This window comes from Nomascus leucogenys, chromosome 3 (genome assembly GCF_006542625.1).
Source record: "Nomascus leucogenys isolate Asia chromosome 3, Asia_NLE_v1, whole genome shotgun sequence".
In the NCBI taxonomy this organism is placed as follows: Eukaryota; Metazoa; Chordata; class Mammalia; order Primates; family Hylobatidae; genus Nomascus; species Nomascus leucogenys.
The window spans coordinates 56,674,792-57,608,129 of record NC_044383.1 but is presented as its reverse complement, the minus strand read 5'-3'; the positions used below and the strand labels follow the sequence as shown (position 1 = coordinate 57,608,129).

The 933,338-nt window shown below is 38.7% G+C and overlaps 8 protein-coding genes and 5 pseudogenes across 10 annotated transcripts; 5 read left to right on the top strand and 8 right to left on the bottom strand.

Moving 5' to 3' along the window:
- Positions 1-182,122: 182,122 nt before the first annotated feature.
- On the bottom strand, positions 182,123-183,312 carry LOC100591548 (annotated as a pseudogene).
- A 20,693-nt stretch (positions 183,313-204,005) lies between these two features.
- Positions 204,006-775,668, top strand: KCNQ5 (potassium voltage-gated channel subfamily Q member 5). Of its 2 annotated transcripts, none has more exons than XM_003271108.3 (14): positions 204,006-205,433; positions 578,815-578,905; positions 616,897-617,023; positions 655,594-655,769; positions 656,033-656,158; positions 682,954-683,064; positions 688,989-689,084; positions 698,168-698,262; positions 702,183-702,209; positions 710,992-711,212; positions 747,864-747,972; positions 769,332-769,463; positions 771,310-771,436; positions 773,186-775,668. In XM_003271108.3, the coding sequence occupies exons 1-14, from the start codon at positions 205,036-205,038 to the stop codon at positions 774,146-774,148; spliced, it is 2,799 nt and encodes a 932-aa protein (XP_003271156.2). In that variant the 5' UTR covers positions 204,006-205,035; the 3' UTR covers positions 774,149-775,668. The 2 variants fall into 2 exon arrangements, with proteins under 2 accessions (XP_003271156.2, XP_030665192.1); XM_030809332.1 differs by lacking the exon at positions 204,006-205,433 and adding an exon at positions 206,256-207,376.
- Positions 567,241-568,971, top strand: LOC100579625 (annotated as a pseudogene).
- Positions 734,213-740,578, bottom strand: LOC115832141 (annotated as a pseudogene).
- Positions 775,669-786,760: 11,092 nt separating the features above from the next.
- LOC100579964 (KH homology domain-containing protein 1-like) lies at positions 786,761-787,746 on the bottom strand. The gene is made up of 3 exons (XM_012502835.1): positions 787,635-787,746; positions 787,285-787,467; positions 786,761-786,960 (listed from the first exon to the last, which is right to left on the bottom strand). The coding sequence occupies exons 1-3, from the start codon at positions 787,744-787,746 to the stop codon at positions 786,761-786,763; spliced, it is 495 nt and encodes a 164-aa protein (XP_012358289.1).
- Positions 787,747-803,887: 16,141 nt separating this feature from the next.
- KHDC1L (KH domain containing 1 like) lies at positions 803,888-805,840 on the bottom strand. The gene is made up of 3 exons (XM_003271114.4): positions 805,641-805,840; positions 804,510-804,692; positions 803,888-804,183 (listed from the first exon to the last, which is right to left on the bottom strand). The coding sequence occupies exons 1-3, from the start codon at positions 805,750-805,752 to the stop codon at positions 804,092-804,094; spliced, it is 387 nt and encodes a 128-aa protein (XP_003271162.1). The 5' UTR covers positions 805,753-805,840; the 3' UTR covers positions 803,888-804,091.
- Positions 805,841-824,901: 19,061 nt separating this feature from the next.
- Positions 824,902-891,660, bottom strand: KHDC1 (KH domain containing 1). The gene is given in 6 exon segments (XM_030809331.1): positions 824,902-825,318; positions 825,646-825,828; positions 825,997-826,121; positions 874,043-874,085; positions 890,830-890,964; positions 890,967-891,660. Coding segments are annotated over 6 exon segments (711 nt in total). The 5' UTR covers positions 890,992-891,660; the 3' UTR covers positions 824,902-825,118.
- On the bottom strand, positions 833,104-847,505 carry LOC115834428 (SKI family transcriptional corepressor 1-like). The gene is made up of 2 exons (XM_030809329.1): positions 846,256-847,505; positions 833,104-833,143 (listed from the first exon to the last, which is right to left on the bottom strand). The coding sequence occupies exon 1, from the start codon at positions 846,894-846,896 to the stop codon at positions 846,333-846,335; it is 564 nt and encodes a 187-aa protein (XP_030665189.1). The 5' UTR covers positions 846,897-847,505; the 3' UTR covers positions 833,104-833,143; positions 846,256-846,332.
- Positions 862,050-875,647, top strand: LOC105738977 (annotated as a pseudogene). The gene is made up of 3 exons (XR_004029306.1): positions 862,050-862,082; positions 867,176-867,252; positions 872,580-875,647. The product of XR_004029306.1 is annotated as a eukaryotic translation initiation factor 3 subunit E pseudogene (transcript).
- Positions 891,661-897,057: 5,397 nt separating the features above from the next.
- Positions 897,058-899,473, top strand: LOC100581616 (annotated as a pseudogene).
- Positions 899,474-914,688: 15,215 nt separating this feature from the next.
- DPPA5 (developmental pluripotency associated 5) lies at positions 914,689-915,903 on the bottom strand. The gene is made up of 3 exons (XM_003271117.3): positions 915,747-915,903; positions 915,487-915,666; positions 914,689-915,012 (listed from the first exon to the last, which is right to left on the bottom strand). The coding sequence occupies exons 1-3, from the start codon at positions 915,856-915,858 to the stop codon at positions 914,954-914,956; spliced, it is 351 nt and encodes a 116-aa protein (XP_003271165.1). The 5' UTR covers positions 915,859-915,903; the 3' UTR covers positions 914,689-914,953.
- An 8,619-nt stretch (positions 915,904-924,522) lies between these two features.
- On the top strand, positions 924,523-925,995 carry KHDC3L (KH domain containing 3 like, subcortical maternal complex member). The gene is made up of 3 exons (XM_003271118.3): positions 924,523-924,739; positions 924,936-925,115; positions 925,397-925,995. The coding sequence occupies exons 1-3, from the start codon at positions 924,571-924,573 to the stop codon at positions 925,666-925,668; spliced, it is 621 nt and encodes a 206-aa protein (XP_003271166.1). The 5' UTR covers positions 924,523-924,570; the 3' UTR covers positions 925,669-925,995.
- A 4,324-nt stretch (positions 925,996-930,319) lies between these two features.
- OOEP (oocyte expressed protein) lies at positions 930,320-931,553 on the bottom strand. The gene is made up of 3 exons (XM_003271119.3): positions 931,364-931,553; positions 930,967-931,146; positions 930,320-930,628 (listed from the first exon to the last, which is right to left on the bottom strand). The coding sequence occupies exons 1-3, from the start codon at positions 931,551-931,553 to the stop codon at positions 930,549-930,551; spliced, it is 450 nt and encodes a 149-aa protein (XP_003271167.1). The 3' UTR covers positions 930,320-930,548.
- Between the last annotated feature and the right edge of the window lie 1,785 nt (positions 931,554-933,338).

The following is a 933,338-nucleotide window of genomic DNA, read 5'->3' as shown; positions in this document are numbered from 1 at the left end:
CTCATGATTTTTCAGTCTAGATATCTGATTCATCGATTAAAATTGATAAGTTGGTACCCCTAGAGTAATGCTCCAGAAATGCACTTCTTTTTCTTTAAAACACTCTTCATGAAAGCTTTCCAATTATAAAGAATTAAGAAACATTCTTTGAGCCTTTCTTTAGACAATGATGGAAGAGGTAGGAGGCAGGACAAATGGGAAGGCCCCAGAACCTTCACTCTTGCTATGAGCTTTGCTCTGTTTGACGATTTTATTGGGGGTAGGTGAAGGAGGATGTTGATGTGAGTCAGTCAGGCAAATTTCACTTTTGTGAAAAGATAGATGGAGACTAAGATAGATTCTCTCTCTCTCCCTTTTTTTTTCTTTTTTTTGAGACAATATCTCTCTCTGTCACCCAAGCTGGAATGCAGTGGTGCAATCATGGCTCACTGAAGCCCCAAACTTCTGGGCTCAGCCTCAGCCTCCTCTGTAGCTGGGACAAAAGGCATGCACCACCACACCTGGCTAATTTTTAAATTTTTTTTTTAGAGATGGGGGTCGGACTATGTGGGCCAGCCTGGTCTCAAACTCCTTGCCTCAAGCAGCTTTCCTGCCTTGCCCTCTCAAAGGGCTGGGATTACAGGTGTGAGGCACCACACCAGGCCTGATTCTTTTACTCTAATAGCAACCACAAACCAAATATAACTCTGAGCTACATAAATCCTCTTTCCTAGGAAATTAGGCTATGAGAACCCTAGTTGTTGGAGAGTTAAACAAGTTCCACCATTTTAGGGTTGGATTGCCTCTCAGTTCCAAAGGTAACAGGAAGCCCAGTGTCAAGGTATCACCTGGCCTCCTGCAATCCCAACCCTCCTCACCTTCCCACGCTGGACTCCTGCCTGTTAGCTACCATTAGGGCATCAGATGGATAGGAACTAGGAAAATAGGAAATTCAAAATAGTGTATCTAGTGGCATGTTCTCACCTCCTAGGAGGCTGTGAAATATTTGTGAATTTCCACTGCTTTATTAACAGGCAAATAGCAGTTGTATTACCTGGTTCTTCTCAAAATTTAGTTTAAAAAGAAATCTCTCTCTGCCACACTAGCATTTGGCTCAAAATTATGAACAAGGGTTTCAGTCTGTAGGCAGGGGCCTCAACCCTGCCCTCTGTTGGTGAGAGCTAGAACCTCATAAAATAAGCGGGTGTGGTGGCGCATCTCAGCCACAAGATGGCAGCAGTGCTTCGTGCAGTTCCGAGAAGACGCTGAACGCAGAGAGAACTTTCGAGAGTCACTGCTGATGCGCAGCCTTCAGTAGGGAAAATTTAACTAGGACTGACCAAACCTTAAGGTTAAAGACAAATCTTGTGGGGCAACTGCCTTTTATATGGTGTAAAAATATCTGCTTGAGAATACAGTATAAGTATTTTATAATTATATGCATACTCAAATCTTTTTCATCTTTATCTCCATCAAGAATTAATCAAGAGATTTTGTTTTGGTGAATGAATTCTGAGTTTTGACTCACCTCCCTTGAGATTATAGGTTCATTTTCAGTCCCCAGGTGTGTGGCCAGAGAATCTCTGTCGTTTCCACTTATGGAATAAAGTTGCCCTGTCCCTGGGACCAATGCCACCATGCTGAAGCACAGCCATGTGCGGATGTGCCACGCCGAGGCCAGGTACCCAGGACAGGGGGGCAGAAAGGAGGCATGAGCAGCAGGGAGAGAACTTCTGAAGGCTGGACCATGAGCCACCACTGGAAGGTGCGTAAGGGGCTGTGCACTCTTTCCTGGGGCTGCCACAACAAAGTACCACAAAGCTTGTGGCTTAAAACCACAAGAACTTTTTTCTAAAATGGCAAGAACTTATTTTACCATTCTAGAGGCCAGAAATGTGAAATCAAGGTGCCAGCAGACCCACACTCCCTCCAAAGGCCTCAGGGAAGAATGCTTCCTGCCCACTCCCAGCTCCTGGGACCTACTGGCACTCCTTGACTTGTGGCAGTAGAACTCCAGTCTCTACCTCCATCCTCACATGGCCTTCCCGGTGCCCCTCTCTCTTCTCTTTTTTTGATCTCTTATAAGGACATTTGTCATTGGATTTGGGGCCCACCCTAAGTCAAGGCCTTCTCATCTCAAGATCCTTACCTTAATTATATCTGCAAAGACCTTTCTTCCAAATAAGATCACATTCAGATGTTCCGAGTGGACTTTTATTTTGGGATGGGGGTCAGCATTCAACCCACTACAGGTGGGAGGCAGGTGATTCCTTGTCACCATTCTAATTATTCTCACCATGATTATGGAATTTCAATCAATGTGGAGAAAAGCCAGTAAACATCAGGACAAAGCAGCAAAGTTCACTTGACTATGAATGTGGGAGTTTCTAGAGGCGCATCGTTGGCAAAGGCACCCTCTCTCCCCAGAGATGTCTCTCTGAACCCCTCTGTGGAATCTGTGAAATAACTCCCTAGTAACTTGAACCCACCAGGATTTAAAGCATTTCAAAGTGTGTGTGATTAATAACAATCTAATAATGACACTCTAATTTGTGTACAAATACCATAATATTAACAAAAATATTATAATACAAACATATTCTAATTCAATTAGTCTTTTGTGGTGAACAGGTATGAATAATTGGATCTATAACCTCGTAGTTAATGAGATTATATAACTATATACCATTGGGCAGAAAAAATTGTGATAATCCTACCTACCCTGCTTGCCTAAGAGAAATGGCTATCAAAGTGTTTTTAAATATATAAAACCCTCTAAGGACGAAAGGTGTGCTTTTCTTTCTCGTCCACTTCTGCAGCACTTACGGGCATGTGTGAGTATGTGTAAACAACAAACACTGAACCTGATCCCATGCGACTCGAAGTCCAGTCCTATGACCAGTAGCACCAGCAACAGCTGGGAGCTTGTTGGAAATACAGAGCCTCAGGTCCCGCCCCGAACTGACTGAATCAGACTCCGCTGTTTAACAAAATCCCCGAGTGATTCGTAGAGATACTAAAGTTTGAGAAGCCCTGCTCTAAATAATCTCGTTTGGTAAGTTTTATTCACTAAAATGGGAGTCCTCAATATTTTTCTCATAATTAGGATCCCTAGGAACCATCAGGTGTGAGCAGTGGTTGGCACAGGGAGAGAAAGAAGGCACTTTTACCCGATATGCGGTCCTCCTTTGCTGACAATCCACCCTCCTTCCCCAGCAAGCCAGATTATGAACCTCAGGAGCAGTGCCTGACTTAGACATCAGTTGGGTTCAGCTTTTATGACTATGAAAGATCCATGGGGCTGCCCTGATTGAGGAAGAGTAAGTACTGTGATCTTGACTCTGGCCTTTTAATGTGGCATTTTCCAAGACAACTGAAAAAGTAACTGCAAGGGTGTGTCAGAAACATTGGTTTAAAAAAAAGGGGGGGGGGAGGGAAAATATTAAAAGATAAGAAAGACAAAAGAGCCCATTGCAGAATCCTTTGATTTTTCTCACTCCTGATTCCTTATAGGAACAATGTGACTAACGATAACCTTCATCTCAATCAGGTAAGACCCCTGTCGTGAAAGCATTCTGCTTTGAGGTGCCCAGATGGAAGGTGCTTTACAAATAGAGAATGATGGCAGCTGGACTGGCATTTGTGTGGTCTCTTACTATTTAAAAGCAGAGAGTGCCTGACAGTGCTGCAGGGTTTCACTTGGTCCCACTGTGGGTTGGCGAGCTCTCTGGCTGGGTCCTGGTTGCCAAGGAAACTGCTGCAGAAGAGATTGAGACTGTCTGGGTTCTTGGTTGATTGGTGGAGCTGAGAGCAGAATTTTATATAAGAAATACGTATTTTCAGTGACAAGAGCAAAAGTAAATAATGGCCACTAGAAGGAATCACATCCATCTTCTCCAACAGAGTTCATTTGGATAGAAACTCTTAGCAATGAAGAAGTAGCCTTCTCAGGAACAATAAATAGGACTTAGAAATCTCCAGCTCAAACTTATGTGCTGTATGGGGAGCCATTGCCTTAGCTGGGCACAGGAGCTTTATCATCCTCTTTTAGGCAAACCTGGGAATGCAATGACTGGGTCAGCCTCAGATCACTTCCTTGCCATATGTTGGCACACCACTGATTAAGGACTGCAGAGAAATGCTGTCTTGCCATCTTCTCTTAGAGGGGAGACGGGATTTGTATGTGGCATTTGTTGATCTTGCTCACTGCACATCTGTGAACTTTTCTTGACTGCCTCCCAGGTAGCACCAGCTGTTCCTCTGTGTTCCCATAGTACAATATTCAAGTCTTTATTACCACATTCTACTACAATTTGCTGGGAGGTGGAGAAGGATCTACTCCTTTTACCAGTCAAGTAATTTGCTTAAAGTCAAAGATTATGTTTATTGCTCTATTACAATTGCCTGGCACAGTATCTAACATAGCAGGTCCTCAATAATTATTTGAGTGAATTGCCCGCCCTTAGCGTAGGCTGAGTGAAGGCTGAGCAGACACAACAATGACTTTTTCAGAAAACCTCAATGAAGCAGAAACAACACAATCATTATATGGAAGACTTACTAATTGCCAGTAGGTTACATAGTTATTGCATCTAATTTCCGTATTCCTGCCAAGGCTATAAGATAGGTAGCATTGCCCACACTTACAGGAAAAGAGAGTGAACCCCAGAAAGGTTAAGTGACTTTGCGGGTATCACAGCTAGTCAGTTACTGAGCCAGTATATGCACCCAGGTCTATCTGATTGCAAAGCAGTATTCTTAGCCATCATGCCAGGCTATCTCAGAGCCTTCTAATGAATCCTGTAGAGCCCTGCATATGGTGTTCCCCAGAGTTGAAGGACACAAACCTCTTGCAGTGATAGAACTGTCCTTGGTGGAAAGGCATAAGGTAAGAGAACAGGTTGGATGGGATTCAGCTGGGACCTAAGATGTATGCATAATGATAACAGCCCAATAACAGAGAAAAGGTACGCTGGGGGTCAAATCCAAGCTCCAGAAATTACTAGCTTTGTAGCCTTTTGCAAGGAATGAAAATACTTTGTTCTTCAGATCCCTCATCTCCAAGTTGAGGAAAGTTAATATTATTTTCTTAAAAGGAAAAATTGTAAGAATTTTAAAACGATATTTGCCAATGTGCATAGTACAGCTCCCAACACATAATGCCTAATGAATTATCACCATCATCTTTATTATCAATACTATCATGCTCATTATAGGTGCTATTTTCATTATATAAAGTGTTTCACTTAAAAGCCTAAGGAGCTGCCCAAATTTAAGCACAATTTGAGGATCATTGCAAAACCACCTCCTTTAAAAGGTTAAAGAAGCTGGGAAGATGTTACCCAGGAGAAGAAAGGATTCTGTCTGGTCAGCTGACATTCTCATCACAACCTGCCAACAATCCATTGTGAGGTTTGCATAAGTCACTTGACGTCATTGCCACAACTGTTAAAGAAGGTAGTAAAAGTGAAGCATAGTTTGAAAACTACAAAGAACCATACAGAGGCTCTTACTCTCTGCTTGTTAACTAAAATTCACAAAAACATTTCAGTTTTTCTTCCCTATTTAAGACAGGTTGAGATGCCTTTGAGTCTCCTTACCTATCCACACTCTCCCCACCCCTCCGCTGCCCATGGCCACTAGCTCGTCAGGGAAAAAGAGAGGAGAGAGATGTGTATCCTTTCCATTAAACTCATGATTAAATAACAACATTTTAAGGATGAGGTCTGCACTTTCGATTTCTTGGTGGCTTTTCTAATTCTGTAAATATGCTGACCTGTCTTTATAGGTAGAAGACCCTCTATGGCCTGGAGAAGCTATCCTCAAGTCACTTGACAGCCCAGGAGGCGTATGTTGTAGTTACTTCGCAACCGCCAGTTGCTGGAGACCCCAGTTAGAGCCAATCAGCAGGTGCTCTGAGGGGCGGGAGCCTCCTGATTGCCTTCAGATGAGCTTTCCCGGACCTTATTGTTTAACAGGCATATGTGGCAGTAACAGTTCTCCAGTTACTGTGTTTTTCGGCTGTCGTAAGACCATGGTCTTGTGGATGCCCCGTCAGTGTTCATGTTAATTGGACATCTTGATAACATCCACAGAACACAATTTATCCAGTCCAGGGATGGCCTACTTCCTCCTAATAGCTTCTTGAAAGCCACAGTTCCATGAAAGCTGTGAGATAATAAATTTGTGTTGTTTTCAGCCTCTAAATTTTTGGTAGTTTTATGCAGCAATAGAAAATAATATAATAACTGACTCGCACTCTCCAAAACTTTCAAGGTCATAAAAGACAAGGAAAGATTGAAGGCCTGTCACAGATCAAAAGAGAACAAAGGGAAGTGACAACTAAAGGCAATGTGAGATCCTGAGTTGCACCTGGGGACAGAAAACTACATTAGTTCTGTAACTGGTGAAATGTAAATACAGTGTGTAGTTTAATTTAAAAAAAAAGAAAAAAGAAAAAGAAAGCCACAGTTCCAGAGCCTGTTAACTTTTATCCTATGGTGTTTATCCAGCTGAATTTCCTTTCCTCCCAAATGTTCTGTAGCTGATGGGATCTGTGTAAATAGAGATACTTCAGCTCAAATATGCATTCATTTTACTCAGTTAATACAACCTCTACCTTTGCAGTTATCCAGTTATTAAGACGACAGCCCTGCTTGAGATTCTTGCTGCTTTCCATAGACAATTTCAGAAAGGCTGCAATTATAAGCAGCACAGTCTGAACGTGCTCAGCACACTCGGGCTGTCTAGCTTTGAACCAAACAGGCTTATCTTGGCTTAGAAAAAGAAGCCATAAACAGAGACAGAAATGCAGTTAAAGCATTATATTTAGCATTGCATATGCTTAGGTCAAAATCAACCTTCCAAAATTGTAATGCCAGAAATTCAGTTTAACTCCCGAAATGTGAGTGAATCCTAAAATATTAAAGCTGGAAGGAACTACAAATTTTATAGAGGAAGTAACTAGGTCTAGACAGATAAAATAACCTTTTAAGCTCCTCATTGGTGACAGAGCCAGCACTAGAACCCATTTATCATGAAGCCCAGTGCCACCCCCACTAGTGTCTTAGAGACTCGTTTTTGTTTGCCCATTAGAGTTAAGAAATGGTTCAAACTGTTCACAGTCATTATCTCATTTGATTGGCACACATGTTGTATTGATTTCTATATAAGGACCTAGTAAGTGAAGTAGAAGAATCCTGAACTGTTTTACAATTCCCTGTTCTCCACCTCTGGAGTTCACTCCTCAACTGGAAAGATCTCAATTTGAATCCGTTTGTGTAATGTCAAAACACCAAAGCCACATATCCATGTGCACAGAGGTAGCTTTGCTCTCTTGTTTTTCCTCGATACAGGCACAGGGCTTCAGTGTAATCTGAGCAGGCTCAGGAGAATTATTCAGTGACAGATCCACAAAGGAAGCAAGGCAAAAAAGAGAGCACATGGGAGAGATTAGTTTGGAAGTGACTCTGTTGCTTATTCCTGGCTTTTGCTGACATTCAGAGGGATTAAGACAGCATGAAGGAAGAATGACTAACACAGCCGCCTGCTCGCCTCAGAGGATGCAGCTCCTGTGGGTCTCTGCATTGCAAGAGGAATGGAAGGCGGGTGTTCAGGGCAGCAGGATCCCTGGGGAGGAGCCGAGTCTGCAGAACTGCCCATGCCTGGGCTGAGGGTGGTCAGGAGGCCTGGATCCCTGTCTGGGCCCTGCCACAAGCTTGGTCGAGTCATTTACCCACTCAGAACAGCTCTCCTCACCCAGGACGTGGAAGAGTTGAACCATATTGGGGTATTAAACATCATGATTACTAATATTACTACTATCATTATTATTATTATTTGCAAATAAGAAGATGAACATGAAAGAGATTTTTTAAATACATGGACTGACTTCGGTGATTGAGTGGGTGAAAACTCCTACTGCAGGCCCTCCCCTGCCTGGGTCCCTGGAGCAGTCCCTGCACGCTCCGTTGAGCAGAGTCTGAAAGCAAAGAGCTGGTTTTTAAGAGTCTCTCATTTCCCACCTTATATTTTTGCTTCCATGTAAATCCATCCTTTGTGCCAAGTACCTTCTAACACATCACCAGGAGGGTGAAGGGAATGCAAATGCTTCACCTCATCCTGTGATCTCCAGAGTCAACTGAACATCCCCATCCAGATGGCACTGAAAAGAACCTCTGCCAACCCTACAACCAAGTGGTTTTAGACTCATGGCTGAAAGGTAGAACTTAAGAAGGAATATATATATATATATATATATATATAATGCTCATATATGCTCATATGTGTATACACATACACACCTATAAAATGAAATTTCTAAACAACCGTTTCATAAAATGCTATTTATCTTAATCAATACAAGATAGGAGCTATACGTAAACTGATGTAAAAGTCTTTTAAAATAAGACTGACATCAAGTGGGTCCATTTCTCAGTTTCATCTCTTGTCACTAAGCAACCCCAGGCTTTTCCCTGGTTCTGCATTTTCTGTTTGGACATTGTTATGTGCTATGCACTGGCATCTTCCCCTCTAATCGTTTTATCTCTGGCCTCAATTTCTGTATCTGGTATGAAAAACAGCGTGCTCTGTATCACGATTCAACAAAGCACAGATTTTTCTAGGTAATTTAGGTGGAGTAGTAACAGGTCACCTTTTCCCCAACTCCCATTCATTTCTTTGGCCCTTGGTCTTTAAAATCACTTGAGTCTAGTAATTTTTAGATGCAAATTATGAGCCTTTTCCCATAATATTCCATGCCAATCATTGCTGGGTACCTATCATGTTTGCTGTTCATCACCCAAAATATATTTTTATTGCCTCCTAAGAGGTTTTACGTAACAACCAACAACACTTTGTAATATATTTGCATTTTTTCCTGAAATGTCACGAGTAACATTGCCTTAAAATGATTCCAAATGCAAGAAGAGCTAAGTGTGAATTCCCTGTTGTTTTAGAATTTTGGCAGAGGCTCCAAAGCTGATAAAGAAGGGTGTTAATTATCTGCACAGTCTAAAAGGAGATGCCAGAGCAGCTAGGAAAACCTTGCTGAGGGGTAAGCCAAAACACAGTTTGGTCACCTTTAAACCAACACTCTTCATCTAGGGTATTTACAAACAGAGGAAATTGGCTGCAGGAAGATTGAGAGTTGAGATTTTTCTCTGGGGAGATTTCTAGAGTATAGAGTATCACCCTTTGAGGTAACAAAAGAGGGATGCCCCCCATTGCCCCCCGCAACAAGCTTAGTAAGAAAAGCGCCTCAGGAGCCCCTTCTGAGGTGAGCAGGCACTTGCCAAGACTGGGGAGACTGACTACCCATTCCCTAGGGATTTTTGCAGGCTGCAGCAACCTGAAGGCCCCACGGCCTCCCAGTTCTTACTGATCACGTCACTGCTGGGTGTGGGCACAGAAGGTCTAGAATCTGACTCTCCCCTGGTTAAGTGGGAAGGATGGAGGTAGACCACAGATTACCTCAAGGCAGAGAAAATAAAGAGTGTTCACAGTATGAGGAAGCATCACTCCCATTATGGGTATCCCTTGAGCTGATGGATTCATTCAAAATCACTGGTCTTGAATTGCATTGATATAGCTCTGCTCTAGGGGGCTTCCTTCCATGAGTGAGGCATGTTTGGTGGAAAGATAATAGAGGCATCCAGTTAGAGGAAATGAAGGTGGGCAGGGGGTGGTTATACATGGCCGATCAGAGATTAAATTACTTCACATAAGAATTAGGGCTGCAGCAAGTCTCGAGTGCAAGGATTCAGAAAGTCAGTATGACACCATAAAAGTAAATGCCCCCAAACTCAGTATTTCAGTACCTCACCATGAGGACAACCACTGCTAGATAACAACTTTCTCATTTCCTTCCTTCTCTCCCCAGCTTTCAACACAACCCTGGAGCATTCAGACACAACATAGAGATAAGAGGAATTGAGAAATTTGTGAAAATGGAAAAGAAACTGATCATCTGATCATGTGCCCAATCTCTACTACAGGTTTTGAGCTTGAATTAGGCTCATATTGGCAAAAAGAGAGAAGCTTCACTTGCATGAGAAATTGAAGTTTTTATATTAGATTTATCTTCGTCCTTTTTATGTTGCTATAACAGAATACCTGAGACTTGGGAGTTTACAAGAAAAGAGATTTCTTTAGCTCGTGATTCTGACAACTGGAAAGTTCAAGATCAGGCAGCTGCATCTGGTGAGGGCCTCATGCTGCTTAAACTCATGGCAGAAAGTGGAAAGGGAGCTGGCATGCGCAAAAAGATGACATGGTGGGAGGAAGGAAAAGATTGGAACTGAGGAAGCCAGACTCTTTATAACAAGCTGCTCTCAGGAAATAATCCATTCCTGCAAGAGGATGAACTCACTTGCCCCCACAGGAGGCCATTAATCTACTTAGAAAAGATCTGCCCAATAACCCAAATACCTCCCACTAGGCCCCACCTTCCAACACTTCCACACTGGAGATCAAATTTCAGCATGATCTTTGGCAGAGACAAACCAAATCATAGCAAGACTGGACTCGGCTTTTTAAAAACTTATAGAAGTTTTCGAACATATGAAAATAGAATAGTATAATGAACTTCCGTGTCCTTATCACCCAGCACACTACCCTGATATTCTACATATTAAAAATTTGGAGCACAAGTGTAATTGACTATTTTAATACCTAAATGTGATGACTTCATTTTGATGTTTAATCACTGGCAGCTTTCAGGCCCCACGCTTCTTCCTTCCCCTTTTACCTCACCCAGAAGCCAATAAGAAAGCCTAGGATTCTCCCTCCTGTGATTGTACAAATTCCGTAGGTTTTCTGGTCTCTTTTAGATGACATAAACAGTCTTATTTTTAGTGTTCTGTGGGTGCCCTGTTAGGGAAGGATCAATTCCCCACTCAGTATCAGTTTGGGTATCAGGACTGATGGTGTTACACATACACCCAGAGGGTATGAATATTACTCATATAATGAAACTCTAGGGAGAATATGGCAGGTATTCAAGCTCTTGTGGAATGGCTTGAGTCAAGAGAGGAGCAAGTACTTTGGATTTTTATTATAGTTAGGGGATGGGGCCTGAGTGAGTTTCAGGTAGCTCAGGGATTACCTCCCCTACCCACAGGCATCACCTCAGGGTATCCATGCTTCTTTTGCCTACACCCTCTCCTGGCTGGCTGAGTGTTCTGGCAGTCCAAGCACAGAGAGATGAAAGTTTCTGCAGAGAGCAGTTTCTTCCGGCAGAACAGTACTGTGCCAGGACACCGAGGCCAGCAGTGGCATGGCACCTTTCCCAGGATCAGCTCTCACTGGGAACACTGAATATACATTATAAATTATAGCTTTTCATAGATGAATTTCTAGGAAAATTTTATTCCCTATTTTCTTGACTTGTTCCTCCCTAACAATAGATGCTAAAGGCTCCAATTGTCCCATTGGAGAATTAATTCAGCAAATTATCCAGCACCATTGTCAAAGGTCTATCTCTCCCTTCTGGATATTCAGTTGGATAAACTCATTGCTTTCAACTTGAAAACTTTGGAATCAGCTCATAACCTGAGAAACTATTCAGGCCCTCCTAGGTTTTTAATGGAATACCATAAAATCTACCAGGGAGAATTGCTTCATTTCTCTAGATTTTTTTTTAGGAATGAGCTCAATGAACAAAAAATAGCATAGATTCCAAATCTCTCAACCCTCAAAACAGTTTTCTTCTGGAATTTATCACTTTTTCAACTACTAAGTGAATGCTCCATTGTGGCAGGTTATAAACAGTGTGACATGCTGAAGCCAGTTTATAAGAGCTGTTGGTGTACGTCTCTTCCTATGAGGCTTACATAGAACATTTATAGTTATATCAGGTTATTTTTATGGTTATAACAGGTTATTTTAAGCTAATAACAATTATGATCACATAATTTGTATGATCACATACAAAACCTTTACATTTTTGCTCCCCCTGCATATTTTATGTTTTTATGTCATAATTCACATCTTTTTATATTGTTCCCCTAACAAATTATTGTGGTTATGATTACTTTCAATAGTTTTGTCTTTTGACCTTTATGTTAGAAATATGTGATTTACACACTACCATTACAGTATTAGAGCATTCGGATTTTGACCATATATTTATCTTTACCATTGGGTTTTTAAATTTCTTATGTCTTCATGTTGTTAATTAGCATGCTTTCATTTCAACATGAAGAACGACCTTTATCATTTCTTGTAAGGTATGTCCAGTGGTAATGACCTCCTCAACATTTGTCTGCCTGGGCATGTCTTTGGCTCTTCATTTATGAGTACAGCTTTGCCAGGCATAGTCTTGTTGATTGGCATTATTTTTCTTCTGCCCTTTGAACATATCATCCCTGCTCTCTCCTGGCTAGCAAGGTTTCTGTTGAAAAATTTCTGATAGGCTTATAAGGGTTTCCTTACATGTGTCAAGTCTCTTTTCTATTGCCGTTTTCAAGAGTCTCTCTTTGTCTTTGACTTATGACTAATTGATTATAATGTGCCTTGGAGTATTCCTTCTTTGTATCGATCTTGCTTGGCCTTCCTTAATCTTTCATTAATCTTGTGTTGATCTTTTAGGCTTTGTTAATATGAATATCCATATCCCTCCCAACTCACCTTGATAGCATGAAATCACCCATGGTGTGATTACCTACACCACAGAAACTGGCAAATGTTATAGATCAGGGATTTTTATTCCAAAAAATAGTTGTTAAAAACTTACCAGCACATCATGAGTTAAGGTAGAATGAGAAAAAAATAAGTAAACAAAACAAATGAAACTCTGAAAATTTTATCTAAATACGGCAAAAAGGTATAATTTGTAAAGAGGAATGACTTGATTCTCATTTCTCTTTGCCTAGCTCTCACTTATCTCCTTGCTCTTCCCATGTATAAGAACAAACTTATGCACTGCAATTTATCTTCATAATTCTAGGTTTGATGCATTATATGAGGCAATATGGCATCTGATTTAAGAGCTTGGGCTCTGGATTCAGAATTCTGGCTCTGCCACTTTCTAATTATTTTACCATGAGTAATTTCATCAAGCTTGAAAATCTCAGTTTTCTTATCAGAAAATGTGCCTAAGAATAGCTCTTATTTTGTGGAGTTATCATGAGAAAGAAATAAAATAATTCCTGGCATATGGTGGGCACCCATCAAATATTTGTTATGTAAATGTATGAATGCTTGTAAAAGCATTTTGTCAATGTCTGGCATAAACCAAGTGCTTAATACATGTTAAATAACATAAAATTAATTTTGATAGCCTAGAATTAGCATCAGTATTAGTTTATTTACTTCTTTAAACCTTTCCACATATATACCAGTCTCTCAAAATGGTATAAGTCAGGATCTGTTTTTTGAAAATGTAACTAGTTACTCTCAGATGAAATAATACACATTTGTTTCTTCTCAAACAAAAGTCCATTCATTGCTCAAACAAGCTGGAGGAGAAGAAACTAGCTTGAGGATGGCAGACAAATTCGGTGTATCTACATGTGACAGCTTGCAGATTGTGGGCATGCTATGACATATTCCTAAATAATATCCATCAGCCATTTCTTCCAGCCCTACTGCTTTATATATATTGACCATATCGTTTCTGAATATGCTCATTGTAACATCCATTTATATGTTTGAATTTTTAAATTTATCTGAATAATATAACTACTTTAGCCCTTACGATGTTCGGTTATCTGAGAGATTTAAAAAATAAATACAAAAAAAAAAGATTTAACTAGAGAATATAGCTCAGCTTAACATTGCATTATTTTTTGTTTGAGTATCTGTATATTTCTTTGAGTGCCTTTCTTATCTGGTATTAGGGGTAGATTTATGCCTCTCTGTTAAACTCATTGGAGAGATTAATGGTAGCAATAACAGTTACAAGAAATAGAGACAATAACAACTATTTGCTTCGGCCAAAAAGAAGGAAAAATAGAAACATATTGCAAATTTAATGCACTGGTAGTCAGCTGTCAGAAGAAACTATGCTTTCATATACCAGTGAGTACCTAGCAGCTTATAAATCATATTTAGGGACAGGCAGAACTTTCATAAGGAAAAGTAACCAGAATTAATGGAAGTCCACGCAGAATTCTTTTCTGCTGATTCTCCACCACTACCTCCACTTACCATTTCTCCTTAATTCCCTGAAAATTCATATGAATTCAAGTGTTGACAAATGAATTGCATGAGCAATTAACAGCCCATTCTGCAAGGAGATTTCAATTAGTAAGTCCAGGTCATCTCCTCAGTATGTTCTTCCCTCCTCTTTAGCAAGCCTGTGGGAAACTGTGACTTAAGTAATAAGAATGTGCTGAACATATGCTCAGAATTTTCTTGGAGTGGACACTACAAAAGTTTGAAACATGATGCCTGCTCCCCAAAGTTCACAACCTACATAGAGAGTAAAGATGTATACACATGCCACAGTACTAAGCAATGTTGCGTTGTATATCCTTAAGAGCTAGTTACACACAATTTACCAATTAGTGAAGTAATCTAGATGGGAGGGAAATCATCGAGACACTAGTCCATCACAATGGAGACAGGACTGAATTGGACTGTGGGGAAAAGCTAGTATTTTGATATTCCAGGGAAATGGAGGACTTAGGAATTGGGATGGAGGCAAAAGTGCCTGCCGATGGGAAGGCCAGCAGGGCTTCTGGAAGGCACTAAGGACAAGTTATTAGATCTAAATCTAGTCCTGATTAGGGTGAGCATATTCTGCAGAATAGTCCGTGTCTTTGTGGAGTTCATGTTTCATTTCCTCCGTAGGTACCTGATCTCTGTTGCTATTGAAATCCCAAAGTGTTCGCTTTTCTTATGACTTCTATGCACTTCCTACAATCTGGTTATAATGGATTTAAATCATTTTAACTTCTACTAGGTACAGGTTTCCAATAGACAAAGAATGAGCTAGAAATCTGATCTAGTAAACTTGCTATATTAAAATACACCAATTTTTTTTTTATTATTATACTTTAAGTTCTAGGGTACATGTGCACAACGTGAAGTCTTGTTACATATGTATCCATGTGCCATGTTGGTGTGCTGCACCCATTAACTCGTCATTTAACATTAAGTATATCTCCTAATGCTATCCCTCCCCCTCCCCCCACCCCACAACAGGCCCTGGTGTGTGATGTTCCCCATCCTGTGTCCATGTTTTCTCATTGTTCAATTCCCACCTACGAGTGAGAACATGTGGTGTTTGGTTTTTTGTGCTTGCGATAGTTTACTGAGAATGATGGTTTCCAGCTTCATCCATGTTCATCCAAAGGACATGAACTCATCATTTTTTATGGCTGCATAGTATTCCGTGGTGTATATGTGCCACATTTTCTTAATCCAGTCTATCATTGTTGGACATTTGGGTTGGTTCCAAGTCTTTGCTATTGTGAATAGTGCCACAATAAACATACATGTGCATGTGTCTTTATAGCAGCATGATTTAATGATCACCATTCTAACTGGTCTGAGATGGTATCTCATTGTGGTTTTGATTTGCATTTCTCTGAAGGCCAGTGATGATGAGCATTTTTTCATGTGTCCGTTGGCTGCATAAATGTCTTCTTTTGAGAAGTGTCTGTTCATATTTTTCGCCCACTTTGTGATGGGGTTGTTTGTGTTTTTCTTGTAAATTTGTTTGAGTTCTTTGTAGATTCTGGATATTAGCCCTTTGTCAGATGAGTAGGTTGGGAAAATTTTCTCCCATTTTGTAGGCTGCCAGTTCACTCTGATGGTAGTTTCTTTTGCTGTGCAGAAGCTCTTTAGTTTAATTAGATCCCATTTGTCAATTTCGGTTTTGGTTGCCATTGCTTTTGGTGTTATAGACATGAAGTCCTTGCCCATGCCTATGTCCTGAATGGTATTGCCTAGGTTTTCTTCTAGGGTTTTTATGATTTTATGTTTAATGTTTAAGTCTTTAATCCATCTTGAATTAATTTTTGTATAAGGTGTAGGGAAGGGATCCTGTTTCAGCTTTCTACATGTGGCTAGCCAGTTTTCCCAGCACCATTTATTAAATAGAGGATCCTTTCCCCATTTCTTCTTTTTGTCGAGTTTGTCAAATACCAGATGGTTGTAGATATGTGGTATTATTTCTGAGGGCTCTGTTCTGTTCCATTGGTCTACATCTCTGTTTTGGTACCAGTACCATGCTATTTGGGTTACTGTAGCCTTGTAGTATAGTTTGAAGTCAGGTAGCGTGATGCCTCCAGCTTTGTTCTTTTGGCTTAGGATTGTCTTGTCGATGTGGGCTCTTTTTTTGGTTCCATATGAACTTTAAAGTAGTTTTTTCCAATTTTGTGAAGAAAGTCATTGGTAGCTTGATGGGGATGGCATTGAATCTATACATACCTTGGGCAGTATGGCCATTTTCATGATATTGATTCTTCCAACCCATGAGCATGGAATGTTCTTCCATTTGTTTGTGTCCTCTTTTATTTCGTTGAACAGTGGTTTGTAGTTCTCCTTGAAGAGGTCCTTCACATCCCTTGTAAGTTGGATTCCTAGGTATTTTATTCTCTTTGAAGTAATTGTGAATGGGAGTTCACTCATGATTTGGCTCTCTGTTTGTCTGTTATTGGTGTATAAGAATGCTTGTGATTTTTGCACATTGATTTTGTATCCTGAAACTTTGCTGAAGTTGCTTATCACCTTAAGGAGATTTGGGGCTGAGACAAAGGGGTTTTCTAAATACACAATCATGTCATCTGCAAACAGAGACAATTTGACTTCCTCTTTTCCTAATTGAATACCCTTTATTTCTTTCTCCTGTCTGATTGCCTTGGCCAGAACTTCGAACACTATGTTAAATAGGAGTGGTGAGAGAGGGCATCCCTGTCTTGTGCCCGTTTGCTAAGGGAATGCTTCCAGTTTTTGCCCATTCAGTATGATATTGGCTGTGGGCTTGTCATAAATAGCTCTTATTATTTTGAGATACATCCCATCAATACCGAATTTATAGAGAGTTTTTAACATGAAGGGTTGTTGAATTTTGTCAAAGGCCTTTTCTGCATCTATTGAAATAATCATGTGGTTTTTTTTTGGTTCTGTTTATATGCTGGATTACGTTTATTGATTTGCATATGTTGAACCAGCCTTGCATCCCAGGGATGAAGCCCACTTGATCATGGTGGATAAGCTTTTTGATGTGCTGCTGGATTCGGTTTGCCAGTATTTTATTGAGGATTTTTGCATCAATGTTCATCAGGGATATTGGTCTAAAATTCTCTTTTTTTGCTGTGTCTCTGCCAGGCTTTGGTATCAGGATGATGCTGGCCTCATAAAATGAGTTAGGGAGGATTCCCTCTTTTCTATTGATTGGAATAGTTTCAGAAGGAATGGTACCAGCTCATCCTTGTACCTCTGGTAGAATTCGGCTGTGAATCCGTCTGGTCCTGGCCTTTTTTTGGTTGGTAAGCTATTAATTATTGCCACAATTTCAGAGCCTGTTATTAGTCTGTTCAGGGATTCAACTTCTTCCTGGTTTATTCTTGGGAGGGTGTATGTGTCAAGGAATTTATCCATTTCTTCTAGATTTTCTAGTTTATTTGCTTAGAGGTGTTTACAGTATTCTCTGATGGTAGTTTGTATTTCTGTGGGATTGGTGGTGATATCCCCTTTATCATTTTTTATTGTGTCTATTTGATTCTTCTCTCTTTTCTTCTTTGTTAGTCTTCCTAGCGGTCTATCAATTTTGTTGATCTTTTCAGAAAACCAGCTCCTGGATTCATTGATTTTTTGAAGGGTTTTTTTGTGTCTCTATCTCCTTCAGTTCTGCCCTGATCTTAGTTATTTCTTGCCTTCTGCTAGCTTTTGAATGTGTTTGCTCTTGCTTCTCCAGTTCTTTTAATTATGATGTTAGGGTGTCAATTTTAGATCTTTCCTTCTTTCTCTTGTGGGCATTTAGTGCTATAAATTTCCCTGTACACACTGCTTTAAATGTGTCCCAGAGATTCTGGTATGTTGTGTCTTTGTTCTCATTGGTTTCAAAGAACATCTTTATTTCTGTCTTCGTTATTTACCCAGTAGTCATTCAGGAGCAGGTTGTTCAGTTTGCATGTAGTTGAGTGGTTTTGAGTGAGTTTCTTAATCCTGAGTTCTAGTTTGATTGCACTGTGGTCTGAGAGACAGTTTGTTATAATTTCTGTTCTTTTACATTTGCTGAGGAGTGCTTTACTTCCAACTATATGGTCAATTTTGGAATAAGTGCGAAGCAGAAAATGCACCAGTATTTTTCTATTTACTACCCAGATTGTGGAAAAATAAATGATCAGAAATCTAATTTTACCTTTTATGTAATAGAGTAATGGTAAACATTATGATTGTTTAATTTTAATATATTCATTTTTGATAAATGTAATCGTGGAGAAAATAACGCCAATCACATAACCACCAGCCCCTACTGAAATGTTCCTAAAGGTGACAGTGTGTTCTGCCAAAACCAAATTCACAGTATTTAGATGCTAAATAATGGGAGTACATCTACACTGGACTCATAAAAGCACTTTTCCTTTTCATCAATAAATCTAGCACATGATTTTCACGAGATAAAAGTGACTTGGGGTTTTCATTTGCAACGTCACAGGAACATTAAAATGGTGGTTATAATAACTATATTAAAGCAGAAAACACTGGCCTAAGCCAAAAAAGCAAAGATTTTTGGCCAGGACAGAAAAATACTCAGGAAATTAAAAAAAAAAATAAAACAAAGTAAAATTTCATAGTTAAGTGAGTTTTTAAAACAGATTTAATACCTAAAGCTTTGGCAAAACTTTATTTTACTTCATCATCACTGTTTACTTAACAGATAGTAATTTAAAAAAAAAAATAGAGGCTGGGTGGGCATGGTGGCTCACACCTGTAATCCCAACACTTTGGGAGGCCAAGACAGGAAGACTGCTTGTGCCCAAGAGTTTGAGACCAGCCTGGGCAACATAGTGAGACCCCATCTCTAGAAAAACTAAAAAAGAAAAAAAAAATTAGCTGGGCATGGTGGCACACACTGTAGTCCCAGTTACTCGAGTAGCTGAGGTGGGAGGATCAGTTGAGCCCAGGAGGTTGAGGCTGCAGTGAGCTATGATTGCACCACTGTACTCCAGCCTGGAAGACAGTGAGACCCTGTCCCAAAAAAAAGAAAAGAAAGAAAGAAAGACGTAGAAATGTAGAAACCTAAGGGCATATTAAAGTGACAACATTTTAAAAGTTTTAAGGCTGTCTAAAATTTTGACAATTGCCAGGTTTACATTTTCATTCACCTCTGTTGAGCGTATTCTGTTCCTGACTCTTTAGTCATATGCTCACACTCACATGTACTCAGACCACCTCATCCAACTCATCTGTTCAATATCCTTGACCAACCTCTTGCAACATTTACACAACAGAAGTCAAGTTGAAACAACTATTATCATTGTTTTCAAATCATCTGCGGGATATTTGGATCTTATCCTTAGCCAATTCAGCAATGGTTATGAACAAGGCCCAGTAACAGTGAAGATCTTCTGGTGTCTAGTCACTAAATCAGTGGGACTTGGCCACTGTTATTCAGACATTGCCGGTAGGTCTCCCATGTGTCCCTAAGCTGCCATCCCAGTCCTCCTCACATCCCCCATCCTAATGCCACAGGCTCTTGCATTTTTGCTGTCCCCATGCTGACATGGACAGAGGTTTTCTTCTATCTGTTTGTCAATCTTGTGCCTCTAAATGAGAAAGTACCCACTTTCAGTTTCAATTCAAACATCTCCATCCTTTTATTTTATTTCCATTCATGAGGTTATGATGTACTATTCTCTCAGGGTGTACCTCATTATGGAAGCTGTCTGAGAGCCTTAAAAAAATGTTATGCTTCCTCAATTTTCTAATGGTCCCCTACATTCTATCATTCTCCCTCCCATGATGGTGCTTCCAGAAGCACCTGGTCTCCTTGGCCAGACATGCCCCAAGAGTCTTCATCATCAAGGAGCTTCCAGTTTAATAGGATAATAGGCTTATAAGCCAGTATTTACACTGCAGCATTGTAAACACTTGCAGAAGTAAATAGGAGGTACCATAGCAGCAGAGTAGAAGAGGGTGCTGACTGTGCCTAAGGGTGTCAGAAGAGCTGAGTGAGGGGATGCCTCACAAAGGAAAGGAGGCACATGAAACTAAGCCAAGAGGGAGGCATGGGCGAGGCTCAACCGCCTGAAGCACACCAAAGATCCCATAATTACAAGCAATGGGACCGGAATTCCTACTACACACAGGAAAGTATTGGAAGATAACACTAGGAAGGAAGAACCCAGATTGTGAAGGTCCTTTTATGCTTAGCTATGGAAATTGGGTTTATACACTAGGCAATTGAGTCTCTCTTAAATAATTTAAGAAAGGAAATAAAATCCACCTTTTATTTCAGAATGATAACTCCAATGGCAGTGTTAGAAAACTTCAAGTATAGTTCAGGATGTTTTGGTTTCAAGCAGCAGGAACAAATGGACGAAATTTAACAAAGAAAAGGAATTTGTTGCAAAGTGTTGAGTTATCTCATTTAGCTGAATAAATTATTAAATAACTAAGACTACAGACAGAACCGTGGGAGCTACAGAAGTCATGGACAGTCTACCTAAAAAGATATCATTAATGTCTCTCAGTTCTACCAACTCTTGTCCCTCTATTCCAAGAATTAATAACTCCCATCTCCAGGAAAAAGAATCTGCTTTTCCCAGCTTGGATCAATCATTCATGTTTAGGTGATAGGCTGCTAACCAAGATATGGCCATTAAGAGTTCTGTCTATTGGAGTTGTTAATGACTTCTGTGAATCGAGCAGCCACTTACCAAAGAGAGTTGGAAAGCAATTGTTCTGTGCCAATATGGAACAGTCAAGATTTAGGGATAACGTTATAGAAAATATGCTACATGTATTTGTTAGTCAGAAGCAACGTAATGTGGTCAATAATTGGACATGGGAAGCAAATGACATAAACTAGAATGACTCTTGTAGCTTGGAGAATAGGGTAATGCCAATGCGAGTCATCAGGGTAGGAAACAAAGAAGGAAGAGAAGGTTTGGAGGGGGCAGAGATTAGTTCTATTCTGGACATTTTGTATTTGAGATGCCTGATGCCTGCACGATATACCCAGGAGGAGATACTCAATGGAGACTTGAGATCTGATATGGGAGTTCAAGAGAGACACCATCCCTGGATGTCATTAGGGTGACTGCATCCCTGAAAGCCATGGATGTGGATGCTATCACCCAGGGAGACCATGTAGAGTAAGAGAAGAAGCAAACCCTGGAACTGTAAGCAGTGACTCATGACATGAGAAGGACAAGTAAGAAAAAGGAGAAGGAGGTGTTATTATATCTGTTATTTAGAAAATTATTGGTGACTATGTGAGCAATGGGCTGGCATCATGTGACAGAGAGCTAGTTGGATGGGACTGAACAAATCAGAGGTGAGAAAATAGAAACAGTGAGTACAGAATAGCATTATTCTTTCAAGAAGTTTGTCCAGAGAGAGAGTACATTATATTACGTTGTTTTGTTTTGTATCTGGTAACGAAAGCAATACATAGTAAGTCTGGAAAAAATAAAAAATCATAAAAAGCATAAATTATAGACTTTAATAACAGCATAGAAGAAATTGACATGATTATATTTACTAGTGGGGGAAGACACATTTATTTAAGAAGTGAAAAGATAGAAGAATTGATGACAAATCTTTAGAGAAATGAGGAGTGTTTTAAAAGGATTAGTTTTAGAAAGAAAACACCTGTTCTTGTGAGGGGGTTAAATAAGGAAGAAGGAAGATGAGGGAGCTTGTTAGTTTCTCTTCACTGGGAGGTAGGAGACAAGGCCATCTGCCAAGAAGGAGGGGGTAAGGGACTTGAGTTGAAGTAGGTGTTGAGTTGAAAAGAGTGGTGGGATGTGGGAAAGTAATCTTTCCAAGAACAAGGAATTGAAAGGCTCAGCTGACGTTGGAAAGCATACATTTGTACAAATTCCAATCTGAAAAGTTTTGAGACTTCTATTTAATCTTTAGCAGGCATCCCAACTCTTCATATAAGAAGAGAAAAGGTAGATGATTAATGCAGAAGTGTGGCTTCACATATCAGACAGGACAGAAACACAAGTAGACAAGACTTTGAGTCATTATGAAAGACTAGTAGAAATGGTTTGCCCATAGTATTTAAGCCGTTAAGGGAAGAAGAAAAGCCAGTAGAGAATTTATCAATTGGAATGAAAGACAGCAACCAAAGACCTAGCGATCTCAGCTAATTAAAGAGAAAATTTAATGGAAGTAATTGACCGAGTAGAGGAAGAGAAGGGTGTGGTTGTAGAGGAGAATAACAAAGTTATCGTTTGTAACTTAACAGAGAAATATTGATTGAAAACAAGATAAAGATAATTTGGTTTAAAATGACTATGAAACTGAGCTTCATCTACAGATGGGATGGTTTATTTCCTTTGGAAATTAAATTTCTCCAAGGTTATGGCAGGAGTTGGAAGAGAGATGATAACAGAGCCAGTTATTAAAATTGTCAAAGAGTGTGCATCAGTGACAGGAAGAACCATGCATAATTACACTGTTTATGACCAGCAGGTGGTAGAGCTGTGTGATATAATTCCTGAAATAATTCTTTGATTTTTAAAGAAATGTGGGAAACCAACAATCTTAAACGGCAATTGAGAATAATATGAATGTCATTCAGAATGCTTTTAATTTTTTAGGAGTGGGGTAAGAAGAATACTGTTTAATTGAAGTGCCCTATTTATAAATATTATACACTAATTTTTATAACTCATATGTTTGATTGTTAAAGTTATGTTCAATATGTGGACAATAGCACAATAAGTAAATAAAATAAATTTTTAAATTTAAATATAAGTCTAATGGAAGGCCTACTATTTTGTGAGGAACAGACCTATTTGGTGTTAGAACAGGGAGTCATCTTATTTGTCAACAGAAAAAGTATCTGCTAATTTAGTGCTAATATTTTATGTTCGTGATAAAGACAAATTCTCAAAACCCCCAAAAAGTTGCCACCTAAGAATATTGTACTTTTTCAAATGACCTGGGGTAAGAGGTGAAGGAGAAAGAATGAATGAAAGAAAAAGAAGCAAGCAAGGAAGAAAGGAAAGGCAGGCAGGCAGGCAGGCAGGCAGGAAGGAAAGAAGGGAGGAAAGGGAGGGAGGGGAGGAAAGGGAGGGAGGGGAGGAAAGGGATAACCTCTAGAAACTATTCGTAAGAGCAGGTGGATTTTACATCCACCAAGTCACTATTTCAGTTATGTGTCCCTTTTAAGTGTTAAAAGGGACACTAGCCTATTAAGGGTCACAACACTTAAGCACCCACAGCAAAATAAACAAACAAACAAAACACTTTGCTGGCGTGTTTGCAGTCAGAAAAAGTTAACTACTGTTTATATTTACAGATGATTATACTTTATAACAAAATGTTCAAAATACTAAAGAATCTACTGATAAATTATTAAAATATTAGAGTCATTTTTCAGGAAAAAAATTAGTGGAAAATAACACACCAAAATATTAAAAGAATATCTCTCCGTGATGGGATTACAGGTGTTCTTTTCAATAGCTTCCAAATTCTCTATAATGAACATCTGCAAATAGTTTCTGGAGGCCATCCCTTTAGTTCTTTTGATTATTAACAACCTGTGATGCTAGATGTTCAATATTCCCTTTATAATTGGAATACAGAAATAAATACTACTAAAATAAATATAAAAATAAAAGATGAATTACAGTTGTAAAAAAAATTGTTCCTGGGTCAGTTTAATTGATAGGTTGATTCTGAAATAGCAGCCAGGGTCTACCTTAATCTTAAAGTGTCCATAATACATTTATGGGAAAGAAAAACAAATAGTTCAACAAGAAATATCTATGAAATGATATGACTTTATTGTAAATATATGGGACTGTAAGTTTTATTTAAGCTTTAATTTTTCAATCCTTATTAAAATCTCTATGAACACTAATAAACATAAAATTGCATGACCTGATAATTGTAAATTATCTTGATAAATCTAGTAAATAGATCTATTATCTATTAAATAGATCTAGAAATTGCATTCTTGATTTCTTTCAATACAATTTATCAGTTAGCTGCCAAAATAGGCATTAAGAGGAAAAAACTTTCATTCATTGGGCTGTTAGTGATAGGATTTTAGATGAATAGAATCTTCCTCCTCCTCTTCCTGCTCTTATCTTCCTCCTTGCCTAATGTGTACTGAGGATGATCTTTAGGTCAGACACTTCTCCAAGTATTTTAGATGTATTAATTTATTTATCACCCACAATAACCCCAGGAGGGAAGTACTGTTAGTACCCGCAGTTGATAGAAAAACTGAGCCAAAAAGAAGACTAGCAACTTGCCTGAGGTGTAACAGCCTGAATAGTGGACCAGGATTTGAACACAGGCAACCTGGCTACAGAGCCTACCTTCAGCTCTCAATCACTATGTTGTTTTAAGTATAATTTAGATTTTATTCTCTCATTGTAAGATAAATTATATACCAGTTATAGAAGATTCATAAAAATGCAGAAAAGAGAAACTGGGTTTTTTTGGGTTTTTTTTGTTTTTTTTTTGAGACAGAGTCTAGCTCTGTCGCCCAGGCTGGAGTGCAGTGGCATGATCTCGGCTTACTGCAACCCCTGCCTGCCAGGTTCAAGCGATTCTCCTGCCTCAGCCTCCTGAGTAACTGGGATCACAGGCGTCTGCCACCACGCCCAACTAATTTTTGTATTTTTAGTAGAGACGGGATTTCACTGTGTTGGCCAGGCTGGTCTCGACCTCCTCCTAACCTCGTGATCTGCCCACCTCGGCCTCCCAAAGTGCTGGGATTACAAGTGTGAGCCACTGCACCCGGCCCATTTTTCATATTTGCATACTTTTATTCAAATTTTAAAAAGTGAAAGTATGTAAAATAGAGACTGATTAGGTCTTTAGTTCTTCTCCCTGTCTCATTCAAGGTCTGATTTGCCTCCAGAACTAACACAACTTGCTTTTATCTCCCAGATACCTGAACTCCTACAGTACTAAATGTATCACTTAATTTAGCACTTTAAAATTTTGTGATTTTAATAATAAGGGTAAGCAGGCCAGGCACAGTGGCTCACACCTGTAATCCCAACACTTTGGGAGGCCGAAGCAGGCGAATCACCTGAGGTCAGGAGTTTGAGAACAGCCTGGCCAACATGGTGAAACCCCGTCTCTACTAAAAATACAAAAAATAGCTGGGTGTTATAGGTGATGCACGCCTATAATTCTAGCTACTGGGGAGACTGAGGCAGGAGAATCACTCCAGCCCGGGAAACAGAGATTACAGTGAGCCTAGATGGCTCATTTGCACTCTAGCCTGGGCAACAAAAGCAAAACTCTATCCAAAAAAAAGGGTAAGCAAAGCTGTACTTTACAAAATACACACACACACACACACACATACACACATGACACGGGCACACAAACATACACACACACAAATAGTAGCAAGGCACTCTGTTCTTCTCACCAGCTGGCGAGACAGAATGCCTCCCATCATAGGCTTTCAGCCCTTGGTTCTGCCATTATCTCTAAAATCCTAGCCATCTAGGACTTCCTCTGAGTTGAAAAGGGCCTAGGTCCTCCAGAGGCTCAACTGAACACCTGCTCCTGAATTGCTAATCACCCACAGGATTAACTCGTGAAAGAATTAACAAGACGATCCTTTTTGAGAGAAGCCTGGACGTGCCTTCTTTTCTGTCTAGAAATTAGTTACATTAAGACATCAAGAAAGAAAGAAACTCTACGGCTTTGACAGTCAGTACCAGTGAGAACTTCAAGAACCTATTCATAGACTGGAATCACTCTTTCGAGGCGATTTGCTAAAATGCATTTTTCTGCTCTGGGCCACCAAAATATTAATCCTGTGTAGACATACTTTTAACAATTTGACATGAGAATTCATTGTCGTTTTCTCTTCAAAAGAACAGAGTATAGAGGGCCTTGTCACTGTGAGCACGTACATGTGATTTTGTGGAGGAAAGTATGGATTTGCTAAGCTTTTATCTTTAAAATAACTTTCAAAAGTAGCAAATTCTCATTGCCTGGCACGTGACAGTTTTGTTTGTCCGTATAATGGATAGAAAGGAAAACTGAAAAATGCTTTGAAAGCCTAGACCAATCTAGATTAGAACAGAAGAACAGCATTTGATAGACAGCTTAAAAGATCAAGAAAGATGGTAGGAGGTACTCAACCTAACATGGACTGGGTTTATAGAGTTTTGGAGGACAGAGAAGAGAAATTTCCCAACAGCCTGTATGCCTGAATAAAGAATCAGAGAGATAGGGGAAAAGAGGTTTTAAAGTTATTTTCTCAGTGATATGAATGTAAACCCTTTTTGACACTGGTGTGAGCCATTGTAGAAGAGATTTAAATGGCTTTTAAATTTTCCTGTATTTCAGATGTGTGTCTCTTTGCCTGCAACAGCTTGCTGAAATTGGCTAAAAGGCTGCCTGGCTTTGGGTAGGTGATAGCAAACTATCAACTGGGAAAGCTCTTCCACTAATCCAAAACACTAAACAGTAGGGAAGGTGCCATCCTACAGATAATGGCTATGATTGCATTTCTACTGAGAAGCAACTTACCAAACAGGAGTTTCACCAATTGTAGGCAGATACAATGTTGGAAAGGTCTTAAGCAGACAACAAATGTAACAGACAACACAGAGGTGTTATCCTGCCAGAAGAAAACAGAGTGCTTCAGCCCGGCTTCATCTGCAAATGAGTGTTACACTGAAGCTGAAAAATTACATTTAAAGAAGAAGACCAATGGATGGAAAACTAAAAGTCTGGGCAGGCTTTCTGGGAAGTGAGCAGGTTCTGTTTTGCTACAGTAAGTTCCACTCCTTAATTGTATTTAATTAATCATGAGTCTCTCCTGCTGTCCTGTTGGCATTTTCAATACTAACAGATAGTTTAAAAGTTTATGGAAAACAAATAAATATTCTGAAAAAACGCATGGATTTTAAATTTTTTGCACCAAAATATACTTGTACTAACTTTTTATAACGTGCCTCAACAGCATCTGGTTTGAGCCACTAAGAAGGATAAGATACGAGTTTCAAAAGAGCCCCAATCAGAGCAACATGAACTCTGCTAAAATTAAAGCAAGAATGAACATCAATTTATGGTAAAACTTGGGTGGAAGAATGATGAAATAATGCCTTATGAAAGTTTACAGGGAAAATGTCCCAAATAAATCAGCAGTTTACAAATGAATAACTCATTTCAAGAGGGAATGAGATAATGTTGAAGATGAAGCTCACAGTGGCATACCATCCACATATACTTGCAAGGAAAAATTCATCTTGTTTGTGTCCCAGTTGAAAAGGACCAGCAATTAACAGCAGAAACAGTAGCCCAACACCATAGGCATCTTAACTTGTTCAGCTTACACAATTCTGAACTAAAAATTAAAGCAGAGCAAACTTTCCACTTGGTAAGTGCCAAAAATGTTGTGCCCACTTGAGCTACAGACAAGAGTTTTCAATTGAAATTTTAAATGAGTAGAATCAAGATCCTGAAGGATTTCTTTGAAGAATTGTAACAGGAGATAGACATGGCTTTACTAGTATGATCCTGAAGACAAGCAAAATCAAAGCAATGGCTATCAAGAGGTGGAAGAGGTCCAGTCAAAGCAAAAGTGGATTAATCAAGAACAAAGATCATGCAGTTTGGGGGATGCTCAAGGCATTTTGTGTGTTGTTGACTTTCCAGGAGGGGCGGGGGGGTGGGTGGGCACAAAAACAATAACATCTGCTTATTATGAGTGTGTTTTAAGGAAGTTATCCAAAGTTTTAGAAGAAAAACACCTGGGAAAGCTTTACCAGAGAGTCTGCCTCCTCCATGACAATGCTCTTGCTCATTCCTTTCATCAAACAAGGGCAATTTTGTGAAAGTTTTGATGGAAAATCATTAGGCTTTCACCTTACAGTCTTGATTTAAATTCTGCTAACTTCTTTTGTTCCCTAATATTTAACTAATCTTTAAAGGGCACCATTTTTCTTCAGTTACTAATGTAAAAAAAGATGGCATTGACATGGCTACATTCCCAACTCTCATTTCTTTAAGGATGGACTAAATGACGGGTATCATAGCTTTCAGAAGTGTCCTGAACTTGATGGGGCTTATGATGAAATATAAAGTTGGCAATTTTTGTCTTTTAATTCCATTTCTCCATGTATTTTTAGAAGTCCTCTCGTATTTGGGTTGGTCCTTGTAAGAAGTAGTGAGCCATTTTCTCTCATCTTTCTCACTGCTGAACATCTCAAGTCACAAGTGACTTTGTCAAGTACCTTTCTTCCATGGCCCTGAGGTTTGCAGTCAGTAACTCCCCAGTAAGTGACGTTTGTATTATCCCATCCTTAACCCCTAACTCACCTCTGTGCTTGCCCATTTTCCCCATCACACAACCCCTGCCTAAAAAAATCTGTGAATTTTCCCCATGAGGAAACTAATGAAGTCCTAACCCCAAATGAAGAGTGGGTTCTTTCCTTCCTCCAAACAAGTTATATAAAATGCTTTTCTAAGCTTCACCAGTAGGGTATACTTCTGGTTTTTTTATCTGTTTGTTTGTTTTTTGTTTTTTTTCAGAAGATATATTATTCTGCTAAGAATCTTAGTGGAATCATCAAAGGTCACTACTACTATGAAGAGCATTTTGACAAAAGACCCTTCCTCAAGGACCTCTGCACTTTCTGACAGAGTGAAAATTTTAAAAAAATTCTCTAAAAAGGAGAAAATCAAATGAAAGTCATTCCAAAAGAGCACCATATGGCCCACAAGATGTGTGGGTATGGAAGACTCATGCGATGAGGGAAACACACAGATTCTGGAAATCAAAAATGAGCTCCCCCACCCCCCACAAAGTAGGTCATCCCTCATAGCCAAATTCTGAGACCAAATTTCTCATCGCATACTTCTAATTTAGTTTACCTCTGTTGGCATAAGTATGTTCATTTAAAAGTGAATTTCATTCTCACCTCAGCATGGCTCATATTTGTGGTATAGCTAAATGGCTTCATCTTGAGGGTGATGTTGTGCAGCATATGTTACTAAAGTATAGCATCATCTTCTGATTTAAAAAAAAGAAATGTACATTTGAACTCACTTTGGAAACATATGTATACAAAATTGTTCTCCTTTACAATAGCTAGCATTGTCATACAAATTGAAAGTAGTTTCAGAAGTAGGAAAGAACTCTCATGGCTTCCTTCAGGACAGGGTTTCTCAGCCTTTGTACTATTGACATTTGGGGCTAGGTAATTTTTAATAGATTTCACTTTTTAGAGCAGTATAAAATTCGAGCAGAAGGTACAGAGGAGTCTCATCTACCACTGTATCCAATAATTCCAATAATTTTTTTGTAGGGAGATGTCTTGTGCATTTTAAGATGTTTAGCAGCATCCCTGGCCTCTTCCACTAGATGCCAATGGCATCTTGCTGTTGTGAGGACCAAAAGTATCACCAGACATTGTCAAATGTCTCCTGGTTAAAATCAACAGGCAAAATCACCACTAGTTAAACATTATTCTTTCAGAGCTGGGCCTTACCTGTATAGGAAAGATATAAGGTAGATTCTGTCTTTGAATTTATTAAGGAGCATCATTTTTTAACCCTACTCTATAAAATAGTACAGCATGGGTAGATGTTTTATGAGCATTGATTTCTTCAGATAAAGCCACTACAAATTCATTATAAGCATTTGAAAAAGATGAGATAGTTGGAAGTGGGGTAGAAAAGATGTCAGCAGGAGGCCAGGAATGCTCCATAAGAAAGACACACGCAGTGGTAATCCAAGGTCTGTCTCCAACCCTGCATGTTCACAAGCTCAATATAGCTCAAGAATTATTAGCTAATTGATCAGACTTGGAGTTTCAATTAACAGGAAAAAAGCTAATGAGACATTACTAAATGGAACAACCATTGATAATTTGTAAATTTGCAATGAAAACATCGTAAAAAGGATCGTAAAAAGGATCAAAATCCATATGAGCTTTACGTGCGCAATTTCCTCCAGTAGGTTGAGCTGCATGGAAACTAAATTGTCAGAGAGTATGCTGTAAATATGAAATCAAAACAGGGAAAGTAGGACTTGTGATCTGGTAGCTTAAAGGGCATCAGGGTTTTCTCAGTCTGACATGCGCATCTCCACAGTGAGGCCCTTCCCCCTGCAGCTCTGGGGAAAGTCACATCTGAATTAATATTTCCGCAAGTTAATGGGCTGAAAAAAGATCCAAGAAGCTTGCTAAAATTCAAATTTGTGGACTCTATTCCCAGAGATTCTGATTTACTAGGATGGAGGTGGGGCCGGTCATCAACATTTCTAACAAACATCCCAGGTGCTTGTGAAACACAGACCTGCGATCTCCTTTGTATCTGCCCTTTTCCCTTTGCTTCTGTTAAGGTTCTGCTTGCTCTGGTCCACACAGTCTTTCTCTTGACATGTTAACACCTTCAGAGGTTGCAGTAAAGCCTGCCAGCCTGGAAAACTCTCTGTAGGTAATGTTGGAAATATAGGTATTGATTTCCACTCTATCAAAATGTCAGCATATCTCCTTTATTTCCTTACTGGGAATGAAAGAAGGCAAAAGGTAGAGACACCACGATGTTAGTCCCACGTGACACCTACAGGTAGTAAAAAGATGATTTTCTTAAATTATTGTTGAAGTAGCAAACTTGAGGAAAGGTTGTTCCTCTCTTTTAAGCAGGCTACGACTTTTTATTGTTGATTTTAGGTTATTGATTTTAGTGAAATTACCAAACCGGAGAGCAGAATATTACATACTAATAGGCACCCCGACTTGTTTCCAACACCCCCAATTAACTAAACTGAGTGTCCTGTTCTTCATGTTATAAGCCCATCTGTCCATCCATTCCATAAACATTTGCTGAGTATTATTGGGATAATTGTTATTTTTCAGGTTTTGAGATGTAAATTCTCCACTCTAGGGTGCATAGTTGTAGGATGGGGACTAGAGAGGGAGTAGAGAAATAAATAAAGGAAGCTCTGGGTGGAAGAAAAGAGAAATAACCTAACTCTAATAGGGTAAGTGTGGTCTGGGAGTGGAGCGGAGGCAGCAAGGCTTCTCGGAGTAGGTTTCACGTGGACCGTATAGAGGGGGTGAGGGGGAGCCCATCACACACAGGAAGGAAGAGATGACGTTCGAAAACGATGAAATGTGAAGTGCAAAGACAGAGTACGGTGAGAGAGACTAGTGCTTCCTGAGATCTCTCAGTGACTTGTTTGGCTGAAATAGAAGGTGCATATAGAGATGTATCATGTCAGGAGGTAAGTAGGAGACACTCCATGAAGGGCCTTGTACAAAATGCTGAGGACTTTTGACTTGGTGAATTAGTGTAGAAATGAGTTCTTAGTTATTTTAAGCCAAAGAAAGGATATGAGTGGGTTTATGTTTAAGAGAGATCACCCTGTAACAAAGTGGTGGTTTCCTAGAGTCAGAGATTCAAGAAGAGGCTAAAAGTTTGGCTTGAGAAAAGATCATGAATAAGGATAAGGCATAGGGTCGTCTTGTCGAACATAAAATATAAAAGTTTTAAAACGTTCATCCTCTGAACAATCCACTTGCTTTAAGAACATTTTCTGGCAGTGCTCAGAGTCTGTTGCATAGCAAAGAAAGATGATGATTGAATCCACTCACTGTTGTCATGTATAATTTTTAGACCATGGAAGTGAAAATTTGTAGGTTTGAACAAGAGGTGTGGTAGAAGAAAATAATGAAGAGGGAGGAAGGAGAAGTGTCAAATAATATATGAAAAGCGTATATTACACTTGAAGAGCATGTTTGTAGTGGTAGTTAGGAAGTGAAAAAAGCTAGGGAGATGGGCTGTGATAGGATGAAATATTGAAGATTACCATATAAGTGCCAGTGAGGGGTTGGGGGAAGGTGGGGATGGTTAATGGGCACAAAAATAGAAATAATGAATAAGACTATTTGATAGCATAATAGAGTGATCATAGTAAATAATAATATAATTATATATTTTAAAATAATCTAAAGAATGTAATTGGATTGTTTGTAACTCAAAGGATAAATGCTTGAGGGAATAGATACCCCATTCTTCATGATGTGCTTATTTCACATTGCATGCCTGTATCAAAACATCTCATATACCCCATAAATACATACACTTACTATGTACCCACAAAAAATTTAAATAATTTAAAAAATTAAAAAATATATATAAGAGGCAGAACAATTCTAGGTGATGAGTCAATATTATGTACAACTATTGCAAGAAATCCCTGCAATAGATGGCCTTTCAAGTATATTTGTAATCCACCACTCACACTCTTTCTCTTACTCCTGAAGCCACAGTGGGCAAGGTGACAGACCCTGTGTCCGTGTTCATGATACTGTGTTTTACCATAGACCAATTGGACCAATCAGTTTCTCACTTTAGGAATCTGACATAAAAATATCAACCATTCTGTTTTGCTTGAACTCTGGTGCTGTGGAGCATCATCATCATCTCTGGCATGTGCCTGTTCAGCAGAAGAAAAAAAATGATAGAGAGACAGACAGAGAGAGAGAGTGAGACAGAGAGAGCGAGAGAGAGAAAGAGAGAGAGAGAGAGAGAGGAGAGAAAGCATGCAAATATGCAGAGAGAAACAGAAATGAGAACCTTTATGTCCCAATGGCTTTTCAGTTCTCTGTTCACTTCCTTGGGTGTTCTGCCTGTAATTTGTTTACCTGAGCTGGACTTCTGTGATATAATTATTTAAGGAAGAAAGCTCACCCACACTCATAAATTAAACACTGCAAATTTAAGTAACTTTATTCACTTATCAGCTTGGCTAAAGTGTTACCATTAAATAATAGCTTCCATGTGGAGGTAGAAAAAAGGTATTCTTGTATTCATTTGGAAAGGAATATATGTAGGCACCACCGTTTTGAAGGGAAATTTGGCAACATCTGTGAACATTTCATATGGACATTCCTTTTGACATAGAGATTCCATGTTGCACACTCTCAAAAGTAAACCATTTTCTCTAGGTATAATTCTATTCATTGCAATATTGTTTGTAGTATTAAAAAACCAGAAACATGGTATACATCCACAAACAGTGACTGGCTAGTTACTTACATTATGATACATATACACAATGCAATACCTATACTACGCAGTCCTCAAATAGAATGAAATATGTCTATATTTGCTAATATATAAATATTTCTAAGACATATTATTGAATGGAAAAGCAAGGCACCAAACAGTGCGCATACTGTAATTCTGTTTGTGTACATTTTATAAGTGTATACTTATATATGCAGTTATACCCATAATATTTTCTGGATACACAACAAATTGGTTACAGTGATTAATTTGGGGAGAAGAGCTTGAGTGACCTGTGAGATAGAGGAGAAAGGAAGCTTTTTTCTTTCTTCTTCTCAACTTTTCTTTCAGATTCAGTGAGTACATAGGAAAGGCTGTATTGCATATGCTAAGGTTTGGGGTATAACTGAACCCATCATCCAGGTAGTGAGCACAGTACCCAATGGTAGTTTCTCAACGCTTGCCTTCCCTTTCCTCTCACCACCCTCTTATGGTTCCCAGTGTCTATTGTTCCCATCTTTATGTCTGCATGTACCCAGTGTTTAACTCCCCTTAGAAGTGAAAACATGCAGTATTTGGTGTTCTGTTCCTAAGTTCACTTAGGATAATGGCCTCCAGCTGCATTCATGTTGCTGCAAATGACATAATTTCATTCTTTTTATGACTATGTAGCATTCCATGATATATATATGTACCACATTTTCTTTATCTAGTCCACCATCAGTGGGCATCTAGGTTGATTCCATGTGTTTGCTATTGTGAATAGTGCTACAGTGAACATACAGGTGCATGTGTCTTTTTAGTAGAATAATTTATTTTCCTTGGATATATACCCAGTAATGAAATTGCTGGGTCAAATGGTAGTTCTATTCTTAGTTCTTTGAGAAATCTCCAAACTACTTTCCACAGTGGCAGAACTAATTTACATTCCCATGAACAGCGTATGAGAGTTCTGAGAAAAGAAACTTTTTTCTTTTCAGTCTATGCCTTCTTTATGTGCTATTCATTTTTTTAGTATGTCCATATGTTACGTTGGTTTAAAGAATAAAATAAACTTGCTTTCAATAGCAGTTCTAATATGGGTCATTTATAGCAAGGCTACTCGAAGTACTAGTCCATGAGAAACTCAGGTGTGTATGTCAGAATGTAAATCAACACACTATTTCCTTCAGCAAATAGTCTTCCTATTAAAAAAAAAATGTCAGCTGAACTAAACATTTGTGCTTAGTGATATAGTTGATTTACATTCCAGGGCAACCTCCTTATCCCTCACTGGCCAGCATCAAACAGTCCTCATGTGATTTTCAGACCAAACTTTAAATAACAGTGATTTTATACTTTAATACAATTTTAGAACAAATTCTCACTTTCCCAAGTTTACTGTATGTTAAGACTCATTCTTTGCTTTAGAAGATAGTAAATTTCAAAAATACGGTAAAGTTATTTTCTTGAGCAAAATTCTTTTCTTAATGCCCCTGTTCCATGTAGGCACTCAGGAGACCAGGCTGACAGTGGCTCTGTCATCTTTAACAAGTGGCTTTAAGAGTAGCACTGTGTTTCAGCAGTGGCAAGAACTAGGATACAGTCTCACCTAGATGCAAGGCTCCTGGGATAGTCAGTCCCTTGCTGGACAGCTTCTTCCTAGAAACAATTTCACACTGTGGAAGGGAAATCATCCTTTGGCTAGCTCTGTTATAGCAGTCTATTATCTGTTCCAGTACTGAAATGCAAAGCCATAGAAATCAGATGCACTGTTCCCAAATAAGCATTTATATATAACAGGTGTTATAATTCTGACCATTAACTTTAAATATACCTTTTTTATATACATGGGTGAAATACCTTCCTTAACAAACTATGAATGACCATCAATATAACATTTTATAAAGTATAGTTAACTTGAGAAAATAAGGCCTCATGGTAACTAGCTGATGACATAACGTGATGCAGTAACCCAATCTACTCTGGGGTCCACATATTTTTGATGGCCTCCCCAGCCTACTGCGAATAGCTCACCCACCCTAGCCAAATGACCCTGAAAATTTTGTTTAAATTCCATAACCCAAACTTTTGCCCATTGCCCCTAAATATCTGGGCCAATTAGGGAGGCAAAAACCAGTTAGGGGTGGCAAGGCTGGCCACTTTGGCCATGTGCACGTGGAGAATAAAGGTCAACCAGTAAAGACAAGATAATAAAGGTGACCCACAAAGAGAAGTGGGAATGAGTAACCACGTGGCCCAGAAGCAAAATTTACTGATAAAGTGGGATCTGCCTCCTGAAGGCTTTTCTGATCTTGGTTCTAGTTCGCCAAGGTCTCCTTGTGTTCCTTATATCCTGATGACTAATTATCTCTTCATTTTTTGTTTAATAACTTCATTTGAGTATGTTTCTGTTATTCGCAAATAGCCGTAAGACAACTGTTTATCATTCATTCCTTCCAAATTTCTTGCTCATACAAATCAGGTGGTGAAGGACGATCTTCATTAGTCCCATAGGATTCAGATGTCTACAATTTCTTTAAATTAGGGCCTGTAAATCTATTTTTTCAGCAATTAATGCAGACAGGGTCTGCTCCCATCTTTTGCTCATGCAGATTTATCTCTTGCAAGAATAGGTAAGAGGCATAGAATAGTCGGCAATTTTGCTTTTAAAAATATATTTTCTGCTTTCTTATGTTTTCACCTCACATAGCACTCGTAGTCTCAGTTTGCACTTGCACCCCAACTTTGTACAAGACAAACTGGACTCTAAAATGTCTGAACTTACCTCACCTCCACTAAATTTTTCATCCTGTGGTTCTTCCCTGATTGTAGATTCACAATAAAAAGTCCTCCAAGTTTTTGTATGAATGACAACCAAACTCAAATTGCTGATTTTGACCCTGCAGTTGTAACACTAAACATGTTTCTTTCTTAGGCCCACATTTATAAGGAAATAAAATTGTTTGAAGAGCAATAACTTTAACTAGTCATTGTCAATAATCAATTCTTTTATACTAAAGTGCTGAGAATATTTTTCTCTGACCTACTTGCCTCACCAGATGAATATTTTTCTTCTAAGTGGATTTATCAGAATCCATATATACTCATTCCAAAGACGTATCCAGTGATCATAAAGAACGTCAGTCTCATGACTTTATAATATACACAAACTCCCTGATATGGTCTGACTCTGTGTCCCCACCCAAATCTCACCTTGAATTGTAGTAATCCCCACGAGTCACGGGAGGGATGCAGTGGGAGGTAATTGAATGATGTGGTTGGGTCTTTCCCATGCTGTTCTCGTGGTAGTGAATAAGTCTCATGAGATCTGATGGTGTGATAAATGGGAGTTCCTCTGCACATGCTTTCTTGTCTGCCACCACGTAAGATGTGCCTTTGCTCTTCCTTCGCCTTCTGCCATGATTGTGTGGCCTCCCCAACCATGTGGAACAGTGAGTTCATTAAATTTCTTTCCTTTATAAGTTACCCAGTCTCAGGTATGTCTTTATTAGCAGCACAAGAACAGACTAATATACACCCTCTGTAAAAAATATTTTCCCCTGATTTCACTCAGCAAAGCTCTTTGCTCCTTTTGTACTCTGAATTTCCAATGACCCCTCCTTCTGGTATAAGGGACTGTAAGAAGGGAATCGTGAGCTGTGGGGCCAGGCCGAGCTCAGATTCTCAGGTAAGGTACCATTCCTTAGATACATTTTCTCAGGTAAGTCTGAGGAAAGGGCAACATCAGGACATTTGGTCAATCTTTCTGCTTGTTCCCACCCTGAGATTAAGGCATTAATGTGTGAGTTTGGGAATGAGACTCAGCAGAAAAGGAGTTTTAAATCAGCACTGTAAAAAAGATTTGCTCAGTTTATATTAATCTCAGATTCTTCCATTTCTCCCCATTCATAAAAATTGTGGTGTTTAAATGTTTTTTTCAAGGAGAATTAGAGTGTTAAAAACTAAGAAAATCAAAGGCTTCTGGGTAAGACAAGATCCAGGAGAAATCAATCTTATTTCAGCCAATAGCTCTTTCATTTTCAGGAGGCAGTAAGGTCTTGGTTGCTCAGTGTTCTTATATTAGGTGACTTGTTTTTTTTTTGGTTTTGTTTTGTTTTTTAATTGCATGAAATACTCACCAGCCAAAGAGGATAGTATCCTTATTTTCTCAATGGACCTTCATTTGAATCAATAAAATCTAACCCATTTCTATGGTCTCCATCTTGCTCCCATCTCTTGTTCTCCCTCTAATTCTGGCTCTTGACTTTCTCTCCCTTGCTTGCATTACTTGAAAACAATTAGTGCAATTATCCTTATTCGGTCCCTTCTGACACTCCCTCTTCTCTTATACCTGCAGATTTGCAGCCACATGGTGATAGTTATGTGAATATCAAATTCGATTATTCTAATGAAGGCTTTAATTGGAGACTGTCATTTGCTCTCAGTCTCATTCTAAGTGATACTTATTCTCTATTTATAACTTTCTCCTCCCACAAAGGTGGTCTCCTCAGATCTCTGGTCCTTATATGTTGTTGCCCTGTGTAATGGCCTGTTTTAAGAATTTCACATTTTGATAGCAAATATCTTATTGACCACTTAAATGTGGTGGTAATGTGCTTAATAATTGCTTTCTATTTTATATACATATATTTTAAAAAACCAACATACTAGTTACATATATATATACATATATATACATACTATTTATATACATATATTTTAAAAAAACAACATACTATTTTTTTCAGATATATTCTCACCTGTCACCCAAGATAAAGTACAGTGGCATGATCATAGCTTAATGCAGCCTCTAACGTCTGGACTCAAGCAATCTTCTTGCCTCAGCCTCCCAAGAAGCAGGGACTACAGGTGCTTTGCAACCATGCCTGGGTAATTTTTTTTTTTTTTGGTAGAGATTGTGTCTCACTTTGTTGCCCAGGCTGGTATCAAACTCCTGGCTTCAAGCAATCCTCCCACCTCAGCCTCCCAAAGTGCTGGAATTACAGGCATGAACCAACATGCCCAGCACTAACCATTTTGATTGGGTACATTTAGAAGATTTTAGGGGTATGTCAAGAGAGATTTGTGTTTGGAGTTCAGTCTCCCAGAATTGTGCTAAATGGAAAAGCCCTTTTAACAATTCTATTACTCTTCTTACCTCTTCTATTAACTTCTGGTCTTTTCTTGTTGTTTCAACTTCTACGGGTCTCAGTTTCTTCATCTGGGGAATCAAGGATATTTGACTATCTAGTTCATAAAGTCACTCCAAAATTTTTATTACCTTATTAACAAATCGGTGTTTTCTCCTTGTTACAAACATCTTTAGAAATCCCCCACAGAGAAATAACCAAGAATAGGTGCAAATATTTTGATTCATTATTAATTAATTTCTCTAAGCACCAGTTTTCACATGGATAGAATGAGATTTTTTAGACCCAGTTAGGATCTATGACGCCACTATACGTGATAGATTCTTGCTACCATTTCAATTTAGGAATTATTTTTTGCTACAAATAAATTTGTATATTTTCTGTTGTCAGAAACCAAAAACTCTAGAACCCCACTGTCACTCCCAGCTATAAGAAAGCTTAGAGCCAGCTGGGCACAGTAGCTCACGCCTGTAACTCCAGCATTTTGGGAGGCCGAGGCGGATGGATCACGAAGTAAAGAGATCAAGACCATCCTGGCCAACATGGTGAAACCCGGTCTCTACTAAAAATACAAAAAATTAGCCAGGCGTAGTGGCGGGCGCATGTAGTCCCAGCTAATTGGGAGGCTGAGGCATGAACCTGGGAGGTGGAGGTTGCAGTGAGCCGAGATTGCGCCACTGCACTCCAGCCTGGTGAGAGAGTGAGACTCCGTCTCAAACAAACAAACAAATGAACAAAAAACAAAAACAAAAACAACAAAAAAAAAGTCTTAGAGCCAAATCCGTTGTCCAAATGTTGTAATATGTCTAATGCTATGGCTGAGGAAAACATCTCTTTCCTTTCAGTTGGATTTTGTTCTCTATTATCCTCAAATGCCTTAATTGAAGAGTTTTAATTTGTAGGTATGAGCAAAATGCAAGACTTCAATTAACAGTACAATCTTGAATTCCATGCTGATACATTTCCAGGTTCTTGGTTACATATTAATTGAAGAACTTGCAATTGTTCATCTCCCAGTACATTGGCAGAAGCCGTGAGTAAAGATTTATTTTCTCCATAGACATCTCTTTCCAAAGACTAAGGAGCTGTTCTGAGGTATTGGAGTATGAGAAGATGGTCCCATAGAACCCATCCATAGGGAGCCAAAGTGGAAAAGCCATCCAGAGACTGTAGCAGTTTATGCAAAAACCACCTGCTCATGTGTGCTCAAATGGAACTGCTTTGCATAAGCAGATCCTTTCAGTTCCCCAGGCCTGCAGAGTCTCCATTATTCTTATATCCCAGGGAACATCCTCAATGCTGAGAAATATGTTCTTACACTGACAGCTGTAGCTATTTGGTTCCTTTTTTTCTCAATGTCCTTCTTTTTTTCTTTCTTGGCCCAATGATTATAATATTTTCTCATCAAGTCAAAGCAGCTATGTACAAGGTTAATAGTGCCCAACAGATGTACCATGTACAGTCTGTACAACTCTCAGCTTCCCAATAGAACGCTTCCCATAATCTAGTTCAGAAGAGCCTTTTTGGTTTCCATTTGTAGCTTTGATCAGTTCCAGCACTACTCAGTCTCAAATGTTTAGGAAATTTAATTTAACTAAAGAAACTCCTGATGTCTTTCAAAATCACACAACATATAATATTCACTAAGAATAGTAACCATTTCTCTTTTGCACTATCACTCTCCTATATCCAGTATGAACTCAGCAGCTAAGGAGGACAAAACAAAACGTGATGGCAATTTTTGAGAGGCAACTAAAATAATAGAGATTAGCCGGTATAATAAATTCAAGAATGTATTCAATTACTGAAATTATTTCTTTATGGTTGTATAACATAAGTCTTCATTAAGTACTAAAGAAGTAGAAATGTGACTTAATTTCATCCAAAGGAATTTAGTCTAGCTTAGACTTCCAGTTAAGCTATAAAAGTATCCAACAAAGATGTCAAGATATTAATCTGAATATTTCTTAAAAAGGAAATGAAATCTAAAAAATTTTTAAACATGTATGTGCATTGCCTCTAGGCCCCACACGTTAGCCTCAACTTTGGAACTACAAATAATCTTTACTCAATCAGATTTTGAAAATACTTATATTCATTTTCTTGTCTAGTTTTATTTGCTGTATTCCAGTTTTAGGAGAAAGAGGCACATTTAAAAAAGATCATCTTGACATATTTCAGAGGAAATTCTGAACCTGGTACATATTCAGCTTACTGCACTATCACATCAAAAGATAAAGATTATTGAATGCCATTTAAAACAATGGTGTGTTTGTCACAGATAGCTCTTATTATTTTGAGATATGTCCCATCAATACCTAATTTATTGAGAGTTTTTAGCATGAAGGGTTGTTGAATTTTGTCAAAGGCCTTTTCTGCATCTATTGAGATAATCATCTGGTTTTTGTCTTTGGTTCTGTTTATATGCTGGATTACATTTATTGATTTGCATATGTTGAACCAGCCTTGCATCCCAGGGATGAAGCCCACTTGATCATGGTGGATAAGCTTTTTGATGTGCTGCTGGATTCAGTTTGCCAGTATTTTATTGAGGATTTTTGCATCAATGTTCATCAAGGATATCGGTCTGAAATTCTCTTTTTTGGTTGTGTCTCTGCCAGGCTTTCGTATCAGGATGATGCTGGCCTCATAAAACGTGTTAGGGAGGATTCCCTCTTTTTCTATTGATTGGAATAGTTTCAGAAGGAATGGTACCAGTTCCTCCTTGTACCTCTGGTAGCATTTGGCTGTGAATCCATCTGGTCCTGGACTCTTTTTGGTTGGTAACCTATTGATTATTGCCACAATTTCAGAGCCTGTTATTGGTCTATTCAGAGATTCAACTTCTTCCTGGTTTAGTCTTGGGAGGGTGTATTTGTCGAGGAATTTATCCATTTCTTCTAGATTTTCTAGTTTATTTGCATAGAGGTGTTTGTAGTATTCTCTGATGGTAGATTGTATTTCTGTGGGATAGGTGGTGATATCCCCTTTTTCATTTTTTATTGTGTCTATTTGATTCTTCTCTCTTTTCTTCTTTATTAGTCTTGCTAGTGGTCTATCAATTTTGTCGATCTTTTCAAAAAACCAGCTCCCGGATTCATTAGTTTTTTGAAGGATTTTTTGTGTCTCTATTTCCTTCAGTTCTGCTCGATTTTAGTTATTTCTTGCCTTCTGCTAGCTTTTGAATGTGTTTGCTCTTGCTTTTCTAGTTATTTTAATTGTGATGTTAGGGTGTCAATTTTGGATCTTTCCTGCTTTCTCTTGTGGGCATTTGGTGCTATAAATTTCCCTCTACACACTGCTTTGAATGTGTCCCAGAGATTCTGGTATGTTGTGTCTTTGTTGTCGTTGGTTTCAAAGAACATCTTTATTTCTGCCTTCATTTCGTTGTGTACCCAGTAGTCATTCAGGAGCAGGTTGTTCAGTTTCCATGTAGTTGAGCGGTTTTGAGTGAGTTTCTTAATCCTGAGTTCTAATTTGATTGCACTGTGGTCTGAGAGACAGTTTGTTATAATTTCTGTTCTTTTACATTTGCTGAGGAGTGCTTTACTTCCAACTATGTGGTCAATTTTGGAATAGGTGTGGTGAGGATTCCCTATTTAATAAATGATGCTGGGAAAACTGGCTAGCCATATGTAGGAAGCTGAAACTGGATCCCTTCCTTACACCTTATACAAAAATTAATTCAAGATGGATTAAACACTTACATGTTACACCTAAAACCATAAAAACCCTAGAAGAAAACCTAGGCAATACCATTCGGAACATAGCCATGGGTAAGGACTTCATGTCTAAAACACCAAAATCAATGGCAACAAAAGCCAAAATTGACAAATGGGATCTCATTAAACTAAAGAGCTTCTGCACAGCAAAAGAAACTACCATCAGAGTGAACAGGCAACCTACAAAATGGGAGAAAATTTTCACAACCTACTTATCTGACAAAGGGCTAATATCCAGAATCTACAATGAACTCAAACACATTTACAAGAAAAAAACAAACAACCCCATCAAAAAGTGGGCGAAAGACATGAACAGACACTTCTCAAAAGAAGACATTTATGCAGCCAAAAAACACATGAAAAAAATGCTCATCATCACTGGCCTTCAGAGAAATGCAAATCAAAACCACAGTGAGATACCATCTCACACCAGTTAGAATGGTGATCAATAAAAAGTCAGGAAACAACAGGTGCTGGAGAGGATGTGGAGAAATAGGAACACTTTTACACTGTTGGTGGGACTGTAAACTAGTTCATTCATTGTGGAAGTCAGTGTGGCGATTCCTCAGGGATCTAGAACTAGAAATACCATTTGACCCAGCCATCCCATTACTGGGTATATACCCAAAGGACTATAAATCATGCTGCTATAAAGACACATGCACATGTATGTCTATTGCGGCACTATTCACAATAGCAAAGACTTGGAACCAACCCAAATGTCCAACAGTGATAGACTGGATTAAGAAAATGTGGCACATATACCCCACGGAATACTATGCAGCCATAAAAAATGATGAGTTCGTGTCCTTCGTAGGGACTTGGATGAAACTGGAAACCATCATTCTCAGTAAATTATTGCAAGGACAAAAAACCAAACACCACATGTTCTCACTCATAGGTGGGAATTGAATAATGAGAACACATGGACACAGGAAGGGGAACATCACACTCTGGGGACTGTTGTGGGGTGGGGGGAGGGGGGAGGGATAGCATTAGGAGATACACCTAATGCTAAATAACGAGTTAATGGGTGCAGCACACCAACATGGCACATGGATACATATGTAACAAACCTGCACATTGTGCACATGTACCCTAAAACTTAAAGTATAATAATAATAAAAAAAAATAAGTAAAACAATGGTGTGGTTCCAGCTCAAGATGGCTGACTAGAAGCAGACAGTATGCACTTCTCTCACGTAGAGGAAATAAAGTAGCAAGTAAGTACTAACATTAATTGGATTGTTTAAGAGATCATGCTGGGATTCATCAGGGAAGCAATGGGACCCATGGAGAGCAGAGAGGAGAGAAACTGGGTACCTACTTGAGTCATTGATGTACAGTGCACAATCTGTACAACTCTCAACTTCCCAATAGAATGCTTTCCATAATCTAGTTCAGAAGAGCCTTTTTGGTTTCCATTTGTAGCTTTGATCAGTCCCAGTCCCACTCAGTCTCAAATGTTTAGAAAATTTTGTTTAACTGAAGAAACTCCTGATGTCTTTCAAAGTCACACAACAGATAATACTCACTACGAATTATAACTACTCTCTTTTGCATTATCACTCTCCTGTATCTAGATGAACTCAGTAGGACAAAACAAAATGTGATGGCAATTTTTGAGAGGCAACTAAGGAACTAGGTCAATTCTACTTTCATTCTATGAATCTAGTATCACCTTCATACCAAAATCAGGCAAGAATACAACAAAAAAAGAAGACTACAGGACAATATCCCTGGTTAATATAGATGAAAAGATTCTCAAAAAAACATACTAGCCAACTGACTCCAACAGTGCATCAAAAAGGTAATTCACCATAAGCAAGTGGACTTTATTCCAGGGATGCAAGGATTGTTCAACATACGCAAATCAATAAATCTGATTCACCACATAAACATAATTAAGAACAAAAACTATATGATCATCTCAATTGATATAGAAAAATGACTGTATGAAATTCAACATCCTTTTATTAAAAAATCCTCAACAATCTAGATATTAAAGGAACATACCTGAAAATTAGAAAAGTCATCTATGACAAACACACATCCAACATTATACTAAATGGGAAAAAGTTGAAAGCATTTCTGCTAAGAAATGGAACAAGAAAATGATGTCCGCCCTCACCATTCCAATTCAGCATAGTACTGGAATTCCTATCCAGAGCAGCCAGACAAGAGAAAGAAATAAAAAGCATCCAAATTGGAAAAGAAGAAGTCAAACTATCTCTGTTCACTGACAACGTGACCATATACCTAGAAAACCCTAAAGACTCTTCTAGAAGACCCCCAGAATTGATAAGCAACTTTAGTAAAGTCTCAGGATACAAAAACAATGTACAAAAATCAGCAGCATTTCTATACATGAATAATGTTCAAGCTGAGAACAAAATTAATAACTCCATCAAATTTACAATAGCTACAGGAAGATACCTAGGAATACATTTAACCAAGGAGAAAGATCTCTGCAAGGAGAACTATATACTCTTGGTGGGGATATAAATTATTTCAGCAATTGTAGAAAGCAGTTTGGAAAATTTTCAAACAACTTAAAACACAGCTACCATTTGACCCAGCAATCGCATTACTGGATATCGCCCCAAAGGAAAATAAATAGTTTCATCAAAAAGACACCTGAACTCACATGCTTATTGGAGCACTATTCACAATAGCAAAGTCATGGAACCAACCTAAGTGTCCACCAGCAGTTGAGTGAATAAAGAAAATGTGATTATATATATATATACACACACACACACATACATGCTATGGAATATTATGCAACCATAAAAACAATGAAATTATGTTCTTTACAGCAACATGGAAGGAGCTGGAGGACATTAGCCTAGGTAAGCTAACTCAGAAGCAGAAAATCAAATATTATATGTTCTTACTTACAAGTGGGAGCTAAACAACATGTGCACTTGGACATAAAAATGGAGAGATATGGCCGGGCGCAGTGGCTCACGCTTGTAATCCCAGCACTTTGGGAGGCCGAGGCGGGCGGATCACGAGGTCAGGAGATTGAGACCACGGTGAAACCCCGTCTCTACTAAAAATACAAAAAAAAAATTAGCTGGGCGTGGTGGCGGGCGCCTGTAGTCCCAGCTACTCGGAGAGGCTGAGGCAGGAGAATGGCGTGAACCCGGGAGGCGGAGCTTGCAATGCGCCGAGATTGCGCCACTGCACTCCAGCCTGGGCGACAGAGCGAGACTCTGTCTCAAAAAAAAAAAAAAAAAAAAATGAAGCGAATATTTGATCAACATGGGGATTGGGGGGAAATGGAGATAATAGACTATGGGGGCTCCAAAAGGGAGGAGCTCTGCTGAGATAAGGATGAGAGTTGAAAAATTATCTATCGGGTACAATGTTCAATATTCAGGTGATGGGTACCCTAGAACCCCAACCCCCTCTCTTTCACATGTAATATCCATGTAACAAAGAAGCACATGTATTCCCAAATTCTAAAATTAAAAAAACAAAACGAAAAATCATGTTACATCATATGAGGATCTCAAACCCCTACAAAACATTTAATTATCTCAGTTTATTGTTCTTTTTCAGTCAGGAATAAGAAAAATACATTATTTGGAAATAATCTCAACAGTAAGAGTTAGGACAAAAAGGTTTTTAATTCACTTCTGAGTTATATACTACTTCTAAGCTACTTTCCTTAGCAAATAAAAAAGCTCATGACTTTATGTGAATATATAAATGAGACCCACAACCTCTGATTTGAAACTAGTTTATGGAAAGTCCAAACTGAAAATGGGAACGTGAATTACTTCATTGTATCTTCAGGTTTATTTGAGACTAATAGAAATGTTCCCCATAAGCAGATTTGGTACTGCCCCAAACCTGAATAGTGCCCAATCTTCCATACTCCAAAGGACTTCCTCAGCATTGGGAAATTCATTTGCTTTCTCAGGAATTTCCTCCACCCACCCAGCAAACCAACAAACTGACTGCACAAAGACCAGCATTCAGCAGTCCATCTTACCTGAATTTGCATCCTCACTCTGAGTGTGCCCCTCCATACTGCTTTGTCATCGTAGTACTCATCATTGCCTGACATGATTTTAGTTATTTGTTGATTACCTCTTTTCCAAACAAGTATGCAAACTTCAGGAGTGACTGGGTTTTTGACTGTTTTATCCATAGCTCTAACCACAGCACTTAGAACAGTACAGAATACATAGAATTCACTCAATAAATAATTTTCGAATATATAAATTTATAAACAAATAAACATTGGCAAATTCCACTAGTGAGTTGTTCTTCATTCTGCTTTATTATATATCTAGGAAGAATAAGAATGCTAGCTGTGTGATTCAATAGCTAGAAGCATGGTGGCTCACGCCTGTGGTCCCAGCACTTTGGGAGGCCGAGGCAGGTGGATCACGAGGTCAGGAGTTCAAGACCAGCCTGGCCAAGATGGTGAAACCCTGTCTCTACCAAAAATACAAAAATTACCTGGGCGTGATGGTGGGTGCCTGTAATCCCAGCTACTCAGGAGGCTGAGGCAGAGAATTGCTTGAACCTGGGAGGTGGAGGATGCAGTGAGCCGAGATTGCGCCACTGCACCCCAGCCTGGGGACAGAGTGAGACTCCGTCTCAAAAAAATAAATTAATTAATAAAAGAATGCTAGCTGAAGTTACTCACTTTTTATGGCACTATGAGTTAAGTGAATGCCAATGAACCTGTTTTCTTAAGTATTTGATAGTGCATCTCTTTTTGTTGTTTTTTTTTTTCTAATCGTTTGTCTAGGCAGTAACTGAAAAATCTAAGTTCTTAACATCAAAATTTAAGTTCATCTAAATAAAATATTTTATTTCACTTATCTGACCAAACCAGAGACATTCAGCAAAGCTATACCGTGAGTGCTAAATGAATTTTTTTTTCCATAGGACACTAAATAGCATTTTTATAAATTGCAAAGTTCTATTAAAAATTGGCAAAGTAAGGCCAGGTGTGGTGGCTCACCCCTGTAATCCCAGCACTTTGGGAGGCTAAGGCGGGCAGATCACGAGGTCAGGAGTTTGAGACCAGCCCAGCCAATGTGGTCAAACTCCATCTCTACTAAAAATACAAAAATTAGCTGGGCATGATGGCAGGCACCTGTAAGCCCAGCTACTTGGGAGGCTGAGGCAGGAGAATCACTTGAACCCAGGATGCGGAGTTTTCAGTGAGCCAAGATCACGCCGCTGCACTCCAGGCTGGGCGACAGAGCGAGATTCCATCTCAAAAAAAAAAAAAAATAGAATCACTGGTTCTTATTTTAACTTCAAACTTTTAAAGTTTAATTTTATTTTTAATTTACACCTAATAATTGTACATATAGAGTACAGTATGATGTTTCAATACATGTATACATAGTAAATAACCAGATCAGGATAATTTACTTGTCCATCACTTCAAGCATTTATCATTTCTTTGTTTTGGGAACAATGAAAATTCTCTCTTCTAGTTATTTTGAAATATGCAATACAATATTGTTGACTATAATCACCTTACTGTGCAATTGAAAACCAGAACTTATTCCTTCTATGTGTAATTTTGTCTCTGTTGGCCATTTTTCTCCCCAGCCTTTGGTAATCAATATTCTACTCCATGCTTCTGTAAGATCAGCTTTTCTAAATTTTGCAAATGAGTGAGATCATGCTGTGTTTGTCTTCCTGTGCCTGGCTTATTTCACTTAACATAATGTCCTCTGGGTTCATTCATGCTGCCACAAATGACAGATTTAATTCTTTTTTATGGCTAATTATTATGTTATCTATTCATCTGTTGATTGACAGGTTGATTCCATATCTTGCCTATTAATGAAGAGTGCTGCAATAAACATGGGAGTCAAGTTATCTCTTTGACATACTGATTTCATTTCCTTTGGATATATGCTCAGTGGTAGGACTGCTGGATCATACAGTAATTCTATTTTTAATATTTTGAGGAACCCCATAGTGTTCTTAATAATGGCTGTACTAATTTACATTCCCAACAATCTATGTGTTCCCATTTTTCCACATCCATGCCAGCATTTAATTTTGTTTTTGTAATAATAGCCATTCTGTTAGGTGTGAGATGATAGCTAAATGTGGTTTTAAATTGCGTTTCCCTGATTAGTGATGTTGAACATTTTTTCATATATCTATTGTCTATTTAAGTATTTTACCCATTTTCACTGGACTTATTTGTTTTTTTGCTAGTAAGTTATTTGAGTTCCTTTTACATTCTGGATGTTAACCATTTGTCAGATGCATAGTTTGCAAATATTTTCTCCCATGCTGTATATTGTTTCTTCACTGTGTTGATCATTTCCTTTGCTGTGCAAAAGTTTTTAGTTTGTGATTCTCATTTTAGCAGGTATAATGAACATTCTTTCCTTAACTGATATTTATTTGAGATAAAGTTTAATTTTATTCCATTTCATTCATCATGAGTAAAACAATTTTATAGTGTAATGAATAAATATGCCTAAATAATATCTAAAACATGAATAAATTATCAGTTTATTTAATGACAAAGCCAAAAAGAAAAACTCTGTAAACTCCTCTCAGATCAAAAAATATATTACCAGTATCTCAGAAATTCCTGCTTCTTCCCTGTCCTTCCCACCCTCAGTGGGATCCACCATTCTGAATTTTATTATAATCACTTTATTGATTTTTCTCTGAAGTATTACTATCACATTTTAATCCTAACCAATGTTGTTTCATGTTGCCTATTTTTAAATTTTTATAAATGGAATCATGCATTCTCTTATCCCCTTTCCTCAATATTATAACACTAAAATTCATTAATGCTGTTGTGTGAATATGCAATTCATTCTGTTATTTATACAATGAAAAACATAGTGTTTTTCTTTTTTTTTTTGGAAAGAATGTTTCAGTTCTCTTTTATTTTATTTTTTTTTAAGTTTTTTTTAAATTTTTTTTATTATTATACTTTAGGTTTTAGGGTACATGTGCACAATGTGCAGGTTTGTTACATATGTATCCATGTGCCATGTTGTTTTGCTGCACCCATTAACTCATCATTTAGCGTTAGGTATATCTCCTAATGCTGTCCCTCCCCCCTCCCCCCACCCCACAACAGTCCCCAGAGTGTGATGTTCCCCTTCCTGTGTCCATGAGTTCTCATTGTTCAGTTCCCACCTATGAGTGAGAACATGCGGTGTTTGGTTTTTTGTCTTTGCGATAGTTTACTGAGAATGATGTTTTCCAGTTTCATCCATGTCCCTACAAAGGACATGAACTCATGATTTTTTACGGCCGCATAGTATTCCATGGTGTATATGTGCCACATTTTCTTAATCCAGTCTATCGTTGTTGGACATTTGGGTTGGTTCCAACTCTTTGCTATTGTGAATAGTGCTGCAATAAACATACGTGTGCATGTGTCTTTATAGCAGCATGATTTATAGTCCTTTGGGTATATACGCAGTAATGGGATGGCTGGGTCAAATGGTATTTCTAGTTAGAGATCCCTGAGGAATCACCACACTGACTTCCACAATGGTTGAACTAGTTTACAGTCCCACTAACAGTGTAAAAGTGTTCCTATTTCTCCACATCCTCTCCAGCACCTGTTGTTTCCTGATGTTTTAATGATGGCCATTCTAACTGGTGTGAGATGATATCTCACTGTGATTTTGATTTGCATTTCTCTGCTGGCCAGTGATGATGAGCATTTTTTCATGTGTTTTTTGGCTGCATCAATGTCTTCTTTTGAGAAGGGTCTGTTCATGTCCTTCGCCCACTTTTTGATGGGGTTGTTTGTTTTTTTCTTGTAAATTTGTTTGAGTTCATTGTAGATTCTGGATATTAGCCCTTTGTCAGATGAGTAGGTTGCAAAAATTTTCTCCCATTCTGTAGGTTGCCTGTTCACTCTGATGGTAGTTTCTTTTGCTGTGCAGAAGCTCTTTAGTTTAATTAGATCCCATTTGTCAATTTTGGCTTTTGTTGCCATTGCTTTTGGTGTTTTAGACATGAAGTCCTTGCCCACGTCTATGTCCTGAATGGTATTGCCTAGGTTTCTTGTAGGATTTTAATGGTTCTAGGTCTAACATGTAAGTCTTTAATTCATCTTGAATTAATTTTTGTATAAGGTGTAAGGAAGGGATCCAGTTTCAGCTTTCTACATATGGTTAGCCAGTTTTCCCAGCACCATTTATTAAATCAGGAATCCTTTCCCCATTTCTTGTTTTTGTCAGGTTTGTCAAAGATCAGATAGTTGTAGATATGCGGCATCATTTCTGAGGGCTCTGTTCTGTTCTATTGATCTATGTCTCTGTTGTGGTACCAGTACCATGCTGTTTTGGTTACTGTAGCCTTGTAGTATAGTTTGAAGTCAGGTAGTGTGATGCCTCTAGCTTTGTTCTTTTGGCTTAGGATTGACTTGGCGATGCGGGCTCTTTTTTGGTTCCATATGAACTTTAAAGTTGTTTTTTCCAATTCTATGAAGAAAGTCATTGGTAGCTTGATGGGGATGGCATTGAATCTATAAATTACCTTGGGCAGTATGGCCATTTTCACAATATTGATTCTTCCAACCCATGAGCATGGAATATTCTTCCATTTGTTTGTATCCTCTTTTATTTCATTGAGCAGTGGTTTGTAGTTCTCCTTGAAGAGGTCCTTCACATTTCTTGTAAGTTGGATTCCTAGGTATTTTATTCTCTTTGAAGCAATTGTGAATGGGAGTTCACTCACGATTTGGCTCTCTGTCTGTGATTGGTATACAAGAATGCTTGTGATTTTTGTACATTGATTTTGTATCCTGAGACTTTGCTGAAATTGCTAATCAGCTTAAGGAGATGTTGGGCTGAGACAATGGGGTTTTCTAGATATACAATCATGTCATCTGCAAACAGGGACAACTTGACTTCCTCTTTTCCTAATTGGATACTCTTTATTTCCTTCTCCTGCCTGATTGCTCTGGCCAGAACTTCCAGCACTAAAAAACATAGTGTTTTTCTACTGTTCTACTGTTGATGGTTATTGAGATTATTTCCAGGATTGGTTTATTACCAACAGTGCTGCTATGAATATTCTTGAATAGGTATGTTACACATAAGCATTCATTTCTCTAGAATTTATGTCTGAGACTAAAATTGCTGATCATGAATTTCTAGCAGTATAATTAGCTCTTAAACATTTGTTCAAAATCGTTTTACCAATTCACACTTCCACCAACAATGGACATATACTCCCATTACATTGCACCAACCCCTAAGATTATGAGACTTCTTAAAGTTTGCCAGTATACTAGGTGCATAGTGGTACCTCATTATGGAATTTTTTTACACTTATCTGATGGCTAATAAGATTGGGACATTTATTGGTCATTTGAGTTTCCTCTTTTGTGACTCCTGTCCAGTTTTTTTTCTTTGTTTTTAACTGATTTTGAGTCAATGTATTCTAGTATACTTATTATATGTGTTGTATATATATTTTATCTCTCTAGGTTGCCTTTCAATTGTGTCTTGATGATCGGATATTCTTAAATTTAATGAGGTTAAATTTATTAATCTTCTATTTAAGGTTAGTGGGGTTTGTGTCCTATTTCAAAAATTATTCCCTACTCTTAGGTCATGAAGATATCATCCTATATTATTTTGTAAAATCTTTATAGTTTCAATTTTTACACATAGATTTATGACATATTTACAATTGATTTTTAGGAATGATACAAAGTAGTAAGTCCAATTTTTTCATCACAAAATATGCTAAATGTGTGAGATAATGCATATTTTAATTAGCTTGATTTGGTCATTCCATAATATTTACATATTTCAAAACATCACGTTATACATGATAAAAATATATAACAACAAAATGTTTCAATACCCTCTAGATGATTTAGCAGCATATTATAAGCTATGAAATGTATTATTTTCATTATCATTCAATTTGAAATATTGTGTAATCCATTATGATTTTCTCTTTGAGCCATATGCTATAATAGATGATTATTTCTTAATTTTCAAGTATATTGCTATTTCCTGGTTTTATGGTTATTTTCCATTCCTAATATAATTGCTTTGTGGTCAGAAAACAGAGCTTGTAATACTTTAATTCTTTAAATATATTGAGCCATGCTTTGTGGCCAATGTATGGGCAATTTTTGTGAATATCAGTATGTTCATGAAAAGACTGAATTCTGCAGTTAGTTATATAAGTAAAAAGACTTAAATAACAAATATATCCTGATGCCATATAATACTATCAAAGCAAAAAAACTGAGTTACCTAAATAATTGGAACTCTCCCTCATTCTTCCTATGCTGTATATACTTCTAGAATCTTTAAAGCAGTTGTTGGCGATGTGGAAAAGAAGGAGTCAATTGTGTCTGCACATAATTTTTTCAACTGGTCAACTGAGCCTCTCAGTTGAGAGGCTCACAGCTATATGGTTATGTCCATTTTTTTCCCCATGAACCAAGAGACAGCATATTTTTAGAATTTCAAATGTCAATAAAAAGCATCAAAGGGTAATATATAAGATCACCATTTTTTTTTAACTTTGGAATTCATTTATAGATTAACACTATTGCAAATAGAGCCAGTTTCACTTTTCACCTTACAGCCTAAGAATCTTTCACAGGAAAAATTATTTCATTTTGTATTAATAACATACCTATTATACAGTGGTGTCAAAACAATGGGAGTGCTGCGTTCACGAAAAGAAAATGGGACTCCCGCCCTCAAGACTGAATTTTCAGTGAATTTACTATATAACTAAAAATGCATCAGACCAATTCACACAACACTCATCGATACCCAGGCAGCACAAAAGGTAGTGATATAACAAGTCTTTTGAATCTTGTTTTATGTTGCCCAAGTTTAGGTTGGACTCCCTGAAATCTGTGGTTCCATTTTTTATTAAATTTTGTAGTAGTTTAAATGAAATGGCTTGAACAATATCCAGTGAAGCTGGTGATAATAATTGAGATAATATTCTTATTCCTTCCCTTTACAGCTGTGTGACTTTGAATGAGGGACTTAACCCCTGCAGCTCTGTTTCTTCTTCTGTGAGATTGGAAAAATCGTACCAACATTGCAAGGTTGCTGTTGAGTTATATGTCAGTATTCTTGTATGTGACTGTACAATATGCTTGGCACATTGTGTGCATACAGTGCTTGAAGACTTTATATTTCTAGGATTATCGGATTAGTATTAGCTTCTGGAGGAAGCCAAACCTGTAACACAAGGGAGGGACCCACTGCTAATAGGAGACAAATGGATTGAGGCTTTTAAACATAGCCAAGTCTCTCCTTATGGCTGCTTCCCAAAAGCAACGACTTCCATTTAAATCTTTGAAAATACAACAAGATGAAGTGCTTTTCAGATGACAAGGTCCACTCCAAGACGCAAGCGGCTTTTACATGGAAAATAACTGGATGATCAAAACAATATCTAAAGCCTCCTGTCAGACATTATCCTTTTCTGCTGTGATTCATTTTACTTCAGGTACAGACATCTCGGTGTCGTTGTATGGTCTGCTTCCTTTTAGATGTCCTTTCAGATGGAAAGCAAAATGTATTTTTCAGGCTTTCTCAGACGGGAAAAGCAAAATGCAACTAATATATTTATGATTCTGTTTTGTTCAACTCAGTAAGTGTATTTTTTAAGCATTGTTGCAGAAAAGTAAAAATATGGCTCTCTTTACCAGAAGAGTTTGAGAAGGGAGAACTTTCTGAATGCCATCAAATAATTCACTATATTACTTAGTATCAGCCATTTATGTCTTCTACCATAGAAAAATTGATAGTAATAGTTTCTTCCTTAGGCAAAAAGACACAGAAAATACAAAGTTAATATAGTAATAATAATAGCCAATATTTATTTATCACCACCTAGGAGTTATATGCTAATCTAAGCACTTCATATGTAATTAATAACGTTTAATCCTCCTAATAACCCTATATGGAAGCTTCTAGAGTTATCTCATTTTCAGATAAGGAAATGGAGGAACAGAGAGGTTAAATAGCTTGCCTAAAGTCATGGGACTTGTGAGTGGTAGATTCAAACCCAAGCAGTCTATCTCAAATCCTTACAAATACACATTGCTGCATTTCCAGTGAAATGACAGATATAGATTCTTATCCCCCATAACAGACATTTAATGAATCAACCAAGATGCAAAAAATTTAATGTAGGAATTATCCTGCCAAAGGCTTTTCTTGTTTATTTCTTTAAGTAAGGTGTGTTCCTCATGTCTAAGGTAAATATAGGTATATGGTTGCCTTTCTCTTCTGACAAGAAAGACTGGTTCTTGGTACTCATCATGATGTAAAGAGGGTATACTCTTTATAATTGTGCTGCAGTAGCTCCAGCGTAGTTCATCCTTTGAGTTCTAAGGCTATATTTCATATGCCTTCTCATGAGATTTTTCTAGAAGTCTTGGTTCAAAATGAATTGCCTACACGTCAACATTCCCCAGCCACATAGAGTAACCACGAAGCCAGTTAGTTCCAGCTGTGCATCCTAACATTCCCGTGGCAGCCTCACTCTCCCATCCACAACACACGTCTTGCTTTGAGGTTGTTTTCCTCAGTTAAGCATAAAGTGCAAACATTTGCAACAAGCCTGCCAAGGCAGGAAAGAACTGAAATGGATGCTACCTCACTTAGTTTCTCTTTCTGTTCCATATCACATTCTGCTGTCAGAGTAATCTCTCTTGAGTATCAGGCAGTTTTATTAATTTCCATTTTTCTACCATAGAAAATGAACGCATCACCTTCCTTCCAGGCCTCCTTTATCTGGTTTTTCCTTGACATTAAACCTTGCCTTCGCTTCTCTAGCCAGGCTGGACTACTCCCTATCACAGTTTTAAGTCCCCTTTTCAGATGTTTTGCCTTACTTGCTTAATTTTTCAATAAATATTTCTAAAGCACCTACCATGTACCAGGTATAAAGCATGGCACTTGTCAAGAATGACTTCCTCTCTCAGTCTGTCATTTCTCACCCGAATTTCAAATTTCCTATGCAGTGCATTCTTTCCATTAACATGGTGTAGACTTTTCCAGCACTCATTATTCTTTATTAATTTAATTCTGTCTCCTTAATGAGGTAGAAGTTGCTTATAGGCTTTAGACCTCTGTATACTTTGCCACACCGCGTAGATGCTAAGCTAGCCAAAAACAGTTACTAGCAGAGGAACATCAATGAAATCCTAAATCTTATTAGAGCTGCAGTCCAACTAAGGTCTCCAACCTGTACTTAGAAAGCGAGGATAAATTGTTAGGAAACTGATGAATAATTGTTGCCATCTGTGCAGATGTAAGTGAGGAACATGGAGTCACTTTTGCTCTTTAAAAACGTATGGTGTTGATATGTGTCTGAGGACAGCGGGGGTGGGAGGCACGCAGAGGAAAGGAATGTACTTTTATTTTACACAACCTGGTCCAAATCCCTTGGTTTTCTACCTTAGTATCCTCCTATTAGTACAAAACTTGACATATTATGTTCCCATTTTTTCTGCATTTTCTAGGCACAATTTTGAGCATTCTTTCTGTTAAAGCATAGAATTAACCCAGCTCTCTGACCCTTGCCTTATGCTTTGAGATGGTGCTTTCCTAGGACTATACTCATAGTGTTTTCTTCATTTATTCTGCAATATCTCTAGCCATTTCCAACATATTATCATACTGTAAATACTTTGGTGCACTCATTTAATCAAAAGCCCACTTTGTTCATTTTACTTTGTAATTCAATTCCCAGTGCGTCTTTTTCAGCACAATTGTTATGAATTTTCAATTTATTTTTATGTCTATTTTTATAGCTGCCACTTCTACAGTGTGGCAAGCTTTTTTCCTTAACTTTAAAAACATCATTTCTGAAAGAAAGCTGTTCTGAAATCTGGCTTTTTCAGCAAACTGAACACCCACGCGATGAAGCTAGAATGGTGGAAGTTAGAGGTGGAAAAGATGCATAAGGTCATCTTGCCTATTTTTTTAAGCAAATAGAAGTATGTATGTAAAATAATGTTGAGTTTACATAATTCCCCATTTCAAGCTTAGAAAATCTTTTTGGCCCCCTGCCCCCACTCCATTATATGTTCTCTTATCTATGGGTTTTGCTAGAGTCTTATGAGCTTTGATAATAGTTCACATTTTCTTTGAAATCAATTTGTTTCGTACTGTAGAATGTGAGTCTGATTGATTCCAAATTAATTTTTGTCTCTTAAAGAATAATAATAACTTGCTTTTACCTACCTTTCTTCTTTCCTGTTTATAGGAGTAGTATTCTCCTTATCTATTGCTTTCTAACAAACCAACTCAAAACTTTAATAATTAAAATAACCTCAGTCATGTGTTATTATTTCTCATTGTTTGGCAGAGAAATGGGGCTTGTCTAGGCAATTCTTGTCCAGGGTCATGTGAGCAGCTGCACTCAGATGATAGTGGCTGCTAGAGTTATTTTACATGATTTTTCACACACAGCTGTTTGATGGCGCCTCAGCTGGAGTTTCCAGGTAGAACACGTGTCAGTGGCATCTCTAGGTGTCCTGGGCTTCCTTTGCAGCATAGTGACTGGATCCCCAAGGCAAACATCCCAAAATAGAGGCGAAATCAGTATCGCCCTGTGTGACCCTAGCCTCCAAAGTTATACAACATCATTTTTACCCAGGAGTCACAAAGGACCACCCAAGTGTAGGCAGGGCAGGGACAGCGGTCGAGGGTGACGAGTAGAGGAGGTAGGAAAATAGACTCTATCTCTGGATGAGGGGAGTGGTAAGGTCACATTGTAAACCATGGGATGAGAGATATTGTTACTCCCAACTTTGGAAAATACAATCTTCCACAGTGGTTACATAATCAACTACTTATTATTCGCAATGGATAGAGAAAGATTTCAATTTAGATACCAGTTTCAACCTCTTTTCACACCAAACCGTACATAAGTGCCACAAATAGACTAAGCAACATGCACAGCTTTTCACTTTACTCATTTTGTCTTAATGCTTCATGATCATTCCCTTTACGTCAGATACAATCAATGAAAATTAAGAGGAGAAAAAGACTTGCTAATTCATAATCTGTGTACAATGGGCTCTAAACATATCCTTCAACAAGTCTGGGCTATTTCTCTGCTAGCTATGTGAACCCAAGTGTCAGTTGACTTCCCTGGACTTCAGTGTGGTTAAATTATCCCAAAGTTCTCTTTAAGCTCTTATGTTCTAGAATTCTGACTTATATTTGCAGGTCTAAAATTCTATTTCCATCTGCTAAATAAAGATCATTAACAGTACCACCAGATAATTATTCTAATGAATGTGCCTATGTTTATTTTTCTATTTTGAACCCCATGGAAAACCATGAAATCAATTCCCATCACATGCTCCTCATCACAAATAAGATAAAATAATTATGCTTCTGCTTGGAGTTGAGTGTATCCAAATTACACTTATTATTTTTCCTCTCCCTTTTATCCTAGAATAGTCCACCAAGCCTCAGAAGTTTTACCATGAAAACAATAATACTGTTCAGACAATGTGTTCTCAATAGGCTTATTGGTAGCTTCTTTATTGATCAAACCTGAATCTCTGGTAACATGAAGAAATTAAAACATCTGGATTCTGTCAGAAGCATGGAACTCACTTGGGAAACTGGCTGCTAGTGTATTGGACATTCACAGCACAGCACTATCCCTGTGATTTTATAAATAAACATGAAATTCAAATCTCCAAAACAACCACTAAGGCCTCTAAACCAAACCACCTCTGCCTGGGCAGAGGTGGCAAAGCAGTGGTTAACATACGTCCCTAATGTCATTCATTAGTAATATTTAATTATTTGTTTCAGTCACTCTGAATAAAATATTTTGTTAATTATAAATAAAATCTCCTCTTTCTCTATCAATTTTTATTTTGAGAGTTCAATTCATACTTTCCAGCATCTCCTAAGAGCTTTTCTCTATCTTCCCAATCAAGTGATCTCTCCTATCTTGCTGTAATCAACAAGATGATTTTTCTCCACTTCCACAATTTTCTGTCTCTCATTTATGACTTTGAAATCAGTATGTCTTTCCCCAATCTTTGCTACAATAAACAAGCCTCTCTAACAAGTTTTTCTGGTCTTACTCCTATTTCTAAATCCAAATTACAATCTTAGGTCAAATCCTCTGGGAATGCCTCTGCTTTATAGGAATGGCTCTACTTAAAAGTACATGGTACTGACACATACTAGACATTGGGGGAAAACTGCTTATTCTCTCCATCTTGATTCATTCTCTTATAGTAGCGCTAGCATTAGTCTTCACTATGCCTTCAAACTGACTTATGGGAACCAAGCCAGGAAGCGCTGAGGAGTTATTTAGCTGCAGGTCTCCAGAAGCTGCTAGTCAAGGCCAAGGGCACTGCTGAAGTGCCACAGGAGCACTACGAGAATGCAGGCTCTCCTCCGTTGAACTACCATGACTCATGCACCTGAGGGAGCAAGCCAAAGGATTTGCTGGCATATCTCTCCATCCCCCATGTGTCAGCACTCCTCATAAGCACAACATTTCTAACGGCAGCTTGAGTCTTAGGGGACAAAAGTGACCCACACTGAAAATGCCACTGTGTTCATCACAACTTGTCATCCAAATTAGCATTTGGAAAGTGGTTGAACCTAAAACTCTATCAGTGAATCTGCTTACTTAATGACCTCATCAAGAAATATCTGGCCAAGGAGAGGAGGAGAAGGAATGTGGCTGCTCTAACTCCAGCAATAAGCCACCTACTATAGAGGAAGGCCACCACCAGAGCAGCCAAACGCTGCACAGCCTCCTTGCTGCAGAAGGCAATTTAGACATCCTTACACCAGTAAAGCTGCTTTTTCCTTTGCTAGAAAACAAAATACTTATTAAGCAACCCATTTGGGAAAACACAGACTTTCTTCTCTTCTTACCTACCTCTTAAAGCAAAACTGGTATTTTCAACAAACAGAAAACAAGAGATCGAAAAATCATAAAAATCAGCATTGTTCTTATGCTTCTCTTCTCCCATCCCCCAGAACCACCCTTTTAAAAAATAACCAATGAGACTACAACAGAGGTAACTGGATAAAAAATTTGTTCTCAAAATGATCCTGCCCCTACACTCCAGCCTAGGTGACAGAGAAAGAGACTGTCTATTTAAAAAAAAAAAAATGTGAAGAGAATATTCATAGTGTGTAAATATCCTGTCAAAAAGAAACATATATGGTTTCCCTAAGATGAATGGTTGAAATAAAAACAAGGAAAGAAGATTAGAGGGAAGACACACACATGGCCTAAACTGATTCTAATTAAAATTAAAGTCATAGTGGGATAGATGAATAGGTCTGGCTGACAGATAGCTTTATCTTATTATTAGGTGCCTAGTGGCAGAAAAAAATGGAAATAGAAATGCATTTAGGAGCCTTGAAAATTAGTGATATTTTAGGCAATTGTTTCTTCTGATATAAAACAAAACACTGCATGACGAGTAAGTTTGTCTTGGTTTGTGTGCATGTGTGTATATGTGTAGGGAGAGTGAGTAGAGGGTTAGAATTTTTAAATAATTAAAATTGAATTGAAATTCAAATGCATCTGATGGGACCAAAATTTCAAAAAACAAATATGGTGTTGCAGGTGGGGAACTAGGCTCGTGGCGTCATCTCCTTGGCAGCTTCTGTGGTGGAAGGATATACTGTGCAGCCCACACTGTCTCACCTATGTTGGGAACTAAACAGATGCTTGTTCCTCAAAAGCACAGGTCTAAACTTGAGGTAGCAGATGAGGGCTGGCTGTACTGATGACCAAACACACACTAGCTCACTCACAGACTCACTCACAAACCTTTATGTTTGCAGGTGGTATGAAGGTAGAGTATAAATACACATATCAATAAATACACATATCACAAGTAGTCATGATGACACTTCCCTTCCTAGTACTAAGAACACTTTGTGCAAACTTTAAGATTAAGTAGAGTGTAATGTTTACTTCTTAAATGTTAACATTGCCAAAGTTTGTATTCTTGGATGGTTGGTGTATTTGTTTTTAAGCTTAAAACTAATAGATGTGTCAATAGTCTGTCTGACTACGGTAGATGGAAAGTTTCTTATATAAGGCAATTACACTGAAAGAAGAATTCTGGTCCTTCAAAACTCAAATTAGATTTGGCAACATTTTATTAACTAAAACTTATTAAATAACTGTATGTTGTGGCATACATCTACAAAATAATTTCACATCAGTTTTTAAGACCCAAGTGTCATTTTTCCTGATAGCACAATGTTAGCCTCTTCAGAGCATCTAATAGTTAAGGGTTAGAGTCTCCAAAAGGAAGCTGGGCATAAAACCAAAACTAGTCTGGCAGCTTGCCGTCCACATTCAGTGCCTTCCATCTTGCTTTTCAGCTCCAGCTCCTATTGTCCATTCTCTTTGGCTATAAATCTGCTTGCAGATCCACAGATGTCGTTGACTGACCATTGTGAGAACACCATTGTAAACATCAAAATAGTGTGTCTCAGAGTTTTCCAAAGCTGCCAGTCTTTGTATTGTCAGAGTAATCTGAGTTATCTGAAGAGATGTGAAGAATGGTGTGCTCTCCCACACTGTCTTTCCCATCAGCTCAGATTTAGCTCCCTTGAAAATAGTTTCTCCCTAATGTGATTCATTTTTCTCCAATGAAAATGTTTTTCTCCTCAGAGCCAGAAAGTCACTGCAATCTCCATTTCAGCAGAGGGCTTGCCCTCACCTATGCCTAACCAAAATAAAGTGACTCAACCTCCCCAACCCCCTGCACATATAAAAGATTGCAATATTTTACCAAAAATAAAAAAACATCTGAAGCAAAGAGATGTTCAGTCTTTAGCTCTTGTACATAGAAAATAGCTGGAAGTTTTATAATTACAGGAGTTTTCTGCCACATTTCTACCCCACTGCCTCATAAAGTTTCTTGATTTAATTAAAACCACTTCAAGGTACCATGTACTTCTCTTCAGCAGTCTCTGATAACACATGATCTTGAATGAGGGCCTGACTTCTTCAAGGATGACAGTGGATTCTGAAATGATGGTTCCTTCCACACTCTAGAAATCATGACCCCTTGTTCTCATATAATTTTCCATTGTATTAGAGCCTAGAAGAAAATGGAGACATATGTAAATGATGCCTTCAATTCCAAGGCAATCTGTAAATAACCATGGTTATCTGAGGGAAGAAAAGCATAAAGAAAACTTTGAGTTTTTAGGAAGAATTATTGGAAGAGTTGAGCTTTGACTTGGGCCTTGAAAGATGAACAGCATGTGGACAGGCAGCTATGAAAGGCAAGGGTATTGCAAGTAGCCCTAACGTAACCAAGTGGATCAAAGACATGGAGACAACGGGGTGGAGGGTTAGTTTATGGAAGAGTGACTTGATAATTGTGAAAAAATGGTAAGTAGAAACTACTGCAAAAATTAAAGGTGGTTAATTGGAGAAGTCAGATTATTGAGACACTTGAACAAGTGGCTAAGATGTTTGAACTTTATTTAAGTGATTGGATGTTGAATTTTTTGAGCAAAGGAATAATATGATCAGACTTGAGTTTTAAGGAAAATATAAAAGCTATGAGCTTAAGAAATAATTAATAGCCTTAAAGTAGAGAAACGAGAGTGAAGAAATTAATAATCATTTATTCCAATGTTGAAAGCAAGTGCAGAGAGACACACAGTTTGTCTGCAATTGCCTCATAACACCCAATGATAATGACTACTAACGGGCCATGAACACTCAGGAAATGTATATGCCTGCTTAGCTCCAATTTCTTTGCTTATTGGGAATAGAGCAAAGATGAATGTTGTGTTGTATGAACTACATAAGGTTAAATAAACCCTGTCTAGAAACAAACTGTCTTGGTTTAAGGAGTCTGTTTTCTCCAAATGGTTTTATTGTTTATATAACCACCATGAATTGTGCTTGTATGATTCAGTATGGCCTTATTTTTTAGGTACTATCTTGAACTATATTGTGGCAGTTTTCAAAATCGTTATCCCTTGTAATCTAGAAATATGCCTGTTGGCCATGAACTGTGATCCCATGTGAAAAATTGCAAATGAAATGCATATTATTAGCCACAGGAACAATTAGGCTGATCATGCTGTAATCAAGCTATCAATCTTGTATTGAGCTGCTCTGTCTCCCTTATGGATTCATGATATAGCTAAGTCAGAAGAGAGATGTCATCATTAAAATAAAGAATCTCTTCCCTTAAAACCAAAGTTTTGGAAGTGGGGATGCAGGAAGGTAGAAGTAGTTGATTTATCGACAAAGTTTTCCCTTCTTAATGAATTATCAGGGTTTTACATAACTTCAGAAGTTTAATTCCAAAACCTCTGCACCACAATAAAGTTACTGGTTATAATCCATAAAAGTTCACTGATGATTAATTCAAGCAATTGCACAGAACATTTATATAGTGCAAGAGGTTGAAAGTATTAAAAGTAGTTTCTTGATATTCTGCTGTTAATCCTCAGAGATTTATTGGTGATCTTCCAGCTTTTTCATAGCAAATAAATATTTTTTCCATGTAGCTACAGTGTTGCACCACTAGTGTCATTGTGTATCATAGCTTTTGTTTAGTTAAAAAAACTTAAATGTATAACAAGGGTCAACGAACGATAGCCCATGGACCAAATTTGTTCTGCTGCCTATTTGTGTGAGGCTTACAAGCTATGAATAATTTTTACATCTTTAAATGGTTGGGAAAATAGCAAAAGAAGAATAATATGTTGTGATAAGTGAAAACAATATGAAATTCAAATTTCAGTTTCTATAAATAAAGTATTATTGGAACATAGTCATGCTCATTCATTTATGTAGCTGCCTTTGAGTACAACACCAGAGTTGAGTAACTGGAACAGAGACCATATGATCCACAAAGGTGAAAATATTCACTATCTGGCCCTTTACAGAAAAAGTTTGGTGAACCCTGATTTACAGCATTCCTGGAACATGAAATCAAGAGTCACTTTTTTAAAGCCAAACAGTTTTTTAAAATTATATTTATCTAACAGAGAGCAAAAGTTTCCTTTAACAAGGTTTTAGTTTGTGACAGTAATGCCAGAATTCTCACACGGGTACCTGAAAGTATGTGATTTTGAATTATGCAGAAAAATATGGGTGAGTAAGTGAAATAATACATGAAAGAACACAGTGTGGGCCTGAAATCCCTGCAAGGCTTGAGAAAATATACTGAGTTACAGAATGTGTGCCTGTTTGCGTTTCATTCTGGCAGGCGTGTAAAACCGAACTATTTATAGTGAGTCAGGCAATGGATAAATGCATGTTAGCTAAAGAACTACCTTAGAAAATAACGGGAACTGTTCTTTGCAGGAGAAAGGGGCAGAGAAAAGGCTACCTTAAATGAACCAGAATAGGAAAAATTTCAGAGAAAAAGAATTCAATACATATTTGAAACACGGGGGAGTATGGCTAATACCTCAGCCTGAAAATGCCTTGCTTTAACCATGACTGATGACCTGAATGTCCCTCCCAGAGAATAAGGGGCACAGCCACGTATGTTTACTGTGTTATTCCTCCAATCTGGTACCTCACATCCATTCCAACACGCACGACTAGTGTTTCCAGTGCCCCTTTCAAGGCAGCCCTCTGACAAATCCATGATATTTCCATTCAGACAGCGACTAATTAACAATCATAGCTCAATATACAGCCCCCCTGTGGTAATGAACAGAAGAGGAGGAAGAAGTATCTGATTTTACTTGCGATTCCCTACAGACCAAGAAAACAGAACCAATCTAAATGGTTTTAGGCTTCCATGGCAGCTTGAGATATTTACTGGCACCACAGTACAAATCAAACGAGCAAATAAAACTGCCACTGCTGTGAAAGGAGACGCAGAGCTCTGAGGGAGTCATCTGCAGTCTTCTGACATGTCACAGACCCTCACTTCGGCTCCCAGAGCCCGGCAGACCTACCAATTTGAGTATATTTTAATACACATCACTAGGATTCGTATTTTCCCTTCTAAGTCAAAGGACTGGTTCTTTACATCAGGACTCAGCCCCCAAGATGTCTGTACAATGTCTCTGTGCAATACAGCCGGCATTACAGAATCAGAACACACAGCTCTCAGGGACAACTGTGGCTTTGGGGCCAGCGTCATATTATTGCTTGGCTTCCTTGGCATAGCCCTTGGCTGTTTCACCACCTCAGCCTTGTGGCTCTATCAGTTTTGATTTGCTCGCTTAATTTATTCCTTCAGTTCATTGAATTGGAGCAGCTGCACCAAGACTCACTCAGACTTTTCTAGCTATCTTGCATCTTTGCATACAGCTTATTTCCTGAGTATTGAAAAAAAAAGTATTTTCCTTTTGATAAAACAAGTATATTGTTTTTAATGAACTGGATAGGTTTAATCTGATTGACATGATTTTCACATTTACACCTCCCCAGTGTTGATTCTAACAGTATTGTGAGGGCTTACTCTAGTTTTCACAGTAGCTTCCAGTAATTGAACAACCAACATACTGTAATTTAGTAATTCACTTTTAGTTGTTGGTTAACTTTTCTTCAAGTGTAACACCCCAGAGTCTTAATTTTCCACTCACATGCTCAGTTAGATCTTGCACTTAAAGCTGTTGTTTCATTGTGTGAACCACTAACTGTTTCAGCAATGTTAGAAAATTGACAATCACCACATAAAATGTAATGAAGATGAGAAAGAAAGCAATAATAGGAGATGAAGTAAGTGCTAGAAGTTGGCAATCGATGAAAAGTACTGAGTTCATCATTTGTGTCTAACACAAAAGTAAAGTATTAACAGTAAGTTCAGTGACTAGTGAAGAAGATTCTGTACCTAATGGGAGCATTATAAGAAATGTAAAAGTACAGAGTATTAGAAGGTATATCAATTTAATTTTAGAAACTTAAAGTAGAGATTTTTAAAAGTTAACCCTCATTCTGTTGCATTATAAACTCTAAATACAACTTAGCTAGAATCTACCATGTTAGCAAAATGTTCAATACTGTGTTGACGGCCAAGAATTAAAGTATCTCTCTGGAAATAGGAAATAAAAATATTGAAAGAGAGTCATAACAAAATCTCTTCAACTAATCAATTGAAAAGTAGCAGATGGTGCAAATGGGTAACTGTTTTGACAACTGCTATGCAATGTATAATGCATGCTAAGCAGGTATTTAAAAACTATCAGCTAACTTGGAAGCAACATCACACAGGATTTGGAATAAAGGGGCCCATGTGGTTTTGGACAAGTTACTTAAATGCTTCAAATCTTGGTTTTCTTAGTTTTAAAAGCAGGGATTGAAATACTGGTCCCCACAGAGTTTAAGGAAATGAGATAATTATGTGTAAGATATTTACATGCGATCAGTTTGTAAATTGGGAGGCAACTTATGAAATCTTACAAATTACGTATGCAAGTGATTTTGGCTAGACAGGCTCTTTGTGCCTGATGCCAATGCTACTGATGTTAGTGATAATTCTTTTTTCTTGAGCACCTGCTGTATACCAGGCCCTCTGCTAAGGACTTGTAGTACATTTTCTCTAATCTTTATGACAACCCTTAAAAGTTAGATATTGTTATTACCACTCTGTCTACAGAACACTCAGCTTCTATCTGTTAAACATGCACAGCTTCTTTACCCACTGAGTTGTAGATGAAGGCCTAAGTCCTAGAGTATCTTCTATTCATTCTTCAAAAACTGGCTTGAATGTCACTTATAATCCCTAGACTGTGCTTTCCCACAACCCCAGGCTAGGCCTAGGACTCATTCTCTTGGCTTCTTTAGTGACATTTCTTACATTCTGTGAGAGTTCAGATAATAGCACAATAAACAAGGTAAGATACATAAGGGCTTGGAGAGGGAAGAAGAAAGAGAAAAATCTGATTTTACAGATATGACAGAAAATAACTGCTTTAAGAGAAGAATTAAATATGAAATTAAAACCGCGGCTCTGGAACTGAAAGATGTTAATAATGCTTGCTTATTAAGAGGAAAACATTGTCCTCTTAGAAATTTATCTCTTCTCTTTTGTATTTGGTACCTGATTTAGAATAAAGTGCTTCGCTGGACGCTTAGCAGACTTAATTTTATCATTTTCTCGGGGAAAGAGACATGTTGAAGAATGACAGCGGAGGGATACAGTGCCTCAAACAAACTAGTAGTGAGTTTGCCTCCTGCTGTGGTGCAGAAGCAGGAAGGAGGCGCGGAAGCAGGAAGGAGGCGCGGAAGCAGGAAGGAGGCGCGGAAGCAGGAAGGAGGCGCGGAAGCAGGATGGAGGCGCGGAAGCAGGAAGGAGGCGCGGAAGCAGGATGGAGGCGCGGAGAGGAGGGCTGAGGCCACAGCTCCAGGCCTTGCTTTGCTTGCATGTGCTGATTTTGTACCAGAATGAAGCAGAAGCATATTGTGCTTGAGATTAGAACCCTCATTTTTTATGAAGAATAATAAATTGTCAGTCTTCAAAGAGACACAATGAAATGTATGGAAAAAATACTAAATTTGTGAATGGGAAAATGCTCTTATTCTCACGAAGATAAACTACAGGGAAATTTCTCAGGCACAGTTCTGTGAAGGCTAAATATTGCCACAACTGTTGTCAAGCCACCATTTCAGTAAGCAAGGCCCACAATGACATTCATAGACCTTAGCTTCTTTTGCCTTTGTGTGCCCTTTTTTCCCACTTAAAAAAAATAAAAATTATATTTTATAACTGTGTTGGTAGACAGATGTCTATATTGATGTTATATATTGCCTTGAGTCCAGGAGTTTGAGGTTACAGTGAACTGTGATGGCTCCATTGCACTCCAGCTTGGGCAACTGAGTGAGACTCAGTCTCTTAAAATATATATATAGACACATATAAATATATACATACAAATATATACATATAAAATATATATATGTGTATATATATTCTCTTCTTAAAAATATATATTTAAACTCTCAGTCTCTTAAATATATATATATTAAATCTCTTCTTAAATACATATATTAAAAAAACTCTCTCTTAAAAATATATATATACACACACAAACATATATATGTGTGCGTGTGTGTATACATACACACACTACAATGTTGTAGCAACCAAAAAAACATGTACAGGCATAAAAACAGATGCACAGACCAGTTATACAGAATAGAGAACCCAGAAATAAATCCATGCATTTACAGCAAACTCATTTTCTCCTAAGGGGCTAAGAATAAAATTGGAGAAGGGACAGTCTCTTCAATAAACAGCTGGGAAAATTGGATATGCAGAAGAATAAAACTAGACCCCTACCTTCCACCATATACAAAAATCAACTAAAAATAGGCTGGATGGGGTGGCTCACACCTGTAAGGCCAGCACTCTGGGAGGCTGAGGCAGACAGATCACTTGAGGTCAGGAGTTCAAGATCAGCCAGGCCAACATGGCAAACCCCCATCTCTACTAAAAAATACAAAAATTAGCTGGGCATGGTGGCACACGCCTGTAACCCTAGCTCCTTTGCAGGCTGAAGCACAAGAATCACTTGAAACTGGGAGGAGGCCAAGATCATGCCACTGCACTCCAGCCTGGGTGACAGAGTGAGACTCTGTCTAAACTACAAAAGAAAAAGAAAAAGAAAATATCGACTAAAAATAGACTAAAGACTTGAGTGAATACCCCAAACTATAAACTACTAGAAGAAAACATGTGGGAAATGCTTCAGGACAATGGTCTAGGCAAAGATTTATTGAAGAAGACCTCAAAGCATAGGCAACACTAACAAAAATTGAAATGGGATTACATCAAGCTAAAAATTTGTGCACAGCAAAGGAAACAATCAGCAAAGTCAAGAGAAAATATTTGCAAAGTATTTATCCAACAAGGGATTAATAACCAGAATACCTAAGGAACTCAAAAAACTCACTAGCAAAAAAACAAATAATTCAATTTTTAAAATGAGCAAAATATTTAAATGGACATACCTCAAAAGAAGACATACAAATGGCCAACAAGTATATTAAAAAATGCATATCACTAATAATCAGGGAAATGAAAATCAAAACCACAGTGAGATATTATGTTACCCTAGCTAAAATAGTTATTTTCAAAAAGACAAACTGGCAGAGATGCAGGGATGTGAGAAAAGAGAATGCTTGTACACTGTTGGTGGGAATGCAAATTAGTACCAAGACTATGGAGAACAGTATGGAGATTTCTTTAAAAAGTGAAAATGGAACTACCACATAATCCAGCAATCCCATTGCTAGCTATATATTCAAAAGAAATTAAATCCTTATATAGAAGGAATGTCTGCACTCTCATCTTTATTGCAGTGCTATTCACAATAGCCAAGATATGAAATCAACCTCAGTGTCCATCAATGGATGACTGGGTAAAGAAAATGCAGTATATATACCAAATAGAATATTATTCAGCCATCAAAAAGAATAAAGTCCTGTTATTTGCAGCAACAGTAATTAAACTGGGGGACGTTTGTTAAGTGAAATAAATCAGGCACAGAAAGATAAATATTACATGTTCTTACTCACATGTGAGAGCTAAAAATGTTGATTTCAAGGAGATAGCGAGTAGATTGATGGCTAGTTGCCAGAGGCTGGGGAGAATAGTTGGGAGTGAGGTATGAAGAGAAACTGGTTAGTGGCTACAAAAATATAGTTCGATAGAAGAAATAATTTCTAGTGTTTGGTAGCACTATAGGGCAACTAGAGTCAACAATAATTTATTTTACACTTTAAAATATCTAGAAGATGTTTGAAAGTCTTCTCAACATAAAGAAAGGATAAATGTTTGAGGTGATGGATATCCCAGTTATCAAAATTTCATCATTACACGTTGTGTTATTGGATCAAAATATCACATGCACCACATAAATATATACAACTATTTTGTATTCGTAAAAACTAAAAAAACAAAAGTAGTGAACAATAAAGTATTAACTGTGCTTTTAGCATAATCTCAAAATTATGCAACCATCACTACCATATAATTCCAGAACATTTTCATAACCCCAAAATAAACCATTTATCCATTAGTAGTCACTCCCTATTCCCCCTTCACTCCAAGGCCCTGGCAACCACTAAGTCTGCTTTCTGTCTCTAAGGGTTGCCCATTAAACAGTTATCCCTAAGGCAATATAAATTTATCGTTGTCTCCTGCCTTCACCAGGAATATGTTACCTCTTCTCTTGTACCTTCTCTTTGGGACAAAATCATATTTATCCTTAAAGATTCATATCAGATTGTATCAATATTTTCCCTCTCCTGGGAAAAATTAGTGGCTGCTCTATCCTTGCATGCCTGACACATTTTAGGCATATCCCCTGTGACATCTGTAACATTATATTGTCGCCATCTGTTGGCCTGTATTCAATGGTGAGTTCTTTGATACAGATTTAAAAATGTGGGGATAATTTGTTAAATTTTGTGTTTTTATATTCTCAGTATCCACTCCCACATTTAAGAATGCGATCTTTCAACTCCTTTGGAAAACTGTCTCTACCACTCAAATTATTTGCCTCTCACAGACCTGGTCATCTAGGTATTTTCCGCTCACTCATGTTAGAGATGCAAAAATCATAATATCCTATTATTCTGACTTCTGTTATTAATATCCTACTCTCCTGACTTGTGTTATTTGGTGTAAACTTTGGCCATGTGATCCAATCAGTGCCAATCATAACAAATTGCTGGGACTTTTATATATGATTCTGGTAAAAAAAAAAAAAAAGAATTTATTTCTTACTTTTTAGGTCAGATATTATAAGGATGTGACTTAATGGTCTCTGTTTACAGAAAAGTCTGAGATAATTAGGCAAGGTTGCAAAGAGAAGCTAAAATTATAGATGGAGAGAAAAAAGAAAGAATTCTGAAAGTATTACCTAAGTCCTAGAGAGAGAAATGTCTAAAGCCAGCTACCCCTCTATTTTTACATCACAGGAGCCTTTAAGTTCCTTGAGTTGAATGCACTACCATGCTAGTTAAATACACTATTTTCTTATTCATCTTTCCATTACAAGTACTTATAATGCCTGGCTTATACATAACAGATACTCAATAGGTGTATGGGTAAAATAATAGGTGTAATTACTTTAATTTTAATTTTTGTGGGTACATCAACAGATGAATGGATAAAGAAAATGTGGTATTTATACACAGTGGGGTGCTGTTCAGCCACAAAAGATTGAGGTCCTCTCATTTGCAACAATGTGGATGAAACTGGAGGTCATTACGTGAAGTGAAATTAGCCAGGCACAGAAAGACAAACATCGCATGTTCTCACTTATTTGTGGGATCTAAAAATCAAAACGATTGAACAAATGGAGATAGAGAATAAAGGATGGTTATCACCTCCTGGGAAGGGTAGAGGGGATTGGGGAGAATGTTAGGGTAGTTAATAGGTTTAATAGGTGTATGTTAAGACAGCAGTTGTTGTTAATCTTATATCTTCTACTTGGTAGTTACATATGTCTTTCCAATCTCAAACCTCCAGCACCCAACGATTGATCCATTTCATTCATTTTCTTCATATCCCCAAACCACAAGTATTTGGAGTCACCCCTGAAAGTGTAACTAAAGATGGCGGTTCTCCTAATAAGTTCATTATTATAAAAATTTTGTAGGAATAAAAGTAGGGGAAAATTACGTGACTAGAGCCACTTTAATAGTTGCAACCTACCTCATGTCTGATATCAATCTTATTCTTCTTTTTTATCTATTCCTTGCACATTCCCCAACTTGAAAAGAAATGTTCAGCTATAAAGAGCAATCTTTGGAAAGATTTTCCATGGCATAATTCCCACCATGGGCCTTGGATGCTGTTGGAAGCCATATAGACAGAATGTTAGGTCCCAAGTATAACCCTGACTCTTCTACCAACTTACTGTGTGACTTGCACAGTTCATTTTGCTTTTGGGAGTTTTCAGCTTACTCACTTGAAAAATTAAGGTTTTGGTCAGATGATTTCTAAGATTTCTTCCATCTCTGGCGTGTTATGATTTTGTGGGTCTTTGCAATCGAAGGTGTTTCATCAAATTGAATTTCACTGTATGACAATTATAGGACCACAGTATTCCTTATAGTTTCAAATATGACTCAATATTGATGTTTAATTTTAAAATATTTAGTACATGCTCTGTTAACATGAACCTCTAAAGGAGGATTACAGTTAGTATATCTTAACTAAAATACATTTACTGATATAAATATATATATCTATGTGTAGGTCAAACACTTCCATTGTGATCTACCTTTAATTTTTGTGATTGAATTTAAAATATTGCTCAAATGGCTAAGGGTATTTATTTTGTACATTGTAGTAAATGAATGTTGACTAGAAATCTCCTTTTTCCTCAGAGGAAAATATCACTCAATAAATTGACGAGAATTTTTTTCTTGCAAATAGGGGGTTAAAATAATACAGGCACACATGAAACTAGAAATCATAATATTAATATTTTCATTGTGCTCTGTAGATTTCAAGTTCCTCTTTCCACTAATAGGACAATTGTGCCCTGAGAATTTCTCTCATTTCTGGAACCAAAACAATTTTCCCCTTCTTTTGATTGTAAATGAAGAGTGATTTATGAAGATAGATATAAAAGTAAGAAAATACTTGTGCATGTGCAATGTCTCAAGCATTCTCTTACCGATCATTTATTTAATTTTCACACAATTCCTCTATACCGAAGCTCAGGAAAGTTAACAGGCTAATAAATGTAGAGCAAGATAAGAACTCCAGGTTTGTCTGATTTAATTGTAGGTAACATAAAATAAGATTCTAGAAGGAAAAGTGAAAAGTTTATTTCCTTATAATTGGGAAAGGTGAACAGTTTTTTTTTACATACTTTACAGAACACTTAAGAACAAATACCAGTTTCAGAATTGATTACAAATTGATTTTTGTTTTCATAATTTTTTCGCTCATAGTAATAGCAGATACCATTTATCCAGTACTTACTGAGAGCCAAGCATTGTATAAATTATTATATTATATGTGATCTAATTGAATTCTTATGTAATCCTTGTGTAATAAGAATTATTATTATCTTCATTTTAAGACTTGGAGGTTAAGTAACTTCATTTGCCCAAGGTGCATAATTAGTAAGCGGAAAAGCTAGAATCTGAAATCAGGTCTCTCTGACTCAACCACTCAAGCTTAACCACTCCACTGCAATGCCAGGCACTAGATTAAAAGGAGAGCTGAGTTTGATGCTGGACTTCCACTACTCGCTGAAGTTACTTTTGTAGCTGATTTAATTTCTCTTAGCCTCAATTTTCTCCTCTGTAAAATTAGGAGGTGGAACTAGAGCACTTTACAAATTTCTTTCTTTTTAAAATGTACTATGAGTTTTCATGGCCTGAGGTAATTCTCAAACATGCAAGAATCAAACTCTCAGACTTCTTCCACCCTGACTTTATTTTTCATTAAAAAAAGAAAGACATGGCTAGAAATCTCTGAACTTGAGCCTCATGTTGAGTTTTGATTTGGAAAGTACCATTGGTTTCACACAGCTTGTGAGATAAACATTGACAGAGTTCCAGCCTCACTCCGTACAAGTTGACCTCCTGTGCACATTTAGGAATTAGTATGAGACAATATAATGGTTTCTGGGAAAGGGAACTTTTAAAGTGTCTAAAAGGCAGACTCAAAACAGCAGAACCTATGTTAAACCCACAAAATCCTTTCCCATATATAAAAATTTGGATAAGAAGTAGAAGAGTCCCTATCTATTTTCAAAGTTATTGGTTGGTGGAGGTATCACAAACTGTACTATCGTGTGGCCTCTTACAATTTCTTTTTGAAAATTATGAATTATATGCACAGGAGTATTGTATGTATATGAACAATGTGTACAGATCATTCATCTTAAGATGTAGAATATTAGCAGCATCTTTGAATTCCCTTGTGTGCCTTTCTCAGATCACATCCCCCTACCATCCTCCTGGGTTGACCTCTAATAAGACTTTTGTATTAATTATTCTGTCACTTTTCTGTATAGTTTTGCCTTTCATGTATATACCAACAATGTAGTGTTTAGTTTTGCCTGTCTTCAAGCTGTATATAAATGGAATAATCATACTATATGAATTCTTCTATAATTTCCTGGTTTTTTTGTTTGTTTGTTTTGTTTTTTTTTTAGATGGAGTCTTGTTCTGTCGCCCAGGCTGGAGTGCAGGGGCGCGATCTCGGCTCACTCACTGCAAGCTCTGCCTCCGGGGTTCACGCCATTCTCCTGCCTCAGCCTCCCAAGTAGCTGGGACTACAGGCGCCCGCCACCACGCCTGGCTAATTTTTTGTATTTTTAGTAGAGACGGGGTTTCACCCTGTTAGCCAGGATGGTCTCCATCTCCTGACCTCATGATCCGCCCGCCTCTGCCTCCCAAAGTGCTGGGATTACAGGTGTGAGCCGGATTTCCTGTTTTTATTCTCTGGTATTCCTTTAAGATTTATCCATGTAGAGTGTGTAACTGTTTGTATTGTGTCACTGATGAATAGTATGCCATGGTATCAATATACCATAATTTATTTATCCATTCTAATGTTAATGCACTTGCAGATTATTTCTGTTTTTTTTTGTGTGTGTTACAAATTATGAACATTCATTTGCCTCTTCCTGGTTACATACCTGCAATAATTTCTCTAGCATTTATACGTAGGAGAGGGATTGCTGGATCTTAGTTAACATAGGCACTTGTCAATTCTAGTAAGCCAGATTGGTTTATCAATAGATTTTCAAAATTATAACAAATCTATTAAAAATAGAGCATGAAAGAAGGCATAATCCTATTGCATTGTGAAACCTGGATTCCGGACTATAAATTAAGCATAACAAAGAATGATGTGCTCAGTTTGTACCAAATGACTTGGTATCAAGATATCAGTAAAGCCCACTGGAAGAACAGAGCATTAGGCTGTGTTGTACGACTGAATTAAGGAGAAATGGTTAGTTCATAAGAACTACAGGAAAATCAGCATAGGGATGAATACATAAAGAAAGCAGAAGGTAGAAACGGGAGGTCACTCTGTTCCTAGAAAAATAATTAGATGAGAAGTTCTTATTTTTTCTGTTAACAATTAGATATTTATGTTATTTCAGCCCCTAGAAGATGACCAGCCCCCTGTGAACTCTGTATCAATGAATGCAAGCTTACAAACCAGGAACACCAAAGAATCTGTACTGGCTTTGCCTCACCTATCCTCCCCATGCCTCAGCCTTACTTCTCCCCATTTCACCCCAGCATTTCTATCTGTTCCAATTCAGCCATTATGAACTCCAAGAATAACTGCCTACTCATGCTTTTGATGAAATGGCATGGGAGTCACGGTGCAGAAGGAAAAACATCTCAATTTTTTACAGTAATTGACATTCTGAGGAATATATTCTTAGAAACATAAAAGACAATACAGAGTTCTCATTTGTTTTATGAGTTTATACTTTTTTACATTATGAAATCTCTTGGGAGTCATTACAAATGGCCCTCAAAAAAATTGCTTGACTATCCCTGCTCAATAGCTGTTTCCAACCTGTAGGCCATGGACCTCAGTGGGCATTGACAACAATCTCAATTAGGCAGTGACTCCATGTGTACAAGTAACATTTTCAGTGAGCTAAGTAAATGGCACAGTGCATTTCACACACCTAACAGACAATAGCTGTTTATATGTATTTAGATTATGTTTTGAAAAGTAGAGGATAAAGGTATTTGACACATAGGTCAATACGATGTGGTTTTTCTCACTTCTTAATGAATATTTACATTTCAGCTATCAAGGAGGTAGGGAGAGGAAATATTTATATTAACAGGGTTGGAACTTAAAAGTTTGGGAGCAACTACTGAATAACATACACCTGTACCTCAAACTATATATATATACAAAATGTTATATATGTATAGATATATATTTATATATAGATATGTGTATATGCATGTGTGTATACACACACACACACACACTTTATAAATATCCATACCACCAGAAGGATGTGAAGCATTAGGAAAAATAATTTTCTGCAGAGATGCACCTTCCAGCTATATCTGAAAGAGCATTTTAAATTATTAAACAGAATACTTAACATTTGTACTTGAACATCTTATTTGTAAACAAATAAATTAGAACACACCATTATTCAACAGGATTTCTCAGATTACAAAAAGAACATAGGGTCCCTTTCAGTTACATCTTTGTAAACATTGTAAATCACTAAATTCTTAATAGGGAGAAGATCAGAAAGCTTAGTTGAGTATATATAAATCAGAAAATAAAATAAAGCAAAAATTTAATACTAACAAGTATCTCTTCTTATTTATCATCCAGGTTTTGAAAAATTACATTTAAAAAACTTTCCAATTTAGTTTTGTTATTCATACACACAATTTCTTCCAGACTAGAAAGTAATTATTAGCAGTCCTGAATATACATGTGAGTGCATTTATTTTCTCTTCACTTGAGTAAAATTTCCTTGAGTGGAAGAGACTGATCTTCTATAAATAGCATCAAGATGACACCTTCTCCATACAACTCAATTTTATAATTAAATACTTCAAATGAAAATAAAAATAGCCAGAATGATTCCTCATATGGCTAAAACTCAGCGTAAGAATTTCTTTTGCTAACCCACCTCAAATAACTGTTATGGAAAATAACTGGCTTCTGACAAGGTTGTCATATATAAAACAAAATATAAATGACAGTGTTTTCATTATTGTTACTAATGAAAATATTGGTGTCTAAATATTTATGCTCTGGAAAAACATGAAATGAGAGCTTGACTGAATTTTTTAAAGTATGGGACAAAAAATAAAATGTGCTAATCACTGAAATCTATTTCTTTAGTTACGAAACAACTAGCACCTAATGTTCTATGTAGGGTTTCATCTCCTCCCCTAGTGATGCTTAGGGAGAAAGTTAAATTAGGGAAAAAAGTGAAGTAAATACACCAAGGAGAATAATATATTTAAAAAAATTTCTTAATTACGTGATCCGTGATTTCCCTACTTGCCCCCTGCACCCCTGTTTCATGTCAGTAGTGTCTTGGCACCAGGAAAAGGTAAGATTAGAAATAACTCCCGGAATACGTCCTGGCTGCCTCACTGAGCTGAACAGTTCTTTGGTGCGAGTTGATGCTCAAGAAATTCTGTGCAGGACAGTTTATCCTTTGTATCTGTTTATTGGTGTGAAAACACAGGCTCTGTAGTATACAGACAGATGAACAACTGTTTGAGAACATTTACCTTTCTTACTCTTGTAACACAACTTTCCAGTTTTTGCCCTTGAGTGGAAACTTTTCTCTTCCCTTATGGAAATTAAATGCTGCAATGCAAGACAGGCTAATGAGAGTTAGTGTTTGCCTCTTGCTGTTTGGCGAATGAGGGTGTGCTCAATGGAAGGGTTTTAAGTCCCTGCAAACCCTATCTACTAATAAACAGGGAACATTTACAAGGTCAGACTCCTTGTAGAAAGCTGGACCTTAATCTTAGTAGTAATTACCCTAGAGGAGTTCATCTGTTCAGGAAGATGATTTCCTTCAGAGCAGGCAGTTCCCAGTGAGTAATCATTTCTCATTTTAAAAAGGCAATTGAAATCCATCTTTCCCTCCTAACACTTCCACATTGCTTCCACATTGCAACCAGATCCCCTTAGCTCCAGATATCTAGCTAGATTAAATTGAATTGTAGTATTTCATCTTCTAGATTAAATTCGTTTTCCCCCACCCAAAGCAAGGGGGTGTATCTTCTTACATGTTTAAATTTTGCTTATACTTTAAAAATATATCTTCAACTTACTCATTGTAAATTTGATTAGGCATAATGTATACGAAGACTGGCAATGCTTTACGTCTATATTCTGAACGTGCATAAACAAGCATACATCAAACTATTCCTAATTCTCCTTGGTATTTGAGGTATTTAGGTTGCAGTTCTGATGCCTTAAAGCAACCATGTAGATTCACAGTAATTCATAATTTGTTTAAATACAATGATGAACTGTGGATTCTTCAAGGCTAATATGTGAGAATAAATTATTTGGTCCAGTTGAATGCATTGAAGTGGACAGTTCTCCAATTGAAATTGACTCATATTGTACACACCTATAACTCTCATGAGGTGAAAAAAAAAAAAAACACTGTTTCTTGGGAAAATGATTTCCAAAGAAGTCATTGTTAAAATTAAAGAAATCTTCCAAACTGAGAATGAAGAAGGTGTAAGGAGCACCTTACAAATATTAAAGGTCTACTGAATTGATGAATATTTTCATGTCTGCGTGGTATAAATTTAGTTCCATCTAGAAACTCTCAAATGCACCTACATTAGCACTGTGAGTTGTATGTAATAAAGAATCAATTCAAATAGAATCACTCAAAAAACAAAATAATTAAAAGAAATATGGTTCATATGACTGAGAAAGTTGAGAGTGTGGATATAATTACAGATGTGGATTGGTGCAGAGGGCAGTAGACATTGTTAAGATTTTTCCTCGAATTGGTGCCTTATGAGAGTTTTCTTTCACGAAGCAGTATGTCTGTAGCACCTGCAGCCTCATATCCCTCCAATCTCAAGTCTAATAGAAAGAGGTCCTACCTCTGCCTCAATGTTCCCATCTGAAACTTTCATTATGTCTGATTGGCTCTGATTGTGTCAGTGTCAGCCCTCAATCAATTACTGTGGCCAGGTGACTAGACGACTACAATGCACTCTTAGACTTGGGCCTTAGTTGCATATTTCACCCTTAATGCTTGGGATGCAGGCCCACCCTGACTAAAGGGAAAAGAATGGGGAAGAATGGAACCTTAAACTAAAACTGAAGCCTTTTGCCAATTTTTGAGGACAGAAACCACAACGTTCACTACTTTACCCCCTTGGAACCCATTACAACAAGCTCATCATACACAGCTTCATGCAGTATTATGCTTTACGTGTCAAAGATGTTTAAAAAGTTATAGCCATAGGTACACCTTTATAGATCTGATAAGCAATACTAATATAATAAATTATTAATAAAATGATTGACTGTATTGAATTCAGTATTAACCACTCCTTAAGTGGGTTCTTCACATAAAAATGCACAATCACTTGCAACTTTAATTCAGAATTCAAAATTTATTTTATTCAGCTTGAGTCAAAAATATTAGTATAATTTATAAGTGCATTTATGCAAGCAAAGTCATTAAACTCTTTCCTCCCTACCATGAAGGCATTATATGGTACTGTGTTTAATTTCTTCTATTAAAGACACGAAAAATAGTTTTTTCCAATTCTGTGAATAAAGTCATTGGTAGCTTGATGGGGATGGCATTGAATCTATAAATTACCTTGGGCAGTATGGCCATTTTCACGATATTGATTCTTCCTACCCATGAGCGTGAAATGTTCTTCCATTTGTTTGTATCCTCTTTTATTTCATTGAGCAGTGGTTTGTAGTTCTCCTTGAAGAGGTCCTTCACATCCCTTGTAAGTTGGATTCCTAGGTATTTTATTCACTTTCAGGCAATTGTGAATGGGAGTTCACTCATGATTTGGCTCTCTGTTTGTCTGTTATTGGTGTATAAGAATGCTTGTGATTTTTGCACATTGATTTTTTATCCTGAGACTTTGCTGAAGTTGCCTATCAGCTTAAGGAGATTTGGGGCTGAGACGATGGGGTTTTCTAGATATGCAATCATGTCATCTGCAAACAGGGACAATTTGACTTCCTCTTTTCCTAATTGAATACCCTTTATTTCCTTCTCCTGCCTGATTGCCCTGTCCAGAACTTCCAACACTATGTTGAACAGCAGTGGTGAGAGAGGGCATCGTTGTCTTGTGCCCGTTTTCAAAGGGAATTCTTCCAGTTTTTGCCCATTCAGTATGATATTGGCTGTGGGTTTGTCATAGATAGCTCTTATTATTTTGAGGTACATCCCATCAATACCTAATTTATTGAGAGTTTTCAGCATGAAGCGTTGTTGAATTTTGTCAAAGGCCTTTTCTGCATCTATTGAGACAATCATATGATTTTTGTCTTTGGTTCTGTTTATATGCTGGATTACGTATATTGATTTGCGTATGTGAAACCAGCCTTGCATCCCAGGGATGAAGCCCACTTGATCATGGTGGATAAGCTTTTTGATGTGCTGCTGGATTCCGTTTGCCAGTATTTACTGAGGATTTTTGCATCGATGATCATCAAGGATATTGTTCTAAAATTCTCTTTTTTGGTTGTGTCTCTGCCAGGCTTTGGTATCAGGATGATGCTGGCCTCATAAAATGAGTTAGGGAGGATTCCCTCTTTTCTATTGATTGGAATAGTTTCAGAAGGAATGGTACCAGCTCCTCCTTGTACCTCTGGTAGAATTCGGCTGTGAATCCTTCTGGTCCTAGACTTTTTTTGGTTGGTAAGCTGTTGATTATTGCCTCAATTTCAGATCCTGTTATTGCTCTATTCAGAGATTCAACTTCTTCCTGGTTTAGTCTTGGGAGGATGTATGTGTCGAGGAATTTATCCATTTATTCTAGATTTTCTAGTTTATTTGCGTAGAGGTGTTTATAGTATTCTCTGATGGTAGTTTGTATTTCTGTGGGATCAGTGAAGTTCATATGGAACCAAAAAAGAGCCCGCATTGCCAAGTCAATCCTAAGCCAAAAGAACAAAGCTGGAGGCATCATGCTACTTGACTTCAAACTATACTACAAGGTTACAGTAACCAAAACAGCATGGTACTGGTACCACAACAGAGTTATAGACCAATGGAACAGAACAGAGTCCTCAGAAATAATGCCATGTATCTACAACCATCTGATCTTTGACAAACCTGACAAAAACAAGAAATGGGGAAAGGATTCCCTATTTAATAAATGGTGCTGGGAAAACTGGCTAGCCATATGTAGAAAGCTGAAACAGGATCCCTTCCTTACACCTTATACAAAAATTAATTCAAGATATATTAAAGACTTAAATGTTAGACCTAAAACCATAAAAACCCTAGAAGAAAACCTAGGCAATACCATTCAGGACATAGGCATGGGCAAGGACTTCATGTCTAAGACACCAAAAGCAATGGCAACAAAAGCCAAAATTGACAAATGGGATCTAATTAAACTAAAGAGCTTCTGCACAGCAAAAGAAACTACCATCAGAGTGAACAGGCAACCTACAGAATGGGAGAAAATTTTTGCAACCTACTCATCTGACAAAGGTCTAATATCCAGAATCTACAATGAACTCAAACAAATTTACAAGAAAAAAACAAACAACCCCATCAAAAAGTGGGTGAAGGATATGAACAGACACTTCTCAAAAGAAGACATTTATGCAGCCAAAAAACACATGAAAAAATGCTCATCATCACTGGCCATCAGAGAAATGCAAATCAAAACCACAATGAGATACCATCTCACACCAGTTAGAATGGCCATCATTAAAATATCAGGAAACAACAGGTGCTGGAGAGGATGTGGAGAAAGAGGAACACTTTTACACTGTTGATGGGACTGTAAACTAGTTCAACCATTGTGGAAGTCAGTGTGGTGATTCCTCAGGAATCTCGAACTAGAAATACCATTTGACCCAGCCATCCCATTGCTGGGTATATACCCAAAGGATTATAAATCATGCTGCTATAAAGACACATGCACACGTATGTTTATTGTGGCACTATTCACAATAGCAAAGAGTTGGAACCAACCCAAATGTCCAACAATGATAGACTGGATTAAGAAAATGTGGCACATATACACCATGGAATACTATGCAGCCATAAAAAATGATGAGTTCATGTCCTTTGTAGGGAAATGGATGAAACTGGAAACCATCATTCTCAGAAAACTATCACAAGGACAAAAAAACCAAACAACGCATGTTCTCACTCATAGGTGGGAATTGAACAATGAGAACACATGGACACAGGAAGGGGAACATCACACTCTGGGGACTGTTGTGGGGTGAGGGGAGGGGGGAGGGATAGCATTAGGAGATATACCTAATGTTAAATGAGGAGTTAATGGGTGCAGCACACCAACGTGGCACATGGATACATATGTAACAAACCTGCACATTGTGCACATGTACCCTAAAACTTAAAGTATAATAATAATAATTAAAAGAAATTAACTATTATAAATTGCTTCTATAACAAGGCACTGTGCTAAATTATCCTATTTTTAAATTCTATATATTTTCTATATAATTAAACCTATTAATTATAATATAAAAAAACCCATTAAAAAATGGGCAAAGGACATGAACAGACACTTCCCAAAAGAAGGCATATAAGGTGTGGAGACAAGGGAACTCTTATACACTTTTGGTTGGAATGTACAGTAGTTCAGCCACTGTGGAAAGCAGTTTGGAGATTTCTCAAAGAACATGAAACAGAGCTACCATCCAACCCAGCAATCCTACTACTACTAGGTATATACCCAAAGGAAAATAATTCATTACACCAAAAAGACATATGCATTTGTATGTTCATTGTCACTCTATTCACAGTAGCAAAGACATGGAATCAACCCAGATGCCCATCATGGTGGAATGGATAAAGAAAATGTGATACATATACACCATGCAATAATATACAGCCATCAAGAAGAAATAAAATCATGTTATTTGCAGCAACATGGATGCAGCTTGATGCCATAATCCTAAGCGAATTAACACAGAAACCAAATACCATATGTTCTGAATTATAAGTAGAAGCTAAACCCTGAGCACACATGGACGTATACATGGAAATAACAGAGATTTGAGACGACTAGAAGGGGGAAGGAGAAAGAGGGAAATGGATTGAAAGACTACATGTTAAGTACTATGCTCGATACTCGGGTGATAGGATCCATACCCAAAAACCTCAGCATCACACCCATGTAACAAACCTGCATATGTATCTCCTGTATCTAAAATAAAAGTTGAAAAAAAAAATGCCCTACAAAGAGTAGAAGATACAGGGGAGAAAGTATATTACTAGATAGAAACACTTCAAGTAGTGTATAACAATACGTTCATATTTAATATTATATTAAGTACTAATTTTATGGCTGAAAAGGACTATAGAGATTATATAATCCTAAAACTGTCTAATAAAGATATTTTCTTGGTATGCTGTTCATCACCATTTCCTCCATAAAACAGGACAGCCAGAAAGACATATTCACATTACTGTATCTCTGCGAAATAGATGAATTTAGGCTCATTCTGTAAAGAATTCTCTGCTTGTTCAAGCAGACACAACTACGTCTCAACTTCACTGATTCCTTCACAAGCCCTTCATTCATTCCAAGTGTCATTGACCACTCACCCCCTTATTCCTAACATTGTGCTAGCTGTTGGGATACAGGGATGACCACATGCTTTCTTCCAGTCCAGTGAAGCCAACATACATTAATCATGTTGTTACAAAAACACATTCATCAGTACAAAAATACTCTTTGTTTTATAAAGGAAGCTTTCAATGTCCCTGTTCCATTGTCTCAGAGCCTGTCTGGCTCAACTGGAGGCTTAGGGAAATTGCCTTTGAGCTGAGCATAAGAGAAGGATGAAAGTCTGGGCTACATCCATACACTGAAGGCTTTGATAGTCTCCCACATGGAACAGAGAGCAAAATGAGGGAATTATGAGGGGGCCAGGTCATGCAGGCTTGTAGACAGTAGGAATTTCAGTCTTCATCCTAAAGTCTATCTTAAAATCTAAATTAAAATATCCTTTAGCAAAAGGTGACATAATCAGGTTTGCATTTTAAAAAATCACTCTGGCCAATCAAGTGGAGATCTAGTGTAAAAATGATGTGAGAACAGTTAGGAAGCTAATAGCTGATTGAGGTGAGAGAGGATGATATGATGATGGCTCGCTGTAGGGTGGCACTATTGGAGAGGAAATATTTAACAGATTGGACAGATTAAAATTTAAAGCCATATTAGTTCTCACCAAGTTTTGAGAGTCATAAATGCCAGCAAGTTGGTTCTTTTTCCAGTGTACTTTCTGAAAGACCCCATAATCTGCTTCAGTCTTCCTAATGAGACTCAATAAATACTGCCATTCTTTGTCAGCCACATTCCTTTATTTATAATGATAAATAAATACCTAAGGAACAATAGTGCTCATACCGTATAGCTTTCTGGTTATTGCAAAAGTCTTTTGGCTGTTAACCTAAATTTTCAGTCCTGTAAATTCAAGTCTCTTTGTTCTTGACTGAACTCATAGATACTTTCAAAATGTAAAAAGATGCAACAATTTAGGGTCCCTCTGTGTTTGGAATTTTTCTGAATCATATCATAGTTTATAGACATCCACTTATAAAATCCTCACACTGACATGATTTGGAGTAGTTTACAAGTCAGTAAAGTTAGCTGATCTGACATAATATGCTATGTGGATATTTTTTCTTAAGAAAATGCTATGTCCTGAATTAAAAATTTAAATGTAGACTAAAATAATGTTGGACTGATTACGCGCTTTGAAAATTTTTATTTCTGCCTCTACTTTTATTCCCTACTTCCTTCAGTACTGGTGTTCCCTACTCCCATTGTAGGTGATTTTCTCTTATTTCAAATCAGTGAAGCCCAAATCACTGATGCCACTTCTGAGCCTTTGACAGTCCCATCCAACTGTTCATATATTCATTAACAAATATTTTTGACAATCTAATTCTATCTGAGCCCTTATGAAATATCTCCATGGAGGGTCCTCCAATGACACAGATCTACATTTCTGAAAATAAGTTAGCAATCTGACTTCCCCAAATCTATTTCTTACTTCTATTCACTATTTTGGTCAAGGTTAACCTTGAAAATGTACTTATTTAGCTGGACAATTCATTGTTTTGCTCTATGCCTACATTGATGTCTTCCTGCCCTTAAAACCCCATCACAAATCCTACTCTTCTTCCTCTTATGACTCTTGCAAATTTATCCTTCTTCTGCTTTCACTTTTAGGGTTTTTTTTCCCCACCTTCACTGTTAGGGTTTTAATTCACAGCCTTGTTATCTCTAAGTTCACACTGGGTTTCCCTTCCTCTAATTGGGAGCCACTTGCCAATCCATCCTTCCAATCCAAGTTGTCTTATTAGGAAGACTGATCAAATCATGATGCTGCTGTACCTGAAAATCTCGAGGAGGATGATTCCTCATTGCTTTCAGGATAAAAGCATAGCACATCAGTATAGCAAACAGGACTCTTAGGAATACGCTTTTTAACCATTCAGCTATACCATACTACCCCCAACCCTCCACCCTCGGACTCTAGTTGCCAGTCACCTCTTGTCTGCAGTTACATAAAGTGCCCACTCCTATGCATTTGCTCTTCTTTCTGCCTCCCTCTACTGTGACTCTCCTCCTTCAAGATTCAGCTCTAATGTTATTTCTCTGCATAGGATTTTAAGCGTCAAGCCCACGTGTACTCCCGCCATTACTCTTTGTTGATCTATGCCTAGGGACACTCAGATCAGCTTCCTGCAATCATTTGTTTTTGATTGAGAATGAGAATCATTTCTCATTCTCCCACTCAAGTAAACTTTCTGGAGCACAGATTATCTTTTTATCCCTGGAATCTACCACAGAACATGATATATAATAAGTATTCCACAAACATAACTATGATACTTAAAAATGATTAATATTTATATGTGCCGTTTTATCAAGTGTAGGAGAAATACACAACCACATACACACTCACACACTAAGAAGACCAAATTAAAGCTTGAGTTTAGAATATTAATAGGTCAATGCAAAAAAAAAAAACTCTTTATGGGACTCCTCAAACAGAATAATTTTCAAGTATTTTTTTTACACAACCAAAATAGTAAAAATACATTTTATGCCATAATTCTCCACCATCCAGTCATGTATAATAATGGAAATACATAAAGATTTCACAAAAACAATCCTCACCCTTCCTGCATGTGGTGCCTTCTGATACTTTTCTACAACTATTTTATTTTTTAGATGTTGGTTGAAACCACAAAAAATATTTTATGACTCATTTTTGGAAATACTGCTTTAGTATCTCTACCATATTTGTTTTTCATTCACACAATTTCGGTAAATGATTAAGCCTGTACGTGAAAATTAAATAAGCAATTTTGCTAATTTTTAGGGCTACTCAAAACTCATCAATTTCCTAAATATGCTATTATCACTGCTAACTCCACCATTATTTTCTTAATAATAATAAATTTCTTATGACCATTTTTGACATATTTCACACACATTGAAATCACTGGAAGCCAGCTGAGTGACTCTGAAGCAAGATTTGCAGTCACTGAATTGACCAATTCCCATTTGCAGTCTTTTACATCGAGTCTAGACATTGAATCCATATTTCCTATTGCAAAAGAGTTTAAACTCTCCAATAGCGCCCTATTTCTATTAAGTGTGCTTTCTTTACTTCTTTTTAAATAAAAAGTGTAAAATATGATTACAGGATATTTTTGGAAATAAAGCTAGTGAAAGGAATAAATTCAATAGATATATAAGGAATCATTCCAGAATATTATTTCTTTTTTTTCCTATTTCCGGAAAACTCTATCACTGAATAAATCACACATAATTCTCCTATAACCATGGTGTTTGGCAAGGAAACTTGCCATGATTCTTCCTTAATTTCAAGGAACACATATCTGCCAACTTTTATGTTGCCTCATGGAAAGTAACAAATACTACATGTCATATGTCAGCATTTCAGTGCCCAATAATGAAGAAACTCTCCATTGTTTCTCTACATGAAAGAGCAAAAAATTCAGAAAGATAAAAAGGGATTTTGCCAATGTTTTGCTGTAAAAACTTTTATCTCTTAAAAAAATTGGTTACAGAAACTATACCAAAAATAAGGATATTTATCATGATATATGCCTTCACAACTAAAGTTGTGAATATTTTAAATTGAGATTTTGAAAAGCACACTTATATAAATAAGTGTTTTGTTTTTAAATAATTCATTTTTCAAAACAAGACTTAAGCTGTGATGAGAAATTTGTCAAAATTAAATTTCTATCCCTGCCCTCCTTCTAAGTATAGTAGCACAGCTGTCATGAATCCTAAATTTGAATATACAACTTGTATAAATGGGACATAGAATGCCATTTCTCAAGTAGAATATGGGGTCCTCTTAGTGTGTTTCAAGGCCATGAGTTTCCTTCCTACATTTAGTGGTGACACTAAAACTGAAAGCTTGGGAATAGTACATAGAAGAGGGAGGCTGTTAAATATACTTATTTATATAGGTACTTTTCTAAATGTATTTGATGAATTAGAGAATTGTTTAAACAAGGAAATGTCCAAAGTATTTGCTGTAAATTTTCCATACTGTTTGATGGAGTAAAAAACAAACAAACAAACAAAGAGATGAGGAGGTTTTGCATAGAAGGACAGCCCCACACAGAATGGGGAGAACAAGCCAGGTAAGCAGTGTCCACACGGTCAGGGCTGCGGGTTGTATGGAGAACTGCAGTGGCCGCTGTCCAATGCAGGATGTTGGTGCCTAAAGTGAGGGTGATGCAGAAGGTGGTAGCTACAGTGGGGGACATAGGGGACTGCTCGGGGGACAGTGGTGATGATGGCCTGGCAAGTGGTGTCAGACCCCAGCGGAGCAAGAAGGATTTCGGTGCAGTGAGACAAAGGGTAGCAGCAGACATCAATGCTCAGTTACATACAGGGGGTCTGGTCAAGTAAGAAAATAGATAACAAGAAAATAGGGGCGGGGTGCAGGGTCTCATGCCTGTAATCTCAGCACTCTGGGAGGCTGAGGCTGGTAGATTACCTGGGGTCAGGAGTTCGAGACCAGCCTGGCCAACATGGTGAAACCCCGTCTCTACTAAAAAATACAAAAATTAGCTGGGTGTGGTGGCAGGTGCCTGTATTCTCAGCTGCTCAGGAGGCTGAGGCTGGAGAATCACTTGAACCTGGGAGGCGAAGTTTGCTGTGAGCCGAGACTGCATCACTGCAATCCAGTCTAAGCGACAGACCGAGACTCTGTCTAAAAGAAAGAAAGAAAGAACGAAAGAACGAAAGAACAAACAAAAGAAAGAAAGAGAAAGAATGAAGGAAAAAAAAGAAAGAAAGAAAGAAAGAAAGAAAGAAAGAAAGAAAGAAAGAAAGAAAGAAAGAAAGAGAAAAAAGAAAGAGGAAGAAAGAAAGAAAGAGAAAGAAAATAGGAGTCAGGTTTTTCATGGTCAGAGAAGGGAGGTACAAACAGGGAACGGAAAAAAAAAAACTAGGATGAATCTGTGGTACTGCATTGAAATTGGAAATGTAAGTGTGAACTCATGTTTTTCAACATATTTAGATAGATATAGAAATAACTCTGGAGTATAATATATGTGTGTGTATAGTAGTCAGCGTTCTCCAGAGAAACAGAAGCAATAAGATTTATCAGTAAGAATCGGCTCATGTGATTATGGAGGATAACAAGTCCCAAGATCTGCAATCAGGAAGATGGAGATTCAGGAAAACCAATGGTGCCACCCCAGTCCAAAGGCCAGCGGGCTTGAAATCCAAGAAGAGTTGATGTTTCACTTAGAGATCGAAAGCAGGAAAAAAAAACCCAGCTTGTTAGCCATCAGGCAGGAAAACTTTCCCTTTACTTGTGGGAGGGTCAGACTTTCGGTTCTATTCAGGCCTTCAACAGATTAGATAAGGCCCACTCACAGTGGGGGCAGGGGACAATCTGATTTACTCAGTCTATAGATACAAATGTTACCGTCATCCAGAAACAGCCTCATGGACATGCCCAGAATAATGTCTGACCAAATATCTGGGTACCTCCCGTCCTAGTCAAGTTGACACCAAAAACGAACTATCACAGTGTGTGCTTGTGTGTCTATGTTTAAAATACCTAGCACCCAGATCTTGGTCACTAAATGCTGTTCTCTCTTGAAAAAAATTAGGGCTCCTTGTTGAAATAGCTGAATCCAAGGCTGGGCAGGGAAAGTACAAGATGAGTCTGGAACATTTTGTTATGCCATAAAGAGTGCGGAAAGAATAACGAGGGCATGTCTAAAAGCACAGGAACCAGCTTAAAGAAGCTCCCACCGGCCAAATCCAGGACAACTTGAACATCAACATAAATTATAACAACAACATCAACAAATTATAACATCAAATAAAGTAAGAATCCATCAGCCCATACTCATGGGCTGAGTATAAGTTTGTTAATTAATATGTTAATTAATTATAAGTTAATATGTTAGCTGTTAGTTAATGTAAGTTAGTATATTATATAAGTTAATATAAGCTAATTAATTGAAAGTTCGATGAGAGATGGGACATTTACATAATCTCAGAACACATCTCCACTATTCTTTCATTCCAAAGGGAAAAGTAGTAGCTTTCCAGTGGAGAATCCTGGCAGGCACTACTTTAAACAAGTAATCAACATTAATATTACCAGTAATAGGACAATTCAAATCAGGTACTGGGTGATAAGTGCAATGAGGAAAATGCAATATAACTTTTATGGTACTCCTGCAAGAAATAAAAGGCATATATGGAATTTAATTATGAGGAAACACACACAAAAAAACTAAGATTGAGGGACATTCTACAAAATAGCTGACCTTTTTATCTTTAAAAGTGTTAAGATCATGAAGTCAAGGAAAGATTGAGGATCTGTTCCAAATTGAAGGAGAATAAAGAGACATGACAACTAAATGCAACATTTGATTCTGAACTGGATCCTTTTGCTATAAAGAATGTTATTTGAATAATTGATAAAATGTAAATGGAGTCTGAGGTTACATGAGAGTCATATATTTATATGAATTTACTGATATTGATGGTTTACAGTAATGTAAGATAAAGTCTTCAGTTATAAGAAATACTCATTAGGCTGGGCGTGGTGGCTCACGCCTGTAATCCCAAGCACTTTGGGAGGTTGAAGGCGGCAGATCACTTGAGGTCAGGAATTTGAGACCAGCCTGGCCAACATGGTGAAACCCTGTCTCAACTAAAAATACAAATTAGCCAGGTGTGCTGCATGCCTGTAGTCTCAATTAGTCTGGAGGCCTGAGACATGAGAATCGCTTGAACCCAGGAGGCAGAGGTTGGAGTGAGCCAAGATAGTGTGTGCTACTGCACTGCAGCCAGGGCGACAGAGTGAGACTCCATATGAAAGAAAGAAAGAGAGAAAGAGAGAAAAAGAGAAAGAAGGAAGGAAGGAAGGAAGGAAGGAAGGAAAGAAAGAAAGAAAGAAAGAAAGAAAGAAAGAAAGAAAGAAAGAAAGAAAGAAAGAAAGAAAGAAAAGAAAGAAAGAAGAAAGAAAGAAAGAAAGAAAGAAAGAAAGAAAGAAAGAAAGAAAGAAAGAAAGAAAGAAAGAAAGAGAGAGAAAGGAAGGAAGGAAAGGAGAAAAGAATACTCATTAAAGTATTCTGGGTTGATGCAGCATCACATAATCCTCTTACTCAAACTCAGAAGAAGAAGTTCTTCATTCCCTTTTTGCAACTTTTCTCCATGCTTTAAATTGTTTCATAAATGTATTTATATAAACATTTTATTATATTAGCAATCAGGAGTATCCCTTGTTTCATTTAGAATACAGCTCTTGAGCAATATTTCCTTAACTTTTATGTCTGTTTACTTTAGGGTGAAGTGACAGTAATAACTATAAACTTCATATTATAAATTTCTATTATATTTTTTAATTAAGAAAAAAACTCAGGTTTGAATTTTTCTTATGTAAAAACCTTATCAAGTAGCAGTACTTGAATATACCTAGTCATAGGGAGCACATTCCTGTATTTCCTTCTTGGATAACTCTCTTTTCAGAAACTTTCCCTATATGATAAACACTCCCTTACACTTCGATGAAACTGCTTTAACCATTACTATCACTCATCTCTTTTTTTGGTGTTTCACTGTGAGGACACTTATTAATTCTTTCTTGCTGTTTCATTAAATATTCTTAGCCTTTGTCTCCTGGAAACTCTTATTTCGCTTGACTCTGTGACAAGTTTTCGTTATCTTCCTTTTACTTCTTTAGGAATCGCTTCTTAGTAGTATTCATAAATGCTTTTCCCTCTGATCATCCCTAAAATATTGATGCTCCTCTGGGTTCTGTTCTCATGTTCCATCTCATTCTCCATTACACAATCTTCCTGAATCACCTTTTCAAAGTCTTGATCATCACCCATGTCCTGACGGTCTCAAATCTCTGTTGGATCCAGATATCACTCCCAAGCAGAGACCTGAATGGCCCACTGCCTAAAAAACACATGCATATTTGTATCCCTTGGGTATATCAAAATGAGTAAGTACAAAACCAAATTCATCACCAAATCCCACCCTCTCTCAAGTTCCTTCCACCAGGCTTGGTGCTCCCTTATTCCTCCCTCAGTGAAGTGCATCACCATCAATCTAGAGGTGAAGCAGCAAACAAGATCTTTTTAAACTTCCTTATTATTTATCAAATCCATATATGTGTGTGCATATATATATATATTTTATTATATATATATTATATTATATTATATTACATATATATTTTATATATATATATATTTTATATATATATATTTCTCTCCCTTTCCCACTGCCTTAGTGGGACCAGAGTTCAGACCACAGTTATTTCTTCCCTGAATTATAGCCTCATAGGTGGGCCCTGGACAGAAGTTTTGCTCCTCTGCAATTTTTCTTCATGATGATTGTATTAGTCAGGGTTCTTTAGAGGGCCAGAACTAATAGGGTAGAAATATATATCTATGGGAATTTATTAAGGAGTATTAACTCACACGGTCACAACATCCCACAATAGACTCTCTGCAAGCTGAGGAGCAAGGAAGCCAATCCAAGTCCCAAAGTTGAAGAAACTGGAGTCCAATGTTCGAGGGCAGGAAGCATCCTGCATGGGAGAAAGATACAGGCTGGGAGGCTAAGCCAGCCCAGTCTTTTCACATTCTTCTGCTTGCTTTTTATTCTTGCTCCAAATCCCAGACTCATGCTCCATTTTTGATATCTCTATGTAGCCTTACTTACTGTGGCTATTCTACCAAACACAAACCTGTTGTATGTAACGGACTTATAATGAAAATTTAGGGACTTGAGGGAAATTATATTTCAGAACAGAAAACAATCTACTATTAAATAGCAGTTCTGAAAACTCACAGACTTTCCCCAGCAAGAAAGGGGAATCTCATAGCCTTTCCTCTCCTTACTCTCCAACCTACCACTGTGGTGCTAGACCCCTACCTCCACCTACAGAGATATTTCTCCCAGAAAATTCCTACTTTTTCTCATTCTGAAATTTCCCTTGCATAACATTCTCCCTCTTAAATAAGCCCACATATCTCATTTGCAAGGAAACCACTAATAAATTTTTCTAACCAAAGAAATATTCACTCCCCTTGATAGAGGGGTAACTCTATTGAATAGAGCAGAGTTATCATCTTCCTCATTTTAGATGAGTGACTTCCATCAATAACGCCTAAAATTACATTTAGTTTTAGGTTAAACACACTGCATGATTGACTTATTGAAACAGTTCAAGCTGAAACCTTCAAGTCTTTCACAAGAGTTACCTTTCAACTGCATCTCTCTCGTTCTGTGTTTATTTAGTTGGAACTTTGACCAAAGTACAGACATTTATCCCTGTTAAGTTTCATCTTGCTATATTTGGCCCATCATTGCAGCCTGTCGAGATCTTTTAAAATCTTGATTCTGGCATGAAATCTATTCACTATCCCTGCCAACTTCATGTCAAATGCAACTTGCTTAAGTATGTTCTCTATCCTCGCATAAGCCACCAAAAATGGCTAATAGGCATGTGCAGTTTTATTACAGGATTCCACGAGCTAAAAAGAAGATAAAATCACCAAACTAGACGTCTAAGGACAAGTCTCTTTAGATTGAGAGCGAAGGTCTCAAGTTCAGGCATGTGTCCCTCATTTCTCTTGGTAATTCTTTTACTACTTACTTTGAGGGATGGGTTGAGGTGGTGAGGGAATGAGGCTTGAAATGGGGAGAGTGTCTAAAAAAGATTTTAATATGGTAGGGCCAGAGCTAGGTTAAGGCTAGTGAGAGGCCAAATACAGAAAATTTAAGGAGTCACTCACTCTCAGGGTCTTGCGAGAGAGTAGGATGGCATTTGCAGACCCTGAGAGTGAGTGCCACCTTAAATTATGTACTAAATGCTTCTTGCTGTTCTCATGCTACCCCATATCCCATAATGTGGAGGAATGTTTAACTTATAGAGTCTGTCCTTGTCAGAGTTTATTCCTTCAACCTTAGCTTGAGCTATCGTATTACCACCTTTCTCATTGCTAATGAAAATCTATAGTTAATATTTCTAGCAATCTTTGAGCCATGCATGAATTTATTCTCACTTCATTTCTCTAGCTATCCAAGATCAAAATTACTAAGAAGAGTTCCAGGCATCACAAATAATAAGAAATAGGTGAAACCCCCTTTTAAATTGAGAACATAGTCCAAAGATGCCATTTCTGTTATTCAATACATTTTGCAACCCTCTATGCTAGCCACTGTACTATTTTCTTTGCTCTGCCGTCTCCAGTTCCTTGCAGCTTGGTCTACCAATACCATCACCTCCAGGAAAGACAAATTTAAAATAAATTCTGGCCCAGTTAAGAGGTGTTATTTGGATCCTTGTGGCAACCCTATATTGGTCTATGCAATTAACTTGCTCTTGTCCAGACATGTTGAGCCACATTTTCTGGTAGTCTATATGTCTACCCTGCATCTGAACCTCTATTCCCCAGGACTGATGCCTCAGTTAGCATGTGGCCCAAACCACAATACTTCTCAATTTCTCTTTCCTCATGCCCACTGCTGTTATACCAGCTGCTAGGTGCCTGAGGAGGCTGTATTCTTTGTTACAAAATTGTGTGCTGCTTTGCCTTCACTGTTTTTATATAGCTGTTTACCTGGTTGAATACACACAAATCCTACCTCATTTGCTTTTTAAATGGTAGGCATTTCATAGTTATTTGATGAATGGATGAGTGAACTAATGAGAATGAGCAGTAGGAACTAGGTATCCAACACTCCAGAAGACGTGATTTAATTAACTGAACTGCTACTCTATCTTACCTTGTGTAAACACTTGGGATCCAGGCAGATGGTAACTGTGATATCTGTGCGATATACAGTTACTCATCAACCATAAGCGTTGCCTTACTTAAGTGCTTCAGTTGGCAAAATTGTAATTAACAAGTCCAAAGACTAATGAATACAGGAGACTCAGAGAAAATTAATAAAAATGATATCATGTATGCATGCATGCGCATATGTCTGTGTGCACCCACATACACACAGTAAATATACATTTTAAAGGGCAGACCATCATAGAAAAAGCCATATTATTTACCACTTTTTCTTGCTCCAGTATCACTGTTTTCATTGTTCAAAAACAGGTAGCTAAGGTAGATTATCAATAAACAAAAATAAATTATGTTAATTTTATGTAAGATTGTATCTCTTCTTAATATTTTGAAATTTAATCCACCTGGATTAAAATTAAAAGGCTTTATTTTTGTTTTTGATTTATTCCCTTGTGATGTTCTCACAAGTCCTAATTGCTCTTTCAGCAACTACATTACTAGACTTTACTAGACATTACAATAGGCATTAAGGATACAGCAGTGAAAACGTTCACAGCCCTACCTTTATGGAGTTCATAAACTAGAGGGAAAGAATTAACCTGTACTTAAGGAAACATTTAATTAAAAATACATTATACTACATCGTCAATCAAAGATCTCTATTAACATTTTATGAAGCCACTCTATTAGTCCATTCTCACACTGCTATAAAGAAATACCCGAGGCCGGGCGCGGTGGCTCACGCCTGTAATCCCAGCACTTTGGGAGGCCAAGGCGGGCGGATCATGAGGTCAGGAGATCGAGACCATCCTGGCTAACACAGTGAAACCCTGTCTCTACTAAAAATACAAAAAAATTTAGCCAGGCGTGGTGGCGGGCGCCTGTAGTCCCAGCTACTTGGGAGGCTGAGGCAGGAGAATGGCGTGAACCCTGGGGGGTGGAGCCTGCAGTGAGCCGAGATCATGCCACTGCGCTCCAGCCTGGGCGACAGCGAGACTCTGTCTCAAAAAAAGAAAAAAAAAAGAAAAAAGAAATACCCGAGACTAGGTAATTTATAAAGGAAAGAGGTTAACGTATTTATTTATTTATTTATTTATTTATTTATTTATTTACAGATGGCATCTCACTCTGTCACCAGGCTGGAGCACAGTGGGAAAATCTCGGCTCACTGCAACCTCCGCCTCCTGGGTTTAAGCAATTCTCCTGCTTCAGCCTCCTGAGTAGCTGGGACTACAGGTGTATGCCACCACACCCAGATAATTTTTTTTCTTTTGATATTTTGAGTAGAGACAGGGTTTCATCATATTTGCCAGGCTGGTCTTGAACTCCTGGCCTCAGATGGTCTGCCTGCCTCAGCCTCCCAAAGTGCTGGGATTACAGGTGTGAGCCACCATGCCCAGCCAGAAAAAGGTTTGTTGACTCAAAGTTCCACATTGTTGGGGAAGCCTCAGGAAACTTACAATCATGGCAGAAGGCGAAGGGGAAGCTAACACATCCTTCTTCACATGGTGGCAGGAGAGAGAAGTGCAAGCTGGGAAAATGCCAGACGCTTACGAAACCATCAGATCTTGTGAGAACTCACTCGCTGTCATGAGAACAGCATGGAGGAAACTGCCCCTATGATCCAATCACCCTCCTCAGGTCCCGCCCTTAATACATGGGGATTATGGGGATTATAATTTGAGATTACACTTGCGTGGGGACATAGAGCCAAACCATATCACCCACTGTTTAGAAAAATAAAAGGAGATGGGTCATCAACAGATTAGAGATTTTGGCAAATTTATGAAATATATAAAAGAGGTTGAAAGTGATAAATTGTGAATAAGGTCAGAGGAAACCTCCAGAAAGGCTTATAGTTTAAATTCACCTGTAATGACAATTGTAGGCAATACTTGAGACTGAAATATGCTAGATTCAATTGAGGGCAAAGTTAGACACGGGACTAAAAACAGGAGGGATAATAGAATGTCTGTATTTGGAACAGTTGACTACCCCCCACACATAGATCTTTCCAACCTCCAAGAAAAGCACACTGGAAAGCAGGCTTCTGTCCACCAAGCAGGAGGGGACTTTTGTAAAGAAGTTTAAGAGCCCTAAAGAAAAGAACTTATTTAAAGTTTCCCCAGAGTAAGAAACTTGAATGTAGAGTTCCCTCAGTCTCTTCCCACTCATTAATCTAAAGAAACACTTGCCTATCAATTAGCACAGTCTACGTATTTAGAAATACCGAGATTTTTTTTGCCAACTTTTTTTTGTAAAAAAATAATCAAGATGCACTAAAAACCTTCAGAAATCCTTCATTATAACAAAGTGATCAAAGTAAACTAACATAAAAACTATTTAAAAAAAAAGAAAATGGCTGGGCGTGGTGGCTCATGCCTGTAATCCCAGCACTTTGGGAGGCCCAGGCGAGTGTATCATTTGAGGTCAGGAGTTCGAGACCAGCCTGGCCAACATGGTGAAACCCAGTCTCTACTAAAAATACAAAATAAAAAAAAAAATCTCTCGGTGTGGTGGCGCATGCCTGTAATCCCAGCTACTCAGGAGGCTGAGGCACGAGAATTGCTTGAACCCGGAAGGAGGAGGTTGCTGTGGGCCCAGATCATGCCACTGCACTCTAGCCTAGGCGAGAGAGGGAGACTCTATCTCAAAAAAAGAAAACAACAAAATATATCTAATTGTCATCTTCAGAGACCCATGAAGGAAATGTATCCACAAAACAAAAATAGGAAGCTACAAAAGGAACAACCAGAGAATTCAAAGGAGCTCTTGCATATGAAATGTATTGCTACCAAAAAATACAGAAAAAGAAACCCGCAAAGGAACTGAAGATGTAATAGAAAATATTAAAAGAATAGAGAAACAATTCAAGAGGTTCAAATGTCTAACTAACAGAATCGAATTTCTAAAGATCAAGTATGTAAAGATAGATGAGAGAAATTATCAAATAACTAATTGAAGGTAAATCTCCAGGGTTAAAAGTTTTGACTCTTTAATTTGAAAGAGGCTACTGAATATCAAGAACAATTAATTAAAATAGGTCACATCTGGATTCCTCAATTCTGAAATTTTGGAGCACAAATACATAGATACAAGATTTGTATTTAAATCTTTTGAAAAGTAAAAGTCATGGTATGCAAAAGAGAGAATTCTAGGCTTGAGGTTTTCCTATTTGTTTGTTTGTTTTATCTGCAACAGTGGATAATGGAAGATAATTAATGTCATGGGAGTTGTGAGAGAGCATTATTTTTGGCTTACAGCTCTGTATGCAAAAGTTCTACCAAATGAGTCAATAGGATTGAAAGAAGATCAGACAAATAAAGAATCAGGAAAACAATCTTCCCAAACTGGTAGGTGAAGGAAAATCTCCAGATAGCAGCTGTGCCTCAGCTTTTAAGAAGAACAAGGCAGATATGAGCAGAAGGACAGAGGATGAGCATGTAGCTCTGTATGAAGTAATTAATATGTCCAATCATATGTAATGGTTAAATAAATCAAGGCCCATCCACAGAGCCTGGTAAATGTCTTACAAAACTATTTGTTGACATGTCCATAATATCTTAAGTAATAAAAGCAGTTTACAAGATAATTTGCCAGTAAGTATGCTGAGTGTGTGTGTATGTCTATGTGTGTGCATATATACTATTTATCTCTCTACATATATACCTTTTAATGCATACAAAAATTCTAGAGGATTGTATACTACAACTTAAATATTATTCGTATTTTTTTCTCTGGAATTACAAGTGCTTTTTTAACACCTGAATTCCCCCTCCCCATGAACATATATTATTTTTATGATAAAGATACAAAGACACATTTGGCGATGGTGTTCCGGTTTGCTTTTAAGTAGCCTGAACATGCTGCCTCCACTTGCTCACTTTTTAAAATTTACTCCTAAACCCTCTGCAATCTATTTCTATCCCCAAGTCTTCATAAAAATTACTCTCCACTGAGGTCACAAATGGTTTCCTAGTAGCAAAAGCCATTGGATACCCTTCTCTCTTTATTATTCAACCTTCCCATGCTATTTGATCTCCTTAATTATTCTCCTCTTCTTAAATTCTCTCTTTTGGCTTCCTTCACCGTGAACACTCTAGCTTCCTTCCCATCACTTTGTATCCCTCCTCTTTTCTGGGCTTCCCTCCTTTGTCCCACCTTTCAGTTGTTGGTGTTGCCAGCACTCTGCCCTTGGCCTTCGGCTATTCACTCCACTCTTTTCCTGAGTAACCCCATACATTCCTATGAGCTGAACTACCATGTGTATTCTGTTGACTCTGTCATCTGTATTTCCAGTTCAGATGTGTGATCTCAAAGCCCAATGTCAAATCCCAACCATATATGTTCACTTGAACGTGTGAAACTGGATTTATTACATTCCTCCTTGCCTCAACTCTAACCTGACTGTTCTATATTTTCTGTCACAGTTTTTCATACTGTTTCCCAAACAAAAACTCTCCATCTGAATTTCTCCCACTGATTCATTCTACATGAGGCCAGTATATTAATGTCACCCTTATTTCCCTTGCATTGGCTCCTTCTAACCGTTTCTAATGCTATTGCTTTTCTGTACTCTTGCCTACAGTGATGCATTAACTTCTGAGTGCAGAAGTTATTCTGCACTCCACTGGCTCCAGTCCTAACTCCTGTATACCTCTCCCAACACCCCAAAACACATAAGGCTGCTACAGTGACCTTCTTAAAATGCAAATATTCCCTAATGTTTCTCAATTGCCATAAAAAAAACTCATCACATAAAAGGCTTTGCGGTTTGATCCTTCTTTTCAGTCAAGACTCATAATTTTTATCATCTAGAGTCTGAATTTCTCTCTGAACACTTTGCTTCTAATAGAAAAGACCTTCTTTCCTATACACCTTCTCCACTTGGTTCCTTTTACATCTCTCCAGAATCAGCATGAGCACTTCCTCAGGACATTTTTCAGAATCTCTCCAGGTTATCATTTTGTTTATTTGTAAGGATCTTCTATCAGATTGTGAAGTTTTCATGGAAGAATCTACACTTTTATTTCTGTTAGATTGAATAGTGTAACATTATTCTTTTTAGGCTTAAAAATGGTCAGGTCATATAATAACAATTTCATGTAATACAACTTGATGTGTTCCAGCACTTAACATAATACCTGGCACTTAATAAATGTTGGATAATGTGTTGTTGAAAGAACAAATAGAATTTACCAAAAAAGGCAGGATCAGGAAAGGAATTACTCTTGACACCTGCATTTGAGATTTATCCACCCAATTTAGGAATAAAAAAAAAAGGCTTCATTATTATAAGATTTAAAAATTAGTATTTTAAGATCAGAAATGAAATTGTTAGTGTTTAAGTCAGTGAAGTATATTAAATTAATGATTCCAGCTATATAATTGCTTTTGAAGCTCAATCACAAAATCACTCTAATCCAAGAAAGGAATCATTAGTCGGAAAATTGGACTCATTAAAAATCAAACAAAAAATGTGCTTAAGCTCTTAATATCTAAATTACAGAGAGCTTTCTTTTTTTACATGATCCATATGAAGAGACCTATTTTATATGGAAAAGAGAAATAATTTGCTACTAAATACTCTGTCTTCTGCCTCTCTGTGGTTAATTTTCAGCTAACAGTATGTGGTAAAATCAAATGCTTTTTTAGTCATTCTTGGTTTATATGGATGTTTGAAAGAAGGCTGCCCGCTGAATTGGGCATTAAAAAACATTGATTGAACATAGTGGAATCGATTGGAACTTTTAGTGCTTTACATGTGTTTGTTTCCTACTAACTTTCGAATGTCTTGACTGATTTTGATCAAATTTTCTACACTACAGTTTAACATATCAAGATTAAGGCCAATGTTGAGAGAAATTTTAAGTATGCAAGATTTGTCTTCAGAAAAGTCCTACCCTTCAGTTGAGTTCATTTATTGTCTAGGTCACAAAGTGGATCTAATATGTCCTAGATAGCCTTATATCCTTATCTTCTCCCTTTTCCTTCTGTATGGTGTCCCTTTTCCTTCCATCATGGAATCAGGTGCATTTCTAATAAGAAATTGAAAGATCTTACTTCTGATATAGGAAACATCAGCATCAATGATAAGAGAAAGATATGTTTATAGAAGCAGGCAGGTGTTCCCACTATCCCAGAAAGCACTTCAATTTCCATCTTACCCTGTAAAATACAGCACGGTATTATTTGTGAAAACATAGGAAGCTAATTTAACCTCCTTTGAGCTTCTATGTTATCATCTGAAAATGTATTAAAATCCTATCTACCTTGAAAATTTTGGTATTATGTAAGAAACTGCATGTATATTTCATAACACAGTACCTGACATACAGTTAGTGCTTGATAACTGTTTGCTATTGATATTATATATCCCCCAAACAGATGATGTCTAGCAAGCAGAGCTTCCACATTCTATCTACCAAAGTCTTTTTAAAAAAATTATTTTCAAATAATAGATACACAGGATGTCACAGAAAATTATGTAGGTTTGTCCTGTGTACTTTTCATGCAAATTGCCCCAGTGGTTACATCTTGCAAAACTCTAGTATAATATCAAATCTAGAAAACTGACATTGGTGCAATTTATAAAGTATAATTAGTTTTTGCCAGGTTTGCATGCCTGTGTGTATGTGTATGTGCATGTGTGTATAGTTCCATAGAATTTTATCACGTGTAGATTTGTGTAATCATTATGACAATCAAGGCACAGACTGTTCCACTACGAAGCTCCCTCATGCAGCCTCTCTCTAGCCATATCCACCTTCTTCACCCCTCCGTGACTACCCAATCAACACACACAAACATGAATTTATACTCCATCTCTATTCAATGATGTTATACAAATAAAATCACTCAGGCTGGGCGTGGTGGCTCACGCCTGTAATCCCAGCACTTTGGGAGGCCGAGGCGGATGGATTACGAGGTCAGGAGATGGAGACCATCCTGGCTAACATGGTGAAACCCCGTCTCCACTAAAAATAGAAAAACTGGCTGGGCGTGGTGGCGCGCACCTGTAGTCCCAGCTACTCAGGAGGCTGAGGCAGGAGAATTACTTGAACCTGGGAGGCGGAGGTTGCAGTGAGCTGAGATTGCGCCACTGCCCTCCAGCCTGGCAACAGAGCAAGAAGCCATCTCAAAAAAAAAAAAAAAAAAGAAAAAGAAAAGAAAGAAAGAAAATCAGTCAGATTGGGTTTTTATACACAGCACAATTCCCTTGAGATATATCCAACTTGTGTATAACCACACATGCATTTGTAACAGGTAGGTGACACCATTATTTTAACCATTTGTTAAGGCGGTTGAGTTGTTTCAAGTTTTCAGCTATTACAAACAAATGAAACTGCTATGAACATTACTTTACAGGTCTTTTGTCAACATAATTGTTTTTTTGGGGGGTTTTTTTTTTTTTTTTTTTCTTTTTTGTGATGGAGTCTTGCTCTGTCGCCCAGGCTGGAGTGCAGTGGCGTGATCTCGGCTCACTGAAAGCTCCACCTCCCAGGTTCACGCCATTCTCCTGCCTCAGCCTCCAGAGTAATTGGGACTACAGGCGCCCCCCACCACGCCCGGCTAATTTTCTTGTATTTTTAGTAGAAACGGAGTTTCACCGTGTTAGCCAAGATGGTCTCGATCTCCTGACCTTGTGATACACCCGCCTCGGCCTCCCAAAGTGCTGGGATTACAGGCGTGAGCCACCGCGCCTGGCCATACTTTCTGTTTCTCTGATATAAATGTTCAAGAGTGCAATTATTACATTGTAGCACATATGCCTGTTTAGTTTTGTAAGGAACTGCCAAACTATTTTCCAAAGTAGCTGTGTCATTTTCCTTTCCTACCAGCGATATATGAGCAGTCAGTTTCTCTGCATCCTTGGCAAGATTTGGTATTGTCTCTATATTTCATTTTAGCCTTTCTGCTAGGTGTGCAGTGAGATCTCATTGTGGTTTTATACACTTCAGTGTCTTCAGGGTCTGAAGTGATAGTCCCTGTTTTACTCATGATATTGGTAACTTGTGTCTTGATTCTATTTTTATTCGTCTGTGTTGCTAGAGGCTTGTTAATTGTATTATTCTTTTCAAAGAATTGACTTTCTGTTTTGTTGATTTCTTCAATTGTTTTCTGCTTTTAATTTCTTGGAATTTTGCTCTAGTTTTAATATTTCCTCTTTATGCTTGCTCTTAGTTTATTTTGTCCTTTTTCTAGTTTCTAAATATGAGAGGATTGATTTGAGACTTTTTTTCTAATATAAGCATTTAATAGTAGAAATTTTCTTCTCAGTGTTGCTTTAGTTACATCCCACAAATTTTGATATGTTGTTTTTTCATTTTCATTCAATTTAATGTATTTTGTTTTCTTTGGGACTTCAATTTTTTGAGATGGAGTTTCACTTTGTCACCCAGGCTGGAGTGCAGTGGCCCCATCTTGGCTCACTGCAACCTCCACCTCCCGGGTTCAAGAGACTCTCCTTCCTCAGCCTCCCAGGTAGCTCGGATTACAGGTGCATGCCACTTCGCCCAGCTAATTTTTGCATTTTTAGTAGAGACAGGGTTTTGCCATGTTGGCCAGGCTGGTCTCAAACTCCTGACCTCAGGTGATCCACCTGCCTTGGCCTCCCAAAATGCTGGGATAATAGGTGTGAGCCACTGCACCCGGCCGGGACTTCCTTTTTGACCCACTAATTATTTAGAAATGCATTGCTTAGTTTCCAAGAGTCTAGAATTTTTTCTGTTATATTTATGTTATGCATTGCTGTTTTGATTCCATTATGACCAGAGAACACATTCTGTATGATTTCAATTCTTTTAAATTAGGTGAAATTTGTTTTACAGATGCCAAATATATGATGTTTTGTGATGAATGTTGTATGAATTCTGGACAGGATGTGAACTCTGCTGTTGTTGAATGGAGTGTCCTATAAATGCCAATTATATTCTGTTGTTTGATGGTGTTGTTGACTTTATATGATTACTAATTTTCTCTGTATTTGTTCTACCAACTGTTGAAAACAGGGCTGAAGTCTCTAATCATAATTGTGAATTTGTCTATTTTTCCTTTCAGTTCTATCATTTTTTGCTTCACATATTTTACAGCTCTGTTGTATGGTGCATCCACATTTAAAATTGCTATGTCTTTTTGGTAGATTGATTCCTTTATCACTAATAACTGTCTCTGTCCCTGGTAAACATTTTGTTATGAAGTATACTTTATCTGATTTTAATATAGCCATTTCTGCTTTATTTTAATTGATGTTTGCATGATATATTTTTGTCCTTTTACTTTCAGTTTGTCTATATTGTTATATTTGAAGTTATTTTCTTGTAGACAACACATAGTTATGGTTTTTAATCCATTCTGCCAATCTCCATCTTTTAATTGCTATACTTATATAATTTACATTTAATGTGATGATTAAATTTTCAGTGCTCAAGCCTGACATTTTGGTTTTTGTGTTCTTTTGTTATTTTTCTGTTTCTCTTTTTTCTTGACTTCTTGAGGGTTACTTTGAATATTTTTTACAATTGCATTTTGATTTATCTTGAGGTTGAGTTTTTTTTAGTGTATTTATTTGTATAGTCTTTTTAGTGGTTCTTGTAGGTAGTAGATTATGCATATATAATGCGTCCGTCTATTGGCATTATCATTTTACCACTTCAAGTAAAGAACAGAAACTTCATCTCCCTTTATTGTACTCCATTTATAATATATTTGTCTTAAATATTTTCTCTATGTACTTTATAAACATACAACGTTATAGTTTTTCTTCAACCATCAAATACAATTTCCAAAAATTAAGAGGAAAAGGAAAGTATATTTGATTTTCCACTTTCTATTTTTCTTTGTTCTAAAACCTTTTTTTTTTCAATCATCTCTTCCTGTTTAGGAACGTAAATAATTTATCTTCCTGTTTAGGAAAATAAATCATTAAATCATCCTTTTAAATTAGGTCTGCTGGCAATAAATTCTCTTAGTTTTATTCATCATAAAATATCTTGATTTCCCCTTCACTCTCAAAGGTTTTTTTCACTGACTGTAGAAATCTGGGCTAACAATTTTTTCTTTTGGCAACGGAAAAATATTGTTCCACTTTTTTCCAGCCTCGTGGTTTCTGATGAGAATTTCACTGTCATCTCCATTGTTTTCCCCTTGTTGATAAGATTTTTTTCTCTCTCCTGTTGTTTTCTAAGATTTTTCTCTTTGTCTTTAGTTTCCAGAACTATCATTATGATGTGTCTTGCCATACAGTCCTTTGATCTTTCCTGTTTGACATTTTCTCAGCATCTCAAGCCTATAGGTTTATGTCCTTTGCCAAATTTGGGGAAATTTTACCCATTATTTGAATACTTTTTCAACCACACCTCTCTTCTCTCCTTCTGGGACTCTATTAGCATAAATCTTGCATTAGAGTTTCCACAGATCCCTAAGACTTTATTTTTTTCAGTCTATTTTCTCTGTTTTTCAAGTTGAGTAATCTCCATTGTTTTATTACCACTGTCCTATGTTTAAGTCCAAGTTCTTTCCTCTGTCATCTTCTTTATACTGATAAGCCTATTCATTGACTTTCTAAATTTCAGTTCTTATATTTTTCAGTTCTACAATTTCTAGTTCATTCCTTTATATATATTTTTCTTTTCATTAATTCTTTCTTTTTGCAGAGTCTTTCTATTGATTTGCTGGTACTTTCCACTTTCTTCAAACGCTTCAAACTTATTGAAACATTTTTATAAAGGCTGCTTTAAAATCTTTGTCATATAATTCCCACATCTATTTAATCTTGGCATTATTATCTGTGATTGTCTCGTGTCCGGAATTGGTGGGTTCTTGGTCTCACTGACTTCAACAGTGAAGCCGCGGACCCTCGCGGTGAGTGTTAGAGCTCTTAAGGCGGCGTATCTGGAGTTGTTCGTTCCTCCCGGTGGGTTCGTGGTCTCGCTGGCTTCAGGAGTGAAGCTGCAGACCTTGGCAGTGAGTGTTAGAGCTCATAAAAGCAGTGTGGACCCAAAGAGTGAACAGTAGCAAGATTTATTGCAAAGAGCAAAAGAACAAAGCTTCCACAGTGTGAAACGGGACCCGAGTGGGTTGCCACTGCTGGCTCTGGCAGCCTGCTTTTATTCTCTTATCTGGCCCCACGCACATCTTGCTGATTGGTCCATTTTACAGAGAGCCGAGTGGTCTGTTTTGACAGGGCGCTGATTGGTGCATTTACAATCCCTGAGCTAGACACAAAGGTTCTCCACGTTCCCACTAGATTAGCTAGATATAGAGTGTGGACACAAAGGTTCTCCAAGTCCCCACTAGATTAGCTAGATACAGAGTGTCCATTGGTGCATTCACAAACCCTGAGCTAGACACAGGGTGCTGATTGGTGTGTTTACAAACCTTGAGCTAGATACAGAGTGCCAATTGGTGTATTTACAATCCCTTAGCTAGACATAAAGGTTCTCCAAGTCCCCACCATACTCAGGAGCCCAGCTGGCTTCACCCAGTGGATCCCCCACTGGGGCTGCAGGTGGAGCTGCCTGCCAGTCCCACACTGTGCGCCCGCACTCCTCAGCCCTTGGGTGGTCGATGGGACTGGGTGCCGTGGAGCAGGGGGCAGCACTCGTGGGGGAGGCTTGGGCCATGCAGGAGCCCACGGAGGGGGTAGGGGGAAGCTCAGGCATGGTGGGCTGCAGGTCCCCAGCCCTGCCCCGCAGAAAGGCAGCTAAGGCCCAGTGAGAAATTGAGCACAGCAGCTGCTGGCCCAGGTGCTAAGCCCCTCACTGCCCCGGGCAGCGGGGCCAGCCAGTGGCTCTGAGTGTGGGGCCCACAGAGCCCACGCCCACCTGGAACTCCAGCTGGCCCGCAAGCACCGTGCGCAGCCCCGGTTCCCACTCGTGCCTCTCCCTCCACACCTCCGCACAAGCTGAGGGAGCCGGCTCCGGACTTGGCCAGTCCAGAAAGGGGCTCCCACAGTGCAGCCGCGGGCTGAAGGGCTCCTCAAGTGCTGCCAAAGTGGGAGCCCAGGCAGAGGAGGCACAGAGAGTGAGCGAGGGCTGTGAGGGCTGCCAGCATGCTGTCACCTCTCAGTCTTTTCTCATTCAACGCAAAATTTTTCTGCCTTTGTATGATAAGTAATTTAATATTATATCTGGACATTTTGGCTATTATGTTATGAGACTCTGGATCTTATTTAAATTATTTGCCTTAGCAGGCCTCCTCTGACATTGTGCCAGTAGGAAAAGAGGACACTACCTTATTACTGCCAGGTGGCAGTGAAAGTACAGGTCGTGCACTTAGCTGCAGGTGATGCCCCAGGAGAGGGTCTTTTCCTAAGCTAATGTGGGAGTTCGGGCTCCACTCTCTTCCTCTACTGACACCATTCTGACTTGGATTGGGGATAATGTCCCAGTTTTGCTTTGGACATAACCTCCACTGACACTGTCAGGATGAGGTTGGGTCTTAGGGAGGGAATAAAAGTTCTCGCTTCCCACTCCATCTTCACTGATTCAACCACAGTGATGAAGGGGGCAATATGTTGCAGCTTCACAAGCATGGAAGTTTTGTCTCCCCAGTCTTTCTTTGCTATTAGGAGTGTGGAGACAGTCACAATTTTGTCCAGTGTTTTGCTAGTATAGGGAGAAATGTTATTGTCTAAAAGTTTTTTTTCTCTTACTAAGCTGACCCTTTTCTTGTTATTTGACTTGAGAGATAAAGCCTTTCTTAGGGCATTTTACTTATTTATTTGGTCCAGACCCATTGCAGTTTCCAGGTTCCTCATTCTCTACCACACATTGAGGGATATGAAGCAAAAAGAAAATCCAGGGAAGTCACCACCGTGTCATTCCTCAGGTCCCAAGGTGCCTACTAGTTTGCCTTCTTTCCTCCACTTTTCAAATTCTTCCAATGTTTGTTCAATATATAATGTCTGAGGTATTAAGTTTCCTTAGCAGAGGCAATAGAGAGAAGTGCATCTACTCCCTCTAATTCCCAGGATGAGTGAATTTCTCTTGTTATGGTTTTAAATTGCATTTTCCTAATTGCTAGTGATGTAACACATCCTTTTATGTACTTATTTGCCATCTGTATATCCTCTTTGGTGAAACACCTCATCAGGTTGTTTGCCAGTTTTCCCTTTTTTTTTCTTTTTTTTTATTATTATACTTTAGGTTTTAGGGTACATGTGCACAATGTGCAGGTTTGTTACATATGTATCCATGTGCCATGTTGTTTTGCTGCACCCATTAACTCGTCATTTAGCATTAGGTATATCTCCTAATGCTGTCCCTCCCCCCTCCCCCCACCCCACAACAGTCCCCGGAGTGTGACGTTCCCCTTCCTGTGTCCATGAGTTCTCATTGTTCAATTCCCACCTATGAGTGAGAACATGCGGTGTTTGGTTTTTTGTCCTTGCGATAGTTTACTGAGAATGATGTTTTCCAGTCTCATCCATGTCCCTACAAAGGACATGAACTCATCATTTTTTATGGCTGCATAGTATTCCATGGTGTATATGTGCCACATTTTCTTAATCCAGTCTATCGTTGTTGGACATTTGGGTTGGTTCCAAGTCTTTTTTTTTTTTTTTTAAGTTAGGATCTCGTTCTGTCATACAGGCTGGAGTGCAGTAGCATGATCATAGCTGACTGCAGCTTTGAACTCCTCAGCTCAAGCACTTCTCTCCCCTCAGCCTCCCAGGTAGCTGGGACTAGAAGCACATGCCACCATGCCTGGCTAATTTTTTTATTTTTTGTACACAGGATATTGCAATGTTGTGCAGGCTGATCTTGAACTCATAGCCTCAGGTGATCTTCCTACCTTGGCCTCCCAAAGTGATGGGATTACAAGCATGAGCCATTCCACCCACCCTGATTTTCTAATCAGCTTATTTGGTTGTTTTCTTTTTCTTTTACTGTTGAGTTCAGATGGTCCTTTGTATTTTCTGGACACAAGTCTTTTGTCAGGTATATGGTTTGCAAATATTTTCTTTTAGTCTGTGGCTTGACTTTTCATTCTCTTAATAGAGCCTCAAGAGAAAAAGTTTTAAATTTTGATGAAGATAATTTCTTAACAGCTTTGAATATTCAGACTATTAAAAAGTTCTCCTACAAAAGTGCCTTAATTGAACACATGGCAGAAAGAATTGTTAGAGATGTTTATAATGCCCTGAGAAGGCTCTGGATCATAAAATAGTCATTAAGTGACCATTCCCCTAAAAGAGAGCATGGGCTCTGAGATAGGTTTTCTGAGATATCTATTACTTACTAGCTGTGTGACCTTAACAAATTACTTAACTTATTTGGATCTCAATTTTTTCATCTCTGAAAAAGGAATGATAATTGTAACAACTATATCATTATTATAAGTTAGAATTTTAAAACATGTATTAATTTTTCCAGAGAACATTAAAATTGTTTTTCAGAGTTGAAAACACAGATGATTGAAATTTGGAATATAAATGTTTTTAAAATTTAAGTTAATTCAGTAATTTTTCACTTTAAAAATATTCCAATCTCCCCTCAGAATTGGGTATGCCACTCCATTGATTCAAGTTTTCTTTTACATTTTTTAGTAAATCATTATACTTTTTGTAATACACGTTCCATGTATTTTCATTAAATTTGATTTTAGGGATTTTATATTCTTTAGGTTTTCTCATAAATGAGACCTGTCTCAAAAAGCTGATCATTTGTTCCAGTGAAAATGTAACACTAACCTATGAAATAAGCTTCCATAAGCCAGAATTCCCTAAGAGGAAGATGATTACTGGTTGTTTCCATTCTGTGTACTAGGATCTTGACTATAATAATGAGAAAAGATGTACCATTTCAGGTAGCTACGTGCAATATACCCAGAAGTACTGTTTAACTCAAAAATATGTGAAGCCAATTAATGCCTTCAGACTATTTGAACTCTCTACTGTAAGGATTACTATATGCAATGTGTTCTATATATGTACATGTAATAATCTTTTTTTGAATATAAATTGGTTTGAGCTATCTGTCTCTAAATCTTCCTCACTGAGAAACTAGTGATGACACTTAGTGTGGCTAAGAGGATAATCTCTCTGCTTGTCCTGACTATATTCTCTGTTTTGTGTGTGGTAGGCTGTTCATTTCTAGGTGCACATTACAGTTTTAATCTTTGCATGTGCATTTGGCTCTATGCAAAGGATTGACTACATTATACAGCAATTATGACTACCTTGACAATCTGCCTTCTGCTTTTCTGCTTCTAATCTGCCTGGATTCTTTTGGTGTGGCTTCCCTCTTTTTCTTCTTGCAGTTGCTGCTCCAGGATGCTATAACATTTTGGAGGACTGTCAGCACCAGCTTGAGGTTCAACCAGGTACCTCCATTTTTGTGATGTCATAAATCTTTCTCTGTGTTCCATTGGACATCCTCCCGTGAAGTAGTTGTTCATATAAATGTTTACTTATTTTACGTTCAAGATAGTGAGAGTGGGACTAACTACACTGGCATTATTTACTGAAAAATCTATTAGAGAGTAATTACCGAATAATTATTAAACTAATAATCAATCATTGAATGAGCTTTCTTTTCTCTACTGAAATAATAAGTAAATAATAAATACCATCTACTAACAAATAATAGGATTTCGTTTGGGGGTTGATATGTATAATTGTGAATTTTCTAATAATCCATTTAAAAAGTAAAAAGAAACAGGAAAAAATAATTTTTGATGTGTGTTTTACTTACCCATTTTAGGTTCCCAAGAAAGATAATAAAATTGGTCTCATTTGATCCCATTTGAGTAGAATGTTTCATGCCAGGCCATTTAGCAAACAACTGCTTGTATACAAAAAATTTATCTCTGGGTCAGCTGCTACCATTCCAGTCCAGAATATACTATTTCTTCAGGTTCTACCAGTCACTGGGGAGGAAATTTTATTTCATATTGCAGGATGCATGAATCAGTACTTGTTCTTTTTTATATCTAATGATATTTTGCATCAAAATGGAGTTAAGCTCAGATGAAAGGGAAATAAATCCATGTGAATAACGGTGATTGGTCCGTTACCTGGATTTCAGGGTTCTATTTTCCATCCTGAGATAAAGAAAGGAATTGTTGGGGATAACTGTGATATCCACCCTGGCAATTGCTTTACTTTATTGCATCAGAATGCTCCCAATGCATGGAGAAAGAAGGTACTCATAGATTTGAGAATATAATTGATTTGTATCTTTAGTTTCTACCTGAAACGTATTTTTCACTGTTTATTGCTTTTCATGATAACTCGAAGAAGGGATTTCTCAGCACCAACACTCATGCTGTCATTATCCTAGAACTCTTTTGTTTTGCTGACTTGCTGGTGAATCCAGCATCTCTCTATATTTCAAAGGTGAACAACAACAAAAACTGTATGCAGAATTCTCGAGAAGTAAATTTGCCTTATCAATCCAAGAGCAAAGTAGCACATGGCAGTCACTATAAAACACTTTTTTTTTTTTTTTGAGACAGAGTCTTGCTCTGTTACCCAGGCTGTAGTGCAGTGGCACGATCTCGGCTAACTGCAACCTCTGCCTTCTGGGTCCAAACGATTCTTGTGTCTCAGCCTCCTCAGTAGCTGGGATTACAGACGTGCGCCACCACGCCAGGCTAATTTTTTTGTATTTTTATTAAAGATGGGGGTTTTACCATGTTGGTCAGGCTGGTCTTGAACTCCTGATCTCAAGTGATCCACCTGCCTCAGCCTCCCAAAGTCTTGAGATACAGGCGTGAGCCATGGCGCCAGGCAGAAAACATCCTTAATTGTACTTCAAAAATTAAATTAGGATGAAAATCTAATGTGTGCTATCAGATTAAACATTTATTTTAATGGAAGTGTTGTATATGTTATATATTTTATTTTAGTTTAATTTATCCACAATTAAGAATTTGATCAAGAAATAACAAGCACAGCAATGCATCTGAGAATTTGTACCACCATTGCTTGTCGGGCTTCCTGTTCATGTTGGGTTGTTTTCCATCACAAGGTCCACAGAAAAGGAGGGTCCAGGTAAGTAACTATCATGCTTAAATATCAGTCATTTAAAAATGATAATCAGATTAAGGTAATTGTAAAGGGATATGACTGCCAAATTATGAATTTTAAATTTCTTAAAAATACTTGGCTGTTTAAAATTAATTTGCTTATTTTAAAATAACATTATATTTTAGAGAACAATAAAATAAATTAAAAGTATCCAACAATATGATCTTATAATTGGCAAGATAAGTAGAATCATCTGTCAGTATCTGTTGGGGATTCAGTTCAGGACGCCCATAGATACCAAAATCTGAGGATGCTCAAGTTCCTTAAATGAAATGTCGTGCCCAGTCCCATTCCCCTGCATGCTTCTCAGATCCCCACAGGATGTGTGCCAATATTATATCCCTCAGTCAGGAGAGTGAGCAATCCTCAGGAGAAGCTAAACTACCCTAGAGAAAAGACCAACAAATCCAAACATTCCAGAATCCCCATTATAACGTTTACTGGTCTGTGATCCCATCCTTAACCAAAAACCTTGTAATTAGCTCCCTTATATACAATCAAACATCTCAGTATCACCAGACATTTCTTCAGTTGATAAACATGCACACGTGAACACACGCACACACACACACACACACACACAAACACACACACACATATATATATATATATATATATATATATATATATATATATATCTCCAAACTGTTGGAGAGTAACTCAGCTAACACTGCCCTGCAGATATGATTCCCATTCTCTGATTCCCCTTCCTGACATCCTCAAGTTACCCGTGATTTCACTACTTAGGTTTTGGATTTTTGGCTTTCTCTGGAATTTGTCAGTGTTTCTGAATATAAAACCACTACTCACCGCAATGCTTGTGAAGACGCATGCCTTGAAACCACCCATAAAACTCAACGAGGAATCACCTGTCTTTATCCGTGGAGGTAACAGTAACAAAGAGAGGTAAGGGGTGCCTTTAGTCATCCAGGGGCTCCTGAAGATAGGTTATTATTGCACAATAATACAGACAATGGTATTGGGGCCAGAATTAAGTTATCAGGAACATTCTCTATTCTCTCTATAATCTATTATAGGTTATAATACATTCTCTCTATAATCTATTTCAGATCATAATAGATTCTCTCTATAATCTATTCCCAAGGATATTTGGGCATAAGATACAGATAAAAAGAGATCCTGGAAACTGGAAGAACTGAGACAGAACACCATCTACAACTCACCAAAGGAAATATGGATCAAAAGAAATATGGAATTAGGCTCCGTTTTTAATTAGAAACATCTTTAATCTGAATATGAACATTCTTCCAGTCAGTAGCTGAGGTTGCAAATGGCAAAAGTGATTTGGGCCTGCAGTCTGCACACTGCTGCTGTTGTCCTCTCCCTACAGAAGACTGGGCCTGTTTGGGACATTACCTTTTTCTAACCCAAACGTTAAGGTTGTCTTTTTCATTGTAGTTTCTGGAAAAAGTTATCTCAAACCTTCCTGGGTTGAGACCATCTCTGTGGATGTTTGGGAAGAAATCTGAGAAAACTTTGATTTGAGGGTACTGATTAAAGCTTATCCATCTCACTGGTGGTCAGAGAAACTTGATTTATTTTCTTGTATTGAATGCCCTTCCTGTATAAGACAACTTTCTGGAAAGTGAAATTTGTTACATTTTGGCTTTTGATGGGTGAAATATAAATAAATATCATAATGAATTTTAAAAAACAAAACAAACATTACTACCAACAGCTAACAGGCCCAAGTGGAACTGACTGAGAAGATAAGAAAACAGTGTCGTGGGGGTGCACCCACCCTGAGCCACCAAGTCCCCTAGGTGATCGTCACCATTTCTGCCAAAAGCCCGGCTGCCTGCCAGAAGTATGAGGATCTGCACTTAAGTGCTTTTGGGGGCCATAGCTGCCAAGCCAGTCCTGCACATCTGGAAGCCCATCCTGGGTGAGGGTCTCGAACTCCTGGTCTCCAACTGCTGCTGCGTAGGGAATGCAAACACTACAATTTGGTTCTGACAAGCAAGGTGGCGACCTCCAGCTCCAGCGTCACCAATGAGCACAAATGAGGCAAGGGCTGCAGTGATCAGCCACCAGAGAGCCGGGTGCATGTTCTGCTTGCCCCAGAAGTTGGAACTGTATCAGAGGTAGGTGTCTCACCTGAATGCCCCGAAGGAGTGTTTCTCACACTTCTGGGCCTGATGCCAGCACTGCCAGGGGAGGCTGCACACACTAGAAGGTAATCGACGCCAGCCATGACTGCTGTATCTTTTCCATGAGCAAGAAGATGAGGCCCTTCTGGAGCACGAGGGCAGCTTCTGAGATGCTCAGAGGCCTAGTGACTCTTGCCAGCACCCCAGCAAGGGCATGGGGAGGGGTGGGAGAAGAATTAATAAACTTCAGGCCTTTAAAAAAAAAAATAGTTACTCCTTCTCTCCATATCCCATCTGGTGGAGGAGAGTAAAGAGGGCCGTTGTCATCAGTTAGCATTTTTAAATCGATCCTCCTTCTTGCACAAGAAATGTACGCAGTATTAAGAAGCCAGTATCTTCACACCTCTTTGATAGCTCCGAAGCAAACGTACACCAACACAATTGCCTCCTTGCTGAATTCGGCAGGAAGCCCAGTATCTTTCCAATCTAAGCTAATGGCCTCTACTCCCTGAAATGTACCAAAATCCAAGATCTTATGCAGATCCAAAAATAAATCTGTCCAATGACCATTTCTAATTTTCACCTGCATTTGGGTTCTCCAGAGGGACAGAACCAATAAAATTGATGTATATGTATATGTAAAAGAGAGTTTACAAGGGAGAACTGGTTTACACAGTCACATGGCAAAGTCCCACAATAGGCCATCTGCAAGCTGGGGAAAGAGAGAAGCCTATAGCACAGGTCAGTCCAAGTCCAAAAGCCTCAAAACTAGGAAAGCTGACAGTGCAGCCCTCAGTCTGAGACCAAGGCCCAAGAGCCTACAGGAGGCCGCTGGTGAAGTCCCAGAGTCCAAAGACCAAAGAACCTGGAGTCTGATGTCCAAGGGCAGGAATAGAGGAAGCAAGAGTCCTGCTCGTAAAGAGAGAGACAGAGCAAGAAATCTCAGCAATTTGCTTATCCTCTCTTCTTTCATCTGCTCGGTTCTAGTGGCCCTGGCAGCTATTGGATGGCACGCACTCACACTGAGGGTGAATCTTCCTCTCCCAGTCTGCTGACTCAAATGTCAGTCTCCTCTGGCAACACCCTCACAGACACACCCAGAAACAATGCTTCACCAACCATCTAGCATCCCTCGATTCAGTCAAATTGACACCTGATATTAATCATCACATTGCCTAAGAGGATAAAGAGCCCAGGAAGCTTTTAGGTGGCTGCCACCCACCCGCTCCTGCTGGCACAGCAGATGTCAAACCCCTAAAGCCCAGAAGATGCATTCTCTTCATCACTGAGCTTTTGTGTCTCCAAGGAGACATAGTCACCTACCCGAGTTAACAAAGGAAGACCTTTGATACCTAAGTGATCGTTCTAAGAAAGCCACTAGCCTCAAGGGACTTACCAGTTCAAAGTCGAGCACAGTGATTCGTGTTAAAGCGGTGGAAAAAAAAAAAAAAAAAACACCCATGTTCGATCTTCCCGGCTAATAAGTTACTTTTATCTTTGGCTGCACTGCCTACTAAACACATTTTTCCCAATGAACTCAATCAAAGACTTTATTTTGAGGCAAAACTGAATGTGAACAAGTTGTCCTGGCTTTTATCTTCCTAAGAGTTGGTCACCAAAGACATGTTGAGAGTGTCCATGTATGCTGAGAACTGAACTAGGTGCTGTGTGATTGGAAGGATGTGACTATATTAATAGCCACTAGAAAACATTTAAAAAAGATAATCTAGAGTTCCCATATACAGTATTTTTCTTTGCACTCTCCTTAGCCTCTTGAGAAAGTTATACTGACAATTATGAAGAGGAAGCTGTTAGCAACCAGGAAACCAGGATATTTGAGAGAAGAACATTGTGAAATATGACTTCTTAGAGGAATTGATTACTAATAGCCTTTAAGTTAGAGTGACATTTAGTACATTTCAGATAAGACTCCTAAAACCAAAGCTTTTCTTCCACTTTACATAGAGATCTTATGATCATTTTGCTCAACTAAGCAATCATATTTCATAAGAACCAGACAATCTTTGGACTCAAAATGTATCCCTCTTGGAAGAGAACGTTGAAAACTACGATGAGAAAGCACTATTTCCTGGCTTAAGTGTCTTTCAGGCTCTGGAATTATTTCCTCTTATTTCACTTTGTGCCTCGCTGAGTGTTCCTCACTTATTAGGTTCTCTTAATTTCCAAGAAGCATTTTTTGTCTTCATCTTTTGGTTTTATTCCCTTGTCAGAAAGAAATATCACTCCCACAGTTTTTCCATGTTTTCTCCAAGGATAGAGAGTTCTAAAATTGTTTCATCGTGCCAGATGGTGAGGCCTTTCAACCTCTAATGAAATTCTGTTCATAGAAATTAAGCCATTGTCGCAAAATGTATACTATGCATATTCTTTTTCTCATTTGTAAAGTAACTTTATTCTTCTGATGCACCTTTCAAAACTTTGTTCCAGGTTGAGGATAGCTACAAAGAGTCAAATAACGTTTAGATGGTATGGGAAGAGCCCAATACTCTGGTACAGAAAACTGCAGGAGTTTCTCCAAATGCTAAAATGGCTCTTCATATTTAGAGAAGTATAATTTTGCATTGCAAACGTCAAAGAAAATCATGTTTCCACAAGGGGTTATTGTTACTAAGTAGATCAAAATTGGGAGAAGAATGATCATATGAACACATTACATGAAAGGAATATTTATTCTTTCCATTTAAAAAGAATCTAGCAATTACCTGTTTTTCAGACTTTCCCCTTGATGAACTTCACAGAAATTCAGGGTGGGAGGGCTTAAATAACTCCTAGATATAACCACAGTCCTGAAAACTGATCTTCCAGCCAATTCCTCAGCACCTCTAGCAATGGAAAACACTATTTCCAGACTGCCCTTTGCCTTGGATGTCTGGCTTTCCTGTAATAACTCAGTGCCTTTAAATACAACCACAAGGAATGGTTGCCCTGACCAGGATGCTGCCCCCACATTATCTGCAATCATTCCTCAGAATAAGCCAATGTCTTCCTCCTTAACGTTGGACCCACTGGTTCTAGCTTTGCTTTCCTAAGTCACACAGAAGAAATTGAATCCATCTTCTGTGTAAAACCCACATACTAAAAGACCACCCATCATGTACCCCCCTTCAAACCTACATTCTGTAAGTTAAACATCCCATTTCTCCAACCATGTGATATGGTTTCTAGACAGCTAGCTATTCCAAACATCTCCCTCTGGACATCCTTTAGGAATCTCAACTATCATTGAACAGATGCTTCCTGGTAATGTCTAATCAACACAAAATCCAGCAAGACCACTTAGACACTTTCTATAAACCCAGGCTAAACCACAGGAGCTTTCTTGGCAGACACATCTGCTTTTTATTCATTGAGCTCACAATTAGCTAAGCCAAATATTCTGTACCCTGGAATTGTACAATTTAACTTCTGAACCAGAACATATAACTTTACATTTAGATCTCTTACAAGTCTTTATGTTACGGTTATCCCAGCATCGAACGCTCTTTACTGTCATTCTCAATTTCTGTTTCTTTATCCATAATATTAATTATTGTTCCTTAATTTTTAATCTCTGAACTTGACTGATATGTCTTTGACATATTTTTCTAAGCCCACTTATTTATACTATTGAATAGAACAGAATGAAAGACAAGTCTTTTGATATGTCTCTACAAAAATCCACTCAGATTGCCATAAATCCAGTGATAGTTCCCATTCTCTTCTGGGCAGGGTCACTCTGGCCCATCTATTCCAGCCTGACTTTCGTAAATAATTATCCCTCCCTGCTATTTTCTGTAACTTGGGAAGAAATAGAAAAATCTATCAGCAGTTTACCAACTTTTTACAGAAACACCATTTCTCCCATGTATTCAAGGACATAATGATGTACACAATGGTGAATACAATTAAGATAGTTACTATTTATGAGTTGTAGGATGGATACATTTAAGGATTCTTCTTTGTTCCAAGGCCCTTTGCATAGTATATCCTGCACATATATCATCTCAGCTACCCCATACTCTGTAAAAGAAAATAAATGCATGTAAAAATGACTTTATTAAATTAAATCAGAGTATAAATATGATAATGATTATTGAGTATGTGTCGTTATGTTGATATGGATATGGCTCCACTGCCTTATTTTTAAAAAATGAATGCTGAATATTCCTAAAGATTTGTTAAAAGTGCACAGTACTGCTGTGATAGAATGAAACAAGCTTGGCAACCTATGCTACAAAATTGTTGTGTGTTTGAAGCAATGTTTAAACAACATGTAACAATGACAGCGGCATAGACTATTAGGTAAGTTAGTCTAATAGAGGAATCAGATTACTACATGATAGGATTATGTGAAAATCAAGTGTACAGGAGGCTGAAAAGCTTGAGCATTCATAAACAGTGCTTGTTTATCTATCATTGCTCCATGTTTAGAAATGCAAAAAATGAAAAGTTACATTTGTTTTAAAAAATCTGTCTTTTAGAATGTAGTAGTGTATTTACATTTATTATTAGAAATGTGTAGCTATTTTTAGTTTTTCTTGTCTTTTTTTGTAAATTTTATTTTACTTTTTATGGCTTATTTTTTCAGATAACTGCCAGTTTTATTTCATGTTTCACAAATAAAAGGCACGTTTAAAAATAAAAAAAGAAAAGAAAAGAAAAGAAATGCTAGGTGTGTTCAACCCCAAACCAAATTTTGTGTGGCCTAAAAGGGTAAAGTTAGAATTGATGGTCCAAGATTTAGAGAGAATGATGTTGATTCATTATGAGGACTGACTATAAATAACATGGAAGCAGCACCCTGAGTGGAGAAAGCGTTCATACAATGTGTTTATACTTCAAGGCACTGACTTATTCCAGGCAAAGGAGATAAAGTTTAGTCTCAAGACATTTCAACTCTGTATTGTATCTCTGCTAACATCTACCCCATGTGCAAGAAAGTGAATGGGTATCCTCATCTCAACCATCATCTTTCTACCATGGTGTTCAACCCAAGTTCTTCAACACCAGGCACTATCTCATACTCCAGACCTTTCTTTATCCGACACACATCCAAACCAAGAACATACAGCCCATGTTTAACATCCTTTTAAAAGGTAAGTATTTTACTAAGCCAACACTGTAATTAATATATCAACACACCAAATAAAATTCACATTTTAGCGAAGACTGTCAATGTCCTAAACCAATGAAGGAGATATTGAATCTTTTACATCATGTTAAGCAAATCGCCATATTTCTCCACTCACATGCAAAGCCAGTTGTGAAACCGTAACCACCTCTGTGAAGCTGGAAAAGCTGACCTGTGTGTAGGTGACTTGCCCAAAGTATAATTGATTACTATCTTTATTTTTATTTTATGTATGAGTGATCAGCCCTGTTTACCTTGCTTAGTTAGAATTAAATACATAATTTTATCTACTTAATAGATTATATATGTATGACCAGCTCTGTTCTCTGCCTGGTTAATGAAGAGCTTTTATCCCAAAGTTTAGTTTTCACATATGTTTAAACATCCTATTGAGAACAAAATGTCATAAAACACTCAAAAGCAATATTCAAAAAGTAATTATCCACAAAAACAATAGTGATAGCATCAGTATAACGAAGACATTGTAACAACCAGCCCTGAATGTCAACTTTCATTATAGAAGATCTCAGGCACTGCAACTGAAGCTGCATCCCAGCCTCACATTGAAATGTAATTAGCTTTTTAAAACCGTCATAACAACGTCTGTTCCCAAATAACAATTTGCTAAATTTTGAATGTTTTCACCCAATTTAATTGAAGTTAAAGTAGTTCATATATATGTAAACATATATGCACATTTTTTGATTGCTCACAAGAAATTTCAGGAAAAACTTTATTAGTCTCCAAAACTTTTATGGCAGTCCTAGCAAGTTTAACAATGAAAGGTATTGTTTTCGAGGGTTAGCATCAAGTAGTTTGTTAAAGAAAAATTATTATTAAAAATGTATACTATCACAGTGTAATCAGGATTTAGAAGGGACTTTGAGGCCAGGCACGGTGGCTCAGGCCTGTAATCCCAACACTTTGAGAGGCCAAGGCGGGCAAATCACTTGAGGTCAGGAGTTCCAAACCAACTGGCCAACATGGTGAAACCCCATCCCTACTAAAAATACAAAAATTAGCTGGGCATCATGGCACATGCCTATAATCCCTGACATTTGAGAGGCTGAGGTGGGGAGGATCACTTGAATCTGGGAGGTGGAGGTTGCAGTTAGCCAAGACTGCACGATTGCATTCCAGCCTGGGTCACAGAGTGAGATTCTTCCCCCCCCCAAAAAAAAAAAAAGAAGGGACTTTGAAAAGTCATGTTAATCTTCTAACTTTATAGGCTTAAGCCAAAGCTAAACTCTGACAGATGTGTAGCCATTCTTTTGTATGAGGATTTGCAGAAAAGATTTCATGACCAAGAGCTTCCATGGTATGCTATTATCCCTGTTTTTGTTTTTGTTTTAAGAAAAATCTTAGTCACTGATCAGGAGTGTGACAACCCTTGTCTTCTAAAACTCTTCTTTATGGTTGTTCTAGTATTGGTAGAGAGAGCACAGCTTCGCCTCTATCCTAGTGTGTAATATACTTGGAAGTTCTTCTTAGGTTGTCATGAACTATCTTTTCTTCAAATTCAAATTTAGTAGGGATTCCAAAGAGAAGTAGGGAAAAGATTTTCACAGCTTTTATTACCCTAAAATGTTGTTTGTGGAGGCTAAGTTAGGTTTGTTTTTGGAGGCTCAGTGAGTCTTAAATTAACCATTAGATGTGTTTGACAGTAACACTGCAGATTTTCACATTCACAGCCACTCCAAGTTGATTATTCTCATCATTTTGCTGGAAGGCAACAGTTAATAGCAAAGATTTTAGAATAAGATGATAGGGCTTCAAATTACTAACTATTTATAATACTAGTTAATTTGGTAAGTCATGTAAATATTTTAAATTTCAGTTTTCTCATTCATAAAATGGGGTTGTTACTATGTTGATGTGAAGAATTAACAAGATGTATGAGACTTAGTGCTGAATGTGTGTAAGCACTTCAGAAAGGTTAGTTTATTCTTCATCATCCTCATTCTCGTTATCTTCATCACTTAGTTAAAGCTAGACCCTCTGACTCTAAACCCCAGGGCTTTCCTCATACCTCCTCATACCATACTGCCTCCGTTACATATAATCTTGAACTACATAAGGAAAGAAAAGAAGATAAAATAAGTCAAACATCACCGAGGAAACCTTAAGCCAGTAAGTAAAAGCACCACTGGACAAGAACCAACATGGTCTAGCTAAGTGATTCTAGGGCAATGCTGCCAATTCATCATTCAATCAACCACATGGGAAGACAAACTAACATCTCCAATAATGGATTTTCTGTCTAACCTTCACGAAAACTTGTGCATCAGACTGGGCTGGTAACAATAGCCCCCAACATAAGTTCAGGGAAGTTAAATGTTTGCCCACATCACTGAATTGATAAATATGAGACTTGACCTAGGGTCTCCAGTTGAAGTCTCCAAACTTAGATCTCCAGCTTCAAAGCTTAGAACTTTTACAACCAACAACTATTGTCATTTCTCACCATAATTTTCCTCAAGACTGATGTTACATTTATTGCATCCACGATGTTCTACATATAGTAGTTTGATACTGTTCAGTGAAATGAGTTCATTAAGTTTCTCAGAGGAAGTCAGCATCTATCTAGAAGATTATTGGTTGAAAATCATTTCCCTATTTCAAATGAAGGAAAAGCTTTCGATTTTTACGCTACCCATCAGTTTTTAGCAGGTCTAAATGGACTCTAATAAAATTGGCCTTACTCTTGATCACAATGGATTTGGCTGATAATTTGCCAGGTATTCAGGCTTGGCATTATCTTAGTCAGCATTCCACAGAACTGCAGTCTTGGCCTGGACTATAAATTTCCTAAATAGCCATTATTTGCCTATATGCCTTTCAATATAGTTGGTTGAATCTAAACCATGCCAATCAATCATTTTGCTTTGCCACCTTTAGCAATCTGTGTTTCTAGTACTATGCCACCCTCAGGAATTCTTCATTACAAAAGATTTGCCTATGTAAAGATTCCGTAAACCTGGTAAAGACAAATTTTTGTAAAAGGTCAGATTATCTTAGAGACATACGTAAGAAACTTCACAAGTGCATTTATTAATATTTGATGCACTTATAAACCAGAAGGACGGGGAAAGCATCTGTGGTGAGATGAATATATGTAGCAAGTTTGTTCATTGCTTGTTTGAGACTGTTGACCTGTCAATACACTTACTGGGTAATTACTCAACTTGTAAGTGTCAAATCTGAGGGATCTGCTAAGAGAAGAAGCACAATAAGTCAGAGTTAAGTTAGTATGCAATAATAGAGACTATTAAAATATATGAAAAAAGATGTTCTCAAGGCAGTTTATAGTTATCCTTGTTCAATCATAGAAGAAATCATAGATGTACATTGTTTTAGTCAATACTTAAGAATTTTCAACAGGGCATGAAGGCTAGATGATGTTATCACTTGTTCTGACAAGTCTTCCTGATAAATGTTGATGCTAGTCTTTGAATATTCCATACATTGTGATCAGTTTTGCAAAGAAACAGAAAAATTCACAAGAGTGCATTCTGAGCAGAATGAACAAGATATGGAAGCAAATGTTGAATAACAATTAGTGCTTTTGTTAGGACAGGGAAAGTACAGGTGTATTTATTTAATATCACTTTTATTTAACAGAATGCTGATATTGTAGTTGGCATAAGGAATGTTCCTTCCTTGAAAGTCTGCATTCTGACTATAAGCTGCCCAAAAGTTTGGTTTTAAAAATCTAAACACGAACGTACACCAATAACTCTACCTCCTAAAAGCATTATTATATAAAATTTGACCTTATGTCTAGGTATTTTTAGAGAAACTTCATTCTTTGGTAGTACTGTATGGGATGATTCTTTAGTTGATTTTAAGATTTATATATTAACCCAAAATGTTACTCTTGTGCAAATGTATCATTATAATTTTTCTAATAGAACATGTGGCTACTTTTCAAGATGCTCTGTTAAATCAATTACTCATTAAAATTGTATTGGCTCTTTCCTCTTCACAAGTGGGAGGCATTTGGAGTCTATCACTACCAGATGGAATTGGGAATATATGCCCGGGCTGGGTAATGCTTCTCTGACATCAAGGGTAGAAGAGTTTCCAGAAGACTCTCTAAAAGTGGAGGACAGTGCTCACTCTCCAATTATTACTGCTTTTTTCTTTTTGATATGAATTTTATAGAGGGCAGAATATGTAGGCAATGTTCCCCAGATTGCCATCCCTAAGCAAGGGGTGGCAGTAATGCCACATCAATGGCATAAATCAGTGTCATGTCATCCCTCCCTCACTTGTAGAGTGACTCACACATGGTGGCTCACAATGGTACCCCATCTTGCTGTTGACCCTGCTAACCTCTTTTGCCAAAACCATAATTTAGGAAAGGTCCCCACCTTTGCTTCTAGCCTTGTGGCTTCTTTCCTCTCTATCAGTGCTGTTTCTGCCTCTCACAGTGGCCAAGGTGGGCAATACCGAGAGACCCATTCTGAGTCCCTAAAACAGGACCCTGCCACTCCCTGTGGCTCCCTCATCTCTATATGCTACACTGCTAACACATGGCCACATGAATGTGAGACTATCTTCCACGAGTTATGGTCAGCTTGTTCTTGTCTCACTGTCTGGGCCACTGATCTTGGGTAGGACTTGGACTTTGCCCTGAGGCTGCCTCATCAAGGGGCTGCTTCTTCTTGGCATTGCTCTGGGGTGAATTTGGACCCCTCAGAGATTCATCCATCATTCCTCCCCTCACATTTTAGGGGTTGTGCCTCCTCTTTATTGAAGGAAGCTAAGAATAACTGTTCTTCAAAATTGACCTAAAAATTTGAAATGGCTGGTTCTCCTCATGCTTCTATCTAGAGATTATTTTTTATTACTTTATGCAGCTCATCAACATCATAATCATAATTGTTTTTCATGCCTTTTTAATTCATTTCTTTCATTAGAAACCTAAATTAGGGGAATGAAAAATTGAAGTTGATTCGGCCACCCAGGGATATAATATTACCAGATAAGTGGAAAGAAGTGAGAAATGGGGCTGGGCACAGTGGCTCTCACCTGTAATTGCAGCACTTTGGAAGGCCGAGGCAGGTGGATCACCTGAGTCAGGAGTTCAAGACCAGCCTGACCAACATGGTGACTCCTCATCTCTACTAAAATTACAAAAATTAGCCAGGAGTGGTGGCAGACGCCTGTAGTCCCAGCTACTCAGGGGGCTGAGGTAGGAGAATCGCTTGAACCCTGGAGACGGAGGTTTCAGTGAACCGAGATCACACCATTGCACTCCAGCATGGGTGACAGAGCAAGACTCCATCTCAAAAGAAAGAAAGCAAGAGAGAAAGAGAGGGAGAAAGAAAGAAAGAAGGGAGGGAGGGAGGGAGGTAAACAAGAAGAAGGAAGGAAGGAAGGAAGGAAGGAAAGAAGGAAGGAAGGAAGGAAGGAAAAGAAAGAGAGAGAAAAAGAAAGAAAGAAAAAGAAAGAAAGGAAAGAAAGAAAGAAAGAGAAAGAAAGAAAAAGAAAGAGAAAGAAAGAAAGAAGAAAGAAAGAAAGAAAAGAAAGAAAGAAAGAGAAAGAAAGAAAGAAAGAAAGGAAGAAAGAAAGAAAGGAAGGAAGAAAGGAAGAAAGAGAAAGCGGAAAGAGGCAGCAGCACAGTGACACCTTCTTTACACTTAACAATGAAACTCCACAGGCAGCATAGAAGTGCTGGCTTATGTTATGTCTGTATGGGCCTCAGAAACCACATCTCCTGTCTACCTCAGTATTCTACTGTGTGACTCAAATTTTCTCTAGAAGCTGTGTGGCAGAACCTTTCCTTCTGTATTTTAAGTGCGAAGTAAAAACATCTCTTAATCTTTCAGAAGTCTCCAATTGACATCCTTTGAATTATTCCTAATCTGCAAATATGTTTACTTTGCCCCCACAGTGTTGCTTAATAATCTGAGCTTTAATACCTTTAGAGAGAGGAGGTATTGTCAGGTTTAATAAGTCTTCACCATTCCCTATTGTAGTACACTTCGCTGGCTTCACTTATGAGCATGATCCGGTTTTAGGTCCTTCTAGACTACGTGTGTCCCAAAAAAATCACAATTGCCCTTTTCACTGTTGAACCACTAATATGCTAGGATAGTGCCTGCACATAAAAGATATTTAATAAATATTGAATGGATAAAAATTTTTATTTAAATAAATATGGGAGGGGGTGAAGAGAGAGATCCAGAAATGTAATATAAAATTAACCACAATGATAACTATGCTAAGATCTGACTAGTCAGTAATATACACAGCAGACACCTCAGATTATCATACTATCCCCAGCACCAATACATTCCTAAGCTGCACTTCATTCCTGAAATTTAGTATTTTCCTGAATATTGTCACACTCCCCCATCCTGACTCAGTTAGATGTCTCTTATTGTGATCCCTCAGCACCCTGTTCTTAAGGTTTACAGTACATGGTACATACTATCATAACTTATTTACTTGAATCCTTCACTAGCTGTATACTTCTTGAGAACAGAGGCCATATCGTATTCATAGCTGTATCTGTAGTACCCAGCAAAACACTCAATTACCTAACACCTAATAGACTCTCAGTTAATGTTTACTGAGGGATGAATAATAGATGAACTCAAAGCCTTTCAGGGTTTTTCCTCATTTTATTTTCTTGTCTTTTTTATTTTATATTGAGAGATATCCATCATAATCAAATCCAAATAAAATATTTGAGAAAGAAGCTCTTTTTCTAATAGTTTGGAAATCTCTGCATTACCTCTAAAACCTTGAGAAGTGAGGCTAAGGAGCTGTTTTTGTGTATGGAAACAAAGGAGGAGGCAGGAAAGAGAACTTGTCTGAGCAGAGGAATTGAACTTGTGCTTCCTAGACTGTAGCTTTTTCTCAGGCTTAACATCTCAGCTTCTGCTCCATGAGATGTGAGTTTCTGTCAAGTGAAAGATAAAAGAGAGAACCTCCTTCTTTAATGACAGCCTGCACTATTTCTCAAAAAGCATCACCAGGGACAAGACCTAGATAGGATGACTCCTATACTCTGGGTATTTCTTTGCAGCTTTTAGCTATATATATTCTGGCAGAAGCAACTTCTTACTGCTTAGTGAAATTATCAAAGCAATAGTTCAATAGGAATGGATTTTTTAACTCCAACTTTTTTTCTACAGCCTAAAGACCATCCTTGGGAAAAGGCTGTATTCCATGTTAAAAGCCCTAAATACTCTGCTGCTCAAAGTTCAGCCAAATCAGTCTAAAGTTTCTTCCAAGAGAGTGATCAGGTCAGACACAAAGGCATCTCAGGGGATCTGCTGAAATAGTGTTGTCATCTTATCTTTAGTTCTACTGAGATGCTAAGTAAGAAAATCTGAACATTAAATTGCAAAACCTCCAAAAAGAGCAAAGATGAATTTCACAAAAAGAGGAAGAATTTTTGTAATAATCTAACTGAAATAAAGATAGGGACATAAAGAAACGTAGAGGTTATGAAAGTGGAGAGCCATTACTGAAAAGACATTTGGATATAAGACTAAATTGCTTTCACTGACTACTAACAAAATTCAGATCTCCTATCTGATTCTTGTCTGCCAGCTTATAAACACCAGGATTCATACGGCTCAATCTCAAACAATGTTTTGATCAAAGAAAACTCAAAACAGTAAGCAAGATTTCTTTAATTTTTATTTTTATGCAAGGTTTTTACTCAAGTTTCTCTAAAACAGTGAAGAGAAGGCCAATATGTAGAGTTTAAGTAGCTTATTTAGATCCCACATCTCTCCTGCCCCTTCCCTCACACCTTGCTGCACTACTCCAATCTCTCTCTCCAAATTCCTTGAATTCTTTTCCTGCACGTCTCTTTTCCTAGTCCTGGCCTGCCTCTTTTTTTTTTTTTTTTTTTTTTTTTTGAGACAGAGTCCCGCTGTCGCCCAGGCTGGAGTGCAATGGCGGGATCTCGGCTCGCTGCAGGCTCCGCCCCCCGGGGTTCACGCCATTCTCCTGCCTCAGCCTCCCGAGTAGCTGGGACTACAGGCGCCCGCCATCTCGCCTGGCTAATTTTTTGTATTTTTAGTAGAGACGGGGTTTCACTGTGTTAGCCAGGATGGTCTCGATCTCCTGACCTCGTGATCTGCCCGCCTCGGCCTCCCAAAGTGCTGGGATTACAGGCGTGAGCCACCGCGCCCGGCCCTGGCCTGCCTCTTGATCTTAGCGACCATCTACTTTTCTTCTTAACTCTCCAGCTCTATCTTCCTCTCTATTCTCTTTGTTTTGTTTTTAAAGCGCATGATTTCAGAAAGAGAGCTGGACATCTTCAGATTCTTTCTCAGAGAGTGGAGGAAAAAAAATAAGCGCTGGGCAAAACCAAAACCCCCTTGTGTAAGTAAATTGAAAAAACAAAACTGAATTCAGAATATTTTTCCAAACAAAAGCAACAATATCTATCTGCCTTCAGCGTCCTCAAGATTAGGTGGTGTAGAGTGGGAAAAAATGGTAGAAGAGAGGCACAAAATGAGGCACACTGGTATAACTGAGCAGATAATGCTACTAAGCGACCAAAGTATGGCCCATAATTCTCCATTTTCCACCTGGGAGTGTAAGCAAGAAGGTCTCTGAATACTTGGTCTCAGCCCTTGACAAAGAACTACTTTGACCCACCACAGTTCTCTGTGAGTATGAGCTTGCATACTGTCTTTAGTAACAATTATGTTTGTCTCACTGTGGCTATATAGACTTTTTTCACGTGGTTTTCAACATTGTTGTATAAGATAACTATAGATACTCTGAATCCAGCATTGGATTTGCACTGCTTGGGTTGATGGTAAGAGTGCAGACAGGTGCCTGATCTTAGGCATCTTTCTGTTCTGTTTCTGCCCTGATTTGAATCTGCATAGTGGTAGAATTATCTATACCTTTGATTGTACGTTTTGTATATTGCTGTGTGCCTAATCTTTTTTACAAATCTTTTATGCCTGGAGGGTTTGTGATGATCACAGAGTACTTCTGAGTTTATAATTTATCCTTTGAGACCAACACATTTGAACATCAGTCAGTAGGACCAAGCATTGTTCTTCAGTATGGCAGATGTGAAGTCTTTTGACACCTCTTCATCTCATCTAATGCCAAATATGCAGATGTCTATAGAGTACATTCTCTTTAGTCCTGAAAATGTTATTAAGTTTTCCAAAGGCTGCAGAAAGTTTCTGTATAACCACCATAGCTTATCATGAAAATCTTGGTATTGTTTGTTAATGGGACACTAATTGTTCCTATGATTTTTATATTTTTAAAACTGTATCTCCTCTTCTACAAGGAAAACATTTTCTCTTTATGATGATGTCTAAAATTTATACTGTCTTCAACTTGCCAATTTCAGGCCTAGATATCAGAGTTCATTTTGGGATAATTATCACTTCTGACTTTGCATCCTATCTTTTTCACACAAGTCTCTCAGTTAATCACAAATCTGTCTAGGCTTCCACTTGTGTCTTATTTGTAATAAACTTACCTTAAATCAAATTTTGGACATTCATTGATTTCACCAAAGCAAATGCTACTAAATTATATGTGTCTATAATTTTGGAGTAACATATATTTAATTGCAGAAAACACAAAGCCAATAAATCACATTAGAAAAAAATTATCCTTAATAACACCAATTGTTTAAATGATTACCTATTATGTACTAGAGAGGTTTTTGGCGCTGTACATTTAGTAACTTAACCCTTACAAAACCCCTAAGAAATAGATAGAGGAATGTTGCTATAATACAATATATGTTCTGAAAAAAAAACTCATGCTTTGCAGAATTGCACACTGAAAATCATAATGTTTGTTGGAAAAATAGAGTTAGGACAGTAAAAACCTATGTATTACAGAATTATGTATCATAACACTAAGAGAAACAGTAATTGGTACCTTAACAGACAATTTTGACAGCCCAGAAAGGCAGTCCAGAGTGGTTGGAGGCCCTCTCAGGGTTGGGGAATGCTGGCTTGTAGGCACTGGCAATGCAAATGGGCATGAAGAGCTCAGATGGTAGGGTAGCATTTAAGGTAGGCAGAGGTAGAAATGTAACCTGCTAAGGGACAAAATCATCCAAGGCTGGAGGTATGCCAATAAAGTCAGCTGGACCTGGGGTTTTCTTTGTGAGAAGATTGTTTATTGCTAATTCAACATTTTTCTCACTTTATTCAGATTTCCTATTTCTTTTGATAGTTTGTGGAAATTTGCTCATTTCATTGAGTATATCTAATTTGCTGGCATATAATTGTTTATAGTATAATATTCACTTATCTCTTTTATTTCTGGAAGATTGTTAGTAATGTCCCTGATTTTATTTTTGATTTTATAATTTATTCTTCTCCCTTTTTGTGTTATCGTAGCTAAAGGTGTGTTACTTTTGTTGATCTTTTCAAATAAACAAGTTTTGGTTTCACTGATTTTTAAAAAACATAAGGAACAGAAATTTATTTCTCATGGTTCTGGAGGCTAGGAAGTCCAAGATCAATGTATCAGCAAGTTTGATATCTGGCGAGAAACCCAGACTCTCCTTCCAAGATAGTGCCTTCTTGCTGCATCCTCTGAAGAGGCCAAATGCTGTGTGCTCATATGGTGGAAGAAACAGAAGGACAGAAAAGGGCCTACGCTAGTTTCCTCCAGCCTCTTTATAAGGGACTAATTCATTCATAAGGGTAGATCCCTCATGACTTAATCTCTTCTCAAAAGACCCCACCTCTTTGTACAACCACAATGGAGATTATAGTTTAAACATGAATTTTGGAGGGGACACACTTTCAAACTATAGCATGTATGTTTAACTTTGTAAGATACTGCCATACTGTTTTATAAAGTAGCTATACCATTTTGCATGCCCAACAGCAGTGAATGAGAATTTGAGCTCCTCCATATCATCACCACCAATTAGAAATGTCAGTCTTTTTAACTTCAATTATTCTAATGGTTATAGAGTGATATCTCAATTTAGCTTTAATTTACATTTCCCTAGTAATTAGTGATGCAGAGCATCTTTTCATGTGCTTATTGGCCACATACATATCTTCTTTTGTGAAGTGTCTTTATACCTTTTACTGTTTTTATTGCTTTCTTTATTACTTTTAATTGACACATAAGAATTGCAAATATCTATAAAGTACAGTATGATATTCAGTACATGTATTCAATGTATAATGATCAAATCAGAGTAATTAGCTTATTCATCACCTAAAACATTTATCATTCCTTTGTGTTCACAATACTCCAAATCTGCTTTTTTATTTGAAAATAAAATATTGTTGACTATAATCAACTAGTGCTACAATGACTAGTGGTACAGAGCCCTAGAAATTTTTCCTCTGATCTAGCTATAATTTTGTGTCCATTAATTAATATTTGGTTATTCCCCTTATACCCCATAGCTGTCCATGCCTCTAGTAACCACGATTCTGTTAGGTTGGTATAAAAGTAATTGCGGTTTTTGCCATTGAAAGCAATGGCAAAAACCGCAATTACTTTTGCCCTAACCTAATACTTTCTACATCTAGGAGAACAACTATTTTAGCTTCCACATATGAGTTACAAGATGAAGTATTTATCTTTCTGTGCCTGTTTTTTTTCAGCTAAATAATGTCTTCCAAGCTCATGATGCTTTGATGACAAAATTCCAGGTTTTTATGGCTAAAGAGTATTCTACTGGTTATATATAATACATTTTCTTTATCCATTATCTATTGATGGATGCTTAGGTCAATTCCATATCTTCGCTATTTTGTTTTTGTTTTCTTTGAGACAGTCTTACTCTGTTGCTCAGGCTGGAGTGCAGTGGTGTGATCTTGGCTCACTGCAACCTCTGCCTCCCAGGTTCAAGTGATTCTTGTGCCTCAGCCTCCGAGTAGCTGGGACTACAGGTGTGTGCCATCACACCCAGCTAATTTTTGTATTTTTAGTACAGACAGTATTTCTCCATGTTGGCCAGGCTGGTCTCAAACTCCCGACCTCAGGTGATCCACCCACCTTGGCCTCCCAAAGTGCTGGGATTACAGGCATGAGCCACCACGCCCAGCCCATATCTTGGCTGTTTTGAATAGTGCTGCAATAAATATGGATTAGAGATATTTCTTCACATACAGACTTTCTTTCCTCTGAATATATATCCAGTAGTGGAATTGATGGGTCATATGTTACTTCTGTTTTTAGTTTTGTACAGACATTCCATATTGTTTTCCATAATGGCTATACTAATTTACATTCCCACCAAAAATGTATGCATTCCTCTTTCTCTGCATCCTTGCCTGCATTTGTTATTTTTTGTCTTTTCATAGTAGCCATCCTGAGATGAGATGATATCTCATTTTGGTTTTGATTTGTATCCCTCATGCTTACTGATGTTGAACAATTTTTCATATACCTGTTAGCCATCTGTATCTCTTTTTTAAAAGATATCTATTAAACTCATTTGCTCATTTTTAAATTGGATTATTTGTATTTTTGCTGTTGAGCTGTTTGAGTACTTTGTATGTTCTGGATATTAATTCCTTGTCAGATAAATAGTTGAAAATATTTTCTTCCATTTTTCATGTTGTCTCTTCACTCTGTTGATTATTTCCCATATTGTACAGCAGCTTTTCAGTTTGCTGTAATCTCATTTGTCAATCTTAGCTTTTGTTTTCAGTGTTTTTGAGGTCTTCTTCATGAAATCATTGTCCAGACCAATGTCCTGATGCACAGAAAGACAATCTCACTTATGTGTGGTTTTCTCATTATAAGGTTTGATCTTTTTATTTTTATCCTTCATGTATCAGCTCTGACAATGAGTATTATACATTTGTGTGTTTTCATGATAGTGATTATTATCTCTTTGCTTCCAGATGTAGGGCTTCCTTGAGCATTTCTTCTAGGAGCTGTGTAGTGTTGCTAAACTTCCTCAGTTTTTGCTTGACTGTGAAAGACTCTAATTCTCCCTCATTTCTGGAAGATAGATTTGCTTGGTATGGTATTCTTTGTTGGCAAATATTTTTCTTTCAGTGCTTTGAATGTTTCTTTCTATTCTCTGTTAATCTAAAAGATTACTGTGGAGAAATCTGCTTTTAGTCTAATTGGGATTACCTTGTAGTGACTTGATACTTTTGCTGCATTTAGAATTCTGTTTTCTGTCTTTGTCTTTGACTTTTGACAATTTACTGTAATGTGCTTTGGAGGAGGATTTTTTAGGTTGAATTTATCTGGGGACCTTTGATCTTCCTCGATGTGGATGTCCACATTCCACCTCCCTGCCCCGCACCCCCACTCCTGCCAGACTTGAACATTTTTCAGCTATCATTTTATTAAATAGGTTTTCTATACTTCCTCTCTTGTTTTTCCCTTCTGGAACTCCCATAATATGAATATTTGTTACCTTAATAATGTCTATAAGTCTTGTAGGCTTTCTATACTCTTTTCCATTTTTATTTCTTTTTTCTTCTATGTCAGTAATTACAAACAATCTATCAGCAATTCCAATGATTCTTTGTTCTCTTTGATAAAGTCTGCTGTTGCTGCTTTCTATTGTATTTTCTCTTTCATTCATTGAATTCTTTTTTTAAAATAATTTCAACTTTTATTTTAGACTCAGAGGATACATATGCAGGCTTGTTACATGGGCATATTGCATGATGCTGAGGTTTGGTATATGATTGAACATGTAACCCAGGAAGTGAGCATAGTATCCAACAGTTCATTTTTCAACCCTTGCCCCCTTTCACCCTGCCTCTGTTAGTTCCAAGTGTCTATTGTTGCTGCCTATAGGTACATGAGTACCCAATGTTTAGCTCCCACTTATAAGTGAGAACAAGTGGTATTTGGTTTTCTGATCCTACACTAATTCACTTAGGATAATGGCCTCCAGCTGCATCCATGTTGCTGAAAAAGACATGATTCCATGTTTTATTGCTCTGTAGTATTCCATGGTGTATAGGTATCACATTTTCTTTACCTTTAACAACTGATGGGCACTTATGTTGATTCATGTCTTTGCTATTGTGAATAGTGCTGCTAAATGTATAAGTGCATATGTTTCTTTGGTAGAACAATTTATTTTCTTTTGGATATATACCCTGTAATGCGATTGCTGGGTCAAATGGTAGCTCTGTTTGAAGTTCTTTGAAAAAGCTTCAAACTGCTTTTTACAGTTAGTTGCAATAACATTTCCACTAAGAGTGTATGTGTTTCATTTTCTCTGCAGCCTTGACCACATATGTTGTTTTTGACTTTTTAATAGTTATCCTGACTACTATGGAGTGGTATCTCATTGTGGTTCTGATTTGTACTTCAATGATGATTAGTGATGATGATTAGTGATGATTTTCATGTCTGCTAGCTGCCTATATATGTTATTTTGAGAAGTGTCCGTTCATGTATTTTGCCCACTTTTTACTTGGGTTATTTGTTTATTGCTTGTTGATTTGTTTAAATTCCTTATAGATTCTGGATATTAGACCTTTATTGGATTGATAGTTTGTAAATATTTTCTCCCATTTTGTAGGTTGTCTGTTTACTCTGTTGACAGTTTATTTTGCTGTGTATAAGTTCTTATGCTATGCAGAAGTTCTTTAGTTTAAGCTGCAGGATTTCAGTTTGATTCTTTTTTCATGGTTTCTATCTCTTTGTTTTATTTATCATTCATACTGTGAATTATTTCCTGGTTTTGCTAAATTGTCTGTCTGTTCTGTTGTATCTCATTGAGTTTCCTTAAAATCAATTATTTTGAAGTCCTTTTCTGGTAATTTATTGACATCAATTTCTTTGGGATCTCTTACAAGAGAATTATGTTTCTTTGGTGGTGTCACATTTTATTTGGTTTTTGCAGTTTTTGTGTGCCTGCATTGGCGTCTGTGTATCTGGTGGGGCAATTACCTCTTCCATAGTTTCTAGAGTGGCTTTCATAGAGAAAGAATTTCACCTCCAGTTGGGTTTTAGTGTGCCAGTTGAGAAGGATATAGAGACTGTGTTTCCAGATAAGTGCAGTGTTACAGTCTCCATGTAGCTTCTTCAGCTGTGTTTAACATCAGCAATAAACTGTGAATGTCTCAGTAGTCTAGGCTATAGAGTTCAGGTGTTTGAAGCAACTGTGGGGTCAAGGTCCTAGGCTCAGAATCTCACAAACCTATTATGACACCTTGGTCTTAGGGTATAGGTTTATGTTCTGTGGCATGGTTGAATGTAGGTTGCCTACAAAGCCAGGATCTGTGACTCTGAGATATTTCCTAGCAGCTTGGGCCAAGGGACCAGGCTGTAGCTGTGATTCTCTACCCATGAAAGTCAGGGCACAGCATCGGCCCAACTCTAGGGGAAAAGAAGTGCTCTGGAGGATTGGGCCTAGAGGGTAGGGTAAAGTTGCAATTCAGAAACTTGAGCCAATACATCTTAATGGCAATTCAGGTCCCAAGAGATGAGACATTGTGCAGTGGTGACCCTTGACCCTGTGATGATGGGCCTTTGCAGTATCCCAGACTCTGTGAATCCAGACACAGTGGTAGCAAGTACTCCAGACTGGCAGAGCACAGATGTTGTTTGGGCCCTGGTGGAGAAGGACAGAAAACAGTATAGCAATAACCCCACTCCCCAAGAACAGTGATATTTCAGCAGCAAAAACTCTAGAGGGCTAGTCCAGCTCAAGGGAAGCAGAATACTAGACTTTAGTCATTTGGCCTGTAGGGTGTGGTCTCTCAAATCAACCAGTGCTCTGTTCTCCTGGAATGCAGTGTACTATGTCAGCTCAGCCCTGGAATGAGCAGCAGCCTAGCTGGGCCAGGGCACCAATTCCCCAGCGGGGCAATGTGCTACTTTAGCTCATAGCTGGAAGCATGATTTTTTCTGAGCAACCCAGGTACCATTTATCTGAGTTGCAGGGCACTGCTTCAATGTAGATACTGGAATGTGTGACTGCTCTAGGTAGACAAGACATCATTTTTTGAAATGCAGGGTGCCACTTCAACTTGGGCATTAGGGAGGCATGACTGTTCTTAGTGGCCAAAGTACTGTTTTTCAAGGTGCAGGATATTGTTTCAGCTCTGGTTTGAGGGGGAGGGGAAGGAGTAGGTGGAGCAGCTCTACCTCCATTTGGTCCTATGGGTAAGTTTGTAACAGCTGCTCACAGCTCTTCTTGGGGATATTGGGTCACAGTTGATGGTGGTTCAGTGATGGCTTAGCCTCAGGGGTGAAGGGTATGTGTGGCTACTTGCTCCTGGAGCAAGACACATGCCAAGCATAGTTCCAGTTCAAGATGATGTAATACAGTAGCAATATGTGGCACAGAGGATATGGCAGAATGTTAATTCCTTCTCTGAGCAGAGCACAACTATGTGGACTCCAGGCAGCTCCCTCAAATAGGCTTAGTCCCCATGAGAATTGCAGGGGACCCCAGTGGTGAGGTCTGTAGGTGTCCAGGATGTTGATGGGAGATGCTGAGATCTTCTTGCTTACCTCCTTGACTGAGGGACAAGTTTCTCCTGTATCCCAGTTGTGGGATGAAGTAGTGTAGCTTTGGCCTTTCCTTCCATTCTTTATATGGCCATCCTGAATAGCTTTGCACAGCAGAGTTTCTATCACTTATCTGATTAACTCTGACACTCCGCCTTCGTTATTTTTATTAAAATGTAGTTGTTTGTTTTTCTGGCTATCTTTGTGAGGGGAAAAAGTGCTAGGAACTTCTAGTCAACCATCTTGTGATGTACCTCCTCTCTTGATTTTATTGACTTTTCTATTGTTTTTCTATTCCCAATTTTATTTATTTTCATTACAACTTTTATCATGTCTTTCCTTTGACTTGCTTTGATTAATTTGCTCTTCTTTTCCTAGTTTTACAGAGAAAGTTAAATTGCGGATTTCTTTTTTCTTTTAATATTGACATTTACAACTATAAATTTACTATTCATATTGCTTTTGCCACATCTCATAAGTTTTGGTATGATGTGTTTTCGTTTTCATTCATCTCAAACTATTTTCCAATTTCCCTTCTGATTTCTTATTTGACCCATTGGTTATTTAGGAATGTGTTGTTTGATTTCTACATATTTGTTCACTTCTAAAATTTTCTTCTGTTAATGATTTCTAATTTTATTCTATGGTAGTCAGAGAATATACTTTGCATGACTTTCATTCTTTTAAATTTATCAAAAGTCATAGCCAAACTTATAATGAATCTTACAGAATGTTCGATACGCACTTCAGAAAAATGTGTATTCTGCTGTTTTTGAGTGTAGTGTTCTGTATCTGTCTGGTTGGTATTTAATGTTGTCCAAGCCTTCTATTTTCTTGATGGTGTAACAAGGCCACAACTCTCTTCTATTCTATGAAGACCAAGAGAGATGTGAAAACTAGAGAAGAAAAGTGGGAAGCTGGCAGAGACTGGTTCATGAGGTTGAAGAAGAAGCCATCTCCATAATCTAAAATTGCAAAGCAAAACAGTAAGTGCTCATGTAGAAGCTGCAGCAAGTTATCCAGAAGATCCAGCTAAGACAATTAATGAAAGTGGCTACACTAAACAATAGATTTTCAAGGTAGAAAAAATAGTCTTTTGTTGGAAGAAAGTGCCATATAGGATTTCCATAACTGGAGAGGAAAGTCAATGCCTTATTTCAAAGCTTCAAGGGAAAGGCTGATTCTGTTGTTAGGGGCTCATGCAGTTAGTGACTCTAAATCGAAGCCAATGTTCATTTACCATTCTGAAAATTTTAAGACTTTTTAAAATTATGCTAAATCTATTCTTCTGGCTCTCTATAAATTGAACATAGCCTGGATGATGGCACTTCTGTTTACAGCATGATTTCCTGTATATTTTAAACCCATTGTTGAGATCTACTTCTCAGAAGAAAAGATTTCTTTCAACATATTACTGCTCATTGACAATGCGCCTGGTTACGCAAGAGCTCTGATAAAGATATACAAGGAGATAAATGTTATTTTAATGCCTTCTAACACAATATTCATTCTGCAGCCCATAGATCGAGTAGCAATTTCTACATTTAAGTCTTATTACTTCAGAAATATATTTTGTAAGGCTATAGTTACCATAGGTAGTTATTCCTCTCATGGATCTGGGCAAAATAAATTTTAAACCTTCTGGAAAGACTTCATCATTATAAATGCTTTAGAATATTAGTGATTCATGAGAGGAGGTCAAAATACCATCAATAATAGGAGTTTGGAAGAAGTTAACCTAACCCTCATGGATAACTTTGAGGAGTTGAAGACTTCAGTAGAGAAAGTAACTACAGATCTGGTGGAAATAGCAAAAGAATTAGAATTAGAAATGGAGCCTAAAGATGTGACTGAATTGCTGCAATCCCCTGATAAAACTTGAACAGATGAGGAGTTGCTTCTCACGGATGAGCAAAGAAAGTAGTTTCTTGAGATGGAATCTACTACTGGTAAAGATACTGTCAGCATTGTTAAATGGTAACACGAGATTTAGAAAAGTATGTAAACTTAGTTGATAAAGCAGTGGCAGGGTTTGAGAGGACTGACTTCAATTTTGAAAGAAGTTCTACTATGGGCAAAATGCTATCAAATAGCATCACATACTACAGATAATATTTTTGTAAAAAAAAGAGTCAATTGATGAGGCAAGCTTCATTGTCTTATTTTAAGAAATTGCCATAGCCACCCCAACCTTCAGCAGCCATCCTTGATCAGTCAGTAGCCATCATCGAGGCAAAACCCTCCACCAGCAGAAAGATTACGACTCGTTGAAGGCTCAAGCAATCATTAACATTTTTTAGCAATAAAGTTTTTTTAAATTATAGTATGTACATTTTTAACATAATGCTATTGCATACCAAATAGACTACAGTATAGTGTAAACATAATTGTATATGCGCTAGGAAACCCAAACATTTGTATGACTTACTTTATAGAGATATTTGCTTTGTTAAGGTGGTCTGGAATCAAATCCATAACATCTCCAAAGTATGCCTGTAGTTCTAACAAAGCTGAAAATATTTACATTTGGCCCTTTATGTTTTTAGCCTCTGGAACTAAGGTGTTGATACTGAATTTTAAGAGAAAATAAAGAGCAGAGCCCCTAATCCATGCAAGAATGTGTACAAATTATGTTTACATTGTATTTTAAATACATAGAAAGGGAAGAATAAATTATTAAAGAATACTTATTTGATCAAATAATTTCTTAATATAAAAGAGAATGCCCTAAGGGAAATATTGGCAAATCTGCTGTCCAATTGGCTTTTTCCACAACTCAACCTTTGTGTATGGGTGTGAGATTTTTAATATAATTTGCATATCACTGTATTATTAAACTTTCCATCAATTTTATACGGAAAATTATTACTTGATATTAGGCAATGGCATGGCTGTAAACTTACACAGTTATCAGAGAAGATGTATTCCAAATTTATAGGATAGTCTTAATCTAAAGTGAAGAGAATGTATATGTATTAAATAATGGTATTTTGCAGTTTCACAAATACTATTGTAAAAGCATAGCCACTTGAAAGCAGAATAGATATTGACCAATGGACTCAATCTTAAGCCCACCTAGAGAGACAAGAAAACTGGTTAGGATCTTACTGACCTCAGGTAAACAGAGAATTTCATGCTTATTTGTCACTAACACAATGTACTTCAGGGAGTACACACACAGTTTTGCTTATCGAAAAGAAAATATCAATATTAGAGTGGTACTGATGCAAAAGTACTTCTTTGCACCCAAGAAACTGAGAAAATTAGAGCTATAAAAATCATTTTAGCTGCAACTCTCCTCAACACACCTTAATCACAGTATTTTTCACCATCTGGGCACAGAGATTAGAGATAAACATCATTTCTTAGCACCCTAGAGAACTAAGACCAGCACTAGTTCTCTAGAAAGTACTTGAACTTGCTTGCTAAAATTGGAAAGAAATTACCATAAAAATATCTGAGCTATGTAGTGCCACAAACCTCTAGGAGCATTACTGGCTCAGAAAAGTCATAAACTAATATCTTTTGTATTGTCTGTTTTAACCCTAAAGGGATTACTGATTTAATTAAAACAACACTAGTTTCGAGTAAGACTCATATAGCAATATATTTCACAACCTCAGCCTCTAAGGACGCTGTGCTAACTTTGTCTTTTGACAAACCAAAAGGTCATCAATTAGTATCAAATTAAATCCAAGATGGACACATTAAATTCTCTGTAGCTTAAAACATTTCATAGATGTTTTTGAGTGTGTTCCCTCTGGAGATTTTTCTGGTAATAATTAAAGAATGTTTGTGCCTCTGAAGTTGAAGCTTTTCCTCACCTATCTATACCACTTTCCAATCATCTAAGTGTGATGAAATTTTAACTGGAAATCACTGGTGATAAGACTGGCAGAGAAGCTGGCTGAAGCAAATGAGATACACATACCTGTAAAACTAGGAGCAAGATATCTTATCCATCCAGCAACTGACAGTGAATGTAGCAACTACATATTAATGTTATTTTTATTACAGAATATTATTCAGACCTACTTTGGAAACCTCAGATTAATTGGCAATTCCACTGCTCAAGATTGCTAATAATGACTAATTATAAAGGGGTTACAAATGCTCCAGAGATAACTTACGCTGGACTCTGAAGTCATAAACGTATATGTCTTCAGGAAGGTTATTTTTGTTCACTTTTGCATTGGTCCTATGCCTCTGAAGACAATAGCAAACTCTTGTGCATTGTTCTCCTGTGTTCAGCTCTCTGCATGAATCCTTCGCTTCAGTCTGCCTGACCTCTCTTCTTCATCAGGCTTCATTTGATGTGAAGAGTAACAGCAAATCTGGCTACGGAGGGACACTTGAAGGATTTAAGAAAATAACAACAACAACTAAATACTAATGCTATAGATGTAGGGCCGGGATACAGAGCTTATAAATGTACACTGGTGCCCAGATAAGAAGACAATTCTCTATTTGATAGAGAAGGAAAACTAACTGATTAAAATTCACCTTCACATAAATGTAGAAAACACAAACTTAGAACCCTAGTTATTGATGATTTAGTAAGGGTGGCAGTGAATTTGAGAAAAAAGAAGAGAGAGTGAGATAACAGGGAAAGGTGTATAGAAGCTAATCTTAATTTGTGGCTCTGAAATAAGAGGTTGTGGAATGTCATATACAAGTTACCAACATTGTTCACCAAATTTGGTTTGATTAGGGGATTACAATGATACCCAGAACAAATGTAGGAGTATGAATCTATTAAGATTACCTCCAAGTGAATTGGACAAAACACTTAAGGAATAATCTTGAGATGCTATGAAAGACTAACATTACTGGATCTTCCCTCCTGCTGTGTGGGAACCAGGAATAAGTTGAATCTACTTTGAGCAAAGGGGTATGCATCTAGCTTTTGCAAACAATATTGGGTTGCATAAACAAAAGCTATAACTAAAAACTGCAGGATCATGTGGTGGTGGTGGCAGAAATCCTTCAATATTTTCATCTTTTCAATTTCATTAGAAATGAAAATAACAGAGATTATTTCTTTTAATTGCTAATAACAATTTTATTAGCAATAAAAATAATAGAAATTGCGAACTGGACAAAAGCTTTGTTATTGATATGGTTTGGCTGTATGTCCTCACCCAAATTTCATGTCAAATTGTAATTCCCGGTGTTGGATGAAGGGCCTGGTGGGAGGTGATTGAATCATGGGGGCAGACTTCCCCCTTCCCCCCTTGTTCTCTTGATTGAGTTCTCAAGAGATCTGGTTGTTTGAAAGTGTGTAGCACCTCCCCCTTCACCTTCTCTCCTCCTGGCCATGAGAAGACCATACCTGCTTCCCCTTCACCTTCCACCATAATTGTAAGTTTCCTAAGGTCTCCCCAGCCACGTTTCCTGCATGGCGTGTGGAACTGTGGGTCAATTAAACCTCTTTTCTTCGTAAATTACCCAGTCTCAGGTATGTCTTCATAGCAGTGTAAGAATGAAACATTGCAAGTAACATTTCAAATTATCACACTCCTGGTTGCAGTTGAGGAAACTGAGGTGCAAAGTGGCTTGTGAACATTTTTAACTAAATATATATATATAATATGTATATATGTATTATATATAATATATGTATATATGTGTATATATATACACACAACAAATATATGCACACACATGTGTACACACACACATACACATACACCTTGCCCCTGAAATGACTTATCAGATGCTACCTGTGTAGCTTTCTTCACTTTGATGATTAAGCCAAATGCAAAAGGTCATTCATAAGCAGCATTGTTTTCACAGACACAGCAGGCTGAACTTGTTATCAAATATGAAATACAGCAAAAATTCAAATCTCTGTGCAAAAATACATTAAAAATTATCTGAACACATGCAAAGCCAGTAATAGTACTAACCTCCAAGGAGGAGGTGAAGAAAGAAGAATTAGAGTGGTGGGCGAAGGCAATTTTAGTTCATTTATAATATTTTGATTTTGTGCAAGGAGAATACCTTCATATACTAGCTGTGTAAATAAAAATTAGTTTAAAAATAATATTTGAATAGGTGTAAGTTACTGTTAGCATATTTGTACACCCTTTTTTTCTTTCTCAGGTTTATATTTTTTAAATGCTTAAACAACACAATATTATCATTTCTTCAATTCTAGTTGTATTATCTCAAGACCTAATATGATAAATTTTTTTTCTGAGAAGTCACTCTGTTGCCCAGGCTGGAGTGCTGTAGTGCGATCTCAGCTCACTGCAACCTCTACCTCCAGGGTCAGGTGATTCTCCTACTTCAGTCTCCTGAGCAGCTGGGATTACCAGTGCCTGCCACCATGCCAAGCTAACTTTTATAGTTTTAGTAGAGACAGGGTTTCACCATGTTGGCCAGGCTGGTCTCGAACTCCTGACCTCAAGTGATCCACCCGCTTCAGCCTCCCAAAGTGCTGGGATTACAGGCATGAGCCACTGTACTCAGCATGATTAGTTTTTTTGATTATGCATAGTAAGGATCAATTCTTTTCCCCACAATTTTTACCATAATCTTACAAGTATTTTTTCCATCTAATTTATATATTACTATATCACAAACCTTACCAAAGACAGATTTTCTTTCTATTGCAGCTATTACCAAACCAGGCACATGTAATGGAACATTTACTATCAATTAAAATGATTTCTGGATTTTTACAAACTACCAGGAAACTAAAATCTTTACAGGAAAGACAGCAGCAGAATTCCAGACTTACAAATATTTCATTAACATATGCTAGGAATAGACAAATCTAGGATATTAAATCAGTGCTTCATCTAATTTAAACAAATCTGTAATAATTTGATGGCAATCAATCTCATCTATTGCAACCAGCTTCTGATGCTGTCATGTTTAGCAAATTTGGGGCTAGTATCCACTTTTACAGTTGGACTATTTTGATATTTTGGACATATTGTAAATAACTTTTCAATGTGAAAAAGAACAGAAAATGTGACTAACATAATTCACTAGTTTTATTTCTTCATATGTTGTATTCTATTGCCATTATTCCTTGATATCACAGTCTAATGTTCATAGGCATGAAATAGAAGTAGAGTGTTAGATCTAGAAAAAATCTTGGAAATCTTCTAATTCAGCTTCTGCAGATGAGAAATTGACAAGCAAAAGATACAGATACTGACTTTAAGTCACTCAGCAAAGTAGTAATGAGTTTAACTGGGACAAAAGTACTGATCAACATAAGCAGTGTAAAAATGTTTTCTTTTCTTTCTTTTGTTTTTATTTTTTTTTTTTTTTTTTGAGACAGCGTCTGACTCTATCGCCCAGGCTGGAGTGCAGTGGCAGGATCTCGGCTCACTGCAAGCTCTGCCTCCCGGGTTCACGCCATTCTCCTGCCTCAGCCTCCCGAGTAGCTAAGACTACAGGCGCCCTCCACCACATCTGGCTAATTTTTTGTATTTTTAATAGAGACGGGGTTTCACCGTGTTCCGCCCGCCTCCCAAAGTGCTGGGATTACAGGCGTGAGCCATCGCGCCAGGCCAAAAGTGTTTCTTACACAATAAAATTAGAAGAGTAAATGGGTGTGAGAAGGATAGCCATCACAACAGTTTGTTAAATATTTCAGAATATCCCCTAAGGAAAAATTTGCCTCTAATATAGAATTGTTTTGTATTTTATTTTTTGGTTTAAAAAAACCTTGCTTTCGCTTAGTTAATATCTGGCATCACTCAATGCTTCCTAATTACAATTAAATTCCTAACACTATCCTTACAGATAGAGCAGTATCAGAACAAGTGGACTCTTGCCAATTCCCCAATCACTCATTTTTGTAAACTTTCTATATTTGCCCTCATCCTGTGACTAACTCATACCTATAAAGTTCTACTGTGTAATTCCCCTTTATCTTGTATTGAAAAGTCCTCTTCCCCCTGCAACCTGAGATATGATTGGAAAATTCAAGCTGTTAGTAAACAGCATGCATTCCTAGGTTGGAAAGCAGACCATCTGTATATACAAAACACCTGGGTATAAAGACCGAAGCCTCGTATTATTGATTCAAAACATGAATATCAATGGCAGAATTCTGGAATATTATCAGATAATATTCTCAAAGGTGCTAATAAACTAAAAACTTCACACGGTGCCCTGTAGATGTTGCTTCAATTTCTCTTCAGGTTTTCTTCTTTTCATTCCTTTATATGCAAAGTTGCTGGATTTAGCAAATAAAAGAGCAAGATGCCCATTAAATTTGAATTTCAGATAAATGACAAAGAATTTTTTAGTATAAGTATGTCCCATGTAATATGTGGGACACAGTTATACTAGAAAATTCTTTGTCATTTATCTGAATTTTAATTATAACTGGGCATTCTGTGTTTTGTGCTTTTTGTTTGTTTGTTTGTTTTTTGTTTTTCTGAGACGGAGTTTTGCTCTTGTTGCCTAGGCTGGAGTGCAGTGGTGCGATCTTGGCTCACAGCAACCTCCGCCTCGTGGGTTCATGCAATTCTCCTGCCTTAGCCTCCTGAGTAGCTGGGATTATAGGCATGTGCCACCACATCCCGCTAATTTTTTTTTTTTTTTTTTAGTAGAGACAGGGCTTCTCCATGTTGGTCAGGCTGGTCTTGAACTCCCGACCTCAGGTGATCCGATCTGCCAGCCTTGGCCTCCCAAAGTGCTGGGATTACAGGTGTGAGCCACCGAGCTCAGCCTTTTTTTTTCCTTTTTGAGGCAGAGTCTTGCTCTGTTGCCCAAACTGGAGTGAAGAGACGTGATCTCGGCTCACTGCAGCCTCTGCCTCTCAGGTTCATGCTTCAGCCTCCCGAGTAGCTAGGACTACAGGCGTGCACCACAATACCCGCCTAAATTTTTGTATTTTTAGTAGAAACAGGGTTTCACCATGTTGCCCAGGCTGGTCTCGAACTTCTGAGCTCAGGCAGTCTGCCCTCCTTGGCCTCCCAAAGTGCTAGGATTACAGGCGTAAGCCACCACACCCAGCCGGGCACACTGTATTTTACCTGGCAACTCTAGTTATATGCAGATACCTTTGACTATCCCTAAAGATAATCTGGTCTTTGTATGAGTTAACAGATGATTTTTATATATTTGGAGGGGAGAGATATTCAGTTAGTAACCATTCTATAAACTTTACCTCAAGACCTGACATGGAAATTTACCAGACTTGGTTTACCGGGTGGTCCACTGCTAGGAAAACATTTTCTTAAATGGCCAGAAAGCAAATATTTTAGGTTTTTTAGGTCATGTAGTCTCTGTCACAACTATTCAACTCTTCCTTTGTCATGTGAAAGCAGCCACAGATAGTGTATACATAGGTGGGTGTGGCTATGTTGCAATGAAAGCTTATTTACAAAAACAGCTGTCAGGTTGGATTTGGCACACAGTTTTCAAACCCGTGTCACAAGTGAACTGGCACATAGATGACATTCCAGTATCATTACATGTAACTTATTGGAAAATCAGTCCGACATATTGGATATAACTGGACTCTTCAAAATTATAAAAATAGCAAGGTCATGAAGAGAAATGGAATAAAGCTTTTGCACAAATACTCTGCTGTATCCCTCTATCCCTGTAAGTAGATGAGAATGAACATAGGCTCATTTGGGTTTGAAACATTAATTGGAACTAATTAAACTTTGCACATTGTACTTTGCATAGTTGATAATACAAAGAGACACTGTTATTCGGCCAAATTGTAACTTTTTTGAAAAATCAATGAAAATATTTAAAATTTAAAATGGTGTTAGGGGCTGGCAACTCAGAGATGGAAAATTTAAACAAGATGAATAACACTGAAGAAGGCAAGTAAAAAGGCATCTTGTTACACAAGGGCAGCTGAAAGGCAGACAAATAACAGGATACGGCTGGTAGGATAAATAGAAGGAGACAAGTCTTGAGTAGTTTCCATGACTCATTGCTGAGCCACAGTAACCAGAGAGGCACAGAGACTGATTCAAAATGCATACAGGAAAAGTGAATATGGCATGCAGAAAGAGGGATAAAAAGAGCCAAGAACCAAGAAAGGATGAAATGGAATGATGTCTTAGAGAGATAACTTCCCTGGAGAGACTTCTGGAAAATAGAGACGCAGAAATTGGTTTTGTTTATGATCTCTTGCCAGCAACTACTTGTTTACAATACAAGGGTTAAGTCAAAGATGACAGGTGTACCTGACAATGACAGGAAAGCATTTTTACAGCAAGAGTGTTTTGCTGTCCTAAGGGTTTAGTCTAATAGAAAGAACTCAGGCATATATTTAAAATCAATCATGTGTCTGACAGCCAACAATGCATTTCAGATAATCCATTGGGACAAATGTTTCACTTGCTAAATTTGAGACACAGACAAGAGATGCAAAAGCAAATTGAGTGGAAAAAAAATCACTTTATTTAATAAGTTTCTTTTTCCCTTTCCATTCATCATCAAAGCCAGAATAAACCTGACACAACAGTAACTGCAGAAATGACTAAAATGAAGTAAAGAGGTAATTGTCATTGAATAGTTATCCCCATGGCAATAGGAATAGACTGTGAACACCAAAGAATGAAAGGAACGAATGAATAATGAATGAATAAACACAATATGTATTCTGACAACTCAGAATCAATCTGATGGTTTTGGGATGTGCCAGAAAAGATACACAAGAGTCATGATATCAGAAATGACCAACATTCTAGCTTTGCTAGAATTTGCTAATTTGTGAGATAAAATTCTTCCCATGTTAGAAGGCAAATTTAGAGGAAATAGCCCAAGATAGCTTTAGCTGTAGCTGCTGCTTTGTTATTATCACGAAAATGGTAGCTGAACTACTCTTAAGATGAGAATTTATACACTGTGATCAAAATAACTTTAAAAACTATCTCCAGCTCCTGTGTGATTCTTTTTGCATATGTCACACTAAAATATATAAGAAAGTCTTTATTCTGATGAAGTCACTAGATATCATCAAAGGAAAAATTTATCTTGCTGGAGGCATAATAACAACCTTTACTGAGCACTTTCTAAGTGTCAGGCACGGTGGTGAGTGCTTTGATAGTAGTTTCACAACAACCCTGGGAAGAAGATATTATTAATATCTCTTTTTATACGGAAAAAACTGAAGCCCCGAAAGGTTAAGTAACTTGCTAAGGAACACGGTTGGGAATTGGCAGTGCAGGGATCTTACTGCAGGCTGCCTCACCTGCAGGTCTGGATCACAACTCTACATTGTAAGGTTTTCTGCATGCCTGGACTGAAATATTTGGTAATTCACTACCCAAGACAAGTCCCCTTAGACCTCTTTAATTGGCTTTGGTTGTGCCAGGGTCCTTTAAGAGAACTTTCCTGTTCTGGGTTATAAACACTGCCTACCTCTTAACTCATGGTGCTGGTTTGTGGCCAGAAAGGTGATTTTAGTGGGTCATCTACCACTACACTGATTTCTAGAGTTGATTCTGTTGGTTTTACTGGCTATGCAGGTGTGTCCTTTCTCCCTCTCTTCAGTCTGCGAGCAGTCCTCCAGAGGCCCATTCTTTGGTCATGGATATTCACAGAAGGCATTCAAGCTTCCTGATTGAATTAATCATAGTGTGACTGACCACTCAGGGCGGTTCTTTCCAATGTATGGTCCTGAAAATGGCAAAGTAGCAACAACACCTGAGAGCTTGCTAGAAAGGCAGCGTCTCAGGCCCCACCCCAGATGTACAATATCAGTGTCTTTGGATTGGGGGGCCCAGAAATCTTCATTTTATCAAAATCCCAAAGCAAGTTGCAAATACATTAAAGTTTGAGAGGCATCCACTTAGGGGACTCCCTATGACTGTCACTTTTCCTCATATTTAGAAGATTCATAGCTCTGTACATGGGGAGTCTTTTGGACCCATAATCAATTCCCTGGGGAGCCCAGGGCAGCTACTCCCAATCTCAGCTGACTAGAGATTCCCTGGCTAGAGATAGTAGATGTTGAATGTAGCCACATGTGAAAATTCTTCTTAAATTTTTTTTTCATAGAATTGCAAATTGTATGTTTTTATGGAGCCCTAGTTCTCCTCAAATTCCCAAAGAAATCAACGACACCAAAATCTTCCCCCCGGGATGCTCCTCTTTACTCCTTGTCTTTGGTGTACTTCACTGCATAAAAGAGCTCAAAGCTGAGACAAAAAACAAAAGTCTACATACAATTCTGTTCAATTTAAGATGATGGAAATCATGGCAGCTGAAACTGAAAGTTAAGTAATAAATTTGTGACAGAGAAACACCACTCCTGCACTTTATTCCTGGCTGCCTTGGCAATCACCTTTTCCTGAATGTTTATTTAATATTTAAGAGATTAATTTTGATGAACTACTTAGTGCCAGAGTCCTATCCTGGCAAACAAGAGTTTTATAGTCTACTTGAAGGGCTTCCATGAGTGCATAAATTATACAAAAGTAATATAAACAAAATAAGAAGTTGCAAACAAAATCACCAATTATTTACATTACAAGCTAGACAAAACTCTATATAAATAGAACCTGGCAATTTTATTCATGAGCAAGCCACAACAAACAATCTATGATTTTTTTTTTCAAAAAAGCAAACTAAACTTGAGTTTGAATCGTCCAGAACCAGAGGGCCTCAGTGCAGATTGCAAGCAAATCAAATGGCTGAAATTTCTTTTGTGAAAGTGGTTAATGTAGATTTCCTTTAAATTTAAAATTAATTTTCTTCCCATTTCTTAATCTTGTAATAAAGATTTACCCCCACCTGTTTCCACATCTCACTTCCTCCTTGTCTATCTCTGTATCTGTCACCCTATCCTTGAAGTTTTTGCATCTCTCTCCTTGTGATCACACAACTTATTTTAGATCTGGCCAGAGTTTCTTCATAAGCCTTCAATCTGGACTCCTAACACCCAGAATTTAAATTCATTTTGCATCCTGGACAAAGTAGGAATGACAGACTTGTAAAGACAGACATAACATGAAGGCAGGTGCCAAACAATAGTGGCTTAAGGAAAGACAGATGTCAAGAAAGTAGGAGAGAAATGAATCAATAAATACATGAGCAGAAAGCTAGACAATCAGGGAGAATAAAGATCCTACAGAAAGGGAGACAGGACTTTGAAAGATCTAAACAAAAGGATCTCAACTAATCATGGTCTGGGTATCTGAAATTTAGCACTTACACTTTAGTTAACTTAATCACTTATAAATAAATAGTGTAATTATTCTTCAACGCTGAGTGTACATGTCTATACCATCAGGTAGAATGGTCAAAATCATGGTTATATCAAAATTTAAGTTAAATATGCTTTAATTTTTTAATATGCTGTTAATATCAGCTTAATTATTACATAGACTGCATGTAACTTTTCATAAAGAAAAAGTAAAGAAGTACTTTGGCAAGTGGGTAGTATAGGAAAGATGGTCCTTAATATAGTTTTCAAAAGCATCTCTGAATCCAATGGTTGATCCAAACAGAAGCAGATTGTCAAGTGTGCCGCCAGTTGGTCTTCTGAGAGGAACCAAGCACATAAATCTCCATTTTAGCTCTCATGGGGTTCTATTATCATTTGAGCACCAGGTAAGCATTTTTGATGTCTACCTTGTATTTGAAAAATGAATTATACCAACAAACACACTAAATATATTGCTTAGGGATACTCACATACGTTACAATAGTCTTTTTATTAAAGGAAGGAAAAGCTGAACACAAAATTTAGGATAGAAGTTACCTCCCGGAAGGCAGGCAGTGGATTGCAATAAGGAAAAGCACAATGTTATTGATGATATTCTAGTTTTTAAATTCAGTCATGGATGTGCATTTTATTACTAGCCATCATAACTTATATCTTGCATAGTTTCATATGCAGAAAATATTACATAATAAAAATTTCAAACATATCATACATAAATTTTATTATTCTACCAAATCCATAGAATGACAATTCAGAAAAAAATTTAAGTTGTGAAAAAATTCACGTTTGAACACAATTATATAGGAAATTAGAAAAGGCTTATGTCTTAAATATTTTTCTAATTGATCTGAAAGCAGAGAAGGCATCAACACTCTGCCAAAGAAGTCAAGCAAAGGACACCTGGCCCTTCTGTTTCTTGGCTGTTCAGGAACGTAAGAATGAAAATTTTGTCTTTTCTCAAAAATAATTAATAACCAATTTTCCCAGAGGAATTATAAGTTTAACAAATAGGCTTGGAATGTTTTTCGTAAATACTGGGATACTATGTATTTTAGTTAGGTTTATAAAAACAATCAGAAATAATAAAGATTTCTTGAATTGATGCTTTATCCACACATTCAAAATTATCTTAGGATATGGATATGTAAAATAAATGAAGATTTAGCCACAATGAGGTAAATTTACAACTTCTTAAATGACCATGTCCTGAAGATGCTGATTTATTGGTGCGTGGGTGGGATTCAGGGCTCTTGTCAGATTCAGGTGATGAAGTTAAAGTAATCTTTATCAATGTAGCAGATTAGAGAAAAATGGAAAAATTCGTTAATACAATGTAGAATATAAGCATTTTCCCAAATGGTGTTGACAGGCTGCAATGGTAGACCAAGCCAAACAAAATATATTTAATAGGAGTAAATTGTAGTAAAAATGTATACGTGAAAACAAATAAATACCAGTTACTGAAAGGGAATTTGGTCTCTGCATTAACAGAAATAGAGTGTTTAGAAGGAGTGAAGTGATTATTCTCTACTGTGAACTGGTCTGCTTGTACTCAGGAAATTTTGTATTCACTTTTGAGTGCCATATCTTATAGAAGATGTTGAAGAAAACAACCCAGGATAAGATGTTTCCTTGAATCAATATACTATACGAAATAGTGGGAATCTAAACCAAGGAAGAGAAGACATGGCAAGGAGGGGAAGATGACATCTCAATAGTGTATACAAATGCTTTAGGATCCCTCATATGAGTGAGCAAATGATTCAGTTTGCACATTGTTGTTTGTGATGGTGAGGATATGGCCAAAGAAAGGAAGAATTACCTAATAGTTATTCTTCCTTGGAGATAATTAAACTAAGGCAAAATGCTACAAAGGAGACTCAAATATTTGACATAAACTTACATTAGATTAATTTTAGGATTACTTCCAAATCTAAAGATGTGTGTGTATGTGTGTGTGTGTGTTTCGATTTATGTACTGTTTCCAATTAATACGTTTTTTAATATTTAAAAAAATTATTATCTCAATAAACTTTTGACTTAAACCAGAACATAAGCAGAGCAAAAACAAGAATCAAGACAGTCTAGAGATACTGAAGTTGAGAAAAATATTAAAACAAAGAAAAATCAAATATGGTGACCAAGACAGCCTTAATGTTCTCCTCAGCTTAACTAACTTTTAGACAGGCTTCTTCCTGATTCTAGGCCCTGACTTCCCTTTTCTTAGAGCATTTATTTTAGAAAACTTTCAATTGTACATTCTTTCTCTGCCTCTTTGAGATGTATATTTTCTCCCAGCCTCTTGCCAGTTTAACAACCCACTAATGTCTTTCTCAAGGACCTGGGAGCTATCCCTTTGAAAGGTAATTACCAAGAAAGATAGTGCTGCTGTCTCCCAGTCTTAGAGGTGGGGAAGGAGCCTAACTTTTTTGGGCACCAATTAGCAAACACAGATGGCATAATCACAGAGAAGAACATTTGCAAATTCAGAAATAAATAACTCAATGTGCTCAACACATCCCATTGATCATCCTCCTCTAAATGTCCTCCGGCATTTTTCCACTAGCTCACTCCAGTGTTTAAAAACTCTCCTGCTTTTAGTTTTAGCAGAATTTACTTCAAACTGGGGTCTCTATTCCAATATTGCAATTGTCCTGAATAAAATCTTTCTTGCCTGTTTAACTTTCTCCAGTGCAATTTTTGCTTTGACGATGGTAGCCAAGGTAAGGTCCAAGGGTAGGATGCCAGGCAAGAAACCAAAGTCTATGTACATACCACCATCCAACAAACATTTCTTAGTGTCTATTGGCAGTCTGCAATAGCAAGAAATACAGCATGCATAGTCTAGTAGCATAATAAGGCATTGCCACAAATGACTTTAATTCAGTTGAAAATGAGCAGTAGCTTGAGAGATCTTATTAAGTTCTATGAAAGAATAATAAAGTTCTATGGTTGATTTTAGAAACCAAAGGCCCAAGAAGCATATGTAAAACTGCAGCAAACAAGAATGAAGCAAGAAACTTTTGATATAGCTAATACAGGGGCAACAGTCAATTACCAGGCATAAGTAGTAGCAGAGTTGCTGAGCAGATGCCATCAAGCACAAGAGGTGGAAAGAATGGCAGAACTTAACTCTCCGCATCTCTTTATTACTATGTGGTCACCATAGAGATCATATATATATATATATATATATACACACACACACACACACATATGTGTATATATATATACACACACATATATACATATACACACACATATATATACACATATATATATGGTCTATTTGGTCTATGTGCTCACCATAGAGATCATATATATCATATATATGTATACACACACACACACACACACACACACACACACACAGAGAGAGATATGTTCCAAAGAGCTGGAGAACTAGGGTGATCAGTTGTCTGCTTTAATGATATAAACAGTAACAACAACAACCAATAATAGACAGGGCCATGCCAAGTGTTTCACATACTTTACATAATTTAATTCTTCCTGAAATCAAGTGGAGAAGATACTGTTATTATCCTTACTTGGTAAAGAAATTGAGCCTCAGAGAAGTCACACAGTCAGCAGAAGCTGAGTTGACATTTAATCTAAAGCTGATTACAAAACCCATAGTCTTATATAATTAATCCAGTGGTCCCCAAATCTAGCTAAATATTAAAATCACCTGGAGTTCTACTTAAAACATCAGTATCTGAGTTCTTTTCCTGGAGATTAAGATTTAATTGGTTTGGTGGGTTTGGGGAGAGAGGGGAAGCAGGCATTTGTATAAAAATGTAAAAAATAAAATTAACCCTTCTCAAGTTGACTGTAACATGCAGCTAATGTTGTAAACTATTGCACTAGGCTATTCTGTTTCTCCTCCTACCATTTGTGTGGCAGAAATAATAGCATAAATCAATACCAGCAGAGACCAAACTGGCTTTTCACTGCTTCCTCACCTCTAATTCACCTTAGAAAATAACAGCCTGGTTTCCACACTCACCATCTGAGGCAGGAATAATACAGGGTGGTCGCAGAATGGAAAATTCGAGGCAGGAATTTCACATGACTAAGTGAAAGCAAACTGTTGAAATAGCTACAGAAGCTAAGGACTGATAAGACCCTGAAAAACAGGGTGTGGACTGAGCTGGCTAAGACTGACTGGACCCAACACAGCTTTGGATTTGAGCTAGGTTTCTCCTAAGACCTCATTATTTACTCATTGACATAACTAAATCACACACCCACCAGTGCCATGACAGTTCCAAGAATAGTCACATGGAGTAAAAATGGGTGGCACCACAGTTCTGAGAAATCTCCATCTTTTTCCAGGAATTTCATGAAGAGTCCACCCCCTGGTTACAGAAATCCATAAATCTAGAAACCCAAAACTCTATTGCATGACTCTCTCTTGAGTACACCCATACTACCCTCTCCTGAGTGTGTACTTTAGCTTTGCAATAAATCTCCATACTTCCCCTATTTTCTGACTCATCCTTGAATTCTTTCTTGCAATGATGTCAAGAGACTGGACATTGGCTGGAATCGAGGTCCTGCTGGCATTTGAGGACATCCCACAGCGCACCAGTATCACATCCACTTAGACTACAACTTGCTGCTAAGACTGCCAATTAGCTCCATCCTGACAAATCCACAGTCCTTTTAATATTATGTCTTCCTGTATTATTTGACACTGATTAGAGGATCATTCTTGAAACTATAACTCTCATTTTGTAAAATAACTTATCTATGGAACCATCCTGTGCTTCTCACTGGATTTTCTTCCTTGGCCCATCTCAGTAATTTAAGTATTTCTCAGGTTTTCCCCAGGATTCCATATTCACCTGCTACCTTTCTCATTCAACACAATCGCATTCCTGAAGAGTTATCGCACCCACTGCACATTATTAACTACCTGCTAAGAAGAACAAACTCCACATTCCTATCCCCAGCCAAGTCTCTGTCTTGGGCCTCAGTTCTACATATCCAGATGCCTAACCCAAATATCTCCACTTGATTCATTGTGGACCAAGGATGCCTGGACCTTGGGAGTTACAACCCAGGACCCATGGGTCTTCTATTTTATGCAGGACCTGTTCTTTTATGCGTTGTATAGGGGGCATGGTGATCACTTACTCATCAGCTCCTGAGAGTGAAATAAACCCACCATGTCTTCTAGGCACACCTCTTAAGCCTCAAGGCGTTTGTCCTGCTGATGTCAAAGCAAAAGTTTACTGAGAGTATTATTTTAATAGAATATTAAAGAAACAGAAATTAGGAGAAGTGTATCCTGCTAGGTCCTTTACCTGTTTCCAGGTTCTTCTATACTCAATTATTCTATTGGGACCAAAAGCAAAGGAAAAATTGCTCACAATCATGGTTGGTTTGCTATTTCCTTATTCTGTCTCTTTGTGCTGCTAACTATAGCTAGAATACAATATTCAGGATTTTTTTCACTTCAAATATTTAAGAAATATAATTTTTTCCCAATTAGTTATATATAGCTGATGTATTTTCCACTTTTTTTCTCATTTCTGAGATCACATTTTTAAAGATATGCTGACTTCAATAGAGACAAATTGTCAGTTATATGTTCCAATTTTAAGATAAATTAATGTTCATTAATTTTACTACATAAGGTGAAAATACACTGAAAGAAATCACTATATTATTAGCTATTTAAAATTTTATAGCATTCTTAATAGTTACAATATTTGTGATGATAGTGATAATAACAGGTAAGCTATTTTCTTTAGAGAAACTTATTTTATAATTTATATTGTCTAGTACTAAAACGTTCATCTTAAAATTTTTTCTCTAATATCTCAGAACACAAAACTATTATAGCATCCCATTATTTACTTTTACTAGAGTTATGAATGAGTAATAAATTAAAGTTATATAAATTAAGTATCTGGCTCAATAATTAAAGTCCAAGTTTATGAGTTACAAACCCAGGAGGTGAATGCTCAGTATTAAGTAATAATTATATGGAGTACATGGATAATTATATAGATGAGTGCACCATTTCATTTATAATAAAGTACAAGTGCTTTGCAATTTATATTAAGACAAAAATCCAATTAGGAGGTTTGCAAATTTAGTCATTCTATTACTGAATATATTAACTTTATTATATGAAAATCATTTCCTCAGTGCTAAATTATTAAATCAATTTGAGTTACAATTTCCTTTTGCTTACAAATTTATATGCATACTATGCATACTTGACATAATAATAGTCAACAGATTATTCCTTTTTGTTTTATGAGTTTAACATAAAATATCATTTTTACTGTGCTCTGTGTAAGACTTGCTGAAATTTATCTATGAACACAGAGATTCCCTAAGATACTTTAATTTTTCATTTCCCACTTCAAACAAAGCTCTAAACTGGGAACTTTAAATAAGATGGCTTATAGTCTAATTTGTGATAGAAAAATTTGAGTCAAGAGTTGAAATCTATTTATTGCCTTTTTCAATACTAATCATTTTATAGATAATTAACAGGGAAAACACTTTAGTTTCATGGGTAATTTACTGCTAAGAATATTCAATAGGGTATTCAATTAAGTATGTAATAGGTACGTTTATACAAAATCAAGAAATGAATTTTACCTGTTCTTTCAAAATGGAAGCAAACTCTAAAATAAAAAGTCTTGTGATCAATGTGACTGACTGACGCGCTCCAGTTTATTCGTGAGTAATAGTTTTAGGAAGAAACCAGAATTACCTGTACACTATCCCTGGTCAGTCCTAGCAGTCAGGTATTTGGCCAGTGCCCACGGGGCCTTCTGTGACCCACAGACATTTTCATTGACTACCAAGGAGTCTGCCAGATAGTTTTTTCCCTATAGCTTGTGGGCCACAGAAATGCCAGTGCAGACAGAAATACCCTGAACTGCCATCACAACTTCTCTTTTTGGTTATCTAGCAGGAATAATCACATGAAATTAAGTCACCAGTCTCCACCCTTTGTCTCACATTTTCCCATCAATGCTATCTGCAGTTATCAACATTGGAGAATTCCTAGTTTGTTATAGAGTTCTAACATTAAAAACAATAAAATAATTAAATCAGTGGAATTTTAAGGGTAAAACCAATAGGAGCATTGGTTTCCATGTGTATAGGTTAGGATTTTGTAGTCACATGCCAAGGAAATGGATTATCAGAAGATTATCCTATGGCTCTAATTAAAAGATATGAGGAGTGATATGCCCCCAGTTTGTGAGACCGAACACTTAGATTGATAAATTCATAGTGTTCTCTGAGGAAATAGAGGTTATTTGGAGACCTCCATCAATTTAAAAAATACCAACAATGTGAGTGCTCTGAACTCAGTCTCTGCAGATATTCATCCTTCAGGCTAAGTCCCCATTCTAGGGACATCCTCCTGGAAGTTAGGGACCAGATCCATCTAGGTTTCTTAATGTTTCTTACAGCACATTTCTTGTACAATGGATATAGTGTGACGTAGTGACTAAGAACACAAACAAACTTTGGAGTCGGAAAACATTGATTTGATTCTCCGTTATACCACCTATTAGCTATGTCATACCAGGAAGTTAACTTTTATTAATATTAGGTTTTTCCTGCTTATAAATGGAAATTATAATGCCTAATTGTAAGAGTTGTTGACAGAATCAATTGAGAAATCCTATGCAAATAAATTTGCATTATGCCTTGTATATAGTAAATATTGAAATAGTAGCTAGATTACAAGCATCTTTATATTCTTTGATTATTTCTAAACTCTTTAGAAGGTAATGGAGTAGAAAGAGAAGAGAATGAGCCCTTCTACCTTAGTGTCATAAGTTATAGCTTCCTTTCTGCCAATGATGTGTATCTTTCTTGATTTCCTAATAACCGTACTAGAGGGTCTGTCTCACTCAAAGTACATGATTTTGTAAGTTCAAAGTTTTTTTTTGTGAGATTGTCCCTTTAATTTCCCCACACCTTTCTCTGATCTTTTCTGTGGAATATATGCAATGGTTAAGGACAAACTTTAATCACAGCTCATCCGTAAAGTTTTGTAACCCTTTCAGAAGAATTACTAGCTTCCTCTCTGGCGTTTCCACAAATAGCATAGTATTTACTTTATTATCTTTGGTTAGTTCCATATGTATCTCTTTCTCTTGATAGCATGTAAGCTTCTTGGGGGTAGAAACCATAGCTTGCTGGTCCTTATCAAACTGAAAAATGTAAAAACCATCTTTAAAATACAATGCTTTTGGAAAACAAATACTGAGAAACTTACTGGTCAGCAAGGTCAGTTGCCATTTGGAGAGCCACTAGGGATGGAAAAGTATGGTCAGACATTGTATTCGATTTTTAATAGAAATGCCACAGTGAAAGTGACAGGCATTTAAGAGCCCTCCTGGAGCATCACATTTTGAATGCTGTTTTAGAACACATATTTGCTCTTGAGATCTTGTTGTTCAAGGACCATGCACAGCAGATTATAAAATATCAGTAAATTGTCTTTTAACTCATTGAATTCTTGAATTCAAGAATCATTGCATTTTTCTTTTTTTTTCTCTAGAAAATCAGTAGAAGTTTGTTTGTTTGTTTGTTTGTTTGTTTGTTTTGAGATGGAGTCTCGCTCTGTCACCCAGTGGCGCTATCTCGGCTCACTGCAAGCTCTGCCTCCTGGGTTCACGCCATTCTCCTGCCTCAGCCTCCTGAGTAGCTGGGACTACAGGCACCCACCAGCACGTCCGGCTAATTTTTTTTTTTTTTTTTGTATGTTTAGTAGAGACAGGATTTCACCGTGTTAGCCAGGATGGTCTCTATCTCCTGACCTCGTGATCCGCCCGTCTCGGCCTCCCAAAGTGCTGGGATTACAGGCGTGAGCCACCGCGCCCAGCCTTTTTTTTTTTTGATGGAGTTTTTTGCTTTTGTCCCCCAGGCTGGGTGCAATGGCGCTATCTCGTCTCACTGCAACCTCCGCTTCCCAGGTTCAAGTGATTCTCCTGCCTCAGCCCCTCAACTGGCTGGAACTACAGGCGTGTTCCACCACACCCGGCTAATTTTGGTATTTTTGGTAAAGACAGGATTTCACCATGTTGGTCATGCTGGTTTTGAACTCCTGACCTCCAGTGGTCTGCCAGCCTCGGCCTCCCAAACTGCTGGGATTACAGGTGTGAGCCACCATGCCAGGCCAAAAGATATCTTTAGTCTTTAAAAAATCATTAACTACTCAATGCTATGACAATAATGGTATTGTAGTTTTTGTTCCACTTCTAATATTCTCAAGACACAAAAATAAGTTAATTCAAAATTCAGCTTATAGTTCTAAAATATATGAAAGGTGAAAACTGAGTAATTCATGATAATTAAAGTCATGTGAGGTCAATGCAATTAGTGGCAGCAGTTCGACTATTCTCACTTGGCGGGTATGGAAAAATATTACAATCCTTAATTATCTTTTGTAAAACTTATTTTGTAAAAATTGTTGGGGATTTTGCCACTTACTCTAATAAAACTTTGTTTACGTATGTAAGGTTTTTTGGAGGAATGCTAAGAAAAGAAAGTCAAAGCAAATAAAATAACCATTTCAAAAAAGATATATCTTAGCGCTTCTGATTTAGAGAGAAAAGGTCACTCAATTATCAAATAGAGTTTCATGTAAATTCAGAAACAATGCAATCAGACTTCTAGAACAGGTTGATACTGAAACAAGTAGAAGAAGTTAGGGAAGCAACTTGCTTCTCCACCTTTTCTAAATACTAAAATTTAAATGAACCTACAAAACACATTCCAAATTAAAATAAAAATTGGTTTTGAATTTCTAAAAGTAAACTCTAACAACCAGTACATGAAAGGTGGAACAAAATGTATCATCCATCATTCTAAAGACTAATGACTTTCAAGTAGATGGTGATTTCGGATAAATTCTAATGGAAACAAAATTCCTGAAGTTAAATTACCATAAATTTTACTCTACTTTAAAAGACCTAATTGTCTCATGTTAAAAACAGATAAAAATTAGTTTATTTTCATTTTAATTCTGTTCATTAGGGGGAGCTGCTCAAACAGGGAGCTTGAAAGGTAACATCATTTGCTTTTCAAAGAATTCCAAAATATTCTATTTGTTGAGATATCTGGAGAAGAAATTGATACCTATTTCAGATAAAATATCCTTACCTGAAATTCCAGAAATTATATTTTTTTCAAAATTATTATTATAAATTCTGATTGGGGGATATTTAAATAGACTGCATATTAAATCAAAATTTCCTATGGCATCTAAAATTTCACCATGCAGAAATATTCTAAAAAGTTTATAACATAATGCATTCCAACAACATTTTAAAAGTATAACATTATAGAAAGTGTTCTATTTGGCAACTTAAAAAATCTTTAAAAGAACAAAGACCAAGGGTAAAAAATAGAAAATAGTACCACATACGATCAAAATTAATCAAACTACATTAACATTTACTTTAAATATCAATTATCTAAATATACTAATTAAAAGACAGAGATTGCCAGAGCAGGTCAAAACATAAGGCCCAATTATATGTTGTTTACAAGAAATCCACTTAAATAAAAGTAAAGAGGTGGAGAAAGATATACCATGATAACACTAATCAAAGTAGAAGCAGCTGTATTAATTTCATACAGAGCAGAATTCAGAGCAAGGAAAATTATCAGGGACAAAGATGAGCATTACATAATGAAAAAGGGGTTAATATTCCAAAAAGACATCTTTAATGTGTATGCACCTAACAGCAGAAAATCTAAATATATGATGCAAAAACTGCAAGGAGAAATATGAATTCGTTATTATAGTTGAGACTTTAGTAATTCTTTATCAGAAATGAACAGATCCAGCATGCAGAAAATCAGTAATGAAACAGTTGAGCTCAACAGCACCAAAATAGACCATGTTCCAGGCTATAAAGTAAATCTCAACAAATTTAAAAATATAGAAATTTATAAGTGGGAGCTAAACGATGGGTACATATGGACATACAGAGGCGAATAATAGACACTGGGGGCTCCAAAATGGGGGAGGGTAGGTGGGGAGGGAGAGATGAAACATTACGTATTGGGTACAATGTTCACCATTCAGGCGATGGATACAATAAAAGCCCAGACTTCACCACTATGTAATATATCCATGTAACAAAAGTGCATTTGTATTCCCTGCACCTACAAAAATTTAAAAAAAATAGAAATCATACAACATATGCTCTCAGACCACAATGGAATTAAACTAAAAATCAATAAAAGTAACTGGAAAATCCCAAATACTTGGAGATTGAACAACTTACTTCCTTTTTTTATTTTATTTTATTATTACACTTTAAGTTTTAGGGTACATGTGCACAATGTGCAGGTTTGTTACATATGTATACGTGTGCCATGTTGGTGTGCTGCACCCATTAACTCGTCATTTAGCATTAGGTATATCTCCTCATGCTAAACAACTTATTTCTAAATAGCATGTAGGTCAAACATGAAATCTTAAGAGAAACTTTAAAATAATTGAACCAAACAAAAATAAAAATACAACTTGCAAAACCTTGTGGGATGCAGTGAAAACAATGCTTATAGGGAAGTTGATAGCAATGAATGCATGAATTATAAAAGAAAAAAGATAAAATCAATAATCTAAGCTTTCTTATCAGGAAAATAGGAAAGGAAGAGCAAGTTAAATCCAAAATAAGCAGAAGAAAAAAAATAATAAAAATTAGAACAGAAATTAATGAAATTCAAAACAAGAAGTCAATAGAAAAAGTTAACAAAACTAAAAGCTGTTTTTTTTAAATGATCAATAAATTTTTTTTCTTGTTTTATTTATTTATTTTTTTGCCAACATTTTTACCTTGAAAGGACCAATAAAGTTGATAAGCCTCTAGCAAGACTAGGAACAAAAGAGAGAAGACACAAATTACTGTCAGAAATGAAAAAATGGACATCATTACAGATCCCATAAATGTTAAAAGGATAAAAAGGAATATTATAATTCCTCCATGCCCACAAATTAAATAATCTAGATGAAATAAACCAATTCCTTGAAACATAGATTCTAACAAAACTCACATAAGAAAAAATAGACAATCTGAATAAGGCTCTATCTAGTAAAGAAACTGAATCAATAGTTAACAACTCTCCAAAACAGAAAGCACAAGGCCCAAATGGGTTCACTGGTTAATTCTACCAAACATCTAAAAAAGAGATTATACAAATTTTCTACAACCTCTTCTAGAAGAGAAAAGTAGAGGTAATACTTCCTAATTCACTCCATCAGGCCAGCACTACCCTAATACCAAAAAGCAGACAAGGGCATTACAAGGAAAGAAAACTATAGCTCAATATCTTTCATGAACATAGATGCAAAAATCCTCAAAATATCAAATTGAATCTAACGATCTGTACAACGAATTATACACTCCAACCAAGTGAAATTTATCCCAAGTATTCAAGGTGAATTCAACATTTGACAATAAAATCCATCATATCAATAAACTAAAGAAGAAAAATCACGTGATCATATCAATAGATGCCGAAAAAGTATTTGACAAAATCCAACACCCATTTATGATAAAAAGAAAATAAAACTGTCAGTAAACTAGGACTAGAAGGAACTTCCTTAGCTTGGTAAAGAACATCTACAAAAACCCTATAGCAAAAACCATACTTAATGGTGAGAAACTCAGAGCTTTCCCACTAAAATCAGAAACAAGGCAAGGATGTCCCCTCTTACCACTGCTCTCAACATTGGACTGGAAGTCCTAGTTAATGCAATAAGAAAAGGAAATGAAAAATATACAGATTAGGAAGGAAGAAATAAAACCATCTTTGTTCACAGACCATCTGAGTATTGATGTAGAAAATCAGAAAATGTCAATAACAACAAAAAACTCCTGCAACTAATAAGCAATTATAGCAATGTTGCAAGACACAAACTTAATATACAAAAGTCAATTATTTTCCAGAATAAGAGCAATGAACAAATGGTATCTGAAATTAAAAACAGGTTACCATTTACATTATCACCCCCAAAAATGAAATCATTATAAATCTAGTCAAAGAGCTGATACTACCTGACTTCAAGAGTTACTATAAACCTACAGTAATCAAGATTGTGTGTTATTGGTAAAAGACCTACAGATTAACAGAACAAAATAGCCCCAAAATACATCCACACATATATAGTCAACTAATCTTTGACCAGAAGCCAAAGCAATACAAAACAGAAAAGACAAATTGTGCTGTAACAACTGGAGATCCACATGCAAAACAACAACAACAACAAAAAGAACCTAGAAACAGACCTTACGCTCTTTACAAAAATTAACTCAAAATGTATCATAGGCCTAAATGTAAAACACAAAACTGCTAGAAAATAAGAGAAACTCTAGTGATCTTGAGAATAGCAATGAGTCTTTTGAGATACCACACCAAAGGCACAATTCATGAAAGAAATAATTCAGAAATTGGACTGAATTAAAATAATAAACTTCTGCTCCATGGATAACAATTCCAAGAGAATGAGAAGACAAACCACAGACTAGCAGAAAATGTTTGCAAAGAATATATCTGATAAAGGACTGTTATCCAAAATATACAAAGAACTCTTAAAAGTCAACAATAAGAGAATGAACAACCTGATTTTTTAAATGAGCAAAAAATATGAACAGACATTTCTCCAGCTATACAGATGACAAATAAGCATATGCATAAATGTTCAACATAATATGTAATTAGGGAATTGCAAATCGAAACAGCAGTGAGGTAACTAATACTTATTAGAATGGCCAAAATCCTAAACATTAATAATACCAAATGCTGGTGAGTATGTGGAGCAACAGGAATTCTCACTCATTGCTGGTGGAAATGCAAAATGGTACTTTGGAAGATAGTTTGGCAGCATCTTATAAAACTAAACATACTCTTACCATAATATCCTTCACCTTTGCAGAAATGAACTAAAAACGTATGTCCACACAAAAACATGCACGTGGATATTTATAGAAGCTGTAGTCATAATTGCCAAAACTTGAAAGCAATCAAGATTTACTTCAGCCAGTGAATGATAAACTGCTACATCCAAACAATGGAATATTATTCAGTGCTAAAAATAAATGAGTTATCAAACCATGAAATACATGATGAAACCTAATTGCATATTACTAAGTCAAAGAAGCTTAAAGGGCTACATAATGAAGATTCCAACTATACGATAGACAGAAAAAGGCAAAATTATGGGGACAATGAAAAGGCTAGTCGTTTCCAGGGGTTAGGCAGGAAGGAGGAATGAATAGGCAGAGCCCAAGAGGATTTTTAGGGCAGTAAAGCGAGGTAAGAGGTGACACTCAAATCTGGAGATGGGGCTCAGACACCGGACAAAATTGAGGACTAGCTAAAGCAGGGATGGGGTGGAAGCAGTTTTCCATAAGGCATACTCACCAGTGTGCCATGGCAACACCCAGGAGTTACCACTCCTTTCCATGGCGATGACCCAATGACCCAAAAGTTACCTCTTTCTTAGAAGTTTCTGCATAGACCATCCCTTAATCTACATGTAATTAAAAGTAGGTGTAAATATGACTGCAAAACTGCCCTGAGCCACCATACTCAGCCTATGAGGTAGTCCTGCTCCATGGGAGCCCTCAAAGAGCTGTAACATTGCCGAAGCTGTAACATTGCTGCTTCAATAAAGCTGTTTTCTTCTACTCTACCATTGACTGCCCTTGAATTATTTCCTTGGTGAAGCCAAGAATCCTCACAGGCTAAGTCCACTTTGGGGCTTGCCTGCCCTGCACCAAAACTACTCTATATAATACTAAAACAGTGGATACATTATATGTTTGTCCAAACCCATAGAATGTACAACACCCAGAGCAAATGCTAATATATACTATGGACTCTGGGTGATAATGGTGTGTCAGTGTAGGTTGATCAACTGTACCAAATGTACCATTGTAATGTGGAATGTTGACAGTGAGAGAGGCTGTGCACGTTGTGGTGACAAGAAGTATAAAGGAATTTTCTGTACTTTCCACTTATTTTTCTGTTAACCTAAAACTGCTCTACAAAAAAAAAATATTAACTTTAGAACATCTTTTAAGTAACTTTAGAACATCTTTAGAACATCTTTTAAGTAAGTAATTTCTAAAGTAATATTAACTTTAGAACATCTTTTCAATTACTTAAGAAAATTAAGTAATTTTCTCTGTAGACTAGTACTTAAGAATTGGACATGTTAGCAAATCAACTGCAGCAAAATTGAAAATAATGGCTTTAATGGATTGGGCCCAGTGGCTCATGCCTGTAATCCCAGCATTTTAGAAAGCCAAGGTGGGCAGATCACTTGAGGTCAGGAGTTTGAGACCAGCCTGGCCAACATGGTGAAACCCCATCTCTACTAAAAATACAAAAATTAGTCAGGCATGGTGGCACACACCTTTAATTCCAGCTACTCAGGAGGCTGAGGCAGGGGATGCTTGAACCAGGGAGGTGGAGGTTGCAGTGAGCCAAGATCAAACCACTGCACTCCAGCCTGGGCAACAGAGCAAGACTCCATCTCAAAAAAAAAAAAAGAAAAGAATGGCTTTAGTATACATACACATACATACCTACTACTTATAAGATATAAAAAAATTTTAACTCATGTTTCTCTTTTTCTAGTTTGCAGACATTGTTATTTAAAATTGCTTTCCAGATTTACACATCTGAAACATATTTGATGCCAAAACAATTTTAAAATTATGATGTATTGACAGAGCCCTAACAGAAATTCACTAATCTGTGAATGTTTGATATATCTTAAACATTAAAAATATCAGTATTGTGTGCTAAAAGTATAAAACCAGAAGATGCAACATGAGCGGATGGTCAGCGTCTCCCACCCAACAGGCAGATATTAATAAATGCTGCTTATACCTTAGCACACTGATGAAATGGCACACATTAGTGCTTTCTCTTTTTACTTCCTTAGGAATTTTCCTAAGAAAACTCTTCGGGATTTTTCTTAAAGTTAGATTTTAGCACAATAACAAAAGCAAATATGAAAATAGTTTAAACTCTTCATTATTACATTGTTGGTGCATTTTTAGAAAATGCATTTAAAAAGAAAGGTGTTGCTAAGGTATTGCTAATAGGACACCTATTAACATCGTGAAAAACACCAATGTTCTATAGAACAGGATTTGGAAAACTCTTCACTAGATAATTAAGCACTTTCATAATAAAAAAGCATATTCTATTGACAAACCCTGAGTTAACCAACAGCATCTTTCTTTCACCCTGGTAAATATTGACAGTAATGTAACAGTGAAGTTTGCTACGCCATCGTGTTATTTCTTCTCTCCTAAGCAACACTGCTGGAAATAGTACATAGTATATTTTTGAAAAGCTGGTGGTCTCCTGATGTACTCATGCACGTGGAGCATGTTAGAATTAGCAGAAATTATTAAAATCTGTCCTTGAAGATGGCGATTCTTCACGAAATAATGTATATTAAATTCACAGCTCAGTATTTCATTTTTGTTATAGTTTGATAGATGGATCTCTCAGGATCTCTAATGATTTCCTTCCTGTCTCTATACAATCATCCTGGAGGGAATATTTCTCACCTTAAAAAGTTGGACAAGAACTCTTTAATATCTCTACTTTAAACCAGGTGTCATATTTATTTTCTTTTGTGTTGTATATAGAATTTATTTGATAAAATGTTCAAATAATGACAGCAAAAACACAAGATTCTATAACTGTTAGTTTTAGAATGTATATATGATGGTACGGGGAGGCCATATGAAACAACAACTAGCACTGTGACCACGGATCATTCATAGAGACAGAAGATTATTGCATATTGCAGGCTTACCAAAATTTCTCAGGTTTTGTTGATTCCTATCCTCTAATGAATTGATTTTCTTTAAGTAGAGTTTCAGTTACTGAAAGAGAAGAACTATGGAAGTTATTTTCCCATTGTATAAGAAATACACTTCAATACTCATTGCATCTTATGGTTTTGATACAAATATGTGCTGTTGATGCAAACAAAAGTTTATATAAAAGTTACCTGTAGACAAAAAAAGATGTAAATTTGCACTGTGGATACAAATGAAATTATAGAAATTTTTTTTAAAGGCAGAATACTGACTTATAAATTTGCTTGGTTTTTCTTTTCCATTGCAGATATTAGGTTAGTTCAGTCTTTTTCTGTGGTTTATTCATATATTATTAGGTATTTAGAGATATAATAATTAAACAATCCAATCCTGCAACAAATATCAGTTTGCTAAAGAAAATCACAAGATGGAAAGTGAGAGCATAACTGTGACAAACTTGCTATTGCACCAGTTCGGTAGAAATACAAAGAAGGACATAACAGGGTGAAAGCATATGCGTCACACTGGGAAAACAATCCGTTATTTGCTTTGCTATCTTTTGTATGAATCATTCCTTTTCTCAAAATACAAATTGAAGCACATTGTACCTTGTACTTCCAAAGTTAAAATAATGGAGTACTCTCAATTAAAAATAAAAAGCAATAGCTGTGATAGCTCCCGTTTTGGGAAGTATTACAGTCCTAATTCCTGAAAGAAGCTCAACATGATATTATCTATATGTTTATTTTGAATATTGTAAATCCTTCTCCCGAGTGGAAAGTAGAGGGTGTGGAACTTGCAAATTCCATTATGTAACTTATCTTGGGAGGGCTGGATTCCGTTAGTGTATCTCATTTTTCAGACAATTCTCTGACCTTGTGGAGCAATTAAGGAAGACCTCTTCTTGGCTGCTTTGCTAAATGTTCTTAGTGCCATCTGCTGCATGCTTCCGGCTACTGTAGGGGGAACTACTCTAGTTAATAGGAGCTTACGAAATAGAAAGAGCTGACATCATATTTATCAAATGGCAGTCCATGTGTGGAAAGAAAACACACTATTAAAGCATTCTGACATAAAAAACACTTTGGAAACTATCTTAGAAATAATAATAACGATTAGTTTTGTAATTCTTACACTAAAATTATATCTTTAATGTATTCCATTTCCTGTATAAAATGTCTATGTGTAATAATTTCATCTGATACGTAATTTAGCATTAGCTATAGCTCTTCTACAGTCAAGCTATTATTATCTTTCAGCTTGCTCCTTAAACTATAAATCTATTGTATTTGGAAGCAGCAAAAATAATATAATGGCACTAATAAAGTCTATCGGGAGACATTCATATTGCTTTTTTAATTAAAGGGCTTCTTTTTGATTTAAAAAAGCTAGTAAATAAATAGGACAGATACAGAAACAACTAAAAACCAGATGAGCCATTATCCTGAAGAGTATTTCCAAAGATACATTTTGATAGCTAACTACTATTTCTTTCTTTCTTTCTTTCTTTCTTTCTTTCTTTCTTTCTTTCTTTCTTTCTTTCTTTCTTCCTTCCTTCCTTCCTTCCTTCCTTCCTTCCTTCCTCTCTCTCTCTCTCTCTTTCTTTTTTATTATACTTTAAGTTCTGGGGCTCATGTGCAGAATGTGCAGGTTTGTTACATAGGTATACACGTGCCATGGTGGTTTGCTGCACCCATCAACCCATCATCTACATTAGGTATTTCTCCTAATGTTACGCCTCCCCTAGACCCCACCAACCGATAGGCCCTGGTGTGTGATGTTCCCTTCCCTGTGTCCATGTGTTCTCATTGTTCAACTCCCACTTATAAGTAAGAACATGCAGTGTTTGGCTTTCTGTTCTTGTGTTAGTTTGCTGAGAATGATGGTTTCCAGCTTCATCCACATCCCTGCAAAGGATGTGAACTCATTCCTTTTTATGGCTGCATAGTATTCCATGTTGTATATGTGCCACATTTTCTTTACCCAGTCTATCATTGATGGGCATTTGGGTTGGATCCAAGTCTCTGCTATTGTGAACAGTGATGCAATAAACATACGTGTGCATGTGTCTTTACAATAGAATAATTTATAATCCTTTGGGTATATACCCAGTAATGGGATTGCTGGGTCAAATGGTATTTCTGGTTTTAGATCCTTGAGGAATCGCCACACTGTCTTCCACAATGGTTGAACTAATTTACACCCCTACCAACAGTGTATAAGTATTCCTTTTTCTCCACATTCTCTCCAGCATCTGTTGTTTCCTGATTTTTAAATGATAGCCATTCTAACTGGCATGAGATGTTATCTCATCGTGGTTTGGATTCACATTTTTCTAACGACCAGTGATGATGAGCTTTTCTTCATATGTTTGTTGGCTGCATAAATGTCTTCTTTTGAGAAGTGTCTGTTTATATCCTTCGCCCACTTTTTTATGGGTTTGTTTTTTCCTTGTAAATTTGTTTAAGTTATTCATAGACTCTGGATATTAGCCCTTTGTCAGATGGATAGATTGCAAACATTTTCTCCCATTCTGTAGCTTGCCTGTTCACTCTGATGATAGTTTCTTTGCTGTGCAGGAGCTCTCCAGTTTAATTGGATCCCATTTGTCAATTTTGCATTTTGTTGCCATTGCTTTTGGTGTTTTAGTCATGAAGTCTTTGCCCATGCCTATGTCTTGAATGGTATTGCCTAGGTTTTCTTCTAGGGTTTTTATGGTTTTAGGTTTCACATTTAAGTCTTTAATCCATCTTGAGTTAATTTTTGTATAAGACATAAGGAAGGGATGCAGTTTCAGTTTTCTGCATATGGCTAGCCAGTTTTCCCAACACCATTTATTAAATAGGGAATCCTTTCCCCATTTCTTGTTTTTGTCAGGTTTGTCAAAGATCAGATGGTTGTAGACATGTGGTGTTATTTCTGAGGACTCTGTTCTGGTCCATTGGTCTATATATCTGTTTTAGTATCAGTACCATGCTGTTTTGGTTACTGTAGCCTGTAGTATAATTTGAAGTCAGGTAGCATGAGGCCTCCAGATTTGTTCTTTTCGCTTAGGATTGTCTTAGCTATACGGGCTCTTTTTTGGTTCTATATGAAATTTAAGGTAGTTTTTTCTAATTCTGTGAAGAACATCAATGGTAGCTTGATGGGGATAGCGTTGAATCTATAAATTACTTTGGGCAGTATGGCCATTTTCATGGTATTGATTCTTCCTATCCATGAGCATGGAATGTTTTTCCATTTGTTTGTGTCCTCTCTTCTTTCCTTGAGCAGTGGTTTGTAGTTCTGATGAAGAGGTCCTTCACATCCCTTGTAAGTTGGATTCCTAGGTATTTTATTCTCTTTGAAGCAATTGTGAATGGGAGTTCACTCATGATTTGGGTCTCCGTTTGACTGTTATTGGTGTATAGGAATGCTTGTGATTTTTGCACATTGATTTTGTATCCTGAGACTTTGCTGAAGTTGCTTATCTGCTTAAGGAGTTTTGTGCTGAGATGATGGCGTTTTCTAAATATACAATCATGTCATCTGCAAACAGAGACAATTTGACTTCCTCTTTTCCGATTTGAATACCCTTTATTTTTTCTTGCCTGATTTCCCTGGTCAGAACATCCAATACTGTATTGAATAGGAGTGGTGAGAGAGGACATCCCTGTAATGTGCCAGTTTTCAAAGGGAATGCTTCCAGCTTTTGCCCATTCAGTATGATATTGGCTGTGGGTTTGTCATAAATAGCTCTTATTATTTTGAGGTACGTTCCATCAACACCTAGTTTATTGAGAGTTTTTAGCATGAAGGGGTGTTGAATTTTATTGAAGGCCTTTTCTGCATCCATTGAGATAATCATGTGGTTTTTGTCACTGGTTCTGTGTATGTGATGGATTACGTTTATTCATTTCCATATGTTGAACCATCTTTGCATCCCAGGGATGAAGCTGACTTGATCATTGTGGATAAGATTTTTTATGTGATGGCTAACTACTATTTAAATGGAGACAAAAGACTGCTTGTGATTACCATATTTTGAGGAATAAGGAAACTGGTATCCAAGTATGCAACTCTATGACTCCTTAACCAACAAACGCCATTTGGAGACATGGACTGTAACTCTTCCATAGACTGATACTGATGATAGAACTATATCCCTTTTATTACTTCCTTAGTTAGTTTTTCTTTTCCTGATAAAACATTTATCATTCTAAGACCTGGTGTGTGTTAGGATGGCTGTCAGTTATGACCAAGCTCTTGTGTCTATTCTGGTTCTAATCTGTCCCCTTACTCTAATACTTAAGATTCAAGGAAGAATGTGGCTACTCCATTTTTCAGTAGATGCTGTTCCAATTCTCACCTCACTTGGTGTGCGGTTCTTTGGATCACTTGCAAGGGGCTTCACTTGCAAGAGCCTTGGTAATTTCAACGAGATTTTCTCATTTGCTATAATAAGCATGTTGACATGCTTTGTGGCAATAATTATATAGTTTAATCCTTAATAGTCTGATTTATTACCTAAAATGTGTAAGTATAATGCCCAAAGAGGGCTGCCCCAGTCTTTATCTCTTAAACTGTCTACTAGCAACTCTTACTCTGTAACAATCTCTTGAGCTAGTTTTTCTTTGCATTCCAGAGAACTATGCCTTTCTTTTACCCTGTCTACAGACCATTCTCATCTGGCAGATAATTAATATATTAAAGAATCTTATTCTTTGTAGTGTTTTAAAATAATCACTTCCTAAAAACTACACAAGCCATTTCTTCAATATTGGAAATGAAGCAGACTATGTGGTAATGCAAAAGGTGTTTAATTATGTATAAAACAGATCATAGTTGCAAAATGATAAAGAAATTAGAGGCATTATAGTGAAAGACTGCAAGGAAAAAAACATGATTAAAAGCGCTGCAAGCTAATAACAAATATATTACAAAAATACTTAGATTGACAGAACTCTTTAAAGAAAATGTCAGTCATTGTTTCTAAAAGCCAACTGATTACAGTTGATCAAAAGCTTTGACACCAACCAGTGCTAGGTATGCAGAAACAATTTTTTCTCAGAGAGCCTTTTTTAGTGCTTTATCAAGTATAATCTGTCTAATATCTATCTGCAGAAAAGTGGCAAGGCATTCCCAAGACCTTCTTGGATTCGTGCTTTGATGTCTAAAATTTAAACTTCCATGGGTGAGACCATAGCATATTTTTTCATCTGTTGATTATAGTGATTGTAACTTTAGGACAGCATAAATGTTTTGATTTCCTTTTCAATTCAATTTTCTGATTGTAATATTCACTCTATTTTGTCGACTAAACTAGATCAGATTAATTTTCATGGCAAAAGAAGTGGTACAGTGTAGGAAAATATTTTCTGTTTTGTTATGTTATAAAGCACTACCCAACCCAATATAATCTCGTAAAGTTTAGTATTAAAAAGGCGCCGCTAATCAACCTTTCAAAATAACGAATTAATGTGCCTAAAAATATAAGGAATGCTTCCACCATGAACATGGCCATGGAAGTCAGTATTTTCCCCTTTTCCTACTGGAAAATATAGAAAAGCAACAAGAACAAAACAAAAACCTGAAATCTACATTTTTAGTGAAACTAGGAAACAAATATATTCCAGATTCAAATTACATTTAAGGGAGTCTAAAGAAAAAAAAAATTACATTACTACTGGCAGCGTATAAGAAGTCTAGTTCTTCCATAACCTTACCAACATTTGGTCAATGTTTTCAATTTGACTCATTCAAATAGATGTGTAGTTCTATTTTGTTATAATCTTAATCTATATTGTGCTAATGCAGTGATGCTGAACACATTTTCATATCTTTATTTGCCATTCAGCTATATTTGTTGAAGCATCTATAAAAATATTCTATTTCAAAATTGAGTTGTTTTTCTCAGTATTGTGTATTGTTAATTTAAATTTTGCTAATCTGGTGGTAGGCAGTAGGGGGTAGTACTGTTATCTCATTAAGACTGTAAGTAATATTTCCTTAATTAAAAAAAGTTAAAAACATTTTTAAGGTTTATTGGCCTTTCTGACACCTTTTTGGGCAAATGCCTACTCATGTTATTTTGCCCATATTTTTCTGTTAAATTTTCTCTTTTTATTGATTTGTAGGAGTTCATTGTATGTTATGGATATGAGTCTTTGTTAGCAAATATCTTCTACTCTGGCTTCTCTTTTAGTAATTTTATAGCACCGTTGGATGAACAAAATTCTTACTTACTTTTTCAAAAAAGTATTTTTGTAGAGTCAGGATCTCGCTATGTTGTCCAGCCTGGTCTCAAACTCCTGGTTTCAAGTGATTCTCCTGCCTCAGCCTCCCAAAGCGCTGAGATTACAGTATGAGCCACCACACCTGGCCCAAAATTCTTACTTCTAACATAAGCATGTTTATTGATCTTTTCCTTTGTGGTTAGTACTTTTTATGTTTTATTTCAGGAATATTTTTCTTCCCAAACATCATAAATATATTTCCCAATGAGGTTTGTGGCAGTGCACAGTTGTTCACGCCTGTCATCCCAGCACTTTGGGAGGCCAAGGGAGGTGGATCATGAGGTCAAGAGATTGAGACCATCCCGGCCAACATGGTGAAACCCCATCTCTACTAAAAATACAAAAATTAGCTGGGTATGGTGGCACATGCCTGTAGTCCCAGCTACTCGGGAGGCTGAGGCAGGAGAATTTCTTGAACCCAGGAGGCAGAGGTTGCAGTGAGCCAAGATCACACTACTGCACTCCAGCCTGGGCAACAGATTGAGACTCTGTCTCAAAAAAAAAAAAAGTCCTTTTCCACTGCTCTACACTGCTTAATTCAATGCTCACAAACGCATGACTGTTTCTAGGTGCCCTCTTCTGTCCCACTGGGCAGCCTTAGTTATTCTATATTGTGTTAATGTTACTAAGTCTTGATATCTGGTAAACTACCTATCTTAAAACTTTGAAGCTAGTATTCTACTGACTCCTAGCATCCTTAGTTGGCATTATGAAGTTATCAGTCAAACTGCTGCTCTTTTGGAGGCAGTCCATCTTTATTTTTCTGTTGTATTTAACATGTTCTCTTTGCTTAGGCATTTTGCATTTTTGCTATTGTGCATCTACATATTTGTATATTTTTTAATTCAAGTTTTATTGAGATAATTATTGATTCAAATGTAGTTATAAGAATAATACAGACGGGGCGCAGTGGCCCATGCCTGTAATCCCAGCACTTTGGGAGGCCGAGGCAGACATTATCACCAGGTCAAGAAATCAAGACCATCTTGGCCAACACGGTGAAACCCCATCTCTACTAAAAATACAAAAATTAGCTGGGCATGGTGGCACAAGTCTGTAGTCCAGCTACTTAGGAGGCTGAGGCAGCAGAATCACTTGAACCCGGGAGACGGAGGTTGCAGTGAGCTGAGATTGCGCCACTGCACTCTAGCCTGGCAGCAGAGCGAGACTCTGTCTCAAAAATAAATAAATAAATAAATAAATAAATAAATAAATAAAATAATACAGATGCTGGGTGCAGTGGCGCCAACACTTTGGGAGGCTGTCTTGACACCAGGAGTTCAAGACCAGTCTGGGCAATATAGTGTGACCCGTTCTCTACAAATAATAATAATAATAATAATAATAATTACTATTAGCCATGCCCGTAGTCCTAGCTACTCAGGAATCTGAGGCGGAGGGACAGCTTGAGGCTGTAGTGAGTCATAATCGTGCCACTGCCCTCCAGCCTGGGCCACAGAGTGAGAGTCTGTCTTTTAAAATAATAAGAAAGAAAGAAAGAATGCAGAGATATTTTATGTACACTTTCCTATTTTTCTCAATGTTAAAATTTTGTAAAACTATCATATAATGCCACAACCAGCATTAATATAATCTACCAATCTTATTCAGATTTCTCTAGTTTTACTTGTACTTATTTGTGTGCATGCATGTGTGTGTTTAGTTATACACAATTTTATTACATGTATAAGTTTTTGTGTCCGCTACCTAAATCAAGATAAAGAATACTTCCAATACCACAAGTATCCTCCATTTTGCCCTTTTATAACTACATCCATCTCCCTACTACAGTCTCCTGGCTCTAAGGGGACAAACTATAAAGATCAATTTCTACTCATATTATTTTATTTTAGATCTTCCCATATTAGTTTAGATATTAAGAACATGTCTATAAGACATGTTCTGTGTCTTTTAGCATGTCTTTTGCACTTCCTATCTTTTTGTCCCCTTCATGCTGCAATCTGAAAAGTTTATCCTAACCTATCTTCCAGCTCACTGATTTTCTTTTTAGTCTAGTCCATTGTTAAATCTTTCCACTGAGTTCTTAATTTTAGTAATAGTTTTAGGATGAGAAGATTGGTTTGATTGTCTTAAAATCAGTAACACTTTTAAAATAACTTTCTGTTTCTTTTCTTTTTTTTTTTTTTTTTTTGATAGGATCTCCCTCTGTCGCCCAAGGCTGTAGTGCAGTGGTGCCATCTCAGCTCACTGCAACCTCCACTTCCGGGGTACAGGCGATTGTTGTGCCTCAGCCTCCCGTGTAGCTGAGACTACAGGCAAGCACCATGACCACTGGCTAATTTTTGTATTTTTAGTAGAGATCGGGTTTTACCAGGTTGCCCAGCATAGTCTTGAACTCTTGACCTCAAGCAATCTGCCTGCCTCGGCCTTCCAAAGTGCTAGAATTACAGGTGTGAGCCACCGCACCCGGCTTAACTTTCTGTTTCTTAAGCTCGTTTTGTTGATAGATATTTTTAGCTTGTAAGCATAAGTTGTTTTATAATATGTCTGTTAATTTCAGTATCTGAATTTTTATGGATCTCTATTGTCTATTTTCAAGCAACGGCTTCTTTACTTCTGGTTCATGCTTATTCTGAGGATATAGCTTTTTTCAGATTCTGCAGTTAGGTAGAAACTGATTTTTGAAGTGTGTTCCTTTGTATCAGGATGCTGCCAAAACCGCAGTTCAGTTTCACAGTTGTTTCTTACAATAGATAAATACCCTCTGAGCAAAAGCAAGTTTTAGTTTGGGACATAACTCTCTGAATTTTTGGTTTATCCTAGATTTGGCCAGGTAATTCTTTACTATCTTGTTAGCTCACTTACGCTTTTCAGAAATGTTTGAAACATTTTATCTAGCTTTTTAAGTTGTTATTTCAGGATGTTGTGGGCCCACCATACGTTATTCTGTATTATTTTAAAGTTTGAATCATGTAAAATAGTATGAATTTAGAAATTACACATGCACACACCCCCACACCACACGCAGGTTGAGGAAGGACTCTGAAGATGTACTTGTGAGAGTAGGAAAATTTGGGAGAATTTTATCAAAGCTATCCACACCATAATACTCTGTAAAATCAGCCACACAACCATGGAGTCTGTGTTTTGTTATTTACTTTTGAGGCTTAAAAAAAAAGATGTACAGATTGCCAAAACTTCTTGGCACAAATACAACTAAAACACAGAATGCAGCTTGGGGTGAAGAAGAACAGATTTATTTTCCATATTAATCACATAAGTTCATTTACTACTGAATGTTTCTAGGGCAGTTGAATTTAAAATAATCTATCGGTTATTTTTTTTCTTTAGTTTTAAAACTGTGCTTTCAAATTAGCTAAAAGGAAATATGATAATGGGTAGCACTACATTCAGTGTGTCTTCACTAGCGTGCTGAGCTCTGGAAAAGTCACTAAATGGAGTCTACGAAGGTAAGAGAGTGCGAGCGGAGTCCTACACAAGAAAGCTCATGCATTGATCTATAATCAACTGAAGACAGGCCTCTATGAGGCAGTAACAACTTCAAAAAGCAATAGATAAGTGGATCTGAAATGAGGCCCTTGGTCAGCAATTATGCCTTAAGCAAAGAGTTATAAATTATAAGCTGCTTGAAGAAGGAACAATTAAGATAGCACTAATAAGAAAAGATAAAGATACCCCCAAAAAGCTGAGAGGAAAATAACAAGAGCATATATTTGACAAACATGTTCTTATTTAATACCCTGTAAATAAAACATCAATTTAGGTGGTTAGTAGTACTGACAGAAAAACAGTAAGATATTTTCATATCCAAAGAACTGTAATTTCAATGAAGACAAAAGATGATTCAGGATATCTGTAAGTCCCATCGAACACTGTCTGCAAGAAAAAGATCGTCTGTGAACAGACTGCAAATTCTCTCACATCAAGCTGTACTTTAAGATATCTTAACCCTGTACATACAGCAATCTTAAGAAGGTCAAGAATAGTAAAGATTGGTGAGCTGTCATTATCGTGCTGTTTGTCTCTTCTCCCCTCACCAGAAAATGGCTTCTCCTGTACCAAAAAGACATTTTAGAAATTACGGATGGGTTGACTTATTCAGAATCAGATCTACTCCGAGAGCCTATGGAATATCTTATAGGAAATGAACTAATAAAAGTTTCTCTTAGTTATCACATTTTGAATATGAGTTTCCCTCTAGCACTTACTGAAGATAGTTTTTTCAATTATTTTCATTAAATATTGAGTAGATACAAAAATACTTATAAAATATATGTAAAGTACAAAAATAGCAATGCAACCCTTAAACAAACACATGTTTACCTACAACCCAGTTTAAGAAACACAATATTACTATCACTTTGCAGATCTCATAAATGCTGTTCACCAATCCTATCCCATTTCCTGGCCTTCCCTACCATTCCAAGTAACTACAATTTCTGTATCATTCCTTTGTTACTAAATATGTTTTTTTAAATAGCTACCAAATATGTTTGTATATGCAAACACTATATTGTTTACTTTTGCATGGTTTAGTACTGTATTTAAATGGAATTATCAAGTATAGCAAAATCTTCTTGAATTTGGCTTCATTGCTCCTATTATAAGATTCATTCATGTCGTATGTGGTTATAATTCATTCATTTTACTGCTATTTACTGTTTCATTGTAGGAATATCCCACATTTTATTTATTCAGTCTACTATTGGGTTGTTTCCAGGTTTTGCTGTTAACAGACAGTGCTTCTAAAGACATTCTTACACATATTTTTTGGTATCTGTATGCATGTGATTTGAGGAATATAGAGACAAAAGTAGAATTGCTAAATCATAAGATTGATGCATCTTCTGCTCAAATGGAAAACATCAAATGTTTTTGAAGTGATGGTTCAAATTTACATTTCCACCAAGAACACATAGTGGGCAGGTGGTTCTGTATATCAGGCAAAATATGATGTTCTCAGATTTTAGTATTTTTGCCAGTCTGGCAAATATGAGTTAGCTTCTCTTTGTAGTCTTAATTTCCATTCCCCTTAATCTTAATGATATTGAATATTTTATATATTTTCTGTTTCAAGTGAAATGACTCCAGATTTTGTTTTCCTTTTATTCTTCTTGGCCCATTCTATTGGATTGTTTCTTTTACTTGTAATTTTGTGGTTTCTTTATATATTCTAGACTCTAATGCTTTGTCAGTTATATGCATTCCAAATATCTTCTAAATTTAGTTTGACTTTTTATTTACTTTATGAATATTTTGAGCAGAAGTTCTTTATTTTAATGTGCTCATTGATATGTTTTGGGGGGATCTTCCTTTAAAAGCCTTCTCTGTGCTGTAGGCATAATGATATTCTCCATCATTACAGCAGTTGAAAATTATTTTTATGTTTGGGTTTAGATCCAATTTTATTTTTCTCCATAATTGTTCCAATACCTTTTCTGTTTTAGTCCCTTAATCATTACTAATATAAAATGTCAGCTCATCATCAAGTGAGTTTATATATGTTTTATTCTGTTTCAGGGCACTCTTCTATTTTGTTGACTGGCTTAGTTACTATAGTGTTATAATTATCCCTTACAATTTATCTGAATAAGACACCTTTATTCTTTTCAGGGGTTTCTGGGCTACTTAGGGCTCTTTGCTCTTCAGTATAAATTTTAGAATCTGTTTGTTAAGTTCATCATAAAATAAAAGACAAGCAAAGAAAAAAGAAAATTTGTCATAACTTTTACTAGAATTGCACTGAATTCATAGATAAATGGAAAAGACAACTGATATCTTTATAATACCATATCTTTCAATCATAAACATGGTGTGTCTCTCCACTTATTTAGGTCTTGGTTTACCTAATACTTTTCTGTTATGTTTGATATTTTTTCTCATTAATGTCTTGCATATTTTTGGTAATCGATTCTTAATTTTTTAATGTTATGTGAAAGGTTATATTTGTTTGATTCCATTTTCTCTTTGTTGCTAATATATAGAAGTATGGCTAAAGTTTTTTTATTAATTCATGTGTCCAGCAGTCTTGATAAATGTACTCAATTATTCTTTAGAGGTTTCCAGATTTTAAAAAATCATATCATCTATGAAAAATAAGAGTTTTATTTTCCCCCCTAAATTTCGTAGATCTTTTATCTTCCCTTGCTGCCCTGACAAATGCCCGACTAGAAGTGGTGGCAGCAGGAACCGCTGTTTTTGTCTTCTCTTAAAAGGAATGTTTTCCAAGTTTTATCATTAGGTAGTCACCGGGGTTTTGAACATCTTTAAATAGGGATGTTTTTTACTTTCAAATCTTGGTTTGATAAGAGCTTTAACACATACAAAGGTTTAATTTTATCAAATTATTTATCTGTACCCATTTAGATAATTATACATTTCTCCTAAATTTGTTAATGTGGTATATTACTGAAACTTATTTTCTGTTAAAAGACCTTATATTCCCAAATGAACACACATTTGCCAGAATGTTTATTACTTTTAAACAATGCTGATCTTTTCTTTAAGATGTTAACATGTATGTTCACAAGTTAGTTTGGACAGTAATTTTTGTTATATATTGTCCTCATAAGTTTCAGAACCAAGGTAATGAAAGCCTCGTAAGATGAGCTAGGAATAGGTCATTATTATTTCTTCTATTTTTTTTTTAACCATCACAATATTAAAGGGGCTTCAAAAATGAGTTTCTCGAGATTTCTTTTTTTTCTTTGTTTCTTCTTAAAAAAATATGGGATATATGTTCAGAGCGTGGAGATTTGTTACATAGGTGTACATGTGCCATGGTGGTTAGCTGCACCTATTGACCCATCCTCTAAGTTCCTCCCCTCACCCCACACCCTACAACAATGTGGGTTGTTCCCCTCTCTGTGTCCATTTGTTCCCATTTTTCAACTCCCACTTATGAGTGAGAACATGAGGTGTATGGTTTTCTGCTCCTGTGTTAGTTTGCTGATATTTCCTCTATTTTTATAGTTGAGGATAGTTTGGGTAGGATTGGAATTAATTCATCTATTGAATGTTTGCTGGACTTTATGAATAAAATAGTAGAAGCTTTTTTGGAACAGTATATGAGAAGGAAGACTTTCAACGACTGATTTTATTTTTTTAATAGTGACAACTCGATTTGGGCTTACCCCCCCATACCCATTTCTACTTAAGTTAGTTTGATTTATGTTATTATAAAAATTTGTCTTTTGTACCTAACACTTTAAACGTATTGGTGTAATATTTGAACAATAACTTAAATTACACAGACTGCCTAGTTATGTTCCCCACTCCTCCACTGGTAATAGTATTTTTCACTCTTTTCTCCTTTGCACAGTCTAACTGTTTGTGAATTTTGACATTCATTTCCAGTAATTGTTGGTGTTATTCATTCTGTTTTCTTTTCATTTGATTTTCTATCTTCCATTTTTCTAGTTTCTTTCATTTGATTTTTCTATTTTATATGTCTATTTTCCCTTCATTTTCTATTTTGGGGGATGAATTCAGGGTTTTTTTCTGTTAGTAATTTCTTAAACTCATTCATTATGAGGCTTTTAAAATTTTCCAGTGTAATAATTTGAAACTCTCTGTTTCTTTCTAATAACTGCTTCAGCGTTATCACATAAGTTTGATATGCAGCCTTTGTATTATCATTCAGTTTCCAGTGCTTACTAAGTTTTGTTATAATTTCTTCCTTGACCTATGTGTTTTTTTAGAAATATTTAACTTTAAAAGTGTGAATTTTCCCTAATCTTTTTGTTTATTACTTCTGACTTAATTATACTGTGGTCATGGAATTTCTTCTGCCTGACTCCAGTCATTTGAGGTTTGGCGAACCCTGTTTTATGGCACAATATGTGGTTAATTTTGTTAAAGTTCTAAGTGTCCTTGAATGGAAGGGGCATTTTGCAGTTGATTCATTAGGTTAAATTGTTAATTGTGTTATTCGAATATTCTGTGCTCTCACTGACTTTACATGTCTAATCTTGCAATTACTAGGCAAATGTGTTAAAATCTCCCAGTCTTATCGTGTATTTGCCTTTTCATCCTTTCCATTTCATACATGCACACATACATAAAAAACTGTGTTTTTAAGTAGATGTATACAAATCAGAAATCTTTAGTCTCACCAGTAGATTGAACCTTTTCTCCACTTTGCAATTACTCTTTCATCTCTATAAATGTTTTTGGCCCTAAAATATATTTTGTCTGTATTTACATAATTATATGGTTATACCATTCTTTTTCTTATTTCGATTTTTTTTAACTCTTTTGAGAGAGGGTCTCGTCTCACTCTGTCGCCCAGGCTGTGGTGCAGTGGTGCGATCTTGGCTCACTGCAACCTCCACCTCCTTGGTTCAAGTAATTCTCATGCCTCAGCCTCCCGTGTAGCTGAATTACAGGCGCGCACCATCTTGCCTGGCTAATTTTTGTATTTTTAGTAGAGCCAGGGTTTTGCCATGTTGGCCAGGCTGGCCTTGAACTTTTAGCCTCAAGTAATCTGCCTGCCTTGGGATTACAGGTGTGAGCCACAACTCCTGGCCTCAACTTATATTTTAGATATACAAGGTACATGTGCAGGTTTGTTACATTGGTATATTGCATGATGCTGAGGTTTGGGGTACAGATCCCATCACCCAGGTAGTGAGCATGACACCCAATAGGTAGTTTTTAAACCCATGCCCCTTTCATCCTCTTCCCTCTAGTAGACCCAGGTGTCTATTGTTCCCAAGTTTATGTCCATGTGTGCTCAGTGTTCAGCTCCCACTTATAAGTGAGAATATGTAGCATTTGATTTTCTGCTCCTGAGTTAATTCACTTAGGATTATGGCCTCCAGCTATTCCATGTTGCTACAAAGGACATGATTTTATTCCTTTTTATGGCTGCATAGTACTCCATAGTGTATAAGTACCACATTTAAAAAATCTAATTCATTATTGATGGGCACATAAGTTGACATTGACCTTGGCAAAGAATTTTTGCCTAAGTCTCCAAAAGCAATTACAACAAAAGCAAAAATTGACAAGTAGAACCTAATTAAACTAAAGAGCTTCTGCACAGCAAAAGAAACTATCAACAGAGTACACTAAATATATTTGCAAACTATGCATTCAATAAAGGTCTAATATCCAGAATCTATAATGAATTTAAACAAATCAACAACCAAAAAAAAATTTAAAAATAGGCAAAGGACATGAAACAGACACTTCTCAAAAGAAGACATTTATTTTTTGACTAACATTTTCCCAGCTTTGCTCCAGTCGTCCATGTTCAAATTGTTTCCTGAAGGTTTAGGTAGGTCTTTCATTTTTTAATCAAGACTGAAAATTCTTGTCTTTTACTGGATCATTTTAACTGGATCATTAATTATATTTTATATTCCTGCAGTGTAAAATTAGGATATGTAATAATAACAATACAAAAATGCAGATTAATTTCCCCAAATATCAATAAAACATTCTTACATTCATATAACAAGCTACCAAAGACTTCTGCATTATGTAAAGCAATTAAATCACAACTTTTGAAATGACTTAATGGCTTTGCTTAATGGGCTGTATATTGACTCTGTTGTGTCTAGTGTATTTTGTAATGGATGCAAATTTCCTTGACTTTCTATGCTCAATAATAAATGTGTATTGTTATGTAACCAAACAAACAAATCATATGTTTAATATGGTAGGGACACTATTTAAATTGGATCTAGGTGTTAAGTGCCTTCAGATAACTGACAGACACAAAGAAGCTAAACCCAAGGAAAATCACATTAGTTAGAAACAAGACGTTTTCCGTATAAGAGCTGAGATATTCAGCAAGAACTGTAAAACCTCCTTCCTGAACATACACACAACTTGACATTTTGCCAGTGCATTCATGTATATATCATAGTTTTCGTTTCAGATATTAGATCACTACAAAATTAATTGTGGTTTTTGCTACTGAAAGTAATGGCAGAAACTGAAATTACTTTTGCATCAACCTAATAGTAAATTTTTAATAAAACATTTGCAAGTCATTACTGCAAATATCTAAACATTGAGAGTTGAGAAGAAAAGGGTATTTATTTCGATTTATTTCTACTATCCTATTTTTGTGCTATTTGTCCCTCTTTATCTGTTTCTTTTTCTAATTTGTTGTTTTGGGTTGTCTTCTTAAATATTGAATAGATATTTTCCTCATTCATGTTTTCCTCCACAGATTTGAAAGTTACATATTCTATTTCTATGTTTTATTGGTTACCTTAACATTTTCAGCCTGTATACTTAACTTATAAAAATCTGAACGTACTCCTTTAAATAATGATTTTATTAAATTTTAAGCCTGATCACTCCTTCCTAACCTACATGTAATTATTGAATATCATAGGTTACCTTATTTTAAACCCCCCAAAAAGTATTGTTTTAGGCACTCAATGTTGTTTATATTTACCCGTATATTTACCACTTTCTTTGTCCTTTAATCCTTTTTGTATTTTCCATGTGGAATTGGTTTTATTTTCCTTGAGTATATCTTTTGAATTTTTTAAGAGAGTGTCTTTTGGTTGTGAAATTTCTCACCTTTTCCTCACCTGACAATAACATTATCTTTCATTCTTCAGAATTATTTTTGCTAAGTATATAAAACTACACTGACAGGCATTTTCTCTCATCACATCGAAAATACTCCACTGTTTCCTGGCTTCCATTATTGTTGCTGAGAAATCAATTGTCAATCAAAATATAGCTCCTTTTTCTCTGGTAATTTTTTTCCCAATACATAATAGAAGTATATAATTTTAGGGTACATGTGATATTTTGATACATGTATAAAATGTGTAATCACCAAGGCAACTGGGACATCCATAACCCCCAAAATTGACCCTTTCTTTATGTTGGGAACATTCCAATTCCTCTCTATCAGTAGTTTTCAACTATATGACAAATTATTGTTAACTGTAATCATCCTACTGTACTTTTGAACACTAGATCTTATTTCTTCTATCTTTAACTGTATTTTTATACCCATTTAGCAGTGTTCCTTATTCTACTCTACTATTTATGTTGCTGCAATGACAGGATTTCACTGTAATTATTTTTGAGGCTGAATAATATTCCACTATTTATATGTACCACATTTTCCTTGTCATTAAATTTTTAAATGATATTGATACAAGAGATAGAAAAATTATTTAGGCAGATAGTGAAGGTAAAAGAGTCCTCAGCAGAACTTCCCTTCTAACAAAAAGTGGCTCAATTTTTTTTTTTTTTTTTTTTTGAGATGGAGTTTTACTCTTGCTGCCCAGGCTGGAGTGCAATGGGGAGCAATCTCGGCTCACTGCAAGCTTTGCCTCCCAGGTTCAAGCAATTCTTCTGCCTCAGCCTCCTGAGTAGCTGGGAATACAGGCATGTGCCACCACATCCAGCTAATTTTGTATTTTTAGTAGAGACGGGGTTTCTCCTTGTTGGTCAGGCTGGTCTCAAACTCCTGACCTCAGGTGACCCGCCTGCCTCGGCCTCCCAAAGTGCTGGGATTACAAGCGTGAGCCACGGCCTTTTTTTTTTTTTTTCCTAACAAAAAGCAGCCTGAAAGATCAAGCTGCAAACATAGATAAGGAAGCTGGAAGCTTGCATGGAGGGATGCTAGCAGCTGCACAAAAAGAAATGGGCTACCTGGGGGCCAGCCATGTCCACTATGGGGGTTCCACCTCCCCACTTTTTTAGCGCATACACAGTAAGAAAGAAATGGGTAACATGGACAAGCTCAGTCAGAGAACTCATCTGCATAATAAAAGATTGGGGTGGGGCTGCCAGAGATTCACGGCCTATGTAGATGGCACACCAGATCCTATGTTTTTCATGCCCTATGTAAATCAGACACCGCCTCCCGACTAGTTCATCTATAAAAACACCTGCATTTCATCACAGATCTGCAACCCATTTTTCTGGGACCCCTCTCTGTCGCAGAAAGATATTCTCTTTTTTTCACCTATTAAATTCCCACTCTTTTTTTTTAAACATTTGTACTTTTGCTTTTATTCAAAAGTTCTGTTGGATTTATTTCAAGATTAAGGACCACAGTATGATAGTCAGACAAGAACTTAATTTTAGTGTACAAACTGCTTTAAACTACATATACACGTTCAGAGTTAGGGAAATATAATATAGTATCCTTCAGTTTAAATGTTGAGAAAAACTTTGCAAACATACAGAAGAAAAATAATTTTTATGTATGTTCCTTTGGTTCACTAAACTTTCTCCTTTTTGGTACTGACTCTTGACTAGAAGAATCAGAGTGATGGAGCACTATTCTCCCAGATTCATGTTGACTTCTCTTCCGATTTTCTTTGGAAGATGTTACTGGTTGATTTCCATTTGCCATTATTCCGAAAGACTTTCCACTTCTTGTTTTGCTTTCAGACATATCAAGTTCCGATGTTTTATTGATTAACTGCTCAACCTGAGAATGAGAAATGGAAAGATCTGGACTTTCTTTATACCTCATAATTTCATCTTCCTCACAAACTAAACTTGGTTCTCCGAGTTCAGAAAATCCAGGGTTTTTTTTTTTTTTTCCTGCTCTTCCATTTTAGTTCCAATGTCCAAATCATCACTTGTATAATGTGCCTGTTCATCTTCTACATCTTCGTCCCACAGGATTTTGTGAAGTCGTGTTTTTATTTGTTTTGGTGATAGTATAGTTGAATAAATATTTTCCATTCGTTCTCTCTCAGTGGTCACTTTTACTTTGAAGGTGTGAAAAGGTGTTGAGACTTCACCCACATTTAAATACATAGGTTCCCCTTCAAATGTAACTCCTTCACAATCACCATCTTTAAAACCGGGAGGATGGTAATCTGGGGGTGTAACTTCATCATAGTAAAAACGTTTCATGGTCAAACAAGCAGCATTAGGTAAAGGCCCCATATTTTGCATTAGGATATAAATCTTGCGAATGAGGAGAGTGCTTGCTTTCTTGGTGTCAGTACATAACACGCTAGACTCATTGCTTTGGTTTCCACTTATGAAGTCCATAAGTGGTCCATTATTGGTCTATTTGAATTTGAATTGGTAACATTCTGAAATTGTCTGAGGATCTTCTGGGTTTGTGTATATAGCTAGAACAGCCATCCTTAGATATTTTTTCTGTAAAGCATCATAACATCCTAGCATCCATTTCACTAACTGTGTAGATGCTGGGCAATTTTTATCTTCTCTCAGTATTTTGACACAAAGATCATCTAGATATCTGGTTCCATAAGCACATTCTGGAAATATTCCTCTCAAATACCTGATACAGGATACTGAAACTGCGAGGAGCCTCTTCACTAACACCAAAGACTGGTGTTCAGGTGATATCTTATTGGGAAATACCAGTGCAGTCATGGAAGTCCTCTGCAACTGGGCAGTGGCCATCTTCTTCTGATAAAATATTTTCTTTAATTCAAAACTATGTCTGAGGGGCAGGCGCTGGAAAATTCCCACTCTTAACCTCACTCTTAGTGTGTCCACATCTTTGATCTCCGTGGTTGTGAGACAAAAAACCTCGGATGTTACTCCAGATAATGAAGCCGCTTCAATATATTTTGAGGGTACATGTAATATTTTGATACCTGTATACAATGTGTAGTGATCAAATCAGGGTAATTGGGATATCCTTCACCTCAAACATTTATCTTTTCTTTGTACCACATTTTCTGTATCCATTCATCCACTGATGGACACTTAGGTTAATTCCAATATTTTCAATTATTTATTTTTAATTTTTGTGGGTACTATATATATATATATATATATACACTAGGTATATATATTTATTAGGTACCTAAGATGTTTTGATGCAGGAATGCAATGCTTAATAATCACAGCATGGAAAATGGGATATCTGTCCTCTCAAGGATTTATCCTTTGTGTTACAAAAAAATCCAATTATACTCTTTTAGTTATCTGAAAATGTACAGTTAAATTATTATTAACTACAGTCACCCTGTTGTGCTAGCAAATAGTAGGTCTTATTCATTCTTTCCAACTATTTTTTGTATCCATTCACCATCTTCACCTCCCCAGCACCCTCCACTACCCTTCCCGGTCTCCTGTAAGTATTCTGTTACTCTCTATCCCCGTGAGTTCAATTGTTTTGATTTGTAGATTCCCACAAATAAGTGAGAATGTATAAAGTTTGTCTTTCAGTGCCTGGCTTGTTTGACTTAACATGATGACCTCCATTCCATTCATGTGGTTGCAAATGACGAGATCTCATTCTTTATGGTTGAATGGTACTCCATTGTGTATATGTACCACGTTTTCTTTCTCCATTCATCTGTTGGACACAGGTTGCTTTCATACCTTGGCTAATATGAAAAGTGCTGCAACAAAAATGGGAATGGAGATATCTCTTTGATATACTGATTTCCTTTATTTTGGATATATAGCCAGCAGTGGGATTGCTGGATCAAATGGCAGCTCTATGTTTAGATTTCTGAGGAACTTCCAAACTGTTCTCCATAGTGGTTGTACTAATTTAGATTCCCACTAACAGTGTACATGGGTTCCCCTTTCTCCACTTCCTCACCAGCATTTGTTATTGCCTGTCTTTTGGTGTTTGTTTTGAGACAAGGTCTGGCTCTAGCATTCAGGCCGGAATGCAGCGGTGTAATCTTTGCTCACTGCAACCTCCACTTCTTGGGCTCAAGCCATCCTCCTACCTCAGTCTCCCAAGTAGCTGGAACTATATGCATGCACCACCATGCCAAATTGTTGAATTTTTTTTTTTTTTTTTTTTTTTTTTGTAGAGGCAGGGCTGTCTAGGCTTGTCTTGAACCTGTAAGCTCAAGTGATCCACTTGCCTTGGCCTCCCAAAGTGCTGGGATCAAAGGCATGAGCCACTGCGCCCGGCCTTGTCTGTCTTTTGAATATAAGCCATTTTAACTGGTATGAAATAATGTCTCATTGTAGTTTTGATTTGCGTATATCTGAGGATCAATGATGTTGAACACTTCTTCATATGCCTGTCTACCATTTGTATGTCTTCTTTTGAGAAATGTCTGTTCAAATATTTTGCCTGTGTTTTGACTGGATTATTAGATTTTTTCCTCTTATATGTGGCTCTTGTACACACATAAAATTAAATACCTAGGAATTAACCAAAGAAGTGAAAGATCTCTATAATGGGATTTTTTAAAATTTCTTCTTCAGATTGTTCACTCTTCGCATATAGAAATGCTATTGATTTCTGTATGTTGATTTTGTACCTGGAAATTTTACTGAATTTGTTGATCAGTTCTAACAGTTTTTTGGTGGAGTCTTTAGGTTTTTCCAAACATAAGATTGTATCACCTGCAAACAAGTAACAATGATAATTTGACTTCTTTCATTCTAATTTGAATGCCCTTTCTTTCTTTCTTTTCTCTGGTCTCTCTAGCTAGGCAAACAAATGGGATCTCTGTCTCTGTTTTGAGCCACGTAAAGCTGGGGGTGAAGTGACACACACACCACTGTGGCCACCACCACTAGGACTATGGTGGGTCAGACCTGAAGCCAGAATGGCACTGGGTCTCACCCAAGGCCTACTGTAACCACTCCCTGGCTACTGGCTGTGTTTGCTCAAGACCCTGGGTTTCTACAATCAGCAGGTGGCAAAGCCAGCCAGTCCCGTGTCTTTTTCTTCAGGGCAGTGAGTTCCCCCAGGCCCTGAGCAGGTCCAGAGGTGCTGTCTGGGAAACAGGAACTAGTGTCAAAAACCTTAGAACTCTACGTGATACTCTATTTGTACTGCTGTTAATCTAGCACACAAATCACAAGACAAAGTCCTTCCCACTCTTCCCTCTCCTTTCTGAAGGCAGAGGAGCCCTTGCTCGTGGCCGTTGCCACCACAGGCCCATGGGGTGTACTGCCAGACTATGGTTGATGTTCTCTTAAGTCCCATGACTCTTCAGTCAGCTTGTGGTAAATGCTGTCTGGGCTAGGACTTACCCTTCAGAGCAGTGGGCTTCCTTCTGGTCCAAGACAGACCCAGAAATGACATCCAAGAGCCATGTCCTCGAATTGGGGACCTCAAAAGCTCACTTGGTGCTCTACCCCCATGTGGCTGTGCAAGACAAAGTCCGTTTTACTTTACCCTCCACTTTTCTCACATAGAAGAGTGTAGCCCCATAGCAACCATAGTTGGTTGCACCTAAAGCCAGCAAGTCTCAGAGTTTCACCCAATGCCCTCAGTGTAGTACCTGGGTGTCATTGCTGGTTATTCAGGGCCCAAAGCCTCTTCAATTAGCAGGCAATGAATCCTGCCATGCCTGGTTTCTTCCCTTTAAGGCAACATGCTCCATTCTGGCCCAGGCTGTGTGTAGAAATGTCATCATGAGCTTGGGCCTGGAAAGGGGGCTTCACTACTCTTGCAGGCACCCTATCCTACTGTAGCAGAGCTGGTATCCAAGATGCGAGACAAAGTCCTTCCCACTTTTACCTTTCCTCTCCTCAAGCAGAAGGAAGGGGCCTCTTTTGGAGCTGTGAGCTCTGCAGCCTGGGGTTAGGGGAGTAGTGATGCCAGCACTCCATTAGCCATCCCTGCTGGTAACTCAGTAAGTCCCCCCAGTCCACTGGCTCTGGGCTCAGTTCAGCACTAGGACTTGCCTGGAAGTTGCAGTTCTTGTGGCCTAGATTGCCTTTCAAGTTTATTTAGGGCCCCAGAATACCTTCAGCCACGGCAGCGAGATTTGTGGGAACTCAGGTTTGGACCACTGGGATTGGCAATTCCCCTCTGGCTAGGGCTGGTTTAATGCTCTCTCTGTGGACCAGTGTCAGCTGAGTTTGGTCCAGTTTTGCTTTCTGCTGTAACAGGTAGTGCTGAGTTCAATGCCTCACAATTACTGCACTCTCCCTCTTGCCAGTGCACAGAAGTGCTCTCTGCACCATGCCTCTGCTGCCGGGGGATGGGGAGAAGTGAGATCCACAACTCAAGACTGTTTTTCCTACCTCTTCAGTGCCTCTTTGAGTGACATGAAGTTAAAAGCAGGTACTGTGAGTGCTCACCTGATCTTTGGTTCTCACTAAGGTGCTTTTTTTTCTGTAGATAGTTGTTAAATTAGTGTCCTTGCAGAAGGTACAATTGGCAGAGCTTTCTATTCTGCCGTCTAGCTCTACCTCCTGATTCCATATCTTGACTATTGTGAATAGTGTTGCAATAAACACAGAAGTGCAGATATCTCTTCTCTGTACTGATTCCCTTTCTTTCTTTGAGGTACAACCAGTAAAGGGATTGCTGGATCATATGGTAGTTTCATTTTGAGGTTTTTGAGGAACCTCCATACTGTTTTGGCATAGTGGCTGTACTAATTTACATTCCCACTAATAATGGGATATGAGTGTTCTTCTTTCTCCCTATCTTTGCCAGCGTTTGTTATTTTTTATCTTTTTGATAAAAGCCATTCTAACTGGAGTGAAATATTATCTCATCATGGTTTTGATTTGCATTTCCCTGATGATTAGTGAAGTTGAGCATTTTTTATATACCTGTTGGCCATTTGTATGTCTTCTTTTAAGAAATAGCTATTCAGATATTTTGCCCATTATTTAACTGGGTCATTTGATTTTGCTGTTGAGTTATGTTCCTTACATATTCTGTTTATTAATCCATTGTCAACTGGATAGTTGGCAAATATTTTCTCTCATATCTCTTCACTTTGTTAATTGTTTCCTTTGCTGTGCAGAGGATGTGATGCCATTTCTGCTTTTGTTGTCTGTGCTTTTCAAATCTTACCAATAAAATATTTGCTCAAACCAATATCCTGAAGCATTCCCCATTGTTTTCTTCTAGTATTTTCATAGTTTTGGGTCTTAGATTTAAGTCTTTAATCTACTTTGATCGATGTAGTTGTTAAAGATTTTTCAGCTAATCTATAGAATTCCATAGTTTAAATTACATAAGTGAGATGTTCATTTATTTTTATTTATTCTGTTTTAGGTTCACCACTTTATAGATTGATTTTTTTCATCACATCATCAAATTCCTCAATTTTTTTTCAAATATTGCCTCTATCTCATTCATATTCCTCTATTTCTAGAACTCCAACTTTTAAATTAGATTAGAATTTTTTACTCTGTTCTACCTAACTCTTTTCTGTCATATTTCCTCTTTTTCTGATTGTGTTGCTTTCTGAATAAATTCTTCAGATCCATCATCTAGTTCACTAATCTTCTCATGACATATTTAATCATCCATCATACCCAACCATTATTTATATTTCAATATCTTTTCTTTCTAAAATTTTTACTTTGTTCTTTTTTAAGTCTGCTTGTTGCTTGTTAATTTTATAGCACCTTGGTGTATTTTAATCCTCTCTTTTGAAGCATATATATGTTAAAAATGCTAAGTGTTGCCATTTTATAGTGTGACTGATAAATCTAATATCTAAATGTTTTGCTAGTTTGAATTATTTATTTGTTTACTCTGCTGGTGCTCATTCATATTGCTGTGTTTCCATGGGTGCTTGTGATTTTGGCCATTAACTTCCATTTACTAGAACTTTCTCTGCAAGTATTCCTTGAGGCCTGGTTTGCTATTGGGTAGCTAGTTTTCATTTCCTTCTTTTAAGTTCCTGAAGATGCTACCAACCTGGTACACTTCTAAACTAAAATAGTATTAATAGCCTCTTTGAACTACCCAGATGATATGAATTCAATCTGCAATGCTTATGTACCGACCTATTAAATTATTAAGAAAACTTTATCTCCCATAAATCTAATGCTAAGTTTTAATACAACTAGTTATTTTGTAATCTGTTTTCTATTAGCCCTCTTTATTCAGCTCCTTGGAGTTCTGTGCCAGGAGAATCACCTGTGAGACCTGAGAGAATCACCTATGAGACCCTACCTTGAGTAATTTTGTCTCTTGTTACTATCTGCCACTGCCCTACAAAAATTAAGGTTTAAGTTCATCTGAATGTTGGCAATTATCTTCAGGGGGATAGTTCCACTTGCCTGTCAGAATTGTCATTTCATATTCGTTTTTGACCTCTGAGGGAGGCTGAATCAGAGTGCATCTTCTTCCACAATCCCAGAAATAGTCCTTATTATGTCAATTAGTGTGTGTATATGCACATGCAAAAACACATATATATGCACATGTATGTGTTTGGGTTGTTTCAGTTTTTGTTGCATCTGAATCCATGAGAGCCCTTCAAAAAAACCATCTACATAGCCTGTGAACCCTATCAGCAATACCATGTAATGATTTCTGCTTGTCCTGGAAAGGAGATTAAATAAAATTCAGATTCTTGTAACCTTTCCCCAAAGATAGAGACTACGTAATGTCATCAAATTCCCTGTTAAATCTTTTTATTTGTTTGAGGCTTGTGTAGTTGACTGCTTGCTTATTTGTTGCTTGCAACAAATCATACTCTGACATTACCCACAAATAATTGCCCCAGAAATAAAAGATGTAATTTTTAAATCTGTGTATTAATTTTTATATAAATGCTAACTTTGTGGTCACAATTCCAACAGACTGATGACATTGAATATGATTCTGTCCTTACACCTAGGAATCACAATCTGTGGAACTTGAACTCTTTCAAGGGGACAAGCATAAGGAATATTTCTATGTGTAGTGGACATTGGTCATGTTTTCCGACTTGTCAGTTGCTTTTGAGTGTTCTTGCTTTGTTTGAGTAATTCCAGGCTCAAACAGTGCCAGAGCACCAAGAGAAAGGCAGGAAAAATAGAATGGTCCCACTTAAGACTTTGAATCGGAAATGAGTAACTTAGGAGGTAGAACAAACTCAGCTTCCATTTGGTAGGCTTTATGGAGCAGTGTTGGTTTTAAGACCAACTGCTAGCTAAAGGAGATATCATGCTGTTGGAAATTGCAGTACAATAAAGAAAAGTTCCAGCAAATAGGATGTTCACTGTGGCATCAATATTATCAGACCAATTTTGCATGGTTTGGTACATTGTTCCTAAATGCTTAGCTTTGGGCCTGGTTCTCTAACCCTTGCCTCAATAATGTGTGCAACTCAATACTCTCCAAATAAACTCCTTTTAATTTAATTAATCAGAGCCAGCTACTGTTGTTCTCATCTGAGAACCAGAACCAAAACAAAAGTCAATGCCAGGAGCACTACAAGGAACAAAGGGCCCAGCCATTTACAGCCTGGGAAGCCAGTGACTCTTGATAGACACTATAGGCAGGTAGTTGCATGCTAGATCTGGGGTATAGACAACGTGCCAGCTGAGGTTGGAATGTTAAAGCAAATGCTACCAAATTTTCAGAATATTTGTGTGTAGTAGACTTAACTTTCTGTTTTCAGCAAATTTCTACAAGAAAGAGATGAACACCTTAATGATTAGCAACTGTTCTATTTCTGAGAAAGATATGTTAAATCTTCCACTATAATTGTTAATTTGTCAAATCCTTCTTGTAGTTCAGTGTTTGCTTTATATATTTTGAACCCATATTATTTCATCCATACAAATTTAGAATTGCTGTATTATCCTGGTGAGTTGAAACTTGTATCATTATGAAATGCCTCTTTAATCTCTAGTAATGCTTTCAGCATTAAAATCTATGTTGTCTGATACTGGCATAACCATGTCTTTTTCTATCCTTTTACATTCAACCATCTGTATCTGTGAATTTAGGGTACGTCACTTGGGTAATCAAGGGGGTGGCCTATGGTAGACGCTGCTGGTTATCTGTCTGTTCCCCATTTGTTTACGTGGTTCTCAATTATTTCCAGTATATCCAACTAAAATAATTCACTTTCCTTACCTTACTTGCAGTTGTGATTGGTCATAAGATGGTTCTGGCCAATAAGCTGCAGGTAGAAATTCATCAGGAGGACACCCTTTCTGAATAAAAGGCAAAGTCCATTTTGCCCTTGAGCTTTTCCCTTATTCTCACCTGGAATTTCATACATAATGTCTGGAAACATAGCTGCCACTGTTGTGACCATAAGGATGAATGACACATGCTAAGCAGGTGAGAGTGGCAAATGGAAAAAGTTAGGCCTTATGTCTTTGTGGAGGCTTGCCTGCCTGACTCTTGACCTAAGGCTTCTCTGCTTGAAAGAAATAGGCCTTACTTAAACCAGTGTTTTGGGGAGGGGTTCTCTATTAGCAGCTGAACACATTCTTTTTTTTCTTTTTGAGACGAGTCTCGCTGTCTCCCAGACTGGAGTTCAGTGGCGCAATCTCGGCTCACTGCAAGCTCCGCCTCCCGGGTTCATGCCATCTCCTGCCTCAGCCTCCCGAGTAGCTGGGACTACAGGTGCCCACCACCACACCCGGCTAATTTTTTTGTATATTTAGTAGAGACAGGGTTTCACCGTGTTAGCCAGGATGGTCTCGATTTCCTGACCTCATGATCTGCCCGCCTCGGCCTCCCAAAGTGCTGAGATTACAGGCATGAGCCACCGCACCAGGCCCCCATTCTTAAGATACAATTGTAATGTTAGGATTCAGAATCTCCAGAAAAGGGGTATCTGTACACTTAGAAATACCAGGTTCAGTTAGGGAAGTGACTCTGTTCTTCTCTCCTGTTTTTGAAGCCAGGATGATCAGTGTTTATGGGCCTTTGCAGATATATCTTTCTTCTTCTCTTATATGTGGCTGTTAATAAAATTTCTAAATAGACAACCCTCTATTCCTAAAAGCATTTTCTAATTTGGAGAGATATATGGTTTTGTGGTTAAGATCACAGTTCCTGGAGTCAGCGATTGTTCATATCCTGTTCATATCCCCACTTTTTGGTTACTGCTTGTGTGATACTAAGCAATCTCTTAATGTTTCTGAGCTTATTTCCACATCTCAAAACTGGGGAGAGTAGTAATGCCCATGTCATATAGTTATGGCAGGATTAAATGCAGTTCTTCAGAAAAGCATGTAGGAGAGTGTATATTGACTTTTTTTTCCATCAAGAGTTAAAATTTAAAACTTGGAACTATTTTAGAATTTCTGCATTGGTTGAAAGAAATTTAAACTCCATTCCAACTCTAAAATTCAATAGCTCTGTTAAATATATGAGGGTTGTGTGATGGAGAAAATCAGAACAAAAAGTTTTTAAAAAAATAGAATGGGAGAGGGAGGCTGAGTTTATTCAGATTCATGTACATGTATGGTTCTGTACATTTACTTTAATATAACTTAGCTTTGGAACTACTAAAAACACGATAACTCATAGTCAGTGATGTTGGATTTGCCAGTTAGTTATGTTCCTCTACAAGAAGATATCTTAAAATAAATAGACATTCCAACATGTTGTGACTCTTAATTTTTTCTCCTAATACTTTTCTTGTTTTCTCCATAATAAAGCTGGAAGCCATCCATAAGTGTTATTTAACATTTACAGAGCACCTAATAAGTGCAAGGCACTGGCACCTATTATACCATAACACATTATTGACTCTCATTTTGAAAATGAGAAAACTGGGGAACCGAGAGACTAAACACTGCATCCAGATTCACTTGTATGTTAAATAGGGCTAATGGGATTTAGGTTAATCCATGTAAAATCTCTGATTTTGTCAGTATAATTCAAAACAGAAAACAATTTTTCACAAGTTTAATCATTTTTTTAAGACAAAAAATAGAACATTGTTCCAGAAGTATTAAGGAAATAGGAGTACTTTCATAATTCAAACTTGAACAGTAGCTTTATTTTTCTTAAAGGAATGACTTTCTTTTCCAGAACGAAGAAACTTAAGGACCCCAATAGATCAGTGAAGATGGAAATAAATGCAATGTTTTGAGGATTTATGTACCCGTGAGCTTACAACCAAATTGAATATGAATATGTATATACATAAAAAATAAATACTACCTATGGAAAACCTATTTTTGATGTAGCAGATTAAAAACAAGCTTTTCCAAAAGAGAGGTAAATTTATTCAATAAGAAAATACATTAAGCCACTTCTGGCCTTTTAATATCTTCAAATTCTAACAGATTTCCTTCTAACCAGAGACCATTGTTACACAAGAAAATTGCTAGCTGCTATAGTACATTCGTATATTACTATATGATATAGTACATTCGTATATTACTATACTATATAGTACATTCATATATTACTAACTGAAGTAAAAAAATGTCAGTTTGATACAGATCTTCTAAGGTTATGAATGTGTATTTTTATTGCATTTCTCAAATATGATGCAGCAACCCACAGTGGAAACACTTGCATTAAAATGACACTCAGACCAAATGTTCATGCTTGAATCTCTCATAAAATGCCTCTAATGAAGTGGTGAATAGGCATCTATGAACTCTAGTTATTTTAATTTGCTAATTGATATTTTATTACCACCTTAATCTAAAGAGCCCTTGTATAAATTTATATGGAATTAGATAAAATTATAATAAACCTACAGTGTCATTTGAAGCATCTATATTCCAATGCAATCAAGAAAAAAAGTCTCAGAAGAGCCCTCAAAACCCTGAACCAATTAGCCATTTATTTGTTCTCTGGATTTTTTGCTGCCTCTTTCACATCTATCCTATAGTAGAAGCAGGAAGTTATGTTCATTTTTAGTATACAAAAATACTGTTATTATTTTAACCTTCTAGAATATTGCAAAGTCTGACATGCTTACTTACCTGTTGACCTTCCCTGGTTTTGTATACATTGAACGATTTTACTTTAAGTGGAAAAATGTTTTTCATATAAACATCTAGCATCATTTCCCCAGGTGTATTACAAAAACCAAAATTCTAAATATAGAAATAAATGGTACGTAGACCAACAAATATCACCAAATGGCAGCAAGCAAAACTTCCCACCTCAATACCTTCAAAGGCTGACCTAAAAAGTTTGTTTAAAGCAGGGTTTCTCAACTTTGGCACTATTGACATTTTGGGCAGGATAATTCCTTTTTTGTGGGGAGCTATCCTGTAAATTGTAGAATGTTTAGCAGCATCCCTGGCCTCTACAACCTGGATGCCAGTAGCAACAATTTCCCACACCCTCCCCCATACTATGTACTAAACCAACCAAAAACATCACCGGACATTGCAAATATCATCTGTGGGGCAAAATTACCACTGTTGTAAAGAATTAGCTCCAGATGAATAACTGTTTACAAAACATATTAGTTGGTTTGGGGTTATCAAGTTTTAGATAATCTTTCTATCATTCCATGTTATGTATTTAAGTTTGCTCTAAAAATATTTTAAATCTTTTGAAAAAATACAGTAAACTATGGCACGAATTAGGTAGGGATAATGTTTGTTCTACAGTTTTAACGTATGATAGGAACTCAGAAATTGTAGATTGGCTTGAGGAATGGATAAATTAAAAAACTTCTCATTAAGGGAATGAGATAGTGGTTTGGTCTAAACTCAAGCATGATTAGTCATGACCCAGCTAGCCACTGTAGAACTGAACACTGACAGTCCAGGCAAGGGGCCCAGGCAAGGGCGGGGGAGAATGGCCTCAACATCAGGTGTGGGCAGGAAATAGTCTGCTAGGCAGAAGAGTGTATTCTTTTTTGTAGAATTATGCACTAGCAGGTTATTCAATGTGTATAGCACAGAAATGCTGGAGCCAAGATGACATCCAGAGGTTCAGTAGGTGGGCAGGCAGGCAATTGACATTGCGGAAGTAGGTAAACCTGTAACAGGACTCTAGTCACCATTTTAAGATATGGGTCAAGACTTCAATTCCTGAGAGATGACTGAAACAAAAACGAGTATGTCCCATGATAGTGTACTGGTTAGGCGGCAGAGATAAAGACTTAAGCATGGAAATGACTTTAGTATATTTACTGGAATTGAGGGTGTGGCTGTACTCATAGTCTTCCCTTGTACTGCATAAGTAGATTCATGGTAGTTTGTATACTTTAGTGGGCAATATTTTAAAGCTTAGATTGCAATTACATTAATACATATATATGTGTTTATATATGCACTCACTAAACTACACATACATGCATGCTCTTGGCTTTAAAATATTCAAACTCTGCCAGGTGCCATGGCTCACACCTGTAATACCAGAATTTTGGGATGCCAAGGGAGGAGGATTGCTTGATCCCAGGAGTTCAAGACAAGCCTGGGCAACATAGTGAGACGCCGATTCTACAAAAAATGAAGGAAAAAAAAAAAAAGCTAGGTGTGGGGGCATGAAACTGTAGTCCCAGCTACTCAGGAGGCTGAGGTGGGAAGATTGCTTGAGACCAGGAGTTCAAGGCTGCAGTGAGCTATGATCACAGCACTGCACTCCAAATTGTGCAACAGAGTGAGACCGTGAGACCCTGTCTCTAAAATAAAAAATAAAAAGTATCCAAACTCTGGAAGATTAATTTGGAATAGAAACGCCATTATTCTGAGTAAATGTGATCCTGTAATATAACCATATGAAAAATGTAATGAGAGTTCAAGGCTGTTTTCTAACAGAAAGACCTATAACAAAGATCCAAAATCTTAGTTCAAGGGCTTTATAGTGACCACAAACCTTGCTGTCCTAGATCCTCCCTGATAGAAGTGTCATCAAGGTACTCGCAACCAAATCATGAGAAATAATGCAGATTACCAGCGAGGCCAAGGAAGTTCCAGCTATTCCAAATTTTCCCATATATCCCATATAAGTCATCCTGAAGATATCCTCAAGAGAATCTTTGTAAAATTCATTCCTTTGGCTGGGCATGGTGGCTCATGCCTGTAATCCCAGCACTTTGGGAGGCTGAGGTAGGCAGATCACGAGGTCAGGAGTTTGAGACCAGCCCGGCCAATATAGTGAAACCCTGTCTCTAAAATACAAAAGTTAGCCGGGTTTGGTGGTGTGTGCCTGTAGTCCCAGCTACTCAGGAGGCTGAGGCAGGAGAATCGCTTGAAACCGGGAGGTGGAGGTTGCAGTGGGCCGAGATTGCACCACTGTACTCTAGCCTGGGCAACAGAGTGAGACTCCATCTCAAAAAATTAAAAAAAAAACAACTCATTCCTTTAAGAATTACAGCCCAAGGGCCCATAATCTGGGATTGATTAGCTAGGTTTTTAAAAATTATTTCCAAGAGTCTGTGAGTCTCAAAAGTTGTAATTGTATGCAAAATTATAAGTTTTTAAAAACTTTTTGGAAGGCTTTCATCAAATTCTCAGACCTCTGCCATTCAGAAAAACTTTAGAATCATAAATTCACAGATATTCTAGAATAAAGAATTCAACAGCTCTCACCAGACATCTGAAATATCACGGATATTTTAGAATGAAAGGATGAAATATCCATTACCATTTGAATATTGCTGTTAAAAGTAGAATGATATGCAAAACTCTATACATTAAGGTTTACTTTGTTTAGTTGTATCTAGTAGCTCTTAATAAAATATACATCTGTGACTGCATAGCCTGGTACACTATGAGACATAGTTGCTTTCATCTGCTTTTAAACTTCACAAATAGTCACCTGAATGAGATCATCTGCAAAACTTAAAGTTTATCTTCTGGGTTATCTCAAGGTTTACTCATATAATCCAGTTTTGTTTTGTTTTTACAAGTTTACATTACTATTTTTTTGTATCTGCTAAATTTCAGCTAAATATTAACAATTACAGAAGCTAATGTTTCAGAGAATTAATCAGCTATTATTTCAAATTGCAGGCTAAATCACAAATGGAACCCAAGCTAAATCTTCTTATACATAAATATGAGTAGTAGTTAACATTTACTGAGTACTTATTATGTGTCAGCACTAAGATAAGACCTTTACATAAACTATTTTGTTTAACCACCCCAAAAGTCCTGTGATAAGGATATTATTATCCTCACTTTAAACATGAAAGAAACAAAGACTTAGTGAGATTTGGTAATCAGCCAGGAATCAGGATCCCACAATTCATAAGTTTCTTTATGACTCCAAATCCCTAGCATATTTTAAAATATATTTAAATATGTATTACTATTTATTGCTCCACTTTCAATTTTTCGATTTTTGTCATCAAAACTACTATTGGGTCTGTGGCCCCCTGCTTCTTTCTTTCTTTTTTTTTTTTTTTGAGATGGAGTCTTGCTCTGTCGCCCAGGCTGGAGTGCAGTGGCCCGATCTCAGCTCACTGCAAGCTCCGCCTCCCGGGTTCACGCCATTCTCCTGCCTCAGCCTCCTGAGTAGCTGGGACTACAGGCGCCCGCCACCGAGCCCGGCTAATTTTTTGTGTTTTTAGTAGAGACGGGGTTTCACCGTGTTAGCCAGGATGGTCTCGATCTCCTGACCTCGTGATCCACCCGCCTTGGCCTCCCAAAGTGCTGGGATTACAGGCGTGAGCCACTGCGCCTGGCCTGGAAGTATTCTAAATACTCCAACAAACAGGACCATTCTGTAGTTCAGTGGTTTTTCAAAAACAACTTTAATAGCATTTCTGTTAATATAATTTTATGCAGAAAGCTAATATGTATATATAAGAAAAAAGCAAATATCTTATTGAAACTCCAGAAACTTGATGACCCCACTCTTGCCAATCCCTGACCTGTCTGAGGGACTCTCGGTATCTCCTGTAGCTTTCAGTAGCACTGTTGAAAACTGTGTTGAATACTTAGCAGGTATTGACTTTCTTTTTCTGATCTGGTTAGTTCCTCAGCCTTGATTACAAATAAAATCAAACAAAAATGTAGTTTATCTAGTACGCATTTTTCTTCTTGGTAAAACTAAACGTGAAAAATGCATACTTATTAAATACAATTTTTTGAAATGTTAGAAATAAAATATAATGGCTTTTATTAAAATGTTATTAAAGTACTCAATAAAATCAATAAAAGATGTCCAAGTCGTTGCAGGCCCCACAATTGACAGTGAAACAGTGTCTGTCAAAATTGCAGCTTAGTTGTCCAAACACCTGTGCAGGCTCAGCCTCGGGACCTGTGAGAGTGGCTGTAACAGCCACTCAAGTCTCAAGTGATTCAACATTATTTTGTATAGTGCCTTCTTCAAACCTAAGTCTTCTGCTTGCTTCTCTCACTTTAAAATAATTATCTCCATTCCCTTATCTTCAAATTGTTTCTCTGCTCACTCTGATCTGATTCCTATTGCTCCAATTCTGCAAGGAAATAAAAATAAAAACAACTTCTTCAAATGGCCTCTTTGTTGCTAAATCCAAAACCCTTACCTTATTTGATTTCTTTCAGGCATTTCCCTAATGAAGCTCCTTTTTTCGCTATTGTAGCAGCGGTCCTCAGTGGTTACTCAGGTTTCTTTATTTCAGTCTCTTTCCCTACTTGCTCCTTCTCTCTTATCCTGAATGGTCATGCTTACTAGGGTTGGGTTCTCAGGCCTCTTCCTTTTTAAACAAATCTGCATGCTTCCCCAGGTAATTTGACTCCGACTTACTGATTTCACCCATTATAAATATAAGTTGATGATTCTCAAATTTCAATTTCTAGCTCCCCCTGAGCTGTAGATCCATATATCCAAGCATCAACTGGATATCTCCACTGAGCTGTCTCAACAGGTATGTCAAACTCAATACAAAATTGAACACCTTTCCCTTCTTCAGACTGCCTTCTCTTTGACCTTTACTGATTGAGTAAACGACACCATCATTTACTCAGATATTTGTACCTAAATTGGAAGTTAGGCTTAACATCTGTCCATGGATTGGTAGCTTCACAAACCTATAGCATAGACACTGTATCGTTTTCATCTTTGAGTCTCCACTTGGAACAGTGTGTGCCACTTGTGGGTGTGCAATCCATATCAAGCCTTTTCTGAAAGTAGAAGTAGCGACACGTAGTGTTTCTGGCTTAACATTCTTCGTGGCTCTCCCCACTCACGTCAGGATAAAATGCAACGTTCTTGCGAAGACTTTGTCATATAGCCCTTGTCTTACTCCTGCTGCCTCCTGCTTATAGCTGCACCTCCAAAAGCCACTGAGCTTCAGTAGAATCCAACTACTTGTTATTCTCAAAGTACGATCAGCTCTCAAAATTTCACATCTTCTCTGGCTGGGTGTGGTGGCTCACATCTGTAATTCCAACGCTTTGGGAGGCCAAGGTGGGCGGATCATCTGAGGTGAGGAGTTCAACACCAGACTGGCCAACATAGTGAAACCCTGTTTCCAATAAAAATACAAAAATTACCTGGGTGTGGTGGCATGTGCCTGTAGTCCGAGCTACTCGGGGGCTGAAGCAGGAGAATCATTTGAACCTGGGAGGTGGAGGTTGCAGTGAGCTGAGACTGTGCCTGCACTCCAGCCTGGGCGACAGAGCAAGACTCCGTCACATCTTCTCAAATGTTTTCTCTTTGAGTTATCCCTCATGTCTTCACCAAAGTCTAGTTATTCCTCAAGACTTAGCTCAGCTATTACATTCTTTAGGAACCTCTGTATCTTCTATAACATTCTGTGCAAACCTCTGTGAACTCATCACCATGTTATAATTACTTGCTCATTTATCCATCTCCCCCACTAGTCTATGAACATAAGAAGAATCAGGACTGTCTTTCATCTTTGCACCACTCCAGGTAGCTGACACATCATAGTTAAAGATTACTTGTTGAAGAGAGTAATAAGTTTTGAGAACTTTGTAAAAGAAGCTTTCTTAATTTCCTTTTAAAAAACAATGGTAAAATGTCAGTACCACTAGGGGGCACAAACTAGTAACAGAATTTTCTGGTACACTAGCTTAAAAGAGATGTTTGCCTTCTGTGGCAACCTCTTCACACAGTTTATAAATATATGGATCTTAAAAAGTTCAAGTAACTCTATTATTCCCAGAGAGATATGTTTAAATAGTTGGCTAAAAGATAGAGAGCAGTGCTGACATATTAACATGTCAGAAAAAATGAAATCAGGTACGGCCAAATATGATTAACAGGGTTTTATAAATAAAGCTGAGAATAGCATTAAGAAGAAGATTAAAATGTAAATACAATTTCAAGAAATTGATACTATGAGACTTGGGACTATTTTTAAAATTTCAGCGCAGAAGAGTATCTATGCAGGAAACTCCTACTTCCACAGGAAAAGTGAAGAGAAATATTGAAGCTATTTCTGTGTTTAGAATAAAACCTCAAATCCTCCTCCAAGATAACCAATAGAAACTTTCCAGTACTTTTCATTTGTAACAAAACCCATTAAGATTATTAATACACAATAATAGGCTACGTATTTTTTATTCAAAAGCTGATGTAGATGTTAAAAACCTAGTTTTGGTTCTGTTTTTGCCCTGCCTCAGCTAATTTTTAGTTTAAAAAAAATTAACTTGTCTACACCTCAGTTTCTGCCCCTATTAATTGCATATGATTGTAGTGCCAACTTATGAAACTATTGTCACAATTAAGTGAAATTTATTTTCTTTTCTTTTATTTTGAAACACAGTCTCACACTCTGTTGCCCAGGCTAGAGTGTAGTGGCACCATCTTGGCTCACTACAACTTCCACTTCCCAGGTTCAAACGATTCTCATGCCTAAGCCTCCTGAGTAGCTGGGATTACAGGCACCTGCCACCACGCCCAGCTAATTTTTGTATTTTTTAGTAGAGACGGGTTTCACCGTGTTGGCCAGGCTGGTCTTGAACTCCTGATCTCAAGTGATCCACCCACTTCGGCCTCCCAAAATGCTGGGATTACAGGCGTGAGCTACCACATCCGGCCTGAAATAATTATTGTAAACCACAGAGCCTAACACATACAAAACACATGATAAGTATTTGCTATTATTTTGCTTCAACAATTGTGATCAGCACAATATTTCAGTAATTCCTAGAAACAGTAATTTTGTTAGCTGCTGGAATAAAAATGGTGAGAATTTGTTGAGCCCTTTCCGCATGATTTCTCTACCAGCCTCTCCTTACAGCCACACTCATTCACGCCCACCTCCTTTCTGCATCCCTGGGGCAGAGGCTATTCTGAAGAACAATGTCCCATTTGCCATGTGAGGTAGGCCTGGGACTCCTACTGTGTTATGACTCTCATGCAGTCTGGTGAGGCTCATATGATCTCTGATGTTGTCCTGGGTTCTCTGATTAATTTCTGCTTGTTGAAGAAACAGCGTGAAAAGTTTGTATCATATCTCTTAGAGATAAGAATTGTTGATGACTGATCAAAACAAATGGTATATTATGCTGATACATTTAAAATAATAGTAGGAGATAAATACGTTTACTGAACCAATGGTTATGATGTCTATGAAATGCAATATAGCTGCTATGCTTATTGGTTTGGTTATGGCCTCATTGGAAGGAAATAAAAGCTAAGGAGAAGGGTGGTGTAGCTTAAAGGGACTCCTATTCAGGAGTCTGAAGACTTCAGTTCTACCCCTAAGCTTACAAGGCAAATTGCTGAGCCCTGTGCACATCATTAAACAGCAGCCAATCATGAATTTCCATTTTTCCATTAGTGCATTTTATTTTTGTTGATTATTTTCTACTTTTTTAGTTTTATATTTGCCCCTTCATTATTTTCCCAAGCAGACTCACGTCACATGCATTTCCTTTTTATTATAGGGTTTAAGAGTTCTATTTATCATTCCCTGTCTGATTAGCCTAGGAATTTCACACTGGATCAAAATGCATCCATATCACTAATGAGTGGCTACTAAAGAGCGTATCTTGTAGCAGGAGATGGGGCAAATGAGAAAATGGATAGGCATGAAGAAGAAGGAAAGTGGGAGAGTAATGGGTCATTGATGCTTTGTGAAACTCGTCCAGATCCAGTTATTCTGCCCCTCTTACGGGCATTGAAAGTCTTTTTTTTGTGCATCTCTAGCTCATGTATAGAATTTTAAATATTATTATTTCAGAGTACCTTTCAGAAGAATAATACAATGGGATAGAAAACACACTGAGGCCAGGGGCAGTGGCTCATGCCTGTAATCCCAGCACTTTGAGAGGCTGAGGTGGAAGAATTGCTTGAGTTCAGGAGTTGGTGACCAGCCTGGGCAACACAGCAAGACCCCATCTCCAAAAAAGAAAAAGAAACACACTGAAATAAAATATCTCTAGAAACTATGTTCAATTGAAACCATATCCTCAGAAAATGTTTCCAAGGTCATAAATTTCAGGCAAGCATCTTAAGAGAATGAATGAGTAAAAGCAAACACATCTCAAAAGATGGGGAGGACCAATCAACTCACATACTTTACACTAGCAGTTAACATTTGCCTTTACCTCTGCCTCTTCATAATGCTCTAATGTAATTATAATGCATAGAATGTACACTGTTGTTTTACTCACTGCTCAGTATGCCTATCCTCTTTTCTAAATTTGAATTTTAATATTTCAGCAAAACGAACTAATAAAAGGCAGTTTCCTAGCAACGTCTGTATTCAAAGGAACAACAACAAAGCTTAATCACAAACACCTTATTTTCTCCAAAGTTAATTCCCGTCTTTTGAGGGAAGTTAGCAGGTAGCAAATAAAGCAAGGTGCAAACAGAGACTCTTGTAGGAGGGGCTGGCACAGCCTCACTTGGCTTTTTCTTCCTGGGCATTGAAAGATAGGATGGTTAGAGCTTCAGCTAAGCCAGTCTTTCCCAATGGAAGCCGTCAGAGATTGATACAAAACCCCAGAACTGTTTGCTATTTTATCCATCCTCTGCTGGAGATGCAGATTGATTGGTGGAAGGAACAGTGAACTAGGAAGCCAGGTTGTTGGATTCCTAGTAACTCTCACACTACCCACGAAAACTTGAGCGGGTCCTCTTTTTCTGGGCTGTATATCCAAATGGCGGTTACTCTAGAAGACTAAGTGAAAGGTCTTTCTCAGCAGCTCAAAACCGCCACCAGTAACCGGGTCTTTTTTTTTTTTTTAATTAAGCTTAAATGGCATTTGCTTAATCAATAACACAGTTTCACTAGAATTAATGCTGCTTCCCCAGAAAAGCATCACTTAGAAATTAAACAGCTGGCTGTCTTCCAGGGAAACGTGTCCCTGTGTCCTGCCTTCCTGAGACTTCTTGCCTGCACGCGGGGCCCAGCCGCGCCAGAGAGATGGAAGTGACTTTACCTACCCAGCGAAAGTAGAACTCTGCAACAAGGAAAACAGCTAAGTTAAGAGGAAGTGGTTTTCGTTTTACTGCTTGCAGAAAGGCCAAGATTTTGACGTTTAAAGCGGGCACACGAGTCATTTTAAGTCTCTAGATCTTTCACCCTGAAAGTCCCTGCACAGAAACTCCATAGGGAGTCTAAATATAGCAACAGCACCCCCCTCCCACCCCCTCCGCCTTCAGTCAGGGTCCCGCGCAGCTCTAGGATTGGAGAGCTTACTCCAGGGCGCTCTCTGCATCTGCCTCGAATAGCACCGCACGGAGCAACCTCTCTCGCACCTCCACAGTGCGTGGGTGTGAAGTGTATTAGGGGAAAGCTAGCGAGTGACTCTGGGTGATGGTGCTCGGCTCACAGTCACATGGCGTCGCCGCCAGCTGCACAGAGCTCCCAGCTAGCTGCTGCTGCCCAGAGGCTTGGGGGGAAGGAGGGAGGGAAGCAGGCTCCTGCTGGTGACCAGGAGCAGGCGAGAGGGCTTCACACAAATTATAGTGATAATAAAGAGTAATAGCAAAGCATTTAAATCGAGGTATTGCAGAAGACAGAAATCAGCTGCCGCGGGCGTGGGTGTGTGTACAGGGTGGAGGAGAATTGGGAAAGTATTTATCTCGGAGGGGCGGAGACAGCTGCAAGAAGACTTTTGCCTTAGCATTGTTTTAGCCTTAGGAAAGGAAAAGGCCCTAAGGAATCCACCTTGCAACTCTCTGCTATGTCTTTGTGGTGGAAGCTTAGTTTTCCCTTCAATTTAATTTGATGATTGTTTTCTTTCATATTTGGGGAAGAGCCACTCTGTTGGAAGAAGTCCCCAAGCCTGGCACCCTTCAGTTTTCCCTATGCTGAATGTGAGGTTTAAACTGCCTTTTCTTTGTAATACACTGTTTCTGAAGGCCAGAGGCCGCGGACAGTGGCACCGTGGCCTCTCTCTCTGTCAAGGGCGCATGGGCTTTGGGCCAACCGGGTGCCAGAGGTGGTGGAAGACCCAGTCAGTTGTTCCTTGCAACAGGTCTCTAAGCTTGTATGTTACAACATAAGGTGGGTGGGGTCGAAACCCCGAGAAGCCGGCGTCCTGGACACCCCATCCTCCAGGTTTTCTTTCCCAGACACTGGGGTCCTCGCTGCCGCTGCCGAACTTCTCAATCATATGACTTTCTCCGACTTAAATGGAAATTTCTTGACGGAGGGAACTGGGTTTGTTCTCCCAGGCTTCGCGCTGCAGTCAGGCAGAGCCCCGGGGCAGCTCGCTCACCGCGGAGGAGCCACTTTGGAGTTTTACGCCCTTTCCATCCACACTCCACCCATGGACTGGAAAGGATGTTCAGTTACTCGCGGGCTTGTTGTCTGATACTGGGATGGAAAGTCACAGTCCGCAGGCTGGAGTGAGGCGCGAGAAGATGCCTGGTCCTTGCCTCGCGGACTTGGCAGCCGCGTCCTTCGGGTCTGTCCACTGAACTGCTGAGGACTCGCCCGTGTGCGGGGACCCGAGTGCCACTTCCCGGAGCGTTACCTTGCGCTCCAGCCTCCAGGCTAGCTAATACCTGGAGGGCAGGGCAGGGCTGTTCCCGCTCTCACCCCTTGCGGAAGGATGGCAGGATCCGGCGCAGCGACGTAGCAGCGGGAGGGCACAGCGACCTGCATCTCCAGTTTCTCCTCAGGACACAAGGCTGACTTCACCTTCCGGACAGCTGCAAAGCCCCTGCCAGAACCAAACCGAACTCGCGCCTCGGAGAGGGGCTTCTGGGGCCGGTTCGCTGCAGGGAGTGGGGAGTGGAGAGAGGGAAGGGGAAGCCTGGGGCTGTGTGTGCGCGCGTGGGAGCGCGCCTCGGAGCGCCCCGCACTCCCCCACTCTATCCCCGGGGGCACTTTGGGAAGGAGGGAGTGGTAGTCGCGGGAATGAGGGAGCAAGAGAAACCCTCTCAAAGCGACGCCCCAAACAGGTCCGGATTTAGAATTCGAAGCTAAAGGCTGTTAGAAATTGGGACTCCTCGGCCTCCTTTGCAGCCCCTCCTTTCCCGCCCCGAAGCCCGGACGGTTTGCTGGCTGCCTGCTTCCCCGCCCCCGGCTCAGAGGTCTCTGGCTGGCGGGCGCCCCGTCGGCCGCCGGCTTCCTCCTTGAAACCCGCCGGCGCACATGAGGCCGCTGCCCCCGCCGCAGGCGCTGGCGGCCCCCTCGCGGTGCCCGTGGTGATGCCATGCCCCGCCACCACGCGGGAGGAGAGGAGGGCGGCGCCGCCGGGCTCTGGGTGAAGAGCGGCGCAGCGGCGGCGGCGGCGGGCGGGGGGCGCTTGGGCAGCGGCATGAAGGATGTGGAGTCGGGCCGGGGCAGGGTGCTGCTGAACTCGGCAGCCGCCAGGGGCGACGGCCTGCTACTGCTGGGCACCCGCGCGGCCACGCTCGGGGGCGGCGGCGGTGGCCTGAGGGAGAGCCGCCGGGGCAAGCAGGGGGCCCGGATGAGCCTGCTGGGGAAGCCGCTCTCTTACACGAGTAGCCAGAGCTGCCGGCGCAACGTCAAGTACCGGCGGGTGCAGAACTACCTGTACAACGTGCTGGAGAGACCCCGCGGCTGGGCGTTCATCTACCACGCTTTCGTGTGAGTACCCGCGCCCCCTGCTATGCCTGCTCCAGGGGACCCCTGTCCCTGGCCCCCTGGGGCGTGCTCCGCGCTCGCGCCCTTGGGCCCCGCGCGCGTGCACACGTGGTGGCTTTTATTTCTTCGCACGTGTTTGTGGTCTTCCTTCTGGAGCCTCTCCCCTCCCCCAGCCCCACTTCTTTCATCTCTACAGCTTGAACCTTTTCCCCGAGGACACCCAATGAACTGCCCGGTAGCTTCAGGCTCCCGGGGCGAGAGCCAGGCAGACGCGGGACTTAGGCTGCGCGGATAATTGGGAGCAATTAGGTCCCAAGATACGTAAACTTCAACCGAACGGGGCGCCCGGGAGCTAGGGAATGCAAAGGGAGGACAGGCGCCCGTGTGAGGCTTGAGAGTATATTGGAGAGGTTAGGAGGTCATGGCGGGGTAGGACGGGGAGGAGTGAGGGGGCACCGAGGGCTAGGTCCTCAGTCCTAGGGGCGGAGTAGGGGAAGCTGCTACTTGGAGAGAGCTGCTAGGTTTTAAGTGCGCCCGGAAACACGCCTCGCCACCACCCAGCCACCACCAACGGAAAATCTGTCAGTGCATGTAGCCCTTCCTGCCACGGAGAAGGTGGCTAAGGTCTAGAGGAGGCCAGCAGGCCAGGCGAAGCAACGCTCCCGCGCTGCAGCGGGGAACCTGGGGCGCAGGAACGCGGGCAGAGGTGCGATAGCAGAAGCGCGAATGGGTCGCCTTGGACAGAGAACAGGCAGTGGGTTAAGTCCCCATTTGTGGCGCGGAGTCAAAGTGTGTGTGTGTGTGTGTGGTGTGTGTGTGTGTGTGTGTAAAGTAAGCCTTCTCCATCTAGCAGAGAATGCTTAATGAGAAAATGATTGGAAGCAAATGTTTATTTTTCCCTTAGGCATTTAAAACCTTTCAGTGGCTTTAAAGTTTACTACTGTTTTTCCCACAAAGTCCATTCATTCAGTCTCCTATTAGAGTTACGTTCATCTGGGCATTTTAAGGTTGTTTTTATAATGTTACCTTGTGTCTAATTCTTTTTTTCTTCCTCTTCTCCTTTTGCTTCCTCTTTTTTTAGTATTATTATTTCTGCTTCTTTTTTGTTAAGATGAAATATAAAGACATCAACCTTAGAAGACCAGTAGAGAAAGTTGCAGATACTCCCTGATACATTCCTTGTTTCCTAGTAAAATAAGTTTTGAGCACACGGACTAGGTTTCTTTTAGAAATAAGTTGTGTCATCCATACATAGCTCTCTCCTGGGATGTAGAATTAGCATCAACACCAGAAACGTGTTTTGAAATAACGTGGAAGAAGGGCTGGTTTTGTAACTAGGTGAACCTGGAATTCAACCACATAGGAGTCAGGAAATTGGTGGAGTCTACAATCTGTGGGGCTCTGGTGTCTGGAAAATTTTACAGTCCCAGATTGATGTGAACATGTAGCATTAGGCAGAATATTCCAGCCAACTTTCCGTTTTACAATGCACACAAGGAGAACGGTTGTGTTGCATCATTATTACATCAAAAAGTATAACTTTTATGTAAAATTCACATTTATTTAAATGTGGTTAGGATAATGATAGAGAAATGCAACTGACACTTTTCATGTTAATCTCCTCTGACCTGATATATAATTAAACATATTACTTAATAGGCCTGGTAAATTATTTTGACCTGTCAGAATATACTAAAATAATTTAGCAATTATGATGCTCAATTTGGTAGCAAATATATATACTGTATAGGTTATGATTTTTTCTTTACAACAGTATGCTCAAAACATTTCTAGCCTTTCTTTTTTTTATATTATGCATTGTATATTCAGAGAGAGTTAAAGAAAGCCTTGGTTGGTGCACATACTTTGCATCTCCTAACTTGTTCTTGAACGTGAATGAGAACTTGCAACGCAACATTTTCTTTTCCATGTGTTGGTGTTAACAGGTTTGTATGGACTTACAGAATTTTAAAACATTGATAAATGATTTTTCCAAAGGTTCAAGTTTGGATACTTCTCTATCTACCAAGCTTTATCAGTCTAGCAGTATCTTTAGTAGTAGACAGGAAATAAATTGTGTACTTAATAGATGTAGCAAATGTGAAGTTTTACGTTATACATTTTGGAGTCTCAAACTGCAATGCCTCAGCAATTAGATAGGGGTGCTATATCCACATTAGCACAAAGAGGGAATGGATAGTATCATCTTCTGGGAGGATTGTGCACAACTAAGCAGACCCGCAGGAAAGAGGCCATCTTTGGCAGTTGCTGCTTGTGATTTTAAATGAGCTTTAGAATAGCCAGACTTTACACATTACATTCATTTATCGAAGTTGCTTTATGCTGTAAGTTTAACTAGACCCCAATAAAATAATTTCAAGAGAGGTGTAACTAACTAATTCCCTGCCAGCCTGGGAATCCCCAAATCTTATTTTAATAACAGTATTTGTAGCATATTAAGGTTCTTGCCAAGAACAAGTGCACTGTGATTAATGAGGTACTTCAGGGGTGAATTTACTTGGTCGACCAGTGTTTTCACTGCCAAGAAACAAGAAAAGCATGTTTAAAGTTATGCTTGAGGTAAATATAAATTTCTATTATTTATGCAAAAATAATTATTATAATGGTATTGTAGGGTTATAAAATGTCTTTTCAAGAGTACATATCCTAGCCTATTGATAGGATGGCTGGACAGAGCAAGGGATGACCTACTTCAAATATTTTCCCTTAAACTTTATAAATTAGTGGAGATTAGGAGATCCTTGCCCTTACTATTCTTTAGGATTTACCAGACAGCCATATTTCCTATCTTCAACTTTTCTTCATTTTACTAGTGTGCTATTCAAACATGAGGTGACACATTTCCTTGAATGTTGTTTGTCCCTTTTTAATTCCTCCTTGTTTAAGGAAAATTTTGAAGAATAATGAGGGTAGTAGAGGAACACAGGATGGGGCTTCGTATACAAATTTGCCTTGATGCAGCAAATGTGGTTCTGAGAAGTTACATGGGAAACGGTGTTGCAGATACATGTAATTGATCACTTTGCCTAATGTATCTTTGCCTGACTTAATGCTATGGATGTGAACTTATAGATATTAAACAAGGAGACAAGAAGAAGTCACCCAAGCTAGGAGCTCTGAAGTCATCCTTTTTCTCATACTTACTCCCTCTGGTCAGACAAAAGGTCATTAAATACTGTTTGTTTACTTTATAGGTATTTTTCAAATACATTCCCTTTTCTTCTTTACTACTTCTATTCCATTCTGTTTCTTACGTCTCCATTAGATGATTTGTAATATTCTCCTGCCTGATCATCTGGTTTCTGTTCTGAGCCTTCTCTCTGCTCTAACATCATAGTATTGTTCGTAAAATGCAAATCTTATCATATCATCCCTTGCCTAAAATATTTCCATGACTCTCATCATCTACTCCTTCATCTATTTATCCATCTACAATTATTGGAGTGTGTAATATGTGCTAATTCCCAAATTAACAAGGCAAAGGCCTTCACTCTGGAGGAAGGAAAAGACGCCAGCAAGGGACTACTACAAGCCTGTGAACAAGTGTGAAACAATGTTATTGGTGTGCTTAGAGAGAGAGGTTACAAAGTGACATGAGAAAAGAAAAAGAAGTGAAGCCTGGGCAGAAAAGTCAGCACAGGCTTCAAAGGGGAAGTGAGGTGTAAGCTGAGTTTCCACAAATGAGTAGTTAATTTTCAGGTGAGCACAGCAGGAGGGAATGAACAATCTTGACAGAGAAAACAGCTTGAGTAAAGATATGGAGTTGTGAATCAGCACAGTAATTCTAGGTACTGTTAAGTATTTTCAGGGTGAGGAAAGCCACAAGAAACGGTGGTAGAGCAAAAGGCAAGTCACCAATCTCTTGGATAGCTTCAGATGCTGACCATAGAATCTGGTATTTATCCTGTAGGCAGTAGTGGTCATTGAATGGTGATAATCAGGGGAATGACATAATCAGATATAAATTTGGGAAAGATCTGCCTTTCATTAGTTCAGCAAATAAATTGGAGTGCAAAATGGAGTCAATATGGCCTATAAGGAGATGACACCGATTGTGCAGGTTTTCCATTCATTGTTGCATTCATTTATTCATAAACTTATTCTGTGAATGCCTGTTGATTATCGACTATATGCTGTGGATCATACTGGAAAGGCGAGAGATGATTGCCTAAGGAACTAAGGCAGTAACTGTGGAGATGAGAAGGAGGAGTTTAAGCAAAGAAATGTTAAGGGGATAAAATTTTCAGATTGTTTTCACCAGTCTGACATGTGGTATGAGGAAGATGATTCTGACTTGGTTGATTTGAGGAATGGAAGTGCCATTCACTAATATATGGGACAAAGAGTGAAGGGCACATATTCTGGTGAATATAATGGGTTCGGATTTGAACATGATGGGCTTTACATATTTTTGAGTCATTCAGGTGGAGATTTTAAGTGGTGGGAACATAGCAGTGAACAAGGCACAGTCTATTTCCAACCATGTTAGATCAGCAACCAGAACTGTTTCTGGCACATAGATAACACTCAATAAAATATTTTTAAATGAATGGAATCACTTACAAATCTGGAGTTTAATCTAAATATCTAACCAGATATTTAGCTTTGAAAGCCTCTGTCAGTTTTGTGGTAATTAAAGCAATGAGTAGAAAAAATGAGATAGTCCAAAGAATGTATAGAGTGAGCGAGGGCATAGTGGAGGCCAGACGCTGGGGAACACCAACACCAAGCAGTGGATGAAAAAGTAAGAGCCAATGGAAGAACCTGGGAAAAGCTTTACAGCAACCCAAAGGCCAAGGGAAAATCCGGGAGATCTTATTTTCATGAAAGCAAAGGAAGATGCATATGGAAAAAAGGTTATGGCCAGCAGTTTCCAATGCTGCAGAAAGGACTAGAAAAGTTAGGTAAGATTTCATTGGATTTCTTATGAAGGAGGCCACTGGTGGCCTTTGCTGCTGCAGCTTCAGTGGAGTGCTAAGGGTCGTAAATATGATTCAAGTGGACTGAGGAGTGGTTAAGACTTGGGAAAATGGACACAGTAGTGTAGGTTAGACTCCAGATTCCTTGGAAGAGTTCACACAAGACCCTCAGGGCATAGACTCCTATATAGCTACTCCCCTCTAATATGCACTCTAAGCCCCACCCTCACTGCACTGCTCCACCCTGTGTCTCACCACCATGTGTTTGCTCATGCTGTTTTCTTGGATTCTCCCCACATCTTGCACCCTTGCTATTAAACTCCTAATGTTTCTTCAAAGTACAGTTCAAAGATTACTTCCTCTTGGGCATATTTCCAAACAGTTCCCTTCCCTCTGCCAGGATGAGTTAGGTGCCCCTTGTTTCAGGTTCCATGGCCCTCTACCAATGTCTTTATAATGGTGCTTCCCCCATCGTACTGTCGCCGTGGGCTACTTGGTCTGTCTCTCCCACATGAGAGCGAGCTTCCATACAGTGAAATTTCTACTTATTTCTGAATATTAAGTGCCTAACAAGGTGCCTTGCTTCTAGTAGTCTCTCTATAAATGCTTGCTTAATTGAGTAAGTAAATAATTTTCCTTATAAGCCTTCCACAGAGGAGCTTCAGGGTGAGCCGAAGCTGAAAGAACTACCAAGTGTTTTCAGTTTTCTTAGAAGTAAGATACTGATGATTCATTTAAAAGAAAAAAGATATGGGACTAGAAATAGGAGATTAGTGCTTTGCTTGTAGCTTTGCCACTAATTAATTCTGTAAGTCATTCCACACTTCTGGGTCTCCAAATCTTCATCTGTGATATGGGCACAATCGTGTCTGTGATCCGAGGTGGTGGAGGATACTGTAGAGAGTCTAAAACACTATCATAAAAGAGAAGGAGTATTTGGAATAAGCAATCTGATCTTTTTATCATTTCCTTTCCTCTTCTCTGAGTGTGAGGGTGGCCTCTTAACTAGTTGCTTTAACTTAATTCCTAAATCCCCAAGGTCTCTGTGCTACATAGTAGCCAAAGTTATCTTTCTTTCTTTCTTTTTGTTTGTTTGAGATGGAGCCTCACTCCGTTGCCCAGGCTGGAGTGCAGTGGTGCGATCTCAGCTCACTGCAACCTCAGCTTCCCAAGTTCAAGCGATTTTGCTGCCTCAGCCTCCTGAGTAGCTGGGATTACAGACGTGCGCCACCATACCTGGCTAATTGTTTTTGTATTTTTAGTAGAGACGGGGTTTCGCTATGTTGGCCAGGCTGGTCTCATTCTCCTGATCTCAAGTGATCTGCCCACCTCAGCTTCCCAAAGTGCTGGGATTACAGGCATAAGCCACATACCTGGCCCAAAGTGATCTTTCTAAAGACTTAACAGAACACATCACTCCTCCTCTGCTTGGAGGAGGATCTGTTTATTGCTTGTCTCTCCCCTGTCCCCCAATTCTTTGAAGGCAGTGGTTTCTGTCTTATTCATTATTATATCACCAGCACCCAGAACACTGCCTGTCACATAAAAGATGCTCCATGCATACATGCTGATTCATTTACTGACACCCCAGATCTCCAAAATACACTATTAGTTCCCTTGTGGCAGATGGAATTTTACTCTGTTGGCCATTCTATGTGTCAGACTCAATTAGACCTAATGAATTACTTTACTACTTACATATATATTCTATTCTGAATTAAGTTTATATCTGTAGAGACTGATGTTTACATATTCTTTTTGCCCCTGCATTCCTTTAAAAAATCACTGATTTAAGTCTACAGAGGTCTTGTAGAAGTTATACTGCTTTATACTGTGCTGATATATAAAATGTTTCATACTCTTCTAATCAGTCTTTAGAAATCTAAACAATGCTATTGTACTTGAAGACCATGTTGCAATTAGAAATGTTGAAAAGTGTTATTAGTACTGGGAATATGATAGCCTAAAAGGAAAAAAATGAAAAGGGTATTTCAAAATGAAATGAAGGACTGATACAAAAAAACACTATAAACAAGAAAGATAGCCAGCAGCCTTCTGAAAATTGCTTGCAAAGAAGTAGTGCCAGTTTTAATTTTTAATTGCAAATGGCTATTTTGGCAGATGAAAATGCCAGCAGAGCATGTTTTATCCTAGCCCAGTGGTGTGAAACTACTTGAAGCCCAATTGTTGAACAGTCACAGCTCATAGTTATGTTTAATATGTATGTGTTTTCGTTTTAATTTCCTTTTTCTTCAGCCATTTATGAGTGCGTTATTTGAGGTTTTATTTGGTTGCAACCTGGGAGAAAGATTGGCCACACATCTGCACTTTTTTTCATAATTAAAGAAATTATTTGATGGTCTCAGAGTTTCAGGTGATCTTTTAATCCTTTGCAATCAGTGTGTCTGAAGAATGAGCTTCCTAAATGTTATTAAAGTCATCAATTTCTAAACTTAAAAATAGCTTGAAGTTTTTCATCATATACATTTGTGTATTGTGCATATATATTTCATACTCATACAAATACACATGCAACATGAGCACATAGATACTGTATCTTTTAGCAGAGAATTTGTATTAGTGTAAATATGTCTATTTCCCTTTGTTTTGATCCTCTAAAAGTAAAAAACACTTGAATAAAATGCAATTTAGAAATAAAAAGAACATTAAATTTACTCTTGATAATACAGAGCTTATCTCATAATTTGAAAGATAATTAAATTTTTACATGATGAAGAGATACACACTTTTTTACAAACTCAGTCATAGTGCTCATTGTTCTTGTTTATTGTACCTGTGAGGTAATTCTAGAATCCCTATTCCTTCTTCAGTCAGTGGCTGGATAATCTAATTATAATGTTGTAATCCATCATTTCTCTTTTTGAACAGTCAATTTAGTTTAACATTTGCTTAACAGCCATTATGTATGCCAGGTAATGTGCTAGATGCTGGTGGTTCAAAGAAAGGAACGATGTGGACCTAACCTCAAAGAAATCCATTGGAGAATATGAGAGATTTAGATTTAATATCAACTTTACTTTTCCTATACAGGTACCAGTTTCTTAATCTATAAAATATCAGTACCAGTTTCTTTATGTAATAGGAATAAAATATTACTTCGAGGTGATATATTGTATGTATAGTATATGTGTACATAATGTTTAATATGTACATATTAACAATTAGCATGGTGGCTGTCACTGAAACTAGAGGGAAAAATAGAGACAATGTGGTAGAAGGCTGTATTTATATGATAAAGGTCTAGGATTTTATCCTCTATGTGATGGGCAATCTTTGAGGAAGATAGGATTTAGGCAAATAATAATGTCATTGGATTTCCATTTTAGATTGGTCATTCTACCAGCTCTGAGTGATGGCTTGAGGGAGACAAAACTAGAGGTAGAGGCTAAATTTTAAAACTGTTGTTCCAACTTAAGCAAGAGATAATTAGGACTTAGACTGGGGCAGTGGTAGGAAGGATGGGGGAAAGGTGTGACAATAGAGTTGAAATGTATTAGTGAATGATTGAATGTGGAAGATTAACAGATACAGATTTGTTATTTCCAGATTATTGGATTGGGTGCTTGGATAAATAGTGGTACTATTAACTGAAATCAATAGAGGTGGAACAACAGGTTGGCGAATTGCAGGGGTGATAAAATGAGTTTAGCTTTGGAAATGCTGAGCTTTTGGTGCCTGTGGGAATTCCAACTATAAATGTACAGCAGCTCTTGGATGATGATTTAAAAGACATAAAATACAGACAGGAGTTAAAATCACAAGGAAAGCAAATAAAGATAAAGGGTAGGAGGTCAAGGATGGAAATCTGGAGAATACCAACATTTAATTGATAAGCAAAGGAAGCAAGGAATGAAATGGAGTAGACAGGAGGCTATAAGGAAACACTAGACAAAAAGATGGTCAGGGTTGTGGAAACAAAGGGTATTGAGAGAGTTTCAAAAAAAATAAAAATAACCAACTCTGAAATGTAGAGAGTGGTTTAGTAAGATAAAGACCCATCAGAAATTACCATTGGATCTGGCAATGTGGAATTCTTCAGTGATTTTATAAACTCATCAGTGTTAACCTTCAGTGAAGCAGTGAGGGCAGAGGCAGATTGCTGTTAGCTGAGAAATGAATCAGAAGTGAGGAGAGGAAACAGCATATTTAGGCCATATGTTCAGTTAGTTTGGCAAGAATAAAAGGGAGATTGGACACTAGCTACAAGGAAATACAAGGCTAAAAGGAAAATCAAGAGAATAAAGTTATAGAGAAGATTTTTTTTATCACAAATAATAGTCATTTTAATGATTATGTGCTGGACATTGTTCGAAATGCTTTATGCACATTAATTCTTTCATTCCTCAGAATAACCCTAATAAGTAATATGAGTGTTATCATCTTCCTTTCAGCAAACCAGAACACCAAAGTAGGAGGAGGTTTAGTAACCTGTCCAAAGTCAGCTACTGAGTTAATGGCAGAACAGGGCTTTGAACCAAGGCAGGTTGGCTGAGAGCCACACATGCTTAGCCACTATATTTTATTTCCTTTACTTTGCCTGTTAGAGTTTTAGATTTTTTCTTTCTTTCTTTTTTTTTTTTTTTTTTTTGAGATGGAGTGTCGCTGTATCGCCCAGGCTGGAGTTCAGTGGCACAATCCCGGCTCACTGCAAGCTCCGCCTCCTGGGTTCACACCATTCTCCCACCTCAGCCTCCTAAGTAGCAGGGACTACAGGTGCCCGTGACCACCCCTGGCTAATTTTGTTTTTGTATTTTTAGTAGAGACGGGTTTTCATCGTGTTAGCCAGGATGGTCTCGATCTCCTGACCTCGTGATCCGCCCGCCTCAGCCTCCCAAAGTGCTGGGATTACAGGCGTGAGCCACCGCACCTGGCCAGCTTTTTTTCTTTTTTTAAAAAATCAACTTTCATTTTAGATACGGGGGTACTTGTGCAGGTTTGTCACATGGGTATATTGCATCCAGGTAGTGAGCATAGTACCCAATAGGTAGTTTTTCAACCCATGGCTCTTCTCTTCCTCCCGCTTCTAGTAGTCCCAAGTGTCTATTGTTCCCATGTTTACATCTATATGTGCTCAGTATTTATCTCACACTTCTAAGTGAGAACATGGGGTACTTGGTTTTCTTTTCTTACATTAATTCACTTAGGATTATGGCTTCCAGCTACATCCATGTTGCAGCAAAGGACATGATTTCATTCTTTTTTATGGCTGCATAGAATTCTATGGTGTATATGTACCACTTTTTTTTTTATCCAATCCACCATTGATGGGCACCTAGGTTGATTCCGTGTCTTTGCTATTGTGAGTAGCATGGCAATGAACATATGAGTGTGTGTGTCTTTTTGGTATGATGGTCTATTTCCTTTGGGTATATACCCAATAATGGGATTCCTGGGTGAAATGGTAGTTCTGTTTTAATTTCTTTGAGAAATCTCCAAATAGCTTTCCACGGTGACTCAACTAATTTACATTCCCACTAACAGTGTATAGGTGGTCCCTTTTCTCTGCAGTCTCACCAGCATCTGTTGTTTTTTTGGCTTTTTAATAATAATCATTCTGATGGTATGAGATGGTATCTCATTGTGGTTTTGATTTGAACTTCTCTGAGGATTAGTGATGATGAGCATTTTTTCATATGCTTGGGGGCCGCTCGTATGTCTTCTTTTGAGAAGTGTCTGTTCATGTCCTTTGCCCACTTTTTAATGGGGTTGTTTTTTGCTTGTTGATTTAAGTTCATAGACTTTGGATATTAGAGCTTTGTCAGATGCATAGATTGTGAATGTTTTCTCCCATTTTGTAAGTTGTCTGTTTACAAATCACAGACGACACAAATAAATGGAAAAACATTCCATGCTCATGGATTGGAAGAATCAATATTGTTAACATGGCCACACTGCCCAAAGCAATTTACAGATTCAGTGTTATTCCTGCCAAACTGCAAAGCCATTCTTCACAGAATTAGATAAAACTGTTCTAACATTTATATGGAACCAAAAAAGAACCCGAACAGCCAAAGCAATCCTAAGCAAAAAGAACAAAGCTAGAGGCATCACTATCTGACTTCAAACTATAAAGCTATACCAAACAAAACAGTGTGGTATTCATACAAAAACAGACACATAGACCAATGGAACAGAATAGAAAACTCAGAAATAAAGTGGCACACTTACGATCTGATCTTCAACAAGGCCAACAAAAACAAGTAATGGGGAGAGGGCTCCCCAGTTCAATAAATGGTGCTGGGATAACTGGCTAGCCATATGCAGAAGAATGAAACTGGACCCCTACCTTTCACCATATACAAAAATTATCTCAAGATGGATTAAAGATTTAAATATAAGACCTCAAACTAGAAAAATCCTAGAAGAAAACCTAAGAAATAGTTTTCTCAATATCAGCCTTGGCAAAGAATTTTTGACTGAGTCCCCAAAAGCAACTGAAGCAAAACCAAGAATTGCCAAGTGGGACTAATTAAACTAAAGAGCTTAGGCCACTATAATCTTGATTGTGGATGGTACGTGTGAGCCCAGGGCTCCTCATATCAGCTGGGTAGAGTAATTATAAAAACTACTTTGGGGCCTAGTATAGCTCTTAGCAATATAGTGTATGCACTATAAATGTTTGTTGAATAAGTGAATTATAGTTAAAATGCCTTATTACCTAGTATCAAGGAATTACTTTTAACTTTGTATTAAGCGTGTTTTTTTCTCTGCCTTCACATTCTAACCAGCTTAAGTTCTAATTTTTCTTTAAATATTTTTCTGACGGTGCTAGCTTATTTTCTTACCATTATGCACCTCCCATAGCCTTTATTATTTGGACTATGTATTTTATTCCTTAATTACATTATTACATTGTATTCTAATTTGGTTTTTATCTAATTCTTTACAAATAGTTTGTGTATGTAAAGAAACCAAAGTACCCTCTTTTTCTTTTTGTATCCTATATATGGCATTATGCCCAGGTTTTCATTCTTTTGGTTTTGTTTGCTTTTGTTTGTTTGTTTGTTTTTGAGACAGAGTGTCACTCTGTTGCCCAGGCTGGAGTGCAGTGGTGCGATTTCGGCTCACTGCAACCTCCGCCTCCCAGGTTCAAGCAATTCTCCTGCCCCAGCCTCCTGAGTAGCTGGGATTATAGGCTCCCACCACCACGCCTGGCTAATGTTTTTGTATTTTTAGTAGAGATGGGTTTTTGTCGTGTTGACCAGCCTGGTCTCAAACTCCTGACCTCAGGTGATCCACCTGCCTCGGCCTCCCAAAGTGCTGGGATTACAGGCTTGAGCCACTGTGCCCGGGCTTCATTCTTTATTTTTAATCAAAATTCACCTAGCTTATTACCACCAGTGGAACTATCTGAATGTTTTAACTTTATTTTTACAAACAGGAATTTCCTTAAATTCTCCTAGTTTGTATTGCGTAGCAACTTGTATTGATTATCTGAATAATAATTTGTTCCCCCCACATTTTTTTTTTCGAGACAGAGTCTCTGTCACCCAGGCTGGAGTGCAGTGGTACAATCACAGCTCACTGCAGCCACCATCAACCACGCTCAAGCAATTCTCCCACCTCAGCCTCTTGAGTAGCTGAGACCACAGTCACAGACCACCATGCCCAGCTAATTTTTTTTTTTATTATTTGTAGAGACAGGGTCTCACTATGTTGCTCAGGCTGGTTTTGAACTCCTGGGCTCAAGCAATCCTCCTGCCTTGGCCTCACAAAGTGCTGGGATTATAGGCATGAGCTGCTGTGCTTGGCCCTGAATAATAATTTCTTAATGTAATTTTCTATAAACATTAAATTCCCAATTTATACAGTCATCATGGAATACCTGTGATTCACTACAAAATAGCATCATTGCTTCGTTTAAGTCTCATAATGGCTGAATATAGAACATGTTTACTCCAAACTGATTTTTTTATTTTTTTCTTCTCTTTAATAAATACTCATTTTCTTTACACTAGTGTGAATATATTTCATTCAACTTCCATGCTTTTCTCTCTCCCCTTCCACATTTACATTTTCCCTGGATGTTTCTTACTTTCCCTTTCCCCTTGGTCTCATTGTATTTTTCCTCCAGTTAAATTGCTGCTAGTTTTTTTTTTTTTTCCTTTCTCTCCGTGCTTCTACCTTTCTGGAATGGTGTTTCTCCCCATTTCTTTGTACAAAATGTTGCTTTCTCTTCCTCTGAAAGCTGTCTGTTCTTAAGAGATGCATTGAATTTCTAATTACATGCTCTAAGAGTGTACTGCCTAAGTAGACTGGGTACCTAATTTACATACTGCTCTGTGGTAATTAACAGAGATTTCTAGAAAATGTGGATTTTAGAAGTATAAGGGGAGAACCCTATTTTTCTTGGTGTTTTAGTTATGCTCAAATTTCTTGGAAAATAAGGAGTGAAGCCTTAAAATCGCTGAAGTTTTCTAATATCTATATATTATTTCTGAAATTTGGGAATAGTCAGATATTCAGTGAATAATTTTTAAAGTTTATACCTTCTGTTTTGGAAGTTGAGTACTTTGAAAGTTGACTATATACTTTGGAAGTATATAGTTAAGAAATAAATTAGAAATTAGTTTTTATGCCATGTGGAATTATTATATAAAAATGCACAATAAAGAAGTCCAAATATATTTGTAACATAGTTAAATATCAGTTAAAAATATTTACCCCAGTGGCTGTTATAATCATTAAGAGTTTCTTTACTCAGTGAGCCAAGAATAGATCTATAATCTGTCATCACAGACCTGTACTTTTTCTGTTCTATTGAGAGGTTAAAGCATGGTCTCAAAATGCAAATGTATCATAGGAGTACATAGGAGATAGAAAACCACCTGCATTTTTTTCTGGTTGAAAATTTTTCCAAAGCATAGACCTTGTGAAAGCGATTCTCATAACCTTTTCTAGAATGAAAAAGAAGTTTAAGGCTTCTATTTCTCTAAACTTGTTTTCTCTCATGTCTGAATGAATCTAGGAGGATTGGATGGAGTTGAGAATTTAGATCCTTCTCCCCATGTTTTGAGTCATTGGCTGCATTTCTCAGCTTTCTGGTTTGTAAAATTAGGATATAATTCTTCAATGTTTGTTTAATAACCTGACCTCTTGCTAAGTGTAAGGCCCTAGAGTAGGAACTGTAGGGCTTAACATAAATAAGACATAGCATATTCCCTCAAGAAATTTTCATCTAGAAGGATATTCATTTACTGTTTACTGAGCCTCAAAAACCATCTCTCTGAATTGACTTAGGATAAAAGCAAAGTTTGGCCTTTCTCCAGTGGCATTTAGCTATTGCTCCTTTTGAAGGGATTTACAAGGTAAACTCCAGGATCACCATGTACAGAACTGCTGATTGCCAGTTCTCTTGACCCCTTGGGAAACTTTGGAGCTCGGCGTTCAGCTGCCTGTGCAAGTGGGCGTTCTGCTCAGGGCATTCCCACACTGAGACCAAACACAGGAGTTCCCACTGATCATAGTAATTTCTAAACAGTAGTAATTAAACTAGTTAAACTAAATGTTCTAGTTAATAAAACATTCTGAGTATGTTTAATTTGCTCCAAAGTATTTTAAAAAAATAAGAAACCAATACTGTTTCATAATACTTTCTTTGGAGATGTTATTTTTCTCTCCCTAAATGGGTTAAGAACAATAATATAAACCAAAAAGTTGTGTTTCTTTTTAACAAAATGAAGTGTCTGTTTATTTTCAGTATACACTTTAAGCTTCTAATATTATTCACTTAATTCTATTACATGAAAGGAAAATATTATACCCAAACTTCCAAGAACACAATATGCAGTGGACACTCAAATATTGAATGAGTGAGTGCCCACTGCATATTGTGTTATTGGAACACTTTGGAAACACTTTGTCCATTTGTTCAGCTTTCTCCAGTCATGTGGAAAATGGCTTTTTTCTTCAACTAAGAGTGGTACTTCCCAGTGCAGCTAAGGTCAAAAAGTGTTAGAAATGTATGTCCATTGCAATCTCTAAGGTGCTTTTTATCCATCTTTTAAAGACTACATACTTCAAATGGATTTCAGACCTAGATCAGCAGTCAGGTTAAAGAATTGCAAAGTGAGATTAAACTAGTTTTAAATTTATCATGCCCGATGATAAAATCCTATAGTTCTGTTTTGGTATGTCAAATGGAAAAGGCAGAGAAATTGATTGGCAATCCAAATGACGTTTGGGAACTCACTTAGAACCTTCAAGATAGGATCCTGAACCCAAGGAGCACCTACTCTTACTCATCTAGTCCTTGATATAGAAGAAATTACAGTTTGTTTTGGGGAAACAGTTTTAACAAGCTCGAACATTCAAATTTGCATTCAAGTATTTTTCTCTAGAAGAAACCCGAGTAAGTTCCCTTAACTTCAGATCCATCAAGGAATAAACAAAATGAGATGGGTTAGGATCTTCCCAAACGAAGCAGCTACCCTAGTTACGTAGGTCCTGCTTTAGTTGTGCACTGAGATCATCCTGCAATCTTTCCAAAGGTAGGACAGGAAGCATAATAGGAAAGAAAATTATGTAGTCATCATATTTGTGCCAATCGTGTGGACTCCTCTACAGTAGTTCAGGCTACCAATTTGGTTGGGCCATGCTTCAGTAGCCCATTATTCCTTTCGCTCAATAGAATGGCCCCAGTCATTCCCCTGAAATTGGAAGTTAGAGTTTCACAGTATCTCTAGCAGGAAAGATTCCCTTACATAGTTCCAGATCTTTTACATCTAGTATTGGACTTGATGAGCTACTTTACAAATTACATTTCCTAAACTAGTTGGGTCATGCTGCTGAGAGCTGTTTTCCAGAGCTAGTGGGTATGGAGTTTTATTCCAGGCTTCAGGGCAGGAAGTGGATAATAAAAATACATTTAAAGATGGTGCTAAGTGAGGTAGCCTAGACAACCGTAAATAAGAATAATCAAACTATCACGTTGTACTGGAGAAGACAGAATATTCCTCTAATTGAAGGGTAGCTATCATAATTTACAATTGTCATCAATGAAGGATTGTACTTTTTTTCTCCAAAAAAGGTTAAAGGCTAATACCTTTTTTGTTTGTTTGTTTCTTGTTGATTCAAATTCCCTTTCCACACTGCAATCTTAATATAGATTTCTGAAGCACGTGATAATATATTTAAAAGACCTATTCACAATAAATCTGTTATGTTTTTGTACTTGTTTCAAGGGTGACATGTAAAGTTAGTGGTTGCTCTACGGTAAGCATCTGGTGGTGGAGCAGCAGTGCAGCATGACAAGGACCTGGACTGGAGTGTCAGTCCTGGGAATGTGCAGAAACGGAGAATAGGAGAAAATTCAAAGGGAGAACTGGAGTTCTTAGCTTTCCTTTGGCTTCTGGTTGGCAAAAGAGATGAAAGAATCAAAATGTTCATGGTTCCAAGCAAGTGTGACTGTGACCATGCAGAACTTACTTAATTCTGTTTTAGGTAAAGAACAAGCACAAGTAGACATGTGGCCTGTTTGGGCTTTGGGAAAGACGGGGATCATCAGTTACCAATGTAGAGTGATGGATGAAGAAATAAGGTGCTTGGAGAAGAGTGTACGGAAAAAGATTTAGGGAATACTGGCATCTTGGGAAATGAGAAGAGAAAGATTTGCAAAAGAGACAAAGAAGAGAAAAACTAGGAAAATACAACATCCACAGGAAGACTGTCTCTCAAAGGATTGCAATGGGATAAAAGTATTACAAAGAAAAGAAGTGAAAATGTATGATCATGTAGAAAGCCAGGATAGGAGGCGAGGGGCCAGAACCTAGAAGAAAACTTTGCCATCTAGGAGTGGATAGCATCTGCAGTGCCATGTGTTAGGAGGACATCCACTTTCACAGGAAACATGATGTCCTGGATAAAAAGGCCAGAACAACCCAGCAACTAGGTGGTGTGCAGACATAGCAATCAGTTTTTCAAAAGGGACCATGCAGGGTGAGGGGTGTCCCTGAAAGTATCACTGTATAACTGGGATGGGGACTCCAGAAGAGAGGGTGATATTCAGAGAGCCTCAAATGAAACCAGGGATATCTGGTTGGAAAGCAATCTTGCACTCTCTAAGAGAGATGCTGATAAGTGCAAAGCAGTTCTAAAGAGCTCGAGATAATGCACCAAACAGTGCTTGCAGGGGAGAAGGGAGACAGATTAGGGTGCATAATTGATAAATAAATGGGTAAAGAGAGAGGGGGAATGGTAGATTAGGAATCAACAGAGTAAAGCTAAACTTTTATTTCTCCAAGCAGCTGGAGGTCTGTACAAATAAAAAAGCCTCAGGAACCCCCTTCCCTGAGAAGGGGAAAGATTAAAGTAATTGAGAATAACAAGATCCTGCAGTTATGGTAAATAAAAGTTTAGGTTGGTTAAAAAAAAGTTTGGAATGGCAACATTGGGAGCTATGATAAGGCAGCATTGGGAGATGAATAACACGATGTCTTGACAACCGCAAAGGCCCTGATAGAGTTCAGGCATGATCACGTAGAGGGCTACCTGGTGTGTGAGATTGTGAGTATTTCTCTAACAGTAGTGTGCAGGGTAAATTTTAAAAATCAGATGGAGCCCTAACTCAAGGCTGGCAACTTTGTAGCCAAAGTAAAGGGAATGATAAATTTTCTAGAAGTCACACACACCGAACATGTGTGACCTTGACCTTGGGCAAATCATAAACCCCTCTAAGCACCAACCATCTGATAAATGTGGAAATAAGGAGACAAAGTGTTAAATCTCCTTATATAATTGCTGGCGCAAAAAAAAAAAAAAGAAGTAATTTTTATACTTTGTAACCATATATAGTCTATAGTCTCTTCAGAGGAGGAAATGCTGCAATAATAGACACATGTGAAAAAACGTGTTCAATGAATAAATGAGTGAATAAGTGAATTAGCATAACACTTATTTAACAACAGCATTGTATTTGGTGCCAAGATTATAGAGCCAGATATTTCCTGTTGTGTGTACAAGTTCTCTGAGCTTGAACAAAAAGATTTTTTTCAGAAATCAAGCCATATTTTATAATCTCTTTATTTTTGAGTGTATAGATAAAAACACACTCTTAAAGCAGGAACTACTGCTTTGACGCATTTAAGTAATGGGATTAGAGAGCTGGAAGGACCTTTGGTGACCGACTCTAGTGCTATCTTTTTTAGATGGGAAAACAGCCTGCAAAAATGTTAAGTAGCTTCCTCAGGATCAAGTACTATTGGAGCCAGCATTGGTGGTCAATCCTGTATAGAAATGAATTCAGTTGTAGATCTGTGACCTGCCTTACTTACCTTCCTCTACCGAAGGTACTCTATAATTCTTAATAAATGAATATTGACATTCATTTATAATACTATTGTTTGTTCAACTATTCCATGAAGAATATTCTTTAAATAAGCATTGTAGTGCTACCAGGGAAAATATTTTTCCCTTTTATAAACTTCTAATAGCTGGCAAAAGATAGTAATTTCCATGACTTTTCTTTCTTCTAAGGAAGTTAAATTCTGAAGACGGTGTTTTTCTTGGAGTTAAACCATATATTGACTTGATCTTTAAAGGATCTAATAAATGAATAGATCAAGTAAGAAACAAATTGGTATTTAGCCCATTCAGTTGCAGCACTGTGGTTTCTTTCCAGATCTGAAAATGTGAGAAATATTTCCTGAAATCAAGCAAGTGGGAGTGGGAAAGAGTATGTATAAATGTTACATGAGGAATCCAAAATCATCATCATCATCACACACACCCACAAAAATACATTTATTATTTCACACACAATTTCATTACACTTGGTAAATTCATTAGGGCAAGGCAAATGTATTCATCCAGACATTCAAATAAGCAGAAACATCTGTGCAGTCTTTAAATCTGCCATGTTAAACAGGCCTAGCACTCTGTTTATATGCCCCCAAAGAGCCTGAACCAAGACAGATGTAAGTAGGAGCAGCCAGATTTGACCCTAACTCTTGAAAATCCTGCCCCACTTGAGAGGTGAGGCATATCGTCAGCTTTGCAAGCACACTATTTTGTGTGTGTGTGTGAGAGAGAGAAAATGGTTAAAATTAATGTGAATTTGGTTCCCCCTCCTCGTATTTCCTTGTCTGTATTAATATACTTTTTAATTGTTAATATTATCATTAGAAAGGTGATGGTTTCATGAATGAATTATGAAGGAGAAAAGAATTTTGATATTTAAAATTGTTGGCCAATAATTGACCATTTTCTGCCTGGGTCATGTACGTGCACTGAGAGGTTGAAGTGTACTGTATGTGCTTCTTCAGGCATTTCCTATTTATCTGAGACACTTTTGAGACAGAGAGGTGACTGGAAAAAATGAAGGGGTCTCATTTATTTTTATGAACAATTCTCTGTGACTCATTACTCTCACAATTTTTGAATATCTACAGTCTTTTCTCTCAGTTGTCTTAACCTCCACGCTGATGGTCCTGATTCCGAGCTACTTCATTTATTACCCAAACACAGCTTGGGGAAGGGAAGGGGGATGTAAGGCAGTCGAGCCTCAATTCCCCTTGTTATTATACGTGGCTATTGCTATTTGTCCTAGGGAAGAGGGTTAGCTTGGCCCTACTAGATAAAGAGCATGTTAAAAAGGCCTCCCAAATTTACAAGTAAAAAACAAACATTTTGCAAGTAAAAAACAAGCAAACATATCCTTTGCCCATTAAACATTTTGTTTTGTTTGTTTTTTAAAATGAGCAAGGGATATGAACAGACACTTTTCTTTTTAAATTCTTATTTATTTTTATCAACTTTTATTTTAAGTTCTGGGGTACATGTGCAGGATGTGCAGGTTTGTTACGTGGTAGACGTGTGCCACAGTGGTTTGCTGCACAGATCAACCCCATCACCAAGGCATTAAGTCCAGCAAACAGATACTTTTCAAAAGAAAATATATATGTGGCCAACAAGCATATGAAAAAAATGCTCAATGTCACTGATCATTAGAGAAATGCAGATCAAAACCACAATGAGATACCATCTCACACCAGTCAGAATGGCTATTGTTAAAATGTCTAAAAATAACAGATGCTGGCAAGGTTGTGGAGAAAAGGGAACTCTCATAACCTGTTGGTGGGAGTGTAAATTAGTGCAATCATTGTGGAAAGCAGTATGATGATTCCTCAAAGAACTAAACACAGAGCTGCCATTCAACCCAGAAATCTCATTACTGGATATGTACCCAAAGGAATACAAATGGTTCTGCCATAAATACACATGTACACATATGTTCATTGTAACACTGTTCACAATAACAAAGACATGGAGTCAAACTAAATGCCCATCAGTGGTAGACTGGATAAAGAAAATGTGGTACATGTATTCTATGGACTACTACACAGGCATAAAAAAGAATGAGCTTATATCCTTTGCAGGAATATGGATGGAGCTGGAGGCCATCGTCCTTAGCAAACTAACACAATAACAGAAAACCAAATATTGCATGTTCTCACTTATAAGTGGGAGCTAAATGATGAAAATACGTGGATGCAAAGAAGGGAACAACAGACACTGGGGTCTACTTGAGGGTGGAAGTTGGGAGGAGGGAGACGAACAGAAAAAAATAACTATTGGGTCCTAGGCTTAGTACCTAGGTAACAAAATAAATCTGTACAACAAACCCCTGTGACAAGAGTTTACCTAAATAACAAATCTGCACATGTACCCCTGAACTTAAAAGTTATTTTTAAAAAGGCCTCTTTTGGTCATGGAGATTTGTACACAAACACAGAGCATTTTCCATTGATCTTCAGATAAAGGCACCCTGCAGTTATTTAACCCTGACTTCACATACCAAAGGGAGTCTAATTATTTGATGTGTGCTAAACATCCTCAGTGTGGTGCTGCTGTTCAGCCACATTAAATTCACACGACAAGTCTGTACCCTATGTAGTACAGATTGAGTATCCTTAATCCAAAAGTCTGAAATCCAAAATACTCCAAAATATGTAACTTTTTGAGTGCTGGCATGATTCTCAAAGGAAACGCTCATCGGAGCATTTCAGATGTTGGATTTTGGATTAGGGATGCTCAACCAGTAACTGTCTGCAAATATTTCCAATTTTCAAAAAAAACCTGGAGAAGCCAAAACACTTCTGGTCACAAGCATTTCAGATAAGGGATACTCAAACCTATCAATCTCTTAAACTTTTTGATGCCTCCTAAAGACAGCCATAGCTGTTATGTATTTGTCACAGAAACCAGAATTTAATTTAGAGATTTCTTTAATTTAGATAGTTTGCAAAGATGTAAGCGTAAGAATGTTCCCTGAAACATTGTTTTGTCATTTTAAAAGTCTAAAAAAAACATAAAACTATGTTATTAGCATCTAGTTAAATCAATGATGGCAAAACTGTCCAAGGGAAAACTGCATCCTTTGAAAAGAATGAGGTGGATATGCATGACATGGTGTAGCATGATTTCTAAAATGAAAAAAAAACAAGGTATAAACCAGTATGTACAGCACATACAGGTATCCACTTTGCAAATTAAAAAATACACACATAGTAGGTTGTTCTCATTCTGTTCCATAAGGTCACTGCAAATACTGAATTAGCAAATACTGACTCATTGCTCCTAGTGGAAATACAGGGTTAGGTCCTATGAGCCTTTGGTCATAACATTTTCATCAATAGATCAATACATAACCTTATTTTATGTGTGTTTCTGTTTAAAGATACATTGTTTAATATATATTGTTGATTCATTAACACTGAACTCACAGTCTGTAACTCATACCTGAATGTTGCTTATCTTACACATATTTTCTTCGTAAGGCACATCACAGCCTTCCTGTGCTTAGGAACGCTAGATCACCCTTCAGCCTGGTTCAGTGTTGGCTGGGAACACATGTGAGAGGAGAGGTTCAAATTTTTGGCTGGTCTGCAAATGACCTCAAAAGTGCTGTAATAACTTAGAGGTTACAAATCAATTTTGGGTAGATAAATTCTCAGATATGAAATCTACAAATAATGAGGATCAGCAATACATAGACAGCATGTATGCATGTATATAAATGGAAAGTTTCTGGAAGGATTAAACTACTCAATGAAAGTTATCTTTGGCGAACAGGGCTGTGGGGCAGGAATGAGACAAGGTGCACCTTTTATCGTAACCCTCTTTGCCCTACGTGACTTTTTTACTGTGTGCATCCCATAGTCCTTCTTATTCTCTGTCTCCTCCTTTTCTCCCACCATCACTATCATTGTCATTCTCTCAGCAAGCCAGTGCATTTTCTGAAGAACTCTAGGGACACGGTTTTATTTGAGCCAAATTGCTCATAGTGAATATTCTCTGAATCAGGCTCCTGGAAAAGTTGGTCTACATAATTTTGCAAATTAGGAGTATTTTACAAATGCTAAGTGTGACACTTAGAACATGAGTTCTCAGGGTAATTTGTGTCACGTAATATTACCCTATATCCCAGCATGCTGGGACAGCCTGGACTTTGGGTACTTTTTGTCTGTCAAATACTCTTACTTAGGGATCATGCACAGTGGCTCGTGCCTGTAATCTTAGCACTGTGAGAGGCTGAGGTGGGTGGATTGTGTTGGAGCCTGGAGTTCAGGATCAATCTGGGCTACATAGTGAGACCTTGTCACCAAAAGAAAAAATAAAAATAAACATAGTAGCTGGGTATGGTGGGTGCATGCCCTAGTCCTAGCTACTTGGGAGGCTGTGGCGGGAGGATCACCTGAGCTCAGGAGTTTGCAGCTGCAGTGAACAGTGGTGATGCCACTGCACTGCGGCCTGGGTGATACAGCAAGACCTTGTCTCAAGGAAAAAAAAAAAAAAACATATATACACACAAAACAAACCAAGAAAAAACCCCACCAAATACTCTTACTTACATTCTTATTGCAGGTTGCCAGAATGGAAGTTTAATAAGTAGGAAATGAATAATATTAATAATATAACCATAAGTATTAAGTCAGCATATGACATATGGTATAAATTCTCTTCGGGCTGAATTCCCGTGTTTAGTCTACCTGCGTCTCCCTCATAGAAAGGAGAGGAAGGGAAGAGGTAGTGAGTCTCTGGATTTGGTCCTCGCTGGCTTTGCGCTGGGCCCACTCAGAGTTCTTGGGTCTCACCTTCCTCAGGATGTCCAGACTCAAGAGCATTCAGTTGTGGTTTGTCCTTATCATGCTTGGCTTCTTGAATGAGTTTGAAATCTTGCGATTTTTAACTTGTAACTTTAGAAGATTGGAAAAGGTTTTAATTTTTGTTTGTTTCTTTCTTTGCATATCTCATGGTGAGTCCTTTAATGAAAGAAAAGCCTGAAGAGAATGTAACTACTTACCTCCCTGAAAGGCATTTTTTTCTTAATGAATGTAGAGATTTCCACTTCCCCCCAGGTACTTCATGTGATGTACTGTGCCCCTAGTTAAAAGCAAGCTGAAGCCAAGCTGACTGACAGTAGATCAAGAAAACGATGTATAAGGCATGCCGAATTATAGATGGAATACATTCATATTAATGGTGTCCCATGGACTATCACCCTATGTCCATTGTTAACCTGTAATCTGAAATAATTCAAATCTCTATATAATTGGGTTTCTGACAGCAGGATCCAATCCATCATACTACATCTTCTCAAATATTGAGAATATTGTCTTTTAAATATGTTTGTATACATATACACATATATATACATATATAATGAAACTGTGTGAAAAATACATCTTCATTTGATAAAAAAAGTCAACAGGCTTATAAAGAATAACTTTAGCAGCAAATGATGAGTTTATTTTAAAAATAAATTTTGTAAATGTATGGACCTCTAAAAATAAAAATACTAAAATTTCTTATATGTTTATTTTCCTTACCAAATATGACAGTTATCCACAAGTGGAACAGATTGTAGTTATTGCTGATCTTATGTCTGAAAAACTACATGGATTTGGGGAAAAAATAGTATATGGTTATCTTTTGGTCTACATAGTTTACTGTTGCATGGGTAGACAGAAACCTTCAGTAAAACTAAAGGGACCTTTTCTGATCAAACCCTGTGTATGGCTGATATATGTTCTGCCAATCCAGCCTTGCTTGTGTTGAAAGGGTGCCTTCTAGCCTGGGGTCAATTTATCTGTGATTGGTTTTATGTCATTTGCCCATAAGCATACATTGCAGGGTGCTGCCCAAGGGCAAGTGCACAGCTTAAGTACATCACCTCATTTACAAATCACCATCTGGCCATGTCTATGAGCACTGAGATATGAATCATCATTATTTATACACTTTAGTCACATTTGAAGTTCTTCTTGCTTACTAACCCTATAAAACTCTCAAATGAATTAGAATCCTCAAATTCACATAACTATCCTATCCATTTCCTATAGGCAGAGCCATATGCAAAACTAACCCATTATTGAGAGGTACTTGGTAAACATAGGCACAGAACAGACTCTAATCACGTCTTGTAAATCTGGGGTCCATTATAAATAATAAATAAAGTTTTATTGAAACACCATTATGCACATTCATTTATTTACTGTCTGTGACTATTCTTACATTACAACAATAAGGTTGAGTGGTAACAACAGTGATCTACAGCTGAAAAAGCTGAAAATGTTTACCATCTGGCCTAGGCCGGAAAACTATGCTTTCTATCATGTGTCCTTGCCGTGTAGGCAGGTGACTTACGGAGAAATGGGATGAAAAAATGGACATGGTGAGTCAATCATCAGTTGAGTTGAATTGAAAGAATGCCATTAGTTGGAGTCAGAGTCATGGCAAGAGAGTGAGAGTGCAAGGTAAAGTTGTGAGAAAGAAGAAACCAAGCATTAAGAAGAGAAACCTGGTCAGGAGACAAAGGGTGTACAACAACCCAGAAAAACAAAACAAAACAAAACAAAACAAAAAACCAAGAGATGCCATAAGATGAGAGAAAGAAAGAGAGAGGCAGAGACAGAGACTGAGAGACTGATCATCTGGCATATGGCCCTGAGGCAGAGATTAGCTTGTTCCTCAAGTTCCCTAGGTTTCTGACAGCTGTTCAGTTCACAGATAGATGTACGTAATGCCCCCGACCTCCAGGACTCCCATCTATGGACAGTAAGGAACTCTTTTTGCAATCAAAAGAGAGGGACCAAAACAGATCATTATGTATTGGGCCATAATGAGGCAAATTTATTTCTCTTATTTATAAGTTCCTATGGGAATTACTTCTCCATTAAGTCTCAGTATTGACGATAAGCATGAATCAGCTAATTTGGGTAGAAAAGTCATTTCATGTAGTAGAATGTAATGTTGACTGTTGTTAAGATATCTCGTACATCATGAAATTAAATAAGATTTCCCTTTTATTTCATTTGTTCAGCCACTCAGTAAATATTGAAGACCTATTAAGTATAAAGAAGTGCAAGACAGCTTAATGGATTAGAACATGTATGTAACAAACCCACTCCCAGGGAACATGTACAATATTGTATGAAAGTTGAGACAGATACACTGATGACTACCACGCAGAGAAACCTATGGTAATTAAATTTAATAGTTATTTATAGCAGGCACATTATGTACTAAAACATAAAGAACATAAGGCCATTCACCATGGCTATTGAGATGGATGAGGCTGAGCCTGTGACGTCGGAAGAACAGTAGCACTGTGCACAAGAACTGAGGATCGCTTCTCGCCATCAAGACCAGGGAAGCCATCATGGAACATCGTGCAGTGGGCACAAGAGATAGAATGCCCATTGCAACATCATTGGTAATAGAAAAAAATGAAAATGTCCATAAGGATAATAATGAGTAAATAACTGGCAGTGTCATTATATAGGAAAATACCATATAGTAATTGAAAGGAATGAATTAGAGCTACATGAATCTATACTGATATATCTCGAGCCTAATGTTGCGCCAAAAAGAAAGGTGCAAAAACATTTTTATAGTGTGAGACAAACTATACAATATTTTAAAACATGGCAACCAATACTTTTATATTACTTAGACCAGCATACATATGTTGTATAGATTTTTTTTAATGTTTAGACTTGGTAGATACAAGGATAGCTTTTAAATATAGAGGGGGAAAAAGAGAGGAAAATGATATTGAGGAGGCATATGCAGGAGTTTCTACTATATGTGAATATTTAAATTTTTTTAAGACCTAAGCCTGCAGAAATATAGCAAAATGGGAGATGAATACCTGGGCATTCATTTTTTTTTTTTTTAAATTCTCAGAGGTCTTCTGTTTGAAATATCTCAGAAGAGAAAAAAGAAAAGCCTACGTGTGTTTATGTGGAGACACATTCCAAAGAAGGGACATGTGGCTGGTTATACTCAAGGTGGTTATGTTCAGTTAATCTACCAAACTGGATGATATGGGTCAGGACCCAGTTTTAGTTCAGAGATCCTCAGTTTTATGGTGTGCTTAGTCGTATTACTCAACTGAGTGAAATTAGCTTTTGATAGAGTCAGGATACCACCTCGTGTGACCAAACGAATGCACGAAGCCTGGAGATGGCTGTGTTGGAGCACAGGCTTTGTCCTGCTCACATATGTGCAGCTGTGCATCTATAGACAGCAGTAGAGGGCTTCTGAGAACACTGGTGGCAAATATGTCAGGAGTCCCTGGCCAATACTGTTGATGCGAAGCTAAGGTCCTAAACAGTTTTGGATCACAGCCTCTTTCAGAATCTCTATGTGTTTTAAAAACCTGTGAAGCATGTCCTTAAACAGACATGCACATGCATGTGCACATATGCACATGATTACATAAATTTCCAGAAGTTCATAAACCGAGAGGTTTAAGAACCTTAGTTAGGAAACTCGTGTATAGGCACATTACCTTAGATAAATTTGGTCAAATCTTCCAGTGAAGATAACTAATGGTGCAGTTTCTGTGAAAACACACAGGACTCTGGAAATGGAGCTACAGACCCAGTGAAGAGTTTGTACAACTCAGTGAGACTTCCTAAATTCATTGATTTACATACTCTGCTAACCACCATCAATCTTGGCACACAAATGACCAGAATATACAGAATCTATCTTTGCTTTGTTTGTTTTGTAATGGTTCTTGAATGCTTCTTTAAAGAATAAAACTACTGGACATAGAAAATTCTTCAGCTTGTACAATCATTTAGGATGGTGTAATTCAGATGAAGCATTACATGTGAAAAGGAAACTCAGTCAGATGACAAGCAAATTCTTGGCATCCAACCCTGACCACCAATGCAGAATATGACTAAGGAATAACATTTTTAGTAAAAGGTCACAGACAACATGAACTTAACACATTTTTATTCACCTGGTGGCAAATAGAAATGAAATCCCAGAAGCTTGATTCCTTGAATAAATATTGCAGTGACTGACACATCCAAATATATTTAATACAAACAGTCTCTCATTGCAAGTGCTATGTTTTTTGTGACCATTACATATTTTTACTCATTATTTACACAGCTAATGACTCTTTTATACTGTTAAACTCCACCTTCCATTTTTCTGAAATTATGTTTATATAGTTGTTCATTTGAAGGAATAATTAAAATGCACTTATGTGAGATATAAACTAAGTTTCATTTACCTGTCTTGTTTCTTTAATCTGTATTAGGTCATTCAACTAATAATTGTTATTCTAATAATTTCCCCTATTTTCTTTTCTTTCAACTGGCTGACTAGCTAAAGTGTATAAAAACAGTGACTCATAGACATGCATTTTGAAGTAACCAATATAAATAGGTACATTCTGGTTATATCACATTTTAAACAACTGCTTAGTCAAATGAAACGCAAAAAGAAAAACAGAAAGAAAAGTATTTCAAATACCTTGAAATATGCGCTTCAAGCTGACTTTCAGAATAGGTGCACATTTATATAGCTATGTAAAAAAGAGGGGGGACAACACAGAAATTCCAAAATATTTTCAAACTGGCTTAGACATCTTGACACTTTACTGTTTTCCTCTGCCAGGAGAGTAAATGAGTGGTTTGCCCTCTGGGGAAAAATCCATTTAAAAGCGAAAATATTTTAAACGCATACCTTTTTACAAGAAAGAAAAGGAATAGTTCTTAGTAGTGGGGGAGTGGGTAGGATATATGTGTATGGAAGGGCATAGTGAAATGTATTAGTATAGGGTCTTGTTTACTTGTAAGTGTTTTCTTCCTTTTTGTCATTCCTCACACATTTACCTGGTTAGCACTGGTGATACAAAGAAGAAAGAAATATTCCTAGCCTTCATGTGGTTTCAGTCTAAAGGGAGAACACTCAGGAAAAACAGTGTGCATCAACCTAGGGATGCTATGAGAATGAAATGTGCAGTAACTAATCCCATGGGCAGAGGAGAGGATGGTCAGAGGCGGTCATGTTTAAATTGGGTCGATTAAGGTTGCAAAGGGTCAGCCTATTTTAAGAGGACAGGTGGGAAGGAATGGGAACAGAGGCCAAATGCAGGAGATAATATTTTATAAACTGTTTTGTAAATGATAAATTGTACCTTCTGTGTGGAGGGAAAGTATGAGGGGAGACTTCTGCCTTCTTCCTATCTTGTTCTCATGTATTTGTTCATGTATTAAACATAGCTGCCCCCTTATGGTATTATAATTACCTGATTACCTTGTAATCTGCTCTGTGAAGTCCGTAAGAGTAGGAGCAGTACTTTATCCATCACAGGCAGCTGGTTTATACAAAATGAAGACTCTTTTAGTTGAACTGAGTGAATGAAAGGATGGACAGACGGATGGATAGATAGATACTCTGTAATTACAAAGAAATGTGCTTGGGCTATGACTCCTTCGGTGGAAAAAACAACATAGCAGAAAAAATGCAATACATGGGGTGTGGTAGAATTGTAAAAATATTTTTACTAGAAATACTCTTGGACTTTATGACAAATTAGAAATTATTTCCTTCTATGCCTGGCCCTTCCAAAATTTCACATTCATGCATACACTAGTATACTTGTTAAACTGTTGGACGAAAATCTCCTTCGATTTAGAAGTCTATTATTTTGTTGAGATGACAGTTTTTAACTAGTAATGAAAGTTTTCCAATGAAAACACTCTAATTTTGCAATGTGTACCTCAATTATGTGAAAATAAACAGCTGAGTATACTGGAACAATCTTAATTCCTTTCAACTCCTTAAAATGATATTACATATCAAAGAGTACACCTTTAAACTACTAATGGAGGAAAATAAAATAACTCAAGGAGAGCAAGCAGACAGCTGGAATTTTTGGGAAATGTCTGTGGTATTTGGGTTTATTTTTAAGGGAAAGAAAAATTTCCCATTAAATTTTATAACACAATAACACTTTTAAAACTTATACTCAAAAAGAATCTTTATAATGCTGTTGTAAAACTCAGATTATATTTTATTCATGAATTACAGATTTCTTTTTTGATGACGGTGGTTAGGGTAAGAAGCAGGCTTTTATAAGCTTCATTTATCTCTTTTAATTACCTCCTTCTCCTGTCTCAATGCTCACACTTACACTCACTTTAAAAAATTTTTATCTTTCATGGGATCTATATCTAAATAACACCACATCATATGTAAATTAAGAAACATTCCAAATATTCTCTGGGACATTGAAAGGAAATCAAACAAAACATTCTGTAATGTGTAGGCAACTTTAAAAGTGCTTGAGGCAGAAGCAGAAAAAAAAAAAAGTGAGAGAAAGAGGCTTTCTAGCCTGTGTCTTTTTTAGTTAGATGTTTCAGAAGATGAAGAAGTTTTAATTATGTGCTTCCTTAGAGTGGGATATTAATTCCTCTGAATCATTCTCTCCAATTTTGAGTCTCACTCTCATTTTTCTCTCCCTCTTCTTTTCTCCCGGTTTTTCCCCTCCCTCTTTACCTTTTCTCCTCCCTCTTTTTCCTCCCTCCCCTTTCCTTCTCCCACAAAAAGCCAGAATTGCTTGGTGGTAATTCCCTAGAATTGAGCAGGATTGAACTGGGGGTCACTCTGGCTTTGTACTGTTCCCTTTCTTATCTAACCTGAATATCCTTGGATCCGTAAGACTTTTTCTGATCCCTATCACAGCCTTTTTCTCTCCTCACCCTTGCCAGTGGGATTTCTCGTGGGCTTTTGGAGAGGTAGAAGGCATACTTGTGAATGTCAAAAGAGCTGTATTCCTGTATTCTGTTTTAACCCTGAAGAGAGGCACTGTGCTAGTGAGGAAAGAACACCCAATCCTAGTCAAAGGACTGAGTTCAATTCAGCCTCACAAGAGGCTCTAAGTATGATCTTAGACAAGGAAACTTCAGGCCCCAGTTTTCCCATCTAGAAAATGAGAATGGTTAGAACTATATCACACCGAGGATTATGTGAATTTATATATCTATATATATAAAGCCATGCACCCAAATACTGTTCACAGCATTCTGTGATGAATTCCCTATTTCAGTTGATATCATTTATTCACAGACAATCACAGGTATTCAGAGATTGTAAGAATTATGGTAGCAATTGCTTACTATAGTTTGTTTATTCCATAAGAGTGGCTTTCATTTCTTTTTAAAAGAGAGACCTCTCCCTTGGATTTTCATTATAATATGTGTCACCTGCCACATTTTCTGAATTTTCCATGTCTCGAAGCCTTTGTGATGGTGTTTCATAACCAACCTGCAGGTTGTCAGAATCAGTGGAGCATGCCATTTACTGCTTGTCTTAGATACACTCAATGATTCTTTCTTTCCCGAGTGCTTCAAGTTTTGGCTTTAAAGATCCTCCTTTGTTTTAATAGATTTTCCATTAGTGTCTGCCTATGTAATTTTATCTCCATTTCTAATTGTGAAATTTGTTGCATAGATGTAAATTTTCTTTCAGTATTATTCAGAGAGAAGATAATGGTTGATACCCAAAAGAGGAAGCTAAAAATGCCTTTTAAAATTCTTACTATATTTTGGTGATTTTTACCAATGGCGTTATTTTATAGTTGTGGTCATTATACCGTTTATTAAAAATATTTATTTGAAATTACTGCATGAATGCCAATCTCTGAATAACATTTTTGCAAATATAGCATGTTATTTTGTCAGTCCAAATGTGTGCTAAATACTGATTCATGTTGTTAAATGTGGATACAAAAATAGTTAATTCTCTTGCTAAGGATATTCGTTTATCAAAGTAAAGTAACATTTTAATATTTTTCAAGACAACTATTTTTAAATATTTATTAGAGAAACTGTTCTAGGAGAAAAATTAAGGTATTATGTATTTTACTCTGTTATGGACACATATATATTTGGGTATCAGATAGTTTCATACCTAATTACATATCTTTGTACTCAATAAATATTAGAAAAACTGTTTACTCATCTGTAAAATATAAATAATAGCATCCTCTCATTTAGTTACTTTGAAAATAAATAAAAATAATACATACATACAGGACTTAACCTAGTGTCTACCATGTGGTAAGCACATAATGAATACTTGATACTGTGATTGAGTACAGGCTGTAAATATAACCCAGAATAAGACAATAGGAACATAATAATAGAAATGATCAACATTTTAGATAGGGGAAAACAGAAGGGAAATACAGAGAAATGACATCATTGTGTTTGAGACCATATGGTATTAGAATTGGAATAGAAGGAAACTGGAGTTGGGGGAGGGAACTGGAAGAGTATTGGGGGTTTGGGAATGAAGAGGTGATACTAAGTTTTGTTTGGAAATATATTGGATTTAAAGTGATAGAAGGTAATTGTGGTGAAGATGGACTGTAGTCATCTCATGGATTGGACCAGAACTTTAACATTGTTCATTTAGTTTTCCAAGAAATATTTATTGTGGGCCAATACTACGTGCTAGATACTGTGCATTGGTACAGTAACCAAGGTACAGTAAACCAAGGATGGAAATACATAAATTTGTGAGTCAGTTTTCTGAGTGAAAGTTAGAAATGAGGAACAATGTACTAGGCACGAAGTGTTGGTTAGTGATTACAAATAGGAGAGGAGAAAAGAAGGAAGTCCCCAATGACACAAGACTAGAGGCCGAAGACATATCAAGAGGGTGCTGCATGAGGGGAGAAGACAACTTTAAGACACTGTGATTTTCAGAAGAATCACTTTTATATAAATTGAATGCTTTCTAGAGCTTAAGATCATTCTTACATGTTTCAGTAACAGAAAATGAAGATAAAGATAGTTTATTCTTGGCTTTTTACCTATTTGCACATGAAAATGATTACACACATCTACTTATTCTAGTGTGATATTATTTTCACTAAAATAAAGGTATTGAAGCAATTGTTCAATGAACAAAGAAAACTGTACTTTTGACTAAATTGTGATTAAGTATGCTTGAACATTTTTAAATGCTTAGTTCTGTAATTTTCTGCACAATTTGTAGTAAACCAGACATATTTCCAATAAACACTGCTTACCTTCTTTTTGTTTCCATGTTTAATAGCCAAGGTCTGTCTTTCATTCTTTCATTCTTTCTGTCTTTCTGTTTTTCTTTCTTTCTCTCAGAAAAGAAAAAACAAGCCTTGGATTCTTGTTTCAGTAGCTATGTGCAAACAAAATGGAAAAAAAAAAAACAGAGAAAAGTCCTCCACAATAAATCGTAATGGACATATAATCTGTATAACGCAAAACTTAGTCACCAAAGGATACTTGAAATGCTGCTAGATCAGTTCAAATCAGCAAATATGTATTGACTTCCCATTTTTTAGCACTATCTTAGGTGCTACAGACCGCAAGCTCACAATCTTCAAATTAAGGAGACAGTTATATAAATGACATGAAGGAGAATCTGTCTATCACCGTGAGACATCCAAATGGCTATGAAGATTCCAAGGAGAGACAGAGCATCTGGTTAAGAGAGAGCAAGAAGAAATTCCTAGAGAAAGTGGAATTAGAGAGGAATGGGGAGTAAGAAATGAGAGTAATGCCAGGCTCCAGATGAGGAACAACATGGGCAAAGACATGGAGACAAGCTTGGTGTGTGGTGTTCCTAGGGAATTATTGTCCTGTTGACTGAAGAAAAAGGGACATAAAAGTGAAAGACTGATAGGAGACTTGGATAGAGAGGAATATGTCGGGACATACTGTGAGTGCTATCATGAGGAAATTCGGATTGATTCAATAGACAATGAAGAGCCATTCATGGATTTTGAGTAGGGGAATGATATTACTGGAGCAGCAATTTAGAAGACTGATATGACAGTAATGCATAGTATATTTTGGAATGAAGACAAATGGCAATTGGAGAAACTGGCTGGGAACTTATTGTTATAGTTTAGCAGTTAATGAAAGTCTGAACCAGGATGGAATGAAAATGAAAGAATCTATATATGGGTCTTCCAAGATGCAGATATTCAGAAACATTCCATACATCCAAAGTTCACATCTGTATAGTATTTTAAATTTCCATTTGCCCTCAGATATTTGGCACAGATCTGAGAGTAACCTTATTGGCACAGGTGATTCTCAGCTGCAGAGCACCACTTTTGTCTATATTAATGGTGTCTTCTCTTCTTTAGAAGGCCACCAAAGTGGATTCATAATTAAAATTTGTTGCTGTTTCTACTCTACTTGTCCTGGACACTCATGCAGCCAAATTTCACTGGGGACCCAGGACCACACAAAACAGTATGGTGTTATGAACTGGTTGCCCCAGGAGATTTAGAAAGTCTTCTTAATTACTTTAAAAAGGCAGCAGCTCTCCTCACCCACTGTAACTTGAACATTGCATGTTTGGCCTCTAGGATCAGTCCTCAAATACATCTCTACCTAGTATTCCACCAGGAGCAATTGGTATATTTGAAAATGTATTGCTTTATTTAATTTTCATGAAGCTCAGTTTCCACATAGTAAAGACAATAATCTCTGAGCAAAAATAATTTCAGTTATTCTTATCACATTGTCTATTCATCTATTATATCTTTGCAATATTAAAATGCATTTAATTATAATAAAACATTTAACACAAGTAACTGGAAAACAAAAATCTTTCTCAACTGATTATTCTTAGTCTTGCTTTTATCTCCCTTTCACCTAATAAAAGCAAATCTAGTTTTCTTCATTTATGAATCCAATAAACATCATAGACTCAACTTCCTGATATTTATGCTCTATGAGGGTTTCTCCACCACACAAATTTATGTCCACTGAGAGCATCTTATCTCTGGCTGTGACCCTTTTGGCCTGGACCTAATCACTGCCATTGACCATTGCATCTGGGATGCATTAGACTCTGTCACTAGGTACTTCAAGATTTTATTGTACAACACCATTTAACAAATTATTTTATTAATAACCCAAACCCTGTGAATCAAGGTACATTTTAAAGCCTAATAAAATTATGGTTTGGGAGGCCAAGGTGGGAGGATCACTTGAGGCCAGTAGTTTGAGACCAATCTGAGCAGCACAGTGAGACTCCATCTCTGCAAAAATAAAAAATAGAAAACATTAGCTGTGTGTGGTGGTGAATGTCTATAGTCATAGCTACTCAAGAGATTGAGGCAAGAGGATAGTTTGAGCCCAGGAGTTTGAGGTTATGGTGAATTATGATTGCACCACTGCACTCCAGCCTGAATGACAGAGCAAGACCCTGCCTCTAAAACTAAAATAAATGGAAATAAAATAAGATAGAAAATAAAATTAAAATGATGGCATGGGAGACCACTCACATTTCACAAATTTGTTTTAGCCTCTACACAAATACTAGTAATTAAATCATATTTTTTAAATTGTAAGATTTAGAAATGTGGATATGATTTTCCATATGTAAGAGAATCACTTACAATTTTTTCTCATCCTCTATAAAAATTCATCTCCTGATTAATTCACCCAGTTGACAAATAGATACTTTTACAATGAAATATATTTAAGTATTATAGTGCACTTTCTCAGACCACAAGAGGTTATTTATTTTACTTCTGAAGGTTTTGAAGTTTGCCTCATAGACTATAAGTGCCTAAGGGAAGAAACAAGGTCTTGTTCACCTGCAGTGGTTCCTGGGAGATGCTCAGAAGTTTACGCAAAGTTGCATAATGTGCCAAGACTATAAAATTTTTTTCCTCAAACTAAAGCCTTTGTAGATAGAAATCTATAGCTTATTTGCAAATGATGCTATGCTATGTTATAGTTACAGCTTACTTTTACATTTGTTGAACTTCTATAATTGTTACAATTTTATAAGAGAATTTAATGCAGCCTATAAAGCAACATTAGTTTATCTTTGATATTCCCAAATCTACCTATTCTCACTTGTTATTCGTACTTTGTGACTTCTCCAACCTCACTTTTCTTGGGAAGGTCCACAGAATCTGATGCATTGAGGCCACATTAAGATGTAAATGATTACCAGACTTCTGAAATATTTGCATTTTAATCCACAACTTAGATTCAAGTGAGTCATAGCTATGTTTGTATTCTGGGCATCTGCAGGCCAGGAAGTATGATAGGCAGCCCAAGAACTTCTCCTGAAACTCTTGAAATCCTTCCCTTTTGGGCTTAGAACATTGATAAAGATTCAGTCTGAATTCCAAAATGTCTGTTTTGAAAGAATAAATGCCCAGGAAGACCCTTTGAAAATAAAATGAGTTTGTTCTACAAATTAGATATTTATGTTTGTCCAGTTAAATTGTTAATTACTTTATTTTTGGTGGTGTGTAAACAATTTAATTTTATTTTTTATTTATTTTTTTGAGACAGAGTCTTGCTCTGTCACCCAGGCTGGAGTGCAGTGGCACGATCTCACCTCACTGCAACCTCCGTCTCTCGGGCTCAAGCAATTCTCCTGACTCAGCCTCCCAAGTAGCTGGGATTACAGGCATGTGCCACCACGCCCGGCTAATTTTTGTATTTTTCATAGAGACAGGGTTTCACCATGTTAACCAGGCTGATCTCGAACTCCTGAACTCAGGTAATCCACCCGCCTCAGCCTCCCAAAGTGCTGGGATTACAGGCTTCAGCCACCTCGCCCAGCCTACCCAAATACATTTCATGATACACATTTCTTAGAATCATGAATTTTTTTACAGTGGTTCATGGCTTTAAAAATTAATGTGAGATTTCTAAACATATTTAGAATCCAGACATTCCCCAAGTGTGCTATACATACAGCTTAGCAATTAGGCAGATATTGTAAGGATTTTTTAAACGTCTCCATTAATGGGAAAGATTAGTTTACCTACATTTAAGATTGCCTTCTTGCAACTTTCCATCTCTCATTTGAGCCTTATTCTACACAATATAATTTAATCAACAGTAATCCACTTTTAAATTTCCACCCATATGTCTCCTCTTGTTTGTCTAACTGTCTTATTAATATTTCCAAGGATGGCTATAGACATTTCTGCCTGAATATGCACAAAGCCAACTTCCTGGTTGTCCTCATCCCCTCATTCCAAACTTGCACCTGTATAATCATCCTCATCTAGGTATCTTGCCACACCCAACTCCATTTTTCTAGCCACTCAGACAAAAACAACCCAACAAAAAGGCAAATAAACAACCATCTGTCTTAGTTCATTCGTGCCGCCATAACAAAATACCATAGACTGGATAATTTATAAATAATGTAAATTTATTTCTCAGATTTCTGGAAGCTGGGAAGTCCAAGATCAGAACACCAGCAAATTTGGTGTCTGGTGAGGGCTACTCTTTGCTTCCAAGATGGTGCCTTGTTATGGCGTCCTCTGAAGGGAACTAACGCTGTGTCCTCACGTGGAAGAAGGAATGGAAGGGCAAAAAAGGGATTAGGGTGCTCCTTTCAACCTCTTTCATAAGGTCACTGAATCTTTTCTTGAGGGCTTTGCCCTTGTGACTTAATTACCTCCAAAAGGCCTTGCCACTTGGTATTATCACTTTGGAGACAGATTGTCAATATATAAATTTGGAGGGATACATTTAGACCATAACATCCCCTCAGTCCCCCATAAAAAGCAACAATTTTGAATTATCTTGTCCATTTTTTTCCTTTTGAAAACGCCATGTCCAATTGATAAAATAATCCTTCATGATATCTCTATAGCCTTTCCACTTCTAACCACCTTTTCCACTTTCATCTTGGTAGTTTCTGCAGTGGCTGCCTACAGAGTTTCCCACTTCCGTTCTTGTCCCTTGTGGGCTGTTTTCAACACTGAAGCCAGGGCAAACCTTTTAAAACCTAAGCCAGGTCATATATTTCCTCTGTTGAGGACCTTTATGCAGTATTACAGAAGTGTTATGAATATTATTAATAATAGTATAAGCTAATGTGTGTTGATCACTTACTGTGTAGCGGAGCCTGTGCTAAAATAGTACAAGCCGATTCTCATTTTATCCCGACCAGAACCTCTTATTATTCCTATTTTACGCATGAGAAACTGAGCTATAGAAAGATTGAACAATTTCTCAAGATCACTTAAATTATGAGGTGGCAGAACTATCTTTGAGCTTAAGCTGTCAGATTCTAGAGCACGGACATGAAAAAACTAAGCTCAACGTTCTCTCCTTTCTTTGTAACTGTTTAACCTCTTAACGTGGTATACTCAAGGTCTATCTAATAATCCCTTTTTGTCAATGAAAAGGCCAACAATAACATGTGCCATATTTTGAAGGACAGCTTTGTAATGAAGTTTCTTAGCATCCTGTTTTTTAAGAAGTAGTTAGCAGTACACTGAGTAAATACCAAATATTTCTCTTGACATTGATGGTCCCAGCAGCGTTTCGGTGTCCCGAAGCAACTCCTACTAAGTTTTAATGTTTATCTTGCATTTCACTCCTCGTTAAAATTCTACTATTGATGTCCTATTTTGACTTTTAATCATAATTTGTCCTTTTAAAGTCATTGCTCATTCAGGCAATAAGTGAGTATAAGTAATAAATGCTGTTTTCAGAAAATCGCATTAATTCTGTTCTTCATGAGAACTAACAGGTACTAAAATGAATGTAATTGTAGATAAAGAAGAATTTGTTCAGTTGTGAAGTGGTACTGTGTTTTATCAGACTAGTAATGATGGCCGGAACCAAAGTTATTATAACCTAAATATTGGCATATAATAAAAAGTACTCTTTAAAATTTATAGAGGTCTCATGTGTGCGGGTGACAAAATTTTTAAAATCATACTTTTTTTCCATAAAGTTGAAACAAATATAAATTTCATCCACTACCTAGTTTTAAAATATTTATTATTTTCAAATATTTCAGATATTCATGTCTAAATAATTGTCCAAAGGAAACTCATTATATATATATTGATATTTAACCCTCTTGTCAAGAACTGAGCCACTAATGTGTTATTTAATACTTATTTTCTTAGAAATGTAATATTCTATGTAATTATTATTTATATGTAAGTTATAATAACACACTGAGAATTTACCAAATGGATACAACATAATATTGACATGAGTTTCTATCTTAAAGTATTTCTAAAACTATCTCCATAGTTTTTCTTTAGTCCTAACATGCAGGCTTATCAGCTTACTTAGCATGATGACTGTTTCACAATTATACAATTAATAAAAAGTGAATGTCTTCCTTGAGGTACAGGAGTTACTCTAGAAAAATATAAGTTAACCCACCATCCATAATATTCTCAAATTACTGTAACATTGAGAATACATAGAAGATTTTTTCCCCCCATAGGAGTCAGTTTCTTACCATATGTTTTCCATTTATTCAGCCTTACTTTTTTAGTATTGATGTAGGCTTGGAAATGTTTTTACTGTTGCCCTGCATTTTCCATGACACACACCCAATATGTATCACTAGAGTGTAGTGATTAGATGAGATTTAGAGACATGAAGATAGGGATTTAAAGGCTGGCCTGTGACTTAACTAGTTTCGTTGGCTTGTTATTTGGTCAGTTTATTTAATCTCCCTATGCTTGTTCTTCATGGGTTCATATACGTAAAGCATTTAGCATACAATGGTGCATAATGGACCATTTTTCTGCATTTATAGCATCTCATCAGTGGGCTAGAATAAGCTTCTTGAGATGAAAAACTGGACTGTTTCCAAATTATTTATTTATGTTTAGCCATCACAGCACCCAAAAGAGAGTGTCACATTCAAAATGAACTCATGTGGTAGAGGTGGTGCAGTGTTCATGCTTTCCCATACAACCCATCTTTTTTCATGCAGTGCTTGGTTCATATTTTCTTCCTTCTCCTAAACCTCTTTTTGGCATAATCTTTCTTCTTATTTCTTTCCTCATCTGATGCATAACTGTTTCCCTATTTAGAAAGCAATCTTTATTATTACTTCTTTTCCTCTCAGCACATTTATATCTTAAACCTTATTTTTTGGTGCAGCTGAGGAGAATAAATTCTATTGCCATGTAAGCACATTTACTTCAGTCACAATTTATCCTTAATATTTTTAATGATCAAAAGTACTAGCCATGAAAAATAGGTATTTTATGTCCTAGGAATAAGAGGAAAAATAAATAAAATTTTGTACTTTCCTTGTATAGTAAAATATCTGTGGCTTCTTTTTAATTCTCTCTAGCCAATCAGAAATGTGGTGATGATGTGATAACATAAATAACTTTTGTCTGGAATGTTTTTATTGAAAAGCAGATGTGAATCAGCTACTAGACAGATATCATTACACCATGCCCATGAGAGACAAAAAGGAAATTAAAAATTAAATAATATTCACAAATAGCTAAACTAAAGCAAGTAAGGCATCAAAAACTCAGGTTAACTCCTGGGAAATAACCTTTTTTTTTTCTTTTACAGTACCTAAAGTAATATTTTTCTTTTACCTTTAGAAAGGCTCATGACATTGTTTAGCAAATACAGTATTGTGGCTAACTTGAGAACTGAATCACTGTTCATCTTTTTAGGAGATTGCTTTGTTGTGTTACTGTTTTGTTTAAGCTGCCCTGATTATTAGTAAGAGAAAAACAAAGAAGGCTATTTTGAGAGCTACAAATATGCATCATACAAATATAATGATCTAGAATAATTGCTGATTAATAAATAAACCACATTTATTGCTTATACTCACTGATACTACCTTCTATGCATATCAGTGAGTGTATGTTGCTCTTTTAAAAACCTTCCAAGATAAAATATTTTAAAGGTCTTCCAGAAAACTCATTCCTGATACAATGGTAGTTGCTTGAGAATTAAAATAATCCTGTTTCTCAAGAACAGAAAACCAAACACTGCATGTTCTCTCTCGTAAGTGGGAGTTGAACAATGAGAACACATGGACATAGGGAGGGGAATATTACACACCGGGGACTGTCAGGGGGTGGGGGGCTAGGGAAGGGATAGCATTAGTAGAAATACCTAATGTAGGTGACGGCTTGATGGGTGCAGCAAACCACCATGGCACGTGTATACCTATGTAACAAACCTGCACGTTCTGCACATGTAACCCAGAACTTAAAGTATAATTTAAAAAAATTGTGTTTCTAAGGAGGCCTAAAATTTCATTTTATGAAGATCTGTCAAGGATGTAAAGCATTAGATACTGCAATTATAATCATATTTGGTAATCATATTTGGTATTTTGCCCCCTACAAGGTTGACTGAGACTAAACTAGTCTTCCTAAGAGTGAGTACACCAAAAATTTAGGTAACAACCTGGTTACCTTAATTGCTGCTTAAAATTAGTTCTTAGGAAGTCACACTTCTCTAAAATTAAATGAAGTTTTTAAAAAAGTAATGTTCAGATTTTGATTATAAGTATAAAGCTGTGAGTCGAGAATAAATCTGAAATTGGCATAATTTATGCTATGTCCAAAAGATCCCAAATACAAATTCCCAAATAAGGAAATTAAAGTTTAGGAACATGACCTAAGTATAGTGCTTTCCCATTAACGTGTGGAGCTTTTAAAATGCATTCAATTCCAAAATAAGACTTCAAAGGCACTTCTTTTTCAAATTTTATGGTGCGAAACACAAAATATATTCTTTAAAAAAAATAAGTACTTCTAGTGTTCTCAACCATTCTTTATATGTGTGTTGACAGTGTGTCCTATGCTTTAAATCTTCAAGTATATCATCTGTACTCACTTTGGCTATCTATTTTCAGACCATCCAGTTTCGGATTTTGTTTAGAGATATTTATCTGGACCATCACCCTACTCCCCAGAGTTTCTAATTCTAACTCATGATCTTGTTTCCTTCCTCCCCCTTCAACCTGTTACAGTTTCCTAAATACTTTGCACATTTACCTGTAAAAGCTGCTGACTTCAAAAGGACTTTAAACATTATTCTAAAGTGCTAGTGGACATGGAATACAGGAGGTGGGGGCTGTAGATAATGAATCCTATGTGATGGGGAAGTGCAAGAGAGGAGTGCAGAGTTGGAGTCTAAAGTTAATACAAAAAAGGAAAAGTTCATACAGTTAAATTTATTCCTGAAATCTCTTAAAACATCGGGTCCTCCTGTTCCTTGACAAATAACAAAATGTATTATAAAAACACAGTTTGTATTCATGAAATATAATTTTAGTAAATATTATTTGGAAATCGGGCTCTGTGTGGTGGCTCATCCCTGTAATCCCAGCACGTCGGGAGGCTGAGGCAGGCAGGTCGCTTGAGGTCAGGAGTTTGAAACCAGCCTGGCCAACATGGCAAAGCCCTGTCTCTACTAGAAAAAACAAAAATTAACTGGGTATGGTGGCACATGTCTGAAATCCCAGCTACTTAGGAGGCTGAGGCAGGAGAGTCCCTTGAACCTGGGAGGCAGAGCTTGCAATGAGCTGAGATCACACCCACTGCACTCCAGCCTGGGCAACAGAGCAAGACTCTGTCTCAAGAAAAACAAATGAACAAACAAACAAAAAACATGAAAGCTATGTAAGAGAAGCAGGGAAAATAAACTGAGCTCATGAAATGACAGTTTGAGAAAATAATATCATCAAATGACTCGATGTAAGGCCATGACTCAAAGGAATTTCATTGGGATAATGTGAATTAAATAAATACAAAAGAAATAGGACATTATTCAAAACTGTTACTGTCATTTTTACCATTAAATGTAATTGTCATTAATCTCATAAATCTCCCCTACTGAATTCCTGATAGCAAAGTAATTAGCTACATACACATTTTATCAACTAGGTAGGCAGACTGTAGTTTACAAGTACAAATATATTTTTGCGTAAAAGCATTGTTTTTGAGAATAAAATAAAGCCTTCAAAGATATGTAACTGCCTGGGTGTGGTGTCTCACGCCTGTAATCCCAGCACTTTGGGAGGCCACAGTAGGTGTATCACTTGAGATTCAGAGTTGGAGACCAACCTGGCCAACATGGTGAAACCCTGTCTCTGCTAAAAATACAAAAATTAGCCAGGCATGGTGGTGCACGCCTGTAGTCCTAGCTACTCGGTAGGCTGAGGCAAGAAAATCACTTGAACCTGGGAGACAGAGGCTGAAGTGAGCCAAGATCGTGCCACCTCCAGCCTGAACGACAGAGTAATACCCTGTCAAAAAAAAAAAAAAAAAAAAAATCTCAGTTTTAAGACTGTGAGTTGAGGATAAAACCCATTTGTGTAATATGGCATTTTAAAAGTAAGTACCAGAGTCTAAATCTATTGTCATCATTTAAATCCACCCAAGATTTGCCAAGAATTTCTGAAAAGAAAATCAGTAGCATTCTGGTAAACCTCTAACTAGTTCTGTGTAGATTATTCACATTATAGATTGGCCATTACATAAGAAACAACTTTCCAAATCAGGACTCAAGTTGGGGCATTAGAAGCACAGTCTCTGCCCAAAGCAACCAGACTACTTCCTTTCTTTCCATATAACTATATTTTTCATGGATAGTCCCTGTTTTAAAATTTCCACTTGTTTACCCTCGTTGGCACAGATCATAAAGAGTTGCCGCGTGAGGGTGATTATAGGGTGCCAGAAGTTACATAACGTACACTCTGTTGTCTTTGAGGTAATAGCCCCAGGAGGCCACACCACTGCTATATTATATTACAGGGTGGCTATTTCTTAACCTCTTTGGAATTGACTCAGAATCTCTTAATGAACTACATAGGAATTTTAGTCATTATTTGGCTTCTGGTCATGAATAAAATTACCCCAAACCTGTTACCCACCTTACTCACTACTCTTGGCTTCTCATGACCTCATATTTGTTTCCATAATCAGAATAATAGGAAACAATGCTAAACCAGGAGTTCTATAAATGGGTTCAGCTGTGGGAGTAAAATAGGAGTAATTTCATAGCTTCTCCGTATAATTGCACTGTATCTGTAAGAGTAGAAGACTTCAATCTTAAAAGATTTGAGGAGGTTATTTCCACACATTAAAAGATACAGTTAAACATCATTCATTTTTCAGAGGTAAATAACGATAAATAAAGAAATAGAGATATACATCACAATATTAAAAAGGACTTTGATGTTATAATTTTAAAAGTCTCTAAACTTGTATTCATTTTAGTGGTGTATAAAAGGAAAATAACAACTGGAATAAATTTACATATTGATTTGTGGAGAAGTCACATCTTACCCCAAAATCATGACATTATCAATTCATCAATATCACTATCATAAAACTGAATGATTTCAAAATGAAAGAGCATTTAATATTTTCTGCCAAATTTAATAGGCTAAGTGGTTTACTTTAAACTCTGTTTTGAATCAATTTAGATTCATAAGTTTGAATCTCATTTGTGCCTTTAAAAAATTATTTAATTTCTTTATAAATGACTTCATGTATTGAAATTATACCTAATGGCTAATTTGTAATGAAATTATTCAAAATACTTACAAAATTTACTCTAAAGTGATCTGAAATATGGATTTATTTATTGAATGTTAACATGAAGTTTTGAGAAATATGTTAATAATGTACTAAAGTAAAATCCTAGTATTTTATTATGAACGTTTACACTTAAAAACTTTGAGAGTGCATTATTATAAAATTCACAATAAAGTGTAAAGTCCAGTAAGAATGGAAATAATAAGTTCACGATATAATGGTGAACTAACTCCTAGGGTTCCAACTAAATGTGCAATTAGTAGGTTATGGTTTCCATCTTTTACAATTACATGTTCCATTGTTTATAGATATACTACAATAAACATTCCTAAAATACTGGTCATGATAAATTAGCAAACAAATCAATTGAACAACTTTTAAAAGATACGTGCTACTATAACTTTAGCAAATATTCATTAGGAAATAAATGAAATACTTTTCTTTTCAAAGAAGATGTGAGAAACAGCTTCTGATAAGAAATGTCGGGTGTCTGCTGCTACTCTCCTGCCACTCTGCCCCCACATCTGTTTTCAGTTGCCTTTACAACAAATCTTTAGGCTGGCTCAGCTCAAAAATTCGATCTCATCAAGCAAGGGGAGTGGATGGGCTTGATCTATCAAATTAAGGCAGCCACCAAAGATGACTTAAGCCTCACCTCTGTCTTTGCTCTAGAGTTAGGCACCAGTAAGCCTCCTATTGTACTTGTGTTCATCACTCAGACCCGTGTCCCAACTTCACCCTGCATTGCCCTGTCCAGGGGAATTCAGGCCTTTGCCTTTTGTTCCTGTAGAAAACTGAAGTTTGTTTTGAAAGCTGACAGTTCAGGAATAAGAAAATTGAAAATCACCATTAGATAAATACTATAGAAATCGTTATTTATAGCAAGATCTGCCAGTGGGTGTTAAAATAAGTGGATAAGAGATGAAGGAGAAATAGGATGTTTATATTGTCTCAAAGTATTTCACCCAAGATATTTATTAATTACGAAGAAAGGGATAGTCACTTTACAGTGAAAAAATCAAGCAGGCACCAGTTGATGATTCGGTTAATGTCAACAGTAACAGGATACATGTATATCAAATGATTAAGGTTAATATCAACAGTAATAAAATATATCCATATTATGTTTCCTAATGTAATAGTAATAGGGCATATTGAAATCATATATCCCTATATGATGGTATTCATGTTAACAATGCATAATCTTAATCTAATGAGAAAATATCAGATTATTGCAAGCTGAGAAACATTTTACAAAATAACTGACCAGTAATCTTCAAAAATTTCAAGGTCATGAAAGGCAAGGAAAGACCAAGAGACTGTCACACATTGGAGGAGATTAAGGAGATATGACGAGCAATTACAATGTGGGATCTTGGTTTGGATCTTGGAACAGAATAAGGACATTATTGAAAAAACTGAAATTCAAAGAAAATTTGTAGTTAGTTAATACTATAATAATATTAATTCCTTGGTTTTGATAAATGTACTATGATTATAGAAGAAGTTGATATTGGGAAGGCTGGGGAAAGTGTATAGAAACCCTCCTATACACGATAGTATAGGGTGTACAATTTTTGCCTCTTTTTCTGTAATTCTTAATAAGTTCAAAATTTAAAAAGTTATTTCTTAAAAAAGGAAAGTTGACAGCCCAGATCAATATAATTCAACTGCATTGACTAAACATAATTACTGAGCATCAACTCTGTGTTAAGCATTGCAGAGGATACGATGATGAGAAAACGGAATTTCTGCCTTCAAACAATTTACAGTTTGGTGAGAGCAATGAAATAAATTAAGGTAGCTATATGAGAGTTGGCACAAAGAGGACAGAAATGACCTCCTGTTGGGACTCTGTGTGTGTGTGTGTGTGTGTGTGTGTGTGTGTGTGTTTTGGGTGAGGTGGTAGGTTTAGTAAAGTTTTTTTGTGAGCATAACATGAACTAGAACTTGATTACTCCAGGTGTAACCAGAACTTGGTTACTCCAGGTGATTCATTAGTAGATGTCTTGGTCAGGTCAGGCTGCCACAACAAAATTCCATAGACTGGATGGCTTAAACAATGGAAACCTCACAGTTCTGGAGGCTGGAAGTTTCAGATCTTGGTGCTGGCTGATGTGGTTACTGGGGAGGCCCTCTTTCCGGGCGCTCATGTGCTCTCTCCCCATCATGTGAGAACATGGCAAGAAGGCAGCCACCTACAAACCAGAAAGAGGGCCTCCTCAGTAACCACGTCAGCCAGCACCAAGATCTGAAACTTCCAGCCTTCTTAGAAGGACATTAGTCCTATTGGATTATGGCCAGGCCCTAAAGACCTTCTTTAACCTTAATTACCTTCATACAGGCCCTGTTTTCAAGTATACTTATTGGGGATACGGACTTCAATGTATGAATTATGGAGGGACACAAGCATTTAGTCTGTGACATTCCACCCCTGGCCCCCCAAAATTTATGTCCTTTTATCATGCAAAATGCATTCATTCCATCCTATCAGCCTCAAAAGTCTTAATGCATCAAGAATCAACCCTAAAGTCTAAATTCTAAAATCTCATCTAAATATTATTTAAGTCAGATGGATGAGACTCAAGGTATGATTCATCCTGAGGCAAAATTCCTCTCCAGCTGTGAACCTGTGAAACCAGACAAGCTAATGGGCTTCCAAAATACAATGATAAGACAGTTATAGGATAGACGTTCCCATCACAAAAGGGAAAAATAGGAAGGAATGAAGGGGTGATGGATCCCGAACAAGTCAAACTTAGCCAGGCAAATTTCCATTTGATCTTAAGGTTGGAGAATAATTGTCTTTGGCTTGAATAATCCTCTTTGCCTTGAATAATCCTCGTTGACTTTCCAGGCCTACTGGGGTTGGCAGCATCACTGCCACAGCTCTGCAGGGTGGCCCCACCTTGTGGGTCTCTGAGGCAGCTCCACTCTCTGAAACCAAGCAGGAAAGAGCCTTACCCACCTGTCTTCCCCTCCCACTGGGCCTGTGGTGGGAGTGGCAGTCCTGATCATCTCTGAATTGCTTTCAGAGTCATTCTTCCCTTTCTTTGAGGACTAGTTCATGTTCATAGACAAAGAGCTCTATGGTCTGGTCCTGTAGAACCCAAGAAGTTTGACAGCCTCTGTTATTCCATCCCATTTTCTGTCTCCCCTATTCTTCAAACTGGCAGAGTCTCTGCTGGTGTAATCCTATTCCTGGCTCTGCTGAGATGGCTGATTACATTCATGAATTGCACCTATGCTCTCTATCAAGCAGTTGTTCAGCCATACTCTTAGTGCTTAGTGTTCTCTTCAAAACAAACTTTCTTTCCTTTTTTTTTATTTTTTGGAATGTCGATGGGCTGAGAAATTTCCAAATCTCTCAGTTCTGGTTCCTTTATAGTTAACAGTTCCTTCTTCCATTCATCTCTTTCCTCTTGAATTTGACTATAAGCAGTGAGAACCAAAGCTACACGTTTAATACTCTGCTGAGTGTCCAGTTTTATTGCTCACAATTCCTGCTTTCTACAAAACACTAAAGCACAATTCAGGCAAGGTCTTTGCCACTTTATAACAAGGATCAGCTTTCCTCCAAGTTTTAATCACCTGTTCCTCATTTCCATCTGGGCCCTCATCAGAATGACCTTTAACGTCCATATTTTTACTAACATTCAGTTCATAATTATGTATGTATTCACTAAGAAGATGAAAGCCTTCTCTCCAGCTCTCCCCTTTTCTTTGTGAGCTCTCACCAGTGTTGCTTTTAATGTTCATATTTCTACCTATGCTCCCTTATGGCAATCTTAGCTTTTTCTAGCACGTACCTCCAGCTTTTGCAGCCTCTACCCATCACTGAGTTCCAAAACCACTTTAGAACTTTTAGGGTTTTTGTTTTTTTGTTTTTAGGTACTTTTTTACAGCTTTACCCCACTTCTTAATCCCAAAATCTGTCATAATCAGTTTGGGCTGCCATAATAAAATGCCACAGTGGTATTAAACAACAGAATAAGTGACTTAAACAACATGAATTTATTTTCTCACAGTTCTGGATGCTAGAAGTCCCAGAGTGAGGTGCCAGCCAGTTCAGTTCTTGGCTTTCTTCCTGGCTGTAGACAGACACCTTCTTGCTGTGTGCTCCTGTGGTGGAGAGAGACAGTATGAGATCTCTCGTGTCTCTTCTTATAAGGACCTGAATCTTATAGGATCAGAGCCCCACTCTTACATTCTTGTTTAACCTTACTTACCTCAATAGGTAAGGACATAAGACATAAACAAGGACATAAGAGTGGGGCTCTGATCCTATAGGTCAGATCCTGTAGACCCAGTAGGGCCTCCAAAGGCCCTATCTCTAAATAGTCATATTGGGGGTTGGATATTCAACATTCAAAACACTAGAGCACAATTCAGGCAAGTTCTTTGCCACCTTATAACAAGGATCACCTTTTCTCCAAGTTTTTATAAACTGCTGCTCATTTCCATCTGGGTCCTCATCCAAATGACCTTTAACGCCCATATTTCTACCAACATTCAGTTCATGATTATTTAGTATTCACTAAGAAGATGAAAGCTTTCTCTCAGGCATTCTCCCTTTTCTTTCTGAGCTCTCAGATTTGAGGGATTTTGAGGGGATACAACATTAATAAGAGTAGACAGCCTTTACTTTGGGAAAACTGAATGAGTCACTTGCTCAGGAGAAAGGAATAGGGATACTGGTGAGTTTCATGGGGAGTCTACAGTGAGGGCTTGTAGGGCTGTGTCGAAGGCATAGATGGGTTTATTGTCAGAATAGCCAGAAAGATTTCTCATAGTTATGCTACTAATATTTTGAAAAAGTCTCAGTAATTGAGACTACTGGGGTTTTCATAAACTTTATTCCAAACCACATACCTTTGTGGTTTTTACTTGAGTCTTGTTTTCTAGAGAGACAAGATAATGACAATGAACACATTTTTATTCATCACTTTAAACTTGTGCTGCCTCTTGGGCTTAAATTTTCTAATATTATTTATTTAAGAAAAAGCACCAATTTTATACAGAATGTAATACTTTCACCTTTATACATGACAAAGTATTAGGATTATCAAAAATGTAACCATGACAACAGGCTTCCTTGCAACCTAGTTCATGATAGCAGAGTACATGGGCATGCAGATTCTTGGCAGGAAATATTTTTTGGTGGTATATGTATACACATAGATATACATAAATATATATATCACCAGAAAATTTTTTTTTTTTTTTTTTTTTGAGATGGAGTCTTGCTCTGTCACCCAGGCTGGAGTGCAGTGGCACGATCTCGGCTCACTGCGAGCTCTGCCTCCCGGGTTCACGCCATTCTCCTGCCTCAGCCTCCTGAGTAGCCAGGACTACAGGCACCCACCACCACACCTGGCTAATTTTTTGTATTTTTAGTAGAGACGGGGTTTCGCCGTATTAGCCAGGATGTTCTCAAACTTCTGACCTCATGATCTGCCTGCCTCAGCCTCCCAAAGTGCTGGGATTACAGGCATGAGCCACCACGCCTGGCCTAATTTTTTTTTTTTTTTTTTTTGAGACAGAGTCTACTCTATCACCCTGGCTGGAGTGCAGTGACATGATCTCGGCTCATTGCAACCTCTGCCTCCCAAGTTCAAGGTATCCTCATGCCTCAGCCTCCTAAGTCTAGGACCACGCCTGGCTAATTTTTGTATTTTTTGTAGAGACGGAGTTTTGCCATGTTGGGCAGACTTGTCTCGAACTCCTGACCTCAAGTGATCCACCCACCTCTGCCTCCCAAAGTGCTGGGATTACAGGGGTGAGCCACTGCACCCAGCCTTCACCAGAAAATTTTATATGTATATAAACATAGAGTAAGCATTTTTTAATAGAAGAAAGTTAAAAAGACACACTAAGATCCACTAAGGTTATTTCATAGACATAAGTAGACAGCCTAGTGTTTTTAAAAATAAAAGTATATAAGTTTTGGTGTCAGAAGTCCTTGTTTCTGATACAGTCTTTGGCACTTTCTGGCCATATGTGCTTTGGAAAGTGACAACCTCCTGGGGCTTCAATTTCCTCATCTGAGGAAAATGGAAACTTTATCTGCTTTACCTACCTTACAAAATTGTCAGAATCAGAAGACATCATGCCCAAGAAAGGACTTTGTAAAGTATTGATTTCACTCATTATTTCATTACTATAATAGTGGTTATTTTCTAATATTTATCACTCATTTTATAACTAAAGATGATAGGAAAAATCTAGAAATATCAGAGTAAAAAATGATAGGAATGATAAAAAGCACTTGTAAAAAGATTAAGTGATTTGTAGTGATTATGCATGAGAAAGAGAAGGCTAGTAGGTAATCCAATAATTGTCTTAAAGCACTTGAAAACTACTCCAGCGAGTTAATACTGATGACCAGACTGGGAAAGTTCAGCATGAGTTATTTAGGCTAACTAAACCAAATAACTTTCCAGTAGTGAGGTTACTACAAAGTAGAATTGGCCTCTGGGGAGGTTGTGGAATCCCATTTGCGACAGCTGTCCCGTTGCCTGGGGATAGCTAACCTCCAGTCTTGCCTGGAGTCAAGGACTGTAACTCCAGAGACTCAGGGCTCCCACCCCTTCAGCTTTGTGCTCTGTGCCTCCGTATGGATCTAGGGTGTTGGGTTAGTGGGCAAGGGAACTTTTTATTTTCCTGGTCATAATTGTTTACTTACATAAGAAGAAGCAAGCAGTTGAAAGACACACCCTAAATATATAATGCATCAAGTGTATTTTCTTCCTTGAAATACACTTCACTTTTCCTTGGAAAGTAAAATGTCCAATTTTTATTTTAAAATATTGGAAACAATATTGTTTACTGAGTATAGTAAACAATAGAACATACTTCTTTCCAAGGTTATTTTCATTTAAAGTGATTGAGATGTGAAAGAAGACAAGAAAAAAGAGGTAGACTAGGAAGAGAGGGGGCAAAGGGAAGGAGTCTGGAGTGGAGGGATTCAGACAGGCAAAGGCAGTGACCCATGGGGAGGAGTGAAGGAGGTGGAGAGGTAAGGCAAGGAAGGAGGATGTGGAATGGGAATATTTTAGGTTTAGTAAAGGGTACACCCCACTCTTCCTTTGGACTGTAAAAATTGGCATTGTTATCCTTTATCCTCTGCTTTCAAAGAGTTAGTTAGCTGGTTAATCACTATGTTCAGATCTTCAACTATCTGATACCTTTACTTTGGTCCATTACTTGAGAGGGTCACCAGATTGGACACTAGAAGTTGTTTTGTATGCTTTGGTAGCAGTGACAAAGCAGTTTTATTCAGATTAAATTGAACCAAATGTTCTCAAACTAGAAGTTCTCCACTTCAACTGTATGGAGAGGATAACGAGAATCAACTTTTTTATTTCTAGAATTTCAACCAGTATTATTATAATATGTTACTCTAAAAGCATTGCTTCATTATTTATTCTAATAAAAATATTATCTTATAAGCTACATTTCTAGCCTTAAAGACTTAAAAATGGAAACTGTACCATGAATAATAAATGTCACTATGGATCCTTTTTGGAAACAGGAGAAGGAAATATCTATCTGTATGTCTGCCTATCTATCTGTCCATCATCCAATGTTTTTATATTTTTTTTGGAGAAATTATTTCCCATTTTTCCAAAGCCTTGATAATACTTAGAGTTAAATTTCTTAACTAGATTAATTGCAGAATGGATTCAAGAGATGCTAAATCGAGATCCTTAAGAAAGTGGGCTATATATTGTGTACAGTGCACATTGCTCAGGTGACAGGTACAACAAAACCTCAGAAATCACCATTAAAGGACTTACTGTACCCCCAAAACTGTTGAAATAAAAATTTAAAATTAAAAAAATATTTTTAAGTTAAAAAAAAAAGAGACTGGGTATGGTGGCTCACACGTGTAATCCCAGCACTTTGGGAGGCCAAGGCGGGCAGATCACTTGAGCTCAGGGCTCGTGACCAGCCTGGCCAACATGGTGAAACCCCGTCTCTACTAAAAATACAAAAATTAGCCAGGTGCTGTGGCATGTGCTTGTAGCCCCAGCTACTCGGGAGGCTGAGGCACGAGAATTGCTTGAACCTGGGAGGCAGAGGTTGCAGTGAGCTGAGATCGCATCACTGCATTCCAGCCTGAGTGACAGGGTGAGATCCTGTTTCTAAATAAATAAATTTTAAAAACAAAGAACGTGGGAGTAGGTGTGGCAAGTTATCTTTGATCATCTAACTAAGGCTTTGCTATCAACTAATTTTTATCTTCCACTTAAGAGAATAGCTCTATTTTATTATTCAGTGAATAAATATGTGTGTGGGCTTAACTGCATGGATGCTATAGATCTCTTACTTTAAGTAATGTAATTATTACATAAAGACTGCTTTGTATAAAGTTCTTTGCTAAGTTGCACTTTAGATTTTTCATTACGTAAGGCACTGTAGTTCAGTCTTTAAAAAATTCAGTAGTTATTTTTTGCTTTGCTCAGGTCTTTTTGAGGCAAACAAAACCAACCAACCAAAAAAGAAACAAAAAAATTTTCTCTGGTTGTATTTCCCAAAAGACTTATCTATTGGTACCTGGGGACCACTCAGTTTTCAAAACTGAGTATCCAAAGCAGTCTTGGGGACACATAAGGCTTAGCAGTCATGAACATATTTGTTAAGTTATCAAGTTAATTATACTTTCTATCCAAGGGACTTCTAAGAAACTACAAAATTGTCATCTATTTTAAAGGAAATTTTAGTTCCCAGGGAAAATTAGAGAAAGAGGTTTAAATTGTATTAATTTACCTTGGAATTGAAGTAATATTTAAATTAAAACATTGTGCTTCTGAATTCTATTGTGGAAAACCAGTCTTTGCCTAGGGCCCACTGATTTCGATTTTCAGTTCTGTCCCTGGTGTCTGCCCCTACTTTGTCTTGCGGTCTTGCATCTTACCAGACAAACAATCTGAGATTAACCATCGGTAGTTAAGATTGAGTGACTGGACAATAGCGATAACTGCCAGTGAGATGATAACTGAACTTTCTTGGCATGCTTCTCATACCAGCTTTCGGAAGGTATGTGTGACAGTTTTCCAGAATGACTCCCAGTGAAACTTTGTTTTTGTGGAATTCATGTCCCTTATTTCACTCTAGATTCTTTTAAACTAAGCCTTAGGGTTTTATATTCCTGTAGCCTTATACTATTAATATTTAGAAGGATTTTCCAGTGATTTATGAGATGGGAACATTGGCTTAGAAAAATTGATCCATTTTAGAATTGAGGGAGTAAATCACTGAACATTTTAACCTAGTTTACTAGACAGTCTCTTTCTTTTGTTTTTAAGTATATCCATTCTGAATCTTTTATTGATTTTGAAACTGGTTATTGCTCTTATGTAACTGTTTAAGTAAATTCAGAGCACTGTATCTTTGGAGGTACAATTATTATAGGATTTAATTTCATTAACTCTTGCAAAGACTGTTGGACTTTTGAGGTTACAAAAGGAGTGTTTTTGGATAATGGGAGGTAACTAACCTGCCTTGATCTACTGCACATCCTATTTCATACTTCATGAAAAAGACTGGCCATTCTCTTCTCTTATCTTGAACACAAAGACACATCAGCATGCACATCAGCATGTGAGCTAGGAATGGGAGAAGTGTGTGGGAATGTAATGTATCTGAAAGAATGGAAAATTTTGTCTTTCCCTTTTTCTTGGATTGCTTAAATTTTTTTATATCACAAAGTAGCAGAATAAAATTTCCATCATAAAGTATTTTACTCTATTATAAACTCAATTTTACTGAGTCAGAATATGCTCAGGGCTGACACAGGAGGGACAAGATGTGTCCGTTGTATGGTGAGTCTGAGAAGAAGCAGGTTGGTGTCTCTGTTCCCAGTTTTTGAAGTGAATTTCTGGAGTAAGATCTCAAATATTCCTAAATTAAGAAAGAACATAAATATTCCTGTATGGAAATGTTAGAAAACAAGATTCTGGTAATTAGTATGAAATTTTACTATTCATCCCTTTAGATTGCCATGGTTGCATTAATTGACCAACATTGCTTTTAAAAAATGCTGTCACTTCTCCTTGTTTATATCTATTTTTGCTTTTTTCCATACATTTGACATTTTCTTTAAAATCTGGGCATAATCTTTGTTATACAAATTTTATTCTGGTTCCTTACAAAATGCTGATTAAAAAATATTTTTATGTGGAGATGAAATCAGTGTGTCAAGATTCTTCATTTTATTTTCCTTCAAAAAAGGCTGCTGTAACATAGGACCACATGTTGAGGGTGCTTGCTGGCATAACTCCAAAGCAGTGTTTTTGGATAACAGGGAGTCTTTAATTCTCAGGTATAATTGATATTTTTAGTTAGTACTTTTCTTTTCAGCTTTGTTTTGGTTTGATTTGGGGTATATGTATGTATGTATGTTTCCATAACAAGTTTTCAATTTTTTTGAAGACTTATCGTCTTAGGCCACCAAACCAAATTAGTTGAGTAATTATAGTCTCAGTTTCCCTTGTTTCCCTCTCAGTGGGTCAGCCAAAACCGCATGGCATACTACTCTCTGAAGCCTCTACTACCCTGCTTCTCCGTGTTGACATGTGGTCAGGCAAGCCAGGACTTACTCACATCAGATACATCAGTTACTGGGGTAAGAAACTGTGGGCCTTTCAGATGCTGTCCTCCAGAAACACCAGCACCAACCTTTGGGCTTAAGATCACCTGGTGAGATTGATTATCTTTAGGAAATGGTGCAGGTGGGATAGTTCCTAGACAATTTGGGAACCTCAGAAATGGGAGTATTTATATTAGGATGACATAAAATAACTCTTTTTGCCCCAGGGATCTTGCAGTAAAGACTATCATCACAGGCCAGGCGCGGTGGCTCAAGCCTGTAATCCCAGCACTTTGGGAGGCCGAGGCGGGCGGATCACGAGGTCAGGAGATGGAGACCATCCTGGCTAACACGGTGAAACCCCGTCTCTACTAAAAATACAAAAAATTAGCCGGGCGTGGTGGCGGGCGCCTGTAGTCCCAGCTACTCGGGAGGCTGAGGCAGGAGGATGGCGTGAACCCGGGAGGTGGAGCTTGCAGTGAGCCGAGATCGTGCCCCTGCACTCCAGCCTGGGGAACAGAGAAAGACTCTGTCTCAAAAAAAAAAAAAAAAAAAAAAAAGACTATCATCACAGTTGGCCATACCATGAACTTTTCTAAGCTATTTAAATTTACCTTGAAATGTTATCCATGTCTGCTGTCACAGAGAATAAATGTATCTGGCATTAACATTTTACTCATGCTTGCCTTGCCTTTACTAAATCTTGTCTTGTAATTGAAGAACTTGACTATTTTTAATTCTGAATACAATATGCCTCAGTATAAGGTTTTAAGGTTTAGGTAAGATAAAGTTTAACTTTAGTTTGTATCTGTGATACCTAACACGATACTAAGGAATTCAACTGAATGAGAAATTTATTCTAGGCATCCACCATGGTCAAAACATACTAAGTACCTAGGAATTACTTATAGAATAGATGTAACTCTATTGAACTATAAATCAAATATCAACATACAAACTTGAATGAGCAGACTTGTTTGCCTCTTTTCATTTTTTGTTACACTGATGGATACCACATGTCTTAGGTGATTGGGGGTGCGGTGGCTAGTAATTACTGCCATTATTGTCTGTGATACAGCAGTGTTCAGATAGCAGCTATTCTGCTTATAATCAGATGAACAAGATATTGTGTTTGGCTTTGTTTATGGAAAAAAAGACGTTTTATTAAATTGTGGTTAGAGGCCTGTTAGCATAAAGGATGAATGGTTTCTTGGAATTACAACTTGAATATTTTGAGAGAAACAAATGAAAAGTATCTCACTGTAGGGCCGAATTGGTTTGTGACCTTGCTTCTCTAGCTGAAATCTATTGACTCTCTCAGAAGTGTTGCTAGAAGAAGAAATAATCCTATGAAAGGACATTAAGCAATGCTAAGAAAAAGATGATGATAATAATAATGCTTTCAGCTCACCATGTGCCAAACATCTTATTAAAAACTTTAAGTGCATTATTGCATTGAATTCTCACAACCCTATACCATATCCTCATTTTACAAATGGAGAAAATTGAAGCCTAGAAAGATCAAGAAACTTTCTCCAGGCCATAAATAGAGGAATCAGGATTCAAATCAGATAGACCCCAGGGCTTGTTCTCTTCAACACCACATTACCCCACATTATTATTCAATTATTAAATAAAACCTTGCATTAGTGGCATTTCCAAATGCATAACAAAAAAAATAAAGAAAAAAGTAACACTGGTCATATGTATGTGTGCATTTCTTATAAAAATTACATTATTCCATTTCTTTTTCTGGAAATTTTTATTGCATTGAGTTGCTAGAATACCATAATATAAAACTTGGCATTTTCTCAATAAATGTGTAGGATGCTCTAGTAAGTGTTTAAGATGTCTTTGGAACAACATTTAATTTGTAAGATCTTTTTTATTAATGTGCTGAATTAAGTAATTATTTCTTTCCCACTTTGGGTATGTTCCATATTTGATTTTCTGCTGCTTTCAAGAAGCCATACAATAGAATTCTTAATCCCGTTTTGACTCAACTTCGTTCCAAAAACCAAAATAAAAAGCATGAAGCACTTCTTTTATCTTGTTAGAAAAGCCAATAAAATGAAAGAATCCTCAAAGCAATTTTTTCAAAATGTAAAATTGGCAGAGTATTTTGTTTATAAAACTATGGAAACCAAGTTGAGATTTATAAACAAGGACTTCAAAACTTGTTTTGCTAATGCAGTGTCACTCAAGAATTCACTGAACCTCACAAGGTAAACTTGCAGAGAATGTTTGTTTTGGGAAATGATGATGATGACAGGCAAGAATTTTCTAGGTAGAAAATTGAATTTTAATTCAGATACCATACAATTCACTCTTTTAAAGTATGAAAGTCGGCCAGGCATGGTGGCTCATGTCTGTAATCCCCACTTTAGGGGGCTGAGGTGGGCAGATCACCTGAGGTCAGGAGTTCAAGACCAGCCTGGGCAACATGATGAAACCCTGTCTCTACTAAAATTACAAAAATTAGCCGGATGTGGTGGTGCATGCCTGCAATCTCAGCTACTCGGGAGGCTGAGGCAGGAGAATAGCTTGAACACAGGAGGCAGAGGTTGCAGTGAGCCGAGATTGTGCCACTGCACTCCAGCCTGGGCTGGGTGACAGAGCAAAGTTCTGTCTCAAAAATAAAAAACTTTTTAAAAAAGTATAAAATTCAGTGGGTTTTATGATATCCATAAAGCTAAACAACCATTATCACTATGGAATTCCAAAATATTTTTATTATTCTAAAAAAGAAGCCTCCTTGTCCATAAGCAGTACTATCCATCTCCTACCACCACCCCTTTCCTAGGTAACCTTCTATCCATTTTTTATCTCAGTATATTTGCCTATTCTGGACATTTGATATAAATGGAATCATGTAATATGTGGCCCTTTGTGCCTTTTCTTTCACTTAATGTTTTCAAGGTACATTCATGGTGTAGCATGTATGAATATTTCATTTCTTTTTACTGCTAAATAATATTCAGTTGTATGGATATACCACAGTTTGTTTATCCACCAATCAGTTAATGTGTGTTTGGATCAGCTTATTTTGTTTATACTAAAATTCTGAAGAGTAGGAGCAGGAATACCATCCATGCTAGTTTCCAATTGGAGAATGATAACACTCTTGCCTTCCCTCTCAAATTAAACAAAATCACAACCAATGAAATGAAGATACCTTTAGAAAGAAAAACCTTGACTTATTTAGGCAACAGATAACCATTTTTTACTCATTAAAATGCTTCAGTAAGTTAATTTTGCTTCTCATTACTTTGCCTAGCATTTGCTAGTGTAAATTTATTGTCTAGAACCCCCCAAAATCCACATTTACAAAGATATAAGAGGAAATATCCCCTTTCAATTAAGTATAAAAATAACCAAGGTAGTGTTATGAAACAAAAAGTATAAATTAGCATTATGTTTCCTCATTGTCTTTGTTGGATTAGTCCCAAATAACCCAAAAGGAAACATAAATTTCAATTTGTAGGGAGTTTTGTGATCTGATACTTTTAAGTGGGTGTTTAGCAAGTGGCAACAGAAGAAAGAGCACTAGACTGCAATTACTTACTGCAAATCACAAGCTGCTGGAAACACTGCTTACTAACTGTATACCAAAGTGCTTGAGTAAAAAAGTGTGGAAGGGCTATGAAAGCCCTGCTTCTCCTGTTACTTGCTTCTGTAAACCAGGATGCAAGTTGAGTGAGCTGTGCATTTATTGGAGCTCTCTTATAGAGCACGCAGATCCTGCATGTTTAGAAGTTACAACATCGAGGACGTGAGAAGAAAGCAATGGGGGCTTTCTGTGTGTGAGAGAATAAAGCAACAGGGGGCTTGCTGTGTGATGATGCTAGTTTGTAACTACTATTATGATAACAATAACAATGATGATAAGAGATAAAATAATAGCTTTTATTCATTGAGTAATTATTCTCTGTTGGGCTCTTTGCATCTACACGTTACCTCTTAGCATCACAACCCTCCTGGATAAGTTTTATTATCTCTATTTTACAGGCAAGAAAAGTATGCCACTGAAGAGTGAAGTGACTTTTCCTTGTGTCAGCTAGCTAATAAGTAACAGAACTGAAATTCAAACCCAGATCCAAAGTCTCTCTCTTTGAACTAGTCAAGGATGGATAATTAATGTTTGACATTAAAACCATAGATGCTTCAAATCTATAATATTGATGATAATATGACTTATGTGGCCCAAAAGATGCAGCCTCTGCATGCATGCCCTAAGTAAACCTGTTTTGCCAGCTTTTGTTCTGGATCTTGCGCCTTCACAGTTGCCCCTTTAAGCTTATCCCCACAGCTTATCATCATCATGCTGTGATCCCAGGACATTCAGAAGATGTGATAGAGTTTTCATGGGATAAACCTGTGAACCATTCCCTTTCAATATCTTCAGTGCCCCTTTCTAACTTATAGAATATGGAGTCAGTCTAAAATATTTAAATTTTCCCTTGACGATTCTCTAGACCTAGCCTAGATTTGCTCCTGGGTTGCCTTGGAGAATAAAATGAGTTCTTCCCTAAGGGGGAACTGGAAAAATCCTGGAGTTCCCCAGGACTTGAGGATTTTCTGGAATGACCTCCTTCTTGTGAGATCCTTCAGACCCATGGTCCCAGCTTTCACGTATGTGGAGAAAAGAGCCTCAGCAGAGTTATCTCTGTCCAAAGCCACATCATAAAATACGTTCTTATATATTTTAATGCTTAGCAGTCCCATCTGTAACATTACAGGGATTGGACAATTCCTCACATGGTTATGTTCTTTGGCGAGCACAGTATTAAAAAAACAGAACAAAACAAAAAACCCTCTATATTGTTTTTAGGAACAAAATGCTTGCTCTAGTTCTCCATAGTCTCCTCCAATATCCATTGTATCACAACCAGCCCACTTCCCTGATTAACACTCCCTGCCTGACCCTAAAGGTGTTTGCTTCTGAAGGTCCTGGAAGCGATAATCTTCTAAATTTCTTCCAGCTCTACTATCCTCTGATTCTCTCCTTATTTTCAGTTTACAAAAAGGATTTGTACCTTTTTTGTCCTTTGGCCCCACACTTGTGTCTTCCTTGCTTCCTTTCATTCTGCTTTTCTGACCTTCCCTTCAGTGCTCAGACATCAAGCGCTTCAACCCGCTCTCGGCTGTCCAAGTTCTCTGCCATGGCTTCTTTCCCTCTCTCAGGAATCCAGCCCTCAAAGTACTCCTCTTATACCCCTACTTTACTCTTAATAAATTTTCTATCTCTATGAAGAATCATGAAAGTAAGCTCTTTAAATTGATTCATAATGAAAATAGATTATTCCTGGTATCTTCTATTTTACCATGAGGAAGGAGGGTGGGAGTGGGATGAAGAGGTGCTTAGGAGCTGCAATGAGTCTTTAAGTGGTCAAGGCCAGGGTGGCGAGGATGAAAGGTTGTGGAAGGGAAAGACCTAATCTGCTGATTTTTTAACACTTACCAGAGAAAGAGGAGAAAGGCTCCTCCAGGAGCCCCTTTGTGTTTTTATGTTGAAAAGAGGAGCTGATCGCTGCCCCACTTAGAAATGTCTCACTGCCTTCTCTGGAGAGGACATCTTCTTTAAGGATGGCTCTGCCCTCAGCCGTGTGTTATTTGTTAACTCAGAGTGTCTTCCTTGGCCTGGATGCAGAGGATGGAAGATGGCGTCCTTACTGCTTCACCTGTTTTACCACAATTTTGTTAAGTGGAGAAATTATGGGTAATTAACTCAAGTTCACACAAATGCTAAGTGTTAAAACTAGTTCTCAAACTAAAGTGTGTCTGAACCCCAAAGCCAAGCCTTTGCTGTCAGACTTTCTGAGGCTCTCAGAATCCCCCATTTTCAGGTACCTGTGGTCAGAGGAGGGAGAAATCAGCACACACATTCTCACTTACTCTTGGATTCTGGTGTTTGGTGGGAGCTTGAAGCAAGTGCTTGTTAGCCACATATACTTTTTTTTTTTTTTTTTTTTTTTTTGAGACAGAGTCTCGCTCTGTCGCCCAGGCTGGAGTGCAGTGGCGCGATCTCGGCTCATTGCAAGCTCTGCCTCCCGGGTTCACGCCATTCTCCTGCCTCAGCCTTCCGAGTAGCTGGGACTACAGGCGCCCGCCACCACACCCGGCTAATTTTTTGTATTTTTAGTAGAGACGGGGTTTCACCATGTTAGCCAGGATGGTCTCATCTCCTGAACTCATGATCCACCTGCCTCGGCCTCCCAAAGGGCTGGGATTACAGGCATGAGCCACTGCGCCTGGCCCACATATACTTTTTCTCTTGCCCAGCTGATCTTAATTGTATGTGGTTTAGATGTCTCTTAGGAATGCCTGGGTTCATGTGTTTGGTGTGGTAAACAAACAAACAAAAAATGCCATTTGTGTAACTGCTTACCGACTTACCAAGTTATGATGAATAAAGTAATTATGTCAAAATTTTTAGGTTTACGATGTCTGGAGCTTATAATTTTATAATTGTTGTTAACAGCTAGTTTTTCTTTTATGTTTTCACATCATTTTCTGTCCTCATGGAAAGTCTTAACCTGTGAGAAAGCCAATGGTATCTTCATTTTAGTAATAATGAAACTGAGACTTAGTTTACCAACCCACATGGTCAATATCAACACACAGGTCTTTGATTCCAAACCCTACAAGAAAACTCTGTTCATGTATGTATAATCGTTACCTATTATGCACATAGCATGATCACCTGTTCTCTATAAAGCAAAAACAAAAAGCCCGACATGATTCTCTCAGCCTCCCAATTCTGAATGAGTATGGTTCCACCATCCATCGTCACCAAGGTCCTTATTCATTCAAGATCCTTCCTTAGTCAGATCCTGAGGCTTTTGTGTGCACTGGCAGCAATGGCATCCCACACTTACCTGACACCGGACGTTACCTACAGAAAAGATCCTAGCTGCTTGCCAATTTTAAGGCACATCCATGTAGTAGAGTGAGGGCCTGCACCAACAAAATATTGTGGTTTCTTCCCAAGAAACTATTTATTAGCTATTTTGCCTCGAAAACTCCATCCACAGAGGCAGACAGTAACAGTTTCCAAAAATCTTTCATCAGTGTCTTTGAGATAGACTTGCCTCTGCCACCTGGGCATTAGTATCAGGCCTTGATATTGATCATTACACATTGTATACGTGTATCAAAATATCACACTGTATCTCCAAAATAGGTACAATTATCTGTCAATCAAAAATTATAATGCAAGAAAAAAGTGCTGTTTTTATGCACTTGGAATGGGCCTTTGCATATGTTATCTATGTAATGCTATGCATTGTCATTTGGAAAGTTTTAGTTCACTAGTTATGAAAGCCTTCCAAATATTGACATACTAATTTATGAAATAACAAAATGTTACATTTGTTAATATGAATTAATAATGCTGGCATATGATAAAGAATGTGTGTGTATGCATGTGTGTCTGTGCGTGTGTATGTGTGTATTTCTGTGTGTGTGTATGTGTGTGTGTGTGTGTCTGTGTATTTCTGAGGCCCCTAGGCATTGCTCCATTTCTCCTCTGTATAATTCTTAAGAAACATTTCCATTGGGCTGCATTTCTTGGCCTACACCATTGTCCCTCCCTCTATATTGTTTGTTTGTACTTCAGGCCAAAAACAAAACAAGCACAAATAAGCACACCGAACAAAAAAGAGAAAAGGGCCATTAAAATGAGATGAAGAGAGGGTGTAGGGCTATGTGTTGTGCAGAATGATTGAATGAATCCAGGCAAACTCTGATTTGGTTTGTACGTTCTATTTTAGTAACCTGTATTGAAAGCCTGGACCCAAAGAGCTGAGGTCCTAGTTCAATGTTTTCTGTCTGTGATACAAAAAGTTTCTGGCTACTCACTAAGAGGTTTGCTTAGAGTAAATCCCTCAGTCAAGAGAAACGTACTGTTTTGAATTGAAGCTTAGTTTTTAGTTAACAAAATTATATGCATTCCAACATACACTGGTTTTGTTCCTTTTCTTTTGAGCTGGATATACATGCATATAATACAAAATCAAAAGATATACGATGGTTAACAGTGAGAATTCTTCCACCCCATTCCTGGCCCCCTGTCAACCAATTTCTTACTCCAGAGACAACTACTATCCTTGCATTTTTTATATCCTTCAGAGATGTTGTATGCATTATCACTATAGATGTAAGTTTTTGTTTTTTTATAAATGTTATTATATCATATACACTGTATATTATGCCTTAGCAGTTTATACAGTACTGCCTTACTCATTTTCATCGTATGTAGAATTCCATCAAATGGATGTGAACTAATTTATTTAACTGCCTTCAATTATTTCTAATATTGTCTATCATATTTCAAGGAAAATGCTTATATGAATGTCATTTTACTTGTATGTTAGTATATCAAGAGGATAACTTCCTATAAATGTATCTTGGGCTCCTCCAAGAAAATACCATTGCTGAGTGGCTTAAACAGTAGACATTTATTTCTCACAGTTCTGGAGCAGGAAAGTCCTAGATCAAGATGCCAACAGATTCAATTCTTAGAGTCCTCTTCCTAGCTTACAGATAGTTGCCACCTAGCCGCGTGATCATGTGAGCTCTTCTTTGTGCATGCTTAGAGAGCTGTGGTATCTCTTCTTTTTCAAGGATGTTGACCCCATTATGGGGCTCCATCTTCATGACTTCATTGAAACCTGATTTACCTCCCAGATGTCCTACCTCCTAATAATATCACATTGGGGGTTAGAGCTTCAACATATGAACTTTAATATGTTGAAAATTCAGCTCATAACATGACTGGGTCAAACTGTGTAAAATTTTGGCAGATTTGCTATTGCTTCACATGGGGTCCTACCTGTTTCCAATATAAGAAAGAGTAAGCCTTTGAACCTTGCCAACAAAGTGTATTATCAAATTTTGTGATGTTCCCTCGAGCTGATAGGTCAAAACGATAGCTCAGTATAGTTTCAATTTACATTTCCTTTGTTAGTAGATGAGGCTGATGAACGTTTCATATGTTTAGTAACTATTAGCACTTTATTTTTCTAAGAAGTAGCTATTCACAGTCTACCCACTTTTCTGTTGGAATGATGATCCTTTTCTTATTGTTTCATATGTGTATGTGAAAATTGTCATTTTTCTTTGATATAAACTGTAAGTACTTTTGCCAGTTTGTCTTGTGTCTTGATTTTTGTTAATAGTGTTTTTATTTTTCATAATTTTTTAAAAATTTGTCTTGTATTGCATCTGTAAGATGAAATTATAAATTACTTCACTGCCCGTCTTTACTTTGAGAATCTTTATGAGTTTTTTTTTTTTTTTTTTTTTTACTTTTAGGTCTTTGATACATCTGGGACTATTGTGGTACATGTTGTGAGATAAGAATCCAATATCTTTGTTTGATTTTATTGTTTTGTTCCTTCTTTTAATGTTACTCAGGTGTTCTATATCTGTTTATTTCTTCAGAAAAAAATAGGTTAATCTATCAAATAAGGGAACATATCTCAAAAAGTCATAAAAGGGCTAAATTATATGATTCTATATGATTATCTACTGATTTTTGTCACTGTAAACATAATCTGGATAAGTCAGATTTAGAATGTGTGTGTAATTAAATATATTTTAGGACAGTTCTTAATTTATCAGTTAATTGTGTAACTCTTATATTTAATTTACAGAATCTATAAATTACATTTATATAGTGAAGATGAGTTACCTTGAGTAGCCAGAAATAGCATCAACACCAAGATTCTCCAAGGCTGTATATGAAGTGTTACTGAATACTTAAGCCAATATCACTCTCTGCTCTGTTTCCACTGATGTTGATTGGCTGGACCACATATTTGAGTGGAAAATCATCTTCCTTATTATGTTATTTCTATTGTATATGTCTTATCTACCTTCCCCAGAAAAGCTATGAACTCCTTAGCAGAGAGATCATGACCTGTATTTCTATTTAATCTGTTCAGCAAACATATTGAGTGTCTACCATGCTCCAAACACTATCCTGAGGACAAGAGAGACAAAGAGAACCGTAGGCCCTGCCTTCAAGGAGCACATGGCTAGTGGAGACAGGCAGTGAGTCGACAATGACAATACATGTGACCATATTTACAGCACTCCAAGAAGTTCAGAAAAAAGCCATCGGATTTGGACTGGGAAGAACATTATGGGGATTTAAGGAGATAAAAAGTGAAAGCATACTTGAAGTGCTAGGCAAATGACAGATATAAAGTAAGTTTAGGAAAGTCCTGAGTAACATTTTACTTCTGTTTATATTATAAGCATTGTGTCTCAAACTGTAGAATGATATTTCATTTATTTGGCTTTTTCTAGGAAAAATAAATATTTTTCCTAAGAAGTGAAAACTCGTAAGAGCTCCAATTTGCAAAATGCTAGGCTTTTTATTGATCCCTTTTTTTTTATTTTTGACATGGAGTGAGTCTCTCTCTGTCGCCCAGGCTGGAGTGCAGTGGCGTGATCTCGGCTCATTGCAACCTCCGCCTCCCAGGTTCAAGCGATTCTTCTGCCTCAGCCTCCCAAGTAGCTGGGACTACAGGTGCGCATCACCATGCCCAGCTAATTTTTGTATTTTTAGTAGAGACGGGGTTTCACCATATTGGCCAGGATGGTCTCGATTTCTTGACCTTGTGATCCACCTGCCTTGGCTTCCCAATACTGATCACTTTTTAAAGTGTTCTAAATGCATGTTACATTGCTTTCTTAATCTAACTATATTGAGCAGAGTTTACACTTTATTTGAGGTTTCAGAAATAGCATTCAGAACATCTTCTTTTGTACAACACAGCAACGTCAGGGGCTCTTCAAGATCTCCCAGGTTACCAGGTTCTTAAAGTTCACTCTTTTAAGAGAGTTTCTTTCTTTCCCATTCTCTAAGTCTAGACTAGGATCCAAGTTTACTTCCAGCATTTCTTTATCTTTATCATTCTTCATTTGCAGCTTCTTCTTGTTTATGCTTTGGGAAACCAGATGAAGAAACTGGTCCAAATTACAGTATACCTAAAAGAAGAATTTACAGGGTCTCTGGCAGAATGGAGTTCCCGCTTGTAAATAAATATAAAAGTTTTAGTGCAAAAACATATGCAATCAATTTTTACTGTCATCATATCTGTTAAAATTATTGTTTGTTTCTCTCAGCAATGTTCAATACGGTTCAGGTTTCTGGATAAGCTATCTAAGTATATACAGAGTATGGTCATACATTAAAAAATACAAAAGGTTTCAGACAGCATTTAATGTCATTCTTCAAATTCTTATTAAAATTGCATCGTATTTATCTATAGACAATATTTACCCACCTAACTTGTTTGAATGTTCTATAATAATGCAAAATGTCTATGATTGCAAGAAAAGTGAGTTTTTAAAATTTTTGGTCTTTTGTTGTGTTTTTTTCTCATTGTAACTGAGTTGCCCAAAAATATAAGCTTGGTAAAAACTTATTACCTCAAGAAATATTTCATGTCAAAACAGAGCACATGTTAAAGTAAAAACAATTCTTTAGAGTGAGAAAAACATTATAGCTATAAAAATAATTAAAGAGTTTTGTCTATTAAAAATGTAACCTTAAGTCATTAAGTGTTCATTACTCATTCAAAGTTCTTGCAGTTGGGAATTTACTGATGGCCTATTTGCAGTTAATTTTGAGGTTTAAAGTAAATGAACTTACCAGATACAACCCTCTGGAGTCCTGGTTAGAAAACAAAAACCATGCAGCTACTCCCATAGCTCTACAAACCTGTGGTGCTTTCAGGCGTCAATGGCGGAACAGAGTGAGTAAGAGCAGAGACAAGGGGGCAGTGACTAAGGGACCTTAAGTCATGAGTCTAATTCCCCTGGGACATAGCTAGCCTTCACACAGAAAAAACAAAACAGAAAATCTCCACCAAAAAGAAGCATTGTTCGATCTCAAGCAACATCCCTAACTCATCCAAAGTGGTCATTTGTCCAGGGGGCACTGGATGAGAGAGCATCAACCCAGAAAAGTTAAGGAGCATCTGGCAGATGGGGAATCCCAAAGAGCAGCCTCGCTAACAGAGTAAAACACATTTGTGAGGGACCCACATTGGAACATTTCAGTCCCTTTAGAAAGTTTCAGAGGTGGCAGACTTTGCAGTAGCTGAGAATTGGTGTTTAACTAAAAATCGGAAGATTATATATACTTATACCCACAAAGTATTAGGCAAATGGTAAAAGTTTTCAAATTATTGATACTGTGGTAAAATTAACATACCTGAAATGCATTACAATTCAGTGACATTGCATGCAGTTTTAAAATAACAGCTGTATTTAGTTTTTCTAGTTGAAAAAAAGCGTTTCTTTTTTTTGTTTTTGCAACCTCAGTGCAACAGGAAAGTGAAAAACAAAACAAAAACCCATAGTAAGTTGACAGTAATCGGATTGGGTAACTGATTTTTCTTCTGTTTTGAGAGTTATTTAGTTATTTAAGAGTTACTTAAAGAGTACAAGATTAAATTTGTACAAGATTAAACTTGAATTTCCAGATTTAGCTGGAGTGGCTTACAAAAGCATGAAAACGGCCAGGCATGGTTGCTCATGTCTATAATTCCAGCACTTTGGGAGCTGAGGTGGGTGGATCACTTGAGACCAGGAGTTCGAGACCAGCCTGGCTAACGTGGTGAAACCCCGTCTCTACTAAAAATATAAAAATTAGCCGGGTATAGTGGCAGGTGCTGTAGTCTTAGCTACTCAGGAGGCTGAGGCAAGAGAATCGCCTGAACCCAGAAGCCAGAGGTTGCAGTGAGCCGAGATCCCATCTCCAAAAAAACAAAAAAGAAAAGAAAAAGAAAACATACTGTTTCCACAGAACTAATTTGTTACAATCAAACATAGTTGCTGTCCTATGTTTATTAATATAATTTCATCATCGTCATCATCATCATATTTTCAAGTTACTCTTCCTACATTTTTTTTACCTGCTTCTGAATCTCTGTTTTTTGGTTCCCCCTCTTCTCTTTGCCTCATCTCCCTCACTGAATTGTGTGTTTCATGAAAGGAAAGATTGTTTCCTGTTTAGGGTTGTGGACAGAGGACTGGTAAAATTTCTTGTCACCTACTATTGAATCAAGTTTACTTAATGTAAAACATTGATGTTCCCAGTTATTTGTAAACCTACAAAAGATTTATAGAAGAGGCAAAGCCTGTGAAGTGTCAACATAAAGGCTGCTGCTGCTGTCAACATCTGCTGCCCCAACCGCATACAGAACTCTAATGGGGCAGCCCATGCCTCCTGAAATCTGTTACCAAGAAAAAAAAAAAAGCCTAATAGTACAATACGTTTTATTTCTTAAGCCACAACAATAGTGAAACTGTATGTGTTTTTTTGCAGTTTTTTTTCCATTCTTCATAGGAAAGATGCTGAAGTATAATTTCATTTAGAATACCATATATAAATTATATATAGATGTCCTTTAAGAATTATAAAAATAATGAAAATTATGTTTATCCTTTATGTCTTATGTTTTCCTTAATATTTCCTAAAGAATTGTTATATATCAGAAAACAATTCAAAATATTCAGAATTATTAGCCTCTTGACCACTGTGTTTATTAGCTTAAACTAGTAATAGAGAGCAAACTGGCTTTTCTTCTTAGCATAGGTTTTTGGAAACTTGAACTCAAAAATCAGTAAATTCAAAAGGAGTTATAGTTTCAGAGTATTTGGCATAATATATTTGAAAAGAATATTCCCTTCACTTATCTTTGTTTGCATTAGACTTGTGTTAATTATGTGATTCCTCTCCATAGCCTCAATAATAAAGAGATCTCAAGTTGGAATGTGTAGTTCTATTTTCCATAAGTATCGTTTAAAAACCGATTTATAAACCCTATGACTTATGAAATATTTGTGAACAAAACACCCAATGCCACTGGAATAATTCAAATGAAAGATGGTCTTACATTGAGCAATTTGCCAGTTTAATACCTGCCCTTTACAATTGCTCTGCAGTTGACCCTTGAGTCCTATTTTGAGTTAGCAGATGAAAATAAGATTTCCCTTGAAGTAGTGGTTGCTAAGGGCAACTGGTACTGACGCCGAAGATGAATACTCTACCTCCTTAGTATAATGCCTACTTTGTGAGTTAAATAAAGAGCTAAATTGTAGAGAAGAAAGTTGTACAAATGTGAAATATCAAGAAAGGAATAGAAACAGGAATATTAGAGATGGGAAAATAAGAAAAAGAATTACTATAATCACTTTTTTGGTAACTGCCTGGCATTTTGGACAGATGTCCTTATCTCCTGGGCACTCTGCATTTCCACCTTTTATAGCTAGAAAATTAACATTGTTCACTGGGGCAAGACTTTCTTTTGTAATATGAATTCATGTCATTAGTTCTTAGTGGATTTTGACAAAATGGAAGTGAGACTGTGATAGAAATATTTGTCAACTTTTTAGGCTTGGATTTTCAAGCATAAATATTTTGTTTCAGTAGAATTGCTTTATGCTATTTGGACAACTTGTAGTGTGCAGGGTCAGTTATCTCTAACTCCATGTCAGTACAGATTGTTTTATGAACATATTGGTTTAATGAGAGAGTCTTCATATAGAATGTGTTACAACAGTGTTCATGATTTCTTTGACCAAATTGCACTTAATGTATTCATTGCTGTGATTTCAGAAAGGTTTTTAAAAACTTCATTGTATCCTAGGCAATGCTATTTCTAAAGGGTGAGTTCATTACTCGTTTGTGAGCATCTGCTCGATGCCAGGTGTTTTGCCTGTCTACAAGGAGCCCACAGACTGGAAAGATGGACATAAAATCAAGTAATTACAGATAAGTACACTGTGAGCTATAATCAAGGCATAAATTTGATGTTATAGGAGCACAGAGTGAGAAACATATTCACTGAGTAAGTCACATTTAACTTGCAGGATGGTTTGGAGTTTGCAGGTTGTGTGAGAAACATCTGCCTGCAGCAGCATTCCTTCCATGATTATCAAGGTTCATGCAACTGATCTGTTTCATTGCACGTATTTGAATGTCTCTTTCCTTCCTCTACACTTGTAGAATTAATTTGTTGGTTAAGGAAGATAACTCAGCTAGAGGAATCAGTGGGTTTTTTAATATGAGACTCTGCAAATACATTTCTTATAAGTGTGAACATTTTGATATTTTCTAAAGTGGTGAGGAACAAAATGAAACTCTGTAGGCACAGCTAGGAATGGCCTCTGCAGGAAAGTGTCAACTTTATGTTCCAGATTTCTCAGGACAGTCTAGACTACAAGTGAGTCCTTTTACCCTGGTAGAAGTTTGCTTATCAGACCTTATGTACTGATGCTCTTATCATAGAAATATGGTCAATGTAGCAGAGACACAAAAGAATGAAGGAGGGCTGGTGAGGCCCTGCTGTTATATGGTGCAGGATTTATGAGACTGGAAAAGTATGTAAAGACATACTGTAGAAGGTTTTGTATGAAACACTAAGAAATTTGGACTTTGTCCTCCAGGCAAAGGAGCCATCACATTTTTCAAAAAGGAATGAGGAGGTGGAATTATTTTTATAATTTATTTTCTGTAAATTGTCTGGAAAGGGATTATTTTTTAAAAAGAATATTTCTAACAGCAATATAGAGAATGGATTGAGCTTAAGTTTTCAAGAAAAAGACAAACTTTGAAGTGTGGATTTATGTGTTACTAACTTATAGATAATAATTAACGCCATAGGAAATGGGTGGGAGAACCCAAAGGAAGCATGTGGAATAAGAAGACAAGCAGGAAGAAGGAAGGAATTATTAAAAGCATATATGAATATGAAAAAGAGGAGAAATGTGCACACGAGACTTGGAAGGAGTGTTTAGAGAGTTAGAAGAGAATCAGGAGAGTGTGTCTGGGAGCAAGATGTGGAGAGATTTTAAGAGAGAAGAGTTGATAAGGAGTGCCAAATCCTGTTAGGGCTGTAGGATGAGACTTGAAAAAGTGGATTTGGCAATTAGGCCATTTGAACCTTAGTGCTAGTAGGTTCACTTCATAAGGTCTTCTTTGTTAGAAAACAAAACATAACAAAGCTGTTAGTAATGGGATTCAGGATTCTTTAGCAGGGCAAGGGAGTAAAAGTTTTTCTCTGGAGGGAATAAAAGGGGAAGATTGCAGGAAAATGAAATAAATGTTAGGGCCCAGTAAAGGAAGCCCTAATCATAGAATTGTAGGACTGGCTATTACTGGTTGTTTAAATTGTACCACCATAGGTCAAAACTCCACCTAAACTATTCCAGAGAGGTGAATATTGTAATTGCTTATACAGAATCCTAATTATGAGCTAATAAGAGGAGGCATTAAAACTAGCACCCCACTGATTTAATTTGGAGAGAGACATTTATATTAGCTGTTTCTAAGACTTATCTTTTAATTCTTCCCAAAACCAGTTATTTCACAGTTGGCTCACAGTTTTGAAAGTAGAACTGCTAGAGTAAAGAAAGAAATTTACAGATTCAGATGTTTAGTTTCTGAAGGTGTCAGAATCCCATGTTTCTCTTTTGTTTATTTTTCACGGAATTTTGGAGAACACTGATTAACTTAAAGTTTTAGATTTAATTTTTTCCTATGGGCCATTACACATGAATGCGAGCTGTCTTCTGCCAAGCAAAAGCTAGGACAGTCCCATTCCAGCCCACCCTGTTTTAAGCTACAGGGTCACTGAGAATGTAGTGAGAAATTATACATTTTTGATAACGTAAAATATGAATCCTTTTTTTTTCAGTAATTGCTCTCTTCCATGTTTCACAATTTATCATTTATGTGAGGAATAGCAGCACAAGAAATATGCAACATCTGTGTCCCTTAGAAGGGGCCCTCAGAGAGGCCTTGCATAGGGTTGTGCCCCCCTGTGGCTGGGCAGGAAGACTTGGTCTGCAGATAAACTAGCTAGATAATGGATAGTTTCTGTTATTTTGGTCTGAAGGCTTGATATGTAGGAGATGCATCCTTACTTTGGGCCTGTCCTTTCTTCTCATGGATTGAGAGATGCAGAGAGGTTATGTGGCAGAGTTAGGAGAAAAAGCATTGGCCTGGGTAGGAGTTCTGGCCCCTAGTGTTGACCTGGGCCCATATAAACTCTATAGCTGATGGTGGGCAAGTCAATGAAGCTCACTGAGCCAGAATTTCCTCATCTATAAGATAAAGGTGGTTGTGCCACCCTGACTACTTCATAGAATGGCAGTGAGGACCCAAGGTAAGAATACCTGGACAGACTACCTCAAGAAATGTGTTATTGTCACGATACTGGAACTACACCTTTTTTTAAAATAATTTCAACTTTTCTTTTAGATGCAGGGCATACATATGTGACTTTGTTACATGAGTATATTGCATGATGCTGAAGTTTGGGATGCAAATAATTCCACCACCCAGGTACTGAGCATAGTACCCAACAGTTTTAAAACCTTTCCCCACTCTATTAGTTCCCTATGTCTGTTGATGCCATCTTTATGGCCATCAGTACCCAATGTTTAGCTCCCACTTATAAGTCTCACTGAGAACTTGTGGTATTGGTTTTTTATTTCTGAGTTAATTCACTTAGGATAATGGCCTCCAGCTGCATCTATATTGCTGCAAAGGATATGGTTTCATTCATTTTTATGGCTGTGTAGTATTCCATGATATATATATACCACATTTTCTTTATCCAGTCCACCAATGATGGGCACCTAGGTCAATTCTATGTCTTTGCTATTATGATTAGTGCTGCATTGTACATATACCTCTCTATATTCTAGGACAACTGCCGTCAAGATATTTGTACACATAAATGACCATTGTTGTAAAACACAGCATCATGCGTCTATATTTCATGACTTCAATGCTGTTTCAAAAGGACCTTAGTTTTTACCTAAACTCAATAACATTTTTATTTCTAGTTTTTCTTTATGATTTTTTAAGCTTACTGAAAAGTACAGAAAACAATAAATATTCCCGTACTTTCCTCTTATATAAAATGGTGCCACCATCTTGTCCTTCAAATTTTCTTACAACAAAAGAAAGCTTACAGAGGTTGCTGAAACCCCACCTCTCCATCCCATTTGCCTCTTTTCCTCTCTGAATGTTATTATCTTTAAATGTTCACACAATGACAAAAATCATCTAACAACACTTCGCAGAACATATACATGCCATTTAGCTATGCGTGGCTGTGTTTATACTATATAATATTACATATATTGGATTATAAATATGTATGATTTTATATAAATATATATGTGTAAACATACACATATACACACATACACTTGTTTTGGGAAGATTTAAACTCGTACTTAAATTGTTTCATTCAAAAATAAGGTTTTCAAGAGCTGGGCGAGGTGGCTCATGCATCTAATCCCAGCTATTCAGGAAGCTAAGATGGGAGGACAGCTTGTGTCCACAAGCTCAAGGCCAGCCTGGGCAACATAGCAAGTCTCTGTCTCTAAAAAATAAAAAATAAAGAAAGGGTAACAATTTTTTTAAAAGTGAGCCAAAAGTAATGTTTTGAGAGATTCAGCCATATTGATGCATGCAGTTTTAGTTTATTTTAACATGAGAAGAGAATGAGGCTATTAAACTGCTGGTAAGAAGGTACAAATATCTAGTAGATCAATTTGGAAAAAACAAGTAAATTTGGGGGAATGTATGTCCTGTGACCCAGCAATTTCACTTCTCCGCATGAGAAGCTCTTACACATGTGCACAAAGATATCTAAAAGGTTGTTCACAGCAATGGTTTTAGTAGTGAAAACCTGGAAGTAATTTAAGCGGCCCTCATTAGTAACATGAGCAAACAGTGGAATATTATATAGCAGTGAAAATAGCATTTTAAAAAAAGGAATTACGGTAATCAGAAAAATTGTCAAACTGTTAACTACATACAAATCTACAAACAATACTTGATAAAATAAGGGTGTGAAAAAAATTTTAATATTAGGCACTTTATGAAGCAAGATGTTTTCTCTTATACCCTATTCATCATAATTTTTACATAATCTGTTTCCTTTTTAAATGAATGTATTAGGCTTGCATGAGATAATTACAGAAGAATAATAAGACATTTTCAAAAATAATGCAGGTTAATAAAAGGGCAAGATCTGTTTTGCAATTTTTCTCCAACATTTTTGTGTGATGCTGAGTGGCAACTCTTTATCTCTTAGTGGGCCACAATCAAAGAACTCCATAAATTAGTGTTATTTATGGGTTATCTGCTTTAAGAAAATCTGGCATATTAAAACATAGACTTAAAAATATATAGTAAGCTGGGGATTTTTTAAAATAGAGGTATACTTGGATTTATAATTGGAAACACCTTCGTGTAGGAACACTCCCAGTATCTTAAATATGGCTTACTATGTGAAATTTATTTTTTCAAAGCTTCAAGAATACATATATTGCATAAAGAAGAAAAGTGTATTGATAGTAGTAATTTTAGCACTAAATAATGGTTGACACTTCAATGCCACATATTAGTAGCTCCAGTGATAAAACTCTATCAAAGATGAAGATAATCAGTTTACTGCTCCGCCTTCCAAAGTCTGATATTTATTTGAGGTCAATCGTGGTATCATTCTTTAATTTCATATCTTGTCATGTTCATCACCATGAAGTTGAGGTAAAATTCTTTTAACTTATTCTGTAAAACTGTTAAGCTATAAATCAGATGTTCATTAAAGTCAAGTAAAGTTTAGTTTTGTGATTTCATTCTCCTCAAGAATCATTGAGCGATCTTTTCCCTGTGAAACGGTACTTCAGTGAGGATTGATTTTGTAGCTCAAATAGTATGGTTGTTTTTACTGGTCATTCCACATGTTCATTTATCCTAATCTTACCAATTATGCACTTCTGGGCACCAACTGAACTGTGAAAGGAGCAAGTGGGATGCAAGGGAAGAGGAAAGGGCCATATAGAAGTTATAGGACACAATAACTCATGGTGGGTCACAACTTTATTTCAGCAGCTTCTTCTCTGAAATGTGGTATGCAAATTCTAGATTTATTCCTAGATTTAAACCTTAAACTGTATACGGTGAAAGCAAAGCAGCTGATGGTGGTAAAACAAACTGTAATCCAAGATGAATTTCAGAATGAGAAAACTTAGAAGAACTTAGGATACAATTCCTTAGGCTTCTGTGAAAAATAAGCAAGGCAGGAGTGATGAAGAAATATTTGGTGATGAAAGTCAAGAGAATTACGATAAAATAAATTACTTAGGACATGAGTTTAGTTACTGCAGTTTTACGTGAATGTTTACATTTTTAACTATTTCACCTGTTATGTTGTTTTATTAAAAGGGTTCCTTTTTTCAGTTTTATTGAGGTGTAATTGGTAAATGGATATGTTAATTAGCTTGATTATGGCGATTATTTCACAATGTATACATAGATCTAATATCAAGTTATATACCTTAAATATATACAATTTTTACTAAAGAAGTGCTTGGTTAAACAAAATACCTTTTCAAAGTGTATCAACTGGGGATGGTGGCTCATGCCTGTAATCCCAGTACTTTGGGAGGCTGAGGTGGGAGGATTACTTGAGGCCACTAGTTCAATACCAGCCTGGGCAGCATAGTGAGACCCTGTCTCCACAAAAATATACAAATAAATAATAAAAGTGTGTCCGTTGATGTTTGTAATTGATTTCCACTCAAGTAATCAAGTCAGTAGTTTCAGAATAAAGTTATTCTTTATTTTAAAATCCAAATAGGTAAAGCACCAGTAAAAATGAATGTATTTAGACTTTTTTTTCTTTTTGAGACAGAGTTTCACTCTTGTTGCCCAGGTTGGAGTGCAATGGCGTCATCTCAGCTCACCCTGCAACCTCCGCCTCCTGGGTTCAAGCAACTCTCCTGCCTCAGCCTCCTGAGTAGGTGGGATTACAGGCGTGTGCCACCACGCCTGGCTAATTTTGTGTTTTGAGTAGAGATGGGGTTTCTCCATATTGGTCAGGCTGGTCTCGAACTCCCGACCTCAGATAATTCACTCGCTTCGGCCTCCCAAAATTCTGGGATTACAGGCATGAGCCACCGCACCTGGCTTGGTTTGTTTGTTTGAATGTTGCAATTATGGGGGGATTTTCTGGGCATTATATGAACATGTTGAAAAGTGTTTAAATAGGGAAAAGAGAATAAATGTTCCGTGATAATTTGGAAGTAAATCTATGTTTTTTTCTTCTTCTTCTTTTTTTTTTTTTTTTTTTTTTTGAGAGATAAGATACCACTCTGTTGCCCAGGCAGTAGTGCTGGAGTGCAGTGGCATGATCATAACTCACTGCAATCTGGGCTCAGGCAATCCTCCTGTCTCAGCATCCTGAGTAGCTAGGACTGCAGGCATGCATTTCCATGCCTGGCTAATTTTTTATTTTTATTGTTGTAGAGATGGGGTCTTGCTGTGTTGCCCAGGCTGGTCTCAAACTTATTGCCTCAAGCTGTCATCCTGCCTTGGCGTCCGACAGTGCTGGGATTACAGGTGTTAAGTCACCATGCCCAGCCGACTTAAGTTTTCTTAAGGATTTATTATACTTTAAAAGGCAGAATAGAGTTAACAGTAACACAGCCTCATAATTAGAGATTATATTGATTTCTTGTTGGAAGTGCCGGAAGGTACCCATTCTAACACTGTTTTGGCTGAATCTTATAGATAAGGATGGCACTTTGGAAAAACTAAGGGTAAGATGGTACATGAATGGTTAAAAATCTGAATCAGCTATTAGAGCTGAAATCAGGTGGGACCTTCTAAATTTTAGATCCAGATTCTCTTTTAGGGAATAGCTTTTATGGAAAGGGAAGTGAAAATATTTTTCTCTAGTCTGCTTTGTGGTATGAAATACTGTTGATCAGATGACTGCTCAGGTTCAAATTAACAATGACTAAAGATGAGATCAGTGGTTAAATGCTGACAAACTGTCATTTAGAGATTCACAAATTGCTCCAGTGACCAAAAAGCAATTTAAATATTTTTTATTTGTATCAGCTGAGTAAGACCTTTCTTGGCTCCTCTCTTGACCTCCAGAATGAATGATTGAAGTCTAATGTTTTTTCTTACCAGGAGAGTTACATTATCCTACTTGGCTGCTTATATCAAGTTAATTAGAAGATTGCCAATTTCCCCACTCTATTAGAAGCTGTATAAATATCACAATTAAAGGACAAATGATGGCTCTGCTAATCTCAAGAATTTATAATTTGATGATCTAAAGGTTTATTTAATATAAGAATACTTTAAACATAAATTTTTGTTCTTAGCCACTTAGTTTAGTTCATGTTGGGATGAAATGGCTAATTCGAACTTCGGTTAATTTGAAAATGTAGCATAATACAGTTCAGACTTAAGTACTGTTATTTTGGAGTACTGTTCATTTCTTAGACTGTTAAATTAAACTTCTCTGAGCAAAGCAGTTAACGTTTATTGAATCTATGTTTCGGGCATCAAGCTTTCCATGCAGCACGCCCTACTTTTCACGCATAATTAATTTTTCCTTATTGTTCCTTCTTCATCTGTAAAATAAGGATAAGAACTAGACCCATTTCAAAGGCTTGTTGAAGATTAAATGAAATTTATAGAAAGCACTTAAAACATTATAGAGTAAGCACTCAATAAATGTAAAATATTAAAATCAGCTGCTTTGACCATCAAAACAGTCATATGTTTTGTCATGTCATTATTATGTTTAGGCATTATTGTTATCCCAACTCTTTAATGGGCAGGAAGCTCACATAACTAATAACTAACAAAGCTGGGATACAAATTCAGTTCTGTTCGGTTTTAGGGTCCAGTCTTTTACCTGCATTCAAAGAGATAAATGGCCAATCTATATATCTATCTCTATCTAGCTATATCTATCTATCTATATCTATATCTATCTCTACCTATCTATCTATCTATCTTAGTTTAAGGTATTCTGAATTCTTCAAACAATTTCTGCCATGAATAATTCCATCCCTACCATCACTGTTCTGGCTCAGGCCCATTCAACTTTCTCCCATTCCTTTTTTAGTTTTTTAAGATTGATTAGGTTTTGGTGGAGTGTCTACTCTTAAAACACAATATCCAGTTCTGTGGTTCTAAACCACAGTGAAAATTGCTTGATGTGCCACAAGTAACTTTTTTCAAACCAGGAAAATAGTACAATAAAAATCTAAAGTTTAGAAATGACTTTTTAAACCTAAATTCTAGCAGATACAAGATTATTCCTAAAATAGCGACCCATTCACTCCGCCATGATTTTATATGCTTTCTTGAGAGGGAAAGCAATGGTGGAGCTGCAACCAGTCCTCCAGCAACCTTACACAAAGCAGAGACCAAGCACTGGCACATTCCCAGCACAGGCTCTTCCATTCCATCCATCAAGGAGGCCAGGTGAAAGGCCCAGGATGGCTGAGCAAACCCATCCCTCAGCTAAGCCTCTGTGGAGGTTTTCTTTCTGCCTTAATTGACCAGATAAAAAAGAAGTATTAACATTACCTGAAATCATCAGATACCCTGTAATTTTAAGAGCAAATCACATAGTTTTCACTCTTCTGACATGCGACTACATTGCTGTTTACTAAGTTCATTGTAGACATGCAACAGCAACAACTGCAACAAAATTTCCAGATGGGACTTCAATACCAGAGATATGAGGGGAAATTTCTAGTAGCTTGAATTACTAAAATGACTCTCTGAGAGATTAATAAATTGTATTTTGGTGTACTTTGTATAGAAGGCTATTTGTTAAATACCAGCTCAAGGTAAAAGGATGTTTAATTAGAGCTTCATATTCATGAAAATTTAACAAAACAATCAGCCAAATTGTTTTACTGTAGTTGTGCAGCAGGGTAATGTTTAAGGCTTTTTCCCCAACTTCAGACCCTCTGAAACAAACTCCACTTGACTTAACCTCAAAAATACTGCTTTAGACAATTTTTTTAACTTCTGAAGAGCAAGAAGCAAATTTTATATATCAGTTTTGCAAATAAAATGTTGTCAAAGAATGAATAACGAATTTGTTAATTTTGTAAGTAGATAGTATTACAAATTCTATAGCTAAGAATTATTTTGTGCTCCATGCATACAAAGAAAAGAAATAGAGATTTGTGGGGGCGGTTCTTTTTTTGATTTTTGTTTCGTTTTGTTTTGTTTAGTTTAGAGTTGGGGGTCTCATTCTGTTGCCCAGGCTGGAGTGCAGTGGCACCATCATGACTCACTGCCTCCAACTCCTGAGCTCAAGCAATTCTCCCACCTCCACCAAGCCTGGCTAATTTATTTTTATTTTTAACTTTTTGAGACAGAGTCTCTGTCACCAAGGCTGGAGTGCAATGGTGCGATCTCGGCTCACTGCAATCCCCACCTCTGGGGCTCAAGTGATCCTCCCAAGAAGCCTGATGTGCACTGTGAAGCCTGGCTAATTTTTGTGTTTTCTGTAGAGAGAGGGTTTTGCCATGTTGCCCAGGCTGGTCTCCAACTCCTGGGATCAAGCGATCTGCCAGCCTCGGCCTCCCAAAGTGCTGGCATTACAGGTGTGAGCCACCATGCCCAGCTAATATTTTTTTAATTTTGTGGGCTGTTTTTTGAGGTATTTAAATAAACTCCATGTTACATCTCCATACATCATTATCAGAGAGAATTCTCAACTAAATTGTTACATTCTTTCCACAGCATAATAGAATTACAGAATAATTCAAAGCAAGTACAAATTATTTTCTTAGCCCATCTTCTTAATTTGTAATATTGTCCCAGAATACCCTTTCAGAATAAATTACCATTTACAAACAAATGAGTTTTCAATAAAGATACATTATGAGTGTGAGGCTGAGCAAAGATGAAATACTAACATTTGTGTAGCAATGTGAAGGGCTGCTTCGATAGCGGTAGGAACCAAATACACAATCACCAATTCATGTGGCTCAAGGGAAATAAATATGAACATTCCTGAGTTATTGGCCAAGATTAAAGAAATACAAGGTTTTTTTTTTCTTAAGGAGTATGAAAAGGTTTAGGAAACAGGTAATTTTTTGCAAGTGATAAAAAAGTATTAAATGCCTGGAATGTTGGAATAAATAGCTATGATCGAGGTAGAGAAAGACGTGTTTTTAAGGAACAAAAGCTCCCTTTGTTTTGTTCCACTCTCTGTGGAAATGCTTTAAGACTTAGCCCTGAGGACTGTGAAGCATCAGATAAGTTGTGATGTTCTCCCATGTCTTCAGCATGTGACCCATTCACACAGAATATTCAGATACAAATATGGGTTCTAATTGTCAATTCCCTAGACTTCATTGCAATTGATTTAAAAAAAATGGCCACTTTACGGTATGATTTCACTTCATAAAGGTACACTTCTGGCAGATTCAGATAAAAAGAAATCATTCATATTTATTATCATTCTGCATGTTCAGCCTTTTTCCTTCCTTAGAATCAGTCTTGATTGCTTTTAAAGGGACTTTACTGATCTTTATCTTCCTCTCCATCCTGCCATCACTGACCTGCCTCAATCCCTGTTCAACTTTCTCTTATTCAGTCTCCTATGTGGATTGTCCCACTGCTTTCTGTCCTCTGCACAGCCACAAGGCAGTCTATTTAGGAGGCAGATCTGTTTCTGTCACCCTGCTGCTAGACCCCCGCAGTGGCTCCTCACAACCAGCCTATAGCAGACAAGCTTTTATTAGAGCAGACTATACTCCTTGTGTGCAAAAGTGGTGGTGATTTGTCATCTACTCTGCCCTTGAGATTCTCAACTCCACTCCAGCAACTCTGAACTTCTTGCAGTGTCCTGCCCTTCCCAGCATCTTATCTTTGCCCATGCTGCTCCTTAACATTCATTCTCTTTCCTCTTACTCTAACTTCTCCTTTTAGACTCAGCTCCCATATCACCTCCTTCAGACATTTGTTGAATGACCTTTGTCAATGAGCCCACGTCCTGGGCATATCTGAATTACTGCACTTCTATGGTTTTTTTGTTTGTTTTGTTTTTGTTTTTGTTTTGTAATTGTTTGTCTCCTCCAGTAGTGTTAATTTCTGAGGGATTGGAACAATGTCATGCTAATCCAACAAAACCAGAAAGGCTGAAAATAGTTAGTTAAACCATTTCTTAAAAAATGTTTTATTTGGCCAGAACCAAGGTACACAGACATAAAGTCCTGTAAATAAGCATTTGCGAAGAACCCAGTTCAGTCTATAAAGTAGCCAGTTTAGGTGGTTTAGATGTATGTCAGTATTTTTAAGTATTCCTTCATATGGTCTGATTTTTTAAAAAACATTTTCCATTTATCGAATTCTATTTGTGATGTGTGCTTCGATTTTCAGCTAGATTGCAAGAATGTATAGGGCCCTGCAAAGAAAGTAATTACCTAGGATGAAGACATTTGATGTATTTGCTGTTCCTGTGAAATTTGTAAAACTACTCATTCGAAGAGATTTTCTCTTAAAATGAGATTTTTAGAAAGGGAAAATTCATTAAATAGTTTACTTGTGGCTGCTTTTAAATACTAATATTTTGTGCTATACTTTGTGTGACTTAAAAAATTTGGCAAAACCATACTTTTCTATGAAAATAAAAATGAGTCCTAGCTTAGTTCTTTCTTAATACTGATAACTGCATCTAATGTAGGGATTAATTATGTTTTGGAATTTTTAACAACAGTTTCTATTCTAGGGTTGAACTTCACACTTTCAGATATGATTTTATTATCAAAAATCAGGCTTTGGGGAAGGTCATTTCCTATTTTCCTCTCTTTTATGTATGTAATTATAAATCTTTAGAGAAATATTCCTCTGTATGTTTTGGAGTAACAGTAAAATCATGTTAAATTCATTTTTAAAAATTGTTTTCTAAAACCTCCAAAAGCAAGCTGAAATATTTGCAGGTTTATTATTTAAACCTTTAAATAATACATTCACAATATGCATGCTCTCTTTGTCTTTATAAATTACTCTGGGTTTTTTTTCCCAATTTCTCAGAAATTACCCAGTGAGAACCCTGCAGAACTGCATGCAGAGGTACTCAGTAAGTTAATTTAGGCAACTGCAGTAATGGCTTTCTTTGCTTAGCATGATATATTAAATATTTTGCAAAAAATAAAATTACATGTAGAATGACATATGCCTATAGATATTCTATAATTTGATGGGCTCTTTCCTAAGAAAAAGGGGATATTAATTGTTATAAATGATTTAAAAAAGTTACTTCCATTCATATAAAATATAAAGTTTCCTCTTTGCTTAGAATTACCTTTCAAAACATGGAATGCTACTATCTGATCTTTATGTATCTTAATCCTGTTGCAAATCTTTTGATTTGGTGATACAGCAAAGGACATGCTATGTCTTTCCCTACCCCACTAAGTTTATTACATTTAAAAGATAATTATAATGCTATTGCATTAAATGTAGAAGTCGTTTACAGAGAAAATGTTAACCTTGTAAATTTTATTATGCCCCCCTCAGTTCAGAAATGTGGAGGCACACCACTGACTACACAATAGCTTAGCCCACCTTTCAAGTCATTTCTAATATGATTCTTTCATAGTGTCTTTGCTCCGAATAAACTGAACTAGTCAGTGTTTCTCCAATAATTTTTATTCTTTTCTGCCTCTCTGCCTTTGCTCAATCTATTTTTCCACCTGATATGCTTTCCTTGGTGTTCAGTCCAAATCTCCAAACACATCATTCCCCTTAACCACATAAGGAGGTGGTGACATTCTGGATACTTCCACCATGGGTCGTACTAAATAACTGCTTATTCACTTCAGTCTATATAATCAAGTTGTGAGAACTGATATCCTGGATCATTAGAATTCACTGCGTGTCTGTCAGTTATCAATAGGTTAAACCGCAGAAAATAAAGCTAGAATATGTCTTTGTATTGAATCCATTTATTCTTTTTTCAATGTTTGACATGTATGAATAATACAGATATACTTTGCCAAGATATAGATGCTAGAATTGTCTCTATAGAGTAAAAGAAATACAAGTTGCTTCTTTGTGAAAGCTTCATGCTTTCTTAAAATAGGAAACTTTAAGTAGGTGCAGATTGACATGTTGAAGCATTTTGGTGCAACTATTCTTAAAAATGCCTAGAGGTTTTACTGTCCAAATTCTTTGTTGTTTTGTTGTTGTTGTTTTGCACAGCTAATACAGTAAACCAAAATTTGTAAAATGTAATCTCTTCCCCTGTAGGATTTTGTGGTCCCTTTAAAAAATAAGGTAGGGAAGAAAATTTCAAAGCAATTATCAGACCTAATTTTTAACACAAAAGAGCTGTCAGATTTTATACCCTTATTACTTTAATCTGGGAGGTAATTTGTTATATTGTTATAATGTTGACAGGATCAAATTCCCTGAAATAAATTATCAAAATAAGAAGTGTAGTATAAGATAGAAAAATTTATTCTTTTGGGTATTGCTTCTTACCAAAAAGAAATGAGATTTGTGTGTGTGTGTGTGTGTGAACATTTAAACAAAAGAAAAAATAACAAACTATTAAAATGAAGTATTATGATTGCATAAATTGATTTTGCATTAAATATTGGACAAATATTTGCTGCATGAAGAGCTGGTTAATTTATTTTGGAATTTTGATTAAATGAGGCAGCAAAAGTCGGAAATATTAAGCACTATAAAAATGAAATTTAGTTAAAATGTCACTCAAAGTATAGTTATGTTTTTTCTTTTTATCATGAATTATTGAATGGATCAAAACAGAAGGATCTTATCTACCACTGTAAATCTAGCCATTATTATTTCTTATTTTATTAAAGCAGAAACATTAACATGCTTTGAGTACAAATTCTGAAGTGGAAAGGATGTTTTCTGTGTAAGATGAAGGATTCTGATAAATTTAATATTTTATAAAATACCTTGTTACAATCAAAATTTAAAAGATGCCTTACTTTGCTTATGGCCCTGTGGTGGGTACTAAAGTATTTATTATATGAATAATATGTTCATAGATATGCATAATTTCATAACTGAAGAATCTGAGTCCATATGTGAATGTATATATTTACATATTTTTAATCAGCTTAAGAATATCAATCTGTAACTATTTGTTTCTTATTATTCCCATGCCCAAATCACTTCTCAATATTGGCTTAAGTGAATGACAAAATATTAACTACTTTAAGTGATAGGTTCTTTACCTTAGTCAGTTCCTAATATAGCAACCTAAACTGATGTCATAGAGGCCTTGAAAGCATCAAGGTGCCTTCTGCATATCTGAATGAAAACAAAAGCATAATTTAACTGAAAAGGAGACTGTGACTACTGCAAATGTTCATAAAAAGAACAGAATAGTCTTCTATAGTAATACACACCATCTGTGATTAAAAAGTGTCATCTTTACTATTCCCTCTTGTCAAAAGAACAATACTTAGAACCACATGTAATAATTTTCCATGTTCATTCATATTTATAAATATGAAGATACATATACCAACATAATCATTCTACCAGTATTATACTTTTAGGGAAAATTGATTAACTTAATTGTTTCTTGGTTTTTATATCAAAGACAAAGATGTTTAGCTAACATGATCATATAAACTATGAATGTGTGTGTGTATGTGTGTATACCCATTTAGGCATGTGCACCAACCAAGGTTTTCAACTGGAAATGACAATTAGCTACTCCATAAATGCTTTTGGCTACGCGTGCATATTCACAAAGCCACCTGCTTTTCAAAAGTATTGAAAATTTTTATTACTAAATTGCAAATCTGAATTTTACGAATGTTGCCTATCATACTAGAGACCGGTGTTGATTAATACTCTTTTAAATATCAAGGCAGAAAGCCCAAATGAATATTAGCATAATTAAGATAAATTAGTATTAATTTGTATTGATAATAGGGATGTTCTGTATGTGATCATTGTGTCCTGTGTCCTCACCTGCAGGCATTATCCTTATATGTGTGTACATATATGTTTATTTCAGAATTTTAAAAATGACATTGTATATCTGGATTCAGTAGGGAATGAAACAAAGTTTATATTTGTTAATTGAAATGCATAATATTGCAAACTATCAAAAAATTGCCTTGAGAAAAATTATAGCCAAGATAAAATGCTTAAATATTCAATTTATTTCATGATCCTTGAATCTCCTGGAACTTAAATTATATATTAACCTGATAATAGTTAACTTAGGACAGAATGTAAACTAGATCCCACTTATAAATTTTATGTGTACATGTTTAACCATTCATCAGACACAGAACTTCTTTTATTTTGAGATAGTCTTTTTTTTTTAATTCTTTTTTTTTCCTTTTTTTTTATTATTATACTTTAGGTTTTAGGGTACATGTGCATAATGTGCAGGTTTGTTACATATGTATCCATGTGCCATGTTGTTTTGCTGCACCCATTAACTCGTCATTTAGCATTAGGTATATCTCCTAATGCTGTCCCTCCCCCCTCCCCCCACCCCACAACAGTCCCCGGAGTGTGATGTTCCCCTTCCTGTGTCCATGAGTTCTCATTGTTCAATTCCCACCTATGAGTGAGAACATGCGGTGTTTGGTTTTTTGTCCTTGCGATAGTTTACTGAGAATGATGTTTTCCAGTTTCATCCATGTCCCTACAAAGGACATGAACTCATCATTTTTTATGGCTGCATAGTATTCCATGGTGTATATGTGCCACATTTTCTTAATCCAGTCTATTGTTGTTGGAGATTTGGGTTGGTTCCAACTCTTTGCTATTGTGAATAGTGCCGCAATAAACATACGTGTGCATGTGTCTTTATAGCAGCATGATTTATAGTCCTTTGGGTATATACCCAGTAATGGGATGGCTAGGTCAAATGATATTTCTAGTTCTAGATCCCTGAGGAATCGCCACACTGACTTCCACAATGGTTGAACTAGTTTACAGTCCCACCAACAGTGAAAAAGTGTTCCTATTTCTCCACATCCTCTCCAGCACCTGTTGTTTCCTGATTTTTTAATGATGGCCATTCTAACTGGTGTGAGATGGTATCTCACTGTGGTTTTGATTTGCGTTTCTCTGATGGCCAGTGATGATGAGCATTTTTTCATGTGTTTTTTGGCTGCATAAATGTCTTCTTTTGAGAAGTGTCTGTTCATGTCCTTTGCCCACTTTTTGATGGGGTTGTTTGTTTTTTTCTTGTAAATTTGTTTGAGTTCATTGTAGATTCTGGATATTAGCCCTTTGTCAGATGAGTAGGTTGCAAAAATTTTCTCCCATTTTGTAGGTTGCCTATTCACTCTGATGGTAGTTTCTTTTGCTGTGCAGAAGCTCTTTAGTTTAATGAGATCTCATTTGTCAATTTTGGCTTTTGTTGCCATTGCTTTTGGTGTTTTAGACATGAAGTCCTTGCCCATGCCTATGTCCTGAATGTTATTGCCTAGGTTTTCTTGTAGAATTTTAATGGTTTTAGGTCTAAGATTTAAGTCTTTAATCCATCTTGAATTAATTTTTGTATAAGGTGTAAGGAAGGGATCCAGTTGCAGCTTTCTACATATGGCTAGCCAGTTTTCCCAGCACCATTTATTAAATAGGGAATCCTTTTCCCATTTCTTGTTTTTGTCAGGTTTGTCAAAGATCAGATAGTTGTAGATATGTGGCATTATTTCTGAGGGCTCTGTTCTGTTCCATTGATCTATGTCTCTGTTGTGGTACCAGTACCATGCTGTTTTGGTTACTGTAGCCTTGTAGTATAGTTTGAAGTCAGGTAGCATGATGCCTCCAGCTTTGTTCTTTTGGCTTAGGATTGACTTGGCGATGCGGGCTCTTTTTGGTTCCATATGAACTTGAAAGTAGATTTTTCCAATTCTGTGAAGAAAGTCATTGGTAGCTTGATGGGGATGGCATTGAATCTATAAATTACCTTGGGCAGTATGGCCATTTTCACGATATTGATTCTTCCAACCCATGAGCATGGAATGTTCTTCCATTTGTTTGTATCCTCTTTTATTTCATTGAGCAGTGGTTTGTAGTTCTCCTTGAAGAGGTCCTTCACATCCCTTGTAAGTTGGATTCCTAGGTATTTTATTTTGAGGTAGTCTTGCTCTGCCACCCAGGCTGGAGTGCAGTGGTGCAATCATAGCTCCCTGCAACCTCGAAATCTTGGGTTCAAGAGACCCTCCTACATCAGCCTTCTAAGTAGCTGGGACCACATATGGTGCCACCACAACTGGCTAATTTTTTTATTTTGCAGGCTGATCTCGAACTCCTGGCTTCAAGCAATCCTCCCACCTTGGCTTCCAAAGTGTTGAGTTTACAGGCATGAGCCACTGCCTCAAGCCAGAATGTCTTGATGAAATCTGAATTAAAAAGATTTTGTTTCCACCAGCTATCCAGGGCAAAACAGAGTAGGACCACAGTAATCCTTGATAGTAGCTCTCTTTATTCTTCCTAGATTTACTCTTAGATCTGTACTTCTCAATAGTCTTTACTTTCTTAATCATATGACCTCCTACAATAAGGTTTTTGTTTTATTTGGGTTTTCACCAATGTATTTGTTGATATTTAAATTGTAATTGCAACAAAATGACAAAACTTCATGAATTTTATTTTTTTCAAATAATTTTTCACATTAAGACATATTTTACATGTATTAAGATATGAAATGAAAAGAGGGTGGAAAAATATTTGGAAAAATTTGATTGTATATTAAGATGTGAAATAGAAAAGAGGGTGGAGAAAATTTTTGGAAATAATTTTGAAGTATAAAAGGGAAACTTCTTTTAGATGTTCTTAAAAGACATGAAATCACTTCGAATTTTACTGTATTGCAAAGAGAAGAAAAAGATACATTTGAGCTTATTAAGCAAATACATTTTTGGGGTGGGTGGCAGTGGGGACAGGGTCTCACTCCATTACCCAGGCTGGAGTGCAGTGCTGCAATCGACAGCTCACTACAACCTCTGCTTCATGGGCTCAGGCAACCCTCCCACCTCAGCCTCCTGAGTAGCTGGGACTATAAGCCCACACCACCCTGCCCAGCTAATTTTTGTATTTTTTGTAGAGACGGGGTCTGGCCATGTTGCCCCACCTGGTCTCCTGAGCTCAAGTGATCCACCTCCCTTCGCCTTCTAAAGTGCTGGAATTATAAAAGTGAGCCACTGCACCCAGCCCACAAATATTTTTTTTTTCAAACTTTTCCCTAGGTTGAAAAAACCAATCAAAATGGCAGTAGGTGTAACTACTCTTTTGGCTCAAGTACTTTTCAGGAAGTAATCAGGTTCCTACCATGATATGGTGGAAGAGAAAGATCACAATTCTCTAAAAATTTGCAAATATGATATATATATAGTTTTTGTTAAGTTACTTCTACTTTTTGACAAATTCCAAAATAATCTAAATATAATGTTGATCAGTTTTGTTGAACTCCTGTCCTCAGTTGATCCGCCCACCTTGGCCTCACAAAGGTGCTGGGATTACAGGCATGAGGCACCATGCCCAGCGATCAGTTTTCCTTCCTTTTAAGATTCTCTAAAAACGTATCCATGTGCCATGTTGGTGTGCTGCACCCATTAACTCGTCATTTAGCATTAGGTATATCTCCTAATGCTGGATACATATGTAACAAACCTGCACATTGTGCACATGTACCCTAAGACTTAAAGTGTAATAATAATAATAAAGAAATAAATCAGATTCCAACCACAAAAAAAGATTCTCTAAAAATGAAACATGCATAGAAAATATATCTACTTTCTTAATAATACTTGGTTTGAACTAGAAGTTATTCTCAAAGTGTGCTTTTATTGCCTTGTTTTTAGGACATTTATTTCAATCCATACAAAACATCCAAATAATTTGGTCTTGGAATCCCATTCATTAGTGAACTAAAGGACCATCCAAAAAAATAACAGTCTGGGGTTACACTTGATCCTTGGAGAGGAAATATTTCTAGAAATATAAATTCTGTCATTCTCTTTTCTCCTGTAATTTACGTAACACTCTGATGGCGGTTTTATGGCCCCTAACAGAGATTTGGCCCAGAAAATACATGCTTAAACTGAGGGTATACCCCTGCTAAGTCAAAATGAATTGTGAAATCACTAGAAATGGCTACAACTTCTCTTCATGTTCTGCAAATTGTTTCAAGATGTTTTCTATAAACTTTTACTACTTTTGCTTTTTTTTTCTTTCATTTAACAAATATTTACTAAGAATATACCATGTGCTAGCCACTAGATCTTAAGTGCCAAGTCACTGATGAGCATAACAGACATTCTTCCTGTACTACAGAGATTACTCTCTGGTGAAGAAAACAGTAAGAATCAAATAACCATACAAATAAATACACCCATTAATTTATTCAAAAAATATAAATTGAGCGCTCCCTGTGTTAAGAATCTGTAATAGATTTGTGGAATATAGTACCTGAACCCATGAATCTTACATTCTGGTGCACAAATTAAACAGTAAGCAAATAAACAAATAAGTAAATATTATCATGGCGAGTGGTGCTATGAAGAAAAATAAAGCTATATAAGGGCATAGAAAATTTGAGGGGTTGAGATAACATGTTTAGAGAGAAATGGAGTGAGTGAGGGAAAGAACAGTAACAGATAAGGTCAGTAAGATAGGAAAAGGCCTGGTCTTCTACATGGCAAACAGTGCTTTTTATTACAAATGGTGAAAGTGCACTGTAACAAATACAGGATGTTAAGAGAATGGACAACTGGAAGCCTACCCAAGGGAATCAGGGGAAACTTCTGTTAAGAACTGAATTGTGTTACCCCAAAATTCAAAATTTATTTAACTCTCAATGTAACAATCAGAAATCAATTAATAAGCTGGCGTTGGTAAGTTCTTACCATTCAGTAATTACTTTGAATATAAATGGATTCAATTATCCAATCAAAAGGCATAGAGTGGAAGACTGGATTAAAAAAATTTTAAAAGCAAAACAAAACAAGACCCAACCGTATGCTGCCTACAAGAGACTAATTTCACCTTAAAATACACTCAGACTGAAAGTGCAGGAATGGGATAAATTATTACATGCCAATGGAAATAAAAGGAGAAGAGGGGTAGCTATACTTATTTCAGACAAAATAGACTTTGGGTCAAAAACTGTAAAAGAGACAAAGAAGGTTATTATGTGGTGATAAAAGGGTCAGTTCATTAAGAAAATATAGCAATTGTAAATACATATGGACCCAACATTGGAGCATCTAAATATATAAAGCAGACATGAAGAGATTTGAAGGGAGACATAGACTGCAACAAAATAATAGTGGGGGACATCAATACCCCACTTTTAACACTGGACATATCATTCAGACATAAAGTCAATAAGGAAACATTGGACTTGAATTATACTTTGGGCCAAATGGACCTAACAGACATATACAGAACATTCTACCCAACAGCAACAGAATATACATTCTTCTGAAGTATACACAGAACATTCTGCAGAATAGATATTAGGTTAGACCACAAAACAAGATCAAAATTAAGATCCAAATCATACTGAATATCTTTGCTGACCATAGTAGTAGGAAACTAGAAAACAATAAGAGAAAGAATCATGGAAAATCAGCAAATATGTGGAAATTAATTCCCCATGTGACTGTATTTGGAAATAGGGACTTTAAAGAAGTAACTAAGGTAAAATGAGGTTGTAAGAGTGGGGCCTTAATCCAATAGGACTGGTGTCCTCCTTATCAGAAGAAGAAGAAACATTAAGAATAAATGTACACAGAGAAAAGACCACGCAAGGACAGAGCAAGAAGTAGCCATTTACAAACCAAGCAGAGAGGCCTCAGGAGGAACCACCCCTGCCAACACCATGATCTTGGACTTCCAGCCTTCAGAAATGTGGGAAATTAAATTTTTGTTGTTTAAGCTACCCAGTCTGTGCCATTTTGTTATGGCAACAGTAGCAGACTGATAAAAAAGAGGTAACCCCTTGAAGCACAAAGGAACAACATGTGCAAAGCATTTGGTGCATTTGAGAATCTGAAAGAAAGCCGAAGCTAGAGATAACACATGAGAGTGGTGCCTGAGGAGATGAGAGAGGTAGAGGGAAGCCAAATCACACAAGGTCTGGTGGACTCTGCGAAGGATTTTGGCCTTTATCCTAAAGGGCTGACATGATTTGATCTGCATTTTTAAACATCATCTGACTGTGGAGAATTGGAGTAGGGAAAGTGTAGGTGCAGGGAGACCTATCCAAAGGTCCCAGGTGATAAATTACACTAAATTTGGGAAGGTGACAGTGGAGTTGGAGAGAAGCGGATTGATCTTTAAGAATGAATTTGATGGGACAAGGATTTCTTCTACATTTCTGGGTTTTTCAGATGGAAGGAAGTTGGTGCCACTTTAGAAGTGGAAAACATTGGACTTATAATTTTATCCCCAACTTGACAGTTCCATTTTGGCCATGCCGAATTTGAGATGCTTCTGAAACATCCAAGTGGAGAATCAGTCCGTGAATGAATCTGGAGCTCAGAGAACAGATGGACTGGAAATATAAACTTGGAGGTCAAAGCATATGTGTAGTAATCAAAATATGCTACAGTTTCAGTTCTCTGTAGACAGGGATTATATCTGTTTTGTTCACTGATGTATGTCAAATGCATGGAACAGTGCTGGTATACAGGAGGTACTGAATATATGTTTGTTTTAGGAATGAATGAATGAATGATGAATGGATAGATTACCTAGGAAAGAGTTTGACATAAAATGAGAAACAGATCTAGAATAAAACCCTGGGGAACACCTCATTTATAGACTTGGAAGAAGAGAATGAGCTTACAAAGAAATGGCAAAGGAATTGTCACAGACAGAGAGAAATTCATAGAGTCGAAGGTTTAAGAAGCCAGGGGAAGAAGGCGCTTCAAGAAGGAAAGAGAATATATCCTCTGAAGTGAGTAGCATACAGCAGCAAGCCTAGCACACGAATGAACACTTCTGAATCCTAAAAGCAAGACCAGCTTTAAAATACTTGAATCTGTTTGTCACTGTTGTCAATCTTTGAATCTAATAAGATTTATTTTGTGTAAGATTTACCTCAGGTAATAGCCGCTTGGAACTACCTTTGAAAGCATATCTCTGACACATTCTCAGCATGGGTGGATATACAATAACATCATCATTCTTTGTATTAAATTATGACCATAATGACAGTTGGGAAAAAATGTAAGCAACTAATAGAACACCAGTAGGTTTTCTTGACAAGCTCACTTGGAGTATCCTCTCTGGATGAAAGCTCAATAATTTTTTGCTTTACTACCTCCTCCTGTTACTTCACTCTGTACTCCCTTATACTTCTGCATAAGAAAAACTTTATTAACTTCATGCATAACCACATAATGAGTCTTAATTAAGATTCAGATGAGCAGTAAAACAATTTTATATCACCACCTGTATATACCTTCTAAAAATAGATGTTTATTAGTTACTTAGTTTTGGTCAGTCTTCCCTTGGAAGATAATCTACGTGGGAACAAAAAGTCTCTCTCTCCTGTTTGCTGCATTCCCAGACCCAAAACTGTGCCTGACGTATTTTAGGTGCTCAGTAATATGCACATAATAAATAAATGAATACATGCTTAAAGTCACATGGCAGGAGGTAGATATAAAAATGCTGGTTGGGTTTGCAGCTTAGTCAGAGATGCAATTCCTAATATCAAGTTACGCATTTGAAATCCAAGCAAACATCTTGGCTTGCTAACATCTCTGGCTGACTTTTAAGCCCCAGCCCCATTTCAGATGTTTCCACATGAAAGCCAAACAGGCATTTTGAACTCCAGGTCCCAAACATGATTCTTTCCTTTTCTTCCTGCACCACCCTTCCTCAGCCGTCATAACTTCGCCTCTAAAAGGCTTTTCTTATCTTTGAGAGGAGCATCACCATCCCATCAACCTGTTCATCTGAATTATAAAAATTTTCTACCTTCATCAGAAGTCCAACCAATCACCAAATTCTATTAATTTGGCTTCTACAATTTTTTTTCATATCCACCTTCCAAATCATCTTGGTTCATAGAATGACTTGCATTTTCCCAGCAGTTGCAGTGATCTCCTAGGAGTTCTGGTGCCTCTAGCCTCTCTCTTCTCCAGTCAGTATTCCATATTGTCAGCCAAGATTTGCTAAAATAAGCAACTGATACAAATCTTCATTAACCAACAAGAGAACATCAGTTAAGTTCCTTTTATGCATCTATTCTAGGCTAAAGGAATAAGTGCTTGAAGCCCACAGAGGGTTCTTTGTCTTGGAGAGGGACATGGAGACTAGATAGGCTTATGTCACTGCCCTTCTCAGGCTTCTCCTTTACAGTAGAGTAAAACTTAACCACTTAAGATGATATTCCCAGACCTTTAAGTGCAGACTCATTTGCCTTTCTAGCCTCATCCCATATCATTTCCAAAATCCTAAATACAGCCTACCTGGATCCTGTGTTGTGTCGAGAGAGTTATGCACTTCCATCTGGAATTATGCCTTTTTCATCTCATTTCCCTAACTGGAATGAGTTTCCCTTTCCCCTATGCACAAGATAAAATGCCATTCATTCTTTGAATCTCAATTCAAATGTTAGCTCACCTGTGTGTCCTTATCCATTACACAGACTTCATTTATTTCTCTGTAAGAACAATTACAACATAGAGCAGATTCTGAGCAACATAGAGACATATTTCCTAGTGAGTCCATTTGTTGTTGAAGGCCTCTTCTTACTAAGTCTTAATCTCTACCTAATTAACTATCTTAGGTATTAAGTTCATATCAACTACTATGTTTGTAAGAATTTCCTAGATTCCATACTTTATGCTCTCTAAACCATTACCCATCATTGTGCAATGCTGCAATAGCTGCTGTGTTATTTATTTGTAAAGTTCTTGTCTCTGATCTGTAGCAATGGAGGAGCTTGTCATAACCCTTTTGGTAGAAAGGCTCATACCATCTTTGGAGTTCAGGATGGAAATGGATCCTCCAGTAAACTGAAAAAAAAAAAAACGCCTTTATAATACATCCCATGCAATATTGTTAAATACTTTGCTTTTCCTTCTCTCTCTGATATGGCTTAGGAACAGTTGCTTATATAATTCATGCTTAATATTGTGTGGGTTACAAAAGGACATGAAAATATCTTTGTATCATGAGTATGGATAGTTATCTTGGGTATTGTTTGATAGCTAAAGTGCTTTCACTGATGACCATCTGACTCAGTTTAATTGTCAGCTGATACATGTCAGAACTCCTTCATATACTGGCTAATTTCCGTCAGTTTCTAAATGATAACTGCCAATGTCAAGGCAGTTCAAAAATAGCAAAAACTTGATTTCCCCTTAATATCCTGAGGATCATATTCATGGGCACCAGGGAGTCTGGATAATAAATCTGATGGATTTTTCTCATCATGTTTAGAGTAAACAAATCAATGCTAGAAATTGTTTCTAACAGGAGATAATAAAGGAAATGGGCAAACAAAAACAAATATATAGTCTCTGTGAGCCAATTGTTTTTTGTAAACTGGATGAGATATTTTTAATGCAGGCAAGAATTCTAAAATTATACAGTTAAGCTAAATAACATAGTATTTGTTCCTGTCATTAATTGTCTTTCAATTGGGACCAAAATTGGTGTTTAAATGTTGTATTATAAAGAAGTGCATGCAAATTATTTATTAGTGAATATTTATTTAATTGGACAGAGGTAAGTGAGAGTGTTATTTATGCGTAGCCTGGCCAATTTCAGGCAAGTAATTGCAGGATGAGGAGTAACTTCAGTCCCTGTACCCGCTGGTGAGATCACTGAAGAACTCACTCAGTGTTTGTAGCACACAGAATGGCCACGGTTACATACCTGAGTGCATTCACAGTATAACCAAGCCCAAATCCTCGGCCAAATCCCTAAGGGAATCTGGGTTTTACCTTGCAAACTTTGGCTGCTAGGCACAGTTACAGAGCCGTATTATGCTGTAGGCTCTCAATAAAAATGTTTGCCCTGGATTATTACAAAGACTTTTTTGGTAAGGAAATTCAGACAAGATCATGAAGCATAGGGTGAAAATATAGGAATGAGCCAATTCTAAAGTTTTCTGAAGTCAGCTCATGCCTTCATAAATAGTGAGCTTCCTTGGTCACTCACTGAAACCAAAAACATGGACATGTAATTTACCTAGAAATATGGATACCTCTAAATTTTAAAAAGGAAAATCATTTAAAACATAACATTTATAAAGTATCTTAAGATAATATTTGGTTTTATACTATGGTATTTTAATGATAATTAGAGAAATTCAATGCTATGAAATTCTAATGATATTCCGATACTAACTAGGATAATTATTTTACAAAATCTGAGTATTTTAATATAATATCCATTTTTCATCTTTTAAGAAAGATTATATCTAAATATAATAATTTTCCTTTGTTATGTATATCAAAATTCAAATGTTTGTGATTGATACTTATGTTATACTTTTTACTGTTGATCTTAACAATAATCACTCTAATAAGCTTTCTACTTATGCCAGTGATAATATTATAGAGTTCCTCTTCTACAATTTGCCTTTGTAATCAAGTTATGAGCCACATAAAAATTCCTAATATGTTATAGTTGAATCTTGTTCTTAGCTCAAATGTCATTGCTCATCTTATTTATGTTGTTTATCATAAGGAATTCCCACTGATTTTTCACAGCCCCCCAAAATAAAATTTGTCCTTTAAGTTTATTTAAAAGAATAGGACATACTTCTGAAAAAAGTAAAAATTGATTCTGAAATATTTAAATGGCTGTTCATGAGAATAAATGCATAATTTCACAAAGTGACTATTTCATACAGAAAAGCAATTATTTGGATGTGTAAGGCATGGTATGTGTGGTCATACTTTTTATCTGTTTACTTATAAATAAATTACCATATTAGCATGAAAAAATTCTTAGCATCAAGGAGGCTTTTGTTTTAATTCCTGGTTTTAAGTTCATTTGCTTAGCTGAATATTCATTTGGCTTTTGTAATACCTAAAGCAGTGGGTGAAACCTGGCTCTAGGGGCTTCTTCATGGCCTTTAATTGTTTCAGGAGAAGCTTTACTTTTTATCAATTAATCCTGGGTACCATATTTTGTACAGAAGATTGAATTTTTTTTTTTTACACAGGTAAGACTGGTTTAGTGGCATATGGCCGTATATAGTAGGTGTTTAATTACTATTAAGTGGATGTTGGATGTCAGACATGAACCATCATATTTAGGTTTTCTGACATTTGAGAGAAGCATTCAACTTTGGTGAGACAAGAGAGAAGTTTGTGTTTTCACAAAAGCACCCTTTAGAGAACAGATTGCAGGGATGTGTATTCATAAAGTGACATATAAACTTTTTGCTTAGCTTTAACCACTTTCCTCAATGCCATCTCAAAGCAGCAACTTAAATTCAGTTATGCATTTGATCAACACAGTGTTTATTAAACACCTATTTCATGCCAAAGAGTCTTCCGGGGATGGGGAAAATAGAGCTTCTATGGAATTTGCATTCTAATGGAGGGAGTGATAATAATTCTCAAAGATGCTGAAATTCATCTGTGAGCATGTTTCTGATTATTGACAAAATGTGAGTCATAATCCCCATGTAGTGGAATCTCACTGGCATAATCTGATGAGCTCCACAAACTGTGTCACAGCAGGAAGTGCCAGTTATTTAGTTTGAGCAAATCTAGACAATTTGACTGTCTAACACCTAGTCTTCTTTCACCCATGTTATAAATGGCCTGCTTAAGAGGAATGGTTGAGCCAATCAACAGTAAGTTATTGTATATCTCAAAATTGCTAGAAGAAGGGAATTTTTATGTTCCCACCATAAAGAAATGATAAATTTTAAGGTGATGGATATGCTAATTACTCTGATTTGATTATTATACAACATATACTTGTATTGAAATATACTATATTTCATAAATATGTACAATTATTATGTGTCAAAAAATTGTTTAAATATTTTGAAAAGAGAAATGGTTGACCACTCTAGATTTCACAGGAATTAATTACCAAATAACATATCATGAGAGAACATTCTTGGATGTTATTTTAGAAAATAACACATGTATTGTCAGTATGGGAACACTTATTTTTGGTACAGTCTTTAATAAAGCCTTTATTCATTTATCTGGGGCCTTGGGGCTCTCAATCTTAGCATTAACCATGTATTTAAGGGGCGATAGGCACAATATAAATTGAATCATTAGTTTAGAATCGCTCTCCATGAGGCTTTTTGTTATCATCCATCTAAGCCACAGAAATAAAAATCGAGGCCGGGCGCGGTGGCTCACGCTTGTAATCCCAGCACTTTGGGAGGCCGAGGCGGGCGGATCACGAGGTCAGGAGATCGAGACCACGGTGAAACCCCGTCTCTACTAAAAATACAAAAAATTAGCCGGGCGTGGTGGCGGGCGCCTGTAGTCCCAGCTACTCGGAGAGGCTGAGGCAGGAGAATGGCGTGAACCCGGGAGGCGGAGCTTGCAGTGAGCCGAGATTGCGCCACTGCACTCCAGCCTGGGAGACAGAGCGAGACTCCGTCTCAAAAAAAAAAAAAAAAAATCGAGTGAATACTTTTGTTTATGTACCATGAATGCATTTCCCAAAAGCATGAAAAATATTCCTAGCACTAAGGAGGTGTTTGAAAAATTTATTTATTAAAGACCATTTGTTTAGTAGAATATTCACTCAGCTTTTACAGTACAGTACTACCAAGAGTAGTTGGATTTCTGCCTTGGAGTCTTCCACGGTATGACCTCACACAACTCTCTCCCAAACATCATATACCAGTCATTACCTGGATATGTCTAAGAGGGCAAGGATCCCACCCTCTATGGCCACCCCAAAGCATACATGCCTCATGCATGAGGTTTATTATTTACATTCTTACAAATTGACTTTGGGTGAAGAGTTTACCCTGTGTTGCTAAAAATTTGCCTTGAATGACTTTCCTGAGAAACTGAGGTTCCCTTGGCAGTCAGTATTTACTGTTCTAAATTCCATTAGAAATCCATGATCTTCTAAGAACGTTCCTCCGAGCTGATCCTAAGAAGGTATGAATAGTTAATTATGTTACAATGTATGCCTTTCCCTTTGCTGGTCTGCATGTTCTGCTTGCCAGTTTTCTACCTGCAGTTGGTGGCATTAAGCAGCAGCTGCATTCCTTTTATCTTGGTTTTCAATTAGAGATTGAGGAGCTAAGCCAGGTCTTGAGATTCTTCCTTTCTGCTCTTTTTTTTTTTTTTTTTTTTTTTTTTTTTTTGACAGAGTCTCACTCTGTCGCCAGGCTGGAGTGCAGTAGTGTGATCTCCGCTTACTGCAACCTCTCCCTCCCAGGTTCAAGTGATTCTCCTGCCTCAGCCTCCGGAGTAGCTGGGACTACAGGTATGTGCCACCACGCCCGGCTAATTTTTGTATTTTTAGTAGAGACGGGGTTTCACCATGTTGGCCAGGATGGTCTCGATCTCTTGACCTCGTGATCTGCCCACCTCAGCCTCCCAAAGTGCTGGGATTAGAGGCGAGAGCCACTGCACCCAGCCTCTGCTCCATCTTACGGTCTTATCTGAAATACTTTCACGCATTTGGGGTACCTAGACAAGGAGAGACCAAACGATAGTTTCTCCTCAGCTTCCATTATCGGTTCCATTTTAAGCCTGCTATTGTATATCAATTGCTCTTTTTGCATTGAAATGTAAAGATAGTTTAATTTTGTTTTATAAAAATAACTCCTAAGAAATAGTTCAAACATGGATATAAAATGCTGTCAATGGAAAAAACGGAGAGAGGTAGAGGTATTTATATTTAGCATTTATTTATTTATTCATTCAATAACTGTTTACTGAGAATCTCCTATTTGTTGGAATCTGTGGGGCATAAATAGATAAGATATAATTCTACTTCCTTAGAACCTGCTGTCTAAATGGAAAAATTCTAATCTTGCCCTGAACCAGCAGGAATCTGAATTCCCGTTCAGATATTTAGACCAACTTTTCTGATGGAAAAGTATTCTGTCTTCACTGTGAGGCATATTTTGAAAGACTGACAATGCTCATTGAGGTGGAAGACAGAGGCAGAGATCTCTCTGCATTAGGCATCCCTTGCTGTTTCCATTCTACCTGCTGTTTCCAAAGATAACTAGTCTCAGAAGCCCCTCTCTCATGGGTTTCTCTGAGTACATCCCAATATTCTTTTTTTTTTTTTTTTTTTTTTGAGACGGAGTCTCGCCCTGTCACCCAGGCTGGAGTGCAGTGGCGCGATCTCGGCTCACTGCAAGCTCCGCCTCCCGGGTTCACGCCATTCTCCTGCCTCAGCCTCTCCGAGTAGCTGGGACTACAGGCGCCCGCCACCACACCCGGCTAATTTTTTGTATTTTTAGTAGAGACGGGGTTTCACCGTGGTCTCGGCCTCCTGACCTCGTGATCCACCCGCCTCGGCCTCCCAAAGTGCTGGGATTACAAGCGTGAGCCACCACGCCCGGCCCCAATATTCTTAAGTAATGATGAAGTAACAGGAAAAAAATTAATAACCAAAGTTCAGCTATATACCAGCAATATTCCATTTAATTCTCTTAACAATGAGATGATATAGATATTTTGCTAATGAAAAACCTGGATACTAAATGGCCAGGCCAAGCCAAGCCAGGATTCAAAGCCATGTCTATGTGACTCCATAGCCTTGCACTTTTAAAGTCCTAATTTTGGGGCCTCTTGCTTAGAGATCCTTCTCTGTGAAGGTGGCACCTATTCTTGGCAGTGGTAGCCCAGTGAGCCCTTTGTGGGTAGATCCCATAGGTTCCTCTCTTGCCTCTCTGGTAACTCCTTTGCTTTCTCAAACAACTCCTCAGGGATTGGACAGTGCAGTGTCACTCTCTCAGCACCAGCTCTAGAACCCTCTAATGCAGGCAGTTCTCTAGACCGCTCCCAAGGCACTTACTCAGGGACTGACACTCCAGACTTGGGGCCTCCTGTCTTGAGACCACAGAGCTGGAGTTTATCACCAGTGTCTCAGGTCATCGAATAATTTGACAAAATCTCATGTTTCCCTTCATCCTCGTCCTTTCTATGCCTGATATGTACACTAAACTTTGGTGGGGACTCAGCAAACATTTGAGTCAATGTTAGACAGGTGACCCGCTGCCATATCTGTTAGGCATGCCTGCAAGGCAGTGCTTATCATCATGCCACCATGTGGCCTCTGGCAGTGTCCTTCGTCCCATACTGAGGAACTGCGGACACTGTGCTTTTGAGTCACAGTGTCTCAACTTTTTGTAGTTTTAGTATCATCTTCATTGCTTTTTACTGCTGTAAGTGCACAGTCCACTTAACCTTCTGGAAAGTTAGCTGCTTTTAACCTGCCATGGAATGGATACTGAGGTATTACAATGCTTTTTTACATTATACTTAAAAAGACAGATGACAAAATTCCCAGAAAATGACTTCTCTATGAACTAGTGCATTTGTTTAAGTTTTGAATCTACCAAATTAATTGTTGCCTGTTCTAGGGGCATTTTTGCTTCCTCTGTGGTTCTCACCTATATCATGCTATTTGTGTTGCTGAGTCCTTGGAAAAAGTGATTGCAAAGGCTATTTTCTTTTCCCTTGTTCCCACAGATTCTAGATGAGGTTTGACCTTGTGATTTTCTGCAGTTTCTTTCCTCCTTAGCCATTTTTCAGCCAAAGAGGTTTCTGCTAACATGTAGAATTCCTTTGATGAGGAATCCATGCTATCATCAGTGAGGAGTGATACGTGAGTCATAATTACTATACTCATAAAACTCCTAGAAATGTAGAATGATGAGATATTTTACAGATTAGTTTGTCTCGTCTTCTTATTTTCAGACTGAGAAAACGCAGACCATGGAGATTAAGGGATTTGTTCAAGGTCCCAGAGATAGTGGGCTCCAAATCAGAAGAAAATCTCAACTTCTAGCTCTAAGTCCATTGCTTTTCCCTCTCTCAGTACCTATTGCTTCTTCTTCTTAAAAAGAATCAGGAATATCTATTAAATGATTGTAGATTTTATATTTAAGTTTTTGAGTAGTTAGTCTCCTGTAGGTGAGCATTCCTTGGAAGACAAAGCAGCAAAGTCAAAAGTGTATGAATTTAGAAGCCAGACAGACAATAACCAAAGAGAGGTTCTATCATGTTCTACCTATGTGATAATGGAAAAGCTATTTTAATCCCTCTACACCTCAGCTTTCTGATCCGTTAAAAACAGAGATTATAACACCAACATGTAGGGTTACTGTGATGATTTTAAAAATTAATATTATATAGTGTTTAGAACCGTACTCAACACATAGTAAGTATTCAGTCAGTGATATGTGCAGTTCTTGGATGTCTTCTTCCCCTTTATCAGAAACAGGTAACTTTTTTTTTCCTTTATGCTTAAAAGAGTGAATTTTGTTGCAGTGTTATTATTTTAGGTTTGCGATAAATCTTACAAACAAACTAGTGTGTAAACAAGCTTAAAATACACTTCTGATTTGCACTTTTTTTTTAAGTCCTGATCTCATTCCCCTCATGGACTGGGGAAAGAGTGAATGTAGATTTATGAAGACATTTACATGTCATAGCCCAGTATTTCCCAAACCATGATCTTAGACCACTTGCATCAGAATCATCTGTGGGGATTGTTTAAAGAAGAAGATTCCTGGACTCCACCACAGACTCATAAATACTGTATCTTCATCACAGATCCAGTGACGAAGAGGCCCAGGAACTTCTGTGTTATAACAAACACAAAATGTATTTTTATACACTAATTTTTGAGAACCACTGTTACAAATGAATCGCCAGTTAAACTCCAGATTACTTGACTAAAAATACTACTTTAATCATGCTGCTTCCCTGTTTTCTCACTTGTCTTCAATTGGGCAAGGAGGGCTATCAGGCTGTGTGAACCTTATGGCTGTCCTACCTTATGGTACGCTGAAAATATGCCTCCAAAGATGTCCATGTGCTTGTCCTCAGGGTCTGGGAGTAGGGTACCTTATTTGGCAAAGGAACTTTGCAGATGTGCCTAAATTAAAGATCTTGAGATGGGAAGATTATTCTGGATTATCCAGGTGGGCCAAGTGTCATCACAAAGGACTTCAAAGGAGAAGGAAGGAGAATCAGAGTTAATACATGATGACAGAAGCAAGAGACTAGAGTGATGCAAGGAAGGGGTCCTGAGCTAAGGAAGCTGAAAAAGGAAGGGAAACTGATTCTCCTTTCAGAGTCTTCAGAAGGAATCAGCCCTGCTGGTACCTTGACTTTAGCCCAGGGAGGCTGATTTTGGACTTCTGACCTCCAGAACTATAAGATAATACAACGCATACTGTCCCTTTGCTCCACCTGTGTCCACTACTTCTATGAATTTTTCAAAGTTCTGAATAAAACCTTTCTCCTGTCTAAAAGCCGTCCTTGACCCTTCCAGCCAAGAGTTATTTCCCCTTCTCTGAAGTTCTAAGTCAATCAGAATCTGTGCAATTTATTGTGCACCTAGTTATGAAAAGCTCTGTCTAGGAGTGTTTATATGCAAGATCTTTCAAATCAGAACACCTAGGTTTAAATCCTGATTCTGCCACAACTACCTTGGAGAAGTTTCTTAGACTCTCCAAATCTCATTGTCTTCATTTGTATCAATCGCATCAGATGGTGAACTTTAGAGATGCTCCACCTAGAAGTGAACTGACATGGTGGCTGAATCAGAGCCAGGACTTCACACATGTGGCAATCATGGGAGGCATTGTTCCTTCAGCATAGCTCGGATTATTGTCATAAACATGACTATTCAGACCATGTTGTTTACATTTTATTAATATGCTCATGTTTCTGTTTCCCTGTTAATCCCATGAAATTAAGCATGATAATAATTATAATAACAATAATGATAATAATAGCAAAGTAGTATAGTGAAAGGAGTATTAGGCTTTGGTTGACATTTTTTTTTTTTTTTTTTTTGAGACAGGGTCTCTTTCTGTCACCCAGGCTGGAGTGTAGTAGCATGATCACAGCTCACTGCATCCTTGACTTCCTGGGTTCAGGTGATCCTCTCACCTCAGCTTCCCAAGTAGCTAGGACTACAGGTGTGTGCCACTACACCCGGCTAATTTCTGTATCTTTTGTAGAGATGGGATGTCACCTTGCTGCCCAGGATGAGCTCAAGCAATCCTCCCTGGGCTCAAGCAATCCTCCCACCTCAACCTCCCAAAGTGCTGGGATTACAGGCATGAGCCACCATGCCCAGCCCTATTTTGGTAGACTTTTGTTTTACTTCTAGCTTTGCAATTTACTGGAATGTGGAAAGAAAAGAACATGATTTATTTATATTTAAAATGGAAATAATAATGGTACTTACTCTTAATTATTTCAGGGTGAAGTAAGATTTCAGGATTAAAGTCTTAGAGTACCTAACACATAGTAAAAATTTAGTATGTGTTAACTTATTAATGGTAATTGGTATCTAATTTTCTTTTTTATTTGTTTCTATTCTATACTATGAATCTTGATATACCTGTTACTTTATATATGGCAATAATATGAGAAACAGAAGGAATAATACTGGATAAACATCTAATATTTAATGTTATGCTTTGCTATCATATGCGTTATAGGATATAAATCTCACAGACAGGGTTTGCTGTTGGAGCAATGCTCATGCAATGAATGTGTGCAAGAAACACATAAAGTCTGCCTAGGAACCTCTATTCTCCCCTCACTTTTTTTACTGTTTTCTTCTCCCTTTTCCTTCCTTTCTTTCTTTCATCACAGGTGATCATATAAATAGTTTGGCATCTTAAGTATTTTAAAATCCATTGGATTTTGGAGCAATTTTTCAAAAAAAATCTATGATTCAATACATTGCCATTCATCATTACCTTCCCTTTACAACCTTTCATGCTATTTTAGTGCAGATGAGAACTCTCCTATTGTAGCTAATTTGAATTCATTTTTCAAATGAGAATTCATGAGCTACTATGCTAAAATTAAGGTCTGTTACATCTTCTGCACTTCCATTGTCTGCTAATGTTGTAATATGATTTTTAAGTAATTGACTTTCTTTTGACATGCTTTCTTATTTAGAAACTCAGGCTTATTTGTAAATCTGTTATCTCTATAGATGTTTATGTATTTTATATAGATGTTTTCTCTGTGGTTTGTTCCCTAATTATTTTAGAGAGTCTTGGAATTATTTATTTTTATGTAAGACATACAAAATAGCTCCATATGACGAAGGAAATGTGATACAAAAATGCTAGGAAAACTTGGTAGTAATACTACTTTTGTGGTTAAAGGCAAGGAAGGGAAAATCAAACCAATTCCTATAAGAAGAAAAAAGTATACTTGAATATACTAAATAGATGCTCCTTGTCATTTAATATTTTTAAAGCAAAGAAAAATTACCTCTTCTTTTTTCTTTTGCTTTGTTTATTCAAAGAAAGACATAATTTTATAACTAACTTACAGGATTAAAGTTACCTGAAAGGCAATTGAGAGTTTCCCCTTTGACCTGTGGGATAGTCAGTTCTTTGTGTATTCTTCCTAGAATACAAAAGGGGTAATTGCAGTGGTTGTAAGCTCCCCCTAGAAACTTTTTCTAGTAGCCCAGTGCCTTGGAAATTGTCCATGAACTTACACACACACACCACATGTGTGTTTAATATGAGAAATGGAGGATTCATTTGAAAAACTATAAAACATGTGCTCTGTTGAGAGATTTATGCCCCTCGTGTCCCTCCTTGGCCACCGTGCATGAGTGCCATGGCTGAGAAGTAAAAGTCAGAGCTGAATGAAGCCCACATTACTTTATGGACTTGACGACCTGTGGTTTTACTCATGAATAAGCAACAACTCATGCTTGTACAAAATGCCTGTTTGTCTGGGTCCCTCTCAGTTAAAAAGAGGTATTTTAAGTCAAATAGAAAATATATTGTTTAACTTACCATAGGCTTCAGTGCAGAAATACAAGTCATATATTAGTTCATAACATGGTTGCATTAGAGAAGGGAAACCATATAAAAATTCAACATAATTCTAATAATGTCTTGGTTCACCCAAGATAAAATTAACCACCTATCTTAAAGAATACACTATGTTAAAAATTTATTTCTTATGTACTAAAGTAAGGATGTATTTATTACTTAGAATTTTTTCTGTTTTTCCCCAAAATGTGGTTTCTATAAAAAAAAAATCTTACTAGAGAATTTGGTATCCTTTCAAACAGACTTTTTAATGCAGTATGAAATTATATTATAATCTAGTTGATGACAAAATTACGTTGAGTTATATTAACTATTAATATATATATTCCTCAAATCTGTAAACTCTTAATATCTTTAATGAAGATCAAGTAGTAATCATTTTTCCTATGCTTGTACAAGTTTCCCCAAAAATGATTAATCATATAAATTGTTGTTTTAGGGGGGAATTCCATAGATTAATTTAAAAGTAGTATATGTGGGGGGACATTTCTTGAAGAAGTGTAGTAGAAAAAGAGAATTTCTATAAGAATTATTTTTAAAGGTTGAACTCACAGAAGTAGAGAGTAGAATAGTGGTTGCCAGAGGCTGAGGGAGGGAGATGGAAAGGGAAGGAGGATATGTTGATCAAAGAGTACACAATTTTAATTAGGCAAGAGGAATAAGCTTTAGTGGTCTGTTGTGCAGAATGGTGACTATAATAAAAATGCATTGTATGTTTCAAACTTGCTAAAAGATGAGATTTTAAATGTTTTCACCACAAAAAAATGGTCAGTATGTGAGGTGGCAGCTTTGTTAATTAGCTTGATGTAATCATTCCACAGTGTAAACATATATCAAAACTTCACATTGTCTCCCATAAATATATATAATTATTACTTGTCAATTAAACATTTTTAAAATGATTGTGTTTAATCACCAAAGATAGTGTCTTTTATTCTTAGTAACAACCTCCATTTTGGATTAGAATATTTGAATTTTATAGTGAAAATAATCTACAAAATCAGTTATGCATTTATCAGATAGTTTATAACAAAAATGGATGCATCACAGTCATAGCTTTCTTAGCACAGTTTTCTGAAATGACTTAATCCCAAAGTAATTTACAGGCAGACTAAATGGATTTATTATGTATAAAAATCCTCATCTCACATTATCTAAGAAAAAGATTAACGCTTGGTAAAAAAAAAATTAATTCACAATAATAACATGAGCCCTTACACTTATCAGAAAAACCCAGGTATTTACAAAGTATAGATAAAAAATCTGTTTTTTAAAATTTTTTTTTTCTTTTTTTTTTTTTTTTTTTTAAGATGGAGTCTGGCTCTGTCACCCAGGCTGGAGTGCAGTGGCGCGATCTTGGTTCACTGCAACCTCCACCTCCTGGGTTCAAGCAGTTCTCCTGCCTCAGCCTCCCGAGTAGCTGGGACTACAGGTGCCCACCACCATGCCCAGCTAATTCCCTGTATTTTTTTTAGTAGAGATGGGGTTTCACTGTGTGAGCCAGGATGGTCTCGATCTCCTGACCTCGTGATCTGCCCGCCTCGGCCTCCCAAAGTGCTGGGATTACAGGTGTGAGCCACCATGCCGGGCCAAAAATCTGTTTTTTAATATTGCCATATTCTCACAACAAACAGCTTCTTTTCATAAATTTTAAAGTTCAAGGTCAACAGGGCACCTTTAAAAAATCTTGTGAGGCCGGGCGCGGTGGTTCAAGCTTGTAATCCCAGCACTTTGGGAGGCCGAGGCGGGCGGATGACGAGGTCAGGAGATAGAGACCACGGTGAAACCCCGTCTCTACTAAAAACACAAAACATTAGCCGGGCGTGGTGGCGGGCGCCTGTAGTCCCAGCTACTCGGAGAGGCTGAGGCAGGAGAATGGCGTGAACCCGGGAGGCGGAGCTTGCAGTGAGCCAAGATCGCGCCACCGCACTCCGGCCTGGGTGACAGAGCGAGACTCGTCTCAAAAAAAAAAAAAAAAAAAAAAATCTTGTGAAAGGTGACTGCCAGTGCAGGCATGGCAAATAGGGGGAGATGATGAGATGATTAAAAAAGAATGGAGAACAGATTATGAATGTTGTTGAATAAATGCAGAAAAAATTTAATATTCTCTTTAATTCTCTTTTGTAGTTAAAGGAAAGAAAGAACTGTGAGAAATGAAATGGAGAGGATACAAAAAGCAGGCGCAAAAACAGATGAAAGCCTTAAGTTCTAATGATTTTTTAATTTTTTTCAAATTGTTTTCGAGATGGGGTCTCACTGTGTCACCCAGGTTGGAGAGCAGTGGCGTGCTCAAAGCTCACTGCAGCCTTAACCTCCTGGGCTCAAGCAATCTTGAGGCTTACTTATTAAAGATAAACCATTCAGATCACTCTTAGTCATGACATGCAGAGAAGTGATTTTTTTGTTGTTGAAATATAAGTCAATTGGTTAACTACTATAATACTTCAGTAAGGATTTCAGTCCTTAAATGTGAAAACACTTTCTTAAAATTGAGTAAATGTAACTACTAATTTTAAACTGTGATGAACCATATACCCCACGTAGCGCAGCAGGGTCTCAGTATGACCTGCCATGGGGGTAAGAGGGACAAAAAGTGAGAGATGTTCTGAGCAGTAACTTCTCGCATAGTCACTTCTAGCTCCTGGGCTAGAGATTCCTACTTTACATCTTGATCAAGATTTATGAGGAAATTAAAAATGCAGAAAATGTCAAGCCCATCTCTGAAGTATGATTCCCAGTTTGTATAAGATTGTCATCTCATAATATCTAAACATCATTCTTCATATTAAAAAAGTTTTCACATGAAAATTCAATCACGGCATTTATGTACTCAGTGTCCATCCCTCTCAAAGAATATCCCTGTTGTTTTCTGAGGGGCAGCTACTTTGATTTCACAATTTTTCTGGATTTTTTTTTTTGCTTTTGTAGACATATAGCAGTGATTTACAATGATTGCCTCTAAAATAATTTAGAATCAATAGCTAGCAACTGGTACTCCTTCAGTAATGCCTCAGGTCTCTGGATTGGTGTGTTAGTTAGCTGTTGCCACAATAATACTGCATAATACATTACCTAAACCTGAGGGATATTCAGGAAGTATTTATTTCTTCCTCTCAGTTTGGCTGGGGTCAGCTGAGGTTTGGCTGATCTAGGCTGCCTTCAGCTGGGCTTGGCCTTAAGTTGCAGGTTGGGTCTAGGTCTACTGCACCTTGATTTCATTATTCTTGAACCAAGAGCTCTATAAGGCAGAGACTTCCCATGGCCTTAAGTTGCAGGTTGGGTCTAGGTCTACTGCACCTTGATTTCATTATTCTTGAACCAAGAGCTCTATAAGGCAGAGACTTCCCATGGCCTTAAGTTGCAGGTTGGGTCTATGTCCACTGCACGTTTAATTCATTCATCTTGGGCCAGGAGCTGTATGAGGCAGGGTCTTCTCATGGCAAAAGGCAGAGTAAATGCACCAAAACCCAACCTGGCAATAACATTTTAATCCTCTGCTAGTGTACTTCTGCTAACATACTATTTGTCAGCAAAAGTCACATGGCCAAGCCTAATAACAGTGAGGAAGGAAAATATCCTTTGATTCTAGTGGTAGGTTATGCAAAGTCATATAGCATATGGTATAGCTATGGGAAAGAGTGTTAGAAACAATAATGCAATATACCATGTTCCGCCTTCTAGATCACAATTATTCACATGCCACCCACATACAAAATAGCTTACATCTGTCTCATTTTATATATAATTTTAGGAAATTCTCATACTTTTAATCATAAGTATGAAATCAAGTTCAAACTCCAGGATCTCATTATTTATACCTATTCCAGATGCAGTTCTTCTTGATCTGGAGGCCTGTTAATTTAAAAGACAAGTTATCTAATGCCCCCCAAACAGACACTCCCAACATTTAATAGTGGAGTGCTTTGTTCTGTGTGCCTCTCATTGTCCACCTTTTGAATAGAATGTTCATTGTGATGATCCTGTGAACAATCCATTCAAAAAGGGGGACAATGAGAGGCACACAGCAGTCATTGGTCCATAGCAATTCTGCAAATTGCCAGGTCTTCCTATTCTGGAGGAAGGTAATGTTCTTTGATTAGGTATTACTTCTGTTCCCTGGAAATTAGCTAGAGAGAAAAAGAGGTTGTATCAACACTTGCCTTGGTGGATGTATTCAGAAGCCATCAGGGTCTTCAAGACAAGCAAAGAAAAGAATTTCCTTTTATTTTTGACGTTTTCTGTACTTCATTAATATGACATCTCCTGGTACATAACTACCCAGGTCTTGAGATTTCCAAAGTTCTCAGTGATATGATCTTTTCTTTCTTTATCTTACTAATAAATACTTATTTAGGTTTTTGCCTAGGTAGCATATTTTGATGACCCAAGCATCAAAAAGTATGCAAATGCATGAAGTGAACCTGTACTTCCCAATATATTTTTATTTTTCTTATCTTTTTTTACACACACAATAGTAGTATACTATAGGTACTGCACAATATTCTTTTTTTCACTTAATATATATCATAGATTTTTCCATATCAGTGCATTAAGAGCACCCTCATTTTTTAGAGCTATATATTATTCCATTTAATGGACATACCATTATTTATTAAAGGACAATTAAGATGTTTCCAGTGTTTTTCTATTATAGATAATTGTTGCAATGACTAATCTTGTATGTGTGTCTTTTCACACATGGGTTAATATATTTGTAAGAAAAAAATTATAAAAGTGGAAATGTAAAGTCAAAGGGTTTAGGAGGTTTTGTTTTGTTTTTCTGTCACCCAGGCTGGAGTGCAGTGGCACAATCTCGGCTCATGGCAACCTCTGCCTCCTGGGTTCAAGCGATTCTCCTGCCTCAGCCTCCGAAGTAGCTGGGACTACAGGCGCATGCCACCACACCTGGCTAATTTTTGCGTTTTTAGTAGAAATAGGGTTTCGCCATGTTGGCCAGGCTGGTCTCAAACTCCTGACCTCAGGTGATCCTCCTTGCTGGGATTACAGGCGTGAGCCACCATGCCTGGCCTGGTTTATGAGCTTTTAATTTTAAAAGAAACTACTGAATTGCCTTCAATAGAATTTGTAACAATGCTTAACTCCCACCAATAATATAAAGAGGGCTTCTTTATCTATAATCTTGTCAACAGTGTGTTAACAAACTTTTGGAATTTGCTCAGTGAAGTGAAAATGAAGTTGCTTTTCCTTTTTATGCATGAGAGAGAACTTATTTCAGGTATTAAAGAAGTTTTTGCATTTTTCTAAACTAATTTATTTTCTTATACTGGGCCTATATTTTACTGGGTTGTTGGCTTCTACTGCCTTCAGTAGATGTTAGGGCTGGGCACAATGGCTCACACTTACAATCCCAGCATTTTGGGAGGCCGAAGTGGGAGGAACCTTTGAGGCCAGGAGTTTGAGACCACCTTGGACCACGCAGTAAAATCCTATCTCTAGAATTAAAGAGTTAGCCATGCATGGTGATGTGAACCTGTACTCCTAGCTACTCAGGAGGCTGAGGTGGAACGATCACTTGAGCCCAGTACTTTAAGGCTACAGTGAGCTATGATCACACCACCGCACTGTAGCCTAGGTGACAGAGCAAGACCCTGTCACTATATAAAGAAAGAAATAATAAATAAATAAATAAAAGATAAGTGAATATTTTGTAGGACCTGCATATATGCCAAGGGAATTAGTCCTCTTTAGGTTAATTGAATTGTAAATATTTTTCATATTATTGACTTTACTTATATTTTAAACAACTATTTGGTTTTTTTGGTTTTTCTTTAATATGGATTAATTTATTAGTTTTTCTATTATGGCTTTTAAATTTTAGGAAATAGAAAGACCTTCCACCACTTTGAGGTTATAAAAAGAATTCTCCTGTACATTTATTCTAGTACTTTTGTTATTTTGTTTTGTTACATTACTCTCTGATCCTTTTAGAATTTGTTCTGGTATAATGTAAGATAGGGATTCAACTTTTTTCTGTATGGCCACCCAGTTGTCGTAGCACCATTTATTGTATAGCTCATCTTTTCTATACACATACGAAATGCCACCTTTATCATATACCAAAATTTCATTTATTTTTTGTGTCTGTAACTTTGTATTTTGCTTCTTAAATTTACATCTCTATTCATGCAGTAGCTTCATATCATTTTAATTACTGAGGCTTTATGGTGTTTTATGTGGTAGAGTTACTCGTTCTTCATTACACTTTTTTCAGAATTTTCCTGGCTGCTCTTGTTTGTTTCTTTTTCCATATAAACTTTAGAATGAGTTTATTTTGTTCTGAGAAAAAAAGAAGTGTTGACATTCAGGGTGCCATTACATTTACAAATTAGCTGTGAAAGGATGAATGTTTTTATGGTACATTTTCTTATCCAAGAACATAGTATGCATTTCTATTTATGTATTTTATGTCCCTTAGAAGCATCTTAAAAGCTTTCTTCATATGGTTCTTGCATATTTCTCATTAAGTGTTTTTCTGATTCTATTTATGGTTTAGCATATGTGATACTAAAAAGGAAGGACTCCAGCTGTTTTAACCCTGGCTCTACCTCCAAATTCCCACAGATCAGAAGAAACAGATAGATGTTATAAGTAAGCAGATAAAAGTTTTAAGTGAAAATGAGGGGACAGGTGGGTAGAGATAGCATATTGGGTGCTAACTAGTTTTTGTCATCCTGTCCAAGGAAAGCCACCAGATTTGTCTGGCACACACAACACGGGCAAAGCACAGTGGAGATAGAAAGGTCTAGAAGGCAGAGCAGTTGTCATTTAGAAGCAGAAAAGCAGTGGATCCAAGAATTTTTATTAGGCTTGGCTCCATATAAAAGCTATCCCAAATAACAGTGTCTTTCAACACAATAAAGGTTTATTTTTCTCTCATGTAAAGGAGTTATGGGTATAGGCATTCCAACACTGTTACGGGAATAACTTACACATCTGTGATTCAGGCTTCTTTTTTTTCCCTCATTACTACCTTTAGTGTGTGATCTCCATCCTCAAGTTTGCCTCATGGTTCATGATGGCTGCTTAAGCTCTCACCAACATGCACATTTCAGGCATGAGGACAAAGAAAAGAGGAGTTAGGAAAAATGTGTGTGCCTTCAAGCGAAGCCAGTTCTCTTCTAATACTTTTCAAGAAGCCCCACTCTGTCACTCATCTCCTCCTTAAGTGTACAAGAGATTGCTCCCAACAATATAGAGATTCTGTTACGAAGGAACAAGGAGAGAATGGATTTTGGGGAGACAACTTCCAGTCCTGCCACAAGGAACAAACCTTCAAAAAATTATATCCTCCAAACGCGTTGAGAAGTGAGAACAAAAATACCAAGAAGAAAATAGGAAAGTGAATAAAATGAGTACAGTTTAATTAGTTAACATGTTTTAGAATAATTTAAGACAAACTAGTGCTCAGAAAAACCTGAGCTAGATATTGCTGCTTTGATTTCGTAGTTTTTGAACTTGAAAATGTTTTCAAGAGTAATTGAATCACATGTTCCCTTTTTTCCTTTGGAATTGGAACCTCAGTAAGGGGTTAAAATACAATCCCCAACGAGTACAGTTCGTACAGGGGTCACAAAGATGATTAAGACATAGTCCCTGCCTTGAGTAATATGCAATCTAGTGTGGAAGGCAAATAGATACAGAGATACTTCTAGTGTAGAGTGAGGAGTGATCTGATAGAGGTGAGCTCAGGGTAAGAGGGACTACATGTTACAGGAACCTGAGGAAGCCTGAGTAGGGGAGTAGCATTAGGAAGGGGAGGGGAGGTGGAAATTCCACTAAGTCCCAAAGGATCAGTTGCAGGGGAGGGTGTGGATGTACATGTGGGGAGGGGAGGAGGTGGTGGGAGGATAGAATTAGTTAGCTAAAGAGAAGAGCCAATGGGCAGAGAACTTGCCCAGCAAGAACAGAGTATGTGAAGTCTAGCAAGTGAAAGAGAGCACTGTTTATTCAAGGGCTTTGCCCACTCTTATGTCTATCTTCAGTTGGGAATGACTGAAGAGATGAAAATGGAGAGGAAGCCACTGGGACTGGATCATAAAGGGCCTTTGGGACAAGCTACTTGATTTTTCCATTATGCTTGAGTGCAGGAATCACTGGAGGACTTGAAGCAGGGATGTGATGTGCTGAGACTTGCATTTCAGAAAAATGAATATAGAGGCACAGTGAGAATGGGTTGGAGGTCAGCAAGATTCAAAGAAAAGAGTAGTAAAGAGGCACAGTAGACAAGAAATGATGAGGGCTTAAAGTAAAGAGTGGCAAGTGACTTGCAAGTCCTTAAGGCAGGAGAAGGGGGAGGAAACTACAGTATTTGTCATGGACTGAATCAGAAAGTGGGGAAAATTGGGGAAAGAAAGGAGGAGGATGCTCTAGTTTCTGTCCTGGACAACTATGTGAAAAGTATTACTCTTCATTAAGAAGTGAAAACAGGAAAGAGAGTAGATTTCGTAGCAAAAATAAGGTGTGTTCAGTTTTCTGTGAAATGGGGTTAAGATGCTAGTTGGACATTCACATGGGACTAGAGAGGGTTTGAACTTAGGAAAAGAACTGGGCTGGAGAAATAAGTTTAAGGGTAGCCTTAAGCCATGCTGTGACTAAGCCACGGTGAGTAGGGTAGGGTGAAAGGAGGACAGAACTATGAATATACAACATTTAGGAACAGGAGGATGAGTGAATAAAGGAGACAGAGAAGGAACCAAGAACAAGGAGAAGTGAAACTAGGCAATATTAGCACTCTAGAAGTAAAGAAAAAAACTTCAAATACTATAGATGTCAAGTAAAGTAAGAGCCACCATACTTATTGGATTTAGCCATAAAAAGATCATTGAGGAACAACGCAAGGTAGCTTTAGCAGAAAGATAAGGATGAGGAGTGCATGAGCACCAAGGAAGATAAATGTAAAATACTTTCAAGCAGTGATACTCATTGAGTTAGGGAGAAGTTAGACTTTATATCCATCTTTTTAAAAATGGAAGAGTCATGAGCAAGTTTAAAGCCATACAAAGGTGAGAGACAGTATAAGAAAGAGAGGATATGCTGAAGCAAGTTTCTGAGAAGTTGGCAGCAAGAGGAATTTGGAGAATATGTGAAAGGATTAATCTTGAACCTCCAGTGTAAGAGGAAGAAAGAAAACCTGGATAAGTATGGCTAAGAGGCTCCTAAGTGCTGGGGAGGACAGCAAGGACAGCAACTGTACGTCTTAATGCATTGTTTCTAATGGGTAATTGAGGAATGAGTTGCCTAGGAACAGATCCTGCATCAGTCCTGCAGCCCCATGAGGCTGAAGATTTCAAATTTGTACTTCCTCCAGTCCACGTTGGTATGTCATTTTGTCCATTAGTGCTGTGCTCAGCAATTCAGGTATAAGATAGCTGAGAACAGTTTGATTTACACAGGGTTGAAGTTCTCCCAAACAGGTGTGAAGGGAGGACAAGGGGACAAGGAAGGACAAGAGACTTGTTGGTTTGGGCAATAAAGTGGCTACATTGGAAAGAAAATGAAGACAAAAGACCAACATGGTTAATTCTGTGGGATGGGCTTGAGATTAGATCTTGTTGATATTTAAAAATTAATTAAAGTCAAAGTGAGAAGCGAGCTGTAAGTTTGATTGCAGAGGAGCTTTGTAATACTGTGATTTCCCTCTCAAGTTCAAGACTGAAAAATGTTATTTAATTGAATGTTAAATTGTTATTGCTTGATCCAAAATGAGTTAGTCTCATATGAATAATCAAATATTATCATAATATATTCCTATTTAAAATATGGTATCAAGTGCTTAACACAAATTTTTTAAATCCTGTTCAGTAACTAGTTTTTTTGTTTTGTTTTGTTTTGTTTTGTTTTTTGAGATGGAGTCTCTCTCTGTCTCCCAGGCTGGAGTGCAGTGGTATGATCTCGGCTCATTGCAAGCTCTGCCTTCTGGGTTCACGCCATTCTCCTGCCTCAGCCTCCCAAGTAGCTGGGGCTACAGGCACCCACCACCACGCCGGTCTAATTTTTGTATTTTTAGTAGAGATGGGGTTTCAACTAGTATTTTTTTAAATGTAGCATTGAAGTTATAGCTGATTTCATTTGATGTTTGAGACTTTTAGTTGTGCTGTGGTTTCAAATCCCCCTTTTGACACCCAGTTAAGATTAATCTTTTTTTACTTATTACTTACAAGCTATTATTCTACTTCATAGGCATATAACTTTTTATTGCAGTTGAGCCCAGAAAAACTGGTGGATGATGTTGCAATTTGTATATCAAAAACTGCAATAATTTTAGGTTCTGTCATATAATTTTAGTAATTTTATTTAAAATTTAAGATTACCCAGTTTAGACCCTGTAGTAACAGAGTAACTTCTTCAGAGATCAATTTTCTCAGCTATAAAATCAAGGGACTAGATTGCTTGTTAACTCTAATTCTATGATTCTTTATTTTAATCTTATTTTCAATTTCACTTTAACTTCATGATAATTCTAATATCAGTCAGTTAACTGTGCACAGTTACAAATTCTATAACTCAGTCTCTAAGCCTTCTACGTTGGCACAAGAGGAAGGCCATTGGTTAGAAGAGAAGTCAAGTGACTACTTGTGGATAGTTTAGCAAATATCTAACATACTGGGGAAAAATTCAAGATGCAAGACTTGCTGTTGGATAACTTGGTGATCAAAAAAACTCTTTTCTTAGACTAAATATTTAATGACAATTGATTATTATAACCTATATTTAAACTTAAAACTAACAGTATCTATAGGATGGTTCTCCTGAAAGAATTATATGGTTCAGGACTTGTATGGACAAGGCTGCACCTTCAGAATTAAGTATTTTATTTCAGCAGAATCCAATATGAAAATTACCATTTCTTTCAAGAAAAGTGTTGAAGACATTATTTGCATTTTAGATGTTTTCAAATGGCATATTCTGAAGACTAGGTTGAAGCCATTGTTATAATAAATAGCTCCCAATGTTTCTCTTAAAAGAGTTATTCTTTTTATATACAATAGAGTACTACTAATATTTTTAATGTCTTAATAATGCACTAAATATAGTGTCTTTAAACTATCTTCATAAAAAATGACTATGTATCTTTAAATAATCAAAGAAAAATCTTAATTTTTAGAACTATTTTTCATTTATTTTTAAAACTTAAAGTTTTGAATTAGTGAGTTTCAAGCACAATACAACTTGTCATTCCTCTATATTTAGAATTCAGATTATTATTGATGACTATTAGTTAGAAGGGTCTTCTATTAAGCAAATGGGATTGTTTTTATTTTTAAGATTTTTATAAATGTAGTCATTTTAGATGCTTTGAAAAATGAAGGAGCTTTCATCTGTCTTCTAATTTGTATAAAAGCTTTGTTTATATAACAAGTAGAAATTTAAAATTTTTCAAAAATTAATTCAAGATGGATTAAAGACTTACTTGTTTGACCTAAAACCATAAAAACCCTAGAAGAAAACCTAGGCATTACTATTCAGGACATAGGCATGGGCAAGGACTTCATGTCTAAAACACCAAAAGCAATGGCAACAAAAGCCAAAATTGACGAATGGGATCCAATTAAACTAAAGAGCTTCTGCACAGCAAAAGAAACTACCATCAGAGTGAACAGGCAACCTACAAAATGGGAGAAAATTTTTGCAACCTACTCATCGGACAAAGGGCTAATATCCAGAATCTACAATGAACTCAAACAAATTTACAAGAAAAAAACAACCCCATCAAAAAGTGGGCAAAGGACATGAACAGACATTTCTCAAAAGAAGACATTTATGCAGCCAAAAAACACATGAAAAAATGCTCATCATCACTGGCCATCAGAGAAATGCAAATCAAAACCACAATGAGATACCATCTCACACCAGTTAGAATGGCCATCATTAAAAAATCAGGAAACAACAGGTGCTGGAGAGGATGTGGAGAAATAGGAACACTTTTACACTGTTGGTGGGACTGTAAACTAGTTCAACCATTGTGGAAGTCAGTGTGGCGATTCCTCAGGGATCTAGAAGTAGAAATACCATTTGACCCAGCCATCCCACTACTGGGTATATACCCAAAGGACTATAAATCATGCTGCTACAAAGACACATGCACACGTATGTTTATTGTGGCACTATTCACAATAGCAAAGACTTGGAACCAACCCAAATGTCCAACAACGATAGACTGGATTAAGAAAATGTGGCACATATACACCATGGAATACTATGCAGCCATAAAAATGATGAGTTCATGTCCTTTGTAGGGACATGGATGAAACTGGAAAACATCATTCTCAGTAAACTATCGCAAGGACAAAAAACCAAATACCGCATGTTCTCACTCATAGGTGGAAAGTGAACAATGAGAACTCATGGACACAGGAAGGGGAACATCACACTCCGGGGACTGTTGTGGGGTGGGGAGACGGCAGAGGGATAGCATTAGGAGATAAACCTAATGCTAAATGACGAGTTAATGGGTGCAGCAAACCAACATGGCACATGTATACATATGTAACAAACCTGCACATTGTGCACATGTACCCTAAAACTTAAAGTACAATAATAAAAAAAAAGAAATTTAACATTTTTCTAGCATTTTTAAATAAATTTGAAAAACTACTTAGACAATATTATTTTTTATCTTTTTAAGCTAAATAACTTAAAAACAAGTTTTTATGGTAGAATGTGTATAGCTAGTGTAGCAACTTCAAAACTGGATATTTCTTTTATTTTTGTTTCTTTTTTTGTTAATAGTCTTTTTTAAGAACCATGAAACTCACAATTTAAGATTCACACACATATGTGCATACACACACACACACACACACACATGGATTCCCCAATTCAAATTTTTAACATAAGATTTGTGACACTGACAATTTTTGTCAGAACATATCAAAAGCTCTAAAATATCTCATCCCTTTGACCCTTGAATTCTATTCCCAGGAGTATAACCCAAGAAAACAAGAAAAATGTTTCTGTACAAATAATTTTAGCAGTGTTATTTATGATATTAAAAAGTGGCAGCAATCTCAATGTCCAATAATAGGGGGCATAATTGAGTAAATTATGGTTCAATAGTAGTAGTGTGCATTACATTGACAAAAAATTGATGAATATAAATTGCTAAGAAAAAATATGATAATCTGCTTATGAAGTAATATAAAATGAGAAAGTGTAGAATTAACAATATAAATTATGCTTACATGTAAAAAAAGATTTCAAAGGAAAAAATTTACATAGGCAATATGTAAAGGTGAAAGTATTATTTTCTTTTTAAAAATACTTTAAATTTGATGTGATAGTAAACATATTTGTAATATAGAGCTTTTAAAGAATGTCAGCTGTATGATGAATAAACAAGGTTTCTTTTTTTTTTTTTGAGATGGAATCTCACTCACTCCATCGCCCAGGCTGGAGAACAGTGGTTTGATCTCAGCTCACTGCAACCTCCTCCTCCCGGGTTCAAGTGATTCTCCTGCCTCAGCCTCCCGAGTAGCTGGGATTACAGGCATCCGCCATCATGCCCAGCTAATTTTTATATTTTTAGTACAGGCGGGATTTCACCATGTTGGCCAAGCTGGTTTGAACTCCTGGCCTCAAGTGATCTGCCCACCTTGGCCTTCCAAAGTTCTGGGATTAGAGGTGTTAGCCACCAAGCCCAGTCGGGTTTCATATTAGTAGTAACAGTGTGATCATAACTTTCATCATATATATTATTTAATGTTAGTAAAATATTTATAATAAAAGAAGAAAAAATACGTAATTGTTATGATATGTCTAATCAGCAATCAAACAAAGCTAGCACTGCCTCTGATGGGACAACAATATACAAAGGATAAAGGTGTGTGACTTCTAACCAGAAAACACAGGTGATTTTTTTTTTTTCTCTTAGAAAACCACCAGCCTGGTGCAGTTAGAAGCATTTCCTGAGAGTGTCTGAGAGAAGGCTTGGCTGGACATTGGAGGGTGGTGTTCTATCTGCCAATTTTGGCTCATTAGTAGGGCTTGATATCAATTTAGTGGATAAAGAACTACATATTGGTTTTTGTTTGTTTACTTTTGTATCATATATTTTGGAAATTTTTCCTTTTACATTTAAATGCTAATGAAATCACATTCCCTATTGACTTTCTTATATTTGTACTTTATCGTAATACTTATAGGTAAGTATTGTTTCATGAAACTTGTCTCAGTTTTATCTGCAGGGAAGGTGCAAGGTGAAGAGGTAGAGGGGCAGAGGAGAGGAAAGGAGAGCAAGAATTTAAAATTTATTACTTGGGGCCGGGTGCGGTGGCTCACACCTGTAATCCCAGCACTTTGGGAGGCCAAGGCAGGTGGATCACGAGGTCAGGAGATCGAGACCATCCTGGCTAACACGGTGAAACCCCGTCTCTACTAAAAATACAAAAAATTAGCTGGGCATAGTGGCGGGCGCCTGTAGTCCCAGCTACTCGGGAGGCTGAGGCAGGAGAATGGCGTGAACCCAGGAGGTGGAGCCTGCAGTGAGCCAAAATCGCGCTACTGCACTCCAGCCTGGGCGACAAAGCAAGACTCCATCTCAAAAAAAAATAAATTGTTACTTATGGTTTGGGTGAAAAAACTTTGAAAAATAATACCTTACAGGGCAAAAATAATCTGTTGACAAGACAGGACTCAAAATGTTGACTTTCCAGGTTTCTCAGATTCAAAACAGCCTCAGGCCCTTGTGACCTCATTCGCCAGGAGAAGTTCTTGGGCTGCTTTCAATTCCCAGAGACTTCATTATAGAATCTGGATATTCTGGTGTGTAAAAAAAAATGTATTCTCTAAATTACTATAAATATATTAAAATATTATATTACACTTTAGGTTCTCAACGTTGTCCATTTACTATTTTTTAGTATATCTAAAACAGTATGCTAATAAACTGGTAAGATTTTCAGTTTACATATTCTTTATAATATCTTATGTTTCTTTATTTCTTTCTGCTGTTGTATTGATTTATGACATTATTTTCCATGGTCAATTACAAGAATTTGCATGGTAGCATAGAAAAAAAACATCAAGAAATTAGGGCAACCAAGTTGTCCTTCAGTAGGTGAATGGGTTAATGAACTGTGGCACATTCAGACAATGGAATATTATTCAGGGCAAAAAAAAAAAGATATCACATCATGAAAAGACATGGAGGAACGTTCAATGCATATTACTAAGTGAAAGAAGCCAATCTGAAAAGGCTATAGGCTGTATGATTCCAACTATATGACATTCTGGAAACGGCAAAACTATAGGGACAGTTAAAAGATCAGTGGTTGCCAGGGGTTAGGGAGAAGGAGGAATGATGAGGCAGAACCCAGAGGATTTTTAAGACAATGAAACTACTCCATGTGATACAATTATTATGTAAATACGTTATACATTTGTCAAAACCCATATAATGTACAACACCACGATTGAACCCTAATGTAAACCATGGACTTTGGGTGATAATGATGAGTCAGGGTAGTTTCATTGATTGTAACCAATGTTCCAGTTTGGTGGGTCTCAATAGTGGAGAAAGCTATACCTTGTGTGGAGCCACGGGGTATATGGGAGCGCAGTACTTTTGCTCAATTTTGCTGTGGAGCTAAAAGTGCTCTTGAAAATAAAGTTTATTTTAAATAAAAAAAGGAATTATGAATTAATATGAGAATTGCAAAAAGGATATAATTGTGGGGGAATATAGAAATCAGCTACATAATTCCATGGAGTAGCTCTACTGAAAGTCTAATGATAGTGCTATGTCCAAAGGACTGAAGCAACCATCTGTGGTGTGCTATGGGGGCCAACACAGAAGACAAGGAAAAAAATCTTAAATTTTACCATGTCCTGTTCTATCAATGACCTTTCTACCAACTGCCTATTTTAGTTTTACTCTGCTTCATCTCTATTGCTTCTGAACTTCCTTTTCGTTTCATAACAGAAACTCTGAGCCTTTGCCGCTTCACTAAATTTCATTTTAAAACCTATTCTTTCTTAGAAATGATAATACAGAAACCACTTTTACAAATACAACATTTAAAGAAAATCACAGTCACCTAAATAATTTGTTTCTGTATCAGAGAAGGCAGTGGAGCTACAGACGGTCTGTTCAGTCAGCCGAGGATTTAGGACTGAAGAACTGTTAATTCCCACAGCGGCTCTACTGACTATTCGATAGTCCCAGGACCTGAAGTCTTTCAGAGTCTGCTTCATGCACTATAAATATATAAAATGAGAAAATAAAATTAATTGTTGTGTTTTAAGAGTATTTATAGCACTGTAAGTTTAGGCTATTATATTAATTATCTATCTCTGGGTAACAAGATACCATAAACTTGGTGCCTCAGAAGCACATAAATTTATTATCTCACAGATTCTTGGGGTCAGGAGTGTAGGCAAGACTTACTTGGATTATCTGCTCAGGGTCTCACTTGGTTGAAATCAAGGTGTTGGCCACTAACAAACTGAGGTACCAGAGAAATTGTTTTTCCAAGTGTTTATTACAGTAATCCCCTAGCCTTCTCAATAAGTTTCAGTGTCTTCCCTGGGTAGTGACATTGCAGAGAGATACTGTCATTTTTCCAACTATCTTCAGTTCAAAAATATTTACTAAGTACTTCTTATTTGCCAGTTTAAAGCATTGGAAGTAAGAGACAAATCAGAGGACCTGTTCTCAGGGAACATATGATCTACTAGCAAAGCAAACTGGGGGAATGATGTGAAGGGAAACCAAGTCTGAGTCATTTTGAGAAGAGGATGGAAACTCAGAGTGGCTGTCAGGTTCAATTTGTCTTGAGAGAAACTTCCCCACTAGTGAGTAACTAAAATTCTCTGCAGATGTTACATTTGCCATGAGTACCTGTTACATTTGGAGACTGAAGCAGTCTGCAGAGGTTATCCAAATTGAAAGCTAAAATGAGATTCTCAAAGAAAGATTAAGTCCAAATAGCAATTTTATAGTAGGGTTTGTGGAGGATCTGGGGAGAGATCACAGGCAATGGATATAGTTGAGCGATATAGTTGTATTCACCCAGCCCATAAGGGAGATGAAATTCCGACAAGAGTATCATAGAGTGAATGAAGACTTCTCCAAGCAGTTATGCAGATGGATGAAAAGATTCTAGGAAGTTGGATTGTGTGCTGAAAGTGTCAGCAAGCTGCTGGTGCCATTTTATGCCCTGAACCCTATAGGTAGATCCATAAGGATTTCAGCTGCTAAGCCCTTAAGTCCTGTTAGTGCTTGTCTCCTTCTCCAGTATCCTTTACCTGCCGTCTAATTATGACTTTATTGATGCTGATTGAGCATCTTTTGGGAGGGAGACCTAGGAATTGTTCTGAGTTGTTCAGTGTGTCTGCAGTGTAATGATCCTTGGTGCCAAAGTAACACCATTAGAGGGCTCTTTCCTGGGGAAAAACTTAAGTGTCAGGATGACATTGGTCACCTATAAATTAGGGAAGAGAGTGCAGATGAGAATTCAGGTGAAGTCAATGATGTCTTGCCCTTTTCCTGAGGGCGAAATACAGGAGTTGGGATGTTTAGAAAAGCTGAATAGGCAACGAGTTGAACTTTGATTGGCATGAGCTTGAATGTCAGATTGCCCAGTGAAAGTGTTCTGAAAAGAAGCTCCATGGTTAAGGTGTCAAAGTGTCACATCAGTGAATACAATGTTTCCTTTTCTGTGGGTTTTCTAATAATAATGAACAGCCAGGAAGATTTTGTGCTTTACTTGCAGAGATGGCAGCCCATGACTTTCTATCACCTTTGGGAGCCAGCCTGTAAGAAAGAGAGTCCCAAAGGTGAAGAGGCTCTCTCTCACCTGGGAGAGTAGGCGTCCCAATGTCTCTTAGGGCAGTGCTTCTCAAACTTACATGAGCATATGAATCACCGGGGACTCTTACTAAGATGCGGGGTCTGATGTAGTAGGTTAGAGAGGTGGAGGAGGTGAAAATAAAAATTTGCATTTCAAACAAGTTTCCAGGTTATTCAGGTGCCTCTGGTCCATAATCTTCATTTTAAGTAACAAAACTTTGGAGCATTAGAATAGGAAAGACATACCTTAGATGATGTTACTGTGGCCTTGATATACTATAAAGCCACAAAATGAGAGGAAACATAGCTTACCCCATTAGTGATGTATGAACTAATAAAAGAACGATTCAGGATCACTTACAGATCTATGAGAAAAAAACAAAACCCAAGCAAACAAACACGCTTCCCGGTGGTAGTTTCTGTCTTTTCTTAAGAACATGTTATAAAAGAACAGGAAATCTGGCAGTTGCTAGAAAGCAGACAAACCTAACTCCATTGTCTCCTAAGTCTGAAGGACATAATCTTCTGTTTTAAGTTTTAGGGGTCACTTAATACCAGATGGTTAAGTAACTTGGTCATGCTACTACCCACAACCTACCCGCTTCATGCCCTGCCATTGAGCCTGTACCTCCCACTGGCTCTCAACTGCCTTCATAGCCAGGAAGATTTTGTGCTTTACTTGCAGAGATGGCAGCCCATGACTTTCTATCACCTTTGGGAGCCAGCCTGTAAGAAAGAGAGTCCCAAAGGTGAAGAGGCTCTCTCTCACCTGGGAGAATAGAGGTCCCAATGTCTCTTAGGGCAGTGCTTCTCAAACTTACATGAGCGTATGAATCACCTGGGACTCTTACTAAGATGCAGGGTCTGTATGCCTTCATACAGTAATACTGGAAGCAACTGAAGGTTTATTCGCTTGGGGGTGAATTCTATACTTAGTGATCAAGTATTCTAGAGTGACTTGTGGTGGGGGGAAAGGTTGAGAATCTCTCTAGGAGTGGAGTCACAGTGGAGCCCTGGTTAGAAGATAGCTTCAGTATTCTTTATTGTAAATAGGTCATTTGAATTTTTAATGCCATGCAATTCAAGGATCGCCACATAATTTGGGTTCTCTTAAACTTAATGCAGTGAAACTTTCCTTGTGTAATAGATGCTTTTGTAATGCAATCTTGGAAATAGTTTTCAAAGTTCATAAGGGTTGCAAAAGTTCTACTTGATCTGCTCGCATATACAATTGTTCCTTTCCCTGCTCCTCTTTCTACTGCTATTTATATCAGCTGTCCTCCAGGAGATCAGTTTTCTTCTCAGTATCTGATATAAATAACCACAGTTCTCTAAGCATGGTCTGTTCAAAATTTCCAGGTAGTTCATGGATTGATATCTGGTTAACTGTATTCATGATGTGGCAGTGACATGCATTTGTTACTAATATCCATTAATACTCTTTATATAAAATGCAATAACAGTTGCACCTGACCTCAATGATATATTTATTAAAAACCCTGCTATTTTTAATGGACAGGTAAGATGAGTTTGAATACTGTAGGGTCATTCAGAAACAAGCAGCAGTGATATTCCTTTAGGCCATGCCCTTGAGTTGAAATTTTCCCTGAGAGTCAACTCCAAATGCAGAAATGAACATAATGTACCCAATAGAATGTGGCTGTCTGATTTGCCCCAAGCCTCTTCAATATCTTTCAGACCGAAGGAGTGTGGGCTTCTGCTTATTTTCATGTTCCTTATACTGTAACTAAAAGAAACCAGAAATATTCTTGCTTCTTTGAAAATATTACAGATAATAAAAACTGGAATACAAAACTCTCTTTTCAGGAGTGAATATTGTTTTTAGCTTAAAATTGCCCATGCGAAAGGCTAGTCAGTCTAGCTTCTGCAAAAAATTCTTCAAAAACCTTTGATCATTTTAACCATTTTAGGTGTATTTTGAGCTAAAATGCACTCTTGACTTCAGGTAATGCAGCAGCAGCCATTAAATACTTAGAAGATTTAAAGGTCAAACTATGGAACAGAAGTAGAAGTTTTAACTATATAAATAACAGCATTAATAAATAGGCTTTAGTTTTTCTCCACTGGTAATGAGTCAAAATATTATTAAATATAATTAATGAAATATTTTATAATATACATTATGTATTTTAAATATTTTTCATTTTAGTCATCAAAACAATTTAATGATTTTAATAGAATTTTAATGGATTTAAGCGAACATTACCAAGCAGCTTCATAATTTAAATTTTAAAATGAATTTGTAGCAAACACAAACCCATTTTATTTTTATTTTATATTATACAATATAATGGATGACAACAGAATGTAATGGCAATTTTTCAAATCCAATTTATTAACGTCCCTAGTGGTGACCATACCAAGATTATGCTGCAGTAAACCCTTTTAAAATCTAAATCCTCTCCTTACTATTAGGTCCATGCTTATATTCACTTTGTATCTATTACAAACAACTTATAAGGAAAGAATGCTGGAACTGGATTCAACCTCTGGTTTGTATTCTTACCAGGTCTATTGACACTGAGTCTTAGCTTTCTCTTTGACGAATTGCGGACTCTGATCTGTACCTTGCCTATTTTTTGGAGTAGTATTAACTGAGGTGAAAATAAAGTATTAGATGTGACATGAATTTTTATTGTATCTTTCATGGTAGACTGACTAGGTTTTGCTGCAGTAACATAAGAAAAACAAAGCCCCAAGTCTCAGTGAATATAATCTTAGCCCATAGGCAGAAGTTCATTTCTCCCTCATGCTTCATGTCTGCAGGAGCTCAGCTTGTAATCCCTTTGAGACCCAGCCTAATGGAAACCCCATGTTAGCATGTGTTTTCATAATCACCAGGTTAGGGAAAAGATACTGGTAAATCATGCACTGGCACTTAAAACGTTCTACCAGAAATGATACCTCTGCTCCCACTCTGTTGGCCAAAGTAAGTCACATGGCCACACAGGTAAGCTCAGAGTAGGTGGGGAAGTGCATTTCTATCAGGAGCCCAGAGGGAGAGGGGAACAGGCATATCTACGATGAGATCTAATGACTATCACAGGTATTTAAATGTAAAACTGTAACCTATTTATCCTGTGGTGAATTTAGTGGAGAAATTATTTTTGCCTTGCAATGGTAAGGAGGACTGTTATGTAACTTTCTACTATGAATTATAGATGTGTACTGCCATCTACTTCTCATCTATTGAGAAGGGGAGGTGTTCTGATATGAAATAAATAAACGTCAGAATATTTTTTTCACAATGTATGCACTATTATGTTTCTATCAGTAGGAACAGACAGCTATACAAAAGTGAAATAGAAAAAATGGTAAGAGGGCCGGGCACGGTGGCTCATGCCTGTAATCCCAGTACTTTGGGAGGCCAAGGTGGGCGGATCACCTGAGGTCAGGAGTTCGAGACCAGCCTGGCCAACATGGTGAAACCCTGTCTCTACTAAAAATACAAAAATTAACTGGGTGTGGTGGTAGGAGCCTGTAGTCCCAGCTGCTTGGGAGGCTGAGGCAAGAGAATCACTTGAACCCGGGAGGCAGAGGTTGCAGTGAGCCAATATCATGCCACTGCACTCCAGCCTGGTGACAGAGCGAGACTCCATCTAAAAAAAAAAAAAAAAAAGAAAGAAAAAGAAAAAGTGGTAAGAAAGGCAACAGAGGTACAACAAACAGATTTGCTGAGAAATCCTATAGTTAGAATGGGGAAGGTTTTTCGGGAAACATGAGTTAAGGACTGGATATTGAAGCCTGGAATGGATATGGATTTATGGACAGGAAAAGATGATCTATAATACAGAGAAGTATAATTCAACACAGAAATTCTGATTTCCAGGCTATTACTGGAATACACTATTTCCAGGCTATTAATGACTACATTTATGTTATTTTTTGCTAAAATATCAGGACCTTTTAATCTAATGACTCAGCTCTTCTGTGTCTGTTTTTCTTGCACTTTGCCTTATTGCTTTGCGATTTAAAAATCCAGCCATGAAAGGGATTTTGGAAACTGTGTTCTTTTCCATGTATATAATTGCTCCTTAAAACTGAAAAGATCAATTAGGAAATTATTGGCTCCTTCATACTTCTTTTACCACCTCTATTTATTAATTGATTGAATTGGGTTCACCAGGCTTAGTTCTTTAATAATCAGATCAATAAAAGATTAAATGTTTAAATTAAGTGAGCACATGTAACTTTCACACTCCTTGCAATTCCTAGGAGCCACATCCAGTTATTCAGGATTGTCAGTCAGTAATGGCAGCAATCAAGGCTAGAATCAGAGTACTTGCAACTTTTCATTCTTTTTCCTAAACTTCAGCCTACATTTATGGAAATAATAATGCAGCCATGCTTTCCTCAAACTCAGTTTATATTTTTGTTTGGAACTAAAGCAGCTTTTTGAGACAAGAATTAAGATTGTTGCCCTGATGCTAGTCATAGTGAATTTCTAACCCTTCTAACCCTTCTTAAAGGAGATGGTCGTATTTGTTTCCTTGGGCTGCCATATCAAATTACCACAAACTGAGTGGTTCAAAAGAACAGAAATGTATTCTCTCACAGTACTTGATTCCAGAAGTTTGAAGTCAAGGTGTGTCTGAAGGTCATATTCTTTCTGAAGGCTCCAGGGAAGAAGGCTTCCTTGCCTCTTCCTAACATCTAGTGGTCCCTAGCAATCCTTGACGTGTGTTGGCATGTAGCCGCCTCACTCCGGTCTCTGCCTCTGTCATCACATGGCTGTTTGCCCTCTGTCTCCCCTGTATCTCTAACTCCAAATTTCTCTCCCCTTATAAGGACACCAGTGGTTGAAATTAGGGTCCACTGTAATCCAGTGTGATCACATCTTAATTATATCTGCAAAGACTCTATTTGCAAAAAAAAAAAAAAAAAAGGAGACAAAAATCAACTCACAACGATGGCATTATTGAAACTTTTTTGTAATTTTTTAGCATTCTGTTTGCAGGATTCTGTGGGATACTTCCCCTCCCAGCCCAGAAATATATGCCAGTTACTAATTTCATCAAGATTATTCCCCTTGCTACCGATTGCCACCTTATTTAAAAGTCTGCATTATTGTTCACCTGCCCCAAGACCTAGTTTCTTGATTTCCGGTCTTCTCTTTCTCATGATTTTCTCCATGCAACTTGTTAAGCTTTTCCTTTCTTTCAGAAAGCACTGGGAGGCAGTTCAGATGTACCAGGTAGACAGGCTAGTGATCAAGGGTGAGTCAGGGATTTGCTGACAGGTGCTAATGGGAGTAGTCATTGAAGTAAACCTGAAGCAATGGTGAAACAAAACAAGGTTTGCATCACTTCTAAAGAAGATACTTAGAATTGTTTCTTCCTCTTGCTTCAACAACTACATTGGATATATTGAGCTGAATGCTTTATTTTGACTCTAAGCAAAATCTCAGAGCAACATCTTTTCTTTCAAAGTACCATTAATGTAATTTTGAGTACAGGAATAAGGAAAAAAGTTAGAAAATTTCATTAAGGATAATAAATTGAGACCAAACACTACCAGATAATACATCAAGAACATTAACATTAACAACATCCTTTTATGCTATGCTACATTATTGTGTTAAATTGATGTATACCATACATTATAGATACTAATGTAGTAGTTGCGGAAAATAATGAAGCTCTTTGATTCTATCTAGCAGAACTGCAAACTCTTAATTATAATAACGAAAGATTATATGTTACACTCTAAGTCTTGCCTAGAATGATACAAAGATATGGATTTTGAGTTCTTTTAAGGATTATATTATAATCCTTATATTTATGTTCTAGTTCAGAGGTTGATGATAACCTAAGGTTCAGAATTTGGATAGAAAAAAAATGTATTTATTTTTCCTAACTCTAATTGATATTTGATATCTCCTTCAATTATTTATGTAAGCCACAAACCCTAGTGGTTTTGGCATCAATAGAAATCCTATATTAATTTTAAATTACATCACAGGTATTGAATATATCTCAAATATAATTTATACTGAGCACTTCTTCAAAATTATGTTAGCTACTTCGACCTGCTGTGATACCTTATTTAATGCATTAATAAATAATTCTTTTCATATTTTGATAACTATTTCTATATAATCATTTTTCCTTGTAATATTTTTATTTTATGCATTTTAAAACAATTCTGGGATTCATGGGACTGCCAAAGTGGCCCATGACACAAAATCGGATAAAAATTTCTATGCTAGTTTTAGTAACTTCTGTTTCATGATGGCAAATTAAAAGACAGGTTCAAATGTCAGCATTATATACTACAATTTTATTTCTTTTTCAGTCAGACAATTCATTAATCATCTGATATTTTTTATAATACTATACCTAACATGGGGATAAATGACTGAAAAAACAGGGTTGTAAAAATAGAAGTATAGCATACATTCCTGTCCTCAATGATACTCAGTCTAGTTAGTATATAGCATATGAATTGCCATTGTCTATATCATATCTTAATTCTTATACTGTATTTTTATAATGCTTTAAAAAATGTACTCAAAATGCTGTCCTCCCTAAGAACTCATTGAACACCATCAACAGGGTTGTTAAATTGGTAAAGCAAGATCCTACTAGGTTTATAAATAAAGAAAAGGCTTTCCCTTAAGTAGTGAGAGATGAAGCAAGAAAACACTCAGCTCTCCCAAATTGTAGTTCAGTGGGACTTTCATTTCACATCGTTTCCTCAGAAAAATCCTACATCAGAAAATCTTCAGTCTTTTTCGTTGTATAATCTATACATTTCCAAAAAGTGTAAGATGGCTTGTTAAGAATAAAGTGTAGTTTGGTTGTGTAAGACCAACCAGACAGGGGAAAGATAAGAGGAATGATGTTGAGATTGGGAGAGTAGTTGCTGTCTGTGATCTTTTATACAGTTGATGTGTGATAGTTGTTTGTTTGTTTGTTTGTTTGTTTGTTTTAATTCCAACCTGTTCTTAAATGCAAATACAAAAACTAGAGAAAGAGACGGAATCAAGCTAAGGTTAAACTCAAAGTGACTTCAGTATCAACTGGTTGGTTGTATGTAGCCTTTCTGTCAAAGAACTGTGCCCTGGATTCTTTTTACTCGAAAAGTATTCCATAAAACAACTGCCTATTGGTGCATTACTTCACAGCCTGTTATGAATGAGAATCTTGAGTCCCACCCCAGACTTAATGAATCAGAATCTGCATGTTAACAAAATTCTCAAGTGATTTGAATATACAGTAAAGTTTGAGAACCACAGATGACTTTCAATTCACCCATAATAACAGAAAAGACTGTAATTCCTACACCTTGTTCTTCCATAATTTAAGGAGTTTCTTGCTGTTGTTTCTACCTTCATTAAGGTATATGAGGCCCATGCTAAGAAAAATGCGTTCAATAACTACTTTGAGTGAAAAATCTCACTAAATCAGGCAGTTGTTCCTAAAGAGGATTTAAACAGATTTTCATCATAGACAGCATGGTATCTGATACAAACCTGCCCCTGTTGGTGCTGTACCAGGCAAACTCAGTGAATGCAAGTGGCAAATGTTTAGGGAGAACAAGAAGGCCCAAGTATTGCATTTAGGCAAATCATAAGTGCATAGTGTGCCAGAGAAAACAAATGTTTTTCCTGCACTGGCTCTGACACATTCACACATGAATGTATTTCATTCAGAAAAAGTAAAGGCTCTAGAATGGCACAGTCTGGTTTTATGAGAAACAGATGTGTCATGGTTCACCCACTCCCTGACCACCTGTGGTTTGCCCATGACTCAACTTTCTTGAATGAGGGGAGTTAACTCTTGGATTCTGAACAAACTCTAAATTACATATTTATTTTCTTCCTCCTCATACTTCTTTTCACCACTCATTGCCATGATAGAACCTTACAATTCTGAGAAGTTTGAATTCTCAACACCCCAAAACATTTAAAGTTGAATCCTTGCTAAAGGTGAATCCTTGCTCTGATATTTAGATTGAGATTCTGTTAAAAGTTCAAATAGAATACCAATTTATCCAGCCAGTTAGAGTGATTTTTGGTTTATATTTTAAAGCCACCTGGTTATGAGGTATCTTTACTTACTGCCTATTTTGTTGGCTGAGGATAGGAATTATTACCAGTCAGAAATACGCTTTTGATGCCATTGGTTAGTCACTTAATTTTCAGCTACCTCTGTTTATTGGAATAATGTGGAAAAATTAAAAAATATATTTCTCAAAGTTTAATTCAGGTAATACCTGCTGTTAAATGTTACTGTGAACTACTTCCTCCAACTGCTCACAAGTAGCCAAAAGGAAGGATTTGAACTTCATTACATTTTATCTCTCCTGCCACGTTCTGCCTTCCACTCCACAGAAAAGGGACAGGGAAATAGTCCAATCATAGGTAGGTGGATGGAAAAATACAAGGCACAAATAGCCCACATAGGGAATAATCATACCTTAAACAGTCACTGACAACATTTAAAAAAAAATTTTTATTTCCATTTATGTAATCAACTTAGGGTTGTTTTTGACCTACCACTGAGGCATTTGGTTTTTCTTTTCATAGGATCTTTTTCATTTATTTCTTCAGAAGCATTATCTAATTAAAAACAAACATTTAAATTAACATGGCCTGTCAAGGAAGTACAAACCAGTCATGAGTTAAACTATAATTACAAGGACAACAATGTCAAAAAGAAAAAGCAAAAACCTTTTTAAAAACCTGTAATTACTTCATTGTTTATAATTTTTAATTGGAATGCAAGTAACAGGGAATTCAAATTTCATAAAACCGTGGTCTGTATATCTTGTTATCAAAATAGATAACAGCTATCCAAACAGCACATGGCAAAATGTAATTTTTTTATGTAAATGGGGAGACTTATGAGACAAAGAAGCAAATAATCTGGCCACAATGTGAGTCTTTGGCAAACCTTAGAAGGGAATTCCCAAGTGCATTTCCTAAAAGAGTACTTTGTGTGCTCAAATGTACTAACTCTATCCAGAGTGAAAGAATGCCTGGGAACGAATAATCTGCACAATCTGATAGAATTAAGTGTTAATTATTTAGGAGTAAAATTTACTAGAAATCAATTTCAGTATCATTTTCAGATTTGGTTTTCAGAAAAGGAAACACCATGTTTTAATAGGTTCGGAAATGCAGGACTACTTGCAGTTTACTCGGGTAAGATAACCCTTAACAAATTATCAATGTGCTTTGGGATTTATTAATTTTATAAACAATAAAACTAGATGTTGCTAGATTTCGGTTATAGACCGAGCTGTAGAAAATTAATAATCTTTTAAAAAGACAGTTGATTATTCACATGGCCACTGTATGATGCTTTTTAAGTTCACTTGATTAAAAAAGTGACAATACTAACATTTCAAAATTTAAGTCATTCTATATGATCAAATATGGTTCTATTTGATACATTAAAATATCTTAATTTGAAGTTAAAAATGCTTTGAATTAAATAGATATATAATAAAAATGTTGAATTCATGGTCATGCATACTGATTTTGTACCTCATAAGCAAAGCTACAGTGGTACTAACAGGGTGTAATTTGTTCAAAATAAATTTTTATACCAGATGATAGTAACCTTAAAAAGGATTTTTATTGCTCAAGCCTTCCACTTCCATTCCTTTGACATACTTAATGAGTTTCATCAATTTATATTTATTCAAAAAGATACATCTTCTGAGTATGCCAGTTGACCAAATCTATTATTTTGGATGCTTGCTCAGATAGAGCTGGTACTGGGATGAAAAACAAAATGGCTAAGATGTGGTTCCTACCATTAAGAACCCTAGGATTTGGCTAAAGAGAAAAATCTATCCAAAACTAGGTTTAATACAAGAAGGGTTATCCAGAGTGCTGGTAGGGAGGGAGACACATAGGAGAGTAAGAAGTAGCATTTGAATTGGGTTTTAGGGGATAGGCAATGGTTTTTTATTGAAATATTGAAAGGCAATTTCAGGAAAAGGGTACGGTGTGAGCCAAGGCATGGACTCAAGAAAGTACAGGATTAATTTAGGTAATGAATGATCTATGTGATGTGGACTCAAAATGGAAAAAAAAAGTATAAGAAAATAAGAGATGAAAACATAAGTCGAAGCCAGATTTGAGAAAGCTTAAATGATGTACTACGGCATTGAGATGAGTCTTTAGATCATGAGGGACCAAGAAAAAAACATAATTTTTTGTCATTAGGTAAAATTCATGTTCATTATTAAAAAGGAGAAGTGTAAAGTAAATATACACATTTAGAATACAAAAATCATCAAATACGTTGAACCACTTGAAACTGCCATTTTCAAAAGCCAACAGCAGTCAAATATCATCACTTTAATATAGTTCATCTTAATAATTGATTCTGGAATCAGAAATGTGCATTTTACCATTGACTTTTTTAAGAAAATAAATTCTTAAAAAGCAGCATAATTAGGATTAATATAGGCATCACTCTTATTTAGTACAAAAAGCAATGGATCAATTCTATAATTTTTGACCACCTACTGTGTTCTGAGCATACTGTAAGGTGCATTACCTACCTTTATTCATTCATTATTACTCAAATCACTTTAATGATAAATGATGGTCAGAAAATATTTATATAGATTTTCCCAAATCATCTGCAAGTAAGTGATTTTTAAAGATAGGAAAGTGATGCTCAAGATATTTATATAAATTTCACCAAGTAGTTAGCAAGTAAATGGTGGTGATAGGATTCAAATGTATATCTTTTGCCTTTCGTTTGTTTGGGGTTTGGATTTGGTTTTTGCTATACTACCATACATTACTTCATGTTGGGGGTAAGCTATCTCCCTAGCATGACCCAGCAATCCCCCAGTGAAAAGTCAAACATTTGTTGAGCACCTGTCTTGAAGGAGACCCCAAATCAGGTGCTGGGTGTAAGGGCAGACAGCACGAAAGACATTGTCCTTTTTCTTATGGAGCTTATTTGAGTTGGGAGGCAGGTGCAAAATGTTAGTTACAAACTAATTTCTTCACTAAAGTCATGCTATGTGCAAGGAGATAAAGTACAGATGAGTTGAGGTTGTATAAGAGGAGGAAGTTAATCTCCAAAGCAGGAAAAACGACCTCAGACATTTAAGCTAATACCTGAAGGTAAGTAGAAGTTAATGAGTTAATGGAAATGAGAAAACTTTAGCCAAAGAAAACAGCCTAGGTACAGATTTCTGCTTTCTTTAGGTAACAACTGTATCTCAAGGTAAACAAGCTTAGAATAAAAAGCAGGGTCCTAAAGAACATAGTTTCACTCTGGCTCTGCCCCACACATTGATACGGGCAATCAATCATCTTCAATTATTTCTGTGAGTCTCCAGGCTGTATTCATACATGTTCACAACCACAGTCCATTAAACAATTTGGATCCTCACACGCTCCTGAATTGCCTAAATTCCAAAGTGTGCAATTTAGGCTAACAAAAGAGAACAGCCAGTCCATGTAAAATAGGGGACAGGACTAAGTTATTTTGAAGTTGTATTTCTGTCCTAATAACCTATCATATTGTGTTTCTGATTTTCTACAAGTATTAATACTATAAAATTAATTATTTGGTTTTATTAGAAACAAGGCATAGTGGATATGTACAGTAACAAAGGACAGGAAGTGAAGAATGAATTGATCGAGGTTCTTTTAGATAGACTCTAAAAGAATACTTCCAAGAGGCAGGAAATATTGTATACCCATTGTCAATGTTTGAATATTATTAATGAATTAATAATTAAAATGTCAGACAAGTTTTTACTTGCTAAGAAGGCCTGTGCAGTCATGTAACAAACATCATGATGAAGCTATAGAATGCTTCCATAACCCCCAAAATTTCTCCATTTCTCTTCCCTTGGTACTAGTTTCTGACAGTCACTGATCTGATTTCTGGCTCTATAGTTTGGCCTTTTCCAGAATGTCACATAACAGGAATCATACAGTATGTAGCTTTCTATGATTGGCTTTTTTTCACTTGGCATAATGCTTTTAAGATGAATCCATTTTGTTATGTGTATCATTCCCTTATTTCTTATATTTTTGAGTTGGATCCCATTTTACAGATATACCATAAAAGGATAATTTGTTTATTCTTTCATTAATTGTTGGATATTTGGTTTGATGATTATGAATAAAATTTCTATAAAAAGTCTCAGATAGGTCTTTGTGTGGGGACTTTACTTGGATAAATATATAGGAGAAGGAGTCCTTGATTGTATAGTAAGTGTATATTTAACTTTATAAGAAAATGCCAAATGTTTTCCAAAGTTGCTGTACCATTTTACATTCTCTTCAGTAATACGTGAGTTTCAGTTCAACATCTAAACCAACACTTGGTAGTGATTGTTTATAAATTTTAGCCATTCTATTTGGCATCTAATAGTATCTTATAGTTTTAATCTAATTTGCATTTTTCTAATACTTAATGATGGTGAACATCTTTTCACATGATGTTTGCCACTCCTATCTCAAGTGATGTACCTTTTAAAATATTTTGACCAATTCTAAAAGAAAAATGGGTTGTTTCCTTTTCATTACTGAATTGTAAGAGCTATTTATGTATTCAGGATGGAAGCTATTTTTAATGAGATAGGCATTTTACATATATTTTCTCTAAGTCTATGACTTGCCTTTTAATTTTGTTAGTATGTAGTACTTTTTAAACTTGTGTAGATTCTTTGAGATTTTCTACATAGACAATCATGTGGTCTGCAAATAAAAGAGAGTTTTATTTATTCCTTTGTAATATGTATAATTTTGATTTCTTTTTTATACTTTATTACATTGGTTAGAACCTTCATTATGATGTTAAATAGGAATAATGAGAGCATTCTTGCCATATTCCTGGTCTTAGGTAAAAACACTCATTCTTTCACCATTAAGTGTGATGTTACTTATAGGTTAACTTTAGGTGCCTTTTTTCAGGTTGAGGAAGTTCCTTTCTATTCCAAGTTTGCTGAGGGTTTTTATCATTAATGGATGCTAAATTTTGTCAAATGCTATTTTTATATCTATTGAGATGTTGATTTTTATTTGTGTAATAGTTGTTGTTAATATGCTGAATATTGACCCAAACTTGCATTTCTGGGATAAGCTCACTTGGTCATGATGTATCATCTTTTTTGTGTATCATTAGATTTGATTTACTAAAGTTTTGTTGTGATTTGGGAGCATATTTTATATCAGTGCTTCTCAACTAGGGACAGTTTTGCTCCCCAAACGACATTGGGAAGTATCTGGAGACATATTTAGTTGCCACATTTGAGGGAAGAGAGAGGATTTTCTACTGGCATCTAGCAGATAGGGACCAAGGATGCTGCCAAATATCCTAAATTGCGTAGGAAAGCACCCCACAACAAAGAATTATCTGGCCCCAGTGTTGATAGTGCAAGTTCAAGAACTGTTGCTGAATGGGATCTCAAAAATTTTAAATTTGTTCAGATTTATTATTTTATGACCCAGAATATGACTATCTTGGTGAATGTTCAATGTACACATGAAAACAATGTTTATCCTTTTAATATAGGGAAGAATGTATAAATGTCAATTAGGTCAAGTTGGTTGACAGTGTTGTTCAAATTTTGTATATCATTACTGAATTTTATACTTACTTATTCTATAGATTACGGGAAGAAAAGTGTTGAAATTTCCAACTATAATTGTGAGTTTGTCACTTTTTTTTAGTTCTATCAGTTTTTTACTTTTTTTTCATTTTATTTTATTCATGTCTATTAGTTTTTTGCTTCTTGTATTATGAAGTTCTGTTGTTAAATATATTCAGGTTTTTACGTATTATTAAAGAATTGACCTCTTTATTATTATGTAATGTCTCTCTATTCCTGGTAATATTTCTTGTTCTGAAGTCTACTTTTTCTGATAGTAATACAGTCACTCCAGCTTTCTTTTGATTAGCATTTGTGTGGTATATTTTTTCATCCTTTAATTTTTAACCTATGCCTTTATATTTAAAGTGTGTTTATTTATAACACATACAACACATATAAAGTGCATTTATTTATAGAGTTGGGACTTTCTTTAATTTAATTTGACAATTTCTGTCTATTGATATTTTAGAGCATTTACGTTTAATGTGATTATCAATATGGTAAACTTAAGTTTACCATATTGCTAGTTGTTTACTATTGATTTAATATGTTCTTTGTTCCTTTTCCTTTCTTTTCCTACCTGTGGATTAACTAAATATTTTTGTGATTCCGTTTTTATCTACATTACTGATCTATAAGTTGTTCCTCTTTTCAAATATTTTTAGTAGTTGTTCTGGTATTTACAGTAAATATCTTTAAGCTATCACAGTCTATCTTCAAGTAATTTATATCATTTCACCTGTAGTATCAGGACCTCACAGCACATATTCCATTTACTCCTTTCCATTCTTTGTGTTATTATCATACATTTTACTTCTACTTATAAGCCTCACAATACATTGTTACTATGCTTGATTTAGACAGTCAATTATCTTTAAAAGTGATTAAAAATAACTTTTAAAAATATCCTTTATATGTACCTTTATTTCTATCATTTTCAGTGCTATTTACTTCTTTACATAGCCCACAATTTTCATCTGGTACCATATGCATTTGTCTTAAGGACTTCCTGTAACTTTTTTTATAGCATAGGTCTGCTGGCTTCATGCCTGTCCTCCAGCAGCAGGCAGTCATTTCCTGCATGCCTCTGCCACAGCAGGGACCTCTCTCCCATTTCCTGCGCCCAGTCTTTCTCAGAAGCACCTCACGCAGGCCTGTGGAAAAGTTTATAAATAAGTGTGGGCTTCCCTGTATGTGGAGTTCCTAGGTATTTCAAACTAATAATAGTTCATACTTGTCTTTTAGAAATTTGTGAAAATTTTAGCTAATTTTTTCCTACTCACATTTGTAGGGAGGCCACCTATTTTTCCCATGCTTTGCCAAAGATTAAATACTTTGTATGTCCCTCTTGAGGGGCATATCACTCTTTGAACTTCAGTTTACTTGGCTGCCTTGAATCTCAGCTCTCTAATGGGCTCAAGGAAAGTAGTAATTTTGTACATCTTCTGGCTTTTGGTCATTGTTAGCAGGAGCAACGTTCTCTTGTATCTCTCTACAGCATTTACCAAAGTGGAACTCCCCTTTTCAGCATCTTAAACAAATTTTGGATTTGAAATGGCTCAAAGCATTTGGGAACTCTATTTTACATATATTTTAAAATTAAGCTTCTATAGTTCTGTGGTATCTTATATGATCTTAATTGTTAATTACTTGGAAGGATATGTGTCATCTATTAGTAACTTGTAGGGTTTTTGTTTTTAGAGATTCTTTGTCATAACCCCAAAGGGTCTATTTCTACATAAGTATTGAAATCATTTTTCAAAAAGCAGCAATAGCAAAAGCTGCTATAAATTTCATGGCTAAAATTTGGGACATATTTGGGGGTGATGGTATCTGCTAATATTAACCTTGTGATCAGCCTAAATTCCTATTTATTACATTTTTACTTGTTTTTAGTCCTATAAATATTCTATATAAGATTAATAGTCAACTTACGGAACATTTGTCACTGGAACATATTTGCCATTCCCTGTTTTTATATATGCAAATGAAATACACATACTTGATCAAAGTAAATGCATTAAAAACAATCATTATCTTTAATTCCTTTGAATCTGTACTACATACAAGACATATTTTTAGGATTCTCTACAAATTCTTAAATATAATTAAAACAGAATTAAGGTGATCATCTACATATTGAAAGCTCCCTTCCAAATGAATGAAATGTAATATAACATTTGAAATATAAAAGGAAATGTTGATGATGAAATAATTTCACCTTCATTTATCTAGGATCAAATATTGTGAAGAAATTTAACATTATCTATGGATTAATATAAAGAGAAATGTGATGGGCTGTAATTGAGCATTCAAATTAAATTTTTCATATAGTGTGCTCATATGTTAGACCTTTAAAAAATGTGAACCAGATCTAATCATAGCAGCAGTGAGTGATAATGCAGTTTGCCAGCTAAGGCAAGGCACCCTAGGAAAATGCTATTCATATAACATTGCCTAATCAGTGTATATCTAAGGCATCTTTAAAGGAAAATATATACAGATGCTCCTCCATTTATGATGGGGTTTTGTCCAGATAAAGTCATTGTAAGTTGAAAATATCATTAATCAAAAATGAATTTAAAACACTTACCTTCCCAAACATCGTAGCTTAGCCTAGCCTACCTTAAAAGTGCTCAGACTCTTAACATGAACCTACAGTTGGGCAAAATTATCTAACACAAAGCCTATTTTACAAAAGAAAAATGTTAAATATCTCATGGAATTTATTGAATGCTGTACTGAAAGTGAAAAGCAGAATGGCCGTATGGGTACTTGAAGTATGGTTTCTACTGTGTGCTTATTATTTTCATGGTGTCATAAAGTCAAAAAATCATAGCCTAACCCTGGTTAAGTCAGGGACCATCTGCATGTCCTTCATGTGCAAGATTTTATTATTTTACTTTTCAGAATTTCTCACTGTGATGAAATTAATGTAGTTGGGAAAATAATACTGGATTTAAATTCATTTCTAAGAACAGAAGAAAATTAAAGATATTAATTATGAAGTTACAAAACATATCAATGATCTCGTTTTGGAATTTGAGTTTAGTATTTGAGTCAGAGTGATGTGAGAGATATTTATTTGCCAAGCATCAAGCAGAGACTTCAGTGGCTGCAGTAGCATAGTATCTGCTCCCAAGTGGTTTCCAGTCTGGTAAAGGGATATAGAGAGCCTCAGTCTAAGTGCTGCAGGAGGCATGGACAGGATTCAGAATGCCCAGAGGTCCCCCAGGCAGCCAGGGAAGGGGAACACTGAAGACGGAGATCATTGGAGGAGAAGATAAGAAAGAATCCCTTCTTCTTACTCACATGACACATATCATAAGATCATATGGTCTCAAAATCATAGCTCTTCTTATTTTCCTTAAGAACATGGAGTTTCACATGCAATTAACTTAAATCTTCCCAGCCCTCCATTCTCCCTTCAATAATTACCTTTCTATTTTGCTGTTCGTCTAATACGCTTTAACACTATGCTATGTTACAACTATTATTTCTATTCTGTTTATTTTCAGGCTTTTAAGAAATTTTTATTAGATGATTTTAGTAATTCATGTGAAAAAGCATAAATTTACCAATCTGTAGCAGCAGATAATCCAAGGGAGGGTTCATGCTAGAACTGGGGGACCAGGAGTAAATATTCTCCTAACTAAGGGCTTAGGTCAAACTAGAATCCAAGAGAGTAGAGAGGTAAAGCCTGTGCTAAGAGCCAGAATATAGCAAGAAGGCTTTGATACTCTCAGCTGCCAACTAGGAAATGGGTGAGAACAGGCACACAAATGAGCAAAGGGGTAGAAATGAGATTTACAGCAATTTTAATATATTTATTCAGTGCCTATAATCATCTTTGAATACACTCATTTATTTAGATTGTGCATTCTGTGTTGCGTATTTGTTGATTAACATTTTCATTAGTTTACCATTGTAGAAACAAAAATAGTAAGTTATGTGTCTGTAAGAAGGAGACATGTCCTGCTAGGCCCTGTCCAGAGGTCTTACTAACTTGGCTGACTTAAAGATATGATTAAAGGAATAAAGCCATGTTAGGAAGAAGTGGTTATTAACATCACCCAGAATGGCCAGAAATTTCAGCATAAGTATTTATGAGAGAGTCCATTGAAACTACACATTTAGTAAGGCGAAACAAGATCTTTGGCTTTTGAGAACTTTCTACTGGACAAAAAACCTTAAAGTCAAAAGCTAGTCAAAGGTGCCACGTGATACTTCTTGTTTCAGATGAAGCTGGCTGTCTATCACAGAACAACCACTGCACAGCATCCAGAGTTGGCATTAAATCCAAAAGCTTTGGAAATGAATGACTTCGTTAAGATTCCTCTCTGGGAATGTGAAGAGATGGGATCTAAACTCAAAGACTCTGATCCATAAATTTTTGGAGCTGTAAGTCTGAGGTCAAAAGACATGAATCTTAGGAAACAAATTTCCTTTTCTCCAGGGCTTCCTGTCTCTTTCCTCGTCCAGTTATAAGGGAAAAAAAATATTACAGTAGAAGAAAAAATGGTCAGTGCAAGCTGATCTCAGCTAAGGTTAAAGGAGGGCCATACAATAATGGTCTGCCTCTTTCCATTTTTATTTAGCTTCCCAATAGAATAATGATCATGCTGTGGAATATTTTCGAATAATTATTTCTGGCAGAGGCATCACTCAGGTTTTGCCTGTATGTAAATGGAGGACTGTTTCCTTGTGGGTAGATGACCATGCCTCCCAATTTACCTGGCACTGTCTCAGGTTGTGCTCCTTTCTTCAAAAAAAAAACCATGATTTGGATGAAAATATAAATGGCCACCCTGTTAATGAGCCACTCTTTTAGAGATGGCTCCCTCCCAGAAGGAAAGCTACCTAAAATACCCTCAGATGGTATTAAATATTAATGAAAAGTAAACTTTAAATATTTTCTAGTCACATTAAAATAACTAAAGTAAAAGAAGTGCAAATATCAGTAAAGGGATAATGCTTCACATACACGTGAGTGCACACACACACATTCACACACATGCTCTGGCCTATTTTTCAAATGGAAGTGCCTGTGAGGCTCAAAAGTATGATAAGAAGAAAAGGGAAGGAAATAGATTAGATGTGCAAATGAGACAACCCTTACTAAAAGGGTGAAGGGACAAGGAGAAGTGCAGCCAATCCTGAGCAGAATGTACTGAAACACTCAGCATTTCCTCCCCAGGATGGCACGCTCCTCTGAAGAAATAATTTCATACGAAGAAGGGTCCCCTTTCCAGATGACAGGCCTTCTCTTCAAAGCAAGGGTATGCAACTACTGGACTCTGTCTATACTTGGTAATTTTTATAAATAAACCAAGTCTGGTAATTCATGCTGTACCAAGAAAGGCTCTAGTTAGAAGAGCAGCATTAGCATTTTAGATTTTGGTCTAACAGACAGTGTAGCAAGGTCTCCTGGGTAAAGTTTTAAGAGCAATTAGAGCTAATAAAAAGTCAGGCTTGTCAGCACCTGAACGATGTGGAAAAGGAGAGCCAGTGGCTTGGCTTTTGATGTTGAACTGGACCCGAGCTAAAGCTAATACAATTGTTTTTTTCAGGAGTACGTGTGTGTGTGTGTGTGTGTGTGCACGTGTGCACTTGTTTGTGCGTAGCCTGTGCGTAGGGTGAGGGGGCCATAAACATAGATACAGTTCAGCTTTGGAATAAAAGTGAAAGGCATTTTTAGTTGCTTTCAAATCCTCTAAAAATAGCCACAAGTCTCTGCCAAAGCTAATATAGACAGAATTCCCATGGAAACCCTCTGGGCTAGAAGGGGCGGGTATTATTTTTTCACTGGTTATTGGTTAAAAGACTCCTACCCGTTTTCTATAATGTAGGAGTGTGTTTACTGTCAAAACTGATGAACCAAATCTTAAAGGCACTTGCTTATCTGTTCTACTTATCTGAAGGAGAGAAAGTACAGTAGTGTCTGTACTTAATAAAAAATTTTCACAAGGACTGCGTTAGTTAAGAAAAAAAAGCACCACCTTCTTTCACATTCTGGGCTTATATTTTCTGTAGCTAGTTTTTAAATTCCTACTTTGAGTCCATGGTCACAGCCAGATTTCATGATATTTTTACCCATATATTTATCTGTGATAACAGTCATCTTTTTTTACATTTTCTCATTTTGGGTGGTGCCTTATTTGGATGTACGTGTCAATTCCGAGGAACCAAGAATTAAAGGATGTATGATCAGCCTAGAATTTGACATTGTGAAGTTAACCCTTAGGAATTTTCATTTTCTTCACTTTCAGATGGAAGATTAAAATTTCAAAAAATATTAAGAGCTAAGAATGATGAACTTATTTCTTTTCTTTTGAATTATAACACCTTTGGGGAAAGTATTTTAACAAAATAATTAGCTGTTATCACTATCAGTTTACAAATACAGAGATAAGAAGAACTTAAATATTTTTAAAGATTGCAAAAAGCAAGAATGCAATCGAATTATAAAGGTATTTTCCATATATTTCGGTAGATTCAGATTATGACTAGTTAAATGATTAATTGACAGTTATTTTTAAAACTTTGATTGCTTTATTCTTTGATTTTATTCTTTTTCTTCTTTCTAATAATGCATTTTCTAAACCATATTATAAGTAATAATTAACATATGTACATGGTTCTTAATAACCTACTAAACACTTCCATGTAAATCATATTTAATCGTCATAAATATAAGCATAAAGGTTTATAAAGTCACCATTTTTATAATTATTCTACAGTTATGAAATAATATAAATATTCTTTATATGTCATTTCGTTTTATTTCCTCATGTGGTTAATGTCATTTAACCTATAGTTAAATATGCATATTTTTTTGCTTAGTATTTTACATCTTTAACTCAGGATTGAGGAGGAAACGTAATGCCCTAAAATATTACAGCTCACCAAACATATCATGGAGTTATATTTTAGGATATTCTTAGTCCCAAATAGCAGGAGTAGTGGCTAGAAACAAACCTTTGATAAGTAGAAGTCCCCCAGATTCCTAGATAGTATCTGGAAGCATCCCGGGCCTGGTGCTGAAAGGATCTGGTTTTCTTCTCCTGTCGTAGTGGCTAAGAAGCCTGTATAGAAAAAATTGTAGGTCTCACAGACAGCGATCTTATCACTAGAGCTGGGTTAGGGGCATATCCAGGAGGCATTTTCCTTCTTCTCAGCCCCACTTGCAAGAGACATTCACTATACCCAGAGGGAACTCCAGTAGAAGTGCCAGGTAAATCTGAAATATGTACTACCATTCTATATAGGAAAAATTTTAAAAATCACATCAAATATCTGGGGGGAAGGAAAGAAAAGGGTATCACAATCAGGAAATAACATTTTTGTGGTTAACTTTACAGATTTTAAATTGTTGATTTTAGTTTTGTGAGACTAAAGGGAGATGAAAAGGGAGGAGGGAGGTCCCAGTGTAAAAAGCGTAGGTTCGGGAATTACTCAGGCCTGGGTTTTAAACACAGCTTTGCCATCCAACTAGCCAATGACTTTAGAATACTTAAAAAAAAAAAAAATAGAATACGTTTTAAGTTTAGATCTTACACACTTTTTGAGTGAAGACAGCAGAGTTAATTATATGAGGTGGATCGTGTATCATTTTAACCAGGCATCAGCTTTCACAATGGTTAAACAATGCTTGACACTGAAGGATTTTGAAAACATCAGGACGAAAAGGTGGTGTAGTATGGCCAAAAATGTGATACTGTTGTAATCTGCCAGAAAGCTGGTTTAGCTTGGGCAGTGTTTCCTAGGTACTAGAATAAACACAACCTATTGTCCAGATGAGAAGAGGATGATAGTGTGTTGTGATTAAATGAGTAAGTAACACTTATATATTGTTTGCTGCTGTTTGAATAACTAACATTTACTGCTGTGTCTCATGAATTACTTAAGTATATTACATTCATCAATTTTAATTAGATTTTCTCTTTATTTACTAAATTGGCCTATCGTTGTCACTTAAATCTTATTTAAATGTTTAGTCTTATCTTCCCAAGATATAATAGTAATTGGGCAGCACTGAGCCATTTTAGTAATGCTTGTAGTAAGCACACACATGCACACTGAAACCTATACAATTATATTGATAAGCTATTATCCAGAATCAGATGTTTTATAAATAAAAATTTGTTCCATAAATGGTAGATTTTAGTTTACCTAGGGGTAAACTGTGAATCATGTAATGCATCACTTATTTATTACAAACAAAAAATTCACTTGCATATAAAGATATATCTTTATATTTATTTTTCTGAAAAAATGCTAGCACTCTGGGCCCTATGTCACTTCCATAGCACATTGAATGGTAATTATTTTTTAAACAGGCTTAATAGCCCCACAGGCAGGATGTGTTGGCCTTAAAGGGCTGAGTTATTATAAACACTATCTGTGTAGACATTTAAAAGAAACAGTGTGGGAGTTAAAATTACAGGTTCAAAAACCTATTTTTCGTCTTTCTCCCACACATATACTCATCTCCTGTCATATTATTTCCCAAAAGTTTGCAAATTTCCAGTGTTTCTCCATAAATCCTTCTTTTAAATAAGTGTATAAAATGTCAATTACAAGTCATGCTTGGTGCCCTTTATTGTCTTAAGATTCTTAATATCTGAATGCGTAGAATGTAAATTCTTACAATTCTAATACCTTAGTATTTGAAAACATTATGTCATGAGTACAAAGGTGTTCATTTCAAGACTGAGGCTTCTATTGTAATTTCTGTCCTAAAGGAGGCCTCCAGCCAGGGCTTTCTCTGAATTCCATAATATTCTAGTTAAGGGTTTGGCAAGTAAGGAGAGAGAAAGCCTAAAGAGGAAGATACATGAAAGAACAAAGTAATGTTTTCCAAGTAGTCCCTTGAGGGGTAAACATGAGCTGTTGTGGAAAGAAACAGGACTTTTGGGGAGAAAAAAACCTGGGTTGAATTCTGATTCCACCATTTTGTTGTCCTGTATCCTTGAGAAAGTATGTAATACCTTTTCACTTTTGTCTCCATTTCAATATAGAACACTAATGAAAACAACTTTTTAAAATCAGATCCAGTACTCTCTTTTGTAAAATGATTCAGTAACTCTAAGTTACTGTGCAAGTATAAGGTCTTATAATCATTATTTTGATAACAGCTACCAAGAGTGAGGAAAGAAAATCTAAGTAGCCAAGTCACTAGAAAGGCTGCATTTGCCAAAGTCATACTTAGAACACTGGGAAATGTTCATATGTGACATCTAATAATGAAAAAAACACTCCGCTAGTTTAATTGTAAAATTAGGCTCAATTATAAATTGTACTCATTTGGAACAACAAAAACAAAAATAAAAACCAACCAACCAACAAACAAACTGTATGAGACTTTATCAAAATATATTCCTCTAACCCACTAAGTAGAAATTGGTGATAAGACAAAAGAATATAAACTATTTGGTGTGACAAATAAATATTAAGCATCTACTATGTGCTGGCTACTATGGGAAGTGCTAGGGATACTGTTTTGAACAAGGAAAGCACAATCCCTGATCCCTTTTTTATTTTTATTCTATTTTTAATTTTTGTGGGTAATTAGTATGTGTATATATTATGCGGGATACATGAGATGTTTGATACAGGCTTGCAATGTGAAATAAGCACATCATGAAGAATGGGACATCCATCCCCTCAAGCATTTATCCATTGGGTTACAAACAATCCAGTTATACTCTTTAAAAAGTTATTTTAAAATGTACAGTTAAGTGATTATTTACTATAGTCATCCTTTTGTGCTATCAAATAGTAGGTCTTATTCATTCTCTCTATTTTTTGTACCCATTAACCATTCCTACTTCCCGCTGCCCCCAGCACCCCACTACCCTTGCAAGCCTCTAGTAACCATCCTTCTAGTCTCCATGTCCATGAGTTCAATTATTTTGATTTTTTAGATCCCAAACAAGTGAGTGAGAACATGCAATGTTTGTCTTTCTGTGCCTGGCTTATTTCACTTCACATAATGATCTCCAGTTCCATCCATGTTGTTGCAAATGACTGGATCTCATTCATTTTTATGGCTGAATAATACTGTATTGTGTATAGGTACCGCATTTTCTTTATTCATTTATCTGTTGATGAACACTTAGGTTGCTTCCAAATCTTAGCTGTTGTAAACAGTGCTGCAACAACATAGGAATGCAGATATCTCTTCAATATATTGATTTCATTTCATTTGGATATACACCCGGCAGTGGGATTGCTGGATCATATGGTAGCTCAATTTTTAGTTTTTTGAGAATCCTTCGAACTGTTCTCCATAGTGGTTGTGCTAATTTACATTCCCAGTGTAAGTGTTCCCTTTTCTGCACGTACTTGCCAGCATGATCCCTTGAGTTTATATTCTGGTTGTGGGGTAACAGTGGGCAGGGTGGAGGGAGAAGAAATACAATCAATAATCAATAAATAAGAATCTCAGATCAAGATAAGGGCCATGCAGAAAGCTAAAACAGAGCAATGAGCCAAAATGACCAATGTCTACTTTACACTGGGTGGTCAGGAAATTCCGTGGTGATATTTAAGCAGAAGTCTTAATGATCAAAAATAAGCCAACACTTTGAAGACTGAAATAAGAGTGTTCCGTGAAGAAGGACCAGATATTATCAAAAAAGATCCTAAGACAGAAATGATGTAGAGGGTCTTGAGGGTCAGTATGGCTGGAACATACCAGTAAGGCAGACGTGTGGATTCATGTACTGAGAAAGAGGCAGGATGCAGCTGATATCAACCTTCCTATATCACAGGTAAGCTGTTTAGATTGTATTATAAGCATGATGAGTTACCACTGTGGCGTTTTAGGCAGGAGAATGACTTGATCTGATTTGTATGTATATAAAACATAATGCTTTATGGTGATTAGACTGTGTGTAGGAAACAAGAGTGGAAACTGGGAGATCTGCTAGGAGATTATTACAGAAGAGACCTAGTGGCTTCAACTAGGATGATAGTAACAAAGACATTAATTCATTCATCTGTTTATGCCTTCAACAAATATTAACTAATGATCTACTGTGTGCCAAGTCCTCTCTAGACATTAGGCATGCACCAAGGGTCAAAAGCAAAGAAGCTGCCTTTATGTGGCTTATATTCAGCAGAGGATATAGACAATCAAGGGGAATTAAGAGTGATGGGTCTACTTTTAGATAGGATCGTCAGGAAAGACTTCTGCTCATACCTAAATGAAGAGAGGGAGCAAGCATTGCAGTTGTCTGGGACAAAAGGGACTCAGACAGAGAGACAGCAAGAAGACCCTAGGATGGGAATGTGCTTGAGGAGTTGGGATAACAGCACTATGGCTGGAGCACAGTTGGGTAGGAGAGAAATGGCAAGAGTTTAGATCTGGAGGCCAGCTAAAAGCTAGATCATGCAAGGCTAGGTAGACCATAACACGGCCTTTGAATTTTGTTCTAAATTCATTGAAGGTCATCGGAAGGCTTTGAAAAAGGAAGTGACTTGATCTGATCTGTATTTTAAAATAATCACTCTGGCTACTGTGGGAAAAAAAGATAATAGATATGGCAGTACTAGAAAGGAAGCAGAAGAACCTATTTGGAGACTATTGGACTAAACCAGGCAAAAGATGATGGCGGATTGGCCTAGGTTGGTAGCAGTGGAAGTAGTAAGAAGTGCTCATTTTCCAGATACAATTTGAAGGCAGACCTGTAGGATTTGCTAACACTTTCTATGTGGGATATGAGAGTAAAGAGCCAGGAAAATTCCAAGGCTTTTGTCCTGAACAATTGAGCAAATGGTGTCACCATTTGCTGGAGATAAGAGGGAAAAATATGGTATGTTAGGGGCAATAAGGGAAGGTTGGGGATCAAATGTTTGCATTTGGGCATGTTAAGTTAAAGATGCCTATTGTGGAGTCTGCTAGTAGAAAGTTGTGTATATAAAGCTAGAGTTTAGAGTAGAAGATGAACTTAGAGATATATATGCGTGTCATCACAGCATAAAGATGGTATTTAAGCTATGTAACTAAATGAAATCACCTAGAAAATGAAGATAGGTAGAAAAGAGGAGATGAAGAGAATGAATTTAAAATGTGCTTTGAAGATAGAGATAAGAGAACTTGCTGATGGGTCAGGGTAAGGAACAATCATAGATAAATTTGTTTTCAACAACTGAGTGGATAGGTATAATTCACTGAGTTGGGAGAGACTGGAGAAGGAGCAACAATAAGTTTGTAGGAAAGGAATGAAGAGTTGTCTTTTGGTATGTTAAATTTAATGTACCTGTTAGAAATGCAAATGAACTTGTTAATGCATAATAGACATTTAAAATCAAGAGTGAAATCAGTTAATGGTGTTAGGGTAACTGGATAGCCACATGAAAAAGAATGAAATTGGACCCTTACCTCACATTATACACAAAAATCAAGTCAAAATGGATCAAGACCTAAATGTAAGAACTGAAACTGTAAAGCTCTTAGAAGAAAACACAGGAGTAAATCATTATAATCTTGGTTTTGAGAAAGAATTATTAAATATAACACCAAAAGCCCAGCAATAGAAGAAAAAGTTAGATAAATTTGATTTCATCAAAGTTAAAAAATTTTTATGCTTCAAAAGACACCATAAAGAAAGTGAAAACAGAACCCACAGAATGGGAGAAAATATTTGCAAATTGCATATCCGATAAGATTATAATAACCAGAATATATTAAAAAGTCTTACAACTCAATAGTATAAAGAAATTTCATTTTAACAAATGAGTGAAGGATCTAAGTAGACGTTTCTCCAAAAAAGATACACAGATGGCAAGTAATACATGAAAAGATGTTTGATACCGTTAGCCATCAGTGAAATGCAAAACAAAAGTACAATGAGATACCACTTCACCCCAACTAGGATGGCTATAGTAAAAAAGGCAGATAATGACATGTGGAGGAGGATATGGAAATACTGGAACCCTCATACATGCTGGTAGGAATGTAAAATGGTGCAGTAATTTTGGAAAACAGTCAAACAGGCTGGCAGCTTCTCAAAGGCTTAAATTTAATGTTACCATATGAGCCAGCAATTCCACTAATAGACATATGTCCAAGAGAAATGAAAACATGTCCACACAAAAACTTGAACATTAATGTTCATAGAAGCATTATTCTATAATAGCCTAAAAGTGGAAATGCCCCCAAATGTCCATCAACTAATGAATGGATAAATAAAATGTGGTGTGAGAGGTGGGGATGTGTCAGAGATAGTTAAGAGGAATTGGGCAGTGACTACCAAAAGGTATAGGATTTCTTTTAGAGGGAGCCGTCAGCTGAAACCTAATAAGAGGTTGAATACAAGGAGACCAGATGACTGACTATTGAGTTTGGTGGTCTGGAAACAATTGGTGGAGAGCCTTCTTGGTGGAGTTGAGGAGGGAAGTCGAACAGGAATGGATGGAGGAGAGAAAAGGTGAGGAAGGGAAGATAATTTCTGATAGCTTCTTCAAGAAATTTTGCTTTGAAGACAAACAGAAGATGGGACAGGAAATGGGTTAAAGTTGACTTTTGTTATTTATTTTCTTTGTTTTAGAGCAGCTTTGCTTTTTGATGTGACTGTTGTAGTACAGAAAGAGAAATTGATGGTACAAATGGGAGATAGAGGATAACTACTGAAGTCTCTGAGAGAGAATGAGGTCCACATGGAAAACAGATGAACTTTAGATAGAGATGGGGCCCTTCATTCAACGTAATTGGAGGAAAGTGGAAGACCGAGTAGGTAAAAATAAGTGGCCCCAGTTATCATATCACAATCTACTTCATGAGAATTAATGGGCTTCTTTATAGTTACCTTGTTTTTAAAACCACTGTGTGTGTGTGTGTGTGTGTGTGTGTGTGCACGCGCGTGCATTAATGTATTAAATTTATTTTCATTGTAAAACCCAATTTTTGTTTCCCTTTCATCATGTCCCAATCTGGGCTCATCCAACATGGTTTACATTTAAAAATATTTCACTGCCCACTTCACAATTGGAGCTATCTGTAAGGCTTTAGCCAACAATTCTTGCAATGGAGGAGAGGGAAGCATTTCATCATGTGGAAAAATAGCCACTCTGCAAATAGTGAGTCTGCCAATCTTTGGCCCTAGCCCGGAAGTTCCCAAGTACTCTCTTTCCTCAAATACTTTGCTTTCCCTATTTCCACGTATGCAATGATCAGAAAAGGATAAGCCTCCAGAAGAGAACAGAGTTAAATAATTTTGACTTTAAAACAGAAATATCATGCCATGCCAATACATGAATAGAGAACAAATGCATATATATTGTTTGGTTCATCTTTTCAAAAGGAATTTTGAATTTTTGAAAGTAATGTGGGAATAAAATCAGTGATATAATGTTTAATGCTATATGCATAATAAAATACATACTTTTAAGGTAACATCTATGTTTGGATTGTTTGATAGAATAAAGTATCAAAGTAAATGTAAGCATGATCAAATACAAAATCATAGACACATCATAAAATACGAGGACTATCTGTATTTTTCAATCCTTAGAATCATCTGGTGGAGTTTCTAAAATAAAATATCAATGTCTGAGCTCCACCCCAGATCAATTAAATCAGAATATCTGGAGGGGTACCTGAGCAGAGATTTTTTTTTTTTTTAAAGCTCTGTAGCTGATTCCATGTGCAGCCAGGGTTGAGAACCTTTGGGCTGATTATTGACAATTTCCTGTAGAAATGCATAGAACTGCCTCATAAGCTTGAGTTCTGGACATTGCAGACTGCCTGCTACTGACATACGGAAGGAAAAAAAAAAACACTAAAATGCAATTCTACACCTTCTGAAACTTCTTATTTCATAGCTTTGTCTGAAAACAAAGCTTTGTATAAAGGACAAGAAGTTAAAATGTTGGGCTTTTCTCTTGATTTGTTTCAAGATGGGGAAGTAGAATAAAAAGTTCATCAGGCTTTGGAGATGCAAAGAACTCAACAGCTGTTAATTTGATTGAAGTGGGAAGTCAGCCAGAATAAGAACTATTTTTAGGCAGCGTGTTGACAGGTGTTTTACCTTCTCTCACACCCTCCTGGACAGGGCTTGCCTAGAGTAGATCTGAGTTTTAAAACTTTCAATAAAAGAAACAGAAGCCTGTAAAAACAGAGTCCACAGCAAGTAAGCCCTCTCTACACCATCTCAAGCAACAGGTTGAGAAAGCTTAAATGGGAGATATGGTTTTAAAATGGATTTTAATGGCTCGTTTGACTGAAATTTATTTTAGGGAGAAATGGATTCTAGAAAATATTGGCAGTTATATCAGGTGAAATTATTTTGTTGTCAATAATCCAAAAATGAGAGCAATGGGAAGAGAGGAAAGAGACAAAGGCCAAGTAGGTCTAGCTCTTGAGATGATGGACATGATACCTCAGTAAGCATTGGGAAACATCTCACATATTCTGCTTTTGTGTTAAAGATGATAAAGCATTGGTAGATGATTGTGAGATGTTTCAGTGATGGCTTGACAAGTAAATTTATTTCAGGGGTTTGACAAGAATAAAATGTAATGAAACAAAATATTATAATCTTTGAAACATACAAAATACAATGACGGTAAATATTATAATCTGCAGAACAATCAGTTTTGTTTTTAAAAACAGAGTCTGTAAGATGACCTGAATCACACATTTATAAATCAAAAATATTTAGTATGAAATCATTAATTATTTCAAGGAGAAAGGAAACGTTATTCCTATATGTGTACCGATTTTATTTTCCATACTTTTAGAGTGCTGTATTGCCTATGGACTTTAAATATTTAAATTCCTAGTCTGTTATTAATACTAATTTAGTATTTGCATGTGAATGTCATTTTAGTTTTATCATTTTCAGTTGTAGCTGAAAAGCTAAAACTACTTAAGGATTCCATTGTGTATACAATCATTAGTGATATTAGCCCCTAAAAGTTTTATCAAAGTAAATATACCACTACAGAAAAGATTCTTTCACTTATTTATTCATCCACAAACTTTTACTGGTCACTAATGTATGAAGCTCTCTATTGGCTTTCACATTTAGAGAGAAATATGAAATTCTCTCAGCCCTCCAGGGACCCTCAATCTAGAAGGGGGAAGGGGGCGGGGAATTATAACCAAAGAATGCCAATAAATTTGGTGCACTGAAAGAAGTTGTCGCACATATAGTGAAGGAGCAGATAAAGGAGTGGGCAGCCTTCTGGAGGGTGAGTGGGGATGAAAGTGAGAGAAACAGGTTTGCTGTGTGCATGCAGATTTAACTGTGGCCAGGCAGAGGGGAATGGGTGGGTGTGGGGCAGACAGTGACAACAGCAGGTCTCAAAAAGTAAATATGCATTTAAGGCTCAGACAAGATGGAAGGGTATCCATTTATTCCAACTTATGAAAATAACAGTAAGTGCTGCACCCATTAACTCGTCATTTAGAATTAGGTGTATCTCCTAATGCTGTCCCTCCCCCCTCCCCCCACCCCACAACAGTCCCCGGAGTGTGATGTTCCCCTTCCTGTGTCCGTGTGTTCTCATTGTTCAATTCCAACCTATGAGTGAGAACATGTGGTGTTTGGTTTTTTGTCCTTGCGATAGTTTACTGAGAATGATGGTTTCCAATTTCATCCATGTCCCTACAAAGGACGTGAACTCATCATTTTTTATGGCTGCATAGATACATATGTAACAAACCTGCACATTGTGCACATGTACCCTAAACCTTAAAGTATAATAATAAAAAAATTAAAAAAATAAATAAAATAAAAAGAAAATAACAGTAAGTATATCTTGACTTAAATTAAACTTAATTTTTTGAATGAAGGACTTGAAGAATGGGAGGATGTTCAACCTATTAGGCAACTAGAGTATTTTTCAGCAATTTAAAAGCCAATAGTGTACAAGGATTCCCTTTTCTCCACACCAACACTTGTTATTTCTTGTCTTTTTGATAATAGCCATTCCAGCAGATGTGAAGTTATAGTTCATTGTGGTTTTGCTTTGTATTTCCCTGCTGATTAGTGATGTAGAGCACCTTTTCATATTTAGGTGCTCTTCCCACACACACAATAAAGGGTAACTATGTGAGATGATGGATATGTGAAGACATTTGAATATAGTAACCATTTCAATGTGTGTGTGTGTGTGTGTGTGTGTGTATAAACATCATGTTCTATACCTTAAATATATGCAATAAAAATGGCTTCTGATGGTAATGTTATTTGTAAGTAGGAACTTTTTCTCAGGCCTCATTAAAGCAAGACTTCTGTGATTTTGTTAAGAGATTTATGTAGTAGCTCCTGTGAGTTGAAAAGCTAGGGAGATAGATACAAGGAACTAGAGGATGGGATCTATGGTTGGGGTATTTACGTATAGGGAACAAGGACCTCGTGAAGCCCTAGACTATTATATGCAAAAAGCATACTTTTGTTTATTTCTCTGGGGAGATAGTCTATAGTTTTCAGTAAATTCTAACATGATTCATAACCCTAAAAAGTTGATTTCTTGCCTTTTAAGAACTTTATATATTTTATGATACCGACTTTTCACTGAGTATCTTTATTATTTTGAGTTTGTGAAAAATATTGCACTATGAAATTTAGCCCTAAATTGGCAAATTCTCTATCTTGACTTACATTTTCTCTAGTGCACTTACAATTTTAAGGATATTATATATCTTTTAAAATACTTACACAGAGAATACATCGATGCAAAAGATCACATACGAAATTTCAATGTAGACCTGAACTTATAATCAACCATTGCAATAGCCTCTAATAGCCTGTTTTATGACAGAGTGCCATGAGGAAACTCTTAAAGCTAATTGTTGAAAAGAATGATAATGAACAAGTTTTAGAGAGTGGACAGCAGGTTATAATATTTATACATAACTCATTATAAATTGTCAAGTGGCTTTATACACTAAGAAGAGAAATTTATTTTTTATTCTGGTAAAATAAATAGCGTCAGAGAAGTGAAAATAAAAACAGATATTTTGACAATATTAACACGTGTTAACCTTGTGAAATGGCCATCCTTTACCAGCCTCCATCTGGGGTTCTAATGAGATAATGTAGGGAAAGTGCTATGCATCTAATATGTCAGCCAAAGCTAACTCAAAATCCACTAAATCCCACAAGATGTATTGAAGGACTGTTCAGCATTCCTACTTGCTCAACCTGTCAATTGTTGCTTGTTGGATAAGAAAACAACATTAATTTTAAAACATGTCACTGAACTGCAATGTTCAGAAAAAATAACAGCACCACCCTTTCTCACTTGCAAACATTGAAAAATGTTGAACTACAGCTTTTTCCTAAGAACTCTGAAGCTACCAAAGAGCTTTTATTGAAGGGATAATGTCTGCACACCTACCACACCTGAATTGCAATAGTTCTTTATAGATCTCTAACAGGAAATTTTACAATTAAACTATATTGTTAAGGACATCTTTTGTTTCCATGTCACGGATAATCTAGATTTTAGCTTATCACTGTTGCCCTTTATAAAACACTATATTGAATATATCAATAAACAAAAGGATCTGGAACTAGAAATACCATTTGACCCAGCAATCCCATTACTGGGTCAAATTACTGGGTATATACCCAAAGGATTATAAATCATTCTACTATAAAGACAGATGCACACATATGTTTATTGCAGCACTATTTACAATAGCAAAGACATGGAACCAACCCAAATGCCCATCAGCGATAGACTGGATAAAGAAAATGTGGCACATATACACCATGGAATACTATGCAGCCATTAAAAAGGATGAGTTCATGTCCTGTGCAAGGACATGGATGAAGCTGGAAACTATCATTCTCAACAAACTTGTTCTCACTCATAAATGGGAGTTGAGCAATGAGAACACATGGACACAGGGAGGGGAACATCACACACCAGGGCCTGTCAGGGGGTGGGAAGCTAGGGGAGGGATAGCATTAGGAGAAATACCTAATGTAGATGATGGGTTGATGGATGCAGCAAACCACCATGGCATGTGTATACCTGTGTAAGAAACTAACATGTTCTGCACATGTATCCCAGAACTTAAAGTACAATTTAAAAAATAAATAAACAAAGGTAATATTATATAGATGCTATTCACTGGTCTAAATGTTTTTAAAAGTCAAATTTATATTTAGTTTGAAGCATTCTTTTCATACCTGAAAAAATATTTTTTAATGGATATATTTTTTTGACTTCCCTAACAATTAAAATATTTGGCAAAATCAATATCAAACTTTCTAAACTGTGTATGGAAAAGTAAAGGAAGCTAATGTCTTCAGATGGATTTATATTACAAAATATAAGACCTATTACAGAACCGTAGCATTTAAGACAGTGCAGTATTCGTGAGAGGTTAGATAGCAATAAATCAATGGAACAGAATAGAGAGTCCAGAAGCAGACCCATGCTTACTGGTCATCTTATTTATGACAAAGATGACACTGTGGTGCAGTGGGAAAATATTTTTTTCCCCAGCAAGAACTGCAAGGTCAATTGGATAGCCTTATGGAAAAAAAAATGAATCTTGACTCTTTCATCACAATATACACAAAAATCAATTCTCGATGAATTGCAAATCTAGGTGTAAAGGTTAAAAACAAAATCTTCTAAAATAGGGGTTGCAAACTTTTCTTGAAGTGCCCGATATTAAATATTTCAGGCTTTGCATATCCTACAGTCTCTGTTGCAATTATTCAACTCTCTTCCGTGGTAGCACAAAATAAGTCATAAACAATATATGAGCAGATGAGCCTGTCTGAACTCCAGTAAAACTTTATTTCTAAAAACAGATGACAGGCTGGATTTGGATTGCAGGCTATAGTTTTCCAATCCCTTTTCTAGAACATCGTTTTGAAGCTCAAGTAAGCAAAGATTTCTTAAACTAAAACAAAGGGTAGTAACCAAAAAATAAAATGTGCTATATTAGATTACGTTAACATGTTAAAATGTGTTTATCAAAAGACACTGTTAAGATTACGAAAAGGCAATCCACACAGTGAAACAAGATATTCATGATATATATATTCAACAAAGAATTTATATCCAGTATATAAACATACACACACATACACACACACACACACACACACACACACACACTCTACAGATTAATAAGAACAAAGACAATCCAACAGCAAAAAAGAACAGGAAATTATGAAAGTTTCACAAAAGATAATATCAAATGGTCAATAAACATGAAAAGGTTCTCGGCTTAATTAGTTATCAGTAAAATAAGAAATAAAATGTCAATGACATATTTCTATGTATCCACAGATGAAAAAGATTGGCAATTCCAAATGTTGTCAAGGATGCAGAACAAATGGGACTTGTACCCTGCTGGTGACTGTATCAATGGGTACAACTCCTTTGGAAAACTGCATTATCTACTTGAGGTGATCATAGGTGTCCTATGATCTAACAATTTCATTCTTTGGTAGCAACACAAATGTGTCCATATGTTCATGAAAAGACATATACCTGAATGTCCATAGTGACACTATCCATATTGTCACAACCTGGGAACGATCCAACGCACAGCAACAGAAGGAAACGTAAATACACGTGTTATATTCACACTAGGAATAGCATACAGCAGTGGGAATGACCTACAACTACACATATGGAAAAACACTGTGATATATTTACATAATATGCATTCATACCACACAGCAATAAGAATAATCAACAACATGGATGAATGTCACCTCACCTCCACCTCCCCCAAAAAATATTGAGTGAAAGAAGCCAGAAGCAAATGAACACACTTTGTCCCTTTCCCTGCTTTATGTTTATTTTGTTCTCCTTTTATTTCTATTTAATGTAAATTTGGTGTTTCAAAAATAACCCACAATTCATAAGCCTATACTGATACAAATAAGTGATTGAATAAATTAATCAATGAGGGAGAAGAGACACATTTGCCATGCAGAAGAACTGCAAATAATTTATGTAGATAACCCCCATGGAGCTGGAACATACCTCTGCCTTTTAAGGGCAGGCTGCACATAGTGACTTCCACAATATGGCCAGGAGGGGAGAAAAATAACTTCACAGTGGAGAAGGCTGGCAAACGTTACCTCAGCCAGGTGATTGCGGTCGACATCATCACTCATAAGTCATGTTGACGATATGCAGCCTTGGCATGATGTGATGAGAATGGCACTTTACATCTGTGGTCTTCCTCCCCAAAACCCATAACCCCAGTCCCATCATGATAACATCAGACATGCCCACATTGAGGGACATTCCACAAAATAGCTCATCTGTACTCCTCAAAACTGTCAAGGTCATCCAAAACAAGGAAAGCCTGAGAACTTGTCAGAGCCAAGAATATCCTAGGAGACACGAAATCTAAATGTAGTGCAGTATCCTGGATGGGATCCTAGAACAGAAAAAATGATATGAGGTAAAAACTAAGGAAACCTGAATAAAGTATGGACTTTAATAATGTATCAATATTGGTTCATTAATTATGACACAGGTACCCTACTAATGTAATATGTTAGCAATAGGGGAAACTTGGTACAGGATGTACTAGAACTTTCTGTACTATCTTTGCAAGTTTTCTGTAAATCTAAAATTATTCCAAAATTAAAAGTATATTTAAAATAATAAACAATTCATATAGTAGGCACTGTGTTACACTGCAACTGGGAAGCGTGCTCTCCAACGTCAAGTTATTAACAATAACAGAATATGTAGGTAGAAAACAAGGAATAGTTGCATAACCCAATAGCCATTTATAATGTAGTAATTATTCTTTGTTTTTTCTACAAATTTAAATAGATTTCTAGTCATTAAACTTTATGAATGTGAATTACTTCTGTTTACTCCAACACATTAAGGTAGGAGCTTTATGAACAATTACTTAGAGATATTTTAAGTTCAACTTTTTATATATCAAACTTCATGCAGAAGAGATGAATGATGAAATAGGGAATTTTTATGTTAGTAATTATGGACTATTAAAAATTAACTTTCACTCCATTACACTCTTTCAACAAATATAATAGAAGCATCATAGAATGTTGGAACTGAAAGGGACATTTAAGAGATTAGTTCAGCTCCTTAACTTCACATGAAATAACTGAGTGCCAGAGAATTTGAGACTTGCCCAAGGTCATAATAAATTTGTGGGAGAGCTGGAATTCACTTATTCAGTTGAGTGAGCATTTCCAGAGTATTTATTATGTTTCAAGCACTGTGATAGGTGCAAGAGATATAAAAATTAGTGAGAACTTATCCTTCAGGTGGAGGAGGCAGGGACAAGGAAAGGCAGAAAAATAAATAGATGAATACAGTATAATGTGGAAACAAGCCAGCAGACATGAGGACAGGGTGCCATGAAATGAAGGAACAGGTTCATTTGATACAACTCAGGCGTCACCTGAGCCTTTGGAAGATGGGTGGGATTTACACTGGTGAGGAGGCCAGGAACAGACATTCCAAGCAAAGCAGATCACATGAGCCAGAGGTAAAAGAGGGAAAGGGAAATAATGTGTTGTGAAGAGCTCCATCCAGCTTCCAGGAACTGCAGAATAGTGTAAGCAGGGAGCTGGGATGGATGAAACCAAAAATGCTAGATCCTGGAGAGGATTTTGTACCATTTAACGAGCTAAGTCTTTATCATGTAAGAAATAGAAAGTTATTGTAAGGTTTTGAATTTTAGTTTGGCCACTCAGATGGCTTAGTAGAAGTTAGATTCGAGAAGGACAAGACATTACTGGAAACCCTATCAAAGAGGTTACTATAGCACTCAAAGGACGGATGGTAAACAGTTGGTTTAGAAAAGTGGTGATAAATATGCAGCAGGGGAGGTGAAGTCAATAAATATTTAAGAAAAATGATTTGCGATTAGTTGGATGGGGGTGGGGTAAGTGGGGTGGGTGGATGAAGGTGTTGGCCGAGGAATCTTGAGCTAGACTCCTAGTCTACACCACAGATCTTTGGAACTTCAGATCACAAGAAGCACACATTAGCCCCAAGCTACGTTTACACATTTTTCCACCTCCACCCTAGGAAGCAGCTCTGAATATCAGCAAGCGAAACAGTTTTTGATAAGCATTTAAACAACAACAACAAAACTCATATCCTTTTGGTCTTATTCTAGGTCAAAAGGTACCTTCTTGCCCTACACACATATAATCAAGAGAAACCACAGAGGTGATTCTTTGAAGAGCCAAGAGAATTTGCTTCCAAGGCTTTTGTCTTTACTCCTAGGCTACAGAACCTGCCCTAAATTTCAGGTATACCCCATAGAGGCCATCACCTTGAATCTCTGCCCGGACACACCCTCCATTAGGCTTTGACTGTGGGTGATTGTGCTGCCTATAAAAGAGAATGTATGAAGAGGATCAAGAGAAAATATAATGAGTTCACCTTTAAAAAAGCTAAACTTCAAATGCCTGTAGAATATTCAGTTAGAGAAAGTCAATTGGCAGTAGGATAATCAACTCTGAAACTCAAGGAAGGCATACAATTTGAAAATCAAAGGTCATGGTAAGAGAAAAACATGAAAGTGGATGCCATTTTTCAAGGAGAGTCTCTAGCATAGGTGGAAAAGTGGAAAGATTGTCAGGCCAAAGATGAAGGTCACAGGGTCACCAGCACTTGAAGTACAGCTCTCCAGTAGAAAATTCAATGAAGAATTAATAGGTTTTAGAAATCTATTGCATAATATGATGACTACAGTAACATAAGCATGTACTGTATACAGGCCAGGCGCAGTGGCTCACGCCTCTAATCCCAGTACTTTGGGAAGCGGAGACGGGCAGATCACTTGAGCTCAGGAGTTTGAGACCTGCTTGGGTAACATGACAAAACCCCATCTCTACCAAAAAATACAAAAATTAGCCGGGCATGGTGGCACTTACCTGTGGTTCCAGCTACTCAGGAAGCTGAGGTTTGGGGGGTCGCTTGACCCCCAGAGGAGGAGACTGCAATGAGCAGAGATTACGCCACTGCACTCCAGCCTGGGAGACAGAGCAAGACCCTGTCACAGAAAAAAAATATATATATATATATACTGTATACTTGAAAACTGCTAAAAGAATAGATTTTAAATATTCCCACCACAAAGAAAAAAGATAACTATGTGAGGGGACAGATATGTTAATTAGCTTGACTGTGGTAATAAGTTCACAATGTGTATGTATATGAAAACATCATGTTGTACAGTGTAAATAAACACAATTTGTATTTGTCAATTCAACCTCAATAAAACTGGAGAAAAACATTTTTTAAAAAATCAACAGCACAGTCAGAAATGTATCAGAGAAACTAGAAGAGAGTTGTATCCCAGAGCACAGAAGTTCAAATAGTTTTCAAAACAAAGTGATCAATTGTATTGAATATAGAAGAGGTGCCACTATAAATAGCTTTTGTAAAGATATTCATTAAATTTGGTAATGAAGAGGACAAAGGTAACTTTAGTGAAGTGATTTCACTGTAGTGCTTGTCTTTAGTTGCAGTGAGGTGGATTGATGAGTATGTGAGTGAAGAAGTTGAGACTGCTTTTCCAGACTGTTCTTTGAAAGTATGGATGAAATTGGAAGGAGAAAGGCAAGAAAACATTTAGGAGCAGAGCCATGGGAGACTCTTGATCTTGTCTGTTTGATTTGGGATGAGATGCTTAGTATATTTGTAGGCTACAGGGAAGGATGCCCCCTAGAAAGCTGGTGTTGACAAGAGAGGGCATTATGAGGCAGAGTCCTGGAGGAAGAAGGGAAGGCCCAGGCCAGGGTCATAGGCACACAGAATGGGGGCTGGCATTCAACAGTCACAGAATGATAGGAATATTTCTTTTTCAGACCCAGAAAGGAAGGAAGCAAGCCATCATAAATGAATATGTAGACAAGTTTGTGAGAATGTGTGTATGTCTTTCAGAGAGAGTGGTGGGACAGAAGGGAGTTGAAAGAGATCATACTTGACTGTTATTTATTTACTTATTCATTTTTTTTCCTAGTAAGAGGTAAGGTAATCTGCTGAGAATAAGGTTAGGTGGAGTTCTAGGAGAGCAGTGAGTATTTGGATGAAGACTGAGGAGAGTAGGCAAAGGAATTACTGAGGAAAAAAAAGAAGAAGATTAAACTAAGCAGGAGGGTTCTTTTGGCATTTTGTTTTTTGTTTTGAGATGGGGTGTGATTCTGTTACCCAGGGTGGAGTGCAGTGGCACAAGAATGGCTCACTACAGCTTGGACCTCCCAGGCTCAAGGGATACTACAACCTCAGCTTCCCTAGTAGCTGGGACCACAGGCACAAGCCACCATGCCCAGCTAATTTAATTTTCTGTGTGTGTGTGTGTGTGTGTGTGTGTAAAGACGGGGTCTCCCTCTATTGCCCAGGCTGGTCTCAAACTCCTAGGTTCAAGCTGTCCTCCCAGCTTGGCATCCCAAAGTGCTGGGATTACAGGCATGAGCCACCATGCTGAGCCAAGAGTGGGAGATTCTTAATTGGGATCAGCAACAATCTATAGTCTTGCATAATTTTTCAGTTGTACTCGACTACCACTATTTAGTTAAAGGCATTTATTAAGTATTCTTTACTATGTACTTGGCATTATGCATTGCAAACATTACCACAAACCACAGTAGGTAGGTACATTTATTACCCCAATTTACAGGTTAAGTAACTTCTCCAAGTTTGCACAGCTGGTAAAAAGGCAGAACAGAGGCCTGTCCGACTCCAAACCATATGTTATTTTCCATATGTTATACGTCCTCCCAAGGAGTTGGAGCTTTAAGAATTGATAAGACATTTTGCTTAGCCTGAGGAAACTCCTAATGCACAAGAGAAGATATGCCAATAAATAATAACAAGCAAATGTGAGGGATTGATATGCTCAAAGAGCAGAGAACAGGAGCCCATCATTCTGATGAAAGCTTCAGGGAAGCCTCAGGGGGCTGGCACCTGAGCACTGACTGGGTCTGAGTTCATATTCACCAGGTGGACAAGGAGTCTGGGGCATCCCAGACTTGGGGACTGTATGAGCAAGGACAAGGAGGTGTGAGAAGGCATCCCAGTTTTGCTCAATGCATCTGGGACATAGAGTGACTGTTGAGTGAGGAGTGGAAGACTTGGGGGGAGATATGAGATCAGATAATATTGTATCTACTGAGAACTTTATCTGGTAATCAACTGGATAACATGTAAGGTTTTAAATAAGAATGATATTAGATTTGAGTTTCGCAAACATGATCATTTTGGTAACAGGCAGGGTGGAATATAGAATAGGGAGATCAATAATTATAATAATTATAAGCTGTCGCTTACTCTGGATCAGGCACTATGTAAGTGATTTTCGTAGATTCAGCAATTTAATCATAGAAAAGAAAGAACTAGCCCCAGGTTTCTAGCTCTGAGGCCAGTGTTCTTTCCACTGTTTTCTTATTTTTCATAGTTTTCTTGTTTATAGCTGAACATAAATCTTCTGACACTAATAATCATTCAAATAGTGTCCCTACCTAAATTCATGTCTATGCAGAATCTCAGAATGTGATCTTATTTGGAAAAAGAGTCTTTGTGGATGTAATTAGTTGTAATGGGAGGTTGCTATGAGAGTGGGCCCTAAATCCCATGACTGGTATCCTTGTGAGAAGAGAGGACACACAGAAAGGAATATGAAGGCCAAGACAGAGATTGGGATGATGCAGCCACAAGCCAGAGAATGCCAAGGATTGCCAGGACCCACCAGAAGCTAGGAAGGGGCAAGGAAGAATTTGTCCCTAGAGTCTTCAGAGGGAGCATGGCTTTGGTGACACCTTAATTTGGGGCTTTTAGCCTCCATAATTGTGAAAGAATAGATTTGTTGTCTTAAGCCACCAACTTTGTGGTGGTTATGGCAGCCCTAGGAAACTAATACACCTTTCTTGTTATATTTCCAGCTAGGGACATATTCTTATATGTTTATAACTGTGTGGATTTTGAGGGAGAAATCACTCACAGTTGATGATCTCATGGGCCTGCCATCTTTGTCTTTATTGCATTTCACTGTCATTTGCCTGATAGATTAATCTCATTTGGATTTCCTGGGGGCAAATCTTGTTTTATCTTCATGTTGATATTGCTGCCCATACTCTTAAGTATTTTGGGTTACAGAAGCAGAATTGTCTTTTAACACTAGCCTGTCAGTAACGTGAAGACCTACTTTATAACCAAAACAATTTCTGTGCTTGAAAAAAAGTATTATATAAAAGTGCTCAAGCCTGCTTTCAGCTTGACTTTTGCACTGACCTAGGGGTTGACAGAGTCTACTTTCATTCAAGACTGGAAATATCAGGAGCTGTTTGCAAAGTACATGATAAGCCAGTTAAGCAGTTGAACACAAAGGGAGTCTTTTTATATCTTATTTGAAACTTGAGTTTTGACAACATAGAACTGTAAAATTTTAGAGCTAGCCAAATAGAATTGACATGCAATGAATAGGAGTTAAAATCTTTTTTTTTGATGTTGACCAAAACAATGGTATTGACTTTAACCCTACATCATTTGTCAGTTTTGCTGCCAACCATTTTCTTGTTGACATGTCACTTACATTTGTTACCTACTTCACAAATACTCCTGGGATTGGTTCTCCTTACAATTCATTTTTCATAGAGGAAAACTGGACATAAATGCATTTGAGGTTTTCTAGGGTTACCTATTCAGACTCTTCAGTCACAGAGACAATCTTATGCTCTCTCTCTCTCTCTCTCTCCCTCCCACAAGAGCTTTCAGGTACATCTTGATGATAAAGAGAGAGACATGATGACTTGAGCAGTTCTATGCAGAGCATCTTCTCCACACCCTATACCATGGTCCCACACAGTGCAGTTCATTTCATGCTTCCCCATGAATGAGAGTATTGTAAGTTGTATGTGCATGAAGAAATAAATGATTATCCCATTCTCTAGAAACACAAATGCAGTATCACAAAGCATGCACCATTTTCCTTTTAAAATTCCTTCCTGAAAAGTGTTTATGGTTGTTGTTTTGATGAATTAATCATATTAGGACACAGAACGCAGATCATAAGGTCAGTGATGAAGAAACTCATAACATTCAAGTTTCAATGGAAATGTTTCCTGCTCAGAAAGTCCCCTTGTCCCTCTGTGTCTCCTAACCCCCATTTTATTTTATCATAACACCAGGTTTTAACATAATAGCTGGTTTTCTTATTTATTAATGTATTCATTGGCCTCTTGTCTGTCTAGACTCGTAGGCTCTTATGTGCCTCATCACTGCGTTATCTACAGAGCCTAGAATGGTTCCTGTTGCTAATCAAATGTTTTTCAATGAATGAATCAATGACTACGGCTAGATATCCCAGGAATTATAAGGAGTAAGAATTCAGAGAAAGAAGGAGTAGTGGAAGCTGTAGGTAACTGAAGACAGGTTTTTTAGAAGAGCAGTAGAAGCAGGGACTCTGGTAGAGGACCTAGAGCGAAAATCTTTGGTAATGTTGGGAAGGAGTTAGCTTCATCTTCAGAGACAGAGGAAAGAGGCATTCAGAGGATGGGCACAAAACAGTTATGGGAGAGGATGAAAGGGCATTTCCTAGAGTTGTGTCCTTCAGGCAGCTGTAGAGAGAGATGGTGGAGGGGGTTATGTAAGCTGAACACTCTCAAAGCTGACCTATAAAATATACAAAGTAAATTGGACTCTCAGTAAAGGAAATTGCCCAATTCCTAAGCACCATTTTCAGAGGCTTCACAATAAGAGTATTCATTCTGAAATCCTACATTTGCATGTATATACATACTCCATGGAAAATGGCCTTATAATATAGTAATGATGTGCAATGCAGTAACATGCTGGAAATAAAATAGTGTAGACTTTGAAATGAAGTAACTAAATCACAATATGCAAGACATATTCAAGCAAATATTCAAATAAAGTTACCTGTCAGTGGGATGTGTCTTTGCCTGTTCTCTCTACCTGTGATTCCACATGGCTTTATATAGGAAACAAGAGAGGCTTATTTCACCCAAAATATCCTAGGTATTTTTTATTCTCAATATTTACAGATAAAGAAATTATAGAAAGAAGGCAGAGCATATCATTGTGTTGAAAGAAAAGTAAGGAACTCTAGTTATATCAACATTACCCAATGTCACCTGGTTACATTAAAAAGTTCTGAATAAACAGCTCGAGGGGAAAAAGACATTTTCCTTTTCTGAGTTAATATGTCTCTGTGCTGTAGTCTGGGCATCTTTTCAACTTTCCTTTGTTGACTTGGCTGTTTTGGGATTGGAGGCTTCTTTTTCTTATCTGTGTGGAGGAATGCTTTTCTAACTAGAGCCTGATGATTTTGCTGAGATGACAAGGCTTGTGTGGGTTTACCACAGAACACAAAAGGCCGTGTAGCCCAAAAAGAACTGAAATATGTTCTCTAATACCGAAGGGCTTACCAAATGTGGAGGTAACATTCACATTCCAACATGAGGAGCTGCCTCACCACCTCTCCTGGCTCTATACCTCTGGTGGCAATCTCACCCCTCCTCAAATCCTCAACCCTTCTGGCCAAGGGTCTGGGCACACATTCAGCCAAGTGCTGTGATGGACAGTCTTTCCTTTTGAGAGAGCACGATCAAGATGTGAAGGAGCTGCATGTGTTACTGACTGTGCTTCCAAACCACCACTGCTGTTAAGGGCATTGCATTTCTCCTATATATAAAACCTTCCCTAGATTCCAAACTTGATGAGTCAAGACCTGATAGAGAGAAGAGAAGAGAGAGAGCAGAGAGAACAAGATAAGTGGATGAAAGATGTAAGGGAAGCACAGTCATTGGGAGATTTCTGCTGTGGAGGGGAGAAGACTTTTATTATAATAATATTATAAACAATAGTGACTCTATGAGGTAATGTTGTATTCACTGCAAGTAATAGAAAATTGGACTAACAGTAGCTTAATGAGGTCAGGATTTATTTTCCCCACACAATATAAAATCTAAAGGAAGTCAGGCCTCCAGTGTCATGCAGGACTGGGGTTCTGTCTGGCCTACTTTCCTCAATGTGTCATCCTCATGTTCGTCCTTTCATGGTCACAAGATGGTTGCTGCACCTCCAACCTGCATTCCAGTCAAGTGGCAAAGTGACCAAGAGGCTACTAGCAAGGCTTTTCCTTTTTATGGGAAAAGATCTTCGAGGAATTCCTACCCATGTCCCTTTGGCCAGAACTGAGTCATGTGGTAACCCTTATGTGCAGGAGAGACTCAGAGCTTGGGAATTCACTATTGTAGCCTCCGTGGTAGCGATTACCCCAGAAGAGAGAAAGTGATGGTAATGGATTCTGGATTAACCATTATGAGTCAAGCCCAAATTATCACATAATCAAAGGAAAATAATACATCTAAGCACCAAACTACAAAAAGCTAAACAGCAGTTAAAAAATGATCAAAGATTATGCAGCCAGAGGCAACAACATCAGCCAATAAAGATAACACCAACCAAAAGCAATCGACCAACACTAAAGTGCTTTAGACTTGCTTGGCTTTCACTTAGCATCTCATGAAGTATTTCTTCTCTTATATCATTGAAGACAAATAGAAAAAGAATATTTTAGAATTAACACAGAGCATTTTTTCTCCTGGGATGTTAGAGGAACACATGCCCGCCTGAGTCTCCCTGGCACTGTGACTATGCTCCTTTTGGTCTGGGGCAAAGCTTCTAGTAGCAAAGGTTGGAGACACCATGGAGCTGGGATTGTAACTGGAAAACATGACAAAGATAGGAAGTTAGTCAAGAACAGGAGCAGGGGTCAGGCACAGTGGCTCACACCTGTAATCCCAGCACTTTGGGAGGCCAAGGCGGGTGGATCGCCTGAGGTCAGGAGTTCGAGACCAGCCTGGCCAACATAGTGATACCCCGTCTCTACTAAAAATACAAAAAATTAGCTGGGCCTGGTGGTGGGCGCCTGTAATCCCAGATACTCGGGAGGCTGACTCAGGAGAATCGCTTGAATCTGGGAGGTGGAGGTTGCAGTGAGCCAAGATCACACCATTGCACTCCAGCCTGGGCAACAAGAGTGAAACTCCGTCTCAAAAAAAACAAAAACAAACAAACACAAAACAAAACAAAAAAAGAACAGTAGCAGGGCAGAATTTGTGTATTTTTCTCATTTGTCCTTCCTCTCTGGCACCTGATTAACATTTAGCCTTCAAGTTGAAGCTAAATCATCACCGCTTGCTTGGAGTCTGTTGTACCTCCTGGGTGCACACATCACAGAGTTACATCCATTCCCGCAATAAACAATTACTTAGAAGCCACCATGTTCCAAATTCTGCCATAAACCCTGGGTTTAGAACAGTTCAACCTCTGCCGTCTAGAGTAGCACTACCCAAGAAACATATAATAGGAGCCCCATAGGTAATTTAAAGTTTTCTGTTATTTACATTTAAAAAGAAAGAGGTAAAATTAATTTTAATAATAGATTTTATTTAAACCAGTATATGCAAAATATTACTATTTTGACACAATTGTTAGGACATATAAAAATTATTAGTGAGATATGTTATACTCTTTTTTTCATACTGCCTCCAAAATCCAGTGTGTATTTTAACACAGCACACCTCAATTTGAACCAACCACATTTCAAGTGGTCAGTAGCCACATAGGTGAGTGGCTGCTATGTTAGACGACGTTGCTCTAGAGCTTCCAGACTATAAATAATGATTTATTATAAAACGTGCTTAAATTCTTTGTAGATTCTGGATATTAGCCCTTTGTCAGAAGGATAGATTGCAAAAATTTGTAACAAAACTGCATGTTCTACACATGTACCCCAGAACTTAAAGTAAAATAAATAAATAAATAAACATGCTAACTATGCCTAATAAATGTCTAATTTATACAGCTCACATCATGTGGTAATGGGGAAGCAGTCTCCTTGAGGAAAGGCAGTGGCTTCTCTAGTCAATTCTCTAAATGAAGTCATTTGTCTCAGTGATTTCTCCATTACCCAGAGTCTAGATCTCAGCCACATGGGTTTAGAAAAACTTGATTTATTCAAAGTCCTAAAGTTTATTTACTTCCCAATGCTGGCTTCTCACAACAGAATTCTGAGAGACCGGTGTATTAGAAATGAGAATTCTGGTTCATTTGTGATGAAACATGTCTGTGCATTTGTATTATCTCCACAGACCAGGGTTTGGCTACCCTGACCTGTGAGACAAATGCAGCCCCCCACCTGTTTTTGTACAGCCACAAACTCACAGTGGTTTTTGCATTTTTACATTTAAAATGAAAGAAGTCAAAAGAAGAATAAAATTTTTTGATAGATGAAAATTGTGCAAAATTCAAATGTTATTGTCTATAAATAAAGTTTCACTGGAACACAGCCATACTCATTCATTGAAGTATTATCTATAACTGCTTTTGTGCTACGATAGCAAAGTTGAATAGTTACAACAGAGACCATATGGCCCACAAAGCCTAAAATATTTACTATCTTGCCCATTGCAGAAAATGTTTGCCAAACCCATGTTATGTATGTGAATCACTTGAGGAGCTTTAGAGATGTACAAATATTCAGCACTACCCTCAAGTAATTCAGATTTAATTAGTCTCTGGTGAGGCCTAAGTATCAGTATTAAAAAAGAAAAATCGAATGCTGTAGCCAATCTATGTAGGAAGCCAAAGTAACCAGAAGGTTGTGTGGAAATCATGGATGCAGAACAAAGAAAATCAAGAAAGTAACTTGAGTACCCGTCCTCCCAGTCCATGCCTGTCAGCATACAGGCCACTTGAGTCAGCATGCCAAGGCACATTCTTCTGAGTCAGCGCTCATCCCTGTTCCTATTCACCTCTGTGACCTTGATGTTCCTACGTTTCCAAACTTAACCAGCTCCTCTATTGATTGGCACATTCTTCCCGTGCATTCACCAGTTAATCCTGCCTTATCAGCCTGAGGGCCAATCTGTCTCTCTAACATGATTTTGTTTATGTCTGTTCTGAGTCACTATGCGCTGCTTTAATAGGTTTCTTAAGATCAATCTGATTTTCATGTTTTGTTGTTTTCCAAAATGTTTCCTGGTTGCCTCAGTGCCCGTGCCTTAGACAACTTACATTCCAATTGCTGCTTTTCTTGGGTATCTTTGCATCTCCAGCCTGACATCAACTAGTCACTGAAGTGTTTGGTGGATGGGCTCATTGGTAGCTGAATAAGTGAATGGATGAATGAGTGGGGAAGAAAAGTTGGAAAAAAATACAGGAGGAATTTTGTAGACTATGTATTGTGAATATAGTGAATTTTAATGCTCTAGAGCTTACAGACTATAAATAATGATTTATTATAAAATGTGCTAACAAACCAGAATGTCCAGATTCAAATCCTGACTCTGCTACTTTCCCTGGAAAGCCCTATGGGAAGATCCCTTTGCCTTTATTAATAAGACTTTGGATATCTGTAAGATGGGAAGAGTAACACATACTTCACAGAATAGTATGGGGATGACTTATCAAATACAGTAACACCTACTGTAATGCCTGACTTATAATAGCTTCTAAATAAAAAGTTTCCTTCTTCTCCCTTCTGTTTAGCTAAGGCTTCCTTTCACACTTAAAAGGCCTGAATTGTTTATAATTAAAAATAGTTTGCTGTCTTATTTATTATACTATACAGCGGATAGCAATATTATTAAAAAGAACTTGGTAAAAATATTTTATTGTTTGAACAAATAATTTATAACAAATTTTCAAATAATTCTAGATTCTGTAATTCTATATTAACCTTATAGTTTGATGCCATGGTTCTAATAATGGAATTTTTACAGTAACAATATCATATACCTATTCATTTGTAGTCCATGTCTTTTTTTGTATAAGGTGAAATTTTATTTTTTCTTCAAAGGCTTTTTAAGTTTTAAGGTAGGATATTACTTCATTTGAACCCATGTCTTATATTTTATATCCTTAGAAAAAACATGAGCCATCCTAAAAAACTTGTCCTTTCTTATTTGTTGGTTTCTGAATAGCTGTAGATATTGAAGGATTAAAAGTTTTTGACCCTAGCTTCACATTAGAAATCCCAGAGGAGATACTTTTAACCTTTAAATACCAATGCCAAGCCCCAGGCCAAACCATACTTTCTGATGGTGGAGCCAAAGGCATTATCTGTTTTCAGTCTTCCAGATGATACCAATGTGTAGCCAAAGTTGGGAGCTACTAATCTAAACCCACCCTCTATGGTTTTTGTTCGTGTGTGTGTGTGTTGAGACACAGTCTTGCTCTGTCACCTAGGATGGAGTGCAGTGGCACAATCTTGGCTCACTGCAACCTCTGCCTCTGGGTTCAAGGGATTCTTGTGCCTCAGCCTCCTGAGTAGCTGAGATCGCAGGCGCCTGCCACCACACCTGGCTAATCCACCCTCTATGTTTAACATATGAGACGAAATGAAGTACAGAGGTGAAACGATTGGCCCAAAGCCCTTCAGCTTAACTGAAACTGAAACTCAGGTGTTCTACCTCAGACCAGTGTTTCAGGCTAATCCTAAACCAAGAATTTTAGGACATACAGTTTTCTTGATGCATACAAAAACTTCACTGTAAGGAATATTTTTTAAGTTAATTTAAATATAACTTATATAGAGAAAGGAAATATAACTTGTTATAGAAGGAGTATCAGTGATAGAAGAATTAAAGTGTATGCTAAATTCATTTTTAAGTTCAATTAAGTATACTTCATGTATTCGATGTGGTGACTTATTCATCATTAGGTCTGTTTTGTGAGGTAGACATTATCATTTATAAACTTCATATATTTTAAATGAGGAAACTGATACACAAAGAGATCAATAGACTTGCATTAGGTCACACTGCTGATGAGTGGCAAAGTCAGGAAAGGAACTCAAAACATAGGACACTTAGTCCCACCTTTCTTTTCCCTTCCTAAAAATAGAACCCCATATTTGTACAATATAATTTTTGTTTTGTTTTCCTTTTGGAGGCCGAGTGGAAAGGACCTCTTGGATAGGAGTGCTGAACAAAATGCACTTACGTTTCACAAAGGACCATTTTATAATTAACTTGGATGGGGCCCAGTGCGAGAGAACAGAAGAATAGTGTTGAGATGAGGGGATCCTGCAGCGTCCAAATAGAATTAGAACTAGACGCCACTTGTCAAGATAAATGTTTGACAAAACGGGCATGTCTCTCCAGAATTCATTAAAATGTTGTTTTAAATATTAACAATTTCTTAAAGCAATGCTATTGATGCTTAAGAAGTTATACTAACAAGTTTTTCTTTATTCTTCCTTGGTCTAGTTCTTTTGTCCTCTGTAGAATGACTGTAATCACAAAATAAGCTCCCAAAGTAGTGAAAGTTTCTCAATATAAATGATAAGGTCAGTAAAGCCCAGAGAAGCCACATCCAACACCACTTGAGCTAGAATGCAATGAAGATTAATTTAGTAGCTAATTCAATTTGACATCAAGTTGAGCTACAGATTAAATATAGAAAAATAGCCAGGCACAGAAAGACAAACTTCACATGTTCTCACTTATTTGTAGGGACTAAAAATTAAAACAATTGTACTCATGGAGATAGAGAATGAAAGGATAGTTACCAGAGGCTGGAAAGGGTAATGATGGGTGCTGTTCTTCACAGAGAAGTGGGGATGGTTAATGGGTACAAAAAATCATTAGAAATAATGAATAAGACCTAGTGTTTGTTAGTACAACAGGGTGACTATAGCAAAAAAAAATTTAATGGTACATTTAAAAATAACTAAAATAACATGATCAGATAGTTTGTAACACAAAGAATAAATGCTTAAGGGGATGGATATCCCCTAAATAAATAGATATAGAAAAAACTTGGATAAATGTTTCTATTAGGGAAAAATAAAGTTTTTTTTTTATTCTTTTAAGGACATTAAAAGAATAAAGTACACAGTATTAAACTTGAAGATAAAAAACAGAGTTTTTAGGTCCAAAGAATTATATTCAGTGTTTGTTTATTCAACAAAGGGTTTTTGTTTGTTTGTTTTTTGTTTTGTTTGTTTTTAGTATGTGCCAGAAATTGTCCTGGGTCTGGAGATAACAATGGCACACATGGGGGGAAATCATCAATAAACAGTCAATAAGTCAATAAACAAGATCATTGCATCTTTGTAAGTGCTCTGAAGAAAATAAACAGGATGTGGTCTTGGAAAGTGGATGAGAATGGCTTCTTCCATAGAGAAGCTGCGAGGGCCTCTCAGGAGAAGCAGCATTTGAGGTGAGATCTGAAGGCTGAGAAAGAGCCAGCCACAGGATGAGCTAAATGCCTGAGACAGCAGCTGTGCATATGAGAGCAATAGAAAAGAGGCCGAAGTGTGCTGTAATGTATGTCCATGTACTAACACATGCATATCCACTCATGTGTGTGCATGTGTGCACTGAATGATGACAAAATGTGAACATCAGCTAGACTAGTATCCAGAAATCGGGATAGGTAAATTCCCTTGACATCATATTTTGAAGTGTTCTAACTCCCTTTTCTCCTACCCAATGCCCTCCCCCTCACCCCAAGCACACACATGGAACTTGGAAAAACATTAAAAATATTGACTTCCAGAAAGGTACATTACATCTTTATCTCTAGTTCAGGATGTCATATCAAATGACTCCTGCCTATGCTTGGTTGGTGGATGACTTTTGTAAATTCAACTATTTGGAAACCACTAGTTTTCAAAGGACTAATGTGCAGCAGAAGAAAATGTCTAAGCCTGTTTTGTGCTGCCATCACAGAATACTTGAGACTGGGTGACGTATAAAGAACAGAAATTTATTGTTTCACAGTTGTGAAAGCTGTGGAGCCCAAGATTGAAGGACCATGTCTAGTGAGGGCTTTCTTTCTCTGTCATAATATGTTGGAAGGCGTCACGTACCAAGAGAGCCAACAGGAGAGATGGAAGGGGCTGAACTCATCCTTCATAAGGATGCCACTTCTCTGATAATAGCATTAATCCATGTGAGGGCAGAGCCCCTATGACCTAATCAACTCCTAAGGTGCTGCTGTCAACACTATTGCGTTGGAGATTAAGTTTTCAACACGTGAACTTTGAGGGACACAATCAAGCCACAGCAGCCGGCCACTATATTTTCATGGAAAGAAAACATATTGAGACTCCCACAAAGTAAACTTCTTTGGATGCCATGAGTGTAAAATCTTGATTTGAGCTTCATTTCATAGCCATGGTGGCAAATCAAATTGTTAAATATATTTGTGAGTCTGTAATTATGGAGAAAGTCATTGTCTCATAATATATTTCAAAAATGTTTAGGTATTTGTTTGTTTTCTTCTTTTTTCAGTGTCTCATAGTCTTTCTCTTTTACCATGCCCATTTATTTCTTGACATCACCGTTCATGAACCTTCCCAACATGGTTTTAAATTCAAGTTTCTTGTTTTTTCTGCTTTAGTAGGATCTTACCATACCATTCTCTTGCCCTTCGAAGCACAATAAAGCCAATAGTAGAGACATCCTCTTGTATCAGCATTTTGGAATCAATATTTTCATAGCTGTTTTACAGGTAAATCAGCTCTTGGATAAAGTGGAGCTTTAAGAAAGTCTGGCCTTTAAAATGACTATATTCTGGTAATCACAAAGTCATAAAACAGAGCATTTCAGTGATGATGGGTCATGTTTTTTCAGTCTTAATTTAGAATTTTTTTCAACTGACTTTGAGTTGCTGTTACAATTCAACCTGCCTCTGGTGTTTTATATGCCTTAAAACTTGTTGCTACTGTGTAATAACCAGGAGAGCGTAGCTACAGGGTTCCAATTACTTTGGCAAAGGAGCTTTATTACATTGTCTCCAACTAAGCATGTAATTAATGTCTCTATTTCAAGGCTATTTCAACAAATTCAAAACCCAGAATCTATCCATACATATTTAGGGATGCATGGGAACACTTGTGATGTCTTCATTGCAGCAGACAGTAATACCAGAGGAATTTTTGGAAGAATATGGAATACTTTATCATGGGTTGCAAATATTTTAAAGATGTGGTTTGAAATTAAACATGTTGTTCTAAAAAGTCTCCATGGAAATAGAATATAATAGAATTACCCACCTCCTGGGAGAGTTTTTTTATGGGTGAGAGTTTTCAGTTTGTTACAACGTCTGAACAGGCATTATATGGCAAGAGAGCACATAGGAGATAAATATCTGTCTACAGTGCGTAGGGCATTTGCACCTTGAGTATCCTGCTGGACAGTTATGTAGGTAAAAAGTCTGTTTATAATCATCTGAACTTAAGCTTATCTCCATTTTGCAAATAAACACAAAGTATTTTTGCACAATCTTAATGCTCATTGAATTTTGCACGAATGCAGCTACCATATACATGAAGAGAATATTGTGGTTAGTTTTGTTCGGAACTTTACCAAGAATTGGTCACCATTTCAAAAAAAAAAAAATCACACCATTGATGGCAGCACAGCTTGTGGCATTTGAGTTGCCAATAAAGCAAGCCCATATTATTATACATTTGCAGCGGTTGCAGTTGCGAGGATTCTGCATTTAGGTGCCACCATCCAACAATTTAATTATATTTTGTAATCAAGCAGATCATGCCCAAACATTTACCTGTAGAAACATATTTTTGTCATGAATTCCTCTTCTTATGTTTCCCCTTATATTGTGGGGGAGTTGGCATTTTGTGTTTAGGCAAATTATTTTATTTATTAATTTCTCTTCAGAATATTAGAAGGACATTTAATTATATTATCAAAGGAGAGTTAGGTGAGATAAGATCAAGAGCAATTCTGAAATACATCACTCCTCCAAGAAAAAGGGGGAAGTGGTGCATGTGCACACATGTGCCCTTCAATGCAAAGAAAGAAGCAGGAAACGGAGATGGGAGAATTGGCCTTGATTGCAGCTCTTATTGAGTGTCAGGCCCTGTGCCCAGCATTTCAAATGCATGATCTCATTTTTTGTGCACAGTGCTGAGAAATGCCATGTGTGCTTTGAATCCTGTAGCCCCAGAGTGCCACACTGGGAGCTGACTGCTTGACATTTGGAGATCAGAGAACGAGAGGAAATGAGTATATGAATATTCTTGACATTGCTGGAGTGTTAGAATTATTTAAAAGTTCTATTAAGTAAGTGACAGTCTCAGAGCCTGATTTATGGTAGTTAATGAAATTTTCACAAAGAAGTATTATCATAAAATTCAAAAAAAATCATAGTAGCTGCGCACACAAATTCACATGCATATGAATGTCAGTGCACGTTGGTGCATTCATGCTTCCTATTTATAGATTTCGGGACACATCCGAAAGTGATAAATGAACATTGAAATACTACACATATGTTTATATCCACTTTTAGCTATGGGGTTGTCTCAAAATGTGGTATCTCCACTGAGCCAAATCCCAGGCATTTAGAAAGTACGAAAAATTGAAAACTTTAAAGTGAACCAAAGAGTAGAGAGGAAAAAAAAAAAAAAAACCCTAAAACTGAGAGATATGGTAATCATAAACCTGGCACCAAATTACTTTTTAAAGTACAGTATGAAAAATGAAATGTGTCAGAATTGGTTACTAATACTTCTTTGTTGGCTAATTGTCATTTTTAAAGTGTTGGCTAATTGTCATTTTTAAAGACTGATAAAAGAGGACCTTTCTGAAACACAAACATCGCCATGGCATTTTTAAGCCCTGAGGATAATTTTACTATATATAACATTTCAGGGGTGCAAATGTAAACATTATAATTTCAGATAAGGGACAGATTGCTTTCTTTTAAAAATGCCCAGGTAAAGCTAAAGGTTAGCACTTAATGAGGGGGTGTGTGTCTGTTCATCTCTTTTTTTATTGACCCGAATATTGCTGTAAGAAGAAATAAAACAAAGCAAAAGTTCAGAGGCGAGTGTACCTGTGCTGAAAAGATGGCGTTTTGCAACCACTGCAATAAAATGAAAATGACTAGAATTTTGAAAACCTTTTTCTTAAGTTTCATTTGGTTGCAAGTTGCAGAAACCCAAATAGAACTGATTTAAGCAAAAAAACAAAATGTTAGGTCACTTGACTAAGAAGTCCAAGGGTATTACTTGCTTCAGGCATAGCTAGATACAGGGAATTGAATTTTGTTAAGTTGTCTATCTCTCTTGCCATCTCTTGACTCTGCTCTGTCTCATCTGAATTGACTTCTGTCTAGGTAGATGCTTCCGACATGTTGGTGGACAGAAGCATAATATCTAAATTATTCTAATCCAAGCAAAACAAAACTTTCTTTTTCCAAAAATTAAAAAAAGGGGTGAGTGCGTGTCTTATTGAACCAACTTGGATCACATGCCCATGAAGCAAATACTATGGGCTGGGGGATGAATTATGCTGATTGCCAGGCCAAGGTTATGTGTCTCTAAGATAGGAGCAGGGAGGTGTCAGCCCCATCAGAACCTGAACCAAATGCACTGATACCACAGGAGATGAGATTCTATATCCTCCAATTGCTAGTGGCCCAACCCAAGAGGGAGCAGTCAGATATTGCAAAAATTTGTATTGCATATATTATAGTAACATAAATTTTAATTTTGTGTACATATCCCTCTTGAGATGCAAGAATGCATAGTTAGAGAATAACTGAATTTCAAAGCTGAAAAAGATCCTGTAAGTTATGTAGTTGAACATCATCAATTTAAATATCTTTTGAGAATTCATTCGTCTTTAAATTGAGTCTTGCTAATTGCAAAAAGTGGTTATTGTATAGCAGTGCAAAATACTAGGTAGGAGTAATATAACATATGAATCAGAATTGTATCAAAAGCATTTGTTGTATATCCCAAAGATATTTTAGGAGACACTCATTGATGTGAACTACAGGGATTATTACCAAAAGTTTACACAAAAATTGTTTTAATCTGATTTTCCCCATCCCAGCTATGTTATCACTTCTAAAGTCTCTATTATTATCATGACTTTTTACTCAGTTTAAAACGTTCATTGAAAAGTAATTCTAACTTCTTTTTGTATCTATATATATATATTATATATGTATATATATTTGTTCCTCTGCTATTTCTCCTAATTATTACAGACAAGGACAACTGGTATGCCCTGTTTACTAGGAAAAAACAATCACTTCATAAATATACACCTTTCAGAAAATGTACACCTTTAAAAGAAATCCAAAGTGAACCCCAAATGTACAGTCACACACTTAAATCCAAATTCCAATAGCTCACACTAGAGAAGTATTTATAATAGAAATGTATTTGTGCTTCTAGTAACCAATGAGTATATGAATATTCATATTTGCCTATTATAGGCAAGTCATTATTAAATATAATTTATGGAAGCAGTTACAAAATATTAAATATATTTTGAAGTAATTGCTGAGTCCTTTGTACGAAGGAAGAGAAATTTGACCCAAACTAATAATCTCCCATTATTTGAGATTTTGTCATTGTCAGTTTGAGTTTACATTTGAAAATTATGTGACTGCCTGTAATCCCACTCCCAAGCCCGGACAATGATGTAGGTGTTGTATTTCAGAACTAGCCAGGACCACAGAGAGCTAAAGGAGCTCTTTTTTGCCTGCAACTGGTTACCTCAATTCGTTAGAGCTGATAATGAGGCCAAGGCCGAGGCCAGGGCTATGACCTCTGTGAATGTCCTAAGCTCCCTGGATATGAGGCCACAGACCATAGCACTGTCTCTGTCCTTAAGGAGAATAAGATTGGAAGGATATGGACAGAGTAACGCAAAACACTCTCCAACATTATAAGGCCATCTACATAGCATCCTGTTCAGTGCTAGTGGCCAGACTCTTCATTCCAGAGTTATTCACCTCATAAATGGGAATTATAAAATGATAGGAATCTATGCTGACCCATGAAAGCTGATTTAAGGTTTCAACATAATTAGCTGTATTTGTGATATTAAGACAGTAATATTAAATTTTGCAAGAAATACTGATATAAAAAATTCCAAAGGTCAAATTGAAATACAAATAGATACTATAATGGGATTAAAGGGCAAGAACATCTAATGGTGAATCTGTTCAATGAATATAATGAGATTATTCTCAGGCAGATGAGTCCCTAGCTTAAACAAGAAAATGAGCTATGCAGAGCAGAGATATAATATTGCAATTTCTATGAACTCACTGCCTTTACGTTTTGTCAACACACATTAATTCTGATTTCTTTTAGGAAAACCAAATTACTATAACAAGTATCAGCAAAGCTTCGTGAACATAAATAAATTTTTATTTAATCCTAAATTTATCTGAACTAGCTAATTTATTCACTATTCCAGTTAGAACAGCTTATCAAATAAAAACTCACAATACCCGTGAACTATAAAATTCTTTGATTTATCAAAATATTAAGTATAGACCAGGTGTGATGGCTCACGCCTATAATCCCAGCACTTTGGGAGGCTGAGGTAGGCAGACTGCTTGAGCCCAGCCTGGGCAACATGGCAAAAACCCATCTCTACAAAACATACGAAAAAATTAGCTGGGAATGTTGGCATGCACCTGTCGTCCCAGCTACTTAGGAGGCTGAGGTAGGAGAACCACCTGAGCCCAGGAGGTCAAGGTTACAGTGAGCAGTGATCGCTCCACTGCACCCCAGCCTGGGCAACAGAATAAGACCCTGCCAAAAAAAAAAAAAAAAGGTTTTTGGTATAAATACTGCCTGTTATAGTTACATTGACAAATACCCCTAACGTGCTATCAGAGCTCAGCCATTAAGTTAATGTTATATTTAATAGGTTATTATAGTGATACTGTTTAGCCAATTGAGGTTTTAATTGTGTAAGTAGGATACATTACAAATTAAGAAACTTTATTAGATTTTTATAGAATAGTGGCTTAGTGCAGGAGTTGTAACATAGACTTATGCTGTGAATAAACAACAAAATAAGATCAAATTTTGGCCAGTATTTTGAGCAGGAAAAAATCAACATATTAAATCATTAGGATATTATTTATAATTATAAAAACTCAATTCTTAATTAGAATTATACCTTCTATATTCATTATTAGTTATGAATTCTTAAATGCCTCAAATATGAATATCACCATGTGTAAGATGCTAAACCAGTCACTGAGGAAAAACAAATAAATGTGAAAATCGTTGACCTTTTTAAGGAATTTATGGCCTAGAATGTATGCAAGATATAAAATACTAAACAAGAAGCAATATAAAGCACTCTGTGACACCCATGAGTGATTTGGGGTGTAAATCCTCTAATAGTTAAAAAACAGAACACAATCACTGTGAGATTTTAGCTAGGTCTTCAGAGATTAATATACTTCATATTAGTAACATGTGCTTGAAAGTTCATGAGTATGTCCAGATACTTCTTATCTCAATATTTCCTTGGATGTAATTACTCTACTTCTTTGAAATATCTTTTAAGCTGGTATTATGGTTTGAAGGTATCCTGCAAAGTTTATGTGTTGGAAAGTTAATCTCCAATGCAACAGTGTTGGGAGGGAGGGCCTAATATGAGGTGATTCAGTCATGAAGGCTCTGCCCTTAAATGGTTTAAAGTTGTTACGACAAAAGTGAGTCATCAGAAGAGTGGGTTTGTTATTCAAACGAGTTTGGTTCTCTCACTTGCATGTGCTCTCCTCCTCTTCTGCCTTCTGCCATGGGACAATGCAGCAAGAAAGCACTCACAAGACACAGGCCCCTTGGACTTCCCAGCCTCCAGAACTGTAAGAAATACATCTCCATTTTTTATAAACCACCCAGTCTCAGGTATTCTGTTACAGAAGCACAAAACAGACTAAGCTGTTATTTCCATTTCAAGCATTAGGTTTCACTTAGTGTAATACATAATATAATTTATAAATATGAATGTTCTCAGGTGCACAGAATGGGATTGATCAAGCCCCCAGTTCATGGTACATGGACATTAATAGTCATGAGATTGGCTTCCTTTTTATATAATACTTCATTTTAAAAATTGTATTTGCCTACCCTATCTCCTATTTTCAATCCCATTTTCCCTATTTGTGTATATTTAATGTAGGACTGTTCACTTCATTTTTAAATTTTTATGAATGCATATATATGTATATTTATATACATATATATAAAACATTATGTGTGGGATATGTTTTTAAATTTACAAACATTTAGTTTATAAATGGCAAAGAATGGTGTATCAGCCAGGGTTCTCCAGAGAAACAACCAGTAAGATATTTTGTTTATACAGAGAGACAAAGAGAGATAGGGAAGAGAGGCAGAGAGACAGATTGCTTTCAAGGAATTTGCTTGCTTACACAACTGTGGGGACTGGGAAGTCTGAAATCTGTAGGGCAGGCCAGCAGACCAGAAACTCAGGCAGGAGCTGATGCTGTAGTCCTGCTGCCGAATTTCTAAAGGAACTCTTTGTTTTGCTCTTTAGTCCTTTTGGCCAATTGAATGAGGCCCATCCACACTGTCAAGGTAATCTCCTTTGCTTAAAGTCAACTGATTGTAGATGTTAACCACATCTACAAAATGCCTTCACTGCAACAGCTCTATTATTATTTGATTACTGGGTACTATCATTTAGCCAAACTGACACATAAAACTTGTCCTCATACATGGCTTCTGGTTTCCTGTTCTGCTTAAGATTTCCCCCACTTCATCAGGTAACTTTATTTTAATTTAAAACTATATGCCTAGCTTCAACAACAGAATACACTTGTGGACTTAGGTTGTATACCATTTCAACTCAAGAAAAAGAATCTGTATTTTTACAGTCCAGTCTAGTAACATTTCTTTGAGATCAAACATGGAGGTTCCAGAGTTTGAATGTGAAATGAATACGATGGAGGCACTGAAACTGGTTCTTGGCATCATAGTCCTTAACTGTGGGACTGCCTGCAGTCCTGTTCTTTTGTGAAAATGATAACCAGCCTTCCTTGAGCACATTCTACATGCCAGACCTTGGGCCAAGAGCTTTTTATGCACTTTATTTATTTCTCACAGCAACTTCGTAAAACTCCTCCAAATAGTGTAACAGAGAATTAAATGTGTAGCCCTCCAAATGATACTGAAGAAGCATAAAGCTACTTTGAAAAAAATATATTTTAAATTTTATTTATTATATCATATGTTCTATTTACTATATTTTAAGGCCATTTAGAATAATTCAGATTAAGACAGAGGAAAAAAATACTTTGATTACTAGTACCTTATTGTGTACTTTAAATCTGACACTTGATAACCAGACTAATAATTATAAGAGAAAGCCTACCTTTATTCCCGCTCCTATATCAGACTCTCTGAGTTACAATTTGAATTTCAAGGGTAATGCCACACACTTTTTAACGAAGTCTTATTTGACCTCTTATTCTTTATGCAGCAAAACAATGGTAGCAATTTTAGGTCACTCAAACATTTTTACAACAAAATAAACAATCCTCTTTTTACTTAATCTGCAGATAAAATTAACCATTGACTCAGCTTTGTCCCTCATGTGGGCAAAGCAAAACCCAACCTCCTATCGTTACTTTAACTTAGAAAGAATTCTGTTTCTTAGTTATAGTCTCATTTCAGTAACATAGATCATAAGACATAATTCTCAAGATGAGCTTTTTGCACATTTCTGAATCAAAGTAGTTGGTTTAGAAAGAGCCCTGTAGTCTGCATAGAGGAATCCTCTTAAGGTCCAAGAACTCATGTCTCACCACCAGTTGAAAATAGAGCAGAGGCCTGAATTCAGAACCCCCGGCCCTGACCCCAACTGCAGCCCAGTCAGTTACACTGCATTCTGGTCTTACTAGAGCTCAGTCTCATAGAACTTGTTCTTATAAACTCTGTGCTCATATAAACATGCACCTCTGCATTGAACTTAAGGAATTATAACATCGTGATTGTATTGCCGTGAATGCCCCTATTTCCTTATGATTCTTCCACAGCCCTATCAACCCCTAGGCTGCATCACTGTTAAAGTTTCCTGAGATAATCAGGAAGATTTTCTAAGAGATTGCACCAGGACATTTGTTCAGGCCTCTAATAGCAGAACCTTACTTGTTTCTTGAGGCAACCATGGAGTTCAGTCTCAGACCAACCACAATCAATAATTGTCTTAGACACAATCTTTGTTCCTATATTCCCACTGATTCTCCTTGTTTTAAAAGAAACAATTTCAGAAGAGAAGAGGGGCATGCAATGCCACGTACACGTTCATTCTCACCATTTTAATTTTTGCATATAAAAACATATATAATAGACTTAACAAAAATCTGGGCTGAGAACAGTTAATGGGAGAAAAGTCACCTCACTGCCTCAATGCTAACTACTAAGAGCCATGCCTCCCAAAGTCTTGTATGAGAATTGCCAAACATATAAATTTCTCCAAGGACCTTAGCTCTCACGGGCTTTTCTGAAAGTTTATGCTTAATGGTTTTCATTTCCAAAAGTAGAGCTTATACCAGCTAGTTCTGCACAATGTGTCTACACCAGAATATTCCCTACAGGCACTGGATCTGTCCTATAAATTGGTCTTTATCAGATTTCTTCTCAGAACTCTGGAGGTTTGGCGACATTGTATAAATAATTGTTACGTAGTTTTGAGAAAAAGAAAAAATACTCCTAATATGTTCACAAATCGTCACCCTGGAAAGTATTAGACCTACTTGTTGCTGTCGTTGGTTCTTTGACTAAATACTTAATATCATGATCTTCCTCATCTTTTTAATTTTCCTGAAGTGGCTTTTCAGAGATTCCCCTAAGATAGGTTCTTCTAAACTGTTAGAAATAATACTTTTGTTTGTGAGTAATATAAGCCCAATAATGTTCCCTTGAATAACTTTAGTAGCTATAAATAGATGCATTTCAGGAGATAAAATAAAGCATAGCAAATTATAAAACATAGACTCTTGAATATAAGCTTGAATATATAAATATAGATTGATATAAACTTGTGCATTTATATAAACTTACATGTCACCGTTCTGACTTTTTTGAGAAATGCTTTACAGTATACTTTTTAATGTTAAATTTTTGTGGGTACATAGTAGGTTCCTAGGTTTATAGGACATACAAGGCATGATAATCACATCACCTCAAGCATTTATTCATTGTGTTAAAATAATCCAATTATACTCCTTTCATTATTTTTAAATATACAATAAATTATTGTTGACTGTAGTCACCCTGTTGTGCTATCAAATAATAGGTTTTATTTATTCTATCTAACTATATGTTTGTACCCATTAACCATCCCCACTATCCCCACCCCTCCACTGCCCTTCCCTAGCCTCTGATAACCATTGTTCCACTCTCTATCTCCATGAGTTCAATTGTATTGATTTTTAGATCCCACAAATAAATGAGAACATGTGATGTTTGTCTTTATGTGCCTGGCTTGTTTCATTTAACATAATGACTCTAGTTCATTTATGTTGTTGCAAATGACAGAATCTCATTCTTCTTTATAGCCCAGTAGTGCTCTATAGTGTACCATGTTCTATTTATCCACTCATCTGACAATGGACACAGATTGCTTCCAAATCTTGGCTGTTATGAATAGTGTGCAATAAACATGGGAGTGCAGATATCTCTTCAGTATACTGATTTCCTTTCTTTTGGGTACATACCAGCAATGGGATTGCTGAATCATATAGTAGCTCTATTTGTAGTTTTTTGAGGAACCTCCAACTGTTCTCCATAGTGATTGTACTGATTTATATTCCCACTAACAGTATACAAGGGTTTTTCCCTTTACTCCACATTCTCACCAGCATTTGCTATTGCCTGTCTTTTGGATAAAAGCGATTTTAACTGGAGTGAGTTGATATCTCATTATAGTTTTGATTTGCATTTCTCTGATAACCAGTGATTTGAACACCTTTTTCATATACCTGTTTGCAATTTGTATGTCTTCTTTTGAGAAATGTCTATTCAGATTTTTGCCCATTTTAAAATCAGATTATTGGATTTTTTTCTATAGAGTTGTCTGAGCTTCTTACGTATTCTGATTATTAATCCCTTGTCAGATGGATAGTTTGAAAATATTTTCTCCCATTCTGTGGGTTGTCTCTTCACTTTGTTGGTTGTTTCCCTTGCTGTGCAGAAGCTTTTTAACTTGATGTGATCCCATTTGTCCGTTTTTGCTTTGGTTGCCTGTACTTGTAAGATATTACTGAAGATATCTTTGCCCACTCCAATGTCCTGGAGAGTCTCTCCCATGTTTTCTTGTAGTAGTTTCATAGTTTGGGGTCTTAGACTTAAGCCTTTAATGGATTCTGATTTGATTTTCACATATAGCAGGAGATAGGGGTCTATTTTCATTCTTCTGCATATGGAAGCTTCCCAGCACCATTTATTGAAGAGACTATCCTTTCCCTAACATATCTTCTTGGCACTTCTATTGAAAAATGAGTTCACTGTAGATATATAGATATATGGATTTGTTTCTGGGTTCTCTATTCTGTTCCATTGATCTGTGTGTCTGTTCTTATGCCATTACCATGCTGTTTGGGTTACTATACCTCTGTGGTACAATTTGAAGCCAGCTAATGTGATTCCTCCAGTTTTGTTCTTTTTGCCCAGAATAACTTCAGCTATTCTGGGTCTTTTGTGATTCCATATAAATTTTAGAATTGTTCTTTCTATTTCTGTGAAGAATGTAATTGGTATTTTGATAGGGATTGCACTGAATCTGTAGACTGCTCTAAGTAGTATGAATATTTTAACAGTATTGATTCCCCACCTATGGACATGGAATATCTTTCTGTTTTATTGTTTCCTCTTCAATTTCCTTTATCAGTGTTTTATAATTTTCATCATAGAAATCTTTCCACTATTTGGTTAGTTCATAGGTATTTTATTTTATTTGTAGCTGTTGTAAATGGGATCACTTCCTTGATTTCTTTTTCAGATTGTTTGCCGTTGGCATATAAAAATGCCTCATAGTATACTTTACTTCATGGTGCCTGAAATCTGCTGAGAGGCAACTGGTGACAGAGACCTGAAGAAAGTGGAGCCCAGAAATGTCTTGGATTTTGACTTTATCTCTTTCTTTGATGGGCTTTCATGATGCTAAACAAGTCCTGTGTGCTGAGATAGAAACTGAAGCTTGTGAGAATGTTTTCTCTTTTCCCTGGGGTGGATTGGGATCCCCACCATACAGCATTAATGTCTTAACTATATAGATAATCATAGAAGACAATAGAGGCATCATTCCAGACAATGTTTTTAAAGCCATTTGGCACAAGAAATAAGACAAGCAAAAATCCAAAAAGTGACAAAAGCTCTACCCAATGAGAGGGTCAGTCCCCATCTAAGTAATGCAAAAAATGGGATTGGCTTGAGGAAGTAGGAATGGGAACCCAGTACTGAAGTTATAGGCCAAATCAAAAGATGGGAAATCTAGAAGACATATTTCTTCAAAAAGATAACATAAAGTGCTTAGGGCCAGTTCAAGAAAAGCCTTAAGGATCAAACCTTAAGAGACAAAAAATAGCAACAGACGAAGTAAGGCAATGAGCAGAGAATCATAATACTTACACAGCCTCAAGAGGTTCTCTTGATATGACCTGCTGAGAAATAAAATATTATCTGAAAATTGCAAGACTCCAAGATGTTGGCCCAATGTTCCTATTATTAAGGAATTAAATGTGTCTTCTGCATTTCCCATATTTTGATTTGGCTTGTAACTGCAGTACTGAGTTCCCATTCCTACTTCCTCAAGCCAAACCCATTTTTGCTCCTTGCACAGTAAACCACTGGACTGAAGCTCATTAAGCCTTCCTTTTAAATTTTATTTATTAATTTTCAGTTTCGTTTTTCTCCTATATGACAATAAGATCGACAAATAGCTTTATAGTTTGAAAAACTTCTTTCTATAAACAATAAACATTCAATTTTATAAGCAGCCTTTGTCTCTGTTACTATTTATTATATATATGTTGCATTTCTCATGGACATTCGTCAATGAGAATTTTTAATCTCTGTGGTAAGTTGTTTTCTTCCATTTATTTATTTATGCATTTATGTGTTTATGCATTTGTTTATTTTGATGTCAGGAAGTCCTACAATTTAGTTGACTTATTTAATCATTCAAGAGAATAGTATTGAAACAGTAAATTTTGATAGCAGCGTGTCTGGGTTCAATTATTAGCTACATCTTGCTAATCTGTATAATATTCATACCATAGGGCTTAGTTCATTGTAAATACTCAATAAATTTTTATTTTTAACTTCACCATGTTTACTTAGTATTTATTATGAAAATAACAATATAATAGTTATTTCAAAACTAATTGATTTATGCAATAATTATCTTTACTTTCAAGAGGGTTAAAATCTATTAAATTATAAATGATAAATTTAATTATCATCTATAATCAACAGCATCTTTTAGTATTTAGAAATTATTTCTCTACTTAGTATCAGGATCTCTCCTGTCCTGATGATTATTATCATTATTTTTTTTTTAGTGACAGTTTTGCTCCATCACCCAGGCTGGAGTGTGGTGATCCAATCATAGCTCACTGCAGCCTCAAACCCCTGAACTCAAGGGATCCTTTTGCCTCAGCCTCCTAAGTAGCTAGGACTAAAGGCATGCACTACTATACTTGGCTAATTTTTTTAAAAAATATTTTGTAGAGACAGGGTCTCAATATGTTGCCCAGGCTGATCTTAAACTCCTGACCTCAAGCAATCCTCCCACCTAGGCCTCCTAAAGTGTGAGCCTCCACACCTGGCCTAGACCCAAAGAATAAATAATAATGAGTTGCTCTGTGCAAGAGGTTGACACAGGATGTGGAAAAGTGTTCCAGGCAGAGGAAGCTGCAAGCACAAATCCCTGCAGAGCAAAAGTACATGGTCTTTGGGGTAACTGGAAGTCCAGTATGGCTATGTTATAGAAAGGGAAGTGAGATGAAAGTAGGTAGTGTTAAATAACTTGGACTTCATCCTGACAGTATTAACTTGCCAAAGAAAAGTTAGGAGGAGACAGATGTGATCAAATGTGTTTCACTGGCAGCAGCATGGGGAGTTCACTAGGGGCAGGATGGGGACAGAAATTGAAGGAGAGAGTCAATGGTGGCCTTATCTGGGCTAGTGGCAAAGGAAATGGAGAGATGCAGACTGATTTGAGTGATACTTAGGAATATCTAAGAAAGAAAAAGTTGTTACGATTTTGAATATTTTGCAAACAATCAAATGCACACTTAAGAGAGGATACATAAAAGGAGTATTCACTTTGGGAATGGCAAAAATGGAGAGATGCAATATGAAGAAACAGAGACTAAGTTGATTTATTTTTGTATGGTCTGGAATATTTAGTTAAAGTCTCTACATCAACCAAACCAAAATACAAGGAGTTGTTCTGTGCAAGAGGGTGCACAGAGCACTGTATGAGGGTACCCATTATCAAAACCCATCATGTTTTTATTAGCTATTAATTTTCTCCTATTTCTTATGTTACTCATCCTGATAATCCACGGTATCTATTTAAAATAAATGGAAAGGCCCTTTTTACTTTTTATTTGTGTGTCTAGTGCCCCAGCACTTTCAAGGAGCCTTTCCCAAGCCAGGTGGTGAATGAAGAATAACTATAAAAGTGACATCACTGCTGGGTATGGTGGCTCATGCCTGTAATCCTAGCACTTGGGAGGCCAAGGTGGGAGGATTGCCTGAGGTCAGGGGTTGGAGACCAGTCTGACCAACATAGTGAAACCCCGTCTCTACTAAAAATACAAAAAAAAAAAAAAATAGCCAGGCGTGGTGGCGTGTGCCTGTAATCCCAGCTACTCAGGAGGCTGAGGCAGGGGAATTGCTTGAACCAGGGAGGTGGAGGTTGCAGTGAGCTGAGATCGCACCACTGCACTCCAGCCTGGGTGATGGAGTGAGACTCCGTCTCAAAAAAAAAAAAAAAAAAAGTGACACCACATTTTTTGAGTCATGTCTGTGTTGACTAGGTAAAACCTTGCACACAGAAGAACACATGTAAAAATTACAATCCATGTGGGCTGAATGCTGACTATGTTGGATGGAAATTTGCACATAGGGCACTTCTCTACAATTCAGTCCTAAAAATGTCAAGACAAAGGAGCATTTAGTGACAGTCATTCTGGATAACAAAGATGTACTGCTTTCTAATGCTTCCCTTTACTTTCACATTTTTCTAAAGTTCACAGATGTGCCCTCGATGTGGTCTGTGTATTTTTCTGAACTGCTGGAAAATTTCACTCACACACCAATGGATCCAATGAACACAAAATACCTCTTCCAGAGAGCAGTTGCCAATAAGCAGTATTTTTAGAGGCACATGTCACAGTTTCTGTTTGCTTCTGTTGTGACTTTTAATGGGCCCTGAATGATTAAGAAACAGCCTCTGATAAAAGGCATCGCCTGACTGCTTCATTATGTACTATGGGTAGTAAATGTTTACTACGCAGTGGGCTCAAGCTAACATGTTATTAAACCATGTTCCACTTACATCAGCGCCCAGAGAATAGCTTTTCCCTTGAACATGTTTATCATTTCCTTAAATGCTCCTTAACAATGATGTCATATTATTTATGCATGCTTCCTCAGGAAAATATGTTGGTTAATTTTATGAATTATTTGGTAAACTGTTACTCACTCTAGGAGACTACACCTGTTTCCAATAATTTTCTCTTACACATTGAGTAAAGGAATTCTATTGAGAGAAGAAGTGAGAAGTGAAGGACACAAATATAGATCTAAACACTAGAGCTAATAGGACATTTTATTGCATAGAACGCATGTGGTATGTTGCTGGGACTAGCTTTCCTGTGAGGATTGGAGAACCAGGATTTCTGCTATCTGACCAGAGTAGAAATCTATTCTCCTTTCTCATTGTCAGAGTAATGACAGTATAAAAATTTCTCACCCTCCAGCATTAGCAGGGAAACTTTCTATTTCTCCTACTGTGATTGGAAATGAAAAAGGAAATGCTTGCTTTTGAAAACACTGCCAGCTACTATAGTGTTAATACTAGAAATTATAACTGCGAGTAAGAGGAGGGGAAAAGTCATTCAGGTGCCATTTTGGCTTTCCATGATCATGACTATAAAAATAAAGTGCCTCTTTGGGCATGCTTAGTCATTACTTTGGGGTTAAAGTTGAAGGCAGAAAAAAAACTATCTGAAACATAGACATGTGTTTTTCATTCTGACATAAAGAATTCACAATTTTCCGCAGCTACAACTATGGAGGGTTAGTATCTTTTAATCTGTCTGTTTTCTAAAACAGCATGGTAACATTTTATTTTGGCTAACCTGGAGGTGCTAAGAATACCCTGTGTCTGGTTCTCCTTGGTAGAGTATTTGCTGTATAAACTGATGAGGTTCATTTCCATGTGTTTATAAAAAGGCAGGAAAATGTCTTCTTGCCTAAAACTCATGCATGGCATCATTGCACATGGCGTTGCTCAAGCGCAGATCTCGCCTGGTGGCTCCAAAATGAAAGGAGAGTGGGGAGTTGCCAGGGTCAGAGCATTCGTGCAAAATAAGCTGCCCCTAACTGGCATTGAGCTTCCATAACTCCCTGTGCTGGGTTTGCAGTGAAGGAAAATTGTGTTGATGGTCAGTTCTGAAAGCATATTTCTGGTAGAAAAGAAAAATAGTGGAGAGAGATTTTATTCTTTCTACCTCTTCCCAGACTACTCTGCTCAGGCTTCCTGAATCTAAGGAAGTCTAATAAATTCTGAATTCTAGAGAGTAAATTATGAAGGTTCATTTGAATGTCATCTGCTACCCAAGTTCTATACATCCTCTCTTAGGAAAGAATCATAATTTATTATAGTTATTTTTCTGTTTTTGGATAAGTATACCATAAATGATATACACAAGCATCTCTTTCCTACTAAAAAGGAATGCTATATTCTACCAGTAGTTTTCGTAAAAGAGTAAAAGAGACTCCTCTCAGAATTAATCTTCTATACTCCTATAGCTCTGTCACAGTAACAGCATGTGTCACAATTGGCATGTATTGAATTATTTAAGGATGATTCTTTCTGCCCCAGTAGATTAAGAGCCTGTGGAGGCCAAGTTCCAGTTGTCTCTCATTCTTGGACTTCTGTTACTGGAAAGGGGTCCCAGTTCAGACCCCTAAAGAGGGTTATTGAATCTCACACAAGAAAGAATTTGGGACGAGCCCATAGAGTAAAGGGAATGCAAGTTTCTGTGAGAAATAAAGAAACAAAAGAACGGCTACTCCATAGGCAGAGCAGTCCCAAGGGCTGCTGGTTGGCTATTTATAGGGTTATTTCTTGATTATCTGCTAAACAAGGGGTGGAGTAGTCATGAGATTTCCGGGGGGAAGAGGTGGGCAATTCCCAAAACTGAGGTTTCCTCCCCTTTTTAGACCATATAGAGTGACTTCCTGACGTTGCCATGGCATTTGTAAATGGTCATGGGGCTGGAGTGTCTTTTAGCTTGCCAATGCATTACAATTAGCTTATAATGAGCAGTGAAGATGACCAAAGGTCACTTTCATTGCCTTCTTTGTTTTGGTGGGTTTTGGCCGGCCTCTTTATTACATCCTTTTTATCCTCAGGGTCTTTATGACCTGTATCTTATGATACCAGCCCTGCCCACCTCCTGTTTCATCCTGTGACTAAGGATGCCTGACCTCCTTGGAATGCAGCCCAGCAAATCTTATCCTCATTTTATGCAGTCCTTATTCAAGAGGGAACCACTCTGTTTGAATGCCTCTGACACTACAATGCGTGGGCCAGCACTCTACCTGTAGTAGGTGTTCCAATCATGTTTATCGAATGAAATCATTTTGTACAGGGAGCCCATAGGGAATATCATTTATACCCTGCTAAAAAGCATTTAATTTTAGGATGGATTTAATGGCAAAACCTCTGTGTACTGACATGGGACTTACTGCTAAAATTGTGTACACAGGGGACCTTGGAATTGGCATGATAAAAATCAGTGAGAAAGAGCTAAGTGCCACTTTTCTATGAGGAACGTCACTCCTGGCCAGAAATGGAGTCAGAGAGGCTTATTAACTTTGTGTAGAATGGAGCTAGGTTGATTAGACTGGCTCCAAAGGCCAGCTCCACTTAGAAGCCATAGTAAGTGACACATTAAGTGCACCCAAGCTAAATTTCTCACTGCAAAGAAACATTGCAAAGGCTTTAAGAACAAGTGACAGCAAATTACAAAATAAGCAGCAAGCCAGGATTTACCCTACTCCCTACTGTCATAACAATTAGACTGGGTCAAGTGAGGGGCATTTTAAAATGGAAACACTATTTTTCTAATTTAAGTGGATTAAAAATGCATATTTCCCTGAGTGATTTATAATCTATTGATAATTAATTCATAAGATACTACTACAATATAATATACACTACCTTGAAAACATTCCAAGTGAGATTGCTTTCCTGATGAACATGCATTAGTTTTAATTTTTCTTTGTTATGCCCCACCTAGAAATGCTGTTTATTCACTCATAAGGAACTATGATGTTTAATCTATTTGATTTTGTGTTCATTGTATCTGTTTTTATCATTTACCTATGACTAAAGTGAACAGTGTGAGAAATATATATTTAAACCAAACAAAACTTTTAAAATAGCTTTTTTTCAGGGGCTTATTTCCAGAATTCTCCCAGAGTGAAAGTCATACCCTAAGAATATGTTAGGCCACCTGGGGAAACATTTATTTTTTATTTTTTTCCATAACGTCTGTATTCTTTGTTAAATGGAAACATTTACTTTAGAAGCCTACTCAGGTATAGTTTATTGCTTCGTAAGAGTAATTTGAGTTTACAAAGCTTTCCATCAGTTTGTTAGCATGTTGCACATATCTGGGAATAGAAACTTAACTGTTTTTAATCCAAATGGGCCTCTTACTTTACTTCCCACAATTAACAGAAATTACTGTCTCTCACACCCACCTCATGTACCAGCATTTAAAGTGAAAGCTTTAAAACGGTTGTCCCTAGGTATCCAAGAGGTATTGATTCCAGGACTCCAGGGACTGGTTTCAGGACCCCTGTGGATACCAAAATCTGCAGGTGCTCAAGTCCCCAACAGAAAATGGTGTAGTATTGTATATGGCCTAAGCACATTCTCTCATATACTTTAAATCTTCTGTAGATTACTTATAATATCTAATATAATGTAATTGCTATGTAAATAGTTGTTTTACTATATTTTTTATTTGTATTACTTTTTTGTTGTAATGTTATTGTTTATTTTTTCAAATATTCTTGTCTTCTTGTTGGTTGACTCTGTGGATATGGAGAGTCAACTGTACCCTGTTGTACTCCTTGGATCCAGCATTTAGGAGCAATGGCTGGACTATAAGTGGGTTATTCTGGGCTTGCTGACTGTATAAAGATTTGGTTCATGTCACTGTCACCCAGAGCCTATGGGACCAGGCAGGATCAGAGGAGGAAAGAGGGCAGGCAGAACTGCTACCAGAGCAAGAGCATGGCCCAATGCAGAGCCAGGCCCAAGGCCACTGATGCACAACATTTTGGATCTAGGAACAGAAGGAAAGGGAAGGGTAGGAAGCAGAAGACAAGGCCTGGAAAATGAGTGTCTTCCCCTGAGAATAGGATGAATTAGCCATGCTCAGTGGTGCTCCTCCACCGCAGTGCAATGCCATGGCTCACTATCCAACCTGCAGCCAGGCTGCCTGGCTTCAAGTCCTCACTCTGGTACTTACTAATTGTGTAACCTTAGGGAGATTACTCAAGCTCTACAAGCACCTGTTTCTTCATCTGTAAAATGAGGGTTATAAAATCATTACCAACCTCATAGATTCCTGTGAAGATTACTTAGAAAATATAAAATACTCTAGCTCACTCCTGTAAAGAGCAACGCCTGACACAGGAAATTAAGCATTTTTGTATCATATGTCTTTTGCAACTCCAACTGCACACATTAAACTCTTTAAATTCTGTATGGCTTTCTTCTACCACTAGTATCTGCTATGCTCTTTGTTTCTGTGTCAAATCCTTGGCAGTAAATTAATTTTTTAATTCAAATCCAGTGGTTTACTCATGTCAAGCACCTAAGCATAGAGGCATAGTCTCAGTCTTTCCCTTTATCATCTTGTTAATTGCCAAAGCTGATGAGGACACTACCAATCCAGGCCACAGTGACATAAGAAGAATTAATTCTTTTCTTAGTTATTTTTGTATGCATTTCCTTTAAAGCAGAATACCCTCACTTAGAGTTTTAAGTAGGAGACAATTTGTCAGAAGATAATGCTTATTTGGAGTTTTAAGTAGGAAACAGTTTGGTGTAATATTCATAATTTTATATGAATTTGTACATAGAATCTTATCAGCTGAATTCAGAAAACAATGAGCAAATATCAGGCAAGGGGAGGCATGGGAAGGGAGTGGAGAAGTGGACCATGGTCAGAAAATATGGGATTCAGTTTGGGATAATGTATTTGAAGTCCTATATGAATGCATGGAGTTCTAGTGCTTGGGGTTTTAGAAGATGCAAAGGAGAATCAGCTTTTACTCTCGGGGAGCCTATAGAGTCAGGTGGGTGATACATAACATGTAGATGGGGACTTTATAACCTCAGAACCTAACACACGCCTGGCACATAGAAACTGCGAATCACTCACTTTGTATCCTTAGAACACAGCAAATGAGAAAATGTAATAAAAGGTTAAAATCAGATTTTTATAAGTATCATAAGAGAGGTGTAAAGTTCTATGTGGTATAAACAAGGAGAGATGAGGGAAAGATGTGGAAGACCAAGCACTTGACTGGGTCTTCCAAGATGTGCAGAATATGTGGCTTTGCGAGTGGAGAAGACATGAGCAAAGGCAGCAAGGTGAGAAGATTCAGGAAACATTGTGAGCAGTTTAGTTTGACGAAAGAGAAGTGGTGAGAAATGAAGTTGAAAAGTAGATTGGTTCCAAACCAATCAGGACTTTCAAAGCTAAGCTTAGATATTTGAACGTGATTCTACAGGCAATGAGGATCTAAGGAAAACTTTATATCAGAGTAGTAGCATGATCAGATTTAAGCGTCAGGAAGTCACATCATTAAAATGGATCAACAGCTTAACTATTGGGCAGTGAGTTTAGAAATGAGACTGGTGCAAGAGGGATTTATTTAGAAGATAAAATTGATATGACTCATTTTGCACCTCTAAGTGACAGATGATGGTGCCACTAGCAGAGCCAGACAGCCCCAAAAGAAGATCTGGCTTGATGGAAAGATGACGAGTTTAACTTGGGGCACATTAGGTGCTGGTGCTGGCAGGACATTCAACACCAAAACTCATGAGAGAGATTTTCAGTGGAGAGATCATTCATGTACAGAAAATAATTGAAGCCTTGGAATTACCAAAGGAGAAAGTGCCTGAGAACAGAGGCTTAAGGCCATTTCCTTAAGGAACACCCCCACTTGCAGAGCAAGAGCACACAAAGAGTGAATGGCAAGAAATGAGGTGAACACTTTGGAGAGCTGCAGAAGTCACAGGGGGAGAAGGTGTCAGAAAGGAAAGTCCAGACAAGAATTTTATTGTCGCAAATAAATACGGAAACTGAGAAGAGATGCTGAATTTGATGACTAAGAGAAAACTAGTGACCTTTCAGGAGAGTAGAAGAGTAGTAAGGGTCAAAGGCACGCTGTGAAAGATTAAGGAGCGAATAGGTGGTGAGCAAGTAGAAGCAATGAGCGTAGATTTTCTCAAGATGCTTGGTAGTAAAAGCAAAGACATCCTAGAATTATCTTAATTTTATTATTTGCTTAAAAGTCACCAACTTCACTTGACAACTTAACAGAATAGTAAAATTAAAGTAACTTTGTAAGAATAGGGAGACTACAACAGGCTATAAACTGAAAGAAAGTTTCCAGTGCCCCATAAGGGGGTAAAATTGAAAAATAACAGTGGGTGGTCAAGACCACAAAGCAAGTGGGAAAATAGGGGATCAAGGATATAATTGACATGTTCCAATTTTATGAAATCCACATTGTATGTCTAGATTAATGTAACAATTAACATGGTCTCCCAAACAGCTCAGAGATGGCCACGAGAATTCCAACAGTGTATGAGCCATTTTGTAATCCAGTCATGTGGTCACCCATGGATGTGGCCTGTCTTCCCAAGGATGAATTAATTACCTTATCTCTTTATTGATTGTCTTTCCATTCCCATTGTCTTAGTAATATCAGAGAAGTAGACTGAGTAGTCTTTTCACAAGAGCACTCCTCAAGGTGGAAAAGGAAACTAGACTCTCAGTAGTACATTCAGCAAAGAGTAGGGAGAAACAGTCCTCCTAAAACCTGCCTGGCATATGAAAGACAGGAGTCAGGTACAACTATTTCACTGACCTGAGAAATACAGAAAGATGTTTGGGGTGTTGTCCAGGGACTGCTAGGTTGCGTTTATTGTCAATGTGAGTAAGAATTGTCTAAGAGTGAAATATTGAGGAAGACAAAATGAACATTTGCCTACTTCTACAACCAAGAAGGGATATATAGAAGAGTTCATCTGGAAAGTAAAATCACATTAAAATGCTACAAATTAATGTAGTTATTGTTGTTAATATTATTATCAACACTAATAGAAATAGAATGGTATATTTAATACCTTCACACTTGCTACTATATATTGAATTTAAAAATGGTAGAGATAAGGCTAAATTTATCCTAGTTCAACAATGATTCAATTCATATGAGAAGACTGAGCATGGTTTGTTCGTTTTGAATGCCTTAAACCAAATATTTTAATGTGCATTACTCACAATTAGATTCTAAAAATGTAAAACAAACATGATGCTATAGCACTAGTACAAAGGCAGCAAAAATGCATTCTAACAGCAGGAATACTACTTCAGAAAAATGTATTAAAATTGAACACAAGCTTGAGAAAGTACCGCTCAGTGCAATCATGGAACCACAATTAAAGCTAGGCAAGACACAGAAGGTTTCCTGATAGCCTTGTTTTCTAATTGTAGAAACTGAGGGCCGATCTCAGTTGCTCATGCCTGTAATCCCAGCACTTTGGGAGGCGGAGGTGGGTGGATCACTTGAGGCCAAGACTGTGAGACTAGCCTGACTATTATGGTGAAACCCTGTCTTTACGAAAAGTACAAAAATTAGGTGGGTGTGGTGGCGCATGCCTGTAATCCCAGCTACTCAGGAGGCTGAGGTGGGAGGATCGCTTGAGCCCAGGAAGCAGAGGTTGCAGTGAGCCATGATTGCACCGTTGCACTGCAGCCTGGGGGAGAGAGCAAGACTCTGACTCAAAAAAAGAAAAAAAGAAACTCAGGCCCACACAAAAAAAAGAAAAAAAGAAACTGAGGCCCAAGGTGTCCAAGAGCCCCATTAAATGAATGCTTAAAGAGAAACCAAGCAAAATCCCTTCCATAAATCAGTGGGATACATAATACTATGATAGATTTTATATTGATCAGTTAATTTTTTTAAAAATCGAAGCTCAGTTTGAATGAACCTTAACTTAAAAGTAATAAAATCAGCCCTTTTACATCATAAGAATTTGAAAAAATTGTGAATAAGCATTCACACATACTTATTTAAACTTGTATGAAATGTGAAGAAAGGCTGATTAATAAAAAGGAAATTTCACTGAGAAATCACAAGTTAATGTCATCATGGTTTTAAAAAGTTAACTTGTTTTCTCTCTTGATTATAACCATACATCTCTGATTTAATAAATTTTGTGAGTCTGTATTAATACAGTTGTGTGTATTGTTAAGAAATTGTTAGAATTTTTAAAAATGATTTCTCACAGAAAGGAAGCATACTGCAAGAAGAAAACAGCAAGGAAGGGTATTTTTCTGAGTACTATACATTTCAGTTGTATTTGTAGTACCTGTGTGACAATCTTAATTATTGGTTTTATAAAAGCTAAGATCAGGTAATTTGAAATTTACATAAACATTGCCATTAATATTTAACTAAAAATATATATATAAATTAAATTGGAGATGTTATATTTATCTTTTACAGAAGCATAAATATTACATCATATGAGTTATTTTATTAACCCTTGTGTTAACAATTATTTTTTAGATATTTTGGAACTTTTAATAACAGAATTACTTAATGATTCTTTAATAAAGAATTATAAATTATGTATTATTTTAAAATAATAAATATTTAATTTAAATTTTTAAGTTTTAAAAACTTTCATATTTTAAATAATTTTTAGTATTTGTTTAAATAATCTTTAATTAATTCTTTAATAAAGAATTAGTGTTTTTAATAACAAGATAAAATTGGCATTGTTTTCTATTTCACAGTAATGCTTCAGTCAGATACATACGTATGCTTTGTTAGACATGATACATTCTCTGAAAAAAGAGTTAATGACTGCGTGCATTCATTATGAGGTAGAAAATTCTTACTATATTTGATCTTGTTATTTCATGATTTGAAAATCTTAAAAGTTAGTAAGATGTACACTAGACGTAGGGAATTAGTATTTGTTTTTTGGTTTTCTTAACAGTTCAACAATTTTATTTTATTTATTTTAATTTTTTAATTATTTTTTAAAATTTGTGTGGGTACATAGTAGGTGCATAAATTTATGGTGTATGTGAGATATTTTGATACAGGAATGCAATGTGAAATAAGCACATCATGGAGAATGGGGTATCCATCCCCTCAAGCATATATCCTTTGAGTTACAAACAATCCAACTACATTCTTTAAGTTATTATAAAATAAACAATTAAGTTATTATTAACTATAGTTGCCCAGCAATAAAGCTACTAAATCAACATATTGATGAATGAAAATACCAGGAATTTAAAATGGAATCATATTACATAACTTGATTCATATTATTTTATAATTTAAAGCTCTTTTTGTACAAGTCACTGTTAAAATCAGTACTATTTAGTGTTTCTTCCAAGAGTATTCAAAAGTAAGAATTATCTGATATTCCATAAGCAATCCAAGTCAGGAATATCTAATGTGAATAGTTGGTAAAACTGTTGGGGTCCTATAGATACATGCCCTTGCTCCAGGAAAAACTGCTTTCTCCCATCTCCTGGCTGCCAGTCCAGTGCCCCAGGGGCTCTGGCTGACAGGCTAGCATGAGCCATCATGCCTCTTGGTATGTCTCACTGGAGTAATTTCTCACCTATCATGTTTTGCCATCTCAGCTTTGTTCCAGTGCCTCTTGAGCTTCTCCGAAGGTAACCTAAGCTTCCTGTTTGTCTGCCTATTGCAATAGCACCTATTGCCACTTCCTTGGCAGCCTGTTGACTTGGAAATAGAACCCTACATTTGGTTTCTGCTCCTGACACTTTCTGAGCTTCCTCTCTGGTCTTCTCTGCTCCCATTCCTTCCTCTGCCTTTTGCTTTACAGATCCCCTTTTAAAGTCCCTTCCATCTGTATATTACACTACTCTCCCTTTTTTCTCCCTCTTCACATCTGGGGCATTAGAATCCATTGTACCCATGTAGGCCCGTTAAGGACAGATGCTTCCACTCTGCAATAAGAATTGTGTCTCAGTTTATATTTTTCTCTGTAGACATATATCAACTTCTCTTGTCATAGTGTGTGTACATGCAGGTTGAACAAGTAGAGGATCTCATGGTTCCAATTTGAGGTCCAAAATACTATCACCATCAGCTGTAAATTTGGGGAAACTGAGGGACAAAGAGGTTAAATTACTTGGATGAGTCATCCAACTGGTGAGACTATGAACTGGGATTCAAACTCAGAGAGTCAGGATGACGAAGTGTGTGCTCCTAAACACTTACCTTAGGGTGAGCAGGCGGGGTGAAATATTGAGGACACTAACAAATCTAGTCACCCTTTACCTGGGTCCTTCTTTTTCTTTCTTTCTTTTTTATTTGTAAGTTGATTTAATAGGTTGTGAGTTTATCTATGAATTCCAAAAAGTAGGTGTGTTCTTTAATAAGCAGTGTATTTGAGTATCCCGTTTTCCTATAGTGAGGAGAATAAAATATGTAAAAGCAGGAAGACAGGAAGCCTGGGTGAAAGGCTCAGAGAATGTGGCAGCATTTTGTTTTCTCTCCTTGGCATCAAATCAAAGACAGACTCACAGAAAAAGACAGGCAACCCTCAAGATATTAATGAAATGTATCATTTCCCTCTGTAGTGAGGACTGATCACCAGTAAAGCCTCAAACACATATGGTGTTTATGAATTTAGGATTTCACAGAAGTATTATAAGAGTTGTCATTTTCCAAATAGTGCTTTGTATGTTCATCGTGTACTTGCTGGAACATTTTGTGAGTACATGTACAAACTGTGTCACTGGAGTTTGGCCGGGCTTCTGGAGAAAAGAAGCTGATACATGGATAATGGCAAAGCATGTTGTGACATGGATGCAAGGGCAGAGAAATAAAAGACATAGGTCTCACCAATGACTGTGTAGCTTCAAGAGCTGGTGGAATGAGGAAGACAATGTGGGGATGTTGAGACAAGAGACATAAAAGCAGTAAACCACAAGGGACAGATGCTAGAGGTGTGTCAGGGGTTGCAAGTGTATTTTATAAACGGTGGTAGAATATTTGGCCTAGTCACCCAACATTAATGTTCTAAGCAACCTGAAATCTCTCCACAAAAGAAGCTTTCTATGCAATTCCTGTTTCACACACTCCAACTGTCCCCTAAGGAGTCATTCTAAAGAAGGAATACAAGAGATCCATCCTGAGTTCTAATTCTCTTCTCTCTAATATGTGGACACTTATAGATATTATCTTTGTCCTTGAGCTCAGCTGCAGCATGCATATAAATAAGAAACAAATTTAATTGTCTACCTCCCAAATAGTCTTTCATTGAATTTCATATATTAGGTCTTGTTACTATGGAAGACATTTTGGGCTAAATATTCCATCACAACTGAAATGCTACAGCCGTTTATCTCTCCTACTGAATAGTATTTGTGACAGATTAGCCAGCTGCTCATGAAGTTTCAAGATTTTTTGTTTGGTGGTTTTTTTTTTTTTCTTTTAATGTATTAGAGTTTTCTCTACATCTGGTAATTTCTGACATTACAAGTCTTTCAAATCATGCCTCTATCTCTTTTGCTTCTGCTTTTATTGAAAAACAATTATTTCTTGCCTGGACTATTTTATTCCTCTTCTGTTGCGTTTCTTGGGGCCTGGGTCTATAGTACCCTCTCACTGCAGTGTCTTAGTGTCATTGCCAAAGCTGCCCTCATAGAACTCTATGTAGTGATTTCTAGTTTTTCTCTCTAGGTCCCTGGCCATGCTTCTTATTGCCTAATGAACCAGGAGCAAGGAGTTTGATCTCTGCATTAGCCTCTGATCACAGCCCCTGAATGGCCCTGTCTCATCCTTCATGCATCTTCTCTGTGACTCTCAGAAAGGCTGCCAGTTTCCTGGTCAGTCTTTTCCCTAATAACCTGGGGCTCGTAGCGTGCTCCATAATCCCCTTTCTTTTCCCTCAAGGGATCTTTGAAAATATCTCTGGCATACAACAGGAGGGGCCTGGATCTCTAGTACCTTCTGTGACCAGCTGCAGAGGCTATCAAATCCCTGAAATGACTGCCTAAGAATGCAACTCCCAGGCCACCCCACCCTGCAACATCAATTTAAATTTTCCTCAGAGGAAATATTATTATTTCTTGGTCAGCATCTGCCACTGTATGTGGTCATTTGGGCGACTGCAGTTCTGCAAACTTACATCTAGACATAAGAGATGTTTAAAATAGACACTTAGGGATTTACTAACTGATAAAATCATAGAATGATGTGCATGTTTTTTTGGAACATTTTTGTACTCCCTATTCCTTATGTGTTATCTGCTGAGCTTTGTTCATAAGATTGGTCTGCACATGGTTAGCAGGGACTAAAAACCACAAAGTATAGAGATAGAGACATCCACAAGATGCTTCCATAAAGCATGCTTTCCTGGTGCTTTTGGGAACTTTCGGGTGCTTCTGTCTCTTTGTTTTTTTCTTGAATAATAAGTTTTATCTTCTGTCCATTATTATTGAGGGTCTAGCATTTATGGAGAATAGGACACCAAATCAATCTATAAGCTCTTTTAGTGTTCCTACTACTGCTAAAACAAATTACTACAAACTTAGTGGCTTAAAACAACACAAATGTATTATCTTATAGTTCTGGAGGCCAGAAATCCAAAATAGGGAATAAAATCCAGGTGAATGCAGAGCTGTATTCCTCCTGGAGGCTATAGGAGAGAATACATTTCCTCTTTTTCCACATTCCACAAACCACCTGTATTCCTTGACTCATGACCCCATGTCACTTAGATCCCTGCTTCCATTGTCTCCTCTGACTTGGACCCTCCTGCTTCCTTTTTACAAGGATCATTGTGACCACATTGGGCCCACCTTGATCATATAGGATAATCAACCCTCCCCAAGAGTCTTAATCACTTCTCCAAAGTCCCTTTGCCATATAAGGCAACATATTTATAGGTTCCAGGGATTAGAATGTGATTCTATTTGGGAGACCTCCCCAACCCCCACTTAATTGTAAATCTGAAACTATGTGTAGTACTTTTGACATATTGCTTTGAAAATAAACATGTTAATATTTTTATTAAGACAAGAAAGTTGTTTTTTTAAGATCACAACAAGCAGTTACTTGGAATTTTCATGAAAGAATATTTACCACATAGTCTTAATACATCTTGGTGGCTAGATATCAAATTGTGATTGCTGACTTCTTTACATTGATTGTATGTATCATTAAAAATGGATGAGACCTAAAACTGCCAGAGTCCATCCAATACAAAAATACAAGCATTTTTAGGAAACTCTTAGAATTTTCACATGTAAGAATATGTCACATTTCTGAAAAAAATTCTACCCCATGACCCCATTTCTTACTATGCCTATGTGGTTTTTCAGCGTTAGTATTTGAACATCAACACTTTTCCCTATGAAAGCCTATAAGCCAATAGCAGCTGCAGAAGGGAGCCCTGCATGTTGTTGGCAGGCTCTGGGGCTCACTCGGGTTCCTGACCCAGGCCTTTCTGAGTCTTCCAGATGCTTCACAGTTCCCTGCACATCCTACTTCTGTGACACCCCCGAAGTTGCACTTATGGTCCAAGCTAAATGCTAGCTCAGGAGCTCAGAAATAAAGAACATTGGAGTGAAAAAAAAATCCGAATTATGCTTGTAAACCAAATAGATATGGATAGTGTGAATTGTGCAGACAACACATTCAAATACATTTCATATGGTGAAGTCTAGCTAACCTCAAATCTATTAGTCTGATCTACTTCATCCACCACATTTGTGTAAGATTACCCTTCCTTCCTAGTAAACACATATGTAAAATATTTTAATGTGTTTTTGTTAGATTCATTTTAATGTTTCCAAATTGTTTCTATTAATAAGTACCATTTTATATGTTTTCTCCTATATTTCTTGTTTTCGTCCAGGACTACTAGATTCCAGTAAGAAGAAAATTAAACATTAGAGGTTTGTCTTCCATATTGCTTAAGAAAATTAGTTTCCCTTTTTAAATAATTACTAATCTTTGAAGATGATGAGTCATAAATTAATCATAAGTGCCATACCTATTATTTTAGAAGCAATTGAGCAATATAAATGGTCTTCAGTTTTACCAGTTCTTGATCTGTAGTAAATTCGGGGGGTAGCGGGGTCTGTGAAATAATGAAGAAAAAAATTTATTTTAAAAAAGGAGAGCAGAAATGATACCTAAATTAGAAAATCGTTGGTTTTATTTCTTGTATCAAAATATCTGATAATTTTAACATTCATTATGTGTTCTTAAAAGAGCACATAATATTCATCAGTTTTCTCATCTTTTTTTTTTCTTTTTCTCATCAGCTTTTCTGTTTTTCACTTGGCATTTATTGATATTTTCTATTGCCTGAGTACTTTAAGAGCCTGCAAAATTAACCCGCCTTTCAATTTGCACGTGTACTTATTATGGTAAAATCAATATTTTCACCCTAGGATTGATCATGTACTTTGCAGTCCAATGATAAGTAGAAAAATAACCTCAGAAGAGTGAAGCTGTGCTGGCCAGCAATGGAGATTTGATAGGGAAGAAAGGTGTCATATCACCTGGATATAGCCAACTAACAGCTTGATACATATGATTACAAGCCAAACCCTACATTTAGTCTCTCTCTCTTTCTTTCTCTGTCTCTCTCTCTCTCTCTGTCTCTCTCATCTTTATACTATAGATTATAAAGTTTGGATACATAAACAGTCATCCCACTTATTTCTAACACAATTCTGCAATAATAATGCCTTTTCAGTGTGTGGCTTTCATTGTTTTCAAAGCACCTTTATAGCCATTCTCTCCTTTGATCTTTACAACAACCCTGAGAAGTGGGCAGGAGAGACAGTAATCTTCCCATTTTGACACACGAAGAAACCTCTTCAAGCTTCACTGTCTTTGAGGACTTCTGGGTAATGATGTCATCTGTCCTGAAACTGCCAGATGACTTTTGCTCTAGAAGCAGACTAGGGAGAAAAAAAAAAAAAAAAAAACCATTTAGTCTGGGAGACTGGGCTGTCTTTTCCCCTTTCACCCCTAAAAATCTACTTTGCAAAGAGAGCAACATCCACTCACCATCCCCAACACTTTCTGTTCCCCTTCCCTGATTTCTATTTTTTCCACAGCACTTACTACTTTTGGTTGTGCTGCACTGTATTTCATTTATTTACTTACTGTACTTATTGTCTGGCTTCCCCACTAGAATGTAAGATCCTTGAAAGTAAGGATTTTTGTTTGTTTTATACGTATCTCCCCAGCAACGAGAACAGTGCCACTGGTAGGAGGCATAAGAAAATGCCAGAATGAGTCACTGAGTGCAGACTGGAACTGGGAACAGGAGTAGTTAGCTGGTGGTCCACAGGGAAGGTTCTCTCCTTTTCCTTGGTGAGAGTGAGAAGTCTTATTTGCAAGAGGAAGAGAGCATGACTTAGAATAACAGTTTGGCTTTAAGTGGGACCTACACTATGCAACATGTGGAACTTGGAGGGCATTGGAGAAGCTGAGCTTGGGAGCAGGCTCACTTGCCTGGGGAAGGGAAGTCTCTCAGCCCATTCTTCGGCCACCTGGCAATAGTTGTTAGGCAGTCCTGTTTGTCTACCCACACTGGCACATGGGAGGCACTGTATTTGTCAAATGAATGAATGATGAATGAACGAAACCAGTCATTTGTATATTGAAGTAAATCAATGTCATGGAATGTTTTATGTTTAAATGAAGAGAGGAAACTTTAATCAGATTAAATATAGAAAGGATATTTGGGATCTAGAAGGCCAACCCAGTTGTTCAATCACAGTTGCCTCCTTGGGGGTCAACCTTAAGCGTTGTGCCTGCAAGCAATCACACTTCTCTGGTGGAAAAGCCATTCTGATTCTGGGGCCCTTTTTCCACCACTTCCCTTCATCCACAGCAAGGAGCTTCAGCTGGAGACTGTAATTTGCACAAAGCAATTTAGGGTATAAAAGCAAAACTACACACTTGCAAGGTAAAGATACCAATTCATTCGATTCTAACCATCAAAAGATACATACACACATATATGACATGAGGAATACTTTAGTCACCAGTTACCCTTCCTGTGAGATTAGTCATTAGATCCCATGATAGGCCTTGTTAATGCCTTGGGGAAAAAAACAGATAATTATAATGAGTTAAATTTAGAAACAACAGTCATTTTTTGTGGATTAGAAATAGTGAAAGCCAGTGTCTTTCTATCAGTCTTTCACATCAAAAGCTACAGGAAAATCATAAGAAATAATGAATAGAAAGAAATATGTACTATTTCTAATTGAAAAATGGCTTTTATTTCAGCTCCCTTGTATGGCTACCTGTTTAAATATAATCATGCTTATGTTTAATGTCTCCTATAGGTTCCTGCTATGATCTTATTTTTTTTCATTGTTCTTGGGTTTTAAAAAAATGTTTGACGAGTAATAATTATACATTTTCATGGGATAGATAGTGATGTTTCAATCCATATAATGTATAATGATCAGAACAGGGTTAATTTGCATATCTATCATCTCTAGTATTTATCATTTCCTTGTGTTAGAAACATTCAGTATATTTCTTCTACCTATTTGAAACAATATAATACATTATTGTTAACTGTAGTCCTCGTACAGTGGTATAAAACATTATAACTGATTCCTCCTATTTAGCCATAATTTTTATATTCTTTAACAAATCTCTCCCTATCCTTCCCTTCCCCCTACCCTCCCCAGCCTCCAGTTTCCTCTGTTCTACTTTATACTTCCAAGAGATCAACTTTTTTTAGCTTCTGCACATGGGCGAGAACATGTGGTGTTTAACTTTCTGTTCCTGGCTTATTTCATATAACGTAATGTCCTCCAGTTCCATCTATGTTGCTATGAATGATAGGAATTCATTCTTTTTATGGCTGAATAGTATTCCTTTGTGTATGTATGCCACATTTTCTTGATCCATTCATCTGTTGTGGTATACCTCAGTTGATGCTGTATCTTGGCTATTGTGAATAGTGTGGCAATAAACATGGGGGTGCAGATGTCTGTTTGATACAATGACTTTCTTTCCTTTGGATAAGTTCCCAGTAGTGGCATTGCTGGATTATATAGTCACTCTATTTGTAGTTTTATGAGAAACCTCCATACTGTTCTCTATAGTGGCTGTACTAGTTTATGTTCCCAACAACAGGTATAATATACAGTTCCCTTTTCTCCACACCCTCACCACCATTTGTTATTTTTTGTCTTTTTTATAATAGCCATCCTAACTGGGGTAAGAAGATACCACATTGCGGTTTTGATTTGCATTTTCCTGATGATTAGTGATGTCAAACATTTTTAAATATATTTGTTGGCCATTTGTCAATCTTCCTTTTATAAATGTCTGTTCAGATAATTTGACCGTTTTTTACTCAAATTGTTTGGGTTTTTTGCTGTTGATATGTTTGAGTTCCTTGTATATTCTAGATATTAATCCCTTATTGAATGAGTAGCTTACAAATATTTTCTTCCATTCTGTAAGTTGTCTTTTTGCTCTGTTGATGTTTCCTTTGCTGTACAGAAGCTTTTCAGTTTTATATAATCCCAGTTGTTTATTTTTGCTTTTGTTGCCTGTGCTTTTGAGGTCTTGATCACAAACTATTTTCCCAGACCAATGTCCTGAACTGTTCCTCATATATTTTCTCCTAGTAATTTTATCATTTCAGGTCCTACATTTAGGTCTTTGATCCATTTTGAGTTGATTTTTATATAGGGTAAGAGGTGGAAGTCTAGTTTTATTCTTCTGCATATGGATATTCAGTTTTCCCAGCAGCATTTATTGATGAGACTGTCCTTTCTCAAATGAGTGTTCTAGGCACCTTTATTAAAAATCAGTTGGCTGTAGATATGTGAATTAATTGCTGCGTTCTTTATTCTGTTCCATTCTTCTGTGTGTCTGTTTTTATGTTAGTACTATGCTGTTCTGGTTCCGGCAGGTTTGTAGTATATATTGAGGACTGGTAGTGTGGTACCGCCATCTTTGTTCTTTTTGCTCAGGATTCCTTTGGCTACTCAGAGTCCTTTGTGGTTCTATTTGAATTGTAAGTGTTTTTTTCTATTTCTGTGAATAATGTCATTGGTATTTTGATAGGAATTGCATTGAATCTGTAGATTGCATTGGGTAGTATTGTCATTTCAACAATATTAATTCTTCTAATCCATGACCATAGGATCTTTCCGTTTGTTTGTATCCTCTTCAATTCCTTTCATTAGTGTTTTGTAGTGTTCCTTATAGAGGTCTTTCACCTTCTTGGTTAAATTTACTCCTAGGAATTTTACTTTTTTGTAGTTATTGTAAATAGATTGCCTTCTTGACTTCTTTTTGCTAGTTCATTCATGTATAGAAATGCTACTCATTTTTGCATATTAATTCTGCATCCTGCAACTTTACTGAATTAGTTCATCAGTGCTAAGAGTTTTTTGGTAGAGCCTTTTATTTTTCTCTACATAAGGTCATGTCACCTACAGAGACAATCTGACTTTTTATTTTCCTCTTTAAAAAAAATTTTTTACTACCTACCTCTATTTGTCAGAATGACTTTTTCTCCTTTACAATGTGGATGCCTCTTTGTTTTGTCTGGTCTAATTGCTCTGGCTAGTACTTCCAGTACTATGTTGAATAAAAGTGATGAGAGTGGGCAGCCTTCCTATTCTAGTTCTTAGAGGAAAAGCTTTCAGCTTTTCCCCATTCAGTAAGATGTTAGCTGTGGTGGTCTTTGTTTTAATACAACCTACAAAATAAAATACATTTATGTACATATCTAGATATATATACACACATTAAACATAATGTGTATGTATGCATATATATATTTATATTTATATAGACCTAAATACATCTGCGTAGATATATGACACGTTCATGATAAACTAGTTTGACTGTGATGTGGCCCACACACCTTTGCTTGCCTGTTTCTCCTCCCACAGTACCGTGACTCTCCAGAGAGGCTCTCATATATACCCGGCTCCAAGAGCCCCAACATGTGTCCTGTTCTGCAGCAGGACTGCTTATGGAGAGGCTCTTTATCAACTAGGTAGTGCTCATTTCTGTATGTTCTTGAAATCTGGAAAACCTCAAGACAGAAAATGGATTTATTTTTAAAGTGGAATTTAATGCAGCAATTAGACAGATGAGAAATATTTTTGGTCCAAGGCATTTTTGTTCACACCTTATAAAGGAGCATTTTTGGTTCTGCTTACAAATGACTTTACCATAGTATTGAAAGTGTGTCTCCCTCTCTCTCTCTCTCTCTCTCTCTTCTCTTCTTCTCTTCTCTTCTCTCTCTCTCTCCTGCTTAAAAATGACCTTACCATGGTATTAAAGGTCTCTCTGTCTGTCTCTCTCATTCCTTTCTTTCATTTATTCAATATATACTTATATTCTATGTGCAAGCCACAGTGTGAATAACTCTCGAAGATGTTTTACACTTATAAGACACGTGCTCAAAATGCTACAGTATTAATTTGCCACATGTATTATTTGGACAATTCAGTAGATGTCATAGAGGTTCTAGGAGAAAGAATGTTTCTGGACCAAGGATCAGAATAACATTCAGGGAGGAGGTGGCAAGCATACAAAAGGTGGAATGAATAGATGTTTGAGACAAAGTAAATTTTCAAGTTTACATAAAAGGGTAGGTTTTTCTAAAAGAGTAGTGGGAAAGTGGGACTAAAAAGACTTGTAGCGAACAAGTTGTAGGTAATTCCAAATGCGGGCTGAGGAGACTTAGATTTGTGTATTGATAGGTAAAGAGAGCCACACCAATAACAGACAAACAGAGAGCCAAATCATGAGTGAATTCCCATTCACAATTGCTTCAAAGAGAATAAAATACCTAGGAATCCAACTTACGAGGGATGTGAAGGACCTCTTCAAGGAGAACTACAAACCACTGCTCAATGAAATAAAAGAGGACACAAACAAATGGAAGAACATTCCATGCTCATGGATAGGAAGAATCAATATCATGAAAATGGCCATACTGCCCAAGGTAATTTATAGATTCAATGCCATCCCCATCAAGCTACCAATGACTTTCTTCACGGAATTGGAAAAAACTACTTTAAAGTTCATATGGAACCAAAAAAGAGCCTGCATCGCCAAGACAATCCTCAGCCAAAAGAACAAAGCTAGAGGCATCACGCTACCTAACTTCAAACAATACTACAAGGCTACAGTAACCAAAACAGCATGGTACTGGTACCAAAACAGAGATACAGACCAATGGAACAGAACAGAGTCCTCAGAAATAATACCACACATCTACAACCATCTGATCTTAGACAAACCTGACAAAAACAGGAAATGGGGAAAGGATTTCCTGTTTAATAAATGGTGCTGGGAAAACTGGCTAGCCATATGCAGAAAGCTGAAACTGGATCCCTTCCTTACACCTTATACAAAAATTAATTCAAGATGGATTAAATACTTAAATCTTAGACCTAAAACCATAAAAACCCTAGAAGAAAACCTAGGCAATACCATTCAGGACATAGGCATGGGCAAGGACCTCATGTCTAAAACACCAAAAGCAATGGCAACAAAAGCCAAAATTGACAAATGCGATCTAATTAAACTAAAGAGCTTCTGCATGGCAAAAGAAACTACCATCAGAGTGAACAGGCAACCTACAGAATGGGAGAAAATTTTTGCAATCTACTCATCTGACAAAGGGCTAATATCCAGAATCTACAAAGAACTTAAACAAATTTACAAGAAAAAAACAACCCCATCAAAAAGTAGGCAAAAGATATGAACAGACACTTCTCAAAAAAGACATTTATGCAGCCAAAAGACACATGAAAAAATGCTCATCATCACGGGCCTTCAGATAAATGCAAATCAAAACCACAGTGAGATACCATCTCACACCAGTTAGAATGGCCATCATTAAAAAGTCAGGAAACAACAGGTGCTGGAGAGGATGTGGAGAAATAGGAACACTTTTCCACTGTTGGTGGGACTGTAAACTAGTTCAACCATTGTGGAAGACAGTGTGGGAATTCCTCAAGGATCTAGAACTAGAAATACCATTTGACCCAGCCATCCCATTACTGGGTATGTACTCAAAGGATTATAAATCATGCTGCTATAAGGACACATGCACATGTATGTTTATTGCGGCACTGTTCACAATAGCAAACACTTGGAACCAACACAAATGTCCATCAATGATAGACTGGATTAAGAAAATGTGGCACATATACACCATGGAATACTATGCAGCCATAAAAAATGATGAGTTCATGTCCTTTGTAGGGACATGGATGAAGCTGGAAACCGTCATTCTCAGCAAAGTATCGCAAGGACAAAAAAACCAAATACTGCATGTTCTCACTCACAGGTGGGAATTGAACAATGAGAACACTTGGACACAGGAAGGGGAACATCACACACCGGGGCCTGTCGTGGGATCAGGGGAGTGGGGAGGGAAAGCATTAGGAGATATACCTAATGTAAATGACGAGTTAATGGGTGCAGCACACCAACATGGCACATGTATACATATGTAACAAACCTGCATATTTCGCACATGTACCCTAGAACTTAAAGTATAATTTAAATAAAATTAAATTAAATTAAATTAACAGAAAAAAAAGAATGTGTTTAAGAGACGGACATTGTGCAGAGCTCTTTTAATAGGGTTAAACTGGAGTACAGAGAAGATTAGAGTGGGGCTTTAGTGAGGTGTGTGGGCCTGATTTCAGGAAGTATGTAAAGGCTGGGAAGCATGAATTGTAAGGCAGAGATGTTGGGGGCTAACAGAGAGGGAGGGGGTCAAAGGTAACCAACGTGTCAATCCTAGATGTCTGGTAGGATAGTGTAGGCTTTAATGGAATCAGAACCTCAGGATGAAGGCAGTATTAATTGCCTACAGGTGATAAAAGTTGTCCACAGAAAATATCCAGCAGGTAGCAGGAAAGACAGACAGAATTAGGATTTGGGAGAGAGTCTGGACTAAAGGTGCTTATTTGAGAGTTGCTCATGGAGAGATGAGAATTGATGAGATTGAGATGTGGCAATGGATGAGATGTTTGGAAGAATGAGAGGAAAGAGAATGAGAGCAGAATCCTTTTTGTTTTTACCTAAATTTTAATGACCAGCCCTAGCTTTTATTGTCCTCCCTGTTTTAGCTGACTCTCTATACCCTCAGTAATTCTCAACTGAGGGCAATTTTTTTTTAAGTATGAGAAGGAGAGGGTGTGATACAACTGGCATCCCTGGGTAGAGGCCAGGGAAGCCACTAAGCATCGTGTCATGCACGGGACAGCCCCACAACAAGGGATTCTCTGGCCCAAAATGTCAATAGTGCCAAGGTTAGAAACACTGCTCTGTGTTTGCCAAAAGAAAATCCCTTCGGTGTCTTGTTTAGTCAAACAAACTGTCTCCTAAATTTGGTCATCTCCTACAAGAAATGGAAAGCAGAAATCCTTTCAGAACCAAATATGCTCTCCCACAAGGGTCTCTAATTCTTCCTGCACACTTCTCCATAGAAGAAAGACTAAATATTCAAGAATGACAATTTGGGAGCAGATTATTTTTTATAAAAGCAAGCGAACACTCATCTTATTTTTCAAGTAATTCCACCTGAACACATGTATGGTAAAAGCCACCAGGAGGAAAACCAGGAAAGGGCTCCCACATGCTCGTATCTGTTCTGGATGTTTACAGACATATATGTTAAGTAAACAGCATGCCCATGCACTTGAGCAGCCCAGGTCTGCCTTTAAACCTTCCTTCCTGTTTGCCATGGGCAGCATGGATCTACGTGGGCTGTGTTGTGCTTGTACTTCATTGCACAGTTTCCAAGTGTTTCTGCACTTGGAAATAATACTTTATTTTTGCAACATTCCTTAAGGGATGTCTAGCTGATTCATTGTGATAAAATTGGAACAATAAGTAAATGTGAAAGAATCTAAATATTCATGAACTGTTCGACAGGCCACTTAACTTCTCTGTGTGACAGCATTTTAGCACAGTGCTTAAGGGAGGAAATTCTGTGCTATTCTGTCCAGAACATCTCTTTCTCTGTTTCCTCATCCACAAAGTGAGGATGGTAACGTGCCCATTTCGTAGGGTTATTCGGGAGGTGGAGTAAGCTAAATTATTAGCCACATCCCCAAAGTTCTGGAACCATCATAATGACATTATTCAGCATTGCTCGCTTAGCGTTTCACCAAACCAAACTCTTCATATTTTATCATATTGTATACTTTGAAGTGACGTGTAATACCCCACATGGATATACTGATTTCTTCCCTTGTCAATGACACAAAAATAATCATGAAATATTTCTTAGCCTGAAAAATGTAGCATTTTTACTGGGATGACATTTTGTAAATATGTGTGGGTATCTTTAGAATGCCTCCATACCAAAAATATTGATAGAGTTTTAACATTAATTAACTTTATAAATAGTGAGATCAAAGAAATTTTGCTTCTTCTTTGCTTGGTTGATTTCTAAAATGTTTTCATTGGAATTAAGTTAATGTTTAAATTAAATATGAGAAAACAACGAATATTTAAAGATAAAAGTTGCATGGGTTTTTTTCAGTATTTATTTTAGAAAAATCTGAAAGTTCATCCATAGGAAAGTAGAAAAATTATGACATATTTATATGATGGAATAACTATACAACAATGAAAAGGAATGACATTTTTATATTTGTTGATATCTATAGGTCTCAAAAATATAAGATTGGATGAAAGAAGCAATATACAAAAGAATATATAAAGTTATACTACTTGTGTAAATTTAATAAGAGACATTATGCAATACTATAAATGGACTATGGGTAGCAATTGTATCTGGTAAAGGAGGTAGAGGAATAGGCTGGGGAAGAAAAGGGAGACCTCAACTTTATGAAAAATGTATTTCTTTTATAAATCCAAATGAATACATAAGAAGCAAAATGACAAAATGTGAACATTTGTGAGTGTTTGTTATATTATTCTCTGCACTTTTCTGCATTTTAAAGCCTTAAAAAAGAAAAAAAAGGCTTTCATTAAATTGGGCTTGGATATAGAAAAAAAGAATTGAATTGACTGCAAAGTAACAACTCTAAAATTAGGATAATTTGCCAAGACCTGTACTGCTCAAAAGTAATTCTCATTCCCATTCCAGTAAGAGGTTTAGTGTTGGATATTATGGATATTCATCTGACTCTGAAATATGTGCCTATATAGAATAAATGATTTTATTGTTTGAGTAGAGACGCTAAAGAGAATACACTGAAAGATGCTTGCAAAATATAGGAATTGATTTTTATAATTTGCAAGATCTGATTACAGGTAGTCTGACACTTGTCAGGGTTTACCCAAAATAGTTCTATTGAACATAAGCTACCCTTGGATAAGAAGACTGAAGCACAATTAAATTCTATCCTTTTTGCTCAAGGAAACTTTAGGATTGGCTCTTTGCTGCAAGACTCTGTTGGCCTTCCTTCTTTTATGTGGAAATAGAATTCTTATACTCCTTAGAAAACCAAAGCAAGGCCTATAATCTTTCTTAATATGCATGTGTAACTTCCATTAACACATATCCCAGATAATATTCCAGCACTGCTATTTTTGTTGTATGGCTCTCAGATGGAATGTAGAAAAACAGCCAGGAATGATTTTCTTTTGGTTCCAGGTCCCATGCACTTTATTTCATTTTCCAGCTGCCCTTCCTCCACAAAACTGAAATTGAGCCAGTTTTGTTTTCTGGCTCTAAATTTGATCATAAATTATGTAAATTTATAAAGTAAATTTTATAAATGTTTTACTTAGTCAACCTCCATTTCAAGTATGTGAAACCCCCAAACTCAGGAATATGTTCAAGTGGTAACTTTTTTTTCTTTACAAGCAGGGTACAACATGAATTTTCTCCAGACACTGTAAGCATAGACCCAGCTCAAGGATGGTCAATGCATATAATGGTTTCTTTCCTCCCCATCACTAATCATAGTGGCTATTGCTCATATATTAAAGTGGTCTTTCCTGCCAATCTTAGAAGCAACCTCAGGATTTTCGTCAGCATTACATGCTCAATTAATCTGAATTAATACCCAAGAAGAAACCTATTTACTCTTGCTGCAAATGTATTCCAGAATGTATGGAATTCCTTTCTGCTTCATAATCTGGCTAATTAAATATTGCATCAATTATATTGGTTGAGACCATTTTTCCCTTTCAGTTTCTAATAGTAGAGTACCATCAGCTGTCTAGGAAGCAAAATTGACTAAAATTTTGTGATTCTTAGATCATAAAATAGGAAATATATTTTTTCATCAACGAAATTTCACTCACTATTTTTATCATGAGTAGAGTAAATTTATCAACCATGTTATTTATTATAATACATGGAGTGAATTATTATTATGTTTCAGACATTGTGCCAAGTGTCATACATGTATTTCCTCATTTTATCTTTGCAACAACTTCATGGAGTACGTTTTATAATTATACAGATAAGAACACTGAGGTATAAAGAGATTAAGGAATTTGTCCAGTAAAACCTGAAAGTGGCACAGTTTTTTTTCAAATCCATATACCTCTCAAGCTCTTTAACCATTACGCTACACTCAGTACTCACTTTCTAATTATTTACTCCATTTTACTATTATAACTCTTTGGTTTATTTACATCTATTGTGTCTTCATAATGGAATGACTATGTAATAGTATATCATTGTGCTGCTTCTCAGCTCCACATTCAGTGGCATTACATTGGTAGCTTGAAATGAGCCATAGACAGAAAATTTATGCCACGGAAGGTGGCAAATGCTATAAATTAGGGTTTTGTTTTGTTTTATTGAGACCCAGTTGTTAAACATTTACCAGAATGCCACTGACCACATTGGTGGTGTTCTTGTTATTTTTGTTTGTTATTTTTCCAGTTGGTTTTGCCCTCATTGGCTTCCTCACTAATGATATAATTTTGAGTATAAGTTAAGATTTTGGTGGATGAATCTAATCAGAGAGTGAGAAGAATGATGAGCCTCATTAGATTATCTAGTCAAGCTGCAAATTACTTATTTTAAAAGCCTGAATTTTAAGAACAGAAATATTTATTAGATGGCAAATAGAAAAGTAGAAAATGGGGTTTCTGAGAATAAACTGATGATTATGTGACCCTCAGATAAGTATCTAAAATTTTTTATTGTATTTATTAGAGCAAAACTGGAGAAGAATTTACAAATTTGGTGCTCTCTCTGCGTGTATATATATATATTTGAGACACGGTCACTCAATCACCCAGGCTCATCATACAGTGGCATGATTGTAGCTCACTGCAGGCTCAAATTCCTGAGCTCAAGCAATTCTCCCACCTCAGCCTCCCAAGTAGCTGGGACTACACATGTGTGCCACCACACTATGCTAATTTTTCTTTTTTTTTCTGTAGAGACGGGGTCTCACTCTTTTGCCCAAGCTGGTCTTGAACTCCTGTGCATCAGCAATCCTCTTGCCTCAAACTTATATTCATTTTTTATGTAAACACTTTGATATATTTTATAGTCTCCAGCTATCTGCAATGTCTGGGATCACTGTCTATACAAGGTAATTTATTGTTTCAATTTCTAAAGGAAAGTGGTGAGATTTTGAGAGCAGAGCTGGGCCTGTTTTATCCTTTTATTTCCATGCTCTATCCCATCCTCTGTCTTTTGATAATGCACTGCAATTTGTAAATACTGATAAATAACTGGAATTCATCTAGCCATAAGATTCATAGCTGGTGTTCTCTTTTTAATGTAATATATTGTATTTCCTGCAAGTCTGATAGGATATGGAACTGGGTGGAAAATTTGCATATTTCTGTTCTCACGTAGAATTGCTAAATAATATTCTAGTTCACCTTTTATATAAACCTTCAAATGAACCACTTAGCATCTCCTGGAGACCAATATGACATCAAATTTTCAAATTAATAAAATTACATCATTATTCATTTGTTCATTCATTCAACAAATTTTTGATGAAGTAAAATAATAGTATAAGCATAACAACTGCTATTTATTGAACACTTAATATGCTCCAGGTTCTAAATACATACTTTACTTGCTGTATCCTATACAAAACACACAACAACATCATGAGGTAGCTGTTAATATTATTCCTATTTAAAATATGAAGAAACTATTATTTGGAAAGTTGAAGTTACTTGTCCAGATCTGAATCCAGATCATTGTTTCTTAATTCTGAGCTCTTCTTTGTCTAGTACCTTGCCTTTGTATTTAACACCTGTACTAGGTGTTATGTGGAATGTCAGAGAAACCTGTAATATTGTCATGAATATTGAACTTTCGGTCTCGTTGGAGAAAATATACATGGTAATGATTACATTGAAACGGTGAGTATGTATTCGTTTAGCCACAAAAATCCATCAAATGTAAAAGGCATAAATGAAGGACTTTCTTCTTAGTAATACTGGGTTTCCGTTGCTATACTGCTTCCTTTTGCCAGCATAAGACATTCATATATCATGGCAAAATAGATCAGAGAAGTCATGTTATATGTTTTTTTAAAATGTAATATGTTTAACATATATATGTTTAAATATGTTATATATACATGTTATATATATATGTTGAAGCATGTTATATATGTTTAAACATGTTATAGGTTTTTTACCTTAAATATTTGGAAAGTACACTATACATTGAATTAATCTGGCTAAATAGAAACCTGATAGTATATGTTATGGACACCAAGTTTTTGGGTTTTTTTTGGATTCTTCATCTTTTTTTTATTATTATACTTTAAGTTTTAGGGTACATGTGCACAACGTGCAGGTGTACATATGTATACATGTGCCATGTTGGTGTGCTGCACCCATCAACTCTTCATTTAACATTAGGTATATCTCCTAATGCTGTCCCTCCCCCCTCCCCCCACCTCACAACAGGCCCCGACACCAAGTTATTTGATAGCTCTTTCATGGTTTTTTCAAACACCACCCTCTGTCACCAGCTCTCTAAATAGGATATCAGTGTCCGAGACTTCAGTAGCTCTTTTCCTATGGGCATCAGTATTGACTGAAGACTTCCTTTGCTTCTTGTGCAGTGTGCTAGAAAGCTGTCCCCAAAGTAGAATAAAATAGATCTCCATACTCCCTGAAAAAAATAATATTTTGTAAAAGGAAATCAGTAAATGAGATTCAGTAATCACTCACAAATATTCCCTACCATCTTAGCTGTGTCTAATGTATATAAAACATAACTTAAAAACATAGCTTAACAACACTGCTCTCAAATTATATCACTTTAATTTTCATGAATTATGTTTATATATTTTGTATCATATAACCTAAAGAAACACCAACACTTAAAAAAATAGTTACAGACCACAAATTTGTGAGAAATTTCACTTCACACCATTTTATATAGTTGGTATTCTCCTTATAAATGTTATTATATATTGTATTCTCTAGAAGTCTGTTAGAATATGGAGCTGAGTGTGAAATTTGCATATTTTTGTTCTCACCTAGGATTGCCAAATAATGTTTTAGTTCACTTTTTACATAGGACTGAGTCCAAGTATTTAAAAGGATTTTTTTCTTGGTTAATTTTAACTATTTTATGGCCTTTCAAGAGCAGTAGGTTTTAGATATTTTTCTGGACTGTGTATTTGACTAACAACACATACAGTTCTTGTGTGAAAATTATTTAGAAATACACTTTCTTCCAGATACTACTTCCATTTGGCTGGAAATGGTCTTAGTATACTGGTGATAATATTTTTATTTTCTCTGCAGCGATTTCATATCATTTTATACATTACAAGCATTTTTTATCATATTGAGCATATTCTAATAGCTGCTTTAAAATATTTGCCTTATAATTCCAAAATTTATGTCACCTTGGGATTGGCATCTGTTGGTTATTTCTCCCTTAAAAGTAGATCGTGTTTTCCTGGCTGTTTGTCAAATAATTTTGAATTCTATCCTGGACACTGCAGGGATTATGTTGTGGGGACTCTGGATTCTATTACGTTACTCTAAAGGTTGTTGATATTTTTGCTTTAGAAGACAATTATCTTGGTTAGACTCAAACTGTGAACCATCTCCCCTACAGTTATTGGTAGCTCAGTTCACCATTCAGAGTACTTTTATTTTGTTTTTTATTTATTTTAAGTTTTTGATTGACAAATTATAAATGTATGTATTTATGGGGTACAACATTATGTTTTGATATATGTATATAATATGGAATGATTAAGTAAGCTAATTGACGTATCTGTTACCTCACATAATTTTTTATGATGAGAACACTTGAAATTCACTTTTAGTAATCTCAAAATATATAATACAACACACTATTAGCTCTAGTCACCAGGTTGTGCCATAGATCTCAAAAATTTATTTCTCATATCAGTGCATGGGTGGTTCGGTGGTAGAATTCTCACCTGCCAAAAATTTATTTCTCCTGTCTAACTGAAACTTTGTTCCCTTCTACCAATATCTCTCTATTTCCCTTCCCTCCCAACCTCTGGTAACTACCAAACTACTCTGTTTTTATGAGTTTGACTGTTTAACTCATCCAAATAACAGAATTATCTTTTTTTAAGGCTGAGTAGTATTCCGTTGTGTATATATACCACATTTTCTTTATCCATTCATTCACTGCTGGATACTTAGGTTGATTCTATATCTTGACAATTGTGAATAATGCTGCAGTGAACATAGGACTGCAGGTCTGTCTTTGACATACCGATTTCAAATGCTTTGGATATGTACCCAGAAGTAGGATACCTGGCTCATGTGGTAATTTTATTTTTAGTATTTTAAAGATCCTCCATAATGGTTTTTCATAATGCTTCTATTGTGTCCTGTGCTTGCATACTTAAAAGAATAGCAGGAGACTTGAGCGGAATTTATACACAAAACGTGGAGTCCTCTTTCTCAGGCTCTCTCCTTTATGAAGTTCCCCAGCTCACTCTCCAGTGGCTCTTTCCTCATGTTGCTCCAGCTACCCTCAGTATAAAACTGTGAAGATCTGAAACTCAACCCATACCAGTCACTTACTCCAAGAACTGACTCCCCTTCAAAATCTTCCTACTTTTGTTCACTCTCCAAGCCCCCTGGCTAGTTGTTTTTCTGTATTTTGACCAATTGTTATTTGCAAGAGGTTCAATTAGGAACTTACTCTTCCAGATTACAAATGGAAGCTCCTATACTGATTTTATAGAGTGAAACATTTTACTACTATTTGCCAGAAACACCTTGCAATAATATAGAAATATATGAAGTTTGTGATTCACAGACTAGGCAGTGGACAGACAGTCTTCTGTGAGCAGCAGCTCTGATAATGTATGCATATTATGGCACCAGCGCACACAGTTATTTTGATACTATTAAGCTTATTGATGGTTGTTTTACATAAAATCTACGGTTATGTTTTACATTTGCCCCTGGTCCTCACCTTCACTGAGATGCTCACCTAAAGCACCAAAGTACCCAGACTATTGAGAATCAATTCTGCTCTCAGGTAACTACAGAGAGAGCTTTCCCATCATGTTCTGAGTAATTCATTACAATACGTAATATAGAATTGCCAAGAAAGTCCAACTTAAATCTCACCTACTGCCTCAGTCACTGCCACAACTGCAAGCTAAATCCTATACCTCTTCATAGTCTCCCTTTCTAACCACACTGCATATTGCTCACTACTTGTAAAACTATCATAATTTCTATTAGTTTTGCATCACCACTATTTCAACCATGAACCCTTGATGGTGAAGACAAGCCATGCTCCTCCTATTAACATATTGAATCGAAAACTTCTACCTAGCTTGAAAAGATCTCCTTGAACTGCATGCATCCCATTCTTCCAACTTGTTTTACTGCTGTAATTATGGACTTGTCCCCTTCCTTATTACATCATAGGTATAGCATATCACTCTCCATGCAGACCTTTGTTGCAAAATGCTTAGGATATTGATGACAACTGGAGTGGATAATTTAAAAAACAAATTTAAAAAAATTCTTAGGATATTGAAAGAAATACCTCTAAATTTCTACATTCTTTCTCATGCATATTCCTCCTCAAACTAATTGTTAAAGAGTATAGTGCCATATTTCTTACATGCTCTTTTTATTCCCCATAATCTCTTAGCCCTTTTTCTGCTAATGTTATACCGGATTATTCCTCTATATATTCCTATATATATTCCTTATATTTCATAGAAGCATGAAAATGTTCTTTCTCTCATTTGGATATGTAATCCTAATTAAACAAAGTCCCAGTATTTTCTTAAAAGATATGGAGCTCATCTGTTGACTTGTACCAATATCAGATTAATTACTGCAATTATTAAGAAACATTTAAGGAATGTTGACATTCAAATCAACTGTAGCATAAAACACATACCAAAAAGATGATGATGTTAAATAACTTTTAGAAGACTATGAATCTTGGTTGTCAAGGGGTCCTTAATTGCTATCACATTGTCTCTTGCTTAATGCACATAAAGTATAAAAGTAACTTTAATCAAAACTAACTCAAGAATAGAACAAATCAGAAATATAATAGGATTAGTAAGTTCTATTAACTGGACATTCACACACCACGAAGCAAGGGTTTTGGAGAGATCAGGCTAAAGAGGTTTCTGGTGGAGGAGGGTCAACTTTAAGGAAAACATTGGAAGTTGATGGGATGTGGAAACATCATCTGTTGAAATGACTTCCACAATGAGAGAGAAACCTCTTTCTCTCTTAATAAATCATTACGTCTCCACTGTCCATTGCACTTTGGCCCCCGTCTTTTTACAATAGCTGGAAAGTATTCACTGTGCCTGTAGGGCTAGACAGCAATAGGAATGATAAAAAGAAAAGTTGACAACTATGATTCATTGAACGTATACTGCATGCATACATGATACTCATTTGTATTGGCCAGACAATTTGTAAAACCGTTATAATAGTCCTTATCTTTCAGAAGAAGAACATGATTCTTAAGTCACAATGTAGTTTATCTAAGATCACACTGATGGAAATGGCATAACTGGGATTATAATTCACACCCATCTGACTCTTAAATTTAAGCTAGTAGCTGAACTAATTTACACTCCCACCAACAGTGTAAAAGTGTTTCTATTTCTCTACATCCTCTCCAGCATCTGTTGTTTCCTGGCTTTTTAATGATCGCTATTCTAACTGTCATGAGATGGTATCTCATTGTGGTTTTGATTTGCATTTCTCTAATGACTAGTGATGCTGAGCTTTTTTTCATATGTTTGTTGGCAGTATAAATGTCTTCTTTTGAGAAGTGTCTGTTTATGTCTTTTGCCCACTTTTTGATGGGGCTCTTTGTGTTTTTCTTGTAAATTTGTTTAAGTTCTTTGTAGATTCTGAATATTAGCCCTTTGTCAGATGGATAGATTGCAAAAATTATCTCCCATTCTGTAGGTTGCCTGTTCGCTCTGATGATGTTTCTTTGCTGTGCAGAAGCTCTTTTTAATTAGATCCCATTTGTCAATTTTGGCTTTTGTTGCCATTGCTTTTGGTATTTTAGTCGTGAACTCTTTGCACATGCCTGTGTCCTGAATGGTATTGCCTGGGTTTTTCTCTAGGGTTTTTATGGTTTTAGGTCTTATATTTAAGTCTTTAATCCATCTTGAGTTAATTTTTGTATAAGGTTTAAGGAAGGGATTCAGTTTCAGTTTTCTGCATATGGCTAGCCAGGCTTCCCAAAATCATTTATTAAATAGGGAATCCTTTCCCCATTTCTTGTTTTTGTCAGGTTTGTCAAAGATCAGATGGTTGTAGATGTGTGGCATTATTTCTGAGGCCTCTGTTCTGTTCTGTTGGTCTGTATATCTGTTTTGCTATCAGTACCATGCTGTTTTGGTTACCATAGGCTTGTAGTGTAGTTTGAAGTCAGGTAGCATGATGCCTCCAGCTTTGTTCTTTTTGCTTAGGATTGTCTTGGCTATATGGGCTCTTTTTTGGTTCCATATGAAATTTAATGTAGTTTTTTCCAATTCTGTGAAGAAAGTCAATGGTAGCTTGAGGGGATAGCATTGAATCTATAATTTTCACGATATTGATTCTTCCTATCCATGAGCATGGTGGAAGACAGTGTGGAAATTCCTCAAGGATCTAGAACCAGAAATACCATTTGACCCAGCAATCCCACTACTGGGTATATGCCCAAAGGATTATAAATCATTCTACTATAAAGACACATCCACACATATGCAGCACTGTTCACAATAGCAAAGACTTGGAACCAACCCAAACGCCCATCAATGATAGACTGGATAAAGAAAATGTGGCACATATACACCATGGAACTATGCAGCATAAAAAAGAATGAGTTCATGTCCTTTCAGGGACATGGATGAAGCTGGAAACCATCATTCTCAGCAAACTTGTTCTCACTCATAAGTGGGAATTGAACAATGAGAACACATGGACACAGGAAGGGGAACATCACACACCAGGGCCTGTCAGTGGGTGGGGTCCTGTGGGAAGGATAGCATTAGGAGAAATACCTAATGTAGATGACGGTTTGATGGGTGCAGCAAACCACCATGGCACACGTATACCTATGTAACAAACCTGCATGTTCTGCACATGCATCCCAGAACTTAAAGCATAATAATAAAAAAAAAAATTAAGCTAGTAACCACTGCAAGACACAGTGCTTTCTGGAGGGAATGGGCTCATCAAATAAGGACATACCTTGTAAGCTCTCTCTGGAAAGATTCAAGTTATAGATGTGAAAAAGCTTTGAAAGCCAGAGAGTGCTACAAAGATGCAAGGCATTGTTCCTGTTTATTTACTTTTCTTTGTTTTTCCCCTTTTCTGTAGTCACCTTTGGTAAATAGGAGAATCATCTTAAAAATGTGCAATTCTCTTCAGGTTATTCTCTAGATCCATTCTGTAATGAAACATTTTCTTCAGTAACCTAAGACAGTATAAAATAGTAGAATTACTACAAGATAAACCTCTAACCTCTAGAATTCAAACTGTACATATCACCCTTTATTTTCTATTAATCTAACCTTTTGTAATGCATACCCAAACGTAAGGATCAACTAGTAAACCTGACTCAAGTCTTCACCTTCAAGTATTGCATAAAAGCAAAATTATACCAATGAAAATAAAAGGCCTCTGTAAAAATCCTGCAGAGTACATAATGTTTAAAAGTAAAACAAATTGTAAAGTAATCAGTCCTATAGAAATGACATCCCTAACCTTTCCCTAAATTACATGAAGGTTGTGACATTTCGTGGCCACTGGCACAGCTAAATATAAACGGATTATTCTGTGCCTGCTCCCTCTGCTTTTGCTGACTGACACAACAATTAAGGAAACAAGTTTCCTTCGTAAATTATAGCTCCATGCAGCTTTGAGTAAGCAGAAAGTGTACATTAGAAATATTTTTAGCTTGACGTGAAACTTTCCAAAGGCTCCTAATTAAGCAGTTAAGTCCAAGAAACTATAATTGCAACTGCCAAAATAACTGGGAAATCATACCTTGGATGGGATCAATCTTAAACTAAAACTATTGTTTGGAAAATCTTATGAAAAGACTTTATTATTCTTTAACATCCTCTTTAACAGAAGGGTACTTCTAACATTGCCCACTTTCTGAGAAATTCAGGTGCACTGTTCATTTGCAGAGTATATATACAGTGAGTGTGTAAGCAAATCCTAGCAAAAAGAATGACTGTAAGCATTGGTCATTTGTCACTAGAAAATAAACCTCCAGAGTCTTGTCCTAGTGAACACTAAGAGCATCACCAACCCATGGATCAGATATGGATTCTCACCATGGATTCAGCTGTCAGAAACAGTAGAAGAGGTCTTTTTAGAACACCAGCTCACTTATACCTTGATCCAAAAGCTATTTAACCTCCATAGATGGGTCACATTTCCAAAAGAATAGTAGCAGAGTTTTATGCAGACTATTTCCATACAGCTCAGATATCAGATATTGTTATATGAAGGTAATGATTATTATATTTTAAACACTTTCAGATGAAAGTGGGAATTCATGGGAATGTTCAGAGTCAGAGCATATATGAATTTAAAACAACAGTCATCTAGCTCCTGTTGTCATAACAAAGTCATGTTATGGTCACTGATGCAGTCACCTTGAGAAATCTGTGAAGGTGTTTAGAGGATTTTATATTCATGTAATTTTAAATAAATAAGCATATTAAAGTGGTGTTTATTTCACTATTATTTTTATTTGAATTTCTTTATGTTATTATTTTGATTCAGTTTAATCCCAAATTAGAAATGTTGGTAGCAGATTAAGAGGCACAAAGTGGGCTGTCAGTAAAACTTTTCTGACAGCTGCATTTGTGGAATACTTATGGGCACCAGGTAATGCATGCATTTACTCACTGAATCCCCGATGCTAATGTTATAGCCATTTCTACTCAGATGAGGAGACTGAGGGTCAGAGAGGTTAGGAAGCCTGTTCAGGGTGACACGATACAAAGTGTCATAAATTGGGTTTGTACTCAGCCACTCTGGCTATTAACATCGGCAGTATGTTAATGGGTGAACATTTGTTAAGTGTCCCAAGAATGAATGCAAACTACTCCAGCTTAGAGGAAATCATCAAACAACAGAATATAGTGTCAAAAAATGAGACTTAGTTTTAAACAAACACATCACATTTGTTTCATATATATACAGTTTCAGAACAGGTCCTCTGGAACACTCTCATCCTATACTAATGGCATCACCATTTCTCAAAGAGTTGTGGAGCTATCCTGGGGAACTGACTTTAGAATCAATTAATAAGCCACTGTCTTACATACAGCCTCACCACTCTTCTTCTAAAACTGAAGTGGGGCCTGGCACAGTGGCTCACACCTGTAATCCCAACATTGAGGTGGGAGGATCGCTTGATCTCAGGAGTTTGAGACTAGCCTAGGAAACATAGTGAGACCTCATCTCTACAGGGGAAAAAAAAAAAAAATTAGCCAAGCAAGGTATTGCATGCCCTGTAGTCCCAGCTACTTGGGAGGCTGAGACAGAAGGGTCACTTGAGCCCAGGGGTCAAGGCTGTAGTGAGTCACCATTATGCCACTGCACTTCAGCTTGGGTAACAGAGCAAGGCTCTTTCTAAAAAAAAAAAAAAAAAAAGGACTGCCCTGGCTGCTTATGTACCTTCCTTCCCAAACTTGGCTCTGAATGACATTTGACTGTTAAAACTGTCAAATTCATCCTCAAAGGGTGAAAATGTGCCAATTGTCAAAGTAGTTAAAAGGTCCTATTGCAATTTACTTTAATCAATTCCAAAAATGTTTTGAGTAATGAAGGCATTATTATAAATGTGTAGTCCATTAAGTTGGAAGATCTGATGAGGATCCTATTCATTTGGATAAATAAGTTATTTAAAAAGATCCCCAAAACAGGCCTCATTCCTTTCAAGTCCGTGTGTGAAACTCGTGCCTTGCTCCACATTCTGTGCTAGGGGATATATGGGTTGAAATAGAAAGTAAGGTGGATAGTTACTGATCCTTTTTTTATCCTAGAAAGTTGTAAGGTTGATATTGTCTCTTAAAAAAATAATAATAATAAAATAAATAAAAAATAAAAATTTCCTTGCACTCCAATATAGTTGTTGTCTTCTTTTTTTCTTTGAGATGGAGTTTCACTCTTATTGCCCAGGCTGGAGTGTAATGGCACGGTTTCAGCTCATGCAACCACCACCTCCTGGGTTCAAGCAATTCTCCTGCCTCAGCCTCCTGAGTAGCTGGGATTATAGGCATGCGCCACTACACCCAGCTAATTTTGTATTTTTAGTAAAGACAGGGTTTCTCCATGTTGGTCAGGCTGGTCTCGAACTCCTGGCCTCAGGTGATCCGTCCACCTTGGTCTCCCAAAGTGCTGGGATTACAGGTGTGAGCCATCGCATCCAATAGAGTCTTTAAATGGTTGTGGTGGTGATTGAGGGTGGACAACAGTGATTTACCAGAAGTGGAAGAGTAAAGGATTTTAATTGAGAATTGGCCTTAGGCAAAGCTTTAAAGTCAAAACTTTGTCTTTTGAAACCCCGTTAAGTCTCCCCAGAGCCTCTATTTCCTCTCCCAATGAGCTTCGCTCCTCCTCCAATCATCCTCCCATCCCCTGTATTTCAATGCTTGCTGTCAGAAAAGTACTAGCTAATGAGGCAGCTTGCCATTATGTATATGGCCAACCACTTGTATTTGCATTAGACAATGAAACTTTCAGAGAAGGAAAAAGCAGACTAAGCCATAGAGGAAAGCCTCTATCCTCTGCACCCACTCTTCTTCATGGAGACTTCCAAACCAAACCATCTCTGACACTTAGAGTAGTAGCACCTTCCTTAGATCGGGAAAGCCAAATGGCTTAGAAGATTACATTAAATTTACTGGTGTAATCAAAATAAGATATCACAAGCCATGAATATCTGAAGAGACCCTTGAATTTCTGGCATTGTATCTCCATCCAGAAAAGCTAAAAAAATCTCCCAATGAAAAGCATCCAATTTTAAAGGAAATACCTGAAACTAGTCTAGTTCATGTCCCCAGGAGGCAAGGATACCAGAGCTGTGGTATTTCCTAAGCACTTGAAAGGCCAACAGTGACCTCATCATGTAAATATCTTTATGATAAACTCTCAGGACATCCTTTATTTTTTTTTCTTACTTTAAGTTCTGGGATACATGTGCAGAACGTGCAGGTTTGTTACATAGGTATACATGTTCCATGGTGGTTTGCTGCATCTATCAACCCATCATTTGGGTTTTAAGACCCGCATGCATTAGCTATTTGTCCTGATGCTCTCCCTCCCCTAGCCCCCCCACCCCCGACAGGCCCAGATATGTGCTGTTCCCCTTAATAGTGATAAAGTTTACCCTTGACAAGAATGTAACATTGATCAACATTAACACTGACTAATGCTGGTTCATTAATAACAAATATATTTAGTTAACAAGATTAAAATTAAAGTTTTCTTGTGCAATTTGGAATGAAGAGAGGGGGACCCTGACCTAGTTTTGTAACTCAGATAACTTTACCCATCCCTAAAAGTCTATCTAACCCAAAAGAAAAATGACAAACAGACAACTTATGAAAACATCACTTCAGCCTTCAGACATCTGATTGACAAGATTAAACATATCCACATGACTCCACTCCACTATGAAGCCATGTGGTGGGAGGTTATTGAATCATGGGGGCGATTACCCCCATGCTGTTCTGTGATAGTGAGTGAGTTCTCACGAGATCTAATGGTTTTATAAAAGGCTTCTCCCGCTTTGCTTAGCACTTCTCCTTGCTGCTGCCATGTGAAGAAGGACGTGTTTGCTTCCCCTTCTGCCATAATTGCGAATTTCTTAAGGTCCCCCCAGCCATGCTAAACTGTGAGTCAAATAAGCCCGCTTCCTTTATAAATGACCCAGTCTCAGGTATGTCTTTATTAACAGTATGAGAACAGACTAATACAATGCCATATTTGAGTTTCTGTTTCTGAGTTGCTTCACTTAATAGCCTCCAGTTCCATCTGTGCTGTGGCAAATGATTTCATTCTTTTTAATGGCTGAGTAGCATATGTACACACATACACACACACACATGCACACGCACATGCACACTAAATTTTCCTTATGCAGTCATCCTTTGATGGACATTTAAATTGATTACATATATTTTATTGTGAATAACGTTGCAATAAACATACAAGTGCAGGTATCTTTTTGCTATCACAATTTCTTTTCCTTTGGGTAGATACCAAGTAGTGGGATTGCTGGATTGAATGGTAGCTCTATTTTTAGTTCTTTGAGAAATCTCCAGTGTTTTCCATAGAGGTTGTACTAATTTACATTCCCACCAACAGTATATAAGCATTCCCTTTTCTCTGCATCCTTGCCAACATCTGTTATTTTTTGTATTTTTAATGATAGAAAGATATTTCTGATTCCTCAAAAGGCACTGTTTTTAAGTAGGTCTGAGAAGTCTGGTTGAGTCATAAACTGGTGCCATGTGGTTTCATGTTGGCATGTGAAAATTTGATGATCTGCAAGAACTACATGCCCACCAGACAGATTCAGGGAAAAGGGGGCAAGAAGACAGAAATAAAAAATTCCAGCAATTTAAAACTTAAACAATGTATCAGTGTTTCTTTCCACACAGCCCTCTATGTTTGCAGGGAGAGAGGTCCTCTTAAGAGGATTCATCAACGATGGAAGAGTCTTTGAAACACTGATCCTATCAGGTCTTGATCCTATCAGGTCTTGACTCTCTACTCATGAACCTTTTCTCTCTCCACTCAGTGGTGGATTTATTTCTAGTAATTCACAAATGGCTCCCAGAGTCACCAACTTCTTGGAATTTATAATACACACCCCAAAATAAATCTTAAACATTCTACTATTTAACAACATTTTTCTGCATCAAACATGTTCCATATCTAAATATATTGGGTCTACAAAGAATGTTTTTTGAAGATGTCAACTTATGCTGGTTTCCTTCTTGTACACTTAATCAATTTATGAATTTTTAAGACAAGAAATTTTATAACATTAGGGTCTTTTTTTACCCAAGATAAAAAATGCTTATTTAGAAGAATAAGTTTGTATGAGTTCTAGGAAGGTGCATTGTCAGGTAATAGATATAAGGCTGGCTCTGTCTTAGATCAGCCAATTTCATGGAGAATAGAATTGCTGTCCAGTACAAATGAAATATGAGTCTGGACTTGAGTTTGAATCTAAAGTAGTTTACTTATCTGAGATGGCTTGCACAGTTGGCACGATCTACAATGGCATTCATTTCAGAGTTGCTCAAAGTTGGCTTTCTATGTTAAAGAGAGGCAGAGCTATGGCTTTTTAGCTCTTGCTCTAAGATTCAGATCTATTAAATGATTTTTATTGAATGCCTACTACACACACAGCAGCGGCACTCTGTCAATTTCATTGTAACTCCTGGAAAAGACATCTCTGGTATGACTCTTGTCCCCAGATCTCCTGTGGGAATAATAATCTTTCACACTTACTTAGTTCCTGGAGATGCTGTGATAATTGACAAGTGAATGTTTGTGAAGTACTTGAAATCCTCAGATGAACCTGTTATGTAAACATGGAAGAATGCTGCCTTTCCAGGTCACAGCCATAGCTGGAGCTTCTCTAAACAACCAGGTTTTCCTGGTTGGATGCTACTTACCTAAGACTGTTATTTTGAGATAGCTGGTGTGTCCTTTATTAATATGTATCCCTGATCCTTGGCCCAGTGGAAGACAAAGATATTATGACCAAATTATATTTTACATGGGATAAATGTCTCCTAATCTCTCATTTCTTTTGAATGGAGTGCCTCAAATCTTGGTGATGATTCATTATACATTTAAAAAAAGAGTGAGAGAGAAAGAAAACTTGCTTCTTGACTAACAGATACTCCTCGTGTTCAGGAAGATTCTTGCAAGGATATTAAAACCCTCAAAATAATTGTCTGCTTAGAAGTTGGTTCACATGTAATAAAAGGGAGAAATTTCTCAAGTTCTATCAAATTTCAAAATAATTTAAGAAATCATCACATTAAAACAATGTATTATCAGATTAAGGATGGCATTGTTATAACCTTTTCAAGTAGTTCAAACATTAGAAAGCTATTCATATGAAGGTTTTTTAATGGACTCAGTGAGCATCTTGCAAATTTATTTTGTAAGTTGCTGAAAATCGCTACTAGTTTAACTTGTCAACATACATCTGAAATTATTAGTTCAAGGACACTTTCTACAAAATACAATTTGTGTCTCTTGTAATGTGTGTCAACAGTTATCTGTATTAATTAGCACTCATCAGTCAGGAACTGAGCTCATTTCCAGCTGTTAATCTGGGACCAGCTCAACAAGGACTCCCATTATCTAAGCAAGCCCAGCTATTGGTCCTTCAATCTAAATGTCATAGTTTTCTGGGTAAAGCTTTATTCCCACTTGTTTTTTTAATACCTAAACTATTATTGTCATGGCTTGCAATTTACTGAAAAGATCATTTTCTGAAGAAGATATGTAGAAGGCAAAACACAAATTTTATCCAAAGTAGATTTTAGACTTTTTCAGTCTGTGATATATATTCAACTGATTTGAGTCCCATCAACTTCTCCCCACCCTCTACATTCATTTACATAAAATCTAAGTTATTCTGTAAACACTTTAGGGGCAAATTAATACTTTAAAAAATTACCTATACTTATTAATAAAGTTAAGAATAGTTATTATTTATTTGGTAAAATTTTATTTTACAGAGTTGTTTTTCTTGAAAATAATTGAGATACTTTTTCCAGAACAAGATTTTTATATGTAGATATCAATAAATTTGTTATATGTGGATTGATATCAATAAATTTCACCTTATTAATCTAGATAGGTATAATGTAAAAATAGGTAGCTAGAGATGGAGGTAGTTCACTGCATATATAAATACACATACACATTCTATTAGTATTACTATCCTTTCTGTTTCTCATTTTTCTTCAGTAAAACTAATTAATAAACAGCAAGGTTCTCTGTGGCCTTCCTAATAGTGTTTAAAATGAACTCTTTAGCAATATTAAAGAGAACACAAACAATAATTTAAGTATGAGTAAATGGGACATATTTCATGATATTTATATAAACATGAATGTCTACCTACCCCAGTGCTGTGCTGGAAGTTGCTCATACAAGCTTGTGAGAGCTGGATGTTAAATTTTCTGGATTTTAGAAAGGAAATCAATACATCAAAGATATATCTACACTCCCATGTTTATTGCAGCATTATTCGCAGTAGCAAAAATATAGAATCAACCTATGTGCCCATCAATGGATGAATGGATTTTTTTTAATTTGGTATATATACACAATGGAATATTATTCAGCCATAAAAATAATGAAATGCTGTCATTTGCAACAACATGGATGGAACTGGAGGCTATTATGTTAAGTGAAATAAGCCAGCCACAGAAAGACAAATATTGCATGCTCTCACTCATATATCGGAGCAAAAAAAAGTGGATCTCGTGAAGATAAAGAGTAGATTGGTAGTTACCAGAGACCAGGGAGGGCAGTGGAGACAAGGAGATGAAGGGGAAATATATATATATATATATAAATGGCACTTAATGGTAAAGATGTTAAATTTTATATGTATACTTTACCTCAATAAAAAATAAGATAAAATAATTTTTTAGGAATTTTATGAGCCCATTTTTAAACACACGCCAAACAATTATATAAACATAATTAAATAAATTACATTAAAAACAATAAATATGCCAAACTCATCACTCTCTAATTATTGTGTTGCCTATGTTGTTGGAATTCTATATTATCTCTACATGATGAAATATTATATCATAGAGAGCTACCATTACAGACTTCTTCCCAACTTCACAGTCAGTGACACCTCTTTTTAAAGCTTACAATAGCAGAGTATTTATACCATGGAAAATGGCAAATGCTGTGCATTAGCATTTATTTTTCCTGGAGAGTTTCTTATTAAACAATTAGTAGCACACCACCAATTTATCCTAGCAAAATTCTTAGGTAAATAATTATGTTGATCCTTTATATGAATTTATCCCTCCCTCCTGATAGACTTTAGTCAAAGTGAAGAAAGTACATCTTATGTTCCCTTCTTCCAATAGACAGTTATCCAATAGGCAGTTGGATAAGACATATGTATTTCTCTTAAATTCTGTAAAAAGTGCTTTGAGATTTTGTGATTCTAAGCCCTCTTTCTAAATTTGAACTTCAGGTGGGATCCTAGACAATACTGAACATGTGTTTCCTTTTGGGAGGCTGCGGGGGAGACAGTGTCTCCTTCTGTTGCCCAGGCTAGATTGCGGTGGTGCCATCTCAGCTCACTGAAACTGTCGCCTCCCAGATTCAAGCGATTCTCCTGTCTCAACCACCTGAGAAGCTGGGACTTCAGGCATGTGCCACTATGCCTGGCTAATTTTTGTGTTGTTATTAGAGACAGGATTTCACCATGTTGGCCAAACTTGTCTCGAACTCCTGGCCTCAAGTGATCTGCCCACCTCTTTTTGAATGTAGGCCAGCAAATAATTTTTGTTTTGCACCCTTCTGTGGGGCAGCCCTGGCTGATGTGCAGCCAGGTTGAATGATTGTCCTGCATCCAATAGCAGGAATGAAGCTTAACAGGCACTGAAGGGAAGTGAAGCAACCCTGAGGAAGGGAAGGATTCAGTATAAATGTAACACACCAAAGTAATTCGTCAGTAGTGCCCTTTCCAACAATAGCCCAAGTCTTTACAGTTCCATTTCCATTCATTTTTATTTTGTAGCAAATTATCATGTTTCTTATAAACATTTAGAGAAATGTATAGTTGGATTATTAATATGCACACTGAAACTTAAAGGTATATTTATGACTTTCTGCACACCTCCTAGATGGAATAAATATGCCATTTTTTGTAAACCACTTCTAACAGGGACCATGACAGACCAAATCATGCCAGTGCCCTACTTTGTAGTGAAGTATCTGTACAATGAGGTTACAACGACCTAATAAATAGGTATACCATGAGAATGCTTAAGAACCTGCATGCAACATTACCTTTGAGATTTAAATGAGTTCTTCTCTGAAAATATAATGCAGATCTTTTCAAGTTAGTAGAAAAGCATGCTTTTAGTTTGCTTAGTAGAAAAGTAGTAACATTAGAAAAGGGGGGAAATAGATGTATGAATATAAATAATTCTTTTTTACAATTTGGTTGTATTGAACTTTCAAATTAGCCAACTAATGGTACATATAAAATAATTGTAATCACACTTTACTTAGACAGTATTAAATATGGGATGATCAGAGTATTATCTGTCATGGCAAAACTGTTAACAGATTGTGTAGCTTTATTGAAAAAATGTTTCTTTTTACTATTAATATGTGTTCATTTATGTAAAAAATTCAATATTACTATAAAATTCTGCTAAAGTTTTTAAAAATAATCCAAAAAATTTACGATGTCTATCATTAAGTCTTAAAAGAGAGAATAAGAGTGAGCATATGTTAAAGGATTCTTTTATTATACTTCAGTCCTTTGAGGCATTGAGTTTTCTATTCATCTTTTTTATAATGTCAAAACATGAAAAAATCATATCTTAAATGACTTGTTAAGGAGTTAGTAACAACCTCTCTCTTTCTTTATACACACACACACCATGGTTTGTGTGTGTGTGTGTGTGTGTGTGTGTGCGTGCGTAGATTAGAGCAAGCAGATTAACTTTATAACGCTGGTTGAGAAGTGTCATTTATGAGTTCACAATTTTCCAATTCTAATTACATAGCCTTGTGGAAGGAAAGACATAATTATCATTTCTAGTGTCCCTGGCCTCACTGAACAAATGGCTCTTGATATTGACATTTTGTACCATGGATAATGATACTTTCCCTTCATTTAGTGGAACAAGAAGTGCTATACAAGCACTCACTCATCAATGACCATTGTTTTATCATCAATTATCACACATTAGAAAAGAAACAGCACCAAGCCTCACCCAGTATAAATTATTATGTTCTCACCAAGCCTCACCAGTATTAAACATTCAAATTTAGTTCAGGCTTTGGATAGGAAGATATGAAACTATGCCATGGTGGACCAAATTTTTTTAAACCAGTTCTAGCATTTTAAACAAGATAAATTAAAACTATTTGAAATTTAAACATTTATTTTTAAGGAACATGAAAGCCCTGGCTAAAATTAACTAGATACTTTAAAAAAAAAAGTTAATCATCTAGTTACACTAAATACATTATTTTACTAAAATGCTAGGTTAAAAGAAGGAATTATTAAAATAAATGGCAATACAAATAAAGAAAGGTAACCTATGTTTTTGTCTATATCAGTGTGCATACATACATGCACAAAAAATAAGCAGAAGTAAGTAGATCTTAATTTCGTACACCACAGTCCATTGTATTTGTAGACAAAGCTAGAATACAAAAATTGTATTGTCCAGATGTCATGAACAAAATAAAAAAAAAACTTGAAAAACGAAAAAAAAATTATTGTTTGGTCAAATATTTTTATTTATACTGACAAGACACCAAGGCAATGATGTTCATATGGGTTAATGTAGTTTGGAAAGGCACTCTGGTGAAATTTTGGCTAATATTAGACTAGGGAGAAAGCACTATTATGGAAACCAAGGACTTGGAAGTAAATGGTCTATGAGTCAGAAGCATATTATGCTGTAGAAATAATGAGTGCTACCAGCTGAGATATAAAATTCATCATGCAGATTTCACCCTCTGGTATAGAGATTTTAAATTAGATTTTAGCTAAAGGCCTATTTTCTGAAAATCTTAACTTAAATTGTTGCCTGAAATTTGTCAGTATATCTGAATTTATCTTAAGACTTAATTAACCAAGAAGTTGAATATGGGATCCTGTATAAAACCATTGTAATTCACATCCATACCTCTCAAGAGAAGCAAAATTGAGAAGTTTTGTTTCCTATGAATTGGAAAGTATACACTCTTACTGTGTAAATTTTGAATGAACATTTTAAAATATCTTTATTAGGCACAGCTGCATACAAATGGTATTTCTATTTTGGCTCTGTTCTGTTAGCAATTCTGTTGTTTCTATCATTGACTTTTTCCATCTTTCTTCAAGCATTCTGGAAAGAGTCCTTCTAAGAAATCAACACACATAAGACTGGTTTAGATTACAGCCTACCTGGCATGTACTTCTTTGCTCAATTCTTTCATTGCAGTAATCTTGAAGTTGACAATGACATAAGCCTCTTACCTTAAAAGATTCAAAGATTCCCTACATGAATTTTGGTTTCTTAAATAAGGGTTTTTTTCATAATTGGAAAATGTAAAATTTAATAAGAATTTAATAATAAAAGTGGCCAATAATTTTACCAAATCCTTGATAGCAATATATATGTATGTATACATACACACACACACACATATATATACACACACACACACACACACACACTTGTGTGTGGATTTAAATAAAGATGCTTTCCAGCAGGGTAGACAAGTTGGGCAAAGGAAATATGGTATGAGCTCTTTCCTTTATGACTCCCCTGCCCCATTGAATCCTTATAAAAATGTTAGACTAGTGGTGGAAATTTGTCAACAGTTACAGAATAAGAAAATACGTTAAATCTGAATATATGGTACTGAATACGGCCAATAATTCTTTAAAAAATTATCTAATGACAAAGAAATATTTGTGCATTAATTAAAATTGATTGATGAAAGTGCCCAGGATCTAGACCATTGCATTGCGGAGGTCCCCATGGCCAGCAGATCTACTCCATGGCCAACTCTGATGATGTAGCTGCACACACCCCAGCTTGTGCTACAGTAGAAGAACCCCAGACCCTGCCCCTCTCCCGTGGGGCTGGAGAGGCAGGATGCTGGGGACATGCCTGAGGGTTGTGGATACACATGCTTAAGCAGAACAAAGGCGTATATATCAGGCCCAGAATAGGGGAAGATACTCTGTCACAAAGTGGCAAGCCCAGCACAGGCTGTGAAGGCTCTTAACTCCCACTAGGGAAACATCACAGGCCCATAGCACTCATGTGGCCATGCAGGGGCCAACAATCTGTGCATGACTGCCTTTCCCAACAGAAAGACATATGACTAGAAGAAAAAAAGGACTATTCGAACTATTCTTAATAAAATTTTTTCAAAGAAATAAAGCACTTATTCTCTAGGTTTCTAATGTTTTAATTTACAGTATACTAAACAAATATTCATTTTATTCTTTTTTCATTTCCCTAGGCATTTATAACTGGCAATGAGAGAATTTTTAATGTTTATATGAAAAAATTTTAAAGGCCATGGATCAATCATAATTTTTTCCATTGATTATTAAGATCACCTTGCACAGTTTCAATTTTCAGGCATTTTCATGGTCCCATTTTACCGTGCAAAGACTGACTATATGCTTCTAATGTTGGTATATTCTACAGGAAGGGCAGTTTACATACAAAACAAGTTTACAGGATGAAGCCTTTTCAGTTGCCTCAGTAATGACCTTGATATTCTGTCTTTGTGATTAAGCATAAAACTAAAAGACCTTAGAATGTAAGTGAGCATCTATCCAGTGAAATAATTTGTGTTTTTTGCATATTTACAAGTCAGGGAAGACAAAACAATGGCAGCTTTGTTGAGCCAGTATGTTGATTTGTGACCAGAAATACTGGAAATTTTCTCAGTAGATGTTACATCACATACTGATTATTAACAGTTATTTAATGATAGCTCAATACGTATGCAAGAGAGGAGACACAAGTGCATGGTGTGGACCCTACTCTCAAAGAGTTCACAGTTTAATTGAAGAATAAAAGTATGTTCACTAATTTACACAGTAAACATTTTTGAATGCCCACTGTGTGCCGGGCGTTGGGCAAACTCTTGGTATTCATGAGAAAACAAAATGCACAAATAACTCTGCCTCATAGAACTTGCATTCCTCAATAGTGAGTAAGAAAAATATATTTGAGTGAAAAATGGTGTAGAACACAAAGGAGAACAAATAGGGCTTAAGAGGTTGCGAGAAGTCATTGGAGAAAGCAGAATTTGAGCTGAATCATAGCTAGTAGAACTATATATGGAGTACACCTTAGAATAAACTTATTCTAAATTTTTCCCATGGCATTTAACTTTAAAATACATTTTTGCTTTGAAAAAATTCATTTATAAATATAGAGAAAAATTTCACAGATGCTGAGCTATGCTTTAAAATTGTTTCTATATTTCTACGAAAATATATGTGTGGCATGTCTCTACATCCATAGAAATTTATTTCAAAAGTTCGTTTGCATTTGCACGCTGAGATCAGATGTTCCTATGTTTCTGTCACTTCATACTCTTTTTTCCAAGAAAAAAGACTGTTTTGCTGACACATATAGATTTTTGGAGGGTTAGACCATTTTCTTATTGTGGAACATGTATACATATTTATATATATTTATATTTTTCCGATATAAATATTGGAAAACATTTTCCTGAAAATAGTAACCTTCAAAATGTGATTTTTTTAACATTGTTGCTCTCCAACCCTCATATTTATATTTTCAGTTGAGTACATTTTTTCTTTATATTTAATTTTTCCATTTTTTTATTTTAAACATTCTGGTTTTATATCCCGTTTATTTGTCTTTCTAAGAATAACTTTCTTATATATAACATCTCTCTGTGATCTAACCCTTCCATTCCAAGATGCTCTCCAGTTCTGTATCTCGATTGTGGTGGTGGTCATAAATCTATGCATGCAATAAAATTTCATAAAATTACACACACACATTCAAAAGAGCATAAAAACTGGTGAAATTTAATTAATATCTATAGTTTAGTTAATTTCATTGTGTCAATGCTGGTTTCTTTGTTTTGATGAAGTGTTATAGTTATGTAAGATGTTGCCATGGAAGAAGCTAGATGAAATCCACACAGAAGCTTTCGATGCTAGTTTTGCAATTTTTATGAGTCTATACATATTTCAAAATAAAAAATTTTTAAAGAATATTCTCTAGTTTTCATCCTTATTCAGATTAGACCTGTTTATGCCATATAAATGTAAAAGGTTTATATACTCAAAGAGCTTATAGCTTCCTCTTTCAAAAACTCCAAGGCTGTCTGATATGACACAGAGAGTGTTATTATAATAGAGTTGTATTACAATATTTGAAGTTTTATTATAATAGAGTTCTATAATAATAAACTTTTCCTTTTAACTACATATGCCTATTCCATAATGCCTTGAGAAAAAATTCCAATCAATGGCATTGAACACATCTATTGATAGAAATTATATTTTTTTAAGCATGGGTGGCAAAAGTTATTTAATGAAGCGTCTTCCAATGTGCAGAAATGGTTGACAAATAATGTACCCTTGTTTTCCCCACATTTTTCGTATTTTTTTCCATTTGACTATATCATACATCACTTTTTCCAATATATGATTTTATCTTTGCTTCTCCTAAAATGCCATTTCTCTATTTTTCTCAAATTTAACTCTGTATTTTTTCTTGTGTCTTGTGCCTGCCTCCCTCACTTATTCCTGACTTTTTTTTTTTTCTTTTGGAGCCAGGGTCTCACTCTGTCTGTTGCCCAGGCTGAAGTGCAGTGGAGCAATCACAGCTCATAGCAGCCTCGACCTCCCCAGGTTCAGGTGATCCTTCCATTTCAGCCTCCCAGACAGCTGGGACTACAGGCATGCACCACCACTCCTGGATAATTTTTTCATGTGTGTATTTTTAGTAGAGACAGGGTTTTGCCATGTTTCTCAGGCTGGTCTCTAACTCCTGGGCTCAAGTGATCTGCCTGCCTTGGCCTTCCAAAATGCTAGGATTACAGGTGTGAGCCACTGTGCCTGACCTGTTCCTGATTTTTAAATACCTGATTGTCCTTTTGTCATTTATTTATTATTATGTAATCCTATTCACCAAAAAAAAAAAAAAAAAGCTTTTTCCCCTTTTGTTGTCTCTATCCTCAAAAAGTGATTATTGATCTCTTCTTTATGTAAGATACTAGGCAGGACCCCAAAGGGAAGACAATGCCCTCTCCTGAAAAGCCAAGGCCCAGTGAAGAGATGAGAGACAGGCACAATGAAACAAATTCAAATGGTATGAATAAAAATACAAATGATGTGAGGCTCCTGATGCTAAGTGTCACAAGCACGATGACACTTCTCCAGCCCTATTTCCATTTCTACTCTAAATTAATTTTGTCTTCTTTTGAAGTCTCACCTGCAAGGTAGCAGACCGTAAAAAATACCTAACCTTCTGAACTACTTAAACTCTATTCCAATTCTATTATTTCAGCAGGACCTTTTCAACATGCTTAGTCTTTCTTGGTGAGGGAAAGTTTTCAAAGCCCTAGAATACAGGAATTGGAGTCGTGACTTCACCCTTTATTAAGTGTGACTTTGGCTTACTTAATCTTTCCTAGGCTTCAGTTTCCTCATCTGTAAAATAATAGGAGTAATGATATAGAAGTGTTCTGGGGATTCTGCGAGACAATTCATGGAAAACAGTACAATACCAAAAAATTAGTCAGCACAGTGCATATTATTTTTCTTCTTTTTTTAATTTTCAAGGTCAGTGACTTTTAGAGAATCAATGTATTCATTTTCTACTGCAAGAACTTTAATCAAGTAGTATCTATTTTCCTTGTAAAAATCTGTTCCAGAGATACTTCCCCTTTCTAAAACATTACTGTGTTTCATACACTTTGAGGTATGAATTTAACTCCTATGATCTTTATTTCTGTTTATTCTTGGTATTAATGTATTCCTGGCTCATCATTGTCCTTTAAGGCGTGTGTGTGTGTGTGTGTGTGTGTGTGTGTGTGTATGTTTTAGGGGAATAGAGGAAAGGAAAGGAAAAGAGGTCAGACTCTACTCTGAGTAGTTTTCCCTTTGATCGTTATTTTTTGTCCATTTCATAGACATTAGTAATTATATATACAATATTAGAAACTTTATCTGAAGTGTTCTGTGGATATTAGGGTTGAGAGCTCACATTTTTTAAGATAGCAATATAAGTATTGCTATCCAGTCCTCTAAAATATTCCCAGGCTGATAGGATTAGAAGAGTGGCCACCAGGCAATTTGAAACCCTTCAAGGACATAATGAGAATGAAGAAGTCCAGCCAAACAGGGAAACAGCATGTGCCTCATGAATTTTCTTTTTTGTTAATAATGACTCAAGAAGAAAACAGGTGGTTGTAACCATGCAGACCAAGCAGCAAAATTCCAAGTGCAGAAAATAAACCTCAGAGATTCCTTTAAAGGATGATTTAAACACACAAATAAATTCCTAGGGGGACAGTAACAAAATTGAAATATGTAGAAGAAAGACCAGTGGGGTGTGTAGGGAATTAGAGAATGAGTTGTGAGTGTGACCCTCAGAATCCCGGGAGCACATAGGCTTCCAGAGATGAAATGGCCAAGGAAAGAATTCACCAGAATGTCCCTAAGTAAAGGTCTCTAGAAAAAAGTTTCCTTGGAAATTCTGTTCAGATTCCTCCTGACCTTCTGCAAAAGATCCTCCTTAGTGTGTGTCTGGATATCTTCCTCAGACATGGCTTGATTGTAAACAGAGGGAAAAGGAAATTAATGGAGCTTAAGCTTTAGGGCCCCTCACTTGAGCTTCATGGGACCCTGTACCAAATTGTCTGTTGTAATTTTGAATTCTTATTCTGGAGAAGGCTCCCAAAATGATATATGTTTCAGGCCCCATAAAACCTGGATCCACCCCCAGCTGTCAAGTATAAAAACTCCTTTAAACCAACTAGAGTAAGTCATCTCTCCTGAGGTCTCTAGCTTTTTCTTTCTACCCTTCTCACTGTGTCTGCTCCTTTTTCCTGCCCTGTGCCAGTTTTCTCAGCCTACTCGTGACTTCCCGGCCCTACTAAATCTTTAGTACATGTGGTTCTGGCTGGCAGTCGTGCTAAGTCTGGCTCAGACTCTATGTGAACTTTCAAACCAAACTCCCACAGGCAAGTTAACTGACTCCTGTCCTTCTGCCCCAATTCCAGATTCCTTGGAGAGGGACCTGTTTGTCTAGCACAAGCTGGTTGTCACCTGGATCCAGTCAGCTGTAGCTGGGCTGACTGGGGAGGGTCCTGTCATGGGCCCATAGAACTGCTTCTTGGAAAGTGAGAGGGGAAATTCTCTAAGGAGAAATGAGGAGGCCATAAATGTCATGTCTACTGTATTTAAAAAGGAAGTTGACTAAGTGTTTTCAATCTGCCAAAGATACACTAATAGGTGAACAGGGAGGGGCACTAGCAAATGACTTGCTTTCTCATTATGATTCCCATAGTGTTCCAAAGCCACTGCTTTCCTGCTGTCTCTTTTTTTAGTACTTTTTAAATCTCTCAGTAAGTTGCTTTCAAAAGACTTTTTTCTAATTAACAGAATATGTCATAAACTCATTCTAGTATTCTATCACCCTTATAATCAAGTTTTGTCCAGTGAGTCCATTAGGCTAGGGGAAAAAAACCTAGCCAATGTCTTCCTACTATTTATTTATTTATTTATTTATTTATTTATTTATTTATTTTTGAGACAGGGTCTCGCTCTGTCACCTAGGCTGGACTCCAGTGGTGCAGTATTGGCTCATTGCAGCCTCAACCTCCTGAGCTCAAGCAATCCTCCCACCTCAGCCTCCCGAATAACTGAGACTACAGGCACTCAGCACCATGCCTGGCTAAGTTTTTAATTTTTTGTAGAGAGGAGGTCTCACTGTGTTGCCCAGATTCATCTTGAACTCCTGGACTCAAGCAATCCTTCTGCCCTGTCATCCCAAAGTGCAGGGATTATAGGCACAAACCACTGCACCAGGCCACCAATGCCTTTTAAATATCTAAAAATATAATAATTCTTTGTTTTTCTCTTTGCACTGTTATTCATAGGAATGTTGCCAAAAAAGAGAAATGGTATTATTTTCCAGAGAAAATAGGCTAAAAACCAGAAGCAGCTTATGGCAGACTAAATGACTCAGTTGCTACTGTGTGTATAAACATACCCTGTAAAGTGTAGAGGATGCATTTCTCAGCAACAGGTGTGCCTTAAATGTGTTAGATGGGAACATAGGAAAAGTATGGCCCCAGGCTTCTAGGAAAAAAACAGCCTTTTCCTGCCCATACTAAATAGCCACTTAGAGACTAGAGTTTTTCCAGACCCTTACATGTTAATCCTTTTGAACAAGTTACCAGATAGCTGAACACAAACTGGGTCAAGCAAGTCTGTTTCTCAGAAGGCAAGATGTCCCATCCTAACACCATAAATCATACTCACTTTAGAAATACATTTTTCTTTGATCCAAATGTCTTTTCTTAATAACTCATTCCTAAGATTTACATTTTCAGATTCCTGTTTTTGCATATGATTGCATGAAATATTTTTTGCCATTACACACAGTGCATTTTATTGAAACGACTCTAAAGGGCTTAGGGAAAGGAAAATTTCCCTAAGCTGTAAAGAAAGTCAGCTAATCATTCTGAAACATAATAAAAACTAGTTTTTAAAAATAGCTCATGATAGGTAACGGGGGGTAGGTAGACCCAAACAAGACTGGTCAGTTTCTACGTGGACAATAAAGTGAGGCATTAATTTCCTTCCGTTATAGATATTTCTGTAGCAGATATTTTTTAGAATTTTTTTAAAAGTTGTGTAAGGGTGTTTTATTTATCAGAAAAAATAAATGGATTTTGAACTGTATGAAATGTAATCAAAAAATTATGGCTGAAAACATCAATTATTTAAATTTATGTTACACAAATAATTGTAAGTCTTGCGTACTGGAAGTAAACAATAAAAGTATGAATTTTCTTTTGACCACCCCTTTCCCCTACCAGGGGAGTAATGGCTCTATGGCAGAGGCAGTTTGTATCTCAGTCCATATCCATCCCCTTCTTACTGGCATTGCAGAGGGATTGCAGCCTCCCCGCGGCAAGTAGCTCAATGACCAAATATCGAAACTTGAGTCTGTACCCTGCTGCCCATGTCATAAATTCTTGTATCTTAATGTATCAATTTTTTATATACTTTACTTTTACTTATGCTTTTTATTTCTATGCCCTTTCCCTTGTACTCTACACCTACCTGAAATGCAGCATGCATACCAGCCATGCCTATATCCCATGAACGCTACCTCCAATGCTACCTGACTCTCTACCCTTCCACTTTTCTTTTTATTATCATTAAAGTAATAATGGGCCATTAGTACTACTCAAGACACAAAGTCAAGGAGTTTACAAATAATAAATTACTAAGTACTATCCTAGCAGCCTTCCTAACTTAATGCCAGTTCCAAAACGGCAAACTCTTTGCCCAGAAGCAATGTTTGTTCACTGAGAAAATCTGGGTCAGTACATGGCCTTAGTTAAGCCACTTGTTTTTTCTTTATCTCATTTTCCCCCACTGTGGAACTAGCCTGGTTATTGGCAAAACACTCTGATATTTTTATTAAATATTAAAATGTTAGCAGTAGCCAAACCTTGAGTGAATTTGATTTTATGAAGCCAGGCAGAATTATTTGGACATGCTAGTTTCTCTCAATAATAACATCACTACATAATTTAATTTCATACACATACACACAGGGTCCTAAAAGTCTTAGCACAATTTTAGGCTTAACTAATTTAGAAATATAAGTGCTACAAACTTAAAAAAAAAAAAACTCCACATAATTTGAAAGTTTAACTAGACTTCTTTCTCATTTGTTTACTTTTGTGAATTTTGAATAATAAAATTTTAGTTTTGATGGTTTTTGTTTAAACATTTGCTACTTTCAGTCAGAAAAACTGATATGTATTTCAAGGACATGGAAAAACTAGCATCCTAAGAATTACAGAGCTCTTCACATCTGAGTCAATATTTGTACATTGCTTTAAATATAGTTCATGTCTTTCATCCAGGAAACACTTGTTGAGAACCTTCTACCTGTAAGGCCTACATTACATCAGTTTCATTTCTTCGTTTAATCCTTACTGCATCTTTGGAGTTAATATCATAATCCTCACTTAGAAAATGAGGAACTTGAAGTCTAATGGAGTGAAGTGACTTTACCATGATACTTAGAAATCGTATGTGGAAATCTGGACCTCAGTCCAAAATCCTCCAGGTCTGCATCTCAAGTTCTTTCCACACTCTTGCATTGTCACTTTCCTTGTTGATGTTCTGCGTATAGACTCTATTTCATTCAAGTGTGGATATATCTAAAAGTCCTCATGAAAATGTATATTGAAAGACAGTCTGGGCCAGAATACAGAAAATTCATAAGCCAAGTACCTCATTGATATAATCTCCTTTATCCAGCATAATTAAAGGAACTAAGCAGAATTAGTGGATTCACTAGAGAATATCAAACCTATCTCAGGTCATATAATGGTCCTGTCACCACTCTTCTCTCTGTAAGATTCAGTGCATTATCTCTTTGACAGGCTAATCCCTAGGATGAGCTCTTTTGATCATAAGGGATCCTGAACAGGACGTTTTGCCATCCAGAAAACCAGCACCACTGAGACGCCAGCTGGAGACATGTCATGAAAACTTGGCCCTAATTCCAAAGCCAACAGTGTGTTGAAATTAGGGCATACCATTTGCTTAGTTCCTGACTGCATACTTTACAACTGACAACTGAAGATTACTAATAATGTCTTCTACTCATGTGTATCCCTCATCCAGGAGGATTCCAAGTCATTGTATCAGTAGCAGCCATTTAACTCTCTGATTATAGAGTGCTTTTAAGTCCTCAGAATCTTTATTGTGGAGCAGTGCTTTTCTGCAGAAGATTCTCCATTAAAGATCTAAACCTTATAAGCACTTCCTGGAACCATACTGCCCGTGTCAACTTGCCTGGTAGACAGACAAACATTTTATTGAACATATACTATATCCTGAGAGCTTTACATTATGTAATCTCAATTATTCCCACAGTACTTTCAAAATAGCTTTATTAAACCCATTTTATAAACAGGAATACTAAGACTCAAGTAAAATAGATAACTTGCCCAGATGTCACATAATACAAAATAACAGAGGCAGGGTTGAAATCACGTTTGTCTGATTCTGGAGTCTTCATGTTTGCAACTTTATTATGCCCCCTCAGAATTTCCCCATCATGCTTATTCTAGTTTCCTCCCCATCTCCCTTTTTTTTTTTTTTTTTTTTTTTGAAACGGTCTCACTCTGGTTGCCCAGGCTGAAATGCAGCAGTGTGATCTCGGCCCACTGCAGCCTCAACCTCCCAGGCTCAGGTGATCCTCTGACCTCAGCCTCTTGAGTAGTTGGGACTACAGATACACACCACCATGCCTGGCTAATTTTTTGTAATTTTAGTAGAGATGGGGGTTTCACCATGTTGCCCAGGCTGGTCTCAAACTCCTAGACTCAAGCAATCCACTCGCCTCAACTTCCCAAAGTACTGTGATTACAGACACGAGCCACTGCATCTGGCCCAGCCATCTCCATCTTTATCCTCCTTTATAAGAATCTTAGGCTTATCCAAACAAGCTAAAAGAGATGATACAGTTGTGCGTTTATAGTTGGACACATAGATCTGTCTCCAAACCACACTTAAGTCAAACCCTTTAGTTCATTTCAGTCCCTGCCATACATCCACGTCAACAATCAGTTAATTTAAAAGCTTGAAAACAGTTTCAGAATTTAGACTGTGACCTAATCTAACCATATTGCCTAAGGACCTTGAACCTCATAACCTCCATCATTAACATTCTCAACACCATTAAAGATGTAATTAGAATATCTTCCTTAATTTGGAAAACTACATGAACTTCTTAATTTTAACCACCTCCCCTTTATCTGCATGAGCTCAAATTATTTGCTGGCAAAATATATTTAATTTTTTTTTCTGTCAAGCCCTTATGAATTTAATTGATTAAGCTCTGTCACTGCCACAACTGATAAAGGCATATATTGGATATTTGAAAGGCTCGCCTATTAGTTTAATAGTTCAATGACAAATATGTGTGTATACATAGAATTGAAGGAAGATAGTTTGAAATTATGGGAATCAGCATTTGCTCTATGGAAGGAAATAAATTACCAAATTGTAATCTAACTAAATATATCACAAAAAATTGGCTTAGCTTTTGCCTTCTCAGAGTTTCTCACAGTTTTCTTTATACTCCTCTTTAAAAAAGTAATCGTAAGAAAATACTTTGGTTTTGTTTCATTTGAGAATTATTTAAGTTAGAATACTTGATACCTGAAGCTCAGAGTCTCTCTTGCCAGTCTGTTAACAACTTTCTTTGGTCTTAAGGTGCCTTAAAAGAAACACAGAATGTTGTAGAACAAGGAGAATTATAAATCCACATTGGTGAAACCAACCTGCATTAGTGCTGTGTGTGTTTAGGGCATACTTGAAGAAAAATACAGATAAATGGAAGCATATTCCAAACAGAGCCAACAAGAAGGAGAAGGGATTTTTAAAACTTCACAAAGAGGGATAGTTGAAGGAACTCAAGATGTTTAACCCAAAGAAAAGAAATTGCAGAGGAAATAGAGCAGCTGTTTCCAAATAATTGGAGATTCTGGCTGAGTATGGTGGCTCATGCCTGTAATCCCAACATTTTGGGAGGCTGAGGTGGGAGGATCACTTGAGGACAGGAGTTAAAGACCAGCCTGAGCAACATGGCAAAACCCCTTCTCTTAAAAAAAAAAAAAAAAAAAAAAATTAACCAAGGACAGTGGGACATGCCTGTGGTCCTAGCTGCTGGGAAGGTCAAGGCAGGAGGATTGCTTGAGCCCCAACACACAAGACTTCAGAGAGGTATGATCAGCCACTGCACTCCAGGCTGGGCAAGAGTGAGACTCTGTCTCTAATAATAATAATAATTGGAGAGTCTTGTGTGGAAAAGCAATTTAGACCTGTTATTTGAGATTCCAAGGAACAGAACCAGGGCCAATCCATCAGTCACATAGAGTTACATGGACTGCATGTAACTTCACGGGAGTCCTCCACAAGGACTTCCGGACAAGGAGGTACATGTGGGCTGAGATTTTGCCATGCTCCTACAGCCAAGCACTGTGGCTTGGATTAGGCTGTGGTATGTAGAGTTTCTTTTAAAAAAATTGGTCTGTCTAGAAGAGATGCCTTTTTGTAATGTGCCCAAAAGCACTGTGTGTGTTACGTAGACTCCGATTTCATGTTCACAGAATTAAAACATTTCTAATTAGTCTTTTCTTTTCATGAGATAAAATCAGCTTCCCTAAAAACTAGTGGCCTCTTGGATCTCTAAGCCCCAAGAAATTGGATGACGACTTAATAGAAATTTCATTCTAATCATGATACACACAGGCCTATTAACCAGAGGGGGTCTGGGAGTGGCCCAGACCTGAGCCTCAATTCTGGCACTGGCAGTGGTTGTTCAAAGAGTGGACCTAGCTGCAATGGAAGGAAAGGGATTCAGGCGGCTGCCATGTTGCATTCAGTGAGCGTTATGATTGGCAACCGGTGACTCTGCAGTTGCAGCTGGCATCAAGAACCAGGAAAAGGTAACAGTCAGGTGGAGCACAATCATGAGAAAGAGAGCAACCAGTAAGCTCTATGGACAGAGCCAAATGGATGGCAGTCTACATGGTAGCTGAGCTCCCATAACGAGATGGTGTTCTGAGGAGATCTGCAGAAAGTGAGGCAGCCCCCACTTCCTAAGGAAGGTAATGAAAATAGGGATTCAAGTACAAGAAACAAGGTTGAGGGACTGGGGATAAAGTGGGGATGGTTAATGGGTACAAAAATTTAGAGCTAGAATGAATAAGATCTAGTATTTCACAGCACAACAGAACAATAATTTACTGTAAACTTAAAAATAACTATTATAAAAGAGTGAGATTGTAATGTTCCTAACACAAAGAAATGATAAATGCTTGAGATAATGGATACCCAATTACCCTGATTTGATTATTACACATTGTATGCCTGTATCAAAACATCACCTGTACCCCACAAATATATACACATATTATATGTATCTATAATAATGTTTAAAAATTAAAAAGAAACAATGTCAAGAGCCACTTTCTGGTCAAGACTTAGTCTCTGATAAGAGAAAAACACCCAATAAGAATTAGTGCTTACCTATAGTGCAGGATTTGTGATGAGGCTGTCTCCCCAGTTGTCAAACCGGAATTCCTTCTATCCTAGACATGTGGGGATCTGACCTTGGGGCAGACTGACACTGCAGGTGAGGGTCATTGACTTAACTTGACAGCAGGGAACCAGGCAATGTGGAAAATGAAAATATTAGGTTAGCATTTAGACAAAATGGTCCTTTAGGTATGTTCTAACCCTTACATATTCTGATTCTGTAGTAATAGATGGACTTTTTTGCACTTTAGTTTTTCCATTTTCCCATTTACTTTGGTTAAATACATGAGTGTCTTTTCCCCTGTAGGCTTCCTCGCTCATCTTTGACAAGCATCGTCTTTGTAAAGACAGAACATTTTGACACAGCCTTTTTGATATTCAGTCACGTCGAGATGTAAAAATGTTTTTACATTGAAAAGGATGAAACTTTTGCTTTGTTAAAGAAGTACTTTTTAATGACAAAAAAAAATGGGGGTGGTGTTTTCGAGTAATGTGCCTAAGGGATGTTTTCACTTCTATGCCTTCCTTCAGGATATTCCCCACAGGGGGAGCGAGGCCCAGTGTTGGGTCAAGGCTGGACATGGGGTGCAGCACAACTTCAGGGCAGCCCACAAAGCCAGGGTGCGATGAGGGTCAGAGAGAATTTGGATAATTTTTGTGCAAAGAACTTGGTATTTAAAGAAGTTAAAAATATAATGGTTTGCTCTTTAAGGCATATCAAAATATTCCCTTTCCAAAATTTCTGCATTGAAAAGTCCACACCATTAAAATGGCCCTGTCAAAATTTCACCTGCACATGCTCATACTGTAAAGTACAGCTATTTCTGAAGTGCTGGTGTTTTGATTATTATTCTGTTTGACTATTATTTAAAAATGTTAAAATTTAGAATCATGGTATAATTATTACATTGTATAATCAGATACCTGGATTTTTGTCATGACTGCAATGACATCAGGATAAATAATCCTGCTCCTTGGCTCCTTGGGCGATGTATTTGTCTTTTGGCTTTTGGGTGTTTTGTTTTGTTTTGTTTTGGAGACAAGCTTTCTCTCTGTCACCTAGGCTGGAGTGCAGTGGCATGATCTGCAGCTCACTGCAGCCTCAACCTCCCAGGCTCGGATGATCTTCCCACCTCAGCCTCCTGAGTAGCTGGGGCTAATTTTTGTATTTTGTGTAGACATGGGGTTTCGCCATGTTGTCCAGGCTGCTCTCGGACTCCTGGGCTCAAGTGATCAGCCTGCCTCAGCCTCTGAAAGTGCTGGAATTACAGGTGTGAGCCACTGCACCCAGCCGGGTGGCATATTTTATGCCCTTCCATACTGATGTGCCCTATAATCTTGGTTAAAAAAATACAATAAATTCGTCATCTTTATTAAATAGCATCCAAATACTTAAAGCCACTCATTTTTTAAACTGTTCTACTATAATTTGATTGTTCTGAAAAATTACTTATTTGAATGCCTATATTATTTATTTGAATGCCCCTATACCTAACATGTAACCAGGTAGAAATTTTAATTATACAGTGTACTAATAATCCAGTAATGCAGATTTCTTATGTATGTCATCATGATAACTGTAATTTATACTACACTCTATGTGGTACATAGGCTTTTAAAGGTCAAATATTCACTGGAAGAGGATGATGGTTATTTCTCTGCTGCTTCAGTTTTCTTGTGTTAATTTTTTCCTTTCATGTTTTAACCATTTGGGAGTAAAATCTTGAAAAGAATAGGTTTTTTAGCTTCCAGGTAGATACCCTGAGAATACACACCCATAGGTCCAGGATTGGAGTGACTGGTGCTTTTCATACAGTAGTAGTCCGTGTTGAGCATCCTCTATGCCCCAGTCCTGCGTACTCTGCCCACTACATCGCTATTATCACCACAAGCTTTTGAGAAAAGAACAAGCATCTTCATTTTATAGAAGACTGAACCAAAAGAGGTCTTCTTCATTAAATTATTTTTTTTAATTTGGAAGAAGAGATCATTTAAATATATATCACTGCTATGGTTTGACTTTTAATTTTTTGGTTCACCATGTGACATATTCTGATTTTGATTCTGCAAAACCTAGTAGGAAATTCTGGGAAACAAATGAAGTAGATTGCTAGCTTTTCCCTTCTCTTGTTATTTTCCACTCTTTGTAATGCTTTTACATATTCATGTAGTAAATGCTGTGATGATATGGCTGCCAACTCCTTCATCATTTAATCTGTTAAATAAATAAACGTGCGTTGGAATCAATCACTAAAGAAATAGCTACTCACTAAGGTTAAAGATTTATTTTACTTTGAGTATAATAACTCGCTTGTAGTTGTAACAAGCAAACTTAAACCAAAATATTCTAAATTATACTTGCCATATTAATCCAAAAAGAACAATATTTAACCTAAGTGTAAACTAAAAGCCAACATGTTGATCCACTAATTACAGAATAATAAAAGCCAGACTAAAATCAAAGAAAACCGCCCCAGGTTCCTTGTAATGTACTCTGACTCTATACATAAAGTCACATCTCCCACTTTCTCCCACCCCTCTGAGTATTAGTCCAAGGATACATCTCTCCATCTATCAAAATCTGGGATTGAGCAGGCATTCATCTGTAACCTCATATTTTTTCCTCAGACAGATCATTGAAAAGATAAATGTTCTAACTGGGAGAAATGGAGAAAATTTTGCTCTTTCCTCCCTCTTTCAGGATAGGAGCCTTCCCTAAAGAACAAGAAACAAAAACAAAGAAAGAAAGAACAGCAAAACAAATAAACAAACCTAGGTGTCCAGGAAATTATGCATGTTTCTTGACAGAGTTTCTTCAGTCTTTGAAATGGACAGATGGATGAATAGATGGAAGAGGAAATGATTTTATGTAATAGCTTTATCCAAACATGTTCACATGTACCTCTCTCCCTTCCCTTTACGTCCTAAAGAAGTGCTTTCAGCATGCATCTGAGTCATGACCTAATGTAATATGTGTTGTTATTAACCTGCTATTAAAATTAAGGGCTGAAATTTTTAAATTCTGATTTTAAGTTAAATCAATCATAGTGATCTCTGTTGTAATGTCACTTTGCTAATTTGCCTTCCAGTGTATTTGTCATAAGAGCGTAAGGAGGTCTACTCTGTAGAAAATGGACCAACAAGGGTGTGTTGCACATGTGGACATGGTTTGTCTTGTGAGTCTCAGCAAAAAACAAAATGTTAGGACCTACTCATTTGAAATAGCAATCATAGCTGGTACTTGCTGAATAATTTCTATATGCCAGAAATTGTTTCAAGATCTTTACATGGATTATTTCATTTAAACCTCTCAAAAGCTCTGTTAGGCAGGTTATCGTTATTCCTATTTTATAGCCTAATGTGCTTAAGTAACTCAGCCAAGGTCACACAACTGGTAATTCATAGAGCCAGGATTTGAACCCAGACCATCCAGCACAGGCCTACACTTTGCTGATTTGCAATGAGGAAAAATTTTCATTTCGCAATTTGTACAAAAATAGGGGGATCTACGTTCAAGGCAACTTCATTATTCAATGAAGAGTATTATTCAATACTCTCCCATCTCTGGAAAGTATTCAAATTATGAATACTGTCAACCAAAAAACCTTGAAATTCATGTCCATATTTTACATTAAATTATTTTTATAGAGAATTCATTCATACAGATATTGGAGAACCTTAACATAATCCCTGTGAACTTTCCAGATAGCTCTTCTACTAAAAATCAGAAAGATATGCATGATTTTTCTCCTCTAAAAGTGTCCAGAAATGCGAGTGCTCCCATTTTTGTAGCAGCCCACTAAAGCATTTTATACACTTAGAGAATCTCCTTTCTTTTAAATCTAAGCCCTCCTAGAATTAATATATCTTTCACTTTCTTTTCAATCAATGAGATTTTGTTTTCATTCTCTATAAATACTTTATATTCAGATAATTTTTCTAATCACCTTTTCTCTCTGTTATTAATATTGCTGAAGCTAAAATAAAATGTACCAATTGAACATGATATTTGAGTTTAATGTTGTTATTTGTATTTACTTACTGGAATGAGACATGCTCTTCACCTTGGGTAATTTAAAAACCATTATTATAGTTTAAGGTTCTGTGTCACATCTGTCACCAATATGGTGTGCCCTTCCTGAAGTATACCATCAATTTCGTAAAACAACCTCAAATCCCAGTAAGTAAAGCAGTACTGCAAGTACTTGTATAATCTGGGTGAGATTTTATTTGACCCCATCAAAAATCTTACTCTAATACAATCCTCCAACCTTTTATGGACAGGAAAAGAACAGAAATGCTTACATGATATTTCTGCTTCCAGATATCAGATGTGATTTATTTACTGAGTAAGGCAACTGGCACAATGGCTTTAACTGGCTTAGAAGAGCCTAACTGTACTTTCTCCTTAATCATGTTAGTAGCAATCTTAGTATTTAATTACATTTCCAGAGCATCTCAATAGGAGTAGTGTTTTTCGTACATTAAAAATAATCTAGAAAAAACTGTTTTCTTGTTTCCTAGACAAATGAGATGAGCTAGTCTCTCAGACCAGAAACATTCTAAGATAATAATTTAATATACATGTTTATATTTTAAAATTCTTCTCTTATGTGCATATATACATATATCTTTTACAAAACTTTAATGACAGTCAGCAAGTATGTTGATAATTATGAGTTGAGAAAAGGCTGTATAAACCATTACACTCAGTGATATATAAACTCTGGAATGTATTTTTGATAAAGCTCCTCACTTTACTTAGATATAAGTAAAGATTTATATCTTTACTTGTATTTTATTTATATTTATATTTCTAAAATCCAGCTGATATATTTAATGTTTTAATTATGATATCCTTTAAGCATTAAAAATCATAGTTTTTAAGCTAAATGAGAATGCCCTTCTCAAACGTGAAAGGACAAATATTTTTGTCCTTTGCTGTATTGAGAGTAGGAAAATAAAGGAATATCATGGTTTTAGTTTTCTGGAAAATACATTATGAATAATTTTACCTAAGTAGATAAGCTAGACATGGTTATGTATAATTTTTTAGAAAAATTTTACAAAGTGAATCCATTCATCTACCTAGAAGAGATAAATATGCACTAAATTTCTTAGATCAGATAAGGTAACAAAGTTGTAGAAATGTGGATAAATAGAGTTTGGGACCTGGATGGTCTATCTACATAAATATTTACTGCAAGTGGTTTAACAATCATACAATGAGATTTTGCAGGAAAATTTATTTTCACTTTAATCACTGAAATAACTAAGACCAAAACTGAAAAACCTATTCTTCCTCAAATCCAATGGGAAGAATTAATGGGAAGAAAAAGAGCCAAAAGGCCTTTTGTCAAATAAATAATGATACCATAAATAATAATAATAACAGCTACCTTTTACTGAGCGCCTGCCACAAACCTGGCACTGTGCTAGGTACCTTACACTGTCCTCATTCCTCACAGCACACAAGAAACTGAGCGTCACACTCTAGTTGAAGGGCAGAACAAGATTTCGCTCCCTAGCCCACATGCTTCATTGAGTTACACACTTCTCTGAAATACTTGTATTTAAAAGTATGCACAAAAGCATAAAATGATTATATCTGTCCAAAATGGAAAAACACATTTCTGAAAAACATATAGCAGGGTTTATATTGTAGCCAATTATTATTTTCTTTAAATAACATTGTACACATTTTTTCCAATAACATTACCATTAATGAAAATACTTTGGGGATGTGGTTCTGGAATTGCCTGAAAATCCTACAGCATATTCTCTTTGATTGTCTAAACTGGTGGAAGATATTTGGGGAGATTGATTTCATTTTTAAAAGCAGCCTGAAGGCATTTAGCACCTTGTTTTATGCATAAGGTCATGGTTAAAGTAGTTAATACAATATTGCTCAAAACTCTTTTACAGAAAGTCCATTATGACAACCTCATCACAGTGAACTCAGCCACAGCCACACAATCCCTTGGCTTTCTTTTATGCAGAATCTCTCAGATGCATCATTATTCCTCTATAGCAATCAATTTAATTGAGCATTTTATCCAATAATATGAATTCTCCAAGAATGTCATTTGTATCACAGGAATAAATCAACATTCATTTCACTTAGATTTTCACAAGTAAACTTTTCTCCATGTTAGAGTTTCCAGTGCAGACTTTAATTGTTTCCAGGTTTTATTGGAAACAACGTATTTCATCACCAGTTACCAGTTTTCTCAGATACACATTATTTTGTCAAAAGAACACAACAAATGTCAAGTTGTCACTGTTTGTTAATCAGTCATAATGTGTGAAACATCTTGGCAGAAACTTCTTTCATTCTTGCTTTGTTTTAAATGAAAATGTTTTGTTACGTAATTTTAATTACTCAATCATCATCTTCCCAGTAAATTTATTTTTTAGTAGCCCAAATCTACTAAATCTACTATGTCCAATTCACAATTTCTACTGGTCCCTTGGTTTCTTCATGTATTTTTATTTGAATTTTTATATCAGAAATATTAATTGAAATAAATTTAACATATAATGGATATTATCACTAATGTACCTGCTATCAATAAACAAATATTAATTTTTTGTTATGATTATTTTAGTGTTTTGAAAAATATTTCAGGTAAAATTTCATGTGCTATCTTCCTTTCCTCAGTTTACATTTCTATATTTTTATTACTGTTTACATGGTAACCCATGTATATAATGTATAGAGTTGTTTGTGTTACTTTTCTTTTCTATAGAAATTATGTCACATGATATAATATTTTCTTTTTTTAATTATTATTATACTTTAGGTTTTAGGGTACATGTGCACAATGTGCAGGTTTGTTACATATGTATCCATGTGCCACGTTGGTGTGCTGCACCCATTAACTCGTCATTTAGCATTACGTATATCTCCTAATGCTATCCCTCCCCCCTCCCCCCACCCCACAACAGTCCCCGGAGTGTGATGTTCCCATTCCTGTGTCCATGAGTTCTCATTGTTCAATTCCCACCTATGAGTGAGAAGATGCAGTGTTTGGTTTTTTGTCCTTGAGATAGTTTACTGAGAATGATGTTTTCCAGTTTCATCCATGTCCCTACAAAGGACATGAACTCATCATTTTTTATGGCTGCATAGTATTCCATGGTGTATATGTGCCACATTTTCTTAATCCAGTCTATCGTCGTTGGACATTTGGGTTGGTTCCAAGTCTTTGCTATTGTGAATAGTGCCGCAATAAACATACGTGTGAATGTGTCTTTATAGCAGCATGATTTATAGTCCTTTGGGTATATACCCAGTAATTGCTTTTTCACTTAACCTGGTCAATTGGCTTTTTGATATCTTAGGGGAGGTGTCTTTTTTATACAGAAAACAATATTTATAGTTAGTTATTTGTCTCTAAATTATTATCCTGTTTAAAAGAGTTTTAATTATAAAGCCTAGTTTTTCATAAGATTTTAGAGTAAATTTACAAATTTAAAACTCGTAATTTTGTGAATAAATTAATATATCAGCTTTAATTGTTCTTGAATTAATATTCCATTGGTTTATGCATTTAATAAATTAAAATTCCCTATATATTTGAAAATATCTAAAGAAAAATTAAGCAAGTTCTCTTAAACATTTTTAATGAAAACCACAAATTGGATATATCTGTTTCTAGCACTTCAAACACCCAGGAAGCAGACTCTCAAATACTCATAAAAACAATGAAATCTTCCTAAGCACTCAAACACTGCTTGTAAACAATAAGCCTAAGTGGATAGTTCTAATAAATCAGATTGCCTTGAACATCTAAATATTGATTTAAAATTAAGGTAAATCTTTTTAAGTATTTCAATTAAAATCTCGTCTTTTATGTCAGATTCCTTTAAATGCCTCTCTTTAAAAAGCAGATAGCACAAGTTAAAATTAACAAAAAAGATATAAATCATTACTACACTTGGATTTAATACAAAAGTATTATACTAAGCATTTGTTTCATGTCTTTTTCCATCTCCATCATGTGTCATACTATCAAGAGTTAAAATTGTTTATCACAGAAGCAAAATGACCATCTCAAACTGGCTGTTTAGTTAGAGATCAAGTTTACAGAGTACAGAATTAGGACCTTGGTATATTTGCAGATTTGGATCATGGCAAGAGATTTGAGACTAAAACACAGGAACCTGAGTGTACTTTCTTAAATGGCAGAGCCAGTGATCATTGGGATGGGGTCTTCCTCACACTACCGTCTGCTGCGGTGTCAAGTAGTCTTTTGCAGAGAAATGGTTTCTCATCGTCTATCCCGTATGCATCCCTTAATTATCATTCTCACCCATTTTTAAAAATTTTGTTTTACTTTAATTTCCGGGATACATGTACAGAATGTGCAGGTTTGTTACATAGGTATACATGTGCCATGGTGGTTTGCTGCACCTATCAACCTGTCATCTAGGTTTTAAGCCCCACATGCATTAGGCATTTGTCCTAATGCTCTCCTTCTCCTTGCCCCGACCCCCCGAAAGGACTTGGTGTGTGTTGTTCCCTTCCCTGTGTCCATGTGTTCTCATTGTTCAACTCCCACTTATGAGTGAGAACATGTAGTGTTTGGTTTTCTGTTCCTGTGTTAGTTTGCTGAGGATAATGGCTTCCAGCTTCATCCATGTCCCTGCAAAGGACAAGATCTCACTCTATTTTATGGCTGCATAGTATCTCATGGTGTATATGTACCACATTTTTTTATCCAGTCTATCATTGATGGGCATTTGGGTTGGTTCCATGTCTTTGCTATTGTAAATAGTGCTGCAATAAACATACATGTGCATGTATGTTTATAGCAGAATGCTTTATAATCCTTTGGGTATATACCCAGTAATGGGATTGCTGGGTCAAATGTTATTTCTGGTTCTAGATCCTTGAGGAATTGCCACACTGTCTTCCACAATAGTTGAACTAATTTACACTCCCACCAACAGTGTAAAAGCATTCCTATTTCTCCACATCCTCTCCAGCATCTGTTGTTTCCTGACTTTTTAATGATCGCCATTCTAACTGGCATGAGATGGTATCTCGTTGTTTTGATTTGCATTTCTCTAGTGACCAGTGATGATGAGCTTTTGTTCATATGTTCATTGGCCACAGATCTCATACAGAACTTTTTACCACAGACTCCTTGAATTTTTACCTTCTGACTTTTTCTAATGGAACTGAGGCAAATAAAATACAATACAGTTAAGTTTCAGTTAAGTGTCTTCTGTAGATGCTATTAAAAATCCATAGCCCAGGTACGGTGGCTCATGCCTGTGATCCCAGCACTTTGGGAGGCCGAGGTGGGTGGATGACTTGAGGTCGGGAGTTCCAGACGAGCCTGACCGACATGGTGAAACCCTGTCTCTATTAAATAGAAAAAATTAGCCGGGCATGGTGGCACATGCCTGTAATTCCAGCTACTTGGGAGACTGAGGTAGGAGAATCACTTGGACCTGGGAGGCAGAGGTTGCAGTGAGCCGAGATTGCGCCACTGCACTCCAGCCTGGGCAACAAGAGCGAAACTCCATCTCAAAAAGAAAAAGAAAAAGAAAATCCATAGATGCCTTTGCTTTCATGTATCTTCTAGCATTATCCTAGCTTGTGTAACATTATGAACTCATGACCTTTGACAGGATTATCATTTTCTTTTTTGGTTCTCTGATTCTCACAACTCCAGGAGGCTTTTTCTCCCCTTACAGAACCATTCCCAGACATCTTTGAAAGCATTCTCGCTTCCTGGTAACAATTACATAGTTCAAATACAACTTTATTTTCTCTACCCCATGAAGGGAATCAATTACTCTTCAAGGAGGCCTGGCTGGCTACTTTTATGGAATATAGAGACCAAAATCTGGGCATTAGGGGTGCAAGTCAAATTGTTACTCATGAGAAAGAAATGGTGACATTTTCCCAGCCTACTTAATGACTGAGCTGGGAGAGATGTTTTTTGAAGTTCATGTGAACTTCATGAAGTTCATTTTACCTTTAAATTAAATTTTATTAAGCCTTGTTAAAAACTTTTTTATTCTAATATAAAATGTCTTTTCTCACTTATTTCCCTTTCAGACTACCGTTCTTTCACCATTCTGAATATGCCATTTTATTAGTTGCCATATTAAATTATGTGATTAAATTATGAGAATGTCTAACCTTTGTATAATTAGATGTGATTTGCTAAGATCGTGTATCCCTCTCAGCCGCCGCTGAGTCTTTTTCTTTATATGAGTCATAATGTTATAGTCATATTTTGGATAAGCATTATGTTTTCAAGAAACATAATGTTTCTTTCTATGTTATATATAATTTTTGACTATAAGAGACAATGCTGTAAACAAATATCCTCATGTATGTCTCTATCACTATCTGCCAGTTTCTCTGGGGTCTAAATCTAGAAGTATAATTTTTAGGTTATAGGTTCTGCTCACTTTTAATTTTACTAGATATTGACAAATCACCTTTCAAACTGGGCTGACAATTTGCACTCCCTCCAAGAGTGGTGGGAGAGATGAGATTTGCAATTTCTCCTTATTCTTACCAATACTTGATACTGTCAAATTTTTAATTTTTGCCACTTCTGATAAGAAATTACTCTTCTTCATTATTTTACTTGTCACTCCCTTCATTACAAATGAGATTGAGCATCTTTTCATGTTTTTATTTCCTGTGTAGGATTTCTGTTTAATGAATCTCTTGTCCATATCCTTGCCCATTTCTGTTTTTGTGTCTTTTTCTTTTCCTAAATGATGTTTCATATTCTAAATATTTACCATATATGTTAATATACATCTTCTCTTAGGCACTTTACTTCTAACATTGTGGTACCTTTTATTGTAGAGATGTATGTGTCTACATACACAATTTAACAGTTTGTTTAATCGTCTTGTGTTTTGTGTCTTATGATATAAAAAATACTTTCTTGCCCTAACGTAATGAGAATATGCTCCTAAATTTTTGAGATGTCTCAAGTTCTTTTTTCACATTGAGGTCTTTAAATCATTTGGAGGGGTTTTTTTGTGTATGATTTTTTTAAGTCTAATTTATTTTGTATTCCTTTCTAGTGGCAACTGTTCCAATATCATGTTTAGTCCATTTTCCTATTTTCGTTGCTGGTTTTTAATACTAAGATCAATATATGCTCAAGTAGCCTCCTGGGCTGAATATTCTTTTGCACAGATCTGCTTTTCTTCTATCCCTGTAGCCACCAATATTCTTGATTACTACGTATTTATAACATCTGGTAGAACAACTCTCTGCTTCCTGATTTCTTTTTTTAATTGTTATGTCTAATCTTGGATCTTTACTCTCCATATAATAATCAAATCACTTTTTCAGTCTGCCATTTCCCCAGGGAAAACTGTTTATGGTTTGTTTGGAAAATGACAAAATTTATAGAAAAATTCGAAAGAACTTATATCCAAAAAATATTGTGTCTTTATCTTTTCAAGGTGCTATGACAAAATAATATAACTAGGTGGCTTATAAACAACAGAAATTTATTTCTCACAGTTTTAAACTCTGGGAAGTCCAAGATCAAGGTGACAACAGATTCAGTGTCTGGTGAACGCCTGCTTTCTGGTTCGTAGATGAAACCATCTAGCTGTGTCCTCACATGGTGGAAGGGGCGAGGGGTCTCTCTTGTGCCTCTTTTATAAGAGCACTACCTCCACTCATGAGGCTTGACCTCCATGACATAATTACCTCCTAAAGGCCCAACCTCCTAATATCATTACCTTGGGACTTACGGTTTTGACATATGAATTTGAAGGGGACACAATTATTCAGACCATAGCGCTTGCTATCCCTGTGCTTGTGTGGCCAAATTCCGGTCTTCTGTGAGTAACAATGAAGGTTACAGACATATGCGTGTATCTGTTATATTTATGCCTGAGAATCTTAAAGCTTTTGTTGCCCCTGTGAATAGTGTCTTATTATTCTATTTCATTTTCTACTTTGCTATTATGGCTGCAGAGTAACACTACTGATTTTAATGTTTTGGTCTTATATCCTGGCAACCTTGCTGAATTACCTAATTAGCTTTACTAGGTTTTATATTATCTTGGATATTATATATAAATTATGTCAACTTTTTTCTCTACCCTGCTAAAACTCAGTTTCTTGTCTTATTGCTTTTACTAGAATGTCTAGTACAGCGTTAAATGGTAGGATTGATACCCCTTAAGGGCCAAATACCAAGAGCAAAAGCATGAACTGTTGGATTGATCCAAGATTGATGGAGCAGAGAGGATTAAAGATGTCGACAAGATTCTGTATACAACTGGACAGTGCTGATATGATGATGGTAATGATGATGATAGCCAACTTTTAATGAGTGATTGTCACTACATTTCAGAAACAAGGCTAAATATTTTATATTTGTATTGTACTTAAACCTTAGGAAAGCCATAGAGGAAGGAAACTCTTATTATCACTATCTTAAGGATGAGAAACTCAGTCCCAGCAAAGTTTAGTGGCTTGCTCATGGCCACACAGCTATCAGTTGATGGACACAGAGCACTAATCCATGCTGCAAGTTCAATCCCTTAGAATCCTCAATGGTAGACCATCAACTAGTTCTTTAGCTCTATAAACAACAGAATTAGAGGTAATGGACTTCAATTTGGGCATAAATGGTTTTAAGCCCATTTTCACTTCTTCAAGTATGTCTCTGATTATTTTCTCTGGAGTTTTTTAAAACAGAAACCCATGTTTTTTAGATTTCACTTAATAAACAATTATTGCACACAAATCGTGACAAGCATGATAAGATAGTCAAAGATATTATCTATCAACATTTCTTCAAAGAGATTTCAGTGTACTAAAGCAGATGAATGAGGATATGACCAACTATAATTTCAAGCAGAATTTTAAAAGTGTTACAAGTAAAAGTACAAGCAAAATGCTACCTTGGATAAAAGCCAGGGAATAGATTATATTACTTTTTTGTTTTATTTTATTTTGTTTTATTTTATTATATTTTATTTTATTTTATTTTATTTTATTTTATTTTTGAGACAGTCTCACTCTGTTGCCCAGGCTGGAGAGCAGTGGCATGATCTCGGCTCACTGCAGTCTCCACCTCCTGGGTTCAAGTGATTTTCCTGCCTCAGCCTCCCAGGTAGCTGGGATTGCAGGCACATGCCACCATGCTCAACTAATTTTTGTATTTTCAGTAGAGATGGGGTTTCGCCATGTTGGCTAGCTTGTCTCAAACTCCCGACGTCAGGTGATCTGCCCGCCTCGACCTCCCAAAGTTCTGGGATTACAAGCGTGAGCCACCACACCCGGCTGTATGTAGATTACCTTTTGAGACTGTTTTCAGTGGTGATTCTGCAATTCAGTCATTATTTTTAGGATTTTTGATTGTCTATTCACTGATTAAAAAAATAAAAGGATGGAAATGAGTAAATTTATCTGGACACTTGCCCATGCACTTGATTTTTTAAATGAACGGAATAAGGAAAACAAAAAGACAGTATACTTTCCCATTAAGTAATAATTTTGTAAAATATGTGATGCCACTTCAAAGGCCAAAATATCCCAATTTAAATTTTAAAAGACCTGTGCTATCACAGATATATTTAATCTCTGAATTTTAGTCCTGCTGTACAAAGAGAGCATCATGTTAAAAGTAGATGTGGGTGGTTCTAAGATTCATTTGCATAATTGTTAGTAATGCAGAGCAGGGTACAGGCATCAACTGGGAAATACTCTTTATAAATGGCCTGAACTTGCACAAGCAAATCTTGGGGAAACTTCCTCTGAGTACATAATATACCATAAAAATAAAAATAAAAATGCCCCTAAATGCAGTGGAATGAGTGAGAGAATCCAGCAGCAGGTTATGTGTTCAGGGAAAGTCCAAGACATGATATTGTATAAAGTTAAGAGAATCAGATTTAAATGCTCAAAATTTTGGTCCTTTTACTTGGCTTTTCTTTAACTTTTGGGTATTCATTTTTCTAAAAATCAGCATTTTAAAATTCACTTTTGAGGGTTTGGGAGTAATTATGCACATGTATGGACATATTGTTTTTATTTTCTTCCCTTTGATCAGCACACATCATATACATTCTAGGAATGGTTTAACTCATGTCTCTGCATTCTGCTGGGTTGGTGCTGATTATGAGGTGATTTTCCAAAGAATACATGGAAGTTTGACAACAGTGTACGCATGCATCATCATAAGAGCTTTATGGTCTTTAATTTTGGAGGCAACTTTTTTTCATGTGGGAAAAATAGATCGATATCCCATTTTATCTTCAACTTGATTTAGATAATTTTAATGTGACTAACAAGTTATGACTCATGCATTTGTTGGTCTGTAATTAATCACAGGCCTAAGATCCATCACAAACTCATTCTTCTGTGAGATTTCCAGTAGTTGTGAACCTTATGTTCACCAGTCTTCTTGCTTTACTCTTAAGAGGTGTCAAGTAATCATTGTCTGATGAAGCAACTGAAAATAAGAACAGCACCCATGCTCTGCACTCTCAAAATGTTTAACAACGTGATTTTCCCTCTTACACTGTTTCTATCTATTTATTTATACTACCATTACTTTGTAGAGTAGTAGTTGATGCCTCCTGTTCTCAAAAGAACAATGTTGTTGTTTTTTTTTCTGAGTGTGCTGTCTTTGTAAAACAAAGTGAGAAATTATAACATGAAAAATCCTGATAAGACTACTTTTTCTGCTGAGCTCATGGTCTATTAAAAAAAATCCCTGAAACATCCATTGTTGGATTTTTATAGATTCCTCTTGAAAATTCACAGCCAAAAGCTTTTAAAATGTTTAAGAAAAGAAATAAAAAGAAGAGAAAGTCCAATATGAAGCAAATACACTTGGGATGGAGCTGACTCAGGAAGAAAGAAGTCAAAAAAATAGAGCATTTGCAAGGAACAGTGAGAGATAACATCAGAAAGACAGTATTGTATATGCACAGGAGCCAGGGGTGCAGAAGAACTGAATGGAAAAGTTCCCATTGCCACCTGCAGGAAAATCTTATACTGAAGCTCATTACACAGCAGCCAATGAGTAAGAATAAGAGGAGACCAGCCACAAAATATAAGGAAATGGAGAGAACAAAGAATACAAAATGTAGGAACCTAAAATAAGCAGATTAAGAAGAGTGAGGTGGTACTTCAAGCCAAAGAGGTACAAGTACCATTGAATAAGTACAAGTTGCTGCTGAAAGGATGTCATTAATACAATTAAATGCAACTATATATGACATAGTGATCATTATGGTTATTGCTTGTAAAAATCAATATTCTGAAGGACATATATAATAGTCTTCTTTAATTTCTCAGAATTTATATGATGAGATTAATCTCTGCCACATCAGTAGATCTTCAAAGATATAACTCAATTTAAAAACCTGATGCATATAAAACAACTGAGGTTTGAATTATTTGACCAAAAAGTTTTACATCATGATTAGAATGATGTTCTTGCCTGAAGATACTCCCTTGTCAATCTAGGATATAACCCAGAGCCTACAAATCCTGGTAAAAACTACTTTTCACAGCTCATGCTATATTAAAAATCCCCGAAGCATTCATTGTTGGATTTTATAGACTCCTCTTGAAAATTCAGAGCCAAAACCTTTTAAAGGGTTTAGGAAAAGAAATATAAAGAAAAAAGAAGGAAAAGTCCAATATGAAACAAATACACTTGGGAAAGAAAAAAGTCATCATAATAGAACATTAGCAAGCAACAGTGAGAGATGAGAGATAGCATCAGAAAAAGAGTATTGTGTATGCATAAAGGGTCCATCCTCAGAGATGCATCCTCACTTTCCTTTTGATGTGTTCAAGTGAATCTCTGAAACCATTTATAGTGTTGAGTCTATAGCAATAGAAATCATTATAAAAATTCAATAGAATGAGATACTTTTTCTTTTTTTGAGACAGAGTCTTGCTTTGTCAGTCAGGCTGGAGAGCAGTGAGGCAATCTTGGCTCACTGCAACTTCAGCCTCCTGGGCTTAAGCAATCCTCTTACCTCAGCCTCCTGAGTAGCTGGGACCACAGATGCACCATGCTCGCCTAATTTTTTGTATTTTAGGTAGAGACAGGGTTTCACCATGTTTCCCAGGCTGGTCTTGAACTCCTGAGCTCAAGCGACTTCATCCACCTTGGCCTCCCAAATTGCTGGGATTACAGACGTGAGCCACCTTGCCTGGCAAGATAATTTAAATTTTTTAAATGTAGGTCATGGCTAACTAATCATAATAATTATTATACTCCTCTCTTGCTACACATAAGTCACTTCTCTCAGCTTCAGTTATCCCATCTTTAAAATGAAATATTAATAATGGAAAATTCATAGGATAGTTATGAAGATTAATATGAGACAATAAGCATAAAGTATCACTCAACTAGACAATTTGCTAAATAAGAAATGATTCAACAAAAATTAGCTTGTATTATTTTTAATTTGTCAGCTTCATAAGTGCAGGGACAATTTCAATTTTGACTACCTTTATATATACAACCAGCTTCGTACATCAGTGCATTAGTAAATAACAGAAACTTATTATTTCTTGACTAAATAAATTATGACATGGTAAGAAATGGTTCCTGCCCTCAGGATGAACACAATCAACTGAAAAAGAAAAAAAATTCGACATTTAAAAAAGAATATACTTTGGTAGGCTGAAACAGGAGGATCACTTGAGCCCAGGATTCCAAGTCCAGCTTGGGCAACGTAGTGAGACCCTCTCTCTAAAAAAATTTTTAAATTTTTAAAAAGAATGTACTAAATATTATAAAATGGGAAATTTGAAGCACTATGAGAAGGACTTACCTTTCTAACAATATGACAGAATATGTACTCTGAAAATCCTTTTTATAACATCACTTACAAAAATACATAGTTGAGCTGACAAAAAATAAGAGAGCCCCTTAAAGGCCTAAATTAAAGAGTGATTTTGAATTCAGAGAGAAAATAGTTGACATCTCCCATGTGCTTCTGCCATTGCCTAGTGGCTGAGAGCTTAGATCACACATGCACAAGGGAAAGGAAGCAGAGCCTTCTAGCTGGTAGAGGGTCCCAAGTAAAGCAAAAACTGCTTAAGGACAATTGCCGCAAATAAATAATAAAATCGGGTGAGGGAATCACCTCAGAAAGGGAGAGACTAAAAAAATTAATCTAGTTCAACCTTGGATCTCACTGGAGGGAGGAAAAACATCTCCTAGCTCTTACATCAGTGTCAACTTGAGTTCACATTATCTGTGTGTTCCCCCAAACCTAAGTTCACACCTCACATAAGTAAAAGAAAATCATCTCTGGGAGAATAACCCTTAGCCCAAGACTCCAAGAATTCTAACAAATGAATACCCAAAGAGCATGAGCTAACATGAGTGAGGGTCAGCAAAAGAAACAAATGGCAGACTCAGACCATCAAAGATTGCAGATAGTGTGTCAGGCAGTTTCGGAATGTAAAATAGACAAGTAAAATCTTCAATAAATAAAAGAGCATTCCATAAATATGAGTGGGGAGCAAGGGAACATTAGAGATACATAGGCATCATACCTGAAAGAAGAATGAATATAACTCATAGAAATTATTATGTGTATGTATGTGTGTGTGCCTGTGTAGTAAACATTAGCATCTTAGACACAACTGAAGAGAGAACTAGTAAAGTAAAATATAGACATGAAGAAATTACCCAGAATGCAATATAAAGAGGAAAAGGATTAAAAATATGAAAGAGAAGTTAAAAGATATATTTAATCAGAATTCCAGAAAGAATACAGAATTATAGAGAAGAGGAAATATTTTAGAACATGATTGTTAAGAAATTTCCAGAACTGAAGAGAAACAGCAGTTATCCAATTCAAGCAGCCAAATTTATTCCAAAGTGGAGTAATTAAAAAAATTCATACACACTATAGACAAACTGTAGAACACAGAATAGTCTCATTAGAAGCCAGAGAAAATAAGCAGACAACATAAGAAAGAATGACAATTAGACTGACAATTTTTAGCAATAACGGAATATAGAAGACTGAAATAATTATTTTAAAGTTCTGAGAGAAAAATTACTGACAAGTGTAATTGTGTGTCTTTCAAGCACAAAAGCAAAACAACTTTGTTTTTGGTCATTCCAAAAATAAATATTAAAAACTGGAACTAAATAATTTATTACCCAGAAACCCTCACACGTGTCTTTTCCTAAAAGATCTGCTTCAATAAAGAGGCAAATTGCCCCAGAAAGGATGTCTTATCTAAAGACAAAAAAGAATGACGAGTATTATTATGTAATTATAAGCAAATAGATGGAAAAAGCTAATTGTTATAGTGTTAAAAACTACTGTAAAACAATTGCAAATAAATTTTAAGAGGATTATTAGAATAAAAATGTTCTAAGAAAGAAGGAAAATTTTCTTAAAGGAAGATGTATTAGTCCATTTTTATGCTGCTGATGAAGACATACCTAAGACTAGAAAGAAAAAGATGTTTAGTGGACTTACAGTTCCACATGGCTGGGGAGGCCTCACAATCATGGTGAATGGCAAGGAGAAGCAAGTCACATCTTACTTGGATGGCAGCAGGCAAAGAGAACTTGTGTAGGGAAACTCACCATTTTGAAAACCATCAGATCTCATGAGACTTATTCACCATCACAAGAACAGCATAGGAAAGACCCACCCCCATAATTCAATCACCTCCCACCATGACATGTGGGAATTGCAGGAGTTACAATTCAAGATGAGATTTGGGTGAGGACACAGCCAAACCATATCAGAAGATCTGAGATACAAGAAAGTATGATGAATAGATAAATCTAAACAAATGTTGACTACAAATAATTGAAAATAATATTTAATTTGCACATTAAATAATACAATTAAAAAGCAAGACAACAGCATATCAGTTGTTGATAGTGGTGGTGATTAAAGTTGTGTTCAGAGGTCCTTGTATTATTCCAAAAGTGGGTAAATATACTGATTAAACTTTATTGAGTTATGTATGCATATTAGGAATTAAAGTAAGCACGAAAATTATAGAGTTCAAGACTGCAATTCCAAAACTAGCAGACAGAAAAACTAAGAAGAGGAAAAAAAAACCTAATTAGCTCAAAAAGATGAAAAGGAGAACATTTTTAAAAGCACAAATATACTGTTAACCGAGTGAGTGAAAATTGGCTAAATATTTGAATTAAAAGACAAAGAATGACAGATAATACATTTTAACTAACAATATTATGTTTATAAGCAGCCCACTTAAAAATATAACACATTAATATTAAAAATAAAATTGTGAGAAAAATAACTACCAAGAGAACAAACCAAAGGGAGCTGATATAGCTTTAAAATCAGATTAAATAAAGTTTAAGACCATGAAAAACATTGTCAGAGATAAAGAGGGTTAATACATAAAGTAAAATGTTAAAATTTGGCAGAACTACAAGAAGAAACTAGCAGATCCCGTCTGCTAAGAAGTAGAAGGTAAGTTAATGCATCCTAGGCAGTACAAGGAAGGTTTTTCGGAAATGATGAAACCTGTATTGGGACTCAAAGATGCGGAAGTTGGCAAAATAAATAGGGTAGAATTGATAAAGGAAACAAGTTTACAAAAGCAGAGAACATAGCATTTTTGAGAAACTGCAAGTACTTTAATATGATGCTGTGCACAGAGGGCCAGTAATAATGAGGAGTAAATGAAGAACTAGCATACTAGTTTTATGCACTGTTACACTTTATCTTGAAAAATGCAGAAAATCACTGAAGAACCTTAAGCAGACAAGAGTCATAGTCAAATTTTACTTTGAGACCAGTAATTCTGGTGGTGCTGAGCATAATGGCTTAGAAGGGATCCAGACTGCATTTGTGATGAGCCATACATGTTTCTGGTCTCAGAATCGGGGGACCATAAAGTAGCGACAATGACTGTAAAACCAAATGTCAGTCCACATGACCTGGGCCTTACTGCTCTTTGTAATGCCCAGATAATAAATTTCCAATTCCACTAAGTGTTAGTGCATACCCATCACTTGGCCAAATATAGGGGTGCCTTACTTTTCTGCCATGTTGCATTCCTGAATAGTCCTTCATTCACATTTTTTAATTCATTTAATATTTATTGTGCAAACTACTACTTCCAAGCATACTTTTATAGGCACTGGGGATACAGCAGTGGGCAGAAGAAAAAATTCCCTGCCTTCATGGAGCCCACAGTCTGTATGTACATCTATGTGTCTGTGTCTCTGTGTGTTTGTATATGTATAGGAAGATACAGACAATAAACATTCCACATAAATAAATTATATAGGACATTAAAGAGTAGTAAATACTATGGAAAAATAAAAGAGATTAAGAGAGATGGACAGTGCCTGAGCAAAGAAAAGATTACAATTTTTAGGTGTCATGAGGGAACCTTGCTAAGGAAATATCTGAACTAGGACTTGAATGCAGTGAGGAAAAAACCATGCAAATATCAAATGAACAGTATTCCAGGCAGCAGCAACAATAAAGTTAAAGACCCTGGAGTGTGATTGTGCTTGGTGTGTGTTGAAGAACATCAAGGAAGTCACTGTGGCTGGAACAGAATGAGGCAGAGGGGAAGCAGATTAGATAGGACCTTGGAGCCTTGGAAGCCACTGGGAAGCTTTGATCAGAGAGCTGCTCAACAGCATATAACTGATGCCTTTATAGTGTGTATTAGGAATAGCCTGAGATGTATTCAAGTAAAGACTTACATTCGCCCTTCGCCTTCCACCCTCCTTTCTTGCCATCTCTGATTACTGGAGGTACGAAATGAAACAGTACCACCAAGGCCGTGGTAAGAGAAACAAACTCACCTTGACTCAGCATCTACTATGTGCCAAGCGCCATGCTAGAAACTATAGTTTCATCTCAATTCAGCAGCAAAATCAGTCTATCAGGTTTCAGTGGCGCAAAGAAGAGAACACAGAAATATTTTAGTCAATTACCAAATAGTAAGATACAATTTTTTAAATAAGTGCCCCCTGCATAAAGAAAAGATAAATTTTTAAGTTGATGGATTTCTGAATTACTCTGATGTGATCATTAGACATTATATGAATATATCAAAATATTGCATGTACCTAGAAAATGTGTACCTCCATTATGTATCAATAATAATTTTTTAAAAGCCCCCCAAGCCCTCTCGGACATTTGCTAAGGGCATTGTGACTGTTTGCAGCCCTATATGCAGAAACCTCCATGAATATGTGGGGTACAAGGCAGAGAGAACTGAGTTCAGTCAGAGCTGAATGGTGCCTGGAATGTGCCCAGCCTCCCAAGAAGATGTCTATTTACCCTCAGCAAGCAGTCACAGTGCCCTTTGCCCAGGAGGGCAGGGTTAGCTTTGAAGCAGGGTTGTTTGTTTCTCTTTTTAGAAAAGCTCTGTTGAAACATAACTGATATATTTAAAATTGCATATATTTAATATATACATTTTGATGGGGTCAGACATACGTACATATTTGTGATACCATCACCATAATCAGCATACTAAGCACATTTCATCACCTGTCAAAATTACCTTGTGTTCTTGTGTGGTTTTGTTTTGTTTTGTGATAAGAGCACATAACATGAGCTCTATCCTCTTAACATACTTTAAAGGGTACGATACCGTATTGTTAACTATAGGTACTATATTGTACAGCAGATCTCTAGAACTTACTCATCTGGTATGACTGAAACTGTATATAGGGTTTTTCATTTCTATGGCAGCTCTCTATATGAAAGAGCTGTTTGTGGGGGAAGTTATTAGGTTGCATTAAAACAAGTCATTGAGAATAGCAGTGGGGTTGTGGTGTGTGGCAGTGGCTGCTGCTATGGGAGGTTGTGTGCCTGGTGGTCATGAATTGTGCCACCACTGGCACCATTTGAGAATGGATGGAATACTAGGACACACCAGGATCAAAACCATCTTGCCGAGGTTCTTATTCTTGATCGAAATAGATTTGTATTTCATAAATTATCAGATAAAAACCTTTGTGTCTTAACTAAAAGTAAAGTGGGGGTCCCAGTGACAAGCTTTGCAAAACCCCCACATCACATAAGCAGATCATATCAGAAGAGAGTAGAAAGAACTGTGAACATCAAGATTGACACCAAACGTCTGGCCCTTGTAAAGAGAACATGTAGCCCTCCCAAGGGAATTCTAGCAATTGCAATGGAATGAACTCTATCCAAGTATCTGCAAAACTCCTAAATGAGATTAACAAATTATTGTCCGCTGTTGTGGAAGAATTTTGGGAAATGGGAAAGGTGCTGGAAGACTAGAGACAGACAAATTTTATTGTTGATTCCACTATGTTAGGCAATTTCAAGAGCCAACAAGCTTCATATTGATCAAAGGCAATATTCCAGAATGGATTTTGGGAATAGGTGGGTATATGAGTACTTTGAAAAGCAAGTGTCCTTGGGATCCTGTCTGTGCTCACCAATAACAAATCACATTACTCTTACTTTAATTCCTTGTTTGACAGATTTACTATGTCCATAACACTAGTATTGCACAGTTAAATTCAGATTTCAGTAAAGTAGTTGACAAAATCTAACATGAAAGTCTTCAGAAAATGTTCATTTATTCAATTCTACACTTGAGTATCTGTAAATGGTTGGATGTGTAAATGGTTGGATGAACATACTCAAAAATTGTCCATTCAGATATTCTAGAGAATTATCAATATATGAATGAAGATATGTGGATAAAGGATCCTTCATACCCAGATAACCTATGATTTTAATACTCTTACCTGATTACTATCACCATTAACCATGGCTAAAAAGCCTAGAAAAAGGTGACAAATTAAACTGACTTAAAGAAAACACCATATAACTAAAATTGCCTGCTCCATATGCCCCCCAAAATGGTTGCATAATCTACAGTCATGTAATGAATGCCTCAAAAATAATGGAGTTGCATAATTTATGCACTGATGTTAGAATTCAGTGCCACCTAAGGTGCAACTCTACCATCTTGTTTAATCCTTTCTAAAATAAAGAAATATATAAATATATACTGATTTTAGATGCTGAATTTTAAAACAAAAATATAATCGCTATTATCAGGCAAGACTATTCTAGAATCCCCTATCATCCATTCTCTATTTACCTCAAAAATCTGATAGTAATCTAGGCAGGAAGGCTTGAATGTCCACACATTTGGATATAGGCTTTCAGAGGCTCTCAGATCTTGCATTATAGTAATTATTGCTATGTTAACAACACTGTGAATACTACACTTTATGGTCAATTTAAAGGAAACTTAGGGTCATTTTTACTGTGTGTAATGGTATGTCTTTCTCATCAGATCCAAAATAGGTCCAGTTTGCTCAGATAATTTGTAGTGCCTCAACCGGTCAGAGCCCTTGACATACATAGGTCTTCTCTAGTTTTGAGGAGGAACATTGCTAACTCACATTTGTGATGAAAGTTCACCCAGATCCCTGTAGCAAACTATGCTGGTGGCTTCACTACAGAGGTACCTCTCTAGCAGATTTGGAGATTTCAAGCAAATGTGTCAAACCCTAATGTGCTATGACAGGAGGATTTCCTTCACCAATCATAAGTAGAAATGCCTGGGAGCTATTATTCAATAGGAAACAAAGCTCCTTCAGCTGAAAAGCAATTTGCAGACTGACACTCCTGCTACAGCAATTTTTATCAGGAGTTTGTACTTTGAATGGAACCTACCTTAAAAATAAAAAAAAAAGACAATGTATCTTATATCCTGGATGTTCCAGATTTTGAAACAGAACATTCATAGCAGAAAGTATCAGTTTTCGGAAGCTCTTCTGCTCTGAATTAAAATATCAGAGTTGGGTTGTTTTTGTTTTTTCCCCTGTTTAAACAAGAAAAAACTATAGTGCCCATAACAAATTATATTGTTTATCAGTCATATAAGCTCATAAAGCAGAATCATATGAACACAGTCCCTGTAAAGTTATAGTAGGAAAAAATAGACATATGGACATCCTGGGGGAAGAGGCAGCCATGTTCATTTTCCATTAGCCTACCCCAGAACATTCCATATTGTGTAAAATTTTTCCATGCATGTGCATCTCCAAAAATGAAAATAAAAATTATAAAACAGCTTTGTGAGCATGCTGCCAGCAGAAGAGTAGGGTAGGGCTGGATGCATAATCAACCTTGTTGACGTAAGGACTGCTGGCAAGCAGTGTGGGCCAGCAGGGCACATGGGAAGCTGAGGAGCAGTCATAGATACGCTGGAGACTTCTCTGTCCCAGGCTGCATTGAGATGTATGCATCAGGCTATTGTGCTTTTTTTTTTTTAATACCAATTCTAGATTTTTTTTTCTTTGTAAAATAAGATTATCAATCTGCCAGTTTGTGAGTGTGTGGCAATGGGCAGGAAACCCGGTTGTCTTCAACAGAAAGGGAGTAGGAACCACCAGGAGATTGGAAGAGATGCTTTTGCAGGGAGCTTGAGAGAAAATTTTGACACACATCTTCCCCAACCTAATCTGCAATGCAATGTTTTAGGGAGAGCCAGGCACCATGTTAGAATCTGGTTAAAATAATATTGTACTGTTTTCTTTTCTTGGTAAACACTGACTTGGTAAGAAAAAATGATATCCTTTGTATATGAATTTGTTCTCCCGGTAATAATAATGAATTTAGAGCTATTTTTCCACACCATTTTTGCTGCCCAGGCAGATATTATCAAGCCAACTAAGTTTAAGTGAGTAATCCACAAACATTCATTTATTTAATAAACTTTAATTAAGCATCTACTCTATGCCAGGCACAGTGCTTGGTACAATCACAATAGAAATATTGCCTCTACTTCAAGCTCCTGCTTATTGAAACTATACCAGGGAGGCTTAGCTTTCCCAGGTCATCCTGGGACCCTAAACCCAGAGCTCCTAGCAGGGATTCTCATCCTTTCTGATGTTCTAATACTATATAATTAGGTATGTAATTGGGTATTGTGAACCACCCTCACTCCTAAAAGTATGATTAAAGTTTGTTTGTCCTATACATTAAAATGAAAATAATTTGGTGGAGAACTTTACAGTAGCCTTCAGGATAACTAAAAACGTTCTCAAACACTGAAATCTAAACAACCACTCTGCAAGAGCAGCTTTTCTGGGCCCTTTTAACATTTGTGATCTCTATTGACTCAAATGAGTCAAAGCAATTATTCTGACACTTGAAATTTTACCTTTAACGTTTCCTGGGAAACATAGCTTATACTCACCTCTACACTTCTTGTGGGTTCATTTAAAGAGGAAGTAATCTGGAAAACAGCCATGAATAACAGAATTACCCAGTACCTTGGTGTTTTCTCATTTCTCTGCCGGCATTCAGCCCGACAGCTGTCACTGTACCTCTATAGGAACTTAGTTCTTGTATGGCAACTTGAGTGGCATTGAGCTCTGATAGAAGGTCATAACATCTTTGTTAGAAATAATATGCAAATTTTTCCAAGAGGTTATGTCTCAAGTTTCTATTCTAAAAGCAAGAAAAGTCACAAAACAAATTTCTTTGTAGATCAAATATTCAGAGGTGAAGAAAATTAATTTCCCTCTGGCTTTTGTCTTGGTTGACAATTCTTCTGGGATAAGGTTGATTATTTTTATGATTCCTCATGGAGACTGTCAGCTCTGCCTGATTAACTGAAAACTAGCATAAAAAGATTGTATAACGAACATTATTCATAGAAAATTATTCCTTTTTGAGGCTAAATAAGAAAATTTGCCTTACATAGAGGGAAATGTGGCACTCTATGTTGGTTGTCTTACTTTGATTACCAAAAATCACTTTTTGAATCCTGTATGATAACTCCCATATTTTAGAGTAGCAATTGATCTCATAGGGAGTAAATAACATGGCCACACAACTATTATGTGGTCAGACAAGGATTTGAGTGCAGTAATTATTACCTGGGAGTGTCTATGATGAGCACGTGTGCACACACACACACAAGCCTCAGCTCCACACGTTCTGATTCAGTAGGTTTAGGGTGGAGCCCGAGTAATCCCAGCACTTTGGGAGGCCAAGACGGGTGGATCACGAGGTTAGGAGATCGAGACCATCCTGGCTAACATGGTGAAACCCCGCCTCTACTAAAAAAAAAAAAAAAATACAAAAAAATTAGCTGGGCATGGTGTTGGGCGCCTGTAGTCCCAGCTACTTGGGAGGCTGAGGCAGGAGAATGGCGTGAACCCGGGAGGCGGAGCTTGCAGTGAGCAGAGATCGCGCCACTGCACACCAGCCTGGGTGACAGAGCAAGACCCCATCTCAAAAAAAAAAAAAAAAAAAAAAGCTCCATAGGTGATTCGTGTGCTCCTCCTCCCAGTTAGGAACCACTACCCAATATGCTACTTCAACTACAGAAGGGCTGTGAAATGACAAGAATGCTCCCCAAAACATTGGATTAACAATTCAAAAACATGCCATTGAGGACATGATTTTTTAAAATAGGACCTTTTGAAGGAAAAGAAGAAAGGGTGCAGTTATATGGACTCTTTAAGGGAAAATAAAACCAAGGAGAACCAGGGTTAGGAGGAACATTAAGTAACACTTGGAATTAGTCATTACCGTGTACAGTATAATGAACTCAATTTCTGAGTTGTTTAACCACTGAGGAATATGTATAATATATATTCAATGTATATATTATTTAGAGTCAACATATTATGTATAATATATACTATATATATTCAACATATATATAAAACTTACCCATAATAGGCCTAATGCATTTATTTAATGTTTATGTGTATTAAAACTGTTAGTCTTTTTAAAGAATGGAAAAAGGACTTTAGAGGCTTTTCTCCTACATCCAAAGTAATATATATTAATTCAAGGGATTTATGAAGTATTACAGGTCAGAAAGGCTTTGTGTCTATTCCAGAAAATGAAGTTACTTACTAGAAATTTCAGTAAGATCTTTACTAGATGGATTGGACAAATTCTAAGATAGTCGGACATTGTAGAAGGATTTTTTTTATTTTAAAACAGTGTGCCTAAGTCACAAAACTTAATAGTCTCAAAATAGACAATGGATTGAGTTCCAAAAGTTTATTTCTTAGCAAGTCTATTAAATTATAACAAAGTTATGTACAAATTATAATAAAGTACCCAATGAGAGTTTGTAAAGGAGGTCACAATGTAGTTGAAATGTCATATAGTTTCCTTGAAAAATACTTGAAAATAATACTTCTATAGTTATTTAACAGTATTTAAACCAAGTCTCTAATTGAGTAGCCATAGTAGGTATAAAAGCACTGTTGGAAATGGCAGACAAAAAGCAAGTTTTAACTTTGCATGTTGACTGTACCCTAAAGGTACCCTATGTGGATTATTTACTTAGTAAATTGTATTAATGATGATCTCCATTAAATGTTTAGAGGAAGATTATTGAAGAAAAACAAAAAGAAATATCTACTTGTAAAAAAAATACCTACTTGTAGTGGGTCTCGAATTTCAATTACCAAGAAACTGAAGAGTTTATGTAAAATGCAGATTCCATGCTGTAATTGCAGAGATTCAGACTCAGAAGGTCAGATATTGGAAATTTTATATTTCTAACAATACACAGTAAGAAGCACTAAAAATTTGTCCATAACTGTACTGCTTTTTGCTTGTCGCAGTATAATTTTTAGTAACACCCACTCCCAGTCTCAGTGTACTTATTCGGATGATAAATTATGGTCAACAGAGGTTTAGAGTACGCAGAATTATCTAAAATCTTCCAAGTTGTAAAAAGTGCCAATCCTAGAATTGGTAGGACTCCCTGCCACCCTATAGTCACTGGTACCTTTGCTGTGTGGTGGTCACAGAGCCATCTCTCAAAAACTCATAGAAAATGCAAGTATTGTTGAAACCTCTCCAAAAGAGGTCTCCTTTGGTGTTCTCTTACTAGGGAATCCTAAGTCCTGGTTTTTTGTTTGTTGGTTGGTTGGTTGGTTGGTTTTTTGTTTTTTTCTTCTAGTAAGTTCTTATCTACCATGTTCTCATATTACAGTCATCTTAGGAGGTCATTCTGAGCAACATGAAAAGCAAGAATAAGAGCCCCAACATAGAAAATAGAACGTATTTGGGTAATGATGGGAAGAGCAGAGTACTCCAGGCATAGAAGGAGAAAGAAGGTAAAAGTGCAGATTGGACCACTTTGGGGCCCAGGATAATGGGGAAAAAAATTGGAATTACATGGCTTCTGTGATAGAAATTATTGGACAAAAAAAATTTATAAAAACATGAGGGTCCAGCAGGGCAAGGTGGCTCACGTCTGTAATCCCAGCACTTTGGGAGGCCAAGGCGGGTAGATTACTTGAGGTCGGGAGTTTGAGACCAGCCTGGCCAACATGGTGAAACCCCATCTCTACTAAAAATACAAAAAATTAGCCGGGCATGGTGGCACACACTTGTAATCCCAGCTTCTTGGGAGGCTAAAGCAGGAGGATCACTTGAACCTGGGAGGCAGCTGTTGCGGGGAGCCGAGATTGTACCACCGCATTCCAGCATGGGCAACAGAGTGAGATTCCCTCTCAAGAAGACAAACAAAAAAATGAGGGTCACTCAGAGATGAAATTTTCTTAACTTTTTCTTGGTTAACTAAGAGAACACATATGAAAATACTTGGTAAACAAACAAACGAACGAACAAAAACAGAACCAAGAGAAGAAATAGCGAAAGAAAAAGCAAAAAGGAAGAGAGGAAGTACGCAAGCTGTGGCTCCATTAGGACAGGCCCTAGAAGTAAGGAAGGGGAGGACCACAGCCTAAAATCATGGCTTTGTTGGGGATGGGGGCCAGTGGAAGGGAAATATTTCTAAAACTAATTTTAAGAGTAAGTGAACTCCCTAGAAAACATTTTTGTCTTATAATTGATACTGTGCTTCTTCTAAAAAATGAGGTGGTATCTATTCTCTCTACACTTCCCAAATCCTGTCAGTCCTGTTCATACTACCAAAACAGACCAAGGCAGGAATGGTTTTCTTGAATATTTTGTTCATCTTCCATGACAGATGTAGAAGTTCAAGTGCTAAAAGCTGGTTGTTTAATTAATATTCAGGCAAAATACATTTTCTATTTGTTAATGAACAATGGCACCTGAGGGGAAAACGTCTGTATACATGAGGGGGAAACGTTTGTATAATGAGATTTTTTTTTAATTTTACTTTAAGTTCCAGGATACATGTGCAGAACATTCAGGTTTGTTACATAGGTATATGTGTGCCATGGTGGTTTGCTGCATCTATCAACCCGTCAGTGAGGTTTTAAGCCCCGCGTGCATTAGCTTTTTGTCCTGATGCTCTTCCTCCCCTCGCCGCCCCCCACCCCTGGCTATAGGCCCCAGAGTGTGTTGTTCCCCTCTCTGTGTCCCTGTGTTCTCATTGTTCAACTCCCACTTATGAGTGAGAACATGTGGTGTTTGGTTTTCTGTTCCTGTTTTAGTTTGCTGAGAATGATGGCTTCCAGCTTCATCCATGTCCCTGCAAAGGACGTGATCACATTCCTTTTTATGGCTGCATAGTATTCCATGGTATATGTTTACCACATTTCTTTGTCCAGTCTATAATTGATGAATATTTGGGTTGGTTCCATGTCTTTGCTATTGTGAATAGTGCTGCAGTAAGCGTAAGTGTGCAGGTATCTTTATAATAGAATGATTTATATTCCTTTGGGTATATACCCAGTAATGGGATTGCTGGGTCAAATGTTATTTCTGGTTCTAGATCCTTGAGGAATTGCCACACTGTATTCCATAATGGTTGAACTAATTTATACTCCCACCAACAGTATAAAAGCGTTCCTATTTCTCCACAGCCTCTCCAGCATCTGTTGTTTCTTGATTTTTTAATAATCGCCATTCTGACTGGCATGAGATGGTATCTCATGTGGTTGTGATCTGCATTTCTCTAATGGTCAGTGATGTTAAGCTTTTTTCATATGTTTGTTGGCCGCATAAATGCCTTCTTTTGAGAAGTATCTGTTCATGTCCTTTGCCCACTTTTTGATAGGGCTCTTTGTTTTTTTCTTGTGAATTTGTTTAAGCTCCTTATAAATGCTGTATATTAGACCTTTGTCAGATGGGTAGATTGCAAAAATTTTTTCCCATTATGTATGTTGCCTGCACTCTGATGATAGTTTCTTTTGCTCTGCAGAAGACTGAATCATTATTAAACAGATAATTTCATGGCCTGATATTTCATTTACATTTTAACAAGAAGATTTTCTCCTGATATTCCATGTTTTTCTCAAAAGTCATTTCTAATAACCATATACTATTCCAACTTGTACATGTACCAATATTTCCCAGCAACCATCATCCTTTCTTGGTACATTTAAGGTTCTTTTTCTCTCAAATATTGCTGTGCATTGGATATTTCCTTCTCTCAGATTGTTTACTAATGACAGAATCATGAGAGTGTGATTACAGGGTCAAACAATATGAGCAGTTTTGAGGTGCATGATACATATTTCCAAACTACTTGAAAATAGATTTATACACACATTCTGCACTGTATAAAATTTTTATCTCAAATTTAATTATTTTGATAATAAAATATATTTATTTTTCTTAATTTACTTTGGTTTACTTATTAGGTCAAACATATTTACCCATATTTTCTCTTTCTTTAAAGTTTTCTTCTTTTCTTTTTTTATTTTTCCATAGATTATAGGGGTACAGGTGGTGTTTGATTACATGAGTCAGTTTTTTAGTGGTGATTTCTGAGATTTTGGTGTACCCATCACCAGAGCAGTATACACTTCACCCTACGTGTAGTCTTTTATCCCTCGCCCCCTTCCCACCCTTCACCCCAAGTCCCCAAAGTCCACTGTATCATTCTTTCTCTCTTTTTTTTTTTTTTTTTTTTTTTTGAGACAGAGTCTCACTCTGTCACCCAGGCTGGAGTGCAGTGGCATGATCTCGGCTCACTGCAACCTCTGCCTCCTGGGTTCAAGTGATTCTCCTGCCTCAGCCTCCTGAGTATCTGGGTGTGCACCACCACGCCCCGCTACCTTTTGTATTTTTAGTAGAGATGGGGTTTCACCATGTTGGTCAGGCTGGTCTCGAACTCCTGACCTCATGATCCACCCACCTCGGCCTTCCAAACTGCTGGGATTACAGGCGTCAGCCACTGCGCCCAGCCTATTGTACCATTCCTATGCATTTGTGTCCTCATAGCTTTGCTTCCACATATCAGTGAGAATATATGATGATTGGTTTTCCATTCCTGAGTTACTTCACTTAGAATAATAGTCTCCAGTCTCATCCAGATCACTGTGAATGCTGTGAATTCATTCCTTCTTATGTCTGAGTATATATATATAAAAAACTGGTATATATATGATGGAATATATATATAAACTGTGGTATTATATATGATATATATATCATATATATGATTTATTTTATATATACTCCATCATATATATATACTCCATCATATATATTTATATGTACCACAGTTTCTTTATTCCCTGTTGATTGATGGGCATTTGGGTTGGTTCCACAGTTTTGCAGTTGCGAATTGTGCTGCTATAAACATGCATGTGGAAGTAGCTTTTTCGCATAATGACTCCTTTTTCTCTGGGTAGATACCCAGTAGTGGGGTTGTTGGATCAAATAGTAGTTCTGCTTTTAGTTCTTTAAGGAATCTCCACACTGCTTTCCATAGTGTTTTACTAGTTTATATTCTCACCAGCAGTGTAGAAGTGTTCCCTCATCACTGCATCCATGCCAACATCTACTGGTTTTTTTTTATTTTTTTTTATGGGCATTCTTGCAGGAGTAAGGTGGTATCACATTGTGGTTTTGATTTGCATCCCCTGATTATTAGTGATTTTGAGCATTTGTTCATATGTTTGTTGGCCATTTGTGTATCTTCTTTTGAGAATTTTCTATTCATGTCCTTAGCCCATTTTTTTTATTATACTTTAAGTTCTAGGGTACATGTGCACAACGTGCAGGTTTGTTACATATGTATACGTGTGCCATGTTGGTGTGCTGCACCCATTAACTCGTCATTTACATTAGGTATATCTCCTAATGCTATCCCTCCCCCCTCCCCCCCACCCCCCCTCCCCCCACCCCACAACAGGCCCCGATGTGTGATGTTCCCCTTCCCTTAGCCCATTTTTTGATGGGATTTATTTTTCTTGCTGATTTCTTTGAGTTTGTTGTAGGTTCTGGATATTAGTCCTTTGTCACATATATAGATTGTGAAGATTTTCTTCCATTCTGTGGATTGTCAGTTTATTCTGCTTACTGTTCCTTCTGTCGTGCAAAAGCTCTTTTAATTAAGTCCCCGCTATTTATCTCTGTTTTTATTGCATTTGCTTTTGGCTTCTTGGTCATGAAATCCTTGCCTAAGCCAATGTCTAGAAGGGTTTTTCCAATGTTATCTTCTAGAATTTATAGAGTTTCAGGTCCTAGGTTTAAGTCCTTAATCCATCTTGAATAGATTTTTGTATAAGGTGAGAGATAAGGATCCAGTTTCATTCTCCTACATGTGGCTTGCCAATTATCCCAGCACCATTTGTTGAATAGGGTGTCCTTTCCCCACTTTCTGTTTTTGTTTGCTTTGTCAAAGATCAGTTAGCTGTAAGTATCTGGGTTTATTTCTAGGTTCTGTATTCTGTCCCATTGGTCTATGTGCCTATTTTTATACCAGTACTGTGCTGTCTTGGTGACTATGGCCTTATAGTATAGTTTGAAATCAGGTAATGTGATGCCTCCAGATTTGTTCTTTTTGCTTAGTCTTGCTTTGGCTATGTGGGCTCTTTTCTGGTTCCATATGAATTTTATCATTGTTTTTTCTAATTCTGTGAAGAATGATGGTGGTATTTTGATGGAAATTGCATTGAATTTGTAGATTGCTTTTAGCAGTGTCGTTGTTTTCACAATATTGATTCTACCCATCCATGAGCATGGAATGTGTTTTCATTTGTGTGTATCATCTATGATTTCTTTCAGCAGTGTTTTGTAGTTTTCCTTGTAGAGGTCTTTCACCTCCTCGGTTAGGTATATTCATAACTATTTTTTTGCAGCTATTGTAAAAGGAGTTGTGTTCTTGATTTGATTTTCAGCTTGGTCGCTGTTGGTGTACAGAAGAGCTACTGATTTGTGTACATTACTTTTGTATCTGGAAACTTTGCTGAATTCTTTTATCAGTTCTAGGAGCTTTCTGGAGAAGTCTTTAGGGTTTTCAAGGTAAACAATCATACCATCAGCAAACAGTGACAGTTTGACTTCCTCTTTAATGATTTGGATGTTCTTTATTTCTTTCTCTGGTCTGATCGCTCTGGCTAGGACTTCCAGTACTATGTTGAAGAGGAGTGGTGAGAGTGGGCATCCTTGTCTTGTTCCAGTTCTCAGAGGGAATGCTTTCAACTTTCCCCCATTCAGTATTATGTTGGCTGTGGGTTTGTCATAGATGACTTTTATTAAATTGAAGTATGTCCTGTATGTGCCAGTTTTGTTGAGAGTTTTAATCATAAAGAGATGCTGGATTTGTCAAATGCTTTTACTGCATCTATTGAGATGATCATGTGATTTTGGTTTTTAATTCTGTTTATGTGGTGTATCACATTTATTGACTTGCATATGTTAAACTATCCCTGCATCCCTGGCATGAAACCCATTTGAGCATGGTGGATTATCTTTTTGATATGTTGTTAGATTTGGTTAGCTAGTATTTTGTTGATGATTTTAGCATCTATGTGCATCAGGGATGTGGGTCTGTAGTTTCCTTTTTTGGTTATGTCCTTTCCTGGTTTGGGTATTCGGGTGATACTGGCTTCATAGAATGATGTAGGGAGGATTCCCTCTTTATCTTATGAAATAGTGTCAACAGGATTGGTACCAATTCTTCTTTGAGTGTTGGGTAGAAATCTGCTGTGAATCCATCTGGTCCTGGACTTTTTTGTTGGTAATTTTTATTTTTATTTTCATTTATTTATTTTTTTATTATTATACTTTAGGTTTTAGGGTACATGTGCACAATGTGCAGGTTTGTTACATATGCATCCATGTGCCATGTTGGTGTGCTGCACCCATTAACTCGTCATTTAGCATTAGATGTATCTCCTAATACTGTCCCTCCCCACTACCCCCAACCAACAACAGTCCCCAGAGTGTGATGTTCCCATTCCTGTGTCCATGAGTTCTCATTGTTCAATTCCCACCTCTGAGGGAGAACATGCGGTGTTTGGTTTTTTGTCCTTGAGATAGTTTACTGAGAATGATGTTTTCCAGTTTCATCCATGTCCCTACAAAGGACATGAACTCATCATTTTTTATGGCTGCATAGTATTCCATGGTGTATACGTGCCACATTTTCTTAATCCAGTCTATCGTTGTTGGACATTTGGGTTGGTTCCAAGTCTTTGCTATTGTGAATAGTGCCGCAACAAACATACATGTGCATGTGTCTTTATAGCAGCATGATTTATAGTCCTTTGGGTATATACCCAGTAATGGGATGGCTGGGTCAAATGGTATTTCTAGTTCTAGATCCCTGAGGAATCGCCACACTGACTTCCACAATGGTTGAACTAGTTTACAGTCCCACCAACAGTGTAAAAGTGTTCCTATTTCTCCACATCCTCTCCAGCACCTGTTGTTTCCTGACTTTTTAATCATGGCCATTCTAACTGGTGTGAGATGGTATCTCACTGTGGTTTTGATTTGCATTTCTCTGATGGCCAGTGATGATGCAAGCTCTGAATTTCTTTATTCTACATGTTCAATTCTATTGCTGAGACTTTCCAGGGCATTTTGCATTTCTATAAGTGCATCCGATGCTTCCAGAAGTTTTGATTTTTTTTTTATTTATGCTACTTATTTCATTGAATATTTCTCCCTTCTCTTCTCGTATCATTTGTTGGACTTCCCTGCACTGGGCTTCACTTGTCTCTAGTGCCTGCCTGATTAGCTTAATAAATAACCTCCTGAATTCTTTTACAGGTAAATCAGGGATTCTTCTTGGTTCGGGTCCATTGCTGGTGAGCTAGTGTGATTTTGTGGGAGCATGTTAAAGAGCCTTGTTTTGTCATATTACCAGTGTTGGTTTTCTGGTTCCTTCTCATTTGGGTAGGCTCTGTCAGAGGGAAGGTCTAGGGCTGAAGGTTGTTGTTCTGATTATTTTGTCCCATGGGGTGTTCCCTTGATGTAGTACTCTCCCCCTTTTCCAGTGGATGTGGCTTCCTGAGAGCCAAGCTGTGGTGATTGTTATCTCTCTTCTGGGTCTAGTCACCTCGCTCCTGGCTGGTACTGGGGGTTGTTGGCAGAGGCTCCAGGCTAGTACTGTGGGTTGTCTGCATGGAGTTCTATGATGTGAACCATCTATGGGATTCTCAACTATGGATACCAGCACCTGTTCTAGTAGAGGTGTCAGGGGGGTGAAATGGACTCTATGCTGGTTCTTAACTTTGGTGGTTTAATGCTCTATCTTTATGCTGCTTGGCCTCCTGCCAGGAGGTGGCACTTTCCAGAGAGCATCATCTGTGGCAGTATGGAGAGGAATCAGTGGTGGACAGGGCCCTAGAACTCCCAAAAGTATATGCCCTTTGTGTTCAGTTAGCTGGGTGGGTAGGGAAAGACCATCAGGTGGGGGCAGGTCTAAGCATGTCTGAGTTCAGACTCTTCTTGGGCAGGTCTTACTGTGGCTGCTGTGGGGGATGGGGGTGAGGTTTCCACGTTAATAGAATTATGTAGGTAGGAGGATTATGGCTGCCTCTGCTGAGTCATGCAGGTTGTCAGGGAAGTGGGGGAAAGCCTGCTGTCACAGTCCTCACCCAGCTTCCACATAATCTGAAGGGCTGGTCTCACTCCCACCATGCCCCTGCTAGCAGCACTGAGTCTGTTTCCAGAACTTGCCCCAGGCTACCTGCCTCCTAGCCGCAAAAGAAAAAGTAGGACATTAGTTCTTCCCCGGCCTGTGGAGTCTGCACGCTGGGTTTGCACCCTCCGCTGAGTTCTGATCAGGAGGCTTCTTGACCAGTTCAAATTGTTACAAACTTCAGCTGGAGATTTCCTTTTCCCTGTGGTGTTTTCCCTCTGCCTCTGGCCACCTTCCTGAAGGGTCCCTGTGGTGCCAGGCAGTGATGGCCTGCTTGGGGACCCAGCAAGCTCCCAGGGCCTTTCCCGCTGCTTCCTCTAACCCTGTATTTCACTTGGCTGTCTAAATTGACTCAGCTTCAGGTAGGGTCAGAATCTTCACCTGTAAACTGGGCCTTTAGTTTCCCCAGTGGGGATGTGTGTTCAGGGGCAGAGGATCTCCCTTTCCCACTTCCACATTTGGGCACACACAGTATTTGGGGTGTCTTCCAGGTCCTGCAGGAGCAATCCACTTCCTTCAGAGGGTCTGTGGGTCCTTTCGAGTTTCCTGATTTATTCCTGCAGTTGTTCTGGGGCAAAGATTCAAGATATAAGCCTCCACGCACTGCTCCATCCATCCGAGTTGGGGCTGCAGTCTAGTCCTGCCTCTCATTTGCCATGATGGATTATTTTCTTTCTGAAATTTTCTGGTTATGTTATTATCTATTTACTAATTGGGGTCATGTTTTTCTTAAAGACTATAAGAAATTTTGTAGTCAATGACTGTCATATTATTGACCATGCCTTTTTTCCAGCTAGATTACACGGTGCCTTTTAGTTTTTAGTGTATTTCTCTGAATCACGTAAGAATTTCAAATGTTTATTATTTTTACTGTGTTATTTTGTGCATGCTTATAAAAGTCTACCACCGGAGAGGAGGGAGAGGATCAGAAAAAATACTGTTGGATACCAGGCTCAGTACTTGGGTGATGAAATAATCAGTACAACAAACGCCCATGACACAAGTTTACCTATGTAACAAATCTGCACATGTACCCCTGAACCTAAGATAAAAATTTAAATAAATAAATAAATAGTAAAAGTCCATCTTCAAATTGATTTTCTATAACTAATCATTTATATTCTTATTTAGACTGTTTGGAGCTTTATTATTTACAACTAGCTCCAATATATATGGAATGTATTTTTGGTTAATGCTGTGATACAAAGACTTCACATTATTTTCTCTTTATCGATAGCCACTTGTCCTACAATTTATTAATCCTTCCTTTCTCTACTATGGTAATTGTGGCGATTTATTTTACTATAAGTAAAAGGAGCTTGGTATTTATTTCCTCCTAGGCTATCTCCTTTTCTTCTTTGACATTCCTATCAATCATATGACATGACAGACCATCTTAACTATTATACCTTATATTTTTATTAAAAATAAGCTTTCAACACAGTTTATGACAAGTCAGCATAAATGATTTTACTTTACTTGGAGAAGAGATTCTGACCAATCTTCATCTGCAAAATAGGTTAGCTGAGGTTTCTAAGCAATCCAGTGAAGACTTTTTATAAAAGTGAGTTTGGGTACTTTTTTTTAATGAGAAGGAGGTCACTTAAAAGATGTAGTGTTCCAAATCCACATCATTAAGAGAATAAAAACTTAGTGGTGCCTTTTTCTGTTAATTATTTCTAACCACCTATCATGCTGTGACACCAGTGGAGATATAGGCTTTTCTTTTCCTAAGAAATTAGCACATACAATGAACCATGACAAGTAATTATCATAACCCGTGAAATTTTAATATATAGGAACATTGCCACGGTGTTATTTTTAGACAGATCTCCTAAATTGCTTTCTACTAGTCTTTCAATGACATATACCTTGAAAATGTGGAACATTTAAAAAGAGCTCAAATACACAGAAATAGAAAATGAAAGAGTGGTTACCATAGGTGGAGAGAGGGAGAACATGGGCAGATGTACACCAAAGGATACAAAAGAGCAGATATGTAGGATGAGCAAGTCTACAGATCCAATGTACAACATGAGAACTAAAGTTAATAACATTGTGTTGTGCTTGGAATTTGTGTTAAACAAATAGATTTAGCGGCTCTTGTCACAAAAAAAGTAACTGTGAGATGATAGATATGTTAATCTTCTTCACTATAGTAACCGTTTTGCTATCTATATGTATCCCATAACATCATTTTGTAAAACTCAAATATAAACAATAAAATTTGTAATTTGTAATTTTGATCTTTATTTTCCCCTAGACATTTAAAAATATGTCAAAGAATATACTTCATCCACACTCAGATTTTTCATATCCATGTAACTATGTCTCCAGAGAGCGCTTATTAACAGAAGCTAAACATATGGACCTTCTAAAATTAAGAAAACCTTTTTGGAACTTGAAAAGACTTTTGAATAGGGCTAGAAGCAACAAGCCATAGTGAATTATTCAAAACCAGGATATCAAAGAAATGGAGGAAGTAATTTCGTGCTGTAGAAGCAAAGCTCTGTAAATTGATATGTGATGATGTTCAGGATAGTGTAATTTGGTAGCCTGGAAGAGAATCAAATGAATTGAAGAAATTCTTATAAATATTTCTTTCTTCTTTTTTAAAATTAAAGATATCTGCTAATTTGAATATGCCACCTGTGCTTTACTCCAATGTTCAAATTTCTTTTTATAAATTGTAAAAAATGCATCTAATTTTACAAATATTCTTCATTCTCTACAATTAAAAATATATGCATGTAATTTAATATTCTCATGAAATCAAATATCTAAAATAGAAAAATCCTAACAGATCTTACTTTATGATCATCTTTGTGATATTCTAAATCCTCAGATATTTTAAAATTGAAACAACGGGGAAGTTTTCAAATAAAAGATCTTATTTCACTTGAAAGAAAAATGTAGGTGTAAGGGGAAAAGTTATAGGTAATAAGATTTAATGGCTGGGAGAAAGAGACAAAAACTGATAGTGTTCTCTAGAGAAAATAGCTTTGGGGCAGACAGAAGAGAGATGAGGTGTGATACTGAGTGAAGTTTTAAAAATAAACAGAAGCAGTAATAGCAGAGAAAGAACAAGAATTAAAGAGAAAATTTAATCAGAGGATAGCGTGTGAAGAGTCCCCAAACTATTTTCTTGATCAATCTGATGGGAAATTAAGCGTTAAATTTTTCCAAAGTGAGAATAATGATCTTTGACCAACATTAGCTTGTTTCCATGGATAAAGGCCTAGGATAAGGTAATGTTTGTAGTGGTTTAGGTGGGGAGACAGCCTGCACTGAGGCTGTGGTCCAGAGCTGGGGCCTCAAGAACCATGATGAGGGCTAAGCAGTTCAAGAGGATGTTTTCTAGAACTCTTGAACCCTAATGGAAACCCAAAGACTGGAAGCAACAATGTTCAAAGATAAGACCCTCACTCACCATGTGCCTATTTAGAGGTTTCTTAGCTTCCTAATATAGAAGACAGAATTCAAAGCAGATACCTAAAGGAATATCTGGGAGATTTCTAAATTAATAGACTGACTGTATCTAAGGCAGAAAATAAAATGTTTCAAACTGTTAATCACAGGCAATTTTACATTAAGTGAGATTAAAGATTTTGGACATCCTCTCAGCCAAAATGTAGACATCAACCCACATTTACTGGATAAAACAAAATGTGATAATCAGTGAGAACAGTTCCAGGTTGTTCCTTACTCTTGAATGTGACTGACTTTCTTTAATGTGGAGTTATATGTCCATTAATAAAATGAAGTCATCCCTTTATCAAAATATATGCATCCCTTTATCAAATGCAACTCAGTTATATTTTTTTACTTGAATTGCATGGTTACAAACACATTACTGCCACCAGTTTGTGAATACACCTAAATCGCAGGAATACTATTTAACCATAATGATAATCTGATTATTATTTGTAACATTAAGTTCTAGGATTCATTATGATTTTATTTCTCACACATTCCCAAGGAAATTCCAAATTATTAAGTTTGGAGCTGGACAGGACCTTTAAGTTGAATTCTTTTAACCTTCTCATCTTATAGTTGAGGAAATAAAACGATACAGTTTACGTTTGTTCAGTGTTAACACAGTGAGGGGTAGAAAAGGAAACACTTGCCAGTGCATATAATGCTTATATTGAATTGCATTTTTTCTACTGCTGCCTATGGACCATTCTCTTACCTATCATTCTTCACCCGATTAGCTATTAGTATGTACACATTCATAAACCTAAACCTTTTCAATTATAATAACTCTTATAGAATGGAAAGGTAGGGGTGTGTGTGTGTGTGTGTGTGTGTGTGTGTGTGTGTTGGCTAATAAATTATTGACTTCTGTGTACTATTCTTTACGCATGCTTTATCACTTCTTACCTGGACCTCCTTCTCTTCTAACTCAAATACGCTTGCACTCTAAATTTTGTTGCTGTGTCTCTGGATAACTTCATAAAGAAGAAACTGAAAGAGGATAAAAGTGAACATAAGTATCAATTTATATATAAAGTTAGAAGCATGAATCTGACTTGGTACTCACTCTATGAGCAGCACTGAAGCAGGTATAGGGATTTATCAGCTTCATGTCAGCTGACCACCACAAGAAGCCATAAATGGAAGATACATGTTGTCTTAGACACTTGCAAGGGAGGATAAGTGAGAGAGCGGCCTGAGCAAAGAAGCTCACACGCAGGGACTGTGCCCATGACTCCAGATGAAGCCAAGGTTGGGCTGTGAACAGCTCTGTTAGCTATACTAACCAAGAAGTTTTTAACTGTATCCCAAGGGCAATGGAAAGCTGATGAAGGCTTTACAGCAAGAAAATGACAAGACGAGATTTATGTTTTGGAAGAATCCTCCTGGCTTAAATGTAAGGAATGGAGAAAGAGTGGTGCAAAGGACAGAATGTTTATGACACCCAACCCCAAATTTATGTTCAAATCGTAACTCCCAATGTGATGGTATTAAGAGGTTGGGCCTTTGGAAGGTAATTAAGCCATTAGGATGGAGCCCTGATGAATGTTATTAATGTCCTTATAAAAAGAGACCAGAGAGCTAGCTAGCCTCTCTTTCCACCATGTGAGGATACAATAAGAAGTTGGTAGTCTGCAACCCGGAATGGGGCCTCACCAGAACCCCACCATTCTGACACCCTGATCTTAGACTTTCATCCTCTAGAACTATGAGAAGTAAATTTCCATCATTTGCAAGCCATCAGTTTATGGTACTTTGTTACAGCAGCCCAAACTGACTAAGACAAGTGGGAAGGGGCTGAGTAGTAAGACCAATGCCTAGAATAGTGCTTGGCAAATACGAGATGACAGATTAATAACTGTTGAGTATGTATGACAGCACAAAAACCAATTATGATGCTGTTGAGAAATCCAGGCAGGAAAAGGCATCACTGGGGCCAGCATGGTAGCTGTCACTGAGTGTGCATTAGGATTAAGTGTCTAATGCAAGTGTGCAGAACTAAGAACATCCTATGTTTTTATGGTGTGTCCAAATCCAGAGTAAAGACAAAGTTTTTTATTTTGTTTGCCAAGATAGCATTTTCCTTTTAGCAGTTTTTCTTCTTTAAAGATGTTGTACTCTTTCACCACTAAAGTTGTATTACCTCTGAACTGGCAGTTTTGCTGATGGCTTCTGTGGTCTGGAGGCTTGCCCATTTATTTTCTGATTTCCCCTTTGGCAGTGCACATTTCTGCTCTCAGTCTTCACTGCATGGTTCAAATATATAAGCGTTCTAGTTACTAACAACCAAGAGACGAAGAGGTTGGGGGATAAAAGTACAAGAGCAAGCAGATTCATACCTGATGAGTTATTGGAGTGTTTCCCTTAATCAATGCCATTGTCATCCCAAATGTTGACAGGTCAAGCTTGGCTAGGATCCAGTATACTCACTGTCACTGAAAATAGTTAATTACTTGGAGGGCATTAGGTGTGGTGGTAGCACAGGGCTATGTACATCTAGGCAAATCAAAAAAAAATTTAATGGGCGTATTAATTCATAACTTTTTCATAGTAAGCATTGATGGATTAGATCTGTTTACTAAAGTTATAGATACTTCCACTAGAGAATAAAGCTTTTCACCTCCTTGTTAATCCAGAGTCCTCCTTGCTTAGTTTCAGAGCTGTTTGTGATTTACTAGCACTGATAACTACTGTTTTCCTGTTTGGTTCATTTATCAGAGAGGTTTCTAGCCTTGTGTAATGCAAAATGCTCAGGCTTTGTTACCATACTAATTTGGGTTTAAATTCAAGTCATGGGATATTTTAGCTTGGTGACCATGGGCAAATTGTCAAATTTTTCTGAGTCTGGCATTCTCCTAGTCTAATAATCACAATCCCAAAGAAGTGCTTGATGAGTTTCATTTGATTGTTTATGTTCTTTTAAGTCTAGCACAATGTTAGACACATAAAAGGAATGAATCTTCATGACCGTTGTATCAAATAAAAAAGTTATCCAATGCTATCTTTGTTGTACTTAAAAACGTTAGATAGGCAGAAATATTTTCAAATAGATGCTCAGAGATAATCACACTGGTGTTACTTGAATTCTATATTATTACTTGGAAGACTTCATTAACTTCCTTTAAAAGGACATGAGGACCTTTCAGAGGGTGGAAGGTGGGAGATGGGAGAGGATCAGGAGAAATAATTAATGGGTACTTGTCTTAATACTTGGGTTATGAAATAATCTGTACAACAATCCCCCATGACACAAAATTACCTATGTAACAAACCTGCACATGTACCCCTGAACTTAAAATGAAAGTTTTTTTAATGGCGCATACTTCTGCATTCTCATTTATGATATATACATTAAGCCTAATTTAATTTAGATAAAAATAATAACTCAAAATATTTGGGATAATAGCTTGAAATTTTAGGTGTATCTTTCCAATTTCTATTTTTTCACCACAAGTAGATTTCAGTAAGATTTTAATCAATGGCGGTGTTGATGCTAAACAAGACTGGGGAACTCTCAAGTTAGCCCTTGTGATAAAATTATGGAAATTCAGACCGAAAATACATCTTCAAGGCCACTAGATCATAATGAGATTTTACGGTAGTAAGTGGCACCATGTCAACATAACTATTCCCTAGAGCAGTGGTTCCCATTTGTATTCTGAGGACCAATGGGAGACTTCGAGTTGTGGCATGGGGTGTGTGAGTCCATGGGTCCACTGTTAACTGTAGAAAATCAGTATTATGTATCTTACATATGTATGCAGCTGCTTTTCAAAAGTATACAGACACTATTGTGATTAGAAAAATACAAATTCATTCCAAGGCATTACTGCATTTCAGTAGTGTTTTCTTAACCAACCTGTAGGCATTTTAAACAGTGTAGGGGAAGGAAATATCTTCTCTTCCCATCTTAGAGTCATAGTGGAGGCCCCTGTAAGAAAAGAGAGATTAACAAGGAAAGCTTACAGATTCGTTTAATGTAAGTTTTCATGACACGGGAGCCTTCATAAAGAAATGAAACAGGTAAAGTTGTGTGTTTTTATGCTTAGGTTTGATAAAGAGTGGACAGCCCTGAGAAATATGATTCGAGGACAAAAGGGAATGACCTAATGGTAACAAACTGGGGGAACTTAACAAGGCGTGTTTGTTCAGATTCTTCTCTGGGTCTGTGTGTCATCAAAGATAAGGATGTTCCTTTCCTCCAGGTGTAGGGAGGGCACCTCTGGAATGAGGATCTTATGATCTGCTTCAGGGGATACAAGGGAGGGAAAGGTAAGAGTGACCTTGCTGCTTAGGCTGTTTTGTCAAATACCAAGGTGACATGCTTTGGGGTAGAATGTCCTGAACCCCCACCAATGGAGTCCTTGTATTTGAAGGTCAGAGGCTTGGATTTATTCATATAGGCATAACAACTTTGAATAAAGAAACCATGGCATATGCAGATAGCATCTGGAGCACTTACTCAGTTTAAGCTGGAGAAGAAAGTAATGAGGAACTTAATAAAAGAGAATAACAGTACTAGAGAAAAGCTATGAAGGATACATGGGCTTATTTTCTTGGTGAAGGAAGATGATTTTTAGCCTGCCAATGTTTTAATTTATTAAACTACCAGAGGGAATACTTTAGGGAAGAAGTAACAAAGCTCAACAAAGGGCTGTCTTTCACAAGCAGGCCACCCTGTGAACTCAACCTCTTCAGTGCCAATAAGGAGGACTGGTCTCAAGCTTCAAGATTCTAGCTTCCCCCTGACACATCTAGCATGTCATAGGATTCTATCTTGCCCATTTTAGATGTGAAAATATAAATTTAAATTTAAAACAAGGAATAAATTAAACAGGAAAGCTCCCATGCTATTACAAAAGAAGCATCAAGGCCTCAAAGAGCTAAAGAGTAGATCTTGGTTTCCTTGCTAAGGAGCTTGTCTTATAAGGCTAAGTTGATGGGGGTTTCTAGCCACTGGTGGCCATGGAATAGCCATTGGCTGGATCCTTACATTCAGGTCTCAAGCCAGGGGGCTCGGGCAGTAATGTATTACACCTGGGGTGGAGGTGGGCGCCTTTCGAAGAATGCAAGCCCAGCAAGTCTCCTACTCAAAGGAAACATGCAAAACCCAGACCAAATAAACACTTCTGGCTGTCTATGGCTCTCTTCACCTCTCAGTAGAGAAGGTTGCCTTTTCTATGGCCCTGCACTTTCAAAAAAGATATAGAGAGAAAGTTACAAGAATAATACAAGAACCAGAACATAGAACTGTTAATTTAAAAAAAGATAAACAGATTGAGGTTATTTAGTCAAGAGAAGAGATGCCAAAAGGAACATCTTAATAATGGCTTTTTAGCAAAAAGTAAAAAATAAAAATAAAAAATGCTGCAGTGAAAATGCAGATCTATTTTTTTCCACTGAGGCAAAATAAGAAGTAGCCAGAGTTGGCAACAAGATATATTTAGATTAGACATGAGGAAAGACTTCTCAGTTATAAGGGATGTCTATTCTAATTATAAAGGGTATATAGCTTGACTGCTTATACAGTCTGGCTTCAAGGATACTTTGCCTCTTATTTTTAAAAGCTTAAATAACTATTGATTCTTTTCTCCCAAATAAAAGGGTTCATGCTTTTTGTTCTTTTAAAAAAAAATCACAACAAAGAATCCAAAAAAATTGATCAAATGGCTTCCATAGTGAGTAATTTTCCTGAATTTTTTCCCAAAGAAATATTCCTTAAATCTCCCAGAAAATAGCAGATTCCATCTTAAATATTTAAATTTTAGGAAATGTTATTTTTAATGAGAAATGTATTTGTCTATGCTAAGAACTTAAAGATTTAAAGCATAGCAGAGTTTTTCCTGTGTCATGTGTGCCTCACCTGTACACACACATAATCACACACAATCACACACACACACACACAGGCGCACTGACTAAACTTTAAGTACTGTCAAAAAAAAATCAACCAATAGAAAATGACAAGTGCATTTATTATATGTCTGTTTTCACATCCAATCTTGTATAATTATTTATGTAAGATCTTGTACTTGAATATTAACACATAAAAATAAATCTGGCTTGAAATGTTAAGATTCATGAAGGACATAGATGCCACTAAAAATCATAATCAGTACCAAAATTCTCACCTAAACTAGAATTTCTAGTACAAGCAGAGCCTCACACATGAATTTGCTAATTGAATTCTTCCCTGGACTGTGGATATTAGGCAGCTTTGGTCTTTATCTCTGATAGATAATCTTGGGGAATTGAGACATTACTATAGAAGTGGTCTTTTGGAGAAAATTCATTTTTAATGGTAAATTATTAAAAAGGGAGCTCTTCTATACCACAGTGACAGTGTGGAAACATTGGTAGTTTCTATGGCAGCAATTTCTCACTTTATGTCTTTTTCCCAGCCACTTTATTATTTACACAGGTTTAGTAATAGGTATTAATTCCTAATACAAAGTAAAAACAATTCAGGTTTCACACCAAGCATTACATGATCATAACCCAGTAACTACCAGATATTGTGCCTGCCTTTAAATATTTAAGATTTAATTGATATTAGCTCATGCTCTCTAAGACTTTTCAGGAGAATAGACCAAAAGAAAATCTAAGCAAGCCAGAGGGGAATAAAAAATAGGAACTGTGCTGATGATAGAGAGAGGCAGATTACTATGAGATGCCAACTCACTTCACTCCCCCCTACAAACAGTTGTGCAAGTACCACTGCTTCCTAAGCACTATTGGAGAAGAAAAGCATGTTTGTATTCAGCCTGATCATTCCATCCGCAGATTTTAGCAGTAAAACCTTCTCAAGTCTAAAAGGGAGAACATTTTTCCTATTGTCAGTTCCACGGGGGTAGAATTGAATTCTCCCCTTTCATATCTCATCATTCAGTAAATTCAAAAAGTTTTCCTATATAACTACAATCTTCTGCAATATTTTATTTAATAATTGATTTTATTCACCCAAAAAAAAAGTTTAGTTGCTGGGCCATTTCTGCCTCTGGCAATGATGTTTCCAAACGAAGAATGATGCCCCTAAGATGGAGCCCCAAGTATTGGAAGTTTCAACTTCTGCAGTCACTTACAGGGCAGATTTGAGGGGGGCTGGGTAGACCCTGTACTGAAATACCCACCTAGAGAGATGTCTAATACTTCCACATGAATGCTCATTTTCTTGTCCTCTTCCTGTATCATGAACATATTCCCTGGCCATGGAGGAATAAGGCATCAGTGTTCTTATACATCCACAGGAATGAGTTCTACGTCCCAGAAGAGAGGCCAAGCAACTGGAGGGGAGCCCAGGGAGCTGAAGGGAGATCTGATGCAGGGAGGAGTTAGGGAGCAGACAGTCCTCAAAATTTCCTCTGCTGCTGCTTATCTTCTATGGTGTGTGGTAGAAATAAATTAGATTGAATAAATCTTGAGAAAGCATTAAGCCAGAAAAAAATACCAATACTTCCTTCACGCTTACTTTCTCTTTTCTGTTGTAAATTTGAAATATTTTTAAAAGTATGAATGTGATAACACTTTAAGACATGAAAAAGCTTTTTGTTAAACTGAGACCATCAAAAACCTATAGAAAACTCAATCTGGAACAGATTCTGGGGGATTTAGGAGCCCCCCCATTTTTTTCTTTTTCTTTTTCTTTTTCTTTTCCTTTTTCTTTTTTTTTTGAGACGGAGTCTTGCTCTGTCACCCAGGCTGGAGTGCAGTGGCATGATCTCGGCTCACTGCAACCTCCACCTCCCGGGTTCAAGTGATTCTCCTGTCTCAGCCTCCTGAGTAGCTGGGACTACAGGCACATGCCACCACACCCAGCTAATTTTTGTATTTTTAGTAGAGACGGGGTTTCACCATGTTGGCCAGGATGATCTCGATTTCTTGGCCTCGTGATCTGCCTGCCTCAGCCTCCCAAAGTGCTGAGATTACAGGCATGAGTCACCACGCGCGGCCAGGAGCTCCCTTTTCATAACATGTTTTGCCCTGGGAAGGAAGGACATGCCCAAGAAGCCTGCTGCCCACTCCCTCCCAGTCCACCCTTGAAGTTACTATACCCTGGATCAGGATTTCTCAGCATCAGCACTATTGACATTTGGGCCAGGTGTTTCTTTTCTGGGGGGGCTGTCCTGTGCCTTGTAAGGATGTTTAGCAGCATCCTTACTGTCTGCCCACTAGATGCAATAGCACCCCACACCCCTTAGTTGTAACAACTAAAAATGTCTCCAGATATTGCCAAATATTCTTGGGAAGGGTGTGAGGGCCAGGGGGAACAAACCATATCCAGTTGAGAACCATTGATCTAGATGAAACTTTCCGAACTGAGTTTCCTGTGTCACTACGCCCCATAAAAATGTGGCCTCTTGGGAACCGGTACATGCTGTCCTCTCTCTTAAAGATTCCTGCTGCACAGTAGCATATTAGAATCTCTCAAAGTCCAGCTTGTCTTTGTTTAAACTCATGCCAAATTCATTTAAGTATGGGACCCCTGTTTTTCACTAATGTCAATCAGTACTTTGTGGAACGCTTTCTCCTTGAAACACTCTGGATTGCCTTGGACTGATAGAGCCTAGTATAATGGAAAATTTGGTTTATATTAATTGTTCATGTGCTCAAAAGTCTCTGAACATGAAAGTTATCATTTTTGTGAATGTGTCTCAAGATCATGAGAGAGGTCTTTATATGAGGAAACACATTTTATTCCTCCAGGACCTTGAAAATTTGGGGAAAAGTCAGAGGGATAGAGAAAAGGACAGAGGTGACAGAAAAGTTCCTAATTAGAACTTCAAAGGAAATTGAGGGCTGGCTGGCTCTACCTTCCTTTCCCCTCCAGAAAATCAAGCCAAACCAATCAATACAATGAGAGGGAAATAAATGGCAATACCTGGCCTAGAGAGCCACCAAATAAAATTTTCAGGTCCTATCTACTAATTGTGGGCCCCTATGCTGTATATAATTCTATGATACCATAATATGTTAGGGTGAAAGAACTAAAGTAATGCAAACAAGCTGAAGTAAACAAGCAGCAAGTATTGAAAATGAAAGTTGCATGAAGTCCAGATTTATAAAGACTAGAGCTAGAAAGAGAACATTTCAGGAGCTGAAGTGCTGCCTTCTCTTCTCCCCTCTTGCCTTGTCTTCTCTCCTCTTCTTTTCTCTCTTTTTGTTCTCCTTTCTCTCCCTCCCCTTCCCTGCTATCTTCCTGATGGTTTCAGTTCTCATAATTTCAGTTAGCACATGACTTTGTGACTTTATTGTGCTCTAGGGCTGACTTTGGCCCTGATTCTAGATGGCTTTTTCCCAAAATGACTTGATCATTCATGGCCAACCAATGGACTAGGTGGCCTTGCATCAAGTGTTTGCCTCTGGTCCAATCATCTGAAGCCAAGGAAGGATGGGGCAGGCAAAAAATAAATTAGAGGGTCACCTAGACTACTCATTCAGCAGGCTGTAAGGACAAAGGCAGCTCTTAAAGAAGTCATGGCAGAGACAGAAACCTCAAAACATAGCTATCGCCACCTATGCTGTGTATAGTTTAAGCAGTAGTAGTCACATAAACAACAACAATAATAATAGCATTATTGAGTGGTTGAGTGCTAACAACAAATATGTCAGGTACTTTTCTAAATGTTTTTTGGCAATACACTCATCTTATTCTCAAAACAAATCTATGGGTTAGATATAGTTATATGTTGTATTTTTCAGATGAGGAAACAGAGGACTGAAGTTCAGTTCCCAAAATCAAGCAGCTGATAGATGGTGTAGCCAGGATTCAAACCTACGCATCTGGCTCACAGTCTATGTGCTTAGTTAATCTGCTGAGCTCCCTTTCTGAAAAAAAAAAAAATCATACTAATCAGAATGTAAAAAACATAACTTCAGGAAAGTAGATGCCTAGATTTTGGCAAACTGTTCTGGGTGGGCTTGCATTTCAGAAAAAGCATCAGCCAATATTGAAGGAAGCCTGCCTTTGGTTACAGACCAATCATGTCATTTGTCTCTGACGTTCCATGCCCAAGATAGATGTGTTCTTCGAGAGCTCACTAGTAATTTACTCCACTTAGAGTTTGTCTGTTTGTCTGTTGCTTGGAGCCAAGAGCCTAAGCCCAGCAATTGTCCACTACAATCCAGAGCTGGGGCCTGGCTGCTCACCAAAAGTGTCTTGCAGCAGCACTGCCTCCACCTCCATTATATAAGAGAGTGGGGCCAGGCACAGTGGCTCACGCCTGAAATTCCAGCACTTTAGGAGGCCAAGGTGGGCGGATCACCTGAGGTTGGGAGTTTGAGACCAGCCTGGCCAGCATGGTGAAATCCCATCTCTACTAAAAATACAAAAATTAGCCAAGTGGGTGCCTCTGATTCCAGCTACTTGGGAGGCTGAGGCAGGGGAGTCGCTTGAACCCGGGAGGCAGAGGTTGCAGTGAGCCAAGATCACCACTGCACTCCAGCCTGGACAACAGAGCGGGACACTGTATCAAAAAAAGGGGGGAGGGGGATTCTGCCTGTCTCCTCCCTTCCAGTCAGTCTGTCCATCTGTGTTATAAGATGTACCTCTCTTCTTTATTGGTAAACCAAAAGAATGGTTTGATCCCTTTAAAAATGGCAGAGTATTCTGAGCCAGAGTGTTGGAATACGCATCTAAGATGATCCGTGACCCTACGCAGATCATTTATACTCCCCATAGCTTGCTCTATTATTAATAGGTGGCCATTAAAGCCTCTTTCTGCAGACTTCTGCCACTCAGGTGTTATTTCAGAATCAGGAAACTCAAACCTTTAACATTTTTCTGACATTTATTTGAGTGAAGAAAAAGCCTGACACTCTTTTCTTTTTCTATGTTCTACATTTTTGCTCAGAATAATATTAATAGTCTGTCTTTTAGAAATATTTTTCTTACTAAATCTCAGCCAGTACTTTTTATATGTGTATTTTATCTGATTTTCTAAGTACAGTGGTTTTGCCACACACTAAAATGTGGATGGATCAACCATCTTCTTTAACTAGGGAGTCAAGGGGTTCTGCTTGCTACCACAGCACTTATCTGGCTTCAACAGATGTAATCTTAGGCTGTACATTTGAGTTGCATTCAATTGGGAACAAAAATTACCTTAAATGTTCTTCCTTATGTGTTTAATTAAACTCAGTTCAACAAACATTTATTGGACCACCTGAAACATGAAAAAACACTATGATATTACCCTAGTGAACTCAAAGAATAGTGAAAAAAGCCCTGCCAGAAAGGGGCCTATTGTCTAGTTGGGCTGAAGGGATAGAGGAGGAGACAGACTAAAACAAGAGTTAAGAGTAAGCAGCCCCAAGTTCCATATTAAGATTGATCTCATAACATGGGGAATAATATATGTGTTATAAAATCAGTATAGCCATGCTGCTTCAGTTGAAAGGAAACAGCAGTAAGATTCAATTAGAAATAAATGGGAAATGCTTCATTAGAGGCCACTGTACAGGAAACATAGTTAGGAGAAGCAGATGGTCAAATATATGAAGAAAGACAGAAATAAGAATACACATGGCAAGTTTAGAAAATAATGTGAAGGTTGATTGGGCTCAACAGCATGTTTGGCGTGAGTAGAAGATGAGCAAGAAATAGTTGACCAGGGGCATTTCTGGAAAACCCAAGTATGTAGTGAGTGGCAAAGAGCAAGATAGTGGTATACTGGGGAGTTTCGGGGAGTAGACACGAGTATCAGGGTTTGAATCCTGGAGCTGCTACTTACTAGTTGTATGACCTTGCTTGCATGAGAGATTCTCTTTGAGCTTCAGTTTCCTCCTCAGTAAAATTGGGAAGGGAAAATAAGAGAATCTACTTCACCAGGTTATTGCAATAATTGCCTCAGCTAAACCATTTTAAGTTCTTTGTAGGCACTCAATAAGTATTTATTAATAAGTACTCATAATAAGTACTCTAAATTTGTTGACTAATCTTTGTCCTAGAATCTTCAAGTGGACATTTTTGACAGAAAATTTCCCAGTGGACCAAAACAAAGCTGGGTGTCAGTAATTCATAACTCACTGAATCACTGAACCTAAACCCAACTTGGCTTTATGATCTGAATATATTAACTTTGTCAGTTAAGGATGTAAAGAAAAATTTAAGACATGTGGCTCCCTCAACTTGAAATTCTTGATACAGTTAATGAATGTTCCTCCAAAAAAGGTTGTGGGTGGGAGAGAACAGAGCCAAGAAAATCCATTTACTTGCAGCTTTTGGTGGTATGTAACCAGCAATTCACTCAAACGATATCAGAGGCACTATCCCCAGTTCTGTAAGACCAACCTCATATTTGTGGACATATTTTATGTATAAACATCCTAAGGAATCTAAACATATAGCAAACACTCAGTTAATCCTCATGGATTATTTAATAGATAAGAATATTATTTTACTGTCTGTGCTTTAGCTATCTGTTATATAATGCTCTACTTTTTATGCAATCTTTGTTATTTAATTTTATTTTTCAATTGAGAAATAATATTGTGTATACTTACAGTTTACAACATGATTTTTGATATATGTATACACTGTGGAATGACTAAATCAAGATAACTAACATATCCTTTACCTCATATTTTTTTTTTTGTAGCAAGAACATTTAAAATCTGCTCTCAGTAATTTTCAAGTAGGCAGTACATTGTTTTTAATCATAGTTACCATTATCCACAATAGATCTCCTGAGATTATTCCTCCTGTCTAACTGAAATGTTGTATGCTTTGACCAACATCTCCCCATATCCCTCTCACCAGCCCCTGGTAACCACAATTCTACTCTCTGCTTCTATGTTCTCAACTTTTTCAAATTCCATGTAAAAGTGAGATCATGCGGTATTTGTCTTTTCTGCCTGGTTTATTTCACTTAACATAGTGTCCTCCAGTTTCATCCATGTTGTGGCAAATGACTAGATTTCCTTCTTTTTTAAGGCTGAATAATATTTCATTGGGTATATAGGACACCTTTCTTTCTTTCTTTTCTTTTCTTTTCTTTTTTTTTTTTTTTTTTTTTTTGAGACGGAATCTCACTCTGTCGCCCAGGCTGGAGTGCAGTGTCTCGATCTTGGCTCACTGCAACCTCAGCCTCCTGGGTTCAAGTGATTCTCCTGCCTCAACCCCCCTAGTAGCTGGGATTACAGGCACCCACCACCACTCCTGGCTAATTTTTGTATTTTTGGTAGAGACGGGGTTCCACCATGTTGGCCAGGCTGGTCTCAAACTCCTGAGCTCAAGCAATCCACCTGCCTCTGCCTCCCAAAGTGCTGGGATTACAGATGTGAGCCACCGCGCCCAGCCAGGACACATTTCTTTATCCATTTATCTGTTGATGGACACTTGGGTTGATTCTGTATCTTGGTGATTGTGAATAATGCTTCAGTAAATTTGAGAGTGCAGATATCTCTTCCACATACTGATTTCATTTCCTTTAGAAATAGAAGTAGAATTGCTGGATCATGTGATAGTTCTAGGTTTATTTTTTTTGAGGAGCCACAGAACATTCTGTTTTTCATAATGGCTGTAATAACATTCCCACCAATAGTGTACATGGGCTCCCTTTTCTCCACATCCTCACCAGTACTAATTATCTTTTGTCTTTTTGGTAATAGCCATCTTAACAGGTGTGAGGTAATGTCTGATTACGGTTTTAATTTTCATTTCCCTGATGAGTAGTGATGCTAAGCCTTTCTTTATATACCTGCCGGTCATTTGTGTGTCTTCTTTTGAGAAATTTTTTTAATCCTTTGCCCATTTGTTGCAGTTTTTAAAATTTCAACTTTAGATACAGAGGGTACATATGCAGGTTTGTTACATGGGTATATTGCACCCAGCTAATGAGTATAGTACCCAATAGGTAGTTTTTCAACCCAAACTTGCCTTTCTCCCTGCCCTAGTAGTCTGCAGTGTCTACTGTTCCCAAGTTTGTGTTCATGTGTGCTCAATGTTTATCTCCCACTTATAAGTGAGAACACACGGTATTTGGGTTTTTGTTCCTGCATTAGTTCACTTAGGATTATTCGTTTGCCCACTTTTATTTGGTTTTTTGCTAGTGGGTCATTTGAGTTATACAATATTTAAGTAAAAGAGAACCATAAACAGGTTTTGTCTTAGGGGATAATTTTTTAACACAATGCTTTCCTTTTCAGGTCAAGATGAGCTCAGAAAAATGGTATTGAAATAATTCAATCATAGTTTACTAAATGAGAACAGTTTGCTAAAACTTTATGGCTTACATGAATAACATTCAACTTGGGAGATTTTTATAATATTTTTCATTTTGATTTCTTTTTCTAAAGAATATTAATGTCAAAACAAGTTTTCTTATAGTTCATCTTCTAATCATTATACACCATAACATGCTCACTTGAGATCTACCAATCATTTTTATAACAATTTCCAATGCAGCTGAGATGTGAATTCATGACAGATTTTTTTTGGTTTTTTGAGATTGAAGAACAGATTTCAAAATAACACATTGAACTAATCACAGGAAACTAGGAAGCAGAAATAGCAATTTTTCTGAACAGAAATTAATATTGGAACTATCAAGTCAGTAATTTTATTTGAAAGTGAAAACTAGGGTCACCAAAATCCCACTTAGAGGTCGTCACCTCACACTGAAGACTAAGATAAAAGCGCCTTCTCAAGTGGGTCCACATCCGCATCCTAGTTGTGGGCATCCTGTCCTTCCAGACCCCACAGCCTATTGTCATCAACAGCACATCTCTGGCACTGTGAGTAGCTCAATGTGCTATTTTTAAATCTACTATTCATGCTCAGAGCTCTCACGCGGGTGGAAGACCCTTGCCTTCCCTTCCCAGAGCTATGCAGTATTCTTCTCTTCTCTCACCCTCCTTCCACTCGCATAGCACACACACACCTTCAACACTTCGACCTCCCTTATGGGGTGAGCAACTGCTGTCTTGGTTTGCCTACAACTGAAGGATATCTTGGGATATGGAATTTTTGGTACTAAACCCAGGACATTGGGTCACATAGGTGAGGAGTGATGAGGGGTGAGATAGTGAGGGACCTCTGGCTGTTCCTCATCTTATTCCTTTTTTTTTCCTTTTGTTCCCTAAAAAATTACTCATATAAACAAGGAAGGGAGGATCCTTTTACTGTTCAATTAGTTCTTCTCAAAAATGTATCATTTTAGGGCATGGTTTTCTTAATCTATTAACCATTTTCTGAAAAACGTCCTAAGATTTATAAATCATAAAAATGTTTATGTTTATTTGATAATATGTAGCAGAAATAGATGGACCTACTGTTGAAAATTCTCTCTCAGTAAAACATTAGCACCTCTTAATAAAGGGAATAATTGAGTGATTTTTTTCTCAGAAAGGTGTCTACATAAGTATACCCAACATTCTGGATAAGAATGTTCTCATGTAGCATCCTGTAAATGAGTGAGAAGGAAACAGAGGCAAGATAATATATATGGAGCCTTGGAAATCTAGATGAGTTTCCAGATGGATCTCTTCAATCCAAATCTGTCAACTCAGTAAAGATGTTTATAAAAATCAGTCAAAACAGCTGCCAGGCATCTGAATCACTTAATTAAATGCTTTATACTCAACGAGTTGCTTTTGCATCTTGTAATAATGTCCCTAAGAAGCCAACATCATCAGAATAGATCCACAAATATTCATTTATGCATTCAAATATTTCTTGAGTATCCAGTATGTGCCACTTGCTCTTCTGGACATATTCTAAGAAATATGGCCTCAGTTCCTGGGCGTAAGGAGTATATAATACACTGGGGATACAAAACAGAAAACAATAACTCATTAAATACATAACCAGAACTCATAAAGGCTTTGGGAGAAAATAAATATGTTCAACAGCAGGGGTAAAAAACAAAGTGGGCTTGTTGAAATCTAAAGATTGGCAGGCACCATCCAGGCAGGAGTGAAGGATTGTTCTGGGTAGAAAGAACAACTTGTGTGAGGGAGGAGCTTGTTTAGTAGTTCTAGGAATCTGAGGGAGATGCAATGGGAACCTTGTGGGCAAAGGGCAGCTGCTGCTGAAGGTGACAGTCATTAATTGTAGAGAATTTTGTAAGCCAAGACAAAGGCTTTGCATTTTATATGAAATGTAATGAGAAGCTACCGAAGAGTTTTACACTTAGAAACTTAGATATGCAGTCCACTTAATGTTGGATAAAGATTACTCTATCTACCTTTGTGAAAATGACATAAGAACGAGAGAAAAATAGCACGGAGCCAGAAGAGGCTGCATCTCAGCATCAGGTGGATCCAGAATTGTTCTCCTCAGCTGTCAGGAGGCAGGGAATTGAGAGCTGAGGCTGAGTGCTTGCTTACCCCTTTGCCTTCAGGGGTCCACCCTCATTCATCCCATGAACTACCAGAGATGATGATAAACTGCTCTGCCCCCACTGAATTTTATTGGTTTGGGATACAAAACTGACTTTAAAAGGTTAATTAGTATTACTGCTGCAAGGAATCAGCTCATGAAAAGTTATACTGCATTAAAAACTAGCAGGCTTACATTATTTATGGAAAACAGCTGTTGACAATTGTCTGCTAAAGCTTCATTTCTTCCCATTTCCCTTCTCTCTATCTGGCACTTTATTATAATTTCTAGAAGCTGGTATACTTTTTAACGATGATCATTATTTCTGATCATATAGTTGGTGATGTAAACAGTGGCACCTAATGACTCCCTAGGCTTAAAATTCTATTAAAAGACAATGAGCAATATCTAAGGGGTCCCAACAACACTAATATTCCTTAGAATTTTTCATTTAATTATTTGAAGAAAAAAACTTGTAATTGTGAATGTTTAAAATCCTCTTCATATAATATTTCTAAGGGAAAGATAAGAGTTTTAGTTTGCTGAAAATCCTGTAAGAACAACGATGTGCTCCAACAAGTTTCTCATTACCATGGTGACTTCTCTTCTTTTAAGTTCAACAAATCATTCTTAATACTTGATAGATGTTTACACAGAGTCAACACTTAGAGACTGCATCTAAAAAATAAAAAAGCCTCACAAAACATTGACACAAGGAATTAAATTTTATGAAACTGGCTAACTTTTGGCCCACTGGGGGATGAGGGGGAGGATTTATAGGTGTTTCAGTAGTACTTAGTGATTCTTTATTAGCCATGTGGAAATGCTAAAAGTTTTACAACCCAAATTCTGAAGTTTTAATTTGTGGCAAATATCCTTGGACTAAGTCCCACTGAGCTTCTCAAATATTTCAACTATGACAAGCTTCATATTTTTTTCAGAAAATATGACTTGTTCATATCTCACTTTGGAAAACTGTTTGATTTGTTTATACTACAAATCAGAGAAGGAAGTCATCTCTTATTTTGTGATGAATTGTTTTTGTCATGTGTTCTCCTATGACTTTGGAGATCCTAGAGATTTCTACAAACAACAGCTTTTAGCCTAATCTAGGTGACAATGAGATGAACCCAATAAGAATTTTAAATAAATTCAGTGTCTCACAACAGAATCATATCAATCTAGAGAAATGAGAAAATGGGGTAAGTAGATAAGAAAATCTAACTTCCTACTGTGGGAAAAGAAACTATTTGAAGATCATGATATAAGTAATATGAATACCAACTCAACCATACTCTGTATTTTTCTTTAAGGCATTACATACTTTATTGCTTCCATTCATCGAATTTTCTAAGATTCTATTGAATTTACCATTCTATATTGTATTAATTAAGCATATTGGTATAAATTTGCAGTCATTTATAGGTGACCAATACAAATTTTTTTTCACTTGTTTTGGCAAAAGATAGATAATTCTGGACTCACAGATCTCTAGGCACTCTTCCTGGTCATAACAAGTATTCAAGAAACATCGGTTCCCATTCCTGTACCTAACACCTTCTACACATTACAGGAAGAAAAACATGTGATCCTTGAAGAGCTTAGTCTGGAGAATAAATACATGAAAAAGAGGGAAAATAGAAAAATTACATACTTAGAAATGTGTACTGCTTGAGAACTCTTTAAGCAACAAAAGTGTTGTCTCTATTAAAAGCAGACAGGTGAGGTTACCTGAGAAGAAACCTGTGCCTTCATGTTAATCTCTTTAACATGGGGCAGGTCCTTAGGCACAAAACAGATCTGAACTTCTTGGTTTCTGTTACTCTTAATTTAACTGGCTAAATCAGTAATATGACTTTGCTTTTAGCCAGTTATACTAGACAGATGTTTTATTGAGTACTCTTTGAATTTAGAAAAACAAAGGTTCTAAAATATGCCCAGTGATGTAGGAACTATATGCAGCTGGAAGGACTCTTTGCCAAAACTCTAAGGAATCTTGTCGATTCCTTACAATGTGTTTCATAATTGCTACCTGGGTTACATTCGTACTAAAATCCTTTCTTCATAGGAATAATCTTAGAGTTAAATAATTTTCCATTAGCCTTTTAACCACTTCCTCTCTATAAATTTTTAAAGAAAATTCACTTAAATTAATTTTAGTATGAGAGATTGTAAGCAGAAGGCCCCATAAATTTTGGATCTGTGGTAGCACGGGAAATTTTCTTTTCTTTCTTTAAATAAGCCTTATTTTAGAAATACAAATCTCTAGCTAGCTAGCTACATAGATGGATAGAAGTAGACAGAGATATAGATAGAGCTATGGAGTAGACTCTAATATGTCTCTATGTATATCTATGAGGAAAAGTAATTCTTAATCTAATTCCTATGGAAATTAGACATTAGAGTAAATGCTAATATACCTAGCACAGTTCTCTACTCTGCAGGTGCCCATAAGCTCTTCATTTTTTATTCATTAACTCTTCACTCAACCACCCAGGATTTATTAAACATTCTGTGCCAGGCACTCTGCTGGGTGTTAGAGATATAAAGATAAGTAAGACTTGGTCGCTGTATTTAAAGACTCACAAAGCATCCTAAGGCTAGCTCCCACTCCTTAAGTCATGTGTACAGAAGTATAGAGAGATCACTATGATTATATAATTAATCAGTCCTTTAAACCATATTTTAAAATCCTAACCTCATAAATGCTGAACCAAAACAGAGGTTCCTCATAACTAGCTGTAAAACCATAAACAAGTCTTTTAATTTCTCAATGCATTAAGAAGTTTGATTTGTAAAATGTGGTACTGAAACTAAGATCCCTTTTATATTGGTAGGATTGAGCTGAAAGTGACTACTGATTGAATACCGTGTTGATGTGGATGAAGAGAGGAGTTGAAAGCTTGTCAGTTAATCAACAGAAAAAAATAAAAGTTCGGTGGAATAAGACCAAATGGACAATGAACTGCCCACTCCCTAAACCTCCCACAGGCACATAAAGTGACTGCCAAAAAGTGCACTCTCAGTTGTCTGGGCACATGGAAATATCTGGCACAGTCTCTTATCCATTAAAATCCCAAATATATTAATTAAGAACCTTGTCTTTGGAATTGCAAAACCAACTTCATGTGTTTCATGTGGCTTTAAACTGCAAAGTTGTCCATTTATAAGCTTGCAGTCGTGCCAATGGAATACATAAAGTACTCTAGTTTGAACCAGAAGTTTTATTAAACTATTGGATAGAGGAAAATGGTCCAAGGTAAGAACATGCAAAATCCAGAACATGAAAAATGCTCATTTTACCCAGGATAATTTAAAATGTATACAATTTGTTAGATATAATTGTTGATGAAATTAATAAAGAATATCAAAAAGCCCATTAGGTAGATATCTGTTAATATTAAACACAGTCTTGTGACAGGAAATATCAAGAACAAGGACTGCATTTTATTCATTTTTTGTTTAGATGAAACTTACGTAATTTAACTTTTCTTTATTCCATAACTGTCAGGAAGCTTAGTGTAAGATTTGATGCTCATTCCTAGTAACTGGTAACTATTTGTGCTCTCCTCCTTTTCTTACATTTGATGTTATTGTTTAGTGTTTGTCCCATTTTATGAATGACCATTTTTTAAGCTTTCTTAAGTCATCTTTGCAGAGGTCATATTTAATTAAAAAAAAGTGTGCCTTTGTCTCATCATAGAGCTGAACAGTGTTCCTTATTTGGAATAGGAGCTTAACACATATTTGCCACAATGTTAATTCATTGGTGAAGGATTTCATAAATAAACCTAGAGAAAAAGATATCCACTAATGTATTAAATGTTTTTTAAAAGCAGGTTCATCTGAAAGGAGCAACTATGTCTTATTATCTTAAAACTTCAAAGGAAGTTTTTCTTTAAATGTAAAACATACCTCTTAATTCCAGAAAGACTGATCCTTCATTTGGCTTTTGTGCATTTTAGCCAGTCTTGGCTTTCTAAATCATGTTGAAAACAAACAGAGCATTTGTGCCATGTTTGCTGTTAACTAAGTAATAAACCAAGAGGCTTTAGCTAATTTTTTGAGGTCATTAACATGATGTAGTTAATCACCTTAGTTAAGACATATGGACATTTTACCAAAAAAAAAAAAAAACCGTGCAAATGATCCTTGAAATAAGGTTAAATAGATCTAATTTATGTTAAACTTTAATTAACCGTATGCACTACTGCGTGATAATGTGCATACATATGTTGCTTACATTAATTGCTTTCATAAGTTAATTACTGCAACACACTTTGGCTTCTGTTCATTTAAAACTTAACAAATGTTCGCACCAGCTGTGGAAGTGATTGAAGGCAATAAATGAACGAGTAAACCATTGGTTTACTTGTTTAAATTAAATCTGCTATCTCAAGCTGTCCTGTGTCTTAATACATTAGAAAAGACACTTGGGAATGAATGACCATGTAATTCCTATTTTAATCACTGTTAGTCATACTTAAAGTAATAGGGACATTGAACTTTTACATTTGTTGGCTAACCTCTGCTTTCTAGAGTTTACTGGGCCATCATTGACTACGGTTTACTTTTATTACAGCAGAATTGAGCTATACTTTCATATAATTAGGTATTTGTCTGGTCCTTGTATAAAAGCATACAGACTCTGTCATGCCTGATATCTTTTATTGCCTACTTTAACTGGATACTAAAGTTTGTGTTTAAAGAGATGATTTATATAGACAAAGAACTTCTTCTAAAAAATAATAGAATTCATATTTTATTGAAACTAAAGTTTACTTTTTTATTACATCATTTGTCTCTCTGAATCTGTAGCATGTTGGCCAATATAGTGTGATAATAAATTACTACTAGAATACCTCATATGAAAACTTATATTTTTCTTGACTCCTATTTGAATCACTTTTTTAAGAATCAAATTTCAGGATATCTGGTTAAAGATGGTGGGTTGAACACATACATTAGCCTCTGAGCCCCCTCTGAAACCACATCAAAATGAATATAAAGAGGTCTTTTAAAGATCCTAAATCACTAGGACACAAGAAATAAAAGGGAACACAAACAAACCTGGAAAGCATATGGACAAGTGGTAACTGACTTAGCAGAACCTAGAAAGTTAAATCCTAAGTCAGCAGGTGGGAAAGCCAAGAAACCTGATTTATATTGCAGACCAAAAGGCGAGGAACTAGTGGCTCCAGGCACCTCTGGAAGTGGAAGTGAAGTGAGGCTAAAACAAAAGCCTTCTTGTAAATTTCCTTAAGAGGCATTTAGACACCCAGGGCCACTTCCCAACTCTGCATGCGAGGTAATTGCCTCACACTTTGCCTCACACTTTGGCAAAAATTGGAGGAGGATTCTCTGGAAAGCCTGCCAGAGAGAGCTTCCAGATTGTAGTCCCCAAGGGCTACAGTTGAGGGAGGAATACTGGACTGAAAACAGGCAGGTAAAATGAAAGTTAATACATTACGGGTAAGCTCTCCCTCACTTGACTCCCAAAACACCCACCAGGCACTGGAACAGCCTTCTCTCAGGAATCTGCAGCCCAAGAATAAACACCTGACTGCATAAAAATAAGGGCAGAGGGGATGTGGGGAGTTCCTCATGAAAAGACCCAGCCAGATTGCCCTAAAGCCCATCTAGCTAACAGAGCTTCCAATTAGCATCTACTCTTCTCACTAGTTGGCTTATCTGAGGATGGAGTTTGTAAGGTCTTAATAATAGAAACATTGAATATGAATTATAAATCTGTCGGGTGAGTGAGAGCTGGGACATGGAAAAAATGTGTGTGTGTGTGCGCGTGTGTATGCATGTGTGTGATGAGCGTGGCAGGTAAATAAGGAGAAAGGGAGCTACATCCTCATCTTCCTAATAGGAAGACAATAAATGAGGCCTAAACCTGAATAACTGAGAAGCAGCAAATAGGCATCTTATTTAGATTTTCTTTTTTAAATCAGACCTGAAAGCAGTTGACTTGGGACCAGGAAACTACGTGCCTCTCTCAATGATATGCACGTATCACTTTGACAAAAATAAACACTTAATTTAAAATTATAATAGATGCTTACATAGTTTTCATTTTAAAAACAAACTTTAAAGAGAGTAAGAGAAAGCTGTTATTCTTTTTTTAATCAATTTCCCATACTTGTTATTTTATAACTTATTTTCATGTAGATCCTCCTGATCATCTGCTATTTTAAGACCTACATAGCCTAGGAATTAGCATTTTTGGACGCCCTGTCCTACATCATCTCATATACGGTAGCTTAAAGTGCATCTATATCCTGCATAAATTATATGTGGTATAAAATTAGAGAGAGTTTTTGTAATGTTGCTTTTTGAATTATTATCACTTCAAGAAACTCATCTACTTTATGACTTATTTGTTAGCATTGTCAGCTTTTCTGTGCTGTATTTTATACTAAAACTGAAAATGCCTGAAAAATGTTTCTTGAAAATTCATTTAACATTTTCTTTCTCAACTAAGAATATATCTGCCAATTGACTATGATTTTTATAAAACATTAATTATGTCGCTTTAAAACAGGTTTGAACATGAAAAACAAATTCAATGTCATTCTTGAGTAATAACCCTCAAGAAAATACCAGGACAGGAGAAAAATCTGAATTTTTAATAAGCCAATATATTTTGGAGTATGATAAATTAAAATCACCTTCAGATGCTCAGATTAAAAAAATTCTGGACAGAACTTACCATGTTAAGCATTTAAAAGTTTTAATTACATTAGGATTTACCTTAAGAGATATTATGATAACTATAGATAGGAGCCAAAAGGAGCCCCATGAGATTAGCCTTTCCTGGCCGGAATGTTTTCTCTGTCTGCATCTGATTAGTTTCTATCATGTGTTGAAGGATTATGCCTTTGCTTCTGGCGGGATGCCATCCATAATTCTTACAGGATGAACCTCCCAGTCTGTTGGCGGTGGAGGGGATGAGGGAGGTTAGGAGGCAGCACCCTTTTTCTTCTGGAGATTTGCACCTTGCTTCTAACCATATCGTGTTAGCTCAGTCTCCGCTGTGAGTATCTGTCACAGGTAATTAATTCTACTTGATTGTTTCAAATTAGCTCTAGTGAGTTGACCATTACTTGTCTTCCACTCCATAAACCTAAATCTTGAGATCCTTAAAAAATAAGTAAAAATCATGCTGCAAAAATACGATGTATAAATCAATTGCATTTCTTTGAGTTATAAATTGTTACTTTCTTTAATTTGATTACATTGAGGTCATGTGTCTCCTCCTAATAATAATAGTAGCTGTTTGGTAGAGGATTTTACAGTTTACCTTTGCATTCACAAATACTGATTTATCATTACTATAAGCCAATAATTATTCTAGTTTTAGGCAAGGGCCCTGATCTCATAGAATTTTTTTCTTGAAAGAGGCTATACAAACAATAAGCAAGCAAATAAATGTAATTAAACAAGTAAACAAATAAATGTATACCATCTCTGAGCCCAGGAGTTAAAGGCTGCAATGAGCTATGATCACACTACTACACTCCAGCCTGGGCAACAAAGAGAGATGCTATCTGTAAATAAGAAGAAGAAGAGATAAAAACTGGGTGTTTAAGGAATAAAGGCATGTCAGAGACATGGAGATCCTACTTTAGTTTGAGTTACGGGGTTTCTCTGAGGAGGTAACATTTGAAATGAAGGCAGATAATCTGCTGAACATACATCTAGGGACAGAGTGTTCCATGCAGAGCCAATAGAAAGGCCCTAAATTAATTATGGCAACCTACATATATCAACGATGATGGTGATGATGACTGATGATGACAACAATGATAATGGTAAGAAGGAAGATAATGATGTTGATGATGGTGGTGGTGGTAATGATGATAATGGTGATGATGGTGATGACAGTGGTGATAGTGTGATAACGGTGGTGGTGGTGATATCCTACATTTATAAGTGTAGCTCAATAAAACAATAAAATGCCCATGGTCAAACAATTAGTAAATTATATAGATCCCCAGACAAAATTATTTAGTGACAATGAGATTTCAAAGGTGATCTTTACTTTGGCCTTTTGGCTGTTATATCAGAAGTGCTTTAGATAATTGCCATATCTTTGCAGGAATCCCCTAATTTCAAAACTCATCTTTAAGTGTTTCCCAAATTATAGGGACAAGTCCTATGCTGAAGGAATCCTAGTACTCCATCCTGGTAACAGGGGCTCTTTCTCTTTTGTCTGCGCTCTCATGGCCTGTATAGCTCAGCTGTTTTTTCACTGCACTGATCAACAATGTCAGTCAACTCCGAAAGCTTGGTTTTAAGCATCTCACTTCTTATTCTTGCAACACTCACTTTAGTGTCCCCAATCCCACCAAACCTTTGGCCCATTGAAACCTCGAATGCAATGACACTGACAATACCCATCACCTCACTCAGGTACTCACTTTCTTCTTTTAACTAGTACAAATTCCATGTACCTTCACTATGACACTCCCTTGCAATGAATCCCCTTTCTCAACAAAACTTCCAACTTTAACTGAATCCATATATTGGCCTTGTCCTATCTTTTTTTTGTTTTTTTTTTTTTTTTGAGATGGAGTTTCGCTCTTGTCACCCAGGCTGGAGTGCAATGGTGTGATCTTGGCTCACTGGAACCTCCGCCTCCCAGGTTCAAGCGATTCTCCTGCCTCAGCCTCCCAAGTAGCTGGGATTACAGGCGCCCACCACCATGCCCAGCTAATTTTTGTATTTTTAGTAGAGACGGGTTTTCACCACGTTGGCCAGGCTGATCTCGAACTCCTGACCTCAGGTGATCCACCCACCTCGGCCTTCCAAAGTGCTGGGATTACAGGCGTGAGCCACCTCACCCAGCCAGCCTTGTCCTATCTTTGTCTTGTGCCTGAGAAACTAAACACTGGGAAAATCACGTAATCATGCTGACTGGTATCCCTTTAAATTTATGACCATGTATCTCAAATGGGTCCTCATTCCCCTGCTAAGCGTACTGCCAGCTCTCAGAAGCAGCTGCATCAAATCTTCTCTTCTTTGCATGATTAGTTGTTTCCTTTCTCTTGCATCATTCTCACCAGCTTTTTGACATGATCTAATATATCCCTTTAAAAACAAAACAAACACCTTGGCTCTGTTATCCTCATCCAGCTTATGCCTATTTCTCTGTTCCTCTTTATAGCAAAACCTCTCAAAGGGATGGTCTCCACTTCCTTCATCTCCCATTCACTCTAATTCATTCCTACTGAGGTTCCACTCTCATCTTTTCAATGAAACAATGGTTTTTGCCAAATTCAAAATCCTCACTGTACCAAATTCAATGGCATCTCATCTGCCCTCCTCTCACTCTACCTCAAAGCAGTATTCCATGCTTTGAATCCAGCATTCCAGATCAGCCTCCTTGAAGCTTTCTTCTCTTGCATTCTAAGACTCAACACTCTCCAGGTTTTCTCTTCTCTCCTAGGAGAACCCTTCTCAGGCTTCTTAATAATTTCCCTTAAGTGGTCTCAGTCAATGCTATGTCTTCAAATCCCATCTCTTCTGGTAATGCCCTTTTTTATTTGCTTCTCTGATCTCCAGACTCACAACTAGAAGCCTCTCTGACATTTCCACTTACTTGCCTTAGAGTCTTCTCAAACTTGGCACAGCCAAAACAGAGTCAACCAGAGTCGATGTCACCCAAAAAATCAGAGAAATAATTTCCCTAATCATCTCATCTGAAATAACCTACCCACCTATTCTCTATCCCATTATTCATTTTTGTTTTCTTCATGTCACTATCAGAAATTTTTACTCACTTTTTTATTTTCTTGTGCCTGATCTACTTTCCCATCAGAGTGAAAGCTCTGTGGGGGCAAGGAGCTCATCTGACTTATTCTGGCTTTAGTCTCAGAGCACAATACGATGCCTGATTCATGGCAAACACTCAGTAAATATTTATTATAAAATTAATTAGAAAATGAATGAAAGAAAAATTAAACACTTCAACTTTAACATTAAATTTAATTTAAAGATCTAAGTGAGGGGTTTTCCTAAAATGAGGAAAGATAGCATAGAATTAGATGTTGTATTAAAATGCATCACATGCAAAGTTTTAAATGTATAAATGTATCATTTTTCCAGTCTCTTACAACTGAAATTATAACCACAGAAAATATTATATTTTGTATTCTATAATTCAGTTATCTGATTTTTTAAATTAATTAATGTACTTAACTCATTAAAATATAAATTATGTAACAAATTCTTGGCTTTTGTCAAAATCTTTTTCTTACCTCCCTCTTCCTCAACTTAAATTTCCACATGTAATTCAATTTCTCTGAGCCTTGGTTTTCTCATCTTTGGGCTTGATGACTTCCAGTCTTCAAATTCTCTGACTCTGTCTTAACATTATCATCATACAGATGTGTTCTTGTTCATGGATTTGCTTGTCTCTGTAATTTTCTCACATTTTCATTTGTGTATTTTGCATAATTGAGATAGAACTGCGGCTGTAACTGTAACTGGAGCTATATGCGTCTCCAGAGAGCTGAGAGTACAAACAAAATAGCTAACTTATAAAAACAACTATTCATATTGATAAATTACACACATGAGCTGAGGATTTCAAAGAGTAAAGTAAAATTTTATTGTAGTAATTTACAAATAATGCTCTATAAAAAGGAATTAGTGCTTTACGAACCCAGAGATGCCTTAAAGTTCTTTAATAGTCACTCTCTCCTCAATTTTTTTGGATATCCAGGGAAAGCAGGACTTGCTCCTGTATGGTATTCTGTAAGTCCTGGACAAATTCAGCTGCCAACTGAAGTCCATTTTACTTCAGGCAAGGAACTATGTCTTCCTTTGCTTGAACCAGCAAGAATCTGCCCTGAGGGACAGGATAACAAACCTTCACAGGCATGCACCCACCAGAACCACATTTAAAGGAAAGTTATGCTTGCCTCTACCACAGAAGCATACGTCTGTAAAATATAGCACACATTACCAAAATAAATGTAATTTTGATCAAGTTAAAGTATGTTTCAATAAAAAGTAATTTTCTCTTCTTCTGTAAGCCTTTCAATAATTCTTTCCTATATCAATTTGGCTATGTAAAAGCAGGTGGATTGCGCATCCTCTCCCAAAATGAAGAACAAAATTGAACAATCAGCCACACAAAGAAGTCCTCAGAAAGCTGCGTGCTCTCAAATTTGCCAATTAATAAGAGAAACATGTGTGTTACTCTTTTAAGTTCTCTGTTATATTGCATGTGTAAACCTCATTTTAAAGTAAAAAATTTTTTATTTTACTACATCAAATCAATTCAGGGTTAAAGATAATGGGAGTTTTTATTTAAGTTCTACATAAAGGTCCAAATATATTTATGTAGACCCCAAGTTTTCTCAATAGTCTATCACCCTAATTTGACCATGATGGAGTTAATACTGGCTATGTAGTCAAAAGGCATAGCTTCATCACTTACAATTGGGAAATGTGAGCATATCACTCACTCTTTCTAAGTCTGTTTTTATCATTTTCAAAACGTTATCACCCTGCCCTGACCACCTTATAAGGTTGTTCTGATGAAATGAGATGATACCAGATTAAAATACTTGGCATACAAATGAAAAGTTGGATTTCATGAGCAGAGAGCACTGTGTCCCTAGTAACTAATTAATTAATTAATTAAGACATTAATTTAATAAACTAAAGCATTTCCTGAGGCACTGGGTCTTCAAGAATAAGTAGGACAAAAAAATAGATTCATGGTTGCCTAAGCCTGGGGGGTAGGAATGGGAGTGGAGGCAAATGATCAGGGGACTTCTATTTGGAGTGATAGAAATGATTTCAAAAGATGTGGTACTAGTTGCACAATTCTGTAAATGTGCTAATATCATAAAATTGTACATTTATTTATGTATTTATTTATTTTTCTTGAGATGGAGTCTCGCTCTGTCACCCAGGCTGGAGTGCAGTGGCATGATCTCGGCTCACTGCAACCTCCAACTCCCGGGTTCAAGCAATTTTCCTGCCTCAGCCTCTCAAGTAGCTGAGACTACAGGCATGCACCACCACACCCGGCTAATTCTTGTATAATTTTTTAGTGGAGATGGGATTTCACCATGTTGGTCAGGCTGGTCTCAAACTCCTGACCTCAAGCAATCTACCTGCCTTGGCCTCCCAAAGCGCTGGGATTACAGGCATGAGCCACCACGCCCGGCAAATTGTACATTTAAAACCATTGAATTTTATAATATGTATATTATACCTCAAGAAAGCTTTTTTAAAAAAATAAAGCATGGTTCCTACCATCAAGAAGCTTATAGTCAAATGGGGAAAACTGACATAAACAAAAGAAGGCTACAGTATGCTAGAGAAATGTGGATGTTGTTGCTGTTGGCCTAAAGTTATACATAATTGAAACTTCAAGTGATTTAAGTATTTTAAAAGAAACGTTAAATACTTCTAACATTAGTAATACTGTTTCAGACCCAGAACAGATTTCGTGCTCTACTGTAAGACATACAATATCTAAAACTTGCAAAAACTCATTAACCCTCTACCACACTTGTCATATATGAGACTGTATTTTAAGAAACAAGGCCTTGACATGTCTGGAAATGTTGCCAATATTGTCAATTTGATGTTCGTTGAGCACTACAGAATGCTCAGTGCTTTTGGCGAGCGGGTGGAAGCTGGGTTGAGGGGGAGCGGCTAGGCTCTGGCACACTTGATTGCTTGAACCCAGTCCCTCAGGGACACTAGCTGGCAAGGCTCCCGGGTCATCACAAAGCAAGCAGGACAGAAGGGATAGGCAGAGCGGAGACTGCCAACCCACCACAGCTGGGGGCTCTCCTTCCACTCGGAGTAAGTCTGCAGTTCCAGCCCATGCGTTTTCTCCAGAGACACTTTTCTGCTTTAGGGAAATGTAAAGGACACCCTTACTCTGGGTTTGAAATTGGATTTCCAACTCTGTCAAGCATCCTTTCTTTCCAGAAGTTGTCCTAGTTTAAATCCTAAGCCTCCAAACTTTTTCTTCAACTTACAAACAGGTCCCCCTTGGAAAGACACCTCTCCACTAAGCACCTGCCTCCCTGAACACGTACGTAAATTGTTTTCTTCCAGCCTATTCCATACACCTCAGAGGAGAGATGCCTCGTGTATGCTTCCCCACTGATTAATTTATGCAGTCTTTCATTCACTCAACAAATACTTATCAGGCCTTATTATCTACTGAAACTTGATGCAAGCCTATAAATCAGAGAGTATGTCTGGTACAGACCACATAAACCTACCTGCACATCTCCCAGCTGAACTAGTATTTGGCCCCTGGCTGCCCCATGAGCACATATTCCCTTAGCAGAGAGCAGGCATTTCTTTCTTTTCACGTCTATGGAAGATGAGTAAAATGTAAAAATGAGTAGAAAGATTAATAGCGACAATCATTTACCTACTGGTTTTCTCTGTTTTGTAACTAAATGTGAAGGCAGCACATAAAAAACGTTTATTCTCCATGGTGTCTTTCTCTCTGAGTCATTTTAAGGTTTGAAAGAAATATTCATTCTTCTTAAAATGCCTCTCTGGGCCTTAGTTTTCTCTCTTATAAAATGAGGTTGTTGTATTCACGACCTCCAAGCACTCTTTAAGCTTGAACATTCTTTGATGTTCTGAATCATACCCCAAATTCAGCCCTTAATTTCCCATTGAGAGGTAGAGATTTGAAGCAGAACAAGAAAGGGCCTGCCCATTCCCAAAAAGAAGATTTAATAATTAGACAATGTCTACCAAAGGAAACTGAATCATTATGCATTATTATCATTATGCATTATTATTGAGACGGTTATTATTTCAGCCAAATTATTAACATTACAGCAGGAAACTTTTTTGCCTGGCTCTGATACTTGTTTTCATGCCCAGGATAGGTGTTGCCTAACCTGGCCTGAATCGCATCTGACTGGAGAGTCTCCCCAGCCCTACTCATGCCCCAGCAAGGGCTGCAACAGTCATTTCCAGTCACTGGTGATGCGATCACTGGGACAATAGGAAGACAGGCCCAGTGTGACTAGGATTCTGGGATGCTACCAGCTGTCAGTCAACACTACCAGATGGGGACAGAGATGGCTTTAATGTGTATGTCCTAGTAAACCGTTTTAGTCAGAATAATAAAGACACTCAGACAAATCACTTCGATTGCTTAATAATCTGCTTGTTCTACAAAGAAGCAGTATCAGGTAGCAATTAAGCACAAGCATTCTGAATTTGAGTCTACCTGTGTTTGTGTCATGGCTTCCACACATACTAGATCTGTAACTCTTAGCCTTAGTGTTCCCTGTTGGTAAAGGCGGAATAACAGTAAAGTCGTTTTAACGATTAAATAAGGTAATACATGCAAAGTATTTAGAGAAATGGCTCGCACATGATAACCTGTGTTAATTATCTGTATGCTATAACTCCCTGTGGAAAAAAATTTTAAATTAAAATTAAGTCATAAACAAAAAAAATTAGATGAGTGAAAAAAAATACAGCATAATATGAAGGACATTAGTGTCGAGTGGGGTCTTATTAAACAAAGATTCAGAAAACCCTGTTCCATAAGATGGTCATCAGACCGAAATGTTTATAAAGAACCTAGACTAAGATAGATCTCAGTGATTATTAATTCCCTTTCCCTGTCTAATATCCTCAATTTTATTTCTTTTGCCTTCTTTTTAAATTTATTTTTCTGCTTATTTTTTAACCTCGCTTCCTTCTATCTGCATGCATAGGATGGGTGTTGCCTAATCTGGCCTGAATCTTATCTGTCTGGAGAGTCTCCCCAGCCCTGCTCATCTTCCTTCCTTCCTTCCTTCCTTCCTTCCTTCCTTCCTTCCTTCTTTCCTTCCTTCCTTCTTTCCTTCCTTTCTTCCTTCCTTCCTTCTTTCCTCCCTTCCTTCCTTCTTCCCTCCCTTCCTTCCTTCTTTCCTCCCTTCCTTCCTTCTTTCCCCCTTCCTTCCTTCCTCCTTCCCTCCCTTCCTCCTTCCCTCCCTTCCTCCCTTCCTCCCTTCCTTCCTTCCTTCCTCCTTCCCTCCTTCCCTCCTTCCCTCCTTCCCTCCCTCCCTTCTTTCCCTCCTCCTTCCCTCCCTCCCTTCATTCCTTCCTTCCTTCCTCCTTCCCTCCCTCCCTTCTTTCCTTCCTCCTTCCCTCCCTCCCTTCTTTCCTTCCTCCTTCCCTCCCTCCCTTCTTTCCTTCCTTCTTCCCTCCTCCCTTCCTTCTTCCCTCCCTCCCTTCCTTCTTCCCTCCCTCCCTTCCTTCTTCCCTCCCTCCCTTCCTCCCTCCCTCCCTCTCTCCCTTCCTCTCTCCCTTCCTTCCTCCTTCCCTCCCTCCCTTCCTTCCTTCCTCCTTCCCTCCCTCCTTTCCTTCTTCCCTCCCTCCCTTCCTTCCTTCCTCTCTTCCTTCCTTCCTCCTTCCCTCCCTTCCTCCTTCCCTCCCTTCCTTCCTTCCTCCCTCCCTCCCTCCCTCCTTCCCTCCCTCCCTTCTTCCTTCCCTCTCTTCCTCTCTTCCTTTCTTCCTTCCTTCCTCCTTCCCTCCCTTCCTTCCTTCCTCCTCACCTCCTTCCCTCCCTCCCTTCCTTCCTTCCTCCTTCCCTGCCTTCCTCTCTTCCTTCCTTCCTCCTTCCCTCCCTTTCTTCCTTCCTTCCTCCATCCCTCCCTTCCTTCCTTCCTCCCTTCGTTCCTTCCTTCCTTCCTCCCCTCCCTCTTCCCTTCCCCCTTCCCTTCCCCACCCCCTCCTCTCTCCCCATCTCTTTCTTTCTTTCTTTTCTCTCTCCACTACTGATTGCTGGTTTCCTTCTCCATGCCAGGCACTCTGTGGCTCCTTGGGATAAAGTTGGGAAACAAACCAACATTGTTCTGACCCTCTTATAGTCTAATGCAGGGAAAAGTTATTCATCAGATTACCTCATTAATGAACGTGTAAATACAACTTTAGATAAGTGTTCTGAGCAAACACAATGTTGTTTTGCAAGGGCATATGTCTGAAATACCATGCCTGTGAGAGGCTGTGAGAGAGTTTACACAACCCATAAGTGGGGAAGGGCATTTTCTGCTAAAACAGTAACTCCTACAGAGAACCTGTGGCCAGAGCTGCCATTTTAAGAATGTGACTGAAGCTCAGGGAGGCAGGTAACAGAGGTGCTAAGGCTCTCTACTGGAGAGATTTCAGAGAGATAGAACAATATCTAGCAAAAAGTTGCTTTGCCTTATATATAACCAAACAGTATTTTATGATTTATTTCTAAATAAGAGTTTCTTTTCCATTTATAGAATCACACATTTTAAATACGTAAATGTTATTCACTGACCTGGAGTATCCAAATTAAACCTATTTCTCTTATTCTGCATAAATTAATGTTAATATTATTATCAGTAATTGCCCCCATACATAGCCAAACATGCATCGAGAATTGTATGATTACTCTATGTAAAAATTGAGAAGTGGAATAATTCTTGACACCTTAGCTCTGTACCTGCCAAGTAGACGTAAGGAGACTCAAAAATATATGCTACAGATAAAAAATTAAAGAGACTGACAGATAAAAGAATTAAAGAAAGCATAACCTCAGTGGCAGAGAAATTCTGCTTTCAGTATACTAATTGCCTTTTAACTTTTCAGATTATTTTGGGAAAATTTGAATACAGAAGTGAAGCTTCAAAAATATCTGAGCCTTCTGAGCAGAAATACAGGTTTCTTTAAAATAGTTTCTCCTCCCATGTTCACTGTGGTGCTATGGGGACTCTAAGGTGATATGGAGTGACTGCGGTAGGGGCAGTGTCTAAACCTAACATGTCCAGTTTAACTTACCAAAAAGTTTCTCACTTTGACCTTGGCCTGCATCTATCTGGATAAGCCTATTTGGCTGATTTCAGGAAGAAAAATGGCTATAGTTTTTAATGAAAAATCACCTTTTTGAAGTTTGTCTTTCACTTTATGCCGTATTTGGCATACTTGGCTAGATTTCACAAACTGTTTAAACTTACAAAGCTGAACCGCTCTGAGAGGAGATTTGGAAATTAAATAATCTTTTTTTTATCCTTTTCATGATCATACCATTGATGCAACTAAAGGCAATTCAACATTAAAACAAGCACAATTTATTTTTATTTACTACTTAAATGTAGGCTGCTCTGTTAGTAATATATGTTATTTTCTCACCCTTTTTTAAATTAAATGTGTGGTTCAACCATTTTTCAAAAGCATCCGCCTCTTATACAGTCGCTGAAAGATGATCGTGCCCTTCCTTGTGCCATACAGAATCTGCATAAATATATCCTAAACTACAAGCTATTGTTGAGGATCTATCACTTCAGATGGGGAATTGAACATAAAGAATTTGCTAGTGTCAAATGAATGCAAAGCTGATCTCTCTATGATGAGGCTTATTTTTAGTTACTAACAATTTTTGAAGCCTAAATTGCAGAAAATAGCAATCATTTTCTAGTGCATTGGCTCTTAAAATTAATCAGGCAACTGGGTTAATAATAGCATATTTTTATTAATAACCTACAGAAACACCTGTACTTATTCATCAGAAATCTTCAAAATGATATTCTAGTCAAGAAGTGTCAAATTATCATTTGAAAATTATTGCATAAATTCTAGGAGTAGTTTATTACTAAGAGTGAGTTAAATACCTTTTCAGCACATTCATTTGAGGAGACACAGTGGCATAGAGGTTAAGAGCAAAAGGTACTCAGACTACCTAGATTCCAACCTTAGTTTCAATAGCTGCTAGCTGTGTGATCTTGAGGAAGTTACTTCTCTGGGCATCAGTTTTCTCATCTGTAAAATGGGAATGATATTAGTAACACAAAATAACTGCTAAGATTTAGCTCCTCCTTTGCACAAGGCACTGTGCATGAGCAAGAGAGAGAATGACAGATATTACATGCCTAGTACTCTTCTAGGATTTAACCTTCACAACAGCTGTATAAGGCAGAAAGTATTATTTCCCACTTTTTACAGATAAAGACTTTTAGAAACCAAGAAGGTAAACAGCTTGCCTGAATTTATCAGGGAAAGTATTAGAGCCTGAACTTAGACCCAAAATGTTTAGCCCCAAAGTCTGTTTTCAACCACTAATCTATAATGCCTGATTCACACATCAACATATGGCTGTTATTTAATGAGATGATATAGATAAACCACTTAGATCATTGCATGGTTCCAGTAAATATTCAATGAGCATTCATTAATATTATTAGTTTATGTATTGTCTCCTTTATTGCATTCAATACTTAACTTTCCACTAAGATTTTTTTTCTTATACCCTCTTTTGCCACATTTTGTGAGATTTGGTAAGATTATCTTGGGGTCAACACATAATAAAAGGCATCACACATTTTTTGTTTCTAATAATTTCATGCACCAGAGTGTCAAACAAATCAAGGTCAATTTTTTAAAAAGTATTCATTCAAATTTCTCTACAAATACTTATTGAGCACCTACTACATGCCCGATATTATTTCAGGACCTACTCTAAGGCATTCAGCAGAGAACAAGACAAAGGCCTGTCTCTCACACAAGTTACCTCCTAGTGAATCATTTTGTCATTAACTGAATTCAAACTTGAGCCTTTAATCCTGGGAAATAGTGCTGTAACTAAAACTGAAACCTTCCACTGTTAAACACTTGGGACATTAGCAGGAAGATGTTTACACAGCTCACAGCCCTCTGTGTCACTGGCCTTTCCTCATGGGCTTAAGAAAACTGCTTCAGAGAAAATCTCTGAAAAACCTGCCACCAACCTGTGGCAGCCTACCTCAAACCAGCAGCTGAAGGACAGAGCAAAGACATTCCAGGATCTCTGAGAACTGTATCCATAAATAAAGCCCATTCAAAAAGGATGCACTGATCATGTTTTTCTCCATTGGAACATGAGTGGATGTTTCACAAGTCACCCATTCTCCTCATTGCTGCGTGTTGAAAGCCACAAGTTCCAAAATAGATGCTGAGGCTTTCAAATTCCTGAGGACAGAATTTGATTCTTATTCCCTTAAGTTATTTTTCTCTTGCCCTCATCCTTTCAAAAAAAATTCATATTCTGCTACTATTGATATCTCATGTGAAATAATTATATTAGTGAAGGCTTTTCATATCAGATTATGTCCTTTGAACATACAAGGAAAAAACTTATAACAATATGATCATTCAAGATGCTTTTTTTAGTCATTTTATTATTTGAAGGGAAATGAGTTTATAAAAAATATAATTTCCTACAAATTTAAGGGAAAAGCATGTGCTTCTTTTTTCTTTTTCTTTTCTTTTTTTTTAATTATACTTTAAGTTTTAGGGTACATGTGCACAACGTGCAGGTTAGTTACATATGTATACATGTGCCATGTTGCTGTGCTGCACCCAGTAACTCGTCATTTCACATTAGGTGTATCTCCTAATGCTATCCCTCCCCCCTCCCCCCACCCCACGACAGGCCCCAGTGTGTGATGTTCCCCTTCCTGTGTCCATGTTTTTTTTTTTTTTTTTTTTTTTGAGACAGAGTCTTGCTCTGTCACCCATGCTGGAGTGCAGTGGTGCAATCTTGGCTCACTGCAACCTCCATCTCCTGGGTTCAAGTGATTCTCCTGCCTCAGCCTTCTTAGTAGCTGGGACTACAAGCGCATGCCACCACGCCTGGCTAATTTTTAAATTTTTTAGTAGAGACAAGTTTTCACCATGTTGACAGGCTGGTCTTGAACTTCTGGCCTCAAGTGATCTGCCCGCCTCGGCCTCCCAAAGTGCTGGGATTACAGGCATGAGCCACCGCTCCCCACCTGATATATGTATACATTGTGGAATGATTATATCAAACAAATTAACATATCCGTGTTTCTTTATTCTGCAATACTGGCGTAGAATATTCTTAAGAGACTGAGGAGGAGAAAAGAAGTACATATATTGACCACTCACAAATTTTAACATTTAATCTCATTTAATTCTCATAACAACACTGCAAGTAAGTACATGTAACCCTCGTTTAACCAAGTGAAAACAGAGATTCGGGACTGCCGTGTAACTGTTTCACTTTCACTGACACAGCAGAGCCAGGGCTAGACCAGCTGTATCCAAAGGTCATGTCTTCTCACGAACCACAGTATTTTACTTCAGCAGAGGTCATGCAGATATCCATAAGACCACTGCTGTTCAAGAGAAAACAGTTCCAAACAGCCTTTATAGAACCAATTGCTACATACATCGCATTCATATTAACATGAAAAACCATCTATATGTGTTCCTGTAGTTCATCAAAAAACGATCACAACAATGTTAAAGCAATTGTGCCTCTCAGATGAAGTGTTACATTTTAAACAAATTACTTGATGATTCCATTAAGAGGAATAAAAATAATGTAATTGACATAGATGAGATTAGCACCTTTCCCCATTGATTTTATGATATATCTTTTAAAGACATCATCATCATCAAATAATATTTATTACACACTGTAATTCCTAGAAGAGCAGGATTTGGACTGAAAAACATAACTGAGTTACAAGCAAGACTTACTGCTTATTTAATACATCATAGACTGCTATAGAAGTGCTATGTTTTTATGTAATGGTTAGGAAAACCTTTGCATTAATTTGTAGAAAAAAATAGAGAAAAATCAAAAGCCTACAAAACTTTTTGTACAACTTTGTATTTAACTATTTCCTCTAAGAAGCCAAAGACACATTTATTTCTTCTCTGCCTTAACATTCAATCTAATTGAAAAAGCTAGGAGACAAGGAAATAATTATGGATTTGTTTAATGGTAAAGTGCTTGATATTGCTGTTAATTATAACTTGACTATTGAACAACTTGCATTCAGAAATCTTAAAGTATCTCAAATATTTATCTCATTTACAACATATAGGAGAGGAAGATTCCTTTCTCTCATTTTCCTCCTATGATAATAAAGACCAGCAAGGGAATGTACAGAGAGTTTCACAATGAGTTGTGTAATCATGACCAGTCCCCAGACTTTCGAGTCTGATGGTCTTCCAGTCTGGCAGTCTCACAACTCTCCATATTCCTAGCCTTTGCACTTTTAGTTTTCCACCAGTGATTATTTTAACCATATCCCTAGATGACTAACATCCACAGTAGCCTTTGAACCTCAGTATTAACTGCAGCTGTATTTTTGAGCTCACAGGGCCTTCTATGTAGGCTTTCATGGATAATATTTAATAAGATGATGTACAGGGGGAAAAGGTAAACAATTTTTCTAACATTGAAACTAACATATATGCTTCACTTAACATGCTATTTCTCCTGAGCTTTGAATATGAAATAGGCATTGTTTCACATTACAAATTTGAGGTCAGGCAGTTTTTAATTTACTCTTTTCACGCCAAATTTGGAGTATCTAAAGTTATTATCATCATCAAAATTATTTATTCAGACTATATAGAAGAAGGGCAGAGTTTGGACTGATAAACGTAACGGAGATACAAGCAAGACTTATTGCTTACTTAATAGGTCATTTTCCATTTTAACTACTTTAGAGGTGTTAAGTCTGTTCTTAGCCGCTGGTTTGAAATATCTAAAGCTCAGCAGAATATCTCTAATGAAATACCAATGGAAGTGTTGAAGGGTTTCTTACTCTTAGTATGAAATTTAATTCTGATAGATATAATTGACTGCACCACATCCAGAAACATTATCTGTTTATCTTTGTGCATTTCAAAAGGCAGAAAAAAAGTTGATTTACCTTATAAAGAGATCTCATGGCATCTATCTATATCTCTCCGTCCATCAGTCAACATGTCTGTCAAGAATGGCCATGTTTATTCTGTCAAATATTAAATGATGAGACTTACGATTGCAGCCAAAGAGGACATATATATTTGGAAAGTTATACAGATAAGTGACATGAAGATAGAGAGTTTATAGTTCATTTTTGTTTTACTAGAAGCAATTACAGAACACTTTAACTAGAACTTTGGCTTCTGTACAGTTTAGATACAGTAAAAATATTTTTAAAAAACATTTTAAAAACAGTTTCATGAAACTCTTAGGGATCCAATTATAAAATGTTATGGAGAGCTGCTAACATGCTGAAGTTTTCCAGAACAACAAGAAAATCAATTAATGTAGCACCACATCAGTTTAGAAAGCAATTTATCAACTTTTCCTACCAACTCAGGGTCAAATTTCATTGTGTCAAAACTTAATTTTAAAATAATTGCTGGAGTGAACTTTGATTAACAATAGCACAAATTTGAAGGAAATGTGTTAAGGTTCCTTGAGGTCATTCTTATGAGGCTAAGAAAAGGAAAATATATTGGCTTCACAAATGGCCAAGATCTTTTTAAAACCAGCTAGCTTACAAATCCAACTGACCTGTCGTTACCATACTTCACAGTTAAGAATCATGAGAACAACTTGTTCCGAATCTTCTGGCTGACTCCCCAAGCAGAGTGAGCACTGAGTATCTTCTGTGATTAACATATAAACTGTTTTATTCAGTTTTGGCTTCCTTTCTCTCATGGAACAGAGAGAAAGGAAAAGAAAAAAAATTCTTTTTTCTTTTTAATGGGTTTACAGTTAGTATAAATTTTTCCTCTCAAGGTATGTATTATAAGAAAAAAGAAAGTGGACATTGATTTTATAGTATTTTTCTATACTTAAACCCATACCCAAGTAATGTATGTTTTATATTTTCAAAAAATTTTCCTGAAGTTATTATCTATATATTTCAGTATTTAGGTTATTTGTCGTACTAATAGATTAACATATGCCAAGAGTTCATTATCATTTTCTTTAAATAGATTCATAAAGGAAAGCCTGAAAGAGCTTGAATTTTATAAAGAGAAGATGAAGATTTTACATATGATGACTTTAATTGATGTTAACAGTATTATCTCCTTGAAATTTCTTAGGATAGGAGGGAAGCATATTTGTGGATCAAAGGAAGTTTTAAACAGCAAACAAATGCACATATACTGTCTTGTTGGAGCCCCATTCTCTCTGGAAAATACTTTTTTTATTTTTTCACTCTTTTTTGGTTAGTATTGTTACTGGATCAGAATCAAAGTACTGTTCCTTGATTGGCAATGTTCATATTTTTTTATATTCATTCAGGAAACAGCAGAAAAGAACACTGATTTTTAACAATTAAAATTAAAGCTCAGACACAACATCTTTGGCTTTCTCAAATGGATGCTGAAGGCTGGAAAGTTGAGTCTGGCTTGCAACTAATATTAATTTTCTACAGCATTATATAAATCATCTGCCTGTGCTGTCTCGCAGAAAATATAAATAGTGGAAAAATTATTTCCTCTTTTGGAGATATTGTGGCTTTTGGCTCTCATGGTCTAGGCCAAAGGGTGCAAAATAGAATTACATGTGGCAAATAGCATTTCCAACCATGTTAAGGGGAGCAAGACCCTTGGATCCACCATGTTGAAACAGAGCCTCCCATGTAAAGTGGTGGACAAGGACAGCTGTTAATATCCTTGTAATACTTTTGTGTCTCTCCCATTTCTTTAAAGTAGATTATGAAACATCAACATCAATAAATGCAACATTTTTCTGAGCTTATACTCCATATGCACATTGTAGTGCCAATATTATAAACTGTAGAGAAAATTTTTAACTTAACTTAAACTTTAAACATTTTCATATTACACGCATTTTTACATGTACTTCAAGTCAATATTTGATCACATTCAATTTTGACATTTTTGCTCGAAAGTGCCAAAATTTTGCACTGAATGAACACATGAATGAACATTTCTGCAATGGTTAATAAATCACTCTTTCCATTCTTTTTCATAAATCATTACGGGAATAAAACTAGCTGCTGCCCCCACAAAAATTACACTGGGAAGCAAGAATAACATTTCCCTTGCCCTTTCCCTCCCCCAATAAACTAAATTTGTTTTTTTAAACAGTTATCAATTTAATGCTATATTTAACCATGTAAGAAGAACAAAAGTTCTTCCCTTTTTTTCAAAATGCTATACCCTCTCAAATAGTGTTTTATTTAAAACTCTCTTGTACAATCTTTTTATTCAAAACTCTACCCTTTTCAAATTTCCAAAAAAGATGAAAAAAATTGCTTTTGTTCCTTCAGGAGCAGAATTAGTATAAGAATATCACAGAAATTTCTTTTGAATTATTTTTCAACAAGGATCCTGGAAAGCCGCATCACTAAAAATCAAGAATAGTTAAGAAAAACTAAGAATTTTGCCTGCTAGAAGTTTGATCCCTTACTGCTTTTTTAAAAAATCTGTCTTGATAGCAGTTTGTAACAATAACTGGTAGCATATTCAGTATCATTTCTTCATGACATGCCACTAGCAGCCAATCTTGGTAAACAAACTGATTAAAAGATTATCTGTCACCCAGGGTTTCATCATCCTCTACAGTGATTCACTTGTTTGGAATCAAGGCACAGTCTGAAGTCACTGAATGGAGTTGATGAAGCTAATCCTTCACAAATAGAAAATGAAAATCGTCTGAAAACCAGGGAGAAAATCCTCACTGATTATTGCCAACTTGTTGGTAGAATTCTAACCGTATGGTCTCCATGCATGAATCACAGGAACCATCGGTTGCAGCAGAGCCCCTCAGCTGTCTCACTTCCTCCAGTGGCATGAGCCTGCTGCTGTACCTTGTATTCACCTGGTGACAGTGATGACAAAGATTCTTACACCTGCTGCAGTGATGAGCACACAGGCATGAGCAGTCCTTCCACAGTTGTGTTGTGTCGGAGGGCATTGGAGGGGAAGTGAATTCCAAGGGCTGGAGTGGTAGAATCCAATCTAACATGATCTGTCTTGAATTCTAAGAATATGTTTTCATAATTTGGAGGAGGGCCATGTCATGGAAGGGGAAAACCCAAATATTAACACTTTTTGCCTATCATGATGTCATAAGGATTAATCATCCAAATGTAACTTTCTGAGCTCTACAAAAGGTCATGTGAAATCAAATTTCTATTAATAATTAGATTAGATATCTGATCCCAAACCCTCAGAGCAATCTTCTCTGGCCTTTTTTGTTACGGCTGCTTAGGCACCCACCACCACACCCAGCAAATTTTTTTTTTTTTTTTTTTTTTTAGTAGAGAAGAGGTTTCACCCTGTTGGCCAGGTTGGTCTTGAACTCTTGACCTCAGGTGATCCACCCCTTTGGCCTCCCAAAGTGCTGGGATTACAGGTGTGAGCCACTGTGCCTGGCCTAACCCCTTAGCCTTCTATTAATAATACAAAAAGATATGTCCTCCCCTAAGATACGTAACCTTTCAGTAATTATAAAAGTATATACCTGCGCTCAGTTTTTATTTGATGATGCTGTTTTTATTTTATTTTAATCCACAACTATTTTCCACAAAACATCCTATAGAACAGATACTTTCTTAGGGACGAGAATTATGTATTACGTACTTAGAACAAGGGCAAAGTTTAATTCTTAGTACATGGCAAAGCTGATCTCATTCCTGAAGAGTGTAATGTACTTCTAGAACTTCATCTTCTATCCAAATCCATTAAATTAAAAGAGATTGAGGGAACTGAGTGGAAAAGTCATCAACATTTCACTAAATAAAATGAAATCTCTCTGAAATTAGTTTGGCTTATACAACTCTAGCTAGATAGAAACGTTTGTCCCTGACACACTGAAGTCATTACTTAAGAGCGATTGTGCATTTGGGGAAAAAAATGGCCATTGAAAGTTTGCAAAGTTGAAGGTAAGAAGGATGGATGGTGAAATGGAAGCAAAGAAGGATTCAGTAAGATTAGTATTGTTGGATAAGGATAGTTGATGTGTCACACAACAGAGCCAACTTCAAAGTTTGACTTCAAAGAAAACTCTCCAAGAAAACACACTTGTGCATGTACACACACACACACACACACACAAAGCAAACACAAACACTTGGTAGTTTCCCCCTTTCATTTGTGCTAACAACTTGTCCATTCTACTTGGTCTAGATTTTCCTTTCCTTTTTGATATGCTTCAAGTTTTGCATCCTTGAAAATAAGTTTTACTAGACATGATGCTAGATTCACTTTAGACCCTTGTGTTGTACACTTCTTAATAAACATAGCTCATAACTTCTCCTTCTAGACCACAGTAGTCTAGAATCTGTCTTGCCACTGTGTTAAGAAGCACCCCAAAATTTTAGAAAATATTTTTATAGTGGTGTAAAATTACCTTAATAAAATCAGAAACTCTATAAAATATTTTAGCCTTTTACACCAATGCTAAATTCTAAACCTAATTTCATGTTGTAAATTATTTTCTAGCTTAAGCTGAAAAGTTTAGACCTTGTGACACTCAAAGCCAACTGATCAAATTCTATCCTCTTTGAAGTGCCCTTTCTTGGATAGTAACTGCTTCTTTCCTCAGTAATTTTCTGACTAGCAAAGCTCTTGAAGACCTTTCTCAGGAATCTTCCCTACCATTCATCCCTTCTTTATCATCCTGCCAAAATCATTTCTTCACTGGGACTTTTTGCCATAATTACCTCAATTTTGTTGTTTTAACTCAAAAGTAATAAACTCATATGCTACATCTAGATTACATATTCCAGAAATAGAGATTGAACTCTTTCCTGCATTTCCTGTTTTTCCTGAGGATCCAGTAATGTGCCCTTGAATGCAATAAATGCTTACTCACCCTGTCCAGTAGGCTGTTTCGATCTGATTCTGTCGTTCATCCCTTCAGTGATTATATGTTAAGTACCTAGTGCGTTTTGAGTACACTGTGTGGCTCTAGGTACACACCATGTAGTGAAACAGACTTGGTCCCTGCCCTCATGGACCTTACAACCCCATGATGAAGCCCACATAACAAGAAACTTCTCTGGACACACATTTTATCCAGTGAAGATGTTTTTAAAATGCGATTAATTAACATTTTTTCAGGTGAACTTTAGCCTGACTTGCAGCCAACTAGCTATAAACCAAGATTTCTTTCCTGTGAATAACAATTTAAATTGGCAAATTGTGAATCACAAGATCTTTCCAGTCCTCACTGAATGTGATAAAGCCATTTATGTTGAACCCAGTGTGTGTTTTAGTTGCTTTCTCATAATGTAGGAAATGACATCAACAAATTGTAAAATGTTTAATGACTGAAACAACAATTATACTTAAATTCCTTTTCAAATCCAATGAATCATACTAACCTGTAACCTCTGTCCCTCTCCCTCCCCACAGAATAAGAGCTCCTCTCTTAGGGCAGCCCCCACCAATCCCTGCTGCCCCCTTTAAAATTCCTTCATGCCCATCTCTTCTGTAACTAAGAAATCTTGGACTGTTTGCACCAACTTCAGGAAACACAAAGAGGTCTCACATTTTTAGTTGCCTTTGGAGATGGGAGCAGGGTAGACAGAGTCAGGGATAGAATGAGACTTCCTCAAGATATGCATGTTACAGAATTTTGACTTTTAAAGATTGAGAATGTACAAAAACTTAAAAGAAAAAATATGAAGAAAATAAAGAGAGGCAGTATGGTGAGAAAATGAAGTGACTGGAGGAGACAGCACAGCCAATATTTCATGCACAATCATTAGTCTTTATCTCATCTTTCTGGACCCCAGATTTTCCCTGGGGTGACTTATGAAATTTCAATTAATGAACCACCAACAAAGAACAGAGGCAAAACTGAGTCAACAAAAGGCCCTTGATACTTAAGTTCAGATTCCTTGGCAATCTTTCAAAGTTTTTCTTTGGCAGACCTCAGCACAACCACGTAAGAATATGTCTATGTCTTTGAGTTCATCTTCATGTTCTTTATACAGCTTTCTTATCTGTGACACAGAACAAGTTTCACTAAAACCATATCAAGCTTCTGGTTCCAACTATAGGTCTGTGTTAGCCACACCTGAAAAATCAAGCATGTCAGATGCAGACCTGTATGCCTTTACTGCTGTTCAAGAGGAAAGTGTAAGTGCTGTGGGAGGAAGGCAGGAGGAGGAGCCAGAGGCTTGGTAGGGGTGAAGGTAGATGGAGAATGACTAAAAGTAAGTGCAAAAAATACTGCAGGAAAGCAGTTTGAGATAACTAGGGCAGCATTCCAGTGTATCCACTTAAGGAATGGTTGTTAATACAGCTATAGTTTTGTGGATAAGAAATTAACTTACTGTATAATTGCATTCTCGGAAGATCTTTCAAGACTCGTGTGTTTGTGTGTGTGTGTGTGTGTGTGTGTGTTGATAAAAACTCTCACTTCTAATAAACTTGGAATAATAGGCTATGTCTTGCTAATCTATCTCATTGGTTATTGAAAAACTGTTGCTCTGTAGTCAGGGGTGGCAGGAATTTAAGTTGAAAGCGTGATATGACTACAAAATGTGCATTTCTAGATATGCAGCCCTTCCCCAAACAGACTTGGCAGAATAAGTTAGTTTAAATGGTTGGTTCCATCTGTGTGGTAAAATTGTGTCTGACATCTGTTTAAAATGAGCACATGATGCTTGAAAAAGAAGGGCAAGCCTCACTGTTGAACGTGATGGAATCTGGGGGCCATGGCCCTCGTGTGTATGTACAAGCTCACAGCTCACACGGTTCACCAGTCTTGTCAGCTGTTACTACCTTTTTATCTGGATCCTGTTAACTTGAGATTTGTTCTTAGCTTATGGAAAAGGTCTCCCTGTGTTTTCTTCCTCCAGATAGGAGAAGTCTCTTGGCAGAGTTCTTCAAAGGCAGTTAAGTCAGTAGCATCATGGAAATTTGGCAGCAAGTTGAGTACCAGAGCAGATCTAAACGTTAGTTTAGGTTATTTTCACAAGCAATTGTTCCACAATTTTTCATCCCTTTATTTTAGCAGTTAGCATAATCACTCACAACCATTCCTAAAGCGAACCTGCTTGTCCATTCTTATCATTGTGTAGTCTGAATAACCATGAAATTTAAATTTAAATTGGATACATAAACATGGCAAAACATGAATAAATCATCCAAGGCCTTCTGAATTGTTCAGTTTTCACCTACTTAAAGTTAATGCAAAAAGTCAAATTGAGGCCTTTGATTAAATAAAAAATTGAACAACTAGATTACTTTGATATATTTCATCTCTGGTAATTTTTTTCTTTTGCCTTTTAAATCATTTTAAATTGCTTTGAGTGTTGCCAAAATGCATGCTCAGCCTAATCTATTATAACTGTAAGTAGGAACTTTGTGCCTCTAATTAAAAAAGAAGATGTATATTCTAGGTGATTTAATCCACTCTGTATTTGTTGGGTTACTTGGGAAGTGTTGCAGATTAATATAGAAGGAATTAGGACTTGGTCCTTGAATAGTGTCTCAGATATTAAAGATCTTGAAACTGAATTATTTTGCATTTTGTACTTTGAAAACATTGTGATGCACCAAAGTAACATAAAACTGGGTCTTCTAAGGTTATGTTTTTTAAAGCTACTATGCAAAAACAATAATTCTGGCCTGTAGTAGCATAAAAATGTGTCTTCTAAGGTTATGTTTTTTGAAAGTACTATGGAAAAACAATGTTTCTTGCCTGTAGTAGCATAAAAATGGGTCTTCTAAGGTTATGTTTTTGAAGGTACTATGCAACAGCAATAATTCTCACCTGTAGTAACATAAAAATGGGTCTTCTAAGGTCATGTTTTTGGAAGATACTATGCAAAAACAATAATTCTCGCCTGTAGTCCCAGCTACTAGGGAGGCAGAGGAGGGAGGAATGCTTGAGCCCAGGAAGAGGAAGTTGCAGTGAGCTGAGATAGCACAACTGCACTCCAGGCTGGGTGACACAGAGTGAGACTCCACCTCAAAACAAAACAAAACAAACCCAGTAATTCTCAAAATAAGGCCAATCTTAAAATATCCCAGGTGCTAAATCATTTAGCCTATATTCTGATATCACTATTTAACAGCAACTTTTCCATTGCTGTCAACTAAAAGGGAAGTAAAGGGAATGAAACTAATAAATTCTGAGCACATGTTTCATGTTGGATACATTTAGTGCTTTACATTTGCTTTTTGTGCTAAATCCTTTACTAAGTTTATCATTTCATGCAATACCTGCAACAACCCAGTGACAATATCTTTATGGAGAAACAGACTCAGAGAGGTTGCTCAAAGCCACACAAGTCAGTTATCAGAAGAAAAAAAGACCAAACCAGAGCCAAAATTATTTAGCAGCCTCAAAAAAATTGACATCAATGTCTAACCTTCCCTCGTGTTTAAATACTCTTTCCAGGATAGGAGATGTAATTAAAACAATATCTAAACAAAAACTCAAGCCATTATATCCCTTGAGGGCTGGGGGGGAGATTTAAATTGGTTTTGTTGTTATTTGATTTTCTTCTTTTTTCTTTTTTCTTTTTTTTTTTTTTGAAGCTTCTTTTTAACCTTTTTTTCTCTCTTTATTTTTTTTATTTTTATTTTTTATTTTTTTTTTGGTAGAAACAGGGTCTTGCTATGTTCCTCAGGCTGGTCTCAAACTCCTGGCCTGAAGCTATCCTCCCACCTCCACCTCCCAAAATGTTGAGATTACAGACATGAGCTGCTGCACCCAGTCTTTGCTTTTTTCTTGACATGAAATCTTACATGCAAAACCTATGTATTCAACAGATTAAAACTGAGATACTCTTGTTGGAGGAGAAAAGGGGCAAGGTAAGCTGAACTCCTGAAACTCTGGCTTTCCCCCTCTCCCACCAAGGTGGGCTTCTGACATCTCAGAAGGACCACTGGTTTAAGTCATGTTAGGCAATCTGAATGTATAATAGAGTTACTGTTAATAGACTATTTAAAGGTTCCTGAAAAGTAAGCATGGATGAAAGCAGATGTTTGGAGCACTAGGAGTTCAGGCCCGTTGCATTACAGTGTCCAGACACTAGCAGCCAGGCTGGGCTCTGCCTCTACTTTAGAGCACAGCCTTGAGTGCTTCACTTCACCTTGTGGGTCTGGGTTTTCTAAGCTTCACAATGAGTAAGGGTGGACCTAGAGCAGTAGATCTCAACCCTGGCTGTACATATGTAGGAAGCTTTTTTTTTTTTTGAGAAGGGGTCTTGCTCCATTGCCCAGGCTGGAGTGCAGTGGCACAATCTCAGCTCATTGCAACCTCCACCTCCCAGGTTTAAGCAATTATCCAGCCTAAGCTGCCCTAGTAGTCGGGATTACAGGCACGCACCACCACGCTTGGCTAATTTTTGTGTTTTTAGTAGAGACAGGGTTTCACTATGTTGGCCAGGCTGGTCTTGAACTCTTGAGCTCAAGTGATCTGCCCACCTTGGCCTCCAAAAGTGCTGGTATTACAGGCATGAGCCCCTGCACCCAGCCGTAGGAACCTTTTTAAAATGCCAGTACCAAGGCCTCACTCCCAGGGATTCCAATTTACTTTCATCTTTGGAGCAAGCCTGAACATGATCATTTTTAAAATACTCCCCTGATGATTCTAATATGCAACCAGAATGGACAGCCACTGGTCAGGGTGATCTCCCTGTTTCCTTCCATGTCTACACTGATTGTTTTCACTGAAATGCTAATAAGGATATTTTTAAATGCCTCTGCATCCTGTTCCATAGCATCGGGAGCTTAAGGAAAGTTCATTCTTATGTCACTCTCCTAATGTCCATATTTTTCATGGACTGAATTTAATCACGTCATGGTCCTTTTTCATAGAAAACCTGAGAAAAAGGTGGGTAGCCTAAGGAGTTCCCCAGGAAAAGATTTCATTCTTGTTCTCATCTTTTTTTCCAGGTCTTTTCAATGTTTTCTATAAATCACTCTTAAATGTTGTCTTGCAAATTATAAAAAAGAAAAATTCTGAGCCCTCCTTCAGAATGACTACATTATTTTCTAGATTGCTTAGAGCAAGTGCTGTGCCTTATGAACTGATGTGTCCCTGGCGCCTAAGATAGTGAGTGCCTGGCACATAATAGGTGCTCCCTCTTTTTTTTTTTTTTTTATGAATGAAAGGCATCCAAGCTTTCAAAATTCCGACTCATGTTATATGGAAAGGGTTCCCTTATGAAGCTCAAACTGCCCATTACAAGAGAACAGTTTGAACATGATATAAAACGAATAGGCAGTAGAGAGGTAGTCAACGCAATAGCCTCCCCATCCCCATCCCAAGGTTACCAGTTGGGAAGATGAGTGGTTGATTTGATAGGGATTGTCTCACATAACCTCTTTATAACATATAGTTAGTAGAAGCACAACTTAGTGTTGTGTTCAATTTATAAACACTGTTTCACAATTGTTTTTCATGTGAGGTTTAATATCTTGCCTGTCTAGCCCCAGACACCCTTCTACACACCACTCTGTCATATCCGTGGGCACAATCACAGCCACTCCCTTCATCAAACACGTGCTCACTTTCTAGGCTCTCACTTTAAGTGTCTATCTATCTGTAAGCTATTAAAGTCAAACATTTCTGCTATATTGATATGGTTAGGGGATTTAGATTATTTTGTACAGGTATATTAAGGTAAAACAAAATATGAAAACCATATGAGGCCTAACATACGAGGTACATAATAAATATGTGTTGAATTAATGTTAGCAGGCCTTACACTAAGGTCAAGAATCAGGTAACAATTCCAGTGGCATAAATGGAAGAATTGCCCTAATAAGTACAATGGAAACATAATTTCTTACATTTTCAAAGTGCAATACATTATCTGAAAACAGGAAAAAATGTGGTAACCATCCGTAGTAACACATTAGGGAGAGATGTTAATGTTCCTATACCACAGCCAGGACCTATTTCACTAACACCAATGAATGAAAATTTTATGGAAGGCTGTATATATGCTACCTGTTTATGGCAGTAAACGTGAAGAGAAGAGGTGTTTATCTTTTCTCCTGAATACTTCTGAATTATATCTCAGTACTTAGAATATTAGCAGCCAGCCAGTACTCTTTGCTTTCCCTCTCAAAAATATGAACCTTAAATCAGATATTTTTGCAGGAGAAAATAAGTTTAGTAATCTGGGGTCTTGTTATGAGGCAGAATATGCATCAATAAGCAGAATAAAATGCATTCAGCTTTCAGGCTAGGCCTGGACAATAACGACCCTGCAAATCAGAGCTAGAATTCTAAATGCTGTGCCTGGGAATCTTGCCCAGGGCCTTTTGGGCTCTCATTTTTGCTGTTTTGTGTTTGCTATTTCATTTATATGCATCAAACTAATACCAACTTTCATATTTGGGCAAGTAAAGGAAGAGAGAATGGTTGCTAGAATTAAAGAACTCCTAGGAACTCTCTAAGGAACATAGCTCCTAATAAAGGTTTCAGAGTTCCATATTTTCAGAAAGCATGTATGTATTGATTATCTACAAAGACATTCAACACACATCCTTAATTCTAGAATAATGCTACCAGTTGTGGATACCATGAAAATATTTTAGGAGGCATAGTTTACTACAGCATATCTGAGTTGAAAGAGTAGCAAGCAATATTCTTTTGGTTATATAATATGCTGGGCAGCCCTGAGATTCAGAAATGTTGAGGAAAACAAGAATTCTTCCCCATAAATAAATCACACTGTCTCATTTTAGAGTTTACAGTATAAAATGATAGTTTTTATCATTTTTTTAAGTTGCTTTGGGGAAAACTCAAACTGAAACTGTTGGTGAATGAAATTTTATAAACTTGAGAATCCAGGAGATTCACGATACAATTCAAACCTAATTACAGGAATTATATCCCAAAGCACAAAAGTGTGAAAAGTGTCTTGAGTATGTTTAATTTCTTAACTAAGCTTTCAACAATAGTTCTTTTCATCTAAGACTTGAAAACAAATAAATATAGAGTGCTTTTATGCTGCTAAGGATTTTTGAAAACATGCCAAGTTGTAGGCCAGAAGGGAAAGGAATGCTTTGATACGCGCTATTTTGCGTGTGCTGAGTTTTTATCTCCAACAGAGTAGAATCATAATGAAAGAAGCCTGACAACACACCTTTATTGACATTATTATGACATCAGAGCCCCTCAAATAATGAGAATTACTAACATAAAACTAAGTAAGGTGGAGAAAGTGACCAAATGACCCCATGGCCATTCCGTCACAGTATCCCTAGCACAAATGATCGAGATCTCTCAATAGGCAACTAATTAAGACAAACTTTACACTGCCCATGATGTCAATTTATAAAAATATTTATTTGTGAAATGAACCTCTCCAGTCCCTTATTTTCTTAACTTTTTAATAAATATTTAAGTGTTTCCCTCAATATTCTATTTCTATTTCAGTGCCCCCAAATAAATTTTTTGTTGTTATTGTTGTTTTGTTTTGTTTTTATTTTTTGAGACGGAGTATTACGCTGTCACCCAGGCTGGAGTGCAATGGGGCAATCTCGGCTCACTGCAACCTCCGCCTCCTGGGTTCAAGTGACTCTCCTGCCTCGGCCTCCTGAGTAGCTGGGATTACAGGCACCCGCCACCATACCTGGCTAATTTTTTGTATTTTTAGTGGAGACAGTGTTTCACTATGTTGGCCAGGCTGGTCTCGAAGTCCTGACCTTGTGATCCGCCTGCCTCAGTCTCCCAAAGTGCTGGGATTAAAGGTGTGAGCCACCGTGCCCAACCCAGATAAGTTACTTTTATACAGAACTGTTATCTAATGAAACAAATAAAAGACTCTTCTATCCAGGCATGGTGGCCTGTGCCTGTAGTTCCCACCACTCAGGACCCTCTTGTCTTCTGAGTAGCTGGAACTACAGGTGCAGGCCACCATACTTCAGAGGTGGGAGGATCATTTAAGCCCAGGAATTTGAGGCTGCAGTGAGCTGTGATCACATCAATACACTCCAGCCTGAGGGACAGCTCATCTCTTTAAAAAAAAAATGCAGTTAGAGCCAGGCATGGTGGGCTTGTGCCTGTAGTTTCCACTAGTGAGCCTGAGGTAGAAGGATAGCTTGAGCCCAGGAGTTTGAGACCAGCCTGGGCAACATAGTGAGACCCTGTCTCCAAAGTTACTATTCTAAATGGTTAATAATTTATTCACTTCTGAAGCTGATGAAATTTAATAAACTGAAAAGTAAGTATAAAATATGATGTGGACCCTCATTATATACTGTGGACAAGAGTAATATAAAAGAAAAATTAGATAATGACACAAAATACACATTTACAATCACATGCCAAACTAGGCAAGACTACAAGCATTTTTTGGAAATGATTTCAGGTTAAAGTGGAGTGGACTGGGGAAGGCAGGGTTGGTGGGGATTTGGATGGGCTGAGACGAGAGGATAAAGTATTTCAGGTGTGGACTTCAGAAAGGATGAAAAAATGAGCATGAAAATGATGAAATACATTCAGGTAATTGTGCATGTGGAGAAAAGAGGTTGACAGAGGAGAACAGAGAGATTATATCTGTAAGTGAAGTAACTCAGGAATGGAAAACCTAAAACCACATGTTCTCACTTGTAAGTGGGAGCCAAGGCCAGGTGGGGTGGCTCACACTTGTAATCCCAGAACTTTGGGAAGCCAAGGCGGGCAGATCCCTTGAGTCCAGGAGTTTGAGATCAGCCTAGGCAACATGGTGAAACCCCATATCAACAAAAAGTACAAAAAATTAACTGGGCATGGTGGTGTGCACCTGTAGTGCCAGCTACTTGGGAGGCTGAGGCAGGAGGATCACTTGAGCCTGGGAGACAGAGATTGCAGTGAGCCAAGATCATGCCACTGCACTCTAGCCTGGGTGATAGAGTGAGACCTTGTTTCTCTAAATATAGATAGATAGATAGATAGATAGATAGATAGATAGATAGATAGATAGATAGAGATATATATATACATATATACACGTATATACATATATATACGTATATATGTGTGTGTGTATATATATATATATAGGAGCTAAGCTATAGGTATGCAAAGGCATACAGAGTGATAAAATAGACATCAGAGACTCAGAGGCTGGAGAAAGAGAGAGGAGTGAGGGATGAAAAATTATCCATTGAGCACAACATACATTACTCAAGTGCTGGGTGCACTAAAATCCCAGACTTCACTACTATACAATTCATCCATGTAACTGAAAACCACTTGTACACCTAAAGCTACTGAAATTTTTTAAAATTAATAAGTAAAATAAATCACTAAGCTCAGAACAAACAAAGAGAGAGAAACCATATCTGGGTCATGCATGGTGGCCTTGAAAGGCAGCTGAAACCTTGTTTAGTCCAGAGGGCCATAGAGAATCACTGAAGTTTGTTAGAGATGGAAACCGAACTGAAATAAGGAGAAATTCAGGAGTAATTTATAGACTATGTGGCAGCAGAGAAAAAGTGGAGCCAGAGAGACTAATAGAGAACCAATGGCAGCATCCAGTTGTGAGGCCACTGGAGCCCGGACTGGATGGAGACAATTTACTTGCTTCTCAAGGCCGCACACTGTCCCTCTGCAAAGGACCTTATGCTTGCTATTATGCAAGCCCAACTACAATCAAAACCTATTTTTCACTTAGGAATTTTGTTACCTGAGGATTTAGATGCATTTAAAGACACTCTTGATTCTTTATTTCCTCTAAATTAATGAGATTTATATCTCATACTTCTCGGAGGAAAAAAACGATTTAATCCTAGTTCTAATGTTTATAAGCTGAAACATCCTCATTTCTCAAAATATAAATAAATAAATAAAGCACTAAGTTAATTTACGTATTTACAAAAGAAAAAAATATTCTGCAGTAGGTTGAGTTTATGTGACAAGTATTTTCAGACATTTTGGAGTGAGTTTCCTTTGAAGGCAGTGATAAGAGTTTAAACTTCAGGTCTAAAGTAAAATATTTTAAATGGCTCCTTAGCTTTGCTTGCTAAAAAGTAGAACATTATCCAATGGAGATGGAAAAAAACCCTCTTCACTTGGCCACTGCAATACATGGGCTGCGTATATGGAATTCATACTTGCAAATGGTCTATTTAAAGCTTGAGTCAAAATATGATTTGACTAATATATTTTAGCACCTGTTTTTCACTGAACAAACCTTAGTCTTACTGGAATTAAATGTATTATTTATTTTAATTTATGACTATTTTATCTTACTAAATGCCATAGAAAATCAATTGATATCTGCATTTCTAATTCATGAAAATGCCTAAAATCTGGAAAGGAGTATTGTTTAGCAAATAAATGTACATTGCTTAAATGATAGTATAATAGAAAACATTCATGTTAAAAACTGAGTTGGAAACCTTCATTTAGATTGCTATAGCCATTAATCACAGCTTTTATTTTATTTATTTATTTATTTATTTATTTATTTATTTATTTATTGAGATGGAATCTCACTTTGTTGCCCACACTGGAGTGCAGTGGTGCAATCCCAGCTCACTGCAACCTCCGCCTCCCAGGTTCAAGCAATTCTTGTGCCTCAGCCTCCTGAGTAGCTGGGACCACAGGCACACACCACCACATCTGGCTAATTTTTAGTATTTTTTAGTAGAGAAGGATTTCACCATGTTGACCAGCCTGGTCTTGAACTCCTGGCCTCAAGTGACCTACCCACCTTGGCCTCCCAAAATGCTGCAATTACAGGCACGAGCCAACTCACTCAGCCCACAGATTTTATTTTTAAGATGGTGAGCTTCGTATATTTTTTTGTGAAGTCAGTCATGATGAGTTTCAGTGCCTTATTTGAGGTCTCACAATTGTCTTTTGCTTGAGAAAATTTTTTAATAATGAATATTTACTGAAATGAATCACAGCAATGCTGTCTTGACCACTTTTACAACATTAGTTCTCAGGTCGGTGAGTTTCTTGGCAGCTTTGTAGTTATTCAATCAGTGTACTCAGTAAACGTAATTGTTCCCTGATAGACTTTTAAATGTAAGATATGAAACATTAAAAATGATGGCATCATTTAAGCTGCCCACTTTACTCTTCTGGATGACCCTTGCAATTACATGTGGATTATTATAGAGATCTGGTCAAATGATTTGTATTAATCAATAGTAGGAACAAGCCTCGTTACTCTCAAGTTTCTAAGAATATTTGCAGCCTCCATAGGTTTTCATGTTGTAATTCTGTTTATTTGTTGATTCTAAAACAAACCACCTTTATTCGAAAATATGCCTTAGGGTACAGAAAGACATTATTTGTATACAAACTATAAATACCTTATTGATTTCCTGTCCTCGGTGATCATAAGAAAATATTCATTTAAGATCATCTTTTCTATAATTTAATAACAGCAATACCATTCTTTGCTTTTTAAATAAAAAAGTTATGATACTTAGAATTTTACCTATTTTGAAATTTATATGTAATTTATACAGAGTTGATCCTCAATATTATTAGTGTATTCCATGTTTACAAATTTGCTAACCCACTAAAAATGTATTTATGAGGTGAAATCAACACCTATGGCACCTTTGTGGCCATTTACAGAGCAACAAAAAAATTTTAGTCTCCCAACATTCAGGTTCTCAACTGAGTTTGAACAAACTGACACTCTGTCTTCTTGTTTCAGCACTCACACTGTAAACGCATGTCCCTTGCAAGGCCTATTTTCTGCTGTTTTTCACATTTTTGTGCTTTTATTTTTAAAAAAAAAATCCTTTTTGGTTTATGTTTTATTTATTTATTTGTTTGTTTATTTTGTAGAAATTGGGTCTCACTGTGTTTCCTAGGCTGGTCTCAAACTCCTGGTCTGAAGTGATCCTCCCACCTCAGCCTCGAGTGCTGGGGTTACAGCCATGCTCAGTCTTTTGTGCTTTTTGTCGATAATTTCACCACTTAAAATTGGCCCCAAGAGTAGTGCTGAAGTGCTGTCTACTGCTCCAAAGCACAAGAAGGCTGTGATGAGCCTTTTGGAGAAAACACAGTTGGTTAGATAAGCTTCTTTCAGGCATGAGTTACAGTGCTCTTGGCTGTGAGTTCAACATTAATGAATCAACAATATTAAATAGCGTATCATTAAATGGAAGCACAGGTAAAACAATAATATGTATTGATAAGTTGATGAAACTGTTGAGACCAGAGGCTCCCGGGGACTTAGTCCTGTATATCCCTATGAGCAATGGCTTGGTATTTACTAATTCAGTGTTTGTAGTGACTTTACAGAATGTAACTGCCACTGCAAATAATGAGAAATGGCTGTATTTCCTTCTGTTTTTTTCTTTCCTAGAAGCCATTTTCTCAACATTTCATCGTGAACTATTATGGCCTCATCGGGAATGTGAAATGTGTCATCTGAGCAGATGTTCTTGTTGTTTTCCTATCCACTGACCCACAGCATCAAACAATTCAGAGGAGAAAAGTGGCCCTGTCATCTCCAGAGTTATTATCTATTTTATTTTTAAATCCAAACTTCCACAATCAAGTTGCTATTAAGGTTTATCTTATTAGCATTTAAATTTTTAGGAAATGCTCATTACTGGGTTAAGCACAAAAAAGTCATATTGCTTGAAAAGTGCTATTTGTAAAACAGAATGGCCCACTTTGTCTATGTGTAAGAGGATCTGCTGCACATTTTTACGTGGAATAATATTGTCATGGATTTGGACATATGTGGAAGTGCTATTTGTGTTTATGCAGATCAACCTCTTGGTTTTACAGAAGAGAGATGCCAGTCCCTGGGAGGTTAAAGTGCCTGCCCAAGGCCGTGTGCTGGGGCAGAAGGGGAGGTGCTGCCTCCAGTTGAGTTAGAGCACTTCCCACCATCAACCACCATGAGGTCCTGAAGCCAAATACAGAAGATAGCATATATTTTTATTACTTTGAGATATCATCCTGAGCCCAAGAAGAATTTCTTGTTGCTATCTCATGAATATATTACTTTGTTATTCATTAGTTTAGGCACTTTATGACTAGCAGTCAAATATTCCCAATAAGGTTCCAATCAAAAATGTCATTTTGTTTTTGTATTATAAAAAGAAAAGCAGGCTAGGTGTGGTGGCTCATGCCTGTAATCCCAGCACTTTGGGAGGCCGAGGTGGGTGGATCACCTGAGGTTAGGAGTTCGAGACCAGCCTGGCCAACATGGTGAAACGCTGTCTCTATTAAAAATACAAAAAAAAATAGTTGGGCATGGTGGCAGGCGCCTGTAATCCCAGCTACTCAGGAGGCTGAGGAAGGAGAATCTCTTGAACCTGGGGGGCAGAGGTTGTAGTGAGGCGAGATCACACCACTGCACTCCAGCCTCAGTGACAAGAGTGAAACTCCGTCTCAAAAAAAAAAGAAAGAGAAAAAAGAAAAGCAATATTTTGAAAGGTATCCTCTTAAATTTGTGGTGACCCTCAAATATTTACACTAAAACTTAACTTTCATTATGGAAACAGAAACATGGGTTCAATTTAAAATCCATGACTGGATCATGAGTGGGGCAGAGAGTGAGAGGCATTGTGAGATAGGGCCAAATGCTTCGAGAATTTACTCCATACAGACTGTGTTCAGGAACCCAACACTTCCTCTGTGACTCAATAACTGGCACAGGTGGTTGGCAGGGACTACCAACAGCTGATTTCAATAAAAGTTACCCAATTACACCTTGAAGACCTGTTGTTTCTGGAGGGAGTTGGAGGAATTAAGGAATGTGGACTGAGTTTTTAAAATATATCTTATAGAAGTCAGAGGAAGATATAGAAGGACAGAGATATACTCAAGATACAATATTTTCTTCTACTGTACTTTTTATTACATGAAACAGAATTTTAGCACTGGATCCCTTCAGCCGTGACAAGGGAGAAGGTCCATGGTTATAAAGTTTTCCACTGGACTCTCCTCACACACAGGAAATGAACTTCCATAAATTTAATGATATGACTCTTAGGGTTTTATTTCTCCCATTTTATAACCTTCTTTAGGATAGAAACACATTTCTTGCACTATAAAAATTTTAGTCAGTAAATTTTTCATATTCTCACTGTGATTTGATAATCAGTCTGCACACCCTTCCTATGCAATAACTTATCAGTATAATGAAATATAATGGTATTATGTAATTTAAAGATGTACATCTTAAAGACAAAAAACATCCCTTTATTTAATTCAAGATAAATAAATCAATGAGGAAAATGTACGGTGAAAAGTTTGGGCATATATTAGTTATCTTTCAATATATTTTTCATTTTTTCCTTTTTATTTCCTTCAACCATGTGATACAATCAACGGATATTTGTTGGGTGCTTTGGTGTTTTCAGATCTATGCTATGCACTACAAGAGTCTCAAAAAGGAATGAGGAACAAAGTCTCTGCTCTCAAGAATATAGAGTTTTCCACACAAGGTTCTAAAAACCATTAAGGTCACTTGAGATATCAGTCAGAAGGTGAATAGGATGATGTTCCTGGATGCAAATTTTAGAAATGTGGCATACTAAAATCTTCCCCTGGAACTTCACCATTCACACCTAAGAAGTTAAAGATGTCTCAGTAGGGTCTCACTATGTTGTCCAGGCAGATCTCAAACTTCTGTCCTCAAGAGATCCCCCTACCTTGGCCTCCCAACGTGCGGAGGTTACAGGCATAAGCCACTGCACCTGACCCATTTTCTCCTTCTGAAAACTCTTTTGGATTTCAGGATACCATGTTCTTTGGATTCTTCCCCCCTTACTCTGACCTTCCTTCTTGACCTTCACTGTCTCTTCCTCATTCACAAGGCCACTTCTCCTTAGGGACCCCAACACAACCAAGTCTCAAAATTGGACATCTGATATATGTGACAAAGATATGTTTTCATTTATATAAAATGTGAATAGAAACTTACATACACACACACAAACATACAAACACACACACACTCACGGTGTCTCAGAAGTTCTGCAACAAAGAAATCCAGTTATTGTCATTGAACCCAGAACACCCTAAATGTATTTGACAGAGCGACTTTTTCTTGAGACAGATCTATAAAAATCTCTTGGGATAGTGGTGTTCTATGGAAAACAGTCTGGGGAATACTGAATTAGAGAACCATGTGAGACATTTTATTATTAACATGCAAACTCAAAGTGCTGAAAGTGTAGAGAAGAGAAATATCATTATGATCTAGGCGGGATCTCAAAGGAGGATAAGACTTTTAAAGAAATAAGTGAAAAAAAAACAGAACATTGTGATGAGGAGAGGGAAACTCAGATTATATCTCCCAAATTGATGATATTGATTATTTGAAAGAGGAAGGCAAAGGTGTAGACAGTGATTATTAGGGACTTTGACTTTCTAAGTTATATATTTCCATATTGTTTATGTACTTGTTTTTACAAAGTTTTACAAATGTTTTACAAAGTGGCTTATTCTTACAATCCAGAGATATTTTCCTAAAACTAACTGAAGTTTATTGATCAGATTAACTAATCATGTGTATAGCTCTTACTTCCACAATTATCCATATATACATATATGCAATATTTACAAACATAGAGATGTACAAATATAATATCTTGGCCAAAAATAATTGAAGCATCAAAGTCAACCTACATTGTAGTCTTGGGCAGCACCTGTTGTTTATTCATCTCTCAAGTGTGGCTGACTTCAGGGATGAGAATCAACAATGTGATCTCTTACTAAGCTTCCCTTTGGACTAGTCATCCAATTGGTATGTGATGACTTTATACCTGAAACTAAGGAGTTGAGGAATAAGCTGAAAATAGCCAACTTGAGTTTCCTAAGTACAGTTTGGCTTCTGTAAGAACTGTTTGGTTGCTCCTCAATTTCAGTATATTCATTTTTAAAAGTATATTTATTTTAAAAGTGGCAAATTCAGGTATTACTTAATAATTAAGAAGCACTTATGACCAAACACAAGATATGTTTACAACCAAATTTGAAAGTAATTGAACTGATAACCCTCTAGACAAAGGAGATGTGTTATAATAAATATTATTGTCAGCTTTCCTTCATCTTAAGATTTTTTGAATCTTGGAAGCAGACATGCATGAACTTTGCGTTGGGTATTTATAAATGTATACACATATATACTTAGCAAAGTGTAAGCACAATATAGGTATAACACGTAAGGTTAGACCATGTAAACTTGCTGAAATTCAGTTGTTTCTGACCTACAATAATGGCAATTTCATATGGTTAAACCTAATGGTTTGTCTCAGTCATTAGTTAGTGGTGCCTCCTCCCTTAGGTAGAGTTTCCCAATTATGTTGGGATGGTATTTTCACTCTTGTAACATTCCCAACTTGTATCAGAATTCCCTTCATCTTGCCTCCTCTACTTTTATATTATTCTATTCTGTCATTTTTCTCCTAGATACGACTGGGCAGATTGTTTACTTACAGCAGTCCCTTTATGTTAATCCATTTCTTGGTCAACAAATTCTCAAACATCAGACCTTCAAAGTCAAAGAAAATCCCTGTGTTGAATTCAGTATCATGTATACAGAATTGGTTAACTATTGCTGTTCTTTCCCTATTATCTATCCCTATTTCTGTTACTGTCGATGTTGTCTGGGAGTATCTGAACACTCCCAGGAATTCAGGTACTTAAGAGGACTGTCTGGATAACAATGTCTGGTTATCTGATATCAACTTCTGAACCTCTTGGCAGGAGTCCTAAGGCCTGCATAGAAGATTGGCTCTAGGACAAATGTTATCAAGAAAATATTCCCATTGGGTGCAGGTGGCTCATCCCTTTAATCCAAATCACTCAGGAGGCTGAGGTGGGAGGATTCCTTGAGGCCAGGAGTTTGAGACCAGCTTGGGTAACATAGCAAGACCCTATCTCTAAAAAAATAAAATAAATTAGCAGTGCATGGTGGCGTGCACTAGAAGTTCCAGTTACTCCAGAGGCTGAGGTGAGGGGATCACTTGAGCCCAGGAGTTCAAGGCTGCAGTGAGCTATAATCACACCACTGCACTCTAGCTTGGATGACAGAGCAAGACCCCATCTCTAAAAATATAATAAAAGACAAAAAAGAAACTACTCCCCCATAATTCAAACATGCTTATTACTATTTTGATTCCTATAGTTTATTCTTCCTTACCCCTCACTATGATTACAGATCAAAATAACTACCAGCTTCAGTGGATTAAGTATCTAAACCTTGATGTGACTGGCCAATAGTTTGATTACTACCACGTGTGTATTACATATTCACATGCATTCAATGTTGATACAATAATCTGTAAATAGAAAATTGCAATAGTTTTCTACATGCAGTTTCAGTAGTACCAAAGCTAATTACCAGTTGAGAAGATTTTGGCTTTATAAGAGGTAAGCCAAAAGAACAAAGCTGGAGGCATCATGCTACCTGACTTCAAACTATACTACAAGGCTACAGTAACCAAGCATGGTACTGGTACCAAAACAGAGATACAGACCAATGGAACAGAACAGAGGCCTCAGAAATAATACCACACATCTACAACTATCTGATCTTTGATAAACCGGACAAAAACAAGAAATGAGGAAAGGATTCCCTATTTAACAAATGGTGCTGGGAAAACTGGCTAGCCATATGCAGAAAGCTGAAACTGGATCCCTTCCTTACACCTTTTACAAAAATTAATTCAAGATGGATTGAAGGCTTAAATGTTAGACCTAAAACCACAAAAACCCTAGAAGAAAACCTAGGCAATACCATTCAGGACATAGGCATGGGCAAGGACTTCATGTTTAAAACACCAAAAGCAATGGCAACAAAAGCCAAAATTGACAGATGGGATCTACTTAAACTAAAGAGCTTCTGCACAGCAAAAGAAACTACCATCAGAGTGAACAGGCAACCTACAGAATGGGAGAAAATTTTTGCAATCTACTCATCTGACAAAGGGCTAATATCCAGAATCTACAATGAACTCAAACAAATTTACAAGAAAAAAACAACCCCATCAAAAAGTGGGCGAAGGACATGAACAGACACTTCTCAAAAGATGACATTTATGCAGCCGAAAGACACATGAAAAAATGCTCATCATCACTGGTCATCAGAGAAATGCAAATCGAAAGCACAACGAGATACCATCTCACACCAGTTAGAATGGCCATCATTAAAAAGTCAGGAAACAACAGGTGCTGGAGAGGATGTGGAGAAATAGGAACACTTTTACACTGTTGGTGGGACTGTAAACTGGTTCAACCATTGTGGAAGTCAGTGTGGTGATTCCTCAGGAATCTAGAACTGGAAATACCATTTGACCCAGCCATCCCATTACTGGGTATATACCCAAAGGATTATAAATCATGCTGCTATAAAGACACAATGCACACATATGTTTATAGTGGCACTATTCACAATAGCAAAGACTTGGAACCAACCCAAATGTCCAACAATGATAGACTGGATTAAGAAAATGTGGCACATATACACCATGGAATACTATGCAGCCATGAAAAATGATGAGTTCATGTCCTTTGTAGGGACATGGATGAAGCTGGAAACCATTGTTCTCAGCAAACTATCGCAAGGACAAAAAACCAAACACTGCATATTCTCACTCATAGATGGGAATTGAACAATGAGAACACTTGGACACAGGAAGGGGGACATCACACACCGGGGCCTGTTGTGGGGTGGGAGGAGGGGGGAGGGATAGCATTAGGAGATATACCTAATGTAAATGACCAGTTACTGAGTGCAGCACACCAACATGTCACATGTATACATATGTAACAAACCTGCACGTTGTGCACATGTACCCTAGAACTTCAAGTATAATAATAAAAAAAAGAGGTACTAAATATGATCTAGTGAGTTCTGTGGCAGACATTTTAAGTAGAAACAGGGACAATATCTTGTTATGGCTTCTTGATGGGGTCAAAGGCTGTATTGCCTTTCTAGCTACTGGTAAAGAAATTCTCTAACCCTAACCAACAAGTGCCTCAGCCCCTACCTCTGCAAACTGCAGTCAATCTGCCATGCCAGAAAGCCAGTTTTCAGAATCTCCCTTTCAGAAATCTAATATGGAAATAGACAGTCTCGTAAAGACTTGCATTATCTATTTACTAGTGAATAGATGAATATCTACTTGCCATTAAATGTAGCAATTAACCAATACAAGTCAACAATCATTGAGCTGCTTCTTTTTTTTTCTTTATTTCTTCTGAAAAAACAAACGGAATACATGTGCAGAACATGCAGTTTTGTTACATAGGTATATATATGTGTGCCATGGTGGTTTGCTGCATCTATTGACCCATCTCCTAAGTTTTCTCCCCTCACCCCCTACCCCCAAACAAGCCCTGGTGTGGGCTGTTCCCCTCTCTGTGTTCATGTGTTCTCAATGTTCAACTCCCACTTATGACTGAGAACATGCGGTGTTTGGTTTTCTGTTCCTGTGTTAGTTTGCTGAGGATGATGGCTTCCAGCTTCATTCATGTCCCTGCAAAGGACATGATCTCATTCCTTTTTAAGAGCTGCTTCTTTGTATAAGTGCCTGATGGTTAACACAAGTGCCTAGTAGGTATTCAATAAATTTTTCTTCCACTAAATTAAAAGGAGTAAAATAAAGGCCTAATCTCAGGGGCACTATAATCCTCTCATAAGAATACAATGTGTTTGTATAATGTTTTTATTTCATCACCTACATCATCAAATCCTATCTACACACAGCATGTATTAGACTTCATTTTACCAATGAATAAAATTGAAGCTAACAGTACATCAGAGATTTGTCCAACAGTTACAACCTAGGAAGTAGTGAAACTAAACTAAACTAAACTCTAGGCCTTCTAATGTGTAATTCAATGATAGTTCTACCAAATCTCCCTGGTTCACTAAATCAAACTGAAAAGGAAACACTTTGGGTAACAGAGGAAAACCATAGCCACATTCACTGATGTCCCAAATGGGTTGAAAAATGAGTCCCACTTTCTGCAATAAATGGCCCTCAATTAATAATTTATTGGTCATAGGTTACAGGTTATCATAGTCATATCATATTGATAGGCCTATAAATATTTTACCATTAGTAAAAAGAAAATTTCAAGATTTGGGAGTCATGAGAAATCTTTGCACCTTCCTCTCAATTTACTGTGAACCTAAAACTTCTCTAAAAAAACCTAAGTCACTCAGAAGAAAAATATGGGTCAACAATACTTTTTTAGAGATGCCATGGATTTTTTTGTCAAGCATTTTGCAATTTTTTTTTACTGGAGGGAAAGGATTTTTTAGAAATCCTTTGAAAGGCTGAATTATTATGGAAAATAATTTTGAACTTTGAGAACATTAAATTGCTCTGTTTCCCAAAGCTTTGTGGCAAAAAAGAGATGCTCTGGAGAACTTTTCAAGCACTTGGAATTTTACAGTGATGTGAAAGTTGTCTGATACCCATTATGGGTAATAGTACCTGGTTAGTTTTCTATTGCTTTTCTTTGAATTACGGTTTTCCACCAAGCAACATTAAACGGGAAAGACAAAGATCAAATACTCCCCTGATTGACTGATGCTCATTTTATCCAATACAAATGACAAAAAGGGAATAGTAAAGAACAGAAACGGTTTTTCTGTCACTTGCAAAATTGTTTTGGGAAGTTAGTTCTGCCAAAGAAATTACAAAATATGTGACATCTCTATCTGCCTTTATTTTTCCTTTGATTATTTTTGTATTTAAAGAGACAAAAACATTCAATAATGTACATAAATTTTTCCCATGTTTTAAATTTATTTTTGAATGATAACCTTTAAGTTCACAATAAGTTCTGACATAAAAGTACATTTATGATGGGCCCTTTATCATGAGCACTTGAGTAGGAGGAGACATACACTGAAAACCTTGCTGGGGGAGAATTAACATTGTCCTGCCAGATGGGAGTGGAAATCACATTTTAGCCCTTTGTAATACTCTAAACCGAGGGTTAGTAACCTATGGACCAAATCCAGCTTTCCACTTGTTTTTGTAAATAAAGTTTTATTAGAACATAATTACACCTATTCATTTACAGTTTGTAGCTGCCTTTGCACTACAACTGCAGTGCTGAGTAGCTCCTAGAGAGACCATATGGCTCACAAAATCTAAAATATTTACTATCTGGTCCCTTACAGAAAAAGTTGGCCCACCCCTGCTATAAATCTTTCTCTCTTCCCTTCCTCTCCTACAGATGTCAATAACTAGTGGCAAAAAAAAACAGAAAACAAAAACAAAAAAAAGCCTAGACTCTCTTATGGCAAGAAGTGGAAAATAATGCATTTTTTTCTGGATTGTGCAGGTGATACTTCTGGGTCCCTGCCAGCCTCGTGCATTTTCAAGGGCCCAGGAATCAGAAACCATTTCTGACTCTTTGACAGCATAGCCCTCCTCCCACTACTCTCTAAATAGAAGCATTGACATCAGAGTATCCTAAAACAACTGAATATGGGACATGTTTATTTAGTGCATCCCTGTCAGCTTACTAATTAGAAAACTGAGTTATGTTTCTCTTTTAAAAAATAGGACAGGTGCCCATGAAACCTGAAAATTTAGGGCAAACTATCTATGCTAATAACACTTTCTACTTTTTTTTTTTTTTTTTAGATGGAGTCTTGCTCTGTCGTCCAGGCTGGAGTGCAGTGGCATGATCTTGGCTCACTGCAACCTCCACCTCCCGGGCTCAAGCAATTCTCCTGCCTCAGCCTCCCAAGTGTCTGGGACTACAGGTGCACGGCACACCCGGCTAATTTTTTGTATTTTAGTAGAGACAGGGTTTCACTGTGTTGCCCAGGCTGGTCTCAAACTCCTTAGTTCAGGCAATCTACTCACCTCAGCCTCCCAAAGTGCTGGGATTACAGGCGTGAACCACCACTCCTGACCCTAACACTTTCTACTTTTACATCTCCCAATGCCATTTAATATGTTTTAGTTTCAACTATGCACCTAAAACAGTAATAACAAAATTTAAGTAAACATCTCTAGAACTTTCAGTGAAGGATAAAATATGTTAGGTAAAGCCACATTTTTGTCTTTCTTTTTATCTTCCTAATGTGTTTCTATCTACATAAAATCAACTTCAATTTTTTTTTTGGTCACAAAAAGAAAGCTTGATGCTTATATATATAGCAGCAGCAAGAAAAAAAACATACCTTTTTTCTTTACTTACCAGACCCCAGAGGAGTGACTACAGCTTTAAAGCTGACTGTGAATATATTTTTGGAGAGAGGAAGTTTGTGTTTTCTAGTGTCCATCGCTTGCCAACTTTTCTGATCTATAAAATACTTCAGTGACTTCACACACTGATGCTGGCTTTCAGCTTTCTTTTAGCTCTCGTCACCAAGAGCAACAAGTGCCATTGTAGGTCAATCCCTACAGAAACATCTATCTTCTCTATTCCTTGGGCAGGTACTTTCATGTGTAGTAGTTTCAGAGTTTATGGTTATTACTCTCTGGAGACCATCTGTCTGCTGGGTTTATTTTTTCCTGATGTTGTACCACATCATAAAGTCTACTGCCAAGAGTACTTTACTCAAGAAGATTTTGTTTTCTGCTGTTTTTAGTCACTTCACTACTTTATTTCTGTAAGCCAAATCGAGTGGAGAAAATCAGTAGCAATTCCCCACTCCATAGGCCCTATAGCATAACCTGGCTCAGTTTGGTTGCAAGTTCTTGTTTTGTGACTGCTTTAAAACATTCTCCTCACACAAGAGGTGACGGGTCCTCTTGTATATATGTGTAACAAAGAGCTGCACTGAGATTTTCCATGAAATGTGAATGCGCTCAGAAAGCCTTTCCAAGTTTTTTAAAACAAGTGAATTACGTAGGTCTAATCAGTTGAAAGTAACCAAATTCATAATTGATTTTTATTAGCAAATACAGTACTTTGAAATAGCTTTTTATGCTGCATGACCCATGGTTAACAAAAAAATAGCTTTTTGTTTCCAGGGAAAAATAAGTTTAAGCTTATTTTTATCCTTTCTTACTTTAGTTCCCAATAATCATATTTAAATAAATGTACTCCAGAGTTTCTATTTTTCATTTTCAGATAATGTAATGGTTATTATCATATAGTCATAGAAAACTGCAATGATTAAGTCATTATTTGCCTAAGAAATTTACAACCTTTTTACAGAAAAATGATGCCGGCCAGACAACTGTTGTCAAACATCTTTTAATGTGTTTTCAACCTTTGTCATAGCTCACTTTCTTGCATAAACAGAGCCTTCCAAACAAAGCATGGAAAATTTAATCCACATAGATTCATATTATCAAAACTATTACACCGGATTATTTTCCGTAGTGTCAGCATTGACATTAATCTCTTGAGAAGATAACTTTAAAAGGAACACTCACATAGATTTTACAAATGTCTCTTCCTCACCCTTACAAATAACTTTTATTCCATTCATGGCTGTAATTAGCACTTCCTCTAAGCAGCCCTTTTCTTGGTTGTGGATGGGCACACCGTCAATTCATTAGCATGGTAGCCAGGTCAGCAGAGTCATTAGTGGTCATTTTAATGATGACTTGGAAACCCTGCCTGGTCAATTTAACTGAGGCTCATTCCCATGTACTGACTGCAGCCAAGCAGCTTCACAGTATTACCCATTTATTTAGGCAGCTTAAAATAGTTTCCCAGGAACTGGAGTAACAAGAGGCTGAATGCAGAGGTCTGTATGTCAAGAAGTTTCCATGACTAGTGAACCCTGAGCACTTCTCTGTACACATTCAAACCCAACTCTTACCTTCTTTCTTCAAATGGGTTTGCTTAGACCAAGCCAGATTACTTGAGCACCTTAAATTTTGCTGGGTATTGTTTCATGTTTTACATTTATAAGTGTTTTGCGTTTTAAGCAGGGATTTTATATAATAAACCAATATAATTCATTGTCATAATTGTTATCCATGTTAGCGAAAACTTGTAAAATTATGTAGCAATTATGTGTCAATTGGCATTTTTAACTCTCTTTGGTATTTATTTACTACGTTAAAACACAGATTCTCATTTTGAGGCTATCTCATTTTATTCTCAAAACAATGCTAGAGGAGAAGTAGTGAGGATGTGGAAAGGAGGCCATGTACCTGGGACACCAAGAGTATGAGCTTGGGGATCAGCTGACATCTGACTTGCAGACTGTGGCTGCAGGTAGGGGAACTAGCACACAGAAGCATCAAGTTTCATGATTATATCACGTTATTATGTTACAGCATGATACTGTGCAGGAAACAGAAAGCAGCCGGACCTGCCTAGAAGGTCCATCTGGAGAAATGGAAGAATTAATGTTCTTGTGAGGATCTTAAAAGCCAGATGAATGAGTCTGGATGTGATAGCAAGGGAAAGGAACCATAAGTTTTAAAACAAGGAATTGGCATGATAAAAGCAGTGCCATAGAAAGCAGGGGCCGGAAGACCTATGCAGGCTGAATTCCAAATGCACCATTGCTTTGGCTTGATGACTTTAGGGGTTTGGGGGTTTCACTTACAAATTCAATAAATGTCACCTTTTCAGTGAGAGAGACCTTCCCTGACCACTCTGTCTATACGTTCAACTCTCCCTGCTTCCGCATCCTATCCTCTTTCTCTGCTGTTTTTTTCTCCTTAGCAGTTACCACTTTCAAACACAGTATGCATTTTATGTAATAATACGTTGTTTATGGCCCATCTTTCCTGCTATAATGTAAGTTCTGTAAGGGCAGGGATTTTTGTCTATTTATTCACTATTATATCTTCAGCACCTAGAACACTGCCTGGCACATAGTGGCCCCTGAATACTACATGTTGAATGCGTCAATGAATTGATTAGTACCTGTACCAAGTCCTATTCTTGATACTAGAAATAAAGTAGTTAATAAGAGACACAAGATTTCTGCTCTCATGGAGGATACATCTTAGTAGAGGATACCAAAATAAACAGAGTTGTAATTCCAAATGATGCTGTTTGCTCAGGAAAATATAACAGAGTTAACAAGAATATCAAATATCAAATAAATGCTCTCCTGTTGCACACAGTGAATATATAACAGTCGAAAAGGCTGTTTTTGTTTCCAGTTTTGAATTCATTATTCCTGAACAATATACACTCGTTTTTTATCGCAGTTATTTTTCCTGGAAAAAAACAAAGAAACAGCTTGCAAAAGCAAGAACCTGACTGTGATAGATTTCTAAATTGTAGATCTTATTCCATTCAGCGAAATCATTCCCAGCCATTCCATTCAGCCATGAACTGCATGTCCCATCTACTATGGTGAAAAACATACTTTTCAACTGCTATCAAAAAGTAGAGGCTTTTTATTTATTTTGAAAGGCCAATATCTATTTGGTTCTTTTCACACTGAATGAGTATCTTCAAGAAACTCAGACTTCTGATAGGGACTCAGTGACGACGCGACAGTTAAGAAGAATCTGGACTTTCCCATTCCAAAGCCTCTTCTCAAGGCAGTTGTGATCCTTTTAAAAAACACAGACTGAAGTGGAAAGAATAAGTACATAGATAAAGAAACACAGAAGTTAGGAACACAATTTTTTTATTATTATACTTTAAGTTCTAGGGTATGTGTGTACAATGTGCAGGTTTGTTACATATGTATACATGTGCCATGTTGGTTTGCTGCACCCATTAGCTCATCATTTACATTAGGTATTTCTCCTAATGCTATCCCTCCCCCATCCCCTGACCCCACAACAGGCCCCAGTGTGTGATGTTCCCCACTCTGTGTCCAAGTGTTCTCATTGTTCAGTTCCCGCCTATGAGTGAGAACATGCAGTGTTTGGTTTTCTGTCCTTGTGATAGTTTGCTCAGAATGATGGTTTCCAGCTTCATCCATGTCCCTACAAAGGACAGGAACTCATCCTTTTTTGTGGCAGCATAGTATTCCATGGTGTACATCTGCCACATTTTCTTTATCCAGTCTATCATTGATGAACATTTGGGTTGGTTCCAAGTCTTTGCTATTGTGAATAGTGCCGCAGTAAACATACATGTGCATGTGTCTTTATAGTAGCATGATTTGTAATCCTTTGGGTATATACCCAGTAATGGGAATGCTGGGTGAAATGGTATTTCTACTTCTAGATCCTTGTGGAATCGCCACACTGTCTTCCACAATGGTTGAACTAGTTTACTCCCACCAACAGTGTAAAAGCATTCCTATTTTTCCACATCCTCTCCAGCATCTGTTCTTTTCTGACATTTTAATGATCTCCATTCTATCTCATTGTATCTCATCGTGGTTTTCATTTGCATTCTCTGATTACCAGTGATGATGAGCATTTTTTCATGTGTCTTTTGGCTGCATAAATATCTTCTTTTGAGAAGTGTCTGTTCATAACCTTTGCCCACTTTTTGATGGGGTTGTTTGATTTTTTCTTGTAAATTTTTTTACGTTCTTTGTAGACTCTGGATATTAGCCCTTTGTTAGATGGGTAGATTGCAAAAATTTTCTCACATTCTGTAGGTTGCCTGTTCACTCTGATGGTAGTTTCTTTTGCTGTGCAGAAGCTCTTAGTTTAAGTGGATCCCATTTGTCAATTTTGCCTTTTGTTGCCATTGCTTTTGATGTTTTAGTCATGAAGTCCTTGCCCATGCCTATGTCCTGAATGGTATTGCCTAGGTTTTCTTTTAGGGTTTTTATGGTTTTAGGTCTAACATGTAAGTCTTTGATCCATCTTGAATTAATTTTTGTATAAGGTATAAGGAAGGGATCCAGTTTCAGCTTTCTGCATATGGCTAGCCAGTTTTCCCAGCACCATTTATTAAATAGAGAATTTTTCCCCCATTTCTTGTTTTTGTCAAGTTTGCCAAAGATCAGATGGTTGTAGATGAGTGATGTTATTTCTGAGGCCTCTGTTCTGTTCCATTGGTCTATATCTCTGTTTTGGTACCAGTACCATGCTGTTTTGGTTACTGTAGCCTTATAGTATAAAGTCAGGTAGCATCATGCCTCCAGCTTTATTCTTTTTGCTTGGGATTGACTTGGCAATGTGGGCTCTTTTTTTGGTTTCATATGAACTTTAAAGTAGTTTTTTCCAATTCTCTGAAGAAAGTCACTGGTAGCTTGATGGGGATGGCATTGAATCTATAAATTACCTTGGGCAGTATGGCCATTTTCATGATATTGATTCTTCCTATCCATGAGCATGGAATGTTCTTCTATTTGTTTGTGTCCTCTTTTATTTCATTGAGCAGTGGTTTGTACTTCTCCTTGAAAAGGTCTTTCATATCCTTGTAAGTTGGATTCCTAGGTATTTCATTCTCTTTGTAGCAATTTTGAATGGGAGTTCACTCATGATTTGGCTCTGTTTGTCTGTTATTGTTGTATAGGAATGCTTGTGATTTTTGCACATGGATTTTTGTATCCTGAGACTTTGCTGAAGTTGCTTATTAGCTTAAGGAGATTTTGGGCTGAGACAATGGGGTTTTCTAAATATACAATCATGTCATCTGCAAACAGGGACAATTGGACTTCCTCTTTTCCTAATTGAATACCCTTTATTTCTTTCTCTTGCCTGATTGCCCTGGCCAGAAATTCCAACACTATGTTGAATAGGAGTGGTGAGAGAGGGCATCCCTGTCTTGTGCCAGCTTTCAAAGGGAATGCTTCCAGTTTTTGCCCATTCAGTATGATATTGGTTGTGGGTTTGTCATAAATAGCTCTTATTATTTTGAGATACGTTCCATCAATACCTAGTTTATTGAGAGAGCTGTTGAATTTTGTCAAAGGCCTTTTCTGCATCTGTTGAGATAATCAAGTGGTTTTTGTCTTTGGTTCTGTTTATGTGATGGATTACGTTTATTGATTTGCATATGTTGAACCAGCCTTGCATCCCAGGGATGAAGCCAACTTGATCTTGGTGGATAAGCTTTTTGATGTGCTGCTGGATTTGGTTTGCCAGTATTTTATTGAGGATTTTCACATCGATGTTCATCAAGGATATTTGTCTAAAATTCTCTTTTTTTGTTGTGTCTCTGCCAGGCTTTGGTATCAGGATGATGCTGGCCTCATAAAATGAGTTAGGAAGGATTCCCTCTTTTTCTATTGATTGGAATAGTTTCAGAAGAAATGGTACCAGCTCCTCTTTGTACCGCTGGTAGAATTCAGCTGTGAATCCTTCTGGTCCTGGACTTTTTTTGGTTGGTAGGCTATTAACTATTGCCTCAATTTCAGAGCCTGTTATTGGTCTATTCAGGGAATCAACTTCTTCCTGGTTTAGTCTTGGGAGGGTGTATATGTATAGAAATTTATCTATTTCTTCTAGATTTTTTAGTTTATTTGCAGAGAGGTGTTTATAGTATTCTCTGATGGTAGTTTGTATTTCTGTGGGATTGGTGGTGATATCCCCTTTATCATTTTTTATTGCATCTATTTGATTCTTCTCTCTTCTCTTCTTTATTAATCTTGCTAGTGGTCTATCAATTTTGTTGATCTTTTCAAAAAGCCGGCTCCTGGATTCATTGATTTTTTGAAGGGTTTTTTGTGTCTCTATCTCCTTCAGTTCTGCTCTGATCTTAGTTATTCCTTGCCTTCTGCTAGCTTTTGAATGTGTTTGCTCTTGCTTCTCTACTTCTTTTAATTGTGATGTTAAGGTGTTGATTTTAGATCTTTCCTGCTTTCTCTTGTGGGCATTTAGTGCTATAAATTTCCCTCTACACACTGCTTTAAATGAGTCCCAGAGATTCTGGTTGTGTCTTTCTTCTCATTGCTTTCAAAGAACATCTTTATTTCTGCCTTCATTTCATTATTTACCCAGTAGTCATTCAGGAGCAGGTTGTTCAGTTTCCACACAGTTGTGCAATTTTGAGTGAGTTTCTTAATCCTAATTCTTAATTTGATTGCACTGTGGTCTGAGAGACAGTTTGTTGTAATTTCTGTTCTTTTACATTTGCTGAGGAGTGCTTTACTTCCAACTATGTGGTCAATTTTGGAATAAGTGCAATGTGGTGCTGAGAAGAATGTATATTCTGTTGATTTGGGGTGGAGAGTTCTGTAGATATCTATTAGGTCTGCTTGGTGCAGAGGTGAGTTGAAGTCCTGTATATTCTTGTTAATCTTCTGTCTTGTTGATCTGTCTAATATTGACAGTGGGGTGTTAAGGTCTCCCATTATTATTGTGTGGGAGTCTAAGTCTCTTTGTAAGTCTCTAAGGACTTGCTTTATGAATCTGGGTGCTCCTGTATTGGGTGCATATATATTTAGGATAGTTAGCTCTTCTTGTTGAATTGATCCCTTTACCATTATGTAATGGCCTTCTTTGTCTTCTTTGTCTCTTTTGATCTTTGTTGGTTTAAAGTCTGTTTTGTCAGAGACTAGGATTGCAACCCCTGCTTTTTTTTTTGCTTTCCATTTGCTTGGTAGATCTTCCTCCATCTCTTTATTTTGAGCCAATGTGTGTCTCTGCACGTGAGATGGGTCTCCCGAATGCAGCACACTGATGGGTCTTGACTCTTTATCCAATTTGCCAGTCTGTGTCTTTTAATTGGGGCATTTATCCCATTTACATTTAAGGTTAATATTGTTATGTGTGAATTTGATCCTGTCATTATGATGTTAGCTGGTTATTTTGCCCATTAGTTGATGTAGTTTCTTCCTAGCATCAGTGGTCTTTACAATTTGACATGTTTTTGCAGTGGCTGGTACCGGTTGTTCCTTTCCATGTTTAGTGCTTCCTTCAGGAGCTCTCGTAAGGCAGGCCTGGTGGTAACAAAATCTCTCAGCATTTGCTTGTCTGTAAAGGATTTTATTTCTCCTTCACTTATGAAGCTTGGTTTGGCTGGATATGAAGTTCTGGGTTGAAAATTCTTTTCTTTAAGAATGTTGAATATTGGCCCCCACTCTCTTCTGGCTTGTTGAGTTTCTGCCGAGAGATCCGCTGTTAGTCTGATGGGCTTCCCTTTGTGGGTAACCTGACCTTTCTCTCTGGCTGCCCTTAATATTTCTTCCTTCATTTCAAACCTTGGTGAATCTGACAATTATGTGTCTTGGGGTTGTCCTTCTCAAGGAATATCTTCGTGGTGTTCTCTGTATTTCCTGAGTTTGAATGTTGGCCTGCCTTACTAGGTTGGGGAAGTTCTCCTGGATAATATCCTGAAGAGTGTTTTCCAACTTGGTTCCATTCTCCCTGTTACTTTCAGGTACACCAATCAAATGTAGACTTTGTCTTTTCACATAGTCTCACATTTCTTGAGGCTTTGTTCACTTCTTTTTACTCTTTTTTCTCTAAACTTCTCTTCTCACTTCATTTCATTAATTTGATCTTCCATCACTGATACCCTTTCTTCCACTTGATTGAATAGGCTGTTGAAGCTTGTGCATGCATCACATAGTTCTTGTGCCATGGTTTTCAGCTCCATCAGGTCATTTAAGGTCTTCTCTACATTGTTTATTCTAGTTAGCCGTTCGTCTAATCTTTTTTCAAGGTTTTTAGCTTCCTTGTGATGGGCTTGAACATCCTCCTTTAGCTCAGAGAAGTTTGTTATTACCAACCTTCTGAAGTCTACTTCTGCCAACTAGCCAAAGTCATTCTCTGTCCAGTTTTGTTCCATTGCTGGTGAGGAGCTGCGATCCTTTGGAGGAGAAGAGCTGCTCTGCTTTTTAGAATTTTCAGCTTTTCTGCTCTGGTTTCTCCCCATCTTCATGGTTTTATCTACCTTTGGTCTTTGATGATGGTGATCTACAGATGGGGTTTTGGTGTGGATGTCTTTTATGTGGATGTTGATGCTATTCCTTTCTGTTTGTTAATTCTCCTTCTAACAGTCAGGTCCCTCAGCTGCAGATCTATTGGAGTTTGCTGGTGGTCCACTCCAGACCCTGTTTTCCTGGGTATCACCAGTGGAGGCTGCAGAACAGCAAATATTGCAGAATAGCAAATATTGCTGCCTGACCCTTCCTCTGGAAGCTTTGTCCCAGAGGGGCATCTGGCTGTATGAGGTGTCAGTCTGCCCCTACTGGGAGGTGTCTCCCAGTTAGGCTACATGGGGGTCAGGGACCCACTTGAGGAGGCAGTGTGTCCATTCTCAGATCTCGAACACTGTGCTGGGAGAACCACTGCTCTCTTCAGAGCTGTCAGACAGGGACGTTTAAGTCTGCAGTGGTTTCTGCTGCCTTTTGTTCAGCTATGCCCTGCCCCCAGAGGTGGAGTCTACAGAGGCAGGCAGGCTTTGTTGAGCTGCGGTGGGCTCCACCCAGTTTGAGCTTCCAGGCTGCTTTGTTTACCTACTCAAGCCTCAGCAATGGTGGATGCCCCTCCCACAGCCAGGCTGCCACCTCACAGTTTGATCTTGGACTGCTTTGCTAGCAGTGAGCAAGGTTCCGTGGGCGTGGGACCCATCAAGCCAGGCACGGGATATACGCTCCTTGTTTGCTGTTTGCTAAGACCACTGGAAAAGCCCAGTATTTGGGTGGCAGTGTCCTGATTTTCCAGGTACAGTCTGTCACGGCTTCCCTTGGCTAGGAAACAGAAATCCCCCCACCCCTTGTGCTTCCTGGGTGAGGCAATACCTCACCCTGCTTCAGCTCGCCCTCCATGGGCTGCACCCACTGTCCAACTGGTCCCAGTGAGATGAACCAGGTGCCTCAGTTGGAAATGCAGAAATCACCCGTCTTCTGTGTCGATCACGCTGAGAGCTGCAGACCAGAGCTGTTGCTATTCGGCCATCTTGGAACCAATCCCAACAATTTTTTTTAATAACAGTAAAAACAAGAAATTTGAAGCCCTGGAGAGGGCCTATAAGAAAAGCAAGAAGTCAGGCACAGTGGCTCACACCTGTAATCCCAGCACTTTGTGAGGCCAATGCAGGAAGATCACATGAGATCAGTAGTTAGATGAGCCTGGGCAACACAGTGAGATTCTGTTGCTACAAAAATTTTTGTCTAAATTAACCGGGCATAGTGGCTTGTGCTGGTAGTCCTAGATACTTGGGAGGCTGAAGCAGGAGGATTGCATGAGCCCAGATGTTCAAGGCTGCAGTGAGCTATGATCTGGCCACTGTACACCAGTGTGGGTGACAGAGCAATATGTTGTGACACATGCACCAAAAAGAAGAGAAGCAAGAAAGAACATAGGAAGAAATCAATCTTGTTCACCCAGAAATTCTCCAAAGAACTCAGATTTTTTATTCTGTGTTTTTAAATATTGAGAAAATGGAAGGCATATAACTAACAGCATATTTTTACCAATTTAAAAAACCACAGTGATCAAGAGTAATTTCAGATGAGCTGAAAGCCAGATAAACAACAACATTCCCCTGTCCCCAAAAAGGACTTTTTTAAGTTACAGGAATAGAGAAGAAATAATCCTACTTGTTGGTGGTCAGTATTGTTACAGTAACACCAAGAGATCAGAGCTATGAAAATCCTAACCTCTTCCTAATTTTCCATCAAAAAGCCTGATTTTCCACCATAGAATGCAAATGAAAACCACAATGATATTTCATCTCACACTAGTCAGAATGGCTAGTATTAAAAAGTCAAAAAACAACAGATGCTAGCGAGGCTGTGAAGAAAAGGGACCACTTATATACTGTTAGTGGGAAGGTAAATTAGTTCAACTACTGTGGAAAGCAGTTTAGAGATTTCTTAAAGAACTTAAAACAGAAAACTACCATTTGACCCAGCAATACCATTACTGGCTATATACCCAAAGGAAAATAGATCATTACACCAAAAAGACACATGTACTCTTATGTTCATTGCTGCACTATTCACAACAGCAAAAATATGGAGTCAACTAGCTGCCCATCAATGGTGGATCAGATAAAGAAAATGTGGAGGCCAGGTATGGTGGCTCATGCCTGTAATCCCAGCACTTTGGGAGGCCAAGGCAGGTGAATCATGAGGTCAGGAGTTCGAGACCAGCCCAGCCAACATGGTGAAACCCCGTCTCTCCTAAAAATACAAAAAATTAGCTGGGCCTTATGGTGGGCACCTGTAATCCTAGCTACTTGGGAGGCTGAGGCAGGAGAATTGCTTGAACCCGGCAGGCAGAAGTTGCAGTGAGCCGAGATCACACCATTGCACTACAGCCTGGGTGACAGTGTGAGACTCCATCTCAAAAGAGAAAGAAAGAAAGAAAGAAAATGTGAAACATATACACCATGGAATACTACACAGCCATAAAAAAGAATGAAATTGGGGTCACAGTGGAGCAGGCTCTCATGTGGAGGTGGGGAAGTTTGGCCCATCGGAATGATCACCAAGACACGCAAAGCAGACCTGGGCCCTGGCCTCCCAGAGAAGAAAAAGAAGAAGAAAGTGGTCAAAGAACCAGAGACTCAATACTCAATTTTAAACAATGATGATTATTTTGCCAATGTTTCTCCTATAAGAGCCACATCCCCCTCTAAGAGTGTGGTCCATGGGAAGGCACCTGAGATGCCTCTAGTGAAGAAAATAAGAAAAAGAAGGGTGTCAGCACCCTTTGCGAGGAGCACGTAGAACCTGACACCACACCGCGTGCCAGACGGCCAGAGAAGTCACCCAGCCCCAGGCAGCAGGTGCTTGCCATTTGGAGTTTCTCTGTGGGGAGAAGAAAAAGAAGTCACCTCCAGCCATGTCCCATGCCTCTGGGGTGAAAACCTCCCCAGACCCCAGACAGGGTGAAGAGGAAACCAGAGTTGGCAAGAAGCTCAAAAAACACAAGAAGGAAACAAAAGGGGCCCAGGACCCCACAGCCCTCTCAGTCCAGAACCGTTGGTTCTGCGAGGCTGGGGATGCTGCGGACACTTGCTCAGTGGGGAAGAAGGGTGAGGAACAGGCAGCCTTGGGGCAGATAACGGAAGCAGAAGAGCCCCAGGGAGCACAGTGGGAAGGTGAAGAAGAAGAAGAAAAAAAAAAAATCCACCAGGAGGGAGACGCCCTCCCAGGCCACTCCAAGCCCTCCAGGTCCATGGAGAGCAGCCCTAGGAAAGGAAGGAAAAAGAAGCCAAAGTTCAGGCTCCGGAATACATCCATCCCCAAAGGAGATGGCCCTAAGGCCCCCGCGAAGAAAAAGATGAAGTCCAAGAAGGTAGAGCAGCCAATCATTGAGGAGCTGGCTCTGAAAAGGAAGAAAAAGAACAAGAGGCAAGAGAGTGGGGCAGCAAGAGACCCTTGGAAGGAGGAAACAGACACGGACTTAGAGGTGGTGTTGGAAAAGAAAGGCAACATAGACCAGGTGAGGCGAAAGGCCTTACAAGGAGAGATGGATCGAGAGTTAGGCAAAACGAAAGCTTCTGAAACCAGGAAGTGGACGGGAACCTAGTTTGGCCAGTGGGATACTGCTGGTTTTGAGAACGAGGAACAGAAACTGAAGTTTTTCAAACTTACAGGTGGCTTCAAAAACCTGTCCCCTTCATTCAGCCGCCACCCCCTCCACGCCCCCCAGCACGGTTGCAAGGTCCAACATAGCCCTCAACAAGAAGGCGGCCGACAGCCTGCAGCAGAACCTGCAGCAGGACTGTGACCGGGCCATGAGCTGGAAGTACAGCCGCGGAGCCGGTCTCTGCTTCTCCACCGCCCCCAACAAGATCTTTTATATTCATAGGAACGCTTCCAAGTTAGTCAAGCTGGAAGATTAAACTCTAGAGTTTTGTCCCCTCAAAACTGCCACAATTGCTTTGATTATCCCATTTATGCTGGAGATTACAAGTTTTTTTGTGAAAAATCAGATCTTGGTGATGACCTTGAGCAGTAGGATATAAATAACTCCCATAAACTTAGCGTTCCAATAATGGAACACTAGGCAAAAATGGGTTATTCAGTTGTGCTGATGAAAGTCATCTGACAGTTGGCTCACACTGAACACCTGTGGAGACTAGGGACAAGGACAAGGACAACTATCTTGATGGGCTTGGATGAACTGGGGAGAGGCAGCTCATGTTTGGGGAGCCAGGAGAACAAGTGAGTGGCTAAAACCTCCTGTGTTCTGTGTTAAACATTCCGTCCCTGTTCGAGACATCAGTGTGTACAGATGACCTTCGTTGAGTGTTTAGCAGGTGCTAGGCACATACAGTGTTTTCCTTAATGTATTTAATCTTCATAATTATGAAATGGGTGCTATTATTATCCGCATCTTATAGATGAGACAACGGAGGTTCAGGGATAAAGTAATAAAATGCCCTGGGATCACCCAACCACTAAAAACAAACAAACAAAAGAATGAAATCATGTCCTTTGTCCCAACATGGATGGAACTGGAGGCCAAAGTCCTAAGCAAATTAGTACAGGAACAAAAAAACAAATACCAGATGTTCTCCCTTATAAGTGGATGCTAAATGTTGAGTACCCACGGTCGTAAACATGGGAACAATAGACACTGCGGACTACTAGAGGGGAGGGGAAGGAGAGGGGCGTGGGTCAAAAAACTACCTACTGGGTACTGTGATGACTACCAGAGTGTAATACCCATGTAACAAATCTGTACATGTACCCCCTCTATCTAAAATAAAACTGGGGGGAAAAAAGCATGATTTTCTTTTTTTAAACTAAAAGGGATTTTTAAAAATATGATTAAGAAACAGTGAAAGTATGAGATGGGAAAATTGTTGGCTATTAATGAGTTCATATTTTTGCATCTAGATTTGTATCATAAGGCATCAAAGTATTTGAAGATGAAACCGAAGAACTTTCATTAATAATTTCTCATAATAGTTTAGCTTTTATTTATGTTCAGGGGTATGATAAATTTTAATAAATCTTGAAAAAATGTGATGAATGCCAAATGACCAGAGAGAGAAAAAATATCCTGAGTGTCAAAAAGGAGTAAAATAGGAGGCCCTGGGCTTTGTATATTGATAAGCTCAATAACAATTCCTAGAAATATTCTAGATAGAATATTAAGCAAATGATATATAATAAATTTGAGGGCCAGGCACAGTGGCTCATGCCTGTAATCCCAGCACTTTGGAAGGCCAAGGCGAGTGGATCACTTCAGGTCAGGAGTTCAAGACCAGACTGACCAACATGGTGAAGGCCCATCTCTACTAAAAATGCAAAATTAGCCAGGCATGGTGGTGCACGCCTGGAGTCCCAGTTACTTGGGAGGCTGAGGCAGGAGAATCGCTTGAACCCAGGAGGTGGAGTTTGCAGTGAGCTGAGATTGCGCCATTGCACTCCAGCCTAGGCAACAAGAGTGAAACTCTGTCTCAAAAAAAAAAAAAAGGGAAAGAACAGCTATCATTACTAGAAAATAACATAAGTTCATCAAGAGTAAAAAAATTACATTAAATAATGCTTAATAATGCTTATTTCTTATTTTGATAGGTTAACCAGATTGCTACATCAGGGAAATAGAGTAGATAAAATGTCTTGATTTCAGCAAAGCACTGATAAGTGCTTTATAATATCTTTGAGGGAAAGAAAGAGAAATTCAGGTAGGATGATAGTAGTCTTGGGAGAAGAGGTACCTGATAGGGGGGCTCCAAAGTCAAGACATGGTGTTTGTAAAGAAATCCGAAAGATAAGGGTAGGACATTAGGAGGTTCTTGTTTAGGGAGTGGGTAGTTCATGCTAGGAATAAATGAATGAAGATTACCATAGTAATATGTAAATGTAACAAATATAAAGACTTTCCAGAAATCCAAGTGAGCAAAATCTATTCATTTTCATTTAAGTTCAATTTGAATCAATGGTGTCATTTAGTTCTTTAAAAAGAATGCAACTTTAGATTGAATACTCCCATTTCAAAGAAAGAGTAGTAATAGACAAAAACGTATCTTTACAGCTTTTGTTATTTGGTCAAATATATCCTGAATACCTTGTAATGTGCAGAAAACGTCTGTGGCTGCTTACATAACATATGTAGTATAAGTGGATAAAAATAAGCAAAGGTTTGTCTTCCCATTTAACTGAAAGCCCTGGTTAGGACACAGACTATGCCTGAGTTCCCAGTTCCTGGTGCAATGTCTGTAAATATTTGTGATGGATATAATACAGCAAAAGTAAGATAATGATAGAACAGTGCAAAGAAATTGGGAATGAAGTTAATCCATAAAAATGTGTGCCAGGAGGATCTGGGACACTATTACTATTTATAATGTGGGTCCCAAATTCACCTTTGAGCCTCTTGGCAGCCAAGGCAAGGAAACAAATATGTTAAAAGATCACAGTCTCCGAAACCTAAAACTTCATCCCTTTTGCCAGAAGCAACGTGTTAATAGATTTTTCTTGCAATAAAATCCTGAGAGAAATTTCTCACGGGATGCCTCATTGAGCAAATTCAATGTAAAATATGGAGAAATTCTTAAAATACAGTAAGCTGGTTAAATGCTTTTTACTCCTTCTTAAGGAAATAGCAGAAAATCCAATACAGTTTAGTTAAAGTAATTCCTTTAGGGACCAAAGAAGTAGGGTCCAAGTACACAGATTGCCAGTGGTCAGCTTTGCTCCAGGCCCTGTGCTGTGGTAGGAAAAGTACAACAAATTAAATGATTGCATATCCTTGAGACAGTCTTTTTTGAAACCAAACTTTTGCTGTAGCTGGGCAGTATCAAGTTTGAATCTGTATTCCCCAGCAAGAATGGACAATGCAGATATTTACTGTTGGTGATTAAATGCCAATTCTTTTGCTTACATCAAAGAATGAGAATGAGTCTGAGTCCTACTTTGAGGGATGTAGCAACAAACTGGGCAAACGTAAAGAACAGTGACAAGGAGAATGACACATCAGGACATAATTTCATATGCAAAGTAGACAGCAAACTGGGCTCGGTATATTGAATCTGAAGACCAACAGGGAAGTCATGATAAAACCAACCTCAAACATCTGAAGAACTCTCTTAGGGAGGAAGAAGCACACGTCCTCTGTGGTCCAGATCCTGACCAAGGAGTAAAGGTCCCGGACAAGGAGAGCGAACTCAGGAGAAAATCATTTTCCAACGGTAGAGCTGTCTGTAACAGGGCTATGCTGCCGTAAAATGACGGGAGGGTCCTGGATGCTGGAGGGGTTTAGAGAGAGACTGCACAACTGTCTGTCAGTGATGTTTCAAAAATAATCCCTGTCCTCAAAGGGAGACTGAATCAGAAAGCCTTCTGGCCACACGAATTCCCTGATACTGGGGTGAGAAGGCATGCTCGCTGTCTGTCTACGCAGCGTCCACTGACTGCTCTGAGGGAAACCTCTTGAACTGTTTATGGGTTCCGTTGCCATCTCCTAGCTTTTTTACATTAGCCATAGTCCTCTAAAGAAATACCCTAAGCAAGCAGAAACCACAGTTTCCCCTATCCTCCAATTTCCTCTTAACATCCCACATGTAAAATGCAACATTTCATTCTTTAAAAACTGTTCGCTGATGACAATATTTTTAAAACTTCACAGGCCGGGCATGGTGGCTCATGCCTGTAATCCTGGCACTTTGGGAGGTAGAGGCGGGCGGATCACAAGGTCGGGAGATCGAGACCATCCTGGCTAAAGTGGTGAAACCCCATCTCTACTAAAAATACAAAAAAATAAAAATAAAAATTAGCCAAACATGGTGATGAGCACCTGTAGTCCCAGCTACTTGGGAGGCTGAGGCAGGAGAATGGCGTGAATCCAGGAGGCAGAGCTTGCAGTGAGCCGAGATTGCGCCACTGCACTCCAACCCGGGTGACAGAGCAAGACTCCGTCTCAAAAAAAAAAAAGAAAAGAAAAGAAAAAAACTTCACAAAGATTTCAGTGATAGTATTTATTGATTAGGGTCTTTGTTAATATTTAAGGTTCATTGCACTTGAAAAGCAGAATCATGCAGTGTTCTAATCAATTATTCCAAATCACCATTAAAGACATCAAAAATGTCATATTTAATTTTTATTGCTTTGCAATGGACGCTGGGGCATGCTCTGAGTAGATCTCAGGTGCCAAATGCACTTCTGTTATGGAAACATTATGCATAAAGATATTTTGCAAAGTACCAAGTTTAGAAAGAAAGGTAAATTTAGGATGCTGGATGAAAGAAACGACTCCAGTGCTTCCCTCTGCTGATGAAGTTTTGATTTCATTAGGTGGCCTGTCCTCCAGGCAAAGTGCTGTGCCAGCCAGTGGGGTCAGCTATAGTCTCTAATGTCAGCATGCATACTCCAGTCATCATAATTCATGAAACACTCTCAAGGTCCCCTGTCAAATGCACTGAAGAGCATACTTCATCACAGCAGTACTTTAAAATTTATGAAAAGTCAGAAGCAGGGTTGAATTTCCTTTGGAAGTTATTTCTGAAGAATTGTTTTCTTAATATTCTATATCTTCTTCCTGTTAGCATCTTTTATTTCAATCCCATGGTTCCATTCCATTTAAAACATTTAAGGGCCGGGCACGGTGGCTCATGCCTGTAATCCCAGCACTTTGGGAGGCCGACGGGGGCAGATTATGAGGTCAGGAGATCGAGACCATCCTGGCTAACACAGTGAAACCCCATCTCTACTAAAAACACAAAAAAAATTAGCCGGGCATGGTGGCGGGCGCCTGTAGTCCCAGCTACTCGGGAGGCTGAGGCAGGAGAATGGCCTGAACCCGGGAGGCGGAGCTTGCAGTAGGTCGAGATCACACCACTGCACTCCAGCCTGGGCGACAGAGCGAGACTCCATCTCAAAAAAAAAAAAAAATTTAAGATCTCCCCTCCCTCAAAACTTTCTTAATAAGTATAACTAACTTACATGGGCCATTATGCCATGGAACACTTACAGTCTGCCAAAATGCTTGCAGAGAGCACCTGCTAGGTGGAAATGTGTGGTTGCTTCAATCAGCAAAGCCTGCTCTGTTGATTTGACTGTTGTATCATGCCAAGTTCAGGGAGATGTCTACTTTAAATCTCAGCTCCATTTCTCCTTTCTTCACTGCATCATTCACAATTGTTTGTGAGTACCTGGGGATTGTGTGTTTGTGTGAATGCCAATAGGGTAACTTGCCATGGTTCGTTCAGTAGAGCTTTTCTGAATGTTTTATTTTCACATCATTTTCATTCTTGCTAAATGAATCTGTGTTTGATGCACTAGTTCTGGAAGCTAGACATCATCTGTTATACAAGCACCCATGAGATTCCCAAGTCAAGCTTTTTGTCAAATTAAATCTAACAAATTGATTCTTAACCCACAAGAAAGGCTGATGATAGTTTTCTTGAGTAAACATAGAGTCCTTTGAGTTGGTAATATTTAAATTTTTTATAAATTTCCTTCTTTTTATCTTACAATAATCAGTGCCTTCCAAATAAGTTTTGGATAAAAGATCTAGATCAAAATGAATTTCCTCAGAAACAAAATATAAAGGACTGTTTCAGGCAAAATAAAGGCCAATAGCTGTTCCAGACTAATTTTGAAGGAATATCCATCTTATGATACCTCAGGATTAATGTATACATGGAAAAACATTCATACTTTCTAAACTCATCATGAAGCTGACAGGTGCAAAAATGGGCCCTCTTCCAGCCCCGTCTTACCAATTCTCAATTACAGATGTCTTAATTTTTATGTGTGCCCGGGGCCCTTCAGCAATCTTGTGGAAACTATGAACCATTCCTCAAATATATGTAACTACAAAAGGAAAAATTATGTTGAAATCTATTATTAAAACATAACACAAATTTGCAGTATGGCAATGCATATGCTTCTTTATTAAAAACAACCCCCAGCAGTGGGGCTAATAGCTACATAATCTTGAAATGATGAGTAAAATCTATATTCAAGATGAAACAATTATGGTTTCATCTACAACTGTAAAATGAGATTTTAAAATCTGTAATTTTTGTGAGCAACAAATTCACAAGTACGGCTAATCCATCATGATTTATTGCCATGGTTAGTGAAAGATAAACACATAATTTTTCCCCCTCTATGTTCACAACCCCCTAAATTTTACACACAGATCCCCTGGAGGACCATGGAGTCTACGTTAGGGTAGCCTGAGCCCAGTGACTCTTGCCACTGCTTCTACTTGTGTTCAACCACTAGAGAGGTGCATTGGGGTCATGGTCAGTAATCAGCATGCATACATGTGCACAGGATCCTCAGAAGCAATGGAGTCAGCAAAACCACACACAAACCCCACTATGTCACTGCCAATCAGCCCAACATCTGAACGCTGTCACCTTAGAGGGGTCACTCTGTGTCAGTTCAGTGTTTTCTCCAGCCAGAAAGTCTGCCTCTGGCAACGATACCAAGAGCTAATTCAGAGCAGAATGTGTTCATTGTTCTCCATGATGTCATTTGCCAAATGAAAGAAATGGTTCTAGAATATCCTCTATGCTTATTTACCAAAACTTTATATGCTTGATCTGCACTGTCAGGATAACATGTTCCATACATTTACTTCTTCTAGGGGGGAAAAAATACTTCCATATCTCCAGCTAGAATTTGTACCCGAGATTTAAATCCACATTTCCATGTGGATGTCTAAAACTGGATTTATCCTCTTCTCCCCAAAACCAGTTTCTCCTTCTGACTTTGACTTTTCTTCTCCTAACTTGTACAGTTATCTCAGACTTTCCAGCCACCACACCCGCTTCCCAGACTCCACTCCCCAATTTACAGCCTCCCTTCAATCTCCCTGCTTATTCCATTCTCATTTCTACTATGTTCATTTACAGCCTAACCTGGATTCACTGTTACCCTTGTTCCTGCCTCTCACTACTCAGATCCGTTCTATACACACTGCTGCCAACTTAATTTTCCCAGAAGGCAACTCTGATGACCCTTTTATCCTGTCCAGAAATCTTCAATGGCTCCCCATTTTCTACTGAACTAATGCAGACTCTGCCCTACAAGCCTCTCCTCCACTTAGCTCCAGACTCCCAATTCAGCCACCTGTTTCATCCTGTTCTGCAAACTTTGATAATTCTTGTTCCATGAAACAGAAGGCAAATAGTTTGCCTCATTCATTTTCTGACTTGCTGCCTTTCACATTTTGTACCCTCCTTCTAGGATGTTTCTCCAGAAATTTCTGTTGTTGAAACCTTACCCTTCCTTCAAAGACCATCTCAAACACCATCTTTTTTTGGAAAACTTCTTGATGTGCTCCCACCTTTCCCAACTAAATAGAATCCCTCCCCACTTTCAGTCTCTGTAGGATTTTTCTTAGCATTTATCTGCCTCTGCCTTTCATTCTGATCCAATGTGTTCACTTTGCCCACTTCACTAGATTTTAATTCCTAACGGTAAGAATTTGTAGACCATTCCTGAAAATCCATTTTTTGCATAGGAATTATTTCAATACAATTGAAAACATGTATTGAGTATCCATTGTAAAAGGCACTGTACCAAAGGCTACCAGCTGTACAAGGCTAAATTAAAATAGCATTCAAATATTGATGAAGAAGGAGCTAGCAATAAGGTGTGTTTTGAGCACAGACGTAGAGATTATAAAACTGCCATTGGGATGCTCTTGAAGGAGGAAAGCATCTTAATGATTAAATAATCCCCTGCTCGCTTTTCCATGTGTTTTCTGGTAAACCTGGACTTGGTGGGGAAGGGGAGGGAATATCCAGATAACGGCTCCTCACCAGAGGAGAACATCTATCACTGTCTTCTGATGCCACATCATCCTCCCAACTACCTTAGTAATCCCTGTATTTCACTTTCTTACTTGTAGTTTGGGGGTCAGGTAGGTGCACTGGATTTTGACCACTAGTTTGCAAATTTTAGTCCATTAGGACCAACTTAAAATATAATCTACAGTATCCTGAATCATTAGATGCATGAATCAAAAGTAGGATGATGCCAGACACACTTTGGGAGGCTGAGGTGGGAGAATCCCTTGAGGCCAGGAGTTCAAGACCAGCCTGAGCAACATGGTGAGACCCTGTCTCTACAAAAAATTTAAAAAAGAAATTAGCCAGGCCTGCTGGCCTGCGCCTATAGTCCCAGCTACTCAGGAGGCTGAGGTGGGAGGATGGCTTGAACCCTAGGAGTTCAAGGTTAAAGTTACAATGAGCTACGAATGCACCACTGCACTCTAGCCTGGTCAACAGAGAAAGACCCTATTTCTAAAAAAAATAAAAATGAAAAATAAAAAAGCACGATGACTCATTAACATCGTGTACTGGGTTTTTTCCACTAGCAGGCTCTTTCCTCTTGGAGACTTCTGTTTAAAATGGCAACCCCTTTCCCCTCAGTTTGAGGAGATAGAGAAGTGTCTCCCTGAGCCGAGAATGTTACCACCATTCTCATCTCTGATGCTTATTCCGCACACTGCGTAGCGGCTTAGACTACACAGTGCTTAGGTTCTCTTTCTGCTGCACAACCTTGGAAGAGCTACAAAGGTTAATTCTTAGTTTTCATATCTGTAAAATGGGGATTATAATAATTTTATTCCATAAATTTCTGGGGATAATGTAGAGATAATTGATAACGTAAGAATGAGGAGAATGCATTTAAAAGGGGCTTAGCACAGTGTCCAGCTTATAGGAAACCCTCTATGAATGTTAGTCATTATTATCAGCATAGAAAACATGTTGCAACAAATATAAGGAAACAAGGAATAGATGTGGTGGGGTCATCTATTGACCTCTGACTATTCTGTGGGCCTTACTGTCCCTGTTATAACTACTCAGTTCTGCAATCATAGCATGAAAGCAGCCATAGACAATACATAAATGAATGACTGTGACTGTGTGCTGATAAAACTTTATTTACACAAACAGGCATTAGGAGCCAGATTTGTCCTGGAGGCATAATTAGCCAAACTCTGGCTATACTGCCCAAACCCTGGCCTTTGGGAACTTCCAATCAAGTGTGGTAGTAAGACTCGTAAGACTTTTCAGAGGAAGCAAGGAGGAGTCAGGCACTAACCTCACCATCATCCAGAGGAGCATAGAAACTTGGTATTTTAAGACAGCTTACTGTATGGATTTCCCAGAGATGAACACAAGTAAAATATATGGCCTACAGCAAGTAGCTCAGGTTTTTTTTTAATACTGCCTTTCAAAATAAGTAACTTCAACTTTGAAACAGAGCCTTCCCTTTTAGTAGACATTTTCCTTGGAAACTCAGCTCCCGCCTTGATCCTAGAAGTTACACATTTGTAGGAATAAAAATATCTGTCGATTAATTGGTAGACAATGCCTGATCCTGACTTCTGTTCCTTATCCTTATATATGAATAGACAAAGCTGAGAAGTCATTTATCCAGCAGTGTGACTAGAAGGAAATGGAAAGTGTATGGGTAGCAGAGGAAATCATTTACTTCCTTTTCTATTCTTATTATTAATATATGATCTTATTATTAATAATATAAAGGAATAGCAAATGAGAATCCATGAGCAATATCAGACCCTGAAAATGAGCCGGTGGCTGAGTAACAACCAATTAGGACACTTGACAGTTTAGCAAAGTTGCCAAACAGGAGACAGACTTGGCTCCTTTGAACGAAGAGTGACTGCAGCGTGGGTTCCCCAGATAGGAGAGCAAGAACATACTTTCTGGGCCTCTCTCAGGATCGTTGTTTGGGAAGGAAGTTGTATGGGAAATTCACAAACTCTTAGATGCTAACATTTAAATGCAGCATGCCACACACACAAACCCACAAACACAACCTTTTTTTCATCAATAAAATTGCAGAGGAGCCCCATTTGCACAGTATATCATATTGTATTTTAATATCCAAAATGGCTAGTCCCTTCCAGGATTTTTGTGAGTTAATGTGTGCTAATTTAATGGGCCTGGTGCTTTATTCATTGGAAGCAAGAAATTAAGTCTGTGATAACAAGGCAAGGTTCTTATCAGATTTCTCTTTTTTGTTGTTTTACAGTTTTCTCCTTGTCTTTGGTTGCTTGATTTTGTCAGTGTTTTCTACCATCCCTGAGCACACAAAATTGGCCTCAAGTTGCCTCTTGATCCTGGTAAGTGAAACATGAACAAGAACATACATGAATGTTACATAAGAACTGCCTATAACATTTATACTATGCATCTTTTTCTACAAAAAAATTCTATCTAAAAAAGAGTTACTGAGAAATATAAAAAATTTCAAAGATTGCTGAAACATTTGCCCACCAATTTAACATGTAGCCAATCCTTAGAAATATATAGAAATATTCAGGATTGCTATTAAACAGCAATATCTTGTGTTGTAGATATATCATAAATAGAAGGCAATATTAGAAAGCAGTTTTAAGTATGTTTATCTATGCTAATAAACAAATTATATAAGAAGAGTCAGTATCTATGAGGCCTCTCATTATATTGTGAAAGACTATAGAGAGCATTTTCCAATAACTGTAATTTGGCAGTAGCTAAATATAATTGGCCAAGAACTATGAACATATGGCACCTCATAAGAAAATAGAAGGCTCCTTCGTGCTCTTTTCAACCAACAGACTGCATTATGAGTTTTGCTGCTAATGCAGTTACCTGGTGATAAATTCTGCAGTTTGCTCTGTTTCCATTATGCTGTCAGTCCTCAACCACACAGAATTGCTCAATTCACTTTAAAATGGAAAAAGACCCCAAGATATTTTTATCAGAATTATTCTGAGCCTTTTAAGCTCTCATACTTTCTATCACAACTAAACTATAGCACTGTACACTCAAATCGCATCTGATTGAAAGTTTGGTTCATTTTCAACTATTTCGACCCACTCACTTTGTCCAAAATTATCAGATTTGACAGTCTTAGAGCTATTTGAATGAACTACAAACTGGAACAGCTCACTGTTTCTGTAAAGCCTAGGGGTATACAGAAGCAGGGGGAAGAAAACAGTAAGATGGTTTATGTGCCCTAATAAGCAGAGGTTGGTTATGTTACAGCAATAAATATTGAATATGAAAAAATTGTTACTACTATGAAGGTGGAAACTGAAAGATTTCAACTCATATAACCTGAGAGAGGGGGCAGATGCTTTTCCCACCTTTGCTTTCAGATGGCTAGTTTGTACTTAAGGTTGCTAAGACATCATCAAGTCTTTCAGTGCAATATCAGGGAGAACTCATTTTGAATCTGTAATAAATCTCTCTCAATTCATTTGCATACAAATTGTGCTCCAGCAGCATATTTCTCATGTTAAGGTTACTGTTTCAAAGCCCAAGGTAGAGAACAGATAGACCAAAGAGCACGTCAGAGATCTGTTCCATTTGCAAGCTTTCCCTTTGGGTAGAAAGTAGGCTTTTAACCTTGTCCACCCTCTTGATAACACAAATGATCAGAGCCCAAGGGCTAAGGTATAGCTGGCTTTTAGGACCACATATAGAACTACAACCAGGAATTTTAGAATGAAAATATAAATCTGATTTTTAAACTTGGAAACAAAAAACTGGATCTACTGCATGACCAATATTAGGAATAAATCAATCATTAGGAATCTCATGAAACGATTTCTTCCAGAGCCAGGTCAAAAATCCAAAATGTTAGATTTATATCCTCCAAACCTCTGAAATATAAATGCTGTCATTGCTAATGAATTTCTAAATAATCCAAAGAAACCCATGTAATCACAAAGTCTAAAACTGATTAGTATCTTGACTTTTAAAACCTGTTGAATAGTGAACAATGGATCAGAGTTTAGTAACTAGAGTGCATTTAGTAGAAAATAAAAATGTAGATGCCAGTCTTGAATGCTTTCAGATTTAGCAAGGTGGAAATGAGTTCCTCTATGCAGATGAGGCCTTTGTTTTGAGCAATGTGGTTAGTGCTACAGATAGATATTCACAGAAATCTGTTGCAACAAGGCTTTCCATAGGGAGAGGGTTTGTTAATCCTACTATCTTTGTACTATAGTGATACATTGTCAAAGTATATTCTCAAAACCTACCTAGAAATATGCAGACTGCATTGCAGAGCTAAGATTCACTGATGATATTCTTCGCCAATGTTTTCTCCAAAATCTTTTTATCTGGACAAAAAAATTCAAATACAGTCTTTGTTTTACTTTTTATTTAGCAATGAATAAATTAGGAAAGCATTAATATTTTAATTATTTTTCACAATGAGTTAACATAGTATATTATAAAAGTTCAATCACTTGTAGAAGATTTGGAAAAGTCAATCATTAAGATGACAAATCTTAATGTAAGTAATGTCTTATTTATTACCTTTTAACATGTATTTCTGAGACAGTTACTATGATTTCAAAGTCACAGAACTCATAGAACACAATTCTGATTAGCAGTAAAGTTCCCAAGATGAGACACATCGAAGGAATTACCATCCAAAGGAAGAAAAAGGATTATCATTCAAATAGTAAAAAGGAATGGCTTTTAAAATGCTTGCAAGACCAGGCACAGTGACTCACGCATGTAATCCCAGCACTTTGGGAGGCCGAGACAGGCAGGTCACTTGAGGTCAGGAGTTTGATACCAGCCTGGCCAACACAGTGAAAGCCCGTCTCTACTAAAAAACACAAAAATTATCCGGGTGTGGTGGCACACACCTGTAACCCCAGCTATTTGTGAGGCTGAGGCAAGAGAATAGCTTGAACCCAGGAGGCGGAGGTTGCAGTGAACCAGGATTGCACCACTGCACTCCAGCCTGGGCAACAGAGCAAGACTCCATCTCAAAAATGAATAAAATAAAATAAAATGTTTGCAAAAATGTACAATAAATCCACATTTGTACACTTTTTGTGTACACTGTTGATGTATACAGACAACACCAGAGGTGTACATTTAGAATTATGTATAAATCCTATATCAGGATTGTGTATTTTTTCATAACTTCCATCCCTTTTGGGTTTTTTAACATTTTAAAATATGTTCAGATATTTCCTACAATTCTATTTCTGTGCAAGTGAAAGGCACCCACACTTGTGACAGGGAGCACACTACAGGCAAACCTGGCTTGCAGGCAGAGCCCTCTTTGACACTCACTCTTTTCCACCTAATTGTTCCCTTGAGGGCACCAGCGTGTTAGGTGCAGGCCATCCCTTTAGACATCTCTTGCTTGCCTCCTGGGGGCCCCCATAAAGAATTTAGCTGTCCATCCCACATCCAAAAAGGAAGTTTCCCCTAACTTGTAACTTCACAAACTTGCCTTGGTTACAAGCCAAATGAATACCTGTGTTAATTTGCTCATTTATTCTTTTCAGCTGTGGGAGCTGAGGTTTCAGCCTATACAACCAGGTTCCTTATTTCTCTCCATAGAAGCAGTGGAGCATAGACTTAAGAATGTGATACAGACTATAGTCGGGCTCCATGAATTCAAATTTCGCTCCTGTTCAATTTTAGCTGTGCGATTTGGAAAATCACTCCACTGTGCCTTAGTTTTCTTATCTGTTAAAAGTGAATAGGAGGATTCTAGAAGAAAGACAGAGCAGGAAGCACCAGGATTCTGTCTCCCCACCTAAACAACAATTGCACTGGCAGAATTTGATGTAATTCAATAGATGGAACTCTGGAATCTATTGAATGTTTGCAATTTACAGAGGAAGGCTTAGATGGTAAGTTGCAGTTAATTTTGGTCCATTTCAGCTCTTAGCAGTGATAGCTACCCATCCCCTACGCCCAGGCCCATTGCAGGCAGCTGTGCCCATGTTCCAGGAGGGACCTGAACACAGCTTATAAGAGCCAGGATGGGCAAAAAGAACCCTGTCCTCCAAATATCAGAAATCTGACCTCGGATCACTAATTGCTGCTTCTGATAACAGAGGCGCAGACAAAAAATGTGGCAGCCATTGCTGTTGCACCTTCACCCATTGCTGTCAGCCCCTCCCCCGCCAGCAGAAGTGACTTCTAGGGGATTAAAAGGATCCTCCCCACATCCTTCATTTTTCTTCTTTCCTATTTTGGAATACAGTGTATAAAGATGTAATTATGTGACATTAATAACTGAAAGGTGTAGGGCTGGAGATGTGAAGGAGCAGAGTTTTTGTATGCCATTAAAGTCAAACTGGTATAAATTCAAATTAGAGTGTTATAACTTTAGGATGTTAATTTAATTCCCATGGCAACCACAAAGAAAATAGCTATAGAATATACACAAGGAGAAGTGAGAAAGGAATTCAAACAAAAAAATGAACTACAAAAAAAATGAACTAAACACAAAAGAAGGTAGCAATTCAGGAAATGAGAGACAAAAAAAGCTATAAAGTATATATAAAACAAAGAGCAAAATGATGAAAGCATCTCCTTATCAGTAATTACTTTAAATGTAAGTGGATAAAAGTTTCTAGTAAAAGACAGAGATTGGCAGAATTGATAAAAATACGTCATTCAACTATGTATATGCTTAGTACAAGAGACTTACTTTAGATTCAAAGACACAAATACGTTGACAGTAAAAGGGTGGAAAAGATATTTTATGCAAATAGTAAACAAAAGAGAGCAGAGGTGGCTATACTAATAACATACAAAATAGACTTTAAATCAAAAAAGTTATAAGAGATAAAGAAGGACATTATATATTAATAAAAGGTTTAATACACCAAGAAGATGTAATAATTATAAACATTTATGCACCTAATAACAGGTAATAAAATACATGAAGCAAAAACTGACAAAATTAAAGGGAGAAATGGATAGTTCTACAATAATAGTTGAAGACTTCAATACCCCACTCTCAATAATGGATAGAACAACCAAACAGAAGATAAGTAAGAAAACAGAAGACTTAACACAATAAACCAACTAGGACTAACAGACATATACAGAACACTCTACCCAATAACAATAACATAAACATTCTTCTCAAGCACACAGGGACATTCTCCAGCACAGGCCATTATGTTAGCCTGCAAGTTAAGTCTCAACGATTTTAAAAGATGGATACGACACAAAGTATTTTTTCCAACCACAATGGGATGAAGTTAAATATCAATAACAGAAATAAAACTGGAATATTCAAAAATTAAACAGCATGCCTTTGTTTTATTTATTTTTCTTGAGACAGAGTCTCACTTTGTTACCCAGGCTGGAGTACAATCTTGGCTCATTGCAACCTCGACCTCCTAGGTTCAAGAGATTCTCCTGCCTCTCAGCCTCCTGAGTAGCTGGGACTACAGACACACACCACCACTCCCAGCTAATTTTTGCATTTTTAGTAGAGGCAGGGTTTCACCATATTAGCCAGGCTGGTCTTGAACTCCTGACCTCAAGTGATCTACCCGCTCAGCCTCCCAAAGTGCTGGGATTACAGGTGTGAGCCACTGTGCCCAGCCTAAACAGCATACTTTTAAACAACCAATGGGTCAAAAAATAAGTCTTAGAAATTAATGAAAACAAAATGCAACCTGCCAAAACCTATGGGACACAGTGAAAGTTGTGCTAAGATTAAAATTTATAGCTATAAATGCTTACATTAAAAAAAAGAAATATCTCAAATCGGCAACTTCATTTTACAACTTAAGGAGCTAAAAAAGAATACACTAGACCCAAGCTAGCCAGAACAAAGGAAGCAATAAACATGGATAAATGAAATAAAGACTAGAAAAACAATAAAGAAAATCAATGAAACCAAAAGTTGGCTATTAGAAAAGGTTGACAAAACAGACAAACCTTTAGATAGATGAACTAAGAAAAAAGAATATTTGAATTAATAGAATCAGAAATAAAAATGGGAATATTGCTACTGATTCTACAGAAATAAAAAGGACCATAAGAGACTACTATGAACAATTAATTGTATGCCAACACATTGGAAATCTAGATGAAATAGACAAATTTGTGGAAACACAAAACCTACCACGACTGAATCACAAAGAAATAGAAACCGAATAGAGCTGTAACTCGTAAGGAGATTGAATCAGTAATAAAAAATCTTTCAACAATGACAAAGAAGCCCAGGATCTGATGGCTTCACTAGTGAATGCTAACAAACATTTAAAGAACTAATATCAATCCTTCTGAAACTATTCCAAAAACATAAAAAAGAAGCAACACTTCCTAACTAATTCTATGAGGCATTACTTTGATGCCAAAGACACAAGAAAAAGAAAACCATAGACCATTATTTCTTATGAACATTAGTGTAAAAATCATCAACAAAATGCTCATATGTTTAGCAGAATATTAAGAGGATTATACACCTTGGTCAAAGGGGATTTAGTCCTTCAATGAAAGAATAATTCAACACACAAAAATTGACCAATGTTATAGGCCACATTAACAGAATGAAGGGAAGATGCCACATAATTATCTCAGTTGATGCCAGAAAAAACATTTGAAAAAATTCAGTACCCTTCTATGATTAAAATATATATATATACTCCACAAACTAGGAATGGAAGAAAACTACCTCAACATGATAAAAGCCACATATGAAAAACCTGCAGCCAACATCATACACAAAGGTGAAAGACTAAAACTTTTCCTCTAAGATCAGGAAGAAGGCAAGGATGTCTGCGTTTGCCATCCCTATTCAACAAAGTACTAAACAACTGTACTAATTGCTAGCTACAGCAATTAGCCAACTATTAAATAAAAGAAACAAAAGGCATCCCAACTGAAAAAGTAAGTAAAATTATCCCTGTATACAGACGATGTGATCTTATATGTAGGAACCCCTGAAGATTTAAACAAAAAAAACTGTAAGAAATAATAAATGAATTCAGCAAAGTAGCAGGATGCAAAGTCAATATACAAAAATGAGTTGTATTTTACCAACAATGAAGAATTTAGAAAGGAAACTATGAAAAAATTCCATTTAAATAATATCAAAAAATACTTAGGAATTAACTTAACCAAGGAGATGAAGAACTTGTACAATGAAAACTACAATAACATTGCTGAAATAAATTAATAAGACATAAATAAATGGAAACTCATTCCCTGTCCATAGTTTTGATAACTTAATATTGTTAGCATGTCCAAAGTGATCTACAGATTCAATGCAATTCCTATCAAAATCCCAATGATGTTTTTTGCAGAAATAGAAAAACCCATCCTAGAATTCATACAGAATTTTAAGGGACCCCCAAATTGCCAAAACTATTTTGAAAGTAAAGAACAAAGCTGAAGGACTTATAATTTTTTATTTTAAAACTTACTACTACAAAGCTACAGTAATCAATCATGAGGTAGTTTCCTATAACATTATCAATGTATTTAAGCTACAGTAATCAATCATGATGTAGTTTCCTGTAACATTATGAATGTATTTAATACCACTGAGCTATACTTTAAAATGATTAAGCTGTAAATTTTATGTTATATATAAGCATAAAGACCAACATTTAGACCCACAGAATAGAATAGAAAGTCCAGAAATAAACCCACACACATACGGTCAAATGATTTTTGACCATTCAGTGGGGAAAGGGCAGTCTTTTCAACAAATGGTGATGGAAACATTAGATATCCACATGTGAAAGAATGAAGCTGGACCCTTACCTAAGACAATACACAAAAATTAACTTGAAATGCATTAAAGACGTAAAACTATAACATTGTTAGAAGAAAACATATGGCAAAAGCTTCATGACATTGGATTTGTCAGTGATTTCTTGGACATAACACCAAAGGCGTAGGCAACAAAAGAAAAAAATAGAGAAACTGAACTTCATAAAAATTTAAAATGTTTGTGCATCAGAAGACAGTATCAACATAGAAAAAAGGCAACACACAGAACGAGAGAAAAATCTGCAAATGACATACCTGATAAGGGGTTAATATCTGGACTATGTAGAGAATTTCTGAAATTCAACAACAAAAACAACCTGATTCAAAAATGAGCAAAGGACTTGAATAAACATTTCTCAAAAAAAAAAAGCGGTACAAATGGCCAATAAGCACATGAAAAGATGCTGAACATTATTAATCATTAGGGAAGTGCAAATCAAAACTACACTGAGTACCACCTCACACCCGTTAGGATGGCTACTATCACAGAAACAGAAAATAACAAATGTTGGTGAGGATGTGGGAAAATGGAATCCTTGTTCACAATTGGTGGGACTGTGAAATGCTATGGCCACTAAGGAAAACAATACAGCTGTTTTTCCTCAAAAAAATATAAAATTATATGATACAGCAATTCCACTTCTGGATGTATGCCAAAAAAACACTAACGGCAAGGTCTCAAAGAGATGTGTACACCCATGTTCATAGCAGCATTGTTCACAATAGCCATAATGTGGAAACGACCCAAGTGTATACTGACAAGTGAATGGATAAGCAAAATATGGCATATACATACAAAAAAAGTATTCACCCTTAAAAAGGAAGGAAATTTTGACATATGCTTCAACATGGATTAATGTTGGGAACATTATGCCAAGTGAAATAAGCCAGCCACAAAAAGAAAAATAATGTATGATTCCACTTATATGAGTGAGATACCTAGAATAGTCAAAAAATTATAGAGACAAAGTGGAATGGTTGTTGCCAGGGGCTATAGGGATCAGGGAATAGTGAGTTATTGTTTAATAGATAAAGAGTTTCAGCATTACAAGAAGAAAAGAGTTAGGGAGATGGGTGGTGGGGATGGTTCTATAATATTATGAATGTATTTAATACCACTGAACCATACTTTAAAATGGTTAAGCTGTAAATTTTATATTACATATATTTTACCACAATAAAAAAAATTGAGAAAAATCTTTTAAAAGATTAAATGAGCATTAGGAAAAATAGCTAATACACGCTGGGCTTAATACCTAAGTGATGGGTTGATAGATGCAGCAAACCACCATGGCACACGTTTACCTATGTAACAAACCTGCACATCCTGCACATGTACCCCGGAACTTAAAAGTAAAAGTTAAAAAAAATTAAATGAAATTTAAAACTCAAAAAAAAGTGGTTAATGATGTAGCCTACTTCATAAGGCTGATGTGAAAATTAGATAAATTCAAGTGCTTAGGACTGGGCCCAACAGAAAGAAAATTCTTGGAAAGCTAGCAAATATGATCATCATGGGATCTTCCATGTTTAATGGAGACCTCATAGGGACACAAGTACAGGTGAACTGTGGAACATTTGAAAATGCTACACTTGAGAAAATATTACATTTTATAATAGAAAACAAGTATCTGTGTAAGAGTTTTCTCACCGCAATCAAACACTGTTAATTATGGAAGCTTGCTACATAAACATGTTCTCTAAAAGTGACTCAGTGGTATACATTCGGCATACAGCATGTGTTCACAATAGCCACTTATTTCTGGTGACTAATGAAACTGGTTTCAATTGTTGCAGCATTTTAGTAAATACGTCTGATGACAGTGCTTGTGGCTTTATATCTCTTCTCTCGATGTCTGCATCTACTGAGTGAAACATTGGGCAAGAATAACTCCAGATCTGATGGACTTGCTTGCCCACCATCACCCTGGTGATAAAATTTGTGAACTCAAGAACATGTATGAAACTGTGTGTCCACATTCCAAGGACCGTTAAAAGCTGGTGTTAATTTCCTATATTTGGTGACTCCATCAAAAATGAAAGGGAGCCAGCATTTTTTAAGTACCCTTCATTTTTTAGGCTCATTGATTTCTTACTAGAAAAATAAAACTGGCAATGTTAAGGATCCCCTCCCATTTTCACAAATAGCTAAATAAGTTGTGCAAGATAACACACCAAGTGTAACATAGCCAAGATTCCAGCTTAGGCCTGGCTGAGGAAAAGACTGGGCTGTCTTCAGAGCATCCCGCTGCCTCTCATTCTCTTGCTTCTTTCAAGGCTGACAAGTCTACCAAAATGCATTTGCCAGCACCCAATGAAGTGCTCATGTCTAAGGCTTCTTTTTGTTCCACATATGCCAAATGAGGCTTACAATACTTTTACTTAGGATGCTATGCTTTCATAAAGAGTTACACTTACCAAGTTATCACAAATGTGCATATCAATTCAGACCCCAGAAGTTCTTTGTACTGAGAATTCTAAATTCTGTTTTGCAAATATTCAAGAGCCTGATTCATGGGGTAAACAGTCAAGTGTAAAAGTTCATCTTCTAGCCCCAGTTCACTTTGCTCAGGTGAATATCATGCTGTTGAAATGAGTTCTCCTATTTCCAGGTTAGACTATTGTGGTAAGTTTTGTTTGGTTTGTTTTGATTTCATTCGGCCAAAGGTTGTAGGTTTTAGCGTTGTATTTCCCACCTTTTTGAGAACAATACTGTCTGGAGTGCATTCCTCTCTGTTAAAGAACTTCTTGCCATCCAGATTAATTTTAAAGTATTTATTTTAAGTTTTTAGATGAAAATTGTCCATCATGTTGAGAACAGAAAACTCTATTTGATGAAAGTGATGCATATTATTTGCAAAATTCTTATTGCAGGTTATCATTTCTAAAATTGCCCACCCATAAGCAGTAAAAGGAATGCCACTATCAATTTTAGCAAGATAGAGCCTGTCTCAGTATATTTGCTCCTGTACCCTCCTGCTGTGTTAGAAAGACTCCAAACTACAAATGGATCGTGCTCAGCATCTGGATGAGCACTCTATCCAGGCTTTCCCAAACATCCAGATGTTTGACAGCTTCTACATATACATATTTTCTCCTTCTGCTTCAGGTAGCAAAGTAAACATGGGTTTATTGTTTCCTTGCACAGTGACTCTGCTCCTGAATTGTGTACAAACTCAATTTAGGCAGGTCTAATCATATCTTAAATGTACTAGTGGAGCTTACTATTTAAAGAAAATCTATAGGGAATTCTTTTGTAAAGTGAAGCATCCCCTTGAAAAGGTAATAACAGCTACATAATTAATTTGTTACTCGTTTGTTTTCTTTTTAATGCGGGCACATGCATTTTTAATTGCTATATAACTATTCACTATATATATAACATGGTATTGAAGAATTAGAGACATTGTTGCCACTTCCTATATACCAGTATTAATGGGGGAGGGAAAAATCAGCCACAAGCACATTTACCCGTCCTCGCAAAGTAGAAAGGTTTGCACATGAAATTGTAAGGGTTTGATATAGAATGAGATGACAGTAGTCTTTACATTTAAAACTTCTGGTATTAAACATTGTAAGAGAGGATGACAGAGTGTAAGGGTAAGAATCCATTTGAGGATATTAAATCTTATGTTTGTAAAGGCAGTAACGCAGTATGAGATGTGAAGCAATCAGATGTGAGGAATGAGCGATGCTTCTTTAGATTTATCACATCCCTATAATTTACTGCAGAAAGCTCTCAGAATATCCTAATGAACATTGAAAACTGCAATTATTTTCCTTTGCTTTTCTTTCATCAAGGAAAATGCAAATAAACTCTAAAATGATTCACAGAGACTAACTACCCTCATCAATCTGCCGATGACTGAAAAGAAAAAAGCAGGAATAGTTAAACACCTACACTGAATCTTAACAGAGGGATAATAACATAGTAAGTTGCCCCATAAAAAGTATTTCAGATATTAGAGGAAAGAACTTTTGAAGTTAAAGATAATGATTGTGCCTGAAAAAGACCATGCCTCTTCTACAATTAAGGAAGGAAAGAATTTTCCATATTTTTATGCAAACATTGATGTCTAACCAAGTGGTCCAGGCTATACCACCGAACTCTGTACAACTTTGTTTCAAGACTTGACAGGCTACCCAGCAGGCATCCCTAGAGCTATAAATGAGCCATATTCAACCAGGTCCACACTAATGTTTAGCTCTTATGCCCTTTTGAGCTTCACAAAGTATATCTGACCAAGAGAGTAAGAGAAACAAGGTAGTATGATAAATTTTACAGGGTTACTGGAAAATAAAAGAAGTCAAAATGTTTGTCAGTAGAAGGAAAAACACCCTTCCCTTACTATCTTTCCATGCTGTGATCATTTCCATCATTTGAAACCTGGACCAAATACCTTCTCCTTCCTAAAATAAACTTTCTTTCCTCTAACTTTCCTCAGTCCTGTCTACTTGACATTGTATCTTCTCCATTATTCATTTATTCAACAAGATGTATGCAGTACCCAATATGGATGAGGCATTCTTTTTTAGGAGCTGAGGAGATAGCAATGAACAAAACAGCCAAAATCTCTGTTCTCATGGAGCTCATGTTTTTGTGGAAGACCTAGAATAAACAAACAGGAAAATCAATATATTAGATATTACAAACAAAAGGAAAGCAAGAAAAAGGAATAGGTAATGAAGGAGGGTTTAGATAGTATGTTTAGAGAAGTCCACTGAAACGGGTGGCAGAGACTTGAATGGAATGAGGCGACGAGGCTTGCAAAGATTAGGGAAAAGAACATGCCAGGCAGATAGAGCTTCAAGGACAAAAGCTTTAGACAGGAGCATACCTGGTGAGACAAGGAAGGGCAAGAAGATGAGCAATTGAAGGAGGGTAAGCCAGGGGTGGGAGAAGTGGAGAAAATGAGGCACTAGTTGAACTGTAAATTTCCTGAGAATAGAATCCAAAGCTGATACAGTGACACCACTTAATACAGTAATAGTTGGTGGCAAATCATCAGTAAGTGAAAGGAGATGGCCCATTTAATTATATAACACTAATATTGACATGTTCATGGAATCATGGATATGGCACCAAAATTCAGACAAGATGCAGTACCTGACTTTAGAATGGACTAGAGTAGAGCGTAATAGGATGGAGGACATTCAGGAAGCAGGTGAAGTTATTCAAATAAAACACAATAGAGCCCTAAACCAAACAGAGGCAGCATGAATAGGGAAAGGGCATGGACTAGAACAATATAGAGAACTTACAGGTTAAACCAAAACTGTAAGTCCTGTATGATTGGTTTGTGCCTCACAGAAATTTCTGGGAGGGCTTTCCTCAGCAGATTAGAAGTATTCTGCCCCTTCAGTTACTACATAGCTGCAGGTTACCTGTCTCCTGCCAGACGTGGTTTCCTTTGGCTGTGGTTCCCATTTGCTTACTCCCTCTCTGATTGAGACCTGCCATCTTGCTCTGGCCTACGTATCCCAACTCTGGATTTCCCACTTGGTCTCTGATCCTCTGGATTTCTATAGATTTTCATGTATTTCCCTGGGTTCTGCTTACTTCCTCTTCTAATTTCTCCAGGTCCAGTCCCTTAACTCATGCAATTTTAACTCAAATATATATTAAGTGCTTCCTACATTTTAGCCCCTGTGCTGGGGTCTGGAGTCCCAAAAATGAGTAAGGCATCGCCCTGCCCTGGAAGAATTCATTGTCCACAGTATGGTATGTTCTACCTCTGACTGATTCCAGAAGAAAATAACCTGGAAATCATGGTGAAATTACTAAATAAGAAGATGAGAAAGAAATAGGTTGATTCATCATTTTTTTAAGTTCCCAGTTTAAGACATATCCACACAAGAAAATAGGTCTATCTCTAAGTCATTTTTTATCTTGGAGATTACAAATGAGATGATCAAAAACTATTTTCAATATAGGTTACTACTGATCATGCCCATATATTGAATACTGCTTTGGTACTGCACAAAGCCAAAAGCTGGAAGCCATAGGGTAGGCCCCACTGTTCCCCATGCAGGCATACACACCAGGGGTTACAACTAAAGTGAGAAGACACATCATGCCTCTGCAAAGTAGATTAGAGAAAAATTTTCCAAGCTGTAAATGGCAGCTTGACAAACAACATTACAGGCTGGATTCAATGAAAATGCTGCAGACCTGGCTCCCTCCAGGGCTATAAATCACAATGAATACACAGAACATTACTGGAAAATGGAGAACAGAAAAGAGACTGTGCAAGTGTTACAGGCCCTCCAGCCTTGGCTCACTGAAGACTAATTGAGGGAGATTCAGTGCCGCAAGGTCTCAGCATCATGAGAAAACCTGGAAAGCCCTCCTCACGAAAGAACACTGCAGAAGACTCTTAACAAAGAAATGGAAACTCCAGACCAAAAGAGTTCTCAGGGGAGACCAGGAGGGTAGAAAGTAAAAGAGGACCACCCCTAGGAGTGCAGGGCAGGAGGGAGGACTCACTCTGGTTCTCACTCCCTACCCCTTACTCTCCTGAACGTTATTTTTTAAATCAGATGAAATCAAGTATGAATAACATCAAATCCAACCTTAAAAGAAAGAGAAATCCCAACATATTATGTTGGAGGAGTGTTATGCAGAAGTGGAGAAGGGCCGGGGGGGGGGGGCATTCCTGCCTCTTTGACTTAATGATAATAATGACTGGAGAATTTGTGAGTTAATTACACTCTATAAGTCTGGAGGTTTCTCTGACTGTTAGTTAGCCCATCTGCTTCTCTCCCATAGGCTCCTTTCTGAGTCACTTTCTGGTCTTGACCTATAGCCTACAGCCGTGGAGAATTGGATGCCCAGGGTCACTATAGCCAGGCAGGGATGCACATACAACTGGCTGAGGCAAGTGGGCTATGTGATGAGGTTGGGAAGCTTGTCAGTTTGTAGAGTCCAAGAAAGAGCTATGGAGAGCTCTAGGATAGAGGTTGAGCTGTGTCCAAAACCCCAACACTGTGAGGACAAACGTTTCCTTGAGTCACTTCTGCAGTTTTTTTTATCTTGAGCTGTTCATTGATTCGTTAATTCATTTATTCACTCATCAAATATTCACTAAGGACCTACCAGGTATGCTGTGAGCCAGAGGCATGGCATACATTACATAACAGTTGTACACTGAGATACTCATATAGTCCCCATCCCTGTCTGTGATGATTCTTTAAAATTATTTTCCTAGTTAACTCTGGTGGAGAATGTGGAGTATTATGCAAATACAGTCAATCTGCTACCTTAAGTTTCCCTAATGCAAGTTACCTCATCCACAATTTATGAAATTGTACATACAGTAATGACATCAATGTAATGCAGAAGTCAGAGATTATCTTTCTCATATAATAGCAGCTCAGTATACAACACATTGGCCTACCTGAATGCACCAAGCTTGAAGGAATGCAGTACTGCCATGTCTACCTTCTTTATTTTGGATACTTGCTCTTCCTTGGAAGTTACTTAGGCAGATCTTCCCAGTCTTGTGCAGAAGACACAAACATAGATGATGAACAGAAGTAATCCATCATTAGCATCACCACATTGTATGCAAAGCCAACACCTCTCTCTACCTGTGACATATGACAGGGTGACCTTATCTCCAAAATGCAGCAGCCTGAATATTTACCAACATCCCAGTCCATCAAGCTCTCTTCACCTACGTGTAAGTGAAGGCCAAGATTATGCCAGCATTTCCTTATTAGAATTTGACATGCCTTTTTAATTGTACTTCTATCTTATTAGAATTGTTTTCATTAGGTCTCTGTTTACAAAGTTTCCTAGGTTTAAAGTGGTTTGGTTGAATTCTATTTTTATCTTAAGCCCTGTTCTTTTTAGTGTGAAATCTTGCCCCAAACTAGGTTTTCCAGCAATGTATATACGGCATTGTGGCAGGAAAGCCCCTATTTAAGTGGCCTATTTAAGTGGCCTATTCAAAAGCACACTATATTCTGATTGATCGTGCAGTCTTTTCAAGTGAAAGACATCAACAACACAAACTAAGTTTGGAGGGTATCATTCTTAGGTCCCATAAATCAAAAGGATAAAAGGATAAAAACCTGCATGAGGACATGGTTTGGAGTATTCTTCATCCAATCATACTTTTCTACTCTCCTTTATCCAGCTATATTAAAGAAATCTTTAAGCTTTACAAACCTATTTATCAAAAGTTCAAATTTTTAAAATTAGCCTAAATTTTAATAAAGGAAACTATCAGGCAGTTTAGATTGAAGAACAATGTTATATGGTGTTAAAGTTAGAAACAAATTTTACGGCTATTACTATAGCACAAACAATATTTTATTAAAAAGATAAGATGATCTGATTTAATAATTATAAACTTTCTTTTTCACTTATTTATGTATTTTGACATTTTCTCAGTGCATAACACCTATAACATTGGGATCATTCTGTCTTTTCCTATTTTTAAACCCAGAGTAAAATTCCAAATATTTTTTAGAATTAAAAGATTTAATTCTTTACCTTATCAGAGAGGAAAAAACAAAGTCTTTTATCTGTCCACTCACAATACAGAACACTTCTTACGCCAGGTGTGTGGGGGTTTTTCCTTACACACAAAGCAAGCGATCAGTTCTACAGTGGACACCAGCTGGGTGTCCTCTAATTCAAATCAGTTATGATACTATCTACCTGGAGATAGCGTCAGATCCCACAGATCGTGTGGCTCAGTCCCACGAGACTGCCCCAACTTTCAGATGCCAGTTGCAAGCTTTAGATTTGTTTTCTTACCTATGCTTCCAACCAGTCAGCCACAGATCAGAGTTCTCGTGACCTTCTCCTTGGGCTCAATTAATTTGCTGGAATGGCTCACAGAACTCAGGGAAACATTTATTTCATTTACCAGCTTATTACAAAGGATATTACAAAGGATACAGATGAAGAGATGCATAGGGCAAGGTTATGTAGGAAGGAGTGCCAGGATTCTATGCCCTTCCTGGACACACCATCCTTCAGGAACCTCCAGATGTTCAGCTATACAGAAGTTCTTCAAACCCTGTCCTTTTTTATTTTTATGGAGGGTGCTTCATTACATAGACATGACTAATTAAATCATTGTCCACTGATGATCAACTTAACATTCAGCCCCGTTCCCCTCCTTGGAGGTTGGGTGGTGGGATTAAAACTCCCAACCCTCTAACCCTGTCTTGGTCTTTCTGGTGACCTAGGGGTTTCCAGCCACCAGTCAATTCATACAAAAAGACACATCACTTTGAAGATTCTAAGGATTTTAGGAGTCGTATGCCAGGAAACAAGGAGGAAGACCAAATATACTGTGTATTTCACAGTATCACACCTTGCTACACACAGGCTTCTCACATCCTGATCTTTCCTACATCTCTAGGCTAATTTCTGCACCAGTTTCCCTTAAAGGTGCCCACATATGCACCAGTGCATGTGCACACACACACATGCACACACACACATGCACACACACGTACACAGTCATGTGCTACACTCTAGCAATACTAAACCATTCATATTTGTCATGCACACTGTCTCTGTGCCTTTAGAAATAGTGTTCCTTCTATTTGAAAAACCCAGTTCTACCACTTCCCTTCACCATCTTGGTAATTCCTATCAATTTATTAATTCTCAGCTCGCTCTCTTCTTGGAAGTTTTCCCTGACTCTCCAGGAGTTGTTACATTCCCTACCCTTGTGTTCTGGGGTTCAACACAGCTCAGAGGGAATGGTCTGTAGCAGTGGATGGTCTATAACGGTGCTCATCACACTCTGCTACAGTTGTTGGTTTCCATACATACTTTTATGTCTGTTAGATTGAAAACTATATAAGAATAGGAACTATTTGTTAGTAGTCTATGTATTTCCTAGTATGTATCACAGTACTTATCATATAGGAGGTGCTCAATACCTATGTGAATAACCTGACCATTCAATCTAAAGAAGCCAGCAGTGATTCTCCACATGTATTCCTGTTTTATTGTCTTTATAGAATTTATAACTATTTGATGTTTGCTGGCTTATTTGTTATTGTCTTTCATTATTGGTTTTATTATACAACAGAACATAAGCTCCCTAAGAGTGGACCCTTATTGTTTTGTTCATCACTTTAGCCCCAGTGCCTAAAACAAAATAGGTATTCAGTGCCTGGAGCAAAAGAGATGCAAGATAAAACTGTCAACTGCATGTAATGAATGAGTAGATTCAGGTTTTCCTCTCCTGTACTAATAGCAAGCTTTTTAATAAATTAGTATATAGGTTCAATGCCTCCATGGAGACATTAAAATACTCTGGTTTCAATTAATCTTGCAATTTTAGCAGTATTAAATTCCAAAAACAATTTTTCACTCATTTGGAAGATCTATAAAGGCAACTGTAATTAAGTAATGTGGAACACAAGTTTCAAAGTCTAAAATAAAGTGATTATTCCCTCATTTTGTGCCTCTTTTTTTTTTTCACTCTTCCTCATTTTTTTCTGAGATTCACTTACCCTTCTGAGTCTGGGCTAATCAATCATTTATGTTATTAAAGCAAATACGCTAATCTAATATCAAAGCAGTATAATTATTCACATTAAATAATAATAGTATAACATGAGTCTGTAGCCAACACTGAAAATGCATAAGATCATGTAACGAGAATTACTGCAAAGACCTAGCCAGTTATTCAACACTAACATATTTTAATTAAAAACTAATTTAGTAATAACTGAATGATTCACTAGTGATCTGTAGATGCAAAAAAAAAAAAGACTAGTGTCTTCAAACAGCTTCCTATAACATTTTAGATCAACTGAGCCTAGTCAAACTAAAACATAGTTATCAGTCCCTCCTCAGACCTCACATGATACTTTTGTTTTTCACTTTTAACACATATTTTGCTTTTAAAGCACTGTGTCCAGTTTAAACATAAACTGGACACAGTGGCTCATGCCTATAATCCCAGCAACTTGGAATGCTGAGGAAAGGGGATCACTTAAAGCCAAGAGCCCGAGACCAGCCTGAGCAACACAGTAAGTCTTCATCTAGCACATGCCTATAGTCCTAGCTACTCAGAAGGCTAAAGTGGGAGGATTGCTTGAGCCCAGGAGTTCAAGGCTGCAGTGAGCTATGATCATGCCACTGCACACCTGCCTGGGTGACAGAATGAGTTTCTGTCTCTGGAAAAAAAAAATTCATTAACCAAGCATTACTTGAGTGCCCATTAGTTCTAAATTCAGTGCCCTAGCTCATTCCTGACTTCATTCATGCTTAAATGAGAGGACCTAAAGTAAGTAGAATGAGAGCCTAATTGGTTACAAGAGAGGAAGGGACTCATTTCCACTGTCAGTTGAAGGAAGCTTCCATAGATGGAGACATTTGAGGTGGTTCTAGCATCACAAAGGTCTTGGTCAGTCTGGCTAGATTTTACGGGGGTCAGGTAGATGAACAGAAGCTCAAAGGAAGATTGAAACAGAGAAGAACCTACTCTTCTGAGTACAGTCATTTGAATTTTATGTTGTAAGTGATTGGAAATGGAAAGGAGGTCCTTAAGTAGCACAATGACCTGATCAAATCTGGTTTTGAGAAAGATAATTCTGACTACGTCTTGAGGAATAATTGGAATGGAGAAGGAATAGTGGAGGGCAGGAAGGAATGGAGGCTGCTGCATTGCCCAGAAGCTACATAATGAGCATCACGACTAAAATAGAGGCAGAAAAGATGGAGAAGAAAAACTGAATTCATAGAACATTTCTGAGGCCAAGCCATCAAGGGGTGGTGTTTGAGGTGAGAGATTGGAGGTGAGGATTTCTGCACTTTCTGACTTTGGGGCATGGTTAGATAGTGATGACATCAGCCAAGACTAAGAACACATGGTGTTCAACAATTTCAGAGGAGAGATAGGCTGGTTTTAAATATATTACATTTGATTCATTTGGGGACCATCAGAAGGTACTGGAGATATTTATCTATAGTCCACGTGATGCGGGAGTCTGGATTTGGACATCATGGCTATGTAGAGAAAACGAAGGGACCTCATGAGGTGGAAAGCGAAAAAAAAATGGATAAGGAAAGAGTAGCCACCATTATGATGAGCAAAACACTCTGGAAACAGACCCAATATTAACACTCTTCATTTTCATATTAAGCCCCTAGGAACCTTCATTTAAAGCCGTGCTTCTGTTAAAATTTAGACTTGAGGCATTTCATCAGGTGCCTTCCCAGGACATGGCCTAACACCTGCATCATTTTCAATGCTAGCATTTAACTGGTTAGAGTATTAGCTTACAGCAGTCTTCATCCAAAGTCCTGGTGGTCCGGGATAATGGAAGCAAAATTGGGGATGGAGTCTTCTTCCTTTGAAAGAGCTATGGATTAACATTGCATTGAGGACTCATTGAAATTAATTTTTTTAAAGAGCTCACTGGGAACTATTCTTAAACCTAATCTACGATAAAAAACCAGAAATCTTTAGGGTAATTGCAATCACCTGCTACTGCCAATTTTCCCAAGGACAAAGGGATGGAATTCTCCAAGAAATGGAGCACCTTGGAAGGTTTAGGTTTTTTATCTACATAAATATCATTGTTTGCAGGATACTAACATCATCCCCAAATGTCAGTTCTCTTTCCAATAATTACTGGGTCAATCAAAATTGCCTCCTAACGCATCAAAGGGAATGTCTTGCTCTTGACAACCACTCACCTAAGCTATTATGAACTGTAAGCAGTCAGTCCTTACCCTTAAGCCTCTGGCATAAATAATCCTGGCCAAATACCTGAGCAGCAAATATCAATATAGGAGTTCAACCACTGGCACAAGCACCTGCATCATTAGGACAGAATGATTTCAAAGGACAAGATAATTAAACAAAAAAAAATAACCTTAGGTTACCCACATATGTGAACCTCCCTTGATATGCCATCAACTGAAAGTGATAGATAGATAGATGATAGATAGATGATTGATAGATAGATAGATAGATAGATAGATGATAGATAGATAGATAGATAGATAGATGGATGATAGACAGACAGGTAGATATCAAAGTTTGAGGTTTGCAGCAGATGAGGGCAGGAAGGCAAAAGAGAAGAATTAATTGCTTGGGAAAATCTCCAAGAAAAAAAAATTCATCTGAAATGAGGGATTACTCTTTCTCTTGACTCAGTAATATTCAGAAATATAGAGGAATAAAATAAAATCTTAACATAATTTGACTCTAGCCAGAGCCAGAATTCAATTTTATGTTTCTTTCAACTGCCAACAACTTTTTTTTAATTATAAGATGGAAATTTCTCACCACTATAGTGACTAGCAGCTTTTTATAAGACTGACATTTCAGATGAACAAAAACATTATTCAAGGAGATTCACTTTCCAACAGACAAAATGTGACCAAAGCAAGTACCGACATTCAAGTTGTATGAATCAGGCCCTAGCCTATAAATGTTCAGTGCATTCTGCATGACGATAGTCATCCCACTGCCCACCTTCCCGCCAGCACAGTGTCTCTCCTCAATACTCAAAGATTTCAATTAAGTAATAGTATCAATTATAAGCCACATGCTTTTCTTAGTATTTTGAACACTCAACATTTGATTGAGAGGCAGGGAAATATAGATATTATGTCCCTAACTTCCTTATTAATATTCTCACTTCAGGGCCACTCCTTTTCACGCAGTGCTGAAGTCAGAAAATAAGATAAATTCAAAGTCTCTACTCCCCAGCTTTGGCTTACATGCCAGAAAAAGTGAAAAGTGATCTAATTCTCTCTATTGTCATATTCCAAAGACATCCAAGTCAGACATTTGTCAAAATTGGAGAAAAAGATGGCAATTTTACCAAAACTGTTGCAACATAATTGATGCTCTAGATTTTCCAGCAAGAAGAAATTGAGCAGCTGAACAAGATAAGCAAGCATTCTACAAACTTATAAATAAAAACATTTCAGCCGGGAGCGGTGGCTCACGCCTGTAATCCCAGAACTTTGGGAGGCTGAGGTGGGCGGATCACCTGAAGTCAGGAGTTCAAGAACAGCCTGCACAACATGGTGAAACCCCATCTCTACTAAAAATCCAAAAAAATTCGCTGGGCATGGTGGCACTCACCTGTAATCCCAGCTACTCAGGAGGCTGAGGCAGGAGAATCACTTGAGCCGGGAGGCAGAGGTTGCAGTGAGCCGAGATTGCACCACTGCACTCCAGCCTGGGCGACAAGAGCAAAACTCCGTCTCAAAAAAAAAAAAAAAAAAAAAAGTGTTCCGAATTCCCATTTAAATGTATTTTGGAAAGTATATAAAAATCAAATATAAGATGGTTCTTCCCATATCTGCTGTTTTTCTTTCCTTTATTGCCAGTAAAGAATACCAAATCTCACATTGTTTCTCATGTCCTCAAAGACATTCTTGGAAACTTGTCCATTCATGGCCACATTGAGGACCAGGGCTGAGTAGCTGTGGGTTGGCACTTGGCAGTGAGCAGAATCGTATTCACTTGAAAGTTCTCATAATTATGGAAAATCATCTAATGAGGATATGATATATTTATATTTTCAAGCTTCTGCTTTTAGCATGCATCAGGGAATGCCTTGTTCTTAGCTTAGATTCTCATTCCTATTCCCTTGCCTAGAATAGTCATACTTATGAGTCTTGTCCCAGTTTCCATGCCCTGACCCTCGGATCATCTCCAGGTGTTCAGTTCCTTTCAGAGGGATCTTCTATCTCTACCAAAACCTAGTGAGAGATGAGAGCAGCTGTGGTCAGAGCACAAATCCAAACTTCTGCCCAAGGCCTTTGTCCTGGAATGTACTCCCCATTTCTTGCAGAGTAAAAGCCAAAGTTCTTATAGTGACCTAAAAACTATGTAGGGACACAGTCTAGTCAGCCATTCCCAGATATCCTCACCTCCTATCCCTCTCCTCTTACCCAGTCTACTTCAGCCACCCCGGTCTCCTTGTTCCTCATTCACACTCGGAGTTTTTGCACCAACTGATCCTTCTGTCTCGAAACTTCTTTCATCAGATATCTGTTTGACTCCTTAATAACTTACAGTTTGCTCCAAAAGGCCTACCCTGCTCCTATTTAAAGCTGGAAACCTTCCATCTCTTCCCAGCACCTTCATCCTCTTTTATCACTCTCTATAGCACTTATCTTCCAATGCTCTAGCTTTCTATATCCCAATGTACTTGTTCATTATATTATCTGCTTGCTTCCACTAGAAACATCAAATGGACATGGATATGTTTACTCTGTTCAGTTCTGTATTCCAGCATTTAGAAGAGCACCTAGCTCAGCAAATATTTAATGAGTGGACTTACTTTATTTAACAGAGTTAAAGTGATTTCTATGTATCAGGCACTGTTCTAAGCACTGTAAAAATGCTAATTCATTTAAAGTCTGGTAACAACCCTATTAAGAATGGATTTTTCAATCCAATTTTATAGAAAAAAAAAACTGAGGTATGGAGAGGTTAAGTTAAATTGCACACATTCCATAAATGGCAGAGCCCCTCCATGCTTCTATCATCTGGGCTCTGCTGAATGAATGAATGAGACATAGTGGAAACCACCTTTTCTGCACTTTGTCCTGAGCGTCCCACTCTGACCAAATTAATGATCCCAGTGTTTGACATTGACCCAATGAAGTCACCGTGCTGGCCCTTTGCTTCCCCAAAACTTGTAGCTTATTAGTTATTTAGAAGCCAATATCAAGGAGAAAGAGGCAAGTAGGCCTTATCTACTGGGATAGGTCTACCTTTTAGTAGAAGTATGAAAAGGATCAAAACAGAATATGCAAATACAGATCAAGGAACTAGTGAAGATAGGGCTGCGGAAATGAATCTCAAGCCCCTTGGATCGGTGGTAGACCCTTCCTTCTGGTCTGGCTTGTTATGCTTTGCTAGGCTAAGGGCTGCCTCTACAGATTGCAGGAACCTGGAACTTACCTGTGGGACAGAGCGACACGTATTTGCTTACTAATTTATACAGCTAGCTGTAGCTTATTGGAATGATTACTTCAATGTTTGGGAAACATTTAGGATGATTGAAAGGGGGTAATTAGCATTTGGGAGGAGGCATATCTCCTATCAATTTTCCTTTGAGTCAATACTTAGGGAATCTCTGCTAACAAACTGTTGCCAAATAAAGATCCTGCTGGGTTTTCTTTAATTAATGAGATGGCTTGATTGTAATTATTCCATTAATTGTTTAAATGCAAATAAGTGCTATTAAGGGTCTCGAAAAGTGTTTCCTCTTAAATATGCTAAATCTTCCCCCTTGTCCTCTCATTTCTGTTCTGAATTTGCCTAGTAAATCCTCTTTTAATAAATAATACAAAAATAAGCATCACCCAAACTCTAGTGGTATAATCACAAATTCTGAATTAATGGAGTCTGAATGGAAGTGATGAATTGTATTAGTGTTCTGGAAGAAGATAAGATTCCATTGAATCCATATTTACTATGCAAACAAGCAGGGCAATAAAACAGAAGAAGTTGTAAAAATGGGAACTTTCAACAGTGTAAACAATTTATAGTCTCTGATGAGATGCCAATCTTGGATATATAAAACCAGTCTTTGAATACTGTACTCTCAGTAACTCTAGATACTCTTTATTATGGGGGAAAAACATTCTTGCCTTAATACAGTTCTATTCCCTGCCTGCCAAGATATGGGGCCGGGGAATACTGTACTTTCAGTGACTTTAGAAACTCTTTATTATGGGGAATAAATGCTTGCCTTAATACAATTCTATTCCCTGCTTGCCAAAATATGGAGCAGCAGAGTCTCCCCAGCTCCCACACCTGCAGAGAGATTCTTGGGGCTTCCACCATGACAAGACGGTGTGAACAACACAGCTGCACAGTCAGGCTACCTATAGGGAGGCGTGAGAGCATTTCCTCCCTCGAGGCTTCATGGCTGGCCGGGAATGTAAGCAAGGATGAAAAAGGGGATGCAAACAAGAGAGAGGCAAGAGTTGTTTCCTTTTCAGCTTAGGAAATTTTTCAGAGTTCTCCTTGTTTCAAGAGGAGAATCCACTGCTGTGGGTTCCTTGTTCCTTTTTCCTTCAGCCAAGCCACCCCGTTCACTCTGAGCCAGGCTGTAAATTTACTTCCTGTGTACCTTGCTCCAGGACTTCTTTTGTCTAGATTTTACAAAAGGTCAACTTGACACTGCTGTATCACTTTACGTCTATTCAGGCATCCCATGCTGCTTAGGAAATAGTAAGAAGTGCACTTTCTCTCTCCAATGCATTCTTTTCTGGGCAGACTCTTAGTTCTGAATAGACAGTTACTTTTGCCCAGAGCTTATTTCTTGTTAATGTCCTGTAAATTCAATATATGTGTCTATATTTCCATGGCTTTGGTCACTAGTTGTGTACAGGATGCTTTATTAGTTAAAATTGTGAATCAGTCCTCTCATATATCATTGAACTACTACCATGGTCTCCAAATCAAGTGTCGTGTTGCCAGGTAGGAATAAGTCTACAACCAAATAAAGGAGAAGGAGAGTAGAGCAGGGTTTCAAGTTACTGTGGCAGATCAGTTCCCTCCTATACTAAGTGATTTTTCCAAGTCAATTCAAGCAATGGCAATTCATCCCGCTGTGGATGGAGGCCATCACCCATCAGAGGTTGTTTGGCAAGTGTGTGTGCATAATGGGTGGCAAGCAGGCAGTGATGTATTAATTAAGACATATTGATGATGTGAGCAGAAGTGTATGACAGCAATAATATTCCAAACACTACTGTGAGCAAGTAAGAGTGATGGCTTATGTACAGTAGGAGTCATCTCTATCAGGGATAAAGGTTACACTTAGCAAGCAAGGCATTTTCTCTCCAGCAGGGAAACCTTAGAAAAACAAATGGGAATCAGAATGTAGCTTGGTAAATAAATAACACAACAGAGAAACGGATTGTGATAGAAACAAAGGATACTCCCATGAATTCCTGGATTCAGCTGTCAGGATAATTCACCATTAAATCTAACTGCTAAATATTTGCCATGTGCTGTGTGTTATGCTTAGGGAGCATTTAAAAAATGCATTCTAAAACACTTGGAAATTGCCCAGGTAGTTCTCTTGTTTTTATCCTCAACTCAGTTTTTTTTTTAAGCCAGTATAGAAACATATTGATTCTTAATCTATTGTTTAATGGTTCAAATGAACAACAAGCAGAAGAGATCATTAAATTAGTTCAAGATTATCTCTGATCAGGCCTTTCATCTTACTCAAGAGTATACTGGATTTGGCCAGGCGCGGTGGCTCACGCTTGTAATCCCAGCACCTTGGGAGGCCGAGGCAGGCGGATCACGAGGTCAGGAGATTGAGACCATCCTGGCTAACATGGTGAAACCCCGTCTCTACTAAAAATACAAAAAAGTAGCTGGGTGTAGCTACGCAGGCGGCTGAGGCAGGAGAATGGCGTGAACCTGGGAGGCGGAGCTTGCAGTGAGCCGAGATTGCGCCACTGCACTCCAGTGACAGAGCCAGACTCCATCTTAAACAAACAAAAAAAAAGAATATACTTGATTTATGGCATGAGTGGTCTTGAATGATTTTGATGGATGACTGGAAACAATTAGAGATATAAATAAATAGCACAGAATCATGACAGATTTCATGAAGAATACACTGTGAAGATTCAAATGGTTAATAAAATTGAAATTATTAAAATAAAAGAGCCTGCATATATTAGATTTTTCTTTGTGATCTAGTTGTTCAAAGCAGCAGAAAACTTTAAATTTTCCTTAATTTTGAAAGTGTGATTAATGGAATATTGTTACAATGCCATTGATTTATATACTTTGAGGATAGTTAACTTCTTTATGTTTATTAGAAATTGCACTGAGAGCTAATATGCGGTTTCTATTGGTGGTGATATGTTGTTAATAGGGCCTCCTGTCAGTTTTTATTCTGAGATTTTTGCCTTTCCTGTTCTTTTGCATGAGCCTAACTGACTGAGTTTCAATATCAAGTTCTGAAAGCAAGTGAGCATACTAGTGTGCACGCAATATGCACAGAACGATGTGTTTTCCTACCTCTCAAAGCTCACCAAAGGATATTACTCATATTGCCACAAAGTACATTTACACCAATAATATATACTTTGGTAATGGGAAAAATAAATAATCTTAGGTAATAAAATGCACTTTGGTGCTTATAAAGGAAAATAATCATCACAGGTAGAAGAGGAGGAAGGCAAGACTAGGTTTTGATTCAAAATGTTTTCTGTTTTGCTAGGAAGTCTAGAAGGAAATTGGTGAAATGACCTGAGGGGGCAAGGAGATTTTTCCCAGTGGCATATGGCAGTCCACAAGAAGCCTAAGGGCAAGGAAACAAAGCAAGATTGTATCTGATTTCTACAGGACTCCAACACTACCCTGCCAATAGCCTTTTCTCCTCTGAAAGCCATGATCCCAAAGGTTTCCATTTCTTCCAGGTTTTTCACATTCTACCAACAAGCAGAATTCTTCCCCACTGACAGCTCAACAGTTGAGCTTTTCGGGGTTCTACCCCTTCATCAACACAGCCTTTGCTTTCCTGGTTACTGAGTAAACAAAACACACTGGCCACTTCTGCTTAGCCTTCAGGAGCCACTCTGGCTCCACCCTGAAGTTCCATTTCCTCCAAGAACTAAGACATTTGGAGATTCTGCCTAAAATATGCTCAAATAAAAGGGATAAACTGTCTCCCACTTTCTTTCCCCCGTAGCTTGTCTTAAGAACAACGATGTAACCATTAGTGAAAAATCCTTTCAGGCTAGTAAAATGTAAAAAGAGAAGAGATATCGGGTAACAACAAATGAAAATAAAATCATGGAGTGGTAGAAACCATAGGAGTGAAATTAGGTAGTTACTGTCCTCCAGCTTACATTAATCAAAATAAGCCCACACTGTCACTAAGACGTCTTGCAGTAAGAAGCCATTCACCCTGTCACTGCAATTAGTGTCATAAAGCTGGACAGGTCAGAAATGAAAATCATAGGCCAATTAACTTATTCTCATTTTTCCACCTCCAGCTAGCTCTTTTTGAGAATTTTGATTTTAACAGATAATAAAACAGTATGCTAATTGGGTGGTGCTGAGCCTGAAGCCTTGAACTGAAGGAAAGTTCAACAAACATTTGGCTAGGGCCTGCTCTAGACAGAGGAGCTACGACAATGGGTAAGGCATTTCTCTAGAAACCACCACTCAGCAGAACTTCTGGCACTAGATTTTGTGAGTTTTCTAGTGGTGTGTCTTATCTACCCCCAATAGATTATAAACTCCTTGAGGGTAACAGAACACATTGCTGATCTTTATATCCTGCATGTTTAAGGTATTCAGTAGACACTTATAAAATGAATTCATGAAAAGCAGAACATCTAGAAATGAAGTCAGCATTGCAGAGAAGTTAGTTATACTAAACTCTGTAAATACCCTCAAGGAAGAAGGAAGAAGCAGATTTTCTGGAAATCAAGGGATCTCCCAGTATAAGAGCAATTCCTTTGGTCCAAAGAAGGGCAGCTGTAAGAACAGAGACACAACTCCTCAGTAAGAAAAGATAAAAATTCTGAAAGTTCTCTAAAAACATGCCCAGCCCTGACCTGCCTCTTGCTCTCAGTAGCATGGAAGCCGTACTATCTCTTGTCTTGACACAAGCATCCATTTCAATCCACAGGACAAATAACCCCAATATGAGAAGATAAGATCTGTTTTACAGTCAACTTGGCTGACATGCACTAATTTCTCAAGGTCAGGATAGCTCTCTAAATAGAAATACTTGTTTGTTTTAAGGAATTTTATTTAAATTTGTGTATCTAAAATTTTAATTTTGATCTCGGCTCACTGCAACCTCCACCTCCCAGGTTCAAGCAATTCTCCTGCCTCAGCCTCCTGAGTAGCTGGGATTAAAGGCACCTGTCACCATGCCTGGCCAATTTTTGATTTTTAGTAGAGACTGGATTTCACCATGTTAACCAGGCTGGTCTCGAACTCCTGACCTCAAGTCATCTGCTCACCTCGGTCTCCCAAAGTGCCGAGATTACCGGCGTGAACCACTGCTCCCGGCCTCATGTAGTTCTTAAGAGGAAGAAAAGCCTATAGATTAGTGAGAAGTAGACAAATTAGCAATTTGAATCAAATGAAAACTTGGTTTGATTTCATTCATTTTGGAGACACTTTTGGTGTTTCCATTTCGATCTGATTCAGGACATTGAGCTTCGATTCTAAGTTGAACTGGTTAATTTGTGATTATTTTACAAAATCATAACAGAATAGATATCTGGGTCCAGTTCAAGGTACAGCCATTTTCAATGTTTCCAGCTTGGTGTTTATGATTCATACATGAATCATTTGGGCATGCAGACACACCCAAATAGAAACCTCAAACCAATTAAGGTATAAATAGGTTCAGAATGGGGGAGGATGGACAACCCAAAAAACCTCAGCAAGGCTCCTCCACAAAGGGCACCACTTCAGCTTGGTCCTATGGGCAGACTTCACCTGTGGCAGGTGAAGGGGAAAGCCTAAGACATCCTGTGCCCTGCTGCAGATGCGACTTACAGAACATAAAACTTAAACGCAGAAGGGATCATCTGGGTGGCTGCTCATACTAGGCAGGCATTATAGCTGCTGACAAGAGCCAACCCATCCCTAAGGATCTAAAATCACTACCAGAGAGGACAGAAGTCCTCTCATCATGGCATCCCAACTAGTAACTGGGATGCATAGGGCCACTCCAGGTAGGCAGCGAGGGGTAAATCAGGAATGTCCTGCTGTTCCCAACTCTTTTCCCCAAGAAGGGGGCACCCACTTCCTGCCTCCAGCCCATATGGTCTCAATTCATGGCCTCAATACCTGATAAAAACCAGCCTTGATCCTTCCTTAGTAACAAAGTGTCAATCAGTCATTTGGAATGGGGCATTTTCAAACTATTGCCTTCCCTATGATCTTCTGAAGAACCTCTGGGATAAACGAACATTGTTATTTAGGTACGGTTAAATGAATTAGTTTTCAGGAGCAGATTTATATATTAACAGGTGTGAAAAACTTGAATGAATAAATCATTTATAAAGAAATTTCAGGAATCAACTAATCCCAGGCGGGAAGACCCACTAAGGCACTAGATTTTGCTGGAGCTACTCAAACAAATTCATCTATCATATCTTCCTAAGCCTTCCGATCAATGAGGCTAGCCGCAGTGACACTGTCTGTCAAAACTACCTCAGTCATTTTTTTCCAAAGCAGGAAGCATCCATACCCCTTCACACCTTAATCTAATTTCCCCTATCTCCACCCCACTCCCACTTCTATGACCCCCTTCTCCCCATACCCACCCCCTGAAGCATCTACTAGCCAACTTAGTGAAGTTCTGTCACGCTCTCACAACCACCTCTGTGCAGCAATGATTCTGTAAATATCCATGTGTCCTCAACTCCAGGTCAAATTAGTCCCTTTGGTAAAAACATTCATTCCCTCAAATTTTCTTCCAGTACACTAATATGCCTTCCCAAAAAGTAAGGAGAAGTTTGAAAGCTAGCTAGATTGATGATGGTATGTGATGTTCTGTAAGTTACAGTTAGTAAACATGTTTCGAAGATATTTTTCTGCTCTCCAAAGAGACACAATTCCGGAAGATATTTACTTTTGTATATTTCCACATTTTGGTTTAAGTTTGGAGCCATCTCTAGATCTTAATTTCATTCCCCTAATATGTGTTATACTAGTAGAATTTTCCAAATTACATAGAATTATAACTGCAACCCTTCTGACTTATGCCTCTTTTTTTTGCATTTTACGATGCAGTTTATGTCACAAATTCTTTCCTGGCAGGGATTATGTAAAGAGGCATGTTGGCCTGCTAGCTCTATGTTACTTTAAGTATATGTGCACACACAAAAAGGAACAAAAATAGCTGGGAATTGATTATGTTGATATTCTGAATAAAAGCAATAGTTCTAATTATGTATGTCTAATTAGCCGCAGCTCTTCAAGAATTGGTGCAAATGTCACAGGGTTTATAATGTCAGCATTTCATCTTCACAAAAATGCTATTTGATGGCATAAAACCAGAAAAAACTAATGGTCACAGAAGACAGCTTGTAGATTAGACAAAGGTCACTGTGTTTTAATGAACAGTGCTGTTAATTAATGAGAAAACAACTGGAACATGAGCTTTTAAACATTGTGAATTTGTACCCAAAAAATCAATCTGCCTAAAACAATTTTAAGTAGCTAAAAAACAAAATAACTGCAAGAACGTAATTTAAACCTCAAATGGTACAGCAGAGTTATATGTATCAATTAAATTGAATCACAGTTCTCAGGTATGACATATGAAGAGGCTTCTTTAATGCCTGGAAAAGAGGGTTAATATGGATTGGTATTCTCAATACGTAGTGTAGATAAAATTCAAGACTAGCTCTACCACTGCCTCTTTTTTTTTTTTTTTTTTTTTTTTTTTGATACAGAATCTTGCTCTGTCTCCCAGGCTGGAGTGCAGTGGTACAATCTCGGCTCACTGCAAGCTCCGCCTCCCGGGTTCACGCCATTCTCCTGCCTCAGCCTCCTGAATAGCTGGGACTACAGGCGCCCGCCACCACGCCAGGCTAATTTTTTGTATTTTTAGTAGAGACGGGTTTCACCGTGTTAGCCAGGATGGTCTCGATCTCCTGACCTCGTGATCCACCCACCTCGGCTTCCCAAAGTGCTGGGATTACAGGCGTGAGCCACCACGCCCGGCCACCACTGCCTCTTAGGCTTCTTAATTTCCTTATCATTTAAGAAGAATAAGAAAGTTCTATGTTTTACCAAAATTCTGTGAGGACAAATGAGGAAACATTGTAACTCCTGCAAGGTGAATGATAAAAATAATAAACATTTATTGTCTTTGCTTTTGTAAAGAGCTATCCAAGCCAAGCTTCCAGGAGCTTAAATAAGGAAGGACAGGACCATTGTTAATAACATCAAGTTTCCACTACAGCTTTCCTCCAAACAAGTCAAATATTCTGAATATTATTCACTAATCTCTTTAGCTGCCATTTCAGTAAATAGCGAGCATTTTATTTCAACTAAAACCAAGCAAGAGAAAATGAACTGCTTTATCCTGAGGTACAGCAGCAAAGGCACCAGAACTTGTCTCATGGCTTACCCAGCAAAGGTCAGAAGAACCATCCCTAATTTAAATCATCTCAACTGAATGTAACAGATTTTTGTATTTTCAACTCATATGAAAATAAAACAATGAGACCTCATCCAAAGGGTGATTTAGAGAGTACCTCTAAACAAAACGCAGTGAGATCAGACCCAGCATCTGGATTTGAAGAACATATTTCCTCTTATGAGTCTATCCCATTGTCTAGATTGCTGGCAATGGCTTTTTTTAATTTAAATTGTTATTGAGATAATTGTAGATTCACATGCAGTTGTAAGATATAGTAGACATATCCTGTGTATACTTTACCCAATTTCCGCAAAAGGTAACATTTTGTAAAACTATAGTATAATATCACAACCAGGATAATAATATTGATACAGCTCACAAATCTCATTCAGATTTCTCCAGTTTTACTTGAATACATTTGTGTATGTGTGTGTGTGGGGGGTGGGGGTGTATTAGCTCTGTACAGTTTTATCACATGCACAGATTAGTATATCTAAAACAACAGTCAAGATATTGGACAGTTCCGGCTGGGCGTGGTGGCTCACTCCTGTAATCCCAGCACTTTGGGAGGCCGAGGCGGGCAGATCACGAGGTCAGGAGATCGAGACCATCCTGGCTAACATGGTGAAACCCCATCTCTACTAAAAATACAAAAAATTAGCTGGGCGTGGTGGTGGGTGCCTGTAGTCCTAGCTACTTGGGAGGCTGAGGCAGGTGAATGGCATTAACCCGGGAGGTGGAGCTTGCAGTGAGCCGAGATCGCACCACTGCACTCCAGCCTGGACAACAGAGCAACACTCTGTCTCAAAAAAAAAAAAGATATTGGACAGTTCCATTGTCACAAGGATCTCTCAAGTTGCCCCTTGCTAACCATATGCACCTTCTCCTTCGCACTTGCACACCCCTTCCCTTCTCCAGCCTGACCCCAGCAACCACTAATCTGTTCTCCATTTCTGAAATGTTTTTATTTCAAAAATGTTATATAAATGGAATAATACAGTGTATAACTTTTTAAGAGTGACTTTTTTTGCGCTCAACATAATTCCTTGGCAATTCATTTATGTTACTCTGTGTATCAATAGTTCATTCATTTTTATTACTGAGTAGCATTCCATGGTATGGAGGCACCAGAGCTTGTTTAACCATCCTCATGGTGAAGGACATCTGGGCTGTTTTTGGGGTCTAGTCATTATGAATAATTCTGCTGTGAAGATTCATGTACAGGTTTTTGTACAAACATAAGTTTTCATGTCTCTGACATGAATGCCCAAGAGTACAATTGCTGAGTCATATGGTAACTATATGTCCAGTTTTATAAGAAACTACCGTGCTCAGAGGGACTATACTGTTTTACGTTCCCATCAGCAGTGTTTGAATGGTCCAGCTTCTCTGCATCCTCCCCAGCATTTTGTGTTGTCACTATTTTTTGCCACTATTTTTTATTTTAGCTGTTCTGCTAGCTGTGTAGTGATACCATTGCAATCTAATTTGCATTTTTCTGATGGCTAGTGATGTCACATAACTTTTCATGTGTTTCTTTGCCATATGTGTAACCTCTTTTATGTATGTCCTCTTTTATGAATATCCTGTTTATACCTTTGCCAATTTTCTAATTGAGTTTTTGGTTTTTTACTGTTGAGTTTTAAGGTTTCTTTATATATTTTAGATATTAGTCCTTTGTCAGATACGTGGTTTACAAACATTTTCTCCCAGTCTATGGCTGGTCTTTTCATCCTTAGTACCTTGGCTCTCACAGAGTAAGTTTTTACTTTTGATGGAGTCCAATTTCTCATTTTTTCCTTTTATAACTTCTGCCTCTGATGTCAAGATTAAGAACTCTTTGCTTAGTCCAAATCCCAAAAATGTCTCCATATTTTTCCTAAAAGTTTTATTATTTTATGTTTAATTTTTAAACCCATGGTCCATTTTTAAATGATTATCATAAGATAGGAAGTATAGATTAAGGTCCACTTTTTTGCCTATAGATGTCCAATTTTTCCAGCATCATTTGTTGAGGGCTCTTCTTCCTCCATTGAAATGCTTTTGCACCTTTAAAACGAATCAATTGAGCATATTTGTGTGGGTCTAGTTCTGAATTCTCTATTCTGTTCACTGTTCTATATGTCTATATGTTCTATATGTCTATCCCTCTACCAATCCACAGTCTTGATTACTGGAGCTATAATAGTAGGCCTTAATATCAGGTAAAGTGATTGATCTTGTTTTATTCTTCTTTGTCAGCATTGTTTAGCTATTCCAGGTCCTGTGCATTTTCATATAAATTTTAAAATAAGTTTGTGTCTACCCCCCCAAAAAAAAACTTTGCTGAGATTTTGACAGGAATTTTATTAGACCTGTAGATCAATTTGGGAAGAATTGACATCTTTGCTATGATCAGTCTTCCAATTCATAAACACGGTATTTCTCCTCACTTATTTAGGTCTTCTCTGATTTCTTTTATCTGCATTTTGTAATCTCAATGCACATAAACTGTATGTGTTTTTCTAAGTGGATATTTAAGTATTATTTTATTTGGAATTATTATAAATAATAATTTTGTGTTTCTAATTTTTGTTTCCATGTGATCATTGTTAGTATAAAGAAATATGATTAATTTTTTACATTGATCATATATCATGCAGCCTTAGTGAACTCACTCGTTTCAAGAGTGTCTTCATAGATTCCTTGGGATTTTTCTGTAGACCATCATGCCATTTGTAAATAGAGACCATTTTATGTTTACCTTTCCAAACTGCATGCCTTTTTTTTCTTTTATTTGGCTTATTGCAGCAACTATTAATATAACCTACAATACTATGTTGAATAAGAGTGATGAAAGTATACATCTTGGTTGTTCTTAATGTTGGGGAAAACCATTCAGTCTTTCACTATTAAGTGTGATGTTAGGTTTGTTGTAAATGCTATTTATCGAATTAAATGTTAAACCTCTTTTCCTAACTTGCTGAGAGTTTTTTTAATCATAAATGGGTGTTGGATTTTGTCAAATGCTATGTCTTCATAAATTTATATGGTTATATGTTTTTTTCTTTAGCTTTATTATATAATGCATTATATTGATTGATTTCAACCATTGAGCTAGCCTTGCATACCTGGAATAAATCCTACTTGCCTATATATTGACTGATTGACTGTTTGCTAATATTTTGTTGAGGATTTTTGTGTCTAAGTTTATGGTAAATATGGGTATGTAGTTTTTGTTTTGCTTTGTTTTATTGTCTTTGTCTGGTTTTGGTGTCAAGATAATACTGACTTCATAAAATGATTGAGAAAGTTTTTTTTCTCCTCTATTTTCTGGGAGAAATTGTGTGAAAATGATATATTCTTATTTAAATGCCTGGTTGATTTTGCCAGTGAAACCATTTGACCTGGACATTTCTGTTTGGGGAGATTTTAAACTATGAGTTCAATTGCTTTAGAGGTTATAGGGCTACCTAGATTGTCTATTTCTTCTTTGTTGAGTTTTGGTAGCTTGTAGTTTTTTTTCATTGTTACAATTCTTTTTTTATTTTATTATTATTATACTTTAAGTTTTAGGGTACATGTGCACAATGTGCAGGTTTGTTACAGGTAGCTTGTAGTTTTAAAGGATTTGGTTCATTTCTTCTAAGTTATCAAGTGTATGTGCATAAAGTCACCATAGTACTCCTTCATTTTTTTGGTGGGTGTAGGATCTGCACTGATATCCCCTATTACATTCCTGACATGGGGGATTTTTGTCAGCTTTGAAGAAAGAGATTTATCAATTTTATTGATTTTCTCAAGGAACCACTTTTTTGTTCCATGGATTTCCCATATTGTTTCCCTCTTTTCAGTTTCATTAATTTTTGCTCTTTTCTATATTATTTCCTTCTATCTGCTTCCTTTGGGTTTATTTTACCCTTTTTTTTCCAACTTCTTGAGGTAGGAACTTAGATTATTAGTATGACACTTTCTTCTTCTATAATGTAAGCATTTAGTGCTATAAATTTTCCTCTCAGCACTGCTTTTACTGCATCCTACATATTTTATGTCATTTTTTAATTTTTATTCAGTTCAATGTTTTTTTTAATTTTTTGAGACTTTCTCTTTGACCAATGGATTATTGGGAATATTGTTTAATTTCTACATGTTTAGAGATTTGCTTGTTGTCTTTCTGTTATTGATTTCTAGTTTTATTCCATTGTCGCTTGAGAACACATTCTGTCTGATTTTATTCTTTTAAACTTGTTGAAATTTGTTTATGACCCAGAATATAATCTATCTTAATAAATGTGCATGGGTGCTTTTTAAAAATGTGTATTCTGCTGATGTTGGGTGAAATGTCTCATATCAGTCAGATCCTGCAGGTTGAATGTGTTGTTCAAATAATTCACATGCTCGTTAATTTTCTTTCTAGTAGTTCTATGCCCATAGTTCTGAGCAAGGATAAGGTGGGTTGATGAAGTTCCCAAATACAAATTAACATTTGTCTATTTTTCCTTTCAGCCCTATTAGTTTTGCTTTATGAATTTTGAGACTGTCTTGTCATTTTTCCCTCACCTCCTTAAAAAAAAAAGCAGCAAGCAATATTTCTGAACAATAGGGCTTGAATAAAGAACTTGTAAATGTAATTTATTCTGCCTTACTGCAGCATAGGAATAGTGCAGTGACCTTGCATACCTAAGAACAATGGGCATATATCTGTCATTTGTTAAGAACAATAGACATATTGGTGTCATCTGTTTCCATGACAAAGAAAAATTACTACACGGTAGTGTTCGGGGGCTCAGGCCACATTTGGGATTTTCTTGGGGTCCCTTATAATATGAGTACTCACAACTGGAGTGCCAAATGTCCTGGCATAAGTAGGAATTAGGGGCAGGGATTAAAAAGTGGATCTGCCATTCAACCTAGGTTGGGCACAGGCACAACTACTGGGCATTTTGGGCCTGAGTGTGTTTTCTATATTTGGAAAGATGTGCTGGATTAACAACAAATGATCTGGCACTTTAGATACCTTAATAAATGAACAGACTCAACTACCCAGATATACATTCAAAACCAAAACAAAGCCAAAATCAAACAAAACCTTCGGATTATTAATGAATGTATGTTGACCCTAGTTTTGGTTATCTGTGCGTAAAGTCATCTTTGAAGGTTAATCCTATAAGTAATTTTGAATAACTGTGAGTAAGCAGTGATGATATTGGGTATTTATTGCCCATCATGAGAAATATTTGTGGATTACTTAGTGCAAAATAAGAGAAGGATAGAATGATATAGCTCTACTAGGCATTTCAAAAGTGCAGCATATCATCACATGCTCTAATTAAAGAAACAGACATTTGCCTGAAATTTGCAACAAAAATCCACTTTTATAAATTTGATAACGGTTTTTATCCTGCGAGTAAGAATGGGAGAATGGGGAGTAGGTTAGAATGTTTACTTTCTCTGCTTTATATTTCTGTGATGTTTGGAAGTTTTAATAAAGACAATATATTACCTTTACAATTAAGCTATTATAATAACAATCTATAAATATTGTTCTACATTATAAAAGTTGAATCAACCCTTGTTTTAAAACAAGAAAGGGAATTATTTTTTAAAGGAAAAACAATTTTGATAAATTAAGTGCTTGTCCCTATAGGGACAACAAGGTGACTGTGCTAAGCTTGCTCCAGAAATGCTTTCGTTTTACAAATTTCATTTGGTTTTTCATTCTATCACCGACTGTTTAATGAGCCACTTTAGCTGGCCTTTCCCCAGGGTTAACTCACAACTCTTCCTAAATAATCTCAGTCATTTTCCTGGAGCAGGTGTTGTTTTCTAGGCAGCTCTCGCCGAAGGGCAGCATGATAATTAACAAGCTTCAGATCTGGAGGATTCAGGGTCTCATTTCTGGCAAAGGATATGTGTGTCACACTGTAATGCTTTTGAAACTTACTGTTTTATAAGGAGATATTGACACTGTAATGAAAGAATTCAGTATACTTCTAAATACTTGCTTCTTTTTCTCTAAGAACAATTCTCGAAGATTTAGAGATTATGTCACTCCTTGCAGCAAAATGAAGCTCTATTTTCTGTAAAACTTGCCATTATATTTCAGGATCGCTATTTTATTTCAGATATTTCACATGTTACTGGGTAGCTAAAGTCAGCTGCACTATAAATTCCAGATGAGACAGATCCATTATTCAGCCTGCACATTTAGTATTGAAACTGACTCCCAGATTTGCGAAGCATTAATGACTTGAAAAGGAATAGCATTCCATGATAGGAAATGCAGACAGTATGAGGTTGAAGTGCTCTCCAGATTTAGTTTGATTTGGAGAAAGGAAATGTTCTTAACTTTAGATATTAACAACCAGATCCTTTAGACAAAGTGCCTAAATGTTCAAAAATATTCATAGAGCTTCTTACTGTGGTTTGCTCCATAATGCTTCTCTCTGATATGTCTTATCTGATATTTTAGGAGTTCGTGATGATTGTCGTCTTTGGTTTGGAGTTCATCATTCGAATCTGGTCTGCAGGTTGCTGTTGTCGGTATAGAGGATGGCAAGGAAGACTGAGGTTCGCTCGAAAGCCCTTCTGTGTTATAGGTGAGTATCAGAGTCTCAGATACCTGGACTGTGACACCAAGATTCTTTTCTTCTATCTCCTGTTTTGCAATATTTGATTAATATTAAAAGCTAACATCCATGGAGTACTTATCGTGGACCAGGCACTCTTGTGTTTTGAAAATGTTAACTCATTTGATGTTGTCTCCACAGCATTATGAGGTAGATATTTTTATTATCCCCATTTTACAGTTGAAGAATTTGAGGCAAAGAGAGGCTGAGTTAGTTGCTGAATGTCATACAGCTACTAAGTGGTAGAGCTGGAATTTTAGCCAGGCAATCTGGCTCTAGAATACCCACTTATATCAATTAACTTATATGGAAATACGTGCTTCTCCAGTGTTGCCCTGATTTAGGGGAACATTGATTTCAGTGAGTATAAAAAACCCTTTTTGCTCTGCAATAGGACACCAGGTTATGCTCTGGATCAGCTGGAATAGATAGCCATACATTGGTACTGGTAATGCATATCAATTAACATTCTTCAAGAATGATTGTAAGTATGGTTTGCTTAATGCATTGGTAACTGTAGACTGGACAAAGTGCTCTACACTCTGAAATATGAATCCCCCACCCTCCAATCCAAAATACCCAAATACATAGCACATCTCTGCACCTCCCTAGCTGCCATTGTTTCTGACAGACATCATTCACCTGGGTTCCAGCTTGAAATTATACTTCCTAATGAAGATGCCATAGAGCATTCTGGAGGTAAGATCTAGCATTTCCCAGTAATATTTAAAAGTATTATAAAATGGAAAAGTCTATATATAAAAGCTATTATTATTAGCAGCTAAATTTGGCTCTCTTGCTTTTTTGTCTTTCTCACTTCTTAGGCAGCCATTCAAATCCAAATACTGAAAATTCTTGATGAGGCTTATTTATTTCAACTATTTTCAACCTGAAAAAGTAGGTTTTTAATTTACAAAATAGTTTAGGCTATCTTCTGCAGCTACCACAGGTTTTCTGTTTTGTTTTAGGAGTCAGGAATTGTTGAGTAATCTTCTTAGTTTCCTCCCTTACTCCTGTTCCCTATGGTGGGGGCAGAGTGGATTTAAGGAAGAAAGTGTATCATCTTCCATGGGCACTGTTAAGAAGAGTCCTTTATTCCATACTTCTTTCATAGTATGCACATCTCAAAAGTCTCCACTTATTAAACCAGAATTTATGGAAATGTGGCTGTATGTGAGGCACTGGTGTTACAATATTGAATCTAGTGGAATTCTCAGTTAAATCTATCTTAAAATACCTTGTTTGGCCCTCATGAATGCAGTCTGTTTGTCTAGCTGTCTATCTTCTCCAATAATAGGCTTTACTTCTTTTTGGAAGCCATCATGCTAAGGTATGGAGCAAAGTAGGTGGTAACTCCAAGCCTTGCAGATTCATAAAGCCCTAAGGCATATTAGTGAAGGCATTAGATTTTTCTCCCTGGAGATGCTTTTTTCTCTCTGAATTCTCTACTCAGGCAGCATTACAACGGACTGTAACTTGATGTGAAACTACTGCACAACAAGTATTTTCTGTCCCATAAGGGGCCCAAACAAAACAATTCACAAGGCAGATGGTTAGCCAAGATTCACTCAACTTCTACAGGATAAGGTCAGTTCATGGATGACTGGAAAAATGTTTCATTCCAGATTTTAAAACCAATTAAAAATTGGTTTTGTTCCAATTCCAGAAGCAATGCCAACGTATCTCTGGCCTCCATGTGAAAAAGAAAGCTTTTTCCCAGATGTCTGCTGCATTTTGATAGCTGTTTTCAGCTATGGATACATCAACACATCTTAGTCCTTTAGTCTTTCTCTTCCTGTCTCAGGTCCTTGCAGGTCTTGATATAATATGTAGTTCTAAAAATGATGTTATGTTATCTATATAATCTTACTTGCCTTTGGACGTATCAATAGTGACCTTAAAAATTTAGTATGATGCCTGGCACAGTCACTCCTGCCTGTAATCCCAGCCCTTTGGAAGGCTGAGGAAGGCAGATCACTTGAGCCCAGGAGTTTAAGACCAGCCTGGGATGGAAAGATCCTGTCTCTACCAAAATTTAAAAATTAGCTGGGCATGGTGGCATACACCTGTAGTCCCAGCTACTCAGAAGGCTGAGACTGGAGGATCGCTTGAGCCCAGGAGTTTGAGGCTGCAGTGAGCCATGTTCCTGCCACTACACTCCAGCCTAAGTAAAAAGAGTAAGACCCTGTCTCAAAAAAATACTAGTATGACATGGTTTAGGCATAATTGCAGTTTTGTTAACCCTTCAGACCTTTTCTTTATTTAGATATTTTACCTCTAGTAAATTAATTGCTTTGAAAGAAAATTTCATGGATAAATATATAATGAATCCCCATTAGAACAAAGTCTAGATTTGTACTTACAGTTAGGATAACTATGAATTTTTTTAGTCTTTTATTAAATGTACATGTTTGACCCATGGTCCAGCTGAATGGATGTTATAGTGAAGCATGTTCAAATGTGGCTTATCAGTATGAGGTCAGTAAAATTTAACCTACACGAAGGAATCAAACATCACCTTCCTGAAGGCAGCAAGCTGTACTAGATGACTTTTGAGACTGTTTCTAGGCCTGTTCAACAGGATCATAAAAATGCTTGATGTAACTGGTAAAATACTAAAGTGAACACTGTAGTACCCTTGTTCAACCTAATTTACTGTGACAAAATGAAAAAAGAAATAGCATCACTTATCTGTCCATAATAACTGTTCTGAATGGGTTTTTGGAAATATAGCTAAAACCTCTCAAAACTTCATATATTTGTAAGATTTGATTACTCTGAACATGCCAAGTACACACCCAAATATTTTTAGAAGTCTTGAGCATTCGAGAAAAGAACATAGAAAAGATTGTGGTAGACTGGCTGTGCCTTCAACCTGGGAAATGCTTTCTGTAAGCACACCAATGTTTTTCTTTCCAATTGGAAACACACTGAAGCAGCTAGAGTGGTCAGCTAACAAGCCCCATGTAGTATTGCACCCTATTGACAAAGGCCCAATTGATAGAGGTTTTATGGGCTAATTACTGAAGATTTTAGCATGTCCCCTTCTGAACTGCCCACCTTCCTTATCCCCGCACTCTAGCCAAAACCAAGAGCATTTCAAAAGCCCATTGATTTCACAAATCCTAAAATCATTACATATTTGTGTTTGGAAAACATATTTTAAACAATTGTAACATAAGGGAAGAAACAAATCTATTTAACTGTTTTTAATTAGGTACTTTCTTTCATTACTACTGTATATTGATTTATCTCTGCTTGGTTTTAAGCATTTCCTTTGAAAATTAGTAAAATCTTATCTAGAATATAAAATTCTTCCTCATATCTATGTGTTCAATTTTTATCTCTCCCCTAAGACTCTTCTGTCATAATAACATTCTATAGCTATGAGCACTAATTGCTGTATTGCTGATGTGGATAGTCAAGTGTGTTTTGGGATGACCACCCAAGCTGCCCTTCATTTACCCGGACTGGCTGCTTTATGATTTCTCTATGTGAAAACACAAAACACTCACCCAATAACATCGGCATAAAGATTTTGTGAATAACCTCTAAGACTGATTTCATAGTCATTCTTTTTTCTAGCTTTCATTACTGACCTACCTAAAATTTGCAAATAGACGAAAGGCTGAAACTGGGATCACAATAATGAGCCTGATGTGTCAGGAAGCCAACAAATGACTTCTCACAGTGGCTTTTTTTAGATTCCTTGGTGACGCTTTCCAAAGGCAGATATAACAGGGCCATATTTTTCAGTCTTGCAGGGAGTCTCAGTGAGAAAATACCAGCCTGTTATTAGTCTTGGATCTGTATTTGATGCTAAGTGTAAGTTGATTTCTTATTGTTATTTTAACAGTTTATTTTCAGTGTAATTATTTCCACAAGAGGACAAAAGAGGCATAAAATAAAATTTTATTTTATCCTATGTGGATAAAATTGAAGCCTTTATTAAAATCAACCACATGGCTGAGACTACTCTAATGTATCTATGATTTCATCTTATTAAAAGGCAACTTAAGTTGCTAATGTGTTCAAAAGTTAGATCACAGACTCCCAAAACTGCCACCGTGTTCTAAATTGATTTGAGACATCATTTTTCTATTTCTCTGTCTTCTCTATCTTTTGTTCTAAGACACTTACTCTTGAGTGGCATTATTTTCTATACCTTCTACTCCCTTTTCCCCTTTAGTAGAAATTATATTATTTCACTTATTTTCTGTTAGTCATACACTCTTCTGCGACTTTTTACTTCTAAGTGTTCAAACTCCCTCAGTGCACATAGATTCCTTCCATGTAATTAACTGGACCATCTGAGGGCAATTAAAACCTGTTCGATTGGCTGATCACAAAACATTAAAACAATTTTAATCCCTCTAGTTAATAATAGCTGATATTTATTGAGAACTACTATATATTAGGTACTACTCTAAGCGCTTTATAAATATGGTCTTATTTAATTCTACATAAGTACTAGAATGTCCTTATTTATTTATTTTATTTTACTTTATTTTATTTTATTTTATTTTATTTATTTTATTTTTTGAGGCAGAGTTTCCCTCTATCACCCAGGCTAGAGTCCAGTGGCACAGTCTCAGCTCACTGCAACCTCTGCCTCCTGGGTTCAAGCCATTCTCATGCCTCAGCCTCCTGAGTAGCTGGGACTACAGCACACGCCATCACACCCAGCTAATTTTTGCATTTTTAGTAGAAATAGGATTTCACCGTGTTGGCCAGGCTGGTCTTGAACTCCTGGCCTCAAGTGATCCACTCGCTTCAGCGTCCCAAAGTGCTGGTATTACAGGTGTGAGCCACCATGCCTGGCCTTTATAATGTCCCATTTTATAGATGAGGAAGTAAGACAAGACTTAAGACTTTATAGATGAGGAAGTAAGACAAACTTAAAAAGATGATAGGTGAAAGAACCTGGATTTATTTCTCATGATTTCACTCTAGAAAAATATACATACCCAACTGGAAAATTGTCTTTACTGTTTATTAGCATTTTAAAATTAAATTTAATTGAACCTTATCTATTGTCATCAACTTGTAAACCAAAGAACATGATACTATTATGCTTATCATTAGTAATTCAAGATGTTTAAAGAAAAGCCAGGCTTTATAGAACATTACTTGCAGTATTAGCCTTAATTATATCAACTAAATTATGTTACCTATTGCTGCTCTCTAACCTGAATGGGAAATTAGGACCTAAAATAGACTTACTTGCCTGTATCAAACTTGCATATGCTCTTGAGTTGATGTTATCATGAGACTCCCTGTGTATTTCCAAATTGGAGACATCTGGAGAGTAAGTAACATTGCTCGCAGGAATACCTTCAAATGTTTTTTAACATTAATAAACTATTGGTAATTTAGGTAATTGTTGACCTGGTACACAAACTTGAAAGTTGAACTTACAAGGTAGCTTGATTAGCTGATATGATTGGACCACATGAAGAAAATTTATTTCCAAAGAGGAAAATGAATAAGGATTATTTCCCCCTCTCTCTATAAACTTTAGTAGAGCACTATGATATACTGTATTAACATTCTGTACTATCACATGTTACATAAGAAAATTCATTCACAGACAGAGTATTTATTATGTGTCAAACACAATCTTAAGTATAAAGGATACAAAAGCGACTAAGACACGGTTCCTGCCTATAAGAATAGAATCTCATGTGCCCTTAGAGAATGGCAAAACTGAAAGGAGGTATACTATAATTACGGTGTTACAGAGCAAAGATGATGGAAATTGAAGCAGTCCTAGGAAGAAGGCTATAGAATATCATGAGTGATTATATAAAACAAAGAAGCAAAGGACTACCCCCAGGTTTTCAAATTATGTTTGAGTCATCCACCGAACATTTATACAATTTCTACCATGTCCAAGCATGCTTATGGATGCTGGAGAGGCTGTATGGCACCAAATGGACAAGGTCTTCCTTCTTATAGAGATAATATTCGTGTGGTCAAATAAAAACAATACACAAATATGTTTTTGAAAAACAAGATAAAGTCAGCTACAGATAAGCACAATGAAGAAAATAAAAAAGAAAGAGTAGAGGCTACCTTAGCTTGGGTGGTCTGAGAAAGTCTTTCTAAGTAGTTGACACTCGAGTTGACCTGAATATTAAGAAGAGCCAGCCATGAGAAGGTTTAGACACAGATGTTTCCAGGCCAGGGAATAGTAATTGCAAGGATTATTAACACTTGATGAGCTTGGGTTGTACAAGGTGGAGACATAAGGTCTTGTGGCTGGAGCTCAATGAGCAGTGGGGAGAATAGCAGGTGATAGGGGAGACAGGCAGAGGTCACACCCTTAAGGCCATGTAGGCTCTGCTACCCTGAATCAAGGTTCCTTCTAAAGACAGGCCACCAGGCAAAGGTCCAACGGGTTGCTGGCAGGCCTAATATGAATACTATTCAGGTTATGAACAGCAACATTAATCAGGCAACAAAAAGTATGACTGTTTAATGCCCTGGGTTTTTTAGTCATCTGTGCCTGTTGGAACTTCCTATCAGCAATATACAAATGACTACCCATTCTGAAAAATATAAACATAAGTTTATAAGGAAATAATCCTCTGAATTTTCTGTTTCTATATTTCTGCCCTTAGAAACATAAAATTTTACATTGTTTTTTAAAATGTTATTTTTCTATAAGGAACTGGAATTAGAATGTGATGGAAACTTTTTTACAGCCCCAGTGGTATCACCAGCAAGCAATTCCTAAGATCCTCCTTGCCAAAGGACTCTATTCCATACTCTTAGTTATGATGATTGCAGTGCAGAATTATTTCATTAAAGATTGTTTATTTCTTTTGAGAAATTGTCCCTTTTTGCCTTGAGATGTTATCTGAAACTCTGTGATCAATAAGAAGCATTAAACTGTCACTATGGGGTAAATTTTCAAAGTGGTGCCTGCAATTTGCCAGTATGAGTCCCATTAACTTCCGTGGAAGTCCTGCAGTTAAACCCCTGCACATGGCTTTGAAAATGTTCTGCAGTTTGTCTTTGTGGTGCCTTTTTTATTTTTAATAAATATCACAGAGCAACTCAGTGCATAGTTGATTGCAGTATTTAAGAACGTGGATAATGTACTGTGCAGGAGGAGACTTTTAAAATTAGATTTTAAAGCTTCATTTCTATTAAGAGTCACAACAACAATATAAATACGTCTTTAGTTCTTCAAAGAGCACCTATCTATAAAGGAATTTGGAGCTCAATTAGAATATAGAGCTTATAAAGCAGCACCATGTCCCTCTGAGACATTGTTTACTTCACTCTATAGACGGAAAAGTTGAGGCACTGTGAAGTGGGGGTGCTTTGTCCTTAGCCCATAAATCAGCAGTAAAGCTAGGAATAGCATGCTGGCCTCCCAATAGCTCATTGCTCTAAAGCACTGCCTCTTGTTACAGTCAAATTTAATTGTAGTATAATCCATTTAATCTACATGTGGAGAAATAATGAAGGAGCAGGAAAAATGAATTTATTAACAGATTAGTGGAAAACCATATTACATAGATTAGCAACTGTCTTTTCAAGATCCATATTTTCAGCATGTGGTAGATGGTATCTGATGCCATGAAAGCAAATACTCTAATTCCACTGGCCAGAACTGGCAAAGAACTTCTTATTTTCCTCACTTTGAAACATAAGTAAAGGGGTTCCACTTGAAAATTAATAAGCCATGTGATATGATTCGATTCCTGTCCCCAAATCTCCCTCCTTCTAGGGGCCATTGTCTAAAGTCTAAAAGAAAACAGACCAGGCACAGTGGCTCACTCCTGTAATCCTAGCACTTTAAAGGGAGAGCAAGGTAGGAGGATCACTTGAGCCTAGGAGTTCAAAATCATCAACCTGGACAACATAATGAGACCCTATCTCTACAAAAAAAAAAAAAAAAGTAATAGCTGGGTATGGTGGAACACACCGGTAGTCTCAGCTACTCAGGAGGCTGATAGGAGAAGGTAACTTCTGCCCAGGAGTTCAAGGCTGCAGTGAACTATGATTGCACCACTGTACTGCAGCCTGGGCAACAGAGTAAGACAGAGAAAGAGAGAGAGAGAGACAAAGAGAAAGGAAGGAAGGAAAGAAGGAAGGAAGGAAGGGAGGGAGGGAGGGAAAGAAAGGAAAGAAAATAGATGTAACTATTATAAAAGATGTTCAATTTTTTATTTTGGAATAACTTTAGACTTACTTAGAAGTTGCAAAAATAGTACAGAATTTCCATGTTCAAATGTACTCTTTACCTAACTTTCCCCAAAATATTTGACCTACGTATACTGCAATTATCAAAACCAGGATATGAATACATACTATTAACTATAGTCCTTATTTGAATTTCACCAGTTTTTACATGCGCTCAATTTTTATATACACTCCTATAAAATTTTCTCACATGTATATATGCATTTAACCACCACCACAATCAAAATACAGAACTTTTCCATCACCCTAAATAAACTTGGAATGATATACTTTGTATTAGTCCTTTACAGGTACTCCCTCTCTTCAATCCTAACCCCTGGGAACCACTATATCTGTTCTGTTTCACTATAATTTTGTCATTTTTATAATGTTATATAAATGAAATTGTAAAGTAGTAATCTTTTGAAATTGGCTTTTTCTTACACAGTATGATGCTCTTGAGATCCATCCAAGTGCATCAATAGTGCATTCCTGTTTATTGCTTAATAGAATTCCATGATCTAGATGTAACACAATTTGTATATTCATTTACCTAATCAAGGTCATTTGGGCTGCTTCTAGTTTTTGGCTATTACAAATAAGGCAGCTATGTACATTCATGTGTAGGTTTGTGTATGAACATAAGTTTTTATTTCTCTAGGGTCATAGAGTGCTGGTTCATCTTTATCAGAAACTGCCAAACTATTTCCTTTTAAAATATAGAAATGCCAATGCGAACATGTGCATGGAGGTCAGCAGCCCCACCCCCTGCCGCACGCTGCCACTGCTGCCAGTGTGAACATATGCATGGAGGCTGGCAGCCCCACGCTCACCACTAGCCTGCCCCTGCGCTGACACTGCTACCAGCATGAGTGTACACATGGAGGCCGGCAGCCCCATGGCCACCAGCACTCTGCCCCAGTTGTTGAGCATTCACCCCACCACACTGCCACTTGCTCTTGGCACTGCTCTTGGCACTTACAAATAAGCACAGATTCTGCTGCCACCACCCCAACAAAGTGGTTTGGCTGGCACCACCCATCAGAGTATTGTGGCCAGAGGTCCAGGAACACCTCAGCCCCTCCACTGTAGCAGTTTCCTAACCTCAAGGGGCCAGAGAACAAAGTCAGATATCCAGTAACAGCCTCCCAAAGTTGCAGCATGCAGCCCAAAAGTTCTGAGCTGAGCCTTGCCCCCTAAATTCTTCCAGAAACGAAGCCAGTCAACTGAACCCACCTTATATGAGATTCAAACCTTCCAGGGCATCAAAGAAGATAGAGGCAAAAAAAACCTATCCGAAGGACAGCAATTTCTAAGACTGAAGGAAAATCAGCCCACACAGATGATAAAGAACCAGTGCAAGAGCTCTGGCAACTCAAAAGTCAGAGTGCTTTCTTACCTCCAAACAACTGCAGTAGTTCCCCAGCAATGGTTCTTAACCAGGCTGAAATGACAAAAACAGAAATCAGAATGTGGATAGGAACAGAGATCACTGAGATTCAGGAGACAGTGAAAACCTAATCCAGGGATTCTAAGGAATACTACAAAGTGATACAGGAGATGAAAGACGAAATGGCCACTTTAAGAAAGAACGGAACTGATCTGATAGAGCTGAAAAACTCACTTCAAGAATTCCAGAATACAATCACAATTATAACAGCAGAATCGATCAAGCTGAGGAAAGAATCTCAGAGCTTGAATATAACTTCTCTGAAATAACTCAGTCAGACAAAAATAAAGAAAAAAAGATTAAAGAAGAATGAACAAAATTTCCAAAGTATGGGATTATGTAAAGACACCAAATCTATGACTCACTGATGTCCCTGAAAGAGAGGGAGAGAAAGCAAGCAACTTGGAAAACATATTTTAGGATATCATCCATGAAAATTCCCCCAACTTCACTAGAGAGGCCAACATTCAAACTCAGAAAATGCAGAGAACCCTTGTGAGATACTACACAGATAACCATCCCCAAGACACATACTTGTCAGATTCTCTGAGGTCAAAATGAAACAAAAAATGTTAACAGCAGCTAAAGAGAAGGGGCAGGCCACCTCCCAAGGAAACCCCATCAGGCTAACAGCATACCTTTCAGCAGCAACTCTATAAGCCAGCAGAGACTGAGGACCTATATTCAGCATTATTAAAGAAAAGAAATTCCAAACAAGAATTTCATATCCAGCCAAACTAAGCTTCATAAGTGAAGGAGAAATAAGATTCTTTTCAGGCAAGCAAATGCTAAGGGAATTCATTACCATCAGACCTGCCTTATAAGAGGTCCTAAAGGGAGTGTTAAATATGGAAAGGAAAGATTATTACTGGCCACTACAAAAACATGCTTAAATACATACACCATTGATGCCAAAAAGCAACCACACAAAGAGATCTGCATAATAACCAAATAACAACACAAAACAGGATTTGATCCTTCAAATCCACACATATCAATATTAACTAACCTTAAATGTAAATGGGCTAAATGCCCGATTAAAAGGCACAGAGTGGCAAGTTGGACAAAGAAGCAAGACCCAACAGTATGCTGTCTTGAATAGACCCATTTCGCATGCAGTGACACACATAGGATCAAACTAAAGGGATGGAGAAAAATCTACCAAGCAAATGGAAAACAGAAAAAAGCAGGAGTTGCTATTCTGCGTTCAAACAAAACAGACTTTAAACCAACAAAAATCAAAAAAGATAAAGAAAGGCATTACATAATGGTAAAGGGTTCACCTCAAAAGGCCAGACTTAACTGTCCTAAATAGATATGCATCCAAAACAGGAGCACCCAAATTCATAGAGCAAGTTTTTAGAGACCCACAAAGAGATTTCGATAACCACACAATAATAGTGGGAGACTTTAACATCCCACTGGCAGTATTAGACAGGTCATTGAGGCAGAAAACTAACAAAGAAATTCAGGACCTGAATTTGACACTTGACCAAATAGACCTAGTAGACATCTACAGAAATCTCCACCCAAAAACAAGAGTGTATATATTCTTCTCATCTGCACATGGCCTATAATCTAAAATTGACCAATCAGCCATAAAACAATCCTTAGCAAATAAAAAAAAAAATACCAACCACACTCTCAGACTACAGTGCAATAAAAATAGAAATTAATGGAAATTAACCTGCTTCTGAATGACTTTTGGGTAAACAATGAAATTAAGGCAGAAATCCAGAAATTATTTGAAACTAATTAGAACAAAGATACTACACACCAGAATCTCTGGGGCACAGCTAAAGCAATATTAAGAGGGAAGTTTATAGCGCTGAATGCCTACGTCAAAAAGTTGGAAGGATCTTAAGTTAACAACCGAACATCACACCTAGAGGAAATAGAGAAACAAGAGCAAATCGACCCCAAAGCTAGTAGAACACAAGAAATCAAAATCAGGGCTAAACTGAAGGAAATTGAGACACAAAAAAACATACAGAAGATCAATGAATCCAGGACTTGGTTCTTTGAAAGAATAAATAAGGTAGATAAAATGCTAGCTAGACTGATAAGGAAAAAAAGAGAGAAGATCAAAATAAACACAATCAGAAATGACAAAGGGATGTTACCACCTACCCCACAGAAATTTAAAAAACCCTCAGAGACTACTAAAAACACCTCTGTGCACACAAGCTAGAAAACCTAGAAGAAATGGATAAATTCCTTGAAATATACAACCTTCCAAGATTGAACCAGGAAGAAATTGAATCCTGGACAGAGACCAATAATGAGTTCCAAAACTGAATCAGTAACAAAAAGCCTACCAACCAGAAAAAACCCGGGACCAGAGGGATTCACAGCTGAATATTACAAGAAGTATAAAGAAGAGCTGGTACCATTCCTACTGAAACTATCCCAAAAAACAGAGGAGGAGGGACTCCTCCCTAACTCATTCTATGAAACCAGCATCATCCTGATACCAAAACCTGGCAGGGACACAACAACAACAAAAAACAAAACTTCAGGCCAAATCCTTGATGAACATAGATGCAAAAATTCTCAATAAAATACTAGTGAAATGAATCCAGCAGCACATCAAAAAGCTAATCCACCACTATCAAGGAGGCTTCATTCCTGGGACGCAAGTTTGGTTCAACATACACAAATGAATAAATGTGATTCATCACATAAACAGAATTAAAAACAAAAACCACATGATAATCTCAATAAATGCAGAAAAAGCTTTTGATAAAGTTCAACATCCCTTCATGTTAAAAACCCTCAACAAACTAGGCACTGAAGGAACGTACTTCAAAATAATAAGAGCCATCTATGAGAAACCCACAGCCAACATCATATTGAATGGGCAAAAGCTGGAAGCATTCTTATTAAACACCAGAACAAAACAAGGATGTCCTCTCTCACCGGTCCTTTTCAACATGGTACTGGAAGTCCTAGCCCGAGCAATCAGGCAAGAGAAAGATATAAAAGCCATCTGAATAGAGGGGAAGTCAAACTGTCCCTGATTCCAGTCAGTATGATTCTATGCCTAGAAAACCCCATAATCTCTGCTCCAAAGCTCCTTGGTTTGATAAACAACTTCAGCAAAGCTTCAGGATACAAAGTCAATGTACAAAAATCAGTAGAATCCCTATGCACCAACAACATCCAAGCTGAGAGCCAAATCAAGAATGCTATCCCCCAAGCCTGCCACCATGGCCACCTACAAACTGGTGCAGATCCGGCACAGCAAGAGTGTGTGGAACCTGGAGAACCACTTCAGCGGCTGGTACGATGCCGTCCTGAGCCCTGCGGGCCATGAGGAGGCAAAGCAGGCGCTGCGAGATGCTGGCTATGAGTTTGACATCTGCTTCACCTCGGTGCAGAAGAGAGTGATCCGACCTTCTGGACAGTGCTAGATGCCGTTGTTCAGATGTGGCTGCCAATAGTGAGGACTTGGCGCCTCAATGAGCAGCACTATGGGGCTCTAACCGGTCTCAATAAAGCAGAAACTGCTGCAAAACATGGTGAGGCCCAGGTGAAGATCTGCAGGTGCTCCTATGATGTCCCACCACCTCCGATGGAGCCCTACCATCCTTTCTACAGCAACATCAGTAAGGATCACAGGTATGCAGACCTCACAGAAAATCTCCTACCCTCCTGTGAGTGTCTGAAGGACACGATTGCCAGAGCTCTGCCCTTCTGGAATGAAGAAATATTTCCCCAGATCAAGGAGGGGAAATGGGTACTGATTGCAGCCCATGGCAACAGCCTCTGGGGTATTGTCACGCATCTGAAGGGTCTCTCTGAAGAGGCTATCATGGAGCCGAACCTGCCAACTGGCATTCCCATTGTCTATAAATTGGACAAGAACTTGAAGCCCATCAAGCCCACACAGTTCCTGGGGGATGAAGAGACCATGTGCAAAGCCATGGAAGTTGTGGCTGCCCAGGACAAAGCCAAGAAGTTAAGACCAGCAAACAGGCTACTGTCCCCAGGAGCACCCTCCTGCCCATTGCATCTATCTGCCCCTCCCTCCTGCACATGTCACACTGACCACATCTGTAGACATCTTGAGTTGCAGCTGCAGATGGGGACCGGTGGCTCCCATTTTCATTTTAGCCATTTTGTCTTCTGCACCCACTCCCTTCATACATTCTAGTCAGAATAGCACTTCTAGGGCACAGGTTCTCAGTCTAAGCTGTGGAAAAGCCCCCCTTATCCAAGAGAGTTCAAAGGTAGTGACTTGGGTTTTTGCAAGTGCTTTGTTTACTAAGGACTTGTGAGGGGGAACCATGCTGAGCTACCACCAATGAGGAGAAGCAAGAGAGCCTGTCTGCCCCCAGGAGCTAGTCCTGTGCTCGTCTGTAGTCAGGCCACTGCCTGGGAGCTCTAGTCATCCCAGTGGAAGATGAATGTAACCTGCATGGTGATGTGACAACTGTTTCCTCCCTGACCCCAGAGGAACTGGCTCTAGAAGGTTGGGATCAATCCTGAATTTAGTTTATGTGTTACGTTTACTTTTATTAAAAAAAAAAAAGTGTAGTGAATATAAATAATACAAAACAATAACCCTTCTAAGGGTTTCTCGTGGTGGTTGAAATAGTCCCACATGTGGTCGTCAGAAAATAAGCCATTCCTCATACCAATATGGGATGAGCTCCTTGACCTCTGAGGGGCAGGAGTGCTTCATGCTGTGTGTTTTAGAATCCCTCTCCACCTTGTTTCATGGCAGTGAAATGCCTCTTGGTCCTCTCCAAGTGTGTTTTTCACTGATTTCTGAAACATGCTGTAGTTGCCTGGCCCTGCCACATGGGTCTAGGGTTCATTTGAGCATAACTGTACTAAATCCTTTTTCCAGATCAGTATAATAAAGGAGTTATGTGCAATAAAAAAAAAAATGCCATCCCATGCACACCAGTTGGAATGGCAATCATTAAAAAGTCAGGAAGCAACAGGTGCTGGAGAAGATGTGGAGAAACAGGAACATTTTTACACTGTTGGTGGGACTGTAAACTAGTTCAACCATTGTGGAAGACAGTGTGGCGATTCCTCAAGGATCTAGAACTAGAAATACCATTTGACCCAGCCATCCCATTACTGGGTATATACTCAAAGGATTATAAATCATGCTGCTATAAAGACACATGCACATGTATGTTTATTGCAGCACTATTCACAATAGCAAAGACTTGGAACCAACCCAAAAGTCCAGCAATGATAGACTGGATTAAGAAAATGTGGCACATATACACCATGGAATACTATGCAGCCATAAAAAGGGATGAGTTCATGTCCTTTGCAGGGACATGGATGAAGCTGGAAACCATCATTCTGAGCAAACTATCACAAGGACAGAAAACCAAACACCGCATGTTCTCACTCATAGGTGGGAATTGAACAATAAGAACACTTGGATGCAGGGCAGGGAACATCACACACCGGGGCCTGTCATGGGGTGGGGGCAAGCAGGGAGGGATAACATTAGGAGATATACCTAATGTAAATGACGAGTTAATGGGTGCAGCACACCAACATGGCACATGTATACATATGTAACAAATCTGCACGTTGTGCACATGTACCCTAGAACTTAAAGTATAATAAAAAAATAAATAAATAAAAATTAAAAAAATAAAATGAATAAAATACATAGAAATACAGCTAACCAGGTGGGTGAAAGATCTCTACAACAAGCATTATAAAACACTGCTCAAAGTAATCCAAGATGATATAAATAAAAGGAAAGGCATTCCATGCTCATGGATAGGAAGAAGCAATATTGTTAAAATGGCCATATTGCCTAAAGCAATTTACAGATTCAGTGCTATTCCTATCAAACTACCAGTTCTTCACAGAATTAGAAAAAAAACTATTTAAAAATTTGTATGAAACCAAGAAAGAGCCTGAATAGCCAAGGCAATTCTAAGCAAAAACAACAAAGCCAGAGGTATCACATTGTGTGACTTCAATCTATATTACGAGGCTGCAGTAAACCCAACAGCATGGTACTGGTACAAAACACATAGACCAATGGAACAGGAGAGATAGCCCAGAAATAATGCCACACACAAACCATTTGATCTTAAACCTAACAAAAACAAGCAATGGGAAAAGAAATTCCTATTCCATAAATGGTGCTGGGATAACTGGCTAGCCATATGCAGAAGATTGAAATTGGACCCCTTATTTATACCATATACAAAAATCAACTCAAGATGGGTTAAAGGCTTAAATATAAAACCTAAAACTGGCCGGGCACGGTGGCTCATGCCTGTAATCCCAGCACTTTGGGAGGCTGAGGCGGGCGGATCATGAGGTCAGGAGATGGAGACCATCCTGGCTAACACTGTGAAACCCTGTCTCTACTAAAAATACAAAAAGTTAGCCGGGCGAGGTGGCGGGTGCCTGTAGTCACAGCTACTTGGGAGGCTGAGGCAGGAGAATGGCATGAACCCGGGAGGCGGAGCTTGCAGTGAGCAGAGATCCCGCCACTGCACTCCAGCCTGGGCGACAGTGAGACTCCCTCTCAAAAAAAAAAAAAAAAAAAAAAAAAAAAAAAAAACCTAAAAACCTAAAACTATAAAAACCCTGGAAGATGACCTGGGAAATACCACTCTGGACATAGGACCTGGCAAAGATTTTATGACAAAGACAAAAGCAATTGCAACAAAAACAAAAATTGACTAATTTTGTCAATTAAACTAAAGGAATCTAATTAAACTAAACAGCTTCTGCACAGCAAAAGAAACTATCAACAGAGCGAACAGACAACCTACAGAATAGGAGAAAATATTTGCAAACTATGCATCTGACAAAGGTCTATTATCCGGAATCTGTAAGGAATTTAAACAAATTTACAAGCAACCCCATTAAAAAATGGGCAAAGGCCTTGAATGGTCACTTTTAAAAGAAGATATACACGTGGCCAACAAACATATAAAAAATGCTCAACATTACTAATCTTTAGAGAAATGCAAATCAAAACCACAATAAGATACCATCTCACAAAAGTCAGAATGGCTATTACTAAAAAGTCAAAAAATAACAGATGCTGGCAAGGTTATGGAGAAAAAGGAATGCTTATATACTGCTGGTGGGAGTGTAAATTAGTTCAGCCGTTATAGAAAGCTGTTTGGCAATTTCTCAAAGAACTCAAAATGGAATTACCATTTGACCCAGTAATCTCACTATTGGGTTTATTCTCAAAGGAATATAACTCATTCTACCTTAAAGACATATACACTCATATATTCATCACAGCACTATTCACAATAGCAAAGACATGAAATCAACCTACACGCCCATTGATGGTGGATTGGATAAGGAAAATGTGGTACATATACACCGTAAATACTACACAGCCATAAAAAAGAACAAGATCATGTCTTTTGCAACAACATGGATGAGGCTGGAGGCCATTCTCCTAAGCGAACTAACACAGGAACAGAAAACCAAATACACATGTTCTCACAAGTGAGAGCTGAACATTGAGTTATATGGTCACAAACAAGCGAACAACAGACATGGGAGCCTACTTGAGGATGGAAAGTGGGAGGAGGGAGAGCATTAAAAAACTACCTATCAGGTACTATGCTTTTTACCTGGATGATGAAATAATCTGAACATCAAACCCCCATGATATACAATTCACCTATATAACAAACCTGCACATGTACCACAGAACCTGAAATAAAAGTTTAAAAATAAATCATAAAATAAAATGTTGAAATGCCTAGAATGTTTCATGGCATTAAATTAGACCATGCTGTCTTAAATGACATCTTATTTTCATAGAAATCATGTTTCTGCTTTTTCTGTTTTTCTATGAAAATTATTTTAATAAGCAGAAGTTGCCAAAATTTATATTTTACCACTTGGGTCAAGAAACAAATGAAAGTATTTCCCATTAAGGAGCAGTTCTTCATGCTGTGATAAATAAATATAAGTATTATGTTTACATAGATGAAGTATAAACAGACCAATTAATGTAAAAAGCCAATACTGTACAAATTCCTGAAGGACCATTATTTAAATCTAACTTTAATTTTTAGAAAGTCCTTATTCAAGCAAACTTTACTGAGACCAATGCTAATTATACTTTTCTGCTAAAAGATACAGATAATGACATTAGTTAGAGCCTTAAAGTACTACTCCAATGGAATAAAATATTTAAAATTGCCACCAAGACCCAATGGTGCTTTATAGAGAGTTGGGTCTAATATTCATGGTTGTAATGTGATCTAAAAGGAAGTCATTTGTTCTCCTTAATTCAACACCTCTCAGAAATTGACCTATTCTTAAAACTATTCTCAAAACTATTCTCTAAGACTACTTTTCCTCCAAGACTCTGCCAAATGTCTCTCCTTGGATCTTCCATCATAACCAACAAAAACATTATTTTCTCAAAGTTAGAAACAACCCTGTGTGGACAAAATATGTGAATCCCAACTTCATTCTCACTCTGGTTGTAAGAAATGCTGGAATAATTAATTACTCATTTGGAAAAAAAATAAAGCTGTATCCATATCTATCTTACCAGATTCCAAGATAAATTCCAAATAAATCAAAGATTTAAATTAAATAAGACCATAAAATACTGGGCAGAAGAAATTGGTAAATTCTCTTGGAACCTTGGAATCTGGAAAGATTTTCTAATTATAACTAAAAATACAAAAGTCACAGAAGAAAATATTGATAGAATACATAAAACCAAAGAATACTGTATGATAAACTAAACAGCAAAGTCAAAAGACAAATGTGGAAAAATATTTACAACTCCTACCAAAAAATAGAAGCTCATCACCTTAAATTATAAGGAGCTCTAGAAATCAAGAAAAATCCAACAACCTAACAGAAAATAAAATGGATATGAACAGACTGGTCACAGAATAAGAAATACATATACACGTCTTAAACATACCCAGTCTCGCTCATAAAAAAGAAATGCAAATGAAAGCATTCTCTCATCTATCAGATTGGCAAAAATCTGCAGTTTGACCACACACTTTATTGATGAGACTGCAAGGAAATAGGCACTCATATGCCACAGGAGTGCAAAGGGGTATCACCCTTATGGAAGAGTGTCAATATCTACCAAAATTACTTAAGCATTTACTCTTTGACCCAGGAAGTCTACTTCCTAATAATTTCATCAACTTATAGTAAATGTTCACTATAGCGGAATAAACTATTGTACATCCAAACAATAAAATATAGTGAAGACCTTTCTGCACAGCTACAGAAGAATCCCAAGATATATGAAATAAAAGAAAAATGAAATGTAATGCTGCATATATAGTACGCTACTTTTGTGTAAGAAAGGAGAAAAATAAAAGTTTACATTCGTATTGCTTGCGTTTGTATAAAGAAACATTGAAATAATTTTTACAAAAAGAAGAGAATAAAAATGTTTAACTGAGGATAGCGAATGGGGACGGCATGAATGGAAACAGGGGGAGGAGCAAGATTTTTCAGCATTTACCTCTTTATGTCATTTTGATGTTTAAAATATAAATATGTTAACTATTCAAAAACTAAATTAAAAGAATTATTGCCTGGCACAGATGAAGTACAGTTTAGATGTTGACTATTATTATTTTTGTATAGCAATATTGGGATGGGTTAGTGGGCTCATATTAGGTACAGTTGTTCCGAATCTACTCACACTCCAGGCACTTTTGTCATTGCAAAGAGGGACAATGCCAAAGATAATTTACCATAGGATTCATGTGCACCTCCTCAGTTCTAGGCTGAAGTGACATAGAATGGCATTTTTAAATCATGAAAAGCTCTATTCTAAAAGGTACTTTATTATTTGCCTTAATTTGCTCTTCATATATTTCCTTAATTTTAAACTTAGAATTTTAGTTGTACCTTTTCAAAGGATTGCCCAAGAAGATGCAATGAGATGATACATGTAAAGTGCTTAGCTTAATGCCTGGTGTTTAATCAATACTCCATAACTCTTAGTAGTAGCAAACAGAATCATAAAAGCGATATGTTCAGTGAAGCCTCTAATCAATCCTAGAATCAATACCTACAATCAGAAAAAAATTATCAACTCAGACCGTCTTTGTATGTTTTTATTATTTTTCCTCAAAATATCTTCAATACGGCATTCCTAGAATTTGAGAGTCTGTGTATCTTAAATAAGAATACATTTTATTTTAAGAGGTAAATGGAAGGAGCAAGCACCAAGACAGGTACTTTTTGAGTCTGGAGTCCTTAGATATAATAAATAATTTCAGGAATGGTATGTATGGTACCTAAAGGATGTGGTTTAATTAGAAGGGCTTTTGAAGCTTTCTTGTAGACGGGTTGTTAATTATGGCTTCACCTATGTTTCTCCCGGAAGGCTTCCCTGGCCTCTTAACTAAGTTAATTGTCCCTGCAATGTGCTTCTTGTATTTCTTCTATCATAACATTCATCACTCATGACTGTGGTTACTCGATTCAGCATCTTCTATGCAAACCATCCTTTCAGCCTTGTGCAGACAGAAGGCATCTATCTGGTCCACACCAGCCGTGCCCTTTAATATTATATACGCAGGTCCTAGAAGTTTCTGGCCACAATGAATGTGTATTGAATGAATAAAAAATTCAGAAAACGGCAAGCTAGTAAACAGTCACATGAGAAGCGTCATCCCCCGGGCCCCCATCACAACCCCTACACACACAAAGTAAAAACAACACGGTCAACATGAGCAAATAGAGGAAAAAAATGTGGCAATTATTCAAGCAATGCAAGGTGAAAAATAGCCCCTTTGCCTCAGTTATAAGAGGTTTTCAAAAGGATATTTTTTGCCTGCATTTTTTAATCTAATTGCTCCAATTATTTTATTTGGTCATGGGAACACGATTATATTTTTTAATAAAGTGCTTAATTTGCATGCATGCTTTGAATTGTAGGTTCTTTTACAGGAGGCCTGTCTACTCCCATATTGCCTTTTTCTCAGTTATTTTACTTCTGCCTTTTGCAAAATGTTTTAAATATTTGATTTTAGCCCCTACCACAAACTCCAAATCTGTGCTTGGAATTTGGAGATCAAAGTACTGTAGCTAATCCTTAGGACATTTGCCATTGTGTGACTTAAGAATCCATCTCTTATCAAGTTTCTGTGGTTTTGTGGAGTATTTACTGGTCACAATGTCAAAATGTGCACATCTGAAACTATTTTTGACTTATGCTTTCTTTATACTCTTCCATATTTAGTTAATGGGAAAATATCCAGCTCCGGAAAGGTATTGAACTCGATTAGGCCATCTCCAGTCTCCTTATAAAGGATTCCTAAGTCGTAGTATCACATGTTTTCAATAAACCTTGTTTTTGTTCTCCTTTAAACAGAGCGTGTCTTATTCAAAAAGCTCATGACAGTAGGAAAGGAATTGATAATGAAAAGAAAGTGAGTCCAAAGCAGGATTTTTCCTCATAGCTTTAGGATTTGTTATAAGACAATGTGTTTCACAGCCTGACCTGCAGCTTCGGGAGTTGGTTGCCATGAATTCTGATCCTGTTTCTGGAAGTAATTTATCGCATTATCTTGGACAAGTCTCTCTGGGACACTCTTTCTTTCCTTTTAAGCATAGATAAGAGCAGCAATACACTTTGCAGCGTTCATAAACAGCAATACATAAAAGCAAATATGAAATTAGAAAGTTCCAAAAAAACTGCTCTAATCTAGTGCCAGTGAGGGAAAATTTTGGTAAGGATTTTATAAATAAAGATGGGAGTTAGATGCATAATTATATGTGACCTGTTTGGTTAATAATCCCACTGAAATTAGATAGATGATAGATAGATAGATAGATAGATAGATAGATAGATAGATAGATAGATAGATAGATAGATAGATAGATAGATAGATATAATAGATCTACCCATGGCAACAAGCAAGATTTTCAAAATTATAATGAATGTCAGGTATTTATTCTTGGCTTATATTTACTCAAATTCACTCTTTAAAGTGCTATCTTTTTATTCTTCACAGGAGGAAAAGTCTATTTTTCACACCCCAGTGTTTATCCCTAAGGATTAGCCAAGTGCCTAAACTGTATCCATTTCATATTTCCAAAAATAGGAAATTGTGCATTGAAAAATATTAAGAGAGCCAGGTGAACCAGGTAATTCTAAATTTTCCCAGATAATACTTAGAATGAATTCCCATCCATAAATGTCCTTTGCTAAGTGACGTTTCATCTCAAGTGGCATCTCCATTGTAACATCCAAGTAACACAGTCTATTCAAAGAACTTCCTGAAGATATCCTTTCAAAAACTTTTAGCAGTAGGTGATGATTAATCATAATCTGTATGTCATCTGAAAATAAGTATCAAGTTTCTTAAAGAAAAATTACATATCCCAACACTTCTAAACATAACTGGCTGCTAAGTTTCAGAGAGTCTATATCATTTAACTGCTTAGAGTAAGTGCAAAAAGGGAGTATTATAAATTAGGTATTGTAGTTTTGCTCTGTGAATTTAAACCCATAATGCCATTGTTTGGCTGTTGATGTTCAAATATTCAAGCTATGACCTTGAATAAGATATCCAAGCATGGAATTTCATCATAGGATGTTGGGATTTCCAGCAGATGTTTCAAATTTGATTATTCATTGGTGGAATCCAAATCTTTTTTTTTAAATCTGCAGTCAAATACTGGTATGGGGTTCTGTTTAGGAATCAAAACTGACTGCAGCTTTGTCATTTGGTATGTGTGAAAATAGGTACTGAAGAAAATTTTAAACATCTGACAATATCAACATGCAAAATTGCTGCTTCTAAAAGCTTGTCTTGAACTTTCTATATAAAAGAACATAATATAAAGCCACTGTATCATTGCCCTAAACCATGTTCTAAAGCATCAGAAAATACACGACTTTTCATCTCTTCGATTTATTGAAAACTGATGGAATTACACCTAGGTAATTTACTCAAGATACTAGAGTATGCCTTAAATAGGATGTACCTCCTACTCATTCATGATGACTCTCAGGAGACAAATGCTTCCTTCCTGTTTTATAAATACAGAAACACAGCTTCCTTACGTCCTTCAGTCTGTAACCCACATCTGAAATTAAATGTTTGTGATCACACTTTGAAGCAATTTGTTTCAGTAGGTTACTGATATTGCAAGGGATTCGTCCTGTAGCATGAAAAAAAAAAAAAATCTACTGCCTGACTCTGCATCCCTGACCTTTCCCCCAGACTCCAGCCCCATTCACCATCTACCAAATGCCTACTAGGCATCTCAAAATTAACATGGCCATAACGGAACAAGTAGTTCTGCCCTTCAAATAGTGCTCCTTTCTCACCTATCCCCAGTGGTATTTCCCCAGCTCAGTAAATGGCACTTTATTCATTCGATTGCTTAGACCAAAAACCCTGAAGTCAGCCTTAGACTCCCTCGTTTGTCTCATCCCACAGTCAGTCCTTCAGCAAGTCTTGGCCTCTCCACCTTCACAATGTGCACCAAATCCAGCTCCTTTACAGCTCCTCCTGACTTTAACCTCACTCTCGTAAAGCTGCTCTTACCCTTTGTCCAGACCACAGCAGTGGCTTCTTAACTGGCCTTCCGGCTTCTTCTCTGACATCTGGCTTCCTTTCTGGCATCCAGCCCCCTCCTGGTTGGTTTCCCAAAGGTAATGAAAATGATCTTGTAAAATATACATCTGATCCCGCACTCCGCCAAAAACCCTTCCCCTGCCGCTATCATATAATACTTAGAAGGACATCTAAAGCTATTCCCAAAGCTATTGTGATCTGGCTGGAGCCTTCCCTCACTCCGCTCAAGCTAACTTGATCTCCTTGCCTTCCCTTCAACACACTGAACACACTTCCACCTCAAGGTCTTTATATTTTTTTGCCTGGAACCCTTTTTCCTTAGATATGATCACAGCCACCCCTTCACTTCACTGGGTCTTGGCTCCTCTGAGATGCTTTCCCATTGAGACAACCTAAAATACTAAAAACGGCCGGGCTCGGTGGCTCACACCTGTAATCCCAGCACTTTGGGAGGCCAAGGCGGGTGGATCACTTGAGGTCAGGAGTTCGAGACCAGCCTGTCCAATATGTTGAAACCCCATCTCTACCAAAAATACAAAATTAGCCTGGAGTGGTGGTGCATACCTGTAATCCCAACTACTCGGGAAGCTGAGGCAGGAAAATCGCTTGAACCCGAGAGGCGGAGGTTGCAGTGAGCTGAAATCATGCCATTGCACTCCAGCCTGGGTGACAGAGACTGTCTCAAAAATAAAATAAATCTAAAATATTAAAAACATGTTAATTATAAGATGTTTGCTAAATTTTACCTGAATATCAACCATTTGCAAGTAGTTATACTCCCTATTCTTAATAATACTTTACTTCTTGGAATTTCACGTTAAGATAGAACACCTGCCCCTCTGTGACTCCACCCTCATCCTGCTCTGCACTTCCCCAGGGTTTTTGTCACTACCTAACATTATATTCTGTACTTGTTTATTGCTTTAACATCAGCCTACCCCAGGAGAACATAAGCTCCATGAGGGCAGAAAACTTTTCTGTTTTATTCACTGCTCTATGCCTCATGCTTGGCTTATAGTAGACATGCAACAAAAAATATTTGTCGAATGAACTAACGAATGAATGAATAAATTGCTTAACACTTAATTTGAGAAAAGTCATATCCAAAACACTCCTTCTGATGCTTCCTCGTTCAACCAAGGATACATTTTCGTATCCAAAACGAAAAATGTACCACTTAGAATTTGAGAAGTTCGAAGTTAGAAAGGATCCTTGACACTTGCCAGTTCAATCCAACTATTTTAAAGGTATGGAAACCAGCCCTGAGAGATAAGTGGTGACAAAGCTAGTTAATGGTGAACAGATAATTAAACTAGGCATAGTTCATTGTTCTTTATGCTTCCATGCTTTACATCTCTGTTTCTTTTGAAAGTTCCTTCTGTATACATAAGCAAATATAATGGAACCAGAACATTTCCATTCCTTCTTATCTTGCTGCTCTGTTGGCAATAAAACATCTGGCAAATGATATACATGGGACACTAAAAAAATTATAAATTTCTGCAGAAAAGGGCTCACATTGATAAGGCAGGTTGACCTCTCTGTCTCAATCTGCTGTCCCATTGGGACAACCTAAAATATAAAAAACATGTTAATTATAATATTTTCGCTAAATTTTACCTGAATATCAACTATTTGCACATAGTTATATTCCCTATTCTTGATAATACTTTACTTCTTGGAATATCACATATAAGCCTTTGTTTGACTTTCTACATCCCTGTTTACTAGGCTTTCTATGAAATAAAAGCTACCAAAAGAGAAACATGGGAAAAAAAATATATAAGTGCTCCGGAAACAGAAATTAGTTTGATTTTTGGCTCCATTTACCAGCTAAATGACTTTGGATAAGATTCTTGGACTTTCTTAGTATCAAATTACTGATCTAGAAAAGTGAAGGGAAAGGTATATCTATAAAACATTTTTTTTTAGATTGAGAGTTAACATGATACCAGGCACACTAAGGCAGACTAAAGGCTTTATATGTATTATTTCATTTAATCATCCCAATAGCCCTGTGAGAAAAAGGGATCTATTCCCTATTTGCAGGTGAGAACTCCAAGACTCAGCAAGATTAATAGGCCCAAGGTCACACAACTAAGAAAGGACAGAACTAGAAATACCTGGGCTGTTGCGCATGAAGTTTACACTCATAACCTCTGTGCCTCCTTGAAGGGCTATTATGGAGAAACAATGAAATAGAGTCTGTGTACTGAGCATCCCGCACAGCCTCATACATCAGAGGTACTCAATAAATGTTGCCCATTTCTCTTCTGCTTTCCCACCAGTGACTAAATAAATTACCTTGGCCAATGTACTAACCTTTCTAGGCCATAGCTTCTTTTTTAAATAAATTATGGTTCTCTTTTTTCTCATTACAAAAGCAATACATGGCTATTAAAGATCATTTGGACAAAAGAGAGATATATATATATATAAACTAAAATTTGTACATAATCTTACCACCTAAAGATAATCACCATTAATATGCAAATATATGTATTTATACTATTTATTTTTCTATATACTATAAGAATACATAATCTGGCCAGGTGCAATGACTCACACCCATAATCCCAGCACTTTAGGAGGCCAAGGCTGGTGGATCACTTGAGGTCAGGAGTTCGATACCAGCCTACCCAACATGGTGAAACATCGTCTCTACTAAAAATACAAAAAATAGCTGGGCATGGTGGTGGGTGCCTGTAATCCCAGCTACTGGGGTGGCTGAGGCAGGAGAAACACTTGAATCCCGGAGGTGGAGGTTGCAGTGAGCTGAGATTGCGCCACTGCACTCCAGCCTGGGCAAAAAGAGGGAAACTCCATCTCAAAAAAAAAAAAAAAACAAAGACATAATATTTTGGGAGAGCAAAACTGAAATCCTGCTATTCTGCTATGTAATCAATTATTTAAATAATGATGTTTAGAAACATTTTATCTCACAATATTCTTCTAAGACATGATGCTTTGTGGCTGTATCACATTTGTGGTAATAATAATAGTAATAATAAATTAGCTCAAATGTATTGTATGTTAGTATTGTACTGAGATGTTTCACAGTTAATTTATTCAATTCTTACAACCCTACGACATAGGTACCTTTATTATCTACATTTTACAGGTAAAGAAACTGAGGCACAGAAAGATTCAGTCACTTAACCAGCTAACCCAGCTATTAAGCAGCAGAGCCAGGATTGGAACTCAGGCACATGGGCACCACAGCCCATGCTCTGGAAGGGATATACCATGTTGTTTTTTATTAATCCATCCTCATTAGAAATCTGTATTGGTTCTCATTTTTTATACTGTTATTAATAGTGTTAGGTATGAGCTGGGAGGAGAAAAAAACAATAGTTTAATAAGTATGCTGCTGCAAACTTTTGTTAACATCTACAATTTTGTCATACATCCCTACAGTTTAAATGCCTGAAATAATAGTTATTCACATTGTTAATGGTTTTGTCAAATAATGTCAAATTGCTCCCCCAAAAAATACCATACCAATTTATTCTTACAGAAAATCTTCATCAAATAACTTTTTTTCTCTGCCTTGTCAACATTGACAATTCATTTTCTTAAACTTTGTCAGTTTGATAGACTAAAATGGTACCTTTCTACTATTTTAAATTTCAAAACTAGAAATTGTAAAGAACTTCTTTCTAGATATTAATTAGTCATTGTTTCTTCTTCCTAGAATAAATTTGTATATGTGCCTTCTGTCCAATTTTCTACTAGCATGTTTTCTTTGTGTTTTATGTTTATATATTAAAGATATTAATCTTTTGTTCATCATCATATATGTTGCCATTTTTTTCCAGGTTTGTTTTTTGCATTTCAATCTGTGTAGAGTTCTTTTTTAATGTATGGAATTTTTGTGTATTTGTGCCTTCACTTCTCAACTGCAAAATATGGGAGATTAAACTATATTATTTTTAAGACCTTTGAAATTATAAAATTGTATTCTATTTCTTTCCTATTACTATAAACAAATAACTTATCAAGTAAATATCTATCAAATAAGTTTTGAACATCTACAGTATGATATGTACGGAGCTAGTCACTGAGGTTACAAAAAAAAATAAGCATGTCTGCACGCCATTGGTTTCTTATAGCTTACTATAGAAGAGACCAACAAGTAAACAAACTATTAGTATAATCATGGGTAATAAGTGTTATGACAGGAGCATACCTCAGACCTCTGGGCACAAGTGGCCTTGACTGGTTGATATCTGTGCTGAGTTCCAGAAGCAAGCAGAAGTTAGCCAGGTAAAGAAGGCAGAAGGGCCTTCCAGGCAGAGCAGCAGCATTTTATAGAGCACTTTGAATGCCAGGTAGCAGAGTTTGATCTTTCTTCTACAGATTGGAAGGCCTTTTTTAAATCACAGAGGTAATATAATCATCTTAACATTTTCATGTGGTAGTAGAATACAAAGTGGTTTAGAGAAAGGAAAAACAGGAGAGTGAAAACCAGGCCATACATTGTAGGGATGACCAAGAGAGAAGTAGCGTAGGCCTGAACTAAGGAGGAGACAGGATAAATGAAAGAGAAAATTAGATATGAAACATACTACCGAAGCAGAATCAATAAAAGTAAACCACTCAGTAGATATGAGACGAGGAAGACAATAAAGAAGGAGATGTTAATCTGTGAATTTAATATGTGGTCTGTATCAGAATTTTGTTGTTTAACTTGATTCATTTATTCTGAAATTCACTTGGGAAAAATAAATATGTTTACAATAATTGATACTACTTTGAAAAGGAATAACATTAGTGTCACACGAATATAGGAATAAGCAATAACACATAATAGAATCCCAAAATAGGCTTCTCAATAAGTATATGGAAACATTTGGAGAATGACAGAGTTTTTATTTAGATGGTATTGGGAAAATTGACTTTCATATGGGATAAAAAGTAAGATTAGTTCTCTACTTCACCACAGAGACACACAAAAATTCCATTAAAACTAATGATTGTATAAGTTAGAGTAATGCTTAGTTATTATATAAATCTCCAAATTCTAGTAACTAAATAAAGTAGAAGTTTATTTCTTACTTGTGTAATAGTCCAATGAAGGTGTTCTTTGTTTGGGGTTGGGGTATATGGTAAAGGCTCTGTTACATGCAGTCATTCAGGAACCCAGGCTGACAAAGGCACTGCCATCTTCAGCATATGGCTTCTAAGGGCATTCTTAGTACCAAACTGCAACTGACATAGAAAAAGAGAAAGTGATAAGCCATATGTGCTTGCCCTCAAACGGGAAGTGGCATACATCATTTCCATTCATCTCCGTTAGCTAGAATTAGTCACCTCATCTCCCCCAGAAGCAAGGGGTCCCGGGAAATAAGACCTCTGGATGGGCAACCACTTCTCAGAGATAATGCCGTACCTTAGAAGGGAAGCACATATGTGTGGTAGACAGCTAGCTACCTTTGCCACAAAGACTATTCTGAATAGTAAACGTAAATTCATTAACTAAATAAGCATGTAAGTGTGCCAAAATAAAATATAGGAAAATATTTTTATAATCTTGGTTGGACAAAGTCATTCTAGATAACTTAACTTCTGTGACTTAAAAATGACATCAAATCCAGGAGTCTAAAACAGGAGGGGGATGGTTTTGTTTTTCCTATTGTATTTGCAAAGATTGAAGACTTATAATATCCCAGGTAATATATGAACATGCTTAGAACCATGTCTATCGCATAGTGAACAGTAAACGTTAGCTTTTACTAGTACTATTTTTATTATTATTATTAGCATTCCTTTTTATTAGCAAGGAGAGAGAAATAAGTGTTTCCATACATTGTTAGTGAGAATTGGTACCATCATTTTGAAGGCATCTTGATATCAATCACAAATCAAAATATGCCAACAATTCAGTCTCAAGAAATTTAGCCTTAAATTCCTTATCCTAAAAATAAATGTGCAAGACTATTCCTTTCAGCATCATTTTAATAGCAAAACCAAAAGTAACCTAAAAATTCATTAATAAGTGTCTTAGTCTATTTGTGTTATAATAAAGGAATACACAAAGCTGGGTATTCATAAAGAAAGTAGGTTTATGTGGCTCACAGTTCTGTAGGCTGTACAAAAAGGATGGTGCCTGCATCTGCTCCTGGTGAGAACCTCAGGCTGCCTCCACTCATGGCAGAAGATGAAGTGGGGCCAACATGTGCTGAGATCACATGGCGAGAGATGAAGCAAGACATAAGTGCCATTGTCTTTTTAACAACCAATTTTTTTTTTTTTTTGGACTGTGGTTCTTTATTTTTTTTTATTATTGTACTTTAAGTTTTAGGGTACATGTGCACAATGTATCCATGTGACATGTTGGTGTGCTGCACCCATTAACTCGTCATTTAGCATTAGGTATATCTCCTAATGCTATCCCTCCCCCCTCCCCCCACGCCACAACAGTCCCCAGAGTGTGATGTTCCGCTTCCTGTGTCCATGTGTTCTCATTGTTCAATTCCCACCTATGAGCGAGAACATGTGGTGTTTGGTTTTTTGTCCTTGTGATACTTTGCTGAGAATGACGGTTTCCAGCTTCATCCATGTCCATACAAAGGACATGAACTCATCATTTTTCATGGCTGCATAGTATTCCATGGTGTATATGTGCCACATTTTCTTAATCCAGTCTATCGTTGTTGGACATTTGGGTTGGTTCCAAGTCTTTGCTGTTGTGAATAGTGCCACAATAAACATAAGTGTGCATGTGTCTTTATAGCAGCATGATTTATAGTCCTTTGGGTATATACCCAGTAATGGGATGGCTGGGTCAAATGGTATTTCTAGTTCTGGATCCCTGAGGAATCGCCACACTGACTTCCACAATGGTTGAACTAGTTTACAGTCCCACCAACAGTGTAAAAGTGTTCCTATTTCTCCACATCCTCTCCAGCACCTGTTGTCTCCTGACTTTTTAATGATGTCCATGCTAACTGGTGTGAGATGGTATCTCATTGTGGTTTTGATTTGCATTTCTCTGCTGGCCAGTGATGATGAGCATTTTTTCATGGGTTTTTTGGCTACATAAATGTCTTCATTTGAGAAGTGTCTGTTCGTGACCTTTGCCCACTTTTTGATGGGGTTGTTTGCTTTTTTCTTGTAAATTTGTTTGAGTTAATTGCAGATTCTGTATATTAGCCCTTTGTCAGAGGAGTAGATTGGGAAAATTTTCTCCCATTTTGTAGGTTGCCTGTTCACTCTGATGGTAGTTTCTTTTGCTGTGCAGAAGCTCTTTAGTTTAATTAGATCCCATTCGTCAATTTTGGCTTTTGTTGCCATTGCTTTTGGTGTTTTAGACATGAAGTCCTTGCCCATGCCTATGTCCTGAATGGTAATGCCTAGGTTTTCTTCTACAGCTTTTATGGTTTTAGGTCTAACATGTAAGTCTTTAATCCATCTTGAATTAATTTTTGTATAAGGTGTAAGGAAAGGATCCAGTTTCAGCTTTCTACATATGGCTAGCCAGTTTTCCCAGCACCATTTATTAAATAGGGAATCCTTTCCCCATTTCTTGTTTTTGTCAGGTTTGTCAAAGATCAGATAGTTGTAGATATGCGGTGGTGTTATTTCTGAGAGCTCTGTTCTGTTCCGTTGGTCTATATCTCTGTTTTGGTACCAGTACCATGCTGTTTTGGTTACTGTAACCTTGTAGTATAGCTTGAAGTCAGGTAGCATGATGCCTCCAGCTTTGTTCTTTTGGCTTAGGATTGACTTGGCAATGCAGGCTCTTTTTTGGTTCCATATGAACTTTAAAGTAGTTTTTTTCCAATTCTGTGAAGAAAGTCATTGGTAGCTTGATGGGGATGGCATTGAATCTATAAATTACCTTGGGCAGTATGGCCATTTCACGATATTGATTCTTCCAACCCATGAGCATGGAATGTTCTTCCATTTGTTTGTATCCTCTTTTATTTCATTGAGCAGTGGTTTGTAGTTCTCCTTGAAGAGGTCCTTCACATCCCTTGTAAGTTGGATTCCTAGGTATTTTATTCTCTTTGAAGCAATTGTGAATGGGAGTTCACTCATGATTTGGCTCTCTGTTTGTCTGTTATTGGTGTATAAGAATGCTTGTGATTTTTGTACATTGATTTTGTATCCTGAGACTTTGCTGAAGTTGCTTATCAGCTTAAGGAGATTTTGGGCTGAGACAATGGGGTTTTCTAGATATACAATCATGTCATCTGCAAACAGGGACAGTTTGACTTCCTTTTTTCCTAATTGAATACCCTTTATTTCCTTCTCCTGCCTGATTGCCCTGGCCAGAACTTCCAGCACTATGTTGAATAGGAGTGGTGAGAGAGGGCATCCCTGTCTTGTGCCAGTTTTCAAAGGGAATGCTTCCAGTTTTTGCCCATTCAGTATGATATTGGCTGTGGGTTTGTCATAGATAGCTCTTATTATTTTGAGATACGTCCCATCAATACCTAATTTATTGAGAGTTTTTAGCATGAAGTGTTGTTGAATTTTGTCAAAGGCCTTTTCTGCATCTATTGAGATAATCATGTGGTTTTTGTCTTTGGTTCTGTTTATATGCTGGATTACATTTATTGATTTGCATATGTTGAACCAGCCTTGCATCCCAGGGATGAAGCCCACTTGATCATGGTGGATAAGCTTTTTGATGTGCTGCTGGATTCGGTTTGCCAGTATTTTATTGAGGATTTTTGCATCAATGTTCATCAAGGATATTTGTCTAAAATTCTCTTTTTTGGTTGTGTCTCTGCCAGGCTTTGGTATCAGGATGATGCTGGCCTCATAAAATGAGTTAGGGAGGATTCCCTCTTTTTCTATTGATTGGAATAGTTTCAGAAGGAATGGTACCAGTTCCTCCTTGTACCTCTGGTAGAATTCGGCTGTGAATCCATCTGGTCCTGGACTCTTTTTGATTGCTAAGCTATTGATTATTGCCACAATTTCAGATCCTGTTATTGGTCTATTCAGAGATTCAACTTCTTCCTGGTTTAGTCTTGGGAGGGTGTATGTGTCGAGGAATTTATCCATTTCTTCTAGATTTTCTAGTTTATTTGCATAGAGGTGTTTGTAGTATTCTCTGATGGTAGTTTGTATTTCTGTGGGATCGGTGGTGATATCCCCTTTATCATTTTTTACTGCATCTATTTGATTCTTCTCTCTTTTCTTCTTTATTAGTCTTGCTAGCGGTCTATCAATTTTGTTGATCTTTTCAAAAAACTAGCTCCTGGATTCATTAATTTTTTGAAGGTTTTTTTGTGTCTCTATTTCCTTCGGTTCTGCTCTGATTTTAGTTATTTCTTGCCTTCTGCTAGCTTCTGAATGTGTTTGCTCTTGCTTTTCTAGTTCTTTTAATTGTGAGATAGCAGGAAAGATCCAAAATTGACACCCTAACAGCACAATTAACAACCAATTCTTTTTTTTTTTTTTGAGATGGAGTCTCACTGTGTCGCCCAGGCTGGAGTGCAGTGGTGCTATCTCGGCTCACTACAAGCTCCACCTCTCGGGTTCATGCCATTCTCCTGCCTCAGCCTCCCGAGTAGCTGGGACTACAGGGGCCCACCACCACGCCTAGCTAGTTTTTTGTATTTTTAGTAGAGACGGGGTTTCACCGTGTTAGCCAGGATGATCTCGATCTCCTGACCTCGTGATCCGCCCATCTCGGCCTCCCAAAGTGCTGGCATTACAGGCGTGAGCCACCGCGCCCAGCCAACAACCAATTCTTAAGGGATCTGACAGAGCCAGAACCCAGTCATTACTTCAAGGACGATACCAAGCCATTCATGAGCGATCCTCCCCCATGACCCAAACACCTCCCATTAGGCTTCACCTCTAACACTGGGGATCACATTTTTTCAACATGACATTTGGAGGTCAAATATCCGAACTATAGCATAAGTAATTGGTTAATTAAATAAATTAGTGTCCTACCTTCTACATATTTGTATTGTTTTGATATTTTACTTCATAACTTTAAAATGTATATTTTATTAAAATTATTCAAAATTTAGCTTATAGTGAGGCCACTAGAATAATTCAAAAAACCGGAACAAAAAAGTGTGGTGGGAGAGAGGGATATAAACATTAAGAACATTGTATTTGTTGTACTTCCGATTGTCTCAGAGAGAACAAGATGAAGTGAGTTTAAAGGGAAAGAGGTAAATTTATGTTAGTTATTAGGGAAAACTTTCTGAGACTATAGAATAACTTTTAATTTACAAAAATTTTAAAAGCCTGAAGTCTCCAGACAGTTTCTAGAAGTCAAGATATACCCTCTTTGTGGCTTACTTACCTGGAGAGAATTTATCTGTCCTTATAACTACTAGTTTGAAAGTGTTCAACCATGCTTTGTTTGATCCAGATGATTTAGTTCTTTTCATTGTGCTTTTACATTGAGCCATGTTGTAGTTTCTAATACATGCATTATGCAGTGTAATTGTAGCAACAAAACACAGTCCATCAGGTTCAGATGTACAATTGGCCTTGCTCTAACCCAATCCTTGAGTTCACAATAGGGAAGCTTTGGAGGTAAATAATGAAGGCTTTTTGGTATTTCAGTGACTAACACCTTTTAGACAGGGTCCATGGTGATCAATTCATATTGATTTTGCTGACTAAATAATACTTGAGCAAAGTTCCAGTGGCATCTAAAAATAAGCTTTTTCACAGTCCTTGTGTGTCTTAAATATCATTATAGTATTTATTTTGTTCAAATCTTTGCAGTCACCTCAAATTTCAAGAATTCATGTGTAAATCATTCTAAGTGATGCAGTAAATTAGTGAACCTACTTCCTAATACCTTGTAAACCTGTATTTCACATTTCTACTAGGCTGCTTATAATCAGTAGCTCTTTCTTCACTACTTCCCAACTTGTTCTAATTTGTTTCCTTTGAGAGAGGTAGATTTTAAGAGTTCTGGATTACATGCTTTTTTTTTTCTCATGCGACTTAGAGCTCCTCCTTGTTTATTAGCAGTTCTATTTCTTTCTCTAGCCGCATTTTCTCTTGAAGCAGCCATAAAAGTGCCATCTGTTTTTCAGCATCATTTTATTTCTGCTTTCTCCTCCCTGCACTTTTCTCTTCTCTGAATGCTTTATGCGATAACAATTTATTCCTGATTTATTATCCACCTGCTTTCATAGCCTCCCCCTTTCTGTTACTCCTCCATCCCTATGCCACCCTGGATGGAGTGGTATACCATAATTCTTAAGGACACAGCTTTGGAGTCAAGTAAGGGCCAGCTCAACTACTTATGCATGTTAGTGACTTGACCACTATGAGCCTCAATTTCTTCATTTATAAGAAAGAGAAGGTTATAATACCATCTACTACATAGGGTGGCTTGAAGAATTAAATAAAATAATGTACATCAGGGTTTCTCAGCCTTGGCACTATTGACATTTGGGGCTGAGGCATTCTTTGTTCTGGAGGCTGTCCTGGGCATTGTAGCATGGTTAGCAGCAACCCTAGTCTCTACCACTAGATGCTCGTAGCAACCCCCTTCCCAGCTATGACAATGCAAAAATGTCCCAGGGAGACAAAATTGTCCCCATTCGGAATCACTGACATATATAAAACATGTAGCACAGTGCCTGGTACATAGTAGGGACTTGAACAATAATTGTGATGGATGGATGGTCGGATGAATGATTGAATATTCATTTTTAACACAAGTGTCTAATATAATTCTTGACAGTCAATTAACTACTTAATACATAAATGGATAAACAAATGAACCTGAAGCCAGTGAGCTTCAAGGGCTGCCCATAGTTTCTACCTTACACCAAAATGTGTTATCTTCACTAAAAACAAGCTTCCTATGTTTCAAGAAATATTTTAGACAATTAACTAACTGCACAGCTTAAGCTACTCCCCCAATTTAATCTATATGCATATACTTTAAATAATAGGGAGATTTTAAAATAAACTCTAATGGATGATAGCTATAACAATTATGTTGCTGTAGAATTCAGTGCTAAAAATTGAAGTGATCCTTTGATTAACCTGAGTATTTTAGGTTGATATCCCAGTCAATAAGACATTGATGTGGTGAGAGAACAAAGCTCAGCCAACTTTTAAGTGTTTTTTAATCTAATTTATCTTATATAAGTATTTATTGAGTGCCTAGTATGTTTCAGGCACTCTTCTAGGTACTCAGGATACATTTGGGAACAAAACAATGATCCAACACTGTGGAACCACCATTCTATGAAATAGTAGATCACAAAAATAATAAATACATAAATAGAAATAAAAATAAAGACTACTCATAACTTGTAAAATACTAGCCTAGGAAATAGTCTAGGTGGTACTGACAGCAAAATTCCAGTGGATGACCGTAACCCAATCAGAAACATTTTTGTGACTGCACTCACTGTTTGCCATTTGGTTGCTCATCTATGATTTCAGTTTACTGAACTCTAACTTTCTCGTCTGATCTGAATTACAATGAGGGTATTAAATCAAATCTGTGGTTACCTTTGCATATTTTGGAACTTCAAACATTTAGATTGTGATTCACTGTGTGCATAATTTTTTAAATTGTCTCAAATCAACAATCTTTCTCTTACTTTTCTAGGTTTTCTCTAATGAACTAACTTTATAGCATACTTTTTATGCTGTAGTCTAGCAAACCGATAGCTGAGTTTTTTAAAAAATGAATACAATATATGCTTTTTCTGCATCACTTTTTTCATCTGTAAAATGGGATCTGTGGGATACCTAACATAAAGTCATTATAAGGATTAAATAAGGTAATGTTTATTTAAAAAAAAAAACCTTAGAACTAAAGAAAATGCCAAGCACATAGTAAGTTTTAAGTGTAGTGTTTTCTGCACCCCTACTAGCCATGTGCTTATTTCTAGTATTTCCAATATTTTAGCATAGTAAATGAGGTAGTATATCTTTTTCTTTTCTTTCTACACTTGGAAGAAAGCAGGATTACAATGAAATAAAAACAAAATGTATATACAACAGGGTCATATAAGTAATGTCTGTTTGTAAACCACTAGTCTCAGGAGTAAATCCCTCAACATGATGAAAACCAAGAGATGTGTTTGCACATAACTCTTTTTATAAAGTTTTTTTAATCGCGAAGACATAGTCATTGTTATAAACTTCCAACATACAGAAATTAATAATTTACAAAGTGAAAAGCCCCTTTATTGCATATATTCACTCTAGCTCACTCCCTTTAGAAATAATTAATAGTAATAATCAGTGTATAGTCTCGCTTTTTTTTGAGACGCAGTCTTGCTCCGTCGCTAGGCTGGAGTGCAGTGGCACGATCTTGGCTCACTGCAACCTCCGCCTCCTGGGCTCAAGGGATTCTCATGCCTCAGCCTTCCGAGTAGCTGGGATTACAGGCACGTGCCACCACACCCAGCTAATTTTTGTATTTTTAGTAGAGACAGGGTTTCACCATGTTGGCCAGGATGGTCTCGATCTCCTGACCTCATGATCCACCCACCTTGGCCTCCCAAAGTGCTGGGATTACAGGTGTGAGCCACTGCGCCCAGCCTAGTCTCAAATTTTTTTCCTAGTCATACACTAATATATATTTCTATTAAAATAAAATCACATTGTACATACTGTTTTGCAACTGGCCTTTATTCACTCAAAATATGTCTTTGATGTCAGTGTCAACACATTTAGTTCCTTCTTGTCTCCAACAGCTGCCAAGAGTGGTGACTCTCTTTGGCTTCTGGGTACTTACCCACGAAAGCACATACATTTAGAGCTGGTGGAAAAAGTCCTTCAGGGCGGGCACCAGTGGCTCACACCTGTAATCTCAACTCTTTGGGAGGCCAAAGCTGGCAGGTGATGTGAGCTCACGAGTTTGAGACCAGCCTGGGCAACATAGCAATACCCCATCTCTACAAAAAAATACAAAAATTAGCCAGGCATGTTGGTGCACATCTGTAGTCCTAGCTCTTTGGGAGGCTGAGGTGGGACACAGAGGTTGCAGTGAGCGGAGCTCATGCCACTGCACTCCAGCCTGGGTGATAGAGTGAGACCCTGTCAAAGGTTGGAAAGAAGGAGGAGAGGAGAGGAGAGGAGAAGAGAAGAGAGGAGAGGAGAGGAGAGGAGAGGAAAAGAAGCCCTTTGGCTGAAACTTTCACTGCCAACAACTGACCCCCCTCTCTCTCAAAGCACTGACCCAAAAAGGGGCACCAGCAGAGAGGCTCAGAAGATCTTCTCAGTCCACACCAGGAGACCAGACCTTTCTCAGCTCAGGGAGAAGGATGAGCTGAATGAGGAATACTCACTCATACAGCAGTTAATCCAGAGGATGACAGAAACATTACAAATGTGACACCCTTGAAATGGAACTCCTCTTTGGAGTGTGGAAGCCCAGTCATGCACAACCCACTTGGAGCAGGAAGGAAATTGTATTTGAGGATGTTAAAGTCAAGCTAACTTTTATTAAAATTGCCACAGGAGGCCATTCATCCCCACTTCACTTACCCCATTTCAAAGCCTACTTCCCATCACTCAGATGTTTACTTATGGAGTGATTAAGTTTTCTTTTATCTTTTCTATGCTTTCATCAGATGCTCTTTTTCTCTTTTTTGCTTAAAAAGGGCAGATTTTTTCAGCCAAATGTCAATATGTCAAACATTAAGTATTCATTCCCTTGCAATGCACAGTGTTTATACTTACATACCCTATTATAACAAATGTAATATTATTTAATTATGCAGCAAACTTACACATAATTTGTGAACCAGGTCTAAAGAATATACAGGAAGCATAGAGTATTCAGCTTAGTTGAGGCCTTTGTTAAACAATATGCAAAGTTGCAGGTGCCACATTAGGGAATTTTGGGGGAAAGGAAATGCAAACTTATTTGGCAGGAAAACAAGAGAAATGATTATATCTCACAGCACTTTCATGGCTGGACACATTTACATGCCTCTGTCACATCACCCAGAGGCTGTGGTGTTGAGGGCTGAGGCAGGAGCTCCTTTTGCCACAGGAAAAAGGATGAAACCAGGGACATTGTGAAAGGTTGCCCCAAAGTCTTAAGGCTCCCTGAAACCTTGGGTTTTTTTAACACCATTGTCCAATCTGTTGAAGGTTAAATAATATGTTGTTCAAAATTGCATAGGTAAAGCGCAGAATGGCCAAAGGGTCAGAACTACAGCAATAGGTAGGTCCCATTCTCTGCCTTTTCATTCTTCAGTCTTCAGAAGTGCCACAGAGGCTGAGTGGCACTAGGCGCAGCTGGGGATCAAGATCTGTTTATCTGTACCTTAAATAGGTCAAAGTGAACCTTTTGGAAATATTGTTTTGGTAAATAAAAATTCCTGGCCATGCTAACTGTGCCTGTTTCGACCTGTTTCTTTCAGATACCATTGTTCTTATCGCTTCAATAGCAGTTGTTTCTGCAAAAACTCAGGGTAATATTTTTGCCACGTCTGCACTCAGAAGTCTCCGTTTCCTACAGATCCTCCGCATGGTACGCATGGACCGAAGGGGAGGCACTTGGAAATTACTGGGTTCAGTGGTTTATGCTCACAGCAAGGTAAGATTGCTCTCTGAATTTAAAAGCACAATGTTTGAAACTTTTTCACTGATTGCTGTAATATCTAATAAACCTATCACAAGAAAACTTAGTCATTGCAGAAATTGGTTAAAACAATTTTGGGACATGATGTACAATGGATTATTTAAGAGCCATCATAAACATCCAAGAAGTAGTAAAGTGAATAGAATCATCATAGAATTCTTTTTTCCTTTTTCAAAGATTTCCCACCTCTAAAAATCTTTCATTCCTTTTATATCTAGGAATTAATCACAGCTTGGTACATTGGATTTTTGGTTCTTATTTTTTCATCTTTCCTTGTCTATCTGGTGGAAAAGGATGCCAATAAAGAATTTTCTACATATGCAGATGCTCTCTGGTGGGGCACAGTAAGTATAAAAATACGTTTTTTATTTATTGGATGTTGTGAATTGTTTTTTTTAATACAATGTAATGGTTCCTATGGATGGTTTAAATAAAAATATCAACTTGCGAAAGAGAGTTATGTGGAAAATAAATACTACTTATTATTGTCTAAAGGCTTTCCACATCTTTTTAGGCCAACTAAGTTATCTTGTAATCCATCATTAATATTTCTTGAGTGCTAGATTGTTGCCAAAATTAAAAATATATAAAATATATAAATATATATCATTTTTTAATGGTGATTAAAACATTGATAGTTTGTTTATTTGTTTTAACTTTGTGCAGCACAAATTTAAATTATCAATAGTTGCATTGATTTTGCACTCTTCAAAAGTTTATCTGCGGTTAAAAAATGAGTGGAAGCTGTGAATAAAATTGCAGCACAAAGAAATGAAAAAGAAGACTGGTAACCATCTGTGAGATCAGAGATTATAGTCACCTAATTTCAAAACTTTCCTCTTAAAACCTACTTTTTCTTTGTATTGTTATTAAAGAATAATTTTCCAAATAAATAAAGTAAAATCATGATTCTTACATAGATAGAAAATTAACACATGCTAAACATTTATTTCACTCATTTTAAAAGTTTAAGTCATTATTAATGAAGAAACCAGTAAGATGTTAAAACCAGTTCAAAGCACTATCCAAAGGACAGAAACATTTAAAAATCAGGAATATTGAAATCAGTGTGCAAATAGAGGCAAAACTGGCTCCTTCCACAGGGAGAGAAGTCAGTTCAACCTCCAATAGGCAGAATTTATTTACATGTCCATAGGCAAAATTATTTTGCATTGCTACCAGTTATCAACAACTTACAGAGTTGTAAAATAGCTCAAAGGCTATGAAAAGAGCAGAGCCCCATAAAATCAGAATCCAAAAACCTGAAAGGGTGTATTCTGAACAACACATAGTTTTCCACTGAAGCAAAAATTTTCCCTGCATTGTAAAGAATTTATAAAACAGTCATTGGAACTAGTGCCCTAATAAGAATGTCACGGTATATAGGAGTGCTTTATGCAATGTATAAATTACATTTCTTTTTATTTTATTCCTTTAAGGCATTCCAAAGGGGAATTATATGAAAATAACCATAGCCAAACATGGTGGCTCACGCCTGTAATCCAAGCACTTTGGGAGGCCAAGGTGGGCCAGTTGCTTGAGCTCAGGCATTTGAGACCAGCCTGGGCAACATGGCAAGACCCCATCTCTACAAAAAAATACAAAAATTAGCCAAGTGTAGTGGCACGCTCCTGTAGTCCCAGCTACTTGGGAGGCTGAGGTGGCAGAATCACTTGAGCCTGGGAGGTAGATTATAAATGCTTGTCTAAAGAATGTCCATATGGTTTTGGTCCAAAAAACCCCGTAAGTTCTCTTTTAAACCACCGTTAGTATTTCTTGAGTTCTAGATTGTTGCCAAAATAAAAATATATCATTTTCTTAAGCTGTGATTTAAACAATGATAGGCTTTTTATTTGTTTGTTTAGTGAAGCACAGAGTTACCAATTGTTGCATTGTTCCACTACTCATCAAAAGCTCATCAGCAAGACCCAGCACATTTGTCAGAGACGAGGAAAACGTGTTAGGGCTGTATTAAGCAGAACTTGTATTGGTTGATTGCATAGCAGCAATAAAATGAATAAAAATGAGAAATACATTCACCTAAAGATTCGAATTCTTTTCTTAAGTTATCTAAGTAAATGTCTACAAGATTATGCCATTGGTTTCAAAGGATTCTGTTGGTTTAATAATGTGGTTTCCGGCTGCTCTTCACTATTCACAAGCAATAATGGGCATTTCAAAAAAAGAGTGGAAACTTGAAAGAGAGCAGTCATCTGACATTCTTAAAATACTTTTTATATGTAGAGAGCAAATGAAAATCTGTGACTCATGATGGGATAAACTGTAAACTGAGAAAACAGGAGGCTTTTCTTGCCAGCAAGGGGAAGACAGTTTATCATCCCAGCCTTCAAAGCAATGGTTTGAATTCAAGTTTAATTTTGCTTCTCTCGGATAATTCTAATATATTTAACTTACTGAGGCACCCAGGTGCCCCTTTTCCCACTGAGATGCAGTTGTTGGTGAGTTTAGCCTGGCAGCTCATCATCCTTCTTTTTATTAGTATTCCTTTTCTCCTTATTACGAAAAAGAATTGCTGTATTGTGCATTAAACAGTGTGTGGGAAACTCTTAATATACCTCTCAGTTAGTCACCAGTTTGTTTCTTTTGCCAGAATAACCCACACAGTAGGTTTTCAAAGGTCATATCTGTGACTTTCGGGGGAAGAAACATTTTCATTGATTTCCCTTTCAGTTGTGCTAATTTGACTGACATTTAACCTGTACTTAACAGGTTCCTGAATGGCCTAATTATGTTTCTATTTAAAAAAAAAATCTAGTCTTGAATATGAGAGTAAAAATTTTATGAGATATCAAACTTCGAAGAATTTTTTAAGGCCTTATTGGTCCGTAGCAGGTTTGTTGATATTAACTGACTCATTAATGAAATTGTCTGAATCCTAAAAAGACAGAAAAGGCAAACAAACAAGAGAGCTCATTGTTTCTATTCATTTTAAGAAGAACATATACTAGATTCCTAGTGAGAAATAAATTTAGACTGTTATACCTTTTATTTATACATTAATCAAGACCTTAGTGAAAATTATGGTTGGGTATTTCTTAGTTAAAACTGCCCATGTTGCACCTAATGGAAACCTTAATAACTATGGAAGTATCCAGAATAAATAGGGAAATGATAGCATCCTAAATGAGAGTATTTCTAAGTGTTACACTTTGATGAAAAAAGGAAATCCCCTATATTAAAAGAGCCCACAGTATCAACATTAAGTATCAAAACGCAGGTTTTGTTCCACAGATATGCTGTGCCAGTGAATTTTCAATACTAACTCTGGAACTCCTTCCAGAGCTGTTATTTTTCTTATTTTTGGTTGTTCCAGATTTATTCTGAAATAATTTAAGAATGGGTTTCCCTGGAGTTATTTTCTGTTATTAAATCCTTCCTGTTATTATTTTTCTCTTTTTGATCTGCTTTAGATTTATTTTGAAATAACTTAAGATCAGGTTTTCCTGGACTCCAGCCTGGGTGATGGAGTGAGACCTGCCTCAAAGACTCCCTTGGGGAGAATTATACTGTGCCACGGAAATCTACCAACAGTATATTGTTCACATGAACACATTAGCTATAAACTAATGTACATAGATATACTAGAAAAATAATTGTATCTTCAAAATCAGGTCAATAAATATTTGTTGATTTGTTGCCTGAAAGAAAGAAGGATTTATATCTCCTGATTTGGAATTAATTCTGCTATTGAAAAGAAAAAAAAACTTTAGCCTAACCAGTGTCTTAAATTATAATCTGACCATAACCTCAGCCATCTCATTTAAAAAAAAAAAAATCAAGAAAAATCTGGACCAGAGTTTTCATTTGTTTTTCAGTATTATTTCTGAGGAAGAATTCCTGAATGCCAAACACATGAAGGTGCCCCTACTCCATCTCAGATTTTCCTAACATAATTACAACTTTATGCCAACATTTCCAACCCACAGATTTTCAGAATGTATTTTCTTACACCTGTGTGACTGTATTTGAGCATAGGAAGCATAAGGGCCAATATATATCTAAGCTGTTTCTATCTGCAAGACACCTTCAAATAAATGGTCTAACTGAAGAGATGGTACAAAATACCAGGGATTCCTGAGGCCAGCTGTGGGGAGGTAGCAGGGTGAAGCAGGCCATCCCCGCCCAGATCCTCATCCGTCTTATTACCCTGCAGCCTGAAAAGGCAGCTGCCAGCTTCTCAGGTCAAGTGGCAAGAAATGGCAGCTTCTCACTTAAGGAGAATACTACTCTGCCTAGAACTTTACTGAAAGAGATGGTGGACATTTTTGTCACTTGTAATTTATTTTTTAATTTTAAAAAGTAAATTCAAAACTTTATGACCTTACCTATGATATTATAAAGATCATACTCAAAAGTCACGAGTATGAATCACAGAAGATTTTTGTAATAAAAATGTAATCTATCCAGTGCATATTCACCAGCATATCTCTTACAAGCTCTGGAAGGAGACAAAAAATGGAATTATGTCCGATTTCGTGACATAAAGGTCCATCTCTCCTATTCTCCTGCTTCTCATCTCTTACACACACGTATATATAAGCAAAATGTCACACTCACATGGGTGTGGGAAATCAAAGCTCACAAAACACTATTTAGTTTACTTGCCCACTTATGTAAATATTGTATTTGTTTTAGAATAGAGTAGAAGCTCTCAGAACTTATTTCCTCTTCACTGACTGGCCAGATTAACCAACACTCCTCACTCCCACAAAACATAGTGAGGCTTGCAGAGCACAAAATGCTCTTTAGTATCCACAGAATTCTGTTCTTAACATTGTTTGAATGCTTGCAAAGAGTCAGCATGTTCATTACCAAACCTTTTTTTTTTTTTTTTTTTTTTTTTGAGACAAGGTCTCACTCTGTCACATAGGTTGCAGTGCATTGGTACAATTATGGCTCGCTGCAGCCTCAACCTCCCAGGTTTGAGCAGCCCTCCCACCTCAGTCTCCCGAGTAGCTGGGACCCCAGGCACATGCCACCATGCCCAGCTAATTTTTTACTAATTTTTTGAAGAAAAGGGGTCTCACCATGTTGCCCAGACTGGTCTCAAACTCCTGGGTTCAAGCAATCTGTCTGCCTTGGCCTCCCAAAGTGCTGGGATTACAGGCGTGAGCCACTGTGCCTGTCCCATTCCCAAACCTTTTTATGCCAGTTGTATTTGTAATTATAATGGCATGGTTTAATTTTATATTATTGCATAAACTGATGACATATGGTACAGAAAGAAAAATGGATGGTTTACGAAAATAGAACGCTTTAGAAAAGCTTGATAAATGCAAAATACTAAATATACTAAAATACTAAAAATACTTTAAAATCAGGGGTGAACACGCAACTATGTGGGGGAAAAAATCTTAAATATCTAGGACTCTGTCCTCAGATAGCTCCCATAAAAGTTGAGTTTATGCTCCACTAAAAAAAAAATTTAATTTTAAAAAACATTAAAATTAAGGAAAATAAATGATGCATTATGAGTGAGATTTATGCAAAAAAGATAAGGCAGAACCCCAATTGCAGAACACATTCTTCATCAAGAATATTACATTTATGTGCTTTAGGCTAAAATAAAATATGCAACATATAAGTCTCTTTGTGATTATCTGCATTAGTCAAATTTCTGACTAAGCAACCAAGTAGCCATCATAGAAGTTTCAATTAAGAAGACTTCTCTGTGTATTCTCATGCATTAATATATAATATCAGAAAATTATCTCACCAACAGAGAATAACAAGGCTCTCTCATAAGAACATTTATTTTACATTGATTCAACTGCTTTACGGTTCTACTAATTCCCTTGCAACACATTTGCTATGCAGAGTAAAAGTCTGATGTATTGTGATTCACTTTTAACACTGTATATATTAGAAGAGAATTAAATGCTTTGACTCAGGAAGTATCAAAAATATATTAGTACAAAAAGAACCCATTAACCGACCACACTTTAGTTCTTTCTGTCATCCCAAACCCACCCAATCCCTGTCATCCCCACCTACCTAGCCCATATGTAGTCATGAAGCATCCTCATGGTTGGCCCAAGATGAACAGAGTCACTGGGTTTAATTCCAGCACCATCACCCATGGGACTCAACCCTTGCACCCTAATGCCATATGCACATGTGGAACTGGCAGAGAATTACACAACAAAGGGGGTGGGGTGTGATGGAAGTATCTTCAAAGGAGCAACTATATTATTTATTTAATGTTGGATTCCCAGTCTAAAGATAGTGTAAAGGGATTATTTATTTAATGTCGGATTCCCAGTCTAAAGACAGTGTAAAGGGAGTGTGTTATTTATTTGTTTTTCTTTATAACAGTAGTCCATTTTTTCCAAAATCAGCTCTGGCTCTTTAACTTCATTCGGCCCACATTACTGTGTTAACTGTATACTGTTAAGTAATAATAGCCACCTGCCCTTCTGCCTGGGAGTCACTGACGTACGCAGTTTGTAAGCATCTGCAATACAGAGATGATGAGATATAATCGAATAAGTCATCTTGCCATGCCATGCCATTAGGATGCTGCTGGGTTCTTGAAGATCTTTGAGGAATGTTTCTAGAAAACGAACTGACTGCCTCATCACCCAATTCAATTGTGAAGTCTAGGTGTGATTTCCTCCAAGCCCCTAAAGATCACATATGTAGCCTCTCCAGGTTCTCTGAAACATGCTGCTATTCCAGAATCCCCCCACTTATTCTGAAGAATGGGTGCCTTTGGGTTCTTGTGTGGGCCTGCCCTTTCTCCCACCCTGAACCTAAATGAAACTAATCATTACTGGGTTCTACCAGTGAAAAGATTCACAACATTTCTGGAAGGCACAGATAGAGGTTTATTATTTAGCACAAGCATGGGAGAATAAGAACCAAGAGGGCTTCTGCTACTCAGTTCATGTACAAAGGATCAACTGATAAACATTAGCAGGGCCTCCCAAGTGCTAGGAAAAGAAAAGAAACATAATGTAGTTGTATAGTTCCAAGGAGACTCACTGGTACTTCAAGGGCAGCTTGACCTGAAAGTCCAGAAAAATCAATGAACATCTATGCAGCGCTCATCTAAGGATGGTTTATCAAATGCAGCTGGTCCTCGACTTAGAATGTCAAAGCCAGATCAAGCAGATGGGTCAGGGTGAATACCTGGAAAAGATTCACATCTTTTTATTGTAAGCACACCTTAAAGACTTCATAAATTTATGTCTGGTGCTACCTTTCTGTTCACATCATGAAGCCCAGGTGTCCTCTTTGCCTCCACAGAAGGGAAATGATGCATGCACTCTCCAGGCAAAAAACAAAGGAAACCCACACCAGCTCCCTCTCTGGCGTAGAGGGGGACAAAACTGCCACCCTGTTGCCAGATCCTTCCCAAGCCTAAGCTGCCAACAAAAGGCCCTTACGCTTTCAACCAGGAAACATCCCTAGCTCCTTTGAAATCAGAGTGGAGAAAGTTATTGAGGCTGGGGGTTCAGTTGCTGGCTATTCAGGTCCCTTGCATTCAGTGAAATGTGGTCATCCCGGAAGCCTGAACCAGTGTGTAGGGAGAAAGTGGGCAGAGTCTTTGCTCACCCCCAGAAGAACTCCAGAGCGCTGTTCTCAGATTTCACAACCTTCTATTCTCCCCCACAAACCACCCCTGTAAGAGAAAGGGGCAACCCTAAATTCAGAATGAAAGAAAGCAGGCACTCTTTTCTACTCACAATGAAACACTGAGCACATTGTCACTTGGCTGTGTCCCATGCTTCAGAGTTAGAGTCAGTGGTTTAAAACCCACTCTGTGAGCACTGGGCTGAGCAAATGTATTATTGGAATGAAAGGCAAAGCAAACCATGAAATGTAACATTTTTGCTGTGACCAAACCATGAAAGTTCTTCTTCAGTCTATTATTATTAATAAACCGATGTAAAAGGATTAAGCTATTTTTCAGAAAAAGTATAGTAGATTAATATCCGTCCCACATATATGAAGATTAAGAATAAAATTGACCTGGGAATTTTTTTTCTGCATTCTCAAGGAATTCTTTTGAGAATTCCATATTAATACTGCTGGTGACATTAGATTAATTTGGCTCCTGTAAAGTTCTACTACATATTCCCTCTCTCTGACGTTGGATGAGTTCTTCCAACCAGCAGACCTCTTATTAACCTGTCCTTGACCCCTTCTCAGACCTTCACAGCCCAAGCCTCTTTGCCTATTCCAAGACTCTGACTCCCCACACATGATCCCACCTTCTCCTTGTCTATAACTGAAAGGACAGACATCAGCATTCCTAATCCTTCCCTCCACTCACACTGAGGCCACATCATACCCCCACTGTGGAAGCACTGTCCTTTCACACTGCCTGGGCTAACCCCTCCAACGGTGCCCTTAACCCGATTCCTTCTTGGGTACTTCACCCCATCAGGAAGCCGCCACCCCTTCCCTCTTCAGTCTCACCCTTTCTACAAACATGCACAAGTACATCCTAGAAAGCCTCCCCTCAAGTCAGAGATTCCTGGGATTTCTTGCCCTCTACATCTCACTTCAGTTGTTGCCAGTGTTCTTGAAAGTATTATTCATTTATTTACTAAATATTTAGTGAGTTTCTCTCACTTTGTGGCAAGCATTATGCTAGATGTTAGGGTATAAAGAGCAAGCTGAGGTTCTACTTTCTAGTTAATGAAATAAGAATCCCTACCCAAAGAAAAATACAACAAACTATCACTCATGTTAATGTTATTACGAAACAAGGAGCTGTAATAGAGAGTAATCAGAGACTCTACTGAAGACAGGTAGAGAAGGCCTCTCCAATGAGGGAGTATTTTGGATAAGACCTGAAGGATGAAAAGGAGCCCTGGGAAGAATGAGGAAAACGGCAATTCCAGCTGAGGGAACAGCTTGTGCAAAGGCCCTGAGGCAGAAAGATCCTGGCTTGTTTGAAGAGCCAAAAGGCCACTGTCGTTAAAGTGCAGTGAGCAAGGGTAAAATCAAAATGATCTTAGGTAGGTGGAGATGGCTTAATTAGTAGGTCAGAATTTATTTTGAATTCAACAGCTAGCCATTGAAGGATTTTTAGATGGAAATAAGAAAATGATACCCCTTGCAGGTATATGAAGAAGGAACTAGAGGAAAGCAAAAGTGAAAGCAGAGAGAGCAATTAAGAAGCTACTATAGCAGCCTGGTCTACCATGGTGGCAGCAAAGACAGAGAAAAGGGGGTGAATTTGCAAAAACCTAAGGAGATTGAATCAACAGGACTTGCTGATAGATTCCGTTGGGGGAGTGAGGGAATTAGGATGATTCTGAGGCTTCTGACATGAGCAAGTGGATAAATTGGTGGAGCTCTTGGTTAAGACAGGAAGGAATATATTTGGTAGAAATAAGAGTTCTGTTTTAGACACAGTAAGTTTAAATGACTGTGTGACATCTAAATGGAACTGTCAACTGCAGATATGTGAATTGGGAACTCAGAAAAGTGGCCTGGCCTAGAGGTATAAATTTGGCGTGTTTAGCATAAAAGTGGCATTTAAATCTATGAGAACATTTAAAATCACCTGGAAAGACAGAAAAAGGAGGGGATAGAAAAGAAAGGAAAGTCTAAGAAGAATACAATTGTTAAAAGAAGAAAAAGACTTAGAACAAAACCTTAAAAATCCAGTGTCCAAATGTTGAAAAGGGTAAGAGGAGCCACAGAAAAAGAGCCACCAAGGAATACAAAGAGGAAACCATGGAAGTGAAGAGAAGAGTGCTTCTAGAAAGAGGTGGTCAGCTGAGCTGAATGCTTCTGAAAGGTCTGGCATCATAGAGTTTGTCTCCCTCTTTATCATTTCTGCTTCTGAATCAAAGCCCAGGTAAGGTGGCATGACCAGAGCAACCACTTTCTCAGTGATTGCCAGTGACCGCCTATCTCCACCATATTCAGTCTCTTTTCTCAATGCTCATTGTCCTTGTTTTCTTTTTCTCTCTCTCTTTTTTTTTCTTCCAGATGGAGTTTCACTCTTGTTGCCCAGGCTGGAGTGCAATGGTGTGATCTTGGCTCACTGCAACCTCCACATCCTAGGTTCAATCAGTTCTCCTGCCTCAGCCTCCTGAGTAGCTGGGATTACAGGCATGCACCACCACACCTGGCTAGTTTTGTATTTTTAGTGGAGACGGAGTTTCACCATGTTGGCCAGGCTGGTCTCAAACTCCTGGCCTCAGGTGATCCACCTGCCTCAGCCTCCCAAAGTGCTGAGATTACAGGCATAAGCCACTGTGCCCAGACTCATTGTCTTTGTTTTCTATTAGGCTGTGACATCAGAGATTACCTGGTCTTTGTGAAACTCTCCATTCTCTATTGAGTTTCCATTTATATAACCCTTTCCCGATTGTTCTACTTTTGAAAAACTTGAAAAACATGATATCCAAAGACATTCTTCTCTGACTTTCCTTTCCCTTCCATTCCTTAAATGTCTGTGTTTCTTGAGGTGTCCCTGAACCCTTTCTGTGTACCTTTTGTAATCTCAGTTATGCACATAGCTTTAACATCACCCTGTTACTGATTCTAAAACCCAAATCTCACGCCAAACCAAATTTCCCTCTCAGGACTCAAGCTCTCATTCTCAGTTTCCTGCTAGACATTTCTGCATTAGTCATACTGACATTTGAAAAACCATTATTTGCGAAACTAAACTCTTCACCTTTGCTCCAAAACCTTCTCTTTTTCATTATAATGCTTTTATTTGTGGTGCAACCATCTTCCCACTTGAAATTTTCAAGTCACTGTTAACTTAGTCTTTCCTTTTACCTCAATCAATAAATTTATTTCTATTGAACTTCCTAAACATTTCTCTTTACTCTCCACTCTCATAGTGTCTTAACTGATCTCTGCACCTCTCATTTCTTCCTATTTCAATCTCTCTTGTACATTTGCTGCCATAATTTCAGCTTCTAAAAGCACCACTCTGATCACATTATGTACTTTGCTTACAAAAACCTTCTGTCAGTATTTCTGGGCTGCAAAACAAGAGAGCAGAATCCTTATCCCACCCATAAGGCTTTCATCCCTTTATTCAGTAAATATATATTGAGTGACTACTGTATGCCAATCACTGTGCAAGGTGCTTGGATTCAGCAGTAAGATAAAGTCCCAACCCACATGCAATTTACTTTCTAGTTGGGAAGGCAAACAATAAGCAATTTAATCAATATACAATATCATTTCAGGTATTGATACATTCTGTGAATAAAGATGAACAGAATAAGGATTTAGGAAACAGTAGGGAAGTAGCTTTTTTTGTTGTTGTTGATTTTCGTGGGGTTTTGTTTTGTCTTTATGAGAAAATGACTGTTATTATTATACAGTGTCCCCCAGCAATTATTTTTCCGTAAGTTATTGGGGAACAGGTGGTTTTTGGTTACGTAAGTTCTTTCACGGTGATTTGTGAGATTTTGGTGCACCCATCACTCAAGCAGTATACACTGCACCCTATTTGTAGTCTTTTATCCCTCACCTCCTTCCCATCCTTTCACCTTGAGTCTCCAAAGTTCATTGTGACATTCTTATGCCTTTGCATCCTCATAGTTTAGCTCCCACCTATGAGTGAGAACATAGGATGTTTGGTTTTCCATTCCTGAGTGACTTCACTTAGAATAATAGTCTCCGATCTCATCCAGGTGGCTGCCAATGCCTTAATTCATTCCTCTTTATGGCTGAGTAGTATTCCATCGTGTATTTATATACCACAGTTTCTTTATCCACTCATTGATTGATGGGCATTTGGGTTGGTTCCACGTTTTTGCAATTGTGAATTGTGCTGCTATAAACATGCATATGCAAGTGTCTTTTTCATATAATGACTTCTTTTCCTCTGGGTAGATACCCAGTAGTGAGATTGCTGGATCAAATGGTAGTTCTACTTTTAGTTCTTTAAGGAATCTCCACACTGTTTTCTATAGTGGTTGTGCTAGTTTACATTCCCATCAGCAGTGTAGATGTGTTCCCTCTTCACCGTATCTCTACCAACATCTACTGTTTTTCCACTTTTTTATTATGGCCATTTTTGCAGGACTAAGGTGGTATCACACTGTGGCTTTGATTTACATTTCCCTGATCATTAGTGATGTTGAGCACTTTTTCATGTGTCTTGGCCATTCGTATATCATCTTTTGAGAATTGTCTATTCATGTCCTTAGCCCACTTTTTGATGGGATTTTTTGTTTTTTTCTTGTTGATTTGTTTGAGTTCATTGTAGGTTCTGGATATTCGTCCTTTGTCAAATGTATAGATTATGACAATTTTCTGCCACTCTGTGAGTTGTCTGTTTACTCTGCTGACTGTTTCTTTTGCCATGCAAAAGCTCTTTAGCTTAATTAAGTACCAGCAATTTATCTTTGTTTTTATTGCATTTGCTTTCGGGTTCTTGGTCTTGAAATCCTTGCCTAACTCAATGTATAGAAGGGTTTCTCCAAAGTTATCTTCGAGAGCTTTTATAGTTTCAGGCTTTATATTTAAGTCCTTAATCCACCTTCAATTGATTCTTGTATGTGGTGAGAAATGAGGATCCAGTTTCATTCTCCTACATGTGGCTAGCCAATTATCCCAGCACCATTTGTTGAAAAGAGTGTCCTTCATTTCTCAAAAGAAGACATTTATACAGCCAACAAAATTATGAAAAAATGCTCATCATCACTGGTCATCAGAGAAATGCAAATCAAAACCACAATGAGATACCATCTCAAGCCAGTTAGAATGGAAATCATTAAACAGTCAGGAAACAACAGATGCTGGAGAGGATGTGGAGAAATAGGAACACTTTTACACTGTTGTGGGAGTGTAAATTAGTTCAACCATTGTGGAAGACAGTGTGGCAACTCCTCAAGGATCTAGAACTAGAAATACCATTTGACCCAGCAATCCCATTACTGGGTATATACCCAAAGGATTATAAATCATTCTACTATAAAGACACATGCACATGTATGTTTATTGCAGCACTGTTCACAGTAGTAAAGTCTTGGAACCAACCCAAATTCCCATCAATGATAGACTGGATAAAGAAAATGTGGCACATATACACCAAGGAATACTATGCAGCCATAAAAAAGGATGAATTCATGTGCTTTGTAGGGACATGGATTAAACTGGAAACCATCATTCTCAACAAAGTAACACAAGAAGAGAAAACCAAACACCACATGTTTTCACTCATAAGTGGGAGTTGAACAATGAGAACACGTGGACACAGAGAGGGGAACATCACACACCAGGGCCTGTCGGGGGGTAGGGGGCTGGGGGAGGGATAGCATTAGGAGAAATACCTAATGTAAATGACGAGGTGATGGGTGCAGCAAACCAATATTGCACATGTATATCTATGTAACAAACCTGCAATTTGTGCACATGTACCCCAGAACTTAAAGTATAATAAAAAAATAAAATTCACTTTAAAAAAAAAGAAAAAGAAAAGGGTGTCCTTTCCCCATTTTATGTTTTTGTTTGCTTTGTCGAAGATCAGTTGACTGTAAGTACTTGGGTTTATTTCTGGATTCTCTATTCTGTTCCATTGGTCTATGTGCCTATTTTTATACCAGTATCATGCTGTCTTGGTGACTATGGCCTTGTAGTTTGAAATCACGTAATGTAACACCTCCAGGTTTGGTTGGGTTTTTTTGTTTTTGTTGTTGTTGTTTGGTTCCTTGGTTTTTTTGTTTGTTTTATTTGTTTGTTTTGGCTTAGTCCTGCTTTGGCTGTGTGGGCTCTTTTCTGGTTCCATGTGAATTTTATCATTGTTTTTTCTAATTCTGTGAAGAATGATAGTGGTATTTTGATGGAAATTGCACTGAATTTGTAGATTGCTTTTGGAAGTACAGTCATTTTTACAATATTGAGTCTACCCATCCATGAGCATTGGATATGTTTCCATTTGTTTGTGTCATCTATGATTTCTTTCAGCAGTGTTTTGTAGTTTTCCTTGTAGAGGTCTTTCACTCCCTTGGTTAGGTATATTCCTAAGTTTTGTGGATTTTGTTTGTTTGTTTTTGTTTTGTTTTGTTTTGTTTTTTTGTTTTTCCAGCTATTGTAAAAAGGATTGAGTTCTTGATTTGATTCTCAGCTTGGTCGCTGTTGGTGTATAGAAGAGATACTGATTTGTGTATGTGAATTTTGTATCCAGAAAGTTTGCTGAATTCTTTTACAAGTTCTAGGAGCTTTCTGGAGGACTCTTTAGGGTTTTCTAGGTAAACATTCATATCATCAGCAAACAGCAACAGTTTGACTTCCTCTTTAATGATTTGGATGCCCTTTATTTCTTCCTTTTATCTGATTACTCTGGCAAGGACTTCCAGTATTATGTTGAAGAGGAGTGGTGAGAGTGGGCATCCTTATCTTGTTCCAGTTCTCAGAGGGAATGCTTTCAACTATTCCCCATTCAGTATTATGTTGGCTGTGGGTTTGTCACAGATGACTTTTATTACTATTATTACATTGTTAGATTATGACATTTTATTGTCATAGATGTCCTTTGTGTACCAGTTTTGTTGAGAGTTTTAATGATAAAGGATGCTAGATTTTGTCGAATGCTTTTTCTGCATCTATTGAGATGATCATGTGATTTTGGTTTTTAATTCTGTTTATGTGGTGTATCACATTTATTAATTTGCATATGTTAAACTATCCCTGCATCCCTGGTATGAAACCCATTTGATCATGGTGGATTATCTTTTTGATATATTGTTAGATTCAGTTAGCTAGTATTTTGTTAACAATTTTAGCATCTATGTTCATCAGGGATATTGGTCTGTAGTTTTCTTTTTTGATTATGTCCTTTCCTGGTTTTGGTATTAGGGTGATACTGGCTTCATAGAATGAATTAGGGAGGGTTCCTTCTTTATCTCGTGGAATAGTGTCAATAGGACTCATACCAATTCTTCTTTGAATGTCTAGTAGAATTCTGCTGTGAATCCGTCTGGTCCTGGACTTTTTTTGTTGGTAATTTTTTAACTACCATTTCAATCTCGTTGCTTGTTATTGGTCGTTGAGGTTATCTAATTCTTCCTGATTTAAACTACGAGGGTTGTATTTTTCCAGAAATTTATCCATCTCTTCTAGATTTTCTAGTTTATGTGCGTAATGGTGTTCATAGTAGCCTTGAATGATCTTTTGTATTTCTGTGGTGTCAGTTGTTATATCTCCCATTTTATTTCTTCTTGAGCTAATTTGGATTTTCTCTTCTTTTCATGGTTAATCTTGCTAACAGTTTATCAATTTTATTCATTTTTAAAGAACCAGCTTTTTGTTTCATTTATCTTTTGTATTTTGTTTGTTTGTTTCAAATTCATTTGGTTCTACTCTGATCGTGGTTATTTCCTTTCTTCTGCTGGGTCTGGGTTTGGTTTGTTCTTGTTTCTCTAGTTCCTTAAGGTGTGACCTTAGATTGTCTGTCTGCACTCTTTCAGACTTTTTGATGTAGGCATTTATGGCTATAAACTTTCCTCTTAGCATCGCCTTTGCTGTGTCCCAGAGATCTTGATATGTTGTGTCATTGTTGCCACTCAATTCAAAGAATTTTTTAATTTCCATCTTGATTTCATTTTTGACCCAATGATCTTTCTCTTTTTTTTTTTTTTTTTTTGAGCAGGTTATTTAATTTCCATGTATTTGCATGGTTTTGAAGGTTCATTTTGGAGTTGATTTTCAGTTTTATTCCACTGTGGTCTGAGAGGGTGCTTGATATAATTTCAATTTTCTTAAATTTATTGAGGCTCGTTTTGTGGCCTGTCATATGGTTTATCTTGGAGAAAGTTCCATGTGCTGTTGAATAGAATGTACATTCTGTGGTTGTTGGATGGAATGTTCTATATATATCTGTTAAGTCCATTTGTTCCAAGGTGTAGTTTAAATCCATTGTTTCTTTGTTGACCTTCAGTCTTGATTACCTGTCTAGTGCTGTCAGTGGAGTATTGAAGTCTCCCACTATTATTATGTTGCTGTCCATCTCATTTCTGAGGTCTATTAGTAATTGTTTTATACATTTGATAGCTTCAGTGTTAGGTGCATATACATTTAGGATTGTGATATTTTCCTTTGGACTAGGCCTTTTATCATTATATAATGCCCTCTTTGTCTTTTTTAACTGCTTTTGCTTTAAAGTTTGTTTTGTCTGTTATAAGAATAGCTACTCCCGCTTGCTTTTGGTGTTCATATTCCAAAAATGTCTTTTTCCACACCTTTACTTTAAGTTTGTGCAACTCCTTATGTGTTAGGTGAGTCTCTTGAAGGTAGCAGGTAGTTGATTGGTGAATTCTTATCAATTCTGCAATTCTATATCTTTTAAGTGGAACATTTAAGCCATTTACATTCAACGTTAGTGTTGAGATGTGAGGTACCATTCCATTCATTATGCTATTTGTTGCCTGTATACCTTGGTTTTTTGTTTTTTGTTTTTGTTTTTTAAATTGTATTTTTGTTTTATAGGTCCTGTGAGATTTATGCTTAAAAGAGGTTCTGTTTTGACGTGTTTCCATGATTTGTTTCAAGATTTAGAAGCTCCTTTTAGCAGTCTTGTAGTGATGGCTTGGTAGTGGCAAATTCTCTCAGAATTTGTTTGTCTGAAAAAGACTGTATCTTTCCTTCATATATGAAGCATAGTTTTGCTGGATACAAAATTCTTGGCTGGTAATTGTTTTGTTTGAGGAGGCTGAAGATAGGGCCCCAATCCCTTCTAGCTTACAGGGTTTCTGCTGAGAAATCTGCTGTTAATCTAATAGGTTTTTATTTATAGGTTACCGGGTACCTTTGTCTCACTGCTCTTAAAATTGTTTCCTTCATCTTAACTTTAGATTACCTGATGACAATGTGCCTAGGTGATTATCTTTTTGCAATGAATTTCCCAGGTGTTCTTTGTGCTTCCTGTATTTGGATGTCTAGGTTTCTAGCAATGCTGGGGAAGTTTTCCTCTGTTATTCCCTGAAATATGTTTTCCAAACTTTTAGATTTCTCTTCTTCCTCAAGAACACTGATTATTCTTAGCTTTGGTCATCTAACATAATCCCAGACTTCTTGGAGGCTGTGTTCGTATTTTTTTATTCTTTTTTCTTTGTCTTTATGGAGTGGGTTAATTGAAAGACCTTGACTTAGAGCTCTGAACTTCTTTCTTCTACTTGTTCTATTCTATTGCTGAGACTTTCCAGAGCATTTTGCATTCTATAAGTGTGTCCAAAGTTTCCTGAAGTTTTGACTCTTTTTTATTTATGCTATCTATTTTCTTGAATATTTCTCTCTTCACTTCTTGTATCATTTTTTGGATTTCCTTAAATCGGGCTTCACGTGTTTCTGTTGTCTCCCTGATTAGCCTAATAATTAACTTCCTGAATTCTTTTTCAGGCAAATCAGGGATTTCTTCTTGGTTTGGGTCCATTGCTGGTGAGCTAGTGTGATTTTTTGGTAGTTGTAAGGAACTTTGTTTTGTCATATTACCAGAATCGGTTTCTGGTTCCTTCTCATTTGGGTAGGCTCCGTCAGAGGGAAGGTCTAGGGCTGAAGGCTGTTGTTCAGATTCTTTTGTCCCATAGGGTGTTCCCTTGATGTAGTACTCTCCCCCTATTCCTATGGATGTGGCTTCCTTAGAGCTGAGCTGTAGTGATTGTTATCTATCTTGTGGATCTAGCCACCCAACAAGTCTTCCAGACTCTGGGCTGGCACTGGGGGTTGTCTGCACAGAGTCCTGTGATGTGAACCATCTGTGGGTTTCTCAGCCGTGGATACTAGCACAGTATTCAGGGTGTCTCCCAGGTCCTTCAGGAGCAATCTGCTTCCTTCAGGGGGTCTGTGGGTCCTCTCTATTTTTGTTTTAAAGGCAGACTTTGTAATAGGACACACTAGTGGGCAAGTTATAGTTGTATACTCATAAGCAAACTGTTTAAATTATCTGAATCCAAGTTTCCTCATATGATCACAAGATGAGGTCCCACAACAGGTCGTCTGCAAGCTGAGGAGCAAGGAAGCCAGTCTGAGTTCCAAAACCCCAAAAGTAGGGAAGCCGACGGTGCAGCCTTCAGTCTGTGGTCAAAGATCCAAGAGTCCCAAAATTGAAGAACTTAGAGTCCAGTGTTCGAGGACAGGAGGCATCCAGGATGGGAGAAAGATGTAGGCTGGGAGACTAAGCCAGTCTTGGGAAGTGGCTTAAATTAGGTGATCTGGGATGGTTTTCTGTGGAGCTGACATTTCAGCAGGTACCTGAATGCAAACCTGGAAGTAAGAGAAATTCAGAAAGAGAAAAGCAAAGGCAAAGGTCGTTAGGCAAAAAAAAAAAAAAAAAGAGCTTGGTGTGCTGATGAATAGCAAGGCAGGAGGGGCAGAAGCAGAATGAGAGAGAGCATGGTAGAAGACCATGTTGGAGAAGTTAGCTGAGGTCAATCATGAAGAACCCTGCGGGCCATGGAGAGGAGCTGGGACTTTGTTCTAAGAGATGTGGGGAATGCCTGGAGCAGTTTGATCATAGGAGAGGCATGATATTCAAAGACATTCCCTGGCCTAGCTTTAGCATATCTAGTTAACCTTCTGTTTACTAATCCTTTACTTTTCTTTCATTGTAAATTGAGAAATTATAGTTGTATGTATTTATGGGGTAGAAAGTGATGCTATGATTTATGAATACAATGTGGAATCATTACATCATGCTAATTAACATGTCCACCACCTCAAATACATATCAATATTTGTGGTGTGGCTGGGTGCAGTGACTCACTCCTATAATCCCAGCATTTTCGGAGGCCAAGGCAGGGGGATCATTTGAGGTCATGTGTTCGAGACCAGCCTGGCCAACATGGTGAAACCCCGTCTCTACTAGAAATACAAAAATTTAGCTGGGTGTGGTGGTGCATGCCTATAATCCCAGCTACTCAAGAGGCTGAAACAGGAGAATCACTTGAACCTGCGAGGCGGAGGTTGCAGTAAGCTGAGATTGCCCCACTGCACTCCAGTCTGAGTGACAGAGACACTCAGTCTCAGAAAAAAAAAATGTAGTAAGAGCATTTGAAATTTACTCTTAGTAATTTTGAAATGCACAATACACTTATTACTAACTGTATTCACCACACTGTGCAATAGATCTCATATATATATATATATATATATATATATATATACATAACATATATATACACACACACACACACATATTGTTCCTGTTTAACTGGGGCTTTGTGTCCTTTGACCATCATCTCCCCATTCCCCCAACCCCCAGCCTCTGGTAACCAGCATACTACTCTCTTCTACCATGGATTTCATTGTTTCAGATTCCACATGTAGTGAAAACATGCAGTATTTACCTTTCTGTGCCTGGTTTATTGCAGATCATCTCATTAGATGCAGAAACATCATTTGACCAAATTTTATTTCATAATAAAAATCCTCAACAAATTAGGTACAGAAGGAATGTACCTCCACACAATAAAAAGCATATATTATAGGCCAATAGCTAACATTATACTCCACAGTGAAAAGTTGAAATCCTTTCCTCTAAGATCCAGAACAAAATAAGGATGCCCACTTGAGCAAGATCTAGTGCTGTGCTGGCTTCAGGTCTAACCCAGTGCAGTCTCAGTGATGGTGGCCACAAGGCTGCTTGTGTCGCCCCTCACCAAGCTCCAGGCACCTCAGCACAGAGAAAGAGAGACTCATTTGTTTGGGAGAATGTAAGGGAAGAGAACAAGAGTCTTTGCCCAGTAATCCAGAGAATTGTTTCAGATCTTATTCAAGACCACCAAGGTGATACCTCTACAAGTCTATAAGAACCATAGCATTACTGGGCTTGGGGTACCCCTTAATGCAGAAATGGCTGCAGTGACCAAAAACTTAGATCATAATACTGAAGTCCCTTCAAATACCAGGAAAGCCTTCCCAAGGAGGATGGCTACAAACAAGCCCAGATTACAAAGACTACAGTAAATACCTAACTCTTCAATGCCCAGACACTGACAAACACCACAACCTCAAGATCATCTAGGAAAACATGAGACACTCAACATAACACAAAGAAAGAATTCAGAATTTTATCAGATAAATTTAACAAATAAATTGAAATAATCAAAAAGAATCAAGCAGAAAATATGGAAGTCAAAAATGCAACTGACATACTGAAGAATCATCAGAGTCCCTTAATAGCAGAATTGATCAAGCAGAAGAAAGAACTAGTGAGCATGAAGACAGGCTGTTTGAAAATACATGGTCAGCAGCGACAAAATATAAAAGAATAAAAAAGAAAGAAATGCCCAAAATATCTATAAAATAGCTTCAAAGGGGCAAATCTAAGTTATTGGCCTTAAAAAGTAAGGAGAGAGAGAGAGAGAGAGAGAGAAAGTTTATTCAAACGGATAATAACAGAATTTCCCAAACCTAGAGAAAGATATCAATATTCAAGTAAAAGAAGGCTATAGAATACCAAACAGATTTAACCTTAAAGCATTTACGAATAAACTGGCAAAGGTCAAGGATAAAGAAAAGATTTTAAAAGCAGCAAAAGAAGAGAAATAAATAACATACAATGGAGCTCCAATATATCTGGCAGCAGACTTTTCAGTGGAAACCTTATAGGCCAGGAAAGAGTGGCATGGCATATTTAAAGTGCTGAAGGGAAAAAATATTTTATCCTCGAATAGTATATCTGGCAAAAATAGCCTTCATGAAGGAGAAATAAAGACTTTCCCAGACAAACAAAAACTGAGGCATTTCATCAACACCAGACCTGTCCTACAAGAAATGCTAAAGTGATTTCTTTAGTTTGAAAGAAAAAAAGGCATTAAGGAACAATAAGAAACCATCTGAGGGTAGAAAACTCACTGGTAATAGTAAGTACACAGAAAAACAGAATATCATAGCACTATAATTGTGCTAATTATATTTTAAGTAGAAAGACAAAAAGATGAACTTATCAAAAATAATAACTACAACAACTTTTCAAGATATACACAGCATAAGATAAAGTAGAAACAACAAAAAGTTTAAAAGTGGGATGACAAAGTTAAAATGTAGCATTTTCATTAATTTTCTTTTTGCTTATTTGTTTATGCAATCAGAGTTGTCATCAGTTTAAAATAATAGGTTATAAGGTATTATTTGCAAGCCTCATAGCAACCTAAAATCAAAAAAGCATACAATGGATACACACAAAAAAATAAAAAGCAAGAAACTAAATCATACCACCAGAGAAAATCACTTTCACTGAAAGGAAGACAAGAAGGAAAGAAAGAAGCAAGAGAAGACCACAAAACAACTAGAAAACAAATAACAAAATGGCAAGAGTAAGTCCTTACTTATCCATAATAACACTGAATATAAATGGATTAAACTCTCCAATCAAAAGACACAGGATTGAATGGATTCAACAGATTAAAATTAAATTTTAAAAAGCAAGACTCAATGATCTGTTGACTACAAGAAACATACTTCGTCTATAAAGACTCACATAGATCAAAAATAAAGGGATAAAAAAAGATATCCCATGCAAATGGAAACCAAAAAAGAGCAGGAGTAGCTACACTTACATCAGACAGAATAGGTTTCAAGACAAAAGCTATCAAAAGAGACAAGGAAGGTCATTATACAATGATAAAGGAATCAATTCAGCAACAGGATATAACAACTATAAATATATATGCACCCAACACTGGAGCACCCAGATATATAAAGCAAATATTATTAGAGCTACAGAGAGAGACATACCCCAAGACAATAATAGCTGGAAACGTCAACACCCACCTTTCATCATTGGACAGATCATCCAGACAGAAAATCAACAAAGAAACATCAAACTTAATCTGCACAATAGACCAAATGGACCTAATAAATATTTATAGAACATTTCATCCAGCAGCTGCAGAATACTCCACTCACTTCTCCTAAGCACATGGATTATTCTCAAGGATAGATCGGGATAGGCCATATGTTAGGCCACAAAACAAGTCTTAAGACATTCAAAAAATCGAAGTAATATCAAGTATCTTCTCTGACCACAATTGAATTAAACTAAAAATCAGTAACAAGAGAAAATTTGGAAACTATACAAACACATGTAAATTAAACAATATGCTCCTGAATGACCAATGGGTCAATGAAGAGATTAAGGAGCAAATTGAAAAATTTCTTATAACCAACGATAATGGAAACACAACCTATAACAAAACCAATGGGATACAGCAAAAGGAGTACTAAAAGGGAAGTTTATAACTAAAAGTGCATGTATCAAAAAAGAAGAAAAACTTCAAATAAACAACCTATTATGCAACCTACAAGAGCAAGAGCAAACCAAACCCAAAGTTAGTAGGAGAAAGGAAATAAAGATCAGAGCAGAAATAAATGAAATTGAAACAAAGAAAATACAAAAGATAAACAAGGCCAGGCACGGTGGCTCACGCCTGTAATCCCAGCACTTTGGGAGGCTGAGGCAGGTGGATCATGAGGTCAGGAGACTGAGACCATCCTGGCTAACACAATGAAACACTGTCTCTACTAAAAAATACAAAAAAAATAGCTGGGCGTGGTGGTGGGTGCCTGTAGTCCCAGCTACTCGGGAAGCTGAGGCAGGAGAATGGCGTGAACCCAGGAGGCGGAGCTTGCAGTGAGCCAAGATCACAACACTGCACTCCAACCTGGGCAACAGAGTGAGACTCTGTCTCAAAAAAAAAAAAAAAAAAAAGATAAACAAAAGAAAAAGTTGTTTTTTGAAAAGATAAACAAAAATGACAAACTTAGCCAGACTAAGAAAAAAGGAGAGAAGACTCAAATAAATAAAATCAGAGATGAAAAAGGAGACATTAAAACTGATACTACAGAAATTCAAAGGATCATTAGAGGCTACTGTGAGAAACTATATACCAATAAATTGGAAAACCTAGAAGAAATGGATAAATTCCTACATACATACAACCTACCAACATTGAACCATGAAGAAATCCAAAACCTGAACAGACCAATAACAAGTAATGAGATTGAAGCCATAATAAAAATTCTCCCAGCAAAGAAAAACCTGAAACCTGATGGCTTTACTGTTGAATTCTACCAAACAATGAAAGAAGAACTAATACCAATCCTGCTCAAACTATTCCAAAAAGTAGAGGAGGAACAAATATTTCTAAACTCATTCTATGAGGCCTGTGTTACCCTAATACCAAAACCAGACAAAAATGCATTTGAAAAAGGAAACTACAGGCCACCATCCCTAATGAACATTGATGGAAAAATCCTCGACAAAATACTAGCAAACCGAATTCAACAACACATTAAAAAGATCATCCGTCATGACCAAGTGAGATTTATCCCAGGGATGCAAGGATGGTTCTTCCTATATTTAGAACACAACAAAGATGCTCATTTTCACCACTGTTATTCAACATAGTACTGAAAGTCCTAGCTACAGCAATCAGAGAAGAGAGAAACAAAGAGCATCCAAATTGGGAAGGAAGAAGTCAAGTTATGCTTGTTTGCAGATGATATGATCTTATATTTGGAAAAACCTAAAGTCCCCATCAAAAAACTATTAGAACTGATAAACAAGTTCAGTCAAGTTGCAGAATACAAAATCAAATACAAAAATCAGTATCATTTCTATATGCCAACTGCAAATAATCTGAAAAAGAAATTGAGAAAATAATCCCATTTACAATAGCTACAAATAAAATTAAACACCTAGGAATTAACCAAAGAAGTGAAAGATCTCTACAAAGAAAACTATGAAACACTGATGAAAGATATTAAAGAGGATACAAAAAAATGGAAAGATATTTAATGTTCATGGATTAGAATAACCATTATTGTTAGAATTTCCATCTTTCTCAAAGCAATATACAAATTCAGAGCAATTCCTATCAAAAATACCAATGACATTCTTCACATAAATAGAAAAAAACAGTCCTAAAATTTATATGGAACCAGAAAATACCCAGAAGAGCCACAGCTATCCTAAGCAAAAAGAGAAAAACTGGAGAAATCACATTACCTGACTTCAAATTATACTACAGAGATATAGGAACCAAAAAAATGGTACTGGCATAAAAACACATATAGACCAATGGGACAGAAGAGAGAAACCAGAAACAAATCTGTACATCCACAGTGAACTCGTTTTCTACAAAAGTACCAAGAACATGCAATGAGGAAAGGACAGTCTCTTCAATAAAAGATGCTGGAAAAACTGGATATCCATATGCAGAAGAATAAAATTAGACCCCTATCCCTTGCCATATGGAAAAAAATCAAATCAAAATGGGATTAAAGAGTTAAATCTAAGACCTCAATCTATGAAACTACTACAAGAAAACATGAGGGAAATTCTCCAGGGCAAGGATTTCTTGAGTAATATCCCACGAGCACAGTCAACCAAGGCAGAAATGAACAAATGGGATCACATCACATGAAAAAGCTTCTTCACAGCAAAGGAAACAATCAACAAAATGAAGAGACAACCCACAGAATGGGAGAAAATATTTGCAAATTATCCATCTGACAAGGGATTAATAACCAGAATATATAAGGAGCTCTCAGGACTGTATAGGAAAAAATAAAATAATCCAATTTTAAAATGGGCAAAAAATCTAAATAGATATTTCTCAAGAGAGGACATTACAAACTATAAACAGGCATATGAAAAGGTGCTCAATATAATTAATCATCAGAGATATGCAAATCAAACTGCAATGTGATATCCTCTCACTCCAGTAAAAATGGATTTTATCCAAAAGACAGGCAATAACAAATGCTGGCAAGGATTTGGAGAAAAAGGAACCATTGTACACTGTTGGTGGGAATGTAAATTAGTATAAATTAGCCACTATGGAGAAGAGCTTGGTTTCTCATAAAGCTAAAAATAGAGCTACCATATGATCCAGCAATCCCACAGCTGGGTATATTCCCAAAAGAAAGGAAATCAGTATATCAAAGAGATATCTGCACTCTCATGTTTACTTCAGCACTATTCACAGTGGCCAAGATTTGGAAGTAACCCAAGCATCCATCAATAGACAGATAAAGAAAATGTGGCATATATACACAATGGAATACTATTCAGCCGTTAAAAAGAATGAGAACCTGTCATTTGCAGCAACATGGATGCAAGTGGAGCTCATTTTGTTGAGTGAAATAAGCCAGGTACAGAAAGACAAACTTCACATCGTCTCATTTATTTGTGGAAGCTAAAAATTAACAGTTAAGGATTAAGAAAATGTGGCACATATACACCATGGAATACTATGCAGCCATAAAACAGGATGAGTTAATGTCCTTTGTAGGGACATGGATGAAGCTGGAAACCATCATTCTGAGCAAACTATCGCAAGGACAGAAAACCAAACACCACATGTTCTCACTCATAGGTGGGAATTGAACAATGAGAACACTTGGACACAGGATGGGGAACATCACACACTGGGCCCTGTCATGGGGTGGGGGGAAGGGGGAGGGATAGCATTAGGAGATATACCTAATGTAGATGACGAGTTAATGGGTGCAGCACACCAACATGGCATATGTATACATATGTAACAAACCTGCACGTTGTGCACATGTACCCTAGAACTTAAAGTATAATAATTAAAAAAAAATTAACAGTTAAATTCACAAACATAGAGAGTAGAATGATAGTTACCAGAGCATGAGAATGGTAGTGGAGAGAGTGAGCAGAGAGGGAAGCGGAGATGATTAATGGATACCAAAAAAAAACAGAAAGAGTGAATAACATCTAGTATTTGAAAGTACAACAGTGTGACTGTAGTCAGTAATAATTTAATTGTACATTTTAAAATAATTAAGAGCATAACTGGATTATTTGTAACACAAAGGATAAATGCTTGAGGTGACGGATACCTCATTTACCCTGATATCATTATGACATATTGCATGCCTATATCAAAATATCCCATATAACTCATAAATATATATATACCTACTGTGTACCCACAAAAATTAAAAATTATTAATAAATTATTAGTTTGATTTAAAAAAAAAACAAGGATGCCCACTTTTGCCACTTCTATTCAATGTAGTAGTGGAAGTCTTTGCCAGAGCAGTTAGACAAGAGAAAGAAATAAAAGGCATCCAAATAAGAAAGGAAGAAAGGAAATTGTTGCTGTTTGCAACAATTCCAGAAAAAAACTGCTAGAACTGATAAATTCAGTACAGTTACAGGATACAAAATCAACACCGCAAAAATCACTAGCATTTCTATACACTAACAACAAACTTTCCAAAAAAGAAATCGAGAGAACAATCCCATTTGCAGCAGCTACAAAAATTAAAATACTTAGGAATAAATTTAACCAAGGAGCTGAAAGAACTGTACACAGTAGTCTATAAAATATCAATAAAATAAATTGAAGAAGTCACTAATCCTTTTTAAATCCACCATGCCCCAGTCCAGCTGAACAACTTGTACTTTTCAGAATCTACTCCATGTGTTCTCAGTGCTCTGCAGCTAGCCACTTCTTTCACCTCCCTAGATCACCTTCTTTATCATTTCTGCTTCTCGAAATGTTACCCCTCTTTCAAAGCCCAGGTATGATGACATCTCCCTAGTAAAGCTCCCTCAACACCTCAAGTTTATAATAACTAATCTCTTCCTTGAATTCCCATAGCAGGCTATTTGTACCTCCATTGTGATACCGCTCTCATCCTGTTTCGTATTTTAATTATTCATGTGTGGCATGTTTCTCTTATTAGGCCATAAATATCTTAGGACAAGAACTATGCCCTCATTTTTGTTCCACTACAAATCTTAACACATACCTTGCACACACCAGACCTTCAGGAAATGCCTGCCAAGGTAACGAAGGGACAGCCTAAATTAACATAAATTATTTTGTGCACTGATCCAGTCCTAAATCCATGGTGCTATCATTTCTGTATCACTGATGGTTATCCACTTACTTAAATAACCTTTCTTTGAATACACTTAGAAAAGACGGAAAACTGTGTTATAAGGGAGGAACAAGTATGTAGGTTATTCTTTTCCTTAAACAAAGAGAAGTTCTGTCATGCGTCATGGAAAATTAAAGCACAGTAATAAAAAGCACCAACAAGATTTGTTGAATAATGATTTAGTGGAAACGTTGCTTGCCTCCTGTTCATAGGTCCTAACTTTCCTCTCAAGTACTTAAGCTGCACATTCTATTTATTTTGTTTCTAGATTACATTGACAACTATTGGCTATGGAGACAAAACTCCCCTAACTTGGCTGGGAAGATTGCTTTCTGCAGGCTTTGCACTCCTTGGCATTTCTTTCTTTGCACTTCCTGCCGTGAGTATCTTTGCACCAATAAAGCAGTATAAATTAGGTCTTAGAGATTTATTAGAGTGAGCTCTCACAAATTGGTATGCTTGGGAACATATCTATATCATTTACAAATATAATTTTTCCGATATAATGTTGACTTTTCTAAATATATCTACTTGGATAATTTATAAAATATGGTCTTCCCTTGGAGACACTTAATCTGAGACTTTATTTAATATAGGTTCATACTTTGTGACCAAATAATAATTCAGAAGGCTCACTTCTTAGGCAACATGCTACTAAGACATTTGAAATATTTGCAAAGATTTAAAGCTATCTTCTTTTAAAACTGATCCTTCCAATTTGGTTTATAATGTGTGCTACTTAAGAGACAGATGTGCACAATGGAGTATTTTTGTCTTCAGATCCATATGAGTGAAAAGCATATATGACCTTAAATGGTGTTAAACATGTCAGATGATTTATTCATTGTGTCATCATCATTGATTTTTTTAATGAGCAGTTTCTGTATCTTATCAGAATAAAAGACACATTTATCTGCCCCCAAACCTCTGATTATTTTCTCCTTAGTGAATGAAGCCTGCCTTTCTGATAATTTTATTCTCTTGTGTCTTTAAAGGCAGCTGTTCAAAATATTACAGTTTGCCCCCATTTCCAAGTTCTTGCTTTTGTTCACTCCACCTGGGGTGGGGAAGGAGGAGCCAATAAAAAGGAGGGTTAAGGCGGTGGCAGCAGGAGTGCTTAAGGCAAATAGCTCCAGTCTTGCTCCAGACACAGCTCAAGCTGTGCCAACCAGAAACCCCAGAGCACCTCTCCAAAGCTCTTTTAGGTCGTAGGGCTTCTCCTCTGCCTATTAATGAGTGCAGAGAACACCCTTGACCCACCAGTGCCGAACTTGAGATTCACCAGATGGTTCTGCCCCAGAACACTCAAAATCACAGAAAAGAGACTAAAAAGGCCATGCATATGCTTGGGTACTAGACCTCAGTTTGAATACATCTTTGTCACTTTCTAGCTATATGACTGCTTTAGTTTACTAGGGCTGCATTAACAAGTACCACAGACTGGGTGGCTTAAACAATAGAAAGGTATTGTCTCACAGTTCCCAAGGCTGGACGTCCAAAATCAAAGCACTGAGAAGCCACGAGAGCCATGAGAGAAAGATCTGTTCCAGGCCTCTCTTCTTGGCTTATAGATGGCTCTTCTTCCTGTGTCTTCATGTCATCTGGGTCCAAATTTCGACTTCCTAGAAGAACACCAGTCATATTGGATTAGGGTCCATCCTAATGACCTCGTTTTAACTTGATTACCTCTGTAAGGACCCTATTTTCAAACAAGGTCACATTCTGAGGTCATGGGGATTAGGACTTCAACATATGAATTTTGGAAGGACACAATTCAGCCTGAACAGTGACCCTGAATAAGTTTCTTTTTTAATAGAATGGAGGAAGAATTATCGAGCCCAGAGAAATTTTGTGCAGACCAATGTAATAATGTAAGTCAAGTGCTTGTCATGAAGAGAACTCTCAATAAATGTTACCTCCCTTTGCCTGTAAGCATCTAGAAATACATGTTTCCTGGGACAAAATGATGAAATCAAGGAGAATTTGAAAAAAAATCTTACATATCCAAGGCAACTTCATCTGGCAACCTCAACAATTCAGAACAGAGAAGAGATTCACTCAATAATCAGATTCCCTACAGGAAAATACCTTTAGAAACAATACAACAGTCTTGGGTTTTTTCCCAAAATAATGGCACAAAATAATTGCAGCTTTTGTGTTTATATTTATCCTGAGGCCACATGCAGAGCAACCTCTATGATTCAGTGAAAAACTATGAACAAGGAGGTAGGCAACCTCTGGGCTGTTGAAATAGACAACAGTCTATGTTCTGTCCTCATAGGAGAGCCACTTGAGACCTAATTCATAACCTAGTCTTCCTTCAGAGAAAATTCTGATAAACTCACCTATACGGTTTCACAATTCTTTGAAGATTATAAACAACAAATATAGAGGAAGATGATAGAACAAACACTGCAACAGAAAGAAATGGTAAAAGACTAACAACAAAGGAGGGAAAAGGAAATCTGTGAGTAGCAAGCAGACATAAATGTTCAAAATGTGTATCCTGTCAGGAAAAATAAAATAAAATAAAATAAAATAAAAAGGTAAAACAAAATGTGTGAAGATCTAGGGCCAGTTAGTGTTAGGGTCAACACACCTCTGGAAGTTGGCTGCACCCAGCACAGCAAAAAGACAGTCCCCATAATGAAATGCTAAACTATCGCAGGGAGGTTAAATATGTCACTAGGTTAAGTTAAAGGTCACAGACTAAGTAGTCATTCTTGGAAATGTTTCCAATAAAGTAAGTATGAAATTTTTATATGCAAATTAAATTTACCCATGTTGGAAATCTGAAAATTTTGCTTTCACAGAAAATAACATTTCTTAACAATGCCAAGAAAAGTAACCTCTACTAAGGATCTTTTACTGAAACCTCACAATATTTTCTGAGTCCTTATTTATTAAATGAAAGATTAAATGGTCCATATATAACTTTAGAAAAAAACAAGATTGCCAGAGATGTTATTATATCTTGTGTACCTGCCAACCAAAAGTGTTGTTTGATTGAAATTTAGGAAGACACATTGATATTTTGCTGAGAAAGCTAGAGGTGGATTGTGGGCTGCCCCTTTGTAGGGTTCCTCCCACCCAGGACACCTGAGAGCCAAGAAAGAAAAGAGCCTTTCTCCATCTAACCCTCAAAGCAGAAGGGCCATCCTGCACATCACAGAGTCATACAAGCCACCTTTCCAAAGCTCCACTGTGGGGTCACTTCCCCTGGTGCCCGCTCCATCTCTGGGCTAATGAGCTCACAGAAGAAGCCCCAGCTCCCCTGTGTTACCCTGATTTGCAGGTCTTTCTCCTCTTTGGGGTGCTCCCTTGTCTTCTGCTAGATATTCCTGCTAAGAGTATTTTCATTGATGAAGAAATTGAGTTTTATAGAAACTGAATTCCTTGAGACCTCCAGCTAGTAAATTCAGTGCAAGAACTAGTGCTGTTTGACTCAAGATATTAACCATTCCATTAAAAATATTGGCCACTGTAATCATTAACAATATTAACTAAATGTGATTATTGCATATAATAACATGTTAAAAACCGTTTAAAAAATAGGGTATCTTGCTGGGCATGGTGACTCACGCCTGTAATCCCAGCACTTTGGGAGGCCGAGGCAGTCGGATCACAAGGTGTGGAGATCGAGACCATCCTGCCTAACACGGTGAAACCGTGTCTCTACTAAAACATACAAAAAATCAGTTGGGCGTGGTGGCGGGCACCTGTAATCCCAGCTACTCGGGAGGCTGAGGCAGGAGGATGATGTAAACATGGGAGGCGGAACTTGCAGTGAGCCGGGATCGCTCCACTGCACTCCAGCCTGGGCGACAGACCAAGACTCCGTCTCAAAAAAAAATAAAAATAAAAAAAATAGGGTATCTTTCAGCATCGCCTATTTGCTATGTGTGGGTTACAAATTAGGTTCATTTAATCCAGAAGATGATGACGGGTAAATATCTTTACATCTATTGGTGTCAGTATTTGAAGGGATGACACATACGTTCAAAGCTTAAGCCATGTTTCATGTGTGTATATACATATATAATAGACCTTATTTTCACAGACTTCTGTTTGGGTGCACCTAGCTGTGTACTAAGAGAGAGGTGGAAAAAAATTGGAAAGGAGCCGTGATGAGACAATAAGCAGACCTGGTTTAATAACTGCTATAATGTACAGTCTGGAGCAAGAAATATGTAGCGAACATTTACCATTCACTAATATATGTTTCCGAGCAATGCCAATGTGATTTTCAGCACATTTTAGATTGTTTGGCAGATGATAAATTTGTGCTATGTAGGGCCTGTCTTTATTTTCCAAAGGGGATTAAACTCTGAACCTCATATCCACATCATAAGTGCTCAAAATGGTAGCTAGTGCTGTTAATTCAATGTCTGCAAAATCTAAATTATGCTCCATACAAGTGGATTATACACATATAAGCACATAAATGCATGTATATATAATACATATTATAAATATATGCTAGAAATTTTGGTATTTCATATTGTCTTACATGTCTACACTTTATGAATAGTAGTATTAAAGGGAAAATAAAGAAATCTTTCCTAAATGATCTTAAATAGCAGAAAAAAATTAGAAGTTACAAATGACTTAAGTTGTTCTGGATTTAGAAATGGAGGGGCATTTTTATAACACCTAAATGGAGGGAAATGTTTAAATCTATAAACCAGATCACAGAGACCAGGTTTTTATAAAGCTTAGTTTGTACAATCACAACCTGTATGAGATAGAGATCTTAGACAGTGTAAGACAGTCACTGAAAAGGAGAGATGGAAAACAGAACCTATGATGTAATTTCTAATTTCATAGTACAGTCATTTATACTAATTAATAATGGAGTAGATCATTGCTCATGAATAGCAAATAGTATTATTAGACCACTGCATATTTTAAACATGATTGCATTACTTATTGTCTGGTTATTGTCACAGATGTACTCAGAATTGTGGAATCTCAAGATAAGAAGGAAGGTTAAAGGTTATCCAGAGCCCAAAAATATCTCAGCCAAGTTGTTATTCAGCTGAGACTTAACACCTTCTAGAGAAGAAAAACCCTATAGCATCTTTGAACCATCTTTGAGCTACTCTAAAAATAAAAAGAAAAGAAAAACAACCATTCCTTAGCTGTGGCAAATACTGACTTAGTGCTTATAAAATGTCCATCTCTAACCAAAAGGTTAGACTCCTTGAAGTTTAATAAAAAACTAATAATTTATAGCTAGCAAGTAAAATCCACAGACTTGAAAGCAGCAGAGCTCCCAGTCCCATGCCAATAAACTCAAGAGTTAAAAACAAAGCCCAGAGACTGAATTTAGCAAGCTCCAAAAGCCAACCCAAGGCTGAGACAAAGCATCTTGTTTTCACAAATGTTAGCAGACCAGAGCAAATTGGAAAGAGTGGGGGACATCAAAGAACCAGAATTTTGGCAGATCAAGATGATAAGCAGAAGAAAAGCAAACTGGCCCAAAACTAATGTAAACCTAGAAGGGAATACTAATCTTACTAATCCCAAAAACTGAATAGGTGAGCCAAAATAAAAAAGGCAAGGAATGGTAAAAGTGTGAATTAAAATGGGAATGTGCTTTGCAATGATCCACGTTCTTGTCTCTATTGTACAAATGGGCAAAATAGAAAACCTTCTACTGTATATCTTCAAAACTGAGTATCCCTGCTCTCCATTTTACTTTTCTTTTAGTAGGTGTAGAGTTATAACATTATAAAGAACTACAGCTGGGACAGATTTTATACAGTCCTCTCTCCTCCATTTCATGGATAGAGAATCTAACTTTCAGAGTCTCATCAAAGTGCTAGAAGTATTCCCATGTTCACAGCAGTGAGACTTTAACTCCCCCAGATTTAAAATCCAGCTCTGTCCCAAGTTGAAATTCATGTTCTCTACATTCCCTCACTGGATGAGACCACTCAATCTAACTTAGGCAAAAAGAAATGTCACAGAGAAGGCCACACACAAAAAAAAAAATTTTATTGTGATTTTATTTATAATCATGGTGCCTATGCTATACCACAAAAGATAATAAATGACAATGCCTAATTGACTTACTAAAGAACAGAAGTTGTATCTCCTGGCAGTATTGCCCAACAATTTGCCATTGGCTATTGGTATTATAATGGAGAGAAATACTGCTTATTTTAATAAGTAACATGTTTATGGACAGGTTACATACCATTTGTCTTCTCTCAGACTCATTTTAGTGACTTTTTAATATTTGTATTATTTAACAATGCTTTTGAAATTTTTGAGTGCCATTTTTGTATTTTGTTCCAGGGCATTCTTGGCTCAGGTTTTGCATTAAAAGTACAAGAACAACACCGCCAGAAACACTTTGAGAAAAGAAGGAACCCAGCTGCCAACCTCATTCAGGTAAATGTCAGTGTAATAGGTAGATGGCAACATCTGTGTCCATAGTGCTTGATGGGTCATTTTCCAATCTCTGTGCTTCATTGCTTGGTAGAACTACTGCTTTGCTCCTTTTTATAAAATGAAGTCAGAACTTAATGTACAGTCTTGGATTTGGACAGGTGTTCCTCCTCTCCCAAACTGAAACACATGTATTTTTAGCAAATGGTCCATGCATTGTTCAGACTAAGTAACCATGTCAGCAAGGCCATGCAAAGGTTAGCAGTTGTGTGGCTCGTGGAATTATCTAATATGTCTTATGAATTACTTGATGAAACATAATTGATCATTAAGTGACGGAGCAGAACAGGGCATTGTTCCCTGCATTACAATTACTTTCTCCAGCCAGATGTGTGTTGCTGTTTTAAAGAACAACGTATTTGTTTAGAATGTCAAGGTTTAATACCTGTGAAATTGCTTTTAGTGCCATCTAGGGCAGTTAGCGGAAATAGCTATCCTATTTTGAGAGCTGATGGGACTATGGAATACATCAGTGTTTGAGAATATTAAACAATAAGTATATAATTTGAAGCTAGTTCCTAATACATAGGTTGTTATTTAGCATTTCATTTTCTTTTCAGTAACTCAGGATTAGCTTCAGCACTAAAAGGAATGCTTCTCCTTTTGCCATCCATATATTTTCCATCCTAGATCCAGGTTAAGAATCACAAAATATATTTTTTGTTAGATTCATAATGTAGAGTTGACATTTAGTTATGGACAAAATAATTCTACAATCTAAAGTTTCTCCCCTCCTGCTAGGGAAGTGGAAGCTACCGAATTTCTAAACTGGAGGGGCTTGAAGTGGTGCCCCAAGGCCCTAGGAAACTTGCCTTAACGCTGCAGTAACGGGCACACTGGTTTTTTGTTGTTGTTTTGTTTGTGTTTTGTTTGTTTGTTTGTTTTGTTTTTTTGAGACAGAGTCTCGCTCTGTCGCCCAGGCTGGAGTGCAGTGGCGCGATCTCGGCTCACTGCAAGCTCTGCCTCCCGGGTTCACGCCATTCTCCTGCCTCAGCCTCCCGAGTAGCTGGGACTACAGGCACCCGCCAACACGCCCGGCTAATTTTTTTGTATTTTTAATAGAGACGGGGTTTCACCGTGTTAGCCAGGATGGTCTCTATCTCCTAACCTTGTGATCCGCCCGCCTCGGCCTCCCAAAGTGCTGGGATTAAAGGCGTGAGCCACCGCGCCTGGCCACAAGCACACTGTTTTAATTTAGAATGTAGGTTTGGGTGGGTGGGTTGGTGGGAGATCATCACCGCAACCCCTACCTTTAGTGTTTATCTGTGGCTGTGATATATGCAGTGCCTACCACAGACATGGAGCTGGGGAAGGAAGGGGGCAGTATGGCTCAGTTATATCATGAAGGAGATCTGTTTATATCTAATCATTAAATGAGAATATTAATTTTTAAATCAAGCTATTCTGCAACTGTTGACAAGAAAGTAGACCATCGGGCATGACTTCCAATGCAAATCACTGAGAATCTCTATTTTTTTACATTATTTTTTACAATTTTTTTTTTACATATTCTTTACAGGTTTTAGAAGGTCACTAAAGAGAAAGTAAACTCTATTTTCTTATATGAAGTTGGAGTTTAAGATCTGATGCCAAACAATAATCAGCAGAATGAAAAGAGGAGTCACACACTTTAGGACACACGCAAAATACCCCAAGGTCCAGAATTCATAGCCTTTCATCCTTTAGCACTCCTTAACTGGTTACACATGTTCCAATACTACTAATAAGCTTTTCTCTTTACTGTTTTTATCCTTTAATTTCCCTTCACTCTAGAACAATGTTTTCCAACCTGTGAGTGCAGAAGTTATCGCATGGGTGTTTTTCATCCGTCTGAGCACCAAGCTCTGTCTACATATGGAACCAATAATACATTTTACACAATAAAACCTCTTGGAATATCAGCTGTTTTGTTAGAAAGTGAGCTCTTTGAGGAATTTCTCATGCACATATCAGTTGTGATGATACAAAGCTGTGCTGCTCAATACAGTAACCACTAGCTACATGTAGCTTTTTACATTTAAATTAATTAAAATTAAAAACCAAGTTTGCCAATGGCACTAGCCACTTCTCAAGTGTTCAATGGCTATCAGCTGCCATACCATACAAGAGAAATATAGAGAATAACTGCAGGAAATCTCCTGATCTAACTTATCATTATTGACTACTAGACTGTGCAAGAACAATTTCCAATTGAACTTGAAAATAAATTGCTATTTCTACAGCAAATCATTGGAGCAGAGGCATTTATATGTCTACAGTCAAAATGCAGCAAGGCCTCCCTCACAGGTAACCCTGTGGAGGAGAGGCTAATTGAACAGTTTTACTTGGAGGCCTGGAATTTTATTTTATGGAACTGGGTTATGTAACATATATTGTGATCAGTAATTGAACTTGTACAAATGCAGGTAACAATGAAGTAAAATCATGAGTTTTTATTTTACTTAGAACTCCAACTTAAATGTTATTCTTAACAAAAATAATGCAAAATGGAAGGCTTGAAGCATTCAAGAGTACTTTTAAAATCTAATCATAGTTTCATTAATCAAAGTAGAATCTACTAATTTTAAAAGCAATTGCTCCTTCATTTAAATGCAATTAATTTATTACACATAGAAATAATAACATAATTATTAATTTGTTCATTTTTCTTCCTTGCTATAGTCTTTAGACAGAATTCAAGGCCTTAAGCCTTGATTATATATTGTAGAAATTTATATTTCAGGATGTAGTAGATTGAAAAGCAAACTTCATTTAATCATCCTTTCACTTTCTTACCCAATAAACCTGACTTGGTTTGCTGAACACACAAACCATCAAGCTCAAAAGCGTCTCATTTATTTTAGGCCAGAGTCACTATCTTCTTAAAAGGGCAACTGAGATGCCCAAATTGCTTCATCATTTGGTTGGTGAGAGAACTAAATTAACCAACATTTCAGAGTTTTAGGAAAAAAATTTAAAACCCCAGAAGCTTGCAGCAAATTTAGCTGTGTCAATATCTTTGCATGATTCTTTTAAATTTGCTTTTCATTTCAAGCTGGAGCAGTCTCGAAAAAGAAATTAGCTCTCAGTAATGTTTTGAATAACTGCCCAAATGTCGCAACTTTTATTAATAATGCTTAAGACTCATGAAGTGCTTTTTAGTTTGCAGGGTGTTTCTAATACATTATGTTACTTGATCCTCAGGACAAGCCTAGGAGGAGCTAGGACTCAAATCCCTGCTGTCTGAATCTGAATCCATTGCCCCTTTCAAAAAGCAGCATTTACATCCTCATAAATACATGCTTTATTAGAAACAGAAACAGGGAATTAAGTAAAAGTTTGTGAAATAAATGCTGGTAGGGATAGAAGATGTTGCTTTGATGCCAGCTGACCCAAAAGAAAAATATATATATATTTGTATTGAAACTTTGGCTTCCCCCAGTAAAATGACTTAGTCTCCACCCAATTACCCTAAAGCGAAGCCACTAGTCATTAAGCTCAAGCCACTTATATAGAGATTTTACATCTTTTTAGTGCTCCAGTCATAAATAAAAACAATGCCAGGTGTGGTGACTCATGCCTGTAATCCCAGCATTTTGAGAGGCCAAGGTGGGAGGATCGCTTGAGTTCAAGATCAGTCTGGGCAATATAGTGAGACCACATTTCTTTAATAAATAAATAAATAAGAACAGACTCAGAAAAAAAAAATCTTAAATGTGAAAAACATGAAGGCAGGAAAAAAAACAGAAGGTAAGATAAAGTTGTGAAAATTTCCCTGAAACTAGAATAAACAGAGATTGAAAATAAAGCAAAAAAGATAAGAAACATGAAGGGCCCATCCAATGCATTGGATATGCATTCCAACTGGATATGCATATCCAATATCCAGCTAATAAAGATATCTCAGCTCAAGTGCAGGGAAACTAAGAGGAAGATTTTATCAAAGAAATACGACATTATGATTCTCCAGAACAGTAGGACGGGAGTGGCCACAGTAGAAGAGCTCACCAAGTGTCCAGCACTGTGAACCAAAAACTTCACACCAAGATTATCATAGTGAAATATCAGAAAACTTACAAGAAGGAGATCCTAAATGCTCTCTGAGCAGGACAGAGCCAAAGGATCAAGAATAAGGATGACATAGGATTTCTCATCAGTAACCCAAAAATTAGAAGACAATGAAACAATACTTTCGAAATTATAGAAATTATTTTCAACCTAGAAGTCTATATCCAGCCAAACCACCATGAAGTGTGAGAGCAGCACCAAGGCACTCTTAGGCATGCAAGATCACAGAAATTTATCTACCATTTACCTTTACTCAAGAAACTTCGTAAATAGAATTTCTCTTCCAAAACAAGGGGATAAGCCAAGAGACAAAGAGACATGGAGTCAAGAAAGCAAGAGATTCCGCACAGGAAAGAGCAAAGGGGATTTCTATGATGATAGGGAAGGGAAGTCCCAAGACAACAGCTATGAAGGCCTTGAGAACAGAATGAGAAGGAGGCTGAGAGCTCCAGGAGAAAGATCTTCAAGGAAGCGAAAGAATGGAATTCTCAGATTTCATGACGCATTTGACCAGAGGAATTTTATAGTTCTGTTGGAAAGATCTGGAATGTAATCATAACAGGTACATATATGCAAATCAAGAAATTAAAATAGGACAATTATAACTCCAAAAAAAAAACCAAAAACTTGTATAAGAAAGAAAGAGTAGCCATAGTACATCACATTGCTGAACTGGGAACAACAGTTACATTGTCATAATAATATTAAGTAGTAACTTAGCTAAGAATTGTGATATTAAATGTTGATAGGATGAAAGGAGGGGAAGAGGGCATGTAAGTGGGCAATATCATTATCTTTCAGGATAGGAAGTTAATTGATAATGTCTAAAATTGAAAAATCAAGAAATATAACTATAAGCATAATCCTTAAAAATAAGCATTCTTGGCTGGACACAAGTGGCTCATGCCTGTAACCCCTGCACTTTAAGAGGCTAAGGTGGGAGGATCACTTGGGGCCAGGAGTTCAAGACCAACCTGTGCAACATAGCGAGACCCCACCTCTACAAAAAAATTTTAAAAAGTCAAGTGCAATGGCACACACCTGTAGTCCTCACACACCTGTAGCCACTCAGGAGGCTGAAGCCAGAGGATTGGTTGAGCCTGGGAGTTTGAAGCTGCTGTGAGCTATAATTGTACCACTGCACTCCAGCCTGGGTGATAGAGTATGACCCTGTCTCAAAAAAAAAAAATAATAAATAAGGATTCTTAAAAATAGAAGCAACAACTATAAGAATTGAGGGGGTTGCCTCTGAGGAACAGAGAGTAGTGTGAAGAGAGATGTGGAAAGGGATTGCTGGTTAATAGCCTAAAACTTTCAGGACTTTGACATTTAAAACTCTGTACCTTGAAAAAATAAGCTCCATGTTCATTATTCCTTTGGATGGTCAGCTGAAACGTTCTAGACCATTTCCAGTAAGGATCAAACATGCCATAATGGTAATACTTGCAAGACAAACAAAATACTCCCAAAAAACTGAATTATACTGGCCTTGTACTTATTGAGCAAAGTCCAAATCTGTTTGGCTGCCGAGAGCACCAGCATCACCTGCTAACGGGTAAAGTTGGCTCTCATTTTGCTTCTTGTTGATTTGTCCTTTGAATTGTATACACCATGTAAATCAACCAGAGGAAATCCCTCTAAGTGTTATTTTTCTCTTGCCAACTACTGTGTGATTTTGGCTTTAAATATAGGAACATCAGCTACTGGATCACAGGGATGTGGGTTCAAAGTTCAGCTACTAGAAACAATTTGCTAAGAGAGGCCTAAGGACAAAATAAAATTATTAGAGTGTAAAGGGCATAGAGTTCCACTTCCACCTTCATTTTTAGTGTTAACTAATATCAGCCATGTGACAGATGCCACCTGCACCTTCCATACCTCTCATTTAAAAGGCATTTTTGGGAGATGAGTAATGAAGGGAACAAGAGCTTAGCTGTTGGGATCAATTTGATAGAAAAATAACAAGACGTCAGGTCTCATTGTAAAGAAAATCTTTAATTTTCTCAGAGTGGCCTCTTTTGCCCCCAGTTCTTTATAGCATTCACAGGCAATGCCTCAGTCCCATTCTTTTGTTGTTCTGTTGTTTTGGATTTTTTCACTGGTATCTAATAATGTACAGACCTGCTATATGCTTCTAGTTCTACAGGAGTCTTGCTTTCAATGTATCAAAAATCATATATGTGTGACGTCTTCTATGGAAATTGTTTAATTAAGGCAGCCGTCTGTGTCATCACAACATTAGAGGATCTCTGGGCACCACTACTACAGAAGAAGCTGCAATCCTAAATCCATGTGTTTTCCTTAATTATTCTAAATCACTCTATAAATTGTGTGTGTATAATATTTGCAAAAATTAACATTTCAAGATGATGCAACAATAGTTGCATTATATAAGATGTCAAGATACTTAGCACAAATTTCCACAGATTTGTTGATTAAATCAGCATGAGCCATGTAATGAAGGCAAGGAACTTTGGTTCAATCATTTAAACCTTCCTCAAAAATATAAAAAAGTCCCTCAGGTTCTACTACTATATTTTTCTAGTTTTTTTATATAACTTTCTGAAATTTCATTGAAGTACAATGTGCATGCAGAAAAGAGCACGTATCTTAGGAGAACTGAGCACACCTGCATAACCAGCACTCAGATAAACAGAGCAGGACCTCCTGTGTACCCCTTTGCAATCACTATCCCATAAGGATAACCACTGTGCTACCTTCTAACAGCATAGAATAGTTTTCCCTGGTTTTTGTACGTTATGGAAATGTACTCCTTGGTGTCTTCTTTTTCTCACTCAACGTTATTCACATGAAGTTCATCCATATTGTTGAATGTAGTTATATGTACTATTACCATATAGTATTGTACTATGTAAATGTATCACAAATTTTCTGTTTATTCTACTGTTTCTGGGTATTTTGGCATTTCCAGCTTTAGTTTATTAGAAACCAACATATAGTACATATCTTTTAATGAACATATATAAGCATATATGTTGAAAATATACCTAGGAGTGTGTAGTTGTATCATAAGATACATAAATGTTCACCTTTCATAGAAACTTCCAGTTTTCCCAAGTAGTTGTGTCAATTTTTAACTTTTATTCAGCATACATTTATTCATTGATATTCTCAGGAAAAGGAATATTGTTAGATCACATTTTCTTCATTGTAGATTTCACAGTCATGACTGATGGTTATGTACTAGGGATATGGCCCATTTAAATGAATTGGTCTGCCAGGCATGGTGGCTCACGCCTGTAATCCTAGCACTTTGGGAGGCCGAGGTGGCAGATCACTTGAGGTGAGGAGTTCAAGATCAGCCTGGCCAACATAGTGAAACCCTGTCTCTACTAAAAATACAAAAATTAGCTGGATGTGGTGGTGCATGCCTGTAGTCCCAGCTACTCAGGAGGCTGAGGCATGAGCATCCCTTGAACCCAGAAGGCAGAGGTGGCAGACAGCCAAGATAGTGCCACTGCACTCCAGCCTGGGGGACAGAGGGAGACCCTGTCTCAAATAAATAAATAATAAATAAATAGGTTTGTCACATAAAATAAAATGTTTTGATTAATCTACTATAATAAAAAAGTTTTCTCTGAGGAGACTGGAGTAAATACCTGGTCATTAGAGATGTCTGCAGACTCATTACAAAGAAAGAAATTTACCAAAATCTATATGCGAAAGTAAGGTCGGGCAATCTCTCAAATGAGCGGTTCAGATGGAAACTTTTCCAACAACAGTCTTCAAGCAGTCGGCAAATCTCCATGGAGGGATTCTATGACCCAGAGCCAGGCAATTTGAGATATTGTCTCAACTCCACCAACCTTGTATAAACCTCTTCATTTATCTGGGCCCTTTTTTTCTCACCTACAAAATAGGAATCTTAACTCACACTTTGATTGTCAGGATCACATAAAAATACTTTGTCTTATGTATGCCAGGTATAATTATGTGAAATGGAGAGAGTTTATGTTTTACATCAAAGAGCTGTAAACATATTCTTAGATCATGGCATAAATCCTTAGGTGTTTTGCAGCTATACACCTAGAGAGTACATTTTCCCCATCTTGTTTTAGTTCTGCTTCTTGATATCACTATCTTCATTTTTAGCATTAGAAATATTACATAGTTCAAGGACTTCATTAATTCAATCACTAGCATACCCTGGTGTTCATTAGTTAACTAGTTAGCTTACTAGTTGCATACTGGATTTTCATTAGTCTTTTGCTTCTCCCTTATCAAATATTGATTAAAGATCAATCTCTAGAATGTATGCTCATGCTCAAGTCGCTTACCTAACTACTATCTTGGATATTAGCATTTAACCAGTCAATCATTACTTTTCGTTTTGGATAATATAGTATCTTTCCCTTACCAATTCAAAAATTACATTATATTACACTTTTTGGGCCTTTTGCTTCTTGGTGTGTTGTTTTGAAAAGCAGTTCTGGCCAGGCGCAGTGGTTCATACCTGTAATCCCAGCACTTTGGAAGGCCAAGGCAGGCGGATCACTTGAGGTCAGGAATTTGAGACCAGCCTGGCCAGCATGGTGAAACTCCATCTCTACTAAAAATAAAAAAAAAAAAAAAATAGCCAGGCATGGTGGTAGGCACCTGTAGTCCCAGCTACTCTAGAGGCTGAGGCACAAGAATCACTTGAACCCAGGAGACAGAGATTGCAATGAGCTGAGATCGCACCACTGCACTCCAGCCTGGGCAACAGAGTGAGAGTCCATCTCAAAATAAATAAATAATAAAATAAAATAAAATAAAATAAAAGAAGTTCTGATGTGGTGCAATATGTTTAACAGCCAGCTGAAAACGCCAAAGTAGCCTTCTTCCTCCTTTGGGTATTTTTCAGGGCTAAGTATGAGAGGCAAAAGATTCTTCATGTGTAGTAACTTAATCATTTTTTATTTTATTCTATCTCCTGCTCTCTTTTTTCTTTTTCATGTCCCCATCTATGCCACATGCAGTGTGTTTGGCGTAGTTATGCAGCTGATGAGAAATCTGTTTCCATTGCAACCTGGAAGCCACACTTGAAGGCCTTGCACACCTGCAGCCCTACCAAGTAGGTATCAGTGTGACAGCTGCCACTGTAGTTGAGTCTTTTCAAGTCTGTTAAACAAACCATACCCACACACACAAAAAAAAGGTGTTAATGTTTGGCTTCTCTTATTCTCTGTTGCTCCTAGAGAGATTCAAACCTATTTAGTAGCAGTTCTGGCACAAAACTAAATGGAATCAGTATCATTCCTCACAATCCACAGACTGGGGTTAAAGATTAAAATAATGTAAATTTTACAGAGATTTATTTCTACTATTTCATGCTTATTTTCTAATGTCTCATTTCATAAAGCCCACCAGCATCCTAAAGGTAAGCACCATAGTTCTTGAAAAACAAGGATTATTTATTTTGCACCCATCGCCTGACTCCAAGAGATGAGTGCTTAGAGAGTAATCCATCTTTGTACGTTTAGATCTCTCAAAGCCATTTCTCATCTGGATCCTCTCTGGATGGTCCTCAAGCTTTTACTTGCAGATCGAACTCACGTCAGTGGCCAAAAAAAAGAGAAAAATAAGAGTCCTGATAGGATTATAGTTTACAATGAGGCAATGGGACCCAGCAGATTAAAATTTGGAATTAGCATTCACAATTTTAAAGTAAGACTACTTTTCTTCACATTTCATTGGCCAAAGTAAATCACCCAGCCATGCCTAAACTCAAAGAAAATGGGGAAGCACAATTTTACATTTTACCATGTGCCTAGAAGGAGGCAAGAACCAAGGACATTATGGACAGTCCTAATGATTATCACAGAGATCTGTAATTTAAAAAAAAGGGCTTAGTCTTGGAGTCTTGGAAACCTGGACTCCAGTTCAACTATCACAGAAAATGTTAGATCACATTCACCACCTAATTAAAGAAGTCCTCACTGAAATACCAAAGCAGTAAGTCATGAGAAAGGCTTTCTGTGAGTCACCCAGCTTGATTAGCATAGTCAGTTCCTCAGGTTGTTCAAAAGTTATTAAATTGCTCATCCGACTTAGCATTTGAGAGCATCGGCTGTTTTTCTTCATAGCCCAACAAAACCTTAATCCTAGTGGCTTCATGGGATTCAGGACACCTAACTACTGTGACTCAGAAAAAGCCACCTGTTCTTACTGATCTTGGGGGATATCAGCTGAGGAAACCTCCATGACATTCCCTGGCAGTGCCATCTTAATGGAGGTTTGAGATGCAGCAGAATGCATACCATTGGGAGGCACCAGATCCAGTGGTGCTTGGATTAACTACATTACTTCCCTGTTCTGCCCTTGGCCTCAGTTTTCCCACCCATAAAGAGAAGGACAAGAGTTGGGCAAGATAATTCCTAAGCTCTAATGGGAAATGCCTCCTGGTGGGTGGTATCTAAAATTCTTGTCAGCACCTAGGACAGAGATATTCATAGCGCTCCAGGGATTTCAGAGAGGATGGAACCTTAGCATGGATAGAAGCATGGATGCTGTTGAATGCATGTTTGGATTAAAATCCTCTTTTCATTTAGATCTTGAAGTTTAGTTGAACTTTTTATGGAGTTTAAGACCCTTTCAACATTTTGATATTAAAAAACCAAAAATAGAACATAACTCCTGCGCCATTTATTCCTTGGGAGTATGAACCAAAAATAAAAATTATATAGAAGTTATATTTCTAGTCTTCATGAAGTTTGCTAGGTAAATGTAAAAAGGGAATCTGAGTAGGAAAACCGATAGGGAATTCTCAAGTGACAGAGGAGAGTGGTCTATTATCATATGTGATTATTTGGCTTCCCACTTACTGCAGTTTTTGGATTAAAAGTCATTAAAAGCCTGAAAAAAATGTTTAATAATAAGTCAAATTCCCCCGGTAAATCAACTATTATTTTATTCACATAAGTTCTTTCTATTCCTCTGATATTTTCCCTGTCTTAAGTGGGGGTGGAGGTGGAGGTGGAAGAGGATTTATGCAAACACCTGTGTTCCTCATGTCTCACTGTGTCTTTCCCTCACTTTCCTTTTCCTGCAACCTCATGAACCATGGGGCTCAGCTCCATTGAATGAAGAACAGTTATTTGTCCAGAATGACACAGCAGTCACTGGTAAAGTTCATGGGAAACTAGATGTCCTAACATCTCTCCCTCCAGTGATGCTTCATTGCTTCAAAATGCAGAGGTTCTTAATCTTTGTTGTTGTTTTTTGTTAAACCATTGAGAATGTGATGGAAATTATGGGGTCTTTCCCAAGAAAGATATTCAATGCATGAGAAAATCAATACTTTGTCTACAATTTTAATGTATTCACAGAGTCCCTGAAGCCAAGTTCAAACTTTTGCTTTACAAAGCAAACTTGCTTTAATCAAGTGACAATAATTTTCAATGACTTAGAGGGATCTTTTTACATTTAAGTGGCTTAACGAATGGAGAGTGTTGTAGTAAGAAACAGACTACAATTACTATTTTATTTACATTGTGTATTTTCCTTTAGCATTCAGCCTAAGAACTTCTGATGGGAAAGATCATTTATTCAGTCATGTATGCGTTCAACAATTACTCATTGAGCACCTATGATGTGCAAGGCATAGTTCTAGGCACTGAGAATGAAGCAGTTGGAGTTAAAAAAAAGTTAGAATCTCTGGCCTTGGAAAGTATGTATTCAAGGGATGCTGGGATAGACAATATAAATAAATAAATATAGGATATGTTAGATGGCATTAAGTGCTAAGAGAGAAAAGTAAAATAAAGAAGGAATTTAGGGAGCATCAGAGGCTATAATTTCAAATAGGTGGCCAGGGAGAAGATCAATTTATCAACAATATCATCAACATCATCATCAATGTTATTGTTATCATTAAAAACATCAGCCCCATGCTCTTGTTCCCCATAGTTTTAGAGACACAGTGGGATGCTTTGATTCCACTAAATAGGATGAGAGAGAGATCTAAGAAACAGCTGTGCAGGGCAGAGAGAAATGGGAGGAGGGACACTCAAACCTGCCAGAGATACAACCAGCAGTTCCTTACTCTCTCTTTTCAGGTCTGGTTTGTCTCTTACATACACTCTAGAGGTCTTAGCAGTTCTATTTCAAAGTTTTGTTTTAATAACAGAAGGATGTATAGAAGCAAGTGCTTTTCTTGGTTTTCTCCTCAAAGAGAGTGAAACTGCAAAGGTCAAAACACAGGTAAATATGCTATTTAGGGAATGAGTCAGATATTGTATGAGGCTATGGGGAATTATCAAGCTCCAAAAACACCTTGTGGTACCTTAAGAAGTGGGGATTTGGGGATTATCTAACCTAAAGCCTTTGATTTACTCATAAGAAAACCAAAACCTGCAAGCAAATAAGGTGTCTGCCCAAAAGCACACAGCTCATTTGCAAAGAGTACAGACCTTACACCATGGTGCTTAGACCTACATTTGCTAAAATGAGTTATTACAAATGCCACTCAACAGTATAGGCTAAAAGAGTTTTGGTAAATATTCTATGTACCTTATTTACTCCAAGGAAATTTAGATTTTATATGATACCAAAAAAAATCTGCCTCAGCAAGTGACTGAGATACAATTCATTAATGAATCCAGGTTTAGAAACCTAAGTCTGCCAGATGCACAGAGAACAGTTATGTTGTAACTAGCAACATTCTAAGAGCCCTTGCTAATGCTGGTTAGATCAGAACCACTTTTTCTTAGCCATGGATAGCTTTGGCTAATGAAAAGTCTATTGCTTTTTATTCTATGTAGGCAGTCTTGGCTTTGCTAAGTAAATGTTGTGCTATCTCTGGTCTGTATCACAAAGAACATATGTTAGCAAGTTGAGTACATTTATTATAAAGAACATTGCTTTTGTGGATCTTGCATGAAAAGAGTTACTTAAGGTATTTGATTCCCCAATCTCCAATTTGGCCATTATCAAGTGCTATAAATATATTCACTGGTTTATCATCATTTCTCTTCTGCCTGCACGCACCTGAAGGAAAGAACAAGGGGAAGCATCAAGCAGGTTTGTGATTTCTCTCTTGCTACATGTTTGTTTATAAATCTGATACCTACCAGATGTTTTAAATGTGTCTCATGTGAGTAAAATCGATCAACAAATACAAGATGATTAAAAGTGACCTTTCACAAGATTGCCTGCAAAGGTTGCTATTTTATTGATTTTCCCCCCTTAGTATCAAAGTGTCTTTCCCTAAATCACTCCCTGCTTTTTCAAAATCTGCAGGGCATGGAACATTTGGAGGTGGGGGGGGGGAGGGGAACTGATCTCGGATTAGTCCTTGCTGTCATTTTCCCAGACAGAAGTCTTATCAAAGTCTTCAAATATGGTAATCTAGAGAATGAAAGAAAGGAATTTTTTTCTGAATGTTAAAAGTCCAGGCAGCAGTCTAGGATACACTCCCCTTCACTAGGGTCCTTCTTTTGGAGTGATATCTATATAATCTTTTTTTTTTTGGCAAGATGAAACCATCTCTCTGGGACATCTCCAGATCTCCAGCCCACTGAGTGCTGGGGTCTACTCAAGTGACTCAGAAAGAGCCCCACCCCCATCTTTTAGGAAGAAGACAGCCCTCCCAAAAATTCCCCAAATAATTTATTATCAGTTTCCCACGACTTAGATGGAATGCGTCATCAGATTACAGCAGAGAATTAAACCTAGAGGGAATACGAGGTGAAAGAAAAATTTCTTGATCTGTGTTAATGAGTACCAGGAAGTGCCTAGATTTGAGAGCAAAGCCCTGAAAAACAGAGCCAGGTGGAACCCAGCATTAATGATGTGAAGAGTGGCAGAGGCAGAACCAGCAAGGAGAATCCCAGGTGCCTGGAAAGGAAGAAGAGATACATTTTTTTTCCTATCATTGTCACTCTGTTTCCATAAAGAAATGAAGGCATCCACCTACCCAGAGTTGGTCTCTAAGTGGAGGCCAGTGTGGGCCCAGGGATTGTTCTTTTAGCTTAGTACTATTATAATAATTATATTAATCACAATATATGCAATACTGAAGCCAGTTTTGAAAGTTCACTTGGCGTATTAAGGCTCTGGATTATCCATTTTTGCATTATGTTTATATGTAGAGATATACAAATCAAAACATAAATGCATTCGTCTATGATGGGAGATAGGTACGATAGGATATACAACATCAGGCACATCTTCTGGGTAGGTAACCTACCCAAGGGATGGCATTAAAGTCCCTTCTGTTATTTGGTAGCATAGAGTTAGAGCCAAGGGCATTGGATATTCCTTGGAGATATTTCCAGAAAAAAGTCATTCTTCCCCACCTAAGAAACGTTTTTGACCAAAGAGAGGTTCTAGTCATTAATTCAGAATAGTCTTTGTCTAGACACTGGAAGAGACAAGCTGACCAATTCTAGACCTTTAGTCCATTTTCTAGATTCCATACAGAGCTCACCATCCTTCTGTGGTGACAATTTTACTTGAAAAAAGTTATACAAAATAAATCATAGCCATTTTAAGCTAGCTTATAGTTGCTTTGGTGATATTTTAAAAGCTTTCATTGTCTCAGGAGCTATCCATTTACTAATTATCTCAAAGGGTGATCTGCCTCCAAATCCAAAGGACAGAGACCATCTTTGGCACAAATTCCAGAGCTACCTGAGAGTGCGATCAACCATCTTAGTTTCATCCTCCAAAACGGAGCTGTTAACACCCAAAAGAGAAGTGTGTAAATGACATGGAGGTGCTCGAAAAAGTGTAAACTCTATGGCAATCCTGAAGGAGGGGTCACCTTGGGCTGGCACAATGATATTGTACTGTTTTTAAATGTTAGCACAGCGGAAAACAAAGACAAAATTAAAGCGTCACTGTTGAGCTTCTGCTCACCAGTCCAAAAACAAGCTTCCTATTCAGTTGTCACAATTCAAAAAAACTACCAACCAGATTTTCCACATGATGTTCGCATATATCTGCAACATTTACCTCTCTGCATGCAGCAGACTGAGGTTGTCAAAGATAACTCACCCATAGGTTTAAATATGTACAAAACCACTGAAGTGGGTTGATGACTTACAGAATCACACGTGGAAATTTCTTGCTTCTCTGTGGTCATTGAACATTTGGCAAAAACCACCTTGAAATAAGTCCTGCACTATTACTTAGCCTAGATTCCTTATTTAATGTCTTATATTTCATACACTTAGGTGTCCTATCTTCCAACTAGCTGTCACATCACCCTGGGTAAAGCTATTACAGAATGTGCTCAATAAATAATTCTTGGATACAGTAATAAAATGGCCCTGACCTCAAGTAGTTTGTGGGAAGAGATAAAACACCAACAAAAAAATGGGAAGAGAGGAGAAATATAAAAAGAGAAATAAAAAATTAAAAACATTGCAATAATCTAAGGAAAGTAAGCTGAAGCTCCCATTTAATATTATGTAACCTTTCACCTTGTTGTGCCCCATACACAGAATTTATAATCCTGCATAATGAATGCAGAAAGGCTGTTGTAATAACAATGGCAACAGTACCATCTTAAAGTAACAAAGTTGTCCTTACCCAAGCAAAATATGCACAAAGTAAAATGCATTTCTAATGAGAGTTCTTCCTTAGAGAAGAGTAGATCTGGGTCCAGAGTATTGTTAATTAATGCTTGACCCCATTTCAAAGGAACTAATTAACACCACCCAACTGCAGAGTCATTTACTGCCTTTGGGACCACTGAGTTATTGATAGTGAGTCAGAAAGGCAGAGGAGACAAGCTTCAGCCCAAGCAGAAGCCAACATTTTCACCTTTTAGCTCAGAGCTTGGAATCTCCTAAGTCCTTCTTCATGGTTTTTCTTTGTGTTACAAACTGAGAGAAACCCAAGGGGAGACAAGTTCAACACAGCAGCCAACATCCGCCTCTGGGTGCCTGGCACTCTCAGCGAAGGACGGAGCCCTGACTGTAGACTGGGTCATACACAGAGAGGCTTTTCTTTCTGCAACATTGATTAAGATGTCGAACACATTTATAGAACCCTTAGTTAACTATATGCCCGGCTTTGGAATGTTCTTGTTAAAGAGGGATTTTGTCTTTCTACACTGAGGTTAGGGTATGTTTAAACAAAATTTGCCCACGATGTCTTGGGCTAAGGAAAAATGTCACATTATTTATGACAGATCCAAAACTTTTCTTTAAAAATACAATGGCCAGGTGCAGTGGCTCACGCCTATAATCCCAGCACTTTGGGAGGCCAAGGAGAGTGGATCACCTGAGGTCAGGAGTTCGAGACCAGCCTGGCCAACATATTGTGAAACCCCGTCTCTATTTTAAAAATACAAAAATTAGTTGGGCTTGGTGCCGCATGCCTGTAGTCCCAGCTACCTGGGAAGCTGAGGCAGAAGAATCACTTGAACCTGGGAAGCAGACGTTGCAGTGAGCTGAGATCACACCACTGCACTCCAGCCTGGACGACAGAGCAAGACTCCATCTCAAAAAAAATAAAATAAAATAAAATACAAGCCATCAATCTGAAGAAGAGCTTTTTAAATATAGCTCAACTGAGCGATAGTGAATATACTGTTTCATCAGTTCTCTTTGGTACATTCATGTACAAATTACTGTTAGTCTCAACTGAGCCTGCTGTTTTTTCCTCTACTCCAAACATAAAATACTTCTTTAGCATCATTTAATCACTCATTTCTTTTCCTCTGAATTCTCACTAAAACAGTACTAATCTCATATATGTGGTGGTAAATGTGTTTATTGATTTCATTCTATTAAAAAATTAGTTGGAAAAGTCATTTTTTAAACGGGACAAGTTTTTTTCTCTTTTGATATAAATTGTCATTTTCAGAGAACTGAATTTACCTGTGAACCCATCTGTCCAGAATAAGCCAATATTCTCACCTTGAGGTTTTATGTTGTTCTCCCTTCCTCTTTGACCAGATTATCAAACAGTAGTCAGTCAACACATTGATACAAGAAGGCTTTTCCTTCTATCTACCCAAGTTTTATTGCTACAAAAACAGATTATACTATCTGAGGTTTCGAGATTATCTATACATCTTGCTGCCTCTAGTTACTCTGTCTTCTTAATCAACAATGGTTGGCTATATGCCTGCTTGATACTTAAGCTTCCTTAGTGGCAATTTTAAAAGCATTGCTAGAACTCTTTCAGATTTCTTAGTAGACTAACGTTGCTTTACCAGGTACATGTGAGACTGTTGTAAAGATGCATGTCTTAAATGTTAAGTCAAAAATGATATTTTTATATTACATTACACTCTTGCGCTGTGAGCCACTGAGTGCTTTTTCTGAACCACTCCTGTGTGGTTGGCTTTCAGGGGAAGGGGGAGTACTGAAGCTGTGTGTGGCTCTTGGAGAGAACTCTAGAACCTGGTGGAAGACTGTGTGCTCTTATATTTTTTCTGCATTTATTTTCAGTTATTTCAATTTTCTTTCTTCTGTGTGCAGTGAATGATCTGCATGTGTTGTTAAACTAAACTCAATAAGACTAGACTTTGTTTTTTTTCCAACATAGTCAACTTGTGTCCTTATTGGCAAAATGTTCCATTGTTTCAAAAACAATCTTTCCAAAATGGTCTGTCCTTCTGTTCACATTTATTGATAGAGGAAATGGATTTAGTCTTCTAACAACACATCATAGAACTTAAAATAAGAAACGTACTTTTCTTTCTTTTCTTACAAACCAGCAATCTAGAATCTTGTCTTCTATTTTGTTGAACATACATTCTATCTGACAATTGGTTACCTATATCAACTATAAATGCAGATGTTTCACACAAACCGAGAACTTACGTTTTTAAATTTCAACAATTAATGTTATGAATTTATTGATTTCTGTAAATATTTATTCTTTGAAGTTCTAAAGTATGTTATTACTCAATCATTTATACTATGTGTTATTGATATTTATTACAGGGGTAGCTATATTCTAATTTATTCTTACATGCTAACACAGAGAATATCATCATTTGTATGTAATGTCTAGTTCAAATCCAATTTTTCAACCTAGCCGTTAAGATCACTGGATATCTTTCAAGCAGCACAATTAAACAACATAGCACTCTCTGCTTAAATAGTCTGTGTACTTCTATATTAAAAACAACGAAGCCAAATGGCTTTGTTTTTATAAAAGAATCCCTAAGCACTTTCCTATTCGTGAAATGCTTAGTAATGTGCTGCTCTATTTCCCTCACTCCTAGTAAGTTCTGTAGTAATAAGCAGAAGCTCTTCAGAATGTACACCTCACGGAAGCAGAGGTACCCAGCATCCGGGCTATTGACATGAGATTTGAGAATGCCAACTAACCTCAGGTGCATGACCAGGTTACACTGCCACCCCACCTGAGCCCTGTTCAGAGACTCACTCTTTCTAGGGACTTCTTGAATGAGGTTTTCAACCCGCTTGTAATTTTCCTTGTTGCCTGTTGCCTGCTTTGAAACTCTCCACCGCTGGGACAAATAGTCGGCGTCCCGCGTAGAACTGGCAGTCAGCCCTTTGGCGCCTCCTTGTGGTTGGACAACTGCTGAGCTGCTGCACGCACTGGATTGTTATGGCTCAGTTGCCATATTGTGCCTGAGGCGAGAATTTGTAGAATGCTTATCCCATGAAGGGCTAAAACCCTAATTAAGTATAACAATAACTACAGCATTCTAAGTCCCAGAGGATTACTGTGGGGTTATGATGATGCCACACAGTTCCCTGGCAGAGAACAGCCGGTAGTAGACTGCATGCTAGGCCATTTGAATAACCTGTACATCTGGTTCCTAGAGACGAGAGAATTCTCTCTTGCAGGGTGACAGTGCAGGCTCTGCTGAGCATGGTCCTCAGCTGTAAAGGTGGGACTGTACCCAAAGAGAGATGCTCCAATCAATGACCACAACAATTTTTTTTTGCTTTCTGCAAAGCAAGACCTCCTTGCTGGTCTCCTGGGGATAATCCTTGGCATTCTTCCTAAAAATACTGTTACATAAATCTTCAAAAATCATATTCATAGATGTCACCAAAAAAAGGCAGGAAAATAATGAAAACTTCAGTGTACCAGTGAAGAGCCTATATTTTTAATCAATTCAATGTGTGTTTTCAGTTACAGTCACCTAATCAGCTTAATAGTCATCTAATCAAGACGCTGTATTGATTTTCAAAGGGAAACAAAGTAGAAAAATAATAAAGTGAGCTTTTTGTAAGAGGACACAAGAACAGATCTTTGCCTTGGAAAAGAAAATTTTGCCTGGTTAAAAACTTCTTGATTAGAATCTTATTCTTAACTTTCATATAATTATGTCAAAAGAGAAAGTGAAAACATTACATTTTTTCTAATTTAGCATGTAATATCCCGAGTTTATTTTAAAATAATTCTCGGGAATCTTTAAAATAATCGACATTAGCAAATATCCATGTAGTTGAGAAGGACAAAAGGGAGATGTTACTTAGAATCTATTTTTGTCAATTTTAAGTGCTTTAAATGATACTAAGATTTAGAGAATATTATTCACATTTTCCAATTTATTCATAAGGTAATGTCAAAATGGTTCATAGAGGCAATTTTTAAAAATATTTTTATAGGTATGATTTTTAAAATACTTTTATTATAAACAAACTGTGGTGGATTGAATGCTAATACTTTCATTTTGGATGTTTTTACTTTTTTAGTAATTGAATTTTTTTAATTTTTCATATTAAATGTTTTTATGATGGTTTATCCATTCCTTATTTATTTAGTTGACATAGAAAAGAGATATATCTTGAAAGTTTGAGAAAATACTTTGATATTAACTAAAACCAACCTTTTATAGTAATTAGCATCTGTTAGTTCCAGAAAAGGTAACAGATAAAATCAAATATAGTGAGGACCAATTGTAATGATATCTATGTCAACTTGAGCTGTTCATTAATCTAAATAAAGGTGCAGAAGTGAGCATATGCTTCCTGAACTAGATCATTGTAAATTTAAATTATGGAACAGATGTGTTGAAACTAAAAAGAGATTTGAAACTTTTACGATTTAAAAAAAAAGCTTGAGAAAAGTAGACATTTTTGGGCACTATCCCTTTGACAGATTTGTTTAAATAATTGAAGGCTTTGGGATGACATGGAAAAGCTAGCCTGAGAAGTAAAAGATGCAGGTTTATGATGTTATTGTTGCTCTTGTTTAATGTAACCTATCATTTAATCACACATGTGTCAAACACAGATAAACTCTTCCACTGTTGGGATTGTTGTAAAGAACTATTGAACCCACCTGACCTCATCACCAAACTGCCCCGCCTGTTCTTTGCATGTGCCTTCAGCGAGTCATGCTGGACTTAGCTGTGTCTGCATTTCAGAGGGGAGCTGTCAGTTGCATGGTCAACTTGTTTATTGTTTCCAGAACTCCCTGACCACCAGTTCATGATTTGATTTGTTTTCATGTAAACATACATAAAACGTGGTGCCCTTTTAGAATATCGTTTGTTAAGCAACTAGGCATGGAAAAATAAATGTTACTGTTTCTTGTTAGCTACAAAACACATATCCACTAAACACATTTGCTGTTGGCATGCTGCAGTTGGGGACAGTGGACGTTGCGGTAAGTGGAAAAAACAAGGCCTCCACTTCGTCTCAAATAAGCCTTATCCATGAGAACGCTGCTTTCATACCCCACAAAGGCTGCGGCATGACTCAGAGTAGCTGCTCTGAGAGACTTCCCTCAGACTCGTTGCCCAGGATTTCTTCAGGCCCTGCAGAGTCCTGGGCCTCTCACATTGATGACAGTATCACCTTCTAATGAATGGCATAATTTCACTATAAAGGAAACAAGAAAAAAAAACAATGGGTACACAAATCTTCTTACAGTTAATTTGATTCCCAAAAGAATCCCTTAGCTGTGTTGCTATGTTTATCTCCAGGTTAGAGATGAGGACCCTAGCCCCCATGTCTCTAATCCCAACCTGCCCTTCCTAGAATATCATAGCATATCTCTTGATTAGGAAAGTGTGAAGATGCACTTTGGATTTTATGATTGTTGTTAATGCTTCTTTTATCAGCCCACAACAATTCGATCTTAGCCGGCATCAGAGAACTGAACGCCTGAACAAATATAATTTACCAGTAGCTGCCACAGCAAATCAATAACCTGTTTACTAGCAGGAAATTGTGTTAGTGAACATAACATCTCATTCTGTTCATCAGTCATCACATTCATTATATGTTGGGGCTGTTCTATCTTGTGTGGTTTTCATCTCACAAGAATGAATGTAAGCACAAAAGAAATCTAATGTTAAGTGTTGTATGTTTAATATTATGTATGCGGTGCTACCAACTGCTATGAGATTGCATGAATTTATGGATATCATAATCTTGCCTGGAATATAAAATGCATGCCAAATATAGGTATATATGTAACTGTCATCCCTGTTTACCTGTAGAAATGTCTAGAAATTACAAAGAGATATGCTCCCAAAGAATAATTTTTTAAATCTGAAAAGTTGAGGTTAAAGCTAAAATTACCCAATTGTTTTCAAGTGAATTCCAAAACAGTTCTTAGTTATCTACAGTGTAATTGTGTACAAACTGCTGTATGACCTCAGTCCTTTCTACAATGAATCCAAGAAGGATGTATGTACCTGTAGAATGAGATTGATCTCAAATGAATGCAAATATAGAGATTAGATAAAGCTCAAATTTTAAATAAGGGAAAAATAATTGCTATGCTCCTACATGCTGAAAACATCTTGTCTGTTGAAATATATGACCACATGAGCTTCATCAAATTATTTACCCAAGCAAAGTGGAAGAAATTGCTTGAAATGGAATAATCATGCCTCTGTTCTCCACAGTCAGAAGCTAAGTTTTAAGGAGCGAGTGCGCATGGCTAGCCCCAGGGGCCAGAGTATTAAGAGCCGACAAGCCTCAGTAGGTGACAGGAGGTCCCCAAGCACTGACATCACAGCCGAGGGCAGCCCCACCAAAGTGCAGAAGAGCTGGAGCTTCAACGACCGAACCCGCTTCCGGCCCTCGCTGCGCCTCAAAAGTTCTCAGCCAAAACCAGTGATAGATGGTAAGCCCTGTTTTTCCATAACCATTTTTAATTTGATAGGCTATAGTGAGTGAGATTATGAAGTAATTAATTCTCCATAGTGCCACTTGAAGAAAGAAGAAAACAACCCCAGGGAAAGAATTGTTTGTTTGTGTTATTGGAAATTTATTCATTGCCTTGGGCAAATGTACAGAACATAAGTTTACTTTTGGAAACCACTTTGGCAGCTAAATTTACATTTCAAAGAAGCCGACAAAATGTTGTTAATTCTTCACTTGTATCTACAATTTATTTCTCAGACAAGGGCCACATTAAGATCAATGGGACTGTCATTCTGATGTATTTGTGACGTCTGACTAGCAAAGGTCCAAGACCCAGGGACAACCAGGTGCTCTGTGAATATCTTGAAACACAGTAAGGAGGATGATCATTTCTGGTCAACAGTGAAGGTGCTCTTTCCCTCTCTCACACACTCCATCTACCAGCAAATCAGAGACCACTGCTTATCTTCCTTAGAGAGGTTCCTGTTGAAAGTTATTTCAAAGTCTTCCAATGATAAGTAAAATTCAAGTTCTTCTCCCAAGAGGAATTAACCTATTTTATTTATCATATTATGTAGCAGACATTCACTTGCCAACACATTTTATTGAGTGCCACATAATTTTCATGTTTATAAAATAAAATATTTTCTTTTTCATTTAAGATAAGCTTGGCTTTCCTTTTAACTAGGCCCCCTGGGATCTCTTATACTGGGCAAGGAACCAAAATCAAATAGCATTTCCCATTAATGCATAAAAACTGCAAAGGCTATCAGTCCTTCTGTTCTCTTTCCCTAAATAACGTGTATTTTCCCAGGCCCTGAAAGCTCGAGGAATAAAATTAACAACCAGGGGTCATAATCACAATGATCTGAGGATCCCTGCAGTGAAATCCCTGGAACCGCAGTCCACGGGTCCCTCTCAGCTTACTTAAAGGTCCTCAGGGATATCTCTTCCACGCTCAAGTGAGCAACACAAGTCCCCTCTTCACGCCTCACTCCACACCCCTGTGGGTGCCATGCTCTTCAGGGCGACCCCTCGTGGCTGCACTGACGTGGCTCCTCCTGGCGGAGCTTGCAGGTCCCATATGGGCGCAGGACGGCTGATCCTGCCATGCTTCCCCGCAGCCTGTCCTGTGCTAAGGGAGGAAAAACCTCCGCCACCAACACGGGACATTCCTCCATCGAGCCACTTGCAGGATCTGAGTCACTTGTGGCACAGCTTTTCAGTGTCCTCTAGTTTCCTCACTCTCCTCCTAGGATTTTGGCTGAAAGCCCTTGAGCAGCTGAGTCAAGAGTTACCAGTGACAGGGCTTTATGTTGCACTCAAAATAGACTTGCTGAATATAAATGGGTACATCCTTTCTGGAGGGCAATTTGGCAAAATATATTAAAAGTCTTTACATATGTCTAAGCCTAGACACATCCCACCTACCAATTCTATTTCTAGGATATAATAGATACAATGAAACAATGTCAGACATTAGAAATGATGCTCTAAATTAAAAATTATTGACACAGAAAGATGATAACAAAAAATAAATCATTCCATTTATATATATTATATAAATTCACGTATCTATAGGAACAAGTCTGGAAAGATTTACAAGAATGTGTGAACAGTTACCTTTGAGTGGTGAGATCACAGTTATATTTTGTATCTTCATTTTTAAAATCTGTATTTCCTAATATTTGTACAATGAACAGGTAAAGCTCTTGTAATAAGAAAGCAATAGAGGATTTTCTTTAAAAAAAAAAATCCCTTAGTTTGAAAAACAAAATGTTAAGGAGAGAAAAAGAAAAAAAAAACTAGCCCTTCAAGAAAAAAAATTAGCCCTTCCTTTCACACACTGCCCTCTCCCCTGCCCCTACTCTAGGGGCCCTTGCCCTGACTGTTACCTAACACCTCTCCTTAAGCTGATTTCCTCCCAAGTGGTAGAAGGAGCAGCTTGTCCTAATGGTGGGAACCAGTCTTCGTTGAGTGCAGACGTGGACTATGCTTCTACTACAAATGGAGCTTGTATTAGTTTGCTCAAGCTGCTATAACAAAGTACTAGATGCCTTAAACAACAAAAATTTATTTTCTCACAGTCTAGAGGCTAGAAGGCCAAGTTTAAGGTGTCAGCAGGGTTGGTTCCTTCTGAAGGCTTTCTTCTTGGCTTTAGATGGTCTTCTCCCTGAGTCTTTACATAGACTTTTCTCTGTACCCAGCCATGTGCGAATTTCCTCTACTTATAAGGATACCAGTCATATTGGATTAGGAGCCACTCTAATAACCTCATTTTAATTTAATCACATCTCTAAAGACCGTATCTCCAAACAGTCTCATTCGGAGGTACTAGGGGTTAGGATGGTAACATATGAATTTTGGAGGGACACAATTCAGCCCATAGACAAAGCTCATGCTCACCCACGTCACAGCATCCCTGGCAAGGTGAGATGTGTCCGTATCTTCATCCCTGGCCCTGGTTTCACACTGCATTAGAAATCATACATTACATATTGCAACGGATCCATATTCTTCTAAAATCGGCTTCAAAAAGCATTCAACTTTGTAGTGTAAGGTCCTTACTGTTGGCTGAGCATATTTAAATATAAAATTCATACAATCTGGATTTTTCATTTGGAAAACAAATTCTACTTGTACTGTTTGGCCAGAGGAAAAGAATTTTTCACAGACTTTAGAGTCACCACTATCTATCACAATATTTTCAGTATCTGCAAAGACATCTCAGAGGTACAGAAACAGAAGTCCTATTCTCTACCAAATCACAAATTGGAAAGGTCTCCTGTCATCTATTTTCTAGGTCATTTCATACGAGTACAGTTTTGTTTGTTTGCAAAAGAATTGCTTCTCCCTTGTTGATGCCCATTCAATTAATTCTGAGTTTCCCAAGTGACCAGAGGACCAATTGCTGTTCTGTTGAAGTTACTTTGTTGGCTACCCACCTGCAAGAGATAGTGGCTCCTGCCTCCTCATTTAATCCAATAGTCCAGAATCTTTACCTCTGATTGAATTCAATGTTGGGTCTTGGGAAACTGGAAGTTCTGTTTTTACAAGAAAAAAATTAAGTAGCTGTCAAATAAATGTAGACTTCAGTTATACATCTTTACTTATAGTGCCTCTTTAGGTTTTAAGTATTTCTAAAATCTACTTACTACCATAGAAAATAATATATAACACTTAGAGCCAGCTTTCAATTATTCCAGGTCTATTTGCCCATTCACTTCTGGGGCTGTTTTCTTCTCCTCTGCTCTCCTCACATATTTTCAGCATTCCATTGCCCATTAACATGCTCGGGGGAATAGATAAATAAAAGAAGGAATAATGGAAACTCAGATCAACCTTTAAGTTAATAACTAAAAGTTATATTTGGAAAATAATAGACCTGCAATTGAAAGATAGTATAATAGAGAAACAAAAAATATTTAGGGTTAATCTGTAAATTTTAATAATTCCTGACAAATCTGATACCCTTTACTACAGATGGTAGTGTTTTCATAATTTAGTGACTCTTTAAGAAGGTTTTTAAATATACATGGCATTTTTCTCTTGCTAGAATTTTTAATAAGATTAATACGTTACACTTTAAAAAGACGCAGTTGTCTCTCAATATTCCATACTTGTGTGTACCAGGAAAGTAGAAAGTAGCAGGCAGATGCTGAAGCCACAAATGACAAACGAAAGAAAGTAAACTCTAAAGGACTGATGTGGTGTTGTCATACCAAATTTATTTTGACCGCTATGATATGAATCGTATTTTTAGCTGATAAATTCTATAATAAAAGACAGAAATACTCTGTTCATTGATAGTATGTAGTCCTCTTCATATAATTTTAGAAATTAGGTAATATAGAAATATTTTTGTCAAGTATATGAGTAATAATAATGATAAAACTAACATATATTGAATTCTTCCCATTGGCATGTGTTGTTCTAAATTCTTTACCTCTATTATTTTATTTAATTCTGTCAATACACCTATGAAGTAGTTGAGGTATTATCCCCATTTTATGGATGAGGAAACTAAGAGTTGAAGCTAAGTAACTTGCCCAAGGTCTAGCAGGTATAAGTAAAGGAGCCACAATGCACATGCAGGCAATTGAATTTCACAGTCCTCCTACAAACGTATTCTAAGATGTTCTCCTAGATATTAGATCAATTTCCCTTTAAGAATCTTTCATTTCTTCTCCTCCCCCAACCCCCACCACCCTCTTCTTGCCTCTGCTCTTCCAACTTCAATCGGACAGATTCCCCTTCCCATATAAGCCACTTGACCATGCCACTATCCCATCTTTCTCCCAGCCTCAGCTGCCAAACCTCTCAACTACATCATCTCAAGGGAGCCAGAGCTAGAAGATTAGGCAAATTGGGGAAATGGCCTTTCAATGACCGTTCTCTGTTTTGATCAGGTATCTGGGAAGAGACTCAGGATAACAGCCATACTGGTCTGTGTCTATTTTCCCTGGGATGGAGGCCAATGGTAGGGTCATCTGAGGCCTGTTTCAAGATGCAAAAGATAGTGTCAGAAGATGCACAGGTGTTGCCAACAGACAAGCAAGTGGAAGGTGGCAGATTGCAAGTGAGAAATGGAGCAAGCAGCCAAAATCCACAAGAATGATACTAAGGTAGAGCTAGGAGAAAATCTCCGGATTTCTCGTGACTAGTTTGCTACGAAGGAGTCCTACACTTACTGAACCCCACTGCATTTGGGAGGGCCTTACAGAATTGCAATCAAAGAGTACAATAACCTGGACAGTGAAGGAGAAGGATGTAGCTTTAGGGAGCTCCACCTTACAGTGCTTGATATTACCTAAACCCAACGTTCTGTAGTAATTAGCATGTTCGTTCCGGAAGTGGCAATAGATTTGAAAATCTGTCTCACATACATGTATAACCATGCATGTTTTAACAAGTTTAACATTGTTTCTGCTGAAGGAGAAATTACCGTTTTCCTGCTGAGCAATCCTCAGGGCTCATGTTAGCTGCCATGGAAGGCGCATCCTCATCAGGTGTTGATGAGAAAAACCGGCACAGCCTGGGTTCAGGAGATGTTTAGGGTTCACCAGGGTGGGATCTGGGTGAGATGAAGATGCGGAATATCTTCCAATTGTGGGGGTCCCTCAAGGCTAGTTCCTTTGTTCCAGGCACTGATGGTAATTCCTCTCTCTTCACTACCCTTCATGTTCCTTTCTCCTCTCAGCCAGTGTACCAATTAGGATGCATTTAGCAGCAGGGCACAAAAGAAGCAGATTCAACTATCTTAAACTATAATGCAATTTATAATACCACATAGAAAGCGGCTCAGAGATAAGACAGCTCTCCACAGAGCCTCAGGGCTCTGGCTTCATTTCTCTGATTCTCTGAGTCTTCTTTTGACTTTTTCCATCTGTCTGCCTGCCTCCTCCTCAGGCTGGAAGCAAAATGGCTACAGCAGTTGCAATATCTTCTCTAGATGCAACACTTTCAGAGGCAGAAAGAGGCCATCTTATGTTTGTATCTCTTCTTAAAAGTGAGGAAAACTGTCCATTCACATCTTATTTTGCAGAATCCTCATGCCTAAAACAATCACCAGCATGGAGGATGGGACCGCCATCATTGGCTGTCACCAGTCAGGACCCAGCAGCTGGATCTCGGCCAGACTCCCCTAAAGCACATGATCAAGTGTGGGGGGAAGTAGCTGGATAAATTTAAGGATTTAGGTTTGGGGATTGGATTTGGGAAAAGCAACTTCCCATAGTATAATATTTGATATAGCCAAGAAACCTCTTCCACTTTGGGGTGAGGGTAAGGAGGCAGCATGTCCTTAAACATGGTGCTTTCTCTCAAATATTCTGTCTATATGTCATTTCTGTTCCTCTAAATGTCTGGGCTTTTAAAAACATAAAAGCCAGATTTATAATTTTTTTCAGTTTTCTCTCATCACATCATTTCCATGAAACAACAAGCATAGACTAGACTGTCTCCTTGACAGTCTTCAAATGAAAGGCAAAGTGGGTAAAGGAACAACTAGCAAAAATAAATAAATTAGTATTTCAATCATATAATCCTTCCTCACATACAGTCAGCCCATAAATGTTCTATCACCACCACCACTAAGGGAAAACTGGTACAGTTCCCTTCCTCTCCACCTCCTCAGCAGCTTCCTGACACCTCGCTCCTCAAGCTGTTTCTCTTGGTGACTCCTTCTTCCTTCTGAAGTTAATAACTAACCCAGTCTCACCTAAAAATAGCAAAAAAGTAGAAATACACCATGTGGGGTGCCAGAGCCCTCAAGTCTTCTTAAAGATAGTTAGTTCATCCCCTTCCTCTCTTCTTTTAACTTCTACCTAGGTTCTAGGCCCACCAGTCTACCACAACCCTTGTTTGAGAATATCAAGATCACTGAAAACAGTGACAAAAAGGCAGCATTTTAATGCAATGGTTTTGACAACTATCCTGAACTAACAGTATCTTGTATTCATAATGGCCTATTTTCTTCCAAGCAGTATAAATCACAGACTATCAGTATTTTATATTTGACTAATTTATGCACACGAGCTTTCATCTTACACTAATCCTCTTTTATGCTTATTTTCCAATGGCATCTTCCTCCCTCATGTTTTTCTCAGTCTCCCCAGTTGACATTTTTGGTGTTTCCACAAAATGCCAAGCAGCACGCTGCACGTAGCATTTTTCCTGACTTTCCATAATGATGGCCCAACTTCAGCCAGGCCTTGATTATAATTTTCCACATGATGCTTCCTGGCACTTTCTGAAATTGCCTGATAATGACTCTGCATTGTGTTGACAGAAATAATTCTTGTTAAAGCAGTATCCTATTAGGGCTTCCACTTAACCTGTTTGTGCAGATTTCTGGCCTGGGATTCTGACTGAGTAGGGCACCCATTCCTGTCAGCCTCTATTTGTAACAAAACCTGAGGGTTTTCTTTAATGTTAAGAACAAAAGGACTTATTGAGAATGACTGGATCTAAACTCTAGAAATTTATTCTCCGTATTTAACTCTATATTCAGCGTAATTATTGGAGTAATTCTACGCTAAAGCCTACAAAGGGTATTCAGTAGGATTCTAAAACGCACTTTCGGTTCTTCCTTAACTTACTGGTAAAAACCATTACCTGAAGAAATTGTCTCAATTCTGATCCATAGGTGTCTTTTTTCTTTAGTTGTCCAGGTTCTTTATTCAGTCCCTCAGGCATCTTCATTCAAAGACATATCCTACTCCTCTGCTGTGTGTCATATGTACTCTTGTCCCCCTAAGATCTGCTTCTCCTATTGGGTGGAGAGTGACCTCTCAATCTCTGGTTTCGGACCCGAAGTGACTACGTTATTTCTTGGATTTCTGAGAAGAGTTGTGTCTTTCTTTGGGCTGCTATAAAAAACATACCATAAACCAGGCGGCCTATAAACAACAAATATTTATTTCTCACAGTTCTGGAGACTGGAAGTCCAAGATCATGGTGCTGGCAGATTCTGTGTCTGAAGAGGGCCCACTTCCACGTGATGGAAAGGGTGAGGTTCCTCTTGGGTCTCTTTATGAGGGCTCTAATCCCGTTCATTAGGGCTCTGCCCTCATAGCCTAACCATCTCCCAGAGCCCCCACCTCTTAATACTATCACTTTGAGGGTTAGGGATTTAACATATAAATTCTGGGGGGACACAAACATTCAGACCTTAACAGGTTGCTTCTTCCATTACTTTTTGTGAAATGCTTGTTCTTAGTTTTTAGTGATGGGGAAATGCTTTTCTATTTTAATAAAACTGAAGCTCCACCTGGCTTTCTACTCTAATCCAAGTGCTCTTTGTATTAGAGAACAGGATTTCTGTCAGATTTCTCTAGATTCTGTCCCATTGTTTGTTGTTTCTCTACCGTGATAAGGAAAATTATATTCTGTTTCTGTTGGTGGATAAAATAGCTTCCTGCTTGAGCTCTGAATGGATTTCATCTCCTCCCTTCCAGCAGAAACTGAGCTGTCAAATGACCTTCGAGTGCCGCCTTAACCACACCTTTTGGCTTCTGTAGATCCAGGTTTCATTGAGAAACCCAGGGTTATAAACTGGAGCCCTATATTTTGTTTCATCAGCAAAGTGTGTGTGCATGTCCACATTGATACTTTAAAATGAATCCGAATGCTGTATTTGTTATCTATTGTTACATAGCAAATTACCCTCAATTTAGTGGTTTGAAACAACACATAATCTCACCGTTTCTATGGTCAGGTATCCAGAAGCAGTTTAGCTGAATGGTTATGGCTCGAAGTCTCATATGAGGTTGCAGTCAAGCTCTTGGCTGGAGATGCTGGGAGAGGACCCATTTCCAAGCTCAACTGGGCATTTGCTAGCAGGCCTTTTCTTTCCTTGCCAATCATTCACACACTAGGTTGGCTGAATGTCCATATGACATGCAGCTGGCTTCCGCCAGAGAGAACTGAGAGAGTACGCAGACAGAAGCTGCAGTCTTTTATTACCTAAGCTCAGAAGTGTTATGCCATCGCTTCTTTCATGTGTAAGTGGTCACAAAGACCAACCCTGTACAGTGTAGGCAGGGACTATACAGGGGGGTAATACCAGGAGATGAGGTCCACTAGGGACCATGTTAGAGTCTGGCTACCACAAATGCCTTTAAATATATTATGTCTTTTAAATTGCAGATTTCAACCAGTCCCTATTGTCTTTCCAGGAACCCAAACCACCAATTCCCCATTCCTTTCAACCTCTCCGTTACCTACCTGCATTTAATGACATGGGTTTATAACTTCTGGTCTAACCATTTTATGCCCAGTATCCTTTGTATTATATCTCAAAAAAAAAAAAACAATCCTGGCCTCAACCTATAGCTACGCAATTATATTCGACTCTTAGTGCAGACTCTCAAAAGGAGTATTAACAAAATATTGAGTATGTGATTACTCAGCAACAAGTTAAATAAAATGAGGAGGCCAGGCGCAGTGGTTCACGCCTGTAATCCCAGTGCTTTGGGAGGCTGAGGGGGATGGATCACCTGAGGTCAGGAATTCGAGACCAGCCTGGTCAACATGGTGAAACCCCATCTCTACTAAAAATACAAAAATTAGCCAGGTGTGGTGGCGGGCACCTGTAATCCCAGCTACTCAGGAGGCTGAGGCAGGAGAATCGCTTGAATCCAGGAAGAGGAGGTTGCATTGAGCCAAGATAGCGCCCTTGCACTCCAGCCTGGGTGACAAGAGCAAGACTCCATCTCGAAAATAAATAAATAAATAAATAAATTGAGGGAGCAGGACACCAACTAGTCAGTTGCAAAACCAAAGTTCATAACTTCTAACCCAGCTCTCTTTCTTGTACAATGTATGGCCCCTCTTCAGCTTTTTAAGAGGTTGAAGATATGTTCTTGGTTGCTTCAAAGGGCAGAAGCAGAACTGAAAGGTGTGTGATACGAATATTTAGTTCAATATAATGACAGCTTAGCACTTAGAGACTCCACAGCAATCGAGTGGATTCCATAATTGGAAGCATTCAAATCAAAGTTGGATGATCAACAGTCAGGAATTTCTGGAAGCTTAAGGAGATCAAACCAGACAACCTCTAAGAAATTTTCTTCCAAATCTGAGTGTCTATAACCTGCTCTTCTGGACCAATGCAAAGTAACTTCCTTAGCCATTAACTTGTATCCTCACTAGCAATTCCAAACTAAGAAACGGAAGAGGAAAGCAAGGATTGGCTGAGGAATGCCAGGAGTGAGTTTTCTGTCCTTACCCTAGTTTCACGTCTCTTTGATTCAGAGAAAAGTGCTACCCGCTGCTTCTTGCCTCTCATTCCTCCCACTCTTTCTCTTCCCCTTTCACCGTCCGCCATAGTCCTTTCCATCCTAAGAAGTGCATCAGGTGTGTCCCACCCACCATTGTGAGGTTTATGTGTGTGCTCCATAATGGCTCATTCTTAGAACTTGGATAAGCCCTCCACTGGATTTCAATTCAAATCAGAAGGTATTTAAGGTCTGCTGCTCAGAGCTAGCATGTTTCTGGGCATTTAGAAGGCAGGGAGGAGGCGTGACAACTGTCACCCCAAAGAACTTACTGTTTGTCTGTAAGTTTTACCACCCCAGCCCACCTCAGTTACAGTATTGATTGGCACTGAGGGGAACAAAAGGCATCTTCCTCATTCTTCAGACTTCACAGTTTTCAGAAATAACCTGTGGGTGACATCCAAAATTTGCACGAAATAAGCACAAAGTTAACCATTACACAAGTCACAGAATTTAGCCCATATTTAAGAGAAGCACTTTTCAGCTGCATGGTGATTTTTCCTTCATATATCTCAAATTATTTCCTTCAGAGGCACACTTAGTTGTCTGCTGCACAAAGAGAAACCAATATAACACAATTTTAAAATTATATTTAATCGCTTTCGTGGTGTGCTCTACTTGGTAAACAAGGGGGAAAAAAAGGTTAAGTAAAGGCCAGGATCCTTTTTTCTGCAATGGATGACTGACATGGGAAAGAGATGAGTTACCCAGGCTTTGCTTTTTGCTACCTGCAGTATAAAACTCCCTGACATTGTCCCAAATTCCTTTTACAGGTATTTTATTTTCAACATCTAATTTTGTTCAGCTTTTCTTCCCTTGCCATCTTTTTCTTCTTTTGCCATGTATAATGCATAACAACAATTTCTGAACTCCAAAAGCATAGAAACCTCTGAATAATATTACCTGGGAAAAATTAATCTCTGTACCTCCAGCTACCAAGAGAATCATTTGCACATGAAACTCTGAGATTGGCATCTTTCATTAATCTAATGCAGTAGCAATTCTTATTCCACATCATTCTATTGGAATTGATGACTAATCATTCCCAGAACTCTTTTGAAACTATTGTTCCCACAATTTTGTGTTTTGATTGAAAAGTGTCATGACCCTATGTCTCTTTACATTTGTATGTTATCTGTTGCATAGGTAACCCCTCTCCCTCAGATTTAGTGGCTTAAGACAGCAACCATTTGTTTAGCCCACAATTCTATTAGGCAGTTCTTCTGGTCTTAAGTGAACTGACTCATACTCTGTGTTCAGCTGCTGTATTGGCTGGTGCTGACTGGACTAAGGGGGCCTCAGGATTACTGCTCTTCACTCATGTGGTCTCTTATCCTCCAGCAGGCTGGGCTGGTTCACATGGTGGTGGTGGGTTCCCAAGAGCAGTACATTGATATCTGAAAAGGCCTCTTGAAGTTCAGGCTCAACCTATCACAGTATAATGTCCACTATGTCCTGTTGGTCAAAGCAAATGACAAGGACAGCCCAAATGCAAGAGATAGAGAAAGAGATTCCACCTCTTCATGTGAGAAGCTGCAAGTGTTGTGGCCAGTATTGCAATCTACCAGCCCAGCCATTTAAAGCTTATTTGCTTTTAGTATTTTCAACATCCTGTTGGTTCTATGAAGACAGTGTCAGTGTCTAATTGACTTTTTTATTTCTCCCTGTAGTATCCTTCACTCACAGAGCCTAAGAAAGAAAAGGAAAATAGCATTGTTAGCACCTCATGTGTCGAGGCATTGGCTAGACATTTTCTATGAATTGGTTCATTTAATACACACATAGCCATTTTTGCAGATAAGGAAATTGAGACTCAGAAAATGTAAATAACTTGCCCACATAATTCAGTCTAAATGCCAAAGTTGGGGTTTGAAGTTGCACTTAGGTCTAAGTTCAAAGCTTTTTATGTTCTACCATGCTTGCTGCTTAGCATGTTTTCTTTCATATAATTCATGCTGCTTCATTAGCAGTATAAACCAGCTGTATGTTAACTGTTAGTGAAATGATTTATTGTCTTCTTTTTCAGTAAATATGGCAAGTCTGCTCAATTTATTCCTTTTATCATTGCATACACTACAAATATTCTCTCCCTATACCTTCCCATGTCAATTAAGGTATGCAACAGTAATTTCCATTTTTTTAAACAATGCTTATGTTACCATCTCTAGACAAGTTAGTCCAGATGATTTTGGAGTTAACATGTTGGCATTTCCTGGCACTATTACTGCTAGCTGAATCAGAGTTGAAAGTTGGGGGAAAATTTATCAGATCTGTATTAGTTTGTTCGCACACTGCTATAAAGAACTACCTGAGACTGGGTGATTTATGAAGGAAAGTTTAATTGACTTACAGTTCCACAACCTGTACAGGAAGCATGCCTGGGATGGCTCAGGAAACTTACAGTCATGTCAGAAGGGTGAAGGGGAAGGAAGCATGTCTTTACATGGTAGCAGAAGAGAAAGAGAGAGAGAGAGTGAGAGAGTGAGAGTGAAGGGGGAAGTGCCACACTTTTAAACCATAATCCGCCCCCATGATCCATTCACCTCCCACCCAGTCCTTCCCCCAGCACTGGAAATAACAACTCAACATGAGATTTGGGTAGGGATACAGAGCAAAACCATATCAAGATCTATTTAGAATTCTCCAGCGGATTTGATTAATAATATAGATTTGTGATTCTGCAATTTGTAGGGTCATTATAAAACATGGCTGCTTTGATTGCAATCAGATATCTCTGAATATGGTTCAAAGGGAACAGATCTCGTCCTTGTGGAGATAGGATTACATAACTCCCTCTCAGTCATTTTGCCATTGATTCAGAATGTTTCTCCCTAAGATGAAGTACTGTTTTAGCTTAGAATGGTAAGAGCAATTCATCACCAGGCACAGTGGCTCACACCTGTGATCCCCACACTTTGGGAGGCCCAGGCCAGTGGATCACTTGAGCCCAGGAGTTAGAGACTAGCCTGGGCAACATGGCAAAACCCCATCTCTACAAAAAATATAAAAATTAGCTGGGCATGGTGGCACATGCCTATAGCCCCAGCCACTTGAGGGGCTGAGAAATGGGGGGATCTTTTGAGCCCAGGAGGTTGAGGCTGCAGTGAGCCATGATCGCATCACTGCACTCCAGCCTGGGCAACAGAACAAGTCCCTGTCTCAAAAAAAAAAAAAAAAAAAAAAAAAGAGCAATTCATTGATCTCATCTAGTTTGGCTAGTTCAATTATACATGTGAGAAGGCTATCTGAGATGATGTCAGGTGTGGAGCAGTGACTATCCCAGTGATCTGAATGTGATTGACCGGCTTTACCAGGATTATCTCACTGTTTGGTTCTAATAAAGGCAGTCACTCTAGTTTATGAGTTTACCTTGCTTTTGCTTCAAACACTTCAATGACATTGAAACTATAAAAATTGGTTTTTGTATGTGAGTTTAAAACAAAATGTTTTCACCAGGCTGTGAGTTTTATGTCCTTGTTTTCTATTGGGAACCTAATAGTGCTATGACTATAGTATGTTCTCAAGGAAATTCTTATTAAAATTGAATTAATCAGACACAGTGCATGGTTTTGGAGTAAAACAGCACTTGTTTTAAATCCTAGTTCCCCGACTAGGTCGGGTGGGATGAGACAAACAACTTAACCTCACTGCCACTTTAATTTGTTCTCCCTCTCTCTTTAGGGTAGTAGAAATGATACCTACCTAATAGGGTTATGTGAGTAATAATAAGATATAATGTGTGTAAAATTCTTGTACAATGCCCAGCACAGAATAGGTACTCAATATATTAAATATATTGTTATTATTTATTAATTAATTAATGCTGATTTCTGCATTAATTTTGACTAATTGAAATCCTGGACTTGCTTAATTTGCATGTATTTGTCTTCCCTTCATCCAGTACTTGATGGCAATTTCTACCTGTGGTAAATGGAAGGTTAAAAGTTATATGCTCATACAAACTTTAGTCCTTTATTCCTTGGAGTGAGTTTTAAGAGTCCTCATTTTGAATAATTCATGTAATCACAGAAATAATACTATGTATCAGGGACCGCTTCCTTTATTAAAGATAAAGGCAGTGGAAATACTGCCTTTGTCAGAAATACTTCAGTTGCTCTGAGAGAGAGAGACGTTGGTTTACTATATGACAGCACAGTGCATGGCAAATAATAGAAGTTTGGAAAATATTTATTTTGAATGAATGAATAATGAACACATTGTGAACAAATAAATAGTTTACTATTTAATTATTCAGGAATCAATTAAGCTTTATTAATAAAAATTGTTTGGGGGTTTTAAAAAGCCCACACACAAATGAGATGCATCACAGAGGCAAAGGGTATGATATTATTAAAATCGTTATTGCTGAATCACAGTTCAGCAATAAGCAAGTGTTTGAGGTATTCAAATAAGTGAGTATTTGAGTGACTCTAAGAAGATAATGAAACTCCTCCACTGTTTTACAGTTGCAATAATTTTTAAGGAACATATAAAAACATATTCTAGTGTTTCCATTTGAATAAAGATAGTATATATAACATATGCAATTAAAAAGAAGAAAGAAAACAAATTTTAATGTGTTTTTCTTTTCACCTTATGGGCAGTTACTAGATGTATGATCAGCAATTTTAGCAGTAGAGACCATATTAATTGTTTTTGAAAACTCTCTAGTGCTTCACACCATCACTCAAAACTGAGAAATTCCTTTTAATTAAGTGTCAGGAACTAGTCCATGAAATTTTGCCAGCATTGCTGCTAGCCAGTAAGTAAGGTTAATTGACAATCTTTAAGAGAGACTCTTAGAGATATTCATATCATAATTAATGTAATTTACGATGCTGAGGATGCATGAATTACCTACTCAGTGTAAATGGGGTCTTTGATTGTGAAGAGAAATACTCAAGTGCAGTGGTATCTTACATAATAGATTCCCTCATTAGTGTGAATTAGTGTTTCTGAATGTTGCTAATTAGCAAGCTTGGGAACAAACACAATAAAAAAATCAAGTTTACCAAATCACAAAAAAAGTACTGGTTAGCATATTTGGTAAACATGGGTCGATAACTATTTTAATTGAATCTCCCAGCAACCTAGTTTACTGTGGTTGCAGGCCCTGTGCACAATATGTTTTACCTGCCATAGGTATAATCAACCATATACTAAAAGTTTGTAATGACTGTTGAGATAAAAAAGTATTTCAGAAAGTCACTGAGAATACAGTTTTGTGAGGAATAAGGAGATGAGGTTCTATTTCTGATGTGACTGTAAAAAGGCACAGAACTTAAGTGAGAAAATAACAACAGTGCCTCTCATTTTCCCAGAATTTATTTCAACTGGCTGTTGAGCCTGCCCTTGCTCTCTTAGGACTCATGTTAAGTAGAAATGAAGACTGTGTGCAGTTCTGGTCACCTCCTAGGGAAGCACTGGGAAGGGAGCAAGTAATAAACCTCAGGAAAAATAGTTTTGTATTTTTTGTGTCAAAGAGCAGTGGGTGATTTTTTTAAACATCTGAGATAGAATTGGTGATAAAGAAAAGTTAGGAAAGAAGACATACTGAAAAGTAAAATTGAGGGATGTGAACCAGGTAGAAAACACTGTTATCTACCATGCTTTTCAAGCTATGGTAGAGTGTCATGAAATCAAATGAATGGGTTATGATCAGCATTCTTTTAGTGAAATGAAACAAGATGGGATGAGAAGTTATGGAATAAGATGGGCATATCTGTTGTAAAATGGGATAGGATAGGACAGAATAAGAAATACATATTATAGAATGTATCACAGGTAATAAGAGCCAGTGTCATTTCTTGAGCCTTTTAGGTTTTACTCAAAGATTTTTGGTTTTACCAAAGTGGTATACGTATACCTGGTTTTAAAGGTCAAGTAGTAAAGATGAACACAAAATGAATCACAGATTTAAATATAAAGCATAAAACTTCTAGAAAAAAAGTAAGAGAAGATCTTTGGGATCTAGAACTCAGCAGAAAGTTCTTAGGCTTGACAACAAAGGCACTACCCATAAAAAGAAAACTCATAGGCTGGGTGTGGTGGCTCACGCCTGTAATCCCAGCACTTTGGGAAGCTGAGGCAGGCAAATCACGAGGTCAGGAGTTCAACACCAGCCTGGCCAACATGGTGAAACCCTGTCTCTACTAAAAATACAAAAAATTGGCAGGGCGATGTGGCGGGTGCCTGTAATCCCCGCTGCTCAGGAGGCTGAAGCAGAAGAATCGTCTGAACCTGACAGGCGGAGGCTGCAGTGAGCCGAGATTGCGCCGCTGTACTCCAGCCCGGGCGACAGTGCGAGACTCCAAAAAAAAAAAAGAAATAGGGAGACAGAGAGGGAGGAAAGAAGGAAGGAAGGAAAGAAGAGGAAGGAAGGAAGGAAGGAAGGAAGGAAGGAAGGAAGGAAGGAAGGAAGGAAGGCAGGCAGGCAGGCAGGCAGGCAGGCAGGCAGGCAGGCGAGCTGATAGAATGGACCTCATTGAATTAAAAACTTCTGCTCTGCAAATGAGACTAAGGGGATGAAAAAACAACAACTGAGAGAAAATATGTACAAATGACATATCTGATTAGAATATATAAAGAACCCTCAAAACACCACAGGGGGAAAAAAAAACACCAGTTGAATAAGAAAATAGGCAGAAAACGTGAAGAACATTTCACCAAAGAGCATATAAACATGGCAAATAAGTGCAAGAAAAGATGTTTCATATCATCAGCCCCATGGGGAAAGACCAGTTAAAACTACAGGAGATATCACTACACACCTGCCAGAACAGCTAAAACAAAAAAAATAGGAACGACACAAAATGCTGGGGGAGATGCAAAGAAGCCGGATCACTTACACATTGCTGGCGGGAAAACAGTTTAGTAGTTTCTTAAAACTATTCAGTTAGTTACTATCTGACCAAGTAATTTTATTCTTGGGTATTTTGCCCAGAGAAATTGTTATGTTCCCATAAATCCTATATATGCATGGTCATAGTAACTTTCTTTGTAAAGACCCAAAACTGGAAACAACCCAGAGTAATATTAATATATATTTATTATATATAACATATATTATTATATTACATATAATATATTAATATATTGCATATAATATTATATATGTACTATATATATTTAAAATACAACTGAATAGTATTCCATAGCATGTATGTGCCACAATTTGTTAACGTTTTGTCTATTGAAAAGTTTAACCAACAGGCAAAAGGTTAAACAAATCGTGGCACATACATGCTATGGAATACTACTCAGCAGTAAAGGTGAATGAAGTATTGATACACACAACAATGCAGCTGAATCTTGCGAGAATTATGCTACGTGAAAATATACCAATCCCAAAAGATCACATATCATTAATTATTAAGTATTACTGATATACATTAATGTAGTGTGGGAAGTGTATATATATATGTGTGTGTGTGTGTGTGTATCCATTTATGTAACATTCTTGAAATCATAGAAATGCATATCATATTAGTGGTTGCCAGTAATCATGGTGGGAGCTGGGAGGGAGGGGGTGTGGCTCTAAAAGGACAACATGAGGACTCCTTGTGGTGATGGAAATGTCTATATCTTCACTGGATCAGTGTTAATATTCTGGCAGTGATATTGCACTATAGTTTTGCAAGATGTTACCATTGTAAGAAACTGAATAGAGAGTACACAGAATCTCTGTATTATGTCTTATAAATTACGTGTGAATTTACAATTACCTCAAAGTTGAAAGTTCAGTTTAAAATAATAAAAGTCAAATGATATAAGCCCTCTGTCACAGAATATAATGATTTTCTTCCTCAACTCTCCCACTCTATCCCTAGACCACCTTTCCAGGAGCAGCCGTTTTCTATTTATTTTAGCTATTTCTCTTGATATTTACATATCTCCATATTTTTCCAATAATATGAATGTACTGCTAACTTCTGATTAATTCATTTTGAATACTGTTTACTTTCTATTCTGGTAAATGAAGATTTCACTCTTTTTTCACTCTTCCTTCTGCAGACCCTCCCAACCTTTCAATGTAAGTCACTATAGTTTTTTGAGAAGTCAAAATTCAGTGTCTACATTATGTATACATATTACATTGCACTATGGCTGTTTCTTACCTTTTGCTTTTCATGTAGTAAATAAATACCTTGTTCATTGTTGCTGTTTTCATAATTCTTCCCACATCTTCAATAATCTCTCAGTAATATTTTCCACAAGGTAAATTGCGTCAGGTAACCAATTGGTCCCATTGTGACTTTTCTTTGAGAACACATTCTGGAAACCTCCATTCTCCTTTTACCTGAGCTGGCTGCTCTCTAAGCCTACTGCACAGCCATTATCTTTTGAATTCCCTTTTATTTTCTTCCAGAATGGATTCTCAGTTTTCAGGATCTCGTGTTTTTGTCTTTCTTGATTCACTCCATTATTTCAGACAGTAAAAATCCATTTTTTTTTTTTTTACGTAAAAAGATGACATGATGACAGAAGGCATGATGATGACAGCTGTCAGTGTGTCTGTCCCTCAATTCACACTAGTACTATCTGGACCAATTTCCCTCTCCATCTGACACACTGCTTTCACACGGGAATTTTCCTTCACTGTCACCCTGCTGACTCCTGTTGCGTCTCTTTATGTCACCCTGTTCTGTGGCTGTGTCTCCCTCTCTCTTGGTTTACTTTGCCATTTTGATGAAGTACATCCTATCATACATTCCTGAGAAGAATGTCTGGAAGGCAAAATTTTTAAGAGCTTGTATGTCTGGAAATAGTTCGTATCCATTCTAGAATATCTTATTGGGTTTTTTTTTTCTCCCTTCATTTTCTCTGAAAGAAGAGAGAAAATATGAAGATATTTCTCACAATAAAGATATGAAAATCTGTTATTTGAAAGTTGGACTTGCATACTGGCCCTGATTTTCTTATCCTTCCTCTTTCATTTTCTACCTCTTTGTCTTTTTGTTCTACTTTCTAGGAGTTTTGGCCAATTTTATCATCCAAACCTCTTACTAAGATTTTCATTTCTGCTATCATTTCTGAGGTCTTTTGTTTTTGTTGTTTTTGACTAAGGGTTCTTTTATTTTAGGATCCTATTTTTTTGCATGGATAGAGTATTTTGCCTTATATCTGTGAAGATATTAATGACAATGTTTTGGAATTTTCATTTCCTTAGTTTCTGTTACCTTCTAGTTGCTTTTGATCTCCATTTTTGTATTGGAAGATTTCCTTAGATACATAGTAAATTGAATGTTTTCTCATAATAAAATGTTGGAGACTAGAAGGGTGACTGGAGTTTCTGAGTGTATTAGAGCTGATTAACTTTGATCTTCACCATAGGTTGACCTGAGTCAACTACTTTTGGGGGAATTCCTGGCAACAGTATCTTTAGCTCTTTTTTCTTGCACTGATCAGATTCCCTAGAGAGTAGTTACTCAAACTCCTAGAGGGAAAAGGTCTTACTACCATTATTATGATAGCGAGCAGGTTGTGGTGGATCCTCAACATTTAATCTGTGTATGATCACTTAATAACCCAGCTTTTGGTTTAGTACCTGTCCTTTGACTGTGTTGGATGTATCTTTGGATGAAGGGGTGACCTCTCATCTAAAGATTTCCATCTTCTGCTGGAATAGGAGAGGACCATACGCCCAGGAGTCTGGGAGAGATTGCACGCAACCTTCCTTATCTTAGTTATCCCCTCTTTATGCTTGGATCAAGAAGTACCTAATGTTGCCAATTCCTGAGCCTTTTGAGTTTTCCAAAGTGTAAATCTTGTTGTTCTTAGCTTTTCTCAGTGTTGGCATAGGGTTTTCTCTCTGGTATCAGCTAGTCAGTTACCTAACTTGTCCATCTGCTTTCCCACTTCCAAAATTATGTTGTTGTCATCTCCTTTCCTTTTCTCTTCTTTTATGGGTTTATGTCTTTTTTTAAAGTATTTCATCACTATAGTTTTAGTGGGTTTTTCAAAAGGAGCAAGATTAGCTGTATATGTTCAATCTACCATCTTAACCCAGAAAGGAACTTCTGTCTTAATTATATGTGTATGTGTGCATCTTTGTATGTGTGTGTGCTGAATCACAGCATAAACTATAATCCTTATTGTGGATGAAAGCCAAAAAAGTCAGTTAGTCCAGGCCAACAAAAAGTAATCAAGTTCAGTCAAAGGCTAGTCATATTTTCTCTTTGCTATGAAAGCCTCCCATAGAGCTGAGAGAGTTTTGAAGACATGAGGACATTTTTTCAGAATGTGGTATTCATAGGAAGCTCTAAGTCTCTTTAGAAAAAAAAAAGGCAAGCTACACTTCCTCTAATACTGCATTTGAATGTGTCCTTCATTTCTGTTTTGAGTACTAGGATTATTTATTCTAGGTCCCAAATTTTTCTGTCAGGAATGTCATAATACTAAATAAGTAAAATAAAAAATAACAAAAATAACAAGTAATCCCAGCGCTAAGTTATGCAATCTGTATCAATCTGTAACCTTCAATTCTGCTAAAAAAAAAAAAAACTTTGCTCTCCAAATTGCATCTACTTTGGTAAAAATGCATGGAAAATGCAATTACCTGTTCAAAATATTAAAATTAGCTCTTTAGCTAGAATATTGCTTTAAAAGCTCAGAAGGATATTTAACTTTGAAACCAATATGTGCTGCAGATATGGATACCTAGAGGCTTTTTTTCAATAAAAACGAATTTTCAGAATTTTTTTCAAATATTGTATCATTTCTACAGCCTAGAAAAAATATAATGAGAGTGTGTTCACAGATTCATCAAAATTTTTATTATAGCATTATCTTTTATTTCTATGGGAACTCAGTGAGATGATTTTCTAACTCTTAATTTTAAAAAACTCACTTGTAAGCTATTACTCCAAATCTCCTAAGATTCAGAATTGAGTAAACAATGGTCACATGATTGAGATTTTACAATTTGTTGCTACAGTACCAGCAATGTAAAGTATTGGGATAAATGTCAGTTTGGAAAAGGTGATAGGTGTGAAATATCCAAAAGTGACATGTGAAGTAATGCTATCTTGCTGTAAAGTATTTAGATTTCCATTAGTGTTACATTGTTCCTGAAGAGAAAAACTAAGTCTGGAATGCCTTCTTTTTTATATTAATATGGATGATATAGTGAGAGAGAGAGAGAGAGATCCCTCTTCCTTTTGTACCAATGTGAACATTCTTCTATTATTTACTAATTATAAATGTATAGATCCAAGAATTTAAAGTGGGATAACAGGTTGCATTTCCACCTAAAAATAAACATGCAGCATACCGTATTTATTCAACAAATAGTTCCCGAGTTTACTATAAAAGTTATTCATTCTTTTACTTTAAACTTCTTTTGCCTCTTAAATATTTTCATGGGCTAATAGGGGAAGATTCTATTTAAAATGTTTATAAAAAGTAAACATTATGTGGCAATTTGGGGTTTTTTTCACAGTAGGATTTTGAAGTATATCTAGTCATGAATGATCACAAAAACAAAACAAAAAAATTAACCATAGTACAACAGAAAATAATAAGGCCAAAATCCCATGAATGACAAGGCGTGGTCCTACCCTCACGGAGCTCACTGTCTAACAAGGAAAGGAACTTGTAAACAATGAAATATAATACAGTGTAATAACTGAGAAGACATAGGCATATACAGTAAAGGAAGGGCTGCATCAGTCTTCCTTCAGAGGTGGTAGACTCTTGAAAGGCTTGTCATTCCAGAGCTAAGCCTGAGGCTCTAAACTCCTTCATGCCACCCTGCACTCTTCATCCTCTGTGCTTAGGACCTCTCAAAATAAAAGAAATTGCTAGACTGCAAAATAAAGTTATGGTGTTCAAAGTGCCACAAAAGTTACATGTAGGCTGAAATTAAAATGGTGTGTTCTAATTATCCTGATGTTCTCCACATTGTGAATGTCCCTTGCTATTGTTGGTGCCCCATGCATATTATAATCTGCCCACCACAAATTCAGCACCTAGAAATTACCAGCCAAACAAATAAGAAAAGCAAGGAGGATGGATGAGGGTGTGTAGACGGTACCGCTTGGGAGAATGTCCAGTGGTGATGACGCTTGAACAGCACCTAGAGAAGCAGTTGGAATTTGGTGTGGCTGGAGAATGGGATGGAAAGGCCGTTATAAGATGAGGCTGAATGGGAGCTTCTGGGCCATCAGAACCAACTTCCTTCTCAAGGCAACCAGAGATGTTTAAGTTTCCATCTATGATGAGAAATTGACTTTAACATTAAACATCAATTGATGTACAGGAAGAGATTGGAAGGGAACATACCAACACTTGATAGGATTTGCCTTAGAGTGTTAAAGCCACAGGTGAATTTTTTTTCTTTCTTTGTGATTTAATTTAAAATTCAGATTTTCAAGGTTTCTACAATGCACATGTATTACTGTTACAATGAGAGAAAAACAAAGTGAAAACAAAAACTATTTGAAAGGAAAAACATCTAGAGTAAAAAATACATTATCCAGAGTATTTTTCTGGGTTCCTTATTCATGCCTTGAGGACCTAGTTTGTCTCTTGGTTACTTAGCAGCATCTAACATGGAACGGGAAGAAGAGTCCGTAGCCAAGGACTTAGTGAAATGAAATTGTGCGACTGCATCAGGGCCCAAGTAGTTACTCTAAACTCTAGTTGGATTAAAGGAATTGTCTTTGAACTAGCACATGTCTAAAATGGTAACTCTAAATTTAGGATGATATTTAAGGTTTTGAGAAATGATAGCAGAGGGTGGCAGGGGGTGAGTAACTGAAATACAACCAGCAGCAGAAAGAAGGAACCCTTGGAAAATAAATTATAATTCATTACAGGATGTAATAAGTTATCACCACCATTAATAGTAGCCATTTTAATGTGTGTTCCCCATAGCATAATGAAATAGAATCATCACATACTTTATTTAAATTCCTAAAATAAAAATGAATTGTGAGGCTGGATGCAGTGACTCATGCCTGTAATCCCAGCACTGTGGGAGGCTGAGGCACGCAGATCACCTGAGGTCAGGAGATCGAGACAAGTCTGGCCGACATGGTGAAACCCCATCTCTAATAAAGATAGCCAGGCGTGGTGGTGCGCACCTGTAGTCCCAGCTACTCTGGAGGCTGAGGCAGGAGAATAGCTTGAACCCGGGAGGCAGAGATTGGAGTGAGCCGAGATCGCACCATTGCACTCCAGCTGGGCAACAGAACGAAACTCCATTCAAAAAAAAATAAAAACAAAAACAAAAATGAATTGTGAACTTCTAGCCCTCACACTTTCACTGTAAGTAACATATCGCCATAATGGTTGCCTTTTTTATGATGATGCATAAATATTTTGTTACAGAGTACAAAAATACTTTTCACGTTTTGGTTGATTTCAAGGTTTGGAAAGAATGAGGAGCAGCGGCAGGCAGGGTGACTGTGGAGAGGTGAACAGAAGGGCAGAGAGGGCATTCCTATGACTGTTGGCCCATCCGAGAAGATAGGAGCAGAGAAGCCCAATTTGAAAGGAAAAGGCAAACGCCATCTATCTTTTGGGTGGAGGCAGGCGGTGAGTCTGGAAGCGTGTGGGGCCACGGGGCTCGGGGCTCGGGCCTCCCTGAAGCGTGGTGGGTGCAGGGGCGAGGCGAGCAGAGAGAGGCCAGGCAGGATGAACCACCGGGGGCCAGGACCTGTTGCTATGGTGACAGCGTGAAAAACTGTACACTCACATATACACAAGCGTAAGCGTCTTCATTCGTGCCAGAAAACATGCAAAATTAAATGCCTCGTTTCCTCGAGCGGGAGCTACCGAAGCAAGTTTGGTTGGGAGGTCAGGCCTTGTAGGGTCCGAGTGGTCCTCCGAGCTGGATCTGGGCGCCTCAGCGAGAAGGTCCCCAAATCCTCCTGGGAGGCGTTGGAGAAAGGCTTAAGGGTGCAGTAAAGGGCTGAGGAAGAGGAGGAAGGGGAAACAGGAAGGAGTCCAATGAGTCAGGCTTAGGATTCACAATTTCTAGGGCGCAGCGGCAGCTCTGCACAGGCCGCCCGGGGGGCGGTGGCGGTGGGAGCTCAGGGCGCCTGTCCCTGCAGCACCACAGATTCCCAGAACCAACTCCCCGGTGACCAGACCGAAGAACTAACAGAACTGACGGTACTTCCATCCTTGCTGGGTGGTGTCAGAGGAAGGGAACCAGCGCACCTGGCATGGAGAGCGGCGGCAACGGTAGTGGCAGCTGGGTAGGTGAACGCATCATGGGTGATGGCTGGGGTCAGCTCTGTGGTGTACAAAGCGGAAGGGCCCAGGCCTCTGGGGATGCAGGGATCACAGCAGCCCCCATCAGGTCATAGGGGTCCCGAGCGATGAAGTAAGTGTACTCCTAGGTGGGGTGCACGTTGGTGGGATTTGGAGTTGCCATTAGCTTGCTTTTGGCCATGTTGGTGTTGGCTTTGGCAAACGCTAGCCTCATGATCTGTGGGTTTTCGGTATCTAAGCGAATATCGTTCAGCGCATTTTTGGCCTCTTCTGCTCCTGCCCGGCTGTCAAAGATCACAAAACAAACAGGCTGTTTCGCGGTGAGCTCGATCAGGGACTCTTCATACTCCTTGAACGGCCGGAAGATCAAGTAGGATTCTCTGGGTTTAATGTCCATAGGGAGGCCGCTGATAGTGTCCGGGCCTCCTCCTCCAGGATGCCCCCAGAACCCGTGCTGGAGCCAGTGAGGGTGCTGCCACCGCGCTCGCCCTCCCGCTGCAGGTTGCTCCTGGTGCGGGGGGACGGGGCGGGGTGGCGGGAAGGGAACGTCCGGGCGAGCGCGGCGGCAGCGCCGGCCCCAGCATTGAGTGGGCATGGTTGCCTTTAAGTCTTGGAACTTTGGAAGATTTTTTTTTTTTTTTTTTTTTTTTTGTGGAGACGGAGTCTGCCTCTGTCGCCAGGCTGGGGTGTAATGTCGCAATCTCGGCTCACGCAACTTCCGCCTCCCGGGTTCAAACGATTCTCCTGCCTCAGCCTCCCGAGTAGCTGGGACTACAGGCGCCCGCCACCAGGCCTGGCTAATTTTTGTGTTTTTAGTAGAGACGGGGTTTCACCATGTTGGCCAGGCTGGTCTCGAACTCCTGACCTCAAGTGATCCGCGCACCTCAGCCTCCCAAAGTGCTAGGATTACAGGCATGAGCCACCGCACCCGGCCTGGAAGATTTTTTTCTTCATTCTGTTTTCCTATTTTTCAAATACTTCATATCAAAAAGTATACATTATTTTTGTGATGGAAAAATTCTTAAATTCGTTAGGAAACTTTAAATGAAGTATAAATAATTTATAATCTCATGCACTAGTACAGCTAATTTTATTTTTACATATTCTCTTCTAGCTACTTTTCTTTTCACATACTATTGTACATAGTTATAATCAACATAAGTAGTTTCATATTGTAATTTCATTGCACATTTTAAAATATTTTCATGTTATTACATACTATTCATAATTGTCTTTTTCATAGCTGTGTAGTACACCTGCATGATCAAATGCTATAATTTACTATAATTTGCAGTTTTCTACTTTAGGGCATTGAAACTTATATAACTATTTTTCTATAGTAGATGATAAACATTATTGCATTAAGCTACATTTCTATTCTTTTTGAACTTATTTTACAAAGGAAACTTCTCTTGTATAAAATTGTAAGATTGCTGATTATATAGCAAAGACATGGAATCAATATAAGTGCCCATCAGTGACAGATTTGATAAGGAAAATGTAGTACATACACACCATGGATACTACGCAGTCATAAAACAGAATGAGATCATGTACTTTGCAGGAACACGAATGGAGCTGGAGGCCATTATCCTCACCAAACTAACACAGGAACGAAAAACCAAATACCACATGTTCTCACTTTTAAGTGGGAGCTAAATGAGGAGAACACATGGGCACAAAGAGGGGAACAACACACACTGAGGCCTACTTGAGGGTGGATCGTGGGAGGAGAGAGAGGATCAGAAAAAATAACTGTTGGATAGTTCCTGGGTGATTAAATAATCTGTACAACAAACCTGAGTTTACCGATATAATAAACCTTCTCATGTACCCCTGAACTTAAAAGTTTAAAAATCAAAAATAAAAATAAAAAGATTGCTGATTATACATTAAGTATTTTATTGTCATAAAAATTTAATCCAATTTATATTGTCACCAGCAATGTCCAAGTGTACCAAATTCATCTCAATTTTGTATTAGTTATTATTCTTTTGCAAATTAAATCGGTATAAGTTCATGCTTTTAATTTACAATTTTTAAATTTCTAGTAAGGCTGAATAATTTTCAGTCATTTTTTTGCTAGTCTTTCCTGACTGACTTATTTGTACATGTATATTTTGGATTGTGATTCATTCAAATAAGTTCCTTATACATTATAGATATTAAGCCTTTTTTTGTATTTTGGAATTCTTCTCTAATCAATAATTTTTGGCATTGTAATTTAGTTATTGTGGGTAGCAACATGTTCTGTCTTCATGATCAAAGCTGCCAGCTCTCTCCTTTATAATTTCTTCTATTGCCCCAGATGTGAGGACGTTATTATTCCTCCATAGACAAAATGAGTGTTTCCGCTATGTTTTTGACAATTGGGTTTTATTTTTGTCTGTGACTGTGTAAGCTGCTTGTGTGTAAAAGCAGTAGTGATTTCTTTAAAAGAGAAAGAGGGCCAAAGCCTGAGAAGAGGGGGTTTTTTGATGGCTGCGGGTAGAAGATAATGACTGGAATTCAGAAGGCTGAGGCCTTCAAGCTCAATTAAAGATGACTAGAATGTTTCTGAGGGCTCTGTTCTGTTCCATTGATCTATGTCTCTGTTGTGGTACCAGTACCATGCTGTTTTGGTTACTGTAGCCTTGTAGTATAGTTTGAAGTCAGGTAGCATGATGCCTCCAGCTTTGTTCTTCTGGCTTAGGATTGACTTGGCGCTGCGGGCTCTTTTTTGGTTCCATATGAACCTTAAAGTAGTTTTTTCCAATTCTGTGAAGAAAGTCATTGGTAGCTTGATGGGGATGGCATTGAATCTATAAATTACCTTGGGCAGTATGGCCATTTTCATGATATTGATTCTTCCAACCCATGAGCATGGAATGTTCTTCCATTTGTTTGTATCCTCTTTTATTTCATTGAGCAGTGGTTTGTAGTTCTCCTTGAAGAGGTCCTTCACATCCCTTGTAAGTTGGATTCCTAGGTATTTTATTCTCTTTGAAGCAATTGTGAATGGGAGTTCACTCATGATTTGGCTGTTTGTCTGTGACTGGTGGGCAAGAATGCTTGTGATTTTTGTACATTGATTTTGTATCCTGAGACTTTGCTGAAGTTGCTAATCAGCTTAAGGAGATTTTGGGCTGAGACGATGGGGTTTTCTAGATATACAATCATGTCATCTGCAAACAGGGACAATTTGACTTCCTCTTTTCCTAATTGAATACCCTTTATTTCCTTCTCCTGCCTGATTGCCCTGGCCAGAACTTCCAGCACTATGTTGAATAGGAGTGGTGAGGGAGGGCATCCCTGTCTTGTGCCAGTTTTCAGAGGGAATGCTTCCAGTTTTTGCCCATTCAATATGATATTGGTTGTGGGTTTGTCATAGATAGCTCTTATTATTTTGAGATATGCCCCATCAATACCTAATTTATTGACAGTTTTTAGCGTGAAGGGTTGTTGAATTTTGTCAAAGGCCTTTTCTGCATCTATTGAGATAATCATGTGGTTTTTGACCCAGCCATCCCATTACTGGGTATATACCCAAGGGACTATAAATCATGCTGCTATAAAGACACATGCACACGTATGTTTATTGTGGCACTATTCACAATAGCAAAGACTTGGAACCAACCCAAATGTCCAACAACGATAGACTGGATTAAGAAAATGTGGCACATATACACCATGGAATACTATGCAGCCATAAAAAATGATGAGTTCATGTCCTTTGTAGGGACATGGATGAAACTGGAAAACATCATTCTCAGTAAACTATCGCAAGGACAAAAAACCAAACACCGCATCTTCTCACTCATAGGTGGGAATTGAACAATGAGAACTCATGGACACAGGAAGGGGAACATCACACTCCGGGGACTGTTGTGGGGTGGGAGGAGGGGGGAGGGACAGCATTAGGAGATATACCTAATGCTAAATGACGAGTTAATGGGTGCAGCAAACCAACATGGCACATGGATACATATGTAACAAACCTGCACATTGTGCACATGTACCCTAAAATCTAAAGTATAACAATAAAATTTAAAAAAAAAAGATGACTAGAATGTTGTGATAGGACAAAACCTTGTTCCTATATCACCAATTTATCAAAGGATTTTTAAATTGTTTTTCTGTTTTTTATGATGTAGTCATTTACTGCTGTCTTGTGAGGCACGTATATTGTCTCAAATTGCTCCTCTGCAAAATATATCAGCAGCACCAAGGAACACAGGATGGCAGATTAGCCAAACACGCTGCTCAGCTCTGGCTGAGAGAGACCAGGAGATGTCATTTTTCTACCTACAACCAGTGGTCTTTGCCCTTGGCTATACATGGGATTCTTCCAGAGAGCCAGGAACTTCCACGCATGGGTCCTAGCCTTTGGTTTCTAATGTTATTGGTCTTGAGAGCATCCTCATTATTGGGATTTTTTTTTAACACTCCCCAAATGATTTTAATGTGCAGCCAGGGTTGAAACTCACTGTAATCATTTCATCAAGAAATGCAAAGAAGATATCCAAAAGAAAAGAAGTCAATATATTGAAGAGATATCTGTACTCCCATGTTTACTGCAACACTATTCACAATATCCGAAATATGGACTTAACCTAAGTGCCCATCAGTGAATGAATAAAGAAAACGTGGTATAAATACACAATGAAATATTATTCATCCATTAAAAAGAATGAAATCCTGTCATTTGCAGCAACATGGAGAGGACTGGAGGCCATTATGTTAAGTGAAATAGGCCAGGCACAGAAAGAAATAGATCATATGTGTTCATTCATATGTGCGACCGAAAAAAATGGATCTCATGAAGACAGAGCTTAGACTGGTGGTTACCAGAGGCTGGGAAGAGAAGTTGGGAATTGGAAGAATGGGAATGAAGAGACGTTAATTAATGGCTACAGTTTGATGGAAGAAATAAGTCCTAGCATTTGATAGGTCAGTAGGGTGACTATAGTTTACAATAATCTGTTGTATATTTCAAATAGCTCAAATAGCTAGAAAAGAATAATTCAAATGTTTCTAGTATAAAAAAAAGACAGATATTTAAGATGATGGATAGCCCAAGTACACTGATTTGATCTTTACAAGTTTTATGAATGTAATAAATTATCACATGTACTCCAAAAATATGTACGTCTATGTATCAATGAAAAATAGAATTATTTTTAAAAAGAAATGCAGAAAGAATCTAATATGTAAAAGAAGGTGACTAAGAAAAAGAACTAGAAACTACCTGTCCTTCTTCCATAAATACCTTCAACTTGATGGTAAAATTTCATAGTAGAAATAGAAATATGGTCTTTGGACATAGCAGAAGTTTCCAAAATGTTCTTCTTTACCATCCTCTCTTCATCATCTAAAGTCCAAGTGGTCCTTTCCAAACAGTATAGAAAGTAGCAATTAGTAGTTTTTCAAAATTCAAAATTTGGCTTAGATCTTTTTATTTTATTTTTATTTATTTATTTATTTAAAGATGGAGTTTCACTCTTGTCACCCAGACTAGAGTGCAATGGTGTGATCTTGGCTCACTGCAACCTCCTTCTCCCACGTTCAAGCAATTCTCCTGCCTCAGCCTCCCAAGTAGCTGGGATTACAGGTGCCTATCACCATGCCCAGCTAATTTTTTTTTGTATTTTTAGTAGAGATGGGGTTTCACCATGTTGGCCAGGCTGGTCTCAAACTCCTGACCTCAGGTGATCCACCTGCCTCGGCCTCTCAAAGTGCTGGGATTACAGGCGTGAGCCACCGCACCTGGCTAGCTTAGATCTTTTTAAATGTCAGGGAACAGAGTACTTGAAAGCAAATCCTGAACACTGCTAATCAATAGGAAACAGAAAAGGCTTGGGGAAGACAAACAGTTGTATTTTATATTTATTTTTCTCCCTAATGCCAAGCATGGACCATTCATGGGGCTAGCTCTGCCAGAGAAGATCCCAAGAGGATCCCTCACAGAGAGCAGGACTTTGGGGAGGACCTTATTCCATTGGCATTTTGCCCTTTTCTGAGTAGGTTTTGACTGGGTGCTCACATGAGTTCACAGTCCCATAACCTACATCTCCCAAAACACCAGGACAGAGAGGCAAATGTGTAGTTGGAGAACAGAGCGCCAGCCTCAGCTGGAAATTTAGCCCCTCCTAAGTACCTTAGCATTCAGAGGGGTTTAAGCCCCTAGGAGTAATAAGAAAGACATTTAATGTGTTATTAACTTCACTGGAAAGAAAATTGACAACTCAAGATATAGCAGGTCCACAAATAAAGTTGTTTCCTTCAACATCGTTTTGTTAGATGGATGAGGAAAAAAAAATTGGTTCTTGGCTGGACCACTGTCTGTGTGGAGTTGGCACATCCTCCTCAGGCCTGCATGGGTTTTCTGGAGGTTCTCTGGTTTCCTCCCATATCCCAAAGCTGTGCACTGAAGTTCATTGACGTGTCTAAATGATCCTCATCTGAGTGAGTGTGGGGGGGATGTGTGAGCATACTCTCCTATGAGATGCGTCCTGTCCATGGCTGTTAGCTGCCTGTGCCCTCCGCTGCCAGGATGGGCTCCAGCCACCCTGAACTGGAATAAGTGGGTTGGAAAATGAATGAATGAATGAATACAAATTATTGTAAAATCAAAATGTGTCAGACCAGACTCAGTGGCTGACACCTGTAATTCCACACTTTGGGAGGCCTAAGTGGGAGGATCATTTGAGATCAGGAGTTCAAGACCAGCCTGGGCAACATAACCTCTCCATCTCTGCAAAGAATTAAAAAATAAAAATAAAAACTAGCTGGACAGGGTGACCTGTGCCTGTAGTCCTAGCTACTAGAGAGGCTAAGGAGGGAGGATAACTTGAGCGCAGGAGGTTGAAGTTGCAGTTACCTATGATGACACCACTGCTCTCTAGCCTAGGCAACAGAGGGAGACGCTGTCTCAAAAAATATATAATAATCAATAATCATACATCTGGCAGTAAAATGAGTTTGGTTAAAAATAACTAAATAGGCCGGTCACGGTGGCTCACACCTGTAATCCTAACACTTTGGGAGGTCAAGGCCGGTGGATCACCTGAGGTCAGGAGTTCAAGACCAGCCTGGCCAACATGGCGAAACCCTGTCTCTACTAAAAATACAAAAAATTAGCTGGGCATGGTGGCAGGCACCCGTAATACCAGCTACTTGGGAAGCTGAGGCAGGAGAATCGCTTGAACCCAGGGGGCGGAGTTGCAGTGAGCCAAGATCATGCCACTTCACTCCAGCCTGGGCTAAAGAGCAAGACTCTGTCTCAAAAATAAAATAAATAAGTAAATAAATAGCATACAATAATCATACAAATACACCACAAATGATGCAGTAGGAAAGCACTCAGCAAGCCCACCAATATTTGCTCTTGCTTTTTTAACTGTATAGTGGTAGAAGGTGCCCCTTCTAATTTTCCCTTTGCAATCGTTTATTCTTTGATTTAACCTCCCGCCATTATGACCACTGTCACTCACTGATTAACCAAAAATTAGGTAAATAATTATCTTACTTGTTTTTATTAATCTTTCTTAAATGTGTGTGTAGCTCACATTTGTTTCAATGTTTAATATTGTGTTTTGTGTCTTTATGTAGAAATTTGGTGATGTTTTTGTGACCAGAAATATGCCATAGGACTTTAACTCTTCTTTAGATCAAATAGCTATGGTAAAATCATTTTCATTATATGTTATTTCACTTAAAGTCACAATTTCCAAGAACCTACCGAAGACATTAAGTGAGGGCTTGGCGTACTTATGAAGCAGAAAGACAGCATCTTGCTCATTTTTGTAGCTTTGAAGCAAGAAAAAAAAAATTCCCTAATTCACTCCTGCCTCAACACATGCCAGCAAAGATATATTTCCTATTCATTTGCTCTAACTACACCTACCCAAAAAAAAGCAGGATTGAGTGTTTAATTTACGGCTTAAACAATCAAGTTATAAAGTGCTGTATAAAACTGCACAATCAGATGCATTTGAGTATAATGTAATTGACGACTGGCTCTCATCCTCTGTCCAGCCCTGTTCCTAAACAGGATGAGTCTCTTACTGGGGTACAGGATGTTGATGGGGAGTGCAACATTAGGCTGGGAGGTAATGTCTTGTAGTCATTTGGGATGTTTGCAGGTTCATTTATGTGTGAACAATATAGTTTCGCTGTCTTTACTTTTGTGCTTATTGTGACAGTAAACATCTGCTGAAAGAAAGTTTTCCATTAACCTCAAAATTAAAGGACTCTATATTTTATGCTATTTCATTATTTGGACCTGCATTATCATATTATGGCTGGTTATATGGTGTTTTCAAATACAAAAATTATTAATATAGGCTTGCAAGATCTGTCTTGTAACCACTCCAGTGTTCCCCAGCTTTCTGAGATATGAGAAGAGACTAAGATAGAAGTGCCTCTCATTCAGATTCAGATGAGGGAAAGCAGTCATATGCCTCTATTTTGAAGGACAGCATAAAACACTCTTGTGAATTCTGTACTGGAAATCTTTTTTTTTTAAGAAACTGGGTCTCACTCTGTTGCCCAGGCTGGAGTGAAGTAGTACAATCATAGCTAACTGCACCCTCGAACTCCTGGGCTGAAGCTATTCTCCCTCTTCAGCCTCCTGAGTAGCTTGAATGACTACAGGCACACACAACACCATGCCTGGCTTTTTTTATTTTTATTAATATTATTATTTGTAGAGACAGGGTTGCCCAGGCTGATATCAAACTCCTGGCCTTAAGCAATCCTCCTGCCCCCAGCCTCCCAAAGTGCTGGGATTAAATGAATGAGCCACCATGCCCAGCTGTACTGGGACTCTTGATAAAGTTTGTTATTCAGTATTTCCTTTGGGGAGCTAACATCTGGGCATCTCCCAGGGCTCCATAATGATGGCTGGTGGCTTCAGTTTTGTCAGCCACCCAGCCTGTATATGAGTTCTCTATTCCACCTGACCTTTCCCCATCCCTCACACACCCCCCTTAAAGTTCCAGGGTCTGTATATTTCCAAGGCTCCTTTGTGTGTGGCCTGGCCCAGCACATGGCCATGGTGACCACATTGCTTAAAATCAAATCTCCTCTGGATTTGATGTGGGGTCCACACCATGCCAAGTGCACCAGCCCTGTGAAGGAAAATGTAATGCAGGAGATGGGAACCCAGATACCAATAAGAGATACAAGAAGGGCAGCCCCATGTGGTGGTTCATGCCTATAATCCCAGCACTTTGGGAGGCTGAGGCGGGCAGATCACCTGAGGTCAGGAGTTCGAGACTAGCCTGGCCAACATGGTGAAACCCCGTCTCTACTAAATATTTAAAAATTAGCCGGGTGTGGTGGTGGGCACCTATAGTGCCAGCTACTCGGGAGGCTGGGGCAGGAGAATTGCTTGAACCCAGGAGGCAGATATTGCAGTGAGCTGAGATTGTGCTACTACACTTGAGCCTGGGTGACAGAGCGAGACTCCATCTCAAAAAAAAAGAAGAGAGAAATACAAGAAGGGCAAATCTGGAAGCGGTCAGAGGTGAGGCTCAGGTTCAGACAGCTCCAGAACTCAACTGCTGGGGTTAAAGTTCTCATTCTGTCATTTATTCTCCAGCTGTCCTTCGGCAAGTTTCTTAGCCTTCTGTTCCTCATTTTCATAATCTACAAAACAAGAGGTAATGATAAAACACACTTCAGGCTGGGCGTGGTGGCTCACGCCTGTAATCCCAGCACTTTGGGAGGCCAAGGCAGGTGGATCACGAGGTCAGGAGATCGAGACCATCCTGGCTAACATGGTGAAACCCCGACTCCACTAAAAAAAATATAGAAAAGTAGCTGGGCGTGGTGGTGGGCACCTGTAGTCCCAGGTACTCGGAAGGCTGAGGCAGGAGAATGGCGTGAACCTGGGAGGCAGAGCTTGCAGTGAGCCGAGATCATGCCACTGCACTCGAGCCTGGGTGACAGAGCGAGACTCTGTCTCAAAAAAAAGAAAAAAAAAAAAACACCACTTCATGGGGTTTTGATACAATTAATTAAAGTTCTTGGCACATAATTAGATTTCTCTAAAAAAAAAAAATCTTATTACTATCATCATCATTATTGTCCTGGAGTAAAGAATTGGAAGCCATTAGGGAAAGTTTTCCCAGCTGTATTCATTTCTTGGCCTGCCATCCCAAATTACCACAAATCAGGTGGCTTGAAAGCACAGAAGCATATTATCTCACAGTACAGGAGTCCAGAAGTCTGAAATCATGGGATCATTATGGTTGCTTCCTTCTGGAAGCTCTGTGGGAGAAACCATCCCCTGCTTCTCTCCTAGAGAGAGGCCTCTCCAAGAGCCTCAGGGAACTGGATTCTAATGTCATCCTCTGCAACTTACTAACTCCACTTGCCACCTTCATGGCCTCACATGAGGGACTTACCCTCTCTAAGCCTTAATTTCTGCATCTGAAAATTGGTCATAATACCACTGACAACTTGTAAAGTTGCTCTAAGTATGAAAATTAATATATGCAGAAGCTGCACCTAAGTACCTGGTGTAAATTTCAATGAGCAGTTGCTATTTGTCTTAGTCTATTTGCACTGCTATAAAAAAATGCCTGAGACTGGATAACCAATAAAGACTAGAAATTTATTTCTCACAGTTCTGGAGGTTGGAAGTTCAAGATGGCACCTTGCTACTGAGTTTCCCAGAAGGGACAAACACTATGTCCTCACATGGTAGAAAGACCAGAGGGTAGAAGGGCCTACCTAGTTCACTCCAGCCCTTCTATAAGGTCGCTAATCCCATTCATGAGGGCTCCACCCTCATAAATGAATCACCTCCTAAAGTTCCCACGTCTTAATACTATCACACTGGTGATTAAGTTTCAACATATGAATACAGGAAGACAAATTTAGAAAAATAACACTATTATTATCATTATTGTGAGGTAGTAGTTTCATCTCTCCCCTACTAGGCTTGAGGGCAAGAAAGCCAACGGGACCTTGAAGAAGAGCTGTGAAGATCCATGTGTCTACATGTATCTCATCATCTCTTCCCGCACCACCACCTGCATTACAGCACGGAAGTAAACTGCATAAACACACAGTAAATATTCATTGATGTAAATGACACACAAACTGCATTACAAATATAAGCACTGCCTCAATGAATGAACCTCCAATAGCCTTTCAAAATTTGGAGCCCAACCAGGACAGCCCATGGCAAAGTCCTTCCCTTTCATGACTTAGCAAATGAACACTGCACAGAGCAAAGGCAACACAAAGTAATATTAGTTCTCTAGCGTATGTCAACATTTAGAGAGGCTTGGACCATATAAAAATGGTATTTGGAGGCCAGGAGCAATGGCTTACCCCTGTAATCCCAGCACTTAGGGAGGCCAAGGCAGACGGATCACTTGAGGCCAGTAGTTTGAGACCAGCCTGGCCAACATGGTGAAACCCCATCTCTACTGAAAATACAAAAATTGGCTGAGTGTGGTGGTGCAGGACTGTAATCCCAGCTACTTGGGGGACTGAGGTGTGAGAATTGCTTGAACCCAATAGGTGGTGGTTACAGTGAGCCAAGATCACACCACTGCACTCCAGCCTGGGCAACAAAACAAGACTTTGTCTCAAAAACAAACAACAAAAAAAGTTATTTGGAGGCCACATAACTCCTCTTTCATGAGAGCATTTTTATTACTTTATTTACTTTGTATTACCAAAGTAATACATGTTCATTGGAGAAATGTTAGAAAATACAGGCAAGCAAAAACAATAAAATCATTCTTAATTTCAGATATACAGTTTTTTTTCTTTAACAATATGTTGTGACACTTTCCCAGTCATTAGTCTTCAACATCATTTTTTGAAGTTGTCTAATATTCCATTATATAAACCTATCAATATTCATTTAACCTATCCCCCATCACAGGAATTTTAACTTCATTCTAATATTTTGTTACTGAAAACAGAAATGCAATGAAATGAGCTTATTCCTTATTTGTTTTACAAATTCATAATAATTTGGCATTTATCATAACCCTGCTGCCTTCCCCAAACATTTGCAATTAACCCAAAAGTAAATTTCCTTGGTTTACGAAAAACTGATTTTTTATCCAGTCTGAAAATCTGCCCTCAGCTTTGGCTGTATGATCTGAAGCAAGCTCTTTCCTGGCTGCCTGTATCCAGTAACTAATAAGTAGTAAGCATTCTTGGCTCCTGCTACTTAGCTTACTTGTTCAGGGCATAAGGCTAATGGGGTCAATGTCATGGGATGTGAGCTTGATATATACAGGCCAGTTAGTTACAAGCCCAAAAACTATTTCTGTAACTCCAGACAGCTGTCACTTAAAAGCTGGCTGTTAGTTTCCAAGGAACTGGGCAAAAGAGCATAGGTGGATCAACACAAATCCATCACCAGTACTGGAAAGATAATGTGTCAATAGCTTCATCTTGCCCATAGAAAACAGTTCAGAAAAGTATTCATATTTAAAACTGGGGAGGCTGTAGAAAAAGAAGAAAGGATAATATTGGCAAGACAATTGGCTGACCTTATATGTATCTTGGTTTATCAGCTTACTCTGTGAGTATCCCGCAATTTCCACGTGAGAAAAATTCAGCAACATGTTTCAAATTGCGAATGGTGGTGTTATTTAACTGGCAATATTCTCTTGCAGCTGACACAGCCCTTGGCACTGATGATGTGTATGATGAAAAAGGATGCCAGTGTGATGTATCCGTGGAAGACCTCACCCCACCACTTAAAACTGTCATTCGAGCTATCAGGTTGGTGAAAATCTTGAACAACATGATTCAGAGACATACTTATGATTAATTGAATTACTATATTGCTAAGTTCTCTTTCTGCAGGTAAATATCCTGGAATAACCACTTTCCCTTTTCTATTCATCCTTATGCCTATTGAATTGTGAAATACTTGTTTCTTAATACAAAACTCTGCTGTGTTCAACACAAAGAGTTAAAAAACGTGGGTGGGATTTGAAAAGCCAGGTCATATTAGAGAGATTACACGAGTCTTGGCTTGTCATGTGTATTTGCTGCTTTAAGGATATTTAGTTTATTGATGCAGTTGGATTTTTTAATTGTTTTTATGACTTGCTCCAATCTGTATTCTGTACAGAATTGTGTATCAAAGAAAAGGCCTTGTAGGTTATTTCAAAATGGGTTGAGTTCTGAAAATGGGAAACCTAAAGTATTTTGCAGTGACTTAGTCTTATTATCTGAAATGTAATTGTTAAAGGCGGATCTTAATTTGCTTCCTCTACTGATGGCAGAGAGCTAAAAGAGTATACCTAGCAACTTAAATTTACCTTTTCCGTGACCTTTCCCACCACACACACGCACACACACACACACACATGCAATCAAGATCTGGACTAGATGAACTGCTGCATGCTCAGCTGGCCCAGTTTAACCCTTTTGGGAGAATTTGTATCTGTCAGGGAATGCTGAGCAACTATATTGCAAAAAAAAAAAGAAAGAAAGAAAGAAATACCTCTGCCTGTTGGTGAAAAACTAGAAGAAAGTTAAAAATATCCAAACCAGGCCAGGTGCAGTGCCTTATGCCTGTAATCCCAGCACTTTGGGAGGCTGAGGGGGGCGGATCACTTGAGGTCAGGAGTTTGAGATAAGCCTGGCCAACTTGGCAAAACCCTGTCTCTACTAAAAATACAAAAATTAGCTGGGTGTGGTGGTGGGCACCTGTAATCCCAGATACTTGGGAGGCTGAGGCAGGAGAATTGCTTAAGCCTAGGAGGTGGAGGTTGCAGTGAGCTGAAATCATGCCACTGCACTCCAGCCTGGGCAACAGAACAAGATTCTGTCTCCAGAAAATAAAATAAAATATCCAAACCAATTTAGCTATTCACATGTTTGGTCTAATCTTGAATGTTAGTATGATTGATTACTTCTATTTTTAGTTGGTCATTTGGCATCATGTTAGACATTGATTTGCTCTATAGTCAAGAGTCACTGGGAAAGCAGAAATGAGTTCTAAAGATTTTCATAAATGTTTGTGGGGGCAAAGAAAATCATGGTGTGATGAAACTCCAGAAGATGTTTAAACACTATCTGTAGCAGCAGCCTAAAAGAAAAAAAACTTCAGTTACTTCTTAATGGAACCCTCAAGTCACAAACCCTATGGATGGAGAGATTATACCTTCCTATTTGGCCTAGACAGTCCCAGATTATGCCTCTAGTCTCATCATAAGTGTTAATAATGCTCCCATCTTTCTCAAAGTATCCCAGTTTGGATAATCAATTATATGGTCACCCTATCTCTAGTGAACCTAGAAGCCTTGGGTGATGTATAAGCCCAGATAACCCAGAATATGTGGTGAAATGATGTCTGAAGCCTTCAGTTAAAGGGATAGAGAGGATTTAGAACTGCACTGTCCATATGATAACCACTGGCTACTTAAGGCTACTGAGGCTATTTAAATTTGAATTAATTAAAATGAAATATATTTTAAAATTTAGTTGATCAGTTGCACCATTCATATTTCAACTGTTCGATAGCCACAGGTGGTCAGTGGCTACTTCATTAGACAAAGAAACAAAACATTTGCCGTGTCACAGAAAATTTTATTGAACATCACTGGTCTAGAAGTCACCTTGAAATTTTTCACGTGTTGAGTACATCCATAAAAGACCCTAAAGTAAAGGTGGGACAATTCAGTCCACGAATTAATCTGACTTGCAACAAGTATGGAAAATCTTATCTAGTGAGAGCAGATTAGGCTTCCTAAAAGTCATGCTTAACCCAGTTTATGGCATTTCCCAAGACCTTCTGAAGCTTTCTGCTTTTGCTTTGCAACCTATAAAAAGGATTGTGAGCTGTAAGAAAGAAAATGAAATAGGTTTATTCTGCTAGCTAAGCACTTTAGCAACAGCTTAAGATTTACTTTGTTATTCTTCCTGAAACTCGACTGATTTTTTTGAAGTCTTTACAGAATTCCCTTGCTTTTCAGAATTCTTTCTTGATTCTTATTTTTAATGGAACTTTACTATTTACATGTCTATCTTTTTGTGGATTCCTGACGTTTTCTGCTTGCTGCATTGTGGTACCTGAGGGGGATGTTTTTCTCCTCCATATCCTGATTCTGCTTAGCGGTTTTTCATCACTTCTAAATTCCATTTCAAATTAACAGATTGTGTCGCTTGAACCCAGGAGGCGGAGGCTGCGGTGAGCCGAGATTGTGCCACTGCACTTCACCCTGGGCGACAGAACAAGACTGTCTCAAAAATAAAAATAAAAATAAAGTAAAGAAAATACAATTAAATTAACAGATTCTGTAAAAACCTCATAGATACACTCAATAGCTTAATAACCTAATTGAAAATATTTTACTCATGGTGTACTTAATTTCTACAGATACATAATTTAAAAACCAACTAATACAATTAGCAGTTCTAAAAAGAAGTTTGCAGGTATAAGTCCTAAATCTTATGCAGAAGCGTTCTTTTCCTAAGGTGTTTAATTATGTTAGTAAGTTCAACATCAGCTGCCGGAGGGTTTTTGCCAGAACACGCCCACCTCTTGCAGCTCCCCTGAAGCAGTATATATATGTATATTACTGATTGCAAGTGTGAAACATCTATTATTCATCTCAAAATAGTAACTTTGGGCATTTTTCTTGTTATTTTTTAATTGTTAGAATATTTAATATGAATATTTAAATATGCCTTTTGTAGTTCAGTAACTCTTACAATAGTAGTTTTTCCTAGCAGCCAAATTAAAATGTGTAACAAAAAATATGTATTCCGCTGCAAGGATGACAGTATGGAAAATAATATTACTACCTTCACACAGAGCAAAGTAAGAGTTCTTATTTTCAGTTATCAATATTTATTATTAAACATCTGCCATTTTCTAGAGATGATTAAGGACACTCTTTGAATTTGTCTGGATTCTATTATCCAAATGCACTCTGACACTTTTTAAAAAATAAATAATGTCACTGTTTATGGTACATAGCAAAGAATGACTGTTCTTAGACTATTTCCAAAATATGTCTTTTACTCAGAAGAAAACTTAGTTTTGTATATTTCTTCCAGAATTATCATAGATTTTTCTCAAAATATTATTTCAGGGAAATGCAAAAATTTGCTGGAAATGTGTTTTCAAACTCACCTTTAGGAGTGAAGATTGTACTTATTTTTAACAAAAGCCCCATATTTTAATGATTCAGTTCAAACAATGTTAAGTTTCTTTTTATCCACTCATAGAAATTAGTTCCTAAATGGAAAGATAAAATTAGCAGGAAAGTAAACAAACAAATGGATAGACTCTAGAGGATTCTACACACTCACATATACCTATTTCGTAGTAGATCACCCGTTTTTCTATCACTGTCTTAAAAATATAGCCCATAAATTACCTAGATATGTTCCTTCAAAATGTCAAGCATCTGGCTAATTGGGACTATCTGAAGGTAACAGACTATTCCCTTTCATGCTAGTACTTGGCTTTGTAGTCATTACATATATATATATATATATATGAATCTTGGGCAAAATTTTACACAAAAATTAATGTATGCTTTTTAAATTTAAAATAACAGGCCAGGCATGGTGGCTTATACCTGTAAACCCAGCAGTTTGGGAGGCTGAGTTGGACAGATCACTTTAGCTCAGGAATTCAAGACCAGCCCGGGCAACATGGTGAAACCCTGTCTCTAAAGGAATAAAAAAAAAGAATGATACTAAAATAACAAATATTTGAAAGTCATATACAACTGCATATTTATGGAAGAGCCCCAGAATAATAACTTTTTTAAATATAACAGAAATTGTATTTATGTACTGAACTGGCAGGTAATTTATCAGATATGCACACCAACGCAACGTATAAGTACTGTGTAAAGGATTCACCATTTGGGGAAAGATCTTTGTTAAAACAGTGCAATGCAAAGCTTACCTGCTTCTTACCAGTATTGTTTTCAATGAATTACTACATCTAGGATCAAGGCTACTCTTTTTTTTTTTCAATTTTTAAAACTATTTCAACAGATATAAAATTATCCTGTCAAATTGCTATTAAAAGTTTCTAAGCACTAATCTCTTCACGGATTGGTACCCAAGAGTTGTTGAAGCAGCTCTGGTCCTCAGACCACACTTTTAAAGCCACTCTTAATAAGATCCTCAGTGAGAAGTTGTTTTCCTGTCCGTTTGTTTTGTACAACCATGTTTTATGTCAGTTGTCAAGAACTGAATCAAAATACTATGCAACCTGTTCTTTTTGTGAATATCAACAAAACCACTGATGCAGATTATTCATTATTCTGAAGAGAAATGACCAACAAGCTATCGATTGTATCTTACTCTTACTGTCTCTTACTATCTCCATGCAATAATGGTCATGCCTGCTATGTTTCACTTTTCTTTCCCAGGCCAGACTAGCCTTTTAGAGAATCAAATGAATACATGAATAAGGTCCAGGGTGAAAACTCAAAGAAGTCTTTAGTTGAAGCTGACGAACGACTTTACACTGGTACCATTGGCTAATTCTACCCCCTCCTCCCACCCTCCCTGAAGCTGCTAGGGAGAGGTTGTCCAAGAAACAGGACAGCCTCTGTACACCCTTGAGCAACTCACATTCCCTCTTCAAGCTTCTGTTTCCTCATTGGCAAACTGGGGATGGTAATGGTATTGATCTCATAGGGTTGTAGTAAGGAATGAATAAATGAATAAACATTTGCAAAGCACTTAGAACAGTATACACGGTCAACACTATGTAAATGCTAATATTATTACCCTTGAGTTGTCTGGACTCCTTATGTCTTCCAGCATGCTGCCTCCACTGCCCTTCCTCTGCTCTGGGTCAGCCTTTTCCTTTCTGAGCTCCACCCACTTCCATGATGAGTCTCATGAGAGGAGCACTTTGTTCTGTCTTCTGAAGGGTGCTCCCATCTTCCAAAACATATACAGCCTCGCCTGCTTGCATCTCCTTCACCTGGAAGCACTTACCATTTTCCCCTTGAAGTTACCTTCCCACCACCTGGGCTGAGAAATTACTCAGAGGTGGAAGAGCATTTTTTTTTTTTTTTTTTGAAACAGAGTTTCACTCTTGTTGCCCAGGCTGGGGTGCAACAGCGTGATCTTGGCTCACTGCAACCTCCACCTCCCAGGTTCAAGCGGTTCTCCTGCCTCAGCCTCCTGAGTAGCTGGGATTACAGACATGCACCACCATGACTGGCTAATTTTGTATTTTTAGTAGAGACAGGTTTTCTCCATGTTGGTCAGGCTGGTCTCAAACTCTCGACCTCAGGTGATCTGCCCCCCTTGGCTTCCCAAAATGCTGGGATTACAGACATGAGTCACTGCGCCTGGCCTGGAAGAGCAATTTTTTCACGCATGAAGAGCAATCATGAGTCAATGTTCCAAGTAAATCTCACCTCTTTTCTCCTCAGGGTGAGCTTGCTGCCTTCCCAGGCACCCTCTGAAGAAGCAATAGGATAATGAAAGGGAGAAGTTAGCTCTTCCCTCTCCCTCCCTGACTCTTGTCGAAGCCTAACTATAGACTCTTTAAAGCTCTTCCCAGCGTTCAGTGCATGCATTTGAAAAATAGGTCTTGAGCTTCAACTGTGCACCAGGCACAGAGATACACATTAACAAAAAAGATGGATCCCTGCTTAGAGTTGTGAGGAACTACCAGAAAAGTAGAGTCAATTACAATGCTGAGCAGTCTATTACTACAGTGACAGAAGTCCATAACAGTTTGGGTCAGCCTATATCGGCACTTTTGGAGAAGGTGGCATTTGGGAAGACTCTAAAAGAAAGAAAAGAAGAAATATGGTAGATATGTAGGAACTAGCCAGGTTGCTAAGGAGGATGTAGAGGCTGGGCAGAGAGAACTGCAATTGCAAAGAAGCAGAAGTAAAGGTGGCATTAGAAAGCGTGGGTGATGGTTGAAGGTGGAGGACAAGGATGAGGAGAGTAAGGCTGCAGAGGAGAGTAAGGCTGCAGAGGAGAGTAAGGCTGCAGAGGAGAGTAAGGCTGCAGAGGAGAGTAAGGCTGCAGAGGAGAGCAGGAACCATAAGAATGAGCAGGAATGTGGGGGATTCTAAGTACAGAAATGAATTTATCAGATCAGTGCATGATATGGTTTGGATCTGTGTCCTTGCCCAAATCTCATGTCAAACTGGAATCCCCAGTGTCAGAGGAGGAGCCTGGTGGGAGGAGATTGGATCATGGGGGCAGATTTCCCCCTTGCTGTTCTCATAATAGCAAGTGAGTTCTCATGAGATTGGTGGTTTAAAAGTGTGTAGCACCTCCCTCCTGCTTCTCTCTTTCTTCCTGCTGCTCCGGCCACATAAGAAGCCTGCTTCGCTTTTGCCTTCCGCCATGATTTTAAGTTTCCTGAGGCCTCCCCAGTCGTGCTTCCTGCACAGCCTGCAGAGCCATGAGCCAATGAAACCTCTTTTATTTATAAATTTTTCAGTCTCGGGTATTTCTTTACAGCAGTGCAAGAACGGACTAATTCAGTGCTTCATTTGAAAACTTGGAAAGATGACTCTGATTGCAATGTAAGGAATGTATTGGAAAGAGAGAACTATTATTACAATACCTGGATCTGCTGGGGCCTGAGCTGGGCAGTCATGATGGAGAATAGTCAAGGATGGATTTCAGATAGGATTTGGATATTTACTGATTGGAGAGGACGGAGGGAAAGAACAGGAGGAATCAAGGATGGCACACCTGGAGGATGGTGAGACAGGCTGGCTTGAGGGGAGATGGTGCATTATTGTGAGTGTTGAGTTCAAGCAGTCACAGTAGGGCTCAGCAGGTAGGTGGATCTCTGGATCTGACACCCAGGAGAGCAGTCTGGAATATGGACAAATTTGGTAGCTGTCAGCACAGAGATAAATGGTTTGTAGAAGTCTCACCCCATGGAGTAAAAAGAGAAGATGGTCAACACAGAAGTCTAATGCTCACAAACAGGAGCCGCAAAAGTAAGAATGCTCTGAAGGAGACAGATTCAAAGCAGCCAGACAGATGGAAAACCAGGAGAGTGTGACAGAAGAGAAGCCAGAGGAGGAAAGTGTTTCAAGTAGGAGGCAGATGTCAACGCTGTTAAATGCTGCTAAGAGGTCAAAGAAGACAAAGAGTGAGAAGGTCCTTTGGAAGTGGCAACAAGGAGGTCATCTGTGACTTCAGAGAAAAATTCAGTAGAAGGAAAAGGGTTTGAAGCCAGATGGTAAATAGAACACTTTTTTAAATTACCAGAATCTTTCACTCTAATATGAACATAGATGAAGTGTCAAGAATTTCTTTGTAACTAGCACAGGCTCATCAACTCTTCTAAAATAGCTCAGATCTGATCAGCGAACTGAAGAACCACTAATGACATTTCAGAGTTCCTGAGGTGGATATGCAAATCAGGCCTCCCTCTTACCCTGGGTTGGGTGATAAAGTTTTTCAGTTTTCTTGCCCCTGTGTTCTTCCTGTTCTGAAAGGCATGTATGGGACCATTATCTTGACCATCCCTAAAATGCAATCTCAGCTGTGAATCCTTCTTACATCTCACTTCATATTTCAGGCAAGAATACTCCGCAAGTAAAGAAGAGGCACATGTTTGCCATTGCGGGTTTTGTTAAATCTACAAGCTGTTTAATCATCACCAGTTCTTAATTTTGCTGATAGTATCTCTGCTATTTTAGCAGAGGTGATGAGTCGTTGTTTGCAAGTCACTATTAAGACATTCTTGACAGCCAATCTATGACATGTTACAGTAAAGGACGCTGCTAAAAGAACATTTTATGGATCATTTAGCACATATCTTTAAAATCAGCTAATATATTCCCTGGAATGTTGTTTTTGCTTGTTTTTGTTTTGAAGGTAATTACTTGTGGCTACATTTGCTCTGAGGCTGTGTTAAAGTAGTGTTTTCACTGTAGATGCACTTACTTTGTAGCATGTGAGATATTAAACCTTTTCTTTGGCTATAATTTAAACTGAGTTTTCTATTATTTGCTAAAAATATAGAATCTCCTATTCCATGCTAAAAATACTTTAAAGTAGTCAACATGTAGTCAATGTATTTATTTACTTATTCATTTCACACTTTAAAATTTATGCAAGATTTTACACTCCTAGGAAAACAAAACCCTCAAATTTAGTCGCCATATCAATGCTTACAAATTCCTGGCAGGAAAGACTTCCTCGGATCTGGAAGTTCATGCTTCGGTTTTACTACTCTTACACGCTTAAAAGAAAATCCAGCAAAAATCTACAGGAGGGGCCAGGTGCAGTGGCTCATGCCTATAATTTCAACACTTTGGGAGGCTGAGCTGGGAGGATGGCTTGAGCCCAGGAAACCAGCCTGGGAAACATAGTGAGACCTAGCTCTACAAACATTAAAAAAAAAAAAAAAAAAAAACTCTGCAGGAGAGCCTACTAGATGCTGCATATAAAGGACAATAACGGCAAGCATTAGGAGAACAAGTCTACTCTCAGTGGTGGAAACAGGGTGGCCACAGAATGTCTGAATGTCCTAAGTGAGCCAAATGGAATATCTGCTTGCCCCTACAGTGAGACTATCAGACAGACTGTACACATGTGGAGCTAATTTACATTTCTCTATTAAGAGTTAAAACCAAGGCCCAGCGCGGTGGCTCACGCTTGTAATCCCAGCACTTTGGGAGGCCGAGGCGGGCGGATCACGAGGTCAGGAGATCGAGACCACGGTGAAACCCCGTCTCTACTAAAAATACAAAAAATTAGCCGGGCGTGGTGGCAGGCGCCTGTAGTCCCAGCTACTCGGAGAGGCTGAGGCAGGAGAATGGCGTGAACCCGGGAGGCGGAGCTTGCAGTGAGCCGAGATCGCGCCACTGCACTCCAGCCTGGGTGACAGAGTGAGACTCCGTCTCAAAAAAAAAAAGAGTTAAAACCAAGAAAATGAGACAGATCAGTGCATCCAGGGACTCCTGGGGTTCCTTGGTCTTGTCTAGTAACCCAATCTAAGATGAAAGAAGAGTGGAGGAATCATAGATATATAATTTTATAACTTGCTTTGCAGATTATAAAACTGTCAGAGTTTAAATACTGTAAACACAAATACAAATCTATATTGTTGAATTATATTTGTGTATCACCAGGAAAACAACATTGAAAAGTATTCTAAATAACTAACACATATGCCTTCAATAGTGACCCAAATTATCAAGCTCTGCAGCCCTAGTTGTTTGCTAGATTTGTCCCATGATCAATTTTGAGCGAGGGCTACCTCAGGGGAAATTCTGTGATCAAAACGCTCTGGGTCACCTGAAGGATGAGCTTTGGGGTCCGTGCTTTTAAGACAGATAGATGCTGTATTTCTCATAGAGAGTCAGAAATCAGAAGATAGAATTTTCCAAACTGGAAGAGGGAGTATTTCAGTCTGTTTTCTGATGTTTATAACAATATCTGAAACTGAGTAATTTATAAGGATGAATTTATTTCTTATAGTTATGGAGGTTGGGAGGTCCAAGGGGGGAGGTGTATCTGGTGAGGCCCTTCTTGTTGGTGGGGACTCTCTGTGGCATCCTGAGGCAGCACAGGGCATCACATAGCAAACAAAGTGAGCATGCTAAGTGCTAACTTAGGTCTCTCTTCCACATCTTATAAAGCCACCAGTTCCTCTCTCATGATAGCTCATTAATCCATTAACCCATTAATCCATAATTCATTCATACAGACAGAGTCCTCATGATCTAATCACCTCGTAAAAGTTCCACCCCTCAATACTGCCACAATGAGCATAAAATTTCAACATGAATTTCGGAGGGGACATTCAAACCATACAGAGGGATGTGGAATGCAGGTCAGTAGTGTAAACTAACCCAAATAACCAACATAAAGTGAGAGGTTAAGGGGGAGAAACCCACATCCACCCCATAAACATAAGATCTGCAATCACAAGGGGGCCATTCAGCAACCTTCAGAAACTTAATAATATCCCCAGAGATGAGGATAAAAGTATTTTTAGCATGGAATAGGAGATTCTATATTTTTAGCAAATAATAGAAAACTCAGTTTAAATTATAGCCAAATAAAGGGTTTAATATCTCACATGCTACAAAGTAAGCGCATCTACAGTGAAAACACTACTTTAACACAGCCTCAGAGCAAATGTAGCCACAAGTAATTACCTTCAAAACAAAAACAAGCAAAAACAACATTCCAGGGAATATATTAGCTGATTTTACTTTGCAGAGTAGGCAAAGCACTGTCATCTCCTCCAGAAATCATTTCTGATCACCTCTACCAGTCTGGGTTAAACACCCCTCTTCTGCATTCCCACATCAACCTGGGCTTCCCACCACCTTGCACATCACAAAGTGAATTTTAACTGTCTGCCTACTTGTCTGTCTGCGCTACTAGACTGGAAGTGCCCCAGCAACAGGATTTGTTTCTTCATTGCTGTATCCTTGGCATCTAGCACAGAAGCTGGCATATAATAGGCACTCAATAAATGTTTGATGAATGAATGAATGAATGAATGAATGGACAAATTCTCGAGTCCCACTCATCAGGCATCACTAGGGGAGGCAGCCATATGGAGCTTATCTAGAGAGCTCCAAGCTCTGGACAAATGAAACTCTCAAATCCTATCAGAGGTCACAGTCGCAGCAACCATTGTCTTGCACCATGCTTGTAGAGAGGAAGAGATTGAGGACCAAATGATCATTGTCATCACATAGGAGGCTTCTTTAACTCTGCCAGCTCCCAGCAGTTAACAGTTCGGAGCCTAACACAATACTCAGCACAACGTCATAGGTACTCAATGAATATTCATTGAAAGAATGAATGAATCAGTCACTTTAGCACTTCCTTTCCCTTCCAAGATAATCCTTTGAAAAATTAATGGAACTTCTTAACTACTTCTTGCATGAAACTTCAGACCTCACTCAAGGAAGGGGAAGCATTTCGGTTCTGATTAGAGGTCTGACACCAAGACACTCTAACACCATGTCTATGGGTCTGACATGCGCGACTTGGATTTTGCAAGCCGGCATGAATCATGGTCACTTCTTTGCATGAGAGCAGGGATTGTTCCACCCCCAATACACTCCACCACCACATGCCACCATCACCCCAATCCTGTCTCTACTGCAGTGGCTCTCAACCTTGGCCACACATTAGCATCACCTGAAAAGTTTTATAAAATCTTTGGACCATGCCCTGGAACAATTAAAACAGAATTTCTGGAGGTAGGACCCAGGCATTTTTTAAAGCTCCCTAGGTGATTCCAAAGAGCAGCCAAGCTTGGGAAGTACTGCTGTCTTGACAGTCAATCAAACTGCCTCTTCAGTTCACAGTTGGCTGAGCCCTCTCCGCCCTGAACATGGTTTGGCTGCTGGCTGGGTCCGTCCATCTGTTTAGTGGTGGCAGCAGTCACTGCTGCTTCTGTTTTCTCATCGTTCTTATCTCTGCATATTCATATGCAATATTTTTACCCTAATTTAGAGGATTGGAATAAGACTTTTGTAAGATTTTAGAACTCATGGCAGCACAACAAATGCACCTACATTTCCTTATAAGTGCACATGTGTTCATGTGTATATATAGATGTCGTCTACCCAGAGTTTCACTTTGCTTTAGTTATTTCTTCATGCTCAGAAAATTGTATGAGCAGACTTCAGTTTCAAGAGGAGGGACCAGTTTAGGTTTGTGACGAATCTTTTACACCCTCTAGTGGTACTGCTGGGGCATGTCAGTTTTGTGCAATAGGTTTATTAGACTCCTAGTCTCTTCATAACCAACAGCATCAAAGAGGAGACTAACCTTAGAGGTCTTTTGCTCTTTGCTGCTGTATTAGTCCCAGTGATGCAATCTACCCTCGTGAAGAAAAGAAGCAGATGAATATGTAACTTACTCCTCAGCCTTTTGCTGGTCCTCCAAAGGGCTCGTCATAAGTGCTTAATGAATATTCACTGAAAGAATGGATGAATCAGTCACTTCAGCACTCCCTTTCCCTTCTAAGGTAATCCTTTGAAAAGTTAGTAGAACTTCTTAACTACTTCTTGCATGAAACTTTAGACCTCTCTCAAAGAAGGATAGACATAGTAAAAACAGGACATACACTCAGCAAAAAGTGTATTGAACACTTACTATGTGCCAGGCACATGTGAGTAAAAACAATCATATTATATCAAAATGTCTTTTTCATTGTTGTTATTTTGTGTTAAAGTATTAAGATCTTAATGTTAAGACAATAGAAGAACCTTATGATTAAGAGCTCAAACCTGGAGCGAAACTGGTTCACGTCCTAATTCCACAATTACTGGATGTTTAACATCAGGCAAATTACTTAACCTCTCTGTGCCTCAGTTTCTTTATCTGCAAAACGGGGATGACAATAGTACCCTTATCATAGGATTATGCTATAAAGTGCTGTCTAATATTGTTATCATTTTAATCATTAAATGTATCTTAAAGGTCCTAATTTAACTCTAGAATGATTTGCCCAGACATTCCTTTCTAGTAGGAAATACACAAGTCATATCAAACTTTTTTTGTAAGCATGTAAGAGGCCACCAAGGTCTTCTGCTTCTTCCCCAGGCCAGTTCATGGGCTTTCATTTATTCCTGGCTTCAGGGTATTTTCTCTTAGCTCTTCTTATCTAAACCAGGGGTCAGCAAACTATAGCCAGGGGATCAAAATCTAACCCAAGGGGCTTGTTTTTATAAATAAAGTTTTATTGAAATGTAGTTACACTGATTCGTTTATTTATTGTCCTATGGCTGCTCTCATGCTACAGTGGCTGACTTGAGTAGCTTCAGCAGAGACCATACAACCCACAAAGCATCCTAAGATATTTACTACCTGGCCCTTTATAGAAGAAGCTTTCTGGCCCTTGTCTAGGCTCTGAGTCGCTCTGGACTTGCTCCCAGCTGTGTTTAGAGAGTAAGACACAGAGGGTTTGGGCTAGCCTATGTGAGAACTAAGCATGAAACCATATTTCACTCTTCTACCTGCCAACAAGGACTCCCCTACTCCCCTGGTCTCCCCTCCACCCCCTCATCCTGTAGTTAAAGCCCTTAGTATATGAAGTGCAAGTCTTAGAAAAAAAATTGAAGAATTGAAAGACCTTTTGAATTAATAGTTTGATAGCTACTTTGAGACATTTTCCTCAATTTTCAGCACCCACATATTTTTCCTGGTGTCTAGAATTATTGAACTCTGAGCTTCCTTGCTCCCTGCAAGTAACGAGGTAATGGCCTACTCTCTCCTCTTATCAAAGGCTATTTGGGTAGCTTTTTGCTCATGATATGCCTTGGGAATATATTATATATATTTGCTGGAAAATATACCCTGTAAAGAAAAACTAACAGACTCCAAAGAGACTGATGTATATATCCTACAAATGAGGTAAAGTAAGCAGACAGCCCCTAAAATTTGTGATAAAAGGGAAGACATTACAATTATTGGAGGTGGGTAACCCATATTAGCCATGGACTGATTCCCAGAAGGGACCCTATAAGAGAATGCAGGTGGCCAGGTTGAAAGGCAGATGTATTCCAAGTATGGGATCCCCTCTGGAAAGACAAGGACAGAGATGAATACATGATTAATGTGGCCTTGGATTCATTTGTGTGAGGATGTCAGAGCATGCAAAGCAGAGTAGGAGGTCAGACCCATAGACAGCCTAGACATTCTCCTTAATGTTTACAAGGTTGCCTGCCTGGGATTCACTCTGTGTTGCAGCACTGTGAGTGGAATGGTAAAAATGTGAGCCTTGGCATCTACAGTAACCTTGTTCTTACTAGTTCTGTGACCTTGAACAGGTAACCCAACCTCCTGAGCTTTACCTGACCCGAATGTCAAAGGTGGAAAATTCTTAGAGTTTTAAGTTGACAGAATGCAGGTAAAGTACTTAGCACTGCACCAGCCATCCAGCCAAGCACAACTCTTGGAGACCCACTCAACATTAAGTTGAAGAGAGCAATATCTATGTCTTGCTCACCTTTGTATCCCAGCCATCCAGCCAAGCACAACTCTTGGAGACCCACTCAACATTAAGTTGAAGAGAGCAATATCTATGTCTTGCTCACCTTTGTATCCCCGCCATCCAGCTCTGTGTCCAGCAGATGGATAGTGGGTGCCCAGGTTAAGTTCATTGCATCATAGAGACAGAGGCAGTTCCAGGCATTCCAATGATGACCAGAGAAATAAGAAAATGCTGCAAGGGGCAAGGAGGACAATACTAAATACTCAGAGATGCTTTCTCAAACTTAGCTTGGACACAAATTTTCCTCTCTCTACCTTCTATTTTGATCATGAAAATCGTGTACTGTCCTGGAAGAAGTGAGAGAGGATTGGGTAGAAAGAGGGAGGCTGAGATAATTGAATAATGTAAACGTGTCAAGTTATGTGACCCTTCTGACCAGGCATCTTCATTCACAGAGTATGATGGCTAAAACAGTTAGGAGCCCCAGAGAGCATCCCTCACACCTGGTCCTGCTTAGAGCAAGACGGGCACACATGATTTTTGGAAGCACTGATAGCAATCTCCTAGGAATGAAAAACTGAGGTTGTATTCTTTTTAGACTCTAGCCACATGTTTTCTACTGTTTTCTTGATGGTCTTATAATACTGTAAATTTCATTCAACCAATATAATTCCATCCCAACAAGCTCTTCCCTCTCTTTTCCCTGGACAGTTTTGTTTTGCTATTAGGTCTTTCTTTACATTTGCTGCTTATCATGTTGTAGTATTACATATTTCTTGACTTCCACTGTTCTTGCATTTCTCCTTATTTCCTCAAAATGATATCTTGTTGCTTGCAATGCAGTTGCTTTGTGTGATCCTAATTACATTAGCTATCTAAGGAAAAAGAACATTATGTTTTCATGATTTTCAGTAGCAGTTCTATTTAAATGACTTTTCTGAACCACACATGGTCCTAACTATTGAATGAGTGAACATTTCTTTTACTTTAGAAAGTTTTTTTATTCATGGAGGAAACTCAGAGGCTTATGCTCTTTCTGAAATGTGCCTGAAGTACTTAAATCTATTCTAAGGCATTCTCTTTAGAAGATGTGTACAAGAGTCTGCCTTGTCACAGAACACAAACATCTTTGAACTATGGAATAGCAAATCCTCATTTATTTCTTCAGCTAGCATTTAATAAACCCCCTAATACTTGCCAGGGATTATGCAGATGCTAAAGTAAAGAGCACAGTTCCTGGCATGAATAAATTCCAGTGGGTGAGACACACTGCCACAGATTTAGCTACATCACAGTGCATTTGAAAGCACAGAGAAAGACTATCTACCCCAGTGAGGGTGATTAGGAAAGATTTCCTAGAGCACTTGGTGCTTAAGCTGAATCTGGAACAATTAGCATTTTAGGTAGAGTGCAAAGAGACAGAATCCTGATGAATGGGCACTTTGGTGACAGGAAAATCCAGATGGGCTGGAGAGCAGGCAGCATGCAGAGGAATGACTAGAGATGAGCATTTGGAGAGAGAAGGGGGGAGTTCTCACCATTCACTACCCTCTTCCCTCTAGAGTTACCCGAAGTCTCCACAGTAGAGCTTCTAAACAAATAAACCTCCCATGTTCATTGAACTCTGGGCCAAGTGTTGGGATATCAAGAGTAGAAGACATAATCTCTGCCTTCAAGGGTCTCACACAGTCTGGTGGAGGAAGCTAGTATATAAGTAAATAATTATAGTGTGGTGTGTTAGGTACTAAGCTAGAGGTCAATAGAGAAGTGATTAACTGTTTTGTTGGAATCATAAAAATTTCTATGAAAGAAGTGAGCTTTTTTTGAGACAAGGTCCCACTCTGTTACCCAGGCTGGAGTGCAATGGCAAGACTGTCAAGGCTCACTGTAGCCTCGACCTCCTGGGCTCAAGTGATCCTCCCACCTCAGCCTCCCAAGTAGCTGGGAGCATAGGCATGTGCCATCATGCATGGTTAATTTTTTATTCTTTGTAGAGACAGGGGTCTCACTATGTTGCCCAGGCTGGTCTCAAACTCCTAGGCTCAAGCAATCCTCCCTCCTCAGCCTCCCACAGTGCTGTGATTACATGTGTAAGCCACCGCACCTGGCCAAAAGAAGTGACTTTAAAGCAGAGTTTTGAAAACACAGCAGGATTTCAGGAAAAAGAAATAGCAAATGGAAGTAATTGAAGTATATAATTGATTGGCTAGTGTTTTTGTGGACCTACACATACTTTATTGTTTCTAGAACCTAAAGTTCCAAGGACGAAGTGGAAGGTGATGAGGCAAGAGAGATAGAGGCCAGTTTATAAACAGCCACACAGGATGTGCTTCTAAGGAGTTTGATGTTTATCCTATAGGCCATGGAAAACCAATAAAGGACTTTAGTAGGGGGGGAATATGCCCTTACTTGCATTTTGAAAGGTTTGTTCTTTCTGAGGCTATAGCAGTGGAGATGCAAATGAGGGGACAGCTTTGAGAGCTATTAGGACATGCCTAGTCTTCTTTTAACAAAAGTAAAATGACAGGGTCATCATTCTTTATATAAATCATTGATTTCAAGAATACCTATGGGCCAGTTGCAGTGGTTCATGCCTGTAATCCCAGCACTTTGGAAGGCCAAGGCAGTTGGATCATTTGAGCTCAGGAGTTTGAGACCAGCCTGGGAAACATAGGGAGACCCCCATCTCTACAAAAAATATAAAAATTAACCAGTGTGGGAGTATATCCTTGTAGGCCCAGCTACTCGGGAGGCTGAGATGGGAGGATTGGCAGATCTGGGAGGTCAAGGCTGCAGTGAGCCATGATTGTGCCACTGCACTCCACCTGGCGTGACAGAGTGAGACCTTGTCTCAAAACAAAAAAGAAAAAAAGAAAGAAAGTCTATGCTTTTAAACATTCCCTCCACACTTACAAACCATAGAACCTGATTTAGAACTTTCATATCTCACTTTGAATCTCTTTAATGTTTTTGTTTTCAACCCACAACACAGCCAGTAGAGAAAATCTATTTGATCTCCATCTTCAAAAACTTAATCCTTAATAAGTAAGATTTTTTTTAGCGTCAGTAATGCACTGGTAAATGCTGAACAACCAGCTCTTCAGGAGAAGGAAATCCTGATTTGTACTGTTTGCCAGTTTCTGTAGTGTAAATACTCCTGTCATAGCTGTTTTCAAACTACCAATGTGACATCACTGAGCAGGAATTGAGAAGATGGGCAATATTACATTATTAGATAGAATTTCCGTGGTACGGACACAATAAATGTGAACAACTTAAGAGCATAGAGAGTAACATACAGTAATTAGGAAATGGTGAGGTTTGAGTACATATTACCTTTATTTTTAATATAATGTACTTGATTGTAAGTCTATATAATTTAATTTTTAGTAACAGCTGTATTTAATAACCACTAAAATTCTTTTTTTTAAATACTTTAAGTTTTAGGGTACATGTGCACAACGTGCAGGTTTGTTACATATGTATACATGTGCCTTGTTGGTGTGCCGCACCCATCAACTCGACATTTACATTAGGTATTTCTCCTAATGCTATCCCTCCCCCTGCTCCCCACCCCATGACAGGCCCCGGGATGTGATGTTCGCCGCCCTGTGTCCAAGTGTTCTCATTGTTCAATTCCCACCTATGAGTGAGAACATGTGGTGTTTAATAACCACCAAAATTCTTTTTTTTTTTTTTTGAGATGGAGTCTTGCTCTGTCGCCCAGGCTGGAGTGCAGTGGCGCAATCTCGGCTCACTGCAAGCACTGCCTCCTGGGTTCATGACATTCTGCTGCCTCAGCCTCCCGAGTAGCTGGGACTACAGGCGCCAGTCACCACGCCCGGCTAATTTTTTATATTTTTAGTAGAGATGGGGTTTCACTGTGTTAGCCAGGATGGTCTCGATTTCCTGACCTCGTGATCCACCCGCCTCGGCCTCCCAAAGCGCTAGGATTACAGGCGTGAGACACCACGGCCAGCCTAATAACCACCAAAATTCTTAAAAGTAGTCAGTGCTTGGGAGTCAATGCAAGCTTGCTCCAGGCACCACTGCACATACTCCTCTTTTCTAAATAATTGAAATGATATTTTTTAAATCCAATTTTCACTATTTAATTATCACACATAAAGTAGGAAAATCTGTAAGTAAAGCACTGGAAAAAAGGCAATACCACCTGAGGAGTGGTGTGATGTATAAAAATAAATGATAAACCTATTAAGAGTTTTAAAATCTACTCTGTTTTGCATACTTATCATTATGTGAGTATATTGAAATAACATAAAAGATAATCAGTTTCATTTTTAGTATTGATCACAATTATAAACCACGGATTTTAATTTTAACTTTAGCCAGCTAGCTCATAAATAGTAAATTATGTAAGTAAAAATGGAATTATTTAAGGTTTGCATAAACTATGACTGTGTGAGTGCTAGAGTGCAATATTATCTATCAAATGCCTTCAAAATGTACTTTCTGTTAAAACATCTCTGAAAGGAAGAGAGAAAAGCAACAAGCAACTTTTGATGAATTATCTGAAAGCGCTCACATAACATCCCACCAAGAAACAATGGCAGATCCCCATTAGGGCAAAAAAGGCAGTTGGAAGTATGTAGGTTCACATCTGGGCAGATGCGTCCCAAACCACAAATGTGTGAGCTACAGCCAGAGAGAACACACTGACTTATGCTGTAGCTTACCCCTCTTCTACCACCATAGGAAAGAAAGAACTGCCAAAGATCCCACTCAGACTTCTCGATTCTCCAGAATTGATGCCATGGGAAAACCAGGAGGTAATGTGGGAGTGGGAACCAGACAGATGTGGGTGGATCCTGGTTTTGCCTCATACCAGTTGCTTGTTTTGGGGGGCAAGTTACTTAAGTTCTTTGAACCTCAGTTTCCCAAAATAGAAATAGGAGAAAGGAATATCTTATCAAGTGCTATTGAAGACATACAAAGTACTTCACATAACAAGTGGTAGACACATGTTATGAAAACACAAAAAACCGCACAACAACAACAAAACCACCTTGGGATGTATGAAGATGATTCTCCTTTTTTCCTGCCCACCCAGGCATCATTAGCTGCTTTGAAGATAGCAAAGAAGGGTTCTAGGCTGTTAGATTAGCTCTTCTGGTTTTATTCTTAATATGACTCAGGTTAGAGAATCTTCTCTTTATCTCTTTCTTTCCTTCCTCCTCTTATTCAATAAGTATTTTTTACTGTGTCAGAAACTGTGCTAAGCTCTAAGCACACAATGTTCAGGAAGAATAGTAACAGTCACAGTAGAAGTGGTAACAACAATAGCTAACTTTTATTAAGCACTGACTGTTGAATAAAAGACATCTAGGCCGGGCGCGGTGGCTCGCGCCTGTAATCCCAGCATTTTGGGAGGCCGAGGCAGGCAGATCACGAGGTCAGAAGTTCGAGACCAGCCTGGCCAACGTGGTGAAACCCCATTACTAAAGATACAAAAAATTAGCCAGGTGTGGTGGCACGTGCCTGTAATCCCAGCTACTCAGGAGGCTGAGGTAGGAGAATCGCTTGAACCGGGGAGGTAGAAATTACCATGAGCTGAGATCATGCCATTGCACTCCAGCCTGGGTGAAAGGGTGAGACTCCGTCTCAAAAAAAGACATCCATGTCTGCCTTTATTTAATTGACAGTCTGGTATACGGAAACAGATATTTACATAATTGCTTAGGACCAGAAATTTCACGTGTAACATATTTCATTATTTTTCTCAGTCTTTTTGATACATGACACTAAGACTCTATGAAACCTAAATGCTGGTAAACCAATTTGGAACCGAAGCTCGATACTAAGAGGTTAAATTAAAATACTAATTTTCTTTACTTTCTGCTGAATAATTTTGCTTAAATGTTTTTGGGGGGAAAATACAAAACCTATACTGAATAAAGAAGAGATTGGTGAAAAATATGTGGTTAGAGAAAGGGCATAAGAATATTACAGATAAATGATTCAGGAATAATTAGGATATAATTAATTGAAAGTTAATAATACAATTGCAAGGTAGGGTTTAGGCTTTTTAACCTATAAAACAATTTGGATTCCTTGAAATCAGCTGTCACCTAAGATAGGCAATGGATGTTTTCTTTTTAAACTTTACATTTGTTCCTAATCTTCCCACTTTCCACCAAGTGACAACAAATTTTGTCTCTTAGTGACTGATTCCCAGCCTGGAATCTACAAGTGTGATAATGGCAGTCTATGGGCCATTTAATAGCTGAAAAACACCAGCAGGTTTAAATTTACCTGCAATAAGGCTACACAAACTAATCAAATGTTATGTTTCTCTGCTTTCATCAGAAATTGCATCAAGTTTTTGCAGGAACTAGTTATCTTAGGCAGATTAGCTATCGATGGCATCATGGAATTTGTTGATGAAATATCATTTTAAAAGATGGGGCCCATGTTGCAGGAGGCATTGTAATAAGAGGTCTCTGGTTCTGAAAAGCTTAGGCTCCCAAGCTTAGTTAAGAAATGTGTTATGGCAGGACCTGGTGGCTCATGCCTATAGTCCCAGCACTTGGGGAGGCTGAGGCAGGAGGATTGCTTGAGCCCAAGGGTTAGAGCCTGGGCAACATAGTGAGACCTCATCTCAAAAAAAAAAAAAAGTGTATTATGTTTAAAACAAAAAGAACTTGGCTAGCTAATCCAGCAGTATTCTGCAGGAATAATTTATGGGAAAAAAAACAAATTTCCATATTAATGTACATTTCTCTACAGAGAATAGAGTGTTTTGCAAACACATTTGTATCTGAAAAATGCATGTAGTTCCATAAAAGACCGTTTTAACAGCCTTTATATTTTTTAAGGGATGCTATTACTAGATGTTATATCTTGGACTTCTGGAGATTGCATGGAAAAGTTAGAATTGCATTTTGACTTTAACTTTCATTTAGGGTTTCAACGGACATTAAAAAGGCAAAACACTTAGTGTTCAGCCTCTTTTGTAGTGTGTTTTTCTATTCTTAAGGTGTGCCTCACATGAGATGTTCTTAAATTGTCCACTGTAATCTCAGGCTTTCATATTACACATCTGCAGCAGCCAAAAATAATTTGATGCATGACTTTTCCCCCCAGAGTTTCTTATTGTATTTACTGGTAAACTATTTTGGTAACCTATATTAACAGAGTTATAAAGGTTAATATGTAATATGTTCTCATACAGAATTATGAAATTTCATGTTGCGAAACGGAAGTTTAAGGAAACATTACGTCCATATGATGTAAAAGATGTCATTGAACAATATTCTGCTGGTCATCTGGACATGTTGTGTAGAATTAAAAGCCTTCAAACACGGTAAGCAATGGAAATGTCATTCCTTGTAAAGGAATGGGCACAGAAGCTATCTAGGAAGAACTTTTCTTTAGTAGAGTAAACCTCTGAACTCCATATTTTTCATTCATTTTTAGTGGGCCAATGGAATTTGCTTTTAACATTGATTTTATTTTTGCTTTTAACATAGATATAACTCAGGCATTCAAAGCATCCAGCTGTCTCATTTTCCTCATCTGTAAAAATGGGAAGAAAGTTCTTGCCTTATAGGGTTGTCATGAGGATTGAACGAGTTAATGCATGTAATTCATAACACGTAACAGACCTGGAACTGTGTCTAATAAACATCAATGGTTGTTGCTGATGTTTGAATTATTACTGCTGCTGTTCCTAAATTATCTAAATTCCATTTATTATCTAAATTCTAATCATCCTTTGGGAATAACGTAGTATTTCTCCTTCATTAAGTTTCATCCAACCATCCAACCTGTGAAGACGAGCCTTTCTCTGACCTTTATACAGTAGCAGAGTCTACTGCAGAGCACAAGAGCACTCAGAATCTTGGTGTGCTGGGCCAAAGTTGAGACTTGGCCCTTGTGTTGTTTCCCGGTTGCAAGTGTGTTCACCTTGCTCTGGACTAAGACTGAAGTCCTTCATTCATGTCCTGTACGGTTCTAGATACATACTATCCTCCTAGTAGCATCTTATTGAGTGATTAAAAGAAATGAATTCCATATGTTAATTCCAACCACATATGGTTGATTGTGATTATCTCAAAGCCAAAATATTTAGTAAATTCAGTTTTTTAAGAGCCTTGCTTTATTACCAGCATTTGTGATTGTATAGTGCCCAAAATGCAAGGACTGAGTCTTGAACTTTTTTTTATGCCCCCACAGCACACTTAGCCCAGTGTGAGGCATATAATGGGCCCTTAGTAAAATACCTGTTCATCAATTGTTATAGAAATAACAATTTGTTAATTCATTAAGCAGGTAATTATTGAGCCCATCATGTGTGCCAGGACCTGTGGACATCCAGAGATTGATAAAATAATGACCCAGACCTTGCAGAGTCTGCAGTTTAGTAAATTAGATGTCATGGCAGGAAGTGAGTACTGCCTATGCTTCTCTTCAGACAAAGTAAACTGGAAAGTTGTCAATACTCTTGATAATTCAATTCTAAACACATACAAAAAAAGAAGAAAGTGATTCTCATTTAGGCTGATCAAGTTCTCTTGGAAATTGCTTTAATTCATTCTGTAACATCTGTAACATGACTAGAGATTGTGGTCATATTATAATCTCTGCCTAGATGGCCATGGCCTTCTAAGTTCTTTAACAAAACTGTCTACAGCTCCCAAGGTTTTATAAAGTTGAACTGCTACAGAATTTATAGAACCAGTCTTGGGTTTCTAGCTCATGTATCTTCTCCAACTTGAATTCCAAAAGAAAAAGACCATGGCTCTCTTATCTGCTTATCTTTCACGTATGTGCAATAGATGCTCATAGAATAATCTGTTCTATTAATGTAAGATAACCATAGTTATGATTTTTGTCATATTTTGAAGTGGTTAATTTCAGGAACTGCCTGATCAGAGGTAGAAACATATTACTTTGTAGTTTAGGACACTTTTACTCCCAGAAGTTCACCCATAAGTGATTTCATCTTGGACCAGAATAATGAGAAAATTAATCTCATGTGTAATCTCATGTTAAAATAAGCATATCAACTGGAACAAGTTCTTTCTTACTTCATCTTACATAAATTGAAGATAACTGTATTTAATTTTTTTTTTCCAAAACTCTTCATTCTGGTCTAGGGCAATCTCCACCTTCAGCCCTCATAATCAGATCTCCTCTTTCTCTGATAGTGTTGATCAAATTCTTGGAAAAGGGCAAATCACATCAGATAAGAAGAGCCGAGAGAAAATAACAGCAGAACATGAGACCACAGATGATCTCAGTATGCTCGGTCGGGTGGTCAAGGTTGAAAAACAGGTACAACTCAACTACGCTGGGTATCTTTTTAGCCAGAATTTTTTAAATCAAAATGTATTATAGGCAATTGTATGTATTCCAGTGATTATTTTAAAATAAATAAAATCACAAAAAGAGTGAATAAAATTAAATTTTCTTTGTGTGTAGACAGTGCTCTCTGAAACACTTTGGATTTCCATTTAAGGAATAGAAAATTTCATCTCATCAATTAATAGTTAATTGGAAACAACTATAGATTTCCAATAGTTGAAAATCGTTTAAAAATAACAAAGATCTATTCTTCATTTGTGTTTCAGTTGTTTTTATTGTTTCTTTTTTAGGTCATTACTTTTTTTTTTTTTTTGAGACAGAGTCTCACTCTATTGCCCAGGCTGGAGTGTAGTGGCGTGCTCCCAGCTCACTGCTACCTCCGCCTCCTGGGTTCAAGTGATTCTCATGCCTCAGTCTCCCAAGTAGATGGGATTACAGGCATGAGCCACCAAGACCGGTGAATTTTTGTATTTTTAGTAGAGACAGGTTTCACCATGTTGGCCAGGCTTGTCTCAAACTCCTGACCTCAAGTGATCCGCTTGCCTTGGCCTCCCAAATTGCTGGGATTACAGGCATGAGCCACAGCACTCAGCAGGTCACTCCTTTTAAAAGTAAAACAAGGCCGGGTGTGGTGGCTCATGCCTGTAATTCCAGCACTTTTGGAGGCTGAGGTGGGCAGATCACAAGGTCAGGAGTTCAAGACCAACCTGACCAACATGGTGAAACCCCGTCTCTACTAAAAATAAAATAAAATAAAATAAAATAAAAGATAAAATAAAATAAATAAAAATAAAACCTTATTATAATTCTGATGACACATTGAATGTTTGTTAACCTCAAGTCTGTTGTATCTTCATATGCAAAGACAATTTTCCAGAAATCAAATGGCTCCCCCAATTTAATAAAAAATACTTCATATATTAATTCTGGAGCATTTTGTACCTTTATTTTTTTTATGTACCTTTAAATTCAGAATCACCTAGATTGATACTTAAGGTATTGGTTTCATCATAGAATAAGTTCCTTACTAGATTTCTGTAGAGTTTCAGAATGTCTTCATAGAGGAGACTCAGGAAAGACAATCTGACAGGAATGGGAAGTCTTTTTTTTTTTTTTTTTTTTCCCAGACAGGGACTTCTCTGTCACCCGGGCTGGAGTGCAGTGGCACAACCATGGCTCACTGCAGCCTCTACCTCCTGGGCTCAGTCAATCCTCCCAACTCAGCCTTCCTAGCAGCTGGGACTACGGGCATGCACCACCACACCCGGCTGATTTTTGTATTATTTTTGATAGAGATGAGGTCTCGCCATGTTGCCCAGGCTGGTCTCAAACTCCTGGGCTCGATTCTCCTGCCTCAGTCTCTCAAAGTGCTGGCATTAGAGGCATGAGCCACTGCACCCAGCCTGGAATGGAAAGTCTTAAAGTTGCATTTTTATAGTGCTTATATGACTTTTAAGAGGCACTATTTAAAGAAGTGGTGGGGGAGAGATGCTAATAAAGACTATATAGAAGCCAAAGTGTCCCTCTCTTCCTAAGTCCTCCTCTGGCCCCATCATTGCTAAATGCTACATTCACTAAGGGTCAAGACTGCATCGTACTTTATATTCAATATTTCTTTAAACGTGTTGGCACACCTTTTAAAATTTTTTGATTTTAAAAAACGAAGTCCATTCTTAATAACAGATTCTAGTCATGTGTAACCATTCTCCTCACTTCTAGGTACAGTCCATAGAGTCCAAGCTGGACTGCCTGCTAGACATCTATCAACAGGTCCTTCGGAAAGGCTCTGCCTCAGCCCTCGCTTTGGCTTCATTCCAGATCCCACCTTTTGAATGTGAACAGACATCTGACTATCAAAGTCCTGTGGATAGCAAAGATCTTTCGGGTTCTGCACAAAACAGTGGCTGCTTATCCAGATCAACTAGTGCCAACATCTCGAGAGGCCTGCAGTTCATCCTGACGCCAAATGAGTTCAGTGCCCAGACTTTCTACGCGCTTAGCCCTACTATGCACAGTCAAGCAACACAGGTGCCAATTAGTCAAAGCGAAGGCTCAGCAGTGGCAGCCACCAACGCCATTGCAAACCAAATAAATACGGCACCCAAGCCAGCAGCCCCAACAACTTTACAGATCCCACCTCCTCTCCCAGCCATCAAGCATCTGCCCAGGCCAGAAACTCTGCACCCTAACCCTGCAGGCTTACAGGAAAGCATTTCTGACGTCACCACCTGCCTTGTTGCCTCCAAGGAAAATGTTCAGGTTGCACAGTCAAATCTCACTAAGGACCGTTCTATGAGGAAAAGCTTTGACATGGGAGGAGAAACTCTGTTGTCTGTCTGTCCCGTGGTGCCGAAGGACTTGGGCAAATCTTTGTCTGTGCAAAACCTGATCAAGTCGACCGAGGAACTGAATATACAACTTTCAGGGAGTGAGTCAAGTGGCTCCAGAGGCAGCCAAGATTTTTACCCCAAATGGAGGGAATCCAAATTGTTTATAACTGATGAAGAGGTGGGTCCTGAAGAGACAGAGACAGACACTTTTGATGCCGCACCGCAGCCTGCCAGGGAAGCTGCCTTTGCATCAGACTCTCTAAGGACTGGAAGGTCACGATCATCTCAGAGCATTTGTAAGGCAGGAGAAAGTACAGATGCCCTCAGCTTGCCTCATGTCAAACTGAAATAAGTTCTTCATTTTCTTTCCAGGCATAGCAGTTCCTTTAGCCATACATATCATTGCATGAACTATTTCGAAAGCCCTTCTAAAAAGTTGAAATTGCAAGAATCCGGAAGAACATGAAAGGCAGTTTATAAGCCCGTTCTCTTTTAATTGCATGAAAATGCATGTTTAGGGATGGCTAAAATTCCAAGGTGCATCGACATTAACCCACTCATTTAGTAATGTACCTTGAGTTAAAAAGCCTGAGAAACCAAACACAGCTAATGCTATGGGGTGTATGAATATGTCAAGTTTAGGTCATTTAGAAGATTTGACACTGTATTTTGAAATTATGGGAGTAAACACCTTCAAATTTCAGGCATTTCTGCTTTGTGACTAAATACAAACTACATTTTCAAGATTAGGCCATAATGTATATTTAAACACAATGGCTATCAACAGCTGCTAATAAGGTATCAACTAAAGCAGAATTGGGGAATAATAGAAATGGCTGCTTATTTCAAGATATAGTTGCCAACCCATTCCTATTCAGTCATTTTATTATTAATGTAATTTGAATGTCAATTTGTGTGCTTCTGGTGATTTAGCGCTGTGGCAAGCAATTTTGCACATCATTTCCATGTTGTTCTTTATGACAAGAATGTTCTTCAATTAGAAAATGTGCAAATAATGAGATTCAGGGCCAGTGGGGCAAATAGACTATCTGACATATTTGACTTTATGAAAACATATTCCCTGATGGCAGAATCAACTTTATAAGTGGTCAACTTCTACACAAGCGTGTGAAATACTGATCAGTAGAACAGCCATTGTGATTGGACTGGTTTCTCTGCAATGGCGCCAACCCCAGGCTTGCCAATACTGCCTATGTAAAGGGCAAGTGTGAGAAGCTATTCTCAATTGCTGACATACAGGTAGGACTATGGGGGATGGGACATTTGAGTGGGACTGAGATAGGAAAGGCTTGAAAAGAACCCAGAAACACCACCAGGAAGTTGGCAAAGTAAAAGAAAATGACTTCCCCCTCAAAGGGCAATGAGAGGGAGAGAAACAAACCAAAATAGAAGAACTAGACTTTTTAGAAAATGAGTATTGCTAGGGAATTCAACTACCTAATCTTCCCTTATTCTTATATATAAGCAGAGAATTTTTGCAAGGTATTTATTTTTTAATATGCCCTGAATGTCTTTTGCTATTATGTGTACATTTTGCATATGAAAGTCTAAAACGAAACTTCCTTTACTTTTTATACTGTAGTGAAAATTTTCTATTCTTCCCAAGAATGTTGTCCCAAATCTGAAATTACTGGTTCAATTTCCTGATATAAACATTTACAATTAGAAGCTAGATAGTACTGGCAGGGTCTGCAAATCAGAACACTTAAATATATCATGGCAGCAAAAAGACCAAGGGAAACAAAACGACAAATGTATTTATCAGAAAGCAAGCAATGCTGACTGCTTGTTAGAAACCCATCTAGCTATCTTAGGTCATCAGAACTTCAGCCAACGTAATGACATTCAAAAGAAAAGGACATAAGAGATAGCATTTCAATTCAATTAAACCCTAGCCACAGGAGGACTCAAGAAAGGAAGTCCTTGGCAGACATTAATGCTGCCTCCAGAAGTACTTCTCCAGCAGCCAAGCAGAATGAGCAGGGTTATCAAGTGGATGTTCAAAGGAAGAAGGAGGCCCTGAACTCCACCATTCCTCCCCAGCCCTCCCCAACAGGCTTTCTCCATCATTGACTCTCCCCTGCTTTTCTTCTTCATTAACTCCTTATTCATTCCCTGCCAGTATTTTGCTTCTGAACTTCACCAGGCCTTAACCAGCCGGCCGGGCGCGGTGGCTCACGCCTGTAATCCCAGCACTTTGGGAGGCTGAGGCGGGCGGATCAGGAGGTCAGGAGATCGAGACCATCCTGGCTAACACAGTGAAACCCCGTCTCTACTAAAAATACAAAAAATTAGCCGGGCGTGGTGGTGGGCGCCTGTAGTCCCAGCTACTTGGGAGGCTGAGGCAGGAGAATGGCTTGAACCCGGGAGGCGGAGCTTGCAGTGAGCCGAGATTATGCCACTGCACTCCAGCCTGGGCGACAGAGCGAGACTCCGTCTCAAAAAAAAAAAAAAAAACCAGCCTCCATCCCCAAGTCAACCAGTTCTCCGCTTTATCTAAAGTGTACTTCTCAACCTTTTAGAACCTTGTCCCTTTTGATAAACATGAAAATTTTTAAAGCTTCCTCTTCACATCCCACTTGGATTCTAAGACAGTTGGAATCATTTAGAATCTTTTTGGCTGCTGGAAACGTATAGAAGATAGAGGCTAAATTTTACACTTCAGTTAAGACCTTGTCAATCCTTTTAAGCAATTGTTTTCATTTTCAAAATACAGAATGTTAGTAAATTACGAAAATCAATTTTTCATCTTCATTCAACCTAAAGTTGTGATTCCCCCTCGCAAGAATGTTGCATACACACACACACCCACACACCTCCACTGACCTAAAGCCAGACACCTGCCATGACTGGGCAGGCTCTCTCCCAGTATTATTAACAGAGGAAGAGGAGGGAGGCAGCAACTTTCAGGTAGCACTGATTCTTGGACACACTCTGTCCCGGGTCGAACCCCACTGGCAGCAGGAATTCTGAATGTATTGGGGACCCCTCCTTAGGCCTCGTTAAGTCTCAAACACAGTACAGCTCACCCAGCATTGCTGAAGACTGAAGATTCAGAAACAAAACCTACACACAGCACTGAGGTCTTCATCATAGCAAAATGTGATAAACCATGTTGTGAAAAACTTTTAAACATTGAAGCCATGACCATTTTGTGTCTATCTTACTCTAGCACAAAAATTGAGGGATGTTAAAAGACAGTTGTGTGGAAGCTATAAGGTTCTGTCTGTCGTGTTACTCTCTGTGGAAATGAGAGGGGTCTCCCATTTACACTAAGCAAATTTCCATTGGTGAATCTTAATGATGTCTTGAAGCACAATTTAGCTGAGCACTGAGTAGCCATATGCTTTCTGAGTACAAGTGTGTCTGCCTTCTTCAACATGTAGGGTTGATCAAGCTAATACTTAATTGCAAATATCCCTTGTATGAGGTTAACTAAAAAAATTTTGCTATGTCTGATCTACCTGTTTGCATTTTGTTCAACTAAATTAATATCTGTAGATTGCAAGTTTTGTTTAAAATAACTTTATTGAGTTTTTAAGTCCTGATCTGTTCTAAGGTGCCTTTCTCACCTCCCATTGATTCAGTGATTCTGAAGTTCTTAATTTGCAAGTAAAATAAGTCTACTAGAGAGGAGGAAATCAGGCACAAAATGACCAATTCTCATACCCATTTGCAAAGTAAAACTATAAGGATGATGAAACCTGGCTAACTAAACTAATGGATCATTTCACTAAATCAGATAGAGGAAATATCATAAATATTAACTTGTCTCCCTAGAAGCTGATATTTTTCGCCTTAAATGACATGGTTGTGTTTTTGTAAGAGAAACTTAATCTAATCTAATTATGTGCATCTAAGTGAGCAGTTCTAAGTCATGTATGACAATGCAATTGTCTGTTTCCTGAAGACAAATAAATCAGGAACACCATATCCATTTCAAGCTATCATTAAAGTGTAATTTCCTTTGCTCTCTTTTACTGGGATTATTTGTTTTAAAGTAAAACATTAAAAAGATGTCTATAAACAGCTAGTGTGACTATTTTTATCTGGAACTAACTAGTTGGTTCTGAACTGACTGGACCAAGTCAATCAAACTGACTGTATACAGATTTTGGACTGAAATATAAAAATTATCTTTTTGCAGTGTTACTGAAGAAGTCTTTGGTATTTTGGGAAGGGGGGAGATTTGCATATGCTCCTGGGGTTTTTGTGAGAAATATTAATTTGAAATTGATTGTAACTCAGATACCAGGCATGTGAGTTTTGTGTTACCTATAATAAAGGGATTTGCTGAGCAATGTTAAGAAATGGGGACCAGGTGGGTGCCCAAATATTGCAGCCTCTGGCTACTCAGAACTACCATTTTAAGCACCTACCCAGCTCTGCCTAACCAGGGAAGGGCTTCTGCTCCAAAAGGACCTTTTTTCTTCTTCCCTAAAAAAATCCCATTTTTTCTATTTCACTAGCAATTTTGCACTAAGTGCCAAGCATAAATCCCAGTGGAATTATTTTCAAGGAGATACAGAATGTTAAAACTCTGGAATACAAAGCAACAAAGCCCAATAGAGATGTTTTAGACAGGAGGAAGAATTACGGAGTGTTATCCTAGAGGGAAGAAAGGGCTTCCCACTATGGCTCTAAAGAGATCAAATAGTTATGTGCCTGTTCTATCAACTTCTAGATGAGGGAAAAGAAAATTGTGTATGGTATATGCTTGCTTGACCAACTTAAAAATGTTAAACCGCTTCCAAACATTTTTGGAAATACTTTAGCAGTACTTCCCACTCCTACCATTTAAAGCAAAATATACTTAAAACAGTTATTCTATCCTAACCATTCATGAAAATGGGCTGCCAGATCTTCAAGTGACAACTTTTATCAGTCTAGATTCAACTGCTTTGAGAATCTGGTACAAGTAAAAATTGTTTCTTTGAAAAAACAAATTTTATCTCACACAGCTCTGAGATTTGAAAACAAAATAGGAATCTGAAAATGTTTTTAAAATAAAAATAGGCTGAGCACAGTGGCTCACGCCTGTAATCCCAGCACTTTGGGAGGCCGAGGTAGTTGGATCCCCTGAGGTAAGGAGTTCAAGACCAGCCTGACCAATATGGTGAAACCCCACCTCTACTAAAAATACAAAAATTAGCCAGGCGTGGTGGTGTGAGCCTATAGTCCCAGCTACTCAGGAGGCTAAGACAGGAGAATTGCTTGAACCCGAGAGGCAGAGGTTGCAGTGAGCCAAGATTGCAGAGATCACGTCACTGCACTCCAGCCTGGGCAACAGAGTGAGACTCCATCTCAATAAATAAATAAATTAATTAATTAATTAAAACAAGTTTTCATTAACTGCAACAAGACTTCTCCCTCTAGCCCACCTAATTCCAAATTACCAAAGTTTTTGCTACATTTCAAAACAGAAATGTAGCAGATACATTATGCACAAACTATCAATTTAGGCACTGCCCTGGAAATCACAGCACCACAAAAACTGGTGAATGGCAAAACTTTCCTGTTCAAACAAATAGGAAGGTCAAAGGTACATTGATATGATATATTACTCTGCCTAGTCACATGATTTACTTCATTTCTGTCACAATGTTGGCGACTATTTTAAGTCCAGTATGCTCTAGGATAGATATCAGGGTTCTAGGGTTTCCGTATACGGTCATAACACCTGCACCTACTTTTAGAACTTCTCACTTGTATGCTTCCTTAGGTTTTTTGTTTTTGTTTTTGTTTTGTTTGTTTGTTTTGTTTGATTGTTTTTGGAGACAGTCTCTCTCTCTCTGTCACCCAGGCTGGAGTGTGGTGGTGCAATCTCAGTTCACTGCAACCTCTACCTCCCAGGTTCAAGCAATTCTCGTGCCTCAGCTTCCTGAGTAGCTGGGATTACAAGTGTACACCACCACGCCCGGCTAATTTTTTGTGTTTTAGTAGAGATGAGATTTCACCATGTTGCCCAGGCTGGTCTCAAACTCCCGAGCTCAGAGGATCCACTCGCCTTGGTCTCTAAAAGTGCTAAGATTTACAGGCATGAGCCGCCGTGCGCAGCCGCTTTTTTTTATCTTTGGTGACACTCATCTCTTTCCATTACTTGCTGCTTCTTCCTTCTCTATTCCTTTGCCTGCATTGCTGTGACTCACTTCCTGTATCACCAATCCCTATCCATTCCTGTGCCCCCCAAGTAACTAGGTACTCACACCCTCCCCTTGCTGCAGCTCAGGGTGCCACTCACCCTCACATAAGCCATGAGGACATCACACCATACACACCCCCAACACATAGATGCTTTTCAGAAGTGCTGGCACTGGTGCTCCTCATCTGAGCCCTCTGGCCAATGCTGCAATGCCCAGTTCTACCCCCATTACCAGAAATCCCTCTGCTTGCTTGGTGGGAGAGGAGGCAAACCCCACTCCAGGATGGGAACTCCTTGCTCTATTTTTTTTTTTTTGAGACAGGCTGGGGTGTAGTGGTGCAATCTCAGCTCACTGCAACCTCAACCTCTCGGGTTCAAGCAATTTTCCTGCCTCAGCCTCCCTAGTAGCTGGGATAACAGGTGTGTGCCACCACACCTGGCTAATTTTGAGGTTTTATTTTTTGTTGTTGTTGTTGTTCTTTTTTTTCCGAGATGGAGTTTTGGTCTTGTTGCCCAGGCTGGAGTACAATGGTGCAATCTCAACTCACTCCAACCTCCACCTCTTGGGTTCAAGCAATTCTCCTGCCTCAGCCTCCAGAGTAGCTGGGATTACAGGCATGCAACACCATGCCCATCTAATTTTTGCATTTTTAGTAGACACAGGATTTCACCATGTTGGCCAGGCTGGTCTTGAACTCCTGACCTCAGGTCATCCACCCTCCGCCCCCCCCACAAAGTGTTGGGATTACAGGCATGAGCCACCACACCCAGCCTAATGTTTGTATTTTTAATAGAGATGGGGTTTTACCATGTTGGTCAGGCTGGTCTTGAACTCCTGACCTCAGGTGATCCGCCCACCTCAGCCTCCCAAAGTGCTGGGATTACAGGCATGAGCCACCACACCTGGCCACTCCTTGCCTTTAGGGTAAACTAACTTTTCCACTCTGGGTTCCCAAGCCCTTGGTTGTCACCTGCTGCCCCTCCCCTTCCCCATATCTACGGCATCTCACCCTTTCCCCTCATAAGTATGCTTAAGCCTCTCCCATGTTACCAACAACTTTCCAGTACCCTCCCTTCCTCTTTTTTATTCTATACACCATCTTGACTTTAGAAACAAACTGCATCTTATAAAATAAATTATATAAAGTACTTTCTTTTTTTTTTTTGGAGACGGAGTCTCGCTCTGTCACCCAGGCTGGAGTGCAGTGGCGCGATCTCGGCTCACTGCAGGCTCCGCCTCCCGGGTTCCCGCCATTCTCCTGCCTCAGCCTCTCCGAGTAGCTGGGACTACAGGCGCCCACCACCACGCCCGGCTAATTTTTTGTATTTTTAGTAGAGACGGGGTTTCACCATATTGGCCAGGATGGACTCGATCTCCTGACCTTGTGATCCACCCGCCTCGGCCTCCCAAAGTGCTGGGATTACAAGCGTGAGCCACCGTGCCCAGCCTATAAAGTACTTTCATTTCCACAGCATCCACCCACTAACCAGCACATGACAGTCAGACTCACGACCACCCAGCAGCACAGAAAAGCTGCACTAGAAGTTCATCCGTGACCTCTTAGAAGCTAATTCGGCCGGGCGCGGTGGCTCACGCCTGTAATCCCAGCACTTTGGGAGGGCGAGGGGGGCGGATCACAAGGTCAGGAAATCGAGACCATCCTGGCCAATATGGTGAAACCCCGTCTCTACTAAAAATACAAAAAATTAGCCGGGCGAGGTCGTGGGCGCCTGTAGTCCCAGCTAGGCGAGAGGCTGAGGTAGGAGAGTGGTGTGAACCCCGGAGGGCGGAGCCTGCAGTGAGCCGAGATTGCGCCACTGCACTCCAGCCTGGGCGACAGCGAGACTCCGTCTCAAAAAAAAAGAAGAAGAAGCTAATTCAAGGGACACCTTCAACCAGCATCCCTTTTGGCTTTTCTTTAATAGTGGACACTGCAATCACTCTTTCTTTCTCTTTAAATTTCTCATCTTTTAGAATGCCACCCCTTTCCAGTTTGTAAGTTATGGAGAAAAAAACCAAAGTATTTTTTCTAAACTCCCACTCAACAATCGACACAGAAGACTTCTGTGACCTCTGGTCACCAAGACGTGTATGGGGATTTCTCCCCACTGTCAAAAGACAAAATTACAACACATTTAGTTTGAAGATCTTAATTGGTTTTTGTTTGCAGTTTTAAAATTGTGCAACACCTCCTTCTATACAATTGAATGAATGTTACAGTGAGTCAAGCAGAGGAGGCTGGTTTTATAAACTGAAAAGAGCTGAGAAGGGCAGAAACAGTAAACAAAGTGCAGATTGGTTTCAGTTAATTTCCTCATAAAAGTTAAAGCAAAGGGAACTTCTTTAGCATGTTGGCTAAAACTGGCCTGTTTGGAAATTTAGTTATTGTCTCTACCTCTCTTATTTCTTGAAAGCTCAAACAACTTAGTTTTGGCTTGGTGAGGTGTAAGTTTAGCACAAGTGATTCCACTGTGGTTTGGTCTGTTGGGCCTGGCAGCAGTAGTTCAATCCAAATCAATGGGCTCCTATAAATTTCCTTTAACACCACCAACAGCCAATCAATCAGTTCTGCAGTGGACACAGCTGAGTGTCTTCTAATTAAATTCAATTCTGGGCTGGGCTTAGTGGCTAACACCTGTAATCCCAGCACTTTAGGAGATGGAGGTGGGCAGATCCCTTGAGCTCAGGCATTCGAGACCAGCCTGGACAACATGGTAAAACCCCGTCTTTACTAAAAATACAAAAATTAGCTGAGCATGGTGGCGGGTACCTGTAGTCCCAGCTTCTCAGGAGGCTGAGGCAGGAGAATCACCTCAGTCTGGGAGGCAGAGGTTGCAGTGAGCTGAGATCATGCCACTGCACTCCAGCCTGGGCTACAGAGCTGGGCCCTGTCTCAAAAAAAAAAAAAAAAAAAAAAAATCAATTCTGAATTATCTACCTGGAGGTAGCATTAGATCCCACAGGTTGATGACTCAGTCCCACAAGACTGCCCTCCACTTCAGATGCCAATCACAAGCCCCAGGTTGTTTTACCTGGGCTTCTGACCAACTAGGGATAAATCAAGACTCCTACAACCCACTCCTAGGATTGGACTTATTTGCTAGAGCAGCTCACAGAACTCAGGGGAACACATTTACTGGTTTATTATAAAGAATATTTCAAAGGATATGGATGAAGACATGCGTAGGGCAAGTTATGAGGGAAGGAGTGCAGAGCTTCTATCCCCTCCCCAGGCATGCCACCCTCCAGGAACCTCCAGGTGTTAAGGTATCCAGGATCTCCACAAACCCAGTCCTTTTATGGTTTTATGGAAGATTCATTACATAGACGCGATGGATTAAATCATTAGCCATTGGTGATTAGCTCAACTTTCAGCCCCTCTCCCCTTCCCAGAGTTAGAGGTGGGGCTGAAAAGTTCCAACCCTCTATTCACATCTTGACCTTCCCTGTGACCAGTCCACATCCTGAAGCTACCCAGGGGCTCCCAGCCACCAGTCGTCTCATTAGCATACTAAAGACACTCATCAATTTCAGATTCCAAAGGTTTTAGGAGCTGTATGTCAGGAAACAGGACTAAGACCAAATACTGTACATATTTCACACTGCCACAGTCCTACCTCTCTGATTTGGTCATCTTTAGAGACTTCTCCAAGCTCCTATTGTTTCTGATTTCTTTTTTTTTTTAATTTGCTTTTTATTTTTGCCAGGCCCCTCCATCACCCAGAAATATTTCATTTTTTAATCTATTTGCTGAGTGAAGGAGAACAATCAATTCAGCCACTTGAGCTGATTTAACTTTTATTTTTTTTTTGAGACAGAGTCTCGCTATGTCACCCAGGCTGGAGTGCAGTGGCATGATCTCAGCTCACTGCAACCTCTGCCTCCCAGGTTCAAGCAATTCTCCTGCCTCAGCCTCCTGAGTAGCTAATATTACAGGCATGTGCCACCATGCCCAGCTAATTTTTGTATTTTTAGTACAGATGGGGTTTCACCATGTTGGCCAGGCTGGTCTCGAACTTCTGACCTCATGATCTACCAGCCTTGGCTTTCCAAAGTGCTAGGATTACAGGTATGAGCCTCAGCGCCTGGCCTGTTTCGCATTTCTTAACTGTAGGTGTTCCCATGGATTCCATCAGCCTCTTCCCTTTTCTCCCTCAAGCTCCATGCTCTCCCCAGGTGGTCTCACTTATGATTTCAACTACTAATGCAGAATGATCCCACCCAATCATGTATCTCCAGCCCAGATGTCCCTCCTGAACATCACCTCTAGATGTCTTCCCTAGAGCCCAGATGCCCCAGATTAAAACAACTTAAGGGCAGGGATATCTCACTCACATTATACCTCTAGCTTCTCACACAGTACTATGTAGTAGGGACTCAATATGTTAATGAACAAAAGTGTTTTGTTCACCCCAGGACTTTTATTTGGCTTTCAACAACTTCCAACCCCTAATTTCAGAGGCTCTGCAGTCAAGAGGAAAGTGCAGTCATCAAGACTTATTCACACTGTGTCACAAATTTAATCTGTTACTTTTCCCAAAGGTCTTTACTGTATAAAGTAATCTGTTACTTTTCCAAAGGGGCCCATGAAGAAATCAATGCCACATAACCAGTAATCATGTTTCTACAAGACTAGGACCTAAAGAGCCCCACTCCCATCCCACTCAGACCTCACATTCTTGGTCTGTATTCCTCCCTATACCCCAAAACAACTGAGTCAGACCCCATAGATGACACCCATGCCTAGACTTTGACCATTCATCAGAAAGACTGCCTTCTGTCAAACCTCACTGTAGACCCCAAAGTAAAAAAGAGGACTATCTACTCTTCCCCTGTCCTTGTGCCCTGTAACACCATATTTCTGCTCCCCACTTCTCTTTACTCTTTCCTACCAATGCCACACCCATAGCCAGAGCCCAGCCTACACAGTCTTTGGATCCCAAGCCTTAGAGTAACAACCCAGGCTTAGTGACTGCCAATATTGTGTCAAAAAATGCTTCCCAGTTACCATCAAATGTAATCCTTACCACATTACCACAAGAAACAACCTTCAATAGAAGGACATTTTTATCTAACTGGAAGAACAGAGGTAGGGCTAACTCCAGGCAGAACACAATTTGTTCAATGACATCATCAAAGTTCCAGGTTATTTCTGTCTGTGCTGTCCTCCTTTTCAGCCGTGTCTTACTGGTGGCTCCTCTTATTGTCTACAAGATGACAACAGTGGCAACTAATGCCACACACCTCCTTAATCACATCTAACTAGAGACAGGAGGAGGCAGGAAACCCTCCACTCAAGTGCAGAGCATAAATCCTTTCCTAACACCTGGTTAGGTTAATACAGGTCACATGCTCCTTCCTGGACCAGTGAATCACAATGTGTATGGCCTGATTGGCTTATGTCAATCACCATTCCTCTTTTGGAGCTAGGGAGATAGGGTACGCCTTTATGAAACAATAGTTCTATTAGAAGAAAGATGGTGAAAGAATCCAGGCAAAAGAAAGCTGCTCACCTGAAGTAGTCAGTATTATCTCAATTTTATATGGGAAAACCAATGCACTAAGAAATCAGTGACTTGCTGAAGATCATAAAGCTATCTACTGGTAGAGCTACTATGTAAATGCTTGTAATCTCACGCCAGTGTGTGAGATATTCAGTCCTCCATTATGATACCTAGGCTGTACCCACACAGAAACCTCTGGTGACTGGGATTTAGAGATGAGAATTATAGCCTTAAAATATAAAATATTAATTTCATCATTTGTGGTATGAAACTTGAGAGAGAAAATACTCTTTTTGCACATGTCTTTTACAAAATAAGTTTTTTCTCTAGTTTATGAGCCATCAATTATTATATTATAAATTTAAAAGTAAACATGATATTTTCCTTGAGAATAGTGTAGTTTAGTTATATTCTTCCTCAAGCAAATTCCTAAGTGTTTTTATACTTCGAATATGATCTTTCTAACTTTTATTTGGTAACCGGCCATGTAAAAACCATGTAATTAGCAAATCTTGTTGGCTTCAAAATAGATAGCAAATTCAATCATTTCCTAACACTTCTACCATTCTACTCTAGTCCAAGTCATCGTCGTTGCTCTATGCTAGAGGACTGCAATTGGCTTATTATAAGATATACAGACTGCTAGAGAAAGAAGAAATTTGAACGGGAAGAGTTCAACTGAGGACAGGTTTAGCTTGCTATAATCTTGGCTAGAGAGATCCAAATGTAGATTTGGCATTGGGAGAAAGTTCTGGAATGGATTAATTCACAGCTTGAGGGACTTCAGAATCTCCATCTGGACCCTTCCTCCCACCTTTCCATTCTCCCCATTTGTCTGCACTTCAAGATCCAGGAAAACCCTGGGGCTTCTAGGAGGGTCCCTTTTTAGAAGCCCCCGTTTTCATTCAACTCAGAGAAGCCTGACCAGGCTCCAGACCAGAGAGGGGCAGTTCCTGAAAGCACTGACTTTTGTGCCTGGCTCCTTCCCTGGGCTGGGCCTCCCCAGACCTCAGCACTTGCCCAGAGAATCCCATTCAGGGCTGAATAAGTTCATCCTAAGACGACAGCACATCGAAGTCTTTGCACCACGGGTAGCTTATTTTATTGGATTGCTTTGCCAATAACACTTCCTTACATTCAAGAGACTTCCCTCAGACACATGCCAAGAAGGCCCAAGAGGGACAGGTCTTAGCCACAAATTCAAACTTTCTTCAGTGTCTTTCACGTATTTCTCACCAAAACCGAAGCCAAGACTTCTCCTCGCAACCCCACTTCCCAGGGGAGATCAGTCCTTAATTACGGATACAGTGAACTCAAATGGAATCCCGAACAACCAATCACTTGGTAAGGGGAAGGTTGAGGAACGCTAAGACACACGGTTCCACTTATCCTGGGAGCCAAAGACAGGTCTCCGGTGTACGGTGGCACACTAATGGAGGCGACCAGATCATGGTTGGTCAGCGGCTGGCTCCGGACACGCTCCAGCATCTTGAGGCCTGCAGAAGAAGTGCCCAGGGCTGGTGAAGCAGAGCCCATTACTGGGGCCCTTGGCAGGCCTGGACTCCACCAGGGACATTGCAGGGAGGATGTCACCCCAGCCAGGACTTCCAATGTAACCTGTTTATACCTCCCCACTACCCTCTACTCCCTGAGCAATTGGATGCCACAAAAGTGAGCCCTTCCCTTCCCAGTGAACTCTAGGAACCACCTGGATTCCCCAGCCACACAAGGGATCCTTCAAGAACCCAAGGTGCCACACAACACAGCCAGAACTCCACCATCAAGCCCTCCACCACCACAGTTCAGCCAAGGATAACTACCTTGATCATGACGACAGGAGTCCTGGCTCCCCACAAAATAGAACATGTGCAGCAGCCACTGCCTTGCCCTATGTGGTCCCACTACAGTCACACGAGTCTGGCCTGTAGCTGTGAACCAACTCTCCAGCTGAATAAGGGTGTGGCTGTGCACCTCAATGTAGCGAAGGTATGTGTCACCATGCCCTGTGAGCATAAGAGGTGAAGGAGGGTCTATCAAGCACCAGCCCTTGGGGAGTCGGGAGGTGGCCTTGGGGGAAAGGATGTGTGACTGATGAAGGTAGGAGAGAAGGGAAAGATTGAAAACGGAGAAGACAAGGATGAAGGAGGGGATGTGGGCAAAGGCCACTCACCAAAGATGAGCTCCTCCTGGTCCTCTTCCATGTGGAAAATCATTGGAGCATGAAAGTTTTCAGGCAGGGTCCACCATGGCTTCTTGCTGAGGGCACTTGTTCCCATGGCCATGCTCTGCTCTGAGCTGATTCAGAAGAGGGGCAAGTCCAAGCAACTGGTTGGCAAAGGACTTAGAAAAAGTGAGGAAGGGCCTAGGCTCTGTCCTTAATATAGGTACCCAAAACAACCCGCCCCTTGAACCACCTTAGGGTGGATGTTCAATCCCCAGAGGTCTTCCCAAGATAATTCTTTCCAAGTAATTATCTGCTCCGAGCTTAATCCTTTCATGTCAAAGTTAATCATCTGAGTAGTGCTTGCTTTTCTGATGCCCTGGAATTAAAAATTTTCTTCACTCTAAATTCAGAGAATTTTGGAGTGAAGTCACTATTTTGCAATCAGCAGTGTAAGAACTGATTCAGGCAGGGATCATCAAGGGATGCTGATACAAATGAGGAGGCAGGGCAAGGGTTGAGGGATGCTTTATTTCTGGGTTCTCTATTCTTTTTCACTGGGGAGGTGCAAGAAGGCTCCAAATGGGCTCCCTAGATTTGCACAGGTGCTGGCAGCCACCCAGTGACCACAGAGTGTATTCCAACAAGACTGGGTTTGTTTGGTGTGCTGCATCAAGGGAGAGCAAACAACACGGGAAAATAAGCATGTCGTAGGGAGCCAATTATAGGAGTTGTCTAGGGGAGTCTAAGGAGTGTTTAGGGAGTAGGGACCAGTTTTTGAAAATGGGGCAATTTGGTGATTATCCTGGTAACTTTATCTGGGAGGTAGGGGGATTAATGTGGTCTTGATTACAGAGTGTCAAATCTCTCTTGTTTCAAACATAGAGTGGACTTTCTACATCTTGTTGCATGACAATCACTGAGCAATCTTGACTGGTTAAAATATTTTGCAAGAGATGTTTGTGTTTGGTAGGGATGATTCGAACTTGCTGGTCAGCTCGCAACTGCAAGTTCCTAGGTGCTTTTTCACTTATCATCCTCCCCTTTTGACCAAAGACAAACTCAGTCATCAGGACTTTCTTTTTTTTTGAGACGGAGTCTCGCTCTGTCGCCCAGGCTGGAGTGCAGTGGCGCCATCTCGGCTCACTCCAAGTTCTGCCTCCCAGGTTCACGCCATTCTCCTGCCTCAGCCTCCCGAGTTGCTGGGACTAGAGGCGCCCACCACCACACCCGGCTAATTTTTTGTATTTTTAGTAGAGACGGGGTTTCACCGTGTTAGCCAGGATGGTCTTGATCTCCTGAACTTGTGATCCGCCCGCCTCGGCCTCCCAAAGTGCTGGGATTACAGGCGTGAGCCACCGCGCCCGGCGTCATCAGGACTTTCATCTGTGGGGTACAGATCTACACCATTGCCAGAATCCACTGATCACAAGTTTATCAGGACAACATTGTCTGCATCTACAAACAGTTGGTCTCTCTCGTACATTTTGTTGCAAAATATAATAGTGAAAATATAATGACCACACAGTAGCATTTCAGACCGTACAGGATGCACTAGTCAAATACAATACCAGTAATTACTAGAAAAAAATGACTATTAATCCTATTAATAGGCTGCAAAGACAGAGGCCTAGATTTCAAAACCAGGCCATGAAATCATGTCCCAAATCCATCTAAATCTGGTCTAGAGAGCCAGGTGGATTTGAGACGTCCAGAAGAGGCCAGAAAACCTCCCCATTTCCAAAGTTCTCCGATATGGAATAATTCAATCGCATATCCACTGCCTATGTAAATATTTGCTTTTTATTTTTGCCAGGCCCCTCCATCACACAGAAATATTTCATTTTTAATCTCCTATTTGCTGAGTGAAGGAGAACAATCAATTCAGCCACTTGAGCTGATTTAATCTTTTTTTTTTTTTTTTTTTTTTGAGACAGAGTCTCACTCTCTCACCCAGGCTGGAGTGCAATGACGTGATCTCGGCTAACGGCAACCTCCGCATCCCGAGTTCAAGCGATTCTCCTGCCTCAGCCTCCTGAGTAGCTGGGATTACAGACATGCGCCACCATGCCGGGCTAATTTTTGTATTTTTAGTAGAGACGGGGTTTCACCATGCTGGTTAGGCTGGTCTTGAACTCCTGACCTCTTGATCCACCCACTTCGGCCTCCCAAAGTGCTGGGATTACAGGCATGAGCCACTGCGCCTAGCCTGATTTAACTTTTGGGAGAAGGTCATACACTAACGGTAAATTTAGATCTTGTGCTGGCATAGAATACTTGAAAAATCCTACTTTATATTTTTAAACCTGAATCGTTAACAAGAAGCATTAACATTATAAAAAGGAGATTCCAAAATATCTGTACAAAGCATGAATAGTTCCCTAAAACAGCTCAAATAATCACAAACACACCCTACTCAAGTAAGAGAAGGAGAGTTGTCATGAGAGTTAAGGAGGCCGCTAACAAATATCCACGGACTTTACCCCCATAAAGTACATTATGAATGTCACTAATTAATAATTGAAAAAGATTAGTTTTTGTTTTGTTTTGTTTTGTTTTTTAGACGGAGTCTCACTCTGTCGCCCAGGCTGGAGTGCCATGGCACTATCTTGGCTCACTGCAACCTCTGCTTCCCGGGTTCAAGCAAGTCTCCTGCCTCAGCCTCCCGAGTAGCTGGGATTACAGGCACCCGCCACTGTGCCCGGCTAATTTTTGTATTTTTAGTAGAGACGGGGTTTCACCATCTTGGCCAGGCTGGTCTTGAACTCCTGACCTTGTGATCCACCCGCCTCGGCCTCCCAAAGTGCTGGGATTACAGGTGTGACCCACTGCACCCAGCTGGTTAATTTTCTTTTTAAAATCAATGTGTTAACAGCTATATATCACTCTATAATAAACAACAGGGTTTTTTAACTTTAGAAGTACATGTCATTTGCCAGGTGCAGTGTCTCATGCCTATAATCCCAACACTTTGAGAGACCAAGGTGGGTGGATCACTTGAGGTCAGGAGTTCGAGACCAGCCTGGCCAACATAGTGAAACCCCATCTCCACTAAAAACACAAAAATTAGACAGGCACGTGGTGCATGCCTGTAATCCCAGCCACTCCAGAGGCTGAGGCAGGAGAATTGCTTGAACCCAGGAGGCAGAGGTTGCAGCGAGCAGAGATCGTGCCACTGCACTCCAGCCTGGGTGACAGAGTGAGACTTCATCTAAAAATAAGAAGTACACATTTTATTATAATTAACCTAGGAAAATCCAACTTTGATTTTGACTTCTCAGTTTTTTGTTATTCTTAGTTTGGTAACCAAAAGAAAACTCATAGTATGTTTGAGTACTCAAAATTTAGACAATGTCAAGCAAAACTGAATATTCCTTTAATTTTTCCTTTAATAAAATTAAAAGTGCAAATATTTTTATTAACAGTGGTCACTGCAAGAAATTCAGTAAAAGACATCTTAATAGTTTGAACATTTTAGACTTTGGGCCTGAATTTCATCTAATTATTTACTTATTTATTTTATTTTTATTTATTTATTAATTTCTTTTTTAATTTTTTGGAGACAGAGTCGCTCTGTTGCCCAAGTTGGAGTGCAAGATCTCGGCTCACGTTACCCTCAGCTGCCTGGGCTCAAGTAATTCTTGCACCTCAGCCTTCCAAGTAACTGAGACTACAGGTGCACACACTTGACTACTTTTTGTATTTTTTCTTTTTTTTTGGTGACGGGGATGGAGTTTCACTCTTGTTGCTCAGGCTGGAGTGCAATGTCCTGATCTTGGCTCACTGCAACCCCCACCTCCCAGGTTCAAGCAATTTTCCTGCCTCAGCCTCTGAGTAGCTGGGATTACAGGATCATGCCACCACGCCCAGCTAATTTTTGTATTTTTAGTAGAGATGGGGTTTCACCATGTTGGCCAGGCTGGTCTCGAACTTCTGACCTCATGATCTGCCAGCCTTGGCTTTCCAAAGTGCTAGGATTACAGGTATGAGCCATGTTAGCCAGGCTGGTCTTGAACTCCTGACCTCAGGTGATCCACCCATTTCAGCCCCCCAAAGTGCTGGGATTACAGGTGTGAGCCACCGCGCCTGGCCAATTTTTGTATTTTTAGTAAAGATGGGGGTTTACCATGTTGGCCAGGCTGGTCTTGAACTCCTGACATCACGTGATGCACCCACCTCGGACTCCCAAAGCGTTAGGAATACATACACCAGCCAATGCACCTGGCCTGAGCCTGAATTTTTGAAAAAAAGAATTAAGAAAATAGGTTTTAGACTAGAGTACTAGCAGTTGAAATGCATGAATTTGGGATTTATTTTGAAGACAGAGCCATCAGGATTTTTTATTTTAAGATTTTGGGCAAATGGCTCAAAAAAAAAGTTTTTTGGTGGGTTTTGTTTTTGTTTTTTTGAGATGGAGTTTTGCTCTTGTTGCCCAGGCTGGAGTGCAACGGTGCGATCTCAGCTCACCACAACCTCTGCCTCCCAGGTTCAAGCAATTCTGCCTCAGCCTCCTGAGTAGCTGAGATTACAGGTGTGTGCCATCAAGCGCGGCTAATTTTGTATTTTCCGTAGAGACGGGGTTTCATCATGTTGGCCAGGCTGGTCTCAAACTCCCAACCTCAGGTGATCCACCCGCCTCAGCCTCCCAAAGTGCTGGGATTACAGGCATGAGCCACGGTGCCCGGCCTCAAAAAAAAGTTTTTAAAAATCAAATTCTAGCCAGGCAAGGTGGTTCACACCTGTAATCCCAGCACTTTGGAAGGCCGAGGCAGCTGACCTCCTTGAGCTGAGGAGTTTGAGACCACCCTGAGTAGCATGGCAAAACCTCATCTCTACCAAAAATCCGAAAAGTAGCCGGGCATGGTGGCCCATGCCTGTAGTCCCACCTACTCTGGAGGCTGAGGTGAGAATCACTTGAACCCAGGAAGCAAAGGTTGCAGTGAGCTGAGATCGCACTACTGCGGCCCAGCCTGGGTGATGGAGTAAGACCCTGTCTAAAAAAACAAAAAGCTAAAAACAGAAATAAATCAGATTCCAGACTGAGTACCCCTCCAGCGTCTCCCTCTCTTCCTCCTGCAGCTGTGGCAGCAGCAACAGCAGTTCCCCCAACCTGAGGCTGCTTCCTGAGTAATACCCATAGGCCCCTCAGCTGAGAGAGGAGCTCTCTGCCTCAAAGAAGTGTTTGTAGTCAGGGAGGGCAGTGCAGCCAGCTAGGACCAACTGGTGGCCCTGGAAAAACACTCACACCACACACTCATTTCCTGTTGCAGGCTGTTCCCCCAAGAGTGGAGAGAAACGTGAATGCCTCAAATGAGTCTGTGCAGGGACAGCAGTAGACCCAGACCTGGCACCAAGTCCTGGTCCTCCCTCCAGGCAAGGCAGCGAGACCGGCTATATTGGGTTTTGCTAGTGGGAGACAGACCTGAGGAGGGAGCCTGGGTGGACTATCGCGAGAAATATGAGACCACATGTGCATCTCCTGGAAAATCATTTTGCACAGTCCTGAGATTGAGAGCTTGGAGCATCCCCCTTCTGGCTCCCTCTTCCCTTCCCCTCTCTCTTCTGTCTTCTACTTTAATCTGATGTTCCACTTCGCGCTCTCTCTCTCTCTTTCTCTCTCATCTTCCCTTATACCCCCTCCTTCCTCTCTCCTTCTTCCTGGTTTTCTTTTTCCTCCTAGAGAGAATCGCCTTTTCTTAGAGGAAAGAAGTGGGGTGAAATAAACAGATTTTCTTCTGTCCAGAGGGGAAAATAAGACAGAATATACACTCTGAGAACGAGCATGGTGGCTCACGCCTGTAATCACAGCGCTTTGTGAGGTCGAGCTGGGCGGATCACCTGAGGTCAGGAGTTCAAGACCAGCCTGGCCAACATGGTGAAACACTGTCTCTACTAAAAATACAAAAAAGTCGCCAAGAGTGGTGGCGCACGCCTATAATCCCAGCTACTCTGGAGGCTGAGGCAGGAGAATTGCTGGGACCTAGGAGGCGGAGGTTGCAGTGACCTGAGATCATGCCACTGCACTCCAGCCTGGGCAACAAAGTGACACTCCATCTCAAAAAAATATATATGTATATATACCTATATATATATATATATAATATAAATGTATGTATATGTATATATTATATATATGTATATGTGTGTGTGCATGTGTATGTGTACACGCTGAGAAAATTAGAGTACAGAAGGCAATTAAACTGAAAAGAGAGGGTTAACAAGATAGCCCAGTCCCTTGGTCAGTGAGGGGAAGCATCAAGTGTGACTTAATCTCCTTCTTGCAAGGAGTTACATCTCCAACTTGATTCTTTCAAATGGACAAATATTAACCAACAATCCAACGCTCTTTCAACTGCTTAATTACTGTTGTTTTTGAGAGTACCAATCATCTGACTTTTCCTGTTTCCATCTGTCCTGTGGAGCTATTTGGTATTACATATCAGTGTTAGTGTCTGAACTTTGAAGGGTTTTTTTGAAGAAAAAAATTATAAATAAATTATTAATTTCCTGAAGTTTCCTTGTATGACTTAATGTTGGGAGGCAAAAAAAAAAGTTAAGTTTCAAAACATTTATTCATAAGTGACACCAGTATTATCAGGGTGCTTGGATTTCTACTAAGAAAGCTAATCTTCTAGGTAGCTTTGTGTACATGTTGATAATCATATTCTCAAATATTACCTTTTTGGTAAAATTAACAACCGTTTAACTTCTGTGCTAAAGCGTTAAGGAAAAATCAGATTCATCGACTTGCATTAAGGAAAAATCAGATTCACCAACTTGGTGGCTCTCACCTGCAATTCCAGCTACTCAGGAGGCTGTGGCAGGAGGATTGCTTGAACCTAGAAGTTCAAGATTACAGTAGGCTATAATCATGCTACTGCACTCCAGCCTGGGCGGCCAGGGAAAGAGACCCAGTCTCTGTTTTTTTTTTTTTGAGACGGAGTCTCGCTCTGTCGCCCAGGCTGGAGTGCAGTGGCGCAATCTCGGCTCACCACAAGCTCCGCCTCCCGGGTTCACGCCATTCTCCTGCCTCAGCCTCCCGAGTAGCTGGGACTACAGGGGCCCGCCACCACGCCCGGCTAATTTTTTGTATTTTTAGTAGAGACGGGGTTTCACCGTGGTCTTGATCTCCTGACCTCGTGATCTGCCCGCCTCGGCTTCCCAAAGTGCTGGGATTACAAGCGTGAGCCACCGCGCCCGGCCCAAGACCCAGTCTCTTAAAGAGAAAAATCAGATTCAACATGGAAAATTATCTTTGATGGATCAAAGACTTCAATATAAAACTCAAAACTATAAAAACCCTGGAAGACAACCTAAGAATACCATCCTGGACATAGGAAAGGGCAAAGATTTCTTGACAAAGACACCAAAGTAATGGCAACAAAAGCAAAAATTGATGAGTGGGATCTAATTAAACTTAAGAGCTTCTGCACAGCAAAAGAAACTGTCAACAGAGTAAACAACCTACAGAAAATATTTGCAAACTATGCATCTATATTCATCAGGGTTCTCTGGGGGACAGAACTATAGGATAGATGTATATATAAAGGAGAGTTTATTAAAGAGTATTGACCCACAGGATCACAAGGTGAGGTCCCACAATAGGCCGTCTGCAAGCTGAGGAGCAAGAAAGCCAGTCCGAGTCCCAAAGCTGAAGAACTTGGAGTCTGATGTTCAAGGGCAGGAAGCATCCAGCACGGGAGAAAGTTGTAGGCCAGAAGACTAATCTACTCTTTCAACATTCTTCTGCCTGCTTTTATTCTGGCCACACTGGCAGCTGATTAGATGTTGTCCACCCAGATTGAGGGTGGGTCTGCCTTTCCCAGTCCACTGACTCACATGTTATCTCCTTTGGCAACACCCTCACAGACACACCTAGAAACAATACTTTGCATCCTTAAATCCAATCAAGTTGACACTTAATATTGACTATCACAGCATCTGACAAAGGTCTAATATTCAGTACTGATAAGGAACTTAAACAAATTTACAAGACAAAAACAACTCCATTAAAAAGTGAACAAAGGACATGAGTAGACACTTTTCAAAAGGCATACATGTGGCCAGGCACAGTAGCTCACACCTATAATGGCAACACTTAGGGAGGCCAAGGCAGGCAGATCACCCGAGGTCAGGAGTTTGAGAAAAGGCTGGCCTACATGGGGAAACCCCATCTCTAACAAAAATGCAAAAATAAACTGGGCTTGGTGGTGGATGCCTATAATCCCAGCTACTCAGGAGGCAGACGCAGGAGAATCACTTGAACCCAGGAGGCAGAGGTTGCAGTGACCCAAGACGGCGCCACTGCACTCCAGCCTGGGTGACAGAGCAAGACTTCATCTCAAAAAAATAAAAAATAAAAAAGACATACATGCAGCCAAAAAGCATATGAACAAAAGCTCAATATCAGGCCAGGCTCGGTGGCTCACACCTGTAATCCCAGCACTTTGGGAGGCCGAGGCAGGAGGATCACGAGGTCAGGAGATCGAGACCATCCTGGCCAACATAGTGAAACTCTGTCTCTACTAAAAATACAAAAATTAGCTGGGCTTGGTGGCATGTGCCTGTAGTCCCAGCTGCTCAGGAGGCTGAGGCAGGAGAATCACTTGAACCCGAGAGGCAGAAGTTGCAGGGAGCCGAGATCACACCACTGCAGTGCAGCCTGGTGACAGGGTGAGACGCCATCTCAAAGAAAAAAAAAAAATTTCAATATCATTGATAATTAGAGAAATGCAAATGAAAACCACAATGAGATGCCATCTCACACATCAATCAGCAAGGCTATTAAAAAAAAGTCAAAAAGCCAGGCACGGTGGCTCATGCCTGTAATCCCAGCACTTTGGGAGGCTGAGACAGATGGATCACGAGGTCAGAAGTTCAAGACCAGCCTGGACAAGATGGTGAAACCCCATCTCTATTAAAAATACAAAAAAATTGTCTGGGCGTGATGGCAGGCACCTGTAATCCCAGCTACTTGGTAAGCTGAGGCAGAGAATTGCTTGAACCCAGAAGGCAGAGGTAGCAGGTAGCTGAGTTCGCACCATTGTACTCCAGCCTGGGTGACAGAGTGAGACTCCATCTCAAAAAAAAAACCTCAAAAAATAACCGATGCCAGTGAGATTGCAGAAAAAAAACGGAACACTTATACACTGTTTTATACACTGTTGGTGGGAGCGTAAATTAGTTCAACCATTGGGAAAGCAGTATGGTGATTCCTCAAACGCTAAAAGCAGAAGTACCATTTGATCCAGCAAGCCCATTACTGGATATCTATCCAGAAGAATATAAATCATTCTACCATAAAAATATATGCACATGAATGTTCATTACAGCTCTATTCATGATAGCAAAGACATAGAATCAACCTAAATGCCCATCAATGACAGACTGGATAAAGAAAATTTAGTACATATACACCATGGAATACTATGCAGCCATAAAAAAGAACAAGATAATATCTTTTGCAGGAACATGGATGGGGCTGAAGGCCATTATCCTTAGCAAACTAACACAGGAAGAGAAAACCAAATATTGTATGTTCTCACTTACCAGTGGGAGCCAAATGATAAAAACTCATGAATGCAAAGAAGTAAACAACAGACATTAAGTTCTACTTGAGGGTGGAGGGTAAGAAAAAGGAAAGAAGCAGGAAAGATAAATAGTGTATAATGGGCTTAATACCTGGGTAATGAAATAATCTGTACAACAAACTCCCATGACACAGCTTACCTATGTAACAAACCTTCACTTGTCCCAAAATCTAAAACACAAGTTTTACAAAAATTATCTTTGAAAAATAACAAACCACTTATATAGTCAGCAGGGGTGGAGGAGAAGGCAGCCAGCTAGGACCAGCTGGTGGCCCTGGAAAAATTATTCATGCACAATTATGGAAATAATATTATCCTAAGTACCACATAGGACCACAAACACAGAGTCAGAGATAGTGTGCAGTGAGTTGTCTAATGCTAGTTATGCACAATCTTGGTTACCTCATATTTTAGAGCAATAAAAAAGGCAAGGTTTGCAAGTGTAACACATGGAGTAAGTAATCATCTTTATTTCATATATTCATGGGAAGATGCACACACGCAGCAAAGAGAGGAGCCCTGATGCTCTTAGCTTTGCCTGTCCCTGCTGGATGTGGACTCACAGCAAGATGGGCACATCTGAAACCAAAAGTGTCAATAATTTTCTGATGGTAGCGAGTTTGTTTGGTTTTGTTTTTCTTGTTTTGTTCTGAGTTTAGAGACAGGGTCTTGACCTATTGCCCAGGCCAGAGAGTAGTGACGCAATCATAGCTCACTGATGTCTCAAACTCCTGTACTCAAGTGATCCTCCTGCCTCAGCCTTCCAAAGCACCAGGATTACAGGCATAAGACACTGCACCCAGCCTCACTGTAGAGTATTTGTTTGTTTGTTTGTTTGTTTATTTACTTATCTGAGACAGGGTCTCATTCTGTCGCCCAGGCTGGAGTGCAGTGGCACGATCTCAGCTCACTGCAACCTGCACCTCCCAGGTTCAAGTGATTCTCCTGTCTCAGCCTCCCGAGTAGCTGGGACTACAGGCACGCACCACCACACCCAGCTAACTTTTGTATTTTTAGTAGATACTGGATCCACCATGTTGTCTATGCTGGTCTCGAACTCCTGGCCTCAAGTGATCCACAGCCTCTCAAAGTGCTGAGATTACAGGCGTGAGCCACCATCCCTGGTGATACAGCATTTAAAAAGCAGGACTGTTAACAAATACGCACTCAAATGAAATATAGTTTCGATTGCATCCTACATGAGTTTCTCAAGATTCCTTATACTTGAACAAATAGATAATCTATGAGAATTTGGCAGCTTCAAATGTATGGGTTTCATTTAGCATGGCTTCTCAAGTTCCCAGGTCATAAATCCATTTCTTATTCAGTGGCTCTATCACTCGGTCAATCTCTGGCTCACAGTTGTAGTTTTTCAACTTCCAGATGACGTCAAAACATAGAAAAATAGAATCCTGTTTAGTGCTGATGGACGTTAACTTCTAACATCAGTTTAACTCCAGGTGATTAGTTTAGACTAATCGTGATAATCTCATTCCCCTTGCCAGCGATTGCTTTAGGAAATGGCACATGTCCCAGTTTTGAAATGAAGTAAAACCTAAAGGAGGCTTCCAGCAGAGGTTGTCTCATTTCTGAAAAGAGACACAAAAAAGGACACATATCTTCTTTCCTTCTGCTGGTGTTTTTGACGGGATATGATTTTGGAAACGGCTACATGTATTTTGCTACCAACCTGAAGAGGAAGCCAACACAGGTGAAAGGGAGCCCTTGGCATAATATGCCTGGAATGCCTGCTATTGGCACTAATACAGTGCTTTATTAGCATCCAACTGGACCAGTGTTTCCTGTTATTTGCTGTTCAAAGCATGCTACATGATTCTGGTCCCTTTTATATACTTCTCTCATTTTGATTGATTGAGCTCAGCAACGTTCCACTTTCCGAGGAGAGAGAATGAACTGCAGGTAACAAGTGTTTTATCACATAAAACCTCAAGATTGAGAAGCACAAAGTATGTCTTGATTATTTTCATTAATAAGCACTTTCCAAGTCATATTAAGCATCAAAGAATTTATAATCAAAATGTGTATGCAGTCATTCAGGCCCTATTGAGTACCAAAAAACTAATACTATAGAAAAATCCTTACCACTCCATCTTGTAGCCAACAATATATAAATAAATAAACAGAGAAAAAAGAAAAATACTCTTTCTACATTAAACATCAAAGCCCTTCATTTGGAATTCTCTTACTGTGTATCTTGCTGAAGAGAAATCCTATTAATACAACTAGTTTGAGAAAGTCTGCGGTGATATTTCTATCAAACCTGAAGAAATACACTGGGGCAAGTCCAATAAATGTAATAAAAGTCAAAAATTTATTCTAAAGGACACTAGACTTAATGTTGAATCAGAGAACCTTTAGGTGGAGAAAAATATTATCGGTAATATAGAAAGCCAATCATTGGCCTGCTAGCCTAAACATGTATCAGAAAAAAATTTACATCTAACCCATAGAAAGTTTCAGTCCCATCTTAATTTTTAAGTATCACTGAATGTACACTGGAAAATAACATAAGCAATGAGAAATGCTTCATTGTCTTTTCATCTTATTTTCGTCATGAGAAAACTCATATTATAATGAACTGCAACTATACTAAAGCCATAGATTCAGCTATTTTGCCCTCAAGGAAATACACAATTCAATGACAAAAATAATTAAAGTAAATCATATCCTTTTAAATTTTTTTTTTTTTTTAGACAGGGTCTCCTTCACTCATCCAGGCTGGAGGGCAGTCGTACCATCACAGCTTACTGTACCTTCAACCTCTCAGGCTCATTTGATCCTCACGTCTCAGCCTCCTAAGTAGCTGGGACTACTACAGGCATGCCCCACCAGGCTCAGCTAGTTTTTTTGTAGTTTTTGTAGAGATGGGGTTTCTCCATGTTGCCCAAGCAATTATCCCACCAGAGCCTCCCAAAGTCCTAGGCTTACATGCGTGAGCCACCCAGCCCCGCCTAAATCATATCCTTAAGTAATGATTTTGTTGGAAAGTTTTTTACAAGTATCACAACATATTCAAAGTAAATTACCTCTTCCTGGTGATTTAGAGCAATTGTCAGGCAAACTTTTTCTATAAAGGGCCAGAGAGTAAATATTTTATGTTTCATGTCATGCAGTCTCCGTCAAAACTACTCACTCAGCAATTGCAGTGCAAAACTGGTCAGAAGCAATACATAAATAAATGATAGGTACGGGTCTATCTCAAAAAACTCTATTTATAAGCACACATTGAATTTTATATAATTTTATGCATAATCAAATATTAACCTTCTTTTAATTTTTTAAACCATGTAAGCCATGTGATCCATGATTCCTAAACCACAAGCTGTACAAAAAGCAGACAAAAAAACGGATTAGTCCTACCATGTACTAAGTAGTACAAAACTTCAGTAAATACAAGGCTGTGTTTTATTGATGCATGAACAGAAAGGCAAATTAATGAAATAGAATAGAAAACTAAAAAAAACCCATATATATGCATAGAAATGTAATATTTGATAAAGGAGACAATTCAGATTAGTGTGGAAAAGGTGGATTACTCATTCAATAATTGAGTAATCATTGGGATAAACAGATTCACCTATTAAAAATCCAATTGAGACCAGGTTCAGTGGTTCACACATGTAATCCCAACACTTTGGGAGGCTGAGGCACAAGGATCACTTGAGCCCAGGAGATTGAGATCAGCCTGGGCAAGATGATGAAATCTTTTCTCTACAAAAATGAAATAAATTAAAAAATTAGACAGGAGAAGTTATGTGCGCCTGTAGTCCCAGCTACTTGGGAGGCTGAGGTGGGAAAATAACTTGAGCCCGGAAGTTTGAGGCTGCTGTGAGCTATGATCACACCACTGCACTCCAGCCTGGGTGACAGTGAGACCCTGTCTCCAAAAACTAAAACAGTAAGAATAAATGTAAAAGTATATATGTATAAAATATTAAAAATCCATTTGAACCAGACCTAACAACCAAAATCAAAACACATCTCAGGAATATCAAATATTTAAATGTTAAAAAACAAGCCCAAACCATACCAGAGGAAACCACTACCAAATATTTTATAGTCATGGAATGAGGAGGGCATTTCTAAGAATGAAACAAAATCCAGAGATAATAAATATAAAAAGATTCATGAATTCATCTCATAGATATTAAAAATATCTACATGGCGGCCGGGCGCGGTGGCTCACGCTTGTAATCCCAGCACTTTGGGAGGCCGAGGCGGGTGGATCACGAGGTCAGGAGATCGAGACCACAGTGAAACCCCGTCTCTACTAAAAATACAAGAAAAATTAGCCGGGTGTGGTGGCGGGCGCCTGTAGTCCCAGCTACTCGGAGAGGCTGAGGCAGGAGAATGGCGTGAACCCGGGAGGCGGAGCTTGCAGTGAGCCGAGATTGCGCCACTGCACTCCAGCCTGGACAACAGAGCGAGACTCTGTCTCAAAAAAAAAAAAAAAAAAAATATCTACATGGCAAATTCCACCAAAACAATGTAAAAAACAAAGGACAAACTGGAAAGAAGTATTTGTGGCTCATTTTACAAACAAAGCACTAGTTTTCATAATATATCAAGAGGTACTACAAATCAGTAACAACCTAATGGACAACAGCCTAAATAGACAGGTCACAGAAAGTGCAATATAAATTGTCTTTATACATATGAATGAAAAGGTATCGGCAAAGACATAGGAGAATCCAATAAGGAGATATTCAGTGCCACTTGGAATAAGATAAATGCAATTTGAAACATCACTAAGAAACATTTTTCATCTATCAGACTGACAATTTAAAAATCTGGATTTTGTTTTTGTTTTGAGATAGATTTGTTCTTGTCATCCAGGCTGGAGTGCAGTGGTGCAATCTCGGCTCACTGCAACCTCTGCCTCCCAGGTTCAAGCGATTCTCCTGCTTCAGCCTCCCGAGTAGCTGGGATTACAGGTGCCCACTACCATGCCTGGCTAATTTTTGTATTTTTAGTAGAGACAGGGTTTGACTATGTTGGCCAGGCTGGTCTCAAACACTTGACCTAGGCGATCCACCCGCCTTCGCCTCCCAAAGTGCTGGAATTACTGGCATGAGCCACCACGCCCAGCCATTCTTATGCCTAGTATTGTAGAATGTGCTTCACTCCTTTACAGGATTTTGTTTGTTTTGTTTTGTTGTTTGAGACGGGGTCTCCTTCTGTCACCCAGGCTGGAGTGCAGTGGCGCGAGCTCCACTCACTGCAACCTCCGCCTCCCCTGCTCAAGCGATCCTCCCACCCCAAACACCTCTCCCAGCAGCTGGAATGACAGTTGCCCACCACCAAACCTGGCTAATTTTTTTATATTTTGAGGAGAAACGTGGTTTCACCAAGTTGTCCATGCTGGTCTCAAAGTCCTGAGCCCCGCTTGGCCTCCCAAAGTGCTGGAATTACAAGGATGAGCCACAGTGCCCAGCCACTACAATTTGATTTATTTCAACATTTTCTCTACTTGTTTTTCCACTCTGAATTTGACCTTTCTAACTTACGTGTTTTCTGTTGTCTTTTTTTTTTTTTTTTTTTTGAGACGTAGTTTTGCTCTTGTTACCCCAACAGGAGTGCAATGGCATGATCTCGGCTCAATGCGACCTCCGCCACCCGGGTTCAAGGGATGCTCCTGCCGCAGCCTCCTGAGTAGCTGGGATTACAGGCTTATGCGCCACCATGCCCGGCTACTTTTGTATGTTTAGTAGAAATTGGGTCAGACCATGTTGGTCAGGCTGGTCTCAAATTCCCGACCTCAGGTGATCCGTCCGCCTCAGCCTCCCAAAGTCGTGGGATTACAGGTGTGAGCCACTGCGCCCGGCCGACCTTTCTAACTTATATTTGGTAAGTGGCCTTGTAAAAGCCATGTAATTAGCAAATCTTATTGGCTTCAAAATAGGTCCCAAATTCAACCATTTCCTAACACATCTACCACTCCACTCTGGTCCAAGTCACCATCGTCACTCTCCTAGAGTACTGCAATTGCCTCATTATAGATACAAAATGCTGGAGAAAAGGCAAATTTGAAGAAGAAGAGTTCTACTGAGGACAGGTTTAGCTTGCCATAATCTTGGCTACAGAAAGATGTAGATTCCGAACTCGGAGAAAGTTCTTCAGTGGAGATTCAGGAAGCCTTCCTAGTCAATTTAATTCATGGCTTGAGGGACTTCAGAATCCTTTGCTCCCAGAAAACCACCCCCTCCACTCTCACCCCCACCCACAAACTTGGGCAATCAGGGACAATGCTGGCTGCCTCATATTCATCAGATTCCCTGGCTGCCTACTTCACCAGGCAGTTGGGGTGGGAACACTTTCCATCTCTATCTGGACCCTTCCGCCCACCTTTCCATTCTCCCTATTTGTCTGCACTTCAAGGTCCAGGAAAACCCTGGGGATCCTAGGAGGGTATCCTCCTAGGAGGGTATCCCCTTCTGAAAAGGGGATCCTTTTCAGAAGCCCCCGTTTTCACTCAACTCAGAGCAGCCTGACCAGGCTCCAGACCTGAGAGGGGCAGTTCCTGAAAGCACCGACTTCTGTGCCTGGCTCCTTCCCTGGGCTGGACCTCCCCAGACCTCAGCACTTGCCCAGAGAATCCCCTTCAGGGCTGAATAAGTTCATCCTAAGGAAAGCGGACAGCACATCAAAGGCTTTGCATCATAGGTAGCTTATTTTATTGGATTGCTTTGCCAATAACACTTCTTACACTCAGGAGACTTCCCTCAGACACATGCCTAGAAGGCCTGAGAGGGGCAGGTCTGGCCACAAATTCAAACTTCCTTCGGTGTTTTTCATGTCTTTCTCACCAAAAGCGAAGCCAAGACTTCCCCTCTCATCCCCTCTTCCCAGGGGAGATCAGTCTCCGGTGTACGGTGGCAGGCTAACGGAGGTGACCAGGTCATCATTGGTCAGGGGCTGGCTTCGGACACGCTCTAGCATCTTCAGACCTGCAAAAGAATTGCCTGGAGCTGAGGAACCAGAGTCCCATCACTGGGGCCCTTAGTAGGCCCAGACTCCACCAGGAAGGTTCCAGAGAGGATGTCACCCCAGCCCAGGTCTTCCAAGGTAACCCATTTACTCCTCCCTGCTACCCTCTCCTCCCTGAGCAATCGCATGCCACAAAAATTAGCCCTTCCCTTCCCAATGGACTCTGGGAAGCACCTGGATTTCCCAGCCACACAAGGGATTCTTCAAGAATCCAAGATGCCACACAACACAGCCACAACTCCACCATCAAGCCCTCCACCTCCACAGTTCAGCCAAGGATAGCTACCTTGAGCGTGACACTTGGAGTACTGGCTCCCCACGCAATGGAACATGAGCAGCAGCCACTGCTTTGCCATTGGTGGTCCGACTACAGTCACACGAGTCTGGCCCATAGCTGTGAAACAACTCTCCAGCTGAATAAGGGTGTGGCTGTGCAGCTCAATGCAGCGAAGGTATGTGTCATCAAGTCCTGTAAGCACAAGAGGTGAGAAGAGAAACTGTCAGCCACCAGTCCTTGGGGAGTGAGGAGGTGGCCTTGAGGGTAGGGATGTGTGACTCATGAAGGTGGGAGGAGAGGGGAAGATTGAAAATCGAGAAGGGGATGAAGGAGGCTGGCCTGGCGCAGTGACTCACGCCTGTAATCCCAGCACTTTGGGAGGCCGAGGCAGGTAGATCAGTTGAGGTCAGGAGTTCCACACACGCCTGGCTAACATGGTGAAACCCCGTCTCTACTAAAAATACGAAAAATTAGCCGGGCGTGGTGGAGGGCACCTGTAGTCCCAGCTACTCGGGAGGCTGCAGCAGGAGAATGGCATGAACCCGGAAGGCGGAATTTGCAGTGAGCGGAGATCAGGCCACTGCACTCCGGCCTGGGCGACAGAGATTCCATATCAAAAAACAAACAAACAAAAAAAAACAAAAACACGAGGCCGGGCGCGGTGGCTCACGCTTGTATTCCCAGCACTTTGGGAGGCCGAGGCCGGCAGATCACGAGATCAGGAGATCAAGACCATCCTGGCTCACACGGTGAAACCCCATCTCTACTAAAAATACAAAAAATCAGCCGGGCGTGGTGGCGGGCGCCTGTAGTCCCAGCTACTCTGGAGGCTGAGGTGAGAGAATGGCGTGAACCCGGGAGGCGGAGCTTGCAGTGAGCCGAGATCGCGCCACTGCACTCCAGCCTGGCCGGCAGAGCAAGACTCCGTCTCAAGTCTCAAAAAAAAAAAAAAAAAAAAAAACTAGTTCGGCGTGGTGGCAGGCGCCTGTAATCCCAGGTACTCTGCAGACTGAAGCAGGAGAATCACTTGAACCCAAAAGGCAGACGTTGCAGTGAGCCAAGATCACGAACGAGAATCTGTCTCAAAAAAATAAAAATAAAGAACAGATGAAGGAGCGGACGTCGGCAAAGGCCACTCACCGAAGATGAGCTCCTCCTGGTCCTCTTCCATGTGGAACACCATTGGAGAATGAAAGTTTTCGGGCAGGGTCCACCACGGCTCCTTGCTGAGAGCACTCGTTCCCACGGCCATGCTCTGCTCCCACCTGATTCAGAATAGGGGAAAGTCTAACAAACTGGTTGGCAAAAGACTTAGAAAAGTGAGGAAGGGCCTAGGCTCTGTCCTTAATAAGGAATCCAAACAACCCGCCCCTTGATCCACCTTAGGGTGGATGTCCAATCCCCGGAGGTCTTTCCGAGATAATTCATTCCAAGTAATTATCTGCTCTGAGCTTAATCCTTTCAAGTCAAACTTAATCATCTGGTAAGTGCTTGGCTTTCTGATGTCCTGGAATCAGAAATTTTTCTTCACTCTAAATTCAAAGGATTTTGGAGCAGGGGGTTGAGGGTATGGAGGTGCAGGAGGCTCCAAATGGGCTCCCTAGATTTGCACAGGTGTTGGCAGCCACCCAGTGACCACACAGAGTATTCCAACACGACTGGGTTTATTTGGTGTATTGCGTCAAGGGAGAGCAAACAACACAGGAAGATAAACTTGATAGGATAGTGTCATAGGGAGCCCATTGTAGGAGTTGACTAGGGCAGTTTAAGGCGTGTTTAAGGAGTAGGAGCCAGTTCTCTAAAATGGGGCAATTTGATGATTATTCTGGTAAATTTATCTAGGAAGTTGAGAGACTAATGTGGTCTTCACTGCAGAATGTTATCTCTCTGGTTTCAAATATAGTTACAGAATAGACTTTCTATATCTTGTTGCGTGACAATCACTGAGCAATCTTGACTGCTTAAAATATTTTTTGGCCAGGTGTGGTGGCTCACACCTGTAATCCTAGCACTTCGGGAGGCTGAGGTGAGAGGATCAGGAGGGCAGGAGTTCGAGACCGGCCTGACCAACATGCTGAAACCCCGTCTCTACTAAAAATACAAAAAAATTAGCCGGCATGTGGTTGTGCATGCCTGTAATCCCAGCTACTCAGGAGGCTGCAGCAGGAGAATCGCTTAAAGCCGGGAGGCAGAGGTTGCAGTGAGCCGAGATCGTGCCACTGCACTCCAGCCTGGGTGACAGAGTGAGACCCCATCTCAAAAAAAAAAAAAAAAAAATTTTTGCAGGAGATGCTTGTGTTTGGTAGGGAAGATTCAGCTTGGCCTGTGAGCTTCCCACTGCAAGTTCCTGGATGATTTTTCACTTGTCAGCCTCCTCTTTTGACCAAAGACAAAGTCAGCCATCAGGACTTTCATCTGTGAGGTTCAGATCTACACCACTGTCGGAGTCCACAGATCACAAGATTATTGGGAGAACGTTCTCTGTATCCACATACATTTGGTCTCTCGTATATATTTTGTACAAATATACAAGTGAAAATATAATGACTGCACAGTAGCATTTAAGACTGAAGAGGAGGCCAGGTGCTGTGGCTCACGCCTGTAATCCCAGCCCTTTGGGAGGCTGAGGCACGTGGACCACCTGAGGTCAGCAGTTCAAGGCCAGCCTGGCCAACATGGTGAAACCTTGTCTCTACTAAAAATACAAAAATTACCTGGGCATGGTTGTGGGTGCCTGTAATGCCAGCTACTCAGGAGGCTGAGGCAAGAGAATTGCTTGAACCCAGGAGGCACAGGTTGCAATGAGCCGAGATCACGCCATTGCAGACCAGCCTTGGAGGCAAGAGCGAAACTCCATCTCAAAAAAAAAAAGAAAGAAAAGAAAAAGAAAGACTGAACAGGATGTACTAGTCAAATGCAGGTAATTACTAGAAACAAAATGATTATTAGTCCTAGTAATAGATTGCAAAGACAAAGGCCGATTTCAAAACCAGACCATGAAATCATGTCCCAACTCCATCTGAATCTGTTCTAGAGAGACAGGTAGTCTTTTAACCTTGCCACAAAACTGTTCTGCCTCAACAGTAATGTTTTAGGGAGGTGCTGCAAACAGCGTTTGCTATCAAATAAAAGCTGTCCTTGGCTGGCCAAGAAGAAACCAAAAACTATGAAATCATTCATAACCACCATGAAACTTAAGCTAGGCTGCTGGACCTCCAGAAAAGAAGTAGTGTCGTCTATTGATTTCTGCTACGACCAGAGACACATTTTGGACCACCTTTTCTAGTCACATTATTCCTATTACTGGAATTGGAGCTCCCAGAGTATAGATGAAGAGGGAGTGGGTCATCTCTCCTGGAAGGTCTCCTGAATAGTCCATACTTTTCTCAGGGAAACATCATTTCCTATAGGAGTACATGTTTAAAATATCGAAAAATATTATTAATAAAATAGTCTAAAACTCACTCCATATTACACAAGTTTGTATAATGATCAGGTGACCTGATATCCACATAAAAATTAGTGCCTTAGTGTTGCACAAAGTGAAAGGGATATGGGGTGTGTAAGTGTCATTTATCACAGTGAGAGTAGGACAACTAGTTCAACATATGAACATTGCTTGAGTGGAGGCTGAGGAGTCACTGAAGATTAAGGACTAACACTGCAAGGAGAGACTCAATACATTATTGCAATAATGTCAGCAGACATACTTTGTTGTTTGAGGTCATCCTGTGAGCCAGGATTTCACTACCAGCCCAAGCAACAAAGTGAGACTTCGTCTTTACTAAAAACTGAAAGCAATAACCGAGTGAGGTGATGCGCACCTGCAGTCCTAGCTTATCCAGAGGCTGAGGTGGGTGGATCACTTGAGCCCAGGAGTTTCAGCTAGAATCATACAACCACACTCCACGCTGGGTGACACAGCAAGATTCTGTCTCTTTAAGAGAAAAATTTTAAGCTAAATAAAAATTTAAAAAGCAATAGCTATAGTTGAGAAAAAAATAAGAAAGGTTTCCCTTTCCTTAGGTGGCAGGAAAAATTCTCTAATATGGAAAATTGAGGCCAGACATGGTAGCTCACGCCTGTAATCCCAGCACTTTGGATGCCGAGGCAGGCGGATCGCTTGAGGTCAGGAGTTTGAGACTAGCCTGGCCAACATTGTGAAACCCCGTCTCCACTAAAAATACAAAAGTTAGCCAGGCATGGTGACATAAGCCTGTAATCCCAGCTACTTGAGGGGCTGAGGCAGGAGAATCACTTGAACCAGGGAGACAGAGGTTGCAGTGGGCTGAGGTTGCGCCACTGCACTCCAGTTTGGGTGACAAGAGCAAAAAAACTTTGCCAAAAAAAAAAAAAAGATCAAGATAAACTGTCATTCGTCATTTGTGAAAGAATCCTTTTCTTTGAGACAGAGTCTCACTCTGTTGCCCAGGCTGGAGTGCAGTGGTCCGATCTCATCTCACTGCCTCAGCCTGCTAAGTAGTTGAGATTACAGGTGAGTGACACCACACCCAGCTAATTTCTGCATTTTTGTATTTTTAGTAGAGACAGGGTTTCACCATGATGGCCAGCCTGGTCTCAGACTCAGGGCTTCAAGTATTCTGCCTGCCTGGTTCTCCCAAAGTGATGGATTACAGGCATGAGCCACCTCGCCAGGCCGAGTTTGTCAAAGAATCTTAAAAGCTTTTGGTTGCCCTCTAGGGAACGCTTAAGCACAATGATAAGTACGCAAAATTTTAAAAAGAGGGCAAAGATACCAAAACATGTATCTTGTTTTACTGTCTTGGGTGGAAGTATCTACTCGGGGTCATCAAAGCTTGATCTGAAGACATTGGTTTGGTCACCTTCTTCCAAAAATCATTGTTCTGGAAGATACTTCAGAATTCTCAGTTTATGGTTTCTTGATGATGTCCTTAATTTATTAAGGCCAATGGTAGTTTTTCCTCTGATTTTGAGATGTTTAGTCTTTTCCAAAAGACAAATCTTCAGATTTCTAGTCATGTAGAGCCATTAGGTGGATATTTGGGGGAAGATTATTGTTATCTATTAAAAGTTAGACACATCAAATGAATCCTTTGTAGTATTTAGAAATGTGAGCTTGTGATATGGCAGAGTGCAGGTTCAGAAGTGAATTCCTAAATGAATGGAGAAGCCTATGGATTCCAGGAGGAGTTGATGTCATTGTCTTCAAGGCTAATAGCAATTCCCAAGCCATGGAAGTTTGAGTCTTGGAGAACATTCTCAAACCTAGTTTTATAGAATTCATTTTTTTCTTTCTAATTGTTCTTTTTTTTTTTTGAGACCAGGTTTACTTCTTGTTGCCCAGGCAGGATTGCAATGGTGTGGTGGTCTCAGCTCACTGCAACCTCCACCTCCCAGGTTCAAGCAATTCTCCCGCCTTAGCCTCCCGAGTAGCTGGGATTACAGGCACGAGCCACCACACCTGGCTAATTTTTTTTGTATTTTAGTAAAGACGGGGTTCCACCATGTTGACCAGGCTGGTCTCAAACTCCTGAACTCAGGTGATCCACCCACCTCGGCCTCCCAAAGTGCTTACAGGTGTGAGCCACCATGCCCCTCCTTCTTTCTAATTGTTCTAAATATTCATTTGGTACAGCAAGATTGTTTATTCATACTAAAAAATATTTGGAGCTCTTCTTTTGTGTACCACAACCCCTCCCCCCAATCACTGAAGAATACATTGGAATTCCTTAAGTCCAGAATAACAGCCAAGCAATTTTTCATCAAAATCTTGTCTGTCTATCAGGAATATCCTCAGTCCATTCTGGAGATAAGCAGACAATGACTAGAACATATTTACAAACCATCAGTATGTCAACTGCTTTAGTTAATGCTACTTGTTTAGCATAGTGGCAAATTATTTCCTTAGGATTCTGGGTTATTGCCTTTTAAATTAGTCTCCATTTTATTATATGGCTACTCCCTTAGGTAATAGCAAAGCTTCTAAAAGTAATTTCTTGCCTTTTTGGGTTTTGTTTTGGTTTGGTTTGGTTTGGGTTTTTTGTTTGTTTGTTTTGTTTTGTTTTTGAGACAGAGTCTCACTCTGTCTCCCTGGCTGGAGTGCCTGGTGCGATCTCGGCCCTCTACAGCCTCCATCTCCCAGGTGCAAGCCATTCTCCTGCCTCAGCCTCTCAAGTAGCTGGGATTACACACGCAAACCACCACGCCCAGTTTATTTTTGTATTTTTAGCAGAGACGGGGTTTTGCCATGTAGCCATGCTGGTCTCCAACTCCTGACCTCAACTGATTCTCCCGCCTTGGCCTCCCGAAGTGCAGGGATTACAGGCATGAGCCACTGTGCCCGGCCAATTTCTTGCCTTTTTTTTTTTTTTTTTTGAGACGGAGTCTCGCTCTTTCGCCCAGGCCGGACTGCAGTGGCACTATCTCGGCTCACTGCAAGCTCCGCCTCCAGGGTACACGCCATTCTCCTGCCTCAGCCTCCTGAGTAGCTGGGATTACAGGCGTCCGCCACTGCGCCCGACTAATTATTTTTTTGTATTTTTAGTAGAGGTGGGGTTTCACCGTGTTAGCCAAGATATTCTCGATCTCCTGACCTCGTGATCCGCCCGCCTCGGCCTCCCAAAGTGCTGGGATTACAGGCGTGAGCCACCACGCCCAGCCTTTCTTGCCATTTTTAATGAGACTTCCACAAAAGGTCAGAAAACCTCTCAATTTCTAAATTTTCTTTTTTTTTTTTTGAGACGGAGTCTTGCTCTGTCCCCCAGGCTGGAGTGCAGTGGCGCGATCTCGGCTCACTGCAAGCTCCGCCTCCCGGGGTTCACGCCATTCTCCTGCCTCAGCCTCCCGAGTAGCTGGGACTACAGGCGCCCGCCAACACGCCTGGCTAATTTTTTTTTTTGTATTTTTAGTAGAGACGGGGTTTCACCCTGTTAGCCAGGATGGTCTCGATCTCCTGACCTCGTGATCCGCCCGCCTCGGCCTCCCAAAGTGCTGGGATTACAGGCTTGAGCCACCGCGCCCGGCCTCAATTTCTAAATTTTCTGATATGGACCAACTCAATCACATATCTACTGCCTATATAAATATTTGCTTTTATTTATTTTATTTATTTATTTTTAGCAGGACCCTCCATCACTCAGAAATTGTTCCTCTTTTAATCTCTCCATCGCTGAATGAAGAACAATTCAGCCACTTGAGCTGATTTTAACTTCTGAGAGAAGATTATATGCTAAAGGTAAATTTAGAATCGTGATGGCATAGAGTACTTGAAAAAATCTACTTTACATTTTTAAACAATAACCATTAACAAGAAACATGAATTTTTTTTGTTTTTTGTTTTTTGGGTTTTTTTTAGACGGAGTTTCGCTCTTGTTGCCCAGGATGCAGTGCAATGGCGCAATCTCGGCTCACTGCAACCTCCTCCTCCCGGATTCAGCAGATTCTCCTGCCTCAGCCTCCGGACTAGCTGGGATTACAGGCGCGCGCCACCACACCCGGCTAATTTTGTATTTTTAGTAGAGACGGAGTTTCTCCATGTTGGTCAGGCTGGTCTCGAATTCCCTACCTCAGATGATCCACCAGCCTCGGCCTCCTAAAGTGCTGGGATTACAGGCGTGAGCCACCATGCCCAGCCAAGAAACATTAATATTAAAAAAAAAAACCTTTCCAAAATATCTGTACAAAGCATGGATAGTTCCATAAAACTGTCAAATAATCACGAACACTCCCTTCTTAAGTAAGAGAAGGAGAGTTGTCATGAGAGTTAAGGACGCCGCTAACAAATACCCAGGGACTTTAATTTACCCCATAAGTATATTATGAATGTCACTAATTCATAATTGACAAAGACAGTTTCATCTTTAAAATCAAGGTTTTAACAATTGCATGTCAGTCTATATAGTAAACAAGAAGGTTTTTTAACTTTAGAAGTACATATCATTTTATTAGAAATAACCTTTAAAAAAAAAAGTTTTCTTCCGACAGTTTTTTTATGTTATTCTAAGTTTGGTAACCAAAAGAACACTCATAATATGTTTGAGTCACTCAAAATTTGCAGAATATCAAGCAAACCTGAATATTCCTTTTTATATGTAAATTAAAAGAGCGAATTTTGGCTTGAACCAGGGAGTCAGAGGTTGCACTGAGCTGAGATCGCGCCACTGCCCTCCAGCAGCCTGGCGACAGAGTGAGACTCGGTCTCAAAAAAAAAAAAAAAAAAAAGCAATTTTTTTTTTTTTTTTTTTTTGACACAAAGTTTCACTCTTGTTGCCCAGGCTGGAGTGCAGTTACCCAGGCTGGAGTTCATTGCAACCTATGCCTCCCAGATTCAAGTGATTCTCCTGCCTCAGCCTCCTGAGTAGCTGGGATTACAGGCATGGGCCACCATGCCGAGCTAATTTTGTATTTTTAGTAGAGGCAGGGTTTCTCCATGTTGGTAAGGCTGGTCTTGGACTCCCAACCTCAGGTGATCTGCCCACCTTGGCAAATATTTTTATTAACAGTGGTCATTTCAAGAAACCAAAATAAAAGGCATCCTAACCATTTAATTATTTTGGGCGTTGGGCTTGAATTTTAGAGAAAAAAATAAGTCAACATGTTTTAGAACAGAGTACTAGTGGTTGACATGTATGCATTTGGGATGTATTTTGAAGACAGAGCCATCAGGATTTTCTGATTTCAAGATTTTGGGCAAGTGGCTCCCAAAACATGTTTTTAAAAATCAGATTCCAGACCGAGTACTTACTTTCCCCAATGTCTTTCCACCTCTTCCTCCTGCAGCTGTGGCAGCAGCAACAGCAGTTACCCCAACTTGAGGCTGCTCCCTGAGTAATACCCATAGGCCCCCTCAGCTGAGAAAGGAGCTCTCTGCCCGCAAAGAAGTGTATGTAGTTGGGGAGGGGGTACAGCCGGCTAGGACCAACTGGTGGCCCTGGAAAAACACCAACATCTACTCACTCCTTTCCTGTTGCAGGCTGTTCCGCCAAGAGTGGTCACAAATGTAAATGCCTCAAATGAATCTGTGCAGGGACAGCAGTAGAGACCCAGACCTGGCACCAGGTCCTGGTCTTCCCTCCAGGTAAGGCAGCAAGACTGACTATATTGGGTTTTGGTAGTTGGAGGCAGACTGAGGAGGGAACCCCAGGTGGACTATTGTGAGAAATATGAGACCACATGTGCCTCTCCTGGAAAATCATTTTGCACAGTCCTGAGATTGACAGCCTGGAGCATCCCCCTTCTGGCTCCCCCGTCATCCAGTCCAACACTCCATCACACCTCTCTCTCTCTCTCTCTCTCATCTCTCCTCTTCTTCTCTCCTCTCCTCCTGGTTTTCTTTCTCCTGTTAGAGAAGACTGCCTTTTCTCAGAGGAAAAATGTAGGGTGAAGTAAACAGAAAGAATTATTTCTGCCCAGAGGGAAAAATAAGATAGAATATACGATCTGAGAAAATTAGAGTATGGAATGCAATTAAGCAGAAAGGAAGGAGTTAACAAGACAGCCCAGCCCTTTGGTCAGTGAGGGGAAGCATCAAGTGTAACTTAAACTCCTTCTTGCAAGAGGCTACCTCTCCCACGTGATTCTTTCAAATGGACAAATATTAACCAAAAACCCAATCCACTTTCAAGTGCTTAATTACTGTTGCTTTTGAGCACCGTTCATCTGACTTTTCATGTTTCCATCTATCCTTTGGAGCTATTTGGTATTGCATATCAGTGTTAATGTCTGAACTTTAAGGGGTTTTATTGAGGAAAAAAATCATAAATAAATTATTAATTTCCTGAGATTTCCTTGTGTGGCTTTATGTTGGGAGACCAAAAAAAAATTGTTTCTTTTTTTATTTTTTGAGACAGGGTTTCACTGTGTTGCCCAGGCTGGAGTGCAGTGATGCCATCTCAGCTCACGACAACCTCCACCACCTGGGTTCAAGCAATCCTTTCACCTCAGCCTCCATAGTAGCTGGAACTACAGGCACGCGCCACCATTCCTGGCTAATTTTTGTGTTTTTAGTAGAGATGGAGTTTCACCATGTTGGTCAGGCTGGTCTCAAACTCCTGACCTCTGGTGATCTGCCTACTTCAGCCTCCTAAAGTGCTGGAACTACAAGCGTGAGCCACCGGTCCAGCAAAAAATGTTAAGTTTCAAAACATTTATCTATGAATGACACCACTGTGATCAGGATGCTTGGATTTCTACTGACAAAGCTAATCTTTTACATAGCTTTGTGTACATGTTGATAATCACTTTCTCAAATACTACCTCTTTGGTAAAATTAAGCAACCATTTAACTTTTGTGTTAAAGCTCTAAAAAAAAATCAGATTCACCAACTTGGTGGCTCTGTAATTCCAGATAAGGAGGCTGGGTCAGGAGGATTGCATGAACGTGAGAGTTCAAAGTTACAGTGGGCTGTGATCATGCCACTGCACTCCAGGGTGGGCAACAGAGGGAGACCCAGTCTCTTAAAGAGAAAAATCAGATTCAACGTTGAAAATTATCTTTGATGGGTCAAAGACTTAAATGTAAAACCCAAAATTATAAAAACCCTGGAAGACAATCTAAGCAATACCATCCTGGACATAGGAAAGGGCAAAGATTTCTTGACAAAGACACCAAGGCAATGGCAACAGAAGCAAAAATTGACAAGTGGGATCGAGTTACACTTAGGAGCTTCTACACAGCAAAAGAAACTATCCACGGAATAAACAGACAGCCTAAAGAAAATATTTGCAAACTATGCATCTGACAAAGGTCTAATATCCAGGATCTATAATGAACTTAAACAAATTTACAAGAGAAAAACAACCCCTTAAAATGTGGGCAAAGGGCATGAGCAAACAATTTCAAAAGACATACATGCGGCTAACAAGCATATGAATAAAAGCTCGGTTTCACTGATCATTAGAGAAATGCAAATCAAAACCACAATGAGATGCCAACTCACACAAGTTAGAATGGCTATTATTTAAAAAGTCAAAAAATAACAGATGCTGGCGATGTTGCAGAAAAAAAGGGAACACATACACTGTAGGTGGGAGTGTAAATTAGTTTAGCCATTGTAGAAATCAGTATAGTGATTCCTCAAGCTGCTAAAAGCAGAAGTACCATCCGACCCAGCAATCCCCTTACTGGGTATAAACCCAGAAGAATATAAATCATTCTACCATAACGACACATGCACATGAATGTTCATTGCAGCACGATTCACAATAGCAAGCACATAGGATCAACCTAAATATCCGTCAATGACAGATTGGATAAAGAAAATGTGGTACATATACACCATGGAATACTATGCAGCCATAACAAAAAGAATGAGATCATGTATTTTGCAGGAACATGGATGGAGCTGGAGGCCATTATATTTAGCAAACTAACGCACTTACAAGTGGGAGCTAAATGATGAGAACTCATGAACGCAAAGAAGGAAACAATAGACACTGCAGTCTACTTGAGGGTGGAGGGCAAGAAAAGGGAGAGGAGCAGAAAAGATAAATAGTGACTAATGGGCTTAATACCTGGGTGATGAAATAATCTGTACTACAAACCCCCATGACACTAGTCTACCTATGTAACCAACTTTCACGCGTACCCCCAAGCATAAACGTTTTAAGAAAATTATCTTTGAAAAATAACAAACCACTTATGTAGTCAGCAGGGGTGGAGGAGAAGGCAGCCAGCTAGGACCAGCTGGTGGCCCTGGAAAAATTACTCATGCATAATTGTGAAAATAACATTATCCAAAGTACCACATAGGACCACAAACACAGTTAGATACAGTGTGCAGTGAGTTGTCTAATGCTAGTTATGCACAATCTTGGTTACCTCATATTTTAGAGCAATAAAAAAAGGCAAGGTTTGCAAGTGTAACACATGGAGTAAATAATCATCTTTATTTATTATATTCATGGGAAGGTGCACAAACAGGAAGGAGAAGAGCCCTGGTGCTCTTAGCTTTGCCTGTCTCTGCTGGATGTGGACTCACAGCAAGACGGGCACATCTGAAACCAAAAGTGTTGACAATTTTCTGATGATAGAGGGTTTTCTGGTTTTGTTTTTCTTATTTTGTTTGTTTTTAGAGACAGAGAGTCTTGCCCTATTGCCCAGGCCAGAGAGTAGTGGCGCAATCATAGCTCACTGCAGTCTCAAACTCCCAAATTCAAGCAATCCTCCTGCCTCAGCCTCCCGAGTAGCTAGGACTACAGAAGTGCACCACGCCAGTCACCTAGTTTGTTGCATTTTTGTTTTGGTTTGGTTTGGTTTTTTGTAGAGACAGGGTTTGCTATGTTGCCCAGGCAGGTCTCAAACTCCTAGGCTCAAGAGATCCTCCTGGCTCAGCCTCCAAAGCACTGGGATTACCGGCATGAGGCACTGCACCCGGCCTGACTGTAGAGTTTTTAAAAATCAGGAAAATGCTAATGAATATGCAGTCAAATGAAATATAGTTTCTATTGCATCCTACATGAGTTTCTCAAGATTCCTTATACTTGAACAAATAGATAATCGATGAGAAATTGACAGCTTCAAATGTATGGGTTTCATTTAGCATGGCTTCTCATGTTCCCAAGTCATAAATCCATTTCTTATTCAGTGGCTCTATCACTCTGTCAATCTCTGGCTCACAGTTGCAGTTTTTCAACTCCCAGATGATGTCAAAATATGGAAAAATAGAACCCTGTTTAGTGCTGATGGACACTAACTCCTAACATCAATTTAATTCCAGGTGATTAGTTTAGACCAATCGTGATAATCTCATTCCCCTTGCCAGCGATTGCTTTAGGAAATGGCACATGTCCCAGTTTTGAAATGAAGTAAAACCTAAAGGAGGCTTCCAGCAGAGGTTGTCTCATTTCTGAAAAGAGACACGAAAAAGGACACATATCTTCCTTCTTTCTCCTGGTGTTTATGATGGGATATGATTTTGGAAACGGCTACAAGTATTTTGCTACCAACCTGAAGAGGAAGCCAACACAGGTGGAAAGGGAGCCCTCGGCATAATATGCCTGGAATGCCTGCTGTTGGCACTAATACAGTGCTTTATTAGCATCCAACTGGACCAGTGTTTCCTGTTATTTGCTGTTCAAAGCATGCTACATGGTTCTGGTCCCTTTTACATACGTCTCTCATTTTGATTGATTGAGCTCAGCAATGTTCCACTCTCCAAAGAGGGAGAATGAACTGTAGGTAACCAATGTTTTATCACATAAAACCTCAAGATTGAAAAGCACAAAGTATGTCTTTATTATTTTCATTCATAGCACTTTCCAAGTCATATAATATTAAGCATCAAAGAATTTATAATAAAAATGTATATGCTGTATTGAGTACCAAAATACGAATACTATAGAAAAATCCTTACCATTCCATCTGGCAGCCAACAATAAATAAATAAGAATAGAAAAATTCCTATTTATACTTTAAAAATCGAAGCCCTTCAGTTGGAATTATCTTGCTGTGTATCTGGCTCTCAGGCTGGAGTGCAGTGGTGTGATCATAGCTCACAGCAGCCTCAAACTCCTGGGCTCAAGTTATTCTCCCAGCTCAGCCTCCCGAGTAGCCAGGACTATAGGTGCACACCACCACACTCGGCTAATTTTTTATTTTTTATTTCTGTAGAGACAAGGTCTCACCATCTTCTCAGGCTGATCTCAAACTCCTAGGCTCAAGCAATCCTCCTTCCTGCGCCTCCTGAATTGCTGGGATTACACATGTGAGCCACTTTGCCTGACTTCAAATGGATTTTTAAATGGTTTGCTTGTTTATCACAATGATTACTCGTTCACTGATTGAGTAATCTGCCTTTCCACATTAATCTGAATCATCTTCTTTATCAAATATTAAATTTTTATGCATATAATGTGGGTGTATATTTGGTTTTCTATTCTATTCCATTGATTTGTCTTTCCATTCATGCATTAATAAAACACAGCCTTTCATTTACTGAAGTTTTGTACTATTTAGGACATAGATAGGATGAATGCTTTTCCTTTTTTTTTCTTTTTTTTCAATTTTATTTTAAATTCTGGGCTACATGTGCAGAATGTACAGGTTTGTTACATAGGTATACGTGTGCCATAGTGGTTTGCTGCACCCATAAACCCCTTATCTAGGTTTTAAGCCCTGTATACATTCAGTATTTGTGCTGATGCTCTCCCTCCCCTTGTTCATCACCCCCGGCAGGCCCAGGTGTGTGATGCTCAACTCTCTGTGTCCATGTGTTCTCACTGTTCAACTCCCACTTATCAGTGAGAACATGCAGTGTTTGGTTCTGTTCCTGTGTTAGTTTGCTGAGAATGATGGCTCCCAGCTTCATCCATGTTCCTACAAAGGACATGAATTCCTTCTTTTTTATGGCTGCATAGTATTCCATGGTGTATATGTACCACATTTTCTTTATCCAGTCTATCATTGATGGGCATTTGGGTTAGCTCCAAGTCTTTGCTATTGTAAATAGTGCTGCAATAAATACATGTGTGCATGCGTCTTTATAACAGAACGATTTATAATCCTTTGGGTATATACCCAGTAATGGGATTGCTGGGTCAAATGGTATTTCTGGCTCTAGATCCTTGAGGAATCACCACACTGTCTTCCACAATTTCTCATGCCTGTTTTTTGTATAGGTCGTGGTTTAGAAATTTTTTTTTTTTTTTTTTGAGACGGACTGTCACACTTGTTGCCCAGGCTGGAGTACACTGGCGCGATCTCGGCTCACTACAACCTCCGCCTCCCGGGTTCAAGCAATTCTCTTACCTCAACCTCCCGAGTAGCTGGGATTACAGACGTGTACCACCACACCCAGCTAATTTTTGTATTTTTAGGAGAAATGGTGTTTCACCATGTTGGCCAGGCTGGTCTCAAACTCCTCACCTCAGGTGATCAAACCACCTCGGCCTCCCACAGTGCTGGGATTACAGGTGTGAGGTACTGTGCCCAGCCAGGAATCATATTTACATGGCTCTAAAAAATAAAAAAAAAATATTTTTTCTTACACATAAAATTATGTAAAATTCATTTTGTGTTTATAAATAAAGTTATATTTGGACAGTGCGGTACCATTCAGTTATGTATTCCCTCTGACTAATTTTGCACTGTAATCATTGAGTGAGTAGTTTTGACAGAGACTGCACGACATAGAACATAAAATATTTACTATCTGGCACTTTATAGAAAAAGCTTGCCTGACTGTTGCTCTGAATCACCAGGAAGAGCTAATTTACTTTGAATACACTATGATACCCATAAAAAAAATTCCCAACAAAATCATCACTTAAGGATAGAATTTTTTTTTTCTTTTTTTTTTTTCTTTTTTTTTTTTTTTTTTTTTTTTTTTGAGACAGAGTCTCGCTCTGTTGCCCAGGCTGGAGTGCAGTGGCGCAATCTCGGCTCACTGCAAGCTCCGCCTCCCGGGTTCACACCATTCTCCTGCCTCAGCCTCTCCGAGTAGCTGGGACTACAGGCGGCCGCCACCACACTGGGCTAATTTTTTGTATTTTTAAGTAGAGATGGGGTTTCACCATGGTCTCGATCTCCTGACCTCGTGATCCGCCCGCCTCAGCCTCCCAAAGTGCTGAGATTACAAGCGTGAGACACCGCGCCCAGCTCTTTTTTTTTTTTTTTTTTTTTGAGAAAGAATTTTGCTCTGTTGCCCAGGCTGGAGTGCAATGGCGCGATGTCAGCTCACTGCAACCTCCACCTCCACCTCCTGAGATCAAGCAATTCTCCTGCCTCAGCCTCTCGAGTAGCTGGGATTACACCATGCCCAGCAAATTTTTGTATTTTTAGTAGAGACAAGGTTTCACCATGTTGGCCAGGCTTGTCTCAAACTCCTGACCTCAGGTGATCGATCTGCCTTGGCCTCCCAAAGTGCTAGGATTACAGGTGTGAGCCACCGTGCCCAGTGGATACAATTTAATTTAGACTTTTTTTGTCATAGAACTGTGTACTTCCTTCAGTGCAAAATAGCTGAATCTATGACTTCAGTATAGTTGCAACTCACTAAAAACTGATTTCCTCATGTCCAAAATAGAATGAAAAGACATTAAAACATTTCTGATTGAATACTTTTATATTTTCCAGTGTATATTCAGTGATACTTAATAAATTAAGACAGGACTGAAACTTCCTATGAGTTAGCTATAAAAGTTTTCCATCCAGTGGGCCAATGATTGGCCTTATATATTACCTATAGTATTTTTCTCTACTATAGGTTCTCTGATTCAACATTAAGTCTAGTGTCCTTGATCATAATTTTTTATTTTATTATATGTATTGGATTTCTCCCCAGCGTATTTCTCAGGTTTGACAGAAATATCACTGCAGGCCAGGCACAGTGGTTCACACATGTAATCCCAGCCCTTTGGGAGGCCAAGGGGGGCAGATCACTTGAGCTCAGGAGTTTGAGACCAGCCTGGCCAACATGGTGAAACCCCTTGTCTACAAAAATTATAAAAATTATATGCATGGTGGTGTGCAACTGTAATCCCAACTACTCAGGAGGCTGAGGTGGGAGGATAACTACAGCCCAAGAGTTTGAGGCTGCTGTGAGCTATGATCATACCACCGCACTCCAGCCTGGGTGACAGAGGCTCTGTCTCCAAAAAAAAAATTAAATTACATTAAAATATATATATAATAAAAATAATAAAAACCCATTTGACCCATACCTAACAACCTAAATCAAATCACATCTCAGGAATACATTTAAATAATATTATTTAAATGTAAAAAAGAAAACCCAAACCATGCCAGAGGAAACCATTACCAAATATTTTATAGTCATGGGATAAGGAGGGCATTCCTAAGAACTAAACAAGATCCAGAGGCAATAAACATAAAAAGATTCATGAATTCACCTCATAGACATTAAAAATATCTACATAGCAAATACCACCCAAACAATGTAAAAAACAAAGGACATACTGGAAAGAAGTATTTGTGGCTTATTTTACAAACAAAGCACTAATATTTATAATATATCAAGAGGTACTACAAATCAATAACAACCTAATGGACAACAGCCTAAATAGACAGGTCACAGAAAGTGCAATATAAATTGTGTATACCTATGAATGAAAAGGCATTAGAAAACACATATGGGAATCCAATAAGAAGATATTCAGTGCCACTCATAATAAGATAAATGCAAATTAAAACAGCACTAGGAAACCATTTTTCATCTATCAATAAGACTGACAAAAATTAAAAATATTTGATACTCATTATTGGTGAGAGTGTAAGGAAATAGATACTCATACACATGTGGTAGAAGTATAAACTGTCAACAACTAGGAAGGAAACTTGGCTATATCCATTAATGCACTTTTAGCAATTTATCCCACAGATATATTCACACATGGGCAAAATGACATATACACATTGCAGTACTGCAGTATTGTTTGTTACAACATAAGGTTGGAAATAACCTAAAAGTCCATCAATATGGAATGGGTTGAATGCTATATCCATACAATGGAACACTATATAGCTATAAGAAATTATGAAAAAGTGTTTCTGCTCTAAAATGCAACCATCTGCAAGAACTATTGTTAAGTTTTTAAAAAGGCAAGGTGCTAAAGAGAATATTGTATGATGCAATCTGAATATAAGAAAAGAAGACATTGTATATGTGTATTTATCTGAGAACCAAGGGTATACAAGGAATTAGAAACAGATTTCCTACAAGAAATGATACTGTATAGCTGAAGGACAGGACTTGGAGGGTATCTTTTTCACTAAAAGCATTTTTTGAATTTTGAACCCAATAAAGAAATTATCTATTCAAAAAACAAAATTTTACATTTAAATGAAAATGACATAGCTGATATTCAATTATTGGTTCAGTATAATAAAAAGTAGCTCCACATAGAAAACATATCTAAGGCTTCAGAGGACATTCTCTATGGGAAAATAAATATTGACCCTATTGAACAGGAAATATGGTAGCAAAACACACACACACATACACACACACAAATCCATTTAGCATCATTCTTGGTATTTTGGTGTTTTTTTTGCTTTGTTTTGTTTGTTTTTGAGATAGAGTCTCACTGTGTTGCCCAGGCTAAAGTGCAGTAGCATGATCTTGGCTCACTGCAACCTCTGCTTCCCAGGTTCAACTGTTTCTCATGCCTCAGCCTCCTAATAGCTAAGATTACAGGCATCCACCGCCACACCCAGCTAATTTTTGTATTTTTCATACAGACAGGGTTTTACCATGTTGGCCAGAGTGGTCTTGAACTCCTGACCTCAAGTGATCTGCCTGCCTCGGCCTTCCAAAGTGCTAAGATTAATTGAGCCATTGCACCCAGCCTGTTGTGGTTGTTTTCTCTTTTTTTTTTTTTTTTTTCCAGTTTCCCCATGAAAATGCTTCAGACAGGGATCCTTCAGTGGGATCATTGCTTACAGGTCATTAGAAAATGACAGCTCGGGCGGGCGCAGTGGTTTATGCCTGTAATCCCAGCACTTTGGGAGGTTGAGTCACGTGGATCACTTGAGGCCAATAGCTCGAGACCAGCCTGGCCAACGTGGCAAAACCCCATCTCCACTAAAACTACAACAAATTAGCTGAGCGTGGTGGCATTCCTATAATCCCAGGGAGACTGATGCACCACACTCGCTTGAACCTGGGAGACAGGGGTTGCAGTGAGCCAAGATCACGCCACTGCACTCTAGCCTGGGTGACAGAGCAAGACTCCATCTCAAAAAAAGAAAAGAAAAGAAAGACAGGAAGAAAATGACAGCTCAGACTCCTTAAACTGTACTAAGGTATACACAGTCCTTTGACAGAAGTTGGATTGGTGTTAGAAATACTATGGTACCTTTGACAATCATGAGATTTTTTCCCTAGGAAATTTTTAGTAAAATCAATGTAGATTATTGTCCAAAGGTCAGGGATATACATTTATCTTTTTATGCCTAGCAAATTAGAATGTGCTTCACTCCTTTACAGGTTATTTTTATTCCAATATTAGAATACATTCCTGGCCATTAAAAAGAATTTCATGGCCGGGCGCCGTGGCTCACGCCTGTAATCCCAGCACTTTGGGAGGCTGAGGCGGGTGGATCACGAGGTTAGGAGATCAAGACCATCCTGGCTAACACGGTGAAGCCCCGTGTCTACTAAAAATACAAAAAATTAGCTGGGCATGGTGGCAGGCACCTGTAGTCCCAGCTACTCAGGAGGCTGAGGCAGGAGAATGGCGTGAACCCGGGAGACAGAGCTTGCAGTGAACTGAGATCACGCCACTGCACTCCAGCCTGGGCAACAGAGCGAGACTCCGTCTCAAAAATAAAATAAAATAAAAGACGTTCATTCATTTTCCAACAAATAATTATTAAGGCGCTGGGCTAGGCCTCAGGACTAACTGAACAATTCAATTCTAGAAAGAAAAAAGTGGCCATTATGTGTAGACAATTTATTTTGGCAGTCTGTATGACAGTCTGTAAACAATCTGAATTTTTTTTTTTTTTTTTTTGAGACAGAGTCTCACTCTGTCACCTACGCTGGAGTGTGGCGGTGTGATCTTGGCTTACTGCAACCTCCGCCTCCTGGGCTCAAGCAATGCTGCAACCCCAGTGCCCACCTTAAGCAGCTGGGATGATAGGTGTGTGCCACCACACCAGGCTAATTTTTGTATTCTTGGATGAGACAGGGTTTCACCATGTTACCATGGTCTCCAACACCTGAGCCCTTCTCGGCCTCCCAAAGTGCTAGGATTACAGGCATGAGCCACAGTGTTGGACTACTATAACCTGAATTCTTTCAACATTTTCTCTAAGTGTTTTTCTACTGTGAATATGATCTTTTAACCTTTACTTGGTAATTGGCCTTCTGAAAACCATGTAATTAGCAAATCTTGCTGGCTTCAAATTGTGTTCCAAATTCAACCATTTCCTTACACTTCAGCCACTCCACTCTGGTCCAAGTCACCATCGTCACTCTCCCTAGAGTACTGCAATTGCCTCATTATAAGATACGGGCTGCTGGAGAAGGGGCAAATTTGAAGAGGAAGAGTTCAACTGAGGACAGGTTTAGCTTGCCATAATCTTGCCTAGACAGATCCAAATATAGACTTGGCAATCAGAGAACTTTCTTCAATGGAGATTCAGGAAGCCTTCGTATTTGATTTAATTCATGGCATGAGGGACTTCAGAATCCACTGCTCCCTGAAAACCACCCCCTCCACCCCCACCCCTACCCCCACCCACAAACTTGGGCAATCAGGGACAAGGCTGGCTACCTCGTGTTCACCAGGTTCCCTTGCTGCCTACTTCACCAGGCAGTTGTGGTGGGAACACCTTCCATCTCTATCTGGACCCTTCCTCCCACCTTTCCGTTCTCCCCATTTGTCTGCACTTTAAGGTCCAGGAAAACTCTGGGGTGAATAATTTCATCCTAAGGAAAGAGGACAGCACATCGAAGGCTTTGCATCATAGGTAGCTTATTTTATTGGATTGCTTTGCCAATAACACTTTCTTACATTCAAGAGACTTTCCTCAGACACATGTCTAGAAGACCTGAGAGGGACAGGTCCCGGCCACAAGTTCAAACTTTCCTCTGTGTCTTTCATGTCTTTCTCACCAAAACCGAAGCCAAGACTTCTCCTCTCATCCCCACTTCCCAGGGGAGATCAGTCCTTAATTACGGATACAGTGAACTCAAATGGAATCCCGAACAACCAATCACTTGGTAAGGGGAAGGCTGAGGAACGCTAAGACACACGGTTCCACTTATCCTGGGAGCCAAAGACAGGTCTCCAGTGTACGGTGGCACACTAATGGAGGTGGCCAGGTCATCGTTGGTCAGGGGCTGGCTTCGGACACGTTCCAGCATCTCCAGGCCTGCAAAATAAGTGCCCAGGGCTAATGAACCAGGGCCCATAACTGGGGCCCATTGGCAGGCCTGGACTCCATCAGGGAGGCTGCAGGGAGGATGTCACCCCAGCCCAGGCCTTCCAAGGTAGCCCATTTACACCTCCCAGCTACCTTCTCCACCTTAAGCAATCTCATGCCACAAAAATAAATGAGCACTTTTCTTCCCAGTAGACTCTGGGAAGCACCTGGATTCCCCAGCCACACAAGGGATTCTTCAAGAATCCAATATGCTACACAACTTAGCCAGAACTCCACCACCAAGTCCAAAACCACAGTTCAGCCAAGGATACCTACCTCGAGCATGATGATAGGAGTCCTGGCTCCCTACGCAACAGAACATGTGCAGCAGCCACTGCCTTGCCCTATGTGGTCCCACTACAGTCACACGAGTCTGGCCTGTAGCTGTGAACCAACTCTCCAGCTGAATAAGGGTGTGGCTGTGCACCTCAATGCAGCGAAGATATGTGTCACCATGCCCTGTGAGCATAAGAGGTGAGAGGAGGGTCTGTCAAGCACCAGCCCTTAGAGAATGGGGAGGTGGCCTTCAGGGTAGGAATATGTGACTGATGAAGGTAGGAGGGGAGAGGAAGAGTGAAAACTGAGAACACAAGGATGAAGGCGGGGACATTAGCAAGAGCCACTCACCGAAGATGAGCTCCTCCTGGTCCTCTTCCATGTGAAACACCATTGGTGCATGAAAGTTTTGAGGCAGGGTCCACCACGGCTTCTTGCTGAGAGCACTCGTTCCCATGTCCATGCTCTGCTCCGACCTGATACAGAATAGGGCCAAGTCCAAGCAACTGGTTGGCAAAAGACTTGGAAAAGTGAGGGAGGGCCTAGGCTCTGTCCTTAACATAGGAACCCAACAACCTGCCCTTGAACTACCTTAGGGTGAGTGTACAATCCTGGTATCTCTTCCCAAGATAATTCATTCCAAGTAATTATCTGTTCTGAGCTTAATCCTTCATGCCAAACTTAATCATCTGATTAGTGCTTGCCTTTCTGATGCCCCGGAATCAAAATTTTTTCTTCATTCTAAATTCAAAGGATTTTGGAGCAGATCTACTGGGTATGAACCAGGACAGGGGTTGAGGGATGGAGGTGCAAGAAGGCTCCAAATGGGCTCCCTAGATTTGCACAGGTGCTGGCAGCCACCCAATGACCACAGAGTGTATTCCAACAAGACGGGGTTTGTTTGGTGTGCTGCATCAAGGGAGAGCAAACAACACGGGAAAATACACTTTACACAAACAGAAGAATGTTGTAGGGAGCCAATTGTAGGAGTTGACTGGGTGAGTCTAAGGAGTGTTTAGGGTGTAGCAGCCAGTTTTCTAAAATGGGGCAATTTGGTGATTATCCTGGTAAATTTATCTAGGAAGGGAAGTAAAGAGATTAATGTGGTCTTCATTGTGGAATGTTCTCTCTCTCTGGTTTCAAATATAGTTACAGATGGACTTTTTACATCTTGTTGCATGAGAATCACTGAGCAATCTTGACTGGTTAAAATATTTAGCAGGAGATGTTTATGTTTGGTAGGGAAGATTCAACTATGCCTGTCAGCTCCCAACTGTGAGTTCCTAGGTGCTTTTTCACTCTTCAGCCTCCCCTTTTGACCAAAGTCAGCCATCAGGACTTTCATCTGTGGGGTTCAGATCTACACCATTGTCAGAATCCACTTGTCACAAGTTTATCGGGAGAACGTTCTCTCCATCTGCATACAGTTGGTCTCTCGTGTACATTTTCTTTTTTCTTTTTTTTTTTTTTTGAGACGGAGTCTCGCTCTGTCGCCCAGGCTGGAGTGCAGTGGCGCAATCTTGGCTCACTGCAAGCTCCGCCTCCCGGGTTCACGCCATTCTCCTGCCTCAGCCTCTCCGAGTAGCTGGGACTACAGGCGCCCGCCACCACGCCCGGCTAATTTTTTTGTATTTTTAGTAGAGACGGGGTTTCACCGTGGTCTCGATCTCCTGACCTCGTGATCCGCCCGCCTCGGCCTCCCAAAGTGCTGGGATTACAGGCTTGAGCCACCGCGCCCGGCCTCGTGTACATTTTCTTGCAAAATATATATATAGTGAATATATAATAACTCTACAGTAGCATTTAAGGCTGAAGAAGATGTACTAGTCAAATTCAGGTAAGTACTGGAAACAAAACAGTTATTAATCCTAGCAATAGGTTGCAAAGACAAAGAACTAGATTTCAAAACCAGGCCATGAAATCCTGTCCCAACTCCATCTGAATCTGTTCTAGAGAGACAGGTAGTCTTTTAACCTTGCCACAAAACTGTTCTGCCTCAACAGTAATGTTTTAGCGAGGTGCTGCAAACAGTGTTTGCTATCAAACAAAAGCTGTCCTTGGCTGGCTAAGAAGAAACCAAAAACTACAAAATCATTCATAACCACCATGAAATTTTAATTTAAGCTAGGCTGCTGGACCTCCAGAAAAGAAAGTGTCATCTATTGATTTCTGCTAGGACCAGAGACACATTTTGGACCACCTTTTCTAGTCATATTATTCCTATTACTGGAATTGGAGCTCCCAGAGTACAGATGAAGAGGGAGTCGGTCATCTCTCCTGGAAGGTCTCCTGAATAGTCCATACTTGCCTCATTTTAGGTGTCTGAGTACCTTTCTCAGAGAAACACCATTTCCTATAGAAGTAGATGTTTAAAATATTGAAAAATATTATTAATAAAATAGTCTAAAACTCACTCCATATTACAGTAGATAAGTTTGTATAATGATCAGGTGACCTGATATCCATATAAAAAGTAGTGCCTTAGTGTTGCACAAACTGAAAGGGGTATGGGGTGTATAAGTGTCATTTACCACAGTGAGAGGAGGAAAATTGATTCTTCAACGTGTGAACATTGCTTGAGTGAAGGCTGGGGAGTCACTGAAGATTAAGGACTAACTGCAAGGAGAGACTCATATATTATTGCAATAATGTCAGCAGACATACTTTGTTGTTTGAGGTCAGTGTTCAATATTGATAAAACTGAAGGTAAAAATTAATACTGTCAGGAAAATTCAAATTCCAGAAGAAACCTGTAGAAGAAAATCTGCCTTTTGAAGTGTTGAATAGCTATTAAATTTTTGTTAGTGGAATCAGGTAGAGGATAAAAACTGCATTAGTCAGTTAGATTTAAAACAATAAATCGGGGAGTGGTGACTCATGCCTGTAATCCCAGCACTTTGGGAGGCCAAGGCAGGGAGTTGGGGGGGAGGTGGGGGGGGCTCCGTAAGCCAAGATTTTGAGACCAGACCAGGCAACAAAGGAAGACTTCATCTTTACTAAAAACTAAAAAAAATAGCCAGGTGAGGTGGTGCGCACCTGTAGTCCCAGCTATTCGGGAGGCTGAGGTGGGAAAATTGCTTGAGCACAGGAGTCTGAGCCTGCAGTGAGCTAGTATCACAGCACTACAGCCTGGGCGACAGAGCAAGACCCTGTATCTTAAAATATGATAAAAATTTGAAAACAATAGCTATAGTCTGTGAAAAAAACACAAGAAAGTTTTGCCTTTCCTTAGGTGGCATGGAAATTCTGTACTACAGAAGATTAAGATAAAATATAATTTGTGAAATAATCTTAAAACTTTTGGTTGGCCTCTAGAGGACAACTAGGCACTTTGATAATGAGAGCAAAATTTTTAAAGGAGGGCAAAGATACCAGAACATGTATCTTGTTTTATTGTCTTGGGTGAAAGTATCTACTTGGTATCATCAGTAGCTTGAACTGAAGATGTTGGTTTGGTTGTCTTCTTCCAAAGATCATTGTTCTGGAAGATACTTAAGAATCCTCAGGTTATGGTTCCTCAGTGAATTCCTTTCCATTGAGGACAAGGGTAGTTTTTCCTCTGATTTTTAGAAGTCTTTTCCAAAAGACTACATCTTCAGATTTCTAGTCATGCAGAGACTAATTAGATGGATATTTGGGGAAGATTGTTGTTACCTATTAAAAGCTAGATGCATCAAATGAATCCTTTGTAGGATTTAGAAAAGTGAGCTTGTGATATGGCAGAGTACAGGTTCAGGAAGTGAATTCCTAACTGCATGGAGTAGCCTATGGATCCCAGGAGGAGTTGATATTGCCATCAAGGCTAATTAGAAATTCCCAAGACATGGAAGTTCAAGTCTTGGAAAGCGTTCTCAAATTTAGTGTTAGAATTCATTTTTTTTCTTTCTAATTGTTCTAAATATTCATTTGGTACAGCAAGTGTGTTTATTATTGTTAAAAGTCATTTTGGAGCTGTTTTTTTAATAACAGTCACGGGAAACGTGTGCCAGACACACCCCCCACCACCCAATCACTGAAGAATACGTTGGAATTCCTTAAGTCCAGAAAAACAGTCAGGCAATTTTATCAGCAAAACCTTCGCTGTCTGTCAGGAACATTCTCAATCCATTCTGGAGATAAGCAGACAACAACTAGAGTGTATTTACAAACCATCAGTATGGCAACTGCTTTGGTTAATGCTACTTGTTTAGCATAGTGGTAAATTATTTCCTCAGGATTCCGGGTTATTGGACTTTGAATGAATCTCCATTTTATTATATGGCTACCCCCTTAGATAATAGCAAAGCTTCTAAAAGTTTTTTAATTTCTTGCCATTTTTAATGAGACTTTCACAAGAGGTCAGAAAAACCTCTTAATTTCCAAAGTTCTCTGATATGGCGCAACTCATCACATATCTACTGCGTTTATAAATATTTGTTGTTTTTTTTTTAAGCAGGCCCCTCCACCACTCAGAAATATCACCTCTTTTAATCTCTCCTTCACTGAATGAAGGAGAACTATTCAGCCACTTGAGCTGATTTAACTCCTGGGAGAAGGTCATACACTAACAGTAAATTTAGAATCGTGATAGCATAGACTACTTGCAAAATTCTAGCTTACATTTTTAAACATTAATCATTAACAAGAAATATTAATATTTTAAAAAGAACTTTCCAAAATATCTGTAAAACACATGGACAGTTCCCTAAAACAGGTCAAATGATCACAAACACTCCCTTCTCAAGTAAGAGAAGGAGAGTGCTCATGAGAATTAAGGAGGGTACTGACAAATCCCCAGGGACTTTAATTTACCCCATAAAGTATATCATGAAAGTCACCAATTGATAAATGACAAAGACATTTTCTTCTTTATAATCAGGGTCTTAACAGTTATATGCCAGTCTATAAAATAAACAAGAAGATTTTTTAACTTTACAAGTACACATCATTTTATTACAAATAACCTAAAAAAAATTTTTTTTCTTTCGACTTGTCAGTTTTTTATGTTATTCTAAGCTTGGTAACCAAAAGAACACTCATAATATGTTTGAGTCACTCAAAATTTGCAGAACATCAAGCAAACCTGAATATTCCTTTTTATATATAAATTAGAGGAGCAAACATTTTTATTAACAGTGGTCATTCCAAGAAACCAAAATAAAAGGCATCCTAATAGTTTGATTATTTTGCACATTGGGCTTGAATTTTAGAAAAAAAAATAAGTCAACTTTTTTTTTTCTGGTTTTTTTTTTTTTTTTTTGAGACAGAGTTTTGCTATTGTTGCCCAGGCTGGAGTGCAATGGCATGATCTCGGCTCACTGTACCTTCTGTCTCCTGGGTTCAAGCAATTCTCCTGCCTCAGCCTCCTGATTAGCTGGGATTATAGGCATGCACCACCATGCCCAGCTAATTTTTGTATTTTTAGTAGAGACGGGGTTTCACCATGTCGGCCAGGCTGGTCTCGAACTCCTGACCTCAGGTGATCCACCCACCTCAGCCTCCCAAAGTGCTGAGATTACAGGTATGAGCCACCACGCCCAGCCCAACATGTTTTAGAATAGAGTAGTAGTGGTTGAAATGTATTGGGATGTATTTTGAAGACAGAGCCCTCAGGACTTTCTGATTTCAAGATTTGGGGCAAGTAGCTCCAAAATAAAATGTTTTTAAAAATTTGATTCCATACTTCCCCCAGTGCTTTTCCACCTCTTCCTCCTGCAGCTGTGGCAGCAGCAACAGCAGTTACCCCAACCTGAGGCTGCTCCCTGGGTAATACCCATAGGCCCCCTCAGCTGAGCCCCTTTCTGTGCCCCACAGACATCCATTTGAAAGAATCAAGTGGACGGCCAGGCGCGGTGGCTCACGCCTGTAATCCCAGCACTTTGGGAGGCCGAGGCAGGCAGATCACCTGAGGTCAGGAGTTCATAGACCAGCCTGACCAGCATGGTGAAACCCCGTCTCTACTAAAAATACAAAAATTAGCCAGGCATAGTGGCACACATCTGTAATCTCAGCTACTCGGGAGGCTGAGGTAGGAGAATGGCTTGACCTGGGAGGCAGAGGTTGCAGTGAGTGGACATTACACCACTGCACTCCAGCTTGGGAAATAGAGCGAGACTGTCTCAAAAAAAAAAAAAAAAAGAATCAAGTGGAAGTGGTAGCCCCTTGCAAGAAGGAGATTCAGTCACACTTGCTGCTTCCCCTCAGTCAAAAAGTGGGGTGCAGCAAGCTAGGACCACCAGGTGGCCCTGGGAAAACACTAACACCCACTCACTCCTTTCCTGTTGCAGGCTGTTTCCCCCAGAGTGCAGAGAAATGTGAATGCCTCCAACAAGTCTGTTCAGGGACAGCAGTGGAGTCCCAGACCTGGCACCAGGTCCTGGTCCTCCCTCCAGGTAAGGCAGCAAGACTGGCTATATTGGGTTTTGCTAGTGGGAGACAGACCTGAGGAGGGAGCCTGGGTGGACTATTGTGAGAAATATGACACCACATGTGCATCTCCTGGAAAATCAGTTTGCACAGTCCTGAGATTGAGAACTTGGAGCATCCCCCTTCCTGCTCCCTCTTCCCTTCCCCTCTCTCCTCTGTCTTCTACTTCAATCCGATGTTCCACTTCTCTCTCTCTCTCTCCTCTCTCTGTCTCTCTCTCCTCTCTCTTCTCTCTCATCTTCCCTTCTTCCCCCTCCTTTCTCTCTCCCTCCTCCTGGTTTTCTTTCCCCTGTTAGAGAAGACTGCCTTTTCTCAGAGGAAAGACTTAGGGTGAAGAAAACAGATTTCTTTCTGCCCAGAGGGAAAAATAAGATAGAATATACGATCTGAGAAAATTAGAGTACAGAATGCAATTAAACAGAAAAGAGGGAGTTAACAGGATATCCCAGCCCCTTGGTCAGTGAGATGAAGCATCAGGTGTGACTTAATCTCCCTCTTCCAAGAGGCTACCTCTTCCACTTGATTCTTTCAAATGAACAAATATTAACCAACAATCCAATCCACTTTCAATTGCTTAATTACTGTTCCTTTTAAGTGCCAACCATCTGACTTTTCCTGTTTCCATCTGTCCTGTGGAGCTATTTGGTATTGCATATCAGTGTTAATGTCTGAACTTTAAGGGATTTTTTGAAGAAAAAAATTATAAATAAATTATTACATTCCTGAGGTTTTCTGGTATGGCCTTTATGTTGGTAGTCAAAAAAAAAAAAAAAAGAAAAGGTAAAGTTTCAAAACATTTATTTATAAGTGACACCAGTGTTAACAGGACACTTGGATTTCTACTGAGAAAGCTCATCTTCTAGTTAGCTTTGTGTACATGTTGATAATCACTTTCTCAATTATTAACCCTTGAGTGAAATAAAGAAACCATTTAACTTTTGCTTTAAAGCTTAAAAAATAAAAGAATCCAGCTCACCAATGTGGTGGCTAACAGGAAGCTGAGGCAGGAGGATTGCTTGAACCCAGGAGTTCAAGGTGTGCTATGATCATGCCATTGCTCTCCAGCTGAGGCGACAGAGTGAAACCCAGTCTCCTGAAAAAAAAAATTATATTCAACATTGAAAAATTATCTTTGAAAAACAACAAAGTACGTATGTACTGCGTAGGGGTGGCTGCCAGCTAGGGCCAGCTGGTGCCGCTGGAAAAATTATTCATGCATAATTATGAAAATAATATTATCCAAAGTACCATATAGGACCACAAACACAGAGTCAGAGATAGTGTGCAGTGAGTTGTCTAATGCTAGTTATGCAGAGTCTTGGTAACTTCATATTTTAGAGCAATAAAAAAGGCAAGGTTTGCAAGTGTAACACATGCAGTAAGTAATCATCTTTATTTTATATATTCATGGGAAGTGCACACACACAGGAAAGAGAGGAGCCCTGGTGCTCTTAGCTTTGCCTGTCTCTGCTGGATGTGGACTCACAGAAAGACGGACACATCTAAAACCAAAAGTGTCGATAACTTTCTGATAGTAGAGGGGTTTTTATTTTTGTTTTTATTATTTTGTTTTGTTTTTAGAAACAGCGTCTGGCCTATTGCCCAGGCCAGAGAGTAGTATCGTGCTCATAGCTCGTTGCAGTCTCAAACTCCTGGGCTCAAGTGATCCTCCTGACTCAGCCTCCCAAAGCACTGGCATTACAGGCACGAGACACTGCACCCAGCCTGATGGTAGAGTACTTAAAAAGCAGGAATATGTTAACAAATATGCACTCAAATAAAATATAGTTTCAATTGCATCCTACATGAGTTTCTCAAGATTCCTTATACTTGAACAAATAGATAATCTATGAGAAACTGACAGCTTCAAATGTATGGGTTTCATTTAGCATGGCTTCTCATGTTCCCAGGTCATAAATCCATTTCTTATTCAGTGGCTCTATCACTCTGTCAATCTCTGGCTCACAGTTGCAGTTTTTCAACTCCCAGATGATGTCAAAATATAGAAAAATAGAACCCTGTTTAGTGCTGATGGACACTAACTCCTAACATCAATTTAATTCCAGGTGATTAGTTTAGACTAATCATGATAATCTAATTCCCCTTGCCAGTGATTGCTTTAGGAAATGGCACAGGTCCCAGTTTTGAAATGAAGCAAAACCTAAAAGAGGCTTCCAGCAGAGGTTGTCTCATTTCTGAAGAGAGACACAAAAAAGAACTTGTCTCTTCTTTCCTTCTCACAGTGTTTATAGCAGGATATGATTTTGGAAACAGCTACAAGTATTTTGCTACCAACCTGAAGAGGAAGCCAACACAAGGTGGAAAGGGAGGCAAACCAAGAAACTGAATTTGAGCCCTTGGCATAATATGCCTGGAATGCCTGCTGTTGGCAATAATACAGTACTTTATTAGCATCCAACTGGACCAGTGTTTCCTGTTATTTGCTGTTCAAAGCATGCTACATGATTCTGGTCCCTTTTACATACTACTCTCATTTTGATTGATTGCGCTCAGCAATGTTTCACTCTCCAAGGAGGGAAAATGAACTGTAGGTAGCAATGTTTTATCACATAAAACCTGAAGAGTGAAAAGCACAAAGTATATCTTGATTATTTTCATTCATAAGCACTTTCCAAGTTACAGAATATTAAGCATCGAATAATTTTTTTTTTTGAAATGGAGTCTCGCTCTGTTGCCCAGGCTGCAGTGCAGTGGCGCAATCTTGGCTCACTGCAACCTCCACCTCCCGGGTTCAAGGAATTCTCCTGCCTCAGCCTCCCGAGTAGCTGGGATTACAGGCGTGCTAATTTTTGTATTTTTAGTAGAGACAGGTTTTGCTATGTTGGCCAGGCTGGTATCGTCAAATTCCTGACCTCAAGTGATCTGCCCGCTTTAGCCTCCCAAAGTTCTGGGATTATAGGCTGAGCCACTGTGCCCAGCCTAGCACCAAATAATTTATCATCAAAATATATATGCAGTAGTTCTGGCCTTATTGAGTACCAAAAAATCCTTACCACTTTATCGTGTAGTGAAAAATAAATAAATAATGAGAGAAAAAGTCATATTTATACATTAAAAATCAAAGTCCTTCAGTTGGAATTCTCTTACTGTGTATCTTGCTGGACAGAAATCCTATTAACACAACTAGTATGAGAAAGTCTGCAGTGATATTTCTATCAAACCTGAGAAAATACACTGGGAATAGGTCCCATAAATGTAGTAAAACTCAAAAAATTATTCTCAAGGACACTAAATGTTGAATCAGAACCTATAACGAACAAAAATACTATAGAAAGCCAGTCATTGGCCCTCTAACCTAAACATGTACCAGAAAAATATTTACATCTAATGCATAAAAAGTTTCAGTCCCATCTTAATTTTTAAGTGTCACTGTCTGTATACTGGAAAATATAAACATAAAAAGAAATGTTTCAATGTCTTCTATTTTGGACATAAGGAAACTCACATTTCAATGAATTGCAACTGTACTAAAACCATAGATTCAGCTATTTTGCACTCAAGGGAGTACAGAGTTCGATAACAAAAATAATTTAAATTAAATCATATCCTTTTTAAAAATTTCTTTTTTTTCCCTTTTTTTTTTTTTTTTTTTTGAGACAGGTGTCGTTCTGTCCTCCATGCTGGAGTACAGTAGCAAGATCGCAGCTCACTACACCCTCAGCCTCCCGGGCTCATTCGATCCTCCCGTCTCAGCCTCCTGAGTAGCCCAGGCTGATCTTGAACTCCTGGGGTCAAGCAATTGGCCCCTTTCAGCCTCCCAAAGTAGAGGGGTTATAGGTGTGAGCCACAGGGCCCAGGCCTTGGCCTAAATCATATCTTTTTCTTTTTTTTTTTTTTTTTTTTTTTTGAAACACGGTCTCACCCTGTCACCCAAGCTGGAGTGCAGTGGTGCAATCAGGGCTCACTGCAACCTCTACCTTCCAGGCTCAAACAATTCTCATGCCTCAGCCTCCTGAGCAGCAGGGACTACAGGCCTGAGCCACCATACCCGGCTAATTTTCATATTTTTTGTAGAGATGGTGGTCTCCCTATATTGCCCAGGCTGGTCCCTAACTTGTGGGCTCAAGTAATCTGCCCTCCTCGGCCTCCCAAACTGGAGGGATTACAGGTGTGAGCCACTGCGCCTGGCCCTAAATCATATCCTAATAATAATTTTGTTGAAAATTTTTTTATAGATATCACAATGTATTTAGAGTAAATTAGCTCTTCTAGTAATTTAGAGCAATTGTCAGACAAACATTTTCTATAAAGGGCTGGACAGTAAATATTTTATACTCTGTGGCATGAAGTCTGTGTCAAAACTAGCCTCACTCAGGCTGGGTTCAAAGGCTCACACCTGTAATCCCAGCACTTTGGGAGACCAAGGCAGGCAGATCACTTTGAGCTCAGGAGTTGGAGGCCAGCCTGGGGAACATGGCAAAACCCCATTTCTTCAAAAGATTAAAAAAAAAAAAAAAAAAATTAGCCAACCATGGTGGCTCACGCCTGTAGTCCCAGCTACTCAGGAGGCTGAGGCTGAAGAACGGCTTGAGTCTGGTAAACGAAGGTTGCAGTGAGCTGAGATCGTGCCACTGCACTGCCGCCTGGGCAACAGAGTGAGACCCTACCTCAAAAAAAAAAAAAAATTATCCACTCATCGAATGCAGTGCAAAAGGGGTCAGATGCAATACATAAATGATGGGTACTGCTCTATCCCAATAAAACTTTATTTATAAACACATATGGAATTTTATATAATTTTATGTCATAAAAGATCATCCTTCTGGTTTTTTAAACCATGTAAAAATTTTAAAATAATTCCTAAACTACAAGCGCTACAAAACACAGGCATGAAAAAGGCTTAGTCCTATCCATGTACTGAATAGTACAATACTTCAATAAATAAAAGGCTGCAGTTTGGCCGGGAGCGGTGGCTCATGCCTGTAATCCCAGCACTTTGGGAGGCTGAGGCGGGCGGATCACGAGGTCAGGAGATTGAGACCATCCTGGCTAACACGGTGAAACCCCGTCTCTACTAAAAATACAAAAAATTAGCCAGGTGTGGTGGCGGGCACCTGTAGTCCCAGCTATTGGGGAGGATGAGGCAGGAGAATGGTGTGAACCCAGGAGGCGGAGCTTGCAGTGAGCCAAGATAGCGTCACTGCAATCCAGCCTGGGCAAAAGAGTGAGACTCCGTCTCAAAAAAATAAATAAATAAAAAATAAAATAAAATAAACAGGTTAACCTATTAAAAATCAATTTGAGGCCAGGTGCAATAGGTCACACCTGTAATCCCAGCACTTTGGGAGGCCAAGGAGGGAGGATCGCTTGAGCCAAGGAGCTTGAGATCAGCCTGGGCAAGACGGTGAGACCTTGTCTCCACAAAAATAAAAACAATTAAAAAATTAGCCAGGCATAGTGGTCCATGCCTGTAGTCCCAGCTGCTCAGAAGGCTGAGCTGGGAAGATAACTGGAGCCCAGGAATTTGAGGCTGCAGCGAGCTATGATCACACCACTGCACTCCAGCCTGGGTGGCAGAGTGAGGCTCTGTGTCCAACAACAACGACAACGACAAACAGTAAAATTAGACTTAAATATATATGTAAAATAATAAAAATAATAAAAATTCACTTGAACTATACCTAACAACCTAAATCGAATCACACTGCAGGAACATCAAACATTTAAATGTAAAAAAGAAAACTCAAACCATACCAGAGGAAACCATTAGCAAATATTTTATAGTCATGGAATAAGGAGGGCATTCCTAAGAATGAAACAAAATCCACAGACAATAAATATAAAAAGATTCAGGCTGGGCACAGTGGCTCATGCCTGTAATCCCAGCACTTTGGGAGGCCAAGGCAGGTGGATCACTTGAGGTCAGGAGTTTAAGACCAGCCTGGCCAACATGGAGAAACCCCATCTCTACTAAAAATATAACAATTAGCCAGGCATGGTGGTGCGTGCCTGTTATCCCAGCTCCTTGGGAGGTTGAGGCAAGAGAATCGCTTGAGCCAGGGAGGCAGCGGTTGCAGCGAGCTGAGACTGGGCCACTGCACTCCAGCCTGGGCGACAGAATGAGACTCCGTCTTAAAATAAAAATAAATAAATAAATAAAAGACTACGTAGCTATAAGAAATTACAAGAAAGTGTTTCTGCTCTAAAATGCAACCATCCACAAGATATATTAAGTTAAAAAATGGCAAGGTGCTAAAGAGTGTATTGTATGATGCTATCTATACAGAAAAAAGAAGAAAAGAAATTGTGTATGTGTATTTATCTGAGAACTAAGGGTACACAATAAATTAGAAACAGGTTTCTTACGGCCAGGAGCGGTGGCTCACGCCTGTAATTCCAGCACTTTGGGAGGCCGAGGTGGGCGGATCACGAGGTCAGGAGATCGAGACCAGCCTGGCTAACACGGTGAAACCCCGTCTCTACTAAAAATACAAAAAATTAGCTGGGCGCAGTGTCAGGCGCCTTTAGTCCCAGCTACTTGGGAGGCTGAGGCAGGAGAATGGCGTGACCGTGGGAGGCGGAGTTTGCAGTGAGTGGAGATCGCACCATTGCACTCCAGCTTGAGGGACAAGAGCGAGACTCCGTCTCAAAAAGAAAAAAAAAAAAAAGAAACAGGTTTCTTACAAGACATGATACTGTATAGCTGACAGACAGGACTTGGAGAGTATCTTTTTCATGAAAGGCACTTTTTGAATTTTGAGCCCAATAAAGATATTATATATTTAAAAAACAAAATTTTAAATTCAAATGAAAATGACCTAGCTGAATTTTTTTCAATTATTGGTTTACTAAAAAAAAAAAAATTAGCTTTTTTTTTTTTTTTTTGAGAAGCGGTCTCTCGCTCTGTCACCCAGGCTGGAGTGCAGTAGTGATATCTTTGCTCACTGCAGCCTCTGCCTCCTAGGTTCAAGCAATTCTCCCACCTCAGCCTCCCGAGTAGCTGGGATTACAGGGGCACGCCACCACACTCAGATAAGTTTTGCATTTTTAATAGAGACAGGGTTTCACCATGTTGGCCAGGCTGGTCTTGAACTCCTGACCTCAGGTGATCCACCCGCCTTCTTGGCCTCCCAAAGTGCTGGGATTATAGGAATGAGCCACCACACCTGGCTTTTTTTTTTTTTCAACCAGTTTCCTCAAGAAAATGCTTCAGGCAAGCATCCTTCAGTGGGATCATTGCTTGCGGTCATTAGAAAGTGACAGGTCAGACCAGACATGGTGGCTCATGCCTGTAATCCCAGCACTTTGGGAGGCCGAGGTGGACAGATCACCTGAGGTCGGGAGTTCAAGACCAGCCTGGCCAACATAGTGAAACCCCATCTCTACTAAAAATACAAAAATTAACCGGGCATGGTGGCGGGCACCTTTCATTCCAGCTACTCAGGAGGCTGAGACTGGAGGTGGAGGTTGCAGTGAGCTGAGACCACGCCACTGCACTCCAGGCTGGGTGACAGAGTGAGACCCTGTCTCAAAAAAAAAAAAAAAAAACACAGAGGTCAGACTCCTTAAACTACACTGAAGTTTATACAGACTTACAGAGCCATGATTGTCAAGCCTGAAGTCTGAATGGAGTTAGAAATACTGTGGTACCTTAGACAATCATGAGATTCTTCCCTAGGAATGTTTTAGTAAAATCAAAGTGGATTACTTTCCAAAGGTCAGGCATATACATTTATCTCCTTAGGCCTAGTAATTTAGAATGTGCTTCACTCCTTTACAGGTCCTTTTTTATTCAATATTAAAATAAATTCCTAGCCATTAAAAAGACTTTTATTCATTTATTCAACAAATAACTATTTAGTGCCTACTATTCGGCAGGTGCTGTGCTACGCCTCAGGGGCATTATAACATTGAACAATTCATTTCTAGAAAACAGCTTCATTGAACAACTGTTGAGTATATTATTTATAAACTTATAGAAAATATTATTTTCCCATTAAAAAATGGCCATTATGTGTAGACAATTTTTATTGGCAGTCTATGAACAATCTGAACTCTTTCAACATTTGCTTTATAGACTCGCTCCAGGTTTAGACATAAGCCAGTCAGGGAGTCTGGCATTACAAATGATATTTGGTCATCAAAAAGCAGCAGGATAGAAACTTCTAACAACTATTAACAGCCAGTTTACCAATACGTAAGCATAATCTGCCAAACATAGCTGGTGTAACTGGTGACTTCACACTTGAGCACTGCACATTTTCTTCTCAGCCAAATATGCGACAATAATAACAACACGGTAGGAGAAAGGTGCCTGTTGTTATAAGACATTTTCACATGTCTCATCTCATATAATCCACACTCCCACTAACCCCATTTTACTATCAGGAAACTGATTTTAAGATAAGTTTCAATAGGTGTCTAACTAGTAAATGGAGTTCAAACTGGAACCCAACTCTCCTCATGCTAAGGTTTATATTCTTTCTACTAAGGCATGGGCTTAGTGTTTATAAAATAAAATGCTTTAAGTAAGTTATCTAGAGGTGCACCTGAGTTAACATAATTAAAATTACCAGCTGATCCTTACAAAAAATTTCCTGAAGAAGGTTCTGACTAATATATACTAAAAGGCGCCGGGCGCGGTGGCTCACGCCTGTTAATCCCAGCACTTTGGGAGGCCGAGGCGGGCGGATCATGAGGTCAGGAGATCGAGACCATCCTGGCTAACACGGTGAAACCCCGTCTCTACTAAAAAATACAAAAAATTAGCCGGGCGAGGTGGCGGGCGCCTGTAGTCCCAGCTAGTGGGGAGGCTGAGGCAGGAGAATGGCGTGAACCCCGGGGTGCGGAGCCTGCAGTGAGCCGAGATCACGCCACTGCACTCTAGCCTGGGTGAAAGAGCAAGACTCCATCTCAAAAATAAATAAATAAATAAAAATAAAAGGCATGGCCGGTGGGGCACGGTGGCTCAAACCTGTAATCCTAACACTTTGGGAGGCTGAGGCAGGCAGACAGCTTGAGCCCAAGAGTTTGAGACCAGCCTGGGCAACATGGCAAAACCCCATCTCTACAAAAAATACAAAAATTAGCTGGGCATGGTGGCATGCACCTATAGTCCCAGCTACTTGAGAGGCTGAGGTGGGAAGACTGCTTGAGCCCAGGAGGTCGAGGCTTCAGTGAGCTTTCATCCTACCACTGCAATCCAGCCTGGGTGACAGAGCAGAGTTCGTCCCAAAAGAATAAACAAAAACAAAAAGCAAGGCATGGCCTTCCTTAGGAATTTGGTTTGGGGATTCTCTAACAATAGCAACCAATTGAGGGTGTCTGGGCTCATGGTTGGGAATTTTTGTTTGTTTGTTTATTTGTTTTGAGACGGAAGTCTCGCTCTGTCGCCAGACTGGAGTGCAGTGGCACGATCTCGGCTCACTGCAACCTCTGCCTCCCAGGTTCAAGAGATTCTCCTGCCTCAGCCTCCCGAGTAGCTGGGACTACAGGTGCATGCTACCACACCCGGCTAATTTTTGTATTTTTAGTAGAGATAGAGTTTCACCATGTTGGCCAGGATGGTCTCGATCTCCTGACTTCATGATCTACCTGCCTCGGCCTCCCAAAGTGCTGGGATTACAGGCGTGAGCCACCGTAACTGGCCCTTTTTGGTTCTTGATTATAATTCATCTTTAAATAGTTAAGAGCAACTTGTGCTGTTTGATATTCATGGCCAAGTAAAACTCTTTGACCCTCAGACAAACAGTATGATTTCATATATATGAAATATCTAGGCCAGGTATGGTAGCTCACACCTGTAATCCCAGCACTCTGGGAAGCCAAGGCAAGAGAATCGGTTGAGGCCAGGAGTTCGAGATCAGGCTGGGCAACATAGTGAGACTTCATCTCTACTAAAAATTTTTAAAATAAAAATAAATTGGGCCAGGCATGGTGGCTCATGCCTGTAATCCCAGCACTTTGGGAGGCCGAAGGTGGGCGGATCACTTGAGGTCAGGAGTTCGAGACCAGCCTGGCCAACATGGTGAAACTCCGTCTCTACTAAAATACAAAAATTAGCTGGGCGTGGTGGTGCACACCTGTAATCCCAGCTACTCCAGAGGCTGAGGCAGGAGAATCACTTGAATCTGAGAAGTAGAGGTTGCAGTGAGCTGAGATCGTGCCACTGCACTCTAGCCTGGGCAAGAGAGCGAGACTCCATCTCTAAATAAATAAGTAAGCAAGTAAGTAGTAAGTAAGCAAGCCAGGTGTGGTGGCATGCACCTATAGTATCAACTACTTGGGAGACTAAGGTGGAAGGATCACTTGAGCCTGGGAAGTTGAGGCTGCAGTGAGCCATGATTATGCCACTGCACTCCAGCCTAGGTGACAGAGAGAGACCCTGTCTCAAAAAAGAAAAAAGAAAGAAATATCTAGAATAAGCAAATGTATCAGCAAAAGGTCTCCTACTACTGCTTGACCCACAGGAAAGAGTCAAATAAGTGTTAGCCCAGTTAAAGTGAACGTTGAGTCTCTGCATCACAGCTCATGCTGTTAGTAGGAAGGATGCATTTGACCATTCCACAAGATTAAAATATTTCTTACTGAGAATCCAAGGGCCAAAGGCAGAAGGTGGAGGGGGTGATCAACTCCGAAACCTAGGTTCAAAAAGCACTTCTGTGTGACTTCAGAAAAGTTATCTATTTCTCAGCATCAGTTTCCCTACCTGTAAAATGGTATTAATCATTCCTATTCCCAGCAGTTGCTGGATCACATAAGTTAATGTGCCTGAGTGCAAGGCTGTGAGCCTTCTGCCTCTCCCTAAGACACAGGTGAGCTGCTCATCCAGCAGATGGAGATTGTCTGGAAGGGCCTATTGGGCTGCCTACTATGGTCTCAAGCTTTGAGCTGCTAGGTCTAGAGGCCTGACCCACTGGGAGCCCACTGGTGAGAGGAATGGCAGTAATTGCAAGGGCAGGGCTTGCAGGAAGAATTTTTAATAGAATCTGCTGCTCAGGAGCCTTACACAAATTCCCTGGGGCCCTGCTTCTTCCTACTCCCAGCCAGGGCAATATTGGGACCAACATGCTCTTAAGGGAACCTGGTGGCTTAAGACGGAATATTTTGAGATTCAGGTAGTGTTTTACTTTCCTGTGTGGCTATGAAAGTGATTCTAGAGTTGGCACTGAAGTCCAGGTCCCATCTTTTCTCATTTTGGAAGGCTTTCTGCTGACTAATCCAATATGCTTTTTTTTTTTTTTTTTTTTTTTTTTGAGACAGAGTCTCGCTCTGTCGCCCAGGTTGGAGGGCAGTGGCTATTCATAGGTGCAGTTACAGTGCACTAGCCTGGAGTTCCTGGGCTCAAGCCATCCTCCTGCCCTAGCTTCCTGAATATCTAGGACTACAGCCATGCACTACCACACCTGGCTAAATCCAATTATTTTAAATTAGCTGGAAGAAGAAGGACATTGGGGTTCTTCTTACTTCTCCTTGAGAGGACCAGATTTGGTCCCCAATTTTTAGAACAAAAAGATTTACATTGAGAAAGCCAAGGATGGATCGAAGGGAATGCAGAAGCAGTCACATAGTAGTTACATGCAGCAAGAAAGTCATCCTTTAGATTTATAAACTCCTTGTCATGTTGTTTCCTCTCTTGGCCCCTTCTCCACACTTTTAAACAAGCATGTTGTGGTCTAAGTTGAGAGCTTGACAAGGTTTTTGCTATAGTTGAGACATCAATCTCTTTTGTAATTGAATCTATTCACCAGGGATATCGTGAGCAAACCACGTTCAAGCTCTTTGTCTTTGTCCTAACTAGGCATTTACCATATAAACATAATAAGAAACAAGCCCCTGCAAGTCTTTCTTTTTAACCAATTATCTGGCTGTTTCTCTTGCTGTAGTCCTTCCTTCATTAAAAGCTGTCCAGGGGGTAGGGCACAATCTTTGGAAGCATATCTAAGATGCCAATTTCTTTGCATTTCAGTGAAAAGTAAGTCATCAGGGTATTTGGGACATCTCTTCAAGCTTTTCTTGATGGTCTATATCAGCATGGCCCCCTCCTTTCCAGCTTTCCTCATTCCTACTTTCGAGTCCGCTATTGTGCCTTTATGCCGTCAAATTGGGGTATACTCATATATCCATATAAAAAACATTGTTCTTTCTGTAGTCATTACAGGAGAGTCCAGTGTGATTTACAGAACAAATTGAAATCATTCTATCAAGATGTAACAAAGAATTAAGGGGAAGGGTCTGGGCTGGGGAATGTTAATTAGCCCCTAACCCATCCTATCATCTTTCTCTAGTTCACAAAGATAACTGTCAATTTATCCTCAATGTTCAGAATAATGCCTTATACCTAGTAAGCAATCAACAAATATTAAGTAAACTATTACCATAGTTTATTTACCTGCTGAAATTATATTTTTCTAATTTTAAGCTATTATGCAAAAAATGTTTCCAGTTAAATATTTGGCATACCTCTTTTTGAACACCTGTTTATCTGCAGAATAAAAAAGTTAAATTAGAATGTCTGAAGCAATGTTTTTCATTATAATAAATATTACTTCAAAGATTAATTAATTTTAATATTTTAACTTCAATTAATACTGCCAAATCTACCCCCACCCCTAGCAGTGGCTATCCTGATTTATACTTCTACTAAGAATATTCACTTTTCCACAAAATTGATATTTTCAAATTTCAGTTTTAGCCAGTGTGGGAGAAAATGGATCTCTCTATTGTTTTGCTTTACATGCCAACATCACTAGTGCAGTTAAGCATCTTTTTTATGTGGTCAGTTTTATTTCATTCTTACTTCTTCATCTATTGTCTATTTATACATTTGCCCATTTCTCTATAGGGTTTTTTTCTTATCTATACTTGTTTTCACTATCTATTCCAGATGTTAATTCTTTGTGCACTGTATGTTTCCTCTTTTTAAACTTTATTCATGGCATTTTTGTTCTATGAAACATTTTAGCCCATAATTCCACATCATGGAAGAGTAATTACCTTGCAAACCTCTCTTGTCTACTCCTACTCAGTAGCATCAAATCCAGTTGATTCAAGTCTTACCCTCTCTTCAGAGGAAATATAATGTGGTGATTAGAAGCATAGGCCAGATATGGTGGCTCACGCCTGTAATCCCAGCACTTTGGGAGGCCAAGGCGGGTGGATCACGAGGTCAGGAGTTCGAAACCAGCCTGGCCAAGGTGGTGAAACCCCGTCTCTGCTAAAAATACAAAAATTAGCTGGGCATGGTGGCAGGCACCTGTAATCCCAGCTACTCGGGAGGCTGAGGCAGGAGAATCGCTTGAACCGGGGAGGTGGAGGTTGCAGTGAGCCAAGATCGCACCACTGCACTCTAGCCTGGGTGACGGAGCAAGACTCCATCTCAAAAAAAAAAAAAAAAAAAAAAAGCCTAGCTGGGCAAGGTGGTATGTGCCTGTGGTCCCAGCTACTCAGGAGGCTGAGGTGAGAGAATTCATTGAGCCCGGCAGGTTGGGGATGCAGTGAGCCATGATGGTGCCACAGCACTCCAGCCTAGGCAACAGGAAAGAGGCCCTTCTCAAAAAAAAAAAAGGATAGACTCTGAGGCCAAATTGATGTGCTCAAGCAAAGGTTTTGCCACTTACTGTGTAACCTTGGGCCAGTTGCTTAACCTCTCTTGACCTCACTTGCCTTCTTTGTAAACCAGAGGTGATAACAGTACACCCATTTCACAGGGCTGTGGTGAGAACTAGATGAGTAATACATTTCAAAAGCTTAAATGTGTCTGGTGCATAGCAAGTGCTACATAAATGTTAAACCTTTCCTGCCCTTTTCATCTGCTCCTCCTTTTCCTTTTTTCCTGTTACAGCATTCCTTCTTTTTTTCTTACTATTTCCTCACTATGCCTTTGCTTGAATACTAAAAAGAAACTACTGGTCCAACAGCAGGCAACACCTCATGCGATTACTTTAAATGACTTCAAAATAATACAAATATATCCAGCATAATAGTTTACATTTTAAAGGTGTTACACCCATTTTGTTTTGAGATGTGTCAACAAAACCCGTGTTTCTTTTCTTTCTATAAGTTTAAAGTGTCCCCAAATCAATTAACAATAGAGAAAAGTCACGCTGTTTTAATTTTTCTCTTTATACTGCTATCTCCTGTTTCCCCTGTTTTTACACTTCTTTGCAGCTCACTTTCCTTATCTGTAAGATATTCTTAGGATGAACTTAGTAAGAAATGTGCAATATCTAGATGAAGACCCACCAGATAGGATGCTCTCTTGCAGACACGCAACTCACTGACTCAACCAATGAGGAAATTATCCCACAAAGCAGATAATCCTAATGGAGGGCAGAATTCAGGACTGAGCATCTCAGTGATGCCGCCGGGAACCCAGGCTTCTGTCCCTTCACCGGACTAACCGAGTTCGAGACCACACGGGGGTCAGGTAGCCAAGGCTGGGCTTTGACGGTAGGAATGAAGGAGGTGAGGGTGGCGCGCCGCAGGCCTGGGCCACTCCCTGAGTAGGGCGGCGACGGCGGCGGCAGCGGCTGCAGGCCCGGCCGATTGTGAGGAGACAGCGGTGCCTCCTGGGCCGCGCACCAGACCCTTCCCGGGGTCCCGGCTCGCGCCGCGGCCGCGCGAGGCGCGCTCGAGCGGAAGTGGCGGCGACCCCGCCGGAAGCGCGCGGCTGCGGCGGGGGAAGCAACCCAGAGCCCTCCTCCCGCCTGCTCTGTGTAGGAGACAGACTGCGGAGCCCACTGCCGGCGCGCCGAGAACCCAGCAGCTCTTGAGTCCGGGAAGCAAGGGTGGGCGGAGGGCGAGCCAGTGGCAATGACCCAGACCCGGACGACCCCCATTGCCGAGCCAGCGGAGCTGCTTGGTGAGTGGCCTCCAGGCGGCATCTCTTGCTCTCAGACCAGAGGGGGTTTGGGGGCCCCAGGCTGTGGGGCTGCCTATTCCCATGCCTTCAGTTCACCTCGAGATGAGGTGAAAAACCCTAGAGACCCTCGGGAGTCGGTCCACCAAGGGAGGTTCAGACTCCCCAGGAATGCTGCCTGGGGAGGGGTGCCGCGGGGAGTGGTGACCCAGGCCCACCCTCTGCAGGGCACTTAAAATGCTCCACATCCCCAGTGAACAGCCTGTCACGCGTCACACCGTGGTGTATTTGAGATCCCATCTGCCACTTGGGCTGGAGGGAAATGAGTGTCCTTGGGTTTCTTGTCATTGCTTCCTGCGGATTCCATTTTACTCCTGTTGGTCTATGGCCTCAAACATGAATTTGAAGAATTTTGCCCTCCCTGGCAGTATTGGGAAGAAGATTCTTTTGTTCAAGTCCGTTTGGACAATTAGTTGGGAGTATTTACAAAAGGTCGGGCCGGGCACAGTGGCTCACACCTGTAATCCCAACACTTTGGGAGGCCAAAGCGCAAGGATCGCTTGAGCCCAGGAGTTCGAAACCAGCTTGGGAAACAGAGGGAGACCTTGTCTCTACAAAAAATTCAAAAATTAGCTGGGCATGGTGGTGCACGCCTGTAGCCCCAGCTATATGGGAAGCTGAGGTGGGAGGATTGCTTGAACCTGAGTGTTTGAGGCTGCTGTGAGCTGACATCGCACCACTGCATTCCAGCCTGGGCAACAAAGCAATTGGTGGTCGACTCTCCCCCTGGAAGGTATGGGACTTTGCAATCTTATCTAGGTTGTGTCTTTTTCACTGAAATCACGAAATCACTAAGGTAAGTAGGGAAGGGTCAAGATAGGTAATGAGTGAGGGGACACAGACACCAATAAAAGTTCTAACTTTGAGGACTCCTCCAGTATTCTTTTCATCCTAAAGCTTCTGGCCTATCAGCTAGTTCAGACACAGCCTAGGAGTCTCAAGCCAGTACAGGAACAAGAAGGCAGGTTGCCCTCTTGGGGCAAAGCTGTGGCCCCACCCTTGATGAAGAAGGCCTGTAGGAACCCAGGACCTGTGAGCAGGTAGAGTCCTGAAGATTTAAGATTCTGTGGAGCGGTATGTGCAGTGCCAGTGCGCAACCAGCAACTGATGGACAGGAATAGGTAGAGCTGCTCTGAGTGCATTCTTTTGGCAAGCCTGGGCCAGAGGCACACAGGAAGGAATTAATCACGTGGTATCATAGGCCAGGTGTGGAAGCAAATGAGCCAGAGTGGAACCAGGACCAGCCAGGTCCAAGGCAGGGAGAAGAGTTCCTCTAGCTGACACTGACAGGAAAGCAGAGTCAAAAACCTGGAATGATTTGCTTCAAAGACTGGATGCTGCCTAATGACCTCGAAGGCCAGTGATACCTGGACTCTTGAGTGAGCAAGGCAGATTTTGGAATGAGCACACAACTTCAAGTAAGCCCAAACGTGATTACCTGTAGTTTCTGCTGCTCTTAGAGGCAGAATCATCTGAGAACTGATTGAGGAGTGCCTGTATATCCCAGAGACTAGTGCACTCTAGGATAAAAGGAGTCATTCAGCCCTTACTCTTGGTTGGATGCAGGGTGTAGTTTTAATAAAATGTCACAGAACAAATTTCTAAGACCTTTAGGTTGAGTGAATGTTAGAGTTTGTCTAGTAGTATATTTCTCATCAGTATCTAGCTGTTCTGCATAGGCCTTTGAGATAAGGAAATAAGTAAGATAAATTCTCCCCAGAAACCCCAAAACAAGTATGATGTTGAGAGAAGAATGAAGTAGGAACTCTGTCTGTACTGAAGAAGGAATTGGGTGGACAGAAAAGAGGTCACTGCCTGAGGTCAGGAGTTCAAGACCAGCCTGGCCAACATGGTAAAACCCCATCTCTACAAAAATACAAAAATTAGCCTGGCATGATGGTGGGTGCCTGTAATCCCAGCTACTCAGGAGGCTGAGGCAGAATTGCTAGAACCTGGGAGGTGGAGGTTGCAGTGAGCCAAGATCATGCCATTGCACGCTGGCCTGGGCAACTGAGCGAGACTCTAACTCAAAAAAAAAAAAATAAAGAGGTAACTGGTGACTGGGCACTGTGAGCTGGATTGGAGGAAGGTGGGAATGGAGACTAAGGACGCTTGCTGAGAGGAGTTTGAGTAAGCCTTTTTCAGGTTCTCATGTCTTTAGCATTTAAATCCTGGACTTAATAAGTAGACTGACAGTTGTGGCATTAACACAACTAAAAGGCAGGGTTACCCTCTTAGAGTACACTTGGAAAATCAGTCTGAAATGAAAGAAACTTTGTTGGTGAAGTGGAAGTGGAAGTTTTGGTTGGGTGCAGTGGCTCATACCTGTAATCCTAACATTTTGGGAGGCAAAGGTGGGAGGATTGCTTCAGACCAAGTGTTTGAGACCAGCCTGGGCAACATGGCGAGACCCCTTTTCTTTTTCCGTTTTTGCGGGGAGACAAGGTCTGGCTTTGTTACCCAGGCTAAAGTGCAGTGGCACTCTAACACTCACCCAACCTAAGGGTCTTAGTATCCATACAAAAAGCATTGACAAAAAGCATGCCATATGTTAAGATCAAGGTTTATCTTTGGGTGTTGAGTGCAACACTTGTTATAAGGAGCAAAATAAACTTAGAAGCAAAGGAGTGGATGAGGATCTGTCTTGGGGGAAAATCCAAAGATTAGTTGTGATCAGAGTATAGTAGCTTTTGGCCTGACTTATATAACAAATTCTGCAAAATGTTAAAACCTTTAACGAAAACAAGTGAGATGCTGGACTCTAGTGTCACTCTTAATAATGAAATAACCAACATTTGTTGAGCTTTTACTACATACCACAGGTGTTCGTCTAAGCTTTTTACTTTCATTAGCTCAATAGTCCTTTCCTTATCATATAATAGGCACTACTGCATGGATATATGTTGTCATTTGCTGAGGGAGCAGTTATCAAGAGCCCAGACAATAAGCTGAGAAATCTGAGTTGACTTTAAAGTCCTCCTGTGTTTCAACAAGGGTGCCAAGACCATTCGATGGAGGAGGGACAGTCTTTTCAAAAAATGGTACTTGGAAAGCTGGATATCCACATACAAAAGAATGTTGTTGGACTCCTTACCTTATACCAGATACAGAACTTAAAGTGGATCAAAGACCTAAATGTAAAACTGTTAGAAGAAAACACAGGGCAAAAGCTTCATGATGTTAGATTTGGCAGTGATTTCTCAGATATGACTCCAAAAGCATAGGCAACAACAACAAAAAAGATGAATTGGATTTCATCAAAATTATAAACTTTTGTGCATCAAATAACGTGAAGAATGAAAAGACAACCCACAGAATGAGAAAAAATATTTGCAAATCATATATCTGATAAGAGATTAATATACAGGATAACAAACAACCCAATTGAAACATAAACAAAGTAGCCAAGTGCATTGGCACACACTTATACTCCCTACTATTCAGGAGGCTGAGGCAGGAGGATTGCTGAGCCCAGAAGTTCGAGACCAGCCTGGGCAACATAGCAAGGCCCTATCTCAAACAATAAATTATAAGCAAAGGGCTTAAGTAGACATTCTCCAAAGACGATATACAAATGGCCAATAAGAACATGAAAAGAGGTTCAACATCACTAGTCATTAGGGAAATGCAGATCAAAATCACAATGAGATACCAGTTCATACCCATTAGAATGACTGTTACCAAAAAAATGGGGCCAAGCACAGTGGCTCACGCCTGTAATCCCAGCACTCTAGGAGGCCAAGGCAGGTGGATCACCTAAGGTCAGGAGTTCAAGACCAGCCTGGGCAACATGGCAAAACCCCGTCTCTACTAAAAAATGCAAAAATTAACTGGTCGTGGTGGCAGGCGCCTGTAGTCCCAGCTACTCGGGAGGCTGAGGCACAAGAATTGCTTGAACCCTGGGAGACAGAGGTTGCAGTGAGCTGAGATCACACCACTGCACTCCAGACTGGGTGACAGAGGAAGACTCCATCTCAAAAATAAATAAATAAATAAATAAATAAATAAATAAATAAATAAATAAAGGAAAAGACAAAATTGTTGGCAAAGATATTGAGAAATTTGAACCCTTGTTGTTACTGGTAGGAATATAAAATGGTGCAGCCACTGTGGAAAACAGTTTGATGTGTCCTCAGAAAGTTAGAGAATTACCTTATGACCCAGCAATTCCATTTTTAGGTATATATTCAAAAGAATTGAAAGCAGAGACTGAAATAAGTACAGATACTTGGATGCCAGTATTTATAATAGCATTAGTCACAGTGGCCAAAATGTGGAACCAACCCAAGAATCCATGAGCAGATGAATGGATAAACAAAATGTGATTTAGACATACAACAGAATATTATTCAGCCTTTTTTTTTTTTCTTTGAGACGGAGTTTCGTTCTTGTTGCCCAGGCTGGAGTGCAATGGCACGATCTCGGCTCACCGCAACCTCTGCCTCCTGGGTTCAAGCAATTCTTCTGCCTCAACCTCCCGAGTAGCTGGGATTACAGGCACATGCCACCATGCCCAGCTAATTTTGTATTTTTAGTAGAGACGGGGTTTCTCCATGTTGGTCAGGCTGGTCTCAAACTCCCAACCTCACGTGATCTGCCCCGCCTCGGCCTCCCAAAGTGCTGGGATTACAGGCATGAGTCACTGTGCCCAGCCTGAATCTTTTTATGTTGTTTGTGGATTTTGTTTCATTCTTAGGAATGCCCTCCTTATTCCATGACTATAAAATATTTGCTAATGGTTTCCTCTGGTATGGTTTGAGTTTTCTTTTTTACATTTAAATGTTTGATGTTCCTGAGGTGTGATTTGATTTAGGTTGTTAGGTATAGTTCAAATGAATTTTTATTATTTTTATTATTTTACATATATATTTAAGTCTAATTTTACTGTTTGTCGTTGTTGTTGTTGTTGTTGTTGTTGTTGTTGTTGGACACAGAGCCTCACTCTGCCACCCAGGCTGGAGTGCAGTGGTGTGATCATAGCTCACTGCAGCCTCAAATTCCTGGGCTCCAGTTATCTTCCCAGCTCAGCCTTCTGAGCAGCTGGGACTACAGGCATGGACCACTATGCCTGGCTAATTTTTTAATTGTTTTTATTTTTGTGGAGACAAGGTCTCACCGTCTTGCCCAGGCTGATCTCAAGCTCCTTGGCTCAAGCGATCCTCCCTCCTTGGCCTCCCAAAGTGCTGGGATTACAGGTGTGACCTATTGCACCTGGCCTCAAATTGATTTTTAATAGGTTAACCTGTTTATTCCAATGATAATTCAATCCTTGATCGAGTAATCCGCCTTTTCCACAGTAATCTGAATTGTACCCTTTATTAAATATTAAATTTCTATGCATATATGTGGGTATATTTTTGGTTTTCTGTTCTATTTCATTGATTGGCCTTTTCTTGCATTAATAAAACTGCAGCCTTTTATTTATTGAAGTATTGTACTATTTAGTACATGGATAGGACTAAGCCTTTTTCATGCCTGTTTTTTGTAGAGCTTGTAGTTTAGGAATAATTTTAAAATTTTTACATGGTTTAACCCGGGAGGCAGAGGTTGCAGTGAGCTGTGATTTTGCCACTGTACTCCAACCTAAGCAACAGAGCGAGACTCCATTCCAAAAAAATAAGAAAAAGAAAAACAGAAAAATAATAATTACATCTGCAAAGACCTTATTTCCAGGTAAGTCCACATTCACAAGTATTAGGAATTAGAACTTGGACATATCTTTTTGAGGTATTCAATTTAACCCACGACACCCAGTTGACAATATATATCAACACCCTCTTCACTTAGTGTCCTGAAGGAAATGATCCTATAGTGGAAAAGTTTTTGTTTCTATTTTTTCTTTTTCTTTTTTTTTTTTCTGAAATCGAGTTTTGTTCTTGTCGCCCAGGCTGGAGTGCAGTGGCGCAATCTTAGCTCACTGCAACCTCCACCTCCCAGGTTCAAGTGATTCTCCTGCCTCAGCCTCCCGAGTAGCTGGGACTACAGGCGCGTGCCACCACGCCTGGCTAATTTTTTGTATTTTTAGTAGAGATGGGGTTTCACCATCTTGGCCAGGCTGATCTCAATCTCCTGACCTCATGATCCACCCACATTGGCCTCTCAAAGTGCTGGGATTACAAGCATGAGCCACCGCACCCAGCCTGTTGCTCTTTTTCTTTGTACATTCTGTCAATATTTTAATCGTTAATTAGTAAATGATGGCAGTGTTTTTCAGACTGCAAGTTGTCACCCATTAGAAAATGGTGAAATTAGCTTAGTCGGTCACAATCAATACCCTTTATAATATAAAAGAGAATGGAGCAAAGTCTATTAATTTCTTTTTGAAATATATAGACATGATGTAAAATCTGTTTTTGTTTTTTTTTTGGGGTGGGTGCAGAATCTCACTCTGACGCCCAGGCTGGAGTGCAGTGGCATGATCTTGGCTCACTGCAACCACCTCCGCCCCCTGGGTCCAAGCGATTTTCTGCCTCAGCCTCCTGAGTAGCTGGGATTACAGGCGCCCACCACCACACCCGGCTAACTTTGTATTTTTAGTAGAGACAGGGTTTCACCATCTTGGCCAGGCTGGTCTTGAACTCCTGACCTCGTGATCCACCTGCCTTGGCCTCCCAACGTGTTGAGATTACAGGCATAATCCACCGTGCCTGGTGTAAGATGTATTTTTTATTAGGAGTCTAAGTCAAAAAAGCGTAAGAAACATGTATGATGCATTCTTACCTTTAAATAATGAATAGGCCGGGCGTGGTGGCTCACGCTTGTAATCCCAGCACTTTGGGAGGCTGAGGCGGGTGGATCACGAGGTCAGGAGATCGAGACCATGGTGAAACCCCGTCTCTACTAAAAATACAAAAAAATTAGCCGGGCGTGGTGGCGGGCGTCTGTAGTCCCAGCTACTCGGAGAGGCTGAGGCAGGAGAATTGCTTGAACCCGGGAGGCGGAGCTTGCAGTGAGCCGAGATTGCGCCACTGCATTCCAGCCTGGGCCACAGAGCAAGACTCCATCTCAAAAAAAAAAAAAAAAAAAGAAAAAGAAATAATGAATAGCCATTAAGAAGACTGAGGTTGGGCTGGGCGCAGTGGCTCACACCTGTAATCTCAGCACTGTGGGAGGCCGAGGCGGGTGGATCACCTGAGGTCAGGAGTTCAAGACCAGCCTGGCCAACATGGTGAAACCCCTTCTCTACTAAAAATACAAGAATTAGCCAGGCATAGTGGCACCTGCCTGTAGTCCCAGCTACTAGGGGGCGCTGAGGCAGGAAGATCGCTTGAACCTGGGAGGCAGATGTTGCAGTGAGTTGAGATCGTGCCACTGCACTCCAGCCTGGGCAACAGAGCGAGACTCCATCTCAAAAAAAAAAAAAAAAAAAGAAGACTGAGGTTGATCAGTATGTACTGACAGATGGGGATGTCCTTGGTACATATAGATGTGGACTAAAAAATCAACTCTTTATAGTGTAATCCCATTAAAAAAAAAAAGGTTACAAATTGTACTTTTCTATAAGTAGTGTTGACTGTCAACACCAGACAACACTACTCATAGAAAAGCACAATTTGTCTCTAAAGGTCCACCAGAAAAAACTTTTGATCACGCAAACCTAAGTTTATTAGAATTCCTACACCATCTTTTTTTTTTTCAATACGGAGTCTTGCTCTGTCGCCCAGGCTGGAGTGCAATGGAGTGATCTCTGCTCATTGCAACCTCTGCCTCCCGGGTTCAAGCTATTCTCCTGCCTCAGCCTCCCGAGTAGCTGGGACCACAGGCACCTGCCACCATGTCAGGGTTTCACCATGTTGTCTAGGCTGGTCTCGAACTCCTGACCTTGTGATGCACCCACCTCGGCCTCCCAAAGTGCTGGGATTACAGGCATGAGCCACCACACCCAGCCCTCCTACACCATCTTGACAGAACCTTAGTGCAATCTCAGAAGGAAAAAGCCAGGGAGAAGGCCAAACGTGGTGGCTCGCATCCATAATCCCAGCGCTTTGGGAGGCCAAGGTGGGCAGATCACTTCAGATCAGGAGTTCCAGACCAGCCTGGCCAACATGGTAAAACCCCATCTCTACTAAAAATACAAAACTTAGCCAGGCTTGGTGGCGGGTGCCTGTAATCCCAGCTACTTAGGAGGCTAAGGCAGGAGAATCGCTTGAACCCATAAGGCAGAGGTTGCAGTGAGCCGAGATGACACCACTGCACTTCAGCCCGGGTGACAGAGCAAGATTCCACCTCAGGGTCGGGGGTGTGGGGGGGAAGCCAGGAAGAGATCTTTCTATTTTAGGGCCTGGGCTGGATAATTTTCTTTTCTTTTTTTTTTTTTTTTTTTTGGAGACGGAGTCTCACTCTGTCACCCAGGCTGGAGTGCAATGGGGTGATCTTGGCTCACTGCAACCTCCACCTCCCACGTTCAAGCAATTCTCCTGCCTCAGCCTCCCAAGTAGCCAGGATTATAGGCACATGCCACCACGCCTGGCTGATTTTTGTATTTTTAGTAGAGACGGGGTTTCACCATGTTGGCCAGGCTGGTCTCGAACTCCTGACTTCGTGATCTGCCCACTTCGGCCTCCCAAAGTGCTGGGATTACAGGCGTGAGCCACCGCGCCTGGCTTTTTTTGTTTGTTTGGTTTTTGTTCTTTTTTTTGAAACGGAGTCTCTGTTGCCCAGGCTGGAGTGCAGTGGCATGATCTCGACTCACTGCAACCTTCGCCTCCTGGGTTCAAGCAATTCTGTCTCAGCCTCCCAAGTAGCTGGGATTACAGGCACTTGCCACAACGCCCAGCTAATTTTTGTATTTTCAGTAGAGGTAGGGTTTCACCATGTTGGCCAGGCTGGTCTCGAACTCCTGACCTGAAGTGATCCCCCCCGCCTCAGCCTCCCAAAGTGCTGGAATTATAGGCACGAGCCACAGCTCCCAGCCTAAAACTGACATTTTAAAATATTATTTTATTTATTCATTTTAAAATAATACTAATAAGCCAGGCATGGGCCGGGCACGGTGGCTCATGCCTGTAGTCCCAGCACTTTGGGAGGCCGAGGTGGGTAGATCACGAGGTCAGGAGATCGAGACCATCCTGGCTAACACGGTGAAACCCCGTCTCTACTAAAAGTACAAAAAATTAGCCAGGCATGGTGGCGGGCACCTGTAGTCCTAGCAACTCGGGAGGCTGAGGCAGGAGAATGGCGTGAACCTGGGAGGCGGAGCTTGCAGTGAGCTGAGATCACGCCACTGCAGTCCAGCCTGGGCAACAGGGCGATACTCTGTCTGAGAAAAAATAAAAAAATAAGCCAGGCACAATGGTTCACACCTATAATCCTAACACTTTGGTAGGCAAAGGTGGGAGGATCACTTGAAGCCAAGAGTGGAGACCAGCCTGAGCAACCTAATGAAACTGCATCTCTATAAAAAATAAAAAGTTAACCAGGTGTGGTGGCACATGCCTGTAGTCCCAGCTACTTGGGAAGATTGCTTGAATTTGGGAGTTTGAGGCTACAGTGAAACATGATGGAGCCACTGCATACCAGCCTGGGCAACAGAGTGAGACCCTTTCTCTAAAAAAACAGAATGACAGTAATAGCTACTACATGTTATAACATTTTTATTAAATCAATTTTTATCCAATATTAACATAACATTACATTTTTAATGAAAAATAACTATTTGCCAAAACAAAAAAGAATGGCATCATTCTACATTTTTGCAAATATGTATAGTGGGGCTCATTAGGCGATTGCCTGGACTCATCCCAGTCCACTTCTATTTATTAGCTGGTTAGCATTGCAACAATCATCCTCATTCTAATGTATCCATTGCTGAGACAAAGAAATCTATGAACTCTACCTAATGTTGGTGAGCAGTGTGCCTTATAGGGTTTGGCTCTGTATCCCCACCCAAATCTCACCTTGAATTGTAATAATCCCCACATGTAAAGGGCAAGACCAGGTGGAAGTAATTGGATCATGGGGGCGGTTTCCCCCATGCTGTTCTCGTGATGAGTAACTCCCAGGACATCTGATGGTTTTATAAGCGTCTGGCATTTCCCCTACTGGCGCTCATTCATTCTCTTACCACCCTGTGAAAAGGTGCCTTCCACCATGATTGTAAGTTTCCTGAGGTCTCCCCAGCAATTTGGAACTGTGAGTCAATTAAACCTCTTTTCTTTATAAAGTACCCAAGTCTCGTGTAGCAGCGTAACAGACTAATACAGTGCCTTCGATAATTTTATAACGTTTATTATTGGGAAACAACTGGAGCAAAGAAGGCCTGTATTCCAACCCAGGTTCGTGCACCCTAACCATGTGAGCGCCACCTGGACTGGCTGGAAATGGGAGCTTTGCACTGCCGAGGCCTTGTACTGGCTAGCCAGGATCTGAGGGAGCCAGTTAGTGGGTGCCCCTGGAGGAGGGGGGCTTACAGAAGGAACTAACCTGGCAGCATGGGCCAATCTAGAGCAGTCTTGTCCTGTCCCCAGTCCACAAGGGATTCTCTCTAATTTCAGATCCCGGTCTGAGGCCGGGTGCGGTGGCTCATGCCTGTAATCACAGCACTTTGGGAGGCCCAGGCGGGCAGATCACCTGAGGTTGGGGATTCGAGACCAGCCTGACCAACATGGAGAAACCCCGTCCCTACTAAAAATACAAAAAGCTGGGCATGGTGGCACATAACTATAATCCCAGCTACTCGGGAGGCTGAGGCAGGAAAATCACTTGAACCCGGGAGGCGAAGGTTGCAGTCAGCCAAGATCACGCCACTGCACTCCAGCCTGGGCAACAAGAGCGAAACTCTCTCAAAAACAAAACAACAAAAAAACAAAAACAGATCCCAGTCTGTTTGCAAGCAATGGCACCCAGCCTGGTTGCAACCCTGTGCAGGGTGACACGGCTCTATGGGAAGTGTGTCCATCCCGGAAAGGGACTCCTTTTGCATACTTGCCTCGCAGGTTGAGGCACATTCTGAAACCATCAGTGCTTTACTTGGTGGCTGGTCACCTGGAAAAGATATTTGGTAAGTGTCCTGGAGTCTTTACCGCTGTGCTACACTTTTGGCTCCCCTGGCTCACCCTAAACCACCCACCTGAAACCTAAGGCAGAATCTAGTGTCCTGCAGGCCAGCATCCCAGTGACGTCTTTCCCCTCTTCCCCTAATCCCCTCCCAGCCTTGCCCCATTTGGTCACACTTCAACCTTCCTTTCTACACAGGCTCAAGCAGAGTCTTCCTCCTGGTGTTCCAGCAGGAGTTCAAGGTCCTGCTCCATATGGGACAGCCAGATTCTGAGGGCAATGTTGAGATCCTCATCTCCAGAAGGTGCTGGTGCCAGAAACATGACAAAAGGCTGATTCACAGGCCAGGCGCAGTGGCTCACGCCTGTATTCCCAGCACTTTGGGAGGCCAAGGCAGGTGGATCATGAGGTCAAGAGTTCAAGACCATCCTGGCCAATATGGTGAAACCCTGTCTCTACTAAAAATACAAAAAATTAGCCGGGCGTGGTGGCACGCACCTGTAGTCCCAGCTACTCGGGAGGCTGAGGCAGGAGAATTGCTTGAACCAGGAGGAGGAGGTTGCAGTGAGCCAAGATGGCACTACTGCACCGCAGCCTGGTGACAGAGCAAGACTCTGTCTCAAAAAAAAAAATAAATAAATAAGGCTGATTCACATCTTGGCAGGGAGATCCTGAAAGAAACAGGCTGGGGGTAAGGAGCTTCATGTGCCCAGGCCCTGGGTGGTAGAAACCTAGGCCATCTGTGCTATGGGATCCATCCTCTTTCACTTTCACAACTTCCCTCCCACAGGACTGGGACTCCCTCTCACATCCTGGGAAGCTAGGATTCCTTGGTTTTCAGAGTAATCATGGAAGCCCCGGAATGAGGCACTGTGGGAGGCCACTGGGAAATCCAAAGAAGAAGAGGTTTGAAGATCTCCTATCCTAGACCCTTCCCTCCAATCTGCCCCTCCAAACCTCTCTTTTAAGAGATTGAGAAGGATTCCAGCTGGCTTCCACTTTCTGTGACAAAACGCTTGCCTCGGTGCACAGACTCCATTTCTCTGCAGTTTGTGCATCCCACAAAAAAGTAAAATAAAAAATAAAAACTCCAGCCCAGAAAGTCCTGTAGTCAGTGATTCTCACACTTAGAATGAACCCAGGAGCACTATAAACATGCAGCTCACCCTGCACAGCCTCCCTCCCTTCCAGCAGTCAAGCATACTGGCAAATGACTTTACCTTCCTGTTCTTCAGTCTCCTCGCCTGTAAAATGGGGCTAGTGACAGGAGCCTACTTACAGGTTTTTCCCCAAGGGTTAAAGGAATGAATGAATATGGTAAAGCACTTAACACATGGGAAGTGCTTAATAAATATTAGTTATCATGATTTTATTTATTTATTGGGTGTTCTGGATGATTCTGTTGCAGGTGGTCTGCTCTAGAGTGACCAGTAGGGTAACCTCAGCCGTGTTTTCTGTAGGGTCACTTTCTCTGTATATCCTGTATGTGTTCCTGTACAGTGTGCCTACTCAGTTCCATGCTTTACTTCTAGGAATAGTGATGCTCAGCCTGGAAACCATGAATTCGCTTAAAACAGAATACTCATTCCAGTGCTTTCCTCTCAGTCACAGTGATGAACAGACTAAATGAAGGCTGAAGTCACTGGAAATAGGTCGGGAGACTGCCCAGGAAGCTGTTAACAAAACTATGGGCCAGGCATCATGGCTGACACTGTAATCCCAGCATATTAGGACACCGACGCAGGAGGATCACTTGAGCCCAGGAGTTTGAGACCAGCTCTGGCAACATAGCAAGATCCCCGTCTTAATAACAAAAAAAATTTTTTTAGCCGTGCCTGGTGGCAAACACCTGTAATCCTAGCACTTTGGGAGGCCGAGGCAGGTGGATTGCTTGAGTCCAGGAGTTCAAAACGAGCCTGGGCAATATAGTGAGACCTTGTCTCTATAAAAAAAACTTAAACATTAGCCAGGCATGTTGGCATGTACCTATAGTCCCAGCTACAGAGGTAGCAGTAGGTGGGACAGAGGCAGGAGGATCGCCTGGGCCTGGAAGGTTCAGGCTGCAGTGAGCTGTGATCACACCAGCCACTGTGCTACAGTCTGTATGATGGAGACTGTGTCTCAAAAAAAAAAAAATCACTGAATTAGCATTTGGTATATGTCAGGTTTTATGGTTTTTATTGTTTGTGAAGTTAAATATCTTTTTATACCTTTGTCAAACATTTGTGTTTCTTTTGTAGATGCTTTCTCTCTCTCTCGGGTATTTTTTTTTTTTTTTTTAATATAGTCTTGCTGTCACCCAGGCTGGAGTGCGGTGGTGCGATCTCAGCTCCCTGTGACGTCCACCTCCTGGGTTCAAGCGATTCTCCTGCCTCAGCCTCCTGAGTAGCTAGGATTACAGGCACAAGCCACCACGCCCGGCTAAATTTTTTTTTTTTTTTTTTTTTTGTATTTTTAGTAGAAACGGGGTTTCACCGCCACATTGGCCAGGCTGGTCTCAAACTCCTGACCTCAAGTGATCCCCCCACCTCGGCCTCCCAAAATGCTGGGATTACAGGCGTGAGCCATGGTGCCTGGCCAGAATGTCTTCTCATGTCCTTTGCCTATATTTCTATTGATGTGTTTCTTTTTCTTACTAGTCTACAACAACTTTTTATTTTTTTATTTTTAGAGACAGGGTCTCGCTATGTTGCCCAGGCTGGTCTTGAACTCCTGGCCTCAAACAATTCTCCTGCCTTGGCCTCCCAGAATGCTGGGATTACAGGCATGAGCCACTGTAGGCTAGCCCTAGCTCTTTATTTTTAATTTCAGTTTTCATTTGGTATTACTTTTATTTATAGTACTTTTTCAGTATCACAAATGTTGATGTTTTTATGGGACTAAATCCATTCAACTTTTTCATTATGAATTTTTGCATTATGATTTTTATTTTATTATAGTATATTGTAATTTTTTTGTTTTATTGTTGTTGTTAATTTCTTACTGTGCCTAACATAAATTAAACTTTATCATAGGTATGTATGCATAGGAAAAATCACAGTACATATGGAGTTCAGTTATATTCATGGTTTCAGGCATCCACTGGAAGTCTTGGACCGTATCCCCCAAGGATAAGGGGGCACTATTGTACATGAATTTTACAGATGAGGACAGTGTGAGAACATCAAATAACATTTTTCCTGCCTCTGTCACTTTTCATGTGAATACATTCTCTCACACTTGACTACAAACTCCTTTTTGGCATGGATGATAAATCTATATTCTTTTACTACTGAGACCCTAGGTACACAGTTAAACACTAGATGATTGACTATTACAGTGATTGCATATTTATCAACCAGTTAGCCTTAATTAATGCAATGTGGTATTAATGAATAAAAACCAGGTCAATCTGGCGCGGTGGCTCATGCCTATAATCCCAGCACTTTGGGAGGCCAAGGTTCGCAGATCACTTGCAGTCAGGAATTCTAGACCAGCCTGGCCCACATGGCGAAACCCTGTCTCTACTAAAAATACAATCTACTATGCCAGGCATAGTGGCACACACCTGTAATCCAGCTATATGGGAGGCTGAGGCAGGAGAACTGCTTGAACCTGGGAGGTGGAGGCTGCAGTGAGCCGAGATCGCGCTCAAGCCTAGGTGACAGAGCGAGACTCTGCCTCAAAAAATAAAAATGAAAACAAAACACCAAGTCAACTATGTGGCCATTTGACTATATATAAATCTCTGTATATGCTCTACAGCATCAAGAAAAGTCTGTGCTAAAATTGCGTATTAATAATTGGGAAAATTTATTGAAATTTTTTTCTCCATTTGCTTCAATGATAACATGGGACCATGGAATTTTTTTTTTTTTTTTTTTTTTAATAGATGTGGTATCGCTGTCACCCAGGCTGGAGTGCAGTGGCAAACATGGCTCACTGCAGCCTTGACCTCTTGGTCTCGAGCAATCCTCCTGCCTCAGTCCCCCAAGTAACTTGGACTATAGGCACACACCACCACACCCAGCTAATGTTTGTTTATTTTTCATAGAGACAGAGTTTTGCCGTGTTGCCCAGGCTGATCTCCAACTCCTGAGCTTATGCAGTCCACTCACCTCGGCCTCCCAAAGTGCCAGGATTACAGGCGTGAGCCACCTTGCCCGGCCAAGATGAGGTATGATGACATCGTTATTGTGAGGTACTGTTGGGCCCTCTTTCTATTTTGTTATTTTGTATGTGATCATCATTGTTGCTCATCATTCCTATTCTTGGTATAGTTCCTACTTTTTCTGCGTTCCTTTGGCCTATTCACAGTTTACTACATCCACCCTTCTCTACTTTTTTTTTTTTTTTTTTTTTTTGAGACGGAGTCTCGCTCTGTCCCCCAGGCTGGAGTGCAGTGGCGCGATCTCGGCTCACTGCAAGCTCCGCCTCCCGGGTTCACGCCATTCTCCTGCCTCAGCCTCCCGAGTAGCTGGGACTACAGGCGCCCGCCAACACGCCCGGCTAATATTTTGTATTTTTAGTAGAAACGGGGTTTCACCGTGTTAGCCAGGATGGTCTCGATCTCCTGACCTCGTGATCCGCCCGCCTCGGCCTCCCAAAGTGCTGGGATTACAGGCGTGAGCCACCGCGCCCGGCCCTTCTCTACTTTTATAGTTAGAGAAATGTCATAGCCAGTCCTACACTTAATAGAAAAAATAATACCCAGATATTTACCCTCCTTCAAATTAAAATTAATAAAGATTAAACATATCTTTTTTATTTTATTTATTTTTGAGGAGACAGTCTCACTGTCACCCAGGCTGGAGTGCAGTAGCACGGTCACAACTCACTACAGCCTCTACCTACCCATGCTCAGGTGATCCTCTCATCTCAGCCTCCTAAGTAGCTGGAACCACAGGCATGCACCACCATGCTTGGCTAATGTTTGTATTTTATTTTTTGTAGAGATGGGGTTTTGCCATGTTGTCCAGGCTGGTCTCGAACTCCTGGGCTCAAGCGATCAGCCCACCTCAGCCTCCCAAAGTGCTGAGATTACTGGCATGACCTAACATGCCCAGCCAAACATATCCTTTTTGTGATTTATTTGTGAATTACAATGGTCTTTAATTTCTTTCTTTCTTTTTTTTTTTTTTTTTTTTTGTGAGACTTTTTCTTTTCACTCTTGTTGCCCAGGCTGGAGTGCAATGGCATGATCTCGGCTCACCGCAACCTCCACCTCCCAGGTTCAAGTGATTCTCCTGCCTCAGCCTCCCGAGTAGCTGGGATTACAGGCGTGCACCACCACACACAGCTAATTTTGTATGTTTAGTAGAGATGGGGTTTCTCCATATCGGTCAGGCTGGTCTCAAACTCCAGACCTCAGGTGACCTGCCCACCTTGGCCTCCCAAAATGCTGGGATTACAGGTGTGAGCCACCGTGCCCAACCTAATTTCTTTTTTAATAGCTTTTTAAATCTTGTCAGTCTGCATTTTCCCCAGAACTCCCTTCTGTGATCATACATCTTCTTCCTAAAGCACATCCTTTAAAAATTTTGGCTGGGCATGGTGGCTTATGCCTGTAATCCCGACACTTTGGGAGGCCAAGTAGGGCAGACCACTTGAGGTCAGGAGTTTGAGATCAGCCTGGCCAACATGGGGAAACCCTGTCTCTACTAAAAATACAAAAATTAGCCTGGCATGGTGGTGCCTGTCTGTAATCCCAGCACTTTGGGAGGCCAAGGCAGGCGGATCACCTGAGGTCAGGAGTTTGAGACCAGCCTAACATGGAGAAACCTTGTCTCTACTAAAAATAGAAAAAGTAGCCAGGCGTGGTGGCACACACCTGTAATCCCAGCTACTCAGGAGGCTGAGGCAGGAGAATCACTTTAACCCGGGAGGCAGAGGTTGCAGTGAGCCAAGCTCATGCCACTGCACTCCAGCCTGGGCAACAGAACGAGACTCTCTCAAAAAAAAAAAACAAAAACAAAAAACCGCCTGGGTGCGGTGGGTCACACCTATAATCCCAGCATTTCCTGAAGGTCAGGAGTTCAAGACCAGCCTGGCCAACATGGTGAAACCCCGTCTCTACTTAAAATATAAAAAATGAGCCAGGCGTGGTGGTAGGCACCTGTAATCCTAGCTACTTGGGAGGCTGAGGCAGGAGAATCGCTTGAACCCAGGAGGCAAAGATTCCAGTGAGCCAAGATCGCACCATTGCACTCCAGCCTGGGCAGTAAAAGTGAAACTTCGTCTCAAAAAAAAAAAAAAAAAATAGTTATAGATTTACAGAAGAATTGTGAGGATAGTACAGAGTGCCCATTTACCCCGCACTCAGTTTTTCCTATTATTAACATCTTATATTAAAGCCCATACTTTATTCTGATTTCCTTAGTTTTTACCTAAGGTCCTTTTTCTGTCCCAGGAGCCCAAACAGTGTACCACATTATATTTAGTCATCATGTCTCCTTAGGCTCCTCTTGGCTGTAACAGATTCTCAGACTTTTTTTGTTTTTGATGATCTTGACAGTTTTGAGGCATACTGGTCAAGTATATTTTAAGATGCCACTCTAGGCCGGGTGCGGTGGCTCACGCCTGTAATCCCTGCACTTTGGGAGGCCAAGGTGGGTGGATCACTTAAGGCTAGGAGTTGGAGACCAGCCTGGCCAACATGGTGAAACCCCATCTCCACTAAAAATACAAAAATTAGCCGGGCGTGGTGGCATGCGCCTGTAGTCCCAGCTACTCAGGAGGCTGAGGCATGAGAATTGCTTGTACTCGGAAGGTGGAGCCAATATTACACCACTGCACTCCAGCCTGAGTGACAGAGTGAGACTCTGTCTAAAAAAAAAAAAAAAAAAAAAAAAAAAAAAAAGATCCCACTCTAGTGGAGTTTGTCTTAAGTCTCATGATTAGACTGGGATTAGGGGTTTTGAGGAGGAAGACCATAAAGGTAAGCACCATTTTCATCACAGTATACCTGAAACTGCCATTGCAAAATTATAACTGAGACAGAAAGAGAGCTGATCTAACCAACTCCATCTTGCTTCTAACCTCCAAACGGTCCTTTTTCATTCCTGGGCTTAGGCTCAACTAACTTTAGGAGGAACTTAGTTTATAGGTTGAAACAAAGATGATAACAGCCCTTTCCCAAAACAAACCTCCTTCTTGCCTGGGGACTAGACTCCCTTTGTAGGACTAACAAAGGAGCCACAAGGTTAGAAATTATAGTTTAGGAGTCATGCAGCTGGAGGCTACAAGATTCTGACCCTCCCTAAACTGCTCTTAAGATCAGTGCTTGAGATGCTTCACAGACCCTGCACTTGATGGATCAGCTGGCACCACCACCCAGATTGATAAACTGGCTCATCTGATCTTGTGGCCCCCACCCAGGAACTGACTCAGTGCAAGAAGCTTTAATTCCCTATGATTTCATCTCTGACCTAACCAATCAACACTCAACACACTGTCCTTCCCCCACCCACCATATTATCCTTAAAAACTCTGATCCCCGAATGCCCCGGGAGACAGATTTGAGTAATAATAAAACTCTGGTCTCCGGCTCTATGTGAATTACTCTTTCTCTATTACAATTCGCCTGTCTTTATAAATTGGCTCTGTCTAGGAAATGGGCAAGGTGAACCCACTGGGCAGTTACATACCGGAGGTACATGCTATTAACATGACTTCACTTTTTATGTTGACCTTGATCATCAGGCTGAAGTAGTCTGTCAGTCCTCTCCATTGTAAAGTTACTCATCCCTTCCTTTTCCTTATTGTAATCTTTTGAAGGAAGTCGTTACGTGTAGCTCACATTTAATGAAGGAACCAGGAGTTATGCTCCACCTGCATGAGGACAGAGTACCTACATAAATTATTTGAAATTCTGCATGGGAGATTTGTCAGTTCTACCTCATTTATTTAATTATTCATTTTTAACTGTATGGACTCAAGTGTTACTAGTTTTTTTAAAAAAAGCTTTTGGTTTCTCCTATTTTGTTTCTTATTCCATTGGCTTTTGCTTTAATCTTTTATTTCTTTAGGCGTTTTGTTATATAGAGACAGGGTCTCACAGTGTTGCCCAGGCTGCTCTCAAGTGATCCACGCAAGTCTCAATTCCCGACCTCAAGTGATCCTCCTTCCCAGCCCTCCCAAAGTGCTGTGATTACAGGTCTAAGCGCCCGGCCCTTAGTTTTTGTTTCTTTAGGATCATTCTGTTTTCTTTAATTTTTGGAGTTGAATCTTTACCTCACTGGTTTTCATTCTTTTTTTTGGAGACAGAGTCTCTCTCTGTCGCCCAGGCTGGAGTGCAGTGGCGCGATCTTGGCTTACTGCAACCTCCGCCCCACCAGGTTCAAATTTTTGTATTTTTAGTAGGGAAAAGGTTTCACTGTGTTGGCCAGGCTGGTCTTGAACTCCTGACCTCAGGTGATCCTCCCGCCTCTGCCTCCCACAGTGCTGGGATTACAGGGATGACCACCGTGCCCGGCCCCATTCTTTCCTCTTTGATAACTGCAGTACTTTCCCACTCCACCCTTCATCCTCTCCAGCACATTGAAATCACCTTTGCAAAGATTATGACAATGAGAGAAGTCTAGCATGGCTGACCCCATCTTGCTTCTAGCCTCAGGGGCTGGCTGTCCTCACTCATTCCTGGGCATAGGCCAAACTAACCTTGGGAGGAATTTAATTTCTAGTTTAACTTTAAGGCAAGGATGATAATAGTTCCTCTCTAAAATGGATCCCCTCCTTGTTCAGGAACTGAAACAGCCTTTGTAAGACTAATGAAAACCCACGATATTAGGATGATTATGAGAGGGCCTGACTTCTGCCAAAATGTAGGCGTAGTTTTTGTAATCCCTTACTGCTCAGAAGGTATGTGGTCATAGGTTACAAGATTTGTGACTTCCTCAGTTTCTCTTATAGATAAGATCACTATTGTAAAACCTAAGATTGATCTTTTGAATTGTTTTTCAAACTTTTGCATTCTGGGAACTGACATACCCTACCGGGGCCCATGACTCCTGACTCAGCCAGTCCTGTGGTCCCCACCCAGAGGTGGTCTTAGTGCGCAAGGACCATTTTCCACACCCCTGAGGTTTCATCTTCAACCATTCCCTAGCCCCCTGCCCACCGAATTATTTATAAAAACTGGCCTCTGAGCTCTCAGAGAGGCAGATTTTAGTAATCTTAAACTCCTGTCTCTCTGCTTGGCTGGCCTTGCATTAATTAAACTATTTTGTTACTACCACGACACTGTCTCAGTGAATTGGTTTCCCTGTGCAGCAGGCAAGAAGAACCTGTTGGATGATTACAACATTGCTGGATTGATAGCAGCCTCGTCTGCCAGGCTCAAACTCCAGGTATGCTCTTAAAGCTGCCCTTTCTCTTGGGATATCAGGCTTATCCACCCTTCCTGACCTTCTTTGAATCTTGAAAAGATTAAAGGATTGCCTGTGAAGTTTTGTGTCTGTTACTTTGCTTTTTCTTTTTAGATGGAGTTTCGCTCTTGTCACCCAGGCTGGAATGCAGTGGCGCAATCTCTGCTTACTGCAACCTCTGCCTCCTGGGTTCAAGCGATTCTCCTGCCTCAGCCTCCCAAGTAGCTAGGATTACAGGCGCATGCCACCACACTTGGCCAATTTTTGTGTTTTTAGTAGAGATGGGGTTTTACCATGTTGGCCAGGCTAGTCTCGAACTGCTGACCTCAGGTGATCCGCCCGCCTCAGCCTCCCAAAGTGTTGGGATTACAAGTGTGAGCCACCCGGCGTGTCTGTTACTTTGCATTATAAATATCCCACTCTTTAAATTTCCACAGAGTTTGTTTTGCCATAGAAAGACAATGTTACTTTTTATTCATCATCTTTCAAGTCTTGGCAAAAATCCCACCAGTCCTCCCAGAGACCACACATTGACTCTGCTGATTTGGCCTCTCTGCCTTATTCATGCTTATCATGACTCTTCTTTTTTTTTTTTTTTTTTAAGATGGAATCTAGCTCTGTCACCCAGGCTGGAGTGCAGTAGCACGATCTCAGCTCACTGCAACCTCTGCCTCCCGGGTTCAAGCAATTCTCCTGCCTCAGCCTCCCAAGTAGCTGAGATTACAGGCACCTGCCACCATGCTCAGCTAATTTTTGTATTTTTTAGTAGAGACAGGGTTTCGCCATGTTGGCCAGGCTGGTCTCAAACTCCTGACGTCAGATGATCTGCCTGCCTCGGCCTCCCAAACTGCTGGGATTACAGGCGTGAGTCACTGCACCCAGCCCATTTTCTATTTTTAGAAGAATCAGGCTTTCCAGATTTTGGTCAGTTCCTAATTCCAAGAACTGATCAAAGTTAGACACCAGATGGAGCTCAATCTTATCTTAACTCCATCCCCAGCTTGTTCTTTAAAAGACAAACTGGAAAGGCCTTTTTTCTCCTTTATGCTAGTTTCCAAAGCACATTTCCTATAAATAATCACATTTAGAAAGGGAAAGGGCAAAGGGGAAAACTATTAAGCTTATCTATCCACATGGTTCAGCAAAACTGTCCACTCAGCAAGGCAAGACTTAGAACCCATCTGTGTAGCCAGTGAGAACTCTACACCCATTCCCAGCCTTATCCTGCTGCCAAACCATACCACAGTGTGTCAGGGAATAACAGCTACTTTTCCTTGCTTGGTCCTAAATGGATTCACTCATTTGTGTGGGGTTTTTTTTAGTCAGTAAAGGAAAAATTCAGAACTCCAAAAAAGTCTCCATGTAGTTTACATAAGATGATATTGGTGATAATTAGATACTAATCACATTAATTTCTCAGACTCACTGCTCTTGAGGACTTCTTTTCTTGAAATATATGAAAATTCAGAACTATGAAGGAAAAGAGGGATCTAATGATAAAGAGACCTGATTCCCTCATTGATACCTGAGATAATGGATGGCGTCACTAACAAATCAACTTTTCATTGATCAACTAAGCACTGAGAGCCACACCTCTTCTATTCTCTAAAAATAATTACAAAGATGAGCATGCAGAATGTGTCATGACAAAGAGCAATATATAATTTTAAACAACCAGATGGGGCAGGGCATGGTGGCTCACATCTACAATCCCAGCACTTTGGGAAGCCGAGGCAGGAGGATCATTTGAGGTCAGGAGTTTGAGACCAGCCTGACGAACATGGTGAAACCCCGTCTCTACTAAAAATGGTGAAAAAGAGCTGGGCATGGTAGCTTGCACCTGTAATCTCAGTTACTCGGGAGGCTGAGGCAGGAGAATCACTTGAACCTGAGAGGCAGAGGTTGCAGTGAGCTGAGTTCACGCTACTGCACTCCAGCCTGGGCAACAGAGTGAGATTCTGTCTCAAAAAAAAAAAAGAACCAGATACTGCTTTCAGGATTTAATGCCCTGACAAGGATCCTGAAAGATGATGCAATCCTACTACCAGGATGGCTCCCAGAATCATGGAAAAAACAGTGGCCCACACTAAGTGAGGTAGAAATACCAAAATTGTAGCAAAAGGTAGATGAATGAAAAGGCTCGGAAAAGTGAGGCTGCTATAGACTATATACTGCAAATAGTTGGAAAATCCACAAGAGGACCCAGAAAATATATTACTTACCAAAGCAATAAGAAACGTTCTAGTGAGAATGTCAGCAACACCGCTAAGTTCAGTAGTGGCTCTTCTCTGAGAGCCAGGACTTGCAGTAGGAGATGCCGTGATAAAACTGGTCTCTAATTGCAGTTGCGATGATAGCCACTATCCCCCAAAGGCCAGTCAAGGCCACTTAACCCTCAGATGCCAGCAAGACACAATCATCATAACAAGTGGCAAGTCAGCTTCACAGAGGGACCTGACTACTAGAGGGTTATTAAATGACTAAGGAAAAATACCTGGGCAGCCAACAAGGGTACTGTTCAATCTGTACATCAGAGAAATCAAGGCTAGATGGTTAGGCTGGAAGCAGTAGTTTCATGCTCCCTTGCCCAGTTTCCAGACATATGCCAGTTTCCAGATCTGAAACTCAGTGACTAAAGGAGAGGCCAGATCCCCAGGAGAAGGACCTGGCAATGCTATGGCAGTACATAGTAATGGTTCCCTATTCCTTCCCACAAAGGAACCTACAGTCATTTACTTCAGGTAATATACACTGGGAAAAGAGAAATACCCAAACATCATAGACTCTTGGACACAAGGTCCCAGTTGACAATATATGTAGACTCAGCATCATCTGCCACTCCTCTTAGATGGAGGACATATGGGGTCAAGTAATAAAAGGAGTCCTAAGATCTAGCTCACAGTGGGCCCACTGGGTCCATAACCCATCTAGTGATCATTTTCTCAGCTTCCAAATGTATACTTGGAATGGAGATTCTTGGCAGCTGGCACAACCCTAATATTGATTCTACTCCTCTGGGGTGAAATTAGAGTGGAGATGGGCTAATGAAGCCCTCTGAAACTGCCCCCACCATCTTCCTGATCAAGACCAAATCAAATCCAATATTACATCCCGGGGGAATGGCAGAAGCTAGTGGCACCCTTAAAGACCTAAAGGATAGAGTTAGTCTTCATCATATCTCCATTTAATTCACCACTCTGGTGCCTGCAAAAATCAGATGGATCCGAGAAGATCGCAGTGAACTGCTGCAGACTCAACCAAGTGGTGGCACTAATTGCAGTTGCTGTGCCAGGTGTGGTGTTTTTATTAGAAACTGATTAACACAACCTTAGATATGAGATATGCAGCCACTGATCTGGAGAAGTAAGTATTCTCTTCCATCCCTATCAGAAAAGATCAGAAACAGTTTTCTTGGGCCAGGCGCAGTGGTTCACGCCTGTAATCCCAGCACTTTGGGAGGCCAAGGTGGGCGAATCACTTGAAGTCAGGAGTTCAAGACCAGCCTGGGCAACATGGTTAAACCCCATCTCTACTAAAAATACAAACATTAGCTGAGCATAGTGGTGCATGCCTGTATCGCAGCTACTCAGGAGGCTGAGGCAGGAGAATCACTTGAACCTGGGAGGCGGAGGTTGCAGTGAGCTGAGATCATGCTTCTGCACTCCAGCCTGGGTGACAGAGTGAGACTTCGTCTTAAAAAAAAAAGTTTTCTTTGAGCAGGGTGCAGTGGCACACACCTGTTTTCCTAGCTACTCAGGAGCCAGAGGCAGAGGATCACTTGAAGCCAGGAGTTTAAGGCTGTAGAAGGGTATGATGGCATATGTGAATTAGCCACTGCACACCAGCCTGAACAACATAGTATAGTAAGACCCCCATCTCAAAAGAAAAAAAAAAAAAAAAAGGTAATTACTGACAGGTGGTAGAGGTAGGGAGTGTTTAGATAATGGAAAAGTCTAGCCTAGTAACACAGCCTAGTAGATGGTCTTAATGTTTTCAGCCCCAATTAAACCTGAATAGATTAAAATATCCAATCATTTCTTGCATATCAGAGACACACTCAGTACAAAAGGACATAATCCTTTTTCAGCCAAAGACAGACAAATGAATTAGGCATAAGAATAAAATCTAGGTCAGGCACAGTGGCTCATGCCTGTAATATCAGTGCTTTGGGAGGCGAAGGCAGGCAGATCACTTGAGGCCAGGAGTTCAAGACTAGCCTGGCCAACATGGCGAAACCCTACCTCTGCTAAAAATACAAAAATTAGCCAGGCATGATGGCATATGCCTGTAGTCCCAGCTACTCAGGAGGCTGAGGTGGGAGAATCACTTGAACCCGGGAGGCGGTGGTTGCAGTAAGCAAAGATTGCACCACTGCACTCCAGCGTGGGCGACAGAGTGAGACTCCATCTCAAATAAATAAATAAATAAACAAATAAAATTAAATAAATAAATAAAAGAATAAAATCTGGGCCAAGTACAGTGGCTCCTGTAATCTCAGCACTTTGGGAAGCCAAGGCGGGTGGATCATTGGAGGCCAGGAGTTCAAGATCAGCCTGTCCAACATGGCAAAACCCTGTCTCTATTAAAAATACAAAAATTAGCCAGGCCCTAGTGGCTCATGCCTGTAATCCCAGCTACTCCAGAGGCTGACACATGAGAATCACTTGAACAAGGAGGCAGAGGTTGCAATGAGCCATGATCACACCACTGCACTCCAGCCTGGGTGACAGAGCAAGACCCTGTCTCATAACAAACAAAAGAAAAAAGAAAAAAAGCGGCCAGGCACTATGACTCCCACCTGTAATTCCAGCACTTTGGGAGGCTGAGTGGGGCGTACCACAAGGTCAGGAGATGGAAACCATCCTGGCCAACATGGTGAAACCCCATCTCTACTAAAATACAAAAAATTAGCCAGGCGTGGTGGTTCATGCCTGTAGTCCCAGCTACTCGGGAGGCTGAGGCAGGGAAATCGCTTGAACCCGGGAGGCGGAGGTTGGAGTGAGCCGACATCATGCCACTGCACTCCAGCCTGGTGATAGAGCGAGACTTCATCCCCCAAAAAAAGAAAAGAAAAAGAAAAAAAGCTAGCCTGCTGTGCTACCCAGAGAGGGGTCCATACAGTGTTGTTCTGGATTCCTGTTGTAACTTAAAGGGAAACTTTCACAATGTCCAGAACCCTTGATGTCCTCAAATTTCTTGCAGCAGAAACTCACTTAGGTGACACTAACCTTGATTTCCAAATGGAACTATAGTACATCTAAAAATGAAGGTGATGGCATTGATATCATAATCTTTTTTTTTCTAACAAGATCCAAAGTCCACAAATATATCATAAATCTGAAGAGGACCTGGGAGAAGCTTCTGCTGGCAGCTCATGCCATTGTTGCCATTGAAAACCCTGCTGATGTGTCATATCCTGCAGGAATACTGGCTAGTGGGCTGTGCTGAAGTTTGCTGCTGCCACTGGAGCCACATGTATTGCTGGTCACTTCACTTGGGGAACCTATGCTAACCAGATCCAATCATCTGCCACCCACATCTTCTGGTGGTTACTGATTCGAGGGCTAACTATCAGCCTCTCTCAGGGGCTTCTTATGGTAACCTACCTACCAATGCTGTATGTAACAGATTCTCCTCTGAGCTATGTGGATATTGTCATCCCATGCAACAACAAGGAAGCTCAATCACTGAGTCTAATGTAGTGGATGCTGGCCCAGGAAGCTCTGTGCGTGTGTTGCCCCATCTCCCATGATCATGCCTGATCTCTACTTCTGTAGAGATCTTGAAGAGATTGAAAAGGAAGAGTAGGCTGCAGCTGAAAAAGGAGGAATTTCAAAGTGAATGGACTGCTCTAGTGCAAGTTTACTGCTACCCAATCTGAGGTTGCAGACTGGTTTAAAGGCATGCAGGTGCCCTCTGTGCCTATTCAGCAGTTCCCTACTGAAGATTGGAGCACTCAGCCTACCATGAATGACTGGTCTGCAACTCCCACTGCTCAGACCACTGAATGGGTAAGAATAACCACTGAGTGGCCTTAAGCTGTTCTTCCACAAGCTCGTAAACAAGATGGAAATAACGCTGATGGAAATAAACAACAGTTTCCAAGAAAAAACGAACAGCTGAAGTGAGTGGCAATGTTTAAATAACATCTGGTAGACTTTAACATGAATGTTATTAAGCAGGAAATTATGATCTTTTAAGTTGGAACATGTAATGTTAATCCTTTTGCACCAAAATATCTCTTTAAGTCTAAATTATCCACTTTTTTTTTTAATTCTTCATAGAGATAGAGGTCGCTTTGTTGCCCAGGCTGTTCTTGGCTTCCTAACTTCAAGCAATCCTCCTGCCTCAGCCTCCCAGAGTGCTGGGATTACAGGCATGTGCCACCGTGCCTGGTGTACCCAGTTTCTGTTATCAACAGGATGCAGTGGTGTATGGTTGCTAAAGAAGGGTCCCAAGATCAGGACCTACATTAAGGTGGATTTTGAAATATTTAACATTCTGATTTTGTTTTATTTTTAATTTATCTTTAGGGGAAGGATGGGAGGGGGGTGAGGGTTGAAGAAGTAAACATTGTACCTATTGGATACAATGTTTAATATTTGTGTAATGGGCACACTGGAAGCCCAAACCTCACTATTACACAATACATTCATGTAACAAGCCTGCACATGCACCTCCTGAATCTATTTTTAAAAATTTAATTCTCAAGCACAGACTCCCTTTTTTTGGTAAGACGGCAGGGTACGACTTAACTACTCGCATCACGCACCTTTTGGATCAGCATCTAGTCTTTCCGCTCCTTGAGTTTCTCTCTGTAAAGGAGATATATAATGAAAAGGAATTATTGCAAGGTAAATTGGACGTTCTTAGTGATACCACATGGTAGACTTTGCTATGGATGTATACAAAAACCTTTATTCTGATGATATTCCTCATGCTTTGAGAGAGAATAGAACCACAGTTGTTGCACAACTGAAACAGCTTCAGGCAGAAACAGAACTAATTGTGAAAATGTTTGAAGATCCAGAAACGACAAGGCAAATGCAGTCAAACAGGGATGCTAGGATGCTCTTTGACTACCTGGCGGACAAGCATGGTTTTAGGCAGGAGTATTTAGATACACTCTACACATATGCAAAATTCCAATATGAATGTGGGAATTACTCAGGAGCAGCAGAATATCTTTATTTTTTCAGAGTGTTGGTTCCAGCAACAGATAGAAATGCTGTAAGTTCATGCTGGGGAAAGCTGGCCTCTGAAATCTTACAGCAGAATTGGGATGCAGACATGGAAGACCTTACATGGTTAAAAGAGACCATAGATAATAATTCTGTGAGTTCTCCACTCCAGTCTCTTCAGCAGAGAGCATGGCTTGTTCACTGGTCTCTGTTTTCTTTAATCATCCCAAAGGTTGTAATAATATTATTGATATCTTCCTTTACCAGCCACAGTATCTTAATGCAATTCAGACAATGTGTCCACACATTCTTCACTATTTGACTACAGCAGTCATAACAAACAAGGATGTTCGAAAACGTTGGCAAGTGCTAAAAGATCCAGGTAAAGTTACTCAACAGGAGTCTTACACATATAAAGACCCAATTACAGAATTTGTTGAATGCTTATATGTTAACTTTGACTTTGATGGGGCTAAGAAAAAGCTGAGAGAATGTGAATCGGTGCTTGTGAATGACTTCTTCTTGGTGGCTTGTCTTAAGGATTTCATTGACAATGCCCATCTCTTCATATTTGAGACTTTCTGTCACATCCACCAGTAAATCGGCATTAACAGGTTGGCAGACAAATTGAACATGACTCCAGATGAAACTGAAAGGTGGATTGTAAATTTGATTAGAAATGCAAGACTGGATGCCAAGATTGATTCTAAATTAGGTCATGTGGTTATGGTAACAGTGCACTCTCACCCTATCAGCAAGTGATTGAAAAGACCAAAAGCCTTTCTTTTAGAAGCTAGGTGTTGGCCATGACTATTGAGAAGAAACTTAATGAGAATAGCAGGTCAGAGGCTCCTAACTGGGCAACTCAAGATTCTGGCTTCTACTGAAGAAACATAAGGAAAAGATTTTTTAAAAACTCTAAAAGAAAGATGAAATAATAAAACTATTCTATAAAGGGTGACTTACATTTTGGAAACAACATATTGAGTATAAATTGTGAAGAATTGGAATAAAATTGACTATGATTCAAAAAAATTTAATTCACAAAATTTTAATCCTTTTGAGCTAATTGTAGATTCACATACAGTTGTAAGAAGTTACAAAGAGGCTAGGTGCAGTAGCTGACGCCTGTGATCCCAGCACTTTGGGAGGCCGAGGCAGGCAGATCTCTTGAGGCCAGGAGTTTGAGACTAGCCTGGCCAACATGGCAAAACCCCATCTCTACAAAAAATTAGCAGAGCATGGTGGCACACGCCTGTAATTACAGCTACTTGGGAGGCTGAGGCATGAGAATCACTTGATAGAGTGAGACTGCGTCTCAAAAAAACTAAAAAGAAACACACACACACACACACACACACACACACGGCCAGGTGCGGTGGCTCACGCCTATAATCCTAGCACTTTGGGAGGCCAAGGTGGGCAAATCATTTGAGACCAAGCGTTCGAGATCAGCCTGGGCAACATGGCAAAACCCTGTCTCCTCTAAAAATATAAAAATTAGCCAGGTGTAATGGCACATATCTGTAGTCCCAGCTACTCAGGAGGCTGAAGCAGGAGAATCACTTGAACCCGAGAGGCAGAGGTTGCAGTGAGCCGAGATCATGCCACTGCACTGTGGCCTGGGTGACAGAGTGAGACTCCGTCAAAAAAAAATTAAACACACACATACACAAATCTAATGTATCAGATATCCTTAAATGCTTCTAACACTGAAAATGAGACGAATATCACAAATTAGAATGGTTATCACATTATACATAAGTGGGTTACAAAAACTGATTTTATTATACACGTATACTTTTTAATTTACATTTGGATTCAAACTTTTTTTATTATACACTCCTGACATATTTAACATTCAGATAGTTCTCTTTCTAGCACTATGATAATCTCATCAGATCCTAACAGTTGGGGAGGAGGACTTGATTTCAGACTATCCAGTTTGCAAATCCATATCACATATGCCTTTACAAATTATTTTGAATAGGTAATATGCATTACACAAACACTATACAGTGAAGTCTCTTTCAACCTCTTTCAGTTAATTATATCTTCCCAAAACTATTCTACGCAAACACAGAGACATATGTACTATATGTTTTTGTTTTGAGACAGAGTCTCACTCTATCTCCTAGGCTGGATGCAGCGGTGTGATCTCGGCTCACTGCAACCTCTGCCTCCTGAGTTCAAGCAATTCTCCTGCCTCAGCCTCCCAAGTAGCTGAGATTACAGGCATGTGCCACCATGCCTGGCTAAATTTTGTATTTTCAGTAGAGACGAGGTTTTGCCACGTTGGCCAGACTGGTCTCAAACCCCTGACCTCAGGTGATAGGCCCACCTTGGCCTCCCAAAGTGCTAGGATTACAGTCATGAGCCATCATTACTAGCCTACTATATATATTTTTTTAACACTGCATACAATACACACAGTTTGCACCTTTTTTCTTCATTTAATAATGTATCTTGAGGATTGTTCCATTTGGCACTTCATCTAAGTACAAATTATTTTTTCTCCCACTAAAATATAGATTTTCATGATGATGAGCACTTATCTTTTCATTGCTTGTTATTTTTAAATGTGTTTTTCTGTTTTTTCATGAATATTTAGTTTGTATGCTATCTTTTGCCTTTGTCAGTAATGCTATTGCATCAATATCCTTGTACATGTCAATTCTTACAAGTAGGAGTGTAAATACAGGATGAAATTCCAAACGTAGATTTGCTCTGTCAAAGGGTATGTACCTTTCCAATCGATAAGGTATTGCCAAATGTCTTCCCATTGAGGTTGAACCAATTTATACACTTACTAGCCTTGTTGCTAACATTATAACACAAGAAGCATTAAAATTGATTTTTGAACAAAATCAATGTATATGCTTTTAAGTATTCTTTCTTTTAAAAAAATCATTATTGGAAAATGCAAGCAGGATACATGGCAAGCAGAGCCCATGCAATGGCCAGAATTCCTACAGCAGAAATGACTTCAACATTTGTTTATAAAGATTTTCTCCAAATGATTGGTTGAAATAACTTGAGTCTTCAAGGTTTTTTTTGTTTTGTTTTGTTTTTTTTGAGATGGAGTTTCGCTCTTGTTGCCCAGGCTGGAGTGCAGTGGCGCGATCTCGGCTCATCGCAACCTCTGCCTCCTGGGTTCAAGCGATTCTCCTGCCTCAGCCTCCCGAGTAGCTGGAATTACAGGCATGCGCCACCACGCCCAGCTAATTTTGTATTTTTAGTAGAGACGGGGTTTCTCCATGTTGGTCAGGCTGGTACCAAACTCCCGACCTCAGGTGATCCGCTCCCCTCGGTCTCCCAAAGTGCTGGGATTACAGGCGTGAGCCACCGCGCACAACCGAGTCTTCAAGTTTTAATTTTCCAAATGTTGGCTCAAACCTGCACTGAAATTCTGGCCTACAGTATCCTAGCAAAAATCTCCCTTTGCAAGATGCTGAGGTATATTGGCAAAACCGCGGATCACATGACTCCAGGAGTTTGAGACCAGCCTCGCCAACATGGTGTTGGCGAGAAAATCCTGTTTCTACTAAAAATATTAAAATTAGCCGGGCATGGTGGCACATGCCTGTAGTCCCAGCTACTCAGGAGGCTGAGGGAGAAGAATCTTTGAACCTGGGAGGCAGAGGTTGCAGTGAAGCTGACAGAACAAGACTCTGTCTAAAAAAAAAAAAAAAAAAAAAAAAAGGAGAGGTCAAGGCAAGCATTCCTAGGGACCAGGTAGAACCCAACTGAAGAGGAAGATGACACAATTCAACATGCTATGGAGGGGGGAGTGTGGGTTTTATCCAGGATCACATGGGATAAATGCAAGGACAGGCTCAAGTTTCCCACATGCATCATTTCTCAATCCCATTTTCCTTGGCAAGAGTTCTTCCCGTTACTAGGCTATTCCAATATAGACTAAGCTCTTGCCCTGGAAGGACTCTATACTTTGCAAATTTTTTTTTTTTTTTTTGCACTCCCAGGCTGGAGTGCAATGGCGTCATCTTGGCTCACAGCAACCTCTGCCTCCCGGGTTCAAGCAATTCTGCCTCAGCCTCCCGAGTAGCTAGGATTACAGGCACCCGCCGCCACACTCGGCTAATTTTTGTATTTTTAGTAGAGACGGGGTTTCACCATGTCCATCAGGGTCAGGATCACCCGACCTCAGGTGATCCACCTGCCTCGGCCTTGCAAAGTGCTGGGATTATAGGCGTGAGCCATCATGCCCGGCCTGCAAACTTTTAAGATGTTATTAGAGACAGGATTCCACTCTGTCACCCAGTCTGGAGTGCAGTGGTACAATCATAGCTCGCTGCAGCCTCCAACTACTGAACTCAAGCGATCCTCCCACCTCAGCCTCTCAAGTAGCTAGGATTATATGGAGGAGCCACAGCCTGGTAAATTTCTAAGTAAACATATACTATTACACTCCTTACGGGGAGGAAGAGAAGGAGGGTGGGATGTCGAAGAGAGAGGATGCAACTTGTAGAGAGTAAGTGAATGAAGGGGGAATTCTGGCAAGGAATTGCCGACTTGAGGCTGACTTCAGCTTTCAGGGTCCACGAGGCTGGTCTCAGACCTATTGGGAGTTCCTCTGGGCACTCCCTATATGTCTATTGGGAGTCATTTTTGGTGAGAAAAACGGCAAGAAATGGGAGCACGCGGAAACCTCCAAGACTAGAGCCACCGGATGCCACCAACAGCACGCAGCTGGACCAGCACGGGGGAGGGCCTTCGTGGGTCGAGAGCTCCCTCGGGAGATAGTTGGTGCTTTTCTTTCAGGAGAAGAATCCCTGGCGGAGTCTGACCGTTCTCTGGCGCACAGCCCCGGGGGTGGGCACAGCAGCCGCCCCTGCTGAAGGGACTGACGCCGTCGACCAGCAGCCAAGTTAAACGCACTGAGCAGCTGTGTTGGAAAGAGGGCGGTTCACATTCTTTTCCAACGGAGCCGCTGACTGCGGAGCTGGGAGGGGACGTGACAGAACCCAGCCACCCAAGGGCCCCCCACCCCTCCCCAGCTGGGACCTCGGGCTGCTTCCGGGCTGCGCTGGGTGGGGTCAAGTAGCCGCCCCTCTCGGCCGCGTCCCTCCCTCACGCCCTGCACACTGGCCCTGTGTGGCCCGCGGAGCCGCCTAAAAGGGCGGAAAGATGCAGGCGCGGAGGGGGCTCGGGATTGCACGCCTAGCTCAGACCTCCCAGCCGGGACCCCTCGCGCTGTTGGACACGCCAGCCTCCCGACCCTCCGGCTCCTACGGGAGGTGACAAGGACCCTGCCAACCTGGCCTGAATGGCCCAGTTTGACACAGCTCAGGTTTTCAACGAATGAGACCGTGGTGTGATCTAGGCGGAGGGATGAGAGGAGGCGTCTCTGCTGGGGTAAGTGGGGCCGGGGTAAGGAGGGAATTCTTTTCCTGGGCTGAGGAGAACGCAGGGACAAAGAACACAGGGGTAGTTGAGTGAGCAGGTGAGGCCCTAGGCTGGTTCCCCACCTTCTCAGGATCGGAGCCACTTACTTCCTGGTGCTCTCTGCGGTCTCCCGGCGTTAAATAACATCCCTTTGCTGGAGACTGTGGATTCACATCCATAATCCCAGCCTCCCCTACTTATCCCCTCACGCTTCCCATGAACTAACCTTGAAGGACCTGACTAGAGCCCTGACCTCCGTCCCACACACCTGCTACATGGAAGGTGTTCTCCACATCAGTTCAAGGCAGTGTCACCCTTCAGGATGTTCAGGCTCTAAACCTTGGAGTCCTCCTCCAGATGTCTCTCTCCTTCCTTCTCCTTGTCTCTCCCTTGCACTTACGGTTCTCTTTTCCTTCGTAGCTTTGTAGCTCATTCCCCCTTCCACTTTCCACACCACCTTCTGGTCTGTTAATTAAATATTACCTGGTTTCCACTGACACCTTCCCTGGGTTCCCAATTTAAAATCACAACATCATCCTCCTCCTCTGCCTTTTTTCTCCAAATTATATCCTCATCCAATTATGTATTATTCTCATTAATCTTGCTTAATTAATTAGCAGACATTATTAATACCTGTTTCCCCCGTCACCACCACTAGACTATGAACTCCTAAGGACTCCTTCCTTCCACCACTGTTGTACCTGCTTCACCTATAACTGCTTGGCACATACAATGTGCTCCATAAATATTTGTTGAACAAAAGACTAGGCACAACTTAGGATTCACTCCTCCATGTGGCATCCATAAGCCCTGTATGCAGGTAAAATGTCAGTGGGTTGACTAAATATTGGAAGTGGAAAAAAATTCACCTCTTTGGTTTGCAGTTGTCTAGGACCTTTAGGCCAATGGAAAACCCAGTTTTCCTTAGAATTAAGCCAGTGCCGCCAGACTTGCCAGTTTACAATGCTTGTCTGACTGGTCCTCAGCATGGGTCATACATGTCCAATGAATTCAAACAAAATCTTGAGAAGACACAAACCTTGCCCTTCGGCTGGGCACGGTGGCTCACGCCTGTAATCCCAGCACTCTGGGAGGCCGAGGCAGGCGGATCACAAGGTCAGGAGATCGAGACCATCCTGGCTAACATGGTGAAACTCCGTCTCTACTAAAAATACAAAAAATTAGCTGGGCATGGTTGCGGGCGCCTGTAGTCCCAGCTACTCAGGAGGCTGAGGCAGGAGAATGGCGTGAACCCAGGGGGCGGAGCTTGCAGTGAGCGGAGATCCTGCCATTGCACTCCAGCCTGGGGGACAGAGCGAGACTCTGTCTCAAAAAAAAAAAAAAGAAATGGGGAATGAAGGGCAGGGTTGTTTTTTTTGGTTTTTTTTTTGTTTTTTGTTTTTTTTAATGAGACGGAGTCTCGCTCTGTGGCCCAGGCTGGAGTGCAGTGGTGCGGTCTCCGCTCACTGCAATCTCCACCTCCCGGGTTCACGCCATTCTCCTGCCTCAGCCTCCTGAGTAGCTGGGACTACAGGCGCCCGCCACAACGCCCTGCTAATTTTTTGTATATTTAGTAGAGACGGGGTTTCACCGTGTTAGCCAGGATGGTCTCGATCTCCTGACCTTGTGATCCACCCGCCTGCCTCGGCCTCCCAAAGTACTAGGATTACAGGCTTGAGCCACCGTGCCCGGCCCATTCCCCATTTCTATCATAATCTACACAGAGTTTTGAACAGGCATTTTAAAATCAACAATCTATTATTTACAATTTTGTTGGTTAGTATACATAACTCTAACTCACTGTTAAAAATTGCCTGTCTTTATATCCATTAAATGACACTTATATATGCTCCAATTTTTCACTAATGATTTCGAGAGCATTCTGGGACACAGGTGTCTGGACCTTTCATAAGTAAACAGAATTCCTAGCGATGGAATTGTGTATACAGTATGGAAATACCTTATACTGTCCTGGATATTGTAAAGGTGAACCAACATTCTGTTAAATTTAGAGCAAGTTGTAGAAAACTATATGATACTTAATTCTGTGTTATATGTATAATGGTTTCTTGGGGTTTTTTAAATTTTTTTTTCTTAGGGACAGTGTCTCACTCTCTTGCCCAGTCTGGAGTGCAGTGGCACAATCACAGCTCACTGCAGCCTCGACCTCCTAGGCTCAAGTGATACTCCCACCTCACCTCCCAAGTAGCTGGGACTACAGGCATGTGCCACCACGTCCAGCTAACTTTTTTTTTTTTAAGAGAGAGGGACCTCACCATGTTGCCCAGGTTGGTCTTGAACTCCTGGGCACAAGCAATCCTGCCTCAGCCTCCCAAAGTGCTGGCACTACAGGCATGAGCCACTGCACCATGCCTGCTGCTATATATAATGTACATTTTAAGAACTCTATATAGATTCATTTATGTATATGTTTAGAAAAAAATTCTGGAATGGGCAGGGTGCAGTGGCTCACACCTGTAATTCCAGCACTTTGGGAGGCTGAGGCGGGCAGATTGTGAGGTCAGGAGTTCAAGACCAGCCTGACCAACTGGTGAAACCCCATCTCTACTAAAAAAAATACAAAAATTAGCTGGACATGGTGGCGCACACCTGTAATCCCAGCTACTTGGGGGGCTGGGGCAGGAGAATCACTTGAAGCCGGGAGGTAGAGGTTGTGGTGAGCCGAGATCGTGCCATTGCACTCCAGCCTGGGCAACAGAGCGAGACTCTGTCTCAAAAAAATAAAGATAAAGAAAAGAAAAGAAATTCTGGAATGAATCAAAATATAGTCATGCATCATTTAACAGGGATTCATTACGGAAAATGCACTGTTAGGAGATTTCATAGTTGTGCAAACATTATACAGTGTACTTACACAAACCTAGATTGTATAGCCTACTATACACCCAAGCTATATGGTAAAAGCTTATTACCCCTAGGCTACAAACCTGTATGGCATATTATTCAACTGAATCCTGTAGGCAACTGTAATACAATGGGTAGTACTGTACTTTTTATAGGACTGGCAGTGCAATAGGTTTGTTTACACAAGCATCATGCCAAACACTTCATGTGTTGTGCTGTCACCATTCTGATGGTTATGATGCCACTGTTATAGGAATTTTTCAGTTCTATTATAGTCTGATGGGACCACTATTGTATTTGAGGCCCATCATTGACTGAAATGTCATTATGTGATATAGATATATGAATACTATTCAGCCTAAAAAGATGGAAATCTGGCTGGGCGCGGTGGCTCATGCCTGTAATCCCAGCACTTTGGGAGGCTGAGGTGTGCCGATCACATGAGGTCAGGAGTTTGAGACCAGCCTGGCCAACATGGTGAAACCCGGTCTCTACTAAAAATACAAAAATTAGCTGGATGTGATGGCACACGCCTGTAATCCCAGCTACTCTGGAGGCTGAAGCACAAGAATTGCTTGAACCCAAGAGGCAGAGGTTGCAGTGAGTCGACATTGTGCCACTGCACTCCAGCCTGGGCAACAGAGTGAGACTCTGCCTCAAAAAAATAAAAATAAAATAAAAATAAAAAGATGGAAATCCTGTCATTTTCAGTGACGTGGATAAACTTGGATGATATTATGTCAAGTGAAATAAACCAGGCACAGAAAGAAAAATATCTCATGCTTTCACCTATGTGTAGAATGTACAGAAGTTGAACTCACAGAGAATAAAATGGTGGTTACAAGAGATTTGGGGGTGGGGGGTTTCAGGAGCCATTGGTGAAGAAACAACAGCTATTCCATGAAGGTTCCCATTGATAAATGCAGAAGGAATGAGAGAGAGAGAGAGAGAGAAAATCACCACGGGACCACAGTAATCATTGCCTCAGGCAAAATTGACCCCTGATGCTAAAACTCGTGGGTGATGGTTTAAGCAGAAACAAGATATTTGCATAGTCTGAAGTATTCCTCCACAATATTTAGTAATACAAATGGAAGAACCACGAGTTTTCAGTAAAGAACACAAGCAAGTGATTTCCTAGCCAAGTGATCAAAATTGACATCACCTGTCCTGAAATACGATGCACTGAGAAGGGCACATGATCACATCATTTTGTAGCATCCTTCTCAATAATGTATAGCTTCAGTCTAATCCTGAGAAAACATCAGATAAACCCAAACTGAGATGCATTCTAGAAAATAACTGGTATTATTCAGAAGTGCCAAGGTCATGAAAGACAAGATAGACTAAGAAACTGCGCAAGATGAGACAAGACCAAGGACATAGGACAACTAAACATGATGTGGGATTCTGAATTGTATCCTAGGACAGAAAAACTAAATTCGTGAAAAAAATGGTGAAATGCAAATAATTTCTTTTTTTTTTTTTTTTTGAAACGGAGTCTCGTTCTGTCGCCCAGGCTGGAGTGCAGTGGCGCAATCTCGGCTCACTGCAAGCTCCGCCTCCCGGGTTCACTCCATTCTCCTGCCTCAGCCTCCCGAGTAGCTGGGACTACAGGCACCCGCCACCACGCCCGGCTAATTTTTTGTATTTTTAGTAGAGACGGGGTTTCACCGTGGTCTCGATCTCCTGACCTCGTGATCCGCCCGCCTCGGCCTCCCAAAGTGCTGGGATTACAAGCGTGAGCCACCGCGCCTGGCCGCAAATAATTTCTTAGTTTTGAAAATTATTTTGTGGGCCAGCCGCGGTGGCTCACGCCTGTAATCCTAAAACTTTGGGAGGCCAAGGCAGGTGGATCACCTGAGTTCAAGAGCTTGAAACCAGCCTGGCCAACATGGAGAAACCCCTTCTCTACTAAAAATACAAAACTTAGCTAGGCATGGTGGCAGGCATCTGTAATCCCAGCTGTTCGGGAGGCTGACGCATGAGAATCGCTTGAACCCAGGAGGCGGAGGTTGCCGTGAGCCAAGATCACGCCACTGCACACCAGCCTAGGCGACAGAGCAAGACTACATCTCAAAAAAAAAAGAAAAAATATTGTTCTACGGTTAGGTAAGATGCTAACATAAGTAGAAGCTGCCTAGTGGGTGTATTGAAACACTATGATTTTTGAAATTCTTTTGAAAGTCTAAAATTATCTCAAAATTAAAAATGAAAAAAGTAAAGGTACAATGTATAAAATATCCTGCCACACATTAAAATACATACATATACATACATATAAAATATGCATATATTACATAAAATTTCTTTGGGTAGAGCTGGAAGACTGAGAGCCATGAATGGGAGAGGCTTTTCATGTTTTATTTTTATAAATATATGTAATAGAGGCGGGGTCTCACTATGTTGCCCAGGCTGGTCTTGAACTCCTGGGCTCCAGCGATCTCTCCCACCTTGGTCTCCCAAAGTACTAGGATGACAGGCGTGAGCCACTGCGCCAGCCACTTTTGTTCACATACCCCTTTATATCTTCTGAATTTGCTACAATGACATATATTACATATTTTAAAACAAAAATTAAGTAAAATCAAAGAAAAGGTTGGCAACATAATGAGTGGATTGCTAGACTTAGCCTAATAATTGGCTCAGGTTTCACAGAACTGGACTGTGAAACAAGGTCCAGTTTCCTTTCTGAATCTATCAGTCACCAACATAGCTGGTCTGGGATGCTTTTTCTTTGGAGGTCTTAGAAAACTACTAAAACCCAAAGAAGGTATCAAGATATTTCCTGGTAATATTTTTGCAATTCTGGGAACATATATAACAAATTGCATCCCATTCCAGTATTAAAATAAGTATAGAGGCCAGACGCAGTGCCTTACACTTGTAATCCAAGCACTTTGGGAGGCCGAGGTGGGCAGATCACCTGAGGTCAGGGGTTCAAGACCAGCCTGGCCGATATGGTGAAACCTCATCTCTACTAAAAATACAAAAATTAGCTGGGCATGGTGGCAGACTCCTGTAATCTCAGCTTCTCAGGAGGCTGAGGCACGAAAATTGCTTGAACCTGGGAAACAGAGGTTGCAGTGAGCCAAGATTTCGCTACTGCACTCCAGCCTGCCTAAGTGACAGAGCAAGACTCCATCTCAAAAATATATATATAATATAAAAAATATATAGAGAGATAATAAAGAAACAAACTTGAAGTCATGGAATTCACATTTCTTAAACTGGTTTCAATGAAACTGTTATCTATTTTGTATTCACTATAATCATAAGGAGACAACATAGCATAAGAGCCAAGATTCAAATCTCAACTTTTCCATTTACTGGTTGAACGACTTTAGATAAGTTTTTTAGTTTCTCTGTGTCTGAATTTCAAGGCAGTAATCAGAGAACCAACCTCATGGGCTTCTTTGAATATTGAAGAAGAGCACACATCCAAAACAGAAAGGACCTGGCACTTGAGCAAGCCCTCAAAGGTTAAGAAATAAATTTTTAAGATATTCTAGCGACTTTTAAAAGTTTTTAGCATTTAAGAGAATATAATATATTGGATTTTGATTTAATTATTATTATTTTTTGAGACATGGTCTCACTCTGTCACCCAGGCTGGAGTGCAGTGGCACGATCTTGGCTCACTGCAACCTCTACCTCCTGGGTTCAAGTGATTCTCCTGCCTCAGGCTCCCAACTAGCTGGGATTACAGGAGCCCGCCACCACACCTGGGTAATTTTTGTATTTTTAGTAGAGACGGGGTTCACCATGTTGGCCAGGATGGTCTTGAACTCCTGACCTCAAGTGATCTGCCCACCTTGGCCTCCCAAAGTGCTGGAATTACAGGCATGAGCCACCACGCCCAGCCAATTTAATTTTTTATTTATTTTATTTATTTATTTATTTATTTATTTTTGTGTGTGTGTGAGACGGAGTCTCAGTCTTGTTGCCCAGGTTGGGGTGCAATAGCACGATCTTGGCTCACTGCAACCTCTGCCTCCCAGGTTCAAGCAATTCTCCTGCCTCAGCCTCCTGAGTAGCTGGGATTACAGACGCCCACCACCATGCCCCACTAATTTTTTTGTATTTTTAGTAGAGATGGGGTTTCACCATGTTGCCCAGGCTGGTCTCGAACTCCTCCTGACCTCAGGTGATCCACCCACCTCAGCCTCCCAAAGTGCTGGGATTACAAGCATGAGCCACCACACCCAGCCAATTTAATTAAAATTTACATGTTTCATTCAATATATCCAATGATTATTATTATTATTATTATTTTCAGACGGAGTCTCACTCTGTTGCCCAGGCTGGAGTGCTATGGCATGGTCTCGGCTCACTGCAGCCTCTGCTTCCTGGGTTCAAGCGATTCTCCTGCCTCAGCCTCCCGAGTAGCTGGGATTACAGGTACCTGCCACCATGCCCAGCTGATTTTTTGTATTTTTAGTAGAGACGGAGTTTCACCATGTTGGCCAAGCTGTTCTGAAACTCCTGACCTGGTGATCCACCTGCCTCAGCCTCCTAAAGTGCTGGGATTACAGGTGTGAGCCACCACGCCTGGCCTCTGATTATTTTTAAATTGAGCAAATTATATTTTTAAGTCTGTAAGTTTTGGGTTATTAGTTATGAAAGCAGGTACATATGCACTTAGTGTTTTTATTGCAGAAATGTTCATTAGTAGTCATAAATTAAGTAATCAGGGATCAAACAAGGTAGAAACAAGTATTCTTTATCTTCAACCAGAATGGATCTTTCCATACAGCTCCCTGAATCCTCACCCTTCCTGCCTCCTGCTCCTACTTATACTCCTCCTTCTACCAGAAGCTGCTCCCCTCCACCAGAGCTCTAAATCACAACCCCTCTGCTTTCGCTGGAGCTTGGAGGCTGCTACCTCTAGACTCTCCCTCCCACTGCATCAACCCTGCCCTCCCTCACCCAACACCCTGAGTAATTAAGCTCCCTCTTCCCCTAGCCTCTCCATTCCCAGCTATTTCCCCATCTCAACAAAAATTATCCAGATTTTCCCATCCAGGAGCATCAGTTCTGCTTACTAAAAACATCCACTAAACATATTCCACATGCATCCCCATTTAAATTTTTCAACTCACTCCAACCTGGTTTCTAAGACTCTCACTCCTGCAACTGAACTGCTTGTGCTAAAGCTAGCAGTGAGCCCTGTGGTTCACAAACCAAGGAGCTATTTTATGCCCTCATCTGATTGGACTGCTGGACAGAATTCCCCAGAATAGGTAATACCCTCTTTGTAGCTTGGGGTGGGGGTTGGTGCCCCGGGGTGGTGGGGGTGGGAGCTGAAGACTCTTTAGAAAATTTTCATTTAGCTGGACGCGGTGGCTCACACCTGTAATCCCAACACTTTGAGAGGCTGAGGGAGGTAGATCACGAGGTCAAGAGATCGAGACCATCCTGGCCAACATGGTGAAACCCCATCTCTACTACAAATACAAAAAAATTAGCCAGGTGTGGTGGCGCACGCCTGTAGTCCCAGCTACTCAGGAGACTGAGGCAGGAGAATCGCTTGAACCCAGGAGGCAGAGATTGCAGTGAGTTGAGATTGTGCCACTGCACTCCAGCCTGGGCAGCAGACTAGAAAAGAAAGAAAAGAAAATTTTCACTTAAACCCCCAAACACTGTGAGAAGACACAACTACCTTTTGAAAATGTTTTTCCTTTTACCCTGGAAAGAACACTGATCAACACTAAACTAATGTAAATTATTTATTATATAAGCATTAGAGTGGCCGGGCAAGGTGGCTCATGCCTGTAATCCCAGCACTTTGGGAGGCTGAGGGGGGTGGATCATAAGGTTAGGAGTTCAAGACCAGCCTGGATAAGATGGTGAAACCCCATCTCTATTAAAAATACAAAAATTAGCTGGGCATGATGCCGGGCGCCTGTAATCCCAGCTACTCGGGAGGCTGGCAGAGAATTGCTTGAACCCAGGAGGCAGAGGTTGCAATGAGCCAAGATCAGGCCACTGCACTCCAGCCTGTCGACAGAGCAAGACTCCGATTCAAAATAAATAAATAAATAAATAAATAAAATCATTAAAGCATTATTTAAAAGCTGGAGTTTGCAATTACTTAAACCATTACAGATTTAAGAACAATTGCCCACACACACATCCATTTCCCTGTCCCCATCTTTCATGGCACAAACAGAACTGGAGTCTTGGCCTCTTGATCCCCAGACCAGCAGGCTTTCCGCAAGCAATGCCATCCCTGCCTGAGATTCCCTCAGGCCCCAGCCTTAAACGGAGTGCCCAGAGGCCCATGAAGAACTGTGCAACTGCCTGGCTTGTGCTCTGGCTAAAAAGAGAGCAGCTGATCATGTGCATGCCTTGTGGAGATGACCCTAGAGCTGTGATTTTTCAACAGCATGCATCCACATCACCTGGAGGTCTTCTTAAAACAGGGGTCTCTGTGCCTCACCCCCAGAGTTTCTGATTCTGTGGATGTGGGGTAGGTGACAGAGTTTGTTGTTGTTGTTGTTTGTTTGTTTTTGAGACAGAGTCTCTCTCTGTCGCCCAGGCTGGAGTGCAGTAATGGTGCAATCCCTGCTCACTGCAACCTCTGCCTCCCGGGCTCAAGCGATTCTCCTGCCTCAGCCTCCCAAGTAGCTGGGATTACAGACACCGCACCACCAGGCCCAGCTAATTTTTTTTTTTTTTTGAGACGGAGTCTGGCTCAGTTGCCCAGGCTGTAGTGCAGTGATGGGATCACGGCTCGCTGTAAGTTCCGCCTTCTGGGTTCACACCATTCTCCTGCCTCAGCCTCCCGAGTAGCTGGGACTACAGGTCCCTGCCACCACGCCCGGCTAATTTTTTGTATTTTTAGTAGAGACAGGGTTTCACCGTGTTAGCCAGGATGGTCTTGATCCCCTGACCTCATGATCCGCCCGCCTTGGCCTCCCAAAGTGCTGGGATTACAGGTGTGAGCCACCACACCCGGCTGCAATTTTTGTATTTTTAGTAGAGATGGGGTTTCACTATGTTGGCCAGGCTGGTCTTGAGCTCCTGACCTCAGGTGATCCACCTGCCTCAGCCTCCCAAAGCGTTGGGATTACAGGCGTGAACCACCGCGTCCGGCTTTTTTTTTTTTTTTCTTTTTGGACAGGGTCTCACTCCGATTGTCCAGGCTGGAGTGCAGTGACACGATTTTGGCTCACTACAGCCTCGACCTCCCTGGACTCAGGTGATCCTCCCAAGTAGCTGGGACTTCAGGTGGGCGCCACATAGCCCAGCTAATTTTTCATATCTTTTTGTAGAGACGGGGTTTCACCATGTTGCCCAGGTTGTGACTTCTGGGCTCAAGCGATCCTCCCACCTCGGCCTCCCAAAGTACTGGGATTGCAGGCGTCAGCCACTGCGCCCGGCCGAGTTTTTTGTTTTTTCTTGAGACGGAGTCTCACTCTGTTGCCCAGGCTGGAGAGCAGTGGTGCGATCTCAGCTCACTGCAACCTCCTTGTCCCAGGATCAAGTGATTCTCCTGCCTCCGCCTCCCTAGTAGCTGGGATTACAGGCACGCGCGCCAGGCTAATTTTTGTATTTTTAGTAGAGATGGGTTTCACCACGTTGGCCAGGCGGGTCTGAAACTCCTGACCTCAAGTGATCAGCCTCGGCCTCCCAAAGTGCTGGGATTACAGGCGTAAGCCAACGCGCCTGGCAGTTTGCATTTTTAAGGAGTTCTCAGGTGATGCTGATGCTGTTGATTGCGGGACTCCACTTTGAGATCAGCTCTCCTAGAGTATCTAAGTGACGGGGCAGACCCGCAAAAGAGATTTAGTGGAAGATGGCCCCCTAGAGGAGCTGCCCTGGGATTCCCGGGACTTCTAAACCTACAGTGCACAAATGTCCTAGATTTTCCACCTTTGGTTGCTTCTAGCCACAATCTTCCTTCCCAACCACATCTTGCTCTTTCTACTCACAAACCAGGAGGCATACCCAGGGTTTTTTTAACTTGGTGATTTGCAGAACTGTCCTAGGCCTTCAGACTAAGGAGCTGGAGTGATCCTGAAAGATCCCGGAAGCGAAACTCACCTTTCCGGGCACCTGGGTGAAGGAAGCTTTTCCTACCAGGGCCCCTGAAGCCACTCACCTCGATTTCTGCGGATCCGAAGGTGGAAAGACACTGTCCCGATCAGGAGCATCGCAAGGGTCTGGAGAAAGGGCCATCCATAAATGAAGATCAGGACTGCGCATCCTGAGACTGTTTCAATCACAAATAAGACTCGAACAGCCTCTGGAAGGCCGACAGCATTTCGCGTTTCTGGCCTGGGAAAGAAAGGGTGCGCTAAGGCACAAGTAGTACAGCTCCTCCCGGCACCGCAGAGCCCGCAGGCGGGAAGAGACCAGACACCAACGGAGAAGCGAAGTTCAGGACGCGAAGGAAAGGGCTACTTCGGGTCGGGGTCAGCCCAGACTGGACCAATGCACAGTCTAGGTGGATTAATGCGCCACCGCGAGAGGTGGGCACGGGACCACATGCGGCTGGCAAGACCTCCCAGGGCTCAAGCCCCAGGCTCGGTCACCAAACAACGGTTATAACATCCACAACTCGACGTAAACCATGGGCCCTGATCGTTCTCCAATAATCGACTGAACTGAGGGCGTGACCAAACGACAAGAACCGGCGGAGAGGACCCGGAGAACGGAGCAGCATCCCGCCGCACGCCTCCAGGAAAGCCGGAGGCACTGGAGCAGAAGGGTCTGGGCTCCGCGCCTTAATTACACCGCCCTGGACCCGCCTCTTCCGCGGCTCGCTCCTCTGACCCGCACCCGAAGGTGCTGTCCCGCACACGGACTCGCTCGCCCTCCGTTTCTTCGATCCTTTAGACGACTTTTTACCGTTCAGGGATGCTCTCCGTTACCGCCTCTGCCATTTGGTTGCCCTCCCTGCGGTCCAAGGGCCTGGAACAATCCCCAGGGCTGCCAGGCCAGCGTTTTCCAGGGGCTCCAGCCTACAGCGCCGCCACCTGGGGCTGGAGCCAGAAACGCAGGGGCGGGGGGCTCACCGGCTGCCAAGTAGAGGGCGTCGAAAATGGGGCTGGGTGTATAAGAATGCTTGTGATTTTTGTACATTGATTTTGTATCCTGAGACTTTGCTGAAGTTGCTTATCAGCTTAAGGAGATTTCGGGCTGAGACGATGGGGTTTTCTAAATATACAATCATGTCATCTGCAAACAGGGACAATTTGACTTCCTCTTTTCCTAATTGAATACCCTTTATTTCTGTCTCCTGCCTGATTGCCCTGCCAGAACTTCCAACAATATGTTGAATAGCAGTGGTGAGAGAGGGCATCCTTGTCTTGTGCCAGTTTTCTAAGGGAATGCTTCCAGGTTTTGCCTATTCGGTACGATATTGGCTGTGGGTTTGTCATAAGTGGCTCTTATGATTTTTACATACATCCCATCAATACCTAATTTATTGAGAGTTTTTAGCACGAAGGGCTGTTGAATTTTGTCAAAGGCCTCTTCTGCATCTATTGAGATAATCGTGTGGTTTTTATCTTTGGTTCTGTTAATGTGATGGATTACGTTTATTGATTTGCATATGTTGAACCAGCCTTGCATCCCAGGGGTGAAGCCCACTTGATCATGGTGGATAAGCTTTTTGATGTGCTGCTGGATTCGGTTTGCCAGTATTTTATTGAGGATTTTTGCACTGATGTTCATTAGGGATATTGGTCTAAAATTCTTTTTTTTGGTTGTGTCTCTGCCAGGCTTTGGTATCAGGATGATGCTGGCCTCATAAAATGAGTTAGGGAGGATTCCCTCTTTTTCTATTGATTGGAATAGTTTCAGAAGGAATGGTACCAGCTCCTCCTAGTACCCCCGGTAGAATTCGGCTGTGAATCCGTCTGGTCCTGGACTTTTTTGGCTGGTAGGCTATTAATTATTGGCTCAATTTCAGAGCCTGTTATTGGCCTCTTCAGGGATTCGCTTTCTTCCTGGTTTAGTCTTGGGAGGGTGTATGTGTCCAGGAATTTATCCATTTCTTCTAGATTTTCTAGTTTATTTGCGTAGAGGTGTTTGTAGTATTCTCTGATGGTAGTTTGTATTTCTGTGGGATCAGTGGTGATATCCCCTTTATCATTTTTTATTGCGTCTATGTGATTCTTCTCTCTTTTCTTCTTTATTAGTCTTGCTAGCGGTCTATCAATTTTGTTAATCTTTTCAAAAAACCAGCTCCTGGATTCATTGATTTTTTTTTTTTTTTTTTTTTTTTTTTTTTTTTTTTTTTTTTTTTTGATACGGAGTCTTGCTCTGTCGCCCAGGCTGGAGTGCAGTGGCGCAATCTCGGCTGACTGCAAGCTCCGCCTCCCGGGTTCACGCCATTCTCCTGCCTCAGCCTCTCCAAGTAGCTGGGACTACAGGCGCCCGCCACCACGCCTGGCTAATTTTTTTGTATTTTTAGTAGAGACGGGGTTTCACCGTGGTCTCGATCTCCTGACCTTGTGATCTGCCCTCCTCGGCCTCCCAAAGTGCTGAGATTACAAGCGTGAGCCACCGTGCCTGGCGAATTCATTGATTTTTTGAAGAGTTTTTGTGTCTCTATCTCCTTCAGTTCTGCTCTGATCTTAATTATTTCTTGTCTTCTGCTAGCTTTTGAATGTGTTTGCTCTTGCTTCTCTAGTTCTTTCAATTGCGATGTTAGGGTGTCAATTTTAGATCTTTCCTGCTTTCTCTTGTGGGCCTTTAGTGCTATAAATTTCCCTCTACCCACTGCTTTAAATGTGTCCCAGAGATTCTGGTATGTTGTGTCTTTGTTCTCACTGGTTTCAAAGAATATCTTTATTTCTGCCTTCATTTCATTATGTACCCAATAGTCATTCAGGAGCAGGTTGTTCAGTTTCCATGTGGTTGAGTGGTTTTGAGTGAGTTTCTTAATCCTGAGTTCTGGTTTGATTGCACTGTGGTCTGAGAGACAGTTTGTTATAATTTCTGTTCTTTTACATTTGTTGAGGAGTGCTTTACTTCCAACTATGTGATCAATTTTGGAATAAGTGTGGTGTGGTGCTGAGAAGAATGTATATTCTGTTGATTTGGGGTGGAGAGTTCTGTAGATGTCTATTAGGTCTGCTTGGTGCAGAGCTGAGTTCAATTCCTGGATATCTTTTTTAACTTCCTGTCTCACTGATCTGTCTAATGTTGACAGTGGGGTGTTAAAATCTCCCATTATTATTGTGTGGGAGTCTAAGTCTCTTCGTAGGTCTCTAAGGACTTGCTTTATGAATCTGGGTGCTCCTGTATTGGGTGCATATATATTTAGGATAGTTAGCTCTTCTTATTGAATTGATCCCTTTACCATTATGTAATGGCCTTCTTTGTCTCTTTTGATCTTTGTTGGTTTAAAGTCTGTTTTATCAGAGACTAGGATTGCAACCCCTGTCTTTTTTTGTTTTCCATTTGCTTCGTAGATCTTCCTCCATCCCTTTATTTTGAGCCTATGTGTGTCTCTGCACCTGAGATGAGTCTCCTGAATACAGCACACTGATGGGTCTTGACTCTTTATCGAATTTGCCAGTCTGTGTCTTTTAATTGGCGCATTTAGCCCATTTACCTTTAAGGTTAATATTATTATGTGTGAATTTGATCCTGTCATTATGATGTTAGCTGGTTATTTTGCTCATTAGTTGATGCGGTTTCTTCCTAGACAAACAGAGAGCCAAATCATGAGTGAACTCCCATTCACAATTGCTTCAAAGAGAATAAAATACCTAGGAATCCAACTTACAAGGGATGTGAAGGACCTCTTCAAGGAGAACTACAAACCACTGCTCAACAAAATAAAAGAGGACACAAACAAATGGAAGAACATTCCATGCTCATGGATAGGAAGAATCAATATTGTGAAAATGGCCATACTCCCCAAGGTAATTTATAGATTCAATACCATCCCCACTAAGCTACCAATGACTTTCTTCACAGAACTGGAAAAAACTACTTTAAAGTTCATATGGAACCAAAAAAGAGTTCACATTTCCAAGACAATCCTAAGCCAAAAAACTAAGCTGGAGGCATCATGCTACCTGACTTCAAACTACACTACAAGGCTACAGTAACCAAAACAGCATGGTACTGGTACCAAAACAGAGATATAGACCAATGGAACAGAATAGAGCCCTCGGAAATAATACCACACATTTACAACCATCTGATCTTTGACAAACCTGACAAAAACAAGAAATGGGGAAGGGATTCCCTATTTAACAAATGGTGCTGGGAAAACTGGCTAGCCATATGTAGAAAGCTGAAAATGGATCCCTTCCTTACACCTTATACAAAAATTAATTCAAGATGGATTAAATACTTAAATCTTAGACCTAAAACCATAAAAACTCTAGAAGAAAATCTAGGCAATACCATTCAGGACATAGGCATGGGCAAGGACTTCATGTTTAAAACACCAAAAACAATGGCAACAAAAGCCAAAATTGACAAACGGGATCTAATTAAACTAAAGAGCTTCTGCACAGCAAAAGAAACTACCATCAGAGTGAACAGGCAGCCTACAGAATGGGAGAAAATTTTTGCAATCTACTCATCTGACAAAGGGCTAATATCCAGAATCTACAAAGAACTCAAACAAACTTACAAGAAAAAAACAACCCCATCAACAAATGGGCAAAGGATACGAACAGACACTTCTCAAAAGAAAACATTTATGCAGCCAACAGACACATAGATAAATGCTCATCATCACTGGCCATCAGAGAAATGCAAATCAAAACCACAATGAGACACCATCTCACACCGGTTAAAATGGCAATCATTAAAAAGTCAGGAAACAACAGGTGCTGGAGAGGATGTGGAGAAATAGGAACACTTTTACACTGTTGGTGGGACTGTAAATTAGTTCAACCATTGTGGAAGAAGTGTGGTGATTCCTCAAGAATCTAGAACTAGAAATACCACTTGATCTAGCCATCCCATTTGTGGGTATATACCCAAAGGATTATAAATCATGCTGCTATAAAGACACATGCACACATATGTTTATTGTGGCACTATTCACAATAGCAAAGACTTGGAACCAACCCAAATGTCCATCAGTGATGGACTGGATTAAGAAAATGTGGCACATACACACCATGGAATACTATGCAGCCATAAAAAATGATGAGTTCATGTCCTTTGTAGGGACATGGATGAAGCTGGAAACCATCATTCTCAGCAAACTATCGCAAGGACAAAAAACCAAACACCGCATGTTCTCACTCATAGGTGGGAATTGAACAATGAGAACACTTGGACACAGAAAGGGGAACATCACTCACCAGGGCCTGTCTGTGGGGTGGGGGGAGGGGGAGGGATAGCATTAGGAGATATACCTAATGTAAATGATGAGTTAATGGGTGCAGCACACCAACTTGGCACATGTATACATATGTAACAAACCTGCACGTTGTGCACATGTACCCTAGAACTTAAAGTATAATTTAAAAAAAAATTAAAAAAAGAAAATGGGGCTGGGGTGCGGGCGGCGGAAAAATGGAACCCCCGGCTCCTCTGAGGAAGCCAGGATCCATCCTGGAAGGCCCGGAGCTCCCGGGCCGCCTCTCTCTGCCTCCAGCTCCGCACTCCCCTCCCTTCTGGGGAACCTGCGAGCGGGCACTGGGCCCGGCGGCGGGACTCAGACCCATGTGGGCGACGCGCCTTCGCGGGCTGTCGGCTTAGCTGGCGACCCCCTACGAGAAAACTGAGGCTCCCGGGACCAGAACAGATGTGTTTGGAGAGGAGGGAACTTGAACTTGGGTCCAATGCTCGATGGCTCCAAGGTCCGCGCCGTCCTTGCCATAACAGATTCACCATTCGAGCGTTCCATTTTACACACACAAATCCGCGCGGGGCAGGAGGAACAGAGCGCAGAAACACGGCAGGAGTGGCTTCGCTGGGCACTGGGAGGCCGGTGGGCTCCTCCCGGGCCACCCTCTCCCCGCCCAGCACACTCAGGCGCCCGGCCTGACAAAGGCTTCTTTGTCTCCTAAACAAGACACTGAAAAATAGCAAGCTAGCCGGGCGCGGTGGCTCAAGCCTGTAATCCCAGCACTTTGGGAGGCCGAGGCGGGCGGATCACGAGGTCAGGAGATCGAGACCATCCTGGCTAACACGGTGAAACCCCGTCTCTACTAAAAATACAAAAAATTAGCCGGGCGTGTTGGCGGGCGCCTGTAGTCCCAGCTACTCGGGAGGCTGAGGCAAGAGAATGGCGTGAACCCGGGAGGCTGAGCTTGCAGTGAGCCGAGATCGCGCCACTGCACTCCAGCCTGGGGGACAGAGAAAGACGCTGTCTCAAAAAAAAAAAAAAAGAAAGAAAGAAAAATAGCAAGCTTAAGAATCACCATAAATAAGATTCTAGCTCTACCTAGTGGCCAAAAATGGGATTAACCCCCTGAAATGAGGAATTTTACCAAATTTGCAAAACTGTGAGGGATCTTAACAGAAAATAGGGAGACAGAGGGGGACCCAAATGTTAAGTTAAAAGGACAGGCACTAGGTTAAAATATATATGGTCACTCTCTTCCCAGCACAGTTGCAGCCCTCAGCCCACACAGGATAATGGTGACACCTGAGGTACTGAACATGAAAAAACTGTATGAGGCCGGGCGTGGTGGCTCACGCCTGTAATCCCAGCACTTTGGGAGGCCAAGGCAGGTGGATCACCTGAGGTCAGGAGTTCAAGACCAGCCTGACCAATATGGCAAAACCCTGTCTCTACTAAAAATACAAAAATTAGCCAAGCGTGGTGGCAGACGCCTGTAATCCCAGCTACTCAGGAGGCTGAGGCAGGAGAATCACTTGAACCTGAAAGGCGGAGGTTTCAGTTAGCCAAGATTATGCCATTGCACTCCAGCCTACACAACGAGAGCAAAACTCTGTCTCAAAAAATTAAATAAAAATTAGCTAGGCATGATGGCAGGCACCTGTAGTCCCAGCTACTCGGGAGGCTGAGACAGGAGAATCAATGGAACCCAGGAGGCAGAAGTTGCAGTGAGCCGAGATTGTGGCATTGCATTCCGGCCTGGGCAACAAGAGTGAGACTCTGTCTCAAAACAAAAACTGTGTGAAGGTAAAACAAAAGAAGTCTACGGATTGTTAGATGGTCCAGGAAAAGTCCTCCTGGTCCAAGGACCCAATTACAGTGGTTAATGCAGCTAGAAAAAATCACCTGGAAGGGTAGTTTTCAGTTGTTACAGGAAGCAGATATTAAAATTATTTTCACCAGAAAATGTGGGGAGACAGCTTTCATTGCACCCCAGTGTGAAGTAGTTCCAACTGAATGGGTTTGCAGAATAGCAACTGGTTCGTTTCTCAAAAGAAATAAATCCCAGTGTCAAGGAAGGATATAAGTTTTATCCATCTAAAGTGGAGATGTTTTTCAAGGATGATGCTGATAATGACCCACAGTGATCTGAGGAACAGTTGATTGCTGCAAAATTTTGCTTTATTGGACTTGTTATAGGCCAAACTGAAGGGGATATCATGAGTCATGCTACACAGGTTATTTTTGAAATACTGGAGAAATCCTGGTTACCCCAGAACTATACACTGGTTGATATGAAGATTGAATTTGGTGTTGATGTAACCACCAAAGAAATTGTTCTTGCTGATGATTCCTGGAGACTGGCCATTACGAGATTGAAGCCAACAGAAAGACAGTCTTATTGGGAGCTCAAAGAAGTAACTCCTGAAGGGCTCCAAATGGTAAAGAAAAGCTTTGAGGCCGGGCACGGTGACTCATGCCTGTAATCCCAGCACTTTGGGAGGCCGAGGCAGACAGATCACCCGAGGTCAGGAGCTCGAGAGCAGCCTGGCCAACATGGTGAAACCCTGTCTCTACTAAAAATACAAAAATTAGCTGGGCGAGGTGGTGCACGCCTGTAGTCCCAGCTACTCGGGAGGCTGAGGCAGGAGAATCGCTTGAACCCGGGAGGCAGAGCTTGCAGTGAGCCAAGATCACATCACTGCACTCCAGCCTGGGCGACAGAGCGAGACTCCGTCTCAAAAAAAAAAAAAAAAAAAAAGAAAAAGAAAAAGAAAAGAAAAGCTTTGAGTGGGTTGCAGAGAGAGTCAAGTTGCTTTTGAAATCAGAAAGTTAGTGCACAGTTGTAGTATTGATGAGCTCTACTTCTGATATTGGTCACTGTGAAAACATCAAGGCCTGTGGAAATGTTGGCACTCCGTGTGAACTATCCACACATAGAGGACCAAATGAAACCCTAAAGATAAAGCTGCGTGTGAAGGGGGTGGCATTGCTATTGTACTTGTGGCAGTGGCAGGCAGAAGCAATGCTTTGGGACCACTGATGTCTGGGAACACTGCATATCCAGTTATCAGCTGTCCTCCCCTCACACCAGACTGGGGAACTCAGTATGTGTGGTCTCTTTTTGAGTACCTAGTGGTCTCGGCTGTTCAACCATCCTTTCTCCGGAAGAATTAGCTCAGCTTGTGGCTCAGTATTTGGATTAAACAACTATTCGGTATGGGGCAAACTGCAAGCAGGCATTTTGAACACATGGATTTCCTTGAAGCTGGCTGACAAGAAAATCAGATAATGTAATTTATAAGAAAGAACATCATTGCATTTTTTAGGGGGAAAACTGTAAATTTCTAATTTAGCTGCAGGAAAATCAAGATGAAAAGGTGATTTTAAATTAGAGAACACAAGTAAAATTTATTAGTGAATGAATGCTTCCCTAGATCCATATTAATAAATATGACCACCTAACCCGTCCTTTCTTGAGCTAGACACCATTTTTCAGTCAGTCTTTATCATTCCTCTGATTTTACCCGTTTTTTTTTTTTTTTTTTTTTGAGACGGAGTCTTGCTCTGTCCCCCAGGGTGGAGTGCAGTGGCGAGATCTCGGCTCACTGCAAGCTCCACCTCCCGGGTTCACGCCATTCTCCTGCCTCAGCCTCCCGAGTAGCTGGGACTACAGGCGCCCACCAACACACCCGGCTAATTTTTTGTATTTTTAGTAGAGACGGGGTTTCACCGTGTTAGCCTGGATGGTCTCGATCTCCTGACCTCGTGATCCGCCCGCCTCGGCCTCCCAAAGTGCTGGGATTACAGGCTTGAGCCACCGTGCCCGGCCTTACCCGTTTTTCTTAAGTATTGGTGGTCTCTAGTATTGAGTTTCTTCCTTAATATTCACTGGATGATCTTTAGTCTCTCAGCTAAAACTAGCATTACTGACTCCCAGCCATGTGCCTCTAGGCTTGGTTTCTTTTTTGATTTTTGGTGGTGTTTGTTTTGAGTCAGGGTTTCACTGTCGCCCAGGCTGGAGTGCAGTGGCATAATCCTGGCTCACGGTTGCCTCCTGCTCCTGGACTCAAGCAGTTCTCTCACCTTAGCCTCCCAAAGTGCTGGGATTACAGGAGTGAGCCACTGTGCCTGGCTAGATTCTTATTTTCAACTGTCCATTTCTCCCTGTACATCGCATGGCCATTCCCATAAAAACCAGAATGCTCCCAATTTTATTAATCTTCCATCTAGCCTGTAACTCTCGGTATACTCACTGCTGCAAGTCAGAAGCTTGATTTCATCCTTGATGTTTTTCTCTGACCCTTCACATCTCACTCATCAGCAAGTCATGTTGATTTTAATTTCTGATTATCCCTTGAGTTTACCCTGTCTTCTCATCCTCTGTACAAAAGCCTCAAGTGAGGATCAAATTCAACATTATCCTGATCTATACCAGTCCCCCTTCTCAATCCAGCCTTTTCCAAGTTGATTGCCCAAGGACCTCTAACATAATACACTCTTACCTATTTTGCACCACAGACTTCTTTGAAAATATATATGCTGTTGACCCTCTCTGGAGAATATTGCACATATAAAATTTACCAACAGATTTCATTGGTTCTTGGGTTCTCCTGCAGCCGATCCATAGTTTGTAAATTAAGAATTGCTGATGTGGGTGGGGCATGGTAGCTCGCACCTGTAATCGCAGCACTTTGGGAGGCCGAGTTGGGTGGATCGCCTGAGGTCAGGAGTTCGAGACCAGCCTGGCCAACATGGTGAAACCCCAGCTCTACTGAAAATACAAAAATAGGCCGGGCGCAGTGGCTCACACCTGTAATCGCAGCACTTTGGGAGGTCGAGGCAGGCAGATCACGAGGTCAAGAGATTGAGACCATCCTGGCCAACATGGTGAAACCCTGTCTCTATTAAAAATACAAAAAAAAATTAGCCAGACGTGGTGGTGGGCACCTGTAGTTCCAGCTACTCGGGAGGCTGAGTCAGGAGAATCACTTGAACCCAGGAGGCAGAGGCTACAGTGAGCTGAGATCACTCCACTGCACTCCAGCCTGGGCAATAGAGAGATTCCATCTCAAAAAAAAAAAAAAAAAAAAAGAAAGAAAATACAAAAATAAGCCAAGTGTGGTGGCATGTGCCTGTAATCCCAGCTACTCAAGAGGCTGAGGTAGGAGAATCGCTTGAATCTGGGAGGCAGAGGTTGCAGTGAGCCAAGGTCGTCCCGGACAACAGAGCGGGACTCCATCTCAGAAAAAAAAAAAAAAAAATTGCTGATATGACCCATGAAGGGAACTCATTTTCCTCATAATTATTGGACTGCCACACATTGCTACCTTTAGTTCTTTGAAGGCTTACATTTTTAAAATTAAAACCTATGTATTAGTAGAGCTTTATCTTCACTGCCTCCATGAAACCTTTTGTGACCACAATGACTACAAGTAATTCTTTCTCTGTTGAATTCTAAGCTCCAGAATAGAAGAAAATGTCATTGTACACTGTATTTCCCTCACATTGTCTTATGCTCTGATGTGCTATGTTTAGCTATCTGCCAGAGATGGATAAATTATAAAACTCATGTGTACTACTTAAGTTTCTATCTTATACCAGTTTGTCCAGAACAACTAAAAGGATTTAGAAAATTAAACAAAAAACAACAAAAAAAAAACCCTATGGTCAGATGTTCAATCTTTGGCCAGGAGTGGTGGTTCACACCTGTAATCCCAACACTTTGGGAGGCTGAGGCAGGCGGATCACTTGAGGCCAGGAATTCAAGACCAGCCTGACTAACATGGCAAAACTTCATCTCTACTAAAAATACCAAAAAAAAAAAAAAAAAATTAGCTGGGCATGGTGCCACATGCCTCCCAGCTATTCAGGAGGCTGAGACCCGAGAATCATTTGAACCCAGGAGGCGGAGGCTGCAGTGAGCTGAGATTGCACCACTGCACTCCAGCCTGGGTGACAGACTGAGACTGCTTCTCATAAAAATAAAAATAAAATAAAAAATTAGTCAAGTGAGCTGGCCTGTACCTATACTTCCAGCTAATTGGGAGGTAGAGGCAGGAGAATCTCTTCTGCTCAGGAGTTCAAAGCTACAGTGAGCTATGACTGTGCCACTGCACTCCAGCCTGGGTGACAGAGTAAGACCCCATCTTGAAAAATAAAAAGAAGAAAGAAAAGAAAAAGATGACCAAAAAGAATTGGCTGATTATCTCTCTACCACGGACTTAGTCCCTGACTAAAAATGAAGAAAGTTGGCTATTTACAACATGTAGAAGAACACATCAACAGAAACAATCCTTCACAGCAAACCCATGAAAATAAGAGGATCTGGAATGGAAGGAAAACCTCATAGTTAAGGTTGCCAGGTAAACTATAAGATGCTCAGTTAAATTGTATAAGTATCTCCCAAATACCTAATATTTAAGGATTTCTTTTCAACAATTGACATCACAAAGTTAACAAATGGGTGACAGATTTGAAGAAGATACTTGTAATACACACAGACACACACACACACACACAACTAAACTAAAAGACATTGATATGTAAACCATGTAAGGAATCCTTGCAAATAAACAAAAACAGGATCTGGATCCCCATAGAAAAATGGACAAAGAACATGATTAGGAAATTCACAGAAAGGGAAAATAAATGACTTACAAGTACATCAGATAATATACCTAACTGCTAGGAAATGCAGGTTACAACAATAAGGTACAGAAAAACCAAAGTCAGAGGACTGACAATATCTCACTTCAAGACTTAGTATGAAAGCTTGGCCAGGTATGTCTCTACTAAAAATATAAAAATTAGCCAGGCATGGTGGTGGGTGCCTGTAATCCCAGCTACTCAAGGGGCTGAGGCAGGAGAATCACTTGAACCCAGGAGGTGGAGGTTGCAGTGAGCCAAGATCGCACCATTGCACCCCAGCCTGGGCAATGGAGCAAGACTCAGTCTAAAAAAAAAAAAAAAAAAAAAAAAAAAACAACCACACACACACAAATAAAATCTATTTTTTAAAAAATGATAGTAGGTAAGACAAGCTTCAGCCCATTGTCCACCTTGTGGGTATAAAAGGGAAGCTTGATCACTGATAGAGATTTGATAAAGACAAGTGTAGAGAGCTTCAGAAGTACCACTCAGAGAGCTTGCCCTATGTCCTCTAGAATTTGGGAATGGGGAGGCTGGTAATGACCCATGCCTAACTAGTCCTAAGGCAAGAGGGTGGCTAGCTACCCTAGCTCCCACAAGCAAGAAGTGTCTTCAGTGAGAAGAGGTTACACATCCATGAAAAGAGGAGCAAGGGCAGCTGCTTCCTGTGGACCAGATTGGAGCCATCCTTGTTGTCTTGAAAAGGACACCAGCAAGATGGCCCAGGCCAGCAGAGTGGATGTGGTGGAAGCACAAAGCAGGCAAGAAGAAAGAGAGCAAGGATTCAGTTCAAGAAATAACGTGAGTGCTTTTGAGAGAAATCATGTTATGTGCTAGGCTGCAAAAATGATTAGACAGGGTTCCTGTCTCTGTGCTTTCAAGCCATTGGAAGGTAAGTGGTTATTTAAATAATTTCAGTATAGCATGATGCTGAGGAGGTTAGATTTTATCCTGTAAGGCTCGGATGTCAGTGCCACTGAATGATTTAAGGGGATTTCACAATCAGATTTGGTGGCAATGTGAAATAGAGTTACGATGGGGCTAAATATGGAGGCAGAGAAAACAGTTAGATCAAAACATCAATTGCTAAATTCAAAATGAGTGTTAAGAGCCTGACCTAAGAAAGTGGTAGTAGGTATGGAAAAGAAAAGGCAACTCAAGAAAAATCTGTGCAAGAGCCAAAACCCTGGCAATGCATGAAAACTGATTTGATTTAGGAAATGGGGGTGAGAAAAAGAGTGAAAAATAACAAAATAAGATACTATTTTATTCATACAGACTGACCAAAAAAACTGGGTATGTGAAAATTTTGAGAATGGGAAGAAACTGACACAATGCATTTTTGGCAGAAACGAAGACTGGTACAGACATTCTGGGATTATAGGTGCCTGCTACGATGCCTGGCAAATTTTTTTATTTGTGGTAGAGACAGGGTTTCACCATGTTGACCAAGCTGGTCTCGAACTCCTAACCTCAAGTGAGGTCTTCCCAAAGTGCTAGGATTACAGGTGTGAGCCACCATGCCTGGCCTGAGAATCTGTGTTTCTCACAAGTCCTCACATGATGCTGGTCAAGGGCCACTTTGAGAATGATGGTATTAGGACCCTTAACTTCCTCAACTTCAGTTTTCTCACTGATAAAATGGGCACAACAATAGTGATGTTGTGTCTATTAATGGAGACATGGAAGAGGAAGTGCTTAGTTAATTGTACAGCTATAGAGGAACATGGTTAGCAATTACTATTATTGCACATTTGACTTTAAGAGTGAATGCTAGGCCAGACTCAGAGGCTCACACCTGTAATCCCAGGACTTTGGGAGGCCAAAGCAGGCAGATCATTTGAGGTAAGCAGTTTGAGACCAGCCTGGCCAACATGGTGAAACCCCATCTCTACTAAAAATACAAAAATTAGCTGGGCCTGGCAGCCTACGCCTAGTCCCAACTACTCAGGAGGCTGAGGCAGAAGAACCGCTTGAATCCAGGAGGCAGGGGTTGCGGTGAGCTGAGATCCTGCCACTGCACTCCAGCCTGGGGACGGAGTGAGACTCCACCTCACCAAAAAAAAAAAAAAAAAAAAAAAAAAAAAGCCGGGTGCGGTGGCTCACATCTGTAATCCTAGCACTTTCGGAGGCTAAGGTGGGTGTATCACCTGAGGTCAGGAGGTTGAGACCAGCCTGGCCAACATGGTAAAAACCCATCTCTACTAAAAATACAAAAGTTAGCCGGGTGTGGTGGCAGGTGCCTATAAATCCCAGCTACTCAGGAGACTGAGGCAGAAGAATCACTTGAACCCAGGAGGCAGAGCTTGCAGTGAGCCAAGATCACACCACTTGACTCCAGCCTGGGCAAAAGGGCAAAACTCCATCAAAAAAAAAAAGAAAGAAAGAAAGAGAGAAAGAGAGAGAGAGAGAAAGCAAGCAAGCAAGAATGGAAAAGAGAGGGAAGGGGGGGCGGGGAGGGGTGGGGAGGGAAGGGAAGGGAAGGGAAGGGAAGGGAAGGGAAGGGAGCTGATGCTGTGCTATGGTGAGTGCAGATGTTTGATCTTTCAGACCTTACCATAGCAATCCATATTCAAATATGTGGGCATAAGGAGGGACTTAATATCAAATGGAATGAAGGGAAGACCATCTTCACGTGTCAACTCCTCATCCAATCTGCCAATACAATAAATTTTCTTATGTATCCTGCCAAGAATAAGAATGTTTCCCACACATACATACACACACTGGAGTTTCACTGTATACAAATTGTTGTTGTTGTTGTTGCTGAGATGGAGTTTTGCTCTTGTCACCCAGGCTGGAGTGCAATGGCATGATCTCAGCTCACTGCAACCTCCGCCTCCTGAGTAGCTGGGATTACAGGCGCCTGCCACCACGCCTGGCTAATTTTTTGTATTTTTAGTAGAGATAGGGTTTTGCCATGTTAGGCAGGCTGATCTCAAACTCCTGACCTCAGGTGATCCACCCACCTTGGCCTCCCAAAGTGCTGGGATTACAGGCGTGAGCCACCACGCCTGGCCCACTGTATATAAATTTAACTGATCCAAAGATCAGCGAGAATTCCCTTCAGCTACCCAAAGTGTGAATATCCCACTGGGCTGATATATGATAGATGCACCTGAAAGCAATAACTGCGATATATGTTGTATGGCAGACAAACCTGAGAGCAGTAACTTAAGAAATGAAAGTTGCCACGTGGCACTTGCTGCCAGGAGGGTGCTAAGTGAAGATGCTATATAAACGGCATGCTTTTTGCAAATGGTTGTGGTTCTCCTGTTCAGTCCACTGTCACTGGACTGTCCCCGTACGTAAGCCCCCCTAATAAAACCCTATGTCTCCTCCACTGGCTCCAGGTCTCTTCTTTGACTTGAACCTGGTGCCATCCCTACTGAAGTTAATAGGGGTCTGGCACTACAGCTGACTGTTGGAGATATATATTATTCCAAAACCTAGGCATTAAATGCAGGCAAATTAATTCATATCATGTTCAACTTTTAGAGAAATGTCTAGCTATGATTAATCATGAGGAATTTTGTACTCACTGTATTTTTGCACTAATTTTTGTACTCACTCTATTTGGCACCTTTAAGCTAAAGCCCCTTAAAAATGCAACTAGGTGTTATCTCCCTTTATATCCTGCACACAAGATTACATTTGTTACACTGCTGTGTCAGAAAGTTCTCCACATTGAGCCAGAATCTGCATCCACAAACTTCCAAACACTAGAACTTATTTTGGCTTCTAAAATATCACAGAATAGTTCACAGTCATCTTTTGTTGATGATAAAGCCTTCAAGATGTTAGACAGATGCCTTCTCTCACTGCACCCTAATCCTCCTTCATTCATCTTATGACATTATCTTAAAAAATTATGCTTACTGTTAAAGAAAATAATTCAAAATTAGTAAGCTTGCTTTTAGTTAAATAAAATAACTAATTTCCCTTCTTCAAGAAATACTGAAGTTTTGCATAAAGGACACGACCCCTCAATCCTATTTACATTACCAAATGACTTGCTGGTAGATAACCATATCTGAATTCAAAAGACTAAAAAGTTTCTCTTTGGAGTAAAAATTAAAGAAACAAGAATTACCTCAAAAAGTTCCCACACTCCTAGCCCTTCTGTCTAACCCAGAGATCTGTGAACTACATTTTTTTCTTTCACACGCAGCACCCCTAGGCCATGCAACAAGTATTTGAACAAAAAGGAACCACTTCAGAAACTAGAAATGGGACCTTCAGAACCATGTGGGCTGAGAACCAGCCCTAGCTTTAGCCTTCAGCCTCTGAAATGTTCAAACCAAAATATGATAGCCATTACAAATAAGGCTGCAAGGACATTCTTTATAAAACAATTCCTAGAAGGTTGTTTTGTTTTGTTTTGTTTTGTTTTGTTTTTCATTATCTCAGCTCACTGCAACCTCCCATTTCCCAGGTTCAACTGACTCTTCTGCCTCAGGCTCCCGAGTAGCTGGGACTACAGGCATACGCCACCACACCTGGCTAATTTTCATATTTTTAGTAGAGATGAGGTTTCGCCATATTGGCCAGACTGGTCTTGAACTCTAGACCTCAAGTGATCCACTCTCCCCGGCCTCCCAAAGTGCTGAGATTACAGGCGTGAACCACGGTGCTTGGTCTCCTAGAAGTTATCTTGAATTGTAGTGTTGAGATGCAGAATATCAGGAACTTTTTCCAAATGGCATCGGTTTAAATGTCTGCCAAACTCACAGGTGAAAAAATGCATTTAATTGTGTCGATGTACATTTCTAAGCTAGAGGCTGAATACCTTCTCTCAGAAGCATATGGGTTATTTGCATTTCTTCATTTGCTGATTGTTCTGTTATGATATACTTACTGAGGATGGGCGCGATGGCTCATGCCTGTAATCCCCACAATTTGGGAGGCAAAGGTGGGCAGATCAGTTGAAGTCAGGAATTTGAGACCAGCCTGGCCAACATGGTAAAACTCTGTCTCTACTAAAAATACAAAAATTAGTTGGGTGTAGTGGCATATGCCTGTAGTCTCAGCTACTCAGGAGACTGAGGCAGGAGAATCACTTGAACCAGGAGACAGGGAGGTTGCAGTGAGCCAAGATTGAGCCACTGCACTCCAGCCTGGATGACAGAGCAAGACTCTAAAGAAAAAAAAAAAAGAAAGAAAAAAGATATACTTACTGATTTTTTTTGAGATGGAGGTTTGCTCTTGTTGCCCTGGCTGGAGTGCAATGGCACTATCTCAGCTCACTGCAACCTCTGCCTCCTGGATTCAAGCAATTCTCCTGCCTCAGCCTCCCAAGTAGCTGGGATTACAGGCATACGCCACCATGCTCGGCTAATTTTGTATTTTTTAGTGGGGGGGGGGGGTTTCTCCATGTTGATCAGGCTGGTCTCGAACTCCTGACTTCAGGTGATCTGCCTGCCTCGGCCTCCCAAAGTGCTGGGATTATAAGCGTGAGCCACCTCGCTGGGCCTACTTACTGATTTGTGAGAATTACTTAACTATTCGTGTATTAGCCACTTGCTCGTCCTTATATTGCTGATTTGTCCCTCACCCCACCTCATTTTGACTTTTTTAAAAGAATAGAGACCAGGCACAGTGGCTTACGCCTGTAATCCCAGCACTTTGAGAAGCTAAGGTAGGCAGATCACCAGAGGTCAGGAGTTCGAGACCAACCTGGCCAACATGGTGAAACCCCCTTCTACTAAAAATACAAAAATTAGCTGGGCGTGATGGCACACACCTGTAATGCCAGCTACTCAGGAGGCTGAGGCAGGAGAATCGCTTGAACTGGGAGGTGGAGGTTGCTGCGAGCTGAGATCGTGCCACTGCCCTCCAGCCTGGGCAACAGAGTGAGACTCCATCTCAAAAACATTAAAAACATAAAAAAAGAATGGGACTTTCCAATTTTTTTAGCTCCCTGATCTAGTATTATTTTGATTTATGATTTCTGCCTTTGATGTTGGGTTTATAGAAGCCTGATTATATAATTTATTATTTAAAATTTTTTTTTCTACTAGTTTTTTTTTTTTTTTTTTGAGACAGAGTCTCGCATTGTCATCCAGGCTGCAGTGCAGTGGCGCCATCTCGGCTCACTGCAAACTCCGCCTCCCGGGTTCATGCCATTCTCCTGCCTCAGCCTCCCGAGTAGCTGGGACTACAGGCGCCCACCACCACGCCAGTCTAGTTTTTTGTATTTTTAGTAGAGAAGGGCTTTCACCGTGTTAGCCAGGATGGTCTCGATCTCCTGACCTTGTGATCCGCCCTCCTCCACCTCCCAAAGTGCTGGGATTACAGGCATGAGCCACCGCGCCCAGCCTTTTCTACCAGTTCTTACATTTTTAATTTATTTTTTAATTTATTTTTTAGAGACAGGGTCTCACTCCATCGCCCAGGCTGGAGTACAGTGGTACAATCAGAGCTCACTGCCAGCTTCCAACTCCCGGGCTCAAGCAATCTTCTCACCTATCTCAGCTTTCCTGAGCAGCTGGTACTACAGGCATGTTCCATCACACCCAGCTAATTTCTTAATTTTTGTAGAGATCAGGTCTTTCTATGTTGCCCAGGCTGGTCTAGAACTCCTGGCCTCAAGCAATCCTTCCACCTTGGCCTCCCAAAGTGCTGAGATTACAGACGTGAGCCACAATTTTATTTTTAGTTTACAACAGGAAGCTGGGGGTAGGGGGAAATCAAATAATCCTAAGTAATCATTAATCTTGGAAAATCAAGTTATAGGGCTTGAGTGAGAAGTGCCATCCTAACCAACCAACATCTTCTCATCACCCAGACGTCAGTCAGCTCCGCCAGCCTACCCCACCCACAAAATCGCCATCCTTATATATAATTATATATATAAAATTATATATAATTTTTTTTCTTTTGAGATGAAGTCTGGCTGCGTCACCCACGCTGGAGCACAGTGGCGCAATCTCGGCTCACCACAACTTCTGCCTCCTAGTTTCAAGCAATTCTCCTGCCTCAGCCTCCCGAGTAGCTGGGATAACAGGCGACCTCCACCAAGCCCAGCTTTTTTCTATTTTTAGTAGAGAGGGGGTTTCACTATGTTGGTTAGGCTGGTCTCGAACTCCTGACTTCGTGATCCGCCCACCTCAGCCTCCCAAAGTGCTAGAATTACAAGCGTAAGCCACCGCGCCCGGCCTTCAACAAGTATTTCAATAATGGCATTCAACAAATGAGTCGATGGGAACAGTGGAGAGACAGGGCAGAGCCATTAGAGAAGAATCAGGATCCAAACGGATCCTAGGATCTTAGCTGGTGGGGACAAGGAAACAGCTTGTCCGGATGGTTCCATAGTCACCTCCTGCTCAAAACCTTTGGATAGCTTACCCTTGCTCTCTGCAAGGTCTGCGAGGCACCGGGCGGAACTGCCTGGCTCCCATTCCGGCCATGCCCCAGCCTGCTTAACCTTCTGGCCTAGCCACCATCCTCTGTTCCCAGGGCTGCACTTCCCTTTCTCCTCGCCTGGCTCACTGCTGCCGGTCACTGAGATCTCAACCGAGGTGACTTCCTTGGGGGACCGTCCCTGACCTCCCTGCCCAGGTCTAGTCCCCAGGATTTCAGCCTCCCAGCACAGCACCGATGTTCATTTCTCGGATTCTTACATCCCCGTGGCTCCTAACCAGACCGGAAGCTCCCGGAGGGCCCGCCTGTCTACAGAGGTTGGGAGACTTGCTCCAGACCACCCTGCAGGCGGCTTCAGTCCCAGGAGACCTAACAGCGCCTGCCTCGGAGCCCACTTGGGAATGAGTTGGGCATAGGTGACCCCGCGGGGCCCTGCGAAGAACATCCACACCCACTCCGGCTTCCCCTCTCCCGCTGTATCAGCCCACCCAAAGGGTAAAAAGTCTCACAGGGCACGGAAGGGCGCCGTGGCTCACGTCTGTAATCCCAGCATTCTGGGAGGCCGAGGCGGGCGCATCACCTGAGGTTAGGAGTTGGAGACCATCCTAGCCAACATGGCGAAACCCGGTCTCTACTCAAAATACAAAAATTAGCCGGGCACGGCGGCGCGAGCCTGTAATCCCAGCTACCCGGGAGGCTGCGCAAGAGAATCGCTTGAACCCGGGTGTTGGAGGTTGCAGTGAGCCGAGATCGTGCCACTGCACTCCAGCCTGGCAACAGAGTGAGACTCCGTCGCAAAAAATAAATTAAAAATAAAAACATTTCATGGGGCCCCCAAAGAAATCACGTACATATTTAAATATAAGTACATAAATACTGGGAGGTGGTGTGATTGGTGGGATCTCGATTTCCTTAAATGGACAATGAGAATATTTTGAGAATTCAGTTAATAAAAGAGCCCAGCTTCTAGCCCCGCGGAGCTAGCAGCTCTCAATCAGCGTTGGCTATTGTCATTATTATTAGCCACTTTAGCGTCGGAGGATTACACTTGATTGGGTGTTTATCGCTTGTTATTTAAAGGCTTTCTTGGACTAAGCACTTGTTTTATCTCCTCTCCAAAACTCTTAAATCCCATTGTCAGACCCTCCTTAGGGCGGACCCCTCTCATCTGCATTACAAGAAAGCTTGTGGTTTCCTGTAATTGTCGCACTTAACCTTGGTGGAAAGCTGATCACCAGCTGCAAACTCAAAGAAAGAAAACCGCTCCAAGGCAAACACTGCTTTTCACCTTCAGACTTTTACTTCCAAAGTTTTACCTATGAATTTTCTTAAAGTATTTTATTGCTGTTATTTTTGGTTTGGGGGGTTGCGAGAGGGGAGCTGAAAAATTTTCAGCCCAGGACGTGCATGGAATTTATGGCAGATTCTTAAATTTCCCTCTTTTGATACCATAATTGACACCTACTCAAAGTTTTCTGCATTTAGAAACTCTGCCTTTAAGAGGGAACTCTAGACCAGGCACGGTGTCTCACACCTGTACGCTCAGAGCTTTGGGAAGCCAAGGCAGGTGGGTTGCTTGAGATATTGAGTTCGAGACCAGCCTGTCCAACATGGTGAAAACCCATGTCTACTACAAATACTGAAAGAAAAAAAAAAAAAAAAAAAGCTGGACGTGGTGGTGCATGCCTGTGATCCCAGCTGCTGGGGAGGCTGAGGCAAGAGAATCACTTGAACCTGGGAGGCAGAGGCTGCAGTAAGCTGAGATCGTGCCACTGCATTCCAGCTGGGTGACAGAGACTCTGTCTCAAAAAAAAAAAAAAAAAAAAGAGAGAGAGAGAGAGAATTCTAGACTTAAAGGACAAGGCAGTTTTATGTGCTTGATTTACACTGCAGAGTTGGGGTTTCAAAAGTATCTGATCTACATTCCCACATAGAGTCATTCGTGGCCGACTGATTCTCTGAAGGGTGCACTAGATGAGGGTCATCTGAGAGTGCTAACAACCGTTAGTCCATAAAGCAAATTCAAGCTATCAACACAAAAGACAGGGAAACTTCATCAGATTCAACAAAAAAGGGTGAGGCAATGGGGAAATAGGCAATCTCTATGATAATATTTAGCAAAATTATGTTTGTCCCCTTTGGACCAGCAATTCTTCCTCTGGGAATTTAACCTACAGACACACTACTGGCAGACTTGCAAAACAATGGTATTCGGGCTGGGCAAAGTGGCTCACACCGGTAATCCCAGCACTTTGGGAGGCCAAGGCGGGTGGATCACCTGAGGTCAGGAGTTGGAGACCAGTCTGGCCAATATGGTGAAACTCCATCTCTACTAAAAATACAAAATTAGCAGGGCGTAGTGGCCCACACCTGTGATCCCACCTACTCAGATGGCTGAGGCAGGAGAATCGCTTGAACTCAGGAGGCAGAGGTTGCAGTGAGCCAAGATCACACCATTGCACTGCAGCCTATGACAAAAGCAAAACTGTCTCAAAAAAAAAAAAAAAAAAAAAAGTTATTCAATGTATTCATCTCACCTTTGTAAAAGCAAAAGATTGGGAATAAACTCAAAAGTCATTTCGTAGAGAATTAAATTGAATAATACCCAGCTGTAAAGGAGGGAAAATAATCTACACATGTCATTCCTTATATTTACATTTTTTTAAAACTCTTGAATGGACACTCAAGAAAATATTGCTTATTTTCGGGAAGTAGGAAATGTATGATATGAAATGAAATAGGAGGGAGACTTCTATCATTTTAGATTTTTTTTTTGAGACAGTCTCCTTTCGCCCAGGGTGGAGTGCACTGGTGCGATCATAGCTCACTGTAACCCCAAGGTCCTGAACTCAAGCGAACCTCCTGCCTCAGCCTCTTGGAGTAGTTAGGCCTACAAGCACGTGCCACTGTGCCCAGATAATTTTTTTTTTTTTTTTTTTTTTTTGAGACGGAGTTTCTCTGTCACCCAGGCTGGAGTGTAGTGGTACGGTCTTGGCTTACTGCAACCTCAGCCTCCCGCGTTCAAGGGATTCTCCTGCCTCAGACTTCCATATAGCTGGGACTACAAGGACCCGCCACAACGCCTAGCTAATTTTTGTATTTTTAGTAGAGATGGGGGTTTCATCATGTTGGCCAGGTTGTCTCGAACTCCTCACCTCATGATCCACCCACCTCGGCCTCCCAAAGTGCTGGGAATATAGTGAGCCACCACGCCTGGCCTTCCTTCAAAATCTTGAGCAGGAGCCAGGCTGAGTGGTCTAGGACCTTCCAGCCACAGTTCTCAGGGCTGGGATGGGGGAGGGTCAAAATGCCAATAGGGTACGTGACTGATCCCTTGGTCTCCACTCCAAATAAACCTCAATAGCATGCCAAATGTGCCTTTGTCTTCTCAGGGACCCACAAGTGGTATGGCATCTAATGGTCCCAGAAACTGCACCCAGGACTTCCAGGGGGTAGAAAAACAATGCATTTACAAGACTTTCATGGCCTTCCCTCTTTGAGTCTTCAATGATGAGAACCTTAGAGGATAGGACTGGAAGCTGGAGTCCCTCCTCCCTCAGAACCTGGAATAGAGAAGTCTACTCCAGTTCTGCAGTAGAGCAAGAATAGCCTGTTTTTCATACATTCAAGAAATAATGCCCATTGTGTCAGACGTGTTTTAATACTTCACAGACTTAGGACATAGTCTTATCTCAGTTAATCCTCACTGCAACCCAATGAGGTAGATATAATTATCCCCATATTACAGGTGGAGAACTGAAGCACAAAGGCTAACATATGCCTGGTTCCCCAGCTACTAAGTAGCTAAGATTCAAACCCAGGTAGTCTAGCTGCTGTCCGTTTCTTACAACACTATCCTCAACCACTGTGTACTACACCATATTGCCCCTCTTAAGAACAACAAAAAAATCAATATCCCTGCCTTGTTGGAGTTTAAATCTTAGGAGTAGAGAGGAGGAAAATGAGCAGCTAACACTATCAGTCGAGTTTATAAATGCCATAAAGAAAAAATAAAGCAGGTCAAGCAGACTGTAGAGGAGAGGATCTCCCGAGTATGGACCACCTGGGAGAAGAGAACAAAACCCTTTGAAAATCTGAGCTTTTGGCCAGGCACAGTGGCTCACACCTGTAATCCCAGCTACTCACTTGTAATCCCAGCTACTCGGGAGGCTGAGGCAGGAGAATTGCTTGAAAGGGGCGGGGGCGGGGGGGCGGGAGGTTTCGCGGAGGTTGCAGTGAGCCGAGATCACTCCATTGCACTCCAGCCCGGGCAACAAGAGCAAAACTTTTCTCCAAGAAAAAAAAAAGAAAGAAAGAAAGAAAGAAAACAAAAAAACACACACAAAACATGCTACACTAACAATGGTCCTGACTTCCCGTATTTTTGTTGGAGACATTTGCTTTTCAGCTTATGTACAAAATATCAACTTATTATAGGGTTTTCAAGTGAGTCCAGGTCACTTGAGACAATCATCACATCTCCCACAGGTTTTTAGTTCAGTGCTGCATCTCAGAACCCTGGCTCCTCCACCCTTTTTGACCCGAGCCAAGTGTGCCTTTGGACCCTCGTTTTGTCTTTGGAGGGTTTCAATTAAGGGTTAAGCTCAGGGCCACACCTCAGCGGTGCTTCAGAGATATTTAAGGTAGTACCTACAATCTATCAACCACACTGAACTATCAACTTACTTAAAACTTTATTCTTATTTTTAAAAATGAGAAAAAATGGAAAAAGAAAACCACTTTTTATTGACAACCATCAAAGAGATATTCACAACAAGACTCAGAGCCAAGGGTTTTCCCTTAACTCTTTAAGGGAACAGATGGTTTTCCCTTAACTCTTTAGGCTGGAGCAGGTTTTAAAACAAGCTGAAGGCATCACTCTACCTCTGGCCACAACCTAATCTCTGCATCCTGGCCTTCATTGCATTGGCTGGAAGCTGGTTCACTTCATCCAAGGGCCTAGTTCGAGGGCATTCATGGCTTCGGCAAGTTTGAGCATCCCTGCACCAGAAACAGCAACAGCAGCGTGAGTTTGGGGGAAGATAGTAAGCGCCCGGACTGTTCTCCGCCTCTTTCAGGGTTCGTTTCTGGGACTTCTGATCCAGGCGTTCTGGGCCTGACTCTCAGGCCCAGAACCTCGGAACCGGAGACTACTCGGCCCATTAGAACATTCTCCAAGAAACTGAAGGGGGCGGGGAGACGGTTGAGATAGCTCAGATAACCCTGCCCAGTGGATCCAGCACCGGCCGCCTCTCACCATAGTCTCACCCTTGGGTCTCCAAGACCGACGGCCGGCACTCTGGGGTCCCCACTCCCAAAGGGGTCTTGGGAAGATCCAGATGCCAAGGGCACCCCTGGTGACTCCCAAGGTGCTGGCAGCGAGCAAGAGAGGAGAAAGAGAAGAGGGCTGGAGGAGAGGCGCGAAGCGGCCCCCGCGAGCCTGTGTTCCGCGTACCCAGTCCCTGGGCCTCTCACCTCGCTCCTGGCGCTGGCGGTGCCACTCAGCCATGGACTGGAGCATCCACTTGGTCCGGAGCTTGTACAAATAGGAGCCGTAAACCACGACCTCGGTGAGGTCTGAAGACTCCAGAGCCTTCAGCTCGAGCATGGCCTTGCTCACCTCCTCGATGTAAGGGATTCGAGATCCGTCCGGGCCTGTTGGGAAAAGGGATGAGAGCCCTGGGCCGGCTGAGACTCCCGAGCCGGGGCAGCCCGCCAGTACTAGGCATACTCACCGAACATGGCTTTCAGCAGCCGCGTCTGGACCTGGAACACCTCTGGATCTTTCAGGTCTTCGGGAACTTTCACCCACGGCGGGATATGTCTACGTGCCGGGAGAGTTCCCATCTTATGACCCTCACAACCAAAACCACGCTCCAGCGCAAGCCAGGCCTAATCACGCCGGCCGAGGCTCAGGGGTGGTAAAGCCTCGCACCTGGTGGCCCCGCCCCCGGCCAGGCCCCGCCCCCGGCCCGGGCCAGGACCCTCGGTCCGTGCCCCGCCGCCCTGGCTGCAGTCCAGCAGGTTGCCACCTCTTCCGCTTCCCGTGACTTCGGGAGAGCCTCACCCGGGCCCAGCTGTCTCCAAGTTAACTAGGGTTTCCACCTGCACTGACCTGTGTCTTTCGCATCAGAATCCCATGGGCTTGGGAATGGCTGGGGGCAGGGCGCTCTTGACTCTTCCTCTAGGGAACAACTGGTGGTACCTGAACCTCGGAAAGCGGGCGTCCAGGAGTGAGGGTGCGAGGACCACCCAGTAGCTGCCGAATCGAGTTCCTGCCTCACACGTTCCAAAGAAGGGTCCGTATCCCCTTGGCCCTAAGGAGCAGGACCCGCGGCTCCACTTTGCTGGCGACCCGGACAACGTCCCGGGAACTCTGGAGGAACTCTTGCCATTGAACAAAAGAGAAAACCGAAATTCGGAAACTGATTATCTTACCTGAAGGGATTAGCATTCTTCGAAGCCCCTGGCTCTAGAGCCTTTGAACCTACGCGGATTTTAAAGCTCATCTGTGCCCCGCCTGCGCACTCCAGCCAAAACCGGTCCAGGCTTCTGGCTCCTCTGTAAATAAATTTGGTTTATTCGTTTTTTAAACATAGTGTTTGGAGCGATGCACTGGATTCACTCGATGAGAGTGTGATTTCACTGTTTTATGGCTTTATAGATGGTGATTAAGCTGGCATTTCCAGTCCTGGTAACATCTAATATCCCCTCAGCTGTCCATTATTGAGGGTTTTTTAAGGCAGACCTCTTCACACACACACACACACACACACACACACACACACACACACACACACACACACACACACACACAATGGGTTCTTTTGCAACCACCAGTGTAGTTAATTTAGAAAATGATCAATAGCTAAAACTATCAGATGAAGACTGTTGAGGAACTAGGTAGTTACAAGTTTGGAAGCCCTAGGCACAGATTATGAATTACATAATAAGAAAAAAAGTTCCTTTACAATAGAGACTTGGAAGAAGCCACCTTAACCCAAGTTAACATCACCAATAATGGGACAAATGGACTTCTGGTTCAATATCTGAAAAACAAAAAGAGGACCGTTTTATTAATTGACTAAAGAGACACTAAATGCTGTGTGCATAGTTCAAGTAATTCTGAATCAAAAATGGGGGGTGCATTTCAGGACCATGAAGGAAATTTTAATATGCCCTATATTTCAAAGTAGTATTAGAAACTTCTAAAGTTTAGAAACTTCTGGAGTGGGATAAGTGTACTACAGTTATGTAAGATAAGGTCATTATTCTCAGGAGAAACATGCTAAAGTATGTAAAGTGAATTGGGTTTCTTTGTTTTTATTTTTATTATTTTTTAAATTAAATTTAAATTTTTTGAGACAGAGTCTCACTCTGTTGCTCAGGCTGGAGTGCAGTGGCACGATCTCTGCCCACTGCAACCTCCACCTCCTGGGTTCAAGCAGTTCTGCTTCAGCCTCCCCAGTAGCTGGGATTACAGGTGCCAGCTACCATGCCTGGCTAATTTTTGTATTTTTAGTAGAGACAGGGTTTCATCCTGTTGACCAGGCTGGTCTCGAACTCGAACTCCTGACCTCAAGCGATCTGCCCACCTCGGCCCCCCAAACTGCTGGGATTATAGGCATGAGCCACCGCACCTGGCCAAATAATCAAATTGTATATATGGAGTCTTGCTCTGTCACCCAGGCTGGAGTGCAGGGCACAATGTTAGCTCACTGCAACCTTCACCTCCCGGGTTCAAACAATTCTCCTGCCTCAGCTTCCTGAGTAGCTGGAATTACAGACACCCGCCACCACATTGGCTAATTTTTGTATTTTTAGTAGAGATGGAGTTGCACCATGTTGGCCAGGCTGGTCTGGAACTCCTGACCTCCTGATCTGCCTGCCTCAGCCTCCCAAAGTGCTGGGATTACAGGCATGAGTCACCGGGCCCAGCCATACTAAACTTTCAATTTCCCATCTCCCATTCCACCTGCAGCCCAAGCTCCATTTTTCCTGTCACCCAGACTCTTATGAAAAGCAACCCTCACTTCTACTTCTGTATACCTTACTTATTCCTAAACATGTTATTCCATGGTACCTTCCTTTGCATTTCAAGAAAAGTCACTCCGGATCTGCACTGTCCAATACAAAAGTCACTAGTCACATGAGGACTGGAAATGTGTCTAGTCTGATTTGAGATATGCTGTAAGTGTAAGCTACATGTAAAATTTTGATGACATTAATACCAAAAATTTCAATATTCTCATTAACAATTTTAGACTGATTATATGTTAAAATTATAATATTTTGGTTTTTCCTTTTTTTAATTTTTTTTTCAGTCAAGACAGGGTCTTGGTGGCTGGACAGGGTGGCTCATGCCTATAATCCCAGCACTTTGGGAGGCCAAGGCTGGCGGATCATCTGACCTCAGGGGTTCAAGACTAGCCTGGGCAACATGACGAAACCCCGCATCTACAAAAAAGACAAAAATTAGCCAGGTGTGGGGGTGCATGCTTGTAGTCCTAACTAATGGGGAGACTGAGACAAAAGGAATTGCTTGAGCCCAGGAGATGGAGGTTGCAGTGAGACAAGATTGTGCTATTGCACTCTAGCCTGGGTGACAGAGTGAGATCCTGTCTCAAAAACAAAAAAACAAAAAAACAGGGTCTTGCTATGTTGCCCAGGCTGGTCTCAAACTCCTGCTCAAACTCCTGCACTCAAGGGACCCACCCACCTCAGCTTCCCAAAGTGCTGGGATTACAGGCGCAAGCCACTGTGCCCAGCCAAAATGATAATATTTTGGATATATTAAAGTAAATAAGATATAATATTCAAATTCATTTCACATGTTTTTTTCTACTGAGGCTATGAGAAAGTTAGTATTATTTGTCTTTCATTCTGTTTCAGTTGGACAGTGTTGCTCTAGATGCTTTCCTACAACTTTTTTTTTGTTTGTTTGTTTTGAGACGGAGTCTCACTCTGTCACCCAGGCTGGAGTGCAGTGGCACAATCTCGGCTCACTGCAAGCTCCGCCTCCCAGGTTCACGCCATTCTCCTGCCTCAGCCTCTCTGAGTAGCTGGGACTACAGGCGCCCGCCACCATGCCCGGCTAATTTTTTTTGTATTTTTAGTAGAGACGGGGTTTCACCGTGGTCTCGATCTCCTGACCTGGTGATCCGCCCGCCTCGGCCTCCCAAAGTGCTGGGATTACAAGCGTGAGCCACCGCGCCCGGCCTGTGCCTAGCTATTTTTATTTTATTTTATTACATTTTTGAGACAGAGTTTCGCTCTCGTTGCCCAGGCTGGAGTGCAATGGCGCGATCTCAGCCCACTGCAACCTCTGCCTCCCAGGTTCAAGCGATTCTCCTGCCTGAGTACCTGGGATTACAGGCATGCACCACCATGCCCAGCTAATTTTGTATTTTTAATAGAGATGGGGTTTCTCCATGTTGATCAGGCTGGTCTCGAACTCCCGACCTTGCCAAGGAAAGAAAACTCTTGCCAAGGAAAATGCGATTGAGAAATGCTGCATGAAGGAAACTTGAGCCTGTCCTTGCATTTATCCCAGGTGATCCTGGATAAAACCCACTCTCCCTCCTCCACAGCATGTTGAATGTGTCATCTTCCTCTCCAGTTGGGTTCTACCTGGTCCCTAGGAATGCCTGCTTTGCCCTCTGTCTACTTCGATCTGAGCTCAGTTTCTGTTGTTTAAAATGGCGGTTTCTCCAATACACCTCAACATCTTGGAAAGGGGGATTTTTGCTAGGATACTGAAGGCCGGAATTTCAGTGCATGTTTGAGCCAACAGTTGGAAAGTTAAACCTTGAAGACTTGAGTTATTTCAACAAATTCTTTGGAGAAAAAGTTTTATTAATTAATTAATTTATTTTTGAGACGATGTCTCACTCTGTTGTCCAGGTTGAGTACAGAGTGGTGATCTCGGCTCACTGCAGCTTTGGCCTCCCTGGTTCAAGCGATCCTCCCACCTCAGTCTTCCAAGTAGCTGAGACCACAGGCATGCACCACCATTCATGACTAATTTTTTAGTTTTTATAGAGATGGGGCTCTCCCTATGTTGCCCAGGCTGGTCTAGAACTCCTAGCCTCAAGCAGTCCCCCAGCCTAGGCCTCCCAAAGTGCTGGGATTACAGGTGTGAGCCACCACACCTGGCCCTAGAGAAAATTTTTACAACCAAATGTTAAAGATCACTTCTGCTGTAGGTCTGGGTTGCAGCAAGTGTCTTACAGGACATCTGGCCGTTGCATGGGCTCTGCTTGCCACCCATCCGTACTTGCATTTCCAAATAATGATTTTTTAGAAAGGAGGAACACTTAAAAGCATATGCATTGGTTTTATCCAAAATTAATGTCAATGTTTATCATATTATAATGTTAGCAACAAGGCTGGTGAGTATATAGGTTGGTTCGACCTCAGTGGGACGCCATTTGGCAATACCTTATCAATTGGAAATTTACAGATCCTTTGACTCAGCAATTCTACATTTGAAATTTCATCCTATAGTTATACTCCCCCTTGTAAGAAATGACATGTAGAAGGATACTGATTTCAATAGCATTACTAGCACAAGTAAAAGATAACATACAAGGTAAATATTCATGAAGATTGGGAAAAAATACATATTAAAGAAATAAGTCTGAGTTCCGTGGCTGATGCCTGTAATCCCAACACTTTGGGAGGCTAAGGTGGGAGAATCGCTTGAGCCCAGGAGTTCGAGACCAGCCTGGGCATATAGTGGCCATGTTGCAGGCACTGAAACATGATGAAACCCTATCTCTATTAAAAATACAAAAATTAGCTGGGCATGGTGGCGGATGCCTGTAATCCCAGCTACTTGGGAGGCTTAGGCACGAGAATCGCTTGAACCCATGAGGTGGAGGTTGCAGTGAGCCAATATCGCACCACTGCATTCCAGCTTGTTGACAGAGCGAGACTCCATCTCAAAAAAAACAAAACAAAAACAAAAAAGACCAGCCTGTCCTAAAAAAAAAAAACTAAAACAAATTAGTTGTGATGGCACATGCCCATGATCTTAGCTACTTAGGAAGCTGAGGTGGGAGGATCACTTGAGCCCAGAAGTTGGAGGCTGCCGTGAACTCTGATGGGTCACTGCACTCTAGCCTGGGTGACGGAGTGAGACGCTGTCTTATCAAAAATAAATAAATAAATCCATTATTAATATCTAGAAAAATGTAACTTTGTCAAGAAAAGAAGTCATAGTATATACAGTTATGAACAGTTTACAAAGTCGTAATAGTGCAAACATTGAATATTGATCTAACAAAATCATATCTCTGTTTTAAGACGATCTAGGTCTGATGCACGTAGTTAAGTCCCAGCTTACCTGGGTTGGAAGAGGGTGAAAGATAGTGGTAGATATAAAAATCCTAGCCTCCCAAAGTACTAGGATTACAGGCGTGACCCATCGTGCCCCGTCGTTTGTTGTTTTTTTGTTTGTTTGCGTGTGTGTGTGTGTGTGTGTGTGTGTGTTCTTTTCTCTTTTTTTTTTTTTTGAGAGGAGTCTCTCCCTGTCGCCCAGGATAGAGTGCAGTGGCGCAATCTCGGCTCATCGCAATCTCCGCTTCCCGGGTTCACGCCATTCTCCTGCCTCAGCCTCTCCGAGTAGCTGGGACTACAGGCGCCCGCCACCACGCCCGGCTAATTTTTTGTATTTTTAGTAGAAATGGGGTTTCACCATGTTGGCCAGGCTGGTCTTGAACTCCTGATGTCAGGTGATGCGCCTGCCTTGGCCTCCCAAATTGCTGGGATTACATGCGTAAGCCACCACACTCGGCCTGTTTTTTTTTTTTTTTTTTTTTTTTGAGACGGAATCTCACTCTGTCACCCAGGCTGGAGTACAGTGGCTCAATCTCAGCTCACTGCAACCTCCACCCTCTGAGTTCAAGCAATTCTCCCGCCTCAGTCTACTGAGTAGCTGGGATTACAGGCACCTGCCACTGCGCCCGGCTAATTTTTGTATTTTTAATAGAGATAGGGCTTCACCATGTTGGCCAGGCTGGTCTTGAACTCCTAACCTTGTGATCCACCCTCCTGGGTCTCCGAAAGTGCTGGGATTACAGGCATGAGTCACCACGCCCAGCCCTGTTTTTTGAGTTTTTAATAAAAGCCATTGTGACTGGTGTATGATGGTATATCGGTGTGATTTTAATTTGCATTCCTCTTCTGATTAGTGATGCTGAGCATTTTTTCATGTGTTTGTAGGCTGCCTGTATTTCTTCTTTTGAGAAATATCTCTTCATGTTCCTTGCCCAGTTTTGTTTGTTTGTTTGTTTTGTGGAGACAGAGTCTCGCTCTATCCAGCAGGCTGCCAGTGCAGTAGTCTGATATCGGCTCATTGCAACCTCCGCCTCACGGGTTCAAGCGATTCTCACGCCTCAGCTTCCTGAGTAGCTGGGATTACAGGTGCCCGTCACCATGCCCGGCTAATTTTTGTATTTTTAGTAGGGACAAGATTTCGCCATGTTGGCCAGGCTGGTCTAGAACTCCTGCCGTGAGCCACTGCACCCGACTTTGCCCCATTTTTAATGGGGCTTTTTTCTTGTTGTTTTGCAAAGTACTTTAATCGTCTCAATTAGCAAGTAAGAATTTCCCAACTACTAAATCATTCCTATATATCAAATACATTCAGCCGGCTGGGCGTGGTCTGAATATATACATTCAGCCTATTAATGTGGCAAACCTGAAGTTCTCTTTAGTGTTTCAATACTGAATAAAAATAAATTATAAATTATAATTTATCTTATAGCAACACATCTAAAACAGTTATTATTATTATTATTATTTTTTTTTTTTTTTGAGACGGAGTCTTGCTGTCCCCCAGGCTGGAGTGCAGTGGCGCGATCTCGGCTCATTGCAAGCTCCGCCTCCCAGGTTCACGCCATTCTCCTGCCTCAGCCTCCCAAGTAGCTGGGACTACAGGCGCCCGCCAACACGTCCGGCTAATTTTTTGTATTTTTAGTAGAGACAGGGTTTCACCGTGTTAGCCAGGATGGTCTCGATCTCCTGACCTCGTGATCCACCCGCCTCGGCCTCCCAAAGTGCTGGGATTACAGGCTTGAGCCACCGCGCCCTGCAAACAGTTATTATTATTATTATGTTTGAGAAAGGGTCTCACTCTGTCACCCGGGGGGAGTTCAGAGGCACCATCACTGCTTACTGTAGCCTCAGCCTCTCTGGGATCAGGTGATTGTCCCACCTCAGCCTTCCGAGTAGCTGGGACTACAGGTGCGTGCCACCTAGTCCAGCTAATTTTTGTATTTTTTGTAGGGATAGGGTTTTATCATTTTGCCCACGCCAGAAGGATTGCTTGAGACCAGATTGGGCAACATAACGAACCCTTGTCAGAAAGGGAAGGGGAAAAGAAAGGAAAGGAAAAGGGAAAGGAAAAAGGAAAGGAAGGAAGAAAGAGACAAATATAATTGTGTTATTTAGAGAACAGAGGCATCACTGGGCATGATGGCGGGGGCTTGTAGTCCCAGCTACTGGGGCAGCTGAGGAGGGAGGATCTCTTGAGCCCAGGAGATGGAGGCTGCAGTGAGCTATAATTACACCACTGCCTCCTAGCCTGGGTGACACAGAGAGACCCTGTCGCAAGTTTTAAAAATTAAAAATAAAAAAGAGAATAGATGTCAAAAATTTTCAAGGAATCTCATCTTGTGTCCAAACCACGAGAACTATCTGTTGTTAGGTGTGTTCATGGCTGCATTAATTAAAAGCATGCTATAGTCCCACTACTGGGGAGGCTAAAGAGGGAGGATTTTTTTGAGCCCTGGAGTTCGAAGTCAACCTGGGCAACATAGCCAGGCCCCATAACTTTTTTCTATCCATTTTTTTTTTTTTACTGTACGAATCTCACTACACAGACCCTATAACAAAAAAAAAAAAAAAGAAAAAGAAAAGAAAAGAAAGAAAGAAAAGAAAAGAAAGAAAGAAAAAGAGAAAGAAAGCAAGAAAGCAAGAAAGAAAGAAAGAAAGAAAGAAAGAAACAGAAAGAAAGAAAGAAAAAAGGCGGGCGCTTATTCTGCTCTGTATTCAGCAGTCTCAGGCAAGTGACAGAATAATCTGAAAACCTGGTCCAGAGGGAGGAAACGTAGTGGCCAGGGATCAGAAGCGTGTGAGGGACCTATGAAGTATTCATTCTGCAAGTATCAGTTCTTTCCTCTGGGGGAGATACTGGGCTTGCCCACGTCTCCCTGAATCCATGGTTAAGAGTCCCTCTGGGCACCAGCGGATTCCTGGTGCCCAGAGCCCGGTTCCTCCTACCGGGTGCGCTGGGAAAAGGGCTGCTCCTGACAGATGGGACACTGTAAGAGCAGCCCAGGAACCAGTGCACTTGCGCGGCCTCGGAAGAAGCCGGGGCTCCTGGAGGCGGAGGCGAGGCCTGGGACCCAATGAGAAGGGCGCGGCTGGAGAGGAGGGGCTGGCCAAAAGCCCTTGAAATAAGGCCCAGGCGGAACCGCGGTTCTAGTCGCCCAGTTCCAGCTCGGCCTTTGGGTTTGCTGTGGTGTTCTTGTCTCCTGCAGGACCGGCCGCAGCATGGACACTCCCAGGCGGTTTCCGACGCTCGTGCAACTGATGCAGCCAAAAGCAATGCCAGTCGAGGTGCTCGGTCACCTCCCTAAGCGGTTCTCCTGGTTCCACTCTGAGTTCCTGAAGAATCCGAAGGTAGTTCGCCTTGAGGTTTGGCTGGTGGAAAAGATCTTCGGTGAGTGGACCAAGGAGGGGCAGCCCCCATGCGGCTTCTTTCTGCCACCCATACCCACACCCCACCTATTCTGGCTGCGTTCCAGGGCAATCCTCCCCAGTAGCCAATGCCCTCTGGCTGTCTCCTCCTTCCACCTTCCCCTCCCAAGACCCCCGGGAGCCACCCGTCCCTCACAGCCTCTCCGCTACCCGCGCAGGCCGGGGCGGAGAACGCATCCCGCACGTCCAGGGTATGTCCCAAATCTTGATTCATGTGAATCGGTTGGATCCTAATGGCGAGGCTGAGATCTTGGTATTTGGGAGGCCTTCTTACCAGGAGGACACAATCAAGATGATCATGAACTTGGCTGACTATCACCGCCAGCTCCAGGCGAAAGGTACGGGGCTGGGAATAGGGCTACCTGCAGCAAACCCTGGCTCCGTAGGAGTGATCCTGGGGTTTCCTGGCTGCTGGGGCTGCAGTCTCGCCCTCCCAGTCGGCCCGCGGTTGGTGGGTGGGGGAGGGGGCGGTTCTCGTTGTCACGGATCCAGAAGGCCAAATTGAACCCTCGTTCTGGGATTCCTGGCTCCTACTCCAGCAGGCCGCTTGGGTGACTGTCCCTTTTTGGAGAGGATATAGAGACACAACTGTGGCCTCTCCACACGGCTCTTCTTCCAGGCTCAGGAAAGGCCCTCGCCCAGGATGTCGCCACTCAGAAGGCCGAGACCCAGCGGTCTTCAATAGAAGTCCGGGAGGCCGGGACCCAGCGTTCGGTGGAGGTCCGGGAGGTCGGGACACAGGGTTCTCCGGTGGAGGCGCAGGAGGCCGGGACCCAGCAGTCTCTCCAGGCTGCCAACGAGTCGGGGACCCAGCGATCCCCCGAAGCTGCCAGCAAGGCAGTGACCCAGCGGTTTCGCGAGGATGCCCGGGACCCAGTTACCAGATTATGAAGGCATCTCAGGCCCTGGAGCCAGAGCCAGTCAGGGGTTAAAGTGAAAGCCCGTATTTCCGCCCAGAAGCTGGGGTTGGGGAGAGGATGTTGTGGATTTTTTGTTTTACCCCTTCTGTTGAATGGTTGCAAACACAAACTTGAGTTCTAATAAAGAATAGCAAAGTGGAAGCCCGCCTCCCCCAACCCCCCCCCCCCGCCCCCGCGACTTAAGTCCAGGAAGCTGGGGTGGCGAGGAAGGATGATGTGGATTGTTTTTGTTTTACACCTTCTGTTGAATGGTTGCCAACACAAACTTGAGTTCTAATAAATAATTGCATTTCCCTAACGTCTGTATTTTGGAAGGTAGAGGGGAGGCAAAGGCGCATTCCTCCAGCAGCCCAGTTCTGCCCTTCGCAGCTCTCTACCTCGAGGCAGGTGGGGCCTCTGGTTCCTAGCGGCCTGAGGTGGCAATCTTCCCCGGCTGTGGTCCGGTGTGCCCCTTGTACTCCTTAACGGCGCGCATCTGGCTTTAACAGGTGGGAAGCCTCTCTGGCCCACTAGGAAACCTCTCCAAGCCCGCTGTCGTTCTACTCAAGGTGACTTGGGATGAGAAAACTGGGTCGCTTGGGGGCCAGCTGGATTTGGAAGGCCCTGGGTGTATTGCTACGCTGTCACAGAACACTTTCCCAGCTGGGGAAAGTGACATCGGGCAAGAAGGAAAGGGAGAGACCTGAGCTGCACTCTTGGGCTGCACAGTTGCCGTCTTCAGGTCTTGCTTGGGTCACCCATCTTCCACGAAGGTCGTGGACATCGGCAAGATACAGGCACCAGCTACTCTCCTCAGTTATTATGGCAGCGAGGAGCCCCAGCAGAGAACATTTTGGCTTCCCTAGGGTCACAGCTCTGGTCAGGGCGCTGGGATGCAGGTCCCTGAGCCTGCAAATTAATCTAGAAGGATGCAAGCCAACAGCTGGGTGCTAGGATTAAACAATAGCACGCAGTAATTCTATAATGAGGATTTTTTTCCCTTGTTTTTTTTTTTTTTTTTTTTTTTTTACCAACCAAGAATCACTGGTAATTTTCATTTTATTTTGGAGACAGAGTCTCGCTCTGTGGCCCAGGCTGGAGTGCAACGGCCCGATCTCGCCTCAACACAACCTCTGCCTCCCGGGTTCAAACGATTCTCCTGCCTCAGCCTCCCGAGTAGCTGGAACTACAGGCCCGCGCCACCCACGCCCAGCTAATTTTTGTGTTTTTAGTAGAGAAGGGGCTTCACCGTGTTGGCTAGGCTGGTCTGACCTCAGGTGATCCACCCGCCTGGGTCTCCGAAAGTGCTGGGATTATAGGCATGAGCCACCACGCCCAGCCAATCACTAGTAATTTTTAAAAGTTCAAAGCTAAGTTTAAATATCAGGGGAATGTCTATCACAGACTCTTTTGTCACTGCTAATTATCACTCCAGTTTAAAATAATCATGTATCTTACAATAAGGGAATTACCACAGAAAGCTGAATTTACAATAACTTATTAACAACTTTTAATCGCTAATCATTTTATTAAAATAGTTGACTAATTTTAGAAGAACTTTAGAACCTTTTAAATTCAAAATCAACACAAAATCAGTTTCAAATGAGGCTACATCAGAGCAGAGCTAAAACTCAATGTGTATGTTGTCTTTCTCTGTGTAATACCCACCTTACCAGAATGTCAGATTCTCTCCTTTACAAGCTGTTTTCACTGTCCTTGCCCAAACTCAGTGTCACCAATCTATTTTATGTTTATGTTCATGTGTAACTTTTCTTTTTCTGGTATCTACCCCCTATTTTAATTAAGTAGCTTTATAGACTTTTAATATTTAAGAGGGCAAGTCTACTCTTTTTCTTTTCTTTTTTTTTTTTTTGAGACGGAGTCTCACTCTGTCACCCAGGCTGGAATGCAATGGCATTCCACTGCAATCTCCACCTCCTGGGTTTAGGCAATTCTCCTGCCTCAGCCTCCCGAGCAGCTGGAATTACAGGCGCCCACCACCATGCCTGGCTGATTTTTGTATTTTTAGTAGAGACAGGGTTTCACCATGTTGGCCAGGCTGGTCAACACCTGTCTCAGCCTCCCAAAGTGCTGGGAATACAGGCCTGAGCCACCATGTCCGGCCCTCACAACCTTTTCAACTCATATCCAAAACGTCTATGAACATCTTTCCCGGAACTAACACTTTAAGTTTCACCTATTCATATGGCTGCTTCTTTCTCTAAACACCCAGTTTAGAGGAAACTCTATATCATGCTGGAATTATAGATGCCATCAAGCCAAGCCAGCTGCCCAGCATGGAGGAACAGGAGAGGTTGCCCTATGCCAAGAGTCTTGAGAGTCAAAGATTTCAAATATTGCCCAAATATAGTCATGTTCTGAGGTACTGGGGATTAGGACTTCAATATATGTTAATGTGTACAAAGGATGGAAGGAGTTTAGGATCATACAGTATTTTTGGAAAAGTTAGAATAAGTTTTAAGCTTACCCCTTTTTCCCCAATAACAAAATATTTAATGGGCCAGGTGCAGTGGCTTATGCCTGTAATCCCAGCACTTTGGAAGGCCAAGGCAGGTGGATCAGTTGAGGGTACGAGTTCAAGACCAGACTGGCCATTCTCTACTAAAAATACAAAAATTAGCTGGGCATGGTGGCAGGTGCCTGTAATCCCAGCTACTCGGGAGGCTGAGGCAAGAGAATCGCTTGAACCCGGGAGGCAGAAGTTTCGGTGAGCCAAGATTTCACCATTGCACTCCAGCCTGGGTGACAGAGCGAGACTGTCTCAATAAAAACCCAAAATGTTCAATGGTTTTATAAAAATTCCATCAGGGGTCAGGCACGGTGGCTCACGCCTGTAATACCAGCATTTTGGGAGGCTGAGGCAGGTGGATCACGAGGTCAGGAGACCCAGACCATCCTGGCTAACATGGTGAAACCCCGTCTCTACTAAAAATACAAAAAATTAGCTGGGCATGGTGGCACGCACCCATAATCCCAGCTACTCAGGAGGCTGAGGCAGGAGAATCGTTTGAACCTGGGAGACAGAGGTTGCAGTAAGCCAAGATTGTGCCACCACACTCCAGCCTGGGCGACAAAGCGAGACTCTGTCTCAAAAAAACAAAATAAAATAAAATAAATAGATAAAAATAAAAATCCCACCAGGGCCAGGTGCAGTGGCTCACGCCTCTAATCCCAGCACTTTGGGAGACCAAGGCGGGAGAATCACCTGAGGTCAGGAGTTTGAGACCACCCTTGCAACATGATGAAACCCCATCTCTACTAAAAATACGAAAATTAGCCAGGTGTGGTGGCACATGCCAGTAATCCCAGCTACTTGGGAGGCTGAGGCAGAAGAATTGCTTGAATACGGGAGGCGGAGGTTGTAGTGAGCCGAGATCACAGCACTGCACTCCAGCCTGGGTAACAGAGCGAGACTCCATCTCAAAAATAAATAAAAATAAACAATAAAAATCTCACCATGAAAAACTTGAAAGAATTCATCAAACTTCTATGGGAGAAAATTAGGAGCTCCTAAACTTAAAAGGGTGGGGACATGGGAGAACACATAGGAAACAGTAATTAACTACATAAAATAAGTCTTTCACATGCAAAAAAAAATTTAAGAGGGTGGAAAATACTGGTAATAACAGACCATTGTTACAAAAGCTTATAGAGATAAATAAAAATCCTTATCTTCACCAGTTGAAAGAAGTCAAGAAAGGAATGAATAAAGAAAAATGTAAAACTGAAAGAACAGATTCAACATCACCTCTAATCAAAAAAGCACAATTAAAGAGACTTGTGAGTTTAAAACGCTTGCAAAAGGCCAGAATACCTTATTGCCAAGGAGTGAATAAATTCCATGAGTCAAACCAATCCAAATTGTGCTTGAACCCACAGGGCTTTTGGCACCTTTTGCCCCAAAAATTCTACTTCCAGAAAGTGGGGCGGCAAGGATAGGAGCTGTTTTGCAGAGATTGGTAATTTCAGTACAACACGTAATGGAAAAACAACCTGGCCCATGCCGGACACCTGTGCAGCCTCGCCTTGCAGAAAAAGGGAGACAGCCGGCTCCAAGGCAGGGCGCCATCCACAAGCCAAGGTGCCCGGGAACCCTGCTCTTCCGTGGTGAATCGCAAAGCTACCATTAATGAACGCTGACCGCCCAGGCTTGCTTCTTGCAATGTCATCCTGTGCCCAATGGACGCCCCACTCCAGGAAAATGCACAGCTGGTGCTCTTCGGGGGATCAATTACCAGCTTCAAAGTGAGAGCCTCAGATAAGCTGCTTTAGTAGTACGTGTGAGCTCATCAGAAATGAAATTTTAAGCTCCACCCCAACAGTACTGAATCAGAATTCTCTGGAGAAGGAGCCTAGGAAATTGTGTTTTAACAAGCTCCCAAGGTGATTTCTTACAAGCTTTAAAGCTTGAGGACCAATTACGTAAAAACAAAACAGATCACCATTTGTGAGGTTATCTGCCCCTGCATATCTGCCCCCTGTGGGTGAGGGCCTCACTCTGACCATAAAATCATAAAAGGATTAGGAGTTTCAAAATGATGGGAATTCAGGAAAAAGAAAAAAAAACCTACAAAACTATAACCTGCCCACCCTTCATATCAAAACATGAGTGGGAGTCAATCTTTTATAAATTTGCTTTATTATAAGTGTGTGAAGATCTTAACGCCTTTGGCAAAATAGCCATTTCTTTATTAGAATCGTTCAAACTCACTCTTGCAACAAAATAAACCACATTCCATCAAGACACAGGAAAAAGGAATACAGGGATTTAGGAATGCTATACTTGCTTCTCTTCAACTTTAGCAGCAAAAGCTAGAAAGTTAAGATGTTCCCGACAGTAACTATGTTGTCTTAAGCAACAGGATCCTGGGGAGAGTGGGGGTCTGATGCATGGGCCTTCAAGTTCTTCTCAAGGTGTTTCATCTTCTCAGCTGGAAGAGAAGCAGTTGATACTAACCATGGACAGGGACAAGTGTTCGCTGTTTCGAACTACTCCGTGATTGGGAGTTGGGGAGGAGAGAAAGATCTGCGATAGTGTTGTAACCCAGCTGAGGCTGACTTGGGCAGTGATGGGTCTGAATCTATCAGATCTGCGCTGACTTTCCCAAGGTCCTACCCCGGGATCCCCTCCCAACAAACTTCGTACAGCTCCCTGGGGTCTGGAAACCAAGAAATTTTGAGAAGGTTAAGGGAGGATGGAAGGAAACCGAGCAAGGCCGGTATGGTCACTCATGGCTTCCTCCACATGCAGGTTCTCAAAGACCCTCACCTCGGGCGCGATGTTCGCGGTGAAACCATGCCAGACACAGGAGCATGCTCTTCACCCGATTCTGTACACGGGGCCGCCCAAAAACGGTGATTTCGACTAGGTTCCCAGAGTCCACTATGTCCACTGTCAGCAGGGCCTGGCTCGTCCACTCCATTTCTGGAATTATGGCTCGGTCTGGGCCTAAACAAGTAAGGAAAGACACTGAGGGGCTGCACGGTGGCAGGTTAGAAGCTGGATTTGAAGGGAATGTTGGCTAGGGAAGGGAAGAGCTGGAAGGTGGGCATCACTACAACACTCCTGGCTTGCGAATCTGGGAAAGAGGCTGTAGAGAGCTGCTCTGCCGGTCCTGTCTCAGACTGGAGGTGGACAGCCCACTAGCACACCTGGGGTCGCTCACCAAAGAGCTCGTCTGCCAGCCATGCCTCTAGGTAGAACACCAAAGGGTCTCTCAGTTCCTGCACCGGAAACCACCAGGGCCGGATGCGAATCTGTGGTGGCGGAAGTGGTAACCTACGTAGCTGCTCCAGGGAGTGGGCCGGGGTCCGTTTGCCCCGCTGGGACTCAGCGGCACCAGCATCATCGACCATACTGGGACCAGCAGCCGCGGAGGGCGCTCGAGGCGGCTTTCGCGAGAGCTCCTCCAGACCCAGGCGCGAAGCTCGGGCTCTCTTTTACCATATTCGACCCGCTCCGCCCCTTCCGGCAGCACCTCGCACCGCGTCGGGGTGAGCAGGTGCAATCGACGTCCTGGCCTGGCGGCACATTGGACACTTCCTACGCTGCCTCAATCGCCGGGATTGCCTCTTTGACCTTGAACTAGTATTCATTTGGCCTCCTGTTTGGTCTCCAGTGCTCTCCTTCGTCATCTCTGCTCGTCAGGTATGCTTAGCCTGAAAGGCCTCTGCCTACCTTATAGCTGATTAACAATGTGAGTTTGAATTGACGAGTCTATTAATAGACTGGGAATCACCTTTGCTGGCTAGGTTAAGGTTTCATCGTTACCTCCCAAAGATAGGTAGATCGGACCCAGGGGAGGCTTGTTGAATGTGTCAGTTTTCTCTCTTCTGCCCCCTGTTATCTTCTGACTCTCCGGATAGTTACCATTTTTAAATCATTCAAGCAAGTGTGTCATGTTTTAAACAAAAAGTCAGAGGTGGTCTTATAGAACATGTAGCAAGTCAGACAATTTTCCTTTATTTCCAGTATCCTAAGACAACCATTATCGATGGACATTTTTTCCCAATGTTTGTAATTTTAATTAAAAATTTGAATTATGGAAGGTTTCACACATCCAAAAAAGTAATATAACACGGCCATGTACCCTCCCCCAGTTTAACAGATGTTGACATTTCCCCACATTTGCCTCACTCCTGTTTTTAAAATAGATATTACTCAAGCATCTTTCCTTTCCCTCTCCAGAGGAAATCATCCTGAAGCTAGTGTGTATATATCATCCCCATGCATGTCCTTACACATTTTCTACTATATTTGTAGAAATATTGTTTGGTAGTTGTTTCAGAATAGATAGTATCTGCTGAATATACTATTTCGTTCTTACAATTAACTATGTGGTTTTTTTTTTTTTGTTTTTTGTTTTTTTTTTTTGAGACGGAGTCTTTCTCTGTCCCCCAGGCTGGAGTGCAGTGGCGCGATCTCGGCTCACTGCAAGCTCCGCCTCCCGGGTTCATGCCATTCGCCTGCCTCAGCCTCCCAAGTACCTGGGACTACAGGCGCCCGCCAACACGCCTGGCTAATTTTTTGTATTTTTAGTAGAGACGGGGTTTCACCGTGTTAGCCAGGATGGTCTCGATCTCCTGACCTCGTGATCCGCCCGCCTCGGCCTCCCAAAGTGCTGGGATTACAGGCTTGAGCCACCGCGCCCAGCCTATGTTTGTTTTAAAACTCTTCTATTTTTCTGAGATAGGTCTCACTCTCTTGCCTAGGCTGGAATGCAGTGGCACGATCTCAGTTCACTGAAACCTCGACCTCCCAGGCCTCAGTGACCCTCCCATCTCAGCCTCCTGAGTAGCTGAGATCACAGTTGCCTGCTACCACACCCAGCTATTTTCCAGCTCTTTTTGTTGTTGTTGTTGATGTTGTTGTTGTTATTTGTTTGTCTGTTTGTAGAGACAGGGTCCCACTATGTTGCCAGGCTGGTTTTGAACTCCAAGGCTCAAGCAGTCCTCTCATTTTGGCCTCCCAAAGTTCTGGGATTACAGGCGTGAGCCACCACAGCCAGCATAGAAGAAAAAACTCAAAATAGTGGAAAGCACATTCCAGACTCCACATGATCATCTAGGACTGTGTGGAGGCTCCAGTTTTCTGCCCCTGAGCCCACCCCCTCTCACCCTCAATGGTTTCTGAGAAAACTT

What these genes read in the sequence shown, in the direction of transcription:
- KCNQ5 (XM_003271108.3), top strand. Translation starts at nt 205,036, where the DNA reads ATGCCCCGCCACCACGCGGGAGGAGAGGAGGGCGGCGCCGCCGGGCTC. An exon ending in CAAGGGGAAGCATCAAGCAG is followed by an intron (nt 702,210 to 710,991) that starts GTTTGTGATTTC and finishes TGTTCTCCACAG; the next exon opens with TCAGAAGCTAAGTTTTAAGG. An exon ending in TGGTCAAGGTTGAAAAACAG is followed by an intron (nt 771,437 to 773,185) that starts GTACAACTCAAC and finishes CCTCACTTCTAG; the next exon opens with GTACAGTCCATAGAGTCCAA.
- LOC100579964 (XM_012502835.1), bottom strand. Translation starts at nt 787,746, where the DNA reads ATGGCCATGGGAACAAGTGCCCTCAGCAAGAAGCCATGGTGGACCCTG. An exon ending in CCAGGAGGAGCTCATCTTTG is followed by an intron (nt 787,468 to 787,634) that starts GTGAGTGGCCTT and finishes TTATGCTCACAG; the next exon opens with GGCATGGTGACACATACCTT. An exon ending in CTCCTGTCGTCATGATCAAG is followed by an intron (nt 786,961 to 787,284) that starts GTAGTTATCCTT and finishes CTTCTTCTGCAG; the next exon opens with GCCTCAAGATGCTGGAGCGT.
- KHDC1L (XM_003271114.4), bottom strand. Translation starts at nt 805,752, where the DNA reads ATGGCCGTGGGAACGAGTGCTCTCAGCAAGGAGCCGTGGTGGACCCTG. An exon ending in CCAGGAGGAGCTCATCTTCG is followed by an intron (nt 804,693 to 805,640) that starts GTGAGTGGCCTT and finishes TTGTGCTTACAG; the next exon opens with GACTTGATGACACATACCTT. An exon ending in CTCCAAGTGTCACGCTCAAG is followed by an intron (nt 804,184 to 804,509) that starts GTAGCTATCCTT and finishes ATTCTTTTGCAG; the next exon opens with GTCTGAAGATGCTAGAGCGT.
- LOC115834428 (XM_030809329.1), bottom strand. Translation starts at nt 846,896, where the DNA reads ATGCCGCCTGGAGGCCACTCACCAAGCAGCTCCGCTGGCTCGGCAATG.
- DPPA5 (XM_003271117.3), bottom strand. Translation starts at nt 915,858, where the DNA reads ATGGGAACTCTCCCGGCACGTAGACATATCCCGCCGTGGGTGAAAGTT. An exon ending in GCTGCTGAAAGCCATGTTCG is followed by an intron (nt 915,667 to 915,746) that starts GTGAGTATGCCT and finishes TTTTCCCAACAG; the next exon opens with GCCCGGACGGATCTCGAATC. An exon ending in CCGCCAGCGCCAGGAGCGAG is followed by an intron (nt 915,013 to 915,486) that starts GTGAGAGGCCCA and finishes TTTCTGGTGCAG; the next exon opens with GGATGCTCAAACTTGCCGAA.
- KHDC3L (XM_003271118.3), top strand. Translation starts at nt 924,571, where the DNA reads ATGGACACTCCCAGGCGGTTTCCGACGCTCGTGCAACTGATGCAGCCA. An exon ending in GCTGGTGGAAAAGATCTTCG is followed by an intron (nt 924,740 to 924,935) that starts GTGAGTGGACCA and finishes CTACCCGCGCAG; the next exon opens with GCCGGGGCGGAGAACGCATC. An exon ending in CCGCCAGCTCCAGGCGAAAG is followed by an intron (nt 925,116 to 925,396) that starts GTACGGGGCTGG and finishes CTCTTCTTCCAG; the next exon opens with GCTCAGGAAAGGCCCTCGCC.
- OOEP (XM_003271119.3), bottom strand. Translation starts at nt 931,553, where the DNA reads ATGGTCGATGATGCTGGTGCCGCTGAGTCCCAGCGGGGCAAACGGACC. An exon ending in GCTGGCAGACGAGCTCTTTG is followed by an intron (nt 931,147 to 931,363) that starts GTGAGCGACCCC and finishes TTACTTGTTTAG; the next exon opens with GCCCAGACCGAGCCATAATT. An exon ending in CCGCGAACATCGCGCCCGAG is followed by an intron (nt 930,629 to 930,966) that starts GTGAGGGTCTTT and finishes CTTCTCTTCCAG; the next exon opens with CTGAGAAGATGAAACACCTT.